The 1,153,433-nt window shown below is 48.3% G+C and overlaps 2 protein-coding genes across 3 annotated transcripts in view; both read right to left on the bottom strand.

Annotated features, from left to right (window-relative positions):
• Positions 1–93,291, bottom strand: part of OTUD5 (OTU deubiquitinase 5) — a 559,146-nt gene extending 465,855 nt beyond the window's left edge. Inside the window, exons 1-2 of one of the 2 annotated variants that reach the window (XM_085629705.1) lie at positions 92,425–93,291; positions 5,106–5,199 (exon numbers count right to left, since the gene is read on the bottom strand). In XM_085629705.1, coding sequence (XP_085485831.1) covers positions 5,106–5,199; positions 92,425–92,838 — 508 coding nt within the window. In that variant the 5' untranslated portion in view covers positions 92,839–93,291. The remainder of the gene's footprint in view (positions 1–5,105; positions 5,200–92,424) is intronic. The other variant, XM_085629706.1, reaches the window with a different exon arrangement.
• Positions 93,292–234,379: 141,088 nt separating this feature from the next.
• Positions 234,380–1,028,352, bottom strand: KCND1 (potassium voltage-gated channel subfamily D member 1). Its single transcript, XM_085630298.1, has 7 exons — positions 1,028,246–1,028,352; positions 1,007,848–1,009,514; positions 330,925–331,087; positions 300,496–300,579; positions 293,047–293,142; positions 288,140–288,375; positions 234,380–235,832 (listed from the first exon to the last, which is right to left on the bottom strand). Exons 2-7 carry the CDS (start codon positions 1,008,960–1,008,962, stop codon positions 235,622–235,624), a joined length of 1,905 nt encoding a protein of 634 aa, XP_085486424.1. The 5' UTR covers positions 1,008,963–1,009,514; positions 1,028,246–1,028,352; the 3' UTR covers positions 234,380–235,621.
• Positions 1,028,353–1,153,433: the final 125,081 nt, after the last annotated feature.

Below are 1,153,433 nucleotides of genomic sequence, written 5' to 3'. Positions count from 1 at the left end.
GAGCACCCCACCCTAAAGAGGATGCATCCGTAATCACTGTGGCCACCGATGGAGGTAGATGGAAGGGCTTTTCTTGAGACAGATTGCCCTCCCCGCTCCACCAAGACAGATCCGCCGCAGCTTCTCTGGAGATCCTCACAGACTCCCTGAGATCTCACTTGTGCTGATGCCACTGCCTGCGGAGGCACCACTGGAGTGCCCTCATGTGCCAGCGTGCATGGTTGACCAAGAGAATGCAGGAAGCGAACAGACCGAGCAGGCGAAGGACCTTCAGAACTGGAACAAACGCTCCATTGTAAAACAAAGGAATAATTTCCAGTATGTCGAGAATCCTTTGAGGAGGAGGGAATGCTCGACACACAGTAGTGTCCAGTACCGCACCTATGAACAGGTTGCGCTGAGAGGGCACCAGGTGAGATTTGGGCACATTTAGCGAGAAACCCAATTTGAACAACAGCCGAGCCGTATCCTGCAGATGATGTAGCATCTTCTCTGGCGACTCCGCTTTGATCAGCCAGTCGTCCAGATAGGGGAAAACCGAGATCCCCGACCTTCTGAGATGGGCTGCCACCACTGCCATCACCTTCGTGAAGACTCGGGGTGCAGTAGTAAGACCAAACAGCAGGACCGCAAACTGATAATGTTGCGACCCTACCGTAAACCGGAGATACTTCCTGTGCGACTTCAGGATGGGGATGTGGAAATACGCATCCTGCAAGTCGATCGACACCATCCAGTCCTCCTGATTCAGCGCTTGAAGAACCTGAGCCAGGGTGAGCATCTTGAACTTCTCTTGCTTTAGAAAAAGATTCAAGATTCTGAGGTCCAATATCGGACGCAATCTGCCGTCCTTTTTCGGAATCAGGAAATACCGGGAGTAGCATCCCTGACCCCTTTCCTGCTCTGGAACCACCTCTATCGCACCTTTTTGGAACAACTTCAGGACTTCCTCCTGCAGGAGAAGACGTGGCCCTCCGAGCAAGCCCCTTGACAAGGAGGGTAATTTGGCGGGAATTCCCGAAAGGGAAGGGCGTACCCATTTTCTACAAGATCCAGAACCCAGAGATCTGTGGTTACATATTCCCAATCTTGTAGAAAATGGGTAAGCCGGCCCCCCCACAGGACCAAGATGATCCGGAATGGCGGATCTAGGGCTGCTTTGCGGTGGTGGGAGGGGCTGAGGAGGAGGAAGAGGAGGAGAGTTGACGGCCACGTGTGCGACCCCTAATTCTACCTCTGAATCCTCTAGACGAGGAACCTTGCTGCTGCTGTTGCTGCTGCTGGGTCTGTCTGTAGGATCGAAAGGATGCCCTTCCGAACCCTCTGTACCTTTTAAAAGACCCCCTCGACTGGGACTGAAGGCCCAGAGACTTAGCCGTTGCCTTGCTCTCCTTGAAACGTTCAAGAGCAGCATCTGCCTTTTTGCCAAACAGGCCAGATCAATCAAATGGCAAGTCCAACAGAGTCGACTGCACATCCTGGGAAAACTCAGAAGACTTCAGCCACGCACTCCTCCTAGTGGCGACAGAAGATCCCATGACCCTTGCCACTGAATCCGCCGTGTCCAGCCCACTTTGGATCACCTGGCGTGCTGCTGCCTGGGCATCAGTCAAGATTTCCTGAAAACCAGTCCTATCCTCCTCAGATAGTTTTGGCGCCAGCTTTTTAGCAGAATCCATAAGTGCATGTACATAACGTCCTAAAAGGCATGTGGCATTCGTTGACTTCAGAGCCATGCTGGCCGATAAAAAGACCTTTTTGGCGGATTGATCCAACCTTTTAGCCTCTCTGTCCCCCGGAATCTGAGGAAAAGCACCCTTGGATTTCCCTGAACAAGCCACCTGAATCAACAGGCTCTCAGGTGATGGATGCGATGTCAAGAATTCAGGGTCCCCTGGAGCTGCCCTATACCTCCTAGCAACCGTCTTGGAGACTGCAGGAGCAGAAAAAGGCTTACACCACACCTCCAACACAGGGTCAATAATGGCCTCATTAAAAGGTAACAAAGGTTCAGAAACTGCCGTAGGAGAATGTAACACCTCAGTCAAAATGTTTGATTTAAACTCCGTTGTTGGCAACTGGAGATCAAGCAGTTCCGCAGCTTTTCTGATTACCGCATGATACGGAGCCACATCTTTGGAGGGTTCATCAGACGGAGGAGTAATCTCCCACTCAGGAGACAAATCCAGCCCACTAGCTTCCTTAAGCTCCTCGAACACTTCATCCGACTCCACCAGCTCTCCTACCTCCGCTTCCTCCAGAAGGTACCTCCGCTCCTCAATCACCATCTGAGCCTCCCTTCTGGACCGAATCCGTACCAGCGGCGTCGGCGGCGGCGCCGTGTTCGAATCAGACGGCGCCGGTGCCGGCATCGAACGTGGATCCGCAGGAGCAGCCGGCGTCGAACGAGGTCGAGCCGGCGCCGGTGAAGATGAAAGCGGCGTCGACATCCTCGGCGCCAGTAGATGCCAAGACGGCGTCGCCGGAAAGAACGGCATAAAGGGGGCCTGTGGATAGAATTGCCGCACCCCCGAAATTAAACGCCATTGGACCCATCGGACCCGCGGGTGCACCAGTGGTGTACATGGCTCTAGCGAATACCCCGTACATGGCATTTAAATAATGCGAGGGGTGCCTGAGCTGGACCAGGGAAAGCAGGGTACTGGTCAGTCATCACCGGACTCAGGCCAACCGGCGCCGACGGTGGAATCAACGGCGTCGCAGGCTCACCCGGGACTTGAAGATCTTCAACCGGGGCCGGAGATGGAACCGGAGCCGGAGATGGAACCGGCCTCTGAGTCTGAGCTGGCGCCGGAGAAGCCGGAGTCAGGGAAGCCACTGGAGAAGAAGGACCAGAAGGCGAATCCGGCAGAGGAGAAGGAGACACAGAGTCCCTCCGACGTCGAGATGGCGACTTCGGAGCCGAACTCTTGTCCGAGTGGCGTCGAGAAGAGTGCCTCCTCTTCTTGGCTTGCGAAGCATGCCCCGAAGTCGACTTCGATGCCGACCCCGACCTCGACCTCTACTTCCTTCTTCCGCTCTTCTCCTTTTTCATCCTTGCGATGAAGAGCTTCGCTTCCCTTTCCTTGAGAGCCTTCGAACTCATCTTGCGGCAACTGGAACAACCATCCACATCGTGGTCAGAAGACAAGCACCACACACAGTCCTCATGTGGATCAGTGATCGACATATGTTTGCCGCACTCACGACAAGGCTTGAAACTCGACTTCCTTGTCGACATCCTTGAAAGAGAAACAGAGAAAATCCAGAGATAACACAAGTAACAATGAACCTACCAACAGCGATTCCCGAAATCCGTTGGCGTCGACGGCGCGGAAAAAAGGGAACTGACGTCATCACGCCGACGAGGTCTTTTTATGGAGCCGGTGACGTCAGCGAAGTCGCGAGCGGAGCCGTGCCTCTGTGACGTCGTCTTCGACCTCATCGGCGTGGACTGCTACAAAAGTTTCCGAATGTTGCTGGCGCAGGGGATATTCATAAGGTGAGGAATCCACTGGCAGATGTATCCATCAGAATACCTCATTGATAAAATACTATGAAGCAGGTTTCATGGGAGAAAACTATCCAAAAAAGGTATTATGGGGTCCATGCATGCATCGGGGAATTATTTTAGTGTTTATGACTATAACAGAACCTATGCGTCAGAAAGAGCATTTGCAAAGTTAAGTATTTGCTCACCAGATCTAGCACATTTATTGTGAGGCGATGTGCTCATGATAGCAGTAATGTCATCATTAACAGTCTAAGAGAGCCAATGGCTGAAGTAGGCTGACTCATTGCTATCTGTTGTATGCTATATTGGGCAGAAACAAAATGTGACTAATAGCTAAACAGACCAATGGATGAAGAGGAATGACCCAAAGACCTAGCATATATGCATGTACATACATATATACATATTTTATTCATGAATTTTCCTCATTACATGAGGATGGCAAAAAATCTTAACCTGTCTATGGGCCAAACTTGAAAATAACCTTTATGATTGACGTCAGAGGTACAGTGTTGCGACTCTACTTGTATTACAACTGCTTTAGAGTGCCGGTGCCACAGAGAGGACTAGAAAATGCCTTCAGCCCAAAACAATGCAGCCACTTTAAGAGTTTTGTAAAGAAACCCAGCGTTAGAGTCACATTTAAATGCTAAGGCATCTCCCCTTAGCCCTGCTGATTACATCACCACCAATCAATTCAGCCTAGTAGACAAGCATGTTTCTGCATTGTAAGGTTGTAGCACAGACAGCTGGATGAAAACGATGCGAGGGGGAGCCGGACCCAAAAGTGCCATAATCAACATGAAGGTTATTTTCCTCCGACCCTGTTCTTCTGCAACTATTTCTTTCCCTCAAAAACTAGAAATGCTCACAAAGCCAGGTTTATAGAAATGGTTAGAAGCTACTTGTCTTCACTAATACTTACAAAAGGATGCGGATAGCAGACAGCGCTGCATAGGGTAAGTGCCTCTGAGAAGTTAAAGCTGCTGCTATAACGCTGGTGGTGTGTGTTTGAAGACTTCGGAGTGCTTCTATTTCTTTGTGTTATATCTTCTGGAATATGGGTTTATGCTTCATGATGTTGATGTGGTGGACGCATATTGGGAAAGTAGAAAATCTGCACCCACATTTGAAATAGCCAAGGTCTGCAGGGCCAACATAATTAATCTTCTGAAGTGGCTTCATAAATGCCTAGATGAAGTGGCATTGAGTACTTAAGTCTTTGGCTTTGAGGTGATCAGCACTGAAGGAACTTTTGACTGAAACAACTTTATTCACAACAATGACATTGCAAATGATTCCATGTACCAAGAAAAAATTCAAACAATTGCCATCAAACTAGATTGTACATTGGTGTGGATGGCACAGAGATAATGATGGGTGGCATAGTCCTTGCACATAGCCAAAACATCTCCCACACATCGGGGTCCACCATTCAACAACTACCTCTGCTTCACAGACTATCTACACAAGAGGTCATCCAAGTATTCATGTTCATTGGAGCACCCAATACTGCTAAATTATTTTTCTAATATAACAATTGTTCTAATTTTAGGTTTGTGTTTAACTTCAGTAAAAGACTAGGACTTACCAACAGCCCTGAAGAGGCATGCCCCATCTTCTTTCATTTGTTTAATAATGAAGCCCTTCTTCTCTTCCAGAGTCTTTTCAAAACGTGTTTCCTGCTGAATACAAAAGCAAAATACATTAGAAAACTCACACTAACCAACAAAGAAAGCCATAATAGGTGTCAAGTATGTTTAACGGCTGAGGGGAGTGGAATGAGAAAGACAGCCAGAAGAAAGGTCAGATCACTCCGTATCACAGTTTGCAGATTATCGTTCACAGGATTGTGGTTCAGACCCAAACACAGGATGTTTTATATTGTGAAGCCTTGATAAAAATCCAATTAACATGGCAGAGTAATGAAGCTGGGCCCTGTGGAACACGGCAGAGAACAGGTACTCCATTGGGAAGCATATAAAATGCACCAGATGAACAAGTTACTTACCTTCGGTAACGCTTTTTCTGGTGGATACAGTATCTGCCTGTGGATTCCTCACCTTGTGAATATCCCCTGCGCCAGCATTCCACGGAACTTTTCTTCCCCAGCATTCCACGTCGACGTGGGCGACGTCACAATACATCGGCTCCGCACGCGACTCCGTGCGACGTCATCGGAGCCATAAGAAGCCCACGTCGGCGTGATGACGTCAGTTCCACCCATTTTTTCCGTGCCTTCGAGGCGAACAGGTGAACCAACGACAATCCCAAGTATACACAGTATATAGAAAAACCAATACATATACATAGCATACAAAACAAAGGAATGCTAATCAAACAAGCATTACCTACAAATGTACAAGAGAAAATATAAGCATTTCAAACAAGACCAATTTCATGGTATACAAAAGGTGGACAACGGGGAGGCGGGTGGGTTGGTGAGGAATCCACAGGCAGATACTGTATCCACCAGAAAAAGCGTTACCGAAGGTAAGTAACTTGTTCTTCTGATGGATACATCTGCCAGTGGATTCCTCACCTTGTGAATAGATTCCCACAGCAGTCCCCACTCCCGGAGGAGGGTGTCCACCTTCCTATACCAGAAAGTCTTGCAAGACAGAGCGCGCGAAGTGGCCCTCCCTCCTCATCTCAGAGTCCAAGCAATAATGCTTTGCGAAAGTATGGAGGGAGGCCCAAGTCGCGGCCTTACAAATATCTGCCACAGGAACACCCCGGGCCAGAGCAGATGTTGAAGACTTAGCTCTAGTAGAGTGAGCACGAATACCCTCAGGAGGAGTCTTACCAGCCAAGGCGTAGCAGATCTTGATGGTCAGTATAATCCACCTTGACAGCGTGCGCTTGTGCACCGCTCTACCTTTAGAACGACCAACGTAGCCAATAAAAAGCTGGTCATCAACACGAAAGTCCTTGGTCCTGTCCAAATAAAAACTCATAGCCCTCTTCGGGTCAAGGCGATGGAGTCTTTCTTCTTCTTTGGAAGGATGAGGGGGTGGATAAAAAACAGGGAGGGTAACAGACTGCCCCAAATGGAAAGGAGTAACAACTTTTGGCAGGAAAGCAGCCCTGGTCCTGAGAACCATCCTTTCAGCATGCAAGGTAAGAAAAGGAGGTTTGGAACTAAGAGCTTGAAGCTCACTTACCCTCCTTGCCGAGGTTATGGCTACAAGAAAGACCACCTTAAAGAACAACAGCCTCAAAGGACAATTATGAAGAGGCTCAAATGGGGACCCCATTAAAAAGGTTAAGACAAGATTAAGGTCCCACTGAGGCATTACAAATGGAGTAGGAGGAAACATGTTTGTAAGGCCCTTGATGAACCTCAGAACAACCGGAGATTTAAATAACGAAGGTTGATCTGGAAGGCACAGAAATGCCGACAAGGCCGAAAGGTAGCCCTTAACCGTGGCCACCGCACAGCCCTGCTGAGCCAAGGAAAGAGCAAACTGAAGCACATCAGAAAGATGAGCCTTTAAAGGGTCAATGGACCTCTCTCCACACCACTTTACAAACTTAGACCACCTGTAGGAGTATATGGACTTGGTGGAGTGTCGCCTGGCCGATAAAATAACGTCCACCACATCAGGTGGGAGAGAGAAGGAACTCAGGTTGCCCCGTTCAATCTCCAGGCATGAAGGTGTAAGCTCTGGAGGTGGGGGTGTAGAACCTGCCCCTCCGACTGCGAGAGGAGGTCTGCCCTCAGAGGGAGACGGAGCGGAGGGCACGAGGAGAGGTGGAGAAGATCTGTGTACCACACCCTTCTTGGCCAGTCCGGGGCGACCAATATGACTTGGGCCCGGTCTTGGCGAATCTTCCTCAGAACCCGAGGAATCAAGGGTATGGGAGGAAACGCGTAAAGGAGTCGTGAGCTCCAACTCAACTGAAACGCGTCCCCCAACGCCCCCTGCATCGGATACTGGAGACTGCAGAATGACGGGCAGTGCGCGTTTTCTCGGGTGGCAAACAGGTCCACCCAAGGAGTCCCCCACGTCCGAAAGACGTGACGAACCACCTCCGGATGGAGCCTCCACTCGTGGTCGGCGGAGAACTGCCGACTGAGACTGTCCGCACGCACGTTCAGCACCCCGGCCAGATGATTTGCCATCAGACAAATCCGATGATCCTGAGCCCAGGACCACAGCCGCAGGGCCTCTCTGCAGAGACAAAGAGACCCTACCCCTCCCTGTTTGTTTATATACCACATCGCGGTCGTGTTGTCCGTCAGGACTTGAACTGACTGACCGCGAAGGGAAGGGAGAAAGGCCTTGAGTGCCAAACGAATCGCCCGCAATTCCAGAAGGTTGATATGAAACAACCTCTCCTCTGGAGACCAAAGACCCTTGATCTCCAGATCCCCCAGATGAGCCCCCCACCCTAGGGTGGAGGCATCCGTTATCACTGTGGCCACCGATGGAGGTAGATGGAAAGGCTTTCCTTGGGACAGATTGCCCTCCACGCTCCACCAAGACAGATCCGCTGCAGCTTCTCCGGAGATCTTGATCGACTCCCCGAGATCCCCGTTGTGCTGATACCACTGCTTGCGGAGGCACCACTGGAGCGCCCTCATGTGCCAGCGTGCATGGTTGACCAACAGAATGCAGGAAGCGAATAGACCGAGCAGGCGAAGGACCTTCAGAACCGGAACAACCGCTCCACTGTGGAATAAAGGGACCATCTCCTGAATGTCGAGAATCCTTTGAGGAGGAGGGAATGCTCGACACACAGTAGTGTCCAGTACTGCCCCTATAAACAGGTTGCGTTGAGAGGGCACCAGGTGAGACTTGGGCACATTGATCGAAAAACCCAAGTCGAATAACAGCTGAGCTGTCACCTGCAGATGACGCTGCACCATCTCTGGGGACTCTGCCTTCAGAAGCCAGTCGTCCAGGTAGGGGAAAACCGGAATCCCCGACCTCCTGAGATGAGCAGCCACCACTGCCATCACCTTTGTGAAGACTCGAGGTGCAGTAGTAAGACCAAACGGGAGGACCGCAAACTGATAATGCTGCGACCCAACCGTAAAACGGAGATACTTCCTGTGCGACTTCAGGATTGGGACATGGAAGTACGCGTCCTGCAAGTCGAGCGACACCATCCAGTCTCCTTGCTGCAACGCTTGAAGAACCTGCGCAAGGGTCAGCATCTTGAACTTCTCCTGTTTCAGGTAAAAATTCAAGATTCTGAGGTCCAGAATCGGACGCAATCTGCCGTCCTTCTTGGGGATCAGGAAATACCGGGAGTAGCATCCCTGACCCCTTTCCTGCTCCGGAACCACCTCTATTGCGCCCTTCTGAAACAAAGCTTGAACTTCTTTCTGCAGGAGAAGCAGGTGGTCCTCCGAGCAATAACCTTGGCAAGGAGGGTAAGGGGGAGGAAACTCCCGAAAGGGAAGGGCGTACCCAGTCTCTACGAGGTTCAAAACCCAAAGGTCGGTTGTAACAGATTTCCAACCCCGTAGAAAGTAGGACACCCGACCCCCCACAGGTCTTACATGATCCGGGATGGGGGATCTAGGGCTGCTTCCCTGAAGCGTCATTTGGAGCAGAGGAGGAGGAGGAAGAAGAGGGGTTACGACCAGAACCTCTCCGACCCCTTTGCTTCCCTCTATAGGAACGATAGAGGGGATTTTGCTGCTGTTGTTGCTGCTGTTGTTGTGGCTGTCGGAAGGAGCGAAAGGATGACCTTCCGAATCCCCTAGCCTTACGGAAAGTTGAACCTCTCACAGGAACCTGCAGACCCAAGGACTTCGCCGTTAACCTACTGTCCTTAAAACGTTGAAGAGCAGAATCTGCCTTCTCCCCAAACAACTTTTGTCCATCAAAGGGCAGATCCACCAGTGTGGCCTGGACATCTGCAGAAAACCCTGAGGAACGGAGCCAAGCTTGTCTCCTTGCGGCAATGGACGACCCCATAATCCTCGCCACAGAGTCCGCCGTATCCAGCCCAGACTGGATCACCTGCCTGGCAGCTGCCTGAGTGTCCGCCACAACCTCCATGAAGGACGACTTATCCCCCTCAGGTAACTTAGGGGCCAGAGTTTTTATAGAGTCCATCAGGGCATGAACATAACGCCCCAGCAAGCACGTAGCATTTGATGACTTCAACGCCATACTTCCTGAGGAGAAAGACTTTTTGGCCGCCTGATCAACTTTCTTTGACTCCCTATCAGCAGGAGATTGGGGGAAAGCACCCGAAGCATGTTTAGAACATGAAGCCTGCACCACTAGGCTCTCCGGAGAAGGATGCGCGGATAAAAAATCCGGGTCTCCTGGCGCAACCCTGTATCTCCTTGCCACCTGCCTGCAAACTGCTGGAGCTGACAGAGGCTTCTTCCACACCTCCAACACTGGTTCCAAGAGAGCCTCATTGAAAGGTAGCAAAGGCTCCGAAGCCGACGTCGGGGAGTGCAACACCTCTGTGAGCAGATTGGACTTGTACTCCACAGAGGGCAGCTGCAGATCTAACAACTCCGCGGCCTTCTTGATCACAACATGGTAGGGCGCCAATTCCTGTGGTGGAGAAGACCTTGAAGAAGCATGCTCCCACTCCGGGGTGGTATCCAAACCACTTGCTACCTCTATACCTCCAAACTCATCTGAAGAAGAGTCGACCTCACCTTCTTCCACCTCAGCACGAAATCTTTCCTCCTCCAAAACCCTTTGGGCCTCACGCCTCGATCGATTCCGGGGAGCCGGCGTCGTCGACGTCGTACGCGGCGTCGGTGGAGCCAAAGGCATCGGCGTCGGAGGCGCCACAGGTGGAGTCGACGGCGCCGGATGCGGCGTCGATGGAGCCGGCCTCGGCGTCAAAGAAGGCTCCGAAGATTGACCATCCATCCGAGGTCGAGCCGGATTCCCAACCGGCGCCGGAAACTGCCAAGAAGGCGCCATCGGCAGAAAAGGCAGAAAAGGAGCCTGAGCGTATTGCTGCGGCACTCCCAGAGAAAATGCCATCGGACCCACGGGACCTGCTGGTGCTCCGGATGGGAAGGATGCTCTCTGAAAAATGCCATACATGGCATTCAGAAATCCCGAAGGATCCGTACCTGGAGCCGGGAATTGGGGATAAGGAACTGCCCCTGTATCCTCCTGTGGAGCCACCGGCGTCGGCTCCTCCGAATCCTCCACCGGAACAGCGGAGTCATCAGGCACCGGGACAGACTCTTCCTGCTCCTGCTCCACATCAGATTCCACCCGACCCGGAGTCGAAGCCTTGGACGGCGCCGGCGACGGCGTCGGGGAACGAGCCAGAGTCCGCTTCGGAGAGGGAGACTTCGAAGACTTATCCGGAGAAGGCGAAGGAGACAAGACCTTGCTCTGACGTCGACGAGGCGAAGCCGACCTCGACCTCTTAGACTTCGAGGACCGACGCCGAGAAGAATGCTTCCTCTTCTTATGGTGCTTCTTCGACTTCGACGACCTCGAAGTCGAAGACTCCCGCCTGGACTTCTCCTTTTTCCTCCCTCTCTTCTCCTCACCGATCTTCTTCATGAAGAGTTTGGTCTTCCTCTCCTTCAGTGCTTTAGGATTCATGCTCCTACAGCACCCGCACTCATCCACATCATGATCAGAGGAGAGACACCATAAACAATTCTGATGCGGATCCGTCATGGACATCAGGCCTCCGCACTCCCTACAGGGCTTAAAGCCCGACTTCCTCGTCGAAGACATACCGATTTTAACAAGAATACACCACTAGACTACAAAGTATCTAGAGAGTACTGGGAAAAAACCGTTGCGCGTCGACGGCGCGGAAAAAAGGGAACTGACGTCATCACGCCGACGTGGGCTTCTTATGGCTCCGATGACGTCGCACGGAGTCGCGTGCGGAGCCGATGTATTGTGACGTCGCCCACGTCGACGTGGAATGCTGGGGAAGAAAAGTTCCGTGGAATGCTGGCGCAGGGGATATTCACAAGGTGAGGAATCCACTGGCAGATGTATCCATCAGAAAATAGTAAGCATTCAGAGCACAAACCAGTAAGCATTAGTTTATTCTACAACTAACCTTGTTACTAGGATGCTACATGTTTTAAAAAAATGGTCTGGTCAGAATCCTCCAAGTGGTCATGACTCGACAGTAGCCACGGAATCAAATAGGCTATACTTGGACTTCCGACTATAAAACTAAAGGTTTGAGACTGAATTCACCCAGATTTAGGACACCTGGTTTGCTGCAGGTATATAGTTACGGTGGCATTCGGTCTGCCGTCACACCTACATTATATCACTTATCGAAAGTGTACAAAAACGACCCTCTGCAGGAAGCCCTACTTTGAGAAGCATTGGATCTTCAGCTGAAAATGCCGGTTTCCTTGGATTCATTAATGTCATCCTATATCACTTGACTATCTTCATAGGCTAGATATACAAAGAAGATATGCCCTACTTTTGATGTGAACCAGATTGTTTACTAGTCACTCTTTATGTTGGTTCTCAAAGTACATCGACAAAACATGTAGCTGGTTTCTAAACATTAAAATTCTGTAGATCTCTCAGCATCAAATAGTTAATTTTAAATTGAAAAATAGTAATTTCATCTTTCGTGACAAATTCTATTTGCAGCAGTAGAGAACTGCCTTAAGTACCCGCTTTGCTCCAGCACATCCATTCAAGCATGGAACCAAATATTCACATAAGGATGTGTGCAATGGTTTATCATTTAGAACGCAATGCCATAACATGTAGACTGCCATGATAAACTGCTGAATAACATGCAGATAAACATAACCGATATATGCAAATACAGCAAAACCATGTTAGATTTCCTAGATCTACTTTATTTAACATTTACATGCCCCGCTAAACTCATTTAATTCTATGGATTACATACCATCCTTCTATGCCAAAGATAACCAGGTGCTCCTCACCTTTGGTCCTTCCTCAGCAGGTTCGCCTTCAATTCTTGCATTGGAATGCGTGAGAGCCACCTACTGAAGTGGTTCCCATCTGTTTTTTAGAACCACAACCCCGCTTTCAGAACAAACTTTCGTAACCCACCTTGCACTAATTAACAAACAATTTTTGTAATGTAATAACAGCAACTGTTTGTAAACTTTAACGACCTTGACCACGCCGTTCATTATTGGACTGTGGCCAAGATATTGATCTGCCCATAAAAGTGACAGATGGTGAGCTGCCATGGCGCTGGAAAACTTTTCATAATGGGGTGCTGGCCTGTGGCATAGGTTCACTAAAAATCTAATTGCTTCTGAAAAAGCTTGGTGTCGAGAAGGCCTCATCCATTTTTGCATTAAATTCAGCCCAGTGGTGCCTTTTTGACTCCATGTCTATATGTTGCAGATATACATATTTAATAGAAATGTTTCATTTCTGCATGAATTGCAAAAAAACAAATTAAGCTATTGTCAAACTAATGTACTAAACATGAATTCCATGTGAAACATTGCAGATTAATTGATTAATAGGGGAAACAAAATGCGAGGTCTAGGTATGACCTGAATAGTAAACATTGTTGATGGGCTATGTCACAAACATTTTAAAAGGACTAGCCACACATCAGGACTCTATGGTCCTGTGGAAGGCAACTCGCCGAAATGCGTAGATTGTCCCTTGTTGCACGAGTTGTGTGTTCTACACTGCAAATCAAAGCAAATGCCCGTGATCACCACCATATCCCATGTCTTATGTATTATGTGCTATACATTAAAAACATGCCAAGGCCGCTTTCAAACCAGGGGATCACAAACACCCTTACTCTAATTTTAGGGGTTAATTTCCCCATGGAGGAGTGGGGGGGGGGGGGGGGGGGGGGGGTCTTGTTGTCACTCACTATGGAAATAACGGATCAGGCGTTAATACAATGCACTGATCGTTATTCAGGCTCCCCCGCAGTTCTGTGACTCATGCTTTACATACTTGGTCCAAGATTACCCCGTACAATAACCTAGTTGTGGCTCCGTTTTACCGGCGGTGACTGAGTCAAGTGGGAGGCGGTTACAAATATGTTGCTGGTGATGATGTGTCACCGTGCGATGGCAAAAGGGTATCATGGGAAATTTAGTCCAATGGGTGTGTGACTAACACTCGTTGGATCTACAAGCACAGCATCTATTGGAGATGTTCGATCGGAGTTTCGTAGAAGTGCATTCGTAAGCACATTTTCATACTTGGCTCCACTTTATGGCCAAGACAACACGTTTATGGAGAGTTTTAGGGAATGTATGTGTGCACACAAAAGGTGTTCTAGGATCCACCTTGGCCAGAATAACCTGTGGAGTGTCCGAGGGGCTTGGCAATGCCCAATTATTCTATATACGTAATGTCAAATAGGGAGCATCTTTTGCACTAAAAGGGCCTTTTTGTGGGAAATGTTTTGGGGGGGTTGTGAGACAAGGCTGTGTACATGGCTGTCACTCACTGGAGATAACAGGATGGGGGGGGGGGGGGAGATGAAGTCCACTTCACTCCTGAGAGACTTCCTTCGGGGCCAAGAAGCCCTACTCGAAGTCCTACACAGTGGGATTCCCGAGAGCTCGGAGGCCCAGCCCCCTTTCGCCACCAGTCTGAAAACAAGACTACTAGTTGTACAAGCATTTACAATGCAACAGGTCTCGCATGTTTGAGAGTTAGAGCTACGGTGTTGTAAATGACAATGTGTTTTACCTTGCATTCTATCCCCAGAATTGGCAATGCGGATAGGTCTGGCCCTCGTGTAACAAACAACATTTGTACATACAACACGCGCAAACAGTATTTTTTGAATGCTCGTGTTCACATGCATTGTCAAATCAAAGGTAGACCTGCTGGCTTTGTCAATACTCGTTAGTCTGTCTGAGGGGTAAGTGTCACGATTGTCTCTTTTGCAGTTCTCCTCTGCTACTTCCTGTCAAAACTGGGCTGGTGTGAACTAGCTGCTAAACCCGAGCTGTACAAGCTTTTTCACCTCACCTACTGCAGGGGCCTCCTCTGAATTGGGCACCCTGAAAAGCGGCATGCACTGTGCTGAGGCTGAGGCTGGTTCTTGTCATTAAATCGCCAGGTCGGATCTGCCAGTGTACACAGAGGCTGTAGGTCGGAGACCCTTGCTATGCACTCCAGTCCCAGCAGACTGGATGTTTTTGGAGATGCTTTTGCAGGTTATCAGGGAGACCGTAATAGTAATTTTTAAAACTGCAATTAAATCTGTGGTAGTTTTGTTTACGTTGTGGAGGGACAATGCTAAAGCACTCGCATTATCGAAGTGATGTGCTGCACATTCACTGTGCGCTCTCATTCATGGTATATGCGCACTGAGGCCCGGTACTGCCCACATACACTTATGATGAAGCACAAACACATAGTGTACCATCCCACTTACGCCTCACTCGAGGCTCCTTCTTCCCCCGTCCTTGATTCTGACCTATAGAACCCGATCCACCAGTCACCACTGCTCTCAACCCTAGATCACCTATCCTTCAGACTGACTAACAAGTATTGGTAAAGCCAACAGGTCCATCTTTGATGTGCCAAAACACGTGCACACAAGCATTCAAAAAATGCTGTTGCTTGTGGTGAATGCACAAATATTTGTTACACAAGGGCCAAAACTATTGACATTGCCAATTCTGGGAAAAAATTCATGGTAAAACACTTTGGGGTATATTCTAACGAACGTGTGATAATCATCGCAAAATTAGCTTAACGCAACTTTGCACATCGCAGTCTATCGCGGGAAAATAACACCGTGGTAACGTGGTATTCTCAAGCCCGCGGTAGGCTCACGATAACGAGTCAAATGTCCGTGATAAAGTCAACGTGAGGCCGCAAAAATGCCAAACACGAACACAAAAAAAGCTGCGATGGGGCCAATCGCGATACAAAAATCAGCAAAAACCAGCGACAGGCCTGCAATTCCCACAGGTCATGCGGGAAAATACACCATTAAAGCAACAAAAAAAAAGCAAGCAACTCCGTAGCACCATAGATGCTCCCGGACCGAGTGCAGAGGCCAATGCGAACCCCACAATCCCCAAAGACCACCAGCAAGAAACCTTGTGGTTGGGGAAGGCCAAGGAGAAGATGCAGACTGGGTGCAGTCTGCAGGAAAACCAGATCAGCGTCACGGAGGTGACAGAACACAGTTCTAGTAACAAATCTAAAGTCATTTTTAAAATTGTCGGAGAGCTCTCCAGCCCTGACCGAATTAATCTGGCCATTACCCCCTCCCAGGTCCTATGTGATGAGTTTAACACCTTTATTAACAAAATCAAGGCTATCCAGGACTCGATCTCTACTAGCCATCAGGAATTGAAATCATACAAGCAATATGAAAACGCCATAACAATGTCCAGCTTTCAAAAAATCACCCCAGATCTGCTAGAAGAACTTAGAAATAAGATTAAGTCTGGCTCCCCCAATGACCATTGCCCTGTAAGGATAGAAAAAAAACTGCTCCCTCACTTCTTGGCTACCTTTCTCTCCCTCCTAAACACCTCTGGAGCAAGGGCTAGTCCCACCCGCCTTTAAAGAGGCAGTGTTAGTGCCATTACAAAAGAAAACGGGAGTAGACCCCAACCTCCTGAGTAAATATAGGGCTATCTCGCTCCTTCCTTACCTGGCCAAATTACTGGAGGCACATGTGGCAAAACTCCTGTGCGCTTTCATCGAAGAATCTAATTTTCTAGATTCCCACCAGGCAGGGTTTAGGCCATTGCACTCAACCGAATCAGTTCTCCTAAGTGTCATGGACGATCTGAAGGAAGGAGCAGACAGGGGGTGTACACAGGCCCCGGTATTATTAGACCTGTCCGCTGCATTCGATACCGTGGATCACGGCATTCTAGCGAACAGATTGGCAGCGGCAGGTCTGAGAGGCACAGCTCTGGATTGGATGCTCTCATTTTTAGAAGAACGCACCCAGTCAGTCAGACTAGCACCCTTTAATTCCTCTCGGGTCAATACCACTAGTGGGGTACCTCAAGAGTCATCCCTTTCCCCTCACTTGTTCAATATATACATCTGCCCTCTGATTCATGCTCAAGAAAGGGGAGTGAAGGTATACAACTATGCAGATAACATGCAGCTGATTTTACCGCTTAATGAAACAAATGACACCAAGGAACTATTCCAACACACCATGCTTTTCATCAAGGAGTGGATGACTCAATTATCTCAAACTAAACTTGGACAAAACAGAATAGAACAGTGGACACCTGTACACTGGCCTGCTGCACTGGGCACTCTCTCATACCCCAAAATATTCTGTCAAAAGTTTGGGAATCAAGATAAATGCTAATCTTTCCATGCAGGAACAGATTAACCTGGTCTCGTCCTCATGTGTTTATCAATTGAGGACCTTCAAGAAAATCAGGAAAATTCCGGAATACACCAGTTTTAGGAAAAAACTTAAAACATGGCTATTTACTCAAGCTTACTGCTAGAGCCCTGGAGGACAGCTTCCCTCTACCCACAGCGCTAAGAGACCGTTGGTATACGTGCGCTTTACAAATTCCCTAAACATAAACACTACCGTCCACTGAACGTCAATATGACAAACGTGAATGCAGTCGGAGTGTCAAGGAGGTCTATGGAGGAGGACAAGAGGCGTTGGCATGATGTGAAAAGCCAGACCAAGCACAAACCCTCTGCCAACAGGAAGGCAGCAACGGCGACAGGAGGTGGGAGTCCTGCGCCACAGGAGGAGCTGGAGGAAATGGAAGTCACATTCATCAGGGTGGAGACGGAGCAAGGTGTTGGGAGTCTGGACACAGCTCGATAGGACCCGACCACATCAACATGGTAACGAACAGGGACTGGGGGAGGATGGGCACAATAGCACACATGCACGATGAGGTGTAGCACACTGCGCGCACACAATGACCCTGGATCATGACCCTGATCCCCGTGGTACACTGCAGCACACACACACAGTAATAACAGCACATCCGACGACAATGTGGTACAAAGTGCAAAATCGACACTGCAGAAAAGAGGACACAACTGGGTCCGCTCATGCGCAGAAACAGGCCAATCACATCTAACATAGCAGGAAACTGAGATGGAAATGTACAAGTACAACCTCACATCCGTCATGTAGTCCAAATGTCACAATGTACATTGTCATACAGTCTGCGTGTAAACTAGAACAATGCGCCAACATACATGGCAACACAATGTCAACATGCATCTCCCTTTCACATTGCAGAGGGACAAACACCTCCAGCAGAGCAGAGCAGACCAGACTACTAATCAGTGATGCTAGAGAGGACCACCATACCTTCGACACAGACGCCCTCAACAGCCCATGGACATCTTAGGCAACCCCCCCCAGAAGCAGGACAGCCAAGCTACATAGGAGACCCCAGCCCCTGCACAGACCACACAGCAGGAAGCACCCGCCACCACGGCTGGCTCCCAACACTTCACCTCTGCACACATCGTATTCCAATGCCAGGTGTCAGAATGCCAAAAGGAGGTGGCCGATCAGGTGCGGGTGGGGGTCAGAGCTCATGGAAGCAGAACTAGATCACATACGTAGGTGTCCAAGTCCCATGAGGGACCACCTACACTCCACAAAAGAGACCCACACCGCGAGAGACATGCATATGCACGTTACTAGCAATGAACCACACCCAGAGCCCCGGAATCATCATTCACACCCCCACGCTGGACCTCCGTATGACAGCCCAGTCCACTCCTCTCACGTATTGATGGGGGACAAAGCTACATGTCTAAGGTCTTACCTGCTACCAGCGGTGAGATGTTTGCGTCCGTTGTACCCAGCACAATGTAACGTTGTAGGCCCAGGGGCTCTCATGCATACATCATGACCACACGGACACACGCAGATAGTTTGTGGAACTGGCTGGCTACGGGCACGTGCGCCCTGCCCCTTTATTGGCAGGGTCACATGTACAGCGACGCCTGTGCTGGATGTGTGTGGGGTGAGTGTAAGCCAGCCTGCACGGAGTGGTTGGTGCTGAACACTATTAAAACGGAAACAGAAAGCACCAGCATTACAGAGACAACTGCGAAGCATCATTGTGGTAGCCGGAGCAAGTACAGAGGTCACCCAATCTGCAAACAGAAGTGTCCGTGAGTTGCAGTGCACTGGAGGTTGGGGCACTAGAGCGGAGCGTGCTCATGTGAAGAAAATGTCTAGGATTGTCCCCCTTCGGGAAATTCCTGGTGCAGTGGGGTGTGTTACACCTGAATCATCTTCCTCATCATCGTCCCAGGTCTCCCACACTGCCTGAGGTGACATTGCTCCGCGAGCTCTCCACAGCACACAACTCATTCGGAAATAGTCCATGAGTCGTGGTGCACTGAGTTAGTGGCACCTGGAGTGCTGAGCAAGGTATCAGGCAGATGAATGCATCCACGACAGGTGTGAGCAACTCCGATAGTCTGGCAGTAAGACACTTTCGACTGGCAGTTGGCGTCTGGTGGTGGTGTGTGCCTCCTGCGGTGATGTGACGTCCGGGCCGGTCAGGACTCGATTTGATGTTTGAGCCCTGGTGGACCGCAGTTGAGGAAGGAGGCAGCGGACAGCGCAGGGCCAAATTACACATGGTGTTGATGACCAAAGGCCACTGTCTCAGAGGCCATCCAATATCTCATCAGACAGGGTCCCTGGCTTGAGCTGCACAGAGTTAGTGGCCCGGGATGCACTGCAGCCGGCACAGGCACACCGCCACGGGACAGTGACTTGCGGTGCAGTGAGATAGGGCCACGCTAGCTGAGCAGGTCCTCATCGATGTCCAAGGTGAATGTGGCGGAGGGTTCAAGGACAGTGGAAGGTGTCCTCCAGGGCATGATGCAGAGGGTAGAAGCCGTCTGGAAGCGGCAAATGGAGGAGTGGAATGCTACTGCCTCGTTTTTGCCACCAAGTCAGTATCACCGACATGCTGATGGCAACAACCCCCAGTCCATAGACTCAGTCACCATATAAGTTCAACCAGAAAGGGTCCATGGATGTCGGGGAACAGACTTAGTGACACCGGATATGAAAGAGGATGCAGTCTGCGATGAGGCCTGTACAATGTTATCAAATCTGCCATTAATGAATCAAGACTGAGTTCTGAAAGTGTGACCTATTCGACCGCAGTGTATGCCCGAGGCAGCGGTCAGCGCGGGCCAACCGCTGTTCAGCGAGCTCCTCCTGGAACTCTAACACAAGACGTTAAAATGGCATGTGGGGGTGACTTGTGGTTGACGGAGGTAGAAGCACCAGAGCTGAGCGGGTGTTCAGTCAGTGACGATGCAGTGTCCTGCCTGGTATGGATTGGATTGGTGTGAGGCCTGCTGGACCGCAGTGTAGGCAGAAGGCGTAGTCATCAAGGGCCCACAGACACGTGTGGTTGGGATGCTATGCACAGACTTGGTGTCACCACATCGAAGAGAGTATATTGATTTAAACTCTGCATTAATGAGTGTACTCTGACATTGTACGATCAAAACTCAGTCCCTAATGTGTGACCTACTCTACCGCAGTGTAGGCCGGAGGCAGCTGTCAGCAGAGGCCCACAAGCACGTGTCATCGGCTTGCGTTGCACAGAGTTAGTGACACCAGGGCAGTTGTTGGTAGTGCTCGGTCACCTCCGATGAGATGATCCTTTTTTCCTCCAGACTGAAACGCGTCTTCCTCTTACACCTCTCCTGGCGTGCAATGATATGAACTTTGCCATGATGAAATCAAGACTCCGTTCCAAATGTGTGACCTACGCGAGCGCAGTGTGGGCCAAGGGCAAAAGTCCGCAAGGGCCCACACACACTTGTGGTTGCAATGCCATACACAGCCTTGGTGGCACCACATCAAAGTTCCAAATGTGTGACCTACTTGTCCACGGTGTATGCCGGTGGAGTAAGTCAATGAGAAAGGAGGACTGCGGGCCTTGCTCGAGGAGGCCGTGACGGTCTGAGCAGGCTGCCATGGTTGCAGGCCTCGGGCTTGGAGGTTGCTTCGGCACGTAGTGGGCCTTCCTTGACACACACCGGTGTAGGGTAGGTGAGCAGTGAGGCCTGGCTGCACAGGGGCGGGCAAGATGGGTTTGGGGACCAGCAGCCCGGGGTACAGCAGGAGCACAGGATCGCAGACGACTCCGCTTACGGCGTTGGCCTCATGGCGGGGTGAGAGGCGCTGCCCTGGCAGAGACGTTGAGCATTCCGGAAGAGAACCATGCCCAGGGCTACGTGCTCTTTCACACCCCTACACTGGCCTGGCGTACGGTGGGCCAGCCCACTCCGCTCACGCTTACCAGGGGAGGGGGGCGTAACAGGTTACATTTCCGCGATCTTCCCCACTTGCTGGGGTGACATGGTTGCGTCCACTGTCCACTACACTCCATACACCAGTGGTGTATGTCAACATGGATATGGGTGTGGTCTGCATACTGCAGTCTATCCAGCACATCTCCACCACACTTGGCATTGTGTACATACTCATTCATGGGTCACTTGCCTCCTTCGCACATGCCTGGTTCCCACCTCTCCCCCACAATCTGCTATTGTGTGGCTGATGTGCCATGCAGTTGAAGGTTCATGTACATGGCTAGCCCAGGTTGCCACAGTAAGTTGTGCTGTCGTGTCTGGTAGGTGGGCATGTTGTTGGGCATGTTGTATGAGTTTGTAACGTGTGCTTTCCCAGTGTTGTGAGTTGCATGGTTGTGGAGTTGAGGTGTGTGGGGTGTTCATTTGATACTTACCAATGAGCAGTGCATTTCCATGGGTGCCAGCCTGGTATCACTGGCTGATGGACTGTCGGTAGAAGTGGTATCCTACACACTGCCTGGGTAGTTGACGGCGACGTTGGTGGCGATTCCCCGGTGGTCAACTGTTGCCTGCACATTGATGGAATGTGTGTGCTTTCCGTTGCGGTAATTGTGTGCAGTGTCACCAGGGGGCACAAGTAGGACATGTGTGCTGTCGATTGCCCCAAACAGGTGCGTGAATCCAGCTGTGGCATATAGTCCTTGCTTGGTCTCCAGCTGTTCCTGCGCATTGTGGGGGGACGTATAGGTACTGGGGTACCAGGTTGATGATGGCATCCAGGACAGGTGTGAGGGACTTGGATGGGGCTGGCTGTGAGACTCATACGACTCTGGTGGTTGTTGGTTAGGAGGTACCAGAGGCCAACAGGTGCAGCACAGCCAGCAGCTTTGTCTGAGGTGAGATGCTGGTTGTCTGCTGTGTTGGTGGCGTCAGCCTGTTGGGTGATGATGGTCAGGATGCATAGGATGGTTGTCCTTTTCAGCCTGTAGTGGGAACTGACATTGTCTGGTGTTATGTCTGTGAGGCTGGTGCGTTTCCTGGGAGTCCGCTGTCTTTGTCCGTGCTGCCTCTATGGTGGTCCGGGTTTGGGGGGGGGGGGGGATTTTGGCGGTGGGTGTTGTGGCCCTGTTGGGGCTCTATGGCATCTGTTAGTCTTCAGGTGTGGCTGTGGTCTGGGCTCCCTTTTTTGTTGCCAGTTGTCGTCCAACTGCACCAGGTCAGAACAGGTGTTAATTTCCTGTTGCAAACGCGCCTGATCACATGTTTTGTGATCTTATCGTCGATCTGGCTGGTCGTTGAGAATGTTGAGGTGTGGTGTTGTCGCGACTTTTTGCTCGGGAACGCCTACTCTGCATCTCATTAGCGATAGTTGCCTGGGTTATCTGTGGCGATGTTTTTTGAGGATGCGATCACCGGAAAACTGGTGATATCAGCTGTTTGCACCAGCTTGTGAATGGGGTGATAAATTTATCAGGACTTTGGCTGTGATAACGTGCCGATAACTCAGCAAAAGGACCTTGAGAATATGTCCCATTGTCATTTATAACACCATTGTTCTAAGTTTCAAAAACACGAGACCTATTGTATTGCAAAAAAGGTGTCGCATTTGCAGACTAGTGGAGAAAGGGGGCTGGACCTCCCATCAGCTCTCTGGAATCCTGCTAAGATTTACAGGAGGTACCAGGAGGGCTTCTTGGCCCCGAAGGTCCCTCAGGTGTAAAGTGGACTTCATCCCCCAGCAACTAGTGCACTATGAGCCGTGTTTGCAGAGTGGTGGACAAAGGGGGTGTGGCCTACAAAGGCATTTTAGCAATCCCGCTGTGTGGGACTTACTGGAGATAACAGGAGTGGTAGTTAGTCCACAGGACGCACTTGGGGGCCAAACAGCTATTCTGTTACCTCCAATAAATCCTACACAGTGGAATTGCTGAGACTGGATAGGCCACACACCCTTTCTCCACCACTCTGCAAACGTGCCTCCTGGCACACTACTAGTTGTAGGATGAAGTCCCCTTGGCTCTTGAGGGTCCTTGCGGGCCAACTAATCCTCCTGCTACCTCAAGTAAAACCCCCCAGCTGAATTGCTGAAATGTCGTCATAGGCCATGCCCCTTTTCTCCACCACTCTGCAAACTCACCTCCTGGCGCACTGCTGCATGGAAGAAGTCCACTTTAGTCCTGGGCCCTCAAGAGGCAAGAGACCCCCACCCCACAGCAGTGCGCCGAGAGGTGAGTTTGTAGAGTGGTGGAGAAAGGGGGCATGGCCTCCGATCACCTCTCAGCAATCCCACTGTGTGGTGCTTACTGGAGGCAACAAGAGATCTTGTTTGCCCCTCAGAATCCTCAGCAGCCAAGGGGACTTTATCCCCTAACCACTAGCACACCAGGGGGTGAGTTTGCAAATAGTGGACAGAGAGGGCGGGGCCTCCTGCAAGATGTGTGTTTTTTCCCCAAAGGGAAGGTGTGTCTGCGTAGCCTCCCTTCACTGGGCTGATTTCAGACCCGAAGAGCCATCCCCCGGGGCCAGGCATGTTAAGAATATTTAAAATAAATGTTTTAAAAATTAAAAAAAAAAAAAAAAAAAAAAAGAAAAAGGAAGGAGGCAGAGTGGCCCCCCATCTGGTCCATTTTTGGCCCCGGGACTGAAGGAGTTGGCAGTCCCCGGGTTCGAGATGGGGTCCAAGAGGCACCCTCCATTAATTTAACAAAAAAGCAATATACATACACAAACTTATTTTGCAGTAAAAGCAGACAGGCAAAGGGGAGGCGGGTGGGTCCGTGAGGAATTCACAGGCAGACACTGTATCCACCAGAAAAAGCGTTATCAAAGGTAAGTAACTTGTGGGTTCCTGACCTTTTGAGTAGAATACCAAAGCAGTCGAACAGTTGGAGGAGGGTGACTGCCTACACCAAAAAGTCTTGCAACTCATAGCGAGCAAAACGTCCGTCCCTCCACACTACCAAATCCAAGCAATAATGCTTTGCAAACATGTGGCGGGAGGCCCAAGTTGCAGCTTTGCAGATACCACAGGGATATCTCTAGCCAAAGTAGAAGATTAAGATTTTAACTCTGGTAGAATGAGCCTGAAAGCCTTCAGGTGGCTCCTTCTTAGCCATGGTGTAGCACATCTTGATGCACAGGATCATCCACCTGGATAAAGTTTTCTTGTGGACAGCTTTCCCCTTTCATCTTGCCCACATAACCAATGAATAGCTGGTCATTTAATCTGAACTCTCAGGTTGTGTCCATATATGGAAACTCACTGCCCTCTTGCCATCCAAACAATGAAGTCACTCCTCCTCCTCCTCCGATGGATGTGGGGGGAAGATAGAAAGTGGCAAGGTAATGGATTATCCCAACTGGAACAGAGTGACCACCTTAGGCAGGAAAGTAGCTCTGGTCCTTAGCACCATCTTATCTGCATGGAAGGGCCTGCATCTCAGTCACCCATCTAGTAGATGTAAGAACTAAAAATATAATTTTAAAGGTAAGAAACTTCAATGGGGCAACTATGCAGGGGCTCAAAAGAAAACCTATAAGAAACGCAAGTACAAGATTAAGATCACACTGAGGGATTATAAATGGAATGGGAGGAAACATTAGTGAGACCCTGTAGGAAAGTAGGATCTGCTTTTATGGTTACCCCCACTTTTTGCCTAGTGATAAGCTGTTTTTGACTACTCTGACCTTGCTAACCAGGACCCCAGTCTCTCCGCTTTCTCTCTTAAATTGTTGTGGTCAGTACTTCGGTACATCCCAGATTGGGTACTGGGGCAGTCCCTAGTACATGTTACTACGGTACCCAGGGCCTGGGTACCCCAGAGGTCCCCCATGGGCTGAAGCATGCATTATGCCACCCATGGGAGACCATTAAAAATCCAACTACTGGCCTGCCATTGCAGCCTGTGTAAGCTGGTGCTAGCACCACTTACGACAGATAGGTTTCCTTATATCTGAGGTCATTACACTTAAAACCTATAAGTCACCTCCATAGCAGGCCTTATGGGGGGCGCTAGCGTGCCGGCTGCAAGAAGGCAGCCACATAGTGAGGCTCTGCAGGCCGGCTAGCTAATCCATCAATTCTTCTTCAGGTTGCCTGCCCATCGCGACCAGCCCAGTACTGGCTGCTGCACCAGCTGGAGGTGAAATAGGTGGCGGTGGAGGACCGGCTCCAGAGATACGCGGCGTTGAACACTGTCTGTGGGGAAAAGGTGGCCCCGGCCTGACTGTGGTGCAGGCTGGTGTGGACTGCGTGCTTGCCTAGCTGAAGGAGGTGCTATGCCCCGATCTGTACGGGTGCCGACAGGACGCCCAACGCTAGCTGAGGGGAGGGGGGGGGGGGAAGAGACCTGTGCCGCTGAGGCTGGCTGACTGCGGCCCTGCTTCTTGGAGTCCGAACTCTACTTTCCATGCGGCAACACCTGGGCTCCGTGAGGCATGTAAACGGACGGCGATGCCAGGTAGGGGGGGGGGGGGGGGGGGAGGGGAGGGGAGGCGTCAGCCGGGAGGTCACCCGGCGGGGTGTGATCTCCAGCGTTGGTGGAAAGGAGCTGGGTGGCGGCAGACAGCGTGCCCGCGAGATTGTGGCCTTGGTGGCGTGGGGCTTTCCCCTGGCTGGGCCCTCCCGGGCCAGAGCGCCCTTCGCTTGCTGCGGTACTGAGCAGACCCACGCAGCAGGGAGGCAGGAGAGTGGCGTGAGGCCCCAGGGGACGTGCGACTCCCGCTGGCCAGAAATCGGCCGGGTTGAATGGAGCCTCAGTGACTGGGCTGAGTGTGAGGCGGACCGGACCCTCCTGTGACGGCGGTGGGGAGCGCATGGGCAGTATTGTGACTGTGGCATGTTGATGGACTTGGCCCTGTAGCGGACTCCGCAGCGTGAGGGCCCCTGCCAACCAGTGAAGGAGTCAGTTGGGAACACGCCGGTGCCAGAGCCTTGCCCATTGTGTGGCACGGTCCTTGGCCTTCCGCGAAGTGGCCAGCAGGCAGGCATTCAACAGCGGCTTGAGGAAGCGGACCAGAGGAGCCTGGCGGGCCTCTGCGCATGCCTGGCTCACTGGCCCGGAGTGTGGTTGGGCCTGGTGAATATGGCAGGGGTCATGTTTGGAGACGGTCCATTGTATTGTTTGCCTTGCCCTGCCTGTGCTGTGCATGACGGGGGCCGCTGTCCCTCCCCCCCCCCCCCCCCCCTAGCTATCTGGCTATTGGAGGAACATTGGGCAGCTACGCGGGGGTGGCTGCGACTTGGACTGGCAACTTCTGGCAGGCACTGTTTCGACGAGCGATTCTCGGAGGTCGAACAGCGAACATGCGCACTGGAAGACAAACGTACGGCAACACGCGAAAAACTGCACAGCATGGAATATGTGCTAGAGGTCATCCACCTCGAAAATAAAGACCTTGAGGCCAGGTCTCGGCACAACAACCTGTGCATTTTGGCTGTTCCGGAGTCCACCGCGATTACCCGTGTGGAGGATTACGTTTAGGACATGCTCCGATCCCTGTTTGGGGACGCCCTGTCGTCAGTGTGTGTGGTGGAGCGTACCCACAGGTCCCTGGGCCCACGACCCCCCCCATCATTGCGAGGCTGCTGAACTATAGGGACCAGAACACGGTGCTACGGAAGGCCCACGACTTGAAGGACACCAGATATCAGGGCAATGTCGTTTTTTTACCCGGGCTTAACGCTATCTGCACAGGTGGCCCGCCGGGAAATTTGTGGCCATCAAGCGGATGCTACAGCAGCAGGATATTAAATTCTGCCTTCTCTACCCAGCGAAATTACAGGTTTTTCACTCCGGAAAGACATACTTAACGGACCCCAAGTTGCCCACCTAATTTGCCTGCAGTCTTAAATGCCCGAAACTGGCTGCCACCATGGACAAGGATCAGTTGGCAGTTGACACGCTAAATGAGAATGACTGATCAGTCTGCGGCAGCCTCACTTTACTAGAGGAGTTTGTATGGACAGTAGTGTTTAATGGGTTTAACATTTGATTCATGCCCCTTGGGCATTTGCTTCCACTAGTTGTTCGAGCCAGTCACGGGTTGCGATGGGTGGCAGCTTGATCTTTACTACGAGCCTTGTCGGGGCTCTTGCCTGGCCACCCGGCTCTCTGGGCTGGGATACACCATGCTCCCTGGTGCTGCCCCCTGGGATGAGTCCAGTTTTGCACAATGCTGTTAGCCATTTTCGGCCGGGTTGGGTATGGGGTGATGCTCTTCAGCCTAGTTGGGTGGCTGTTGTGGGTGGGGGGTGGGTGGGGTGGGTGGGTAATGGTTGCGCTGATTGTGATGTTCATGGATTGTCTCCCTCTTGTCTTCTCCCCCCCCCCCCCCTCTTTTTCCCCCTCTCTGGCTTCGCCCTTGCAGCTGCGGGTTCAATGCTCCCTCCCACATTGCTTGCGAATTGAGATGCCGCTGTAATGGTTGAACAACCAAGTGCCAAAAGTACTCAAAGCCATCACCTGGAATGTGCGGGGCTTGAATGACTGTCGAAAGGTGCATCTCGTGGCACCACTGCTGAATCGCCATGGGGTGTACATCTGTTTTCTACAGGAGGTACACCTGACGCAGGACACGTATTCGCGCTTGCGAGATGGCTGAAAAATGTATAGCAGGCTATTCTAGCTAAGCGAGGGGCACCGCTATCATTCTTAGAAAGGGTTTACCGCAGAACACGTGCACTGTCATCCAGGATCCCATGGGTCGCTATGTGATGGTCTCCGGAATCCTTGGTGGACGCCCCATCGGACTGGTCTCGATATATAGGCCTAATGATGACGACCCTCTGTTCTTCAGTGAGGTGTGGAGGTTTGTAGAATCTCTGGGTCTGGGTGCTGTGTTGTGTGGTGGGGATTTGAATGTGGTGCTTGATCCGGAAAGGGATAGATCAGGAGGCTCACGCCGGCCTCATCGGCAGGCAGCAGCGTAACTGCAGGTGTTTGATGTCTGGCGTCAGACCCATCCGCTTGGCCGTGAGGCTACCCGTGTCTCTACTGCAGGCCCTACGTGGTCCAGAATAGATTACTGTCTCATTTCCCCAGATGTTAACACCTCAGTTAGACACTGTGCTCATCTTGCCCACTCCCTTTTGGACCACGCTCCAGTGCTGCTGGAATTCGCATTGCCAGATGTGCCGAGCAGGCCCTTTAGCTGGAGACTCCCTGCAGGAGCCCTAAGCGACCAGATCTTTCGGGAGCACATCGAAACCGCTATAACTGAATATTTTGAGCTGAATGAGGGCTCGGTGGATTCCCCATCCACATTATGGGAGGCATTTAAAAACAGTTATTAGGGGTAAGTGCATCGCTAAACAGGCTGCCATCCTTTGCGCTCTTGAAGCGACTTCAAAGCAAGATACGGTCACTTGAGCAGGAAAACTTTGAATCTAATCGACTCCCAATTCTTGCGCAGCTCAAGTCGAAGATGGCAGAATTTGAGGAGGCTGCGCTAAGGGAGACTCATTACTTGGGAAGGGGGGCGAGGGCTCGTCAATATGGTTAGGGTGAAAGAGCTGGTAAGACCCTTGCTGGACTGCTTCGGAAGCCCTGGGGCAAATGAGTACATCTGAGAGCTGCGCACAGGCGAGGACGAGTTAGTGGTTGGTCAGGATGCGGTCCAGGCCGAAATTATGAAGTTTTATTCCGCTTTATATGCTGCACGCCAGCCGGAGACTCCCCCGGATCTGCTTTCCTTCGTGGATTCGATTGAGGTGGTCTGACTTAGTGCCGCTCGCCGCAGGTACTTCGACGAACCATTCTCTGTGGAGGAAGTGATCGCAGTCATTAAGGCTTTGCCCGGAGACAACGCTCCGGGGTTGGATGGGCTCACCTCGGACTTCTATAAGGAGTTTGTACCGCTGTTCACGCCCCAACTTCTCAACATGTACGATGACTCCTTAGAAGAAGGAATCCTCCCCCCCCATTTTCCGCGAGGCGCTCATTGTGACAATACTCAAACCAGATAAGGATTCGTTAATGTGAGATTCGTACCGACCTTCATCAAGGGTAAATATTGAGAATAAAAATTCTTGCTAAACTTCTCGCCTCGCGTCTGCTCTCACTGCTCCCCACGATCCTCAGGCCAGAGCAATGCGGTTTCGTCCCGGTCGTAGCACTACTCAATCTCCGCACCCTCTTCGCGGTACTGCAGGGGGTAGATCCCTCCCTCCCTGTGGCAGCAGTATTACTTAACGCAACCAAAGCGTTTGATAAGCTGGAATGGCCCCATCTATTCTTGTTGCTCGCCCGTATCGTCCTCAGTCCCGCGTTCCTTAACAAGATAGCGTTGCTCTATACCTCCCCTCGCCAGGCTGCGGATAAACAGTTGTTTCCCCCCCCCCCCTATTAAAGTCACCCGGGGCACCAGACAGGAGTGTCCGCTGTCACCCCTCCTTTTTCCTGACGCGGTGGAGCTGCTGGCAGCCCGGTTGCGGCAGCACCACGTGCAGAGGTCTTGATTTCCCGCCCTGGGTAGTTCTTGAATCCATGTATGCAGACGACGTGACATCTATGTCCAGCACTCTGCGAACAATCTTAATCCCCTCATACGGGAGATCATTTGGTTTAGCGGCCTCTCGAGCGTCACCATAAACTGGGGGAAATGTACAATGTTCCCACTTACAGCTGCAATGGTAGCATTCCAATCAGAGTTCCCAGTAAAATGGGCTGACTACCCCATGAAATATTTTGGAATCTGGGTGAGCAGGGACCAGGAGGAGCTATGGCGATACAACTATGGCAGACTTATGGAGTGGTTGGAGAGTAGGCTTCCCCACTGGGGAGCGCTCCCACTTTCGCTAACGGGGTGTCTTGCCATCGCGAAGATGGTGATATTGTCCAAGTTCCTTTACACCTTTGTTAATCTCCCACTACCTCTCACGGTTGAATTCAACTAACTACTTTGTTCTAATCTGGTTTTCCTGGCTTTTGTGGGGGGGGGGGGCCTGGGGGCGCCGGATATGGAACTATACCACTCTTGCGCTCAGGCACAATTTGCGTTTCACTGGATTTTTTCCGACCCCGTTCCTTGCTCATGCGGCCCCTGAGAGAATCCTGGCAGACCCCACTCTGCGGCACATGGAAATGTTCGGATCGCAGAGTCGCCTGCGGGCTGGGATCGACAAGGTTTCCAGCACAGTGTGGGTGTGGCAGATGCTCCGCCGGCAGGCGGGTTTGGACTCAGTTTGCACCCTCTGTGCCAGTGACTGGACACCCGGAGTTGCCCTTCACGGCGGAGGTAGGAGTCTGTCAGCGGCTGCATAAGCTACAGGTGAATACGATGGGTGGGGGTATTTCCAGATGGCTTGTTCATAAGCCTGGACGCCACTTTGGGTAATGAGCACACGGAACTCCTGGACAGGATGACCGATTACCAACTGCCGGCGGCCGTGCTTTGCTTCATTCCCAGTGGCGCCACCAATGTTCCATGTCCTGAAAGCATTTTTGTCAAACCCCTCACCCCGTAAACTTAGAACACGCATGTACACCAGTATGCAGCAAGACTATCCTGTGTGTGCCCGCCCCGACTTCTTGGGAGGAGTGCCTGGGGGCTCCTTTCGAGGAGGGTGTGTGGACCTATTGCTGCACGTAATCCAGAGACATGTCGCAGAACTATAGGCTTAGATTAATCCACTTTAAATTTCTTCATAGACTTTATAGAACCCTGGTGTGGCTGTGCAGGGCGGGTCTGAGTGCAGAGTCACATTGTGTGCGCTGTGGAGCGCCCGAAGCCTCATTCATGCACCTAGCATGGGAGTGCAGGGACGTTGCAAGCTTTTGGGTACGTGTGTGATGATTAAGATTTTATGCTGGAACACAGAATTGAGCGTACACCATTGATCACCCTGCTAGGCTATGTCAAACACTTACCTAAAGGCATTAGAAGACTTGCTGCAATGATGCTGGCGAAGAGACAGGTGACTATGTGCTTGGGCCGTAGGCGTAAGTGGCGCATGGATGACTGGGTGAAGGAAGCAGAGTTTTGCCACACACAGTTGACCGAGTTTTTGGGATCTGATGCCCACACAAGCGCGGCCCCTGGATATATGGGAACCATTGCAAAGGTTTATATAAGCGCAGCGAGATGCTCGAGCTCAGGCCCCGGCGGCAGATGGGTAGGCAAAGTGTTGTGTGATGTGTGCCTGGTGGGGGGCTCCCCTTTCGCGTCTGTGCTCCAACAGTCTTTGAGCTGCCAGAGAGGTTCCCCCTGTGCCCCCCTGCTTTCCTCCCTTGTTACTACTAATTCCTGTGTGCTCCGATGTGCCCCTACTGTTAGATGTCGACTGCACATGCTCGTGCTGAGCCACGAACGGATGATAGAGAGGTTGTACTCTATGGACCAAAGCATGCACTACCAGACACTTCTGTACACTCTTGCAGGTGTATTAAGTTTTACACTACTGATGCGCAACTGCATATTATGTTTTACACTGATGGTCTTGCTCTTTAAGGTGATTTGTTGCTGTCTGTAACTATTATAATCTTTAAATAAAGTTTTAAAATAGCAGGCCTTATTAATCCTTAAGGCGAGGTGCTTGGTTCTAAGTGTGAGGGTGCCCCTGCATAAACAGGACACCCCCAACAGCCTACGGATTCCATTCTCCTGGGTTGTAAGTGAAGCAGCCATATACTATACAGAGGGGCATCCCGTAATAACGCGATGACCATCTCTAAATCAGCTGCAACGAATCCTATCATGTTTGATACCAAACATGTTGGAATCATACCCCCACACTGTAAACGGTGTGGGAGGTATGATTCCAAGCACTGGAAGAGCCCACCGTAAGGTTCTCCGTGCTTACAGTACCAGTCTTCTAGACCCGGACAGCACAATATGGCTGCTGCCGACCAGAGACACGATTCCACCCTTCTGCTGCCGAGCTAAGCTCAAGCAGGAGAAGGCAGAACAATAGGTATCCTGTCACAGGGAGGTGTGACCACCTCCCAGACAGGATTTAGTGTATTGGGGCCGGGTGGGTGCCCTTGCCAGCACCACTCAGTCTGCATGAGGTGTGTCCCTAGATTCGTCGTGGGACACGATTCAAATCAGACACCACTTCAACTTCCACCATCTGGGCACTTTGGACTTCGCTGGACTTTGTTTGGGCTCTACTATGCCCCCTTTTCCGTCTGCTGCATTGTCTGTGCCGGTGTACCATACAGGAACATTCCAAGGTCTGTGTGGGCATCCAAAACACTTGAAGGAATCTCCCTTGAAGTGAAGGAGTCACTTCCCTGTATCTGTAGGCACCGTAACCAAGCTGACTGATCTGCTGATCCTGAGCTCCTATGGACTCAGAAAGGTTCAACAACTGCCTGCCGGCCCTGCCCTCTCACCAAGTTTGAGGCCAGTATCGCAAACGGGAGCCGCAGTAAACTAACCCCTGTGAATTGCGTCGACTTGCTGAGGAATGCACGAGGACAACATTCCTAGGAAAGATTTCAACTGTCGGACAGAAACTAACTCTTTTAGATGGATAGAAGTCGCTAGATTGCGAAGACGTGGACGCCTTGAGTGCGACACAAAAGCTTTCCCTTGCCTGGTATCTAGAATGGCTCCCAAGAACAGTCTGTTTTGAGCTGGGAGAAACTGAGATTTTCCCCATGTTTAATGGGAGGCCCAGAGATTGGAAGAGGGACCTGCAGAACAGAGTTTGTTTGGACGCTAGTTCGAACGACTTTGCCTTCAGTAGGCAGTCTTCCAAGTATGGAAAGATTTGCACTCCTTGAAGACTAAGGTAAGCTGCCACCGGTGCAAGGACCTTTGTAAACAATCGGGGAGCAGAACGAAGGCCGAATGGCTGAACTTTGAATTGGAAATCCTTTCCGGCCACTCTGAATCTGAGAAATTTTCTGTGTCTCGGCAGTATGGGAAGATGAAAATAAGCATCTTGAAGATCTAAAGTTGTCATAAACTCTCCTTGGGATAGAAAAGGGAGTACTTCTTGAAGGGACAACATAAGAAAAGTTTGTGTCTTGATGTACTGGTTTAGAGCACGTAGATCCAAAATGGGACGCCATTCTCCCGACTTTTTCTGTATGAGGAAAAACCTTGAATAGAACCCCCTGCCCTTCTGTAGTTTTGGCACCACTTCGATCGCGCCCTTTCTCAATAAAATATTCCGCTGATTCAAGAGTTTTTAGGTGAGCAGGAGGGGGACCTCTTGGTGGAGTATGGGGAAGAATCTTTACGAATTCCAATGCATGTCCCCTGCGCACAATATCTAGAACCCATTGATCGGTAGTAATTTGTGACCATTTGGAGTAGAAGTGGGAGATTCGACCTCCAAGTTTTGAAAAAGCGGGAGGATTTGGCGACGGTGTGTGGTGAGAGTCATTGTTTCTTGGAGGAATCCTTTCCTCTGTAAGAGGATTTTCCTCTGCATTGCCTGTAGTTGGAAGAATGTTATTGCCTGTATGACTGTTGATTCTGGGAGGAGTAGCGGTTCAGAGTTTGTCTGTACTGATTTGAATTTCCTCGAAAGGAAGAAGAGTAACCACGACCTCTTGCGCCACGAAAAAGCTGTTTTTCTAATTGTAACGACCCACGAGCAGTGTCAGTGTGCTTTTTAATTGTTTGAAGGGCATAGTCTATATGCTGGCCAAAAAATGATTCCCCGTCGTAAGGCATGTCCAGTATTTTTGTTTGTACCTCCTGACGAAAAGACGTGGCCCGTAACCAGCCCTGACGCCTGAGGACTGCTGCACCAGCTAAAAGACAGAAGCCAGTAGAGGATACATCAATGGCGCAATCTATAATTTCCGAGGAAATCCTTTCCCCTTCTTGGAGAATCTTTAAAGCCTCTGGCCTAGATGCCTCAGGGATAAGGTCTATTAGAGATGAAATGTCTGACCACATTTGGCGGTCGTAACGGCCCAGGATCGCCAAAGAATTGGCCGCCCGTACTGTAGTTGCCGCCATAGTAGAACATTTCTTTCCTATACCATCCAGGCGTCGACCTTCCTGATCTGGTGGTGCAGACAAAGGAGACGATGGGTTTCTGGATCGACGCTGAGCTGCCCGAGTAATGATGGAATCAGGCTTTGTTTGCGAAATTAAACAAGCAGGAGAATTTGGAGGGGCTTTGTATTTTTTATCTATCCTAGGAAGGATAGCTGGAATGGAGTTAGGAGTCTGAATCAGCTTGAGGCCTTCTTGCCAGATAAAAATCGATAATTGGAATGCAACGGACCGGTTTTTGAGGTTGATCCTTAAAATCATATAGGATATCCTCCTCCCTGGTGGTCATAGGAAGGTGGAATCTATTAACTGCTCTTTCCATGAGCAAATGAAAACCATCAATGTCAACCAGTGAAGAATGCAAAGGAGCTGGATCAGCAGGAGATGGCGTTTGTATTTGATAGTTGTCCCATTCATCCAGCTCACCTTCTTCTTGGTCACCCTCATCATCCTGCTCCTCGACAACATCTTCTACGATTTGATAAACTGCAAGATGTTGCACTAGTCGCCGACGTAGGTGTGACCACTGTTTCCTTATTTGAAAAAGGTTGGAGGTATCTGCGGCGTAGGAGAAGTCTGCACAGAACATGGAAAACGGCAGTTGTAATCATCCAACATATATTGAAGGTTGGAAATGAGACTTAACGGCAGTTGTGCCATAAGAAGTTCTGGAGCTGGGTGTGTGTCACAAGTAGAGAAATCGTCCTCTTGTAAGTCGTCATCATCTGATTCCTGACATTTTATTAAAAGTTAAGAGGGACTGCGAGCAGCCCGAAATCTATCATCCTCTGATTCCTCATCATCAGATGAAAATAGCACCTCTGGAGGCTGAGTAGGAGCTTCAATTGGCATCAGAGTATCCAAAGAGGAATGTCATTGTTGAAGCAAAGAGCTTGAAGCCCTTAGTGGTATCAGATCTTGAGATGGAGTCGTAGCCGTTGTTGCTGCCGATGAAAGTCGCCGTTGAGCCACCGCCGCCGACGAAGCCGCCGACGAAGTCACCGGCGCCGACGAAGTCACCGGCGCCGACGAAGGTACCGTCGACGACGTATGCTTCTTTCTATGCTTGCTTGCCGTCAACGACGAAGTTAAATGAAGTGTAGATGAAATGGGTCTCACCTTAACAGATACCAACGTCGACGGTGAAGACGCAGACGACAGGATCATAGCCGGCTTCATGGACTTAGAGGTCGAAGTCGTCGACGTAGATGCGCCGACGGCAGCTCTCGTCGACTGAGGAAGCGTTGATGAGCTCGTCGACGAGAGAGACAGTTTGAGGTAAAAACTGAGCAGATGGAGTCTTTACGCCCCCGAGATCTGATTCTCAGGCGTCAAAGGATTCAGATAGACTCCTGGGGGGGGGGGGGAAATAACCCCTTTTGAAGTAGAAGGTTGGGTAGTGGGCTTATCTACATGATGTTTCTTCACCACCTTAGGTCTTGGAGAAACCTTCTGAGAGTCACTTGTTGTCTTCAAGGAGGGAGCAGTTTTGATTGAAGACACACTCTCCACATCTGAAAGAGGATTTTCTGAAGTCTTCAACTTCTGTAGTCACAGAAGGAGACGCCCTTCTCTGTCCTTTAAAGTTTTTTGAGAAAAGGTTCTACAAATTTTGCAGTCCTTTACCCGATGTTCAGGATATAAGCAATAAATACATTTCTTGTGAGGGTCTTCAGAATGAAGCCTCAGTTTACCACAACTTCCACAAGGTCTGAAGAGGGATTTCTTGCATGTAGACATCACAGAAAATCTTCTGAGGAGATATGAGAAGAAACACTGAGCAAGCTCAGGGAGACTCCCTTCACACGACGTGCGGTAGAAAATCTGAGGGCCTGAGCCTCTGGGGGGAGGGTTCTAGAGGGTGCGGACGCCTGATTGGCTGGCTGGATTTTGGACTAAAGAACAAGTTACTTACCTTCGGTAACGCTTTTTCTGGTGGATACAGTATCTGCCTGTGGATTCCTCACCTTGTGAATATCCCCTGCGCCAGCATTCCACGGAACTTTTCTTCCCCAGCATTCCACGTCGACGTGGGCGACGTCACAATACATCGGCTCCGCACGCGACTCCGTGCGACGTCATCGGAGCCATAAGAAGCCCACGTCGGCGTGATGACGTCAGTTCCACCCATTTTTTCCGTGCCTTCGAGGCGAACAGGTGAACCAACGACAATCCCAAGTATACACAGTATATAGAAAAACCAATACATATACATAGCATACAAAACAAAGGAATGCTAATCAAACAAGCATTACCTACAAATGTACAAGAGAAAATAAGCATTTCAAACAAGACCAATTTCATGGTATACGAAAGGTGGACAACGGGGAGGCGGGTGGGTTGGTGAGGAATCCACAGGCAGATACTGTATCCACCAGAAAAAGCGTTACCGAAGGTAAGTAACTTGTTCTTCTGATGGATACATCTGCCAGTGGATTCCTCACCTTGTGAATAGATTCCCACAGCAGTCCCCACTCCCGGAGGAGGGTGTCCACCTTCCTATACCAGAAAGTCTTGCGAGACAGAGCGCGCGAAGTGGCCCTCCCTCCTCATCTCAGAGTCCAAGCAATAATGCTTTGCGAAAGTATGGAGGGAGGCCCAAGTCGCGGCCTTACAAATATCTGCCACAGGAACACCCCGGGCCAGAGCAGATGTTGAAGACTTTGCTCTAGTAGAGTGAGCACGAATACCCTCAGGAGGAGTCTTACCAGCCAAGGCGTAGCAGATCTTGATGGTCAGTATAATCCACCTTGACAGCGTGCGCTTGTGCACCGCTCTACCTTTAGAACGACCAACGTAGCCAATAAAAAGCTGGTCATCAATACGAAAGTCCTTGGTCCTGTCCAAATAAAAACTCATAGCCCTCTTCGGGTCAAGGCGATGGAGTCTTTCTTCTTCTTTGGAAGGATGAGGGGGTGGATAAAAAACAGGGAGGGTAATAGACTGCCCCAAATGGAAAGGAGTAACAACTTTTGGCAGGAAAGCAGCCCTGGTCCTGAGAACCATCCTTTCAGCATGTAAGGTAAGAAAAGGAGGTTTGGAACTAAGAGCTTGAAGCTCACTTACCCTCCTTGCCGAGGTTATGGCTACAAGAAAGACCACCTTAAAGGACAACAGCCTCAAAGGACAATTATGAAGAGGCTCAAATGGGGACCCCATTAAAAAGGTTAAGACAAGATTAAGGTCCCACTGAGGCATTACAAATGGAGTGGGAGGAAACATGTTTGTAAGGCCCTTGATGAACCTCAGAACAACCGGAGATTTAAACAACGAAGGCTGATCTGGAAGGCACAGAAATGCCGATAAGGCCGAAAGGTAGCCCTTGACCGTGGCCACAGCACAACCCTGCTGAGCCAAGGAAAGAGCAAACTGAAGCACATCAGAAAGACGAGCCTTTAAAGGGTCAATGGATCTCTCTCCACACCACTTTACAAACTTAGACCACCTTTAGGAGTATATGGACTTGGTGGAGTGTCGCCTGGCCGATAAAATAACGTCCACCACATCAGGTGGGAGAGAGAAGGAACTCAGGTTGCCCCGTTCAATCTCCAGGCATGAAGGTGTAAGCTCTGGAGGTGGGGGTGTAGAACCTGCCCCTCCGACTGCGAGAGGAGGTCTGCCCTCAAAGTGAGACGGAGCGGAGGGCACGAGGAGAGGTGGAGAAGATCTGTGTACCACACCCTTCTTGGCCAGTCCGGGGCGACCAAAATAACTTGGGCCCGGTCTTGGCGAATCTTCCTCAGAACCCGAGGAATCAAGGGTATGGGAGGAAACGCGTAAAGGAGTCGTGAGCCCCAACTCAACTGACACGCGTCCCCCAACGCCCCCTGCATCGGATATTGGAGACTGCAGAATGACGGGCAGTGCGCGTTCTCTCGGGTGGCAAACAGGTCCACCCGAGGTGTCCCCCACGTCCGAAAGACGCGACGAACCACCTCCGGATGGAGCCTCCACTCGTGGTCGGCGGAGAACTGCCGACTGAGACTGTCCGCACGCACGTTCAGCACCCCGGCCAGATGATTTGCCATCAGACAAATCTGATGGTCCTGAGCCCAGGACCATAGACGTAAGGCCTCTCTGCAGAGACAAAGAGACCCTACTCCTCCCTGTTTGTTTATATACCACATCGCGGTCGTGTTGTCCGTCAGGACTTGAACTGACTGACCGCGAAGGGAAGGGAGGAAGGCCTTGAGAGCCAAACGAATCGCCCGCAATTCCAGAAGGTTGATATGAAACAACCTCTCCTCTGGAGACCAAAGACCCTTGATCTCCAGATCCCCCAGATGAGCTCCCCACCCTAAGGTGGAGGCATCCGTTATCACTGTGGCCACCGATGGAGGTAGATGGAAAGGCTTTCCTTGGGACAGATTGCCCTCCACGCTCCACCAAGACAGATCCGCTGCAGCTTCTCCGGAGATCTTTATCGACTCCCCGAGATCCCCGTTGTGCTGATACCACTGCTTGCGGAGGCACCACTGGAGCGCCCTCATGTGCCAGCGTGCATGGTTGACCAACAGAATGCAGGAAGCGAACAGACCGAGCAGGCGAAGGACCTTCAGAACTGGAACAACCGCTCCACTGTGGAACAAAGGGACCATCTCCTGAATGTCGAGAATCCTTTGAGGAGGAGGGAATGCTCGACACACAGTAGTGTCCAGTACTGCCCCTATAAACAGGTTGCGTTGAGAGGGCACCAGGTGAGATTTGGGCACATTGATTGAAAAACCCAAGTCGAATAACAGCTGAGTTGTCACCTGCAGATGACGCTGCACCATCTCTGGGGACTCTGCCTTCAGAAGCCAGTCGTCCAGGTAGGGGAAAACCGGAATCCCCGACCTCCTGAGATGAGCAGCCACCACTGCCATCACCTTTGTGAAGACTCGAGGTGCAGTAGTAAGACCAAACGGGAGGACCGCAAACTGATAATGCTGCGACCCAACCGTAAAACGGAGATACTTCCTGTGCGACTTCAGGATTGGGACATGGAAGTACGCGTCCTGCAAGTCGAGCGACACCATCCAGTCTCCTTGCTGCAACGCTTGAAGAACCTGCGCAAGGGTCAGCATCTTGAACTTCTCCTGTTTCAGGTAAAAATTCAAGATTCTGAGGTCCAGAATCGGACGCAATCTGCCGTCCTTCTTGGGGATCAGGAAATACCGGGAGTAGCATCCCTGACCCCTTTCCTGCTCCGGAACCACCTCTATTGCGCCCTTCTGAAACAAAGCTTGAACTTCTTTCTGCAGGAGAAGCAGGTGGTCCTCCGAGCAATAACCTTGGCAAGGAGGGTAAGGGGGAGGAAACTCCCGAAAGGGAATGGCGTACCCAGTCTCTACGAGGTTCAAAACCCAAAGGTCGGTTGTAACAGATTTCCAACCCCGTAGAAAGTAGGACACCCGACCCCCCACAGGTCTTACATGATCCGGGATGGGGGATCTAGGGCTGCTTCCCTGAAGCCTCATTTGGAGCAGAGGAGGAAGAAGAGGGGTTGCGACCAGAACCTCTCCGACCCCTTTGCTTCCCTCTATAGGAGCGATAGAGGGGATTTTGCTGCTGTTGTTGCTGCTGTTGTTGTGGCTGTCGGAAGGAGCGAAAGGATGACCTTCCGAATCCCCTAGCCTTACGGAAAGTTGAACCTCTCACAGGAACCTGCAGACCCAAGGACTTCGCCGTTAACCTACTGTCCTTAAAACGTTGAAGAGCAGAATCTGCCTTCTCCCCAAACAACTTTTGTCCATCAAAGGGCAGATCCACCAGCGTGGCCTGGACATCCGCAGAAAACCCTGAGGAACGGAGCCAAGCTTGTCTCCTTGCGGCAATGGACGACCCCATAATTCTCGCCACAGAGTCCGCCATATCCAGCCCAGACTGGATCACCTGCCTGGCAGCTGCCTGAGTGTCCGCCACAACCTCCATGAAGGACGACTTATCCCCCTCAGGTAACTTAGGGGCCAGAGTTTTTATAGAGTCCATCAGGGCATGAACATAACGCCCCAGCAAGCACGTAGCATTTGATGACTTCAACGCCATACTTCCTGAGGAGAAAGACTTTTTGGCCGCCTGATCAACTTTCTTTGACTCCCTATCAGCAGGAGATTGGGGGAAAGCACCCGAAGCATGTTTAGAACATGAAGCCTGCACCACTAGGCTCTCCGGAGAAGGATGCGTGGATAAAAAATCCGGGTCTCCTGGCGCAACCCTGTATCTCCTTGCCACCTGCCTGCAAACTGCTGGAGCTGACAGAGGCTTCTTCCACACCTCCAACACTGGTTCCAAGAGAGCCTCATTGAAAGGTAGCAAAGGCTCCGAAGCCGACGTCGGGGAGTGCAACACCTCTGTGAGCAGATTGGACTTGTACTCCACAGAGGGCAGCTGCAGATCTAACAACTCCGCGGCCTTCTTGATCACAACATGGTAGGGCGCCAATTCCTGTGGTGGAGAAGACCTTGAAGAAGCATGCTCCCACTCCGGGGTGGTATCCAAACCACTTGCTACCTCTATACCTCCAAACTCATCCGAAGAAGAGTCGACTTCACCTTCTTCCACCTCAGCACGAAATCTTTCCTCCTCCAAAACCCTTTGGGCCTCACGCCTCGATCGATTCCGGGGAGCCGGCGTCGTCGACGTCGTACGCGGCGTCGGTGGAGCCGGCGGCGCCGGATGCGGCGTCGATGGAGCCGGCCTCGGCGTCAAAGAAGGCTCCGAAGATTGACCATCCATCCGAGGTCGAGCCGGATTCCCAACCGGCGCCGGAAACTGCCAAGAAGGCGCCATCGGCATAAAAGGCAGAAAAGGAGCCTGAGCGTATTGCTGCGGCACTCCCAGAGAAAACGCCATCGGACCCACGGGACCTGCTGGTGCTCCGGATGGGAAGGATGCTCTCTGAAAAATGCCATACATGGCATTCAGAAATCCCGAAGGATCCGTACCTGGAGCCGGGAATTGGGGATAAGGAACTGCCCCTGTATCCTCCTGTGGAGCCACAGGCGTCGGCTCCTCCGAATCCTCCACCGGAACAGCGGAGTCATCAGGCACCGGGACAGACTCTTCCTGCTCCTGCTCCACATCAGATTCCACCCGACCCGGAGTCGAAGCCTTGGACGGCGCCGGCGTCGGGGAACGAGCCAGAGTCCGCTTCGGAGAGGGAGACTTCGAAGACTTATCCGAAGAAGGCGAAGGAGACAAGACCTTGCTCTGACGTCGACGAGGCGAAGCCGACCTCGACCTCTTAGACTTCGAGGACCGACGCCGAGAAGAATGCTTCCTCTTCTTATGGTGCTTCTTCGACTTCGACGACCTCGAAGTCGAAGACTCCCGCCTGGACTTCTCCTTTTTCCTCCCTCTCTTCTCCTCACCGATCTTCTTCATGAAGAGTTTGGTCTTCCTCTCCTTCAGTGCTTTAGGATTCATGCTCCTACAGCACCCGCACTCATCCACATCATGATCAGAGGAGAGACACCATAAACAATTCTGATGCGGATCCGTCATGGACATCAGGCCTCCGCACTCCCTACAGGGCTTAAAGCCCGACTTCCTCGTCGAAGACATACCGATTTCAACAAGAATACACCACTAGATTACAAAGTATCTAGAGAGCACTGGGAAAAAACCGTTGCGCGTCGACGGCGCGGAAAAAAGGGAACTGACGTCATCACGCCGACGTGGGCTTCTTATGGCTCCGATGACGTCGCACGGAGTCGCGTGCGGAGCCGATGTATTGTGACGTCGCCCACGTCGACGTGGAATGCTGGGGAAGAAAAGTTCCGTGGAATGCTGGCGCAGGGGATATTCACAAGGTGAGGAATCCACTGGCAGATGTATCCATCAGAAACATAATGACAGTAATATGTTATAGATGTGACAAGCTGTCTATCCATAAAAACTATATGGTTTTACTTTCTTTTATGCCTATTAGGCTTATGTTATTACTACATTGCTATGTTATGTACCGTGGGACTCCCACTTCGACGACGGGGAATATTCAAGCATGTGAATCTATGAAAGACACCCCAATACTGGAGAGTGACGAGTCCTATATGGCTCATGAAGATGGCAATACTTTTATGGAGACCTTATTAGATACCTGACCCCGCCACCATATGCCCCAGAACATATATATCCAGTTGTTCCCCATCAGCAACACATACCCAGTGCATCAGTCTCTGAAGCAGCTACCCCTAACGCCCCAGTTAACGTACCCCTTGCTCCTCCACTACCATCATAACTTACAGCTGCAGAAATTCCCGTTACTCCCATTACAGTCACTCATCCTTCATTAACAGCAGTTACTGACACACCAGCGCCCGGCCTGGCAGATAGAGATTTAACTGGATTCAGGGAACGGTTAGGTCCTTTAATGCAATCTGGTGTGGGGAATGAAGAGAAAAGTGTAATAGTGGAACAGGCAATAGGCTCGCAGCCCAATTTATAATCTTGAGGACATAAGGCAATTAATGCGAGACTTCAACCCTTTTATACAGCAACATGCCCTTAAAAAGATGTCCGCCACACTAATTGACCTTCTAGCGGTTTACACCCCACCAAGGTGTCACAAGCCTTTGGGATGTGCAAGTGTGGAAGGTGACCGCTTCCTCCCTCAAACAACTCAAGAGTGGCCCATCCTGCCAACCCCTAGCTTGCCTTAGTCTCACTGTCTGGGGCAATACACAAAGACCAACTGCCAGCTATACATAGTTATGTGACCCAGATCAGGCTGTGGGCACCAAATGTTTAGGACAAGAACATGCTAACTGTACAATTGTGACTTTTCAGATTTGTGACTGGAAAGCCAATGTTATCATTAAAGAGGGCTTTTAATTACGATTATTTAGACACCAAACTTGAACGGTCTACTTGCTCCCCATTGAAAGGTATCACTTATTAAATGAAAAGGTAACCCAATGCTAACCTATGGGAGAGGTAGGTCTTTCAGTAGTGGAAAAAGAATGAAAGTTTTTCACTAACAGGACATGTAAATCTTACAAGTACACATCCAACATTTTAAATACACTGCACCCTGCAGTCTGGGCTGTTTAGGGCCTACCCCAGGTCTGACATTTATTAAAAAGGAAGATTTGTGCCAGCAAAAAGTTTATTTTGCCAGGTCGACATAGCAGTTTGAAACTGCACACACAGGCTGCAATGGTAGGCCTGAGACATGTTTAAAGGGCTACTTAAGTGGTGGAACAATGAGTGTTGAAGGCAACTAGTAGTATTCAATGTACATGCCCTGGTAAAATGAAGAACCACTCTACTAGGGACTTACAAATACATTTAATGGACTAATTAGGTGTAAGTCAACTTTATCATGTTATAAGAAGAGCACAAGCACGTCAGCACTGGTTAGTAGTGGTAAAGTGGGTACAGAGTCCTAAAAGGCAACAAAACAAGTTCAGAAAACAGGAGGGTGAAGGCAAAAAGTCTAGGGAGGACCCTGCAGACAGGGCTAAGTCTAAATCATACCTAAAACGTGTTATCACTAAAAAGCTGCAACAAAACTGGCGTTGTATAAAGCTAGGCCTAAAAGGCATATAACGAGTAAAGTCGTGGCAACTTCCACTATTTAATTTTTCAATTGAAATACAGGTTCTCAGCAACTTCTTGACTGGGCTTTTTATTACCATGCAGATAGTAAATAAAAAAATTAAAAAGGGGCCTGGGAGCATGTAATAACTACATCGTGATACATAGCACTAATTTCTCCAACAAAAAATAAATATTGAAGGCAAACTTGTATTCATCAAGTCAATATTTCTCTAAGTACCTGTGGCCATTCAGCAGCCGCAAAGGTGGTCTTTCTTGCACCACAGAGCCCTCTGCTGACTACTGTTGATGCTGCAATATATAAAGTTAATGTACTATTATATAGCTGATTAACTACACAGAAAACTGAAGTTTTAAGTGCAATGTTAAGCTTTCTAACACAACTAAAAGGAGAAGCGAATGTGCCAATTACAAATTTCAAAACTAACACCACGAACGGCGAGCAGCAATGCATCCATCTCTCAAGAAAAGCATGGAGCTAATATTTTAGCATAGAGAATTTTAATGTTTTTTGCTGGATCACATTAAGCGATATTTGAGGCACCTATAAATCGGCAGGTCTAGCCACTAGGTTAAATCTGCTCTGTTCTCAAACTTCACACCAACCATTGTTCAGTGCACAAAAACTGAGTGCACCAAGCACCCACTGTCATATCTTGTGCATCGCATCAATAGATCGTAGGTAGGGCAAGCCACAAACACCCTTTCAACCAGTCACTGCAAAGGGCATCCAGGAACCTGATGAAAATATAAGCATCTGACTTCACCAGGGGAATGAAGCGCTATATGCTTAAAGCTACTGGAAAACCTAGGAAAGTCATTTTAGGCCACATAAGAGATACAGAAAGCGATCTATAAATATCAATACAATGCACCTAGCAAATTTGTTGCGGTGTACACGCTCACCACAATCTCCAATCATGCTTCCTTTCCTCTCTGGCACCTATACACAAGAGGTAGTCGTGAAAATACTCATGAAACCAACTGCTAATTGTTCCTCCACACTCAACTATTGCTTACAATTATACGCTCAAAGACACACCATTTACTTCTCCTAGTCACCTTCTTACACCTTACACTCTGAAATAAGTCAACTCTAGTCGAATAAGGTCACTCTCGCACAAGTATATATCTTTTTAAAATACCGCCCACCACATTATCTCATCATCCGACCTCTCGTCAACATTCACCAGAACCACTAACTGGTCAAGCAAAATTATTTAATCGCTTTAGTAGGTACTTCTTTCACAGTAATAAACTGGTTTACTTCCTACCCTTTCACAGTAATGAACTGGTTTACTTCCTACCCCTCCACTCTTTCCTTCTGCTTGTCTAACCACATCAACCTGTTGTTTCCTATTTTTCTTCCCTCTAAGCTATCTTCCCATACTCAATGCCCAAGTACAAAAACACAATTTGACTTTTAGTAAACAAAAGTGAAATAAGAGACTCTCTGCTCTCGGACATGTATGGTCCTAGTGACTGCTCATCCTGGCACACGTGAAACCAAGGGAATCGGCACCTTGTGAGGCAAAAACGCATGTGTACAAAGAAGCAAGTAAGGGGCCACAATGGCAGTGAAGAAATGGGCAAAGGCGTCAACCAAGTCTTGAATAAATACCTCTGTTTCCCGTCCAGAGAGGGAAGCAAGGCAGGCATACAGTCAGCGGTCCTACTCAGATAATTAGCAAGCCTCAAAGACAATCTACTTGCCTTCGGAATTAGTATCAGCTGTTGGTGATACCGCCACTTCTGGCATACTGCTGGACGGATAGTAGACTAAGATAAACAATACCAAAGTAATGCAGCAGGAAACAAAACCATTCAACATTAGCTATTACATCATGCAAAATCCTCAAGAAGGCCATAAGCAATCTTTACGATTTCAACAACCTATAACGGTTTTTGTTTTCCTATTGGACACGCCCACAAACTCATCCACCTTCATGTGCATACAGCTGCTTTTTCCTACTCCCACCAAGCAGAGTCAGTCATCCATATAGATTACATTATCTCCCTAAAGCAACTCGTTATGGTGTTAAGGAAAATACACACCATAACTATCTACCTCTTTGATAGTCCCTCCAGATATATCCTTCATAACGACTAATCTGCTGTACTTGAAAAGCTATCCGTTGTCAACCATCTCTCTGCCGCATACGTTTTCGAAAGCCCTCAAAACCCACCTTTCATGGTGTAAGGGCAACAAAGCCAACCCTCAAGTGCAACCTGTGAAAAAGCCAATCAGGCACCCTCCTTATTTCTGTGAGCAAGGTCAAAGATTTGTATCTATGTTTGATGAAAAATATAGACTTCAAGCCACAAATCGTATAATTGGAAGCTTTACACAAATAAAAATACTCAAACACTATCTTGCCATTACTACCCCTGGATCAGCATGGACAAGTTGTCTGGTCTGCATGTGGCCATTTCAGACTACTGTTAGCCTACTTTATGTCTAGGGCACCCAGAGCAACATATTGTTAGGCTTTAGCTTCAGCAACTTTAGACACACAAAAGGTGACGGGAGGCATGCTTGCAATTTGTCTAACCACTGGCAATCGCCTGGGGTAGCATTCCAACCCATCGTTCTTTTCCCCACATCGCCACCTCAGTTTGGACCCAGCCATAAGCAAATCAGTCTCAACCCTGCTCCAATGGCAACAGTTCAGCCCAAACTGTCAGCAGCTTTAGCGCAAGGGTTCACCATAAAAGTGATCTTGTGTCACACCCCTCTCAGCTTAGTGTATACTTATTGCCAGAAAAACCCAGAATTGAAACATCCTCTGATGCATAGAACCTTTCATACACAGGGCAAGCCTTGGTATTTCTTCCTCTGCTGTATGGGGAGTCTACCTAATGGAGTCTCACAAACTAAGCTTTGTTACGGTGTGTTATAAACTGCAACCAGCAGCATCTGCCTTCTAATACAAGACCAGCTGCCTGTGGAGAGCTAGGCTAAGGGTCTCTGCATATGTGTAGGTGCACATGTACTGACAGTCCATGTGCACTGTACTTGGTATGCATGGGGATTATGGTGAGCATGGTGTGTATCTGTAAGGCTTTACTGTGTGGTGAACGGAATCCATTTGAATGTCTTGGGCTTAAAATTAAGATAAAAACCTAGCATATGGGGGTGCAGATTATAGGAACACAATAGTTTTTACATGAAGAAAATCATCACCCGCACAAAGACTATAATCTTTCTTATTTAGATTCAGTCCATTTGGATATACCCATTAGGAGCTACGAAACAAAGCTCTTTTGCGTTGCTCCTCCATAAGCGAGCAGTGTGAGAGGATGAATACACTGGATTTTTTTCCTAAATAAGCCTCCCCATACTCAGTTTCTGTTAACACTTTTCTTGGGGCTATAACATTATTGAAGAAAATTTAACCTCCAGCAGATCTGCAGTAATACAGGTCAATTTAATTAATAGTGATGCTGAAATCTAATAAAAAAAAGTTAACCACCAAGTAGTGCTATAAACGTTTCAGAAGAGCATTGATGCGTATTAGACAATGCAGGAGAGGCCGTGGGGTTATCGTCTTAACTTTAAATATTACTCGGATATGATGAAACACATTGGCTTTCTGATAAAAGGACCGTATACGATAATCTGATGGAGGGGACTCTAGTCTAACAATAATATAGGTTTGGGGTAGCAAGTAGAGGATTTTCTATTGTGCTCTTCCCAACAAAGCCAGGGGTGTGCAATCCTTTTGCCTGATGCCCAGAACATACTGATTGGGGTCAAAGTTATAAAGATTTCACGTTTTCTCTGTCCACTGGGCAAGTACGCCCAACCCCCAGCAGCACCAACCCTCTCCGTAGCAGTTTACAGTACCACAGTGTGAATCTGTGAATGTATATGGTCTACCACTAAAGACAAGATTTGAATCTATATGCCCAGGTTATTAACAATTCAAGGCCAGTGACAACATTCATAAAATGCACCCTGGTTACTTGCATAAGCATGAAAGCAAGATTAGGGATTATTTGTTCGTAAAAATAAAAAAAAGTTACAAGATAAAATTGTGCTTCTATAAAGACAGCTGTGGCAATAATTCACTGCACCACCCCCACTAGTGCCACCCTTATAAAAATGAATTATGTGCTATGTCCCTAGATAGCACATCCAGGGACATGGGCGTGCAAGGCCTAGCAAAAAATCTATTGGCGTCTTTTCTGGCAGAGAGATCCCAATCTGTCATACTGGGCCAGTTTGAATCCGCTGAGCTATCGCTGCCATGTGGGGTACCTCAAGGTTCATCCCTCAGTCCGACGCTATTTAACATATATGTGTCGGACCTCGCAAACACCATCAAAGCGCATGGGATGAACCTTACCTCATATGCAGATGATACACAGCTGATACTGGCTGTCAGAAATGATGGGGAAGCAGTGGCGGAGCGTTTCAAAACAGGTATGCTGGCCATAGGTAACTGGATGTCAGCAAACAGTTTGAAACTTAATTCTGATAAAACCGAGGTGGTCACCTTTGGCCACCTCAATCCTAGCTGGTCCCCAACCTGGTGGCCTTCTTCCTTCGGAGCGGTACCTAAGCCGGTCACGAAGGTGAGAAATTTAGGAGTCATCTTTGATGACAATCTAAATTTCATGGCCCATGCCAATCAAACGGCCTCTACGGCATTCCATAAATTACGGCTGGTTAGGAAGATTCTCCCTTTCCTTCAAAAAAACGTGGGAAAAACATTGATCAGCGCCTTGGTTTTGTCAGCGTTGGATTACTGCAATGGCTTGTTTGGGAATGCGCAAGTCAGGATTATCAAGAAAATGCAGACAATCCAAAATGCAGCAGCCAGACTTCTTCTTGATATTCCTAAATTTGCCCCAGTGGCTGAGACTTTGAGGACTCTCCACTGGCTTCCTGTTAGGAACAGAATAAAATTCAAAACTTTATGCATGGTCTACAAGGCACTGCACCTACAAGCGCCTCAATTCCTGTGTGACCATCTGGTTCCATATGTCCCCACTCGAACACTACGATCAGCTAAACTACATGATCTTGTAGTGCCACGGACCAGGCAAGTCAACTGGGGAGACAGGCGCTTCCTAGTAGTCGCCCCAAGACTATGGAATACACTCCCGCAAACCATAAGATCTTGCTCAAACTTAATGTCCTTTAGGAAAAAATTGAAGACCTGGTTATTTAACCTCTAACAACTCATAAGATCACCGGGAGAGTAATAACAGTACAGCGCCGAGACGCCTGTGGGCATTTGTTCGCGCTTAATAAATGATAAAAATAAATAAACTGCCATCATCAGTTTTTAAAAACTATCGCCCTATTTCCCTATTACCTAAACCAGCCAAAGTCCTAGAAAAATAGTCCAGGAGCAATTATCCAGCTATCTTGAGTCATGCCATCTTTTACACGGCTCACAGTCCAGGTTTAGATCCGGATATAGCACAGACTGCATTGCTGGAGGTTTCTGAAACCATTTGTGAATGTGTGGATACAGATGAAGCGGCAATTCTGGTGCTTCTTGACCTGTCCGCAGCATTCAATACGGTCTCTCACGCTATTTTGCTAGAGAGACTACTCAGCCTCTGGATTCAGGGTACCCCTTTATCCTGGATCAGATCTTTTCTAAATGGTCGTAGTCAATAGGTCTCCCTTCACCCATTTGTCTCAGAGGAGAAACAAACCACTGAGCTGTGGAGTCCCTCAAGCCTGCGCGTTGAGCCCGCTATTTTTTAATATACATCTCTCTCCTCTGGCCTCAGTGGTAGAATCTTGTGGAGTCACAGTGATCTATGCTGACGACACCAAATTGGTGTTCTCATTTAGGGATCACTCTGAAGCATCCTTCTCAAATTTTAGATGCTGCCTGTGCAATATCTCCACTTGGATGGCCCTAAATGCACTTAGACAACTCCCTAAAAGGAAGGTGTTTTTCAATCCAAAAAACCCCTCCTCCTCCCCTACTATAGTGGCCATCGGAATTGAACTTCCCTCCGGTGGATTCAGCCAGGAACCTTGAATTCAGGTTAAATAATGAGTTATCATGTAAAGCGCAAAGCGATCAGGTTTCTGCAGCCTGTTTCGGGAAATTGCACATGATTCGCAAAATTCTCCCTTTTCTCCCTCGGGAATCTCGCCAGACCATTGTTCACGTACGGATTACCTCACATCTGGACAATGGTAATAGTCTGTACGCTGGGGCTCCTGCTTACCTGATCGGACGCTTACAGATTGTTCAAAATGCGGCAGCCAGGTTGATCTATAGCATTCCTTATCGCCACTCGATCTCTCCTTGCCTGAAGAAGCTTCACTGGCTTCCAGTGACCAAGCGCATTCAGTTTACGTCAATGGTTTGGGCTTTTAGAGCATTGCAGGGTAAGGGCCCGGCCTACCTTAGAGCTCGGCTTAAGCATGCTCAGTCTAACCGCTCTCTCAGATCTAACCATCTTCACCTTCTGGTGACTCCCTGTTTTTGTCACGCCAGAATGGGCGGTAGAGCTTTTGCAGTGTTCACCGTCAAAACTTGGAACAGCCTGCCATTGTCCTTGCGGATGGCTGAATCTGAATCCATTTTCCGACGTCACTTGAAGACCTGTCTTTTTTCCAATTCTTAGCCTGCTATGAGTACTCTTATCTATCGTCTGTCCTAGCGCCGGGACACCCCCGTTGGGGTAGCTGCGCGCTTAATAAGCTTCTAATAATAATAAATCATCGCCCGTGTCTTGCAATGTAAAGCACTTGAATAAATTCTTGCGTTGGAGAAGCAGCCTATCACATTAGTTACCCTACAGAAAACAAAAGACCAATCCAAAGTATGGCTCACATGATTGTGGCCCAACATCACCAAGGAAGAATGACAGAAACACTCGGAGTTTCAAATGTCAAGCTCTTTTGTTCACTCAATAAAAACTCAGTCTTCAGCCAACACATTTTGTTCCTAAGAACTTTTTCAATGCACCAGTTAATCTTAGTCTTCAAAATCATCAACATACATTCCTTAATAGTCCCAAAACATTGTGTGCATCAACTCCAGTGAGACATTGCATAGCATGTCGCACCAATTGGCCTTAAACATTTCTCTGAAGTTGTTGGTGTGTTCAATTGTAAACATTTTTATTTAACATAGAATAGAGCAGCACCTCAAGAAAAAAAAGTTTACAAGCAGTTAGAGCATCAATACAAGAGAGTATCACAATTTTCCCTCTCCTGATCTTATATACGAGTCAGTGAACCCAACTAGTCTCTCTAGGTCGGCCCCTCTGGAGTCACAAATCATGTTAACAAATCATGGGTATGGAAGAGGTCAGGGTCTGTGGTTACTTAGATGCTGAGGTATCGAAAGCCCTCTGTCACAACCACTACCTCAGTCTCTGTTGGTAGAACTGGGGCCATGCCACCTAATATATAAACAGTGGATTTGGACTTATTGATCTAATACCCAGAGTGCGTGCCAAAATTGCTGAAGGAGTTGATAATTCTATTGATGGAGGAACGCGGTGCTGTGACATATTAACGCTTCATCGGCATACAAGGATATTCTGTCCTCCAAGTCAGCTGGCCACCAGAGACCACGGATCAACGGGTCTCCTCTGACCTATGTCGCTAGCGGTTCAAGGATTAACTCGAAAATTAGCAGGGGACAGAGTGCAGCCCTACCACGTACCCAGTCTAAGATGGGATGAGTGCGAGGTGTGGCCATTTACCGCCACTTGCGCCAGTGGGTCTGTGTGCAGCAATCAGAGCCACGCCAAAAATGCTGGTCCAAATCCTAGTCTTTCCAGGACTGTGAATAGATATGGCCACTCAACTGTATCAAAGGCTTCACGGGCGTCTAGGGACAGTATCGTTGCATCCTCTCATATGGTGCCTAGCACCCCACGTAGGCGGCGCAGGTTATGTGCGGTATTTCGCCCTGGCATGAAGCCGGATTGATCTGGGTACACGAATGCAGATATTTTGACTAGCCTAGAGGCCAGGAGTTGAGCTAGGATCTTAACCTCAGAGTTGAGCAGATAAATAGGGCAGTAGGAGTCACACTGCTCCGGTGGTTTCCCTTCCTTACGGATCACCACGATGGATGCAAGTCGCTGATCCAAGGGCAGCACACCTTTCTGTCTACTCACTATAAACATTTTAAGGAGATAGGGTGCTATGCGGGAGGCTACTGGGCCCCATTGCTTTTCGCAATTTAATGGCCTGAATTGAGTTCACCACCTTTTCCTCTGTGGGGTCACTCCAGCAGTTCTGGTCCTCCGGAAAAAGTCTGGGAAGTGGGAGTCCGGCCAACAAACCCTTGATCTCCTGCGTCCCAGCCAAGCTCTCGGAAGAATACGTGTGTTGGTAGCACCCAGCAACGGTCTCGGGGATATCCGGAGGGTCTGTTTCTGCCTCCCCGGCCTCATTTTTTTTTGTGAAACATTTTGGATTTTTTATAGTACCACTTGGGCAAACGACCGGCATACATTGTCATGAAACGGGATATGGACAATTTTCCAAATAAGACAATATAATTGGATACATTTAGTAGATACGAAAACAAAAATGAACAAAACTGTACGCAGACTCCCCCACCAGTGAGCATGTGTGATCACAGATATGTGTCATAGAAAGGGGAACCCAATGTCATACACCATGGCCCCAAAACTCTCGTGGAAGCTGCTCTTCAGGGGATTTACGAAGGAAGAGGGGGGGGGAGGTCTATACCCCTGCATGTAGCCCATCGCGACCATATTTTCCTATGTTTCTGCGGGCAACCCTGTGCCTGGAAAACCGCTATCTCCGCACCCTTGCAGTTGTCTAGTTCTTACCGCCATTTCCCTATTGTCGGTGCCCGGCCTCATTATTAAGGGTGATTACCCGACAGCTCGCTCGGACGAGTCGGTCAAGCCAGCAGTTTCCTGGCTTGGTCACCTAGTTCATACATTTGATACTGCATCGCTAAGTTTTTGTTCTTTGCTGCTTCTGTAACTAAATGTCAGTATTCCTGTCTCTTGAGATCTAAGGCATGTCTTGTGTCTTCAGTGTTGTGGTTTCCTAATTGAATTTCTACGGTTACCATGTATGCCACTTTCTATTGTTTCTATCGCAGCTCTTATCCCTTTTATGTCCTACCACGAGTGATAGCGATTGCCCCTTTATCAACATTTTGAAGGCTTTCCAGACCGTCTGTGGGGAGTTGACAAAGGAGTCATTTTTGAGGCATTTTCAGATACCAGGGGTGTAGTGAGATGGATCCTTTGGTATGTACCATGCCCATTACATAGTCCGCCCATAGGGGTGATTGATCTGAAATTCCCTGTGCTAGGCGTTTTATCCAACGAAAATGTAATGCTTTGACTGCCAGTGTGAGGATGAAATCTATCCATGAACGGCTATTGTGTGCTACCGATTAGAACGTGTGTTGCCTCGTTGATTGGTGGTGTGTTCGCCATACATCGATCAATTCCAATGTCGTTAAAAAGTCCGATAGATACGAGGAGCAATGTGGCTGGTGTCTAGTGGGGTTGCGGTCTAGTATGTCGCAAAATGTTGCTTTGCAATCTCCCCCAATAAGGAGTTTCCAGTCAGGTAGGCCCAGCATTAATTTATTCAACCCTGGCAACATCATACTGTGAAGTGCATGTGGTACATACCATATTGACAGGTTTCCCTTCCTACATACCAGCCACTGCCGTAAATCTGCTTTGTGCGTCAGTTCAGGTCTACGTCACTGTATAGGGAAAACATTTCCTAAGTAGTATTCCTACACCCCGTGAACTGGAGGTGAAGCCAGCATGTGGTACATAAAAAAAAAAAAAAGAAATTGTCCAACTTTAATACCATTTTCCTGAGGCATCATTTAGTTATACATGTTTGATGAACGCCAGAATTAAACATGAAAAGTAAATATGGAGAGACTGTAAAGCATTATGGGCAACAAGGACAAATTAAGGGTTTGATTAATAAAAAAGTCACAAAAATGTACCCACAATTATGTCTTCATATTGACTTGTAGGAATTCACAGAAGTCGGCGTGGAAGCCCAACTCCAAGCAAAAACATTTGAGAATAAAATTTTCACAAAAGCACATATGCATGGTCAGTTCTGGCATTTTGCGCATCCCTCCGACTAGCCAGGCCACAGGCTATATCCTCGTGTCAGCTGGAAGGAGGGGTGAGACTGGAAATTCAAAAGAAAGTCCCAAAAGAGACGCATTTTCCCTCAGCTACCTCTCAGCCTGCCTGAGGTAACCGGCCTACAAATACTATGGATGTGTACGAGTACCAGGTGGCTATACACCATACTCCAGAAGATAAAACTAAAGCAAGTGACTGAACCCCTTCTCCAGGATCATAGTGAATCTCAAAGATACAATGGTAGGAATGAAACTACTGATGCCCGTAATATATGCAAAGGCACAATCTAGCAGGCAATATCAAGATAAGTAACATAGATCAAACTAAAGGAGAAATGTACATTTTCTTCTAGCAAAGATCTACGTTTAGCACGTCTAAAATACACCACCGAAATACAAAGACTTAAGAGAAACAGAACAAGACAAACATGAATCACATTCATGCTAGAAGAAAGCATCACACAGTGCTTTTGACTCAATTTACAAAACACTACTTGAAAATTGTGAGTCTTAAAGGTAATTTCATGAAACGTGAAGCTATGAGACAAATATACACTCCTAGAACTTTTACATACACACAACCTTTTAGGAGCCATCTGTCAAGTTGAGAATCAACTATTGCTGTTTAGTGCAATGTGCAAATGTTGAAATGCACTGAGAAAGGAGGATCTTAGAAAAACATCAGCACTGGGGGAGCACGTATGCTGTTTATACATCAGTAACTGGCCTTAATAGAAATCCCATCACATTTCAACACAACCATTTCATGAAAACAAAACACAGCACATTCCAATTAAGTACTTGCATACAATGCTTTTAAGTGCATGCACAAACACTTTGTACACAGAAAAAGCATATACTAAAGAAGGTTTACTAGGCCCGGATACTTACTCCTTGTATGTACTACAGTACCCAAATCAACAGCATGTAGAATGCTCAACACGTGCACACTATCATCATTTTCAGTCAGGACACACAGGCTAACATGATGTATCACACTCTTGAATGTTATTTTCCACCAACTACATTTCAAGAATGAACCACAGAAAAACGACAGACAGTCCATCAGGACATTCTAGTTATCAGTTGCATTCCAGATTAATCCTTTAATATTTAAGTGACTGTGCTATTTTTAATAAGGGTAATGAAAATATGGTTATCTAACAGATTATCAGTAAGATGTGTTTTAGGTGCTATTTGGTTGAGGATGGTTGAATCAAACACTCAATATATTTCGTTTTAATTGATTTTTATTCCAGGTTGAAGGTCAATTATTTTGTTTTCATAAGGACTTACTAGAGTAATGTTTCTCCTCAGTGAGGGATGGAAGCAGCCAATTAGAGTTAAATCGTGGCTACAAACGTTGTACCTATTAGATGCACACACAGCCCTGGCAATTAAACTGCAGCCATACGTCAACCAAGATCTAGTGAGTGGTGGCTTTCGGACCATGTTATGGGTATATAAAGGAATGGGTACGCAAACACTTGGACAGGGACTCAAGAAATGTTATTCAGGTGGGCAGAAGACCATGGCAATATCTGCATGACAGCAGACCTAGACCCATAATTGATTAGCTTCTTATTAAGGCTGGCTAGTAATCTAAGGTAGGGTCTAGAAAAGTATTTAAAGTTGTGCAAATATAACCTACTGAACGCAGTCAACCCCTTTGGTGAAAACGTTTGATAATGCTGAGGAAGCCCAGATGATGGGAGAGATAGTAGATGCGGCATGCTTAAGAGGAGAGAGCCAAAGAGAAATTTATTTTAACAGAAATGTATATTCCACATTTCTGGCTGAGAGAAGAAAGGCTATGCTAATGAAGATAATCATAAGTTAGGGGAAATGGCCAGTAAGGAGCCAGGCAGAGAAGCAAAGAACCCTTCAGTTATATATTCTGTTAAGTGTCAGGAAGTAGGTTTCTAACTTCAGAGCCCTTGACAAAGCTCAGTGTCTGTTATTCACCCAGTATGCTAGGGCCAGGTGTTTTAGCCAAACAGGAAAAGGGCAATTTTTTTCTAGCAGTGGAATCGAAAGGTCCCGGTACCACTCGAAGGAAAGGTTACTTTCCACTATAGGCTCTGAAGTCACAATTCTTTTTCACAACAGACAGTCCATCAAGAACAAAAAGAGGTCTAGCGCTTGCCCACTCCAACACAAGATGAATACGGAAAATTGTTTAGTGTCTTTCTAAATAAAAAGTAGAAGGCAGGTTGGTGATTTTTATTTTTTATTTTAAGGGGGGTGGAAAGGGGAGAACATTGAAGGTTGTGGTTTCCCCCCTTTTCAGAAGTAGCAACATGGAGAACTTATGGCTGCAGTGGAAATTCAAAAAGGTTGTGTGTGGTATAATTGGCTGACTTTGGTTCTAGAGTTTCTTCCATCTTATGACAAATGCTCTATTATAATTAAGGCTCCCCGTTTTCTGTTTTACATATTAATACAGACAGAAAACCTTTATTTTCTTGTCTGTATTTATTTTCAAATGTGGATGCAAACTGAAATTGGGTTGCTTTTTGAGAAATTCTAAATACTGTCTGCCATGACTGCCAGGCAAATAGCTGTGTGCATCAACAGATAAGGGGGCTAAAAAAGAAAGGAATTTTAGTAAAGAGGCTTTAAACAGCAATAGATATGACCAAGGTTGATAATGAAGTTTGCATATTTTCATATAAGTGCATTGATTTATCTTCTGTGGAGGATTGCAACATTGAAACCTAGTAGGCATTCCAGCACGAGTGCATATTTACCGGTTAAATAAATGTGGAAATACTAATTTCAGCTTCATTTTTCCACAAAACCCTAAAGAAATACGGATAAGTACAGATAAAATTAGCAAAAAATAAATGTGGGTAAATACAGAAGGAAACAAAAACAATATATATATACTATAAAACCGTGAGCCCTAATTATAATGGCTCTTTGGTTTGCACTCTAAAACGGAGCTGCGGGAAGTTAGTGTTAAAGAGAATATAAAATGCTGGTCTATAGCTTTAATAAAATCTAGATTTTCCTTTCTTCTATGGCCATTCTTCCTTTGTATATTTTTCAGCGTATGACCTGGTTGAATTTGAGTAGATCAGAATTGATGCAATAAAATACACAATCTATTCTTATGAAATTATTAAGCTTTGAAGTGGTTTAGCGTCTTGAAGCACGGATGGACTTTATTTTGACAAATTACTGTTTGGAAGGTATAGAACACAAACATGAATGCTTCTTGTTTTATTTGGAGAAAGTTTGTGCCTACGAGTCCCATGTTTGCAAAACATTGAGCAGAAAAATAAAAAGATAAAAAAAACACAAACTTTGACCCTTTGTTTGACTAGCGGTACAGATAATGTGAAATAAAACCATATCGGATGGATGAAATTATCAAATGTGGTTTACCTCTGTATTAGGTTGACCATCTAGCAAACAATCAAAGGAAAAATAGTCGAGTAGCTACGTCAAGTTTCTTCTATGAAAGCCTGCCCCCACCCATGCAAACGGTAATCCAAACCCATGATTTTACAGGGGGGATTGAACAAAAACAACATATGTGTCATGTCCGGTAGATAACTGGGCTGGTAGTTGCAATAAGAGCGTTTTGTTCATATAGAATGTGGCCTCACTGATAAAATACTATGGTAGCGTGGAGGTCAGGCAGCAGTGTGAACGCTATCCGGTAGACGTTTGAGGAAGAATAGGAGTGAAGCGGAGCATTGTTAAGAGACGGCTTGAACGGCACGGTTTTGACAGAAACGATGAGATGTTTTTTCGAGTTTCTGGGAAACCAAGGTTTGAAGAGAGAAGCAGCAGTTTTTGTTAAGATTCAGGCTCCTGAAGAAGGGCCAAAGGGCCCTAAATGCATTGGTCAAAAGAGAATGAAAACTGCAAACTTCATTATCAAGATGAAGTATAGTTGATTTTCAAAATTTGTTCTGTGCAACTAACAGATTAAAACCTACAATGTAATGAAAGAGCATTGTTGCATTATATGTTTATTTTGGAGTTTAAAAAATTTTTGGTTGAAAAGTATTATTGAAAAACAAGAAGACACTGTAAATATGTGATTTGTAATAGCAGCTGCTCATAGCAATCGTGCACAGTGGCCAAGTTTCACAACTTGCGTAATGGTGGGCTCACTGATAAAATGACAAGAGCAAATCAGGCCAACTGAACGAAATGGTTACTTACCTCTAGGAGTAGTTTAGCTGCATGAAGATTTTTCTGGATTAAAATCCTGTGCATTATTCCACATTTGAGAATGGTCCCTTTCATGATCCTCCGGCTTTCCATTTTTAGGTCTCGCCTGGCGAACGCAGCACGAAGCGCTGTCGCCAGCGAGATCTATTGTTGCTGACTTGCCTCGGAAGTGGGACAGGAGATGGGCACGCGCATGGTCTCGGCGGATTTGTGTTGGTGTACGCGCTTACAGCAACGCGGCGTGCACATCTCCTGTCCCCCTTCCCTCGCAAGCCAGCATGCAGTTTCACTTTCGTCCTCACCAGCCTCCTGTAATTTATTTTTTTTAAATGCGCTCGCGCGCTCCAAGCGCGGCGCGTCGCGCTTTAAATGTACAATATGCAATTTATCTGAAAGCTTCCATGTCAATTGCAAGCAAAACAAAGCCGTGGCTGGTAACACGCTATCCTTTAAACTGCAATTGATTTAATTACAAGTGAGAGAATGACGCACGAAGGGGAAAAAAACGCGTGCTAATACTGAAACGCAGCATACTCACTTTATAGTGCACCATACCACCCCCTGAGCTGCCAGACGCCACCTCGGCTACTACCGCTTTCGCCACCGCGCTCGTATGTTCAGTGTTTGTTGCCACTCATCGCCTCAGCTACCGCTTTGCCAGCGTTCGCGCATGCGTAAACCACTGCCCAACTCACACCTGCGGCTCCTAAGAGAAGGCGGGGGAGTAAATTGACAAACTAGACCACATACTACTAAATAGCCAAACAGGTGTGACGGCCATATTGGATGTAGCTTTACTTGCTCCGTGATTAGCTACCCAAGTGACCTTGCGGACGTGTCCCTTTTATAGGAGTTTGTCAACTAATGCTCCATCTTGCCCACTGAGCTCCCATAAAAGCAACTGGAGAGAATTGTGATTAAGAGAAAACGAGTGGACTAAGAGGATCCGGGTTCTTCACTGACAGTCACTATCAATTGTGCAAGCAGACGTGGCTGGTAACACGCTACCCTTTAAACTGCAATTAATTTAATTACAAGTGAGAGAATGACGCACGAAGGAAAAAAACGTGTGCAAATACTGAAAGGCAGCATATCACTTTATAGTGCGCCATACCACCCCCTGAGCTGCCAGCCCCCACAACACTTTTCACCCTGGACTCTACGTTTAAATAGCCGCAAATGTTTCCAGGCAAGGCGGCAGCTACATCTAATTAAATAACTGCTCTGGTGGCTCCTTTTTTATCATCTCAGACTGCATTTTTTTTCCTTTGCCAAGCGATCAGCGGAGCTCCTTTCAAGGAGGGCGGGGAGCTTCAACTTCATTTAATCTCCCCGTCCTGTACCCCAAAATCAATTCCAGCCGGAGTATCGTAAGATGGCAGCAGCCATGTCGAGCTGTATGTGTAAAGGGCGGCAGCTACATGCTACAAGTAAGTGACTTAGTAATTAAATAGGAGCATTTCTTTTCAGCATGAATTTAAATGTTTTCCATCTTGGTTGGTACTTTTGTGAACTCCGTGATTATGTACAAAATGGTATGTCTGAGCTGCTTTGTATGTGTTCTGAGGAATGCTATCTTTTACCTTCTGCAGTGTTTATGTTCACGAGGACTTCTAAGAAACATTGGCATCTCTGCAACTTCATGTCCAAATGTAGCTCCGGGGAGTTTGTATACAATTTATTTTTTTTATAGCGCGAAAACAACCCCAAGATACTGGGGTGCTTTACATGAGGGATAGTTACATTACACAAGGACACATTCATTTTTGGTAGGCACGTGGAGATTAAGGGCCTCATGTAGGTAAATAAATTTTACCGGTTCTTAAATACCGAGCCGTACCGAATCGGTAAATTAGAATCGGTAAGTTATATGTAGGTAAAAATTCGGTAACAGTTACCGATTCGGTAACAGTCGGTAAATACGAATCGGAATTCACCGAATCGGTAAATACCGAGGTGGTATTTACCGAATCGGTAAATACCGAGGTGGTATTTACCGAATCGGTAAATACCGAATCGGTATGTACGGATTCGGTAAATCAAATCACATGACTTGACGAAACAGCCAATCCAGTGCAACGACAGCCCACCCAACCAGTAAGTGCCCACACCCAGGCAGGTGTACATCATTAGCCGAAGTGGCCACACCCAGGCAGGTGTACATAATCAGCCGACCCTGGAGAGGCTTGGAGTGCAGAGGAGAGGCAGGGAGCCGTTGCATGTGCGAGCGGGTAAACGAACAGCATGTCCAGCCAGAGAACACAGAAAGACGGAGGGGAAAGGAGGAGGAAGCTGAAATTTAGCCCCAAGGAACTCCAGGTGCTGGTGGAGGAGGTGGTGAAGCAGCACCAGAAGCTGTTTGGAAGGCAATCCCTGCAAGTGCCCGAGGCTGAAAAGCGCAACATATGGCTGGCCATCCAGGCGCAGGTCAATGCTGTGGGAGTGACCCACAGGGACATTGAGGTCCTCAAAAAGCGCTGGTATGACCTCAGGATTGTAACCAAGAGGAAGATGGGCGACATCCAGAAGGAGGCCAGCCAGACCGGAGGTGGAACCAACAGGGCACCTGCCCTCACCGAACTGGAGGAGCTGGTGGCGGCCACAATCGAGCAAGAGAGCGTCGTGGGTCTTGGGGACGCCGACAGCTCTGCCAGAGCCGCAACACACCAAGGTAAGACGAAAGCACAGCAATGTTGCCCCCCCTACCCCTATCCCACATCCCCCATTGTGAAACGAGAATCACACTGCAGTCCACACGTGTCAGTGCAGACAGGCAATGCATTCCGGGAGATGTAGTCAGGGCAACACTAACCATGACGTAAATGTTACAGGGCAACAAGGCATGTCACGCACTCGAGGCACAAGGAGACAGGGGACATATTGGAATGTGAAATGATTTATTGTGACGCTTGCAATGCAGCCCTTCGGGGACACTGAGCCAATGTTGTATTTCTGTCCACAGATGTGACATCATGCAGGACAGGGCATGCTGCAGGAGAGACGGCACACCGGCCACATAAATCACCTCTAGCCAGCACAAGTGCAGACCAGGGAGCAGGCCCACTGGCAGCCGCACCACCAACACAGCCAGCCTCGCCGCACACAGAGCCAGCATCACCTCACCGAGAGCCAGCATCACCACCACCAGAGCCAGCATCGCCACTCATGTTCGACTCACCGGCCACATCTCCGCTTGCAGGTGTGAGAATGAGGAGGCGTCCAGCAGCCAGGCTACGAGCCTTAGACACCTCGTCAGACGACAGCATGGGCCCAGAAGACCGCACCGGGCCCCAGGAAGGGAGCCATGCCACTGTGCCCCACACCTCACAGGCAGCACAGACGGAAGCAAGAGGGCGCCGCAGGTCGCGTGTCCAGAGTCCACCAGCACCCACTGACGGCCATGGTGTCTTCTTGGGGCTCGAGGGCCAAATGTTGAAGCAACAGCGCCTGCAATCAAAGGCAGTCATGTCAGTCCAGAGGCACATGCGGGTGATGAAGACAACATTAGTCAACATGGACACTAACATTAGCGGCATGGCTGCGGGCATTCGGGACATGTCCCAGTCAATCCAGCAGTTGTGCAGCAAATTAGATGCTGACATCGATGCACGGCGCCGGGAACGCCAGAGACGGGACACCACCAGCAGGGCACTCAACCGTCTGGCAACTGCGACTTCTCTGCTGTGCCGGCGCTCTGTGACGATGCAGGAGGGCCTAACACAGTGCTGCAGCGACCTGTCTCGGGGGATGGTGCAGGTGACAAGTGCACTAGGGGTGCTATTGACTAGTCAGGCGTCGACAACTGCTGCAGGGGATGCTGCGGAGAGCATCGACACCAGCAGCAGCATCACACCCCCCGTCCCAGAAGCACGCAGGAGCAGCAGGCGGCTTGGGGTTGGCTCTAGTGAGGATGCACAGGCCGTGCAATCCACCACTGCAGCGCGTATGCGCAAACATTGATGTGGCCCTGCTTAGCCACTTCCCATTGGGTGACGTAACCCTGGACATACTCCTTGTATAGATGGTATATTGCCAGATTGGCCTGTTCATGTGTTCATGGCGTGGTGCCACATTAAAACTACGTCAGGACTTCTCACAACTCGCTGTGTCCCCTTACTTACTCAGAAATAGTTGCATGTGATCACTGCCCGTCTCTCTCTCCCATCGATTGCAGTTGGCACTCTAGCTGCGTTGCCCTCTGGCTGGCCTGACTCATCCTCGTTGTCCTCAAAATATGTCAGTTCCACATCTGTACCTTTTTTCGTGGCAAGGTTGTGCAGCATTGCACAAGTGGCAATGATCTTGCAGCAGGTGATGGGTTTGTACTGGCGTGCGCCTCCGCTCTTGTGGAGGCAGCGGAACCTGCTCTTCAGTAGTCCAAACGTGCGCTCCACCACATTGCGTGTTGTTTTGTGTGCCACGTTGTATCGTCTCTCACTCTGGGTTGCTGGGTGTAGGTAGGGAGTGAGGATGAATGACCGGCATGCATATGCACTGTCGCCTGGATGAGTAAAAGGGAACCATCAGTAACAAGCCTCTATACACTATGATTTGCAGGTTTCAAGGGGCGGCACTGTTACTTACCTAGCAGGTATCCCTCTCCGAATTCTCCGGCACTCAGTCGTGTGTAGATCCCACTATTCTGGAAGATGTAAGAGTCGTGGGTGCTCCCCGGATACTTTGCAACTATATCTGTGATGATGTTCCCTGCATCACAGATCACCTGCACATTGATGGAGTGGGTGGACTTCCTGTTCCTGTAGATGTGCTCTGTATCAGCTGGAGGACAGATTGGGATGTGTGTACCATCAATACAGCCGATGACATGGGGGAACTGTGCCATGTGATAAAAGTCTGTTTTTGTTTTCTGCAGTGCAGCCTGTGTGTTCGGGAAGCTTATGTAGTGGTGCATTCTCTGCATCATGGCATCCAGGACCTTCCTGAAGAAACGTGACAGGCAACTCTGGGATACCCCACCCACCGCAGCTATCACCACCTGATAACTGCCGGATGCCAACAGATGTAGGCTGCAGAGCACCTGCACATGTGGGGGTATGGCGTGCGCCCTTCTTATTGGATGGTCCAGGAGTGGGTGTAGGTCCCTGATTAAGTCCATGATGGTTTCGGGGTGTAGCCTGTACCTGTCATGTATCTCTGCATCAGTCAGCTGGAATAGTGTGATGCGCTGTCTGTAGATTTGTTCCTCCCGTCGCCACACCCTCAGTCCTGCTGCCTGTAGACGTAGGCGCCTTGCAATGACGTACATTGCGGCCATGTTGTCCACGCTGTTGCATTTTGGGTTTGATTATATGCATTGTTGATGGTTACCACCTGCTTTCAATCCGTGTTAATTACAGACTCTTATTTACCGATTTTCCTGGATTTCTTAATTACCGAGTGCTCCTACATGTCATTTTAGATTTTACCACTTCATATTTACCACTTCATGTTTACCGATTCGTTAATTATGTCTTCGGTAAATATGAATCGGTATTTTAGAATTCGGTAAATATGATTCGGTATTTACCGCCTCATATTTACCGAAAAGTGGTTTTTGGACTCCTACATCTCACTTGTCTGAATACCGGTCGGTAACGGCATATTTACCGAAAATCGGCCGTTACCGACCGGTATTTGGCTACCTACATGAGGCCCTAAGTGATTTGCCCAGAATCACAGGAATCACAGAAGCATTTGCAATGTAATGTGTCTCGTATTACTGAAAGTTTGAGCTATTGGTGTTGCTAATAATAGTTCCATTATTGTTAGCAACGCCAATAGCTCAAACTTTTAGTAATGCGAGACCTATTGCATTGCAAATGCTTGTTTGTTTAGGTCAATCTAGCCCCTCCAAACCCTGCCTTCCCCATCACATCAGAAATAAGTCTTCATAAGCCCCTGAGCCTGGTCGCTATCTTCAGGTCCTTATTTCTGCCAGCAACTTTCCACATAATAGTGGATTACGAAAGTATGCATGGATGACCATGTGGCTGCCAAGTAGGTCTCTTTTATAGACATGTTGGATATGAACACTAGTGTAGCTCTCTTGTTCCATGTGAAGCGCCTCCTAGTTTCTCTCCTAGGGCTGCAACAGTTGTCTTGTACTATGCCTCGATTGTTTGCACCATCATCTTACAAAAGGCTCCTTGGTGACTGGCAACCTCTTACTTGCCAAGCAAATCCATTTCAGATTGGTCTTAGTTCGTGCAGGCAGGTAATAGAGGGCTGCCTTCTTGACATCTGGTGTATGGCTCTTTCTGCACGCGTCACTGGCCTTTTGAACGTCGCTACAGCTGACTAGCATTTATAATTACATACAGGACAGCCACTCATCTAAAAAGTGTATTATATATTTGATAGCAGCATAATTTATCCAGCTGCCTATTCCTCTTTCCCTGCAGCAGCAGTGCATAAATCATTTCCAGATGGCGATATAACATTTTCATCTGGTAGGTCTTCTAGCCTCTCTCAGGACTTCTGTGCATCTTTGCAGAAGCCCTTGGTGTGCGAATTCCAAGTCCTCAGAGCATGTCCTGTGAATCCGAGTGGCTGTCTTTTCTGAATGGCTAGTACATCCTTACAGGAGGATAACTTAAAAATCCTACTTTAAGCTATCCCCATCAGGTTAAAAAAAAACAGGCCAGTCTGGACCACAGCAGAGCTGCTATTATTAGTGTCATGCATGCATTTTTCACTTGTTGAGCACTAACGATCAGTTGAGTTGTAGGAAAAGTGTATGCACATTTTCCTGACCTAGACACAAACTGATGGCAATTTTTATGCTTGCATGAATATTTCTCACCTGCCTCATTCTTGGAAGATTCTTTCCACGATCCCTTGTTTTAGTACAAATTCGTATGAGGTGCGTGTTTGCCTGATTAACCAGCCTGACTCTAGGTTTTGAACGTCTGGCAGGTGTATGGACTTTAGAAATAGAAGTTCATCTCTATGGCCCATTTACACATATCACGAGCTAGCTTGGACATCTCATGGCCATATTTCTGCTTGTTTGTAGATGCAGAAAGCTGCAGTTGTGTTGCCCATCTGATTTTGGGGTGTTTTCCCCTTGACATGTGCATGGGATGCCTTTAGCGCTAGGAAGACTGTTTTCAACTGTCAAACATGTATGGGTTTCACAGCTTCTAAATGACTCCATGGACACCTCATGCGTGCTCCCCATCCTGGGGGGAATGCATCTGTAGTTATAGTCACCGGAAGTTCGCAGTTTGAAGGCTCTCCATGCTGTCATGTTCTCCATCTTATCTCTTTGAATTTTCCACATGAAAGAACCTCAAAGTTCCTGGTTGGTTTGGACCATTTGCTATGAATCCATTCTTGGAGTGGAGCAAGGTATGGGGAATTCAGAGGTGTTCATGAGGCCATCATGGCCATTAGTTTCAATACAACCTTCACTGTCAGCAACAGTTCCCTCTGGCTGAGGTGAGGTGTTGGGTCAGTGCCAGCTTTCTTTTTTTTCCCCTTAGGAATGTTATAGTCCCAAGAACGTCTTCCAGTCTCCAGATCTGTGGATGATTTATCTCCATTTATGGATATTCCCACATTTTGCCGTGTTTGTATCATTGGTTGTATGCTTTTCTGACATTGTGTCAGTGGGTTCACCTGTAACAGCCAGTTGTCAAGGTAGGGGAAGGCATGTATCCCTTACCGTCTAAAGTGTGCTGCATCAAAGCAAGCCATTTTGTAAAGACTCCGTGGAGATTTTATACCAAAGGGAACATCCCTGAACTGGTAACATACCTCCCCTACGATGAATCTGAGAAATGTATTATGTCTGATGTGCACAGGTATTGGTCTTTGTGGTCGCCATGTAGTCCCCTTTCATTGAGTGTGGAATGAGTTCTTGCGGTGTGGACTTCTGGGCCTTGAGTAACTTGTTCAGGAATCCAAGATCCAGAATAGGCCTTAAGTGTCTAATCCTAAGCAGAGTAAACTTACACATTGATTTTTCTTTGGCACATTTTCTATTGCTCCATTTACTAAGAGGGCCCCAACCTCCTGTTGTAGGAGAGTCCATTCCTTGGTGCAAGCTTTTCCTCTTGGTTTTACCCTTGGTGGTATGTATAGGCGCTCTATGCAATAGCCATGCCGAGTATCTCTTTCAACTCCCTCCCCAGTTCATATCAATATCTCTTTAGGAGGGCATTTTACTTTGCTATGCGCCATTGTGTGGGTGGCTGTCCTCCATTAGGCTCTCATCTTCACTTTTACTTTGCTTATCTCAGGGGTCTACAACCTTTTCTAAAAAGAAAGCTACTTCTGATGTGTGAAAAATCTCTGTGAGCTACTGAATGCCAAGTAACTTACGTATTGTTACCAGACACCCCCATGCCCAGCTTCATTGACTTTGAACCTAATGTTCATGCAGCCAGAGACTATGGTTTGAACAATACACCGACTAAGTTACTATGATAGGGCTACCATGTGTGTCAGTGAGTGTAGGGTCTGTGGGGTGTATGGCCGCGTGTGAATGAATGAGATTTGTATGGGTGACGGAGAGCCTGTTTAGTATGTACTTGTGGCACAGAACATACCTTTTGCCATATGTGGCACCGTTACATGTACAACAAACATACATCTTTAAGGAGGAGGAACTTAAAGTGCAGAAAAATGTTCAGCAAAAGTTTTCCTAATAAGGAACATTTTTCTGCACTTGACTGAAGATTTTTCTGCACTTTAAATTTCTCTCATTTTTTAAAAATAGCTATTTTTCAGTTATAAATATTGCAGCTTGTCTACCAGCCTCTGGGGGCAAGATGCTTACTGTGTGTAAATGAGACACTTTGAGATAGGAGCAAATTCAACTGAAGAGTTAACTTTGTTTATATGCATTATATAGAACTCATCATTTTAATCTTCTCCCATGTCAAGTGTCTTTACAAACAGCAGGCATATTACTCCGTGGCATATAGACATGGTGACATATTTATAACAGGAAAAAAACTGAAATTTGTTAAAATTGAGGAATTTAACCTGAAGAAGCATGCTTCATAAAACATTAGGACTTAATTGGCTTAATTTAAAGTACAGAAAAACATTAAGAATGTTTTGCAGAAACTTTCACAGAAATGTCTCCCATTTAAAAAAAATGACTTTCAGTTATGAATAGGGCACTGGATCTACCAGCCAGTGGGAGCAAGATGCCTGCTATTTGTAAACACGACACTTAAAAAAGGGAGAAAATTAAAATTAAGAGATAACTTAATCAGTAGGCAATCTCATTTCGATTTTCTCATTTAAAAGCATTCAGAAATATCTTTTTGTTCTCAAGCTCCAATATTGGGTGGAGAACGACTTCTACTTAAGAGTTAAACACCTCTGCGATTCAGTTCTGAATCTCTGTGACCCACGTGGATCATAAATCGGAGTGGAGCACTGCTAATTATCAGGCTCGGTTATCTGATAATAATGTAATATAAACATAGCCTTTCCTTAACTTTAAAAGGAAAGCCAACACTCATTTACTGCAGTTCTTAGGTAAAAATAAACTCAAGGCTGGGAGCCACTCTGAAGGTTACTGCAAGCTACTGGGTAGCTCGCGATCAACTGGTTGGAGACACCTGCCTTATCTGGTGGCAGTGCCGTGCATTTTAGAATGCTGGTTCCCTTTTTCACTGTGGCCACTACAATTGAATCAGCTGTGATGTTGTCCTTAATACAGGATGGGTCTTGTCAGGAGTGTTTTTACTTCCTTTCCACCCTCAGTCTTACAGCTTTGAAACAGGCTGGCTACTTTAAAGCTTTTTCGCTCTGATCCAGAATGTTTGGCAGCATACACAAGCACTGGTTCTTTTCCTGAGAGGGGAGGAGGGTTTCCAGAAGGAAAAGGTTGCTCCTCTAGGTGCACCCCATATATAGCGACTGCTCTCTTTATTAGAGCATTGCAGATAGTGATGTTTTCACGGGGCAACAGCCTCGCACTATAAGAGTAGATATGCTCTTCTGGTGAATCAGTGTCCAGGTCTTGCCAGTCACAATCTGTTGATTCAAGGAGCTGAATGGAACCTTGCGTGTAGTGCTCTTCCTCTTCATAAAAGGATCAATGCTCCTGTTTTGAGGTTTGCTGCTATGATAAAAAAAAAAAATCTAGCTATCGCGTCTAGAATTTTAAACTCTTAAGGACAGAGGCGAGAATTATGCTGTCCTTTCTTCACTGCTTATTATTGCATTTTTTTACAGCACTCAAGCAAAATTAAATTGTAACAAACTACATTTTCCAACATTCAACAACATCACATTATCTATACCAATCATACAATCTAACACGGTTCCACCATTTTAAATCTTCTTTCTTTGCCTAGATGGCTGAACTGCATTCCTTGAACAAGTTCTTAGAACTCAACAGGAATAACTAACATGTCCTTTTGAAGCAACGATTCGGAGATGGAACTATCTGCCTGTAACATCCAAAGGAACTAACTTGACTACAGATTAACCTGCCCATCGATTCCTATTCTTGCTTCTAAATCAGTGCCTCAGAGAGAACGAGAGAAATAGGCATAGTTTCCAAACAACATAGTGAATCACAGAAGTGAAGTACAAATTAAGGTGGGTCATAATATTAATTCAAAGACATTTTAATTTGTCAATTACTTAGGGTGGGATAATCCTCGCCTCTGAGTTCTTCATAGAATTGAAAATTCTAGACGCAATAGCTAGAAATGTTTTTATGCTTTGCCGGACCGGAGGCTTTGGATTATGTTTTAAACAAACTGTTCCAACAACACGGAGGCAACATCCAGTACTTGTGTGCAATAGAACGTCTTAAAGGTGGAGTCGGAAGACCAATCTGCTGTTTTCATAACGTCATGCAACTGGGAACCTAACAAGTACGACTTAGAAGCCATTGCTCCCTTTACTGAATATCCATCAAAATCATTGGTGTCAATACCGGCTGAAGTGGGCGAAGACATTGGGTTAAATGGCTTTTGGAAAAAGTTGACCCCCCAATAGACTGTCGCAATTCCCTACTGCGGTCCTCGTATTCTTTCAGACACTGTTCAATGCATAGTTTTGGATTGTTGGGAAAACTTAAATAGGTAATCTGTTTTGAGCAGGTTTTCATTCTCCTAGATAAAAGTAAAGGAAACCCTTATTTGGGGAAAATACTTTGTTAAGTCTAACAGCTTCACATAGGACACTCTGGTGCAGGACACTAGACAAAGCAGCAGTCAGTTTTGCTGAAAGTTGTTTCCAGGATAGGTCTGAATTGGCAGGCCAATTCCATTAGAATGTGAGAACCACATTCACGTCCCAGAGGCAGGATTAGCCAAGCGGATGCCTCTCATGGCCATTTGCAAGAGAATAGTCCCCTACTGGTTTTCCATCAATCAACGCATGTCCTGCATAAATTGCAGAACAACAGTTGTTTACTGAGGAAAAGGCTAGCCCTGAAGATGCTAATTTGGCTAGGAAATTGAGGACAAAAGTAATGGAGGCCCCAAGGGATCAAGACTCTCTGCGTTGCACTAACACAGCCATCTTTGCCATCCTGAGGCAAAAAGCCTGTGAATGGAGTCAGGCCAAGAGCGCAAAATGAAAGATTACTTGTTCCCAAAAGCCCACCGAAATGTACCAGACCATGAGATGTAGACTGTCCTGTGTCAACGGATGTCAGAGGCCTACTGGATCTAGAAGCAGATCTAGAAGACAGGGAAGTTGGACTGAGAAGTCGCAGGACATCTCCAGGACGAAAGGGGAACCATGGCTGAGATCTCCACATGGGGTGATCAGAATCAGCTCCGCCTTCTGGTTGAGAGCTTGGGCTGAAACTCTGGGGCTCAGGAGGAAAAGTGAAATAAAGTGGTCCATTCCAGCACTGGAGAAAGAAATCCGTAGCTAGGGCAATCGGATCTGGTCTCCAGGAGAAGAACTTCCAAAGTGGAGTAGACAGCCAAGATGCAAACAGGTCCGTATTGTGAGCACCCCATTAACCCTGAAACAGTTAGAAGATGGTCGGATTAATTTCCCGCACTTGAGTCTCAGATAGCGCCAGTTCCCACCAGCCACTGTATTGTTGCAGCCAGGGAGATATTCCACTGTTGCAGAGATGCGATGAAGCAGACAACAGTGCCAAAAGTCTTTGGCAATCTCTACGAGGACTTTGGATTTGGTCCCCTTCTTAGTCAGTTTATGTATTGAACTGCTGAGATGTTGTCCATCCTAAGCAAGATACAGCAACTGTTTTTTTTTGCTGCGCTATGATTCTGATTGTAAAAGACCCCGCCAGGAGCTGCAGGCAGTTTATGTGTAAATGGGATTCGCCCGGAGCCAGTCATCCTAGAGTGGTGACATTTCCGCACCTGGATGTCCAACCCTACAGTCTGGCACCTGACTCAAGGACTATGCCTATGATATGAGCCGAAAATGGCTGTGTCGCGCCAAACTACCAAGTGGTTAAGCCACCACTTAAGTTCTGACTTGGTCTGGAGAGTTAACTCACTACCTCTGAATAGTACAAACCTTGTGAAAGGTGTTTGGTCTTCAGGCACTGGAGAGCCCTGTAGAGCAAAGGGAGGGTCCGAGATCGCATGTACTGATGCCAGTAGAGCCACTATCCTGATGAGAACTCAGAGGAAGACCCTGTCTCAGTGAAGAGCGAATGGAATCTTTTTTTGGACCACTTTCAGTTTGTGATGAAGAAGCGAAAGCGATGCCGACGAGTATCTGAAAGCCGAGGAACTCTATCCTCCGAGAGGGAGTAAGGATGAATTGTCTCGTTCATTAGGAAACCTAGGTCTTGGAGTAACTGAATTGTTCAGGTGTTTAACCACCAGGTACGGCATCTTGGTAATGCATCAAGGGGCAGAAGAAAGGGTGGAGGGAAGGGCTCAGAACTCACAACACTGGCAGTCCCAGACAAATTGTAAAAATTTCAGGTGAAGCGGGAAAATGGTAATCGAGAGGTACATGCTTTTTAGGTTGAGACAGACAACCCAATCTGTCTCCGGGGAGGCCTCTGACAAGTGGGATTCCTTCCATTTTTAAATGGTGATAGAGGATCCAGCCTTGAACTTCCTTAGGTTGATGACCAAACAGTAACCTCCCCCTTTAGTTACCACAAAGATGTTGCTGCAGAACCCGAAGGGATGGGAACAGGAGGGTCAAATGGCCTCTTTCTGTAACAGGTGGAGGATGCCTTCTTGAATTAAGGACTGATCTTGTTGAGGAAAATAGAGAGGCGGGGGGGGGGGTTGATGTGGAGTCCCACTGAACTCAATATTGTAGTCCGAGATGGTCTCCAATACCCATGGATCATGCCTAAGATCTCCAGTCGGAGAGAAAAAAAGCCGTCCTGCTCCCACAGATAACAGATGGAGGAAGAAGGCTAACCTGGGGTGCCCGAACTGGCAATGTCATTTCCTTTAGAACAGAAGGAGCCCCTTCTCATTAGTAACGTCCCTTACACCCTTGGCCCTGTTGGAGTAGAGGGCGGTTTTCGGTGAATCAGCATGGTTGCAGACTCTGAACACCCTCTATATCAGCCAGACCGGACAAAAAGGTTGCGATTGTGAAAGACCACGCAGAGAGATGACTGGGCCTTTTCAAGAGCTGTCAATGTACGAAAGAATGTAACGGATCCTTTACGAACTTGTTGCTGAAGAGAAAGCTGTTGGCTTTGGGGCCTGTCTCAGCCGTGGCCAGTGCAGCCAATTGGGGATCCATTCTTATGACAGCTCATTGGCGTTCAACTGAGAGGGTGCATTAGGCGCCCAACCAGCTATGGTGTCAGGTCTGTGGGAGAACCAATGTCTTTGGCCAGAACTGCCATTTCTAGGATTTTACAAAGCGGTCAAGTCAGATGCAACACTTTATCCTGACAGACGTTCCAGGACCTGTTGATCCCTTTCTTGGGGTCTTTGGAGAATCGTTTAAGGGGATGTCAGGGCGAGGGCACTCTAAGCGCAGGCAATTGCTTACTTCCCTGTTGTAGTACTTGCGAATATGGTCGTGGACAGTCAGCAACTGTAGGATGCAGAGCCCAATCGGAAGAGCAGAGATGGATAATGGAGTCTGGGTCGAAGCCCCAAAAATGTCAAGGTTCCAGGGGCAGTGAGAGCAAAGGGGAAGCCAGTGAACTCAGTTGTTTGGACTTTTGGGCCTGAGAATTGTCTGAGTCGGATGTGGGCCTCATCTGTGTCCGCATTTTGTGGCAGCAAGGGGAATGCAGTACCACTAGAGGAGGACTCCAGAATGGAGTAGGTGTGGTCAGGGGGAGGGGAGCAGGTCTGAGAGACGTGTGTCATGGTAGCTGATCTGTTTGGGTAAAGGTCTTCTCGCATGCGTGCGGGGAGCCGGAGGGTGTAGCTAGAGTAGGGTCATGGGAGGGCACCAGAATATGCCCGTTTATAGCATATTTTTGTAATTGATGGGTTAAAAGGCATGAAAGGCCACTGCCAGGACTCTGGTTACTGAGTGGGTAAATGAGGCATCTAGAGCCTCAAATAGGCTATCTTTCAGGAGATGGTCATCATCTAGGATTTGGTTGTAGGACGTGTCAGGGGAGCAGTGACGATCTGCTGTAGTACCGTAGTAAGCATCGTGGCACACTCGGACTGCAGAGTATGTGGTGCAGTGAAGGACGGGAGGGGTGGAAGAACTCTAGCAACAATAGGCTGAAAGCAGGAGGCAAGCATATAAATAGAGGCTGTAGAAGTCACCGAAGCGACGAACAGCGAAAGCCCCTCAGGCAGTGGGTGTTATTTCTTTTACTTGCCCCAGTGTAGGCGTAGGGGGAAGCGATGCACCTGAACTTCAATGGCATTGGACAGCACGTCCGCATGAGGAGTCGCTCCTACCTGCAGAGCCAGAGTGGCTTGCCTTACAGATACAAAATTGTCCTGATGCACGGGTGGCAAACTTAAGAGGACAGAAGTGTCCAGTGGTTCTCTCGCCTCTGCCTCCAGACCACCCAGGTGTTGTAATTACAGCAGCAAACCCAGCAGGTTAAACAATGATGTATTCAAACACCGCGAATTTTGTCGTCAATAAAGCAAGGAATAAAAAAAAGGTACTTATCACGCCGGGTAAGCAGCAAAGAAAGAAGATTTAAAAAACGGTGTAACAATGTTATATCAGGCCAGAGTCATGGTGATTGGTACAGATAATATGAGGTTATTGAAGTAATGTTGGGAAATGTAGTTTATGGTCAAGTTTAATTTTGAGTAGCTGCTGTAAAAAAAAAAAACGTTTTAAAACAGCAAAAATAAAACGAAAACAAAAAAAAAGCATATTCAGAACTCTCCAGTCCTGATATAGAATTCAACTTGATTCTCCTGTAATCTTTTTTCTTCTCTGCTATTTCTTGGATTTGAAATCGCTTGGGGGGGGGGGGGGGGTTAGTCTTTTTTTCTTCTAAAATAGCGCTGCCATTTCAGCTTCCAGCCAGCACTTTTTTGACTTAAGTGTTCACTGCTAAGCGTATCAAGCATTGAGGAGCGGGGATGGAGAATTTGTATCCCCGACGCCAGAGACATCTAGATGCATTACCAGGGCAGGGCAAGAAGTTTTAATGTTTTTTTGTATGAAGGACAAACAGACTTGATAATAGTTAAACTACGGACAGAACCGCTGCTTCTTCGAGCAACAGTTAATCAAGAAATCGGAAGTAGATGCCTTCAATAACTGAAAATGTGTATTGGCATAGGATTCTTTAAGCACATGACTGTAGTCACTATTGTGATTGGCTGGATCAGCTGTGCATCCACCCCAAGGTAAAATGTTTCTGATTGGTGAACTCAGCCAGGGGTTGTGCCTCAGGGCAAGCTTGAGGCTGCTGATATTTGTAAAATGACGATAGATGAAATACAAAGTTGAGCTGCTTTTTCTGCAGAGGTTGAAACGCACGTCATGGAGCAGAATAGCACAGCTCCCATCAGACTGCCAGGAGACTGAGGGGTGGGGGAGGAGAGGAATGGAGGCCCTCTCAGTTCTGCCCCTCTGTTTCCTGCCCGATTACCTTTGCTGTGCCATGTGCATTTCTTTGGGCCAGGTCTCTACCCCTTGCTCCCTCTGGGCCTTGCAGAATCATCTTAAGTCTGCCCGTTGGGCCCTTCTCTTGCATTTTGCTCCCTGGGCCTCTTGAGTCCATACAAGTCTGCTCGTAGTGGGCTTTTCCGTTACCTGTTACTTTCTGTGGACGCCACATATGAACCAGCGCTATGCCCCCCATTAATCCCACGTGTTTCCTGCTTGCATGCATTTTATGTACAGCGAGTGTAATCAGCAAAACATTAGGGGCTTTGTGAAAAGATTTGTTCTGTAGGACTTTCTCACTTCAGCAGCATCTATGAACAAAAGGGTTGCTAAAGAAAACAGGAAAAGGCAGCGAGAACTATTGCAGGTTTGCTTGCAGCCAGTTTTCTGATAGTGTGTTTTTCATTAATGCCGGCATTTATTCAACACATTGAGGTGCTTTGTAGGAGTTTCAATGCAGTGCCAGTCCTTTGACTTTCATTTTGCTTCTCCTCCAAGTGTTTTTAATGTGCTCTAACACCTACACCTTGCAATAGAGTTAACCTTTAAAAAGAACCACAGAGCACAGGCTTTAACCCACAACAGGCAGCCCGGAAGCTATTGTGCCTTAAATACATTGCACACATAACAAGTAACTACAAGCTGATGGTCCCATTAAAAGAATTTAAATCTAAGAGGAATCAAAATTTCAATACGCTCAGCGCAATTCAGTAGGATAATAGCCAGAGAAACAAGCATTGGCATAGCCAATAGGTCTCGCTTTTGGGACCTTATAAGTATTTAGTTATGCAGCACAATATCCTTGGTGCAACAACATCAACTGTTGCATGGCTTAACACTTATAAGGTCCCAAAGGAGAGACCTATTGGCTATGCCAATGCTTGTTTTGCAAAGTCCTTAGCTCTGTTTTTAACCCTATCCACTAGGGCCCCAGAATAAAGCACCTTTTTGACCACCAGGGAGATAGTTATAATAGTCCTTTGCACTCTGCCCCTCACTCAGACCCCTATTTATGCTCATCTTTGATAAAATCACTCTCTCCCCGCCTGGGGAGTTGTAGCCCACAGAAGGATTCTTGCGGTCCTGCTGTGAGGAGCGAACCCACAGATGAAGTATTTCACCCTTGGGCGAGTGAGGGTTCGCGTCCTAAAGACTTCACACATCTAACTCCCACTATCTGTGGTCTTCATTTTGATTACCAGACGTGCCTTTTTGTGTGTGAATTTAAATGATTAGGGAACAGTATTATCGTTGGTTTGGTACCCGCTCCCCATGTGACCCCCTGTGTGATTTAGCATATTTTTAAGTCACTGGGAAATTTCTGAACGAAAAATACCACTTTCTGTGATGTGCCATGCAGTAAGCCAAAGTCCAGGACCAAGCAATGCAGCATCAATACACACTGCAACTAAGAACATAGCCTATCAGATGATTTAAAAAGCAAAATAAATTAAAAGGGCCACCGAATTCCTTCAGATAAGAATTCTCGCTAATAACCAATTGTCTACCATTCGCTTTTAAGAACAAAATATAAGCTAACCTTCGGTTGGAGCTTAAAATGTTATTCTCTAAACAGAAACATAAGCATTTAAGTAGATATCATTCTCTAGAATACTTTCTCTAGCCTAGTAATTTAGCTGTCCGCCTTGCAAAGCACTGTTTCATCATGACGACAAAAGTAGTAGAGTTTGCAGAGGTTAGTCTGTGTGAGAACAAATCCCTCCATGGAGTTATTCTTACAAAGGTGGTCATTTGGGAGGTGGTGAAACACCACAAGGAAACAATGCATTACATGCTTATTTGTCATGCGATTCATAAATGTTCCTAATTATGCACAACATGAATACATCCTAAAATTATTAACTCAGGCATAGGGTGATATGTGAACACAGCAAACAACAACTCGCACTGCATGAGAAGGACTGCACTTCCATGTACAGCACTGAAAACACTGCAGACTAATGTTGTGAATGTGATGCTGAGTGGGTTTACTGTATGCCATGAACCCTTTCAAACAAGTTCTTGGAGAGAATGTGAGAGGGAACGAAACAAGAGCCAATTTAAATAACGCCAAAAGTAGTTACCCAATTACCATGAAAAGTGAGCAGTAGTTGATACAGTAAAGTACAGGGCCTTGTATGGATGCCTCAAAGTGCTTGGACCCAAATAAGCTACACCCAGTGTGTTCCAGGAACTGAGGGGGCATCCAGAGAAAGCAGCCTACTTGGAAGCCAGCATGGAGAAGTCCTTGATATAGAGGGTCTCTTAAAACGGATTCCTGGAAGGAACCACTTCATTCTTCGTGCCTGCGTCGGTGTGGTGGGGGCTGTAGCTCCTGTGGTGATTGTGCTGGCGCAATCGAAACTTCAAGGCCTACATCGGCCTGCAGCCTGTACCAGTATTGGAGAGATCAGAGCTACATCTGCTCTGAATGAAAGTCAAAGGGCTATCCTATTATTCACTATGGTTGAAAAAAGAAGGCCCCTGCGTACAAGGTAACTTGCCAAACACAGGGAAAGTAATAATAGTTAAGAAACAAACTGAGGCAAGTAACATTTAACACATATATTGAGGCACATAATATATAGACTAGCAAACAGCAGGCAACGTAATTATAATGCATGAAATAACTTGCATGACTACTTATGCATTACAAAATTATTTTGGCTGCTTGAAGGTAGACTGTGGGCTCCTTATGTGAGAATGCAAATGCATGCATTTAACGCATTTTGTTCCGGTTTATGCTTTTAGCCCGGTAGACTGAGTCGAAGAACGAGATGGCTGCATTAACGATAAGTTTAGAGAAACAAGTCAACCCGCCGTAATAAGCATTACAAAAAGAGGTTTTGTTTTTTTAATTAAACCTCCCCCTGTACCCCCCACGCCCCATCCGCGAATCATGCCGGCTGCGCCCGTTTAGTTGGCTCCCGGGGGCCAGGTAATACAGGTTTTAGTTCTAAGAACTGTAAAACAACAAGCGGTCGTAAAAGGAGACGGAGAGGGCAGAGCGAGTGGGCGCGCAGCGGCAAAAGTGAAAGCAGCTGCAGCGCCCACACGCTTTGTGTGCCTGCGAGCGATGGGCTGAGCGCATGACGAGAGAGGTAAGCCAGAAGGCGCCTCTGCTCGTAACTGTGCGCGTAACCGCACGCTCGAGGCCACACAAAGCATGTGGTCGGATTTTTGAATGCCCACTCACTAAAAGTCTCGCCAGAGCAGCGCATGAGCTGGCTCAGGCGAGACCTAAAAATGAATACATTTACGTAGCATCCTTCACAGCAACTACCAGCTCTGGTAAAAAATAACAAAGGCACCAAAACTAGCCCGTGTCCTGCATAACACTTCCATTATATATATATCTATGTCTAACACGCCTATCTTCTCATGCACCATAGCAAATTCTTGAACCATCTCCATCCACGTCTGACCTTTCACATTCTCCTGCACTCAATCAACCCCAACCTCTCATTTCTAGTTCCCAGTGTAACCCATTCACCATGTCTCCAGGACTCCAACTCTTCTCTTTTTCCTTGTCTAAAGCCTACTGATCTATTTTATTTGATGAGTTTTATATAGCGCATGCTAGACCCGGAGGTATCCGAGCGCTTTACATGAGAATTACATATTGTTACAAAGTTACAAGTTACATCTGTTACTAGGACGTCATAGCATAGAAAAACGAGACTAAAGGAGCTTATAGGGTGAAGGGGATAAGAGTAAATGGGGTAGCGAATGCAGGTCACAGCAGACCGGCCACCAAACGTTAGAGTCAAATAAACAGGTAAGGATCCAGAATCAACACATCCAGAGGCGGCTTTCCTCACAGTGTCAGGTCAACAATTTGGGAAGGAAAGGGTCCCGAGGGAGGGGGCAAAAAGGTTGCCTCACCAGGATCTAGCAATAAGAGGGGTGAGGGAGACTCCAGAGGGATCAGTAAAGGGTGATAGTCAATTAGGTGGAACAAGGCGCTGATCAGCTGCATGAATCAGTCGGGGGATGACGAGACCGTAAGATGGAGGTTTCAGATTCCAGGACCCCAGGTACGTAAAAAACAAAAATTGCGGCATTGCGGGCAAACACAAATCGCGCAAAAAAAATTACAAAAAGGAAAATCCTACCCCACGGGCAGGGCTGAATGGGGCCAGATACCAGATCAAGAATGGAGGAAGTCAGGAGGTCGTCGATGACTCACAATACATTGGAATCCAGGGAAAGTAAGAAAGACGCGGGAGCTCAGGCAGCAGCCTCGGAGGGAGATATTTATTGTTCTCCAACGGCACTCCCATCTCTACCACCATGGCTAACCTCTCAATCATCCCTCACTCTTCTCCGGTCACCAGCCCAACACCCCATGTAACCACAAAGCCATCAGCGACATCACCGTGACACTTAAGCCATTTCTAGCTGAAATTCCCTGGGACACTACGGTCTCTTTTTATAAATCCTATGCTACCACAGGCTCCTAAGACATCCCGGGCTTCCTGTGTAACCCCTCAGTCACGATTGGCTTCCCATGGATCTCCATGCGCATCTATAGATCACCCTCAAAACTGACTCCCTTGACTAATTTTGCTGTGAATGTCTAGGAGTCTTTGGTTTGGTCATACATTTAATGACAGGAGTGTCACATGATTGTGTGTCAGAACCAGTCACTTGCATTTACCCTCCCTACTTTAGCGCACAGGCTCTACTCCAATTTCTGTAGTCTCTAGCACTTGTTCTTTAGCTGCTGTCCTCAGGAAGATATTGCCACAGTTTGAAAGGCTGAGGATGCTGTCAGTCGTTTTACCTTCCTACCCTCCACCACACTACTCTTTCTTAAAGCTGCTGATGATGTCTTGCATATGCAATAAAGTATCAGTCTTCCCTCCGAGTAATGCAGTCTCCTGACATGCAAATCTCAGTGTAAAACTGATTCACAAGCCCCTGCGTATGTTTGGGCTCTCACTGGCCAACTCCAAATCCAGGCCTATAACATGCCCCAGCATCCACTCAATCACAATCGCACTCCACTGAGAAATGTTTTAAGAATATAGGATCATTTATGCTTTTTGCTTAGAGATTTCTCCTACCAACTGCCTTATTTGCTTCCTCCTAGGCTCCTGCCTAAACCAGAGTGTATCTCATTCCAGAAATACTAGACTCTGGGTACATTTCTTGACAACCTGCAGGTAAGCAAGTGGTGTTTGGGCAAGACCACGCTGCAGACATGATCCCAGTTTGATTCTTTTAAAAATACATCAGGGTGCGTGGCCAAGATGGCGACGAAGTAGGACGTGTAGCTGGAAGCTCCAACCTGCCGCCGCCGAAAACAGCACTACCGGACACCTCCGGGGCACAGATGGCCTGAATAACTGCTGGAGGGTCTCTCTGATGAGGGTTCTTCCTGAGCGGACCTCTAGACACCTCTGCGACTTCCCTGGCTGGGCTATCTCTGGTGGTGTAGCGAAGGACATTGGACCTGCACAGTGGATTCCTACACGCAATACAGACCACATCACCCAATTGTCTAAATGACCTAGCCCACTGCTGTGGCCCACAAGCCTCACCGGAAAATTGTCCTGTAGATGACTGTGTGTGGGGGGGGGGGGTCGCTGTCCTGAGTGAAGGTGAAATCTCTAACACACTGCGCAAGCACCCCACCCCACGAACTTTGAGAGACCCTGGGAGGACCCTGCCTGTCCCTGGATCTCCCTCTGATCTGGGCCAATTGTCTGACATCCTGGCTTCGCCCCTTGGAGCAGCTCTCTGTCCGCTGCCTTCAACGCCGGCCCACGGGGCCCTGGTGCTCTGGGGAGGTGACTTGGAGACACATACTCTACCACAGAGGCAGACGGGCCGGGGGTGCTCGCCAGGGACAGACATAACCTGCACCGTGCACCTGCCGCAGCACTTGCTCGACACCAGGATCTACTCAGACACTCGCTCCCTTCAGCAACGTGCCTGGGACGACAAAAGGGCATGTCCACGTCTAAGACACGGAAGGGGAAACCTCTGAAGGACATTTTTGGTCGTTCGCTGTCCAGCCCCAACATGGCGGCCGCAGCCCCAGAAAACGAGGCCTCCAGATCCTCCACATCACCTGGCGATGAACCAATAACAAAAGCCTTTCTGGAGTCGATGTTCCTTACCCTCCGGGAAGATATACAATCAGTTAAAACAGAATTCACGGCAGAGGTCAAGGAGATGCGGAGGGACGTGGATGCGGTGGGGGAGCGAGTGGCCGCCTTGGAGGAGAAGAGTGACACTGCGGCAACCGAGATGAAAATGCTCCAACAGGAAGTAATTAGGGTGCAGGACCAGCATGTGGACATTCAATCTCATCTAGAGTACTTGGAGAACAGGTCCCGCAGACAGAAGATCCGGATCCGTGGGGTGAAAGCCGCAGAAGACACCAAAGATCTGTTCACGTTTACCAACATCCTCTTCCGTCATATACTTGGGGACTCCCACGATTCCGACATCATCCTGGACAGAGCACATAGAGTCGGGCCGCCCGAGCACTCAACGCCCCTCTAGCAGACATCCTGGTGTGCGTGCAGGACTTCAAGAATAAGGAAGCCATCCTCAACAGGGCGAGATCTCTACATTCAATCTCCTTCCGGGGCCACTCTCCGGTGTTGTACCAGGACTTAGCCTTGATTACTCTTAAACGTAGTCGGCAATTCCGTCCTGTGATCGAACACCTTTCGACAGCAGGGGATTCCATAGTCATGGGGTCACCCATTCCGATTAATCTTCCACTACAATGGCAAACTCCAACTTCGCTCCCTTATAGACAGACTCCAGCCGACTGCTGGGCCTCGCCCTACCGAGCGAAGACGACGACGGACGCAGCACCAGGTCGGGCCCGAGATATCCCCTTCGGGGTGGGAACGGCAGGGCAGGCGGCGACACTCCTGGAAACCTCTGAAATAGCCAAGAGCCAGCAGGCCGCCTTCACTGCCGTATCGGAGGCCCTCACAGGAGAGGGCTCCAGCACTAAATGAAACTTTGGGGTCCCCGAACCTTCTACTTGCTCCCTTACTGGACCCAGGCAGGCGGCGTGTGAAGTGGCACTCCCCTCTTGGTCACACAACGGACCCACCTCCTTTGTCTGGCCGGTCATCTCGAGATGACGGACAATGTTTTCTGACCTTGACTGTTCGAACTGTCCCCAGTTGGATGTTGTTTTGGGGCTTTGTTTTTAAGGGTTTTCTTTTTTTGGGGGGGATTGGGTCCCCTCGTCCACCTATTCCCTCTGCGCCAGACGGATCTACTATTCGCCAATATGGGTTGCCTTATAACAATCACCCACTCCTTAGCCCGTACCACCCCTCACGACGCGACACAGCTTGCACTGCCTGTCCACCTCGATGCCACAAAAACCTATTAGAATTCTTACACTCAATGTCCGCGGCTTAAATAAACCGATTAAGCGCAGGGAAGTTCTTCACTACTTGGAACAATCCAAAGCTGACATATGCCTTCTGCAGGAGACACATCTTATCCCCAAAGACCACCATAGGATGAAATCCCGCGCCTTTCCCATGCAGATGTTCTCCTCCAATCCTACTAAATCAGCCGGGGTTGCCATTCTTGTTTCCCAATCCTTCCAGGGTAAGGTGCTCCAGAAAGAGGCGGAGATCAGGGGCCGCCTGCTCAAATCAGTTTCTCGTAGCTGGAGTTTTTCATCGTAGGCTCCTTATATGCCCCCAATGAAGGACAAGAAACATAGTTCACCACGGACGACACGGCAATTGCGGAAGCCTTGCGAGATTTCTATGCGACGCTCTACTCAGGGAACACTTTAGATGCACAATATAGCACTGATTACTTAGCAGCAGCGCAGATACCCACTCTCAACACAAGTCAGGCCGACTATCTGGACAGAGACATAGGTACAGAGGAGGTTATCGCAGCGATCTCTCGCCTTAAGCTTGGCAAATTACCTGGGCCAGATGGCTATGCAGCGGCCTTTTATAAAACCATTTGCTCCCAAGTAGCTCCTATACTGCGCGACTTATTTAACACCTTCGCACAGGCTGGGGCCATCCCAGAGAAGATGCTAGAAGCATCACTAGTGGTCATCCCGAAACCCGGGAAAGACAAGATGCATTGCAGCACGTATTGGCTGATCTCCCTCTTGTATATCAATATTAAACTTTACACTAGCATACTCACTACCCGTCTCGCTCCGTACATGACCCAATTGGTAGAACCGGACCAGGCCAGCTTTATTCTGCAAACGAGCGATAACACCAAGAGAATTCTCCACCTGATAGAGAAAGCATCCCGCACGAGGGGGGGAATACATGCTGCTGGCCAGCGACACGGAAAAGGCCTTTGCGACTACCATTGATATCAAGTACTCCAAACTCCGCACACACATTCGCAAGGAGCTGGGGCAATGGAAACACAACACCCTATCTTGGTTAGGCAGACTAGCCGCCACCAAGATGACTGTCCTCCCTCAGATCCTGCATCTCTTTCGGACCCTTCCCCTCCGCCGCCCCGCCCCCCCCACCCCCTACGAAAAATGGCTCATCACCTGCACCTCTGATGAAAAAAAATCTCCGACCTATATAAACAGCTATTATTGACTTCTACCCTCACCTACAACACTGGTCGAATGCGATGGGAGCGGGAACTGGGGCGAAGACTTAGCCATAAGGAGTGGGAGGGCATCTACCATAAAGTGCAGCACTCAGCATACCACATGGGACTCTCAGAGACACTGACTAAGGTAGCCACCTATTGGTACTACACACCGGAACGCCTCCATCGCTTTGATACCCGACAAGAGTGCCTTATGCTGGAGAGGCTGTGGGGAAGTGGGTACCCTCAAGCATCTTCTCTGGAGCTGCGATCGCATTCAACCATATTGGTCTCCCATATTAGAGGAGGTAGACAGCCATTTTGATACAAAACTCCCGCGATTTCCTGCATACATTCTCCTGGGACTACCTAATCCTATAAGTTGGGTTCAACTGTTTGTTCTGTTTTTTCCATCCCACTTATTGTTTTTTTCCCCACAGACCGCTCCGCTCATCTTACTTTCGTAATGTTATCTATTGCGACATTTATTGTTTTCATTGCACTGTCCTCAGGGAGCTGAGGGTCTTTTTGTCTCTGGTTTAAAATCAATAAAAGATTTAAACCATAAAAGTACATCAGGCAAATATCAATTGTTCGTTGTCTTATGTCTGACAAGGATACACTGGACCTGGAGACAGTGATCTGTATTTTCTTACAGGGCAGACTACCCTCACTGGAGAATACCGGTTGTGGTGAATGCAGACTACTACTTCAAGGAGCTTTCCAAAAATTACACTGGGTAATCCATGTAGACTAATTTTGCAGCTCTTCCTCAGGTGGAATGTTTGTGTTAAATTTGCTACAGAAGTCTAATTCTGCCACTGCACTGTGGTAACTATTACTGGTGGAACCTAACAGCTGCAACCACAACTGTTTTGAAAGCGCTGGCATTTCTTCCGATATGTTTTCTATACTGAAAACGCACAATTCATTCTTCCGAAATGTTGTCCATAGTTATAACACAGGATTTATTCAGCAGTTCATCATGAGCATACCATTGCATTTTTATAGACCGTATTCCTGGCAGATATCATACCACATGAAAATACTGCTGGGACTGACAAGATTCACAAGAGAAGGATTTTCAGATCCTTGACCCAAATACCAGCCACTTGCATGAGTTTAGTAATTTCAGATGTCACCACTGCTGCTGCACAAGCAGTTATTGTGTTCGTTTTAACTATCTAACACAGGCAAGGAAAATGGTTCTGAAATCTACTGAAGCCTTCCAAGACTTTCAATTAGCGGTTTCCTATTGAAAGACTTAGAAATCCTTTTTGCAAATCAGTAACACAAATTGGGTTTCGTTGAAGATCCTACTGATTCATCAACAAGTTTAATGGTGCCCTCTCTTTGGGACTGCTGGTAAGACTACCATACCTTAGGCATAAACCTGAGCCTCCCTCTATGGCTGCTTGCTCAAGCATGGGCCCAGCCCCAACAGTGGTCTTATTACCATTATATGTTGCATTGTCAGTCACCCAAATGAAAATCGTTCACATCATGTGAGATGATGCTTTGATGTTAATTCGACTGAAATATACAGAACTGTCTCGTGAGAAAAGAGTTCTGGCTCTTGCCCTTTACTGATGAATCAGAAAAAACACCATTTGTTCTGCCGAAGAAAACATAGTTAAAGCATATAAGGAATAACATTTATGTACATCTCTGACTTAGGGCTGCAGCACAGATGTTTTGTAGAGATCAGCTTGGGTCTAAAATGTTTGTTACTGTGTTTGGTTTGCCTATACCCAATGCAAAATGTATGTTGTAACATCGTTTTTTCCAGTGCATGCAAACCGAATGAATTTTTTACAGATACTGTTTTCCCCAATCATAAGCGTCACTGTGTAAAATCAATAGTGCAATAGTCCTCACTACAAGTAATAGGCAATTTCTTTGGAAACTTATCTGATTAAATTAGTAGTCTGGGCAAGCTGATTTCTTTGCAGGGCAAGTAGATTTCTGTAGCGTGTTGTCCCTTGGACAAGTACATTTTAAAAAATATTCCACATCCCTGGAGGGATTCTTCCTCTTTAGCTTTGAGGGCTCTTACCCCTCTTCTCTCTGCGCATTCCAATCCCTTTTTAGAGTCACGTCAGGTTAGAGGGCTTGCCCCCAACGGTGTCTGTTTTAAAACCTATGGGGTACTTGATCGTTCGATTTTCCTTGAATTGACGAGGAGGTCGGCATTGAGAGTGTTTTGGAGAACTTAAAGTGAAGATGCCGGCTTTGTCCCACTGACATGCTGTGGTGTTACTTGCATCCGCACCCTAGGTTTTCCATTTCTGGCGATTTTTTTCAATGACTCCTCTCTTTCGAAGTCAACAATGCTCTGCATCAAATTCTCCCCTTGGTTTCTTCAGGATTTTTCTGGAAGCTCTTCGGTGGTCTGGCACGCGATGTCCAACGGGACCTTCGACAGGGCTCTTTGCTAGAGGTCTTTTAAAATAAGACGCCGTAGTGAAGTGTAGGTGCTCTAAGTATAGACTGGTGTGAAGGGATTGTTAAAAATAGCTAAGAGGTACCAAAGGGGGTTTTAATGTATAGGTACTCGTTAGGAGTAAAAACAGTTGGTGGCTGAATAAGGGAGCAATGATCCAAAACAGCTCCTAAAGTGATGTACATATAGGGCGACATGTTTCTTTCCAGAGTTCTCTGCCAGGGCAATTCTTCAGAAGCAATAAACCTAATCAACAGATTAATGGGGAAGAGAGTGTGACAATTGTACAAAAATACTCAATCACATGAAATAATGAAGTTGCTCTTAAAATATAGGGTGTACATGCAAGTATTTAAAAACCGACCCAAATTTGGTAAGCTACTGGCCCCATGGCTGATAGCAGAGTCCGCGCTACCTACGAATTGAAAACGTGCCTTGTGCGCGCAATAAGCGCAACCTACCCCTCTCTGCCAACCTGAAGTTTGTTGCGACTTTGCCATGGCGTAATGGGCTCTTCTTTATCTCTAACGTTAAGGGCCTTGGTCAGAAACTATGTACATCTCACACCCCTCAGACTTGTGGTCTTTGGGTAGACCGGTTTTAGACCCTTTGACTATCCATCTGGGCTAACTTGTGGTGGCACTTAAGGCAAAACGTAAAGAGGGTATTCTCCACCTCTCTCTCTGTAGGCATATGCCTGATGTTATTGGGGGAAAGATATACCACCAGAAAGCAAACACTGCCTCTAACCGGTGTGGAGGGGGGCATTTGAGACCCAATTTCTGGATGGTGGAATAATGCACAGTATACAAGCCAAGAAAACATTAATTATGCAAAACCTGAAGTCTCCCTTGTGCATTAATGTCAGCGCAAATGCTATTTATTCAATGATATACCCTCTTACAAGGTTTAGAAAAGACTTTAAAAAACACTTTTATAGCAGATCCTGAATATCAACTTCACACTCAAGGGGTCAAGAGCAAGCAGACAGGCACTTCTGAAGTATACTACAGGGGAGGTCACTTTAATGCAGGTGCACAGACCTATGGATATGTTCAGTGTATGCAGTGCTAGATGCTCACTTGCTCCAAGTGACTGGCTGTGGGAATTGACACTATACGTGTGAATTATTACAAATAACTACGGCATCACATGATCCACATATAGCCATCTCAATGCTGTACAGTGCTATTCCTCACCTGTACCTCAGCAGCTAGGTCGATGGGTACATGTAGGTGACATTCAGTATTAGTGCACTCTTTTTTTTTTTGGTAAAAGATTTTATTAAGTTTTCACACCCAGGGTCTTAGAGACCAACATTACACATATGACCAGCAGACGAGGAATCCCCCCTCAAAATACACATCAGGAGAAATCCGTTCCACTGCATGCCTACCCTACATCCCCCACCCGCCGCCCCCTCTACCCCCACCCCCCCAGTCAGTGTGCCCACAGTAAGTCCTCAGCAGCTACCTTCCATCCGGTCCTATGGCCTAAGACGTCCCCGCTCCGGGCGAACGGGCAGACCCCTGCTAGTAGTCAGCCCGAGAGAGAGGACCCTGCCGTGGCCTCCCTCCGCAGCCCTGTTCCCACCTGCGCTCTTCAACCGCTACCCAGGTAGAGTGCAGATAGCAAGTCCTCCATGAGTGTAACTAAGTGATCCCGTCCTGCATGCACTCCCCCGCAGCCCCCGCCGACCCCGTCCCAGGCTCCACTCCCCCATCCACATCTACAGAATCCCCATCCTCCACATTCCTAGTCTCCCAGGAGCGCAGCTCTTCCACCAACACCTCCCACGCCCTCGCCACATCCAGCGCCTTCTCATTAGCGGTCCGCCTGGCCATCTGATGCCGAAGCGTCCCTTCGCTTCCCGCCCAGGCCAGGAAACTCCCCCTCCATCTCCGAAAACTCGGGCCGGACTTGGCCTTCCAATGCAGAGTGAGCTCCCGCTTCGCTAGTATCAGCCCCAAATCGCAAAACTTGCTTGTGACCCTGGTGCGGGGGGTGTGCGGAAACCACAACAAAAGACAAGTCCCCATCTCCACCTCCAACTCACGGTCAGTCACCGGATTCAGACACGCCACCACATCCGCCCAGTACGAGCCCAGGCCCCGGCAGGACCAGAACATGTGACCAAAATCAGCCCCTTCTACTCCGCATCGAGGACATGGCGACTGAGAGCCTCCAAAATACCGCAGAATTTTGACCGGAGTGAGGTAAGCCCTATGAAGGGTGTAAAATTGGATCAACTGGAATCTAGCATTGCGCGTGCCCTTCCAGGCCCGCCGTAAAAGCTGTGCCCAGGTCGTCTCAGGAATGGGCCTGCCAAGATCCCCCTCCCATTTACCCCGCAAGACCTCCAAGGGTGCCAGCCTCTCCGTGGACAACCGTCTATACAGACAAGTAATGGCCTTAACCGTACCCGCCGCCATAGTGACGTATTGACATCCCTGGGAAATCGGGGGTTCCGACAGCCCCATCCCCCAGTGCTTCTGGATCCCACGCACCAAGGCAGCATGCAAAAGGTAGTCCCCCCGTGGTAGGTCATATGCCCCCTGCAGATCCTGAAACGACAGCAAAACGCCATCTCCGTATAAGTCCCCAATCATGTGCACCCCGCACTCCTCCCAGTGAGCCAGGGCCGACCAGTCCCCACCGTGCGGGAGGGCCGTGCACATGCCCAACGGTATCTCCGGGGCATACGGCCGGGCAAACCCCGCCCGTTTCGGACTACGGATCCAGCACAGCCGAAGCATGCGTTCCTCGAGGGTAAGCTGATCCAATCGGAGCCGTTGCCGGAGCACAATGAACGACAGTACATGGCGCGGAATGACCCTATCCTGCGGGCCCTCTGGGCCCCGAAACTCACGTGCCACGGCCTGCGTCAGCCACTGCAGCTGCGCCGCCAAATAGTACCATTCAAAATCGGGGGCTGCCAGCCCGCCCGCCTCCCGTGCAGTATTAGTGCACTCTCTCTGCCCTTTCACACTTTTCTGTCCAGGAAAGCAGTTCAAACATCAATACAGCACTATCCCTTCACACAAGAAAAGTTTATGGAAACCTGTTTGACAATTTCCTCACCCACTCCACACTGACAAAGTTCATGGAGCCATATGACAACTACTGTGGTCTGCTCTTATGAATCCAGGTACGAGTATTATCAGTAAACATTAAGGTGGCCCCTAAATGACAAAGCTATATTAGGAGTAAAATATTTAAGGGGGCGGGGGGGGGGCGGAGAAGGGCTTGAACGGCCCAATGGAATGAATAATGATCAGAGATTCCTTTAAAATGCTCAACAGCTAAATTCCAAAGTTTGCTAGCTTGGACAGAGAACACTCAGCGCCAAGGTTCAGATGAATACAGGGTCAGTCCCTTTTGTTTACCTATAAAGGTGAACTTCATAAGCAAGTAGACATAAACCATCTTCTCCAACAACATTAGTCAGGAACCAGACCTGTAACAAGCTTAGATTAAGCCAAGATTAGGGAAGAGCTCCATAACAGATGATATATTCCTCTGCCTCTCCCTGCGACATAGCTGATCAAATAATGCTGTTGCAATTATGGGCCTGGAAGGAACTGACATGTGCATGGCTTTTATTAAATGTTTAGATAATGCTTTAACTAACACGGGCTTCGCTGTCACTGTTCTGGCACTAAATGCACCCACGGGTATGACAGAGACCCTAGAAAAGAGGCCTGCCCATTTCCAACAACCACCTCTCAGTTTAAGCATACTAACACATTGTCTCAGTTTTCATGTATTTTTCTGTTGCTTGTGTTAAGAGGCCAGGTAAGAGATTGTGGTGCTCTCAAACACATTTCATAGTTCCCAGGGATCTGTTCCCCAGATTGTGTGGCTCTACATCAGATGAACCTGAAAGATACAAAAACAGAAACTTCTGTGCGCTTGCTAAAAACTGAACAGAGGCACTGTTCACCGTTGTCTGTAACAAACAAAGAAGCAGAAAGCTAGCAAACCCCCTGCTTGCACCTCCATACATGATAACGTTATGTAAGATACCAGTTGAAATAAATGCTGAAAAGAGAGGGACTACAACTTCAGGCCTAAAATAACAACAGTATGTGGGGAGCTTGACATTACTCAGAATAATGTATTTTCAAGTAACCAAGATGCAAGTCCTCTAAACTTAATATGTAGGGTTTAGCCTCTAAGGATTTATGATTGGAAAGTATCTAGCATTCACTTTTTGTATTCATTTTGCTTGCTTAATTAGGGTGCTTATTGCTCATATTATTTGCAGATGAACAGAACACAATCATTAGAAACCACTTCCCAGGGCCAATGCAGTTATTAAAGACCATAGGGTCTAGTCATATAGTGAGGGAGTGGTCCTCCAACAGCTGTTATAAACAGAGGACTATGTTGCCATTAGAACCTTCCACTCAAATGATAGAATGTTGCACAATAAAGAGGGAGAAACAGAAAAGCAAGCATTGAAAAAAATAAAAAAATGATGAAGAGGAAGAAGAGGGTCCGCATCATCACCTGTAGAGATTTTCTTACAGGTTTGTCGAACTCCTAAAAAGTTTACCCACATGAGCATAACTCATCGGGTAGGGTGAGAGACACCTCACAGTCTTCCTTCTGTTAGAAAAAAAAAAACTCAGATTCCTTTAGGGCCTTAAGAAATCTATAAAAATGTTTTGGAGAGTGCAAAAAGACTCCTCTTCTAGTGGCCACCAAGCCTCACTCTTTCAGAAACTTTATCATGAGCATGGGGGAAACTTTCCACTCTTGTTTGGTTCCCGTCAAGTCCACCTCCCATCCCAAATCCTCTCCCCAAGTTAATGCAACTCTCTCTACACCAAAAAGTCTTCTCATTACTCCAAACAAACAATCAGGTGGAGCTGACAAAACCATGTCATGGCAAGTGCTTACTACTGCAACATTATGTACACTGCCTAGCCAAGCAACTAGAAACCTCCTTTCTCATTCCACATCTTCAAATCCAATTAACCAATAATCTTACAAAACATAATGGCGAATTCCTAGGAATAAAAGGCATTACATATGGAATGCACCAACATCGAACATGTGATCTGAACTCAATCATAAGCTATTCTAGAAACTCCAAAAGATACCAGCTTTTAGGACTAGCTATCGACCGAACTCCAGCTGGGTGGTCCAAAGGTCACATCTAAAAAGTTACTTAACACCTTTTTCGGTATCACCTGCCCAGACTGCAACCTTTCCTCTAATAAATATATACCTTTTTCCATCCTCAGCACTATGAAGTAGACAAAAGGCAGCAGGATTAACTTTTAAAAATCTTTAAATAAGTAATGCAGGGTCTTGACTCAACTGTAGGAGAGAACTCTAAAACACGGGGACCAATGCAGTGCTCAATGGCCTATGTGCCTACGGATTAGAATGCGACTCTCAACAACGTAAAAACGTTATATTGTACAGATAATTAGTTATGCAGTATCCATAGCTCTAGGTGCAAGGGGAAGGGGAGGGGGGGGGCGGCACTTCCTTTTGATGGTTTGCATGTGTTGCGGACTCTAAAACAGACTGGAAGCGAGAGCTGGGTTGACACCATAAAAAAGGTCAACCTTAGAGAGAAAGTGTGTCATAATTGCTGAAAGTCAATGTGAAAAAAAGAACAGGAACCTAAATACATGGATTAATGTGTAGAGCTAAAATGAAAAATCAGTTTGCACATCCTTATTTATTTTGAAAGTTTTATATAGCGTGAACATGACCACAGAGGGTATCAGAGCGCTCTACAATATATGCAGCAAGGAGGGTACAATCAAACAGAACAGAATCAATAAAGCGAAAAGTTCACAATCTTATAGTGTCCGACAATCTTGTGCGCCAGGCAGTTGGGCCACAGATCACCGTCTATGGTCCAAGAATCTTCTACATGAGAGGCACTACTGTTGCTTTGGTGTCCAGAAGGACTCCCAAGTTCCTTACTAAAAATGCGGTAAACCAGGGAAGAAGCTGAGGAGTTCATGTTTCTAGACACAAAAAGTATAGCTTTACCTTCAGCACCATGAGACGAAAGCTCTGAGAGGCAACACAAAATGGTACAGCAGATAAAAACGGTTATTCAAACGAAGAGCCTGTTTGTTCGTACTTTAAGATGTTGAGGACGTTTCCACATTTTTGATGCTGTTTGGGCCTTACTCTTGCCGAAACAGGCTCTTCGTTTGAATAACCGTTTTTATCTGCTGTACCAGTTTGAGGCTCCACATTGGAAAAACACCATTTTCGTAAAATCATTTGGTTGGGATTGGACTACACTCAATATCTCTCTTGGTATATACAGTGGGTGATTTACCTTCCACGACAAAGAAGAAGCCCGCCACGGGTGAAACGCGTTGGCTGTATTGGCTTTTTTATCTCAAACATTTTTGGAATAAAGGATCAGAAACTCAAACTTCTCTCGTCCTATGTGCATGTGTTTAGCCTTTGTGTTGCCTACAGCTGTTTGTTTGTGTTGCTTCTCAGAGCTTTCGTCTCATGTTTAAATATTTGTGGTTTATTGGTGGCAAACCATATTCTGAGGTGGGCAGCTTCAAACTAGCCGAGTCCTTTTGAAGAATTATACTACATGAGTCTGTGCAATAGCACGTTCCCCTGGCCATCATTGTTTGCTGGATACCTACAGCACCATATATACTATCTTTGATGGATCTGTATTAAGGGAATTACAGCTCACCTAATAAAATACTGTAAGTAAACACAAAGTGAAATAGTTTTGTTCTATGTCATTGCTGCAAAAAAGGTACGAGTAGCATACTATCGTACAACCGATTATAATAAAAATAAACACTCCAAAGGAAGGAGTCAGGTAATTAGCTAGATTTTTAGATGCAGACAATTAAAAAAGGGCACAGGGATGTGGTCTGTGGCATTCGATAATGTGTCTTATACAGGAAGTTTTGGGAAGGTACACATTAAAATGTCTACCAACGCCAGAGACCCCCGAGCCTCACCTGCTCCACTGTGACAGGGTCCCTTGTGAAGGCCAACCAGTACAACACAGGCCAGTACACATAAGGGGACAAACCATGATACGTCATGGTCCACCTATATTAACTCCTAACCCTCACCTACTCCACAGTAACAGATCACTTGTGAAGGCTATCCAGTACCACACAGACCAGTACGTGTAAGGAGACATGACATATCAACCTATGATACCCCTGCCCCCCCCCCCCTCCAACGAGCCTCATCAGCTCCATGGTGACGGATCCCCTGTGAAGGCTATCCAGGACCCCACAGACCAGTACATGTAAGGGGGCAAACGATGACACGTCCACCTATAATACCTCCGAGCCTCACCTGCTCCACGGTGACAGACTCCCCGTGTAGGTTATCCAATACCACACAGACCATTACATGTAAGGGGGCAAACTGACACGTCCACCTATAATACCCCCGATCCTCACCTGCTCCAAGGTCACAGATCGATCACTTGTGGAGGCTATCCACTACCACACAGACCAGTACATGTAAGGGGGCAAGCTGACACATCCACCTATAATACCCCCGAGCTTCACCTGCTCCAAGGTCACAGAGCGATCACTTGTGGTGGCTATCCAATACCAAACAGACCAGTACATGTAACGGGACCACAATGACACGTCCACCTACAATAACCCCCGAGCCTCACCTGCTCCACGGTGACGGATCCCCTGTGAAGGATATCCAGGAGCACACAGACCAGTACATGTAAGGAGACACATGACATCCACCTATGATACCCCTGCCCCCCACGAGCCGCATCACCTCCACGGTGACGCATCCCCTGTGAAGGCTTTCCAATTCCACACAGACCAGTACATGTAACGGGACATCACAATGACACGTCCACCTACAATAACCCCCGAGCCTCACCTGCTCCACGGTGGCCGGGTCCATGGCCTCCACTCGGGCCGCCGCCGTCTCGTACTCATCCTCGCTGTTGTAGCCGGCGCCCCCCTCCTCCTCGTGCTGCTGGGGGCTAGCTCCTCCAGCGCCCACCCCTTGTTGCCGCCGCTGCCTCTTGCTGTGTCCGGGTCCGGAGCAGCAGCCTCCTCCTCCACCACCGACTCCGTCTCCCTGGCCGGCACCGCCAGAGCCCCCGACCGAAGATCCTCCGCCCGCCGAGGTCTGCTGCCCAACTGTGACCGGCCCCCAGCGCGGCGGCGGGGAGACCCGGGAGCGGGCGGAGCCGCGGGGGTGTGTCTCGGGACCGCCTCCGCCCGAGCCCCCACCGCCCCGCTCCCCTTCCTCGGCGGCCGCCGGCTTCTTCTTGGGAAGGATGGTCATGGCGCGCGGTCAGCGGCGCCCTGGGGTTTCCGCTAGGACCGGGATCGAGGCCGTGGCCTTACAGCCGGCGCGCGCCGCCGCCAACCGTCAGAGCCGCGCGCCGCCGCCAACTCCCGGCTCCACACGCGCGCCGTCGCCGCACCCGCGCCCTCCCCGGCGCGCGCTGTCACTACTGACCCCCCTTCTCTCCTGTCCCCTGACCTCTTCAGGGCGCGCGAGGTGGCCGTCACACTGTCCTCGCACACCCGTGTCACGCGCGCAGCTGTCGCTGCCGGTGCGACACCCCTGCACGCCTCGCTGTCCTCCAGGAGCCCTCTTCCCTCCCCCCCGCTTCGGCCCCTTTGTTCTCTATCGGCCGCCCCCCGCTCTGTTTCCCTCAGGTTAGGCTACCGGGAGTTGGAGGGGGGAAGGAAGACTGCAAGAATATCAACAAACAGCTGACGGGCCGGCCGCGCTTACGTCATGTCCGGCGCGAGCGTCAAGGCGTCCCTTAGATGGACTCCGTTGTTGTTATGTTTTTTTAGTCAGCTGTACATAGACATAGAAAACAGACTCGGCGTCAGTCTGTCTGCTAGACAGACGAGACCGAGCACGGAATGCTATTGGTGCTTCAGAGCAGCGCGAGGAAGGGTTCGAGGGAAAGTGAAGACAGACTGCAGCCCCTACTTGAGTGTATTGAAACAGAAGAAGACATCGCTTTTGGCCCAAGGGAAGTAAAACGTAAACAAAACCACGAATGCTTTCACGTGCAAAGAAACAAGCGTATTAGCCGTGTTGCACTAAGGGAAATGAGAATAGTCACTAGTTCAAATAGTTGAACTGCAAATTGATATTTCTTAATATTTCACCGAAGCCATCTGTATACAAGGTCTAAGCAGCCCCTGTGGGAATACATGTTAATCTAATGACAAACCAGGTACACCGTTCTATGTGAGGACTAGAGGCAAGCATTATGCATGTATTTAATCAGTTTAGTCATGTAGCAGCCATTTCCAAGTTTATTCTACTAACGTAAATAGAACTATATTTCCCAACTGTAGTGTCCTCCCCAGTCTGGGTACTCGCCAATGACTAGGCCACACACGGAGCTTAGAATAACAACAGTCTTTATTCTGTGTGTAACTGCAAACTCAACATTCATATACATACCAACCTTTTTGAAGAGGTAAGTGGGAGATTTAATAAAAATACTGGGAGAATGTATTTCCTCTATTGACTTCTATTGGATCAGATGCATTTTTAGACAGGAGACACAAAATAAAACTATTTTTGGCTTACAAAATCGAGTCTCCTGCTTGAATCAGGTCTATTGGCATGTATGCATTCTAACACTGCATTCACTTCGCTAAGCTCTAACACTTACGTCACAGTTCTACGGAGTTCATCAGGAGCCACAACGGTCCCGTCATTGCTAACTCACACTACACCTTTCCCACTCTGTTAAATAAAACATTTTTTTTACATATATATACACATAGTTCTTAAATGACTAGTTGTGGCACTTTTAACACACATCGTGACTGAGTCTTCGGATACTGGGGACAGGCAGTAGAAGTGTCCATGATCTGCGCTGGCGATGTAGGAACAACAGAAGTCAGAGGGTTTTCCCTTGTCCTTTCAGATCCAGTCTCTACATTGACATCAGTGCCTGAAGAGCGATGAGCCATATGTCGGAAATGCAAGGAATCTCGCTAAAGGCACTTCCCAGGAAGTTGGGCAGTCACCATGCGTCCTTTGCTGGTCACAATGTGAAAGGGCTCAGCATCAAATCGAGCTTCACATTTCTGTTTTCTAGACTCACGAACAAGCGCTCGATCTCCTCTATTGAAAATGACGTGTTTTGCATGTCAGCGCTTGTCTTCATTTTCCTTTTACGATCCAAGTCTTTTACACTGATTTCTTCCTCAGTAGTTGATCTTCTGGTGGTCCATTGAGGTAACTTGGTTGTCATGGCTCTCCCTAACATCAAGGCTGCAGAGCTTTTATCTGTGGGCGAGTCGAGTGAGGGGCCGAACGGTAAGCCCGAAGAGTAGAATTCAAGACATTTTTAAGGTTGCACTCTTCCAGTACAGCACGCTGAACTGCTTTAAGAGTACTCATGAAATCTTCGACAAGTCCATTGGCCTGCAGCCAAAGAGGTGTGCTCTTCAGATGCTTCACATTAAGATGACTGAGAAAGTCTCTGAATCCTCAACTGTTGAAAGGTGGGCCATTGTCAGATTTTAGGATCGCAGAAACACCCCCATGTCACAAAGATGCTGTCCCATCTCTTGATTACTCTTTCTTGAGTGATAGATGAGAGATCATCAATGGAAAACTGGAGTTATCATCAACAGTCACCATCAGGTGATGTCCATTGTCAAGAGGACCAAACAAGTCAACAGCAATTCTTTCCCATACATGCTTTGACAACTCTGACATGTTTAAGGTGTGTTGAGTGGTTTTTGCTGAAAGACAATTGCATAGATGACAGCCCTTCAATTCTCTTTTAACTCTCTCATTGAGACGTGACACTCAGACTCAGTCTCAGAGAGCTTGTTTTGTGGTCACAATTCCACAATGTCCTTCATGGACTACTTCAATAATCTATTGTCGCAGACTCTCCAGAATAACAATTCTCGAACCTCTTAAGATAATGCCTTCTTGAGTAATGGACAGTTCCTCTTTGACATTTTGAAACTTTTGGTACTCACTGTCACTGGAAAGAGGTCGACAGAGCTGGTGCCAGGACTGATGTGTAATAATGTTTTTTACTTTTAACATGTCACTATCTTGACTTGTGGCAGTGATGATTTGTTCCAACGAAATGGCAGCTGGTGTGCTTGATTTCACAATGAAATTTATGTATGGTTCAGCCATCTTGGAAGGGGTGCCAGGGCACTGCAGAGGTACTCTTGAGAAGTAGTCAGCAGTGTTTTGATCTTTCCCTGCACAGTACATGATTGTGTAGTTGTAATTTTGGAATTGTAGATCCCAAAGTTCAATGCGAGGAGTCATCTTTGCATTTGGATTGCCAAAGCTGGTCAACAATGCTTGATGAACTGTCACAAGCATGAAAAACTTCCCATTTAAAGAATACGTGGACATGTTCACTAGCTGTTCTGCTCGATTTTCCCGGCCTTCTTGTGAGGAACAATAATGTAATGTGACTTCAGTCTCTTATCATTCAAGTCTAAGGGTTAGAGTAGTGAATGGAGCCTATTTACTAGGCACTTCGACATGATTCTGTGCTCTTCCCCATAGATCAGGGCTTGCACACATAGCCTAGGGGATAGATTTGTTAGTATTAGGGATAACCTGTCCTGTAGTGAGGGTATTTCACGGAGCTGTGCTGAATTCAGGCCTGGTAGGCCTCAAACGGGAGAGACTCCATCTTTCTTTCTGCTCCGGCAGCTTGGGATGCTTCTAGGTCAAACGTAATGTTTTAGTTATGAGGTGTTATTCGCTTGGAGAGAACCGGTTCAGGCCGGCCCTTATCGAAGGATTGTATTTTTCTTCATGCCGAAGACACTACATCAGGCCGGCCGGCTGGGAACGTGTCCTTGGTACGGGGAGGTACAAGAATTTGGTGGGCGGCAGGTTACGGGCCGGAATTTTCCATGAGGAAACGCACCTCTATATTAGTGAAAGTCTGAGGCAGTTACATGTTCAGTCCGTAGGCGGCATCTAGCCGTTAGCAGTAAAGCTACTACTTATTCCAGGGAAGACAGACGCCATCTTGAAGGTGGAGAAGAACCGGGAGACAGATGCTTTCCTAGCAGAATAGCCAGAGAGGAGAGAGTAGCCGATAAGGAAGAGGTCCCAGTGACTCGGAGAAGGGTGATTCCAGGCGAGCCGAGGCACAGACGAGAAGGGAACCTAGATGACCACTGAGTGCAGGCTACATACTACTAAGGTGATGTCGACCCTTTCTTATTAGAATGTACAACTTAATCTTTCACTTTTCTTTGCAGGTTATGTGTTATATCGTAATGTTATGTGATTGTGTACGTAATGAGTAATAAAGTATCCAGTTTGTAGTGAACCAACATGTGCTGCGTGTTCTTGTATAAGAGGGTAGCCTATTCTTCTAGTCAGCTGCGGCTACATGAACAGATGTTAACCCTGATCAGGTAAGTGGTAACTGAATAAGGGAAAGAGGAGCCCCTCGAACGTGAGAACAGGCTATGCTCGAACTGGCAATCCTTGTGTGATCTGATGAATAGTGAGACTGAGTCCTTTTTTTTGTATGTTATGGTGATCATAGGATGAACTGTCGTATGAGACTGCTGTCTAGGTAGAGAGGTCTGGATTCGTAGGGGATCGCGAGGCCGCCGATTGTGCTGAGACTGCCGTCTAGGTAGAGAGGTCTGGGTTCGTATGGGACCGCGAGGCCGCCACTTGTGATAATGTCGTATGGGCAGAGAGGTCTGGGTTCGTATGGGACCGCGAGGCCGCCACTTGTGATACTGTCGTATGGGCAGAGAGGTCTGGATTCGTAGGGGATCGCGAGGCCGCCGATTGTGCTGAGACTGCCGTCTGGGTAGAGAGGTCTGGGTTCGTATGGGACCGCGAGGCCGCCACCTGTGATACTGTCGTATGGGCAGAGAGGTCTGGATCCGTATGGGATCGCGAGGCCGCCGACTGTGCTGAGACTGCCGTCTGGGTAGAGAGGTCTGGGTTCGTATGGGACCGCGAGGCCGCCACTTGTGATACTGTCGTATGGGCAGAGAGGTCTGGATCCGTATGGGATCGCGAGGCCGCCGATTATAAGAGGTCTTGGTATGCATAGTAGGAATCCCCTGTCCTTAGGTGATAGATATATGTGGTTGCAGGATTGTAAATAGGTTCTAGGGAGGGGGTAACGTTCTGGCTGGTTTAGTGAGGCTCTGATGAGCGGGTTCTATCTGATCCGAAAACCCAAGCAGAACATTTGGCGTCACGAACCGTTTACGAAACCTGTGTGCGTTGTGGTTGTATCGTGTTTCCTTTCGGTGCGTGCGTGGTTTCGTTTGAATATTATTTGTCTATAATTGTTTGCTATTTTCTTTTCTCTTTCTTCTTTTTCTTTTTCTCTTTTTCTTTCTTTTCAAAGATGTTTTCTAGAAAGTCGAAATCTACTTTTAAGTTGCCCGTTGATATTCCCGGCTGGGATTCAACGCCTTATGAAGCCTTAGCCCGTGAGTGGGCTGATTCTACTGGTTTGAGTGAGAATTGGAATTCTTGTTTGGAGCTGGCGGAGCCGGCTAATGTGATTACTTGTTTACAGAAGGTGCCGGTATCTAAGGGTGATGAGCTTCCCGTTTTGGGACGCAGAGGTTGGATTGTTCTGTCTGCGTACCGAATTCTGCATGAGAGGTTGTTGAAGTTACAGAACTTGCATAAGGATTTGGAATCGAACTTTGTTGAGATTCAGAATGCTCATACTTTGTTGCGGTGTCAAAATAAGTTGCTTGCTGATAAACTTGAGACGTACCAAACTATTGCCGAGAGGGCGGCTGTGCGAATTGCTCGTTATAAATACAAGAATCGGCGTGGTCGGGTTTCGACGCGAAAGGTGCGTCTGGTCGTGGCGAAAGCCGGACTGGATTGGAATCCTGATGAATGGGATGGTAATATCTGGAACTCGAGTGATTCTCCTTCCTCGGGTGAGGAGTCTGCCAAGCGCGAGTCCTCTCGCTCCGGCCGTGCTTGTAAATCTGCTTCTTGCGCCTCTGATGGTGCACCCCGTGATCACGCTCGTCCTTCGAGCGGGGTCGATGCTTCTTCCACTGATTGTTCTTCTACGTGTACTGGTCGAGCTCCTTGTGATGCTCGTCCCGCGGTCTCGGTGCATCCAGTTTTTCGGCGGAAAGTGCAGTAGGCTCCCGGTGCTCCGAATGGTATTGCTTTAGACTCTTTGGAGGATTTTACTCAACAAGAAATTAGTGATATTTTGCAGCGATTTCGGCAGCGAGCTGGTGAGCCCTTACTCACATGGATGGTGCGCCTTTATGAACTGGGCGCTGCTGGCATTATGCTGGATGCTGGCGATTGTTTGAAGTTTTGTTCCTTGAGTTCGGATTCTACTGTACAGGATAATTTTCGTAACTTTAATGCTGGTGGTCAAATTTCTTGGCTTCAATTGGCGACTGAGGGTTGTAATCAAAAATATCCTACTGAGTCTGACTGGCCTCTGAATGACAAACCGTGGTATACTTTGCGCGATGCTGCGCAACGTCTCAAAGAGGAGGTGATGAAAACGGCAATTTTTCTTAATACTGCTGACAGGTTGCTTGATGGTTTCTTGACATCTTCTGTGCGGAATCGTATTATTCGTTCTTCCCCTGTTGCTTATAAGCAGGTCATGATGACTTTATTGATTAATCAGACTGGTAACATGTTATCTGTGGTGCTGGAATCGGTACGCCAACTCGGTGAGTTGGGTGAGTGGTTTAAACCTGAACGGCAGTCCCGGCCTGACACTCGTACTCCTGGTGACAATAAACTTACTAGACGTGATATGTTTTTTGGTCTTATGGCCGATGGTGTGCGGAAGGAGGACATTGATGGTGAGACTACTTCTCGTTTGTGGGAAATGTTTCGCAAACGTGGCTTGGATCGAAAGGAGGGTGCCCGGCGTGTTCGGACGACTGAGTGTGATCGTGGTTTTTCTGATGGTAGCGGTGATGACGACCGCCGTGGGCGCTCTGATCGTCGTGATGATCGACGTTATGTGCGTGATTTGTCCCCCCGTCGTGAGAGAGACAGGGAGAGAGAGGGGGAAAGAGAGAGGGGGAGAGATGATTATGTTAACAGCAGACGTAGAGATGATAGGGATCAATCCCCTGAGTTGAGAAGGAGAGAGGATCGACACATATTGGCCGATCGAAACCCGCAGTACAATGCAGGGAACAGTAATCCATTTCGTAATGGAGATGGATATGAACAGGAGGTATCGATACCTGGGAAACGTGAGAGTCTTTATCCTGATTTATCCTGGTACACAGAACACAGTAAAAAGGACTAGGAAATAGGTCAAGCTCCAGTACACAGATGGGCTCACAGAGATAATAGACCCTATGTAGATATTGATATTTATTGGAGACATCGTAATATCCAAAGGGCCCGAGCATTGGTAGATACAGGAGCGGAGGCCACTCTTATTCATGGAAAATCAAAGAAGTTTAAAGGTCAGCCTTTTAAAATTACCGGATTAGGTGGAAAGGAAACTCCCGCAGTTCAAACTTTACTTGAAATGAGAATAGGTAGAATTCCTAGAAAAGAATACTCTGTATTAGTGGTGCCACTCTTAGAATTCATAATTGGAATTGATATTTTGAAAGGAATGACTTTGCACTTAGATGATGGATGTTACCAATTTGGAACTAAACATTATATATCGTCCAGGCCTGTACGGGTTGGTCGTTTAAGAATGCCCCCCATAAAAGTTCCCCAGGCGACAAAAGTGGTTTGTCAGAAACAGTATCGTATTCCAGGTGGTCATGAAGAGATTAGTACCACTATTCAGGAGTTGGTGGATGCAGGAGTTATAACTCCAGTTACTTCTGCTTGGAATAATCCTGTTTGGCCTGTACGTAAGAGTGATAATTCTTGGCGCATGACTGTTGATTATCGAGAATTGAATAGACACACACCCCCTTTGACTGTTGCAGTACCGGATATTATTACCCTAATTGAAAGAATCCAAAAACATCCAGGTACATGGTATGCGTCCATTGATATCGCTAATGCTTTCTTTTCGATTCCGATTGCCCCTGAGTGTCAGGAACAATTCAGTTTTACGTGGAACGGGCGTCAGATGACGTTTAGAAGTCTTCCCCAGGGCTATGTGCATAGTCCTACGATATGTCACCGGCTGGTGGCAGAGCATTTGACTGAGGTACCGGTTCATCCGCAAATTCAGATATGTCACTATATTGATGATATTTTGATCCAAGGCGAAACACAAGAGGAAGTTCAGACTCAATTGGATAGAGTCATTGAGTGCTTGCGTGAGAAAGGTTGGGAAATCAACCCGGATAAATTACAAGGTCCGTCCCAGGCTGTGAAATGTTTGGGTATTAATTGGCATGAGGGGCACCGAGAAGTGATCCCTCAGGTTAAACAGAAAATTCTTGATTTTGCAGTTCCGAGGAATAGGAAAGAAGCCCAAAGCTTCATTGGCTTGTTTGGTTTTTGGCGCCAGCATATTCCTCATTTGAGTCAAATATTGGCCCCTTTGTACCAGGTCACTCGTAAAAAGAATGCATTTGAATGGGGTAAACCACAGCAAGATGCGTTCAGTCTGGCAAAAGAAGCAATTCAGCATGCTCTAGATTTATGGCCTGTAGGTGATGGTGAGGTGGATTTGAATGTGTCTGTACAAGGCCTTTATGCGAATTGGAGTTTGTGGCAGAAACAAGGCAAGAGTAGAGTACCGTTAGGTTTCTGGACTAAAAAGTTACCTGATGCTGGTGAGCGTTATACACCTTTTGAGAAACAGTTACTTGCATGTTATTGGGCTCTGGTGGATACCGATCAATTGACTTTGGGACATGATATAGTTTTGCGACCTGAAATTCCTATCATGCAGTGGGTTATGAGTTCGCCGAAAACTCACCGAATTGGACACGCTCAAGAGGCGAGTGTGATTAAATGGAAATGGTATATACAAGACAGGGCACGTGTGGGACAAAAAGGAGTTGCATCTTTGCATGAGCAGGTGGCCCGGGCGCCATCAACTGAGACTGAGAGTGAATGTTCCGTACCTTTAGTACAGGAGTCTCCTGTTAAGTGGGGTAAACCTTTTGATGATTTGTCCGCAGAGGACAGAAACCATGTCTGGTTTACGGATGGTTCAGCAAGGTTCATAGGGACGAAACGGCATTGGAAGGCAGTGTCCTATAATCCGATCACACAAAAATTGCTGAGTACAACTGGTGAGGGTAAGAGCAGTCAATTTGCTGAACTCTATGCTGTTTATCAAGTTCTGAAACAAGAGTTACCTGGCACATGTCATATTTTTACCGATTCTTGGTCTACTGCCAATGGACTGGCAGTTTGGTTACCGACTTGGCATTCCCATAGTTGGAAAATTCATTCAAAAGAACTGTGGGGAAAAGAATTATGGCAGGAGATTTGGGAAATGCTCCCACAGAGTACTGTTACAATCTTCCATGTGGATGCTCATACCCCGATAGACTCTCTTGACAAATTCTTTCATAATATTGCAGATGAGAAATCTAAAATTGCTGAGGCAGTGGTGGACACGCAAGATTCTGATATTGCGGGATTGGCAAAATGGGCCCACCAGAAAGCAGGACACTTTGGAGAGAAAGCCACTAGCAGGTGGGCTGCTGATCGAGGAATTTATATTCCCCTAGATTTAATTAAAAATGTTATTCTACATTGTCCCATTTGTCAGCATATCAGGCAGCGCAAAGTGCCCCAAATTGTTAAAGGTCATTTACATCGCGGGAAATTGCCCGCTCAAATTTGGCAGATTGATTACATTGGTCCACTTCCTATGAGTAGGAATTGTCAATATGTTTGCACCATTGTTGATACATACAGTGGCCTGTTGGTGGCCCTTCCCTGTAAGCAAGCTACCCAATTGAATACTATTAAAACATTGGAATTGATTATGATGTATTATGGTGTGCCATTCCAAATTCAATCTGATAATGCATCCCATTTTCGTGGAAGATTGGTACAGGAATTCTGTGTGGAAAACAATATTGAATGGGTGTTTCATATACCATATTATCCACAGGCCTCGGGTCTTGTGGAGAGGTTGAATGGCCTGCTGAAAGACCAATTGCGCAAATTAACAGATGACAAGTATAAGAATTGGCGAGATTTTTTGCCTCAAGCGCTATTGATTTTGAATAACCGTCCTTTTCTAAATGCTGAATCCCCACTTATGCGTTTGTTTCCTCCGAATGTTGATGCTAAGCCCAATGAGATCAGAGAAACTGTGATGTACTGGGAGATTACTCCCGGAGCTTTGGCTCCATGTAGAGCGACCCCAGGGTCGGCAGGTTTAGACTTGCATGCCATGGATGACACCATTATAAAAGGTAAAGATCGAGTCATCATTGAAACCGGTGTTGGTGTTCATATACCAACTGGAAATTTCGGATTAATCGCCCCTAGATCGGGGCTGGCTGTAAAAGGCATTCAGGTGCTTGGAGGAATCATTGATAGTGATTATCAGGGAGAGATTAAGGTGCTCCTGCTGAATAGCAGCGAGGTTGACTTACTGATACATAAAACTGACCGAGTGGCTCAATTGCTAATAATGCCTGTCTTCAGTGGTGAGATGACAAAAGGCACTGCCCCAACGTTGCTAACTGTACGAGGCCAGAAAGGTTTTGGCTCCACAGATAATCCTTGGGCCAGAGTTTGGGTGCAGTCGCCTAAGAATCCCCCTGAACAAGCAGAAGTGATTGCAACCGGTCAAGACAACACCATTTTAGTTATGAGACCAGGGAAAGATAGCTGGGAAGCAGTCCCGGCTGACAAATGTTACTTACGAGAATGAATAATGCCTGTATTTGATTCTCTTTCAGATCATTCTTTGGACTGTTGCTGCAGGATGTGTCGGCGTTGGACTCCTTTTGGGCTGGTACGACGAGAGAGGAGGGATCCCATCCACCCGGGCTGAGTTGAGAACCCGAGTGTCGCGTTCCTTCGCTGCGTGGGATTCGTCGCCGAACTTTTGGATTACACTGGCCAAGCAAGTGACTAAAACCCCTCATTTCTGCTTGACACCGATGAGATCGGTGACGGATATTTTGGCAACTTGTTTAGTTGCTGTCCCTGCTTCATTGGAGACTTTGACTCATATTTTCAATATATCAAATGCTCGCCCCAATGTTCTTCTGGGCGATTTCGCTGCCCATGAGTATTGCACCTTGTGTACTGTACTGTCAGACCCGATACCCCCCATCCAGTCCCAAATACTTACCTATAATATCACACAGGGCGATTTATGTTTTTTCCTTACTTGTGATCCTAGTGCGATTTCTGAATGTATGCGTTTAAAATTGAAAGGTGCCACTTCATTCACCGCTCATGAACGGACTTTGTGCCTTCAAAGGACACCGAAAACATGTACTTCTGTTCAGAATAACATGACTTGCAAGAGTATGGTAGTCACCCCCAGTCACTATCGCACGATGTTACTACCTGCCGGATGGCTTTTCTCATGTGGTAATACTTCCTGGCCATATATACCCGCAAATATTTCTGGAGGCCCTTGTGCCATTACTAGACTGAGCTTGCTCATGTTCTCATCACATCCGAATGCCAACTCTCGTGTGATTCGAGATACAGTGAGGTTACAGGAGGATTGTGACTCATCTTTGCATTTATATTCCAAGTCTGAATACCTTAGCCTGGCTGTTTCAATTGTTGGTGTTCCTGCTTTGGCAGTTTATAATGCCAAATCTATTGGGAAAATGGCCTGCTGGATGGTAAAATCCATCAATCATACTTCTACAGTCCTGTCTGACATGCTATTAGACGCCCAGGGTGAACGAAGGGCTATCTTGCAAAATCGAGCGGCCATTGATTATCTTTTGCTTAAACATGGACACGATTGTTCTGATTTTGAGGGCCTTTGTTGTTTTAACTTGTCGGATCATACAAAATACATTCAGGCTCATATTGATAAATTACATGACTTGACAGAAGAAGTTAGAAAACACATTGACCAGGGCTGGTTTGACTGGCTCTTTAATTGGTTACCTGATTTGCATTTGTTACGTCGAATATTAGGAGGTATTCTGATTGCTATTGGCATTTTGATTTCTATCTGTTGCTTTATTCAGTGTATTCCTTCGCTACTTCAATTCTGCACACCTGGTACTAGACATAGATCAGTTAGTCTTGTTTCATATTATTCTTCCACAGATATTAGTTCTGTTTAATGAATGTATAATAGACTGAAGTCAAGGGTGAAATGTTCTGCTCGATTTTCCCGGCCTTCTTGTGAGGAACAATAATGTAATGTGACTTCAGTCTCTTATCATTCAAGTCTAAGGGTTAGAGTAGTGAATGGAGCCTATTTACTAGGCACTTCGACATGATTCTGTGCTCTTCCCCATAGATCAGGGCTTGCACACATAGCCTAGGGGATAGATTCGTTAGTATTAGGGATAACCTGTCCTGTAGTGAGGGTATTTCACAGAGCTGTGCTGAATTCAGGCCTGGTAGGCCTCAAACGGGAGAGACTCCATCTTTCTTTCTGCTCCGGCAGCTTGGGATGCTTCTAGGTCAAACGTAATGTTTTAGTTATGAGGTGTTATTCGCTTGGAGAGAACCGGTTCAGGCCGGCCCTTATCGAAGGATTGTATTTTTCTTCATGCCGAAGACACTACATCAGGCCGGCCGGCTGGGAACGTGTCCTTGGTACGGGGAGGTACAAGAATTTGGTGGGCGGCAGGTTACGGGCCGGAATTTTCCATGAGGAAACGCACCTCTATATTAGTGAAAGTCTGAGGCAGTTACATGTTCAGTCCGTAGGCGGCATCTAGCCGTTAGCAGTAAAGCTACTACTTATTCCAGGGAAGACAGACGCCATCTTGAAGGTGGAGAAGAACCGGGAGACAGATGCTTTCCTAGCAGAATAGCCAGAGAGGATAGAGTAGCCGATGAGGAAGAGGTCCCAGTGACTCGGAGAAGGGTGATTCCAGGCGAGCCGAGGCACAGACGAGAAGGGAACCTAGATGACCACTGAGTGCAGGCTACATACTACTAAGGTGATGTCGACCCTTTCTTATTAGAATGTACAACTTAATCTTTCACTTTTCTTTGCAGGTTATGTGTTATATCGTAATGTTATGTGATTGTGTACGTAATGAGTAATAAAGTATCCAGTTTGTAGTGAACCAACATGTGCTGCGTGTTCTTGTATAAGAGGGTAGCCTATTCTTCTAGTCAGCTGCGGCTACATGAACAGATGTTAACCCTGATCAGGTAAGTGGTAACTGAATAAGGGAAAGAGGAGCCCCTCGAACCTGAGAACAGGCTATGCTCGAACTGGCAATCCTTGTGTGATCTGATGAATAGTGAGACTGATTCCTTTTTTTTTGTATGTTATGGTGATCATAGGATGAACTGTCGTATGAGACTGCTGTCTAGGTAGAGAGGTCTGGATTCGTAGGGGATCGCGAGGCCGCCGATTGTGCTGAGACTGCCGTCTAGGTAGAGAGGTCTGGGTTCGTATGGGACCGCGAGGCCGCCACTTGTGATACTGTCGTATGGGCAGAGAGGTCTGGGTTCGTATGGGACCGCGAGGCCGCCACTTGTGATACTGTCGTATGAGCAGAGAGGTCTGGATTCGTAGGGGATCGCGAGGCCGCCGATTGTGCTGAGACTGCCGTCTGGGTAGAGAGGTCTGGGTTCGTATGGGACCGCGAGGCCGCCACCTGTGATACTGTCGTATGGGCAGAGAGGTCTGGATCCGTATGGGATCGCGAGGCCGCCGACTGTGCTGAGACTGCCGTCTGGGTAGAGAGGTCTGGGTTCGTATGGGACCGCGAGGCCGCCACTTGTGATACTGTCGTATGGGCAGAGAGGTCTGGATCCGTATGGGATCGCGAGGCCGCCGATTATAAGAGGTCTTGGTATGCATAGTAGGAATCCCCTGTCCTTAGGTGATAGATATATGTGGTTGCAGGATTGTAAATAGGTTCTAGGGAGGGGGTAACGTTCTGGCTGGGTTAGTGAGGCTCTGATGAGCGGGTTCTATCTGATCCGAAAACCCAAGCAGAACACTAGCCCACACCACTGCTAAGCTTTCTATCTCCGGTTGTGAATATGCACATTCAGTTTGGGACAAACTTCTGCTTGCATATGCCACAATATGTTTTAAGCATTTGGATGTCTGCTGTGCTGGGTAAGGATTGCACCTAATCTGACGGGGCTAGCGTCAACAACAACCTCAGTATAAAGCTTGGATCAAAGTATGCCATTTCAGTAGCGTTTTCAATAGCTTGTTTGATTTTCTGGAAGCTTTGCTCACATTCATGTGACCAATGAAATGAAACCTCCTTTTTCATCAACTCTTAACAGAGCACTCACTGTGGCAAAGTCTCATATATATCTTGAACAGTATCTGGCCATGCCAATGAATGAACGTAACATGGAAACATCTTGCGGGGTAATTGCAGTTGACAACGCTGGCACTTTAGCGGGATCAGGTGGCATACCCCCATCAGAAAAGATATGGCCAAAGAATGTTAGCTTTGTCTTATGGAATTCACATTTCTCAACATTCAACCGGCATCAGCGAGCAAACAACACACTTGCATTAGAGCTTTATCGTGTTCCTTCTGTGTAGCTCAGAAAACCAACATGTCATCACTGTAATTGAAAGCATTCATGACAAGCTGTAAGATACGTCAAATGACATCCTGAAAAAGCTCTGCAGCGATGACACACTGAAACTTAGTCTTTTATAATGGAATAGATCAATATGTGTAGAAAAGGTTGTAATGTACCTGCAATTCTCCTCGAGTTCCAACTGATGATATCCTTTATTGAAATCAAGGTGAGAGAACACCTTTGTACTATTCAATTGTGTTATCATGTCAGCAATATACAGACCTGGATGTTGTTCTCTTTCAATTGCCTTGTTCGCTTGACACATATTCTCGCACACGCATACAGCTCCTTCACTGTCCTTTTTGAGTACTACCATTATGGGAGAAACCCATGGCGTTGGACCAGTGGAACGCTCAATGATATCATGTTTGAGTAAGGATTCAAGTTCTTTTTCAAAAGCTTCCTGTAAATGAAATGCAATTCGTCTGTGTCTTTAAGCAATGGGATGGATGTCCTCATTAATGGGTAATTGTACAGTCTTAGGACCCCATTGCGATGGCGGGCGGACATACTGTATCGGAAAACGGGATCGACCGTCAGCGGTGCGGCGGTCCCGCAAGGCCAATTAGGATGCGCCCGCCACACTGGAGGGCGCATTTTGGACTTTAACATTGCGGCGGGCAGTGCTGTAAGCAGCACCCGCCGCACTGTTAAATAGGCATGTTGTGCATTGCCATGCACAACGTGACAGGCACCGCTCGGTGCCTGCCACCTTGTTTATGGCAATGTAGGGGGGGTACAAAAAAAAGTATGATAGGGTCGAAGGGAAAGTTTAATGACCTGCCTCAGTTCTAATCCCCTAATCCTATAATTGAAAAACAAATAAAGGAACTGGGGGTCTAGCAAAATCCTGCAACTTGAGCAGAAATATGAAATAGAGGGCTAATTAGTCCCACATAGCAGAGGAGGGAGTAAAAGAAAGAGAAAGAGACAACCAAATGCAATCTATGAGGACCTCAGAGCGAAATTTTGGATACCCATCAATTGTCTGTGTGATCAATCTTATCATCTGGTCATCCAATCCAAAATAAGATGCTTCTCCTGATCATAGAGAGCATCTAAATGGGAGTGATTTCACTCAAGGGTGGTCCAAGATTGTCAATGGATTGGAGTAAGAAGACCAACCATAGTCAGATGATAGAACAATCGAAAGGAGTGCAGTGCTAACAAAAGAAAATAGAGTGATGTGTTAAAATAGAATTGTGAGAAAACACTACTAGTTTAATATGTGTCTCACATTCTAAGTAAAACAACAGTGCAAAAAGCAGTGTTAAACAAATAACTGCTATATAGAGAGGTCGACATGTTTCAGCCTAATGAGATACATATATCCCTGCGGCTTTCTTCAGGACCCTTGTTGTTAGATTTTCGCTACTGCAAACATATGAAGAATAAAATGTATAGTGGAGAAAAAGAAAAAAGAAAAAGTAAATTTATCTCACTATCATATAAAGGTGGCACAATGTACAACCTTAAGTAGTTCCTCCGCCTCAAAAGGATGCAGCGTGCATCCGTAATGATCGAGGAACGGACCTCACCTTGCCTGGATCCTGGCTCAGGACTAGGAGGCCCCGCTCTATCCGTCGTTGCCTCGTTGTGGCTGCAGAGTCCTCTCTCCTGACTCTGCAGCCACAACGAGGCAACGACGGATAGAGCGGGGCCTCCTAGTCCTGAGCCAGGATCCAGGCGAGGTGAGGTCCGTTCCTCGATCATTAGGGATGCACGCTGCATCCTTTTGAGGCGGAGGATCTACTTAAGTTTTCTCACAATTCTATTTTAACACACCACTCTATTTTCTTTTGTTAGCACTGCACTCCTTTCGATTGTTCTATCATCTGACTATGGTTGGTCTTCTTACTCCAATCCGTTGACAATCTTGGACCACCCTTGAGTGAAATCACTCCCATTTAGATGCTCTCTATGATCAGGAGAAGCATCTTATTTTGGATTGGATGACCAGATGATAAGATTGATCACACAGACAATTGATGGGTATCCAAAATTTCGCTCTGAGGTCCTCATAGATTGCATTTGGTTGTCTCTTTCTTTTTCTTTTACTCCCTCCTCTGCTATGTGGGACTAATTAGCCCTCTATTTCATATTTCTGCTCAAGTTGCAGGATTTTGCTAGACCCCCAGTTCCTTTATTTGTTTTTCAAATGTAGGGGGGGTTCCATAGGTACCCCCCCAAGTGCAGCCCCCTACCCCCCTGTAACGGGCCCCCAAAGCAATTTCCGCCGGCATTTTCATGGCGAAAGGCCCTGAAAAATGCTCATCATACTATGGATGCCGGCGCCTGCTCGGCACCGCCACCATATCATGACCCAGATCTGCACGGCAGGCAATCGTGATGATTGCCTGCTGGCGGAAAAGCAGCAGATGGTCTTTCCGTCCGCCGCGGTACCCCCCGCTATACTAATATGGCGGGGGGTAAATCAGGCACAGATGGCAGGCGGATCGCCACCGCCAGCCGGGCGGTGGCGATCCGCCCTCCATCATAATGGGGTCCTTAGTCTTGAGTTTTCCCAACCCATGGAACAATGAAGGGAATTGACTTACTATTTTGTGATGAGGATTCATGTTATAGTTCCCTAAAATCAGTCCCATATCAGCAGCCATGCGGAAGCTGAGCAAACAGGTATTTGACTCCCTACTTCGAAGTACATGAACGGGTGCTTATACTTTTGTTTTCTTGTGTTTCATCATTACTATAAATGAATCTCACCTTTTTAATGGCATCGATGCAGCCCATTTATACACTTTAGTTTTCAATGGCATCGGAGCAATGGAGATAGTTCCTTGTATTTCTCCTCAGGCATAATGTTTATCGATGCACCACTGTAGATAATAAAAGGTATTGAGCAACTGTTGATTTTTAGTGTGATTTTCGGTCAATGTTTTAATGACTTTGGTGCTCTGTCATGTTGATCTTTCTTTGAACTGTATTTTTCCTCATATGCAGCCAGTCCAACATATGCACATTTCTCTGAGGTAGCCATCAACATTGTACAACCACCTTCTTCACTTTCACTTGATATTGATACTGAAGAACTATTTGTCAATGATTTAGATGACAATCAACTGCGTTTGGTGTCCACTTGCCTCAGGTGGTGTAGTCACTTGGCCTTATGGGCATGCATCAAACGTTGCTGCAGGAACGTTCGGGCAGCCATTTTATCTTCGCACCGTGACGCATTTACTTTTTCCTTCACCTTGCAGACTGTTACAAAATGGTTCTTCTTCCCACAACCTTTGCAGATCTGTCCAATGGCATGACATTTACCTTCGGGTGGAAACGAAAATCCACAACAGATACAACTTCTTTTTCCATGGAGACATCACTCTGTGTCCTTCGGCCTTGTGACTTGGCTTGTGTTTTTATGTTCACGACTGACTCACTTTGGGCACCTACGCCTTGTTGATCAGCACACTCTTCAGCTCCAGACAAAGCTGCAGGCTCAGCTTTTGTCATCGGAATAAATCTGACAGGCATCTGTCAATAACTCCGAGGCGTATAGCTTACTAATCATTAAATCCATTGAACTTGTAGTGTTTGATGAGCGTGTCCAGTCTCTCAACAAATTCATTGATGGTTTTGATAACGCCGGATTCTTATCTTATCTTATCTTACCACTCCTAAGAATCCTCGGCCGACTGGACCATTTTACCTGCTGTGAAGTGTAAAGGGGAGAAAACCAATTCATTCAGATGAAATCAATGAACCAATCAATTCCGACTCCAAAGAATCGCTAACTCCGAATTAAGTTTTAGGGGATTTATTACAAAGCCAAAAATAAGTGAATATACAAGTTAAGGAAATACATGGGCACTAATACAAAGTTCATCATACGCAATAATCTAATTCGGTGAAGCATAAAAAGAATAAGATACTCTAAAAATATTAAGCAAGTGATAACTGCTCCAATATCTAAATCAGTCTTCATTAATACCTACAAAAAAAAAGTTAGTCTGTCCCTACACTATCACTAAGGTGACATCCCTACTTAGAATCTCCCAAGCAAAATCAATGAAAAGTTGTCAGCGCGTGAAGACTTCCTAAGAAGTACACTCGCGTTGAAAGGGTCAGTAGCTAAAGCTACAAATTCATTCTAAGTCTCCTTCTTCTGTATCTATCCCTTCCTTCTACCCTCTAATGGCTCTCTGCTCCATCTACCCTCATCTGCCGCTCTTCCCTCGGGGCACTGTCCCTAATACAAAATGCACAACATGGAGGACACGCCTCTGTAACACCTCCTCTGGCTAAGCACCTCTCGTAAGTAAATTTCCATCAAACTTGTACTTCGTCCAACGATGGTTGATATGTCCTAGAGTCCCAGGCTTCTTCCAATTATCAGCATTCCATCATACACTGTTTCAGCTCTCCTCCATATCTAACTCCTAAAACAAAAGCCATCTGTCTAACTAACGAAGACAGTGTCCTTGCACCTGCAACAGAAGCATGAGAACAGAATATTCTTGCAAACACATGAATTTCGCTGACTACCTCCAAATGAGAGCCTTTGCAGGGGAAGTACACTTCAGGCCTACAAAATTCAGCTAACATAAGAAAAACGAATAGGCCTTTCATAGCAAAACGTGAACATTCAGTTGGGCCTTTACACATTGAACATTACACATAGTAAACGTTGCATCTGTAAGCACTATATCTCATTACAGTCAGTATATAAGTAATCATTCCTACACGTGCAGACTTTAATATTGTGCCCGTTTAAATCTAATGCATTACATTACACATGAGCTAATTCACTAAGCATTTGCAATAAGCAGTTACATTTTAAATGTCGTTTTCTTTTCTCAACTAACACGTACTAGTATTCTACCAATAATTATACATCTTGTTATTACTTTGACATTTCTAATGAGGCTTTTAAATTCACACAAGAATATATGCGGGTGCGGACTATTCACGATTATGATGCACCCCTACAATTTTCAGAACATCATGACGCTCTATCAGTTCCCCCCTTTGATGACTAGTGTCATCACAAAATTACCATTCCCTGGAGAAAGAACCTACCTAAAGAGAGCTCGTAGCCATTCTTCCCTGTCGGAACTTCTCTAGATTCTTGATATTCTGGTAGTGACTGTCCTGCAGTCTAGCCATCCTTATCTCTTGCTCCCTAAGGGACCTTTCAACTTGATTCAACTAGTACCACTGATAAGCTCTAGCAAATACCCACAAACAAACCACACACACCACAATGATGATGATAGGTTTCAGAATATAACCAAGCATACCTTTTCCCAAATTCGCAAACCAATTTCCCACTCTGCCTAAACCGTTACCAACTTTTTCCCAAACTCCCTCTTCAGTCAGATCCTGGATCTCATGATGGATCACAGTGATGTTACTTATATATTTCTCCAGATCTTTGCTGTTGTCTGGTATATAAGTACAGCACTCTTGAACCTTCAACATTTTACAGACTCCGCCCTCTTTTGCCAATAACACGTCTAAAGCAAGAAGGTTCTGCATCACCATCGTCCTTATGGATAACATCTCTCCATCAACGACTTAGCTGTATTAGTCGACAACTTGTCAACAACAGTCGCCAACTTTCTAATCTTCACATCATTCAAGATCACTCCCAAACTTGGTATTACTGCTTCAAAGATATCTCCAATCACTGGTCCTGCACTTGCATCTCTCCTTACTCTAGAATGCTTTTCACCTTCCAAAAGTTCTAACTCCTCTGCATGGTAGATTATAGGAAAAATAATTGCCATATAACATGTACCATACCAATTCGCAGGCAATCTCACATAAGCATTCTTTCCTCACACTTAATATACTGTTGGCACCCCCTGTACCGGACCTTGCAAAAAGTTCGTTGCGGACTCTACCATAGTGAAAACATGAGCACACGTGCTCTGTCCCACATAGACCTTATCATAATAGGTCTGCACATGTTTCACACACAGCTTCCCTTTTTGCACTAAGTCCAATGCTATAGGGCCATAGCTCCCCTTGGCTCCGTGAGCTCTCCCCTCCTCTGGCCAATCCACTGGACTCTCTCCAGTGTTACGTGTTTGTGTTAGCTGTCTATACCTATCTTCTACTTGATCTACAAATTTCTTCTCTACCCTTGTTAGTGAACAGGTTAGGTTATGTGTTTGAGCATAGGCTGTATCTAAAGTTGTGGTCGGTATGAAATACTTCCCAATCCTATCTTCCTGCTTATAATAATCATACTTATTCAGGTGCTTGTAAGCTGGTACCTCTGAAAGCACTGCCTCGTAATTCGAAAAGAAGTACTCATAATGGCCTCTCCAATAGAACATACTAGGCAACAAACTACATGAAATTCGATACGTCAGTAGAAGATGATGGTACTTTATACCCTCGTCCACTGAGGTAGCCAACTGCACACACACATAACAATCTTTCGCATCCATCGCCTCCACGTACTCGTATAGCAGCTTGGCATACGCATTAAGCTTGAAATCACCTCTAGACAAATCTACTTGCAACCTACAATTATTCCGATCTAGCATAGCCTTTTCAGCTCCTATGATACCCTCTTTCTTGGTTGAAGTACTGGGTGTAGGTGTTCCCTTCACCTCTACAACTTCTACCTCATGTGGAATAGCAACTGACACTATAATAACTACAACTATTGAAACTATCACTCCTCCTATGAGTGTACCTATCATATATTTGGACATACAGTTTGGATTTCCAGCCTCCATTTTCGTTGTCGGTTTAGTTTTCAGCAAACAAACACTTAGAGTCTCTTTCTCCACCACAAGTTGCTGTTTAACCAGTTCAAACACCACTCCGGAAGTGCTGAAAATTCCCTTACAGTACTTTTAGTTCTTTATTTACACAGTCCAAAAAGACTTCCTTAACCCTCTTTCTCCTTCTACGGAAAGTCCCTAAATTTCTTCTTCTTCCTCTCGGGCCTAGGTTATCTTCTTTTAAACACTTATTTACAAAACACAGTTCATTCGCATTCCACGATAAGTTCAGATCCAATTGCAGCTAAAACATTATGCAAAATTTCAAGACAAACATCTACCATTTGGTGAGGTGGTGGTCCAAATCCAAACGATGGAAAGACCAATCTGTGCATGATCAGGATTCGTACCTTAGTCAAAACTGGAGGTTTCGGAACCGTGATTGTCAACACCCCTTCGATCTCCAGTCCTGGAACTAGCAGTTCCTCATCGATTTTCAGTCACGGACTCCTGCTGATCACCTTCACAGACCTCAGCCTCCCGGAACTCACTACTCCCGGCATCATTTACTGCGTAGGTCCACTCCGGGGCAGCATATCTCTGTCAAGGCACTCTTGTCCTTTTTGATCTTCTCAGACCTTGAGTTTGTTCTTCACTCTCTTCCGATTCAGAGACCTCAGACACAGGGGCAAGATCTCTCTCGGGAGCCAGCCTCAGATTCAACCTTCTCTGTCTCCCAGGCCAGGCTTCTTCTGCACTTCTAGCTCTTCTGCTTTCTTCACTGTCACTTTGCACACCACTTCCTTTCGCTGAGTCTGACTCTATACCACTCCCAACGTCACTTTCTTCCTCAGAGTCAATATCTGGGTTATGGATAATGTTACCTTCCTCAGCCTGGTCTGGTGAGCAACCAGCTTCGCCAGCAACCCTCACAGGCTTGACTTGTCCTCTCTCGTGGCCCTGCCGCCACACCTGGATTTTCATTCGTGAGAGGAGCTGTTTCTTCCAAGGGTGTTGAAACTCTGCGAGTGTGGGAAGCATGTACCCAGTTTGGCAATCCTCCGCACTTCACTGCTGTGTTCGTTACCAGTATTACTCGATGAGGGCCTCGCCACCGAGCATCCAGGCAGCTCTTTCTCATGTGCTTGCGAACAGGTACCCAATCTCCTGGGCACAAATCGTGGCATAGATCACTTGGAGCTTGAACAGCGGCAGCCTGCACTTGCTAAGCCACAGAATGGACCACATCAGCTAGTCCTTTGCAGTAATCAAGGATTAAGTCATCAGTAATGTTTATCATAGCTGTGGATGGTATTGCTGGCAATCACATCGCCCTCCCCATCAGGATCTCATGCGGGGAAAGACCGGTCCGCCTATCTGGGACATTGCGAACACTCATCAACACCAAAGGCAATGCATCAGGCCATTTCAGAGATGTAGACGAACACACTTTTGCCATCTGTGCTTTTAAAGTTCCATTTATCTGCTCCACTATCCCAGGAGCCTCTGGTCGATAGCTACAATGGAGTCTCTGATCAACATTTAGGGCGGCACAAAGCAACTTCATGATCTCGCTGTGGAAGTGCGTCCCCCTATCCGACTCCAACGAGGTTGGAAAACCGAACCTAGGAATTAGCTCCCTCAATAGTAGCTTCGCCACTGTGAGGGTTGGGTAAGCTTCCACCCACCATGAAAAAACACTCACCACCACTAGAATGTACCTCAATCCATTGCACTTAGACATCTTGATAAAATTTAACTGCATCCTATTGAAAGGCCCTCCCGACCTGCCCCTGTGACTCAGTGTAACCACTGTCTTCTTTCCAGCATTCATTTGTTGACAAGTAACACACCTCTGACACACTACTTCGGCAACCGTACGAAACCGTGGATTATACCACGTCTGTCTGAACACTCGCACCATCGAATCCCTTTCAAGGTGCACAGCACCATGAATCTGCCTTGCCATCGGGCTGAATAAATCATCTGGTAACACTGCTCGACCATCACTTGAAAACCAAATGTCAATGTCCCTTTTCTCACATCCTGATTTGACCCATACTTCCTTTTCCTGCTCAAAAACCTCTTCCTGCAGGCGCTTGAGTTCATCCCAAGTGTCTGCCATGGCTAACATCATGTTGAGCTTGGTTCTTTCTTGGCTCTCTCCTGTGTAATCTCCAGTAAAAATACAACCTTCTTCAGCGCAAAAACGTGCAACTTCATCCCCATATCTATTACCAAGAGAAACAAAATAAGTTCCCCTCCCATGGGCTGCACATTTCACTACTATTACAAAAAACAAGGAAACCCTATAGGTCTGACGGGACCAAGGATGAACGTATGCTTTAAAGAACAAGGGTCCCATACAGTTTAAATAAAGCAATATCACAATTTAAGAAAACAAAAATTGGATTTATAATAGTGGCAAATTAAAGATGGGGTTTTAATAAACAAACAGGTAGAAGTACAATTAATATACAAAAGGTGAGTGAGCAAAACCGTGACAGGGTAGAGGGAAATCAGCCGATTTCCTTACTGCAGGCAAGTGACTTAAAAAGTGACTTTGCAATATGCGTGAATATAAGTGAACAGAAAGTCACAAAAGTTAAATTTTCTTATTTGCCACACCTACAACTTGGATTGATTGTCCCGAGAGGGGTAGGTTGGGAACTACTGCAGATCTTACAGTAGAACGGGCAGCGCCAGTGTCAACCAAAAAGGTGGTAGGATGACCGTCAACATCCGCCTCTACAAATGGTCCCCTCTGGTCTACCGTCATTTCAACGGGTCTGAGCTGTACTCATCAAAATTCTCGAAAAGGGGCATCTGTTGGTACGTTCTATTTCCCTGTGGAATTCTCGGAGGTTGCGGGACCATCGTCCCCCCTTGCATGGATCTAGGTCTCGTTACTGTATTGACAGCTTCAGGTACCTGCACTATTTCTGCCTCTTGTTGCACCTGATTTTCTGGATTCAATCTACACTCTCGCTTCCAATGCCAGATCTTGTGACAAAGGTGACATGCAGTGGTCTTTTTCAGTGTTGCCACATCCATTCCTGTCTTGGGGTCTACAGGTTTCCCTTTCCCTTGACCCTGCACATTCTGAGTCCCTCCTTGATTGTTTCCCTGTCTTCTCCCTAGAGTCCCTCCATTTGACTGCGTTTGGAGTTCCCTGTCAGCTGTTTGCATTTGGACAAACTTTACTTATCCTTAAGTTTCTTGTGTTTCAAATCCACCTCATCACTGCAGTACCAGGCATACCGCAGTATTTCGTCCACTGACTTGTTCTGCCAGCAGATCAAGTGTTGCTGAATCATGAAGTTAACTTCTGGTCTGAGACCCAAGAGAAACTTGTAAACAAACTGTCCCATGTCTTTGGGGTCTAATGTGTCTAACACACTATACTGCTTGAAGGCTTGTAGGAGCCTTTCGTATTATTCATGGATGGATTCTTTCGGTTCCCGAACAGATCGATCTATCTTAACCTAATCAATATCTTGTGGCGAGATATTGGATTTCAGCCATGTAATTACCTGTTCAAACTTTTTCATAACAATAGGTGGAGGGCCATTTGTAACAGAATCCCTGTCTGGTTCAGAAGTTGGCCAATCAACTGCAACTTTACAAGCTGCCCACAAATCACTCGGTACTACGATGTCAATGTATTCCGATCAACCCACAACACCTTCGAGATTTTAACAAAATGATCGACCTGCTTATACCATTCAACGGGCTTCTCCCTCAACCGAGGAAAGTCATTAGTGAATGCTGCCATATCACCTCTACTCCAAGGCACATGCACGTACCCTCCATTCTGTACCTCTCGTAAAGGGTAATTCTCCACTCATATTATCCCCCCTCCTGGAGGTGGCGTCTCTCCTATATTCCTTTTAGTGCTTTTCTTTTTGGACCATCTTTCCTCCCACTTATCAGGCATGCTCCATGTGCGTATCCCTATAATCAATTCTCAAATATGAGCGTTCAACCCTATGACTCTCTTTTCTTCCAATTCCTGATCACTGTACTGAAACCTGTGACTTCCCTGTAACATCTTTGTTTTGGACAGATCACCTCATACCTTTTTGCCAGTTCAGTCAGTTTCTCATGTGCTGACCTCGCCTTGCGAGTTACATCCTTCGCTTACAAACAGTAACTCGTCTGGTTCATAAAGTTCCACTCTTTCCAAAGGCAGGTTCCCACTAATTGTCTTGTCTACTTCTGCTTTCAATCTCACCACATCCAACATCTTTGCTCTTATAGCAACTTTCAGGGTTCCTCAACTGGATGCGCCACTCGACTCTTCATTCTCACTGCTCTGATCTCCGCATCGGTTCTTTTCCACTACATTCCTAAGGACTGGTTGACCTCCTGAGTCTTCACGATCCCATTCTCTTGCCATCCTGTCACACTAGTTTCTTACTGGTGGTTCCCACATTCTTAGGTCTGATCTTGACTCAGTCAAAGACTTTGGTCTTGCGAGCCTCACATCCACCTGTCCTCTAGAGGAGTCTGCAGTGGCTGGTAATGGCGTACGCGATTCTATGGGTCTCGGAAGGTGAGCTATTCCACTCACTATGCCATTCCATCCAGAGCTAATCCCTTCTCCTCCTTCTGACCGTGCCAGTCTCCCATTTCTTGCTTGATCATGGTCATATACTGACACTATGGGGTCAATGGTAACCAGCACTGTAAGAGCATCCGGTAACCTTGTAACTCCGTTAGCCTCAGCACTTGCTGGTGTCTGTGTCTGCATCCCTTCCATTGCTGTTGAGATTTGTCCAACTACTCTTGCATTAGGTTGAGCCTGCGGATCTCCAATCCCCTCTGTCGGTACTGACTTTCCCTCTTCTGAGCCTGGGTTATATGGGGGATGGTCTCTCTGACAATAACCTCTCTAACAAGCTGTCATCTGTGTCACTATCATCTTCCACGGTACTCTTCTTCTGCGTGTCTCCCACCTTCACCATCAACGGGAATAGCCTATCCCCCTCGATAGTCTCCACCCTCCATCTTTTCTCCAATGCGTCCCATCGCGCAACTTGAAACGCCCTTATCGACCTTTTCACCCTTTCCTGACTTCGATCTTGTTTCCTGTCATGGACTGCTCTAATCCATGCATGTAGTCTGTGTTGGTCTGGGCAGAGGTCGCAATGAAGACATCACTGATTTCAACTGATCAATCTGAAATTACCATAGCGCGGAAAAGCCAATTCTCCCTCTTTTTCAGTCATTTTATGCCAATTATCAAGCCAAATTATAGTATGCAATCCCACATTCATAGCCATGTAATGGGCTGGGGTATCCTCAGGCGGAGCTTCTTCTCCCCCCGAGTAACCACCCTTCTATCTCCTCTACACATATCTCATGTCACCTTAAAACATCTCATGATGAAATCAACTTTCCTTTACCCCAAGCGTTCCTTTTACTTCCTGATGTTAAACAACCAATCCCATTGCGGCTTCACACCAACCGACCTATCGCAGCGCGGCACCGTCTGATGTCACTCTTCCTCCGCATGCAGCAGTTCCCCTCCTTTACAATTCGTCTCTCACACACTCACGCGTCTTATTCATACAATGAAATAACTGTTTATCCACCAAACGACAGAACAGTCACTTCTCTGACTGCCTGTCCACCAATGACCGGAGTCTCATACAATTGTCGACCTCAACTCCGGCAATCGTCTGTCTGTGAAACGACCAGACAACTGCCTCAGACTATCTGCCCACGAACAGTCGGACAGTCATGTACTTAATCGATAGGATCCAAACGCTCGATGTTCCACATACAGCAACCAACGACCTGCGTTGGTTACTCATGCACTCACACACATGTTTCCCTATCACCAGTGGGTCAGTCAACAACGTCTCATGACTCCCCCAATCACTGGTCAGACAATTTCAACTCTGGGTGTCTTCTACACCACAACCTCTTATCCTGGGATATGAAAAGCAAATCTCATGGATCGCGCACGCTCACAGTCCGAAACCACAATCACTCAGCTCTCACACAACACCGCAATCTAACAGGCATACATCCCTGTTCATACTCACTCTCCCACGAACTGCTGCTTCTGCCGCACTGTTACTCTCCGCCGGCTTCCATCAACATCGTCGTCCTCCGCTCACGATCCACTGGATCACCATCACTTGGGCTCTATGGGATCAATATCTACCCTTCTCTACTTCTCCCCTTACTACAGAGATAACCATCCTGCTCTGCTACCAACTGATAACGCTGGATTCTTATCATATCTTATCTTACCACTCCTGAGAATCCTCGGCCGACTGGACCTTTTTACCTGCTGTGAAGTGTAAAGGTGAGAAAACCAATTAATTCAGATGAAACCAATGAACCAATCAATTCCGACTCCAAAGAATCACTGTGAGAAGTTGGCCTGGTATATGCTGACCACTAATTAAAGTGGGCACCTTGTACCAGTCCAAACAACCCTTATTGATGATTAGGTTAAAGACAACCTTTATTGAAAGCTACCCTAGTGGTAGCTATGCAGAGCAGCCTTCAGGCTAAGTCTCGAAGGAGTGTAAAGTAGCTTGTTTTACCAGATTAGAACCTCCTGAATGACCAAATGAAAGGAGAACCATACAAGGAATATATAAAATATATGTATTTATTACTAAACACTCTCTACTAACCTCTTTATGAGATTAGAGAACAAAGCACACAATATTAAATCACTAGAACGACAGTAAATAGCACAAGACACAGTGGGCTCCAGGGAGAGACCAAACCATATACTAAGAAAGTGGTATAACAACCACGACTTGACTAGACACAGTGCCTAGAGCACGTAGAATCGCTGGGACCCCAAGGAACCACCCAAAGTGGTGACACAGGGGACCCACGGAGGACGGGTGCAGTGTGAGAACACAGACGCGAGCTCCGTACAACTCTATGGGAAAGTCGTGGTTGGTATTCTAGAGATTAAGGACACTTCGGAGAGGACTTTAAGCAAACCCAGTTAAACATAGAAGGTTCTAAGGCCAGCACCCATGAGAGTACCGAGATACCCTTGTTACATATCCCAGAGATGCCGGGTGCATAGGGGTCAAGCGATGTTGGAAACCTTTGTTGTTTTCAATGGCGTGATGCGGAAAAGTGCTGCTGGCGGGAAGATGAAAAGTGTCCGGTGGAATCCAATCCTGGATCCGAGGTGAGAAGAACCTGAAAGCAGAGGGCATAGAGTCTGGGTCACTTCACAGTGACATGGGGCACGATCGACGAATGCCCACCGATGTCGGTGTTTCAGGTGAGAAGAGGTGAAGCTTGACTCTGCAGCAACGGGGACCAGGAGACATCGATGACAACCAAAGTGCGGAGGTGAGCTGTGCCACAAAGGATGTCGAGTGCTGGGGGAGCAGTGCCCGGATTAAACACCAACAAGCCTTGGCAACTGCAACCCATGCATGCAGAGGAAAGATGCATCGGTGAGAAACCAAGCTATGGAGAGTCAGGGCACGTCTGGAGCAACCAGGAAAGCCCACGGAAAGTCAAAGTTACCATCACAGGGACCCACAGGCCAACAGACCTTGAGCTGAATCACAAAATACCAGCCCACGGAACACTCGTGGAGTGTAGGCCGGAAATCTTCAATGGAATTATTGCTCGGGGTAAGGACTAAAAGTAGTCTAAAGCACAGCCTCAGGGATCGCCAAAAATCATATGCTGCTGCAAATGTACGCGGTGCACAGGGGTTCGGGTTGCACGGTCCCCACGAGGGATACGGGCCTCAGAATTGCTGAGAGCGCAGATCAACCTCAGAGACCTTGGGAACCCACCTCCTCTGTTGCAGAAATCTTTGGAGTCCTCAGGAGCTTGGGAAATGCAAACCGGTCAGATGCATTTTAGGTGTCTGCCTTGCAGGGAAGTAACTCCTTTACTCCAAGGGAGATTATTCAGTCATCCAGCATCATGCAGATCATCGAAGTACTTGGTTTCTGTAGCAAAGTTTAATCCAGGTAAAATCTAAAGTCCTGTAGTCAGGGGTTCCTACTTTATACCCAAGGAAGGTGTGGGACAAACACTGGGGACCCAGCTATGGGAGGGTCAGGACAGAGGGGTGGCTACACCCATGTCCTTTGTCCAGTTTCACACCAGAGCAGGAGCAAATGGCGCCTGCAACCGGTTTGAGCTGAACTATCCACAGGGACACCAAATGTGCCCCCAGTGCAGACACCAAAGCACTCATAGAGTGCACCCACCCAGCTCCACTACACTAAAGCCTGTCTGGGAGGTGGTCACACCTCCCTGTGACAGGAAACCTATTGTCAGGCCTTCCTCTGCTCGAGTTTTGTCCAGCAGCAGGAGGGCAGACTCGTGTCTGTGGCTGGCACCATCCATTTTGTGATGCCCAGGTCGAGAAAGCTGGTACCGGGTAGCCCGGTATGTAACATTTGCCCCTCTAGGAGGGTGGAATCATACCTCCCCCGCCAGTTACTGGCAGAGAGGTATGATTCCAAGGTATTTGACACCAAACACGACATGTTTCTATGCAGCCGTTTTAAAGTTAGCATTTACCGCGAGGTTATAATGCACTTAAGTATATAGGTAGGCTGCATCACAAACAACCCCGGGACATAGGTTCTGAAGGCTGCAAAGGGGCTCTGCTCATGCAGGTGCACTCTCTCACATAAAACCCAGCACCCTGCCTTCAGGATTGATAAGGCCTGCCATAGGGGTGACTGATAGGTTTATATGTGCAGTGATATAGAATAGATATAGGGAGCCTATATCTAAGTAAGGGGTGCATGCACCACCTGACACAGGCTGCTGTAGCAGACATGTGTTTCATTTTGAATGGTCTCTCAGGGGTGGCACAATACATGCTGCAGTCCCTGGCAGGCCTCAGGGGTACCTATGCCCTGGGAACATAGTATACCATATACTAAGGACTTATAAAAGTACCCCTGAATCCAATCTGGAGTGCACCTAAAGTACATGCAATCAATTTAGAGGAGAAAGCAGCTAGACTGGGGTCCTGGATAGCAGGATCCCAGTCAGACTAAGTCGAAAACAGTGTCACATCAGCAAAAGGTGAGAGTAACCATAAGAAGCAGATCCTACTCTCCTACAATCACTATCTCTGAATTAAATTTATTACAAAGCCAAAAATAACTGAACATACAAGCACCGCATGACGAGGTTAAGGAAATACATGGGCACTAATAAAGTTCATCCTACGCAATAATCTAATTCGGTGAAGCATAAAAAGAATAAGAAAATCTTAAAATATTAAACAAGCGATAACTGCTCCAATATCTAAATCAGTCTTCATTAATACCTACAAAAAAAAAAGTTAGTCTGTCCCTACACTATCACTAAGGTGACGTCCCTACTTAGAATCTCCCAAGCAAAATCAATGAAAAGTTGTCAGCGCGTGAAGACTTCCTAAGAAGTACACTCGCGTTGAAAGGGTCAGTAGCTAAAGCTACAAATTTATTCTAAGTCTCCTTCTTCTGTATCTATCCCTTCCTTCTACCCTCTAACGGCTCTCTGCCACATCTACCCTCATCTGCCGCTCTTCCCTCGGGGCACTGTCCCTAATACAAAATGCACAACGTGGAGGACACGCCTCTGTAACACCTCCTCTGGCTAAGCACCTCTCGTAGGTAAATTTCCATCAAACTTGTACTTCGTCCAACGATGGTTGATATGTCCTAGAGTCCCAGGCTTCTTCCAATTATCAGCATTCCATCATACGCTGTTTCAGCTCTCCTCCATATCTAACTCCTAAAACAAAAGGCATCTGTCTAACTAACGAAGATGGTGTCCTTGCACCTGCAACAGAAGCATGAGAACAGAATATTCTTGCAAACACATGAATGTCGCTGACTACCTCCAAATGAGAGCCTTTCCAGGGGAAGTACACTTCAGGCCTACAAAATTCAGCTAACATAAGAGAAACGAATAGGCCTTTCATAGCAAAACGTGAACATTCAGTTGGGCCTTTACACATTGAACATTACACATAGTAAACGTTGCATCTGTAAGCACTATATTTCATTACAGTCACTATATTAGTAATCATTCCTACACGTGCAGACTTTAATATTGTGCCCGTTTAAATCTAATGCATTACATTACACATGAGCTAATTCACTAAGCATTTGCAATAAGCAGTTACATTTTAAATGTCGTTTTCTTTTCTCAACTAACACAAACTAGTATTCTACCAATAATTATACATCTTGTTATTACTTTGACATTTCTAATGAGGCTTTTAAATTCACACAAGAATATATGCGGGTGAGGACTATTCACGATTATGATGCACCCCTACAATTTTCAGAACATCATGACACTCTATCGTTTCACCAACCTTCTGTCGTTCATGACTGAACATTTATCTTTTGTAATATACATTTGGCATTGGATTGAACTTGAGATTTAAGGCTGCTTTGATATGACTGTAGCTAATTTTGTCTGCTCGTGGCATTTTCTATATGGCTTTTTTTACACCATCACCACCAAGATTCTTGAGGTATTTGATAATCTTTTTGTTATCTGCTTCTTCTATCGCATCAATCAAATCATCAAATGTCTCTATCCAAGCAGTCCATCTGTTACTAATATTTAGAATTTTGGCGGCATCGAATGGTGGCTGTGCTTTCAAGAAGTCAGCAGTATTGTTACCATTTATGAGATTGGCTGACACCGAGGGTGGAGTTCTGTCCAGCAGTGTTTGGTGTCTGCTAGGACCTGTTCCATCCATACCATCTCTAACGTCCGGTGCTTTTGATGGCCTCTGGACCATATTGGACAGTCTGTGGAAACTTGACCTCCCTCTTGGTCTCCATTGGAGCTCTTAGCCTTTTGGAGACCTTGGGAATTGTGCTCAGCCGCCACTCGGTAGCTTTGGTGGTGTGCCTCTTTGGGTATGAAGCTCTGTCAGCACAACGTGGGCACTTCTTCACTCAGTGCTGTGGTCTGATGACTCTCATTAATCAGTTCTGGAAGCAGGTGGCCGCTTCTTATATCTGGATCGCTTTGCCTTTAGGCTTCTTTTTCCACTGTCTGACACCTGGTTGATCTCGGCCTCGAATCGCTTCTGTTTGCAGTGTTATCACTCCATATGATATATAAGATTAGGTTATGTAGTAGCTCGGTACCTCTCTTTACAGCCTTACCAGTAGGTTCTTGGCCAACAATGCATAAACTTCTCAGTGTAGCTTTCGTTATCTTCAAATGCTTCACATGGACCGGGGTTGTGCTTTGATTCCACATATGGCAAATGTCAATACTGCGCTTCGACGGAGGCACACGTGGTACACATGAGCAGTTTGCTGTAATGCAGAAAACTCTCTGAGAGAGCACTATAGATTTTCCGGTTCCTTATCCCCTATCTCGTGATCAGTTGTAGCGTATTCCCCAGCCTTGGTACTGGCGAATGACTATGTCAAGAACAAAGCGCAGTACAGCACTTCTTTATTCTCGCGTGCGTAACCACAAACTCAACATTCTAAACCTGCATTCACTTCCCTACGCTCTAACGCTTACTTCACAGTTCTACAGAGTCAATCAGAAGGCTCAAGGGTTCTGTCACTGTTAACTCACACGACACAACACCAACAACCAGGGAAAAAGTTAACAACAAACTATTTATTTAGTCCAGCAAACAGTCCAATGTCCCCTCCCCTCTCTGCGTAGGGGTTCCAGGCCGCCAGGCAAATTTTCAATTAATAGATTCAAAACGTTCCTCATCCGCAGCTAGAACGTCTTACATTATATCCTCTAACCGAACCTGTCAGATCACTGCTTGCAGCTACCACAAACATTCCAGAGAGAATGAAGTCAGATTCTTCGCTTAAGAGGATGATTCAGTGAAAGGAAATGGAAATCGTTTTTGGGGGAATGATATCCATTTGCAAAGTGGGGGACCTCTACTGAAGCTTATGGCGATAGTTGGTGAGGAGGAGGAATGTGAGTGAAAAGAGGGTGACACCTGCCAAATGAAGATGAATCAACAAGCATGCACAAAGGCTTCACATTTAACCTGGCATTATCACGAAGGCTTTATATTGAAATTACAAAAAGAAACCAAGGTGTTCAGCACGAGTAGAGCATAATAGGTATTTACCATAATCAATAAATACTAATTATTATCACAGCTCGTAATTTTGATCCCTATACAGCTCTGGTTTGCATAGAGAACAGAATTTACCCTGGCCCCAGGAGCTAAAAAAAAAGCAATGCAAATAAATATTATCTGTGGTGATTGAAAAGTCAGGACATCCATGCCATGCCACCCCAAATGATTCAGTTCCCTTCTACCGCCCCACAAGAGGAGTGAAACAACACCTATGAGGAGCCTGCAGGATCCAGTCTCCCACGTATGGACTGTCGTACTGATTGCCCTACTATGAAGCTACGACCGTGAGAAATTCTTGACGGCCTCTTTAGAAAATGTGTCCATCCTCGGTCATTGGTACGATTGAAACTATTTACCGTGTAGCTGCCGGCTTATACCCTGCTTGGTTACTGACTCCTGGAAGGAAACTTGGACTTCTATCTCTACTAACCTTTCTGCTGACTTACCTGTGGAGCGGAACTAGTGTGTTATCCTTTACGTATTTCCTTGGCGATACAGATATATAAATAACTCTATGGCACTTACCCTCTAGGTTTGTTTGTTGGTCCCAGTGTTGTCTGACCATCTTCGCCCTGATGAAGGTGTGGCCCCGGCTGGGGCTGGACACCGAAACGCGCATTGGCGTTTAACTGTATCGGATAGTTGGAATTATACCACTTGACTAATTCCTGGATGTTCTATGTAATCTTTCCACCCTATCATCATGTGGCCTGTGACTTTCCCTGACGTTGTCTTGGATTATTTTAATTGTGTATGTGTGAACCTGAATGGATGTTAGTATGATTGAATTATAGGTGGTCTGATTGATTGTATGGGACCTTGTATGTTGATAACATGCACTGATGATTTAAATGTCATATGTCTTTATTACTTGCTTGTTCTATCTATTGATTTTGATGATTAAACATGAGAAAACACTGCATTACATATTACATATTTAAAAAAAAAAAAAAATGTCTGACTAATTGCAACTGTCTGTTCCGGATTGCTTTGCTTTATTATGGGATCCAATTGAGGACCCTTCAGAATTTATCTGGGCAGGTTATTTACTTTTTTTTTTTGTTTCGTGAATTTCCCCTGCTTAACCTGCCTCCTATTAATTACCGGGGGTCCCCCTTCTTAGTGGATGCCACCCCAAATGGTCTGATGGAGAGTCTCATGGGGTGCAGGATGACGCCGGACCAATGGCAGAAGTATGCCATGCAATCCTTAAAAATCGATAGGGCATATCATCAAGCCCCGGAGATAAAATTATCGCCGCTTTAGCGTCCATTTTCGGACAGAAAGCGGCAATAAGTTTATCGCCTTGCATTATCGCCCTTTCCCCCAACGCCCATCTTTGCATCTCTAATGAGATGCAAAGTGGGCGTTCCTGCCCTGACATAACTGGAGAAATGTCGCTAAGTGACATTTCTCCAATTATCAATGGGCACGCTAACCTGCAGAGCGACAAGCAAAGTAGTGATAACCTCTGTTATCGCAACTTTCCTTACGCCTGCTTCAAGAATGACTTAGCCATGATATCCTATGTAAGGTGGATACCATGGCTAAGTATGCCTTGCCCTATCAGCAAGCTTTCGCCAAACCTTGTGTGATTATCTCTGTATTTCCTGCGATAATCGCACAATTGGCAGCTTGCGCTCTGAATTGTATCGCTTTGGAGATAAGCGTTGCTGATAGCACGCAATCTCCGCGATAAAATTCAGAGTTGGCCGGCGATAATTATCCTCGCGCTAGGAGCGCTGAGCGATAGTTATCGCATGGCCTTGATGATATGCCCCGATGGTTCTCCCAGTCTCCAAGCATCGTAAAAGATCAGTGAGAAATCTGGAGGAAGTGTGAAATGATCACAAAATCTTGAAGATGTGACCAGCCTCAAAGGTCAATAGAAATTATGTAAACATTTACTTTAATACTATATGATGCTGATGTGAGAACTGTCTACTTGTATTATAACTGACAACAGAGTTCAGCCTCAGATGAATGAAATGAAAAGTAGTCAAAACGCGTTGCTACTGAAGCCATGTAGAAACTCATCCTCTCGGCTCAATGGCTGCATGTCTCTCTCTCTTGGCACCACTCTGTAGCGTCCTCCCCAGCCTGGGTTCATGTCAATGATCACACCACACACGGAACTTTGTATTACACATCTTTTTCCCTCAGTGTGTAACCATGAACTAAGCATTCTAAAGCATGAATTCCATCCCCACACGCAAGCACTTATGTCACTGTTCTACAGAGTCCATCTGTGGCCAAAAATGGTCCCGTTATTTCTAACTCATAAGACACTACACACTCCATGCTTGCAATGCTGCAGTGTTGGCGTGAGTCTGTCCAAACACACTGTCAATGACATGTCACAGCAAGCAGTCCATGACTGTGCATCATCTTTCAGGCATATGGTTATGGAGGCGATAGGGTAGCTGCATGAGAACCGTGCTGGCCTGGGTGTAGGACTGGAATTGGGAGAGGATTCGTGGGCCTGTGATAAAGAGATGCTGGGGTGCAATCCTGGGGTAGAGACTCAGCAGCCCAATCAGTAGAAGGAAGGCCTTTTTCAAAGCGGCCCTCTTGGCTGGTGCCTTCTTTCTTTGTGGTTACACGATGCACAGGTCCAGGCTGAGCGCTCAGAAGTAGGAAGCGCTCCTCATCATGGTGTGGCTGTAGGAGAGTAGGATCTGCACTTATGTTGCCCCCACTTTTTTTCTGATGTTTACACTGGTTTCTGGCTATAGTCTGGCTAAGCCCCTGCTAATCAGGGCCCCAGCCTCTCTGTTCTCTCTAAACAACTTGGAGTGCATATTAGATGTACTAGTGATTGGATACTGTGGTACCTTATGAGCCCCTAGTATATGGTACCTTAGGTACCAAGGGCATAGGTACTTCACAGGCCTACCAGGGGCTGAAGCATGTATTATGCCACCCCTGGGAAGCAGACCAAATCTGATACCACAGGCCTGCTACTGCAGCCTGGGTGAGGTAGTGTTAGCACTCCTCACTGAGATATAGGTTCCCTATATCTCACCTTACACACACATATAAACCTATCAGTCACCCCTAAGGCAGGCCCTAACAATCCTGAGGGCAGGGTGCTTGGTTTCCATGTGAGGGGTTGCCTCTGCCTGAGCAGGGCCCCTCTGCAGCTCTCAGAGTCCATTCTCTGTAGCTGTTTGTGGATGCGGTTAAACCATATACTCTTAAGTGCATTTTAACCTCGCGGTAAATGCTAACTTTGGGATGGCTGCATCAAAACATGTCGTGTTTGGTGTCAAACGCTTTGGAATCATACCCCCACACCAGTAACTGGTGTGGGGGTATGATCCCACCCTTCTAGAAGGATAGACATGTACCCACTGTGGAAACACGGTTGAATCCTGAAGAGCCCTGGCATCACAAAATGGATGCCACCAGCACAGACACTGGGCTGCCCTCCTGCTGCTGACCGAAACTCGCAGTGGAGGAGGCCCAACAATAGGCATCCTGTCACAGGGAGGTGTAACCACCTTCCAGACAGGATTTAGTGTATTGGGGCTGGGTGGGTGCTCTCCTGGCGTGAAACTGGACAAATGGAAGTGGGTGTAGCCACCCACTCCCCTGACCCTCCCATAGGAGTGGTCATAGAGCTAGTCCCTCCCTTCCTTGTAGTATAAGTTAGGGAACCCTTTCCATTGCAAACTAGATATCCCTGGACAACACTCTGAAGAAGAATCCTGGACCTTCGACGTTCCACTACCTTTGGAAGACTGAAGAATCTCCCTTGGAGTCAAGGAGTGACTCCCCTGCTTGGCAGGCACCAAAATTTTGCATCAACAGTCGCAAACTTTCTTGCCGGAGTCCGAAGTCCCTGCAGCCCCGAAAGTGGACTTCCTGACTTCTCGATGGCCATTGTGAGTCTCCAGCGAAGCTGAGGCGAGTGGACCCCACGAGTGATGAGAAACAGCAATACCCAGGTACCGTGCACTATTGTCGAGTGCAACCCCTTCACAACATTCTATGAACTTGTGCTTTGGACCACGTGTGGCCCAAGCCTCCAGCAGGATTTTCCTTGAAAATCAGAGGCCTACCTTGTCCCGAGTGACCGCGGGTTCCTGTGAAGTGAATCCTCACGAGGCATTTTTGCAATCCCTTGCCAGTTGGCTTGTGGGTCCCCTGAAGACTTTTCCACAGAACCAAAGGGCTCCCCTGGTTGCTTCAGGCCTGCCCTGACTTACCCTTGCTGGGTAAGTCCCTCAGATCTTGCTGGTCTGCACCGCTGACTTTCTTCACTTTCCACAAGACTTGCTGTTGCCAAGGCTTGTTGGCTCCAATCTGGTTGCTGACACCTCAGTAAGCTGCAGACTTTGTGGGACACTCCGAATCCAGCTCCTGATCATCGTCGACGTCTCCTGGACCTCGTGGCTGAAGAGTCAAGACACCCGTGATCACCTGAAATCACCCGCCTTATGTGGGCATCCAGCTTCCTGGCCCCGGGTCACTGGCAAGTGACTTTGAACACTGTCTCCTCTGCTTTCAGGTCTTCTTTCTTCAGAATCCAGCCTTGAATTCCACCGGACACTTCCCCTGTCTTCATAAGCAGCAAGTCTTCTTTGGCTCCCATTGAAAACGACGCCGCGACCCAACACCAAAAGACACCTATGCACCCGGCTTCACTGGGTGAGGTAACTCAAGTACTCCGGTGCTTCTGTGTGTGTGGACTCTAGAACTACTTACCCTGTAAGTGACTTGCTTGTAGACTCTCCCGAAGTATCCTAAAACTTTAAAATTCCAACCGCGACTTGCTCCATTGAAGTCTATTGGGATCCGCGTCTGTGTTCTCACACTTTCTCCCGGGGGTCCTTTACTTACCTGCCTTGGGTGGATTAGTGAGGCCCCAGCGCTTCTGAAGACCTTAGGCCTTCTCCTTTCTCAAGTCGTTCTTCTTATACCCTTTTTTTAGTATATGGTCTGGTACGCCCCTAGGGCCCCAGCCATATAAGTGCTTAATTTGTTGTGAAATGTTGATTTGTGCATATGTCCTTGACTTCTAATCTCATAAAGAGATTAGTAGAGTGATCTAGTAATAAATACATATATATTTTATATATATACCTGTGTGGTGTCCTTTCATTTAGTGATTCAAGAGATTATAAGGTAAAACAAGCTGCTTTACATTCCTCTGAGACTTAGCCTGAAAGCTGCTCTCAACAGCTACCACTAGGATAGCTTTCTTAAAAAGGTTGTCTTAAACCTATCTACCATAAGAGTCGAATTGTACTGGTGCAAGGTGTCCACTTTAACTAGTGACCAGTATATACCAGACCAACTTCTCATATTGGTGGGCAGCGTGTGGGATTACAGCTTGCCATTGTTTTACCAGAAAATCTCTATTTGAATTACTAACTGAAAACCATTAAAGGTACTCAAGGTACATATAAAGTCAAGCTTAGTATCAACAAGTTCTGCTGCACTTAGAGCGGTGAGTGAAGGGATAGCAAACCCTTGCTACAGCTCAAGCTAGGATCAGTAGGCCACAAACTAGCGTAGGTAGTACAACACTGCACAACACTAGAATGTCCTTAAGGGTTGGAACCAGTGGGTCCACCCAGCCTCAGTATAAGGACATGACTTTCTTTGACTTAAAAGCCATGTGTGCTGCAAGGCACCTGAGGATAGGACAGAGTCCCTCCACACTATACCTGATAGATATGCTGACATGCTGACAGCAGATGATCTTAAATTAGCTCTAGGAGCGAAGGGGTCTGAATCAGGGGGTGGGTCAGCTATAGTCTCTGGGTCAGATGATGAAAATCAGGATGACCTGGACTCTGTAGTTGAAGGGCCAGATCCAAAGGGATCTGAAAAGGACAGAGAACTGACAGAGTGGAAGAGAGGCATAGGTCCCCTTCAAGGGAATCTGACCACTTATACTACTCTGGCAGGGAATCTGTCCAGCAGAGGAACTTATATCTTCCTAGAAGAGAAACCTCCTCTGAAAGAATGTACAAACGACTACAGTATGAGGAAGCAAGACTTGCCCTCAAGGCCAAGCAGTTGGCATTGAATAGAGAAGCCTTTGAGCTCCAGAGAGCTTCTAGAAAAGAGGGGTTAGAACCCCCTGGTGGCAGCAACAGTGTCCCTAGAGGCAGATATTACATTCCAGACCATAGGAACCTGTCCAAGGTTGTTCCTCCCTACCAGAGTAGGGATGATATCCACAAATGAATAACTGCTATGGAGAGGGCCTGTAGAGTACAACAGGTCCTCCAGAAACAGTGGGCAGCAATCTTGTGGCTCTCCTTTTCTGATAAAGGTAGAGACAAGCTTCTCACTGTTAGAGAAGAGGATGCTGATGATTATGAAGTCCTGAAGAGTGCATTAATAGATGGGTTTGGCTTAACCACTGAACAGTACAGGTTGAAGTTCAGAGACACCCAGAAAGCACAGACTCAGGACTGGACTGACTTTGTTGATTGTGCGACCAAGGCTCTGGAGGGTTGGCTGGTTGGTAGTAGAGTTACTGATTTTAAGGGATTGTATAATCTTATGATGAGAGAACAGATCCTTGATAATTGCCAAAACCAGTTGTTGCATCAATACTTGGTGGACTCTGATCTGACCTCTCCCCAAGAATTGGGAAAGAAGGCAGACAAATGGGTCAGAACCAGGGTGAGGCAGAAACCCCAGAACCAGGGGGTGACACTAAGACGCAAGATCCTAAAGGCTCTGAGAAATGTGGGGATAAGTCAAAAGACCAGAAGTCTTCACAAGGGCCCCTCAAATCTGCATCTGGTGGGGATTCACAGTCTAACAAAGGGAAAGGCCAAAAGAAGCCCTGGTGCAAATTCTGTAAACAGAAAGGGCACTGGAGTTCTGACTGTAACAAGCCCAAAGACCAAATCACCACCACTCCTGCCCCTGGGGCACCTGTTCCCACTAGTACAGCTACTGGTGGAGGTGGAAATCAGAATAAGGGTGTAGTAGGGTTGACCCTGGGTTCTGAAGTGGACTCTGGCCTAGTCAGAGTGCCCACTCAGGCATTGCTGATTTGTGATGGAGACATTGATATGTCCTTCCTAGTGAGCCCCAGTAACCTGGGCAAATACAAACAGCAGCCTGTAATAAATGGCAAACAGGCTTTGGCATTCAGGGACACAGGTGCTAGTGTCACCATGGTGGCAGAGGATCTTGTGGACCCTGGGCAGATCATCCTGGGTGAAATGTACCAGGTTACCAATGCAAGCAATGTCAGGACCAACCATAGTCTGGCAGTTGTGAATTTCTCCTGGGGAAGGGTAACTGGCCTTAAGAAGGTTGTAGTCAGTGCAGACCTCTCTGTCGAATGTCTATTGGGCAATGATCTAGAGACTTCAGCCTGGTCTGAAGTAGAGTTATGGACTCATGCTGAGATGTTGGGCATACCTGCAGAGGTATTTGCTGTGACCAGGTCACAGGTCAAAATGCATAAAGCTGAACCAGCTCTGGATCCTGAAACTATGGACCAGATGCTACCCAAGAGGAGGAGCAGTAGGGTTAAGGCAGTGCCTTCCCCTCTGTCTCAGATCACAGATGCCCCTCCTGAGGGAGGAGAAGCAGATCCTGAAAAAGAAACTGCCCCAGAGGGACTTGAACCTGATCAGGTTGAGTTCTTGGGGGCAGGGGGCCTTTCTAGGGAAGATCTGAGCAAAGAGCAACAGTGCTGCCCCTCTCTTGAACCCCTCAGACAGCAGACTGCTGCTGAGGCTGCTGGGAGTGCTAGTGGGTCCCATAAAGTTTTGTTGGGATGAGGGACTCCTATATTCTGAGGCTAGAGATACAACCCCTGGAGCCACCAAGAGGTTGGTAATACCTCAGAAGTTTAGGGGGTTCCCCTTGACCCTAGCACATGACATCCTTTTAGCAGGACACTTTGGCCAAAACAAGACCTAGGACAGGCTTGTTCCACATTATCATTAGCCACATATGTCAGAGGACACCAAGGAGTTTTGTCGCTCCTGTGTCACTTGCCAAGCCAATGGCAAGTCAGGTGGCACAACAAAGGCCCCCCTGATACCACTACCTGTGGTGGGGGTACCCTTTGAAAGGGTAGGGATTGACATTGTTGGTCCCCTTGACCCCCCAACAGCATCTGGGCACAGGTTCATCCTGGTGGTAGTGGATCATGCCACCAGGTACCCAGAAGCAGTTCCCCTGAGGACCACCACAGCCCCTGTGGTGGCAAGAGCCCTCATTGGAGTTTTCTCCAGAGTGGGTTTCCCAAAGGAGGTCATATCTGACAGAGAAACCACCTTCATGTCAGGATATCTAAAAGCAATGTGGAAGGAGTGTGGTGTAAATTATAAATTCACTACCCCTATCACCCACAATGCAATGGGTTAGTTGAACAAAACCCTAAAGGGAATGATTCAAGGCCTCCCAGGAAAGCTTAGGCGAAAATTAGACCTTTTACTTCCCTGCCTTCTGTTTGCATACAGAGAGGTTCCACAGAAGGGGGTTGGTTACAACCCTTTTGAACTTCTGTTTGGGCATCCTGTAAGAGGTCCATTATGTTTGGTGAAGGAGGGCTGGGAGTTACCTCTCAAACCTCCCAAACAGGATGTGATGGACTATGTACTTGGTCTCCGCTCCAGGATGGCTGAATACATGAAGAAGGCAACTAAAAACCTGGAGGCCAGCCAAGAACTACAAAAAACTTAGCATGACCAAAGGCTGTGCTGACTGTGTACCAGACAGGACAGAAAGTGTGAGTGTTGGAGCCTGTGGCCTCAGCAACTCTCCAAGACAAGTGGAGTGGCCCCCATACAATTGTTGAGAAAAAGGGAGAAGTCACCTATCTGGTGGATCTTGGAACTCCCAGGAGCCCCCTTAGGGTGCTCCATGCCAACAGATTGAAACCATATGTTGACAGGGCTGACATGGGCTTGCTCATGGCAACTGATGAGGAACAGGAGGAGGAGAGTGACCCTCTACCAGACCTGCTCTCACAGAACCCTGATGATGGGTCAGTAGATGGTGTTGCTTTGGCAAGCAGCCTCACTGATCATCAGCAAACTGAATGCAGACAAGTTTTGCAACAGTTTAGACATATGTTTAGCCTGACCCCTAGTCAGACTTCCTGGTGCACCCATGAGGTGGACACTGGAGACAGTCTGCCTGTCAAGAGTAAAATCTACAGGCAACCTGACCATGTCCTAACTATACTACTACTAAACTGAGAAAAATCCTAATTTTAAGACTTTCGGTATTCACAGAAGGCATTTAGGAGTCCTAAAGTTAGGACTCCTAACTTCTGTGAATACCGAAATGAGTAAGTGCCTTCTGTGAATACCAAAATGAGTAAGTGTCTTCTGTGAATACCAAAGAGGTAGTAAGTTTAGGATTTTGTCTTAAGTTAGTTCTGTGAATCGGGCCCTATGGGTCTCCACCAGTGGTAGACTTCTCTTGCATCTACATGGTAGAAACACTCGGCAGGGCCAGGACCCTCGCCTGATAGGGAATGCAGCGAGCCTGCCGGCTATCTCTGCTCACTTCTCTGGTTTACCCTGTGTACTTCCCCAGTGGATGTGGGATCTGTGACCCCGCTGGAGCCGCTGTACGGGTATGGTTCCAGTGCTTACCCCTAGCCCTAGAAGTGCTTAATTTCTCAAAAATAATAAGTGAGGAGGCCCTCGTTAGGGGGCCACTACTGCTTGGACTACCTGTTGCCCCTGCCAGCGCCACCAATGACAGTACCAACACAACTACTAACCATCACACCCTACAAGTGGGAAAATTCAGTCTATTCCAGGCCCCCAAAGCTATAAGAATGGCTTGTGTAGCAGTTTTTCTGTAATTTTAATGTACATTGAATTCAAAGACACTTTTTGTTGTGCTCATCTCTAAGTAATACAAACCGCGCTACCATGTGGCAGACTGTCAGAAGTGCCAGAGCTGACACTTAAGTGCCGGTTCCGAGCACTTGAAACCACCAGCTCAAATTAAGCACGGGTCCCTAGCCGAGGGTGGTTATTGCCCCATCATACTGGTTTATGGAAAGACTAGAAGGTTTGTGGCGGCTGATGATATTTTAGAGGGAAACTATTCTTCCAATAAAATCTTGCGAGCCCCATATAACTGGAGCTCTTTATGCTCACAGTGCATGGCCAGTGTGCAGAATTTTTTGTTTATTTAATTTAGTTCACTTTAGTAGAGTGCACTGTCATTCAAGGGTCACCTGGCACTGTGTGCCATATGTGTGGCATGTTACACGTGCAAATGACCGGGCCATGTGTATGTTGCCAGTGTGAATGGTGTCCTAACCAGCATTTACAATGCATTAGGTCTCGCATTTACGCGCGTTTGAGCTATTGGCATTGTAAATAAAAATGCATTTTATTTATGTTTTGGTTTTTAAAATATAAATAAAAGGCATTGTCAATTATAATGTTAATAGCTTAAACTTGCGTAAATGCGAGACCTATTACATTGCAAATGCTTGTTTGTATTGGCCTTATGAGAAGAGGCGTTGATGCATGTACTTCAATTTATGTAAATATAGGTTATTAAATGTTCTCCCGAGCAGCATATCAAAACCACAGCACTTCGGTTTCAAGTTACAATCTGCCTGTACAAAGTTTCTGATCAGGGAGGCATACAGTGGAACAGGACAAACGACATTAAAGTATTATAAAACATATATTATATCGTGGGGGAGGGGGAATTGTAACACCTCTGACTTATACGTCACATTGGGAGACTACATTTAACTACGCTTCGGTTGCTAAGTATTTCAACTGCAGACCCGCACTGTTTGTACATTTACCCATTCAAGCAAAAATAATATGCCATGCTACGATACTTAGCATTTGTATAACACGTGTGTGCCATGGGTACGACTTCATGAAGCCATGGCTTTCTGAAGGACACATTTTTGCTCAGAAGTAGTTTATTTTATTCCTGCACGCTCTCCTTTGGTGGGATTGAATGGATTACTTTGTGTCCCAGTGTCCACGTGTGCTCATTTTTCCAACTTCTTCCATGGGCCATTCGTGTCATCCTGTTTGTTGACAACTGACCAATTTAACAATACACACGAGCCTCTACTTCCTACTGTGGCACTCTCACCTGCAGGCCAATCACACTCTTCCTAAAGGCATACAGCACCTATGGAGAGTTGATGTGGCGTTACCCTTTGGAAGTGGGGAACTAGGTTTGTGTCCCAGCGCCGGCTTAACATCCTGTGATTCTAGGGAAACCTAAGAATGACTTAGTGTAATGTAACTGGTGCTCTTGTAAAGCACTTTGTTGCCATTGGGCCGCGTTCGCAGTATATAAAACTGCAAAAAAATAAAATAAAAATACACACAGAATTTTAATGGGGTATCCTAAAGGCGTCAAGTTGTGGAGTGGGTGTCAATTGAAGTGGTGCCCCCTTAGTGACGTAACAAAAGCACCTGCAGCTCCATGGTGGGGGGCAGGGCAAGCTCCAGGGGCTGCCTCATGCACTTTGTAGTGGGGGAGGGGGGCTCAAGTTTCGTTACCACTGTGCCCCCTGTGTCCTGGTTAGCAAGGCTGTACCTGAGTTTGCGTGGTCAGTTTAGGGGTGGAGGGCTATGTTCATACTGTTATTATAGTAAGTTGTGGTTGGGTGAAAGTGGACTGTGATGTGTTCTGCACATTTGAGAAATAGTGGTGATCCATGTGTGTGGTTAAGTTGTGGTGGCAGTGTTTGCTATTGTCCTCGGGTGGTATGTGTGAGTGTGAATGTTTTTTGAGATAAGCATAGTGGAGTCTAGTGGCAGAATCCGTTTAGCGGGTGTGTTAGTGAATCATTGAAATTGGAGCGCATCGTGTTCTGTGAGGATAAAGACTACGAGAGAAGGATGTGGTGTGTGGAGTGTGAGGTTAGTACTAATGGTCTGCGTAGTGCAGCTGTCCATTTCGGAGGGTTTTTCTGCTGTTGTTGAAAGCGTGATATAGCTTCGTTCAACAGGTGTGTTGCGTTTTCTTGTTTCTATTCTTGATGTAGAAAGTTGTCGCAATATTGCAGCAGATGTGTAGCTGAATGGGTGGCATTCTACATGTGATGGTGGAGTGTGAATGGTGAACGGGTGATACAGATATCGGCGATGTATGATCGCGATTAGCATGGAGGGTGGTTTTGGTAGGTGATGCAGAACTTGAGGACTACAAACCATTAGTGGGTAGCCTGACGTCAATGGGAAGCCCAGTGAACCAGATGGTGGTGACGTAGTTCAGAATTTCATGAACGCTTGAAAATATATGAATGGTTTAGGCCCCGCAGTGGTTTTAGTATCGTTTTGAAAATCAATATAATCAGCAGTCTTGCAAGAGTGACAGATAGATTGGACAAACTATATTTTAGTCGCTAGCTTTTAGGATCAATTGGGTCCATCACTTGGGTTGAAACAGCCTGAGGAAGGGACCAACATTACTGGCGGATATGGGGTCAGATTGGGTCCCATTGGAAGCAGATGTGGGCAGTGCTTATGAAAGGAGCAGTTTTACGGCGACTCGAAGCGCCCCTGCTATCAGCAGGCTGCAATAGGAAATACCCGCAGAGGGAAATGCATGTTTAATGAGACCTAAATTATTCTTCAGACCAATAAATGTTGGGGGCGGATGTTGGTTCCACCAATTTTTAATGTGCCTGTGTTATGCAAAGGTTATTGCAGGATCCGTAGTCTGACCCTAACAAGCTAATGCCACTAGGATAAGGGGGCGGGCCCAAGATGCTGGGCGTGAAGCAATCTGCATCCCGACCTCCCCCGGGCCGTGGCAGACTCCGCCGAGCCAGCAATAATGGCATTTCCTAGTCCTATGCATCGTGACAGTGGTATCAGCTAATCAGAGACGTCTTAACCAGTACTGAAGGCATTATGCAACCCTGTGCAGCGTCACCATGGTATACCCTAATCAGAGATGTCTCATTCCGCAAAATGAATTGTATATGCTCTCCTGGGTGTGCAATGTCAAAAAACAAACCGCGTAAACTATAAGAGCGCGCCAACGAATGATTGAACTTGTCCCTGTAGAACTCCCAGGAGAAATCGTTCAATTATAAATAATTTGCAAAGTATACACTGTCTACTGAAATACTTTCATGCAAGGTCTCGGAGTTACTTTCTGATATGCATGCAGTGCATAGTGAATTACAAATAATATGCGGAAAGAAGCACGTCTTCAGTGCACAGGGAAATGGTCAAATTCAGGAGAGGAGATGTAACACGCATAGCTTTCGTTTTCTTGGTATTTATCAGGCGATCCAGAGGCGCGCCTGAGACATCGGGCACTGTTGGATCTGTGCCTTTGACGCACTTTGCCCGGCCGTTTCAAATTCCAGCTGACCAGTTGCAAATGGTCTCTGCTTGGCCCAGTTGTGTCATGGTGTTTTACAGACTGGACAACAAATGAGCAGCGCGAAAACGGGAGAGGGTAAAATAAAATACCGAATGAAAGCAACGGCGCTACTGAGCTATCCGGGCCAGCTTGCTGCAGGTGTCTCCGACAGGATTTGCTTCCCACGTAATTAAGTAATAACTCACAAAAAAAACGGAAACCGGAAACCCACGCCTCCCGTTTCCAAAGCTCTATTTTGACCATTCGGGGGTCTTTAATATTTACATCTTTTAGATTCCCAGATAGCAATAAGCCTACAGCCTCGGACTGTTCACAGTGTGGGAATCTGCAATCCCGGAGTTAGCTTATATTTTCAAAACCACATTCTGCAAATGCACATTTCTCTCACTATTTCTTCACATACGTGGCAGTAGACTGAACCCCATATACAAACTAATCAACCTCTGACTTTGTAGTTAAAGATTCATACCAAAAATGCATAGTGCATCAGTTGTTACAGTTTTGTTTTTTTTTGTCCTCATTTGCCATTACCTCCATCCACAAAAAGCCAACCACCACACATATCTGCCTTGAAGTATTTTGTCGATCTATCCACCTTCGTGTCCTTTTCCGGGCAGAATTTTTTTAATAGGCGGGAGACTACCCCTTTAAGTAGAAAAAACGGAGAAACTCCAGTCTATGATGACCGACCAGGGAATTACGTACGGGAGAGACCACTTCCCAAAATCTTCTGGAGCTTTATTGACATAATCATCGGACACGGGGAGAAAAAAAACAAAAAAAAACCCCGGTATCCTATCTCCAGTTTATTAACAAATCCCAGAAGGACAGATTTCTTTTAGAACATGATCTGGCCAAGTCAGTATTAGAAGTTTCCTACAATGATGTTAGCCAAGCTGCGTGTGATGGGGCTTTGGCTTCCACCCAAAATTTACATATTTGTCGTCTTGCCAAGATGATAGAGTAAAAAAGAAAGGACTTTGCCTGTCCATTTATATTTTCCTCCAGTCCAAAAATAATTAGCGGGAGAGTAATATTCAATGATATACTTAAGATTGAATCCAAGGTGACTTTTACTTCCTCCCAGAACAGCCTAATAGCCGGGCATTCCATAAACATGTGAGTATCTGAAGCTGCCACCAAATTACACTTATTACATTTCTTCCCTGAAAGAAACTTGGAAAGCCTTAGGGGTGAGAGGTAGGCCCGGTGCAGGGTGAACAAGTGATTACATCTTAGCCAGGCTGGTTTCACTGTTTTGTAGAGAAAAGAAAAGGATCTGATCCATAGATCCTCACACTGAAGGGCCAACTCATTTCCCCATAACTTGTCTGGCATGGCGAAATCCCCATCCGCCTCCTCTACCATACACCAGTACCAAATTGCCACTTCTTTACCCCCTTCTTGCTTTTCTACCAGTTGTTGTTCGAGCTGGCTATATTTCCCCACTTGAGATCCTTTCAGTTGTTACAGTTTTATATAGCGCTAACTTGACCCTAAGGTGTCGGAGCGCTTTACATGAGCCCCAGTTATGTCACACAAGGATGCATTTATTTATTGGTGATCACGGGGAGATTAACAGCCTCATGCATCAACCCAAAATCCAGTCGGTAAAATACCGATTCGCTAATAGCTCCCGGTATTAAGTTAAAAATACCCAATCCCAATGCATCAACCCAAAAGCAGAAATCGCTATTTAAGGAATCCTTAAATAGCGATTCTTTAAATAGGGATTCCTTAAATACCGATTCCTTAAATAGGGATTCCTTAAATACCGATTCCTTAAATAGGGATTCCTTAAATACCGATTCCTTAAATAGAGATTGCATTTAAGGAATCCCAAAGTGAGATTCCTTAAATGCAATGCATCAAAGTTAAAAAATTAGCGATTTCGCTAATAGGGGGAGCAAATTACCATGAAGATGAACTGCATGGTAATTTGCAAAAACTTTGAAAAATGCACTTTTGTGCATTTTTCAAAGTTTCATGTTGCGCACACACATGCCCTTAGAGCATGTGTGTGTGCAACATATGTGCACATATCATTTTCAGGGGTGCTATAGGGTGTCATTTTGACACCCTTGAAATTGCATGAGCAATTAGCGAGAACCTACTGGTACTCGCTATTTGCTCATGCAATCTCCGATTCATTCCTATGGGCCTGGAGGCCCATAGGAATGATTGGGACGGCATTCCTTAATTGCTACTCGCTATTTGCTAGTAGCAATTAAGGAAAGTTAAGGAATCGCTATTTGAATAGCGATTCCTACATGCATAGCCTTTTGCTATTCCTTATTAGCGAATCCTTATTTTTCGCTAATAAGGAATCGCAAATGCTAATGTTGATGCATATGCCCCTAAGTCATTTGCCCAGAATCAGAAGATCTTGAGCTGAGACTCGAACCTCATCCCCCAGTACTAAAATCGGCATCTCTGACTGTATGGCCACTTTATCAGAAACTGAGAAGTCGTGTAGCATCTAGCAGCCCCTACTACACATTTAACACTTTGTTAGCCAGGCGCCACTGTGTTCAGCATGTCTGTGGTCATGCTATGAAGCCCGGGAGGGAAACGACCAGCCCGGCTGATTTGTCCCAGCAGAGACTGGGCTAATGGGACTGTTATTATCGGCGGATGCTTTAAACACAAGTTCCTGCGCTGCTTCAGCAGTGCAGGAACAAGAGAGGCTGAGCTTGAGATGCACGGGCATAAGCAGATACAGTATATTCACGTCTAGACTGCAAATACAAGCAGGTATATGGGCGCCATAATAAATAAATAAATAAATAGAGGATATCCCGCTTGATGCTGTTTGGGAGGTGGGTGGGGTGTTCCTTTGAGCAAAAGAAAATGTAAATAATAATACAGACCCCAATGGAAGAAAATGTGATAAAAGAAATGACTGTATTCTACCGGTTGGCTGCTGCCTCAGGTGATCTCAGTGACGGTGCTGGACGCTGCGGTAATGCTAACGAGTTCACCCATAGTGAGGACTGACACAAGTGGCACAGCAGCTCTTGCTGGCACCTTCAGTACAAGTTACACAGAGCAACAAGTTGCGCATGCCCAATCCTTCATTCCCTATCGGCAGGCATGCGCAGTGCAGCGCTTTTTGGCTCGAATATGCACAGATAAATGGACACAATGTGAAGAGACTTAGGCGAGTGGGTGGGGCCTAAGGGAGACAGGGCAGGCACCAACCCCACTTCCAAAGACACAGGACAGAAAACCAATGACAACAGATCTCGCCAAGGCGGGCAGCGCATGCACTGCAACGCAGGCGAGACCTAAAAAGGACACAATGACTACTGGGCTTGCCTTTCCTAGAAGCATTTGCTTCCTCAAAAACACAAGTCCCTAAATTCTGCTGCCCTTTTGCCACCGTCCCTGATACCTGCAAGGTCTTTGGTGTGGTGGGGAATGTACAGACCCACGTGCAGGACTGGGCATGTTCACACTTGCCCACACCGCAGAAGGTCTCTAGTAGAATGGGGCCAAGCTTTCATGATTGTGCCAAGGTAGCCCATTTTGCTCTGAAGGCATCTCCCCATAATGCAGCCCAGTGGCACAATGACAGAGTGGCATACTGCCCTGAATGCCCAACACATATGCCCAGTATTTGACACCTGAGCTCTCCGCTTGGGAAAATGCACCCTCTCTAGATTTGAAGGCTAAAAAAGGTAAGGATTTGGCTTTGGTTGGCTGTTGCTTCCTGCCAGTGCCACCAAATCGGGACAACTACTGGCCCAATGCTCCGAATAGTTTGACTTTGTCTTCACTTGAAAGGAGATTCTGTTCCTCCAGCAGGCAGGCCTCGTCCTGGAACAGGCTTCTGCGCCGCCCCGTTCTCTCTGAACGCTGGAGACAAGCCCATGACCAGGAGGAGTCCTGCTGTTGGGACATCCCTAGAAGAAGAACAAAGTGGGATTAAGGTTTTGGTGGAATGCATTCCAAGGGTGTGCAGAACATGGGTGGATTGAGTGATGACCCTGAGGACATGCTTTGGTTGTAAAGGACATCATTACATTCCACTATTGAGACGCCCCTTTTCCCATGAATGCATGGGCGTTTTGTGCCATCTGAGTTGTGTCTATTTTGAATGACAAGGGCTGTGGAGTAAAATATAGTGGTAAGTTCTCAGTTGCAAGATCGTACGCATGCCAATGATTTGGCATAGATTTCATCAGCATAACTTTGGGCCAGATGTACGACGTGCAAAATAGCGCCTCGCAAATTGCGAGTTTTTTGCGACTTCCAATTTGCGAAGCGCTATTTTGGATGAACAACAGTGTGTATCACACTCTTTGTGATTCCCAATGGGGTTGCAATTTCAGAGGCTCATGAATATTAATGAGCCTCTCACAATTTGCGACCCCATTGGGAATGACAGGCCCTCCCAGGTATGGTGGCCTGCTGGTCTCAGCAGACCACCAAATCCGGGATTGCTTTTAAATAAAGCAATTTTTTTTAATGCTGCATTTAAAAAAGAAAAAAATGAAACGTTTTTGTTTGATTTTTTAAAGGGTGGTAGTGGTCCCTGGAAAAATATTTTCCCCTGCATTTGCAAAGGGGAAGGGGTTCCCCAAGGGGCCCTTCCCTTTTGCGAGTGCATTACCACCCTCTTGAAGAGGGTGGTAATTTGCGAGTGTTTTGCGACCGCAATAGCGTTGCAAAACATTCATACATGGGCTTGCGCTCGCTATTAGAAAGGGAACGTCCCTTCCTAATAGCGAGTCGCGAAACCTATTTAGCGAGTCGCAAATAAATTGCGACTCGCTAAATAGGCTTTGTACATGGCCAATGCTGTTTTTGCATGCGCAAACGGGTTCACAAACCCGTTTGCGCATGCAAAAACGGTCGTACATCTGGCCCCAAGTGAAGTACACCATTCTGTTATGCACAAGGAAGTGTGTGGGAAGGGGTTTGGATTAGAGATTATTTGATTGTGAGAACAGGTCCATCCAAATTCCAAGAACCCGAGTGTGCAGGACGTTTGTGGCAGTGCTTTGCCAGTTTTGGGAAACCAATGTGGAATGTGTCCAGATTTGCTAAAGGGAAGAATGGGGAAAGTGACCAGCACATCTCACTGCTTAATGCTGAAGCCAAAATTTGGCCAAACTATTGGTGTCTCGATTACTCCACCTTATCACCAAATTACTCCACACGGGTCAATCTGACTTCATGCCAGTGCGCAACACAGTGCTAAACTTGCTCCGCCTTTATGGAGTATTGGGAAGAGTGTGAAAGATTCAGGGAGACACAGTGATATTATCCCTAGACTCCCGCATGACCTTCAACACCATTGAGTGGCCTAAGCTGTTTGCAGTCTTGCAACAAATAGGATTCTGACAGAAATATTTGGCATGGCTTAAATTGATGTATGCGGAGCCTTTAGCACAGGTGGTGGTGAATGGCCATACATTGCGCATATTTCCTCTCAGAAGGGATGGCACGACAGGGCTGTCCCCTGTCGCTATTAATCTTTGCTCTGATACTGGAGCCCTTGGCAACTTGGGTCAGAGGAGACCCGCTGATTCGGGGACTCCGCTGGGCTGAGGGATGGAAGGATAGAATCTCTTTATATGCTGATGACGTGCTCTCATATGTCTCATCCCCATGTTCCTCCATTAAAAGAGTCCTGCAGATTTTCACCAACTTCGGAAAGTACTCAGATTATATCATAAACTGGCCCAGATCCACAATATTTAGTCTGCACGGCCCAACCCAAACTCTGCCTCCAGACTGCAGGCAGCAGTGGTGACAGAAGGTTCCCATTACTTAGGGATCTTTGTAACTGCCGACCCAGACCTCTTTTATGCACGCAACTTGCCAGGCTCCCTGACACGCTTACAGAGTGATGTATGACCTTGGAGATCGTTACCGCTCTCACTCCTGGGCCGAGCGGCTCTTTTTAAAATGATGGCACTACCACGATTCCTATATGCCCTGCAAAACACACCATTCCAGTTCTCTGAAACTTATTATAGCACAATTGAGAGTGAGACCCCTGCTTTGGGATGGGAAGCTCCTGTGAACAGCAACACAGAAACTCACAAGGGGATGTTATGATGGGGGGAATTGCACTACCTAATATTCAGGCATATTACTGGGCAGCCCACCTGGCGGTCGTCAACCAGTGGGTACACCGACCACACGATGAACCAGCATACCAGATGGACAGGCTACTCATGGGTCCCGGGGGCTACCGACGAGCACTACACTAATACTAATACACTAATAGTTTTATGTAGCGCAAACTAGACCCAAGACTTCGGGTGTCAGAGCACTTTACATGAGCACCAGTTTCGTTATAAATGGACACATTCATTTTTGTTAGGCACGGGGAGATTAAGGGGCACATGCTTTAAAGGTAGGAATTGCAGTCCTTAATAGCGATTATTAAGGAATCGCTATTAAGGAGTCGCAATTACCTATGCATGTAGGTTTAAAAAGAAAAAAATGCGATTCTATGTCAGGACCGGAGGCTTCGGATTATGCTTATATCTCTCTTCGCTTTATTATTACAAAACACACAGCAGCCAGAGAGATCTCAGAGAAATCAATGAACCATACAATACAAAAAACTACAACTCCCTACAACCAGGGAGGGATGCAGGTACATAGTCCATCAACTCTTTCCATTATCCACAATACAAAGTCCTATGTCTGTCTCCTCCCTCCCTCTTTCTTCGCTGCTTCGCAGCCAGTTAAGTGGTCTCTCTCTATTTGTTTATATACTCTATCATCTGTAAATTGTGCAAAGTTCTGACGTTTTTTCTTGGCATTATTAGTATTTGAAGCGCTGTTTCTTTGTGGCTTGAACGCTTGGTATTTTTCCTTTTCAGAGTCCTAAACCGGCCGCGGGAATGTTCGTCGCTCCTTACGCGGCTTGCCCCCCTGCTGGTGCGGCGCCATCTGCGGCCGCTAGAGGGACTCGCTCGTCTCGTTGCTCTCGCGCCGCAGTCCCTCAGATGAGGAGCGCGCCACTAGAGAGGAATGAATGCCGAGCCTTGTCCCCCGTTCTGCCTCACCTGAACGTCCGTGTATACGGATTGTATTCCTGCTTAATTTTTCATTAAACGCCCCGGTGGGGGTCCGTATTGCGGGTTTTCACCCGCGGTGAACGCGCTTGGCAGCGCTGTAATTTGCACCTTGTCTGGGCCTATTTTCCTCTCGCTTTGTGCAGGCACGCATTTGTGGGCATTAAAATTGCTGTGGCATACGCGCTGGGAGGCAGTCACCAGGTCAGGTTCTTCCTGAGGGTTTGTTGCGCGTTGCTGGTTTGGTGTAGACCTATCTGTGGTCCTTTAGGCTACCTAAATTCTGTGCAGCCTCCGGCCTGCCCCTAATTAACTGCGTGTTTTTTTCTGTGAGTTGTGCACTTCCCAGGTTCATTGAAGGATAGTGGTGCTTACCTTTATAGTTACTTACCTTGCCACTATGACTGATCAGACAGAGTATTATGAGGAGGAGGTCCAGGAGTACCTACCTTATGACAATGACTTCTTTGACGCTGTAGATTCTTCAATTTATAGAGTGGTTAACAAAGTGGTTGGCCCTATGGAGCAACGCCTCTCTGACAGGATAGTTCAGGAGTGCAACAGGTTGGCCGCGGTGCGCGCAGGCACCGCGCTGCCCCCCGGTGAAAGTCATTAGGAGGCCCCCCTACCGCCCAAAAAACAGCGACCGGACGGCATGGATGTGGACGCTTTTGCGCGCCTTAAGACGGCGTTTTTAGCTAAAGCGGCGAGGGCCGTCCCTGTTCCTCCATCGGAGGAGGCTCCCCAGGATATTCCGGACCCTCCTTCCCCTGTAACGGATAACGACACTCAAGGAGATACCGACGAGGAGGCAGGGTCCTCTCGTCTCTGGCACCCAACGCCTACGGCCTCTTCGGCGGCACCGGAGGAAGATGCTGATATGCTCAACCCCGATGATATCATGCATCCCCGGCCACCGGCCTGGGTGCTGGGTGATAAGGTTGCCCGCTTTGTTGCGAATCGCCTCCGCAAACCTCTTGAGAAGGGGGCACAGAGTTGTTTGAGGGCGGAGTGTCCGAGACACTCCCTGGAAGATAAGATTGCTTTCACGCCGGAGTTGGACCCTAAAATGGCCACTTTTTTTGCGAAATATGTGAAGGACCCTAGAAAGGGTATAGATAGCTCCTGGCGGTCCTGTCAGGACAAGCTCCTCGATGCTATCGGTCCAATGACCAAAATCTTGGACATGGCGGAGGAGGCTGAAGTGTCAGGTTCAGCCATTTTCCCAGAAGTCCTGTCAAACTGGGCCCAGCGGGCCATCATTGTTATGGGCAATGCAAATTGCGCTCTTTCAACCGAGCGTCGCCGCTCGTTGTTGATCAAACTAGATCCCAAACTTGGGGACCTGGCTTCTTCTGAGGCAGGGGCAGTGGCCCAAGGGGGCCTGTTTGATGAACCATTCATTAAAGAACTAGGGAAATTTGTCTCTACGTTTACTTAGTTGGACAAGGCCCAATCCAGTATTAAAAGGGTTTTTACCCAGCGGGTTTTCTGCGGGGCCGGTCGAGGCAGGGGCCGCTCGTCCGGCCACTGATTCCAACAAAATCCCTCAAGGGGACAAGGCTCTGGTCGCGGACAATATCATTCAACCATAAACTACACAAACTTCTATCCAACGCGAGGACAATGTTTCAGAGGCCGTGGAGGTTTCATGTCCAACTCTGGCGGCGGAGGTTCAAATGGTAAGTGTCCTGCCCGCAGAACAGATTCGCATAGGGGGGCGGCTAGCGTGCTTTCAAAGCGCTTGGGCAGTGTTAACCTCCGATGCATGGGTTCTTCAAACCGTTCAGGGTTTTCATGTAGATTTTTTAGGCATCCCTCGACAAGAGACGCAGCCTTGTCAGCTAGTTTTCAGCCCCCAAGAAGCACAGTTGATCGACGAGGAGGTCTCCGAGTTGCTCCGCAAAAGAGCCATTTGTCGCTCAACTTTGCACCCCCACGGTTTTCTCAGCAATATTTCTCTGGTGGACAAAGCCGACGGGGGTCGTCGACCGGTTATCAACCTCAAGGAATTCAACACTTGGTTAGTGTACCGCCATTTCAAGATGGAAGGTATCTATCTGCTGCGCGATGTCCTTCTGCCATCCAATTGGATGGCACGCTTTTATTTGAAAGATGCCTATCTGGTGATTCCCATTCACCCGCCCCATCGGCGGTTCCTACAGTTTTGTTGGAGGGGTCTGGAGTACGAGTTCATCGCCCTTTCATTTGGACTTTCCTCGGCTCCGTGGTGCTTCACCAAGGTGCTGCACCCTGCAGTAGAGTTCCTTCGGGCGCGAGGCATTCGCATGATCGTCTATTTAGACTACCATCTTCTTATGGCTCAGTGTCCCTAAACCCTGTTGCGGCAGCTCCAACAGACGGTGTCCCTTTTGCAGGATCTGGGTTTTATCATCAACGAGGCTAAGTCGATACTCAAGCCTTCCCATTCGGTGACTTTTCTTGGGATTGTGGTGGACTCCGTTCAAGAGACTCTGAGTCTTCCGTCGCGAAAAATGGCGAAGATTCGCCACAAATTACTCCTGACTGTTTCCAGGCCGGCCACCTCTTTGCGACACTTGGCCAGACTCGTGGGCCTTCTGTCGTCCTCGATCCAAGCGATCTTTCCAGGGCCCTTGCACTATCGGGCCCTTCAGCGCCTCTAGACGTATCATCTCAGGAGAGGTCGGTCGTACGATCATGTGGTTCCTCTTTCGACGGAAGCCAGGGAAGAGATTGCATGGTGGTTATCCCATATGGAAGCGTGGAACGGTCGCACGATTTTCGGCTCAGTTCTAGATTTGGTCATTGAGTCCGACGCAAGCAGGTCGGGCTGGGGCGCTCGGTGCGGAGATTTTTCCACCGGAGGGATTTGGTCTCTAGACGAACAGGATATTCATATCAGTTGTTTAGAACTACTAGCGGGTTCTTTCGCGGTGCGAAGTTGGACCAAAGAAAGAGTGCAGTCTTGCGTCCTATTGAAAACGGACAACATCTCCGCAGTTCGGTATGTCAATCGGTTGGGAGGTCCCCGTTCCCGGGCGTTGGCGAATCTAGCAAAAGACTTTTGGGGTTTCTGTCTGGATCACCTTATCTTGGTGACGGCAGAGTATCTTCCGGGCCAGTACAATCGGGTCGCGGAATGGCACTCGAGACATCTCTACGATTCCATCCTTTGGAAACTGGATCCTCCGATCTTCCGGTGGTTGAACAATCTTTGGGGACCTTTTTCGGTGGATCTCTTTGCCTCTCGCCTGGACAACCAGGTTCCGAGGTTCTTCAGTTGGAGGCTGGATGCGATGGCTCTTGCTACGGATGCCTTCCTTCAAGACTGGAGCGTGGAATGGGGCTATGCGTTCCCACCTTTTTCAATGATAACGAGGGAGGCAGCTCAGATCTGCCGGCAGAGTGCAGAAGTAAGCCTGGTAACACCCTTTTGGAGGTCTCAAGTTTGGTTTCCGGTTCTTCTGGAACTTTCCTGGGATTCTCCAATCCTACTCCCCCTGTATCCTCAGCTTCTTCTGAACCCGGACGGAGATCCTCATCATCTAGTCACACAGGGGACGCTCCAACTCATGGTGTGGCGGCTTTCAGGCGACCGTGGTCGTTGCCGGGTCTTTCGGGACAGGCTGAGGCCCTGCTGTCAAAGGCTTGGGCAGATATCACCACGAAGCGCTACCGGTCTGCATTGGCACGATGGGTTCGTTGGTGTCTTCGACGGAGTCTGGATCCCGTGGTCGCAGGAGTCGTTCCCATCTTGAATTTCTTCGCCGACATAGCGTCGGAAGGTTTAGCGTATCGATCCATTAACGCAATCAGATCTGCAATTTTGGCCGGTCACGTTCCGTTGGACGGGACCCCAACTGGGGAGCATCAATTGGTTTGCAGATTTCTGTGGGGTATAAGATTGTCGTTGCCCCCGGAACCTCGCTGTTCCGTCCCGTGGGACGTCAACACGGTACTGAACCTGTTTCTTTCCTGGCAACCCAATAGATATCTGTCTTTAAAGGAATTATCTTCCAAGCTTGCTATGCTTTTGTGCTTGGTCTCCTGCAGGAGAAATTCAGATGTTCGCGCTTTGGACATCTCGGCGCGGACTTTTTCCCCAGATGGGGTTGTGTTTATGGTAGGTCGCCGTACTAAATCTCATACAAGATTGATTTCGTACCCGGTTTTTCGTGACTCTCCAAAATTATGTGTGGTGGAATGTCTGAAGGCGTACAAGGACTTAACGCAGGAACTCCACCCCCGGGGCGAGCAACAACTCTTGATAGCTCTCAAGAAACCACACAAGGTGGTCTCTTCTCCTACCATCGCTAGGTGGGTACGATGGGTTCTGCAAGAGGCTGTTATTGACACTAAACAGTTTGGTGCCCACTCAGCAAGAGGCGCTATGGCCTCAAAGGCTTTGGCGTTGGGGGCGCATCTGGAGGATTAAATGCATGCAGCGGACTGGTCTTCGGACTCTACTTTCAAGAGGTTTTATTTTAAACCGGTACTGGATGTGGCACAGTTAGTGGTAAGTAAGCTTTAAACTCGCATAATCCGAAGCCTCCGGTCCTGACATAGAATCGGAATTTGCCTAGCATTGTGACGGTAAGTTCCAATTCTATTAAGTACATGGAGGTGAGGATTATCCCTTCTGGGGCACAATGGTGCGAACCCACCAGTATGATAGTAAGTAATCAGTTTTTTTTCCTGGTGGTGATGCTCAGTGTTTTTCACTTGCCTGTAATAAAGTTCTTGTATTATGTTCGCTGGTGTATCGCATGTTTTGGCGGTACTGACGAGCACTTACATCAGTTTTGGTTCTTTTCAGGAAATTATGAATCTAAACAGGACCAGTGATGGAGTGGCGTGACTTGCGCGAAGAAAGAGGAAGGGAGGAGACAGACATAGGACTTTGTATTGTGGATAATGGAAAGAGTTGATGGACTACGTATCTGGATGCCTCCCTGGTTGTAGGGAGTTGTAGTTTTTTGTATTGTATGGTTCATTGATTTCTCTGAGATCTCTCTGGCTGCTGTGTGTTTTGTAATAATAAAGCGAAGAGAGATATAAGCATAATCCTCGCCTCCGTGTCCTTAATAGAATTGGAACTTACCGTCACGATGCTAGGCAAATTGCGATTCCTACATATTCCTTAATAATGAATCGCATGAGAAAACGGTTCCTAAATTATAATGAAAGTTAGCAGATGCAGAACATTGAATATTATACACATTTGTATTCAACCACATGCTCATAGATCTTCCAGAATCTTATTCCCTCAACCTTAAATGCACACCTGCCATGATCATGTATTCATCTGCCTGGAAGGGATGAGGCTGGTCAGTCTATTTAAACAACCAGCAGCCAGCATGTTTGTCTTGCATTAATGTATTCCCTGGAGTGGACACTGAAGAGACTTTCTAGGGCTCATGTTTTCTTCACCTGTTTTCCTGATTCCAGTCTATAGTGTTGTGACTAAACACACCACAACAGATTTTCTATTTGGATTCAATATATCTTTGGCTTGTTTGTAGCATTTAGGTAAATAGTTTTTTGGATTCCCATTAACGAAGAGGAGTTCTTATTCAAGATCAGCTTCATTCTGGATACCACATTTTTGGATGCTTTTTAAGTCCTATCGCTGCCACTTACCAGGTCAGGGCGCCCACCCCACTTTCCTTAATACCGATTTTATTTATTTTTATTTTTTATTTATTTTATTTATTTATTTTGAAGGTTTTATATAGCGCTGGCTAGACCCAGAGGTATCAGAGCGCTTTACAAGATAAGGATAGTATAAGGCATATAGGGTATAAAAGCATATGAAAGGTAGTGCAACAGAAAATTGAAATATACAAAATACAAACAACATGAGCATTTTACAAAACCAGATAAATAAACAGGGGCAGGTGCTAGACAGTTAAGTAATTAGGTAAATGGTGAACAGGAGAACAGGGTAGATAATTACTGAACAAATATAGTATGATAGATAAGAGATCAGGAGTAGGACAGAGGTTAGGTACCCCAATAATAATTGAGGAGGTGGGTTTTGAGGTCTTTTTTGAAACTAGAATAGGAGGGATTACAGCGCAGGTTTTTTGGGAGGACATTCCAGATAATAGGGACATTGCCAGAGAAGGAGCGAGACTGTGTAGATTTCTTTTTATGCAGAGGTGGGATTAGGAGTAGGGTGTTGGTGCTTCTCAGAGGTCGAGTGGAGCCCGCAGAGTGGAGTTTCTTTGAGAGGTAATGCGGAGTGTTTTGGTGGAGGACTTTATGAGTAATGCAGGCGGTTTTGTAGGCAGATCTTCCTTCGATAGGGAGCCATTTAAGAGATTTGAGAGCTGGGGATATATGATCGAAGCATTTGCAGTCCGTGATGAGCCTGGCAGCAAGGTTGAGCACAGCTTTGATTGGAGCTAGGTGTACCTTGGGGATTCCATTCCATTACCATAATCAATACGTGACAGAACAAGCAACTGAACTACAAGTTTGAAATCATCGGTGGGTATGAATGGTTTGATTTTCTTGAGGTGACAGAGAGTGAAGAGGGCTCCTTTGGCAGAGTTTTTGATGTGAACATGAAGGGTTAGGGTGTTGTCGATAGTGATGCCAAGAGATTTTACGGAGTTAGACAGGGTGAGTGAGCAATTGAGTGCATTGAGGTCAGGGATCCATGATTGAATGGGCAGAGGGTTATTTTTGGGGGAGAAGAGAATGATTTCGGTTTTGTTAGGGTTGAGTTTGAGATGATTGGATTGGAACCAGTTTTGGATCTTGGTAAGGGTGTTGTTCAGGTGTAAGATGTCAGCATGAGTTTTAATCTTGTAATAGATTTGGGTGTCATCGGCGTAGAGGTGGTAATTTATGCCTGCTTGGTTAAGAATGAGGGTGAGGGGTTCCATAAAGAGGTTAAAGAGGGAGGGACAGAGAATAGATCCTTGGGGGACTCCAAGGGAGACAGGAGTGGGGGTAGAGAGACAGTTTTGAATTTTGATTTGCTGAGTACGGTGTTGTAGATAAGAGATGAACCATTTGTAGGCGGTGCCATTAAGGCCGAAACGGGTCCTAAGCACATTAAGTAGGGCTGAATGGTTGACTGTATCGAATGCTGCGGAGAGATCAAGAAGTATAAGAAGGCAGGTCTCGCCATTGTCAAGTGATTGATGGATGTCATCTATGACATTGAGCATTGCCGTTTCGGTGCTGCAGCCTTTTCTGAAGCCAGATTGAAAGGGGTCGAGAAGGTTGAAATTTTCTATGTGTTTGTCTAGTTGTAGTAGGACACATTTTTCAAGTACCTTTGAGAGAAGGGGGAGGTTAGTGATGGGGCAGAGATTATTTAGGTCATTGGGGTCAGCATTGGGGTTTTTGATTATGGGCGAGATTTGACCAAACTGAAGGGAGAAGGGGACACAGCCGGTGGAGAGAGAGGTGTTGATGATTTTGGTCCAGAATGGGAAGATGATGTGCTTAAGGGCAGGGACAAGGTTGGAGGGTATTGGGTCTTTTGTGTGGGAGGACGGTTTTAGATTGCCAATTATATTGAGGACCTCAAGCTCAGTGACGGGGAGAAAGTCGAGCAAGGAGGCATTGTTCTTAGGTTGAGATTTAGGGGAGTTGGTTACTGGGGATGTGGAAGGTGAGAGGCCTGTGGAGTGGTGGGGGCGTATGGAAATGGGTGGGTGAGGAGGCTCGCTGGGGAGCGGTAGGATAGACGGCAGAGGAGAGAGAGTGTCGTCTGGAAGGGGGATGTGGAGTAGGCATTAGAGGTGAGGACAAGATTGGATTGGAAGTTGGAGGATAGTAGTGTGGGAAGGAAGGATTGGTCAATTTTGGCAATTTTTTTTCTTCACATCTGTCTGATGAGGCTGTCATATTAGGAGGTGCGGGGGAAGTTTGGTTTCGGATGTTTTGAAGAGTTCCCTGGGTCGTTTTTGGCACAGTCAAGTTGAGTGCGGAAGAAGGATGTTTTTTCCTTGAGGATGTGTTTTTTGTAAGTGGATCTGGCACGTCTGAGAAGTGTAAGATGGGAGGGTGAGGGATGGTGTCTCCAGGTTCTTTCCGACAGTCTGAGTGCCCGTCTCTCATTATTTATCTCTGTATTAAACCAAGAGTTTGAGGGGGTGTTTCTTTGGTTTTTGAGTTTAGGCGGGGCTAGTTGGTCAAGAATATCTGTAACAGTATTGTTAAATAGGTCAGTGAGCTCATTCGCATTTTGGGAGGGGGGAATGAGAAGAAGTTGAGCTTGGAGTTTTCGATTGTAGAACACCTGGGGGGATGCCTTTTAGGTCTCTGGTCAATTTCTTAGGTCTGGTAGTTTTAGGGGCGGGGAGGTTTGCTGAAGTAGCAATGGTGAACAGTATAAGGTGATGGTCTGTTTTTTTTAACATTTGTTAGGATATAGCAATAAATTACATTTTCACAGCTTATTGGGAAAGTTGAATGAAATAAAAATGATTTAAGACACTGGACTTATGTTCCTGCTAATAGTAAAATGATTATAGTTGTCACATTTCTGCCTAAGCGTTTGCCCAGTCTAAAGCAGCAGCTGGATCCTATCTCTTGCTGCTCCTTAGGTGGGTCAAAGCTATTTGCTACGCTTCACACCTCCTCCTTTCTAAGGAGAGGTGACAACTGACAAGCGTGACAGTCTTTTCTGAGTGAAGACCATCCCGGTGTTGCTCCCACCTACCAGATAAGATTTGCTTGGATTTGCAGTTTGTATAGCGCTTGAATGCCCGGGGGTGTCTTGGTGCTGCTTCAAGCAAAGGGTCAATACCAAACGCTAAAACTTTGCAGGAATTAGTTGTTAAAGAGACATGTTTTCATGATTTACTAAAAGACAACGGATTGGGACTGTACTTAACTTTTGAGGGGAGAGCGTTCCATAGTTTGGCTGTTCCAACAATGAAACTTCTCCCACCCAACTTGACTCTCTTGGTCCTAGGGACCACCAGTAGCTTCACACCGGAAGATCGTAAGCGTCTGGATGGAGAACACCAGGTGAAGCGTTGTTTTCTGATAATCTGGATCAATATTGTGTAAGACCTTAAAGGCAATCCATAAGGATTTGAACTCGATCCTTTTATAAGTGGGAAGCCAATGCAGCCAGATCAAGAGATACCGGTTGGTTCTTAGGAGCACTTAGGGGCAATCGTGCTTTCGCATTTTGAAGCATCTGAAGTTTCTGTAGAAATCTTTTTGGGAATGTTAGGAAATAATGCGTTCCCATAATCCAGTTTGGACAGGGCTAGCGCAGTGACCACTGTCTTCTGTGGATCTGGGGGATAAAAGGGCAGAACTTCTTAATCATTTTTAAGATGAAGAAAACTGATGATACTAAGGAATTGGTTTGTTCTTGAAAGGTTTGTTTATCATCAAAGATAACCCCTAAATTCTTCACCTTTTTCACTGGAGATCTGTCGGCCACCAGTTGGATGACCAGGAAGAGGTGTTGTTTCCTAGGAGAGAATGTCAATAGATTTAATGACACTCCTCTGGTTTTAGATAAAGGGACCTATGAGAAACAAGTATCCTCTGATGGTGGGGGCAGATTCCTAGTCGTGGTTTTGGTTTCCCTGAGGTCGGAGTGGGCTGTCTTCAGGAGGATTGGGAGGGTGAGAGGCAAAGACTTAGGGCTGCCATTATGGCAACGTTCATCCGAGGATGGCATCAGCTTGCTTTGCTGGGAGGCACTTGCTTGAGGCAGGAACTGGGTGCTAGTGCAGTCAAGGTGTGGAAGAAATGCGCAGAATGTTTAGTTTGATTCACCAGGGAATTTGTCCAATTACATTTGAGTCAGGGCGTGATCTGTGGGAGCGGCACGTACCTGGAAGAATTCCGCTGTCCAATCAACATTTAGCTGTTTGATTCTAAAAGCATCCCTATTTGTCCATTGTAACTCCTAATCCATACATTAGAGTTACTTCATTTGTGAGGGCTTTTGATCATTATTTTTTGTTATTATTAAATACATTTGTTTGTGAATTTAATTTAGATTATAAACTGTAATTTTGTTTTGCTGTTCATTTGCCACATGCTATTTCCTCTGAGAAAGGCCTTGCTGCGTGTGCTAAGCTATCATTCCTCACACAAAACATTTTCTTAGGAGACAGATTGGGTTTTGTCAGAGCTCAGCCGCTGCTCTCTTCACAGACAAACGCCTCTCTCCCATAATTTAACAATGCAGTTTCCTAAAATGAGCCATAACTACTCGCTGATATTGTATCATTCCTCCCTGAGAAGCTATAGACTGTGAGAAGAGATCAAAGTTGGGCTTGCTGTATTGCTGAATGAAGCACAGTGACCTCTATTTATGCTTTCCATCATATAATTGATTCAGGAGTAGAGTCAGCACTCAAAAGTAGGAAGGTAACGCTTCATATACAAGTTCTAGGCCTTGACAACAGCACTTGTAGGATGCTGAGACTGGCGGCCATTACTTGCCTTCTGATATCTATTTTGAAACCATGGGAATGTCAGATCTTGTTTTGGTTTTAGGAGTAGCAGGCTGTAGACACATATGGTTCACCTTTAGGGAGGGAGAGCAAAATGCTACTGAAGGTGCCTTTTTGGGCTAGATACTGCTTGTCCAACTACTGAGTGATCTAACACTACAACTGACAGAGTGCTGTGAAGGACTGGATGTTGAGAAGGTCTGTTGAGTATCCTTCTAGGTTGTCAGATTGAAAGGGTAGCTGCTCCCAGTAGCTATGATGCAACCATGCAGAGAATATTAGACCAGAAATGGGTCCAGTGCCTCCTTTTTAGGTCACAGCCAATATGAAGAACCCATAAAGTGGGAAAAAATCCTTTTGCAAACTTTTATGTCTTGATTGAAAATGAAGGTACTTTTGGGTAAATCAGCAAGGTACAACACTTCTCCTGAGAGTAAGAAGAAGAAGAAGAGAGCCAGGCTGTGCAAAGAGAAGATTGCAGAAACAATGATCCAACCTGCATAAGTAACAAGCCTTTGCAATGCAATAGGTCTCACATTTGCGAGAGTTTGAGCTGTTGGCATTGTAAATGACAATGCCTTTTATTGATATGTTTTAAAAACAACACATAAAAAAAAGGCATTGTCATTTGCAATGCCAATAGCTTAAACTCTCGCAAATGCGAGACCTATTGCATTGCAAATGCTTGTTAACACGAGTCCTTGGTACGAAGCCAAAGAATTCCAAACAAATAGACTGCTGGCCATATACATCATTGATCAGCAGTTGAAAGCACCGTCAAAACACTTTTCAGCCCTGTGATTGACCTAAAAGTGCTGCTCCCGTAACACAAGGGCTGCCACAGCTGCTCTAGAGGCCTTTTACCGGCGGAGGTTCCGCATCCCTGCTCTGGAGGATCATAGAGTGAAGGGGATCTGGAAGCATACACTGAAGACGTTAGAACTGGACCACAGAGTAGATTAACAGCCCCCCCCCATTCACAGGAACTGACCCGCTATCTCCAATACACATGGACTGCTGCTGGAGGAGATGCGGGAAGCGTTCAAACCGGCTCTCTGACCGGGACTCCCTAGTTGCATCCCCTGGATGGACATCCGACCTCTCCAGGCCACCCCAACTCTGCTTCAGCGCCCCGCCACTCGGACATCACCCGTACATGAGAAAAACGCTACCGCCTAGGACTGTAAAGGATCATGAGTCGGCCCCAGTGTACACATACCTGCAGCAAGCCAGAAGAGCCAAAGGAACAGCAGCAGCAGCGGGCGGAGTGGGCCGGGCATCGGTCAGCACCAGGGGGGCAGGGGGCAGACGCTCTCCCTATGCCCGTCCATTCAGGGCTTGGCGGGCCAGGAGTATGACAGCAGGGGGACGCGGGCTTCCGTCCTCGGTCCAGGTCACGCGGTACTGTGACCGGAGTCCGAATACGGATAGCAACTGTAACAGTAACTGTGCCTCGCGCTCACTGCCCCAACCGCCATCGATCAATCTCAGCCTCGCACTCAAACTCCGCCCTTCACCCGTGAATTGGCTGCTCCCCACCTCCAGCTCGCAACTGATTGTCTGAGGGCGTTGTAGTTCTTCTTAAAAGGTGAATGGCTGTCAACTACTACACTGTCCCAGTGTATAGAAACTCTAACAGCCACTTCGGAGATGCGAAAGGTAAGTTCGACGACCAATTGCAAGTCACCGTAGGCCACTCCCATGGCAGCCATTGGTTGCCGGAGTAGAAGCCCGCAGCGGAACCTGACAACTTCTGCTCTAGTGCCTACTGCACAGGGCCGGGTTGTTAGACGAAGCGTGCAAATCTCTCACCCTCCCCCTTATCTAGCGTGGCCTACTGCCAAGGCATATCCTGAGGGAGGTCAAGTTGTGGAGAAGGCAGCGCAGCTCAGTTGTTGACAGAGGCACATGCTTCCCCCCTCGTGAAGAGCACAGGAGCAGCCAGCGCTCCGCCCATGTCACAGATCCACTGACGTGAATATCCCCAGTCCTTCCAGACAGCTGTCTTCAGACCAGATGTCTTCAAGCTGGGCAAGAGGAGGTGTTCTATGCCATGCGTGTCTCGCTTCACAATGTGAAGGCAGCGTGGTCAGTACATACCTGTTGGTGTTTTTTGGTGTGGGCGTCAAACATTACCATGTTTTGGAATGCGAAAGAGTGCCGTCATAAAACCCACCACCATGCGAGCAAAAAAAAAAGTGAGTCACTTGCGCCCGCTCCCATTTAAAAACAAGCTGTCACCACGCAAAGGAATTACAAAGTGAGAGCGCGTTGTGCCTGCCTCCTTTTGGGACGGCCCATCCGGACTGGATCGCAGGGCTTGTTTAAATAACATGCCTCTCGCGATAAGAAACTGCTTCACGACAGCCGTGAAGCAGGCAATCCAGTCCGGATGGGCCGGAGAAAAAAGCGAAAAGGAGGCACCCCAGAAAGCTTATTTCCAATGGCAGGCCATCGTTTACCATAAACGGTGATGCAAGCCAATGGAAATAAGGGGCGGGGCTTCAAGCCCTTCTCTCAAAGTCCTCCTTGACAATAAACCTCACCGAGCGAGCTGCACATGTGCGCAGCAAAGTTAGGCGAGACCTAAAAACCACAGACATGAATAGTAGCCGACGGCAAAGAATACGATGAAAAATCGTGGAAGTAATATGTTGCAACACCTCCTCCTCTCATAAAGCCTCCAGTATATAAGCTTTAAACAGGAACTGACATTGCAGGAAAACACCCTAGAATATCTTGGCAAGGGAGACTTAGACATCCTCCAAAGAACAGACCACTACCATGGAATAGGATGTTTTTAAAAGTATGTTTCTGCCCCTTCCCAGGACTAGAAGTCTGAATTTTACATCCAGTATAATGTGCAGAATTCTGCTGCCCCAGTGCTGACCTTCGCGCTCTGCATAGCACATGACTCATGGAAAACCCATCTGGTTCATATTGAGAGAGGACGTCCCAGAAAAACCAAGGCTGCAAGGACACTCAGCATCAGTCTGAGCTGGTGTCTGATAATACAGTGATGGAGAACGTGTGGACAGCTTCTTCTCTTTCTGAACCAAGTCAATCACAGGTGAGCTATTGGTAATGGTCTTTAAACAGACACTGGTACAGATTTCACAGGATGTTCCCCTCTTAAGGTTTTAGATTTATCAGGGTGCAGATGAAACAGTGAACTAATAAGGGGCAAGAACAGAAGACGCAACTTCCCAAAAGTGCTCACTCGCGGGGTAATCCTTCTAATGGATCAAAAATTGGAATCAACCCTAAAACTGTCTAGAGTCACTGATATTTTTAACCTCATATCCAGGTTGGTCTTAACTTAGCTGGTGGAGGTTTAGGTGGAAGTTGATGATAAGGATCAGGAACATATGGTTTCAAAATGAATAAAACACAGAATTAATCTTCCAGGTATAAGACAACTTTAAGGGGAAAACAACAGGATTAATCTGCTGGGTTATCACAAATGGGGCAAAAATTGTGCTAGAAATGCATCGGCCAGTAAATGAACATAGATAAAATTGGAGGACATTCAAACAACATGATGTTCAAACAACAGTCTCTCCAGGCAAAAAAGAAACAGAATTTGATCTTAATTTGTTTGAATATTTCTTCTTCTTAACTTTAGAATGATGGAAAATTTCTGAAACAGGTAGTCTTTGTTTCTGCAACTTATCTAGGTACTCAGCAGGTGCAGGAACCATAGGATCAATGCATATAGAAGATGGCGAAACTCATAGAAGAAAACCTTGCATGCAAAAAAAATATGGCAAGGCTTTGGTAGCCCTAAGAATTGCATTATTGTAAGAAAATTCTACAATTGGAAAATAAAAGGCTAATTGTCTTGAGTGCCTTACAGTAGCATCGTAAATATTGCTCCAAAGACTGCTTAGTTTGCTCTCTCCGCCATTAGACTGACAAAGATGACCTGCAGATAAAGCGTCTTCAGCTCCCAATGCCTTGCACAAAACCTTTCAAAAAAGTGATAGATGACTGAGCATCCCTCTAAGGAATGATAGTATGAGACCATTCATGAAGAAAAAAAAAGATCCGCCTGAAAGCACTGGACCATTTCTACAACTGTTGCTTTTTTAACAGAGGGAAAAAATTAACCATCTTTGAAAAAGTTTATACTGTGACCATTATTGCCAAAATCTGCGGACATTGTTTGTCAAGTTTCAGGATCCTCTGGTAAAGGCAGGGATTGCAAGGATTTATGTTGATTAGAAAGAGGACAAGCAAGGACATATTTCTTGAGATCAGAATGAACAGCTGGCCACTAAAAATATTGTAGAATCAAATCCAGAGCAGCCCTGTGTCTTTGTTGGAAATGGCCATCTTTTGTGTGGTATTTGCCCAGACGTTTGCCTTCTTTTACTAAAACCATTTTTGTTCACCATAGGACTGTGTACCATTGGCTCCTGCTAGCCAGTGGTAAAGTGCTTGTGCTCTCCCTTTAAACATGGTAAAATTAACATACTCCTAATTGGCACATTTAATTTACTTCTAAGTCCCTACTATAGGGTGCTACACATACATAGGACCTGTAAATTAAATGCTACTAGTGGGCTGCAGCACCGATAGTGCCACCCACTAACATAGCACTATAAAACATGTCTCCAGGCCTGCCCCTGCAGCTTTGGTATGCAGTTTTAAACTGCAATTTCAGTCTGGAAAAGTAAAACGTTTGTCAGGGCTTAACTTTCCTTTTTAATACTTATACATTTCCACTATGGCAGGCCCTAAATGCCCACAGGGCAGAGTGCATGGTATCTAAAAAGTAGGACATGCACATTTAATGGTATGTTTTACATGTCTGGACAGTCAAACCCCCCAAAATATATTTTCACTGTGGCATGGCTTGCTCTCCCCATAGAAAACACTGGGTTACATTATAACTACTTATAATGCTTGTTGGACTTGGCCCTTTTTGCAGGGTTATCCCCAAACTGTTTGCTTCTTCCTCCTATTTTTTCCTGACCTGTGTTTGTTGGTTTAGGACTCTGGGCACTTTACCACTGCTGATCAGTGCTAAAGTTCCCATGCTCTCTGTGTAAATTGTTATCATGATTGGTTCTCCTTGATTGGCATATTTGATTTACTTGTTAGTTCCTAGTTAAGTGCACTAAGTGTGCCAGGGCTGTTAAACCAAATGCTTCTAGTGGGCCTGCAGCACTGATTGTGCCACACACATGAGTAGCCCTGAAAGGATGTCTGAGGCCTGCCACTGCAGTGCCTGTGTGCAGTTTGCTAACTGACACATCGTCTTGGCGAGTGCACCCACTTGCCAGTCCCTCACCTTCCCTTTTCTTACATGTTATTCACCCCTAAGGTAGGCCCAAGGTACACCTGTGGGCAGGGTGCAGTGTATGTGAAAGGTAGGCCATGTACTGATGTGTGTAACATGTCCTGATAGTGAAATACTGCCAATTTCGTTTTTCACTATTGAAAGTCTAACTTGCCCCATAGGACAGAATGGGGAATGCTTTGTAACATTTTACACGCATATCTTCCCATAGGGATAAGATGAAAACATAAAGTTTAGACTCTCTGAACTCAGAATTTAATAATACATCTTTTGCTAAAGATGGTTTTTAAATTGTGTGTTTGAAATGCCACTTTTTGAAAGTAAAAGACACACAATTGATGGACGTAATGCAGAACAAATCAAAACATTCTCCCCCAGTCAAGAGATCTGGGTTAAATCCATCATTCTTTTGCTCACCATGCCACCCCAGTTTAGACCTGGCCATATGCAAATCAGTCTTGACCCTGTGCCTCATGGGAACAGTCCAGCCCGAACTGCCAAGCCAGGCTGAAGAGGGGTGAAACCCCGAAACCGGTCCTAGGATGCTTGTTTCCAGTCCAGGGAGGACCTGGCTTGGCAGTTCGGGCTGGACTGTTCCCAAGAGGCACAGGGTCAAGACTGATTTGCATATGGCTGGGTTCAAACTGGAATGGCATGGTGAGCAGAAAAAATGATGGATTTAGGCCCAGATCTCTGTACTGGGGTGAATGTATGACATTGTTCTGCATTCTGTCCATCAACTGTTGTTTTTGCATTTGTCCCCCCGAGTGGGATGGGTATGCTCAGATGTGAGTCCCGTGCTCTCCATGCCACTAGAATCAAGCTATCCTGGCTGAAGAGGGGTCAAACCCTGACTTCGGTCCTAGGATGCTTGTTTCCAGTCCAGGGAGGACCTGGCTTGGCAGTTCGGGCTGGACTGTTCCCATGAGGCACAGGGTCAAGACTGATTTGCATATGGCTGGGTTCAAACTGGAACGGCATGGTGAGCAAAAAACACGATGGATTTAGGCCCAGATCTCTGTACTGGGTTGAATGTATGACATTGTTCTGCATTCTGTCCATCAACTGTTGTTTTTGCATTTGTCACCCCGAGTGGGAAGGGTATGCCCAGACGTGGGTCCCGTGCTCTCCATGCCACTGGAATCAAGCTATCCTGGCTGAAGAGGGGTGAAACCCCGAAACCGGTCCTAGGATGCTTGTTTCCAGTCCAGGGAGGACCTGGCTTGGCAGTTCGGGCTGGACTGTTCCCATGAGGCACAGGGTCAAGACTGATTTGCATATGGCTGGGTTCAAACTGGAACGGTATGGTGAGCAAAAAAACGATGGATTTAGGCCCAGATCTCTGTACTGGGGTGAATGTATGACATTGTTCTGCATTCTGTCCATCAACTGTTGTTTTTGCACTTTTTGAAAGTAGGCGTTTCCTTTTTAACCATTCTGTGTGCCTCAGCCTGTTTGTGTATTGACTGTCTGGTTTTGAAGTGACAGGGGTTGGGGAGGTGCATTCTCTCAGACAACCATCGGGGGGGGGGGAGATTGATGTGTGTCCTGCCTTTCCTGAATGAGTCAGGGCTGGGATGAATAGACCTGGGCTGCATTTAGAGTAGGGGGAGGAGTTCTCACTATCACCGGAATAGGCCCAGTCTGCATTTAGAGTGGTGTGAGGAGATTTCCCTTGCATCTGAATAGGGCCGGTCTGCCTTATAGAATGCTGTCTCCACCTCCTGTGGGGCAGCTGCACCAGAGAGGACAGAACTGGTTTGGACTGGGCTCAGAGACCCTTGCACAAAACGAACAAAGACATTTTGGGGTATAAGTATTAGACCTAAAACACCTGAACTTTAGACTACTTCTGGAATCAAGAGTAACCTTTGCTGAGGAGAGGAGCTGTAGAAACCGAGGAGAAGTACTGCCCTTGCTGTGTGTCTGGGGTTGTCCTGCAGTTGCTGTTTCTGCCAAGGAAAGGAGAAGGACTTTGCTGTGTGCTGTGTCCCCTGCTTGAGGAAAACCTCCAAGGGCTTGAGTAGAGCGTGCCTCCTGTTTTGAAGTCTCAGAAACACCAAGACTTCACCCCCAGCTCCCCTGAACTTGACCTGCCAGGAGTGCCTGTGACTATGTGTGGCCTCTGGAGGTTGTTTCTGCTACTGGGAGCTGGAAAGCAACACAACAAGAAAATCGACACATCGCTCTTCTTGCAACAGTTTATCGAATGCAACCATGTGGTGCAAGAAGACTCTCCCCTCACCACCGCGCCGCTGCTGAAACAGACGCAGCGCCTGTCGTCAGTGCAAGAATCGATGCATCAAGGGATTGCGGCTGAAGAGACCGACGCAGCGCCGCTCGACGACACCGCATCATTTGTCGACGCATCCCGGATTTCCACGCATCGTCCCTGTGCGGCAAGTTTTTCCCGACGCATCACCCGCGGATCGGAGGCATCTCAGAATCAACGCATCGCTTCCCCCTACAGACCGGACCCAATGCACTGCTCCCCTGTGTCCAGCGGAACTGTTGCATCGCATCCATGAAGGTCTCAGGAATTGACTCATCTCTTTGTTTTTTTACGCTTCCCATCGCTGTGGCTGTTTGGCTTGGTGAATTTTGTGGCAACGACAGGTACTTTGCAAGAAATCACGCATCCATAGTTTTCCATGGGCTCAGTTGCTAAAACATTTTGAAAGTCATTTTTCTTAATACTTGTATGTTGCATTTTTGTCGTTTTGGTCTTGTTAAGTTTAGATAAAGATACTTTATTTTTCTAAGTGGTGTCCATTTGTGGTGTTATCACTGTGTTACTGTGAGTGTTGGTGCAAATACTTTACACATTGCCTTTGGGATAAGCATGTCTGCTTGTGCCAAGCTACCAAGGGGGTGAGCAGGGGTTATCTAAAGTGTGTATCCCCTTACCCTGACTAGAAGCAAGGGTCCCTATTTATACAAAGCTACCTACCCTGGCCAACTAGAGACCTCCATTTCTAATGCTTAATGTCAGTTTTTGAGCAGCTAGAAAATGATTCAAGGGCTCATTTTAATAGTGATTTAAAATCAAACCTTGTTAAGTCAAATTGTATATTACTATTTTAGAAATTGTACTTTTAGAACATTGCCATTTCTCTGCCAAAGCCTAATGTGCCTTTCTGCCTGTGTTAAGTGTCACCTGTCTGCTGGATAGCTCCCTTTTAGTGAGATGTGGATTGCTCCTAGACAGTGGACAAAAATGCTTGGGTGATGAGAGGAGCAGGATGGCCTGTTGGGTTGTGTCCAGCCCAGTCCTGAGCTTCAAACAGTGGCATAACGAAAAATGATTGGGCCACCATGCAGACTGTAAAGAGGGGCTCCCTAGTCTCTCATACCTCACAGATATTCATTAGCCTTGGGCTGAAGTGAGGGCCCCTGAGGGGTTGAAGGTCCCCTGAAGGGCTAGGGCCACCCCTGCCCAGCAGGAGCTTCTTGTGCCTGTCTTTCAACTCTTGCTTGAAAGGATACCTACCCTGTCACTGGCAGATGTATCTCACACCTAGGCCTGCCTCCCGTTGTCTTTCTAGTCAGCTTGGCTTCAAACTCATTGGGGGGAGCCCTTGAATTGGTTTGGTGTGACCACAAGTAAGGGCTTCCTTATTTCCATAGTGACACCTCTGAATGGGCACACCAAGCTCTGACCAGGGATAGAAGGGTTCTGCGATGTTGGGTTTAGAGAAAGAGAAGTACAATGGGAACAGTAGAGCACACAGGAAGTGCCGAAAAAGTGGGTAGGATCATGCCTGGGAACTTTTTCCTTTTGGATAGGGAATGGCTGGGAGTTGCCCCCACCCATTGGCACGGGGCATAAATGTGACAACCTCAGTAGCCTCCTCAGAATACTTTGTGAAGAATCAGAAGAATGACTGACGTGTGGTCTGAAGAACCTGAAGGAAGACTGGACCTGCTTACTTTGAACCAAGGACTCCAGATGTAACTCCAAGGGTCAGTGGCTGACATCCTGTTTGAGCTAAGGGACACAACAAGGCCTCTCTACATGCAACTGCCCAGCTAACCAGTTCCTATTGGACCTGCCCTGAACCCTTCTGGCCACTGTTGTTTCAAAATGTTTTTATTTAAATTTTTCTCAGAGAGAGCATCAAAAAGCATTACATAAGCAACAATTCTCAATATAATCATCCGCCCTGGTGAACAGATCGTTTGTAAAAACTATAAGTTACCCTCGTATCTACGCGGATGAGCAATGAAATACACAACACAGTTTCAACAGGATATGTTGTGTATTCCGAAATGTAGGCTGATAGTCTACAACCCTTTCTAGAGGAAACTTAGTTAACCCTAAGAAAAAAGGAAAAGAAAAGAGAAAAAACATGAAACGACGATGTCATGGTGCAAAGAAAAGGAAAGGTGGGCACTGAATGTGGTGCTTCGGGGTCTTCACTCAAGTGAACAAAGCTCTTCAGCATTAGGTAGTTAGATAAGAAATAAGTGGAGGGCCCTTAGCCTCGGGTTGCAAGCCGTCAAAGGGAGCCCCTCTGAAAGGTAGCTGACTAATGGTGACCAAATGTAATCAAAACCTTTCCTGGTGTCTTCTACGATATCAGTCGGACGCTCTAGAACCAGAGCCCGCCACAGTCTTGCGTGCCACTGGGTCAGGGAAGGTGCCTCTTGATTCTTCCAGGCCGCAGCTACCGCCATTTTAACGGCCCCCAGGCAGAGCCACAAGACATATTTGTCACTCTATGTCTGTCATTTCAGGAGTGGATCCCGAATCCCCAACAAAACCTGTTCTATAGAATGGGAAATCGGGTAACCTAGAATTAATTTTATTTGGGATAGTATCTCCTTCCAGAAAGGTTTGATGACAGGGCAGTCCCACCAGATGTGTCGGAAGTCGCCTAGGAGCCCGCATCCCCTCCAACACCTATCTGAAGATCCCGGTAAAATTGTGTGTAGTTTCTGGGGGTACAAGTACCAATCGTACATAATTTTATAGTGTGCCTCTCGGAGATACATAGAACGATTAAATTTCACTATATCCCTGCTTCAGTGTTCCCATTCCTTGTCTTCTAATGGGGCTTCCCGTAGATCATGCCAAAAGCGTTTGTAGCGCGGTGTGACCTTGGGACTCAAGGCTTGAATGAGAGAATATAGAAAGGAGATACTTCCCTTGGTAGAGGACCCTGACTGAGCGCACCTTTCTAGGGGAAGCAAATTCCTGGTAGCGGCCTGCCGTACCAAAGGCTGCTGCTCCCAGTGTTTCAATTGCAAGTAGTGGTATTCTTCGTTATTAGTTAATGTGAATTGTGTTTTGCATTCCTGGAAGGAGAGGAGTTTCCCCCCTTCAAACAAGTGTGAGATCATGAGGCATCCCCCCTCCTGCCAAGCCTCAAAGGGCCCTTCCTCGGAAGCAGGGGGGAACGCAGCGTTAAAGTGTATAGGTGTGTGGGGGGAGGGAAAGGTCATGAGCTGTAATCTGGAGGTGAGGGTGTCCCAGACCTTGAGTGTGGTGGAGGTGGGGGTGCTAATATAGGCATTGGGTGGTCTATCCCGTTTCGGTTTCCAGAGGAGGTCCCAAATTGTGCGCCCCGTTATCTGTCGATCCATGTGGAGCCAGTGTTTTTCTGAGACCCTCAATGACCACTCCGCGATCACTCGTAGCTGCGTTGCCCTATAGTAAGTTTGAAAGTCCGGTAGCGCTAGGCCCCTCTCCTTGCGTGGTCTAATGAGGAGTTTATATGGAAGTCTTGCTCTCTTTCCCTGCCATATGAATTTGGTTAACATGATTCGCAGTTCCCTAAAAAGCCCACTCTCCACTGGAATGAGAAGCCCTTGGAAAAGATAAAGTAAGCGGGGAAGGACATTCATCTTAACGGCATTAATTCTGCCTAGCCAAGTGATATAAGCCGCACACCACTTGCCCGAGTCACTCTTTAGTTGACACAAAAGAGGGGGGAAGTTCGCCTGATATAAGTCCCGCACCCGTGGGGTAAGCTTAACTCCCAAGTAGGGGATTTCTTTGGCGGTTCACCGAAAGGGCGAAATCCCCTCAATCCTTCGCCATTCGTCTCTGGGTATTGTCAGGTTCATCAAAAATGACTTTGTCAGATTCATCTTGAAACCTGCCACCTCTTCAAATGTCTTCAGCTCCTCCTGAATTGCCGGGAGGGAAGTCTGGGGTTCCGTCACTGGAAGGAGCACGTCGTAGGCAAACAACGAAATCTTATGCTCATCCGTGCCGAAGCACATACCCTTGATCTCTGCGTTACTCCTGATTTTGTGTGCCAAAGGTCCAATGCTCAAGGCAAAGAGGAGGGGGGACAGGGGACAACCCTGTCGCGTCCCACGGGTCAGTAGAAAAGGGGAGGAAGCCACTCCATTGACCAGGACCTTAGAGCTAGGAGAATGATAGTTAGCGCAAATCATTCCAATGAAGGTGTCGTTGAAGCCAAATCATTTAAGCACTCTAAATAAGAAGGACCATTCCACATGATCGAAGGCTTTCTCCGCATCTAGCGAGAGAAGCGCTGTGGGAATATTCTTCTTGCAAGCTTTTTCAATGATGTGGATGATACGTCTTAAGTTGTCGTGTGTTTGTCTTCCCTTGATGAACCCCGACTGGTCCGGATCTATGAGGGTTGGTAATATGGTTTCGAGACGGCTCGCCAAAATGTTTGAGTAAAGTTTTGCGTCAAGATTCAGCAGGGCGATCGGGCGTTAAGAGCAGCATAGGGCTGGGTCCTTGCCCGGTTTGAGAAGTACCGCCACTATTGTCTCTCCCATCGAAGGAGTCATCTTCTGCGAGGAGGCTATGGAGTTAAATAATGTAGTCAAGAAGGGGACAAGCTCCGGTGCAAAGGTGCGATAGAAGTGGGCTGAGAATCCGTCTGGACCGGGGGATTTCTGGAGTTTTAGAGATGGGTCGCGTCAATTCCTCGTTGGTAAGCTCTCCTACCTGAGGGAGGTCTAGTGAAGCCAAGTAGCCCGAGGGGTCGTTCGTCCCCGAGGCCTCCGAAGTATAGAGGGCCCTATAAAAGTCCTCAAATGCTTTAACTTTACCCTCTTCCGATCTGTGGGTAGTACCTTTGGCATCTACTATGTACTTTATATATTCTCGCTCCTGTTTGGCCCGTAACTGTCGAGCCAATAGGGTACCCACCTTATTCCCACTCTCATAGCCCTTGGAGCGTAATCGTAAGATAGATTTTTCGGCTCTATTTGTATAGATGGCCTGTAATTTCCCTTTTAGGGCTGTAACTTTCCTAAGGGTCAGAGCGGAGGGTTGGGCCTTGTGTGTCTGTTCTGCGGATTTAAGGTCACTTTCCAGCTGAAGACGTTCCGCACATTGCTGGGAACGTAGCGTAGTGGCCATCTCGATGCACCTGCCCTGAACCACCGCCTTGAGAGCGTCCCAAGTGGTGGAGTGAGAGGTGTCCTCCGGGTCGTTCAACTCGAGATACCCTTTAATAGTCTGTCTGAGTTCGTCTCTAAGGAGTCTGTCCCTGCATAAAAAGTTGGGAAAGAACCAGCTAGCGCGCTTAGGGCGTGGGTTTGTCTAGGTAATCATCAGCTCCAAGGGGGCATGATCCGATAGACATATGGTATGAAACTGTGTTTGCAGGACTGATGGTAACAAGGATTGGCTCAGGAAAATGTAATCTATATGGTAGTACGTTCTATGAGAATGCGAGAAGAACGAGTAGTCCTTCATCATGGGATTGGCGTCTCTCCATACGTCCACTAATCCTAATAGCTGAAGTTGTGAGCTCAATGCCTTGCCAAATGTCCCCCCTGGGGCTCGGTGTGAATGCGACGTGTCTCTATCTAAGTCCCAGACTAGGTTGAAGTCCCCCAGAAGCACTATGTCCCCCTGAGCAAAATGTTCAAGGGTCATGAGGAAGGAGAGGATGAAGTCCTGTTGACCTGTGTTAGGTGCATATAGCGCAGCAAATGTACAAGGGCGCCCTCGCAACTCCCCCCTGACCATAATAAACCTCCCATTTTTGTCCGTTTTGGTATCTTTTTTTTTTTATTAGAAACCGTTATTACACGATAAAATACAGACAAGGGCCTACAACCACCAAGGCCGGCCGCTATAGAGCCCGAGGGCCCGCAATGCGACGCCACACATTCAAATGAACCAGAGGCAAAGCTCCCGGCAGTTCGTAAGCACATATAACAGGCCGTGGCCATAGGCGAGGAGCAATCGGAAAAAACAGTTTCATTTTCTATTAAATACAAAACACACTCAAGGCAATGAGAGTCCGAAATAGCAGCGTGCTCTTCCCAGGACGGGGAACAACGTACAGTGTCCAAAGTAGTTCTTGTCTGGAAGCGGTAGTAGGGGGCAACGGGAAGACAAAACATGGAACACACCTCACACAATCCCGCAGAAGGTGTGGCTAGGGGGACAAAGCAATATCGACCTCTAATGGCAGAGGCGGGGTGCAGATACGTCCACGATATAAATTCCATGGACCCCATACCTTAGTCCATTTCCCTGGCTTGCCTCTCGCCACATACACCGTCTTTTCCCTAAACATACACCAGTCCATATTCTCCTTCCATACCTCGATCGTGGGCGGCCCCGGGGAGCCCCACAGCTGTGCAATGTTACGCTTAGCCACCATGTACCCCAAAGTCACCCACTGCGTCTGTGCCGCATTATAATCATTCGGTTCCCAGACATTCAACAAACACCTCCTAGCCTCTGGCAACAGAGCAACGTGCGTGACCTCCTCCATTACGGTGTGGATACCATTCCAAAATCGCACAACCTCCGAACATTCCCATAAGATATGAAGAAAGGTACCCGGCAGGCCACATCCACGCTTACACAGTCCATCCCTCGAGTAACCCATACGCAGCAAACCGGGCCCCGTGACATACACTCTATGAAGGATCTTCAGCTGTACGAATCGTAAGCGGGCCGGGATCGCCACCTCTTTCGGGGAGGCCACCGCCGATACTCAGTCCTCATCGTCCAGTTCCAAGCCATCGCCCATCCATGCCTCCCGCAGACGGAGAAGCAAGTCCGCGCGATCATTAATGAGTTTTTTATAAATCAGAGAAATAGTGCTGTCGGGCACGTAGCCATCCAACACTCTATCCTCCAGTGGGGAATACTCGGGGATAGCAGCAACGTCCGGAAAAACCGAACACAGCGCGTGGTAGACTTGCGCATACCGGAAGTACTCTCTATCATTTAATTTGTATTCAATTTTAAGCATTTCAAACGTTTTGAAAGACCCCTTCGCCCAAAGATCACCCACCTTACATATACCAATCATATCCCATTTCTCAAAGCCTTTCGATCTCCACAAACAGCCCAGCCGCCCGGAGGCATACAACGGCATCGCCCGCGTCAAGCGATCCCTCCACCCCATCGCAGCACTCGCCGCGTGGCACACACGTACCGCAACCCGCGTGGGTCCTGTCAACCGCGTGTCCGGGGTCACCGAGTACAGCGCCCTATTATAATCCCCACCCGGAGCAGAAATTTATCCATCTCGAAGGCCGGATTCAAGGCAGGACCGTATATCCCATGGTTCACTGCCGCCAACTGAGACGCCCAATAGTATTGTTTAATATCGGGGAGGGCGACCCCCCCATCGTACCAAGGGAGCGTCAACTTGGCGAGAGCGATCCGCGGCCGCCCGTCCCAAAACAGTTGGCGCTGAAGACCCTCCACCTCCCGAAAATAACGGGCTGGCACGACATCTAAAGTATTTTGCAAAGCATACAAGAAGCGAGGTAGCGACATCATTTTAAACAATGCCGCCCATCCGAGCGGCGAAAGCGGAAGTCGTCGCCACCTCGCGACGTCGGCCTTCAATCGCTGGAGGGGAGGGAGAAGGTTTCGCTCATAGCGGATCGCGGGATCCAGAGAGATAAAGATTCCCAAATATTTGAACCCCAGTGTAGCAATCTGGATGGGGCAATCCCGTGGCAGGAGGGGGGCCTCGCCCGAGAGGACGTAAACACACGACTTGGCCCAGTTGATAACCAGGCCAGAGTTGCGACCAAAGGAATTCAGTACGTCCACCAATACGATTAGTGACTGTCGGGGAGAGGTGAGATACAGAAGGATGTCATCCGCGTAAAGGGAGACACGGTCTTCAAACTCCGGCGTCCATCTAATGCCTCGCAGCGACGGCTCCCAACGCAACCAGGCGGCGAGAGGCTCCAAAGAAAGTGCAAAGAGAAGGGGTGACAACGGACATCCCTGCCGCGTACCTCTCCCCAGTGCGAAGGGAGCCGACACCCTACCATTCACCACCACCTGAGCCAGTGGGTCAGCATATAGTAATTTTACCCAACCAATAAACTCAGGGCCGAACCCAAATTTCGCCAACACGGCCCAAATATACGGCCACTCCAAAGTGTCGAACGCCATAGTAGCATCTAAAGATGCCAAGATGGCCGGCTCACGGATAAACCCCGCTCGAGCAAGCACGCCGTGCAACCGCCTCAAATTCAGAGCGGTATTCCGATGGGTTATGAAACCGGACTGATCCTGATGAATCAAGTCGCCCGTTTTGGTATCTTGGGCTTGAAATGGAACCCCCCCATGGAACTACAATGCCACCCCATTTTGTTTTGTGGAATGTGAAGACCTGTATATGTGAGGGTAAGCTTCATGCCGCAATCGCTGATCCTCAGACTTTTTGAGAAGCGTTTCTTGCAGGGCTATTATTTGGATACTATGGTCAGTCATGTGCTTCCAGAATCTCTGCCTCTTGTTGGGTGAATTCAACCCCCTAGCATTCCATGAGACTATCATAACCGCCATGGGTACGCTGGGGCGATCGTTGGCCTAGAGAAAGCAATCCCCAAAGACCCAACCCACTGAAGAACCCCTTCCACCCTCCCCACCCAAAAAAGGCACCATGACGTCGAACAAAATATAAAAACCCCAACAAACAAGTAAAATGAGTGAGTAGAGCCCCCCTCCTGGAGGGAAGCGCCCAAATTAGATCACACTCTAGGAGCATTACCTATTCCCGTCCCTCCGCCCTTGTCAGATCCTAACAAAAACAAGGCATTCATTATTTGTTAACAGTATCCCCCCCCCAAACCACATAATCAATAACAAAGAGATTGAATCCTACAACGAGAAAGCTCAACAGTATCTCAGGTGAGAAGCTCCAAATTTCAGTGCCGGACAAGTCCTGGTCTTCACAGATCAACCCCCGAAGACCACCGGGAGCCACGTGAGTGTAAGATACCCCCCAACCTAGGCGTGTATAAAACATATATCTCACGTGGCGATAAGGTAGGCAGCGGAATGAAGTCTTACTTGACGTCAGGGCATCCCAAACGCCCCCTGTTGTGGAGGTTGCAAGTCCTCCGCTACATCCAGTTCCCTGAAGCTCCCGACCCTACCTCCTCGAGGCACCAGAGAGTAACGAATGAGAAGCGCCATCGCTTCAGCCGCAACAAGTGCTGGGGAACTGACAGGCCTTTGCTATTTGAAGCCTCATTCTGGAGCTTTGGTAGATTTCCTGCCCAATCTGCGCCATTGACCAACATTGCGACGATCAGGTCGACCTTCGCTGTCATGATCCGCTGAGGTTTTAAAAATTTCCAAGCCCAACAGGGCTGCCGCTTCCGTTAGGTCCACACCGTGTTGCTGCTTATTTTGCCACATGAAGGCTATCCCAAATGGGTATGTCCAATGGTCAATGGTACCTAACATTTTGTTCTCTTAGGTGTTCGGTGACTGGTCGGAACTGCTGACGACGTTGGAGAGTGGCTTGTGCTACATCTTGGTAGAGCGTACACGAGGTGTTCTGGAAGGTGAGGGAATCGGAGACCCTGGCCTTCTGTAGGACGAGTTCTTTTATTTTGAATGAGCTGAATTTAGCCCGGACATCACGTGGGTGCCGATTCTCCCCTGACAGACGCGGGCCAACTCTATGCACTCTTTCCAGCCGAACCTCCGGGCCGTCGTCTCCGAGGGCAGGGAAGTTGAGACCCACCATAAACGCCTCCAGATCTGGACCCTCGCAATGCTCCTCAAGGCCTCGGACTCTTATATTATCGCGTCGTGAGCGATTTTCCAAATCTTCGCATTTGAGTAGAGTCTCGCTTAGTTGCTTGCGAAGGTCGGCTGTGTTGTCTTCCCCGCTGCCTCTTGTTGCTGCGCTTCCAGGTCGAGCGTACGTGTGCCCACGTAGTCGACGTCTGCCTGGATAGAGACCAGTTTTCGCGCACCTCCGCGCAGTAGGTCTCGAAGGAGGCATCCATATCCGCCTTGATGTCTGCCCGAAGCTCGTTGCTCAGTTCTTGTTTAAAGTCGCGCAGGGAGGACAGGAGATCTTCTCGGGTCAGTGCCATGGTCGCTCCCTCCTCCGTCGCCCCCTTTCCAGTCGAGGTGAAGTAATTGGAAACCCTGTTGTTGAGGTTCTTCTTGGGTGGCATAGGGGGCCCTCCGCCAGGTCAGGGCGTGGTCACCCATCACCCTCTTGAAATCTGGTCCTTCTTGGATGTCGCTAATAAAGGCTCCCATGACCTCTCTTCCTTTTCTGGGTCCGCCTCACACTCTCATTCCGAGCGCTATGGTCAACAAATTTTCAACACCTCTCCCGTAACCTCCAAGAGACAGCAGGGACAGTAAGTGAGGCCTCTTGACACTCGCTGCCTCACTCACGGGCGATTGATCCTGCGTGAAAATCTCTCAAAGTAGTCTCCTACACCTCTATGAAGAGCTCATGGTGGCCATGTTAGGGTCAGGCACCGCTCCTCTCAGCGGCCTCAGCGTGAAACAGAGATCCCCCCGCTATGGTCTCCTTGACATCGAGCAGATCCGTTGCCAGCACACACCTGTGGAAAGCGGGGTAGTCAAATATATCCCCCGGGTGCCAGCAAGGCTCACGTGGTTTGCAGGAGGAGGTCTCGTCGGTCGCAGTGGTTGTCAGCTTCCACCATTAGCGTCTCTGTAGGGATATTCCAGATGCCGACATGTTGGTCGATCTTAGTGGAGCCTCCTTGGTTGCTCGGTTGCATCCCGCAACTCGTGCCCGCCCACCATCTTGAATCTCCTCACAGCCAGCCCAAGTAGTCCCTTCTCATGTCGCGGGCTGATTTTGGGAGCAACTGGGGATCTATATTGCAGAGCGCAGACCCCTGTGAGCGCCCACCGCGGTGTTTCCGAACTGCACACCGCGAGGGTCCTTCAGCCCTACGCCCTCGCATGTCGCGCCCGGGACTCCGCCATTTGCTGTGGCGCCGCCGTGCCGCCTGAGCTTCTCTGGACTTTTCCGAGCGTCTCCCGATGCCTGGAGGACCGCGATTTAGCCCTCACCGCTCCGTATTGCTGCCGCTTTCCAAGTGTGCGGTCTGCACGCTGCTAGGATGCCTTTTTGTCTTTGAAATAATAGGGCCCGGGATTTAGCTGATCAGTCTCACGTGTGATCGGCCATCTTAGTTAGCCACGCCTCTGGCCTCTGTTGGAGTGATTCCTAACTCTCAAGTGATACCTCCTAGGTCCTGGACTTTGGCTAGTGTTAGAGTGTACTCACCCTGATCAAACTGCAAAAGCTAAGACTTAGAAACTTTTTTTACAACTTTTCGTCCAAAGAATCGGCTGGAGACTAGGACCACTGTCAAGCCAAAGCTGTTGAATCACGGAGTCACCCTGTTGGTATGCCTGTTAAAGGAGATTAATCAATCAATCAAGGATTTATGAAGTGCACCAAATCACCCGCGAGGGTCTCAAGGCGCTGGAGTTGCTAACTGCTTTTTTATTTTTAAAACCCTGGGAAAGCAATGAGAAGGCACTCAAAAAACCGGGCAAGAAGCAAGCAGAAAGCCGTGAAAATAAGGGAAAAGCAAGTTGAAGGCACTCAAAAAGCAGGGAAAGAGCAAGGAGAAGACAGGACCAAGAGCGTGTGGAAATCGCAGAAATTACCGTTAGCATAAGCTGAAGTCACTTATGGCAGCCATTTTAGTTAGCCACGTGCTCACCATGTGCTTCTTCCGTCTTCACTGTGGCCTGCTTTTCTATTCTGCGTGAGTCATCAACTATAGTTAACTCCTTCGGCACTGAGCCAGAGCAAGGTATGCTCAGAAAGGCCTGTAGCTGCTAGAATGCACCTGTCTTAGAGTGTAACTGTCGGGCTATTTTAACTGATGTAAGCAGTTTGGTTTCTCCTCCCACTCTGCTGGCTAAGTGATTCCTGTCTGATCATATTCTTCAATAACTATTCTTGTATATGCCTGTACCTCCCCTTTGAGTCTCAATGCTTACAGTGCAGAAAAAGCTGTATAGAAGGCCTGTGTTCTGTGACTTCCATGTACTAACTCATACAGTTCCTGAGGGTTTTGTATTGATGGAGTCCCACTCATGAGTGATGAATAAACATGCTGTTTGATATTTCAGCTTCAGTGCCAATTTCTTCTTTGGTAGTTTAAGGACCCGTGAACCCTGCACCGGTGGGCCCCTGAAAAGGCTCATTTCCACAAGCGATGCAACAGCACGGGTAGAGCTGGGCCTGGGGCCTGCTGAATGGGGTTGCCTTGAGGCCTCCATTAAATAGGTCCTGAGAGGAGGAGGGAGGGGCACTGGGAGGCAGGGGGCTGGGCTGGGCAGGGCTGGGCTAGGCGGAGCGGGTAAAAGGCGGCAGGCAGGAGCTGCAATGTAGAAAGAAACTAGAAAAAAAACAATGAAAATTAGGGTCAAGCAAGCATAAGGCACTCAAAATCAGGAGAAAGACAAAGAGAAAGCAATGAAAACGGGGGGAAAGTAAGGAGAAGGCACTCAAAAAGTGAGGAAAATTCGAGGAGAATACAGGAGCAAGAGTGATGCAACAACATATGTAGAGATGGGCCTGGGATCTGACTTCCAGAAAAGATTCTATGCCCAAATATAGAAGGCTTCATGGGGCCCGACGTTGACGGGTTACTGCTCGACATCAAGGCCTTCCTGGGACCGACCTCGACCAGACCTCAGAGCTTTCCCATTATCGTTGATGACATGGCAGTGACCCAGCTCTTCAGCAACCCGTCATCATCGAGCCCTGCTTTGGATCAAGCTTGCAGCTTGCCCCTCTGATGACTTGTCGAATAATACTTTGTCTCCAGAAATGTTTTTATGTCAGAAGGTAAACTTACCACTGGGATGAACATGGTCACTGTATCTGACCCATGCACCATCATGGTTTTTTTAGTGCTATTTTCATAAACTGAACTTTATTGGTTTTTAGAGCACTCAACAAACCACTACATTTCCTCAGGCTAGAGTATGGAATGAAACCACCGAGTGTGCATCAACACACCACTTAAGAGCATGTACATCAAATCATCCCACAATATGCCATCCACTTTTCCCACATTTTTGTATGTTTTATAGGGCATCCCCTAGCCATACACACAGCTTTCTACTGCGTGGCACACCAGTCTATCGCCTGTTTCCAGGGAAGTAATGGATGAGGAGAGGCCAATCTCCACCATTTAGCAATATCTCTCTTTGCCAATACCATCCCAATCCCTACCAAAGCCCTATCAATAATGGCATCACACACCCCTCCAGGACATGCAAGAGAACAAGCGCTGAGGAGCTATCGATGGGCCTTCCAGGCACCCTGCACAGGAAAGTCAAGTATGTGACCCAATACTCCGTGATCACCGGACATTCCCACACCATGTGGTAAAAGTGAGCAGGTGTTCCCGAACAGCGCCAGTACACCAGCGACTCTAGTACACCCGTGTGCCAAAGCTGCTCTAGTGTCCTATAGGTCATGTGTAGATAGTTGAGCCTCAGCTGTGAAGAAATGACCCGTACCCTGGGTGCCATGCGAGCATCCCTCCAGTCAGAATCATCCAGGGGGCCCACCCACTGTTCCCATCGGGCCTTACGGGGCATAAATATATCCGGGGAATGAACAATGAGAAATGTATAAATCTGTGAGATCCCCTTCTCTTCAAAGCGTCCCATGAGGATCTGCAACTCCAGGGCGCTGCATTCAGGAACATTTCCCAGGGATCCGCAGTGTTGCTCCAGGGCATGGCGCAACTTCAGGTATCGAGAAAAAAATGAGACTAGCGCAGGCCAAACTCTTTAGTTCAAACCTTAAATATTCCTATTTCAAGTTCTACCTGTTGGATATTTGTCATTTTTTTATCATTATATTTTACTCTGTGTTTCTAACTTGGTTTGGGATTTTTCTTGTGCTGTGTTTTCACTTTATTACTGTTTGAGTGATGCATCAATACTTTAAACATTACCTCTAAGTTAAGCCTGACGGCTTTGCGTCCAAGCTACTTCAGGGTTAAGCGCAGGTTTAGATATTGACTTTTGTGGTTCACCCTGACAAGGACTGTGGTTACTATTTGAGAGGGGTCACACCCCCTCAACTAAGACCCCAACTTTTTACACTCCTCTGTGAACAGAAATAGCTGAGTCATGATACAGCTTCATGACATCCACGTACGATTACTCAGTGGGAGCAAAGATAGCTTGTTGACTGGATACAGCTCACTTAGTAAAATTAGTCCTTAGATAGGGATCTCCTACCTCCTTTGGATCCATCTGTTCTTGTGCAGTGTAAACCTTATCTAGAAATACTGAACTATTGCAACAACACGTCGAGGAGGAGTTACAGGCGACATATAAGTCAGCTATGACTCCTAATAAACGAGTACAAGGCACTTTCTGACACATTTCTTGAGCCAGGAATATAAACCATGGGAAAGACATTCTGGGCCTAATTTATCAGGCCCTACCTGCACTATTGCACCTCTAGAACGTCACTTTTTAAAAAGTTCTGGTGTTGCAATGTGCCACTGGCATATTTTAAGGCCACATAAAGCCATGTTGCGCAGCTTTTCATGGCCTTATAAATATGTGCCCCTTTCATGGAGAAAACTGCGTGAAAGGGTCGTTCCATGGGTGTTGCTGGGGGCGCTCCCAGCAACATCTATGGCTTTTTGACACTGCCCCAGATTTACAAGAAATCGTAAGTCTGAGCTAGCGCCAAACACATACGCCTCCCAAGGGAGGCATAAGGGAGGCACAACGAGGAGAAATATCTTTATTTCTCCTCGTTTTTTGTCTTTCTATGTGTGCTGCAAAAAGCCTCTGGTGATTGTTTTTGTGCAGGGAAGTTTCCCTTCCTGCACAAAAATGACCATCCCTGCAACGCAGGCACCCATGCACCATGGTGTAAAGGTGCCTGCGTTGGCGCACAGCACCCCATTGTGCACCGGCGCAGGGGAAAAGGACAGGAATATCAAATAGATACGGCGCATTCCTGCCCTTTTCTGTTGTCGTAAAGCAGCATTGCAGCAAGACCTGCTGCGCTGCCCTACGGCAAATAAAACATGAATGAGTCAATCTGTGTGCAAAGAAAAATGGTTGCAGTGCTTGACAGCTATTGTTGCATTGAAGATTTCTCAAACACTGCAAATTCCGATGATCCGTTTGAATTGCAAATGGCTTTCCAAAGCCCATCGATAGACGTCTGTATTCAGTACACACCACCTTCATGGCTAAGACCTCTCCTTCGAGAACTAAGTAATCACTTTCTGATGCTGATTGGACATGAGACAGATAATAAACAGGATGCTCTTGTCCATCATCTTCCTGTCTATGTAATAAAAGTGCTCCTACTGCTCTTTCAGAGGCCTCTGTTATCATAATAAACGTATTTAAAGTCTCAGGATGACACAAGATTGGCTCTTGACCAAACATCTGATTTAGTGGACTGAAAGCTCTTTCAGATTGATCGTCCCAGCAAAAGCTCTTTTTCGGATTTCCCTGTTAGGTTTGAGTCATTTTACCAGTTATCTCTGCAAGATTATTAATAAAGTGTTGATAAATATTTGGAAATCTAAGGAAACTTCAAGTCTCTATAGCACTAGTCGGTGAAGGCCAATCCAGAATAGCTGGCACCATCTTGGGTTTTGTAGAAAGACCAGACGCATTCGATCTAAATCCAAGATATTCAATTTCTTCTTTCTTCAACTTACATTCCTCAGGGTTATTGGACAAATGATGTTGGTGGTCCAGAAAACTCCAAAATATCATACAAATAGAGAAAGACAAACAGATTACAGAGAATACCGAAAGTGTGAAGCACTGAAAGGTGACAGGAGGATTGCACAACTCAAAACTGTGATGACAAGGATATGTGAGTGGACCTATAGAGATATGGATAATGCTTCTTTATTCAAGGAAATTCAAAAATAATAAGGCAGAGATAATAAGGGAAAAGGATAACAAGTCAGTATGAATGTGAAAAAAAGACTTTCAATGTCACATATAGCACCGAAACATAATGGTGAGACACCAATAGTTCTAATCATTCCAGAATTCTTCTTAAGTCTTTTATGAATAATATACTTCGTCTGTTCTAAGAACAATACGTAAGAGGAAACAATGAGTGCCAACATTATTCAGAGAAAATCCAATGTAAGGGTGCCAGCACACCCACCTCTTCTTGTCAGGAGAAGATGCATTCCGCAAAGGCTGTTTTGGACAGGGCTGAGTTATATGTCCAGCATATCCGCAATAAAGGGATAACCCGCCCTTTACCGTTCAAAGGACCCTTCACTGCACGACCTGCACATGATATTCTTGAGACAGTGGGGCCACAGATCTCTCAGACTGACCAGACAAAGCACTACTAGGTAAAGCCTTCTACCAAACTTCTTTCTTTCCCTTCATCTCTATTGTAATCTGTGTTCAAACAAAAGCAATAAGTCAATAATTTCACAAAAAGAAGGCACTGTGGTCAAACCAATTTATCCTTTATTTTATCCTACAAACAATGGTCAACACAATGTCATCTTAGTCCTTTCAACCCAAGTGGTTTCAGCTGCAAATTGATGAAAATGAGTCACATGAATCAACATTTCCATTTCTCCTTACTGAATAGCTGTAGTGCTTGTAATTTGACATAACAGGACACACCTGGACCCTGGACTCCCAAGAGGAGGCTAATGCACTACTGCACCTTTAAACAACACACGTTAAACAGGCACTCCCAAAAGACGAGGCGATAAAACAAGTCCAAGCACTCTCTTAAGGGGAGGCAAGAAAACAAATTCAGGTGCATTTTAAGTGACACACATGTTTATTAATTCAATATTTTAGAAAGGAAGGCAAAATATATCAGTGAATGCAGACTCCCAAATATCAAGTAACTCAAGTGCAAAACCAGAATAAAATGTAGCATATATACATGTAGCAAAGAGCAAAGAAACTTAGAAATGATGTACCTAAAGTAAGGAACACCTCACAGATCGATCATGCAACATCCTTGCCAAATCAAGCTGGAGAAGCCCTTTGACAGCCCAGAAAGGAGTTCGATCAGGACCCAAGTTCCGTTTGTTTCACAGTACTATGTCTACTCTGTGTCGAGCTCCTACCCGCCCCCCAAAGACTTTCAGCTTTTAATACCTCTACTCAAAGTAAGGCGAAGGTTCTAGAAACCTCGCCCCCTTTCTTCTGTTGCGAAAACCAAGCTGGCCGTACTGGTCTGTGTCAAGGTCAAGACAGAAGCTGGCCAGGCTCCTGTATTTTGACTCTGAGACAGAGCTGTACATTCTGCGCATTCCCTGAAAGGTACCAAGCACGCATCCCACACAACATGTTCCAGGTCACTGTGATCGGTGAATAGCAAAAAACAAGTGAAGAGCGAAAACGTGTCCTCCCCACTTTGCATCTACGTGCGAGCACAGAAAATGGAGTCTGTTACACAAGATGGAGTCAGCACAGAAAATTGAGTCAATTATGCCAAATGGAGCCAATAGTCAATATATCATTCTTAATATCAGAAAAATAGCACACAAGGACTCATCACCGGAGTACTCTCAATCAAGACATTCAAATATCTTCTTAAAAACTGATAAGAAGACATGATGAGATGCAAAATAAGCATCAGAATCGTTCAATCCACTGTTGATCCATGAAGGCAACTGATCAGATAACCCACTTTGTCTTGTTCTTTATTAATTTACGTAGGGTGAAAAGCAAAATGTACCATAAAATAATCAAAAAATTCTCCTAATTTAATTGGATGCAGTGACAAATGCAGGTCACCTGCAGGGGCTGCTTGGGTGTCTGTAGCCTGTGACAGCAAGGTCTGTCTTAGCACGCGATCCTGAAGGTGCAATTGTTGTACCTCTTGCCCGAGATCTTGAGCAGGATCCATTGCATTTAAAAAACTGAGGAGAAGGTGATGTCGCAATCTGTCAATATCTCGATGATGAGATGGTCTAATGAGTGCTCTTCTACAGAGCCCAGGGAAAGAGTGACATGTCCCAGTAGTCAGGGTGCAACCGTGCACAGAATATTATACAGGACATTCCCAGTGTCTCCTTTACACATTTTCTAAAGGGAAAAATCTGCTTTGTCAATACTGTAGTTTTTGATCAAATATGAAGCCATCAAACTCCTCCTGACATTAGAAAGTAGGAAAGAGCCAAGCTATGCCAAGAGAAGGTCCCAGAAAGAATATGAATCAACTTACATGAGGCAGAAATCAGGGACAAACATAGCGGCCAGGGGTTTCGAACACTACGGAAAATGAGGGAACAAATGGATTGCAACACTGCCTCTTCTCACAAAGCCTCCTTTATATAGGCTTTACGGAGGAACTGTCATCACTGGAAAAGACTGTGCAACATCATGGTTGTGAAACTCAAACATCTTCCAATGGGCAGTCCATCATCTTGGAAAGGGCTGCTTATAAGGTTGGGTTCCAACTCTTCCAAGACGCATTTGTTCAACTAAGAAGAAGAAGTCAGAATTTGACATTCTGCGTACTGTGCTGTATTCTGAAGTCCTATTGCTGCCAATCACACTCCACTCTTAATCCAATTTGTGGAAAACCCTTCCAGGTCACCACAAGTGTTGAAGCACAGAATGACCCGGGCAGAGAGGAAGATGAGCAGCTGTCTTGCTGCCGAGAGGGACCAGGTGGGGCTGGTGGGGAGAGGGATCATGCTGCTCCCAGAAGACTTAAACCCACACAGTACCCAACGCAAAGACCCATAGCCTCTGTCTGCACAACACCAGCCTGTTCTACAGCCGGTAAACCACACAAGCCCTGACAGACAAGGTGGAGCTGCTGAGTTAAATGCGGCTGCGGAAGAGTGCATGATGGCATGTCTGAGATAAACATGGTTATGTATGTTTATATGAAACTGCAAGTAGGCATTTAAGGTTCAAGCTTGGCATGTTAAGAAGTAATTGGTCTTTTGTGATAGAGCCTAAGAATACGAGCACCTGCATTGCTATATGACACTGCAACTGCCCATTTTTGGGAGGCGTTTGGACACATGATGCTGCCCTTGAGCTCGTGCAGAGGTTCCGGGGTAGAGGTTTCCCATATAGGGCTGGCTGTGAAAGCAGAACAGCATTGCTCATCACTGAGAGAGCCCATTCTCTAATAGTTGCCTGTGTCCAGTGATGGTGGTAGATAGAAAGCCCCCCTTCCCATAGGCACTGGAAGTAGTGGTGCTGGAAGTACTGCAGCACCCCCCCAAACAAACATGCTGGAATTCAGAAGGTGATGCTTTCTTTTCAAAAAACCCGTGGAGCGTGCCTTGTTTAGAATTACGTTGAGGCAGAGGAGCTTTTTCGAGCAAGTCAGCACCCATAACGTTCTCCGCTCTATCAATAGTCTCAATTTCTGGTGGAAGCAGAGATTCACTTACGGTATCTTTAGCCTGGGCCAGTTTTCCCTCAGCTGGCTGCTTCGTCTTAACACTCCGGGTCTGAGCCTTCGTCTGAACTTTCGGAGGCATCTTCTTCCTCCTCCAAGGCCCGCCGCTCCCACGCACAACTGAGCACTGGAATCCTATGAAAAACCCAGAAAAACGCCACAGCGGGAAACGCTTTCGGGGTCGGAGCATGTCAAGCAGCATCCGTCGGTAAACTCAGAGTAACGCCGCTAAAAGGATGGCGTCCAAGCTAAACAAAACCTTCAAAGGCTTCAACGCCCGCCGCCACAGGTCCTGGATCCCGGGTCCTAGACTCGGTCAGCACAGTCCGGTATACCGCTGCTGCACGGGTTGCGATACACTTTTCTCTCTCTGCGTGTTGTAGCTTTTTCTCCCCTCCGGTTACCCTCGGATCAAGCCAGGATGATAATGGGCAAATTCAGAGAACAAATCCGATGTTAGACAGCGATTCAGACCGTATCCAACATGCCTTCTCTCAGGAACGCGGAGCTGGAGTGTAGAGCTGCTCACACAGCCCACGCCACGGCCACCATCTTGCCTCCTGGAATTCAGAAGGTGAATGAACAATAAAGAGGCCTTTAAATGTTGTATTCATATTGTCAACAAGAAATGGAGCGAAAAATTCATTCTAAACCGAACGCACTGCACAATCCATATTTCTTAACCCCTTCGATGCTCATGACGGAGCGGTTCCGTCATGAGCATCGGTTGAGCTGTGCTCATGACGGAACCGCTCCGTCATGAGCACAGCCCCTGGGGGAAGCGCTGGCGCTCCCCCCCTGGGGCATCGATCGTGCCCCCACAGAGGGGGATGGCAGCGGAAGAGTTTCGAGCATTGGTGCTCGATGTGTATTTTGTTGTCTTGTGAGTAATTTGTTTTTTTTTCTTCTTTCTAGTTTGATATCGTTGGTTTTTGCTGTGTCACTGCAGAGTTTGTTTCTGGTGAGTGCAGCTGTCTCTTGTAATTGGATTGTATAGTTTTTGAGTACATTGATCTTTATGATAAAGGTACACATTTCTTTACTTGGTTTGCACATTGTTGGTTGTTGTTGACTTGTTTGTGCAGTCTTCTATCTTAGTAAGTATAATGGCTAGCCGCAGGATTACTGCTCAGCAGGTTGTTGGTTTGCTGTTTGAGTCTTCCTCTGATATTGGTTCAGAGACTGACTCTGCATCTGAGGGAGAGGAGGCAGGGGACGATTCTGGCAGTGAGTTGTCTCTCCGTATGGAGTCATCGGATGATGAAGGTACTCTTAGTGCGGATGAAGTGCCTGTGTTAGAGGAGGAGACTGATGTGCCGATAGTGCGGCAAGAGGCATCTGGGCTGCAGCCTGGGACTGCAAGGCTTCCCGTTGGTGTAGTGCGGCAAGAGGCTTCTGGGCTGCAGCCTGTGGCTGCAAGGCTTCCCGTTGGTGTAGTGCGGCAAGAGGCTTCTGGGCTGCAGCCTGCGGCTGCAAGGCTTCCCGTTGGTGTAGTGCGGCAAGAGGCATCTGGGCTGCAGGCTGGGGCTGCAAGGCTTCCCTTTGAAAGTGATGACCTCTGGGTTGCCCCAGCCATGGTGCAGCCGGCATTGCCAGAGTTTACTGGTGTTCCAGGGTCTAGAGTGAATACTGAAAACTTTTTGCCGGTAAATTTTTTTCAGTTGTTTATGGACGATGTGTTTTTGGCAGAGATTGTTGAGCAGACTAATTTGTATGCCGAACAGTTTTTGAGGGACAACAGTGCCAGTCTTAAGCCACACTCTAGAGCTACCCGGTGGACTCCCACAAATGTTGAAGAGATGAAGAAGTTCTTGGGTTTAACTTTTTTGATGGGCTTGCTAAGGAAGCCATCAATGTCTTCATATTGGTCTAGCAGTCCCTTGATGGCAACGTCTATTTTTCCGGCAGTCATGACTCGTGACAGGTATTTGCTTCTGCTTCGGATGATGCATTTTGTTGATAATGGTTTAGCGTTGCCACGAGATCACCCTGACTGTGACCGTCTTTTTAAGATTAGGCCTGTCCTTGATCACTTTGTTGATCGATTTTCTGAGATTTATGCCCCTGGGAAAGAAATTGCAGTGGATGAGTCTTTGGTGTTGTTCAAGGGCTGCTTGGTTTTTAGGCAATACATTCCTAGTAAGAGGGCACGCTATGGAATAAAGCTGTATATGCTGTGTGACAGTAGGACTGGATATGTCTCTAATTTCAGGGTGTACACCGGTAAGGAATCTAGGATTAACCCCCCTGGTTGTCCGTCCACTTTTGGAGTGACTGAGAAAATTGTTTGGGAACTTGGTAGAGGATATTTTAACAAAGGCCACCATTTATATGTAGATAACTTCTACACTGGTGTGCGGTTGTTTAGGGAATTGGCCAAAGTGGACACTCTTGCTTGTGGCACAATCCGCTATAACCGTAAAGATTTCCCGAAAGAACTTGTTTGTCAAAAGCTTGTGCGGGGACAGTGCAGTGCGTTGCGTTGCCAGGAGCTTCTTGCTGTGACGTTTACAGACAGGAGAGATGTCTACATGCTGACTACCATCCATGATGAAAGCACTGCACCTGTGACTGTTTGGGGTCAGGTCGCTGAAGCGCGCAAACCTGTGTGCATTTTAGACTATAATAGGCACATGGGTGGTGTTGACAGAGTAGATCAGAGGTTGGAACCTTACACTGCTCTTCGTAAGGCTTACATTTGGTACAAGAAGTTGGCTATCCATCTTTTCCACTTGGCAATGTTTAATGCTTTTGTTGTGTTCCAGGATTCTTGCCCTGAGTCAAAGATGACTTTTGCTAAGTTTCAGGAGTCTGTAATAGGCAGCCTTGTTGTAGTGGAACAGGCAAGTGTTCCTAGAGTTGGATTGGTGGAGGATGTTGCTAGATTGAAAGAACGCCACTTTCCAGATCACATTCCTCCCACACCCGCAAAAGATTTTCCCAGTAGGAGATGTAGAGTCTGTTGGCGAAGAGGTACGCGGAAGGAGAGTCGTATGTACTGCCCCGACTGTCCTTCTCATCCTGCACTGTGTCTCTCTGCTTGTTTTAGAGCGTACCACACGCGAAAAATTTTTTGGGAGCATTCATGAGTGGTAAAGTGAACTGCCTGGTCTGTATTCTTTGGATAATTTGATTCTGTTTCAAGGTTGGTGTTAGTGCAATGTATTTAGTTGCTGATTTTCTGTTAGAAGATTTGTATCTATTTGCAATTTGTTTTTGTTTTTATTTTTTTCTAAAAAAATCCTAAATGTGATGGCGGTGTGTGTAGGCTTGCGCTTGGCTGTTGGTGTGTGTGGACTGGCACTTGGTTGGTGGTGTGCGTGGAATGGTGCTTGGCTGGCGTTGTGCGTGTTGTCTGGCGGTGTGCATGGACTGGCGGTCTGCGTGGACTGGTGCGTGGCTGGTGGTGTGCGTGGACTGAAGCTTGGCTGGCGGTGTGCGTGGAATGGTGCTTGGCTGGCGGTGTGCGTGGACTGGTACTTGGCTGGCGGTGTGCGTGGACTGGTGGTGTGTGTGGACTGGTGCTTGGCTGGTGGTGTCCGTGGACTGGAGCTTGGCTGGTGGTGTGCGTGGACTGGAGCTTGGCTGGCGGTGTGCGTGGAATGGTGCTTGGCTGGCAGTGTGCGTGGACTGGTACTTGGCTGGGTGTGTGCGTGGACTAGTGGTGTGTGCGGACTGTGTGTGTGCGGACTGGTGCTTGGCTGGTGGTGTCCATGGACTGGAGCTTGGCTGGCGGTGTGCGTGGATTGGCGATTGGCTGGCGGTGTGCCTGGACTGGCGATTGGCTGGCGGTGTGCCTGGACTGGCGATTGGCTGGTGGTGTGCCTGGACTGGCGCTTGGCTAGCGGTGTGCGTGGACTGGTGTTTGGCTAGCGGTGTGTGTGGACTGGTGCTCGGCTGGCTGTGTGTGAGTAGTGACTTTCTGCTGGTCACTACACACACTGCTAGCTGAGTGCCACTCCACGCAATCCATCAGCCTGTGTAGTTGCTGTGTCTGGATTGTGGGCGTGTGAAAGTGATGGGCCCTTGAATGGCGCTGTGTGCTGGTGTGAGTTTTGTTATGTGATGGGCCCGCGGCTGGCGGTGTGAATGGTTTTGTTTTTTTCACACGTATGAAAGGTGTATGAATGGCCTGTAAAGAGGTTGGTGCCTTGTCGTGTCTTTACAGCTTACGAGCTGTGAGTCAATGGTTCCGTTTTTCGCCCTTTCAATTATTACCAGTGCATTTCATTTATGTGAAATCACTTGCTAATACAATTGTATCTACTGAACCATCACTCACCCTCGTGCCAAATCCAACCAGTATGTGTGTGTGCTTGCGGATTAGATGGCTGTGCAGTAATATTTGTCTTTCTGAAGCAGGGTGTACCTTGTCCCTTTTAGGTGAATTTTGTAATGTGTTGCTTTTGTGCCTGGTGGTGCGAATGGTCTTGTTTGTATCACGTATGAAAGGTGTGTGAATGGCCTGTAAAGTGGTTGGTGCCTTGACGTGGCTTTACAGCTCACGAGCTGCGAGTCATTGGTTTGGTTTTTTGTGAATTTAATTATTGACAGTGCATTTCATTTTTGTGAAATCTCTTGTTAATAAAATTTAATACACTGAACCATGACTCGCCCTCGTGCCAAATCCAACCAGTATGTGTGTGTGTTTGAGGAATAGATGGTTGTGCAGGAATCTTTGTCTTTAGTTTCTCTGCCAAGGTACACTTTCCATGCAAGAATAACCCACCAACTGTAGATATTGTCGAAAACCCAAGGGAGTTCATGGTGATGTCTCTCTTGTGAATTCAAAAAAGTTTTTATCCCCAATGTCCTGCAAACCTCAAAATGTCTGCCACATTTTCTTTGCAATATTATTCCAAAATTCTCACGCTGTAGGAACAATAGTTAATCTGGTTTTGCAAGGGGGGTCACTTTGGTTTTTGGCCCGGTGCTCGGCGGCCATCTAGGGAAACCTACCAAACCCACACATTTTTGAAAACTAGACACCCGGCGGCTTCCAAGGAAGTATGACTTGCGTGGATCCCCCAACGTTTCCTTACCCAGAATCCCCTGCAAACATCAATTTTAGCTGAAAGAATCACTTTTTTCACACATTTTGGGGTGGGAAAGTTGTGGCATCACCGGGCTCACACAAATTTACCACCACCCAGCGTTCCCCCAGGTCTCCCGGTAAAAATGGTGCCTCACTTGTGTGGGAGGCCCAAGTACCCGCGGCAGGCAAGGGCCCAAAACGTAGTGAGGCGACATCAAAATGGCCTATCGCAAAACCACCTGGTTTTGCAAGGGGGGTCACTTAGGTTGTTGGCCCGGTGCTCGGCGGCCATCTAGGGAAACCTATCAAACCCAGGCATTTCTAAAAACTAGACACCCGGCGGCTTCCAGGGAGGTATGGCTTGCGTGGATCCCCCAACGTTTCCTTACCCAGAATCCCCTGCAAACCTCAATTTTAGCTGAAAAAATCACTTTTTTCACACATTTTGGGGTGGGAAAGTAGTGGCATCCCCGGGCTCACACAAATTTACCACCACCCAGCGTTCCCCCAGGTCTCCCGGTAAAAATGGTGCCTCACTTGTGTGGGAGGCCCAAGTACCCGCGGCAGGCAAGGGCCCGAAACGTAGTTGCTGCTTATTCTTTTAACACATACATTGTTGTTTACTTTTCATTCTCTGGCTACAAAGTGAGAGGATTTTCTAAAGTGAATTATGGGAAAATCTTGCTGTAGTAAAAGGAGTGGGAAAGGGAGGGCTGCAGGATGTCGATTTGTTTTCTAAAACAACAAAATGTAAAAACATGTAAATAAAAGTTACAGATATTTCAAAATATATCAGCCGTTAAGAAAGCACAAATGAAGTAATTATGTGTAATTCTGAAGTGTGATGGAAATAAAGCTTTTGAACAGGGTCAAAAGAAGTCAAGAAACTTTATTTGGCGATGTGCAGATGATAAATGTTCACTGAAACCCGATGTAGACGCGTTGTCATTTGTGTGCTATATAGTTTTATCAGAAAAGCAGCATGTCTGTGCAAATTTAGTGACCCTTTCAATGGCAATTGTGCTGTCTGTAAATGGTAGTGCACTACCACACAATTATTTATAAATACATTTGCGACAGTGTGCAACATACCACACACAGTACTCTCTTGAGTGGGCGTGGCACATTAGCTACACTTGTTCTTCATGTGACGCTTGGATTTTTCACAATGCTTATGACTTCAGTGATGTAACATTGATGGCAGCACCCCCACTCTAGCACCACTGCCCCCCCTACCCCCAGTACAGTGGAATAGTTCTCCTGAGGTTGGTGCCGGGCAGCATGTCAGTGAATATGTCATTGGACGCTCTTGGCATTGATGAGGCTGGGGGAGAGGGCTTGTTCTTCCCTCTAAAGCATCCTTTCTTTGAGAGCTGGTCACTGCCTGACAAAAGAGATGCTCCTCCCAGTGGTTTTGAGTGGCGGGAGCCCCTAACCTTGACAGGCTGGAATGCCTTGCTCATATGGAATCAGGGAGGTTACTTTGACGGTGCTGTGCTACTGGCACTTAGCAGTTTTACTTTGCCTGTCTTCTACTGTTGGAGGTCAAGTTCTCATCCATTGAGGAATCAATCAGGTTTTTCCCGTCAACACCCCAGGGTTAAGCTCTAAAGACTTAAGACACTTTTGACTGTGCATGGATCTGTCAAGTACATGATCTTGGCAGCAATGTAATCAGGTCCAAGGCATAAGTAGCTTCTGTTCCATAGATTCTTTGACCACGTTCAGAAAAAACTTTACCCTTCCTGCACATAGTCTAGGTGCAATTATGGAACTTGTGCAACAAATGCAGCCCATAGAGGTCATGACCTCATTGGACTGTCTGAGGTAGACACGACTGGACTGGAGCTCTTCTTCGATCTAGTTCTCAAGACACTTGGCCCCTTGTCCATCTGGGAGGACAGTTCTTTAACCTTCTGGAAAGGCACCATCATCACCACAGATTGAGCTGGCAGTCCAGACCACAAAGGCTAGACTGTCTTTCGGAACCCAGTAATTGTTGTCCTTGGATTTCAAAATGGCGACTCATATTCCACCATTCCTTTTTTTTTTTGAAAAGATTTTATTGTGCATAAAAAGGGTTACAAACACGGGCCTACAACCACCAGGGCCGGCCGCTAGTAGTCGAAGTGTTCCAGCATATCAGAAAACAATGACTGGCCCACAGGGGCTCCGCACTATCACAGTAGATCAGACTGCACATAAGGGAAATCAGAATACACACTTTTAGTATAAATAACAACAAAAAGAAAAATACAAAAATACAACAAACAAGGCGAAACGACTTATGAAGGGCGGCGAACACCAGCCGGGGGAGTCAACACCCAACCACCCGAGGGCGGTCAATAAAAGAAGACCTGAGAGGGAGGGGGGGGCAACGAGAGAACCAAATCTGTACTCCAAAGTACGAGCTACACAAGGAACCCTCAAGGATCAGGGGGACGAGGCAACCCCGGACGTATCCACCAATGGGGGAGCACAGATAGACCCACGATACTCGTTCCACTGCCCCCAAATTCTACCCCAAGCCCCCGGTTTACCACGAGCCACATACACCATTTTCTCCCTGAACATGCACCAGTCCATGTTCTCCTTCCAGGCGGACACGGTGGGAGGCCGCTGGGAACCCCAAAGCTGTGCAATATCTCTCTTTGCAATCATGTTCCCCAAGGCCGCCCACCGAGCCTGAGCCGCATTGCAGTCATTGGGCTCCCACACATTCAGCACACAACGACGCACCTCCGGCAGCAGAGCGACCCCGGTGACTCGTCTCATAATATCATGCACCCGGCGCCAGTATTCCGCCACCTCGCGGCATTCCCATAGGATATGGAGAAAGGTAGCACTGAGCCCGCAGCCACGCTTACAGAGTCCGTCGTCTGAAAACCCCATCGAGACCAGGCGGGGGCCCGTCACATATACACGATGGAGAATCTTAAGCTGAACCAGGCGGAGACGGGCCGGGATGGCCACCTCCTTAGGGGATGACAGTGCAGTCTGCCAGTCCTCATCGTCCAGCTCCACCCCATCTCCCGTCCATGCCTCCCGAAGACGCACCAAGAGGTCAGCCCGATTGTTTTTCAGTTTTTTGTAAATCAGGGAGATAGTACTGTCGGGGACGTGACCATCGAGTATGCGGTCCTCGAGAGGCGAAGAAGAAGGGACCGTGGTCCCCTCCCCAAAGACCGAAAGCAGGGCGTGCCGAACCTGTGCATAACGGAAGAACTCTCTGTCACTAAGCTCATACTCGCGCTGAAGCGCCGCGAAGGATTTAACCGCACCTTTAACCCACAGGTCCCCCACTCTGCTGATGCCGATCGTATCCCAGCGCTCGAAGCCTTTCGTTGTCCAGAGGCTTCCCAAGCGGTCTGAGTCGAATAGAGGAGTGGCGCACGTTAAACGCTCACTCCAGCCCATCGCTACGTTAGCCGCCTTCCATACACGGACCGCAATCCTGGTAGGGCCCGTAAGGGCCCCACCAGCAGACCGCGAGTAAAGCGCTCTGTTATAGTTACCGCCGGGGAGCAGGAATTTATCCATCTCATATGCCGGGTTCGAACCAGGAGCGTACGTAGCATGATTAATGGCAGACAGCTGGGAGGCCCAATAGTACCATCTAATATCAGGAAGCGCGATGCCCCCGTCATACCAGGAAAGAGTCAGCTTGGCCAAAGCGATACGCGATCGCCCGTCCCAAACCAGTCTCTTCTGCAAACTCTCCACCTCCCTAAAGTAGGCCGCAGGAATGACATCGAAGGAGTTCTGGAGTGCATAAAGGAATCTGGGAAGGGACATCATTTTAAACAGCGCCGCGCGACCAAGCGGAGACAAGGGCAGCTTACACCACCGAGCCGTATCTGCCCTCAAACGCCGGAGTGGAGACAGGAGATTCTGCTCATAGCGGACCGCCGGATCCAACGAAACGTACACCCCCAGGTATTTAAAGCCGGACTGAGATATTTGGAGCGGAAGCCGAGGCGGCAAGAGAGGAAGACCACCAGAGATAGGATACACACAAGATTTGGACCAGTTGATTATCAGACCCGAGTTTTTCCCGAAGGAAGTAAGGACATCAAAGAGAACATTGAGCGACTTCCGCGGTGAGGTGAGATACAAGAGAATATCATCCGCGTACAATGAAACCCGATCCTCGAAGCCCGGGGCCCACCGGAGCCCTCTAATCGAGGGCTCCCAACGAAGCCAGGCAGCGAGCGGTTCCAGGGCGAGAGCAAAGAGCAGCGGGGACAACGGGCACCCCTGCCTAGTTCCCCTCCCGAGAGCGAAAGGCCGAGAAACCCGCCCATTGACAACCACCTGAGCCATTGGTCCAGCATAAAGGAGCTTCACCCAGCTAAGGAACCCCTCCCCAAAACCAAACTTCGCCAAGACGGCCCAAAGAAATGGCCATTCAATGGTATCAAAGGCCATCGTGGCGTCTAGGGAAACCAATATGGCCGGTTCAGCGAAGTACTCAGCCCTAGCGAGGACGCCGTGCAGACGCCTTAAGTTGAGAGCGGTATTACGATGTGGGATGAAGCCACATTGATCCGGATGTATCAAGTCACATATAACGCTCAGCAGGCGATTGGCGAGGACCTTAGCAAGGATTTTGGGTTCGGCATTTAGCAGGGAAATAGGCCTATAGGAGGCACAGAGGTCGCGTGGCTTACCCTCCTTGGGAATCACCACTATAGTAGCCAGACGCTGGTCGTCAGGAAGGGAACCCCTCTCGAGCGATTCCTGAAACATATGATGGAGGAAAGGCGTGATTTTATCCGGGCGCAACTTATATAGTTCAATCGGCAGACCGTTGGGGCCCATAGCCTTGCCCAAGCGGAGGGAGCGAATCGCAGTAGCTATCTCTTCGACAGACAAAGGGGCATCCATCAGCTCGCGGTCCTCGACGGATAAGCCGGGCAGGGCAATATCCCGAAGCAGAAGACGAGAGTCGTCCTCATCTCTATCAGACACCGGGGAGTACACTGCACGGAGGTGGTCAGCAAAACACTCAACAATCTCACCAGGCTCAGTCACACACACTCCATCCGACACCCGAAGCTCCGGGACCACACGATTCACTCTCTCCTTCTTGTCCAACCAGGCAATCAGCTTACCCGCCTTGTCTCCGGCATCATACAACCTACCCTGCTGCTCCCTATACATAGCCTTGGCAGCATCAGTGACGAGAGACTTATATTCAAACTGCTTCAGGCTGAGGGCATGCAGCCCATCCGGGGTGACACCCGCCTCCAAGGCTGCCTCCAGCCCCGATATTTCAGTCTCCAGCGTCACAACCGCCTCTCTCTTAACCCTCTTGGCCTCCACTGTCTGGGACAGGGCATGCCCGCGGAGCACTGCTTTGAAAGCTTCCCACAGGGACACCGAGGACAACACCGACCCCTCATTCTCAGAAAAATATTGATCAATCGACTCAATCAGGCTATCACGGATCTTGGGGTCTCGCAGGTACCAAGGGTTAATAGGAGCGATCCGCCCAGCGGACCGCGACCCGGTGTCAAAAAGCAACCACAGTGGGGAATGATCAGAAATACCCCATGCCAGGTGTTTGACCTCTCGAATCCGAGTAGCCTGGGCTGCGGGCATAAGGAAATAATCCAGTCTGGAGAGACTCCCATGGGCCCCAGAGTGAAAGGTGTACTGACACTGTGTCGGATGCATTAACCTCCAACAGTCCACCAGACCGAAGGTCTCCAGGAGCCCGCCCAGCCACGCCTGGGCAGCAGGGAGGGCCCTGGGCGGCTGACGGTCCAGGTCACCCGAGACAACCGAATTAAAGTCCCCACCCATAAGCAAAAGACTGTCAGGAAGCCGAAGCAACATACGACCCAAGTCTGAGAAGGTGGAGTTCTGGAGGCCCGGGGGAACATAGACCGAGATCAAGGAAAGGGACTGCCCCTCCCACCTCCCAGTCAGAGCCACATAGCGCCCTCTATCGTCTGGGACCACCCTGGTGATCTCCAACGGAAGTGAAGCTCGCAGGAGAATGCCCACCCCTCTCGAACCAGTGGTGAAACCAGAGTGGGCCACAAGTCGATATCCCCCTCTGTTCATAGCTCGACAAACATTGCCAACCAGATGCGTCTCCTGTAAGAACACCACATCAGGAGTCAGACGACGCAGATATTGCAGCACAACACCCCGTTTGATACGGTCCCCCAATCCATTGACGTTCCAAGACATCAATCTCAACCCGTCCCCCCCCATCCCCTCCAGTAGATCAAGGGCCCCCTAGCAAAGAGCTCAACACCCAAGGATGAACCATAGCCAATACTTCGCCTTGAAAACAAAAAACACAAATCCAAACAACCCTACCCACCCACCAACCCCCCCCCAACTCCAACACCCCCCACCCTGCACCCCTGCGGTCCAAAAAACCACCCCAACTTGCAGTGTGCCTGTCGCCCTACAAACCCCATTCTACGAAAAGACCCCGGAGGAGGGAAGGGACCCGTCCCCGCCCGCTCCCCACACACAACATAGTGAAACAAAATGCGCAAAAGAAGTAGAACCCAGCCGAACAGTACAACATGGCAGAGTCCGGGACCATAAGTCACTCCAAAGGAGACCCGCCACCCTCGGTACCGGCAGAGGGCCCAGTCCGGTCACCCCGGTCCGGCAGCGAATCCAGCCAGTCACTCACAGTCGCAGGAGAGTCAAAAAAGGTAGTCCGATCTTCATGTTCCACTCGGAGCCTTGCAGGATAAAGCATAGAGTACTTGAGACCGAGGTCCCGGAGACGCCGCTTCACCCCCTGGAAGCCCATCCGCTGTTTCTGGACAAGTTGGGTGAAGTCCGGGAAAAAGTTAATGGACGAGTTCTCATGTCGGACCGGGCCATGGACCCGTGAGGCCTGCAGAATCGCGTCTCGGTCTCTGTAATGGAAAAGTCTCGCAACGATAGGCCTCGGGGGGGGGCACCCGGTCGCGGCCGGCCACCTGGGACTCGATGGGCCCGCTCAACAGCGAAAAACTTACTCAGGCCAGCGGGAGCAAGATGTTCGAGGATGAGCTCCTCGACCAGGAGATCAACCGGGCGGTTATCGGAGGTCTCCGGAACGCCTATGACGCGGATGTTATTGCGGCGGGCCCGTCCCTCGAAGTCTTCTAGCCGCCGGGCCATCAGATCATTGGCCGACTTGAGATCGCCGAGAGTGGCCTGCAGGTCCGACACGTCCGTACCAAGGGAGGACGTCCGCACATCCAGCGATTGAACCCTCTCGTTGGTCTTAGAGAGATCCGCCCGGATTAGCTTAATGTCAATGGCCACCGTGTCGATTTTACGGGCCAAGGCCTCGTACTGCGTAGCGATGGTCTCTCTGATGCCCTTAATGGCGCCCATGATGTCCTGCAGGGACAGATCCGGAGAAACGGACGGGCCACCACTGGTGTCCTCCGGGGGGACATTGGCCGTCCCGGGGGATCCTTTACCCTGAGTGTAGCGGTCCGTGTTGTTCGTCTGGACCGGTCCCCCACGTAGGGATGTTTTGGTCTTAGGCCTCTCGGGGTCTCCCTTGCCTCCCATGAGAACCTCGATCGCCGAAGGAGACCACCGAGGAAGCGTCGAGGTGGCACAGGCCAGGCAGACGCGTGTCGCACCACAGGCCGCAATATGGCGGAGCGAAGGGACCACCGTCAATGAGCACACTGGCAGCAGACGAAGCCACCGGCATCAAGCGAAGGCAAAATGAAAGCCCAGTCGCACCAAGCAAGTCCACAGTCCAGCCCCTCAAAGACCAAAAGTGAAACCGAAAGTGATGTGACGGCCACTGGCACAGCCCCGCTGCCGTTGTTGTTCAACTACGCCCCGGCTCCACAGATCACCCTCGCATCGGGCACAGCCGTCGGGTGGGCCTCAAAAGTTCAAACCACCATAACTCCGGATTGCCAGGTCCGATTTGATTTCCGAAAGGAGTTTAGTGTTCAGCCAGCATTCGTCTCCCAGATTCCATCAACCAAGTCAGGATAGAGTCAGGATAAATTCCGAGGAGCAGCGAGGGTCCGGGGAGCCCTGTGCTCACGCGACCATCTTGGATGCGCGCTAGGCTCCTCCCCCTATTCCACCATTCCTGGTCCTGCTGGAGGGCTTGTAGCTCGATGGCCAATGACAGCTAAAATGGAGCAGTTATTGTTGCCACAAACAAATGATGGACGGAATGCTGACAATGCAGACATTCTCCCCCAGTCAAGAGATCTGGGTTAAATCCATCGTTCTTTTGCCCACTAACCCAACCCAGTTTAGACATGGCCATATGCAAATCAGTCTTGAACCTGTGCCTCATGGGAACAGTCCAGCCCGAACTGCCAAGCCATGTCTTCCCTGGACCGGAATCAAGCATCCTAGGACCGGTTTCTGGCTATCAGCCGTCATCAGCCAGGATAGCTTGACTCCAGTGGCGTAGTGAGCACGGGTCCCACGTCTGGGAATACCCATCCCACTTAGGGCGAAAAGCGTTACAACAAACAAATGATGGACGGAATGCTGACAATGCAGACATTCTCCCCCAGTCAAGAGATCTGGGTTAAATCCATCGTTCTTTTGCCCACTAACCCACCCCAGTTTAGACATGGCCATATGCAAATCAGTCTTGAACCTGTGCCTCATGGGAACAGTCCAGCCCGAACTGCCAAGCCATGTCTTCCCTGGACCGGAATCAAGCATCCTAGGACCGGTTTCTGGCTATCAGCCGTCATCAGCCAGGATAGCTTGACTCCAGTGGCGTAGTGAGCACGGGTCCCACGTCTGGGAATACCCATCCCACTTAGGGCGAAAAGCGTTACAACAAACAAATGATGGACGGAATGCTGACAATGCAGACATTCTCCCCCAGTCAAGAGATCTGGGTTAAATCCATCGTTCTTTTGCCCACTAACCCACCCCAGGTTAGACATGGCCATATGCAAATCAGTCTTGAACCTGTGCCTCATGGGAACAGTCCAGCCCGAACTGCCAAGCCATGTCTTCCCTGGACCGGAATCAAGCATCCTAGGACCGGTTTCTGGCTATCAGCCGTCATCAGCCAGGATAGCTTGACTCCAGTGGCGTAGTAAGCACGGGTCCCACGTCTGGGAATACCCATCCCACTTAGGGCGAAAAGCGTTACAACAAACAAATGATGGACGGAATGCTGACAATGCAGACATTCTCCCCCAGTCAGGAGATCTGGGTTAAATCCATCGTTCTTTTGCCCACTAACCCACCCCAGTTTAGACATGGCCATATGCAAATCAGTCTTGAACCTGTGCCTCATGGGAACAGTCCAGCCCGAACTGCCAAGCCATGTCTTCCCTGGACCGGAATCAAGCATCCTAGGACCGGTTTCTGGCTATCAGCCGTCATCAGCCAGGATAGCTTGACTCCAGTGGCGTAGTGAGCACGGGTCCCACGTCTGGGAATACCCATCCCACTTAGGGCGAAAAGCGTTACAACAAACAAATGATGGACGGAATGCTGACAATGCAGACATTCTCCCCCAGTCAAGAGATCTGGGTTAAATCCATCGTTCTTTTGCCCACTAACCCACCCCAGTTTAGACATGGCCATATGCAAATCAGTCTTGAACCTGTGCCTCATGGGAACAGTCCAGCCCGAACTGCCAAGCCATGTCTTCCCTGGACCGGAATCAAGCATCCTAGGACCGGTTTCTGGCTATCAGCCGTCATCAGCCAGGATAGCTTGACTCCAGTGGCGTAGTGAGCACGGGTCCCACGTCTGGGAATACCCATCCCACTTAGGGCGAAAAGCGTTACAACAAACAAATGATGGACGGAATGCTGACAATGCAGACATTCTCCCCCAGTCAAGAGATCTGGGTTAAATCCATCGTTCTTTTGCCCACTAACCCACCCCAGTTTAGACATGGCCATATGCAAATCAGTCTTGAACCTGTGCCTCATGGGAACAGTCCAGCCCGAACTGCCAAGCCATGTCTTCCCTGGACCGGAATCAAGCATCCTAGGACCGGTTTCTGGCTATCAGCCGTCATCAGCCAGGATAGCTTGACTCCAGTGGCGTAGTGAGCACGGGTCCCACGTCTGGGAATACCCATCCCACTTAGGGTTTAGGCCCAGATCTCTGTACTGGGGTGAATGTATGACATTGTTCTGCATTCTGTCCATCAATTGTTGTTTTTGCATTTGTCACCCCGAGTGGGAAGGGTATGCTCAGACGTGAGTCCCTTGCTCTCCATGCCACTGGAATCAGGCTATCCTGGCTGACGAGGGCTGAAAGCCCGAAAACGGTCCTAGGATGCTTGTTTCCAGTCCAGGGAGGACCTGGCTTGGCAGTTCGGGCTGGACTGTTCCCATGGGGCACAGGGTCAAGACTGATTTGCATATGGCTGGGTTCAAACTGGAATGGCATAGTGAGCAAAAAAACGATGGATTTAGGCCCAGATCTCTGTACTGGGGTGAATGTATGACATTGTTCTGCATTCTGTCCATCAATTGTTGTTTTTGCATTTGTCACCCCGAGTGGGAAGGGTATGCTCAGACGTGAGTCCCTTGCTCTCCATGCCACTGGAATCAGGCTATCCTGGCTGACGAGGGCTGAAAGCCCGAAACCGGTCCTAGGATGCTTGTTTCCAGTCCAGGGAGGACCTGGCTTGGCAGTTCGGGCTGGACTGTTCCCATGGGGCACAGGGTCAAGACTGATTTGCATATGGCTGGGTTCAAACTGGAATGGCATGGTGAGCAAAAAAACGATGGATTTAGGCCCAGATCTCTGTACTGGGGTGAATGTATGACATTGTTCTGCATTCTGTCCATCAATTGTTGTTTTTGCATTTGTCACCCCGAGTGGGAAGGGTATGCTCAGACGTGAGCCCCTTGCTCTCCATGCCACTGGAATCAGGCTATCCTGGCTGACGAGGGCTGAAAGCCCGAAACCGGTCCTAGGATGCTTGTTTCCAGTCCAGGGAGGACCTGGCTTGGCAGTTCGGGCTGGACTGTTCCCATGGGGCACAGGGTCAAGACTGATTTGCATATGGCTGGGTTCAAACTGGAATGGCATGGTGAGCAAAAAAACGATGGATTTAGGCCCAGATCTCTGTACTGGGGTGAATGTATGACATTGTTCTGCATTCTGTCCATCAATTGTTGTTTTTGCAGTTATTGTTGCCACCAGGACATGAAGGTATAGTGCCTTGCCATAGATTGTGTGGCAGTGTCTGGTTAGATGCAGGTCTTCTTGGGTTTGGTACCGGACTCTGGATTGGCATTGAGGTTCCACAAGTAAGGCCTCTTGCCGGGAGGTGGCCTGGGCAATGGATCCACAGCGGCAGCCGATGCCTGAAGACCCAGCTGGAGGGGGCGGGATTGAATTTGGAATACTCACCTGGATTGGGACCAGTGCCGATGGTTGAGATGCCATTGGTGGCTGGCACTTGCCCTTAGGCCATGGGGCACACCACAGTCTGCAGCATTTGCATTAGGGTCGCGGAAGCTGCACATAGTTGCAGCTGCACTGGAGGCGGTGGGATTACGAGAGACTCCGCAGCCTTTACTTCTGTACTCTGAGAGCCTCAGAAGGAGTCCAAGCTGAGGACTGATGACTGTGAAGGTCTGCCTTTACTCCTGAGAGTGTGGGGTGTGTAGAGGGTGAGTGCAACATGCACACTAGTGTCTGCAGGTCTCTTTGTATCCAACTGATGAGGAAGCACACACATTGTACCTCTTGAACGGAATGCAGGAGAAAGTAACTGGGGGGAGTGAGTAAAGTACTTACAGTGAGGCGACTAGACTGGTCCTGCAGGGAAGGAATTGTTGAATAATAGTATTAATACTCAAAAAGAGTTGGAGTTTATCTGAGCCTGAGCCAGAGCCACAGGACCTTGGCCGCTAAGTGCTGAACGGTCAGGCACTAGTCCCAAGTCCTGGCAGGTGGATTCCATGTCTCAGTAGTCCGGAGTCTCCAAGTGTGAGCCACAGAAGAAGAATGAAAGTCACAGGAATCCAGACCCAAAGCCCTCTGGCTTGGCAGCAAGTCAGTGGCCTGCTCTTTAGGAGTAACGCTTCCAGCCCCAGGCTGCCGCCGCCACGGGTGGGCTGTGCTCCTGACATTGGCCACTACCAGTTCTGAATGGCACACTATTCTCATTCAATGTCAGGAGGCAAGCCCACTGCAACTGCACTCTTAATTGGATTGGGGGGCAACCCTGCACCGTCTCACATGTTTTTGAGCCCCATCACTGCTAGCCACTGGGGGAGGTGCTCTTGATCACGGTAAGAGAGAGAATATTCTAGCATCACCTTATGGGTAAATGTTAACATGAAAGTGATTATTTGTTAATCAGACTAGGCATTGTGCATAGTGCTGATTATGCATTGCCTCCTGCAGCAGAGCACAGCATGACCCTCAGGCTGCCGGTACAACTCCTTCTTCGGCCTGAGAGTCATTCACGTACACGGGGATTCCTGCAGCCTGATCACCATGTGTACGCACTAATCGTTTTCCAGATGCTTGCTGATGCTTTATTCTTCTATATGCACCACGTGAACTGGACCCAGGTCATGAACCCACTCATGTGCAGGCCCATGTCAACGCCCAGACTTGATGCCTGAGGAAAGCGAAGACTACCACCTTTAAGGCAAAACCTGCACTCGCGTCCACGAGAGAGAGGGAGGGCAGACAAAAGGCATAGGAGGCAAGACATTCCTGGGGGGAAGGAGGGGGGTCAAGGCCAGCCTTGGGGAGAAGCAAAGCTGATCCATCAAAAGATGCAAATATATATATATGTGTGTGTGTGTGTGTGTGTGTGATTATATATATATATATATATATCTATACATCAAAGAACAACAAAGAAGAACACGTTACTTACTTCTGGTAATGGACTTTCTGGCAGAGACTCTATCCAGTTGCAGATTCCTCATCTTGTGAATATTCCCCAGGCGTTAGACTGGAGCCAGAAGATTTTTCAGCAGTACCTTGGCATGCCGATAGATGGCACTGTGAAGCTCCACGCTGAATCCACTACGCTCCAGCAATGGCATGTGGAGCCGACATAGGCGCCACCCCTGCGCGCTGACGTAGGTTGCTTTTGAGGCTGTGTGTGCTCCCAGACGCAGAGTACCAAGAGTGATACTGATCAAAAGCAGTGTACAGATTCCTAGACTTGGGATTTTATTAACATCTTGAGTCCAATCACAGAATAGGGAGGGCCGTTGAAGAATCTGTGACTAGATAGAGTCTCTACCAGAAAGAGCATTACCGAAGGTGAGTAGCTTGTTATTCTGACAGCGATTTCTAGCCGCGGATTCCTCACCATTTGAATAGATATCAATGCAGTACCTATTTGCAGGTGAGTCTGTGAATGGACTCAAACCAGGAAGTCCTGCCAGACAGAGTGAGCAAAATGCTCCTACCAGAAAACCTGACCATCCAGACAATACTGTTTTGTGAATGTTTGTAGAGACGCCCACGTAGCTGCCAGGCAGATATCTAGGACAGGGGTGCGGCAACGCAGTGATACCAGCTTTGGCCCTGGTGGAATTAGCATGCAGTGCTTCTGAAGGCTGCTTTTTGGCCAACACAGCAGATATTTATGCAGAGCCCAGTCCAGCGGAAGATGGTTCTCTTGTGCACTTCCTTGCCTTTTTTCACTCCTGCAAACCTCACAAAGTGATGATCATCACTCGGTGGGCTGTGGTACAATTAATGTACAGCATTTTAAGGCTTGCGCCATGAGGCTGTCTGGTGAAGGGTGCAGAGAAAGGAAAGCCGGGTCACCAGGAGCAGGGTGGTGGCACCTGTCAACCTGATGATTAACTGGTGGGCCGAAACACGGTTTGGCCCAAGCACCTTATAAGGTGTCCGTCAGTGCCTCATTAAAGGGCAGGCGAGGTTCTGAGGATGTCTGCCCTGGCTGGAGAACTTCAGTTAAAATGTTGGTCTTGACCACACAGACGGTAAGATGTAGGTCAGGAACTTTGGCATTACCATGGGCTTAGGAAGTAGATTCTTCTGTGTCTGGAGGGAACAGTGCAGTCTCTAGGGCAGTATCAAAGCAACTAGCCTCTTGCAAGTCTTTGTACCAATGGTCGCTTGATAGGGCTGAGCGAACTCATCACCTGGTTCATAATCATTGTCTGAATAGGTTCTATAAGCGAATGCAGAGCGTGGAAACTCTGCAGATGCTCAAGAGGGGAAGTGGCACCTCAGCTGGATTCGGGTGCAACTTCGAACAATGTCAGACCGGCGCCGACTCTGCATTGGAAAGAACAATCGGACCCACCTCCTTAAGTGGCGAAGTCGGGAATAGTATTGACATGTCCAGGGCTATCATGGGTCATGGCATCAGAAGAGGGGCTGGAATAGGAGCCGGGGGTAAGATGGGCTAGGGGGTTCAGCTGGTGCAGAGGGTATATCCACCAGCGGTATCCCAGGTGGAATACCTCTCAGCTCCTTGGGGCCCAACAGTACGCCAGAACGAGTCAGCAGTGATCCAAAGAGCATGGCTGCGCGGAACTCTTTGATCTGGTTTAGCGTAGCTGAAGGTCCCAGAAATTCAGGTTGTGCCAGAACCAACTGCAGAATTGGGTCCGAAGTCAGCCGACTTCGGGAGCGAGATCGAGAAGGATGGAACCACCCCGCACCTGATCGAGCGAATGAGAGTGGAGCGAGGGAGCAGAGCTCAGCTTGGACTTCTCTTTTTTATGCTTATCTGAAGACTTGGAGCACGGTGAAGACTGACTTCTGGAGTGGCGCCGTTGACTCCAGGAACAGGAGCAATTACGAGACAAACTATGTACGCAGAGAGCGACTTGGAACTGTGCTCCCGAGGAGCTGTCTTGTGCTTGACTTGGAGTTGTGCCTTGTGTGCCCTGATGGCCAGCAGGTTCATCGATGCACCATCTCTGTAGGCCACTGAGTCGTGTCTCGACCCCAAGCATCACAGCCACACCTGATGGAGATCTGTCACAGGCATTTGTTTGTGACCGCCCCTACAGGGTTTGAAGCCTGTTGTTTTAGAGTGTCACTTGCACTTAGAAATGGAAAATATCCAGATAAGTCTCAGAGAGACGAGGAGCTCGAGATCCCCTTCTAGTGACGTAGAAAGAAAGACATTGACACCAGTGCGCATGAGTGGCGCCTGTGCAGGCTGCACACCTCATTTCTGGAGTACATTGACATTAGTGCGGAGCCGCACAGCGACACCTATCGGTACGCTGAGGTGCCGCTGAAATATCTTCCGGATCCAGTCTGACGCCTGGCGAATATTTAAAAGGTGAGGAATTTGCAGCTTGATAGCCTCTATCAGAAATCATTCATTTCTATCATTTATGGAGAGCCTTCGTTTTTAAACCTGTGACAGTCAAGAATACCACTGGCGTTGCCACGAGTTACCTAAAATGTTTTAGTTTGTCATCTTCTCAGTTTCCAAAGCCTATATTCTTTTTAAATGTGAAGTAAAGTTACTTTATACTATCCATATATAAGTGGAGATTTTGTTGAGTGCCGATCTGTACTGAATTACTTTAAGGTGCTCTCAAACTGTATGGTTAAGCAAAATGATACACAGTGAAATAAAGCAATGAGCCGTGGATCACACAGTTTGGTCAAGTAGGGGAGTTGGGATTTGATTCTAGGATTTCAGATTGTACTGAATGTAGTTTAGAGATTCTAGAGTTACATCCTTCTCTCTTCGTTAACACCAAAGGTCAGTGCTTTAGGTTCACTTATTCAATTATTATTGTACAACTCATGTGTTAGTGTATGGGGTTCAATAAATACACTTATCACACTTCAAATCAAACTGACACCAAACACACATATATATTTAAAGGTGTGCTTTTCTATTCGGAATGTTTCCACAGACACTGAAGATCAAAGACAGTGACAGAACATGCATATCTGAATCATGCTGCACTTCACAAGAGCCTCACTGAAGAGCTGCACATAACCAGGACACTGTGGGGGCTTTGACAACTCCTAGGTTTTGCTTTTTATTCAATTGAGGTGTTGAGCAACTCCTAAAATGGTATTTTTAGGCCTTGCCTAGACAGCGAATGAGCTGTCTCTTCAAGACAGTTTATTTTCTAACAGTGGGCTTGAAGGCTGACCATAGGTTGGCTTCATTGTCACTCTCATTTCCTTGCTTCTTATTGGTCAGCTGCCATAGGCCTCCTTCTTCTATGTCTGTAGTCCCTTCCATGGAGCGTGGCTGTATTACTTGTCCCCTTCCACTGCATTTTTTAGGTGCTATTTTTTTTCTTTTTCTTCCTGTACTCTACCAGGCTGTCTTTTTCAGCTGGGTCCCTCGTGTACTTCTCCTCCTCTGTGGCTCTCCTTCTCTCGTCCATGTTGCTTGTACACAACCACCTGCTCTCTCACATCCGAGTTGCTTGCCACACCCGCCATTCTTCCATTGCTGTCTGTGTTACCTTCCTGCACTCCTTCCTGCTGCTGCTGTCCATGTTGTTGCTTGTCCCCAGCCCCTCCACTGTCCATCAGCTTCCCTCCCTCCCTCCGAGTTGCCTCTAGCACCCTGCCTCTGTGTTGCCTCCCATCCTGCCGGAAATAAAAAAAAGTGATATGATGCGGTCAGTGCTGGCTTTGTCATAACCCTTTTTTAAAAACTTTGAGCCATGGCGCAAAGCAGCCGCACTGCTATACAACATGGTTGAAAGAAATTGACAAAGCCAATTGCTATTGGCCTTATCAATGCTTGTTTTATAATTTAGCTGAGCCTGTCGTAATTTTAATATAACACAGCATCTCCTGCCTTCTCTTACCTTGTTGGCTTGTCTGGCTTGACAAACAGAATGATTTTAAGAGATTCTCAACAACTGCAATTAAATTGATTTTTGATGGGTAATTGGGGTAACAACCAATAAGTGAACATATCGGACTTTAAATAATATTATGCAATTGAAGTACACAAATCAAGTGGGGTTAATCACCACAACCGCTAAATTAGGATAGCCAAAGTGCGTATACCAAGCCAATTTTGCAACAGCCATCTAGCACCCTCCATAGAATATTCCTGATACACTTCAAAAGTCAATCTATTCTATTAGGCAAGAAAGCACATCAATACGTATCTTCAGTTATCCTGGATTTTTTTTCACCCTAATATGTTGTTAAAAGTAGAAAAATTCAAAAAATTGCTTGTAGCTTTTAGCCAATGCGTTTCGCTCACCAAGACCTTCTTCAGGACATTCTAGTATGTGTCCAATATCATTATTTGAGTTGTCCTATCATGTAGTCTTTAATGAGTGGTAGCGTTATTTTTCCAGATCTATGCCTATGATATAATCTTTCCTATTTAGAGGTCCATCTGTGTGTGAAGGGTTCTATTTTCAGTTAGTGTTGTTTTGGACATATTCTTCAGTCATTGGTTCCTTCATTGCGATCTCATTAGGGTCTAATACAGGTGTTCAACCTAACCCCAAGCGTAGCTAATCCACACAGTCGTTCATGCTATGTGCATCTTCAGCGAAGATCCATTTGGCTTCGCTACGCTTGGGCCTCAACCTGCTATTTAAGGCTATATCTGCATTTACTCGCTCCACCAAGGGATGTGATAGCTGCACCTGGGAACATGAGACTTAACCTGAGTATGTGAAGGCAGAAGCGGGCATATGAGTCTTACCTGGCACAGGATTGTTGTACAAGGCATATATTTACCTGGCATATGATAGCAGTACCAGACCTATGATGGGAGAACCTCAGGTATTTGAATGGCAGTGCTCCTAGCGCACCATGGCAGCATCACAGATATTATGTGGTGGTCACTGAAATAGAATTGTATCTTCACTGGTAAGCCTTTTATGGTACTTATTTTACCCTTATTGTAAGTTTTGATTTACTTCAGTTCTGTCGTATCCTGAGATGACTGCAGAACCAAAGGTTGTGTGTGATCACTTCCTGTGATGTCACCGGGTTCTTACATCATACCTCGAGTCCCGTGAGGTCATCATAGTTCAAAGGTCCTCTGATGAAAGTTAAGCTGTCTCTATGATTTTGTTGAATTGATGCCACTGACCACAAACCACATGGTAGCCACAGGGTATTTTGGGATGCTATACATAGACAAAGGTAAATGAATCATAGCCTTGCAGAGGCCATCAACCAGCAGCAATGTATGATCATGTGATGGAAAACGTCATCTGTGTATAATGATAGAAAGGTGATAAAGTCTTGAAGAAGTATTTCCAGACTCAAAGCCTGGTTGGAAGGGTGGAGGCATTCACGGCTGAAAAAGCAAACACAAAGAGATGATGGACTGCCAGGCCAGGTCTTCCTTGGACTGTAAACAAGCATCCTGGGACCAGTTTCAGGGTAACACACCTCATCAGCCGGGCTAGCTTGAATCTAGTGGCAAAGTGAGCAAGGAACCCACGTCTGGGCATACCCTGCCAACTTAGAGCGAACAAAGCAAACACAAAGAGATGATGGCTTGGCAGTTCGGGCTGGACTGTTCCCATGAGGCACAGGGTCAAGACTGATTTGCATATGGCTAGGTCTGAACTGGGGTGGCAAAGTGAGCTAAAGAACGATGATGGATTCAACCCAGATCTGTGACTGGGAGTGAGTGTCTGAAAAGTGTCAGCGCTCTGTCCATCATCTCCTTGTGTTGGCATTCAGGGCTGGAAAGGCCGTTCATTCCACCGTGCATTTCCCTGGTGGGCTCGAGCCCATGGAGATTGGGTTTGAAAGCCAAGGGCCACTCCTAATGCCTCTGGCACTTTCCCAAGCTCACCGACATTAATTTCAGCAGGCATGTGGAGGCTTCAAGATAGAGAGAGAAAAAGAGAGGGAGGGAGGGGGGTGTTAGAGAGAAAGTGATCTGAGACAGAGAAGAGTGAGAGCAGAGAAGGAGAGAGAAAATATGGTTGGAAAGAGATAGAAAGAGAGGCAAAAGGAGTAGGCAAGCTTGATCATTTTTCCCAGAGCTGCTTTTGATGCCCCAGTCTGGTCCGGTGGGCATTTAACTGGCTAAGCCCGGGTCCAAGTAGAAGATGTAAATACCTCAGAGAAAGGGCTAACCATATGTCTGCCTTCAGAGGTGGGTATTTAGCGATCGCCGGAATTTAAGAAAAGTAATTTCCAGTCTCAGATTCAGTTGTAAAGAGTTCCATAAGGTGTTTTTTTTATGTGGATGGTCCATCATCTATAATTCTTGTACCAAGTTGGCTTCTTCAACAGGAAGTTGTGAACTGCAGACCTTCAGCTTCAAGCTGGAAGACAAAAGATGGATAAGTTGGCAACACAATCTGGGTATTCACCAAGTGGTGCTTTGTGAATGAGACAAAGGGGTTTGAAAGTTGCTCTTTCCTTCAATCAGAACCAATGGAGGGACTTCAGAAAAGTAGAAATGTGGTAATGGTGTTTCTCTGCAAACAGGAGACAAGCAGCATGGTGTAGACTCTCTGGTGTTTGGAGGGGCAGAGATTTTCTAGAGAGGCCAGTACAGAGACTGTTGGGATAATCGTAGCAGGAGATACCTGTGCTGACAATTAGGGCAATCTCCTGAGAGAAGTGAAGGGTGGCACAGCACCTCTCCGCAGGTGTGAGCGGTTGCACGCTGTTTTGAAGAAAGTTTTTTTTAGGGTTTTAGAGTAGCGTTCTCTTTCCAACAGCGCACCAGCGCTACTGGCCTTGTCCAGTGGGTTTTGGGGGAAATCCCAATGACCCAGGCCAAGACATAGGCAGGCAGACTGAGTTCGCAAGTCCCATGAGTTCGCAAGTTCCATAAAGAAGATTTCATTTGTCTCTCAGTTTCTGCATCAATGGGTGAACTTGCATCAGTCAGTGGGTCATGTTTGGACGGTTACCTAAGGCATCCATGTTAAAATGACACAGAGTATCTTTCGCGTACATATGACCGCTGAGGGTATGCAGGATGTTGGTTAGCAGGGGCTTATAGAGGTTGAGTAGCGATGAAGACAATGCCCATGCATCGGGGTGCCTCGCACCCCACATGTGATGTTTGCAGATCTTGAGAAGATTGAACCCTGTCTGACTCGATGGTATAGTTCTGTAGGAAGGAGGTAACCAAGACAGCGCTGTTCTACTGATGCCCGTCGAATGCGCCTGGTTGTCGAGGAGCAACGGGTGATGGATGGAATCAGGTGGAGTCAAGAGGTCCAACTAAGTCAGGCCACAGGGTAACCCCAGTCCTTGAGCTCTTCTTCCCTGATTTAGCAGCATTTACTCTGGAGCTCTAACTAACTGGTAGCCACTGAGGGTGGCAGCAGTTCCAAGTGCCAATGCCACACTGGACAGTCCTGAGATGTTAGGATACATTGGCAGGGTCTACCGAGGGTTTCTTTTGAGTAGAAACAACAGTATGTTTGAGGGCTTGCGGAGTGGATCTGCCGTAGAGGGATGTTGATTGGTCTGGTGATGGGTGGTGACAGTGCTGTAAACCCAAATAAACCGCTTTACCATTGGAGATACACCAAGGCCTCAATCACGCCTCTTGGTGCCTTCAAAGGGCCTCTTTGCCAAACACTAATACTTGCTGTTGGGTGATTGCATATTTTTTTTTTAATTTCTCCTGGACCTGAGTACTCCAGCCTATGAAGACTGCTTTGTGTGTGTTTTTCACAGTGCTTGCTTTCAGTGAAGATGTTTACTAAACTGTGATCTGACCTGGGTAGATGTTGGGCATCATTACTTTGGAGCTTCGGGATCACGGAATTCAGTGCTGTGTCCTCCCGAATGCATTGGGACATTGAACAGCTGGCATAAGCAGGGGTCCGCTATCATTGGTGCAGCAGACACAGTGGCACCCGGTTTCAACATTTTAGGGTCGCACTGCAATCCAACTGTGACTGTCCTTTTTCTACCCCATGAGGGTGTGTGGCAGTAATGCCCATTTTCCCTAGTTGCATTGAGGTCCACGTCACGGATGGAGACGCTGCTTCCATTTCTTCGACAACACTTTGCATGCCTAAGTTGTATGAACCACACACCCAGACATTCATGTCGCCAAGCGTTCATGGATGGTTAGAAATGGAGAGTGTCGAGAACGAAGCTGAGGAGAAGAAATGGGAAGTTGGTGAGGCATTTTTGGGTGGGTGGTAGTTCACTGCACAGGTAAAGGAGGTGGTTGGACTGGTGACCACCCTGGATAGCACATGCTCAAAGGAAACAAATGATGGCTCATTTACTCTTTCAGAGATCAGGATATTGTAAACCAAGGCAACCCTGCCTCCTCTGTGTTGTTTCCTGCTTTTGATAAGGATGTGTTAGTAAGGAGGAGATTGGCTGCATCATGCACTGCAGAGATGCAGACCCATGTCTGAGGGAATGCTAGGATGTGGAAGGCATGGTTTAAGGTAAGATCGTGGATATCAGTTTTTTGACAGCTCATCTGAGTGTCCACTTCATTCAGGGGTTTTGAGGGACAACAGTAACCCTGACTCTGCAGTGGGTAATACTGGGAAACAGTATAGCAAAGAGCATCTCTTTCATGAGAGCTTTTTTTCTTAATTGGATATTTGGGGTCTACAGAGAAGATGTAACGAGGTTGGAGGTTGGAGGTTGGAGGTTGGGAATCATGGTGGATGGTGAAAGAAAATGAGTGGAGAGGAAAACTGTTTTTTTTTGGTGGAATGGGTGTGTCCTCTGAGACATCACTATTTGAGTAGAACCTGTTGATGAGGACGGGTATCTCAATTTTCAATGGTATCTTCTGTGTACAACAGGGTTAATTGTAATTTCGCAGTGTCTTGGGCAGAGTTAGCTACCCACAACTAAGGCTTCAAGATGGGCATGGATGGTGTGGGTTTAAATGTATTTTTCATGTTATCATTATGGGTTATATTATTTGAAGCCCGCAAGGTTCTGGGAGATCTATATGTTGAGAGCGAGAGACCCTATCTTGGTGTTTTGGTGCATCCCTTTGTATGAATGTAGGAATGCGTATACAGGAACACTCCAGCGTTCATCTGGTGGCAAAAGCTGCAGTCGAAGAACGTCCAGTTATTGATCAACTTCTAGACCTTCTTTTCTGGGGATCTTTGCCGGCCCTTCCGCACCCGCTATTGTATGCCACCGAGAGGAGGAACAGTCCGGCACAGGGAGCATCTGCAGACAAAGCTGAAGGGCGTGTGAACAAAGGGAATCCCCCTGCAGGGCTTGGAATGATCCACTGCAAACTTGTGAGGATCTTCCTGGAGGATGCTGAGTTTTAGGTGTTCCATTATTGGGGTACACAATGAAGGGATAAGAGAGAATGAAGTCCAGGACAGTCTCCGGGATGTTCCGGCAATCCAAGATCAAGGGTACAAGATTCCAGAACGGCTATTGATAAGGATTCCAACGAAGGGTCATTGGAACAGAGAAGGCATCGCTGTCTGTCAACTACTGTGAAGCTAACTGGCAGGGTTTGCCGGATTGGAGGACACAAGGAGCAGGAGGTTAAGCTGGCGACAAACAGGCTGGCTATTGTGGATTTGGGATTGTTGAATGCGGGCTCCAGTAGTGTTTACTTTGCTCTACAATCCACTTCTCAACCATTGGTCCCTTGCTTTATACCACACTGTTCTACACCAGATGTTGTGAGCCCAGCGAACGTCAACCACGTTTCACCTGGTACCTAAATGCCTTTTGATCACAACGCTGCTGGCAACGCTCATGTACCTTGAGAAGAAGGTGCAACGGGCAGAGTGCCTGTCCACAGCCACACAAAGGCACAGCAGAGACAAACAGTGCTTAGGCTGTGGCTGGAATGCATCAAGCTCCTCTCATGAGCCGAAGGACTTTCAGAGGTGTCAATCATGTCATAGAGTCTGGTGGGCCAGGTCATGGGTCAGTGGCCAGGGGCTGATATAAGCCAAGATCATGCGGCATATGCAGGAGGTCGCCACAAGGGTTGTGATGGTGCAGTATGAGTTCTAATGGATTTGGGTAGGAAGGAGATTAGATTGCGATCACTCTGGGGAGCTGCATAGAAGTGCTCACTCGAGGTGAACTTGGCTTCTCGTTCACCGTTGCCTAGGGGGAGGTGTATCTTCATCAAGACTGGGACCACAAGTTGGAAATGGCCTATGGCAGTGGTTCTTAATCTTTTGACTTCTATGGACCCCCAATTATCCATTTCTGGATCCCGGTACACCCACTGAATCATTATTGGAATCCGAGGACCTCTACTGAGTGAATACTTGAAAGCCGATTACCCTGGTCGTAGCATTTTTGATGATTTGAACCTCAAAACAAAAGACAAAAAATACAGAAACAAGCATTCATCAAACACATACACAAATGGTGAAGTATTTTAATTAATTCACAAATATTAAAAACACAAATGTTTAATCGGATGGTTGGAGCTTTTTAAATTCATGTGAGGCCACGCTTCGTCACTACACGCCTCTAAAAAGACAGGCTAGCTCCAGGCTGTGTTTGCCCCGATGGTGGATGTTTCTTGTTTCCTTGGCGCCTGCACTAAAACTCTGCAGCTATCTAGTTTGATGGAAATATACATCTGCTCCCTGCCACTCCAGCTTAGAGTCTGTCAGGGTGAAATGCACATTTCCTTTGTGGAATAGTTGGGACTATTCCTCCTCTTCCTTCCAGAACAACCTAAGAAGAAGGTGAAAAAGACCAGGGAAAGCACTGACTGGGTCTTGGCTGGAGAAGTGTTTGAAATCCCAAAGTGGGCCTGGCTTGCTGCTGTCCCTTGACATCCCTTATTCTGTTGAGAACTCAGGGGCATATCAGCAACAACCTGCGATAATTATTGCTAAGCGCACTTAGCGCTAGGATAATTATAGTCGGCTAGCGTGGATTTTTATCGCTGAGATAGTGTGCTATTAGCAACGCTTATCTCAAAAGCGATAAAAATCCTAGCGCTAACTGCCAAACGTGAGATTATCCCTGGAAACCCAGCGATAATCCCAGGAAGTTTGGCGATAGCTTGCTGATAGGGCCTTACATACTTGAATGAAGAATGAATGAAGAAAGAATTTGATAAAGCGCACTGCGGCCAAGCGGCTTCCTGGCGCTGGTAGCTAAGACCAACAGTCACAAGGGTAACCCGAGAGATTTAGCAGGAATACGCCTGGGAAAACAGAAAAGTTTTCAGTGCTTTGCGAAAATGAGAGTAAATAGGGATGGAGCGTATAGAAAGGGGAAGGCTATTCCAGAAACGGGGGGCCAGAACAGAAAAACGTGTGCCTCCAGTTCTGGATTTACGGAAGCGAGGAACATTAAGAAGGGCCAAAGTAGAAGAGCGAAGAGTGCGAGCAGGAGTGTGAGAGGAAATAAGAGAACAAATAAAAACAGGAGCAGAACGGGCAAGAGCCAGAAAAACGAAACAACCCATTTTGAAAAGGGACCGCTGAAAAACAGGAAGCCAGTGAAGAGACTTAAGCACGGGGGTGATGTGACTTAGCCATGATATCCACCTTACATAGGATATCATGGCTAAGTCAGTTTCAAAGCAGGTGTGAGGAAAGTAACGATAACAGAGGTTATCGCTACTTTTCATGTCGCTATGCTGCTTTGCGTGAGGCTTGATAATAGGAGAAATGTCGCTTAGCGACATTTCTCCCGTTATCCTGGGGAGGAACGCCCACTTTGCATCTCATTAGAGATGCAAAGTTGGGCGTTAGGAATTCAGGCGCTAAGGCAAGGTTTCACGCGATAGCGTGACCTTGCTAATATATAGCGATAAAATTATCGCCGCTTTTCGGCCGAAAACGGCTGCAAAAGCGGCGATAATTTTATATCGCCGCCTTGTAGATATGCCCCATAGAGCTGTACTGCCTGATGAAGGGAGAAGAGCTGATCCCTTGACTAAGAAGATCTGACCAAGACCTAGCTCATTTAAGGCGGTTACAAGGAATTGTGGACTCAGGAGCCGCAAGGACTTTGGAGATGAGCAGAATCAACCAAGAACCAACTGAGTGATAAAAGGCAAGGTCCTCCAGAGAAGCATTCATGGACAGAGAATGCGGCAAACATAATTCGTCCCTTCTGACATGGTACCATCCCTGGCCCCAGGAAAGCCAGCATCTCTCCATTTCCAGTGCTACTGAAGTTTTGTGTCCTTGCATCAAGGTTTGGTGCAATGGCACTGTGATGGCATGCCCCCATGATACCCAGGCATGTCAGAACCGCTGTCACCGAGTTTCTGCAGAAGTTGGCTGATGACAGCCCATCACAAGCAGTTTTGGCAAAACAATCACTGCTATGGCGGCAACCTTTAAGTTGGAAAGATCTTCTCTGCCAACATAGAGGAGCTCTTTGTCTAATACACCGGTGGCGTGACAGTCTAGCTACCAATGTTTGAATTAACAACTTTATGTCCGTACCAGGTGAAGTTGGATCAAACAAGAATGGTTTCCTTTCAATTGTGTCCAACTTCTGTGTGTGGAGACTCTTGCTGGTTAGAAGATGTATAGATTGGTGGGTGCAGAACACAGACTCCCACCTTCCTCCAAAAGCCCTACCTGGTCAGGATGTACAAAGTAGGCTTTTGCCGCTACTCCACCCTACAAAGAAGCAGAGTTGCCAACATTGCTCTTCACAGGACATTCATGGATGTTAAAAAACCTGTTGAATAAATAACTACAGGTGTTATTCTTATAAATCCTCACCAGTCGGATTAAGATGGTCATTTGGAGGAGGGCCAGGAGACCTAATTGGTGATCGTGTGCGCTATAACTAACCAATAACATAACATAACAGGGCGGTATCCGGTCATATGGCAAAATGTGGTGGTTGTTCTGCCAACTCCTCTCATATGGTTCCCCACTTTGTTTAGATATGAAGGAATCAATTTGTATTTGATGTGGGAGCCTAACCTGACTTCTGCCAGAAAACCTTTGCGTTGGACCATCTGTTGCAGGACCTTCACCTCCATGGCATCCAGAAACCCACCCTATTTAGCACAGGGTTTCCAAAGCTGGTTTTCACACCCAGATCTGCCTCACATGCATTGCATGGCAGACCTGGGCAGCAAAAAAACTCTACTGTCCCTAATCTGCTGAGAGAAAGTTACCAATGCATGAAGGGTGTTGTCTGTTTGTTTTTTCAAAACCTAACCACGCTTTGGAGGGTTGTCTTTGAAAAACAAAATGTTCATTGGTGCCTCAAGCCACCATGACTGCCTGGCATTGTGCATTTTCTCCAAAAGTGGCACAGCTGTGTGGGCAGCACGACACACAAGCAGCAAACTTGGGGTTTAGTACCTGGTGCCACCAACATCCCAGCTGTTTGGCGGCCCACCCGCCAAATCCTACATGACCCCTAATTGTGGTGATGCAGCACCCCTTTCATTAGCACATCTTGGTGAACATCAAAACACGATGAAGGTGCAAATCTTCCTGAAGCTGTTATTGACGAATGTTGTAACTGGAGCGGGCATGTTCGATGCGCTCTCTGCACTCATTCACTTTGTTACATCTTAGCAGGGAACTGGTCTCCCTAATTTTAGATTTTTGCAGAAAGACAAGGAATTTCTCTCCTGTGAATGTGGAGGAGCAAAGGGCCTGACCTAGTCCGTCAGATGGGGGTACAGTCCATCAGAGAGACAGAGGACATTACTTCCGCCAGGTTGTCGTAATGTCACCTGCTAAATTTAGAGGTCGCACAGCCCATCGGGGATCTCTGTACCTTGATGTCAAAGTACAAAAGGTTTCATGGATCGCGGCCTTCGGCCATTCACCAAATTTAGTTTGAAAGTTTACCAGGCAGTGACAGACAGAAAACGAGCATTGAAAATGCAATAGGTCTCGCCTTTGATTAAGTTAAAGCCATTTGCTAATGGTATTGTATAGCAAAGCAAATGGCTTTAACTTAATTAAAGGCGAGACCTATTGCATTTTTGATGCTTGTTTCACTCTACTATAGAGTACTGATATTGGCATATTTATGCCCTATATAGCCTTTGCTTTTTTGCATAGTAGTTCTAGAGTCTGCATAAGAACCCAATGGATCGCTATGTAAATAGGGGGGTCTTTGTCTTTCGCCCCCGGGTTTTGTTTGTTGTGCGTATTAATGGTTCCTCTCACCCTATCATTTGATTAGAAAGCTTTCAAGACAGGCGGGCAACTAGAGCTAAATTTTGGGGGGGGGGGGGCTGAATTTTTTTTCGGGGGGGTAATTAACAAGTAAATGGTCTTTAAAAGACCTGTGAAGTACTCTGGTGCGGCTGCAATTAGACAGTTGCCAGCCCGCGAAGCTGTCTCAACCCGGGCTGACACACACGACGGGGGGGGGGGCGGAAGCCCGGTGAGCCCAATGGGTGTTGCGCGTCTGTTTCAAGATAACATAGGGGCATATTATCAAGCCAGGCGATAAAATTATCGCCGCTTTATAAAACGGCGATAATGGGCTTGATAATATGCTCTATGGAATTCCAATTGAAGCCCATGTTCGATGTGAAGGACATCTAACATGGGCTTCTATTGGAAAGGCGGTAACCACGAGGGACTAAGAAGCCTCCTTTTCAATCATGAGCTAGCGTTTACCATGGAGGATGACGCCAGCGAATGAAAAAGATGGGCGGGGCTTCTGAAAGCTTCGGAATCTGTATTGATTCCAAGAAGCCCTCGCATGGCGAGAGCAACGCATGTGCTGCTAACGCCAGGCGAGACCTAAAAAGGACATCACACCGTCCACCCTAAATAGGATGGGCAATGTGATGCCCTTCATCCAACGTCCCCAAATCTATTGGGTCATCGGAGAAAGATTTGCATAGACTGAGAAACTGGGACTTAGTTGACGGAGAGCTGGTGGTCCTCAAGACATTAAATAGGGCAGACAGACTGTTGGTTTGACTCTCGGGGTACTCGGTCCTGTTTGTGATGGAGGACTACTTTGTCTGACATGCCCTAAATCCACCCAAAGTAGAAATGTTTTCAACCTGCTCCAGATGTGGCCAGTGGACGAAAGCAGAGACAGAGACAACACACACAGTTCTGTTCACAAGATTGTTTTATTTTTATTTATTTTTTATTAGACTTTCTCATCTGACTTGTCAGCTCCTTCCATTCTAAATCAAACCAAACATGAAACAGACATTTAAATTCATATCCCATTCCACATTTAAACTTCAGCCTCTGTAGACCAGAGAATATAAAAAGCATAAATTATAAGGTCAGTCCATTTTTTTGAACAGCTGCCAAGTGTAGCCTCACAAACCGGACCTCAAAAACATAAAGAGAATTCTCACAGAAGTAATAATGAAGGCGATGGGCCAGACATCGAACACGCGTGTGTTGTCTCCGTTTGCATCCTTGGGTAGACAAGGCACAGCCTCTTGCAAGTCTGGGAGACTGGGCGCAAGCCCACCAGGCGGTTTGTGCATGGTGCCTGTGTGGTGAAGCCTGCAGCCGGAGCGGCGAGTGTTTGTTGCATAAACTCCATCCTCATGTGTTCATCTTTTCGTCCCTCTCGCTTCCTATTTACATTTTTCTCTTGCCATAATGGTGAGGTACCCCGTTTTACCTTGATTTCTTTGTGATCCCAACATGCCACAGTGACCGGTGATGGAGCCGACCTTCCTACTACAAATGTGTGGTGTTGAGCCCCTTCGGATCACGTTCAGCAGCGCGAGACCTTCAGTGCAGCCTAAGTCATGTTACTCCATATTATTCTATTGAAAACATAGGTGCATGGTATCTTCAAAGTTCAGCCACGCTGAGGTCTACTGCTCCGCCCCCACCCCCCAAATTCTTGTTCATGGTAATCTATGTGAAGCATCCTTAACTGAGAGACTCAAAGGTCAAGTGATGTATCACACACCCATTTACCTGTGTGTGTAAGACCCTGCAGTTCCTTGGTGCACACATACATACATACATACATACATATATATATACACACATACATGTGTACATGCGTACATATATACATACATACCTACATACATACATGTGTACATATATACATACATAAACACATACATACATATATAAACACATGCCTACATACAAACACACATACGTACATACATACATACATATATACATACATACATACAAAGTTGTGGAGGACACTCATACCACGTATCATCATACTCCAGGGGTTTTGACATGACAGGCTGTCCTCTGTTTTGTCACTTTCTCGCACATAAGTGCCCCAGACACGTTTTGATCCTCTGCAATCAGAAGAGTCAGAGATATCACACTCTGCAAGCTAAATTTGGCAGCCATATTGGATCGGGAATCTTTCCTTCCTTTCAGTTACCTGAATTTGACTATGTCACAGTGTCAACGTCTCTGAGATATCCTTTTCTGTGCCTCAACAAACTACATGTAAATTTGACTGTGCTATAATATGAAATTTTCCAGATCTGCACGTGAATTCCTGAAGCTAAAAGATAGGTGTTCTCAGCGAGTACTCACATACCCGGGTACACTGCTTCGTAGGTCCACCTTTGGGTGAGAACTGGGGAGTACGTAACTCTAGCAGGGGTGACAATGGGAAACACTCTACTTACCTTTGTTTTTTATGGCACTGCTCAGAAAAGCGAGCAATTCCTTCCCGTTTAGCAGGCGTAATTTAAATTAAACGGCCTGCTTCGCTAGTAGAACACTTTACAGGGATTGCTCTTGTTAGAGCATTACAGATTCTCCGCTTTTTTTGATAATTGCATTGACAGTCTAGCGCGGAAACTGTCCCCTTGGGATCTAGTGAAGGCATGGCAGCCTTGTTGAGGTGGCGGTTGGAGAAGCTTAGTTGCTCACTTTTTTTCATTTCTAAAATCAGGCAGTGTCTGACCAATGCAGATGCTGCACTTTGGTTGTTCTACTCACCCTCATCCGATCCCTGATGTATGAAAGGATGTAGTAAAAAGATTTAAGGGTTACACAATACAAACAAGCATTTGCACTGCACTCGGTCCCATCTTTGGGACCTTATATGTATTTAGTTATGCAGCACATTAGCCTGGGCGCTGAAACATCTACTGTGCTTTAACATGGAGGGAAAGTAAGCACCAAACTGCGTGACACGCTGGATATGGGAACACATGGAGAGTAATATTGCCTTTCAGCGGGAAATGGTATAGCCCAAAGCTCTGTTTTTAAGGTAAAATCAGGGCCTTCGGTGGTCATATCACTGAAAATACAAGATTTGAAAAAAATATTATTGTCTACAGGTGCTCGTGGAAGACAATTTCTATGGACTGGAATCTGTGATTCTGGTAATTTACTGACCTCTGCTGGTCGTTTTCTATCAAGAAAGTTAAATAGAGGCAGTTGCCAGAAAAATTTAAAAAAAGAAAGTCCCTCGGCAGAAAGCAATTCTGCTATTTTACTGACCTCTACTGGTCGTTTTATATCAAGACAGTTCAATAGAGGCAGTTGAACAGAAAACAAAGTCCTTAAGCAGAAGCAGACAAGTCCTAGGGCTGATCTCCAGAGCCCACAAAGTACATACACATATAAGTATATACTAAAGTATATACAAGAGGTGTCGAATGCTCGACCTAAAAAGGGTGAGCCATGCAGAAACACGGATTCCTGCATGTTACTCCCTAAAAACTTTTAACAGGGCGTTATTAGATGACCACGGTATTGGAAATCCGGGAAGTGGAAGAAATCAAGTTTAATCAGACACTTTTGTGACCCCTCATAATTGGGGCCTACGTTAGGTCTGATTTATTCTGTCGATACCTCTTACTCAGGGTACAGCACCCTCCCTTCTAGGAGGTGGCCCTGGCCTTTTAAGAACAGTGTTTAGATGTGTGTGGGGCTTGCCCGCCAAATGTAGGTGTTTGTCTACAAAGAGTAAGGTCAAAGCTCAAAAAGTTGAAAAAAAGACCCATCCTATCCAATCCTGGTCTGGTGACTTGGTTGGGGCTACGTTAGCCTTCGCCCCCCCCCCCCCCCATCAGCACCTGCTCTGCGCAATCTGCCATTCTCCACTTCTTTCCCCTACAACAATGATAACCAACAAGGAGAAAGACAGGCTTATTTTAACTCTCACAAGTGCGAAAGGGTGGTAGGAGGCCAATGGTGGAGCCATGCGTGTTCTTTCAAAGCTGAGTTTAACTTCTCTTACTCTCTTCCCAGCACAGAGTAATACTCATCGATAATCCAATGTATAAGCATAGATGGTGGACCCAAAATAGAAAAAAGTGTTCTGCAAGAGTTCTCCACTAAATCTGTATTAAAACAGATGCCGAGTGATTCTGTGCACAGTGTGCCATGTGGCAGCCTGGCAGATCTCCACTGGTGGGTTGTGTCCGATGAAGGTAATATATTGCTTGGCCATAGGACGGTGAGCCGTCACGCCTTCAGGCACAGGACATTTCTAGCTGCATAGGAAAGAGCGAGACCTAACCCACCGGCTCAAGATGTGTCTGTAGACACAGCCTCCCTTCTCCCTTTGCCCTCCAAGGACATCAGCAATATCTTTCTGGTTGTTGATGTCAACATTTACCTGATGCATCTCCCCTTCCAAGTTGGAGCTATGAGGCCTGGGAACCAGGGTTGTCAGAGATACTACGGGTCAAGATAAGGATAAGCTTGAACTTCAGTCAGTGCTAAAGGTCTTGTCCAGATGGGATTTAAATTCTACGGTGTGGGTGAGATTCCTCAATCCTACTACTCCCTCAGGCTGAGGTGATGGTAACCAAATAGTGGCGTTCGGAGTCAAATGCTAAACGGTTGGACTAACGTGTGGCGGGATGAAACTCAAGGTTAACACTAAAGCCCAACGCAGAGGATGCGAAGAGTTGGCGGACAGGAAGACCTTCCCCGGTGCTTTCATGAGACAGGAAGGCCCCTCTACAACCCCTGAAAGGTATAGGGTGTGCCTATTCAAGATCAGGAAGCACTGCAAGAGCCAGGCGCATCTGATACCTCATGGCTCCAAAGTCCCTACGACCATATAAACATTGGCGACACAGATGGAGGTGGACTGTGAAAAGGGCCAGCACTGGGGTCAGTGATAATCTGAGGGTTCTACGTCTCAAAAAGAGAATGCGATAGGAGTGGGACTTCCTGGGTCACATGCATGGGTGGGAGAGGTTGAACCTAAGGAATACTGGAAGAAAGACCAGGGATCCTACTGAAGCCACAGGACTCCCTGGGAGCCCTTAGGGAGGTATCTAACTACCAGAGGTTTGATAGTGGAGCATCACAGGTGCACCAGCAGCCAGAGGTAGCCGAAGGAAGACCAGTTGTATGGAAAAGTGGTGGGTCAGTCTCGGCCACACTTTGGGAACTTTAACATCTGCATTTCTTCCACTTCCTCTGTTCACATTTACAAAGGATAGAAAGGAAGAAACTATTCTTTGGCCGAAGGAACCTGAGCCCTCTCGATGGCACTGGGTAGGAACAAGAACAAATAGTGACTTCAGCCTCTTTGTGTCGCGTCTCTTTTTTCACTTTTTGTCCCTGTCCCGACTGGAAGACAAATACAGCGCTTGAGTCGCATCACTTTGACTCCCTTGGGAACAACAGTAGCCAGGACCTGAGAGGCGTCCTCCTGGTCTGCGCCCCCCTCTGGGCTGAACTGATATTGCACAAGGATCTGCGGCAACTTTCATTAACCTTTGACCTAGTCATCTTACCAAGAAGTGTATTTTGAACCAGAAATCAACAACTGTGTCTTTAGAAACAGGGGGCCCGATTCACAGAACTAACTTAAGACAAAATCCTAAACTTACGACCATTTTGGTATTCACAGAAGGCACTTACTCATTTCGGTATTCACAGAAGTTAGGAGTCCTAACTTTAGGACTCCTAAATGCCTTCTGTGAATACCGAAAGTCTTAAAATTTCGATTTTTCTCAGTTTAGTAGTAAAGTTATGACTCCTAACTTCTGTGAATACCGAAATTAGTAAGTGTCTTCTGTGAATACCAAAATGAGTAAGTGCCTTCTGTGAATACCAAAATGGTAGTAAGTTTAGGAATTTGTCTTAAGTTAGTTCTGTGAATCAGGCCCAGGGGGTCTGCAAGAAGGGGGAGAATCAGGGGGCCTGGCTCTCTGTGTGCATAATTCCTTTCAGTGCCAACAGCCTTTGCTGGCTGAGCTCCTGATGCTGATCCGGAAACATTCATGTATTTAGTTCCAGTCTTGTCAGATTACACTCTAAGGTGTAACCTGGTTTTGGAAAGGCTGTTTCATTTTGCCAGAGCTCAAGAGATTCTAGGAATCCTTTGTTGTCCTGGACTTGCACACAAATGCCTTTCACATCGCCTGATTGGTCAGTCTTCTCTAGATCTGACCTGAGCAATATTTTCATCATTTTTCCTTCCATTAATGGGGGAGTGAATCGCATCAGGCCATGCCATTACTCACATGTGTCTCTAGCAGAGTGGCTTTGCCAGGCTTCCACACATTCCAGGGATCATAACGTCTCATTTTCTAAAACCAGAGAGGGTTCCATATAACAAAGGGAAGACTCAATCATTATGGATTACGCTTGAAGGCCGGACCCTTTGAGGTGTGCGTCCTGGTAATAACCTTGAAGTTTAATTACCTTAAAATGCTATATATCGGGTTACTAAGCAACCAGTTGTGGGACACCTACAGGTGACCTAAAGCTCCTGCACACCTTGTTTTAGTTCATAAAGGCAGAGATGAAAATACTCTGTTTCAAATGACAATGTCTTAGGGTCATAAAAACCTTCTGTGTATTTTTTGTTGCAATGGCCTGAAATCCAGATCTCCTTGCTGCTTCCTGCCCTAACCAATATCATGTGCTTAATTTGTAAAAAACATAAGTGCCAGGGCCAATGTGCACCACACATTGGCCCTGTTACGAGTAACTGCACAACTACCAAACATCACACTCCTGCAAGTGTGACAATCAGACTATTTCAGGCACCCAAAGCTGTAAGAATGGCTTTGGCGGCAGGTAATAGTCACTTTTAAAGTTTATTGAACTAATAATTAACTATTGTTGTGGTAATTTCTAAATTAGCCAGACAGCACCACCTTGTGGCAGACTGTCACAAGCACTGGTGTTGACAATTAAGTGCCAGTGCCGAGCACCGGAAACCACAGGCTCAAATTAAGCACTACCCATATCCCTCCTGTGACATGGTTCATTAGGCTGCACGCCACTCAGCTGGGATGCCTTCTGATGAAGCACCGTATAGTGACGGTGCCCAGACAGAAAGTTAAAAATAAACAAAGCTAGATGGCTGTCAAAAAGTGGCTGTTCTATGGGCCGTCTATGAGATCCTATCCGTACACCCAAAAAATAATTCATAAACAGCAGTGTCATTCTCTCACATCTAACCTCCACACACACAGGCAGAAGTAGGTCCACCACTCCCCAGATCAGTAAAAGCAAACCAAGGGTATTGTGGTGAATGTCGTCATCAGCTGGGTGCCATCTCAACACAGGCAGAACATTCAGGAAGTCACTGGTGGCAACACCGGGGACTGCTCAACTGGAATCAAGACGGGATGTAGGTACCGACTGGAATGCAGTTAGCAAGAAAGTAGAGGATGCATTCAGATTCCATCCTAGGAGGACCCCAGCACTACATCTTACATGAAGGTGATAGACGTTGGCCACCATGTCCCACAAGGAGGCCAGAAGCGCAAGCCGCTGAGGTTTGCCACCTGCAGACTGTTAACGTTAGTGGTCGGAGCAGGCAGCAGTTCTGAGTTCATCGATCCACGCCCCCATCCCAGGGGCCTCCCTCTTGTCAAGGGCCCCATAACATCTTTTGATTCCTGGCATGTTGCTGGTTCCCTGGTAGCCCACAGTTCAGGGCAGAGAGATTGGCTGCCCAACCAAGGTTTTTAGTGCCATACTAATGTACGCAGAAGCCAGGCATGCTCCGCTCTCACCCCTGATCTCTCTGGCACGTTACTGGTCCTCAGAGTACCAAAGAGAGGGTGAAGGAGAACAGGCGGCCCTGATTCATACAGATAGACACTCTGACCTGAGCCCCTCACAGTCTTGCACCTTGTTCACAAAGATTTGCACTGGAACAAACATGAATGTGCCAGGAGCATCTTCAAGATGCATCTGAGCAATTCCTAGTGTGATTTAAACAAAATCGAGAGGCAATAAAACAAATTGTATACAAAGAAAGTTGTACAAGAAACAACACTCACTCATTATTTCACTCACTCTTTTCACTCATTTGTTCTGGCTCATCTTTTATATTTTTTTAATTGTCTTGTGCCTTCTTGCTTTCATTTCTTTTTGTAAATATACACAATGGTGGACAGTGTGTACTTTGTTTGTTACTTTTGTATATTTGTACATACATGTCATTTCTGGGAAAGTGTTTGTCATATTGTATAGCTGTGTTGTGTAAATCTCCAGACCAACGGACTTGTGTCTGATGGATTAGAATTTAGTATGTTTCTGTGGTGTTATGTTCAATGACCTATTTTGGCTTCCCCTTTTTGTTTCTGTAAATCCCTTCTTTATTGTTTTTTGTGTCTTGGGTATTTTATATGGTATGGGTTTTCACACTACAGGTTGGATCCCAATATGTTGTTGACAGTTTGTGTCTTTTAGTGAGTATATAGTTACATCTGTGTTCCTTGCATGTTTGCAGCCCTGAGGAAGCCTGTGATAAGGCGAAACGCGTTGGCTGCACTAGTTTGCATATTCTGAAGAACACGATTAAAAGACAAACGCAAAGGACCTACTTGTCTTGTTTTTATTGTTTCTTTTACAACTTTCTTTGTATACCCTTTGTTTTGTAACCTCTCAATTGTTTTTAAATGTATCTAATGTTTGAGCAATTGGTAGCTGGTCTTTAGTTGTGGGTAACTATTGCTTGAAATCCAGTGATTACCTTAGGTGTTGCAGCAATAGGTCTCCTTGCTGCCAGAATTTGTTCCATTCCCACTGTGCTACATTCTCACATGGACATCTCAGACATGGTCTAGGCATCCTCTGAATTGCTACAGTGCAAATCCTTGTGAGGACAGTCAAAAACAAGTGGCCTGGCCGGTTCCCGTTTCCCCCAGAGCAAATCTTTGTTACTCAGGCTGGATATCTCGATGCAGGAGAACGCAAAAAAGACAATGAACATTTAAGAAGAAATATTTTTTTTAAGAATCAATGTGAGAGCATGCCAGAAATCAAAGGAAATCAAAATATAAAGTAAATAAAACAAAAAATGAAGAAACAGGCCATGTCAAGCAGTTCTTTCCGGTTTCTGTCCGCCACGCTGTGGAGTACCTAAATGTTCTAGGGGGGGCCCTGGCCTGCCCCTGCCCCCACCATTGCAGTACTGTATTTATTAACATCTGTGGTTCCAAGGAGATGGGACCGGAACCCAAAAAATGCCATGGCTCTCCCCCCAAACGTGGCATCCCTGATACCTAGAACGGCACCGAGTGGGCGGTATCCATGCTCCAGCCACGGTCCATGGCTTTTTGTTTTGTGACCTCCCCCCACCCACCACACTCCCCCCCGGCTCATTATCTTACATTTGCAAAACAGTTTTGCTCTTTGCTTTGTACATGTCAGGTCAATATAGTTTTTTTTCTTTATGTACATTACATTTTATACATGCAGTCAGACCTGGTTACTCAGAAAGCCATGTTTTCTTAATAATCATCTCTGATCGCAGACCTGTGGATTGGCGCCACACACTACAAACAGAAAGGACCTTTGTGCGTCACAAACTATATTGCAAACCAGTCCTTTTAACCCCTTTAAATCCAATTTCATTGGGATATAATTTGCAATGTATTTTTGATTTTCTTTCTACAGACTTTTCATTGACTTTTTTTGTTCAAGGTCATTAAGACACAGCTTTCCTTTAGTTAGGGTCAGATGTTTCACAGTAGTTTTGGGGTCTGTTTGCATCACTTACAGGCCGTTGAGGTGTGAATGAGCAGAAGTGATCACTGCTTTACAACGAAGAGGACACAGAGGACAACGAAGCGTCAGATATGGGAGACAATAAACATGCATTGTGTCCTTCGAAGGTGAGGAAGGCAACTAGCCTATCAAAAGTGTTCTTCTAAGGCGAGTAATCAAAACTGAGGCATTTACTGTATCCATCTAAGGTGAATCAATGAATGACAAGTACCACATTCACTGGGCCTCCCCATTAGTGGTGCCACTTTGTGAAATTGAGTGGCCGTGTCTAACCTGCACAAGGACTTTGGTCGCTCACCATTACTGTGCGAAGAAGGCGATGAGAAATGCACACTCCAGAAACAACAAGCACAACGCAACGTCTGCGTGGAACAATATAAAGCCCCGCTTGAAGACACGTGAGGGATGTCCAAACCAAGGATGTCCAAGCCATTGGGAGGTGCTGGGGCCTGCTCAATAGGGCTTTACCGCTCCAGAAGACCTAACCTCTTTAGATGTGTTATCCCGCTCACTTCTAAGCCCTCATCACTTTGACATTGCTCATTTCTGCTCAGTCCTCTTCTTCCTACCTGTGAGTGGAAACATGTTATGGACCATATGGAGTCCACGAGACGAAGGATGGGTACTAAAAGCAAAGCTGTAGAAGGACAAAATGAACTGGAATTGCTATGAGTGTAGAGTTGTATTTATTTTTTGTCCCTTCATTTCTACATGTGAAAAGATTTCTAAGAGTGATATATGGAGGGGCAAGGGAAACATGATGTATGGAATAATATAGTCTAGCATGGTTCCTCTAAACTGGTCACCAGCCCTGGAACTAGCTTCGTGTGAATAAAAGTTGCAAAAAGTGTGAAGAGGCGTCCAGGCGGCTGCCTGATAGATGACATCAATTACAACTCATTGAAATAGCTTTTATCTTAGCATTGTGGGTTTGCATTCTCAAATCAATAGAGAAGTGGTGGAAATTCTATAGGGTTGAATACAATTCTAAAATGCGCTAAGTAACTCACTCGGCAACAGATGAGCTACAGAATTTTTGTGGCTCCTCTGCGTGGACCAGAATTACGCAGGCACAATGCTCTTTTTGATTGATAGTCAGGAGCATAATATATTCCTGCCCAGAAGGGCATCGACAACAGGCCCGCGCTTTCTGGTTAAGGCGTTCAGAATACAAACCCAAGAGACGCAGACCAACCACTGTGTGAAAAAGCTTAACTATGGCTAGATCGTATCTGTAGCTGCGTTAGAGGTGGAATGAGTGAATCGAAGGACTGACTGCAGTTGAATCAAAAGAAGTGATGGGGCAAAAGCTTCTGGAATGGGTAAGAGCGTCAAGAGGAGATCCAGTTAAGGATTCAGGCATAGCACCTTTAAACCTGCGACACAGCGTTTACGGTGCCAGGACCGTGTGGCACCGCAGGCTCTGTGTCCTCCAAGGAGTTTTCTATTTGAAACCTTTGTCCCCAAATTAGGAAGACTTCCAAGGTGAATCCCTAAAGCACTGGTGGATGTTTTTGAATCTGCAAACTCCAAGATTAGACACAGCGATGTTCACTCAACAGCTACCTTTTTCCTCTTTTCACAGAAAATTTGAAAACTTTTTAGTGGGACGCTTGCCTGTTATCTGAACTTGTACGGGAGTTCTCGGCCACGCTCTGTCATCCACAAGCTTAATGGCACAGGCATGCACATATACTGACTACTTGTGCTTGGCCAACATGTCGCGATTTGCTCCACATCAGCTTTCCCGCAAAGTAAGGTGAGCTACAATGGAGTGGAGCATTGAGCGGAACTTCGTTGGCGGGCAGGCTTCCTACTCGAGTCCTTCACATGACTCATCTTTTGGGATAATTTGGGATCCGTAATAACTGTGTAGGATCAGGCACACCGCAGCTTTCAATGCTGTGATTACAGTGTTAAGGATGGCAGATCTTTGTAGGAGTCACAGTGGGAACCTGCTTTAGATATCTGAGAACTAGGTAGAGTGCAGGTTTTTAAAACAGAAAAGTATAGTTCATTTAATTCAAGCATTAATTTAAGGATTAGCATTTTTGTATAATACACGAGTCTCTCTAGCATTCTGATATCTGTGCCCATGTTCATATTCATCTATCGGGTCAGGTCATACCACTCTCGTTCACCATTAAGGTACATATGAAAGATATCGCCAGTTGAATCCGGCTGTGCTACGTAGTCACCCATTGACTCTTACTCTGCATTCTTTTTGGGGAATCTGTCCATTTAAATGGGAGCTCAGCCCCTTCCATTTTGGGTTAGTGCATGTCGCTTCTTCCTCTTCCAAGCCATTGCATTATGGGACAACTTGTAGAAACTTTAGCAGGGATATAATCAATTCTTAGATGGTTGTTGTCTTTAGTTATGTGGAATTTGATAAATTTAGAATGATAAGCTACGTATCCGGTGCATAGGTAGTTATTCCACCTACACAAGTTGAGATAACTTTTAATGACACTGGCTATTTATCAATTGTACAATATCACTTCATTAGAAGGAAGATGGACGTCATTGGTACAGAAGAGTACACGCAGGTGTAGAATCTGCCTACCTAAATGTGTACAATTTCGGGACTAGTTCATTGTATGTCTCTCGTATCCTTGCTCAAGGAGACCAATGCTAGGAACATGATCTGTAGCATCCTCAGTGGCAATTTAATGAATCCTGAATAAGTTAAATTCCAGTATGTGGGATGTTGAGCACATAACATGTCATTTGACAGATTTTGCCAATTGTTGTAAAGATTGTTGCTCTGAAGAAGGCTTGCAAACAACGGTCTCTACCCAGTGAAACGTGGCATCAACAAAGACAAATGCTGTATCCTCCGCACCGTTCTAAGGATGTTATATGAGCAGGTGGATGGTACAAGACGTAGGTATATGTTGGTCGTAAATCGATTTGTAGACAGCAAATATGTCTGAAGTAGAGTCACATAGTGGGGAGTTAGTTCTAACTTATTATACAAGATTATCAATCTATAGAATGAAAGTGGCATAATGAAATAATGAGATGGAACTAACAAAAACATTCAGATTTCTAAGATTACAAATAAGTGATGGTGAGAAGACACAATTGTGTAAATAGTCATGGAAGGTACGGTATGTTGTGTTAACGCTTGCAGACAGTCATTCATTTTGTGAATTTATTTTAAAATTCACCTAATGAGTGGACCTGTCTTGAATTTGTTGCTTTTACTGTTTTTTTCCTTGTCGGATGAGAAAGTACGAATCTCAACTCACGTGTGCATATGTGAATGGGTAGTCCAGGTATTAAGAGACAGACATAAGTTTGCACCTGATAAGAAACCCCAGAGCAATGCAAGCGAAGTATCTAAGAGTCAACGTTTTGAGAGTGACGGCACAGCAGTTGTTAAAACAAATGCAGAGGCACAAGCTAATGGAAATGGTATGAAATTCTACATAATTTCTACTAAAAAAAAACAACAGCAACAAAAAACACCTACAGAAGCCCAGACTGCTCAGTGAATTAAAAAATACATCAGCCTGCTCAGTGGATGCCGCCAGATGATTATACAATATTTCCTCTCCACTACTGAGAAAAAGAAATGAGGAGGGTTTCCTGGGGGTGGAGGTTGTCAGTGGGCAGCCTACGCCCAGGCTTTGAAGCTAAGACTGCCAGGCTCTTAAAGTGACATTGACAGAATACTGCTCTCTCCAATGGCTTGGACACCCCATAGGTTGGACTGGACCTAAGAGGACATTTATTATGGATTAATTACAAACACTGTCAATGGGAAATGAAAAAAAGCACCCACATGTCAGATTGCGAGACACGCGGGTAACCCAGACTAACCAGGGTCTGACTGCATACATGTACACATATATTTGTGTGTGTGTATATATATATATATATATAGATATATAGATATATATATACATATAAAATCTCTTCCAGTCTCTCTCCCTCTGCTCCCCCTCCCCCATAAGTTAAGAATAACCCATGACCCACCCTCCACCCTCCTATACCCCCTCCCCCCCCAAAAAGGAGTGACAAGGACATGCAAGTATTTTCTACAGCATACGTCTTGGAATCATCGCAGAGATTCAGGCATGCAGATTCTGCAGGTAGGGTGATGCAACCGCGGCGTGAAGAAAGCTCCTGCCCGCGGCACAAATGCCTGCACAGTTCAGATTTGCTGAGGCCTCCGCACTTCAGGGTATTGTGGGAAGGGTCAGTATTCTATCAAAAATATTATTTTTACATTTTTTTTTAAAGAAAAGTTCAAGTTGCTGCCCTTTTACCTCTGCAGCCAGCAGAGGCAGACTAGCCTGTAGAGAAATCAGGAGGGCTGATGGCTCTGAAATGTTGATAGGCCTGAGGGGGAGCCAGGTTTGATGCTAACTTTGCCCCACACCTACCCAGCCCTTGATTGGCACCAGGATGCATAATTGACTGACACCTGGCTCTCTCTTGCATTCACTGACCTTTCAGAGGCAACAGCCTTCCAGGAGATCTCACATTTCCTATAGGCCTGCCGGGCAGACGCAAAGCGAAACAATGTTCATCTATGGTTAGCCATCTCTAACCCATGGCTGACCATCTCTAACCCATGGCTGACCATCTCTAACCCATGGTTGACTATTGAACCCATGGCTGACCATATCTAACCCATGGCTGACCATATCTAACCCATGGCTGACCATCTCTAACTCATGGCTGACTATCTAACCCTTGTATGACCCTATCTAACCGATTGCTGACCCTAACCGATGGTTGACCATATCTAACCCATGGCTGACCATATCTAACCCATGGCTGACCATACCTAACTCAGAGCTGACCATCTCCAACCCATGGCTGACTGGGTCTAAACCATGAATGACCATAGACTATTCGTGAACATAAAAACAGGATAGGGAGCGTGATGCAACAACCCTAGTCACTTGTGCAAGGCATGTGCGGGCACGTGTGCTCAACTGCACAGAAGCCCTGTGTGGCAGCTCCGCAGCATCTTCATTGAAGCTCAGGAGAGGGCGGGGGAGAGGGGGTTTTGGCACAGCAACAAATGGGAAAATAAATAGTGCAAATTGGCTGTGGAATGATAAGTGTGACGCTAAACTCAGCCCTTGTGTAACTGTGGACCTAAAAGTCATTTCATAGTGGAAGGTGCAGACCACACCTGAAGCAGAAACGCCTCCCTCATTGGTCCATGCATAGATTTCTTTGTCCACCGGCAGCGGAATCAAATCTGGGTCCATCTCATAGACCTTGTGCACAACACGTTGACTTCTACTGTGCCCTACTGATGTGAGTGTCGGAACTGGCCACGTTTTCACCAGCCTAGTGGACCGAGGGATGCCAGTACCCAGAAGGGGCCACGCATGCTAGGCCTAGGATCAGCAGTCACCCCACAGGTGAGATGGGATATGTCCATGTTTCGAGCGAGAAGCGCTTCTCAGCATTTAGTGACAGCGTTGCAAGGGTTTTAAGTGCAGTATCACCTGCTCCAACGTGCGTTGCTCCGAAAGCAAGAAGATATGATCTGGAGTACAGGAAGGCATTACACCCTTTTACAGACCTGGGGAGTAGGAGGAAGGTTCACTCTGGCCCTGGGTAAGGACATTCAGAACCTGAGGAAGATGCAGAAGGTGGGCGAGACTTAGCCTGGAACCAGATCCGAACGGACAGAGCCCCTTAGCAGGCACTCATTCCAAGGGGGTGTATCTCCCCCCACAGGAATGCTCGGAGATGGCAGATAAGTCTGGTGTGGGGATACACTTTTGACAGGGTTAAACATTTATACTGCGAAAGTCTGTGAGTTCTGAATGCCTGAAAAAGGCCCAGGTAGCACTTTTTGGTTATTTTATTGCTATGTGTCCATCTCTTGCAGCCATGACACATGAGATAAGTGAATGAGTAAAGAACAGGCCTTGCCCAGGATTGGACCAACACCCCTGCATTCCATCAGGTCTGGCCCACTGCTGCTCCAGTCCAGGGAAGAGCTGAAGACGCCCCTTTAAGGGACACCACGTCACAGCCAGTCTCGCTCACATCGCTGACTCGCTAGCATAGCCTTTTACCCAGAACCAAGTGCATTTTGGCTTGTTTCGCTCAGTGCACATACACAAATCTACATAAACGTTTATGTATGCTTTCTTCTATGTCCGCCATGACAGCAGTTTGTTTGTTTCAACTCTGGTGCACATCCTGCCGAGTCCTTTCTGAATGCTACACTTAATTCTTTCCCACAGCTGTGATATTTCAACTGCGGACTTTAAGACTCTCTTCCTGGTGCCTTCCTTTCTGTCAGGTGTGAACCCCCACGTGACCCTTCACAGCAGCATTGTGTCTCGCGGGACCATGCACCCCACATGTCCGTGGCAGGAGAGTAAAGGCAGCTCGAGTCTGACTATGAGAAGGATACAACACATGAGGTCACGAGAGTACGACAAATAAAGAACAGCTGTCAGATAAGTCACGACAACGAGCCCACGTGGTTACACCTGCACCCTGTGAAAAAGACGCTATGCCTTCCAGCCCATGAGCCATTATAGGGCATATGTTGTGGGCACAGCCTGGCACTTGTGCGTCAGTGTTAGTGGCACACCCTACACATCACACTTCCCAGTTCCGAAGTAAATATCCAGCAGTTTGCCCTGGATCAGCCATTTTGTTTTTGTTGGACTCCATTTTGTGATTCTTGCATTGCATGGTTGACTCGTTGGCATGCACAGCAGGCATGCCACTTTACCCAGACAATATGGCAAATGTGTCTGAAACATGGTCCACAGAGACAACAATTGTCACATGCCCCAGAGATGTAATGGCTCTCTGTGTGTTAAGTATCCACAGGGTATGTCTTAGGCGCTCTGTTCAGCGGCTGGCATGGAAGAGCTGTGTCCTGTGCATGTCACATATGGCCTGGCCTTCAATGTGCCATGAAGAGGTGAGTTTGTGCACCATATAGAGGTTGGAATCAATGTTAGGGAGCTGTTAAAACATGGTGCGTGGGACGGGTATGTCACTATGCCTTAAGTCACTGTGTAGCATCCCTATACGGGATGCATGTGACAATTTAGACCACAATGGGCGCATATTGATGCTATCTGGTTCAAGACAGGTATTCAGGCGTCAAGCATCTGCAGGCTTCCAGTAAAGTGCTTCAAACTATTTCTATGCGCTCTGTTTTTCATCGCATTCAAATCTCCATCGTAATATAGCGCTTAGCTAATCACGACAGAGGTGAAAAAGGGCTGCAGCCAAACCATCTCCAGAAGGAATCAAATTTCACATTTTCCACTTCTACAAGACATAGAGCTTAGGTCTTGGCGGGCGGGTTACTGAATCACAACGGTGACAGATATCACGTCCGCAGAAAAAAAAAATCCCATAGGATATAATGCAATTTATATTTAGGCGGACGGGACATCCGTCACCGTTGTGACCGAGTTACCAACCTGCCAACATCCAGAGCAGACCCTATGTCCTTGGTTTCTCACTAAGTGGCCTGATTTTTTAAGGTCTGCCCATCTCATGGAGACATGGTTTCCCAAAAAGAAATAGCTGAATACCTCAATGTTTCTTCTCTGTTTAAAGTGGTACCATTCAACGAGCTGAACAAACTTATGCATTCCTTAAGTTCTTTCAATAGATAGTGGATGGCAAAAAAGGACCATCTTTGTTGGGGTAATGACCTTCAACATTATGACGATAAAAGAAGTTTGAATTCCAGGAGATCTCACTAGTTTGAGCAAGCCCGATGCAAGGCTTAAGAAATGCTGGCACTGGCATGGACCATGAGCGCCAGAGTCAACCGGCATGTCTTTCAAGCTAATTGGACATCATCTTGTATTGTCTCCTCACCATGACGGTCGGCCCTTGGGGTGGCGTAAGCTGATCCCTTCTAGATTCCGTACTATCCCACTTAACAACCTAGCGTACTAGTACTAAGCGATGCTTGAAACATGCACTGAGCGGGAACGAATGTACCAAGTTCCCACGTGCATTTCACTCACCTTGGGTGCCACTTTGTGTCGATGGAGGTTGGCAGGTGCTCAGAGCACTGTGCTGGGAATCACCTAGCCCACTAAGCAGATACCTGAATGTCAGGTCTCCGGTAGCATTAAAGCCCTGAATTACATGTTCCTTATGACAGTGTCTTCCCATGATCCTTTGGGAAATCCTGACTGTGAAGGAAATGTGCTTATGAGGTGTCAAGTGTACTATTGTTTTGGTGAAGACCTTTGCTTCTAAGACATTATACGGTGGTTAAGGGAGTGTGGTGGGCACTGACGGCTGCTTCACAATGTTCCTGGGACTTCTGGTAATGACTGCTGCTGACGATCTGTACTTGTGAGGAGACTGTGGCGCCTTCTTACTCATCCACACTGAACTATCCGATGGGGGTATATCACCCCTGATTAGAGACTGGCGCGAACCTGCCTGTGATTGGACAGATTCTGCTGTTTTCATACAAACTATTTCAAGGTTCAGAATCTTCTATTCTTGGATGATATAAAGGTCTTTCTTTTCCTATTAATGTATTAATAGATTCCATGGACGGTGTGATACATTTTATTGACTACTTTGCTATTCCCTGATTTCAGCTGATGGCTAATGTGGTGTTAACAGCATTAATAGGGTTGGTATTTTGTGTGGTCATTAAGTGGCTGCCAGATAACTTTGGCCTTCAATAACTATGGGCCTGATTTAGATCTCGGCGGACGGGTTACTCCATCACAACGGTGACAGATATCTTGTCCGACGAAATATAAACCCCTTTATGTCCTATGGGAATTATATTTCGACGGACAGGTTATCCGTCACTGTTGTGACAGAGTAATCCATCCACCGAGATCTAAATCAGGCCCTATTACTTTACCTACTGATGAGTGGGATTTGCTACATTGCTAACTGGGTTTTTTACGAGCAATGACAGGGATTTTGTCAGCTGATGATGTTACTTGTATCATCGATGACTGGTACATGGCCATTCGATGAGAGGGGTTGCCAAGCACTAAGAGTTTGGCCATTGTTATCTGGTTCTTTGTCCATGGATGGCTTGGACTTTGTTGGAAGATGTTACTTGGCTGATCGATGAATGGGACATGACCCATCGATAAGAGCACTCGCTCCTCAATAAATACAAATTTGCCCTTTGTTAACTGGGTCGCTGCTCACTCATGATTGAGTCTTTGTCCATCAATGATGTTACCTGGACCAGTGATGACTGCTACACGGCTCATCAATGACAGGGTTTGCCCATCAACAACTGAGTGTTTTTCCATTGTTGATTGGGGCTTTGCCAATCGATAAATGTGACTTGGCTCGTCAATGACTGGGACTTGGCCCGAGAATGACTCGCACAGCCCTTTAAAGGCTAGTTAAAGGGAAGGTTGCGAGGCCTGATGGCTTGGTCTGCTCTGGAACCACCACAGTGAAAGGGCTGAGAATTCTGGCTGGCTGACACGGCAAGCTAGCGTAGCTGTCCAGGATGCAAACTTCTTGCGTGATAGAGAAGCAATGACCCTGCGGCGCAGGATAGGCATGCATGATACATGGGTGCTCTGCACATTCAATGCATATGAACAAAGTGATTGTAAAGCAGAACACATTATGGCTATGGCAGCAGGGTAGGAGACTAGGAAAACTCTCGCTCACAGTAGTAACTTCTCCATCTATTCAGTCAGCGCGCAGGGTGGATGGCCCAGTCCTCTTTGTGTGCCATAATGTCCCTGACTGCTTTAGTCCCACAGGAAAAAGCTGCCCTCAGAAACAGGCTCCCTGTATATTTTCAATAAAATGTGACCCTCCAGTTCCCTACGAGGCCGGCCCTACCATAGACTTGCTGTGGGCAAGCTTGTAAATTGCAGAGTCTTTCTTTGCCGAAGCAAAGCAGCAAATCTTTCCCCTTGTCCGTGTTACAACTGCGTGTTGCTTTCTCAGTGCATAGCTCTTTGCACATGGATACACGCATACGTGTTCCTCTCAGTGTACAGTGATCTAGTGTCATCTCCATGCAGGCTGTGGTCTTGACGTTGGTTTTCCCCCAAGTGGGTCTCCTTCCGTCTGTACCGCGGGCCGGAGACCGCCAAGGCAAGGGTGGTGCGGTCGACCCTACAATGAGGAGATCTTCACAGTTTCCTGGACGTAGTGCGCAGTGAGGTTGGAGTTCCTGAGAATGCCCAGAATGTTGGGGGACGAGGGCTCGCTGTCATCTGGGGTGTTGGCGGGTGGCGTGGGGATGCTGATGATGGCTGCGGTCAGGTCCGTGGAGTCACAGTTTAGCTTCATGTTGTCATGCGATTTTGAGTTCAAGCTCGAACGGCTGAAAGTTAGACGGGAGAGGAGACAAGAAAATGCACTTTAATGAAAATGATCAGGAATTCATCTATAAAACTTTCATAGTGATGCGTGTGTGACACATCTGTGCGAACTCACATCATTTACCCATGGACACAGAAAGAGCACAAGCTGAAATAGTTACTGCAATGCCTGTAATTTCATAGAAGTACAACTAGAGGGGGGGGGGGGGGGGGGGTGAACTCACATCATTTACCCATGGACACAGAAAGTGGACAAGCTGAAATAGTTACTGCAATACCTGTAATGTCATAGAAGTACAACTAGAGGGTGGTTTGAACTCACATCATTTACCCATGGACACAGAAAGAGGACAAGCTGAAATAGTTACTGCAATGCCTGTAATTTCATAGAAGTACAACTAGAGGGGGGGGGGGGGTGAACTCACATCATTTACCCATGGACACAGAAAGAGGACAAGCTGAAATAGTTACTGCAATACCTGTAATGACATAGAAGTACAACTAGAGGGTGGTTTGAACTCACATCATTTACCCATGGACACAGAAAGAGGACAAGCTGAAATAGTTACTGCAATACCTGTAATGACATAGGGATACGTTTCTCCTTATAACCTCCTCGGCTGCTCGACAGTCCCTAAAATGTAACCAGTCTCACGACTGCTTTTTCTGAGGCCAGCATGCATTCAGCTTTTACTAGTTTTAGGAAGTGGCTGTCGGCCCTTGTTGGCATTCACTGTTTACTGATATGATATACTGTAACTTCAAATTCTTTTCAGTAAAGATTTTTCGAAAAGAAACCTACCATAGTTTGCCTTCAGGGTGAAAAGTCATTTGGTGTAATTTCTTGTTATGTCATCAGACTCAACTGGTGTGTCATGTCATATTTGCTAGGGTTATGATTTGGGTGAAATTATACCACTTAGTAATAGAAAGGAACTATCTAAACATAAATGTGAATATGTCTCTAAAATTGTCTAAATACAAGATGGCTGCCACTTTGCATCCTTACTTTTGGTGTTTCGAGAAAAAGAGGAGACAAGTCTCCGTATTGCATTTAAGAGAATCAAGGTTATTTGTAGAGAAGTTGAAAAACGATACAGACTGTTATCAAAGTACAATAAAGCGGGTGTGTTTGAAGCTTAATTTACTTTGTTTAATAATTAATCGAGGAGCTTCTGATTGTGGTTGTATGTCAAACTATCTAGAGAAATATTATCGACCTGCACTTACATCGACTTCAGAATATCGACCACCAACATATCTTTAAGGGAACCAAACACAAGGAAGTACAGGTTTACTGTTCTTAACTCCACATCGAATGACCTTGATGGTTTGTTGGTGGTCGATATTGTGGAGTCGATATAAGATAAATACTTGATATTTTGGGAGAGCACCCTATTTGTTTAAAGAGATGTTGTAGAGTCGCCAGTTCCCTTCAGTTCCCAAATACTGTTTAGCAGCTGCAGCCTTTGATCTTGAGCAGACACTGGAACTTCATGGTGCTTGAGAACGATAAGCCAATGGGTTGGCTTGGGGGAGAAAGAGAACTGAGTTGTCTCGGAGCCAGAGAATTATGGAAGGCAAAACTATTGATCTTGGGGGAAGATACCCGCGAGCGAAAGAAGATTTAAATGGCCGATTGTCGAGAAAGTCAAATATCAATAAGACTGTTTTCAATCAATCTTTGGTGGCCCGGCTAAGGAAACAACCTTATCTGGATCATTTGTCTTCAAACTCACCAATCTGTGAGCCACTCCAAAGCATCTCCAAGTCTGTAAATTCCATATGTTTGAGCCCACTCGTACATGATTTTCAACAAGTCTGTGAAGCATTATCAATCTTTTTCACTGACAAAATCATCAAAATCTAAGATCACTTTCAAGAACATAACAATGGCATGTTCAGCTGCTAGGTCCTCAGATCCTAAGCTGTTGTTACCCTACTCTATGTATACTTTAAGAACCATACCTTCTTGACCGACATTCTCGACCCGCTAAAGTCCAGTTTCTTACCAGGATACGGAAGCCACCAAGAGTTGCACAGCAAGCCTGCTAGTGCTTAGAGACCTCAGTGTGATTTTTTAAAAGGTAAATCAAGTGCTCCATCTCCCACGCCTCTTAGGTTTGTGCCCTTCCTCTATGGCCTATCTCAATGCCCCAGATTTGGCTGTTTCCTCTTCAGCTCTTGTTAGATCTTGGGTGGTGTCCCACAATGACCCAAATGTTGCCTGTACTCTTTGCCATCTACATCCACCCCATCCTGAAGATCAGAGACCACCAGAACCTCTATACTATGTCTATGTGTTATGCACTGCCTATGTAGAACCTATGAGCACGGCCAAAACCAAGCCCAATAAACCTTTCCAGCTGCCACTGAGCTACGGATGGAATTTCATGAACATTAATTGAAACTGAACTGGGCTATTGCTCCACAATGCCAAAACACCACCAAGTCCCGTCCTTTGGACTCTGCTGCCCATCCTCGGTCAATGATTCCCATTATCACTAAACTGCAACTTGACCTTCGATTTTCAGATCGACTGCTTGATCAGCACTTGCCACTAGCCTCTGCCTATTCCAGTGAATCTGCTCTTTCATAGATCAGAAGGACTTCCCAACACAATCCTTCTAGGCCCGACAAAACTAAAAATGTCTGGTGATGTGTGGTCTAGAAGATGGCACGTGGTAAGAAGCCCTCAGAGGGTATCTCACTGATCCCGAAGTCATAGCACTAGCGTCTACGTACACTTTTAAGTCCATTTGCAAAACACCTACAAATGCCTACATGGGAAGCCCACAGAGTATCACATCATCAACATACTATATTGCATCCTTCAACATGGTCCGCACCTATCCAACAAAACCTTTTCCACAAAACCCAACACCATGGGGCTCAAAACGAGGCAGCTGCACTCACGCCTAAGGACCAGGGTAAGTCAGTCCTTGGGAGCCAGGACTAATGCCTGGGGGTGATTGCACCAGGATTGGTGACCTCTGGAGCCCTTGTGCCAAGAACCTGGCTCTATACAAACCAGTGGGTAACCAATGACACTTGAACCTACACCCACCGCCCGCCCCCATTGGAGTGGTCAGATACTGCAGTACCTTGCATCTTTTGTAGACACACTGAACGTAAGAGTGATAGGTAGTGATTCACAACACTTTTACAAAGTAATGAAATGCAGTTTTGTGGGTTTGTAGCAAATCTCTCACTTTTTTTTAAGTGTAAAATAATTCTAGGAGTAAAGAAGGGAATGTACGACACATTGGCTATGAATAAGTATTCTGTATGAGGAAATGTTCACAGGTCAACTATTTTGTATGTAGAAGTTGACTGTAAATGTTGTCTATGGGTATAATATTTGTCCTGATATCACATCAATTTCAGCAGCATCTTCACCCTATTCCGGACCTTCTGCCCTTGACAGGAGTAATTAGGCTGGCATTTCCTGGGTAGAATAGTACCAAACAGTTATTTGCGAATACCCACAAACCTACGAATGTGAATGCTCACCACATTTTGCAGGGGGCTGCAGCCCAAACCCTCCCTGAATACTGCAATTCTTACTAGAAGAATTTCTAGATTGCCAAATTCAATTTGAATGGATAAAAGTGAATACGGAATGTGGCGTCACCCTAGCAATTGTCTTCTTTTGCCCACCTCAGTTGAACATAGGCACACTGAAAGCTTTATTTATTTGTATTAATATTACCAAAGAATTAAAGAAGAGTTCTGATTGTGTTCCGAGTGGCACTGAGGTCCACTTAGCTGATGCCCAGAGTGCCAAACCCCACAGGCTCCACTGGGGTGGCAGAGTGGGCTAAAGAACGGTGATGGATCAAACCCAGATCTGTTGACTGGGTGTGAGTGTTTGATTGGTTCTGATGCTCCGTCCATCACCACCCCCTTTTGTACCGCTTTGTTCGCCATAAGTTGGCAGGGTATGCTCAGACGTGAGTCCCTTGCTCACTTTGCCACTGGATTCAAGCAAGCCTGGCTGAAGACGGCTGAAATGCCAGAAACCAGTCCTAGGAAGCTTGTTTCCGGTCCAGGGAAGGCATGGCTTGGCAGTTCGGGCTGGACTGTTCCCATGAGGCACAGGGTCAGACTGATTTGCATATGGCCATGTCTGAACTGGGGTGGCAGAGTGGGCTAAAGAACGGCGATGGATCAAACCCAGATCTGTTGACTGGGTGTGAGTGTTTGATTGGTTCTGATGCTCCCTCAATCGCCACCCCCTTTTGTACCGCTTTCTTCCTGCCCTGGACCAGGGTCTTGAAGTCATAAGACTAAGGAGTGAGATGCACAGGCACCCTGGAGAGTTGTCTTGGCCACTTATCTTAGCCCAGTTGACCTGGATTAGGGATGCGGGCACTGACCGAGAAGAACCCTGTCTCCGTCTTGGGTCTTTGAGTAGATAAGTGCCACTATGGTGTGGTACCAGAGTATCGAGTCTTTACGATTGTGGCACCAAAATATTGCATAAACATACAAATGACCAATATACACCAGGGTAAGTATATATATGTAAGGATAGGTTTACTATACTTTAACTCAACATGCTTGTACCATTATGATATTTTTAGGTATCATAAAGCATGTATTTGTGTTGTTAAGAACAAAACATCAATACTTATGTGTATACCTTCTCCATATGATAGTCATCAATATTTCTGTTGTGATATTATAGTAGCATGATAATAAAAACTTGATATTTCAACATACAGTTCTCGGAGTGACACCTCGAAGGCCCAATGGCCAGAGGCCCATGTTAGGTGGGCTACGGACAGGAGCAGTACACAAGTTGCACTCCTCCTGGGGAAGGAGCAGAGTCCTGCACCCAGGCAGAATCCTCTTCGAGTAGCAACAAATCAGGCGGTGACAGGGTTTCTCTGGTTTGGGAAGGTGATCTGTCTCCCAGGATTGTGCACCTTTGCTGCTGTTAAAAAAGGACTCAAGCTGAAAATTCACCTATAAACACAAGCAGCAAAATGTTCAGCCAAGTCACAGAACCCGACCTGCTGTCTCTCTTGGTATTCCACCGCTAAACCACATGAAAACAGCGTTGCGTGCACTACGCCAACCTAACCGCAGCTATTGCATGGTAGGGCTGGGGACACAGATGTGGAGGGAGGGTTGGGAATTCTCTACTCACCTTATGATGCCACGGCAGGTGTGTACTGGGTGTGATTTATTTTACGTTGAAGTTGATGACCCTGATAGCGTGTCTTACGAGCGCCTCTCCATGTCGTTGTTATCTTGTTACAATAATGTGGGTTTGACCAGATGAGGCATGAGTCCAGACCAGATTTGGGGAATAAGGCCTGAAGGTGGAACTGCATCCCACTGGGATTTATTTGTGTAAATTTACCCAGAAGTTTTGGCACGGATCCAGGTCTGAACGACTGATTCTTAATATTCCTAAGCCAGACTGGAAGTGAAGATTCAATATTTGATGAGCCACGCAGTCTTTCAGAAGTGTTGTGTTAGGTAACAGAGACCTGCCAGGGAAGGAGTCAAACATACAGCACCAAGCCTGGCGGGTGCACCCCTCGGCAGTGCTTGGCAGACCAGCGAGGGATCTGAACCACTCACAGCATCACAGAAGACAAGGTTGCCACCCTGGCAACCTGAGAACTCAGCATCACCCGCATCCTCGGACAGATTGAGCCTCTGTTTCATCCACATAGAGAACTGGGTGCTTCGGAACCTTAGCAGGACTCCTAGCTTAACATGGGCCAGGGGTTAGTGCTGAAACTGATCTTTGCAGTTAGTCCCTGATCTATCACCGATGCACAGTCTTCATTCAGTTGCACAGACATCTAGTGTGGATGACACAACAGAAGGAACCCGGAAGCATCGGAAAACTAGATGCAGCGGACCACAAATCAAGGCACATAATGTGCATTTTATGTATGCATACCGTGCGTACGATTTTGTCACCTTTTACCGCTGTCGGCGAAGAATCATTATCAATGAATAATCTTGTTGTTTATTCATTATTCATGGCTGAGCTCATCGCTTAGCATATCCCAGCTGCTAGGATAGAAATCTGAAAACAGGTTTCACATCTAAAAACAGATCTAGTATTTGTTTTAAAGAATGACATGACATCATTTCCTGTGGGCACAAACAATCACAGGCAGCACAGCTGTTTATTCCTGCTCTTAGGATGGAGTATTTTAAATACCATCTCTGCTATAGCAATGTTAATATTTCTTTCTAAGGCATTGCCTTTCAGTGTTCACTAAACCCATTAAAGTAATGTTAAATAGAAATTAACATTTCCAAAGTATTACTAAAAAGCAATGTTTCTGAGGGAGGCTGCCACTGAGACTGAGTCTGTCTGCTTTATAGTGACCACACTAGTGTTAATCACCTATTCACAGTCAGGTCCCATCCCTGCTGAAGGAGGTCTCACATCACTCTCTGTTGCCCATCCCATCTTAGGGTCCTGGTTCCTAGGGGTTCCAAAGGCTGGAGCTGTTTGACAGTATGCGATAAACAACTTTGGGGAGTCCATGTTATTATTCTGTGCTCAGTCTTTCAATGTATGACCACACTACAACATATGGAGCCCACTTTTGCATGTCTGGGTTCTTGACTTTTATATTTTGCTCCTTCCACCTTTCTGGTGTGGGTGAAAACATGTCCTCAGATCACTTGTTGTGGGCACTGGCAGCTTGAAAAAGTGTCAAAAGCCTTGGAAACCACGCATCACCCGACCCAGTACTTGATTTGTAAAACTATAAGTGCCAGGGCCCTCGTCAAGAGGCCATTGGAACTTCCATCACCCACTGCCCCTGCCACCACTGCCAAAGACAGCACCAATACAACTATCAACCCGCACACCCCTACAAATGTGACAATTCAGATGATTCCAGGCCCTCAAAGTTATAAGAATGGCTTGGGTTACAGGTATTAGTCAGTTTAAATGCAAATTGAATTCTTACATAGCTGTGATTGTTTTACTCATAAACACAAAAGGGCAGCTAGGATAACTAGCCAGAAAGGACAGTCATGGGGGATATCCAAAGATTTTGGAGTAGACGTCTTATCCACTTAATAGTGGCATGCTTCATCGTCGGCACTTAGCCACACTCTGGTATGATGATACAACCAGGGCGAACTCAACCAAAAAATGGTGGGGATTCTTATATAAATCATAGCTTGATATGTGGTAGGGATCCGGAAGGTAAGAGATAAAAATGTCTCAGGGTAAATCCAGGGAATTTTCCTTCCATTAGTAAGTACCCTAGACATAACTAAAACCAGAGTTCAGGTCTTAATATTGGGTTCCAATTTTTCAAAAACCCTAATAAAGGCAACATGTTTCGGCCCACCTTAAAATTCCTCGTGGGTCCAGGGCCATCGTCAGAGCTGGAAGTGTCCCTGCCTATCTAAGCAATCATGCCATTCAAACAATAAGGCCTAAGGCTCTCACCTTGGATCAAAGAAACGTTCCTTCAAAAACCCTATATTTGGGTAGTTCAAGGGGCATGCGCATCTGGTGGGAGGCACCCTCCTGTAGTAACACATTTGTCAATGCAGGGTGACTGAAGATTGTACTTGAATTGTCCCGCACCATCCCGCCGCTGCCCATGGGTAAAGCTAAGGATGCCGACTTAGGGTCTGATTTTGAGTTTGGCAGACAGGGTACTCTGTCTCGTAAACTCTCAGTCCGCCCGCCCGCCTCATTTAGGGTCATGTGGACCCTAAGCTTTTCGTTAACCGAGCCCTGTTAGCTCTGTTGATGGGAAGTTTCCTCAGACGACTCGACAGAGAAGGGGCCGTAGGAGGAAGGGCATTACACGGCCTGCCCTATTTAAGGTGGACGGTGTAGTGTCCTTTTCTTTCTGTCTGTCACTGCCAGGTAAACCTGACGGTGAGGGACAGAAAACAACACATAATGACCCCAACACCCTGGTAGAAAACACCCAGGGTGTTGGGGTCATTCATTTTTTTGCTTTTCATAACCAAACTCCCGCTTTGGAAGTTTGTTTCCGAAAAACAAAGTTTAAAAGTTTGGAGCACGCGGTTAAAGCTGACAGCGGCTGTCCACTATATATTCTGCACCTAGAAGGTGACCGCCGTGTATGTGGCTTGTTCCAAAGTACAGAGATGGGTTGGCCGTCATCTCTAAATTTGATGAACGGAATGCCGTCAGGATGGCAGTGGTAAGGTTCTCCACCATCCCAATGGGCACTTTACTCCGTTTGTCAAATTCTAATTCAGACCCTTCATTTTTTAGCCAGTAATGCCAATTTCCTTCATATTTACAGAGCGCTCTAAAATATTAGTTTTCACATTTTGAACTGTTATGCATTTACACTTTGTTAATCTCCAAAAACTATTTCATTTTCACCCCCCCCCTAAAAAAGTGTTACATACCTCAGGCATCCATGGACCTCAGGTTAGGGACTGCTGATATTGCTAATGTCATCCGGTGAGACCTACCTTTCTAGCCATCTTTCAGTCCGTTGATGCATGCTTTCATCCATCCATCCTTTCACCATTCCATCTATCTATCCTTTTTCCTTCTATCCATCCATCCTTTCATCCTTCCACCCATCCATCTGTCCTTTTACTCATCCATTATTTCACGAATCCATCATTTCCCCATTCTTTTCATCCATCGATCTCCCCACTTATATATTACACCTTCCATCCATCCTTTCATCCTGCCTTTCGACATTCCATCTATTTATTCTTCTGCCCACAGTCCATCCATTCTTTGACCCTTCCATCCATCGAGCCGTTCTCCCTTGTACCCATTCTTCTATCTTTTTGCCCTTCCTTCCTACCATATTTTCGTCCTTCCTTCTTTTCATCGTTCCTTCCTTCTTTTCATGTTGTCTTCCCTTCACTCTTTCTTAGTGCCTGCTCTCTCTCTGTCGTTCTAATCTTTTCTCCTTCTGGGTCTCCATCACTGTGCTTGGCTCTGCACCCCTAGCTCTCCCACGGTTTTATTTTATGTTATTTTAGGTGTTGTTCCGGCAAATGCGCAGCAGAACAAGTCCATCAAGGCATAAACAAGCTTTATCTGCACAAGCTGTTTTGAACATGAGCAGGGTTGTTTTGAACATGATCTGTCAGCACACGCTCTCCTGATTCTCTACGTGTGACGTAGGCACACGCTTGCGCTGTGACGTAACCACACTCTACTATGCTGGATCTGTACGTGTGGCGTGAGGCTCACGCTTGTGCTGAGACGTCAGCACATTCTACTCTGCTGGTTCTGTACGTGTAACGTGAGCATCACGCTTGTGCTGTGACGTCAGCACATTCTACTCTCTGCTGGTTTTGTACCTGTGACGTGGAGCTCATAGGGGTCGGTTAACAAAGTGTTCATCATTCAAGAGAGGTCGAGTTCCTCTTTTTGGACGGAGTTCCCTCGTGGGCCTCTGGGTGGCAGTGACGAACCGCGATTCAGTGAACTAGTTGTACCGCAGCACAGCTTTCCGGCATGTGTCTAAGGCACATGGACCCACGCCTTGCAGGCTCAGCCGTCCTCACCCTCTTACACCGTGTCCTGAACCCGCAGATGTGATAATACAGCCGAGGATCAAGGTATGAGGCTCCTGTGCCCTGCCTGACCAGATCCAAATGTATTTATTTTTGCATTTGTATATAGCGTGGCGTGGACATGACCGAAGGCGTCAGAGCGCTTTACAGCAGCAGCATGATACAAGGGTACAGCAAGTTACAGTTACAATAATTACATACATGCCAACATTTCAGAAGAGCAAAGTGGGAGATTTTAAAAAAAAAAAAATCGGGAGAATGGGGCCTTGAATCGGGTTACTGACATGTATGGGGTTTGGAAGTGTGCTGCTGCAGGATCGGACATTTAAAACGCAAAATGCATGGTTTTTTTTTCTTACCTTTCAGAAGCATGGAGCGCAATGGCAGGCAGAGAGAGTGTGATGCACGTGTTGTGCACTAGCCTGGCAGGTTGCTGGCAGTGCATACACCCCCCCCCCTGGTGTGGGGCAGCCCGGGCTGAAATAGCTTCCCGGGCACCATACAGCCGCACCCCAGTACTTCACCGGTCTTTAAAAGACCATTTGCATGTGAATGAGGCTTGGTTGGTTTTTCACCCCTACTAGAGCCCCTGCATCGCCACTCTGACTATTGCTGGAAGAATTAGCACGTTACACAATACCAAGCCCTCTCAGCTGAAACCCCGAGGAATCGGGTTTCTGGATGCTTGAATCGGGAGGCGGGAGACCAGCCATGAAATCGGTAGTCTCCCGCCTGAATCGGGAGAGTTGGCATGTATGTAATTACGTTCAGACATATTGCATCACTATCTGTGACCAGGACAAATACAGCCGCTGGCAAGAGACCTACACCGTTTAAGCATTGATTCAGGTGATGGGGGGACACAAAAGGGCACCCTTTGGCCCCTGTATTTATTTTATTTTTTATTTTATAAAGTTTTATATAGCGCGAACATGATCCCGAGGGATATCAGAGCGCTTTACAATAGGATGGGAGGAAGGACATAGATGCAATATCGACAGAATCGAAATTAAGTAGGAGTAAAAAACAGGAATGATCGCATGTTCAGGGACAGTTGCACAAAAAAAGAAACCATCACAAATGATAGTCCAATGGAAGTAAGAACAATGTCTTTGAGCAGGTGCGCCTAGCCCAACTAGGGAAAGAATTTATTCATAAATAATTTTTTGGCTTCCAATTTGAACGCCGTCGTAGAAGAGATTCGGCGTACTTCCGGTGGAAGAGAGTTCCATAGCTTTGGGGCTGCGCCGGAAAAGGCTCTGTTACAAGTTCTCTTTTTCCTAAAGATGAGTGGTTTCAAGAGGAAAGTCTTGGCGCTTCTTGTGGCTCTTACACCACAAGAAAGCTCCTGTTTTTGCGCCAGGTACCTGGGAGTATTGAAGTGAAGGGCTTTGTGCACCAGAACGACAATCTTTAACTGAATAGGTACTTCATACGGCAACCATTTGAGAGATTTAAGGACTGGGGATATGTTCTCGTTTAGCTTAGTGCCTGTAACAAGTCTTGCCGCTGTATTCAGTGATGCTCTTAGTGGGGCCAGGGAGTATTTGGCAAGGCCACAGAGGGTCGCGCTGCCGTAGTCCAGCCTAGGCAGGACAAGCGTTTGCACCACCTGCTTGAAATCGTTTTGTGGTAGGAAAGGTTTGATATTTCTGAGTGTCCTCATCAGAAGGTTTGCTCCCTTGCATACCTTACTGATGTGATTTTTCATATTCAGGTGCTTATCCAAGGTGACTCCAAGCAATTTGGCTGAGTCTATGATGAGAGGAGTGCAGTTGAAGGCAGTGATGTGATTCAACCAGAGGTCAAGCTTGGGGGTGTGGTTCGGAGGGGAGAAGACCAGGAATTCCGTTTTGGAGGAGTTGAGCAGAAGATGGTTCTCAGTTAGCCAGTTTTGAGTAGACGTTAGGGTCAAGTCGAGAGAGATGATGTTTTCGGGGGAAGAGATTTTCAAATAGAGTTGCGTATCGTCCGCATACGTATGGAAGAGGGTGTTTGAAGAGTTTAAAGAGTTAGCTAATGGTTCCAAGAACAGGTTGAAGAGGATCAGAGATAGGGCGGATGTAGTGAATACACTTAACAAATTGAAGATCAATAATGAATTTATTCGAATTCTCAACCAGACATAGGGCAACACGTCCTGCCCGAAGCAAACTACAAATCCAGTACTTGTAACATTCACTTTTGTTTCAAATCTAAACATACAGTTTAACTAAAGAACAGCGAGGTCGTACACAGTCTACGCGAGCTTAACATTTTAAACACAAACATGTCCTCGTTCTGCTTTGTCCTCGTGAATAGTCGGGAAAGCAAAGGGCACGAGACAAGGCAGAACGAGACATAGAACACTACACATCGCCTCCTTTATACAAAAATACAAAAATAGATTTTAAAAAACTTAATCACAAACATAATCAGTCAAGGAAGCAGGGCGCCTGATGATTCTTTTACTTCTGACGTTGACATCCTTGCATTGAGACGGACTATGTTGAATGCAGACATCATCTTCTTCAACACGATGATCATGTGGAAAATTAGATGAGTCCTTTATAATCTTAGATTGATGAGGAAAAACACTATTAAGCTTTGGAGCATTACATAATGCGACTCTCTTGAGGTTCCAACACTTTCCATCGTCTAAAATAACAGCATTTTTCCTTAAAGAAGCATTGCGCTGAGGAAGAAAGAATTTGCTAACTCATTTCTTTGTGAAACCAGGTTTTTTAATTCTAACCCATTGACCAACAGAGAGTTTAACATCTTTAGTACTATGTTTAGCATCGTAGTATTTTTTATACTTGTCATGTTTGAGAAAAAGGTTATTTTTAATCTCGACAGAAGACCAATAAACTTCACTAGAATTTTTAATCCACCCGGGGTACCACTTGGCTCTGGGTTTTCTCCCCCTCATGAGCTCAAAAGGGCAAAATTTGGTAGAGTCAACTATGGAAACACTGTAAGCCCATGAAGTTTTTATTATTTGAATTTCCCAAGGGACATTATTTTGACACGATAATTGAATGGCACCTTTTAAAACCCTGTTGTATCTCTCAATTAAGCCATTACCGCTCGGATTATATAAGGAAGTGGTCTTGTGTGCAACCCCACATTTAGATAAATATTAGAGTCATGACTTCCGAAGTAAATTGTACACCATTATCGCTGATTATGTTAGCAGGAGTACCTTCTGATATGAAGACCTCATCAAAAAATGCAATAACAGTCTCAGTATCCAGTTTCTTAATAACTTTGAGAACAGGCCATTTGGAAAAAACATCCATCATAGAGATGATATATTTCTCTGAACTACCAATTGGACCCATGATATCTACCGCAACACTCTCCCATGGAGCATTAGGACATACAAAATCACTCATGGGGGGTCTGAGGGTTTTACGAGTTTTATCTGCTGAAGAACACAAGTTGCAATCTCTTACTAATCTTTCAACAGAAATATCCAAACCAGGCCACCAGAATCTGCTCTTGACAATGCATTTTGTTTTAGAGATTCCTAAATGTCCTTCATGACACAATGTAAGAATCTTCTCTCTTAGTGCAGAAGGGGGAACAACCTTATCACCTCTCATTAAGTTACCATCCAATATGGACAACTCATTTTTGATGTCCCAAAAATGTTTAATATCACTAACATCAACTTTACGAGGCCATCCTTTACTAACAGATTCCAAGACCTTTTTTAAGCAATCATCAATGGATAAAGCATCATCCCATTCTTCTTTTATGAATGAATCCACACCATGGTCCCATAGCCATGCTACCTGCACATTGTCCATAAGATCGTCCTGGTTTTCTATCATTTGGACTGGCAAACGTGGAAGAAAGTCTGCAACAGCATTTTTCCTACCAGGCAAGTATTCAACTTTATATAGTCTAGAAGCCTCATTGAGATGCGAGCTAACCTAGATGACACATTAAACATACCTACTGTTGTGAGGACTTCGACAAGTGGTTTATGGTCACATTTGATAGTAACTTGATTACGCCAAATAAATGTGCGAAAATGTTCTAGTGCCCAAGCACAAGCAAGTGCCTTACGTTCTATTACCGCATATCGAGTTTCAGCTGGAGATAAAGATCTCGAAGCATATGCAACAATAGATTCAACACCACTTCTATCAACCTGTGAAAACACAGCAACCATGCCTGTACCACTAGCATCTGTAGCGATGATATTTTTACCATGAGGGTCAAAACTGCTCTTCAAAAATTAGCCATTGATTGTAGATTTGGTGGCATTGAAGAAGAATTAATTAGAGACCAGGTAGTAATGCATGCATATGATTCCTCCATTCAGGATAGATTGTGGGTAAACGGTGACAATTCACTTAAAGATGTACTAGCGATTGCTAGGAAAGCTGAACTCTCTGGTAGGTGCGCTAGAGCACTTAAAAAAGAATGTACTGATGGCCCCCAGCAAGAAACTGTAGCCAGAATGGTTTCTAATCGTAGTAAGGAGAAATCCTCCAAGATTTTAGTAAAAAAGAGAACGGCTACCAATGGTAAGATTTTCAAGTGTTATCGTTGTGATAGTAAGAATCATTTGGCTAATGATAAAAGTTGTCCTGCCATCAAGCAAAGATGTACAGTCTGTAAGAAAATATGTCATTTTAGTAAAGTGTGTCATGCTAGAAATTTTAAAAGAGAACAGTCAAATGTATAGAAGAAAGTTATGCATCTTCTAATAATGAGGAGAGTGAAGATGATTCATCTAATTCCATGAGTAAGGTGGTATTCAACATTACGTACGATAATGACTCGAGTAAACCAATGTGTCATATCTCTTTAGGTGGTGTCAGCATTTACATAGCAGCTGATTCTGGCTCTCCGTTCACCATAATAAATGAGTCAGTATGGTAAGAAAAGTTTGTCATGAAATTGGGATCTGATCTATCTCAACCTGATATTGTACCTTTAAGTTACAATGGCGAACGCATTGACCTTTTGGGTTATAGGGATCTTGTGTTCAGATTTAAGAATAGAAGCGCTTTGTGTAAACTCTATGTATCAAAAAAGGGTCCTTCTGTCCTTGGGTGGGAAAGACCAAAGAAAGCTTGATATTATTTTAGATCCCAATGGGATTGAACAAGTCCTTGTGTTAGATGAAGGTGAATCTCTAAGGAAAATATTAAGTGAGAAGTTCCCTGAAGTGTGTTCGGGCAAACTTGAAAAAATTGAAGGTTTTGAACATCTTATTCGTCTCAAACCTGATGCATCGCCTAAAATTCATAAAGTGCGCAATATACCTTTTTCAGTCAGAGAGGAGGTTGAAAAAGAACTAGGGAGCCTAGTAGGAAAAGGGGTAATTGAACCAATTGAAGCCTCTCAATGGGTTTCTCCATTGGTCGCAGCCAGGAAATCCATTGAGAAACTCAGATTATGCATTGATTTAAGACACTTGAATGACAATATCTTGATTAATCAGTTCCCATTACCAACAATTAAGGAAATGATCACAAAATCTAAGGGGATGGAAGTTTTTTCTACAATTGATTTATCCCAGGCTTACCACCAAATCCCTTTGGTCGTTTCATGTAAACACTTAACAGCTTTCATTTCCCACATAGGTTGTTTCCAGTACACAAGGATGCCTTTCGGTCTAGCCTCCGCAGCAGCTGTATTTCAACGTCTAATGTACAAAATATTTGGACATTTGAAGTATGTACTCATTCAGGATGACATTTTGATAATGGGCAATAATACCCAAGACCACGAAGAAAAGTTGTTCCATGTTATGTCTTTCTTAAATACGTTCGGTCTAACCATTGAACCTACAAAATGTAAATTTGCGGCCAGTAGCGTAACTTACTTAGGTCACGAAATTAGTGCTTTTGGCATTCACCCCAAAGCCAAGTTAGTCTCAGCAATCACTGATGCTCCTAGTCCTAAAAACAAAGATGAAATCAAATCCTAACTAGGGCTTGTAGAGTTCTTTTCTAAGTTCGTAAACATTTTCTCAAGTAGAACTTTTCACATAAGAGAACTTTTAAAATCAAAAAGTTCACATGGTCCAGTTTGTGCCAACAAGAATTTACGGATATCAAGAATGCAATAATATCAGCTCCAGCATAGCGGATCCTTGCCTTGACCCTCTGAGATCTGTGGTGGTGGAAAGACGAGAACCATTGTAGCAGCTGACCAGAAAAACCCATCCTATTTTTCAGAGTTGCGAGGAGGTTGTCATGATTAACCGTGTCAAATGCGGAAGAAAGTTCAAGGAGGATCAGGAGGCAGGATTCATTTTGGTCAAGCATTTTTAACAAGTCATTGTGAGTGAGCGAGCACCGACTCGGTGCTATGCCCCTTCCGAAAGCCTGATTAATGCTGGTCAAGTAGTTGGAAATTCTCTATATGCGCACAGAGTTGGGATTGTACGCATTTTTCTATGAGTTTGGCTAGGGTGGGGATGTTGGAGATAGGCCGGAAGGTATTGAGATCCGCTTTGTCAGCGTTAGTTTTTTTTTTAGTATAAGTGATACCTGAGCTGCTTTTAGGCTGTCGGGGATCGTACCTTGTGAAAGCGAGGCATTTACAATCCTTGCCCAGGTGGGGATGAGTACATTCTTGATTTCTTTGAGGATGGCCGGGGGTAACGGGTCACTGAAGTGGTTGGATGGGTTGATATTCAGAAGGATCTTGTAGATGTCTTTTTTCACTAAGTGGAGTAAAGGTGCCCCATGACGCATTGTTCTTGGTGATCAGGCTGGTAGATCTAGGATTTCCTGAGAGGTCATGGGATGGTCTGTCCCTGGAGGAAGTCAAAAGAGCCTTCTTAGAGGCGAAGTCAATGGAGATGAGTCTTGTTTTCTCTGCGAAGAAAGCAGCAAGTTCGTCGCAAGAGGGAGGGGAGCCACCAGGGTCAGAGTGGTTGGGACCTACTACTGATTGCTGTTTGACCAATTCGAAGAGTTTCTTGGGGCGGTTTGCCGCTTGGTCCAGTTGGTGTCTGAAGTAGTCAGACTTGGCGCTCTTTATTTGTTTGTTGTAGAGGCTCCTAGCCTCTCTGAGGAGTTTTAGTTGTTCCCAAGTGGGATTGGATCGCCAGGAACGTTCAAGTGCTCTAAGGTTGCGGCGTTCCGTGTTTACGTTGTCATTATGCCAGGGTTTGGATATTTTTATTGAGGCATTTTTTTGTTGGATTGGAGCAATGTCATCCATGATGTTGGAGATGGTCGAGTTGTAGGAGTCGGTGAGTGACTGCACCTCAACCAGGTCGGCTAGGGAGGCGAGGGCCAAATAACAATATGCCGCTATTTCACCGGAGTCTATTGATCTGAGGTCCCTTTTCCATATCTTTAATTTTGTTGGTGGAGCCAACCTCATCGACATCTCCCTGTTGATAAAAAAAGGATGCAGTGGTGGTCAGACCAGTCACACGGGGTAATGGAATGAAAGGTGATGGTCTGCTCTTTAGAGATAATGAGGTCTAAAGTTTCTTCTTTTGTGTGAGGTGGTTGGTCACAGTGCTGAGTCAGATCTTGATCATTTAAGAAAGACTGAAGGCAGGATACAGCGAGGTCGTTGGGGTTAGACCAGTGAAGGTTGAAATCACAGTGGAAGATTTGGGCCGTGGTTGAATCAACATTAGCAGAGATGATTCATTAGTTGCTCGATGAAGGGGAGCTTGTCTCCTGGGGGATGGTAGAAGGAGTAAAGTTTACAGACCGGTTGGTTTTTGTTTGAGATGCTGAGACAAAGGTATTCAAAGGAGGAAGGAGTGGAGGACTCTACTTGAGAGATCGAGAGTGTGTTTCTGTGAATACAAGCTAGGCCACCGCCCAACTTCCAGGTTCTGTCGAGCCTAATTATGTCGTGAGTGGGAGGAACTAGGAGGTCTAGGAAAGGAGTGGAAGAGGGGTTTAGCAAAGTTTCAGTGAGGATGAAAATGTCTAAGTCCTTATGTTGGATGAGGTCGAAGATATCGGAGGCGTGTTCACTTGCTGATCTGCAAGTGAGTAATGCACATTTAAGAAGTAATGGTTTTGGGGAGCAAGGCGTCTGGGTGACTTTCACATGAGTGAGGTTGTCAATATTACTGACTCTGAGAATGCGTGGAGGTTCTCTGTATGGGTTTGAATGGATGGATTGTATTTGTCTCGGCGAGGTCATGTTGGGGTTGGACCAGGAAGGGTAAGAGTTGTGAGGGTCCTGGAGATCAATGGTCATCGGGTGGATCACACCTCCTCTGGGCCGGAAGGGATCGTTAGGTAGGGGAATGGATTTCATGATGGAGGGAGATAGGGACTGACCAATGGATGGCGGGTGGGTCACACCTCTTCTGGGTCGGGAGGGATCCTCGGGTAGAGGAATGAGTTGCAGGATAGCGGGGGCTAGAGGCTGGTTCCTATGATCAATAAGGCTTGAGGAAGCGCTGGGCAAATTCGTGAATGTGAGGAGAGAGCTAATCACGGGGAAAAATCATTATAGAGGGCTTTCAGGTCATGTAGCTCAGAGGTGAGAAGGTGCAACTGGAGAGATATGTCGTCTAGGCGCGCTGCCAAGTCAGGGTGTTGGACTGGAGCGGGTGTAGGGAAGGCGAGTGGGGGAGGGGGGTCTTGGTGTAGGACCGTGGGTTCAGCAGAGGTGGTGAATTGTTCCTGTGGAGAAAGATGATCATTTGGGACTGGCGGAGTTCCATGTCCTTTTACTAGTGAGGTTGGAGCATTAGCAAGAGGGGTGTGAACGATGAGCTGGGGGTTAGGTACAAACCAAGCCGGAGAGGGTGGTGATGAACGAGCATGATTGGTGGTGGGTGTTTGTCTGAGTTCCAGCCCAGTATGAGTCATAGGTAGAAGGCTGAGGGACAGGGGATTCAGGAAATGGAGGTAGTGTTAGTCCGTCACACTGGGGTCTCTCTGGATCGACGCACAGATAGGATCGAACTGGCTGGATGTGCGCCTAGTAAGTTCAAGGAGACTCTCGTCCTCTGAGTCGAGGGTCTAGCTGGTTGGGGCAGGTCAACAGGGGACAAAACCGCTCCGTGAAGATCTAGTCGTGAGGAGTGGTTGAGATGGAGAAAGGGCCTTCTAGTGGCAAGGAGTTTTTCGAAAGGTTGGGTGGGTAGTTGATGATGAAAGCGTTGGATCCTGAGGGATCAGGGCTTAGCTCCATTGTGGTGGTGGGCCTATTACCTGATACTAATGCCTTGTCAACGAAGGGAGGAAGCTGTTAAAGTGAGAAATTCCAGGCACAGGATTGTGGGAATAATGTCTTCATGGCCCAGGTGTGGGGGATATTGACCAATCTGCCCACACTCCAAGATTTAGGATTTTGTTCTCCCAAAGGGGGAAGCGGTTAGTGAATCTCATGATGCAGGCAGGCAGGGCCTGATTTTTATATTGTGTGAAGTCACACAGATTTGGGTAGCACTATATTTCCATTAGTAAGGCCTCATGGCGCTGTTGGATTCGGGTACCGATTCGTGCCTGCGTCGCACAGGTCTGCGGCAGCCCGCAGACTGTCTCCGATTCTGAGCTTTCAGTAGGGTGGTTCTGCTATCTATATGTTTATTGGTATGTGTGTTGTGATCGTCAATGTGGTTTAGTGTGTGTTAGAGGTCTAGATCAATTTATGTGTCGGCGTTAATTGAGAGTATGACTTATAATAGTTATAGACTACATTTTGCCTTTAAACTACACACGCTGTAGGGTGTTGTTTGTTGTGTTATATGTTGTCTAAGATGAGTGAAGTCCTGTCATCTGCCGGGGACTGTGACTTTTTTATTAGTATGGTACGTACCGCCTGGATACCCTCACAGGTAGCAAGAAGTCCTCCACAAATCTACTGATTGGTTAATTGATTGTACTGTACACTGTGACACATTTTATTCATTTGCATAGTGGGGGTTATATATGTTTAGGGCTCCTAAGACCTATTGTTACCTTACAGTGAGTCTAGAGCCAGACCATTGCTTACCATTGCCTGACTTTGTCACTCTCATTTCCTTGCTTTTCATTTGTTGGCTTCTGTGGGCTTTCCTTCCTCCACTTATGTTTGCCCTTCCCTGGAGCATGGCCACAGTACTTGTGTCTTTCCACTGCTTGCTTTTCTAGCACTTCTTTTTTTCTTTTAAGTTTAGCACTTCATGAGAGAGCATGTGTTTTCCTTCTACCACCCTCTTATACTTTTCTCCCCTGGCCGCATTTCGCATTTTTCCCTGCTACCTGTGTTCTCATCACCCCTCCATGTTGTGATTGCGCCTGTGTGCTTCTAGCTCTATATTGCTTTCCCGCTTTGCACTTCCCATTTCCCACTCCACATACTCATGCCCATTGCTTCTCCCCACCACCTCCATCCTCTGCTCCCAAGCTATCATTCTTTCTGTTGCGTCCTCCACCCACACCCTCCGTGTTTCTTACTGCCACCCACAATGTCTGTGTGTTTTCCCTCACCTGCAATCTCTGTAATGCTTTCCCCACTTGCGCCCTTTTTGATGTATCCCTCACCCATGCCCTCTGTGTTGTTCTCCCACTCGTGCTTAAAAAAATACTTTTGCACTTTTTATTTCAATTTGCTGATCTAACTTGGTAAATTAAAAGCCATTGTGTCACTTTGTAGGCATGTGCATGCGTTGCTAGCATGGCTACAAAATGACTCTGCTGCAGCATCACTGCGCCTTTTTTTTTCTTCTTAGTTAAGCGCACAGCATATTGGAAGCTGTGCAGCATGGCTAAAAACCATTTGCAGTCAATAGACCCCCAAAGGCAAGGCCTATTGGCTTTGCCAATGCTTTTTTAGAATTCTAAATAAACTTTAATGAAAGGTAAAAAAATAAAAAAAATAAGAGCTTCTGATTTTTTCACATCCATACACTTAAGAAATGTGTATATAAGTGATTTACACCCATTTTATTTGACACTTGGTAGATGAGATTTATTCTCCTTAGTGTAGTCCAACTTTCATGCCCACAATCCTGTTGTAAATGTAAATCATCCCCTTTTAAGGTATCTGATGAGTGTCTGCATAAGGAGCCTTAAACTAGCATTTAGTTCTTCCCACAGCACCAGTTCTGCTTTTCAAAAGTGACGCACTGGGGCCTCATACCTCTATCTCCTCCCCTGCGATCAGGGCTTCTTTCTCTCCACAGTTGAGAATAGGTTGGGATCCTTCCGTTCTCAGTACCTCTGCAAATGTGCTTTACTTATCTGGGATTCCATTGTATTCTATCGTGGAAAACTTCATCCAAGCTATAAAAAATCCTCATTGGGTGGGAAACCTGAACATCTTTCAAGTACATAAAATAAAATACCAATCCATTTGTATTCCTTTTTGATTTTTATATGCAGATGTCTTCAAAAGAATATGGGCTTTGTGCCTTGGGGGCTGAAGCTCAGTCGTCTTCAAGGATGCTCTGCTCGCCGCCGGCCTTCTCAGTTCTAATCCACAGAGTGAGAATGGAAGACTGACACATCTCCAATAACTGATGGAAGACTGACACATCTCCAATAACTTATGGAAGACTGACACATCTTCAATAACTGCGAGGGAGGGCGGCGGGCTGTCAACAGAATGAAGATTTCTATGATGGAGAACAAAGGTTAGAGGCATGCAATGGTGGCTCCTTCCCCATCATGGGATCTGCATTATAATTCACTCTCTTTAGAATACAAATGTGAGCAATTCATATACATATAGAGGTCATTTGAAGAGGAGTCTCCCGCCATGCATTTTTTAGCAATAGCTGCTCCTTTATTTGAGCCCAGGCTTGCACTGATCTCTGAACGTCTGACGAAATAGTAATAGTGTCCGCATACTGCTGATACATCCTATATACCACCCTAGAAGGGATCCCAGGCCTGCCAGGTAACCTGCAGTTACGGCATGATTTACAGTTTGGTACTTATGATGTAATGACGTGGATGGGATATCCATGACGTTTGTGACGGAGTAACCCATCTGCCAAATTCTAAACTAGGCCCGGAGTGTTTTATCACAAAGGTCCTCGGTTTGTGCGGTGGAGGGAATTTCATCTTATTCTCAGTCCTCCACCATTGCAGCCGATGTCTCTCTAGCCAAGAGGCAGTGTGATTGAATTCCAGTCGAAAATCCACCGATGCCCCCCCCGGTGGATAAGGGATAACATGAGATTAGTGGCAATCAAACCTGAAGCATTAATCGATTCTCAGTGCCCATATTTCTGGTTTCCAGATCACGGTGGGGTGTTCCCGGCATGCTAGAGGTGCAGTAATTTGTGTGAAACCCCCCAGTTTCCATGGCAGTCTTTTAGATCCGCACGAGAGATGGCCCACCAGGAGATCTGGCAAAGCATCGCCGCACTCTGGTGAGGCCGGTGGTGGAGCTGGCGGAGTTCCACAAGCGGGCCCTTCTCCTAGAACTGAAAGTGCCCCAGAGGCGAGGATGGCAAATCTTCCCGGTCTCTAAAGGACACTATCTTACCTCCCTTTTCAGACTCAAGCCTAAATTCTAGCATTCTAGGTCTAGATGCAGCAGTAACCGCTCGTTGGATTTTTAGAGCTCATCCATATACCTTTCCTTGTCCTTACAAATGAGGTGGACCCCAGCCCTGTTGTGTGTCATGCAGTGCGAGCCCACTCACCTGATAGAAGAGCCTGAAAAGGACAGGGCATCTCCGGAGCTCCCCTGGTTTGATGCATCCAAAGGAAACTCTGTTCCTCTGTTGCAGGACCCCTGCTGAGCTGACCGTGCTGACTCCCCATCTTCAGACCCCTCTTGCCTGGCAGTAAGGGGGATCGGATGGTGATTCAATATTACCTGAGGTGGGACTGACTGAGTGTGTCTGGGAGGAACAGCTGTGCTGGATTCTTAGCTGGACAGGAGGTGCAATGCAGACATAAGCTAACTTTGCTTTAGGTTCTGCATTTAGATGAGATTTTCCAGCCACTCTAATGTACAGGTTTATATTTCCTGCAATACCTTGCTAAAAATCTGTTAAAATGTCAACTCTGGAGAAAGAATTCAACAATTTCAACAGGACTATAGGGACTTCATACAAAATATTTCTAGATGCTGACAGATGAGGGGTTTTGGCGCTCCTCTCAGTGATGTAGAAAAAGGTGAGTTTAATTTATTAATAACATATATTAATATAACATTTAATAACAATTAATAACATATATTATATAAAAACAGTGATGCCCAAAGCTGGTCACTGAAGACCAGACCTATGACATATCTTCAGGATATCCACATGACCTGGGAACGAGTCAGGGGTACACGCGGGTGGACAACCCACTATTTTCACGGGGTGAACGCCGGCCATCCTGCCAATAATTTGGGCACCACTCAATAATGTGCCGAACTCGTCCCGGTGTAATTTCCAAACAAAGGGAAACATTCAGCAGCGCCTGCATGTTGTCTGCTTTCCATCTGCAACAAGCAACAACGTGTAGGTGGGGACGGGGCTTTCTTAGTTCAGACTCCTGCTGGACCCATAACAAAGGCCGAATCTGAGGGGTCATCCAGCCTCCTTTTGTTTGAGTCTCTTGGCTGGGAGCAGCCAGAAGCCTCACACCTGATGCAAATGAAGCGGAGGGGAAACAAATGCTCACACCTTTGTAGCACTTCACACATACCTAAGAGAGGCAGCTTTTCACTTTGTTCAGTCCCTGTTTAGGAGATATGCATGCACTGTAAGAATATCAGATGGGTTTGGTCTTTCCCATTATTTACACAAAGCAAATTGCATTTATATAGAGCTTACTACACCCGAGGAAGCGTTGAAATAATTTAAGTACCACAATTTTTTCTTGTATAGCCCCACTCATCCCAATGCAGGATGTCAGAGCGCTTAACATAAACACGTGCATAATACACGTACAATAAATTATATACGTTTGTAAATGAATATACAGGATCTGTTACATAAAACTGGGGGATTGCAAGGTGTATAAGTCACATATCGTCTTCCATAGCTCACTGTGCTATTATCCTCGCAATGCGCTCAAACGTACACATGATAGTCCTGCTAAATATATATGTGAGGACTTTAGATCTGATGTCACTTCTTGTGATGCCACTTGCTGTAAAGTCGTGGCTTGTGATGCCACTTTCTATGATGTCAATTCCTGTGATGCCATGTGTGATGTCATGCGCCGTGAAGTCGTGTGCCGTGATGTCACGTACCGTGATGTCGCGCGACGTGATGTCCTTGCATACTGCCTAATTAGTTAAGTCCTCCCACTTCTTTTTTTATGCCCTGGACATGACAGACATGCATCTGCATTGAACCTAAATTACAATAACTTACGTTGTGATTACAAAGCTCCGAGGCTCGTTTGGAAGAATATGCAATGGCTGGTCAGCTCACATGCAGGATACGGGTGAGCAGAGCTTACGGTGCAAAGACACCTGCGACACTTGGTTATATTTTGAGACAACGAGAAATGTGACATCACAGTTTCCGTGTCTGTTAGGTGCTTTGTAGACAGTTTTGGCTGCCTGTTGCTACACAAGTAGCTACTTTAGTGCAACTGAGGATGTGAAAACAGGAGTAAACTACCAAGCCGCATTATTTCTGTATTTCTGTACTCGTAGCTCATAGGAGATTCTGCAGGGCTATTGTAAAAAGCCATCATTTTCAATTCAAGGTGCGTAAGAAGGAATCAAATCTGTTTCAAGAGTTTTTGGAGTGCCTAGTAACAGTTACCATACATGGGAGAGTAGGCCATGCTTCTCTCTATCTAGACGACTGTCTCATCCAGGAGTAATCTCAAGAGACTGACCCTGGAGCAGTGCAAGCAGGCCACAAGTCCTAAAAAGAAGTGAGGGGACTAACCTAGTTAATCAGCATGCAAGTGACATCATGGTGCGTGACATCATGGCATGTGACATCACTGCGCGTGGCATCATGGCGCGTGGCATCACAGCACATGACATCAGGTCTTAAGCCCTCACATATGTGTTTAACATGTCTATTATGAGTACATTGGAGCACATTTGCAGTATACAGGGAATCCCTCCTGATTTAGGCAGAAGATTCACACTTTTGTAAGCTACGCATAAAACAGTGTTGCCTTTTGTCAGCGTAAACTTCCTCTACCCATAGTGCTTTACAAGAAAAAATAGTGATATTTAAATTATTACAACGTCTCCACATGGGTAGTAAGCACTATATAAATCCTATTTATTTTTTGTAAATACTGGGAAAGACCAAGACATCTGACATTCTTACAGTGCATGCATATCTCCTAAACAGAGACTGAACAAAATGAAAAGCTGCCTCTCCTAAGTATTGAAGAAAACTCCATCCTTGACCCCTCCCTATCCGGATTCCAAAGCAACCAAAGCACTGAGATCGCTCTACTCACCGCCACAGACGACATCCGCATCCTCCTCGATCAAGGACACACCACGGCCCTGATCCTACTCGACCTCTCCGCAGCATTCAACACCATCTCCCACCGCACACTCACCAACAGACTCCACGACACCGACATACAGGGAACCACCCTCAAATGGATCAGCTCCTTCCTCACCAGTAGAACCCAAAGGATCAGACTGCCAACTTTCCTCTCGGAACCAACGGAAATCAACTGCGGATGACCCCAAGGATTGTCACTCAGCCCACACTCTTCAACATCTACATGGCCCCCCCTCTCCGCCATCGTCAGACACCACGGACTCAGCATCGTATCCTAAGCCGACGACACCCAGCTAATCCTCTCCCTCACCAAGGACCCCCTCACCACCAGACTCACCTTCCAGGAAACAGTGAAGGACGTTGCATCCTGGATGAGCAACAGCTGCCTGAAGTTCAACTCAGAGAAGACAGAAGTCCTCATACTTAGACCCTCCCCCTCCGCATGGGACAACACCTGGTGGCCCATCGCCCTCGGTAGCCCTCCAACAACCACGGACCATGCCCAAAACCTCAGCATCGTACTCAACTCCTCTCTCTCCATGACCCGACAGGTCAATGCCGTCGCCTCCAGCTGTTTCAACATCCTCCGCATCCTCAGAAAGACCTACAAATGGATCCCCCCCCCCGAAACAAGGAAGACCATCAACCACGCACTCAGAACAAGCAGACTGGACTACAGAAACGCCCTTTACGTTGGGATCAACAAATCTCTCACCCACAAACTACAGACCATACAGAACATCGCAGCCAGGCTTGTCCTCGGCATTCCTCGAGAAGAACACATCACCCAACATCTGCGCAACCTCCACTGGCTCCCCATAGAGAAGAGAGTCACTTTCAAGATAATCACACACGCCTACAAATGCCTCCACAACACCGGACCCCAATATCTCAATGAGAAAATCTCCTTCCACGAACCCAAGAGAAACCTCCGATCTGCCAACCTCGCCCTCGCCGAAACCCCTCATGTCAGCAAAGCCAGGACACGTGGTAGAACTTTCTCCCACATAGCAGTCAAGACCAGGAATACACTCCCGATCGACATCAGACTCGCCCCCTCCCGGAACATCTTCAGGAAAACACTCATGACCTGGCTTTTTGACTGAACAGAGCTGCTAAACCCCCCCACCCACAGCACCTTGAGACCCTCACGGGTGAGTAGCGCGCCTCACAATTCCTGATTGATTGGTTGATTGAAGTATGTGTGAAGTTTTAACAAGGTATGAGCCTTTGTTTCCCCCACACTTCATTTGCATCTAGGTGTGAGGCTCCTGACTACTCCCAGCCAGGAGACTCGAACAAAAGAAGGCCTGATGACCCCTCAGATTTGGCCTTTGTTATGGGCCCAGCAGGAGTCTGAACTAAGAAAGACCCCTTCCCGCCTGCACGTTGTTGTGTTGCATTCGAAAGCAGACAACAATCCTGTTTGCAAATTACACCAGGACAAATTCAGCTTATTTTTCAGTGGGATCCTACTTCTTGGCAGGGTGGACGGCGTCCACCCTGTGAAAATAGTGGGTGGACACCGTCCACCTGCGTGTACCCCCAACTTGTGCCCTGAGCGCAGGCACACAGGAGAGGTGTTAGTGTCTATCTGAACCTAGGTGATCGGATTGGCTCATCCAGGTGTGATCTCTACATGTGAAACCCGGTGAATAACATGAGGAGGACTAGAACTAACTAGCTGTGTCATCATCAAAGGATAGTCTGTGCACCACAAATATAAGACGCCAGGATTAGGAAAACGTGGGACGGTCTAAGACTGTTCCCTAGTGTACACTAAGTGGATCTGTGGGTCCTAGGGCTGGTGGATCTGCACTTTCTAAGGCTGGTGGTTCTGCACCTCCTAAGGCTCATGGAGCTGCGCCCACTGAGACTAGTGGATCTGCACGTCCTAAGACTGGTTGATCTGCACCTCATAAGGCTGGTGGATCTGCACCTCCTAAGGCTGGTGGATCTGCACCTCCTATGGCTGATGGATCTGCACTTCCTGAGGCTGGTGGATCTGCACCTCCTATGGATGGTTGATCTACACCTCCTAAGGCTGGTGACTCTGCACTTCCTGAGGCTGGTGGATCTGCACTTCCTGAGGCTAGTGGATCTGCACCTCCTGAGACTGGTGGATCTGCACCTCCCGAAGCTGGTGGATCTGCACCTCCTAAGGCTGGTGGATCTGCACCTCATGAGGCTGGTGGATATGCGCCTCCTGAGGCTGGTGGTTCTGCACTTTCTAAGGCTGGTGGATCTGCACCTTCTGAGGCTGGTGGAGCAGCTCCTCCTGAGGCTGGTGGAGCAGCTCCTCCTGAGGCTGGTGGATCTGCGCCTCCTGAGGCTGGTGGATCTTCACCCCCTGAGGCTGGTGGAACAGCTCCTCCTGAGGCTGGTGGGTCCGCACCTCATGAGGCTGGTGGATCCACACCTCCTAAGGCTGGTGGATCTGCACCTCCTGAGCCTGGTGGCTCTGCACCTCCTAAGGCTGGTGGGTCTGCACCTCATGAGGCTGGTGGATCTGCACCTCCTAAGGCTGGTGGATCTGCACCTCCTGAGGCTGGTGGAGCAGCTCCTCCTGAGGCTGGTGGTCTGCGCCTCCTGAGGCTGGTGGAGCAGCTCCTCCTGAGGCTGGTGGTCTGCGCCTCCTTAGGCTGGTGGAGCAGCTCCTCCTGAGGCTGGTGGATCTGCGCCTCCTGAGGCTGGTGGATCTGCGCCTCCTGAGGCTGGTGGATCTGCACCCCCTGAGGCTGGTGGAGCAGCTCCTCCTGAGGCTGGTGGATCTGCGCCTCCTGAGGCTGGTGGATCTTCACCCCCTGAGGCTGGTGGAGCAGCTCCTCCTGAGGCTGGTGGGTATGCACCTCATGAGGATGGTGGATCTGCACCTCCTAAGGCTGGTGGATCTGCACCTCCTGATGCTGGTGGAGCAGCTCCTCCTGAGGCTGGTGGTCTGCGCCTCCTGAGGCTGGTGGAGCAGCTCCTCCTGAGGCTGGTGGATCTGCGCCTCCTGAGGCTGGTGGATCTGCACCCCCTGAGGCTGGTGGAGCAGCTCCTCCTGAGGCTGATGGGCTTGCACCACATGAGACTGGTGGATCTGCACCTCCTAAGGCTGGTGGGATCTGCACCTCCTGAGGCTGGTGGATCTGCACCTCCTGAGGCTGGTGGGTCTGCACCTCATGAGGCTGGTGGATCTGCACCTGATGGAGCGGGTAGTACAAAATGTTGTATACCTCCCCCATTCTGCATGAAAATACTAATTATATAATCTATTAACTATAATATTATTAAATGAGTTTGCATGTTTATTAATCAACATTATTAATATTTGAATTACACGTGGGTTTTGCATTTTGCATGGCTAAATAACCTTTATGACTAAAATCCGTACGCATACTAACAAGTAGTATATGTAGTAATTAGAATACTGCATGATATATGTTGCTTTTGTAATGTCTTGTAATGTTGCCCGAGAAGAGGACCAAAAGGGTGAATATAATTGCTTTAAATGTTGCTATACGCTAGATAAATACAAGCACATAGAGGGATTAGTAAGGGGTTAACATTAGATTTATTATTTCCATATATTAATTACTATTTTGTGTTTGTTTTGCTTAAGTTGGCGTTTGGGCCTAAATCAAAGATGGATGCTGACGCTACACGATGAAGTGGCCACTGTCCCACGAGGCGCGGAGTGAACTGCGCTTGCGCAAGAAATCTCTTAAACCTCGTCATGACCTGTGTTCACCATGTACCCGAACAAGCACACAGTGGGAAAATAGCTAAGACCGAGAACAATCGACCACACAATAAACCGGAACGAGCTGACTTCGAAACTAACTTATGACCTCACCCCTCGAACTGAACTGAAACCCTAAAATCTGACATCGGACGATCTCAACCAGCCAATCACGACTGTCCTAAATATTTAATTTGTATCATGTTTGCTTCAATTTTATTATAAAAATGCATGGTAGAATAGAGAGGGATCGATGCTACTTAGGAAAGCGCTGCGTTTCCTGAATCTTAGAGGGTCCGGATGCCGTTCAATTATCTGATGACTGCAAACTTTTCTTAAGTCTATGGACAATGATGGATGCTTGTACGTCTTTGGTCCTTTGCCGATATTTGGGACTGTAGCGTGCTGAGCAGAGAACTTTGAGATTTGGCCTGCTTTTGGACGATTGACTGCAAATTTGATTATGCAGAGCCAATGAATTAGAGGACTCCAAATAGACAGATTAGGTAAATATGACGTTCTGCGTTTTACTAAAATTTTGAAAAACTTTCCAATACTTTGATGAGACAAATACAAATTCAATCTTTATGAAATTTAGATAAACAATTATTGATTAACAAGAATTCAGGAGTTGTGAGTTTCATTTAAGGTACAGATTCTGGAGTCTTAAATGTGTTTTAGCTGGTTCTAAATCACCATCAACCAATCCAACTAATTTGGTCCATTGACCGAAGTGGGAGGAGTGCCTTGATGTTTAGGAGTAGGGATCTGTAGGCGAAAGGGCGTTAATGTATATTTTGTAAATGACTTTTCCTTCCCTATAGGTTATAAGGTATTCCCCTCACATGTCCAGTGCTTGAATCACTCATCCCTCCTGTGTGTACAGACCGGTGTGGAAGTAACGTGTGAGTGTTGGTGTTATGGGCCCCACCAATGACTGCATGTGTGAATGAGTTAGTGTGATGTTGGTTCTGTGACGCAGGGAGGATACTGGTACGGGTTGTTTCCCCGTTGCCTGGGTTTTAGCGCTGCAACAGTTTTTCTGGTTGCAAGATGATGGTTTTTATTGTTTTGGTTTGGTGATTATTGCTTGTAAATTGCTTATTGATTATTGATTGTGGGAAAGTATTGGTTTATGTATTAACACTCTATGTTGAGTCGCGTCGAGTTCTATGTTGTTTGACGGCTTCTGGGATGTTGGAAGTCGGAAGTTTGTAACGGTTCCGTAGTAGAGCAGAGGTAAGCGCTGTTCTCGGGAAAGACGGAATTGTTGTTGCCCTGTAGGTACACGGGGAAAACGTGTGACGATTGGAGTTGCACGACGCATTGTCTGGGTTCGATTGGTAACATCGTTGTGTGTTGCCATTAGGGACATTTTCTGTATGAGAGAAATGTATGGTAGCGAAGGTCACCTGTGAAATTTTGGTCTTAAGTATCAGGAGTCCAAAAAGCACTCTGATTACGCTTATCACTGAAAAGGTAATAGGTGTTTCCTAAGCTTGCTAGAAGGATAAAGTAGAGGGAAGTGCTACTTTATTAACGAATGTCATAATTCTGTAGTAGGGCAGACTGTTCGCTGTTCTCGGGAAAGACAGAATTCTGTGTGAATGTACTACATTTTCCGTGTGAAAGTGCGTGAATGAAAAAGCATTCAGGTTAATTGTGAAACTCTGGTTTTATTTCTCAGGAGCATTGGGTCTCTAACTAGGTGTCTTAATTCTGGAGAAACGGTTAGCTGATGCTTGTTAAAAGGGTGAAGTAGAGGGATGTGCTACTTTATCAACGGAAGTAACGATTCCGTAGTAGGACAGAGGTAAGCGCTGCTCTCGGGAAAGACGGAATTCTTGTAAGAAAGGTCATTAACTATTCTTTTGTTAGCGAAACAGATAATGGTGGCGTTTTTATGTTGTTACTAACAGATTTGTAAGTCAGAAGAACGTAAGAAAAGTTTACAGATAAATTTTGTAAACGAGGGGTCAGCAGGAGCAGGAGCTGCGACAGCGAGAATAGCTGACGTCAGAAATCCCGCACTGGGATTGGCCAGTCGGTAAGAAACGTAAATGCCCATGATTGGTGTGTTAGTGTATGCCGCGCTAGGAGTGGAGAATTACAGGGTGACGTAGACGCTGCTGATTGGTGCGTTAGTGTGAGTCGCGCTGGGATTGGAGAATTACAGAAGTGACATGTACGTTCCGGATTGGTGCGTTAGTGTGAGCCGCACTACGATTGGTTAAAACAACAGAATAGTTGTAGGAAAAAACTAGTGATACACGGAAGACAAAATGATGTATTACGATCCACCAGAAAGAGAAAAAGTCCTGGTTTGGAAAAATCAAGAGTTTATTTAAAAAAGACAGACCGATTGTGACTAGAGAGGGACAGTTGCTTCCTCCACCGAAATCGCCCGCATCCTTTATGGTTGCGAAATACGGATACCATACTTGTATTTGGTTGGACAATTGGGCAAAATATACAAAAGATGATGGAGTTTTGGCATTTCCAGAACATGGTTCAATTTAGCGGTTTTGAGAAATTTGAGAGAAAGAATGATGAATCTAGAACCGAGACCTAGACCAACATTGACAGAATGGGAAGATGAGATGCATGAAAGAGAAAGACAGAGGAGTGGCGGAAGGTATATATACATGTTTGGTAGATCAAGTGGACAGGAGAATCATGATGATAGAATGAGGAGATGGAGAAATGCAAATATGACTGATGGTTTGTTTCCTGTGAGACATGCTGAAGAAGTTAGTGGAAGAAAATGTGCAGAAAAGAGACATAATATAGGTGGGTATGGAGTGCATGAATCGGAGAATGATGTTCTTGACGACATGTTTTATAAAAATCCACCTCCGTATCAACCAGATTCTGACATGTTGACACCAAGTGCCCCAATGAGAGAGACTTTGCGAAACATTAAGATTGAGCCAGTACCCCAAGAGTTAGGGAGAATAATTCTTTCAGAGAAATAGAGAGGAAACAGGATAGTAAAGTGAGTAGTGAAAATTAGCAAAAGCCACTTTAGAGTTAACTGAAAAGATTAGGGAATTTACTAAGAACTTAGAAGCCGTGACTGTTCCCGTAACTATAGGTCCTGTAATGCCTATTTTTGATAAACAAAAGGATAATGAGCATTGTCGTACGGTCTCTTATAACAGTAATAAACAGACAGAAAGGCCAAGGATAAATTCAGACGAGAACCCATGGAGGCAAACAGTAAGTACAGCAGAACAGAGTACGCCTAAAAATTTCGCAGCAAATCCAGGTTTAGTTGAAAGACTGATAATGATTACAAATTCCACATCAGAAACTCCAAGAGATTCAGAACGAGGTAATGAGGAAAAACCAGTAGGTCCTACTTCAGAAGAATTAAGCGAATGGTTGAGGAGCTTACAGAGAAAAGACAGAGAATCTCAATCTATGGATGTGCCCAAGCTAAGGATGGTTTTGGAAGAGTTAATAGTAGGGACTATCCCCACAGAGAAGTTAAAAACATATCAGGATGAAGAATTATTATTTTTGTGCAAAAGCATAACTTGGAGAGCAAAGAATTTACACGAAAGACTAGAGGAAACGGCAAATGAAATGGGTATAGACATTGAAAAGGTAAAAGCTTTACAAAAACCATATCGAGTAGACTACTGAGAAAGATATTGAAAATCTGAACACCACAGGACGAATAATTCAGATTAAAGACATAATCATTTTGTTAAGAAAATGGGGAGATGTGGATAAATGGAGAAGTAGGTGGTTTAGAAAACGAGATGATGCCTCAGAGAAAACGTTTGCAGCTTTCCCCGTAAGAGAAAGAGAGAAGATAGTGACAGAATGTCCCATGAGAGAAATTCCAGGAGGAGGATATGTACATGTTCCTTGGACTAGGCAAGATATTTTGTCATTTACAAATGATTTCCCTCGATTACGCGAAAAGCCAGTCGAGTGGTATAGGCAAGTGGACAGGTTTGTAAAATTATCGAAAGTTTTGTGGATTGATCTAAATAGTCTATTTGATATACTAGTACCAGCAGATTTATGGACAGAGTGCAAGATTATGATCAATTGGCCTACACAAGAATACCCTAGAGATCCAAAGACAGATGCCCCTGATCCAGAGGTAATGAAAAAATATGAACAAGTAATCACCTTTTTGAAAAACAAAGTACCTCCCAAAGAGACTGATTGGGTAAAAATAGACTGAACTCATCAGGAAACTAAGGAGTCAGTGTATGCATACTACGAAAGGTTAATCCTTGCTTTTAAACAGTTTAGTGGTGACGAAAATTTGAGTGAAAAAGATCTGAGTCATTTTGTATACAGATTTGTATATGGTCTACGTCCTGAAATTAGTGAGATGATAAAACAGCATACAGTGGATTGGCAAAATAAGAAAATAGATGAAGTACTAAGACATGCAAAGTATTTTAGTGATGAGATTGAGGCCAAGCAGCGTAAATTAAAAGAAAAGGCTATGTGGGCACAAGTAAAAGTGGCAGAAAGACAGGAAGCTCAGCTGATTGAACAAGCAAATAGTGCAGGACCAAAACCAAAATTTAATGTTGGAAAAGGAAAGGGACAATTCAATATAGAGGAAGCCAAAAAGAAATGGCCATGTCATAATTGCGGAAGAATAGGGCACTGGAAATCCAAGTGTAAATATCCCCCTAATACTAATAATGATAATGCATTCAATGAATCCGCAGGTGCAGAAAGAGGTGAGTGGTCAACCGCAGCGACAACAGCAGGTTGTTAGCCAACAGAATCAGGTGCCAAAACCGCCTTTTCCACAGAGCGTAAATTCACAGAAATACAGTAATGAGACAGGGTTCTACAACGAAGAACAGGTAACTAAGCTGTATTGGCTACAACGCGATGAGTGTGAGTCAGAAGAAGGTTATGGACGGTGCCGAAGGGAGGAAGAAGAGTGCGTACTTGGCACAACTCTAGAAGTAGACCAGACAGGCCCTTTTGTGGACGGAAAGGTAAATGATGAAAATATTACTTTCCTGGTAGATACTGGTGCTACTCGATCAACTGTTAGGTCAGCTGATGTTAAGAATCTTCCTCTCTCGGACGAACTAATCCAAGTGGTTGGAGTATCCAACAGACAGATCAAAACGTATCTCACAGAACCAGTAAAGGTTAATAGAGGGACATTTTCTGAAATGCACCGCTTTGTCATGTGTAATTCAAGTCCTGTAAATTTGTTAGGTAGAGACCTACTGTGCAAGATGAATTGCACCATATTTTGTACCCCTGATGGTATAGCATTTGAGACCCCAGATGAAGATATACTGTATAAAATGACTATGGCTAATATGGAAACTGAGATTATTGATGCCTTTGCTGTATTCAACCCTGATTATTTACCAAAAGAATTGAAACAGACAGTAAAAGCAGAAGTCTGGGATTTCACAGGAGAAGACGTAGGACTAATGAGAAATGTGGATCCAGTAAAAATAACAGTGAAGGAAGGAATAAGCTACCCAAATGTTCCTCAATATAAATTGACACCCGAGATAATTGAAGGAGTCACTCCCATAATCGAGAAAATGATAAAACAAGGTATCCTGAGAGAAATAATGAGTAGTCCATGTAATTCACCAATTATGGAACTGAAAAAGCTTAATGGAAAGTTCAGGATAGTACAAGATTTGAGAAAGATAAGAAAATTGTTGTGTCATGTTGTCCTATTGTACCAAATACATCTGTGATTTTGTATCAGATTCCCCATGATGCAGAAAGGTATACAGTGATTGACCTCTGCCATGCTTTCTTTTCCATCCCGTTGCACCATGATAGCCAACAAATATTTGCGTTTCGTTTTGGCGAACGTATTTTGGCTTGGTGCCGAATCCCACAGGGGTATACAGAAAGCCCCTCGATTTTTAATCAGATATTGAAAAAGTCCTTGGAAGACTTAGAAATGCCCGAGAACTCAGTGTTAGTTCAATATATTGACAACCTACTTATGGCGTCAAAGACTCGAGAAGCTTGTGTAATGGACACCATAGCATTGCTAAATCATTTGGCAGATGGAGGACTTAAGGTATCCCCATCAAAAATGCAATTTTGTCAGAAAGAAGTACAATATTTAGGTCACAAAATTGAAAAAGGACTAGGAAAGATAACTACAGACAGGATAAAGATAATAAAAGGAATGAGAGCTCCAATGACGCAAAGAGAGGTGAGAATGTATCTTGGAATGGTTGGATATTGTCGTCAGTGGATAAGTAACTTTTCCCTGATCGCAAAACCTTTGGTACGCCTGACAAGAAGTGATGTAAAAGACCCCATTGACTTAAATAGGGATGGTCTAGCAGCTTTTAAAAAATTGAGAGGCAGTTTGTGTGAAGCGCCAGCATTAGGAATGCCTGATTATGAGAAGGAGTTTGAGCTGTACTGCAGTGAGAGGAATGGATGTGCACTCTCGGTACTAATACAGAAACATGGAAAATTGAGAAGACCAATTGCATATTTTTCAGCTATGTTAGACCCTGTAGCTGTAGTCTTGCCAGGTTGTTTGAAAGCAGTAGCTGGTACTTGTAAGAGTCTGGAACAGAGTGAAGGAATTGTGATGGGATATCCTGTGCGAGTGTTTGTACCTCATGGTGTGGCAATCCTTTTAACAAGGAGTCGCACTCAGTTCATGACACATAGTCGGCTGACTAAATATGAGAAGGTCATATTAGGTGCAACGAATGTAAGCCTTGTGAGATGCTTGAATGTGAATCCTTCAACGTTACTGCCTGATGCTGAGAATGTAGAAGTCAGAGATGAAGTGGATCATGATTGTTTGGATGTACTCGACTTCTGTACCAAACCACGTCCTGATATAAAAGATGTACCTTTGTCAGAAAGCGACTTAGTGATGTTTGTGGACGGGTCATGTTTGAGAACAGACGAAGGAATTCTAAGTGCAGCTTATGCAGTATGTATGGTTGCAGCAGTAATGGAAGCATCTTACCTGAAGGGAGTAAAATCAGACCAGGTTGCTGAACTTGTAGCCTTAACTAGAGCATGCAAGTTGGGAAAGAATGTGAGAGTGACTGTGATAACTGATAGTCAGTATGGCTTTGGTGTTGTGCATGATTTCGGCCAGATATGGCTGCATAGAGGATTTCTGACTTCAAGTGGAACTCCTATAAAGAATGCTGAAGTGGTTGGGAAGTTGCTTGAGGCGATACAGCTGCCTAAGCAATTGGCCGGTGTGAAGTGTGCTGCCCATGTTCAGACGGGAGATTATGTCACAGTTGGTAATAAGTATGCCAACGATATGGCTCAATATTGTGCTCGTAATCAGAATTCGATCACCAGGGCTAAAGAAAGAGAGATAAATTCTTGCACCCTAATGTTTACTAACATTTTAAGTACCTGGGAAGAAGTGAGGCAATTGCAGGAAGAAGCAGGAGATGAGGAAATGAGACAGTGGGTAAAAGCAGGATGTGCACCAAGAGAAACAGATCATGTGTGGGTTTATCGAGATGGAAGACCAGTCATGCCTGATAGCATGGTGTCTGCCATGGCACGGATGTATCATGGACAGGGACACATAGGGAGAGACGCGATGATTAGGTCCTTCAAGCAAACATGGTACAATGCAAAATTTAGACTTGTAGCTGAGAGCCTTTGTCAAAGAAGCCTTATATGTCAGCAGTTCAATCCCGGAAGGAAAACAGTGGTAAGTCTAGGAACGATAGGTCAAGAAGGAGGGCCTTTCACCAGAATGCAGATTGACTTCATTGAAATGCCTCCCTGTAACAGGTTGAGGTATGTTCTAGTAATGGTCTGTTTGTTTTCTAGATGGTTAGAAGCATACCCCACAAGAAGCAGTGATGGAATTTCAGTAGCAAAACTGCTTTCGAGGGAATTCATCCATAGATTCGGGTTCCCAGTTACAATTGAGTCAGATAGAGGAAAGCATTTCCATAATGAGATCATGAAGTTGATTTGTGAAGCATTGAATGTACAACAAAAACTACATTGTGCCTATCGCCCAGAGGCTTCTGGTGTGGTGGAACAAATGAATGGCACCATTAAACCCCGATTAGGAAAAATGTGTTTAGCCACAGGTTTGAAATGGCCTGATGTCTTGCCTCTGGTACTCATGACTATTAGATCTATTCCAGATAGGAACACGGGTTTGAGCCCTCATGAAATTATCATGAGAAGAGCAATGCGTCATGTATTCATACCAGTCAACAAGCTGTTGCCTATAACTGATGACTTGGTGTTGGATTACGGTAAGGGGCTGGCTGACGCCGTGCATTCTGTGATTCATCAGGTTGGATCGGATGCCACCACCCTTGAAAAGAATGATCTGAGCCCAGGAGACTGGGTGAGAATTAAAGTACACAGAAGAAGGAACTGTCTGGTCCCACGTTGGGGAAAACCATGACAAGTGATTTTGACTACAACAACAGCTGTGAAGTGTGCTGGGATCAAGAACTGGATCCATGCTAGTCACACACTGAGAATACCAAATCCAGTGGATAACAAAGAAGGAGAATATTTTGAGGAGTCAGAGACTAGTTCTGAATCGGATGCTAAAGAAACAAGAACAAGAGAAAATCCTGAAAGGGGGGAGTCAGAACCAAGTTTGATCGTTGCCCCAGAAAATATTCCCTTGGGAAGAAAATTACAGATTTCTGATACCAGCTCAGACTCAGAGACTGAACAAGCACAGGTACATTGGAGAAAAGAGAAAAGCAGTGAAGAGACAATCAAAGTAATTGTTGATAAGGAAGTTCCTGATGAAAAGCTGAGAGATATTCCACCTGAAATAACAAAAGTAGATGAACAGGTGCCAGATACAGAAAGAGAGGGAAAGATTCTTGCGGAAGACCCCCGAGGAGTTGTAGGGAATTCGAACATCCAGTTAGAGGAAGGGACAATTAGTAAGCAGGAAGATTGTGTGCAAGAACCACGAGGAGGGACAGAAGTAGGGAAAATAAAAGAAGTGATGGAAAGAAGAACAGCTGAAAGCAAAAAGCAAGTTGAAAGAGAATCAGAGGAAAGTGATGAAGAAGTACCAGAAGGTCGAGTCTTGAGAAAAAGAGCATGGAGAGCTGAAAAGAATGATAAAGGAAATAAATCGAAAAGACCAGAAATCTGACCAAACAAGATAATAAGATTCAGATATCGACTGTCACGAGTGAATTCACAAAGAGCTGAGCAGGTGAATGAAGTATCAAGTCAAGAAAAATCGAAAATTGAGAAAATAACTACAGCAGATGAAAACAAAAGAACGAGAAAGCCCAACCAGAAGTATAAGTCGCCAGAATGGTCGTATGTGGCCCTGCCTGAAATAAAAGAAGAGGCGGATAGCCAAGAAAATCCAGAGGTGACTGTACCGGACATGGTAGAGGAAGACGAAGACGAAGAATCGGAAATCCTGAGAGTTATCTTGTCTGGAGAAGAGACGGATGTTCAGGAAGTTCTGTATCAAGATTATGAGAGAAAAGTGAAAGACGATCAAATGCCAAACTGAATAAGACAAAAAGTGCTGCTAATGGAAAGAAAATAGAATACAGGAAAAGAAATAACTGATAGAACCAAGTAGGTGCTTAGAGCCTTGGGTTAGACAAAACTAGTTGTGAAGTAGAAGAGGCTAAGTCAAAAGACACTGATCATTTTTACGAAAATGACAAACATAGAAAGTAGAAAAGCTAAATGTGTATTTCTAAAACAATGGTTTAAAATGTGTTGTTGATGTACAGGATTACTAATGCTTCTATGGAGTGTATTAGCTATGATGAAATCTTTTAAGATTACCTTAGAAACAATAGAAGGACATAGTGAGAATAAAACTAATATAGAAAAGATTCAGAAAGTATAGCCGACTAAAATAGATAGGAATTATCTACATAAAGATAGGTCCATAAATGATTTCTCTAACAAAGTGTTTTCGAAACTACTGTATGAATATGTAAAGACAATGGATGTGAGGGACTGCTACGTTTGCATGCAGCTACCTGCATCTGTATCGGAGGGTGTGACCTACCATCACCTTCCAGTAACCTATGGAATAACATGTAGTGTAATAGCTAGTCTGGTTTACAAGGTAGGGAAATTAGAATATTATTTTTCAGATGTAGATAATATATTTTCACAAGTACCTGCAATTAACAAATTGAATAAAGTAAAGCCTGCAAAGGTGTTCAGTGAATTTTTCTTAGAAACTAAAGAATTAACATTAGAATATATATTTAGAAATAATTTGACTTGCAGTTTAAAGAAAGAGGAAAAGACGTTCTTGGATATGGTTGAAGAAAGGAGATTGAAAATGCAAAAGAAAGCATCTGAGGGAAAAGAGGAAAAGACAGTCTGGGATGTTGAAAAGGAGAAACATTTGAAAGGAGAAGCTAGTCCAACTATGGCTTTAGATTGGCCTCAGAAAGGAAAGTTGTGTATTAGAAGGAATCAAACTGCATATGATAATTACTTTGTAGGTAACAGTGAGTGCCATGATACATACGGAACCATGGGTGGATGGGGATTTAAAGGAGGAAATGATCCAGTTTTTCCTGGGTTATATTTTATCTGCGGGAACAAGGCATGTTATCGGTTGCCAGACCATTGGTATGGCACATGTTATGTAAGTCTGGTTTTCCCAAAGATATTCCACATGGGGAGAGGAGAAGATGGTGTACATAAGTTAGGTAGTTTAGTAACACGTAGAAAAAGAGAATCTTGGTCAGAAATTGTGGGAGACATTTTTGGAGCATTGATACCAGCAGTGGGAATATCTCTGAATGCACACAAAATTAGAAAACTATCAACAGTAGTGGATTGCTTGTCAGCAAGCACAGCTGGAGGATTTTTATTGGTAAATACTGAAGTGGTTGCAATGCGTGCTATGGTAATGCAAAATCGACTTGCCCTTGATATAATATTGGCAAAAGAGGGTGGAGACTGTGGAATGCTGAAAGTTCAACATTGTTGAACTTACATTCCGGACGAAAGTAAAGATCTAAAGATCTACATTAAAAATATAACTGAATTGCATAAGGAAATTACACCACTGGAGGTTGAACGTGTTTGGGAAAAAGTTGGGAAGAAACTTTCTTCTAGTAAAGATTTCCTGTTAAACTTAGGTGGTACATTTATAGGTAGAATCCCATTTCCATTAACATGTGTGATTTTTACAGTATTAATTTTAAGATTAGGATGTTTATGTCATAAAAGAAAGAAAATACAGAAAAAGTTAAAAAGAGAAAATTTGAAAAGAAGACAGAATAAGAAACAAGAGAGAGAGTTTGAAGAAGTAGAGTTAGAAGAAATGAAAGACAGTATGTATAGAACAGCAAGAAGAGAAGAAATTGGGGAAACAGAGATGTGAATCAAAACAAAGAATTCATTTCGCTTTCATGACAAATTGATACAAAATGTTAATGGTGTGGTGATAAAATCACCAAAGGGGGGATTGATGGAGCGGGTAGTACAAAATTTTGTATACCTCCCCCATTCTGCATGAAAATACTAATTATATAATCTATTAACTATAATATTATTAAATGAGTTTGCATGTTTATTAATCAACATTATTAATATTCGAATTACACATGGGTTTTGCATTTTGCATGGCTAAATAACCTTTATGACTAAAATCCGTACGCATACTAACAAGTAGTATATGTAGTAATTAGAATACTGCATGATATATGTTGCTTTTGTAATGTCTTGTAATGTTGCCCGAGAAGAGGGTGAATATAATTGCTTTAAATGTTGCTATACGCTAGATAAATACAAGCACATAGAGGGATTAGTAAGGGGTTAACAGGAAAGCGCTGCGTTTCCTGAATCTTAGAGGGTCCGGATGCCGTTCGATTATCTGATGACTGCAAACTTTTCTTAAGTCTATGGACAATGATAGATGCTTGCACGTCTTTGGTCCTTTGCCGATCTTTGGGACTGTAGGGTGTGGAGCAGAGAACTTTGAGATTTGGCCTGCTTTTGGACGATTGACTGCAAATTTGATTATGCAGAGCCAATGAATTAGAGGACTCCAAATAGACAGATTAGGTAAATATGACGTTCTGCGTTTTACTAAAAGTTTGAAAAACTTTCCAATACTTTGATGAGACAAATACGAATTCAATCTTTATGAAAAGTAGATAAACAATTATTAATTAACAAGAATTCAGGAGTTGTGAGTTTCATTTAAGGGACAGATTCTGGAGTCTTAAATGTGTTTTAGCTGGTTCTAAATCACCATCAACCAATCCAACTAATATGGTCCATTGACCGAAGTGGGAGGAGTGCCTTGATGTTTAGGATTAGGGATCTGTAGGCGAAAGGGCGTTAATGTATATTTTGTAAATGACTTTTCCTTCCCTATAGGTTATAAGGTATTCCCCTCACATGTCCAGTGCTTGAATCACTCATCCCTCCTGTGTGTACAGACCGGTGTGGAAGTAACGTGTGAGTGTTGGTGTTATGGGCCCCACCAATGACTGCATGTGTGAATGAGTTAGTGTGATGTTGGTTCTGTGACGCAGGGAGGATACTGGTACGGGTTGTTTCCCCGTTGCCTGGGTTTTAGCGCTGCAACACACCTCCTAAGGCTGGTGGATCTGCACCTCCTGAGGCTGGTGGATCTGCGCCTCCTGAGGCTAGTGGATCTTCACCCCCTGAGGGTGGTGGATCTGCACCTCCTGAGGCTGGTTAATCTGCACCTCCTGAGGCTGGTGGAGCAGCTCCTCCTGAGGCTGGTGGAGCAGCTCCTCCGGAGGCTGGTGGATCTGCGCCTCATGAGGCTGGTGGATCTGCGCCTCCTGAGGCTGGTGGATCTGCACCCCCTGAGGCTGGTGGAGCAGCTCCTCCCGAGACTGGTGGGTCTGCACCTCATGAGGCTGGTGGAGCAGCTCCTCCTGAGGCTGGTGGAGCAGCTCCTCCGGAGTAAGTGGATCTGCGCCTCATGAGGCTGGTGGATCTGCGCCTCCTGAGGCTGGTGGATCTGCACCCCCTGAGGCTGGTGGAGCAGCTCCTCCTGAGACTGGTGGGATCTGCACCTCCTGAGGCTGGTGGGATCTGCACCTCCTACGGCTGGTGGGTCTGCACCTCATGAGGCTGGTGAATGTGCAGCTCCTGAGGCTGGTGGAGCAGCTCCTCCTGAGGCTGGTGGTCTGCGGCTCCTGAGACTGGTGGATTTGCGCCTCCTGAGGCTGGTGGGATCCGCACCTCCTGAGGCTGGTGGTCTGCGTCTCCTGAGGCTGGTGGATCTGCGCCTCCTGAGGCTGGTGGATCTGCACCCCCTGAGACTGGTGGAGCAGCTCCTCCTGAGGCTGGTGGTCTGCGCCTCCTGAGGCTGGTGGATCTGCACCTCATGAGGCTGGTGGGATCTGCACCTCCTGAGGCTGGTGGATCTGCACCTCCTAAGGCTGGTGGGTCTGCACCTCATGAGGCTGGTGGATCTGCACCTCCTGAGGCTGGTGGATTTGCGCCTCCTGAGGCTGGTGGAGCAGCTCCTCCTGAGGCTGGTGGATTTGCGCCTCCTGAGGCTAGTAAATCTCCACCTCCTATGTAAATTGGACCTGCACCTCCTAGTGCTGCTGGATCGTGACATCTTAGGACAGTTGCCTTCTAGGTAGCATCAATGCACCTTGTTTCGAGTCCTGGCCTTTCATTTGATAACCCGATGCTTTGTGGGAGTTGTAGTTCTGATTCTCGCCATTGCAGCCCTCGGACTGAATTGCCAGATTACACGGGTTTGTAAAAAGAAAACACAGACTAGGTCGTTGTTGCAGTGAAGTATTTCTGGTAACCTTCCCCAGCACACACACACCCACGCACGCTAGCAGTGGTATGCACGTGCTCGCGCGCTGTGCACACCCCTCCTCGCGTGGACGCGCATGCTCGACATGCAAACGTGTGAACACAATCGCGCGCCTCCTGTGTCCTCTAACTTTGACTCCGTAAACTTTCTCTCCCTTCGAACAGGAATTACCTTAATTAGAATAATAAATGAATATTTAATTAACCAATGGCAAGGAGATCTCTCTGCTTGTTTGCATAATTAGCCAACGGCAGGCCCCAGAAGTCGGCAGGCGTCTCCCCCTGCGGTCACCCAGGGAATTGAGCTAATGGGCGCTTTATTCTGAGCAGATCAACCCTTCAGGCCTAGTCATGCGCCGAGAGGGCGTGGGGGCTCCCAGACCCCGCCCTCCCGGCTCCAAGACTGTCATGGCCGCCTTCCTGCCACCAGGGGCTGACCCTTCTCAGGGTCACGCCTCCCATCTATTGACTTTGCTTTAATCATCCCAGTTTACAATAATGGAATTAAAAGCGGGCGCTAATTGGCGCGTGCGCCGGGAGCCGAGCCGGAATTAATTCCAGCCTGCTGGAGAGCTCGCCAGCTGCAGTGTTTGTCTGCAGTAATGAGGGGGTCAAGGACTGAGGGCGCCTGGAGACTGCGCACCTGCGCTAGAGAGAGGCCAGACAGCGAATGGGTACCGACCGGCCTCCGCTCTCATCCGCCAGAGGTGACCGAACCGGAGCCTGACGAGCGTTCCGCTGTGTGCACTGAGGCGGGGCGGGGCCGTGCTGCACCCTGCACAGAGGCTGTGCTGCACGGTGACTCTACGGTGTGTCCTACAGAACACAACCGTCATTTAGTGTGCCTATAATGTAGGAGGAATCAGTGACGATGATGAAGATGCGTTGACCACCCCCAGGAGAGGACATGTTCAGAGAGAAGGATTTTTGTCACAAGATTATGTTGTGGCAAACTAGTTTATGCAAGCACAGAATGCACATGAACCAGGTATACTCCCTAGGCCTAGATCTAAATGACTCCATCAACGTTCCCTCTGCCCTACGTCCCTCCCTAAGCAAGCACGCAAATGTTTCCCTTGTCCTATCTCCCTCCCTAAGCGAGCACGTGAACGCTTTCCTTGTCCTACGTCCCTCCCTAAGCGAGCACGTGAACGCTTCCCTTGCCCTATGTCCCTCCCTAAGCGAGCACGCAAACGTTTCCCTTGTCCTATCTCCCTCCCTAAGCGAGCACGCAAACGTTTCCCTTGTCCTATTTCCCTCCCTAAGCGAGCACGTGAACGCTTCCCTTGTCCTACGTCCCTCCCTAAGCGAGCACGTGAACGCTTCCCTTGCCCTATGTCCCTCCCTAAGCGAGCACGCAAACGTTTCCCTTGTCCTACGTCCCTCCCTAAGCGAGCACGCAAACGCTTCCCTTGTCCTACGTCCCTCCCTAAGCGAGCACGTGAACGCTTCCCTTGCCCTATGTCCCTCCCTAAGTGAGCACACAAACGTTTCCCTTGTCCTATCTCCCTCCTTAAGCGAGCACGCGAACGCTTCCCTTGTCCTACGTCCCTCCCTAAGTGAGCACGTGAACGCTTCCCTTGTCCTATGTCCCTCCCTAAGCGAGCACGTGAACGTTTCCCTTGTCCTTCCTCTTCCTCAGCCCCCAGTGCCACACATCTCTGGTTTGAATCCATGCTTCCTTTGTTGCAGGGGTTCTAGGTAGTGTTAGTGGTAGACCACACATACATCGGCGACGACTGCTGTGAGCATAGACGTGCTGCGGTGGAGGCTGGCTCCCTTCTGCTGAAGCCTGTCCCACCATCTAGCCAGAGGTCCTTGGTGGTGTCAGCAGTGGACCGCACATACATGTACACCACCAACCTACCAAGGTGAGGACCACACATACATGTAGAGCACCAACCTACCAAGACGAGGACTGCTGTGAGCATGGACGTTGAAACCCATCCCACCATCTTTGCAGAGGTTCTAGGTGGTGTCAGCGGTAGACCACACATACATGTAGAGCTCCAACCTTTCAAGGCGATCACTGTTCTGAGCATGGACGTTGAAGCCCGTCCCACCGTCTATGCAGAGGTTCTTGGCGGTGTGAGCAGAGGACCACACAAACATGTTGAGTGATAACCTACCCAGGAGAGGACTGCTATGAGTATGGGCATGCTACTTTTGGAGGCTGGCTCCATTCTGCTGAAGCCCGTTCCATCGTCTAGGAAGAGGTTCTAGGTGGGGTCAGAGGTAGACGACACATACATGCCGTGAGATTGTCATGGAGTGGCATGCCTCAACGTCCGTGTTAAGGGCCTCTCCTGGACCTGCTCATGCCCATTAACCAGCAGTTCTCCTCCACTCTTGTGCATTTCCTGCAGTCTGGCTGTGACAGGGGCTGAGGCTTCTCACCCGTTGGTGTTGCTGCGGCGGGATGGGGCTCACATGCATGTCGGTGGAGTGGGCACAGAACCAACATAGGTTATCCATATTATGGCCAGTCTGCTCCATGTCCCATCTGTCTTCTGGACGCAGGTGATACAGTGCTTCAGGTCCAACGGTGATGGTCTAAGAGGTCCTACCAGATGGTTTGTGAGGTGCGCCATCATCCTCATGACTTGAGGGCGACAGAAACCTGTAGCACTTGTGTGTACTCATCACGGAGGGGAGTTGCAGAGCTTGTGTTTCCTCATGTGATGGGATGATGTCTGTGGTGGCTGTGTGTCTTCTTCATGCCGATGAATGCCTGTGCTGTGTGCGTGTCTTTCACATGCCAGTAGATGTCTGTAGTGCTTGCGTGTCCTTTGAATGTGGGGATGCCTGTAGGGCATGCCTGGTGCAAACACACCAGGGCATGCTTTTAGCTCCTGTGTGTCCTTCACATGCCGAAGGGTGCCAGGAGTGCATGCGTGTCCTCCCCAAACCAGGGGATGCCTGTGGTGTTTGTGTGTCTTCCACATAACGGGGTGGAGCTTGTAGTGCTTCTGTGTCCTCCACATGCAAGTGGATGTATGAGCTATTTACGTTTCTTCACATGCTGGGTGATAAATGTGGTTCTTGTGTGTTTTTTTGTCTTCCACATGCCAGTGGATAACAATAGTGCCTGTGCATCATCCACAGGCTGGTGGATGTCTAGATCTTCTGTGCTCTCAACATGCTGGTGGATGTCTAGATCTTCTGCGCTCTCAACATGCTGGCTCAGTCTGTCGTGCTTGTGTGTCCTCCATTTGTTGGGACGATGCCTGTATTCCTTGTGTCTCGCCCGCTGGTCAGTGAGTAACTATAGTGCTTGTACAGCCTCCAGATGCTGGTGATGTCTGTAGATCTTCTGTGTTCACCACATGCTGGTGGACGTCTGTAGATCTTCTGTGTTCTCCACATGCAAGCAGATGTCTGTAGATCTTCTGTGTTCACCACATGCTGGTGGATGTCTGTAGATCTTCTGTTTTCTCCACATGCGAGCAGATGTCTGTAGATCTTCTGTGTTAGTTGCACGAGTTCAAGGATAGAAACACCGGATTTTTGGTTATTACTATCATAAGTGCACCTCGAAGAGCACGTTTGCATGTCTCTAAATTGTGACATCTTCAGAAGCATACTGACGCATATTTGTTTGTCTTTTGTGTTTCTCTATGTTGTACGTTTCCGTTTGTCACAATTAACCTTTTTTCAGAATAAACTCGGTTCCTCTCTATACATGACGGAATCTATTTTGAGTGTTTTTAACACTTATAAACCCTTGGTTCGGGTGGGCCTTAGCAAGCTCATACCGCCGGGTTCTCACATCTACACCTTTGGTCCTGATGAAAGCCTGATTAACATTCATGTAGGCAGAAACATGTTGACCGCACTTTTAGGGGTAATACATGAACTTTTAATTCTAGTTCTTTATCCCACACATTTTTTTACCTATGTCTGATTGGCAAAATCAATAAAGTTCTTTTTGACACAATTTGGACATTTTTAAATTTCACCTAATTCACCTTTCACTCAAACACTTTTTTTACCAGCTCCGCAGTAATCTGGCATTGCAGCACACTAGGGTGGCACTCGGCCGCTCCTGGTGGGGCCCAATGATGAAGCATGTCACCAACCAGGTTGGTGAGTGAGGGCTTTTTTTAAGAAACCAAATGGTTCTTTTCAAACAGTGTTAATCTAACGTGATTACCTGCAAGTTTGCTCTTTCGCTTTGCCACTAATTTGATACACTCCTTTGTTGATTGCTTGATCTTCTGTGTTCATCACATGTTGGTGGATGTCTGTAGATTTTATGTGTTCTCCACATGCGGGCAGATGTCTGTAGATCCTCTGTGTTCTCCACTTGCTGGTGGATGCCTCTAAATCTCCTGTGTTCTACATATGCTGGTGATGTCTGTAGATCCTCTGTGTTCTCCACATGCTGGTGGATGTCTGTAAATCTCCTGTGTTCTACATATGCTGGTGATGTCTGTAGATCCTCTGTGTTCTCCACATGCTGGTGGATGTCTGTAAATCTCCTGTGTTCTACATATGCTGGTGATGTCTGTAGATCCTCTGTGTTCTCCACATGCTGGTGGATGTCTGTAAATCTCCTGTGTTCTACATATGCTGGTGATGTCTGTAGATCCTCTGTGTTCTCCACATGCTGGTGATGTGTCGTGCTTGTGTGTCCTCCACTTGTTGGGACGACGCCTGCATTGCTTGTGTATTGTCCACATGCTGATGAATACCTGTGGTGTTTGTATGTTCTCCACATGCAGAAGTGATGCCTGTAGTGCCTGTGTGTCCTCCATATGCCGGTGGATGCCTGTGGTGCTTGTGTGTCCTCCACATACTCCGTGATTGCCTGTAGTGATTATATGTCTTCCTACACACTGCTCGGTGACCTTTTTTCTTGTTTGTTGTAAGGGCTGTGCATCTGTTTTCTTGAGGCATTTTACTAGGGTCTGATTGTCTCTTGCTACTTGGGATGAGGTTGCACTTGCTACTGTCCTTGCTCTGTCCTGATAACTCAAACCCCAAACACCCCTGTGGAGCTTCCTTGCCCTTCGAGTGGGCCTGGGCAAAATTGGAAAATGTAATTTCATAAAATGTCACAAAATTTCAAGTATAGTATGTCAAATCAAACAGTATGTCAAATTACAGGACATAAAGTGTGCCCTACAAATACACACACACACACGCCGCACACACACACACACTTCCAAAGTTTTAGTTGGAGAGCAGCTCCTTTATAAGGAGCTTCCTATAACACCAGCGACCCTCTGAATCTGCTAACCTCAGATGTCTGGTTTTCTAGCAGAGTTTTTAAGCATAGGACAGTGCCATCCATGCCGAGCTAGAAAGAGACAAAGCCTTTCACCGCTCGGTGAAATAAGCAGCAGAGTTTGATTTACATGTGGGACACAAGCTGTGATTTTACACCCACATGTGGTCCACATGGAGCTGCGAGCCCAGTGCGTAAACAGCAAAAAGCGATGTCAAAAGCAGTTTCATATCCTGACCAAGGCACCGCTGTCATCTGAAGAAAGGGTCTTTGTCATCCTCTGAGCTGGAAACATTGCCCAACCCTTGCATTTTATTAGAGTTGATCCAATGACAGTTATCAAATCCTGGAGTCTTTGGGAGTGCAGAATGGATTAATATGAGAGAGAGGGCGAGGAAGAGGACGAATGTGTGAGATAGGAGTTAAACGAGTAACATTTCCCTCAAACCACTCACATCCTTCATGGTGACAAACTGCAAACATTTCAAAGACAACCCATTCCTTTGAGGATGAAAGGCTGTCAGCAAATTAATTGCAGGTAAATAAAAAGAATACTATAGGATGTGAGGACAGTGACATTGACGTGTCCTTTACTCAGAGTTTGTGCCCATGTTGCACAATGGAGCCAAAGGCCATTATCTGAAAAAGGCATTATAGTTTCAATTTCAGAGAAGAAAGACTTCACATCATAAACAAACATGAGCGGGGAGCTGGACATAATCCTTTTATGTGCTTAGAAAATGCTGACCTTGCCTTGTGGCAGTGTTTCCCTGCTTCGGAGCCAGAACTTGCAAAAAGCCTGTTTTGTCTCTTAGAAGTCTATTCCTCTACATATTTCACATCATAAGCACCATTCAGAGGTAATTGTGTGGAAGGACCACTCATTTGTGGCTTTGGAATCAGGAACTAATACAGGCAGAGAAATGGAATGATCCACATGAAAATCAGAAGCAACCTTTTGGCAGGAAGCCCTTTATTGTATCTGACAACACAGTAATAATGCCCCTTTGAAACAGTGAAAAAGAGATGCTAATTAAGAGGAAATTAAATGGGCAATTATCCTAACAGAATTTTAAATAACATTAAAAACACTAGGGCATATTATCAAGGACGGCGTTAAAAATGATCGCCGGTTTAGCGGCAGAAAACTGCTGCTAAAGCGGCAATAATGGGCTTGATAATATGCCCTTGAGAATTCCAATAGAAGTCCATGTTCTGGTGTGAGCATGGGCTTCTATGGGAATTCTCTACGGCATATTATCAAGCCCATTTTCGCCGCTTTAGCGGCATTTTTCTGCCGCTAAACTGGCGATAATTTTAACATCTTCCTTGATAATATGCCCCACTGTCTTTGGGCCTGAATATGACCTTTCTGACTCGTAAAGTGGATTTTGAAACGAGAACAGAGACTGAGTTTACAGATTGCAGGGTTTCTTACTGCAAAAGGGCTTTGCACTTAGGGCCTGAGTTAAGGCAATGCTACTCATTGGCTGAGAGTGTCCTGTCCTTTGGGGGAGAGGAGGAGTAGAAGTCATTACTCCTCTCAGGGAGAAGGGTGGAGCCCACCCTGGTAGGATTTGAACCTGGAACAGACGGTGGCCCTTAAACCTCCCAGACAGTAAAGGACCTCAAGCCTCCATCCAGACACCACTACAATCACTAAAACCATCTCCATGGCAACCTCACATCACTCAGTCCAGGCTCTGATACACATGGTTTATCTATTGGTGTGCCCGGTGACCACCATGAAGGGAGAACAGGTTAAGGAATTGAAGATTCATCAGGCGTGAACTGTCTCATTGGCTGGAGAAAAGGATAGAAATACTACACGCATCGGCATCGTTGACGGAACCTTTGGCCGAACATGATCAGAATAGAAGTGGGAAACATATTCTGGAACCCCTAGAAGGAGGAGCAGTATATGGGTGGTACCCAAGAAGTGGAAACCAGGAGTGCAAAGATGTCCTCTTTGGGCACTTGTAACAAGTGAAAACTAAGTTTCCCTTGGTTTTTTAGACAAATAATAACAGATCACTCAATCATATATCATATCACTCAAACAACACATGCGAAAGGTAAATAGACAGTGTAGCCTAAACGATAGACTCAACAGAACTTGCCCAAAGTAGAAGGCAATACAACATTTATTAAAAGATGTGCAGTTAAAATTAATCATAAAATCCTCAATATTTATAAATGATACATACAAGTAATGTCAAGAAAATAAAACACAGAAAACAATTTCATATACTGTTATTCCCCTTCCTGCAATGGGGGACAGAAAGCTAATAACACACCATAAAAAACCACACCCGGGAGAAAATAATAGACAGTCAAATTTGTCATTAACTGTAACACATTCGTGCAGAAAACCGATTGTTGACGGGAGCTCGATACGCACTCCTCTAAAAGTATCTGTCGGACCAGTCAACCACCGAATTGTGTAAGGAGTTGCGTCTGTTTTCTGCACGAATGTGTTCCATGTATTTATTGTAACAGCAGTGGGGCGGTGGGGACTTGTAAGGGGGGATTCCGAGGGTCAATGCTGAGGGAAAATTCATTATTTATTTAATTTTCCCTCGGAATCCCCCCTTACACCGCCCCACTGCTGCTGCCTGCATAGACCGCGGCTGCGTTGGAGTACTTTAAAAATGACCCAGTGACGTGCTCAAGTGTGCAGGGTATCGATCAGTGCAGTGGTCAGATGAGTACCGTTAAGTGCAGTGGAAGTATGAGTGTCTCCATCTCATGAGTGCCGCGTACAATTGAGTGCAGTGGAAGTATGGGTGTGTTTACCTCCTGAGTGCAGTGTAAGTATGAGTGTCCACATCTCAAGGGTGCAGCATACCATTGAGAGCTGTGTAAGTACAAATGTTTCTATCTCACGAGTGCAGCACACATTTGAGTGCAGTGGAAGTGTGAATGTCTGTATCTCCCGAGTGCAGTGGAAGTACAAGTGTTCAATCAATCAACTAAGATTTGTAGAGTGCAGCTAATTACCCGTGATGGTGTTGAGGCAGTGGGATCAGTCGAAGAATAGAAGGAAAAAACAAGGAGAAAGCAATGAAAATTAGAGAAAAGTAAGGAGACGGCATTCCAATAAACGGGGGAAAAGGCAAGGAGAAAGCAGTGAAAACGAGGGTAAAGCAAGGAGAAAGCACTCAAAACGAAAAAAAGCAAGGAGAAAGCAGTGAAAAAGAGGGGAAAGCAAGGAGAAGGCACTCAATAAACACGGGATAAAGCAAGCAGAATGGAGTGAAGACAAGGAAATAGCAAGGAGAAAACAGAAAAAGAGGGCAAAGCAAGGAGAAGGCACTCAAAAACAATGTAAAAAGCAAGTGGAATGCAGTGAAGACAAGGAAAAGCAAGGAGAAGGCAGTGAAAATGAGGGCAAAGGAAGGAGAAGGCACTCAAAAAACAAGGGAAAAAGCAAGTAGAATGAACTGAAGACAAAGGAAAAGCAAGGAGAAGGCAGTGAAAATGAGGGCAAAGGAAGGAGAAGGCACTCAAAAAACAAGGGAAAAAGCAAGTAGAATGAACTGAAGACAAAGGAAAAGCAAGGAGAAGACAGTGAAAAAGAGGGCAAAGCAAGGAGAAGGCACTCAAAAAACAAGGGAAAAAGCAAGTAGAATGCACTGAAGACAAAGGAAAAGCAAGGAGAAGACAGTGAAAAAGAGGGCAAAGCAAGGAGAAGGCACTCGGAGAAGGCAGTGAAAATGAGGGCAAAGGAAGGAGAAGGCACTCAAAAAACAAGGGAAAAAGCAAGTGGAATGCAGTGAAGTCAAAGGAAAAGCAAGGAGAAGACAGTGAAAATGAGGGCAAAGCAAGGAGAAGGCATTCAAAAAACAAGGGAAAAAGCAAGTAGAATGAACTGAAGACAAAGGAAAAGCAAGGAGAAGACAGTGAAAATGAGGGAAACCAAGCAGAGCGCATTCAAATAAACGGAGAAAAAAGCAGGAAGAAGACGGAAGCAAGAGCGATGCAGTAGCACGGGGAGAGCTTGGCCTGGCACCTGCTCAATGGGGTTGCACTGCGGCCTCCGTTATGTAGGTCCTGGGAGGAGGGAGGGGTGCTGGGAGGCAGTGGGCGGGGCTAGGCGGGAAAAACGGCCAGCAGGCAAGAGCGGCAATGAGTGAGCAAAGCAATGAAAACGAGAGAAAAGCAAGGAGAAGGCACTCCAAAAACAAGGGAAAAAGCAAGGAAAAAACAGTGAAAACGGGGGGAAAGCAGGGAGAACACAGGAGCAAGAGCGATGCAGCAGCGCGGTGAGAGCTTGGCCTGGGGCCTGGTCGATGGAGTCGCGCTACAAACTCAATTAGGGAGGTCCTGGGGGGAGGGAGGGGTGCTGGGAGGCAGTGGGCAGGGCTATGCGGGAGGTGGGAAAACGGGCAGTAGGAGGGAGCAGCAGTGAGGGAGAAAGAGTGAGAAAAGCAAGGAAATCGATGGAAAAGCAAGGAGAAGCACTCAGAAACGAGGCTCAAAGCAAGGAGAAAGCAGTGATAACAGGGACAAAAGCAAGGAGGCAACGGAGCAAGAGGGATGCAGCAGCACTGAGAGGGCTGGGCCTGGGCCGGAGTGTTTCCACCTCATGAGTGCCGCATACTGTTGAGTGCAGTGGAAGTATAAGTGTCTACATCTCATGAGTGCCACGTGCCGTTGAGTCCCGTGTAAATGCGCGTGCAGCACAGCACCTCACCTCTGTGGCATGGCGCTCTTCTGGATCTGCAGCGTGTCCAGCTCTTGCATGCTGCCCCGGCTGACGGACACTGTGGAGTTGGCCAGGCGGATGGCACGACGCTTGTTGCGTCGCGGGCAGCAGGATGTGCCAATGCCCTGGTGGGAGGAGATGGAGGTGCTGCGACTCGTCCGGTAGCCAATGGACTCTGCCATGCAGGCCTCGCTGTACGTCTGCTCGTCTGTGAACTCATGACACTATATTTAAAGAGAGGGAGAGATGCTCAGTGCACTGTATACCATACACGCGCAGTCAGCCCACATCACAAAAAAGGGCGGCCATTTTGGATCAGTAAAATGTCAGTCATGGAGCAGCTTTGCTGGATTGGATTGGGGTGGCAATGTAAGCTGAATGGTGTATAACCTGATGCTCTGTGTTTCCTGTCCCGCCTGCCTGAGGTTCCACAACTGAGGTTTAATTTTGGGTTATTTTGTTGAGATCTTTCCAAAGGAAGAAAACCCACTTGCAGCCTGTCGCGGTTTACTGCCAAGGGAATGACGAAGGCATCTCTGGTGGATAGGGTGCTGGGCATCCGTTCTGGCAGGACGTGTGGGGGGGGGGTCCTAAGATCCCATCTAACCCTCCCCTGAGAACTGTCAGGCAGGTAAGCGTGTTACCACCCTTAGGGGTGCAGTCCTGGTATTATGTTCTATGAAGGAACTTCCTAGTGAGCGCGCGCGTGGCCAGCAAATTGGGTATGCGCTGCCTGCCCACTTCTGTTTGTGGCAGCATTAGAAGAATTAAGTGAAGCTTCTGTGGAGAGCATGTGTACTTTGTGTGAGAAAGAACATCTTTTGGAGTCCTTCCTCCCAAATTCTTGGACTGGACTTGCTTGGATTCTGACTCTGAGACTGGGAGATGCTAACTGGTCTCCAGGGCACGGGTTCTGCCCTTCAGTGTGGGCAAGGACCGGGGAATCCCAGTGGACACAAGTAAGGCCACAGTGCCAGGGTACAAAAGACGCACCAGTGGCTTAAAAGTTAAATGTCACACGTGGGCCTTAGAGAAGATTTAGACCAGCAACAAAACACGGCTCCTGGCCTGCCCTGTCAGCTTCCATGGTTACAGCCATGTGACAGCCTGCACACGTCAGGTTTAACCCTTTTATAATATTGTGAGGAACGTTATTGTCATATGTAGTAACAAGTGATGTTCTGTGCATGGTTTATTTCAGCAGCATTACTGCAGCCTCAGGACTGGAGTCTGCCCTGGCTTTCCTCTCCTCCCTGGTGTAAATGCAACTAGACTCCCCCGATCCAGAGCCGACTTGGTCTGAATGGAAAAGGCCCCCTTCTAGGGTAACCGCCACCCTCCTTGTCTTTACAGTGTTGCCAGTTCTGGACTTTTGTGTGGTAGACTGATGCATGCTGGGCGTTGTAGTCTTCTTATGTTTCCATTCAATTAATTTGACCTAAAATCAGTGATGTGTAGGAGAAAAGTTCCAGACTGGAGACAAAGTCCATTATGGCCTCGAGTGGGGTGGCCATCTGCACCCTTCGGAGCCTGTTAGGAGTAAAAAGGGGCCTGGGGTGCTGGAGTAGAGCTGACGAGGAAGCAGGAGGAGGGGGCTGAAGAAGCACTCCGTACTCTACCTTGTGGAATGTGCTACAATCTTTAGTTCTCCACTGTCCCTTTGCGTGCCAGACCGCCCTTCTTTAGGTCTCTATCTACCCTTTGTGTGCCAGACTGCCCTCTTTAGGTCACCTCTGACCCTTTGTGTGCCAGACTGCCCTCTTTAGGTCACCTCTGACCCTTTGTGTGCCAGACCGCCCTCTTTAGGTCTCTATCTACCCTTTGTGTGCCAGACTGCCCTCTTTAGGTCACCACTGACCCTTTGTGTGCCAGACTGCCCTCTTTAGGTCTCCACTTACCCTTTGTGTGCCAGACTGCCCTATTTAGGTCTCCACTGACCCTTTGCGGCCAGACTGCCCTCTTTAGGTCAGCACTGACCCTTTGCATGCCAGACTGCCCTCTTTAGGTCTCCACTGACCCTTTGTGGCCAGACTGCCCTCTTTAGGTCTCTATTGACCCTTTGCGTTCCAGACTGCCCTCTTTAGGTCTCCACTGACCCTTTGCGGCCAGACTGCCCTCTTTAGGTTTCCACTGACCCTTTGCATTCCAGACTGCCCTCTTTAGTTCACCTCTGAGCCTTTGTCTGCCAGACTGCCCTCTTTAGGTCTCTATTTACCCTTTGCGTGCCAGACTGCCCTTTGTTAGGTCTCTAGTGACCCTTTGTGTGCCAGACTGCCCTCTTTAGGTCTCTATTTACCCTTTGTGTGCCAGACTGCCCTTTTTTAGGTCTCTAGTGTCCCTTTGCGGCCAGACTGCCCTCTTTAGGTCACCACTGACCCTTTGCATGCCAGACTGTCCTCTTTAGGACTCCACTGTACCTTTGTGTGTCAGACTGCCCTCTTTAGGTCACCACTGACCCTTTGTGTGCCAGTCTGCCTTCCTTAGGTCTCTATTTTACCCTCTGTGTGCCGGACGGCCCTCTTTAGGACACCACTGACCCTTTGCATGCCAGACTGCCCTCTTTAGGTCACCACTGACCCTTTGTGTGCCAGACTGCCCTCTTTAGGACTCCACTGACCCTTTGTGTGCGAGACTGCCCTCTTTAGGTCACCACTGACCCTTTGTGTGCCAGACTGCCCTCTTTAGGTCTCCACTTACCCTTTGTGTGCCAGACTGCCCTCTTTAGCTCACAGCTGACTTGTTGTGTGCCAGACTGCCCTCTTTAGGTCACCACTGTCCCTTCGTGTGCCAGACTGCCCTCTTTAGGTCACCACTGACCCTTTGTTTGCCAGACTGTCCTCTTTAGGACTCCACTGTCCCTTTGTGTGCCAGAATGCCCTATGTAGGTCTCCACTGACCCTTTGTGCGCCAGACTGCCCTCTTTAGGTCTCCACTGACTCTTCGCGTGACAGACTGCCCTCTTTAGCTCACCACTGACCCTTAGTGTGCCAAACTGCCCTCTTTAGGTCTCCACTAACCCTTTGCATGCCAGAGTGCCCTCTTTAGGTCTCCACTGACCCCTTGCGGCCCAGACTGCCCTCTTTAGGTCACCACTGACTCTTCGCGTGACAGACTGCCCTCTTTAGCTCACCACTGACCCTTAGTGTGCCAGACTGCCCTCTTTAGGTCTCCACTAACCCTTTGCGTGCCAGAGTGCCCTCTTTAGGTCTCCACTGGCCCCTTGCATGCCAGACTGCTCTCTTTAGGTCTCCACTGACCCTTTGTGTGCCAGGCTGCCCTCTTTAGGTCTCCACTGACCCTTTGCGTGCCAGACTGCCCTCTTTAGGCCACCACTGAACCTTTGCATGCCAGACTGCCCTCTTTAGGTCTCCACTGTCCCTTTCTGTGCTAGACTGCCCTCTTTAGGTCTCCACTGACCCTTTGTGTGCCAGACTAACCTCTTTAGGTCTCCACTTTCCCTTTGTGTGCCAGACCGCCCTCTTTAGGTCACCATGGACCCTTTGTTTGCCAGACTGCCCTCTTCAGAGTACCAATGACCCCCCTCCTGGTCCAGACTGCCCTCTTAAGAATACCAATGACCCCCCTCCTGGTCCAGACTGCCCTCTTTCGAGTACCAATGACCCCCTCCTGGTCCAGACTGACCTCTTCATAGTACTAATGACCCCCCTCCTGGTCCAGACTGCCCTCTTCAGAGTACCTATGACCCCCCTCCTGGTCCAGACTGCCCTCTTTGCAGTACCAATGACCCCTCCTGGTCCAGACTGCCCTCTTCACAGTATCAATGACCCCCCCCCCCCCTCTTGGTCCAGACTGCCCTCTTCGGAGTACCAATGATCAGTCCTGGTCCAGACTGCCCTCTTCAGATTACCAATGACCCCCCCCCTCCTGGTCCAGATTGCCCTCTTCAGAGTACCAATGGCCCCTCCTGGTCCAGACTGCCCTCTTCAGAGTACCAATGACCCCCTCCTGGTCCATACTGCCCTCTTCAGATTACCAATGACCCCCTTCCTGGTCCAGACCGCCCTCTTGAGAGTACCAATGGCCCCCCTCCTGGTCCAGACTGCCCTCTCCAGAGTACCAATGACCCCCCTAATCGTCCAGACTGCCGTGTTCAGAGTACCAATGACCCCCCCCCCTTTCCTGGTCCAAGCCATCCTCTTCAGAGTACCAATGACCCCTCCTGGTCCAGGCTGCCCTCTTTGAAGTACCAATGACCCCTCCTGGTCCAGACTGCTCTCTTCAGAGTACCAATGACCCCCCTCCTGGTCCAGACTGACCTCTCCAGAGTACCAATGACCCCCACCTGGTCCAGACTGCCCTCTTCAGAGTACCAATGACCCCCCTCCTGGTCCAGACTGACCTCTTTGAAGTACCAATGAAACCTCCTGGTCCAGACTGCTCTCTTCAGAGTACCAATGACCCCCCCTCCTGGTCCAGACTGACCTCTCCAGAGGACCAATGTCCCCCCCTCCCGGTCCAGACTGCCCTCTTCAGAGGTACTAATGAACCCCCTCCTGGTCCAGACTGCCCTCTTCAGAGTACCAATGACCCCTTTCCTGGTCCAGCCTGCTCTCTTCAGAGTACCAATGACACCCTCCTGGTCCAGACTGCCCTCTTCAGAGTACCAATGACCCCTCCTGGTCCAGACTGCTCTCTCCAGAGTACCAATGACCCCCTCCTGGTCCAGACTGACCTCTTCAGAGTACCAATGACCCCTCCTGGTCCAGACTGCCCTCTTCATAGTACCAATGACCCCCCTCCTGGTCCAGCCTGCCCTCTTCAGAGTACCAATGACCCCCCCTCCTGGTCCAGACTGCCCTCTTGAGACTACCAATGCCCCCCCGCGCCCCGCCTGGCCCCTCGCTGGCGGCGTCCGCGCCGCTCCGCCCGCTCACCGTGGTCTTCTCCAGGCAGTGCAGCAGGTGGTGGTGCTGCTGCTGGAAGGTGGAGCGGTTCTTCACACACAGAGCATGTGCTTCGGTCCCCTGCTCCTGCAGGAAAGAAGAACAAAGAGCACTGATTGCAAAGCCTGCCATCGAGGCACATGTCATATACACTCCAGAGAGGTAGGATGCATAGTGGCTGGTGCTGTCCCATCTAACATTAAAAAGCAGGGAGTGCGGCGGCTGCTGAAAGGTTAAAGGCTTCTCCGGACCCTTTCAAGAGAGCAGCCGCACACAAGCAGGGAGCTGCTCAGACCGCCCGGCACACTGCTATTCACTGGCGTCGCAGCCTCTTTGCTCCATACTTAAGTATCCTCCATTTGCATGTGTGGGGAAACAGCACCATCTCATGGACACTTGAGGAAAGGCACATCAACGTTCCAAGATGAGGGACAAAGACACATGCACAGACCTCCTTTTAAAACCAGACCCGCTCATATCCTCGCCTGTGTGTCTTAAGCTGCAGTCTTATTACACCTCTGGAAAATAACAATATAGCAACTGGAAGCGTGGCGATGAAGGTGTGAGTTGTGACAAATGGAGGGCCTTGGGCTCAAGAGAAGAGATTTTAGTACGCGTATCTGCTTCTTTATTCGCACATCTACCCTCTCAGCACCATTCCAATGTGAGGACTGGTTGAAAAGCAAGATGCAAATGGAAGAGTGGCAGCAAAGATGACCAACATTGTATGGGGAAGCATGTCTGGAAGGCCTGACTGCCGAGCTGTGTGTCTGCCTTGAAGATGGCATGGTTTCAAACATTGTGGGCGAGCGTAGGTGGCTGCGATGGACAGAACGTTGAAGCACACATGCATCTGTAAAGGGACTGAATGTGTTTTGCTTCTGAGAGAGTGAGTGTACATACCTTCTGCAAGAGAGGCCCAGAACCAACTATCAAAGAGACCGTGGGTGCCCTAGAAACCTCCCTGTCGCAGTGATTCTCGCCCTGGCCCGCAAAGAGTCCAGGTGACTTCTACTATTTCATCTAGAAAATACCACAGTGCTTTTCTGACACCAGCATCACAGGTGCCTGTTGTACTGCAGAGCTGTGGGAAGAAAGTGGGCAGCTGTCTCTCTTGGTTGACATGAAAGTCTGACAGTGTTTGGGTAATGAATAAGCACAGATGTAAAATAGCGCCCTGTCCTGCTGGAATAGAGACTGCTGCTGAGATGCGGAGAGCGACTACAGTTCACTCCCTCTCGGGGCAGGGGTGATGCCAGCTGCCTCCCAGACAGGACCTTCAGTTCCATGGTTTGTCATGTGCCCAAGGAGGGTTCTGCCACCAAGCCTTAGAATCATGTTCATAGCTCTCCAGATGTGCAAGGTGACCTTAAAGAGGAAAACAGGCCCTGCAGGACTTCACGAGGGCGCCTCAACACTCACTGGACATCGATAAAACTGTGTTAAGGTTCCTACTTTTTTTTTTGCAGAGTTTTATATAGCGCGAACTTGACCCAAATCAGGTATCAGAGCACTTTACATGAGCAGCAGTTGTGTTGCAGAGGGACACATTCATTTCTGTTAGGCAGGGGGAGATTAAGTCATTTGCCCAGAATCACAGGATGTTCAGCGTCATTGCCGAGACTCGAACCCAGCTCCCCAGATTCGAGGTTGACCGCCCGAGCCGTTAGGCCACCTCCTCTCCTCTCCTGTACTTGCTGTCCATCCTTCACTGCTTGGATGAGAGACCTGCTGAAGGGAGGCTGGGCCAGAACTCTGCTCTGGAAGATGTGCCCGGCTCTCATGGGACCACCGCCTTCCACAATATCATGTTATTCCCTCTGGTTTTCATAGTGGGTTGGAGGCATCTAGGCGCATCCTATTGGGACAGCGCGGTGGGTGCCCCGAAAAAGAGAGAACAAGCACTGAGGGAACCTGAAGTAACAAAGCATCAGAAACTGCAGGAAAGTTACTCCAAAGTCCACTTTCTCATCTAAGGATTTGTAAGTAGGCGTTTAAATAGCACAACAAGAGCGCAGGTAGGATCTCAAGGGCGCCCCTTCCTCTCCTACCAGTTCTACTCTGTGTTTGTGCTGCACTGTGCTTAGAAGCTGCCAAGTCGTGCCCCCATCATTGGGTTTGTGATTGGAAATGCCTATGGATTTACCCCAGGCCTCTGCTCTTCACTGCCTGCCCCTCCCTAGCTCTATATGTCTCTTTACTGCCCACAACTTCTAGTATAACTGGGTGCAGCACAACATAATCTGGAAGGTGGCATCCAGTTCAATGGCACATGCCACCGAGGAAGGACTCAGCACATTAACTTGAGGCCTGAGGCTGAAGCAATCAGAGCTCAGTGTTTTTGGTGTCGTGCACCCCTTCTCGGTCACTGCAGACGCACATTCTGTCGCGTGGTCCCCAATGCTGCCACAGGATGCAGGGAACAAGGCCACACTGCATGGAGATGCAGCACACACCACCGCTGTGGATGCTTCTACGTGGGGTAAACATGCCCCTTCATCAGCTAACCCTGCCTGCCCAAAGCAGAGAGATTGCAAAGAATGTACTCCCAAAGCCATTAACCGTGGAGTAACATCTGTACACTGCCTGTAGGGGGGCCCCTGAGGCTACCTGACCACCTCAAGGCCTTGGGGGGCCACCAGCCACCCCTTGGCTCATGCGGAGGAGCACTATCCAAGCCCACAAACTTCATGGATGTAAGAAACGCAGATGATGGGCTTCTGCGCACACTGAAGACAACCATTTCATCACACCACAGGGGACGAGTGCCCGAGATGCTGGGTCCATGACTCTGACCAGCCTGGACTTTGGCAATGCTGGTGACCCAATCTCCCTCAGATACAGCTGAGCATTGCCGGAGAATACAGAACAAGGCGCCTCGGCTCATCTGTGGACTCCCCTTACGACCATGTGTTTGACGCCCAGCACTCTGTACTGGTTCCCCATCAAGCTGTGGATTCATTCAACGTGTTATGCTTTGCTCAGAAGGTCTTTTGTTGAACCATCCCAAAGTTCCTGCCTGAGGCCGCCCCTCCCCATGCTCTGATGAGATCTTTAGGCCTGGCTATCTACACCTGCTAAAAATTGCATCCTTCCCTCTCACAACGGAAATGAGGCTTGCGAAGAAAGCAGCAGTGCAAGCTTCCCTCTCACAACCAGAACAGTCCTGCGTAGAAAGCAGCAGTGCAAGCTTCCTTCTCACAACCAGAACGAATCCTGCATAGAAAGAAGCAGTGGAAGCTTCCCTCTCACAACCAGAATGAACTCGCATAGAAAGCAGCAGTGCAAGCTTCCTTTTCACAACGCGAACAAGTGGTGTGTAGAATGCAGCAGTGCAAGCTTCTCTCTCACAACCAGGACAATTCCTGTGTAGAAAGCAGCAGTGCAAGCTTCCTTTTCACAACGCGAACGAGTGGAAGCAGCAGTGCAAGCTTCCATGAAACCCAGAATAGTGTACATCGATGGCAGCAGCACTGAAAGTATTCTCCATGGGGGCATAACAAAGGGACCTCCAGGTTAGCCCATCCTAAAGGGGGCCCCTCAGAATGCTTGTAGTTACTATAAAATGCTCAGGAAACATCACAGTTTTTTACGGAACAGAAAGTTACAAACTTGCAACATTGTTGATTGGCTGTTGCTAGTTAACAAGAGTTCAGCACAGAGGTGGCTTGTGTCTCCCACTGTCACAGAGAGAGGGCGAGAGGGGGAGAGAGTTGTAGAGCTGTGGCGTGGGTGACACAAACACCCGGAAGGCCCCGATGGAAGAAGGGAAACCGCTGTTCTCTTGGGCCTAGGTTGCAAAGCAGATTTTAGAAGGATACATAGGCCAGCCTGGTCAAGGGGCAGAGCTGGAAGGGCCTCTGCATGGCTGCTCGTACCCTGTCACGGGCAGCGGTGTAACGCAGCCCCCTGCAGCGCAGGAGGCCCCTCAAACTTTCAGGGTTCTCCCATTCAGCCCAAAGCCATTGAAAATATGTGAGATACGGACCTTACGGGGCCTCACAATATTGTGAGGGGGGCGTTCATTTTACGTTCCGCCACTGCATCTCGCGACACAGTACAGGTACAAAAGGCATGCAGCATAGGAAAACATCCAAAACAAATAAAGTATTTTCTGATGCAGTGCAAGCTTCTTAAACACAGAACAGTTACAGACTAGGCAGCAGCAATGCATGCTTCTTTCACACACAGACAAGGTATAGAGTAGGCAGCAGCAGTGCAAGCTTCCTTCACACACAGAACAGGCATAGAGTAGGCAGCAGCAGTGCAAGCTTCCTTCACACACAGAACAGGCATAGAATAGGCAGCAGGAGTGCAAGCTTCCTTCACACACCGAACAGGCATAGAATAGGCAGCAGCAGTGCAAGCTTCCTTCGCACACAGAACAGGCATAGAGTAGGCTGCGACAGTGCAAGTTTTTCTTATACACAGAACAGGTACAGAGTAACACAAAAGTTCGGGCTGCATTGCTCTCATGAGGAGCAGGTTCAAGAATGATTTGCATATGGCTGGGTCCAAACTGGGGTGGCGTGGTGAGCAAAAGAACAATGGATTTAACTCAGATCTGTGACTAGGGGTGAAGGCTTGACAATGTTCAGCATTCTGTCCATCATCTTTTTGTGCTGCTATAGTCGCCCTAAGTGAGATGGGTATGCCCAGACATGGGTCTCTTGCTCGCTGCACCACTAGATTCAAGCTAGCCTAGCTGAATAGGGGTGATACCCTGAAACCGGTCCCAGAATGCTTGTTTCTGGCCCAGGGAGGATCTGGTCTGGCAGTTCGGGCTGGACTGTTCCCGTGAGGCACAGGGTCAAGACTGATTTGCATATGGCTGGGTCCAACTGGAATGGCATGGTGAGCAAAAAAACAATGGCTGTAGGCCCACATCTCTGTGCTAGGGGTGAATGTTTGACAATGTTCAGCAATCCGTCCATTAACGTTTTGTGTAGGCAGCAGCAGTACAAGCTTCATTCACACAGAACAGGTACAGAGCAGGCAGTGCAAGCTTTTCTTATACACAGAACAGGTACAGCACAGGCAGGAGCAGTGCAAGCTTCCTTCACACAAAAAAGGTACAGCACAGGCAGCAGCAGTGCAAGCTTTCTTCAAACCCAGCACACACACACAATGAGCTGTTCCTTTGTGGAGAGTACAAAGCCACGTGGATCTTTCCTTTATTTCTTTGGCGCGGACCCTCCATAGCCCACCAATCTGACTCACAGGCAGGGACTCTATTGCTCGGGCCAGGGGATTTCCTGCGGCCATTGTCTCTAAAACAACTCGACCATACAGCTCGGAAAAACTGGCAGGGCTGGGTCTGAGTAAAATACAAATCAGGTGCCTTACATATTGTAGAAGCTCCCAGACTACTTCCAGTCTTTTAAAGACAGTGGCATGTAAGCCTGGTGTGTCACCGCCTCTGCCCGGCCTCTAAGAATAGAAAGTACCACAATGTCTAGGGAGCTTTGGCCATTCTGGTGACATGGTTCAAGGCAGGACATGCAGGGCCTGTTCAATGTGTTGCTTCAACAGATTATGCTAGCCTCCACTTGCGTTAAGACCAATGGTGCACCTGATCTCTCTGACAAGCAACATTTGCAGTTCATGAATCAAGTTCTGACTCATCTCTCTGAGAAATAACCTTTATAGTTTTCATACAAGAAATTTTGTTTGTGGCAGAATTTTAACGGGCATTATTTAAGTGATAAATGTAGCACTGGTCCATATTTCACTTCATGCCCTCTCACATCCACCCTCAGACCTGTGCCCCAGGCTCCTGTTCCCTCATGCCCTCTTACCTCCAGCCCTCGACCTGTGCCCAGGGCTCGTGTTTCCTTGTGGCCTGTTACTTCCAGTACACAGACGTGTGCCTAGGGCTCGTGTTCTCTCATGCCCTCTTACCTCCACCCTCAGACCTGTGCCCTGGGCTCATGTTCCCTCTTGCCCTCTTACCTCCCCCCTCAGACCTGTGCCCAGGGCTCGTGCTCTCTCATGCCCTCTTACCTCCACCCTCAGACCTGTGCTAGGGCTCATGTTCCCCCATGCCCTCTTACCTCCAGCCTCAGACCTGTGCCCAGGGCTCATGTTCCCCCATGCCCTCTTACCTCCAGCCTCAGACCTGTGCCCAGGGCTTTTGTTCCCGCATGCCCTCTTACCTCCACCCTCAGACCTGTGCCCAGGGCTCGTGTTCCCTCATGCCCTCTTACCTCGTGTCTGCAGACCTGTGCCCTGGGCTCATGTTCCCTCTTGCCCTCTTACCTCCACCCTCAGACCTGTGCTAGGGCTCATGTTCCCTCATGCTCTCTTACCTCCACCCTCAGACCTGTGCCCAGGGCTCATGTTCCCCCATGCCCTCTTACCTCCAGCCTCAGACCTGTGCCCAGGGCTCATGTTCCCCCATGCCCTCTTACCTCCAGCCTCAGACCTGTGCCCAGGGCTTTTGTTCCCTCATGCCCTCTTACCTCCACCCTCAGACCTGTGCCCAGGGCTCGTGTTCCCTCATGCCCTCTTACCTCGTGTCTGCAGACCTGTGCCCTGGGCTCGTGTTCCCTCATGCCCTCTTACCTCCACCCTCAGACCTGTGCCCAGGGCTCGTGTTCCCTCATGCCCTCTTACCTCCACCCTCAGACCTGTGCCCAGGGCTTGTGTTCCCTCATGCTCTCTTACCTCCACTCTCAGACCTGTGCCCAGGGCTCGTGTTCCCTCATGCCCTCTTACCTCCACCCTCAGACCTGTGCTAGGGCTCATGTTCCCTCATGCCCTCTTACCTCCACCCTCAGACCTGTGCCCAGGGCTCGTGTTCCCTCATGCCCTCTTACCTCGTGTCTGCAGACCTGTGCCCTGGGCTCGTGTTCCCTCATGCCCTCTTACCTCCACCCTCAGACCTGTGCCCAGGGCTCGTGTTCCCTCATGCCCTCTTACCTCCACCCTCAGACCTGTGCCCAGGGCTCGTGTTCCCTCATGCTCTCTTACCTCCACTCTCAGACCTGTGCCCAGGGCTCGTGTTCCCTCATGCCCGCTCACCTCTACCCTCAGACCTGTGCCAAGGGCTCGTGTTCCCTCATGCCCTCTTACCTCCACCCTCAGACCTGTGCCCAGGGCTCATGATCCCCCATGCCCTCTTACCTCCAGCCTCAGACCTGTGCCCAGGGCTTGTGTTCCCTCATGCCCTCTTACCTCATGTCTGCAGAACTGTAACCAGGGCTTGTGTTCCCTCCTGCCCTCTTACCTCCAGCCTCAGACCTGTGCCCAGGGCTCGTGTTCCCTCATTCCCTCTTACCTCCACCCTCAGACCTGTGCCCAGGGCTCGTGTTTCCTCATGCCCTCTTACCTCCACTCTCAGACATGTGCCCAGGGCTCGTGTTCCCTCATTCCCTCTTCCCTCCACCCTCACACCTGTGTCCAGTGGTTGTGTTCCCTCACACCCCATGCCCTTCTTACCTCCAAGCCCCCATCGTGCTTGTACTGCAGGAAGGCATTGGTGGTGCCACTCTTGGCCAGTCTGATCCGTGCCAGCCGGACTTTCTGCAAGAGAGAGATAAGCAGGGTCAGCAAGATGGAAGCAGAACAAGGCAACAGCCGCAGACACAGAAGCTGGAGCTGGGTGCTGGCCCTCGCTTCACCGTCCTGTGATATGAATGAATGAATGAATGAAGGGGGGATTTATAAAGCACACGCTACTCCAAAGAGTTTCCCCGCGTTATGGGGGGTTGTGGGGATGGATAGAGTCTGATTAATGGCAAGTTACTTACCTGTAACACCAGCTCTCCGCGGTGGGAGTCCTCAGACTCACAGGTTTATGTCATTACCAGCTTCTGGGATGAACGTGAGGGAATATTATGCACATAGCATGCACAGCCACGGTTAATCTGTGCACAAAACAGAACACCAGCGATTGTGTGCACATAAGAAACCCCAGTAAGTGCTCTGAAAACCACAGTGAGTCAGCGGTGTGGGAACAAATTTCAGAGTGGGGGTGCTGCCATTAATGTTATATCACTCAAGTCACAGGGACTGTGAAAGATCCAAGCTTCAAACAAAAAACCAAGTGTAGCAAATGTGCCACGCCCCCTCAGCAGGAGAGTGGTAAGAGTGTGGTATGGAGCCGGTGTTGCATTTTAGAGCACTGGTTAGGTAGCGGACTATCATTTACAGGTTGTGCATAGACATGCAGTTTTACTGGTAAAAATATATAGCACAAAAACAAATGTGTGGAAATAGAGTTTCACTGAATGTTTATCACTTATGCATCACCAATTAAAGTGTCTAGATTTCTTTTGATCCATTAAAATCTTTGTTTCCGTTGCACTTCAAACTTACAAAAATGTGCTTTGTTTGTGCTGTCCTAACCACTGATATGATTTGAAATGTGTGTATAGTTCATTTCCCTATATTTAAATGCTGTTGTATGCCAGAATACAACTGGTATACATCAGCCTTTCCTTTCCTGTACCCAAGCAGGATTGTTAGCCAGGCCACTTTTACAAAACCCTCTCACTTTGCAGTCAGAGAAACAAAGGTACACTCCAGTTTCCCAAAGAGCAGCGATTTTTCCAAAGATGCAGCCAGATATTTGGCCTCTGTCTGTGAAGCAAAGCAAATGTGACAAGAGGAATATACAATCTGAAGGCCTCTTTACTGCTCATTCACCTTCTGATCTCCAGCATGCAGCACCCCCAGCACATAAGCAGTGAGTGCACACACTTGAAGACCACAGTGTGTGTGCATGCATACGTGCGTGTGTGCATGTGTGTGTGTGTACACAAGAGGGCCACAGTGGAGGTGTTCACAAACAAGAGATCCACAGTAAGGGTGTACACACACAAGAGGATCAGTGTGTGTGTGTGTGTGCGCGTGTTTGTTTGTGCATGTGTGTGTGTGTACGTACACAAGAGGGCCACAGTGGAGGTGTTCACAAACAAGAGATCCACAGTAAGGGTGTACACACACAAGAGGATCACAGTGTGTGTGTGTGTGGCCAAGAAAGCCACATTGGTTGTATGGGCACAAGCAGATCCCAGTGATTGTGAGGACGCACAAGGACCACAGTGAGTTGTGCGTTCTACGCCGCAGCTGTCAGGCTGTGCACTTGACCAACTCAATTGAGCCCCTGCAGTGCTGACCTGGCCTTGTACTGTCACCAGCCCTGCTTTCATGTTCCTTGTACCTCCATGAGGTGTATTCGAGCATCGAGCCAGTCACTCACAGGTGTAACACAAGCCCACTCAGTCCCGCCAACCCTTAAGGGGCTCTAACCAATCCGGGGGTGCTCACTCAGCCCAAGGCCAATGAATATCTGTGAGGTACAGCAGACTCAGGGGCCTCCCGTCACATTCTACAAGGACTCCCCAATATTTTGCGTTACACCGCTGCACTGAGTTATGAGTTGGTTTCTAACTGCCTCCAAGATGAGCAGTGTAGTGTTGACATTTCGGATGTGGTGTGGCAGGATGGGGGCGGGACTTCCCATTTGCATGTAGCAGTCGCCTTCCAGCAGTACGCCCTGCCTTACTCTTCCATCCTGAATACTCTCATTAGCAGAGATGGAGGGGCTGGGGAGGTGAATACAGTGGTCTCCTTCATAAGTGTAAGATGAACCATTCTGTCAGGCCTGTTTTTTGTCTCTCCCAGAGGTGCTGCCCCAAAAGGCTAGCAGCTGTCCGCTGTGAGGACATCACGCCTCATTCTGCTCTATTTTTTGGTGCTCTTCTTGGAGATGTTTCTCATTACCTCCTGTTGGGGATGATCACAAGAACACAAAGACTGTGTCTACGCAGGAGACGAGGGAAACACAAACTGAGCAAACCACTGCAAACCGGTTCCAGAACAGTCACAATAGAATCAATATCCCCGGTCTGGAAGAGGACCGCAAGTGTGGTCTTGAAACTTCAGCAAGTGGTTCTAGGATTTCCCACAGACCAAAGAGGGGACTCTCTACTCAGGATTAATGTGAAGAACGACATTAACCCTGATGAAGTCATCTCAGAGGACGAAACATGTTGGCCGGGCTGTTTCTTTGATGTATTAAAGAATAATAAAGATAATTTCTTTGAAACTTCATACCAGAGCTCCCATGTTATTTTGATTTTGGAGAAGAGTACATTGGTATTGACACCATTGAAGTATGTGTACTTCATGAAAGGAGAGAGGAAACAAAGAGAACAAACTCTACAGTACAATTGTTGGACACTCAAGGCACTCCCTTTGGTGTGTTTTTTCTGTTTTAATGTATTTATGGTTTTGGAGTAGTTTGACCATTAGAGGGTGAGTGCAGACCACTTTTACCTTGTGGAGGCAGCACCTGTGCAGCTGTCTTTAGCAAGAACTGCTCTTGCTTTGGAATTATTTTAGAGGTAAATGGAGTGAGAGAGCACAAAAAAAGAATAGAATGTGAATGAGGAGAGAAAAATGAAAAGCAAAAAGGAAGCAGGATGGAAAATGGCACAAAAGAAAAATGGAAATAGGGAAATAAATAAAAAGAAAAGAAAGAACAAAGATGGAAGGAAATAAATAAAAAGAAGCATAGAAAGGACAGCAGGAAGAAAAGATACAAGAAACAAATAACTAAATAGAAAGCTAGGGAAGAAAAATGGAGAGTTGGAAAATAGACTGAAATAATGGAAAGAAGAAAAGAGAGATGGGGTAGGGTGATGGAAGGAAAGAAGGGAAACAACAAATTCAAGAAATTGAAAAAGAGAGGGTGGAATGAAGGGGGGAAGGAAGGAGAAGAGGATCATGCGAAGAAGGAAAGGAACAAGAAAATAATTAAAGAATTGAAGGAAGAAGGATGGAAAAAATAAAATAGGAATATAAAAAAGAACAGAAAGGTAGAAAGAAGGAGAGATGCAAAGAAAGAAGGGTGGACAGATGGAAAGAGGAATGATAGGAGAATGGAATGAAAAAAGAAAGACCAATAGACAGCAGGAGAGTAAGATGACTAGAAAGAAGGACACAGTGAAAAAAGACTAAAGCAAAAGAAAGAAGATAGAAAGGGAGAAAGGATGAAAGAAAGAAGTCAATCCAGGTAAATTCAGTTTTTGACCAAATTCCTTAAAAACCATGCTATAAAATGTAGTATTATGAACAATTCTTTGCAAATTTGAATTGGGTTAGCAATTCTCACTGGCATTCATGGGAAAATTTGGGATCACTCACGTTTCTCTGTTATTTAATGTCATAAGACTCAAAGTGGGGAGTATTTTATTTTCCTGGCTACTCTCTTGCCCTAAGGTTCAAGGGCTGAATGGGTGTTGTGAGTCTCCACCCCTTCACTGCTTCCCGAGAAGCCCTGGACTGCTCGCCCCGGTACCCTTAGGTTCAAGGGCTGAATGGGTGTTGTGAGTATCTACCCCTTCACTGTCCCCCAAGAAGCCCTGTCCTGATCGCCCCTGTACCCTAAGATTCAAGGGCGGAATGGGTGTTGTGAGTCTCTACCCCTACACTGCTCCCTGAGAAGTCCTGGACTGCTCGCCCCTGTACCCTAAGATTCAAGGGCGGAATGGGTGTTGTGAGTCTCTACCCCTACACTGCTCCCCGAGAAGTCCTGTCCTGATCGCCCCTGTACCCTAAGATTCAAGGGCTGAATGGGTGTTGTGAGTCTCTACCCCTACACTGCTCCCCGAGAAGTCCTGGACTGCTCGCCCCTGTACCCTAAGATTCTAGGTGTGAATGAGTGTTCTGCATGCTCAGGTTTCAGCCATCAGTCCCACAGCTGGGAAAAGTGTTTTGTATAAAACCCTAAGTCCTTCCTGTTGGCTTAAGCTTGTTCTCTTCCTGTAAGATGTCTCGGGCTCATTTTGGCCTCCTAATATGTGTCATAAAGCATTGGTTGTCAACAGTGGTGGCTCCTCCACTGCTTTCAGCAGTGGAAATAAAGGAAAAATAAAATGATACTTCTCGTGTTTATAACTGTATTTGTTCCTGCTGCGGCAGCTTGGCGGGCGGGGCGGGGCGGGGCGGGGATGCTCTGCTCTCAGAGCAGAGGGAGGAGTGGTGGGCACTTCGTAAAGTGCACATGAATGTTTGGCCGGACGTCTCGGGCTGGCCAAACAGTCATGTGCACTTTGCATGTTCTCCACCCAGGCTGCACTATTCCCTGGCTGAACACCACTCCATGGCACTCAGACCAATCACAATGTTGCATTGCAGCATTGTGATTGGCTTAGGGGAGCGGAGGTATGACGAGGGACAACAAGGAGAGATGTGGTGAGGAGGTAAGTTTTTTTTTCTTCTTTACACCTTAACTCCCCAACCCACTAGCCGCCCTCCACCCCCCACCCCCGATCCCTTGCCACCCGCCTCTGGTTGTCATTGCCTGTGTCCGCTCTTGGCTGCATTTCTACAACCAAACTTAGCCGCGAAGGGCTTCTGCAGACAAAGTCGTTTTGGCCTCAGGAAATGTCAGCCACTCGGTGCTGCAATAAAGTCTTTGCGCTGACTCCAAGTCCGTAGAAGGGTTTCGCTCAAAGGACTCGGTTTCATATTGGGATCTTCTGAATACATATTCCTAGCACGTCATTTATTACCAGACTTTTTCGACAGTCAGTCTTTGATGCAACATGATGACCCTTTCCACTGTCCTCACTCACTCCTTAGCTGGGGAGAAGGTCCTTCTCTTGTGCAGGGTTCCAAAGTGAGGATCAACCCTTCCTTTGGAATAACAGGTGAGTACATTTCTTCTTCTCTCAGAGGAAACTCGCCTGAACCCTACTGCAGGGTCCATACACAAGAGGACCACAGGGGATGTGTGCACACACACAAGCCCAAGTGCGTGCATACACTTGGACAAGTGCTTAGTTTGTAAAAGAAAGAAGTGCCAGGGCTCTCGTCAGGAGGCCACTGCAGCTTGCACCCTTCATTGCCCCTGCCATGCCACCAATGATATTAACAACACAACTACGAACCATCCCACTCCAACAAGTGTGACAATTCGGCCTGGGTGGGAAATTCTGCTCCGCTCACAGAGTATTTCCCACTCCGTGCTCCTCGTAGTGTGTGGAGTTCTGAAAAACTCAGAGGAGAGTTTTTTCCTCGCTCGCCTACTTTAAGTTGGCAAGCAAGGAAAATCTTACTCCAGACCACCTCACAATCAGATTTCGTAACGTGGGCGGTTGTTGATGGCCGCTTCCACCCCCGTTGAGAAAGCTCCTGTTCGAGTATACCATCTACTTGAGCGGCAGAAAAAATAAGTGCCCTCCTGTGGTGCGCATGGTGCAGTTCGCGCTGATTTTCCAGCGCAGGACAAACACCCGAGTGCTAAAAATCAGCATGAATGGTGAGACCTGAAGCATTCCACCGCTTTCAGAACTCCTTGTAAAGCAGCAACGTTTTTTGCACACGGAACTCGGCAAACTCCACCCAGGCCTAGTGACGATTCGGACTGTTTCATGCCCCCAAAGCTATACGAGTGGCTTGGGTGACAGGTAATAGTCATTTTTAATGTATATTGAATTAATAATTAACTGTTGTTGTGGTAATCTCTAAATTAGCCAAAACAGCGCCACCTTGTGGCAGACTGTCACAAGCTCCGGTGTTGACAATTAAGTGCCGGTGTGGAGCACTGGAAACCACCGGCTCAAATTAAGCAAGTTGAACCCTGGTGCTCACTGATGCAGCAGGAAATTTCGGCTATTGATTCCCACATCCATGACGAGGTGTTTGGAGCACAGAGGCATCCCTCTTGACTTTATCTTGACTCTATTTTTCAACGACCCACAAAGCTCTCTACAGCCATCTGCACATTTTCGATGGAGTTGGTTCTTTCCCTTCTGTGAAGCTACAGGTTGGAATTATTTCATAAACATGAAATTGCACAGAATGTCTTACTTCTGCCATATAAGTGAATGCAACGTCTACATCCAGCAATTTATCATGTATAACGATTTCTACTCACGTTCCGCAATGAAATTGTTTCATTATTGATTGAAATAAAGCTGCGATTTCTTCATGAGGAAAAGCTAATACGATTTAGAGATATTATTTTTGGGACAATACATTTTTAAAAAAGGAAGGAAAATGAATATTTTATCATTTTTCTTGAAAATCGAATTGAACAAAAATATAATTGAACAAAAACCTATATTTATCCAATATAGTTATTTTCTCTTCGATTAGCGCCGTGAATGTGAGAGCAGCAGAGATTAACACCCTGAGGACTTGCACTCGAGAGAGCCATGGTGCATGTGTGCAGAGCAGCGAGTACACACAGGACCTTGGAAAAGGGCACAGCAGTGAGGACCGTAGTCACTGTGTGTACACACAGGGCCATGGGGCAGTGTGCAGAGCAGTGAGGACCGTAGTCACTGTGTGTACACACAGGGCCATGGGGCAGTGTGCACAGCAGTGAGGGCCGCAGTCACTGTGTGTACACACAGGGCCATGGGGCAGTGTGCAGAGCAGTGAGGGCCGCAGTCAGTGTGTGTACACACAGGGCCATGGGGCAGTGTGCAGAGCAGTGAGTCCTTCAGTGAGTGCCTGCACCCCAGAGAGGCCCACACTGGATGCGTGAACACAAAAGGACAATTCTAAAATGTGCCCACAGCAGAGGCCCATAGTCAGTCTCATCAGGACCAGTTGTAGGATTTTTGGGGCCCTGGGCGAGGTGGAATGTGCGAGGTCATAAGTGACACCTTCAGGGCTCCAGAAGCTGCTTGTGCAGACTCCCCCTGGGCTGCAGCTCCCCTCCCTGCCACCCACAAGCACCTCTTCCACAGCTCCTACCAAGCTCAAGGTGTGAGAATAGCTTGGGGGCTGAGAGTTAAAAGGCTGCAGTGTCTCTCAATGGGCAGCCAGGCAGGAGGCCTACTTGCAGGACACACCTGCAAAATGCGTCCCCTTGCAACTGGCACAAGATAGTGTCCCCCTCCCCTAGGCCTCCCCACACCATCCCCAAGAGGCCTGGGGACGAGCCCCCTTCTGTAAGCCTGTTGGACTTGGCCCTTCTGGCAGGTTCACCCCTAAACTTTTTGCTTTTACTGGTGACATGGTGGTAGTGATTTTTGGTTTCTGCGCACTTTTCCTGTGTCCCAGAGTAAAGTGCGTGCGCACTCTGAGTGCATGTGGTGAGATAGGCCTGCCCTCCCATTGGAATGCATGGGGAATGTATGTGTCCCTGGTAGTTCCTGATACGTGGGGTGTGCAGGGCCGAGTCGGGTATGTGCGGACTCGTGTGATTGAATGCTGCACAATGATTTATGCAGCATGTATGTGTCTAGTGTGGAAATGCCACTTCTAGACATGGCTGTGCGTGTGCTGTAAAGGTGCTGACACGTGATTGGCTGGAGCTGGCTGGTGAGCCTGGCTCCAGGAGTCTGGATGGGTCTGCCCCGGTGGTGAGTGTTGAGATCAGCATGTGTGATGTGAGGGAGTGGTGCACCTGGGTCCTGTGAATAGGGCTGGGATTTCCCCACACAATGCTGGCTCCGCCCCCTGTGGTATGACTGATGACCCTAGCCCTGCCAGGGAATGGAGTGAGGGGCTGAGCACATCAAGGGTGCTCCCCAACCAGCTGCGACTGGTTTTCACCCTCACCCTGAACCAAGAACACAGGTAAAAGGTGTATAAAAATGGGGCTGTGTCCCCACAGAAGTTGTTCTCTTGCTGATCCTAATTTGAGGGGGGCCTGCTGCTGCTGGGCGCCAGGAGAGACCGCCACTGGGGACTGCCTCCCTGCTGGAGGGCCCTGTGATCTGGCCCCTGGGCCCAGTCTTTGCCCCCCTGCTCTGAAGACCTTCCCTGAACTTAGCGCCAAGAAGAAGCGCTTTACTTGCCCTTCTTTCCTTGGGGGAGAAGCGCCTTGCCTGGACTAAGGAGCGCCTTCATTTGTGGCCAGCAGCGCTGAGCTGCGATCTCTCACGAGGGAACCCCGACGTAGGGATTCCCCCGCTGTTGCCGTGTTAACGCAGGTGCCCACCCCGCATTGTGGTGCTGGTCGCGGGTGCCCACCCCGCTTTTCTGTTGTTATCTCACGGCGGGTGCTCACCCCGCCGTATATTTCTTGTTACGAGGGAGCCTACCCCACTTACGGCCGGAGAACCACCGCCGCGGCCGGGGAAAACCAGGAAGTCAGGCAATCCTTGAGGGACGTGGGTGTGGTCTAAACAGGAAGCGGACGGGAGCCCACCCCGCGCTCCTGTGACGGAGACCAGGAAGAGGAGAGTAAGCCTGGAGTCCGGACAGAGGACGGGAGCCTACCCCGCCACCGTCGGTGAAGGAGAGCCCCGCGTCGCCCGGAGGAAGCCAGCGTGATCCAGGGAGTGGTGCCGGCGTTCGGAGAATTCCTGAGTCCCAGAGCGGGACTCCACCGTAGCGCTGCCGGTGCCCGGGACCTGCGCCTTTGCCCCGGTGAGTTGGGCTCAGCTGTTGGGTGGCTGGGGGTGTGACGGGGCACATTTCTCGGTGCCGCCCCCCCCCTTAGCAGCGTCCGGGCACTGCGGGCGCCGTGCTCGGTCCTCCTTCCCGCTGCCCCACCTGACAGTGGGCAGCGGCAGCGTGTGAGGGGAGAGACATTTGTTCTAGAGCCCGAGCGAGGCTCCAACGTTACGGGGCCAATATTAGGTCAGAGCCTGGAGGGCTCCCACGTTGTTTAGAGGGGCATTTGCCTGGTAATAAGAGCGGCCCCGGAAGGCAGCGGGCCGCTCCAACGTTGGCCCCCACATTTGCTTAGAGTCCAGAGGGACTCCAACGACGGCGGCACATTGTTCTTGAGCCACCAAGGCTCTAGGGGGCATTTCTTGTTGTTAGAGCCCAGAGAGGCTCCACGTGAGTGTGGTATATGGTTTTGAGAAGGCACAGTGGTGCCCCAGCATTTCTTCAGCTGCCCAGCACTTAGTGGGCAGCTGCAACGTTTAGGTTGTGGCCTTTACGCTTTGGCTTGCGCAGCCTGCGCAGCCTTGCCCTGACACTGCTGGACAAAGGGCGTTTGAGCCCCTGATAGGCCAGGTTGGCCTGGGGACAGTTTTGCTGTGTTGTGCCCTCCCCTAGGGTACCTGGTGATTTTTACACATGTACTTTTGCGCCTGCGCAATGCCTTTGTGCTGTGTTTATTTCTAGCTGTGCCTATGCGTAGGAGAGGGTTTTTCCTAGTGTAGGTGGTGCTGATGTGTTCAGGGTTCCCTGCGTGATATTCTCCTACGGTGGTTAGGGTTGCGTAGGTGGTACTTACCTGTTACCAGTGGTTACTGGTGGTGCGCTACATGCTCTAATTGGTGCTGCAGTGATTGTATGTGCTATGTCCTAGAAGTGTTATTCCTATGTGCTAAGTACTAAGTTCTAAAAGTGCTAATTCCTGACAGTGGTCCATGTGGCCCTGTCCCCTGTACATATAATCCCTTGTAAAATTCTGCCCAGTGCCAGTTGGCACAGTGTAAATTTTGTGAATAGTATCTAATGTGTTTTGGTATAATACAAAGGCTATTTTTATATAATACCTTGTGTGGAGTTTCTTTTGTGGTGGGCCTTGGGTGTTGTTGCTGGGTGCGCGCGCAAACGCTTTACACATTGCCTCCGGGATAAGCCTGACTGCTCGTGCCAAGCTACCAAGGGGGTGAGCAGGGGTTATCTTTGGCGTGTAACTCCCCAGCCCTGACTAGAGTGGTGGTTTCTGCCTGGCTTTGGCGCAAACCTTAGCCAACCAGAAATCCCATTTCTAACAAAGCCCAATTGCAAACAGACACCTTTCTTCAATTGGATCGGCCGGGGCACAAGAGGTTTGGTGGGGTGTTGCACTGGTGCAGGCCCCATGCTGGAGGGATGAGAGCGAGGCCCTGGGCAGCTGCCCATACTGCCCATGCTTAGCACCTGCCCTGAGTCTCATGGTGAAAATGGGGGGCCACAGTGAGTGAGCTCAGAGCAGAGATGGAGGGCCACAGTGATTAAACGCACAGGGGAGACAGAGAGACAGTGAGTGATCTTACAGCGGAGATAGAGGGCCACAGTGAGCGTGGTTGCACCAGAGACAGAGGCCACAGAGAGTGTTGTTACACCAGAGATAGAGGCCACAGTGAGCGTGGTTGCACCAGAGACAGAGGCCACAGTGAGTGTAGTTACACCAGAGACAGAGGCCACAGTGAGTGTTGTTACACCAGAGATAGAGGCCACAGTGAGCATTGTTGCACCAGAGACAGAGGCCACAGTGAGTGTGGTTGCACCAGAGACAGAGGCCACAGTGAGTGTTGTTACACCAGATTCAGAGGCCACAGTGAGTGTTGTTACACCAGATTCAGAGGCCACAGTGAGTGTGGTTACACCAGAGATAGAGGCCACAGTGAGTGTAGTTAGACCAGAGATAGAGGCCACAGTGACTGTGGTTGCACCATGTTAGAAATGGGATTTCTGGTTGGCTGAGGCTTGCGCCAAAGCCAGGCAGAAACCACCACTCTAGTCAGGGCTGGGGAGTTACACGCCAAAGATAACCCCTGCTCACCCCCTTGGTAGCTTGGCACGAGCAGACAGGCTTATCCCTGAGGCGATGTGTAAAGCGTTTGCGCGCGCACCCAGCAACAACACCCAAGGCCCACCACAAAGGAAACTCCACACAAGGTATTCTATAAAAATAACCTTTGTATTATACACAACACTTTAGATAAAAACACACACTCTACAATGTGCCAACAGGCACGGGCCGAATTTACAAGGGATTATATATACAGGGGACAGGGCCACATGGACCACTGTCAGGAATTAGCACTTTTTAGAAATAGGAATAATACTTTAGACCATAGCACTTACAATCACTGTAGCACTAAAATAGAACATGTAGCACCCAACCAGTAACTACTGGCGCAATAATGACCTCAGCGTCATCACACTAGCATCAGGTAAGTATACCTGTAGGGGTCTAAGCAACTAAACACACGATGCATAAAATACATTCAGCGGTGTAAAGCAAAGCACATGACGCATAAACACATTCAGAGGTGCAGGAAAGGTACAATGGCGCAAAAACTCACATTAGCCACTATCTGTGGCAGTCCCTGGGCCAACTGGCCTTGAAGGGGCAAGGACGCCCTGTGTCCCAATGTCAGGGGCAAGGCTGCGCAAGCTGCGCCAGCCAAAGTGTACCGGGGCACAACCTAAACGTGGCAGCTGCCCACTAAGTGCTGGGCAGCTGGGGGAAAGGAACCTGGCACCGGCGTGCCTCCTGAGCCCTCTCTGGGCTCGGGGTGTCCTCCGACAATGGAGGCGCCTCGTGGGCTCAAACAACTAGGAATGCCCCCCTAGAGCCTCCGTGGCTCAAGAAACAATGTGCCCCTTGTTGGAGTCTCACAGACTCTATCAAAATTCCCCCGGTCGTTGGGAGCGTGCAACGCTCTAAATTGTACAATGGGGGCCAACGTTGGAGCCTCGTGGGCTCTGTAGCAAGAATGCCCCCGTGTCCGTGGGAGCGGCCCGCTGCCTTCCGGGGCCGCTCCGCTGGTCAGGAAATGCCTCCCAGACACGTTGTAGAGCCGAGCGCGGCTCCAAACTGACCAAGGCTCCCCGTCGTTGAAGTCCCACACGGGGGACTCGTGAGCCTCGCAGGCTCTACTCCCACAGATGGCCCCCTGAACCTTGCTGGCTCTGCGATAACTGGGGGGGGGCGTTGCAGGCTCGTTAGTTAGTGCGAGCCCCGTTGGAGCGCACCAGCGCTCCGTAACAGAACAGGCGGCCCCGGGCACCCTCCCCTCACTCACCGGAGCAACGAGGCGGTCTCTGGACGCGGCGGGAGGCTTCCTGTTCCCCTCCGGCGGCGCTGCTCCCGTCCTCTTCTCTGCTCGGGTGAGGGCACCGGGGCGCAGGGTCGGCTCCTGCCTGCTCCGGGGCCCAGAAAACAACCGCGAGTCTTTCGGAAGGAGGCGGGGTAGGCTCCCGCCCTCCTACTTCCGGTTGTCCCGGCGTCCCGCCCCCGGCCTGCCTGACTTCCTTCGAGCCCGGCCGCGGCGGTGATCTTCTCCTTACACCGAAGTGCGGGGTGGGCTCCCGCCTTCGTATGAACGTCAAAGAGGAGGAGATAAGCGGGGTGGGCACCCGCTATAAATTAAAGGCACCAGAGGCTACCAGAACGCGGGGTGGGCACCCGTTATAAATAAGCACCAAAAGCGGGGGAATCCCCTTTTCAAAATGCGCGCAGCCCCAGGCTGCAGGGAAACAGAAGCGCTACCCCTCAAAGGTTGCCAAAAAGCGCTCCCAGGCGCTAGGTCCCACAAATCAAGCGCTCCCAGTGCTTTAGGGACAAATAAAGCGCTCCCCGCGCTTTAAGCAGGATAATAACAAAGTCCAGCAAAAAGTCTCCCCTGCACACAGCAAGGCAGGGGTGGGGGCAAGGCTGGACCCAGAGCCAGCTCACTGGGCCTCCAGGCAGGGAGGTAGTCCAAGTGGCGGTCCTCTGGTCCAGCAGCAGCCCCCCTCAGGTAGGATCCTGGCAGAGAACAGTTTCTGTGGGGACACAGCCCCATTTTTATACATGCAAACCCTTTGTTCTGGGGTCAGGGTGAGGGGGAAAACCAGTCGCAGCTGGTTGGGGAGCACCCTTGATGTGCTCAGCCCCTCACTCTATTCACTGGAAGGGCTAGGGTCGTCAGTCGCACCACAGGGGGCGGGGCCAGCATTGTGTTTGGAAAACCCTGTCCTATTCAGGACCCAGGTGGACTCCTCCCACCCATCTAGCTGCTGATCTCCCCATTCACCACTGGGTGACTCATCCTGACACTGGGGAATCCCTAGCCCGTCACATGACACGACCAGCCAATCACGCGACAGACACACTGCACACAGAAGTGCCCACTTCTAGAAGTGGCACTTCCACACTAGGTACATGCACGCCGCACACATCATCGCGCAGCATTCACTCCCACGAGTCCGCACATACCAAACTCGGGCCTGCACACCCCACGCATCAGGAACTACTAGGGACACATACATTCCCCATGCATTCCTATGGGAGGGCAGGCCTATCTCACCACATGCACTCAGAGCACGCACGCACTTTACCCTGGGACACAGGGAAAGTGCGCAGAGACCAAACAATCACCATACCCAGTCACCAATAAAAAGCCAAAAAGTCCAGGGGTGAACCTGCCAGAAGGGCCAAGTCCAACACAACCCCCTTCCAGCCAAAACGCAGGGCAGACCAATCACCACCGTGATGGACTTCCCTGCTTGGGGCGATAGAACACGGACGCGGGCCCGCAACTGCATGGACACCCTCCGGTTCTACGCCACGGTGAACCCATGGAATTCTTTTTAACACCACTGTCTGGACCAACTGGGCTACCCCACTGGTACTCCCAAGCTGTCCGCGGCCAAGACCAGGCCCTAGGCCACCCAGGTGCCACTGGTCTTTGCCTAACCACAGAGTGGGGGGTAGTAACCCCTGGCACATAGCGGCCATTCTCCACTCTTCCTCTCTGAAAGACAGGACTAGACTGCCACTGGTTCTCCAGCCTAGGGTCTACACCCTCAGGCGGACCAGGAGTCTCAGGGAAGGCTCTCCTCCCCCTACCTCTTCTCCTAGGGTTCCTCCTCCTCTGGCGAGGGGTACACCTAGAACGCCATCCCAACCCAGGGTTTAACCCCTCAGGTTGTACCGGGGGCAGAGGTGGGCTCTCCCACCCTCTGCACCCCCTTCCAGAGCCCTGCTCCCTACCAACTGGGGCGGTACCTCTGGAAGAAGAACTGGTCGGGACGCTGGTTACAGACGTCCCACCCCTCAGGTCAGGCTGATCCCGAACCTGGCCTTCCAACCTCCGGCCTAGAACCTTTGGTGGAATAATTGCCTGGCACTCCAGGACTTCTGGGGATTTCCACTCCATCCCCCTGAGGCTATCAAAGGACACATATGTCGAGCGACTGTCTGTCTGGCGCTGATCTCCCGTCCCCTGTCCACCTGACAGTGCGCGGAGATCCCCCAGAACAGAAGTGGTGCCACCCTGGTCACTACACGGGATCCTAGCCCAACTGGGTAGTCCCTGACCCACAGGCTCTTCCACTGGGAAACTCATCCCCCAATCACTCCTCACACTGGACTCCTGTACCCTCCCTACCGGAGCGGTACTGCCAGACTCTAGAACCACAGGAGCCCTGGTTACAGGTGCTCCAGGTCCTCTACTCACCAGGAGATCTCCCTCAAATGGGCTAACAGGACAGCCTAGGTCCCCGACTTGGTGTTCCCTCATGGAACCATCCAAGTCCTGAGGCAGGGTTTCGTACGTCCGGGGACCCTCGGTCACCCTCTCACTCCTGCTCCACTGAGCCAGGCAGTGAGCCCCTACACCCTCCTCGCTATCCTGGGACCTAGCTGGGCTACACTGAGCCTCTTCCACCACGCTGGGCTGGAAGATACCTGACCCACTACTTTTGGAGTCACTCCCTAATGACTCTAGAGAACCTCTAGCCCTTTCCCAGCGCTCTGCTTCTTCCGCAAGCTCAAGGGGCTCAGACAATCCACACCCCAACAGGTGTTGGCGCAACCCTGGCACACAACAACTGAGCAGGTGTTCTTTGAGAACCAGATTACACAGTATGTCAAAATCACTTGCTGTGGAAATCCAATCAAACATTGCATCCTCACATCCATCCACAAACTCCTCCCAAGTCTGGTGAGACAGTTTCCTACTGCCCCTGAATTTCAACCTTAACTCCTCCTCCTGGGGAACAGGTACCAGACTGGGGGAACTGGGACTGGGATTTCCTACACTGGAATCTACATCGCTACTACCACTGGACTCAACCCTCCCTGGGGAGCCCAGAAAATTAAAACTGCGCGCAGGGGATAGTCTACCCTCCAGAGCTACTTTGCCTCTGGTGGAGGCCCTCTCAGCCTCCTCTACCCTCTCCCGCGCCAAGACCCACTCAGTCTCTCGCTGTTGCTTCCTGGCCTCCAGCTGCGCCATAGCCTGAGCATGCTCTAACCTGAGCTTCTCTAACGCCAGCTGGTGCTCCCTTTCTTTCCTCCTATCTTCCCACTCCTCTGGGGACAGGGAAAGGGATGAGGCGCTGCCTCCTACGCTGGACCCAGCAAGGGACGCCCTACCTATGGGGTCCTCACTCTCTACTGGCGTCCAGGTATTGTCATCCTCTACCTCCTCTTCTGACTCTTCCTCTGTACAGTACCTTTCTAACTCCTGCCTCTGGCGCCAAGCTAGCTCATAGGGATCACAAGCAGGCTCCATTCTGGCGGACGTTATGGTAACAATTATACAGGGAACCTAGGGGTCTGAGTTTCACACAGGAGCACACAATTCACAAAAAGATTCAGCAAGCTCTCTAACCCAGAGAACTCACACTCACTTGCCTAGTGCCACACACCATTCATCCACACACACAACCCTCCCCTCGGACTGGTAAGGCAGTTTCTACCACCCCTGATTCCTCAACCTGACCACCACGTGACACAGGTACCAACTCTGGGCGCAGGGCGGGGGACAAATGTACAGGACACTATTACGCTGCCACCACTGGATCCCACCCTCTGGTGAATCCAGAAACACAATGCACTTAGGGGGATGATCTACCCTCCCGAGCTAGGGACACCTAACTCACAGTGCACAAAACCACATTTCCAAAGAAATGACAATTAAAAACAATCTTAGAACAATAATCCCTATACCATGTGATTTATCTAAATGCAGAGTTTTGTAGTGCGGCCAGTTGCCGCTGCGGTACAGCGCAAACGCAAGTCCAAATCCCACCGCTGATCACCAATGTTAGAAATGGGATTTCTGGTTGGCTGAGGCTTGCGCCAAAGCCAGGCAGAAACCACCACTCTAGTCAGGGCTGGGGAGTTACACGCCAAAGATAACCCCTGCTCACCCCCTTGGTAGCTTGGCACGAGCAGACAGGCTTATCCCTGAGGCGATGTGTAAAGCGTTTGCGCGCGCACCCAGCAACAACACCCAAGGCCCACCACAAAGGAAACTCCACACAAGGTATTCTATAAAAATAACCTTTGTATTATACACAACACTTTAGATAAAAACACACACTCTACAATGTGCCAACAGGCACGGGCCGAATTTACAAGGGATTATATATACAGGGGACAGGGCCACATGGACCACTGTCAGGAATTAGCACTTTTTAGAAATAGGAATAATACTTTAGACCATAGCACTTACAATCACTGTAGCACTAAAATAGAACATGTAGCACCCAACCAGTAACTACTGGCGCAATAATGACCTCAGCGTCATCACACTAGCATCAGGTAAGTATACCTGTAGGGGTCTAAGCAACTAAACACACGATGCATAAAATACATTCAGCGGTGTAAAGCAAAGCACATGACGCATAAACACATTCAGAGGTGCAGGAAAGGTACAATGGCGCAAAAACTCACATTAGCCACTATCTGTGGCAGTCCCTGGGCCAACTGGCCTTGAAGGGGCAAGGACGCCCTGTGTCCCAATGTCAGGGGCAAGGCTGCGCAAGCTGCGCCAGCCAAAGTGTACCGGGGCACAACCTAAACGTGGCAGCTGCCCACTAAGTGCTGGGCAGCTGGGGGAAAGGAACCTGGCACCGGCGTGCCTCCTGAGCCCTCTCTGGGCTCGGGGTGTCCTCCGACAATGGAGGCGCCTCGTGGGCTCAAACAACTAGGAATGCCCCCCTAGAGCCTCCGTGGCTCAAGAAACAATGTGCCCCTTGTTGGAGTCTCACAGACTCTATCAAAATTCCCCCGGTCGTTGGGAGCGTGCAACGCTCTAAATTGTACAATGGGGGCCAACGTTGGAGCCTCGTGGGCTCTGTAGCAAGAATGCCCCCGTGTCCGTGGGAGCGGCCCGCTGCCTTCCGGGGCCGCTCCGCTGGTCAGGAAATGCCTCCCAGACACGTTGTAGAGCCGAGCGCGGCTCCAAACTGACCAAGGCTCCCCGTCGTTGAAGTCCCACACGGGGGACTCGTGAGCCTCGCAGGCTCTACTCCCACAGATGGCCCCCTGAACCTTGCTGGCTCTGCGATAACTGGGGGGGGGGGGCGTTGCAGGCTCGTTAGTTAGTGCGAGCCCCGTTGGAGCGCACCAGCGCTCCGTAACAGAACAGGCGGCCCCGGGCACCCTCCCCTCACTCACCGGAGCAACGAGGCGGTCTCTGGACGCGGCGGGAGGCTTCCTGTTCCCCTCCGGCGGCGCTGCTCCCGTCCTCTTCTCTGCTCGGGTGAGGGCACCGGGGCGCAGGGTCGGCTCCTGCCTGCTCCGGGGCCCAGAAAACAACCGCGAGTCTTTCGGAAGGAGGCGGGGTAGGCTCCCGCCCTCCTACTTCCGGTTGTCCCGGCGTCCCGCCCCCGGCCTGCCTGACTTCCTTCGAGCCCGGCCGCGGCGGTGATCTTCTCCTTACACCGAAGTGCGGGGTGGGCTCCCGCCTTCGTATGAACGTCAAAGAGGAGGAGATAAGCGGGGTGGGCACCCGCTATAAATTAAAGGCACCAGAGGCTACCAGAACGCGGGGTGGGCACCCGTTATAAATAAGCACCAAAAGCGGGGGAATCCCCTTTTCAAAATGCGCGCAGCCCCAGGCTGCAGGGAAACAGAAGCGCTACCCCTCAAAGGTTGCCAAAAAGCGCTCCCAGGCGCTAGGTCCCACAAATCAAGCGCTCCCAGTGCTTTAGGGACAAATAAAGCGCTCCCCGCGCTTTAAGCAGGATAATAACAAAGTCCAGCAAAAAGTCTCCCCTGCACACAGCAAGGCAGGGGTGGGGGCAAGGCTGGACCCAGAGCCAGCTCACTGGGCCTCCAGGCAGGGAGGTAGTCCAAGTGGCGGTCCTCTGGTCCAGCAGCAGCAGCAGCCCCCCTCAGGTAGGATCCTGGCAGAGAACAGTTTCTGTGGGGACACAGCCCCATTTTTATACATGCAAACCCTTTGTTCTGGGGTCAGGGTGAGGGGGAAAACCAGTCGCAGCTGGTTGGGGAGCACCCTTGATGTGCTCAGCCCCTCACTCTATTCACTGGAAGGGCTAGGGTCGTCAGTCGCACCACAGGGGGCGGGGCCAGCATTGTGTTTGGAAAACCCTGTCCTATTCAGGACCCAGGTGGACTCCTCCCACCCATCTAGCTGCTGATCTCCCCATTCACCACTGGGTGACTCATCCTGACACTGGGGAATCCCTAGCCCGTCACATGACACGACCAGCCAATCACGCGACAGACACACTGCACACAGAAGTGCCCACTTCTAGAAGTGGCACTTCCACACTAGGTACATGCACGCCGCACACATCATCGCGCAGCATTCACTCCCACGAGTCCGCACATACCAAACTCGGGCCTGCACACCCCACGCATCAGGAACTACTAGGGACACATACATTCCCCATGCATTCCTATGGGAGGGCAGGCCTATCTCACCACATGCACTCAGAGCACGCACGCACTTTACCCTGGGACACAGGGAAAGTGCGCAGAGACCAAACAATCACCATACCCAGTCACCAATAAAAAGCCAAAAAGTCCAGGGGTGAACCTGCCAGAAGGGCCAAGTCCAACACACCAGAGACAGAGGCCACAGGGAGTGTGGTTGCACCAGAGACAAAGCCCACAGTGAGTGTGGTTACACCAGAGATGGAGGGCCACCTTGAGTGTGGTTGCACAAGACACAGAGGGCCCCGGTGAGTGTGGTTACACCAGAGATGGAGGGCCACAGAGAGTGAGCTCAGAGCAGAGACGGAAGCCCACAGTGAGTGCAGTTACACCAGAGACCGAGGGCCACAGTGAGTGTGATTACACTAGAGACAGAGGCCCCAGTGAGTGTGGTTACACAACAGACGGAGGCCTCAGTGAGTGTGGTTACACCAGAGATGGAGGTCACAGTGAGTGTGGTTACACCAGAGACAGAGGCCGCAGTGAGTGGTTTTACTCCAGAGACAGAGGCCTTAGTGAGCGTGGTTACACTAGAGATGGAGGCCACAGTGAGTGTGGTTACACCAGATATGGAGGGCCACAGTGAGTGTGGTTACACCAGAGACAGAGGCCTCAGTGAGTGAGCTCACAGTAGAGATGGGTATCACAGTGAGTGTGGTTACACCAGAGATGGAGGGCCACCGTGAGTGTGGTTACACCAGAGATGGAGGCCTCAGTGATTGAGCTCACAGTAGAGATGGATGCCTCAGTGAGTTTGGTTACACCAGAGACGGAGGTCCACAGGGAGTGTGGTTATACTAGAGACGGAGGCCTCAGTGAGTGTGGTTACACTAGAGACAGAGGACACAGTGAATGTGGTTACACCAGAGATGGAGGGTCACAGAGAGTGTGGTTACACAAGAGATGGAGGCCTCAGTGAGTGTGGTTACACTAAAGACAAAGGCCACAGTGAGTGCGGTTACACTAGAGACGGTGGCTTCAGTGAGTGTGGTTACACTAGAGACGGAGGTCACAGTAAGTGTGGTTACACTAGAGATGGAGGCCTCAGTGAGTGTGGTTATACTAGAGACGGAGGCATCAGTGAGTGTGGTTATACTAGAGATGGAGGTCTCAGTGAGTGTGGTTACACTAGAGATGGAGGCCACAGTGAGTGGGTTACACTAGAGATGGAGGCCTCAGTGAGTGTGGTTACACTAGAGACTGAGGCCACAGTGAGTGTGGTTACACTAGAGACCGAGGCTGCAGGGAATGTGGTTACACCACAGACGGAGGTCACAGTGAGTGTGGTTACACCAGAGATGGAGGTCACAGTGAGTGTGGTTACACTAGACACTGTGGCCACAGTGAGTGTGGTTACACTAGAGACTGAGGCTGCAGTGAGTGTGGTTACACTAGAGACAGGGCCCACAGTGAGTGTGGTTACACCACAGACGGAGGCCTCAGTGAGTGTGGTTACACCACAGACGGAGGTCACAGTGAGTGTGGCAACACCAGACACTGGGGCCACAGTGAGTGTGGTTACACTAGAGACTGATAGTTCAAAAGGACAATGGTCTGGTGATGTCAGAGATCCTCATGTAGCGGAGCTACAGTTATTGATTTAAATAAATAATTCAATAGTATTGGTGATATGTAGAACTTAATTAGATCCAAATTTGAAACGTATGCAAGGACACAGGGGAGTGGAGGAGGGCATCACATTTTATTTAACATCATAAAATGGAGTCGCTTCCATTCCTACTATTTTTGCATTTTAAGAAAGTGTATATTGTATATACAGTGCTCACACATACAAAAGTGAGGGTGCGTGAAGTGAAGTGCTTAGTGACAGTAAAAACATTTCATCGCATTGAGAAACAGGTCAAGAGAACCCAATTGGTTTAGACAATGTTAAGAGAACTTTGAAATTGTGGTCGACGGCGTTTCGATCTTAGTAAGTCAAGATCATCATCAGGACAAAGTAAGTGCGAGCACGTAAGATTACGCGGGACCGTAGTGGTAGAATCCAAGACCTGCACAGATGGTCGAGAAGCCCCAAAATTACGATAGAACGTGTTGGCAGGGGCATGAAAAGGAAGGACCGTCCCAAGGGCGTTGTATGGACAATTATCACAAGAGTCAAAAACAACGGAGTGAAGCCTTAATCAGTCCGTGTTCTGCGGCGTGTTATTGGCCCAAGGCGTGTGATTGACCCGGGAGTTGTTGGCACACCACAGACGGAGGCCTCAGTGAGTGTGGTTACACTAGAGACAGAGGCCTCAGTGAGTGTGGTTACACTAGAGACAGAGGCCACAATGAGTGTGGTTACACTAGAGATGGAGGCCTCAGTGAGTGTGGTTACACTAGAGCCTGAGGCTGCAGGGAATGTGGTTACACCACAGACTGAGGACACAGTGAGTGTGGTTCGACCAGAGATGGAGGTCACTGTGAGTGTGGTTACACCAGACACTGGGGCCACAGTGTGTGTGGTTACACTAGAGACAGGGGCCCACAGTGAGTGTGCTTACACCAAAGACAGAGGCCTCAGTGAGTGTGGATACACCACAGAGGGAGGACACAGTGACTGTGGTTACACCCGACCCTGGGGCCACAGTGAGTGTGGTTACACTAGAGACTGAGGCTGCAGTGAGTGTGGTTACACTAGAGACTGAGGCTGCAGGAAATGTGGTTACACCACAGACGGAGGACACAGTGAGTGTGGTTACACCAGAGATGGAGGTCACTGTGAGTGTGGTTACACCAGACACTGGGGCCACAGTGAGTGTGGTTACACTAGAGACAGGGACCCACAGTGAGTGTGGTTACACCACAGACGGAGGCCTCAGTGAGTGTGGTTACACCACAGACGGAGGACACAGTGAGTGTGGTTACACCAGACACTGGGGCCACAGTGAGTGTGGTTACACCAGACACTGGGGCCACAGTGAGTGTGGTTACACTAGAGACTGAGGCTGCAGTGAGTGTGGTTACACTAGAGACTGAGGCTGCAGGAAATGTGGTTACACCACAGACGGAGGACACAGTGAGTGTGGTTACACCAGAGATGGAGGTCACTGTGAGTGTGGTTACACTAGAGACTGAGGCTGCAGTGAGTGTGGTTACACTAGAGACTGAGGCTGCAGGAAATGTGGTTACACCACAGACGGAGGACACAGTGAGTGTGGTTACACCAGAGATGGAGGTCACTGTGAGAGTGGTTACACCAGACACTGGGGCCACAGTGAGTGTGGTTACACTAGAGACAGGGACCCACAGTGAGTGTGGTTACACCACAGATGGAGGCCTCAGTGAGTGTGGTTACTCCACAGACAGAGGACACAGCGAGTGTGGTTACACCAGACACTGGGGCCACAGTGAGTGTGGTTACACTAGAGACTGAGGCTGCAGTGAGTGTGGTTACACTAGAGACTGAGGCTGCAGTGAGTGTGGTTACACTAGAGACTGAGGCTGCAGGAAATGTGGTTACACCACAGATGGAGGACACAGTGAGTGTGGTTACACCAGAGATGGAGATCACTGTGAGTGTGGTTACACCAGACACTGGGGCCACAGTGAGTGTGGTTACACTAGAGACAGGGACCCACAGTGAGTGTGGTTACACCACAGAAGGAGGACACAGTGAGTGTGGTTACACCAGACACTGGGGCCACAGTGAGTGTGGTTACACCAGACACTGGGGCCACAGTGAGTGGGGTTACACCAGAGACTGGGGCCACAGTGAGTGTGGTTACACTAGAGACAGGGGCTCATAGTGAGTGTGGTTACACCACAGACGGAGGCCTCAGTGAGTGTGGTTACACCACAGACGGAGGACACAGTGAGTGTGGTTACACCAGACACTGGGGCCACAGTGAGTGTGGTTACACCAGAGACTGAGGCTGCAGTAAGTGTGGTTACACTAGAGACTGAGGCTGCAGTAAGTGTGGCTACACTAGAGACTGAGGCTGCAGTAAGTGTGGTTACACTAGAGACTGAGGCTGCAGTAAGTGTGGTTACACTAGAGACAGGGGCCCACAGTGAGTGTGGTTACACCACAGATGGAGGCCTCAGTGAGTGTGGTTACACCACAGACGGAGGACACAGTGAGTGTGGTTACACCAGACACTGGGGCCACAGTGAGTGTGGTTACACTAGAGACTGAGGCTGCAGTGAGTGTGGTTACACTAGAGACAGGGGCCCACAGTGAGTGTGGTTACACCACAGACGGAGGCCTCAGTGAGTGTGGTTACACCAGACACTGAGGCTGCAGTGCGTGTGGTTACCCTGGAGAGAGGGGCTCATAGTGAGTGTGGTTACACCACAGACGGAGGCCTCAGTAAGTGTGGTTACACCACAGATGGAGGACACAGTGAGTGTGGTTACACCAGACACTGGGGCCACAGTGAGTGTGGTTACACTAGAGACGGAGGCCACAGTGAGTGGGTTACACTAGACACTGGGGCCAAAGTGAGTGTGGTTACACCACAGACGGAGGACACAGTGAGTGTGGTTACACCAGACACTGGGGCCACAGTGAGTGTGGTTACACCAGACACTGGGGCCACAGTGAGTGTGGTTACACTAGAGACTGAGGCTGCAGTGAGTGTGGTTACACTAGAGACTGAGGCTGCAGGAAATGTGGTTACACCACAGACGGAGGACACAGTGAGTGTGGTTACACCAGAGATGGAGGTCACTGTGAGTGTGGTTACACTAGAGACTGAGGCTGCAGTGAGTGTGGTTACACTAGAGACTGAGGCTGCAGGAAATGTGGTTACACCACAGACGGAGGACACAGTGAGTGTGGTTACACCAGAGATGGAGGTCACTGTGAGAGTGGTTACACCAGACACTGGGGCCACAGTGAGTGTGGTTACACTAGAGACAGGGACCCACAGTGAGTGTGGTTACACCACAGATGGATGCCTCAGTGAGTGTGGTTACTCCACAGACAGAGGACACAGCGAGTGTGGTTACACCAGACACTGGGGCCACAGTGAGTGTGGTTACACTAGAGACTGAGGCTGCAGTGAGTGTGGTTACACTAGAGACTGAGGCTGCAGTGAGTGTGGTTACACTAGAGACTGAGGCTGCAGGAAATGTGGTTACACCACAGATGGAGGACACAGTGAATGTGGTTACACCAGAGATGGAGGTCACTGTGATTGTGGTTACACCAGACACTGGGGCCACAGTGAGTGTGGTTACACTAGAGACAGGGACCCACAGTGAGTGTGGTTATACCACAGAAGGAGGACACAGTGAGTGTGGTTACACCAGACACTGGGGCCACAGTGAGTGTGGTTACACCAGACACTGGGGCCACAGTGAGTGGGGTTACACCAGAGACTGGGGCCACAGTGAGTGTGGTTACACTAGAGACAGGGGCTCATAGTGAGTGTGGTTACACCACAGACGGAGGCCTCAGTGAGTGTGGTTACACCACAGACGGAGGACACAGTGAGTGTGGTTACACCAGACACTGGGGCCACAGTGAGTGTGGTTACACCAGAGACTGAGGCTGCAGTAAGTGTGGTTACACTAGAGACTGAGGCTGCAGTAAGTGTGGTTACACTAGAGACTGAGGCTGCAGTAAGTGTGGTTACACTAGAGACTGAGGCTGCAGTAAGTGTGGTTACACTAGAGACAGGGGCCCACAGTGAGTGTGGTTACACCACAGATGGAGGCCTCAGTGAGTGTGGTTACACCACAGACGGTGGACACAGTGAGTGTGGTTACACCAGACACTGGGGCCACAGTGAGTGTGGTTACACTAGAGACTGAGGCTGCAGTGAGTGTGGTTACACTAGAGACAGGGGCCCACAGTGAGTGTGGTTACACCACAGACGGAGGCCTCAGTGAGTGTGGTTACACCAGACACTGAGGCTGCAGTGCGTGTGGTTACCCTGGAGAGAGGGGCTCATAGTGAGTGTGGTTACACCACAGACGGAGGCCTCAGTAAGTGTGGTTACACCACAGACGGAGGACACAGTGAGTGTGGTTACACCAGACACTGGGGCCACAGTGAGTGTGGTTACACTAGAGACTGAGGCTGCAGTGAGTGTGGTTACACTAGAGACAGGGGCCCACAGTGAGTGTGGTTACACCACAGACGGAGGCCTCAGTGAGTGTGGTTACACCAGACACTGAGGCTGCAGTGCGTGTGGTTACCCTGGAGAGAGGGGCTCATAGTGAGTGTGGTTACACCACAGACGGAGGCCTCAGTAAGTGTGGTTACACCACAGATGGAGGACACAGTGAGTGTGGTTACACCAGACACTGGGGCCACAGTGAGTGTGGTTACACTAGAGACGGAGGCCACAGTGAGTGTGGTTACACTAGACACTGGGGCCACAGTGAGTGTGGTTACACTAGAGACTGAGGCTGCAGTGAGTGTGGTTACACTAGAGACTGAGGCTGCAGTGAGTGTGGTTACACTAGAGACAGGGTCCCACAGTGAGTGTGGTTACACCACAAACGGAGGTCCACAGTGAGTGTGGTTACACTAGAAACCGAGGCCACAGTGAGTGTGGTTACACTAGCGAAGGAGGCCACATTGAGTGAGCTCACTGCGGAGACGGAGGGCACTCCATGTTGACAGAAAAGGAGAGGACATGGACGCCGCCGTTTCCTGTTCTCCACCTCTCGCCTAGGCCCTTCTTTCTTCCCTTCTTCTGTTTCCTTTCCTCCTCGGTAACTCTCCCATGTCCCCACCTCTTCTTCCAGTCGACCTCCATGTCAGTTCTCTGTTATGGGTCTGTATTCTCCACACATCTCGAGTTCTCCCCTCTCCCCCTCCCCCATCTCATTCTCCAGTCTCAGACCCTCACGATAATCCCGATTGTGTCAGGAGCCAGAGTTTTCCCTTGAGGCCGCATTACGAGATTTACGGTAAAGCTGGCAGCTGTGGATTGTTCTCCTGATCCGTTTCCCCGTGACGAGAAACGTGTCCAATAAGGAGAGATCTGCACAGAATGAATGAAAACCCCATGGAGTGAACTCGCCTCCCCTGACTCCCGCCCCGCGCCCCCTCCGCATTTGCGGCGTGAAACTCAGTCGTAATGGTTCAGAAACGCTGCACCGGTCCTGACCGGGCTCCGCGGTTCTGGTAACTCCCTGGACTGAATTACTGCCTCGGTTTTCACTCAGGCTTTGTACTGAGGGCCCCGGGCCCCCTTTCAATCTCTGAGACCAGTGGGGCCCCGGAGGAATGAGTGTCTGGCGGCGATAAGTGCCTTCGCAGTTTCCGCACTGCTGCTGTTCCAAATGCAAACGTGGCTCTGTCTGTGAATACAATTCGCATCAATTCAGTCTCTTTAATCCTTGAAAGTTTTTTTCAATGTCCTCCGAAAAAGGATTTTCTTTTGTACTTTGGAAAATGATTTATTGTATCATTGTACCATTGTAGCATTTTGTTTTTACCATTGTAGCATTTTATGTGTGGTTAGTCCAGCTGAAACGTCTGGTGTCTACAGAATGGGCTGACACTACATTCATCCTCTCCCTCCAAACTGCCCTGATCCTCCTGTCCAAGTCACCCTCTTTCATAGACGTCCTCTGCTGTCCGATCTTATTCGTCCATGTTTCTCCCCAGTCTGCCCCGCCCTCATCTGTCCATCCTTCCTGTTCAGGTGCACACTCCGTCTTAGGGCCAGCCTCCCAGATAGAGCTAGCTGCAGGCTTGCAAAAACCTATGGTCAGCCTACTAAGAACTTCTAGTGGGCTTAAAGCCCGCCCACTGCTTGCCATGCGTTGGCGTCATTGTTATCTGTTTGCTTCTTATTCAAAGCTTGCCTTGTCATCCATCGTGTGTTTGACAATAGGGCGCGCTCTGCCCCGGTGGCTTGTGGGTTGTCTTTTAAAGGCTGGTTGTCTGCTGCCCTCAGCTGCTTCAGCTGAGCCAGGGACCCCGTAGAGGCAGGAGAGCCTCTACTTGGGGGGACATCTGTACTGCAACAGGTAGATTGTGAGAGGCTGACCCTGAACTCTAAAGGTGAGGTGGAATTAGTCCCCGGCACCCCAGGAAGCCAGGAGAACTGTGCAACGACTGGACTGGTAGAGTCCAGGATGGGATCAGGGTTTCGATTCTGGAGCCCCCGCTCGCGATGTTCAAGATTCCTCTGATATACCAAGGAATCCTGACCACGAGGAGCTGCATTACTGGCCACGTCCACTGTCCGGTGCCAGCAGGTTGTGCTACCACTAGACAAGCCACCCCACCATCTCAGCTACCCAAAGGGACCTAGTGTCTGTTGCATCACAGGTGCCTTGTGTTCTAGTGTTACACTTCGAAGCTTTCTGTCTTTGTGCTACATTTTAAAGTAACTTTGTATCAGTCTCTCTGAGCAGTGAAATGACACTGATTCTGGGACCAAGCTTCGCACCGTCTCCCCTGAGTTACGCTCGGCCTCCGCTACCACTGGTGAGTTAAAGAGCCCGTGTAACCAGCGTAGGCCCAGTAACCAGATCTGAGAGTCAGAAGAGGGAACGCGCATCCCATGTGCAACTGCCCGGTTCTCCCTGCACCCCACAGGGTCTGGAGTTTGTTACCTCTTATTCAACTCATGTTCGTCTTATTTAACTCGCTGCTCCTGTCACACCGTTGCCCCACCCCCCTTGTACCGTACTCTAGCTCTCCAGAATCTGCCCGGGCGACCGTTTTTACAATCCATTTTGCACAACTGTCCCAGCTCTTCCAACACTTCAACCCTCCTGCCTAACTCTTTCCTCATCTTTCCCACCTATTTTTTCCACTGCAACCATTGTACTTGCCCAGTTCTTAACACTCTCTGCTTCTCTTTCTTAGTTCCTCACCTCTCTTGTTCCCTTCATTTCCTCTTCCCCTCCATCTAACCTGGCCATCTCTTAATCGCCCTGGTCGCCCCATACAACACCACCTGCTCCTGTGTCCGCTTCACCCAGAGTCCGGTCTGTCCTGCGGATGCGCATGGACCACATGCAGTTCTCGCAGGAAGGCCTAGTTGCTTCAGCCAAGCCACTGAAGCTGAGGCGGGGAATTTTGGCAGCAAAAGGGTCACTTTTTAGACGTCAGAGTATCGGAGCCCTGTGAGAGCTCACCAGAGCTCACATCAAGGCCTCGGCCCATCGCCCACACAGCACAGCGGAGTTATTTTCTACCCTAGGGTACAGGGAGGGAGTAGAGATACTAGGGTAAGAGAACTGGCGTATAATAAGAGCTAGAGGTAGTATGATATATGCATGGGTCGGAATGCCAGGGTATAGGTAGCATAGGTATTAAAGTGTAGATCAAAATAGCGGTACACGGAGGAAGCACCAGTGTATAAGTAGTGGTAGGCGTATTAAAGGTTAGGGATAAGTAGACGTACAAGGGTATAAGCGGAGGTAGAGATATTGCATTGTAGGTAGAAGTGGATGTGCAGGGGTACAAGCAGGGGAAGACGAGCTAGGGTATGTGTAGGGTGGAGGTATTACATTGTAGGTAGAAGTAGATGTGCAAGGGTATATAATGAAGGGTAACGGTACTAACTTACTGCGCAAAGTTTATTTGGAAAGCAAGACGTTTCAGCCCTTTCTTGAATGTAGCCATCGAGGCGGAGTGCATAGACTCGTGGGCGAGGAGTCCATACTCTAGTTGTGTCAGAAAGTTTGCACCATTGTGGACTCCTTTTGAAAACTGGGTGTTTCTAAAGTAAGCATTACCATACTCTGAAGGGATCTAGAGCCACCGGATGCTTTTAGTTTGAGGCCTACGCATCGAGAGATTAAGGTGTGTAGGGTCTTGTGAGCAGTATACGCCATTTCGTGCATTGCTCTGGTTTTTAATTTTATGGTAAGATTTTTTTATGCTCTGTTAAAACGTGCCACATCATATAATACCGCTTTCGTGGGAGATTAAGGAAGTCCTGCACAAGTGAGTAACTATAGTCAATTTTTTAAAGCACCGAGGACTTAAACGAACCCCTCGGGCCTGGTTTAGAGTTTGGCGGACGGGTGCTCTGTTACAAACATGACGGATATTCCATATGCCTAGTGCACTTATAATAAGGCGTGGAGGATGGATACTCGTCATGTTTGTGAAGAGTGTCTGTCTCCTAAATTCTAAATCAAGCCCCTAATGTTCAGTTCTGGAATAAATTTACAAATCCCCTGGAGAGTCTCATCTTATAGCGTGCACCCTTGTCAATCACATTCAGAATGTGAAATGCATGGTCTCCTACTAGGAGTAGGCTAGCCGGCTGTGTCGGCGCTGCACCCCTTTCTGAAACCATGACTGATCTTCATTAAAAATATTGATAACAATGTTGATTATTGTGAGTTGTACTGGAGCCCAGCGTTCTATAACCTTAGCCTCGAAGGGCGGGCCTGACACAAGGTGGATGTAATTTAGATCATTTCGTCCAGATAAAGGCTTCTTCAAAAGAGGAGAGAATTGGCCAACTCGGAGGTACTTTTGAAACACGCCTTGTGCTAAAGACAGGTTCACTACCTTGGTCCAGAGGGATAAGCTTTTGGCAATATTTCCACCAGGATTAGATCCATTAAATGGTTTAACAGTGTTCAAATTGGAAAGAATTACAATAGTTTCTACTTGTTCTTCATCCGACTTAAGGATTTTCTTTCTTCAAACCCAGAACCAGGTAGAGGAAGGGTTGGGTCATTCTCTATCCAATTTGTGAGGGGCTAAGATATCAAAAGGCTCATCCGCGCAGGTACCAAATAAAAATTTGGTGGTCTTCACATCATCGCTGGAACTGACATGAGGGAGACTGTTCAGAGCCAAAGCAGTGACATTTTTAAGCTCAATATTTTGGGTGTTGCTGAACCTAGCTAATTTCTTTTTATATTGACCAAACGTTTTGTTGAGTGAGTGGACCAATGAGAGCGGAATTAACTAATGGTCAGGGCTGTCAACAGGTATTGGATTTTCAGCAACAATCAATTTTCCCTAACATATTGTAAGATCCAGAGTAGAGCTTTTGATATGGGTCAGTTTAGGGCAGTGTTGGCATAAGCATTGTCTAAGACGATTAAGGACAACCGATTGACTGCTGTGTTGTTGGGACTCCCCCTAATGGTGGTTGAACTCTTGTGAGTAGATGTTTGTTTTAGAATGAGTAGATTCATTAGTGTTATGCTTTTTGCACTCCCAGTAAAGATAGGTTGTCACCAGGGGGTGGTATCGTGTATCAGCCCAGAACAACACACATTTTAGACAGATATGGCAACGTGATGGGGGCGGGAATAGAAATGGAGTTCCCATACACCTCGATATCCGGCCACCGACAAGGGTGACAGGATGCAGGTGTTGGATCTCAGTGGACGGGTTACTCCATCACAACGGTGACGGATACACCATCCGCCGAAATATAAATCCCATTGGATGTAATGGGATTTATATTTGGGCAGATGTATGAGATTTATATTTCGGCGGACGGGATATCCGTGACCGTTGTGATGGAGTAACCCGTCCACCAAGATCTAAACCAGGCCCTAAGTTCCCTGGCCACGCTTAAGCACAAAAATGAGAAGCTGGATGTGGTGACCTCCCCATACCCGGCTCATCCCTGGCATGCCTGTCGCTTTACCTGCTGGGCTCTCCGCTTGTCTGCTCGCTGGTTCTGGTGATAAATCCGGCTGAAGTTGGACACAATGACGGGGACGGGGAGGGCGATGACCAGCACTCCGCTCAAGGAGCATATGGAGCCAAAAATCTTTCCGGCGATGGTCATGGGCACCATGTCCCCATACCTAGGATAGGAGAGACAAAATTACGCGATGTTTACTAACTTGAGCTGACGTAGTTGTTTCCACACCATCATGTCCACTCCAGACATAGCCACTGTGCTTCTGCCTCTCCACCAATATTAAACAACTGCTTCATTTTTTTATAAGAGTATCAAACATCACACAACTGTTTCCATTTTGTGTTATAGCCAATATCACATAAGTTCTTCCCTCTAGTTCTATGGTATACCGTAGAACAAGGATAGCGCTGCTCTAACCCACACCTGATACTCACACCATGAGGCATTCAAAGACTCTGCAGACCCCAGGGGTCTCCCTGACTGACCAACAACTGACCGGTCTTGAAATTCACAGAAACAATGTGGTGCTCCAGTTTAGGACAGAGCTACTCAGCCCTTTAAAAACACTACATCACCGCACATTAACCATCCACAAATCAGCATCCTCTCCTTTATCTCTATTTGCTGAGTTTAAGCTTGCCTTTTCGCATATGTAGAGAGCTCTGTTGCCTTGTGGCTAGGATCGCGCTTGAGATATATCATATACATACAAACATACATTATTTTGAGCTAATCAACATGCTACCAAAGCAGCTTTAAGTCAGTCATACCCACAAAGAAATGTGTCTCAAATGTGGACTCAAATGCCGCAAATAGAAATTAACTTTGCCAAGGGATTGAAATTTAGTGTTACTTTTCTGACTGTTAGCATGTCAGCAAAGCTGCCATTGGTATTGGCTGGCCATGTTTGTTGTTGTTCGCAGATGATGCTGTTGTCAAAGAGATGAAACTTCAAGTCTGTGTGCTTGTAACTGATGTCTCAGCATCCCTCTCTAAGCCTGGAAACAAGGAGCTCAGAGTGTGGAGACACTCACTAGTCCTGGAGGGTGGAGAGATCCTTTCTAACCTAAGAAAGGAGTAGGGGGGATACGTCCTCCCGAAGCTGATCCAACAATACCTATGTATATGACGCCATGGGGGCAGGAGGTCAAAGGGGTGGCCCTGTAGTCAAACCTTCATCAAGGGTCCCTACCCACACATGCACCTGCTTGGCTCCAGCTCTACACGGCTTGTGGCCACCGTGGAGGTCATATGTTCCTAAACTTTGGGTCTTACCAAGAGTGGCACGTATAAACCTGCCAGGGCATGCAGTTGTTAATTGCATGCTACATATGATCAATCAATCGGGCGAATAGCTGCGTCACTTGGGGGTTGTTCCACAGTTGAATCCACCCTAACGACAGCCCCAAGTCACTTTGTATATATTACACACCCTCACTACAGCACTGAGCACCACATGTCACTTTGTCACAAATTACAGTTTACTTTTTGTCGTGACAGCCATGCAAATTTAATGTGGGTATTTATAAATGACGTAATTTATAAAACTTTTTGAATACCCCCTTTTTGGTCTCTATGTGTGTTGTTTATGACAATTTGTCTTCCATGTGAATCAACCAATGACTGGTCTAATGTTTTAAGAAATAATCCACACCCGACAGAACCAATTGTTAGTTTTGTATATGATTGCCCAGGTTCTGAGGGATACTGGGTTACCCCATTGTTACTATAACCAGATCATTTTAGGCCAGTCAGAGTAGGGCTGAAACACGTTGGCCGAGAAAGTGTAATAGAACCATTAAATCCTGCATTCCCTTCCATAATTTTGTTTTTACTGTCCCCATTCGCTCGGCTAATAAAGAGATTCCTTGGAGTGGATAAGGGATTTTTATCTTCTAGTTACGTCCTCAAGTGCTTTTTTTAAAAGCGCTCCCTGAAATACAGTCGAGCCCACCCTGACCTTTAAGTGCCAGGGTGAACCCGATGATGAAGGTGACACTAATAGAGTGTGGGAAGATGACATCATTCTTTTTTTTCCTTTCTCACTCCTAGCGGGGTGGAGTCCAGGTGTGGCAGGCACTTCCTCTCACTGCGCCCAGTGCCGTGAGGTGAGGAGCGATACTCTAAAGGTATTGTTAGCCCTCTTTAAGCCACCAGTACCAACTCTAAAGCCCTGATTGCTAGGTGCTTGGTATATTCCGACCCATGCGTGAACACCTTTTCACGCGCAGATCAGAATTAGAAGTCGGTAGGTATTTAACACATCAGATAATTATTGGATGCTTTAAATTCCTCCACTGTCATAAAATTTTGCCAGATCAAATATTCAACAGAGTGCAATATTCTGTCACGTTTAGCATTTCTAAACTGCAAAATGCATGAACTACTAATAGCTACTGCACAGTTTCATACGTCCATGAAGTGGCCGTAAAGTTTCAGTGATTTCAACAGTCGCAGCTGCTATCTAGAAGCAGCAGTGGGGCGGGTGGGGGTGAAGGGGAGGGGGGAGAATCGGGAAAAACTTACCTCTAGGCTGGCCGGCCGCCGCCGCCTCGCCTGTGTCCCATCCTCTTCCTGGCTTATTGTGAGGAAGCAGGAAACAGCAGGGTTCCCACGCTCCCCGCAGCCAATCACTATGCTGCAATGCAGCGTTGTGATTGCAGGCTGTATTGCAGCCTACATGGAGAACAGGGAAGTGCGCATGACTGTTTTTGGCGGCCCGAGAGGGCTGACCAAACAGTCATTGCGCACTTAGGAGTGGATAACCCACTCCTCCCGTGCTTCCAGGGCAGAGCAGCACCACCCACCCGCCCTCCCGCAACGCAGATGGACGCGAACCATAAAATGATAACTAAGTTGTTATCATTTTATGTTTCTAAAGTTGGCACTGCTGTAAAGCAGCGGGGCGACGCTCCTCCGCCATTGCAGATAGCCAGGCTCCCTCCCCGCAGCCAATCACAATGCTGCAATGCAACGTTGTGATTGGTCTGAGCGCCATGCCGTGGCACTCAGCCTGGGGCTGGAGGGGTGGGCATGTTCTCCATGCAGGCTGTAATGCAGCGTGCATGAAGAACAGGGAAAGTGCGCATGACTGTTTTGGGCAGCCCGTGAGGGCCGGCCAAACAGTCATTCCGCACTTAGGACTGTCTTACCACTCCTTCCCTGCTCTGCAGCCCCGCCCGCCCCCTCTCGTAAAGCTGCCGCCGCAGCAGGAGGACAAAATAAAAAATGTTTTCTTTTCTCTTGCTACTTCATGGCAGTGGGGCAACGCTCCTCCGCCTTAGCGGAGGAGCCACCACTGCATTTTTAGTCACTCCGTGCCAGTGCATCCACTTCTATGTGTCGCTTCTGCATTCTGCTTCTTGTGGCTTTCCACGCAGGTCCATCGTCGGTATTTCTCGCAGTGATCTCTTCCTGCTTGGACTTGAGGTGGGTGATAGTCTGACTACAGTACACCAACCACAAAACAACAGAGCAGCACAACTCGCCCGTGCAGCGCGTTCACACTGTTTCATCTGCGTACAGACAGAATAGCTTGGAAGGGCAGTGATACATTCTCTTTTTGCACAGGTGTTTCCTTTGCTTGCCAATAATTTCCATATATAAAAATGAAAACAGAATACTGAAATCATCTCTATATTTTAAACTGTACAAATGTATGCCACGCCCCTGCCAATAGTAGCCTCTCTTCTGGGGTCAACGGTTCATCACACCTGCCCTTCTTCCAGCCCCTCCAGTGTCTGGGCCCCCGTGCTCTCTGCCCCTCTCAGCAGACACTGTACATCTGTTGTTATGTGCAGGCGGCAGTGACGGTCTCTGTCCCCTCCAGTGTCTGGGCCCCTGTGCTCTCTGCCCCTCTCAGCAGACACTGTACATCTGTTGTTATGTGCAGGCGGCAGTGAGGGTCTCTGCCCCTTCAGTGTCTGGGCCCCTGTGCTCTCTGCCCCTCTCAGCAGACACTGTACATCTGTTGTTATGTGCAGGCGGCAGTGACGGTCCCTGCCCCTTCAGTGTCTGGGCCCCTGTGCTCTCTGCCCCTCTCAGCAGACACTGTACATCTGTTGTTATGTGCAGGCGGCAGTGAGGGTCTCTGCCCCTTCAGTGTCTGGGCCCCTGTGCTGTCTGCCCCTCTCAGCAGACACTGTACATCTGTTGTTATGTGCAGGCGGCAGTGACGGTCCCTGCCCCTTCAGTGTCTGGGCCCCTGTGCTCTCTGCCCCTCTCAGCAGACACTGTACATCTGTTGTTATGTGCAGGCGGCAGTGAGGGTCTCTGGTCCCTTCAGTGTCTGGGGCCCCCGTGCTCTCTGCCCCTCTCAGCAGACACTGTACATCTGTTGTTATGTGCAGGCGGCAGTGATGGTCTCTGTCCCCTCCAGTGTCTGGGCCCCTGTGCTCTCTGCCCCCTCTAAGCAGACACTGTACATCTGTTGTTATGTGCCCCTCCAGTGTCAGGGGCCCCTGTGCTCTCTGCCCCTCTCAGCAGACACTGTACATCTGTTGTTATGTGCAGGCGGCAGTGAGGGTCTCTGGCCCCTTCAGTGTCTGGGCCCCTGTGCTCTCTGCCCCCTCTAAGCAGACACTGTACATCTGTTGTTATGTGCCCCTCCAGTGTCAGGGGCCCCTGTGCTCTCTGCCCCTCTCAGCAGACACTGTACATCTGTTGTTATGTGCAGGCGGCAGTGAGGGTCTCTGGCCCCTCCTGTGTCTGGGGCCCTTGTGCTCTCTGTCCCTCTCAGCAGACACTGTACATCTGTTGTTATGTGCAGGCGGCAGTGACGGTCTCTGTCCCCTCCAGTGTCTGGGGCCCCTGTGCTCTCTGCCCCTCTCAGCAGACACTGTATATCTGTTGTTATGTGCAGGCGGCAGTGAGGGTCTCTGGCCCCTCCAGTGTCTGGGGCCCTGTGCTCTCTGCCCCTCTCAGCAGACACTGTACATCTGTTGTTATGTGCAGGCGGGAGTGAGGGTCTCTGTCCCCTCCAGTGTCTGGGGCCCTGTGCTCTCTGCCCCTCTCAGCAGACACTGTACATCTGTTGTTATGTGCAGGCGGCAGTGAGGGTCTCTGCCCCTTCAGTGTCTGGGCCCCTGTGCTCTCTGCCCCTCTCAGCAGACACTGTACATCTGGTATATGCAGGCGGCAGCGAGGGTCTCTGCCCCTTCAGTGTCTGGGGCCCCTATGCTCTCTGCCCCTCTCAGCAGACACTTTACATCTGTTGTTATGTGCAGGCGGTAGTGAGGGTCTCTGGCCCCTTTAGTGTCTGGGGCCCTGTGCTCTCTGACCCTCCCAGCAGACACTGTACATCTGGTATATGCAGGCGGCAGTGAGGGTCTCTGCCCCTTCAGTGTCTGGGCCCCTGTGCTGTCTGCCCCTCTCAGCAGACACTGTACATCTGTTGTTATGTGCAGGCGGCAGTGAGGGTCTCTGCCCCTTCAGTGTCTGGGCCCCTGTGCTCTCTGCCCCTCTCAGCAGACACTGTACATCTGTTGTTATGTGCAGGCGGCAGTGACGGTCCCTGCCCCTTCAGTGTCTGGGCCCCTGTGCTCTCTGCCCCTCTCAGCAGACACTGTACATCTGTTGTTATGTGCAGGCAGCAGTGAGGGTCTCTGGTCCATTCAGTGTCTGGGGCCCCTGTGCTCTCTGCCCCCTCTAAGCAGACACTGTACATCTGGTATATGCAGGCGGCAGTGAGGGTCTCTGGCCCCTTAGTGTCTGGGGCCCATGTGCTCTCTGCCCCTCCCAGCAGACACTGTACATCTGTTGTTATGTGCAGGCGGCAGTGACGGTCCCTGCCCCTTCAGTGTCTGGGCCCCTGTGCTCTCTGCCCCTCTCAGCAGACACTGTGCATCTGTTGTTATGTGCAGGCGGCAGTGAGGGTCTCTGGCCCCTTCAGTGTCTGGGCCCCTGTGCTCTCTGCCCCTCTCAGCAGACACTGTGCATCTGTTGTTATGTGCAGGCGGCAGTGAGGGTCTCTGGTCCCTTCAGTGTCTGGGCCCCTGTGCTCTCTGCCCCTCTCAGCAGACACTGTACATCTGGTATATGCAGGCGGCAGTGAGGGTCTCTGGCCCCTTAGTGTCTGGGGCCCCTGTGCTCTTTGCCCGCTCCCAGCAGACACTGCGCGTCTCCTGTCAGCAGGGCCTGTCTGCAGAGGCGGCACTAGCTGTCCTTGGGGGGGTTGAGGGGGGCGTCACTGTCGCTTTGTACATCTAAAGCCCTGACTATGAGGCTCGCGCGGATTCCATTAGCATTCATTGAACCTCGCGCCGGTCCCTGCTGACTGCTGAGATAGGAGGCCGCTAGCAGTCACAGGAAGTAATCCATCCCCTCACGAGACGTGTCGAGGCTCAGGGAATACGGGTGTTCCCGCCGTAAACACACAGCCCAGGGTCACCTCTGTCAGCTGGGCCTCGCTGTTATCAGACACTTGCGCCACTTGTCGACTACCTGCCTTTACTGCACTGACGCCCCCGTGAGAACTGCCTTTACTGCACAGACGGCACACTGCGTGCTGCCTTTACTGCACTGGCGTCCCCCTGAGAACTGCCTTACTGCACTGACGTCCCCGTGGGAGCCGCCTTTACTGCACTGATGCCCCGTGAGAGCTGCCTTCACTGCACTGAGGTCACACTTAGTGCTGCCTTTACTGCACTGACGCCCCTTGAGAGCTGTCTTCACTGCACTGACGTCACACTGAGTGTTGCCTTTATTGCACTGACGTCCTGTGAGAACTGCCTTACTGCACTGACGTCACACTGAGTGCTGCCTTTACTGCACTGATGTCCCCGTGAGAGCTGCCTTTACTGCACTGATGTCACACTGAGAGCTGCCTTTATTGCACTGGCATCCCCCTGAGAACTGCCTTACTGCACTGACGTCCCCGTGAGAGCCGCCTTTACTGCACTGACGTCACACTTAGTGCTGCCTTTACTGCAGCCGCGGCCCCGTGGAGGGAGTTCCGTGGGGCGGTAAGGCGGGGCGGGGGAGGGGCAGGGTGGGGGGTTCTAAAAACCGGAATATGGATAATTGCAGGTAAGTAAACAATTAAATAAATAAAACGAATTTCGTAGCGCGCGCTGCATTGCTCGACACAGAGTTGTGTCCCTCATTGTTCCAATACCAGGCATCACATGTCCATAAGCAGAAAAAAACACTATTACTACTTTCAAAAGACACTTACTAGAAATAAATGGTGTCTTGACATGGTGTAATTATTCCATGTGGACAAGATTCCTAAGACGTGCTATGTCTATGGCACAACAATTCACAAATCAATTAGTTCAATCGGTACCTAAATTGCCGATCGATCAACGCTACCCGTTAGCTGAAAAGGAAAAGGCAACGCATCCGATAAAGCCATATACACAAAATCGAGTCCATATATACATGCAGTAGATTGCCGTCTATACCGATGTTACAATTGGACCGTGTAATTATTATATGAGCGCTTTCTATACTTAAAGGTCTTTTGATGCCTGACCTAAGATGACGTCTGCTTTTTTTAACTTCTTTCATTTCCGTTGTCTTACATACCATGATGCGGAAATGCCTTTGGTTTATAAACGCGCGAGAAACACACACGCGGTACCTTCCTGATTCTGTTGAGCAAGGAGGCAGTGCTTGCACGTAAGTTGTCGGATACCTGTTTACGCGCAGAAGGGCGGTTTGTTTTGACCCTATCTTATTTAAATAGTCTGAACGCGTAATATGCATATTGTTCTACTGACACTTGATATATATATCGGTATACCGGTATTATGCTAGTCCGAGATGTCGCTTTGACGTCCTTTGTATTTGTGGGCTATTTAGAACATATTGAGTGCATTTTATTGGGCCATTTCCTTTATTTTTGATAAAACCCGAGTGTCTGTGTTGGTTATATTAGTGACATCTATGAAAATCACAATGACATTCAGTCATTTGTCATGTTGCCCCGTTTTTTCAAACGCGATAAGCACGATATTACTACTGCCGGATAGTATTCCATGTTTTTAACGGGACATTGCTAAGGAAAGTAACTGACTATCCGTTATAGCTATGGAGTCGTTTTTGTGGATATGGCTTTATCGGATGCGTTGCCTTTTCCTTTTCAGCTAACGGGCAGCGTTGATCGATCGGCATTTTAGGTACCGATTGAACTAATTGATTTGTGAATTGTTGTGCCATAGACGTAGCACGTCTTAGGAATCTTCTCCACATGGAATAATTACACCATGTCAAGACACCGTTTATTTCTAGTAAGTGTCTTTTGAAAGTAGTAATGGTGTTTTTTCTGCCTATGGACACTGGGCATTTTGTAACTGCTGACTCTTTTTATATTGCAGTTGGTGTCCATATATATCTCTTCTTTTGGACGTTTCTCATTAAATGTTTTGGGAAACGGCGCTGGAGTGCTTGCTCGAATTAGGTATATTTTGATTTAAATTAATTAAATTGTTTTGGTCACATGAGCACGAATTGGTGATATCACTCCATTTGAGATGGTCTCAATTAAAAATTAGACATACATGGTTCTTCTAATAAACTATTTTTCTACGGCACTCGGGTGTTGAAATCTTAAAGTATCTTCTCTATTTGGGATGTGCCTAAAGCTTTTATTCTTTTTCCTTCTCTTTATCTTTCTTTTGTCTTAATGAAGGAAGTTTAACGTTAAGTTATGACCCTGGGAGATATAGATATATATATATTCACTTAAAAAACCATAGGTTTCACACATGTAATAGTTAGCTGGACATTTCCCTCGTAAAAATCCAATGAAATTCCCCTGTTATAGTTAGTGCAGGCAACTATAACTCACGCGACCGCAATCCTCTGCTGATGACGTCAGATATTACATCACTGTATTTAGACACCTATTTACCCATGTCTTCTTCCATTAATCTTTAGCTATACATATATTACAAATATTTATTTTTCAGAAAGACACATATGTAATCAGTGATGTAATATCTGACGTCATCAGCAGAGGATTGCGGTCGCGTGAGTTATAGTTGCCTGCACTAACTATAACGGGGGAATTTCAATGTTTTTTTACGAGGGAAATGTCCAGCTAACTATAACATGTGTGAAACCTATGGTTTTTTAAGTGAATTTGCAAGGTTTTTTAAATGCTAATTCCTAACTATAACGTGTGTGAAACCTATGGTTTTTTTAAGTGAGTTTGTACGGTTTTTTAAATGCTAAGTTATGTATTTATTATTTTTTTTTTCAGGTTTTTCACCGGTGCCGCACCGTGCGCGCGCTGTGGGCTCTCGGTGCGCTTCGCGCACCGAGCTCCCACGATGCGTTGTGCGTGCCGTGCGTGCCGTGCGCGCCCGGTGCGCGCACCCCGCGCTTTTTCGTCAAAAAAATTAATGTTTTTTTCACCCTTGGGTGTCCTTCAGTGACCCCCTGACAAAGGCTAGGGGGTCAGGAACTGTCCACCCTGCCCCCTTTTCACGTTCTCCACCTTTGTTTTTCACTGCCTCAGACTGCGAGAGACAAAATGGCAGCCGACACTTCCTGATTTCGACCGATTCGAATGTTTACTGACATCTAACAACCAATCAGAATTGCGCTCGCGCACGTCACCGTGCGCGCGCTTATAGATATATATGTACCTTTAACTGAAGTTTTCTCAGGAACTACTGAACAGATTGACTCCAGATATTCAAAAGGCACATCCCTGACCTGAGGACTACCTCTCTGCCAAATTTCAAGTAATTCTGTTCAGCCGTTCGGGCTGTACCTTGGACTAAAGGTCCCTATGGAAAAATGCATGGGGAAAACGTGTTTTGGGACCCCCCTTTTTTCTCGGCTCCTGCTTGACTAATCACCCCGAGACTTTCAGGGTAGGAGCGGAGCGGAGCGGAGCGCCCCACCTATTTTGAAAAATTCACGAGGATTCGTCAACCGGCGCCGAAGTTATTCAAAATAGAATTTTCAGATTTCCTATGGAAACACGGTCCTAACTATAACTATCTACTGGCGACCGCCAGTTGATAATATATATATATAATATATATATATATATATATATATATATATATATATATATATATAATTTTCTTTTGTACAGAATTTGGATGCTCTGTCAATTTGTCTCTGTCCTGATGATGACCTTATACTGACAAAGCGGTTGAAACGCCGTCGACATATTTGTGGCCTGTGAATTAATTGAGGACACATTATTTGTTTTTATGTTGTTCCTTGTTGCTGTGACGTATTTGTGTCTGCCACTGCTTTTGGTCTTTAAACATTCATTAATTCTACCAACGCTTTGTATAGAGCTCCACTGTCTCTTTTTCTTTTTTAAAAAAATGTGTTTATTGTAATAAATTTGTATTTTTGATAATTATATACACAAGGGTCACGTTTGCCTTCTGTTTCCTTTTTCCTACTCTAATTTTTGTGATGATTATTAATATGTTATTTGTTTATTAAGTGTAATTTGTTGTATGAGTTCTTGAGGTATTGTTTGGATTAAACAGTGATTGCCCCTGGTTCAGGAGCTTTTGGGCCGCCCCTGTGGTTGGTAATATTTACTGTACTGACGCCACATGGACATCTGCCTTTATGGCAATGACGTCCCCATGACAGAGCCTTTACTGCGCTGACGTCCCATTTAACGATGCATTCACTGCAATGACGTCTCACTGAGTTCCAGCGCTTTAAGTGGGATGAAAAAACTCGGGGGTCTCTCAGAGGGGCGTGTCTTAAAATACTGATTAGCATTATGTGCCGCCCAACTGATATTTTCATGCTTTTTTCTGTCTTTGCCTCCAGATATATAATACATATAACGAGCAACATTACACCTACATCAAGCCAGGACTATTGGGTTTGTCAATGGTTGTTAGTTGCATATGATAAATAAGCAACAAAAGTGGCAGCTTCGTGTAAAATAGTTAAAATGCTTCAGTTCTGAAATGATGAGACTGTGATAGAACCGTAACGAGTCTCATACATGAAACGGCGGTGAAGGAAGCAGGGGCGTTTCTACCATTAGGCAAGACTAGGCGGCCGCCTAGGGCGGCAAAAAGGGGAGGGTGGCAAAAAACATGAGTTTGGGAATATCTAATGCATTCATTCTTCTAGTCTGGATGGCAGGGGGAGAGAGTGATGGTAGTAAAAGGGAGGGGAAGGCATTTTTCAGTTCTCACCTAGGGTGGCAAAACACCTAGAAACGGCCCTGGAAGGAAGGAAGGTGCTGCTGCGAAATTAAAATGATTTTTTTTCACCCGGAGGGTGAGGAGAACGAGAGCCCGAAAGGGACCCGTTTCCGCACCTGCTTTTGAAAGAACTGCATTGGCGGTGCTGAGCACCGGCACGACCCGGCCCACTCAAAGCCCTGCTGAGTCCTATCTTTACTGTAGTGACCACATTGACAGCTGCCTTTTCGGTAATGACGTCCCCATGCCCATAAAGCTGCTTTTACTGCAATGACGTTCCATTCAACGATACATTCACTGCAATGACGTCACACTGAGTGCTGCCGTTACTGTAGTGGCGTCACATCGACAGCTGCCTTTACGGTAATGACATCCCCATGATAGCTGCCTTTAGTGCACAGACGTCCCCTTGAACGCTGCATTCACTGCAATGACGTCTCACTGAGTTATTTCATTACTGTAGTGACCCCCATCCTCAGCTGCCTTTACGACAATGACGCCCCCATGACAGCTGCTTTTACTGTACTGACGCCACATCGACTGTTGCCTTTACGGTAATGACGTCCCCATGACAGCTGCTTTTACTGCACTGACGTCCCATTTAACGATTAATTCACTGCAGTGATGTCACATTGAGTGCTATCTTTACTGTAGTGATGCCACACCGACTGTTGCCTTCACGGTAATGACGTCCCCATGACAGCTGCCTTTACTGCAATGTCGTCCTATTTAACGATGCATTTACTGCAATGACGTCACACTGAATGCTGCCGTTACTGTAGTGGCGTCACATCGACAGCTGCCTTTATGGTAATGACGTCCCAATGACAGCTGGCTTTACTGCACAGACGTCCCCGTGAACGCTGCATTCACTGCAATGACGTCTCGCTGAGTTCTGTCTTTACTATAGTGACACCACATCGAAAGCTGCCATTACGGTATTTGCGTCCCCATGAGGGCTGCCTTTACTGCACCGACGTCACACTCACTGCTGCCTTTTCTGTTCTGACGTCAGAGCAAAAGCTGCCTTTACGACAGTGACGTCATGACGCGAGCTGCCATTACTGCACTTCGTCCCCGTGAGCGCTGCCTTTACTGCGCTGACGCCGCCTTCACTTATAGGCACTGGACGTCGGGGTGCCGGGAGTGCACGCAGCACCCCAAAATAACCACACTGTACTTTCAAAGGTTAATGGCTAATAAAGACGCCTTTTTGTGTTGTTTTTAACCTGTCACATTTGCTGTGCGTTCCAAGAGAGTTCACAATCCGGGCTATGACTTCAGACCAGTCGCTGCCTCGTCTTGTCACATGGAGGTCGGAGTTTACTTTTCTTTCTCTGACTGCAAAGCTAACGGAGTTCGGTCAATCGTGTTGGGGTCCAGGGGTGTGAAAGCAAAGGCTGTCCGTTTTTATTTCTAATACACAAAGTGTAAATACCTGTAAAAGAACTGTACAACTATTTCAATTATATATCAGCAGGTAGGAATGAACAAATGAGGCATTTTTTGTAATTCTGCAGTGTGACGCAAGCAACATTTGATTAGGATAAAAAAAATATAAAGACATTCTGATATGCAAATGCTAGGCAATTGCTGAAGTTCTATTTCTACCCATGATTGCTTTTGTGATATAGTTTTAGCAGTAAAACTGCATGTCAGTGCACTTTATGTGACCATTCCAATGTGAAATGTGCGGTCTGTGAATGGTGATGGCTGCCACGCGATGCTTTAGTACACCCTCCAGCGGAGTGGGCGGGGCTTGTTCTTTGTGTGACGCTTGTTTTTTTTTACAATCCCTATGACTTCTGGGAGGAAGCGCTGATGGCAGCGCCCCTACTCCGAAAAGAGTTTCAGGACCACTGCCTCCAGAGCACTGACACCACAGTGCAGCTGCCTTTAGTACGGCAATGTCACCTTGAGAGCTACCTTCACAGACGTGACATCACGCTGCATGATGGCTTCACCGAACGACCATCATACTGCATGATGGCTTAACTGAACTACCATCACGCGGCATGATGCATTCACCGAACTACCACCACACTGCACGATGGTTCTACTGAACTACCATCACGCGGCATGATGGCTTAACTGAACTACCATCACACTGCATGATGGCATAACTGAGCTACCATCACGCGGCATGATGCCTTTACCGGACTACCATCACACTGCAAGATGCCTTAACTAAACTACCATCACGCGGCATGATGCCTTTACCGGACTACCATCACACTGCAAGATGCCTTAACTAAACTACCATCACGTGGCATGATGCATTCACTGAACTACCACCACACTGCATGATGGCTTTACAGAACTACCACCACACTGCATGATGCATTCACTGAACTACTACCACACTGCATGATGGCTCTACTGAACTACCATCACACTGCATGATGCCTTCATTGAACTACCATCACACTGCATGATGCCTTTACAGAACTACCACCACACTGCACGATGGTTCTACTGAACTACCACCACACTGCACAATGCCTTTACTGAACTACCATCACATTGCATGATGCATTCACCGAACTACCACCACACTGCATGATGGCTTTACAGAACTACCACCACACTGCACAATGCCTTTACTGAACTACCACCACACTGCACGATGGTTCTACTGAACTACCATCACACTGCATGATGGCTCTACTGAACTACCATCACATTGCATAATGCATTCACCGAACTACCACCACACTGCATGATGGCTTTACAGAACTACCACCACACTGCACGATGCCTTTACTGAACTACCATCACACTGCATGATGGCTTTACTGAACTACCATCACACTGCTGATGATGCCTTTACTGATCTACCATCACACTGCATGATGGCTTTACTGAACTACCATCACACTGCATGATGGCTTTACTGAACTACCATCACACTGCATGATGCCTTTACTGAACTACCACCACAGTGCATGATGGCTTTACTGAACTACCACCACACTGCATGATGGCTTTACTGAACTACCATCACATTGCATGATGCATTCACCGAACTACCATCACACTGCATGATGGCTTAACTAAACTACTATCACGTGGCATCATGCATACACCAAACTACCACCACACTGCATGATGACTTTACTGAACTACCACCACACTGCATGATGCCTTTACTGAACTACCACCACACTACACGATGGTTCTACTGAACTACCATCACACTGCATGATGGCTCTACTGAACTACCATCACACTGTGGAAATTTAGCGTGCAAACTGAACATTATCTGCGCCATCTTGCCTCTCCCCAGCACCACGCACAGCGAATGCACGGCCGCCATTTTAGGCACCCCACTCTCTCCCCGCTCACTCTCGACCGCCAGCGCTTTCCCCTGGCGCTGCGAGCATCCCCCGCGCGCCGGCCACCCCCGCTCTCTCATACAGGCCATAAACCCTCTCCTTCTGCGCGACCCTGCTACAGAACCACTTCCGACCGACAACCCATACATGGTCATGCCTCTCCTTTGATAACCCCCCTTCCCCTGCGCCCCATTGTCTGAACTGGTCCCAGGCCATCACCTAGCCCTGCGGATGCAGTTTATTGCCCCTACTGTAAGGGAAACACCCCACATCAAAGGGATTACAGTAGAATCAAAGCCCCTACCCCCTGAGACCCGGCCGGTTGCACACACCCCCGGGAATTAGCGGAATTCCCTGCTGCGCGATAGCCATCTCCCACTGCGGGTAGGGTGGGAACCTCTACTGTAACCATGTGTGGGATCGGATCTGAGCCGGGGCTTCAGGGGATATTTCCCCGCACATCAAGGGAATCTCAAGAATGTACTATGTATAATAAAGCAATAAACCAGTGTATAAGAGACCAGGTCTCAGAGATGCAGTTAGAGCACCTCGTGACGATACCTTGCTGTCTGATCTGATGTGTTCTGCTCCGACGGAATAAAACCTTGTTTCCTGCCTTCCAGTCTCCAGCGCCTGCCTCTTTTATTGGTAAATTATCGAGTGGTATGAGAGGCGATTACCGCCGGGCAAATACTTGAAAGGATACCGACTGAAACTGCCGCTACCATTTAACAATTGGCGTCCCAAACGTGGGGCCCATCAGCGACACGTGGATCCAGTGGGAGAGGTCCCGACGACAGAGTGAACGACTGCAACGATCGGGAGAGCTCCTGCCCAATAGACCCTCGTCTGGCAGCCGATCATCCGAACTTCACTGGTTCCGAGCAGACCTCTCTCGAGTGATCTACGGTCCTGACTGGGAACCATCAGGAGTGCCGCGGCAAATACGGAGAGTAGAGGACGATCGGGCGCTGGAGGCGGAAGACGAGAAACTGTCCACGCGGTCCGGGTAAGGTCGTGATACACGACAAATTGAGAAATAATTGATTGATTGTTTAATGCTCTGGAAATACTAGTATTGCTCATTGATTGTGCTCATTGATTGTTCTCTTTGAGATATTCGCTGTCTACAAACGGGGAGGAGTAGAAATACTCTCTCTCTCTCCCTTTGCAGATAGTGAAGGGTAGGTAACGCAGACTTTTGTCCCCGTTGAAACCCGTCGTGCCTATCTTTATCTCCCCATTGATTGATTGTCCGAACATTGATTGTTTTGAAGAATAGTGCTTTTTGAGATATTCTCTGTTTGCAAATAACGTAGAATAGGAATATTCTGTCTAGTCTTTGCAAATAGTGAAGGGTAGGTAACGCAGACTTTTGTCCCCGTTGAAACCCGTCGTGCCTATCTTTATCTCCCCATTGATTGATTGATTGATTGTCTGAACACTAGTTGTTCGATATTGGTTCTTTGGAGGTATTCTCTGCTTACAAATAACGAAGAATAGAGATATTCTGTCTAGTCTTTGCAAGCAGTGAAAAGATAGGTAGTGCTGACTTTTGTCCCCGTTGAAACCCGTCATGCCTATCTTCTCCCCACTGATTGGTAGTTGGTTCTGCCCGGACCGCTTATTAGAGGTGAACCATCCGGCTCCACTGGAAGGCACCCCTAATAAGGACATGTTCACTAAATATGGACTAGTCGCCGTAGCCTATAGCAAGCTGTGGCATAAATATACCAAGAAGGACCCTTCTGGCCACTGATGGGATCCTTCGACGACCATAAGATAGAAGCGCTAGAAATAGCTCTGCGTAGCAATAAGACGACGCCTACTATGCTTGACAGTATCGGCATCTGGCGCAAAGAAGCAACGCAACGGAAAAAGAGGGAAGAAGTAAAAGCAGAAAAGGAATTACGAAAGGCAGCTCACCTTGCCTCTAGAAAGTTAGAAGAAGACATAAAAGAGAGAAGGGAAACTAAACTAAGACAGGAACCCGAAACCTCAGGCCAGTACGCTGTTAGGACCCCTTCTTTGCTCTACCCTGAGTTGTCCTCCAAGCAGCGAACGAATGACGAGTTACTGTTAGGTCCTCCGATCATTTACATGCCCCCTCCGTATGCACCCTCCCAATCAATAGTACAACACCCACAACCCCCGAACACGAGCGAAAGCAGTACAAGGGCCTCGGCCCTCACGGCCTCCGCGCCGGCTGAGCCTCTTGTGCCGAACCCAACGTCAACCACAACGCCAGTCGACCATGAGATAGGAAAGAGAGAGTCCACCAGAATGAATCGACTAACTAAGGATGAACGAGCAGGAATTGACAAGATAGTAGGGACGCTGGTGGAACGAAAAGAAAGTGAGGAGTATATAACAGACGTGTATAACTCGTATGCCGACAGCCGCAGACGACACTTCGTCGTACGGCTCTGTTATCACGCCCTGAATGCATATGAGGATAGGTACCACGATAAAGGTCCCGAGGGCTTAGCGGCCCTATATAGGAAGGTAGACATTGGGGAAGAAAGAGAGGGCGATGTAACGAACCTCTTCACTTGTACACTCGAGGTCTACCGACACCTTAAAGAACATGGACAGACCACCACAACAGAAACCCCCATAGCAACTAAGCCCCAGGGAGGAAGGGCCGATGCCATGATGCCCATTAAAGAAGCTGCCCCCTACTGGGTCCCCCCACGGGGTCAGGGAACACACGACGACATCAACCACCAAGATGCGAAGGGAAGGGTTGTATATAACTGGGTCTACCAGCCGTGGGACCGGCAAGATATTTTGACCTTTAGAAAGACTCTACCCGACTTGAGAAAGAACCCGACTGCCTTCTACACTGAATTGGGTACAGCCTTAGGCTCAACGATAATGACGTTAGCAGATATCGACTTGTTCTTTGGGCTATGCCTGCCGGCTGATGTGTGGAAACAAATCCGGAAAGTTGACCACGCTGAGCCGTTCGGATATACCTGGATACAACTCGATACCATAGATAAACAGCGAGAACCAGGACAGAAACCCCCGAAAGCCATCTTAGAGCTCCCAGACAAGATTGTACAAAAGCTGAAGACTCTAATCCCAGAAAGAAAGGTAGACTGGTCGATAGTGACGGCTTGCCGCCAGAAACCCCAGGAAGATGTGTCTGAATACTTCTCCCGATTCGAGACTGTGTTTTCCGATTACAGTGGCCAAGACATGACCACCGCAACCGGACACCACCTCTTTGTCCAGAATTATGTAAAGGGTCTGTCACAGGAAGTTTCCCAGAAGCTACAGACCAGCGAGAGTAGTTGGGCAGCCTCCAAACCCGCAGCGATTCTCCAGATGGCCCAATACTACGAAAATCAGAAAAACGAGAACGATAGGGCATCAGAGAAGAAGAAAAAGGAACTGAAGGAGAGAATAATGATAGCACAGTTGCAAGGGGTGACCATAGGAAGGGAACCCCCGAAAGAGAATTACCAACCAACCGCCCCTAGAAAGCTACCCCCTAGAGACCATACACCTGCACCCTACAACGGACGGAGAGACTTAGATGGAAATCAATGTGCGTTCTGTAGAGGGTTCGGACACTGGAAATCCCAGTGCCCGGTCCTTCTGGAAATGAACAAGAATAGGGACCCCAGAGACACAGCATATGACCCCAGAAATAGAGGACAGGGACGAGGGCACACGAACAACACCATCAACGACAGGCCAGGCAGACCAAACACCTTTGATCGCCCCCGCCAAAACCAGTGTCAGCAGTCCGACTATGAGAGCACTCATGACTTCGCATAGGACCGCCAGGGGCAAGGGAGGGATCCAGTCGAACTCCGTGTTGACCAGCAAGGTCCTTACGTCACCGCTAAGGTCTTGGGCACAAAATCTCCATTCCTGGTAGATACTGGGGCGACACGTAGTGCGTTATCTAAACGACTGATTCCTAGGGCACCCTTGTCTGGCTCACACGTAACCTCAATAGGCTTTGACGGAACGCCCTCCACTAACCCCTTATCAACACCAATCTCCTTTGACTTAGAAGACAACACCACTGACACGACCTTTCTGCTCTCCTCCAACACCCCCGATGCTATTATGGGACTTGATTTGCTAAAGCATTTTCGAGCCACCATCAGATGCTCCCCAGACGGAGTTCGAGTCATCCTACACGATAACCCAGATCTGTCCAGACCCTGTCACACACGGCGTATGCTCTCTATAACCGATGCTGATATGTCCCTACTCGACACATTACCTTCACATCTATGGGCTAAAACCGACTCAGATGTAGGGCGCATGGTGATCGACCCGGTACACATAACCGTCCGACCGGACGCAGTGCTCCCAAAGCTTCCACAGTATCGGATATCACCCGAAGGCGAGAAGGCATTGGTGGAAATCATCGAGTCCCTGGTCGAGGCAGGAGTGGTAGAAGAAGTAGTCAGTAATGTTTGCAACAGCCCTATCCTACCCATTGTAAAGAAGCAAGGCGAGGGGGATGAGAAAGCCTACCGTTTCATTGTTGACTTGCGAGAGGTTAACAAAGTAGTCATACCCCAGTACCCCGTAGTCTCAGACATCACCACCATCCTCACCCTGATTCCATCCACTGCCACCATCTTTTACTGTTATTGACCTCAAGAACGCATTCTTTTCCATCCCCATCCACCCAGACAGCCGCTACCTGTTCGGCTTCACTTTAAAAGCCCGTTCGTACAGATTCTGCAGGGCACCCCAAGGCTACACTGAGAGTCCCAGTATTTACAGCCAAGCCCTCAAGAGGCAACTGGATGCAGTCCAACTACCCGATGGAGTGGTGTTGATACAGTACGTTGATGACATTCTTTTGGCGGCCGACACCACTCCTCTCGCCGTCACAGCCACCATTCACCTCCTCCGCTTCCTTGCGGAGAACGGTCACAAGGTCTCCAGAAAGAAATTGCAATTCTGCCAGCCCCAGGTAACTTATCTAGGCCACCTACTATCCAAAGACGGGAGGAAACTTACCCCTGACCGAATTCAAACCATCCTAGAAACCCCTGTTCCCAAAACTCAGAAGCAAGTACGATCCCTAGTGGGCCTCACCTCCTTTTGTCGACAGTGGTTGCCAAACTTCAGTCTTACCATAAAGCCTCTGCTTTCCCTGCTGGCTAAGGATGTCCCCTTCCCCCTCCCCTGGACACCTGAATGTCAATCCTCCTTCAAAGAATTACGAGACGCCCTCTGCTCGGCCCCAGTCCTAGGAACCCCAGACTACACTAAACCTTTCTCCCTCTACACCCACGAAAGGGAGGGATGTGCGTTGTCTGTCCTAACCCAGTCCATAGGCCCTAAGCAACGCCCTTGTGCCTACTTCTCTGCCACTCTTGACCCCGTAGCCAGAGCTTTGCCCGCCTGCCTTCGAGCAGTAGCCGCCGCTGCTGTCTCTATCCGGTAAAGTGAGGGGATCGTGCTCTCGAACCCCCTCACAGTATTGGTACCCCATGCTGTTGATACCCTCCTGAACCAAACCAAGACTCAACACCTGACTAGCGCACGACTGACTGGGTATGAACTGACTCTGCTTGCGCCCCATATCACATTGAAACGATGCACCACTCTGAATCCAGCTACTCTACTACCTCTCCCTGACGCTGACCCCAATGCATCCCCTATACATGATTGCGTGACCCTCACCGACGAACAAACCAAGAGTAGGGTTGACCTCCGGGATACTGCCTTCCCGGACCCTGACGGAGAACTGTGGGTGGATGGCTCATGCATCAAGCTCCCTGATGGCACCACCTCAGCTGCCTATGCAGTCACCACAGCTCAAACAGTTGTTGAGACAGCCCGCATCACACAGCGATCCGCACAGGCGGCTGAACTAATTGCCCTCACACGAGCCTGCATCCTGGCAGCAGGGACAACCGCAAACATTTACACAGACAGTCAGTATGCCTTTGGGGTAGTTCACCACTTCGCGCTCTTATGGAAAGAGAGGGGATTCTTGACTTCTCATGGCACACCCATCCTGCATGGAGATCTAGTCTCTGCCCTGACCGAAGCAGTCCTCCTCCCCACACGGATAGCTGTGATCAAATGCCAGGCACACAAGAAGGTGACAGACATTATAGGTCAGGGAAATGCACTAGCTGACATTACTGCCCGAACCACAGCCGAGAATAGGTCCACGACCCGCATGTACGTGACCAGGTCACAAACTGAGAAATGGAAGGATGCTAGGGAAACGATTAGGGATATCCAACTAGCCAGCACACCACACGAATTAACTGAATGGGCCCGGGTGGGATTGAAGGACGATGACGGTTGTTGGCGAACTAAAGACTCGAACAAATGGTTACTACCCGACTCATACTTGATCCCCATGCTGACCATGGCACACTCCCCCGCACACATAGGGTCTGCCCCCATGATCGAACTCATCTCCAAAGTCTGGCACAACGACAGAATATCAGACTCAGCCAAACGTCTGGTCCAACAATGCCTAGTATGCCTCCAACAATGCCTAGTATGCCTCCTGGGAAAGGAACTGCTGTACCCCGGGGAGGGTTTGGGGTCCCCAATCACCCCTTTGAAGTCCTACAAATGGACTATGTCCAGCTAGAAAGGTGCCAAAGTTTAAAGTATGTGCTTGTCGTTGTGTGTGCCTTCAGCAAGTGGGTGGAAGCCTACCCGACCCATGACAACACCGCTATGACTACTGCAAAAGTACTGCTGAAGGAATTCTTCCCCCGATACGGCCTTTGTCGAATTTTGTGGAGCGACAATGGCCCCCACTTCGTAGCCGAAGTTATCCAACTCATCTTAAAAGGGTTGGGTGTAAAACAGAAGTTCCATGCGGTCTTCCATCCCCAATCTGCAGGCCTGGTTGAGCGACACAATGCCACATTGAAGCTTAAGATAGCAAAAATAGTCGCCACCACAGGACTAAGATGGCCAGACGCTCTCCCACTAGCATTGCTATCAATGCGTTCCACCCCCACCAAACACCACTTAACCCCCTACGAGGTCGTCTTCGGGCGGCCCATGAACCTTTGGACTGCACCAAAACCGACATCCATCCACGACGTCCCGGACGTCCTCATGTCTGATTATCTGTACAATCTAACTAAAACGTTGTCTGTTATCCATCAGCAGGTGCTGCACGCCATTCCCGATGTTTCCAGGGGCCCGGGACACGACATCCAACCCGGTGACTTCGTCTTAGTGCGTAACTTCCAGCGCACCAAGAGTTTGGAGCCCCGGTGGACGGGCCCCCTGCAAGTCCTGATCACCACCCGAACAGCTCTTCGAGTGGAGGGGAAACGCAATTGGCTGCACGCACACCACTGCAAGAAGGTACCACCGACCCTGACAACCACGGACAACATCACCGCCCAAGAGGAACTTCTGGACAAAGACCGACCATCCCTGAGCCGCTGCCCGGATACAGAGACACTTGAGTTGATTGAATATCCCGATCCCACTGTGCCATCCAAAGAAGGGTATAACTTGCGACGAAAGGAGAGAACTTCGGCTAAGCAGACCACAGGCTAAGTGGAAATCTCAGAACGGTAGCCTAGGCACCTCAAAGGCCACCAGGAGAGAAACTAAAACAAAGTCTGTGGTTCTGCCCGCTACCGAGTCTCTTGAAGGTGATGGAAGCGCCCGACATGAAGATGATGGAAGCAACCGGACGTCCGAAGATCCACTTCAAAAACTCAAAGACTGACCGAATGCACAGCTTTAAGACAATAGCACTTTTCATTTCCCTTCTCTTTTGCCTTCTCCTCGTGGTCACCTTCTGGATCATGGAGGAGAGCACACCCGCTCATAAGACATTGCTGACTACCGTTCAAACTACCACCACGAAAGAACACCATCTGATCTCACTTTCACCCCAACTCCGAGAAAGGCGTAAGGAGTTCTGGAATAACTCTTTTGTGCAGTTACTCCACCAACACAATCTTGCCACCAACGCCACTAACTGCTGGATCTGTGGATTGCTGCCCCATGCCACTGGGCACTCAATCCCCTTCATCCCTTCACCTTTTTCCGTCCATGGTTCCTGCCTCGCCTGGCTGATCCTCCTGCAAGAGAGCTACAAGGACAATGCCACTTCCGGCAGAACCATGTCACACTTCTACCATGGGTTCTGGCTGAACAAAACTGGTAGAACCTCCGCCCTCTTCTGCCCTCTGAGATCGAACACTTCCTTTCACATGGACATCGCCGCCAAAGAACGAATTGAAATGCAAGTGTTCAACAATCCAGCCAGACCCACCTTCTCTTACCTCCGAAAACGGACAGCCGCCACCCTAACAGTGGCCCTGTCCGTCATCAACATCACTGGATCTGTATGCCTCGAAGGCCTGGGGGCACAGCTGGTGGGCCACAGCTCCTGCCTCATCACCCGAACATTGGACTCAGTTGACCCACCTTCCTTTGTTGCCTCCCCGAATATGTACTTCGTGTGTGGTACTAAGGCCTACACCTGGCTCCCGAAAGGTTGGGGAGGCACCTGCTACATCGCCTTTGTCCTTCCTCCGACGTATGTGGCTCCAGCAAACCATCACCGACAGAAACGTGCCAAAGACATTGTACAAACCGACTCCACCAGAGCACAGTTCATGGACGCAGTAAAGGGTCTTGTTCCGCTCTGGGGTCCGATGGCAAACAGCCGTGCCATCCGCCACTTAACCCAGGCGGTCGAAACAGCAATGAACATTACAGCTGGCGCCCTCGCCAACAACACCGCTGAGCTTCAGGCCGTCCGCCTGGTGGCTCTCCAGAACCGCCTTGTTTTAGATGTGGTTCTGGCTGACCGCGGAGGAGCATGCCGCATCATTGGGTCCAGCTGTTGTACCTACATACCGGATAACTCACCCTCAGTCTACAAAGCAATTGAACACCTCCACAGACTGTCCACAGAGGTCCATCAAGAACAAGAAGAATGGTCGCTGGGGAGTATGTTTTGGGACGCTATTAAAGGTTGGGGATGGAGGCTGTTTTCATTTATCCTCATACCAATCATGATACTATGTGGATGTTGCTTGGGGATTCAGTGTCTGCCACCTTTATGTTCGTTTTTTATGAACTGCATCTGCCCTAAGACTTTGGACTTTGAAACTGAGCGGATGAAAGCTCTGAATGAGGTGGAGGTACGGGGTATTATGGGGATAGATCCAAACTAGGCAAGCTGGCGAGACATGTTAAAAGGGAGGACTGTGGAAATTTAGCGTGCAAACTGAACATTATCTGCGCCATCTTGCCTCTCCCCAGCGCCACGCACAGCGAATGCACGGCCGCCATTTTAGGCACCCCACTCTCTCCCCGCTCACTCTCGACCGCCAGCGCTTTCCCCTGGCGCTGCGAGCATCCCCCGCGCGCCGGCCACCCCCGCTCTCTCATACAGGCCATAAACCCTCTCCTTCTGCGCGACCCTGCTACAGAACCACTTCCGACCGACAACCCATACATGGTCATGCCTCTCCTTTGATAACCCCCCTTCCCCTGCGCCCCATTGTCTGAACTGGTCCCAGGCCATCACCTAGCCCTGCGGATGCAGTTTATTGCCCCTACTGTAAGGGAAACACCCCACATCAAAGGGATTACAGTAGAATCAAAGCCCCTACCCCCTGAGACCCGGCCGGTTGCACACACCCCCGGGAATTAGCGGAATTCCCTGCTGCGCGATAGCCATCTCCCACTGCGGGTAGGGTGGGAACCTCTACTGTAACCATGTGTGGGATCGGATCTGAGCCGGGGCTTCAGGGGATATTTCCCCGCACATCAAGGGAATCTCAAGAATGTACTATGTATAATAAAGCAATAAACCAGTGTATAAGAGACCAGGTCTCAGAGATGCAGTTAGAGCACCTCGTGACGATACCTTGCTGTCTGATCTGATGTGTTCTGCTCCGACGGAATAAAACCTTGTTTCCTGCCTTCCAGTCTCCAGCGCCTGCCTCTTTTATTGGTAAATTATCGAGTGGTATGAGAGGCGATTACCGCCGGGCAAATACTTGAAAGGATACCGACTGAAACTGCCGCTACCATTTAACAACACTGCATGATGCATACACTGATCTACCACCACACTGCATGATGCCTTTACTGAACTACCTCCACACTGCATGATGGCTCTACTGAACTACCATCACACTGCATGATGGCTCTACTGAACTACCACCACACTTCATGATGGCTTTACTGAACTACCACCACACTGCATGATGCATTCACTGAACTACTACCACACTGCATGATGGCTCTACTGAACTACCATCACACTGCATGATGCCTTCATTGAACTACCATCACACTGCATGATGCCTTTACAGAACTACCACCACACTGCATGATGGTTCTACTGAACTACCATCACACTCCATGATGCCTTTACTGAACTGCCATCACACTGAATGATGCCTTTACAGAACTACCATCACACTGCATGATGCCTTTACAGAACTACCATCACACTGCATGATGCCTTTACAGAACTACCACCACACTGTATGATGCCTTTACCGAACTACCACCACACTGCATGATGGCTTTACTGAACTACCATCACACTGCATGATGGCTCTACTGAACTACCATCACACTGCATGATGGCTCTACTGAAGTACCATCACATTGCATGATGCCTTTACTGAACTACCATCACACTGCATGATGCCTTTACAGAACTACCATCACACTGCATGACACCTTTACTGAGCTACCACCACGCTGCATGATGGTTTTACTAAGCTACCATCACACTGCATGATGCCTTTACCGAACTACCACCACACTGCATGATGCCTTTACAGAATTAACATCACACTGCATGATGCCTTTACTGAGCTACCACCACGCTGCATGATGGTTTTACTGAGCTACCATCACACTGCATGATGCCTTTACCGAACTACCACCACACTGCATGATGCCTTTACAGAATTAACATCACACTGCATGATGCCTTTACTGAGCTACCACCACGCTGCATGATGGTTTTACTGAGCTACCATCACACTGCATGATGCCTTTAACGAACTACCATCACACTGCATGATGGCTCTACTGAACTACCATCACACTGCAAGATGCCTTTACTGGATGACCTTTCCACTGCATGATGCCTTTACCGGACTACCTTCACACTGCATGATGCCTTTACCGGACTACCACCACACTGCATGATGGCTCTACTGAACTACCACCACACTGCATGATGCCTTTACTGAACTACCACCACACTGCATGATGCCTTTACAGAACTACCATCACACTGCATGATGCCTTTACAGAACTACCATCACACTGCATGATGCCTTTACAGAACTACCATCACACTGCATGATGCCTTTACTGAGCTACCACCACGCTGCATGATGGTTTTACTGAGCTACCATCACACTGCATGATGCCTTTACCGAACTACCACTACACTGCATGATGCCTTTACAGAATTAACATCACACTGCATGATGCCTTTACTGAGCTACCACCACGCTGCATGATGGTTTTACTGAGCTACCATCACACTGCATGATGCCTTTACCGAACTACCACCACACTGCATGATGCCTTTACAGAATTAACATCACACTGCATGATGCCTTTACTGAGCTACCACCACGCTGCGTGATGGTTTTACTGAGCTACCATCACACTGCATGATGCCTTTACCGAACTACCATCACACTGCATGATGACTCTACTGAACTACCAACACACTGCATGATGCCTTGACCGGACTACCTTCCCACTGCATGATGCCTTTACCGGACTTCCTTCACACTGCATGATGCCTTTACCGGACTACCACCACACTGCATGATGGCTCTACTGAACTACCACCACACTGCATGATGCCTTTACTGAACTACCACCACACTGCATGATGCCTTTACAGAACTACCATCACACTGCATGATGCCTTTACAGAACTACCATCACACTGCATGATGCCTTTACAGAACTACCACCACACTGCATGATGGTTTTACTGAGCTACCATCACACTGCATGAGGCCTTTACTGAACTACCATCACACTGCATGATGGCTCTACTGAACTACCATCACACTGCATGATGCCTTTACCGGACTACCTTCCCACTGCATGATGCCTTTACCGGACTACCTTCACACTGCATGATTCCTTTACCGGACTACCACCACACTGCATGATGGCTCTACTGAACTACCACCACACTGCATGATGCCTTTACTGAATTACCACCACACTGCATGATGCCTTTACAGAACTACCATCACACTGCATGATGCCTTTACAGAACTACCATCACACTGCATGATGCCTTTACTGAACTACCATCACACTGCATGATGCCTTTACAGTCTCCACTACCAAGAAGCCTGCAGCTGATAAATTCTCCCAGTACAACACTGGCCTCTGAACCAATGCTTAATTTGAGCCGGTGGTTTTTAGTGCTCGTCACGGGCACTGAATTCTTATCACCGGTGCTTGTCACAGTCTGCCTCATGGCGGCGCTGTCTGCCAAATTTGGGTATAAGCACAACAACAGCTGTTTATTAATTTAATATGCATTATCAATCACTAATACGTGTTCCCTGAGCCATCCTTATAGCTTTGGGATCCTGGAATAGTCTGGGCTGTCACACTTGCAGGAGTGTGATGGTTAGTAGCCCTGTGGGCACGGTAATTGGCAGAGCTGGGAGGGGCAATGGATGGTGCAAGCTGCCGTGTCCTCCTGCAGAGGGCCCTGGCGCTTACTGTTTTACAAATGAACCCCTGCTTCTAATCTCTGACCCAGATGTCATACATTATGGGGCAGAGCCGCGCGCTGTGCCCATGAAGCTGTGTCTGGTAAGTGCCCAGGGCTATGGTCCGGTACGGCCTACCGCCCCCTCCTCCCCTATACTGTGACAAAAAACAATATAACATTTTGTTTGGAATACGGGGTCGTTGACCCTGATCGTATTTATTAACAAACACACATATTTGTACTCAAATATACAATTACGCAGAAATGCCAAGACAGAATTCGGTACATTTGATTCATTCCTAGCTTTAACAAAACTCTAATACATAATGTTCCTATCCTAGTCTAAACATATTGCTGATCACATTTCTGCGTATTCCTTTGGGCCTACGGCAAGGTCAACACGCTGCCCCCTCCCCCTTTAATCCAGATTGTCCCGCGCACCCCAACCAGAGTTGCAGGATGGGGTCATATCCCCTTCGGCAATGTACAGCTTCATTTCTTGGTCTCTGATTGCCTTCAGGTGCATGAGGCCACACTTGTCCCATGATCTCAAGTCTTGCCCCAGGCACCAGAGCCACACTTAAAAAACAAATATGTTTATTACGTGTTATACCGACAAAGAGACAGATAATGATAAACTGTGACCAGGAGGCCGACAGTCGCTGTCACATATCCCTACGCCCCCACTTGACCACAATACAGAATGAAGTAAGACCCCTCAGATGTCACCATATACTCGCAAAAGTGTGGCCAGTGACACTACACCATTGGGTACCACCCCGAAATGCTATCATTGTTCCAGGGATGCTTCCAAACCCACTTCACCCCAAGTCCCGTACTGTGCTTCTCCAGGCCTCCACACTTTGCGTGGGCATTGGGGGGCTCGGTATGCGAGTTTCGGTTCAACTCCCAGTCGCCCCTTTCAGAGCCGACGCCGCCTCCCAGTATCGTATCATGTCTCGCTGCGCCACCACGCGGCGCCACCATCAATGACACGTTGCAAAAACACCAATGTTGCTGTGTCCAGGGTTAGTTCTGCCCAGATTCCCAGCAGGACCAACGAAGGGTCAGGCGCACTGAGCAGCCGATGACCAGGGATCTCCTGACACTGATGTTCTCCCTCTAGACCATTATCTGAGAGCAGCCCCAGAGTGTGTGTGACAGGGTACCCCTGTGTCGGCACCCCCGAAGGTACTCGTCCTTATTAGCTCTGCTCAGTTTGAATTGCCGTGCCCTCGTGAGTAGGCGCTGTGAAGTATTTTCAACTGAACCAACCGGAAGCAGTGCGTATGGCCACCTCTCAGGGGTCCCGGCATGCCCCCCACCCCCACAAGATTCCCCCTCTAGGACCCCCAGGTCTTGTTCCCATTTGCTACGGAGTGTGTTGAGAGGAATTAGGCTATTGGAAGTAATGTAGTTCACATTTGTGGGATCCCATGCTTATGCAGTGGGGTCCCCAGAATGGTGAATTCCAGCGGTGTCTCCTCTGCGCACCAGAGACACACTGCTTGCTGGTCTGTGACCAACATCTGATTTTTTATATGTGCAACAAGGTTTGGAACGTGCAATCGTAAGAGCAGACATCATTCCCTGGCACACTGGATTTCATTTTAAGGACTAGTCGGAAAGGCTGACAAAGTTGGGAGTGGCTCTTGGGATCCGCCTCGGAAGGCACAGAAAGAAAGGAACTGACATCAGTGCATAGGGTGGCTGTTGGAAGGCGTTCCCCGGGGAGGCTGCGGAATGGGTTCCTGACCACCCTGAGGCCCACCTTTCCCAGAATTAGGCCGAGCAAGAGCAGGGAGGCCCTTCCTGGAAGGGTCTCGCACCTAGGATCGCACGCGCTGCGCTTACTCTCTCTTCGGATAGAGGGACACCACACAGTAGGTCGTTATAAGGCAATAAGCTTTTATCGGTAGTTGTCAGGGATCTTTATGATCCGGCAGGCAGGTGCAAAATTAATGCCACAAGCGGCAGCGATCTCGTGATGAGGGAAAAGGGGTAGCGGGACAGTCTTTGAGTCAGTGTCTCTGCGAGGTATCCGGCGCACAGCTCTCAATCCTCGAGCTGAGGGGATGTTGCTTCTCTCGGCAATCTCTGCCGATTCTCTTGGAGGAGCGGCCCGCGAGTCACTCAGCAGGCACCGGAGGGTCGTAGTTCAGGGAGCCGCGACGGCGTCAGCAGGGCTCAGATGGTTCGGAATTCGGGGAGCCGCGACGGCGTCAGCAGGGCTCAGATGGTTCAGAGTTCGGGGAGCCGCGACGGCGTCAGCAGGGCTCAGATGGTTCAGAGTTCGGGGAGCCGCGACAGCGTCAGCAGGGCTCAGATGGTTCAGAGTTCGGGGAGCCGCGACAGCGTCAGCAGGGCTCAGGTGGTTCAGAGTTCGGATAGCGTTCTTCTGTTCGGTGAGCGATCGAGCCGCGACCAGGTCAGCAGGCTCTCGTCAGTCCAGGTCTTCTCTGCCTCTCGTCCCTTCAGCACTCCTTGTTATACTCCCCCTCCTCTTTGAAGTCCGGAGTCCTCTCGGAGAAGGGTCTGGTGCCTGGGGGGCGGTGTGACGGGGTTTCCTGTCGCTCGGCCCTTTGATCTGTTCAGGTGGGTCTGGGAGGGACTCCAGACACCCAGCAGGCGAGGCGCCCGCTCACCGGGGGCCTGGTGGCCGATCGAAACCTCCCTCGGGGAAGAGACCAGAGGTGTGACAGAGTCGGCGCCTCTCGGTCTGGTTTGCGGGGGGGGTTTCGTTCTCCCTCGGCCGGGCATGCATGTTGGGGATCTGGTCGGCCCTCGGGATGTTGGTCCACGGAAGCCGGAAGGCCGTGCCCACGAGGTTCGGCGTGGTTGTAGTGTGTCTTGCTGGTCGGGAGGGCCCACGCCACGAGGCCGGTCTCACACGTGCCCCCCCCAGCTGAAAGGCGGGGAGAACTACCCATCCACTTGGGAGTTCTCCTCGCTGAAGCGGAAGAATCGGGACAGGCCGTCCGCGTTGGCGTGGTCAGTCCCGGGGCGATGTTCCACAGTGAAATCCATCCCCTGGAGAGAAATGGACCAGCGTAGCAGCTTGGGGTTTTCCCCTCGCATCTGCATCAACCACCGCAGGGGTCGATGATCTGTTTGCACTCGGAAGTGTGTTCCAAACAGGTAGGGCTGTAGCTTTTTGAGGGCCTAGACTACGGCGAACGTTTCTCGTTCAATTGTGCTCCACCGCTGTTCCCGGGGCAGTAACCTTCGGCTGATGAAGGCTATGGGCTGATCTATGCCTTTGTCGTCGTACTGTGAGAGGACTGCCCCGATGCCGTGTTCCGAGGCGTCCGTCTGGACCACAAACTCCTGGGCATAGTCGGGTGCTTTGAGCACTGGAGCCGCGCACATTGCGGCCTTTAGGGTGTCGAACGCCTCCTGGCAGGCGGGAGTCCAGTGTATTTTCTTGGGGTGTTTTTTGGAGGTTAGTTCTGTGAGAGGGCCTGCGATGCTTCCATAGTTTTTAATAAACCTTCGGTAGTAGCCGGTGAGGCCCAGGAAGGCTCGGACTTCCGTTTGGGTTGCAGGGGGTTCCCAGGACAAGATGGTGTCGATCTTCGGCTGGAGGGGGGCGACCTGCCCACTCCCCACCTGGTGCCCCAGATAGGTTATGGAGCCGTGCCCAATTTGACATTTGCTAGCTCTGATGGTGAGGCCGGCCCGGCGTAGAGCCAGCAGGACTTGACGGAGGTGCTGGAGGTGCTCGGTCCATTGGGAGCTGAAGACGGCTATGTCGTCAAGGTACGCTGCGCTGAACCCCTCTAGTCTGGCCAGGACCCTGTTCACCAGCCGCTGGAAGGTGGCCGGGGCATTTTTCATTCCGAACGGCATCACTCTAAAGCGGTAGTGCCCATCCGGGGTGGAGAAGGCGGAGCGCTCCTTGGCTCCCTCGGTGAGGGCAATCTGCCAGTACCCACTGGTCAGGTCGAAGGTGCTGAGGTAGCAGGCGGCCCCAAGGCGGTCAATGAGTTCGTCGGCACGGGGGATAGGGTGAGCGTCGGCTCGGGTGACCGCATTGAGTCCTCGGTAGTCCACGCAGAATCTCAGCTCGGGGGCAACACCCGGGGTAGTCGCTTTCGGAACCAGGACTACCGGGCTGGCCCAGGGGCTGTCGGAGGGTTCAATCACCCCGAGGTCTAACATCTTTGCCACCTCGGTCTGGATGCAGGTCCGGACCCGATCAGGGACCCGGTAGGCCCGATGTCTCACTGGCGAGCTGTCTCCGGTGTCCACGTTGTGGACACACCAGCTGGTGACCCCGGGGGTCAGGGAGAAGAGATCCGCGAACTGCCCTAGTAGCTGGCGGCAGTCGTCGGTCTGTTGGGCTGTGAGGGCGGTCGACAGTCTCACTCCCTCCACGGATCCATCGGTTTCCTTTGCCCCCAGGGGGTCCGGGAGGGGCTCGGTGTCTTCTTCGGCCCCATCGTCGGTGGCCAGGAGTAGACTTAATTCGGTCTGTACAAAGTGGGGCTTGAGGCGGTTCACGTGGAGAACCCGGAGGGGGTTCCGCGGGGACTGCACATCGATGAGATATGTGACTTGGCTCTTCCGCTCGATCACCTTGAAGGGCCCAGTCCATTTATCTTGGAGAGCGCAGGGTCTCACCGGGGCCATGACCCAGACTTGTTGGCCTGGCTGAAACTCGACCAGCGTAGCATTCTGGTCATACCAGCGCTTCATCTCTTCTTGACTGGCCTCGAGGTTTGCTTCTGCGAGTTCCCTGAATTTTCGGGTCTGGTTGCGGAGCGCCAAGATGTATCGGAACACGTCCGGAGGGGTCCCCCGGGGGGTTGCTTCCCACCTCTCCTTGACCAGGCTCAGGGGTCCTCGGACGGGGTGTCCATATAACAGTTCGAATGGGCTGAATCCCAGGGATTTTTGGGGAACCTCCCGGTAGGCGAACAGGAGACATGGGAGGAGGACGTCCCACCTCCGGCGTAGGGGTTCCTCGAGGCCCATGATCATCCCTTTCAGTGTCTTGTTAAAGCGCTCGACTAGGCCGTTTCCTTGGGGGTGGTACGGGGTGGTGAATTTGTACGATACTCCGCACTGCTGCCAGAGGGACTTCATATATCGGGAGATAAAGTTCGTACCCTGGTCACTCATGACTTCGCGGGGGAACCCCATGCGGGAGAAGATCCCCATCAAGGCCCGGCCCACCACGGGGGCCGTCACGGTGCAGAGAGGGATGGCTTCGGGGTAACGGGTGGCATGGTCCACCAGGACGAGGATGAACCGGTGGCCCTGGGCGGTCTTGGGGTCCAGTGGTCCGACAATGTCGATTCCTACCCGCTCAAAAGGGGTAGTGACGACGGGGAAGGGTTGGAGCGGAGCCTTGCGCTTGCCCCCACTCTTTCCGCTGGCCTGGCACGTGGGGCAGGACTTGCAGTGGGCCTCCACATTTGCCCGCATCTTGGGCCAATAGAAGTGGGTGACGAGTCGTTGGTAGGTCTTATCTTGGCCTAAGTGTCCGGCCAGGGGTACATCATGGGCCAGGCCCAGGAGAAGACTTCGGAATCGTAGGGGTACCACTAGTACTCGGGCCGATCCCAACTCGGCCGACTTCTGTTCGCTGTACAGCAGTCCATTCTCCCAGTATACCCAGTGGGTGCCAGTCTGGTCGCCTGCTGCTTGGGCCTCGGCCTGTTGTCGGGGTCCAATGAGGGACGGGCAGGTGGATTGTTCTTGGCAGAACTCTTCATGGGAGGGGCCCCCTTCGCAGGGCCACGGGGCCAGTTCTGGCAAGTCCCCGAGTTTGGTCAGGGTTTCGGGGTCGGAAGGCCCGGATTCTTCGCCGGGAGCGGTTGGTCCGTCCAGAAGGGGGTCGTTGGCCTCTGGTGGTGTATTCTGGATCTCGGGGATGGTGGCGGTGCTCAGGGGCATGGCCTCTCCCCCCTCGGAGGAAGGCGCCCGGAGAGTCATCGAGCGCGTGGTGGCGCATACCCACTCGGGTAGGCCCATCATCTCGAGGTGGGCCCTTCGTTCCACTTGTCCCCACCGGGAGTTCTCCAGGTCGTTGCCCAGGAGGCAGTCCACGGGCTGGGAGGTTCGGACCGCTACTTTTAACTTGCCGGTGACTCCCCCCCATTCGAAGGGGACTAGGGCCATCCGGCAGAGGCTCTCGGAATTGTCTGATGATATGACGGGGCAAAAGGCGTCAGTCAGGATCTGATCCTCGGAAATCAGGTGACAATGGACCGCCGTGACACTCGCCCCCGTGTCCCGGAGCCCCTCGATGCGGTGACCGTTGACCGTTACCTGCTGTCGGTACTTCTTCGTGTTGGCGGGCAGAGGCGTTCCGGGGACCATCTCCCGGTCCCCTAGGCAGACCAAGGCCATGGCGGCTGGTTCCCATTCTTCGGAGTCTTCCATCTCTTCCCCCAGGGCTACAGAGGCCATCTGTCGAGCCGGCGGGGTTGTGGTGGCGGTCCGCTGGTACAGGGGACACTGAGGGTCACGGGCATAGTGTCCGGTCTGTTGGCAGCGGAAACAGGTGATCCTCACTCGGGGTCCCGGCCTCCCTGGTGGCCCGGTGCTGGCCGGAGGCGGAGCTGGAAAGGGCGGAGATTGTCCTCTGGGAGGGCTGAGCGGGGATCCCCCCGGGAGCTCCCTTTGCGGGCCTTGGTTCCCTCCGCCCCTCTGGCGGGGGGGGTCCCTGACTGTGGCGACCGTAGTCTCCCACGGGGCCCCGGGAGGTCCGGGTGTTCACCCACCGGTCAGCCTCGACGGCCAGTTTCCGAGGGTCTGTGAGTTTGCTGTCCAGGAGGTGCTGGCGCAGCTCTACGAAGCAATTAGCGGCCAAGTGTTCCCATGCGATTAGGTCGAACAGCTCCTCAAAGGTGGAGACCTTGCTGCCCTTGATCCATCCGTCCAAGGCCCGGCTGTAAAAGTTCACGTACTCCACCCAGGTGGTACCGGGTATCTTTTTGCAGTCTCTAAACTGTTGCCGGTACATTTCAGGGGTGAGCCCATATCTGGCTACCAGGGCCTCTTTCATGTGACTGTAGGAGTTCATCACGGCGGAGGGCAGGTCCAGCAGGGTATCTCTCCCCTCACTCAGGAACCGGCCCCACAGCCCAGCCCCCCAGTCTTTCTGCGGGACTCGGTGGGAGGTCATGGCGACTTCGTAGGCCTTGAACCATTGCTGAATGTCGTCGTTCTTATAGTATTCTTTCACCACATCTTTGGGGATGTGGACCTTCGGTTCCACGGTGGAGGAGATGGGTTGGGTTTCTGAGGGTCGGGCCTCCGCCCTCTTGGCCTTGAGCTCGATCTCCTTCAGGCTACGTTCGTGCTCTAGTTGGAGTTTCTTTTCTTCGTGTTCTCTCTGTCGTTTCTTTTCCTCTAGTTCTCCTTGTAGGCGTAACTGTTCCACTGCCAGTTTTTTCTCAGCCAGTTTTATCTCTCCTTCGATTTTTAGTTTTGCTAGTTCCAGTTCGTGGTTGCGACCTCTTTCTCGGTCCACTAGTTCCTCCGGGGATAGGCCCCCCTCGGGGGCGCCGTTCCTCCCCGGGCTGCTTCGTGGTTCGTTGGGGGGTTCTCCTTCTGTTTGTGTCCGGGGAGTTTCTGCCTCGACCCAGGTTTTTAATGCCCCCTGGAAGTCCTCTTTCGTGCTTAGTCCGGTGGTAGCGATTCCAAAGTCTTTGCAAAATTGTTTCAGTTCTCGGTGCGTATAAGATTCTAACTGGTCTTTTTGAAATGCCGTGCTCGGGTTGGTGCCTGCGGCACCTAGGGAAGTTTCTCCTTCCATTCTTCTTGGTAGTGCGTCAGCCGTCTACTGCACGATCTCTAGGTGTTGGCTCGGATCCCGTCGCCTGCCACCAAATGTTGGAAGGCGTTCCCCGGGGAGGCTGCGGAATGGGTTCCTGACCACCCTGAGGCCCACCTTTCCCAGAATTAGGCCGAGCAAGAGCAGGGAGGCCCTTCCTGGAAGGGTCTCGCACCTAGGATCGCACGCGCTGCGCTTACTCTATCTTCGGATAGAGGGACACCACACAGTAGGTCGTTATAAGGCAATAAGCTTTTATCGGTAGTTGTCAGGGATCTTTATGATCCGGCAGGCAGGTGCAAAATTAATGCCACAAGCGGCAGCGATCTCGTGATGAGGGAAAAGGGGTAGCGGGACAGTCTTTGAGTCAGTGTCTCTGCGAGGTATCCGGCGCACAGCTCTCAATCCTCGAGCTGAGGGGATGTTGCTTCTCTCGGCAATCTCTGCCAATTCTCTTGGAGGAGCGGGCCGCGAGTCACTCAGCAGGCACCGGAGGGTCGTAGTTCAGGGAGCCGCGACGGCGTCAGCAGGGCTCAGATGGTTCGGAATTCGGGGAGCCGCGACGGCGTCAGCAGGGCTCAGATGGTTCAGAGTTCGGGGAGCCGAGACGGCGTCAGCAGGGCTCAGATGGTTCAGAGTTCGGGGAGCCGCGACAGCGTCAGCAGGGCTCAGATGGTTCAGAGTTCGGGGAGCCGCGACAGCGTCAGCAGGGCTCAGGTGGTTCAGAGTTCGGATAGCGTTCTTCTGTTCGGTGAGCGATCGAGCCGCGACCAGGTCAGCAGGCTCTCGTCAGTCCAGGTCTTCTCTGCCTCTCGTCCCTTCAGCACTCCTTGTTATACTCCCCCTCCTCTTTGAAGTCCGGAGTCCTCTCGGAGAGGGGTCTGGTGCCTGGGGGGCGGTGTGACGGGGTTTCCTGTCGCTCGGCCCTTTGATCTGTTCAGGTGGGTCTGGGAGGGACTCCAGACACCCAGCAGGCGAGGCGCCCGCTCACCGGGGGCCTGGTGGCCGATCGAAACCTCCCTCGGGGAAGAGACCAGAGGTGTGACAGAGTCGGCGCCTCTCGGTCTGGTTTGAGGGGGGGTTTCGTTCTCCCTCGGCCGGGCATGCGTGTTGGGGATCTGGTCGGCCCTCGGGATGTTGGTCCACGGAAGCCGGAAGGCCGTGCCCACGAGGTTCGGCGTGGTTGTAGTGTGTCTTGCTGGTCGGGAAGGCCCACGCCACGAGGCCGGTCTCACAGTGGCTCTTATATGTGACTCTTCTCCGTCCCTTCGCGATGTTATGGAGGCAATGTGGAGCTGCACAGAACCACCTTGTGGCAAGTGGGAGCTTCCTGGAGAAAGCTTTCCAGATCCAGTCTGGCACCTGGTGAGTATTCTAAGATGAGGAACCTGCAGTTAGAAGTATCCTCCGGAAATCTCTGCTGTTCCTTCAGCCTTAGGTTGGTTGTCTTAGTCAGTTCTGCTCAGATATCTTTGCTGTTCCTTCAGCCTTGGGTTGTTTGTTTTAGTCGGTACTGGTCAGATATCTTTGCTGTTCCTTCAGCCTTGGGTTGTTTGTTTTAGTTGGTTCTGCTCAGATTTATTTGCTGTTCCTTCAACTTGTTTTTTTGTTTTAGCTACTACTGGTCAGATATCCCTGCTGTTCCTTCAGCCTTGTTTTTTTAGTTAGTACTGGTCCGATATCTGTGCTATTTTTTCTGCCCCTGTTTCTTGAACGGAGCTGACTCTTCTCTGGTATCCTTGTTCTTCTCTTCAGTCAGCTCTGATCAGATATCTTTGCTGTTCCTTCAGCTTGGTTTGTTTGTTTTAGTCAGTACTGGTCAGATTTCTTTGCTGTTTCTTCAGTTTTGGTTTGTTTGTTTTAGTCAGTACTGATCAGATATCTTTGCTGGTTCTTCAGCTTTGTTTCTTTGTTTTAGTCAGTACTGGTCAGATATCTTTGCTGGTTCTTCAGCTTTGTTTCTTTGTTTTAGTCAGTACTGGTCAGATATCTTTGCTGTTTCTTCAGTTTTGGTTTGCTTGTTTTAGTCAGTACTGGTCAGATATCTTTGCTATTCTTCATTGTTGGTTTGTTTGCTTTAGTCAGTACTGGTCAGATATCTTTGCTGTTCTTCAGGGTTGGTTTCTTTGTTTCAGTCAGTACTGGTCAGATATCTTTGCTGTTCTTCAGGGTTGGTTTGTTTGTTTTAGTCAGTACTGATCAGATATCTTTGCTGTTCTTCAGGGTTGGTTTGTTTGCTTTAGTCAGTACTGGTCAGATATCTTTGCTGTTCTTCAGGGTTGGTTTGTTTGTTTTAGTCAGTACTGGTCAGATATCTTTGCTGTTTCTTCAGTTTTGGTTTGTTTGTTTTAGTCAGTACTGATCAGATATCTTTGCTGTTCTTCAGGGTTGGTTTGTTTGCTTTAGTCAGTACTGGTCAGATATCTTTGCTGTTCTTCAGGGTTGGTTTGTTTGTTTTAGTCAGTACTGGTCAGATATCTTTGCTGTTTCTTCAGTTTTGGTTTGTTTGTTTTAGTCAGTACTGATCAGATATCTTTGCTGTTTTTTCAGTTTTGGTTTGTTTGTTTTAGTCAGTACTGGTCAGATATCTTTGCTGTTTCTTCAGTTTTGGTTTGTTTGTTTTAGTCAGTACTGATCAGATATCTTTGCTGTTCTTCATTGTTGGTTTGCTTGTTTTAGTCAGTACTGGTCAGATATCTTTGCTGTTCTTCAGGGTTGGTTTCTTTGTTTTAGTCATTACTGGTCAGATATCTTTGCTGTTTCTTCAGTTTTGGTTTCTTTGTTTCAGTCAGTACTGGTCAGGTATCTTTGCTGTTCTTCAGGGTTGGTTTGCTTGTTTCAGTCAGTACTGGTCAGATATCTTTGCTGTTTCTTCAGTTTTGGTTTGTTTGTTTTAGTCAGTACTGGTCAGATATCTTGGCTGTTTCTTCAGTTTTGGTTTCTTTGTTTCAGTCAGTACTGGTCAGATATCTTTGCTGTTTCTTCAGTTTTGGTTTCTTTGTTTCAGTCAGTACTGGTCAGATATCTTTGCTGTTCTTCAGGGTTGGTTTCTTTGTTTCAGTCAGTACTGGTCAGATACCTGTGATATTGTCTCAGCCCTTGTTTCTCTAATTTAGTTGACTCTTCTCTGGAATCCTTGTTCTTGTTCTCTTTAGTCGGCTCTGCTCAGATATCTTGGCTGTGCTTTCAGCCATGAATTCTTTCATGGAGTCAGCCCTGCTCAGATATCTCTGCTGTGCTTTCAGCCATGAGTTCTTTCATGGAGTCGGCTCTGCTCAGATATATTGCTATTCCTTGAGCTACAGGGTATTCCCTGCAATCACCACGGGTTTGCGGCAGCTTCAGCAGCCGTCGCTTCTGCTCGACTGTCCTCTGATGGATTGGGCCTGTTATCCATGCCTTCCCGCTGCTGATCTTTCCAGATATTGCTCGAGACCTGCCGGGTCCCAGTGGTAATAACGTGAGATGCATTTCCACTGGGTTCACTGTGGATAATAGAAAGAGCTAAACGGCTGGATCCTGCCCGCGCTTCCGCCGTCTGCCTGCTTCTCATTGGTCGCTTTTACTCCAGACCTTAATACCTCGAAATTGACATCTGATGAGGATCAAGAGGCCAGTCGACCAATGCCCCTTCTCTCTGCAGAACTGCACACTCCACTTAGGCGTGATAACTCTGGGGTAAATGAGGCTGCACAGAGCTCAAGGTCATGGGAGCCAGGTTCACCAAATTATTTGTGAGGTCCAGCTAACACAGGCACCTCCATGAATGTCAGAAGATGCGGGCGGCCAGAGGGATGTCATCTTCAGATGCGCAGTGGAAAGGGATGCACCTCACGTGCCTGACCCATGCATCTCTTGCAGGCGCATCAGGACGACGATCAGCGCAGTCGTTCCCGCTAGCGGCTGACCCTCTTGCAGCTATTGGAGGTGATCCTTCTACTTATCAAGGGGCACTTTCCTCACATGAGATTTGATTCCATTTTGCTCAAGACAATTTATTTTGCCCCATCTCGTCTCATTTTTTGAATCAGTCCATTCACCGTACATCACCCAACTGCTCTTGCTTCTTTTTATATGTTCTTGACCTGATGATGACCCATAATCCACTATGGGTAGAAACGCCTTTGACGAATATACCACTAGGACATGGTTATCTGTGAACTAATGTTTTACCTGAAACCTCAGGACCCAAATTATACAAAAATAACTATTGCTCCATTGTCTTTTATATCATACACACCAGTGGTCTAAATCGGGTTTTCACTCACTGAGTGATCACCGAAGCACTGAGCACCTATTATTATGCGGCAAAGTATACAGTGTACCCTCCTGTCTTTCACTGACGTTATGAACTTCTACATTGTGAATTGAATAACTGTTTATTTATTAATTTTAGTACTCTAGTTGAGCACACCACAAAGAGCCTCTGTCCTTCATGTGTGTCCCATGTATAAGTCATTCATTTATTGCTGTTTTTAGTGCTAACTGTCCAGGACTGGACCTCCTGGAGCCCTTCAATGCACCCACAAAGCAGCAGACAAGGCCCACAAAATAGGGGGCGGCTATACCTGCAGACATTGTGCTTGTTGCCCCTTTATATGGGAAGTGATCTCACAGGAAGTGATGTCATAACCTTGTCACACCCTTGACTTTTATGGACATTGGCACATTTTCCTGTAAAAGGCAAAGTTCGATGCGTCTAAATATTTATGCGATCACGTATCAAGAATTGTACATAATCCGGATATTACACGTCACCAAAGAGTTCCATAGCAATATGTAGATGCCAGGCTGAGTGCCTTTATCACATCATGGATCTCCGAGGGCCTTTATATACACTTGGGGGAGCGTTATTCCTTATAATACATGGCATTAAAAAACATACAATCTCTACACAAGAACTCACAATGCCGTGGGGTGTGTTAATAGCCTTATTTTGAAACCCGAGAAGTGTAATATATTCAGCAATACTCTCCTGTCTTCCCTGATGAGCTGGGGCAGTGGAACCAGCCTTTCCCGTGTTTACACCCCGGAGACCCGGGTATCCTTCTCAGGCAGTGTCTGATCTGGGAGCCCCTGGGCGGGGGGGGGGGGCTTCTGAATGAGTTTGAGGGGGGGCGGGGCGATGGAGGGTATCTAGCTGTTGCCTCCGCGCGTCCCTCACATGGGAGCGGGAAATAATTATGGATCTCGCATTCCTGGCTGTGTTTGCTTTTGTTAATGGAAACCATTCCGAGAGTCTGCGCAGGAGAGGAAAGAGCTGCGCGCGCCTGGGAGGCTGCCTGCCTGTCAGCTTCCTGTCAGTGCGCGAGAGCAGGCAGGGCTCGGGGGCCTGGAGACTGCCCGTCACTGCTGCCCTGTGCCCGCAGGGGCAGGGTGGCATCACTGGGGGCAACGATGCATTATGACAGGCCACCAGTGGCTGTCTGCCTGCTGCACTTTAAAAATGAATACATGCTCTACAGACATTCCTTCGGAGCTGACACAATGCGCCCGTTTGCTGCTGTCGCTAACATTCGTACCATTTCGAGTTGATATAAGTGACGATGTATGTTTTCAAACCCTCCTATCTGAGATACATGCACCAAAGTGTTGCATGCGACATGAGTGCAGCTTTTGGAATCGAGTTTCAATTGTATAGCGCTTCATCCCTCCCACGAAACGCCAAAGCGCTTTGGGTGGACGAGCAGCACTCTACTCCGTGCAGCTGGTACCCGAGTGGGAGCTCGGTGGGGTGAGTGTGGGTTTTTATTCTCTGTTCCAGGTGAGTGAAGCTGCAGCCCCCCCCACCCCCCCTTGCCAGTGTCATGCTCAGCACCCAGAGACCATGTATGTTTCTTTCACGAGCGCCCTGGAGAGGCCTCTTATTAACATACATTAAAGGAACAGTATCACATGTGCATATCTGGAATGAGCACTTGAGAGCAGCTGTACCTTTTGTAAATCGCGTGCATCTAAACACAGATTCGGGTTAGCTGAGCTTCTAAACGACTCAATATAACAAAGGGCAGCTAACCCTGGCTAGTACACGTAAAAAACGTCATTTCTATGAATAAAGTAAATGTTCTGGGACATATGCAGAAACGGCATTTTTGCAGAATCACTAAACATACTAGAAAATGCTATTCACAAACCTGTGAGTGTAAACTTGCGTGTCCACCTCCAATATCTATTCTGTGCATAGGTACTCACTCGTGTTTACTGCTTAGTAGTAAATATGGGAGGGACCGGGGGAGTGTCCAATGGCGTAGCAAGGGGGAGGGCGGTCTACGCGAGCGGCATGAGTTTTAGGGGGTGGTGGCACTTTTACCCTCATCGTCTGTCTACCCCTCATGCCCCCGCTCTTCGCTGTTACCTGCGGTCGTCGCGGGGCGGCAAACGCCGGGACCGCCATGGGCAGCAAAAGGTTTAGCTACGCCAATGGGAGTGTCTGAAAAAAGGGCAAAAATTGTCAGAGCCACTGCTACATGGGAGGGATCTAGCAAGGAGTAAGGAGGGATTGAGGGAATATAAGTGGGGGGGGGTTGGGGAGGGGGGGACCCACCCCCAAAGGAGACTTACTAAAGACAAAAAGGGACTAAACAAATAGGGACTCAAAACAGTAGTACATTACTCCTGCTCAGAGGTGGAGTACGTTCAGTACAACATATAGCTGCCCACTGGTACTGCACCACCCTCCCATAGAACATAATGGAGGTAGGGACTTAAATGAAAACCACATGTTAAATTAAACTAAATTATCTAAAATGGTTTAAAACGTACATAAATGTAATTTAATGTTAAGTGTACAATGAACATCTGTGTGTAACAGTACAGAGCACTGTACATGCTCATTCTATTCATGGCCTCTTTGACGTACACATGTGCAGCACCACCATTCAGAACCTCTCTCGCTTTATAAGACTAACATTTTCACAGGTAAGGTTTCCAGGTCTCGTCATGCACCTCAAGCAACAAGTAGCCAGTCCTGAACATTTGACCTGCAAGTTATTCTTATCCACTGTTATGTATATACGGTTCAGTAAGGTCATTTCCTCATCTTGGTGCAGAAAACTTGCCCTCCTCCTGCCCCCGCTACAGTCTGTATTCTGATCCTGGCTGCTTTCCTTGTGCTGCTCCCAGTGCAGTCTGTATTCTGCCCCGGCTCCTTTCCTTCTGCTGCTCCCAGTTCAGTCTGTATTCTGCCCCGGCTCCTTTCCTTCTGCTGCTCCTAGTGCAGTCTGTATTCTGCCCCGGCTCCTTTCCTTGTGCTGCTCCCAGTTCAGTCTGTATTCTGCCCCGGCTCCTTTCCTTCTGCTGCTCCTAGTGCAGTCTGTATTCTGCACCGGCTCCTTTCCTTCTGCTGTTCCCAGTTCAGTCTGTATTCTGCCCCGGCTCCTTTCCTTGTGCTGCTCCCAGTTCAGTCTGTATTCTGCCCCGGCTCCTTTCCTTGTGCTCCTTCCAGTTCAGTCTGTATTCTGCCCCGGCTCCTTTCCTTCTGCTGCTCCCAGTTCAGTCTGTATTCTGCCCCAGCTCCTTTCCTTGTGCTGCTCCCAGTTCAGTCTGTATTCTGCCCCGGCTCCTTTCCTTCTGCTGCTCCCAGTACAGTCTGTATTCTGCCCCGGCTCCTTTCCTTCTGCTGCTCCCAGTTCAGTCTGTATTCTGCCCCGGCTCCTTTCCTTCTGCTGCTCCCAGTACAGTCTGTATTCTGCCCCGGCTCCTTTCCTTCTGCTGCTCCCAGTTCAGTCTGTATTCTGCCCCGGCTCCTTTCCTTCTGCTGCTCCCAGTACAGTCTGTATTCTGCCCCGGCTCCTTTCCTTCTGCTGCTCCCAGTACAGTCTGTATTCTGCCCCGGCTCCTTTCCTTCTGCTGCTCCCAGTTCAGTCTGTATTCTGCCCCGGCTCCTTTCCTTCTGCTGCTCCCAGTTCAGTCTGTATTCTGTCCCACAGATTCTTTCCTTCTGCTGCTCCCAGTTCAGTCTGTATTCTGGCCCGGCTCCTTTCCTTGTGCTGCTCCCAGTTCAGTCTGTATTCTGCCCCGGCTCCTTTCCTTCTGCTGCTCCCAGTACAGTCTGTATTCTGCCCTGGCTCCATTCCTTGTGCTGCTCCCAGTTCAGTCTGTATTCTGCCCCGGCTCCTTTCCTTCTGCTGCTCCCAGTTCAGTCTGTATTCTGCCCCGGCTCCTTTCCTTCTGCTGCTCCCAGTACAGTCTGTATTCTGCCCCGGCTCCTTTCCTTCTGCTGCTCCCAGTTCAGTCTGTATTCTGTCCCACAGATTCTTTCCTAGCGCTGCTCCTGGTGCAGTCTGTATTCTGCCCCGGCTCCTTTCCTTGTGCTGCTCCCAGTTCAGTCTGTATTCTGCCCCGGCTCCTTTCCTTCTGCTGCTCCCAGTTCAGTCTGTATTCTGCCCCGGCTCCTTTCCTTGTGCTGCTCCCAGTTCAGTCTGTATTCTGCCCCCGGCTCCTTTCCTTCTGCTGCTTCCAGTACAGTCTGTGTTCTGCCGCGGCTCCTTTCCTTGTGCTGCTCCCAGTGCAGTCTGTATTCTGCCCCGGCTCCTTTCCTTCTGCTGCTCCCAGTACAGTCTGTATTCTGCACCGGCTCCTTTCCTTCTGCTGCTCCCAGTTCAGTCTGTATTCTGCCCCGGCTCCTTTCCTTGTGCTGCTCCCAGTACAGTCTGTATTCTGCCCCGGCTCCTTTCCTTGTGCTGCTCCCAGTTCAGTCTGTATTCTGCCCCGGCTCCTTTCCTTCTGCTGCTCCCAGTTCAGTCTGTATTCTGCCCCGGCTCCTTTCCTTCTGCTGCTCCTAGTTCAGTCTGTATTCTGCCCCGGCTCCTTTCCTTCTGCTGCTCCCAGTACAGTCTGTGTTCTGCCCCGGCTCCTTTCCTTCTGCTGCTCCCAGTTCAGTCTGTATTCTGCCCCGGCTCCTTTCCTTCTGCTGCTCCCAGTTCAGTCTGTATTCTGTCCCACAGATTCTTTCCTTGCGCTGCTCCTGGTGCAGTCTGTATTCTGCCCCGGCTCCTTTCCTTGTGCTGCTCCCAGTACAGTCTGTGTTCTGCCCCGGCTCCTTTCCTTGTGCTGCTCCCAGTACAGTCTGTGTTCTGCCCCGGCTCCTTTCCTTGTGCTGCTCCCAGTTCAGTCTGTATTCTGCCCCGGCTCCTTTCCTTCTGCTGCTCCCAGTACAGTCTGTATTCTGCCCCGGCTCCTTTCCTTGTGCTGCTCCCAGTTCAGTCTGTATTCTGCCCCCGGCTCCTTTCCTTCTGCTGCTTCCAGTACAGTCTGTGTTCTGCCGCGGCTCCTTTCCTTGTGCTGCTCCCAGTGCAGTCTGTATTCTGCCCCGGCTCCTTTCCTTCTGCTGCTCCCAGTACAGTCTGTATTCTGCACCGGCTCCTTTCCTTCTGCTGCTCCCAGTTCAGTCTGTATTCTGCCCCGGCTCCTTTCCTTGTGCTGCTCCCAGTACAGTCTGTATTCTGCCCCGGCTCCTTTCCTTGTGCTGCTCCTAGTTCAGTCTGTATTCTGCCCCGGCTCCTTTCCTTCTGCTGCTCCCAGTTCAGTCTGTATTCTGCCCCGGCTCCTTTCCTTCTGCTGCTCCCAGTTCAGTCTGTATTCTGCCCCCGGCTCCTTTCCTTCTGCTGCTCCCAGTTCAGTCTGTATTCTGTCCCACAGATTCTTTCCTTGCGCTGCTCCTGGTGCAGTCTGTATTCTGCCCCGGCTCCTTTCCTTGTGCTGCTCCCAGTACAGTCTGTATTCTGCCCCGGCTCCTTTCCTTCTGCTGCTCCCAGTTCAGTCTGTATTCTGCCCCGGCTCCTTTCCTTGTGCTGCTCCCAGTTCAGTCTGTATTCTGCCCCGGCTCCTTTCCTTGTGCTGCTCCCAGTACAGTCTGTGTTCTGCCCCGGCTCCTTTCCTTGTGCTGCTCCCAGTACAGTCTGTGTTCTGCCCCGGCTCCTTTCCTTGTGCTGCTCCCAGTACAGTCTGTGTTCTGCCCCGGCTCCTTTCCTTGTGCTGCTCCCAGTACAGTCTGTGTTCTGCCCCGGCTCCTTTCCTTGTGCTGCTCCCAGTACAGTCTGTGTTCTGCCCCGGCTCCTTTCCTTGTGCTGCTCCCAGTACAGTCTGTGTTCTGCCCCGGCTCCTTTCCTTGTGCTGCTCCCAGTTCAGTCTGTATTCTGTCCCACAGATTCTTTCCTTGCGCTGCTCCCAGTTCAGTCTGTATTCTGTCCCACAGATACTTTCCCTGTGCTGCTCCCAGTGCAGTCTATTTCCCTAGTGCTGCTCCTGGTGCAGTCTGTAAACCCCCCTCCCCCCACCCTCCGAGTCTGCAGTGCTGCACCTCCCAACTACTCTTCCACAGATGATCTTTTGCCGGATAAATAATCGTGCAGTGAAGGCAGTGCGCGCGGCATGAATACTTCATTCCCATTTCATTATTTATAGGACAGTTTCTGGTCAGCTTGGTAATAACCTCCTTCTGCCTATTAAGGATGCACACACAATGCGTCAACAATTGCCTGTCTTTAAACTGCTTGTCAAACAAGCTCTGGTAAGCAGTCCTCGCGCGGGCACTGACAACAAAACCTGCAATTGTTCTGTAAGTGATCTTTGCAACAGACCTTCGGTTTGCTGACTGCTGCAAACCATGCAATACTCGCCCTAAAGATGGAAGGGCGATCAGCAACCACCCGGAATGCAAACCCTGCAATACTCGCCCGAAAGATAGAAGGGCGATCAGCGACCACCCGGAATGCAAACCCTGCAACACTCGCCCTAAAGATGGAAGGGCTATCAGCGACCACCTGAAATGCAAACCCTGCAACACTCGCCCCAAGAATAGAACGGCAGTCAGCGACCACCCGGAATGCAAACCCTGCAATACTCGCCCTAAAGATAGAAGGGCGATCAGCGACCACCCGGAATGCAAACCCTGCAATACTCGCCCTAAAGATAGAAGGGCGATCAGCGACCACCCGGAATGCAAACCATGCAACACTCGCCCTAAAGATAGAAGGGCGATCAGCGACCACCTGAAATGCAAACCCTGCAACACTCGCCCCAAGAATAGAAGGGCAGTCAGCGACCACCTGAAATGCAAACCCTACAACACTTGCCCCAAGAATAGAAGGGCAGTCAGCGACCACCTGAAATGCAAACCCTGCAACACTCGCCCCAAGAATAGAAGGGCAGTCAGCGACCACCTGAAATGCAAACCCTGCAACACTCGCCCTAAAGATGGAAGGGCTATCAGCGACCACCTGAAATGCAAACCCTGCAACACTCGCCCCAAGAATAGAACGGCAGTCAGCGACCACCCGGAATGCAAACCCTGCAATACTCGCCCTAAAGATAGAAGGGCGATCAGCGACCACCCGGAATGCAAACCCTGCAATACTCGCCCTAAAGATAGAAGGGCGATCAGCGACCACCCGGAATGCAAACCATGCAACACTCGCCCTAAAGATAGAAGGGCGATCAGCGACCACCTGAAATGCAAACCCTGCAACACTCGCCCCAAGAATAGAAGGGCAGTCAGCGACCACCTGAAATGCAAACCCTACAACACTTGCCCCAAGAATAGAAGGGCAGTCAGCGACCACCTGAAATGCAAACCCTGCAACACTCGCCCCAAGAATAGAAGGGCAGTCAGCGACCACCTGAAATGCAAACCCTGCAACACTCGCCCCAAGAATAGAAGGGCAGTCAGCGACCACCTGAAATGCAAACCCTGCAACACTCGCCCCAAGAATAGAAGGGCAGTCAGCGACCACCTGAAATGAAAACCCTGCAACACTCGCCCTAAAGATAGAAGGGCGATCAGCGACCACCTGAAATGCAACCCCTGCAACACTCGCCCCAAGAATAGAAGGGCAGTCAGCGACCACCTGAAATGCAAACCCTGCAACACTCGCCCCAAGAATAGAAGGGCAGTCAGCGACCACCTGAAATGCAAACGCTGCAACACTCGCCCCAAGAATAGAAGGGCAGTCAGCGACCACCTGAAATGAAAACCCTGCAACACTCGCCCTAAAGATAGAAGGGCGATCAGCGACCACCTGAAATGCAACCCCTGCAACACTCGCCCCAAGAATAGAACGTCAGTCAGCGACCACCCGGAATGCAAACCCTGCAACACTCGCCCCAAGAATAGAAGGGCAGTCAGCAACCACCCGGAATGCAAACCCTGCAATACTCGCCCTAAAGATGGAAGGGCGATCAGCGACCACCTGAAATGCAAACCCTGCAACACTCGCCCCAAGAATAGAACGGTAGTCAGCGACCACCTGAAATGAAAACCCTGCAACACTCGCCCTAAAGATAGAAGGGCGATCAGCGACCACCTGAAATGCAAACCCTGCAACACTCGCCCCAAGAATAGAAGGGCAGTCAGCGACCACCTGAAATGCAAACCCTGCAACACTCGCCCCAAGAATAGAAGGGCAGTCAGCGACCACCTGAAATGCAAACCCTGCAACACTCGCCCCAAGAATAGAAGGGCAGTCAGCGACCACCCGGAATGCAAACCCTGCAATACTCGCCCTAAAGATAGAAGGGCGATCAGCGACCACCTGGAATGCAAACCCTGCAACACTCGCCCCAAGAATAGAACGGCAGTCAGCGACCACCTAAAATGCAAACCCTGCTACACTCGCCCCAAGAATAGCAGGGCACTCAGCAACCACCTGAAATGCAAACCCTGCAACACTCGCCCTAAAGATAGAAGGGCGATCAGCGACCACCTGAAATGCAAAGCCTGCAACACTCGCCCCAAGAATAGAAGGGCAGTCAGCGACCACCTGAAATGCAAACCATGCAATACTCGCCCCAAGAATAGAAGGGCAGTCAGCGACCACCCGGAATGCAAACCATGCAATACTCGCCCCAAGTATAGAAGGGCAGTCAGCGACCACCTGAAATGCAAACCCTGCAATACTCGCCCTAAAGATGGAAGGGCGATCAGCGACCACCTGAAATGCAAACCATGCAATACTCGCCCTAAAGATGGAAGGGCGATCAGCGACCACCTGAAATGCAAACCCTGCAACACTCGCCCTAAAGATAGAAGGGTGATCGGCGACCACCTGAAATGCAAACCATGCAACACTCGCCCTAAAGATAGAAGGGCGATCAGCGACTACCTGAAATGCAAACCCTGCAACACTCGGCCCAAAAATAGAAGGGCAGTCAGCGACCACCTGAAATGCAAACCCTGCAATACTCGCCCTAAAGATGGAAGGGCGATCAGCGACCACCTGAAATGCAAACCCTGCAACACTCGCCCCAAGAATAGAAGGGCAGTCAGCGACCACCTGAAATGCAAACCCTGCAATACTCGCCCTAAAGATGGAAGGGCGATCAGCAACCACCTGAAATGCAAACCCTGCAATACTCGCCCTAAAGATGGAAGGGCGATCAGCGACCACCTGAAATGCAAACCCTGCAACACTCGCCCTAAAGATAGAAGGGCGATCAGCGACCACCTGAAATGCAAACCCTGCAACACTCGCCCCAAGAATAGAAGGGCAGTCAGCGACCACCTGAAATGCAAACCCTGCAATACTCGCCCTAAAGATGGAAGGGCGATCAGCAACCACCTGAAATGCAAACCCTGCAATACTCGCCCTAAAGATGGAAGGGCGATCAGCGACCACCTGAAATGCAAACCCTGCAACACTCGCCCTAAAGATAGAAGGGCGATCAGCGACCACCTGAAATGCAAACCATGCAACACTCGCCCTAAAGATATAAGGGCGATCAGCGACCACCTGAAATGCAAACCCTGCAACACTCGGCCCAAGAATAGAAGGCAGTCAGCGACCACCTGAAATGCAAACCCTGCAATACTCGCCCTAAAGATAGAAGGGCGATCAGCGACCACCTGAAATGCAAACCCTGCAACACTCGCCCCAAGAATAGAACGGCAGTCAGCGACCACCTGAAATGAAAACCCTGCAACACTCGCCCTAAAGATAGAAGGGCGATCAGCGACCACCTGAAATGCAACCCCTGCAACACTCGCCCCAAGAATAGAAGGGCAGTCAGCGACCACCTGAAATGCAAACCCTGCAACACTCGCCCCAAGAATAGAAGGGCAGTCAGCGACCACCCGGAATGCAAACCATGCAATACTCGCCCTAAAGATAGAAGGGCGATCAGCGACCACCTGGAATGCAAACCCTGCAATACTCGCCCTAAAGATAGAAGGGCGATCAGCGACCACCCGGAATGCAAACCATGCAATACTCGCCCTAAAGATAGAAGGGCGATCAGCGACCACCTGGAATGCAAACCCTGCAATACTCGCCCCAAGAATAGAAGGGCGTTCAGGAACCACCTGGAATGCCAACCCTGCAATACTCGCCCCAAGAATAGAAGGGCAGTCAGCGACCACCTGAAATGCAAACCCTGCAACACTCTCCCTAAAGATAGAAGGGAGATCAGCAACCACCTGGAATGCAAACCCTGCAACACTCGCCCCAAGAATAGATGGGCAGTCAGCGACCACCTGAAATGCAAACCCTGCAACACTCGCCCTAAAGATAGATGGGCGATCAGCGACCACCTGAAATGCAAACCCTGCAACACTCGCCCCAAGAATAGAAAGGCAGTCAGCGACCACCTGAAATGCAAACCCTGCAACACTCGCCCCAAGAATAGAACGGCAGTCAGCGACCACCTGAAATGCAAACCCTGCAACACTCGCCCTAAAGATAGAAGGGCGATCAGCGACCACCTGAAATTCAAACCATGCAACACTCGCCCCAAGAATAGAAGGGCAGTCAGCGACCACCTGAAATGCAAACCCAGCAACACTCGCCCCAAGAATAGAAGGGCAGTCAGCTACCACCCGGAATGCAAACCCTGCAATACTCCCCCTAAAGATAGAAGGGCGATCAGCGACCACCTGGAATGCAAACCCTGCAATACTCGCCCCAAGAATAGAAGGGCGTTCAGGAACCACCTGAAATGCAAACCCAGCAACACTCGCCCCAAGAATAGAAGGGCAGTCAGCGACCACCTGGGATGCAAACCCTGCAATACTCGCCCTAAAGATAGAAGGGAGATCAGCAACCACCTGGAATGCAAACCATGGAATACTCGCCCTAAAGATAGACGGGCGATCAGCAACCACCTGGTATGCAAACCATGCAATACTCGCCCTAATGATAGAAGGGAGATCAGCAACCACCTGGAATGCAAACCATGCAATACTCGCCCTAAAGATAGACGGGCGATCAGCAACCACCTGGTATGCAAACCATGCAATACTCGCCCTAATGATAGAAGGGAGATCAGCAACCCCCTGGAATGCAAACCATGCAATACTCGCCCTAAAGATAGACGGGCGATCAGCAACCACCTGGAATGCAAACCATGCAATACTCGCCCTAAAGATAGATGGGCGAGCAGCAACCACCTGGAATGCAACCCATGCAATACTCGCCCTAATCATAGAAGGGAGATCAGCAACCACCTGGAATGCAAACCATGCAATACTCGCCCTAAAGATAGACGGGCAATCAGCAACCACCTGGAATGCAAACCATGCAATACTTGCCCTAAAGATAGAAGGCCGATCAGCGACCACCCGGAATGCAAACCCTGCAATACTCGCCCTAAAGATGGAAGGGCGATCAGCAACCACCTGGAATGCAAACCATGCAATACTTGCCCTAAAGATAGAAGGGCAATCAGCGACCACCTGGAACGCAAACCATGCAATACTTGCCCTAAAGAGAGAAGGCTGATCAGCGACCACCCGGAATGCAAACCCTGCAATACTCGCCCTAAAGATGGAAGGGCGATCAGCAACCACCTGGAATGCAAACCCTGCAATACTCGCCCTAAAGATGGAAGGGAGATCAGCAACCACCTGGAATGCAAACCATGAAATACTTGCCCTAAAGATAGAAGGGCAATCAGCGACCACCTGAAATGCAAACCATGCAATACTCGCCCTAAAGATAGAAGGCCGATCAGCGACCACCCGAAATGCAAACCCTGCAATACTTGCCCTAAAGATGGAAGGGCGATCAGCAACCACCTGGAATGCAAACCATGCAATACTCGCCCTAAAGATAGAAGGGAGATCAGCGACCACCTGGAATGCAAACCATCCAATACTCGCCCTAAAGATGGAAGGGCAATCAGCAACCACCTGGAATGCAAACCCTGCAATACTCGCCCTAAAGATGGAAGGGCGATCAGCAACCACCTGGAATGCAAACCATGCAATACTTGCCCTAAAGATAGAAGGGCAATCAGCGACCACCTGGAACGCAAACCATGCAATACTTGCCCTAAAGATGGAAGGGCGATCAGCAACCACCTGGAATGCAAACCATGCAATACTTGCCCTAAAGATAGAAGGGCAATCAGCAACCACCTGGAATGCAAACCCTGCAATACTCGCCCTAAAGATGGAAGGGCGATCAGCAACCACCTGGAATGCAAACCATGCAATACTTGCCCTAAAGATAGAAGGGCAATCAGCGACCACCTGGAATGCAAACTATGCAATACTCGCCCTAAAGATAGAAGGGAGATCAGCGACCACCTGGAATGCAAACCCTGCAATACTCGCCCTAAAGATGGAAGGGCGATCAGCAACCACCTGGAATGCAAACCCTGCAATACTCGCCCTAAAGATGGAAGGGCGATCAGCAACCACCTGGAATGCAAACCATGCAATACTTGCCCTAAAGATAGAAGGGCGATCAGCGACCACCTGGAACGCAAACCATGCAATACTCGCCCTAAAGATGGAAGGGTGATCAGCAACCACCTGGAATGCAAACGATGCAATACTTGCCCTAAAGATGGAAGGGCAATCAGCAACCACCTGGAATGCAAACCCTGCAATACTCGCCCTAAAGATGGAAGGGCGATCAGCAACCACCTGGAATGCAAACCATGCAATACTCGCCCTAAAGATACAAGGGCAATCAGCGACCACCTGAAGTGCAAACCCTGCAATACTCACCCTAAAGATAGAAGGGCGATCAGCAACCACCTGGAATGCAAACCATGCAATACTCACCCTAAAGATGGAAGGGCAATCAGCAACCACCTGGAATGCAAACCATGCAATACTCGCACTAAAGATGGAAGGGCGATCAGCAACCACACGAAATGCAAACCATGGAATACTCGACCCAAGAATACCAAGGTGATCAGTGACCACCCGGAATGCAAATCATGTAATACGCCACCCTAGAATAGAAGGGCGATCAGCGACCACTTGGAATGCAATCCATGCAATTCTCAACCTAAAGACAGAAGGGCGATCAGCAACCCCGAGGAATTCAGGAAAGCAACAAAATGGCCACTGTTCCCCAACACTATCCCTGCATGAAATGAAACAAAACACTGCGGGGCACTGGGCCATTTGGATCCTTCCTTGAATGTGGAGCAGAACTGGACGTCATCTGCCAATGGGTGACAGCCCATGGGGTGGGCAGGCTGGATTCTGGTCAGAGGGGCCTGTGCATGCTGAAGAGGGTCTTTGGGTGGGCTGATCCTAAGATTCATAAAAAAAGATTTTGAAATGAACCAGCCCACAGAAGAGTAGGCAGTGTTGGCAGGGTCTCACTTCTAATTACGGTGACCTCCTCTCTCCAGGTCGTTTTGGGCACTGATTCCAGACCTAAACTTCAATAGTGTAAAGCAAAACAATGGGCCCCACCTGCATAATGTGATAGGGGCCCCTGAGTCTTCCATATCTCACCAATATGTATTGGTCTGGGGCTGAATGGGGGCCCCTGAAGGGCTTGGGAGGGCCTGCATCACAGGGGCCTGTATCCCACCCCTGCGATAGCCTAAGGCACTCTGGTAGCCTAGTGCACTCTGGGTGTTGTAGTCTTCTGCTCCTGCCTTTGAACACATCAGACTAACACACCTGATATCAATGATTTGTAGATGAAAAGTTCAGGACTAGAAAGAGTGTCCATCATAGTGGGATCGTCCCACCGCATGTCTAGGCCTGGGTGGACGTCATTCCGAAGGCGAAGTTAAGTTAAATCTATGTGATTTACCGTTGGCATCCCTAAGCCTTCTTCTTACCCTCCTGACTGACGTCATGGCTTTTCATGAGCCTCGCGAGGTAGCAGGTCAGTAAAGCCTCCAGCAATTTAATTTCGTTTTTTCTTCTTTTATTTACTAAAGCACCCTCTTTACGGTTTATATTGGAAAGCAGTTAAACTTGCTATAAACTTGTAATAATTAATTTGCGAGGTCTACTGTATAAATCTAAAAATCGTAAAAAGAGATGGGACTGACAGCAATTTAGCTAAGTTATGTATATAGCTTTAGAGCTGTGGTGATTTATATGGGAAAAGGTGCTTTGGGGCGACTGTCCTTTATATTCGCGCCTTGACCACTCTCTGTATCACAAAAGGGTCCTGCATTTTTGTTTTGCAGTTTGGTGCAGATTGGTGAATGGGGGGGCAGGAATGCTGCCTCCCACCTTTTACACATACACACACGCACAGGCACGCATGCAAGCACTCGATCCATCTGTTGATCTGCACACACACACACACACACACACACACACACATTTGCACTGAACGAAAGCAAAGGTTAAAGTGATGTTATAGTTAGGTCTGGTAATAATATCTTACTTTACATTAAAAAAACCTCACCAACTCACTGATAATTCCATGGATTAAAGTGAAGTTATAGTTAGGTTTGGTAATAATATCTTACCTTAGATTTAAAAAAAGTCAGCAAATCACTGATAATTCCATAGGTTAAAGTGAGGTGATCTCTGAGGTAATCTAGGAGGTGAAATGCTGGGCTGTATCTTGAGTCACCCAATAGAGTTTAGTTGCGTCACATTAACTGAGTGCTCGGCTGCTGTGAGAGGAGAATTTGGTTTGGAATCAATATTCTCAATAGGAAATCTAATAGTAAGACACTAAATAGTGTGAGTACACATCAAATAAAATGTCTACGCACTAGCAAGTAATCTATTTAGAACTGAAGGTGACGACGATATTGTTCGTGATCAGAATGCAAATAAACCTAAATGTGTAAAAGAATTATTGATCCAACTTGAGCATTTACAGAAGAAATAATCCTCGGGCCTCGAGGCTGGCTGTGAAGGGCATCTGATTGGATTTTCAAAAGCATTTTAAAGGAAGATGGATTGTGCGGTTTTATGTTAAATATATGTGTGTGGGTGTGTATATATATATATATATATATATATATATAAATAAATGAGAGAGAATATATAACAACATAGCAGATAACCGTGTAATATGGTTCAACATTGCCCTCGAGGGTTTCTGGTTGGTGACATTAGGTTTTTAAATGTCACCAGAGCCCTGAGATGGCATTATAGGATTATATTATATATGCTACCCATTATAACAAGTCTGTGGCTTCAGCATTTCTCGCATGCTTGTGGATTTACTGTGTTTGCCAGATAATTTGATAACAATTGCAGATTTCACCAAAATTGAGGTTTCTAGCTCAAATTGCTAAAGACAAAACTGCCAGAGAATGTGCTGCATAATTTGCACATTTTGCTGCATAATTTAGAATAAATTGCCTTATAATTTGGTCTTCCATGCCGCATAATCCCAGCAGCTGTGACAATGGTAACGCTCCACAGAGTGGGTCAAAGGCTGTCATTGTGATGATAAAATCTGCTATTAATGGGCAACCGTGGAATATTTGCCATATTTTATGGTTCTCTGTGAAATATGGATTTTTACACCTCTGCATTTTGTGAAGAAAAGCACTAAAATATATTTACATATTGGCCATAATGCACTGGGAGGGCCACCCAACACTTCCTGTCTCGCCATCTCATGCACTATAAGGCTGTCTTGATTCTACCTCATGCCCCTTTCTTCCACCACCCAACACTTCCTGTCTCTTCATCTCATGAATACCAAGGCTGCCCGGTCTTGAGTCCCTCTCACATCTCTTTCTCTCACCACCCAACACTTCCGGTCTCTTCATCTCATGAATAGCAAGGCTGCCCGGTCTTGAGTCCCTCTCACACCTCTTTCTTTCACCACCCAACACTTCCTGTCTCTTCATCTCATGAATAGCAAGGCTGCCCGGTCTTGAGTCCCTCTCACGTCTCTTTCTCTCACCACCCAACACTTCCGGTCTCTTCATCTCATGAATAGCAAGGCTGCCCGGTCTTGAGTCCCTCTCACACCTCTTTTTTTCACCACCCAACACTTCCTGTCTCTTCATCTCATGAATAGCAAGGCTGCCCGGTCTTGAGTCCCTCTCACGTCTCTTTCTCTCACCACCCAACACTTCCGGTCTCTTCATCTCATGAATACCAAGGCTGCCCAGTCTTGAGTCCCTCTCACACCTCTTTCTTTCACCACCCAACACTTCCTGTCTCTTCATCTCATGAATAGCAAGGCTGCCCGGTCTTGAGTCCCTCTCACGCCTCTTTCTCTCACCACCCAACACTTCCGGTCTCTTCATCTCATGAATACCAAGGCTGCCCGGTCTTGAGTCCCTCTTACGACTCTTTCTCTCACCACCCAACACTTCCGGTCTCTTCATCTCATGAATACCAAGGCTGCCCAGTCTTGAGTCCCTCTCACGCCTCTTTCTCTCACCACCCAACACTTCCTGTCTCTTCATCTCATGAATACCAAGGCTGCCCGGTCTTGAGTCCCTCTCACGCCTTTTTCTCTCACCACCCAACACTTCCTGTTTCTTCATCTCATGAATACCAAGGCTGCCCGGTCTTGAGTCCCTCTCACGCCTCTTTCTCTCACCATCCAAGACTTCCTGTCTCTTCATCTCATGAATACCAAGGCTGCCCGGTCTGGAGTCCCTCTCACGCCTCTTTCTATCACCACCCAACACTTCCTGTCTCTTCATCTCATTAATACCAAGGCTGCCCGGTCTTGAGTCCCTCTCACGCCGCTTTCTCTTACCACCCAACACTTCCTGTCTCTTCATCTCATGAATAAAAAGGCTGCCGGGTCATGAGCCCTCCTTGTGCCTTTTTCTTCTGGCACCCAACGCTTCCGGTCTCTAAATCTCATGCATGTTCTTTTCATCCATGATTTCTCCCTTTGTCACTGTTTTCTTATCTTTCATTTTCTACCTTCCCTTTTTTGTTGCTCTGAGTCACGTTCTGGTGATGAAAACTATGTGCCAGCCACCTCCAACCACCAGCAAAATGCAAAATCTATGGAGTGGCAGGAACAATCTATGCAGAGGATGTGATATTTTTTTGGGAGGGGGGCAGAGGAGGAGAGGCAGACAAAGGGGGAGGAGTTAGAATAAAACAACCTTTTGCCGCCAGCACAACACACCAGCCATAATGAGCAGGAAGGGCAGGCACAGCTAAAGCAGAAGGATCTGGGAGATGCTCCCAACAGGTGGAGGGGGCAAAGGCACATTACAACCTGATCTCAGAATGTTGCACCATCGGATATTACAACAAGGAGAGCAAAATTCTTTTAGATATACTGCGAGAGATTGGTGTCACAGGGATGGCATTAGAGTGGCTGCAGAGTTTTTTATCGGATAGATCTCAATGTGTACAACTGGACACCTTCATATCCCAGACCACAACTGTGGACAAGGGTGCACCTCAGGGCTCCATACTAAGCCCCACCCTATTCAATATCTATGTGTCATCTCTGGCCACCGTTCAAATCCTGTGGGTTCCAAACCATCTCCTATGTGGACAACACTCAGGTGATAGTCCCCATAGAGAAGGACCCCGGGGTGACCAGAGATAGATTTAAGATCTGCATGCTAAAAATAGCCACATGGATGAGAAACAACTTCCTGCAGCTTAATTCCAACAAAACTGAGATCTTATTGTTTAGGAAAGATGAGGACTTATGGACTGAGAAGTGGTGGCCTGGGGAACTAGGAGAAGCTCCCACCCCAAAAAAATGGGCGAGAAATGTGGGCATTGTAATGGATAACAACCTTTCTATGGAGGAGCATGTTAAGATCCTATCAGGCAAGTGCTTTGGACTGATGCGCACGCTAAAAAAGATTCTCCCTTGGATTCCTCTTTCCACCAGAAGGGTCCTGATACAGGCGCTTCTAGTCAGCAGACTAGATTACGGAAACGCTCTACTGGTAGGGATGAGGGAGGACTTGCTCTCAAGGCTACAAGTCGTTCCAAATACGGCGGCACGTTTAGCATTGAACAAGCCAGCACGAACTCCATCCCTACCTCTACTGAGAGAATTACATTGGCTTCCTATAAGGAAAAGAGCAGTTTTCAAACTTCTATGCTTAGATTTCAAAGCACTTTACGGGCTGGGTCCTAGATACTTAACTAAGAAATTAGAATGGTATACCCGGCCCGTCAGCTAAGATCCAGTGGGCAAAAGCTCCTCCGAAGTCGGAGAATTAAAAAAGTGAGGATGAGAGGCCGTGCTTTTTCCTACTTGGCTCCCAAGTACTGTGATTCGCTGCCGGAGGACCTGCGGGCATGTCCCACTCTGATTCTCTTCAAAAAACACCTTAAGACCTGGCTATTTTAAATGAGTAATTTTTGCATTAGGCTGCCTGCTTCCTGGGCACCGAGAGATCCCCTTGGGGATGACTTGTGCGCTATATAAATAATAATATTTAAAAAAAGAAGCGGACAGAGAGGGATGCAGAATAGGAACCAGGCCAAAGGTTACACAATGTTGGAACATAAGGAGCGGCTCGGTGGCTATAGCGCCTCCAACACACTGGAAGCGCTAGAAGTGGGGCTACCAGGAAGCGTGCAGCCGAAAGAGGCCAGTGGGTCGATGAATGAGTGGGTGTGAGCAAAGGTGCCCTGAGCTTCTGGTACTTGGAAGCAGGGCTCAAGTCGGGGGTACACGCAGGCACACGGCGTCCCCCCACTCTTTTCACAGGGCGGACGCCGTTCCCCCTGCCAAGAAGTTGGGCCCCAGAGAAATATGCTGAACTTGTCCCGGTGTACTTTTCAGACATGGGGCACTTTCAGCAGCTCCTGCACGTTGTCTGCTTTCCATTCCCAGCAGCAACGTGCAGGCAGAGAGGGAGCCTTTTTTCACCTGCAGCTGGGCCGAAGTTAAGGGGCCATCCGGCCTCCTTTTGTTGGTATATGCTGACTGGGGGCCTCCTGGAACCTTACATTTAAATTGTAAATGCCACAGAGGGAAACAAAGGCACACAGGTACTTAAGAGAGGCATGCTTTTGCCTTTGTTCTGTCCTGTATATAAATGCAGACACTGTAAGACTGTCAGGTTAATGTTTCTCCCAGTATTTACACAAATAATTTAAATAGCACTATTTTATTTCTGTTATAGCGCTACGTCGTGACGTCATGAGGTCATTTGCATATTGTCTTACTTGGTCAGTCCCCCCCACTTCTTTCTGTGGGACTTGTGCCCTGTTGGAAGGGAATACCTCCAACACTCTTGTACACACACACACACTACACACACACGAACACAGTACACACACACAGCATAAACACCTTGTACACACACATACACTGCACACACACGCATATACGCACACAGACAGTAAACACCCACCCACATACGCGCACAATGCATACACACACACACACACCCACCCACACACAGTACACACACACAGCATAAACACCTTGTACATACACTGTACACATGGACACACACAAACAGTATATGTGCACACACACACAATATTAATATCCCAAATAAATGTAGACATTGTGTAGTGTTCTTACTTAAGGTTTCTGTGCCTCCATGTTAAGTTGATGATGTCAGCCGCTGTGGGTGTTCTTTTAAAGAATGTGTGGTGAAGAGAATGTTATGCGTTGAAGCTAATGTCAGTTGCACTGGCTTGGCTGGAGGATGAGGTCTCAAGATTACTCTCTACATTAAAGAGCTTCTAATCAAACTACCGTTTCCTGCTTCTTCAATCCATCACCCATACTTCATTTTGGCGACGAGTGGAAACTCTTGAAGAGACCTCAACTCATTTCTTTTCTTCGAACTCATTCTGGCACACCGCTTACTACTTACAGCTTTGAAACTACTCAAAACGGCTCCGTCTACACTTCTGTTCCCTGGGATCTTCGTGGGAGCTCATCCGGAGTCTTCTGTGTCGTGAGTGGACGAGCGGTGGGAGCGGTGCACCTCCGGTGTTTGGTGAGCCTTGTGGAAACGCGCATTTTGGTTCCCGTCTCCTGTCTCTTCTTGCCTTCGACGTTGCGTTGCAGGGAGGTTTCCCCTCATTGGCTGGTTTGGGGGCCTGTTGCCTTCCCTGTGAGGTGTCTCCTAATTGGACTATTTTTGGGCCTGATCGTTTGGGCCTCCCTGCGCATCGGGTGCTGTTGCATAGCAACCCGTTTTGATTTACGTTGCCCTGACAACAGCTTTGAGCCTCCCGCTACACGTCATACTAGCGGAGACGGAACTGCTTGCTTCCCAGCAACGCTGCAACACTCGAGGAACAAGGCTGTTGCGTAGCAACCCGTTTTGCTTTACGTTGCCCTGACAACAGCCTCGAGCCTCCCGCTACACGTCATACTAGCGGAGACGGAACTGCTTGCTTCCCAGCAACGCTGCAACACTCGAGGAACACATTTTGAGGTAAAACTTGGTTTCGTGGTTCCTCGCCTCGTGAAAACTTTCTTTTGTATTCAAGTCTGTTCTTTTTGGATTCTCGCCACACTGACTTTCGCTTTCATTACCGGAGCAACGCTGATCTGCACAGCTTTTATTTTGTTTTGCTTTCTTTGTCACACTTGTTTTGCAGATCTAAATAATGCTCTAATCTATTTACTGGATGTTTAGGGTAACCATTTTCTTTTACTGAAAAGTTGGGGCAGCTCTTATTGTACCAGGGTGTTGTAGATGTTTTACATTGATACTGTCTGGTCGTGTATATTGTGACGTGTGTAATTTGGGTTTGTAGTCACTTTTCACTTCAGATAATTGCAATTCTGTGGTGTGACATCCTATATTCTCATTATGCAAAACGTCACTGCACCACCGTTCTTCCTTTCTGCCCCTGAAGACCCTCCCATACCTTGGTTGAAATGGAAAAAAGTTTTTTCTAATTATGCCAGGGTCTGCGGTACGTCTTTGAGTGCAGAAAGGAAGTCTTCTTTATTCTTACACTGTCTGGGTTCAGAGGGGCAGGAAGTTTTTGAACATCTCCCTGACTTACCGGACAGTGAGGGCAACTCCCTAAATGAATATGAAATCTGCATTAAGAAAATGGACTTACATTACCTACCCAAAATGAGTATGGTTTTGGAACGTTATCACTTTGGTAAGAGACTCCAGAAACATGAAGAAACTGTGGAACAATATGTTACCTCTTTGCGCAAGCTAGCTTCTACTTGTTCTTTTGGGGGGAGCTTAGAAGAAAGACTCAGAGATCAACTCATGCTTGGGTCATCTATTGATAAAGCGAAAGACGCACTCTGGCAGAAAGACAATCCTTCTCTTGAGGATGTCATCACCACCCTAAAGTTGCATGAACATTCGAAAGCTTGTTCTGAAGCTATACGTAAAGGAGCAGACAACAATAAGGGTACTGATGCAGAAGTTAAGGAAATAAAAACAGATGTATCTACAGGGTCTGACAAAGTTTCCAAGGGGTCCACACAAGGTACGTCTACATCTTCCAAAAGTGTGCGTCCGAGCTCAAACGCAAAATATTCCTCGGTGAAATGTTTTCGTTGTGGGAACATAGGACATTTGGCTAATTTCAAAGACTGTCCTGGGTGGAAAACAATTTGCTCTGTTTGTAAAAGGAAAGGTCATTTTTCAAAATGTTGTAGATCCAATAAGAATCAAAAAAGTGTGAGGGAAGTAGACCTCTACGAACAAGATGGGGAAGAAGTGATTGTGTCTCAGATTTGCTGCCAAGTGAAAGATGGTCCTATGGAAGATGTCTTGGTGAATGATAAGTGTGTTAAGATGTTGTTCGACTCTGGGGCCAAGATCACTTTAATTCCCAAAGAGTTTTATGAAAAATATCTTCTCACAAAAGTGAAGTTATTTAAACCAGACATTATCCCAAGGGGTTACGGTGGACAAATAATAAATCTGTTAGGATACTTTGAAGGTATGATTGATTATAAAGGCAGAGTCACTGCAGGCAAGATATATGTTTCCATGAAGGGAGACTCTTTGATAAGTTGGTCTCATCAAAGGGATCTTGGTGTTTATTTAGATCCTAACGAAACACCTTCAGTGTGTCTGAGGGATCTTCCAACTATAGCCTCCATCTCTGACCGCAACAATTGGATCAACAAGTTTCCAAAGGTTTTTGATAAAAAGCTTGGATGTTTAAAAAAGTACCAACATCTAATTAAGTTAAAAGATAGTTCGGTCCCAGTAGTAGCCAAAGTCAGGAATGTTCCTCTGTTGGTCAGAGACAAAATGAAAGATGAATTAAACAAGCTACTAGTTAATGGTGTCATCAAGGAAGTAGAAGCCACGGAGTGGGTTTCTCCGGTTGTGATGGCTCGAAAATCCAACGGTGAGGCCAGGCTGTGTATTGACTTGAGGGAACTGAACAAGGCTGTGGTGGTGGATCACTATCCTCTCCCGAACATAACAGAAATGTTGTCCTCATTAGGTAGTGCCACGCATTTTTCAACTTTAGACTTGTCTTCCGCCTACCATCAGGTCAGATTACACCCTTCCTGCCAAGAATTGACTACCTTCATAACACCCTTTGGAACCTATAAATTTCTAAGGATGCCGTTTGGTCTTATATCAGCTGCATCGGTATTCCAAAGAGTCATGGAGAATATACTAGATGGGATTGGTGGAGTCAAAGTCTACCAAGATGATGTTCTGGTGTATGGTTGTAGCTTGCGTGAGCATGATGACAGAATGGGTCTTATACTTTCCAGATTCCAAGATCATGGCCTTACTCTTAGATTGGACAAATGTAAATTTGATGTAAAAGAGATTGAATATCTGGGTCATTCAATCTCTGGCTCGGGGATCAAACCAAAGCCTTCTTTAGTTGAAACCATCTCCAATCTCAATTATCCGGTGAGCAAAGATGAACTTACAAAATTTTTGGGTATGTCAGAATTCTACAATAAATTTGTTCCTGGTTTCGCTAAAAAAACTGAAAATTTAAGATCTTTGTTAAAAAAGGGGAGCGAGTTTGTTTGGGATAAATCGTGTAGTGATGAATTTGATTTAATCAAGGACTGTTTGAACAAAGCACCCAACCTCTCTAGTTTTGATCCCAAGAAAAAGTCCTTTGTCATGACAGATGCTAGTGGCAAAGGTTTAGGGGCTGTATTATTGCAACCAGGGGATAGTGCAGACAATACTATTTTGTTCATCTCAAGACCTCTTAGGGGGGCTGAATGCAACTACTCAGTCGTGGAAAAGGAAGCTTTGGCTGTATATTGGGCCATTCGCAAGCTCAAGAAATTTTTGTGGGGTAAAGCTTTCTCAGTGATTTCTGATCACAAACCCTTGAAGGAAGTATTTGGGAATAAAGGGATTGATCGGGTGTCACATAGGATAAGGAGATGGGTGGTTGCTTTGCAAGATTTCGAGTTTTCTGTCTCTTATTTGCCGGGCGCTAGTAACATTCTAGCAGACTGTTTGTCGAGACTCGGTGGTTTATCTGGCTCCGAGGGTGAAGAGGATAATTATTTTCTTGGAGAGGATTTTGGAGAAGACATACAAGTGTGCTTGGTCACTCAAGGTGTGGTCACTGAAGAGGAATGGTGTGTGGCCTTGTCTGATGATTCTGTTTTACAACAGGTCGTTTCCTATATTCGTGATGGATGGTGTGAGAAACGGTTGTGTGATGAGGAGGTTAAAGGGTTTTGGTCTATCAAGGAAGAATTATCTGTTTCCAGTGGTCTTCTTTTTAGAGGAAGCAGATTGATTGTCCCTTTGGCTTTGCGTAAAAAACTTGTGGATAATGCACATGCAAGTCACATGGGCATTGCAAAAACCAAAGAGAGACTTAGAGAAAACTATTGGTGGCCTGCGATGGATACTTTTGTGGAAAGATTGGTGCGTGATTGTCCGCAGTGTGCCAGTAGTGATAAAGTTTTAAAATGTAGGACTCAACCGATGCTGGTAAGGAAGCAGGCCACTGGTCCTTGGGTTGATATTGCTGTCGACATCTTAGGCCCTGTTAAGGTAAAGTCACAAGATCGGTATGTGCTAGTTTGTTTGGACATGTTTTCCAGGTGGCCATCTATCAAGATCGTGAATTGTGTTGACTCCTTATCGGTCATCAATTTTTTGGATGATTTGTTTGCAAATGAAGGGTTGCCAAATTCAGTGCTGACTGATAATGGGGTACAATTTGTCTCCAGAGTGGTTGAAGAGTTTTTGAGTGAGAGAGGTATCACCCATAAGCGGGCGTCCCTTTATCATCCGGAATGCAATGGGGTGGTTGAGAGATTTGTGAGGGTGTTGAAAGAGGCCATGCAATTAGCCTTGACTTCTAATTACAACTGGGAAGAAGCTATCAAGAAGAAGGTGTTTGAATATAGGTTTACCCCACATTCCTCTACGGGCGTTACTCCTTTCACTTTGTTCAAAGGAAGGGTTGCAGGCACTCAAGTAAATCCTCTTTGGGTGTCCTCTAAGAGGTTAGAAGTGGGTGGTGTAACTGGTGAAGATGTTGATTGGAAGAACCATGAGTTAAATAAAATGTTGAAGAGAAAAGACATTTTTGATACGAGAAAGGCTGTCAAAAGAACTGTCATTCAAGTGGGTGACATGGTAAGGATAAAACTCCCTGAAAGAAGGTTTGGTGTATCCAAGTTTAGCCAACCTATCAGAGTTAACAAGCTTCTGGGCAACGCAGTGAGAACGCAGGATCATAGGGTCTGGAACCTCAATAGAATTGTGAAGTGTCCCTCTATGTGTGGCCAGGATGTTACCTCTGGGAACCAAGATAACCTCTCACAATCAGAAGGTATGAGACCAATCAGAGTGAAGAAAGTTCCCCTTCGACTACAAGATTAATTTTATGGTGTTGACCAGTTCTCTCTATTACTTATACGTTGATTGTTTTTTTTAGTTTGATGGATGAAAAGGGGAAGGTGATGTAGTGTTCTTACTTAAGGTTTCTGTGCCTCCATGTTAAGTTGATGATGTCAGCCGCTGTGGGTGTTCTTTTAAAGAATGTGTAGTGAAGAGAATGTTATGCGTTGAAGCTAATGTCAGTTGCACTGGCTTGGCTGGAGGATGAGGTCTCAAGATTACTCTCTACATTAAAGAGCTTCTAATCAAACTACCGTTTCCTGCTTCTTCAATCCATCACCCATACTTCACATTGTAATCGCTGAGCTGTCAATGAGCCCCAAGTCACACGAGTGGCTTCTAGACAGTCTGATGTCTCATTAAGCACCGCTATGCATGCTGGGACTTGTAGGCTCACAGTACAATGGGAAATGAGAAGCTACTAGATCCGATACAGGTCACACTCAAGAGGCAGCTTTTGATTCACATCACGTGCACTGAAAATAGCTCTTCAGTGTTCCCACACTTTGAGAGCAGAGCGAGACAGAGTAGAGGGAGACGAAGCAGAGCGAGACAGATCAGAGAGTGACAGCACAGAGGGAGGCAGAGCAGAGGGAGACAGAGCAGAGGGAGACGGAGCAGAGGGAGACGGAGCAGAGGGAGACGGAGCAGAGCAGAGCAGAGGGAGACGGAGCAGATGGAGACAGATCAGAGCAGAGGGAGACAGATCCGAGGGAGATGGAGCAGAGGGAGACAGATTAGAGAGAGACGGCGCAGAGGGAGACAGAGCAGAGCAGAGGGAGACAGATCCAAGGGAGACGGAGCAGATGGAGACAGAGCAGAGGGAGACAGAGTCGAGGGAGACGAAGCAGAGCGAGACAGATCAGAGAGAGACGGCGCAGAGGGAGACAGAGCAGAGTAGAGGGAGACAGAGCAGAGGGAGATGGAGCAGAGCGATACAGATCAGAGGGAGACGGATCAGAGGGAGCTGGAGCAGAGGGAGACAGAGAAGAGGGAGACGGGTCAGAGGGAGACGGGTCAGAGGGAGATGGATCAGAGGGAGACAGATCAGATGGAGACGGAGCAGAGAGAGACGGAGCAGAGGGAGAAAGAACAGAGGGAGATGGAGCAGAGGGAGATGGCGCAGAGGGGGACGGAGCAGAGCAATACAGATCAGAGGGAGATGGAGCAGAGGGAGACAGATCAAAGGGAGGCGGAACAGAGGGAGACAATGCAGAGTGAGACAGAGCACAGGGAGACGGAGCAGAGGGAAATGGAGCAGAGGGAAATGGATGGAGTAGTGGGAGATGGAGCAGAGGGAGACAGAGCAGATGTAGACAGAGCAGAGGGAGAGCAGAGGGAGACAGGTCAGAGGGAGACAGATCAAAGGGAGGTGGAACAGAGGGAGACAATGCAGAGGGAGACAGAGCACAGGGAGACGGAGCAGAGGGAGACAGAGCAGAGGGAGATGGATCTGAGGCAAACAGAGCAGAGGCAGATGGAGCAGAGGGAAATGGAGCAGAGGGAGACAGAGCAGAGGGTGACAGACAGAGTCGAGGGAGACAGACAGAGCAGAGGGAGACAAAGCAGAGGGAGACAGAGCAGAGGGAGACGGAGCAGAGGGAGGCAGATGGACCAGAGGGAGACGGAGCAGAGGGAGACGGAGCAGAGGGAGACAGAGCAGAGGGAGATGGAGCAGACGGAGACAGATGGAGCAGAGGGAGATGGAGCAGAGAGAGATGGAGCAGAGGGAGACAGAGCAGAGAGAGATGGAGCAGGAGAAGATAGAGCAGAGGGAGACAGAGCAGAGGGAGACAGAGCAGAGGGAGACGGAGCAGAGGGAGGCAGATGGACCAGAGGGAGACGGAGCAGAGGGAGACGGGGCAGAGGGAGACAGAGCAGAGGGAGATGGAGCAGACGGAGACAGATGGAGCAGAGGGAGATGGAGCAGAGAGAGATGGAGCAGAGGGAGACAGAGCAGAGAGAGATGGAGCAGGAGAAGATAGAGCAGAGGGAGGCAGACGGAGCAGAGGGAGATGCAGCAGGGGGGGTCAGAGCAGAGGGAGATGGAGCAGAGGGAGACGGATGGAGCAGAGGGAGGCAGAGCAGAGGGAGACGGAGCAGAGGGAGGCAGATGGACCAGAGGGAGACGGAGCAGAGGGAGACGGAGCAGAGGGAGACAGAGCAGAGGGAGATGGAGCAGACGGAGACAGATGGAGCAGAGGGAGATGGAGCAGAGAGAGATGGAGCAGAGGGAGACAGACGGAGCAGAGGGAGATGCAGCAGGGGGGTCAGAGCAGAGGGAGATGGTGCAGGGGAAAGCAGAGGGAGACAGAGCAGAGGGAGACAGAGCAGAGGGAGACGGATGGAGCAGAGGGAGACGGAGCAGAGGGAGGCAGATGGACCAGAGGGACACGGAGCAGAGGGAGACAGAGCAGAGGGAGACGGAGCAGAGGGAGACAGAGCAGAGGGAGATGGAGCAGACGGAGATAGATGGAGCAGAGGGAGATGGAGCAGAGACAGATGGAGCAGAGGGAGACAGAGCAGAGAGAGATGGAGCAGGAGAAGATAGAGCAGAGGGAGGCAGACGGAGCAGAGGGAGATGCAGCAGGGGGGGTCAGAGCAGAGCGAGATGGAGCAGGGAAAAGCAGAGGGAGACAGATCAGACGGGGACAGCAGATTGAGATGGAGCAGAGGGAGATGGAGCAGGGGGAGACGGAGCAGACGGAGATGGAGCAGATGGAGATGGAGCAGAGCGAGACAGAGCAGAGGGAGATGGAGCAGAGGGAGGCAGATGGACCAGAGGGAGATGGAACAGGGGGAGACACTGCGGAGGGAGATGGAGCAGGGGAGATGGAGTAGAGGGAGACTGAGCAGAGGAAGAGAGAGCAGAGGGAGACAGAGCAGAGAGATAAAACTGAACCCCTGCTCACCACACGGGACCAGCTCACCACACAAGACACCAGTCATCATGAACTCCTTCCACTCAATAGCATAGGAACAGGGGGAGACACTGCGGAGGGAGACAGAGCAGAGGGAGACAGAGCAGAGGGAGACGGAGCAGAGGGAGGCAGATGGACCAGAGGGAGACGGAGCAGAGGGAGACGGAGCAGAGGGAGACAGAGCAGAGGGAGATGGAGCAGACGGAGACAGATGGAGCAGAGGGAGATGGAGCAGAGAGAGATGGAGCAGAGGGAGACAGACGGAGCAGAGGGAGATGCAGCAGGGGGGTCAGAGCAGAGGGAGATGGAGCAGGGGAAAGCAGAGGGAGACAGAGCAGAGGGAGACAGAGCAGAGGGAGACGGATGGAGCAGAGGGAGACGGAGCAGAGGGAGGCAGATGGACCAGAGGGACACGGAGCAGAGGGAGACAGAGCACAGGGAGACGGAGCAGAGGGAGACAGAGCAAAGGGAGATGGAGCAGAGGGAAATGGAGCAGAGGGAGATGGATGGAGTAGTGGGAGATGGAGCAGAGGGAGACAGAGCAGATGTAGACAGAGCAGAGGGAGAGCAGAGGGAGACAGGTCAGAGGGAGACAGATCAAAGGGAGGTGGAACAGAGGGAGACAATGCAGAGGGAGACAGAGCACAGGGAGACGGAGCAGGGGGAGACAGAGCAGAGGGAGATGGATCTGAGGCAGACAGAGCAGAGGCAGATGGAGCAGAGGGAAATGGAGCAGAGGGAGACAGAGCAGAGGGTGACAGACAGAGTCGAGGGAGACAGACAGAGCAGAGGGAGACAGAGCAGAGGGAGACGGATGGAGCAGAGGGAGACGGAGCAGGGGGAGACGGAGCAGAGGGAGGCAGATGGACCAGAGGGAGACGGAGCAGAGGGAGACGGAGCAGAGGGAGACAGCGCAGAGGGAGATGGAGCAAACGGAGACAGATGGAGCAGAGGGAGATGGAGCAGAGAGAGATGGAGCAGAGGGAGACAGAGCAGAGGGAGATGGAGCAGGAGAAGATAGAGCAGAGGGAGGCAGACGGAGCAGAGGGAGATGCAGCAGGGGGGGTCAGAGCAGAGGGAGATGGAGCAGACGGAGATAGATGGAGCAGAGGGAGATGGAGCAGAGACAGATGGAGCAGAGGGAGACAGAGCAGAGAGAGATGGAGCAGGAGAAGATAGAGCAGAGGGAGGCAGACGGAGCAGAGGGAGATGCAGCAGGGGGGGTCAGAGCAGAGGGAGATGGAGCAGGGAAAAGCAGAGGGAGACAGATCAGAGGGGGACAGCAGATGGAGATGGAGCAGAGGGAGATGGAGCAGGGGGAGACGGAGCAGACGGAGATGGAGCAGATGGAGATGGAGCAGAGCGAGACAGAGCAGAGGGAGATGGAGCAGAGGGAGGCAGATGGACCAGAGGGAGATGGAACAGGGGGAGACACTGCGGAGGGAGATGGAGCAGGGGAGATGGAGTAGAGGGAGACTGAGCAGAGGAAGAGAGAGCAGAGGGAGACAGAGCAGAGAGATAAAACTGAACCCCTGCTCACCACACGGGACCAGCTCACCACACAAGACACCAGTCATCATGAACTCCTTCCACTCAATAGCATCCACGGACCCCTACCCCCACCAAATCCTCAACCTCGGGAGCAAGAGTATCAGCATCAAGCTCACAACCATCTGCAACACATCCATCACCACAGCCATCACCACAGCCATCATCCCTGAAGAATGGAAACACGCAGAAGTCAAACTCCTTTTCAAGAAATCATCTGCCGAACTCTGCGAATTCAAGAACTATGGCCCCATCTCTCTGCTGCTTTTCCCTGCCAAAGTCCTCAAAAAGACCTTCAACCACCAACTCACAGAACACCTGGAGAACAACAATCTCCTGGGCACCTCTCAATTCAGATTACGCAGCAAGCACAGCACCGAAACCGCCTCATCTCCGCCACAGATGAAATCAGATCCCTCCTTGACCAGGGAAAATCAACGACCCTGATCCTCCTCGACCTCTCAACCTTGTTCGCCACAGTATCTCACCACATCCTCATCAAAGGGCCTCACCACATGGGAATCCAAGTAGACACCCTCAGAGGGATCATCTCCTTCATTACCTGAAGAACCCAGAGAATCTGCCTACCTCCCTTCACCTCAGAACCTGAGCATACCATCTGCGGCGTACCCCAATGTTCACCCCTTATCCCTACTCTACTCAACACCTACATGACTCACTTGGCCAAAGTCGTCAGAGCACATGGACTTCACTTCCGATGCTGACGACACCCAGCTCATCCTCTCGCTATCAGAGAATCCCTCCGCCACGTTAACCAACGTCCACAGGTACATGACGAGAGTCACAGACTGGATGAAAGACAACTGCCTAAAACTCAACAACAACAAGACAGAAGTACTTATCTTCTGGAACAACACCACCTAATGGAGCGACCCCTGGTGGCCTTCCGAACTAGGACCCTCATCCACTCCCACCGACCACGCCCGCAACCTTGGCACCATCCTGATCAGTAAGCTCACCATGAAAACATTGATCAATGCAGTCTCATCCGCCTGCTTCCTCACCCTTCGCATGCTCCGTAAGATCTTTAATTGGCTCTTCATTGACACCAGATGGAACGTCACCCAAGCCCTCATCACCATCTGACTAGACTACGGCAAAGCAATCTACATTGAAAAGTCCGCACAACCCCCCCAAGAGACTGCAGACCATACAGAACTCAGCGGCCAGACTCATCCTTGACCTCACTAAGCAGACCCACATCACCCCCACCTCAAGAAGCTTCACTGACTCCCCATTCAGAAGAGACGTCAGTTCAAAATGTTGATCCACAGCTTATAAGCCCTTCAGAACCTAAGACCAGCATACATCAACCTCCGCCTTAATTTCCACCTTCCATCCAGACACCTGCCATCTGCCTCCCCCCTCCTCGCTCACACACCCCGAATCGACCATAGCAACAGAACAGTGGAGGTCGCTCCTTCTCCTACCTTGCTGTGAAGTCCTGAAATGACCTCAAACTTCACCTCCGGACCTCACTCTCTCTACTGGAATTGAGGAAGAAACACGAGACCCTGGCTGTTCGACTAACCTTCCCTAACAGCGGGGTTCTCAGCGCCTGAATGCCCTCACTGGTGATTAGCCGTGCTCTACAAATCTAGATTGATTGATTGAAGGAGACGAAATAGAGGGAGACAGAGCAGAGGGAGACAGAACAAAGGGAGACAGAGCAGAGGGAGACAGAGCAGAGGGAGAAGGAACAGAGGGAGAAGGAGTAGAGGAAGACAGGGCATGCACATGTATAAGAAATATATTCCTTGCGGATTCCGTCAAGAAGATAGATCTGAGCATTTCCCTTTGACAATGTCGTATTTGTGTTACTTATCATTTGTGTCACTTGTCGGTGCTCAGCGCTTACCTGTCAGTGAAAGGTTGAGTACCAGCGCCCACCTGCATGTTCTGTACATACAGGGCAGCGCCCTTGGACCCCAGCTGCTGACAACTATGTGATGAATTCACTGGAAAACAATGGAGCCAGCTCTTTTCTTCTGACAAAGCCCCTCTCAGGCCTTGAATTGTCGGGTACGCAAGTGGCTCACAGGCGAATGCTGGATACACGCCTTTTATTTATTCTTGGCATTTCTATAGTGCAGCCTTGCCCGAGTACACAGCGTTCTGCGTTCTAACAAGTCACATAGAAACTAGCATTATAACAGTAGTAGATAACGGATTGCTTAAGCGATGTTATGGACAGGAGGGCGGGACACTGGTATTAAGCCGCAGAACTCTAGATTGACGCTGGGGTCGCAGATACTTTGAGTGATGGAGTTTTCTGGTCCCTCTGGAAGGATGGGACGGTAGGGGGTGGTTTAATGTCCTGTGGTAACGTTCCTCCCTGTGGGGCCTGAGCTGATAGCGCAGGAATCCTGGGTTTTGCCTTGATAGCTCTCGACAGCAAAGCATGCCACAGACGGAGAAGGCGAGCAGAACACTGTCTTCAAGGGGCCTTGTCAATCGAAGCAAAGGACCGGATTACAAGAGCCTCAGAAAAGTGTGAACGCTGAAAAAATGCATCTTTGTGCCTAGATCACAATCTCAATTAGTGAGGTGTTTATGTACTAAACTGTATGTCCACTTGTGTGCTTTTGGGGGGAAATTGCTTCATATCAATGGTTAATTTGCATTAAAATAAGTGCCAGGGCTCTGCTGCTTGGACCACCCATTGCCCCTGCCAGCACTGCCAACGACAGTGCCAACACAACTACTAACCATCGCACTCCTACAAGTGCGACAATTCAGACTATTCCAGGCCACCAAAGCTGCAACAATGTCTTGGGCGGCAGGTATTAGTCATTTTAATTTATATTGAATTAATAAACAACTGTTGTTGTGCATATCTCTAAATTAGATAGAAAGCGCCACCATGTGACAGACTGTCATAACTGCCAATGTTACAATTAAGTGCTGGTGCCGAGCACCGGAACCCATTGGCTCAAATTAAGCACTGGCTCATATATCTTACATGCAGGAACCACCATGTCCTGGTTCTGAGATGGCCCCCCAAGTTAACTGGTGGTTTAAACGCATCATCAGATAATCCATTAGGAGGAACATTTCATTAAAGATATAGCGAGCATTCAGGTAGACACTGTAAGATATTCGAACCCCAAGCTTCCCTGCAATGATTTAGTCTCCTAAGGGAAAATATTGGGGAACCTCGAAAGACTCCATGTATAGTTCCTTACGTTCACTCTAATCAAAGAACTGGTGCCACAATAACCCTTACTACAATTGATTTAATTTTAATTCTCATATAATACACTCCCATTGGCGGCCAATTCTTTTTTGTGTGCAAAACTGCATTCATTCATCAATTCACGTTTTTCTGCAAATATTATATGAACATCAAGTAAAGTATAGTATCGCAAATTGTACAATCTAAAATTTGCTTTCAAATAATAACTACAAGTGTTTTGACAAATATATACAATGCAAGCATGTAATGTGTTTGCACTTTAGCTGGTTATTTTCGGTGATATATACTTCATTTTCAGGTCCAAACTAACCGTGGGCAGAGAACTCCGCTCCGCCCGCGGAGTGTGCGGAGATTTGTTTACTCCGCGTTCCGCGAAGAACGCAGAGTAGGCAAATCTCCGCACACTCTCACAAGAAATGCGCATGCGCAGGTGCGCGCGCATGAGCAGTTTTCACAAGGATTACACAAAAACGGTGAAGAAGAGGAGGAGGGCAGCCCGGGGATGCTGCAGTACAGGTAAGTGGTTTATGTTTTACTTTTCATGAAAGTCTAATTCATTGCTAATAGGGGGTGTGGAGGAGGGCGGCGGAGCGGAGTTCCACACAGTTTGTTCCCAACTCCGTGGAGCTCTGTGTAGTCCCGCTACGGCAACTACGCCCAGAGTTAGTCCAAACCCCCTATATGCTTTAGAAGGACCTAACCCCATTCTGTTACTCTATTTATCACACCTGGTAATTACTGGATGGGATCAATTTCACGCTAACCCATTAAGTTTCGTTAGGTCAAATCTCCTAGAACGTAGGCGGTGAAAAATGTTTGAAAAACACCAGCACATGGGGATTTGTATACCCCCATTCTACTGCGGTCATTAAAATGGACTACGTATATATATATTATATATAAATTGGTGATCAAGCCCGGTTGAACCCGGGCGAAACGCGTCATGTTGCTGTGAAGGGGAAATAAAACGCACCTTGAAGAAACCTTATCTGCGTGGTGGTCCGTAGCTGGTTGTGTTTTGCACAACTTCTGAGAATTAAGGATTGTGGTTGTAATCTATCTATCTATCTATCTATCTATCTATCTATCTATCTATCTATCTATCTATCTATCTATCTATCTATCTATCTATCTATCTATCTATCTATCTATCTATCTATCTATCTATCTATCTATCTATCTATCTATCTATCTATCTATCTATCTATCTTCTATATATCTATATACATAAATATATACACATATCTATCTATCTATCTATCTATCTATCTATCTATCTATCTATCTATCTATCTATCTATCTATCTATCTATCTATCTATCTATCTATCTATCTATCTATCTATCTATCTATCTATCTATCTATCTATCTATCTATCTATCTATCTATCTATCTTCTATATATCTATATACATAAATATATACACATATCTATCTATCTATCTATCTATCTATCTATCTATCTATCTATCTATCTATCTATCTATCTATCTTTCCATCTATCTATCTATCTATCTATCTATCTATCTATCTATCTATCTATCTATCTATCTATCTATCTATCTATCTATCTATCTATCTATCTATCTATCTATCTATCTATCTATCTATCTATCTATCTATCTATCTATCTATCTATCTATCTTCTATATATCTATATACATAAATATATACACATATCTATCTATCTATCTATCTATCTATCTATCTATCTATCTATCTATCTATCTATCTATCTATCTATCTATCTATCTTTCCATCTATCTATCTATCTATCTATCTATCTATCTATCTATCTATCTATCTATCTATCTATCTATCTATCTATCTATCTATCTATCTATCTATCTATCTATCTATCTATCTATCTATCTATCTATCTATCTATCTATCTATCTATCTATCTATCTATCTATCTATATACATCTTCACTGAAAAAACCATAGGTTTCACACACGTTATAGTTAGGAATTAGCATTTAAAAAACCTTGCAAATTCACTGAAAAAACCATAGGTTTCACACATGCTATAGTTAGCTGGACATTTTACTGATAAAAAAACCTATGAAATTCCCCCGTTATAGTTAGTGCAGGCAACTATAACTCACGCAACCGCAATCCTCTGCTGATGCTAATACTGTATTTAGACACTTATTTGCCCATGTCTTCTTCCATTAAATTTTAGCTATACATATATTACAAATATTTTTTTTTCATAAAGACACATATGTCATCAGCAGAGGATTGCGGTTGCGTGAGTTATAGTTGCCTGCACTAACTATAACGGGGGAATTTCATAGGTTTTTTATCAGTAAAATGTCCAGCTAACTATAACATGTGTGAAACCTATGGTTTTTTCAGTGAATTTGCAAGGTTTTTTAAATGCTAATTCCTAACTATAACGTGTGTGAAACCTATGTTTTTTTCAGTGAATTTGTACGGTTTTTTAAATGCTAAGTTACTTTACGCCATTCGTGGCGTGCGCGCCCACTTAACGCAGTTCGTTCCGTGCGCGCACGGTGCGCTGCGCGCACCGTGCGTGCACAGTGAGCACGCGGTGCGCTTTGCGCACCGCGCGCCCACTTTACGCAGTTAGTGCCGTGCACGCACGGTGGGCACGCGGTGCGCTACGCACACCGCATGCCCACGTTACGCTGGATGGGCCATGTACGCACGATGCGCTTCGCGGACAGTGCGCACATGAAGGGCATATTATGCGCTTTGTTGTGCAAGGTAAACTTTTACATTTTCATTGCTTATATATGCCATGCACAAATGTTGCCCTTCGGGCGCCATTTACACACGGGGTGGGGAGAGTATGGTTAATTTTTTTTTTGTAAACATTTATTTTATCATCTGTGTTCTATGCCATGTACAAATGGTGCCATTCGGGCACCATTTGCACACGGGGTGGGGAGAGTATGGTTAATTTTTTTTTTTTAAATATTTTTTACCGTACGCGTACGGTAAGCGTAATCGGCGAGTTTTCGAAAAAAAAATTGGGGGACTTTTTGCCCTTGGGGGTTCTTTGGGGACACCTTCATCAAGGCTAGGTGGTTAGGAGCTGTCTAAACAGCCCCTTTACATGTTTATTCCCTTTGTTTTTCCTCCCCCCCTCAGAGTGCGAGAGAGAAAATGGCGGCCGCCGCTTCCTGGTTTCGACCGATTCGAATGTTTACTAAGATCTAACAGCCAATCAGAATCGCGCTCGCGCACGTCACCGTACGCGTACGGTAAGCTTACCGTAAGCGCACGGTAAGCGCACCGTAAGCTGCCACAGATATATATATTGATTTAAATGCTATTTTCTCAGGAACTACTGAACAGATTTACACCAGACCTACAAAAGGCACTTCCTTGACCTGAGGACTACCTCTCTGCCAAATTTCAAGTAACTCTGTTCAGCCGTTCGGGCTGTAGCTGTGTCTAAAGGTCCTATGGAAAAATAAATGGGAAAAACGTGTTTTGGGACCCCCCTTTTTACTCAGCCCCCGCTTGACGAATCCCCCCGAGACTTTCAGGGTAGGAGCGGAGCGTAGCGCCCCACCTATTTTGAAAATTTCGCGAGGATTCGTCGACCGGTGCCAAAGTTATTCCAAATAGAATGTTGCGGATTTCCTATGGAAACAGGGTCCTAACTATAACTACCTACTGGCGACCGCCAGTAGGTAATATATACACATATCTATCTATCTATCTATCTATCTATCTATCTATCTATCTATCTATCTATCTATCTATCTATCTATCTATCTATCTATCTATCTATCTATCTATCTATCTATCTATCTATCTATCTATCTATCTATCTATCTATCTATCTATCTATCTATCTATCTATCAATATAAATATATATGTTGTAATATATATATATATATAGATAGATAGATAGATAGATAGATAGATAGATAGATAGATAGATAGATAGATAGATAGATAGATAGATAGATAGATAGATAGATCAATCACTCCAATTGCTTCCTCCTAGAAACAACCGGGGACACAGCAGCTTTGCACAGGTATGTTGTAATTTATTCTGGCATGACGTGTTTCGGTGAGTACCTTCCTCAAATGCCAAACACTCTGGCTCCCATTCACTGGTCTCCTTATATGTGTGTTACTTCACTCCCATTTGAGGAAACAAAAGGTTATTGATACTGCAAGTCCCAGCATCCCCTTCTTTGGGCGCTGCTGCTTACTCTTTGCCACGAGAGGTTTTGATTAAATACTATTACACTACCAGTGCTGAACTTACCTCCTCCGCAATTCCTGATGCACTGCATGCCTGGAGGCGCGGTGTAAGTACACGGCGTTTCCCCAAGAAGTCAAGGTCCGTTTGACAGCAGGATACATTCCCTTTCAGGTATGCGGCGGTTCAGAGTCTACCACCAGATGCCACTGTTGACTCCTGAACACTGAAGGACGGGTCCCCCGCGTGCTAGTGGCCACACGCCGATCTCACTCCAATCGCTTCCTCCAAGAAACAACAGGGGACACAGCAACTTTGCACATTTCACTCTAACCCATTAAGTTTCGTTAGATCAAATCTCCTAGAATGTAGGTGGTGAAAAATCTTTGAAAAACACCAGCACATGGGGATTTGTATACCCCCATTCCGCTGCGGTCATTAAAATGAAATATATATATACATACATATATATATGTATATATATATTATCTACTGGCGGTCGCCAGTAGATAGTTATAGTTAGGACCGTGTTTCCATAGGAAATCTGAAAATTCTATTTTGAATAACTTTGGCGCCGGTTGACGAATCCTCGCGAATTTTTCAAAATAGTTGGGGCGCTCCGCTCCGCTCCTACCCTGAAAGTCTCGGGGTGATTAGTCAATCGGGGGCCGAGAAAAAAGGGGGGTCCCAAAACGTGTTTTCCCCATGCATTTTTCCATAGGGACCTTTAGTCCAAGGCACAGCCCGAACGGCTGAACAGAATTACTTGAAATTTGGCAGAGAGGTAGTCCTCAGGTCAGGGATGTGCCTTTTGAATATCTGGAGTCAATCTGTTCAGTAGGTTCTGAGAAAATTTCAGTTAAAAGTACATATATATCTATAGGCGTGCACCGTGCGCGCATGGTGCGCTCACGGTGACGTGCGCGAGCGCAATTCTGATTGGTTGTTAGATGTCAGTAAACATTCCAATCGGTCGAAATCAGGAGGTGTCGGCCGCCATTTTGTCTCTCGCAGTCTGAGGCAGTGAAAAACAAAGGTGGAGAATGTGAAAAGGGGGCAGGGTGGACAGTTCCTGACCGCCTAGCCTTTGTCAGGGGGTCACTGAAGGACCCCCAAGGGTGAAAAAAACATTAATTTCTTTGACGAAAAAGCACGGGGTGAGCGCACGGTGTGCGCACGGTGCGCAAGGTGAAAAACCTGAAAAAAAAAATATTAATAAATACATAACTTAGCATTTAAAAAACTGTACAAATTCACTTAAAAAACCATAGGTTTCACACACGTTATAGTTAGGAATTAGCATTTAAAAAACCTTGCAAATTCACTGAAAAAACCATAGGTTTCACACATGCTATAGTTAGCTGGACATTTTACTGATAAAAAACCTATGAAATTCCCCCGTTATAGTTAGCGCAGGCAACTATAACTCACGCGACCGCAATCCTCTGCTGATGACGTCAGATATTACATCACTGATGACATATGTGTCTTTCTGAAAAATAAATATTTGTAATATATGTATAGCTAAAGATTAATGGAAGAAGACATGGGTAAATAAGGGTCTAAATACAGTGATGTAATATCTGACGTCATCAGCAGAGGATTGCGGTCGCGTGAGTTATAGTTGCCTGCACTAACTATAACGGGGGAATTTCATTGGTTTTTTACAAGGGAACTGTCCAGCTAACTATAACATGTGTGAAACCTATGGTTTATTAAGTGAATTTGCATGGTTTTTTAAATGCTACTTCCTAACTATAACGTGTGTGAAACCTATGGTTTTTTAAGTGAATATATATATATATATATATATATATATATATATATATATATATATATATATATATATATATATATATATATATATTACCTACTGGCGGTCGCCAGTAGGTAGTTATAGTTAGGACCACGTTTCCATAGGAAATCCGCAACATTCTATTTTGAATAACTTTGGCGCCAGTTGACGAATCCTCGCGAATTTTTTAAAATAGGTGGGGTGCTACGCTCCGCTCCTACCCTGAAAGTCTCGGGGGGATTCGTCAAGCGGGGGCTGAGATAAAAGGGGGGTCCCAAAACGCGTTTTTCCCATGCATTTTTCCATAGGACCTTTAGACACAGCTACAGCCCGAACGGCTGAACAGAATTACTTGAAATTTGGCAGAGAGGTAGTCCTCAGGTCAAGGAAGTGCCTTTTGTAGGTTTGGTGTAAATCTGTTCAGTAGATTCTGAGAAAATAGCCTTTAAATCAATATATATATCTGAGCCAGCGTACGGTGCGCTTACGGTGCGCTTACCGTACGCGTACGGTGGCGTGCGCGAGCGCGATTCTGATTGGCCCTTAGATCTTAGTAAACATTCGAATCGGTCGAAACCAGGAAGCGGTGGCCGCCATTTTCTCTCTCGCACTCTGACAGGGGGTTGAAAAACCAAGTGCAAAAACATGTAAAGGGGCTGTTTACACAGCTCCCAAGCACCTAGCCATGTCGAGGGAGTCCCCAACGATCCCCCAAGTGAAAAAAGGCAATTTTAATTTTTTCGAAAATTTCGCCGATTACGCTTACCGTACGCGTACGGTAAGAAATAATAAAAAATAAAAAAATATCCACATTCTCCCCGCCCCGTGTGCAAAAGGTGCCCGAAGTGCAACTTTTGTGCATGGCTTATTAGAGCTAAACAAAACATATATTTTACCTGTCACAACGATGCTCATCATATGTCCTCAATGTGCGCACGGTGCGCGAAGCGCATCGTGCGTTCATGGCCCATCTAGCGTAACGTGGGCACGCGGTGCGCGAAGCGCACCGTGCGCGCACGGAACGAACTGCGTTAAGTGGGCGCGCACGCCACAAATGGCGTAAAGTAACTTAGCATTTAAAAAAACGTACAAATTCACTGAAAAAACCATAGGTTTCACACACGTTATAGTTAGGAATTAGCATTTAAAAAACCTTGCAAATTCACTGAAAAAACCATAGGTTTCACACATGTTATAGTTAGCTGGACATTTTACTGATAAAAAACCAATGAAATTCCCCCGTTATAGTTACTGTAGGCAACTATAACTCACGCGACCGTAATCCTCTGCTGATGACATATGTGTCTTTATGAAAAAAAAATATTTGTAATATATGTATAGCTAAAATTTAATGGAAGAAGACATGGGCAAATAAGTGTCTAAATACAGTATTAACATCAGCAGAGGATTACGGTCGCGTGAGTTATAGTTGCCTACAGTAACTATAACGGGGGAATTTCATTGGTTTTTTATCAGTAAAATGTCCAGCTAACTATAACATGTTTGAAACCTATGGTTTTTTCAGTGAATATATATATATGTATATATCCATATATCGAACAAAAGAGTTTACAGTGAATTAATTTTTTTTTTGGTAAGACACCTTAATATGTGTTTAAAACAAAATCTCAGAAATTCACCTGAAAAACCACTGTTAAAGTGCCGCTATGGTTGTAAATTACAACCAAAGACACTGTTATTCGCATGCATGCCTCTAGTTTACATGCAATTAGGTTGGATGCTTTTCTTCGGATGTTAATTTGATTGGAGTAGTTGACTTGCATTCAATTAGTTGTCCTGTGTTGTCAATGATGTAATTTCAGGTGCCATCAGTGACGCTATCAGTGATATCATAGAACATGTCATGAGTGATGTAATATTAGGTCATAAGCAGTTATTAGCGAGTGGGCAAGTTATGGTTACTTCAGTTAACTAGAACTGGTGAATTTTAGTGCTTTTTTATTTGTTTAAAATGTTACGTTTAAATGTACATTTTCACCTAACTATAATGTCACTTTGACCTTTATTTTTTTCAGTCATTTTCTAATTTTTTTTCAATGTAAAGTAAGATATTATCACTATACCTATCTATTTTCCCAGTGGTTTTATAGTTTTTTTTAATGCACTGTAATTTTTTATTACCATATGTAACCATACCAACCCCCGGTGGGCAGCCACCCCCTACTGTACACAGACTTTGGCCGTGCACAGAGTGAGGATGGCCACATCATCAGGCCTGTGACCAGGCCCTGTGCCCCACACCCTCTTCAGACAGCCACTTCCGCCACGCATGCCCCTTTGACCATGCATGACAGGCCCTACTGCCTGTTCGTAGCCAACCCACCACAGACACTCACCCCCCCCCCCCCCTGTTTTTTTGTGGGTTTCTGATCCCATGGAACTCTTGTGGGAGCAAGCGCGGGCCCCAGTACAAAGTAAAAATAAAAATTAAACTTACATGAATATTTTTAGATACTGAACTTCCAAGTTCAATCCAAAATATTTGTTTCACAAATGTAATTCAACTTAATTGGAAATCCTTAAGTAAATGATACAATGTGCTGGTGTGTTGAATTAAAAGAAAATCCACACCACAAGCACACACCTATGAATCATCTCACAGATAATATTCCATTTCACATTACCCTTATCACATTGAGAAAGACGACTCTGAATGTACTATTATTTATTGGTTTAATTACGCTGTGTTGTTTAATTACATTTGAGCTCTTTGGTGTAATTTATTGGTACAAATATTGTGATGACATTAGAAATGCATTTAGTGCGCGAGTTATGGTTTGGATGGCTATATCGCCTCCAGCCTTGCACAAGCAAGAGGAGACATAGGGCGGCCATGCCCTGCACCCAACTCCCACAGTGCACATAGTCTGGTCTATTCCCTTCGGCCAGTTGTGTGCCCAAACTACCACCAGCAGCAAACCCTCCACTGTGCACCCTACTCTCTGCGGGTAGCCAACACTCTCTTTGCAAGGCCACCCTGTATTAGGGTGACCAGACGTCCCGGTTTTCCCCGGACGGTCCCCGTTTTTGGAGCAGTGTCCCAGTGTCCCGACACTTTGCTGCAAAATAAAGAAATGTCCCGGTTTTTGCGTAGTGCCCGGGTTAAACAGATAAATGTCCTGGTTTTTGCGTAGTGCCCGGGTTAAACAGATAAATGTCCCGGTTTTTGCGTAGTGCCCAGGCTAAACAGATAAATGTCCCGGTTTTTGCGTAGTGCCCGGGTTAAACAGATAAATGTCCCGGTTTTTGCGTAGTGCCCGGGTTAAACAGATAAATGTCCCGGTTTTTGCGTAGTGCCCAGGTTAAACAGATAAATGTCCCGGTTTTTGCGTAGTGCCCGGGTTAAACAGATAAATGTCCCGGTTTTTAAATAGAGTCTCGCTCGGTGCGCCTGCTTTACTGCTCACAGGTGCTGAGACAGGTCTCTATTGGGCTCTCCATTTTTGCCCTCACGGAGAAAAAAGCTTACTGCTGCAGCAGTACCACCCTTCACTGCTTTTAAAGAGGCCCGTTATAGTTCTTTCACAGTCTGTCTCTTCATTCCAGAACTTAGGCATTTATTAATGTTATGTACAGCGAAGCCATAGGTGTTGCTTATTTCTCTTATGCAGCTAACAACCGTTGACAAAGCCAAAAGTCCAGGCATGTTCTAGGTGTGATGTTACTCGTTATATTGTTGACAAAACCAATAGTCAAGGCTTGTTCTAGGTGTGATGTTACTAGTTATATTGTTGACAAAGCCAATAGTCCAGGTTTGTTCTAGGTGTGATGTTACCTGTTATATAATATTATTTATCTGGCTACAATGACAGAAGCAGCACATTTTTTGGGCGGACGCTATGCCAAGTACAGATTTTTTTTTTTTAAACTTATGTGTTTTAAGCCACGTCCTTAATTACATAAGCCACTCCCCTTGAGAGACCCACCCCCTGTTTTTTCATCCCACTTAAAGTCATGGGTACTTTTGTCAGTCCTACTTCTATGTCTATGACACCTGTCCCGGTTTTTAGGTCTCGCCTGACCCAGCGCTTGCACTGGTCTGGCGAGACTTTAAGTGAGGGCTTCAAAAAATGCTACTGCCGGCCACAGCTTGCAGTGCATATGGGTGAGCACGCGCTTGAGCAGAGGCGCCATATGGCATGATTACTGCTGCACGTGCACCACTCGCGCACATGCACTGCAAGCTGTGGCCGGCGGTAGCATTTTTCCCCTGCGATCACTTTCACTTTGGCTCTGCGGTTAACTTCCTTTTCGTAATGCGGTTTGAGGTTTTATGGAGCTTTTACATTCTTTCACTTTTTGTGATGGATTTTTCTTGTGGCCGGACTGCAGATTTTTTTTCCAGGGTCTTAAGTTTATATCTTGTTTGCGTATCCTGACTTACATTTTGTTTTCTGTGGGGTCTCCGGTTGTGAGTATGTTGCTAAGCGGGGTTTACCATTTGTTCTTGTGGCTAAACATCTGAAAGATCATTTCCTGTTTGCTCACCATATTTCTCAAAGTTGTGGTGCCCATTCCTACATCCGGACGAGTCTGGATATCTCACGTCCTTCACTGTGGTTTATTTTTCTATAGATTCTCCCGCCCAACGGTTCCTCGGAGTCTATTGTGCTTTTAACACCTTCTACACGTGTTTCAAACCTTTGCTCTAATAACATAATAAACAGTGCCCGCCGTCATATCACTTTTCCCATAACTATTAGCCACGCTTCATGGCTGAAAATTATTTTAAAAATAGCTCAGTGCTGCACTGTAGTGCTTTGACAAAAGTTATTACACAGCCAGCACTGCCCGCATTATACCACTTTTGTTTTTTCTTTCAGTCATGCTACACAGCAGCCGTGCTGCTGTACAACATGGGTAAAAGACAATGACAAAGCCAATAGCTCTCCCATCTGCGAAACCTTTTGGCTTTGTCAATGCTTGTGGTGCTCTGTCTCTACTCAGTTCAGTGGTTTGAAATCTCACGCTCCTCATTGCTTACTTACATCTGTCTTCTATCCACTCTGTTCAGAAGGAAGACATGCCAGCCCCGGCTTCATGAACCGTTCTTGGTACATTATTGTCTGGGTTCAATTGACCATTTCATTTCTATAGTGCACACCGTGCTAAATGGACCCTTTTTTAAATTCAATAAATAAACGTTTGCACTAACCAACGAGATGCCACTTACAACTCTGCAATTTCCTACACCTGGCAGAACTTGCAATTTTTTTTAATTTGTGAAGTTTGCAAAGTTTCTTAGTTTACTTACCTTTTTGCCCCTGCGAGATTTTGCTTCACAGTAACTACAAGATACTTTCACTCTAAACCAAGAAAGTGGCATACAATTAAGATACCTGCCACTTTGAATCATATGTCCAATGACACTGAGCAAGCACAGCAAGCTAGCCCAATCCTCCTTACAAAACATCCCGTCCACCCTTCCTTTCATCAATTAATCCATTCGTCCTCTCCACTTCATACACCCATCCATCCTTTCCCCTCCCATCCACCTATTAATCCATTTCTTCAATCACCTTTTCATCAATCCACGACCCATTTATCCACTATTTCACCTTTCCATCCAACCACACATTTTTCTATCAATCACTTTCTCTTCTATTATCCGTTCACCTAATATCCATCGATTCACTCATTCATCCTTTCACCCTTCCCTCCTTCCTGTCCTCTATCGATCCTTCCAGTCATCCTTTCTCTGTTCATCCATTCACCCATCCTTTCCTCCTTCCATTCTCAACTCATCCAACACCCAACTCCCTTCCATGCACTCTTCCGTCTTTCCACCCTTCCATTCATCCTTTTGTTCCAGCAGTCTTCCAGTCCTCTTTTCATTCATCCAATCTTTCACTTGTCCTTCCATCTTTCCAAACCTTCTTTCACCCTTCTTTGTTTTCCTCTTTTCCTCCAACCACCTTTCCTTCTGTCCCTATTTTAATTCTTCTTTCCACACTTCCTTCTTTGCACCCTTCTTTTGTTTCACACTTCCTTCCACTCTTCCCTTCACATTTCTTTGTTTTATCCTTCCATTCATACTTGTATCCTTCCTCGTTCCTTCCTTTTTTCCCTTCCTCATTTCACCATTTATATTTAGCAATCTTTTTCTTTTCTTCCCTCTTTGATTTTTACTTTCTTATCATTTTCTGTACCTCTATCTGTTTGATGCCTCTACTTTTCTGGTTTTCCACATTTTATTCATTCAGTGTCTGTCTCCTTCACGCACTTGGCTCAGTTGTCAGCCGTAGGCCTACACGCCTCAGCTCTTTCTGTTCTGCAAACCTGAAGATAGACGAAGCTCACAAAAGAGTCAACATTTTAGTGCCTTATCAGCCAATTGGCTCGGTGCCTCGGTGCAACACCCACCAGACCTCTAGCGGCTGTAGCAGAGGGTTTAGGCATAGCCAATAGGTCTCGCCTTTGGGACCTTATAAGTGTTTAGTCATCCAGCACAATATCTTTGGTGCAACAACATCAACTGTTGCATGGCTAAACACTTATAAGGTCCCAAAGGCGAGACCTATTGGCTATGCCAATGCTTGTTTGTTTTGAGAATCTGGTCACCCTACCCTGTATCCAGCCATTTTCCAGTATGCAGCCCCCGCTGTGCATGGTCTTTAGTTGTGCACAGCATAGGTTGGCCAAAGGTCCTTTCCTCCAGTCAGGCCCTGCACCCAAAGACGCAAATGCGCAAGACGTACAACGTAATGTTTTTATCATTGAAGAAGGACGCGAGGAGCAGGGATGAGAGCGGCCAGGCAGGGGGGGGCAGCAGACAAGCAGGTAAGGGCCCAAATCTCCACATACTCCGCTGGCGGAGCGGAGCGGAGTTACCCGCCCAGGGTTAAAATATATATACACACACACACACACACACACACACACATTTCTTTTCTGATTTCATCCCCTCACAGAGTCACGCTGCGCCCATTTGAGCCAGGCTTGGAACCGAGTGAGCCACTTTGTAATGTACATAGGAAGAGCCCCCTGTGCCGAGAAAACAGTTGCTGCCCTTCAGGACCTCACTCTAAATTTAGAAAGTATTTCCTGGCTTGTTGCCCGTTTTGAATCCAATGATGATATCATCACGCATTAGCGTGCTAGATAGCAGGGTAAGATGGCACGACGTTCCATTGAAAAGTGCCTGTCTAAGGGGGGAAATAGGGCACGCTATTCCTGCATAGGAATGCGTATTGGAAATAAATGACGTATAAAACTCTCAATCAATACTAAAGTATTTTTAAACATTGATCCCTGCAACATTTCCGAAAATGTCTAGTGATTTAAGTGATGTGGGATGTATTAATAGTTTCTTCTCGTTTCAGTTCCTTTACATGGGTCCTGCCCTAATTTGTGTACGGACTCAGTGTCACAGTCTTCCTCCTGTGAACATTAATCTTTGATGGTTTTAGTCTTGACAAATTTCAAATATGCGACAAATTCTAATCAGGTCGAAGATCGCTAACCGATCTCCCAATACCAGCATGTGGACAGGACGCCACCTAGTGGCAAGAATGGAACCAGCTTCTAAATTGGTTCAGTGAGCATGTCGTCGTTTCATGCCCCTTTGCCCCGGGCATCTCTACCTCCCCCGATCCCTTCTGTACTAAAAGAGCCCCCCCCCCCTCCGCCCCCCCCTCCGCCTGGCCACAGGCCTGTGCCTGCCCCACCTACACTGCGAGGCACATCAGATGCTTAGTGTGTACAGTATCTACAGGGAAGTCATGAAGGGAAGAATGCAGTTTGAGCCTAGACTGCAAGCGCCACGTAGACAAGCATTGGCAATGCTAAGAGGCCTGGCCTAGTGCCGAAAGCACCTCTTCAGTCACGGGCCTCACGGCTAAATGTGGGCAAGCAACAATTCATCATACATATACTCTGTCACTCATCGTTGTACTCATTCATACATTCATCCACTCACTAACTCATTCTTGCATTCATCGACCCATAATAAAACACACACGCAGACTCAGCAAGAGGAAATGAAAGAATAAAGTGGGAAACAATTGTGCACCACCTAAACCTGACGGGTGCATGATTGCAGTAATTAATATATGCTCATTAATATGTATCATGTGACTGCACACTGCAGATACCTTAATCAATATTTATCACCTGATCGAACACTGCAGATACGCTAATCAATATGTATCATGTGATTGCACACTGCAGATATGTTCACAATATGTATCATGTGATTGCGCACAGCAGATACACTCATCAATATGTATCATGTGATTGCACACTGCAGATACGCTCACAATATGTATCATGTGATTGCACACTGCAGGTACGCTCACAATATATATAATGTGATTGTGCACTGCAGATACCCTAATCAATATATATCATGTGATTGCACACTGCAGATACGCTCACAATATGTATCATGTGATTGCACACTGCAGATATGCTCACAATATGTATCATGTGATTGCGCACTGCAGATATGCTCACAATATGTATCATCTGATTGCACACTGCAGATACGCTTACAATATGTATCATGTGATTGCACACTGCAGATACACTAATCAATATGTATCATGTGATTGCACACTGCAGATACACTAATCAATATGTATCATGTGATTGGACACTGCAGATACACTAATCAATATGTATCATGTGATTGGGCACTGCAGATACGCTAATCAATATGTATCATGTGATTGTGCACTGCAGATATATATACTAATCAATGTGTATATTGTAATTGCGCACTGCAAATACGCTCACAGTATGTATCATGTGATTGCACACTGCAGATACGCTCACAGTATGTATCATGTGATTGCACACTGCAGATACGCTAATCAATATGTATCATGTGATTGCACACTGTAGATACTCTCACAATATGTATCATGTGATTGTGCACTGCAGATACGCTAATCAATATGTATCATGTGATTGCACACTGCAGATAAGCTAATCAATATGTATCATGTGATTGCACACTGCAGATAAACTAATCAATATGTATCATGTGATTGCACACTGCAGATACGCTAATCAATATGTATCATGTGATTGCACACTGTAGATACTCTCACAATATGTATCATGTGATTGCACACTGCAGATACGCTAATCAATATGTATCATGTGATTGCACACTGCAGATAAACTCATCAATATGTATCATGTGATTGCACACTGCAGATACGCTAATCAATATGTATCATGTGAATGCACACTGCAGATACGCTAATCAATATGTATCATGTGATGCACACTGCAGATACGCTCACAATATGTATCATGTGATTGCACACTGCAGATACGCTAATCAATATGTATCATGTGATTGCACACTGCAGATAAACTCATCAATATGTATCATGTGATTGCACACTGTAGATATGCTCACAATATGCATCATGTGATTGCACACTGCAGATACGCTTACAATATGTGTCATGTGATTGCACACTGCCGATACGCTAATCAATATGTATCATGTGATTGCACACTGCAGATATGCTAATCAATATGTATCATGTGATTGCGCACTGCAGATACGCTAATCAATATGAATCTTGTGATGCACACTGCAGATACGCTCACAATATGTATCATGTGATTGCACACTGCAGATATGCGAATCAATGTGTATCATGTGATTGCACACTGCAGATACGCTCACAATATGTATCATGAGATTGCACACTGCAGATACGCTCATCAATATGTGTCATGTGATTGGACACTGCAGATACACTCATCAATATGTATCACGTGATGCACACTGCAGATATGTTCATCAATATGTATCATGTGATTACACACAGCAGATACGCTCACAATATGTATCATGTGATTGCACACTATAGATACGCTTACAATATGTATCATGTGATTGCACACTGCAGATACGCTAATCAATATGTATCATGTGATTGCACACTGCAGATACGCTCACAATATGTATCATGTGATTGCACACTGCAGATACGCTCATCAATATGTATCATGTGATTGAACACTGCAGATACACTCATCAATATGTATCATGTGATTGCACACTGCAGATACGCTCATCAATATGTGTCATGTGATTGGACACTGCAGATACACTCATCAATATGTATCACGTGATGCACACTGCAGATATGTTCATCAATATGTATCATGTGATTACACACAGCAGATACGCTCACAATATGTATCATGTGATTGCACACTACAGATACGCTTACAATATGTATCATGTGATTGCACACTGCAGATACGCTAATCAATATGTGTCATGTGATTGCACACTGCAGATATGCTCACAATATGTATCATGTGATTGCACCCTGCAGATACGCTCATCAATATGTATCATGTGATTGGACACTGCAGATACACTCATCAATATGTATCACGTGATGCACACTGCAGATATGTTCATCAATATGTATCATGTGATTACACACAGCAGATACACTCATCAATATGTATCACGTGATGCACACTGCAGATATGTTCATCAATATGTATCATGTGATAACACACAGCAGATACGCTCACAATATGTATAATGTGATTGGACACTGCAGATACGCGAATCAATACTGCACTCTACAGATAATCTCACTGATATGTGTCATGTGACTGCACTCTACATTTAATCTCACTGATGTGTCATGTGACTGCACACTGCAGATAATCTCACTGATATGTGTCATGTGACTGCACTCTACAGATCATCTCACTGATATGTGTCATTTGACAGCATTTTACAGATAATCTCACTTATATGTGTCATGTGACTGCACACTACAGATAACCTCACCGATATGTGCCATGTGACTTCACACTGAAGATACTCTCACTGATATGTGTCATGTGACTGCACTCTACAGATAATCTCACTGATATGTGTCATTTGACTGCATTTTACAGATAATCTCACTTATATGTGTCATGTGACTGCACACTACAGATAACCTCACCGATAGGTGCCATGTGACGTCACACTGAAGATACTCTCACAGATATGTGCCATGTGACTTTACACTGAAGATACTCTCACAGATATGTGCCATGTGACTTCACACTGAAGATACTCTCACTGATATGTGTCATGTAACTGCATTTTACAGATTATCTCACTGATATGTGTCATGTGACTGTACTCTACAGATAATCTTACTGATATGTGTCATGTGACTGCACTCTACAGATAATCTCACTGATATGTGTCATCTGAGTGCATTTTACAGATAATCTCTCTAATATGTGTCATGTGACTGCACACTGCAGATAACCTCACCGATATGTGCCATGTGACTTCCCACTGAAGATACTCTCACTGATATTTGTCATGTGACCGCACACTGAAAATAGTCACTGATATGTGTCATGTGACTGCACTCTACAGATAATCTCACTAATGTAGCATGTGACTGAACACTGCAGATAATCTCACGGATATGTGTCATGTGACTGCATTTTACAGATAATCTCACTGATATGTGCCATGTGACTTCACTCTGAAGATACTCTCACTGATATGTGTCATGTGACCGCACACTGAAGATACTCACTGATATGTGTCATGTGACTGCATTTTAGAGATAATCTCACTGACATGTGTCATGTGACTGCACTCTACAGATAATCTTACTGATATGTGTCGTGTGACTGTACTCTACAGATAATCTTACTGATATGTGTCATGTGACTGCACTCTACAGATAATCTCACTGATATGTGTCATGTGACTGTACTCTACAGATAATCTTACTGATATGTGTCATGTGACTGCACTCTACAGATAATCTCACTGATATGTGTCATCTGACTGCATTTTACAGGTAATCTCTCTGATATGTGTCATGTGACTGCACACTGCAGATAACCTCACCGATATGTGCCATGTGACTTCACACTGAAGATACTCTCACTGATATGTGTCATGTGACCGCACACTGAAAATACTCACTGATATGTGTCATGTGACTGCACACCGCAGATAATCTCACTGATATATGTCATGTGACTGCACTCTACAGATAATCTCACTGTGTCATGTGACTGAACACTGCAGATAATTTCACTGATATGTGTCATGTGACTGCATTTTACAGATAATCTCACTAATATGTTTCATGTGACTGCACTCTACAGAAAATCTCACTGATGTGTCATTTGACTGCATTTTACAGATAATCTCACTGATATGTGTCATGTGACTTCACACTGAAGATACTCTCACTGATATGTGTCATGTGACCGCACACTGAAGATACTCACTGATATGTGTCATGTGACTGCATTTTACAGATAATCTCACTGACATGTGTCATGTGACCGCACACTGAAGATACTCACTGATATGTGTCATGTGAATGCATTTTACAGATAATCTCACTGATATGTGTCATGTGACTGCATTTTACAGATAATCTCACTGATATGTGTCATGTGACTGCACTCTACAGATAATCTCACTAATGAGTCATGTGACTGAACACTGCAGATAACCTCACCGATATGTGCCATGTGACTTCACACTGAAGATAATCTCACTGACATGTGTCATGTGACTGCACTCTACAGATAATCTCACTGATATGTGTCATCTGACTGCATTTTACAGATAATCCCTCTGATATATGTCATGTGACTGCACACTGCAGATAACCTCACCGATATGTGCCATATGACTGCACTCTACAGATACTCCCATGTATACTTGTTCTCTATGTAAGTATCATGCGCTCACACGCTGCAGACACAGATCAAGATGTAAGGTAGTTGTGATTGAACCGCAGAGGAAAGCTATGGAAAGGCCTGCCATAATGCCACAACATCGCGACTCCCCCCCCCCTACGACGGTCACCGGAGGCCCCTCTCCTCTTCAAAAGATACACAGCAGCTTTACTTGTGACAGCCGGGCGGGCCTTCTGAATTTACACCCTCATTGTCACCAATGGTTGCTAACCAGAGCGGCCTTTGTCAAGATAGCGCCCTGGGCGCGTGCGGAGAGAAATGTGGCACCCTTGCTGATGGTGGTGAATTAAACGAGGCAGCAGGGGGTCCCTTTTGTGTTCACTGGTCAGTTACTGGATGAGTCAGGACCGGCCTCTGAACACAAACATCCCTGGACATCCCCCAGCTCACCTAAGATTACCGCTAGCTTGGCTGCCTCTCTCAGATGAGGGTGTTGTGGATGTGTGCCAGCTGGGGTCAGAGGATGAAGGGGGCTGAAGGGGTGTTAAAAACATTGTCCGTTGAGTGATAATGAAGGACTTAAACCACTTTACACTGGCAAAGCAGACAGAAACGAACAGGCATGGGCAAGGCTGGAGAAAGGTGAGAAGGGTGCTGCGGTTGGGATAACCTTAGTGCACACAGCTCCATGCGCCCCTCATAAGATTGGCGCCCTCGGCCTGCACCCAGCTTGCCTACGCTAAATACCGGTTCTTTTGTTAACCATTAACTGAGGGTGGCACAAAGGCCACAGTGCAAACAATGCTAGCCCAGCCCAGGCGCGGTGCAGCGCTGCAGCTCCACCTGCAGGCCATGGTGAGCACTGCAGAGGAAGGACAACAGCGGAGAGAAACAGAGCAGGGTGGATAGCAGCTGCGGCCTATGCATGTAAGAGCGGTGGGGCCATTTCAGGGGGGATTTTGACAGACGATGACGAGGGAAATTTAAATAAATGTTCCCTCGTCATCATCAGTCCTGTGCAGGTAAGAGTGGTGGGGCCGTGGGGCCTGGTGAGGAAGGATTTTGACGGAGCATGATGAGGGAAAATTAAATACATTTTCCCTCGTCATCGTCTGTCAAAATCCCCCCTCACCCAGCCCCTCCGCCCGCCGCTCTTACCTGCATGGTCCGCGGCTGGCAGATAGCACGCGATCCTTTACTGGAAGAGCTTATAAATACAGGGCCTATGAAATATTCATGCAGGCCTTCGAGGAGTTTCCCTGAGCGCCGCCTCTCCGGGGGGCAGGCAAGATCCTTCTGCCTGGATGTATCCTGCTCCAGACAAGGGCAGTCCCCTTCGGACCTCTCCCACGATCCTTTCATCTTTTCCTACCCCCACCTTGCTGGCCTAAAGCCCATGCATCGTTACCTGCTCGCACGGAGTGCTGGGGGGTGGGGAGGGGGGGGCTTCTCTGCTCTAGTTATTGGCCTAAGAACACCAGATTGGAACGAATTGTGAAGAGTACACTTCAAGCTGACCAACTCAGGGTCTAACACCAGTCTCCTTTACGACACCGGCCTTCTTTACGACACCAGCCTGCTTTACGACACCAGTCTCCTTTACGACACTGGCCTTCTTTACGACACCAGCCTGCTTTACGGCACCAGCCTTCTTTACGACACCAGTCTCCTTTACGGCACCGGCCTTCTTTACGACACCAGCCTTCTTTACGACACCAGCCTCCTTTATGACACCGGCCTTCTTTACGACACCAGCCTTCTTTACGGCACCAGCCTTCTTTACGACACCAGTCTCCTTTACGGCACCGGCCTTCTTTACGACACCAGCCTTCTTTACGACACCAGCCTCCTTTACGACACCGGCCTTCTTTACGACACCAGCCTTCTTTACGACACCAGCCTTCTTTACGACACCAGTCTCCTTTACGACACCGGCCTTCTTTACGACACCAGCCTTCTTTACGACACCAGCCTTCTTTACGACACCAGTCTCCTTTACGACACCAGCCTCCTTTACGACACCAGCCTTCTTTACGAAACCAGCCTTCTTTACGACACCAGCCTTCTTTACGACACCACTCTCCTTTAGGACACCGGCATTCTGTGTGGCTCAGACACTGACACAGAAGAGCCCTACTGCCCAGGCCCTGCCCTATCTTGCCTGAGTCTGTCAGAGGCTGCCCCCTAGCCTGCCCCCGCTTCTTGGCCCTTCAGTGCCTGCCTTTGCCAGAACACCCAGGGCCACCACCCACGCTTAAAACAGTCAATTGCGCATAATTGCTAATTTTGTGTCCTCGCGTAATCTCTCCCTTTCCATCCAGTCTGTTTCTCTCCTTCTCCTCTATCCCTGATCGCTTTCTCGCTTCTCGTCCATCCCGCTCCCTCTCTCTCTTGAGTCCCCCGGGCCTGCTGTAATTACGGCATTTGATCTTGTTGACCAGGGGCGGCTCCTTTATCAGGGCGGAGGAGCGCTGTGCCACTGCTTTCTCGCAGTGTGAGAAGCAGAAACATAAAATGGTATTTTAAATTCCATTTTATCTTTCTGCTTCTCGTGAAGCGAGAAAGCAGATGTGTATACCTGGTTGGGGGCGGGTGCATGGGAGGGTCGGGGAGGAGTAGCTTGCCCACTGCTGTGGGCCTTGTCTGTTTGGTTGATAATGAGCACTCTGCATTTTCTAAATGTAGGCTGCATGCAACCTACATAGAGAAAACGGCCTTCCCATAGCCGCCCGACTGGACGCTGTCCCTACCAATCACAAAGCTGCCATTGCAGCGTTGTGATTGGTTTAGGGGAGGGGAGGGAGGCTGCCTGCTTCCTGTTCCTGCCGGAGGAAGGAGAGGAGGAAAGCAGCAGGAAAACGTGGGACCCGGCCAGGAGTGGAGGCTGCACGGGACCTGGTATGTTTTTTTTAAACCCCCCCGTGATCCCCCTGCGAGTCATGCTTGCCGCGACTGTTGTTGACCTTTCATTGCCCAACTGTGCATTCATTTATGTCTGTCTAGGTATCTGGCTTCTAGTGCACTCACACAATTCCATGTAGGGTAATCACACCAAATAACCTAAGAATTCGGCGAGATTATGCAAAATTATGCGAGAAGAGTAAATCTGCGTTTAATGCAATTTCTTTGTGGAAAAGTGCCCCCTCGCGTCCGTGAATGGGAGAATGCATTAGGCGCCAAGAAATAGCGCTCAATGCAACAGAACAAGAATAGGGAGCGTGAGCAGCCGCTCGCTAAAGGTGCTCTTGAGGTAGGATTTTGCCCCAATTTACTCCTGGCATTTAGCTCTGTGTTCTTAGTGCCTAACGCACCCTTGCATCCAAAATTGACGCAAGGATGCATTTTGCACCAACAAATAGAGCAAAATGCAGCATAACACAACCAGCGAGCGCCTGCTCACACTCACTAAGTGCGCTCCTGTGGTACAATATTTTTCCCTCCAAATTACCCTTAATTATGCAAGCAGGAGTAACTGCATTATTAGCAATAATTTTGCGTCAAAGAGTAATGCAGAATTACCAAAAGTACTCTGATTACTGCAGCATAGTTGAAATCCAGGTCTACTTTTGAGCTTTGCTCAGGCCCTGCCCAGGGCAGCTCGTGCAAGATCATGGATGCACATCACCGCATGCAGTGCTTGGAGCCGCGCTTTCTCGTCCATGAGTCTATTTTGTGCTGTTCAGCATAGCCCCTCTGACGAGACCTCTAGGCTGTCCCCAGTACCAGCCGGGAAGCATCATGCAGTGCTCTGTGACCAGCTTCATGCTGAATCACATCTTCTCCTGCAGGAGACCGTGTGGTGAAGGGAAAGGCAAGCACGGGTACGTCAGAGGTCAAGCCGCGACAAATTACTTCGAAGCTTGCTGAATAACTAGTGAGGCAGACAGCAGTTTTACTCAGCCGCGGCCGCTGCAGGTAAGAGCGGTGGGGCCGGCTGCAGGGGAGGGGGGGGATTTCGAGACACGACTACAAGGGAGAATTAAATAATTAATTTTCCCTCGTGTTCGTCTCTCGAAATCCTCCCCAGCCGGCCCCACCGCTTTTACCTGCAGCGGCCGCGGCTGGTTTTATGGTGCGTATGACTAGCCCTGGAGCACATGACTAGACCTGGTTTACGCCCAGGCCTAATTTTCATATTTTTGGAAATATTGCATTACACTTCTTACTCAAATTTTCCCAAATTATGCCATTACGGCACTGTATGTAATCAAGCACCATTCGTCAATCAATCAGTCAGTACTTGTAAAGCGTGGCTTATCACCCATGAGGGATCCAATTTACTGCTAATGTTGCAATGTGAGATAAAAAATTACAGTAAATACACAGGAACAGCAGCACACAAGTGGCTTTTTATGGTGATTTTATTTATTGCGCTCTCACATCAAAAATTGACAGGAGGACGCATTATGTGCTAAAATATGCCACGAAAAGATAGATTTTCATTTTGTATCATTATGCTAAATTTCACGTAATATTGCTGTAATTACACAAAATCAAATTCTGGAATGTTTCCTCATGGTTCACATTTGTGAAAAGCTTAAAGTCGACCCTGGTGTGCTTTGGGACAGCATCACCGTTTGACCTCCGTGGTTCCAGTTGAGTAGCTCAAAGCCTTCATCAGCCTGGGCCCCCTGCTGGGCATGACGCATACTCAGTTCACGTCCCTGCTGACTTTACATCCATTCATCCAAGTGGCCTATAGCCAGGGCCACTGGAATTATGCAATTGGGTGGCGGCAGCGCTTTTCGCATAATTGTAGATTTGTCGCATGTGCCACATAATCCTTCATCTGCTGCAGAATTTGCAGATTTTAGCAAAAAAAATTGTTTCTAGCTAAAACGATTCAAAAGTGACTAAAAATGCAGCGCCACGTGTTGCAGCGGAGTGGAAGGCCCAAAGTTTGACTGTTACCTCTCTGCTACTTATTGCTGCATTTGGGTGTTATAGGACCCGGACCCCCCAGAGCAACCCCATTCCACCCATTGAATACCCACAAACCATTCAATACTCCAAGGTGTGGGAAAATGAGGCCATGTTTAATACAACACAAGTTATTCATAAACATGACAATCAATAACATTGATAAACTTTTCAGGTTACAAATTCATTTTACCACATTTAATGTTTATAAGCGTTCTGAATTCATAACCCAATATTCTTGTCCCTAATACCCTCCAGCACTAAGGGGCCTCCTGGCTCGCATCCCCAACGATTGAGAACCACGCAAGGCGCAACCCACCTGCGTCCTTGAGTGGTGAGCCCCCCAGCCCTTGGTCCTTGTCCGTCTATTTCCGGGGGGCCCACCCCTCGCCACCAGGCTGCCAAAGGAGGCTCGTGTGACCTGTCGCCCTTGCCTCTCCAGCAGCCGGTGTCCCCATTCTCCCTGTGGAGAGCTTACCGTCTCTCCCCTCAGTGCTGGCCTCGGGGGTATGCCAGCGGGCCTCCCGTTACCCTAAAATTCACAGCTCTGTGACCCCTTTTCCGCAACCCCCTTCTCTCCTATCCTGACTTGGAAGTTTATCTCGAGGGACGGGTGGGTGGGAGATCGCAGTAATCCTCAGCGTCCGGGCAGGGCAGGAAAATCAGCAACAGGAAGAGTGAAGGCGAGTGCGGGGCCTAAATAGCCCCCTGGCCCCACCGCCACTCTCCCCCCCCCCCCCCGAAAGTCCGCGTTGGGCCCATGTCGTGGTGCCCCGGAAGTAATCCTACCGGCCAGCAGCCTATCAGGCTGCTGGCCACGCTAAGGGGGTGTGTCCCAGGGCAGGGGGTCGGGCCCTAAGTGCGCGCTCTTCCAGGGTCGCGCTTGGCAAATTGGTAATAATGAGTGGCAACGAATGCCCAGACCGTGTAAAAATGACTAAATAAAGAACACTATCACAAAATGGGAGGCATTACGCCACATAATAACCCTTTTCTTGCTGCATGATTTACTCTACGCTGCCAGATAATTTGGCCCTCCCCTGCTGCCTAATTCCAGTGGTCCTGCCTATAGCATACCCCGCTTAAGTACAGTCATGTTATTTTCCAGGGTTGAGATACAGGTGCAAACTGACGCACTTCCAAATGTTTAAAAACTTTAGGATTCCCACTGATTTAAGGGAATCGCTTCCCTGCTTTGACGTCACGGCGTGGGACCCCTGTACACCCTCGTGGCTAGCAGTCATGCTGCACAGCGGGAGCGGGCAGTTTGTGAAGTTTGTGTAACATTCATTGGTCCCAGCACGTGCTCCGATGGGACGCGCTGACGTCAGCGGACGTCTGTGCATTAGCAACGGAAGAACAGAGGACATTCAGGTAAAGACGATGAGCTGCTTGCAGGGAGATCATGGAATGGGCAGTGCCAGACGCACTCCGCAAGCATCGCATCATCCCAGTGGGTGGGACAAAGGCATGTCAAACACTGCCAATGCACAGCTGCCAGGACACAGCGTCAGACACCTCTGCCTGCAGTCTCATTGCTGTCACAGGTGGCGCCAGCCACAGTCACAGCGTCAGACACCCCTGCCTGCGGTCTCATTACTGCCACAGGTGACACCAGCCACAGTCACAGCGTCAGACACCCCTGCCGGCGGTCTCATTACTGCCACAGGTGACAACAGTCACAGCGTCAGACACCCCTGCCTGCGGTCTCATTACTGCTACAGGTGGCACCAGTCCCAGTCACAGTGTCAGACACCTCTGCCTTCCGTCTCATTACTGCCACAAGTGGCGCCTCCGTCCTCGGCAGTGCCAGACACCTCTGCCTGTAGACTTATTACTGTCATAAGTGGCACCAGTCCCAGTCCCGGCATCAGACACCTCTGTCTGCAGTCACATTACTGGCACAGGTGGCACCAGACACAGCACCAGACACCCCTGCCTGCAGTCTCGTTACTGTCACAGGTGGCACCAGTCCGAGTCACAGCGTTAGACACCTCTGCCTGTAGACTCATTACTGTCACGACTGGCAAAGGTGGCTCCTTCGATCCCGGTCTCAGCTCTCAGTCACAGCGTCAGACACCTCTGCCTGCAGTTTCATTACTGCCACAGGTGGCACCAGTCTCAGCCCCAGCGTCAGACACCTCTGCCTGCGGTCTCATTACTGTCCCAGGTGGCACCTCCGACCTCGGCAGCAGCCCCTAGTCCCAGCGTCAGACACCTGCCTGTAAACTCATTACTGTCACACGTGGCACCAGTTAGTGTCACAGCGTCAGACACCTCTGTCTGTAGTCTCATTACTGCCACAAGTGGCACCTCCGACCTCGGCAGTGCCGGACACCTCTACCAGTGCCAGACACCTCTGCCTGTAGACTCATTACTGTAATAAGTGGCCCCAGTCCCGGCATCAGACACCTCTGTCTGCAGTCACATTATTGGCACAGGTGGCACCAGTCCCAGTCACAGCACCAGACACCCCTGCCTGCAGTCTCCTTGCTGTCACAGGTGGCACCAGACCGAGTCATAGCGTCAGACACCTCTGCCTGCATTCTCATTGCTAGCACAGGGAGCACCAGTCCCAGTCACAGTGTCAGACACCTCTGCCTGCAGTCACATCACTGACACAGATGGCACCAGTCCCAGCATCAGACACCTCTGCCTGCAGACTCATTACTGTCACGACTGGCAAAGGTGGCTCCTTTGATCCCGGTCTCAGCTCTCAGTCACAGCGTCAGACACATCTGCGTGCAGTCTCATTACTGCCGCAGGTGGCACCAATCCCAGCGTCAGACACCTCTGTCTGCAGTCTCATTCCTGTCGCAGGTAGCACTAGTCCCAGTCACAAAATCAGACGCCTCTGTCTGCTGTCTCATTACTGTCACAGGTGGCACCAATACCAGCGTCGGACACCTCTGTCTGCAGTCTCATTGCTAGCACAGGGAGCACCAGTCCCAGTCACAGTGTCAGACACCTCTGCCTGCAGTCTCATCACTGACACAGATGGCACCAGTCCCAGCATCAGACACCTCTGCCTGCAGTCTCATTACTGTCACAGGTGGCACCAGTCCCAGTCACAGGGTCAGACACCTCTGCCTGCGGTCTCATTACTGGCACAGGTGGCACAGGGTCAGACACCTCTGCCTGCGGTCTCATTACTGGCACAGGTGGCACCAGTCCCAGCGTCAGACACCTCTGCCTGCGGTCTCATTACTGGCACAGGTGGCGCCAGCCACAGTCACAGCGTCAGACACCCCTGCCTGCGGTCTCATTACTGTCACAGGTGGCACCAGTCCCAGTCACAGGGTCAGACACCTCTGCCTGCGGTCTCATTACTGGCACAGGTGGCACAGGGTCAGACACCTCTGCCTGCGGTCTCATTACTGGCACAGGTGGCACCAGTCCCAGCGTCAGACACCTCTGCCTGCGGTCTCATTACTGGCACAGGTGGCGCCAGCCACAGTCACAGCGTCAGACACCCCTGCCTGCGGTCTCATTACTGTCACAGGTGGCACCAGTCCCAGTCACAGGGTCAGACACCTCTGCCTGCGGTCTCATTACTGGCACAGGTGGCACAGGGTCAGACACCTCTGCCTGCGGTCTCATTACTGGCACAGGTGGCACCAGTCCCAGCGTCAGACACCTCTGCCTGCGGTCTCATTACTGGCACAGGTGGCGCCAGCCACAGTCACAGCGTCAGACACCCCTGCCTGCGGTCTCATTACTGTCACAGGTGGCACCAGTCCCAGTCACAGGGTCAGACACCTCTGCCTGCGGTCTCATTACTGGCACAGGTGGCACAGGGTCAGACACCTCTGCCTGCGGTCTCATTACTGGCACAGGTGGCACCAGTCCCAGCGTCAGACACCTCTGCCTGCGGTCTCATTACTGGCACAGGTGGCGCCAGCCACAGTCACAGCGTCAGACACCCCTGCCTGCGGTCTCATTACTGTCACAGGTGGCACCAGTCCCAGTCACAGGGTCAGACACCTCTGCCTGCGGTCTCATTACTGGCACAGGTGGCACAGGGTCAGACACCTCTGCCTGCGGTCTCATTACTGGCACAGGTGGCACCAGTCCCAGCGTCAGACACCTCTGCCTGCGGTCTCATTACTGGCACAGGTGGCGCCAGCCACAGTCACAGCGTCAGACACCCCTGCCTGCGGTCTCATTACTGTCACAGGTGGCACCAGTCCCAGTCACAGGGTCAGACACCTCTGCCTGCGGTCTCATTACTGGCACAGGTGGCACAGGGTCAGACACCTCTGCCTGCGGTCTCATTACTGGCACAGGTGGCACCAGTCCCAGCGTCAGACACCTCTGCCTGCGGTCTCATTACTGGCACAGGTGGCGCCAGCCACAGTCACAGCGTCAGACACCCCTGCCTGCGGTCTCATTACTGTCACAGGTGGCACCAGTCCCAGTCACAGGGTCAGACACCTCTGCCTGCGGTCTCATTACTGGCACAGGTGGCACAGGGTCAGACACCTCTGCCTGCGGTCTCATTACTGGCACAGGTGGCACCAGTCCCAGCGTCAGACACCTCTGCCTGCGGTCTCATTACTGGCACAGGTGGCGCCAGCCACAGTCACAGCGTCAGACACCCCTGCCTGCGGTCTCATTACTGTCACAGGTGGCACCAGTCCCAGTCACAGGGTCAGACACCTCTGCCTGCGGTCTCATTACTGGCACAGGTGGCACAGGGTCAGACACCTCTGCCTGCGGTCTCATTACTGGCACAGGTGGCACCAGTCCCAGCGTCAGACACCTCTGCCTGCGGTCTCATTACTGGCACAGGTGGCGCCAGCCACAGTCACAGCGTCAGACACCCCTGCCTGCGGTCTCATTACTGTCACAGGTGGCACCAGTCCCAGTCACAGGGTCAGACACCTCTGCCTGCGGTCTCATTACTGGCACAGGTGGCACAGGGTCAGACACCTCTGCCTGCGGTCTCATTACTGGCACAGGTGGCACCAGTCCCAGCGTCAGACACCTCTGCCTGCGGTCTCATTACTGGCACAGGTGGCGCCAGCCACAGTCACAGCGTCAGACACCCCTGCCTGCGGTCTCATTACTGTCACAGGTGGCACCAGTCCCAGTCACAGGGTCAGACACCTCTGCCTGCAATCTCATTACTGGCACAGGTGGCACAGGGTCAGACACCTCTGCCTGCGGTCTCATTACTGGCACAGGTTGTTCCCCCATTGCCACGTCATCACATCAGCTCTAGCTGCTGGGGCTTTCAGATATGTGAGGTATTGAGAGCATGCTATGAGACCTGCGGGCTCTTCCACTGCACCTGAGAGGCTGAGAGCCAGTAAGTATCGTCGATAGTGCAGAGCAGTCATATATAATTAATCCAGTTACGTCAGCAGTTTTTACAGCTGCTGTTTTAATCCAGACCATGAAATAATTGAACACAGGTTTTGTCCCGCGAGTAGAGCGGAAGGGGAGGGGTTATTTACCGAGCGGTGGAACCGCTCAACATGTGGCTCGTAAAACTGGAATCTAGAGATTAGCTCCTGCACAAATTAACCTACGCTGATTTTCAATTAGACTATGTCCGGTCTGAGAGCACCTGGAGGGAACGCGTACCACTACCGGGGCCATCCTTCGCAAAATCTCACCATGGGGGGGCATGAGGGAAGGCGTTTAATAATCACTCACAAGTTTAAATTGGACAATTGAACAATTAGAAGACAGAGCAAAGCACAGAACACATCTGACGTGCTAGTGCATACGGTCTGAATATGTGATGTTGGCGGTCGTTCGGGATGGCTTTGCAGGGTTGTGTTATGTTAAAATGCTTATAAAGTGCAAACAGCTACCCCACTCGGGGTTTCCCGGCGCTTTCAGGAACAGATCAAGTTTCTCCCAGCTCAGATGGATTCAAAACAGCCAGGTCTCCGCGAAAAGACGGCGGCGCGGCGCATTCTTCTGGGAGAGATATACATGGCAAATGGAACCAGCCTTTTCTCTGCGACCTGGGCCCCCACCGAAGGGCCACAGGCTTCTACGGTGGAGCAAGCTGATATGTTGCCCATTGGGCGCTCACAACTACAGCGCCTTACGCTGGGGCAGAACCTGCCCAGGAGGATGGCGAGGACTGCTGTGAGAAGTTGGCCTGGTATATGATGCTCACTAGTTAAAGTGATCACCTTGTACCATGCCAAGCAACCCTTATGGTGTGGTTGTAAGTCAACCTTTTCGGACTAGCTGCCCTAGTGGTAGCGTAGGCTAAGCAGTCTTTGAGGCTAAACTCGTGAAGCGTGTTAAGCCAGCTGTTTTACCAAATGCAACCCCCTTTTATACCAATGAAAGGACACCACACAGATATATATTCAAAATATATATGTATTTATTTCTCAAAGTAACCCCTAGTCTCTTTATGAGCACAGGAGCACAAATCGTCAAACAAGATTACAGTAGAATACACAGAAGTTGCACTTTATATGGATAGGCCCTGGTGGCCGCTCAAACCATATACTAAAATAGTGGTATAAGTACCACGAACAGAAAAGGGAAAAGGCCTAGGGCCTCTAGAATCGCTGGGCCTACAAGGAGCTAACTTCAGTTAGTGACCAGGAGGTCCACGGGTGGCGTGTGCAGAGCAAATAGTCACACGCGTGCTCCCATAGGTTTCAATGGGTGCGTAAAAAGTACAAAGTTACTGCAAAAAGGATCTTCCGGATGGACTAGGAACTCAAGATTTGGAACACAGGCACTAGAGATGTAATACTACACTTGGGCACAGGAGTGCCAGCTTTACCTCACCCACAGGAAGCGGGTGCATAGGCCTCGAAGTGCGTCGGGTTTCTTCTATCTGTTCCGTGGAGCTTGAAGACAAAGATGCTGCAGGCGGTCGGTCCGGGAGAGATGCAGTGGATCCAAGAGTGGATCGGAGATGTTGAAGACCTGTAAGCAGAGGGGACAGTGTTCACAGTCACTAGCCAGTGACCAGCGTGGCACCAGGTGGGTACCAGGCAATGTCGGGTGCAAACAGGAAGAAAGGTGTAGCTTGTCTCTGCAGCCACGTGGTCCCTGGAGGTCGACGACGTCCAGGAGTCGGTTCACAAGCTGTCCCACGCAGGCTCTCGCTGTCGGCGGTGTCGGCGACTTGATCAAAGCAAACAAGCCTTGGAAAAAGCAATTGTTGTAGGAGATGAAATAAGCTGATGGTTCTGACCAGCAAGGTCAGAAGGACGGCTCCTTTGGAGGGGAGCAAGGGCCAGTCTGGAGCAACCAGACCAGCGGTGTATTTTGTAGAGTTCGTCGCCAAGATGGCTACTAGCCAGCGGGCCAGCAACCGGTTAGGCGCGTCGAGTGGCAAAATGCAGAAGGGCCCCATGCAGATCGTGGAGATGCTGGAGGGCTCACCTTTGGTGCAGATGCTGCTCGGGTGTTGGGCTTCTCAGATCCCAAAGCACAACTTGGAGGGAGCCTCGGTTCTTGCACTTGTCAGCTTGTCGTGGTCGTTTCAAGATGGCTGGCTCCACGTGTCTCGGTGCCTCCACGGGTCTCCTCTTTTCAGGGACTGTGGATCGGGCGGTGAGAGGTCTGGAGGTCCAGGTCTTGTCAGTCTCTGGGCTCGGGCTCCGGCGGGAGGCGGCGGCAAAGCAGACGTTGATTCGCTGGATGGTGCTTGCGTTAGCAAGGTGGTCACTCCCTGACCACAGGGGAGATTGGCTTCAGTCCTCTGTGCAGCAGAGCGTCGAAGTTCCTGTCTTCTTCTTAGTGTTAAGTTGATTCCAGGATGTCTGAAGTCTTAGGACACAGCTCCTACCTTTAAGCGGATTCTAGGGGCCGGACTACCTGCTAGGTCCCTCCCTATGGGTGGGACCAGGAAGGGGGGTGGTTACACCCCCAATCCTTTGTCCAGCTCGCCCCAGGCCCGGGACTGGTGTGCCCCAGGACCGGTTTGAACTGGCATATGCACCGAGGCTCCTTGTGAGCCACAGGCATGTCTGGTTTCTTTCAAGCCCTACCTGACCAATACACAAAATCCTGTCTGGGGTGGTGCACGCACCTCCCCTGGCAGGAAACCCTTTGTCCACACCTCCCAAGCTGGAAGGACTCCCAGCAGCAGGAGGGCAGACTTGTGTCTGTGGTGGCAGCGTCCATTTTGTGGAGCTGAGGCTATGTCTGATTTTACCCGGGTTTCAGGTACTGTACATGTCGTGTCCCTCTAGAAGGGTGGAATGCTAACCCCGTCGCCAGAATTGGCGAGGGGTTAGGATTCCAATTCGTATGACACCTTACTCGACATGTTTTGATAAAGCCAAACCAAAGATAGCATTTAACCGCGAGGTTCATAATGCACTTAAGAGTATATGGTATGACGATATCTGGAAACAGTAGAAGGAAGTTGTTCCGACCACTGCAGACAGGCTCAGCTCATGCCAGAGCACCATCTCACATGGAACCAAGCACTCTGCCTTCAGGATTGTTAAGGCCTGCCATAGGAGTGACTTATAGGTTACCAGGTGTCCCATTTAAGGTTAGGTATAGGTATACTACACCTAAGTAAGAGGTGATTACACCAACTTACCCCAGCTGAGTGATCAGCCAGTTGTGTCAGATTGTTAGGCCAAGCCTGGGGTGGCATAATACATGCTTCAGCCCCTGGCAGGCCTTGGGTACACCAATGCCCTGGGTACCTAGTGTACACTGGTACAGGGGCTGACAGGGTGATCCACTTCCAATTGGTTATGCACCTAGGGTGCATAGTTTTAATTTAGTAGAGAGAACAGCAGGCTGGGGGTCTGATTGGCAGGCCCACAGCCTCAATATGTCAAAAACCAGTGAAGCAAAAAGCAAAAATTTTGGGGTGACCATAGGATAGCAGACCCTACTCTCCTACACAACCCCGACCCCCCCAAACGCTGGGACATTAAACTAGCCTTGACCAGTCTCGTCTTCATGTCCTAAGTGGAAGTACCTGGAGAGACCATCTGCATTCCCATGGTCAGTACCTGGCCGGTGCTCCACTGTAAAGTCCATCCCCTGTAGGGAAATGGACCACCTAAGCAGTTTGGGGTTTTCACCCTTCATCTGATTTAGCCACAAGAGGGGCTTATGGTCGGTCTGAATCTTGAAGTGAGTGCCAAACAAGTATGGCCTCAGCTTCTTCAGGGCCCACACCACAGCAAAGGCCTCCCTCTCAATAGCTGACCAATTCTTCTCTCTGGGGGTCAACCTTCTGCTAATAAAAGCAATGGGTTGGTTTTGACCATCTACATTAAGTTGTGACAGCACAGCTCCCACACCCAACTCAGAAGCATCTGTTTGGACAATAAACTCTTTGGAGTAGTCAGGACTTTTCAGGATAGGTGCAGAGCACATGGCCTCCTTCAGGTCATCAAATGCCTTTTGACAGCTTACTGTCCACTGAACCTTTTTGGGCATCTTCTTGGATGTCAGATCATTAAGAGGAGTCACAATGGACCCATAGTTCTTAACAAACTTCCTGTAGTACCCAGTCAAGCCCAAGAAAGCTCGAACTTGAGTCTGGGTGGTTGGAGGGGACCAATCCTTGATGGATTGTATCTTACTCTCCAGTGGTTGAACTTGGCCTCCACCTACAAGGTGGCCCAAATATACAACCTTACTCTGCCCTATCTGGCACTTAGTAGCCTTGATAGTGAGGCCTGCCCTTTGCAGAGCCTCAAGAGCCTTCTTCAGGTGGATCAGGTGATCCTCCCAGGTGGAGCTAAAGACAGCAATGTCATCAAGATATGCTGCGTAAAAGTCATCCAACCCAGTAAGGACTTGGTTCACCAGCCTTTGGAAGGTGGCAGGTGCATTCTTCAGACCAAAGGGCATCACCACAAACTGGTAGTGCCCACCTGGGGTTGAGAATGCTGTTTTGGCCTTAGACTCCTCAGCTAATCTGATTTGCCAATAGCCAGCTGTTAAGTCAAATGTGCTCAAAAACTTTGCAGAAGCTAGTTTGTCTATGAGTTCATCTGCCCTTGGAATAGGGTGTGCATCTGTCCTGGTGACAGCATTGAGTCCTCTGTAATCCACACAGAACCTCATCTCTCTCTTGCCATCTTTGGTGTGAGGTTTGGGGACCAGAACCACTGGGCTAGCCCAGGGGCTCTCTGAGGGTTCAATGACACCTAATTCCAGCATTTTATGTACCTCAGCCTGTATACAGTCCCTGACGTGGTCAGGTTGTCTGTAAAGCTTGTTCTTTACAGGCAGACTGTCACCAGTGTCCACCACATGGGTACACCAGTCAGTTTGACTAGGTATCAAGGAAAACATATGTGAAAATGATTGTAGAACCTGTCTACATTCAGTCTGCTGATGGGAAGTGAGGTTGCCTCCAAGGGTCACTCCTTCAACTGAGCCATCTTCAGGGTTCTGAGACAACAGGTCTGGGAGAGGGTCACTCTCTCCCTCCTGTCCCTCATCTGTAGCCATGAGCAAGCCCATGTCTGCCCTGTCAACATATGCTTTAAGCCTGTTAACATGGAGTACCCTGTGGGGACTCCTGGGAGTTCCTAGGTCGACCAAGTAGGTGACCTACCCTTCTTTTCCAGGATTGTATGGGGTCCAGACCATTTGTCTTGGAGTGCTGCTGGGGCCACTGGCTCCAACACCCATACCTTCTGTCCTGGCTGAAACTCAACCAAGACAGCCTTTTGGTCATGCCAAGCTTTCTGTAAGGCCTGGCTTGCCTCAAGGTTTTTGGATGCCTTCTCCATATACTCAGCCATCCTGGAGCGGAGACCAAGTACATAGTCCACTATGTCTAGCTTAGGCTTTTTGAGAGGTAACTCCCATCCTTCCTTCACCAAACACAGTGGGCCTCTTACAGGGTGCCCAAACAACAATTCAAAGGGGCTGTAGCCAACTCCTTTTTGTGGGACCTCTCTGTAAGCAAACAGAAGGCAGGGTAGAAGGATGTCCCATCTTCGCCTGAGCTTTTCAGGTAATCCTTTGATCATACCCTTTAGGGTCTTGTTGAATCTCTCAACAAGCCCATTGCATTGTGGGTGATAAGGGGTGGTGAACTTGTAGTTGACACCACATTCCTTCCACATAGCTGTCAAGTATCCTGACATAAAGTTGGTACCTCTGTCAGATACTACCTCCTTAGGAAACCCCACTCTGGAGAATACTCCCAGCAGGGCCCTGGCCACAACAGGAGCTGTAGTGGTCCTAAGGGGAATTGCCTCTGGATACCTGGTGGCATGATCCACTACCACCAGTATAAATCTGTGCCCAGATGCAGTGGGAGGATCCATGGGACCCACTATATCTATTCCCACTCTTTCAAAGGGGACCCCCACCACAGGTAGTGGTATTAGGGGGGCCTTTGTTGTGCCACCTGATTTGCCACTGGCTTGGCAGGTCACACAGGAGCGACAAAACCCCTTTGTATCTTCATTCATATGAGGCCAGTGAAAGTGAGGGACAAGCCTGTCCCAAGTCTTGTTCTGGCCTAAGTGTCCTGCTAAAGGAATATCATGGGCCAAGGTAAGAAGGAAGCCCCTAAATTGCAGAGGTATAACCAACCTCCTGGTAGCACCAGGCTTGGGGTCTCTAGCCTCTGAATAAAGGAGCCCTTCATCCCAATACACTTTATGGGTACCTTGAGCATTCCCAGCAGCCTCAGCAGCAGCCAGCTGTCTGAGGGGTTCAAGAGAGGGACAGGATAACTGAGCCTGCCTCAAGTCAGCCCTTGAAGGTCCCCCTGTCCCCAGAAACTCAACCTGATCAGGTTCAAGCTCTTCAGGGACAGTTCCTTCAGGGTCCTCTAGATCAGCTTCCTGGGAAGGCTGATCATCACTCTGAGGCAGGGGGGAAGACACAGCCTTGACCCTCCTGTTCTTCTTCTTGGTAGGTACTTGGTCCATTGTTCCAGGATCCAAGACCTGAGGTTCAGTGAGGCACTTTTTGGCCTGTGACCTGGTCACAGCAAGGACATGTGATGATATACCTAACATCTCTGCATGAGTCCTGTACTCCACTTCTGACCATAGAGAACTCTCTAGGTCATTGCCCAACAAACATTCTACTGGGAGGTCTGCACTAACCACAACCCTTTTGAGGCCAGTTACCCCTCCCCATGAGAAGTTAACAACTGCCACACTATGTGAAGTAGTGGCATTGCTGGCATTGGTCACCAGGTAGTTCTCACCTGGTATGTACTGTCCAGGGTCCACAAAGCCTGGTGTCACCATAGTGACACTGGCACATGTGTCCCTGTAGGCTTGAGCCACTTTTTCGTTTATTAAAGGAGTCTGTCTGTACTTGCCCAGGTTACTGGGGCTCACAGTCAGGGACAAATCAATGTCCCCATCACAGATCAAGAATGCCTGTGTCAGGGTTCTGTCTAAGTCAGAATCTCCTTCAGTTCCCATAGTGATTCCCACTACACCCTTTGTCTGGGGACCAACACTGCTAACAGTAGTACTGGGAGCAGGTGCCTTAGGGGCAACAGTGTTGGGGGCTCCACCCTTTTTGCAATCACTAGTCCAGTGAGTTGTATTTTTGCAATGATTGCACCAGGGTTTCTTTTGACCTTCTTTCTTCTTTTTGGACTGTTGTTGGGACCCACCCTCCTTAGCAGTAGTTTGGGGCCCTGTTGAAGACTTCTGGTCTTTAGATTTCTGATCTCCACCCTTTTGGTCTGTTTTCTTCTGATCACCCCCTTGGCCCTGGTTCTGGTTCTGGTTCTTTTGCTTAACCCTGGTTCTGACCCATTTGTCTGCCTTCTTTCCCAATTCTTGGGGAGAGGTCAGATCAGAGTCAACCAAGTGTTGATGCAGTTGCTGGTTTTGACAGTTATTTAAAATCTGTTCTCTCATCATCAAATTATACAATCCTGTAAAATCAGATACCTTACTTCCCAGCAACCAACCCTCCAAAGCCTTAGTGGCACATTCAACATATTCAGACCAGTCCTGAGTCTGTGTCTTTTGGGTGTCTCTGAACATTAACCTGTACTGTTCAGTGGTTAAGCCTAACCCATCTACCAGAACACTCTTCAGGACTCTGTAATTTCTGACATCCTCTTCTCTAACAGTGAGGAGTCTGTCTCTGCCTCTTCCTTCAAAGGAGAGCCAGAGGATTGCTGCCCACTGGTCTTCAGGAACCTGCTGTACCTTGCAGGCTCTCTCAAGAGCAGTTATCCATTTGTGGATGTCATCCCCACTTTTGTAGGAGGGCACAACCTTAGACAGGTTCCTATTATCAAAGACCCTATCTTTGTCCTTAGGGACAATGCTGCCACCAGTGGGTATAGACCCACTCTCTCTAGGTTGCCTAGCCTTGTTCAGTTTTTCTTCCATCAGGGCTACCTCTAGCTCCTGCTTCCTGATCCTCAGCTGGGCTTCCTGCATTCTGGCCTCATGTTCCCTCCTCTGAGGGGTGGTCATCCTTTTCCTGGAGTGACCTTGAGAGCCTCTAGAGCCATGGGAAGCATTGGAGTCACCTGAGCGATTCCTTTGCCTCCCAAGCCCTGTGTTAAGTCCACTGGGGAGATCCAATGGGGTAAACCCACTGTCAATCCCCAATAGCCTTAGTTTAGCTGGGCCAAGTATAACACTTGGCACTGGGCTAGTTCTCCCTTCATCATCACTACTTTCTGTATCCTCACCACTTTCCTCCCCTGTAGTATGATTCTCATCTAAGGGATGGCTATTGGAACTGGGTACCTCTGTAGCATCTTCAGAAGGGGGGCCTCCTGTTCCTGACCCTAAGGGGGCTAACTGGGAAGCTTTCCTGAGTTCTCTCTGATTCTCATCATTTTGTAAGAGTTCTCTGAGCTCAGCAGAGGTAGGGTTCTTGGGCTGTTTAAGGCCTCTAAGAGTTGCCAAATGCCTGAGCTCATTCTGATTAAGGGTAGCAAAGCTGGATGGTGCCCTCTGGGGGTCACTCTCAACAGAGATGGATACAGTGGACCCCTCTGCCCCGGCCATTGCTCTTAAGTGTGGGTGGATGTGTTGCAATCTACCTACACTTGGGTTTACCTACTAAACCTATCTAGTAGTTGTAGTCAGGGTGTGCTACTCCCTTTGCTCTACAACAACTAAGTTCAGTAGAACTTATGTATATCTAATCTTGTTTTATATGTACCTACAGGTACCTATGTGATCTTTCAATTGGTAACCAAGAGATTACAATGGTAAAACACAGCAAGCTCAAATCCAACCGCTGCTCACCAATGTGAGAAGTTGGCCTGGTATATGATGCTCACTAGTTAAAGTGATCACCTTGTACCATGCCAAGCAACCCTTATGGTGTGGTTGTAAGTCAACCTTTTCGGACTAGCTGCCCTAGTGGTAGCGTAGGCTAAGCAGTCTTTGAGGCTAAACTCGTGAAGCGTGTTAAGCCAGCTGTTTTACCAAATGTAACCCCCTTTTATACCAATGAAAGGACACCACACAGATATATATTCAAAATATATATGTATTTATTTCTCAAAGTAACCCCTAGTCTCTTTATGAGCACAGGAGCACAAATCGTCAAACAAGATTACAGTAGAATACACAGAAGTTGCACTTTATATGGATAGGCCCTGGTGGCCGCTCAAACCATATACTAAAATAGTGGTATAAGTACCACGAACAGAAAAGGGAAAAGGCCTAGGGCCTCTAGAATCGCTGGGCCTACAAGGAGCTAACTTCAGTTAGTGACCAGGAGGTCCACGGGTGGCGTGTGCAGAGCAAATAGTCACACGCGTGCTCCCATAGGTTTCAATGGGTGCGTAAAAAGTACAAAGTTACTGCAAAAAGGATCTTCCGGATGGACTAGGAACTCAAGATTTGGAACACAGGCACTAGAGATGTAATACTACACTTGGGCACAGGAGTGCCAGCTTTACCTCACCCACAGGAAGCGGGTGCATAGGCCTCGAAGTGCGTCGGGTTTCTTCTATCTGTTCCGTGGAGCTTGAAGACAAAGATGCTGCAGGCGGTCGGTCCGGGAGAGATGCAGTGGATCCAAGAGTGGATCGGAGATGTTGAAGACCTGTAAGCAGAGGGGACAGTGCTCACAGTCACTAGCCAGTGACCAGCGTGGCACCAGGTGGGTACCAGGCAATGTCGGGTGCAAACAGGAAGAAAGGTGTAGCTTGTCTCTGCAGCCACGTGGTCCCTGGAGGTCGACGACGCCAGGAGTCGGTTCACGAGCTGTCCCACGCAGGCTCTCGCTGTCGGCGGTGTCGGCGACTTGATCGAAGCAAACAAGCCTTGGAAAAAGCAATTGTTGTAGGAGATGAAATAAGCTGATGGTTCTGACCAGCAAGGTCAGAAGGACGGCTCCTTTGGAGGGGAGCAAGGGCCAGTCTGGAGCAACCAGACCAGCGGTGTATTTTGTAGAGTTCGTCGCCAAGATGGCTACTAGCCAGCGGGCCAGCAACCGGTTAGGCGCGTCGAGTGGCAAAATGCAGAAGGGCCCCACGCAGATCGTGGAGATGCTGGAGGGCTCACCTTTGGTGCAGATGCTGCTCGGGTGTTGGGCTTCTCAGATCCCAAAGCACAACTTGGAGGGAGCCTCGGTTGTTGCACTTGTCAGCTTGTCGTGGTCGTTTCAAGATGGCTGGCTCCACGTGTCTCGGTGCCTCCACGGGTCTCCTCTTTTCAGGGACTGTGGATCGGGCGGTGAGAGGTCTGGAGGTCCAGGTCTTGTCAGTCTCTGGGCTCGGGCTCCGGCGGGAGGCGGCAGCAAAGCAGACGTTGATTCGCTAGATGGTGCTTGCGTTAGCAAGGTGGTCACTCCCTGACCACAGGGGAGATTGGCTTCAGTCCTCTGTGCAGCAGAGCGTCGAAGTTCCCGTCTTCTTCTTAGTGTTAAGTTGATTCCAGGATGTCTGAAGTCTTAGGACACAGCTCCTACCTTTAAGCGGATTCTAGGGGCCGGACTACCTGCTAGGTCCCTCCCTATGGGTGGGACCAGGAAGGGGGGTGGTTACACCCCCAATCCTTTGTCCAGCTCGCCCCAGGCCCGGGACTGGTGTGCCCCAGGACCGGTTTGAACTGGCATATGCACCGAGGCTCCTTGTGAGCCACAGGCATGTCTGGTTTCTTTCAAGCCCTACCTGACCAATACACAAAATCCTGTCTGGGGTGGTGCACGCACCTCCCCTGGCAGGAAACCCTTTGTCCACACCTCCCAAGCTGGAAGGACTCCCAGCAGCAGGTGGGCAGACTTGTGTCTGTGGTGGCAGCGTCCATTTTGTGGTGCTGAGGCTATGTCTGATTTTACCCGGGTTTCAGGTACTGTACATGTCGTGTCCCTCTAGAAGGGTGGAATGCTAACCCCGTCGCCAGAATTGGCGAGGGGTTAGGATTCCAATTCGTATGACACCTTACTCGACATGTTTTGATAAAGCCAAACCAAAGATAGCATTTAACCGCGAGGTTCATAATGCACTTAAGAGTATATGGTATGACGATATCTGGAAACAGTAGAAGGAAGTTGTTCCGACCACTGCAGACAGGCTCAGCTCATGCCAGAGCACCATCTCACATGGAACCAAGCACTCTGCCTTCAGGATTGTTAAGGCCTGCCATAGGAGTGACTTATAGGTTACCAGGTGTCCCATTTAAGGTTAGGTATAGGTATACTACACCTAAGTAAGAGGTGATTACACCAACTTACCCCAGCTGAGTGATCAGCCAGTTGTGTCAGATTGTTAGGCCAAGCCTGGGGTGGCATAATACATGCTTCAGCCCCTGGCAGGCCTTGGGTACGCCAATGCCCTGGGTACCTAGTGTACACTGGTACAGGGGCTGACAGGGTGATCCACTTCCAATTGGTTATGCACCTAGGGTGCATAGTTTTAATTTAGTAGAGAGAACAGCAGGCTGGGGGTCTGATTGGCAGGCCCACAGCCTCAATATGTCAAAAACCAGTGAAGCAAAAAGCAAAAATTTTGGGGTGACCATAGGATAGCAGACCCTACTCTCCTACAACCGCCCTTTATTTTAACCCTAAATGTAATGAAGGAGGGGTCCTACTGTAGGGGGTTTACTAACAAAGTAGGCGTAAAGTCGACCGTACAGTCATGTGTCCGCGATCACTACAAGAGACTGTGTGCATGCAGGTAGGCACAGAGGTGGTAGGTAGGGGCACATCTGGCGTGCAGTGGGACAGGCGTCTCCTAGTTTCATCACACTGGCCTGGTGTCAAGTCTGAGAGAGGGACCCCTACAACTGACTGGTGGGGGGCCCAGATCGCAGAGAAATGGCTGATTACAAGCAGACAACTAGGAGTCATAGCAATACTATGGTTGAAGAGGGCTCCCCAGAAATGTGGGAATGGGGCAAAACCTCAGGAACGAGCCCAGAGGGAAGTTAAATGGAGCCCTTTCAACTATTTAAACAGTATGGGCGCAGGCTGAGCAGACACAGACCTCTTCCAACCGTGACCCCGATGGGGCACATCTCTACATGGCGGGCATGGATAGTTAGTCCATTCTTTAATAATGTTTAGACACCGTCTTTAAAACATACAGTCCTTAAAAACAATATTTTTTTTTATATAATTACACCATATAAATACCAATTCATCCTACTACAGCTAAAAAACCCAAACCCCTGCTATTTACACTATAAGACACCAATCCAAACACCTTTTAAGACGCGTAGCCAGTGCGCAAGCCACATCAAAGAATTCCATCCTTAAGAGAAGTTCTACTGCATCATTTCAACAACTGATATTATATTTTTTTTAAAGAGGTTTTAAAATCAAGCACCGTGGCCTATAAAAATGACGACATTCAATGAAAACACGTGCATCGAGGCTATGGAGCGGCAGCCCACGTGCGCAGTTATTCTCTTGATCTAAAAGGGTTTCAAGTTTCTCCGCCGTCACAGGCACGGATATGTTTATCCAGAACAGACAGTGTGTGCTATTCACAAGGGGGTGTAAATAGAGGTAGGAAGAGTAAAAAACCCGGAATGGAGGCCTTGCAGGTGACGGAAGCCACCAATACATGGCCCAACTTACAAGCCGACCCACTGCGCAAGGTCGGCCGCCAGCACCAAGATCACACAAGCTGGGCAGCAGATCTCAAAGGCATGGCCACAGGGAGAACCTAGAAAGGATGGAAGGAGTGATCACTTCCATGTTCAGCTGGAGGGGCGTGTGGAATGGAAGTGTGGTGGCACTGGCCATGTGGCAGGCCTGGTCGAAGCGAAGGTGAGGGGAGTGACGCACGGCCACGGGATGCGGAGGTCCAACCAGTGCCCCTGATCTACTGAGGCACGGCAACCGGAAGTGGACAGTCACCCAACATGCATGAGTGATGAGAAGAAGTATGGCTTATGTATGACTGTGACAGTTGAAGCACAGGCACCGGAAGTGACAGGTCACCTGGTACGCCGAACCCACTGAGTTGCAGCTACCGGAAGTGGATGGCCACCCGGTGTGCCTGATTACCTGAATCAGGTACCAGTTACTGTTCTCAGGAGGGGAAACAATATCAAAACTTTCGCTTTAAATCCACAGCACAAAGGAAAATATGACGGATCACTTGTCAGTGAAAGCAGCCAGTAAACTACGGCCATTACTCTCCCAAGCTAATGAGTGTGGCCTCCATTATTGGAATCTGGGGTGATTGACCAGGTAGGGGTACGACTGCTAGGAACCAATCCAGTGCGTGAACGTAGGATACAGCCACGAGTGCAGCTGTACACACACAACATATTGGGAGCTAAGAGAGTGAACTCAGGACAGCACAACAGTTACAGATGTACACACGCAACACGACAGGGGTGAAGTGAGTGAACTCAGGACGCAGTGAACGCAGCATGGGATGAATTAAGAGAGTGACCTAAGGGTACAGTAAAGAGGGCAGTTGTACACATACTGCTGGATGAGAGTTAAGTGACCGACCTCAGGATGCAGTGTGGTGTGCATCTGTACACACGTAGCATGATGGAAGCGAAGTGAGCGACCTCAGGATGCAGTAAAGAGGGCAGCTGTACTCACAGAGCATGATGGGAGCTAAGTGAGTGAACTCAGGATGCAGTAAAGAGGGCAGCTGTACTCACAGAGCATGATGGGAGCTAAGTGAGTGAACTCAGGATGCAGTAAAGAGGGCAGCTGTACTCACAGAGCATGATAGGAGCTAAGTGACCAGACTCAGGATGCAGTAAAGAGGGCAGCTGTACTCACAGAGCATGATGGGAGCTAAGTGACCAGACTCAGGATGCAGTGGTGGGATGCGTCCAGTGAGTGAACAGATGTTATTAGCTGCAGAATGTACAAAGAAGCCACCTGTTGACAAATTCCTTTTGCGCTTTAGACAGTAAGTTCTCGGGCCATCATTATTTATTTGGTTTACAGTGCTTACAAGGCGCAATAGCCACCATCGAGGCCACTTGCAAGGTGCAATTGCCACCATGGAGGCCACTCACATGGTGCAATTGCCACCATCGAGGCCACTCACATGGTGCAATTGCCACCATGGAGGCCACTCACATGGTGCAATTGCCACCATGGAGGCCACTCACATGGTGCAATTGCCACCATCGAGGCCACTTACAATGTGCAATTGCCACCACTGAGACCACTTACATGGTGCAATTGCCACCACGAGGCCAGTTACATGGTGCAATTGCCACCATCGAGGACACTTACATGGTGCAATTGCCACCATCGAGGCCACTCACATGGTGCAATTGCCACCATCGAGGACACTTACATGGCGCAATTGCCACCACTGAGACCACTTACATGGTGGAATTGCCACCACAAGGCTACTTACATGGCGCAATTGCCACCATTGAGGACAGTTACATGGTGCAATTGCTACCCTTGAGGACACTTACATGGTGCAATTGCCACCATGAGGTCACTTACAATGTGCAATTGCCATTACGAGGCCACTTACAATGTGCAATTGCCACCATCGAGGCCACTCACATGGTGCAATTGCCACCATCGAGGCCACTTACAATGTGCAATTGCCACCACTGAGACCACTTACATAGTGCAATTGCTACCACGAGGCCAGTTACATGGTGCAATTGCCACAATCGAGGACACTTACGTGGTGCAATTGCCACCATCGAGGCCACTCACATGGTGCAATTGCCACCATCGAGGACACTTACATGGCGCAATTGCACCACTGAGACCACTTACATGGTGCAATTGCCACCACGAGGCCAGTTACATGGTGCAATTGCCACCATCGAGGACACTTACATGGTGCAATTGCCACCATCGGGGCCACTCACATGGTGCAATTGCCACCATCGAGGACACTTACATGGCGCAATTGCCACCACTGAGACCACTTACATGGTGCAATTGCCACCACAAGGCCACTCACATGGCGCAATTGCCACCATCGAGGACAGTTACATGGTGCAATTGCTACCATCGAGGACACTTACATGGTGCAATTGCCACCATGAGGTCACTTACAATGTGCAATTGCCATTACGAGGCCACTTACAATGTGCAATTGCCACCATCGAGGCCACTCACATGGTGCCATTGCCACCATCGAGGCCACTTCCAGTGAATTGAGAGGCCACAGGAAAAGGAGGCGCACCAGGAAAAGTGAGAGATGAATGACTCCAGTCAATGAAAAGATGTGGGTTATCAAATCTTCCTAGTGAAAGCCTCCTATGCCTCAATGTCTGGAAGATGGAAACCCTACTCATTAGCAAACTTAATGCAAGCCGGCTACTATTCAAGTGGCCACTCTGCTGGTAGTTCACCAACTCTTTCCCCAATAGAAGGCGCTAGGTTTCACCTTTGAAGCAGCACATTCATCCCTTAAGTGATCTGCACAGCTAAGAGTGCAGATCTCCACCATCCTATGAATCACAAAGTCGCTCCAGTGCGTAGCTTGTATCTCGTTCTTGTCCATGATCCTAAAAGCCCTAGACTAACGGGATGAGGATGTAGGCAGGCCTGCTAAAGAAGATATCCAAGCCACTTTGTGTGCTGCAAAACCAAGTGGAAGACTAGCCATGGGCAAGAAGAGGATGGAGCGCATCGAATGTGCCCTCTGGGCCTCACCCGGGAGAATATGGAACAACAGGGAGCCATCAAGGTGCCCCCATGCCCCATAGACTGTGTGATTTCCAGGTGCCAGAAACAACTCATCAGTACAATCCAAGCCTACACCTGAGAGTCTCATAAGAGGGCAGGATCTGTGCCACTGGATTGAAGCTAGCCTGGCTGATGAGGGGTGATGCCCCAAAACCGGTCCCAGGATGCTTGTTTCTGATCTAGGGAGGACCTGGCTTGGCGGTTCAGGCTGGACTGTGCCCATGAGGCACAGGGTCAAGGCTGATTTGCACGTGGCTGGGTCTAAACTGGGTTGGCGTGGTGAGCAAAAGAACAATGGATTTAACCCAGATATCTTGACTGGGGGGGAATGTGTGATTTGCTCTGCATTCCACCCATCATCTGTGTGTCTCATGCCCTGAAGACTGGAACAGACTGGACGCTGTCAAACTGCATCTTCAAAACCACTGCATGTTCTAGAGGGAGATGGGGGTTAGAAAATATACGCCACATTGGCATTTTCCGCTAGGCAGGTCGACATCCTTAACACAATCTACTTGCCAAATGTTAGGTTCTTACTCAATTTAAGGCTCTCTATGCCTCTGTCAATTCTTTGTTTCGGCTTAAATTCAAATACAGAAGCAGCCTACATCTAGCTTCCCTCTTCAACTACGCATGTGACGGCCGGTCTGCACACGAAGATACACTACAAAAGCGGGTCCTTGAAGAGATTTCCACCAGGGATCCAAGTGGGGGCTCCATAATTCTCTGCTGCATTGGTGAACTTCTGGTTGAACTCAACCTGCCTTCCCTAGCTGACTTAACCACCTTCAAAGAGGGACGCGTAAACATCTGTTACCAACTTCTGTTTTTCACCTCTGTCGCTACAATCATCAAAAAAACACTTCCAAATACAGACCAAGGGCCTGATTTAGATCTCAGCGGATGGGTTACTATGTCGCAATGTTGACAGATAATCCGTCCGCCGAAATATAAACCCCAATATATCCTACAGGATTTATATTTCCGTTGTGGCGGAGCAACTCGTCCGCCGAGATCGAAATCAGGCCCATGGCCATCTAGGTTCAGACATTTTTTGCGCAATAAAACAGCCTTATCTCGACTCAGACCTTGAGGGCACCCCAAACATTCAAATACCCATGGTTTCGCCTCTTGTACATTCCCATTGCTAAACAAGGGGGGCTCCTGGAAAAGAGTGTTGCCCCCACATGCTGCCAGCGGCTGCTGCGGCTAGAGGGGAGAAGATGTAGCCTTATGGTTAGAGCGGTGGACCTCGAAGCTGGGGAACCGGGTTCGAGTCTTGGCAACTACCCTCAACATCCTGTGATTCTGGACAAATCACTTCATCTGCCCATGCCAAACAAAAATGAATGTGTCCATCTGCAATGAAACCGGTGCTCATGTAAAGCGCTTTGATACCTGATTTCTCGGGTCTACTTCGCGGAGTTCGCGCTATATAAAACTCTTATAAGAAAGAAAAGATCTGAAACTTTGGAACATATATGATGCATTTTCCCTGATCTCCTGGGCTTGAGGGAAAAAAATGGTGTCAATCTTTTATTGCACATAAAATAGGAGCAGTCGCAGGAGCTGTGAACTGCTGCTTCTCTCTTCAGACCAACCGCTTCATCAGTAGTCCGGTGAAATCCCTTGGCTACACCTGCCTGAGGCCTGACTCCCGACTAACACCCGCGCCGTGGCTAGGTGCTTCACGTGGCACCAAACGAAGATGGAGCTGGATGCTGGGTTCTGGTGACGCGGGGTTTAAGTTGACTTATCTGCTGTCAAGCGTTTTTTTGACAATCTACGAATCAATTGATTTTTATCCTAATTTATATTATAATTGATTGATTTAAATACAATAAATATTTTTACTATAGTAAGCATGTCTGTTTTGCAGGACCTTCACCCCAAGGATTACGACCCCGCGTGCAGAGATATACAGGTGAGTCTTTTTCATACCATGTACTCATTGCCAGGACTGCCCACATATGGGCTGAACCCCGGTAATGGGTATATGAAATTTCTCCACATACTTCATGCACATTAGTGAATCCGACACATTTGCAGTCTAAATGCACACACAGGCATCGATATGTTTGGAAAAAGTACTCACCACCGCCGCAAGATCCCCGCCTCCACACTGCCGGCCCCATGGACAACTTGTGATATGGCAGTCTTTGGACTGCCAGCGCCGTGGGCTTCTAGCGGGGGCCGATGCGGTTTTGTGGCAGTCGGACCTCCAAACTCGTAATAAGGCTCTTAATCAATTTACTAAGCTCCGAAAGATGGAAAGTCGAGTCACGATTTGAAATCAAGGCCTGTGTTTCAGTGGCATGTTCACCTCCCTCAGCCATCCTGAAAGCATTTAATTAAGCCCTTACTTTAACTATTCAATTTATTTAAATGGAAAAATTTAGCAAATTAAACAAAATTGCTGAGTTAACTGACAGTATGAATCTGTTTTTCAGCTCCATGCAGTTTACTGTTCAGAAAGACACCAATTAAGTTGCTCATTTGGACAGTAAACGTCCCCAATGGCTGAAGGCAGGGAAAGTTGGGCAGAAAGGAAAGAAACAAAAATAGGATGGTAACATTTCAGGGGGGGGCAGTGTGTACGGTGGATCAGCAGTGTCTTCCCGCTGACAGCGTCAGCCTGTCCTTCCTTCTTATCCTGGCACCCTGGGGCAGCCTGTGGTTTCTGGGCAGTTCTCCTGCGACTGTCTGTCGTCTACCACTGTTGTCGGAAGGCCTTGGGTGCTGCTGTACGCTCTCCTTCTGCCAAGTTTTCATTTTTAATTATTGTCTGTTCAAGGGGCAGAATGGTTGAGCTGCCAACGCTTACGCTAGGGGTCAGCAAGGGCTCGGAATTTGGAACCAATATGACGCAAAGTACCAGCACCGAATAAAGACCACTGCCCACTCATGGCATTTCACCTTAATATCGTCTCAAAATTATTGTGCAACCATAATATTATGGTCAAAATATTGTGACTACAAATATATTCTGGACTAAAATATTGGAGTTAAGTATATCTTGAAAAAAAACATTTTTGTACAGTTATGTCAAAGTTAAAAAAATGGTTTACTCTAATATTGTTTTTATTATGTTGTTTTATTGTATTGCACTATATTTTATTTCATTATTTTACAGTTAATTTTATTATGAATTATTTAAAAATGGAATATATAGAAATGTATACGTTTTTCACACTGTTTTTAATATTGTTTGTGTAGTGGTTTTTTTAAATTATATATTAATTAATTAATTGATTATTTATTTGATTTTTTTGTTTACATGTTTAATTAATTATTTTGAGTGTGGTGTTTATTCGGAGATTGAGTGTGTTGCATTTTCTAAAATATATCTTAATGTTAGTTGATTCATGTTTTTTAAATTGTTATTTGGTCCTATTTTTAACCACTTTTAATGATTGTGTACATTTTAATTTTGGGATGCAGGGTTTATTGGGGAATTGGGTGGGTAGTGTTTGAATAAAATACAAATACATAGATATTAATTGAATAATGTATTAATTATGCAATTTGTAGATTTGGAAATTAGTTTTCTCTATACTTAACTTTAATTTATAAATATATTTGTTTATAAAAACATTATTTGAATATGTTATTGTGAATTGTGGGGTGTATTCACCTTTGGTAGGGTGTGGTTACTTTTAAAAACTATATTAATTATTCCTAATGGTTTACTATGTTAAATTTGGCTGTTTGATATCGCTATTTATTTGTTTGGTAATGCTTATTTTTTGGGAGGGGGTGTAGGGTATTATGGGGGAATGAGTGGTTAGTAGTTTCTAAAGAAAAAATAGTTACATTATAATGAAATAAATAATGAATCAATGTGTTTATCACAACTGATGTTATTACTTTTCTTTTATGTTTGTGTTTTTGTGGGGGCTGTGTAAGTTAAGGGATATTGTTTATTTTACATGTGATTAATTTTAAAATTTAAGGAATATCCAATCCTTACACATTTGTTAATTTAAAACATATTTTAACTTTGTTTTACATTTTAGATATGTTTAGGATTTGTTTTTTGTTTGGGTGTAATGCAGCTCCTTCCCCAATGTATGCACCTACCCCGTGTTTGGTATGGATGGGAATTACATTAAAACATTACCAATTCAAAAACGATCCCTCCCTCCCCATACACACCCACACACATCACACACACACACAGTACACACCTCCCCCAATGTTTGTTAGACTGGAGTTAGAACACTAAATCTGCTCCCCACCAACCCACGTATGCAATGATTGGAGTTAGAATAGTAATTCTTCCCTCTCCCCTAATATACATTTACTCCAATGCTTGATGGACTGGAGGTACGTTAGTAAATCTGAGCCAGCGGAATGTAGGCATTTCGCTCATTATTTGCTAGACTGGAGCTAGAATAGTAAGTATGACACCCCACTTGTATTCCCCTGTGTTTGGTGGATCGGAGTTAGAAAATCAACTCCCCCCCCACCCAACAAATATACATTTACTCCAATGTTTGTTGAGCTGGAGTTGCTTTTTTTCCCCAGTGTTTGTTAGGCTAGATTTAGAATAGTAAACCTCTCCCACAATGTAAGCACTTACCCCAGTATTTGTTAACCTGGCGTTTGATAAGAAAAATCGCCCCACCCCCACAATGTAGGCATTTTACCCAATGTGTGTGGCCTTGAAGTTAGATTAGTGTATTTCAATCGTTTTAAAAAATCTATTTATTTACTTTCATGATTTTGTATTGGAGTGAGGTTATTGTGTTTCTTTAACCTGGTGTTCTTTAACATATTTTGACCATATTTAATTTGAAAGTATATATAGTTTTTAAATATTTCATTTCATTTTATTTGTTTTCATTACATTATATTCATTACAATAGTTGAATCTCATATTTATAATATTTGAATAACTTTAAAATATAATTTTGTTATTTGAATGAAAAATAAGTATATGTTTATGTTGTGTTTCATTCTTTAATATGAAATAGTAATAGGTATTTATTATTTTTAATGCTGTATTTGTATAATAAAAGCACTGTAATTTATAGTTTATGATTATGATTTATTTGTATTCATTGATACACCTTTATAAGTGATGTGTATCTATCTATCTATCTAATCTATATAAATATAAAATATGTCTTAACTTAATGAATTAATATTCATGTTTTTATCATATGTTATAAATATGATTGTCCTAAAAACAATGTAAATAATGTTAAATTATAATAATGTTAATCACAATTAAATACAGTTATTCACTATGCTAACGCTGATATTTTGTTAGCCAATTTTTTTGTACGTTGCATTATATGTATGTAAAGGTGATATTTGTGTGGTCTATGATTTGACAGGGATATTTTTGTACCACAATATTTTTTGGTCAATATTTTGTCATGCGCCGCCTACTCAGAGCTATCTGTTTCAAAGTTTATACTTGTTTCAATAGCAAGCCATCGAACAGCAGAGATGCATACAAAAGGTTCTACCACTGTTTAGAACAGAGATTTGGCGCATTATGGGTTTATTGCATTTACATAATGAGAAGCTAAAGTCAAAATTACACAGAAAACAATGCGACAATTTCATCCAATATGGGAAATATAGAGACTACTCTATCTTTGTAAACTTCAGTATTCTTATTGTGGCCTTGTTTACCATCCCAAGTCAAGAGGCCAAGCAGAATGTTACAATGTACTGTGTGCTATTATACATCTTCCTGAGGCCCTAGCTGCAAGGTGAGTCAACTCCGTGGGTTTGAAAATCTGCCGAGAATGTCACAAAAGCAATGTTTGAAGCCCACGCAGCCTAGGAGCCAAAAATGAACTGGTCTTCAGGCCTACAGAAAAGAATAATGGTTATTGGGCACCAAAAACTGGTCCTAAGCCAATGTTCCAGTGACCAGTTAATGGGGCTCCAGTGGTAACTGGACATAGTTCAATGGGAGACCAGTTATGGCTCCATAGTTATAGTTCAAGCAGGGGGGGTGCTTGTAATAGAATGAGTTGTACACCCATGGTGGCCCCCCGTGTGTAACTATCTGTCCTGAGCAGCTGTTAGTAGATAAAAGTTCTCGGTTTCAATTTGGAAATGGTCCAATGGATTAACTGGTTTGGTTCTTGAGCGGACTCTTGAAGACACACAATTAAGTCAGTGCTTTGGACAAAGAAAAATCCCTTAGTCGCCGTCTATACTGTGCAGGAAGCGGATAGGTTGTTCATTACATGAGAGAAGTAAGGCATGCCTCTTTCCATAGGTCGAAGTGGGCAGCGGAACGGCGTAGCAACCTTCCATAGGTTTATTGTGTTGATCAAAACAGTTCCCATACTTTTTATTAAAAATCAACCATTTCCAAAGGGTTGAGTTCCTGCAAGTTAAAAATGTAGAGTGAGAGTCTGCGCGGGTGTGGAGAGCGAGAAGGGAGTGGCAGGGAAAGAAGAAGTAACCTTCTCTCCAGGGTCCCTGCTCCTGGGAGTAACGCGAATGTGCGCAACTGATTAATCAGCAAACAGAGGCTGCGTGGGAGCCGGCTCCCGCTTTCATTGATGGAATCTAGAATTTATCCTTTTAATGGAAACCTATGAAAGGGTTTACACTTGATAGTCAGTGTCTTACTAAAACATAGCATTTGAAAGCAGTGTAAACATTTAAACAATCTTTTTGTTAATTTTTAACAGCCTATTATAATGTGTGAAAACTTTCACCATGCGTAATATATTTTTCAGACTAATGTACTTCCTGTCACAGGTTTAGACCGCTTAGCACTATCACTACACATCACTTTTTTCCCGGTGCACCGACCGGATTCAAATCAGAGACCGTCTGGTTGGCACGGCAGACATCCCAAGTGATTGCACTAACCAACCGAGCTTTCCTACCAGATAAATGCATTTCTCATGGATACATTTAGGTTGTATTTATTTTTCATTGGAGGTTTGTGCATTACATTGCATATGCAGGTACCTGTAGGTCAAAGGCTAACAAAATATTTACAGAATAGTTTGTTCTTTTAGCCATGTCTCTGACCTCACCACCACCCATGCTCACTGACTGCACCCCACACTCTCTGACCCTGCCTCTACCCACGCTCACTGACCCCGTCCCCACACTCTCTGACCCTGCCTCTACCCACGCTCACTGACCCCGTCCCCACACTCTCTGACCCTGCCTCTACCCCTACTCACTGACCCTGTCCCCACACTCTCTGACCCCGCCTCCACCCACGCTCGCTGACCCCGTCCCCACACTCTCTGACCCTGCCTCTACCCACGCTCACTGACCCCGTCCCCACACTCTCTGACCCCGCCTCCACCCACGCTCGCTGACCGCGCCCCCACCCTCTGTCTCTGCCTCCACCCACACTTGCTGACTCCGCTCCCACATTCTCAGACCCCACCTCTACCCACACTCACTGACCCCGCCCAATTGTACTCCGGATCGCACTTCCCATACTTTTCTTTCTGCGCTTCAACCGCTGGGTAAATCTCTGCGTGTGGGGGTCTCAGCCTGTGCACCAAGGAGTCTTACAAAAAATGTATGAGGTATAAAACCCTAAAGACACAACCCAGAGGTAGCCTTGAAAATCAAAGCACCACACTCCATGTAAAGCACAGTGATGCTAAAAGCAGTAGCACAACACAAACACAACATGGCCATGCACAGCACGGTACCGCAGCACACAGGCTGCAGCGTAACATGCTACACAATGTTTGGTTAAGCACCGCAGTAACCCCAGAGCCAATACAAACACTATGGCCAAGCACAGCACGGTACCGCAGCACACAGGCTGCAGCGTAACATGCTACACAATGTTTGGTTAAGCACCGCAGTAACCCCAGAGCCAATACAAACACTATGGCCAAGCACAGCACTGTACCGCAGCACACAGGCTGCAGCGTAACATGCTACACAATGTTTGGTTAAGCACCGCAGTAACCCCAGAGCCAATACAAACCCTATGGCCAAGCACAGAACTGTACCGCAGCACACAGGCTGCAAGGAAACAAGCTACACAATGTTTGGTTAAGCACCGCAGTAACCCCAGAGCCAATACAAACCCTATGGCCAAGCACAGCACTGTACCGCAGCACACAGGCTGCAAGGAAACAAGCTACACAATGTTTGGTTAAGCACCGCAGTAACCCCAGAGCCAATACAAACACCACATGGCCAAGCACAGCACGGTACCACAGCACACAGGCTGCAAGGAAACAAGCTACACAATGTTTGATCAAGCACCGCAGTAACCCCAGAGCCAATACAAACCACATGGCCAAGCACAGCACTGTACCGCAGCACACAGGCTGCAGCGTAACATGCTACACAATGTTTGGTCAAGCACCGCAGTAACCCCAGAGCCAATACAAACACCACATGGCCAAGCACAGCACGGTACCACAGCACACAGGCTGCAAGGAAACAAGCTACACAATGTTTGGTCAAGCACCGCAGTAACCCCAGAGCCAATACAAACCACATGGCCAAGCACAGCACTGTACCGCAGCACACAGGCTGCAGCGTAACATGCTACACAGTGTTTGGTCAAGCACCGCAGTAACCCCAGAGCCAATACAAACCACATGGCCAAGCACGGCACTGTACTGCAACATCTAAAGCACAATACAATGTCACACCATGCACAACACAAAGAATATCACTGCAGCATGCAGTACAGGCTGCAAAGCACAACACACATCTTAACAACCTGTACAAAAAATACAAAGGCAGCTTCACCAAGCAAAACACCACAAGATACAGATCTGAGCTACAACTGATAACCACTGCCTGCCACACAACAACACCCACGCAGCACTGCGCAGTATTGTGTATACATCACTGAAAGTGACCCATCACAGCAAGGGACACCACAAGATTCACCGATTATTCACCAATGTGCACCCAGACAAGAAGGTGCAGCCCTCAGCCTTTCACATGAATGATAACCTTACCCCTCCCCTAACAAAGGATACGTTTGGCAGTATTTTCAGAGTCCTATAGGAAGGTCATTTTTAAACGGTGGCTTCCTGTTGTGTTATCTATTAATAGACATGTCTTTACAGACATGGGTGCCGTCAGTTGCCAGGACACCAGTCCTTGTTTTATCTGCCAACAGAAGCATTTGTAAAACGTGAATTTCTCTCACTGCACCGGTTTAACCCCTTGTGCTCTGGTAGTTGCTGACGGCATAGCAGCATGGGAAGGGTGGAAGTGGAAGAGACCTCTTTCTCCAAGTAGGCCTCAGGTGGGAAGCATCGGCCTAGCTCTTAAAACCAAGCCTCCTGTGACTACCAGGGTCCCAGCATGCCTCTCCCTCCCCAAGCCCAGCCTGTCCTCTCTCTAGCTCCATCTGCCTGAGGGTGAACTTGGTACGACATACAACGACTGCTGGTGGAAGAGCGTCACGCATAGTCGGTCATCCATGCCAACAGACCCGAATCATATGAGACACTCCCGAGTTTTGAAGCCAAAAATGCCTTTCTTTTAGCCGTCTCCCATCTGGAATTGCCTCTCCTTCATTAGAAGTCAATGTGAGAAATACATTCTCCTGATTATGTTTTTTTTTATTCTCCTCCTTTCCTGTTCTAAAATGTTGACATGTATGCATACTGGAGAAACATAAAATCCACAGACCTTCAGGGATAACAGCAAACAAAAGCACGGGTGGGCAGCAGCAGCACGAGGCTTTGGCGGGAAGGAGCTGCCGAGGCAGGCCGAGTGGGTGACGCGGAGTGTCAGAGAGTGGTGGGCCTTGTCAGTGGGCGGGGAGAGCAACACGCACAGGCTGGCGCAGGGGCGTCAGGGAGTGGGCGCACCCAAGGGTGCAGGTAGGAGTTCACAAAGTAGTGCTGAGGGAGGGAGACACGAGAGAAGAGCCGCGACAGGAGGGGAGCGTGAAAGAAGAGTGGCCGTGTGAGATATCTCAAATAATGCTTGATTTTATCTTGTAAGCACTGTGCATTATATTTTATACTTTTATGGCAACATTTTGCCGAATAAAGATGATTTTGTTGTTGTTGTTGTTGTTGTTGCTGAGTGGCCGAGTGGAACTTAACACAGATATTATATGAATTCGTTTTGCAAGTTCTGTGCTCTCATATGTAATGTTACCGGTATTTATATAGCTTCTTCTGCCATTAGTCAGTCTCTGAAGCGCTAACATTGTCTGGTACCCACCCTAAATATTATGTTTCTGCCACAGGCTGGAGTTGGTGAGCTGTAACGTCACCAGTGTGTTTGTAGTTTCACTGTTTGCAATTGGTGTGTTTTGCTGCTTAACATGTCCTGTTGTCGTGTGTCACAGGGAGTTTGATGTCTGTCGTTTGTGTGGTGTGTGCCTGCTCTGTGGCGTTCTTCTGCCTGCTGCTGGTTGAGTGTAATGTCAACTGTGTAATATGTTGTGCTGAATGCACTGTTTAAATTGGAAATCAATTACTCCTGGAACTCATAAATTGTGGGTCAAGGTGATGTAGGCGAAAGAGGGCGGAGCGATGAGGGGCAGAGACTGAAAAGCAGAGTCTAACAGTCAATGTACACATTTAAAATAAAAAAATCAGCTACAAAGAAATTGGCAACAAGGACAAATATGACAACAAATCTGTTCTAGATTACTTAATCGTCTCGAAGAGGCTGTATTTTAAATAATTTTACAGGGTTAAGACATCTATTGAAGGGTCCTTTGCGAGCCCTGAAGTTTTGAGTGGATTATAATAGCGGTAAAATAACTCTGGCGGTTAAGGCAGTTCTGGGAGAGTTCTGTGTTTTGTCTAATCACGGTTTTGACTCACAAAGTGGCATAGAGAACACCTTGTAACATGCAGACAACAGATTTGTATTTTATGTAGCTAGGCAAGTTGCAACTATTTTGAACAGTAAGATCATTTTGTTACATTTGGTCCATAAATTGCAATCCTTTGACTATAGCACAGTGATCTATTTACCGGCATCAAGGAGCTGCAAGCAAGCTGTAAGCCCTGGGTTTAGATCCTTAATGCTTTTTAGGTCTCGGCTAGCGTAGGCTGCGCTTGCGCAGTCTCGCTCGCGAGACATAATGACTTGGAGAAGAGGGGCTTGAACCCGCCCCTCTTCTCCCCTCTTCTCCATTGGCTGGCCTCTTGAATGCTGGCCAGCCATTGGAGAAGAGGTCCGTCACTCCGAACAGGCCCCGCACTTTTCGGATTCGGGGGCGTGTTTTTTTCAACTTTTCTAATTTTTCTCCTCCAGCCAATGGCAAGAGGAGAGAAAAGCAAAACACGCCCCCGAATCCGGAAACGCCGCTGCCTTTCTCCGAGGCATTTCTGCTTCACCTCGGAGAAAGGCAGTAGTGTGCTTGTCTCCTTTAGCCTTGTTTCACTTTCTCTGATATTAAAAATTGCCCGAACTAGGCACAATTCGAGAGAAAGCCGCATCACCCAAGGACGGTCAGTCTCGGTGTGCTCCGGTCACAGTGAGGCAGCGACAATCTGAGCCAATTATTCCTTCGCAACTGACCGTGGTTTCATATATACGTGGTTGACCAACCAACGGGAAAACGGATGAGCGCGGCGTGATTGGCAGATGTGCTCTTATTGGTGATTCCTATGTTCCTAATACCGCTTTAAGACACTCGCCTACGCGCCATTCATAAAAACGTTTACACTTCCTGCACGGAAGATCTTGGAAAGTAGCCAATTTGATGTAAATCGAACTCGAAAGTGCACTGGTCATTGCAATAAAAAACGGACCTGGTAACGGAAGTCGCTTTTAAGGCTAGTTTTGGATGCATTTACAATAAAGGTCGCTTCAGGTCAATATGAACATAATCAGAACCAGATATGTGTTTTAAAATAAATAAAGGTCACACCTCTTCAGATTGTTTTAACGAGCACTTGTTTGTATAGTAAATGCTAATCTTTGCACACATTGTTTAAACCAGGCTTCGCTGTTACACAAACATGCCAATCGTAGAAATGTATATTCTTCATGAAGAAACTTGCGGGTTACTGTTAGTGGACACACCACAGAACATAACAGTTACAACCACATTTTCAAGATGGTCACTTATTTTTGCCCTGTGCACGGGACTTCCCTGGGTTCCCTTTCCCTTTTGATCACAGCCAGCGTCTTTCATTTTGGCAGTGGTGAGCGGATTTCTTCAAGCAGACCAGATTGATGTCTTCACCAGTTATGGTCACTTTAGGGTCAGTCAGTTTTTATGTGACCTGTAAGCAGCGATCAACCGATATGCGCGTCCAGAGACATTTTGACTGACTTTATGATGGCCACCACCAAACAGAAACCACATAAGCCCAGCAGGCAAGGTTACTTCTAAAACACGTATGTATAAACACATAACTTAGAGTATCCCACCCTTCCCTCCTATTTCCAAACGTCATCCCTGACAAGTATAATTTTTTTGAATAACGAAAATAAACATCACCGTCTAGCCTCTATGAATGATTTATGGGACAAGAACGCAAGCATATTAAGCACTGACAAATATGACAACACGTAAAAAGGTACGGGAGGTGGGGCGTGTCTCAGTTGTGTACTACGCCCTTCGCGGAGAGACCAACGCAAGGTGCAGGCACGTGTGACAAAGGTGCTGAGAAAGGTGGCGGGTTTAAGGTTCCCATGCTGCGCTCGTGCATTTACACACAGTGCGGGGAGGGGCCGGAAGAAGGAGGGAACGCAGTGGCTGTTACAAAGGGGAAGCGAAGGCCTCTGCGCCAGAGGAAGAAGGGGGAACTTGCGCGTGCACAGAGCGTGAGTCACTTCCCTCCGTCGCCTAACCATTGATTCCTCCGCCCCCAGCCCCTTCAACCTCCGGGCTCAGCAACGATACACGGAGTAACGACGCCTCGGACCGGCAGCATCAGCGGCCTAGTGCGCGGTGAGTTGTTTCGCTAAGCGCGTCTTTGCGCCTCTTTAGGGAGACCGACTTCCAGGCACATACTCTCCCATCAGTTCCTTGAGGGCGTTGTGGCGGGGGGATATGTTTGTTGACCACGCTGGAGTGCAATCTTCTTTATTCAGTTAATCTTGTATTATTTGTATTTCTGCCCGTTTGAAGGCCCGTATTCCTGGTATATACTGCTTATTCAATGACTCCAGGGGGCTCCACCCGCAACCCCTTTAGGAGGAGCTTAGAGCGTGGGCGTTCAGTGTGACTTCTGTTTGTAAGAAATGCGAAAGAGTGGTCAGTCTTTGGAGGAAAGCAATCGGGGTGGAGGGTTGCGTACACGGTACGTGGTCGGGAAGTCTACAGTGTTTTAGTGGAAAACGGAGCCTTTATTTCTTCTCCCTTCAGGGAAGTGGGAGGATGGGCCATACTGCCCCGGCCTCAGCAGTTTAGTGTGGGCTGTTTTCCACATCCTTAAAGTTGCTCACAGATGTAGCGCCGAAAGGCGGGCCAGTTTTCCACATTACTATACCAGTGAGGAAGCGCCAAACTCGACTCATCAGATTATATAGTCTTTAGGTCTGGTTAATTGGTACACTTAGCCTTCAGATAATTTTGATTAGGCACCATTCTCCGTTGTAGTTAATCTGACAACCGATCTGCATAACTTTGTTATATTTGTATTATCTATAAAACTAGAACAAATATATTGTGTAAGTAAGTTAACCATTTTCTGTCTCAGTCTTCTAAAGTGAGTTATTTTTGATTACTAGTAGAACATGCAATAGAATGGTGAGACTGCAGTGGCCAATATTCTGGCTCAGAAATAGGCCAATAACTGGAATTAATGCCCTGCATTCTAAATATATGAATCGTGATGGATATCTCCTGGCGATCCATAGTCTGATCATCGCTGTTTTTCTGTTGCTCTTTATCCGTTATGATGGCATTCATTTTACTGCTACACAGTTAATGTTCTTTAACTGTGGGGTGGTAGCGACAGAGCTGTTTCAGTAATGTACGAATTATGTTGCTGACCTTGGAGACAGTCTTTAACCGTATCTGTTGCCCCCTAACCTTCATATACGTTGAGCGATGGCCAACTAACGTTTTTCACTTTTTAGGTCTCGGCTCCAAGGCTGCGCTTGCAATGCATTAAAGCAGCAAGTCACGATAGAGTTCCGATAAAAAAAAGTTCACACAAGGTTGCCTTTCATTTATTCCAGGACAGTGAAAGGTTTTAACGCAGCCATGTGTTGGCCTGAGGTACTACTAATTCTATAGAGATCGGATACTTCCATTGGACCATCAGAAATCACATTCGATCAATTTCACGTCCAATGGTAGAATTATTGCAAAGGCACCTTGCACTGAATAAACAGATACTGTCAACACTAACGGCACAAAGAACGATCAACAATGCGGCTGTTAGATTGGCTGTTAAAATTGTCAATGTGGCGTAAAAACAATACATTTTGTGATTTAAAATCGGGTATACTTTATACCATCAACTAATGCAATGTAAGTGTTCTAAAAACCCAGACTGAACGCCACCTTTTTGTAAAAACAAAAATAATGTCATGAGCAATGCCAATAGCTCTAACTTTACCAATGCCGAGACCATTGCATTGTAAATGCTTGTTTCAATCTGTTGTTAATCTAAGATTGTAAGGAAGAGTTCCTCTGAGAAGCAATAGTCTTGTTAGTCCAGACAACCATGATCACTGCGTTATGTATTATATCCTGACTTTGCGTTTCTCCTGACCATTCACTCTTAACGTATAGTGTTTACAAGTATGGGCAATATGTGATTCCTACACCTTATAGCCCTCTTTGACTTAAGTAAAATTTCCAGTACATTCATTCACACACATGTATCACACTACACTGGGAAGAGTAGCGATATAAAAGAATCAAATAAAAAATAAAATAGTAAGTGCCATTTAAATCATTATTAGTGTAATTACTGACACAGGTAGATCTTCCACTCTTGCATCACATGCACATCGCTTACACGGGGGGTTTGAAAAAAAAACCACAAACCTGCCTCTAAGTCATAGTTTCTCTAAAATGCTTGAGAAGTGATAAGCTGTGTGCATTTGTTTTGTTCCATTGCATGTTATTTAGGTTTCAGGCTACGGATGGCTCCCAGTCAGGATGATACTTGAACAAAAGATGGGCCGATGGCCCTTTAAATCAGGCCATTGTTTGTTCCCAGATTAGAGTGGAAAACAAAAATAGTTGCTCTATCTAATGGAATGCAGACAACGTGCAGGCGCTGCTGAATTCTTTGGAGTTGGAAAACGACACCAGGACAAATTCTGGATATTTCCCTGGGGCGAAGGATCCCAGATCCAGCCCAGAAATAGCTGCCAGAACCGGGATCCGGCTCGATCCCCCTGCTCTCCAGCACGGGCGGAAGGTTTCCTGCGTGTTGCTCTTCAGTAGTTAATGTTGTCCCTGGGCGCATGCGCTGTGACGGATGCTTCTTGTGAGTTCCTTCTAAATTGTTCCGTACAGCACTGAAGTGGGGGCGCTTGGGGGGTGGGACACCACGCTATGGCGTGAACGTTCTTGGGGGGGCATCATGCTATGGAGTGAGGGCTCTTGGGGGAGGGGCAACATGCCATGGAGTGAGGACTCTTGAACCCAGACACTTAGGGGCTCTGGAGCTGGGCACAACCCTTGGTGTTGTAACTTAAAGTCCACGTGGCCGTGGACTCCTAGGCCAGGCAGGCAGACCCACCTCAGCTCAGTGAATGCCCCAACTCCTCCTGTGTACGTGTGAAGCGCCGTGCAGAGGGGCCACACGTGTGTCATTATATTCTGAATATTCTATGGTCTCCTTGGGAGCCGGTCATTACCATGCGGGAAGCATTATTCATAAGGCTTTCTAGTTTACAGGGGGACCCCGAGTGATAGCAGCTCCTACGCATAATGTTCAACAGGCTACTGCCTCCTTTGCTCCTCTATGCACCAGGTTTTAGGTCTTGCCTACAGACAGCTTTCGTTGTCACAGACGGATTATCTCTAATACATTAAAATATAAACATATAGTGAGTTTAGGGTCAGCTCCTTGCTCTTATTTGTATGTTTTTCTTCTCCATCGGGTTTCCTTGCTTCTAATTAGTTGGTTTTCCTCCCTATTTCTTTGTTCAACCTCTAGAACCTGGTTCTGATTTGACGACATTTGCCCTCCCACTCTTCGCATTTAGGGAAATACTTTTTTCTTTTTCTTTTAGCACACCAAGAAAGTGCTTGTGTTTTCCTGTTTTCTCCCTTGTGTGCTGCTGCCCCCCTCAAATACCCTCCTGCCCTCCTCAAATACCCACCTGCTCTGTGTCGCTTGCCTCTGACCCCACAGCTATCCTTTTGTTTCCCTCGTCCCTCCCCACTGTTTTTTAAACCACTTAAACCACCCACCCTTCAACTCCTCTGCTGCACTTCCAACCCTCCAAGCTGCTTCCACCACTTGGTGTTGTCGATTTCCCCCATTCTGCTCCTCTATTGCTCCACGCCCCTCCCCATGATGTTGTTTGAAAACATTTTTGTATGGCAGAGCAGCTGCAGTTTACTACCAAGCCACACATTCATTCAATTCTTTCCGCACTTTCGAGCACATCGTTTTAGATTCACCATTCCAGGATTGGATTGGAGTCCACCATCTTGGAAAGGTAAAAGAACATGACCACTGCATCATGACGAATGCATGCACGTTAATGACGCATGTACAAGTCATCCGTCAAGTAGTAGCCCGAGGCATTATAAGCATGCGACCAGGCACCCACCATCGCGCTCTTTTTTCGGCAATAACCATTTTTACGTGTTTTTGTCATAGTGAACAGCATCGACGAAAACAACTGTCTGAGTTATTCAGTCTGCATTGGCTAAGTCAAAATGCAAAACCAATTGGCTTTGCCGGTGCTTGTCTTTATGGGTTGCCACACAGCTCCCTCTTCTCCTTCCTGAATCCACTGCCAGGGCTGCAGAGCAGTCATCCATACCGTCTGCTCTTCTAATGTGCTGGGGCACCCCCCTTGCGCTTTTTTAATTAGAACCTATTTTCGCCTTTCTCTGCAGCACCAGAGATGTTTCTGGGGTGCTGACGTCACTGACTAATGCTAATGCAACACGTTTTGTTGACGCCTGCATATAGTGCTGGGTGTAGACCAGGGCCTGGGGCTCTATATAGCACCTCTTACCCATCCATGTCCACCTTTCCCTCCCTCTCCCCTAGCTCAGCTCTATCCTGTGTCATCACGTTCTCTTCCGCCTTTCCCATAGGTCGGGTACTTTAGACTTCACATGCCATCCCCCTCGCCCCCTTCTCCAACCTGCTCTCTCTCCATATATCTGCCTCCTTCCCTCCTTACCATCACTCCCTCCTGTCCTTCTATCCAACTCCTCTCTTTATCCCTGCCCCTCTCTCTCCCCAGCCTGTCTCCTCCACTCCTTACCCCCTCCCCCTCTATCCATTTCTTCTCTTTATCCCTGCCCCTCTCTCTCCCCAGCCTGTCTCCTCCACTCCTTACCCCTCCCCCTCTATCCATCTCTTCTCTTTATCCCTGCCCCTCTTTCTCCCCAGCCTGTCATCTTTCCTCCTTACCACGGCTTCCCCTCTCCATCTATCCATCTTTTCTCTTTATCCCTGCCCCTCTCTCCCTAGTCTGTCTCCTTCCCTCCACAGCACCGCTCCCCCTCTCCCTCAATCTATCTCTTCATCCCTGCCTCCCTCTCCCTAGCCTGTCTCCTTCCATCCATACCAACACTCTCCCTTCTCCCCCTCTATCCATCTTTTCTCTTTATCCCTGCACCTCTCTCTCCCTAGACTGACTCCTTACTACCCCTCCCTCCTCTCCCTCTATCCATCTCTTCTCTTTCTCCCTGCCCCTGTCTCTCTCTCTCTCTCCATTACATTGCTCTCTCCTCCCCCCTCATTCTTCTCATCTCTTTCTCCCTGCCCCCTCCCTTCCTGGTCCTGTCTCCTCATCACTCCCTCCTGCTCCTGTCCAGACTCCCACAGAGGCCGCAGCAGCCGAGAGGGACCTGCCAAGCAGCTGATGCGGAATTTATCATTTTTATATTTTTGGAACATCACCTGCACCTTCCTGACATTTCCTAGTATGCTGATAAGTTAAGGTTCTTAAAATAAATCATTGAAAAGCGTGTGTTTCTAAGTCCGTTACTCTCTTCTCTCGGTATCTCAAATTTCCCCCTAACGCCACGCCCCCAGCCCCTGCAGCCCCTGTGCTTCTGTCCTGGGTGAGTCCGTCTATCCTTGTCCGTCCTCTGGTCCTGCGACCGTCCAAGCTAACTCCTTCTCCAAATGACTCCGTCCTCTCACCCTTCTTTCAGTCTCTCTGTGTATCCCATTTTCCCTCTGACGACACGACCCCAGCCCCTGCAGCTATCCATCCTTTCCGTCCTTTGGTCCTGCCACCCTCCAAGATACCTCTTTCTCCAGCAAGTTGTTTCCCTCCTCTGTCGTGTCACACTTATTGTACCCATGTGTCTTGCCTTATCCTTGCAATTCACCTCCTCCTGCCCCCTGCCCCCATTGCACCTATCCTGTGATGGTCTCCGTCTCCACCGGACATGGAATCATTCACAGATACAGGGGGCATGGGAGAGGGGGTGGTGGACTGTGGTGGCACCTGCCTCAAGGATGACGTGTTCAGCAGAGATCCGTACAATGACTGACCTGCACATCATTTGAGTGCAATGACTGACCTGCACATCATTTGAGTGCAATGACTGACCTGCACATCATTTGAGTGCAATGACTGACGTGCATTTCATTTGAGTGCAATGACTGACGTGCACATCATTTGAGAGCAATGACTGACATGCACCATCATTTGAGAGCAATGACTGACGTGCACATCATTAAAGTGAAATGACTGACGTGCACATTATTTGAGTGCAATGACTCACATGCACATCATTTGAGTGCAATGACTGACGTGCACATCATTTGAGTGCAATGACTGACATGCACATCATTTGAGTTCAATGACTGACATGCACATCCTTTGAGTGCAATGACTGACGTGCACATCATTTGAATGCAAGGACTGATGAATGTTCTTTGGAGCACAAGGTCTGATATGCACCTTATTTGAATGAAAAGACTAATAGATGAATCGATTGAGTCCAAAGACTAACACACACCTCATTCAGGTGAAAAGACTGACATATATCTCACTTGTGCGCCATGGCTAATGTGCACCTCATTCAAGTGCAAGGAGTGACATATACCTCATTTGAGTGCAAGGACTAACAAACACCCCATTGTGGTGTAAGGACCAAGATTCCCGTATTTTTAGTGTAAGGCATGTCATATACCTCATTTCATTGCAGACTAGTGTTCATCTCATTTCAGTGCAAAGGCTAATTTATACCTCATTCGTGTCGAAGGACAAACGTGCACCTTATTCAAATGGAAAGACTAACGTGCACATCATTTGTGTGCAAGGTTTATTGTACACTTCGTTCAAGAGCAGTGACTGACATGCACTTCATTGGAATGAAAGGATTGAAATATTTCACTTCCCAGCACTTTCTGCTCTCGTGGCGGAGGCCCTGGAGTCGTAAGGGAGTCTCCGCTCTCTAGAATTCTCATTGTGTAGATTCCACTCCGAGTACAGAGACTCGCCCATGACTGCGGGGTTGCCGCCACAATCACGGAGGGTTTTGTGAGTCAGGCTCACAATGTCCGCCAACCCCCTGATTTGAGTGCAAAAACAAATACACACTTCATTCAAGTGCAAAGACTAATACACACCTCATTCACGTGCAAAGATTAACATACACCACATTAAAGTGCAAAGACTAACGTAAACTCCATTCAAGTGCAAATACTAACATACACCTCTTTCAAGTGCAAAGTCTAACATACAGCTCATTCAAGTGCAAAGACTAACTTACACTTCATTCAAGAGCAAATACTAACGTACACTTCATTCAAGTGCAAAGACTAACATACACCACATTCAAGTGCACATATTAACGTACACTTCATTCCAGTGCAAAGACTAACATACACCACATTCAAGTGCAAATACTAACGTACACTTCATTCAAGTGCAAAGACTAACATACACCTCATTCAAGTGCAAAGACTAACTTGCACTTCATTCCAGTGCAAAGACTAACGTACACTTCATTCAAGTGCAAACACTAACGTACACCTCATTCAAATGCAAAGACTAACATACACCACATTCAAGTGCAAAGACTGACATACACTTAATTCAAGTGCAAATACTAACGTACACTTCATTCAAGTGAAAATACTAACATACACATTCAAGTGCAGAGACTAACATACACCTCATTCCAGTGCAAACACTAATATACACCACATCCAAGTGCAAAGTCTAACATACAGCTCATTCAAGTGCAAAGACGAACATACACCTCATTCAAGTGCAAAGACTAACTTACACTTCATTCCAGTGCAAAGACTAACGTACACTTCATTCAAGTGCAAACACTAACGTACACCTCATTCAAATGCAAAGACTAACATACACCACATTCAAGTGCAAAGACTGACATACACTTAATTCAAGTGCAAATACTAACGTACACTTCATTCAAGTGCAAATACTAACATACACATTCAAGTGCAGAGACTAACATACACCTCATTCCAGTGCAAACACTAATATACACCACATCCAAGTGCAAAGTCTAACATTCAGCTCATTCAAGTGCAAAGACGAACTTGCACTTTGTTCAAGTACAAATACTAACCTACACTTCATTCAAGTGCAAAGACTAACACACACCTCATTCAAGTGCAAAGACTAACATTCACCACATTCCAAGGCAAAAACTAACTTACACTTCATTCAGGTGCAAATACTAATGTACACTTCATTCAGGTGCAAAGACTAACGTACACCTCATTCAAGTGCAAAGATTAACACACACCTCATTGAAGTGCAAAAATGAACATACATCGCATTTGAGTGCAAAGACTAACTTACACTTCATTCAAGTGCAAAGACTAACATACACCACATTCCAATGCAAAGACTAACTTACACTTAATTCAGGTGCAAATACTAATGTGCACTTCATTCAAGTGCAAAGACTAACGTACACCTCATTCAAGTGCAAAGACTAACATACACCACATTCAAGTGCAAAGACCAACGTACACTTCATAGAAGTGCAAATACTAACATACACCTCATTCAAGTGCAAAGTCTAAAATACACCACATTCAAGTGCAAAGACTAACTTACACTTCATTCAAGTGCAAAGACTAACATACAATTCATTCAAGTGCAAATACTAACATACATCTCATTCAAGTGAAAAGTCTAACACACAACATTCAAGTGTAAAGACTAACGTACACCTCATTCAAGTGCAAAGACTAACATACACCACATTCAAGTGCAAAGACTAACTTACACTTCATTCAAGTGCAAAGACTAACTTACACTTCATTCAAGTGCAAATACTAATGTACACTTCATTCAAGGGCAAGCACTAACATACACCTTATTCAAGTACAAAGACTAACATACACCTCATTCAAGTGCAAAGACTAACATACACCACATTCAAGTGCAAAGACCAACGTACACTTCATAGAAGTGCAAATACTAACATACACCTCATTCAATTGCAAAGTCTAAAATACACCACATTCAAGTGCAAAGACTAACTTACACTTCATTCAAGTGCAAAGACTAACGTACACTTCACTTAAGTGCAAATACTAACATACATCTCATTCAAGTGAAAAGTCTAACACACCACATTCAAGTGTAAAGACTAACATACACCTCATTCAAGTGCAAAGACTAACATACACCACATTCAAGTGCAAAGACTAACTTACACTTCATTCAAGTGCAAAGACTAACTTACACTTCATTCAAGTGCAAATACTAACGTACACTTCATTCAAGGACAAACACTAACATACACCTTATTCAAGTGCAAAGACTAACATACACCTCAATCAAGTGCAAAGACTAACATACACCACATTCAAGTGCAAAGACTAACGTACACTTCATACAAGTGCAAATACTAACATACACCTCATTCAAGTGCACAGTCTAAAATACAGCACATTCAAGTGCAAAGACTAACTTACACTTCATTCAAGTGCAAAGACTAACATACACTTCATTCAAGTGCAAATACTAACATACATCTCATTCAAGTGCAAAGTCTAACACACCACATTCAAGTGTAAAGACTAACGTACACCTCATTCAAGTGCAAAGACTAACATACACCACATTCAAGTGCAAAGACTAACTTACACTTCATTCAAGTGCAAAGACTAACTTACACTTCATTCAAGTGCAAATACTAACGTACACTTCATTCAAGGACAAACACTAACATACACCTTATTCAAGTGCAAAGACTAACATACACCTCAATCAAGTGCAAAGACTAACATACACCACATTCAAGTGCAAAGACTAACGTACACTTCATACAAGTGCAAATACTAACATACACCTCATTCAAGTGCACAGTCTAAAATACAGCACATTCAAGTGCAAAGACTAACTTACACTTCATTCAAGTGCAAAGACTAACATACACTTCATTCAAGTGCAAATACTAACATACATCTCATTCAAGTGCAAAGTCTAACATACACCACATTCAAGTGTAAAGACTAACGTACACCTCATTCAAGTGCAAAGACTAACATACACCACATTCAAGTGCAAAAACTAACTTACACTTCATTCAAGTGCAAAGACTAACATACACTTCATTCAAGTGCAAAGACTAACTTACATTTCATTCAAGTGCAAAGACTGGCATACATGTCACTCGAATGCAAGGGCTAATGTACATCTCATTTACGTTTTATTTGAGTTCAATGACTAACAAACAGTCCATTCAAGTTTAGGGAGTAAGGTTCCCCTCATTCCACTGCAAGGTCTGACATATAACTCCTTTTTAGAATAAAGACCAACATTCACTTCACCTTAATGCAAAGACTAAATTACACCGTGCTCGAGTGCAAGGACAAATCTGCACCTTATTCGAATTGAATGACAAACACACACCTTCCTCGAGTGCAAGGATTAAGGTACACCTCATGTAATTGCAAGGACTGCTGTACACCTCATGTAAGTGCAAGGATTGCCATACACCTCATTTAAGGGCAAGGACTGCTGTACACCTCATGTAAGTGCAAGGACTCCCATACACCTCATGAAAGTGCAAGGACTGCGGCACACCTCATGTAAGTGCAAGGACTCCCATACTCCTCAAGCAAGTGCAAGGACTGCCGTATACATCATGTAAGTGCAAAGACTGACGTGTACCTCTTTTAAGTGCAAGAATTAATGTACACCTCATGTAAGTGCAAGGATCAATGTATGCCTCATGTAAGTGCAAGGACTGCCATACACCATGCTTAAGTATGGTGTTGCCTGTTGTGCAGTTGACTCAACACATGCTTCCTCAGAAGAGTGGTAGTGCTGCCCTACAAGAAGATAGGATTCCCCATAACGTCTTCATCACCTCCACCATCACTGCTGCCAGTCCACTGGTCCACATTAACAACGCTGCCCAACACACCTTACTCTCTGGGGAGCAAAGTCCTGAGCTAAGAGTCCTGTCAGCGAGTTAGTAATCGGTGGGGGTCACCTCCATGTGTGGTAAGATCCTCAACTGTGCCACCAAGCACTGCTCCCTCTTACTAGACAGTCACCTGCCTCGCTTCACTGGCACCAGAAACGAGGGCTCTTGGCTAGAACGAGGGTACCACACAAGATGCCCCCCTCGATCTACAAAGACACAGTGCCACCCCCTTCATACCTCTCTCAGCTGGTCACATGGCGCGCACCGTCTGGGCCCTTCCTTCTGCAACCGTCATGTGTCCCTCTATATTTAAATTATAGATGACGGAGATTGTATTTTAACTTGTTGTTATGAATTGTACAATTTTTACACTTTGGGAGGGTGGCAGATGTTTGTAAACTTTGCAGAACTTTGCTTGCAGATGCATTTTCTCACTGAAACTTTCTTGCCAAAGAATATTACCACTAAAAGTAAGTTTTGTGGAGATTTTTTTTTTACTTCTGTAGGAGATCGTGTTACGCAATTCAATCTTTGCAACAAGTGACTAGTTTGTGCAGCTTGCAAGAGCTAGAAGAAAGACTCACGAAGCGCTCTTCGAAGGAACAACTTTCTACGTGCCTAGTTCAGATCTAACAACCTTCGTGGCCCCTTCTTGGAACACCCCCGTGTTCCATCTTCGAGCCATCCTCTCCCTGACTCAATTCATCTCTACTTTATTCCTTTGTCATAGTTTTCATCCTTTATTCTTCTTCCTTGTTTCTCCATTTTCTGTCCTTCTCTCTCTCTCTGGGTCAAGATGTGGTTATGAAAATAAGCCCAGACATCAGCATGAGACCTGGTTCCTGCCCCTGGAATGGTGGGCGTCACTATCTCGACCTCGAAGTATCGACCCGCAAAAATATTGCATGCACTGTGTCATCGTTGTAATATCTTGCTTGGTCTCCCTCCCTTGGCTTCTGTAGGACTTTACACAGCGCCAGGACACCCGCGGGTAACAGTGCGCTCTATAAATTGCAATAACATAACATAACATCTAGGTAGATATACGTGGAGTTCAGTATCTGAATGACGAGTTAATAGTTACCTTGTGGGATAGTGATGGCCAGCTTAGGAGAAGCAATATTTTGTAGGGTTTTTTTCCGCCCCAACAGAGTGACGTACAACCCCAGCACACACTGCTTGACGAGAGAAGGGGCTGTTTCCTTACTGTGGGGTTTCTGAGCTTCTTGGCGGAACCGAGGGCGTGTGATTCTGCAGACCTGGTACGTGCAGATGTTTTTCTGAAATTTAAATTTAAATACTTCTGAAGCGTGACAATTGCCCCCAAAGGGGCATCTCGGTGCTAAGATCCACAATACAATAGCATGAATTCGGACCAGGGACAGGGTTCCGATTTTGCTTCTGCACCCCTGGACATGTATATTGATCGATAATATAAATAAATATTGAATATAAAACAACAACGCACCTGTTCAGCCCTGCTAGGTTTTGGATGGCGGTATTATTACAGATCCATTTTACTCCTTCTGACAGTTTCCCACCCTGCAAGCATTAATGGCGCGCCACCCCGTGACCCCTCTTTTAGAAATGTGTGAACGGGGCATCAATCCTCACGACGGCTGAGCACGTGTCAATCTTGATGAGATGTGGCGGCTGCAAGAGGCGGTCCTCCGACCCCGGCAGGACGTCTCCTGCACTGCGGCTGATTTATGACGACTTTGTAGACAACCGAAGTCGTGCAACTGCTTGTAGCTGTGAGCCAGCCTTAAATACCGACTCCATGTCGGCCTTCACCTTCAACCCTTTGTTACAGGGACGCATCTTCTGGCACGCGCAGGCCTCCCAATAAGAGGGGGCGGGGGTCTAGCCATTGGTAGCCCTTGCAAGTATGAACCAGGTATGCTGCTCCAACCTGTAGGGTTACATCCTCGGGTATTACAAACCCCTCCGGAAGTGTGACAGTAAAACTGCACACGCAGAAACACTTTGAAAATAGTTTTCAACCGAGAGGGGAGGTGCAGATGAGAGCAGCGGTGCCAGTGTGAGCAGCGGTTATTCCCCAGTATTCCTGCAAGGTGATTCCAGCCCTGGAGCACCTCTGCTGTTTCTGTTCCTTGCCCTGAAGAAGGCCTTGAATATGGAAGCACATCTTTGTACTTTTAAGAAACATTCATCACAAAAAAGAAGGTATTGCAACAAAAATACTGTTTCCAGATGAAAATATCTTTTTACTCACCCGAGGAGCCTCTAATTGGGAATACGCATAATTTTTTATGCTCCATATTTTTTAACCAATATTTCTTCTAAATTTCTGAAAGTATTGGTTACAAAATTCCCACTTGCAAATTTAACCTGGAACCCCTGTGGCTGCAGGTGGTACCTGAAGGCCGGGCCGGCTTTAGCGCTGGTGGTGCCCTGTGCGATAATATTTGTTGGCGCCCCCCATGACCACCTCCGCCACGGATTCCCTCACTACCACCATTTGACAGTGCCCCTCAAATCTCCCTAACCACTGTCTCTTAGATTCATTTCATTTTATAGAGCCACTCATACCAGTGTATCGATGTGAGAACACTTTACATCACACACTCATTGCACTGAGACAATCATAGGTGTGTAAATCAGTATATAAGAGATGTTACATAAGACAGAGGCCTACAAGGAGCAGGAGTCACACATTTCATCCATACTGGTAGGTAATATAGTTTAAGAGCCTTCGGACTGGGAAAGCACAAAGTCAGAATTTAAAATGTAACAGCATTGTTAAGGGTTTTTATTAATAAGAATTGATTTCTACCCAAATGAACCCCTTTTGCAATATTAGGATAATGAAAGACTTGGCCAAAAATCTATAGCTCTAATATATTCCTTGCAGTTTACATGCAGCTCTTTGATGGCAGTTAATAGCTCACTGCTCTATATTAGGATTTTAATGTATAAACTACAAGCCACTAAAGGGTCTCTGACAAAAGTGGTAACCCATTGACTTATTTATATTATATGCACTTTGTGATGTGAATGGGACATTTCGTTGCAGCAGGCGTATTAACCCTCTGTGCTAGGATGAATCAAAACTTTCACTAGACAAAGCTCCAGTTTCTCTCCAGGAAGAACATTAATCACCGGAGTTGTCATTTTTATTGATGCCTGAAAACTGCTGGGACAATGTAGGCAGCATCAGGTGCTTTTAAAAGAATGAGCCTGGCGCCCCCACCCCACGTCAGCGCCCGGTGCGGTGGCACCGATCGCACCGCCCTAGAGCCGGCCCTGTCTGAAGGACGCTGCAAGGTGAAGCGAGAGCACCAGGAGTGAACCTCCCTCCCGCTCTGGCCACACCCCCAGGATCCAACTGGGACCGAACATAGGCCCAGCCATCAAAGTAAAAGTGACCCACGTTCAAAAACTGCGTAGTGAAAAAGTGGCCCACATTTATGGACCGCATAGTAAAAAAGTGACCCACATTTAAGGACTGCGTAGTAAAAAAGTGACCCACATTTAGGAACTGTGTAGTAAAAAAGTGACCCACATTTAGGAACTGCGTGGGGAAAAAGTGTCCCACATTTAAGAACTGTGTAGTAAAAAAGTGACCCACATTTAAGTACTGCGTAGTAAAAAAGTGGGCAACTTGAAGAGCTGCGTGGTGAAAAAATAGCCCACATTTATGGACTGCGTAGTAAAAAAGTGGCCCACATTTAAGGACTGTATGCTAAAAAAGTAGCCCACATTTAAGGACCGCGTAGTAAAAAAAGTGGCCCAATTTTTGTAAATTGAGCAGTTCTCGACTTTTTAAGACATGCTGTGTGGTTGGTTTCTGAGGGACAGTATGTATTTGTGCTTGCTGCGGGCAAGGTGTGTGGTTGTTTTAGCTGTGCTTAATTTTAGCAGGTGGTTTCTGGTGCTCAGCACCGGCAGATAATTGTCAGCACCTGTGCTTGTGACAGCCTGCCACAAGGTGGCACTGTCTGTCTTTTTTGAGATTACCACAACAGTTAATTAGTAATTCAATATACATTAAAAATGACTATTACCTGCCGCCCAAGACATTCTTAAAGCTTTGAGGGCCTGAAATAGTCCAAACTGTCACACTTGTAGGAGGGTAATGTGTGGTGCAAGCTGCAGTGGCCTCCTGACAGAGCCCTGGCACTTATTTTTTTTGCCAAACTAAGCACTGGTTCTAAGAAATGTGGAATTGAAATTCACTGCGCTCCTTCCTTATCAAAGGCTGAAAGCACCGATGCATCACTGCTCTTCTGCCCACAAAGTGTGATTGGTTCGTCCAAGCTGCAGGCAGTGAGATAACCGCATCCCCGGCCTGCACAGTGCTGCTTGCTACTGACGCCAAGGCTTTACTTAAAGATGCTTACGCCAGCCCACACACAACCACAAACACGGCCTGCACAATGTAAAACGGCACCCACACACCCACAAACACGACCTACCACAACACAGGACCAGCCAACACACACCCACAAACACGACTTACCACAACACAAAACTGGCCAACACACACCCACAAACACGGCCAGCACAACACAAGACCGGCCAACACACACCCACAAACATGGCCAGCACAACACAAGACTGGCCAACACACACCCACAAACATGGCTCACCACAACACAAAACCGACCAACACACACCCACAAACACGGCCAGCACAACACAAGACTGGCCAACACACACCCACAAACATGACTCACCACAACACAAGACCGGCCAACACAAACACAACCCACCACAACACAAGACCGGCCAACACACACCCACAAACATGACCCACCACACCCACAAACACGACCTACCACAACACAGGACCAGCCAACACACACCAACAAACACGACTCACCACAACACAAAACCAACCAACACACACCCACAAACACGACTCACTACAACACAAGACCGGCCAACACACACCCACAAACACGGTCAGCACAACACAAGACCGGCCAACACACACCCACAAATACGGCCAGCACAACACAAGACTGGCCAACACAAACCCACAAACATGACTCACCACAACACAAAACTGACCAACACACACCCACAAACACGGCCAGCACAACACAAGACCGGCCAACACACACCCACAAACATGACTCACCACAAAACAAATCCAACACACACCCACAAACACGGCCAGCACAACACAAGACCGTCCAACACACACCCACAAACATGACTCACCACAACACAAGACCGGCCAACACAAACACAACCCACCACAAAACAAGACCGGCCAGCACACACCCACAAACATGACCCACCACACCCACAAAACCGGCCGAACACTGACCCGGCCTGCACAGTGCTGCTTGCTACTGACGCCAAGGCTTTACTTAAAGATGCTTACGCCAGCCCACACACAACCACAAACACGGCCTGCACAATGTAAAACGGCACCCACACACCCACAAATATGACCTACCACAACACAGGACCAGCCAACACACAAACACAACTCACCACAACACAAGACCAGCCAACACACACCCACAAACACGACTCACCACAACACAAAACCGACCAACACACACCCACAAACATGACCCACTACAACACAAGACCAGCCAACACACACCCATAAACATGGCCAGCAAAACACAAGACCGCCCAACACACACCCACAAACACGGCCAGCACAACACAAGACTGGCCAATACACACCCACAAACATGACTCACCACAACACAAGACCGGCCAACACAAACACAACCCACCACAACACAAGACCGGCCAACACACACCCACAAACATGACTCACCACACCCACAAAACCGGCCGACTGGCCAATACACACCCACAAACATGACTCACCACAACACAAGACCGGCCAACACAAACACAACCCACCACAACACAAGACCGGCCAACACACACCCACAAACATGACTCACCACACCCACAAAACCGGCCGAACACTGACCCGTCAAACTGGCCCTTCTGATACTGCCTGACTTCCCCGTTGGCCAGTCCAACCTTGGACCGAACCATCTCCCCCTCGGAATATTGTTTCCTTTTTTACGTCTCCCATTTGCCCCTCTCCGATCCTCCAACCCTGTAACAATATCTGTCCTGCTTGTCATGCTCAGAGAGACAGACCGTCTACTGGCATGTGAGCGCTTCCATGAAAGGCCAGTACCGATGGGAACGCTTTCCTAGTAGACCGGTACCTCTGAGAGGCCGGTACCTCTGAGAGGCCGGTACCGATGTGAGAGCTTTCCTGGAAGGTCAGTACCTCTGGGAGGCCGGTACCTCTGAGAGGCCGGTACCTCTGAGAGGCCGGTACCGATGTGAGCGCTTTCCTGGAAGGTCGGTACCTCTGAGAGGCCAGTACCGAGGTGAGCGCTTCTTGGAAGGTTGGTATCGATGGGAGCCCTTTAATGAAAGGCCGGTACCTTTGAGAGGCCAGTACCGTTGTGAGCGCTTTTCTGGATGTCCAGTACCCCTGAGAGCTCGGTACCTCAGAGAGGTCGGTGCCGATGTGAGCGCTTTCCTGGGAGTCCAGTACCTCTGAGAGGCCAGTACCTCTGAGAGGCCGGTACCGATATGAGCGCTTACGTGGAAAGCCGGTACCTCGGAGAGGCCGGTACCTCGGAGAGGCCGGTGCCCCTGAGACAGAACCTCAAATTCCTTGCCTCCGCCAGCTCCTCCTAATGCTCTCCGGTGGGAATACCACATTCAATAAATTCAAACCTTGAATTATCTGTTTCTAGTCCGGATTTACAATCCATGCTGTATTTTCATTTCCCTGCATCACGTCTCCTGGCAGGGCAAGACCTCCTCCTTTCAACGCTATTTTGATGAGATGCGCGTCCGTGTAGGATGAGTGAGACGTCAGCGCCACAGAGAATGAAGTCGTGATTAGTAAACGGTTGTACGTGTGTTAAAGCGCTTAACCTGCTCGTTGTATGTATGAGGTATTTGTATAGCGCCAACGCAGCCCAGACACAGCCAGACCTAAAGCCGGTGGTGAGAGGAGAGGCGCTGGGTTGTGGATGGTCAGTGCATTAACAGGTGCGCCTTCAACCCTTTCCTGCATTCGAGGCGCTCTGGGCTGGTCCTAATAGATACGGGGATGTTGTTCCAGATCCTGGGTGTCCAGAGGGAAAAGGCCTTTTTTTGTACATTTCTTAGTCTGATGTCCGGCTGCAGGTGTGCAGAGATCCACCAGGGATGGTGAACTTGTCTGCCAGATGAGCGGGGCGCTGGTCAGGAGGGCTTTGTGAATGATGCAGCTGGTTTGAAGATGGTGCGGGCGGCAAGGGGGACCAATGGAGTTCCATCAGGGTAGGGGGGGCTGACGCAATCACATTTCTTCAACCCTCAGGTGGGACTTGCTGTAGCATGTAAGATGCCCCATGGTCTTCAAACTCGGTTACATGGAGCCCCCCTTGAGTAAAATGTTTTGGAGCCAGGCCACCCCCCCCCCAAACCTTTGAGGATGGAGATTGATAAAAGGGTACGGTTGGGGTGGATTTATAGTTTGTGAAACCTTTCAAACACAGGTAAAAGGTTTTGGGGGGCGAGCACCCATGCTTGCCAGTCCCAGGCCTCTGCAGGTCACTCGGCAGCAAATTGTTTGTTGCCGGGATGTTGGTTTTCTTTCGTTCGAACCCTTGCCGCATATGTGGCATCAACGTCTGTCAGAAAACAACAACGTACAGCAGTAAGTGCAACTAGTGGTATGGCTTTAAAATGGAAGCAGCAGTTTTCAAAGCCTTTCCATCGCGATCACGATCTTCCTTTGTTAAATATAAAAGGGCATAGATTGCCGCACCTTGTTTGGCGCAGGCACATCAGGGGCGTAACACAGGCCCCAGCATTCCCCGCAGTGCGGGGGGCCCCTCAGCACTGCACTTCGGCCAGGGAGCTCCTGATAGAGTCCGGAGGGGGGCCCTCTACGTACCTTGCAGGGGAGCCCCCTCAATTATCGTTACGCCACTGCGGGCACATAACATAAAACATACATTTACATGAGTAACTGTAAAGCGCATTTATCACCCAAGGGTATCAAAGCGCTGAATCGCGAGTCATTGGAGGACTGGAGCTCAGGGCTCTGTTCACTTATGAATTCACAAATCAAGAAGAGGGTGTGTGTGGCGAGAGGAGTTCACGGACATTAGGTTTGGTGCAAAACACACAACGCCTTCAAATGACCTTTCCTTGGCAATAGGAACCAAAGAAGGGATCGAAGTGTCCCTAAAAACTGGGCCGCAGCATTCTGGATGTGCGGCCTCAGAGGGGATACTGGTAGGGCTAAATAAAGGCAACAGCTGGCCCCAGGGCAGGTGATCCCTTGGCACTGATGCCAGACATGTTTTGGTAAGAGGCCATGCCACTCACAAGGCTTCTCCCTGTGGCAGTGCCACTGCCATGAATTCTCCACCACAGGGGGTACTTTGGAAGGGAAGCCACAGGTCTGGAAGCAAACGTTCTTCAAAGTAACCCATACTTAAGGGATGCTCTCTCAGTACCCTTTGAACCTGCCCTGACCCTACCGAAGCAGTGCCGAGGCTGCGGGAACGCTATCAAGAAACTACAGATGCAAATAATGTAAATAATCAATGTTGCACACAACATGGTCAGAATCCGCTGGATTCAAATTCCAGAAAGAGGTGTTCCTGAGTCGTGTATGGTAAAAACAAGATTTAACACCTCAGCAACCCGAGGAGCTTGCAATAACTGGGAATTGAAAATGCGAGTAAACTTTTTTTTTAGATACAATTAATAGTTTGGACGGATTCCCTTAGAAACGAAAGACATAATTCTGAGACCGCAATGAAATAAAATGACCTCAGTTTTAATGGGATAAAGGTTTGACCAGTGATTATTTGACACTTTTATAAAGTAAACTCCATGGCAGTGACACTACCAACCTCGTACCAAAACATGTAAATGACACAGAACACACACCTCGTCCAATGTGAATGGCAGACACATTCATGGAGGACTGGCTTAAATTTACACAGTGCTTAAAATGGAAATATACAAGTGCAGGCACCCTTTTCCAGAGTACTTGCTTGCTTTTGAGAAGTGCCGATACTGTCCAATTAAAAGTATTGCACCTCTGCTGAGAAGTACAGATACTCTCCAATTAAAATTATTGCACATCTGCTGAGAAGTGACGGTACTCTCCAATTAAATGTATTGCACATCTGCTGAGAAGTGACGGTACTCTCCAATTAAAAGTATTGCACCTCTGCTGAGAAGGGCTGGTACTCTCCAATTAAAAGTATTAAACCTCTGCTGAGAAGTGCTGGTACTCTCCAATTAAAAGTATTGCACCTCTGCTGAGAAGGGCTGGTACTCTCCAATTAAAAGTATTGCACCTCTGCTGAGAAGGGCTGGTACTCTCCAATTAAAAGTATTGCACCTCTGCTGAGAAGGGCTGGTACTCTCCAATTAAAAGTATTGCACCTCTGCTGAGAAGGGCTGGTACTCTCCAATTAAAAGTATTAAACCTCTGCTGAGAAGGGCTGGTACTCCTCAATTAAAAGTATTGCACCTCTGCTGAGAAGGGCTGGTACTCTCCAATTAAAAGTATCGCCCCACAGTTTGAAGACCACTGCTTTAAGGGGTGGTTCTGGGGACTCTGGGAGGCCCATGAACTAGGATGTTACCACCACCTAGATGCAAAATTATGAGGGCTTGATCAGTAATTCTGAACTTGCTTTCTGGAGGCAATGGTTTCACTTTCTTTAAAAGAGAGAGCTGATACTAGGTCATCTTTGTTTTTTGGCAAGATGTTCCTTGGTGAAGGTTTGAGAGAGTAAATTGGAATGGGGTGTAGAACCGCACACAGGAGATAGCTGGAAACTCATGTGCTCTCATGAAGTGTTTAAAGAAAAATAAAAATAGTTCCCTAAAAGCAAGCAGTGGAAACATAGAAGCCAGACACCCAAAGAGAAGGTAAACAGGGTGAGGGTGGTGAATCCAGGTGGCTTGGCATCAGAGAAAGTTGGAGTTCAAAGCTATTAATGTTCATGTCAAGAGACAGGTTTGGGTTTTTGTTTTTCTTGGCAAATAACAGGAATTCTGACCTGGTTGGCTTCAGCTTCAGGTAGGCGCCGATATCCAGGTCTGGATGATGTGCCGGCAGTGTTTGAAGTGTTGTATTTCTGAAGCAGATGTACTTTTGTGTAGAGTTGTGTATCATCTGTATACTGGTGAATCTCGATGCTGTTATCAGTGAGGGGAGCACCGCCCAGGCCCCTGTCTAGGCTGAAGATGACGGAGGGCAGTATGGAGCCCGGTGGGATGGGCCAGGAGCCTCCGTTGATATGGATCTTTTGGGACCTGGAGGTGGCCACCGAACAAGCTGGAGTAACATGCGAAGGTCAGAGGAGAATCAGTGAATTATTGGTAGTGCAGAATCTGGGAGTGATCATTGACTCCAACCAGTCACTGGTTTCACTGGCAAATCAAGTGAGAAAAGTGGTTCCGACACTGAGCCAACCCTACTCTGTATATTCCCACATCTAGGGTTCCCTAGGAGGGCCGCACCCCCATCGCCTTGGCTGTAACACCATGATCATGTCAATGTACTTCCTTGGGGCCTCTCTTTATCCATTCTGAAGACACCAGAAAATCCACAGTACTGCTGTCATCGGCCCACACAAAAAAAACACCTCACTGTCCTGCAAGGCCTTCACCTCCCCTGTCCTGCACGACCTTCACCTCCCCTGTCCTGCACGACCTTCACCTCCCCTGTCCTGCACGGCCTTCACCTCCCCAGTCCTGCATGGCCTTCACCTCCCTTGTCCTGCACGGCCTTCACCTCCCCTGTCCTGCATGAGCATCACCTCCCCTGTCCTGCACGGCCTTCACCTCCCCTGTCCTGCATGAGCATCACCTCCCCTGTCCTGCACGACCTACACCTCCGCTGCCCTGCACGGCCTTCACCTCACCTGCCCTGCACGACCTTCACCTCCCCTTTCCTGCACGGCCTTCACCTCCCCTGTCCTGCACGACCTACACCTCCCCTGTCCTGCACGGCCTTCACCTCCCCTGTCCTGCATGAGCATCACCTCCCCTGTCCTGCACGGCCTTCACCTCACCTGCCCTGCACGACCTTCACCTCCCCTGTCCTGCACGGCCTTCACCTCCCCTGTCCTGCACGACCTACACCTCCCCTGTCCTGTACGGCCTTCACCTCCCCTGTCCTGCATGAGCATCACCTCCCCTGTCCTGCACGGCCTTCACCTCCCCTGTCCTGCACGACCTACACCTCCCCTGTCCTGCACGGCCTACACCTCCCCTGTCCTGCACGGCCTTCACCTCCCCTGTCCTGCACGGCCTTCACCTCCCCTATCCTGCACGGCCTTCACCTCCCCTGCCCTGCATGAGCATCACCTCCCCTGTCCTGCACGGCCTTCACCTCCCCTGTCCTGCATGTGCATCACCTCCCCTGTCCTGCACGGCCTTCACCTCCACTGTCCTGCACGGCCTTCACCTCCCCTGTCCTGCACGGCCTTCACCTCCCCTATCCTGCACGACCTTCACCTCCCCTGTCCTGCATGAGCATCACCTCCCCTGTCCTGCACGGCCTTCACCTCCCCTGTCCTGCACGGCCTTCACCTTCCCTGTCCTGCATGGCCTTCACCTCCCCTGTCCTGCATGAACATCACCTCCCCTGTCCTGCACGGCCTTCACCTCCCCTGTCCTGCACGACCTTCACCTCCCCTGTCCTGCACGGCCTTCACCTCCCCTGTCCTGCACGGCCTTCACCTCCCCTGTCCTGCACGGCCTTCACCTCCCCTGTCCTGCATGAACATCACCTCCCCTGTCCTGCACGGCCTTCACCTCCCTTGTCCTGCACGGCCTTCACCTCCGCTGCCCTGCACGACCTTCACCTCCCCAGTCCTGCACGGCCTTAACCTCCCCTGTCCTGCATGAACATCACCTCCCCTGTCCTGCACGGCCTTCACCTCCCTTGTCCTGCACGGCCTTCACCTCCCCTGTCCTGCATGAACATCACCTCCCCTGTCCTGCACGGCCTTCACCTCCGCTGCCCTGCACGACCTTCACCTCCCCAGTCCTGCACGGCCTTCACCTCCCCTGTCCTGCATGAACATCACCTCCCCTGTCCTGCACGGCCTTCACCTCCCTTGTCCTGCACGGCCTTCACCTCCCCTGTCCTGCTTGAACATCACCTCCCCTGTCCTGCACGGCCTTCACCTCCCCTGTCCTGCACGGCCTTCACCCCCCCTGTCCTGCATGAACATCACCTCCCCTGTCCTGCACGGCCTTCACCTCCCCTGCACGACCTTCACCTCCCCAGTCCTGCATGGCCTTCACCTCCCCTGTCCTGCATGAACATCACCTCCCCTGTCCTGCACGGCCTTCACCTCCCCAGTCCTGTACGGCCTTCACCTCCCCTGTCCTGCATGAACATCACCTCCCCTGTCCTGCACGGCCTTCACCTCCCTTGTCCTGCACGGCCTTCACCTCCCCTGTCCTGCACGACCTTCACCTCCCCAGTCCTGCATGGCCTTCACCTCCCCTGTCCTGCATGAACATCACCTCCCCTGTCCTGCACGGCCTTCACCTCCCTTGTCCTGCACGGCCTTCACCTCCCCTGTCCTGCACGACCTTCACCTCCCCAGTCCTGCATGGCCTTCACCTCCCCTGTCCTGCACGGCCTTCACCCCCCCTGTCCTTCACGAGCTTCACTGGCTGCCTGTGGAAAGCTGCAGCTCATTCAAGGCTCTCTGCTCCACCCAGTGAGCCATCCAAGACATCAGACCCACTGTCCCTTTAGAAAAACAGGCGCTGGCAGCGCTTCCTTTTCCAGACTGACAGTCACCTAGAAGTCAGGAGGGCATAAGAGACTGACCCTTTGATGCTTGTCTCAGAGGAGCATGGCGCGTTTACGGTTCCTCTTCCTGAACCATCCTACACTGCTCCACCACACCGAGGCATGGGTGCAGCTACAAGATCACTGCATTACAGGAAGCACCCCAGCAAACCCCATGCACAGCATCCAACGCTTCCCTCTTGCACCAGACACCACAGCCGCACCCCACCAACCACATGCCAGGTGTGGGACGCTTCATGCCCAGCTGACTGAGATGAAAGATATTAGCAAATGTGACTCTGTCTCACATTTTTTCACAGCATTTCGTGCATAAGCACTGCCAGAGGCAGGGCCGGGCTCTCCGTACCGGCTATTGGGCGTTTCCCCAGGAGGCTGGAAGGGTGGGGGTCAGTTTTGCAGCAGTGGGGGCAGGTTTTGCGGCACAGCTGCAATATCAACCCCCAGTAACAAAAAAAACAGTGCTTTGTAGGAGAGTAGGATCTGGTTCTTATGGTTACCCCCACTTTTTGCTGATGTATCACTGTTTTTCGACTTTAGTCTGGCTGGGATCCTGCTATCCAGGACCCCAGCCTAGCTGCGTCCTCTCTCAATGGACTCCTAGTACCTTAGGTACACAACAGATTGGATTCGGAGGTGCCCTTATAAGTCCCTAGTATATGGTATACTATGTACCCAGGGCATAGGTACCCCAGAGGCCTACCAAGGGCTGCAGCACGTATTATACCACCCCTGGGAAGCCCTCCAAAATGACACCACAGGTCTGCTACTGCAGCCTGGGCAAGGTGGGGCATGCACCCCTTGCAGAGATATAGGTTCACTATATCTCACCTATAACTGCCCATAGAAACCTATCAGTCACCCCTATGGCAGGCCTTATCAATCCAGAAGGCAGGGTGCTTGGTTTTGTGTGAGAGGGTGCCCATGCATGAGCAGACACACTCTGCAGCCTTCGGAATCTCTTCTCCGGGATTGTCTGTGATGCAGCCTGACCATATACTCTTAAGTGCATTATAACCTAATGGTAAAAGCTAACTTTGGACTGGCTGCACGGAAACATGTTGTGTTTGGTGTCAAACACATTGGAATCATACCCCCACACCAGTAACTGATGTGGGAGTATGATCCCACCCTTCTAGAGGGAGAGACCTGACCGCACCGGTATACCCGGTACCAGCTAACAGAGCCCTGCCATCACAAAAAGGATGCTGCCAGCCACAGACACGGGTTTGGCCTCCTGCTGCTGACCAAAACTCCGGCAGGGGAGGCCTGGACAATAGGTTTCCTGTCACATGGTGGTGTGACCACCTCCCAGACAGGCCTTAGTGGATTAGGGCTGGGTGGTAGCACTCCAGGAGTGCTTTGAAGTCCTGCACTGGGGGCACATTTGGTGTCCCTGTGCATAGTCCAGCTCAAACCGGTTACAGGGGCTACCAGCCCCTGCTCTGGTGCAAAACTGGACAAAAGAAATGGGTGTAGCCACCCCTCTTTCCAAACCCTCCCATAGGTGGGTCCCCAAAGTTAGTCCAAACCCTTCCTTGGGTATAAAGAAGGAACCCCTGACTACAGGACTTTAGATTACACCTGGACGAAACTGTGCTACAGAACTCCCGCAACTTCGACGATCTACACGACTAGATGACTGAAGAATCTCCCTTGGAGTAAAGGAGTTACTCCCCTGCTTGGCGGGTACCAAAGACGCATCTGTCCGGTCTGCATTTCCGAAGCTCCCGCCGGACACCGAAGACTTTGCAACTCAAGAGGTGGGTTTCCAGACTTCCCAGAGGCTGGCCCGAGTCCCTAGCAAAGCTGAGACCCATAGCCCTTGTGGGTACCGTGGAACCAGAACCCCTGGACACCGTGCACATTTGCAAGTGCATCAGCTTCTCGACGTCCTTTGAGGCTGTGCATTGGGTTACTTGTAGCCCAGACTCGAGAAGCTTTTCCAATGAAGATTGCTGGCCTACACTCCACAAGTGTTCCATGAGCCCACCTTTGTGTGTTCGCTCGAGGTACCTTTGCGATCCCTGGTCCGTTGACTGGTGGGTCCCTGTGAAGGCAACTCTTACTTCCATTGGGCTTCCCTGATTGCTCCAGACGTGCCCTGACTCTCCATTGCTTGGGGAGTCCCCAGAACCTTGCTGGTCCGCACCGAAGCATTTCTTCTCTTCCTGCACGGGTTACTGTTGCCAAGGTATGTTGTGTCCAATCCGGGCACTGACACTGCAGCACTCAACATCCTTCATGGGGCAGCTCAAATTCAGCTCCTGGTTGTCCTCAATACCTCCTGGTCCTCGTGGCTTCCCTTCTTCACACCTGAAGCACCCGACATCGGTGGGCATTCGTCTATCGTGCCTCTGGTCACTGGCAAGTGACCCAGACTCTGTCCCCTCTGCTTTCAGGTTCTTCACATCTTCGATCCAGGCTTGGAACTCTTTGGACACTTCTCCTCTTCCCCGCATCAGCACTTTTCAGTCTCCTGCCATTGAAAACGACGACGCAACACGACCCGACACCATTTGACACCTATGCACCCGGCTTCCCTGGGTGAGGTAACACGAGTACTACGGTGCTCCCATGAGTGTTGGCCCTAGAACCATCTAAGTCCAAAAGGGTTTATTCCTAGTCCACCTCTAAGTGTCCTTAAACTTTAAAATTCTAACCGCAACTTTTCCCATAGAAGCTAACGGGAGCTCGCAGCTTTGTTCTCACACTGCATACAGTCCCCGTGGGTCCCCTTTGTCACTACCTTGGGTGGTTCCTTGGGGTCCCAGCGATTCTACAGGCTCTAGGCCTTGTGTCTAGTTAAGTCGTGGTTCTTATACCACTTTTTTAGTATATGGTTTGGTCCGCCCATAGGGCCTAACGTGTATTGTGCTAATTTACTGTAATATTTGAAGTGTAACTTATGTGCTTTTACCTCTAGCCTCATAACGAGACTAGAGGGGTGTGTTTAGTAATAAATACATATATTTTATATATATACCTGGTGTGGTCTCCTTTTTATTTAGCTACTCAAGAGATTATAGACTGGTAAAACAAGCTGCTTTACATTTCTTCAAGACTTAGCCTGAAGGCTGCTCTCCATAGCTACCACTAGGATAGCTTTCATTAAAGGTTGTCTTTAACCTTTGATTAATAAGGGTTTGTTTGGACATGTGCAAGGTGCCCACTATAACTAGTGGACAGCATATACCAGGCCAATTTCTTACATGCTTCACACTTGCAACCCTCCTGGCCCCCTGCTCCCTCACAACCCACTCCTGCCTGCTGGAGCTGGTACGAAAAAAAATTCAGGGCTGCTTTGAGTTCCCAGTCCAGCCCCAGTGGCGTAACAAAAGCCTCTGCAGCTCCCGCGGTGTGGGGAACCAAGCTCCAGGGGACCCGCATCCGGCACTGTACATGGGCAGCATCTAAGAGCTCCTGACTGGGTCCAAAGCCTGGGGGGGGGGGGGTCTGCATATACTTTGCAGGTGGGGGCCCTCAAGTTTCATCCGGCCCTGGCCACAATTTTGCTAACACATGTTTGGAGAACCCCTCTGAATGCCACACACTACTCCCGAAGTTTTCTTACCAACGCCACATTATAAACACACTCCAGCAATCATGCAAAACAGAGAGAAAAGCCTCTTAATTCGATTCCCAGAAGAGCTTCGGGCATGGTCAGGGGTTAGAGGTGCTATGCAAATGCTACTCTACGGTGCACCCTGAGGCTACCTCAAAGCAATGAGAGCAGCTGTGCTGGAGATACAAGGACACGTATGACAGTAAATCTATTCTGGCTTACTTAATTGGTCACAAAGAGGCTGCGCTTTAAAATATCTTCAGGGGCGGCTCCTCTGTTAAGGCGGAGGAGGTTCGCCCCACTAACAAATTGCCCCAGGCATACAAAGATAAAATGGTAATAAAGTTCATTTATTACCATTTTATTTGTCAAAACCCCGTCCTGAGTCGAGTGTCAGGATGAGGGGGCGCTTTCTGAATTCTGCTGCTGCCTGTCAGGCAGCAGCAGAAAGCAGTGATGTGCAGGGCACTTTAAGTTTAAATTGCGCATGTCTTTTTGGCCAGCCATCTTGCGACAGCCAGCCAGACATGCACATTTTAAACCTCTCTAACCTAGCTGTCTTAGACTGCTGAGTTAGAGACAGCATAGGGCTGCAGTGTCCTATGGGGCGCCGAAGGTGGTCGCTTCCTCCAATCCTGGTGCTTCTTTCCTGCTGCATGAGAGCAGCGCCATGATTGATTACTGTCGTTTACTAGATCCCACGTTAAAGCCTGCCTGCCGAAGACCCAAGTAAGGAGGAGTACGTCACGCCAGAAAGGTACGTGGAATAATTATTTTTTGCTTACTTTTTACTTTTATTTGTGTCCCCACGTCTTACCACCCTCCTTACATACCAGCCGCTACTACATTTCTAACAGGGTTAAGATGCCTCCTGCAGAGATCTTTGTGTGCAAAGCTATTGTAAGGGCAGTATAATAGGGGTAAGATACTTCTAGGGATTAACACAGATCTGGAAGAGTTGCCCTGTCACATTTTTTACTCATAAAGTAGCACAGAGGGTTAATGTGCCTGCTGCAAAACACATCCTGTAACATGCAGATCACCGAATTGTATTTTATGTAGATAGGTAAGTGGGCCGCTGCTTTTGACACTGATATCATTTTGTAACTTTCAGTTCATAAGTTGCAATCCTTCTAATATAGCACAGTGATCTATTTACTGGCCTCAAGGAGCTGAAAGCAAACTGTAAGCCCTGGGTTTAGATTAGGCCTGGGCTAAAATTCCACGGAAATTGCGATAATTTGACATTTTCGCATTCCGCGGAAAGCGCGAAAATGTCAAAATTTCCGCAATCTGCATTTTACCGGAAATGTTTTGCTTGCTCGCGCTGTAAAATAATACATTCTCGCGTGCGCGCGATCGCCTTACCTGAATCCCCGCGTTCGCCGACAAGTTTTCCCGATCCGGTCGCGTTCTCCACGAGATGTTGGATTGTTGGTAGCCATTTGCGCTGTCTCGCGACAGTTCGCGCCCGCAGTAACGTCATTCGTCATGCGATCACGTCTTTCTTCTCGCGATCATGCACCGCGAGACAAGTGAAAACAAGATGGCCACGTCCGTGAGCAACCGCATGGGTAAGTTGGCGAGCCGCGACCACGCAGAAAATACCGCGAACGGGCGGGAAAAAACTTCCGCATCTTCGCGATATTTCCGCGTGTTTGCGGAGATTTTTAACATTTTCGCAATAATTTGCAAAAGTGAATTTCGCAAATTCCGCCCACCCCTAGTTTAGATCCTTATTGTTTTTTATTTAAACTTTTGTTATTCTAAGATTGTAAAGAGGGCTTCCTCTGTAGTCTTGTTAGTGCAGACAGCCACAATCACTGCGTTATGTTTTACTTTTTTTTTTTTTTTTAATTTTTTTTTTTTGAGATCAGGACAGGAGAACGGGACAACACATAATAACTAGAATAACAGGTAATTAAACACATTAATCAAATCGAACAGGCAATACAATACAAAGCATGTATATTCAGATCAGAAACCGTATCAGTCTTATCAGAATCGACTCAATGGCATAATAAAAAGAGAAAAAAAAAAAAAAAAAAAAAAAAAACACCCATAGAAGCCCCCTCAGTCTTTACTTAGAGTTGATGAGCCCCAGATTCTATTAGTTTTTTGTAAAAATTTGTGGCCTCTGATCTTAGCTAAAGAAGTTTCCATGGTGTGAATTTCTTTGACAAGAAGCCACCACTCCATCACATGTGGAGGGTTGCAAGAGATCCAGGTCCTAGCGATAGTAAGTCTGGCACAACCAATCAGGATATTAATAAGATCAGCCCAATTCACCTGTCACAATTAATTCTGTAACATTCTTTGTAAGATCAGACCTTAGCAAAACTACCATGGATAGACGCTGGAGGCTTCGCCAGCTCATTGATCCATTTAAGGCTTTGGGTGGCCAGGCCTTCCTACAGGAGCCTGCTCGCCTAAAAGTCATCCACGGTGGGCGGACATATGCATTCACAGACGAAAAAGAGGCAGAACAGGTTCTTACGAAATTAACATCTTAACACCTAACACCTTAACACCTTAGAGCTGCGAATTATACTACTATCTTTCAATATATAATCAGGGGGTAAATTTAAAATTTAATAAAAAAAAAAAAAAAAGAAAAAGGGGGATAGGCGCACGTACACTTTTATACACTCACAGAACCCTGGTATACTAATTGTAATTAAATTAAATTGCTTTAAAATTGCTTTAAAAGTAAGACCCAACTTTTGTTTAGCAGGTTGACCTCCTCTGCTGCTCCTCTCTTGCACTGCCCAACCACCGGCAGCTGGGTATAAGAGGTTTCCCTCCTCTTTGGGATAGGGGTTCTCACCTGAACCCCCAAGGGTGGTCCTTCTGGGGTGGGTTTGGGGGGGGTAAAAATGTTAAAATGATCAGGCGGGAGGGGAAGGCTATTTGTTACTATAATTTGTATTTGATGTTGCTATACAGTATGAAAAAGTATAATCAAAAACAGGCAAAGCGTTTTAATAGACTGAAATGACACACAGAATCAGATGTTTGGTTTGGAATGTATCAGGACTCAATGGCAGGAACAAGAGACGGCTTGTCTCCGAGGAGCTTAATTTGTATAAGCCACAGATCGTTTTGCTCACTGAAACACATATTATTTACTCTGACCGCAAGCTTTTGGGGCAGTTAGGATACGACGTGCTTATTTGTTCAGAATGTAGTCTACCAACTAGAGGTGTCGCTATTTTGGCACAGAAAAGGCTAAATATAGAATTGACTAAAACAAAGGTTGATAAAGCTGGCCGTTGGGCTACGGCTCAAGTGCTCTGGGATGACAATAATTTTACCTTTTGTGTATTTTATGGGCCGAATATTGATGACCCGTCTATCCTAGATAGGCTAAATATTGAACTATTGGATACCTGTGGGGAACTTATCATAATGGGGGACTTCAATCTTATTATGGATTATAATATCGATACTACTCGACAACGAGCATTTCAGAGGATGCGCCGCTCACGAGCTGCACTTATCGAACTTGGACGTATTCATAATTTAAAAGATGTTTGGCGAACAATACATCCCTCTACTGCCAGCTTTACATACTACTCTGCCCCCCATCAACTCTGCTCAAGAATTGACATGGTTTGGGCATCAGACAATATTATAAAGAATAGCCTTATCGAGCTGTGCCCAAGAGTCACATCGGATCACAATCCAATAGTGATATCATTTACCCCGCCACGGACCAATCGGAAACTTAGGACATTCACTTTTCCCAGACATCTACTATCTAATACGGACTACATCACCCAACTCAAAGCATACTTACGCGAGTTCATTGCTATAAATATTAATTCTGCTTCTCTGAGTATAGTTTGGGATACGGTTAAAGCCAGTGTCCGTGGGTTTACACAACAGTTTGTCTTCAAACAAAACTCATTAAATAGACGTGGCTGGGCGGCTTTGAGCAACACCATAACTATGCTTGAAAACCAGCTGTCACAGGCTCTGATACAGGATGTGCCAAATATTTCTGACATATGTCAAAAGTTAGCTTCATCTAAGCTCAATATTAAAACAAGACTTATGGAGAAAAATCTAAATAGTTTGCAAAAATTCCATATATCTCAATACGAGAATGGGGACAGGGTGGGCAAAATTTTGGCATACAAAATTGCTGATGACAGATCTAAAACCCTTATAAAGGAAATTAAGGGCCCAAACAATTTGGTTTACACCCAACCGGAACAGATTCTCCAGCAATTCGTCGCATTTTATAGTACATTATACACTCCAGAGGATCATCCTGATATGAATAAGATACAAGAATATTTAGATACTCACATAACTAAAGGAAACCAGATCGAAAACCAGGAGTTGCTCTCTGAAAACATCACTGAGCAAGAGATTAGGAAAGCAATTGCTTCACTACCCCTAGGAAAAGCTGCTGGAGAGGACACTATCCCACTAGACATTTACCAAAAATGCTCGGAGGAAATTCTCCCATTACTCACTGATGTGATCAGTAATGTTGGGATAAATGGGGAGGCTCCTAAATCCTGGAACACAACCAGGATGGTCTTTTTTTTTAAAAAGGGTAAACCGGCGGATCAATGTGGGTCCTATCGACCCATCTCACTCATCAATGCAGATGCCAAAATTTTTGCCAAGGTACTTGCTTCCCGATTAGCTCCACTCATCCCTCTTCTGGTGTCCCCTCACCAACATGGTTTTGTTATGGGAAGAGATACTACTGCCCATATTAATATGGCCATCACTGCATTCGATGTTGCCAGGGTTGGACCCACCCCACTCGGTATGATTCTCTTGGACGCTGAAAAAGCCTTTGACCGAGTGGGGTGGGAATTTCTCTGGTCAACAATGATCACTATGGGATTTCATGGCCGATTTCTTAAATGGCTCCAGGCTTTATATAACCGTCCTTCAGCTACGCTCTGCTATGATGGGCTAACTTCTTCTAGCTTTTTCATCTCTCGTGGCACTCGGCAAGGGTGTCCATTATCACCCTTGCTCTTCGCGTTATCACTTGAACCATTTCTCGTGGCATTACAAACGAATCCTAAAATTACCCCTTTCATACACGGTCAGAAACAATTAAAAATAACGGCGTATGCCGATGATATTGCGGTCTATTCAACCAATATCCCATTAGCTATACTGGGAATTACTGAGGAGGCTAACAAATTCGGGTTAGTCTCCGGCTATAAACTCAACTCACATAAAACACAAGTTATTCTTAACTATAAACCATTGATTCAAATAGAAGGGACCTGCAAAACAGCCACTTACCTTGGTATTAAAATCTCTTCAGACACTAATGAGATAATCAAACTTAATTATGAGACTCTTCTTAAAGAAACCGCTACAACTCTAAAAAAATGGCATAAGGTCCCCTTAAGCATGGTTGGTAGGATCAACCTAATTAAAATGAACATACTACCAAAATTCTTATATTTATTCAGGTCCATACCTCTTCTTGTTAGTAATGCATACTTTAAACGGCTTGATGGGATCTTTAGCAGCTACATCTGGGGATACAAGAAGGCCCGCAGGTCAATTAGTCTTCTTAAACAACCTCTTAACCAAGGTGGCTTGACCTTTCCCGATTTCAGAGTTTATTATTTTTCTGCTTTTCTGAGCCGTCTCCGTGGCCTGTTTATCCGCAACATACAAACGATATACTGTTACCAATTCGCCCTCGGCGAGGACTCCAATATGTTTCTAGCCAAATCTACTGACCCAAACTACTTCAAGCGGGTAAAATTTAAGACGATCAGAGACATGGTTAAAATTTGGCAACTTATTTTAGCCAAATGTAATACGTCTTTTTTTCATCCTAAACTGTCTCTATGGGCGAATCCCGGTCTTCCGGACATATTTCATGATGGTGTATTTCATAAGTGGAAGGCTGCCGGAATTGAAACACTCGGTGACCTTTATGGTAATGATGGACTATTATCCTTTGAGTCACTAAGAGTAATCTTCAAATTACCTTCAGTTGCACAGTTTAAATACATTCAGATACATGACTACTTAATACGCAAAATAAAGTTACTTAAAATCGAAGATTCAGATATATGGAATTGCTTTTACACTGTTAAGGTTAGATCACTCATCAGTCTAGGCTATAAAGTTCTCACATCGTTCAAACCGGACGATTGCGGGAATATCGCGGATAAATGGTGCTCCCGTTTGGGGTTGAATATCACAGCTAATCAGATATCATCTTCACTTATTAGTTTTAACCGCTCGGTCCAATCTTCCAGCTTACGTATACAACAGTATAAAACGATATTACAGCTATATTATACTCCGGAAAAAGTTTCAAAATGGTCTAGTAATAGTTCCAGCAGTGACCGGACAAGGTGCCCTAAATGTGACCTGCTAGCTGCTACTCTCGAACATATGATGTTCATGTGTCCCCGACTCACTGAATTCTGGTCTAAAGTTAGCCAGGGTATTACGCAGATCTTGACACAACCAATCATAATAAGCTTGGCCAATGTTTTGCTTGGCACTCCCCTGCTGAATCATCCATCTTTAGCCGCGTTATGTTTTACATCCTGACTTTGTGTTTCTCTTGAGCATTCATTCTTAAGACATAACATACTTTTCTACAAGTATGGACGATACGTGATTCCTAACCCTTATAACCCTCTTTGGCTTATGTAATATTTCCTGTAAATTGATTTACACACTTGTATGATTTATTGTGCATCTGTGTGTGATGTAAAGCGTTCTGACATTCTATAGTGGGATGAGTAATGCTGTAAAAGAATTGAATAAAAAAACAGTAGGTGTAATTTAAATCATTATTAATGTAATCACTCATACACGCGATACAGCTTCCATTCCTACAGTGCATGCGCGTCTCTAACATGGGGTTTGAGCAAAGCCAGAAGGCTGCATCCGATTCATGGTTTCTGTGCTAAGCTGTTTGCCTTTGTTTCCTTCCATCACATTGGCATCTTACTGTCAGGCTCCAGACAGCTCCCAGCAAAGGGGTGCTTAATAAAAGCAGGGCTGATGGCTGTTTAAATCAAGTCTTTGTTTTGGACCAGGCTGGAAGTGAAAAAGAGGCGTAACGAAACTTGAGGTGGCCCCCTCCCACAGAGTACATGGAGTGCCCCCACCCTGTCAGGAGCTCTCCGTCCAGGGGCCTGCCCATCCACAGTGCCGAGGGGGGCCCCTGGAGCTTAGGACCCCGCACCAAGGGGGCTGCGGGGGCTATTGTTAGGCCACTGGAGTGAACATAGGTGCTGCTCTGATTGAAAACCGTGCTGGTGCCGCTGGACTATGACCTGTGTCGGAAAATGACACCAGGAGAAGGTCGGCATCTTTACTAGAGTCGGCTGGACCCCAGCTCCAGCCCAGACATAGCTGCCGGAACCAAGGTCTATCGCGACCCCTCTACTTTCCAGCGCCGAGAGCTACCATGGAAAGGAGGGATCGTAGCAAAGGAAGGAGGAGCTATACACATGCACTCCCATTGAGGGCTCAAAGAAAAAAAGGGCAGAAGGGGGCAATTCTAGCGTCCTCGGCGCCTCAGGGAGCCCCCGCTGTGCATATCTTGGGTGCCCGTCGCATCTTATTTCTGTCGTCCCGGAATGTGACGGAAGTGATGTGCCAGGGTGGCGGGGGGGGGGGTCTCTCTGTGAGCTCTGCTGGAGACTTCAGAACCAGGGGCCCAGGGGGTCTTTGGAGGATGGGGCCTTGGGTCCCTGTCTGGTTTTATTACAGTGCAGGGAGTGCCAAGAGGGGATCGAGAAAGCAAAGGTCTGCTCTTCGAAGACTGATGGGGGTCGCCTATTGAGAAATATGTATGCAGTTTCCTTTGTGAGAAGCGTCGGGGGCTGGGTAGTTGATACTGGGTTTTTGATTGGAGGGCGCAAGTGATACCGAAGCACTCTTTAGCGCCGAATGTGTTGGAACCTACAAAGAGGTACCAAGTACCCCAGCCAGGTGGCAGGGGTAGAGAGCAGGCGGGTGGGGTGAGGAAGGGGACGCAACTCGTGGGCCCCTACTTCTGTCTGCACTGTGGTAGAACATATACCCCAATGTCTGCAGTGATGTAAGAGCGCGCGCTGTAGATGGAGCTCTGGACACCCCCTGCGGTGTGGGGGACCAGATACCCCAATGTCTGCAGTGATGTAAGAGCACGCGCTGTGGATGGAGCTCTGGACACCACCCGCGGTGTGGGGGCCAGATACCCCAATGTCTGCAGTGATGTAAGAGCACGCGCTGTGGACGGAGCTCTGGACACCCCCCGCGGTGTGGGGGACCAGATACCCCAAGGTCTGCAGTGATGTAAGAGCACGCGCTGTGGACGAACGGCACCGGATATCACCTGCACTGTGGATACACAAACATTTTTAGAAAGTTGAGACTCCGTGGACAGAGTCCAGCCTCTGGACAGCTCCCGGCACAGGTCTGTCTGGGGAGTGTGTGCAGAGTCCAGCTCCTGGACAGCTCCCTGCACAGGTCTGTCTGGGGTGTGTGGGCAGAGTCCAGCTCCTGGACAGCTCCCTGCACAGGTCTGTCTGGGGTGTGTGTGCAGAGTCCAGCTCCTGGACAGCTCCCTGCACAGGTCTGTCTGGGGAGTGTGTGCAGAGTTCAGCTCCTGGACAGCTCCCTGCACAGGTCTGTCTGGGGTGTGTGTGCAGAGTCCAGCTCCTGGACAGCTCCATGCACAGGTCTTTCTGGGGTGTGTGTGCAGAGTCCAGCCTCTGGACAGCGGCCTGCACAGGTCTGTCTGGGGAGTGTGTGCAGAGTCCAGCCTCTGGACAGCGGCCTGCACAGGTCTGTCTGGGGAGTGTGTGCAGAGTCCAGCTCCTGGACAGCTCCCTGCACAGGTCTGTCTGGGGAGTGTGCGCAGAGTCCAGCTCCTGGACAGCTCCATGCACAGGTCTGTCTGGGGTGTGTGTGCAGAGTCCAGCTCGCTGCACAGGTCTGTCTGGGGAGTGTGCGCAGAGTCCAGCTCCTGGACAGCTCCATGCACAGGTCTGTCTGGGGTGTGTGTGCAGAGTCCAGCTCCTGGACAGCTCCCGGCACAGGTCTGTCTGGGGAGTGTGTGCAGAGTCCAGCTCCTGGACAGCTCCCTGCACAGGTCTGTCTGGGGTGTGTGCGCAGAGTCCAGCATCTGGACAGCTCCCTGCACAGGTCTGTCTGGGGAGTGTGTGCAGAGTCCAGCTCCTGGACAGCTCCCTGCACAGGTCTGTCTGGGGTGTGTGTGCAGAGTCCAGCTCCTGGACAGCTCCCTGCACAGGTCTGTCTGGGGAGTGTGTGCAGAGTCCAGCTCCTGGACAGCTCCCTGCACAGGTCTGTCTGGGGTGTGTGTGCAGAGTCCAGCTCCTGGACAGCTCCCTGCACAGGTCTGTCTGGGGAGTGTGTGCAGAGTCCAGCTCCTGGACAGCTCCCTGCACAGGTCTGTCTGGGGTGTGTGTGCAGAGTCCAGCTCCTGGACAGCTCCCGGCACAGGTCTGTCTGGGGAGTGTGTGCAGAGTCCAGCTCCTGGACAGCTCCCTGCACAGGTCTGTCTGGGGTGTGTGTGCAGAGTCCAGCTCCTGGACAGCTCCATGCACAGGTCTTTCTGGGGTGTGTGTGCAGAGTCCAGCTCCTGGACAGCTCCCTGCACAGGTCTGTCTGGGGAGTGTGCGCAGAGTCCAGCTCCTGGACAGCTCCATGCACAGGTCTGTCTGGGGTGTGTGTGCAGAGTCCAGCTCGCTGCACAGGTCTGTCTGGGGAGTGTGCGCAGAGTCCAGCTCCTGGACAGCTCCATGCACAGGTCTGTCTGGGGTGTGTGTGCAGAGTCCAGCTCCTGGACAGCTCCCTGCACAGGTCTGTCTGGGGTGTGTGTGCAGAGTCCAGCTCGCTGCACAGGTCTGTCTGGGGTGTGTGTGCAGAGTCCAGCTCCTGGACAGCTCGCTGCACAGGTCTGTCTGGGGTGTGTGTGCAGAGTCCAGCTCCTGGGCAGCTCCCTGCACAGGTCTGTCTGGGGTGTGTGTGCAGAGTCCAGCTCCTGGACAGCTCCCTGCACAGGTCTGTCTGGGGTGTGTGTGCAGAGTCCAGCTCCTGGACAGCTCCCTGCACAGGTCTGTCTGGGGTGTGTGTGCAGAGGTCAGCATCTGGACAGCTCCCTGCACAGGCGCACAGCTCCTGAACGGAGGATACATAGATTTCTATCAAATATAGTCGTGTGGGGTCTGCGGACAAAGCCCAGCCACACACACTTCCCTGCAGTAGTAGAAATACAGATATTTACAGAACTGTAAGTTGCCGGGTCTGTGGACACCGTCCAGAAATAGACAGCTCCCTGCGCTGCCGATGCAAAGATACACAAACGTAGAGGCATATGTTCTGTTGGCACTGCGGCGCACAGGACCGCTCCCAGCTGTGCTGGATGCACAGATGTAGCCCCCAGTACAGTTCATACAAGGATGTTTACAGACATGTAAGAGCCTGCGGCGCGTGGACAGAGTCCAGAACCTGGTCTGCCCCGAGCAGAGTTCATACAAGGATATTTACAGACATGTAAGAGCCTGTGGTGCGTGGACAGAGTCCAGAATATGGTCTGCCCCGAGCAGAGTTCATACAAGGATGTTTACAGACATATAAGCGCCTGTGGTGCGTGGACACAGTCCAGAACCTAGTCAGGCCCCAGCACAGTTCATAGAAGGATTTTTACAGACATTTAAGAGTCCGTGGTGCTTGAACACAGTCCAGAACCAGGTCTAACCCTAGCATAGTTAATACTAAGATGTTTACAGACATGTAAGAGCCTGTGGTGCGTGGACACTGTCCAGAACCCGGACAGTCCCCAGCACAGTTCATACACAGATGTTTACAGACATGTAAGAGCCTGTTGTGCGTTGACACAGTCCAGAACCCGGACAGCCCCCAGCACAGTTCATACAAAGAAGATGTTTACAGACATTCAGGTGTCCGGGGTCTGTGCACACAAATGGAAGGTAACAGTGGTGTTCCGTTCTTGGCCCCCAACTTCTTCTCCTTCACTACTCCTCCCTCCCCACAGGGCCCTCACTTCCAATTTGCCACCAGCGGGTGTTGAGACCTGGATGATTCAGGTGAGACTAGTGGGTGATGAGGCCTGGATGATTCAGGTGAGACCAGTGGGCGATGAGACCAGTGGGCAGTGAGGCCTGGATAATTCAGGTGAGACCACTGGGCGGTATGGCCCGGATGATTCAGGCGAGACCAGTGGGCGGTGAGGCCTGGATGATTCAGGTGAGACCAGTGGGTTGTGAAACCAGTGGGCGGTGAGGCCTATATAATTCAGGCGAGACCAGTGGGCGGTGAGACAAGTGGGTGGTGAGGCCTGGATAATTCAAGCGAGACCAGTGGGCGGTGTGACAAGTGGGTGGTGAGGCCTGGATGATTCAGGTTAGACCAGTGGGCAGTGAAACCAGTGGGCGGTGAGGCCTGGATGATTCAGGCGAAACCAGTGGGCGGTGAGGCCTTGATGATTCAGGCGAAACCAGTGGGCGGTGAGGCCTTGATGATTCAGGTGAGACCAGTGGGCGGTGAGGCCTGGATGATTCGGGTGAGACCAGTGGGCGGTGAGGCCTGGATGATTCAGGTGAGACCAGTGGGCGGTGAAACCAGTGGGCAGTGAGGCCTGAATGATTCAGGCGAGACCAGTGGGCGGTGAGACCAGTCGGTGGTGAGGTCTGGATGATTCAGGTGAGACCAGTGGGTGGTGAGACCTGGATGATTCAAGTGAGGCCAGTGGGCGGTGAGGCATGGATGATTCAGGTGAGGCCAGTGGGCGGTGAGTCCAGTGGATGGTACGGCCTGAATGATTCATGTGAGACCAGTGGGCGGTGAGGCCTGGATGTTCAGGTGAGGGCAGTGAGACCTGTGGGTGGTGAGGCCTGGATGATTCAGGCGAGACCAGTGGGTGGTTAGGTCTTGATGATTCAGGTGAGACCAGTGGGCGGTGAGGCCTGGATGATTCAGGTGAGACCAGTGGGCGGTGAAACCAGTGGGCGGTGAGGCGTGGATGATTCAGGAGAGACCAGTGGGCGATGAGACCTGGATGATTCAGGTGAGACCAGTGGGCGGCGAGGCCTGGATGATTCAGGCGAGACTAGTGGGCAGTGAGGCCTGGATGATTCAAATGAGACCAGTGGGCGGCGAGGCCTGGATGATTCAGGCGAGACCAGTGGGTGGTTAGGTCTTGATGATTCAGGTGAGACCAGTGGGAGGTGAGGCCTGGATGATTCAGGTGAGACCAGTGGGCGGTGAGGCCTGGATGATTCAGGTGAGACCAGTGGGCGGTGAGGCCTGGATGATTCAGGTGAAACCAGTGGGCGGTGAAACCAGTGGGCGGTGAGGCCTGGATGATTCCAGCGAGACCAGTGGGGGATGAGACCTGGATGATTCAGGTGAGACCAGTCGGCGGTGGGGCCTGGATGATTCAGGTGAGACCAAAGGCGGTAAGGCCTGGATGATTCAGGTGAGATCAGTGGGTGGTGAGGCCTGGATGATCCAGGTGAGACTAGTGGGTGGTGAGGCCTGGATGATCCAGGTGAGACCAGTGGCAGGTGAGGCCTGGATGATTCAGGCGAGACCAGTGGGTGATGAGGCCTGGATGATTCAGGTGAGACCAGTGGGCGGTGAGGCCTGGATGATTCAGGTGAGACCTGGATGATTCAGGTGAGACCAGTGGGCGGTGAAACCAGTGGGCGGTGAGGCCTGGATGATTCAGGTGAGACCAAAGGCGGTAAGGCCTGGATGATTCAGGTGAGACCAGTGGGTGGTGAGGCATGGATGATCCAGGTGAGACTAGTGGGTGGTGAGGCCTGGATGATCCAGGTGAGACCAGTGGCAGGTGAGGCCTGGATGATTCAGGCGAGACCAGTGGGCGATGAGGCCTGGATGATTCAGGTGAGACCAGTGGGCGGTGAGGCCTGGATGATTCAGGTGAGACCTGGATGATTCAGGTGAGACCAGTGGGCGGTGAAACCAGTGGGCGGTGAGGCCTGGATGATTCAGGTGAGACCAGTGGGTGGTGAGGCCTGGATGATTCAGGTGAGACCAGTGGGTGTTGAGGCCTGGATGATCCAGGTGAGACCAGTGGGAGGTAAGGCCTGGATGATTCAGGCGAGACCAGTGAGCGATGAGGCCTGGATGATTCAGGTGAAACCAGTGGGCGGTGAGGCCTGGATGATTCAGGTGAGACCAGTGGGCGGGGAAACCAGTGGGAGGTGAGGCCTGGATGATTCAGGTGAGACCAGTGGGCGGTGAGGCCTGGATGATTCAGGTGAGACCAGTGGGAGGTGAAGCCTGGATGATTCAGGTGAGACTCACACTCTCTGTTCTTTGCCCCTGCATGTACACATGCTAACACACACACACAACACTCAGTAATCATTCTTCGTCCCTCCACAGGCACGCATGTACACACAGTCATCTATCTCCACCCCATGCACACAGTCATTTTTCTTTGTCCCCTGCCACAGACACACACACACATTGCATTGAAATTTACACACACACACACATGCGTGCAAGCAGTCATTCTTCTTCGACTTCGCCCTCTCACACACACACACACACACACACGCACGCACATTCTTACATGTACTCCTCACACTCGTACTAACAGTCATTCTTTGTCTTCCTCGTGTAAGCATGCACCCACGCACACACACTCATCCTTGTTTGTGCTCCCTCACACAAAGCCATTCTTACTCAAGGTCCACACACACTCATGCACACAACCACACACAGCTATCCTCCTTCACACCCCGTATCTGCAATATTAGCTGAAGATGTAAATTAATCCCAACCCCAGAGTCCTAGCATTAAAACCCGTTCCAAAGATGGCGCCTGAACGCACAGCCTTGCCTTTCCCAGAGGGCTCGATTGTCCCCTCGGGCTCTTTCTTGTGGTCAGCGCAGTGCCAATTAACCTGGCACTGAAAATTACTGCAGTTCCAATGAATGAAGTGCCAGTTACTATAATACCGATAAATGAAGTGCCAATTACAGCAGTACCGATCAGCGCAGTGCCAGTTACTGCAATACCAATAGATTGTAATTGTATTTATATAGCGCTTACTAGCCCTGATGAGGCGTCAAAGTGCTTTTCGGTGAGTAGCACGCTACTCCGGAACCCAAAGGCATAGTGGTGGATTAGTGGAGGGAAATATAAGATGTTAATTTGATCGGTGGACAGGTGAGTCTGTGAGTTTGACTTGTTTAGGATAAATGAGGGATAGCGGCGGGAAGAGACTAGAGAGTGTTATTTTAGAGATCAGAATAGTAGAATGAGGTGTGGGATGAGTTGAGGAGGGATAGAGGAGGGAAGAGTCCAGAAAGGATCTTAGGGAGATCAGAGAAGTAGAATGAGGTGTGGGATGAGTTGAGGAGGGATAGAGGAGGGAAGAGTCCAGAAAGGATCTTAGGGAGATCAGAGAAGTAGAATGAGGTGTGGGATGAGTTGAGGAGGGATAGAGGAGGGAAGAGTCCAGAAAGGGTCTTAGGGAGATCAGAGAAGTAGAATGAGGTGTGGGATGAGTTGAGTAGGGCTAGAGGAGGGAAGAGTCCAGAAAGGATCTTAGGGAGATCAGAGAAGTAGAATGAGGTGTGGGATGAGTTGAGGAGGGATAGAGGAGGGAAGAGTCCAGAAAGGGTCTTAGGGAGATCAGAGAAGTAGAATGAGGTGTGGGATGAGTTAGAGAGGGATAGAGGAGGGAAGAGTCCAGAAAGGATCTTAGGGACATCAGAGAAGTAGAATGAGGTGTGGGATGAGTTGAGTAGGGATAGAGGAGGGAAGAGTCCAGAAAGGATCTTGGGGAGATCAGAGAAGTAGAATGAGGTGTGGGATGAGTTGAGGAGGGATAGAGGAGGGAAGAGTCCAGAAAGGGTCTTAGGGAGATCAGAGAAGTAGAATGAGGTGTGGGATGAGTTGAGGAGTGATAGAAGAGGGAAGAGTCCAGAAAGGGTCTTAGGGAGATCAGAGAAGTAGAATGAGGTGTGGGATGAGTTGAGGAGGGATAGAGGAGGGAAGAGTCCAGAAAGGGTCTTAGGGAGATCAGAGAAGTAGAATGAGGTGTGGGATGAGTTAGAGAGGGATAGAAGAGGGAAGAGTCCAGAAAGGGTCTTAGGGAGATCAGAGAAGTAGAATGAGGTGTGGGATGAGTTGAGGAGGGATAGAGGAGGGAAGAGTCCAGAAAGGGTCTTAGGGAGATCAGAGAAGTAGAATGAGGTGTGGGATGAGTTAGAGAGGGATAGAAGAGGGAAGAGTCCAGAAAGGGTCTTAGGGAGATCAGAGAAGTAGAATGAGATGTGGGATGAGTTGAGGAGGGATAGAAGAGGGAAGAGTCCAGAAAGGATCTTCGGGAGATCAGAGAAGTAGAATGAGGTGTGGGATGAGTTAGAGAGGGGCGGTAGTGGATACATTGAGAGAGGTAAAGGGTGAGACATAGAGTAGTGAATTGGAGGGGGTTGAAGTTTTGTTTGTTTCTTACTTTATACAGTAGGAGTAAAGAAATAAATATATGGATACGTAGAAAGAGTATACATGTATGAGGAAAATAATAAAGAGATATAAAATTGTATAGCATAAAGTTCCATATCTGCAAATAAGGATAGATAGTTAGAAAGTCAGACTTTAAGGAGTTGCTGCAGATAAAGGCATATTTATTTGTGTATTTTAATATTTAATTTTTTATGTTTTCCTCAATATGTCGATGTAAATATGAAATTACAATTGTTAGAATCATATTTACATACTGCGATAGATAAACAAGATAAACAGAGACCCATAAGCATCTAATTAAATAACGTATATGAAAACTATGAAGTGACCCATATACATGTCAAGCATACAATAAAGTATACATTTGTTTACATATATTTTAACCATAAGTAATGTACACATTTGTTAAGCAGACCTAAAGAATATCTATATATTTATTAATCATACGCAGTATATATTTTTATACAAAGAAATTCACATATCTAAATACATACATATAATCAAATTATGGATATGTACATACGCAGGGATATGCTGTACATATGTGTTTTGAATATGGTGGTCATGTCTGTAAGGGCCAACTTGTGAGTAGTCTTCTGAAGATAAGATAGTTATCCGCAGTTCTTATGTTTGGGGGTAAAGAGTTCCATAGTTTGACTGCTCGAACAGAGAAAAATGTACCACCCGTGTTTTTCACTTGTATGCCGGCGTTTTGAGGCGAGGCGCCAATCATCAGCGTAGGTTCCTGTGTTGAATGTATTTGGTGATTTTATTCCTGATGTAGAGTGTTCCTGTTCCATGTAGTGCTTTGTGGGTGATCCCGAACAGCTCGAAGGTAGATAGTCTGGATATGGGTAACCAATCTAGGGCCCTCGAGGCAGGGGAGATGTGGACTTGCGGCTTTACGCATAGGAGTGATCTGGCAGCAGAGTTCTGAATGCATTGTAGTCTTTTCATAGGTGATAAAGATGATCCGTGATGGAGGTCATTGGCGTAATCAAGTTTAGACGGAACAAGAGAGATAGTTGCTGCCCCCCAAGCTACGGTGCTCTCGCCCCGGGCGCCATCGGTGAGACACTGCTTCGCTTCCACTGCGCAAGGGCCTGTGTGATCGGCCTGTCTCAGCGCAGCGCTGCAACACCTTGTTTAAGTGCTTTATACATAGCTATCGTCAGGGCACGAGTCGGGGGTACACGTGGGTGGACGGCGTCCACCCACTTTTTTCACAGGGTGGACGCCGTCCACCCTGCCAAGAAGTTGGGCCCCACTGAAAAAGATGCTGAATTCATCCCGGTGTAATTGTTGTCTGCTTTCGGTCGCAACAATGTGCAGTCTCTTATTTCTGACTCCTGCTGGGCCCATAACAAAGGCCGAATCTGAGGGGTCATCAGGCCTCCTTTTCTTTGAGTCCCCTGGCTGGCAGCAGTCAGGAGCCTCACACCTAGAAGCAAATGCAGCAGGGGGGAAACAAAGGCTCACACTTTGTTAGCACTTCACACATACTTGAGGCAGCTTTTCACTTTGTTCACTCCCTGTTTATGAGATATGCATGCACTGGAAGAACGTCAGATGTGTTGGTCTTTCCCAGTATTTGTACAAAACAATTAGCAATTATATAGCGCTTACTACCCCTGGGGAGGCGCTGTACTAATTTAAGTATCACTATTTTTTCTTTTAAAGCACTATGGGTAGAGGACGCTTTACGCTGACAAAAGCCAACATTGTTTTATGTGTAGTCTGCAGAAGTGTGAATCTTCTGCCTAAATCAGGAGGGTTTGCAAGTATATTCGAAATGTGCTCAAATGTACTCATGATAGACCTGCTAAACATATATGTGAGGGCTTAAGATCTGATGTCACTTCTTGTGATGCCACTTCCTGTGATGTCACAGGCTGTGATGTCACTCGCCGCGATGTCACGCGCTGCGATGTCACACGTCGTGATGCCACTTGCATACTGATTAATTGGATTAGCCCCCCCACTTCTTTTTTAGGACTGGTGCCCTGCCTAGCGTCGTGAGTGTGTGCACCTCTGTGCAGCACCAGAGAGTGCAGTGCTGGTCAGTGCACTGCAGGATCATGAATCTGTGGTGTGGGGGTACAGTAGGGCACCCCCACACTCCGATAAACACAGTGCAAGGCGGCGAACCCCAGTCCCTGCGCTTCAGACGCTGTTATTGTACACCCTCAGGAGGTGACGTCACGGCGCTGACCCCCGACCTCGCCACGCTGGAGATGGAGGCCATGAGAAGGGAGCGGCAAGGGGCCTCACAGGGGCACACTACGGACTGAGGTGTCTGTAAGGTACACTTACAGGTAGGGGGTGCACCCGGCTGTGGGAGGCCAGACTCCTCTCCTCTTGGAACACCCACAGATGTGTAGGTGCTGTGCACCCGCACATCTGCACGGACCGCCCTCCTGGGCTTCATGACGCAGCGGGAGACGGGTCTTCAAGGAAAGCCTTTCATACCTCGTCTGCTGCAATTTGGTAGGGCTTCCCCATCCCCCATCCCCCGGGCCCCAACACCAATAACACGTGCACCTGCACCCTTCTCTAGCTCCTAGCCTCGGGTTCTGTGACTTCACAGCGCTATAAGGACACCCCAGCCTCCCGTCGCATCACCCCCTTCCTCCGCGTCCACGGGAAGCTTCAGGCCTCACACCCGAGGCAGGAGCCTTGAGCCCGGATCTGGGAGTCCAGGCACGGACTTAACCCGTTCCCAAATGCATCAGGGGGACGGACGCAGGCAAGACGAGGCGGAAAGGCAAAGACAGCAGTGCGGTTTATGTGCTCTCGGATGCCAGGCTCGGCTAAGCCCCGGCCCTCCGTCGCCTGCCTCTGCAAACCTTAAATTGGCCTTTTCAGATGAGGTAGAGAACGGCTCCGTGCCTCCCTTAAATTGGATTTTCGACAGATTCGTTGACAAATAGCCGAGAGAGGCCAAGAAGAAGGAATACTTTGGGAAGAAATATTTTACCCCAGTACATGTGGCACCAAATGAAACAGAAAAAGCGCATTACAAGGCGCTGAAGTGTGAGATCGCACCTTGGAAGCGCTGCCCGGGCCCGCGCTAATAGCTGCGCATTAGGCGCTCGTAAAGCCCAGCGCCGCGCATCGCGCACGTGAAATCCGGGTAATTGGACGCGCGCCACAGAATTAAAGCAGCAAATTGAGGGGAATCTGCCGCCTGCAGCCATGTGTCTACTCTAACCGGAGCGCGCGCCAGGCTGCCACGCGAGCTCCTGTGCTGTGACCAGATCCGAACACTCTCTCAGCACTGCTGGCCGTATTGAATGAATATTCATAGCGCCTGGCAGGGCTGGGTTGGGATTAAAAATCGGCCCGGGCATGCTAAAAAAAAAGCGGCCCACATTTGCATATTGCCTTCATGCAAAACACTGCATCGGCGATTTTTTTTTTTTAATCCACGGATTATTTTACATTGGTGAAACGCCTGAAAACAAGTGAGGCCAGCTTTACTCAGGCCCCGCCCCCGCTCAATATGCATACATTAATGGGTCGGCCCAGTGAGAGAAAGGGAGGGACACCTCTGCCGTTGATAAGAGGGAGGTAATGGACTCCCATCTACCTCCAGAAATGCCACTCAGGCACCCACTGGGCCCTGGCGGCAACGAACAACGCAGAAACCGCCCACATCTGCCCCCCAGGCTGCCCAAAAAAGGCCGCTCTTTATAAATCCTGATTGATGGATGATTGATGGATAGCTGAAGGGTTCGAACCCGCGCCCTCAGTGCTCTGTTTACTTAAAGCTAAGGTGCCTTCCTCCTGTCCTATGGCAAGTGTAATCCTGCTGTGCAGTCGGTTCCCGGCCCCCAACCCTATTGTACGTTTCTCCTCTTCCGGTTATGTCAACTCACCCGAATGCGGTCTCCTTGAGCAATGCTTCTCTCAGCTTACACTCCATATCGCTAAATCCTGCCTGCGCTCTTTGCCCGCCCTCTGTTGTCATCTGTCGAAGGCTTCCTGTTTTTAGGAATAAATACAGATAGAAAAATGCATTTGCCGTTTTGCATTTAAAACAAAAAAATTGGAAAAAAGTATGGGCTGATTTAGGTTTTGGCGGACGGTAGTCAGCCCATCACTGGGCAGAGGACCTTACCGCGGCCACTCTGATGGACTACTGTTTAGCAAATTTAGAGATGACCTCCGGCCCAATGACTACTTGTAAACCTTGAAAGGAACCACCGTCATGGAGGTTTCCTTCAAGCTTCAAAAAGTTTGGAGAATGGCCAGTGTCTGTTTTGATGGCCATTTACAAAACTTTTAAACTGTTGTTGTTTCAGAAACAAACTTCCAAAGAAGAAGTTTGTTTCTGAAAAGCAAATAACGAATGACTCCACATCCCGGGTGTTTTTTCCCAGGAGGTGGGGGTCATTAGCAGTTTTTTTTCCTGTCGCTCACCACCAGCTTTTTCCTGGCAGTGACAGCCGGAAAAAAAGGATATTACACCATTCATCCTAAGTTATGAAGACAGTGTTATGCTCTTGCACCAACGGTCCCTACTCTGGGCCCGATTGCGATGTCGTTTGGAAGACCTCCGAATCAGATTTGGCTTTGCTGGATCTGATTCGTAGCCCTTGTTTACGACCGAATCGTACACAGGTCAGAACGACCAAGTACGATGCGAAGTTCACGTAATCACTGCCCAAAATCGTTTCCGGACCCGAACCGCTTTGTACGACTAGTTCGTAGCTGGATCATGCCGCATAATGGAGCCGAATTCCGATCGAGCGAGTACGATGCACAATTCGGACAGCCGCTTCGCCTCGGTCTCCGCGAGATGAAACGGCTGTCGGAAGCATACTTCGAGGGGCTGTAGCAGGCCCCCTTCACCCTGGGCCCTCTGAATCTGTCACAGGGGTGCCCATGGGTCCCCCAAAGGCAGGCATGCACAGTGTGACGGGCACCATAGGGTGCCTGCCACAGGGTGTACGCTTTTCCCCACCCACCCTTTTTCTGCTATGGGAGCCTGTGTACGCATCTGTACACAGGCTCCCATAGTGTTCAATGGGAGTCCGACTGAACTGAGTCCGTAAGCATACAGCAGCATCGTACTCACTTCTTCGGACTGCATGGGCACATCTCACTCGGAAAGCCCTACGGATCCAAGTCGTACGGAGGGCTTTCCTAGCGAGATCAGAATCCGGCCCTCTGTCGGGCCATTGGAGGAAGATGTCAGTCCAAGACAGTCTTTTTTGGAGTGACTCTTCATGTTGTTGGTCAGGACTGGAAGTACCATTTCTGGGGTTTGCGGCTGCAAGCGGCATTCAAAATAAACATAAGACATCCGTAGACGGCTGCAGGATTGCACATGCACATAGACTCCTATGCTTGTATTTTCAGATGAGTGGCTTGTTTTATAGTATATGGCGGCTTATAGTTCAGATATGTAACAGGTATTCAACTGGGATTCCATAGTTGTTGTTTCAATGCATGTAACCCTATCCTAGATGTAACTAGAGATTTTAAAAAAGACAAAAGAAATGTAGATGAATAGCAACAACATTAGTGTAACGTATATATCTATATCTATCAATAGTTAATAGACAAACGTTAAAAATAAACGCCATGCAACTGTGAGCCATAATGATATCTTGCCTCCGCCTCATCATGTCAGTTATGACAAGCGTTGCTTCCACACGTAAGCTCAAGTTGCTTCTCTTGTGAGTTCCACCCATGGCGTTTAGTCCCTTGCATGAACGCTTATGACAAACGTTGCTTCCATACGTAAGCTCAAGTTGCTTCTCTTGCGAGTTCCACCCATGGCGTTTGGTCCCTTGCATGAACGCTTATGACAAACGTTGCTTCCATACATACGCACATGTTTCTTCTCTTGTGAGTTCCACCCATGGCGTTTGGTCCCTTGCATGCCACGCTTATGACAAACGTTGCTTCCATACGTAAGCTCAAGTTGCTTCTCTTGGGAATTCCACCCATGGCGTTTGGTCCCTTGCATGAACGCTTATGACAAACGTTGCTTCCATACATACGCACATGTTTCTTCTCTTGTGAGTTCCACCCATGGCGTTTGGTCCCTTGCATGCCACGCTTATGACAAACGTTGCTTCCATACGTAAGCTCAAGTTGCTTCTCTTGCGAGTTCCACCCATGGCGTTTGGTCCCTTGCATGAACGCTTATGACAAATGTTGCTTCCATACATACGCACATGTTTCTTCTCTTGTGAGTTCCACCCATGGCGTTTGGTCCCTTGCATGCCACGCTTATGACAAACGTTTGTTCCAACGTAAGCTCAAGTTGCTTCTCTTGGGAGTTCCACCCATGGCGTTTGGTCCCTTGCATGCCACGATTATGACAAACGTTGCTTCCATACGTAAGCTCAAGTCGCTTCTCTTGTGAGTTCCACCCATGGCGTTTGGTCCCTTGCATGCCACGCTTATGACAAACGTTGCTTCCATACGTAAGCTCAAGTTGCTTCTCTTGTGAGTTCCACCCATGGCGTTTGGTCCCTTGCATGAACGCTTATGACAAACGTTGCTTCCATACATACGCACATGTTTCTTCTCTTGAGAGTTCCACCCATGGTGTTTGGTCCCTTGCATTCCACACTTATGACAAACGTTGCTTCCATACGTAAGCTCAAGTTGCTTCTCTTGTGAGTTCCACCCATGGCGTTTGGTCCCTTGCATACCACGCTTATGACAAACGTTGCTTCCACACGTAAGCTCAAGTTGCTTCTCTTGTGAGTTCCACCCATGGCGTTGGGTCCCTTGCATGCCACGCTTATGACAAACGTGGCTTCCATACGTAAGCTCAAGTTGCTTCTCTTGTGAGTTCCACCCATGGCGTTTGGTCCCTTGCATGCCACGCTTATGACAAACGTTGCTTCCATACGTAAGCTCAAGTTGCTTCTCTTGTGAGTTCCACCCATGGCGTTTGGTCCCTTGCATGCACGCTTATGACAAACGTTGCTTCCATACATATGCACATGTTTCTTCTCTTGAGAGTTCCACCCATGGCGTTTGGTCCCTTGCATGCCACGCTTATGACAAACGTTGCTTCCATACGTAAGCTCAAGTTGCTTCTCTTGTGAGTTCCACCCATGGCGTTTGGTCCCTTGCATGAACGCTTATGACAAACGTTGCTTCCATACACACGCACATGTTTCTTCTCTTGTGAGTTCCACCCATGGCGTTTGGTCCCTTGCATGCCACGCTTATGACAAACGTTGCTTCCATACGTAAGCTCAAGTTGCTTCTCTTGCGAGTTCCACCCATGGCGTTTGGTCCCTTGCATGAACGCTTATGACAAACGTTGCTTCCATACATACGCACATGTTTCTTCTCTTGTGAGTTCCACCCATGGCGTTTGGTCCCTTGCATGCCACGCTTATGACAAACGTTGCTTCCATACGTAAGCTCAAGTTGCTTCTCTTGGGAGTTCCACCCAGGGCGTTTGGTCCCTTGCATGAACGCTTATGACAAACGTTGCTTCCATACATACGCACATGTTTCTTCTCTTGAGAGTTCCACCCATGGTGTTTGGTCCCTTGCATGCACGCTTATCACAAACGTTGCTTCCATACGTACAAACATGTTTCTTCTCTTGTGAGTTCCTGCCATGTTGTTTGATCTCTTAGGTAAATTCATGCTACCTCCTCAAATGAGTAATCTTATAATTATCAAGTAAATTACTCTCAAGGGAGGCCAAGACGGCTGCGTATCAACAACTACGCAAGTAATAGATCTTGTGGTACATCCTGCAGTAGGAATGAACCGTGCCCGGCACCTGGCAGTAGGGACGCTTTATTAGAATCGTTTAATTTCAGATAATAATACAAAGACAAATGGCTGCTGTCTCTCTGCCCCTCCAGGGGGCTTCCCCTCATTGGATTACAGCGATTTCCTTCCCGCCTTCCCGCCTGGACTCGCCATCCAATTGCCATCGATTTTGATGTCCCGCTGACCCTGATCCCCCACGATTCAATTACAGGGGAGCACGGGAGAGTTCAGAAACACATCGAACCCATTCGTCAAAATGTCACCCGCGAAGTGGACAGCGATGAAGTGGACCCTATGCACTGCAGGACTGGGATCAAAAGAAGAAACAGCGTGCCTTATGAAAGAGCAAAGCTTGGAGACTGGGGAAAGACTCAGCATACTGTTGTGGCAACTACCGGGAATGTACCCTACAGCACCCTTGGAAGTGGCACTGCCTGCAGCACCCTACAGCGCGTCTGGGAGTGGCTGTGCCTGCAGCACCCTACAGCGCCTCTGGGAGTGGCACTGCCTGCAGCACCCTACAGCGCCTCTGGGAGTGGCTCTGCCCGCAGCTCCCTACAGTGCCTCTGGGAGTGGCACTGCCTGCAGCACCCTACAGTGCCTCTGGGAGTGGCTCTGCCTGCAGCTCCCTACAGCGCACCTGAGAGTGGCTCTGCCTGCAGCTCCCTACAGCGCCTCTGGGAGTGGCTCTACCTGTAGCACCCTACAGCGCACCTGAGAGTGGCTCTGCCTGCAGCACCCTACAACGCCTCTGAAAGTGGCTCTGCCTGCAGCACCCTACACCGCCTCTGGGAGTGTCTCTGCCTGCAGCACCCTACAGCACCTCTGAGAGTGCCTCTGCTTGCAGCACCCTACAGCGCCTATGGAAGTGGCCCTGCCTGCAGCACCCTACAGCGCCTCTGGAGTGGCTCTGCCTGCAGCACCCTACAGCGCCTCTGAGAGTGGCTCTGCTTGCAGCACCCTACAGCACCTCTGGGAGTGGCTCTGCCTGCAGCACCCTACAGCGCGCCTGGGAGTGACTCTGCCTGTAGCACCCTACAGCGCCTCTGTAGTGGCTCTGCCTGTAGCACTCTACAGCGCCTCTGGGATTGGCTCTGCCTGCAGCTCCCTACAGCGCCTCTGGGAGTGCCTCTGCCTACAGCACCTCTGGGAGTGACTCTGCCTGCATCTCTCTACAGCGCCTCTGGGAGTGGCACTGCCTGCAGCACCCTACAGCGCGTCTTTGAGTGGCTCTGCCTGCAGCTCCTTACAGCGCCTCTGGGAGTGGCTCTGCCTGCAGCTCCCTACAGCTTCTCCGAGAGTGGCTCAGCCTGCAGCTCCCTACAGTGCATCTAGGAGTGACTCTGCCTGCAGCACCCGATAGCGCCTCTGGGAGTGGCACTGCCTGCAACACCCTACAGCGCCTCTGGGAGTGGCTTTGCCTGCAGCACCCTACAGCGCACCTGAGAGTGGTTCTGCCTGCAGTTCCCTACAGCGCATCTGGGAGTGGCTCTGCCTGCAGCACCCTACAGCGCCTCTGAAAGTGGCTCTGCATGCAGCACCCTACAGCACCTCTGGAGTGGCTCTGCCTGCAGCATCCTACAGCGCCTCTGGGAGTGCAGCTCCCTACAGTGCCTCAGAGAGTGGATTAGCCTGCAGCTCCCTACAGCGCGTCTGAGAGTGGCTCTGCCTGCAGCTCCCTACAGCGCCTCTGGGAGTGACTCTGCCTGCAGCTCCCTACAGCGCCTCTGGGAGTGGCTCTGCCTGCAGCTCCCTACAGCGTGTCTGAGAGTGGCTCTGCCCGCAGCTCCCTACAGCTTCTCCGAGGGTGGCTCAGCCTGCAGCACCCTACAGTGCATCTAGGAGTGACTCTGACTGCAGTTCCCTACAGCGCGTCTGGGAGTGGCTGTGCCTGCAGCACCCTACAGCGCATCTGGGAGTGGCTCTGCCTGCAGCACCCTACAGCGCCTCTGAGAGTGGCTCTGCCTGCAGCTCCCTACAGCGCACCTGAGAGTGGCTTTGCCTGGGACACCCTACAGCTTCTCCGAGAGTGGCTCAGCCTGCAGCTCCCTACAGTGCATCTAGGAGTGACTCTGCCTGCAGCACCCAACAGCGCCTTTGGGAGTGGCACTGCCTGCAACACCATACAGCGCCTCTGGGGGTGGCACTGCCTGCAACACCCTACAGCGCCTCTGGGGGTGGCACTGCCTGCAACACCCTACAGCGCCTCTGGGAGTGGCTCTGCTTGCAGCTTCCTACAGCGCCTCTGGGAGTGGCTCTGCCTGCAGCACCCTACTGTGCCTCTGAGATTGGCTCTGTCTGCAGCACCCTACAGTGCCTCTGAGAGTGGCTCTGTCTACAGCACCCTACAGCGCACCTGAGAGTGGCTCTGCCTGCAGCACCTTACCTCGCCTTTGGGAGTGACTCTGCCTTCAGCACCCTACAGCGCGTCTGGGAGTGGCTCTGCCTGCAGCACCCTACAGCGCCTTTGGGAGTGATTCTGCCTGCAGCACCCTACAGCGCGTCTGGGAGTGGCACTGCCTGCAGCACCCTACAGTGCACCTGAGATTGGTACTGCCTGCAGCACCCTACAGTGCATCTAGGAGTGACTCTGCCTGCAGCACCCGACAGCGCCTCTGGGAGTGGCTCTGCCTGCAGCACCCTACAGCAGCACCCTACAGCGCACATGAGAGTGGCTCTGCCTGCAGCTCCCCACAGCGCGTCTGGGAGCGGCTCTGCCTGCAGCACCCTACAACACCTCTGGAGTGGCTCTGCCTGCAGCACCATACAGCGCCTCTGGGAGTGGCTCTGCCTGCAGCTCCCTACACCAGCACCCTACAGCGCGTCTGGGAGTGCAGCTCCCTACAGTGCCTCTGAGAGTGACTCTGCCTGCAGCTCCCTACAGCGCGTCTGGGAGTGGATCTGCCTGCAGTACCCTACAGCGCCTCTGGGAGTGGCTCTGCCTGCAGCACCCTACAGCACGTCTGAGAGTGGCTCTGCCTGCAGCTCCCTACAGTGCCTCTGGGAGTGACTCTGCCTGCAGCTCCCTACAGCGCCTCTGGGAGTGGCTCTGCCGGCAGCTCCCCACAGCACGTCTGAGAGTGGCTCTGCCCGCAGCTCTCTACAGCTTCTCCAAGAGTGGCTCAGCCTGCAGCACCCTACAGTGCATCTAGGAGTGACTCTGACTGCAGCTCCCTACAGCGCGTCTGGGAGTGGCTGTGCCTGCAGCACCCCACAGCGCATCTGGGAGTGGCTCTGCCTGCAGCACCCTACAGCGCCTCTGAGAGTGGCTCTGCCTGCAGCTCCCTACAGCGCACCTGAGAGTGGCTTTGCCTGGGACACCCTACAGCTTCTCCGAGAGTGGCTCAGCCTGCAGCTCCCTACAGTGCATCTAGGAGTGACTCTGCCTGCAGTACCCGACAGCGCCTTTGGGAGTGGCACTGCCTGCAACACTCTACAGCGCCTCTGGGAGTGGCTCTGTCTGCAGCACCCTACAGCACGTCTGGGAGTGGCTCTGCCTGCAGCACCCTACAGCACGTCTGGGAGTGGCTCTGCCTGCAGCACCCTATAGTGCATCTGAGATTGGCTCTGCCTGCAGCAACCTACTGTGCCTCTGAGAGTGGCTCTGCCTGCAGCACCCTACCTCGCCTTTGGGAGTGACTCTGCCTTCAGCACCCTACAGTGCATCTAGGAGTGTCTCTGCCTGTAGCACCATATAGCGCCTTTGGGAGTGGCTCTGCCTGCAGCCCCCTACAGCGCGTCTGGGAGTGGCTCTACCTGCAGCACCCTACAGTGCACCTGAGATTGGCCCTGCCTGCAGCACCCTACTGTGCCGCTGGGAATGGCACCTCCTGCAGTATCCTACCACGTCCCTGAGAGTGGCTCTGCCTACAGCACCCTACAGCGCACCTGAGAGTGGCTCTGCCTGCAGCACCCTACAGCGCCTTTGGGAGTGATTCTGCCTGCAGAGCCCTACAGCGCATCTAAGAGTGGCTCTGCCTGCAGCACCATAAAGCACCTTTGGGAGTGGATCTACCTCTAGCACCCTACAGCGCACCTGAGAGTGGCTCTGCCTGCAGCACCCTACAGCGCACCTGAGAGTGTCTCTGCCTGCAGCACCCTACAGCGCCTTTGGGAGTGATTCTGCCTGCAGAGCCCTACAGCGCATCTAAGAGTGGCTCTGCCTGCAGCACCATAAAGCACCTTTGGGAGTGGCTCTGCCTGCAGCACCCTACAGCGCATCTAGAAGTGGCTCTGCCTGCAGCACCCTACAGCGCAAGTGACAGGCTTACGTGTTATGCTGTTAGAAGGCTCCTGTTGCTGAATTATCGCTCATTGTGTTTTGATGGAGACTACATCATCTGGGTAGACTCCTGGACAGGCCTGTGTGTTAATGGAGCCTGCCCATTTGTCTCTACAATGGCCCTGCCATCAGCGGCCTTCCCTGCTCTGCCGGAACCTATGATTAATAACTCTGTCTTTGCTGCCTCAAATTTAACTCTAATTGAGGCCGCCTGCTACATTATCAGTGCAATTTGTGAACAGAGTCCAGATGATTCTGTCTGGGTATGTGGTAGCATCTCCTACAGAATACAAGGCATTACTGCGTCCTGTCTGTGACTGACCGGCAGGGGGCGCCCAAGGGCTTAGGCACAAATGGCCTATAATCATCATTAAATCACTCACATATCTACAGTGATGGTAACACTCAAGGCAGGTGGGTACCACATCATGGACGGACAAGACAATTCACATGAAGGGACATTGCGTTCAGGACAGCATCTGCACCTTGAAGCGGCTCTGCACGTAGGTTGGCGCTTGTGTCTGATTGAATGTATGACCCTGAGGTTCAAAGATGGATACATCCATACACACACCAGCATATTGCAGCCAGGGCGTCCTTCACCTGCTTGCCATCACAAGGTTACTTGAGAATCTCCATCGTTGCTGATTGGTTGGGGTTCGGATGGTCTCAGAAATGAACTCTGGTCAAAGACGGGGGTCAGGGGAGGTTCTATCAACAATTAGCATGGAGTAAGCATCATAGAGGGACAAATTGCATTTAAGGGTACAATGGTAGCTTGTGAGGAGAAACAATAGAATGGCTCCATATACTTACACTGATGACAGTGTTCGGCTCAAACCTTTCCTATTTTTAGCAGTTCCCATAAGTCCTGATGAAGGCACTATACTGTTACTTTGCCGAAACGCGGTGACGACCTGCACATGATTAGTGTTGATTGCCTAGTTGAAGATTTGAAAGGAACTTTTGAAAAATCCTCGTGCAACTACTGAACTTTACTGACAAGGGCTCATGGTTGCCATCATCAACAACAACGCTTAGAATATTAAGATGTAGTTTTTTATGCATTAGGACAATGGGTGAATTATTTAAATACATAACTGTACATTCATCGTGCCCTTGGAGAATACACACATTTCAAAGAATTTAATATGAAGTTCGTGATGATTTTGTCTTTGGAGAAATGTTGCAAAAATATACAGATCTATTTTCAGTAAATATTGTGCTGCATATGTGATATTTTCATTTTACTTATCACAGGGATTTAAAATCCCACAAGAAGCATGGTCTTTATCTTTTTTAAAGATGCTAACTGGTGAATTGACTATGATTGCTGATAATATTAATGAACTGTACTGAGGGGCGGATCGTACTTTGAAGACTGTCGAAGAGTAGGTAAATCTCAGTGTAAATGTAGGAATTTCTTAGAGGAGCATGTTTCATTGCTGAGGATACAAGAAACAAAGATGGACATAGTCTGGGGTAGGGGGGATTGAGAGCAGATTCTTTAAATTCAGCAACAGAGCGATCCCCGGGCAGGTCTCTTTCTATTCTTTTAGCTCATAGACACCAGCAGGCAGGCGTATTCAAAGCTGCCTTCCGCTCTGAGGCCCACAACCATCGCATCCAACCCACAAAGGCGTTCACTTCTCAGCCCTCCATGGCTAAGCATGGCTCTTGTCGACACCGTGCAGCCATTCTCAGCTTATATCAAAAGATCATCTCAGCCATCCCTGGCCAGACACGTCCATTGTCGAATCCTCCCAACTGTTCAACTCATATCTAAAGATCTCAGCCATTGATGGCCAAGTTCGTCTCATGTCCATACCTCACAGCTGTTCAACTCATATCTAAAGATCTCAGCCATTGATGGCCAAGTTCGTCTCATGTCCATAACTCACAGCTGTTCAACTCATATCTAAAGGTCTCAGCCATTGATGGCCAAGTTCGTCTCATGTCCATACCTCACAGCTGTTCAACTCATATCTAAAGATCTCAGCCATTGATGGCCAAGTTCGTCTCATGTCCATACCTCACAGCTGTTCAACTCATATCTAAAGATCTCAGCCATTGATGGCCAAGTTCGTCTCATGTCCACACCTCACAGCTGTTCAACTCATATCTAAAGATCTCAGCCATTGATGGCCAAATTCGTCTCATGTCCATACCTCACAGCTGTTCAACTCATATTGAAAGATCTCAGCTATTTCTGGCCAAGCTTGTCTCGTGTCATGTTGAAAGATCTCAGGCATCCCCAGCCAAGTACATCTCATGTTCAATCTTCACAGCCATTCACATCTCATGCCCAAAGATCTTACCAATTCCTGTCCTAGCTCGTCTCATGTACATACCTGGCAACTGTTCAACTCATATCTAAAGATCTCAGCAATTCCTGGCCAGACATGTCTCATGTCGAAACCTCTCAGATGTTCACATCTGATATCTAAAGATCGCAGCCATCCCTGGCCAATAACATCTCATATCCAAACTTTACAACCATTTACATCTCATGTCTAAAGATCTCAGCCATTCCTGACCCAGTATGTCTCATGTCCACAACCCGCAGCTATTTAAATCTCATGTCTAAAGATCTCAGCCATCCCCGGCCAAGAACATCTCATGTCCAAACTTCACAGCCATTCACATCTCATATTCAAAACATTTCAGCCATTCCTCGCCGAGAACTTCTCATGTCCAATACCCACAGCCATTCACATTTCATATCCGTAGATTTCAGCCATTCATGGCCAGGTCCATCACATTTCCAAACCTCTCAGCCAGTCACATCTCATATCCAAAGATCCAAAGATTCTTCTACCACACAACAATAGTGCACACCCTGGGACTGGTGCCCAATATCACTTGACTCACCAGACTTCACAAGCACCCATCAACACACACATCACTCGTCTCCCTTCTCCCGCCAGTCCTGGAGATCTCGTATCATGTCTGCCCACTGCCTTAGAACCTCCTTTGCCCTTCATCTGTCCTAATTCTTTCAGTCGTACCTCCTCCTCCTCCCCTACGGCCCACTCTACTACATCTCGCTCCACTTCAACACCATAGGGGCCCCATGGGATAACCAGTGGACTACAAAATGAAAAAGTTAACAAAAGCATAACTTTTCAAAGGGGTTACAAATATACCAACCCATCAGTAGCTAAGCATCGCCACAAACTTCACTCTCTCGGAGACCTATGGTTAGGCAGAACGGTGACCATCTCTAGAACTGTCTGACCCAACGTTCATCAGGCAAGAGGAAAACACTTCAAGAATCAATTTACTCGCCCTTGACTCAGGAGCCCATACACGACCAGCCTTCTGGTTAATCCAGAAACATCCTGGACCAGGGAGGATCAGTGGCAGTGATCCTCCTTGACTTAAGCGCGGCTTTCGACACGGTCAGCCATGACACTCTGCGGGACCGCATGGCAAACATCGGCATAAAGGACAAAGCCTTGTCTTGGTTTGAATCCTTCTTACAGGACAGATCCTTTCGGGTATTTGATGGAACTTCCTCCTCTACCAGCAGACCATCAAAATGTGGAGTCCCGCAGGGCTCCTCATTGAGCCCGGCGCTCTTCAACATATATATGAGGCCACTGGCTGAAATTGTTCGTCAGTATGGAATTAAGATCATTTCATATGCTGACGACACTCAGCTAGTGGTCTCACTGGCACAGGAAGTTAACCAGACCTCAAAAGGAGGGCTGAGGAAATGCCTAGAGGAAGTCAAGGACTGGATGTCCTCCTCCTCATTAAAAATGAATGGAGACAAGACAGAGCTTATGCTCCTGGGCCCTGCCAACCCTAACTCCCTCAGCACTCTATGGCCACCCTGCCTGGGCACCCCTCCGGCCCCAAAGGACAGCATCAAGAGCCTTGGGGTGTGGCTAGACAGATCTCTGTCCTTCGGCACCCAATCCACTAAACTGGCAGCCACCTGCTTCGGCCTCCTCAGAGTGCTAAGGAAGGTACTCCATCTTCTACCGATGGAGGCAAAACAAGTAGCCATTCAGGGCCTTATCTAGTCACGACTGGATTATAACAACGCCCTCTACCTCGCCGCCCCTGAGTACACGATACGGAGATTACAGACGGTGCAGAACTGTGCCGCGCGCACTTTGCTTCAGATCCCTCGACGTCAATCAGTCAAAAATGGACTGAAAAAACTGCATTGGCTACCCATTCCCCAAAGAATACAATTCAAAGCCTTATGCATTGCGCACCAGGCGTTCTGGAAAACGGGTCCTCTCATCACTCGCAACCTAGTGTCACACTACCTCCCCACTAGGAATTTGCGATCCAACCAGACCTTCACGGCCACAATTCCCAAAATAAAAAAGTCCAGAACTGGCGGTAGGACTTTCACCTACAACGCTTCCAAGCTATGGAACACCCTACCCCCCCACTTAAGGAAAAATTCCAATCTCACCTCATTCAGGAAACAGCTAAAAACATTCCTCTTCACTGCTGCCCAATAACACCGGGCTACCTCCTCTTGTTTTGTTGGTTTCTTAGCACTTGGACGCCCCCGGGCAGCAATCGCGCTCTACAAATCGACATACAAATACAAATACAAATACAAATACTCGCCCTCCACTCAATGTCTTTTTCCTAAATTCAGGTGTCTCTAGCGTACTTGACTTCTCTTCTATGTAATGAGCGTCTTAACTTGATCAAATTGTAATTTTATGGTAAGGGACCAATCACTTCACCGTAAATATATTTTCAAGTTTGAACATCCTGTAAAGAACATTAGATTGCATCCACTGAAAAAAGATTTGAAGAGCATAGCCCCGATTTATTGGTTTTTAATGTTTTTTTCCTAACATTGTTCAAGAACAAATTACAATGTCAGTACAAGAGCATGCTTCAGACTGTACAAACTAAACTAAACTCTCCTCTTGAACAAGAACTTGCTTGTACCGAGAACCCCACAATAGTATAGTTAAGGAACAAGTCACCTTTAAAGCTCTCCCTTTAAAGGGAACCAACACGTGTCGGCCAGCATCTCATGTAGCAAGAGCTGCATCGGGTGGTGCACCCCCATACTTCTTCGCTGCCACTGTATAAAGAACCACAGGACATTGAGGATTAATAGCGGGCAATCCAAAGGCACCGAGGGTGATCAGGGGTCCTGGAATTGCCGGGACACTTCCTGTTTTATACTATCGTCCCCAGCAAATGTCAGTAGGTAAATTTAACACGTTAGGTTTTCAGAGAAGGTCGACTGAACACAGAGGGAGGCAAGTTTTCACCAGCTTCAGTGTAGAATGTTATCAGGCTCAAGCAGAGAGTACTTTAATTAATGCTGACAATACTGTGGAATAGGCCGTATTTTCAGTGTTGGCGTCACTATCAATGACGCTATTTTGTGATCCATGCTTGATGCAAAATTGTAGTCCTACTTTTCTGTCTGTGTAATGTCCCAGTTTTGGGTTTTGAAGATCGGGTCACCCTATTAGCACCGCTTTGTGGACCCAACCCTAAGAGCGGCACTCCCACTGCCTGGCACCGGTTCTGTGGAGCCCAGACAGTGCTTTAAAGGAGCAGGTGCCATCTGAAACGGAGTGCCTGCAGTTCTTTCATTTGAAAGGGAGATAACTGCACTTCTTAGCAGGGATGCACCTATTTCAATTGGAGAGCACACAGGAGTTTGGCATAGGGAGCAACTGCATTCTTATATCTCTGTTTCAAGGACTGGGCCCCGCCCTCTGGAAAATGTAGAGTCACTCCAGTCTGGCGCTGGTTCTGTAGAGCCACATACTAGTTTTGGCACCAGTTTTGTGGTGCCAACCCCTCTGGACCACGTGGCCTTGCTACTTCAGAGGCACACTTCAGTGTCTTGGACTGGTTCTGTAAGACCAAACCCTCTAGAACAGACTGCCTCACTCTCTCAGAGCCACATCCTGGTTTTGGGCACCAGTTTGGCAGGGCCCAACCATGTTGAACAGGCGATCTTGCACCCTCAGAGAGAAACTCCATTTTCTGGCACCAGTTCAGTAGGACCAAGCCCTGTGGAACAGACTACTTTGCCATCTCAGGGAGACACACTGGTGCCGGGCACTGGCTCTGCGGAGTCCAGCCCTCTGGAACCGTGGCCTCTCACTCCCAGAGCCATACCTGAGCATCTGGCACTGGTGCAGTGGGCGCAATCTTCTGGAACAGGCCGCCTTGCTCCCTCAGAACCACACCCTTGTGTCGTGCACCAGTTTTGTGGGGGTCAGAGCTTTGGAACAGGTGGCCTTGTTGTCACTGAGCACGGTTGGACTGGGACAGAAAATAGTTCTAGGCACCACATTAAATGTGGCACCACTAGCAAATCAGAAACCTGAACAAGGTACCCACATTTATAAATTTACAAATTGGGGCAGTTTTGAACTTGTAAATACAAAATGTATAGGTGTTTTGCAAGATATGGACATCTGCATGCATCTGTGTTTGCTGCCGGCAATGTTTGTAGCAACAACAGAGACATTAACTGTAAACACCGGCCCACCAGACCATAAAACAGGCCCACAAACAGCCAAAAAGCAGTCATTACACTGATCTGTTAGGCCAGCCCTTTGGGCGCTGCCAGATTACCCTATAAGACAATTGAACCCTGTCTCCAAGTCACTCGTCAATGTCTGGCATTGGCCCTGTGTCCGAACCCGCTGGAACAGTCTGTCTCGCTCGCTCAGAGCCACACGCCACCGCCCTCCCTTCAGGAGGCTTTGAACACGTTCTTGTTTACAAGGCCGCTGCCTGAAAGCGCATCATCTCTCAGGTCAGTGGGTCTAGGTTCCAATCTCTTTGAATGCACAGCTTGTTAAAGTCACGCACTACAAGGCCATGGCAGGCTGAGAATCCCTTCCGGGTCACGGTCGCCTATGAACCTCATTAATGGGATATTCCACTACGAGGCCTTGGCAGGCTGAGCACCCCTTCCGGGCTATGGTGTCCTATCAACCTCGTTAATGGGGAAACATCCTTTACCTCGCAGTCAGAACTGCGACCTGCCTTTACAACAAAGTCACTACCCGACTGTGACGTTACGACACATTATTTTTCCCCCACAAGACTTAAGAACGACTTGCTTTAGGGGGGACAGTGTTGGACTTTTGATTTGTAGACCAACACCTTCCCTACTCATGCACTGACTGAAGTTAGAATAATAATTTATACTATTCCTAAGTCCAGCGTCCCCCTAAGGCGAGTCATTGTTATGAATTGCATGTTAAAGAAACGCGTGGTAACATCTCAGATGGGGTAGTGACTGGACTGTGTTGTAAACCATGTGGGGTTCTGTCATACATCCTCATGAACGGGATATCCCACTACGAGGCCTTGGCAGGCTGAGCACCCCACTTGGGTCTCGCTCTCCTATTAACCTCATTAACGGGATATCCCACTATGAGGCCTTGGCAGGCTGAGCACCCCTTCCGGGTCACGGTCTCCTATGAACCTCGTTAAAGGGATATCCCACTATGAGGTCTTGGCAGGCTGAGCACCGCTTCCGGGTCACGCTCTCCTATGAACCTCGTAAACGGGATATACCACTATAAGGGATATCCCACTATGAGGCCTTGGCAGGCTGAGCACCCCTTCCGGGCCACGCTCTCCTATGAACCTCGTAAACGGGATATACCACTATAAGGGATATCCCACTATGAGGCCTTGGCAGGCTGAGCACCCCTTCCAGGCCACGCTCTCCTATGAACCTCGTTAATGGCGTCTGCCTGGGCTCTACGAGCCTCTGGGCGAGCCGAGCCATAACAATATTTGACGTGTAAACCATGCAACAAACATCATGTAAAAATATGATGGAGTCTTCAGAATTCAAACAGCTGCGTTTCTTGAACATGTGGAAGAGTTTCACCGTTATCCTAGATTACACACCAGCAGTGTGAGGCAGTTATTAGAAGCGATAGTTTTTAAAAATGAACTTGGAAACATTCATGAGCGCTGCCCTTTTCACTGGGGCTAGGAAAACCGTGGGATCTCAGCTTTCTCCACCTTTCAAAGGCCAACAAACTGACCACTGTTAAGTTAGGGAGAAAAACAACTCAAGTGACTTGTTAGCGTCGCGGAAGAGCAGACTGTGACATTAAGAAACACAAGTTCCCCTGCCTTCAAGCCTCTGAAGCTCAGAGTTCACTGTAAATTGCTTAGACAGCAGTAATGGAGCTTTTCCCTCACCTTCTCTCCTTCTTCCTTTTGCCATAGCCCCCCTGTTATGGCGACCCACCTCTAATTAGCACCTAAATAGGTGATTCGGTGGGGGGCGGTGGGGGATGAGTGGACCTGACCTGTGGAATCAAAAGCCCCACCCCCCCTTCCCACACACTAAAATCACCCAAGCTGCAGTTCTGGGAAAGGCCAGCCCTGCACCCAACAAGCCTGAGGTGGCCAGGTAAGAGGCCAGCTTGAGGCTTGATCCCAGTGGGGGTGGAGGGGGGGGGCAGACACGGTGTGATTGGAATATCTGAGGTCTGATCGCACAAGTCTAGAAGTGGCAGTGCACGTCTGTATCTTCATATAATGCACACTCGACCCAAAGGTATAGGAGTTCTTTACATGAGCACAACTGCACACTAATGCTTTTTATAGCCGTGAGTGTAAAATGTAATTCCACTCACGGAATGGGTAACTCCGTATTACGTATGTAATGAGGGGTTCCAGACAAATTCCGCCAATCGGTGCGTGGCAGAATTTTTCTCCCATGAGGCTCCAGAAATGCATGCTGGCAAGCGAGATTTTGCGTCCCCTGGCATGATTTCTGGTCGCTAACGGGACTTCTGGCGAGATTTTCTAATGCAGGCAGTTGCGAGCGGTCGCGGTCAGAGAGCTGAATCTCGTGTAGAGTTTCTACTTGAGTGACTGCCAAATTTACATGAATGGCTGCGTTCTCTTGCACACTGCGCGGGACCATTCATGCTGATTTTTCAGCGTGGAATGCGCTACCAGTAGTAAATCGCAGTGCGATGCGCATATTTCCACCCATTTGTGAAATGCCGAGGAATCTTGCAGAGTAATTCCGCAGAGTGAAATTCTGTGAGTTCCGCCCTCTCCTAGTTTGTTAGCCACAGGGAGATTAAGTGGTTTGCCCAGAATCACAGGATGTTGAGTCAACGCCGAGAATTGAACCTGGTCCTCCAGTTCCAAAGCCGGCAGCTGAAGACGCGCCCTATTTTTCCCTTTGTTTGATATGTATTTCGCATCTGCTGGTGGCAATAAGATGCAATACACGTTTCACACAAAAGAAAAAATAGTGTGCAAACATGGCCATTGTGCTGCTGGTGTAATGCAGCAACACAATGCGCTTTGTCAAGTGGTAAAGAAAGAGTTAGAGATTCCAGCGGATGGAGGGGCACTGTGGGAGGGTGCCAGGCTCGGCTAGGTTTGAGATTGAGGGTTTAAGAGGAGCCAGAGCGGAGCCAGGCACGCAGCTCGAGTCTGCAAGGGCCTGCCACCTCCAAGGAGGGACACCAGCTACATTGAAACCATGTACTATCTGATTGCACCCTCAAATCTACATTTGCTATTGTTCTCGAACCAAGGGCCACAGAACTCTCAAGTGATCCTGCACGAGTGGCCCTGGAGCCCGTGTGTTATGTCTCAACCAGCAGCTAAGCTCCTGAGTAAGGTTATGTACCTGCAGAGGTTAATTTGTAAAACAAATAAGTGCCGGGCTCCCCTTAGGACGCAGCTTGCACCAGCCCATTTCTCTTGTTAGCGCCACGTAAAACAGAATCAACTACTAACCGTGAAAGTGGGGAGAGGATATGGCATAGTGGTCAGAGCTGCTGACTTTAGAGCTGGGGAACCAGGTTTGAGTCTTGGTGTTGGCTCAACATCCTGTGATTTTGGGCAGATTACTTAATCTCGCCCTGCCTACCATAAATGAAGGTTTCCTCAACTGGTGCTCATGAAACGCACAGGTGCTGAGCACTGGAAATTACCAGCTCAAATTAGGCACTGTGTATATGTAACAATATAGCACCAACACGCCATGGAATCAGCAAAAATTGCACTATAGATGCACTGTACACATGAGTATACCAAACTGTAAACATGGGGATGGCTCATACGAAGACCAGCCATAGGACTGAAACCATGATGGTCTTAGTCCAGCTGGAGGCTCTGGCAGGGCCAGACTGGCTCCCGGGCGTTTTTTGCAGGGGTGGCAGCGTGGGGTCCAGGTTCACTGCTGAGGGGGCTGATTTTGTTGCCAGGGAGCTGCCGGTGCTTCAAATGAACAATGCAAAACCAATAGCTTTAAAGCGTACTTTTTAAAAACATTTGTTTTGCATTGTCAACTGAGAAAAGCCCGGTAGCCAGTCCGGCCCTGGGCTCTGGTTGGTTGTACCTGTGTGTGCACTACCCTTCCTTCACTCTCTCAGCTCACGATCAACGTCCACCATTCACAGCCCACCAAGAACCTCTCGTATGTCACCAAACTCTCCACTCATGGGCCACACATGCACAAGCTGAAACACAACAAGGTGACACAAGAGGCAACACTGCATGTAACAAACATCAAAGACATAACACAACGCAATGTCCTGTAACGTGTCATCGGTTCATCAGCGATTCCAGCTTTCACAGATTCAAAGTGCCGTGAACTTTTGTTCAGGGCCTCCAAAGACTTTAAAGAGTTTGGAACCTTTAGAAGCTCAGTCCGTCATTGCGTTGAGAGCACAAAGTGCCCGGATGACATCAGAGAGGGTTCTCCTGAAGCAGTATCCAAGGAAATGGTGTCATCAGTACCATTTGAGAGGCTACCATATGCACAAACCTATGAGAGAGGCTAAAGCTGGGCAGGTAGTGTTACACGCAAGGCACTGACCATCTCCATCATTGCCATACACTCATGTGCTGTAAACCATATGGAGGGGCCATACTGACCTTGAAGATAAAATAACATATGCCCGGCTCAAATTCATCTAGCCGTGCTGCCATTGGGACACACATCGGTTTAAGCTGTGCATGAAACCACAAATGCATGCTTCATAAACCTACATTTGTAGGTCTCGTCTACCAGACAGCACTATCTATCTGTGCACGAAAAGACCTATTGTCAGCTTACAGTGGGCTTAGAGCCCTCCCACTGCTTACCATTGGTTGGCTCAGTTGGCACTCTCATTTGCTTGCTTCTCATTTGTTTGCTTTCCTTCCCCTTCTTGTGTTTGTCCCTCCTCTGGAGCATTGCCTACTTACTTGTGTCCTCCACTGCTTGCTTTTCAGGCACTACTTTTTTCCTTTTTGTTTAAGCACTCAATGTTAGTGCACATGTTTTACAGCTGGCTAACAATATGCTTCTCTTCCCAACCTCAATGCACACTGTGCTGTGCTCTCTCCCATGTGCTTCTCTCCTGCCCCTCCCCCCAAATTACTCTTTCTCCTGTATATTTCTCCCCTCCCGAGCCATATTGCTCTCTCTTTATCATGTGCTCTCTTCCACCCCACGCTCCACTTTGCTCCCCCCTACTTTCTGTGTTGCTTCTGACCATGCTGCTTCCCTCCAACCATGCTGCTTCCCTCCATCCTGCACGCTTAGGGTTCCTCCCCTGCCTCCTCCCTCCATGTTGCTTCTCCATCCACTTTAAAAAAAAAAAAAAAACTTTTGTGCAGCTTTTTTTTAACTTAGATTGGTAAATACAATGGCAAAAAGGGCCTGCAAGGAGCAGCTGCAGTGGTGTAGCTTTTCTATTCTAGCCATGCTGCATTGCATCGGGGATGTTGTACAGTATCGCTAAAAACCATTGGCAAAGCCAACAAATCCCCAAAACAAGACCTACTGGCTTTGCCAATGCTTATTTAATTCTGCCACTTTAACTTTGCATGGTTTGGGTAGCATAAAAAAGAACTCTTTCCACAGAGTATGTAGGGATCAGTACAAAAATAAGAAGGCTATTCACCTAATTTGTCTAAAACTTTGACACCACTTTTAGGTGGCAAGGAGTTATGTATCTGTACCACTAGTTCTCGGGCATTAATACCTTTTACAGATGCACATATGGTGACTATCAGTCGATGCTGTGTTAGGACCACATTCATTCAATACCGAAGCTTATGTGTGCAGCTCAAAGATGTCGCACTGATGGGCAGTTCTACTACATCTTCATGCACCACAGCAGCGAAAGGTGCTGAGCTGCGTTGGCGGGAGGGGAGGGAGCAGAACAGCACCATATCTACTAAGCACCATATCTACTAAGCACCATATCTACTAAGCATCATATCTACTAAGCATCGGTGCTGTGTCTCTCTCCACCTCTCTCTGCAGGCGCACTGTGGCTACCTTGCACCAGTGCACACACCTTTGCGCTGTAGTGTGTGTGTGTGATGGCAAGCATAGGTTTTTGTAATAGAAGTGTAACCTTCTAGTACACAATACTATGCTCAGACAGTTAAACACCTGTCCCACTTTGTATGTTTGCTTTACAGAGAAACACACGTACTGGAACTTTACTTCTGCCTCGAGAAGGTGTTCGGTTTTCGCAAAAAGTCTTGTCTACTTTTTTAGAAGAAAAAACTTTGTGTCAAAATGCTTGGATGGTTGCATGGAAACGACCATGTGGTACCCATGGAACGCCCCCTTGACGCAAAGTATTGCCAAGAGGCACAAAGCGCTGCTGTACATTACTTTAGGGCTTCTTTCCATCACAAATCAGGATTTGTGCAGGAAACTAAATCCAAAAATAACACTTTGCAACAGTTTGCGTCGTTTTTGTCACCCAAACTTGGAGCAACGTGTTAGTAAGTTTGTCCCTTTGAGTGTTATAAAGTCAAAGTACAAACTTCGCTGCCACCTCAAACTTCGCGAAGCAAAAGAATGTTGATTTGCTGAAAACGATGAGTGAAAACCTACTCATTCTTGTTTTCAGCTAGTTTTCACCCAGAAGTTCATGCTTATGTTAAAATAATGATAGACTACAATTCTGTTAAACAGTGTTACAGGTAAGTAACATTTTTCCCTGGCACTTTATCTTTTTTAGACTCCCATGCTTTGAAAAATGTTTTTTTAATCTGAGACGGTTGTGAAGGCCTTCTTAAAAGTCAAACAGGTTCATAAGCAGAGCGCCTCCAAGCATGGACAGCAGGGCCTGCAGGAGAAGTGAAAGGACCCCCCCCCCCCCCCCACCTCTGATGGTCTCAGCAAGAGGCTCCCAGTTGAGGCAAGCTGCTGCCGTCTGGTGTACACTGGTATTCTGCTGTCATGTTTTTTTCATGATATAATCTGGTATTACCGACTGTCAGCGCTGCAGCCATTTTCCCGCCACAATTGGAATGTGTAGCATTTAATTACGCTCTCAGTTCAGCTCAAATTATGTTTATTTAGACCACAGTTTATCAAAGCAGAATAAATATAGATATAAAATATAAAATGTGAGCTCAGGCAGATACAATTACATTCCGACTGTAAAGCCTTCTAATTTCTTAAAACCATCCTAGGCCAATGGCCACATCTGGAATCTCAAACCCACCCGCAGTGATTTGGAAGTCTCTCAAGTCACTCAGCCATACCTAAAAATGATAGACTTTAAAAACGATGCCTTATGCTCCAGTAACGTATAATCTAATAACATATGCACCGGAGTTTAATAATACACCAACAGCTACCCTCATTTCAATATAAATTGCAAGCCCCGGGTGACATTGATTAAAGGGAATTTGCTCTAGGCTTTGATACATTCAAAATTACACCTGTGTGATCTGCGTCATTTTGGGAATTTCGTGCTATGCTGGATATGCAAGATTCACAAAACTACGCCAATACGTTATGTAACTATGCGCCATTTGCGGTAGGCACCATTCACTGTAAATATTTGCTGGGAATGCATGGGAAACACTGAAAATGAGCGTCTGTTTGTAGTTTTTTCTCACTATTTGTTGTCTTGATGGTACAAGTTGGCACGAGGATGCATTTTGCACTAAACTTTAGTGGTAAATGAACGATTTGTACTTCTTGCAAGTATATGTACTTTCTCGCAATTTTGCTAAAGTTTTGCATAATTATGTGAAAGCAAATTCCATACACCACTAATTTATTCCTACTGAAGTTTAAAAATGTTCCTTCTCATAGTTTGCTTTGAGAGAACTGAGAGAAAGGGGAAATGTATGTCAGTGGTCCACAAAGATCTAAACAGGGAGGCAGACTGGTTAGCTTAAATTCATCACAGTCTCTTTGAGTTAAAACAGAAAAAGCAAGACATTTCAATTCAGATTTGAAAATATTTAGGAAGACCTACAAGCAGTGCTTGATTTAAGCCGGTGGTTTCCAGTGCTCGGTACTGGAACTTAATTGACAACTCCAGCACTTATGACAGTCTGCCACCTGGTGGCGCTGTTTGCCTCATTTAAAGATCAGCATAACAACAGTTGTTTATTAATTCAATATACTGCGAAAACGACTCCTGCCTGACGCCCAAACTATTGTCATAGCTTTGAGGTCCTGGACTAGTCTGAATTGTCACACGTGTAGGAGTGCGATGGTTAGTGGTTGTAAACACTGACTGTATTTTGAGGTCTGAGACTTAATAATAAAACTCTATAATCAAGATTTAATGACTCAATCACAGGTGTGTTTATTGTTGTTGATTCAAAAGTTCTTCGTAGGTCAGCACGTGTTTCACGGTAACTTGTCGCTTCATCAGGGCCATAAAATATATATTTGATAAATGCCGATACAGGAATCTTTAACAGTTTACAAAGTAAGGAAGAAGAAACAATATTTTTCGAATTAATCACGAATAATGCCCACGGATATATATTCCAGTTTACAGACCCCGGTGAAATCCAGGAGTCGGCCATCGCACCGAAACTGTGAATCCATAGTACATCCGATGGTCACTGCCACTAGAAGACGCATTATATCACACATCTACGTCAGTTAGAGGCCATTAGTCCTTTAGCCTCGGTACTCAGTCAGACACCCGCAGAGAGCACGCCGCCTGCGAACACCCTCATTTTGGAGTCTGACTGCTTGAAGATGAGTTCAGCTTAGGTGGGTTGGGGGGCGGGAGCGGCGGGGGGGCGGACTCATTGGAGAGCGGGGAGACTTTGAGTGAAGGCTGGAAAGAAGACGCAGGGCCCAGGTTTCCTTCTGACCCCAGGTCAGGTGCGTATACTCAGCAGACACCTCACTATCACACCCAGACATCGGTGCCACCATGACTTATTCAAAGGGCGGAGGTAACCGGAGCTCTGTGAAAGCCCAGACCTGCATGTTCAATGGGAGAGTGAAAGATGACGCGGGGGTGGGGGTCGGGGGTGGAGGATGCGTAACTCGACCCGCGGGAGTGACACCACTATCAGACACCAGTGTCCCCGGGTGAACCGGGCGCAGCCTTACAGAGCAGCCCCAGTGGGCAGACCTCGGCCAATAACTCACTTTTATTCAACTGTGACTGGCACAACGTTGCACCAACCTCTCTGCAAGTGCTTAGAGTGGACAAAGGCGGGAGTGTGAGCTATGTGTGGATAACAAAGAGAATGACAGAACCGTGTCAGACCGACGTCACGTGAGGTGTGACATAAGCAGACAGCACCAGAGGGGCCAGAGGGTCTGTGAACGTGTAGCAGTGGGTGGAAACAGCAGAACTGACCTAGTGTTCCCGTGGCCCCAGTAGTAGGGTGATGGGGGCACGGGGATACTAGCAGCACAGGGGTCTCCGTAGCACAGGGTTACTGGAAACACAGCGATGACTGTGGCATAGGGGCACTGTGAGCACAGGGCCTAACCCTGGGTGTAGTTTGCGTAGTAGCGAAATGCGTAGCTACGCAAAGTGCACTTTGCACTACGTGAGCTACGCGAGCTGCGTAGTAAATGATGTTTGAACTGATTGCACAGTGCCGGATGCTTGTCCGCACTGTCCAATCATTGCAAACGGCATCTTGCACAGTGCAAGCAGTCGTTTTCTGCCGCTCGAGTAGATTTGTACTCGAGCGGCAGTTTTCTCAGCGCTGACTGGTAGTTTCTCATCGCGAGCGGTCGCGAGCATACGTGACCACTCGCAATGAGAAACCTGACCTCCCCGTGTTGGGAATCTCGCCGGGAGGTTTATTTTCCACGTTCGCGATCGGCAACTTGATGTTGCTGATCGCGAACGAGGAAAAAGTCTCGCCGGGATGTCATTTTGCTCGCTTGCGGTTGCCAACTTGACGTTGAGGACCGCGAGCAAGCAAAAAATGCCCGCTACGCTACACGTTTTTGCACTGTGCTACTTGCAATTTGCGTAGCACGTAGTTGCGCAAACTACGCAAACTATGCGAGTGTAGCGTAGTCCTACGCCCAGGGTTAGATACCAGAAGCACAGATGTACTGGGTGCACAAGGGGCTCTTGAGCACAGAGGTACCCTAAGCACAGGGGTACTGGGAACACAGAAGTACTAGAAACAAAGGGGCACTGAGAGCACAGGGGTCATGGAAGCACAGGGGGTCTGAGAGCACAGAGGTACTGATAGCACAGGGGGGCTGAGAGCCCATGGGTCATGGAACACATGGGCCCTGATGGCACAATGGCACTGATAGCAGAGGGGCACTGATAGCACAGGGGTACTGATGGCAAAATGGCACTGATAGCACAGGGGTACTGAGAGCACAGGGCTCATGGGCGCACAGGGGCACTGAGAGCAGAGTGGACTGATAGCACAGGGGCACTGAGAGCACAGAGGTACCCTGAGCACGGTTTCACTGAGAGCACAGGGGTTATGGAAGCATAGGGGGACTGAGAGCGCAGGGGCACCGAGAGCACAGGGGCCATGGAAGCACAGGAGCACCGAGAGCACAGGGGCACCGAGAGCACAGGGGCCATGGAAGCATAGGGACACTGAGAGCACAGTTTCACTGAGAGCACATGGGCCATGGAAGCACAGGGGGACTGAGAGCGCAGGGGCACCGAGAGCACAGGGGCCATGGAAGCACAGGAGCACCGAGAGCACAGGGGCACCGAGAGCACAGGGGCCATGGAAGCAGAGGAGAACCGAGAGCACAGGGGCACTGAGAGCACAGTGGTACTGAGAGCACAAGGCTCATGGACGCACAGGGGCACTGAGAGCACAGGGGCACCGAGAGTACAGGGGCACCGAGAGCACAGGGGCACCGAGAGCACAGGGGCACTGAGAGCACAGGGGCACTGAGAGTACAGGGGCACCGAGAGCACATGGGCCATGGAAGCGCAGGAGCACCGGGAGCACAGGGGCACCGAGAGCACAGGGGCCATGGAAGCAGAAGAGAACCGAGAGCACAGGGGCACTGAGAGCACAGGGGCACTGATAGCACAGGGGCACTGAGAGCACAGGGGCACTGAGAGCAGAGGGGCACAGAGAGCACAGGGGCACCGAGAGCACAGGGGCACTGAGAGCACAGGGGCACTGAGAGTACAGGGGAACCGAGAGCACAGGGGCCCCGAGAGCACAGGGTTCATCGAAGCAGAGGAGCACCGAGAGCACAGGGGCACCGAGAGCACAGGGGCCCCGAGAGCACAGGGGCCATGCAGGCACCTGGAGACTGTTTCTGATTGTGAAGCAGAGACGCAGAATCCACCACAATCAATAACCTCTTCTCAAGCACGGGAAGACAGGCTGCGAGTAAAACACCCGAGCACGTGACAGGAGTACAAATGAAACACCTGAAATCACACTATGGAAGTCGTGATGAACTGGAGGCCTCGGTAAATGCTGCAATTTGCAGCAATTGCTTCAGGGAGCTGTGTGAGAAAATCTCAGCGCCGAAAAAAACATCGATAGAGTTGGGTAGCAACCTGGGCAGGCGCGCTAATCCATGCATGCAAAGCCTTCACCGAGCACCAGAGAAAACACAAGTTACACAACACGAGGCCAACCAAAGCACCAGAAACAGACTAGAGGGCCCTGAAAAACTGGAGGGGTGATGTCCAGGGACCCAGACACACTTCTGAGCGAGACGACAAGGCCAAACCCAAAGAGATGCGAGGAAAACTATTGTGGGTACTTTATCAGGCGTCCTAGAGCAATCATGGGGCTACTGGCCTCAAGTTGTAACACGCTCTGATGCCCTGGGTTTCTACCCTTTCAAAGGATCTAAAACTGAACCCCAAGTACAACACTTTCAGCAGGTGACCCTCAGGTGAGCTGGGCAGAGCAGTCCCATGATTGCTCCTGGAGGAGGCGGCGGGTTAGAGACTCGGAACTCCATCAAGCCAGTGTGTTTACTTAAACAGAAAAAGTACTTTAATCACTGACACACACACTTTGACACACACACACATGTAAATGGGGGTTGTCGGTGGGTGAGGGAGACAGCCAGTAGTAATCCCACGCTGCTCCCAGGCTCCTACAAGTACCTCCAACTCTTACAGGCCCCATCAAAAGCCAACGACAGCCTCTGGCCTCTGCTGTGTGTGTGCATGCCACTCTGGCCCCAGAAAGAGGGGGGCCACGTGGAACCAGCTCAGAGGCGAGGCCTTGAGCCTACGTGTCACCGGCCCCTCCAGTGCGGTGTATGAAACCCAGGAGCTATACCTATGAGGCGAGGCCTCGAGCCTACGTGTCACCGGCCCCTCCAGTTTTTTTTATATGCTATCTTATATATTGTTGTAATAACATGTATAAAGTTGTCCAGCTACGGCCGTTTTTTTTTTTTTTTTGAAACCGTTTATTGCAATCTCAAAGAGTTACAAGTATGGGCCTACAACCGTCTGGCCGGCCGCTAGAGTGACAGTAGCATATGACATACATACAGAAAAAACTCTAGGCGGTGCAAAAAGGTAAATCAGGAGATATCAGTAGTGCAGGCCACATAACTCCGAACCAACAATGCGGTTTCCTTTTGTCAAAACACAACAACACAAAAACAACCACACCCGCAAGGCAACCCGCAATCCCAAGTGCCAGCACGCGCTCCGTAAGTGGGGGACCCTAACCAATCGCCAAACTCTGAAGAGGGGAATGAGAACAGATCAGGGACTGGGGAACCACGGGCCCGTGGCTGGGGGAGGGGGTCGGCTAGGGGGACGGAGCTGGTGAGGCAGCCGGTAGCAGTGGCGGCTCGCAAATACCCCCGCGATAGGCGTTCCAGGGGCCCCAGATTTTCACCCACGCCCCAGGCTTACCCCTCGCAACATACACCACCTTTTCACGAAACATACACCAGTCCATGTGTTCTTTCCAGGCCGACACCGCCGGAGGCCTCTGGGATCCCCACAATTGCGCAATTTCACGCTTAGCTATCATGTATCCCAGAGTCACCCACCGCGTCTGCGGAACCGAGTAGTCAGTTGGCTCCCACACATTCAGCAAGCATCTCCTCGCTTCAGGCAACAGCACGACACGCGTAACCACTCGCAGGACCTCGTGCACCCCACGCCAGAATCGCTCCACCTTTGGGCATTCCCACAGAATATGCAAGAAAGTTGCCAAAGCACCACAGCCACGCTTACACAGTCCATCCTCAGCAAAGCCCATACGTAGAAGCCTTGGCCCCGTCACATAAACCCGGTGGAGGATCTTAAGTTGGACGAAGCGAAGGCGAGCCGGGATGGCCACCTCCTTCGGAGAGGCCACCGCGGACATCCAGTCCTCGTCGTCCAACTCCAGCCCATCGGCAACCCAGGCTTCGCGGAGGCCAGTCAGCAGGCCCGATCGGTCGTTGATCAGTTTTTTATATATAAGGGAGATCGTGCTGTCTGGGACATGGCCATCCAGCACTCTGTCCTCCAGGGGGGAAGACTCCGGAATGGATGCGACATCCGGGAAGACGGAGCCCAGCGCGTGGCGGACTTGTAAGTACCGGAAGTACTCACTGCCTTGCAACTGAAACTCCGTCTGCAGCATCTCGAAAGTTTTGAATCCCCCCCTCGTCCAGAGATCTCCCACTGTGCTGATGCCGATCGTGTCCCACTTCTCGAAGCCCTTCGAGGTCCACAAGGAGCCCAACCTCGCCGATGCATATAGCGGTGACGCCCGGGTCAAACGGTCCTTCCACTCCATAGCTGCGTTAGCCGAGTGCCACACACGCACCATGACACGCGTCGGTCCCGTCAGGCGAGGGTCAGGCGCGCCAGAGTAGAGCGCCCGATTGTAGTCGCCACCGGGCAGGAGCATCTTGTCCATTTCAAATGCCGGGTTCAGGGCGGGCCCGTAAAGGCCATGATTCATCGCAGCTAGCTGGGAGGCCCAGTAATACCGTTTAATATCCGGGAGGGCAACCCCCCCATCGTACCACGGGAGCGTCAATTTAGCCAAGGCGATACGTGGCCTCCCGTCCCAGAACAGGCGACGCTGCAAACTCTCCACCTCTCGGAAGTAGCGCGCCGGAACCAAATCCATAGTGTTCTGGAGAGCGTACAGAAAGCGCGGCAACGACATCATCTTAAACAAGGCCGCTCGGCCAAGCGGCGAGAGCGGCAGGCGCCGCCAGCGCACCACGTCCTCCTTCAAGCGCTGGAGGGGGGGCAGGAAATTCCGCTCGTAGCGGGCCTCAGGGTCCAGAGTAATATATATACCCAGGTACCGAAACCCCTGGGAGGCAATCTGGATCGGACAGTCCTGTGGTAGGACCGGAGCCTCCCCGGCAAGCACATATACACAGGATTTCGCCCAGTTGATGACGAGGCCTGAGTTGCGACCGAATGAGCGCAAAACATCAACTAGGACGATCAGTGATTTACGCGGGGAGGCGAGATATAGAAGGATATCATCAGCGTAGAGGGACACACGGTCCTCATGCTCGGGGGTCCAACGGAGACCACGGATGGAAGGGTGCCACCGCAGCCACTCCGCCAGGGGTTCCAGGGCCAGTGCAAACAGGAGAGGCGACAGGGGGCAGCCCTGTCGCGTACCCCGTCCCAGTGCGAATGGGGCCGAAACTCGTCCATTCACCACCACCTGCGCCAATGGGCCGGAATACAACAACTTGACCCAGCTGATGAAGCCCGGTCCGAAGCCAAACTTCGCCAGCATCGCCCAAATGTATGGCCACTCAAGCGTATCAAACGCCATGGTGGCGTCCAGGGACGCCAAGATGGCCGGTTCCCGCACGAACGGGACACGCGCGAGCACCCCGTGCAAGCGCCGCAGATTAAGGGCCGTGTTACGATGGGGTATGAAGCCGGACTGGTCTTGGTGGACCAAGTCGCCCACCACGCCGACCAGCCGGTTGGCCAGCACCTTGGCGAGGATTTTGGGCTCCGCGTTCAAGAGCGAGATAGGCCTATAGGATGTGACCCGCTCACGGGGTCTCCCCTCCTTGTGGATCACCACGATCGTGGCCAGACGCTGGTCCGGCGGAAGGGAACCCCACGAGCGGGCCGCCAGGAACATCGCGCGCAGGTGGGGCGCCAGCACATCCGGTCGCAGCTTGTACAGCTCGATAGGAATGCCATTGGGGCCCATGGCCTTGCCAGATGCGACCGAGCGGATAGCAAGGGCAATTTCGTCCGAGGTGGGAGGAGCATCCAGCGAATCCCTGTCCTCCACCGAAAGGGAGGGCAGCGCGATGTCCCGAAGCAGGGCATGGGAATCCTCCTCCGAGCAGGGAGAAACCGGGGAATACACCTCGCGGAAATAATCCGCGAAGCAGGAGACAATGGCGTTCGGCTCGGTGACACACACACCATCCATCCTCTCGATCAACGGAACCACACGACTCGCTCTCTCCTTTTTGTCCAACCACGCAATCAATTTACCCGCCTTATCACCCACATCATACAGTCGCCCCTGTTGCTCTCTACTGAGGCCCCTGGCCGCCTCCGTGACGAGGGCCCTATAGGCCGCCTGCTTGAGGTGTAGAACATGCAATGTGGCATCCGTCACCCCGCTCCCCAGGTCACCCTCTAGTTCAGTAATTTCGGCCTCCACCCGGGTTACCTCCTCCCGCTCGCGCCTCCGGGCATGGGAGATAAAGGAGAGGGCCTCCCCCCTAAGAACTACCTTAAAAGCCTCCCAAAGGGAGATGGCAGACGGGACAGACCCCACATTCTTTTCGAAGTACCGCTGCAAGGATTTGATCAATTCGGCTCGAATAGTGGGGTCGCGCAGGTGCCAGGCATTGATTGGGGCTACCCTGCCCTCCCCCCTCGGGAAGACATCAAGATGCAGCAGTAGTGGGGAGTGATCTGAAATACCCCGCGCCAAATGGCGCACCTCTCCCACCCTCCCAGCATAGGCCGCAGGAACAAGGATATAATCAAGCCGCGAGAGGCTACCATGGGCACCCGAGAGGAAGGTGTATTGCAGCTGCGCGGGATGCTGTAGTCGCCAGCAATCCACCAACCCCAGTGTATCTAAGAGGCCGGACAGCCACGCCTGTGCCCGGGGGAGGTCCCTGGGGGGATGACGATCCATAGACCCAGAATCCACCGCATTGAAGTCCCCCCCAACTACCAGAAGCCCATCCGGGAGGTCAAGGAGGAGGCGCCCCAGGTCCGCAAACGTGGTTGATTGCAACCCCGGTGGGACGTACACTGATACAAAAACGACCACCCTGCCCTCCATTCTACCCACCAAGACAGTGTAACGTCCCCTCTCATCATGGCGCACCTCATCAATCTCCAATGGGAGGGAGTTCTTAATCATGATGCCCACCCCCCGCGAGCCCGAGGTGAAGCCCGAATGGGCCACCAAGCGATAGCCTCTCCGATTCATGGCATGAAAGGAGTTACCTATAAGGTGTGTCTCCTGCAGGAAGATCACATCTGGTGAAATTCGTTTCAGATACTGCAGGACCACACCACGCTTAATCCTATCCCCCAGTCCGTTAACGTTCCATGATAACACAGTCAGATCCCTACCCCCCATCATACATGAAAGCCATCAATCGTCCCCCATAGAGCCTCTCGAAAACAACAATACAGTAAAGGGTTCGCCTTGCGGTGCAAACAAACAACACTCCACCCCCACCCACCCATCCCAACAGAACTCCCCCCTCCCTGCACCCCTGCATGAGCCCAGACAGCCCCCCCAAAGTGCAGTGTGCCTGTCGCCCCATAGATGAAAAACTAACTAGTCCCCCAGAGGAGGAGGGAAAGCCCCCAATGGACCCCGTGCCACCTCCATAGGAGGGGAACATACACGATCAGTGAATGGTAACCAAAATATTGTCCAGAGCAAGGCCTACTATGCACCCCTCAGTTCTGATCCGGCGAGCCCTCCCCGCCAACCGCACCCCCCCCACCCCCCCGGCCCCGATCCCCAGGCAGAGTATCCAACCAGTCCCCAGCCGCCTCGGGACGGTCAAAGAAGTGCGTGCGACCATCCACCTCCACCCTCAGCTTAGCTGGAAAAAGCATTGAGTACTTAAGGTTCATGTCCCGTAGGCGACGTTTGACTCCGAGAAAACTCAGTCTCTGCTTTTGGACCGTCGGAGTAAAGTCAGGGTAGAAATTCACGTTCATATTATCGAGCTTGACCGGTCCCTGTAGCCTGGAAGTCTGCAAGATAGCGTCTCTGTCCCGAAAGTTAAAAATCCGGGCAATGAGAGGCCGCGGCGGGGCTCCGGCCTTAGGTCTTCCTCCGGGGACCCTGTGAGCACGTTCCACCGCAAAAAGTTTACTCAGCCCCCGGGGCTGGAGATGGGTGAGGATCAGGTCTTCCACAAACAAATCTGCCGCCTCCTCCTCCCGTCCCTCCGGCACCCCGACAATACGAACGTTGTTCCTCCGGGCCCGACCCTCGGCGTCCTCCAATCGACGGTCCATCATGGCGCTCGCCTGGCCAAGCCGGTGCACCTCCTTTTGAAGGGCCGCCACGTCTGTAGTGAGAGTCGAGGTGGTGTGGGCCAGGGAATCGACCCGGTCATTCGTTTTAGACAAATCGGCTCTCACCAGGCCCACCTCAACCAGGGCCGAGTCTATCTTCTGCGCCAGAGTATCAAAGCGCTGGTCCACCGAGGCCTTCATCTCGGCAATGGCGCCCATGACGTCCCGGAGGGTCAGATCCGCGGGTTGAGCGGACGCCTCAGCCGGGCCCGCGGGGGATGTACGCTGTGTCTCTGGGGAACCCTTCTGGAGGGTATATCGGTCCATACTGTTTGACTGAGGTGCCGGGCCGCGGCGGGTCGATTTCACCTTGGCCCGGTCGCCATCTTGCTTTGTGGACATGTCGCACTCCCAAAGTCGTGCCAATCTCTTCGAAAGGGCCGATAAACCAGTTCACGGGTTCCGGGGGGGGGGTGACCACTGGACCGCAGGACAACTCACAGCCGGCGGGTCAGCCGGGCACAGGGACAAGGCCACACCACCGCACCCCGCTCCGCAACCCTACCTCGCTTGAGGGCAAGGAGGGCGCGAAAGCGAAAGTGAAAGCGCGGGGTACGCGAGTCGCCCAGCCCTGCCCGCCGCTGTTGTTCGCTTTGTCCCCGGATCGCCCCACAACTCCAATCCGGGGGGCCGGCGCGGAGAAGGCCGCAATCTTCGATCGGTGCTTCCACCCGTGTTCGGGGTCCGATTCGAAAACGGAAAACGGGTGCCGCCTCAGCTCGGGTACACAGACACAGTCCCCTCATCAAATACAGGATATAATCAGGATTAATTCAGGAGGTCGCAGAGGTCCTCGGGAGCTTCGCACCTACGCGGCCATCTTGGTTGCGCGCTAGGCTCCTCGAGCTACGGCCGTTTTGAATTTTTGCATTAGTTTTACTATGGCATGGTAAAGTTTTCTACCATGTTATGGTTTTTGTACTTAGGCACACGTCACTTTATTTTGGTATGGGATGACTCCCAAATTACGGAATTCTTGAGTAATAATATACTGATTTAATATGAGTGATAAAATGTTGTACTATGCATACATCACTTTATCAGCAAGGTGGAATTTATAATTCCGTTGGAATCCAAGTTTACCTTGTACCATCCACTTATTTATTAGCGACATTTGTCGGACTTTATTTTAATTGATGCTCTATTTATGTATGGTGCTTTATCAATCTGTGCGAGATACTGGTGTCGGTTCAGTGAAATGTCATTAGATTTTAAATAAGTCAAAATATGTGTCACAAATTTTTATTGTATATTATTATGTGTGTTCAGCTTACATGGTTGTATTTATACTAACCGAATAAAAGCTTTTTGACATGACATGGTGAATGAAACCCAGGAACTATACCTCTGAGGCGAGGCCTCGAGCCTACGTGTACCCGGCCCCTCCAGTGCGGTGTATGAAACTCAGGAGCTATACCTCTGAGGCAAGGCCTTGGGCCTACATGTACCCGTCCCCTCCAGTGCGGTGTATGAAACCCAGGAGCTATACCTCTGAGGCAAGGCCTTGGGCCTACGTGTACCCGTCCCCTCCAGTGCGGTGTATGAAACCCAGGAGCTATACCTCTGAGGCGAGGCCTCGAGCCTACGTGTCACCGGCCCCTCCAGTGCGGTGTATGAAACTCAGGAGCTATACCTCTGAGGCAAGGCCTTGGGCCTACGCGTCACCGGCCCCTCCAGTGCGGTGTATGAAACTCAGGAGCTATACCTCTGAGGCGAGGCCTCGAGCCTACGTGTCACCGGCCCCTCCAGTGCGGTGTATGAAACTCAGGAGCTATACCTCTGAGGCGAGGCCTCGAGCCTACGTGTCACCGGCCCCTCCAGTGCGGTGTATGAAACTCAGGAGCTCTACCTCTGAGGCGAGGCCTCGAGCCTACGTGTACCCGTCCCCTCCAGTGCGGTGTATGAAACCCAGGAGCTATACCTCTGAGGCAAGGCCTTGGGCCTACGTGTACCCGTCCCCTCCAGTGCGGTGTATGAAACCCAGGAGCTATACCTCTGAGGCGAGGCCTCGAGCCTACGTGTCACCGGCCCCTCCAGTGCGGTGTATGAAACTCAGGAGCTATACCTGTGAGGCAAGGCCTTGGGCCTACGCGTCACCAGCCCCTCCAGTGCGGTGTATGAAACTCAGGAGCTATACCTCTGAGGCGAGGCCTTGAGCCTACGTGTCACCGGCCCCTCCAGTGCGGTGTATGAAACTCAGGAGCTATACCTCTGAGGCGAGGCCTCGAGCCTACGTGTACCCGGCCCCTCCAGTGCGGTGTATGAAACTCAGGAGCTATACCTCTGAGGCGAGGCCTCGAGCCTACGTGTACCCGGCCCCTCCAGTGCGGTGTATGAAACCCAGGAGCTATACCTCTGAGACGAGGCCTCGAGCCTACGTGTACCCGGCCCCTCCAGTGCGGCGTATGAAACCCAGGAGCTATACCTCTGAGGCGAGGCCTCGAGCCTACGTGTACCCGGCTCCCCCAGTGCGATGGATGCACGTCTCGCGCCAAGTACAGAACCGAGGCTTGTTTGAATGATCTGCTATTGGGGGTGATTGATCTGCTCTCCTGATTGATTTACGCGCAGCTCTGATTCTGCTGTCAGCAAATATTAAATCGGCCTCGCGGAACACTCCATCACCTGATGAGCCACAGACATAATTCCTCCCTCACCCTGACAGTATGGAGACCGTGGGAGTGGGGCCGGTGGCACCGGCTCTGCACGGCTGTGCGAGCGACAAGCTGGGTGTGTACATGAGATGAACCATGTCCTCCCATGAAGGGGCTGTCCCAAGATCTGTGGTGCATCCCGGGTTGCCATAACAACTGCTGTGATAGGGAGAAAGTATTTTTCTTTGTGTTTTTATTTAGTTTCGCCAAACAAAGCGTGGGGACCAATCCTAAGATGTTACCAGCACTTTGAAAATGAAACCCCTTATAATGTCTTGTTGGTCTTATGTTTGACTTGTATCTGAAACACAGAAATGAGAGAGGCCAGCGCTAGCCCCGGACCTTCCTCTGTGAAAGGAGGCTGCAGACAGACACTCAGCCGGGGTCTTTGGTGCCAGCTGTCATGAACTACTAAAACGAGTTAGAGCCTCGTTTCACCACTTTCAGGCTTCTATCTGCTGCACCTGCGAGGACCTCTGACTCCTCCTGGGCAGTGAGCTGCAGACTTGTGTCTCCTCAGCCTGGGCCAGAGGTTGAGGACCTGATCGTGCCCTGATGCTGTCTGAGAGGAGATCCCCAGTGTGCCCCAGGGGGACGAGGTGCTGCGCACGGTACCACCTGCGAGGAGGTCTCCGGTATGCCCCAGGGGACGAGGTGCTGCGCACGGTACCACCTGCGAGGAGATCCCCCGTGTGCCCCAGGGGACGAGGTGCTGCGCACGGTGTCAGGTGCTGCCTGAGAGAGACCCCCGTGTGCCCCAGGGGGACGAGGTGCTGCCTGGGAGGAGGTCTCCGGTGTGCCCCGGGGGGACGAGGTGCTTTGCACGGTGTCAGCTGCTGCCTGAGAGGAGATCCCCGTGTGCCCCAGGGGGACGAGGTGCTGCGCACAGTGTCAGCTGCTGCTGACAATAGCCCAACACATCTCGAGGCGCTATAAACGGCTGCGTGGGAGGGGGGGGGGGGGGGGGTACGGGAGGGGACTCTTCAGGTTGAAAGATATCTGATGCACACCCGAGGGCGTGGAGGGGGGATGGAATGAACACCTTGTGTAAATTCGGGTGAGCCGCTAACTTTAGCAGCCGGAAATTAATCGACTGTAATTACGAAATGAGTACGCAGGACATCTTGGAGAAAATGCCGCAACGCTGCTGTTTGCACGTATCTCATGGCAGGATTGTGTTCATCGAGAAGTCTGTATCTGTGTGTACAGACTACAGAGTTCCCTGTTACTGAGCTGCAGAGACAGATACACAGAGGGCCCCATTCACAAAGGCAAACTTGGACCTGAAGTCTAAGGGCCCGATTTACAAAGGCAAACTTGGACCTGAAGTCTAGGGGCCCGCTTCACAAAGGCAAACTTGGAAACTTGGACCTGAAGTCTAGGGGCCCGATTCACAAAGGCAAACTTAGACCTGAAGTCTAAGGGCCCTATTCACAAAGGCAAACTTGGACCTGAAGTCTAGGGGTCTGATTCACAAAGGCAAACTTGGACCTGTAGTCTAGGGGCCCGATTCACAAAGGCAAACTTGGACCTGAAGTCTAGGGGCCTGATTCACAAAGGCAAACTTGGACCTGAAGTCTAGGGGCCCGATTCACAAAGGCAAACTTGGACCTGAAGTCTAAGGGCCCTATTCACAAAGGCAAACTTGGACCTGAAGTCTAGGGGCCTGATTCACAAAGGCAAACTTGGACCTGAAGTCTAGGGGCCCGATTCACAAAGGCAAACTTGGACCTGAAGTCTAGGGGCCCGATTCACAAAGGCAAACTTAGACCTGAAGTCTAAGGGCCCGATTCACAAAGGGCTTCCGCAGTCATGGCGGGGGCACAAAACTGGTGGCGGGGGCCTCACACTCTTGGTGAGACATCTGCACTGCAGTTACTCATAGCAGAGGCCCTGCCACAAGTGCGTCCCCCCACCCTCCAGCCCCTCACGTCTTCCCCAGTCAGGACTGCCTTTGTGAATCAGGCCAAGAAGCTTGCATGCCCACTGTCTGTGTGCTCTGTCCATGGTGCTGAACGGAAGACACACCCACAGAGCTGCTTGAATGTTCACTGTCTGTATGCTCTGTCAATGGTGCTGAAATGAAGACACATCCAAAGACCTGCCTGGATGCTCACTATCCGTGTGCTCTGTCCATGGTGCTGAACAGGAGACACATTCACAGACCTGCTTGGATATTCACTGTCTGTGTGCACTGTCTATAGTACTGAAAGGAAAACACACCCACAAAACTCCTAGCATGTTCTCTATCTGTGTGCTCTTTCCATGCTCCTGAATGGGAGACACACCCAAAGACCTGCCTGAATGTCCACTGTCTGTGTGTGCTCTGTCCATGGCGCTGAATGGGAGACACACCCTCAGACCTGCTTGAATGTTCACTGTCTGTGTGCTCTGTCCATGGTGCTGAACAGAAGACACACCCACAGACCTGCCTGGATGCTCACCGACTGTGTGCTCTGTCCATGGTGCTGAACAGGAGACACATTCACAGACCTGCTTGGATATTCGCTGTCTGTGTGCACGGTCTATAGTACTGAAAGGAAAACCCCCCCCCAAACTCCTAGCATGTTCTCTGTCTGTGTGCTCTTTCCATGGTCCTGAATGGGAGACACCCACAGACCTGCCTGAATGTCCACTGTCTGTGTGAGCTCTGTCCATGGTGCTGAATGGGAGACACACCCTCATACCTGCCTGAATGTTCACTGTTTGTGTGCTCTGTCCATGATGGTGAACGGAAGACACACCCACAGAGCTGCTTGAATGTTCACTGTCTGTGTGCTCCGTCCATGGTGCTGAATGGGAGACACGCCCTCAGACCTGCCTGAATGTCCACTATCTGTGTGTGCTGTGTCCATGGTGCTGAAATGAAGACACATCCACAGACCTGCCTGGATGCTCACTGTCTGTGTGCTCTGTCCATGGTGCAGAACAGGAGACACATTCACAGACCTGCTTGGATATTCACTGTCTGTGTGCACGGTCTATAGAACTGAAAGGAAAACACACCCAGACAACTCCTAGCATGTTCTCTATCTGTGTGCTATTTCCATGGTCCTGAATGGGAGACACACCCAAAGACCTGCCTGAATGTCCACTGTCTGTGTGTGCTCTGTCCATGGCGCTGAATGGGAGACACACCCTCAGACCTGCTTGAATGTTCACTGTCTGTGTGCTCTGTCCATGGTGCTGAACAGAAGACACACCCACAGAGCTGCTTGAATGTTCACTGTCTGTGTGCTCCGTCCATGGTGCTGAATGGGAGACACACCCTCAGACCTGCCTGAATGTCCACTGTGTGTGCTCTGTCCATGGTGCTGAAATGAAGTCACACCCACTGACCTGCTTAAATGTTCAGTGTCTATGTGCTCTGTCCATGGAGCTGAATTGGAGACAAACCCACAGAGCTGCTTGAATGTTCACTGTCTGTGTGCTCTGTCTATAGTACTGAAAGTAAAACACACCCACAAAACTCCTAGAATGTTCTCTGTCTGTGTGCTCTGTCCATGGTGCTGAACGGGAGCCACACCCACAGACCTGCTTGAATGTTCACTGTCTATGTGCTCTGTCCATGGTGCTGAACGGGAGCCACACCCACAGAGCTGCTTGAATGTTCACTGTCTGTGTGCTCTGTCCATGGTGCCGAACGGGAGCCACAGCCACAGAGCTGCTTGAATGTTCACTGTCTGTGTGCTCTGTCCATGGTGCTGAATGGAAGACACACCCTCAGACCTGCCTGAATGTCCACTATCTGTGTGTGATCTGTCCATGGTGCTGAAATGAAGACACATCCACAGACCTTCATGGATGCTCACTGTCTGTGTGCTCTGTCCATGGTGTTGAACAGGAGACACATTCACAGACCTGCTTGGATATTCACTGTTTGTGTGCACGATCTATAGTACTGAAACGAAAACACACCCACAAAACTCCTAGCATGTTCTCTGTGTGTTCTTTCCATGGTCCTGTAAGGGAGACACATCCACAGACCTGCCTGAATGTCCACTGTCTGTGTGTGCTCTGTCCATGGTGCTGAATGGGAGACACACCCTCAGACCTGCCTGAATGTTCACTGTTTGTGTGCTCTGTCCATGGTGTGAACGGAAGACACACCCACAGAGCTGCTTGAATGTTCACTGTCTTTGTGCTCTGTCCATGGTGCTGAATGGGAGACACACCCTCAGACCTGCCTGAATGTCCACTATCTGTGTGTGCTCTGTCCATGGTGCTGAAACGAAGACACATCCACAGGCCTGCCTGGATGCTCACTGTCTGTGTGCTCTGTCCGTGGTGCTGAACAGGAGACACATTCACAGACCTGCTTGGATATTCACTGTCTGTGTGCACGGTCTATAGTATTGAAAGGAAAACACACCCAGAAAACTTCTAGAATGTTATCTGTCTGTGTGCTCTGTCCATGGTGCTGAACGGGAGCCACACCCACAGAGCTGCTTGAATGTTCACTGTCTGTGTGCTCTGTCCATGGTGCTAAAAGGAAGACACACCCACAGAGCTGCTTGAATGTTCACTGTCTGTGTGGTCTGTCCATGGTGCTGAATGGGAGACACCCTCAGACCTGCTTGAATGTTCACTGTCTGTGTGTGCTCTGTCCATGGTGCTGAATGGGAGACACACCCACAGAGCTGCTTGAATGTTCACCGTCTGTGTGCTCTGTCCATGGTGCTGAAAGGAAGACACACCCACAGAGCTGCTTGAATGTTCACTGTCTGTGTGCTCTGTCCATGGTGCTGAAATGAAGACACATCCACAGACCTGCCTGGATGCTCACTATCCGTGTGCTCTGTCCATGGTGCTGAACAGGAGACACATTCACAGACCTGCTTGGATATTCACTGTTTGTGTGCACGGTCTATAGTACTGAAAGGAAAACACACCCACAAAACTCCTAGCATGTTCTCTGTGTGTGTGCTCTTTCCATGGTTCTGAATGGGAGACACACCCACAGACCTGCCTGAATGTCCACTGTCTGTGTGTGCTCTACCCATCGTGCTGAAATTAAGACACACACACAGACCTGCTTAAATGTTCAGTGTCTGTGTGCTCTGTCCATGGAGCTGAATTGGAGACACACCCACAGTCCTGCCTGGATTTCCACTGTCTGTGTGCTCTGTCTATTGTACTGAAGAAAACACACCCACAAAACTCCTAACCTGTTCACTGTCTGTATGCTCTGTCCAAGGTGCTTAACGAAAGGTACAACTACAGAGCTGCCTAGATGTTCACTCCCTGTGTGTGCTCTGTCCATGGTGCTGAAAGGAAGACACAGCCACAGAGCACCTAGCATGTTCACTGTCTGCATATGTTCTGACCTTGATGCTGAGCTGCAGATAAGGATTAGAAACTACTCAGATCATTTATACATTCTTGATATGTGTTGCATGGGACAGCCAGACTGTCTAAGCATTGCATACAACATGGAGGGATTTCAGGAACTACCAACTAAAGTGATGTATTTATTAAGCATGAACAAGGCCAACATGGCCTAAAATTCAGATGCTGTACAGCAAAATGGCTAACAGTCTTTTCGTGGGGAGCTCGAGTTCAGGAGGGACGTGGGGGCAAATAATCAAAATATGGAGTCAAACGATAAGGATGGAAGACAGGAGTATCAAAACTAGACTGTATACTGTGAGGTGGTAGAAGAGAAAAGCATGTCTGGGACCTTTAAAGACAAGATGCCCAGAGAAAGGGGAGAGAGAGGATGTAGCCTTACGGCCAGAGCTGCTGACTTTGGATCTGGGGAACCAGGTTCGAGTCTCGGCATCTGCTCTACAACTTGTGATTCTGGGCAACTCACTTAATCTCCCCGTGCCTACCAAAAATAAATGTGTCCTTGTGTAATGTAACTGGTGCTCATATAAAGTGTTCCAATACCTTAGGGTCGACTTCGCGCTATACCAATCAGAGGGTTCTTGCAAAGAGCAGCTGGTCACCCCGGGGGTCTCCAGGTGCTGGGTCCTAACATCATTGATCGAAAAGCAATGTCTGGAGCATTTCTCTGAATTGCATAAGCGGAGGGCAGGTGCGCAGGTGGAGGGCGAAGTCGTTCCAGGACTTGGCGGAGATGTGGGAGAAGGCACAACCTCCACATATAAAACTGCAAAAAATAAAGGCGCCTCGAACAGATACAGAGGTGGTGAGTGAGTACGCAGTGTTGTGAAGGTAAGAGCGTGGGGTGCACAGCAAAGAGGCAGAGAAGTGGGCCTTCACCACGAGCTGTTTCCCGTGTCTGTTACAGTCCAAGACTGAGTAAGTCAGCCGGAGTCCATTGGGTGAGACTCATTTTTATCTGTTTTGTATCTAAGTTAGTTCTGATTTTTATGTGTGTGTATATTTCATGTTTATAATGCTTGTCAACGTATTTTTGTTTATTAGGTAACAATAAATTAACTTTGCAAATTCCCCCACACTCTCCGGTGTCTTGCCACAAAGCGGGCTCGTCTCCAGCCGTGATGTGGAGTCAGCAGAGCGCCCCTGGAGGTGTTTGGGGGGCTCAGCAGTTGCAGCTCTGGGGAGGGAACCGCCAGCATCATTCCAGTTGCTGCTTCTGCGGCCTGTTGGATTCCATTAACCCCTCAGACTAGGAGTAAAACGTAACCAATCCTCTGCAAAAGGAGGCACTGCACTGAGGGGAAGCCCCTCGGCCTGCACTGTAGGCAGGACAGGGTCACCACCTACAGCCCCTCATACCCAGAGAGGCTGCTGCCACGAGGCTCGGAGTTATACCTTACCTCCTCACCTCTGCACTCGTCAGCGTCCTGACTTGTGAGAGTGCCCCATCTCCAGGACAGTAGTTTTTTAAAATAAACCCTTCACCCATGGCCTAGCGCCCTGCCCTCTATCTGCCGGTGTACACCCATGGCCTGGCACCCTGCCCTCTATCCCCCGTGTACACCCATGGCCTGGCGCCCTGCCCTCTATCCCCCGGTGTACACCCATGGCCTGGCGCCCTGCCCTCTGTCCCCCGGTGTACACCCATGGCCTGGCGCCCTGCCCTCTATCCCCCGGTGTACACACATGGCCTGGCGCCCTGCCCTCTGTCCCCCGGTGTACACCCATGGCCTGGCGCCCTGCCCTCTATCCCCCGGTGTACACCCATGGCCTGGCGCCCTGCCCTCTGTCCCCCGGTGTACACCCATGGCCTGGCGCCCTGCCCTCTATCCCCCGGTGTACACACATGGCCTGGCGCCCTGCCCTCTGTCCCCCGGTGTACACCCATGGCCTGGCGCCCTGCCCTCTATCCCCCGGTGTACACCCATGGCCTGGCGCCCTGCCCTCTGTCCCCCGGTGTATACCCATGGCCTGGCGCCCTGCCCTCTATCCCCCGGTGTACACCCATGGCCTGGCGCCCTGCCCTCTATCCCCCGGTGTACTTCTGGCTGCTTCTTTTCCGCCCCTGCGGGAGGTGGCCTCTCATTCTGGTGCATTAAGACCATTGCCCTGGTGCCTGTCAGCTCTGCAAGAAGCTGCAATGAGCCGAGTTCCAGAGTGTCCAAGACGCCCTGTGAGGAATAGGAAGTAGGGCTAGTGCACCCGGGGGCTACTGGGCCTCAGCTGTGACAGCCTTGTTCTTGCAGGGTAGGGTTAGGGTGCCTATGGGCTACTGTGCCTTAGTTGTGACAGCGTGTAATAGGGGTAGAGCTAAAGCGTCCATGGGCTATTGGGCCTCAGCTGTGCCAGCCTTGTTCTTAGGGGGCAGGGCCCCGGAGTCCATCGGCTACTGGGCCTCAGCTTTGGCAGTTGTGTTCTTAGGGGGCAGGGCTAGGGCGTCTGTGGGCTACTGGGCCTCAGCTATGACAGCAGGATAGGGCCAGGGTATCCATGGGCTTCCGGGCCTCAGCGGGGACAGCCTTGTTCTTTCGGGGTAGGGTTAGGGCGTCCATGGGCTACTATGCCTTAGCTGCAACAGCCTAGTAATCGGGGGTAGGGCTAGGGCATCTGTGGGCTACTGGGGCTCAGTTGTGACAGCCTTGTTCTTAGGGGGCAGGGCCACGGATCCATCGGCTACTGGGCCTTAGCTGTGACAGCCTTGCTTTTAGAGGGTAGGATAAGGGCGTCCATGGGCTAATGGGCCTTAGCTGTGACAGCCTTGTTTTCTAGGGGCTAGGGTTTCCATGGTCTACAGGGCCTCAGCTGTGACAGCCTTGCTTTTAGGGGGTAGGGCTAGGATTTACATGGTTTACAGGGCCTCAGCTGTGACAGCCTTGCTTTTAGGGGCTAGGACTAGGGTTTCCATGGTCTACAGGGACTCAGCTGTGACAGCCTTGATCTTAGAGGGTAGGATTAGGGCGTCCATGGGCTAATGGGCCTCAGCTGTGACAGACTTGTTTTTAGGGGCTAGGGTTTCCATGGTCTACATGGCCTCAGCTGCGACAGCCTTGCTTTTAGGGGCTAGGGTTTCCATGGTTCACAGGGTCTCAGCTGTGACAGCCTTGCTTTTAGAGGGTAGGATTAGGGCGTCCGTTGGGCTAATGGGCCTCAGCTGTGACAGCCTTGTTTTTAGGGGCTAGGGTTTCCATGGTCTACAGGGCCTCAGCTGTGACAGCCTTGCTTTTAGGGGCTTGGGTTTCCATTGTCTACAGGGACTCAGCTGTGACAGCCTTGCTTTTAGAAGGTAGGATTAGGGCGTCCATGGGCTAATGGGCCTCAGCTGTGACAACCTTGTTTTTAGGGGCTAGGGTTTCCATGGTCTACAGGGTCTCAACTGTGACAGCCTTGCCTTTAGGGGCTTGGATTTCCATGGTCTACAGGGCCTCAGCTGTGACAGCCTTGCTTTTAGGGGCTAGGGTTTCCATGGTCTACAGGGACTCAGCTGTGACAGCCTTGATCTTAGAGGGCAGGATTAGGGCGTCCATGGGCTAATGGGCCTCAGCTGTGACACCCTTGTTTTTAGGGGCTAGGGTTTCCATGGTCTACAGGGTCTCAACTGTGACAGCCTTGCCTTTAGGGGCTTGGATTTCCATGGTCTACAGGGACTCAGCTGTGACAGCCTTGCTTTTAGAGGGTAGGATTAGGGCGTCCATGGGCTAATAGACCTCAGCTGTGACACCCTTATTTTTAGGGGCTAGGGTTTCCATGGTCTACAGGGGCTCAGCTGTGACAGCCTTGCTTTTAGGGGCTAGGATTTCCATGGTCTACAGGGACCCAGCTGTGACAGCCTTGCTTTTAGAGAGTAGGGTTAGGGCGTCCATTGGGCTAATGGGCCTCAGCTGTGACACCCTTGTTTTTAGGGGCTAGGGCTAGGGTTTCCATGGTCTACAGGGCCTCAGCTGTGACAGCCTTGCTTTTAGGGGCTAGGGCTAGGATTTTAATGGTCTACAGGGACTCAGCTGTGACAGCCTCGCTTTTAGAAGGTAGGATTAGGGCGTCCATGGGCTAATGGGCCTCAGCTGTGACAACCTTGTTTTTAGGGGCTAGGGTTTCCATGGTCTACAGGGCCTCAACTGTGACAGCCTTGCCTTTAGGGGCTTGGATTTCCATGGTCTACAGGGACTCAGCTGTGACAGCCTTGCTTTTAGGGGCTAGGATTTTAATGGTCTACAGGGACTCAGCTGTGACAGTCTTGCTTTTAGAGGGTAGGATAAGGACGTCCATGGGCTAATGGGCCTTAGCTGTGACAGCCTTGTTTTTTAGGGGTTAGGGTTTCCATGGTCTACAGGGCCTCAGCTGTGACAGCCTTGCTTTTAGGGGCTAGGGCTAGGGTTTCCATGGTCTACAGGGACTCAGCTGTGACAGCCTTGATCTTAGAGGGTAGGATTAGGGCGTCCATGGGCTAATGAGCCTCAGCTGCGACAGACTTGTTTTTAGGGGCTAGGGTTTCCATGGTCTACAGGGGCTCTGCTGTGACAGCCTTGCTTTTAGGGGCTAGGATTTTAATGGTCTACAGGGACTCAGCTGTGACAGTCTTGCTTTTAGAGGGTAGGATAAGGACGTCCATGGGCTAATGGGCCTTAGCTGTGACAGCATTGTTTTTTAGGGGTTAGGGTTTCCATGGTCTACAGGGCCTCAGCTGTGACAGCCTTGCTTTTAGGGGCTAGGGTTTCCATGGTCTACAGGGACTCAGCTGTGACAGCCTTGATCTTAGAGGGCAGGATTAGGGCGTCCATGGGCTAATGGGCCTCAGCTGTGACACCCTTGTTTTTAGGGGCTAGGTTTTCCATGGTCTACAGGGCCTCAACTGTGACAGCCTTGCTTTCAGGGGCTAGGGTTTCCATGGTCTACAGGGACTCAGCTGTGACAGCCTTGCTTTTAGAGAGTAGGGTTAGGGCGTCCATTGGGCTAATGGGCCTCAGCTGTGACACCCTTGTTTTTAGGGGCTAGGTTTTCCATGGTCTACAGGGCCTCAGCTGTGACAGCCTTGCTTTCAGGGGCTAGGGTTTCCATGGTCTACAGGGACTCAGCTGTGACAGCCTTGCTTTTAGAGGGTAGGATTAGGGCGTCCATGGGCTAATGGGCCTTAGCTGTGACAGCCTTGTTTTCTAGGGGCTAGGGCTAGGGTTTCCATGGTCTACAGGGCCTCAGCTGTGACAGCCTTGCTTTTAGGGGCTTGGGTTTCCATTGTCTACAGGGACTCAGCTGTGACAGCCTCGCTTTTAGAAGGTAGGATTAGGGCGTCCATGGGCTAATGGGCCTCAGCTGTGACAACCTTGTTTTTAGGGGCTAGGGTTTCCATGGTCTACAGGGCCTCAACTGTGACAGCCTTGCCTTTAGGGGCTTGGATTTCCATGGTCTACAGGGACTCAGCTGTTACAGCCTTGCTTTTAGAGTGTAGGATTAGGGCGTCCATGGGCTAATGGGCCTTAGCTGTGACAGCCTTGTTTTCTAGGGGCTAGGGTTTCCATGGTCTACAGGGGCTCAGCTGTGACAGCCTTGCTTTTAGGGGCTTGGGTTTCCATTGTCTACAGGGACTCAGCTGTGACAGCCTCGCTTTTAGAAGGTAGGATTAGGGCGTCCATGGGCTAATGGGCCTCAGCTGTGACAACCTTGTTTTTAGGGGCTAGGGTTTCCATGGTCTACAGGGCCTCAACTGTGACAGCCTTGCCTTTAGGGGCTTGGATTTCCATGGTCTACAGGGACTCAGCTGTTACAGCCTTGCTTTTAGAGGGTAGGATTAGGGCGTCCATGGGCTAATGGGCCTTAGCTGTGACAGCCTTGTTTTCTAGAGGCTAGGGTTTCCATGGTCTACAGGGGCTCAGCTGTGACAGCCTTGCTTTTAGGGGCTAGGATTTTAATGGTCTACAGGGACTCAGCTGTGACAGTCTTGCTTTTAGAGGGTAGGATAAGGACGTCCATGGGCTAATGGGCCTTAGCTGTGACAGCCTTGTTTTTAGGGCTAGGACATCCATGGGTGACTGGGCCTCAGCTGTGACAGCCTTGTTCTTAGGGTACAGTAACACCTTCTGTTCACTGCTGGTGACTCAGTAACACCTTCCGGTGACTGCTGGTGACTCTAGGAGACTTTCCATCCACTACTGGTGTTATAGGGAGGCCTTCAATTCACTGCCAGTGACTCGATGGAGACCTTTCCACCACCAACAGTGACTCGGCGAGACCTGTAGTCCACTGACTCGCCGAGGCCTGTAGTCCACTGACAGTGACTTAGGGAGACCTTGTCCGCTGCTAGTCACGATTATAGACATTTTATCCACTGCTGGTGATTCGAGAAGACCTTCTACTATGACTCTGAAAGACATCCTGTCCACTACTGGTAACTATGGGAATACTTCTGTTCTCTGTCAGTGACTTGGGAAGACATTCCACCAACTGCTGGTGACTCGGGGAGACGGTCTGTTGACACCTGGTGATACTGGAAGCCCTTCCATCCAGTCGCAGCTTGCAATACTAACGGGTTGGGTGTGCGGGGGTGGGCGGGTGTTGCATGGGGGTTAACACATGGGAGTTACCGCGGGGGTAAAATAAAAATAAAAATAAAAACCTAACCTGACCGGGTCCCGCACGGCCTCTGCTCCTGGGCCAGGTTCCTGCTCCTGAACAGGAACAGGCATGCTCCCTCCCCTAAGCCAATCACAATGCTGCAGTGGCAGCATTGTGATTGGTGCGGAGTCCCGGACAGCGCCCAGCCAGGCACCTGTTGGGAGGCCATTTTCTTTATGTAGGCTGCATGCAGCCTTCATAGAGAAAATGTAGGGTGCGCATGACTGCTTTGGTCGGCCCCAGGGCCGACCAAACAGTCAGGGTACTCAGTGTAGTGCAAGCCACTCCTCCCTGACCCGTACCAACCAGGCATACCCTCCTGCCCGCCCCCAACCAGGCATACCTCTGCCTTCTGCTTTCTCACAGCATGAGAAGCAGAAAATGAAACGGTATTTAAAATACCATTTTATTTTCTGCTTCTCGCACTGCGAGAAAGCAATGGGGCAATGCTCCTCCGCCCTAATGGAAGAGCCGTCGCTGCTTCCATCCACTGCTGGTGATATGGGGAGGCCTTCGGTGTACTACCAGTGACTCGATAGAGACCTTCCCACCACCAATAGCGACTCAGAGAGACCTTTAGTTCACTGCCAGTGGCTCAAGAAGACCTTGTCCACTACTGGTCACCATTGTAGATATTTTATCCTCTGCCAGCGATTCGGTAAGCTCTTTTATCACTGCTAGTGACTCTGGGAGATCTTCCTTTTACTGTAGGGGGTTAGGGGAGATGGTCCATCCACTGCTGGTGATTCAACCAGTTCACTGCCAGTGGCTCAGGGAGCCATTCTGTCCACTGCAGGTCACTTGGGAGACCTTCCATTCACCGGCTGTTGACCCTCTCAGTGTTCGCGCGGTGCAGCTGATTCAGCTCCATTATTGGACCTGGTGTTGGACCCTCCCCGCCCTTTATATGAGTGATGACACCCACTGCAGAAGATCACACACTCCACCAGGTCCCGCTCGCATCTCCTTGTGCAATCCTCGCTGTCAGGCTGCTCACAGCTCTCTCCTCCCTCACCTTTTAGCTAATATGGATGTCTTCCCCTTGCTTGACCCCCTCCAGTCGCACAATGTCTCTTAATCATACCCTGATGACATGTACATTCATCTCCACATAGACAGCCGTCTCCATGGACTGATGGATGAGGTGTCTGCCTCTGCCGTCAAAGCATGGATGGCATCCAGGCAGCTCTAGCCTGCTCCAAACACAGCAAAACTTTCCTACATTCACCCCTCCTGAGTTCTGAGGGTGCAGAAGGAGGTTCAGGAACCTATGGGGAACCCACGTAAAGAAATGGCACCACTCAGAAGCAGGCTTGAAACAGGCCTGGGACTGACTCTCCCTCGTTTACAGGGTTTCTGTAGGGACCTAAAAGCTGTCATCAGAGTCTGTGTGCCTGTCATTACCATCTATGCATCTGTCATTAGTATCTATGCACCTGCCATTACTGTCTGTGTGTATGTCATTAGTACCTATGCATCTGTGCTTAGAGTGTGTGTATACATCATTAGTATCTATGTGTATGTCATTAGTATCTATGTATCTCTCATTAGTGTCTGTCATTAGTATCTATGCATTTGCCATTAATATCTATGTGTCTGTCATTACTGTCTGTGTCTGTCATTAGCATCTATGCATTTGCCATTAGTGTCTGTGTGTCTGTTATTACTATCTATGCATTTGTCATTAATATCTATGCATCTGTCATTACTGTCTGTGTGTCTGCCATTCATATCTATGCATCTGTCATTAGTTTCCATGCATCTGTAATTACTGTCTGTGTGTCTGTCATTAGTATCAATGCATTTGTCCTTAGTGTCTGTGTGTCTGTCATTAGTATCTATGAGCCTGTCATTAGTATCTATGCGTTAGAGTCTGTGTGTCTGTCATTAGTATCTATGCATCTGTCATTAGTTTCAATGCATCTGTCATTACTGTCTGTGTGTCTGTCATTAGTATCTATGTATCTGTCTTTAGTGCCTGTGTGTCTGTCATTAGTATCTAAGTGCCTATCATTAAAGTCTGTGAGTCTATCATTAGTGTGTATGCACCTGTCATTAGAGTCTGTGTGTCTGTCATTATTATGTATGCGTCTATCATTAGAGTCTGTGTGTCTGTTATTAGTATCTATACATCCGTCATTAGAGCCTTTGCATCTGTCAATAGTATCTATGCGTCTGCTATTAGAGTCTGTCTGCCTGTCATTAGTATCTATGCTTTCTATGCACCTGCCATTAGTGTCTGTGTGTCTGTCATTAGTATTTATGCATCTATATTAGAGTCTGTTTGTCTGTTATTAGTATCTATACATCCGTCATTAGAGCCTTTGCATCTGTCAATAATATCTATGCGTCTGCCATTAGAGGCTGTGTGTCTGTCATTAGTATCTATGCATCTGTCATTAGAGTCTGTGTGTCTGTCATTAGTATTTATGTGCCTACCATTAGAGTCTGTGTGTCTGTTATTAGTATCTATACATCCGTCATTAGAGCCTTTGCATCTGTCAATAGTATCCATGCGTCTGCCATTAGAGTCTGTGTGCCTGTCATTAGTATCTATGCTATCTATGCACCTGCCATTAGTGTCTGTGTGTCTGTCATTAGTATTTATGCATCTATCATTAGAGTCTGTGTGTCTGTTATTAGTATCTATACATCCGTCATTAGAGCCTTTGCATCTGTCAATAGTATCTAGGCATCTGCCATTAGTGTCTGGGTGTCTGTTATTAGTATCTTGCCACTGGATTCAAGCTAGCCAGGCTGATAAAGGGTGTTACCCCGAAACCAGTCCCAGGATGCTTGTTTCCGGTCCAGGGAAGACCCGCCTTGCAGTTTGGGACGGACTGTTTCCATGAGGCACAGGGTCAAAACTGATTTGCATATGGCTGGGTCTGAACTGAGGTCGGAAAGTGAGCTAAAGAACAATGATGGATTCAACCCAGATCTGTGATTGGGGTGAGTGTCTGAAAAGTTGCAGTGCTCTGTCCATCATCTCCTTCTGTTTGCTTTGTTCGCCCTAAGTTGGCAGGGTATATCCAGACGTGGGTCCCTTGCTCACTTTGCCACTGGATTCAAGCTAGCCTGGCTGATGAGGGGTTCTACCCCGAAACCGGTCCCTGGATGCTTCTTTCCCGTCTGGGGAAGACCTGGCTTGGCAGTTCGGGCTGGACTGTTCCCATGAGGCACAGGGTCAGAACGATGATGGATTCAACCCAGATCTGTGACTGGAGGTGAATGTCAGCAAAGTTTCAGTGCTCCGTTCATGTTTGCTTTCTTCACCCCAAGTTGGCAGAGTATGCCCAGACATGGGTCTCTTGCTCACATCGACACTGGATTCAAGCTATCCTGGCTGATGAGGGTTGTTACCCTGAACCCGGTCCCAGGATGCTTGTTTCTGGTCCAGGGAAGACCCGGCTTGGCAGTGCGGGCTGGACTGTTCCCATGAGGAGACACAGGGTTGAGACTGATTTGCATATGGCTGGGTCTGAACTGGGGTGGCGAAGTGAGCTAAAGAACGATGATGGATTCCACCCAGATCTGTGACTGGGGGTGAGTGTCTGAAAAGTTTCAGGGCTCCGTCAATCATCTCCTTGTGTTTGATTAGTATATATGTGTCTGTCCTTAGTGTCTGTGTGTCAGTCATTAGTATCTATGAGTGTGCCATTAGTACCTATGTGTCTGTCATTGAAGTCTGTGTGTCTGTCATTAGTATCTATGCATCTGCCATTAGTGTCTGTGTGTCTGTCATTAGTATATTGGGTATGGCTCCCGCGCTCACCCGGCGGAGTACATCAAGCAGTGGAATGTGTAAAGAAATCCTTAAAAATGGCTGTCAGCTTTCCTGTTACCAGCACTACCTGAAGACACGCCCATGTCTATGAAAGGCACCTCCCATTCAGTGAACACAGACTCCGCCCCTTTGATGACCCCAGTGCTTACCCTGTCGAGTTCATCAGTCAGTGAAATGTGTAAAGAATTCATTAAAGATGGCTGGCAGCTTTCCTGTGACCAGCACTACTTGAAGACACGCCCATGTCTATTAAAGGTGCCTCCCATTCAGTCAATGCAGACTCGTTAAAGATGGCTGCCATGTTGCGGGTAATTTATAAACTGATCAGCTGCCTGAAACTCTCTTTCAGCAATAAATGGCCATATGGCTGCCACGAAGCCCCCTTCAGTTTGATGTTTAGTATTTGTCTATGCAGCTGGGGATCAGCTGGTAGCACGCACACTCGTTAAAGGGAAATAAAGGCTTGACTGAAGAATTGTGTGCAATCCTCATACGTTCTGTGGAACTGTTTGGGCCTGAAGGCCCTTCTGTTCACAGGGCTATGTAAGGACACCAGTACCACAAGTACTGAAGCAAAAGAGGCGTCCTGTCCCCCCCAAACATGTGGCCACATGCGTCCCCTGCAAGACTCCACCTAAGGGGCTCCTTAACAGGCCCTTGCACCCATCTACCCTTCTTTGGACAGGTCCAACGGGGGTACTTGTACAGCTAAGAGTACGAGGTTTACTCATTGGATGAGCGCCTGTTTCCTACTCTTCAGTTTGGCTCCACAACCATTTCAAAATTTTGAGAGTTATGAAGCAGGCTGCGGAAGGGAGGATGGCTACGAGGGAGCCAAGGTGAGGCAGGCATGGGGGTTACTGAGGCTGTCTGTCAAAGCTCGGAGCCAGCCCTGGGAGTGGTGCCCGGGGAGAATTGCCTTTAATAAGCATGGATGGAAGCCCAAGTGGCTGCCTCGCAGATTACAGAAACAACTGCATGCCTGTGAATAGTGACTCGAGTAGGCTTTGTCTTGGTGGAGTGGGCATAGATGCTATCTGGAAAGGTGGGCCCCTGGATGGAGCAACATTTTGAAATGCAGCGGTCACTTCTTCGAACAGCCGCTTCCTCTGTAAATGACAAAGGGCCTGATTGCAATCTTGGCGGATGGGAAACTCTGTCACAAACGTGACAGATATACCGTCCGCCGTATTACAAGATCTATAGGATATAATAGAATTGCACTTTGGTGGACGGGATACTCATCACATTCAGGGCCAGACAGGGAACCCAAAGCAGCCCTGGCAATTTTGCAGGACCCCCCCAGAAAGAGAGGGGGTGGAGGGGATGCAAGTGTGAAGCACTGCTGCTTTTGGCACCTGGGGCCGATATTGCAACACCACTGCAAAACTGGCCTCCACTGCTGCAAAACCAGCCCCCACCCTGCTAGCCCCCCGGAAAAACACCTGATGCCCAATACGGACAGTCCAGCCCTGGTCACCTTTGTGATGGAGTAACCCTGTCTGCCAAGCCTGTAATCAGGCCAAAGTCTGTAGCAGCGATCATGTCTAGTGTGAGATTCACGTAAACATTCAGTGCTCTCTGAACTGTGCAGATTCTTGTGCCCGGGTGAAGGGACGGGGGAGGGAGGATGAAGATAGGAAAACAAAGCTCTTGACTCATGTGGAAATCAGAAAGTGCTTTCACAGGAAGTTGGTGAGTTAAGAAACCATCTTATTGTCATGAAACAGTCTACGGCTCTGATGCGTGAAAGTGTTTGCAACTTGTTTACATGATAAACAGACGCAACAGCAAATACACAGCTGTTTTCCCAAAAACTTCTTTAATGTCACTGCCTTTGGTTGCTTCAAATTTGCCTTTGCTGTGATCATCCAGGAAAAAAGGGTTGCTGACGATGAAAAGGCGCAGTAGACCATCAAAACTTTGTCTGGCGAATTAATTCAAGAAAGAAATGTCTCCTGTGACGCCAAACAAGGTTTGCATAATTTAACATAATCCCTTCCTGGCGAGGTGACAAGCGAGTGAAAGATCATTAATGGAAGGTAAGTTAATACTCCTCAAAGGCCCCTTCATAGACGCAAGGACACTTTCGTTGCGGTGACCTGGTGGCAGCGTCATCGCCGCAGTGCTCTCAGCATACAGGGCCATGCATGAGGACTTCGAAAGCTGGAACTTTGAGGTCAGAAAGTTGGGGAGCCCGGCCTCCGCGGAGATTCACCTTCTGGAATAGGAAGATCCATCTGGTACATGTAGGATCCAGAGTTTTACAAGCGATGTGAGATCTGGTCTGAGGTGGCATAAGTATGATAAAGTATGCATGTATGTATATGTTATTTCTATAATGCAAACCTAGTCAAAGGCAGTGGACTGCTGTACATGGTCAACGGCAAAGTGTCCTCAGTCTGAGCTTCAGGACCTCAGAGACGGCGGCACGATATACATGGAGTACCTTCTGGACCAATCCAGGAGGTTTCCTCAAAGTGGACCTGTGGCCTGTCCATCCAAGATGTGTCCATCCATGGCTTGTCTTGCTGTCAGTCTTGGTTACAGGCTAATGTCGGGTTCCCAGGACTCGAATGCTGGGGTTACGGGTCCCAGTGGGGTTGAGTGTGCTGAACCAGAATGTCCTCAAAGGGACGGTGGCCAGAGAGATGTTTGTGTTCATCACTCAGTTCTGCAATGTCATGGGCAGCCGATTAGGTAGGACAAGCTCGGTGTTGTGTTGTGTGTTCAGATCAAGCGCATTTGGGTTGTCTTACTAAAGAAAGTAATATTCTTCGTACGAAGAGGGGGGGATAGTGATTTCAGAATGAGGCATGTTCTCAGATTGGGATTGCTGTCCGCCCAAGAACTACTACAGAGACTGGCCGAAGCATCACGAAGTCAGACGACAGAACATAGTGCCAGGCGGGGATATAGATTCCCATAAGGAAACAGTGAAACATCTTGTTTTTGTTCAGCCTCTACAACCAAGCTTTCTATGAACACCTTGAAGTCAAAAAGAAGTGCTCTGATTGGACAATGGGCAAAAAAACATGGAGTAAAGAAAATGTGTGTTTCACCGTCACTTAAGCAGGAACTTGCATCCGTGGTGTCAATAAACACAGACGCGCTCAAGAAAGAATGGATGAAGGACCACTCTCAGGCAGCCATCTTGAAACTGTGACCAATCAGTCCACCTAGGCAGGGAGGGAGATCTTTGAAAAACAAAACAAACGGTTCTTAAAAGCAGCCCCGGCCTGTCTTTTAATTGAAATGATCTACTGTCAGATGTACAGTACATAGCCAAAGGGAACACCAATTTCCAGCTTTCGCTTGAAGACAGAGTAGGAGGTGGCTTTGGGTCCAGCGGTAAGGTGTGCCCAATGGCTGGACCTGACTTGAAGGGAGTGAGTTTAAACTGTGGAATAGCTTGTGCACAGAGACATATGTTGGGGTGCTGAAAACCCAGATGTGGGCACGGAAAGGACAGGCACTATTCCATCAGCTCCTGGAAGTGCAGGTAGGGATGTATGGGAGCCTGAAATAAGAAGCATTTTGCTCTCAAGTGTAGCCAGGGCCTTTTGCAGCCTGTTGAGCAAGACCTTGTCAAGCCACGAGTATACTGCTAAGATGTACTTTGTAGACTACAGTGCTCACATCATGCCCAGTGCGACTCTACGCAGAAACCCTCAACAAATGCTGAGCTCGCAGAGAACAATTCTGCCATCATCTTCTGTTGTGCATAGAAATACTGCACAAAAGGTTCACCTTCAGAGAAATGTTCTGCATGTTCTTTCCAGAGGGCTTTGGTTCAAATAGAGTGAAAATGGATAATGATGAAACCAAGACTCTTTTCAGGCAAAGAAAAATGTAAACTGTGAAACTTTACCAAGGCGGAAAATCAGAAACTTTGCAAAACATTACTGGCACAAAAGTATGCTTATTCCTGCACTCAACACAACGTCACTTCCTTCTGTAGAATCTATGACCAGATCGAGCCATAAGACAAGGCCCAGATTTACAAAGAAATCATGCAACGCAGCGCAGCAAGTAAAGATGTGGCGTTGCGTGAACGGGAGAGAGCAGAACAGTGCAATATCCACTAAGCTGTGGCGGTGTTGTGCTCTACCACTGGTCTGATCATTTGTAGCCGCCTTTCGCCAACGCTGACGACCTTGTGTTACTTTTTGCTTACAATCCAATGGACTTCAGGATGAGTTGTTTTGGAAATATCAACACCAATCTTTGCATCAAGTTTGTGTTAAAAAGCGAACGCAAACCCAATGCAAGTCTTTGTGGCATTCGCGCTAATAGTTCGAAGACTGAGGGTGGAGCCACAGATGGCATCAGAGGCTGGACAGAAGAATGTTCAGAAGCTGTTGGTCTTGCACGGCTATGACTCACGGTGGAGAGCTTTTTGTTCAAGGGTAGCCTTGTCATGGGCGCAGCGGGCATAGGTGCCCTCCTTAGAAACTACACTTGGTGATAGGCCCATGTGCCCTGCCCAAAGAGTGATCAAGGGGGAAGTAACTGAGGCCAATGACTTGTGAGAGAAGTAAATGCTTCTTCGACCAAAAGCCCTACAATGGTCAAGGGACGATCCTTGGCAAAAGTTTGCAAAGCCGATGCCTACTACTCCCCAGCTTCCAGGGTCATAGAGAAGCTGGGGCGGAGAGACATTCATGCCTCCCAAGTCCCCAGACGGACCTTCATTCATTCACTGTGAGCCTACAAGAATGCCATCAGATTGGGTGACAGTAACCCCATCATAAATCAAGAGGGGGGGACAGAAGCGGGAAAAGGGTTCAGTCGGCTTCCAAATACCATACTACACAAATCAAAATAAGTGAACCACACCGGTCTTGATACCAGAGTCTCACGACTGTAGTCTTGGAAACTCTCACCCACTGCTCACCACCAGCTGTATATATAATCTCCACTGGAGTGGCACAGTGGGTAGAGTCATCATCGGGTTCCGCACGTGTGTTCTGTCTTCTCCAGGTGAATAACGCCTCCATTAAGAGGGAGAGTGTCTGGAAGAACCAGCCATCCCGGCCATCTTGCGAGTCTGGTGTGAGTACCTGTGCACCAGCCCTCTCAGCCATCCTGCGAGTCTAGTGTGAGTACCTCTGCACAAGCTCTTCCAGCTATCCTGCGAGTCTGGTGTGAGTACCTGCGCACTAGCTCTCCAATCCATCCTGCGAGTCTGGAGTGAGTACCTGTGTACAAACCCTTACAGCCATCCTGCTGGACTAGTGTGAGTACCTCTGCACCAGCCCTTCCAGCCATCCTGGGAGTCTGATGTGATTACCTCCGCACCAGCCCTTCCAGTCATCCTGCGAGTCTAGTGTGAGTACTTCTGCAATAGCCCTCTGAGCCCTCTGACGAGCCTGCTGTGAGTGCTCTGCACAAGCTCTCTGAGCCATCTCGTGAGTCTGGTGTGAGTACCTGAGCACCAGCCTTCCCGGCCATCTCGGGAGTCTAGTGTGAGTACCTCTGCACCAGCCCTCTCAGCCATCCGGCGAGTCTGGTGTGAGTACCTCTGCACCAGCTCTCCTGGCCATCCTGCAAGTCTAGTGGGAGAGAGTCTGGAAGAACGAGCCATCCCGGCCATCTTGCGAGTCTGGTGTGAGTACCTATCCCCCTGCCCTCTCAGCCATCCTGCAAGTCTAATGTGAGTACCTCTGCACAAGCTCTTCCAGCCATCCTGCGAGTCTGGTGTAAGTACCTGCACACTAGCTCTCCAATCCATCCTGCGAGTCTGGTGTGAGTACCTTTGTACAAACCCTTCCAGCCATCCTTCTGGACTAGTGTGAGTACCTCTGTACCAGCCCTTCCAGCCATCCTGGGAGTCTGGTGTGAGTACCTCCGCACCAGCCCTTCCAGTCATCCTGCGAGTCTAGTGTGAGTACTTCTGCAATAGCCCTCTGAGCCCTCTCACGAGCCTGCTGTGAGTGCTCTGCACCAGCTCTCTGAGCCATCTCGTGAGTCTGGTGTGAGTACCTGAGCACCAGCCTTCCCGGCCATCTCGCGAGTCTAGTGTGAGTACCTCTGCACCAGCCCTATCAGCCATCCGGCGAGTCTGGTGTGAGTACCTCTGCACCAGCTCTCCTGGCCATCTTGCAAGTCTAGTGTGAGTACCTCTGTACTAGCCCTCCGAGCCCTCTCACGACCTCCCATGTCTGCTTTGTGTGCCTCTGCACCAGCCCTCAGAGCCATCTCATGAGTCTGATGCGAGTACCTGAGCACCAGCCCTCCCGTCCATCCTGCAAGTCCGATATGAGTACCTCTACATCAGCCCTTCCAAACATCCTGCTAGTCTGGTTTGAGTACCTCTGTACCAGTCCTCTGAGTCATCCTGAAATTCTGGTGTGAGTACCTCTGCACCAGCCCTTCCAACCATCCTGCAAATCTGTTCCCAGCCATCCCGTGAGTCTAGTGTAAGTACCTCTGCAACAGCCATCCGAGCCATCTGGTGAGCCTGGTATGAGTACCTCTGCACCAGCCCTTCCAGCCATCCTGCGAGTCTGGTGTGAGTACCTCTGCACTAGCCATCCCGGCCATCCTGCGAGTCTAGTATGAGTACCTCTGCACCAGCACTCAAAGCCATCTTGCGAGTCTGCTGTGAGTACCTCTGCACCAGCCGTGCCAGCCCACCGGCGAGTCTGGTGTGAGTACCTGTGCATTAGCCCTCCCAGCCATCCTGCGAGTCTGGTGTGAGTACCTCTGCACCAGGCCTTCCAGCTATCCTGTGAGTCTAGTGTGACTACCTCTACACCAACCCTTCCAGCACACCTGCCAGTCTGTTGTGAGTACCTGTGCACCAGCCCTCCCGGCCTTCCTGCAGGGCTAGTGTAAGTATCTCTGCACCAGCCCTCCGAGCCTTCTCGAGAGTCTGGTGTGTGTACCTCTGCACCAGCCCTCCGAGCCTTCTCGTGAGTCTGGTGTGTGTACCTCTGCACCAGCCCTCCGAGCCATCTTGCGAGTCTGGTGTGAGTACCTCTGCACCATCCCTTCCGGAGATCCTGCAAGTTTGGTGTGAGTACCTCTGCACCAGCCCTCCCAGCCATCCTGCGAGTCTGATGTGAGTACTTGCGCATTAGCCCTCTCGGGCATCCAGAAGCCTCAACCCGAGAGCCTCGTGTGACTGACTCCATCCCAGCCCTCCCCGTGAAACAGGCGTCCATCCAAAAGGGGGAAAAGGCCTTTGCAACAAGGTTTTTACCTCGTTGTGCCTTTACCACGCATTTTTGGCATGCATATTTTTTACCAGTGCGTGCACTTACAGCGCATGCCTTTACCACGCATTTAAGGTAGTTAGGGGCGTGGGGGGTCTCCCCTGACAAATACATTGTTTTTATATATAAAAACAATGCGTGGTAATGGAATGCAGTGTAGAAATATATGCGTGGTAAAAACTTGCATGGTAAAAAATGCGAGACAAAGGCATGCGATGTATTTACCCGCGGTTGTACCATTGTAGGTAGGTACAACCCCCATAAGGCCTTATCATGGACTCCAGTCTACAGCCCGGCTGCTCTGCGTCCTTGGCGTGTGTGTCAGGTCCATGGCCCCGGTGATGAATGGCCGCCATTAAAGGATGGCGCTCTGCCTGGGAGGGGGGGGGGGCGGCCCCCTCTCCTTGTTTCCATTCACTCCGGTGTCAAGTGTGAAGCTATTGAAGCAAAGCGCGGGATTGTAAGAGAATGGATCAGCTGCTGCCGGTGACCTCCCTGGTGACCTCCGACCCCGGGGTCAGTCAGCCGGTCTCAGCGGCCAGGTAGCACGGCTTCTAGCTGAGCGCAAACTAGCGGAAACAAGCATTGGCAAAGACACCCGGCCTCGCGCTGCCCAGTCATCCCTGACGTCATGTTTGAAGCTAGTGGAGCAAAGCGCGGGCTCGTAAGGGTATGGATCAGCTACTGTTGGTGACCTCCCAGGCGACCTCTGACCCCGGGGTCAGTCGATCACAGCTCACTGAACGGTGAGCTGATGTCCTGATGCGGTCTCAGCGGCCAGGTAGCACGGCTTTTAGCTGAGCGCAGAGCGCAGACCATCGGGAACAAGCATTGGCAAAGCCACTGTATTCTACGCCCCAATATCACAGGAGTGACGTACTGTCTTTACTGATGCTTGTTACATATGTTGGCTGTAGACAGGTCATAAATGGGCGAAAACACCACTGAAACTTGTAAACAATTCCGTATCCGCCCCTCTGATCTTTGCTTGCGCCTACCCCCAAAGTTAACACGTTCCAAACATGCGGCTCTCTTCTTTCCGACTGACTGACGTACTAGACAGCAGAGACCCGTAAAACGACCACTCCCCGTCCGGTGCGGTCCCCTCCACTCACCAGGAAGGGACCCTACATGCACAGAAGATGAGGGCTGGCCGATCTGCGTGCCTCCGTGCTCCCTGGAACATACATGTATTGTTTCTGTGTTTTACATAGCGCCTACCTGCCGCTTTGCGTTCCCTCAGAGGCGCTGAGACACTGGGTGCAGGCAGAAATAGCGCAACAAAGTGGGTTCCATAGTCTAAGTCCACGAGTACAAACGGTGAATCTGATCTGCGTTGTGGGGGACAGACCCCCCCCCCCATCCTTGAGAAAAGTCTGGGAGCTCTGCATTTCACCGAGAACAGCTGTTGTCTAAAACCCAGCAGAGCCCATGATTGGAGCCGGGCACCTGTCCTGGAGCCTCCCAAAACTCGTCAGGCACTGTCTACTGGGCTGGGCAGACCTTATCTTGGCCCAGGGGTCTCCGGGCTTTTCTGTCCTAAGAGCTACTTTTGTTCAATGAAAGTCATCCCGAGCTACTAATAAGATTAGAGTTATGGGGAGAGGAGTTGGCCTAATGGCTAGGGCGTCGACCTCGAATCTGGGGAACCGGGTTCGAGTCTCGGCAATGACGCTGAACATCCTGTGATTCTGGGCAAATCACTTAATCTCCCGGTGCCTAACAAAAATGATGAATGTGTGCTCATGTAACGCAACTGGTGCTATGTAAAGCGCTCTGATACCCGATACCGGGTCACGTTCGCGCTATATATACAAAAAAAACTTACTGACCATGTCAAGTTTACATTAGTGGCCTCCATATCAAAGATTACCTGTAGTGTGAGTGCACCAGGCTCGGTTCCCACCAGTAATGTAAACATTGCTTTGTCAATGTAGAATGCCTCTACATGGGTAAAACATAGCAGCCGCAGCAGTGAGGCCCTAGCCACCAAGTTACAATTAGTAATAAGTCTCCCCAAACATCAGTGTATGAGTTATAAAAATGCATGCACTTTCGTCTTAAAAACACACTTTTCGATTTTGGTATGCATATTTTAATTCAACCAACAAAACGCTTCTAATTTGGAAGGCTGAACTGCACACAGGAGGTTGTACGACGGTTCAACGCATGCAGTTACTTTGCATACCTTTGACACGCATTTTTTAGCGCGCATGTTTTTACTGCCAAAATGCATTGAAAACGCCTGCCAATAATACGCTTTGTAAAAACAATGTATATGCGGTGGGAGACCCGCAAACCCCCGAACTTACCTTAAATGTGTGGTATAGGAATGCATTGTAAATACATTTTCGCGGTAAAAATAATCGTGCAAAAAAAGGCGTGGTAAATGTTTAACGAGGTAAAAACCTCGCTGTGAAGGCTGTTTCCCCACAAAGGAGAACTACTTATGGGTAGTTGGAGGGCTACCAGCAGCTCACGAGCTACTCGTTGGAGAAGCCTGTCTTGGCCTGTCTGGCTGTCAGGAGCCGGTGCTCCTCTAGAGATAGACCAACTCAGTGCCTCCCACCCCTTAGCTGTGGTCCAGCGGAGCAGGTGACCACTCACATCTCACAGCTGGCTCACCGCCAAACACTTACAGCTCACTTGCAGCTAGACCACTCACACCTCACAGCTGGCTCACAGTCAAACACTAACAGCTCACTTACAGCTAGTCAACTCACATCCACTGCAGGCTCACCGTCAAACACTTACAACTCGCATACAGCTCGACCATTCACATCTCACAGCTGGCTCACCGCCAAACACTTACAGCTCGCTTGCAGCTAGACCACTCACATCTCACAGCCGGCTCACCGCCAAACACTTACAGCTCACTTGCAGCTAGACCACTCACATCTCACAGCTGGCTCATCGCCAAACACTTACAGCTCACTTGCAGCTGGACAACTCACATCTCACAGCTGGCTCACTGTCAAGCACTTACAGCAAGACCACTCACACCTTGCAGCTGGCTCATAGTCAAACACGAACAGCTCACTTACAGCTAGTCAACTCACATCCACTGCAGGCTCACCGTCAAACACTTACAACTCGCATACAGCTTGACCACTCACATCTCACAGCTGGCTCACAGTCAAACACTTACAGCTCGCTTGCAGCTGGACAACTCACATCTCACAGCTGGCTCACTGTCAAGCACTTACAGTTAGACCACTCACACCTTGCAGCTGGCTCACAGTCAAACACGAACAGCTCACTTACAGCTAGTCAACTCACATCCACTGCAAGCTCACCATCAAGCACTTACAACTCACATACAGCTTGACCACTCACATCTCACAGCTAGCTCACAGTTAAACACTTACAGGTTGCTTGCTGCTGGACCACTCACATCTCACAGCTGGCTCACCGCCAAGCACTTACAGCTCACTTGCAGCTAGACCACTCACATCTCACAGCTGGCTCACAGTCAAACACTTACAGCTAGACCACTCACAGCTCACAGCTGGCTCACAGTCAAAAACTTACAGCTAGACCACTCACAGCTCACTTACAGCTCGCTTGGTTCAAGGCAGTGAGGAAAGGTCCAGAGATCCTGATTCTGGATATCAACACCTATAATGCTGGGGAAACTTTGCTCGAGGCTGTGGACCCTTTCAGCCTGTATTGACAAGTATGAATCGGGGTGTGAGCATGTGTTCCTCCCTTCCAGGGAATCTATTTTAGCCAAATGGATAATTCCTTTTTATAATACAGAACAATAGTCCAGATTGGTTTAAATAGAGAGAGTCATTTTATTTGAACACTTACAGCTCACTTACAGCTAGTCAACTCATACCTTGCAGCTGGCTCACATTCAAACACTTACAGCTCACTTGTAGCTAGACCACTTACACATCACAGCTGGCTCGCAGTCAAACACTAGCAGCTCACTCACAGCTAGACCACTCACACCTCACCACTGGCTCACAGTCAAACACTTACAGCTCGCTTGCAGCTAGACCACTTACACATCAAAGCTGGCTCTCAGTTAAACACTTACAGCTCGCTTACAGCTAGACCACTTACACATCAAAACTGGCTCACAGTCAAACACTTACAGCTCGCTTGCACCTAGACCACTTACACCTCACAGCTGGCTCGCAGTCAAACAGTTACAGCTCGCTTACAGCTCAACCACTCACATCTCACAGCTGGCTCACCGTCAATTGCTTACAGCTAGACCACTCACATCTCACCGCTGACTCACACTCAAACACTTACAGCTCGCTTGCAGCTAGACCACTTACACCTCACTGCTGGCTCACAGTCAAACACTTACAGCTCGCGTGCAGCTAGACCACTTACACATCAAAGCTGGCTCACAGTCAAACACTTACAGCTCGCTTGCAGCTAGACCACTTACACCTCACAGCTGGCTCGCAGTCAAACACTTACAGCTCGCTTACAGCTCAACCACTCACATCTCACAGCTGGCTCACCGTCAATTGCTTACAGCTAGACCACTCACATTTCACAGCTGGCTCACAGACTAACACTTACAGCTTGCTTACAGCTCATCCACTCACACCTCACCACTGGCTCACACTCAAACACTTACAGTTTGCTTGCAGCAAGACCACTCACACCTCACAGCTGGCTCGTAGTCAAACACTTACAGCTCGCTTACAGCTAGACCACTCACACCTCACAGCTGGCTCACACTCAAACACTTACAGCTCACTTGCAGCTAGACCACTCATGCCTCACAGCTGGCTCGCAGTCAAAAACCTACAGCTAGACCACTCACAGCTGGCTCACAGTCGAAAACTTACAGCTAGACCATTCACACCTCGCAGCTGGCTCATAGTCAAACACTTACAGCTAGACAACTCACACCTCGCAGCTGGGTCACAGTCAAACACTTACAGCTAGACCACTTACAGCTCACAGCTGGCTCACATTCAAAAATGTACAGCTCACTTACAGCTAGTCAACTCACACCTCGCAGCTGGCTCAGTCAAACACTTACAGCTAGACCACTCACACCTTGCAGCTGGCTCACACTCAAACACTTACAGCTAGACCACTCACACTTCACTGTTGGCTCACACTCAAACACTTACAGCTCGCTTACAGCTAGACCACTAACATTTCACAGCTGGCTCGCAGTCAAACACTGATAGCACGCTTACAGCTCATCCACTCACACCTCACTGCTGGCTCACACTCAAACACTTACAGCTCGCTTGCAGCTAGACCACTAACACCTCACCGCTGGCTCACCGTCAAACACTTGCAGTTCCCCTGCCAGCTAGACCACTCACACCTCACAGCTGGCTCACAGTCAAAAAAGTACAGCTCACTTACAGCTAGTCAACTCACACCTCGCAGCTGGCTCAGTCAAACACGTACAGCTAGACCACTCACATCTTGCAGCTGGCTCACACTCAAACACTTGCAGCTCGCTTGCAGCTAGACCACTCACACCTTACAGCTGGCTCACAGTCAAACACTTACAGCTCGCTTACAGCTAGACCACTCACACCTCACAGCTGGCTCGCAGTCAAAAACGTTCAGCTAGACCAGTCACAGCTCACAGCTGCCTCACAGTCAAACACTTACAGCTAGACCACTCACAGCTGGCTCACATTCAAAAACTTACAGCTAGACAACTCACACCTCGCAGCTGGCTCACAGTCAAACTCTCAGAGCTATACCACTCACAGCTAGCTCACAGTCAAAAACTGACAGCTCACTTACAGCTAGTCAACGCACACCTCGCAGCTGGCTCACAGTCAAACACTTACAGCTCATCCACTCACACCTCACCACTGGCTCACACTCAAACACTTACAGCTCGCTTGCAGCTAGACCACATACACCTCACAGCTGGCTTGAAGTCAAACACTTACAGCTTGCTTACAGCTAGACCAGTCACACCTCACCGCTGGCTCACACTAAAACACTTACAGCTTGCTTACAGCTCGACCACTCATATCTCACAGCTGGCTCACCATCAAACACTTACAGCTAGACCACTCACATTTCATAGCTGGCTCGCAGTCAAACACTTGCAGCTCGCTTACAGCTCATCCACTCACACCTCATCGCTGGCTCACACTCAAACACTTACAGCTCGCTTTCAGCTAGACCACTAACACCTCACCGCTGGCTCACCGTCAAACACTTACAGCTCGCTAACAGCTAGACCACTCACACCTAGCAGCTTGCTAACAATCAAACACTATAGCTAGACACCTCGCAGCTGGCTCACAGTCAAATACTTACAGCTAGACCACTCACAGCTGCAAGCTGGCTCACAGTCAAACACTTACAGCTCATCCACTCACAGCTGGCTCACAGTCAGTATCTGCTTTTCCAGGTTTTGTTTCTGTAGTTTCTTTTCATGCAGCCTATGGCTCTTGTATAGTCCATTCTGTTAACTGATTCGGCTCCAGGTGTCTGGGTGGGTTCAGGTTGTAGGGGGGGGGTTTCATGACGGGGACGTTTGACAGCTCTGGAGCTGCCACTGATGACAACGTGATGTCCTAACAGTGCCTTTCAGTGGCTCAGACTAGCACTCATCCACTCTTTGGCCTCTCTCCAGAGCGCACAGAGCGAAGGTAACATGAGTCCCATTGTAACTGTGATTCTATGTGGATTGTGTGGAGAAGGGACTCATCTGTCGAAATACTGCTAGTGAACACAAAATGCATTGCTTACAGGTGAGTGGGTGGGATGTGTGGGGGTGGTTAAGTGGATGTGATTAAAGGAGATGCGTGCAGGAGGAAAGAGTGAAAAGACAGCGTTGAATAGGAATGAAATGACATGTGAAATAGGCAGACAGAAGATTTCAGAATGATATGGGGAGAAAAAGGGCAGAACGCAGTGAAAGCATGCAGAGGACACGGTGAGAAGGATAGAACAGGAGGGACTGAGGCACTTTGAAAGCACAACCCGGACTGGGAACTCAAAGCAGCCTTGGTAACTTTGCCGCAGTAGCCCCCGGAGGAGGGGGGGTTGCAAGTGAGAAGCACTGCTGCTTTTGTTACTTGGGGCCGATATTGCTGCCCCACTGCAAAAGTGGCCCCAGTACCTAATCTGGCCTTCACCGCTGCTGAACCAGCCCCACCCTCGCAGCCTCCCGGGGCAATGCCCAATGCCCGCCATGGCCAGTCTGGCCCAGCTGCCCACAGAGCTCAGTAATCTATAATTCACAGCCTCATATTTTTAGAATTGGAATATTTTCAATCCTAATCATTGACAATCAAAATCATTGCTGTTACTCAGTTGTTTTATACTGCTAACAAGCATTGGCAATGCCAACAGGCCTGGCTAGTTTTAGGCACAGGTCTGTTGTTGTGCTATATGTCTGAATACAATAACAGAAACTCACAAAGAGGCACCCATGTATTGGTCAGGTGGCACGCTGTGTGAAGCAGAGTATTGTGGGTTACATGTTTTAGCCATGGATTACATAAGCCACACCTCTTGGCATAGATTTTAAGATAAGCTTCTTTGGCCACTCCCCTTTTTGAGAGACCCCCCACTTTTTTAATCCACTTAAAACACCAACCTTGACTCTCTTTCCCTTCTAACACGGCATCCTACCTGGTCTCCAGCTCTTCCATGCCTGCTCCTCCGCCGTTCCTTCTCTTCTTTAGCTCACTGATTCTGCACCTCTGCTTCTCCGCTCCCTCTTGCCTGCACACCTTGCTCCATCCTACCTGGTCTCCAGCTTTTCCATGTCTGCTCCTCTGCCGTTCCTTCTCTTCTTTAGCTCACTGATTCTGCACCTCAGCTTCTCCACACCCTCTTGCCTGCACACTTTGCTCCATCCTACCTGGTCTCCATCCAACCTGGTCTCCAGCTCTTCCATGTCTGCTCCTCTGCCTTTCCTTCTCTTCTTTAGATCATTGATGCTGCACCTCTGCTTCTCCGCTCCCTCTTGCCTGCACACTTTGCTCCAGCCTACCTGGTCTCCAGCTCTTCAATGTCTGCTCCTCCGCCTTTCCTTCTCTTTTTTAGCTCACTGATTCTGCACCTCTGCTTCTCCACTCCTTCTTGCCGCACACCATGCTCCATCCTAACTGGTCTCGGCTCTTCATGTCTGCTCCTCCACCGTTCCTTCTCTTCTTTAGCTCAATGATTCTGAACCTCTGGTTCTCCGCTCCCTTTTGCCTGCACACCTTGCTCCTCCTGCACCCAGGGGCATAGCTCCGTCAGTAAGATTGGGGGATGTTGGGGTCAGATTTTCCAACAATCAGGCTGGCATATAAGGTAAATATACATTATACACCAGACAGGGTTATAAGAGGGGACTCAGGGCAGTGGAAAGAGAGAAGAATGTTGATTGGTGTGAGTTCTAAGAAAGAAAACACAATATTTTGTAATAACCAACATTTTTGAGGACTTCCAAAGCAGAGAGGGAGAGAGGGTGTGCAGGGGCATAACACAGGCCCCCGCAGCCCCCGTGGTGCAGGGGGGCCCCCAACCTCTATAGGGCCCTCTCAGCATTGCACTTCGGCTGGAGAGCTCCAGATTGAGTCCTGAGGGGGCCCTTCCATGTACCCTGCAGGGGGGGGGCCCTCAACATTTGTTACGCCACTGAGTATGTGAGCGTTTTTGTCTGTGTGGCTGTAAAATATCCTGGTGAAATCCGACAGACATCTCAGCATACCCAACTAAAAACACCTGTACCCAACTATTTTATACAAAGTACATATGATATGGGGGTGTTACACCCCAAACATCCCTCATGATACTATGCCCCTGCCTGCACCTGTGCTCCTTCCCAGTGTTGGAATTGGAAACAAATAACTCTGGAAACCCTCTCATAGGGAGGCTGCGGAGGTGAGATTAAAGGGGGCAGGGCAGCAAGGGGGTGGAGTCAGGCAGGGCAGTGTCATAAGGGATGCATCAAGTCACCACCAGCCTAAGTCTAAGGGTTGCAAGTAGGTGTGCATTATTATTATCAACTCTGCGCCAAAAGAAACTGACAAGTAGAAATGCAATCTCAAAGCTGTACTGGCATAATTTGTTTTTTTCATATAAACAAGATTTTACAAAACCCACACACTTCCACTTTGCCCCCCAAGGTGAGCAACAACCAGGAGGCAAATTTACAAAGAATTCACGCAACGCAACGCAGTGCAGCGATCACAGAGAAGAGCAGTGCCTATATACTAAGCATACTAAGCAAAGGTGCTGTTTTTCTCTCCCTGCACTGGCACACTTTGGGCAGTCTCATGAACCAATCCACACACGCTTTGAACATAATACAAGTGTGTGTGCATGATGTGAAACATAGGTTTTGTACTGGAAGGGGCCATTTCAATACAATCTACTGTGTTTTGACATAGTCTAACACTTTTATATCTTGGTCTGATGCTGTGCAGTACAGCACACATGCAAAGTTAGAAAGGTTTTGAGAAAAAAAAAACAATTCTGTAACATTACACCTGCCTCAAGGAGGCAAAAAACAACTCTGTAACATTACACCTGTCTCGCGGAGTAGTAGACGGTGTATCAAACCCATGGGTGGTTTCTTGGGGGCGCTCATGTGCCGTCCACGGTGTACCCTCTTGACGCACTGAAGTGCATGGTAGCGCAAAGCACTGCTACATGGTGCTTTGGCGCACTTGAACTCCAAAATCAACACTTTGTGCGGGTTAACGTCACTTTTCAAATGCAATCCTAGTGCAAAATGTTGATAAATTGGAACCAACTTTTGCACTTTGTTAGGGTAAGTCTAACTAGATCATTGGTATACAAGTAGTTTCTGGATCAATTCCAATTATAAAATCACTGAAATACAATATTGTTTTTTAATTTCTTGTTTGGTGAACTGCCTTGTGAGGGGTCAGAAGTGCTATATAAATGTAACTACACTCCATTGCAATACTTAACTCTCTCTCACACACACACATGCATGCACGCACGAATGCTAACACTCACACACACACACACACACACACACAACCAAGAGGCCTCAATGTAGCTGTGATCGGCTGCACCCATCCTAAGATGAGGTGTGACACCAAGCCCATGGAGGTCCAATACTATTGGATAGTACCAACACTTCTCATCAGAAATTCAATATGTTGAATGGCAGAGTACCTGCACTTGTCAGCTGAGGTTCAATACTTTACATTTGGTGAGTATCAGCACTTCTCAGCAGAAGTGAAATACATTTATTTAGAGAGTACCAGCACTTCTAAGCAGAGGTTCAGTACTTTTAATTGGAGAGTACCAGAACTTCTCAGCAGAGGTTTAATACTTTGAATTGGAGAGTACCAGAACTTCTCAGCAGAGGTGCAATACTTTTAATTGGAGAGTACCAGCACTTCTCAGCAGAGGTGCAATACTTTTAATTGGAGAGTATTTGTACTTCCCAGCAGGGGTTCAATACTTTTAATTAGAGTGCACTGGTACTTCTCAGCAGAGGTGCACCACATTTAATTGGAGAGTACCTGCCCTTCTCAGCAGAGGTGCAATGCTTTTTATTAGAGTGTACTGGTACTTCTCAGCAGGGGTGAAATACTTTTAATTAGAGTGCATTGGTACTTCTCAGCAGAGGTGCAATACATTTAATTGGAGAGTACCTGCCCTTCTCAGCAGCGGTGCAATACTTTTAATTAGAGAGTAGTGGTACTTCTCAGCAGGGGTGCAATACTTTTAATTGGAAAGTACCAGCACTTTTCAGCAGAGGTTCAAAACTTTTAATTGGAGAGTACCTGCCCTTCTCAGCAAAATACAATACTTCTAATTAGAGAGTAGTAATACCTCTCAGCAGAGGTGCAATACTTTTAATTGGAGAGTACCAGCACTTCTCAGCAGAGGTGCAATACTTTTAATTGGAGAGAACCAGCACTTCTCAGCAGAGGTGCAATACTTTTAATTGGAGAGTACCTGCCCTTCTCAGCAGAGGTGCAATACTTTTAATTAGAGAGTAGTGGTACTTCTCAGCAGGGGTGCAATTCTTTTAATTGGAAAGTACCAGCACTTCTCAGCAGAGGTTCAAAACGTTTAATTGGAGAGTACCAGCACTTCTCAGCAGAGGTGCAATACTTTTAATTGGAGAGAACCAGCACTTCTCAGCAGAGGTTCAAAACTTTTAATTGGAGAGTACTAGCCCTTCTCAGCAGAGGTGCAATACATCTACTTAGAGAGTAGTGGTACCTCTCAGCAGAGGTGCAATACTTTTAATTGGAGAGTACCAGCACTTCTCAGCAGAGATACAATACTTCTAATTAGAGAGTAGTTATACCTCTCAGCAGAGGTGCAATACTTTTAATTGGAGAGTACCAGCACTTCTCAGATTCAAGCCTTTAATCTGGTATTGGTACCTGCACTTTTGTGTTTCCTTTTCAAGCACTGCAGCCAATCGACCCATTGAAATGGACGAACATGCCCTCGTTCATCACAAGGAGAGGTACACTTGAGAAAGTGCTGCGATGCCCGACCGAAGCGCACTATGCGCAACACCAACGCCAATAGCGCACTTAAGTTAAAACAGGACATGAAAACGAGCAGACTGCAGGCCTTGACAACATCAGGGTGAGACTGGGACAGAAACTAGGCCCAGGAAGCAAACTATAAGGGGCCCCCATGAGTGAATTAGATGCCTTAAAAGCGGCCCTGTTTGCAAACTGAAGCAGTTTTGAACTTGAGCTCGCTGCAGGCAATGTTTGTGGTAACATTAGGGAAATCAACAGCAAAAACGGGCCCTCCACAACATAAAACGGGCCCAAAAAGAGCAATAAACGCCCCCACACTGATCTGTCAGACCAGCCCTTCGGGCACTTCCTGATTGCCCTGTAGGCAAGTCCGACCTGGGCAGTATGAGTGTATGGGAGCCTGCAAGTGACAAAGATGTACTCAGCAGACACTGAAAAGGGACAACCAGGCTTAGGAAAAGGCAGGTGGCACGTCTTGGAGTAGGGTTCGAGGTCCGCTGGCCCTCGGCTGTCCACCTCCGCTGTCTAACAGCCGTTGCCTGCCTCTTTGGGCCGCAGGTGGTGGGAGGGGTGGGGAGTGCAGCTGGAGGCAACAACAGCATATGGAGGGTGTTGGAACTTGAGAACCTGACATGCAGAGTGGAGACTTCTTTCCTGCCTTGAGCCCTACAAATGGCGACGGCGTGGCTGCAGCAGAGGGCGGCCCAAGGACGAGTGCGCGGGCGGGCGGGTGGCGCCGTGCCAGGAATGTCACTGCGCCTTAACGCAGGGGCTTCAACACCTGAAGACGTCCTACAGAGAGAGCTGAGAATGTCCTCTAACATGCTGGCGGATCAGGGTATAAGAACGTCTAGGGTCGAAGAGGTGAGACTGTTGCATCTGATCTTATTGTCCCCCCCAGCGCCTTGAGACCCTCATGGGTGAGTAGTGCGCTTCACAAATCCCTGATTGATTGATTGTATCGGACTCGATGACCCACGTCACACAGCTGTGGACAGGGCTCTGGTGCAAAGTGTTTCCTTCTCTGAAGATTATTATTTCGTCTGAATGTTGAAATGCACACCCTCTTTTTAATGAGCCCTGTTTTGTTTTTTACACCATTATGGAGAGGTAACTAGAGGCTCTAGACCTCCAGGAGGCCTGGCGCCAGAATCATGGGTAGGGCTTGCGGATGGGCCGGCAAGTTGCGCACTTTAATGGAGAGTTCATGGCCTCCCTGGGCAGAAGGAGGGGGCCCTCTGTAGCAACCAACCCCAGTCACATGACGGATGAAGGGGCAACAGCTGGTACCCAAGGTGAAGTACTCAACAAGAATTGGCGGAGGAGGCACCGATTGTGGAGGTCCTCTGGTATCTCACAATGCCCGAAGAGCCAACAGGTGGGAGAAGAAGGAGTAAAGCTGCCTCGTGTGGTCATATGTTCTCCAGAGGTCCTTGATCTACAGGCAGCTGCCACTCAGGAAGGTGTCAGTGCCAGACCTCACCCTGGTGCCACTGAGGGCAGAGGTCAAGAAGCATGAGGGTACAGGAACAATCAGCTAAGCGTGAGATATATTGGAAAGTCCTAAAGAGACATCCTTTGTAGGACTCGGTGCAGGCTGGTGATTCCAGAGTCCTGCAGGAGGGGGAACCTGAGACGTGCCCGTGAGGTTCCAATCGCTGACCCCTGGACTTGGCTGAGGGTCAAAGTGATCAAAAGTTCTGTTGCCAACATCCATCATGAGAGGGACTGGAGACCTGCAAAGCATGCAATGTATGTCAAGGTTCTAGTGGTTCTGGTTCCAGTGGTTGGGGCGCACATCCAAAGGGCAGGGGTGAACACTGTTCCACGGTTTACCCCCAACTCTCCCCACAAACAGAACTGTTGCGGTGAACCAGACATCAGTCACAACCAATCAGAGTCTGATGATCGGATACAGGCACTTATCAGGGTAGGCTTTCCAGGTGAGATCATCACTCATGGGGTATCAAATAATGAACATTGTTATGTACAGTTTAGTCTCTGATACATCAACAGGGAGAACCACTACCAAAGCACTAGTTACCACCCTGAGTCAAACAGTCTCTTAGAGAGATCCAATAGGTCCCTAAGAAGTACTCTGGATGGCTGCGGGAGGCGTCTAACAGAGCTCTAACTGGGCGGTGACACCATACTGAAAGAGGGATGTATGCACTCACAGCTAATTTATTGTGTCGGGGTGGTGCATCTGTCCTCTTTACACATGAGGAGGGGACTCGGGGTCTGACAGACTAGTGTGGAACAGCAACTCTTTGCATGTTGGCAAAGCAAGACAGTCACCTTGTGAAGCTTGGCAGTGACGGTTGTGTGTGTAGGTGATCAGAAACGGGTCCCCAGTTCTGCCAACTCTACGTACTGTGTGTCCATACCAGGCAGCTCTCTCCATAGGGTGCATGGTTGTTGACAGTGTGATGTCTCATTGGCAGCCTTGGTGTTGCAGCTTGACAACTCTCTTCAGTTATTTGTCTGTGAAACTGGCATTCATATTTTGCTCTGCCCAACCACTGGGCCAGTCCACTCCAGCCATTGGCACTCTTGCACTGAAAGTGGCGCCATTTCCCAAATCACACATGTACATTGTCCTAAAAATGATAAACTTTAGTGCCAGGGCTCTCCTAATCATGTAGCTTTTTTAAATTTACTATTTTATTTTTGGCTTTATAAATTATTTCTTTTTGTGTTGAAAATCTAGCAGCTCCCTGCATAGTGTCACTGGGACTCCTGCTTGCTATGCGACGTTACTGTTTTGGGAGGATTTGCAATTGTATTATTTTCTTTGTGATGAGCGCAGCAGCTTCCCACGCATTACTACCACACAACCCTCTGGGCGCTGCCTTAATGGGCAGCCCTCTTTTAGGGTATTTGTATACTTTATTGTTCAATTACCATTCCAAAATGGCTGCTGCATTTAGAAACAACAATGTAGCCATTTTGAAGTGGTACAACAATAACACAGTATGCACAATGCCATTTCAAAATCGGCGGCCAGTACTGTGTATGCTATGTGGCCATATTGGAATGGTACTGTGCTTAGCGTATCATTGTTTTACTGCTCCAAGATGGCCATCACGTGACTTTTTAAAAGTGCAGCCATTTGAAAAGCTAAAACAATGATAAAGAATCCAGAATACCATTCCAAGAGAGACAGCAACTGCAATGGTTAGTTTTTGACATTTTTTACCTAGTATATGCCAGCATTTGTATTATTTTCAATGTATTTAATAGCAAACGTGCACAACAAATAACGTTAAAAAGATTCCAGGCTTGCCTAAGACATTCCCATTGGCTTTGCCAATGCTTCTTCTTTCCTCCACGCTATGCTAGCTGCTCTGCAGAACAGCTCGTGCCTTCGCCTGAGAACCCCTCTTTGGGGTTAGGCCGGATCTGTGCTGCATTGTGCTCTGTGACATTACATCTGACTTGCTTGCCTGTGGGAGGGAGCTAAGATAAGCGCCCTTTCCTTCTGATTTCTTGCGTGTATATAATTATTGCAGAATTTAGTAATACAATCTATATTTATAGAGCACCAGCGTCTTTTCATACTTGGATGAGTCACTCTAAGCTTTAAAACTCAGAGAAAACCCTTATATGTCGACCAAGGACCTGGAATGGGGTGGGCGACCCATGGACCTGGCACTGCGCATCACAGTAAAAGCTAATTTGACGAATGTCGTGTTGCTAAGTCTTTACAGAACGTTTACGTCAGTGCATTGCTAAGCACGTCCTTCAACATCTGGAAGCCCTGGTAAATGCAAACCGTCAGGGCGATGTCATTCTAGAACGTTAGAAAGCAGCCGCGCATGCGCAAGAGACCGGTCTTTCAGGGGTCTGGGATGTCGGCGCAGTCAGTGCCTCTGACGCGGTGGGCGTGACTGTCCGGGTGTGAAAGACGTTGCTGGCGTAGAAAGAACATACAAGGGCTTGGAGCCTACCCTTTGCTTACCATTAGTTGGCTTTCAAGGCCCTTTCATTTGTCTGCTTCTAATTTGTATCCAAGCATGTCAATCTTGTGTTTGTCCCTCCTATGGAGAATAAATATCCTCTTTACCATTTGTCTTGACTATGCTTCCACTGCCTAATTTTCAAGCACTACTTTTTTCTTTTTGAGTAAGCAATCCACAAGAGTGCATGCATTTTCCAGCTGTCTGTCTCGTGTACTTCCCTATCCCTGCACTCTGTTTCCCGTGTACTTCTTCCTACACCCCTTCATGTTGCGTTTACTCTTGTGTCCACCCCCTGTTGCTTACATGGCATGACAAAGCCAATAGGTCGCAAAACAGAGACCTATTGCCTTTGCCAATGCTTGTTTAACATGCTGCAGGTGACGTTTTTATCACCCCATTAGCTCACTTCCTTTGGCTTCCCTTCTCCTGATGCTGCTACTCACCAGGAACCCCAAGACCCCTAAAACAAACAACTTGGCACTAGAATGAGGGATCGACGCTGCGGGTGAGTCGGGGGAGGATCACAGATCTTTGCGTTCTAAGGCCAGTCACTGTTCCAATGCAATCAGCTGGGGACTGACCTTGAGAAGGGGTTCCCTGCTGCCTCAGTTTATTCACCAGCAGCAGCGAAGGTGGCAAACGTCTTTCCGTTAGGGCGCTATCCTAGCGAAGGCCAACTCTGAGCTACACGCCTTTGAGAGGCACCATCTTTTTTTAATATCTCTTTATTCAATTTTCACAGAGAAAAACAAACAGTATAGCATACCACCCCAACTGTCGAGGACATGTGAGCGAAACAAATGGCAACTAATTCATAGGTCTTCCCGAGGCAGTTTAACATGTGGCTCCCGCCCGCTCCACCCTCCATTTGCTGCGCATCTCCTGCTTTTCCTCACTCTCCCTTTTCTCTCACTTGTCCCCAGGAACCCCAGATCTTCTCGAATTTGCGTGGGCAACTCCTCGCCTGGTGCATTAGTTTTTCTGCCCCTATACACCAATCCATGCCTTCCTCTCACTCCCGTATGGTAGGCAGAGTTAGTGCTCCCCCTGTACTCCAGTATATCTCTACGAGCCACCCTCAGGGCCGAGAGACACGGTCTTTGGTTTACTCTCCTCCTGGGAGCAGTGGCGTTACAATAGCCCCAGCATCCCTTGCGGTGCACGTGCTCCCTAGCTCCAGAGACCCCCCTCCGGCACTGTGCACAGGCGTCTGCTGACAGCTCCTGACTGCGTCCGGAGCATGGGGGGCTCAATGTACTTTGCCCCCTCAAGTTTCGTTACGCCACTGCCTGGGAGCTCCGAAGGAGGGACTTCCTGTGGAGATGCGCCTTGACAATGGGTAGGCCAGGCCGCCATTTCTTTTCCCGGCAGCTAGAATGTCAGCTTCCTTCTTCCCGGAGTCAGTCCATGATGGATGACTCGGAGACTCAGCAGTATCTACCCCAGCCTGACAAGTCATTAGCAGCTAGAGATTGGCTTCCGCTCCCGGCCTGGCAGTGATGAGGAGACGCCTTCGTGGGCCAAGAGACGTCAGGCTGAAGATGGAGGAGGAAGCGTGTCCAGCCTGTGCTTCTATTCCAGGACAGCTGCTACCCCTGGCTTGCCCTTTGATGCCCCGAACACAGTGCTGCGGCAACCCCTGATGTCCGGATCACGAGGACAGCTGGAAGGGCCAAGCTAACCTCAGCAACAAACAGGAACCTGATGACGTCACAAGGTGGTGGGATGGGAACTAAAGGGAGTGTGATGTCACTTCCGCCACACTTGGCATTTGGTGGACCAATGTCCTTGGGGCCCAGAGCTGGCACAAGGGTGCAGGGAAGATTGATACAGCAGGTGAGGGTGCAAGCAGCAGCGGGCCTGAGGGCTGCCTCTGTTGAGGGTTAGCGGAGGCAGCAGCTGGCCAGGCTACTGGTATCCCAGGCAGACGCTTGCAATCAGAGACAGAGATAGTGGCATGGGTCATCGGGAGTCCAATAATCCTAACACCTTGAACAAATAGGTTTTCAGCTCTTTCTTGAGTCTAGTTTCCTCCGTGATGGATCTTAGATGACCCGGCATCTGATTCCACATGATGGCTGCCCTGGCTGTGAACGAGGAACCCCCTCTTCGTCTGTTATTGTTGAAGAGCGATGAGAGGTCTGACAATGTAATTGTAACAAGGTACCGCTATCTGTAGTCCGTATTCCTCAAGGGTCTAGCTTGGAACCTTGCGGGAGTTTGTGCACATAGCCTCAACAGGGTTTCGCTGAGGCCAACACAGGTGTTTCTAAGACACAAGAGATTTTTTGGCCTGATGGATTGTAAGTGTTGAAATCTTCCCTAGAAAGGAGAGAAGGATGTTTAGAACAGATTTCTTTATCCCCATACTTCTTTTTTGCCTATCTTGCCAGGGGGTGAGCTGTGGCAGATGAGGGGTTGGGTTCGGACGCCCTCTTCACACACCACCTTTCTACCTGGAGGACAATGAACCCTGTGGCGTCTAAAGAGACTGGTATATTGTGTCCCGGACTGTCTCCCTGAATGGCCGGCATCGGCTGATACACTTCAAATATCTAAACCGCATCTACTACACCCCGGCTCGGTTGTTTCGATTTGGTCTGCACGACAATTCCTGGTGCCCAGGCTGCACTGCTGACGATGCCTGCTTTGTGAATGTGGTTTGACTCCGCCCTGGTGTACAGCCCGTCTGGCTTGTGGCGGTAGAGGCCCTGCAGGAAATTACAGGTGAAAATATTGCATGTACCCCCCTGTTAGCGCTGGTGGGCTATGACAGGTACGTCCTGAAGTCCTGCAGGTGCCTAGATGCGCTGTATGAAGGGCCCCTCCCAACTACACAAGATTAGTGTAATGATATGCGGGGCTTTAAGTGGGCCAGGTCTTGCTGGTGCTCAGCGCCAGCAGTTCTAAAAAGCAATTGCTAAGACGGGTCCCTATCGGGCTCTCCATTTTTGCCCTCAACTTAGGATGAAAAAAATACATCTTAACTCTGCAGCGGTGCCACCCATCACTGCCTTTGATGTAACTTCAAAGAGACTCGTTATAGTTCTTTCACAGTCTCATCATTTCAGAACTGACACATTTTCAATATGCTATACTTCAAAGCCATGGTGGTTGCTTATTTATGTTATGCAACTAACAACCATTGACAAGGAATATAGTACTGGCTTGTTGTAAGTGTAATATTGCTTGCTGTATTATATATCTGGATGTAATGACAGACGCAGCAAAATACAAGTTGAGCGGCACACTATGCTAAGCATACATTTTCAGCTTATGCGCTTTTAAGCCACGCCCTTAATTACATTGGCCACGCCCCTTTGAGAGACTCCCTCAGTTCTTTCATCCCAATAAAAGCCCTGAAAGTATGACCTACTGCAACACTCACTCTGGGCCGTATCATGACCTCGTGCCTCTTTGCAGCCGCTCCAGGGATTTCTGGGGACCCTACCAGGCATTTCTCATGCGTGCCAGGGCTAATGATGGTGGAAGAGGCAGAGAAGAAGCATCTTGAATCTTGCGTTGAGTAGAAGGCCGACTGCTCTATGGATGTGCATTGGGACAGATGTTGTGGTGAACAGTGCTGCCCGGGGTCCAGGAGCAGCTCACTGCGCAGATGGTGGTTGGTTGTCTGCCTGGGCTCTCCTGGGTTGGTGGGCACTGTGAGTGCTGAGCCTGTACTTGACGCCTCCTGTTCTCCTGCTGTGTGGTGTTCCCTGTGATGCCTGCTCCGCCTCGAACCATGCACTGTTCAATGACACACTGTTTGCTTACCTCACTCACAAAGACCTCTCCCTTCTCTCGCACACACCATCACTTATATTGCAGCCTTTTTCTCTCACACACATGCGCAAACACACACACACACACCATGGTCTTTTTCTCTCTGCCTCTCTCTTTCTCGCACATACAGGCACACCACACTCACATTCTGTCTGCCTCTCTCGCTTTCACACACACACACACACAAACACATACACCACGCTCCTTTTCTTTCTGCCTCTCTTTTTCTCTCTCTCTCACACATACATACGCAAGTTTCACATACATTCTCCTTGTATCTTTCAAGCCCGGGGACACACTGTCAGTCTGTTTCTGTCTCTCACACACAGTCACTGTTCTTTACATTTCTGTCTCTGGTGGAGACCCTCGACCAGTGCATTTTGCTCTCCCGCCCTTTCCTCATCCTCTCCTGCCTGGTTTCTCCCACTCCACCTGTCTGGCTCACGTGTAGGCTTGTGCACTAGTGTAGTAGACTCGAATTGTGAAGGCCATGTTGCTATATGTATTTAAATCAGAAGATATTGTATATTAACATGGTGCATGCAATAAGGTTCTACACGGCACATAGTTCAATAAAGGGGCCCCCTTCGCTCTACGGTCAATCTTTTCTCCTTCTCTTCAAGAGCACCTTCGGAAAACACATAAAACGTACCCAGCCATCTCTCTCTCTCACACACACAGGTACATTGAGCACGCTGTCCACGGTACTGAAAGCGCCTTCTCTTTCTTCTAAACCCGCACAAACCCAAAATACACCCTGTCCATGGTGCTGACCTCTCTCTCTCTCTCTCGTTCTCCTTCTCGCTCTCTCTCTCTCTCTCTCGCTCTCTCTCTTTCTCCTTCTCGCTCTCTGTCTCTCACTCTCCTTCTCGCTCTCTCTCTCTCTCTCTCTCTTTCTCCTTCTCGCTCTCTCTCTCTCACTGCTCAAATTTATGTAACTCCTCCCACCCGTTCCCCAACTCCTGTGATTTATAAAAGTACCGAATTGTTTTTGTTTGGTGGGCCTGCCACCCTGCTTGCAAAAACGCTTTCAGTGCTGCCATTGGCGTCATCTATTTTGAATCAGTAACTTACAAAATGTAAATATTGCCTAAATCATGATGGGTAGACGATTACGTCATCATGCTTGCCCACGCCAATGCAATGAAGCCATGTGCTGCTCAGGTTTCTCTCAGTGGTCCGTCCCCCCCCCCAATGATGAAAGGAGGCGCTCACCCACCCCCAGTGATGAAGGGAGGTGTTCGCCCACTCATCAGCAGTGGTCCCCACCCGTGGCGATGAAAGGTGGTGCACACCCACCCCCAGTGATGAAGGGAGGTGTTAGCCCACCCCTAGTACCACCTCCAGCCCTCAGCCCTCAGCCCTCAGCCCTCAAGGCAGGTTCCCCTCCACCCCCGGTGATGAAAGGAGGTGTTCGCCCGGCCATCACCAGTGGTCCCCACCCCTAGTGATGAAAGGAGGTGCCCACCCACCTCCAGTGATAAAGGGAGGTGTTCACCCACTCTTAGTAGCACTTACAACCCACAGTCCTCAAGGGAGGTGCCCCCCCCCCCAGTGCTGAAGGGTGGTGCCCATCCATCGCCTGTGATGAAGAGAGGTATGTATGTGTGCGTGATGTGATATGATGTTTCTATAGCGTGAACCTAGTCATAAGTAAGCGGAGAGCTGTACATGGTCAACGAGTGATGGGCGAGTTTGTTGGGTTGTGGACAGTCAACACATTGTGGTGCAATGACCCTTAAAGAGGTGAGTTTTCAACTCTTACCTAAACTGGAGCCGTGTTGTGGCGGTTCTGATGGATACAGGAACGCCTTCCAGGGTCCTGGGTGCATCAGTGTAAAAGGCCTGCTGTGCTGTGTTTTTATTTTTTCCACTTCTTAGTCTGCAGTCTGATGGTGTCCTGGATGTAGGTGTGCAGAGCACCACCAGGGACGGTGAGCTTGTCTTCAGGACAGTAGGGGTGCTGGTTGGGATAGCTTGTAAACAATGCAGCTGGTTTTGGAGATGGCGTTGGCCGGCACGGAAATCCAATGGTGTTTCATCAACGAGGGGGTCATGCTGTGTTTATTCCCACCCTAAATGAGCTGTGCTTTGGTATGTAGGATGCCCCATGTGTGCAGTCTGAGAGGCCACGGAGGCAGGTGTTTCCACCATCCAGAGGTGAGAGTACGAGATGTTTGAGCAGACAATCTGAAGTTACTTTCCGGTAGAAACAATTTTACTTTTTATGTTTTAGAAGCGAGAGCTGGTACCAGGCTGTCTATGCTTGTTTGCCAATGCGCCCCTTGAGGGTGATATTGCTGGCCAGGGTGAATCCGAGGGACGTGGCGTTCAGTAGGGGTTGGGGTTCGAAACTGTCAAGAGTTTATGTCATTCGGCCAGGTTTGTACTGCATCTTGTTTGTTGTTCTTTGCAAATCGCAGGAATTTGGTTTTGGCCGGGCTGAGCTTCAGGCAGGGCCAGACATCCAGGCCTGGATGATGTGCAGGCAGTGTTTGAGGTGTTGGACGTCTGGCGCTCTTTGCTCTTGTGCTCTGTGTGACTCACCGGTGTATGTCTGGCTATAATACGCTGTCTGGTTCTTTTGCAAAGTGAAAAAAAAGTTTTAAAAAAAAAAGACTATTTCAGTTTCTAAATGCTTTCAGAAAGACTCGGGTTCGGTGAGTCCAAACAACCGATTAAGGTGTGTCCGAACACCATTCGGTCGGACTCCTATTGACTTCAATGGGAGCCTGTGCTCCGAACGAGAACACAGACTACCATTGAAAAAATGGGTTGTTGGGGAAAACCATGAACCCTGTGGCGGGCACCCCATGGTGCCTGCCTCATTGTGCATGCATGGAAAAGAGGGACCCATGGGTACCCCCAAGGGCCCGATTCGGAGGGCCGAGGGTTAAGGGGGGCCTGCTACGAGCCACAAAAGTCAGATTGCGACAGCCAATCCGTGTCAGAATAACTGATTCGGAAAGGCTGTCCGAATCGGACATCCTAATCGCTCATTCGGAAATGCAATCTGTAGACTGCTACGGTTCGGTTTCAACCGACTCCGTTACTCTGAATGCCATTCGGAACAGAGACGGACAGTCAGAACATTTCCAGACATCCTAATCGATCGTCCAGAAATGTTTCCGAGTCGATCGGGACCAAGGCTTCCAAAATGGGTTCGAACAAATCGAATGCTGTTCGGAGCCTTTCCAGACGACATTGTAGTCGGCCCCTTAGGGTAGACTTTAAAATGTATAGGGCCTGTTATATAAATGTGATTGGCTGTGCCACTTATGTTTCCATCAGTATATCTTCCCCCATTCCAGACTGCACCCCTCATTAAATTAGAGGCTGTGGATCTGTGTGCCTGTGCGGATGTGGGACTACCTCTATTTCAGCTTAGATGGATCGATCTATTTAACTGTTTTCATATGGATAAATAAATGTATTACATATTACACACCTACATGAGTGTGTAGACATAGCCCTACTTACATGCAGACTCATATGACGTCATTTAATATAGAGTTGTTAAACAGTGCACTCTAGTGCATACATGGATTTTCAATATTTGTTGTGCTACATTTTTTACGTTGTGATTTAGTATAAAAATGTATAGAATGCACGAGTACATGGGCACCTATGCGTAGGTCACGTGGCCTAACACACAAAACCTTTACATAAATGTTACATGAATTGTTCTCACCATGAGGCAATCGCGGTGACGGTAAGTGGCTACCAATATCCCTTCACTAAGCTAACTGTCACATGCACATCTACCACTACATACACACACCATCACTCTCTCACACCAGCCCACCTGGCCCGGGTATGCACCTGCACCCTCAAGGGAGGGTGGGACCCACACACACTGCCTTGTCTGCCTGAATCCCAGTGCGTTGGGTGCTAATGTACGGCGTGACCTGCAGGCTGCACAGACGCCTCTCACACACTCTCCTGCACTCTCTCACAAACACACCCACCTGGGTTTCTCTGTGCCTCTAACACACACCTACACACAAGCCATTTCACTCTCTCTTTCTCACGGGCAAACCCACGCACACATATTAGTTTTGTATTCCAGGAATAAACACACCCTCCCACGTACACACACTGAAACAAACGCATACTGTTCGACGCACACACATGCACAAACTCTGCACACATTCTACCACCTTTGTTCCCCACATGCACTCTCTCTTTCATGCACATACACGTGCACACACTGTCTCTTTTGCACACACATACACGTTATGGCTCTGTAAAAAAACGGACACACTCAAATACACATACACACACTGTCAGGCAAAAACTCTTTCACATGCATATAGTTTGCTTACCTCACTCACAAAGACCTCTCCCTTCTCTCGCACACACCATCACTTATATTGCAGCCTTTTTCTCTCACACACATGCGCAAACACACACACACACACCATGGTCTTTTTCTCTCTGCCTCTCTCTTTCTCGCACATACAGGCACACCACACTCACATTCTGTCTGCCTCTCTCGCTTTCACACACACACACACACAAACACATACACCACGCTCCTTTTCTTTCTGCCTCTCTTTTTCTCTCTCTCTCACACATACATACGCAAGTTTCACATACATTCTCCTTGTATCTTTCAAGCCCGGGGACACACTGTCAGTCTGTTTCTGTCTCTCACACACAGTCACTGTTCTTTACATTTCTGTCTCTGGTGGAGACCCTCGACCAGTGCATTTTGCTCTCCCGCCCTTTCCTCATCCTCTCCTGCCTGGTTTCTCCCACTCCACCTGTCTGGCTCACGTGTAGGCTTGTGCACTAGTGTAGTAGACTCGAATTGTGAAGGCCATGTTGCTATATGTATTTAAATCAGAAGATATTGTATATTAACATGGTGCATGCAATAAGGTTCTACACGGCACATAGTTCAATAAAGGGGCCCCCTTCGCTCTACGGTCAATCTTTTCTCCTTCTCTTCAAGAGCACCTTCGGAAAACACATAAAACGTACCCAGCCATCTCTCTCTCTCACACACACAGGTACATTGAGCACGCTGTCCACGGTACTGAAAGCGCCTTCTCTTTCTTCTAAACCCGCACAAACCCAAAATACACCCTGTCCATGGTGCTGACCTCTCTCTCTCTCTCTCGTTCTCCTTCTCGCTCTCTCTCTCTCTCTCTCGCTCTCTCTCTTTCTCCTTCTCGCTCTCTGTCTCTCACTCTCCTTCTCGCTCTCTCTCTCTCTCTCTCTCTTTCTCCTTCTCGCTCTCTCTCTCTCACTGCTCAAATTTATGTAACTCCTCCCACCCGTTCCCCAACTCCTGTGATTTATAAAAGTACCGAATTGTTTTTGTTTGGTGGGCCTGCCACCCTGCTTGCAAAAACGCTTTCAGTGCTGCCATTGGCGTCATCTATTTTGAATCAGTAACTTACAAAATGTAAATATTGCCTAAATCATGATGGGTAGACGATTACGTCATCATGCTTGCCCACGCCAATGCAATGAAGCCATGTGCTGCTCAGGTTTCTCTCAGTGGTCCGTCCCCCCCCCCAATGATGAAAGGAGGCGCTCACCCACCCCCAGTGATGAAGGGAGGTGTTCGCCCACTCATCAGCAGTGGTCCCCACCCGTGGCGATGAAAGGTGGTGCACACCCACCCCCAGTGATGAAGGGAGGTGTTAGCCCACCCCTAGTACCACCTCCAGCCCTCAGCCCTCAGCCCTCAGCCCTCAAGGCAGGTTCCCCTCCACCCCCGGTGATGAAAGGAGGTGTTCGCCCGGCCATCACCAGTGGTCCCCACCCCTAGTGATGAAAGGAGGTGCCCACCCACCTCCAGTGATAAAGGGAGGTGTTCACCCACTCTTAGTAGCACTTACAACCCACAGTCCTCAAGGGAGGTGCCCCCCCCCCCAGTGCTGAAGGGTGGTGCCCATCCATCGCCTGTGATGAAGAGAGGTATGTATGTGTGCGTGATGTGATATGATGTTTCTATAGCGTGAACCTAGTCATAAGTAAGCGGAGAGCTGTACATGGTCAACGAGTGATGGGCGAGTTTGTTGGGTTGTGGACAGTCAACACATTGTGGTGCAATGACCCTTAAAGAGGTGAGTTTTCAACTCTTACCTAAACTGGAGCCGTGTTGTGGCGGTTCTGATGGATACAGGAACGCCTTCCAGGGTCCTGGGTGCATCAGTGTAAAAGGCCTGCTGTGCTGTGTTTTTATTTTTTCCACTTCTTAGTCTGCAGTCTGATGGTGTCCTGGATGTAGGTGTGCAGAGCACCACCAGGGACGGTGAGCTTGTCTTCAGGACAGTAGGGGTGCTGGTTGGGATAGCTTGTAAACAATGCAGCTGGTTTTGGAGATGGCGTTGGCCGGCACGGAAATCCAATGGTGTTTCATCAACGAGGGGGTCATGCTGTGTTTATTCCCACCCTAAATGAGCTGTGCTTTGGTATGTAGGATGCCCCATGTGTGCAGTCTGAGAGGCCACGGAGGCAGGTGTTTCCACCATCCAGAGGTGAGAGTACGAGATGTTTGAGCAGACAATCTGAAGTTACTTTCCGGTAGAAACAATTTTACTTTTTATGTTTTAGAAGCGAGAGCTGGTACCAGGCTGTCTATGCTTGTTTGCCAATGCGCCCCTTGAGGGTGATATTGCTGGCCAGGGTGAATCCGAGGGACGTGGCGTTCAGTAGGGGTTGGGGTTCGAAACTGTCAAGAGTTTATGTCATTCGGCCAGGTTTGTACTGCATCTTGTTTGTTGTTCTTTGCAAATCGCAGGAATTTGGTTTTGGCCGGGCTGAGCTTCAGGCAGGGCCAGACATCCAGGCCTGGATGATGTGCAGGCAGTGTTTGAGGTGTTGGACGTCTGGCGCAATAGAGACTTTCGAGTTGTGAGAGGTGCTAACAGACAGCCCCTTCACTTCTTTTTACCAACCTGTTCCATTAGCGGACAAACCCTTCCTAAAGCTTTTAATATTGCAGACCAACTTCTTCACCTCACTGACAGCCCCTTCACCAATATTACTATCTCACTGACAAACCCTAAGTGCTGCTGTCAGTTTGAGGCCTGCAGGCAATGTTCTGAGACAAAGAGTCACAGTGTGCATCGTAAGATCAGGGTGATGATGGGACCCACATTGACGCTGCTTAGTCTTGCTCTCCAATAGCGTAAATCTAAAAAAAATACAATTTGCCAGACTTCAACACAGCTTCCACCAGCGTATTGGGTGTGCTGCATCTGCAACCAGCTTAACTGCTTGATCTTGCCAGTTCACTCAGACTACCTTAGAAAACTGACTGACTTTAAGATGGCACCCAACTCCATTAAATTCTGGTACAAGGAATAGCCTGGACTCAACATGGCAGTCCACGCTGCTACGTGCAAGAGGAGCACTATCCTTGGTACGAAACCCTGCTAGAATACTGTAATACTTCATACTATTGATTTAATATCTGGCACTGTTGTGCCAATCATCCTGATTCTCAACTTATGGATGAATAGAAAGTTACCCGCGTATCAGCCTGAAGAAGTCGGGGTGTTACCTACCTATTGACGAAACACGTGTTGGCTGTAAAGTTCTATGTTGGTTTTACCATCGTTTTCTGTTTGGAATGCATACTGGCTGTGAGAATTTCTACCAGTCCAAAGTGAAGATTTTGGACAACACCATTTTGGCTCGAACGGAGGAGTTGGATTAAAGTGGACTGTTATCTATTATTACTGGACTTGAGACTGATTTTCTAACTTTTCTGAGTGCTCGGATTTGCTTGCTTCAACATAGCAGTTGTTCAGCACACCTTGCACATGGCTACTTTAAACTGGGATACTGGGGTCATACCCCCCACGCCTGCCTGATCATGACGAAGACATCTGAGATGAAAACTGCTCTTCCTGTGTTAGTTTCCCAGAATGTAAACATAGCGAAGCTGATGCCAGATAAAAAGATTTCGCGTTGGATTGTGCTGCCACAGCTGTTTCACAGTCTCTGCTCTATAACTCAATTGTTTTCACAAATCCTATCAAGTGTGAGGTCTTCTGACTCTCAGCGGCACTGCTGTGCGAGCTCCATCGAGAAATCCTCGCGAGAAGTCTCAGCCGTTAACAATTTGGAGGTTTGTTTGTACTGTTGTGCTAGGATGATTGAACTGAACTGAGACATTCTTCGTCGACTTGTCTGCAATAAACAATTCGGTTTCTGAAGGGTATCGCTGTGCCAAGCCGAACGAAAGCGTAAACAATTTGGAAAGTGGGTTGGTAACAAAGATTTGGTTTTCTGATTGGTTCTGATATTCTAAATTGGCTGAACTGAGAGATCACACAGGAAGTGAGTTTGCTATGTATGGATTGGTTTTCAACTAGAACATTATGCTAAGTCAATTAACTTTAGAGATTCACTGGTCCAAGAGATGTGTCAGTAATGAACAATTCTATTTCTGATTTGGGCGCTGCGCAGTGCTAAGTCAATTGAAAAAAGAGATATCCCCTGGCCGGGCGAGTTGCTGAAGCTATGAACACTTCCGAAGCTCCTTGGTACTAGTCAACTGAACGTATAGATCCTTAGGAAATGCGTCAGCAATGAAAGATCCAGTTTCAGATTACCATTGCAGTGCTAAATCAACTGAACGGAGAGATCCCAGGAAATGCGTCAGCAATGAAAGATCCAGTTTCAGATTACCATTGTGGTGCTAAGTCAACTGAACGTATAGATCCTTAGGAAATGCGTCAGCAATGAAAGATCCAGTTTCAGATTACCATTGCGGTGCTAAATCAACTGAACGGATAGATCCTTAGGAAATGCGTCAGCAATGAAAGATCCAGTTTCAGATTACCATTGCGGTGCTAAGTCAACTGAACATATAGATCCTTAGGAAATGCGTCAGCAATGAAAGATCCAGTTTCAGATTACCATTGCAGTGCTAAATCAACTGAACGGATAGATCCTTAGGAAATGCGTCAGCAATGAAAGATCCAGTTTCAGATTACCATTGCGGTGCTAAATCAACTGAACCTATAGATCCTTAGGAAATGCGTTAGCAATGAAAGATCCAGTTTCAGATTACCATTGTGGTGCTAAGTCAACTGAATGGATAGATCCTTAGGAAATGCGTCAGCAATGAAAGATCCAGTTTCAGATTACCATTGTGGTGCTAAGTCAACTGAACGTATAGATCCTTAGGAAATGCGTCAGCAATGAAAGATCCAGTTTCAGATTACCACTGTGGTGCTAAATCAACTGAATGTATAGATCCTTAGGAAATGCGTCAGCAATGAAAGATCCAGTTTCAGATTACCATTGCGGTGCTAAATCAACTGAACGGATAGATCCTTAGGAAATGCGTCAGCAATGAAAGATCCAGTTTCAGATTACCATTGTGGTGCTAAGTCAACTGAACGTATAGATCCTTAGGAAATGCGTCAGCAATGAAAGATCCAGTTTCAGATTACCACTGTGGTGCTAAATCAACTGAACGGATAGATCCTTAGGAAATGCGTCAGCAATGAAAGATCCAGTTTCAGATTACCATTGCGGTGCTAAATCAACTGAACGGATAGATCCTTAGGAAATGCGTCAGCAATGAAAGATCCAGTTTCAGATTACCATTGCGGTGCTAAGTCAACTGAACGGATAGATCCTTAGGAAATGCGTCAGCAATGAAAGATCCAGTTTCAGATTACCATTGTGGTGCTAAATCAACTGAACGGATAGATCCTTAGGAAATGCGTCAGCAATGAAAGATCCAGTTTCAGATTACCATTGATGTGCTAAGTCAACTGAACGGATAGATCCTTAGGAAATGCGTCAGCAATGAAAGATCCAGTTTCAGATTACCATTGTGGTGCTAAATCAACTGAACGGATAGATCCTTAGGAAATGCGTCAGCAATGAAAGATCCAGTTTCAGATTACCATTGATGTGCTAAGTCAACTGAACGGATAGATCCTTAGGAAATGCGTCAGCAATGAAAGATCCAGTTTCAGATTACCATTGCGGTGCTAAGTCAACTGAACGGATAGATCCTTAGGAAATGCGTCAGCAATGAAAGATCCAGTTTCAGATTACCATTGCGGTGCTAAATCAACTGAACGGATAGATCCTTAGGAAATGCGTCAGCAATGAAAGATCCAGTTTCAGATTACCATTGCGGTGCTAAGTCAACTGAACGGATAGATCCTTAGGAAATGCGTCAGCAATGAAAGATCCAGTTTCAGATTACCATTGTGGTGCTAAATCAACTGAACGGATAGATCCTTAGGAAATGCGTCAGCAATGAAAGATCCAGTTTCAGATTACCATTGATGTGCTAAGTCAACTGAACGGATAGATCCTTAGGAAATGCGTCAGCAATGAAAGATCCAGTTTCAGATTACCATTGTGGTGCTAAATCAACTGAACGGATAGATCCTTAGGAAATGCGTCAGCAATGAAAGATCCAGTTTCAGATTACCATTGATGTGCTAAGTCAACTGAACGGATAGATCCTTAGGAAATGCGTCAGCAATGAAAGATCCAGTTTCAGATTACCATTGCGGTGCTAAGTCAACTGAACGGATAGATCCTTAGGAAATGCGTCAGCAATGAAAGATCCAGTTTCAGATTACCATTGCGGTGCTAAATCAACTGAACGGATAGATCCTTAGGAAATGCGTCAGCAATGAAAGATCCAGTTTCAGATTACCATTGCGGTGCTAAGTCAACTGAACGGATAGATCCTTAGGAAATGCGTCAGCAATGAAAGATCCAGTTTCAGATTACCATTGTGGTGCTAAATCAACTGAACGGATAGATCCTTAGGAAATGCGTCAGCAATGAAAGATCCAGTTTCAGATTACCATTGATGTGCTAAGTCAACTGAACGGATAGATCCTTAGGAAATGCGTCAGCAATGAAAGATCCAGTTTCAGATTACCATTGTGGTGCTAAATCAACTGAACGGATAGATCCTTAGGAAATGCGTCAGCAATGAAAGATCCAGTTTCAGATTACCATTGATGTGCTAAGTCAACTGAACGGATAGATCCTTAGGAAATGCGTCAGCAATGAAAGATCCAGTTTCAGATTACCATTGTGGTGCTAAATCAACTGAACGGATAGATCCTTAGGAAATGCGTCAGCAATGAAAGATCCAGTTTCAGATTACCATGGCGGTGCTAAGTCAACTGAACGTATAGATCCTTAGGAAATGCGTCAGCAATGAAAGATCCAGTTTCAGATTACCATGGCAGTGCTAAATCAACTGAATTCAGAGACTCTCGGGTATGAAAGTTCCTTCAGCAATCAACAGTTCATCTTCTCATAGGTACCTTTGTACTACGTCGATTGAATTGACAGATCCTTACAAAATGTCTCCGCAATCAAGGATTCAATTTCAGATTACAATTGCTGCATTAAATCCAGTGAATTGAGAGATCCTTCAGAAAGTGAGTCTGAACTGTAATTTCTTATTGGTACTGTGGAAGTGTGTTGGCTACGAACAAGTTAATTTCTGACTAGTACTGCAGTGGTAACTTCAATAGTTTCATGGATCCTTGGGAGATTGGGCAGCAATAACCAGTTCAATTTCTGATTGTTACTCCTATGATAAGTCGAACGAACGGAGAGATCCTGATTTCTGGGCATTTTTTCTTTGATGAGCACTTCGATTTCCTATTAGCCCGGCTACGCTAACTTGAGAGAATGTATGTATCCTCAGGAGACGTGCCGATGATGAACAATTTCATTTCTGATTGCTTCTGCAGTGCTAAGTCGATTCAATTTAGCGATCCATGGGACATGGCAGACATATTAGAATTAAACAAATTCATTTCTTATGGGTTCTGGTGTGGTGAGTCGATTGCATTTTGAGATCCCCCGCCCCAGGAGTGATTTCAGTTCGGTAATGAAGTGCTGGGTTTCTCAGTGCTGCTGTACTCAATCGATTGATTTCAGAGATCTTCCGGTGATGTGTCAGCAATGCACAAATGAAATTCACATTAGTATTCTGCTAAGATAACTGGATTTATATAAGATTGGCAGACATGTCAAAAATGAATAATTTGCTTTCTTGTTGGTATTGCTGTCCTAAACCAACCTCATTTAAAGACCACCGGGCAGTGCGTCAGCAACGGAGAACACAAGTCCTTATTAGCACTGATTTGCCATATCTAGTGAATTTAAAGATCACCGGGAGATGCGCCGGCTGCGAGCCCTCGGGGTTTCTCAGCGGCACGGCTGTGCTGAGAATATTTGATTTCATACCCTGGGGGGTTGCGTCAGTATGGAGCAGTCTTATTCCTCAGTGGCACTCCTGTGCTGAGTCCTTTTAATTTTCACATCCATGGCGACGGTGTCGGCACTCTATCTGAGGCGCTCCCGCGTGGGGTCTCCATTCTGCATAATCCTCAGGAGAATGGTGAACACTCCTGTTTCTCGCGAGGAACTCGTTTGAAAAGTCAATTTAATTTACAGATCCTTGGCGCAGTGCAGCTGATTCGCAGGGGATAGCGCCTTTCGTAAATCCTCATGGAAAGCGTGGGGTGTTTGAAGTGCTTTTCATTAAAAAGTATCAGAGTGAGCCCTGGAAACCACTGCTATCTAAGGAAGTACACAAATGTACTTCTCAAATCCTTGCTCCTGGATGCAGTGGATTAGAAAGGAGTGCGACTCTGGAATGTTGCCTCTCAAGCGGTATATGCTTTCTTTTGATATGTGCCTAAAAAGCACTGTCTCAAGCGAAGGGCCCGTTTTAGATCTTGGGGGACAGGTTACTCCGTTACAACAGTGGCGGATATCCCGTGCACCGAAATACAAATCCAATTCTATCCTATGGGATTTATATTTTGGCGGACGGGATATCCGTCAGCATTGTGACGGATATCCCGTCCGCCAAGATCTAAATATGACCCTCAGTCTCCTCCTCTTTTATGTCCCCAAACAACATTTGTGCTGTGACATGGGGCCCCCACCCCGCTGTTTTAAATCCCCTTATTGACTTTTAAAAGTACCGCAACAAGTTCTACCAGTGAGCTCCATGGATTCACTTCTAGCAGAGCCCTTGTGTTCTCAGGACAGCCCCTCTCTTCCTGACCTGCCCCGCCCCTCTCATCACACCCTTCCTCCTCTCTGGTCTCCTCCACCCTGGAGAAGCTTGCAGCTGCCGGGGCCTGCCTCAGACCTTCTGGGGGTCACCCTCAGGTGTATCTAAAGCTGCACACACCTTGAACCTAAGGAAGTTCCGTTAGTCTTGGCTCTGCGTCGGCCAGTTCACGTCTCTCGCAGTGAGCTCTCCATATTTACTGCCCCACTGGACTCCACGCCCGCAGTGCAAACCCCACAAGCTCCCTAGTCACAGGAGATCCTGCACTTGGAGGAGGCTTCGGAGCAGCCGAAGCGTACACTTGAATCCTGCATATTCATTGGCTGCCGCCTCATCCGAAGCATGTTGAGGCAGGAGGATTCTGAATATTCATTGGCTCCGAGGCAGGCAGTGGATTCTCCACCTCCCCTTGCTCCCACCTCATCCGATGTCAGGTGGAGGCCGTCCAATCCTTCACATTCAGTGGCTCGGACCTTATCCAATGCCAGGTGGAGGCAGGCGTGGATCCTGCGTATTCATTGGGTCACCCCTCATCCAATGCCAGGTCGAGGCGGCGAACCCTACACTTCCACTGGCTCCCCCTCATCCAATGCCAGGTGGAGGCAGGCGGATCCTGCACATTCAAAGGCTGGCATCTTTTTTTAATGAGGGTAACCCCTACCAATCGCCCTGTTTTAGTTCAAATAGACTAAAATGATAACGCCAGAGAATGTGATGCATAATTAGCTTTTTTTCCCATCTAAGTAAGGTACCCTTGTTACATAATTGGAATAAACTTTCGGAATAGTCCTAGTGGCCCTGACAATGGTAAAGTTCTGCAGGGAGGTGTTTGGGCTGCCAGTGGCTGCCACAATGATGATGAGTTCGTACGTCACAGGAAACCATGGAAAACTCCCCACATTGAATGATTCCCTGTGAATTATGGGTTTTATACCACTGCATTGTGGTTTTTAAAACCCTATTTGGGGCACTTGAAGTGTCTACCCTAGGTGGAGGTGAGAGGTCAGCAGCGATGCCCACCTGTGCCAGGTCCACCTGAGCGATGGCAGCTCCCCATCATGGGGTAATTAAGAGACAGACACAGAGATGGGGTACAGCAAGCCATTCTCAAGCCCTCTGGCATTATCTTTCTCTCGTAATGTGAAATAAAATGCACATCTCTTTAGAATAACCTCTCTGCCCACCCAGTTCCTTTTTTTTTTTTTTAAAACAGGGACATTTATAGCAAATGATGACAATTAAAAGAAAATTGAACTAAACCTGCAGTAATAAAGTAAAAATAGCTGCAAGGCAATGCGCTATATCCCCAGGTTATACATGGCAATTTATGTGCATAAACTAGTATTGACACCCCAGACATTGTGAAATCCCCATAATTTTCTTTCACATAATTACTAACCCTGGACGTAGTTCGCAAAGTAGCGCTACGCTTAGCTTCGCAAAGAGCACTTCGCGCTACGCGTAGCACTTTGCGAACTGCGTTGTACCCTGTTCGCACTGTGCAAGATGCCGTGTTCAATGATTGCACAGTGCGGACAAGTATCCGGCACTGTGCAATCATTGAAAACGGCATCTTGCACAGTGCGAGCTGTAGTTTTCTGCCGCTCGAGTAGATTTTTACTCGAGCGGCAGCTTTCTCAACGCGGACTGGTAGTTTCTCATCGCGAGCGGTCGCGAGCATACGCGACCCCTCGCAATGAGAAACCTGACCTCCCCGCGTTGGGAATCTCGCTGGGAAGTTTATTTTCCACGCTCACGATCGGCAACTTGATGTTGCTGATCGTGAACAAGGAAAAAGTTTCGCCGGGATGTCATTTTGCTTGCTCGCGGTCGCCAACTTGACGTTGAGGACCGCGAGCAAGCAAAAATTGACTGCTGCACTACGCTACGCTACGCGTGTTTGCACTGTACTATGTGCAATTTGCATAGTGCGAAGTAGCGCAAACTTCGCAAACTACGTGAGCATAGCATAGTGCTTTGCCCAGGGTTAATAATTACGCAAAATCACAGCAAAATTATGCAAAAATACATGAAATTAAACATAATTATGTGAAATGTAAATCCATCACATCACACTACATTTTAGTGCGAAATGTAGCCTCTCTTCAATGTTTGGCGCGAGGATGCATTTAAACAAAAACACCAAAAAAGCAGTCGCTCGCAATCTGTTTTTCCTGTGCATTTGCAGTACATTTTCACCCCAAATTTCCACAAATTAGGCCACTCACAGTAAATATGTTTTACTGAGATCGATGCATAGTTACATGAAGTGGCATAATGGTGTAATTTTGGATATTTTGCGTAACAAGAGTTATGTTAATTGTACCAACGTAATTTAAATGTTGCCCAGGCCCGAGTGCTGTGGGCTGTCAGACATGTGCTCACACTCTTTCCTAAACTTTAAGATTACAGTGGAAGGATGTAGGAGAGGATGTGACCTAACGGCTAGAGCGGTCGACCTCGAAGCTGGGGAACCAGGTTCGAGTCTCGGCAAAGACGCTTAACATCCTGTGATTCTGGGCAAAATAACTGAACCTCCCTGTACCTAAAAAAGGAATGTTTCCATCTGTAACGAAACTGGTGCTCATGTAAAGCGCTCTGATACCCGATGTCTCGGGTCTAGTTCGCGCTATATAAAACTAAAAAAAAAAGAAAAGAAAAAAAAGCATGACGTTTATCTGGTGCTTTGTGCTGCTCGGCTGAGGGCCCTGTGTGATGTGAGGACAAGTTATTTCACCTCCAAATCACGGAGGCCAATACAACAAAATGCCAGGGGTAGCAGAAGGGACATCACTTTCACTCACACACATATTCACACAGACACACTCTGCTTACGTTTACACATGCATTCACTAATGCATACACTCCTGTAAGCATGCATACAATCAAAAGCATTGTTTTAAATTTACCACGTCTGTCAAGAAAAGTAATTTTCCATCTATTTGTACTCCATTTCTATAACCCTAATAGTGAATATTGCAACATACTTCACTATCAGTGTAAAAAGATTGACAGATATCAAGGAGAGCTGGGCCCTGGCAATGACCATAAGGACAAGCTGCCCATGTGCTCCCGGTGCCGATTTCACCACCTCTGAAGCTGGGGCTTGCAAAGCCCCTAAAGGACCCCTAAATGACCCCTAAATGACCCCATGCTCCAAATGTTCTTTTCATTTCAAATATCTTTATCAAACCTTTGCAGCAGCAAAGATGGCACAGCAGTCCCCCGAAGAGGTATGATATTGGTCAAATGTGAAATCATGTACTATACAGATTAGGCACACGCCTAGCATATAGCACGTTATTGCAGAAATATCATACGACATTCACATGCAAAAAAACAACAACAAACATAGGCAAAGCCAATAGGTCTCGCCTTTAAAGAGCTATTGGCTTTGGCAATGTTTTTTATCAATGCATTTGGAAAAAAAATGCTGATCTGAAACAATAGAAAGAAAGTGAAGCAATGCCGATGTGTGCAGAAAAAAAAATGCCGAGCAGAAATGATAAAAAATTAAATGAAGCAATGCTGATGCATGTGGAAAAATCAAATTGTCCCAAAAAGCTATTGCTGAAACTAACTTCTCCAAAGCACAAGCACGGTGCCAATTGTGATACGACGGAGATGCAAAAAGCATCGCCAGTGCGTGAAGAAAAAGAAAATTCAATGCCAATCTGAAACGATAAAAAGAAAGTGACTTAAATGTCAAAATAAAACAAAAAAATCATAGTGTTCATAGAGGCTAACGTTCAGCGCCAGTAGCAGAGGGATACAATTGAAATTAAATTAACTAGTACTTTGTCCGTGCTGCATAAAAGTAAAAGGAAGTGATGTCAGACGTATGGTGGCCAATTAGGATGCAGCTACAGTGACTGACAATCAAGCCTGCAAATGGTAACATATGATGGGGCTTGAAGCCCTTTACTGCATACAGTACCACTTGCAGCAGCAGCGCATGCGCGCTGTTAGGCGAGACCGATGAAGACAACAAAAACTGCACTAATAATCATGATTACAACATGGTGAGATTTGGTATTTATTATTATTTTTCCTGCCAACTGGGGCCTAAAAGGACTGTCGAAAATAACATAATAACAAGCACACAAGGTTATTAGTTTATGGTGAAAAGGGGGAGGGACTAATGACTGAAACAAGCAAGATCTCACCAAAAGTGACTATGAATGCTTTTAGTGTGAATACAGCCCTGCTCTGTTAGTGTCAGTCTCCTCACTCAGTGTTCACTATTGTAGCTGCAGGGCTGGGTCTTTATATAGGAACCTGGAGACACTCAGGTAGGAGGTGAGATCTTTATTCCATGTTAGGGCCTTAAGATACAGCAGCAGCTGGTGGGTCCTGTCAGGACGCCATCCTCTCTCCAGCTGTCCCTGTCTCCTGGCTTCAACTGGAGACCACACCTACAGGCTAAGACATTATTCACTCTTAGCATTCTAGACACCAGCTCAGACTTACAAGGAGCGTGGACACGCAAAATACTACACACCAGCTCAGACATACAGTGAAAGGGGACACACAGGATACTCACTACACACCAGCTCAGACATACAGGGAGTGTGAATACACAGGACACTACACACCAGCTCAGACATACAGGGAGTGTGGAAACACAGGACCCTACCTACCAGCTCAGACATACAGGGAATGTGGAAACACAGGATACTACACACCAACTCAGACGTACAGGGAATGTGAAAACACAGGATACTACACACCAGCGCAGACATACAGGGAATGTGGAAACACAGGATACTTCACACCAACTCAGACATATAGGGAATGTGGAAACACAGGATACTACACACCAGCTCATACATACAGGGAGTGTGAAAACACTGGACACTACACACCAGCTTGGACATACAGGGAGTGTGGAAACACAGGACCCTACCTACCAGCTCAGGCATACAGGGAATGTGGAAACACAGGATACTACACACCAACTCAGACGTACAGGGAATGTGAAAACACAGGATACTACACACCAGCGCAGACATACAGGGAATGTGGAAACACAGGATACTACACACCAGCTCAGACATACAGGGAGTGTGGAAACACAGGATACTACACACCAGCTCAGACATACAGGGAGTGTGGAAACACAGGATACTACACACCAACTCAGACGTACAGGGAATGTGAAAACACAGGATACTACACACCAGCTCAGACATACAGGGAGTGTGGAAACACAGGATACTACACACCAGCTCAGACATACAGGGAATGTGGAAACACAGGATACTTCACACCAACTCAGACGTACAGGGAATGTGGAAACACAGGATACTACACACCAACTCAGACGTACAGGGAGTTGGGACACCGTATCACACCACATCCTACTCTTTCAACTACACAACATTATCCATGGCCCACCACTCAACTGGATCACTTTCTCACTAACGGGATGAGCCCAACGGGTAAGCCTGCCGCCTTTCACCTCAAGGAGCACGAACATCTTCTGTGGCGTCCCTCAAAGCTCATTCCTCAGCCCAATCCTATTCAACACATATGACACCACTAGCCAACACCATTTGGAGCCACGGACTCAACATCATTTCATACACAGACAACAATCAACTCATCCTCTCTGTAGCTGAAGACTCCAACATCACCAGAACCAACTTCCTCAACTGCATGACAAGCGTAGCTACCTGGATAAAGGAAAATTGTCTGAAACTGAACGCTGACAAGACGGAAGTTTTGCTGTTCGGCAACAAACTCTTCTTTTTAAAAATGTTTTTTAGAGTTTTATATAGCGTGAACTAGACCCGAGACATCGGGTATCAGTGCGCTTTACATGAGCACCAGTTTCGTTGCAGGACACGTTCATTTTTTTAGGAACGGGAAGATTAAGTGATTTGCCCAGAATCACAGGATGTTGAGCGTCGTTGCAGAGACTCGATCCCTGTTCCCCAGCTTCGAGGTTGACCGCTCTAGCCGTAAGGCTACATCCTCTCCCCATACTCATGGGACGGTTCTTGGTGGGCTTCGGAACTTGGATCCACTCCCCCCTCTACTGACCATGCAAGAAACCTCGGCATCCTACTCGACACCAAGCTCACCTTGAAGCCCCCAGATCGAGGCCGCCATCTCCTCCTGCTTCTACATCCTTTGCATGCGCCACAAGACAATCAAGTGGCTCCCCTTGGACTGCAGATGCACCGACGTTCAAGTACTCATCATCAGCTGACTGGACTACGGCAACACACCTTACTTCGTGACCTCCACTCACCTCCTTCACAGACTCCAATCCACCCAGAACACTGCTGCCAGACAAGTCCTTGATCTCCTGCGCCGAACACACATCACCCCTCACCTAAGAGATCTCCACTGGCTCCCGGTCCAGAAGGGATGCCAATTCAAGATCCTCGCCCACGCGTTCAAGGCACTGAACAACTCCGGCCCAGCTTATTCCACTTCCACCATCTCACCAGGAATCTACGCTTCCCCTCCCTCTCCCAGGCTGACACCCCGGATACGCTGTCAAAAGACAAGAGGCCGTTCCTTCTCCTACCTCGCAGTGACGGCTTGGAAAGGCCCCCCCACCACACCCGGAACACTACCACCTTGTCGTAATTCCAAAAGCAGCATAAGCCCGAGCTCTTCAAATAAAGCCTAGGCTCCCGCCCAGCACATGGATACCCTCACAGGTGATTGGTCTCACTTTACAAATTTACTGATTGATTGATTGACACACAGGATACTCACTACCCACCAGCTCAGACAAACAGGGTAAGTGGACACAAAGGATACTCACTACACACCAGCTCAGACATACAGGGAGTGTGGAAACACAGGGCACTACCCACCAGCTCAGGCATACAGGGTGTGAGGAAACACAGAATACTCACTACACACCAGCTCAAACATACAGGGAGTGTGGACCCTCAGGATTAGTGTGAACACACAAGAAGCTGCACACCAGCTCAGATATACAGAGAACGGGGTCACGCAGGACACTAAACACCAGATCAGACATACAGGTAGCAGGAAGCAGACGGCACACAGGATACTACACACCAGGTCACATGTACAAGGAATTGGGACACAATTGACACTACACGTACACTACCTCACTCAACACTCAGCATGACTCAGTCACTTACCCAGTGCCTCACTCAGCCTCCAGGCTGCGGCACTCTGGGTGTCACACTGAGTGCCCAGCCTTCCTTAATCACTGCTCAGTCTGGCTTGTGCAGTGAGCATCCTGCCTCAAACATCACTTACCATGACTCTGCTCAACCCGCGTCACTCGGAGCCCAGCCTGCCTCAATCCTTTCTCTGGCTGTCCCACTCAGTGCCCAGTTCCCATCACTCACTGCTCAGCCTCCCTCAAATACTGTTCAGCCTGACTTGCTCATTGTTCTGCCTTCTTCACTCAGTGCCCAGCCTGGCTCAATCCCTGCTCCGGAGTCTCACTCACTGCTCAGCCTACGTCCGTCAGTGCCCATGCTGACTCAATCCCTGCTCCGGAGTCTCACTCACTGCTCAGCTTACATCCTTCACTGCACAGCTTGGTTCGATAACTCCTCTGTAGCCTCACTCACTGCTCAGCCTACGTCCTTCAGTGCCCATCCCAGCTCAATCACTGCTCCAGAGTCTCACTCACTGCTCAGCCTACATCCTTCAGTGCCCATCCTGGCTCAATCACTGCTTCGGAGTCTCACTCGCTGCTCAGCCTGTGTACTACAGTGCCCATCCTGACTCAATCCTTGCTCCGGAGTCTCACTCACTGCTCAGCCTACATCCTTCAGTGCCCATCCTGGCTCAATCACTGCTCGGAAGTCTCACTCACTGCTCAGCCTACGTCCTTCAGTGCCCATCCTGGCTCAATCACTGCTCCGGAGTCTCACTCACTGCTCAGCCTACGTCCGTCAGTGCCTATCCTGGCTCAATTCCTGCTCTGGAGTCTCACTTACTGCTCAGCTTATATCCTTCAGTGAACAGCTTGGTTCAATAACTCCTCTGTAGTCTCACTCACTGCTCAGCCTACATCCTTCAGTGCCCATCCTGGCTCAATCACTGCTCGGGAGTCTCACTCACTGCTCAGCCTACGTCCTTCAGTGCCCATCCTGGCTCAATCACTGCTCGGGAGTCTCACTCACTGCTCAGCCTACGTCCTTCAGTGCCCATCCTGGCTCAATCACTGCTCTGGAGTCTCACTCACTGCTCAGCCTACGTCCTTCAGTGCCCCTCCCAGCTCAATCACTGATCCTGAGTCTCAATCACTGTTCAGCCTACGTCCGTCAGTGCCCATCCTGGCTCAGTCACTACTCCGGAGTCTCACTCACTGCTCAGCCTATGTCCTTCAATGCCCATCCCAGCTCAATCACTGCTCCTGAGTCTCAATCACTGCTCAGCCTATATCCTTCAGTGCCCGGCTTGGCTCACTCTCTGCTCAGCCTACGTCCTTCAGTGCCCATCCCAGCTAAATCACTGATCCTGAGTCTCAATCACTGCTCAGCCTGCGTCCTTCAGTGCCTATCCCAGCTCAATCACTGCTCTGGAGTCTCAATCACTGCTCAGCCTACACCCTTCATTGCCCTTCCTGGCTCATTCACTGCTCCGGAGTCTCACTCACTGCTCAGCCTACGTCCTTCAGTGCCCATCCTGGCTCAATCACTGCTCTGGAGTCTCAATCACTGCTCAGCCCACGCCCTTCATTGCCCTTCCTGGCTCAGTCACTGCTCTAGAGTCGCACTCACTGCTCAGCCTATGTCCTTCAGTGTCCATCCCAGCTCAATCACTGCTCCTGAGTCTCACTCACTGCCCAGCCTATATCGTTCAGTGCCCGGCTTAGCTCACTCACTGCTCAGCCTACGTCCTTCAGTGCCTAGCCCAGCTCAATCACTGATCCTGAGTCTCAATCACTGCTCAGCCTACGTCCTTCAGTGCCCATCCCAGCTCAATTACTGATTCTGAGTCTCACTCACTGCTCAACCTACGCCTTTCAGTGACCATCCCAGTTCAATCACTACTACGAAATCTCACTCACTGCTCTGCCTATGCCCTTCAGTGACCATACCGGCTCAGTTATTGCTCCTGAATCTCACTCACTGCTTAGCCTACGTCCTTAAGTGCCCATCCCGGCTCAATCACTACTCCTGAGTCTCACTCACTGCTCAGCTTACGTCCTTCAGTACCCATCCTGTCTCAATCACTGCTCTGGCATCTCACTCACTGCTCAGCATATGTGCTTCACTGCCCATCCAGCCTCAGTCACTGCTCTGGAGCCTCAGTCACTTTTCAGCCTGCGTCCTTCAGTACCCATCCTGGCTCAATCATTGCTCTGGAGTCTCACTCACTGCTCAGCCTTCGTCCTTCAGTACCCATCCTGGCTCAATCATTGCTCTGGAGTCTCACTCCCTGCTTTGCCTACGTTCTTCAGTGCCCGGCTTGGCTCAATCATTGTTCTAGTGCCCTGGTCACCTCTCCTCATCGTGGCTTAGTCCTGCAAAGACAAGGAATTGATGGCGCTGAAACTTTTCAGACACTCACCCCCATTCACAGATCTGGGTTGAATCCATCATCATTCTTTGGCTCACTTTGCCACCCAAGTTTAGACAAAGCTCTATGCAAATCAGTCTTGACCCTGTGCCTCATGAGAACAGTCCAGTCCAAACTGCCAAGCCAGGTCTTCTTTGGATAGGAAACAAGCATCCTGGGACCGGTTTCTGGGTAACACCCTTCATCAGCCAAGCTAGCTTGAATCCAGTGACAAAGTGAGCAAGGGACCCACGTCTGGGCTTACTCTGCCAACTTAGGGCGAACAAAGCAAAACCAAAGGGGATGATGGACGGAGTGCTGAAACTTTTCAGACACTCGCCCCCAGTCACAGATCTGGGTTGAATCCATCATCATTCTTTAGTCGTGCTGATCAGTCCTGAATAAACCTCCTTATATTGCCTCTTTTTAGAAGTTGTTGGTCAGAGAGGCCCCTATTTTGCAGAAACCTATTATTCTCGCGCTCTGCCTTCTCCAGTTGTTCCTGGCCCTGGGCTTGTATTATATTTCTGATCAATGCCTCATTTATTGCTGAATGTTAACAACGCAGCGCCACTTTTATGGGCAATAAAGTGAAGCAGAGGCATTTAAAGTTCACGTTTCTGCGAAAATGCGCACAGCAGTACCTTAATCCCATAATGGTGTTATACTTTTCTGCTTGTATGTCGCCATGCGGCAAACACAACCAATACAAGCAGATTAGCATTTAGGCACACGACTTACACTGCATAAACCTACCTCATTTGTGCACAACGCTGCCCCCCACACTCACAGTCTGACCCCCCCTCTGCCTTCAACACCCCATGAACCAGGGCAGGATGCTGGAGCCAGACTGGCATCGAGGGGGCCCCTGATGCTCCCACATGGACACTATGGGGCCAATTCACCAAGGCATGTGTGAGTACATGGAGCAGTGCTAGAGTAGTCTACACATACATGCCTATCAGTGGCGTAAGGGGACTTGAGAGACCCCCCCTGCAATGTACATGGAGGGAGCCCCCCTCCGTACTCACTCAGGAGCTCTCAGGGCAGGGTTTTGTGCTGAGGGGGCTCCTTGAGCTCATCCTCCTAGCACGTGGGGGGCTGAGGGGGGCTTTGTTATGCCACTGAAGCCTATGTCAATCAGCCTTGAAAGGTTCAACTCGCTATTGTTAAAAGTGCATTTAGGCACAGTCCTTTTTTGGACTTGTACTAATTGCAGATCAGTTTTCCTGAAATAATCCCATTTCATTCCTGCTTTAGATGTTTTGGGGCAATTCACAAAGTCATGGAACAGTATGTCAAAGGGTCTTTTACAAGAAGAGTTATACTCCTAACATCCTTCATGTTTTTGTTGGTGTTTCCCAAACAGCACCCGCCTGTTGAGAATATTGCTGACGCAAGTTCACAAGGTACACAAGATTCAAAGTTAGAGGGCACCCAGTTTGTCCTCTTGAGTTTTTGCACTGTAGTTCTCAATATTTTCACAATACTCTTTATTTATATCTTGTCTCTTAAACACAGCCAACACGTTTCATTCCAAAGGACTTCTTCAGGGCAACTCTATAGTATATCACGGTTTTCTCAGTTCATTTAATTGGTCCACAAAGTAGGATAATAGGGCTTCATCGTGTGGTGCTGTAGGTAATGTTCAGATAGTCGCCCAATTGGCTAATTCACATATTGAGAATTAAAATGTCATAGATGTAACAACACTCATTGTTTGTTCTCATCGCCACATGGAATAGCAACATTGTAGTTGGGTGCACCGCCTACGTCCTTCAGTGTCCATCCTGGCTCAGTCACTGCATATAATAATAATAATGCTCCACAGACGCTTCTTCATTACATTGATTCCAACTGTGTCAATATACATTGTTTTCACCACGGCCCTGTATTATTCCACTGTCCTTCTAGTTTACACGGACTGCACCTGTGGCATTCTTGTTCTCCACTGATGTTTCCAGGTCATGTAGAATTTTCTAGCTTACATGGACTGCACCTGTGATGTCCTTGTTCTCCAATGATCTTTCCGAGTCATGTAAACTTTTCTTACTTACATGGACTGCACCTGTGACGTCCTTGTTCTCCACTGATGTTTCTAGATCATGTTCCCTTTTCTGGCTTAGATGGACTGCACTTGTGGCGTCCTTGTTCTCCACTGATGTTTCTAGATCAAGTAGAATGTTCTGGCCTTCATGAACGGCACCTGTGGCGTCCTTGTTCTCCAATGACGTTTCTAGGTCAGGTAGGATGTTCTGGCCTACATGGACTGCACCTGTGGCATCCTTGTTCTCCACTGATGTTTCCAGGTCATGTACACTTTTCTGGCTTGCATAAACTGCACCTGTGGCGTCCTTGTTCTCCACTGATGTTTCTAGATCATGTAGCATGTTCTGGCCTACTTGGACTGCACCTGTGGCGTCCTTGTTCTCCACTGATACTCCAGATCATGTACCCTTTTCTGGCTTACATGGACTGCACCTGTGGGGTCCTTGTTCTTCACTGATTTTTCCAGATCATGTGGAATTTTCTTGCTTACATGGACTGCACCTGTGGCTTCCGTGTTCTTCACTAAGGTTTCCAGATCTTGCAGAATTTTCTTGCTTACAAGGACTGCACCTGTGGCGTCCTTGTTCTCCACTGATGTTTCCAGATCATGTAGACTTTTCTGGTTTACATGGACTGCACCTGATGTGTTCTTGTTCTCCACTGATGTTTCAAGATCATGTAGAATGTTCTGGCTTTCATGGGCTGCACCTGTGGCATCCTTGTTTTCCACTGATGTTTCCAGATCATGTAACCTTTTTTGGTTTACATGGACTGTGCCTGTAGCATTCTTGTTCTCTACTGATGTTTCCAGATCATGTAGATTTTTCTGGTTTACACGGAGTACGCCTGTGGAGTTCTTCTCTACTGATGTTTCCATATCATTTCGACTTTCCTGGTTTACACGGACTTCACCCTTGACGTTCTTGTTCTCCACTAATGTTTCCAGATCATGTAAGCTTTTCTGGTTTACATGGAATGCACCGTGGTGTTCTCGTTCTGCACTGATATTTCCAGACTATATAAACATTTCTGGTTTACATCGAATGCAGCTGTGTCTTTCTCGTTCTCCACTGATGTTTCCAAATTATGTAGACTTTTCTGGTTTACATAGACTGCATCTGGTTTACACAGACTGTACCTGCGGCATTCTTGTTCTCCAGTGAGGTTTCCAGATCATGTAAACTTTTCTGGATTACATAGATTGCACCTGTGGCGTTCTTGTTCTCCACTGATGTTTCCAGATCATGTAAACTTTTCTGGTTTACATGGACTGCACCTGTGACGTTCTTGTTCTCCACTGACGTTACCAGATCATGTAAACCTTTCTGGTTTGCATCGAATGCAGCTGTGTCTTTCTGATGTTTCCAAATTATGTAGACTTTTCTGGTTTACATATACGGCATCTGGTTTACACAGACTGTACCTGCGCCGTTCTTGTTCTCCACTGATGTTTCCAGATCATGTAAACTTTTCTGGATTACATGGATTGCACCTGTGGCGTTCTTGTTCTCCACTGATGTTTCCAGATCATGTCAACTTTTCTGGCTTACATAGACTGCACCTGTGGCGTTCTTCTCTCCACTGATGTTTCCAGATCATGTAAACTTTTCAAGTTTACATGGAATGAACCGTGGTGTTCTCGTTCTCCACTGATGTTTCCAGATCATGTCAACTTTTCTGGCTTACATAGACTGCACCTGTGGCGTCCTTCTCTCCACTGATGTTTCCAGATTATGTCAACTTTTCAGGTTTACATGGAATGAATCGTGGTGTTCTCGTTCTCCACTGATGTTTCCAGATCACGTAAACCTTTCTGGTTTACATCTTATGCAGCTGTGGCTTTCTCGTTCTCCACTGATGTTTCAAAATTATGTAGACTTTTCTGATTTACATGTACTGCATCTGGTTTACACAGACTGTACCTGCGCCATTCTTGTTCTCCACTGATGTTTCCAGATCATGTAAACTTTTCTGGCTTACATGGTCTGCACCTGTGGCGTCGTTGTTCTCCACTGATGTTTCCAGATCTTGTAAACTTTTGTGGTTTACACGGAATGCACCTGAGGCGTTTTTGTTCTCGATTGATGTTTCCAGAGTATGTAAACTTTTCTGGCTTACATGGACTGCACGTGCGGCGTTGCGGTTCACTACTAATGTTTCCAGATCATATAAACTTTTCTGGTTTACACGGAATGCACCTGAGGCGTCCTTGTTCTCCACTGATGTTTCCAGATTATGTAGGCTGCACGTGTGCCAGTGTGATTGTTGAGTTACCTTTCCAGATTGCACACATTTCAATCCTGCAAGTACCATTTTCTACTGACATTTCCTGGACAGTTTGCGTCATTGCCAGTCTAGTTTTGTGCTTATGTTTCTAAATGACAAATTCTGCATGTTTGACTGTGAAATTCTGCACAGACGTTTCTGGACTAATTCACAGCCTTCAGTGTCATTTTCCATTCATTTTTCTGGATCACAAAAATTGCAACTCTGCAGACAAATTTGGACTGAAATATCCGGACTACATAGATTGCTTCTCAGTCAATTTCATTTCCCAATGACGTTTCCGAGTTATGTACATGCATACGTGACACCATTCATTCGCAGTGATGTTTCTGTATTCAGTAGACTGCATCTGGGCAGTGCAATGTTTCACTGGCCATGGAAAGTCTTCCACAGGCAGAGTAACGTTACATTGCCTATGTGGCTTATACAGCACTCACTGGTGGAGATGTCATTTCCGCTGATGCAGATTACATTTCCTGCACCCATGCCAGTATCATTTTGTACTGAGATTACTGTATTACATATTCTGCACCCTGCACCATAATTTTACCCTGGCATTGCTGCATTCTATCTCTCAGTTGTGCCAGTGTAATGTTCCAGTAATGTTTCCCGACTACACACGTTGCAGTAGACCTAGTGTAACCGCACACTGGCATTTTTGTATTACACAGATTCGAGATGTAATCTCCCACTGTCACCTCTGATTTCCATAGACTGCCCTCCTCTCAGTGTAATCTTCCACTGTCACCTCTGATTTACACAGACTGCCCTCCTCTCAGTGTAATCTTCCACTGTCACCTCTGATTTCCATAGACTGCCCTCCTCTCAGTGTAATCTTCCACTGTCACCTCTGATTTCCATAGACTGCCCTCCTCTCAGTGTAATCTCCCACTGTCACCTCTGATTTACATAGACTGCCCTCCTCTCAGTGTAATCTCCCACTGTCACCTCTGATTTACATAGACTGCCCTCCTCTCAGTGTAATCTCCCACTGTCACCTCTGTTTTACATAGACTGCTCTCCTCTCAGTGTAATCCTCCACTGCCACCTCTGATTTCCATAGACTGCACTCCTCAGTGTAATCTTCCACTGTCACCTCTGATTTCCATAGACTGCACTCCTGTCAGTGTAATCTTCCACTGTCACCTCTGATTTACATAGACTGCACTCCTCTCAATGTAATCTTCCACTGTCACCTCTGATTTACATAGACTGCCCTCCTCTCAGTGTAATTCTCCACTGTCACCTCTGATTTACATAGACTGCCCTCCTCTCAGTGTAATCTTCCACTGTCACCTCTGATTTACATAGACTGCTCTCCTCTCAGTGTAATTCTCCACTGTCACCTCTGATTTCCATAGACTGCACTCCCCTCAGTGTAATCTTCCACTGCCACCTCTGATTTACACAGACTGCCCTCCACTCAGTGTAATCTTCCACTGTCACCTCTGATTTACATAGACTGCCCTCCTCTCAGTGTAATCTCCCACTGCCACCTCCGATTTCCATAGACTGCCCTCCTCTCAGTGTAATCTTCCACTGCCACCTCTGATTTCCATAGACTGCACTCCTCATTGTAATCTTCTACTGTCACCTCTGATTTCCATAGACTGCTCTCCTCTCAATGTCATTTTCAACTGCCACCTCCTATTTCCATGGACTGCCCTCCTCTCAGTGTAATCTTCCACTGCCACCTCCGATTTACATAGCCTGCTTCCTCTCAGTGTAATCTTCCACTGTCACCTCTGATTTACATACACTGCCCTCCTCTCAGTGTAATCTTCCACTGTCACCTCCGATTTACATAGCCCGCTTCCTCTCAGTGTAATCTTCCACTGTCACCTCTGATTTACATACACTGCCCTCCTCTCAGTGTAATCCTCCACTGTCACCTCTGATTTCCATAGACTGCACTCCCCTCAGTGTAATCTTCCACTGCCACCTCTGATTTACACAGACTGCCCTCCACTCAGTGTAATCTTCCACTGTCACCTCTGATTTACATAGACTGCCCTCCTCTCAGTGTAATCTTCCACTGTCACCTCTGATTTCCATAGACTGCACTCCTCAGTGTAATCTTCCACTGTCACCTCTGATTTCCATAGACTGCCCTCCTCTCAGTGTAATCTTCCACTGCCACCTCCGATTTACATAGCCCGCTTCCTCTCAGTGTAATCTTCCACTGTCACCTCTGATTTACATACACTGCCCTCCTCTCAGTGTAATCCTCCACTGTCACCTCTGATTTATACAGACTGCACTCCTGTCAGTGTAATCCTCCACTGCCACCTCTGATTTACATAGACTGCCCCCCTCTCAGTGTAATCTTCCACTGCCACCTCTGATTTACATAGACTGCACTCTTCTCAGTGTAATTCTCCACTGTCACCTCTGATTTACATAGACTGCTTCCTCTCAGTGTAATCTTCCACTGTCACCTCTGATTTCCATAGACTGCACTCCTCAGTGTAATCTTCCACTGCCACCTCTGATTTCCATAGACTGCACTCCTCAGTGTAATCTTCCACTGTCACCTCTGATTTCCATAGACTGCACTCCTGTCAGTGTAATCCTCCACTGCCACCTCTGATTTCCATAGACTGCACTCCTGTCAGTGTAATCTTCCACTGTCACCTCTGATTTACATAGACTGCCCTCCTCTCAGTGTAATCTTCCACTGTCACCTCTGATTTACATAGACTGCACTCCTCTCAGTGTAATTCTCCACTGTCACCTCTGATTTACATAGACTGCCCTCCTCTCAGTGTAATCTCCCACTGCCACCTCTGATTTCCATAGACTGCCCTCCTCTCAGTGTAATCTCCCACTGCCACCTCTGATTTCCATAGACTGCACTCCTCAGTGTAATCTTCCACTGTCACCTCTGATTTCCATAGACTGCTCTCCTCTCAATGTCATTTTCAACTGCCACCTCCTATTTCCATGGACTGCCCTCCTCTCAGTGTAATCTTCCACTGCCACCTCCGATTTACATAGCCTGCTTCCTCTCAGTGTAATCTTCCACTGTCACCTCCGATTTACATAGCCCGCTTCCTCTCAGTGTAATCTTTCACTGTCACCTCTGATTTACATACACTGCCCTCCTCTCAGTGTAATCCTCCACTGTCACCTCTGATTTCCATAGACTGCACTCCCCTCAGTGTAATCTTCCACTGCCACCTCTGATTTACACAGACTGCCCTCCACTCAGTGTAATCTTCCACTGTCACCTCTGATTTACATAAACTGCCCTCCTCTCAGTGTAATCTCCCACTGCCACCTCTGATTTCCATAGACTGCCCTCCTCTCAGTGTAATCTTCCACTGCCACCTCCGATTTACATAGCCCGCTTCCTCTCAGTGTAATCTTCCACTGTCACCTCTGATTTACATACACTGCCCTCCTCTCAGTGTAATCCTCCACTGTCACCACTGATTTATACAGACTGCACTCCTGTCAGTGTAATCCTCCACTGCCACCTCTGATTTACATAGACTGCCCCCCTCTCAGTGTAATCTTCCACTGCCACCTCTGATTTACATAGACTGCACTCCTCTCAGTGTAATCTTCCACTGTCACCTCTGATTTCCATAGACTGCACTCCTCAGTGTAATCTTCCACTGCCACCTCTGATTTCCATAGACTGCACTCCTCAGTGTAATCTTCCACTGTCACCTCTGATTTCCATAGACTGCACTCCTCTCAATGTAATCCTCCACTGCCACATCTGATTTCCATAGACTGCACTCCTCTCAGTGTAATCCTCCACTGCCACCTCTGATTTCCATAGACTGCACTCCTCAGTGTAATCTTCCACTGTCACCTCTGATTTTCATAGACTGCACTCCTCTCAATGTAATCCTCCACTGCCACCTCTGATTTACATAGACTGCACTCCTCTCAGTGTAATCCTCCACTGCCACCTCTGATTTCCATAGACTGCCCTCCTCTCAGTGTCATCTTCCACTGTCACCTCTGATTTACAGAGACTTCACTCCTCTAGAGTAATTCTCTACTGTCACCTCTGATTTATACAGACTGCACTCCTGTAAGTGTAATCCTCCACTGCCACCTCTGATTTACATAGACTGCCCTCCTCTCAGTGTAATCCTCCACTGTCACCTCTGATTTACATAGACTGCACTCCTCTCAGTGTAATCTTCCACTGTCACCTCTGATTTACACAGACTGCACTCCTCTCAGTGTAAACTTCCACTGTCACGTCTGATTTCCATAGACTGCCCTCCTCTCAGTGTAATCCTCCACTGCCACCTCTGATTTCCATAGACTGCCCTCCTCTCAGTGTAATCCTCCACTGTCACCTCTGATTTCCATAGACTGCACTCCCCTCAGTGTAATCTTCCACTGCCACCTCTGATTTACACAGACTGCCCTCCACTCAGTGTAATCTTCCACTGTCACCTCTGATTTACATAGACTGCCCTCCTCTCAGTGTAATCTTCCACTGTCACCTCTGATTTCCATAGACTGCACTCCTCAGTGTAATCTTCCACTGTCACCTCTGATTTCCATAGACTGCCCTCCTCTCAGTGTAATCTTCCACTGCCACCTCCGATTTACATAGCCCGCTTCCTCTCAGTGTAATCTTCCACTGTCACCTCTGATTTACATACACTGCCCTCCTCTCAGTGTAATCCTCCACTGTCACCTCTGATTTATACAGACTGCACTCCTGTCAGTGTAATCCTCCACTGCCACCTCTGATTTACATAGACTGCCCCCCTCTCAGTGTAATCTTCCACTGCCACCTCTGATTTACATAGACTGCACTCTTCTCAGTGTAATTCTCCACTGTCACCTCTGATTTACATAGACTGCTTCCTCTCAGTGTAATCTTCCACTGTCACCTCTGATTTCCATAGACTGCACTCCTCAGTGTAATCTTCCACTGCCACCTCTGATTTCCATAGACTGCACTCCTCAGTGTAATCTTCCACTGTCACCTCTGATTTCCATAGACTGCACTCCTGTCAGTGTAATCCTCCACTGCCACCTCTGATTTCCATAGACTGCACTCCTGTCAGTGTAATCTTCCACTGTCACCTCTGATTTACATAGACTGCCCTCCTCTCAGTGTAATCTTCCACTGTCACCTCTGATTTACATAGACTGCACTCCTCTCAGTGTAATTCTCCACTGTCACCTCTGATTTACATAGACTGCCCTCCTCTCAGTGTAATCTCCCACTGCCACCTCTGATTTCCATAGACTGCCCTCCTCTCAGTGTAATCTCCCACTGCCACCTCTGATTTCCATAGACTGCACTCCTCAGTGTAATCTTCCACTGTCACCTCTGATTTCCATAGACTGCTCTCCTCTCAATGTCATTTTCAACTGCCACCTCCTATTTCCATGGACTGCCCTCCTCTCAGTGTAATCTTCCACTGCCACCTCCGATTTACATAGCCTGCTTCCTCTCAGTGTAATCTTCCACTGTCACCTCCGATTTACATAGCCCGCTTCCTCTCAGTGTAATCTTTCACTGTCACCTCTGATTTACATACACTGCCCTCCTCTCAGTGTAATCCTCCACTGTCACCTCTGATTTCCATAGACTGCACTCCCCTCAGTGTAATCTTCCACTGCCACCTCTGATTTACACAGACTGCCCTCCACTCAGTGTAATCTTCCACTGTCACCTCTGATTTACATAAACTGCCCTCCTCTCAGTGTAATCTCCCACTGCCACCTCTGATTTCCATAGACTGCCCTCCTCTCAGTGTAATCTTCCACTGCCACCTCCGATTTACATAGCCCGCTTCCTCTCAGTGTAATCTTCCACTGTCACCTCTGATTTACATACACTGCCCTCCTCTCAGTGTAATCCTCCACTGTCACCACTGATTTATACAGACTGCACTCCTGTCAGTGTAATCCTCCACTGCCACCTCTGATTTACATAGACTGCCCCCCTCTCAGTGTAATCTTCCACTGCCACCTCTGATTTACATAGACTGCACTCCTCTCAGTGTAATCTTCCACTGTCACCTCTGATTTCCATAGACTGCACTCCTCAGTGTAATCTTCCACTGCCACCTCTGATTTCCATAGACTGCACTCCTCAGTGTAATCTTCCACTGTCACCTCTGATTTCCATAGACTGCACTCCTCTCAATGTAATCCTCCACTGCCACATCTGATTTCCATAGACTGCACTCCTCTCAGTGTAATCCTCCACTGCCACCTCTGATTTCCATAGACTGCACTCCTCAGTGTAATCTTCCACTGTCACCTCTGATTTTCATAGACTGCACTCCTCTCAATGTAATCCTCCACTGCCACCTCTGATTTACATAGACTGCACTCCTCTCAGTGTAATCCTCCACTGCCACCTCTGATTTCCATAGACTGCCCTCCTCTCAGTGTCATCTTCCACTGTCACCTCTGATTTACAGAGACTTCACTCCTCTAGAGTAATTCTCTACTGTCACCTCTGATTTATACAGACTGCACTCCTGTAAGTGTAATCCTCCACTGCCACCTCTGATTTACATAGACTGCCCTCCTCTCAGTGTAATCCTCCACTGTCACCTCTGATTTACATAGACTGCACTCCTCTCAGTGTAATCTTCCACTGTCACCTCTGATTTACACAGACTGCACTCCTCTCAGTGTAAACTTCCACTGTCACGTCTGATTTCCATAGACTGCCCTCCTCTCAGTGTAATCCTCCACTGCCACCTCTGATTTCCATAGACTGCCCTCCTCTCAGTGTAATCTTCCACTGCCACCTCTGATTTCCATAGACTGCACTCCTCTCTGAGTAACTTTCCACGGCCGTCTCTGATTTCCATAGACTGCCCTCCTCTCAGTGTAATCTTCCACTGCCACCTCTGATTTACATAGACTGCCCTCCTCTCAGTGTAATCTTCCACTGCCACCTCTGATTTCCATAGACTGCACTCCTCTCAATGTAATCCTCCACTGCCACCTCTGATTTCCACAGACTGCACTCCTCTCAGTGTAATCCTCCACTGCCACCTCTGATTTCCACAGACTGCCCTCCTCTCAGTGTAATCTTCCACTGCCACCTCTGATTTACATAGACTGCCCTCCTCTCAGTGTAATCCTCCACTGCCACCTCTGATTTCCATAGACTGCACTCCTCTCAATGTAATCCTCCACTGCCACCTCTGATTTACATAGACTGCACTCCTCTCAGTGTAATCCTCCACTGCCACCTCTGATTTCCACAGACTGCCCTCCTCTCAGTGTAATCTTCCACTCCCACCTCTGATTTACATAGACTGCACTCCTCTCTGAGTAACTTTCCACGGCTGTCTCTGATTCACATAGATTGCACTCCAAGGACCTTTCTAGATTCCACATATTGCAACAGCGCCTGGATTATGTTGCACTGACATTTCTGGATTACAGATTGCTTTTTTGAGTGTGTCATTTTACACTGTCACTGGATCTGTGTTAGATTAAAGTTATTCTTGTGTTCCCAGATTACATGGATTGCACCTGCATTCGTGTAATCGTGCACTGACATTTCTGGATGGCATAGATTTGACCACTCTCAGTGTAATTGTGAACTCATTTCTGGATTACAGAGACCTTTCTAGGTGACATCGATTGCACCTTTGGCACTGCAGTTTCAGACTCCCATTCCCGGTTACATACAGTGCACCAATGCCACTGCAGTTTTGCACTGACATTTCCAGTTAACATGCAGTGCATATGTACAGGTGTAATTTTGCACGGATATGTCCGTTTTACATAGGTTACATATGTGGCGGTGACATTTTCCAGATTACATAGCTTGCTCGGTACTGGGATACAAATATGGTTTAGACACATACTGGGTGCTCTCTTGTCTCATGACAAAGCTGTACCCCTCTGCAGAGCTCTAGTGAGAGCGAAACACGTGTCGGGGGTTGCCTTCATGCATCCCAGGGTGGCTTGGATGGTATATTACCAGTGCAAAGCTGTAATACTGTACATCGAGTGGTAAAAGGCGTTTGTCATTTTACAGCGTGGCATGGATAGCACTTTGCGAATCCTATTCTTAAAGATTTTGCTGTGTAAATGCCAAAAGGCTTTGTCTCTTTCCAGCTCAGCGTGGACGGCACTGTGCTAATCCTATGCTTAAAAACGTTGCTGGAAAAACAGACATTTGAGATTAGAAGGTTCAGAGTGCCTCTGGTTTTGCAGGGCGCTCCGCATAGGAGCTGCTCTGCATCTAAATTTGGGAACTACTCAGAGTTCTCTGATCTATCTCTCTCTCTCTCTCTCTCTCTCTCTCTCTCTCTCTCTCTCTCTCTCTCTCTCTCTCTCTATATATATATATATATCAACTGTAGTTTGACCGCCGCCTGATTGGTGCTAAAATACTCTTCAACCCCCAACTGACCAATGAAAGAGCAAAATGCTGTCTACAGTGTGCCTGAGTCCGCCTGCCCATACGTCACTGCACCAACACCAGTGCAGTCTGTGAAAACCGGAAATGATGGTGCAGGATATGCAATGCAGCCCTCCTTTTGAGGAGTTGATTGGCGGCCGCCGGCTGGGGGTTCGTTGCACATGATGAACAGTTTTAGGGGTTCCTCAGGCAGCGGTAACACAGCTCCAGGACCACAATCCCTTCCCATCAATGCTTCGTGGAAAGGAGAGCCGGAGACCCCCCTGCACAACCACCTCCCCCATTAGTCCACACAGGCCCCTCCCCGCCCCTTTCTGTAATATGCCTTCTCTGATTATATCTAATTGTATTGTGCTCTAGTGGCCCCCACACACCCTGGAGGAGAAGGAGGGGCCCCTACCCCAGTGGGAGGCCGAAAATTGAAAAATGTTTCCACTAAAAGCATTTTATTACACGCCTGAGCAGCTCAGCGGATACTGCAGCACCGAAGATACCCATCAGGGGAGGGGGAGGGAGGGGGAGAAAGGGAAGTGAGAGAAGAGGGGCCAGGTCTGGGGAGAAGGGAAGGATGTAGGAGCGAGAAAGCTATGGGTGACGTGGGGTGCACAGTGAGTGGCTTGAGGATGGAGGGGAAGGAAGTGGAAGCAAGAGACAAGGTGGGTGAGAGAGAAGGGGAGAGAAGGGAAGGGTAAGGAACTGTCCTCGAAATGGAGGAGGAACAGGGAGTGGTGGGGGTGCTGAGGAGCAGAGCAGGCCCCCCTAATAAGCATCGCACTCCAACCAGTGTGATAAATCAGACTATTTTAGGCCCCCAAAGCTATAAGAATGGCTTGGCCGGCAGGTAATAGTCGTTTTCAATGTATAATGAATGAATAATTAACTGTTGTTGTGGTTATCTCTAAATTAGCCAGGCAGTGCCACCTTGTGCCAGACTAACACAGGTGCTTGAGTTGACAATTAACTGCCAGTGCCGAGCACCAGAAACCACCGGCTCAAATTAACCACTGACTGACACATTACCAACTACAGTGATTTGAACTCTGATGAGATTGAAATCAACGTGCAATCCCTCTCACCCTTCAGTAAACACCGACATATGGATGAACGGAGGTAAGTGAACAATTAACTAAATAAAAAGAATTTCGTTGGGCGCGCTGCACCCTGCCCCTCCCCCGACTCACCTCACCACTCCGCGGAAGTCCCTCCACGGGCCGCGACTGACATGCCTACATACATAGAAACCCAAAATGGAAAAGAGGTTTTATCGAGTTGTTGCAACAATGAATGACAGCGACCTATTACAAATGGTAGCAGCTCAAGATTTAGGGCAGTTAGAGTGAAGAACTGAGAATGCTTGAAACTAGAACTAGAAAGGGAGAACAGTCAAAGTGAAGAAATAAAACTAATGATCATGAAGGAAAATTCAAATATTATCATGAGGCAATAGCAAAGGCTACTTATAATGGAGGCCTAGAACAAGCCGAGAAAGAGCAATAACAAAACAAAATAATTATTTAGAATCTTTGTAGAATTTAACTCAAAATCGCTGGAAGACGTCCGAGGGATCTCAAAAGAAGGAAGCCTGGAAATTCAATCCACGCACTAGAAATGGTTCCAAAAGAGGAATATCCTGATCTAGAAGTATAACAGGAGAGCGCTGCCTAGGAAAACAAACATATCCCAGATTTACTAAAGTCTCACGCAGCGCAGTGCAGCAGCCGTAAATGCTGCGTTGCGCTGCGTGAGAAAGCAGGAGAGCACTAAATGTATTAAAATATGGCAGTCACCTCCTCTCTCCCGAGCGCCGGCGCTGAAATCAGCTCTCAGGCACCTCGGAGACACCTTTGCGTCATGGTGCAAGGGTGTCTCCGTGAGTATGGCATAGGTTTTGTACTGGAAGGGTACCCTTCCAGTACAAAATGCCATGCATAGACTGACCTTAACCCTTTTCTATCTTTGTGTGTGGGCTGCACAGTGCAGCACATGTACAACATTGGAAAAGGAAGGAGAAAGGAAAGCATTTCTGCTTCCTTGCACCTACTTTAACAGTGCGCAAGTTTCTAATGCTAAACCCTGTCTACTTTGTTTAGTAAATTGTGTTTAGCGTCAAAAACCTTGGGTGGTTGCAATGGAATGTCCATGCAGCACCCAAAGTATGCCCCCTAGGCGCTAAGTAATATGCGCTGCTTCCTGTTACTTTCACATTATTTCCACTGCCAAACAAGTTTAGTGCTGGAAAGTAAATTGGAAAAAAAGATTTAACGTGGATTTGCATCACTTTTGTGAAGCAAACATGACGTAAAATCTTAGTAAGTCCCCCCCTAAGAGGCTTATTTACAAGCCCTTGTGCCGCCGGTACGTTACTTTTAATACAGGAAAAAGTGATGTACACAATGGGCTTCCAAACAAACCCCTAAGTTTTGTTGCGCTGGGGAAGTACTATTTCTACCAACCTTTGCTGTTAACTGACCAGTGCTGGGGCATTGCACTGACCAGCGTGCATGTACATTCCGTTTATGTACCAGGTGTTTAGTGCCTGCTGGAAGAGGGGTGTGCTCCCTTGATCTCGCTGCGGCTTTTAACAGATCTGAATGCCTTAGCCTGATGCATAAGGCTTCGCAAACCCTGTGATTGGCAAAAGTTTACAAGTCATCAAATTATTCCCGACTCATAAAATGGCTTTTGTGATCCTGTCCGAATTGCAAATAGTAGTGAGTGTGAAAGGGGCTGCACCCTCCTAGTATCATTTCAGAGGAGAATGTATCAATTGTTTGTGGCCGCAACCGCTGATAAGTAACCGACACACACGTTGGAGTTGTAGGAGCAGCTACCTTGGGAGGCATAGGCAGTGGTCCATGAGACAACTGCCTGCTCCCCTGACCTTTTCCTATATGGGAAACGTTTTGCAGCACCAGTTCTTTTTTAGGGAACATGCGCTGCTTTAAATAAAGGCTTCCCGTTGGGGAATGCACACACAGTAATGATGGTCCCTTGCAGGCCACCATCCCTGTATTTGTAGCCAATCATAAGGGGTCCCAAATAGCACCTGCCTCATTAAACATCTTTTGCAAGGTTGTTCTGCAAGACCCTGTGTCTGGAGATCTTCTTTCCTGACCTTTTACGTACAAAGGTCACTTCGCAAAATTAGGGACAAATTGCAAATAGCTGTGAGCAATTTGCAGCCATTATTTGGAAAGTGTCTCTTTATTCATCAGCCTCGGACTTCTCATCTCCATCGGGAGCGGGATGGGCTCTGGGCTCCATGCGTCCCTCCTGTACACTGGGCGTCAGCAGGTCATGACTGGATAATGGGGCTACTGCCTATGCAACGCCATGTTTGGGGGCTCAGGACTCCATACTCACGCCAGTGTTGTTTAGGATGTCTATGCAGTGTTACCTGAGGGTCTTCACATGCTGTGAGAATCGCAGCTGCAGCGGGATCTCTGCACAAGGCACCAGAAAGCCAAGAAATCGGTGAAGACTTCACTATCTCAATATTCAATGACATAACATACCTCAAATGTACTCCTCTTTGCATGACAAATTAGATATTTAGGGATTTTTGACTAAGATCCCAGTTAAGGCAGTTCCTGCCACACCCAGTCTTTAAACGTGACACCCCCATAGGATTGTGCTTGTGTGTGCTCTGACTGAGCGCTGCAACATCGCCCCCCAGTAACAAAAGCAGCAAGCACGCGTTTCCAGCCCCCCTGGATCAGGCAGAGCTTCCCCACGGGCTGGTCTGTTAACATTGCCCGGGCTGCTTTGGGTTCCCAGCCCTGTCCTTCGGTCGATGCAGGGCCCTGACAGAGCACATTCATACCAGTGCAAAATCTGCCTCTTGCCAGCCCTGCTTCTGAAGGAAGTCATGCCTTTCCCTCTGCAGGACAGTGGTTGAGGCCCTAGGTGGACTCCATGTGGGATTTAGGAAATACAACTATGGTCGGCCCACCCAAAGCTTCCACTGTGCTTCTAAGGTATTATTTCATCCTGCAGGTGTGTTTGTACTAAGCACAAAACCCCTCAGACCAATCCAGAGGGTGCTCAGTGGCCACCCCTGCAGTGTAGACCACTGCTCAAGGGGTTGTGTGTGTCCATCTGACAGGTGTGTGGCCAAGAAAATAATATTGTTGGTAGCATCAGATAGTTGAGGTACAAGGAGTCCTTGGTGCTGGCACCCATAGATTTAAGGACTCCAGACCAATTACAAAACATGTGTAGCCGCCGCTGTCATGTGCCCTTGGTGGAGAGTAAGGCAGGGCTTGGTGAAAACACCTCTTACTACCATATTATGAAAGCAGATTTCTGTAGGTGGTAATGTGGACATCAGTGTACATATGTTTGTGTTGTTTTTATGCTGCTGGATTTTTTGCAGCATTATTGCATTGTGTTATTGTTGTGTTGTCAGGTCTTTTGTTCTGTGTTGACTGTTTTGTTGTATTGTGCACTGCTATATTTTAGTTGTGTTGTTATGCTGTTTTGTGCGATATTGCTGTGCTATTTACTCTTGAGAAGCCAACAAACATCGCAACATTTCCAGCTAAGAGCAGCACATTCCTTTAACGTTCCAGTAAGAAAAACACTTAGCACTGCTTTAGGTGGTACAACGGAGCTGCAAGAGCTCGTCAATTATTTAAGATGCCAATCAGCCAAAACTGTGGCAGAGACCCGTCTCATATTATGACTTGCAGTGCTAGCTTTATGTGATATAGTCCATGCCTCCTGTTTCTGCAGAATGACCCAGCCTCAAATGCAACCTCAGAGCTACTGCCCCTTATTACGTCCATGTATGTATATATGTATGCATGTGTGCTTGTATGTATAAAACAAGTTACTTACCTGCACAGTGTGGTTCTCCAGAGTTGATATATTTCATAGATTCACATGCTTGAATCTTACCCGTCGCGAGGTGGGGGTCTCATGGTGATTATAACCAGCAGTGCCAACCAAAGTCTCATAAAGCAGATCTTAAACGTGACATTGTAAGTCAATTCACATCGTTTTAGAAAGAGCCAAACTGTAGCCAATCAGAGAGCAGCTCTCAAATCATCCTTTCCCACCAGGGCTAGCATACCTCAGATTTTCAAAGTGCAAGTGTAATACACGTGAATCTATGAAAGATGTCAATACTTCAGAACCACAGGGTTCAGGTAAATAACTTGTTTTTTCTCCAGTATTGAATCCTTCATAGATTCACATGCTTGAATCCAAATAGTAAGCAGTATAGAAGAAACTTGTGAAGGTATGTAAACTTCCTGTGCTACTGTTTGAGCCACAGCCATGTCCTGACACAATCAGGCATCTAGACAGTAGTGTCTAGTTAATGTATGAATGTTTTCTCATGTTGCAGCCCTACAAATGACAGGTAATTAAACGCCAGAGAAAAAGGCTGTAGAGGTTGCCACCCTCCTTGTGAAATTAGGTCGCACCTTTGTAGTTAGTGGCCTCCCAACTTTTTTGTGACAAAAAGCTACAGCTGCTGAAACCCCTCTGGCTATAAAGCTCTTTTGCCTGATAGATACTTTATTCAGCCTTGTGGATTGGTTCAAAACACCCTCTCATAAGCTGGGTGAAAACCGAGTTTAACTGCCAACAAATCAGCGGTTTCTTTACTGGAGGGAAAGCTGTGAAAAGTTCTCATAGAAGTTCCTTTATCAGCCTTTTTGACTACAAGGAATTCTGGCTCTAAGATCTTCTGAATCTGGAAATTGCTGCGAGTAAAGCTGTTATCCAATTATGCGAAAGCCCCAATTGTGCTACCTTCAGAGATGATGGTAATATCTGAGCCAGAGAGGAGGAAAAAGGATGCAGTCCGTTGTACAACAGCAATTGTAAAATTAGGCACATTTTCGCTATATAAGACTTTTTCGTAGATTTGTAGCCAATAAATTGCTGCACTTTTTGTGAATATTCAATTGGTGAAACTCATTGGGTTCAGGAGCCGAGCGACTAAGCTGAACGATTCTGGTGTCGGGTGAAGCACCTTTCCATTGCACATCAACAGCATTCCTGGGACTGGTTTGAGTGGAATGTGTGGCTTTTTGGACATGAGGAGCAGATCTATCAACACAGAACTCTCTTGCCCACACAGGGGCCAATAGATTAATGCAACAGTGTTTCCTTTTCATTTTGTTGAGTATCCGAGAAATTAAAGGTAGAGGGGAAAGCATAAGTGAATATTCCAATCCATGCGAACCCTAAGGCATTCCCCCTCAGTTCCTGTGCGGAAACCTTGCGTAGAGTCAACATTTCCTGTTGGGAGGTGTGGCGAATAAATCTAGGTCTTGCCTTCCTCAGCTGTGAAGGATTATGTTTAGGTGTGTCGGAGGCAACTCCCGCTCGTGACATTATTTTGATGATCTGCTCAGATCGTCCACCCTCCGACTGTTCATTCCAGGTACATGTTCTACTTTCAAAGAGATTTGGTTTTTTTAAACCCAATTCCAAATTTTCTGAGCTTCTGAGGAAAGGTCGGATTTTGTTCCTCCATGCTTTTTTAGATAAAACATGGTGATGGTGTTGTCTGTATGAACCAGGACAGACAAGCCCTTTATCCCGAGAAGGAAAGCATGGAGTCCGAAAGCCACAGCCTTTAATTTCAAGAAGTTTACGTGTCTCTTCTTTTCTTCAAGAGTCCGTCTGCCACACACTTAGAGGTTTTGAAGATGAACACCACATCCTTCCATAGATGCATCTGTTGTCATGATGTCATGCAGTTGTTTGTTTAGGAATGTTAGGCCCAATGATAGACTGTGCTTCTTAAACCACCATATCATGGCTGGTTTCATTCTGGTGTTGACGTGAGGACACAGTGGCATGGCCCCATTATCTGCTTCCACTGTTCATCAATCTGTTCCCGTAAGGATCTCATGAATAGGCGACAATTGGGAATTAGTGGACTGCAAGATGACATAGTTCCCAGGAACGACTTGTATTGTCTCACTAAAATGAACTGTTTTCTTGCTAGAACCGTAGCTGCTGCTATTATTTTTGCAATTCCTTCCTTTGTGGGAAAAGCTTTGCTCGCCTTAGTGTCTAAAATTGCCCCTAGAAAAGTCATATTCCTGCTCGGAATCACCCTGGATTTCTCCTTGTTGAGCCTCAGTCCTACACTGTTGATAATTTGAAGACATGCTTTTGTCGAATGAGCTGCCTTCATGGATGGTGTTGCTTTTATGAGCCAGTCGTCCAAGTATGGGAATATCTGGTGCTCATTTCCTCTAAAGTATGCTGCAACTGGAGCCATGCATTTTGTAAATATTCTTGGAGCCGACATCATGCCAAAAGGTAGAACTTTGAATTGGTAGTGACATCCGGCCAGCTCAAATCTGAGGTACCTCCCGTGTTTGATGTGAATGAGAATATGACGTACGCATCCTGGAGATCCAGAGATGTAATGTCGTCGCGTGGATTGAGTAGCTGCAGTAAATCCTCTCAGTGTGACCATTCTGAATGTCTGTTTTTTGAGGTACATGTTGGATTATCTCAAATCCATCACTTGCCTTTATTTCCCTAACCCTTTCTCTAGTAGAAAGAAATTGCAGTAAAATCCCTTGTGTCGCTGAACATAAGGAACATTTTCTATGGCACCTTTGATAATGAAAGAGTGAATTTCCTTCTTTCTGCGATTGTTCTTTTGTGAGGTGGTTTTCTAGGAGGTTTTCGAGTAAACTCTGAAGTTTAGTAGTGCTTCTTGCTATAGAGCACCCAATGATATGTTGAGACAGAACTCCAATTTTTGAAAACGTTTGAGATGCTTCTGCCTCCTCTCACAGATGTTGCAGGCAAAGCGGTGACCAACGTTGAAGGAATGTCACTGTCTTCTGGAAGAGTCCTGCCCTCTTCCCGCACCCGATGGCTTTCTTCTGGGACCCTGTTTGGAATAGGCCGCACTCAGTGGTGGTCTGTATTGTTGTGAAAACTGCTGCCAATGTCCTTATTGTGACTGATTGTATGGTTGACACCTGCTGGTCTGAAACCACAGTTGAAGGAGTACAGATCTCTTTTGCTCCACAAAATGGTTGAAATCTCAGCTGGTGAAACACTCCCAAAGATCTTGCCGTCTCTGTATCAGTTTTAATTGATGGGAGAGTCTCACCCACATGTTTTCTAGAAAGCGCCTCTCCATCATAGGGCATTCTATGATCCTTGAAAGATGTTGCCTTTAGCCAGCCTTGGCGTCTTAGGACTGCAGCTCCCGTCATTTGCCTAAACCCGCTCAAGGCCACATCCATTGCGGTGTCAATAATCTCCGAAGATCATTTTCTCCCCCTCCCTCTCAGTTTTTGCCTCCTTTTGTTTGTCTTCTGTTTGATGCTCTAATGGTCCTGGCGGCCATTGAAGAGAAACGCTTTCCTTTGTTATCCAATCTGTTTCCTTCTTTATTAGGAGGAGCTGAGGATGGTGTGGGAGGATTTTTGGGCGCGCCCTTGAGCGGCTTGCATAACCACAGAATCTGCCTTCGGATGGCTGATTAAGCACACTGGAGAACTCTCTGTGGCTTTGTATTTTTCATCTAATTGTGGGATCACTGCTGTCACAGTCGCAGGGCTTTTCGTAACTTTGAGACCTTCTGCCCATATTCAATCCAATATTGGAATGGATTTCTTTGGCTTCCTGACAATGGCTTTAAAGTCATAGAGGAAGCACTCTGTAAGTTGAACTGGTAATGGCAAGTCAAAGGGGGCGATTTACTAAGATTTTGCGGTGTGTATGTGTCACAAAAGTGATCCAAATTGGCGCAAAATAATTTTTTACCCAATTTACTTTCCAGCGCTAAATTTGTTTAACGGAACAGTACTGCGAAGCAGCGCATAACGCTGCCTTGCATTACTTTGCATCATAGGGGCGTACCAAAGGTGGTGCATGGGCGTTGCCATACAACCACCCAAGGGTTCTCGCGCTAAACCCAATTTAATGAACAAAGCTGATTGGGTTTAGCGTGAGACAACTGCGCCCTTTTCAAGTAGGCGCAAGGAAGGAGAAATGCTTTCATTTCCCCTTCATTTTCCAACTTTAAGTGTGTGCTGCACCTTTTAGCACACGCACAAAGAGGGAAAATGGTTAAAGTGAGTCTGTGCATAGTATTTTGTACTGGAACGGTTCCTTTGAGTACAAGACCTATGCTAGACTCACGGAGACACCCTTGCACCATGGCGCAAAGGTGTCTCCATGGCGCACGGCATTTCAGCGCCGGCGCTAGGGAGAGTGGAGGAGAGTGCCTTATTTTAGTGAATAGGGCGCTCTTCTCCTCTCTCCTTTTCACATAGCGCAGCATTTGAGGCTGCTGCAGTGCGCTATGTGAAAAAATAGTAAATCTGCCCCAAAGTGTTTACCCGCGCGATCTAGGATAGCGTGAAACCCCCCAATATCATCTGCCGGAGAACTAACCACTTTCACCTCTGATTTACAGAGACTGCCCTCCTCTCAGTGTAATCTTCCACTGTCACCTCTGATTTACCCCTTCTTCGGATTCATCAATGTCAACCTCTCCCTCTGTGTAGACATCATGAATGCAGATGGGGTCTATCAAATGTGGTTGGGTGGGGAGTACGCTGGTGAATAGTCAGACTTTTTTGCTGCAGAGGTAATACAAGGAAATGTGGAGACATAACGGGTGAGGGTGCTGGTGCATGAGTTGAGCACTGTGGAATATCTACTTTTTCTGGAAATCTCTTATAGAAGTCTTGAAGCATATCTCTGGGATCTGTAATGAGTGCAATTGGGACCCGCATCGTAGGATCGATAAACTGATGTTCCTCAAAGATCTCCTCTAAAGGATATTGTTCCTGCAATTCCTCATAAGAACTTTAATCCGTTTGTTATCTATGTCTGAATGAGAAATCTCCTTGAAGGTAACCTGTGTTCTGGTTATCCTCTTCATCCGTGTCCTGACATTTTCCATGAAGTATGGAAAGATTACTTGAGAAGCCGGGTGGACCATCATCATCCTCATCCATATCTGCCAGTTCCAGAAGACGAACTGGTGGTACGGGACACTTTACTTGTCCTTACTGGGTCTGGCCTCAATGTAACTTCAATTGGTCTTGTCAATGGCCCTGTCGATGGTTCTATCATCGATGTTGTTGACAGCTGTTTTTCTATAAAAAAGCTTCTGTTTCTGTTAAAAGCGTCAACGGAAGAGGTTGGCTTGACGATCGTAGTGCCATCAACAGTATCGTCTTCAAAATATTAATCGACGATATCGTCATTGAAAAAGGGCCTCGTCAACGCAATGCTCATCGACGGTCTCGTCGACGAAGCAGTTGTCACTATTGCTATGAATCTTGATGATGAGGAAACCGTGGCCGTTGACATGGATGTCATGACCGTTGTCACCGACGAAGTTGTCACCAGTTGTTGATGCATGCATTTTGGATAGAGGGTTGTAAGAAGATTACCTCAATCCTGAGGAAGTCAAACATTTTTCCCTGGGGAGAAGATGGTTTTGACGTAATTTTGGTTTGGGAAGACCCAGGGGATGAAGAATGCTTCAGTTGAATTTTGGGATTCCCTTAGGTTCTCTCTTCTCTTTTGCCTTTGACATCTTTTTGGAGGTTCATCTGACGATTGACACTTGTTTTTATCTTTTCAAAGTCTTTTTAAATGAAGGTGATGTTTCTTCCCCCTCATTTCCTGAGACTGGTGTTTCTACTGTTTTTTCTTTTGCAGCCACAAAAGAAGTCTTGCCTTCCTATCCGGAGTTGTCCCCCCCCCCACCCCCCCCAAGCCTTGAGAACCTCACGGGTGAGTAGTGCACTTTATAAACACCCTGATTGATTCCTATTCTTAAGGTTTTGGCAGAAAATGTACTACAATATTTACACTCCTTATGAGGGTCTTCTGAGGCGAGCCTAAGTTTGGCACAGGACTTTCATGGTCTAAATAATATTTTAACAACCTTCTGACATGAATTTTGCTGTTAAAAGGCAGTAAAGTTCAAGTAAAGTTCAACATTAACAGTTTTCTTACTGAAACCGAGCAGACCTTATAGCAACTCTGCGTCACGTGCAGCAGAAAATCTGAGGTATGCTATTCCTCGTGGGAAAGGATGATTTGAGAGCTGTTCTCTGATTGGCTACAGCAGTTCATTCTAAAACGACGTGAATTGATTGACAGACACCTGTTTAAGACCTACTGTATGAGTCTTTGGTTGCCACTGCTGATTACAATTGCAGAGGGACTCCGACCTCGATGACGGGGAAGATTCAAGCTTGTGATGCTATGAAGGATTCAATACTGGAAAAGTGTGCATGTATGTATATATGGTTTTCGTCCACGTCACTCGACTGAATCTGCTTTAATTATGGCAGCTGAAGAGATTCGCAAGCTGGTGGATGGTGCATTTGACAACGTTAATCACACTGTTCTGGTGCAGCGGCTGAGGGATCTAGGGGTGTGGGGCCGCCTTGTCTCTACTAGCCTCCTTCTTGGAGAATAGGGAGCAGAAGCTATTTTGGGACGGCATGAGATCAGACAGCTTTCACCTTCCCTGCGGAGATCCACAGGGGTCCGCCCTATCTCCAACCCTGTTCAATCTATACGTTACCCCACTGGCTAACCTCGTTAGGAGACATGGCTTTGCTTTGGTCTCGTACGCCGATGGCTCTCAACTTGTCATCTCTATCGCCAATCAGCCAGAGACCACAGCACTTAGATTTCATTCCTGTCTCACAGAGATTATGTCTTGGATGGGTCGGAACTATCTGAAAATAAACACAGACAAGACAGAGGGGATGGAGTTTGGGCCAGGCCTGCCCCCGTGGAACCGATCGTGGTGGCCGACTGAGGCCGGAGAATGTCCATCCCCAGTGAAAAAGGTTAGAAACCTGGGTATTCTTTTCGATAATAAGCTGAATTTTGGTGCATAGGTTAATAGCCTCACGTCCTCATGTTTTTTTCTTTTAAAAATTTTGAGGAAGATCTTTCCTTTCATACCTCAGGAGCTACAAAAAACAGAGATGGTGGCTCTTTTCCTCTCAAAGTTGGATTATTGCAATGCTCTGTTTCTGGGAATTGACAAATTTCAACTGCAAAAGCGACAGTCTTTACAAAACGCTGCAGCCAGACGTTTATTGGGCTTACGTAGAGGACAGCCAACCTCAGCTGGAATTAGATCCCTTCACTGGCTGCCCATCAAACAGCGCATAGAGTTTAAATCTCTAACACTTGTGCATAAGGCAGTTTATGGAGGCGCTACTGATGATCTTCAAAAACTTTTTGTACCATATGTTCCGTCACGCACCCTTAGATCTGCTACTCAAGGTCTTATCAAAGTGACAAAGATAAGACGAGAAAGTTGGGGAGGCCGAGCAATTACACACTGTGCGGCCAAACTTTGGAATAAGTTGCCTCTAGCTATGAGGCTTCAAACCAACCTTCCGCTTTTTAGGAAGAGCTTGAAAACCCAGCTTTTTGTAGCTGCATAAGCCGTGCTATATCGTGCGTCCCTGTCACCACACTTACCATGACGCCTCGGCATTCGAGCGGTATACAAACAGTAAACATAAACATTAACATATACAGTATTAGGGGAGGCAGTAAAGAGGTGTCAGATGCTTAGAATATTATCATTTCAAAGAATTGTGCAATGTAGTTTCTTTCCTTCTCAGCTCGTGCACCGCACTGTTTACTCGACAGAACATTTAAACAATCTGGACTGCTCGCCTTGTTTTTATCGTTACTGGAATATTAAATGTCACGTTAACTGCTGTTATAGAGCACACTGACACAGACGGGCTATTACGCTCTAGAGCTAAAACTGTAAAATAAGTCATTAAACCAGAGCGCGTGTGATGTTACTAGTCCGCGGCATCAGAAGGGACTGGCTCTGCCCCAGCCCCACTGTCCTTCCAGGGGCGACGGTATTTACAGTAATATCCTGGTGGTCTGATAGGCCAGTCCACCTCTGGCCCCAGAGCCCTGTGTTTGGACACATAATGCAAATAAAGACAATACAGAGTCTGGTCTGTAAACCTTGGCAGAGGAGACTCCATGCCGAAATGGAGGGGGGGAGGGGGCCCACGGAGCCATGTTCACGCTCATCGATGGGATGAAGGCATTGAGAGAGGGGTCATTTCAGCAGGAAAGACACACGCATTTTCAGGGCTCCAGAATAAATAGCATCTTTACTCCTGTAGTACTCCCCACACACTGCAAAAAAAGCAATGTTTCGAGCCTTGAGCACTTTGGTGCCAGCACCAGTTACCGCCCTTGCACTGCTGCCTTATCTTGCCTTGTGGAGGCACTGGGGCTGCTGCCTTACCTTGCCTTGTGGAGGCACTGGGGCTGCTGCCCTACCTTACCTTGTGGAGGCACTGGGGCTGCTGCCTTACCTTGCCTTGTGGAGGCACTGGGGCTGCTGCCTTACCTTGCCTTGTGGAGGAACTGGGGCTGCTGCCTTACCTTGCCTTGTGGAGGAACTGGGGCTGCTGCCTTACCTTGCCTTGTGGAGGCACTGGGGCTGCTGCCTTACCTTGCCTTGTGGAGGCACTGGGGCTGCTGCCTTACCTTGCCTTGTGGAGGCACTGGGGCTGCTGCCTTACCTTACCTTGTGGAGGCACTGGGGCTGCTGCCTTACCTTGCCTTGTGGAGGCACTGGGGCTGCTGCCTTACCTTGCCTTGTGGAGGAACTGGGGCTGCTGCCTTACCTTGCCTTGTGGAGGAACTGGGGCTGCTGCCTTACCTTGCCTTGTGGAGGCACTGGGGCTGCTGCCTTACCTTGCCTTGTGGAGGCACTGGGGCTGCTGCCTTACCTTGCCTTGTGGAGGCACTGGGGCTGCTGCCTTACCTTGCCTTGTGGAGGCACTGGGGCTGCTGCCTTACCTTGCCTTGTGGAGGCACTTGTACTGAACTTCAGAGAGCCCCCACATACCATGAAACAGAGAGTGACCGCGGGTAGCCCAAGGACTGGCGCGGATTTACTTTCATCAGCTCTCTCTCTACTGTGCCCAGAGCTGCTGTGGGGGTAGCATGGCCCTACGGCCACCCGGGGGTTTCATCCAGAGTGACCGACTGCTTCCCCAGCTCTTCAGCTGGGAGACAGTTTCACTTTCTGGACGCTGAACCCAATACCACTAACCCTTTGACATTCCTCCTACCCCAGCCCTGGTGCCCTAGCTATAAGCCTCCACCCTGTAGAGCAGTCATACAGCTTTTCTATATCATGCCTGGGCTTTGCCATTCTATCTTACGTTTGCAAGCAAGAAACACCTTAGCAGCCTGGGCCCTGCAATCCACTTGTTAATTTGCTATATACCGCCTTTCGTATAGGACAAGGTGGGGAAATGGTATAGCCTAGCAGTAAATTTGATAGTATGGGAGTTCGTTCTATACAGCTCTGAAGTTTCTATGACATACCGGAGACTGCTTCAGCTTGTCATCAGGTGTTACATGTATTGTAACCTGCTCTGCCTCATGGTTCCATGGTCCTATCTTATTGGCTGAGCTGTGGTATGTCAGGTGGTGTCCGTAGGGTTTTGCCACTTGCTTGTTTGTATTCTAGGTTGGTAGACGTGCTCATTGCCCGGGAGATGGGAATGGTCCGCGTGCGCTGTTACTGGTGGCACACATGGAGGAACACCAGAACCTGAGCTCAGTGGCTTCCCATCAGTCACTCCCACTTTACGAACCTTCTGAGAGCCTTCGCATAGGACATGTTGCCCACTCCAAGATGTCTGATGTCTACAATTGATGTTTGCATTCGTCGATGAAGACGTCACAGTTGACCATAGGTCCTTCTGATCCCCCTGAATGCTGCTTCGAAGACCACCAGAGGAGATCGAAGTCGAGGTTCATGCTGATTACAAGCACCAGCGATTCTTCGGTAGGTCCATTAATATGGTTCATGGAGAGCGCACATGTCCAAAGGCGTCTTGGCGTTGGCTTTTTTAGCAGTTGTGTCCTATCTTTTGTAGCAGGTCAAGGAGTCAACAACTCATAGGATCTTAGCAATAGCGCTACCAGGACAGCAAAACCGCGATGAATCATGCGTCGTCCTGATTGGACGCTCCCCAGGCAAAGTTCTGCAGTTGTGCTCGGTGCAGAGGGCGGGTCGAGGCTGCAAGTTTCAGAAATGCTTTATGGAGAGTTTTAAAATTAAGTAATGCAGTTGAAATGTTTATTTAGGGTTTATATCTACAGAACCCAATACCGTTTGAAGGTCAATGAATCAAATGGAAGAGATCAGCTGAGTACAGAGGGAGGAGAAACTTCCAGGGTGAGAAGCAGGTGAGAGGTCAGCTCAAGAGGCAGGAGGGATAAAGATGCAACAAAAAGATCAGCTCTGTGACAGGAGATGTTCTTAGTCTCTCTCATCAAGAGCATAACACAGCTGGGCAGTTCATCACATAGTCATGAGGTTAGCATTAGAATAATATATCAGAAAGAAGGAAAATATGGACTCACATCTAGAAATAGTGGGAAGAATAGAGGATTTTATATAAAAATAAGATGAATATTGTAAGATATTCTTACGATGCATAGGGAATGAGCGAGGGACAGTGACAAAGAAGGGGACAGTTTATTGATAGGAAAGTTCACAGGCGCGACAGGAGAGAGAAGAGCGAGAGGCGCAGCCGCTGCAGGCTAAGAGCGGTGGGTGGTGGGGACATTTGAGGGGGGATTTAGAGAGATGACCAGGTGGAAAATTAAATAAACAAATATTTTCCCCTCCTGGTCGTCTCTCGAAATGGGAAGCAGCGTTTAAATTGCATGCTGTACAACGCATGCGATTACAATGCGGTCGTAACAATGACCGCGTTGTTATAACGCTAACCATTACAACCCAAGTCGTTTCTACGACTTGCTGTAGGGGGCTCTCTAAACTAAGGTTTGCATAATTTACTATTCCAACACCTTTCCTACTGTTTCGTATGCTGGAGTTGGAATTGTAAATGATACTATTCCTAAGTCCAGGGCGCCCCCTACAGCAAGTCGTAGAAATGACTTGCATTGTAATGGTATGCGTTGTAACAACGTGATCATTGTAACAATTGCGTTGTATTCTCATGCGTTGTACCGCATGCGATGTAACAACGCATATTACTCAAAATCCCCCATCACCTGGCCCCACCGCCCGCCGCGCTTATCTACAGCTGCCGCGGCTGGAGGGACAGTAGTGTAGAAGAAATGTAAATGTCAGACTAGGGGGAGGGCAAGAGAAGGTTCCAGAACAAGTCAGTCCCAGGAGGGGAGCCTCTCAGGGGTAGCCACTCTAGGGCTTTGGGCTAGGGCTCTGCCACCCTTTTGGCTGCTCTTGTGTCACTTCCAGCATTCAGTGAGGCACCATGGGAGGTGCCAAAGCCAGTGCGCGTGCGCGAGTGGCTCGAGGCGCTGGGCTTCAATCTTGGCTTTCGCGCTCTGAGCGCGGCAGCCGGTGCAGCGGGTCCCAATCCACAGGCCTCATCACAACCAGATTGAAACAGGGGGACTTTAATAAGAACTGGAAGGTTTTGGAATTGAAATTTTCAGCAGAATGAGTGGCTTTGTATTAGGAACCTGTTGGTACACAAAGGCACGCAACGCAACTTCTACGTACATTAAGGCGCTGTTTCACTTCTCACGCGCCAGCTCATGTGATTTATTCCACAGATACGTGCCTGATACTTCCCAAATCAGAAAGAAATTGCAAATGTTGAGGGGGAAGGGAGGGGAAATGTTGTGCACATGGCGTTGCTATGGAGACAGTTGACAATAGTCAGTGGAGGGCGCATATTGCCTTATAAGGGACTGCAGAAGACATGATAATAGACCGAGTCTTGCAGTGACAAATGAACCCCTCCGCCTCGGTGATCAATATATTGGTGGGAGTCCAAACTGTCATCTCACCCGTGACCGTCTACAGGATTGACAAACTCCGAGCTTCGAGCAGGTTGTCACCTTCGCAAGACTTTACATGGATATGAAATATAAATCTCTAAAGAAAAGGTCTTCTTATAACAATCTTTTGGTAAAATATTGTTTCTGAGAAAATTCTCCCACTAAAGGGGCAGGAATTCAGAACTGCAAAACCAAATTCTAAAACGTTGTTTCCCGCAATTAAAAATCAAAATTGTTTTGTAACTTTTGTGAGCTGAATAAAGCTTGAGAATTTTAGAAGGTTTTGTTCTTATCAAAATACATCGCTTTGCACAGTTTTTAACAAACTTTCCGCTTTAAAAGGTTTAAATGAGTTTCAGAAACTGCAGCTTCTTAACAAACAATGTTGTCAACATTTAAAATGTGTGTTTTATTGAGAAATGGAAGTCTTGTGTACATTCCGCCCAGTTTGATAAAGAACTTTCATCTGGATTTCATTACTTTTTTAACGCAGACCTGACGCAAAGTGTTAGGGGTCGGCATTTACAATCCGACGCAAACCATGATGGGCGTTGTACTGAAACCCAAAGTAACGCAATGTAGCACAACGTGCTGCCTTGCGTTACTTTGCATCAAGGGGGCGTTCCATGAGTGGCGCATGGGCGTTCCCAGGCAACCACCCACAGGTTCCGACTAGGCCTGGGCGGAATGCTCGTAATTTCACTCTGGGGAATAATGCAGAGTTACATAAAAACTCTGTGAGATTCTGTGGCGTTCCGCCAGCGGGTGGAAAATGCATGTTTCTCTTCCCACGTTCACATTTTACCACCAGTAGAGTGTTTCACACTGAAAAATCAGCGTAAATGGCAACACGCTAGTTTTATGTTCATTTTGCTGCTGCTTAAGTAGAAAATCTGCTCCGGAAGCATCCCAATGACCGCAACCGCTCACGGCCTCCCGCGGTCATAAAATCTACCAGCGACTGAAAATCATGCTAGAGGACACCAAATTCCGTTTGTGCTCGCTAGCTCGCATTCTGAAACCTCGCATTGTTCCCATTGTCATCGCGTTGCTTGAACAGTAAAAAACTCTGCCACACAACGATTAGCACAATTTGTCAGGAACTTTGCATTACAAGAGTAACATATAGTCGCCAAAATTCTCCAATTCCACTCACAGAATTAAAATTCTGCCTGGGCCTAATTTTTACACAAATCCCAATTTACAAAGAATAGTAGACACGGATTTGCACCAAAATCCTGCACCTTCCTGAGGCAGGCTCAACAATGAGAAATATGTTCATTTCTCCGCGTTGTTTCCTCTTTACCTGTGTGCTGCATTCTACTACACACATAAAAAGAGGAAAATGCCTTATATCATACTTTGTGTCCAGGTAGGGACCCCTTCCTGCATAAAGCTATGCTGACCACAACGCAGACACCCTTGCACTATGAAGTAAGAGCGTACGGTTTGGCACATCGCAGTCGCAAGGGTGTTGGAGCAAGGAGTGAGCGTAGCTGTGCGACTTCAGTGTAGATAAGGCATGGTTCTGCTCCCTCCGCTTGACGCAACGCAGTGCAGCATTTTAATTGCTGTGCTACATTGCGTTGTATTTTGTATGTTTGGCACCCCATACATTGACTAATGCACACTTTGCATCATTTCCTGCATTCCTATGCTTATATCCCAGCGTCGTTTTGCTCCACAAGTTGGCAACAATTCAACGCAAGTGTTAGCTGGAGTTGGAATCAATGTTTCATGTTCTTGCAAATTAACATTAAAACAGTTTTCTTTGCAATTTGGAAGTTGGACGGGTGATCACAACCTATTTTTTTTTTAGAAACAACCTAAAGGTGGGGTGTAAGGAAATGCCTCTTTCTGCATGATCACCCCCACATTTGTGACTTGAGTTAAGGTTTTACAAAGGAGCCGGACTGGACCCACGATGGACCAGTGAGTTTATGAGACTGGGAGATCTCACAATCACACCATACCTTAAACTGCTTTCCTCACAGGGGGTTGAACACCCCATTTTAACATGAAAATCCACAGGCTGAAACGTTTGCGAACTGAAGGTGCAAATTGTCTTCATGTAAATCTTGAGAAGTTTGCATTCTCAGTCTGTGTTTTTACTCCCGCAATCTGTAAGGTGCGAAAAGTTGTGCCTCATGATGGAAATTCACTAAAAGAGGGTGCTGTTTGTGTGGCCGCATCTTAGTCCCAAGAACAGTTAGGAGCGCAATGCCCTCTGCGTGACCTTGCAGGCATGCACCCCTGCTCTGAGCTTCCCAGGGAGCAAGTCTCAGATTATCTTTGGGTTTGGCCCTCTGCAGAGCTGTCAATAACACATTCATGCTGAGGGCTTGAGCAGAAACTGAGGCCGAGAGCAGAGCTCTGGAGTCAGGAGGGGGATACTGTGTGCCCCCCCTCCCTTTTCTAAGCATGGTTGCTGGTAGCTCAGCTGCCTGTGGAGGGCTGTCCTCTGTGGCAGCTGCTGCCCACGCCTGCAGGACAGACCTTTGTACCTGCTGCTGGCACAGGGACAATGACCAACTCACCCCTCCAGTATCAACTGGTCTGCCACTCCCTTCCCACTGGGCCCCTTGCTTCATCTGTGTCTGACATGGATGGATGTTTCATGTATGTTTATTCTATGTATCTGTAACAGGGAGGGCATGTGCTGTGCTTGACTGCTGCAGCTCTTTTCTTCATTCTTGATAGTCTGTGTATGTGTGGTACACATTATACAGCCTGTAGGAAGGGTACACTTCATAGAGCCTGTAGGAAGAGCACACATCATAGAGCCTGTAGGAAGGGTACACTTCATAGAGCCTGTAGGAAGGGTACACTTCATAGAGCCTGTAGGAAGAGTACACATCATACAGCCTGTAGGAAGGGTACACTTCATAGAGCCTGTAGGAAGAGTACACATCATAGAGCCTGTAGGAAGAGTACACATCATAGAGCCTGTAGGAAGGGTACACTTCATAGAGCCTGTAGGAAGGGTACACATCATAGAGCCTGTAGGAAGGGTACACATCATAGAGCCTGTAGGAAGGGTACACATCATAGAGCCTGTAGGAAGAGTACACATCATAGAGCCTGTAGGAAGGGTACACATCATAGAGCCTGTAGGAAGGGTACACAACATAGAGCCTGTAGGAAGGGTACACATCATAGAGCCTGTAGGAAGGGTACACATCATAGAGCCTGTAGGAATGGTACACAACATAGAGCCTGTAGGAAGGGTACACAACATAGAGCCTGTAGGAAGGGTGCACAGCATAGAGCCTGTAGGAAGGGTACACATCATAGAGCCTGTAGGAAGGGTACACATCATAGAGCCTGTAGGAAGAGTACACATCATAGAGCCTGTAGGAAGGGTACACTTCATAGAGCCTGTAGGAAGAGTACACATCATAGAGCCTGTAGGAAGGGTACACTTCATAGAGCCTGTAGGAAGAGTACACATCATAGAGCCTGTAGGAAGAGTACACATCATATAGCTGTAGGAAGGGTACATATCATAGAGCCTATAGGAAGGGTACACATCATAGAGCTGTAGGAAGGGTACACACCACAGAGCCTGTAGGAAGGGTACACAACATAGAGCCTGTAGGAAGGGTACACAGCATAGAGCCTGTAGGAAGGGTACACATCATAGAGCTGTAGGAAGGGTACACATCATAGCGCCTGTAGGAAGAGTACACAGCATAGAGCCTGTAGGAAGGGTACACAACATAGAGCCTGTAGGGAGACGTCTAGACATTGGGAGGTCCTGGGCTCTTCTAAACCACCCCAGGCATCCTCCACAGTGGACCAGCCTGCAGGGTGTGGAGGATAGGTGCCAGAGAGCCCCTCTGGGGTACAGGGCAGCCCCGCCCCCTTCCTGCTCCATTCTTCCCCAGAAGTGTTACCTTCAGTAGCCTGTGAGGAGTGACCAAGCCCCTCCATCTCTTGTGCCTTGTTTTGTTTCTCCTTGACAGGGAGCCCCCAGCTGCACGCCTCCTTCCTGCTTACACTAGAGGACAAAGAGGCTGATTTAGAGTTCGGGGGAATGGATACTCGTTCACAAACATGGCGGCTGGATACTCCAACATGGCGGCTATCCTGTCCACCATATTACACGTGCCCTTGTATATAATGAACTGGCAAAACGGCGGACGGGATATCCATCACGTTGCTGACGGTATTTGGATAAAACATTGAGTCCAAAAAATCGAGTCACACTAGTATCGAGTTTTTAATATTATGATATATAAATATCGTAATGCAGAAATATTGTTTTTTAAGGTAAGTAATATCATTGTCAAAAATATCTGTGTTGTTAATATCGTTAAAAAAAATAACGTTGTAAAACTATAACTTTTTTATTATCTTTATGTATTTTAGTTTGTATTTTAATTGTATATGTTATAAATTGTTTGTATAATTGTTGTAAATGTTTTTAAATATAGTTTGTAATTTTTGGTTCTCTTTAAATTTAATTTGTTAATTGTAAATGGTAGTGTTGCAGCTGGTTGTGAGGTTTGTAGGGGTGCAGGGTGGGAAGTTAATTAATTATAATGAATGTTTAATTACTATCGTTTTTTATTGATGAGTAATTATTCAAATTGTGTAATTAATATATTTTATAAGTTTTATTTTAGGTGCGTGTAGGGTTTGTAGGGGTAAAGGTTACAAAGTTAACTAAGTATAATTATTTATTAATTAATTATTGCCTTATTAATTGTTTAATTGATAACTAATTAAGCCAATTTTGTAATTATATTTTTCAAGATATATTTTAGGTGTTAGTTGTTGGGTTTGTTGGGGTCAAAGGTGGGAACTGAATTACCTATATTTAATAATTAAATATGAATAAATTATTAATTATTTCATTGATAATTAATTATGTAAGTTGTGTAAATATTACATTTTTAAAGTTATATTTTAGATATTGGTTATTGGGTTTGTAGGAGTACAGGGTGGAAAGTTAATTAAGAAATAACGTATTAATAATTAACTAATAATTTATTATTAATTATTTATTTGACAATTAATTACATAAATTGTGTAAATATGATATTTATAAGTTACATTTTAGGTATGAGTTGTTTAGTTTGTAGAGGAATAGGGTGGGGTGTTAATTCATTAATAATTAATTACTAATTCATTTTTAGTGAAATATTTAAAGTATTAAAAATGTTGTACATTATTTAATAACTTACATTTTTATTTTATCTATTAGGTGTGTTTTGTTGTGTTTGTAAGAGAATAGGCTGAGAATGTATTTAAGTAATATTAAATTAAAAATGATGCATTCATTTATTATTAATTGTTTTATTTATTACTTAATATGTTAATTGTGTTATGATTTTTTTATTTCAATTACATTTTAATTGTTGGCTGTTATGTTTGTGAGAATATAGTGTGGTGTTTTAATTAAATTAAAAATATTTGTTTTATTTGATAATAATTATTAAAAATTGTAATAATTATGTAATGTGCGTAATCATTTTTATAAAATGTTGACATATAATTTTTATATTAAGAATTTTATATTTTTGCTTAAATAATAGAGTTGTTAAAATATGTTATTTGTTTGAAGTGAACTACTCTCTCTCTACTGTTGCACAGATTGGAGTAAGAATAGTAATTTGACCCCTCTGGTGTCCATCGCTTGCCTTACTGTTACACAGAGAGCAGTGTGAATAGTACATTTTACCCCTCTGGTGTCCAACGCTTTCCCTACTGTTGCACAGACTGGGGTGGGAAAAGTTAATTTTACCCCTCCGGTGTCCAATGCTTTCCCTACTGTTGCACAGACTGGAGTGGGAATAGAACATTTTTACCCCTCTGGTGTACAACACTTTGCCTACTGTAGTAAACATTGAAGTAGATATAGTATATCTATTTTTCACAGATATTTCTACTGTTTTAATATTGCTTAAATGGAATTAAATATATATATATTTGATTCCAATCCTGTTACGTCGATACCTCAAGGAAACATCGGGACACAGACTCCAAATATATGTACCAATACTTTATTCCACACAGTTCACCATACATAAAATAATTAACAAATTAAAGGAAAAAAATACATTTACCAAAAATAATTAAAAAATATATTAAAAAATGATATATATGATTATACAAATAATATCAAAATGAATATAAAATGTGAAGCATTTAGTTTGGTATGCATTGGCGTAGCTCGACTACCCACCCCCGCTCTTACCTGCTTAGGCCGTCACTGGGCGGCAATCTCAGGGACCGCAAAAACTCTAGCTACGCCACTGTTGGTATGGTGATCAAAGCATTTTTTTCAAGTAAAAGCATTTGTTGGGCAATGATTTAATCATTCTTTGTAATAGCTTGATCGAGCTCGGAGCCTCCACCCGCGACTAACTACGTGAGAAGGCCTTGGACTGCTCTGCCTCGTTGCCCTGATGATCCGGTGCTAAGGGGGTGCACTTGGTGGCCAGTTGTGGGTCTGACAGTAGATAAGAAAGCCCCATGACACCAGAGGGGAAGGACACAGTGGTGGCTACTCCGCTAAGGTGTCGCCCCACTGCTCTCGCAGCAGTGTAAAATGCAAAATAAAGTGATAATAACTGACACTATTTCTGCTGTTACCATTCTATTTTGGTACGAGCCAGGCTGAGCAGGGAGCGGCTGGGCTCCTGTGACGTCCGGGAGTAGGAGTGGTTACTGCACTCCAAAGTGGGCATGACTGCTTGGCCTCTGGGACCGGACAAACAGTCATGCACACTTTTAATGTTCTCCATGCAGGCCCAGCCTCCCGTTCCCTGTCTGAGCGCCGAGCCACGGTGCTCAGACCAATCACAACGCTGCATTGCAGCGCTGTGATTGGCTTAGGGGAGGGAGCCTGTGTGCTTCCTGCTCCCCCACAGAAAGACGACGAGGGACGACAGCAGCGAGGAGGTAAGTCTTTTCTTATATTTTTATCCGCCTACCCAGCACCCTCCCCCTGACCCCCCCCCCTCCCCCTGCCCCCCCACTCTTGTTCCCTGCCAGCTGCTACTGGACGGACACCCATTCTGAGTCCAGTAAAGTCAGACTTTCAGGTGAGAGCGCGAATCCTCACGTGTGCCTTAATGATGGCTCATATACTGTGAGGACGCACACTCACATGCGCCTTGCAATCTTGTATTTGTAGCTGCCTAAAGCTCACTAAATCCTGGCATCATTTCTCAATTACATGTGCTTTGAATAAATTACCATTTTGCTATGCTGTAATTTTGCTCTGCTGTGTTGTTCGTTGCATATTTTAGCTGAACCGTCCTGGTAGGTGTGGCCTGGTTCTGAAGCTGGAACAGCAAGAAAGGTTTCCAGAAAGTAGAGTCCGGCTTTTGCTCGAGAAACCTGTCCCAGCTTCTCGTGTAATCTTGCATGCACCCCTCGAGGAGTCCAGCGCCCGCCCCTCAGCGCCTGTCTGTAGGTTCCTGTCTATCACGTGTTCCTGCGTCAGTTCACGTGCATTGGGAAACAGAGTATAAATGTAGCACCAAAATGTATGGATTTTAGAATTGCATGCTCCAACTGACCAGGGGCGAAACTCTGCTCCGTGAAGCTGGTGTGTTTACCCGTCCTGAGTTTCATGCTTGCTGGATAATGTGTGTTCCACATGTGCTGGTCTCCCATGAGCCAGCCCCAGTGTCTGCTTTCTTTTACACATGAGACTCTTGAAGAAGGTGTCCCGGAGGCTTCAGAGAGAGCCGCTTGTTGGGTCACCATGGAAAATATAAAAACACTGCGGGCTTATTTACAAGCCCCTTGCGCCGCCGGTACGTCACTTTAAAAGTGATGCACCTGTGGCGCAGGGGGCTTGTAAATAAGACCCTGTGAGTGCACAAATGGAAAACACATAGGACAGGTGAGTGCAGTCTTTAGAGCCTTACAGGGGATACTCTGACCCCGCAATGAAGCATGTTGCAAAGTAAAAAAAATAAAAGTAATATTTCCTAAAAAGTTACAGCCTTCAGGAAATAAACCCCAGCAAAAATCTATTTTTTCGAGAGAATTTCCTCCCCAAGAAAGTTTTTTGTGGGAACATTTTTCCACAAAAACTTTTTTTGCAGAAGGTTTCACATGCAGCAGGGACGTTTTGTGAAGGGGTCAGACTTTGCAACTCGGTGATGTTCCAAAGTTTGACACCAACAAATGTGCCTGGTGAAATTAATTTCATAAGCCCGTACTTCTCACCATTACGGTATCTTGGGACCACAGAATCAAAGGTCCAACCAGCTTTCCCTGGTTTTAATGAGCTACCCCAACACCGTTTCCCTTCTACGTTCCCTCTCACATCCCACCCAAGTCCTTAGACTCCGCCACCTACGGCACCCCCACAAGATAAGGCCTGTTACTGCACGTTGAGCAATCTGGATGAGTGGTGTGCTCGCTACTGACATCTTCTGTGGTCTGCCGGTCACAAACATAAATCCCAACAAGGGCCAATCAGCCTTCCATCCTTCTGAGGTCAGTAAACAGAGTCCTAACAAATTGGGTAAGAGTACCCCTGTCATTTACAGCCAGGCGTGGTTTCTCCTTTACGGCTCTGAGGTTGCGACCCACTGAAATTCCTACATATTTCTGCACAAATATTAAATAGATCAATTTATTTAGAGATACCATCCCATCTCAGAACAAATCGATGTATTTAAGTCTGGGCTGTCTGTCCCAGGCTGCCTGCCCCTCCTCGCTCTGAAGTAGGAGGCGGAAGCCCTTCATTGTCATTGTAGTCTACGACAGTATCCACTATAGGCAAGTGGCGCCTTCAGCATCACTATTTCGGGCTAAAGAGTCTGCATCCCTGCGTGAGGGCAGCCGTCCGTCATTCACAGGCAGGGTTATATATATGTTGGAACAACGAGTTCCCCAACCACGTCTGCCCTAACAACGAGGTCGCAACCACGACCTCGTCTAAACCACAAGTTTTTTTTACCACTCATTCCTTTATCACGATTTTTCATGGTAAAGGAATGCGTGTTACAAAAAATGCTTTCCAAATAGTATCCCAATCTTCTACCCCTTAAAAACAAATTCCCCCCACCCTAAAAACAAACACGATCACTCACACCCCCTAAAATATGAACTCAACCCCCATAAATCTAATTCCCCTCTCCCTTTAAATAATCACAAAACCCCCCTCCTCCTAAATACGAACTCAACCCCCATAAAACTAATTCCCCTCTCCCTATAAATAATCACGTAAACCCCCACCTCCTATTTACGAATTCTTCTCCTTCATACTAATCCCTCCCACACCTTCTAAACAAACATGATCACCCATACCCCCTAAATAATAAACCCAAACCCCTATAAACTAACCCCTAACCCCCACCCCATAAAAATTAACCCCTCTTACCTGTTCCTCTGCGATTGCGATGCTCCTCCGAACTCCGCCCTGCCCGAACACTAGACCGGCTCAGCCTTAACCACGCACATGCATGGTTAAGGCTGCGTCGTTGTTCGGGCAAGTCGTTGTTCCGCTTTCGTGACTCCGGAACTCGTTGTTTTCCGGAGTCGTTGTTCAGGATGTTTCCCCACAGACCGAGATCCCACCCTTTCCCATTCGTCACACGTAGGAGTGGATGCAAACACGTGTGTTTTGGTGCCTTGCCCTCGGTAATGGTAAGTGTTAGAATGATGACCTTCTGTTATGTATATTGTGCTGAGACCCCTCATCATGGCCTGCACATCGCTGGCCCCTTTAGAAGTGGGGCTGCTGTATTTGTTCCCTCAGCAAAATTGATCCAAAAGATGAGCAGGGTTCTTGTTCCCTCGCAAAGTTGATCCAATATCCAAGTCAGGCGCAAAGGGAGAAATATGGGCTTACAGTAGACAGTTTGCTGATGTACGACATTAAAACTGGCCCTGTCTTTATACCCATAAATTAACATTGATGCCAAAAACATGGATTGATTTATGGGCAATGAATGTTAATAACATTAAGGCAATGCATGTCAGTGATTTAACTCCTCTCTTATTTCACATGTTTTATTTAATCTTGCATTCCCCAAGAGTTAACTATATTTTCTATATTTTTTCTATATTTCTATATTTTTTTCCGTGCATACTTTGAGCCGTGCCAGGTGTTTCTGAGGGGCTTTGATTGAGAGCTCTGAGGTTGAAGCCAAAGCAAAGTGCCTGTCCGTGTGTTGGGCTCTCTGCAGAGCACACAGAACTATGGTCATGTATTCCAGTTGCATTTGAAATTCTGTGTAAATGTGTGTGTGAAGGGAGTACACAGATGTCAAAATATTTACTAGGCAAAAGCAAAAGGAAATGAATTGCTTAAATGTGCGTGAGTGCAGTCTATGTTTAGAAGTGGTGAAGTGAGGGAGATGCGAGGATGTGATTTGGGGAAGAGTGAAAAGAGAGTGCTGAAGAGGAAAGAGAGGGAGTTGAAGATGTGCAGATGGACGAGATATGTAGAGAAAAAGAGCATACATATCTAACATAAAGCACACATATCTGAAGGCCAAAACTCCTTCCACAGGCCTCAATGCTGATTAATTCACAGACCCACCATTTTAGAATTGAAACATTTCCAATGTTTTTTTTAAACTTGTTTTCTTTAGCTGTGGCATAGCAGGACAGTGCAGTACATGTGTCGCTATCATAGACAGCAATGCGTCACGGTCCAATACAGCCTTCAATCAAAATGAAAAATGTTCACAGTCATCTACAGTTGGGGGCTGAGGACCCGGTACCGTAACCTCATCAGGTTCGACACACAACCACACATCCTCAGCGCGTATCTGGTTAACAAGCGAGACCACGCCTGCATTATTTATGATCAAACTAATGAAAAGCAAAAAGAGTCTAATAAACTAACAAAATAGACCAACAGCAGTAGCAGCATACACCCATAGTGGTATCCCCTCCACCAGACCCACAATCTGTCTCCAAGAGGGTAGGGGGAGGCAGGAGAACGAATAAGAAATAAAGGGGGTGGGGGGTAGTCCCATCCCAAGAAAAGGAGGGGAAGGGTGGAAATGAGAACAAGGCTCACGAGAGCCCAACTCATGGAGTCTGCCTCTCAATACACTAACAGACACACACATGTGCAGACACATAGCCTATAACTCTGGTGGCCATTCCTACGTGTCCACTGCGGCCACCATCGAGCTTAAACCCGGTGTGTGCTCAGGAGAAGCACTGAGTTGCAGACCCTCGGCGACCAAAGATTCCTATATATCACCCCAAATCTCCAGGTCCCTCTCCACAGTCTTGTCTGTGCGTACCAGTCGTAACGTCCACTCTACCGCCCCCCCCCCCACTCACACAGGTCCGCCAACCACCGGGTCGACGTGGGTGGACCAGTACACGTCCAGTGGAGGGCGAGCCGTCACTTAGCCAACACTACCCCCAACAAAGCAAACCTGTGTTTCATCCAAGTCCCCACAAGATATTGGATGTTAATTATTTACAACAAATCATTGTTGTTACTCATTTATCTCAAACAGCAAACAACCATTGACAAAACCAATCGTACTGACAGGTTTTAGGTGCACGTCAGTTGTTGAGTTATATAGCTGGATGCAATTACATCTCAGAGAGAAAGCAAAATAGCGGTCGGGTGACACACTATTGGAATCCCAAAATTTATTTGATATGTTCCCTTTTAGAGAGCCCCCGCTTTTTCATCCCACTTAAAGTCCTGAATGCACATATTTCTTCATGAGTGATTGCAGCCAGCAGCTGTGGTTGCTTCCCGAAACCTGGTTAGAGCATGTTGTTTCCAAAGTTGATGCTGCATGCAGTGCAAGACACTGGGCAAGCGCTCACTTTAAAGGGCCTGAAGTTGTCATTCTGTACAATTTGCACATTGCAGTAACTGTTGAACATGTGAATACAGTAAGATATGGGGCAGTTTTTAATGTGTTTAATATTTCAAGACTATACGTTCCCACTGCTTTTCAAGCTTGCTTTATAATGCACCATTTACCAATCTTTTAATAAAAAAAATTCTCCGGAGGACTCATCCTGGACCCTCCATTTGTCCATGAAGCTTACTTGCATCGCTTATTATATAAAAGACATGCCCAACTTTTACGCCTCACTCCTTTCAAATGTCATCAGCCGCCACTGTTAACAGCTCTTAGAAATGGCAGAAGTGTGGTATGAAGCAATGTAGAAACACAATGTGACATTATTCTCTCTCTCCCAGCAGGAGCACATTGTGTGCCTGGGATGCTCCTTGTAGTAATTCTCCTCCACAAGGCCCGCCGGTGGCATTATGAATTCCCGCTCTCCCCGCCCCCTGCCCTGACTGCAGGGCTCCTCAACCCAACACCATGCAATGAATAGAATTACACTCACCCGGGGGCCACCGAACACGCCCCTCTGCCCTCCTCGCCTTTCCATCAGAAACGGAATGATACAAAAAATGAAAGAAGCTCGCGGCGAGGGGGTGATCAATAATTCAGAGGGTGTCATGTCCTGGCAGTGCAGCCCTCCCCCACACGCACCCACTCCCCACCCTGCAGACACGTGTGGTCTCTCAGCCAGAGGGTGACACAAAGATGATCACGTGGAGGCAGAAGCATGGTATTCAGCAACGTGTGTGCGTGATATTCAGGGGCGTGTGTGTGTGATATTCAACAACGTGTGTGCGTGATATTCAGTGACGTGTGCATGATATTCAGGGGAGTGTGTGTGTGTGATATTCAGCGACGTGTGCGTGATATTCAGGGGCGTGTGTGCGTGATATTCAGCAATGTGTGCATGATATTCAGGGGCGTGTGTGCATGATATTCAGGGGTGTGTGTGCATGATGTTCAGGGGCGTGTGTGCATGATGTTCAGGGGCATGTGTGCGTGATATTCAGCAACGTGTGTGCGTGATATTCAGAGACATATGTGAGTAATATTCAGAAGCGAGTGTGCGTGATACAGCCGACACGTGTTTTGTGGTTTCTGATGACTTTTTCAAGGCTCCAACAACTAGTCAATAGACAGCCGATACAATCCGTAGGTATGAGAAAATCAAATCCTGGTCCTCGGAACCCCAAGGATCACAAGTAGAAACAATCCGCGCGGAAAGTACTTCCAGCACAGAACCTCACAATTAGTGTCCAGGCAATGGTATTCAATAATCATCATGTAGCTTATCCAGCAAAAGAAGTCGATTGCGGAAGAGTATAAATCTGTTCCAGTACGAACCCTAGTAAGCTCATTCCTTCGCAATCAGCCGTCCGTGATTCAGATTTGCGTGTAACTTACACTTACACCTGGACACTAATTGTGAGACCAGGATTCGAAACACGTGTTTTCTGTTGTTCTAATTGAATTATACAAAGAATTGGAATAATACGAATGGACTCTTCGATCTTTTGTCTGTCTTACAACCATGGACCTGTCTAAGTGATGGACTATTCACAATCTAATTGGTGGTGCTCTGGACATCCAATATATATATTTTTAAAGATTCGTCCGCATTGGCACAAATGACACAATTCCTAGCCATACGTTCCACAAAAATGTGCAACCCTGGCCACCAGAAATCTTTCTTCACAGACTGTTTGGTTCTTACAATTCTACTGTGCCCCTTATGACCATGCATCACTATAGTATGTCTTAACCCATCAAGAGGGACTTCTCTATCTCCCCTCCAAATAGTACCATTGACATTCGACAATTCATTTCTTACTTCTCAAAAACACCTTAACTCAGAACGAATCAACCTTTTGGCAGACCAACCTCTACCAATACCATTTTGTACCTCTTGGACAGTGTTATCTTTCAAATATTCCTCAGCCCAAACTTCCTTTTCAATAGACATACAGCCTCATGCATCAACCCAAAATCCAGTCGGTAAAATACCGATTTGCTAATAGCTCCCGGTATTAAGTTAAAAATACCCAATCCCAATGCATCAACCCAAAAGCAGAAATCGCTATTTAAGGAATCCTTAAATAGCGATTCTTTAAATAGGGATTCCTTAAATACCGATTCCTTAAATAGGGATTCCTTAAATACTGATTCCTTAAATAGGGATTCCTTAAATACCGATTCCTTAAATAGCGATTGCATTTAAGGAATCCCAAAGTGAGATTCCTTAAATGCAATGCATCAAAGTTAAAAAATTAGCGATTTCGCTAATAGGGGGAGCAAATTACCATGAAGATGAACTGCATGGTAATTTGCAAAAACTTTCAAAAATGCACTTTTGTGCATTTTTCAAAGTTTCATGTTGCGCACACACATGCCCTTAGAGCATGTGTGTGTGCAACATATGTGCACATATCATTTTCAGGGGTGCTATAGGGTGTCATTTTGACACCCTTGCACCCTTGAAATTGCATGAGCAATTAGCGAGAACCTACTGGTACTCGCTATTTGCTCATGCAATCTCCGATTCATTCCTATGGGCCTGGAGGCCCATAGGAATGATTGGGACGGCATTCCTTAATTGCTACTCGCTATTTGCTAGTAGCAATTAAGGAAAGTTAAGGAATCGCTATTTGAATAGCGATTCCTACATGCATAGCCTTTTGCTATTCCTTATTAGCGAATCCTTATTTTTCGCTAATAAGGAATCGCAAATGCTAATGTTGATGCATATGCCCCATAGTGCCTTCATCATGAACCAATGCGATGTGAAAATCAGTCCATTCACCCTGAATATTCTCTTTTATGTGTAAAGGCATTCTGGATAAAAATCACCCGTAACGTTATCTCTTCCTGGTACATGCACTACTTTATATATAAAGTCTTGAAGTCTCATAGACATTCTAGCAATACACATGGAAGCCTTGATCATCGCTCCTGTGGCAAGTAATTGTACTATTCGTTAATGATAACTCCTAGTTTCACACTGTTTTCCCCATATAAAAGGCCTGAAATGCTCTAATATCCAAACACAGGCCAAGTTCTCCCTCTCAATAGTAAAATACTTGTCCTCAGTAGGAGATAATGCCCTAGAAACATACACTATAATGGACTCACCACCCTTCTCAAGTTTCTGTGCTAACTAAGTCTGGGCACTCCGCTCCGCTCGCGGACTTTGCAGAGATTTGTGCACTCTACACGTTCCAGTTTTTTCCTTGTTCGCATTTGTCAACGTCAAGTTGGCGAACGTGAGCGAGCAAAACCCACCTCCTGGCGAGATTTTTCCCTGTTCGCGATCGTCAACATCAAGTTGGCGAGCGCAAGCGTGGAAAATTAACCTACCGGTGAGATTTCTCAACGCAGGCGGTCAGATTTCTCATTACGAGTGGTCGTGTATGCTTGCGACCTCTCGCGTTGAGAAACTGTCCGTTCATGTTGAGAAAGCTGCTGCTCGAGTAAAAATGTACTTGAGAGGCAGAAAGGAAGCAGCGCCCACTTGCGCTGTGCATGGTGTCATTTGTGATGATTGTACAGTGCAGACAAGCACCTAGCACTGAAAATCTCTGCAAACAGCATTTATCCAATGCACTCCGCCACTTGCAGAGCTTCGCGTAGTGCGGCAGAGTGTTTATTTTTTGTAGTTCGTGGAGTTCCGCGTAGCAGAACTCCGCCCAGGCTTAGAGCTAACACAGCACCCAAACCTTTAGAGCAGGCATCAGTTGTGACAACACAGTTAAGTTGAGGATCAAATCCACTCAACGCAGCAGCTTTCGGTATTGCTACTTACACATCCTGGAACTGCTTCTCACACTCAACATCCCACAAAAAATTGTTTTTGTTTCTTTAGTATTTGCCTTATATTGAATGTCCTGCACCAAAAATTCCTTATATACTTCGCGTAAAACTCAGTTAAACCAAGAAATAACCTCACATCATCTTTGGATACTGGCGAAGGAGCCGAATAAATGCACTCAACTAAATCAGGCTTGGGCTTAATTATTTCCTCACATAGAAAATGTCCTAAATATGTAACCGGAGAGACAGTAAAATTGCACTTTGAATGTTTCACAGTTAACCCTTTATCGCATAAAGATTTCAAAACCTTCTCTAAAGTATTATCGTGCTCCATTTTGTTTTTTCCAAAGATCAGAATATCATCCTGGAAACATATTGCATTCTTACAGTCCCCAAAAGATCATGCAAAATGCGCTGAAATACAGCAGCCGCTGAAGCGAGCCCAAATAGCATCCTCTTATACTGGTAGCAGCCAAGTGGCGTGATGAAAGCAGTATCATCTTTGCAACTGTCATGAAGTACGATCTGGTGGTAGGCAGTCGATAGATCAATGGATGAAAAAAATGTAGCTTTGCCCACCATTGCTTTTCAGAAATACGTGGTAGGGGAAACTGATCAATAACGATATTATTGTTAAGGTGGCTTAGGTCAATAAATAATCTAATATTGTCATTAGCCCGCCTTGTGACCACAATGGGAGACATCCGCTCTGAAGACTCAATTTTATCAACAATATCTCCCTATACTATTTTTTTAAGCTCCATTTCTACCTCATTCCTCACCATTATGGGAATGTTCCTTGCTTTATCAATTTTGGGGCACGCATTTTCCTTCAATATGATCCTATGTTTGAAAATGACTAACTCTCCAATTCCATCTTTAGAGACCTCAGGAAACGTGTTTTAACATTTCCTACAGCCATTGTAATCACCAACAACCATAACAGGATCAGGACTGTTTGGATTTAGGGTGATGTCAAGTTTCCCTTGCCCTAAAACTGAAGGGCCTTGTTTCGACACATAGGGGTCCAGTAGGATAATGGGCGGTTCGCCACCGCCCGTATGGCGGTGGCGATCCGCCCACCAAAAATCTCCGCCCGCTGGCGGGGGGGGACCCCTGCGGACGGGAAGACGGGAAGGCGGTCCGCCGGTTTTCCGCCGGTAGCCAATCCGCCCGATTGCCAACCGGGCGGAAAAACATTTTATATGGTGGCGGTGTCTGGTAGACACCGCCATCCATATTAGTATGCAGGCGGGGACCTGCCTTTCCGTGGTGGCAACAAAGGCAGACGGGTTTTGCCATTGGGGGCCCATAGTGGGCCCCCAGGGATCCTGGGGGGTTGGGGGGTACACATGGGGGTACCTATGGTACCCCCTGCAGTTCCATGAACAACATGGCAGGCACCGCGCGGTGCCTGCCAAGTTGTGCATGGAAGTGCCCGACATGCCTTCTTGGCATTGTGGTGGGCGGTGCTGAGAGCACCGCCCGCCGCAATGTCTGGTATGCAGGATGCGCCCGCCAGTGTGGGGGGCGCATCCTAATGTCTGCAACGGGACCCCCGCACAGATGGTGGGCGGTCCCATTCTCCGATAGGATGGCGGGCGGGCAAAGTCTGCCCGCCATCCTAATGACCCTCATAGAGTTTTGCAACGCATTCACGTTTTTTTAATCCAAAAACCAACGTTTGGAAACCAATCATTTCCATTCTTTCACCAGAATACCCCTCTGGATGGATATCTGGCATCTCCAAGCTGGCTCCTAATCTCTCAACAAACTTGGATTTCCATACATTATCATTGACAATAGAATACGGAGACCCAGCATTGGCATAAATCTGAATATCCACTCCTCCAATTGTCATGTCACACACTGGTTTCTTTTTAATCAAAATATTATCCCACGTGCGCTCACTTGCAATGAGAGCGTGTCAGAAATTGTTAGGAATTCTCCCATCTGATCACTGCAGCACCTATTGAAGTGCCCTGCAAAAGTTGAATATGCCCTTCCTGAAATACAGATTTGGAGCAAATACCACAACATTTACCTAACCTACAAGGGGGTGGAATGTTATTCTGCGTTTTTACCTCCAATTGCCCTGTCATTCCGACGTTTCTCTTTGGAAATTAATGTCCGCTACCAGACAGTTTTGCATATTCCAGATAAACAAGAACATACGTTATTTATTGGCTTCACTGCAATCTCTTGACCTGAAGAAGTCCACTGTTTGTTGGATGAAACGCGTTGGCTGGCTTTATCAGTGTTTTAAAGAAGCATCAATCAAAGAAGAACATGTTGTTATTAATTTTACCAATTTGTTTTTGTTGTGATCATTTTGAATATCGTGTGTACGTGGTCCACCTCTGGTTGCAATGTCTGTAATGATTTTCCTATGAGAGGGGAGCATGCTTTTGGGCAGGGGATGCATATATGGTAGTGCACACTGTATGCAATATATTGTGCAAATTAGCTTACCTTAGGGGCATAACTGTGTGGGTGTGGCATCTGTTGAGGTCCACTGGCCACCTTTTTGCATTTTTCAACATTACAAATTGATTGTAATTTTCAATGTGCTGCCTCCTCAGACAGAGAGAGGTATAAACAACATTAAACACACTGCTGAGCTCAGATTTCAGTTTTCCACTGTGTCGCCTCATCAGACACAGAGAGGTATACACAACAGTAAACATACTGCAGAGCTCTGGTTGTAGTTTTTGACTGTGTCGCCTCGACAGACAGGTGTACACAATATTAAACACACTGCTGAGCACTGTAGTTTTCCACTGTGCTGTCTACACAGACACAGACAGGTATACACAATATTAAACACACTGCTGAGCTCTGATTGTAGTTTTCCACTGTGCTGCCTCACCAGACACAGGGAGGTATACACAATATTAAACACACTGCTGAGCTCTGATTGTAGTTTTCCACTGTGCTGCCTCATCAGACACAGGGAGGTATACACAATATTAAACACACTGTTGCGATCTAATTGTAGTTTTCCATTGTGCTGCCTCTTCAGACACAGAGTCGTATACACAATATTAAACACACTGCTGAGCTTTGATTGCAGTTTTCCACTGTGCTGCCTCCTCAGACACAGGAAGGTGTACACAATACTAAACACACTGATGAACCCTACGTGCAGTTTTCTGCTGTGTCGCCTCATCAGACATAGGGACCTATTAACAATAGCAAACACACCGCTGAACTCTGGTTGCAGTTTTCCACTGTGCTGCCTCCTCAGACACAGGGAGGTATACGCAATATTAAACACACTCCTGAGCTCTGATTGTAATTTTCCATGGTGCTGCCTCCTCAGACACAGGGAGGTATACACAACATTAAACACACTGCTGAGCTCTGTTTGTAATTTTCCATTGTGCTGCCTCCTCAGACACAGGGAGGTATACGCAATATTAAACACACTGCTTAGTTCTGATTACGGTTTTCCCTTGTGCTGCCTCCTCAGACACAGAGTCTTATACACAATATTAAACACACTGCTGAGCATTGATTGCAGTTTTCCGCTGTGTCGCCTCACCACAAAAAGGGAGGTATACACAATATTAAACACACTCCTGAGCTCTGATTGTAGTTTTCCATTGTGCTGCCTCCTCAGACACAGGGAGGTATACACAATATTAAACACACCACTGAGCTCTGATTGTAGTTTTATGTTGTCACTTCATCAGACACAGGGAGGTATACACAATACTAAACACACTGCTGAGCTCTGATTGTAGTTTTCCGCTGTGTCACCTCAACAGACACAGGGAGGTATACACAATATTAAACACACTTCTGAGCTCTGATTGTAGTTTTCCGCTGAGTCGCCTCACCAGACACAGGGAGGTATACACAACATTAAACACACTTCTGAGCTCTGATTGTAGTTTTCCGCTGAGTCGCCTCACCAGACACAGGGAGGTATACACAACATTAAACACACTTCTGAGCTCTGATTGTAGTTTTCCGCTGAGTCGCCTCACCAGACACAGGGAGGTATACACAACATTAAACACACTGCTGAGCTCTGATTGTAGTTTTCCATTGTGCTGCCTCCTCAGACACAGGGAGGTATACACAATATTAAACACACCACTGAGCTCTGATTGTAGTTTTACGCTATGTCGCCTCACCAGACACAGGGAGGTATACACAATATTAAACACACTGCTGAGCTCTGATGGTAGTTTTCCGCTGTGTCGCCTCACCAGACACAGGGAGGTATACACAATATTAAACACACTGCTGAGCTCTGATGGTAGTTTTCGTCTGTGTCGCCTCACCAGACACAGGGAGGTATACACAATATTAAACACACTGCTGAGCCCTGCGTAAGGTTAGGAGTCAAAGGCTCCTCCTTGATTAGTTTAAAATAAGAATAGTCAAAGTACTTTGGTAAGTAAAGGTTTTTGTTTTATTTGTTCAAACATGAAAAGTTCTGTTTCAAATGGTCCAAACATTCAGGTTATATCCTGTATTGTTTTATTATTTTATTGTTTCTTTCTTCACATTTAGAGCAAAGTGAACAGCCGACACATGTTTCACCCAATGGCTCAAATTGGGCCAGGGCTTTTTCAAGGCTTATTATTCAAGATTGTGGCACAGCATATTAGCATTAACGTTTCGTTTTTCCAAATTACTTCACAATAACGCAGAGCGAATATCTGCTTTAACTGTGGGCGATGGCAAACGGGGGGGGGGGGGGGGGGAGTTCGGGAAATGACTAAAACTGAGGCTTCGTTTCACTGCTGAGCCCTGATTGTAGTGTTCCGCTGTGTCGCCTCATCAGACACAGGGAGGTATACACAATATTAAACACACCACTGAGCTCTGATTGTAGTTTTACGCTATGTCACTTCATCAGACACAGGGAGATATACACAATATTAAACACACCGCTGAGCTCTGATTGTAGTTTTCCGCTGTGTCGCCTCATCAGACACAGGGAGGTATACACAATATTAAACACACCGCTGAGCTCTGATTGTAGCTTTCCTCTGTGTCGTCTCGCCAGACACAGGGAGGTATACACAATATTAAACACACTGCTGAGCTCTGATTGTAGTTTTCTGCTGTGTCGCCTCATCAGACACAGGGAGGTATACACATTATTAAACACACTGCTGAGCTCTGATTGAAGTTTTCCGCTGTGTCACCTCACAAGACACAGGGAGGTATACACAATTTTCCATGGTGCTGCCTCCGCAGACACAGGGAGGTATACACAATATTAAAGACACTGCTGAGCTCTGATTGTAATTTTCCGTGGTGCTGCCTCCTCAGACACAGGGAGGTATACACAATATTAAACACACTACTGAGCACTGATTGTAATTTTCCATTGTGCTGCCTCCTTAGACACAGGGAGGTATACACAATATTAAACACACTGCGGAGCTCTGATTGTAGTTTTCCGCTGTGTCGCCTCATCAGACACAGGGAGGTACAGACAATATTAAACACACTCCTGAGCTCTGATTGTAATTTTCCATTGTGCTCGCTCCTCAGACACAGGCGGTATACATAATATTAAACACACTCCTGAGCTCTGATTTTAATTTTCCATTGTGCTGCCTCCTCAGACACAGGGAGGTATACACAATATTAAACCCACTGCTGAGCTCTGATTGTAATTTTCCATTAGGCTGCCTCCTCAGACACAGGGAGGTATACACAATATTAAACCCACTGCTGAGCTCTGATTGTAATTTTCTGCTGTGTCGCCTCATCAGACACAGGGAGGTATACACAATATTAAACCCACTGCTGAGCTCTGATTGTAATTTTCCATGGTGCTGCCTCCTCAGACACAGGGAGGTATACACTAGGCCTGGGCAAAAATTTCGTTCCGTTCGCGGAAATTGCGATAATTTGACATTTTTGCATTCCGCGGAGAGCGCGAAAATGTCAAAAATTCCGGTTTCCGCAGCTTGGCGATAATTTGTTTCTTGCTCGCGCTGTAAAATAATACATTCTCGCGCGCGCGCGATCGCCTTACCTGAATCCCTGCGTTCGCCGACAAGTTTTCTTGATCCGGTCGCGTTCTCCATGAGATGTTGTATTGTTTTTAGCCATTTGCGCTGTCTCGCGACAGTTCGTGCCCGCAGTGACGTCATGCGTCGCGCGATCACGTCTTTCTTCTCGCGATCATGCACCGCGAGAACAACTCAAAACAAGATGGCCGCGCCCGCAAGCAACCAAATGGGTAAGTTGGCGACCCGCAACCATGCAGAAAATCTCGCGAACATGCCGGAAAAAAACTTCCGCATCTTCGCGATATTTCTGCTTGTTGGCGATAATTTTAAACATTCTCGCGATAATTTGCGAAGGTTAATTCCGCAAATTCCGCCCACCCCTAGTATACACCATATTAAAGACACTGCTGAGCTGTGATTGTAATTTTCCGTGGTGCTGCCTCCTCAGACACAGGGAGGTATACACAATATTAAACACACTGCTGAGCTCTGATTGTAATTTTCCATTGTGCTGCCTCCTCAGACACAGGGAGGTATACACAATACTAAACCCACTGCTGAGCTCTGATTGTAATTTTCCATTGTGCTGCCTCCTCAGACACGGGGAGGTATATGCAATATTAAACCCACTGCTGAGCACTGATTGTAATTTTCCATTGTGCTGCCTCCTCAGACACAGAGTCGTATACGCAATATTAAACCCACTGCTGAGCTCTGATTGTAATTTTCCATTGTGCTGCCTCCTCAGACACAGGGAGGTATACACAATATTAAACACACTACTGAGCACTGATTGTAATTTTCCATGGTGCTGCCTCCTCAGACACAGGGAGGTATACACAACATTAAACACACTGCGGAGCTCTGATTGTAGTTTTCCGCTGTGTCGCCTCATCAGACACAGGGAGGTACACACAATATTAAACACACTCCTGAGCTCTGATTGTAATTTTCCAATGTGCTGCCTCCTCAGGCACAGGGGGGTATACAAAATATTAAACACACTCCTGAGCTCTGATTGTAATTTTCCATGGTGCTGCCTCCTCAGACACAGAGTCGTATACACAATATTAAACCCACTGCTGAGCTCTGATTGTAATTTTCCATTGTGCTTCCTCCTCAGACACAGGGAGGTATACACAATATTAAACCCACTGCTGAGCTCTGATTGTAAGTTTCTGCTGTGTCGCCTCATCAGACACAGGGAGGTATACTCAATATTAAACCCACTGCTGAGCTCTGATTGTAATTTTCCATGGTGCTGCCTCCTCAGACACAGGGAGGTATACACAATATTAAACACACTGCTGAGCTCTGATTGTAATTTTCCATGGTGCTGCCTCCTCAGACACAGGGAGGTATACACAATATTAAACCCACTCCTGAGCTCTGATTGTAGTTTCCCATGGTGCTGCCTCCTCAGACACAGGGAGGTATACACAATATTAAACCCACTGCTGAGCTCTGATTGTAATTTACAATGGTCCTGCCTCCTCAGACACAGGGAGGTATACACAATATTAAACACACTGCTGAGCTCTGATTGTAATTGTCCATGGTGCTGCCTCCTCAGACACAGGGCGGTATACACAATATTAAACCCACTGCTGAGCTCTGATTGTAATTTTCCATTGTGCTGCCTCCTCAGACACAGGGAGGTATACACAATATTAAACACACTGCTGAGCTCTGATTGTAATTTTCCATGGTGCTACCTCCTCAGACACATGGAGGTATACACAATATTAAACCCACTGCTGAGCCCTGATTGTAATTTTCCATTGTGCTGCCTCCTCAGACACAGGGAGGTATACACAATATTAAACACACTGCTGAGCTCTGAGTGTAGTTTTCTGCTGTTTCGCCTCACAAGACATAGGGAGGTATACACAATATTAAACACACTGCTGAGCTCTGATTGTAGTTTTCCATTGTGCTGCCTCCTCAGACACAGAGTCGTATACACAAAATTAAACACACTTCTGAGCTCTGATTGTAGTTTTCCGCTGTGTCGCCTCACCAGACACAGGGAGGTATACACAATATTAAACCCACTGCTGAGCCCTGATTGTAGTTTTCCGCTGTGTCACCTCATCAGACACAGGGAGGTATACACAATATTAAACCCACTGCTGAGCTCTGATTGTAGTTTTCTATTGTGCTGCCTCCTAAGACACAGGGAGGTATACACAATATTAAACCCACTGCTGAGCCCTGATTGTAGTTTTCCGCTGTGTCACCTCACCAGACACAGGGAGGTATACACAATATTAAACCCACTGCTGAGCTCTGATTGTAGTTTTCCATTGTGCTGCCTCCTCTTACACAGGGAGGTATACACAACATTAAACACACTGCTGAGCTCTGATTGTAGTTTTCCGCTGTGTCGCCTCACCAGACACAGGGAGGTATACACAATATTAAACCCACTGCTGAGCTCTGATTGTAGTTTTCCGCTGTGTCGCCTCACCAGACACAGGGAGGTATACACAATAATAAACACACTGCTGAGCTCTGATTGTACTTTTCCATGGTGCTGCCTCCTCAGACACAGGGAGGTATACACAACATTAAACACACTGCTGAGCTCTGTTTGTAATTTTCCATTGTGCTGCCTCCTCAGACACAGGGAGGTATACACAATATTAAACACACTGCTTAGTTCTGATTACGGTTTTCCCTTGTGCTGCCTCCTCAGACACAGAGTCTTATACACAATAATAAACACACTGCTGAGCATTGATTGCAGTTTTCCGCTATGTCGCCTCACCACAAAAAGGGAGGTATACACAATATTAAACCCACTGCTGAGCTCTGTTTGTAGTTTTCCATTGTGCTGCCTCCTCAGACACAGGGAGGTATACACAACATTAAACACACTGCTGAGCTCTGATTGTAATTTCCCATGGTGCTGCCTCCTCAGACACAGGGAGGTATACACAATATTAAACCCACTGCTGAGCTCTGATTGTAATTTCCATGGTGCTGCCTCCTCAGACACAGGGAGGTATACACAATATTAAACCCACTGCTGAGCTCTGATTGTAATTTTCTGCTGTGTCGCCTCATCAGACACAGGGAGGTATACACAATATTAAACCCACTGCTGAGCTCTGATTGTAGTTTTCCATTGTGCTGCCTCCTAAGACACAGGGAGGTATACACAATATTAAACCCACTGCTGAGCTCTGATTGTAGTTTTCCATTGTGCTGCCTCCTAAGACACAGGGAGGTATACACAATATTAAACCCACTGCTGAGCCCTGATTGTAGTTTTCCGCTGTGTCACCTCACCAGACACAGGGAGGTATACACAATATTAAACCCACTGCTGAGCTCTGATTGTAGTTTTCCATTGTGCTGCCTCCTAAGACACAGGGAGGTATACACAATATTAAACCCACTCCTGAGCTCTGATTGTAATTCTCCATTGTGCTGCCTCCTCAGACACAGGGAGGTATACACAATATTAAACCCACTGCTGAGCTCTGATTGTAGTTTTCTGCTGTGTCACCTCATCAGACACAGGGAGGTATACACAATATTAAACCCACTGCTGAGCTCTGATTGTAGTTTTCCATTGTGCTGCCTCCTAAGACACAGGGAGGTATACACAATATTAAACCCACTGCTGAGCCCTGATTGTAGTTTTCCGCTGTGTCACCTCACCAGACACAGGGAGGTATACACAATATTAAACCCACTCCTGAGCTCTGATTGTAATTCTCCATTGTGCTGCCTCCTCAGACACAGGGAGGTATACACAATATTAAACCCACTGCTGAGCTCTGATTGTAGTTTTCTGCTGTGTCGCCTCACCAGACACAGGGAGGTATACACAACATTAAACACACTGCTGAGCTCTGATTGTAGTTTTCCATTGTGCTGCCTCCTCAGACACAGGGAGGTATACACAATATTAAACACCCCGCTGTGCTCTGATTGTAGTTTTCCGCTGTGTTGCCTCACCAGACACAGGAAGGTTTACACAATATTAAACCCACTGCTGAGCTCTGATTGTACTTTTCCATGGTGCTGCCTCCTCAGACACAGGGAGGTATACACAATATTAAACACACTGCTTAGTTCTGATTACGGTTTTCCCTTGTGCTGCCTCCTCAGACACAGAGTCTTATACACAATATTAAACCCACTGCTGAGCTCTGATTGTAGTTTCCATGGTGCTGCCTCCTCAGACACAGGGACGCTTACACAACATTAAACCCACTGCTGAGCTCTGATTGTAGTTTTCCGCTGTGTCGCCTCACCAGACACAGGAAGGTATACACAATATTAAACCCACTGCTGAGCTCTGATTGTAATTTCCAATGGTGCTGCCTCCACAGACACAGGGAGGTATACACAATATTAAACCCACTGCTGAACTCTGATTGTAATTTCCCATGGTGCTGCCTCCTCAGACACAGGGAGGTATACACAATATTAAACACACTGCTGAGGTCTGATTGTAATTTCCCATGGTGCTGCCCCCTCAGACACAGGGAGGTATACACAATATTAAACCCACTGCTGAGCTCTGATTGTAGTTTTCCGCTGTGTCGCCTCACCAGACACAGGAAGGTATACACAATATTAAACCCACTGCTGAGCTCTGATTGTAATTTCCCATGGTGCTGCCTCCTCAGACACAGGGAGGTATACACAATATTAAACGCACTTGTAATTTCCCATGGTGCTGCCTCCTCAGACACAGGGAGGTATACACAATATTAAACACACTGCTGAGCTCTGATTGTAGTTTTCCGCTGTGTCGCCTCACCAGACACAGGGAGGTATACACAATATTAAACCCACTGCTGAGCTCTGATTGTAGTTTCCATGGTGCTGCCTCCTCAGACACAGGGAGATATACACAACATTAAACCCACTGCTGAGCTCTGATTGTAATTTCCTATGGTCCTGCCTCCTCAGACACAGGGAGGTATACACAACATTAAACACACTGTGGAGCTCTGATTGTAATTTCCCATGGTGCTGCCTCCTCAGACACAGGGAGGTATACACAATATTAAACCCACTGCTGAGCTCTGATTGTAATTTCCCATGGTGCTGCCTCCTCAGACACAGGGAGGTATACACAACATTAAACCCACTGCTGAGCTCTGATTGTGATTTTCCATGGTGCTGCCCCCTCAGACACAGGGAGGTATACACAATATTAAACCCACTGCTGAGCTCTGATTGTAATTTCCCATGGTGCTGCCTCCTCAGACACAGGGAGGTATACACAATATTAAACCCACTTGTAATTTCCCATGGTGCTGCCTCCTCAGACACAGGGAGGTATACACAATATTAAACACACTGCTGAGCTCTGATTGTAGTTTTCCGCTGTGTCGCCTCACCAGACACAGGGAGGTATACAAATATTAAACCCACTGCTGAGCTCTGATTGTAGTTTCCATGGTGCTGCCTCCTCAGACACAGGGAGGTATACACAACATTAAACCCACTGCTGAGCTCTGATTGTAATTTCCCATGGTGCTGCCTCCTCAGACACAGGGAGGTATACACAACATTAAACACACTGTGGAGCTCTGATTGTAATTTCCCATGGTGCTGCCTCCTCAGACACAGGGAGGTATACACAACATTAAACCCACTGCTGAGCTCTGATTGTAATTTCCCATGGTGCTGCCTCCTCAGACACAGGGAGGTATACACAATATTAAACCCACTTGTAATTTCCCATGGTGCTGCCCCCTCAGACACGCAGAAACGAACCAAAGACATTTCTAGGCCTCGGGTCTCCAGGATGGATTGCTATTGATTCCTGGACCATCAGAGGCTTGACGCAGCCTACATTATCAGGAAACAATTGGAAGGAAGAAACAGAAAGGCGCAGATGTAGGTGCGGAGGAAGCCGAGGTTAGTGGTGGCTGCACGAGGAGCCCTCAGGGGGGGCTGTCAGAAGACTCTCGTTAGCTCGGCCAGGAGGGAGGCAACAAGCCAAGGCTGTTGCAGCAGGGGCTGCCGGCAGCAGAGCAGGCCTGCTTCAGCCTGGCTCCTGCAGCCGCTTGGGGGGGCAGACATTCCTCTCTCCAGACAGGGGGCAGCCTGCCCTGACCCTCAACCCCCGCCATGCCCCCCCTCCCGCTGACACTTTCACCTGCTCTGAGCAGGCAGAAAATGTCAGCCATTCTGTCTTCAGAACCAGGGAAAACCATACAGATACCTCTATAAAGAATTGTAATACATTTTTATTTTATATTTTCCTCTACCAGGTCAGGGATTCAAAATCTGGCCCAGAAAAGTTTTTAACAATAATTGTATGATTTTTTTGTGTGCAGACTTTTTTTATTGTTCTGGACTGAGTCTGCAGAACCGCTGGCGTGTAACGCGTCATCGAAACAGGACACTGCAGCGTGTCATTAAAACAGGACTTTGCATTGCAAACCCCTCGTCGATGGCATCCTGGTTGATGCAGAACGTTATGCCACAGCCTCGCAGTTCCTTGGAACTGCCGCTGCGCGATGCGTCCTCGAGGGATATTGTGACGCTCTGCCGCTAGGATTTAAGATACTTTGTCCAGCGGGCCTAGCCTGGTCCCTGTATCCGGCCTGCATTCCGTCATGGTCAGCCTGAACTTGTGACTCTTCCCGATCCGGCGCGACCCGATGAGCACAGTCGGTGCGTTGTGCTTTTCTGCACTATTTTCACTTAAATCTTTAAAATTGCGTATCTCCGGTTCTACTGATTGGATTTTTACCTTTTTTATTTCAAATAATTCATAACTTTTTTGGTGTGGGATTTTTCTTGTGTTGAGTTTTCACTTCATAAATGTTTGACGTGCTGCATACATACTTTACACGTTGCCTCTAAGTTAAGCGTGATTGCTCTTATGTCAAGCTACCAGAGGGATGAGTAGAGGTTAGTTTGGGGTTTGCTTGTGACTTCACCCTAACAGACATTGGGGTCGGTGCTTTAGTAGGGTTCTGCCCCCTCAACCAGTAACCCAGGTTCCAACCCTTAAACTTTACCATAGGGAGACCTCTGCCAAGTGCGGGGAACGTGAAATACAGTTATAAATTCAGTACCTGTATTTATTTTAAAGTCATATTCAACGTTTTTATGGTCTCCCCTCCATATTTCACGGGGTGGGGGCATGTAAGTCTACATTTCTGTGTAACTTTACACTCGTAGATGGTAAATAGCTAAAAGTGTCATGTTAGGTAAAGTGTAAGAGTAAATTTACTTGTAGTAAATCTAAATGTGTAGATTCACCTTTGTGAATAGAGCTCAAAGAATTAACCTTTTGTGTAAACTGGAGAAAGAAATGGCCATCTAGTAGCAAGCAGAACTGCACAATGTGAAACCAGAAAAACTAGGATTAATTCTGAGGTCCCCGCGTGACCAATTGTGTCATCCCAAATAAATATTTTATTTCACAGTGCCTCTTTTTTCTTCATTATTGCATTTGACAGCACCTTGACATGTGCGAGTTCAGGATGTGTGCTGCATAAAAAACCCTCTTGCTTTTGATTTAATAGACTATGATGTGGCTGTATGTAAAATAAGGAGCGAGCCCACATACCGGGAGCACGTGACAGCGGATGTGCCTCTCACTTCACTAACGGCATCGTCGTCAGGGTGGGAGGGAGGCATGGATGTTTCTAAGTTCATCTTTAAAAACTACAGCTATTAATATTTGCCTCTCAGTGCAGTGATATCATTTGATGTACTAAGGTGAAACACTTCTACATGTTGAAGAAATACATTTTTTTAATTTTTCTATATTTTTACATTATGTCTATGACATGATTTATCTGCCAAACATTTTCACGGCTTGGCACAAGCACAGGCTCTTACAGCCAAGCCAGACCTTGTGTTCGGCTGTTGCTAGGCTCCCTACTTTTATCTTTTTGGCTTGCCCACCTCGAATTGTCATCGGGTATTGCTGCGCGGCACTCTCCCTCCCCCTCTGCATATAAGTCCTCCTTGACGTTTCACACTAAAGGCCTATTTACAAACGTACCTGTAGATTTACGCATGTGTAAACGTATTACTGTATCTAGTAGTAGCTTTCCACTTTTTTGATGTTCACAATTTCCAAGTGCAAATTCACTACTATGTACAGACTTACAGGCCTTCGCTCTCTCATAAAAGGGGGCGGTGCCTGCTAGAGTAGGACTTACAAGAGTAAATTTACAATTCGTAACTTCACGTGTAGGCAGAGGTCTCTGCCATCAGGGTGGAGATCTCCATATGCTAAAGTATGGGGAAAAATAATGAAGCTTATGATTAACAAAACTATTTACAATATTTTATTTATAAACAAAAATGCAATTTAACGTAAAATAGTACTTATTAAGCTAGAAATAAAAAATCAAATATTGCATTACGTTACCTCAACAAATGATATGTTTAATAGATAATTAACAAATAAAATGTTCAATAAATTTATAATAATGATCCACCTTCACTATATTTAATTCATATTTATTAAATGGCATTAAAATGCATTTATTTAATTAAAGTATTTTCTTGTAAATATTTTGTTTAATTATTCTTAAACAAAAATTTAAATATTAATTTAAATTATTTTATAGGCAAATAGCATTAACCACTAAAAAAACAAAAAAAAGATATATATATCTCAATACCGAATCCTCAGCTTCCCCTTTGTTTGGAAACAGACTCCAGTTTTTTCCTTGTGCAAATTTCTTTATTTAATTCAGTGCAATTCCACCATGACGCCTTTCAGCCCCTAGAGGCCTTGATCACATGACATACTGGTGTTTCCTCCCTTATTTAAAGTGACAATGCATTAATAACAACTGAAAACAGACTACCCGTCCATTATCATACAGCATTCAACATATTTTGTATACATTTCAAATCAATACTTGATTAAGTTATTTATCATTGCGGTTTGAAATACCTTTTAGCACTACATCCTGATGCGTCATATGCGATACTCCCCAGTTTGAAATGGCCTAAAAATTAATTCAATCCAAATTCCTAGATTGTTATTGGTAACACCTTAAAACACTATAAGATTTTTAACTGTGCATAATTAAAACGTAATTTTCAAATTCCAAAAAAACCACTTTTTTTTTAAAACAGATTAATGTAGTTAAAACTGTTCCCAGCATTTTTTTCATGTGCAAATAGCGCTATTCATAAAGAAAACCTAATATCCTGGTGTTTCACTACTTGTGCAAATGGCGCATGTGCAAAGAAAACATTTTTATAGTGCAAATTAAAATCGCATTTTGAACAAATACAAGTTCAAGGTATGATCTGTTACGGTTTAATACCAAAGGTGCAAATGTCGCATTCACTGTGCAAAATACGCAAATAAGGATTGTATATAGCTGCTGTATTTCATGTCTTGAATATCAGTGCAATACCCATGTAAAGTGCATAAATATCATACCCACAACTAAAAGCATTTCTGGAAACAAATCCCAGGGGTGGGGAAAACCAAACAAAAAAACATTATTGGTTTCAGCAAAACAGAAAATTATCAGAAAATTATCCTTATTTGGTCATCCAAAAATCTCCATTTGATTTTTATTTACTTAAAAAACAGTCAATATAATAGATAATTAACAAATAAAATGTTCAATTAATTTATAATGATGATTATTTCTAATACTTGTGAAAGATCCACCTTCACTATATTTTTATATTAATTAATATTTATTAAAATGCATGAAAATGCATTTATTTAATTAATGTAATTTTTTGTAAATATGTTATTTAATTATTCTTAAACAAAAATTGAAATATTAATTTAAATAATTTTATAGGCAAATAGCATTTACCACTAAATAAATAAATATATATATATATATAAAATACATAATTTAATTTGTATTTTATAATACATTTATTTTATATATATAAACATATATATGTGTTTATATATGTGTGTGTGTATATATATATATATCTATATATATATATATATATACATACAAAAAAGAAGAAGGGGACTCTGGGTAGTCCTCAAGTTTAGGTGGAAAGCAGCTCCTGTATAGAGCACTCTCAACACCAGCGACACTCTAGATCGCTCACCTCGAATGTCTGCTTTTCTATCATAGTCTTTAAGCATAGGAGGATTAGCACAGGGCCATCCACGCCGAGATAGAAAGGGACAACGTTTTTTTGCCATTTCTACAGCAAAGTCTTTAAGCATAGAACTAGCACAGTGCTGTCCATGCCAAGCTGTAAAATAACAACAGCTTTGGGGTGAGCAAATTTAGAGTGTTGCTGGTGCTCACCACAAACGTTTTTGTCATTTTACAGCTCGGCATGGATAGTACTGTGCTAGCACAAGACATATTGTATTAAAAGACTCTTTTCGGGGACCTCTCCAAGTGCCATAAATTTTCCATTTTGTGGACATGAAGTGAGGTTGATTTAACTGTAAGTCTGTGGATTTACCATACAAACTGGCTCTGCAATCCAATTATCCTGGTACTGTACGGTGATGTATCGCCTTCCAGATCCATTGTCTAGTTTTATTGTGTTAAGCTCTGAGGATACATAAAATGAAACGCTCTTTTGTGGCCAATGTTCCCTCCACACGGGTAGTAATTTTTCAAAAAGAAGTCGGGCCGTGCAATGTACGGGCGTCGATCTTTTCTCCTCTCTGTATAAATTGAAATATACGTACACCAATAAATATCGATCCGATTCATACATGTACGCACGCACTTGCACACATATGACATTCCTATGCACACCCAAGTGAACACAGACACATAGACATGCATGCACGCACACACATCCACAAACTCAAACACCCACTCACAGTTGCGCACGTGTGCACACATCCATTCAGACACACATGTGACATTGCCCGCATAGAGCCAAAGATGTGCGCGTGTACACACATATGCACACTCAGAAACAGAGACACAGACAACCACATAGTCACACAGACAAACATACCCATGTACTCTGACACACAAACATGTAGGCACACACATAACCACATGCATCAACACACAAAAACACAGCTAGAGTACAGGTAAAAGCAGCGCTAGAGTAACTTACGCACTGAACACAGGCAGAGAGCGCATAGAAGCAGAACTAGAATAAGCGATATAGTGCGTTGGATTATAGCAAAGAAAGAAGCGGCACTACATTAGGTGACAAAGTGTGCACAGGTGCAGTGAAAAAGGGCAGAACCAGCTGTCTTCACACAGAGAACTGGTACAACAGCAGTGCAAGCTTCCATCACACACCGAACAGGTGCAGTATCAGCAGCAGTGCAAGCTTCCTTCATACACAGAACATGTACAGCATCAGCAGCAGTAGTGCAAGCTTCCTTCGCTCGCAGAACAGGTACAGCATCAGCAGTATTGCAAGCTTACATCACGGGCAGAATGGGTACAGTATCAGCAGCAGTGCAAGCTTTCATCACACACAGAACAGGTACAGCAGAGGCGCAGTGCAAGCTTGTTTCACATAGAACAGGTACAGTATCAGCAGCAGTGCAAGCTTCTATCACACACAAAACAGGTGCCACATCAGCAGCAGTGCAAGCTTTTATCGCAAGCAGAACAGGCACAGCAGCAGTGCAAGCTTCCATCACATACAGAACAGGCACAGCAGCAGTGCAAGATTCCATCACACAAAAAACAGGCACAGCAGCTGTGCAAGCTTCAATCACAGACAGAACAAGCACAGCAACAGTGCAAGCTTTCCTCACACACACAACAGGTACAGCATCAGCAGCAACAGTGCACGCTTCCTTCACACACAGAACAGGTACAGCAGCAGTTTTCCAAGCTTCCATCACAAACAAAACAGGCACAGCAGCAGTGCAAGCTTCCATCACACACAGAACAGGCACAGCAGCAGTGCAAGCTTCCTTCACACTCAGAACAGGTACGGAATCAGCAGCAGTGCAAGCTTTCATCACACACAACAGGTACAGCACCAGCAGTAGCAGTGCAAGCTTCCTTAACACACAGAACAGGTACAGCATAAGCAGCAGTAGTGCAAGCTTCCTTCACACACAGAACAGGTACAGCAGCAGTAGTGCAAGCTTCCATCACACACAGAACAGGCACAGCAGCAGTGCAAGCTTCCTTCACACACAGAACAGGTACAGTATCAGCAGCAGTGCAAGCTTACATCACACTCAGAACAGGTACCGAATCAGCAGTAGTGCAACCTTTCATCAAACACAACAGGTACAGCACCAGCAGCAGTGCAAGCTTCCTTCACACACAGAACAGGCACAGCAGCAGTGCAAGCTTCCATCACACACAGAACAGGTACATCAGAGGCAGCAGTGCAAGCTTCCTTCACATGGAACAGGCACAGTATCAGCAGCAGTGCAAGCTTTCATCACACAGAGAACAGGCACAGCAGCAGTGCAAGCTTCCATCACACACAGAACAAGTACATCAGAGGCAGCAGTTTAAGCTTCCTTCACACAGAACAGGCACAGTATCAGCAGCAGTGCAAGCTTTCTTCACACGCAGAACAGGCACAGCAGCAGTGCAAGCCTTCATCACACACAGAACAGGTAGAGTATCAGCAGCAGTGCAAGCTTCCTTCACACACAGAACAGGTACAGCACCAGTAGTGCATGCTTCCTTCACACGCAGAACAGACACAGCAGCAGTTGTGCAAGCTTCCTTCACACGCAGAACAGACACAGCAGCAGTTGTGCAAGCTTCCTTCACACGCAGAACAGACACAGCAGCAGTGCAAGCTTACATCACACACAGAACAGGTACAGCCTCAGCAGCATTGGTGCAAGTAACCATAAAAATTAAACAGGTACAACTAGGAAAACATCAAAACAAGCTGCATTTACCAATAGGGACCACACTGCGCACAGGCAGCAGAGGAGGCATCCGTCAAGCAATATGAAGCAGCCACTTAGAGGAAAGAGGTGGCAGAGAGTCTAGAGGCAGAAGCTTCAAACCACCTCCCACAGCACCACAAAGACCTCTGTTCACAAACAGAGGAGTGTCGACATCCTGCTTGAATGCACTTCCCGAGAGAGCCCAGGCCCCAGCTCAAGGCCAAACTCTGTCAGAGGTGCAGGGGTGAAGAATCTATAATCGCAAATGAGCTACAGTAAGGAATTAAACGACCCATGGGACAGACAACAGGAGAGACACATTTAGCAAAAATCCGACCTGCCAACTTAAAGAAAGAAATTCACTGTGTGGGGAGGGAGGCGGGGCCATGGAGGAGCGGTGCTTCATGCCGAGAACTGCCTAAGAGGCGCTTCTTCCTCTTGCCCCCACCAACCCCCACCCCTCAAAAAACTAAAAGAAAGCTAGTTGAGACTGCTGTTTGGTGTCTGGGGTGTTTCCACACTCCTTAAGGCACATTGGCTGCATAGCGCTCCAAAGACGAGCTATAAACCAACTCAGTGCAGGGGAATCCAGACCACCTTCCCTGTCATCATGTTTAAAGAAAACATTTATTTATTAGGTATTTGTTTGGGTTTTATATAGCGCTGGCTAGACCCAAGGGTATCAGAGCGCTTTACATGTTTTGAGAAGGCGTTTACAAGAAGTACATGACAAATGTCAATTGGGGTAAGAGCAGTCACAGAGAAAAAAAGAAAAAAACGTGATTTCAGGTCCTCGCCTGGTGACCGTGTGAAGAGAGAAGATATTGTGTGAGACACACGGTGGCAGCTCGTGAGCTGGCAGGCCTGAAACATACATAAACATCGCAAAGGTAACGAGGAAGCATTAGCCAAAAACATGCAAGAAACAAAAGTATCTAAAAACGTTCAATTTGGATTCCAGTGTGAAGCTAGGAAAGTTCACAACACAAATATACCAACAAGCACAAAGTATGTCGCTAGCGGAGGCTATTACTGCATAGTAATGCCACTTTAATAAGTACATTTAAATTACAGAGCAGTAACATGCTGCTCGTAGATTTAGGCAGATACGGTCCACGTTCAGAAGGGACTTTTACATTTAAATTCATTCCCGGGCCCCATTCGGTGCTTTCTGGACTGGAGCTGGTGGTGTTCCACAGATAACCAGATTACCTCGGATTGGAAAAATGGCACTGTATTATTCCAGGAGAGTTTAGCACCATTAATAAATCTGGAGCTTTCCAATGTAATGGAAGTCTTTAACAGTTCTGTGGATGTGCCCCGGGAGAACGCTGCACAGATGGTAAATTTAGAATGTACCCCCGGGGGACCCACTACTAAACCTCTTCACAAAGTCTTACCCATGCTGCTGGGTTGAATTATAAAATTAGCTAAAGACTGATTTTTGTGAAATCGAAGTTGGAAATCAAGCTGCCTCAGAGACTTCTGGAGGAGGTTCAGTTGTAATGGTACCATGCAGATCAGTTTGTGACATTTGGACCAGTGCTTAATTTGAGCCAGTGGTTTCCGGTGCTCGGCACCAGCACTTGATTGTCAACACCGGTGCTTACGACATTCTTCCACAATGTGGCTCTGTCTGCCTAATTTAGAGATGACCACAACAACAGGAAATTATTAATTTATTATACATTACAAATGACTATTACCTGCCACCCAAGCCATTCTTATATAGCTTTCGAGGCCCGAAATACCCTGAATTGTCACACTTGTAGGAGTGTGATGATTGGTAGTTGTGTTGTTACTCTCATTGGCAGCGCGGCAGGGGGAATCGGCAGTGCAGGCTGTAGTGGCCTCCTGACGAGAGCCCTGGGACTTATATTTTTTACAAAGTAAGCACTGGTTTGCACTCGAAGTTCTGCATTCAGTGTAGTGGTCTCTCAGCCAATTCTGGTGGGCTTCCAGCGCTGTGATCTCTCAGTCCTTTGACTGAACGTGGACATGGACATCAATAATACACATTAAGCGAATATCCCACATACATCCAGCACAGCCCAGAAATGCCACACAGGCCCTCATTACTCACCTGCACTGCTGCAGCCGGTTGCGAGTGGCCCAGTATTTGTGCACCTGGGAATACAAGATGCAGACACACTCGGATGAATTTTACCAGTGCACAATGGACCCGGTAACACCACTGGGGCTCTGGGTCAGGCAGGGGGAAGAGAAGGCGTCCTTCCCACTTAGAACAAAGGGACGAGAGGCTTTAGCTTTCCCCAGTCCACTCTATTTCATACAAATACTCATAGTTTTATCCTATTACTGCCTCTGCAAAGTGGATCCCTATTGTTTTTTTTTTCACAGAGTTTTATGTAGCACAAACTTTACCCGAATCGGGTATCGGAGCACTGTACATAGCACCAGTTGCATTACATGAGGACACATTCATTTTTGTTAGGCACGGGGAGATTAAGTGATTTGCCCAGAATCACAGGATGTTCAGCGTCATTGCCGAGACTCGAACCCAGTTACCCAGATTTGAGGTCGACCGCTCTAGTCGTAAGGCCAACTCGTCTCCCCTTGTGTATTTTTTTTAAGAATTTTTGTGCTCCACCCTGTGTGTTGGCCTGCAGCAAGGTGTTGTAGCGGCCCTATGATAAAGCATGCCACCAGCTAGTGGGTGAGGGCAGTATTAACAAGCCCCTAGGGTTTCCCACTCTTGGGCTCCGATTAACATTATATAATTGGTATCACATGAATGCTTCCCCCTCTTTCTGTGAGTATATGGAAGAGAAGATGTGTCTGGCCACCACCCAACCCCTCTCCCAGCGCACGGGGGAGCATTCAACGCTCCCTCCGGCTACAGCACAGCCCACCATTTTCTTCAAATCCCTCCTGACGCTCCACTGCATGATGGGCGGCCCGCCATGGTGGTATCCTACTCAAAGTGGCGGTCTATTTTTTTATAACGCCGCAAAGCTGTGGAACTCCCTCCATCTTTGCTTACATAGGGAACCCAACCACCTGGTCTTTCGGAAACTGTTAAAAACTTGGCTCTTCCCCTAAGTGTTGCTAAGATGCCCTCCTGGTTGACTGCCACAGCGCTGGGATGCCCCCGGGTAGCTAAGCACTTAACAAATGCTGCTTTCTTTCATTTCAGATTTGCCACCTGATGAAAACAGCTAGAATATATGAGCGGAGTAGTCCACAGATTGTGGGATAGCTTGGTAAAAAAAAAAAACTAACAATCCTGGGCCTTCGTGGTTATTGCCCATTCTGGAGACTAAACTTGATATCTCTGAAGTCTGGGGGTGAAACCAGTTGGAATCGGTAATTTCGGCCTCTTCACCCCCTCTCCCCCTAAACTCAGGCCACATTTAGCTACCACGTTGCTACCAACAGCATTTGCCACAAAATACAGAACACAAAACATCCGGCAGAGCACACCAGACAGAATGTCCACACACATCTACACAACCCAAAGATACCGTATGGGCCCACATTACAAGTGGCCTCTTAATTCCGGTGGGGCCGGTAACAGCAGCGTTATCAGATCCGCGGTGTTTCTGGAGTTCAGAAGCGGAAGTGTCGTGTGATAGGAGTTACCGGGGAATCAGACCTGAGATTACAGATTCTCCTGGTAAACCCTCATTTCCGAGTGGACCCTCAGGGCCCCACTTGTAATGGCCTACATTTTACCACCCCTGGAGTTACCGCTACCCCTGGTATCAGATACCCAGGGGCAGATTTACAACAAAGTAATGCAGAATAGCGCAGCAAGTCATTTTGCTGCCCCGTGCTGCGTTAGTTTGGAAAGCACAGAGATGCGACATATTTTCATGAATATGTCGCATCTCTGTGCTTCCCCTGCGCCGGCGCACAAACTGCAGCCAAGCGCTGGCGCAGGCACCCTTGCACCATGGTGCAAGGATGCCTGCGTCGTGGGGAGATTGTTTTTGTGCAGGAAGGGAAACCTTCCTGCACAAAAACAATCACAGGAGGCTTTTTCCTCTTTCAATGCGTGCTGTAGAATGCAGCACGCACTGAAAGAGGAAAAAACTAGGAGAAATGAAAACATTTCTCCTCGTTGCGCCTCGCTACGCCACCCCTGGGGTGCGTAGCATTCACACGCATCTCCAGATTTACGATTTCTCGTAAATCTGGAGATGTGTCTTGTTCCATGGGTGTTGCGTGGGAACACTCACAGCAACACCCATGGAACGCCCCTTCCACGCACAGTGCTGCGTGTGAAGGGGCCATATTTACGAGGAGAGGAAAAGTCACGCAGGGTGGCTTTTCCTCTCCTTTTAAATATGGAGGAGCCCCCTGCGCTACCAGTACGTCACGAAAAGTGACGTAGTGGTGGCGCAGGGGGCTTGTAAATCTGCCCCCCCAGAGTGGGGAAAATCAGTGGCATTTTCTGGGCCACTCGTCAAGTACAGCCAAAAATAATCTGTGATCACAGGGTTACCGGCCCGTCACTGTCCTAAGAGGTGCACAAGGGGGCGTTAAACTCTCCGGAAGACCTCTCCAACACCAAAACGGACAAAGTGGTGAGCGAATATGAAACCGCCCAACCAGAGATGGCCCACAAAACCCTACTCAGAACTGTGTGACACCCACTGATTGTGAACCCCCGGAAGGGCGAGCTGAGGAACCTCCAGACAGATGCCAGGGCTACAAGAACACACTAATGGCAGACTGCGGTGATACAAATGTCAATGAGAGAACACATTTCAACATCTGATGGTTGATAATCTGCCGCACATCCGTTTCTTATCTACGAGCATTGGACCGGCCAATAGGATCTCTCCCAATATCAGTGCTTAATATGAGCCGGTGGTTTCCGGTACCCAGCACCAGCACTTAATTGTGAACACCAGCACTTATGACAGTCTGCCAAATGGTGGCGCTGTCTTTGTAATTTAGGCATGAGCAGAACAATGGTTGCCTATTAATCCAATATAAATTGAAAATGACTAATATCTGCCACCCAAGCCATAATTATAGCGTGGGGGGCCTGGAATAATTCAGTGGCGTAGGAAGGGGGGTGAGGTGCCTGCGGGCGCACCCAGGTGTCATCACTGAGGGGGGGGGGGTTACAAAATGGCAAAAATATGTGTTTTAAACACATATTTCTGACATTTTGTCAAGCCAGGGGTGACAAGAAATTTTCCCCACCAGGTACCACCTGACCTTGCGACACCACTGGAATAGTCTGAATTGTCACTTGCCGGAGTGTTCCAGTTAGTAGTTGGGTGGGCACTGTCCCTGGTAGGGACAATGTTGGCGCAAGCTGCAGTGGCCTCCTGATGAGGGTCCTGGCACTTGTTTTATTACAAATTAAGCACTGCTGTGCTGATAGGCCAGTGAAGCTGAGATGCCGGTAAGGGGGCAGGGCCGGTCACGGGTCAGAGAAGGCCCTCGGGCGAGCACTTCCCTCACGCTCCCCGGAGCTGACACAGCAAACACGGTCCCACCCAGCACTTCTAGCGCTGAGGGTCGCTGGGCGGCCTCCCGTGCTGACTCGGCGCTGCACTGCCTATATTTAGGGCAGTATTGATGTTCAGACGGGCCCCGGTACCCTCCAGACATCTGCCTCCCACCCCTTCCTGTCCCTCTCCCCTCCAAGGCCCAGCAGAGGCGGATTGGAAGCGCGCTTACAGAGGGGGGGCTCGGAGGGGGAGCAGTGCTGGCAGAGAGGGGCTCGGAGGGGAGCAGTGCTGACAGAGAGGTGGCTCGGAGGGGAGCAGGGCTGTCAGAGAGGGGCTCAGAGGGGCCCTGTACAGGGAGCAGTGCTGACAGAGAGGGGCTCAGAGGGGCCCTGTGCAGGGAGCAGTGCTGACAGAGAGGGGCTCGGAGGGGTCCTGTGCAGGAAGCAGTGCTGACAGAGAGGGGGCTCGGAGATCCTGTGCAGGGAGCAGTGCTGACAGAGAGGGGGCTCGGAGGGGTCCTGTGCAGGGAGCAGTGCTGCCAGAGAGGGGGCTCGGAGGGGTCCTCTGCAGGGAGCAGTGCTGACAGAGAGGGGGCTCGGAGGGGGCCTGTGTAGGGAGCAGTGCTGACGGAGAGGGGCTCAGAGGGGCCCTGTGCCGGGAGCAGTGCTGACAGAGAGGGGGCTCGGAGGGTCCTGTGCAGGAAGCAGTGCTGACAGAGAGGGGCTCAGAGGGTCCCTGTGCAGGGAGCAGTGCTGACAGAGAGGGGGCTCGGAGGGGGAGCAGTACTGACAGAGAGGGGCTCAGAGGGGCCCTGTGCAGGGAGCGGTGCTGACAGAGAGGTGGCTCGGAGGGGGGGGGCAGTGCTGACAGAGAGGGGGCTCGGAAGGAACCTTTGCAGGGAGCAGTGCTGACAGAGAGGGGGCTTGGAGGGGTCCTGGGCAGGGAGCAGTGCTGACAGAGAGGGGCTCAGAGGGGCTCTGTGCAGGGAGCAGTGCTGACAGAGAGGGGGCTTGGAGGGGTCCTGTGCAGGGAGCAGTGCTGACAGAGAGGGCCTCAGAGGGGCCCTGTGCAGGGAGCAGTGCTGACAGAGAGGGGGCTTGGAGGGGTCCTGTGCAGGGAGCAGTGCTGACAGAGAGGGGGCTTGGAGGGGTCCTGTGTAGAGAGCAGTGCTAACAGAGAGAGGCTCGGAGGGGTCCTTTGCAGGGAGCAGTGCTGACAGAGAGGGGGCCTGAAGGGGAGCAGTGCTGACAGAAAGTGGCTCAGAGGGGTCCTGTGCAGGGAGCAGTGCTGACAGAGAGGGGGCTCGGAGGAGGAGCAGTGCTGACAGAGAGGGGCTCGGAGGGGTCCTCTGCAGGGAGCAGTGCTGACAGAGAGGGGGCTCGGAGGGGGCCTGTGTAGGGAGCAGTGCTGACGGAGAGGGGCTCAGAGGGGCCCTGTGCAGGGAGCAGTGCTGATAGAGAGGGGGCTCAGAGGGAGAGCAGTGCTGACAGAGAGGTGGCTCGGAGGGGAGCAGTGCTGGCAGAGAGGGGCTCGGAGGGGAGCAGTGCTGACAGAGAGGTGGCTCGGAGGGGAGCAGGGCTCACAGAGAGGGGCTCAGAGGGGCCCTGTGCAGGGAGCAGTGCTGACAGAGAGGGTACTCAGAGGGGTCCTGTGCAGGGAGCAGTGCTGACAGAGAGGGGACTCAGAGGGGTCCTGTGCAGGGAGCAGTGCTGACAGAGTGGAGCTCAGAGGGGCCCTGTGCAGGGAGCAGTGCTGACAGAGAGGGGCTCAGAGGGGCCCTGTGCAGGGAGCAGTGCTGACAGAGAGGGGCTCGGAGGGGTCCTGTGCAGGGAGCAGTGCTGACGGAGAGGGGCTCAGAGGGGCCCTGTGCAGGGAGCAGTGCTGACAGAGAGGGGGCTCGGAGGGGTCCTGTGCAGGAAGCAGTGCTGACAGAGAGGGGCTCAGAGGGGCCCTGTGCAGGGAGCAGTGCTGGCAGAGAGGGGCTCGGAGGGGAGCAGTGCTGACAGAGAGGTGGCTCGGAGGGGAGCAGGGCTGTCGGAGAGGGGCTCAGATGGGCCCTGTACAGGGAGCAGTGCTGACAGAGAGGGGCTCAGAGGGGCCCTGTGCAGGGAGCAGTGCTGACAGAGAGGGGCTCAGGAGGGTCCTGTGTAGGGAGCAGTGCTGACAGAGAGGGGCTCAGAGGGGCCCTGTGCAGGGAGCAGTGCTGATAGAGAGGGGCCCTGTGCAGGGAGCAGTGCTGACAGAGAGGGGCTCAGAGGGGCCCTGTGCAGGGAGCAGTGCTGACAGAGAGGGGCTCAGGAGGGTCCTGTGTAGGGAGCAGTGCTGACAGAGAGGGGGCTCGGAGGGGTCCTGTGCAGGAAGCAGTGCTGACAGAGAGGGACTCAGAGGGGCCCTGTGCAGGGAGCAGTGCTGACAGAGAGGGGCCCTGTGCAGGGAGCAGTGCTGACAGAGAGGGGCTCAGAGGGGCCCTGTGCAGGGAGCAGTGCTGACAGAGAGGGTCTCAGGAGGGTCCTGTGTAGGGAGCAGTGCTGACAGAGAGGGGGCTCGGAGGGGTTCTGTGCAGGGAGCAGTGCTGACAGAGAGGGGCTCAGAGGGGCCCTGTGCAGGGAGCAGTGCTGACAGAGAGGGGCCCTGTGCAGGGAGCAGTGCTGACAGAGAGGGGCTCAGAGGAGCCCTGTGCAGGGAGCAGTGCTGACAGAGAGGGGCCCTGTGCAGGGAGCAGTGCTGACAGAGAGGGGGCTCGGAGGGGTTCTGTGCAGGGAGCAGTGCTGGCAGAGAGGGGCTCTGAGGGGAGTAGTGCTGGCAGAGAGGGGCTCTGAGGGGAGCAGTGCTGGCAGAGAGGGGGCTCTGAGGGGAGCAGTGCTGTTAGAGAGGGGGCTCTGAGGGGAGCAGTGCTGACAGAGAGGGGCTCGGAGGGTGAACAGTGCTGACAGAGAGGGAGTTTGCAGTCCACATTCAGCAGAAGTCTTGCACTGCCAAACTCGCTCCCAGAAACCTGATAACCAGCGAAAAGCGCTGCGTCATCGGGAAGAGGCTGCGATTCAATGAGGGGCCACGCGAGCGCGAGATTATCCATTCTTCATTCATTTCCAAGTCCTGGATACTCGGAGCCCCGCAGCCTCCCCTCTTCCTCGCCTCAAACTCCCATCTATTTTGTGCTATGGGCCAAAGGGGCGAATTAATGGGGGTGTGCACGGGAGCGTGCTCCCTGCGCACTCCCGCTCAATGACGTAGCCTGCACCCGGGACAGAGAGGACTGGCACAGCTGCGGGGTCCAGTAGCGCCCAGATGTGCTCCCATCTCCCTTACTACCGGTCCTCAAGAGGCCGGAGAAGGAAGGCTGGCCTTGTGCAGCGAACGGGCCTCCACCCCTCCGTATCAGGCGGGGGACTCGATGGGGGCGGCCTTTTCACCCGCCCAGCTTCTATTCGCTGCATCATTTCATCTTGACATTATGTGAAAAATGCAAACTAAGAGGAGTGTCGCGCACTCTCACTGGGGCAGCAGGGTGTGTGCATCTGCAGGACAGCAACCATCGAGGAAGGGGACACACCATCTGCACAACACATCACAAAGCGGCCTTCACTGCACCGTAGCACAACATCAAGCAAGGAAGCCAGACATCAACCCTTTAAACACGTGCGTCCCTCATTTAAACACTAAGATATATCTACGCGTCGTTGTATGTATGCCACTGAGTAAATAGTTTCACTTTCACACCACAAGTGTCCTTTCCCACCAATCAGTGAGCTCTGCTGCTACTACAGTATTGCAATAGGTCAAGCCCCTGGGACAGCGTGTAGTTGAACTGTCCGAAACATTAGACGTGGAGCAGAAGTGTTTCCAGCCTGTTAATAAATAAAGGGCTCCTCAAGAATTTGGTGAATATGCTACTCCGTCAAAGCACGGCAGATCCCCTGGATGCCGCTGTTTGAGTACCACTGGGTATAACGCACTCATAATACTGTGGATGGGATACTCCGACAAAGCATGGCAGGTCCCCTGGATGCCTCTGTTTGAGTGCCACTGGGTATAACGCACTCATAATACTGTGGATGGGATACTCCGTCAAAGCACAGCAGGTCCCCTGGATGCCGCTGTTTGAGTACCACTGCGTATAACGCACTCATAATACTGTGGATGGGATACTCCGTCAAAGCACAGCAGTTCTCCAGCATGCTGTTGTTTGAGTATCATTGGGTATAAAGCACTTGTAATACTGTGGACGGGATACTCCGTCAAAGCACGGCAGGTCCCCAGCATGCTGATGTCTGAGTACCACTGGGTATAACACACTCATAATACTGTGGACGGGATACTCCGTCAAAGCACGGCAGGTCCCCAGCATGCTGGTGTTTGAGTACCACTGCGTATAACACACTCATAATACTGTGGATGGGATACTCCGTCAAAGCACGGCAGGTCCCCTGGATGCCGCTGTTTGAGTACCACTGGGTATAACACACTCATAATACTGTGGATGGGATACTCCGTCAAAGCACAGCAGGTCCCCTGGATGCCGCTGTTTGAGTACCACTGGGTATAACGCACTCATAATACTGTGGAAGGGATACTCCGTCAAAGCACGGCAGGTCCCCTGGATGCCGCTGTTTGAGTACCACTGCGTATAAGGCACTCATAATACTGTGGATGGGAAACTCCGTCAAAGCACGGCAGGTCCCCTGGATGCTGCTGTTTGAGTACCACTGGGTATAACGCACTCATAATACTGTGGATGGGATACTCCGTCAAAGCACGGCAGATCCCCTGGATGCCGCTGTTTGAGTACCACTGGGTATAACGCACTCATAATACTGTGGAAGGGATACTCCATCAAAGCACGGCAGATCCCTGGCATGCTGATGTTTGAGTACCACTGGGTATAACGCACTCATAATACTGTGGATGGGATACTCCGTCAAAGCACGGCAGATCTCTGGCATGCCGCTGTTTGAGTGCCACTGGGTATAACGCACTCATAATACTGTGGATGGGATACTCCGTCAAAGCACAGCAGGTCCCCTGGATGCCGCTGTTTGAGTACCACTGGGTATAACGCACTCATAATACTGTGGAAGGGATACTCCGTCAAAGCACGGCAGGTCCCCTGGATGCCGCTGTTTGAGTACCACTGCGTATAACGCACTCATAATACTGTGGATGGGATACTCCGTCAAAGCACGGCAGGTCCCCTGGATGCCGCTGTTTGAGTACCACTGCGTATAACGCACTCATAATACTGTGGATGGGATACTCCGTCAAAGCACGGCAGGTCCCCTGGATGCCGCTGTTTGAGTACCACTGGGTATAACGCACTCATAATACTGTGGATGGGATACTCCGTCAAAGCACGGCAGATCCCTGGCATGCTGATGTTTGAGTACCACTGGGTATAACGCACTCATAATACTGTGGATGGGATACTCCGTCAAAGCACGGCAGATCTCTGGCATGCCGCTGTTTGAGTGCCACTGGGTATAACGCACTCATAATACTGTGGATGGGATACTCCGTCAAAGCACAGCAGGTCCCCTGGATGCCGCTGTTTGAGTACCACTGGGTATAACGCACTCATAATACTGTGGAAGGGATACTCCGTCAAAGCACGGCAGGTCCCCTGGATGCCGCTGTTTGAGTACCACTGCGTATAACGCACTCATAATACTGTGGATGGGATACTCCGTCAAAGCACGGCAGGTCCCCTGGATGCCGCTGTTTGAGTACCACTGCGTATAACGCACTCATAATACTGTGGATGGGATACTCCGTCAAAGCACGGCAGGTCCCCTGGATGCCGCTGTTTGAGTACCACTGCGTATAACGCACTCATAATACTGTGGATGAGATACTCCGTCAAAGCACGGCAGGTCCCCTGGATGCCGCTGTTTGAGTACCACTGGGTATAACGCACTCATAATACTGTGGATGGGATACTCCGTCAAAGCACGGCAGGTCCCTTGGATGCCGCTGTTTGAGTACCACTGGGTATAACGCACTCATAATACTGTGGATGGGATACTCCGTCAAAGCACAGCAGGTCCCCTGGATGCCGCTGTTTGAGTACCACTGCGTATAACGCACTCATAATACTGTGGATGGGATACTCCGTCAAAGCACAGCAGTTCTCCAGCATGCTGTTGTTTGAGTATCATTGGGTATAAAGCACTTGTAATACTGTGGACGGGATACTCCGTCAAAGCACGGCAGGTCCCCAGCATGCTGATGTCTGAGTACCACTGGGTATAACACACTCATAATACTGTGGATGGGATACTCCGTCAAAGCACTGCAGGTCCCCAGCATGCTGATGTTTGAGTACCACTGGGTATAACACACTCATAATACTGTGGATGGGATACTCCGTCAAAGCACAGCAGGTCCCCTGGATGCCGCTGTTTGAGTACCACTGGGTATAACGCACTCATAATACTGTGGAAGGGATACTCCGTCAAAGCACGGCAGGTCCCCTGGATGCCGCTGTTTGAGTACCACTGCGTATAAGGCACTCATAATACTGTGGATGGGAAACTCCGTCAAAGCACGGCAGGTCCCCTGGATGCTGCTGTTTGAGTACCACTGGGTATAACGCACTCATAATACTGTGGATGGGATACTCCGTCAAAGCACGGCAGATCCCCTGGATGCCGCTGTTTGAGTACCACTGGGTATAACGCACTCATAATACTGTGGAAGGGATACTCCATCAAAGCACGGCAGATCCCTGGCATGCTGATGTTTGAGTACCACTGGGTATAACGCACTCATAATACTGTGGATGGGATACTCCGTCAAAGCACGGCAGATCTCTGGCATGCCGCTGTTTGAGTGCCACTGGGTATAACGCACTCATAATACTGTGGATGGGATACTCCGTCAAAGCACGGCAGGTCCCCTGGATGCCGCTGTTTGAGTACCACTGGGTATAACACACTCATAATACTGTGGATGGGATACTCCGTCAAAGCACGGCAGGTCCCCTGGATGCCGCTGTTTGAGTACCACTGGGTATAACGCACTCATAATACTGTGGATGGGATACTCCGTCAAAGCACGGCAGATCCCTGGCATGCTGATGTTTGAGTACCACTGGGTATAACGCACTCATAATACTGTGGATGGGATACTCCGTCAAAGCACGGCAGATCTCTGGCATGCCGCTGTTTGAGTGCCACTGGGTATAACGCACTCATAATACTGTGGATGGGATACTCCGTCAAAGCACAGCAGGTCCCCTGGATGCCGCTGTTTGAGTACCACTGGGTATAACGCACTCATAATACTGTGGAAGGGATACTCCGTCAAAGCACGGCAGGTCCCCTGGATGCCGCTGTTTGAGTACCACTGCGTATAACGCACTCATAATACTGTGGATGGGATACTCCGTCAAAGCACGGCAGGTCCCCTGGATGCCGCTGTTTGAGTACCACTGCGTATAACGCACTCATAATACTGTGGATGGGATACTCTGTCAAAGCACGGCAGGTCCCCTGGATGCCGCTGTTTGAGTACCACTGCGTATAACGCACTCATAATACTGTGGATGAGATACTCCGTCAAAGCACGGCAGGTCCCCTGGATGCCGCTGTTTGAGTACCACTGGGTATAACGCACTCATAATACTGTGGATGGGATACTCCGTCAAAGCACGGCAGGTCCCTTGGATGCCGCTGTTTGAGTACCACTGGGTATAACGCACTCATAATACTGTGGATGGGATACTCCGTCAAAGCACAGCAGGTCCCCTGGATGCCGCTGTTTGAGTACCACTGCGTATAACGCACTCATAATACTGTGGATGGGATACTCCGTCAAAGCACAGCAGTTCTCCAGCATGCTGTTGTTTGAGTATCATTGGGTATAAAGCACTTGTAATACTGTGGACGGGATACTCCGTCAAAGCACGGCAGGTCCCCAGCATGCTGATGTCTGAGTACCACTGGGTATAACACACTCATAATACTGTGGATGGGATACTCCGTCAAAGCACTGCAGGTCCCCAGCATGCTGATGTTTGAGTACCACTGGGTATAACACACTCATAATACTGTGGATGGGATACTCCGTCAAAGCACGGCAGATCCCTGGCATGCTGATGTTTGAGTACCACTGGGTATAACGCACTCATAATACTGTGGATGGGATACTCCGTCAAAGCACCGCAGATCTCTGGTATGCCGCTGTTTGAGTACCACTGGGTATAACGCACTCATAATACTGTGGATGGGATACTCCGTCAAAGCACGGCAAATCCCTGGCATGCTGATGTTTGAGTACCACTGGGTATAACGCACTCATAATACTGTGGATGGGATACTCCGTCAAAGCACGGCAGATCTCTGGCATGCCGCTGTTTGAGTACCACTGGGTATAACACACTCATAATACTGTGGATGGGATACTCCGTCGAAGCACGGCAGATCTCTGGTATGCCGATGTTTGAGTACCACTGGGTATAATGCACTCGTAATACTGTGGAAGGGATACTCTGTCAAAGCACGGCAGTTCTCCAGCATACCGTTGTTTATGCACCATTGACTATAACGTACTCGTAATACTGTGGACGGGATACACTGTCAAAGCACGGCAGATCCCCAACATGCCGTAGTTTGAGTACCATTGGCTATATCGCACTTGTAATATTTCGGACAGGATACTCTGTCAAATCATGGCAGATCTCCAGCATGCCATTGTTTGAGTACCTTTGGCTATAATGCACTTGAAATACGGCAGACGGGATACTTCGTCAGAGCACGGCAGATCTCCAGCATGCCGTTGTTTGAGTACTATTGGCTATAATGCACTTGTAATACTGTGGACGGGATATACTGTCAAAGCACGGCAGATCCTCAGCATGCCATTGTTGGAGTACCATTGGCTATAACGCACTTGTAATAATGTGGATGGGATACTCCGTCAAAGGACGACAGATCTGCGGCATGCCGTTGTTTGAGTACTATTGGCTATAATGCACTTGTAAGACTGTGGACGGGATACTCCGTCAAAGCACGGCATGACCATTAGCTATAATCCACGTTTAATACTGTGGACGAGATACTCCATGAAATCACGACGGATCCCCAGTATACCCTTGTTTGAATATCGTTGGGTATAACGCACTTGTAATACTGTGGGCGGGATACTCCGTCAAAGCACGGCAGGTCCCCAGCATGCAGTTGTTTAAGTTACATTGGCTAGAATCCACTTGTAATACTGTGGAAGCGATACTCCGTCAAAACACGGCAGATCTCTGTCAAGCCTTTGCTTGAGTACCATTGGTTATAATGCACTTGTAATACTGAAGACGGGATACCAGCCATGTTTCTGGCACAGCTCCATTTCAGGCAAACTATAAATAAAGCCGTAAAATGAATAAGCAATAGATACTTTATGGTTTGAACATTTTTTATGAAAAAAATGACATCCCTAACACATGCATACATTTGTACTTGTATAATCCAGGTTCGCTAATGCGAATACGCTCGTAGAAAACATAGCTTTCCTGAATGTACACAACACTGTCACTTGCAAAAAAGACTGTATTTGCGACCATTAATGTCTCATTTGCACAGGAAATTTTACCATAAAAATATTTCTTTTCAGCTCTAGACGATGCACCAACACCATGCTGTTTTTCCTTGTGTGCATCACTGTGTTTATGCAGAACCCAGAGTTCTCTCACCTGAGATGAGTGCGAACCTCTGGTTTACCCTTCTGATCTGCTTATCAACTTTGCTTTGAACTAACATCAGCTTTTGTGAACCATTTTTATTCTGAAATATGTGTAAACATTTTACAATATCCCTTTCACAGATTTCGCCCCATTTGTTTTACTACCGTGTGACTTTACTCGTTTTATGAGATTGTATATTTTTAGCCTTGTCCAGCTTTAGCTGCCAACCCAACCTCCTGTAATAAAAAAAATATAAGTACAAAATACATTCAGATACGCGCAAGCACAAAGGAGCTTTAGAGCCGCCCCCTCAGGTGTCACTCACATTGTGCGTCTGCCCATAACATCATACAGCAAAGGGTGCTGCACCCGCCCACTTCAGCCAGTGGCTCCCTGGGACTCAGTGCTGGGAATTCTATCCTCATCACATGTGCACACCCTCATCACATGTGCACAGCCCTCATAGCATGTGCACAGCCTTCATAGCATGTGCACAGCCCTCATAGCATGTGCACAGCCCTCATAGCATGTGCACAGCCCTCATCACATGTGCACAGCCCTCATTGCATGTGCACAGCCCTCATAGCATGTGCACAGCCCTCATAGCATGTGCACAGCCTTCATAGCATGTGCACATCCACCTACAAAGGAGTGCCCTTCGGTGCCAGGGCTGAGGGGACACTTCTGACTTTGTCAATGTGTTTTTCTTTTCCCTCTTTTGACTTTTGTATGTTTACATAATGTCTTCTGGTTATAAACACCACACAACCCTTTCTTTGTGCCAATAAAGATCATATTTTCCTGTGCTGTGCAGCACAACTAAAAACAGTTACTATGCCTGCGCTATCTACACCCGTCTCCTACAGAGCCCCTGCCCTGTTCTATTAGAATTAGATGTGATTTTTAAACATATTACATTGCTAAAGGGACCCCATCGCCGACATGTGTAGGCGGCAGAATGCTTTCTCGCATCTCTTCTATTTCAGAGCTCTCTGCTGACTATACAAATTAAAAGAAACCCCTTTAAATCAGCTTGTCCCAAATACACTTTCGTTCAGGAAAGCCCTGCTGCGTGCGCGTGAGCCGAGGTCTGCTGACCAAACACGGACTAACTTCATGTGTCCGAATCCGATTGTGAGGTCTCACAACGGCTCCTTTCCTCGTCCCATCAACCCTGCAGCCTCCACGCTACAGAGATCCCGATTCTGCGCCCCTGGAGCTAGGACCACCACGAGAGCCGGGATTGGGGCGTTTGATCAACTCAGGACTCCGCGACTGCACGCGCTCCTTCAGCATCTGGATAATCCAGAAAACATCAGCAATAACTAAGGTTTATACCGAAAAATAGATAGGATATCAACAAAAGCCTCGTCTTCTGCGTAATGTTCTGCTTGTAGGCACGCCCACGAATATTCTCAATGGAAAAGTGAGGAGACCCGGGAGATGGTTCGTGAAGTCCCGGGAAGAACATCACCAGAGCCTGAGCCAGGGATCTGGCCCCAGAGTCTGAAAGTGACAGATGAGCAGGGGGGGGGGGGGGCTGGGGGCTGGTCTTCAGAGGACAATGAAGGTACTGCAATCCAGTCAGACTCATACACGGAGCCAAATCCTCCCTCTGTGGAACACAAACCGAGTACTTCTATTATGGACTCTGAAACAAAGGCATGTGAGAGGTTTGAGCACCTCTCTGTAATGTCTGACCAAAGTCTGAGGGGCTGAGATACCTCTCTTTAGTGTCTGAAGAATGTCTGGAAGGCTCGGACACCTCTGTAGTGTCTGAAGAATGTCTGGAAGGCTCGGACACCTCTCTGTAGTGTTTGAACAATGTCTGGGAGGTTCAGACACCTCTCTGTAGTGTTTGAACAATGTCTGGGAGGTTCAGACACCTCTCTGTAGTGTTTGAACAATGTCTGGGAGGTTCAGACACCTCTCTGTATTGTTTGAACAATGTCTGAGAGGCTCAGACACCTCTCTGTAGTGTTTGAACAATGTCTGGGAGGTTCAGACACCTCTCTGTAGTGTTTGAACAATGTCTGGGAGGTTCAGACACCTCTCTGTAGTGTTTGAACAATGTCTGGGAGGTTCAGACACCTCTCTGTAGTGTTTGAACAATGTCTGGGAGGTTCAGACACCTCTCTGTATTGTTTGAACAATGTCTGAGAGGCTCAGACACCTCTCTGTAGTGTTTGAACAATGTCTGGGAGGTTCAGACACCTCTCTGTAGTATTTGAACAATGTCTGAGAGGCTCGGATACCTCTCTGTAGTGTTTGAACAATGTCTGAGAGGCTCAGACACCTCTCTGTAGCATTTTAACAATGTCTGGGAGGTTCAGACACCTCTCTGTAGTGTTTGAACAATGTCTGGGAGGTTCAGACACCTCTCTGTAGTGTTTGAACAATGTCTGAGAGGCTTGGATACCTCTCTGTAGTGTTTGAACAATGTCTGAGAGGCTCAGACACCTCTCTGTAGCATTTTAACAATGTCTGGGAGGTTCAGACACCTCTCTGTAGTGTTTGAACAATGTCTGGGAGGTTCAGACACCTCTCTGTAGTGTTTGAACAATGTCTGAGAGGTTCAGACACCTCTCTGTAGTATTTGAACAATGTCTGGGAGGCTAAAACACCTCTCTGTAGTATTTGAACAATGTCTGGGAGGTTCGGACACCTCTCTGTAGTGTTTGAACAATGTCTGGGAGGCTCAGACACCTCTCTGTAGTATTTGAACAATGTCTGAGAGGCTCGGACACCTCTGTAGTGTCTGAACAATGTCTGGGAGGTTCAGACACCTCTCTGTAGTGTCTGAACAATGTCTGGGAGGTTCAGACACCTCTCTGTAGTGTTTGAACAATGTCTGAGAGGCTTGGATACCTCTCTGTAGTGTTTGAACAATGTCTGAGAGGCTCAGACACCTCTCTGTAGCATTTTAACAATGTCTGGGAGGTTCAGACACCTCTCTGTAGTGTTTGAACAATGTCTGGGAGGTTCAGACACCTCTCTGTAGTGTTTGAACAATGTCTGAGAGGTTCAGACACCTCTCTGTAGTATTTGAACAATGTCTGGGAGGCTAAAACACCTCTCTGTAGTATTTGAACAATGTCTGGGAGGTTCGGACACCTCTCTGTAGTGTTTGAACAATGTCTGGGAGGCTCAGACACCTCTCTGTAGTATTTGAACAATGTCTGAGAGGCTCGGACACCTCTGTAGTGTCTGAACAATGTCTGGAAGGCTCAGACACCTCTCTGTAGTGTCTGAAGAATGTCTGGAAGGCTCGGACACCTCTCTGTAGTGTTTGAACAATGTCTGGGAGGTTCAGACACCTCTCTGTAGTGTTTGAACAATGTCTGGGAGGTTCAGACACCTCTCTGTAGTGTTTGAACAATGTCTGGGAGGTTCAGACACCTCTCTGTATTGTTTGAACAATGTCTGAGAGGCTCAGACACCTCTCTGTAGTGTTTGAACAATGTCTGGGAGGTTCAGACACCTCTCTGTAGTATTTGAACAATGTCTGAGAGGCTCGGATACCTCTCTGTAGTGTTTGAACAATGTCTGAGAGGCTCAGACACCTCTCTGTAGCATTTTAACAATGTCTGGGAGGTTCAGACACCTCTCTGTAGTGTTTGAACAATGTCTGGGAGGTTCAGACACCTCTCTGTAGTGTTTGAACAATGTCTGAGAGGCTTGGATACCTCTCTGTAGTGTTTGAACAATGTCTGAGAGGCTCAGACACCTCTCTGTAGCATTTTAACAATGTCTGGGAGGTTCAGACACCTCTCTGTAGTGTTTGAACAATGTCTGGGAGGTTCAGACACCTCTCTGTAGTGTTTGAACAATGTCTGAGAGGTTCAGACACCTCTCTGTAGTATTTGAACAATGTCTGGGAGGCTAAAACACCTCTCTGTAGTATTTGAACAATGTCTGGGAGGTTCGGACACCTCTCTGTAGTGTTTGAACAATGTCTGGGAGGTTCGGACACCTCTCTGTAGTGTCTGAGCAATGTCTGAGAGGCTCGGACACCTCTCTGTAGTGTTTGAACAATGTCTGGGAGGTTCAGACACCTCTCTGTAGTATTTGAACAATGTCTGGGAGGTTCAGACACCTCTCTATAGTGTTTGAACAATGTCTGGGAGGCTCGGACACCTTTCTTTAGTGTCTGAACAATGTCTGAGAGGCTCGCACACCTCTCTGTAGTGTTTGAACAATGTCTGGGAGGTTCATACACCTCTCTGTAGTATTTGAACAATGTCTGGAATGTTCAGACACCTCTCTGTAGTGTCCGAGCAATGTCTGGGAGGTTCAGACACCTCTCTGTAGTATCTGAGCAATGCTCTGTAGTATCCGAGCAATGTCTGGGAGGCTCGGACACCTCTGTAGTATTTTAACAATGTCTGAGAGCGGAGGCTCGGACACCTCTCTGTAGTGTCTGAACAATGTCTGAGAGGCTCAGACACCTCTCTGTAGTGTCTGAACAATGTCTGAGAGGCTCAGACATCTCTCTGTAGTGTCTGAACAATGTCTGGGAGGCTCAGACACCTCTCTGTAGTGTTTGAACAATGTCTGAGAGGCTCGGATACCTCTCTGTAGTGTTTGAACAATGTCTGAGAGGCTCAGACACCTCTCTGTAGTGTCTAAACAATGTCTGAGAGGCTCAGACACCTCTCTGTAGTGTTTGAACAATGTCTGGGAGGTTCAGACACCTCTCTGTAGTGTTTGAACAATGTCTGAGAGGCTCAGACACCTCTCTGTAGTGTTTGAACAATGTCTGGAAGGTTCAGACACCTCTCTGTAGTATTTGAGCAATGTCTGGGAGGCTAAAACACCTCTCTGTAGTGTTTGAACAATGTCTGGGAGGCTCAGACACCTCTCTGTAGCATTTGAACAATATCTGGGAGGTTCAGACACCTCTCTGTAGTGTTTGAACAATGTCTGAGAGGCTCGAACACCTCTCTGTAGTGTCTGAACAATGTCTGAGAGGCTCGGACATCTCTCTGTAGTGTCTGAGCAATGTCTGGGAGGCTCAGACACCTCTCTGTAGTGTTTGAACAATGTCTGAGAGGCTCGGATACCTCTCTGTAGTGTTTGAACAATGTCTGAGAGGCTCAGACACCTCTCTGTAGTGTCTGAACAATGTCTGAGAGGCTCAGACACCTCTCTGTAGTGTTTGAACAATGTCTGAGAGGCTCGAACACCTCTCTGTAGTGTCTGAACAATGTCTGAGAGGCTCATACACCTCTCTGTAGTATTTTAACAATGTCTGGGAGGTTCAGACACCTCTCTGTAGTGTTTGAACAATGTCTGGGAGGTTCAGACACCTCTCTGTAGTGTTTGAACAATGTCTGAGAGGCTCAGACACCTCTCTGTAGTGTTTGAACAATGTCTGGGAGGTTCAGACACCTCTCTGTAGTATTTGAGCAATGTCTGGGAGGCTAAAACACCTCTCTGTAGTGTTTGAACAATGTCTGGGAGGCTCAGACACCTCTCCGTAGTATTTGAACAATATCTGGGAGGTTCAGACACCTCTCTGTAGTATTTGAACAATGTCTGGGAGGTTCGAACACCTCTCTGTAGTGTTTGAACAATGTCTGGGAGGTTCGGACACCTCTCTGTAGTGTCTGAGCAATGTCTGAGAGGCTCGGACACCTCTGTAGTATTTGAACAATGTCTGGGAGGTTCAGACACCTCTCTATAGTGTTTGAACAATGTCTGGGAGGCTCGGACACCTTTCTTTAGTGTCTGAACAATGTCTGAGAGGCTCGGACACCTCTCTGTAGTGTTTGAACAATGTCTGGGAGGTTCATACACCTCTCTGTAGTATTTGAACAATGTCTGGGAGGTTCAGACACCTCTCTGTAGTGTTTGAACAATGTCTGGGAGGCTCGGACACCTCTCTGTAGTATTTGAACAATGTCTGAGAGGCTCGGACACCTCTCTGTAGTGTCTGAACAATGTCTGAGAGGCTCGGACACCTCTCTGTAGTGTCTGAACAATGTCTGGGAGGTTCAGACACCTCTCTGTAGTGTCTGAACAATGTCTGGGAGGCTTGGACACCTCTTTGTAGTGTCTGAACAAGTCTGGAAGGTTCAGACACCTCTCTGTAGTGTTTGAACAATGTCTGGGAGGCTCGAACACCTCTCTGTAGTGTCTGAACAATGTCTGAGAGGCTCAGACGCCTCTCTGTAGTGTTTGAACAACGTCTGGAAGGTTCAGACACCTCTCTGTAGTGTTTGAACAATGTCTGAGAGGCTCAGACACCTCTCTGTAGTGTTTGAACAATGTCTGGGAGGTTCAGACACCTTTCTTTAGTGTCTGAACAATGTCTGAGAGGCTCGGACACCTCTCTGTAGTGTTTGAACAATGTCTGGGAGGTTCATACACCTCTCTGTAGTATTTGAACAATGTCTGGGAGGTTCAGACACCTCTCTGTAGTGTTTGAACAATGCCTGGGAGGCTCGGACACCTCTCTGTAGTATTTGAACAATGTCTGAGAGGCTCGGACACCTCTCTGTAGTGTCTGAACAATGTCTGAGAGGCTCGGACACCTCTCTGTAGTGTCTGAACAATGTCTGGGAGGTTCAGACACCTCTCTGTAGTGTCTGAACAATGTCTGGGAGGCTTGGACACCTCTTTGTAGTGTCTGAACAAGGCTGGAAGGTTCAGACACCTCTCTGTAGTGTTTGAACAATGTCTGGGAGGCTCGAACACCTCTCTGTAGTGTCTGAACAATGTCTGAGAGGCTCAGACGCCTCTCTGTAGTGTTTGAACAGCGTCTGGAAGGTTCAGACACCTCTCTGTAGTGTTTGAACAATGTCTGAGAGGCTCAGACACCTCTCTGTAGTGTTTGAACAATGCCTGGGAGGTTCAGACACCTCTCTGTAGTGTTTGAACAATGTCTGAGAGGTTCAGACACCTCCCTGTAGTATCCGAGCAATGGCTGGGAGGTTCAAACACCTCTCTGTAGTATTTGAACAATGGCTGGGACGGTCAGACACCTCTCTGCAGTGTTTGAACAATGTCTGAGAGGCTCAGAGAGGCTCAGACACCTCTCTGTAGTGTTTGAACAATTGGGAGGTTCAGACACCTCTCTGTAGTGTTTGAACAATGGCTGGGACGGTCAGACACCTCTCTGTAGTGTTTGAACAATGGCTGGGACGGTCAGACACCTCTCTGTAGTGTTTGAACAATGGCTGGGACGGCCAGACACCTCTCTGTAGTGTTTGAACAATGGCTGGGACGGTCAGACACCTCTCTGCAGTTTTTGAACAATATCTGAGAGGATGGGAGATCTCTCTTCAGCAGTTCAAGAATGTCGAAGAGGTTTGGAGATATTTCTACAGCATGTGCACAAAGCCCCTCTTGCCACAGGAGAGGGTGTTACATTGCACCTTCAGCCCTGGACATCTATCATTTATTACACACCCGGTGCGAGCCACAAACTGCGCCTGAAGTAAGGCGAGAACACCCCTCCTTCAAACCTGCAAGCCTGGTCTGACATAAGGTTAGGACACCCCTCCATTACACCTGCGATGAAGGACTGACGTAAGTCTGGATCAGCCTACATTACAGCTGCTATGTGGGTCTGACGTGAGGCTGGATCTGTCCTGCATTACACCTGCGATGAAGGACTGACGTAAGGCAGGATCAGTCGTACATTACGCCAGCGGGCTCTGCAGTTCTGATGGTAGTGAAAAAGGTGGTGCTCACGTGACATTTCATCCGGAGGGAGCAGTGGTGGGGGCCTTGCTCTGGGGTGGCTCGAAGGGCCACTCTGCTGGGATGACAGGTTTCAGCGCATCCCTTGTCAAGGCTGCAGTACTGGGTGCCAACCTCCCCACCCTTCACCCAGGGGGCAGGAGTTGTGCTTTCAGCCGCAGCTCCCAGAGCCAGGAGGGTGTGTGGAGCAGGACACACAGACGGCCACCCGCAGTGGCTGCTGTGCTGAGGCAGCCAGCCCCCACCTGCTGGGAGGGAAAGGGGTGTGCTCGGTGTGTCCCCTCAGCCCACAAGGGCTGCTGGCTGGGCACGCCGCTCCACGGTGCGCCATTTCATCTGAGTTTGGTTTCGGGGTGAACAGACATGGGTGTATCTAGGGCATGGGTACTCACAAACTTTCTCTCGGGGGCCAAATTTACAGTGTGGTTTCTGGCTGAGGGCCGCACCGGTGGGGGCGGGGCCAGTGGGGGAGGGGGCGGGGCTAGAGCAAAAAAAAAACTATGACCATGAGGTTGAACACAGGCCACTGCAGCAGACGCCTTCATCTACTGAGCCACCAGACCCGGTATGCACACCTATCTATCTATCTATCTATCTATCTATCTATCTATCTATCTATCTATCTATCTCCCGCCCTATGTATCTATCTATCTATCTCTCTGTCTCCCGCCCTATCTATCTATCTATCTATCTCTCTGTCTCCCGCCCTATCTATCTATCACTCTGTCTCCCGCTCTATCTATCTATCTATCTATCTATCTATCTATCTATCTATCTATCTATCTATCTATCTATCTATCACTCTGTCTCCCGCTCTATCTATCTATCTATCTATCTATCTATCTATCTATCTATCTATCTATCACTCTGTCTCCCGCCCTATCTATCTATCTATCACTCTGTCTCCCGCCCTATCTATCTATCTATCTATCTATCTATCTATCTATCTATCTATCTATCTATCTATCTATCTATCTATCACTCTGTCTCCCGCTCTATCTATCTATCTATCTATCTATCTATCTATCTATCTATCTATCTATCTATCTATCTATCTGTCTCCCGCCCTATCTATCTATCTATCTATCTATCTATCTATCTATCTATCTATCTATCTATCACTCTATCTCCCGCCCTATCTATCTATCTATCTATCTATCTATCTATCTATCTATCTATCTATCTATCACTCTGTCTCCCGCCCTATCTATCTATCTATCTATCACTCTGTCTCCCGCCCTATCTATCTATCTATCTATCTATCTATCTATCTATCTATCTATCTATCTATCTATCACTCTGTCTCCCGCCCTATCTATCTATCTATCTATCTATCTATCTATCTATCTATCTATCTATCACTCTGTCTCCCGCCCTATCTATCTATCTATCTATCTATCTATCTATCTATCTATCTATCTCTCACTCTGTCTCCCGCTCTATCTATCTATCTATCTATCTATCTATCTATCTATCTATCTATCTCTCCCTCTGTCTCCCTCCTCCGTTCTCCCTCCGTCTCCCTCCTTCTCCCTCCCTCCCCCTCCCTCTGTCTCCCTCTCTGTCTCCCTGTCTTCCCCCCTCTCCCTGTCTTCCTCCTCTCCCTGTCTTCCTCCTCTCCCTCTCTCTCCCTCCCTCTTCCTCCCTCTGTTGCACTCTGTCTTCCTCCCGCTGTCACCTCACCCCCTGCTCTCACTCCCTGCTGCCCTCCATCACCTCACCCTGCTGTCCTCTGTCACCTCACCCCGCGCTGAGACGGCTTCCAGGGAACGCACACGGCCGCCGCACCCAAGTACTTCACAGGTCTTTTAAAGACCATTCACTTGTTAACGAGACTTTGTTGTATTTCACCTCTTCTTAGCGCCCCTGCATCTCCCCTCAATGAGAGGGGAGATGCAGGGGTGCTAAGAAGAGGTGAAATACAACAAAGCCTCATTAACAAGTAAATGGCCTTTAAAAGAATCGCCCGGCCTCACAGCTCCGCGCTGCTGTAACCGGCGGTGTTCGCTGACAAGCACAGGGCACAGGCACTGTCTGCAAGGTCCGCGGGCCGCCAAGGAAGGCTTGCCGGGCCGCCGACGGCCCGCGGGCCGTACTATGAGTACCCGTGATCTAGGGGGTAAAGTGCATGCGAGGAGGCCCGCGCGCACCCTGGATGGAATATTCCACTCGAGCCAGAACTCGCAGAGGGGGCTGATGGAAATGTGCCTGCAGGGGCCTTCTCTGTACCGAGGGGCCACAGGGGCTGCCTGGTTGGAGAGGAGCCCCGTTCCAGCGGGGGACCCCAGTGGCGTAACGAAAGCTGGGGGGGGGGGGGCTGCAAGGTACATGGAGGGGCCCCCACTCCGGATTTAATCCGGAGCTCGAAGGCCCTAGTACTCGGCCGAGGGGCCCCCCTGCAGCTCACGGCCCCCCCGCACCGCGGGGGGTGTGGGGGCCTGTGTTACGCCCCTGGGGGACCCTGGCTCTGAACCGCAGTCGTGTGTGACTCTGGTGGGTCCGCAGACTAGAGCAGGCGGGGGGCGGCCGACGCTCCTCGAATGGAATATCCCATTCCGATGGCTCTCCGCCATGACCATTGGTGGGAGCGCACCTGCAATGCTAAATTACACGGCGCTCTGTTAATCTGCCTCGCGCTTCAATCAGTTAAAAGTGCGCACGGTGCGCATTTCGGCCCCCGGAGGCCCGCGTGGCAGCGTCTCCCCCTTACCCTCTCCGTCACGCACATCTCGGCGGCTGCTGGCTTTTCACGCCACCGAGAAACTCAATGAGTGGGTGAATTATTTTCATTGGTGCAGCTTATCGCTTCTAGGCGCTGTAGTATAAGAGACCGTGATGTTATCAGCATGCGGTAGTTGTCACTGAAACCACTCACACAAAGGCACTTTCGCCTCCAAACAACCAAATCAGTCAGCTGGGCGCTACTTTGGGTGCTTTGAAACGAAGACACACAATTGATGGACGGGATGCGGAACAAATCAATCATTCACCCCCTAAAGAGATCTGGGTTAAATCCGTCATTCTTTTACTCACCACACCACCCCAGTTTAGACATGGCCATATGCAAATCAGTCTTGACCCTGTGCCTCATGGGAACAGTCCAGCCCGAACTGCCAAGCCATGTCTTCCCTGGACCAGAATCAAGCATCCTAGCACCGATTTCGGGGTTTCACCCCTCTTCAGCCAGGATAGCTTGATTCCACTGGCACAGTGAGCCCAGGACCCACGTCTGGGCATACCCGGCGCACTAAGGGCGAGAAAGCAAAAGACACACAATTTTTGGATGGAATGCAGATCAAATCAAAACATTCACCCCCAGTCAAGAGATCTTGGTTAAATCCATCATTCTTTTGCTCACCATGCCACCCCAGTTTAGACCTGGCCATATGCAAATCAGTCTTGACCCTGTGCCTCATGGGAACAGCCCAGCCCGAACTGCCAGGCCAGGTCCTCCCTAGACCAGAAGCGTAGCATTCTGAATACAAGCTACTTTGTGAACATGTCAATGTGTGACCTCCTCACCTGGAGCCACCTCACAGCATGCTGTGACAGGCACCTTGTGTCCAGCCTGTCTTACTTCGAAGAGACTGTGGATGCTGACCAGGAGTGAAGAACAGTGGAGAGCAGAGACCGGGCTGTCAGAAGCTGCCCCCACGCACTCAGACCCACAGCCCAACCACTGCAGAACTTCAGACGGCCCCAGTGTCTGCAGGCCTGGAATTTTTGTTTCAGGGGGCTGCAGACCCTATAATTCTGGGCCCGGATGGACTTGAGATTGTGAGATGTAGGATTTGTACCCAGAGTTATCCTGCAGGTGGTACGCCACAGCTCGTAATGAGGGCCTAAGTAAGGTTTGGCCAACCATTGCAAACAACAGCATCCGGGACCCCGACACAGCACAGTGTCCTGTTGCGCATTTCAGTGCAAAGCTTCTGGCGGAAAAGTCTGAGAGTGCCGCGCATTTCTCCTGCGCCGCCTTTTGCTGCCATGGGCTCCCTTTTTGCTCTCAACCACTGATGCCTTTTGTCTGATCAAAGTCTCTATGGAAGTCTTGTTCCTCCAATTTCCCTCAAACCCCTATGGGGTTTATCTGACCCCAAATTTAACTTGTTAGTTTAAAACTGCTCTCCTAGGTGTTCATAGTCCCCGAGACCCATTGTGTGTGCTTTCCCTGACCACCACCCTCGTGTGCATTCTCTCCTCTCTGACCTCCACCATCTGACCCCTGCCCAACCCTCATGCATGTTTTGCCCAAGGCTCCCTGTGTGTGTTCACTGGTCTTCACAGGGACCTGTCCTAGGCCCTCACAAGTCAGCTGTCAGAAACACAAACAGCTCTCGTTAGGAGGAGCTCAGTGTGATGAGATTGGGGAACCCTTGGACACCCAAGGATTGCTGATCGCTTATGAAGAGTGCAGGAGTTTGCGCTCTGAGATCCCAGAGGAGAGCGGCCGGTGAGCCACAGATCAGACCTAGCTCAGCAGAAGCTCTACGGGAGCCCGTGCTCAGCACCCAAGAGGGCCATCTATTTCACGATGCGACAGTCACTCTAGGGACCTGGGGTCTTCTATGGTGCACCCCTCAGAAATGGAACACCAAACACAGCGAATTGAAGAAGCTCTTTAGAATGGAAGGGCTTCAATGATTGACCACAAGAGTCTAAACAGATTTACAAACTAGGAAACCCTGTGGATATTGAGCTTCTAGTCAAACTTGTGCACAGTCAGAGGAAGATTTCAAATGTAGTGTCAGCCATCACTACTCCGTCTCTTGAAAGCCCTTCCCAAAAGCCCATATATCCCGGTATATTCTGCATGGTATTTCCTTTTGCTTCCTTCTTTATGGATTGTGCAGATGAACTAAGGCTCCCTGCTACGAAACTCCTGTGACGTGCAGCCATACTAAAACAAAGAAAATTAATAAACTGTGGGTAAAGGAGAAGAATGTTAGAACTTCTACAACTTTAACCCAAACGCTATTGCGATGCGTCGCCTTCCATCTTCTTGGCATGTATTGTCATGGACGGCCTTGCCTTGACTCATCTCGCCTTTCATCCTCTTGGCATGGACTGTCATGGACGGCCTTGCCTTGGTTAGTCTTGCATCATCTTGGCATGTATTGTCATGGACGGCCTTGCCTTGACTCATCTCGCCTTTCATCCTCTTGGCATGGACTGTCATGGACGGCCTTGCCTTGGTTAGTCTTGCATCCTCTTGGCATGGACTGTCATGGACGGCCTTGCCTTGGCTAAACTTGCATCCTCTTGGCATGGACTGTCATGGACGGCTTTACCTTGGCTACTCTCGCATCCTCTTGGCATGAACTGTCATGGACGGCTTTACCTTGGCTAATCTCGCATCCTCTTGGCGTGTATTGTCATGGACGGCCATGCCTTGGCTCATCTCACCTTGCATTTCTTTGCCTCCCATTGCTTTGCCTGCCTGGGCTTGCCTCACATTGAATGTTCTCATCTTGCTCAGGATCATCTTGCCTTGCCTTCCATTTCCTTCCATTGCCTTTTCATAGCTCGTCTTGCTCTGCGTTACCTTTCCTTCCCTTGCATTGCTTTGACCTGCCCGGCATGTGGTGAATTGCCCTATCTTGATGTGCGCTATATAGACTTGTTCCGCATAACTAAACACTGTTCTGCATTGCCTTGCATTTGTAATCTGAACTTCCCTTGCATTGCTTCGACCTGCCCTGCTTCTGATGAATTGCCCTATCTTTATTTGCACTGCATAGACGTATAAGGCATAACTAAGCTCTATTCTGCAGTGCCTTGCATTTGTTGCCTGCATTTGTCTTGCATTGCATTGACCTGCCCTGGTTGTGGTGAATTACCCAATCTTGGTGTGCACTGCATGATCTTGTACACTATCACTTAACACCTTTCTGCAGTATCTTGCATTTGTTGCCTGAATTTGTCTTACAGTGCATTGACCTGCCCTGTTTGTGGTGAATTACCCAATCTTGGTGTGCACTGCATAGTCTTGTACACTATCACTTGACACCGTTCTTCAGTGTCTTGCATTTTTTACCTGCATTTGTCTTGCATTGCTTTGACCGGCCCTGGTTGTGGTGAATTGCTCTATCTTGATGAGCTCTGCATAGACCTGTATGGCATAACATAGCCCTGTTCAGCATTGCCTTGAGTGTGTGACCTGCATTTGTCTTGCATTGCTTTGACCGGCCGGCCTTGCATTACATTGCTTCCTCGCCTTCATCTGGCCTCGTCCAGCCAGGCCATGCAGCCTCTTGCCTTGCCAGGCTCTGACTTACATTGATTGCCTCAAGGTGGATTGGATGGGTCTAGCTTAGTTCCCACAGAATAGTGAGCACGTTAGGGCATGGCAAGGCACAGTGAGGGGCAGCATGGCGAAGCAATGGAAATGGACCTGGAAAGGACCTTACAGAGCACATTATGCCACGGTGTCAAGGCATGCCACCACCAAGACTCGTTAAGCCGCCTTGCTGAGTCTTGAATCGTCATGCCTTGTCGTCCGTGTCTTGTCTTCATTGCCTTGCCTGACCTCAGATGCTTTGACTGTGATGGATGAGATGGAACTCCTGGATGTATCGCCTTGTCTTGACTGTGTCTTGCTTTGGCTTGCATTATGTTGCACTGCCCTGTATTGCTTCTCCCTGCCTTGTCTTGCACTGCTAGGACTTGTCTTGTATCGCCCTGCTGTGACTGTTTCTTGCCTTGTATTGTCTTGCTGTGCCTTGCCTGGCATTGTGTTGCACTGTCCTGCATTGCCATTTCTTGCCTTGCTTTAGGTGTCTTGCCTCTGATGGGTCAGATGGAGTGAGCTCATTCCAGCAAATGGCTCAGTTATGAATGTGATAACCTCTGCTTACAATAATGTACCTTTCACTGCATTGCCTTGTCTTGTTTTTCCTTGTCTTGTATCATCTAGTTTTGCTATGCCTTGTTGTGCCTTGCCTTCTCTTGCATTGCCTGGTCTTGTCTTGTTATGTCTTGCATTGACATGACTTGCTTTGCATTATCATGTATTGTCTTGTCTTGACATGCTATGTTGTGCCTTCTCTTGCATTATCTGGTCTTACCTTGTCTCATAGTATCTTGTCCTGCTTTGTCTTCCATTGTCTTGGCATGCCTTGCCTTTCAAAGCTTTCCATGATCTTGCATTGTCTGGCCTTACCTTTTATTATCTTGTCATGCCTTGCCTTCTCTTATGTTGTCTAGTTTTGCCTTGCCTTGTCTTGTATCACCTTGTCTTGACTCACTATGTGGCTTGCATTGACTTCCCATGCCTTGCCTTTCATTGGTTTACATTATCTTGCATTGGCTGGTCTTGCCTTGTCTCACCTTGCATCGCTATGGCTTGCCTTGCCTTACCATGCCTTGCCTTACATTGGTTTGCATTGTCTGGTCTTGCTTTGCACTGTTTTGCCTTGCCTTGCATTGTATTGCATTGTCTTGTATCGTCTTGTCTTGCCTTGCTATGGCTTGCATTGCCTTACCATGCCTCACCTTTCATTGGTTTGCATGATCTTGCATTGGCTGGCCTTGCCTTGTCTCACCTTGTATTGCTATGGCTTGCCTTGCCTTACCATGCCTTGCCTTACATTGGTTTGCATTGTCTGGTCTTGCTTTGCACTGGTTTGCCTTGCCTTGCATTGTATTGTCTTGTATCATCTTGCCTTGCATTGCCTTGCCTTTCATTGGTTTGCCTTGTCTTGCATTGTCTGGTCTTGCCTTATCTTGTCTTCCCTTACATTGTCTAGTTTTGCCTTGCCTTGTATTGTCTTGTATCATCTTGTCTTGCCTTGCTGTGGCTCGCATTGCCTTGCCTTTCATTGGCTTGCATTATCTTGTATTGGCTGGTCTTGCGTTGTCTCACCTCGCATTGTCTTGCCTTGCATTGCTATGGCTTGCATTGCCTTACTATGCCTTGTTTTTCATTTGTTTGCATTGCCTGGTCTTGCCTTGCACTGTCTTGCCTTGCCTTGCCTTGCCTTTCAATGATTTGCCTTGTCTTGCATTGTCTGGTCTTGCCTTATCTTGTCTTCCCTTACATTGTCTATTTTTGCCTTGCCTTGTATTGTCTTGTATCATCTTGTCTTGCCTTGCTATGGCTTGCATTGCCTTACCATGCCTCGCCTTTCATTGGTGTGCATGATCTTGCATTGGCTGGCCTTGCCTTGTCTCACCTTGCATTGTCTTCCTTTTCATAGCTATGGCTTGCATTGCCTTACAATGCCTTGCCATTCATTGGTTTGCATTGTCTGGTCTTGCCTTGCACTGTCTTGCCTTGCCTTGTATTGTATCATCTTGTCTTGCCTTGCTGTGGCTTGCATTGCCTTACCATGCCTTGCCTTTCATTGGTTTACATTATCTTGCATTGGCTGGTCTTGCCTTGTCTCACCTTGCCTTGTCTCACCTTGCATTGTCTCACCTTGCATTGCTATGACGTGCATTTCCTTACCATGCCTTGCCTTTCATTGGTTTGCATTGACTGGTCTTTGCATGCCATGCCTTGCCTTTCATTGGTTTGCATTGACTGGTCTTTGCATGCCATGCCTTGCCATTCATTGGTTTGCATTGTCTAGTCTTGCCTTGCACTGTCTTGCCTTGCCTTGTCTTGTATCATCTTATCTTGCCTTGCTGTGGCTTGCATTGCCTTACCATGCCTTGCCTTTCATTGGTTTACATTATCTTGCATTGGCTGGTCTTGCCTTGTCTCACCTTGCATTGTCTCACCTTGCATTGCTATGACTTGCTTTGCCTTTCCATGCCTTGCCTTACATTGGTTTGTATTGTCTGGGTTTGCCTTGCACTGTCTTGCCTTTCCATGCCTTGCATTGCCTCTGATAGTCGGACGCAGCCAGCTCGTTTCCTACAGGCCGGCAGCTGCCGGCTCTCTCCATGCCTCAGTTTTGAATAGAGTTAACCTCCCCCTGCTGAGGGAGCAATGCTCACCCACAGAGTGAGCTCACGTTCCAGATAAGGCAGCGGCGCCCCCCGCAGTCCTTCTGAGCTCTTAGTGAATGGCGTTATCATGGCCCAGCAGTAAGCCAGCTCTGCTCAGACTCAATGAAAGCCTTCCAGTGTGGAGCGGTGTGTTGACACTACGCTAAGGGGTCGTGCTAACTGCCTGCTGCCAGAATGCCTTGTCTCCTTGCATCGCTCTCCTGCTCTGCAACCAGTGGAGAACAATTAGCGTCCCAGTTTACTGGACATGAATAGAAGACAAGAGTGCCAGTCCAGTGGATGAACTGTGCACATATCACGGCATGTAGCCACACGTGACCGAGAGACCCCACCATACCACCTAGCTCTGTAAACCTGTACATATCAAGAAAGATGCTTAAAACGATTCGGCAGGGTTGGCACAGAGGCCCATTCCTGCAGTGACATATTCTTGGCAGTAGTAAGGTATCTAGGGCTTCTTATCTGGGTGTAGGTTTATAACTCTGTCCTGTGCACAGAAGTGCATGGACAGATCGGACAGCTGTATTTATAGAACGTGTTCTACCCTGAAGAGTCTCTTGGTGCTACTGACAGATAACAGATGTTCATGCTCCTGACTGGCTTTCAAAAGCCCTGCCTCCGTCCAAACTCATCTAAGGGCAGCACCGAGCTCAGACTTGGCCACTGTGGGGTGCTGTACAGGGCCGCTTGTGTGGAACCCTGTCCCAGTCCTTCACCCTGAAGCAGACTTGGGGGATTCGCCCTCCGCGCCAAGCCCACCGACTCCTCCTTTCTTAAGAGAAAGGCAGGGATAATGATTGGTAAGCGCGCTTAGCGCGATTTTCAATATCGCCGGCTATCGCTGGATTACATCACCGAGTTAGCACGTTATCATCAACGCTGAACTCCAAAGCGATAAAAAATCCAGCGATAGCAGCGAAATGCCTGAATATCGCTGGAAATCCAGCGATAAAAAAGCAGCGATAGGGAAATAGTTGATAATAAGCCATGGTGGACTTATTCTGACAATCCACCTCCCATTGACAAGAAGGCTAAGTCAGGTTTCAATCAGGCGTTCAAAAACCAGCGGTTAGCGCTACTTTTATTATCGCTATGTGGGTCCGGGGCCGGATTGATAATAGAGGGAAGTTGTGTTAGCGACAGTTTTCATGTTATTTTAGTGAGGAACGCCTATTTTGCATATCATTAGCGATAAATATCGCTGACATGCAAAGCAGCAGGATAAACGGCAGCTATCGCTATCACAAGGATACTAGCGCTAACGCATGTTAGCAAATCCTTGGTGATAGTGCGATAGGAAAATTGCCGCTTTCCCTGCGATATGTGCCGGAAAAGCGGGGAAACTTTCCTTGATAATGTGCCCCAGTGTGCTTCCCCCTGCTAGCGCCCCCCGACAGTGTTGGGATACAGCAATAGGCTGTCTGGATGCTACACAGGGCCACTTGTGTGGAACACTGCCCCAGTTCTTCACCTGGAAGCAGACATGGGAGACTCGCCCTCCGCGCCAAGCCCACTAACTCCTCCTTTCTTCTTTTTTTTTTTGTTGCATAATTATATAGCGCGAACTCGACCCGAAGGTATTGGAGCGCTTTACATGAGCACCGTATTTACATTACACATTCAGGCACGGGCAGATTAAGTGATTTGCCCAGAATTGCAGGATGTGGACGCGACCTCGAGGCTCGAACCCTGGTTTCCTGCACCAAAGTCGGCAGTTTAGCCGACGGACCACATCCTCTTCCCTTATCAGTGTGCTCCCAACTTGCAGCCCCCCCCCTCCCCTCTCTGCAGTGCACTAATGCAGCAACAGGCAACGTGGGTGCTGTACAAAACCCACAATCAATGTTAAACTCAGGGGCATAGCTTCATGGGTGTCTTGTCTGGTAAATGGTTGGGTAGTAGCTTTCAGTTAGGTTTGGTGAGGTGTCTGTCGGATTTCATCAGGAATATTTACATAATCACAGACAAAAACGCACACACACTCTCTCTCTCTCTCTCTCTCTGCTTTGAATGACTTAAAAAATGTTGGTTATTTTACAAAATATTGTTTTCTCTCTCTTAGTACCCCTACCAATCCGCATTTGTCTCCAATTCCACTTCCCCTATAGCTGCCCCTCATGCACCTGCTTGTCGTATAATGTATTTTAACATATATGCCAGAGTGATTGTTGGGAAATCTGAACTCACAACCCCAAATCTTTTTTTTTAATTGACATTTTAAATGCAGATACAGAGAGAAAGAAATAGAAGGCATCGCATTACATGTTTATTACATTGGTCAGCAAGTTTCAAATAGTGACAATATATGGCAAAGCCAGTGGCCGCCCAAAGAGAGGCTCAAGAAGAGAAGGGGGGCAGCAGTGGCATAACATAGGCCCCCGCAGCCCCCGAGGTACGGGTGGCCTTCTAGCTCTAGGGGGCCTCCTCAGCACAATACTCTGGCTGGCGAGCTCCAGATTGAGTCCGGAGGGGGCCCCTCCACGTACTTTGCAGTGGGGCCCCCTTAAGTTTCGTTACACCAGTGGGGGGCAGGTGGGGAAAATGGTAGCCACTCAGAAGAGTCAGAGCGGGCTCGAATCCTACAATAGTGGTACCAGCCAAAGAAGATACTTTACCAGTGCGCAACACGCAGAAGCTCTGGGCAGCAGCCACTCAAGGCACCACAGGCAGCAGGTATAACATCTAATCTGCCGCCAGTACATCAGGAACGTCGCCATCCCCGCCCCCTCCAGCATGCGCACCTACGTACAGCTTTAGGGGGCACCAAATATCCGTAGGGCATGATCTCACTGGCATCAACTCCCAAAATGCTGTTAGGTTATCTTGACGGTGAGCTGCACCTTTGAGCCAAGCATCCTTCGCGGAACTGGGTGGCGCCACCAATGCATGGCTACTTGCCTCCTAGCCAGCAATAGCAGGAGCGCAGTCAGCTTCCGCCGCTCGCGGGGGACCTCCTATGCACAGCCTAGCAGCGCAACCCAGGGCGTTCGCTCCAACCGTAGGTCAGTGATCTCGTCAATAGTATCAAAAACAGTGTGCGAGAACCTGCCCACTCCCGGGCTGTCCCATGCTGAGTGTAGAAAATTGGTGCACAGTGCCAAACATCGAATACAGCGTGCGACATCTAGAAGGCCCAGTTTATGCAGCAGTTCTGGGATGCGATAAAGTATTTGTAAATATTTAAAGTGAACTAAGCACAGTCGGTAGTTGGGCGCTAGTGCTCGAGCCTGAGCACAACAGAGGCACCAATGAGCCTCTGAAACTGGGGTTGCAAGGGCATCAGCCCACACCTGTCTAGTGCCAGGGCCGTGCACCGGAGCCATTTCCTGCATGTCAGCGTATATTCTGGTGGTGAGCCTGGGGGAGGTGGGTTCACCACGAAGGCCTCAAAGGGTCGGACCGTGGGGGACGCCGCAGGAAACGAGCCATGAAGCTCATACATCGCAGCTCTCACCTGGAAGTATGTGAAAGTGTCTCACATGGAGATGGCATGTCCCTGCTGAGCTTGTTGGGGTGTAATTAACCCTGGACGTAGGACTACGCTACGCTTGCATAGTTTGCGCAACTACATGCTACGCGAATTGCACGTAGCACAGTGCAAAAACGCATAGCGTAGCAGGCATTTTTTGCTTGCTTGCAGCCCTCAACGTCAAGTTGGTGACCGCAAGCGAGCAAAATAACATCCCGGCGAGAATTTTTCCTCGTTCGAGATCAGCAACATCAAGTTGCCGATCGCAAGCGTGGAAAATAAACCTCCCGGCGAGATTCTCAAAGCGGGGAGGTCAGGTTTCTCATTGCGAGTGGTCGCGTATGCTTGTAACCGCTCGCGATAAGAAACTAACAGTTGAGAAAGCTGCCGCTCGAGTACAAATCTGCTTGAGCGGCAGAAAATGACTGCTTGCACTGTGCAAGATGCCGTTTGCAATGATTGCACAGTGCAGACAAGCATCCGGCACTGTGCAATCAGTGCGAACAGCATTTTGCACAGTGCACTACGCAGTTCGCGTAGCTTGCGTAGTGCGAAGTGCTACTAGGCGAACTACGCCCAGGGTTAGGTGTAATAAAGGAGCCCTCTGGACAGATGTCCCCTATGGTAGTGAGGTGCAGATTGCATAATCTATTGCTTGTGCCAGCATCTTGTGTGATGGGTAATGTGGGATGACCAATCAGCGGGACACCCCTCCAATCTCACTAAGCTATGCCCCTGGTTACCCTCAGTGTAATGTTTATATTAAAGACAGGACCCACCAATGGAACCCACATTGCTCAATTTTCTGGTACCAACCCTTTTGTAAGAGAATTCTGATAAAATCCTTATTTTACAGTGTTTTTCTCTTGCAGCCTACGTTTAGGAGAAGCTTTCTCCTATGGGTTTTGCAAAGCTACAGAAACATTTTGAAATTCCCGGAGATTCTGGATTTTTCAAAAAAGAGTAAATAACCTCAGAGCTCAGAGCGCCCCCCCGCCCCTCCCCAACCCCCAGCCACACCTAGCAGGCCGTCCCTCCTCCATGACAGGCCGGACTGGGAAGTCCCTTCTAAGCACAGGAGGCGGCGGGAGGCAGCTGGGTTGGTGCTGTAGGTAGTATTGAAGTGCACATTTAAACGTCTGCAGGTGTATTGTGACCGCGCGTGTTCTTGAGTGGAACTTGTCTGGCTACGGGTCTAGGCAGGGGTGAAGCTTGGTCAGTAAGATTGAGTGGGGGATGGGAGCGTCATATTTTTCAATGATCACGCTGCCATATAAGGTTAAAATACATTATACGAGGGCAGGGTGAATGAGAGGGGCTTAAGGGGCAGTAGAGGGGAGAGGAATGAAGATTGGTGGGACTACTAAGTGAGGAAAAACACAGAGGAAGATTTACAAGCCCCTTGTGACACTTTTAATCTGCCATTGCGCCACATTTGTGACGCCGCGGCGTCGTAAACAATGCACCACGTTGCAACACATTTATAATGTGACGCATCTAGGAGATGAGTCACGTTATAAAGCCCTGCGCTACATTAAATCTGCGTCAGGTATAATGTATGTAGGATGGGCGTTCCGACGCAAGAAAGCCTCGTAAAAGTGATGCAGTGAAATTTACTAGATTTCACTGCGTCACTTCTATGACACCACCGCGTCAAAACCTTACGCCTGCTTGAAGCAGGCGTAAGGAGTGACGCAGCACATTAGGAATATGCATTCCTGAGCATTGCTGGAGTTGCGTCGTGCTTGCAAGACGACTCCAGCAATGCGTTGCTTTTACTCCAATAGATGCATCACGCATCTGCAAATCCTTGCGCCACGGTACTCTGCATTGTAAATGTGACGCATCCAAGTGGCGCAAGGGGTTTTTGCGTGAAGCAATTGAGCTGACGCATCTCTGCTAATGCAGAGATGCGTCAGTTCTTGGAAATCTGCCCCTTAGTATTTTGTAAATTTAGAAAATTTTTGAAGACTTTAACTCGTTCCGTGCTCATGACGGAACCACGCCGTCATGAGCCACGGTTGCCGTGTGCCCATGACGGAGTGGTTCCGTCATGTTGCGGCCGTTGGCGGCCGCGCCGCCCACGCAGCGCTAATTCCCTGCCTGTGCGGGCGATTAGTGCTGTGGGCGGAGTCATGACGGAACCACTCCGTCATGAGCACAGCCCAACCGTGGCTCATGACGGAGTGGCTCTGTCATGAGCACCGCGCCACCGCGCTGCCCCCCCCGCACACCCCAGCGCTGCGGCGGAATTTCCGCCGCAGCGAAGGGGTTAAAAACAGAGAAATGGAGTGTATGTGTGTTTTTGTCTGTTTTTTTTTTAAAGAATTTGTGGTGAAATTCGACAGACACCTCACCATACTCGACTGAAAGCACCTGTACCAAACTATTTACCAGAAAAAAATGTATTAGGGGGGTGTAACACGCCAACCCCCCCCCCCCCACCCTCCCCCCCCCCCCCCCTTGAGACCCTCACGGGTGATTTGCCGCACTTTACAAATGATTGATTGTTTGACCCCCTCGTGGAGAGAGAGCTCGATAAGGGGATATATCGAAGGACTAAAATATATTGGGGCAGATGTAAGAGAATAGAGGGGTATTGACATGTTTCTCGTGTGGGACCTTTAGCCCTCTCCCTGGTGCATTGTGCTGCTGTTTGTGGCTTTATTTCATTCTCATTGTTCCCCACTGGTGTTATCGCCCCTCGGCCTGATTGATGCTTGTGTAAGGAATGTGTCGGGGGTGGGGGTCCAAGGTAGGGACCCCCATGAGAGTGCCGCCATGGATTGTCCTCGTGCTTTGAATCAACCTCGTAGACCGTCTCTACAGATACCTTCTACCGCTTGGGCACGTGCAGGGTTTCCAGTGCCTTTCGGTTCTGGCATTCCCGTACTCGGCGGTGTTTGCGTTTGAAAAATACTGAATAAAGATTGCAAAAAAAAAAGAGTTCATGCAAATGTGGGGGGAACACTCTGGCAGCTTCACACACCCCTGGGGTAAATCTTGGCCAACATGCAGTATCAGGGCCACATGCCCGACTGGAAACGAAAATCAGCCCCGGTAAACTGCTCCGTCCAGCCCCACAGGGCAGGAGGCCCCGACCAGAGAGGACCCGGGAGGGTCTGGCCTGGTCATGGCGGCCCACCCGGCTCCCGGAGAAGCCCCCCAGTCTGCAGCTCCTAGAGAAAGCGCCCGAGTGGCAGCAGTGCCAAATGGCCGATGCCCTGCTTGAGCCGATTTGGCAATGATGTGCCAGCTTGAGGCACGCGCTGTCTTTTAAGGAACACGGCTCCATGTTTTGCACGTGCGCCATTTGAGACCAAAGTGTGCACCGCGTTCAATCTATTTCACCCTAGAACACCAGAGTGACGACTGTCTCCTTCTGACACAATGATGTGCTGTTCACGCCTTCTGTTCCACTTCCTGGACAGAGGTCATTTTTAGGTGCTTGTTTTCACCAATTCTTTTTTTTCCAACTGGTGCAATGAATCCACACCCGGCTGTTGTGTCTGCAAAGTATTCCTTCTCACCTCTGACTCCCTGGCTTAAGCGCCGCCATCATTGGTATGTAAAGCGAGTCTGAGCAAAGGGTATTGTTGCGAAATATATTCAAATAACAGCGCAAGTTTCAAATGTATGCACGCACCTACTTTTAAAGGACTTGCTCTTTCTATCCTAGGTGCGCGATGCCTCTCTAATGCACGCACGCAGACACACACAAGGACGTGCGCACACACACAATGCTTTCTCTCCAAGGTGCTGAAAAATCTCTCCTCCGAGCTCACACACAGCATGCACAGTAACCGATGTCTCGCTCTCACTCACAGACACTGCAATTCTGCATCCGATCCATGGCGCTGGAGCTAGGTGACACACAAACACACACAGACATGTGCCATATCCACGGGTCTAAAGGACTCGTATACACTCTTACACACACACATATGCCGAAACTGTGATATCTGCATGCTGCTGAAAGCCTCCCTTCTCTCACACATAGAAACACACACATGTAAGAGGTGTACCCCATGCATGGTGCAGAAAGTCTAACAAGAGCACGCCATGTGCTCTATCCAAACTGCTGAAAGTCCCTCTCACACGTGTTAATCCCAGGTCCTGGACGCCTCTCTCTTACATGCATGTGCTCTTCTATCGTTGTGTTAAAAGTCTCTCTCACACACACATGTACATCATGTCCGCTGTCCATGGTGCTCTCTCCCTCTCTGAAGCACCCTCAGACATACATAGCTTGCGCCCTGTCCAAGGTGCTGAAAATGTCTGATCGCCTTCTTCACACACACACAAACACACACACAATGCACGTTGTCCATGGTGCTGACACTCCTCTCACTCGCTGAAACACACTCACATAGGTCTCTCGTGTTGCCCGGCCCATAGTGCTGAAAATGTCTTCTCTCTCTTTCCCTACACACACACACACACACACAATATCCGCCCTGTCAATAGTGCTGACACTTCTCTCTCTAACTCTCTCTCTGAAACACTCACATACGCACATCGTCCCGTCCATGGCGCTGCGTGAAAATATCTTCTCTTCCCTTTCACACACAGACACACTCAAACACACGGAAATGCGCTTTGCCCATGGTGCTGACGCTTCTCTCGCTCACTGATATGTGTATTGTGTGCCCTGTCCAATGTGCGGCGGATATCTTCTCTCTCTCACTATCATTTCCTTAACACAGGCACACACCGCACGCACTACGGCGCCCTGCCCTTGGCGCTGACATTTTCTCTGCCTCCTCTCTCTCTGGAACACACTCACACATGCACAGCATGCACTCAGTCCATGGTGCGGCTGAAAGTGTCTACTCTCTCTCTCTCTCTCTCTCTCAGGTACAACGTATGCTTTGTCCATGGTGCTCTGTCATCTCTCTCTTTCCTCATCAGCACACACAATGCACTTTGTCCATGAAACTTGGATTTTAATTGCGCGCTCTCTCTGTGAAACACATTCACATAGGTACATTTTATTTTGCGCCCTGTCATGGTACTGAAAGCGCCTTCTCTTTCTTCTGGTAAATACACACACACAAAACCAAAATACACCCTGTCCATGGTGCTGACGCCTCGCCTTCTCTCTCTCTCTCTCTACCCCTCCCTCTCTCTCTCCCCTTTCTCTCCCCCACCCCCTCTTGACAGGCCTCTTCTGCCTGCAGACGGACACCGTTAAAAAGTGGTTGGGGGGAGGGGGTGGTGAGCACAATAAAGTGTCCTTACCCCCTCACCACATCCCCCGCCACAGAACTGCCCCAACACGGTGCAATTCAGATGCAAGAGCTGGCACGCCAATGTAGCGCCTCTCTCCGCAGTGCCACGGTAAATGAATTTTGAGTAGCCAAGACTCGAGCGAAGACTGTCCCAGCCATGCTCCAGCGGCTGCCACGCGAGGCTCTTCGCTCTGAACGTTGCACAGCTCATGATTAAAGTAGGGAAGCAGAGGCCATATCAAGTGTCCTTTTGTGTGCTTTCGCTTGTCAAACTCTGGCAAACAAAGGAGCTGAGGCAGGAGACGACACTTCGGAAGTAATGAAGGAGCCCGCTGTGCCCTGCCGGGTAGAGCTGAGAGGCGGGCGAGAGGGCGCTATTTACATCCTCTCAGAGGACGTGGCGTCAAACGCAGACTAGCCACGTACAGCCGTCGTCCTTACATCAATGCACGCCGGATCTATCCAACGAGAGACGGCAACATACTGACATCAACACGTGCGTCTAACTCTGCAACAAGTTCACCTCCGCACGTGGCGTCGAATGGGGCACCAGACTGTGTTCCGGATAATGGGTGCCCAATGAGCCAATCTTCATCTGATAGCGAAAATGCCATTTAGGGATCAGGGCAGCTTAGCGGGAAGGCTTGTGAGCCTTCTCCAGTTACCATGTCTATGTCGCGACAATCCGCTAACTTCAGAAAAGGCCTGACTGGAATTCAGCAAACAGACCTTTGAAATGCATTTTCTTGAGTTTTGAAGCGACATTACAGTGTCTTGGGACAAGCGCTACTAAAAAAAAAAACTCATATAAAACAGATTACAAAAAGTAAAAAGAGAACCACCCGATGACGCCGGTCTCTCGTCGACAGAAAATAAAAACATGTCAATGCCCCCTCGGCACTGATCGAAGACAACGTGGTCCTGTCTGAAGCATCTATTTCCAGACCTGCAGCATTCTACAACAGCTAAAACCTCCATCATAACAACATCACCTAATGACTATTCGAGAACAGTTAAACGCATCCCAAAATAGTAAAAACCTTTGAATGGATTAGTCACTCCTTTGAGTAAATGCACCTGCTACAATGCACGACTCCGCAACACATCTGTCTTTTCTCTCCTTCAGGGCACACTCAGCTCTCCCGAGCCACTCACTAAGAAGATTCTTATTTCTATAAAAAGCGACACAAAAACATCCTTCTTAAATGAATACACAAAGCCCAGATGAGCAGCAGGCAGGGAAAGGTCTCAACACGTCCCACATTGCACTCACAAACCCTCGGAGGGGCTTAAACTCCACTCAACATACTTCTGGCAGAGGTCCAACCACTCGTTTTTAGGTCTCGCCTGAGCCAGCGCTTTAGCGCTGCTCTGGCGAGAGTTTTAGTAAGCGGGATTTGGCAGTGCAAACTAGTGGCTTATCAGGCCTCCAGCTACAGTGCATGTGCGCCGGGCGCGTGCACCATTTGTCTGCCTGGTGATCACTTTCGCGGCCGCTTTGATGTTCTCAGTGAGCCGCGTGGCCACTGAGAACATCAAAGCGGCCGCGAAAGTGCACACCATATGCTCTGCTCGCATCTACCTCCTCCCTTTTCAGAACATGGTTGGCGGCGCGCGCTTGTTTTCTTTTACTAGTTCTTTTCGGTATTTCATTCTCTCTGGCTCCACCAGAAATTATTTCTTGAGTCTTTTTTGCTTCTTTTTTCTTTCAGTTTGAATTACTCTTTTTATTTCCCCATAATAATTTCCTATTCTTGTTTTTGTTGGCATTGGGAACCCCATCACACCAGCTACTCACCCTTCCCACAAACACGTGCTTACCTTCTTCATGATCATGCCCACCCACGCTTTCAAGTCCTGCGGCTTGCAGTTCCCTGACCTATGTTTGTATATCTCAAAGTTTTTTAAATAAAGATTTTTGTTGATGGAAAAAAAATAAAAATCTGTCTTGGATGGATGGCTTTCACCCCATTTCTATTCTTTTTGGAATGCCCGCTGCTTAAAAAGCTGCAAACTGCGTTATCCATTTGCACTCTCATTTCTCTCATGTTCCTTTTCCTTCGCTGGTGTTCACGAAGGCATTGATAATCCCTTCTGTCTGCCTGTTAATGGCTTCCCCCCTCCCTCCTCACGCTTGGAGCCCTCCCCCATCCTCCAAGCACACACACATAGCTGTGGGCTTCTCATGGCTGAGAGACCTTGCACTGCGAAACCCCCCCTCCAGCGCTCCCCCCTGCCTGCCTCTGTTCGCTCCAGCAGCGGCGGCATGTGCAGGTGATTAACACTTTCTTTCCTCCTTGTTTTAGAAGCTCCTAAACCATTAACTCAAGAGTTTAAGCTACAAAAGCGAATTTAAATTCTTCAGCTTATGCACGATCATAAGACAATTGTCTGCAAGGTTCAGTTAAATTGCGTCTACGAACTTGCATGATTGTTAGCCACTTGGGGTCCTATGAGACATAGACAGTCCAGGAGGCAGGGGCGTAGTGGGTCTGGATTGTGTTTCAGACTGGTATTTGAGCCCTCTTCCCGTGCATGCAATTACTACTTCTCAGCCCCGTAACGAACAAGCATTGGCATAGACAATAGGTCTCGCTTTTGGGACCTTATAAGTATTTAGTTATGCAATTGTTGCATGGCTAAACACTTATAAGGTCCCAAAGGTGAGACCTATTGGCAATGCCAATGCTTGTTCTCGAGGTTAGCAATTAGCAACCGGTCTCATCAAGTGCCCAGACTCGGACAGTAGAGGTTTCTCTCAGCATTTCATGAAACAGGACCGTGAAAGAGAGTGGCAGCATCCAGACTCTCGACTGAGCCTCTTCTGAGAGAGACCCGGGAGAATGTCGACTTACATGTATGATGAGAGAAGGGCCCCACGATTACATTATAGACCTATATACGACGAATGAAGGCCCCCACAAGTACATCATAGACCTATGTACGCGGGCCCACGATTACATTATATACCTATGTACAATGAGAGAAGGGCCCCACGATTACATTATAGACCTGCGCACGATGAGAGAAGGGCCCCACAATTACATTATATACCTATGTACAATGAGAGAAGAGACCCGCGATTACATCATAGACCTATGTATGATGAAAGAAGGGCCCCACGATTACATCATAGACCTATGTACGAGGAGAGAAGAACCCCACAATTACATTATATTCCTATGTACGAAGAAAGAAGGGTCCCATGATTACTTTATATTCCTATGTACGAAGAAAGAAGGGTCTCATGATTAAATTATAGACCTATGTACGATGAGTGAAGGGCCCCACGATTACATTATATACCTATGTACAATGAGAGAAGGGCCCCACAATTACATGATAGACCTATGTACGACGAGAGTAGGCCCCACGATTACATGGTAGACCAGGATGGATCTTTGCGACCGCCTCAAAGACTAAAGAACCATATATCCCTTTCCCACTTGTTGAGATGTCGATATGCAGCCTTCTGCACACCCCACGGCTCCACAGGTGGTCACGGAGACTGATGTATGAGTGGCGTAAGCCCATCCTTCACTCAAGGACAGTTACACATGTAGCGATGGTATGCAGTGCTCAGTGTAGACATTATTTCTCTCACCTGCGTCATATTCACAGTTAGCCCCAACCGAGGTCATAGGTGGCGATGCTGGATTTTTCCGTTTACATGCGTCTTGCCCATCAGCAATCCCACCTTCTCAGAGGATAAGGTTTAGATTTCTAAACGTCTTCCAGAAAATCCACCGATTTACTGATCTTAGCAAAACCCTTGATGAAATGCAATATGGTGGAGCAGCAGGGGCGCATTGTAGGATAGCAGCCCCACTCCTATCTGCGCCCTGTCCCACGCGGCGATGAAACCAATGAGTAGATCCTGCGCAATCATGTGGAGGTAGTTTTTATCTACATAACAAATATCCCCAGAGCACTCTTACTGAATCAAAAGTCCTACGTCTTGTTACATCATCTGTGTTTTATACACAGAATTCTCAAGATCATGTATGCAGTCCACAAATTCATCACAGCTCCAGCCGCCAACATGTGTTTCGGCTTTGGATACATTTCTCATTCACTTCCTCAGGGCTAGAACAACTATAATAAGATAATAAAACAACAAATACTATTATTATAGCCCCCCCCTCCGCAATCAGGTGGTTCATTGTATATGATTGATGGATACAGGGGATTTGGTTCAAGGATTTCCTATACATGGGCGCATTTTGTCTTCGACTGATCTTAGCTCCTCTTCAACACTTTTTTATTAAATTGGTGTAATCTTGGTGGAGATTTATAATAGTGGTATTATTTCGTTGTTTTATTGTCTTAATATATTTATTTTTGCCCTGAGGAAGTCAATAGGAAATTTATCCAGAGACAAAACGTGTTGGCGGCTTGAGCTGCGATGAAATTGCGGACTGCGTGCATGATCTTCAGAATCCCGTGAACAAAACAGAGGAAGAGTTAACAAGTCTTTGATGTTTTGACTCACCTGGAGCGCTCGGGGTGATTTGCTATGTTCAGATCTTGTTACATTTTTTTTTTTTTTTTTTTTTTTTTTTTTTGAAAACCTTTATTGACAGTTCAGGAAGAACAAGTATGGGCCTACAACCCCCCGGGGCCGGCCGCTAAGCAATCAGAGCAGTAACAACAAGTATAAACACAGGCAGCACTTCGGGGAGCAAAATCGTACTGCTAATACTGTGAACAGCGTAAGTAGGGCACCAGGAGAAAGAGGTTTTCATTTTATGATGAAACGAGGCAGAAGGATCAGGTGACAAGCAATTTTAAAAAAAAACCAACGATCGCGGATATGCGGAGTAATGAACGTTAGCGATTTACAGCAATCTATTCTGTCAATGGCGCAAACACAAGAACATCAGGATGGGGAAACACATAGTATACAGTTGCGCCCGCAGTCACCCGCCAGAACTCCCCAAGAACCCCCCGGAAGTTGTGAACACATGGAACGGCAACGAGGCATAGCAAAAGGAGGCGTATCACGCTGATCCCAGAAAAAAAACCAAAAAGAATCAGAGAAGAAAAAGGAGGCCATGGAAAAAAGATGAAAGAATACAGAATCCCCTCCCCCAACCCCCCACCCTGCACCTCTGCAGATGAGTACGGCCCCCCCCCCCAGCAGTGTGCCTGTCGCCCTGGTACCAGACCCGAAATGTAGGAGAATAGGGAAAAAGAAGTAGGAAAGGACCCCCACCAGACGGGGGGGTAGAGAAAGTATTTATAAACTGGAGGAGGGCCTTCATAACAGACCCCCGGCTTCTCCCTCCCGCACGGTAAGGTTCCCCTGAAGTGAACAAGGAACAGTACAAAAACAATCTTCTCCAACCTCGATGGGGAGCATTATGCACCTATTGTGCCAGTAGCCTTGTCAGGAGAGCACACCACCCCATGCCCGACCGTCCACTAGGCGACCACCCCCGAGGGGCTAGCCTCATCCCTGACCACTCTTTGGAATTCTGCCCATGCCGACCCCTCGACCCAGCACCATACCCAATGTTCCTAGGCAGAGGGATGTCCAATAACAACAGAGAAGCGACGCACACAGGTGGGGTGGAAGTCTCTGAGCATCAACACAGTCCGCCGCTTGAGGGAACAGGCTTCCCAGGGCTGCCTTAGGATCTGCTCTGCACGCAAGGTTCAGGAAGGCAGAAGCAGCCAAAGCAGACATTAGGTGCTGGAGTTGTCTCTGGGTCGCAGGAGGGCATGCACGGGATGAGGCCACCAAATCCCACTCAGGTCCGACGACTCCGGGAAAGATCAGGCCCTCAGAAGGTCGAACACACTGTAGCATACTGGCCGGGGCGTCCAGTCGTACACTAACCTCAGGGGTGGCCGCCACAGTGTCCTCCTGCGCGCAGTGTGGGTAGACTCTGTGTTCGTGCGGACAGGCGGGCCGCCACTGCCCCAACTCCGACGCCACACCATCAAGCTTACTCCCCAAGATCACGAAACCATGAACCAAGGAGGAGTGAAGAGCACCAATAGCCTCGAGGAGGTCGCCGTACCCCAGCTCAGCTCTTTGTGATCTCGCCGCCACACTCTCAAAAATCGTACGCTCACAGGCCCGCTGCGGCCCAGCGGACAGGATGGTAGGCTTCATCGACCCAAGATGGCCGCCAAGTATGCCCGACCCTCACCGGGGCCGGGACCCCGGGACAAGCGTCGCGATGTCCACGTCGCGGGTGACCGGGTTCCGGGGGCAGGCAAAAAAACTATCTGTGGTCACGGGCAACAGTCGTCCCCACCACGGACCAGCTCCCGTAGAAATCCGGGGGCGGCCCGCAATGATCGGGGCAGGATACGGACGGCGGCCGGGCAGCTCACCATCAAGGCAGGGGCAGCCACCGGAGGATCCAAGATTTGCGCCCCCGGTTATGCACTCGGTCAGCTACACTGGGCAGTAGAAATGACCACGCCGAGGTGCAGGCCGAGTTTGGCACCGCTCCGGTGGGCCGACTCCACCCAGTCACCACCAGCCGCTGTTGTCGCACTGCCACCCGGCCACGGCGTCCACTCGATGTCCCGGCTCCAGGGTCACACAGGCCGCAAGGTTCAGATGCAGTTTTCTCCGGCGATAGCACTGCTAGAAACCTCGGAGTCACACAGTCGGGAGCCCCTCTCCTTCAGAAACAAGACCACGTAGCACAGGTTGAGGATCTCAGGCAGGATATTCGTGCGGGATGCGGAGGTTCACGGAGCCGGGAGACTACGCTGCCGTCCCGGTCGCCATCTTGGCTCCTCTCCCCCGATCTTGTTACATTTAAGGAGTTGTGGTGGCATCCAGTCCCCCCCGTGAGCTTCCATTTATTTAAATAACTGTGTTCGATATTGTTCTACAGTTTTGAAGAACTAACCAGGACTTGGTTGTGTGCGCCCTATACTGCCCAGCCACTGTATACTTTATTTTGGAGTTTCTACCTACACTTTGAGATTAAAAGTAAAGCCACGAATAGGTAAAAACAAATCCAAAAATGAAAATACTTCTTCAATCCTCTCCAAATGTGATATATTGTTTCGTATAAAGTGTTGTTTACATCGGATGCAGGCTGGCTCCCACTTTAGAGTGTTATAAGCTTCCCCGCCCGCCCATCCTCAAGGAGCAGTTCTAAGTGTCGGAGGTCATGTAAGGTAACAGCTCTTTAAATGTCGCTTTCGGGTACAAGCATGCATCATTTGAGTATTGTCATAGTCCCCTTTGTTAAAAGTCGAGCCAGTTTTTACAGTGTAAGCATAATCTCCTCAGCATAATGCCCGTGAGATTTCCACTTTGCCCCCTCTATGACCTTTGACCTCCCCCCCACATCCATTGTCATGCATTGCTACATTCTTGGAAGCATGGGTGCACTTCTCCAGCAACACCGCTGAGATGCAGGCCATGGAGGAGCGGGCTTGGCAATGCCTCCCACTTCCAATGTCTGCGTGTTGAAGGTTTGGGAGGAGGAGGACGGAGAAGAGCGGCTAAGGAGCGCCATGAAAAGAAAAACAAACGCAAAGCAGACACGGGCCTAGCCGCCTCCAGAATAAGTGCTTAAACCTCTCCATATATATTTAAGGCGACGCAAAGCCACTCTGCGCGGCTTTGAACGGCCTCACAGATATGAATTAAGAAAAGGCAGCGCAAGTCGCTGCGTTGCCTTACTCTGCGTCAAGGAGGCGTTCCCTGGCTGCTGTGGTGCGTTTTTCCACGCACCACCCATGGATTTTGACTCTGCCCCAGATTTTCTTAATCACGTAAACCTGGGGCAGGGCTACAAAACCTTACGCCTCCCCAGAGCAGGAGTAACGTGGAGAAATATTTGTCTTTCTTCTTGTTTGTTCCTCTGTCCATGTGTGCTGTATTCTGCAGCACATTTAGAAAGAGGAAAACACCTCTCTGGATTGTTTGTGTGCAGGAAGGTGCCCGCTCCTGCACAAAAACAATCCTGCCTGCAATGGAGGCACCATGATGCAAGGGTGCCTATGTTGGCACTAGGCAGCAGACTGGGCACCAGCGCAGGGGGGAAGGACAGGAATGCATGGTATTCATAAATAAGGTGCGTTGCTGCTCTTTCACACTGGCGTAGGGCAGCGCAGCGCAGCAACAAGACGTGTGGCGCTGCCATAGGCCAATTCTTCATAAAGAAGGCAGTAATTCTTAAGGAGGCTGTTGCACGCAGCTCCAGCACCCCTCTGGAGGTCGGCACCCTGGGCATGGGTCCAACTTGCACATGCTAAAAGCTGATCCTAGGGTGTCCAAGGTGGTGGATACAGACACCTAGCGCCTAAGTTATACATTGATACTGAATATATGATCATGGTATGGTGTGAGTGGCACACACTTGCTGCCTACACAGGATATTAGAGAAACACACATACTTGGTCTGTACATAGTACTGACGTCACACACGAACACACATGGCACCGAAGTGTCTCTCTGACACACACACACTGAAATCTCTCTCTCACACACACACACTGAAGTCTCTCACACACACAGATCTCTCACACACACACTGAAGTCTCTCTCTCTCTCTCTCTCTCACACACACACACACACTGGTCTCTCGCGCACACACACATGAAGTCACTCTCGCACACACACTTAAGCCTCTCTCACACACACTGCAGTCTCTCTCTCACACACACTGAAGTCTCTCTCACACAGGCTTGGGCAGGGTGTCTCTCACTGACCCAGTATCTCACAAGAGAAGACACACACTGGTCTCTCTCACACAAACACTTAAGCCTCTCTATCTCACACACTGAAGTCTGTCTCTCACACACACACTGAAGTCTCTCACACACAGACGTGAATTCCACAGGATGCGGCAGCCACAGGCTTGGGCAGGGTGACTCTCACTGACCCAGTATCTCACATCCGGAGTCACGCATGTTGACGGGTCTCTGGGTGCCAAGTGCCAGGCTCACACTGTGCCAACACCGACAGTGACCTCAATTTTCCAATAAACCATAAATCCGTCCCTGGGCACAGAGAGCGGCTGATTTTACAAGGTCCAGAGAATGCCCACAGCTCGTGAAGCGTGGAGCACCGCCTCCGTCCGAAGCACAATGCGGGAAGGGGGCCAAGGCTGCGCGCCCCCGCGTCCGGACAGACGGTGCCCGGGCCCCCGCAGCCTGGCGCGGCCCCAACTTCCGGGCAGCGCCTGCCCGTGCACAGGCTGCCCGGAAGCCCACGCCGCCTACTGTCCAGCCAGAAGCCGCAGCAGATCGGAGGTCAGCGCCTTGAAGGCAGGAAGAGCCGACTGTGCGCTGCGTGGCGCTTCCTCCCAGATAGATGGAGAGCTGTTAACAGGCGGGGACCACCGCGCTGCCGGGGGAGAGCAGGGGGGCCCATCCGCACGACCACCCAGAGAAGTAATTACCGCGCTTGGGAATGACTGATGGAGGGGGAGGAGGACCTGGGGAGAGAGGGGGGGGGGGGTAGCAGGAGAGGTGGATTGAAAGCCACAGAAACAGCGGGGTGGCAGGGAGACAACATGGAAGGAAGAGGCAGACCGGTGGGGAGGGGGCAGGTGCAGTTAAACTAAAGAGAGAAAATAAAGACGGCAAAAAATTAAGGGAGGATTTCGATGCTGCGGCCGAAATCTGCACAATACGTGATTTATTGCCAAGGTGAGGAGCCGGTATCCTGTGTGCATTCTGTACTCAAGACACTCTTTCCAGTATGAACCATTGTGTATAGACACCACCCCAAGAATAACCCGCATTATAAATGTTATTTCACAGGAGAGATTCATAGTAGTGGCGGATATATCATGCTATTTACATTCTGTCCATTGTTTGTACCTGTTTCCATTTGGTACCAGCATTCCACGCACCGCCATGTAGCGCTAATTTGCATGACAATAGTTGATTTGACTTTGCATGGAATCAGTGGTGGCCCGTCCTTAAGGGCGGAGGGGCGCACCACCTTTTTGCAAACATGAAGAGCGTCTGTCAAGCTGAGCAAATGTCAGAGCTACACTCCATGTTCAAATCAGTCAACCAGGCGCTATACATGCACTACATGCACTGGCACCTGGCTGCCTGAGATGAACTTTGCCAGGCTGAAGATTTCCCAGCCCTGTGGACGTGACTTCCTCAGCCGGGCACAGAGCTTGGGGGGCCTCCCACTCGTGACAAGGGGGTGCCTCACAGATGGACTCGGACATGGGTGGTTTGGTTTAAGCTCTGAAGTGCTCAGGACCAACTGTTTTTCAGTGGTGCTGTTCACAGAGTGGGGTGGGGTCAGCAAGTCTCACTGACCCCATCCCACCCTGTGAGGAGTAAGGGACGGCTGCCTCCTCTCATTGGCTGACTCATAACAAGGTCAGCCAATGAGAGGAGACTGCAGTCCCAACTCTCCAGAACCCACCAAAACGTCCCTCCAGGCACCCAAGATCAGCGCTGCAACGTGTACGTTTTTTTCCCCTCAGGTTTGGTGTGTGCGTGTGTGTATGTCTGAATGTATGTGTATTGGTGCGTGTGTTCTGTGAATGGTTGCATGCATGTGTATAGGCTTGTTAAAGATGGTTGCATGTGTGAACGCTTGTAAATGCATGGGTGTGAGTGAGTGTGCATGTAGATGGGGGATTGTGAGTAGGCCTGGGCTAAATTTCCGTTCCGCTCGCGGAAATTGCGATAATTTGACATTTTCGCGTTCCGCAGAGAGTGCAAAAATGTCAAAATTTCCGCATTCCGCAGCTTAGCGATAATTTGTTTCTTGCTCGCGCTGTAAAATAATACATTCTTGCGCGCGCGCGATCGCTTTACCTGAATCCCCGCGTTCGCCGACAAGTTTTTCCCGATCTGGTCGCGTTCTCCACGAGATGTTGGATTGTTGGTAGCCATTTGCACTGTCTCGCGACAGTTCGCGCCCGCATTAATGTCATTGGTCGCGCAATCACGTCTTTCTTCTCGCGATCATGCACCGCGAGAAGAGTGAAAACAAGATGGCCGCGCACGCGAGCAACCGCATGGGCAAGTTGGCGAGCCGCGACCACGCAGAAAATACCGCGAACGGGCGGGAAAAAAACTTCCGCATCTTCGTGATATTTCCACGTGTTTGCAGAGATTTTTAACATTTTCGCGATAATTTGCGAAAGTCACTTTCGCAAATTCCGCCCACCCCTAATTGTGAGCATGTGTTTGCATGTGTGAAAAGCCCGACCCCCGCTTGTAGTACTGGCCGCCACTGCATGGAATGCTAGGAGGGATTGTAGTGTTCCTGTCCCGCTCTGCCCACTTTGCATACATCATCATGGTTTAACCCTTTCTGATGCAATGTTGTCACAGCACTGCGTTATGGCCACATTTCAGCACAAAAATCCTTTGCACATAAAAAACTATCAATGCTGTCGTTGCTGCGCTTTGCATCGTGAAGCACTCTTTGCATCACATGCGCGACCCGCAATAGGGCCTGTATGTTTCAAAGGATCAAGCAAAGTTCCTGGAATGGCGGTGAACGTGTAACTATGGTACCCACCTTCGGTCCTGCAGGCAACTCCATACACAAGGTTATTAAAGGCATCGGCACCTACTTGGAGACAGATGTTAAAGTCCATCTCAGTTTACGTTTAGATGCAATAGAACTTTAAGGGACCGTGTAATAAGAGCGCACAGAGAACCATACGAGACACATACAATAATATAATATAATATATTATAATATAATATAATATTATGTAATTTAATGTTATATTATAAAATTTGATATGATATAATATAACATAATATAATACAATATATTATAATATAATGTAATTTAATGTAATATGATTCAATGCACTATAATAAAATGTGATATAATATAACATAATATAATGTAATTTAATGTCATATTATCAAATTTGATATGATATGATATAATAGAATAGAATAGAATAGAATAGAATAGAATACAATATATTATAATATAATGTAATTTAATGTAATATGATTTAATGTAGTATAATAAAATGTGATATAATATAATATAATATAATGTAATTTAATATGAGTCTCAGGTGTTCCGCCAGTTGTTGGCTAGTTCAAGTGTGCTCCATTTCAAGCTTGTGAAGCCAGTGAACCGAAGGTTTTAGAAGTGGGAACCAATCAAGTCCAATTATTCTCGCATTCTAGCTGCAGTAGTAAAAATATTCTTTACGTGATGATAGGTCCACGGGATCTCTTGCGAGTTGTTTGAATGCGCCGGATGGTGAAGCTGGGTATCCGCCAGCATGTGAGCCAGATTTGCTACAAGACTGAGGGTGCTCCCCCGGAAAAACACGACATAGATCGCAGAATCCTAGGACGACCTGCGCTGGCTCGCAATGGAAGTCGTGAAACCAGACCTGAAAGGTGGGAACTTGAATAGGACCCCTCACTCAGGGAGTGCGGATGGATGGACTGCCTTAAAAGTGCAATCTTTGGACTAAACGACGCACGTGAACCAAGAGGCCTGCAGCATTCCTTACGGAGTAAGTTGGACTCCACGATTGGAGCTGCTAAGCACGAGCACACGCTGCAACGCATTAAGATTCCGTGTCACTTATTGCTTTAATTATGCCCCGGAGATATGCAGGTTGCGATCACGCTGGGTCAGAAAGAGACGGTATGGTTTCTTACCTGTAATCCTAGTTCTCTCTCAGGGGAATCTCCATTGAAGTCACAAATACTGAACAGTCCCAGCCATGGGCAGAGCTATTCAGTGCTTACGACTATCAACGGGCATCCCCTGAGAGAGAACCACCCTTATGGAAGACGCAATCCCACCACCTAATATAGTCTCTGACCCTTGAGGTTTACATATGTTAGGTGTGATTTCAATGGGCCAGCAAGGACACGTACTAGTAGCAACTATCCAACCTCCAATGTAGTTTTTGGTCACTGATGGTTTACACATACGTGCAGGTTATATGGATATGTCCATAATATTTTGTATGAATTAGCAAAGAAGGATTCTGGTACTTCCCATGTTCCTTTTCTCCACTCCCTTCCTTGACAACTACCCTCTCCCACTCCTTATGTGGAGGACAGTCCTTACATACAATGGCCGACGCAATAGTAAGCATCTCAGTCTAGTTTTTGTTCAACAAGGAGACAGGAACATATTTGCTCTCACCGTGCACCAATAGAATCCTTGAAGTAGTAACACAGGCGTTTTGATCCACTGGTACGTAACCTGGACTATTTGTTCCAATTTAATGCCAGTGACAATGTGGTTTGAAGTTTGGTAACATTTTTCTATCATTGGTGGTGACCTGTGGCTGTTCTGACATGGAATTGTTTCCCAAGTTGTCAATACTCTGCAGCTGGGTTCAAGTGTACACTATTACTCGGCTGCTGTTAGAAACGGAGTTGTTTCCCCGAGTCTTTGTTAGGTTGACACTATGTGGTTGCATAAGAGCATCAGCTCCTACCTGAAACAAACAGCTTTGCCTGATCTGGTTTAGAAAGATAGCGACCTTGTAAATAACATGCTCTCATGGTCACGCAACGTTTTCATTGGCAACCAGTGTGCAGTGGTGTAACGTAACTTGAGGGAGCACCCCCACAAACTGCACGGATGGGTCCCAACTCTCTCCGGCCCACCACCTACCACTTTTGCTGAGGGACCCCCTGGAGCTTGGTGGCCCTCCTGCACTACGAGGACTTGTGTTACACCACTGCCAGGGTGATACTTTGTAACGGGCCCTTGGTGATTGTTGCCATCCTTTGGCGACCAGTGGGATACTATGTAACGGGTCCTTGGTGATTGTTGCCATTCATTGGCGACCAGCGTGATACTATGTAACGGGTCCTTGGTGATTGTTGCCATTCATTGGAGACCAGTGTGATACTGTGTAACGGGTCCTTGGTGATTGTTGCCATTCATTGGAGACCAGTGTGATACTGTGTAACGGGTCCTTGGTGATTGTTGCCATTCATTGGAGACCAGTGTGATACTGTGTAACGGGTCCTTGGTGATTGTTACCATCCATGGGCGACCAGCGTGATACTATGTAATGGGTCCCTGGTGATTGTTGCCATTCATTGGCGACCAGTGGGATACTACATAACTGGTCCTTGGTGATTGTTGCCATCCTTTGGCGACCAGTGGGATACTATGTAATGGGTCCCTGGTGATTGTTGCCATTCATTGGCGACCAGCGTGATACTATGTAATGGGTCCCTGGTGATTGTTGCCATTCATTGGCGACCAGCGTGATACTATGTAATGGGTCCCTGGTGATTGTTGCCATTCATTGGCGACCAGTGGGATACTACATAACTGGTCCTTGGTGATTGTTGCCATCCTTTGGCGACCAGTGGGATACTATGTAATGGGTCCCTGGTGATTGTTGCCATTCATTGGCGACCAGCGTGATACTATGTAATGGGTCCCTGGTGATTGTTGCCATTCATTGGCGACCAGCGTGATACTATGTAATGGGTCCCTGGTGATTGTTGCCATTCATTGGCGACCAGTGGGATACTACATAACTGGTCCTTGGTGATTGTTGCCATTTTACGCCTTTGCTCATTGCTTATATGGTTGAGGATTACACTAGCTTTTGCTACAGTGTTGTATAGTGTGAGTGAGAAGGTAGCTAGAAACTCATCTGCTCAGAGTCAACATTCACCGCTTGCTCCTCAGCTTCTAAATTCAGGACTGGAATAGGTCAGTCTATTGTTTTCGGTTTACACCCACGGGTATTGGGCCATTACGATGCATTCGCAAACGCCCGGCCTGGGTTTTGTTTTAATATTTTTTATCTTTATAGAATTCACCAGAGTGGTTTATCTACCTGAACTAGAACAAAGAAGCTCTGCTTGGAAATGCATTGACCACATGATGAGGTATGTTTATGATGCGAAACCATTGGCGTGCTCTGGATTAGTTTGGGCTTTTCTGGACTCCGAAGGTCCTTTCTCTATTTCCCCAATAGGTTGACCTGACAGCTGGCGTTTTTGTCCTGAGGAGATCCATTGAACTCTTTAAGTGGGTCGAACCATCAACTCTACCCCAGGGGCAGACGGTGAAAAAATCATTATAATTGAGAACAATACTCAGATTGGATTTCGATCACGTCTAAACGAGCAACACCCCTGGTTGTATATATCTGTATCATAATTAAGGCTCCCGGTTTTCAGTTTTTACTGATTTTTACAGAAAGAAATCTATTTATTTTCCTGCCTGTATTTAATTTTAAATGTAGATAAAAACGGATATTGCGTTCCTTTTTGAGTGGTTCTAAATGCTGCCAGCCACGACTGCCAGGCCATTGGCTGTGCAGACTGACCGCTAAGAGGGTTAATAAAAGAAAACAATTCGGTAAAAAGGCTAAAACTGCAGTGGATATTAACACGAATGATACTAAAATTTGAATGTTTCCAGATAAGTGCGTTGATTTATGATCTGCGGATGCTCATGCGATTGAATCCTGGCGGGCATTCGAGCTTGAGCGCACATTTATTGGCTAAATAAATGTCAAAATATACTAGTTTCAGCTTCATGTTTACACAAAGCTCAAAATAAATATGATAAATCCGGATAAAGTTTGCAAAAAATAAATATGGGTAAATACAGACGGAAATGTAAAAAAACTAAATATCATGAAACCGGGAGCCAGGCCACGCCTCTTTCACTTCCGGGCTAAACTGCGAAAAGCAGGCAAGAGTCCTGATAAAGAGACCACAGTAGGAGCGCAATCTGGAAATATTGGGGTGGGCAAAAGAAACTGGGTAAAGGGGAAAGACCATGGTAAACCAAAAACATATTGAAGAGAAAATTGGGGAGGAGACACCCCAAATCCTTTAAAACAACTAGACATTGTCATCTTTTTTCAATAGCTTGGATAGTTTTACTATGCCATTACTATTCAAAGTAAGGGTTCTCATTTTATCTATCTTGGATGGATGAAAGGCAGAGTCTGTGAGATTTAAACCTGTGTAATAACGGGGAGGTGCAGAGAAGAATTTTATCCACAAGGCTTCACTGACCTTGCCCCAGCCTGTTGGAAATCTCCAAATCTGGTCCGAAGCTGAGATTGCAAAAGGAGAGATGAGGGAAGCACGGGGAGAGCTGCAAGGTAGGTGGGGAGAGGGAAGCTGCAAGGTAGGTCGGGAGAGGGGAGGAGGGCGGGTTCAGGCCCTGCTGACGGGCAGGACGGATGGACGTGCAGTGCTGCTTACATGGAAATTCACTTTCTGTCGCTCCCTGAGCGGGCCCCGGTGACAGGCTGCCTCCTGGCTGCCTGCGTTGTTCCGCTCCTCCTCTCATCCGCGGTGCTCTGCTTGGACAGGTGTATCTGCAACAAATGATGGACGGAATGCTGAATGATTCAAACATTCTCTCCCTGTCAAGAGATCTGGGTTAAATCTAGGGGTGGGCGGAATTTGCGGAAGCGACTTTCGCAAATTATCGCGAAAATGTTAAAAATCTCCGCAAACAAGCGGAAATATCGCGAAGATGCGGAAGATTTTTTCCGGCATGTTCGCGAGATTTTCTGCATGGTTGCAGGTCGCCAACTTACCCATGTGGTTGCTTGCGGGCGCGGCCATCTTGTTTTCAGTTGTCTCGCGGTGCATGATCGCGAGAAAAAAGACGTGATCGCGCGACGCATGACGTCACTGCGGACGCGAACTGTCGCGAGACAGCGCAAACATCTCATAGAGAACGCGACCGGATCGGGAAAACTTGTCGGCGAACGCGGGGATTCAGGTAAGGCGATCGCGCACGCGCGAGAATGTATTATTTTACAGCGCGAGCAAGAACCAAATTATCGCAAAGCTGCGGAATGCGGAAATTTTGACATTTCCGCGCTCTCCGCGGAACGCGGAAATGCCAAATTATCGCAAATTCCGCGAACGGAACGGAAATTTTGCCCAGGCCTAGTTAAATCAATCCATCGTTCTTTTGCCTACTACCCCAGTTTGGAACCAGCCATATCCAAATCAGTCTTGACCCTCTGCCTCATGGGAACAGTCCAGACCGAACTGCCAAGCCAGGTCCTTCCTTGACAGGAAACAAGCACCCTGGGACCGGTTTTGGATTATGTCACCCTTCATCAGCCAGGCTAGCTGGACTCCAGTGGCACAGTGAGCAACGGACCCATGTCTGGGCATACCCGTCCCACTTAGGGTAAAAAGTGTATCTGCCACAAATGATGGACAGAATGCTGAATGATTCAAACATTCTCCCCCAGTCAAGAGATCTGGGTTAAATCCATTGTTCTTTTGCCCACTACGCCACCCCAGTTTGGACCCAGCCGTATGCAAATTAGTATTGACCCTGTGCCTCATGGGAACAGTCCAGACCGAACTGCCAGGGACAGGGAGCACAGAGCTGGAAGAGGTAAAAGGAGTTCCCTCACCCGGGGCAGGGCTGCAGCCCACGAACCCCGGGGTTTTAATGGCCGAGGCTCTGGGTATTAATGGCCCGATGCCGGCCACCTCTGCTGCAGTGACATTCAGCCACAAGGCGCTGGGTATTAATGGCCGCGCTGTCGAGGCTCTGGGTATTATTGGCCCAGTGCCGGCCACCTCTGACACAGTGAAACTCACCTACGAGGCGCTGGATATTACTGGCCCTGCTGATGGCCACCTCTACAGCAGCAAAAATCGCCCTGAATGGAGCTCTCACCACACGAACCACCCACGGCCCCCTGGACCCAGCACCAAAGGATGCTGCTGTTATTCCCTCTTCTCCCTCCTCTCTCCCCCTCTCTCCCCTAATTCCACCCTGCTGTATATCTCGCTTCCTCTGTCCCCCTCTCCGCGACCATTAGAACCTACCTTGAATTTTATCTGTCATTATAAGGCTGCTAAAAAGGGCCTCCTAGGGTAGGAATAAAGGACAACCCAAGCTCTGCCTTACCTTTGAGACCCTTCCTGTGCCTTTCTCCCTCCCATACAACCGCAGCATATACTCCCTCCCAGTAAAGGTGACTGACTCCCACACCTGGAACCCCCTCTTTGTCGTATGTCACATCCTGCACATTCACTTACACTACACCAGCTTCAAACCTTGTAAAGCTGCGCCCCCCATTGAAAAACAAAATCATCGGCCCCCCTCCCCCGAATGTTTCACAATTATTCTATTAATTTGGCAATGTTTAAATGTGTGAACAAATTTCTACATTGCAGTTAAGTTCTGTGACCCTTTTAAAAATGCAATAAAATACATCATTACCAAACATACTATTCTGGTGAGCCCGGCCTTACTAACGCGTAAAGTCCACACAGTGGGATTATTATCAGAAATGGGGGTGGTTTGAGGAACACTTGGAGTCCCTTCTCCTTTGACATCTACACAAAACTAGGATATAAATGACAAAAGAGGTAAGTGATGGCCCCTTACCGAGCGCCTTACTGCCGCTCACTGTCGCTTAAAACAAAGCGCTGTTACCGGCATCCTGCTTCTCTTGGTCAGAGCCTGGCACCTCCCTGGGATTAATTAAGGCCCCCCTGGGGGTGTGGGAGGACCCCTCCGGTTTCAAGACCTCTGCGCTGAACACTTGTATGAGTTATTTTGAGGGTGTAATGTGTGCATGTGTTGTAAAGAGCTCTGACGCCCTGCAATGGGATCTGTAGCGCTGTAAAATATATTTAAAAAAATAAGCACGTGGAATTGAATAAGCCTGGGTGGAGTTCGTGGAGTTCCGCGAGCGGCGGAGTGGGTCACCTCATGCTGTTCGCACTGTTTGTCCTGCGTTGTAAAATCAGCACAAACTGCATCTCGCGCAGCGCAAGAGGGCACTGCTTCTTTCTGCCGCTCGAGTGGAAGTTCCACTCAAGCGGCAGATTCCTCAACGCGAACGAGAGGTTTCTCAACGCGAGGGGGAGCGGCCATCTGCAACAGCCCGCGTTGAGAAATCTCGCGGGGAGGTGGTCTAGCATTGGATTTTCCTCACTCGCACTCGCCAACTTATCGTTGGGGAGCGCGAGCAAAAAACGCAGCAAACGGAGCTGAGTTCACCGCCCAGGCTTAGTATTTAAATTGTTGTTCATGAAAATAGTCGTCCATTCTGACGCATTTTACTTTCTTACAGTGCATGCATATCTCTTAGATATGGGGGTTTAAAAAAAGTCAAAAACCTCCCTCCAAATCATAGTTTCTCTTAAGTACTTGTGAAGTGATAAGACACTGTGTTCCTTTGTTTCCCCATTCCACTGGTATCTAGGTGTTAGGCTGCAAATTGCTTCAAGCCAGGATTATACTTGAACGAAAGGAGGGCTGGTGGTCCTTTAAATTTTTCCTTTGTTTTGAGCCTAAGCTGGAAAATAAAAAAGCGCCCTCAGCCTGCACATTGCTGCTGCGAACAGGAAGAAGACTAAGTACTGGTGCTGCTTGATTGTGACCCGGTGTTGGAAAATTACACCGGGACCAGTTCAGCATATTTCACGGAACCAGGTGAAGCCCTGATCTGGCTGAATAAATGCTGGCAGATAAGGGATCTGGCTGGTTCCCCCTTCATTGCAGCACTGTTCTGAAGCTGGAATGTAGCCATAAGACCACATCTTTGCCACGCTGCTCTCCCCACCCCCAGTGGCTTCGATGGCGCACGCACCAGCTGTGAATCCTTTGGAGATTCACAGGCCTGCTGTTGTTGTGAGAGCGCAACTGCTTCCCTGTTGATATTCAAGTTCTCTAAAATGCAGTGTAATTTCAGAGGCAGATTATTGACATACCCTCAAAGAAGTCTCCATACTATCAATAATTCATTTTTTATAAAGAGCTTGATTCTAGAGTGCTCTTACTTTGGAGAGCTTCGACCAGGACAATGCAGGTCCGTCAGACCTGTGAACAGCAGCCCTAACTGGGCCATGCTTGCCGACATAACCTTCAAACAGCTCTCCTCCTCGCCAAAGGTTGGACCATCAAACCTTCAAACAGCTCTCCTCCTCGCCAAAGGCTGGACCATCAAACCTTCAAACAGCTCTCCTCCTCGCCAAAGGTTGGACCATCAAACCTTCAAACAGCAATCCTCCTCGCCAAAGGTTGGACCATCAAACCTTCAAACAGCTCTCCTCCTCGCCAAAGGTTGGGCCATCAAACCTTCAAACAGCTCTCCTACTCGCCAAAGGTTGGACCATCAAACCTTCAAACAGCTCTCCTACTCGCCAAAGGTTGGACCATCAAACCTTCAAACAGCTCTCCTCCTCACCAAAGGTTGGACCCTCAAACCTTCAAACAGCAATCCTCCTTGCCAAAGGTTGGACCATCAAACCTTCAAACAGCTCTCCTACTCACCAAGGGTTGGACCACCAAACCTTCAAACAGCTCTCCTCCTCGCCAAAGGTTGGACCATCAAACCTTCAAACAGCTCTCCTCCTCGCCAAAGGTTGGACCATCAAACTTTCAAACAGCAATCCTCCTTGCCAAAGGTTGGACCATCAAACCTTCAAACAGCTCTCCTACTCGCCAAAGGTTGGACCATCAAACCTTCAAACAGCTCTCCTACTCGCCAAAGGTTGGACCATCAAACCTTCAAACAGCTCTCCTACTCACCAAAGGTTGGACCATCAAACCTTCAAACAGCTCTCCTCCTCGCCAAAGGTTGCACACTGGCACTGACCCAAGTGTGCTGCCCTGGGCCACAATACCCGTCATTCACAGCCCTCCTACTCGGGTAAAGAAATCCCTGGATCGTACCAACAGACCTTCGAACAGCCCTCCTACTCTGATCTACTCCTGTAAAGAAATCTCTGGTCTGCCCCAGACTGCACCACCAGCAAACCAAAAAGCTTTCCAACACTGATCTACTCCTGTAAACATCCCTGGCCAGCCCCAGACCACCCAAGCAGACTCTCGAATGACCCTCTACTGATCTACTGCTGTAAACATACTCCTCACCTGTTGGGGCCGCATTTTGAAGAGCAAGCCTCTTTACCACTACAGAGAGCACGTTCAGATACGTGAGTTCAGGATGTGTGCTCTTCAAAAACTGCTTTGTGTTCGATTGAATAGGCTACACTGTTGATCCATTTCTAATAAGAATCTGGGCCACTTTTAGGGTATACATGACACATGACTTGCCTCTGTGTTTACGAATGCCATTGTAGCCCGGGGGAGGGGCAGGAATGCTTCTAAGTTCACCTTTGAAAACTTTCACATTTAATAAACTCTTCTCTATGTAATGACATCATCTGGTGTACTACGGAGAAACGCTACGGCCTGCTAAATTAGTACACTTCTTTGAATTTTCGAAAAGACCTTTTCATATTTTTACATTATGTTGTTGCATGGTTTATTTGCCAACCATTTCCAGGGCTCGGCTCGTGCATGGGTCCATAGAGTTGAGCCAGACTATTGGCTCGGCTCTGGTTTGGCTCTTCCTGTAATTTGTTGGCTCGCCCATCTCTACTCTGTCTTGCCGGACTACGCCAACAGAGCTTCGAACAGCCTTACTACAATGATGTGCTCTTTGAAACATAACCCTGGCCTACCCAAGACCGTCCCCATTCACTGTATGCACCGTCAGCACTCCCGGGACTCTGCCCTACGTCCTCGGAGGCCCAGTATGGGTTCCACCTGTAGCGTCCGCCGCAGCCTCGGAGCTTGAAAATAATCACGCCACACATGGAGCTTGGTATTACATGTCTTTATACTTCAGTGTGTAACCATTAACTGAACATTCTACATTGTGAATTCTATCACCCACGCACTTACGTCACTGTTCTACGGAGTCTATCAGGACCAAAAGGCTCCCGTCATTTCTAACTCACAAGACACCACAGCACCCATAACAATAAGCTCCTGTAACCCGAAGGTGGTGCATGGCACATGGCTCTCTATAAATCACCAAATTAATAAATAAAACTTGTGTTCCCTGCCTTCTTCACATCTCACAAAGAGACGGCAAATACTTCACTTTCCCAACCTCCTGCATTAAGTAAACAAGTGAATATGGTTCTAGAAGCCGTATCGCAAGACTAGGCTCAGGGTAGACCCTTCGGTCCTGCCTGGTCTAGTGTGCCAAGGCTAGGCTGAAAGCGGGGTGCAGGCTAGGTCAATATGCATGAGCATGTCTATGACATGAACAACAGTGAGTGAGACACATATGTTTTAATAGTACGAAAAAAGCATGCAAGGATCAACATGTTAAACTGGAGCAAACACGTTGGCATCCATTCTTATGCCATGTCTACGTTCACTTTTTTTGGAGCAATCCATATTGGCAAGTATTAGCACTGCCTGTGTATGCTTTGAATATAAATGCATGCTACACACAAAAACGTGCATTATATACGTTTGTGGGGGTGATATTAGCATGATTGCACCTGGAAGAAAGCCCAGAACTGTTTAGGCCATCAGTATAGGGCTGAACAATGTTGGTGTTTTTGGGTCATGGGACCACATTATATCCTTCCAACCCCTAATGTAGTTTTTAATCTTTCCCACCCACCCACCCCCAAATAAAGGAATACCTGGGAGATGAGGAATTTCTAAAGTTGTGCCCTCTGTGTAACAATCTACATAAGAGCTCCCTGGGTAAGGTCGAGCCCGGCCTGGCCATTAGGAGCCAGGGTGAACCAGATGATGAAGCATGACACTACTAGAGTGGGTGAGGGTTATAGAACAAAAAGCATCTTTTCCTTTGCCCGCTCTTATCAGAGTGGTGCTTAGGTTTGACACAGGATCCTATTGTTTCCTTGCACGTGTACAGATAGTCTAGAGGGGATACTCTTTCGGTCAAAAGTAGGCACATAGAGGGGATGTATACCTCCGTCCTTGGTCAATGGATCTCTCCACCCTTTTGGCACTGTGGGATTCTCCTGAATCTCCAGACCGTCCTGTTTTGAGTACTCCGAGGAGCCCCAGCTCGGCAGAGAAGCTCATCCTGGGCTGGAGAGCCCTGGTTGGGATGTGTGCACCATCCTAGGCTCCTGGGCCTAGTCCGGCCTCATGCCAGCAGCCCCTTGGTTCCCTCACCTGTTCCTCATAAACCTGACAATCTGGCAGACGGCTTTGTTGTGCTGTTGTTAAATATTCCCTGATAGCCCGACTCGAGCAGTAATTAGGGACATTAGCGGGCAGCGGGCACCCGCACAAGTTTAATTAACTCCACTGATGCCCAGCACAGATGCTGCGAGCCGGCGGAGTGATTATGGCCCAGGCAGCGAACATCAACGCGGGCTCTGAACGTGATCAAGGTGCCTGGAAGCACTGATGCAGTGGTGGCCACTTCCCTGAGCACCAGGGCAGCACATCCCTCTCCAAGGAGCACAGGAAGCCTCTTCTTTCCAGTGGGCACCACAGGCTTCTGCTATCCAGTGGGCATGGGGCGGCTCATCCCTCTCCACGGAGCACAGGAAGCCTCTTCTTTCCAGTGGGCACCACAGGCTTCTGCTATCCAGTGGGCATGGGGCAGCACATCCCTCTCCAAGGAGCACAGGAAGCCTCTTCTTTCCAGTGGGCACCACAGGCTTCTGCTATCCAGTGGGCATGGGGCGGCTCATCCCTCTCCACGGAGCACAGGAAGCCTCTTCTTTCCAGTGGGCACCACAGGCTTCTGCTATCCAGTGGGCATGGGGCGGCTCACCCCTCTCCAAGGAGCACCGGAGGACTCTTCTTTCCAGTGGGCACCACAGGCTTCTGCTATCCAGTGGGCATGGGGCGGCTCATCCCTCTCCAAGGAGCACAGGAAGCCTCTTCTTTCCAGTAGGCACCACAGGCTTCTGCTATCCAGTGGGCATGGGGCGGCTCATCCCTCTCCAAGGAGCACAGGAAGCCTCTTCTTTCCAGTGGGCACCACAGGCTTCTGCTATCCAGTGGGCATGGGGCGGCTCATCCCTCTCCACGGAGCACAGGAAGCCTCTTCTTTCCAGTGGGCACCACAGGCTTCTGCTATCCAGTGGGCATGGGGCGGCTCACCCCTCTCCAAGGAGCACCGGAGGACTCTTCTTTCCAGTGGGCACCACAGGCTTCTGCTATCCAGTGGGCATGGGGCGGCTCATCCCTCTCCAAGGAGCACAGGAAGCCTCTTCTTTCCAGTGGGCACCACAGGCTTCTGCTATCCAGTGGGCATGGGGCGGCTCATCCCTCTCCAAGGAGCACCGGAGGACTCTCCTTGTCCGGGGGACACGGGGGCTCATCCCTCCGAAGGGAGCACCAGAGGCCTCTGCTATCTAGTGTGCATGGGCGGCTCTTCCCTCTCCAAGGAACACTGAAGGCCTTCCTCTGTTTTCCAGTGGGCACCAGTGCTTAATTTGTAGTAAAATAAGTGCCAAGGCCCTCGTCAGGAGGCCACTGCAGCTTGAACCACCCATTGCCCATGCCAGCGCTACAATCGACTGTACTTGCACAACTACTAACTTTAACACTCCTACAAATATGACAATTCAGACTATTCCAGGGCCCCCAAAGCTATAAGAATGGTTTGGGCAGCAAGTATTAGTAGCTTTTAATGCACATGGAATTAATAAACAACTGTTCTGCTCATCTCTACATTACGCAGACAGCGCCACCATGTGTCAGACTGTCATATGTACCGATGTTCACAATTAAGTGCCAGTGCCGAGACCGGGAAGCTACTGACTCAAATTAAGCACTGGTGGGCACCAGAGGCCTCTGCTTTCCGAGGACACAGGAGTCTCATCCCTCCACATGGAGCACATGAGGCCTCCCCTTTTCCAGGGGGCATGGGTGGGGGGTGCACCCCTCCACAAGGAGCACCGGAACCCTATACAATCCAGGGGCAAAGGGTGGCTCATCCCTCTCTAACGAGCGCTGGAAGCCTCTGTTTTCCAATGGACAGGGGGAGGCTCCTCCCTCCACTCTGAGCACTGGCGGCCTCTCCTTTTCCAGGGTGCGGGGACAAGGGCTCATCCCTCCACAGGGAGCACCGGCAGAACTGGTGGCCCTTACGGGCCAGCACCTGCAGCCTGTGCTGCACTTCCTCAGTGCAGGGCACCACAGTAGTGTTGTCAGCGCACTCACTATCAAAATGGATGACGTCCTAGGCTGCGGATGTTTTGGGGAATAGTGGCGACAGGATATTATTTTGTCTTTCTGATTGTCCACAGATCTAATCCAATAACAAAGAAGTGGGGCACTGACCAAATTAGGCAGTATGCAAGTGACATCATGGAGCATGACATCACAGCGCGTGACATCGCATGTGGCATCACAGGAAGTGGCATCACAACTGAAAACCAGAGGAAGTGACATCACAAGAAGTGAAAACAGATCTTAATACCTCACACATATTTTTAGGAGGTCTATCATGACGGGATTTAACCCGTTTACCGCCACGGTAATTCCGCCGCGGTGCGGGGCATTCCATTGAGTGGGTGGGGCCGCGTCGGCCAACGGATGTGTGCAGCACTACCGAGGTAGTGCTCGCGACGGCCGTTGGCCGATGGGTGTAACGAAGGGGCTAAGAAATGAGATTTGGCATCGGGTTTGTGCCAACAATGGAATGCAACCCCATCGCAAAACCTGGGCCCCTAATTATGCATTTTTTGTTTTTAACTCTACCCCAAAAAATTAGCAACAAGGATAAATGTGGCAGTAAATCTGTCCTGCTCAATTGTTTGCAAAGTATTAATGTTAACATATCTTATGGGGTTAAGGCAACTGCTGCAGAAATCTTTGTGTGCCCTGTAAATCTCTGGGATTAATAATAATGGAAAGATAACTCGTGAGGTTAACGCATTTGCTGGTGAGATCTCTGTTTTATCTAGCCCCCGCTTTGAACCAAAGTAGCATAGAAGCTTAATAGGCCTTCTGGAAAGCACATCATGTAACACGAAGATGACAGATTTTTATTTTATGTAGCTAGGTAAGTGGGTTACTCCTTTTAACACAGAGATCCTTTTGTTACTTGCAGTTCATAAATTGTAATCTTTGTAATATGGCACAGTGACCTATGAAGGACATGTGACTTCTGCACCTTGTAACCCTCACTGTCTTATGTAACACACCTTGTATATTGTGTACACACTTGCATGATTTATTATCAATGTATAATATTCTGTGTGATGTAAAGCGCTCTGACATCCTGCATCGGGGTGAGTAGCGCTATAAAAGAAATAAAATGAAATAGTGGTATTTAAATTATTATTTCTGTAAATACTGAGACAGACCAACACAACGGACATTCCTACAATGAATGCATATTTCTTATATACAGGGGCTGAACAAAGTCAAAACCACGCCTCTCTCAAGCATTTGTGAAGTAACAACAAGCTGTGTGCCTCTGTTTCCCCTCCATTGCGTTTGCATCTAGGTGCGAGGCTCCAGATGGTTCCCAGCCAGGACACTCAATTAAAGGAGGCCTGATGGCTCTTTAACTTTGGCCTTTGTTTTGTACCCAGCTGGAATGTACAACAACTCCACCTCGCTGCTTGCACTTTGCTGCTCGGAATGAAAAACAGACAATGTGCAGGCGCTGCCGAATGTGTTCTGGTGTCTGAAAATTACACCGGGATGAGTTCAGCGTATTTCTGTGGGGTCCAACTTCTTGGCAGGGTGGATGGCGTCCACCTTGTGAAAACAGTAGGTAGACGATGTCTCCCCGTGTGTACCCTTGACTTGTACCCTGTGCTTCTAAAGTCCTGCCAAGCACCAGGCGCACCCCTTTAGCACATGACCCTCAGCTAGCAAGACAGAGTGGTCCAAGGCTTACGGAGGAACAAGGTCGGACTTTAGCATGGGTGAGGTGGGCCTGGGGGGCTGGCCTTCAGACGAGCGCAAGAGCTGTCTGTACCAGTCAACCTCCAACCGCGCTTCGAAGAATAGTCTGCTCGAACACTGTTTCTAAAGGCTGCCGGTGCCCGTATCCTCACTTGTTCTGCTTTTCTTCTAGTGGCGCTCCTTAATCATGTCCCTGTACCTTCCTCTTACCCCTCTCAAGTTTACAACACACAGGCAAAGAGAGGGTGCCAAATTTGGTTTTGCCCTGGGCGCCGTCTGAGCAAAGTCCAGCTCCGCTGAGGAAGATAGTGTGGGTTTGAAACGCAGAACTCAGCAGAGACAATAATCATTCTCAACATCACCCATCCAGCCCGTGCTCTTCCTTTAAAAAGAAAAGGTATTTTATTCTCTATTTAAATCATTACAATCCACATGTAAAAAGTCGAAACGTAGAAAAACATTACAATCATTTTTTCACTAGGGTCCACCCATTATTCTCAATTGAAATAAAGCAATAAAGTATTTGATATAAAGTTTCTTATAATACAAGGTAACCATCGCTTACGTAAAACCACGTGGCAGCATAGTATCGTTAAAAAGAATTAACAATAATAAAAAGGAAAACAGAGGTTACTTCTAAAAACTACAGATAAAGCACCAAGTTGCAAAAAGGTATCCCAAAGTGAATGTACTGTTCAGAGTGACAACAGTCAATAATCAATCGTCGATGACAGGTCATTGAGTTTGCGTTCCGTATTATGGCAGGGGCAGAGTACACAGAGTTTGCTAGGATGCTGCTTCGTAGATATGCCGTTATTTTAGCCACCTGTGCGCGTTCCTTGGTTTTAGAACCGGGCCTGGAGTTTGCTGGGTAGGCTTGCGATATGCAAGGTGGACAAAGATTGTGAAGCTTATGTTTAAAGCAGCGTTCTCCGTGTTCAATGCCACAATGATAGCCTGCCTGCAGGACCGGACTCCCAATCGATTCCACTCTGGCCTCGGTTTTAGTCTGTGCAGGGCCAGCAAAGCTGGGCAGAGGCGTACAACGGGCTCCAAGACTCCACCAATTCCCCGCAGCCCCTGCACAGAAGCTCGTCTGATGGGCGACGCCAAAGTGGTAAATGTTACAGGAAGTGCCATTCCCCCAATCGGAGTGCCATAAACTGAATAAGAAAATATAAATGAACATGGAGAAACATCAAGCAATGTAAACAGGGTTTACACAATAAAACTCTGCAATTGGCTTTGACTGAAGGTTTCCACACTCAATAAGCCCCTGCCTACAGGCTTTGACGCTTTTGCATAATCATTAAACCGCAACCCACGGGCTTTACCATGAGTTTCACAATAAGACATTACCTATTGGCTTTACCAATTAACCACTCTGTCTACAGACAGACCGAGGGGTTTTCATATGCAATAAGCCAGTGCGTATGGGCTTTGTCAAAGATTCTTATGTGGCTCACCAGGCAAGTGAAGTGTGGCCGCCATTACGCAGGGCAATTTAATTAAATTGGGCTGCTAATGCCCGGCCCTTCAGCGTTTATGGGGTCCAAGGATTTGTTTACGTTCAGCAGGAAAATTTCGTCTGCACACAGAGGCTGAGATTTCCCAGTGAAATTCAGGGAGGAAACGAGAAGTGACCTGGAGACCAGAGCCGCCTATTCCAGGCTAAATTCTCTTCCTGGTTGGCGGCGCCCCCTATAGCTGTGATTCTGGGGGTTGAAAATAGCAGCACATTTCCTTGGTAACTCGGAATGAGGGCAGTCGTGTGTTTTTCTCAGAAATGCTGCTCAAAAGCTGGCTGCAAAGGCATCCATGAAGTAGCCGAGGAAGCTCCCGGTCCTGTCGGGGGCCCAGGGGCCGGTCCCGTCGGGGGCCCTGGGCCACGCCACACACTGAGAGCTTCGGAGCAGGAGGGAGGAGACCACAGCTCCTTGGAGGTCCAATGATCTCCCTTGACCTCAATCAATCAGACATTTATAGAGCGCGGCAAATCACCCGTGAGGGTCTCGTGGCGACCTCATAGAGAAGATACGCAGACGGCCCTTCGTCCCTTGTGCAGCTCAATCGGACAGCCGACTGGGGGCTGCGACTCCTCTTGGGGACAGTTTACCTCTTGCAGGAGTACATGCAGGGCCGGCTCTCCAGCGCCCTGGGCAGATATAAAATGTGGTGTTCGTTGCGGGTGCTGGGGGGCGTTGCAGTGTGGCGGCAGGAGGTGTGAGGAAGATGGGAGGAGGGCGAGGGGTTGATGGGGTGCCAACAATTACTCTGAGGTACAAACATTGGGACCAAGTGGGATGGACGACCTGACATGACATTAAGTCAGACAGCTCCGTGCTGCCCCCTGGGCCATCTCCTCCATGCCCAAGGCTTCGGTTGGAAGTACATTTTCACTGCCTACAAGAGATGTATCCTCTCGCCCCCTCTCCTACAGAGGCGCAACTAGAGCCAAATTTCGGGGGGGGGGGGGGGCTGAGCAAAAATTTCGGGGGCGGCTGAACTTTAAGCAATAGGCAGAGTGGAGCTGCAGGGGCTCTTAGAAGGGGTGAAACAACAGCGAGGCCTCATTAACATGCAAATGGTCTTTTAAAGACCTGTGAAGTGCTCGGGTGCGGCTGCTTTTTTGCCCGGGAAGGCGTCTCATCCCGGGCTGCCGCACACGACGGGGGGGGGGGGGGGGGGGAGGGGGGGGGGCTGAAGCCCTGTAAGTCCAATGGGTGTTGCGCGCCTGCCTACGGGCCACCATTAAAGGAGCCCCCCCCCCCACCCTCATGCTGCTAGGCCCGCCCCTAATTTCGGGACTTTCCATTCATGAAGCGCCTATTCGGAATTCTCCCTTTTCTAGGCAGTGTTCAGGGCCCTTGCACACTCCCAGCACCACCATTCCCCTGCACAGCCCAGCACAGCCGTCCTGCCCCCACCGCCCCCCTCCCTGATTCGGCTCGGACGCCTCGATACTCACCAGCGGAGCGGCGAGCCTGCCCTGCAGGCGAGTTTTAAACACCAGCCGTTTGTTTGCAGAAGTCGCTCGCCTCTTAAATTTGCAAATGTGACTCGGAATCAATAAGGTGATGGAAAAGCCCGCTCCTCGCAGTCAACAAATATCTGCAAGGGCTCCCTGCAGTGCGCGTGGGTGAATTATATCCCCACAGTCGCTGCTTACTCGGAGACGCTGCCCTGAAAGCAAGGCTTGTTTCATCACAGTACAAGGGGGCACCGCTGTAAACAAGGGCTGGCTGTCTCGGAGGGGCCCGGCAGCTGCGAGGGAGTGAGGCTGGCGTGAAGCCGAGTCTCTAACGGCCCCGAGAGGGGAGCCATGCCGCCTCCCCAGCTACGGATGATAACACACATGACCACCCTGGCAGCACTCAAGCGCTTCGTCCATTTCCCCAGGGGCTGCTGGTGCCGCTGGACACCTGTCTGGGGCTTCTCGCCACCCTCCCCTGGCATGTGACTGACTCTGCCCCAATGCTCTAGGCCTTTCAGAGGCAAACGTGACATGTGACGCGGGCCTTTGGAGAGCCGAGCCTGGCATGTGACTGACTCTGCCCCAACACTCTAGGCCTTTCAGAGGCAAACGTGACATGTGACGCGGGCCTGCAATGCAGCATCGTGATTGGTCTGAGCGCTGTGGATCGGCACGCAGATGGGGACATGTAGCCTGTGCATATTGCCTACCAGGCTGTCCATTACAGCCTGGTGGGAAATATGCAAATTGCGCATGACTGTATGGCCAGCCCAAGACGGCCGGCCTAGCAGTCATGCGCACTTAGTGTGCTGAGTCCACTCCTCCTCCCTGAGCCACCAGCCCCGCCCAAACCCAGCCCTGCAGCATCGAACATTTAAATGATAATAACCTTGTTATTATCATTTTATTTTTCCCTTTCTCACTGCTCTGAGAGCAGTGGGGCGACGCTCCTCCGCCTTAGCAGAGGAACTGCCACTGCTAAAGTACCGCCGTGCCGTCAGCCAATAAAAAACAGTCACAACCTTACGTTCTTAAAATGCTGCCATGTCGTCAGCCAATGAAAAAAAACAGGACTTTAAGCTTCAGAAGTACCGCCATGCTGTCAGCCAATGAAAAACACCCAAGACTACATTCCCGAAGTACCGCCATGCCATCAACCAATGAAATGCCAAAACACTATCAGCCCATCTCAAGTGGCATGCCCTCAGTAATGCCATATATCAAAAAAGGGGGGAAGGAGAGGTTTAAACGGTTAGGTTCACCCTCCAATTGTATACATAGAAAAATAAATAGCCTGAACCTTCAGGTTATAAGAACCTAACCTAGGGGTGTCGGGAAGGCACTTGTTTCCCGAAAAAACACCCAAGGAAAAGAAAGGGGCAGAACACTTCCTTTCTTGAGTCCCCTCACTCACCAGGGTTTCCCCACGGTGACATGCTTCATCATTGGGGTCCTCTCAGTCCTCTACGGACTGAGGCGTGCTGCAACTTGCGGATTACGTAGGAGCACTAAACAAAATTATGTGTGGTGCAAGTGTCGTGGTGTGGAGTGGAATAAAGTGAATTAAAATAATCAACTAGTGGGCCAAATATATTTTATTCTTGCTCCTAGCTAATTGGTTAAAAAAGTGGGTAATATGCTAGAATAAACTACTTTAATGGGTAAGTGTACCTAGCATATGGTCGACTAGTTTCGAGCTTCCCTAGCTCTTCCTCAGGACTAGACTGGGACCAGCCCAGTGCAAGTACCACTCCTAGAAGACCTAATTCCGGTGCAAAGATAAGTGAAAAAACAAATAAACGCTGCGCCTAATAAGCATGCGTTAGGGAGAATACATACGTAATGTACGTCTAGTAAAAATCTGTAGGATATAAAAATACAGAAGTTAGAGGAAAAAAAGGCAGAATATGCAATATTTCTATAAAATATAATGGTGGTTACACTATACACCTGTGTTGCAATATTCATTACTAACGTTTACTTATTGTGCCACTATGTTGCTCTCCAGTAAGTACATCCTTCATGCTGGCGTTTCGCTATATCGTGAATAAAAAGTGTTTGTGAATGCACACAGTGCACATATAATAAAACAAACAAAAAACAAAAAACATGCGTCTGACATGACAAAATACACACAAGACTGACAGTAGTACGATAATACATACATCTTAAAAGGCAAAACTGTGCCTCATGATCGACTGAGGGGGTGTGGACACTCGTACACCTGAAGAGAAAGTACAAGCGATTTGGTAAAAAATCAGGAGCGCCGTCTTGTTGGTAGACCTAGCGCGGGGGAAAAAATTCGAAGGAAAACGATCTCCGTTAGTAAGGGGAACCGGGTCTTCCCTCCGCGGTATAATTACTCACTTGTACATTTCAAGCCACACTCCGGAATCACCTAATGGAGACCTGCCTCTCCGACCGCATACTGTGTGGTTGCGAGCCGGGTGCCAAGTTATCTACCAAGGAGGATATTGAAAGAAATGAAAGACTTGCCGGTTGCAGTCCTCTTCCGTGGCCGCCATGTTGGGACAGGCAAATTCCGTAATGCAAGAAAATGCATGGAGGAGGTAAAAATAATAAGAATATACTAAAGAGTCATTCGACAAAGGCGCCAACCCAAATAAAATAGAAAATGAGTTAGGGGGCCCGTGGGCGCTGTGCCTCTAACCTTCGAGTGAAACGAAAGTGATGAGGGACTGGTTCAGCCATTTTGGATAGGGGAGAGTGTATCAGGTAGTGCAATACACTCTTCCCATAAAGAAGTCGTCCTCAAAGTTGCATGAGTCGTTGAAAAAAGGAAAAAAAGGAAAAAAGGAAAAAAAGGACCGGGTGACCCATCTGTACTTACATAAGTGATTCAGACAGAATCCAAAGTATATTAGTAACTAAGGCAGAAAAAGGAAAAAGAGAGGAGAAACGTGGTCTGCGTTTCAGTAATGTTTATCTCAGTTGAGTGATGTCATATGAATAAAGAGGACCACTTACTATGAAAAGTATTTACACATTTGTCATAGGTGGAAAAAATGCCACATTAATCTTTCCAATGGAGATAGGTTTTTTCACTATGTTCATAGGAAAAATGTATTTTGGGAAACACATTGCCAGGTGGTTCAAGCCATTAATAAACCAATTTACTGAAAGGAAAAACTTAGTTTGAGGTGAAATGGCCCCATGGTATATCATCATTGAGGCCGAGGTCATCTGATCGCAGTTTAAAGACCCATCGTTGTTCTTTTTCATGTAGATTTTTTTCACTGTTGGGATAGTTACTGATATGTTCAAGAATGACCCAACTGAAGTCATTCGGTTTGTGTTGTTGTTCCAAAAAATGTGTGGTCATTTTGGTGTTGTTATGTTTACATCTGAAATTACTGCGATGTTTAATCATTCTCGTGTTCACTTTTCTTGTGGTCATCCCCACATAATGGAGATTACACACGCAAGTAATGAGGTATATTACCCCGGTAGTGTTGCAATTCGTGAATGATCGAAGATTCCATGTTACGCCATTGTTGCAGGTGACACTTTTAGTTGCACTGGTGAGGTGACATACGCTACAGTTGCCACACGGGTAGTGTCCCTCTGGGAGTGGGTGGAGTAGGCGTACAGGGCCTACAGTCTTCGTTGGGTTTGGTCTGGTATGTACCAGGTAGTTCCTTAAGTTTTTCGCTTTTTTATGACTGAACATGGGTTTTTGCAAGTTCAAACCTCCACTATTCAGGATTCGCCAAAGTTTCTTGATTATTTTGGTCACTTGATCTGATGCGGTATTGAAAGTCGTGATGCAGATTTGTCTTTTTTCTTTTTTGTCACAAGAAGGATGTACTTACTGGAGAGCAACATAGTGGCACAATAAGTAAACGTTAGTAATGAATATTGCAACACAGGTGTATAGTGTAACCACCATTATATTTTATAGAAATATTGCATATTCTGCCTTTTTTTCCTCTAACTTCTGTATTTTTATATCCTACAGATTTTTACTAGACGTACATTACGTATGTATTCTCCCTAACGCATGCTTATTAGGCGCAGCGTTTGTTTGTTTTTTCACTTATCTTTGCACCGGAATTAGGTCTTCTAGGAGTGGTACTTGCACTGGGCTGGTCCCAGTGTAGCCCTGAGGAAGAGCTAGGGAAGCTCGAAACTAGTCGACCATATGCTAGGTACACTTACCCATTAAAGTAGTTTATTCTAGCATATTACCCACTTTTTTAACCAATTAGCTAGGAGCAAGAATAAAATATATTTGGCACACTAGTTGATTATTTTAATTCACTTTATTCCACTCCACACCACGACACTTGCACCACACATAATTTTGTTTAGTGCCCCTACGTAATCCGCAAGTTGCAGCACGCCTCAGTCCGTAGAGGACTGAGAGGACCCCAATGATGAAGCATGTCACCGTGGGGAAACCCTGGTGAGTGAGGGGACTCAAGAAAGGAAGTGTTCTGCCCCTTTCTTTTCCTTGGGCGTTTTTTCGGGAAACAAGTGCCTTCCCGACACCCCTAGGTTAGGTTCTTATAACCTGAAGGTTCAGGCTATTTATTTTTCTCAGTAATGCCATGCCAGGCAGTGCCACCCATGCTACCAACTTATGAATGTAATTAAATGCCAAGAGGTACCAGCGGATGAAATTACCCGAATGCCATCAAGCCATGAAAAGTCTCTAAAGCTATCAGATAATGCAATGTCCCGAATCTAAAAGTCTTTTAAATGCCCAATAAATGTCCCCAGTGCAGCCAGGAGAGGACAAGGTTACACCCAGTGCTTTGAGGGTTCCTGAAGCACTCCCTCAATGCCTCCCGTCAATGGAATGCCTCAAACACTACCATACCATGAAAATCAACCATGACATCAACACGTGACATGCCAGCGGACCACCAGTCCACGGCACCAGCCAATCAAGTGACTCCCATGGTACATGCCCTTGAAAGGTGCCCAAATCTATCTAATAATGATATGTCCCGAATGCTGCCAAACTATAAAATGCCCCTCTTCCATGAGCACACGAAATGCCCCCAACGCTGCCAGTCCAAGAAATGCCCCCATCACACAACAGCATCTGTTCATGATGTTCGTCCAGTGGCATCAGCCAAAGACGTGCAAAGAGGTGCCATAGCTAGTGATTGAAGCCACGAGGTGCCCCACTGTAGCTAATGACATGCTCCACTGGCATCAGCCCAAAACATGCCCACAGCTGCCCTAGACCATGAGGCAAAGCCCAACTGCCGCGAGCCCATGAGGGTTCCCCAGTGCCAATGTCAGGGAATGGCATTAGCAAGTGAGCTGACCACTTCCACCACCCCAATAAGTGCCCTCAACACCCCTTCCCCAAGGAATGCTCCAACGGGTACCAGCGTATTAAATTCCCATAGCACAAGCAGGCCATGACCTCAAATGCCCTCACTGCCAGTAGGTCAATGGCCTCAGTGATGTCAGCTCAATAAACAGGCCTGCGGCCATGATGGCTTGGGGTGCATTTCATAGAATGGTAGCGGATGACCACTGACTTTAATTTTGTCCTTCATTACTTAGCGTCTACCGTAAAGGGCCTATCAGTTAAGATGCCTTCTCGACTCTTGACTTAGGTTGTATTAATACCACCCGCTCTGCTCTCCGCCCTGCTCTCCGCCCAGCTCGTCCTGCTGCGATCAGCAGAAGGGTGAATTGCACAGTGTTATCCTACGGGCAGTCTGGGAAATCATCATTCATCAGACACGGCTTATCTTACTGTTTCTGTAGAATGAACGGCGCAGTGTAAGGGTTATCAACGTGGCGGGAATTCATCTTCGAAGGTAATCACCTTTTGTATCCATGACATCTTTCAATTCAGCCGCAGAGCTGCCCCTGCTTCCAGCAACTACCCTTGAAAGCTATTCCTCTGTCTTAGGGGGTGTTATGTCGCTCCCCCCTCCATCAATCAATCAATCATATTTATATAGCGCTGCAAATAACCTGTGAGGGTCTTAAGGCGCTGAGGCTGCCGGTCGCTTTGTGGTAGACTGTTCATTTGAACAGCCAGATCTTGAGTCCTCACCTGAACTCCTGGAGCAATGAGGTGGCCCTGAGGTGCAGGTGAAGGTCGTGCCAGGCTTTGGCCCGATGTTGCATCGGCGGATCTGGGGGGTGTCTGTGAGGAAAAGGGAGGTGTCTGGTTGGCTGGTGGAAGCTCATTCGTTTGTTGATGTTGCTGGTCCTTTGTCGTGCAGGGCTCTGTAAGCTTGGGTCAGCATCTTGAACTGGCATCTCTTCTGAATCGGGAGGCAGCATTACTTCTTGAGGTGTGGGGGATGTGAGTCAGTCTGGGGAGGTCGAGGATGAGTCTTGCGGCTGCGTTCTGGATTGTCTGTAGTTTCTTCAAGAGGCGTGCAAGGATTCCTACGTAAAGAGTGTTACCGTAGTCCAGCCTACTGGTGACAAGGGTTTGAGTGACACTCCTTCTGGTGTTGATTGACAGCCGCCTGAAGATCTTACGAAGCATGCGTAGGGTGAGGAAGCAGGCAGGCGACACGTTCCGAGTTCATGAACTTGGCACCTGGGGGACAAGGAAAGGCCAGCTGGTGGCCCTCTGCACTGCCAGAAGGCTCAAGGGCCCCCTAGTCTGCTGAGAGGCGCTTGGTCCATTCCAAGGGCCCAAGACTGCTTGGAGGTCTCACTCACACCCCAGGAACGATGAGGCCAGTGGGTGCTGGGGATGGCCTCTGCTTTAAGAATAAGCAGACGCGGGGAGCTTCGCTACCCAAAACCACTGCTCCAGAGAGCCGCTCTCCTGTACTTTCATCGTTGCTGCGCCATCACTCAGCCATCTGAGGTAAAAGGCCTCTGGGCCTTCAAGGCACTCTCCGCAGCTCCACTGTTCTTCTCGGGTTGGACGGCAATCTCCTCTTGAGCGGCACGTGTAGCCAGCCGCTGCTCAGCCAATCACCGTCCAGCGCTTTGAAGTGCTGGAGTAGCGCTCCGGCTCATTATCCCATCTCTTGGAAGTTGGGCAGCACCCTGCTGGCAATCAAGCAGATTGCAGCGTTCAAAGATACTGGCAGCAGCCAATGACGTTGAAATGCGTCTTTGAAGGCCTTCCCGCTGTCTTGCAGGGATGGGCGCGGGCTCGATGGTATGTGTATTCCAAACCCAAGCCAGACAGGATAAAAGCACTTCTTGTACAGATTTCACTCGCTTTGCTGGTGGGCAGAGTTTGCCATGCATCAGACAGGCGTGCACGAGGATGGGATGGGGTGGGCACGTGGCGCGGCTGGAGAACGGGTTCTCGCTGAGTCTAGAAAAATCTCAGCCCCCGAGGCCACAGCGGAAGCCAGCGCCTTGTGATTAGGTCTGGCTGGAATTTTGATTTCGTCAAAGTAATCAGAGTTATTTCTGTAATTCCGCGGTACATTTTGAGACAGAGTGACCAATAATTGCACGATTACTTCTGCTTACATAATTATGGGGACAAATCCTACCATGAAAGCACATTTAGCAAGCATGAGCGGCCGCTCGCACTCCGCGTTCTACTGCATTTTGCGCTTTTCTTAGCACAAAATGCATTCTCACGCCCATTCTGGACATGAGGGGCAGTTTTACGCTAAGAAATAGCGCTAAACACAGAATTGCTCTTCTCATGTAATTATGCGCAATCTCACAGAATTCTTAGGTAATTCCACATAATGACGCTACACCGAATTACGCAAGTCACACCCACCCTAGTTGTGATTCCCATGCAGAGTTAGTAAAACCATCTCGGCAGCCAACTCATGAAGCCCCTGACTCATTAACACGTCACCAGCACATGGAGGGGTGCTCCACAGGGCACACGTTCACGGTATCACCCAGGGGCGTAGGGAGCCCCCCCTTAAGCAGCTTATGCAGGGGTTGCCACAGGGGTCCATGGGCTGGTGAAATGGGTCCCACTAAACATTAAGTAGTTGTTGGGCCTCCTCTGTCTTCAGTATTGGGGACAAAGGACTCATAAATAATAGTTTTAGGCAATAAATAGCAGAGGGGTGGGGGAGGGGGAGAGGCGTGCACATCAAAGGATAGAGAGACGTAAAGGGATGAAATCAAGGAAGAAGGAGAAAACACTAAGGGACACATTGAAAAAGTAAGCATAAGAGAAAGGTAAGAAAGAAAAAGCAATGATGAAGACAAAAGATGGGCAAATAGAAGGTGGAGAGAAAGAATGGCTAGGAAGGAAATGTAAAAGAACATAAGGAAGAAAAGGTGAAAGGCAGGATGGGAGGGTATAAAGATTAATAGATGGTAGGGGGAGAGGATAGATGAAAGAGGAGAACGATTGACCAGTTATAGGATGAATGAGTGGAAGGACGAGGGTTGGAAAGATGGGGAAAGGATGGATGGGTGAAAGGATGGATACTTGGATATGTGGACATAATGCGTGAATGCATGAAAGGGTGGATGTATATATGGGTGGATGGGTGATTAAAGGGTGAAGGTAGCTCTTCACAGGAAGGTAAAGTCTGCTTGCCTCGTGCTCGGGTGAGTAAAGGTATAGTTTGAGGAGCGGCTATTATACTTTTCTGGCTACTCCCTTGGTATCACCGCTCACTAAGGGAGAGAGGAAATGGGCTTCACAGGGGTGGTTGGTAGACTCGGTCCTCCGCCTGAGAGGTGTGTGTCGCAGGCTCTGGATGGCTGGCCCTGGGGTAAATATACTTAGTGCTTCACAGGGGTGGTTGGTAGACTCGCTCCTCCACCTGAGAGGTGTGTCTCAGTTTCTGGATGGCTAGTCCTGGTGTTAATATACCTAGTGCTTCACAGGGGTGGTTGGTAGACACGCTCCTCCGCCTGAGAGGTGTGTCTCAGTTTCTGGATGGCTGGTCCTGGTGTTAATATACCTAATGCTTCACAGGGGTGGGTGGTAGACTCGCTCCTCCGCCTGAGAGGTGTGTCTCAGTTTCTGGATGGCTAGTCCTGGTGTTAATATACCTAGTGCTTCACAGGGGTGGTTGGTAGACTCGCTCCTCCGCCTGAGAGGTGTGTCTCAGTTTCTGGATGGCTGGTCCCGGTGTTAATATACCTAATGCTTCACAGGGGTGGGTGGTAGACTCGCTCCTCCGCCTGAGAGGTGTGTCTCAGTTTCTGAATGGCTGGTCCTGGGGTTAATAATGCCTAGTGCTTCACAGGGGTGGTTGGTAGGCTCGCTCCTCCGCCTCAGAGGTGTGTGTCAGTTTCTGGATGGCTGGTCCTGGTGTTAATATACCTAATGCTTCACAGGGGTGGTTGGGCTCGCTCCTCCACCTGAGAGGTGTGTCTCAGTTTCTGGATGGCTGGTCCTGGGATTAATAATGCCTAGTGCTTCACAGGGGTGGTTTGTAGGCTCGCTCCTCCGCCTGAGAGGTGTGTCTCAGTTTCTGGATGGCTGGCCCTGGGGTTAATAATGCCTAGTGCTTCACAGGGGTGGTTTGTAGGCTCGCTCCTCCGCCTGAGAGGTGTGTCTCAGTTTCTGGATGGCTGGCCCTGGGGTTAATATACCTAGTGCTTCACAGGGGTGGTTGGTAGGCTCGCTCCTCCGCCTGAGAGGTGTGTGTCAGTTTCTGGATGGCTGGTCCTGGTGTTAATATACCTAATGCTTCACAGGGGTGGTTGGGCTCGCTCCTCCACCTGAGAGGTGTGTCTCAGTTTCTGGATGGCTGGTCCTGGGATTAATAATGCCTAGTGCTTCACAGGGGTGGTTTGTAGGCTCGCTCCTCCGCCTGAGAGGTGTGTCTCAGTTTCTGGATGGCTGGCCCTGGGGTTAATATACCTAGTGCTTCACAGGGGTGGTTGGTAGGCTCGCTCCTCCGCCTGAGAGGTGTGTCTCAGTTTCTGGATGGCTGGTCCTGGTGTTAATATACCTAGTGCCTCACAGGGGTGGTTGGTAGGCTCGCTCCTCCGCCTGAGAGGTGTGTGTCAGTTTCTGGATGGCTGGTCCTGGTGTTAATATACCTAATGCTTCACCCGATGACGCTACGGTGGAGTTCCACGCCTCCACGTAGCACCTGAGAGCCCCGCTGTCGCCCCTCCCCCCTCCGTGAGCTCGTGGTTGATGGCGGCTGCCCCGCGTTTGCTGCTCTGCGCCGCGAGTATGCTGTTCTCCTCTCGCCTTGGTATGGCGCCTCTTTTGGAGTCCGATCGTCGCGATTAGCAGCGGAACAGCAGCGGGAAACTGATACCGGTACCGGGACTGGGACAGCAATACAGCAATACCGGGACAGCGATAACTGATCGGGGGAAGCTGTCTGACTGTTTGACTGTTTGCACCACCTGCAGCACTTGAATTATCCGGAAGAGATGTGAACCACAGCAGTGTTATATGCTCACAGTTTTCAGCACGGTGAGCTGTCTTCATTAATTAACGTCGAGGTCCGCATTGTTGGGCGCTAAGCTACTGTTGCAGTAATTTCTCATTACTCATTACTTCAGTATAAGACTTCTGCTGTCTCCGCTGCTGCGGCCAGTCCTTGGCTATATTGTATCTTTTGGAAAGACTGGTGTAACGCCAGTAATAGCAGTTAAAGTGCGTGAGCTATGCAAAATCTCAAACTCCAGCTTGCAGCAGTAATCCAATTGGCTGACTACTGACTCTTTATACAGTTGCATAGACAGAGGTGTTGGTCCACGCTGCTAGAGTTGTCTGCCCCGCTGCTGCACTTCTATATTTGGTACTGCAGCCGCTGTGTGGGCTAGATTCTCGGTCTTTAGTAGTACTTTTTTTGATGGGCTGAATTTCACCTCTAATACAACTGTCGCACTGCTGCTATCGCCGCTGCTATCGCTGGTACTCATATTCACTGGTGTAAAGTTATTTCACAATCACCAGTCTTAATAATGGGTAAGCAATTGACGGCGAAGGCCAAGGCCAAAATACGACGCCAGCAATTAAAAGAGAATTCCGTAAGAGCCAAGCGGGCTGGGTCAGCCGCGGAGAGAGAAATCTCCTCTCTTGAAAATTCTGAGAGCTCTGGAGAAGGTGAGGATGGTCTCTCAGGCGGCAGCCCGACCCAGGTTATTCCTCCGAGTCCTTGCAAGTCTACTGTTAGTGCGGCAAAGGAGATAATTGAGTCACCAGTGGGGGGAATAGCCGTGGTTCCACCAGGTTCAGAAGCTAAATTACCTGAGATAAATCAGAACCTTAATCCTGCGGACTCACTCGATTCACAGTTATCATCTAAAGAGGCCACACCACTCTATGTTTCTAAGGCTTCCAAGGCTTCTAAACAATTCCCGTTGTTTGAGCGAAAAGCAGCAAGATACGACCTTAATAATACAGCTGGTGCTGGGACAGTATCTTCAAGTGTTCCAACTTCCTTAAACCTCTCTTCTTCAACAGTTATCCCTCCCATTGAAAGTCTTGTTTCAGCGGCCGGTTCCAGTACCTCTTCTATTATTCCCAGTGAGGTGACTTTGTCTCAGAGTCCGATTATGGGGATGGATACTGAGACTGTTGGGGACTTTCAGATCTCAGTTAAGGATATGCTGAATTTAATCCTGCAAGAAATTAGAGAGATGAAGCAAATGCAACAGATGGAAACGGAGGCGATCTGTAAGCGTCTGGACAAAATTGAAGATTCTATGGCTTCATTTTCTAATCGTCTGCAAGAGTCTGAGACTAGAATTTCTAGGGTGGAGGATAACCTTATCACTGCACAAAAAGAGATCATCACTGGTTCTAAACTATCAAAGGCCTTCGAATCCAAACTGGATGAGTTAGAGAATTATAATAGAAGGTCAAACCTTCGAATAGTAGGTGTACCCGAAAATATCGAGGGATCGGACATGACAAAATGGATTACTTCCTTTTTCTCTCAAGAGGTCATCCCTGAGTTTAAGGGAGATTTAACAATTACCAGGGCGCATCGAGTACCAGCTCGCCCATTCCCTAATTCTCCGTTTCCTCGGACTATCATTGTTAACTTTGCTGATGTTCGGGTTAAAGAAATAATCCTATCTCAGGCCTTTAAGCAAAGACAATTTCAGGTTAATCCCACTACTAAGTGTCGGATTTTTTCCGATATGTCGGCTGCTGCTGCCAGACGGAGAAAGGACTTTGTTAAGATTCTTCAGTTGTTTAAGGACAAAGGAGCTCAAGCATCGATTGCACAGCAATCAAAGTTAAAAGTTTTGATCAAGGGCAAATTTTATTTGTTTACAGATGTTGATGAGGCTCGGGAGATGCTTGACAAGTTGGCTTAAGGTTAGGCTAGGTTGGAATATGGCTTGATTTGTTTAGATGGGTATTCGTATATTTTAGTTAGGGGGTGGGGGGTGCAGGTGGGAACTCGGGGGTCATGGCATTCAGGGCGCACTTCCAAGGCGCTCTTATGAGAAGGGTTGGTGCCATGTGGCCAGCGTGGGAGGGAGACATAGAGGTAGTACAGGGCCACGGGACCAGGGTTAGGGGGGGGAGCACTTGGGTAGAGGGAAGCGCACTGGGTGGAGAGGAAAGCAGGGTTAAAATGGAAAAAATGAAATTCTTGTGGTTCCTTATGCAAAATTTTGTTGGCAAGAGGTATTTCTTAACAATTAATGTCCATTGGAGGGGTTAGAGTTGTTTCTTTCAATGTTAATGGATTGAATAATAAAAAAAAAATGTGCACTATTGAGCTCTGGATCAAAACAGAGCGCCCAGCAGTTGTGATGCTGCAAGAAACTCATATTTCGGTGGAGAAAATTAATTCTTTTTCAATGTTTAAAAATTGGTCCTTATATCGTGGGTTTTCATGTGCTCAACAATCTCAAAGGGGAGTTGCGCTTTTTATTAATCGTAACTTAGATGCAGAAATTATTCAGTTTGAAGATGGAGGAGCTGGGCGGTGGTGTTGGGCTACTTGTGTAATTAAAAATAGGAATAGGCCAATTACCTTTGTTAGTTATTATGCCCCTGTGGACGATAGTGCCGCCATTTATGAGGAGTTATTCCAATCATTACTATTGGTCAGAGGAGATATAGTTATAGGCGGGGATTTTAATATCCTCATCGATATAAAACTTGATTCCACGGGTATTTCGAAGAAACAATCTAAACCAAAGTCATTGAGGTCTGTTATGAAGTACTCCGCATTACTTGATCTGTGTGACCCATGGCGACTGAAATTCCCTCATAAACAAGAATTTAGTTACTGGTCGGGAAGGCATAGATCCTCCTCTCGTATTGATTTCTTTTTGGCCTCCAATTCATTAGAATTTTCATATCAGAAATTTTTGCATAATGGCTTTTCAGACCACGCAATGTTGGTTATTGAGTTTACAGTGGGGGAAGAAATTAAGTCCCCTAAGAGATGGATATTTAATAAAATGTACCTACAAGATAGCAACTGGGTATCCTTTTTAAAATCCGAAATTGCTGACTTTATTGCTCGTAATTCACATACGGCCCCATTACATATTATTTGGGACTCACTAAAAGCCTTTGTTCGTGGGATTATTATCGCCAAAGACGCAGAAGAATGGCGTACCATTAAACAGACTAGGACCTTACTCTATCAAAGAATCTGTTCTCTGACTCAGCTTCGACAAGCAAATTTCTCTAGTCTTGCGCAAAAAAAAATTAAACGAGGCCAAACGTGAATTAAGTATGCTTTTTGCTACACAGAGTGAACAGCAATTCCTTATACAATCTCAAAGGAGTTATGAGGAGAGTAATTTTTCTGGCAAACTCCTTGCTTGGCAGGCTAAGGAGCAAGCCGCTGCAAATTCAATTCGTACTTTGAGATCTCCTACCACTCTGTTAGACACATCACAGCTTGATCTGATTGGTACTATAATGCTTTCTCACTATAAACAGATATATAGTCATCATCAGGAAATAGACCATTCTAGGCTTTTAAATTTCTTAGCAAGATATGATATGCCTTCTTTATCTCAGGCAGACAGTGGAGCAATGATGAGTTTATTTTCAAAGTCAGAGCTGGAATTAGTGGTCAAGAACCTCCCAATCGGTAAGGCCTGCGGCCCAGATGGCCTCCCCGCTGAATTTTTTAAGGTTTTCTTCTGCGCCTTTTCGGATTTGCTACTACAATTAGTTAATTATATGTTAATGGGTGGGCAAGTTCCAGACTCTTTTGGGGAGGGCACAGTTGTGAGTTTTCCAAAAAAAGGCAAAGATCCCAAAGATCCCAATTCATACAGGCCCATTACATTACTTAACACGGATTATAAGATCCTTACCAAATTATTATCAATACGTTTCAATCATATTGCTAAGGATCTTATTCACCCGGATCAGAACGGCTTTGTGGCAGGTCGACAATTAGCCACAAATACACATTTTCTCGTTGAGGCTTTAGATTATTTTCAGACCAATAAAATTTCCGCTTTAATTTTATTATTAGACGCAGAAAAAGCTTTTGACTTAGTGGTATGGACAACCTTATTTGTTATTTTAAATCACTTTGGAATTCCTCCACAGATTATTAGCTTAATTAAAAATTTGTACACGGGTGACAAAGCAAATATAATCATTAACTCAGTCATGGTCGGGAAAGTATCGGTTCAGCGGGGCACCAGGCAAGGTTGCCCCTTGTCCCCTATTCTTTTTGCTTTTTTTATTGAACCATTAGCCATAGCCATCAGGGAATCCGAAAATATCTCTCCTCCTATTTCTTCTATGGCTAAAATCAAACTATATGCCGACGATATTTTATTACTGATTAAGTCGGATATTCAATCTCAAACTGCCGTTCTTCAACTTTTTGAGGAATTCGAACATCTGGGTGGTTATCGTATTAATAAAAATAAAACTGAAATACTAGTCTGTGGGGGGGGTGAGGTTGAGCTACATACTGATTTATCCGGCTGTATTAATCCTAGACCGAAGAGGTATCTAGGAATTATGTACTCTGTTTTTGTCTCCGAGTTAGTTATGTTAAACTTTGATCCTCTTCTACGCAAGGTTCAATCTTTATTTAATAGATGGGAATCGCTGCCATTTTCCATCCTAGGGCGAGTGGCACTTATTCAAATGTCTATTCTGCCGCTATTTAACTTTTTATTTTCTGCCATTCCTTGCTTTTTGCCCAGTAGCTTTTTTTCAAAAGTACAATCACTATTCACAGGGTTCATATGGGCAAAAAAAAGTCCCAGGATCGCAATGCGGATCCTCTACGCCGATACAGATTTGGGAGGTTTAGCGGTACCCAATATTAAAGATTACTATAGCGCATATTTTGCCCAATATTTAGAGCGGTTTAAATCCGGAATGCAGACCCCAACTGTGTTTATTAATTTCTTTATTAATAGAATTTGTCATGAGGTTCAGATTCCTTCTCCGTTACATATTCCTAAATTACCAAAACTCACTCGTTATAAGACGATGCTCTGGTTTTTTAAGCGTCAGGATGTCTTTCTTAAAAGATATTCTCTCCCGCAATTTAATCTTAGAACTCCCTTAAGGAATGCTCTTTTTTATTTAGGAATAAAAATTGGAGTTGATACTGTATTACAATGGGCACTTTTGGGATTTCACTCTTTGTCAGATTTTTTGAGGGAAGGGACATGGTTGTTACCTGGAGAGATGCAGCTTCTAATTCCTGGGAACTTTATGTTACTTGGTTCATATGCTTCTATTTTTAAAACGTTGGTACAAGTGGAGCCAGTCAGCATTGGTTCCTCTAATCAACTATGGGACGATTTGCTCACGATTTGTAGGACGAGGAAGCCAGGGGTATGGAAACGTGTTCTTGCTGAATATACTGTGGATGATCTTAGTCAAAAAGCAATGAAAAAATGGCAAGAACAGGAGAATCATGTACTCACTATTAATACTTGGAAAATGATAAATAAGCTGAATTTCAGTGTTCTTCGAGGATCTAATTGGAGAAGAATGCTGTTTTTCAGTAAATGGCTCCTGTACCGTACCCCTGCTGCCATTGCTAAAATGTTTCCCAATACTACGGCCACCTGTTTTAGATGCCAGCAATATACTCCCGCAAACTGGTCCCACACTATAGCTAACTGTGTTAAAATAATTCCGTTTTGGAATGAGATATTCGAATATATGCAAAAGTATTGTGGGATTCGGATTACTTATAATGTTAATTTAATATTGTATGGCTACGATTCCGATTTTGGTTTGACAGAACAGTGGGTTAAATTATTATTCATTGCAATGGCAGTTGCAAGGTCATTAATCCTGCAGAACTGGAAGTCAATTCATGTCCCTCTCTTTACTGCCTGGTTGCAAAAAATTAGGAATGTTAGAAAATCTGAAATGCGATATGCACAGCGAATAGGTGGGAATACGAAGTTTGATAGAATTTGGAATCTTTACTTTATGTAATGGTTGATTTCCGTACTGTGTAAATTATTTTTTCATGAAATTCTGTATTGTTTTTCCTTCTGCTTGCCAATTTATATTCTTTGTATCAATTGTATTTCTGACACAAGATTTTCAATAAAAAAAAAAAAAAAAAAAAAAATGAACACGTCACCAGCACATGGAGGGGTGCTCCACAGGGCACACGTTCACGGTATCACCCAGGGGCGTAGGGAGCCCCCCCTTAAGCAGCTTATGCAGGGGTTGCCACAGGGGTCCATGGGCTGGTGAAATGGGTCCCACTAAACATTAAGTAGTTGTTGGGCCTCCTCTGTCTTCAGTATTGGGGACAAAGGACTCATAAATAATAGTTTTAGGCAATAAATAGCAGAGGGGTGGGGGAGGGGGAGAGGCGTGCACATCAAAGGATAGAGAGACGGGAAAGGGATGAAATCAAGGAAGAAGGAGAAAACACTAAGGGACACATTGAAAAAGTAAGCATAAGAGAAAGGTAAGAAAGAAAAAGCAATGATGAAGACAAAAGATGGGCAAATAGAAGGTGGAGAGAAAGAATGGCTAGGAAGGAAATGTAAAAGAACATAAGGAAGAAAAGGTGAAAGGCAGGATGGGAGGGTATAAAGATTAATAGATGGTAGGGGAGAGGATAGATGAAAGAGGAGAACGATTGACCAGTTATAGGATGAATGAGTGGAAGGACGAGGGTTGGAAAGATGGGGAAAGGATGGATGGGTGAAAGGATGGATACTTGGATATGTGGACATAATGCGTGAATGCATGAAAGGGTGGATGTATATATGGGTGGATGGGTGATTAAAGGGTGAAGGTAGCTCTTCACAGGAAGGTAAAGTCTGCTTGCCTCGTGCTCGGGGTGAGTAAAGGTATAGTTTGAGGAGCGGCTATTATACTTTTCTGGCTACTCCCTTGGTATCACCGCTCACTAAGGGAGAGAGGAAATGGGCTTCACAGGGGTGGTTGGTAGACTCGGTCCTCCGCCTGAGAGGTGTGTGTCGCAGGTTCTGGATGGCTGGCCCTGGGGTAAATATACTTAGTGCTTCACAGGGGTGGTTGGTAGACTCGCTCCTCCGCCTGAGAGGTGTGTCTCAGTTTCTGGATGGCTAGTCCTGGTGTTAATATACCTAGTGCTTCACAGGGGTGGTTGGTAGACACGCTCCTCCGCCTGAGAGGTGTGTCTCAGTTTCTGGATGGCTGGTCCTGGTGTTAATATACCTAATGCTTCACAGGGGTGGGTGGTAGACTCGCTCCTCCGCCTGAGTGGTGTGTCTCAGTTTCTGGATGGCTAGTCCTGGTGTTAATATACCTAGTGCTTCACAGGGGTGGTTGGTAGACTCGCTCCTCCGCCTGAGAGGTGTGTCTCAGTTTCTGGATGGCTGGTCCCGGTGTTAATATACCTAATGCTTCACAGGGGTGGGTGGTAGACTCGCTCCTCCGCCTGAGAGGTGTGTCTCAGTTTCTGAATGGCTGGTCCTGGGGTTAATAATGCCTAGTGCTTCACAGGGGTGGTTGGTAGGCTCGCTCCTCCGCCTCAGAGGTGTGTGTCAGTTTCTGGATGGCTGGTCCTGGTGTTAATATACCTAGTGCTTCACAGGGGTGGGTGGTAGACTCGCTCCTCCACCTGAGAGGTGTGTGTCAGTTTCTGGATGGCTGGTCCTGGGGTTAATATACCTAGTGCTTCACTGGGGTGGTTGGTAGACTCGCTCCTCCGCCTGAGAGGTGTGTCTCAGTTTCTGGATGGCTGGTCCTGGGGTTAATAATGCCTAGTGCTTCACAGGGGTGGTTGGTAGGCTAGCTCCTCCGCCTGAGAGGTGTGTGTCAGTTTCTGGATGGCTGGTCCTGGTGTTAATATACCTAATGCTTCACAGGGGTGGTTGGGCTCGCTCCTCCACCTGAGAGGTGTGTCTCAGTTTCTGGATGGCTGGTCCTGGGATTAATAATGCCTAGTGCTTCACAGGGGTGGTTTGTAGGCTCGCTCCTCCGCCTGAGAGGTGTGTCTCAGTTTCTGGATGGCTGGCCCTGGGGTTAATAATGCCTAGTGCTTCACAGGGGTGGTTTGTAGGCTCGCTCCTCCGCCTGAGAGGTGTGTCTCAGTTTCTGGATGGCTGGCCCTGGGGTTAATATACCTAGTGCTTCACAGGGGTGGTTGGTAGGCTCGCTCCTCCGCCTGAGAGGTGTGTGTCAGTTTCTGGATGGCTGGTCCTGGTGTTAATATACCTAATGCTTCACAGGGGTGGTTGGGCTCGCTCCTCCACCTGAGAGGTGTGTCTCAGTTTCTGGATGGCTGGTCCTGGGATTAATAATGCCTAGTGCTTCACAGGGGTGGTTTGTAGGCTCGCTCCTCCGCCTGAGAGGTGTGTCTCAGTTTCTGGATGGCTGGCCCTGGGGTTAATAATGCCTAGTGCTTCACAGGGGTGGTTTGTAGGCTCGCTCCTCCGCCTGAGAGGTGTGTCTCAGTTTCTGGATGGCTGGCCCTGGGGTTAATATACCTAGTGCTTCACAGGGGTGGTTGGTAGGCTCGCTCCTCCGCCTGAGAGGTGTGTCTCAGTTTCTGGATGGCTGGCCCTGGGGTTAATATACCTAGTGCTTCACAGGGGTGGTTGGTAGGCTCGCTCCTCCGCCTGAGAGGTGTGTCTCAGTTTCTGGATGGCTGGTCCTGGTGTTAATATACCTAGTGCCTCACAGGGGTGGTTGGTAGGCTCGCTCCTCCGCCTGAGAGGTGTGTGTCAGTTTCTGGATGGCTGGTCCTGGTGTTAATATACCTAATGCTTCACAGGGGTGGTTGGTAGGCTCGCTCCTCAGCCTGAGAGGTGTGTCTCAGTTTCTGGATGGCTGGTCCTGGTGTTAATATACCTAATGCTTCACAGGGGTGGTTGGTAGGCTCGCTCCTCCGCCTGAGAGGTGTGTCTCAGTTTCTGGATGGCTGGTCCTGGTGTTAATATACCTAGTGCCTCACAGGGGTGGTTGGTAGGCTCGCTCCTCCGCCTGAGAGGTGTGTGTCAGTTTCTGGATGGCTGGTCCTGGTGTTAATATACCTAATGCTTCACAGGGGTGGTTGGTAGGCTCGCTCCTCCGCCTGAGAGGTGTGTCTCAGTTTCTGGATGGCTGGCCCTGGTGTTAATATGCCTAATGCACGTCTGATGAGCCGGAAGGGGCGCTTTGCGCGTGCAATGCCAGCAACAAACAAAGCATGGGTATCTATTACTCCCCAACAGGGTGGCGAGAAGGATGCATTCAGAGCGATGAAGATAGCTTTAATTAAACATCTCAGCAGGGGTGCCGGCGCTATCAAGTGACAGATTTTATGGCTTTCTTGGGTACCACTTGTCTCGTCCCCGTGCATCTTGAAGGGTTTCCCAGTGAGCCCCTTGCATAATAAATATGCAATGCCGAGCTGCAGGACTCTGTCTTGTCACCAAGTGGGGAGTGCAGCTTCCAGCGGCCACACAATGTGATCAGAGAGAGGAGAGGCCCCACAGGGGTGACCAAAAGACAGGCCTTTATTTATCAGTTACTGATTTCACATTAATATACCACCCCAGGACAGGCATGCTTGTGTTCAACCAGGCACCCCATGTGTTTTGTGAAAAAGAATGTGTTCTGGTACATAGGGACTCATGTATGGGATACCTCAGTTCCGGGGCCTAACGCCAACATCCGCACCCTTGCACCGAGGGTGCCTCCGTTGCAGGCAGGATTGGGTTTGTGCAGGAAGGGGCACCTTCCCCTTGCACCGAGGGTGCCTCCGTTGTAGGCAGGATTGTTTATGTGCAGGAGCGGGCACCTTCCCCTTGCACCAAGGGTGCATCTGTTGCAGGCAGGATTGTTTATGTACAGGAAGGGGCATCTTCCCCTTGCACCGAGGGTGCCTCAGTTGCAGGCAGGATTGTGTTTGTGCAGGAAGGTGCACGTTCCCCTTGCACTGAGGGTGCCTCCGTTGCAGGGAGGATTGTGTTTGTGCAGGAAGGGGCACCGTCCCCTTGCACCGAGGGTGCCTCCGTTGCAGGCAGGATTGTGTTTGTGCAGGAAGGGGCACCTTCCCCTTGCACCGAGGGTGCCTCCGTTGCAGGCAGTATTGTTTATGTGCAGGAGCGGGCCCCTTCCCCTTGCACCGAGGGTGCCTCCGTTGCAGGCAGGATTGTGTTTGTGCAGGAAGGGGCACCTTCCCTTTGCACCGTGGGTGCCTCCGTTGCAGGCAGGATTGTGTTTGTGCAGGAAGGTGCACCTTCCCCTTGCACCGAGGGTGCCTCCGTTGCAGGCAGGAATGTGTTTGTGCAGGAAGGGGCATGTTCCCCTCCCACCAAGGGTGCGTCCGTTGCAGGCAGGATTGTTTATGTACAGGAAGGGGCATCTTCCCCTTGCACCGATGGTGCCTCAGTTGCAGGGAGGATTGTGTTTGGGCAGGAAGGGGCACCTTCCCCTTGCACCGAGGGTGCCTCCGTTGCAGCAGGATTGTTTATGTGCAGGAAGGGGCACCTTCCCCTTGCACCGAGGGTGCCTCAGTTGCAGGCAGGATTGTGTTTGTGCAGGAAGGTGCACGTTCCCCTTGCACTGAGGGTGCCTCCGTTGCAGGGAGGATTGTGTTTGTGCAGGAAGGGGCACCGTCCCCTTGCACCGAGGGTGCCTCCGTTGTAGGCAGGATTGTGTTTGTGCAGGAAGGGGCACCTTCCCCTTGCACCGAGGGTGCCTCCGTTGCAGGCAGGATTGGGTTTGTGCAGGAAGGGGCACCTTCCCCTTGCACCGAGGGTGCCTCCGTTGTAGGCAGGATTGTGTTTGTGCAGGAAGGGGCACCTTCCCCTTGCACCGAGGGTGCCTCCGTTGCAGGCAGGATTGTTTATGTGCAGGAGCGGGCCCCTTCCCCTTGCACCGAGGGTGCCTCCGTTGCAGGCAGGATTGTGTTTGTGCAGGAAGGGGCACCTTCCCTTTGCACCGTGGGTGCCTCCGTTGCAGGCAGGATTGTGTTTGTGCAGGAAGGTGCACCTTCCCCTTGCACCGAGGGTGCCTCCGTTGCAGGCAGGATTGTTTATGTGCAGGAGCGGGCCCCTTCCCCTTGCACCGAGGGTGCCTCCGTTGCAGGCAGGATTGTGTTTGTGCAGGAAGGGGCACCGTCCCCTTGCACCGAGGGTGCCTCCGTTGCAGGCAGGATTGTGTTTGTGCAGGAGCGGGCCCCTTCCCCTTCCACCGAGGGTGCCTCCGTTGCAGGCAGGATTGTTTATGTGCAGGAAGGGGCACCGTCCCCTTGCACCGAGGGTGCCTCCGTTGCAGGCAGGATTGTGTTTGTGCAGGAAGGGGCACCTTCCCCTTGCACCAAGGGTGCGTCCGTTGCAGGCAGGATTATTTATGTACAGGAAGGGGCATCTTCCCCTTGCACCGAGGGTGCCTCAGTTGCAGGAAGGATTGTGTTTGTGCAGGAAGGTGCACGTTCCCCTTGCACTGAGGGTGCCTCCGTTGCAGGGAGGATTGTGTTTGTGCAGGAACGGGCACCGTCCCCTTGCACCGAGGGTGCCTCCGTTGCAGGCAGGATTGTGTTTGTGCAGGAAGGGGCACCTTCCCCTTGCACCGAGGGTGCCTCCGTTGCAGGCAGGATTGTTTATGTGCAGGAAGGGGCACCTTCCCCTTGCACCGAGGGTGCCTCCGTTGCAGGCAGGATTGTGTTTGTGCAGGAAGGGGCACCTTCCCCTTGCATCGAGGGCGCCTCCGTTGCAGGCAGGATTGTGTTTGTGCAGGAAGGGGCACCGTCCCCTTGCACCGAGGGTGCCTCCGTTGCAGGCAGGATTGTGTTTGTGCAGGAAGGGGCACCTTCCCCTTGCACCAAGGGTGCGTCCGTTGCAGGCAGGATTATTTATGTACAGGAAGGGGCATCTTCCCCTTGCACCGAGGGTGCCTCAGTTGCAGGAAGGATTGTGTTTGTGCAGGAAGGTGCACGTTCCCCTTGCACTGAGGGTGCCTCCGTTGCAGGGAGGATTGTGTTTGTGCAGGAACGGGCACCGTCCCCTTGCACCGAGGGTGCCTCCGTTGCAGGCAGGATTGTGTTTGTGCAGGAAGGGGCACCTTCCCCTTGCACCGAGGGTGCCTCCGTTGCAGGCAGGATTGTTTATGTGCAGGAAGGGGCACCTTCCCCTTGCACCGAGGGTGCCTCCGTTGCAGGCAGGATTGTGTTTGTGCAGGAAGGGGCACCTTCCCCTTGCACCGAGGGCGCCTCCGTTGCAGGCAGGATTGTGTTTGTGCAGGAAGGGGCACCGTCCCCTTGCACCGAGGGTGCCTCCGTTGCAGGCAGGATTGTGTTTGTGCAGGAAGGGGCACCTTCCCCTTGCACCAAGGGTGCCTCCGTTGTAGGCAGGATTGTGTTTGTGCAGGAAGGGGCACCTTCCCCTTGCACCAAGGGTGCCTCCGTTGCAGCAGGACTGTTTATCACCTTCCCCACAGAAACAATCCATAGAGGTTTCCCTCTTTCTATGGGTGCTGCAGACGTGAATATAGATTCACGTCCCCGTGACCTCATATCATCCAGAGGTCTTATAACAAGCTGGTCACATGAACAGCAGTGAACAATTGTGAATGAACCCATGCAGTGTGCAGGCGAGAAATACCTCGGACTCTGTGGCAAAGGGTGTCCTGTAGGGGCTCATTGAGAACAGTGTCATTCAGAACTAAGCAGTCCACATCTTGCTGCAGGTGGTGTCAGGCAAGAAATATAAGCACAGACTGAACATCATGATACAGCATCCATTTTGAACAGGACGCCTAGTTAGCCTAAGCCAGGGAAATACACTTTAACCCATTGTAGTGATTTTGTTTCATTTGCAACAGCTCCGTGTGAATATACGTGTGTGAATCAAGGTGTAGAGCGACTGATATTTGTGCAGATGTTAGTTTTAAACATGCAAAAGCTCGGTCATGTCCAGCCACCTAACCAGCATTGCTGTGGTTAGCAGCGCGGATTAACCAGACCCGCCGGCTCTAGAGAAGAGAGAGAGACTCACGCATCTCTATAAGTAGCGATTGCCTCAACATGTTCCATACAGCATTAGAAGAGGACCTCCCTAACCTCAGGACTCAACATAACGTGTATTTGTAAAGCACGCGTTCCCCCAAGGGAATCTTGGCGCAGATGTTTATTGATACCCAACAGTACTCATTTTATCAACCTCAGAAGAATGAAAGGCTGAGTGGACCCACTGGGATTTGAACTGGTGACCAAGAGGTTGAACACAGGCCTCTCAAGTAGATGCATTAGCTCACTGAGCCACCAGAGCCGAGTTCAGCTCCCCCTATCTTAACCTACAGTTATTGTCCCAGCAGCAAGATGTCCGGCCTTCGCGCCTGTAACGGACCCTCCCTCCAGGCTCTTAATGATTAGAGTTGTCTTCTCTGGAAGAGATTGCACGCTGCTTCCCAATATTTTTAGACAATGACAGTAGAACCACTTAAGCATAAACTGTATACATTCGACAATAATTTGCAAATCGTTTCACTTATGTCTGTGATATATCCATGGTTTATTTCCAAAACTTAACTCAATGAGTGATCAATCAGTGGTCACAACCCCTTTGAAAGCTGACACCCCTTCAGCCCCCCTTAGGCCCATTGCAGCCAGTCACACTGGCCCATGGGTACTTGCAACCGTTCCACAGGGGCCAAAACATGATGGTCTGTGCTGTGACCGAGGGCCGTACTGATGCCAGCAGGATGGTAAGGTGTGCGCGGTGAAGCGGGGCATGTACATAGCGTGGACAGTGAGTTGTAGAGGTTTTTTTTAGCGTTTCATTCCACGCTGCCCTCTAAATTAAGCCCCCAGGCTCTAGAAGTGAGACTCTTGTATCTGACAGTCCTCTGTTATGCAGTCTTTGACTGCCCATCCCGCCACCAAAGCCTGCTGTGAGCCTTCTGTGCCTGCTAGCCCTTTGACGAATCAAGTGTACATAGGAAGTAGCCCGATTACTGAATTAGAACGAAAAAAATATCTTAGGCCTCGTGATTCCCTTAAGCCTTTCATTCTCATCTGTAAACATTAGGAGAGCTCAGAAACAGGCTCAGGTAAGGTATCAAAAAACCATTCTTGAAAAAGGATTCTCAGCAAGGTGAGGTGGGCACCTCAGTGAGGTGGGCAGACAGAAACACCGACCCTGCATCCCTAGACCTGAGGCAGTGGCAAAGGAGTTCAGCCGTGGCACTAGGAGATTTAATATTTAACCCTGGAATTTCTGTGATGAGAGTAGTCCCTGAATGTACCATCAGAACCCCTCATGCCCAACTGCGGTGCAAGGAGCAAGATGGGATGTATGGCACCAGCGGGCACATTTCTCATCTCAATCGCCCCTTTTGACACAGTGTGTGCTTTTCAGTAATCACTTTCTCGAAATACTTCCCTGCTCCAATTTTTAACTGACATAGGAAAAAGGAAAATCAAATAAATACTGGCAGTAAGTATGTGATAAGAAAACAGGATTGTAACCCAACAATCATTCGATTTTACCCATGGGTGAGAGAACGCCTGCTCTCGTAGACCACCCATTAATATATGGTGCCGTGAAAAATGTATGAATCTTGAGACAAAGAGTCCTGCACCGTTGGTACTAATGCTTCAACTAATTTTTGATGATAGTCAAATCATATCTAAGCTCGGGTGGAGTTGGTGAAGTCCCACTACGTGGCGTTCCACAGAGTTGCCTAAAAACTCTGTGGAACTCCGCTCCACAGGAAATGGCAAATGGGAAGTAGGCAAAGCAGCACTTACCTGGTCTGGCATCTCCGCTGTCCGGCTGCCCTCCTCCTTGCCGTGGTCTTCTCTCCTCCTCGCCACCGGTTGCAAACGGCTATGTTGCAGGAGGGCAGCCCGGACATGGCGGACGGCAAAGATGCCAGACCAGGTAAGTGCTGCTTTGCCTTTTTCCAGACTTGAGCATGGGCGGGGAGGGGCAAACTCCTCTACGCTGCGGAGTTGGAGTTACTGCACAAACTCCGTGCTCCCCGCAGAGCGCGGAGTTGGAAAAACTCTGCAAACTCCTCAGGCGGAGCGGAGTTCGCCACCCAGCGTTAATCAAACCTTTCTTATTCCTTTCTACCCATAATTACCATTATGTGATAGAGGTGGGAGGTCCACTCAAGGCTCAAGCCAGATTCCAATCCTGACTCCAGCTCAGCTCAAGGTTCTATTGGAGCTTGGAAACCAAAATGGACCGAACCATCATGTGGCTTCTGTCTGCCACCTACGCTCGAACCTCGTGCACCGAGAGTTACAGACAAAGCATTAACTTTTTTTGAATTAAAACAAGAGAGGAAAAGAGGTACCAAACTAGTGGCTAAACTGCTCAATGTGAAACCAGAAAACCTGGCATCAATCCTGACTTTCCCACTTGACCAAACTGTGTGATCCTAGGCAATTGTTTTATTTTACTTTCCTCCTGTTTTTTAATGATCAGAAATGGGAGCACCTTCAAATAATTGTAGTGGTGACTATCAAAGCCAAAATGTTGATGGGTCACAATATCACGACCATAATAAAGATGCACAAAATATCAAATTGGCAAGTGCATGGAGGGACGTATGGATTGCCTATTCTCAACTCCACATCTATGTACCTTGAAGATATATACATCATCAAGGTATGTAAATGTGGAATTAGGCATACAAGAACAAGTTACTGGGAGAGACTATATCTAGCCACAAATTCCTTACCTTAGAACTGTCCCAGGGCATCAGACTGGATCCAGAAGTTTTTGAGCAGTACCCATGCACGCCTATAAGGGGTATCATTCAGTTCGGTGGCGGCATTTGTGGCAGAAATGACATAGGGGGTATCTATATAGGTGCCACCCCGGCGCACTGACATCATTCAATTTTTGCGAATTCCCACACCAGGAGTGTGGCGCCACGATGAAGACTGACCACTGGTGTGAGTTTATAGGGCCCTTTGTAAGGGGAAGCCCTCATCTTTTAATCAAGTTGCCCATCGCGGAGGATGGGAGGGTCGGTAAGGAATCTGTGACCAGTTAGAGTCTCTACCAGATAAAGCATTTCTGAAGGTAAGTAACTTGCTCACCTGATAGAGACGTCTAGCCGCAAATTCCTTACCTTTCAATAGATACCCAAGCAAGGCCTCCCTGGAGGCCGGTCTGTGAACCCAACTTAGACCAGAAAGGCCTGCAGGACCGAACAGGCAAAATGTCCATCCCGACAGACGTGACTGTCCAGGCAGTAGTGCTTAGTAAACGTGTGCAATGAAGCCCACATAGCAGTCTGGCAGATGTCCAGGATTGGAACTCCACGAGCTAACGCAAGGGGCGCAGCTTTGGTTCTGGTAGAAAGAGCGTGCAAGCCCTCAGGTGGTTGCTTCTTGGACAATATGTAGCAGATCTTTATGCAGTACCCTGTCCATCTGGAGATGGTTCGTTTCGGCACAGCCTACTCTTTCCTGGGCTGATGCACTCTACGAAGAGTTGGTGATCCGCCCGAAATCATTTTGTGTGGTCATGGTAGAACGACAAGGCTCATTTTGGATCCAGTTGGTGGAGCCTCTCCTCTTCCTTAGAAGGACGAGGTGGGGCAAAAAAGGTAAGCAGGTTGATGGGCTGGCCTCCATGAAAAGGAGTGACTACCTTCCAAAGGAAGAGGGCACGTGTCCGGAGAACCAGTTTGTGTGGGAAGCAATCAGTATAACGAGGACGATCCGAGAGTGCCTGCAACTCCCTGACCATCCTGCCCGATGTAGCCACCAGAAAAACAATCTTGATGGTCAATAAACGAAGAGGACAGTTGTGCTATGGCTCAAAAGGCACGCACATCTGGAAAGTATGGACCAGGTTCAAATCCCACTGGGTCATGATGAATGACCTTGGGATAAACATGTATTGCAAACCTTTGAAAAATCTCATCACAACGGGTGACTTAAATGTGCCCCTGCAGCCCCAGCCGGCTCCCCGCATAGTGTGGGACCCGGCATTGCTCCTGCCCAGAGCTATTTATGCTGCTCCATCCATGCAAGAGCAACCTGTTGTTCTGTTTCCCTGCCCGCATCAGTGCGGGAAAGGAAACAGATGACAGTCTGCTCACAGCCGGCAGGAGCATTTTTAAAGCTCTCGCCCACTGGGAGCAGACTTAGTGTTTGCTCCTGTTTCGCGGCAGATTTGAAACTGCTCCAGCCAGATGAGAGAAAACACATTTCTGTGCCCGTGGTAGTGCGGGCAGTGAAACTACTGTGTCCCAGGGTTGGGCTCCCGTGGACACAGCAAGTGAGCCGGCCAGGGGGATGGGGTCCCTGGAACAATTATAAGCTCAGTGAGTGCCCCCCTCGCCAAAATAATTCAATAGGACCCCAGCGAATAGGGCTGCAGGGCTGAAAACAGCTTGGGGATGTGGACTAGGGACTAAGTTTCAGAGTCCTGTAATGGCTGCCACCAGTATTTTTCTCATGTTGCTGGCAGCCAACCACAGCAATTGCTGTCCCAGGAGTCTGACTCCAGCAGAAGCGAGCGGCCCGAGGGAAAAAAGGCTCCCTGGGGAAATCAGAATGCTCTATTTTTAAATGAGCACTCCTAAAAGGACCCAGCAATCCAGCTATACAAATATTTTTAAATCTTAATTTCTCTAGAACTACTGAACGGATTACACCAAATTACAAAAAGCACAGTCTGGAGACCAAGATCTAGCTTCTTGCAAACATTTGTGCAAACTTTTGTGCAATTCTGTTCATCGGTCTTTGCAGTAGTTTTTCCTAGAGAAGTCTATGGAAAATACATAGGAATTTTGCTTTTTTTTCTCGGCTTCCACTTGACTCATCACCCCAAAACTGTCCATGCACAAACTAGGCATAAAAATAGCACTTGTTTGGAAAGTTTTGTGGAGAAAACTAATTTCCTATGGAAACACTTGCTCAACTATAAACTGGGTATATATATTGCTAAATGATGTTGGGTAAGCCCTCAAATATATGTATCTATATTTATAACACTAACACTTATTTATATATTTAAGTGTGTTTTTCATCTTAAATTATGGTAATCCGAAATTATGGAAAATTATGCTAAAACCAGATTCCCGGATCTGAAATAATGGTAGTACACCACGCAACTCATCGTTGGTGTCTGTTTAGAAAGATAAGCGCCAGCCTTCTGACGGCACTAATATTCACAACACATCTCTAGTGCACATCGACAGTCCTTCTATGTTAAACGAGGTACAAAGGCGGACAACGGCGGACACAATGACCACACTACCCTGCTATGTGGTGCATCACTCCTCTCCCTGGGTCCAGTCCTTCTATGTTACTTGCAGGTCTCAGAACTTCCCATATATCGCATGATGTCCAGTTTGGCACGGAATGGGTCAGAGCTCTACGCTGTAAAGTCTATCAGGCTCTCCCTCTCCTGGTAGAACCTACGCACACTACTCCGGGTATGACTGGACCGCTCCATGACCTACACAGTCTACTCCGGGTATGACTAGACCGGTCCATGACCTACACAGCCTACTCCGGGGATGACTAGAGCGCTCCATGACCTACACAGTCTACTCTGGCTATGACTAGACGACTCCATGACCCACACACACTATTCCGGGTATGCCTAGACCGCTCCATGATCTACACACTCTACTCCGGGTATGCCTAGACCGCTCCATGACCCACACACTCTACTCCGGGTATGCCTAGACCACTCCATGACCTACAGAGTCTACTCCGGGTATGCCTAGACCGCTCCATGATCTACACACTCTACTCCGGGTATGACTAGACCGCTCCATGACCTACACAGTCTACTCTGGCTATGACTAGACGACTCCATGACCCACACACTCTATTCCGGGTATGCCTAGACCGCTCCATGATCTACACACTCTACTCCGGGTATGCCTAGACCGCTCCATGACCCACACACTCTACTCCGGGTATGCCTAGACCACTCCATGACCTACAGAGTCTACTCCGGGTATGCCTAGACCGCTCCATGATCTACACACTCTACTCCGGGTATGACTAGACCGCTCCATGACCTACACAGTCTACTCCGGCTATGACTAGACCACTCCATGACCCACACACTCTACTCCGGGTATGCCTAGACCACTCCATGACCCACACACTCTACTCCGGGTATGCCTAGACCGCTCCATGACCCACACACTCTACTTCGGGTATGCCTAGACCGCTCCATGACCTACACAGTCTACTCCGGGTATGCCTAGACCGCTCCATGATCTACACACTCTACTCCGGGTATGCCTAAACCGCTCCATGACCCACACACTCTACTCCGGGTATGCCTAGACCACTCCATGACCTACACAGTCTACTCCGGGTATGACTAAACCGCTCCATGACCTACACAGTCTACTCCGGGTATGCCTAGACCACTCCATGACCCACACACTCTACTCCGGGTATGCCTAGACCGCTCCATGACCTACACAGTCTATTCCGGGTATGCCTAAACCGCTCCATGATCTACACACTCTACTCCGGGTATGCCTAGACCGCTCCATGACCCACACACTCTACTCCGGGTATGCCTAGACCGCTCCATGACCCACACACTCTACTCTGGGTATGCCTAGACCGCTCCATGACCTACACAGTCTACTCCGGGTATGACTAATCCGCTCCATGACCTACACAGTCTACTCCGGGTATGCCTAGACCGCTCCATGATCTACACACTCTACTCCGGGTATGACTAAACCGCTCCATGACCCACACAGTCTACTCAAGGTATGCCTAGACCACTCCATGACCCACACACTCTACTCCGGGTATGCCTAGACCGCTCCATGACCTACACAGTCTACTCCTGGTATGGCTAGACTGCTCCATGACCTGGGTCAAGCTGTCGTGGGCAGAGAGGACTTGGGCAGACTGGTCACGGCCTGGCAGGGGTCAAGACCCCTGCCCTTCTCCATGACAACCCAACAGAGATGAACTATGCCCTCAGGGGGAGTTGTGCGCTATAGTAAGTTTATTTAACATAACATAACATAGCTCAGTGGTTCGTAGTGCGCGGAGATGTTCTGAGACCCAGGGGGGATGCTACCCTTATAATCAGGAAACAGACTACGCTGTGCGCGGCACTCCTTCATGAGGCGTGCAGCAGCTCCAAGCTCAGCGTCATGGAGGTCAGGACAGGAAGTGATGAAGGCAGACATCCGGTGCGCGAGGACATGTCCCAGTCTTGGCAGTAACTTTGAGAACACAGCGCTTGCACATGCAATATTCTGGTCTATTTATGCGCCTGACAATACTTTTATGCTCCCTTGGCTCTTTACAAATGCTGATATTGACGCATTCCTGGTCGGCCGTGTTCTCCTGCAGTGCTGGACGCGTGTCCAGATTGAAAAATAAAAAGATGACTCGTTGAGCTGAGCGCCGGCGCAGAGATGCGCGCGCCACCTGTAAGGCTCCGCTTTTCATCCGCCACATGTTAATAACAAGAGGAATGCAATAAAAAAACACACACGGCATCGGAGTGTCAAGGGTGGCGTGTGCGGCAGCTGTGTAAATTGCACATTATGGGAGGGTCACTCGTGTTTGATCTTGACACCCTCAGACAGATTGTCTGAGAACCTAAGCGTCTCTCCTTCTGGGACCTTCGCCTGCCCTGTATCAAGCGCCTGCTCCCCGCTGCCCTCCTCGCAGCGCTGCCCCCGATTCCCTGTTCACGCCCCACGCTGGATTGTAAATAGAATAAATATTAGGACTTCTGGTGTCATCACAGGAGCCTCCAGACTCGGGAGGAAGCCGTGAGCGCCGGTGAACCGCTCTGACAGTCATAAACTCACTGGCACGCGCTCAGTCTTGGGTGGACGCCTTACTCCATGTGCAGTACTAGCTTTCCTATTACGGAAGAGCCTGGTAGAGAGAGCGGGCGTTTGCACTTAGGGGACGCTTTGATATTACAAAGGGAGCCGCAGAGCCCGGACCTGCCCTTTCGGTGACCCCCACGGTCGAGCGGAGTCAGTACTTGGCAGTGGGAACTGGGGGTCCCCTCCGGGTCCCATTACACTGGGGATCGCGGGTTCAAATGCTTGAAAGCTGCTGCCGGGCTGCGGGTACCAGTTGAGACGGCCACCGACTGGTACTTAATTAGCCGTGGGATGACACCGCTTCAGACAGTCCTGACAATGTCGGGCGGTTATGAGGCGACGGATGCCTCGTTATCTGCTGCGTCACTTTAACAACCTGACAGCAGGGAAAATACGAGCAGATTAAAGCGCCGAGAGAGATTACAGACAGTACATTAAACTTCCGTGCGCGACATGCCATCTGCACGGTGTGCCCCGGCACCGGGAGCCCGCCTGTTATGCAAGCCTTGGCGCACGCGAGACTCTCGCGGCGGTGCCCCTGAGGTTACCGAGACCTTGTTATGTTTCCTTATCATCTGTTTCCCCTTAAATCTCCTCGCCGAGGTGTCAGGATCCTGGAACCGGCTGCTGAGGACTCTGACTGTGCCTGCCAGGGGTTGCACAGACTGACTTATGCTTTTCAATAAATCGCTCTTATCTTCAGCCCTTGTTTTAAGAGGAATCGCCTTCTGGAAACCGGAGACGCGGACGGGATGCTAAGGAGAGTTAAAAGACATCGCTGCAAATTAGGGCAAATTCTGACACCTGAGAGTTGCCTGTCGCGTGGAACAGAACTCGGAGAATTAATATAAAGGAAGCAGCCTTTGTTATGCTCGGCAGCTGCCAAAGCAGACTTCTATATGACGTCACTGCCTCTTCCCCGAATCCATGCACCTCCAACATTCCAGGAACATACCATCGTTCCAAGAGGGGAGGGGAAGCAGCCAAGAGTGAAAGGGGTATATAAATAAACATTCTTATTAAATTCAAAGCCTGATACATCTCTTTTCTTCAAGAAAGCATGACTTTCAAATCCTTGAAGGAATTTCCAAGAAGGCACCCTTGAGGGAGGAAGAATTCTGACCCTTTCTGCAAGGGACCCAGAGTCTTCTTCTGCAACAGTTATGGTGTCACGATCTTCTTCCCTTGGCTCAGCGTATTATCCTCTCCATCAAAAACTGGACCACTGTCCTTGTCATGAGAAGCAGAGTTACCCGAGTGGAACATCTGGTCATGACCATCAACAGTCTCCTCACAATTATCAGAATAACTGTGGTCTCGTAACAGGTTACCTGGATACACCCATTTAGACACTCGCTCAAGATTCTAATACTCCCTTTATTGATCTTTACCGCTCTCATCAGGCCAAGGAAGCTGTTTCTACCTTTATCCACTCTCCTAGGATTACAAATTCTGACAAAGTCTCCTATTTTGATGTCCGGACTTTTGACCTTTTGGGAAATATCATAATCGGCTTTGGATCTACGCGGATGTCTTTCTACTTGCAAGCAAGCTCTGTGTGTGTGATTTGTGGTGCCCCAGTACTAGAAAATGGGAATTTGTGTTTGAGCCACTATGGGTAAATGGCAGAGGTAGACTTTCTTCCCTTCCAAAATAAAAATGGGGACAGTCCAGTGACAGAATGTGGTGTAATGCAGTAGGTCCATAAATGTTCCTTAATGGCCAAGGTAGGAGAAATCCTACTGACCCTTGTAAAATAAATACTATCTGTCAGATACTTGTTGAATCTCTCTACCTGTCCATTACACTGGGGATCATAGAGTGCTGTCCTACTGTGTTTGATTTTGTAAGTGTCAAGAAACTCAGACAGCTCCATGGAAGTAAACTGTACTCCATTATTGGTGACAATTACTTCTGAGGAAGCCTCCCAACTAAAAATCTCCATTAAGAATTCTAAAACCACCAATTTAGAAACATTCTGAGTCATGAAAGCCTTTCAGAGTGCTAGTCAATCAAAACAATAGCATAAAGTATATTGCTTTGTAAGCATTCGAAGGCTCCAGCCATGTCTGGGACGACCTTTTGCCAAGCACAAGAAGGCCGGGATACACTCTGCATAGGTGTACGCCTTGCTCTACAACTCCTATCAGAGTTTAAACAGATCCCATACTCTTTCACCCATCGTAATTTTTCACCTTCCATGGAGGGGCACCAGAAAAATTGTCTTAATACATTTTTCAGAGAAGACACACCTGAGTGGCTTTGGTGGCCTTGATTAATTCAAACCCGACGCATGCCCCAAGGTGGAATGCATTTGTCTCAGTGGAATACCCAACCATTATTAGTGGACAACTCTGAGGATAACTGACGGAAAGAAAGAAGACTTCCCTTTTAGGATTTAAGCTCAGATATATTCCTTTATTTGGCACAATCCTTTATCTTTACTTGCTTCTGAGGACCAAACCTCTTCACTCACGTCCAATCCACTGACAGCGCAGACATCTCCAATGCATGGTACCACACCCAGCTCCTTATCTGTGAAGTTTCCACATGCATCTAGTTCACAAGGCAATCTGGACAAGCAATCAGCGGGTTGGCTACATTTTCCTGGAATATGTATAACATCAAAGCTATACTCCTGCAAACGTGAGCTTAATCTAGCAATACAGGCGGAGCATACTGCACCACCCTTTGAAGAAAGAATAGTGAATATAAAAGTTAATATAAAAAAAATAGTAATATGCTTGAGAAGAAAATTTCAAATTGAGGCAAAAATGCTCAAATAATCTCCATGAATGCAGAGTCTCTGCACACCTTGTAATGTCTTTGAGGACAATAAATACGTTGAAACGAGATTCTTGAATTAAATATAGCCGCCGTTAATATGAGGAGGCAGAGAGGTAGGTGTATTCCTCTCAATTATGACTTGGAGAGGCGTGACCCTTATTCAGCAACACTCCCAGACAGGGAAATGATCCGCATTCAAGCCCAGAATAAGGCTGGAGCAGGTGGACAAATGGGTGAGCGCTCACAGTGTCTCACACCAAACAACCCCTCAAGTCGGCTTTGACGGCCGCGCACTGCCGGCTTCACGCACGCAGCCAGAATTGGAAGAACGAAGCTGCAAAATCCTGATCCTTCGTCGCCAGAAATGTTGTGTCGCATAGAACAAAACACAACAAATTAATATAAAGCTAGCAGCCTTTACTAGGCTCTTCAGCTGCCAAAACAGACTCCTACATGAATGTCACAGCCTCTTCCCCGAATCCCCGCACCTCCAACATTCCAGGAACATACTATAGCCAGGAACATACCATAGTTCCAGGCGGGGAGGGGAAACAGCAGAAAGAGAAGGAAGGGACGGAAGGGGAAGGAAAAAGGGAACGAATATATAAATAAACATTTTTTTTTTAAATTCATCTTTTCAAAACATGACATGGCCCTTGTTGTGAGACGATGGTCACGTTATTTTGTTAGCAACTGATTTTTGCCTCATCTGGCATATGCTCGTGGGATGACTTTTGAGTGAAACTGGAAAAAAGGATTCCAATTTCCCTATTTTCTTTTTTTATTGTCGTGCACTTACCACAGCGTGAAAATTGAAATAGACTGAGCTTGATGCCCACGCGCTGGACATAGAACGAGGATTGAGTTAGTCCGAGCCTAATCGGTGATCAACCAAGTATTCAACCCTCCACATACAGAAGCTTACTGGAAAGGAGTTACCAGGAGCTGTTTGGATGGGAACATAATTATACCTAAAGAACTAACTGACCTGTGGCTACAGTGGATGCGGATTGTAAAGGGTGACACCTGTCAGGAACTGTTGGGATAAATGTAAAACAACATTTATTGTTTTGTACACCAGGCAACAGTAACCAAGTTTTTTTTTAGTGTTTTTTTTCAAACAACAACTGTACTTAGGTAATATGGCAGTGCAAGCTACAGCTGCTTCTCCCATGCTTTGGCAAAGCCCAGGATTTCCAGTAATGGCATTGGGAAATAAATAGGAAGGAATCTTTCAAGACTTATCTTGAACAGGGGGGGGGGGGGGGGGAGATGTGTTAGTCCCAAGCAAAAGTTGGCAAGTTAGAAGCACAATATTGGTGTGGAGGGCGGAGGGGCAGTAAAGGCATTATCGTTGCCCGTTAGGCATGATGGGGATGCTGAGGTGGGGCCCGATGCTGGTGGGTTGTCTGGTGATGAGTTTATGAATGGAACAAGTGCTCTAGAGAAGAACTGTGGCAGAAAGATGAGCATTGTGGTGAAAAAGGCACACGTTTTTCTCTTGTGTTCACCTTCTAGGGGGAACTATAGAACTGGGCGTAGCCGTGCTCTGAACATTTCCAGCTTCAGGTAAATTTAGGGATCTTCAAGAAGAGATCATTGTGGATCAGGTGATTAATGGACTCAGTAACAAGAGGATCCAGGATAAGATATTAAGGCTGAAGGATCCCTCCTTGGAAAAAGACATGAGCATTGCACGTCGAACGGAGAACCCTTCATGGTTTATAAAAGAGCTGCGTAGCGGTCAAACCAACGGGAAATGTGAATGATGTGAAATGAAAGATAGCCATGCATTGCACAAAACCTCGCAGAACAAAGGATAAAGGGAACAGTAGTAAAATGTGTCAGGGCTACAGGGTGACATGATAAAACAACAATGCTATAGGTGTGAAAGAGAGAATTATTTGGCAGGAACTAACCATTGCCCTATCTCCAAAACCAGATGTTATAGATGCAAAAAAAAGGCCTTTCTCCGGGGCGTGTAGGGTGGATGCAAACAGTGAAGTAAAGCACAGAGTAAATCCAGTCAAGAAGCAGGAAAGAGAGGGTACCAATGATGGTGTGAGCGTGGATGAGGATGAAGTGTAGATTATAGTTGTATGTGATGTGAAGACCCAAAATGGAAGGGCGGGCGAAGTGCTGTTCACCAAAATGTATTGTGAAGGTGAACGGGGGTAAAAAAATCCTCATGTCAGCCGATTCTTGTTCACCTTATACGTTAATAGACAACACTGCCTGGGAAGTATTAATGGATTGCGATTTAATACTAACTGATGTAGAACCAGCGGAGTATTGCGATGGCAGGTTGATAGTAACGGGTTATTAAAATGCTGAATTGGAGTATAGTTACAAGAAGGCAACTGGAAATGTATATGTTGTGGACAAAGAAAATACATACCTACAGTGGAAGGAACAACAGGCATTGGGGTGTTAGACCCCAATTATACTGACCAAGTGTAACTCAGAGGGCAAAATTATTTTGAGAAATAGAGTGCTAAGTATCCTAAATTGTTTGTGCAAAAAATGGGATGTCAAAAAAAATGTGAGCTTTGAATAGTTTTGAAAAGGGGACTTTCACTAAAGGTGGACAACGTTTGCAGTCTTCCATTAGCCCTAGATTCTGAGTGGCTTAATCCAGTTGTCATAGCCAAGAAGGCTAATGGAAAATTGTGCATGTGTGGGAACCTCAGAGACATTAATGATTGCATATGGATAGACCTTTTGATCCCAATGATAGAGCCATTGCGGTGAAGGATACTAGTGGGTATTGCCTGAGGTCAGTACAAATGCAGATGTGCGATGGACACAAAAGGGCACTGGCATTCGGATCATGAACACTGAAGATACATATTCCACCACTGAGAAAGAGGCATTAGCCTGTGGGTGGGTTGTGCAGCATTTCTGGACATATGTGTGGGAAAACATTTTGAATTGCACATTGACAACAGACCACTGATATGTTCTCAACTAAAAGGGATGGCAAGGAGGCACCACGCATAGATAAATGTCTTTATAGGTTGCAGGAAATTACATATGTCAAATATATACCTGGAATTGGAAACTTAAATGCTGACTGCTTGCTGCGTCTGCTGTTCTGCATGCGAGGAAGATGATGAATGAATGGTGGCCAATGTGGAGGAGCTTTGTAAGGGAGCAATTTTAAAAGATGAATAGAGAGAGGTAGTTTGACGGTGTCATGTTACAACTGCTTGTGAGAAGGTTGCCATATGTGGAGGTTTTGGAGGCAGAAAAGAATTAGAGTGAGTTTCTAACAGTGTGAAAAGAGTTGCCAGTAGTGAATGGAATTATCTGAAAGTGTAAAAGCTCGGTGGTGCCAGGCAGTTTTCAGATAAGTTTGTTTGAGCCACCCTATGAAGGTCATGGAGAAATGTCAGCCATGTGGCTATCTGGTGGCCTGGCACGGGCAGGGAAATTGAGAGGTTTGTTTGGAATTCTGTGCAATGCACATGTAGCAATAAAACCCACACAATTTCAGAGACTCTCATTGCGCCTGTGGAGTTCCCATAAAGGACGTGGGAAAAGGTAGCCATTGACATTAGTGGTCCATTCGACTGCCTTTGGTAAGAGGGTAGATATGCCTCTGGGATTGAGGAATTACTTTTGGAAATGGCCAGAGATTGCTTTTAAAAGAGAGATAAAGGCTTCCAATGCAATTTCCTTGTGTGAAGAGGGCTGCAGAAGGGAAGGATGCCAGAGGGAAGTTGTTTCTGATAATGGACTTCAATTTGTATCTGAAGAATTTGAATCATTCCTCAGGAAGGAAGGAATTAGACACCTTAGAACTGCGGTTTACCACACGCAAGCAAACAGGTTGGTTGAACGCTTTAATCGAGTACTGAGCGAGTGCATCCAGCTTACTAAGAGTAGCCTTTGAATTCGAAGCAAGAGGTGATGTTCTAGGGCTACAGCGCCACACTCCACTCAGTCATGGGTAAAAGCATTTTTTCTTGCTAACGGGAAGAGAGGCAAGCACAACTGTTGTCCCTGCTTTGATTGAAAGAACAATTAGTTCTGATGAGGGTAGGCATGCTCCTTGAAAAAGGGTAGAAAAAATATCAAGACATGTATGCACAAAAGCATAATGATAAATTAAAGAGAGGTCAAAGAAAGTTTGCCAAGGAAAATTTGGTGCGGGCGCATTATCTGAAATTGTACGAAGGTGGGTTCCAAGTGGTCAAGCCCTAAGCAGGTAAGTGAAGAGATTGGTAAATGGTACAAATGAAAGATGAGAAGTGGTGAAATGTGAGTAAAGTGCACCACTGGGCCATCTCGCACTCACCTGCATTCTTATCCTCGAGAAAAGTATGCCGTCTTGCTAGCCAGCAATCAAGAATAGGGTTTAAAGGTATGGCGTGACAAATCAATGGCGCCTTGCTAGACGACAGATCAATGGCTCCTTCAGCCAGTGATCACAGTAAAGCCGAGTCTAAAATTTGTGTCAGTGCCCAAGTCTTCCACTTTCTTTGACAATGAAGTAGGGAGAGCAATGTATTTGCTTGTCAATTGGCCAAGAAATTTTAACATGTCCACTTTACAACCACTCATCCTTTCCCTAACCAAGAAAGTTAAAGCTCCATCATGCCGCCATCTCCCATCGAAGCTATCAGAGCCTTGCTAAGTGAAGGAATAAAGGGATGGATAATTCCCACCGGTGAGTAAATCTGATAGCAGGGAATGAGAAGGCGGCAGCTTAAAAAGGCACACCAGGGCCTACACCGCACCTGACACAGCTACCCACCGACATTAACCATAACATCATTAACTACACTTTGAAAGTTATGGCATTTTTGTATACGATTAAAAATGTGTAAAAAAATACACCCTTTTCAAGTTTTTTTAAAGAAATTGGGGGAAACCCCCCAAACCTTCCCACAGTGGTCAAGCCTGCTCTCAGTGCCTACCTGCTGTTCATCACCTTGTACTGATCTTACAAGCATTGCTTCAGACAGCAGAGCTATCCCTTGGTTTACACAAATCCTACAGGCATAGCTCTCAGACAGGAAATATATAATTTGCGTTACACGTATGCTGCAGTCAGGGCCTTGGACAACAGAGCTATCCTTCAGGTTACAAAGAACCTGCATGCCTGGGCCTTGGACAGCAGAGCTATCCTTCAGGTTACAAAGACACTGCATGGCTGGGCCTTAGACAGCAGAGCTATCCTTCAGGTTACAAAGTACCTGCATGCCTGGGCCTTAGACAGCAGAGCTAACCCTCAGGTTACAAAGACTCTGCATGACTGGGCCTTAGACAGCAGAGCTATCCCTCAGGTTACAAACACTCTGCATGACTGGGCCTTAGACAGCAGAGCTATCCTTCAGGTTACAAAGTACCTGCATGGCTGGGCCTTAGACAGCAGAGCTATCCCTCAGGTTACAAAGACTCTGCATGACTGGGCCTTAGACAGCAGAGCTATCCTTCAGGTTACAAAGTACCTGCATGGCTGGGCCTTAGACAGCAGAGCTATCCCTCAGGTTACAAAGACTCTGCATGACTGGGCCTTAGACAGCAGAGCTGTCCTTCATGTTACAAAGTACCTTCATGGCTGGGCCTTAGACAGCAGAGCTATCCTTCAGGATACAAAGACACTGCATGGCTGGGCCTCAGACAGCAGAGCTGTCCTTCATGTTACAAAGGCCCTGCATGCTGGACTTTGTAGCATGACGGGTAGTTCTGCTGTCTAAAGGCCCTGCATGGCTGGACCTTAGACAGCAGAGCTATCCTTCAGGATACAAAGACACTGCATGGCTGGGCCTCAGACAGCAGAGCTATTCTTCAGGTTACAAAGACCCTGCATGGCTGGGCTTTAGACAGCAGAGCAATCATTTGGGTTACACAGATCTAGGCCTAACACTGCACTGCTGTATTCTTGCTACACAGTTATTGCAGCCCGGGGTTCCATACAGCAGACTGATCATGCGGGCTCAGGTCTCATGCAGAATTGCTATCATTCAGGTGACATGGGTCATACAGGCTGGGGAATTAAAAGCAGATTTATATTCAGGTTCATGATACAGACAGCAGAGCTATATTCAGGACACGTGCATCTCGGTGACCCGGGCCTTGTGTATCATCAGTCTGGTTCCTCAGATCCCACAGTCCAAGGTCCTCATTCAGAGACCAGCGGGCTGGCCGATGTCGGGCTGGGCCTAGGAGGCACCATTTCTAGTGGTCTAGCCACTGCCATGCTGTATATAGAGTTAATCTCGGGGTCAGCTGTCTTTTCCACCCAAACCAGCTACCACCAAGGAGGAGGGAGCCGCTATGATGAACAAATACAGTTCCTACAGGTCTGCCATGTTGGCACTTCCCCCCCAAAGGCAGACAATGAAACAGGGGAAGTTTCTCTTTGAAAAACTTAAAAAATAATTTTGCTGTTAGTTATCTCCCAATGAATGGGAGACATTTGTGCAATTTTCCTGCAGGGATCCTGGACAGAAAAACATGATGAAAATAGCTGTGGTGGGACACTATATAAACAGAGTAATGCCTGGGAGGCCCTATTTTTTCCACACAATGGTGGCCATTGGCAATATCGCTTCTGAGAAAACCAACATCCCTTGCACTGTGAACGAAGAGGACGATGACACGGGGGTTGGGCGGGACAGCTGCCAAGTGTCGGCATCTGTTAGACCCGTCATCCTAAGGCTGGTCTTTCCCCAGACTTTTTGCCTTTTTCCGCCACATTTTTCTGTTTCTTTTTGTTGTCCTTAGGACTGAGCACTTTACCACTAGCACTTTACCACTGCTAACCAGTGCTAAAGAGCATGTGCTTCTCCTCTAAACATGATGACATTGGTGCACACCTGATTTGCATATTTGAGCTACTGGTAAGTCCCTTGTAAAGTGGTATACCATATACCCAGGGCCTATACTCCAAATGCTACTGGTGGGCCTGCAGCACTAATTATGCCACCCACATACGTAGCCTTTCAAAACTGTCTCTGGCCCGCGACTGCAGTGCCACCTGTGTGTGCAGTTTACTGCCACTTTGACTTGCCATTTTAAATTGATTTGCCAAGTCTCAAACTCCATTTTTATCACATATAAGTCAACCCTAAGTAACCCTAAGGGCAGGGTGCTAAGTAAGTAAAAGGTAGGACATGTACCTTTATGTTTTACATGTTCTGCTAGTAACAAACTAGCCTATTTCGTTTTTCATTACTGTGAGGCCTACTCCTCTCATAGGCTAGCATTAGGAGTTCCTTAATATACTTTTAAGCTGTAATTCCTGATCAGAGAGAAGTAGCTTTTGCATGTTTAATATCTTTGGAATGGTAGTAATAAATCCAACTTACTGGTGAAGTTGGATTTAACATTACTGTTTTAGAAATGCCACTTTTAGAAAGTGTTATTACACAATAGGGCAACCCAATCATCCCGAAGGACCTGGGTATAATAGTCAATTCACAAAAAGTGTTCCCTGAGGAATTGTTTCCCCAATAATCATCACTTTAAATGGTCACCTAAGTGACCTCATTAATTACCTTCTAATGGTGATTCAGGAATACAACCATAGACATATCGTTATCAAAAAATATATATTTTAACTAAATACGTATTTCATCAGTTCAGTTATACATGGCAAATGTTTAAAGTGTATTGCATACATCAAAATTCAAAGCAGTAAATATGCAAATTCATGTTATCCTTGGTGCCACCACATAATCTCTCTATTTCATCAATGTATAGTCAATATAGGGATCTAAGGAAGCGCAGTCAATACTCTTAACAGAGTCGTTTTAACAAAATCGAAGGTCCCATCAAATCAATATTCAAATGATCAGATGAAACTCAACATAACAAAAAACTGTAATTGATACTGTTAAGGAGGATGAGGGTCGACGTTTCAGGCTCTAGTGGACAACTAGGTCTGCGAGACCATCCTCACGACTCAGCGTTGAAAAGTAATAACTCCTGTACGTACTTGCTTCCAAAGTAATTCAACTCTGCAGCAGATGCCCAAACCAGCATGTGAATCATGCAACATCGAGTTCAAATATGAGTCAATTTTATTAGTACGCCATATTTAAATATCCACTTCTCTGCTGTGGACAAGCTATTTTTCCAGAGAGCTTGGAAGAGCAGACACTTCTGGACCTGGAACTGAACCTCAGTCAGAAGGACTGATGTGCTGTTTAATGGACTCATCTTTGTACTGCAGAATTGGAAGGCCTGCTTCTCTCTTGTGTTGCTCTCTGACTCTGCCGAAGGAGAGCTGGACTCTGACTCCCTCCAAGTGATCTCCAAGTGCTTGTTGGCTTGTCTCCTGTTGCTTGAGACTCAGGGAAATCAAAGTCTCTACCCCTGCTCCTGTGCCTGGCTCCCTGGAAGTGGCCCAGATACTTGCAACACGGTTTACGATGCATCTTCTGCATGCGTTTAGCAGAACCAGTGCATCGATCTGGTTGTGGGAGTAAAATCGGCGCATGGCATTGGAACCAGGACTTTGCCTCCAGAGCAGCAGCAGTCCGTGCAGGTAAGCGCGGTGAGGCGGAGCGGGCAGGAGGGGGGAGGGGATGTCGACAGACGACGGGATAGGAATTACTTATTAACTTAATTTTCTCTATTCTGTCATCTGTCGAACTTTGACATGGCCTCAGTCCAGAGAGACCTAAAGTAACCTTTTTAGCGCTACTTGCTTCTAAGAGCTTTATTGCATTTATTCCTTTAAAATTAAATAGCTCAACTGCTATACATTGGATGTTTGTTGTTTTGGTCTTGGTTTGTTTATAATAATCTATTTTTATAAACCTATGTGCAGTCTTTTTGGTGGTGTATTCATTTTGTTACTCTGTGTGTGCTGCACAAATACTTTACACATAGCCTCGCTAGATAAGCCTGGCTGCTCGGCGCCAAGCCACCAGTAAGGATAAGCTAGAAAGATAATCTTATCTTTCTAGCTTATCCTTACTAGAGTCGTGTTCCTGCCTTGCCTGGGTGCATATCTCAGCCAACCATGAATCCCATTTCTAACAGCATCTACTTTCACCTCTAAATAGGACCTAAACGCTTGAACTAGGTGACCACCTATCATGTAATGTAACTCTTACAGGCTTGGGAGTCAGAAAACAGAGCTATCCCTCAGGCGTTTCAGCTCATACAGACTTGGGCTTTCAAAACATCAGAGCTCTCTTTGAGCTACAGTGACCTTACAAGTTCAGACAGCAGAGTTACCCCTTATGTGACACTGATTTGACGGGCAGAGACCTCATACAGCAAACCTACCCCTTAGGTCACCCAGATCTTGTACGCTACTCTTCAGACGGTAGCCATCTTCTTCAGCTCCCACAGATCTTAGAGGCTCAGGTATCAGACAACCGAGCGTCCGCTCCAGTCACACAGATCCGACAGTCTTTGAGAGGTTCATAGTAGGCAATGCGGTGGTGGTGTTGGTGGTGTTGGTGATGTTGTTGGTGTGAAGGAAGTGAGAACAAATAGCTGAAGTTAGAAATGCCTACATGAAGACAAGGCGAAAGGCTGCGCATGCGTCTTCACTCACTGGTACATCTGAGAAGCCTGCCAAAGGCAGTTGCGTGGAATTGTTTCACGGATAACGTGTGTGAAACCCATCTCAGGACGGTTCTAGTCACTCAGCCAGGCACATACGTGCAGGCAGGAGGCATTTCACAGGGATGCGAGATAATTATATCCCTCTCATGGAGGGGGGCTTAGTATGGGGTGGTGGGCTGCTAGGCAACCCAGGAAGCTGGTCTGAATCCAGGGAAGCTTAATGTGTTCCAGCAGTAGCGGCTCTTCTACTAAGGCGGGGGAGCGTTGCCCCACAGCTTTCCAGCAGTGTAAATAAAGGAAAAATAGAATGATAATAGCTCAATGTTATGATCATTGTATTTGTTCCTGCTGCGGCAGCTTTGAGGGAGGGGTGGGCTGCTCTGCTGACAGAGGAGCAGGGGGAGGGGTGGTGGGCACACTGGAAGTGCGCATGAATGTTTGCACAGCGGTCCTGGGCCGGCCAAACCAGAGACATTTTAAGGCAAAGCAAAGTGGGCTCCGGCCCGGGGCCCCAGACTTTCAGGGGGCCTGAATGATCCAGCTCTATCCCCCATGCTGTCCTTCCCTGATGACCTTGAATGATTCTTTAATCATACATTTTTTGAAACATCATTTTTTTTTTTAAATGAGTAATGTGTGGGAGTCTATTACACACATTTTGCAGAGAAATGTTGAGTTTATGTTTTTAAACACTGTGCAACATCCATTAAAATGTTCTTTTTAGAACAAACAGGAGCTCACGTACGAGAAACGACAGTGGGTCGCAGAGGTTATTTGGAAAAATATCAAGGCGCTGCTACTATATTACAATATTGAAACCACGCATCATTATCCCTGAATATTAGATGTAGTCGCGTTTAGAATTTGGACCAGTCTCCTGGTGTCGGTGACCTGGTCAAACAGGGCACAAAAGAGCTGACATTGGAGCATAAATTCAAAGCTGCTCGTAACAGGACCCCCAAACTATGTTTGTCCCAGGGCCCCCAAAATCCTTAAGCTGTCCCTGGGCCAAACTGGCATGCGCACTTTGCATGTTCTCCACCCCGGCTGCATTACAGCCTGGTGGGGGATCATGCCCAGACTCCCAGTCCCCATCTGAGCGGCGAACCACGGCGCTCGGACCAATAACATCACTGCATTGCAGCGTTTTGATTGGCTCAGGGGAGCCTGGGTGCTTCCTGTTCCGGCTGAAGCGAAGGGACGACAAGGAGAGATGCGGTGAGGAGGTAAGTGTAATTTTCATTTTCTTTACCCCCCTGGCCCCGCCACCCCCCCTCCGCGCCAGCCACCACTGAGTACCAGCCTCAATGTGGTGCTCGTTTTGCTGAAGAAAACATTAGTAAAAGGGCAGCTGCAGCAGGGCTAACTCAGAGAGGCAGCTTGAAATCTGAACTTTCCTGCTGACCTCCCCTGTGTGGCCCTCTGCGACTCTGCCCTTCTCTGGCCACAGTCTCGGCTCTAACCTCTGGCGAGAGGCCTTTGATCTAAAACAACAGCAGCCCACAGGGGTGATTTCCTGTCCTAGACAACCCCTCTGAATGCTGGCTCCGGGCAGCAGCGTGTGTGGTTCTCTGTACGCGGCTGCTCATTGTGCCACGAAGAGCAGCGCCTTCAGCCTGTCTTGTGCATCCCAGAACTCTAGCCGGTGGAACTGCACACTAGCTCCATTGCTTTAAGGATGCTTGACAGGCCGCCCTACCTCTGGAACACTGGCTAGGGGTCCTGTCCGGGTCACGTGACCCCCTAAGCCTTACCCCTGCTTTGTTTAAACACTACTGTTCGTGGTATAGATTTCACTGGTCCTAGCACACTAAAGCCCGCCACCTTGGCGCTGCAATCATGATTCGTGGAAAGATCAAACCTTGGCGCCTGCAGGGAGAGGCCCGCGCCTCATCCAGCCCGCACAGGTCACAGGCAGCCCTGTCAAGGTCGCCAGCCGGGTTCTCCTCTTTCCACCCTGTTTGCAATGAAAAGCGCTGACAGCAGGGGCTATTAATACTGGCTCTGCGCAAGGCTGGCGTTGTACGTGACAAACGGCAGGAGACAGGGCAGAGGTAGAGGCACCCTTGCAGAAATGTCCCTGCTTCGAAGGTACCGCCTGAGCCCCGCAGCCTCCTGCAGCCAGGACTGACTCTGCTCCGCCAGCCACCCCTCGATGGTCCCTTCCCAGAGCTTCAGGGCACTCAGCTGCAGAGGCAGAGATTCAGTCACCGCAGACCACCACTGGTCAAGTTCCAGCCAAGCCATCTGACCCTTTTCATACTGTCCGTTTGAGTGGCTCGAGCCAGCGCTCCAATGCACCACCCTGCGTCTTTCCGCCTTTGGTTCAGCCCACAGGAAACTCTATTCCATTTCCGGGGGTGAGGCATTGTGGGCCAATCTGCTGTTTTCAGTCAAACAGTACACTGAAGGAACTGAAACCTACAGTGACGTTGTACAATGTTGTGCACATTCTTATGTTATGGCGTCTTTTATTACATTTATAATATAGCTTTATATCACTGTTGCTATTTTTCCTAATGTTTGGTGTGATATTTCACCTTTACCACACATCTATTACAACGCACCCTTTACCATGCATGTATGTACCATGCAGGCCACTTTCATTTTCAGGAACCTTTCAACTCACAACTTCACCACGCAAGATTTTTTTACATTAAAATATATATATATGTGAGGAGTAGTAAGGAGTTTTTAGGTTTCTGGGATGGTTCGGGGTGCAGGCGTTTAGTGTCCTGGGACGAGTAGTGGTAAAGAAACATAAGTGATTAGAAAACTGGGTTTTGGTGAAAAACATTTCTAAAAAAAATTAAAAGGGAGGATTCGGGGCAACCGCCCTCGAAACAAAATATGTAATAAATACATGTAAACTGGTGTACATATATTTATAAAGATGCACACACACACGCACATTCGTGTGTATGTCCTAAAGTACCACGTTGTAAAATAAAGTGTTGTGAAAGTCAATGCCTTGTAAGGCACGCGTCATAATTGCATGCGTGCAAAAGACTTACGTTCATTTGACGTGACTAATTACATTTTGGACTAACTGATTTGGACTTACATTCGTTATATTGCAACTTTATTTATTTTTTTGCAATGTTTGCACACATACTGAAAACTCTTTATGAGAAAAGAAGCCTTGCTGCTCAGCCAAGCTACCAGGGGTGAGCCGCGGAGTTCTTTACAGAGCCCTGGTTAACTCTGTGAGGGATACGGTTTACTCCACCGAGGAGCTCGGTCACAGTTCACGTCAGGACTATGGCCTTTCTCCCAAAGCCTGATTTTGCAGCTTCATGCAGATAGGTGCCCTCGTGGGAAGCATAGCAGCCGGGGCAGAAGAGGGATGTACTCAGCTGAGCTGTCAGCAGACCGACAATCCATACTAAAAGATCTTTGCCAGCCAGGTGGAGCTCTCGCTGCCTTCAGCATAAGCAAAATTATGGCGGGTCGAAGGTATTGAAAGGTTGCTGGACAGGCGCCATGTTCAATGTGCCTGCACAGCAAAGTTATTGTTCTTCAAAAAAACTCACAAAGCAGGAATGTATTACTGAAAGACAGTGTCGGCTCTTCTGCTAAGGCGGAGGAGCGTTGCCCCACTGCGTCAGCTGCAAGCTGAACACAAAAAAGAAAATGAGAAGAACGTTCGTTATTAGCATTTTGTTTTTTGTAGGCAGCTGAAGCCAGGTGGGCGGGGCTGGGCTCAACTTGCATCACTGAGGGAGTAGAGGTGGTAGCACCTAAAGTGCGCATGACTCTTTGGCCGGCTGTCTCGGGTCGGCCAAAGCGTCATACGCACTCTGCATGCTCTGCACTGCCTGCCAGCCCCTGTCTGAGCGCCAAACCACAGTGCCCAGACCAATCACAACGCTGCTAAGGCACCGTTGTGATTGGCCAGGGGATTCTGGGAGGCTGTGTGCTTCCTGCCGTGCAGAGAGGAGGACGGTGAAAGAAGAGGTGGCAGTCGGCGATAAAAAGGTATGTGCTTTTTAATTTTTTTATTATTACCCCCCTCCGTCCGTCTCCCAGCCCCCACCTCACCACCCCTGGTCGGTAGCAGTCGCTACTGCTGACGAAAAAAAAAATCCAATGCCCTTTCTGGGAACTGATCACTGCATTTTGTGAGTCATTTATTTGATTACCTGTTCAGGACCTCCAGGAAAAGTGTATCGGAATGTAAGCTCTCAATATCAGATGGGCCTTTGGTCAAACGTTTCTGGGGGTGGAGCCGATCTAGTCTCCGCCGATGTAAACAGGGTGGTTCTCAAAGCTCTAAATCGAGGGAACTATGAGTTTGGCAGACGGGAAATCCGCCACATTTATGATGGAGTACTCTGTCCACCAACCTCTAAATAAGTCCCACTTGACTCCTAGCATGTCAAGCCAGAGTGCATAAATAATGACAGTCTCTGGATTTCTCACAGCCTTTACCTTATGTGAAAAGTGCTCTTCGCAGAGAGCTTTTAGCCGATGGTCTAAAGATGCTACGCCCACGGCACAGGATTTACAGCCTCAGCTGTGGCTGAGACTGCCCCGGGCGAGTGAAGCTATCACCGGAGCTAGCTTGTAACTTCGACTTTATTAGGCACCTGACATCACTCTTGTATTCTTTATTCCCACAATCTTTCACTTCTTCTTCATTACTGCATCTTTATGAGGTGACCCCCTACAACCGTTCGGCCATGTTTTGGAAGACCCCAGAAAGCCTCCAGGGTGTACCGAGAGGTGCAGCAATTGTCACCGCTACAGAGCAGCTCATAGGAGCCATTTTACTCGATAAACTCTTCGGGGGAAGAGGTTCAGTTTCTCTCTCGCTCTCTCGGACTCTCCCTCTCTCTTTCACCTTCTCCGTTCTTGTTTGTGCTGTCATCAGCCCCGGGTTCTAACATCAAGGTCTATGTCCACAGCGACATCATTGGGACCATGCCATATTATCCAAGCCAGACTGGTCGTACCGGGCGTCCAGCGTTTCCCCAAGATGCTGGAAGGGTAGGGGCCGGTTTTGCAGTAGTGGGGACCGTTTTTTTGTACTGTAGAAAGTTTTGCAGCGGTGCTGTTATATCGGCCCCCAATAACAGAAGAGAAAGCAAGCATATCTAAGCTACCGGGGCCAGGCAGTGCTTCCCTAGGGACTGGTCCTATTAAATTGCCAGGGCTGCTTTGGGTTGCATATCATGTGGCAATGAGTGGAACAATGAGCGATGTAAAAACTCTCCCAGGGTCCAATCGCAGCATGTGTTCATCCAGTGGTGTCTCTACAACTTCATGTGCACTGGCACCCAGTAAGGCCCAACAAATAGAAGGGAGAAATGTCATCTGCAAAAATGAGTGCCAGGGCTCTGGCCAGGAGGCCACTGCGGCTCGCCCCACACATTGTCCCTGGTAGGCTGCCAATGATAGTAACAACACAACTACTAACCATCACACTCCTACATGTGAGAATATTCTGACTATTCCAGGCCCCCAAAGCTATAAGAATGGCTTGGGCGGCAGGTAATAGCCATTTTTCATGAGTGTTGAATTAATAATTAACTGTTGTTGTGGTCAGCTCTAAGTTAGCCAGACAGCGCCACCTAATGGCAGACTGTCACAACTGCCGGTGTTGACAATTACGTGCTGGTGCCGAGCATCGGAAACCACTGGCTCAAATTAGGCACTGGCCTGACCTGACACTAGCCAAACTGTCGCAAGCTGTGCGCATTACTGTCGGCGCCCCAGGCCGGCCGTGATTCCTATGTAAAGACAGGAAGCCCAGGAATCTAGGCATGGGACAGGAAGTAGTTAGAAGCACCTAAGCCAGACACAGATCCGTCTTCTGAAGGTACTCGCTATCACAGAAGACCATCGCCTCTGTTCTCTGCATACATTCTTTGCTTAAGAGATGTACGGTGCACTGAAGGAAGTCATGACCCCGCAAGCTCTTGCGGCTTGCAATGTGAGTGGGCATGAACTCAAGGGACCTCAGTCCACTGGGTACCTCACAACTCCTATCTGGTTGTATGATGGAACCACGCGTGCCTTTACAATGCGGGCAGTGCCGTGAGCATGTCATTACCACGCGTTCCTTTAGCACGCAAGTCATTGCAACGACTTGTCTTAGGGAAGCGCTGGATTTCGATATAGTATAAATTATTATTCCAACTCCAATCTGTGCAACAGGAGAGAAGGTGTTGGACTTAAAATCAAACACCGGTCCAACAACATGTTTTCTAATGCAATTTATTGTAAAGACTTGCATGATAAAGGAACGCGTGGTAACGACGCGTTCGTTGTAGTGCCTGCCTTGTAAAGGCACTGCGTGGTTTAGAGTGCGTAGTAAAGGGTGTTTCCCCTCATATCATCACTAGAAGTGGAGAATGCGTAGAGGAAGATGAAGCTACACTTACGACTGGGACGTAAACCAGAATCTCTGACGAATCGGTCACAGTCACACCTGCAGAATCTTCCCAGCTAAAGAGGAACCCCGAGTTCACTCACACCATATGGCTTACAGAGGCATGAGGGAAATCATTGGCATTAAGGTGTGCAAAATGCGTGTACTTCGCTTACGCGTAAATATGTGACATATCGACAAAATTACGCGAACAGCGCGAAAAGCTACGCTAGCATTTGCCGCTGTAGCCTAGCACAAAACGTGTCCTTGCGTCCGCTTATGATGCGGGAATGCACTTTGTGCTAAAAGTAGAGCAAAAAAAAGCTCTGGGAACAACAGCCGTTCGTGCTCTGGCATTCACAAATCACGAACGATGCTTTGCAGTAAATATTTTCCACGAATGGCACTTAATTACTCAATGTGGCATAAGAGTGTCATTTGGGGGATTTTTGCGTAACTCGAGTTACGCTAATTATGCCGGTGAAAGGCAAGTTTCACCGGGTCCTAATTAGCCGAGAGTTTCAGGAGTAAAACTGAGTTCACTCACTACCCTACAGATTAAAGAGGAACTTTGAGTTCACTCGTTGGCTAAAACCCATAGAGGGCTGACGGAAACCGAGTATCTCTATATATTCCTCGTTTAATATTCCAGTGGTCATTGACGTCACAGAGTGAGCCTTTGTCGCCTTCTTCCAAGGATTAACACATATGGGCAAAACCCTCCTACCACAGCCTCTAAATATCTGTTTCCACGGTCTGACGTTACCCAAGCCTGAAGCATGGCCAGTGGGAAACCCCAAGATATGAGCTTGAATGTTTTAAAATCCTTGTAACTCTTGGGTCCCTACAAGAGGTAGACGCCTAGGAAATGTTGCAATTAGAAGCGAATCCATAATTTCTGCATATCTTAAATCACAAAGCCCATGCAATCACACGTCTTCCAAATGAAGGCTCAGTTGACGTCACACGGGTCGTGTTCCCTGCATTGTTATGCGCACTCCTGTCTGGGACGCAGGAGGAGACGGAAGCAGCCGCACTGAGCCTCCGGGGCTCAGCCGCTGCTCTTCTCTCCAGCCTCAGACCTGAAGCTGTTGTTGTAACTAAGGGTTCAAGGGGGCGTCATCCAGTATTTGATTGAGACGAGGGCAGCTTCATGAGCCACTAATCAATCAGTATCGTAGCACCAAGGACCGGCCCTATATCGGACTGACCGGCGCAGCGCCCTGGGCAGAAAGAACATTTGGTGTTAGCTGTGAGTGCTGGAGGTCGTTGCAGTGTCACGGCAGGAGGTGTGTGGAAGATGGGAGGAGGTCAGGGGGTTGATGGGGTGCCAACAATTACGCTGAGGTACACTAAGGGCTGATTACAAAGTCTTTAACAGGACGGTTGAGACCGCGAGGGATGGACGAGCTGCTGTTTGCATGGCACTAAATTGGGCAGGTTCCTGCTGCGCCCTCCTAAATATTGGCGCCCCGGGCTTGGGCCCACTTCACTCATGCACAAGGCAGGCTCTGGTAGCAAGGGTGTTATGGGCCCTTGTGAAAGCAAGGAAAAGTCCCCTTTGACTGCTCTTGGGGTAGTAAAATACAGCACTGTCAGAGCTCAATGGGCCTCGGTGCTACGTGCACCTGCTGCACCACGGTAGCCACACCCTGCTAATGATCTGTACCCACCAGCTCCTCCTCCCCTGGGAGGTCTGACGGTGGCATCCTTGTCCTATCGGAGGTCTGACGGTGGCACCCTCCTCCTCTGGGAGGTCTGACGGTGGCAGCCTCCTCTTCTGGCATGTCTGACGGTGGCACCTTCCCCCTCTGGAATGTCTGACGGTGGCACCCTCCTCCGCTGAGAGGTCTGACGGGGGTAGCCTCCACCTCTGGGAGGTGTGATGGTGGCAGCCTCCACCTCTGGGAGGTCTGACGGTGGCAGCCTCCTCCTCTGAGAGGTGTGACGGTGGCCACTGGTCTCTTCCCGCCCCGGCCGGCACCAGGCCTCCTCTCCGCCTCTGGCCTTGAAGCTCTCTCTCCCCCAGCCCTGGTGGAAGCGGCGTGCGCGGGAGCGGAGCAGCCCTTGCGCGCCCATTAATAACCCTGAGTTAGTTTCCCCGCCGCGCAGCAGGTGCACGAGGCGCTCATCATCTCGGGTAATAAATAGAGTCCGTCGCAAGCAATCCACGCGAAGGGCTAATTTGTACGCAGGCGGCATGCGGGCCTAGACACGGGCGCGCCCCCGCGCAGGCGCATGCACGCACCCGCCGCAATCCCAGCCCGGTCATAATCATGGCAAAAGCACCCGCGCACAATGCTAATATCGATAAATGTTCTGTGTTTTCACCCTCCCTGGGGACGGGCGAAGGCACCGGCTCAGCAGGAAGGAAAGGCCTGGCTATCAGGCACGCCGTGGCTGGCACAGAGCCGGATTGATTCCCCGCCGCTGACAGCGCCACGAGCATCTCCAGAGAAGCAATTAGAGGGGAGCTTGACTGTCACTTCAGGTGTGCGTGTTCACGTGTGTGTGTGTGCAGGGGGGGGGGGGGTATGTGGGAGAGGAGGCTACTCGACAAGGCCTGCCTGCGGGGCTTGCTTTGGGATCTGTGCCCATCACCCACAGCCTGGCGTCAGTGCACACTTCTTATGTGCAGGGGGGTGGGTCTGTGGGAGAGGAGGCCGCCTGACAAGGCCTGCCTGCGGGGCTGGCTCTGGGAACTGTGCCCATCACCCACAGCCTGGTGTCTGTGCACACTTCTTGTGTGCAGGGGGGAGGCCACCTGACAAGGCCTGCCTGCAGGGCTTGCTCTGGGATCTGTGCCCATCACCCACAGCCTGGCGTCAGTGCACGCTTCTTGTGTGCAGAGGGGGATTGTGGGAGAGAAGGCCGCAAATCACCCACAGCCTTGTGTCAGTGCACACTTCTGGACATTGTGCACAGCAGCACAGGTGAAAAATCCAAAGCACGGCCCTTGATCACTTCTGTGGCGCATTGTCGAACAGCAGCACCGAGCGCAGTCAAAAAGCACTTTGAATGGTGCTTTGTGGAGCAGTGACACAGGACAATGAGGCGCAACCACAACCAAAGCCCTCTTCCATAGCTCACTGTGGAACAGCGGCTTCCCATTGAGCATTGTGGGACCGCATCACAGTCGATGAAGCCCACAGACAGCCAATGATCACTTTGCGTCGTGCATTGTGGGTCAGCGGTACAGCCAATGACACTCAAGCACGGCCAATAATCACTCCTAGGGCAGTGCAGTGTCCCTGAGCGTTCATTGTTCTGCCTTGGTTTATCTTTGAAAAGGGGTCAGACACAGGATTGCCTGACTCTAAGATGGCGGCAGCGACACAAGGGGCAAGATAAGCTCTGTATTTGAGCTACTGGTAGTGGGAAATATCCTGCTTGTTTCCAAGCACTTCAACATTGCCTCTCTGGGCCTACTGAGAACAAAGTGCCCCAGATATCTGTGCTGGCAATGACGTGGCTGTTGATCTAGAGGACAGTCAAAGCCTGGAAGAGTGATGACAAAAAGCACCATTTGGAGCAGCCAGATGCCTTTCTTGAAACAGAAGGCCTGCATGGTATGCAAAAGCCTACCCTGGGGGGCATGCAGCACATGAGAGAGCAGGCCGCATCCTCAACATTTAAGGCAAGGGAAGATCAGAAAACTCCAAAGAGTGTCCTCTCCGAATCAGGCCCAAGGACTAGAGGAGGAGGACGTCGGGGGCAGATTTGTTCAAGGAACAGACTTAAAGGAAGTCCTTCAATTTTTAAGGGAACATTTGGTGTTCCCAGAAGTCCAGGTTGAGGAAGAAGAGGGCAATTGTTCTGTAAAGTGCACATTCATCTATAGGCATCTTGGCGTTGAATAGCAGACGTTTGCTGTTACCCAACGGTACACATTTTATCGACCTCAGATGGATGAAAGGCTGAGTGGATCTACCTGGGTTTGAACTGGTGACCATAAGGTCAAACACTGACTCCTGCAGTGGGTGCATTAGCTCACTGAGCCACCAGACCATGCTATGAGAGGAAGGAGCCAGAGAGTGTACCTCTGCATTGGGCCATAAGCGAGGTGATGTTGAGTGAAGGGAATCACGCCTTTCCTCATTTCCATTACTAGAGCCAAGCTCATCCTTACTTGGTTGGAGACACTTGTGAAAAAATCAATCAGTTGAGAATAGAAAAGTCATCGATTCCTCAAAGCCTCCAACGAGAGGGAAATTCTATGCCTCAAAAAGGGCTTTAGGAGCAGCCTTTCAGGCGAGGATGTTATGTTATGGTATGCTAGCGGGATTTATAAAGCGCGCTACTGCCCGAAGGCGTCTAGGCAACCCTTTCATGGAAGACGGCATGGTCAGGGACTCTGCTTCCAAAAAAACCCCAGTCTTAGGCCGCAGGATCCTCTGCTCTCCCAGCCCCAAAACCATGACAGCACTGTGGATCGTCATCGTTGGCCAGCTGAGGGCAGGGTGACCATGTCTCAGAACACGTGGAGGTCAATGAGTCCTGGCCTTTTTCAGTAGGGTTATGAAATCCCTTTGCGTTGGCTCCCACCCAATTATTTCCCCCTACTCCTCTGCCCTGAGATCCACAGAGGCAGCAATCCTTGCGGGAGGAAGTCCAGAACATGGAACTGAGGAGGACAAAAGCGCCGGTTCCAGTATCACCGGAGGGGACTGATTTTTGTTCGATCCTCTTTCTGGTGAAGAAGGCATCTCGGGAGTGTGGTCCAGTGATGGACTGGAAATTGGTACTCAGCTTTATTCAAAATGATGTCTCTGCAGAAGGTACGTCCGTACATAAAGAATGGAGATTTACTAGCATCCTTAGACCTATCTGCATATTCCAATACACCAGGTCTCACAGACGTATCTTTGGCTTGCAATAGAAAACAACCAGTACCAGTTCGTGAAATATCAATATTGCGAGATATCGACAAAGGTATTAAAACCTTTATTTGGGGATCCATGAGACCTAGTCTTAAAATCGCAAAATTGATTGCTCACAGGCGATATGGGGGCCTTAGTTTACTGTGTATTGAGCATTACTATACAGCACTTTATTTATCTTAATTGGTTTATCTTTGGCCCAGACAGGATGATTCCCCCCTCTGGGTTCTCAGTGAAAAACAAACTGTCCAGGCAACTTCAGGTTTGCTTATGTTTTACACTCATAAATCACCTGCTTTACAAACTTCCAACCCTATTATTCAATCTATGCTGAAGATTTGGATACATGCACACAAAGTCCTTAAGAGTAGGCGGAGACTACATTAAAAGACCACCATATGGCATAACGCTGAGATTAGAATAGGTAAACAGACCATATCCTGGGATATATGGGAGAGAGCAGGTTTCTTTTTTTTAAATAAGTTTTATTAAGACAAAAAAAAACGATACAATAGAACATAGGCTAAAGCATCATAATATAAAAGAGAACAGATAAGCGAAATATAGTAGGCAACAAATCATAGTAGAAAGCTGTTTACATTTTAGGGATAGTATGGGAAAAAGAAGAGAAGGGGGGAGGGGAAGAAAGATAGAAAAGAAAACGTAGAAAACATATTTTACAGACCATAATTAAGAAGAATTATGAAAATATGCTCCATAAACTATAATATATGGTAAACAGGTAAACTGTTGAGGTAAAAACTTTGCCCAAGTTAGAGATAGAAGGAAAGAGTAAAGAGGAAGGAATTCAAGGGGGTTGGAAATTTTCAGAACGATGATGAGAAACAGTATTAAATGATACTTTGTTTAAAGGAATAGTTAATGGCAGCCAAAAGACATCTCTGTCAACATGTGGATTACAGTGGGATGCATAAGCAACATCTAACCTATGATACTGGCATACAGTATTCCACCGTGACTTAGTTGAAAGTTTTGACAAACATTTCCAGTTGAACGCAATTTGTTGAAATGCTAAAGCTAACATAAGATCAAACAATCCTTTTTCACTAGATGGCAGAGAGAGGATTTCTGATAGACTTCCCATAAAGAGAAGAGGGTGGGACATGGGGGTATGGAATTTAAAAATGGTGGCTAAACGGTACCATATTTGTGACCAAAAAGAGACAACATATGGGCATGAAAAGAGGAGATGAGAAAGATCTGCTGATGGAAACTCACAAGACCAGCATTTCTTGCTATCTGAGTGTGTAAATTTAGCTATAGAGATAGGTGTGAAATATAATCTGTGGTATAGAAAAAACATAGATTGAGTGGTGGAGGCGGATCTTGAGATCTTCAACGGCCGAGCCCATATTTTATTCCACATATCAGTAGTGAGAGCAGGTTTCTAACGTTCGATCACTTACTCACTTTAGAAGGTGAGCTTAAAACCTTTGAACTTCTTCAGATAGAATTTCAACTCCATACCTCCCAAGAGGGGGAATACTTACAACTAAAACAAGCCCTATTTCTTAGATTAGGATTTACTTGGATAGTTGAGGATTCCCCCAGTGTTACAATACTTAAAAATTGGGGGGAATTCAAAGGCGCAGTCTCTGGATTTTATAATCTCATAGTGCATAAATTACACTCATCCCCATTCCTAGCACAGGTTCACGTCAAATGGCGAGGGTTAATTCTTCTATCTTATTCCTTCATAACTGGTACTGGTCACCACAAAAACTCAAGACTGCAGGTTTACTACACAAATCTACCTGTTGGAGGTGCCCACAGGAGGACTGCGATATACTACACATTTTATTCCGATGCCCAATTTTGAAGGATTATTGGTCTTCCATAACTGCCTCTCTACACAGAGCTGTACAAGCGTCCATTCCTTTAACCGAAAAATTAGTTCTATTACATGATGTTACTGATCTTCCAAATCTCACAAACCATACAAGACGATTGATAGCTATTGCACTCACTGTAGGAAAAATGTGTATATTAAGACATTGGAGAACACCACAATGCCCTACATATGACGAATGGCTTATTGAATGTCTAAAATAGCATCATATGAAAAACTCATTTATGGATTGCAGAACAATGTTGGAACTTTCATCCAAATTTGGCACCCCTTTCTAGCTAATACATATTCTATTTCTGCTAACATTTCAGATTTTTCTTCTAATTGGGAACTACAATAAGGGAATCACTTATTTTTTCATTTTTTTATTAATTCATTACCATCATTGTTTATATTCATGCTGTTGCTGTTACCATTAGGACTGTCGATGCTTTAGCCAGTAACACTGTTATTTGAATTAGGACTTACCGTTCACCTATTGGAAATTGTTGAGTTAGTGGGAATATCTCCACTTGAATTATTATATGTGTATGATATTATCGCTACTCTCTTCCAACTATCTATAATACATGGTTTACTACATGTTGTATCCTATCTTTATCCTCTGTTCCCTAGTCCACCTTTCCTATTCCTTCCTTTCCAGGTTTTATGAGTATCTCAGATATTGTATCTTTTGATATCTGTATTATCGTTTTTATATTTAAAAATCTGAGAAGTTAACATTTCATAGTAATTTATACTGTGGTCATAATTTGAGGTATTGTTTATTCTCCCTTTTTAATGTATTCTTTATAAACTGACGTACTTCTCAATACAAGTATAAGAAAAACCAGCACCAGTTCCAAGTTCTGCCCTTCAGATTGACCTCCTCGTCAAGGGTCTTTACCAAGGTATCGGCTCCATTGGTGGGATCGATCCATGCAAGGGAGATCATGGTCTGTCTGTGTTTGGACGAGTGGTTGACTCCATCTTCGTGTTTCTATAAGCTCATTAAAAAGTGGAAGAGGTCTGTGGGACACTGGAGAGCCACTTTATTGCCAAACCACAAGAAATCTCATCTGACTCCAACCAACACCTTCCGTACGTAGGAGCGCATTTCAGAAGGGATCTGGTGAAGGTGTTCTTGCCCTCCTCCCAGAAGCAGAAATCTGTCATTTCAGCGCTGCTAGCCTACAAATGCCCAACAGTCAGACAGTGGTTGAAAGTTTGAAGACTGTGTCAGTAATAGTTTTGCCCCGGGCCTGACTTTATCTATTTCAACTAGACAATCACCTGCTGCACCAATGGGACCCAAAATCACTCCCATATGAGTACCAAGTCCTGGTGTGACTGGAAAAACAGCAGACAGTGCAGTGGTGGTTGAGTCAGGAGAATCCGGCCAAAGGGTTTCTCCTAGAAGTTCTCCCCCTAAGGGTCCTGACTGTGGATGCAAGTGGATTAGGATGGGGAGGGGCAATTCTGGAGAAGGAGTGAGTGTGGGGAGTGTGGTACAATGGTCAGAAGATATTCTCTACCAATTGATGGGATTAAAGACAGTCCACTTGGCATTGTTACACTTCTCCCCATTGCTGGAGGGGCACAATGTTCTGGACAGACAACAGATTAGTCACAATGTATCTTAACCATTAGGGGGGTTCGATGATGAAGTCTTGTTGCCTCTGGCTCAGGAGGTAATTATATGGGCAGTGTCAAGTCTCCTCTCTGCACACAGTCCATCTTCTGGGAAGGGAAGATTGTCCTGCGGGCCATCTGAGCAGGTTCTTCCCCTGTTATGTAGAGTTAGCCCTATCTCAGGCTACCTTCCAGCAGATAGTTTGGAGAGTTTGGATGCTGAAGGTCCAAGGGGTACAAGGGGTCCAAGTTGGGGGTCCTGGAAAGAGGATACGGTATTCCTCCCATTCCCACATTCCACTATTGTCAAAGGTCCGAAAGAGGGTGCAGGAAGGCCAGGCGGAGATTCTCCTGGTGGTGCCATACTGGAAGCGGCGACCATGGTTCCCTATCTTTCAGTTGGTAGTTCAGGGGCCTTCATTGATTTCATTGTGGCCATACCAAGTGAAATGCATTCCTCTCTCTCGGGGCCCTTTGGCTTTTCTTCAGCAGGAGGATGGCACTTGAGAAGGCAAACTTAAGCTTTGGTTGTTCCTCTGATGTGGCTGAACTTATTCAGCCATTGAGCAATCCGTCAAAAAAACTTATTCTAGGCATTGGCTGACCTTTGAAAAGTGAAGTTAATTTAAAGTTTAAACTGGGGGTGGGTGAATAATTCTGCTCCACCAGCGGAGTTTTACCCACTCCGCGATTCGCTTGGAATGTGGAGTTCCCACAAAACTCCTCCAACCGCAGCGTGGTGGAGTTTTTTCTCACGCGCGGCTATCGAACATTAAGTTGGCAAGTGTGAGGAAAAATTTGCATCCCCTAGCGTGATTTTTGGGAGCTAGAATGTCTCCCAGCAAGATTTCTCAATGTGGCCGCTCGCGGCAGGTCACGACCGTGCACCAGAAAGATGCCACTTGAGTGGAAAATTTACTTGAGCGTCAAAAAGAAGCAGTGCTCTCTCCGTGATGCAGGAACAAGCTCTCGGGGCTAAAACGTTGCACTAACAGCACGATGTGCCGAATTCAGCCCGCGCACGGAACTCAGTGGAATCTCTCAGAATTTGTATGTAACTCTGCAAGTTCCGCCCACCCCTAGTTTAAACCTGTGCTTCAAGTGGAAAATAAATAAGTGCAGGTACTCACCAAATTGAGATGTGGACGAGGGTGAGGGGGGCAGGGATATGGGGGCGGGGCTACGGGCAGTGCTAAGGGACCGGGCCAGAGGCACACATTTAATTTGGTTGAGATTTAATTGGTGTGCAGATAGGCACACTGCAGACAACACTCACTCATACAAGAACACGCACAGGGACATAGAAGCACTCATGCATGCAGACAGGGTAATTAGTTCATGTGTTTTAGAAACACGTCACTGATGTCCACATTACTAAACCTAGATTCCCAAGCCCCCTCCCCCCACACCCGTGCTGCAGCTTCACCATCACCACCTTCCTCCCCGATCTGGCTCAAATCAAGTGCTGCCCTACTCTGCTACGCCAGCAGGCAGCTTTCGCTTAGGTTTCCTGAGACACAAGATGTGCCTGTTATGTTAGCAGACCCTTCTCACACACCTACAGTGCTGTTGTCTCCACAGAACCTGAGTGGACACTGTGCCAATAATCACAGTGTGACTCGGGCCCCTCGCAAACTCCCTGCCAGCTCTGAATGAATGCATGTGAGCATTGCTAAATTAGCACATTGGGGTAGATTAGCACTCTGCTTCACTAAAACGGACCGACAGGTCAGCTGTCACGCTTCTTTTTTCACATGCCAAATTGCACTGAGTTGGCTTGCTGCACCACGAGTACCGGTACTCTCTTTGGACGAGAAGAAGTTCCGGTACTCAGGCGCAGAAAATTTAGAAGTGGCCTTACTAAGTACCGGTGAGTACCGGCCCATATAAAGCACTGGTTTAAACCCCATTGCAGGGGACCCAGCTTCAGTGTTTGGATTATTTTGAAAGATGGGTTCTTCCTGAGATTGGCGGTTTCTACTGAAAGAGTCCAGTCGGAGCCATCAGAGCTTTAGGGATCCAGACTTGGAAGTTTAATGCACCTGGCTTTGAGGTTGCTATAGATTTATTTTTTAAAATGCCAGAAATTCATTCTGCTGCCTCTGGTATTACAGGGCCATTTGGGTATTTGAGCCATTGGGTCCATGGGCCACTGTTGTATCATATGAAAGCCCAGGAGAATCCCTGTCTACTCAAGTTTAAAGGAGGTCCACAAGAGTGGCGGCGGCTTTGAGGGCTGCATGGAAAGGAGCATCAATGGCCGATGCTTGCAGTGCAGGTGCGCGGCCCACCCCACATACCTTTATGGAGCACTATAGACTGTGGGTAGGTGGTATGCGTTATGCATCCTCCTCGTTTGCTACAATATAATCGGTGTGATGTTTTTCTTTGTGCAAGATTGAGTTAAGGCAGAAAGATCATGGTTTGGTATCAGCTCATTTGGTCAGGACTGTGCTGAGGAACACTGACAAGGAGTACTGGCCTGATCTCTTACGGTAAACTTGATTACTCTGAGTCCAGGTCATCTTCACCACAGTCCAAGTTTCTGTGCCTACCCAGCCTACTGGTCATGTATGTGTTCGGCTTCAATAGGCAGGATGCTTGGAAATCAAGACAACCAGTGAATAACCAGGCCAACAATCAGTTCTCATAGCACTGTGGGACAACGGCATGGTCCGACAACCCTTGAACACAGCCAATAATCACTTCTCATAGCACTGTGGGACAACGGCATGTTCTGATAACACTCAAACACAGCCAACAATTACTTCTCATAGCACTGTGGGACAACGGCATGGTCCGACAACCCTTGAACACAGCCAATAATCACATCTCATTGCACTGTGGGACAACGGCATGGTCTGATAACACTCGAACACAGCCAACAATTACTTCTCATAGCACTGTGGGACAACGGCATGGTCCGACAACTGTTGAGCACAGCCAACAATCAGTTCTCATAGCACTGTGGGACAACAGCATGGTCCGACAACCCTTGAACACAGCCAATAATCACATCTCATTGCCCTGTGGGACAATGGCATGGTCTGACAACCCTCGAAGAAAGCCAATAATCACTTCTCATAGCACTGTGGGATGACGACACAGCCGAATAATGCCAGAGCACAGCCAAAAATCACTTCTCATAGCACTGTGGGAGAACATCATGGTCTAACAACCCTCGAAGAAAGCCAATAATCACTTCTCATTGCACTGTGGGAACACGGCAGGGTCCGACAACCCTTGAACACAGCTAATAATCACTTCTCATTGTAGTGTGGGATGACGACACAGCCGAATAATGCCAGAGCACAGCCAAAAATCACTTCTCATAGCACTGTGGGAGAACATCATGATCTAACAACCCTCGAAGAAAGCCAATAATCACTTCTCATTGTAGTGTGGGACAACGGCACAGCCAGATAATGCCCGAGCACAGCCAACAATCAATTCTGGTTGCACTGTGTGCACACGGCATGGTCCAAGAGCCCCCGACACAACCAGCAGTCACTTTTTATAGCACTGTAGAACAGCGGCACAGCCGGATAATGCCCGAGCACAACCAGCAGAACAGAAGAGCCGCATGGTCCAAGGAAGCCCAAGCACAACCAGTAATCACAATCCTTTCCTAAACAGGCACGACCCAAGTCTGCCGAATTAGGGGGAGGAGCCTAGCGCGCAACCAAGATGGCCGCGTAGGTGCGAGGCTCCCGAGGACCTCCGCGACCTCCTGAATTAATCCTGGCGATATCCTGTCCTTGTTGAGGGGACTGTGTTGGGGAACCGGAGCTGAGGCGCCACCTGCTTTTTGGGCTCGAATCGGACCCCGAACGCCGGTGGGAGCATCGATCGAAGGTTGCGGCCTTCTCCTCGCCGGCCCCCCGGATTGGAGTAGTGGGGCGATCCGGGGACAAAGTGAATAACAGCGGCGAGCGGGGCTGGGCGACTCGCGTACCCCGCACTTTCACTTTCGCTTTTGCGCCCTCCTAGCTCTCAAGCGGGGTCGGGCTGCGGAGCGGGGTGCGGTGGTGTGGCCTTGTCCAGGAGCCCGGTTGACCCGCCGGCGGTGGGTTGACCCGCGGTTCGGTGGTCGCCCCCGCCCCCCCCCTGGCACCCGTGATTTGGTATAGCGGCCCGTTTGGGGAGCTTGGCACGACGGTGGAGAAGCCAGCATGTCCACCAAACAAGATGGCGACCGGGCGAAGGTGAAGACGACCCGCCGTGGCACGGCGCACCAGGCTAACAGTATGGACCGCTACACGCTCCAGAAGGGTTCTCCGGAGACATCGCGTGCATCCCCGGTGGGCCCGACGGAGGCATCTGCTCATCCGGTGGATCTGACCCTCCGGGACGTCATGGGCGCCATCGCAGAGATGAAGGCCTCGGTGGACCAGCGTTTCGACACCTTAGCGCAAAAAATAGACTCGGTCCTGGTGGATGTGAGCCTTGTGAGGGCAGACTTGTCCAAAACAATCGACCGAGTTGACTCCCTGGCCCACACCACAACGAGCCTCACGACAGACGTGGTGGCCCTCCAGAAGGAGGTGCGCCGGCTTGGCCAGGCGAGCGCCCTGATGGACCGGCGACTGGAGGACTCCGAGGGTCGGGCCCGGAGGAATAATGTCCGTATTGTGGGGGTGCCGGAGGGACGAGAGGCGGAGGCGGCGGATCTTTTCGTGGAAGAGTTGACCCAGACCCATCTCCAGCCCCGGGGGCTGAGTAAGTTTTTTGCGGTGGAGCGTGCTCACCGGGTCCCCGGGGGCAGACCTAAGACTGGTGCCCCGCCGCGGCCTCTCATTGCCCGGATTTTTAATTTTCGGGACAGAGATGCTATTCTCCAGACCTCCAGACAACAGGGACCGGTCAAGCTTGACAACATGGAGATACATTTCTACCCAGACTTTACTCCGGCGGTCCAGAAGCAGCGACAGAGCTTTCTTGGTGTTAAACGTCGCCTAAGGGACCTTAACCTCAAGTACTCAATGCTCTTTCCAGCTAAGCTGAGGGTAGAGGTGGATGGTCGCACGCACTTCTTCGACCGGCCCGAGGCGGCTGGGGACTGGCTGGACACTCTGCCTGGAGATCGGGGCCGGGGGGGTGGGGGGGGCGCGGCTGGCGAGGAGGGCCCGCCGGATCAGAATTGAGGGGTGACTGAATAGGCCTTGCTCTGGACGTTGTTCCTTCACCATTTATTGATTGCGTATGTTCCCCTCCTATGGAGGTCGTGTGGGGTCTGTTGGGGGCTTCCCTCCTCCTCTGGGGGACTAGTTAGTATTTAGCTATGGGGCGACAGGAACACTGCACTTTGGGGGGGCTGTCTGGGCTCATGCAGGGGTGCAGGGAGGGGGGAGTTCTGTTGGGACCGGGGGGTGGGGGGGGTGTGTTGTTTGTTAGCACCGCAGGGCAAACCCGCTACTATGTTGTTGTTTTTAGGATGCTCGATGGGGGACGACCGATTGTTTCGACGTATGATGGGGGGTAGGGATTTGACTGTGTTGTCATGGAATGTTAACGGCCTGGGGGATAGGATTAAGCGTGGTGTGGTCCTGCAGTACTTAAAACGTATTTCACCAGATGTTGTCTTCCTGCAGGAGACGCACCTTATAGGTAACTCCTTTCATGCAATGAATCGGCGGGGATATCGTTTGGCGGCCCATTCCGGCTTCACTTCGGGCTCGCGGGGGGTGGGTATTATGATCAAGAACTCGCTCCCGTTGGAGATTGATGAGGTGCGCCATGATGAGAGGGGACGCTACACGGTTCTAGTGGGAAGAATGGAGGGCAGAGTGTTTATCTTTGTATCAGTGTACGTCCCGCCTGGGTTACAAGCCACCACATTCGCGGACCTGGGGCGCCTCCTTCTGGACCTTCCGAGTGGCCTGCTGGTGGTTGGAGGGGACTTTAATGCGGTAGCCTCTGGGTCTATGGATCGCCATCCCCCTAGGGACCTCCCCCGGGCACAGGCGTGGCTGCCCGGCCTTCTGGACACGCTGGGCCTGGTGGATTGCTGGCGATTAAAGCATCCCGCATTGCGACAGTACACTTTCCACTCGGGTGCCCATGGTAGCCTCTCGCGGCTTGATTACATCCTTGTCCCGGCGGCCCATGCAGGGAGGGTGGGGGGGGTGCGCCATCTGGCGCGGGGCATCTCAGACCACTCCCCATTGTTGTTGCATTTCGATGTCTTCCCGAGGGGGGATGGCAGGGTGGCCCCAATCAATGCATGGTATTTGCGCGACCCCACCATTCGCGCCGATTTGATCAAATCCTTACAGCGATATTTCGACGAGAATGTGGGGTCGGTCTCTTCGGCCATCTCCCTGTGGGAGGCTTTCAAAGTAGTCCTTCGAGGGGAGGCCCTCTCCTTTATCTCCCATGCCCGGCGGCGCGAGCGGGAGGAGGTGACCCGGGTAGAGGCCGAGATTGCAGAACTGGAGGGTGACCTGGGGAGCGGGGTAACAGACGCCAAGTTGCATGTTCTACACCTAAAGCAGGCGGCCTATCGGGCCCTCGTTACGGAGGCGGCCAGGGGCCTCAGTAGAGAGCAGCAGGGGCGATTGTATGATGTGGGTGATAAGGCTGGCAAATTGATTGCGTGGTTGGATAAGAGGGAGAGAGCGAGCCGCGTGGTGCCTTTGATTGAGAGTGTTGATGGTGCGCGTGTCACTGAGCCGGAAGCCATTGTCTCCTGCTTCGCGGATTATTTCCGCGAAGTCTACTCCCCGGTTTCCCCCTGCTCGGAGGAAGATTCCCATGCCCTGCTTCGGGACATCGCACTGCCCTCCCTTACGGTGGAGGACAGGGATTCGCTGGACGCCCCTCCCACCTCGGACGAAATTGCCTTGGCTATTCGCTCGGTTGCATCCGGCAAGGCCATGGGCCCCAATGGTATTCCCATCGAGCTATACAAGCTACGCCCGGATGTGTTGGCGCCCCACCTGCGCGCGATGTTCCTGGCGGCCCACTCGCAGGGTTCCCTCCCGCCGGACCAGCGTCTGGCCACAATTGTGGTGATCCACAAGGAGGGGAAGCCCCGTGAACGGGTCACATCCTATAGGCCGATTTCGCTCTTGAACGCGGAGCCCAAAATCCTCGCCAAGGTGTTGGCCAACCGGTTGGTTGGCGTGGTGGGCGATTTGGTCCACCAAGACCAATCTGGCTTTATACCGCACCGCAACACGGCGCTCAATCTGCGGCGCTTACACGGGGTGCTCGCGCGTGTCCCATTTGTGCGGGAGCCGGCCATCTTGGCGTCCTTGGACGCCACCATGGCGTTTGATACGCTTGAATGGCCATACATCTGGGCGATGCTGGCGAAATTCGGGTTTGGCCCGGGTTTCATTAGCTGGGTCAAATTGCTATACTCGGGCCCATTGGCGCAGGTGGTAGTGAATGGGCGAGTCTCGGCCCCATTCGCGCTGGGGCGGGGTACGCGACAGGGTTGCCCCCTGTCGCCTCTCCTGTTTGCCCTGGCCCTGGAGCCCCTGGCGGAGTGGCTGCGGTGGCACCCTTCTATCCGTGGTCTCCGCTGGACCCCCGAGCATGAGGACCGTGTGTCCCTCTACGCTGACGATATCCTTCTGTATCTCGCCTCCCCGCGTAAATCACTGATCGTCCTGGTTGATGTTTTGCGCTCATTCGGTCGCAACTCAGGCCTGGTCATCAACTGGGCGAAATCCTGTGTCTACGTGCTTTCCGGGGAGGCTCCGGTCCTACCACGGGACTGTCCGATCCAGATTGCCTCTCAAGGTTTTCGGTACCTGGGTATCTATATCACTCTTGACCCGGAGGCCCGCTATGAACGGAATTTGCTACCCCCCCTCCAGCGCTTGAGGGAGGACGTGGTGCGCTGGCGGCGTCTGCCGCTCTCGCCGCTCGGCCGAGCGGCCTCGTTTAAAATGATGTCCCTGCCGCGCTTCCTCTACGCCCTCCAGAATACTATGGACTTGGTCCCGGCACGCTATTTCCGTGAGGTGGAGGGCCTCCAGCGGCGCCTGTTCTGGGACGGGAGGCCGCGCATTGCTCTGGCTAAATTGACGCTCCCGTGGTACGATGGGGGGGTCGCCCTCCCGGACATTAAACGGTATTACTGGGCCTCCCAACTAGCTGCAATTAATCATGGCCTTTACGGGCCCGCCTTGAACCCGGCATTTGAGATGGATAAGATGCTCCTACCCGGTGGCGATTACAATCGCGCGCTCTACTCTGGCGCGCCCGACTCCCGTTTGACGGGACCGACGCGTGTCATGGTGCGTGTCTGGCACGCGGCTAATGCAGCTATGGGGTGGAAGGACCGTTTGACCCGGGCGTCACCGCTGTATGCGTCTGAGAGGTTGGGCTCCCTGTGGACGTCGAAGGGCTTCGCGAAGTGGGACACGATCGGAATCAGCACGGTGGGAGATCTCTGGACGAGGGGGGGATTCAAAACTTTTGAGACGCTGCAGGCGGAGTTTCAGCTGCAAGGCAGTGAGTACTTTCGGTACCTACAAGTCCGCCACGCGCTGGGCTCCGTCTTCCCGGATGTCGCATCCATTCCGGAGTCTTCCCCCCTGGAGGACAGAGTGCTGGATGGCCATGTACCGGACAGCACGATCTCCCTCATATACAAAAAACTGATCAACGATAGATCGTGCCTGCTGACTAGTCTCCGCGAGGCCTGGGTTGCCGACGGGCTGGAGCTGGACGACGAGGATTGGATTTCCGCGGTGGCCTCTCCGAAAGAGGTGGCCATCCCGGCTCGCCTTCGTTTCGTCCAGCTCAAGATCCTTCACCGGGTGTACGTGACGGGGCCAAGGCTTCTGCGTATGGGTTTTGCTGGTGACGGAATGTGTAAGCGTGGCTGTGGTGCGTTGGCGACTTTCATGCATATACTGTGGGAGTGCCCGAAGGTGGAGCGATTCTGGCGTGGTGTGCATGAGGTCCTGCGTGTGGTGACGCGTGTCACGCTGCTGCCTGAAGCGAGGAGATGCTTGCTGAATGTATGGGAACCGAATGACTATTCGGTCCCGCAGACGCGGTGGGTGACTCTGGGATACATGATAGCTAAGCGTGACATTGCTCAATTGTGGGGATCCCAGAGGCCCCCTGGGGTGTCGGCCTGGAAAGAGCATATGGATTGGTGTATGTTTCGTGAAAAGGTGGTGTATGTGGCGAGGGGTAAGCCTGGGGCGTGGGTGAAACTCTGGGGCCCCTGGAACGCCTACCGCGGGGGTATTTGTGAGCCACCACTGCTACCGGCTGCCTCGCCTGCCCCGTCTCCCTAGACTGCCCCCCTCCCTCGGCCGCGGGCGCGCGGTCCCCCAGTCACTGATCTACTCCCATTCCCCTCCTCAGAGTTCTGCTGCTGGTTTGGATCCCCCACTTATGGAGCACGTGCTGTCACTTTGGATCGCGGGTTGCCTTGCGGGTGTGGTTTTTTGGTGTTGTTTTGTTTTAAGAAAAGGGAACCGTACTGTGGGCTTGGAGCTGTGTGGCCTGCACCATTGACTACTCCTGTTTCACTGCTCTGCACTGCCGAGAGACTTTTACTGTATCTATGCAATATGCTTTTGTCATTCTAGCGGCCGGCCGGGTGGTTGTAGGCCCATACCTGTAACTTTTACAAACTGCAATAAACGGTTTCAAAAAAAAAAAAAAAAAAAAAAAAAAAAAAAGTCTGCCGAATTATTCTAACAATGTTCACAAACTTCCCGGACACTAAAATGTTGTTGCCTGCAGATAATTTTCATAGAGGTTGTTTGCCACTTTGTTGGTCGAAGACAGAAGTCTGTATGTTGCAGCAGTTTCTGACTGAGGGACAACGAGTTGAGAGATGGTACAACACATTAACTTTCAGACCACACCGGTCCTTCTTCAGGCATCCATCAGATGTGAGCCTCTGAAGGAGGACCCGCGTGGTCTCCAAAGCGAACGATCAGCTCGGTCTTTGTACTAAGTGTGTCGGTCAAACGAAAGACATCACTACCTTCCTACACCAACGATTCATGCAATCCACTGGAAGGAACATTTCAGCCAGCTGAATGCCTGCTCATGAAGAGACATGGAGCCCCTCGCGGAGTATGTCGAAACCTGTATCTGATATTCACAGTGCCACCCACCTGTAGAGGGGAGGCCAGGGTTGCAGATGCTCTGTTATTATTCTGCCTTCACCTGAGCTGGAGACCTTTATTATCATCTGTTTATTGACTGCACTGCTGAAGTTCATTACAGGACAGTATATTCTGTTCGCACGACGCTGGCTTTGATTGCGACTTCAATTAAACGGCTCAAAATATGCGTTGGCAACTAATTACTAGCGGCATATTCATGGGATGAGTATTTCACCTCACAGATTCTGCATCATTATCCGCGGAGCTGCAAGCAAAGGGTCTCTCTCAGAAGGAGCAGCAGAACAACATGAAGGAGGGTGATAGTGTGACCATGTATTAGAAGGAACAATTACCCCCTACCTCACATACCAAACGATAACAGAGCCACCTGCTTTGGCTTTTCTATAATTGCCATATATTCCAAGGAATTCGATGCCCGCGACCATACTAAACATATAGTAACAAATACAATTACTTTGGCTTTTGTGAAATGACCATGTTTTATGCAGAATAAAATACCCTATGCCGTATGCACAGGCAGTGAAAAATATAATTATTTTTGCTTTTGCATAATGAAACACTTTTACCATGTTTCACACATCATTACAGCACGGACAGCAGAAGGATGTTTGGGCAAAATATTGAGTTTAAAATATTGGAAAACATAAATATCAGAAAAATATATTGTGATTCAAAAATGTCATACTATGGAATATTCTTGTCAAGAGTATAGTTTTTTGGGGGGTAAATAAAGTTTTCAAGAATATTGTCCTTTTTAATATCATTATCAGTAATAAAGTTGTAAAACATATTGTTTAAAAAAAAATATTTGAATGTGTTTTGGTTATTATATTAATTTTAGATGTTGGTATTGTTGGTATAATTGTTATAACTTTTATAAAATATATATTTGTAATTTTAAATGATTTAGGGCCAGATGTACGACCATTGTGATTTGCGACTCGCAAATTGCGAGAAAATGTGAGTCGCAATTTGCGTGTCGCAAATCACAATGTACAACAGTGTCTGAGACATTGTTGGCAATTCCCAATGGGTTCGCAAATTGCATGCCTCATGAATATTAATGAGGCACTCACAATTTGCGACCCCATTGGGAATGGCTGGCCCTCCCAGGTATGGTGGCCTGCTGGGCTCAGCAGACCTCCATGTCTGAGACTGCTTTCAAATAAAGCAGTTTTCCTTCTTCAATGCAGCCTGTTTCCCTTAAAGGAAAACGGGAAGCATTTAAAAAAAAAAAAATGAAACGTTTTGGTTTCATTTTTCAAGGGCAGGTAATGGTCCCTGGGACCACTGCCTGCCCCTAAAAAAGGGGTCAACTGTGGACACCTTCCCATTTGCGAGTGAATTACCACCCTCTTGAAGAGGGCAGTAAGTTGCGAGTGTTTTGCGACCGCGATTGCGGTCGCAAAACATATATACATAGGGTAGCGAGTCGCAATTAGGAAGGGATGCCCTTGGAACGCCCCTTCCTAATTGCGAGTCACAAATCCTATTTAGCAAGTCGCAAATAAATGGCGACTCGCTAAATAGGGTTTGTACATTGCCCTATTAGTTTTTGCATACACGAACTAGTCACTAACCCGTTGGTGCTTTTAAAAATGGATCGTACATCTGGCCCCTAGTATTTTTTTAAATGTTATTACTGATTTATAGTGTTGTAGCCTAGTCATTGTAGGGTTTGATTGGGGATAGGGTGGGACGTTTTCTAAATTAGACATACTTTCAATTTTGATTTGTTTTTTTGTTAATTTATTTTTAAAGTGATTATTAAATAGATTTATTTATTTTTCTTTATTATTAGTCATAATAAGTTATATTTTAGTGGTGGGTTGTGGGGTTTGCAGTGGTGTAGGGTGGGAGACTAATTAAGTTATAAGTAATTTAGAATAATTAATTCGTTTTTATTTGTTAATTATTTATTTGCTTCATTGGTAATTATGTAAACAGCTTAAAACTGATTTAGTAAATAAATATTTTAGTTGTGGGCTGCTGGGTTTGTAGGGGTTTATGGTGGGAAGTTAAACAATGTTAAATGTATTTTATTTTAATGCTTTTTTTACTTAAATATTAGATTTTTAATTATGCAAAATACTTAATTTATTAATTATTGTGTAATTGTTTAACTGTTTCATTTCTTTTAATAAGTTTTGTAGTTTTAATATGTTTATTACACGTGTATTTTTTAATGCTGTGTTATATATTTGTAGGTGGGCTGGTTGGGAAGCAAATAAGTATATACTAGTTTTATATTATTTGACATGTATAGGTAATGTATTAATTGGTAATTAATTATGTATGGTTTTACGTTTTTTATTTATTTAATGGTGTTTGTAAAATTGTGTTTGTACAATGATAATTGTTACTTAAATTGTATTTGTTTTTGTATGTATTAATTGAAATTAAAGTAATGATTTCATAATTGTGTTACTTTATTGGTACTTAGGGAAGTTGATATTATTATATTTATTTTTACATTCCTTTTTAATTTGTATATGAACACTGTTTATATATATATATATAAACTATATATATATATATATATATATATATATATAGTTTTACATTAAGAGGGTCATTAGCATGGCGGGCGGACTTTGTCCGCTCGCCATACCCCCGGGAAATGGGACCGCCCGCAATGCATGCGGCGGTCCCGCACATCCCATTAGGATGCGCCCGCCACACGGGCGGGCGCATCCCGCACTTCTAACATTGCGGCGGGCGGTGCGGAAAGCACCGCCCGCCGCAATGCCAGAAATGCAAGTTGTGCATTTGACAGTACAACGTGACAGGCACCGCGTGGTGCCTGCCACATTGTACTGTCAAATGCAGGGGGGTACCATAGGTACCCCCCATGTGCACCCTCCACCCCCCCAGAATCCCTGGGGGCCCGCTAAGGGCCCCCAATGTTGAGAACCGCATGCCTTTCTGCCGCCACGGAAAGGCATGTCCCCGCATGTATTCTAATATGGATGGCGGTGTCTACCAGACACCGCCACCATATTAACAGCTTTTCCGCCCGGTTGACTCATCGACCGGGCGGTAAACCGGCAGACGGTAATGTGGCGGGGGAAATTTGCATGCGGGCTTAGGAATATGTGTTTACATTTTTTTTACTAAAGTAATAGGCCTTCTAGTCATATATGTAATCCTTTTGAAGTCAAACACATTACCTACCGTTGCTGAGACTAGAGAGGGAATAGTAACTCTGAAGTCCAACGCTTTCTCTACTGTTGCAGTTTCTAGTGTGGGACTATTAAATGTAACCCCTCTAAAGTTCAATATTTTCACTACTGTTGCTTAAACTGGACTACGCATAGTAAATCTAACACCTCCAAAATCCAACGCTTCCCCTACTGTTGCTTAAACTGAAGTGGGAACAGTATGACTAATGATTCCGGAGTCCAACACTTTTACTAATATTGTTGAAATGGTACTTATATTATTAGTTGTTTATGTTTTATATTTAATGTTGTTTTTTTATTTTTTATGGTTTATATTATTTTTTGTAAATTAGTACATGCAGTTGCTTTCTTCTGTCTTCTCTCTTTAGAGAATGTGTGTCTCACTAGCATGTCACCTGTGAATGGATATGCCGCCAAAAGAATCAACGTTGATGCTTTCGGTCCTGGAAACGATGTTGAAGGTTTCGCATCCAGTGTTCTGTGAGTCGCAGACCTTAATATTGATGCTGATGGTGCCTGGGACCATGACTTTAAAGCTGGCGTGCTGGAAGGAGCAAGACAGCAGAAAGAAAGAAAGAAAGAAAGAAAGAAAGAAAGAAAGAAAGAAAGAAAAACAAAAGGAGGAAAGAAAGGAGGAAAGGAAGAAAGGAGGAAAGGAAGAAATGAGGAAAGGAAGAAAGAAAGGAAGAAGGAAGGAGAAAGAAAGAAAGGAAGAAGGAAGGAGAAAGAAAGAAAGGAAGAAGGAGAAAGAAAGAAAGAAAGAAAGAAAGAAAGAAATGAGGGAAGGAAGAAAGAAAGAAAGAAAGAAAGAAAGAAAGAAAGAATTGAGGGAAGGAAGAAAGAAAGAAAGAAAGAAAGAAAGAAAGAAAGAAAGAAAGAAAGAAAGAAAGAAAGAAAGAAAGAAAGAAAGAAAGAAAGAAAGAAAGGAAGAAATGAGGAAAGAAAGAAAGAAAGAAAGAAAGAAAGAAAGAAAGAAAGAAAGAAAGAAAGAAGGACAGACATTTCCAGAGATAACGGAACAACAGCTCACTAGAAGTCGATCAACTGTAATTCTTTGCTTCCAAAGTGTCCCTTCACAGACACGGCTCAAGGGGATTAAATTTGGAAGATTCCCTAGGTATGGCCCTATGCCTTCATCCTCATTTTTAAAGTGACCCCTCCCATGGCCCTCTGTCTCCCAGTTCTGCAAGAGAATGTCTGCCCAGAGCATCTTTGGTAGAGGTGACGGGGAGAGATATTAGAAGTATTCCAAAAGAAGGCCGCCCTGCCTGCCTTTGCCTGCCCGGGGACATTCCCTGTGGAGAGTCTGTTTTCCTTCTTTCCCTGGTCCAGTTGATAATAAACAGCTCTCCTCTCTGTCCTGGCCTGTACCGATGCTTCCCATCACCCAATCCGGGGCCTGGAGAGCTGCCGCTTGTATCGTCTGTGCGAGGAAATGTTAGGAAGAGCGAGAGGTTTGTTGCAAACCTGCTAATGACGCCTCGGGAGGCCCAGACAAGGCGGCTGAGCCGGCCAGAGGAGGCGGCCAGAGGAGGCGGTCAGAGGAGGCGGCTGAGCCGGCCAGAGGAGGCGGCCAGAGGAGCCGGCCAGAGGAGGCCAGCAGCTCGAGGGAAGAGTAAACTGGAATCAGAAACTAGTCTTGCAGCGTGACTGAGTTACCCACGTGCCAGGTTTACAGGGTGAGATATTCACTGGAGGGTCCAAGCTTGACAAGGGAATATTCAAACAGCACGTGCGTCTGTAAGAGATTCACATCCTTTACATATTCATACAATGACAGCATTTCCCTTCGACCAGGCGGGAGCAGCGAGATTTCTTCAAAAGATTTTCGGTTCTTGTTTTTCTTTATTTAATATTAGAAAAATAAAGCAAGTTAAGGAACATCGGGTGCCCTCAGAATACGTTGGGCCTTATTATGATGGTGGTCGGACAAGCGTCCGACCGACATCATTGCGAGATGGATACCGACCAACTTGTAGGTGGTCGGTGGTTCCACCGGCCAAATTATGCAGTCGGACACTTGCCATTTTCTATTGCAGCTTGTGTAGCGGCTGGGCCACAGCACAAGTCACAATACACATAGGCATCTTTAAACATCCATGCACTGTGTGCCAGGCACCATGGGAACCAGATGTGCCCCTTCAGCCCCATGGCAGAGTTTAACTTGGGATGGGGGCCTTGCTAGGGGCCACCAAAGTCCCTTTCCGTCTGCCTGTACATGGCAGTTGGACCGTCATGTACAGGGCGAGAGAAACAGACATCATACTCCCTACGGCGGTGCCTGAGCACGTAACGCCCTTATAGTAGGGATTACGGTCCCACCGTTGCTGACGGGCTCCTTGAGCCTGTTGGAAAAGCAGCGGTCGGTCCCTACGACTGATGCCTTCGATCTTAATCCGGCGGTCAGACCGCTTCTATGGATGTCAGTGGGCCCGCCACCGACCGCCTGTCAGTGGCGGGCTCACCGACATCTGAATGAGGACCTTTATGTTTAAGGACTGCTGGGACAGAGGAGGTCCAGGCTGTGCAACTACTTTGAACCCCTGTGATCAGCTTTTGAAAAGCAGACTCTTATAACTCAACTTTTTATGGGGTATTGCCTATGAATCTGCACACAGGAATTCTGCACTGCTCTACTTGTTATCGGGGCATTACACTCATATCAAGTTCAAATACTGCTATTTCCCAAGACACGCTTCACTTTCAAAATGGCGCTGTCAGCCACAGACAGCTGCCTGTCGAGGATGTTCAACAAGCGCGCATGTGGTTCACCGTCAGCAAGGCGTCAGCCACAGACGGCCACCTGTCGAGGATGCTCAACATGCGCACATGCAGTTCACCATCAGCGGGGTGTCTGCCACAGACGTACGCCTGTCGAGGATGTTCAACAAGCGCACATGTGGTTCACCATCAGCAGGGTGTTAGCCATAGACGGCAGCCTGTCGAGGATGTTCAACAAGTGCACATGTAGTTCACCATCAGCAAGGCGTCAGCCACAGAAGGCCGCATGTTAAGGATGTTCAACAAGCGCACATGTGGTTCACCATCAGCGGGGCATCAGCCACAGATGGCCGCCAGTCGAGGATGTGGTTCACCGTCAGCAAGGCGTCAGCCACAGATGTCCACCTGTCGAGGATGCTCAACATGCGCACATGCAGTTCACCATCAGCGGGGTGTCCGCCACAGACGTACGCCTGTCGAGGATGTTCAACAAGCGCACATGTGGTTCACCATCAGCAGGGTGTTAGCCATAGACGGCAGCCTGTCGAGGATGTTCAATAAGTGCACATGTAGTTCACCATCAGCAAGGCGTCAGCCACAGAAGGCCGCCTGTTAAGGATGTTCAACAAGCGCACATGTGGTTCACCATCAGCGGGGCATCAGCCACAGATGGCCGCCAGTCGAGGATGTGGTTCACCGTCAGCAAGGCGTCAGCCACAGACGGCCACCTGTCGAGGATACTCAACATGCGCACATGCGGTTCACCATCAGCGGGGTGTCCACCACAGACGTACGCCTGTCGAGGATGTTCAACAAGTGCACATGTAGTTCACCATCAGCAAGGCGTCAGCCACAGAAGGCCGCCTGTTAAGGATGTTCAACAAGTGCACATGCGGTTCACCATCAGTGGGGTGTCAGCCACAGACGGCCGCCTGTCGAGGATGTTCAACAAGTGCACATGCGGTTCACCGTCAGCCGGGCATCCACCACAGACGTACTCCTGTTGAGGATGTTCAACAAGTCCACATGCAGCTCACCTGTCAGCGGGGCGTCAGCCACCGATGGCCGCCTGTTAAGGATGTTCAACAAGTACACATGCAATTCACCATCAGCAGGGCGTCAGCCATAGATGGCAGCCCGTCGAGGATGTTCAACAAGTGCACATTAGTTCACCATCAGCGAGGCGTCAGCCACAGACGGCCACCTGTTGAGGATGTTCAACATGCACGCATGCAGTTCACCGTCAGTGGGGCGTCAGCCACAGACGGCCACCTCTCGATTATGTTCAACAAGCGCACATGCGGTTCACCATCAGCGAGGTGTCCGCCACAGATGTACGCCTGTCGAGGATGTTCAACAAGCGCACAAGCAGTTCACCAACAGCAGGGCATCAGCCATAGATGGCAGCCTGCCGAGGATGTTCAACAAGTGCAAATACAGTTCACCAACAGCAGAGCGTCAGCCACAGATGGCCGCCTGTTGAGAATGTTCAACAAGCGCACATGTGGTTCACCATCAGCGGGGCATCAGCCAGAGACGGCCGCCAGTCGAGGTTGTTCAACAAGTGCAAATGTAGTTCACCATCAGTGGGGTTTGAGCCACAGACAGCCGCCTGTCGAGGATGCTCGACAAGTGCACATGCGGTTCACCATCAGTGGGGCTTCAGCCACAGACGGCCGCCTGTCGAGGATGTTCAACAAGCGCACATGCGGTTCACCATCAGTGGGGCATTCGCCACGGATGGACGCCTGTCGAGGATGTTCAACAAGTGCACATGCAGTTCACTGTCAGCCTGGCATTCGCCACAGACTTATGCCTGTCGAGGATGTTCAACAAGTCCACATGCAGCTAACCTGTCAGCGGGGCGTCAGCCACCGATGGCCGCCTGTTGAGGATGTTCAACAAGTGCACATGCGGTTCATCATTACCGAGGCGTCAGCCACAGACGGCCACCTGTCTAGGATGTTCAACAAGCGTGCATGTGGTTCACCGTCAGCGGGGCGTCAGCCACAGACGGCCACCTGTCAAGGATGTTCAACAAGCGCGCATGTGGTTCACCGTCAGCGGGGCATCAGCCAAAGACAGCCACCTTTCGAGGATGTTCAACAAGCACACATGTAGTTCACGGTCAGCAGGGCATCAGCCATAGACGGCAGCCTGTTGGGGATGTTCAACAAGCGCGCATGCGGTTCACCGTCAGCGGGGCGTCAGCCACAGACGGCCACCTGTCGAGGATGTTCAACAAGCGCACATGCGGTTCACCATCAGCGGGGTGTCAGCCACAGATGGCCACCTGTCGAGGATGTTCAACAAGAGCACATGCGGTTCACCGTCAGCAGGGTGTGCCCTTTATAAAGCGAAAGAAATGATGGTTGAGGTGTGGCTGAAGAGAAGCAACATGGTGGCTGGAACGGTCTTCTTTGCAAAAGGCAGGTGGTGGTCAGGGAGCTAAATAGGGAACTGTGCTAAACGTAGAATATGCTAAGTCACTGGGCGCTCTCCATTGGTCTCCATGTGAAACTCCAACCATCAACCCCTTCCAAGGACTGACACAAAGGCAAACACAAATGAGACACACACAGGCACCACCAAAACACATGAGACAGGGAGATGGCAACCTCCCTCCTCATCATCACAGGCAGTGTGACGAGTCCCAGGCTCTGGTAGGACAACCTCATGGATTCGAGGTGTTGAAGATTTGGTTTTGCCTCCATTGCAACAAGACAGAAATGATGTGTAAAAGAAAACCCGGGGTCCACAGAGTGTCAAGAATTACATGAAGGGAGCCGGCCATCCTAGCTGAGGCCACACGTCCGTGCACTGAAGGGAGAGGGGCACACAGCACACCAGCTCCACAACAGAGACGAATAAGAAGGGTGTATCTAAACATACATAGAGAGTATGGCACACGCACAGCCATGAACAGAGACACACGCAGAGCACATGCACAAGCATGAGAAAGACTTGCATGCTGTCATACATCATACACACACTCATAGAACCCATACAGATATGTACAAACACTGCATAAGCGCACACACTAGAATAAGCCATGCAACAACATACGCGGGCAGATAGCTACAGACACAATGTAAACAGATACAAGGCAGGCAGTCACAAGTGTGCAGACCTCCAATTCAGACAACAAACGCAAAATAACAACCCTGTGCGTAGTTTGTGTAGTCAGGCTACGCTACGCGAGGTGCACTTTCCACTATGTCGCGCTAGGCATAGCTACGCGTACGGTAGGGAAATGCTGTTCGCAATGATTGCACAGTGCCGGATGCTTGTCTGCACTGTGCAGTCATTGCGAACGGCATCATGCACAGTGCAAGCGGTCGTTTTCTGCTGCTCAAGTAGATTTGTACTCGAGTGGCAGCTTTCTCAAAGCGGACTGGTAGTTTCTCATCGCGAGTGGTCGCGAGCATACACGACCACTTGCAATGAGAAACCTGACCTCCCCGCGTTGAGAATCTCGCCGGGAGGTTCATTTTCCACGTTCGCTATCGGCAACGCGATCGCGAATGAGGAAAATGTCTCGCCGGGATGTTGATTTTGCTCGCTCGCGGTCACCAACTTGACGTTGAGGACCGCGTGCGAGCAAAAAATGCCCGCTACGTGTTCTTGCACTGTGCTACGTGCGATTCGTGTAGCGCGTAGTTGCGCTCGCTACGCACACTCTGCGAGCATAGCGTAGTTTTCCGCCCAGGGTTAAACAAAATACTCGCGCACGCAAACACACATGCGCATGGAGAATCTACATACCAACCAAAAGAAGTAGAAAGAAGGCATCCACACGGACATGCATGTGAAGGTGAAATACACACACACACACACAGTAGCGCGACACCCAACCACGTGCATAGACAAGCACACCCCAGAGAGGCCAGGCCACAGCACCCAGGACTCACACACCCCAGAGAGGCCAGACCACAGCACCCAGGACTTACACACCCCAGAGAGACCAGAACTCACACACCCAAGAGGGGCCAGGCAAAACCACAGCACCCATGACTCACACACCTCATAGAGGCCAGACAGGACCACGGCACCCAGGACTCACACACACCAGATAGGCCAGGCCAGACAACAGCACCCAGGATTCACACGCCCGAGAGGCCAGGCAGGATCACAGCACGTAGGACTCACATACCCCAGAGAGGCCAGGCCAGACCACACCACCCAGGACTCACAGACCCCAGAGAGGCCAGACCACAGCACTGGGACACACACATCCCAGAGAGGCCAGGCCAGACAACAGCACCTAGGACTCACACACCCCAGAGAGGCCAGGCCACAGCAGCCAGGACTCGCGCACCCCAGAGATCCAAGGCCAGACCACAGCACCCAGGACTCACACACCCCAGAGAGACCAGAGCACAGCAGCCAGGACTCACACACCCCAGAGGGGCCAGACTACAGCACCCAGGACTCACACACCCCTGAGAGGCCAGACCACAGCACCCAGGACTCACACACCCCTGACAGGCCAGACCACAGCACCCAGGACTTACACACCCCAGAGAGACCAGGACTCACACACCCAAGAGGGGCCAGGCAAAACCACAGCACCCATGACTCACACACCTCATAGAGGCCAGACAGGACCAGGGCACCCAGGACTCACACACTCCAGATAGGCCAGGCCAGACAACAGCACCCAGGACTCACAGACCCCCAGAGAGGCCAGGACAGACCACAGCACCCAGGACTCACAGACTCCAGAGAGGCCAGACCACAGCACTGGGGGACACACATCCCAGAGAGGCCAGGCCAGACCACAGCACCCAGGACTCACAGACCCCCAGAGAAGCCAGGCCACAGCACTGGGACACACACATCCTAGAGAGGCCAGACCACAGCACCCAGGACTCACACACCCCAGAGGGGCCAGACCACAGCACCCAGGACTCACACATCCCAGAGGGGCCAGATCACAGCACCCAGGACTCACACACCCCAGAGAGACCAGGACTCACACACCCAAGAGGCGCCAGGCAAAATGACAGCACCCATGACTCACACACCTCATAGAGGCCAGACAGGACCAGGGCACCCAGGACTCACACACACCAGATAGGCCAGGCCAGACAACATCACCCAGGATTCACACGCCCGAGAGACCAGGCAGGACCACAGCACCCAGGACTCACACACTCCAGATAGGCCAGAGAACAGCACCCAGGACTCACACACCCCCAGAGAGCCCAGACCACAGCACTGGGACACACACATCCCAGAGAGGCCAGGCCAGACAACAGCACCCAGGACTCACACACCCCCGAGATGCCAGGCCACCGCAGCCAGGACTCACGCACCCCAGAGATCCAAGGCCAGACCACAGCACCCAGGACTCACGCACCCCAGAGATGCCAGGACAGACCACAGCACCCAGGACTGGGGCTGAGGCAGACTGTTGGCAGCTGAGGTGCGAATGTGGCGCAGATTTTGGGTAATTTAAAGGCTGCGCCGAGCTCTGCTCGAATGATTCACTGCAGTGAGCGAAGCAGCCAGTTGGAGGCTATGTGACGAGAATATCGATATCACTGGTGGGGGCAAGAGGGGGCCGAAGGAGCCTGCCTAGGAAGCGGAGACGAGAGCGGACCCTGCAACTAAAGGGAGCTCAGCTGACAGGAGAGGAGAGCAGCAGACCCCCAGGCTCTCTGAACACAGGGCCCTGAGAGCAGCAGATCCCCAGCCTCTGAACACAGGTCCCTGAGAGCAGCAGATCCCCAGCCTCTGAACACAGGTCCCTGAGAGCAACAGACCCCCAGCCTTTGAACACAGGGTCCTGACAGCAGCAGACCCCAAGCCTCTGAAGGTAGGGCCTTGAGAGTGGTGGACCCTGGCCTCTAAAGTCAGGGTCCTGAGAGCAACAGACCCCAGCCTCTGAAGTCAGGGGTCTGCTCGTGCTCACCGCCCAGGGGGTGTCGTGGTGCTCACCACCTGATGAGCCCGGGCGAGGGTCCCGAGAGCAGCAGACCCCCAGCCTTTGAACACAGGTCCCTGAGAGCAGCAGACCCCCAGCCTCTGAACACAGGGTCCTAGGAGCAGCAGACTCCCAGCCTCTCTGAACACAAGGCCCTCAGAGCAGAAGATCCCCAGCTTCTGAACACAGGGTCCTGGCAGCAGCAGACCCCCCAGCCTCTTTGAACACAGGGCCCTGAGAGCAGCAGGCCCCCAGTCTCTGAAGGCAGGGCCTTGAGAGCGGCAGACCCCAGCCTCTGAAGTGAGGGTCCGGAGAGCAGCAGACCCCCAGCCTTTGAACACAGGGTCCTGAGAGCAGCAGACCCCCAGCCTCTGAAGTCAGGGTCCGGAGAGCAGCAGACCCCCAGCCTTTGAACACAGGTCCCTGAGAGCAGCAGACCCCCAGCCTCTTTGAACACAGGGCCCTGAGAGCAGCAGGCCCCCAGCCTCTGAACACAGGGTCCTAGGAGCAGCAGACTCCCAGCCCCTCTGAACACAGGGCCCTCAGAGCAGCAGATCCCCAGCTTCTGAACACAGGGTCCCGGGAACAGCAGACCTCCAGCCTCTTTGAACACAGGGCCCTGAGAGCAGTAGGCCCCCAGTCTCTGAAGGCAGGGCCTTGAGAGCGGCAGACCCCAGCCTCTGAAGTGAGGGTCCTGAGAGCAGCAGACGCCCAGCCTTTGAACACAGGGTCCTGAGAGCAGCAGACCCCCAGCCTCTGAAGTCAGGGTCCTGAGAGCAGCAGACCCCAGCCTTTGAACACAGGTCCCTGAGAGCAGCAGACCCCCAGCCTCTTTGAACACAGGGCCCGGAGAGCAGCAGGTCCCCAGCCTCTAAACACAGGGTCCTGGGAGCAGCAGGCCCCCAGCCTCTCTGAACACAGGGCCCTGAGAGCAGCAGATCCCAAGCTTCTGAACACAGGGTCCTGGGAGCAGCAGACCCCCAGCCTCTTTGAACACAGGGCCCTGAGAGCAGCAGGCCCCCAGCCTCTGAAGGCAGGGCCTTGAGAGCGCCAGACCCCAGCCTCTGAAGTGAGGGTCCTGAGAGCAGCAGACCCCCAGCCTTTGAACACAGGGTCCTGACAGCAGCAGACCCCAAGCCTCTGAAGGTAGGGCCTTGAGAGTGGCGGACCCTGGCCTCTAACGTCAGGGACCTGAGAGCAGCAGACACCCAGCCTCTGAAGTCAGGGTCCTGAGAGCAGGAGATCCACAGCCTCAGAAGTCAGGGTCCTGAGAGCAGCAGACACCAGCCTCTAAAGTCAGGTGTCTCCTCGTGCTCACCACCCAGGAGGTCTCCTGGTGCTCAGCACCTGATGACCCCATGGCAGGATCCTGAGAGCAGCAGAGCCCCAGCTTCTGAAGTCAGGGGGTCTTCTCATGCTCATCACCTGATGAGCCCATGACAGGGTCCTGAGAGCAGCAGACCCCAAGACTTTGAAGTCAGGGATCTCCTTGTGCTTACCACCCAGGCGGCCTCCTCGTGCTCGCTACCCGATTGGCCCACAAAGGGTCCGATTGAAGGAAGTAAGAATCCCTAAGATGTCCCACACCGGCTTCATTCACATGTAAGTCATTGAAGCGTGCCGAAACATGTCCAGTTTCACTTGGTTGTGCCAAACTTTGTGCAACATTATAAGGACTCCAATCCTACTCCGTATTACTTATCCTACAGACTTGATTGCAACCACCTAAAGATCTAGTCAATGACCCTGGTCCGATCCATGGAGTCGAAGACCTCCTCTCCTCAGAGAGATAAGCAGGGGTAAGTACCCTTGAGCCGCCAGCACAGGGGATGCCGTCCACAGCCGCAACAAGAGTTCTCTCTCTACCGAGCCATCGCTGAAGCTTGCACCACTGTCGGTCTGAAGAGTGTTGACGTTGCCCATCACCGCTCTCCCTAGTATCAGACCACTGGAGACCAGTTACTGGATGAGAGTTGTCCAAAGTGCTTAGCTAGGTGCAAGAGAAGGTCTCTCCAGCAGAGATGCAAGCAGAGTCTACTACTATTTAATATTTTCCTGGAACCATTAGCGAATGTTCTATCATCCATGAACATTCTTTTTCATATGTACGCGGATGACACGCAACTTTATCTGAAAATCAACTCTTCTGAAGATTTCATCTCACCCAACTCCTCTTTGACGACTACCCAAAACTGGTTAACTAAAAACCATCTCTTGCTGAACACCACCAAAACAGAATTCCTTCTCATTTCCCGTCCTAAGCACACCCTCAAGATCGACCTCTGGATGAAACACCTCACTACCTTCAACTGCTCCCCGGTTATCACCGACTCAGCAAAATCTCTTTTGAATCACCCTTGACTCACACTTGAACATGAAGAACAATATTAGTATGATGTGCAAAGGGGCGAATCACCACATAAGGATTCTTAGAAACCTAAAACCATTCCTCCCCCAAGAGGACTTCAAGCAGGTGGTACAAGCACTTGTCCTACTGAGGCTAGACTATGGAAGTGCAACGCTCTCTGGCCTCCCTAAATATACCTTAGCCCCTCTTAGGTCTTCACTGAATGCTGCGGCTAGACTGATCTCTGGCACAAAAAGAAATGATCACATTTTCACTGCCGTAAGATCTTTGAAGTCGTTACCCTACGAAGCAAGAATACACTTGAAGATTGCTTGTTTGACACACAAAACCCTCCACTTCAAAACACCTGGATACCTGGCTCAAAAACTGGACATATCAGGTGGTGTTAGACTTTCCAGAAGTGCAAACTCATTGCTACTCAAACCGCAGACTTTTCGCAAAAATAAAACGAAACTCAGAGCCTTCTCGAGCGCGACACCTAAGATCTGGAACTCTCTCCCATTGGAAATTCGCAGAATCCCCTACACGGCGACGTTCAAACATGAAGTAAAAACAATCCTAATGAACAAGTTCCTGCCTTAATTGAGTATGGCTCGTCTGTTGTCGAAATGTCCCTTTTGGTTGTTTTCCTAACAATTGTATTGTCTGTGACACTTGGCCTTACCTATTAAGTAACGTTTTGCCATACCGTATTAAGGTATGTTCTGCTGTCATTTATGTACAATGTTATTAGCTCATCATGTTAGCCCTCTTAATTCAATCTTCTCTTACTTTGTCCCCCATCCCACTGCTGTGAAGTGCTCTGATACCCTCCGGGGTCTTGCTCGCGCTATACAAAACTTTTTAAATAAAATAAAATAAATAAACAAAAACTGCAGTGTCCCTCCTCAGGAGATCTCTTTGTCTGCTCAGTGATGTCTTGACTGACCATTATCTGGGACTCCTTAGCCACCAGGGCCAGCAAAGGGTCTAGTTTCAGGATGACGGGCGTCCATCTTTAAGAAGGTGTGTCAGGCGAGTCAGTTCCACACCTAAAAACATAAATCGAGCTGGCTTTGCCCTGCCCAATAGGCACTATACCAAGCCATTTGCCGCTTCCTTGCTTCTCGAACACCCCTGAAGAGCGCATCATGTTTTGCGTGATGCCTTCATGGCTAGAGCTGCCATGGTTCACCCTCTAACACCAGAGTCACATCTCCCTAGTGGCGTCTCCTCTGCTAAGGCGAACGAGCGCCGCCCCACTGCTCTTTGAGCAGGAAAAATAAAACGATACTAACGTAGTTATTATCATTTTATTTTTCGCAGGTTCAGGGCTGGGTTAGGGCGGGGCTGAAGGCCCAGGGGGAGGAGTGGTTTGTACACTCCAAGTGCCCATGACTGCTTGCCCCGTCTTGGACCGGCCAAACACTAATGTGCGCTTTGCATCTTCCCCACCAGGCTGCATTACACAACCTGGTGGGGTACATGCCCAGGCCCCCAGTCCCCATCTGAGCGCCGATCCACGGTGCCCAGACCAATCACAATGCTGCATTGCAGCATTGTGATTGGCTATGGGGGAGCCTGGGTGCTTCCTAGTTCCGGGACACGAGAAGGGGAGAAGAGACGTAGCCGGCGGAACAGGTAAGTGGTATTTTTTTTTTCTCCCTCCCCCCACCCTCCACCCTCCACCCTCATTCCTTGTCAGACCCTAAGCACTCTGCGGTGTCAGACCTGGCCACTGGCCCACCATCTCTGTCACAAGGTAGGACCATTACATAGATTTCACCTAACACTGATTACCTTTCATAACATATGTCTTTCATTTACAGTTTTTGCCTCTTGCAAACTCCAAATAAAAAAAAAATGAACCCGCCTAGTGGCCTTCAAACTGTGTTCCCCTTAAATTACACTTCCTTTCATGACTCATTTTCTGTCTATTTTCCCAGTGTTATTCTTCTTTTAAGCTTAATCCTACTTTGAGAAAGAATCCATGTTAAGAGAAGCTCTGATTAGGGCCTAATTATCTCTAAATGAAGATTAGAAGATTTCACACACTTGCCATTCAAGGGGAGACAGCCTTTGAAATGGCTCCAGTGATGAATAAAATGTATGACAGGCTGCAGGTTTCTTTAAATGACAGAGGGCGATTGCTGCTGCCCTTAGTGTGTTCGTCGTCAGTAAGTTGTGTTGTTGCTTGAACCCCAGTGCGCCGCGGCACAGCTCTGAGCTCGTCTCTCTGCGGCAGGAAAACGAATAAGAAGGTACTTGGACTCACGTGCTGGGACGTGAAGCCATTTTTGGGACCAAAAACGTGCAAGTTCAGCAGAGACATCGAAAATAAAGTGCCGGACTGTCGGTACCGATGACGCGGAACGGTCCCTGTGGGTGTTTACCAGGGCCCAGGCCCAAGGCTCTCAGGACTTGTCTCTCTGGGATTGAGGGTGCAAGATTGAGATTGAATCAGAGAATTTGTTGATGGGTCAGGATAAACCTTCTGATTGTTCTCAGCCTGGGTCTCTGTTCTGGCGACGGAAGGCACAGTGCACTAGGTGAGCATGGCCCTTATGTGTTCGACTTTACTCTAACGTCCTGTCTTCCTCATCGCAGCCCTACTCGTACGAGGAACCTGCTCCCAAGACAAGCATATCCCCTAGGTTTATCATTTCAGTTTCTTTTCAGGCTAAATAAACTGGTTTACTTTATCCTATCACACAGAGGAAACTATTCCAAGGCTTGTAGGTGGCATAAGTGATGCTGCACAGCAGAGATGTGCTGGATTGATCCTGTTCCGGCCCGGCCCATCTCCAACTAATGAAGACATTTTTGGGTCTGACCGTCCACCTCTTTCATAAATCACTTAGGGCCAGACGTACGGAAATCCATCTTTGCATTTCCTAAATAGAGAATCCTAAGAAATCGCTATTTAGGAAATGCAAAATGGAATGTACTAAAAGAGAGATTACCTAATGGCATGTATTCCTCCAGAGTAGGCATCACTATTAGGAAATTGCTATTTAGGAAAAGCAAAATGGAATGTACTAAAATAGAGATTCCTACGGAGTAGGCATCACTATTAGGAAATCGCTATTTAGTAAATGCAAAATGGAATGTACTAAAATAGAGATTCCTACGGAGTAGGCATCACTATTAGGAAATCGCTATTTAGGGAAATGTAAACTATTAACTCCAGGAACAAATGGCTTTGCATTTCCGAATTTGTGATTTCGGAAATCACAAATTTGGAAATGCAAAGCCAAGGGTACTTATGGGCTTAAGGCCGCTGTTGAGGCAACCCCCCCAAAAAGTGGTGCACCTTTAAAGCACACACATGCCCCAGGGGCATATGTGTGCTTTATGGCACTTTCAAAAAAGCATTTTGGGGTGCTCTTTTTTAAAGTGCACATGGTTACTACCGACTTGGAATTAATGGTAATAACAAATCCTAACTGTCCATTTCGCAATTAGCCAATGCTGCGTACATGTCCTTAGAAATGGCAAATAGGAAAACCCTATTTGCGATTCCCTAACTGTCTTTGCATATATGGAAATGCAATTTAAAACATTTTTAACAGACCAAAATTGTAATTCGGTCTGTTAAGAAATACTAAATCCTTTCGTACATCTGCCCCATAGATGCAGAAAGACTCAAAAACGGAAGTGATAAGACAAAACTTGATTTCAGTTTTTCTAAGTAAGAGATATCTAATAGTGGATTTTGAGACGGAGTTCCCTCGATCTGCGTAAGTGAACTCAGTACTTGCTAGTATGTTATCCTCTTTACCTCGGGCACTATCTTTACCCTGTACATAAGAGAGGAGGGCCCTATAAAAAGGCTGTACGCGTCTTCGAAGGTTTCTTTTCGTACAGCAACATTTGCGTCATGTGCATCACAGGCTCTTATTAAAGACTGTCAGGTCCTCTGATGGGGTACAGAGTGGTGACGACTGTACTGAACTTTTAAGTACTATGGAATGAATGACTTCGCTTGATGCCTCGTATGCGGCAGCAACTTCCGTAGGTGCCGTTACGACGGAAAGGAGCGATATTTGGAGGAGACCGCGGAAGCTCGATGCAGCTCAAAGGTCCATCATCTTTCATTTAACATTTGGAAGTACAACGCTCATTGGATCAGCGCTGGATGAACTATTTAAGAAGACAACAGAAAATATTAATATTCCTACAACCCTTTCAGGCGAAGTCTTCAAAGAGAAGACCCTCCTTGTTTCATAGAAATCCACACTCCGCGCAAATGGGGCAACAATACCAAAGATTTTCAGACCTGGCCCAGGGTTTGCTCCTAAGCTTAATTCTAGATTTCATCTGGGACAGGAGATTGTTCTGGTTTTGTTTTCAACAACAATCATCATCAGCAGACGAAGCTTTGTTTATGTTTGTGTTTTGTAAAGCGCATGGCTATCCGAAGGCTTCCCCGCGCTGGAGAGTACTGTGCTGAGAGTTGGGCCTCTGGTACATTAACGGGGAAACAGCTATGTCTTAAGTTTATTCCTGAAAGAAAGTTCATTTTCCAGTGCTCGGAGACTGGGTGGAAGATCGTTCCACAGCTTCGGTACTACGTGTGCAAATGATCGTCCTCCCCATCTCATCCTTTTTATCCTGGTTGTACTGAGGAGATGAAGATGCGTTGATCTCAGGTGTCTAGTTCGAACATAAGTTGTTAGAACCTCTCTGAGGTTTACTGGGCCCGTCGTATTTATGGCCCTATGAGCAATACAGAGGGATTTAAACTGAATCCTTGTCTCAATTGGAGCCAATAGAGCTGTTTGAGGGGTTCTTTTGCAGAGACATAACTAGGAACCTTTAGAAGGAGTCTTGCTGCCACATTCTGCACAGTACGAAGTCTCCTTATTACGAATTTGGGGGCTCCCACATAAAGTGAGTTGCCATAATCCAGATGGGAAACTATGAGGGATTGAATGACCGTTTTCCTTAGATGCTCTGGGGTCAATACCAGGGCATTCAGAGTAAAGAGAAACAGATGGCAGATAATTTATGTGCTTGGTGGTCCATTGCTAGCAAATTGTCCAACCAGATTCTAAAATAATTTATCACCGGTTTGGGAACAGATGGGGGGGGGCCCATGTCAACAGGCCGTCTGATCAGAGGTCTGTGTAGGGCCTGGTTTCCAAGGATCATTCATTCTGTATTATCACCATCCAGCTTTACGCTGCAGCTTGACATCCAGCGCGCAGTTTATCCAAACAAAATGTCCAATGTTTATTTCCTGGATTAGGGCCTTCTGTAAGAGTAACAACCAGCTGGGTGTCATCCGCGTATGAGACCGCTGACAGGATAAAGTCCTGCACTTTAGTGGCAGCTGGCTCATGTGTTTATTGAACAACATGGGGCTGACTGACATTCGCTGAGGGACACCACAAATCGTTGGAAAGCTGTCAAAGAGGCAGTTTTTGTCCATGACTTGGTAGGATCTGTTTTCCAGATACGAGGTGAGCCAATCTAATGCTTTGCTCTGAATTCCCACCTCGCATAGTCTATCTCTTAGGATCTTGTTATCCACTGTGTCGAATCCTGCACTTAAATCCAGTAGTAGGATGGCAGCTGAGCAGGTGCGTATAAAGCACGCCGTACTGAGTCACTTGCAGAGAACTGGATACTTTCGGTCCTGGAAATCACTAATATTAAAATATGATTTCGGTGGTGAGGGAAATAAACCAACAATGACCACCATTGGGCACTGGGTTAAATTTACTATTGTTCCTGCTTATGAGGATGTGAAATAAGAGGTGTTAAGTGGGGGAAACATCTATTACAACGCAGGCATTACAACGTAGTGCCTTTACAACGCAGTCAGTTCCACGACTGCAACCTTACCACTAGTTCCATTATATTGCAAGTCATTACAATGACTTGCTTTAGGGAATGTGGTGTGATTTTAAGTCCAACACCTTCCCTACTGATACACCGACTGGAGTTGGAATAGAAATTTAAACTATTCCAAAGTCCAGCGCTTCCCTAAAGCAAATCGTTGTAATGCGTTGCCTTGTAGTGGAACTCGTGGTAATGACACAGTCGTGGTATAGACTGCGTTGTTAAGCTACGCGTGGATTTGGCATGCGTGGTAACAGATGCTATTTGTTAGTTGGCCTTCAGGGTTCCTCTACTAGAGGGATAGCAGCCTCTTGGGCAAAAGCTAAGAGTGTCACCGGTGGAAATAGGCAGAGCAGCTGCTTGGTCTCCCCTCACACATTTGTGAATCTTTACTGTTTACGAGTGGCAAATCATGCAAGTGTTCAATCATGATTCTGAATGCCTGTCAGAATGTGTGTTATGTTGTCTTTAATTTGAGTGAAAATCATCTTTCTTTCTTTTTAATAATGTAATAATCTGGACACAATTTATTTTGTGTTTTTTTCTTTTGAAAGCAGAAAAATATAATGTGTGGCAGAAAAAAGCAGAGCGGGCACTGGGCGTTTCCCCGGTGGGCCAGAAGGGTGGGGGCCAGGTTTGGACCCCTGGGGGCCAGTTTTGCCGGAATAGTACTGATTACAATGCAAACATTTACAACACATGCCTTTACAACGCAGTTTTTACATCGCAACATCCATTACAACGCATGATTTTACATCACATGCCATCACAACGCATTTTTAGAAACTACATTTACAACGCATTCCATTACATCACATTATACCATGACAATGCATACTATTACAACGTATACCATTACATTGCAAGTAAGGTAAGTGTTGAATAGTGTAGGGGTAAAAATTACTATTCCTACTCCAGTGACTGCAACAGTAGGGTAAGTGTTGGATAGTGCAGGGGTAAAAATTACTATTCCCACTGCAGTGAGTGCATCAGTAGGGTAAGTGTTGGATAGTGTGAGGGTAAAAACTATGTGTTGTTATGGTATGCGTTGTAATGGTATGCGTTGTAGTGACATGCGTTGTAATGACATGCGTTGTAGTGACATGCAAAGTAATGGCTGCATTGTAATGGCATGCGATGTAAAGGATGTTGCGTTGTAATGACTGCGTTGTAAAGGTAGTGCAATGTAATGACAGCGTTGTAAAGGTTGTTTCCCGTTTTTCAGCAGTGCTGCAATATCGGCTGCCTGTAACAAAAGCGGCCACGGGAGTGCTCCTTCCCACTCGCACCCCCTCCCCCCACACACCTTGGGGACCGATTGTGCTGAGTGCCAGGGCTAGTTTCAGTTCCCAGTCCAGCCGTGGAGAGAAGTGTTTGTGTTCATTCTATAAGACAGCAGCATTTTGGGGAAGCTTTGTGACTCCTCAAGTGGTAACTACTGTGACTACAACATCGGATGAGAGAGTAACGTGAAAGAAAAGACAACGTAAACTAGATTATTTAGCCTGGAAATTAAACTCAAATGATTAAACTAATAAACATAGCTACTGTGTGGGAGTGGGACACTCATACAATAAGGATTCTGATAAGGAAGGAGTGGACCACGCGTAATGAAGATTACCAGTAAGTTGTAGGGTCAGTAATGTGGCATCCATGTTTAAGTGAGGTTTGATTGACAATGGGTCTGTAACAGCTTCATAGCTTTTACAGATTTTACCCAAAATGCAGTAGTTTTATTTGGGATCTCTGCCTTTGTTGTTCTTCTGATGCTGTACAACATCCTGTGACGGCGTGTCATGGTTCGACTTATCCAAAAAACTGCAATTAAAATAAATTTAAAATGAATATGGTGGACCTTGGCATTAGAAATAGGAGGACAGTGGATCTTTTGTGTCCACTAAGGCGTTTGTTTTTATTCCTATTAATGGATCCTGGAAAAACTGAGAGATAGGGACAGAGTTCCATGATCTGATCCAAAATAGGTTACAACATGATTGCCCATGGGCACTCTGCTTTTAATGTCTGACAGAGAGGCACAGAATGGAAACAGGAAAACAAAACCAACAGGTCTCACTTACGCAAGCTGTTGTCTTTGTCAGTTTTTTTAGCCATGTTGTACAGTAGCGTGGGAGGCACCTCGGAGGGCGTGTAACATAGAGGGTGTTGATGTTACCTGCCGCGTCTTCCCTCAAGCAATAAAAAAAAAAAAATGATGCAACTATCACTGGCCACGTCATAGCGTTTTTCTTTTACTTTCAGCCATGCTGTACAGTAGCGGAGCTTCTGTACATCATGGCTAAATATAAGTGACAAAGCCAATAGGTCGCTTATGCGAGACCTGTTGGCTTTGCCAATGCTTGTTTAAGGCAGGTGACCATTAAGTGACAAGAATTGTTATACGGCATATGTTGTCTGTGATAAAAATGCAGTCGGTGATTCGACTGAATGGTTCTAATGGCAGGATGCTTTTGTTTAAGGAAGGAAGGACTAGGCATTGGGCGTCTGGATTAATTGTGGCTACTTTAGCATACTTCTGCTGCACAGGAGGATGGGAGGGGGAAGCAACAATGTAGGGGGCGTGAGGGAGCAAGCAAAAACAGGGGCAAACAAAAAAGTGAAACTGGAGTGTAGGAGTGGGCAAACAACTTTATGGTATGGGAGGATATGGATAGGGCAAGCAACAATCGAGGTAAGGGCAAGCAAAAGAACACAGGACAGGAGGGTGATGCAGCAGCGTTGGCGAGCAACAATGCGGGGGAGGGAGAGGGCAAGCAACAATGAGGGGGTGGAAGAGGGCAAGCAACAATGCAGGGGAGGGAGAGGGCAAGCAACAATGTGGGGGAGGGAGAGGGCAAACAACAATGCAGGGGAGGGAGAGGGCAAGCAACAATGTGGGAAGGGAGGTTAGGACGGGTCAAGCAACAATGTGGGAGAGGCAAGCAACAATGGGGTACAGGCAAAGCAATGTGGGAGAATGGGAGGGAGAAGCAACAACGCAGACAAGCAATAATGCAGGTTGGGAGATGTCAAGAACCAGAGCAGGAGAGGAGGTGGCAGGATGGGGAGTGGGATGGGAGGGGGAGATGGCCTGCAAACACATGCACTCTTATGGAGTATTGCATATAAAGAAAAAACGAGCTCCGAAAGTGTGTGCAATGAATGGATATTGGGCAAGAAAACATTACTTGGGCCATGCTCCAGGGGAGGGACTAAAACATAAAGATGAAGTGAAGCCGGCACATGCTGACCAAATAGAAGAAAGGAAATGAGAGTGATGATGAAGATAGCCAATGGTAGGCAAAGGGCGGGCTTTAAGACACCAGTAAACAAACAAAATGTCTTGCAAGCAACAACGCATGCACTGTAATATTTAATTTTTGTAATGCGCGATATGCTTGGGGGCATCCTGAGGCTAGTGGTTGCAAAGAAAGATCCCTGCCAATTGGTGGCCAGATCAAAGAAAAACTAAAGAGGGAACGAAAAAGCCAAGTTTGAAGGTATTTTCTGAACAACGTCCGATTTGGCTGCCATCTGAGGTGTCAAGGTAACTGATTCCAGAGTCGACAGGTGGAATAGAGGACGCTTCTGCTGCCCCAGGAGGCCGTACAGGTTGTGGGAATCATCCCTGTTGTCGAGGTTGCCGATCTAAGGCATCCTCTGGGGGGTACCAAGAGAAGAGGAAGGCGGGGCCAGCATCGGCCCCGCCGCCATTATGGCGGTTGGCCGTGCCCCCGTATCCCGCTCGTGCCCCGGAAGCGATTGAATCGCTTCCGGGTCAAATGAGGCTCTCCCGCGCCCCGGAAGTGATCGGATCACTTCCGGGGCGTGGGAGACTCTCCCAATCGTTTAAAGCTGGGGGGAGCGCGAAGTGCGGTCTCTTGCTCCCCCCCGGCAGCACACCAGTCGCGTGTGCCTCCTCCATCGGGAGGACAACTAATTATTTTTCTTTTTTCCCCTCTTAGGGCAGTGTTGTGAAGGGGAACCTCGCCGGTCGTCAAAATTGCCTGATTTCCCCGTTGGTCATCGGCGCAAGCTTTCCGGAGGTCGCGAGGGAAAAGATACGGGGCGGTTTCAATCTGTGCCTTCTCTTTTGCAGCCCCGCACCTTATTTTGAGCACTCGCCGGAGATCGAGCAGCGGGACTGGGGCGCGCTTTTGACCAACACGCTCGTGAAATTGACGAGCGCCGGGCACCGAAGGCATCGGATCAGCACTGCGACGCTCCCGCCCGCGGGGGCCTCACTAAATTGATCTTCATTTCTATTTTCAGGATCAGTGCGCTCGTCGCGAAAGGGGCCGTTGTGGTGGCAACAACAAGTGCTGGAAATCGACGCGCCCTGGGGGAGTTGTTTGTGAGGCAGACTACAGCGTCTGGCATCAATCAGCATGAGTTCTTGGAGGGCTTACAGCTACGCTTGCAAGGGGCCTTCGACGACTCAGAGGGTGCCTGAGGACTCGACTGGGGCCTGAATTCCGGCGCTGCTGGGTGCCAAGCGGGTTAGAGCCTGTGCTCACCTGCCTTGTTGGACTAGCCAGTATTTGAGGCTCCGGTAGCGTGGGTGCTGTGGCCGGTCGTGAATTCCTCCAACAAAATCCACGGTAACAGTACTGACAGGTTAGGTAGTGATGCCACCTAAAGCTAAGCGCGGTGAGCGGCACCCGGATATCGCAAGCGTGTTAGACGCCCTGATGCATAAGATGGGGGAAATGGATAACACCATGGCGCAGCTGGCAGAGAGGCTGGACGCACAGGAGGGTCCATCGGGGAGGTCACGCAGGGATGCATTACCCCCCAGAGAGGCTTTCCCTCCCTTGCCAAAGAAGAGTAGGGCAAAAAAAGTGCTGCAGGTTGTTCCGGGGAATGGGGGCCCCCCAATTTTGCCGGCGGTACCCGCAGCTCCAGACACACCGGGAAGCGAACCTGCTCCTTTAGAACCAGCGGGGGGGTCTGTTCCTTTGGTTCCGCCAACGCCCGGTATCATACCACCGGCACCTGTGGATCCGGTGCCAGCACCGGCGGTGCCGGTGGTCCCTGCGGTGCCCGCTCTTTCACCCCCAGTACCTGCAAATCATATCCCCGCGCCAGCGCTGCCAGGGGTGCCAAATGTTCCGTTGCCTGTTCTGCCCACAACCGGGGGGGGACCAACGCTTCCCGCCGAATTTGTCTCCAGCTTAGCAGCCGTACTTCCCTGGCTCGGGGGCATGGGATTGAATGTGAGTGCAGCGGGTATGGTCGGGGCGGACGCGTTGGAGAAGGCGAGGCAGATATCGATCAGACCAAGCCTAAAGAAGTGCCGGCGGTCGGGGCCCCCAAGGATACCGCGGGACCTGCGCATGGTAAGCAACAGACGTTGCCATTGTTGGGCATGGGTGAGGCGCGCACATCTTACGAATCTCTCTCGCGCCATTTGTCCCAGGAGGTGAAGGAAAGGATATGGAAGGGGACATACATTGACATATTTTCACTCCTGATAGATGAGGTTGAGAGTGAGGAGATGAGGAGGAAGAAGGATTATATGCCTGCGCGTGAATGGGCGACTGAGATGTTGAGGTACAGGTTGGAAGAAAACATCAGGCATTGGATGCTGGCCTACAATATTTACATGGCGGTGAGGACGGAGCGTTTTCCAGAGGAAGCGCCCGCAATGGCCTGTTATATGTCTAGGATTAGCACGGCGCAGGCGACTAAGGGAGGCTCAGGGTGGTTAGATTATGATAAAAAATTTAGGCGCATCAGGCCATCTGATCCAACGCTCAAATGGAATCAGGTAGAGGGGATTTCTTGGTTGGATCATGTGGGCGGTCCTACAGCAGAGGCTGTGAGTGACCCGCCGAAGCCGCAGCCCTTTCGGTCGTTCCCCTCAGCTTCACCAGGTGGGGGGGCAGGGAAGAAGGGATGCTGCTGGGATTTTAACAGGCGCACCTGTGGTCGAGCACCAGGGACATGCAGATTTAGGCACGCGTGCAGTTTCTGTGGTAACTCAGGGCATGGCGAGGCAAAATGCCTTGAAAAGCAGAGGGATAGGGGGGCCAAGAAGTCAGATTGAGGGAGCTAGGTCACCTATTCTCCTCCACGCAATGATACCCTGGTTAAACAGATATAAGTGTAAGACCGCAGCAAGGACGTTAATGAGGGGGTTCAGTGAGGGGTTTAGAATCCCAGTGGTAGATTTTGTTGGTCCCTCGTTTTGTAAGAACCAATTGTCAGTCAGTCAGAATGCTGGGGTGGCGGCTGCCAAGATTGAGAAAGAGTGCAGATTGGGCAGAGTGGCGGGGCCTTTTGACAAGATTCCTGTGCGTAACTTTGTGTGTTCCCCCCTTGGGGTAGTTACCAAGAAGGAACCAGGGGAATTCAGGCTAATTCACAATCTATCAGCACCAAAGGGGCAGTCAGTGAATGATTCCATTGATGAGACAGTCTGCTCTGTGCGTTATGCATCTATTGACCAGGCAATTGAGATGTTGCAGGGCCTGGGCCCGGGGGCATTGATGGCGAAATCTGACATAGAGTCTGCTTTCAGGCTGCTGCCCGTTCATCCGAGCGATTTTCACCTCCTGGGGTTCCAGTTCGGGGGCAATTTTTTCATGGACATGTGCATGCCAATGGGGTGTTCGGTGTCGTGCGCCTATTTTGAATTGTTTAGTACTTTCTTGGAGTGGGCTTTCAGACAAATGACAGGGCATAGGCATGTGCTGCACTACCTAGATGACTTCCTCTTTCTGGGACCTTCAGGGACCGCGGGGTGTAGGCAGGCGCTGGAGCACTTCTGTGCGCTGATGAAGAGTTTTGGTGTACCGCTAGCTCCAGGGAAAACCGTGGGACCATCCCCGGTCATAGAGTTCCTAGGTATCGAGCTGGACTCAGTCGCGGGTTGGTCACGGCTTCCCGCTGACAAAGTGATGAGGTTTGGGGATGCGCTGAGGCAATGTCTGGAAGCTAAAAGGGTAATGTTGCATCAGCTACAACAGGTTGTAGGGCAGTTAAATTTTGCATTACGCATTATACCAATGGCGCGCCCCTTTTCAAGATCCATTGCTCAGGCAATGTCAGGCCTTAGGCAGAAACACCACCACACTAGATTGAGCACTGAGGTCAAGCAGGACATGCGTATTTGGTTAGCATTCCTGCGGGATTTCAATGGCTCTGTCCTGTGGCCAGGACCAGTCACTTCCTGCGCAGAGTTGGGGTTAATGACGGACTCCGCGGGCAGTGAAGGGTTTGGTGCCATTCTGGGCACGCAGTGGGTGGCACAGCATTGGCCGACGTGGTGGGTGGACAATGGTCTCACCACTAACATTGGTTTCCTGGAATTAGTTGGAGATAGTTTTGAGATGCCTGCAGTTGAATCTTCAGTTTAGGGCGAAACATGTCCCGGGGGTGTTGAACCACGCTGCGGACGCTCTGTCTTGTTTCAAGATGCAGGTTTTCAGAACTCATCTCCCGGGAGCAGCTCCGCGCCCAACGCCCTTCCCCGAACAGCTCTGGCAGATTGGTGCCCCCACTTACCGGACTTCGTGGCAGCGAGCCTAGCGCCAGGAACAAGAAAGGCATATGAAGGGGCGTTTGGGGCATACTGTAATTTCTTGAAAGTCCAGGGTGGGACGCATTGGGCCGATTCGGCCGGGGTGTGCTCGTACTTGCAAGCCCTGCGGGATGAGGGGAAGTCAGTGGGGTCAGCTAGGAGACACATGGCAGCCATTTCATTTTTTGCGCAGATGGGCGACAGGCAGGATCCTACTCAGGCATTCGTAGTGCGCAAGGCATTGAAGGGTTGGCAGCGGTTACAGGGTTCTGCGCCTGACACTAGGCGCCCGATAGGGTTGACTACCTTGGCAGCAGTCCTGGCAGCGTTAGAGCAGATTTTCACCAGTGTAACGGAAGGTTTATTATTCAGGGCAGCCTTTACTCTGGCTTTCTATGGGGCCTTTCGAATAGGGGAATTGGTGGCTAAGAACAAAAGGGACTTGGGGGGGTGGCTTGCAGCTTAGTGACATACACTTCCATAACGGGGCGTTGCAGGTTACAATTCGGCGCTCAAAGACAGATCAGGTATGGAGGGGGCAAGTGGTCTTTCTCAGACGGGCACCGGGCAACCCCTGCTGCCCGCTTCTTCATATGGAGGCTTTCCTGCCTTACAGACTGAGTGATAGGGTGGGGCCATTATTAATGCATGCGGGGGGTTCCCATTGACAAAGTTCCAATTCAAACGAGTCTTGGATAAGGCAATAGGCGAGGCGGGACTGGACCCCAGTAGTTTTGGGACACATTCTTTCAGAATAGGTGCCGCCACCGAGGTGGTCGCACGGGGTCTTGGGGAAGAGGATGTGCGGAGGATTGGGCGGTGGGCCTCCAACTGTTTCAGGCGCTACGTGCGAGTGGATATGTTATGACTTCTGGCGACATTAGTACTGACGGTGTATTTTTCTTGTTTCTACCGCCAGTTCCCTCGACCTGCCACGCAGGAAGAGAGACAGCGACGCCTCGCCGCGAGCGGGGCACAGGCAAGACAACAGCGTTTTCCCCGGATGAAAAATTGGAACGTCAAGTGTGTGTTTTTGGTCATTCATATGTTTCTCGTTTAGGGAGTTTTTTCAGGGCAGGTAATGGGGCAGCGCGCGCACAGCAGTTAGGTGTCAGGGTCTCCTTTTTTGGGCATGGGGGCTGCGTTTCGACAGGTTCAGGGAACGGATAGGTCACATGCTCACTTCTTTGGACACCCCTCCCGATGCTATCATTTTACACCTGGGGGGTAACGACTTGGTGCACCTGAATAGGAGGGTCCTACTGGAAACGGTGCTGTCAGAGGCGGCATGGCTGGCCAGGCGCTGACCTGGTTCAGTCATTGTATGGTCACACATGATACCAAGGCTTCAGTGGCGGGGAGGGGTATTGGTGAAAGCGCTCAATCACTCGGCCCAGAGGATTAATAATAAGATAGACAAACTGTTTAGGACCCCCAGATTGCAGGTAATTGCCCATGGGTGCATTAGGGGGGATTCATGCTATGTCCAGGATGGGGTGCACCTGTCGCGTCTGGGCAATGAGATATTCTTGGGCAACATTTTAGCGTGGCTTGAGGGAGCTCACTGGTAAGTATGACCTTGGGTTTTGGGGGGGGGCCTGATAGTCGGTCTACTATGCAGGCCTGTGCGGTAAGGTCATAGGTTGGACAGGCTAAATTGACTAATCTTTTGGGGCGCCTTATGAAGTGGGGCGCCCAGAGGGGAGGGACATGTGGCTCTCACCAGACTCCAGGGGCAGTTACAACCGGTTGGTTGGAACGGTGCGGGGACAAAGGGGGGGTTATGCTTTCCATTGGCTGGTTGGCCACCCCGCACGCGGGCGTAAGTAAGCTGCGCTGTCTGCATGGCCCCTTTATGGAGTAAGTCTTGAACGTATGGGGGTTGCCTGGGGGTAAGTAATTCCGGGTCAGCTGGGCCCCCTGCACATGCGCACTCCGGTTGGGGTGTGCGGGACAATCTGGGTTAAAGGGGGAGGGGCCAGCGTTTGACCTTGCCGTAGGCCCGAAGGAATACGCAGAAATGTGATTACCATTGTGTTTAGACTAGGATAGGAACATTTATGTATTAGAGTTTTGTTAAAGCTAGGAATGAAACAAATGTACCGAATCCTGTCTTGCCATTTCTGCGTTATTGTATGTATATATAATCTTGTTTGTTGTTAATAAATACGATCGGGGGTCAACGACCCCCTATTCCAAACAAAAAGATTATATTGGTTTAGTCTCAATGGGGGGAGAAGGGGCAATAAGCCGTACCAGAACATAGGTTCTCTGAGGTATTAGGGCCAGTATGGCAGATAGCTTTATGCGCTGTGCACACAGCATATGCGCTGGAGCACTATACCGAAGCAGGCTTGCTGTGAGAAGGGGGGAGCGAGCCAATAAATTCACAGGAAGAGCCGAGCTAAGGGTTTGGCTTGGCTCTAAGAGCCCGTGCACGAGCCGAGCCCTGAAAATAGCTGGTATCTAAATCATGCAACAAATATGATGGTAAAATATGATAACCTAAAAAAAAAAACATTAAAAAGTATATTTTAGTATGCAAAAGTATTTCAACTTAATACAGAATATTATTTTTTACAGCTCACACGTATTGGAAGTTGCTCTCATATATGCTAATGGATTAAAACGAGATTCAGTTAAAATCAGACAGGTTGGTCAGTGGGGGAGCGAGGACTGGTCCCAGACTTTCTTGTTTCACAGTGTTGAATTCACCCGCTTAATGGCTGCCTCTTTCTCTCCCTTCAACACCACAGCGTTATGCTTTGTTTTCAAGTCTTTACGCATCACTGTAGAGAGTGTGTGGCAGGCAGAAGCCTTTTCAAAGCTTGGCTCGTTTTGGGCTCGAGGGTCAAAGAGGGCCTCGAGCTGAGCCAGATCCAGGCCTCAGGCTCGAGCTGTAAGTGTCTCGCCCACCATCAGGTGTTAGAACACTACTGCAAGGTGGCGTGCACACTGGAGCAGGGCTACAAAGGCAGAGCATGCAACGCCGCACTACTGCAAAGGTAGTGTACGTGTTAGAACACTACTGCAAGGTGGCGTGCACACTGGAGCACAGATACAAAGGCAGAGCATGCAACGCCGCACTACTGCAAAAGTAGTGTACATGTTAGAACACTACTGCAAGGTGGCGTGCACACTGGAGCAGGGCTACAAAGGCAGAGCATGCAACGCCGCACTACTGCAAAGGTAGTGTACGTGTTAGAACACTACTGCAAGGTGGCGTGCACACTGGAGCACAGATACAAAGGCAGAGCATGCAACGCCGCACTACTGCAAAAGTAGTGTACATGTTAGATTACTACTGCAAGGTGGCGTGCACACTGGAGCAGGGATACAAAGGCAGAGTATGCACTGGCGCAGTACTGCAAGGTGACGTGCACACTGGAGCACGGATACAAAGGCAGTGTATGCACTGGCGCACTACTGCAAGGTGGCGTGCACACTGGAGCACGGATACAAAGGCAGAGCATGCAACGCCGCACTACTGCAAAAGTATTGTACATGTAAGAACAATACTGCAAAGGTAGTGTATGTCTTTGGTGCACTACTCCAAAGGTGGTGTGCACACTGGAGCACGGATACAAAGGCAGAGTGCGTACTGGCGCACTACTGCAAGGTGGCATGCACACTGGAGCACGGATACAAAGGCAGAGTATGCACTGGCGCACTGCTGCAAGGTGGCGTGCACACTGGAGCATGGATACAAAGGCAGAGTATGCACTGGCGCACTACTGCAAGGTGGCGTGCACACTGGAGCACGGATACAAAGGCAGAGTATGCACTGGTGCACTACTGCAAGGTGGCGTGCACACTGGAGCATGGATACAAAGGCAGAGTATGCACTGGCGCACTACTGCAAGGTGGCGTGCACACTGGAGCACGGATACAAAGGCAGAGCATGAAATGCCGCACTACTGTAGAGGTAGTGTACGTGTTAGAGCACTACTGCAAAGGTAGTGTACGTGTTAGAGCACTACTGCAAGGTGGTGTGCACACTGGAGCACGGATACAAAGGCAGAGTATGCACTGGTGCACTACTGCAAGGTGGAGTGCACACTGGAGCACGGATACAAAGGCAGAGTATGCACTGGCGCACTACGGCAAGGTGGCGTGCACACTGTAGCACGGATTCAAAGGTAGAGTATGCTCTAGCGCACTACTGCAAGGTGGCGTGCACCCTGGAGCACGGATACAAAGGCAGAGCATGCAACGCCGCACTACTGTAAAGGTAGTGTACGTGTTAGAACACTACTGCAAAGGCAGTGTACGTGTTAGAACACTACTGCAAGGTGGCATGCACACTGGAGCACGGATACAAAGGCAGAGCATGCAATGCCGCACTACTGCAAAGGTAGTGTATGTGTTAGAACAGTATTGCAAGGTGGCGTGCACACTGGAGCATGGATACAAAGGCAGAGCATGCAACGCCACACTACTGCAAAGGTAGCGTATGTGTTAGAACACTACTGCAAGGTGGCGTGCACACTGGAGCACGGATACAAAGGCAGAGCATGCAACGCTGCACTACTGCAAAGGTAGTGTATGTGATAGAACACTACTGCAATGTGGCGTGCACACTGGAGCACAGATACAAAGGCAGAGCATGCAATGCCGCACTACTGCAAAGGTGGTGTACGTGTTAGAACACTACTGCAAAGGTGGTGTACTTGTTAGAGCACTATTGCAAAGGTGGAGTGAACACTGGAGCACGGATACAAAGGCAGAGTATGCACTGGCGCACTGCTGCAATGTTAAGTACTGCAAGTTGGCGTGCACACTGGAGCACGGCTACATAGGCAGAGCATGCAACGCCGCACTACTGCAAAGGTAGTGTACATGTTAGAACACTACTGCAAAGGTGGTGTACGTGTTAGAACACTACTGCAAAGGTGGCGTGCACACTGGAGCACGGCTACAAAGGCAGAGCATGCAACGCCGCACTACTGCAAAGGTAGCGTACGTGTTAGAACACTACTGCAAGGTGGCGTGCACACTGGAGCACAGATACAAAGGCAGAGCATGCAACGCCGCACTACTGCAAAGGTAGTGTACGTGTTAGAACACTACTGCAAAGGTGGCGTGCACACTGAAGCACGGATACAAAGGCAGAGCATGCAACATCGCACTGCTGCAAAGGGAGTGTATGTGTTAGAGCACTACTGCAAAGGGAGTGTCCGTGTTAGAACACTACTGCAAAGGTAGTGTATGTGATAGAACACTACTGCAAAGGTAGTGTACGTGATAGAACACTACTGCAAAGGTAGTGTACGTGTTAGAACACTACTGCAAAGGAAGTGTACGTGTTAGAACACTACTGCAAAGGTAGTGTATGTGATAGAACACTACTGCAAAGGTAGTGTACGTGATAGAACACTACTGCAAAGGTAGTGTACGTGTTAGAACACTACTGCAAAGGTAGTGTACGTGATAAAACACTACTGCAAAGGTAGTGTACGTGTTAGAACACTACTGCAAAGGAAGTGTACGTGTTAGAACACTACTGCAAAGGTAGTGTACGTGTTAGAACACTACTGCAAAGGAAGTGTACGTGTTAGAACACTACTGCAAAGGTAGTGTATGTGATAGAACACTACTGCAAAGGTAGTGTACGTGTTAGAGCACTACTGCAAAGGAAGTGTACGTGTTAGAACACTACTGCAAAGGTAGTGTATGTGATAGAACACTACTGCAAAGGGAGTGTATGTGTTAGAGCACTACTGCAAAGGTAGTGTACGTGTTAGAACACTACTGCAAAGGTAGTGTACGTGATAGAACACTACTGCAAAGGTAGTGTACGTGTTAGAGCACTACTGCAAAGGAAGTGTACGTGTTAGAACACTACTGCAAAGGTAGTGTATGTGATAGAACACTACTGCAAAGGGAGTGTATGTGTTAGAACACTACTGCAAAGATGGCGTGCACACTGGAGCATGGGTAGAAAGGCAGCTTATGTGTTGGATCATGGATTCGAAGGCAGAGTATGCACTGGCACACTACTGCGAAGGTAGTGTACGTGTTAGAGCACTGCTCCAAAGGTGGCGTGCACTCTGGAGCATGGATAGAAAGGCAGCTTATGTTTTGGATCATGGATTCAAAGGCAGAGTATGCACTGGCACACTTCTGCAAAGGTAGTGTATGTAATAGAGCATTACTGCAAATGTGACGCACACACTGGAGCACGGATACAAAGGCAGGGTATGCAACGCCGCACTATTGCAAAGGTAGTGTACATGTTAGAACAGTACTGCAAGGTGGCGTGCACACTGGAGCACAAATACAAAGGCAGAGCATGCAACGCCACACTACTGCAAAGGTAGTGTACGTGTTAGAACACTACTGCAAGGTGGCGTGCACACTGGAGCACAGATACAAAGGCAGAGCATGCAACGCCGCACTACTGCAAAGGTAGTGTACGTGTTAGAACACTACTGCAAAAGTGACGCACACAGTGGAGCACGGATAAAAAGGCAGAGTATGCACAGGCGCACTACTGCAAAAGTAGTGTACATGTTAGCACTACTGCAAAGGTGACAAACACACTGGAGCACGGGTACAAAGGCAGAGTATGTGATGGTGCACTACTGCAAAAGTAGTGTTCATGTTAGCACTACTGCAAAGGTGACATACACACTGGAGCACGGGTGCAAAGGCAGTTTAAGTGTTGAAGCACAGATACAAGGGCAGAGTATGCACTGGCGCACTACTACGTGTTAGAGCACTACTACATAGGTAGCAGTGTACATGTTAGAACTACTGCAAAGGTGACGTACACACTGCAGCACGGGTACAAAGGCAGAGCATGCACTGGCACACTACTGCAAATGTAGTGTATGTGTTAGAACACTACTGCAAGGTGGCGTGCACACTGGAGCACAGATACAAAGGCAGAATATGCACTTGCGCACTACTGCAAAGGTAGTGCATGTGTTAACACTACTGCAAAGGTGACATATACACAGGAGCACGGGTACAAAGGCAGGGGATGCACTGGCGCACTACTGCAAAGGTAGTGTACATGTTAGAGCACTACTACATAGCGTACACACTGGAGCACGGGTACAAAGGCACCCTAAGTGTTGGAGCTCGGATACAAAGGCGGAGTATGCACTGGCGCACTACTGCAAATGAAGTGTACGTGTTAGAACACTAGCGCAACAGTAGCGTACACACCATGGGGCCGGATACAAAGGCAGAGTATGCATTGGTGCACTACTTCAAAGGTAGTGAACGTGTTAGCACTACTGCATAGGTGCCGTGCACACTGAAGCACGGGTACAAAGGCACCCTAAGTGTTGGAGCTCGGATACAAAGGCGGAGTATGCACTGGCGCACTACTGCAAATGAAGTGTACGTGTTAGAACACTAGCGCCACAGTAGCGTACACACCATGGGGCACGGATACAAAGGCAGAGTATGCATTGGTGCACTACTTCAAAGGTAGTGAACGTGTTAGCACTACTGCATAGGTGCCGTGCACACTGAAGCACGGGTACAAAGCACCCTAAGTGTTGGAGCTCGGATACAAAGGCGGAGTATGCACTGGCGCACTACTGCAAATGAAGTGTACGTGTTAGAACACTAGCGCCACAGTAGCGTACACACCATGGGGCACGGATACAAAGGCAGAGTATGCATTGGTGCACTACTTCAAAGGTAGTGAACGTGTTAGCACTACTGCATAGGTGCCGTGCACACTGAAGCACGGGTACAAAGCACCCTAAGTGTTGGAGCTCGGATACAAAGGCGGAGTATGCACTGGCGCACTACTGCAAAGGTACTGTACGTGTTAGAACACTACTGCAAAGGTACTGTACGTGTTAGAACACTGCTCCAAAGGTACTGTACGTGTTAGAACACTGCTCCAAAGGTACTGTACGTGTTAGAACACTGCTCCAAAGGTACTATACGTGTTAGAACACTGCTCCAAAGGTACTGTACGTGTTAGAACACTGCTCCAAAGGTACTGTACGTGTTAGAACTACTGCAAAGGTACTGTACGTGTTAGAACACTGCTCCAAAGGTACTGTACGTGTTAGAACACTGCTCCAAAGGTACTGTACGTGTTAGAACACTGCTCCAAAGGTACTGTACGTGTTAGAACACTACTGCAAAGGTACTGTACGTGTTAGAACACTGCTCCAAAGGTACTGTACGTGTTAGAACACTGCTCCAAAGGTACTGTACGTGTTAGAACACTGCTCCAAAGGTACTGTACGTGTTAGAACACTGCTCCAAAGGTACTGTACGTGTTAGAGCACTGCTGCAAAGGTACTGTACGTGTTAGAACACTGCTCCAAAGGTACTGTACGTGTTAGAACACTGCTCCAAAGGTACTGTACGTGTTAGAACACTGCTCCAAAGGTACTGTACGTGTTAGAACACTGCTCCAAAGGTACTGTATGTGTTAGAACGCTACTGCAAGGGTACTGTACGTGTTAGAACACTGCTCCAAAGGTACTGTACGTGTTAGAACTACTGCAAAGGTACTGTACGTGTTAGAACTACTGCAAAGGTACTGTACGTGTTAGCACCTATGCACCTCTACTTCAAAGGCAGCTCACGTGCTGCAGCAAGGCTGCGAGAGAACACACCTCCCACATATTCAGAAAAACAAACATGGTGACCTGCTCGAAATTCACACAATTATCACTGATCGCGACTCTACTTTTAGGACAATTGTAGCGGAATAAAAACAAGCCGACATCCAGCAGGTGAGGAGGTGGAAAGCCTGTGACAAGAAAGCGTCGCGGATGTGATTTGTAGGCGCTGGAGCAGACCCATGTATTGAGCGCGAGCTCTGGCGATAACAAAGCACCTGACAGCAGCGCTGCCTCGCAGCCTCGAGCCGTCCAGGACTGCCTGTGCTGTGTGCGGGGGCTGAGGGGCGAGTGATGGGAGCGCACAGGGCGCCAGAGATGAGCTGTGGGATCTGGAGCCCAGCAGCTGTGCGTCCAGCCAACCGGGGGCAAGGGGGGGGGGGGGGGGCAGTGAGGCCTCTCGCTGCCCCTACATAGAACTACTGCCTGTTGCTGGCAGCGAAGGGGGGGCAGTGTGGCCTCTCGCTGCCACGACATGGAACTAGGTGCCGTTGCTGTCCGTCCAGCCACCCGGAGGCAGAGGAGGCGGCAGTGAGGCCTCTCGCTACCCCTACAGGGAGGTAGTATCCGGTGCTGTTAGTCCAGCCACTCAAAGGCAGAGTCTGAGAGGCCTCTCTGCCCATAGAGAGCAGAACTGTCTGGTGCACAGGAAATGAGTCTCTATCAAAGGTGGAGTCCAAGGGAACTCACTAACCTTCTGGTTTTTTAATCTACCAGGGGTCCCGCACTATTAAATAACCTCAGTTGGACACCCCTAGGTAATTTTATTCACACACCTCTGCACGCACTCCACTACCTTTTTATCTGGATCCACCCCACACACCCGCACTCACCTAACAGCTTTTCTCTTTAAAAGATCTCCGCGAAAGTGACCCTTCGGGGGACCGTCGGGCATTGCAGCGCCGGCCCGACGAGGAGCAAAAAAGCCCGATGATGAAGCATAACATCCTTCGGGGTGTGTGAGGGCAACTAAGAGGCAAGATTGGGCCCTCCCCTTCTGGACTGGATCCTTGATACCGGGGATAAACCTCTGCCTCTCTCCTTTTCATTCTTCTCTCGCTTCCTATTCTACTCTTAACCTTTCTATCCCTCCGTTGAGCAGGTGAGTTTTTCCACCTCCAACTCGGAACAATGTCCTTAATGATTTAAAGGGTCTAGCATGTTGCTTCATATTTTTGAAATAACACTACATTTTGAAACGGCACAGACCGAGGTGGGATCTATCCAAACTCTGTGAGGGACGGACTGGATTATACCCTGTCGTGAGAGACGCCAGGGTCCGATCTATTCAAACTCTGAGAGGTACAGGCTGGTTTATAGCCTGTCGTGAGAGAGACCAGGGTCCGATCTATTTAAACTCTGAGAGATACAGGCTGGTTTATACCCTGTCGTGAGAGAGGCCAGGGTCCAATCTATTTAAACTCTGAGAGATACAGGCTGGTTTATACCCTATCGTGCGAGAGACCAGGGTCAGATCTATCCAAATTCTGAGGGACACAGACTAGATTATACCGTGTCGTGAGAGAGACCAGGGTCAGATCTATCTAAACTCTGAGGGACACAGACCGGATTATACCCTGTCGTGTGAGCGACCAGGGTCAGATCTATCCAAACTCTGAGAGGCGCAGACTGGATTATACCCAGAAGTGAGAGAGACCAAGGTTAGATCTATCCAAACTCTGAGGGACACATACTGGATTATACCCTGTTGTGAGAGAGACCAGGGTTAGATCTATCCAAACTCTGTGAGGCAAATGCTGGATTATACCCTCTTGTGCGAGAGACAAGGGTCAGATCTATCCAAACTCTGAGAGGCGCAAACTGGATTATACCCTGTTGTGAGAGAGACCAGGGTCAGATCTTTCCAAACTCTGAGAGACACAGACTAGATTATACCCTGTCGTGAGAGAGACCAAGGTTAGATCTATCCAAACTCTGAGAGGCGCAGACTGAATTATACCCTGTCGTGAGAGAGGCCAGGGTTAGATCTATCCAATCTCAGAGAGGCACAGACTGGATTATACCCAGAAGTGAGAGAAGCCAGGGTCAGATCTATCTAAACTCTGAGGGACACAGACTGGAGTATACCTTGTTGTGAGAGAGACCAGGGTTAGATCTATCCAAACTCCAAGAGGCAAGTTCTGGATTATACCCTGTCGTGTGAGCGACCAGGGTCAGATCCATCCAAACTCTGAGAGGCGCAGACTGGATTATACCCTGTTGTGAGAGAGACAAGGGTCAGATCTATCCAAACTCTGTGAGGCACAGACTGGATTATACCAAGAAGTGAGAGAGACCAGGGTCAGATCTATCCAAACTCTGAGAGGCACAGGCTGGATTATACCCTGTTGTGAGAGAGACCAGGGTCAGATCTATCCAAACTCTGAGAGGCACAGACTGGATTATACCCAGAAGTGAGAGAGACCAGGGTTAGATCTATCCAAACTTTGACAGGCAAATACTGGATTATACCCTATCATGCGAGAGACCAGGGTCAGCTCTATCCAAACTCTGAGAGGCGCAGACTGAATTATACCCTTTTGTGAGAGAGACCAGGGTCAGATCTATCCAAACTCTGAGAGGCACGGACTGGATTATACCCAGAAGTGAGAGAGACCAGGGTTAGATCTATCCAAACTCTGACAGGCAAAGACTGGATTATACCCTTTTGTGAGAGAGACCAGGGTCAGGCTATCCAAACTCTGAGAGGCAAATACTGGATTATACCCTGTTGTGAGAGAGACCAGGGTCGGATCTATCCAAACTCTGAGAGGCGCAGACTGGATTATACCCTGTTGTGAGAGAGACAAGGGTCAGATCTATCCAAACTCTGTGAGGCACAGACTGGATTATACCCAGAAGTGAGAGAGACCAGGGTCAGATCTATCCAAACTCTGAGAGGCACAGGCTGGATTATACCCAGAAGTGAGAGAGACCAGGGTCAGATCTATTCAAACTCTGAGAGGCACAGGCTGGATTATACCCAGAAGTGAGAGAGACCAGGGTTAGATCTATCCAAACTCTGACAGGCAGAGACTGGATTATACCCTTTTGTGAGAGAGACCAGGGTCAGATCTATCCAAACTCTGAGAGGCAAATACTGGATTATACCCTGTTGTGAGAGAGACCAGGGTCAGATCTATCCAAACTCTGAGAGGCACAGACTGGATTATACCCTGTTGTGAGAGAGACCAGGGTCAATTCTATCCAAACTCTGAGGGACACAGACTGGATTATACCCTGTTGTGAGAGAGACCAGGGTCAGTTCTATCCAAACTCTGAGGGGCACAGACTGGATTATACCCTGTTGTGAGAGAGATCAGGGTCACATCTATCCAAACTCTGAGAGGCACAGACTGGATTATACCCTGTTGTGAGAGAGACCAGGATCAGATCTATCCAAACTCTGAGAGGCAAATACTGGATTATGCCCTGTCGTGAAAGAGACCAGGGTCAGATCTATCCAAACTCTGAGAGGCAAATACTAGATTATACCCTGTCGTGTGAGAGCCCATGGTTAGATCTATCCAAACTCTGAAAGGCACAGACTGGATTATACCCTGTTGTGAGAGAGACCAGGGTCAGATCTATCCAAACTCTGAGAGGCACAGACTGGATTATACCCTGTTGTGAGAGAGACCAGGGTCAATTCTATCCAAACTCTGAGGGACACAGACTGGATTATACCCTGTTGTGAGAGAGACCAGGGTCAGTTCTATCCAAACTCTGAGAGGCAAATACTGGATTTTACCCAGTCGTGAGAGAGGCCAGGGTCACATCTATCCAAACTCTGAGAGGCACAGACTGGATTATACCCTGTTGTGAGAGAGACCAGGATCAGATCTATCCAAACTCTGAGAGGCAAATACTGGATTATGCCCTGTCGTGAAAGAGACCAGGGTCAGATCTATCCAAACTCTGAGAGGCAAATACTAGATTATACCCTGTCGTGTGAGAGCCCATGGTTAGATCTATCCAAACTCTGAAAGGCACAGACTGGATTATACCCTGTTGTGAGAGAGACCAGGGTCAGATCTATCCAAACTCTGAGAGGCGCAGACTGGATTATACCCTGTTATGAGAGAGACCAGGGTCAGATCTATCCAAACTCTGAGAGGCAAATACTGGATTATACCCTGTCATGAGAGAGACCAGGGTCACATCTATCCAAACTATGAGGCACAGACTGGATTATACCCTGTCATGAGAGAGACCAGGGTCAGATCTATCCAAACTCTGAGAGACATCGACTGGATTATACCCTGTTGTGAGAGAGACCAGGGTTAGATCTATCCAAACTCTGAGAGGCACAGGCTGGATTATACCCTATTGTGAGAGTGACCAGGGTCAGATCTATCCAAACTCTGAGAGGCAAATACTGGATTATACCCTGTCATGAGAAAGACCAGGGTCACATCTATCCAAACTATGAGGCACAGACTGGATTATACCCTGTCATGAGAGAGACCAGGGTCAGATCTATCCAAACTCTGAGAGACATCGACTGGATTATACCCTGTCGTGAGAGAGACCAGGGTTAGATCTATCCAAACTCTGAGAGGCACAGACTGGATTATACCCAGAAGTGAGAGAGGCCAGGATCAGATCTATCTAAACTCTGAGGGACACAGACTGGATTATACCCTGTTGTGGGAGAGACCAGGGTTAGATCTATCCAAACTCTGAGAGGCAAATACTGGATTATAACCCGTCATGAGAGAGACCAGGGTCAGATCTATCCAAACTCTGAGGGACACAGGCTGGATTATACCCTGTCGTGAGAGAGACCAGGGTCAGATCTATCCAAACTCTGAGGGACACAGGCTGGATTATACCCTGTCGTGGGAGAGACCAGGGTTAGATCTATCCAAACTCTGAGGGACACAGACTGGATTATACCCAGAAGTGAGAGAGACCAGGGTCAGATCTATCCAAACTCTGAGGGACACAGGCTGGATTATACCCAGTAGTGAGAGACCCCAGGGTCAGATCTATCCACACTCTGAGGGACACAGGCTGGATTATACCCTGTCGTGAGAGAGACCAGGGTCAGATCTATCCACACTCTGAGGGACAAAGGCTGGATTATACCCAGTCGTGAGCGAGACCGAGGTGGCTATGACGCCACTCAAGAAAAGCATTGGAAAGTCATGGAATGGAGGGGACGAGGGTTGATATAAAACACTGAGACAAGCAAAGGGAACACAGAAAGCACCAGAGGAAAGGATTTTAGAGAAGCAATTCTAGGGCCGCAGGGAACAAAGGTCACAATGTGACAATGCAGGCAGTGGAGAGAAAGAAGCAGCGATGCAGACAGATCAGAGACAGGACTGGATCACGACACTACAACAGTGGCCGAAACTCCACCGCCACCATCGCAGTGACCGACCAGTTCGCATGGCACATACGTCACTCTTTCATCCTTTGCTTCGTGCAAATGTAGGTGGAAGCCTGAGCGGGACTAGAAATGTTTACAGAATGCGGCCCTAGAGTGTAGAGGAAGGCAGTGGAGTGAGCAGGTCTGTGCGCCACGTGTGTGCGTGCCCATGTCACGCATTTTCTCTTTTTTCATGCATGTCATCTGTGTCTGGCAGCGCTCTCTTACCTCTCAGCCTCAGGCCTCGGGCATTGGGGACGCGCTCACACAAAACTAAGCACCTGTCACGGATAGCTCTCTCCGAACTCACAAAGGCGCACTAAAAATGGCCAAATATTGCACAATGCACCGCACAAAGGATATACCTTCCTCTTCGGCGGCCAGGGGAGGGGGGGGGGGGCGGGGAGCGCCTGCGCGGGCTGTGATTGGCTGCGGCCTGTGCTAGTCTTTGACTTTCATGAGCGCTGCATTCGCCAAACTTGACTTAAATAAATAATGCCATTGCAGTCTGCGCGTGGGGGCTGGGGGCGCGTGGGGGCTGCTCCGCTCCACGCCAAGAGTGGTACCCATCCATGCACACATCCGCTGCAGACCGGAGGGGGCGGCCGGAAAGAGTCAGGGGCAAGCAGGGAGGTGATGGCTCAGAGCTGCAGAGAGAGCCTGCACTCAGCCACTTCCGGGCCCCGCGCACGCCTTTCTCAAGAGCCCCTGGCATTGCATTAGGAGCAGGCTGCGCATGCTTGGCGTATCCCTGCGAGGCTGGGGATGGAGCCCGGGCACGGCAGCTGAGAATCCCCTCATTGACCGGAGCGTGTAAGGGGAGAGCTGGAGATCAAGATGGCGTCCGAGCCTTGGGGTGCCCGGGCCTGGGGATGCCGTGCCACCCAAGGGCTAGGTGTGCAAGGGTGGGGTCGGGATGAGGCTAACCAGGGCCGGAATCAGGATCCAAAGCAGCCCCAGCAATGTTGTCATGCCAGCCCTCCTTAGGAGGTGGGCGGGGGGGGAGGGGGATGGGGGGCATGCAAGTGAGAAGCACTGCTGCTTTTGTTACTGGCATACTGCAGCAAATGCTGCAAAACCAGCCCCGGTAACAAAACCGGCCCACACCACTGCAAAACTGTCCCCCATCCTTCCAGCCTCCTGGGGAAATGCCCGATGCCCGCTACGGCCAGTCCTGCCCTGGTTAAGCCCCAGGACCTATTGAGATGGAACCCGGGTGATGGGAACTGGGAGATGAACATGGCCAGGGAACTAGTGAACGGGGTAAGTGTGTGACCTCAGGATACGGGATATGGAAAACCTTAGCCCATACATACGAACACTCATTTTTTTAAGCTAAAAGCGACTTTATTTGAGCTCTCTCCTGCCTAAAATTGAGTGCACTTCTACGTAACTCAACAGGTGAAATAAATTCACCTGATCACTTTTCAAAATCTCCCCGTTTTGCTTATCCAAATGTCGACACAAACGCCTTAGCTCAGGCTTTGCCAAATTGTGGGTCATGAGCTGATTTTTGGTGGTTCGGGAAAGTGGGAACAATAAATAAGATGCCTTTAAATTCTGTGGTTGACTTGTCACGTTTTGGGCGCTTCAACGACAGAAGTCAATGCCAGCTCTGTCTTCTGATAAAAAGCTGCAGGATTGGTGTTTACATCTCTATCTCGGACTGCAGAGTGAGAGGGGTTTTTAAAGGGAATTATATGACAATCTTGCTGGCATACTGGGAATGTGAAAGGAAAGGCTCTGCGATGTCTTTTTTTTGCAACACACAACAGAAGGTAAATACCTGTAAACAAACTGCGTGCATTTAGGAGTTAGGAAAGCAAAAATGAAGCAAAGTTTTTTTGTAATTCTGAAGTGTGCAGGAGACAGAGATTTTGATAGGATCAAAAGAATTCAGGACAGTAACTTGGTGCTGCCCGATCTCAGCCCATTATCATTTGAGCGCTGTATAGTTTTATCAGTACGATTGCTTGTCCGTGGAAAATGAGTGGCCATTTCAATGGAAAATGCGCTGTCTGTGAATGGCAATCGCTAGCTACAGCATGAAGCTTGACATTAAAAAATCGCCCTTCCTCATGTCCATTAAAGGTAGGTGGTCGCGAAACATTGTCATTCGAAAAAGTGGATCATGCTTCTAAAATGGTTGGGAGCCACTGCCTTAGCGTACCCCTATAAACATGAGGATCAGTAGAGCTGCAGATGAGCCCCTTATTAACCCAAACTTAACAGGGCAGCGGGAGAATTCAAGATGGCAGCGGGAGAATTCAAGATGGCAGCGGGAGAATTCAAGATGGCAGCGGGAGAATTCAGGATGGCAGCGGGAGAATTCAAGATAGCAGCGGGAGAATTCAAGATGGCAGCGGGAGAATTCAAGATGGCAGCTGGAGAATTCAAGATGGTTGAGGGCGAATTCAAGATGACAGCAAGTGGGAAAATTCAAGATGGCAGTGGGAGAATTCAAGATGGTTGAGGGGGAATTCAAGATGACAGCAAGTGGGAAAATTCAAGATGGCAGTGGGAGAATTCAAGATGGTTGAGGGAGAATTCAAGATGACATCAAGTGGGAAAATTCAAGATGGCAGTGGGAGAATTCAAGATGGTTGAGTGAGAATTCAAGATGACAGCAAGTGGGAAAATTCAAGATGGCAGTGGGAGAATTCAAGATGGTTGAGGGATAATTCAAGATGACAGCAAGTGGGAAAATTCAAGATGGCACTGGGAGTATTCAAGATGACAGCAAGTGGGAGAATTCAAGATGGCAAAAAGTGGGAGAATTCTTGATGGCAGAGGGAGAATTCAAGAGAACCATACCCATTTCCTCAGTATCGCCTATGTCTTTTCCATTTACTCAGTCACCTCCATGCATGGCCCAGTCACTCTCAGTAGAGGTTTCTTAAGGAGCACACGCCATGGTCTTCTTGACATACCATATTTGAACGTGCACCATCTCTGGTGGAGCATGCACTGCTCTTTGTTGGTACCATTGTTAGAGACAAGTGCCTGTGCAGGTTAGACTGCCACAACTCTAGACATAAGATTTGCCATTTGTTTTCTGCATTTTTCTACGTCGCCCGTCTCAACATCATGGTCTGATCTTTTCTTAGAGCTCTACATAGCTATTTTTACAAATAAATAAACACTGGTGCAGTCCCCACTGCATTCAATCTTGACCACATGAAGTTCCAACATGTTTTACAAGTTATGAAGGATTCCCTCTGAACTGAAGTTATCACGATACAGAACTAAGGGCACTGATACAAAATGTGCATTTGATAGTCGGCTCCCTTTTCGAAAGCACGCCACTCCCGACAGATGACAAGAGGATAAACTAAGAATATGATTGCTAAATATCCTGCCAAGTAACCGTTATTTTTATTTGAACCTGTAACATGACTACATGTAGACAGATTCAAAGGGTCCATGTCACTTGGAGGAGTTCAAGAGATACAAGATGTCCCATGGACATCAGAAGAGAGACACTTGTTCCTGAATAGGTTTATACTCAACTTTCCCTCATTCAGAACATGTAGGAGTTCAGGTTATCATTAGGGGTTTGTGAAATTGTGGAAATTGTTTTGTGAAATGTTGCAATATTCCATAAAAATGTCAAGAAGTTACGCTTTTAGAGCAAGAAGTAGTTTGCAGGTATCTCAGAAAGTGTTTTTCATGTGAGTGCGCACATAAAAATGCAAGATAGCGGCACAAGACAGCTTTGAGCAGAAAATGTTGCCCGGGAAAACAGGTTTTGTATGAACGAGCCTCCCCCTGGCACATACATTATGCTAAATTGTATAATATGATATTTGAACAAATTACACAATTGTGCCAGTTATCAACATTTCACCCAGGACTAGTTATCATGATCTGGAGACTCGTCAATGACATCAGTGCCTGCAAAGATTTCCGATGAGGCGATATCAACCTCTGCTGCAGTCATTGTGACCTCCCCGAATACGGATGAACAGGCAACAAGCAAAGAATACAGGACACGTACTGAGCATTATATAAAACCTTCTGAACAATGAATTTAATAATATTGAGTTTCAAATATCCTACAGGCCAGTCTAAAGAGGACCAGATGCCGTGTGGCCTAGAAATAATCTTTCTCGACTGATGGCCTTCTTCAGTTTTCACAACTGTTTACTTTTTATGTTCCCTTCTCAACAAATACAAATATGAACATGGGGTTTGTTGACAATCGCTGTTATTCATCACAGTACCTGACCACCCTTACATCTATTTCACCCATCAGCAATCCAGAGGAGGGCCTCTAAACTGTTTCTGGAGGTAACAATCTCCAGATCTCAGTTTTATTAGCAGCGGATTAATATTTTAAAGAGTTTACAAACAGAAACACTATGAGCGGACGAATATCGAGCGAACTTATCGCACCTCACCCCACTGGCGTGCCTGAACCTACCTATAGATGGAAAGTTACTTCATGCAGCTCCAGCAACCTACTGCACTTGAAAACAACAGTTTTCTGTTCTAATTTCTGACCCCCTATCGAATGGTACGCTAAGTTTCGCTCTCACTGCCACCCAGAAGCAATTCAGACCTGATTATGATCTCGGCGGACGGGTTACTCCATCACAAACGTGATTGATATCCCATCCGCGGAAATATAAATCCCATTATATCTTATGGAACTTGTAATTTGGCAGACGGGACACCGTCACGGTTGTGACAGAGCATCCCATTCGGTAAGATCGTAATCAGGCCCTCCGTTATACGTTGCATGCTATGCAAAGTATATAAATTAATAAATTTAAAATTAAACAATAGTGGATACAAAAACAGAAGTAAAAAATCAATAATCAAGCCTGGCGAACAAACGTCCGTGGTAAGAGGGGGAGGCATGCAGAAAGGTGTTATGGAGTCCAACCAGCCCTCCGGCTGTGCTTTAAGAAACACACACACTACGATATCGGTCTAAACATCACCGAATGGAAGGCCAACTATCACCAAAACAGAAATTGCAATCTTGTCACTCACTACTTGGGTGAAGTGGACTCGCTTACCAGCCATTGTACTACTTACACTCTTTAGGACATGTAAGAGTTCATGGTGTAAAAAGAGATGAGCCCAGAAGCTCCAAACAACAATACAATCTAAGGACTAACAAAAGCCGGCGGAAGGATGGAGTCTTTACTGTCTTTCGGCTCCCGCATTCCTACACGACCAAGTGTAAGGACAGGGGCAGTAGAATTTAATACTCATGCAGAGAGGATTAAGGGAAGGAACTGGTGGTTCCTCACCTTATGATGATGCTTGGCTGCAGTTTTCGTCCTCCTCTTTCCACAGGCGGCCATGCTTTTCACCCCAGAAGACCATCTTGTCCCTTGTTTATGCTTCCTCCTTGAAATTACCTGAATCTGCCCTTGTCTCGTTTGTACTTCTTGTTTTCAAATAAAAGCCTATGGTCTTGTTTTGTTTGCACTTCCAACGTCACCCCCTTTCTCATTACCAGGGCCTAGGTCTTGTTCACACTCTATCTTTCAATGATCCGTCTATGTCTGTGTCTTTTTTACAGTCATTTTTTCAGATATGCTCAAGTTCTCTCTTTGTTTTCACTTTGTTACTTCCCACACCCCACAATTGTTCTTGTTTTGTTTACACTTCCTGGTTTCTCCTAAGCAGATTATGTTTCTATCTTAGTTCCACTTCCCAGTTCTCTTACCACCACCAGTCTATCTCCTTGCATAGTTACAGTTCCTGTTTTTTCATAACTAGAGTCTGTCCTAGCACTCCTAAGACTTCGAGCAGTATCATTCTCCCAGTCCATCATTGTCTTGTCTACATTTCCAGATCTCTCATAGCCAGCCAGAGTCGATGTAATTCTTTTGTTCCTACCTCCTGTTTTTTCAAACCAGTGTCTTTGTAGTCTTCTTTTTCCAGTTTTATCATAGCCAAGACCAGTGTTTGTCTTGCTTACAGTTCCTCTCTTGTTCCAATTACTAGAGGCTTTACTTGTCTTATTCACACTTTGTGCCTTCTTATTACCAGATTTGATGTTCTTCACTTGTTTTCTCCTATGTCCTTATCTGGATTCAACTTCCTGTTTACTTCAATCCAGTTTTTGCACTTGCCTTCTTTCCACTTTCTGTTTTCATTTACTGACAGCCTGCCCTTCTCTTATTTACACATCATGTTGTTTAACAGTGAGAGTCAAAACTCTTGTCCTGTTTCCTATTTACCAGTACCCACAGTTTGTATAACTGTCTTGTTTCCAACTCCAGGTTTCTCAATCTCAGGCTTTATTTTGTCTTTTTCACACCTATTGTTTTCCTACACCCACATTCTGTGTTCATGTCTTGTTTGTGATTCCTGTTTTTTTTTATTTTACAAATACAGTTTATTATCATTCCCTTGTTTACACTTCCTGTTGTCTTACTCCGAAAGTTATGTTCTTGCCATGTGTATATTTTTTCCTTCTTTGTTATACACTGTCATTGCCACTGTCCTGTTTATATTTCCTGTTCTTTCACACCTAGTCAATGTTCTTGTCTTGTTTCATGTTCTGATTTCTGAAGAATTGCTGCTCCTGCCTTGTGTCCTTCCTCTCTGCTTCTGAATAACACTTACATTATTCGAAGTATAGTTACTCTGACTGATTATATTTGGGTGAAGCGCTTTGAGGGCCCTGCTCTGACCACTGGGATTCAGGGGTAGAGAGCACGAAGGTTGGCTTGGACAGGCGGAGTTCTCACCGTCAGTAATTAACACCAACCACATGCACTCAGTGGTCTTGCTTACATACTCTAAATATATCGTAACAAGGCATTTTAATGACATTTTTCAATATGCATCTAATGTATTTTAGGCTTTAAACTTTATTGTATTTCATTCTGACACATGAATCTGTGTTTACATAATATTGCGGATTGTTAGATTTTGTTTTACAATATATTATGTAGAATTCATTGATGTTTTCTGTTGCTTGTAATTCCCCAAACTATCGTTCTGGTACTGGCTTCTGTTGCACTTTTAGAACTACAATACAACACCGTGCAATACTATACAATATAATACAATACAACACCGTGCAATACTATACAATATAATACAATACAACACCGTGCAATACTATACAATATAATACAATACAACACTGTGCAATACAATACAATACAATACAATACAACACTGTGCAATACTATACAATATCATACAATACAACACCGTGCAATACTATACAATATAATCAGTGCAACACTATACAATACAATACAATTTAATACAATACAACACCGTGCAATACTATACAATATAATACAATAACAGCGTGCAATAATATACAATATAATACAATACACCATGTAATACTATATAATATAATACAATACAACACCGTGCAATACAATTCAATATAATACAATACAACACTGTGCAATACTATACAATATCATACAATACAACACCGTGCAATACTATACAATATCATCAGTGCAACACTATACAATATAATACAATACAACACCATGTAATACTATATAATATAATACAATACAACACCGTGCAATACTATACAATATAATACAATACAACATAGTGTGATACTACACAATATATCACAACACAGCACCGTACGATACTGTACAATATAATACAATGCAACACCGTGTGATACTATACAATATAATACAATACAACACCGTGCAATACTATACAATATAACACAATGTAACACTGTGCAATACTATACAATATAATACAATACAACACTGTGCGATACTATATAATATAATACAATGCAACACGATGCAATACTATACACTATAATACAATGCAACACTGTGCAATACTATACACTATAATACAATCCAACACCGTGCAATACTGTACGATATAATACAATGCAACATCGTGCAATACTATACAATATAATACAATCCAACACTGTACAATATAATACAATGCAACATCGTGCAATACTATACAATATAATACAACACAACACAGTGTAATACTATACAAAACTACACAATACAATATAATTCCTGCATTAAGAGTCTAAGGTAGGGCATAACATGACAGGACAGCGGACATTTGTTTCCCCGTGTTAGGCGAGTTTAAGAAAGGTGTGTTATTTACTTTACAACAAATTTGTTGTCAATCGTTAACAGTTTGGCCATCTTAAGCCATCAAGAAAGACATCTACCATTGGGTAAGGCCCTCTGTAAAGGGCGTTAACTGCTGCTGACAATCTTAGCACAGACAATATTTTGTTATTGTTGTATTTTTGCTGTGTGTTCTCTTTAAAAACTGATTGTATATGGCCACACTTGTCACATATAGCGACACCTCTTCGTGATATATTTACGATTACTGCACCACACTCTCCCTACTCTGCCCCAGGGTGATGTAACATGCCTAGCCACCTCTCCCTCTCTGATTAATAATATGTTTTATCTCTGCGTGATGATCCATTGTAGTCAAAAGTGTTTTACTAAACCTGCACTAAATCAACCCCTTTCGAGCCATTGTCTGCGCTCCGAAGGGTAAGATGAATTCACTCCTGAGATAACAATATGTTGTGCTTCGCTTGGCCTCTGCTGAATTGAAGATGGATTCCATCTAGATTGATGCATGTGTAGTAATAGCCACTTTTATTCCTTTTTCTTGAGTCTTATCTGCGGAGCAGAAAAGATTTTTTTTTGACTGCGGATATCCAGATTTTTCCTCTTACGAATCAAAACAGTATTTTTTGCCCTTGCTGTGCAAAGCTTTTCTCTACTTAGAGAGATAGTCTTCATGCTACTTGAACCAGCCAAACCAAACCTAACCCAAGCATTGTGATTCCATGATGGAACAATTCTTGCCAAGGGCCCTCAGACAGTGCCACTCTTCCCAGCAAGGTTCACAGTTACACATAATAAATTACCTTCTCGAGGACACGGACAGTGCGGAGGTCAGTAGCGGCCGCTACTTAACGGCGTTGGGAGGGCAGGGCGTAGGGGGGCACAGGAGTGGGAATGAAAAGGGAAAAAAAATCCCTTACCTGTGTGCCGCCGCCTCTCGCTCCTCTTCGCCCGCTTCCAGGACTCCAAGGCAGGAAGAAGGAATAGGAAGCACCCAGGCTTCCAGACTCCCCTAGCCAATCATGACGCTGCTGATAGCAGCATTGTGATTGGTCTGAGCGAAGTTGTTCGGCACTCAGAAAGGGACTGGGAGCCTCAGCATGTTCTCCACCCGCGCTGTAATACCTGGCGGGTCCTTTATTGATGCCAGAGAGGGCACCAGACTTTGACCAAGAGAAGCATCCTGCTGATAAAAGTGCTGTGTTTTAAGTGGAAAAAATGAGTGTCAGTAAGCCACTCTGTAATGGACCATCACTTACACCTTTTGTCATTTATACCCTGGCTCAGAATAGGTGTAAAAAGGGAAGGGACTCTAAACATTCCTTAAACATCCCCCTCCCACCATTACTGATAATCACGCTGTGGATGCTTTTACACGTTAGCAAGGCCTTGCTCACAAGAATAGTATATTTGGCAATTGTGTACTTGATAGGATTTTTTAAAAAAAGGTAGCACAACTTAGCTACAATATTTAAATATGTGTAGACATATTTAAACATTGCGAATGTATTAGAATATTTGTTATATATTCTGGGGGATGTCTGACTTAAAAAAGTTTGAAGCCACACTGGTGCAAGGTGACTGGGGTGATGCATAGAACTTGTGTGTTGTTCACCAGCTGTAAGGACAGCCAAAACATTAGCAACATTCGGATTACTCTGTCTTGTGTTTTTACTAAGCCTGACATACGGAGTTTGCGGAGGTTTCCGCACTCCGTGTTACGCAGAGCTCGCAGAGTTTTTTCCTCACTCGCACTCTTCAACATCAAGTTGGCGACTGAGGAAAATTCACCTCCCGGCAAGATTTTTTCTCATTCGCGATCTTCATGTCAAGTTGGCCAGCGCCAAGCATGGAAAACCAATCTCCCAGCGAGATTACTCAACGCGGGCGGTTGGATTTCTCATTGCGAGTGGTCGCGTATGCTCGCGACCACTCACATTGAGAAACGGTCCGTCCGTCCCTGTTGAGAAAGCCACTGCTCGAGTAAAAAATCTATTCGAGCGGCAGAAAGGAATCAGAGCCCACTTGCGCTGAGCATGGTGCTGTTCGCGATGATTGCACTGTGCGGACAAACACCCGGCGCTGAAAATCACCGCAAATGGCATTTATCTAATGCACTCCGCCGCTTGCAGAGCTCCACATAGCACAGCAGAGGTTTTTTTCCACTTCACAGAGTTAACTCCGTAAACTCTGCCCAGGTTTACTGTAGAGTCGAAAGCAAAGCTGACGATGGTAGTGTCATCAGGATAACTGTCATTCCCTGACCTCTAATTGGGTGGTGATTCAAGACAGGGGTAAACAGGACAGCCACCATTTTCCCATTAATTGTGTGTTCGCCGGCCTCTAAATGAAGAGTTAAGTTTTTTTCAAAAGTATATTTCCAAACAGCTATTTCAAGTTTGATCAAGGATAAGTGCCACTTTAGTTGTAAAAATCACTTTTTTTATGCAATGTCGCAAAATAAAAAATCTGCAGGCTATGAGGTGGCGGAATTCTCAGAGAAATTTATGAAGTCTGAAAAAATGAAGTTTGCACGCCCCCATCCCTGTCTCTCCGTTACTGCCTTCACCACGGTTACTCTTTTATCTCCTGCCTTCACAGTCATTCCTTCATCTCCTGCCTTCGTCACAGTCACTTCTTTGTCTCCTGCCTTCGCCACAGTCACTCCTTCATCTCCTGCCATGGCCACTGTCACTCCTTCATCTTCTGCCTTCTCCACAGTCACTCCTTCGTCTCCTGCCTTCATCACAGTCACTCCTCTGTCTCCTGCCTTCACCACCGCCACTCCTTCATCTCCTGCCTTCATCACAGTCACTCCTCCGTCTCCTGCCTTCACCACCGCCACTCCTTCATCTCCTGCCTTCATCACAGTCACTCCTCCGTCTCCTGCCTTCACCACCGCCACTCCTTAGTCTCCTGCCTTCGCCACAGTCACTCCTTCGTCTCCTGCCTTCATCACAGTCACTCCTCCGTCTCCTGCCTTCACCACCGCCACTCCTTAGTCTCCTGCCTTCGCCACAGTCACTCCTTCGTCTCCTGCCTTCATCACAGTCACTCCTCTGTCTCCTGCTTTCACCACCACCACTCCTTCATCTCCTGCCTTCATCACAGTCACTCCTCCGTCTCCTGCCTTCACCACCGCCACTCCTTAGTCTCCTGCCTTCGCCACAGTCACTCCTTGGTCTCAGTCTCTAAAGAATACAGCAGTCACAGAGTTTAGAACCTGTTTTAGAGTAGTTTCTCTCCACAACAGGCACACATACCAGCAGGCCCCGAGGAGCGAGGCTCTGCACGCATGATGGAGCTTAGATTTCACCTATAAAATGTATGCATTATTATATGACAAAAAGCCGCAGACATGATTTCTAAAATGGCACGCAGATTGTGGCGCAAGCAAGATGAAAACATAAGGCCTTATCAGAATGCTTCAGTTTGGAGGTGCTTTCATGTGAAAACATGCTCAATTAGTTGAACAGCCATGTTTATATGCGATTAATCAATATGTAATCTCACTATAGAATGCACATTAATTTAGAAAATGTATTTGTACTTTCAAAATGGCATCATGTATTTTTGCAAGAGTAGAAATGTGCTGAATTGTGTTTTACAGAAAACCACGTGATTTTAGTTTGCTTTAGTGGACTCGGCTTACTGCAGTTTTTACCCTTGAAGATTACAATGGAATGTGCTCCTCTTCCTACCAACTTCCAATGAAAGGGCTTTGTTAATAAATCACGCCCTCCGGTTTCCGTTCGACCTTCACTATGTTGCATATTTTGTAGCCTGTTTAAACGTGGAGAGAAGAGCACACTTTTTTTTCATAAATCACAAGACTGAAATTTGAACAAGAACACGCCTGATTAATGATGTATCCAGTCAGCCCATGGGGAGATGATGTGTCTTGAAGTTCTGATTGGATCAGCTATGAGGACCGAGCACGTGAACTTTCGCTTGAAATATGGCTTACAAGTGGGAGGAGTGCCTCTTTTTTCATTTTTTTCTGAGGGCCAGGCCCAGTTTCTGTGCTGGACACATAGACGGGGAGGAGATAGGAGGGGCTGCATTCTGTGGGGGCTATTGTGCAGCTTGAGACACAGACACAGACTAGCACAGCGAAGCAGTGGCAGAGAGAGAAAGAGTTGAAAGGATCAGAACAGATTTAGATTTTAGGTGCTAAACTGCATTTATTTCTCTTTATGGGAGATGTTTGCCATTATTAATTATTGATTATCCTTGTAAGACTTACTCTTTTTCTTAGAAACTCTTTAAGAGTTTTGACTGACAATTTGGGCCACATTTCCCTTCCTATATGTGATGCTCATATGCAGACTGTAATATGTTCTGTATTAATTCTATTTTTCCTATTTTTCAATTCTGTAACCTGATTGATATTTGACTAATGAATAAAGAGTCAGAGAACCTTAACTTTTGACTTAAAATAAAACCCTTTACAATAACTCACCACTCTCATTATTGCCTTAAATATTGTTTGCATTTAATTTTCATATTTATGTAAAGTTTCCTCTTTGTTGAAACACGGTCATCAAAAGGTCCATCCTTTCACCCTTTACAGTGGTAAACAATAGGTAATGAGGTTTTGAATAGGAAAATTACCAGGTAATTACCGCTGGATCAGCACGCACACCCCAGCTCCTCGCTCACACACATGAAGGCCCCGAGGAGCGAGGCTCTGTATGCACACACACCCCAGCTCCTCTCACACACACCGGCAGGCCTTGAGGAGCGAGGCTGTATGTGGACGCACATCCTAGCTCCTCACACACACACACCTGCAGGCTCCGAGGAGCGAGGCTCTGTATGCACGCACATCCCAGCTCCTCACACACACCTGCAGGCTACGAGGAGCGAGGCTCTGTATGCACGCACACCCCAGCTCCTCGCACACACCTGCAGGCCCAGAGGAGCGAGGCTCTGTATGCACGCACACCCCAGCTTTTAGCGCACACCCCTGTCTGGCCCAAGTAGTGAGGGTCCCTATGCATGCACACCCCAGCTCCTCGCACACACACCTGCAGGCCCCGAGGCTCTGTATGCACGCACACCCCAGCTCTTAGCACAGTCCAGCGTCGGATTGGTAACATGGGCACTCGGGCAATGCCCGCGGGGCTGGTATCTGAATTACAGATGTGGGCTGCTTTTTTTGAGCAGCCTGGGGGGTCGATTTGGGTGGTTTCTGTGTTGTTCGATGTTCGAGTTGCCTTTCTGGAGGTAGACGGGCGTCCATTACTTCCCTTTTATCAACGGGCAGAGGTGTCACTCCCTTTCTCTTTCTGGGCCTGCCCATTAATATATGCATACTGAGCGGTGGCAGGGGGCCTGGGTAAAAGTGGCCTCACTTGTTTTCAGGTGTGTTTCACCAGTGTGAACTAATCGGGCATTTTTTTTAAACCCCCCCCCGCTCCTTTTTTTTTTATAGAATGTCACCGAAGCAGTGTTTTGCGGAAAGGCAATATGCAAATGAGGGCCACTTTTTTTGGCGTGCCCGAGCCTATTTTTAATCCAAATCCAACCCTTGCACAGTCACCTGCATGCCCCGAGAAGCGAGGCTCCGTATCACGCACATCCCAGCTCCTCGCACACACACCTGCGTGCCCCTAGAAGCAAGGCTCCGTATGCACGCACATCCCAGCTCCTCACACACACACCTGCATGCCCCAAGGAGCGATGCTCCGTATGCACGGACATCCGAGCTCCTCACACACACCTGCAGACACCTAGGAGCTAGGCTCTGTATGCACGCACATTCGAGCGCCTCTCTCACACACCTGCAGGCCCCTAGCAGCGAGGCTCCGTATGCAGGCACTTCCGAGCGCCTCTCACACACACCTGCAGTCCCTGAGGGGTGAGGCTCCGTATGCATGCACATCCCAGCACCTCTCACACACACCTGCAGGCCCCAAGGAGCGAGGCTCTGTATGCACACACCCGCAGGCCCCTAGCAGTGAGGCTCCGTATGCACATACATTCGAGTGCCTCTCACACACACACATGCGGGCCCCCTAGGAGCTTGGCTCCGTATGCACGCACATCTGAGCGCCTCTCACACACACCTGCAGGCCCCGAGGAGCGAGGCTCCGTATGCACGCACATCCCAGCTAGTCACACACTCACCTGCATGCCCCAAGGAGCGAGGCTCCATATGCACGCACATCCGAACTCCTCGTGCACACACCTGTAGGCCCTGAGGGGCGAGGCTCCGTATGCACGCACGTCCGAGGGCCTCTCACACACACCTGCAGACCCTGAGGGTTGAGGCTCCGTATGCACGCACATCCGAGTGCCTCTCACACACATCTGTATGCCCCTAGCAGTGAGGCTCCGTATGCACGCACATCCGAGCGCCTCTCACACACACCTGCAGACCCTGAGGGGCGAGGTTCCGTATGTACCCACATCTGAGCGCCTCTCAGACACATCTGTATGCCCCTAGCAGCAAGGCTCCGTATGCACGCACATCCCAGCGCCTCTCACACACACCCGCAGGCCCTGAGGGGCGAGGCTCCGTATGCACGCACATTTGAGCACCTCTCTCACACACCTGCAGGCCCTGACGAGCGAGGCTCCCTATGCATGCATATCTGAGCTCCTCGCAGACACACCTGCATGCCCTGAGGAGCGAGGGTCCGTATGCACGCACATCCCAGCTCCTCACACACACACACACCTGCATGCCCTGAGGAGCGAGGGTCTGTATGCAGGCACCTCCCAGCTCCTCACACACACACCTGCAGGCCCTGAGGAGCGAGGCTCCGTATGCACACACATTCAAGCACCTCTTACACATACCTGCAGGCCCAGAGGAGCGAGGCTCTGTGCGCACACATACCCCAGCTCCTCGCACACACACCTGCAGACCCCGAGGAATGAGGCTCTGTGCGCACACACACCCCAGCTCCTCACACACACACCTGCAGGCCCCTAGGAGCAAGGCTCCATATGCACGCACATTCAAGCGCCTCTCACACACACCTGCAGGCCCCGAGGAGCGAGGCTCTGTACGCGCACACACACCCCAGCTCCTCGCACACACACCTGCAGGCCTTGAGGAGCGAGGCTCCGTACGCACGCACAGTCTAGGGTGACCAACTGGCATTGGTGCAAATTCAGGACGGCAAGTGTAAAAATTCAGGACAAAGGGTCGAAATTCAGGACACAAATTCAGGACAGGAGGTCAAAATTCAGGGCAAAACTTCAGGACAATAGGTAAATTTTACAGACACATCAGAGGAGGTCGCGCAATAGTATATAAGTAAGCCCAGCCATATCCAAACATATTCAACCATTTGCAAACCTATCCATCATGTATCCTTCCATCTATCATTTCACTCATCCATCCATTATCCATCCATCCACCCTTTCACCCTATCCATCTGTACACTCATCCATCCACTCTTCTACCCATCCATCCATTCACACATCCATCCAGCCATTTACCCTTTCACCCATCCAGCCATCCTTTCACTTACTCATCCATCCACCCAGTCACTCATCCATCCACCCATCCACCCGTTCAGTCATCCATCCATCCTCCCTTTCTCTCTCCATCGTCCCTTTCACTTAGCCATCCTTCCTTCCATCCATCCACCCACCCATCCATCTACTCATCCACTCATGAATCCATCCATTGACCCTATCACTTATCCATTCTCTCTCATCCATTTATCCTTTCACTCCTTCACTCATCTATTCATCCTTTTGTCCACCTACCCTCCCTTTCACTCACTCATCCATCCTTACATCCACCCTTTCACTCATCCGTCCATCCATTCACCCTTCCACTTATCAATTCATCAATCATCCATCATTTCACTCATCCATCCACCCACTCACTCACCATCCACCTTTTCACTCATCCACCCTTTCACTCATCCATCCACCCTTTTACCCATCCAGCTACCCTCCACCCATATATCCAGCTATTTACCTTTCTCATCCATCCTTCCACTCACTCATCAATCCATCCATCCTCTCTCATTATCCATCTATTCAATCTTTCATTCATCCATTCACCCTTTCACTAATTCATCCAGCCATCCACCCATCTCTTCACTTACTCACTCGCTCACCTTTTCATATTAATTTTGAGCTGAGCCTTTTTGAGAAGAGGCCCATCAAGAACTTCACCCTCGCTGCAGGAGCCATTCCAGGACTGGGACAGAAGCCACCCAGGGCGGAGACAGGATCCACCACAGGGGGGAGGGGGGGGGGGGGACAGGAGCCATCACAGGCGGGGGGAACAGGATCCACCAGGGTGGGCACCAGGCCCGACTCCAGGAATTTTTATTTGGGTGGGCCAAGGGTGCATTTGAGTGGGCCACTGCGGGCTCGATTTGTCGCATATATGTCTAGGCAGGCCTGCTTCAGGGCCCTCCTTTATCTCTTCTTAGTCTTACAAGGCCCAGCAAAACACACTCTTTTCCAAATCTCTTTCTAAATATTATCACTCTCAAAAAGTGTTTTTTCTATGTAATGTTCCTTAGATGGGAAGAGGATGTTTCTGAGGTGGGGGTATCAGGCAAGTGACACTTCTCGGGCTCCCTCTGTGCGAGCCTTCAGGGAGAATCCCTCTTCATTACTACCTGCACCTGACCCCAGATTCTGCAACTCACTCCCTTACAGGCTTGATTATCCACTACTCCTCTCTAGTGCACTTTATCTCACAGCTGACCTTGGGCCCCAACCCCATATCAGGCCCCATCGGGCTCCACTTTCATTTTTCCCGGTAAAAACATTAGTAAAATCACCTTCAAACTTAAAACATTTAATATAGCAGTAAATATAATTAGCACGCACTTTAAAGTATGTTCCACAGTAGCCCTTATGACCCGACTGCTAATTAAATAAACAAAAACAGAAAGGCCATTCAGTTTAGCGCTGATGCGAAAGTCTTTTTTGGTGCCACACCAATAACCTCTTTCTCCGTAAATACCTTTACTACCACCTTCCAACAGTGCCCCTCATCCCTCCATGCCCCCCCTTTTGACCTCCTCCTAGGATTCCCTCACTGCCACATGCCACAAGTGCCCCTCAGCTCTCCATAGCCCCTCCCCCTTGTGACCTCCTCCTCGGATTCCCTCACTGCCACCTTCCACCAGTGCCCCTTGTCTCTCCCTAGCTCTCCCTCCACCCCATGACCTCTTCCTCGGATTCCCTCACTGCCACCCTCCAACAGTGCCCCTCATCGCTCCATAGCCCCTACCACTACCTCCTCTTCGGATTCCCTCACTGCCACCCTCCAACAGTGCCCCTCATCTTTACGTAGCCCCTCTCTCATATGTATTTCATTTGTTGTATAGCGCTACTCATATCAGTGTAGTGTGTGTCAGTACTTTACACCACGCACACATTATACAGAGACAATGAATCATACAAGTATGTAAATCAGTCTACAGGGAATGTCACATAAGCCAATGAGGATTACAAGGTGTATGAATCACATGTCATCCATACTGGTGGGCAGTATATTTTGAGAGTGTTTGGTCTGGAGAAACACAACCTTAGGATTTAAAGAGTATTCCATGGGGGTCAGCTTTACTGATAAAAATGTATATCTGCCCGAACATACTCACTTTAGCAACATTAGAATAATGAAAGACTGGGGAAGTTCTAACTATATCACAAAACAAAAAAAGCGAAGTTCTAACTATACCATTCATGTTTGTAGGCAGCTTTTTGATGACAGTTCATTGGTCAATGTCCTATGGTAGGATTGTAACTTCTGAACTGCAAGTAACACAAGGATCTCTGTGACAAAGGCAGTAACCCACTGAGCTTCCACATAAAATACAGTTCATCTGAATTTAAAAACCACTAACAGACAAATGATTGCTCTCCAGCAGGATCATTAATCACCAGCATTATCAGGACATTATGTATTGTCTTATTGTTGTCCTGCATCGGCCATGATAATGATAAAAACTGTTTAAATGAAGCACACACGAAGTATGTGTCCTGCTGGGCCTGTGCAGATTTAAAAAGAAAAACAAACAGTAACACATTCTCTTACCTACTCCATTAGTCAAACTTTGTGTCACAGCCTGATGTGATAAGCAGCTGCAGGGGTCAGGAAAGGTGAATAGGAATAAAGAAACTTCTTTTCTCCTGCGCTGCATAGAAAAAGAAATATCCAGGCAGCAGAACAGTAGGCAAAGGTTACCGGTGCCAAAGAAAGGATTTGTCCCTTTCGCCATGTGGAGATGAAGGGGTGAGAAAATAAACAAAGCCTCGATAACATGTAAATGGTCTTATAAAGACCTGTGAAGTACTCGGGTGAGGCTGGCTGCGATAATCTCTAAAACTGTCTGTGTGTGCGAGCCCGGGAAGCTGTCTCAGCCTGGTCTGACACACACGACGGGGGTGGGGGGGTTTGAAGCACTTTGAGCCAAATGGCGTTGCGTGCCTGCCTTCAAGCCCTCACTGCGAAGGCCAAGGCTCCTGTTTGGGTGGGCCAGGCTCATGTTTGGGTGGGCCTGGCCCACCCTCTAGAACCGGGCCTGGTGGGCACAAGGGTGGGCATGCAGTATTCTAGTATCATCTTGGTCTCTTTTGGGGGGGGGGGGGGGGGGGGGAGGGGTAGGGCTCCTCACCCCCTCCAGGACAAGACAACGAGATGACAGGCTTTCTTTCAAAAATGTTAGTTTTGCCCCCCCCCCCTCCATACTTTGTTAATCAGTGTGGGGCCCTGGGCAGAAAGGGAATGTGTGTGGCCCCTCTAAATTGCAGAGACATGACACATTCAGGGCTGTTGCATCTGAATAGATGCCCCTGCGCCCCTCCCTCTCAGTCACCTTCAAACACCTCTTAACAGCTCATCAAGGGAGGAAGGTGTGAGGGTTGCCATCCCCCTGTGCCTCTCCAGTGCTGCTGGGTATCTGAGCTTTGGTGCTGCATCGGAGTCTGTTACACCCGACTAGGCCTGGGCGAAGCACTACGCTACGCTCGCGTAGTTTGCGAAGTTCGCGCTACTTCGCACTACGCGAACTGCACGTAGCACAGTGCGAACAAGCGTAGCGTAGTGTTGCGTAGTGCTGCGGTCATATTTTGCTTGCTCGCGGTCCTCAACGTCAAGTTGGCGACCGCAAGCAAGCAAAATGACATCCCGGCGAGACTTTTTCCTTGTTCGCGATCGCGAGCCTGTAAAATAAACCTCCCGGCGAGATTCCCAACGCGAGGAGGTCATGTTTCTCATTGCGAGGGGTCGCGTATGCTCGCGACCGCTCGCGATGAGAAACTACCAGTTCGCGGTGAGAAAGCTGCCGCTCGAGTAAAAATCTACTCGAGCAGCAGAAAACTACAGCTCGCACTGTGCAAGATGCCATTTTCAATGATTGCACAGTGCCGGTTGCTTGTCCGCACTGTGCAATCATTGAAAACAACATCTTGCACAGTGCGAACATGTTACTACGCAGTTCGCGAAGTGCTACGCGTAGCTCGCGTAGTGCGAACTTCACTTTGCGTAGCTTCGCGAAGTGCTACTTCGCGAACGACGCCCACCCTTACACGCCGTCCTCAACAGCATCAGAGTCAAGAAGGGAGGTGGGTGGAAGCTGTGCCGGCTTTAGGGTGGTGCGACTGGTGCCCGGTTAAAATTACGGACAAATGGCGTCCGTTAAAGAATCCTTCACGGACATCGGACAGACGGCCGAAGTTACAGACTGTCCGTGAAATTTACGGACGGTTGGTCACCCTAAGTCGCACACCCCAGCTCCTCGCACACACCTGCAGCCCCTGTGGGGCTAGGCTCCGTATGCACGCACATCTGAGCGCCTCTCACACACACACCTGCAGGCCCTGTGGGGCTAGGCTCCATATGCACGCACATCCCAGCGCGTCTCACACACACCTGCAGACACTGAGGAGCGAGGCTCCATATGCACGCACATTCGAGCGTCTCTCACACACCTGCAGACCCTGAGGGGCGAGGCTCCGTATGCACGCACATCTGAGCGCCTCACACACACACACCTGCAGGCCCTGTGGGGCTAGGCTCCATATGCACGCACATCCCAGCGCGTCTCACACACACCTGCAGACACTGAGGAGCGAGGCTCCATATGCACGCACATTTGAGCGTCTCTCACACACCTGCAGACCCTGAGGGGCGAGGCTCCGGATGCACGCACATTCGAGCGCCTCTCACACACCTGCAGACCCTGAGGGGCGAGGCTCCGTATGCACGCACATTTGATCTCCTCACACAGACCCAAGCCGCGCTGGCTTCGGATGAGCTGTTGAGGGCCCGAGGAATGTGTGGGATTCGCGCGGGAACAGCATGGACGCCTGTTATCTTGGCTGCAGCTGCATCTCAATATGCTCTGGAGCCGTTTTGGGAATGTTTAAAACGTGCCTTTCTCGACGCAGCAATGCACTTCCGTGCACGTCCAAGCTGCTCGGCGGGACCTGGGACTTCGTACATGATGGATGGAGCATCTGCCGTGTGAGCGGAGGAGAGCAAGCGCCAAGAAGAACTGTATCCTAAAGAGCCGAGGCACTGTGTCCGCCTGGGCCGCAACTCCAGGCGAGGGCTGTGTGGGACATCCGCCATCTCGTTATCCGAAAACCTGCAAGGATGTGGAGGTCAGGCAGACGTGGAGGTCAGGTGGAGAGGGGGGGGGGGGGGCGGCGAGAGGAGGTTTCTGGGATTGCAAGTTTTACCCAGCAGTTCTAGAAACCACACTACATTCTGGGAGTTTCGGGCCGATGCAGACAGCATTAAATCACACTATACGACAGTGCTTAATCTGTACAATAAAATATGGGTAGTGATCAAGAAAATAAACAAGGGCCCCCTGTACAATAGTTATGTAATTCCTAGGGCAGGGTACTTTCAAGTGAGGTATAAATCCCTAGGCAAATCAAGTTAAGCTATCTGTAGTTTGTTGGTAAATATATGCCCAATTAGTGCATTTGATTTTTTTGAAATATTGGAGTGCAATTCATATAAGGCAACTAACACTAACTAAATTTAAAAACATTCATTTAATGGCATATTAAAAACAATTCATCATACAACATAAAATGCAATTATTAAAATAATTAAAAATGTTACACTTTTTATCTCATCACGTAATAATTACACAATACACATTATTTAGTGGCTGGCGAGTAGGTTCTTTCTCGACGCGCGTTTCGACGCAAACTGCGTCTTCATCAGGAGAAGCCACACGTTAACGTTGTTTGTATTATAGATACGTTTCTCACACTCTGGTAGCTATGCTTCCTTTACTTCGTTACTGGTTTTAGGTAAGTGGTTTGTTCTCTGAATACGATAATCTCTTCTTTCTTTTAAAATTGTACGGTAACCGATAGAATTCTAGGTATACTATTTGGGCGTTTTAACGTCGTAAATGATGGCAACGATGGTTTATTTTTGATAAAAAGGCGAATGTCGTCATCAAGGTAAAGCTTAGAATGGTTTTAACAATCAAGGAACCGGCGGCGTCTCGGCGTCCTACTCGGTCTGTTGTCATGTGTTGGGTGCCAGGGCCCTCATCAGAAGGCCACTCCCGCTTGCACTGCACATTGCCGCTGTCGATGCTGCCAATTACAGTCACAGCACAACTACTAACCCTCACACCTACAAATGTGACACTTCTGATTATACCAGACCCCCAAAGCTATAAGAATGGCTTTGGTAGCAGGTATTAGTCATTTTTAATGTATTTTGAATTATTAAACAACTGTTGTTGTGTGCGTTTCTAAATTAAACAAACAGCGCCACCATGTGGCAGACTGTCATAAGTGAAAGTGTATACAATTAAGTGCCGGTGCTGAGCACCCTAAACCACTGCTCAAATTAAGCATTGTATGTCTAATAATACAAGGTGTTATTGCAGCCGTGATCCATGCAGGTAACAGCGGTGGGGCGTGTAAGAGGGATTCCGAGGGACGATGCAGAGGGAAAATTAACTATCTATTTAATTTTCCCTCTGCATCGCCCCCCCTTACACGACCCCACTGCTGTTACATGCACAGACCGCGGCTGTGTTATTGTCTAAAAGTCAGAGCTGGCTGAAGATGCTGCTTGTGGCTTTTGTCACCTGGCGGTTCTGGGTCTTATGTCAGCTTCTAGGGCAATGGACCCGAGGGATTCCTGCAGCAAACCAGGCGGCTATGCCCAAAGGCAACCCTCGCACAAAGAAACCCAAAGGGGAGGCGAGTGGGAGGACTGCAGGACTTTCACGGGATGAAAAAAGCAGAAGGTTCTCAAAGTTCTGCAGAAGAATATTTTACAGTGGTGTGAATAAGTGCCAGGGTTCTCGCCAGGAATCCACTGCGGCTTGAACTACACATCGCCCAACGATACTAATGACACAACTACTAACCCTCACACTCCTACACAGCTTAAAATTCGGACAATTCAAGGTCCCCAAAACTATAAAAATGGCTTGGGTGGCAGGATATAGTCATTTTTAATGTATATCGAATTAATAATTTACTGTTGTGGTCAGCTTTAAATTAGCCAAACAGCCCCCTTTGTGGCAGACGGTCACAAGCGCCGGTGTTGACAATGAAGTACCAGTGATGAGCACCAGAAAGCACCGGCTCAGGTTAAGCACTGTGCTAGCAAAGCCAATGAGTGCTGTGAGCAATGCCCCGAGGAACCTACCTTTGAGGGAGGTGGCAAGTGAGTCACATACTGCCTGGCACCAGCTATTGGTGGGTTCACACCCTCCCAAATAGTGTGAGGGGAGTGAGTCAATGGACATGATATTCAGGGGCGACCAATCTAAGGTGTTCTCTTTTTACAGGGTCTGGTGGGCAGAAACAGGGGTCCGGGGTATTACTTGGATGGGGAGTGGAATTCACGACAAGGGGCGCGTAGGTTTGCGGGAATATAAGCAAAAATGCCAAAATATGGGCACCACTAAAACAAGAAAAGGAAAGAAATTCATGTTCACTTGCACTGGAGCGCAGGCGTTTTTGAGAAAAAAGTAAGCTAAAATGACATCCTCTTTGGCTTAACTAATCGTGAGTATGCCACCTAGATCTGGAGTGTTGGCATGTACCAATATGGGCACAGAAGGGGTCACGGGGAGAGGGAGTCAGTAGAGGAGAGGTCGGTGGTGCAGTGATCAGCCGCACACACTGCTCGTGCTGTCTTTCTAAAGGCCGTTGGGCAGCGTTTACACCCAGGCCAGATGCGCGAGGCATATCCAAGCCACCCAAAGGCCCGTCCACAGCTGGAAATGCATCAGTTTGTTTGTTTATTTCAAAGAATCCAGTGAGCCTGCAGCCTCCCTTCTCTGACTAATTACTTTACTTGCATGCTAATGAGCAAATAGTGGGGGCACTCGCGAGGAACTGGTGTTAAGTGAGCAGGGCAGAAATGTGTTTTTGGTATGCTATGTTAACTGGATTTGTAAAACTCTGCTTATCGCCAGGAAGGGCCTGTAGGTGCTTGCCTTCCCATCTGCATGGAGGGAGTGGGGTGCTCTGAAATGCCCCAGCTACAGCAAATGGCAGAATGCGAGCCCCATCGAAAGGTACTCGATATGCGAAGACCGGCCTGCACGGAAAGAGTAAATAAAGTGTGAATGAAATTAGAAGATGCGTTCCAGTGGCGACTTGTTTCGTGTTCTTAGCGAGTCTGTGCGGAGGCCAAGAGGTTGGGCTCTGCTCCATGCCAAGCTCTCCCTTTGGCCACAAGTTTGAAGCGTGCAGCTGCCCTGTTTCTGCCATTTCAGACTGTCCTCAAGGCTCTGCCAAGCTTCGCTCCCATAGGGCGTCTCCTAGGAGCCACAGAGTAGTTTAGGCACTAACTTGAATACCTTGATGCATCTTCCTGGACCTCCCCAGATACCTGGATCATCGACGCAGTATCCAGGATGTGGCACAAGATGGCTCTTTGCAACAGCAGGCTGAAAAAGTGGTGTACCAGAGCAGGGGATGCCCCAAAAAATGGGCTAAGATACGAGACGGCTGGTGTACCTCCTGTGGACACGGGGATACCATGGGGTAGATGTGAAGAGGCTGAAATGATGAGGAGGCATGATGCCTCGAGGCGAGGATGTTAGGGTTATACAGTCGTCTATGACCTCTTGGCTGCCAATGGGTCCCTATGCTATGCCGACATATACCATTCCACTATGCTGCACCCTGAATATATTCACTGCACTGTATTTTTACGACTGTGTTCAAACTAAAAAAATGTTTAAAAAAAGAAAAGATGGAGACTGACATCGCGGAACTTCAGGCCTCCTCCAAGAAACTTGAACAGAGGGTCAACGAGCTTGTTCATCAACACTGGCAGGTGGCCCTGAAGCTTGAGGATCAGGAAGGGAGGGCCCGGAGGAACAACGTCCGTGTGGTGGGTGTCCTGGAAGGTTCGGAGGGGCCTAGCATGGACCTATTGCTCGAAGACCTGATCCTCAACAGCCTGAAACCAAAGCGGCTCTCTGCTATGTTCTCTGTTGAGAGGGCTCACCGTGCTCCCGTCCCTAAGCCTAAACCCGGAGCCCCGCTGCGAACCATTATCGCACGGATCCTCAACTACTGGGATCGGGACGCCATCCTGCAGGCCGCTAGACAGAAGGGAGAACTACAGTACGAAAACGCGACGGTCAGATTCTTTCCCGACTTCACGCTCATGGTGCAACTAGAGCGACGATCGTTTGAAGGGGTGAAAGCAGCATTGCGGGAGAGGGGCATCAAGTACATGATGTTCTTCCCAGCAAAGCTCAAAGTCCTCGATGGCAGCAGATCCCTCTTCTTCACTACGCCCTCAGAGGTACAGGACTGGCTGGACAGGGGAGCTTTGCGGCCGTCGGCTTGCGCGACGAGGGACGACAGGAGTGAGGCGCGGACTGGCTCGCCGGCCCCCCAGGTCGGAGGTGGATAAATCAAGTCAGCGCTCCTGGCGTTCAAGATCCCGCAGTCCGGACCTGGCTGGCATCTAAAGACCACGGGGGCGCGGACACTGATGAGAAGATGTTCCCCCTGGAAGATTAAGCACTGACCTGTAATGTATAATTTTTCTCTAAGATATTGAAGGGAGGGTGTGCCTGGGAAGGTGCTGCCGGGGTGGGGGCCGCCCTCTCGGGTAATGTGGGGAGGTGTCTCTGCACGGGATGGGTCGGAGACTTACATGCCTGCTTGGTACGGGTGGTGTGCCCCACTTGCAGAGGACATTGAACAAAACAATCGAAGGAGGGGCGGGGCAGTACGGCAGGGGACATTGAACTCCCGTGGTGACAGGCTCGCATGGATTGGAGATGACTACAAATGAGAATGGGGAGAGGCACCCATCGGCTGGAGTTGGTGCTAGCGCACGCCTCACTTAGCAGTTTATAAAGGGGAGGGACTTTCTCTCTCCTTTCTTGTTTAGGGCAAAAGGCGCTCTGCTAGTTGGGGGATGTGGGTAGTTGTAAACCTACACGGCAGGTTAGCAGGGAGGCGGGGGGGGGCTACAGTTTCTGGGGGTCTTGGGGGTATTAGGGATATTTCAAGGGGAGGCGGGAGTTTTAGTTGGTCACGTGAGAACAATCCTTGTGCGGTGGAGCGGTGTTGCATGCCATATGGACGACAGCTTTGTATCATCTCTGGGAATGGCTATGAAGTGGGATAAGAGTATCAAAGTACTTAGCTGGAATGTAAATGGGTTGGGGGACAAGCTTAAGAGAAGTATAGTACTCCAATTCCTCAAAAGACACCTCCCAGATATTGTCCTTCTGCAAGAGAGACACCTCATCGGGAACACATGCCAGGCACTTAACAGATGGGGGGTACACTCTGGCCACGCATGCTGGCTTCACATCGGGATGCCGAGGCGTGGGCATTTTGGTGTGCCGTAACTTTCCAATGGTAATTCAACACACAAAAACGGACCCGCTTGGCCGCTATGCAGTGCTCACGGGAAAGTGGGCAGGCCGCACGCTTAACTTGGTAATGGTGTATATTCCACCTGGTCTCCAGAGTCAATCCTATCAGGATCTGGGGGAACTCCTTCTCTCTCTTCCCGAAGGGCAACTCTTAGTTGGGGGAGACTTTAATGCAGTAGTGTCTGGTGACTTAGATAGACGCCCACCGCGTAACATTGCACTGGGGCAAATGTGGTTCTCCAATTTGCTGGAAGCGTATGGGCTGGTGGACCTTTGGCGCTTGCGCCACCCCGCTCAGCTACAATATACATTCTTCTCGGGACCGCATCATACATTCTCCAGGATAGACTACCTTCTTCCTCTCCTCCAGCATGACACTGCGGTTCAGGACGTCAAACACTTGGCAAGGGGTATATCGGACCACTCCCCGCTGTAGACGCATCTAACAATCGGGGAGCAGAGGGTGGGATGCGTGGCACCCATAAACCCCTGGTTGATGCGTAACCCCAAAATTAAGAAGGCACTCACTCGGTCAATAGATCAATATTTCACCGAAAATGTTGGGACACTGGAAGCCCCAACTACCCTCTGGGAAGCATTTAAGACTGGTGAGGGGGGAGGCCCTCTCGAAAATCACCGGACACCGTAAGGAAAGGGAAGCGCAGATGCTCGCGGTGGAGCGGGATCTTCTCGCACTGGAGGGAGAGGCGCAGGTGCGTGGGACCTTAAAGGCCCAGCATCAAATGCAGTTGAAAGCTGCTGAGTATAAGGCCCTAGCCACGGAGGCTGTGAAGACCCTAGCGAGAAACAAAGGAGTTCGGCTATACGACTAAGGAGATAAGGCGGGTAAATTAATCGCCTGGTTGGATAAAAAACAAATGGCACAGAGGGTGGTGGCCGAAATCCGTTCTGCAGGGGATTTCCCCCTGACCGAACCGCAGGAGATAATAGACGAATTTGCTGCGCATTTCAAAGGAGTGTACAGCAGAGGTTCGGACCGGTCGGAAGAGGACTCTGCTGCGCTCCTGGAGGACATCAGGTTGCCTGTGCTTTCTGTTGAGGATCGCGATACTCGGGACGGTGACCTCCCCGTCGCCGAACTTGCAAAAGCTATTAAGGACCTGCGGACTGGGAAGGCCTTGGGCCCGAATGGCCTACCTATTGAGCTGTACAAGCTCCGGCCCGACTGCCTGGGTACACATCTCAAAAGTATGTTCGAAGACAGCAAAGTGTTGGGGAAACTACCAAGAGACCAGCGCATTGCCACACTGGTGGCTATCCCCAAAGATGGGAAACCCAGGGACCGCTGCTCTTCCTACCGGCCAATATCATTATTGAACACTGAGCCTAAGATACTGGCTAAGCTCCTTGCGAACCGGGTCAAACCAACAATCACTAAACTAGTCCATCCCGACCAATCGGGCTTCATGCCGCATCGAAATACAGCCCTTAATCTGCGACGGCTCCATGGCGTGATGGGTCGCTGCCATACGATCCAGGAGGATGCGGTGGTGGTATCACTGGATGCCGCTATGGCATTTGATAAGCTGGAATGGCCCTATATGATGGCGGTTCTTACAAGATTGGGATTTGGTCCCAACTTCGTTGGGTGGGTGCGCCTCCTATATACCGAGCCTCTGGCCCAGGTGGTGGTGAATAATAAGAGCTCTGAGGTTTTTGCACTCAAGAGGGGGACAAGACAGGGCTGCCCCCTCTCACCCTTGCTGTTTGCACTCTGCCTGGAGCCTCTGGCAGCCTGGATAAGACAGGATCCCTCCATATGAGGGCTGAGATGGGCCGGGGGATGGGAGGACAGGATCTCGCTATATGCGGACGATGTCCTGCTCTACCTTGCCGCCCCCTCTAAATCCCTCCGGGTGGCACTAGACATCTTTACAAGTTTTGGGAAAAACTCCGGGTATAGCATAAATTGGGGAAAATCATTGCTTTATGTACTGCATGGGGCCCCGCCTTCTGTTCCAGATAGCCATGGAAGGGTTCAGATATCTCGGAATCTACATTTCCGGAGATGTAAAAACACGCTTTGAGAATAACCTCAGGCCACCTCTACAGAGGTTCCAGAGGGACACGGCAACCTGGAAGAGGCTCCCGCTGTCGCTGCTGGGTCGTTCGGCCATTTCAAAATGATGGCGCTGCCGCGGTTTTTATACGCGATCCTAAACTACCAAGATCTGGTCCCGCACAAATACTTCGCAGATATTGAGGCCACTCAGCGGGACCTGCTGTGGAGTGGCGCACCGCGCATAGCTCTCCCGAAACTTACCTTGGGGTGGTACGATGGGGGCATAGCACTGCCGGACATCCGCAAATATTACTGGGCAGCGCATCTCTCGGCTATCAATCAGGGCACGTATGGTAGTGGGGATGACCCCGGGTATGGGATGGATAGGTGTCTCCTCCCCGGAAGAAATTTCGAGACTGCACTCTACTCGCGACCTAGTAAGTTCCACCTCTCGGGGCCTACAAAACACTCGGTCCAACTGTGGCATATTGTGAACTGGAAGCTAGGATGGGCTGACAAACTTACGAAGGCAACCCCGCTCTGGGTGTCAGAAAGGCTCGGGTCGTTGGGAAGCACTAAGGGATTCCGCAATTGGGATCTGATCGGTATATCCCGTATAGGGGACCTTTGGGGGGCCGGGGGAATGGTGCCCTTTGCCTCCCTACAGCAGTCACACGAGTTGGCACACTCGGAGTTCTTCCGTTACATGCAGGTCTGGCACTCTCTTCAATATAACATTCCACCGGGGACAACGCTCCCGGAATCCTCACCCTTAGAGGATAGATTGCTTGACGGCTACCTACCGGAAAGGGCGATATCCCTCACATACAAAAAACTCATACATCACTCCCCGGATCCACTGGGCTCCCTCAGGGGGAAATGGGAGGCGGACGGCCTGGAAATCGATGATGAGGAATGGAGGGAAGCGCTCTCCTTCCCCAAAGAAGTGGCGATATTGGCAAAGTTGCGGCTGATACAGCTCAAAATACTACATCGGGTCTATGTCTCGGTCACCAGGCTAGTGTTGATGGAGAGGAGTACGTATGGGCTCTGTCGGCGACGTTGCGGGGAGGGGGGGACATTTCTACATATAGTATGGGAATGCCCGCAAATTCAAACATACTGGGCAAAGATACATTATTGTATGGGCAAGGTTTGGGGGGTAAAGTTACGGCCTGAAGCTAAACGGTGCCTCCTGAACATTTGGGAGCCCACGGACCTATCGGTAAAAGGCAAATTGTGGCAACACTGGGGCTGGTGATTGCAAAGCGTAACATAGCACGCCTGTGGGGGGCGGGAGCGCCCCCATTGATTGGGGCATGGAAGAAAGACATGGACTGGTGTATGCTGAAAGAAAAGATAGTGTATGTTTCATGAGGGTTCCCCGGGAAATGGGCGGCGGTCTGGTCTCCCTGGAATACATGCCGCGGTAACATCTGCAAACCCCCCAGCTTCCCCCCCTTGAGGAAATGTCAACCCAATAAAATTATATTGTCTGTCCCTGCTCTACTGTACCATATTAAGTTACAAGAATGTCTATGGGTCCAAGGATGAACCACTGTAACACCAATGACCGAAAACTGTGAAGCGACCAACATGTTTATGTTTGTTAATAAAAAGAATTTAAAAACAAAAAAAGAAAAGATGGTTCTTTTCAGCTGCCAGAGTCCTCTTTAGTTCCCACCTGCAGCTCGCGTGATTTTTAAGGTCTACGCTACCGGCCATGGTATCTGTGGCCAAATCCCGTCTTCGTGCCTGAGAAATTTCTCAGGTATTTCTATCCTATTTTGTGTTTTGCAGTTAAAGTCCTGCTGGGTGTTCCATGCCATCCAAGCCTTTTCTGTCTCTGCCCCAATGGCACCAGCTTCACCTGCCAAAAACACAACAAACCCCAACATCTTCTCCGTACAGTCCTGGTCTCTTCAGTGCTGGATCATATCTGCTCAGCTGTAGACAGACCCATAAAACCAGTATTAGTGAAGAAAGCGAACACAAGGTAACTAAAACGCCATTCAATATCTGCAATACAGATGTTGATCTCATTGCTGCCTTTTCCCAGAATGCAATAGTCATACTGCTCCATTCCGCTAATCAAAGAATCCAAGTTTGAAGCTCTGGTAAATATAATAACTGATGGATGGGGGTCTGTCTTCTAGCCATCTTGAGATGGGAGCACAAGAGCCTGTTACACTTATCAGCCTCTTACAGCCTATAAAAAAAAGTAGCACTAGGGGATCCAAGATGGCCGTAGCGGCAGTCCCTTGCCTTGTGTTCAGATAAACCACTTTAATCTGCAACAGATTATCCTGCACCCACGCTCAAAACATAACACTGCATGGAAGCCAGTGACATTTTCAGGTCTTTAAAAAAGGGGGAAACATGGACAATGTCCAAAGGAGACCCTCCCATGCTCTGTGCAAGACTCCCCGACCCAGTGCTGAATTTGAGCCTGTGCTTTCCGGTGCTCAGAACCTGCACTTAATTGTCAACACCAGCGCTGTTTTGACAGTCTGCCACAAGGTGGCACTGTCTGGCTGTTTTAGAGATGTCCAAAAGAACAGTTAATTATTAATTCAAAATACCTTAAAAATAACTATTACCTGCCACCCCAGCCATTCTTATAGCCTTGGGAGCCTGAAATAGTCCGAATTGTCACACTTGTAGGAATGTGATGGTTAGTAGTTGTGTTGTTACGCATAGCAGGGGCAATATTTGGTGCAAGCTGCAGTGGCCTCCTGACGAGAGTCCCGGCACTTATGTTTTTTTTTTTACAAACTAAGCACTGCCCCCACCTGCTTATTTCTCCTGGCACTTCTGACAGTAAGAGGGGAGTGCCTCGGCCATAGACTGCAGCTGAGCTAACCACGGACGCTTGTAATTCAGAGAACGCGAGCATGACACACTCTGCGCAATTACTGGGAACAGCTACTAAAACGCCAGCAAAGTACCTAAAGACAGCAGCTCTCCTGCAGTAATGAGTGTGGTTACAGCATTAATGGAACCCAGATTGCTGGGCTTCGCCTGCGGTGCACAAACCACGGAGGAATGTAAACAGGCAACAGAAAGTACCGGAAGAGTGACCTAGAGGGAGAGCAAAACAGCTAAAAGCCTGCAGTTTCTGGCAGGTCTTTGCAGTGCTTAATTTGTAAAACAAAAAGTGCCAGTGCTCTGGTCAGGAGGCCACTGCAGCTTGAGCCACCCACTGCCAGCGCTGCCAGTGATAGAAACAACACAACTATTAACCTTCACACTCCTGCAAGTGTGACAATTCGGACTGTTTTAGGCCCCCAAACTATGAGAATGCCTTGGCCGGCAGGTAATAGTCATTTGCAATGTATATAGACAGCGCCACCTTGTGGCAGACTGTCACAAGCAGCAGTGTTGACATTGAAGTGCAGGTGCCGAGCCCCGTAAACCACTGGCGCAAATTAAGCACTGGTCTTTCCTCCAGGTCGGGGAGCAGTGGCTGCTTCAGGGTAGTGTCAGTGTTTGGTACCAGATTTCATCCTTCCCAGGGCTCTGAATTCAGTTGTTTTCAAAGGTTAACCAAGCCTCCTTAGCTTCCTTGACTCTCCAATGCTAACTCTGGTCCAGCGGTGAAGGCTTACGCAAAGAGGTGGCTAGGAGGCAGGGCTCAGATACAAGAGAACACATAGATTTTACCCTGATTGAACAACAATGAACAGTCAAGGGTAGTTCATTTTCAGTACAGAGCTTTAATTCACAAAAGAAAAAGAAAAGTTAACACTGAGTAGAATACCAACATTGAGGGCTCCACTCTGAAACATCCCGGCGGCCTTTATGAGGCGTCCCTCTTACCCCGAGACGTCAGTGCTTGAGACACCTATCCTTACGGAGAGCCTTCCAGAATCTTCTATGCTTCCATTCACTCGGGAGCAGCAGTGGCCTTCACCGCAGCCTGGTAGAGTTCATGGGAGCTCAGCTGGTTTGGCCCCCCCATTCAGAATTCAAGCCAAAATGTCCAGAGGCATCCACAGCTGGGAAGGCAAGTTAGTGGGCAAATAGGGGCTTTTGGGGTTAGTTGGTCCAATCAATATCTTCTCTTTGTCGCTGGGTCGCCAGAGCTGCGCCAGCTTTTGATTCATAGGTTGAGACACTAGAGAAACAAAAGGGCTCAGTGGCTCGCTACGTTCTATATCAACACGTGTCACAGAATAGGCCGATCACAGGTAGAATATTTCATTGCGAACACCTTGAGACCTTCACGGGTGATTTGCTGTGCTTTATAAATCATGATTGATTGATTACCCCTGGGATGCAGGGTTCCAGGAAGTCCCATCCAGATGGATCAGGACTATCTGAGAAACATAAAAGTCTGTTGTGTCAGAAATCCCCAGACAGTGTCAAGAAATACCTTCCCTAGTGGAGCCCATCCGGCCACTGACATCCTATGAAATAGGAATGGAGATGGCTGGGCCACTGAGCTCGGAGATTTCAGGGAGGGGCTAAGGAAGGCTCTAGTTCCGAGTCCAGTGAAGCCACAGGTGTTCAACCATTGGCACCTTCTCGCGTTGATGGCTTTCAACACGTGTTGGCACCCTGGGTGTCTTTGAAAACACTTGCAGCCCACAGCTGAGTTCTGGGTCTTAGGCCTCACATCTAGTATAACGAAGGAAGGTAGGTAGCTACAGGTTAGGGAGCTCATCTTCCCAGGTAGATTCACTACGTCAGAGCTGTTTACCTCTGCTCTGTGAGACATTGGTTAGTTTTATCGTCGCTCATAACGTGTATTTGTATAGCACACGTTAACCGCGAAAGGTATCTTGACTCTGAATAACAGAGTTATCCAACTCAATGGAACTCATTTTATCAATCTCAGAAGGATGAAAGGCTGAGTGAATCCGCTGGGATCTGGACCTGTGACCATGAGGTCAAGCACAGGTTCCTACAGTGGATGCATTAGTCTATTTAGCCACCAGACCCGGGCCATCACTTGTCCATCACTCAGGCAGTCTCACAGATTTGGGGTCCAGGACGTGTCTGAGGTTCCTCAGACAGGGGGAGCTCCTAGTTTCCAAAGCAGCCTTTAACAGGCAGAAAGGTAGTCGTTCTCTTGGGCAGAGCCTCTTCCCATCCTGTTTCCGGCTGGTATGATGGAGGCCACAGTCTCATATCCTAGTACCACCAGCACTGCTCCCACTAGACAAACCTGAGACCAAAAGCCACAGACCAAGATGCCCAGGTCCAATAAAAACGTGATTTGTTTTCAAACACAGGCTGCCAACCAATCAGGGCCAAGGACTCATTTGCAGGCATTTCAGGGAGCAAGAGGTGGATTCCAGTTCCAAAACCAAACAGATGAGAAACAACTTCTGCAATCAGGACATGGAGAAAGGTCACCATGAACCGCTTGCTATGAAAGTGAGGATGGTGGACGCGTACAGCAGAGACCCTCAAGGAAGAAGCCGTGACAACCCCTCTCCTTAACACAGGAACACATGAACAAGAGGGCGCAGCAGCCCTGCAGCACCATCACAGGAATAAATCCCTGTTCACAGGGATCTCAGACATGTATGAACCTAGGTGCCTCTCACACATAGTAAGAGGGAAGAAGGTTGCATGTCAGGTGACCAGACTTGGGTTTACAGAGAGGAGTCGAAAGGCTTCATCTCCAGCACTATGAGACCCTTCCGGGTGATTTGCCGAGCTCTATAAATGTTTGATTGATCGATCTCCAGGAGTCTAGAAAAACCTATATCCCCGACTCTGTACTGCCATCAACCAGGCCACCTCCTGCAGCCATTGAGGGAGATCCTTCCTGGTAGGACCAGGGGATCTTATGCAAAGCGCTCTGCTGCCCAAAATAGGGTGTCCTGGCGCTGAAGGTATGTAGACCTTATTCAGCAGCAACCTTGGGGCAGCTGAAAGAGCCATGTTTTAAATCTCTTCCTGAAGAAGGAACGGTAAGAGATCTGACCCATGTCTGCAGGTGAGGAGGTCCACCATTGAACTACCTGGAAGGAGAAAGAGCGCCCCGCCCCTTCCTGCTTCTTCTAATTGAGGGAACTTGCATAACGTTGGCATCTCGATGATCTAAGAGATCGATCAGGGCAGTACGAGGTATCTCTGTGTTTTTAAGGTGGCCGATTCTATGTTGTGAAGGGCTCTGTGTGCGAAGCTCGGGCCTTTAAACACAGATTGCTTTCTGATTGGAAGGCATTTCAGTCTCGCCGAAATGGGAAATAACAGAGCGACGAGTGAATAGTTTTAGGATTGTCCAAGTCTCAGCTTTCTGAACAATCTGAAGATGGCTGATGAGTTACTCACGGAGGCCAAAATATGAGCAGTGACAATAGTCTAAATGTGAACAGTGAGAGGCAGTAGGATAGCTTCATGGGCAGAGCCTGTTAGTAGCAGAATCAATTTTCTGAGGATTTAAAGGCTTGTGGAGTAAGAAGCAGCAATGTGATCAATCTGAGTGGCAAGGGAGAGACTAAAATCAAATTGACCATGGTTTTTGGCTGAGGCACTGGGTGATGGGGTAACCCCAAGATCAGAGGGCCAACAAGCACCAGACCAGACCATGGGGCTACCACCAAACAAGAGGACTTACACTTGGTCTCTGTTAAGTTCGAGACAGTTCGGGTCTGATTGAGATCTTGGCGGACGGGTTACCCCATCACAACGGTTACAGATATCCCGTCTGCTGAAAAATAAATCCCATAGGACGTAATGGGATTTATATTTCGGCGGACGGGATATCTGTCACTGTTGTGACGGTGTAACTTGTCCGCCAAGGTCTAAATCAAGCCCTTAGTCCACATCCAAGAAGCGACTGCAGACACACATGTCCAAAAACATTCTTTGTTCGAAGAGACCACTATCTGTCTATCATCAGGGAAGTACATTACCTCAAAGCCAAAATATCTGATTAAGTCGAGTAATGGAGCAATGTAGACGTTGAATAATATAGGGCTTAACGAGGAGCCCATGAGACTCTGCAGGTGATGGAAGCCTCGAGTGAGGAGAATGGGGGAGCATAACAGATTGAGAACGGGTGGCCAGACATGATTTTAAGCAGCCAAGAGCTTGGCAACAGATTCCATTTTCAACAAGGCCAGAGTAGGATGTGAAACTGTATCAAACGCCGCAGAGGGGTAAAGTAACACCAGGGATGCAGAGCCACCCTGGTCTAGAATTATCGGAGGTCGTTTGCAACAGCAAGAATGGCCGATTCCATGCTACGGCGAGGGTTTAAACTCGGATTAGAAAGGAGAACTCGACGTAGATCACCTGTGTCGGGTGAGTCATGAGAACAAGCACCTAGGTGGTCTCTGCTCCAAGGACTACCGGGAGAAAAACGCTGCAAAAAGAGCAACTTTCAGGAAGGAAAAGCTTACAGCATGGTACAACTGTGAAAAAAAGCTCTGGACGTTGGTCCTCGTTCATTTATTCATTCTGGTGTGTTGGATTGTTCTGATTTCAAGTTATGGACACACAGAAGTGTATGTCTACTAGAAGCTGGCTAACAGGTGCGCATTGTGCCCAGTGGACGCACCCTCCAAGAAGTGGGTTGTCATTGTTGTGTATTGTGTAGCAGACACAGCCACTTACACTCTGTCAGTTCAAAAGGGCTAGAAAAAAGCAGGTACGTGCCATGTGACTTAACTTCACAAGGGAGCAGAGAAGTTCAGGAAAATGAGGGCTGTGTGTCTCCTCTGTCAAGGATCACGGGGAGGAGAAATGAGAAATGAGAGGATCCTTGACAGAGGAGACACACAGCCCTCATTTTCCTGAACCTCTCTGCAGCATTCGCCCTGGTCTCACTCCACAGCCTTCAGGGGCCTGCACGAGATCGGAATCCAAGGACCCACTCTCCGCTGGATCTGCTCCTTCTCGAGGGATAGAACGCGAGCTGTCAATCGGCACCTTACTTCTCGGAAGTCTGCAAACTGATCCGTGGAGTGCCTCAAGGTTCAACGCCCAGCTCCACCTTCTTCAACACATACATGATCCCTCCAGCCAGCATCATCCGCTCACAATACATCAGTATCCTCTCCGATGCCGACAACATGCAATTCATATTTTCCTTCTCAGACAAGAGCCCCAACACAGGAAACAAGTTCAGCGCCTGTATGAACAAAGCCGCTAACAACATGAAAGCCAACTGCCTCCAGCTCAACACCAACACAACAGAAGTAGAGATCTTTGGCTAGAACACCTCACCCTTGGACTTCAACCGATGGCCGGTCAAACTCGGCCTCACACCTACAGCCAGCACCCACGCCAGGAACCTCCAAATAATCATGATTAGCAAACTGGACATGAACGCACGAGTGAACAATGTCCCTGCATCCTGCTTCCACACCCTGGAGATGCTGAGGAAGATCCTTAAACACTAGGAAAACTGTCATGAACACCCTAGTCACCAGCAAGCTTGACTACGGAAACACCTGCTACACCAGCATCACACAGCAACTCACTAGAAGACTACAAACCATCCGGAACTCAGCAGTCAGACTCACCCTCAACCACACACACAGAAATGACACTACTCCACACCTCCACTGTCTCCCGATACACAAGCATGTTCACTTCAAACTCCTCACACACACACACACATTCAAGGCACTACAGAACTTAGGCCTCAATTACCTGAACAGACGTATCTACTTCCACCTCCCAGACACCTCCGCTCTGCAGGCCTCCTAATCGCAAACATCCCTCGCATACCCAGAACCAGATAAGGAAGACGGCTGTTCTCTTGCATCGCTCTTAAAGCCTGGAACGGACTCCCACTCCACATCAGGACCTCCCACTCCACACCAGGTCCACATCAGGGCCTCCCACTCCACATCAGGACCTCCCACTCCACATCGGAGCCTCCCACTCCACATCAGAGCCTCCCACTCCACATCAGAGCCTCCCACTCCACATCAGAGCCTCCCACTCCACATCAGAGCCTCCCACTCCACATCAGAGCCTCCCACTCCACATCAGAGCCTCCCACTCCACATCAGAGCCTCCCACTCCACATCAGAGCCTCCCACTCCACATCAGAGCCTCCCACTCCACATCAGGGCCTCCCACTCCACATCAGGGCCTCCCACTCCACATCATGGCCTCCCACTCCACATCATGGCCTCCCACTCCACATCATGGCCTCCCACTCCACATCATGGCCTCCCACTCCACATCATGGCCTCCCACTCCACATCATGGCCTCCCACTCCACATCATGGCCTCCCACTCCACATCATGGCCTCCCACTCCACATCATGGCCTCCCACTCCACATCATGGCCTCCCACTCCACATCATGGCCTCCCACTCCACATCATGGCCTCCCACTCCACATCATGGCCTCCCACTCCACATCATGGCCTCCCACTCCACATCATGGCCTCCCACTCCACACCAGAGCCTCCCACTCCACACCAGAGCCTCCCACTCCACACCAGAGCCTCCCACTCCACACCAGAGCCTCCCACTCCACACCAGAGCCTCCCACTCCACATCAGAGCCTCCCACTCCACATCATGGCCTCCCACTCCACATCATGGCCTCCCACTCCACATCATGGCCTCCCACTCCACATCATGGCCTCCCACTCCACATCATGGCCTCCCACTCCACATCATGGCCTCCCACTCCACATCATGGCCTCCCACTCCACATCATGGCCTCCCACTCCACACCAGAGCCTCCCACTCCACACCAGAGCCTCCCACTCCACACCAGAGCCTCCCACTCCACACCAGAGCCTCCCACTCCACACCAGAGCCTCCCACTCCACACCAGAGCCTCCCACTCCACACCAGAGCCTCCCCCTCCACACCAGAGCCTCCCACTCCACACCAGAGCCTCCCACTCCACATCAAGACCTCCCACTCAACATCAGAGCCTACCACTCAACATCAAGATCTCCCACTCCACATCAGATCCTCCCACTCCACACCAGAGCCTCCCACTCCACACCAGAGCCTCCCACTTCACACCAGAGCCTCCCACTTCACACCAGAGCCTCCCACTTCACACCAGAGCCTCCCACTTCACACCAGAGCCTCCCACTCCACATCAGGGGCTCCCACTCCACATCAGAGCCTACCACTCCACATCAGAGCCTACCACTCCACATCAGAGCCTACCACTCCACATCAGGGCCTCTGTTATACTCCACACTTGTTTATATAACTTCTCTTCTTGAATTCTGCAAGAAGCTGAAAGACCTGGCTTTTCAATTAACCAACCAACCAGAGGCAGGACTAGGCACATACACACTGCCCAGTGCCAGGATACCCTCACGGGTGATAGTACGATTTACAAACACACATAACATGTACTGCTCTGCCTTTCTGCCACAGTGCGCAGTACTGTCAGCACAACAGGCAAAGTATGCACCTGTCTGAGACAGAACTGGGTGAACCCAAAGAATTCAGTGATGTAACTGCAGGAAGTACGCAATGTGCAGGAAGGCCCACCCCAGGACTGCAGTCCTGAAAGCGCGGGGGCCTCCGTAAAGAGGGAAGCCGGACACATGCAGGGAAGTCCCAGAGTAGACGATCTTAGGTGAGTTATTCTTCCACAAACGAGGCGCACACTGCAGCTCTCCCTGGACATTATGCACTGCGTTAGCCGATTGCCAGAAAAAGCAAGGCACTCAAGGCTACTTATAGCTTCGTTTTCCCCGCAGGCGTTATCAAGATGAAGCCTTAAAAGCTGCACAGAGAGCCAGCATCCGAAGCGTCATGCCATCAGGATCTGTACGAAGCATCCAGCAGAAGAAGGGTGTTTGACCCGACAGGAAGGAAGCAGGCCCACGACAATATCCCGGGTACATGCACAGATGGCCCAAAGGATGCCACGGAAACCGGAGGGGCGTATTTATGAGAGCCCTGCATTACTTTTGCACCATGTAAAGTGCCACATGCATGACGCAGGGTCCTCATACAGATTTATGAAGCCACGCAAAACCCCCCTGCATGGCTTTAAGTGGCCGCATAAGACATGAGGAAAGCGACGCAGCACAAATCGCTGCGCTGCCTTACTCTGTGCCCAGGTGGTGTTCCATATGCGTTGCAGTGGATTTTTCCATGCAACACCCATGGATTTTGACGCTGTCCCAGATTTACATAATGCTTATGCTTCCAGAGGTGAGTCGCAAAGGGGAGAAATAACTTTACTTCTCCTCGTTTTTTTTTCTTTCTCTGTGTGATGGAAAACGCCTCTTAGGATTGTTTTTGTTCAGGAAACAATCCTTCATGCAATGGAGGCACCCTTTCCCATGGTGCAAGGGTGGCCACGTTGGCGCTAGGCACCCAAAAAGGCACCAGCGCAGGGAGAACGCACAGGAATGCGCCATATTGCATAAATACAGTGCACTCCTGCCCTTTCACTTTGGTGTAGGGCCGCGCAGCGGGATGCCTTACTGCGCTGCCCTATGCCAAAATCATGTAAATGAGGGCCTGGGTGTTGCTTCCGGCTGACAGTAAAATGTTACTTGTCTTATAATTAATAGAAGCTGATGTTTCCTCACTTATCCCCGTCGAAATATGGCCCTAAGTAGTAGAACAGCAGAAGAACACTACAAGTAGGGTTTACAAAGCAGGGTGACTTTTGGCAAACATTGAAATCCTTTTGGAATTTGATTTGCGTACAAGCAAATCTGACAACTGGACACAGGTCACACGTGCTTGTACCCGCGACCCATCCTGAGAGTTTTTCAATTTTCCTGACTGATGCTCTACGTTTTGGCCAGTCCAGGAAGCCTTTAAAGAAAGGGCGCCCCTCTCCTTCGCCGACATCAATGCTCCAGCAGAACTCTTGGCATCTCCAGCGCCTCGAGACACTCACGAGTGATTTGCCGCGCTTTATAAATGTTAATTGATTGATGGGCAATGGAGACAACTAAGGCCACCTCCCTTGCAATATGTTGTTGAGGAGGCATCATTCCTCAGCTGCTGACTGAGGGGGCTACTGTCTGGTGGCTGTGACTACCGAGTCACCTTGAGGAAGGGGTAAAAAGTGGTTGTATCCCGGGACAAGATCTACCTATCTCCTTGCGTAACATCCTGAATATCCCCTTTAAAAGGAACGATATCCTTTAAACTCCAGGGGTATCCTCTAGACTCCAGGGGTTGCGGGTTAACTATAGGCGTTTCTGACAGGACAGTGTCCTTTGAAACCTCGAGGCACATGTGTAAATATGATGACGGTGTGTCTTGCATACTTGACCAACAGCCTGGGCAGTGCACAACTACTTTTCCTTGCTATCTCGCCCTGAAAAGGGGCCTGTGAAATCTGCCCAGCAACAAGTACTTGGGGCAGCCCCTATAGCATGCTGGGAGCAGCTCACACTCTCTTCTGCCCACTAATCTGCGTTGATCATGATGTCTGGCCTGGGGGGCTGGAATACACGTCAGAATAAGAGGGAGAAGGAGATTCAGGCTAGGTTCGTCCTCCTATATCATTAAAGTACACTCAATTGATCCATAGATAATGGATCATGAGAAACTAGCCTAAGTCATCAGACAGTGGGTTCACCAAATTGGTGAGCCTCAACAATTTACAAAAGAGAAATTCTTTTCTAGAGTCCCCTCACTCTCCCAGGGTTGCCCCTAGGTGACATGATTCATCATTGGGGCCATCCCAAGCATCTACTGCTTGGGGCGTGCTATGACTTGCGAGATTTACGTAGGAGCACTTTTTTGTGTGAAACTATGTGTTGTGCAGTGTTGGGGGAGTGGTGTTTGTGTTAGTTAAAAACACCTAACTAGTGAATTAACAATTAATTCCTACTGCTAGCTGGTAAGATAAAAAGGGGTTAATAACAGGAAAAATATAACTTATGTGGTTATATTGCCTATTATTTTGTCAACATGTTTCGAGGTATCCCCTAACCTCTTCTTCAGGACAGCACGGGATCCAGCCCCACGTGTACCACTCCGTGCAGAAAACTAAATTAAGGTGAAAAATTAGACTAATAACATGCGCCTATATATTTATATGGTAGCACTAATATTCCCCATGGTCTGTCTGGGTGGAGGGGCCTGTAGGACCTGTTCTCGGCATCCCTCCGTCAGTGTGACCTGTAAGTCCCAGGCTCGACCGCTGGAATACACATCAGGCTGTGCCAGAGTGAAACAAAGCCAGAGAAGACGCAGCTAGCCTGAGTGCTTGGTATACTGCCTGCAGGAGTTGCCCAATTTCCATACAGCAAATATAGGATCACGGTCTGTTCTAGTAGGTTTTAAAGTTACAAAGAAGGTGATTGGATGAATGGTTGGGGCTTTGGGTATTGGACTAGCATCGGTCTGGGTCAATAAAGCTTAGGTGCTATCCAGTGCCCTCTTTGAAGTTGAATTGTGGGGGCATGTTGATTGCCATCAGCTGGCCACAAAGGAATAAACATTCCACAAACACTGTGTAAGTCTCCCTACAGGCATTCCTACCCTCTGTGCCTGGCAGTGGCATCTTGCGCCTTCACTCTGGAGGCCCCAGTCCAGCTGGCCATGCTGTGAATGCAACATTGGTCAAGTCATCCTGTACTTCTGACAGAGATGCAGGAAGGTATACTTTAAGGCTCTCCACGGCCACCTCACCAACAGGGTCCAAACATTCCAACAAAGGGCATGTATAATGGAGTGTCCGCCTTGTGTTTTACTCGTACAACGCTTCAATAGAAGCGGCTTTGTGTATAAACAGTTGGGGTCTTGACTGAGCCCTTCCCGGTGCTAAGATAATATTTGCCGAAGGGGGATCCGGCATGTTGCCCTGTGGTCCTCTGAGGAAAGATGGTGAAGTATTTGATTTTGAGAACTTTGCGTGCAACCATGGCACCTCGTTCACTCAACCTCCCACAGCCTCATACTAGGATGAAACCCATGCCAAGGCGCGTGTTTCACAATCTGAACATTAGAGGTTGGTAAGTGGCCAATTATACCTGTAGATCCTATGAAATTCAGCACATTGTATATGCATTTTTAAGTATTGGAATAGAAAATGACTCGCATGTACAACATATCTGTTGGTGACACCATCACCTCAGATCTATGCTTTGTCCATATCGTCTTAAAATGTTCATTGCTTTGCTTTCTCCTATCCGCACACAAACTTGTCATAATGTTTTTGTTTGGTTGATGCTGAACTTGAATAAAACTGCACCTTTATAAAAATGTTAAAAAAAGAGTTGCAACACTGTTTTAGCAGGTTTATATTCCAGCTGATTTGACCATTTCCAAGTGAATTTTGTAGTCTACCCAGGGCCGGTTCTACCATTAGGCAAGACTAGGCGGACGCCTAGGCGGCAAAAGGGGGAATTGTTTTTAATTTGAACCTACCTCAAAAGTAATAAAGTAGAGAGCCGCTACTGAGTGCGTACGAAATGTAAACAAACATGAGTTCGACCTCGAAAGCGCATTGGGTTGGAGCAGTTTTAATCAAATATGTATTGTTAGAAGAATACTTTTTTTTAAATGTAAGGTGCGCCCCTCTTTTTGGAGAAATTAATACGTATTAGTGCTTCATTGGCCTGCAATTGACAGTGCCAGGTCCCAGGGGGCACCATTTAAATGAAACAGCACAGCACACACTGTTTCCAGATTGGGCTATTTCCCGCCTATGTACACGCCCCCACCCATCCCCTCAACCCCACACCTATGGCGGGCAGCAGCACCTGTATGTGAGTGAAAGAACACCTGCTTGTACATGCTGCGCAGTACGCAGCGCACCCTAGCATAGTGGTGTGTGGAGCGGGCCGGCGGTACTGTGGGTCCTCAGGGCCGTCAATCTGTAGCGCAGGAAAACGCTACCAATGACGGCCCTGAGCATCATTTTGGGCCAGTCCCCGAGCGGTGCTTTTTATGCAGCAGCCAGTGACGGTGACTCGTACCACCCTCTCTCTCGGCGTGCGGTGGACGGACTGTGTGTGTCGGCTGCTCTGGTGCCTTGGTGAGTTGATTACTGCTGCCTCACAGTCCTGTCCCATCATTTACTCCGAGTCCTCCTGCTTTGAGACGCCAGACCGGAGTCTCACTCTCTGGACGGACCAACAGAATGGAATAATACTAGTCACGCTCACATGTCGGACTCGGAGACCGGCATGTGTGCACTGGGCCTGGCGTGTGTGCTGCTGTGGCCCCGCGGGCGCGGCCCAGCCCGGCCCTAGCCTTCCCTTGAATAGGTTGAGAATCTGATCGAGAGAGACCCGCCACTGCTGGATAGAAGCACGCCCCCTGCTCTAATTGAAGTAAGTGAAATTAAATTTTTACCTCTCCGTCCAGGCTATACAGCAGCAGCAGGAACTGGTCTGGGTTAAAATGTATGCCACAGACGGTGTGTGCAGTGCCCAATGCTTTCCTGGCCAGATGCAGCCAACCTAATATTTGTTAAATTAACTGCAGGGTGGCTGTTTACGGTATCTCTGGTCTCGTTTTTCGATATGGGTAAAAGTTGGAAGGACACTACATGTGAAGTTACCCGAAGGCAAGGGGCAGGCCTGTGGAATGCATGTGGATGAGAAAGCATGGAACTGCCTTCCCTGTGTGTTTTATATAGCCTTTTTCCATGGTTCCATTGGATTAAGAGAGAGAACCCAAAACACCATTGAAGTTAGAAGAGAGAAATTTAAAAACGAACTCAAATATCATGGACAGTGCTTATTTAGTTATTTAATGTTTGATGTGTTTTATTGTTTAATGTTGAATACAAGTTCTTTTACATCTAATGCATTAATTATTCTAGCCTGGATGACAGAGGGAGAGAGTAATGGTAGTAAAAGGGAGGGGGCGGCATTTTTTAATTCTCGCCTAGGGCGGCAAAACACCTAGAAGCGGTCCTGAGTCTACTGAACTCTTCAATGGGCGGCCAGCCTGAAATGGACACTTTGATAATTTTGGCAAAGGGATCCCTATTTACAGATAATATTTCAGGTACAATTATTTGTAGCTTACTGTTTCCTGATTTTAGAAGTCACCTTCTTAAATCATGTGGGCATTAGATTCATACATAAAACAAAAGATGTGCTCTTGGCTTACAGAGATTTAAAATGAATTTCTTGTTGCCTACAGGAGCTGAGCCTCGCAGAAAGGGCTCATGATCCTGGTGAACTAACACAGGGTGACATACTTTTCTCACTGAACACCTCCTTCGGCAGAAGTGCCCTTTCGGCTTAACAATGAGACATGGATACCCACTCTCGGGCCCGGCGGGCGCTCAGTCGCATCTAATGCGGATAGACGAGAGGTAAAAGATGCGCGTTTGCTTCTTGAAAATCTAGGTTCCTACTAAATAGATAACCAGGCTCTACTAGCAAAAGGGCGTCAGTAAAACCATTTCTGGAATAGGTGGCGAGTGTGTGGAGCTTATTAACAACGGCGGCGGTGACAAGACTTGGGGCCTGGTTTAGATCTCGGCAGACGGGTCACTCCGTCACAACAACAACCGTTATCCTATCCGCCGAAATATAAATCCCATTTTATCCTACATATATTTGGGCGGACGGTGTATCCATCACCGCTGTGACGGAGTAATCTGTCCACCGAGCTCTAAATCATTGCCCCGGCATCACGGTTCTGATAATGATGTAATAATCAGGGTAGTCTATATATAAAGACTCTGGATAAAGAACAGAAGTGTGAAATGGAGATTCGCGCCTCTCATGGTGATGCACATAAATGCTGGGGGTAAAAGACAACCCTGTTGTGGCTTTACAAATATTGTGAAGATGAAAACCCAAATGCACAAATGTGCAGTTTATATTTTGTCGTGATTTCAACAAATTCCATTCAATATCTGTAGTAATTTAATATACATGGTCCAAACACCCCCCCCCCCCGCCCTTTCCCCATTGGATTGTGCCGGACTGTCATTCGAAGATTCCACAGCCGACTGGAACCTGTGATGGCGTGTGACACTTAATAAAGGGCTTCTCCTCCACCCATGGCGTCATCGCCTTATAACACCGTCCTTCACCAATGTCTCATCTTAAGCAGTCAGACCTTGATCAGAATCACGTCACGTTTGGGGATAAACAGCTGAGGATACAAAAATCTTAAGGTAATAACAATCGAGAACAAAAAAGTTTTACGAAAAAAATAATTGCAAACGGTACAGATGGCTGTTATGGGGTAAGGGCAGGGGGATGGGATAGTGTAAGAGAAGGATTAAAGAGAAAAAGGAAAGTGTTAGGTTAGGGATATAGAAAAATGCAATCTGCCTATGAAGCGTTCTCATTCAGCAAAGCACTGCTCCTAGACAGGCGGGAACGTGCCTCGGATTTGTTTATGCGCCTCTCAAACCATAGAATATTAATAGGCTCCCAATTTTATGGTATTTAGTTTTTTTGACATTTCCATCTATATTTATTTTTTGCTAACTTTATCTGTATTTATCGATATTTATTTTGGGTTTTGTGGTCAAAATGAAGCTGAAACTGGTATATTTCCACATTTATTTAACCGATAAATAAGCAGTCATACTTGAATGCCCGCTGTGTTTCTGTGATATGAACTCGCAGAAGATAAATCAATGCACTTACAAGAAAATATGTAAATTTCGTTTTAAAGCATAAACCTTGTGCATATCTCCTGCAGTTTAAGCCTCTTTGCTAAACTTCCTTTCTCTTTTAACTCCCTTTCCTGTCAATCCACGCAGCTATTGGCCTGGCAGTCATGACAGACAGCATTTAGAATCACTCAAAAACTAGCACCCAATTTCCATTTTTATCCACATTTAAAAATAAAGGCAGACCAGGAAATAAATGATTTTCTGTCTGTATTTATCTGTAAAAATCCGTCAAAACAGAAAAAAGGGAGCCTTAAATATAAACTCCTTCATCCACCCTGTCACTGTCAGTGACCTTAGGGCTATTAGCACCTTCTTGTAACTGGAATGTTACAATGGACTTCTGGAACACTTTTATCCTTTGCTCTTCAAGATTGGGTGAGGTCATTTGGGTATCAGTACCTGCACATACCGCACCTTTATGCGTGTGAAATGAAGGTGCTAGTGCAATGGCACACTGACTAGTTTTTGCTGTGGAGAATATTTTTATCTGTGAAGAAATCCCTTCCCCTGCACCCCCACAAATTCCAGGAACCCTTCCAGTCCCATTCACGCCCATTGGTGGAATCACTGAAGATGGGTGTACCACTGGCCATAGCCGGGTCTGATGGCCTAGCAATCCCTTCCCCTGCACGCCCACAAATTCCAGGAACCCTTCCAGTCCCGTTCACGCCCATTGGTGGAATCACTGAAGATGGGTGTACCACTGGCCATAGCCGGGTCTCATGGCCTAGGAATCCCTTCCCCTGCACCCCCACAAATTCCAGGAACCCTTCCAGTCCCGTTCCCGCCCATTGGTGGAATCACTGAAGATGGGTGTACCACTGGCCATAGTCTGATGGCCTAGGAGATCCCTTCCCCTGCACCCCCACAAATTTCAGGAACCCTTCCAGTCCCGTTCACGCCCATTGGTGGAATCACTGAAGATGGGTGTACCACTGGCCCTAGCCGGGTCTGATGGCCTAGGAAATCCCTTCCCCTGCACCCCCACAAAGTCCAGGAACCCTTCCAGTCCCGTTCCCGCCCATTGGTGGAATCACTGAAGATGGGTGTACCACTGGCCATAGCCGGGTCTGATGGCCTAGGAAATCCCTTCCCCTGCACCCCCACAAATTCCAGGAACCCTTCCAGTCCCGTTCCCGCCCATTGGTGGAATCACTGAAGATGGGTGTACCACTGGCCATAGTCTGATGGCCTAGGAGATCCCTTCCCCTGCACCCCCACAAAGTCCAGGAACCCTTCCAGTCCCGTTCCCGCCCATTGGTGGAATCACTGAAGATGGGTGTACCACTGGCCATAGCCGGGTCTCATGGCCTAGGAAATCCCTTCCCCTGCACCCCCACAAATTCCAGGAACCCTTCCAGTCCTGTTCCCGCCCATTGGTGGAATCACTGAAGATGGGTGTACCACTGGCCATAGCCGGGTCTGATGGCCTAGGAAATCCCTTCCCCTCCCCCACAAATTTCAGGAACCCTTCCAGTCCCGTTCACGCCCATTGGTGGAATCACTGAAGATGGGTGTACCACTGGCCATAGCCGGGTCTGATGGCCTAGGAAATCCCTTCCCCTGCACCCCCACAAATTCCAGGAACCCTTCCAGTCCCGTTCACGCCCATTGGTGGAATCACTGAAGATGGGTGTACCACTGGCCACAGCCGGGTCTCATGGCCTAGGAATCCCTTCCCCCTGCACCCCCACAAATTCCAGGAACCCTTCCAGTCCCGTTCCCGCCCATTGGTGGAATCACTGAAGATGGGTGTACCACTGGCCATAGCCGGGTCTGATGGCCTAGGAAATCCCTTCCCCTCCCCCACAAATTTCAGGAACCCTTCCAGTCCCGTTCACGCCCATTGGTGGAATCACTGAAGATGGGTGTACCACTGGCCATAGCCGGGTCTGATGGCCTAGGAAATCCCTTCCCCTGCACCCCCACAAATTCCAGGAACCCTTCCAGTCCCGTTCCCGCCCATTGGTGGAATCACTGAAGATGGGTGTACCACTGGCCATAGTCTGATGGCCTAGGAAATCCCTTCCCCTGCACCCCCACAAATTCCAGGAACCCTTCCAGTCCCGTTCCCGCCCATTGGTGGAATCACTGAAGATGGGTGTACCACTGGCCATAGTCTGATGGCCTAGGAAATCCCTTCCCCTGCACCCCCACAAATTCCAGGAACCCTTCCAGTCCCGTTCCCGCCCATTGGTGGAATCACTGAAGATGGGTGTACCACTGGCCATAGCCGGGTCTGATGGCCTAGGAAATCCCTTCCCCTGCACCCCCACAAATTCCAGGAACCCTTCCAGTCCCGTTCCCGCCCATTGGTGGAATCACTGAAGATGGGTGTACCACTGGCCATAGTCTGATGGCCTAGTGAACCGATGCGTCCACTGCAGGGGCCTGTGTTTGACCTCATGGCCACGGGCTCAAATCCCGGCGGGTCCTCTCGGCCCTATGTTATGTTATGTTCCGAGGATGTGTTAAGGAAAAGTTTTGACTATCCACAATTTCCGAAACAGTCCAGCCGAGAAAGTCCCACCCGCAGGTTCCGTAAAAGGCCTCTGTCCCAATCTTTGAGGAGTTTGGGATTCCCAGTGCACGCTTCTGATCCATTTCCTGCAAGAATGAATGTATGAATGAATACGGAGGCGTGCGCATCCCAGCGCAGCCTGTCTTGTCCCGAGCACACCTGCTCCGGAGGGCGGGACTTGGCACTCATCACACGCCTCGAGCCGGGTTGTTAAACTCGAACTACATTGTGACTGATCTCGGAAACTGATTGTCTCCGAGTAATGAAGTCAGACATCAGCTGAGACGCAGTGAGTGCTTCGATCTGGCCGACGCTGCTCGGCGCTTCATAAAACCGGCCCAGGTTGCATCTGATCGGGGATACAGGCCGCATTTCATCTCGGCGCGGTGAGTGACACGCGTCAAGGAGGCTGCGCTCATCCTGCAGACGCCCCCCTCCCCCCCCCCCCCCTGCTCCTGGCTGGGCTCCAAACGCCATTTCCTGCTGGATGATTGAAGGCGGCTGCTTGGATTCTCCAGGCTGAGTCTGATTGAGTTTTGAAAATGTTTGAAAGATGATGGGCCTCAGTGCGGCCTGGAAGTGAATACACGCAGCATTACATTCAAACAAAGGGCTTGCCTTCACTGGCCACTGACCCGCTATCAGTGGCATGAGCTGGGTTTAGAATTGACCACTTCTCATCGAAAGCAGGGGTTGGAGGTGGACGACCACAGACAATCCTCTAATTTGGGGGAGGGCTGGATGCTCTGGCAAACAGTGCATAGGAGGTTCAATCCCTCCTCTGCCGACACTTACAGGCAGGGCCACTGAAATTATGCGGCAGAGGACCGAACTATGCAGCAGAGTCGACTAATTATGGCAAATTATGCGGCATAATGCGGCGCATTTAGTATTATTTTGTCATTTTTACACCTGGTAGCAGTGTCTGAGAAAATAATTCACCTTAATTAGTATCAATTTAACATCCAAATGCAACAATTAGCAACTGAAAGATGACCTGACAACCTTTCAGAAAAGCCATACGGCGCACGGGTACCTCGAGTCGCCATATTTTTCGTAACTTTTGATCCGTTTGAACAAGAAACATTTTTTGTTGTTGCTGAAATCTGCAGATTATGCGGTAAATGATGTATTGTGTAACATAACCATAACTTGCGAAAATCGCCACGGCTGCAGAATCGCATAATTCCAGTGGCCCTGCTTACAAGTACCAAGAGATAGCGCCTCACTCATCAGCAAGCGCTATTCGTGTCCGACGGGCTCCGGTCTCAGCCGCGGAGCCTCTGCTCCCAGGGCATCTCGTCTCCCCGGCTGCCCCCTCCAGCATCGAACCCGTGCCCGCTGGTTGCCAGGCAGTGCAGCCAGGCCTGGCTGAGAGCAGCACTCCGGCCCACTCACTCCCTGTGTTTATTTCACTGCTGGGGCCCAATCATGGCAGCGCGTGCTGTGTAATTTCCGTGAAGAATTGCACTTCGCGTGTTATTGTAACTGAGTAGTAATCTCATATTTAGCATTGCCGCACTGTAGTGCGTTTTTATCCTTAGGTTTTTCATGGCGTGTTTTTTTTTTTGTCCTAATGCATTAGCTGTTACCTTTGTTAGACTGTTAACATTTTATATAACATACACCTTAAAGATTCATACACCAACCCAAATTACCTTGTAATTTGTAAATTAGAGAGCGTGGAAATTTTGAATGTGGTTCGTCCCTTGGAGAGGAAGAGGCCATGGAAGGCGGGTTTTTGGTGCGTTCATACCTCACACTGCCAGGGGGCGTTCCACCAGGGTGTGACACTGGCGAGTGTGAGACTGCCGGGTGTGAGACTGCCGGGTGTGAGACTGCCGGGTGTGACACTGCAGGGTGTGACACTGCAGGGTGTGACACTGCCAGGGGGTGTTCCAGCCGGGTGTGGCACTGTATGGTATGATATATCCAGGTTTGATACTGCATGGTGCGATACTGTAGGGTGTGACACTGCCAGGTGTGACACTGCAGGGTGTGACACTGCCAGGGGGTGTTCCAGCCGGGTGTGACACTGCCAGGGGGCGTTCCAGCAGGGTGTGACACTGCCGGGTGTGATACTGCCGGGTGTCATACTGCCGGGTGTGATACTGTCGGGTATGACACTGCATATGACACAGCAGGGTGTGACATTGCAGGGTGTGATACTGCCGGGTGTGACACTGCAGAGTGACACTGCAGGGTGTGATACTGCCGGGTGTGCTACTGCAGGGTGACAGTTCGGGGTGTGACACTGTAGGGTGTGACACCGCCAGGGGGTGTTCCAGCAGGGTGAGACATTGCCGGGTGTGATACTGCCGGGTGTGACACTGCAGAGTGACACTGCAGGGTGTGATACTGCCGGGTGTGCTACTGCAGGGTGACAGTGCGGGGTGTGACACTGTAGGGTGTGACACCGCCAGGGGGTGTTCCAGCAGGGTTTGACACTGCCGGGTGTGACACTGCCGGGTGTGATACTTCAGGGTGTGATACTGCCGGGTGTGCCACTTCAGGGTGACAATGCAGGGTGTGACTCTGCAGGGGGAGGGGGGTGATCTAGCAGGGGCGATTCTGCCACGTGTGACACTGGACGGTGTGACACTGTAGGGTGTGACACTGCAGGGTGTGACACTGCCGGGTGTGACCCATCCGGGTGTCATACTGCTGGGTGTGATACTGTCGGGTATGACACTGCATATGACACAGCAGGGTGTGACACTGCAGGGTGTGGTACTGCCAGGTGTGACACTGCAGGGGGACGCTGCCAGGGGGTGTTTCAGCAGGGTGTGACAGTGCCAGGTGTGACACTACCGGGTGTGATCCTTGAGGGTGTGATACTGCCGGGTGTGCCACTGCAGAGTGGCATTGCGGGGTGTGACTCTGCGGGGGGGGGGGGTGATCTAGCAGGTGGCGATTCTGCCAGGTGTGACACTGGACGGTGTGATACTGCAGGGTGTGACACTGCAGGGTGTGATACTGCAGGGTGTGACACTGCAGGGTGTGATATTGACAAGTGTGACACTGCAGGGTGTGACATTTCAGGGTGTGATACTACCAGGTGTGACACTGCAAAGTGTGACACTGCAGGGTGTGGTACTGCCTGGAGTGACACTGCCGGGTGTGACACTGCAGGGTGTGATACTGCAGGGTGTGATCCATTTGGGTGTGATCCTTCAGGGTGTGATACTGCCGGGTGGGACACTGCAGGGTGAGATCCAGCAGGGTGTGATACTTCAGGTTGTGATACATCAGGGTGTGATCCAGCAGGGTGTGATACTGCCGGGTGTGATACTGTCAGGTGTTGTACTGCACGGTGTGCCATTGCGTATGACACTGCAGGGTGTGATACTGCAGGGTGTGATACTGCAGGGTGTGATACTGCAGGGTGTGATACTGCCGGGTGTGATCCAGCAGGATGTGATACTGCTGGGTGTGACAGTGGAAGGTGTGATACTGCCAGGTGTGCTACAGCAGCATGTGAGACTGCCGGGTGTGACCCAGCAGGGTGTGATATAGCCAGGTGTGATACTGCAGGGTGCGATACTGCAGGGTGTGATATTGTCAGATGGGATCCAGCAGGGTGTGATACTGCCGGGTGTGATACTGCCGGGTGTGATCCAGCAGGGTGTGATACTGCCGGGTGTGATACTGCCGGGTGTGATACTGTCGGGTGTGACACTGCATATGACACTGCAGGGTGTGGTACTGCAGGGTGTGATACTGCAGGGTGCGATACTGCAGGGTGTGATATTGTCAGATGGGATCCAGCAGGGTGTGATACTGCCGGGTGTGATACTGCCGGGTGTGATCCAGCAGGGTGTGATACTGCCGGGTGTGATACTGCCGGGTGTGATACTGTCGGGTGTGACACTGCATATGACACTGCAGGGTGTGGTACTGCAGGGTGTGATACTGCCGGGTGTGATCCAGCAGGGTGTGATACTGTCTGGTGTGACATTGCATATGACACTGCAGGGTATGATCCAGCAGCGTGTGAGACTGCCGGGGTGATCAGCAGGGTGCGGTTCTGCCGGGTGTGATACTCCCAGGTGTGACCCAGCAGGGTGTGAAATAGCCAGGTGTGATACTGCGGGGTGTGATACTGTGGGGTGCGATACTGCAGGGTGCGATACTGAAGGGTGTGATATTGTCAGGTGGGATCCAGCAGGGTGTGATACTGCCGGGTGTGACCCAGCAGGGTGTGATATTGCCAGGTGTGATACTGTCGGTTATGATACTGCAGGGTGTGACATTGTAGGGTGTGATATATCCAGGTTTGATACTGCATGGTGCGATACTGTAGGGTGTGATACTGCCAGGTGTGACACTGCCAGGTGTGACCCAGCACGGTGTGATATAGCCAGGTGTGACCCAGCAGGGTGTGATATAGCCAGGTGTGATACTGCAGGGTGTGATACTGCAGGGTGCGATACTGCAGGGTGCAATACTGCAGGGTGCGATACTGCAGGGTGTGACACTGCCGGGTGTGATACTGCAGGGTGCGATACTGCAGGGTGCGATACTGCAGGGTGTGATACTGCAGGGTGTGATACTGCAAGGTGTGACACCGCCGGGTGTGATACTGCAGGGTGTGATACTGACAGGTGTGACCCAGCAGGGTGTGATATAGCCAGGTGTGATACTGCAGGGTGCGATACTGCAGGGTGTGATATTGTCAGGTGGGATCCAGCAGGGTGTGATACTGCCGGGTGTGATACTGCCGGGTGTGATACTGCCGGGTGTGATACTGTCGGGTGTGACACTGCATATGACACTGCAGGGTGTGGTACTGCAGGGTGTGGTACTGCAGGGTGTGGTACTGCAGGGTGTGGTACTGCAGGGTGGAACACTGGAAGCACACCAGCCTCTGTCCTTCAAGTCTTTCTGGGCAGATGGACCCACACTTTGTGGTCAGCGGCTCTGCTTGTCCTGGTAGTCTGCACCGCCCTGCACCTCCTGCGTGGTTGGCACCCTGCTGGCCCTTCTCTTCAGTGAAGCCAGCTCCAAGTCGTTCAGGCAGGGACTCTGTCCTTCCTTCCAGGTTAAGCTCCAGGTGATGTCCCCTCACGTCTGAAAGCAGGATGTCGAGCAGACACCAGCTGTGGTAGCAGTCTCCTGGGTACTCTAGAGCGCTCCCTTCCTTGGCCTAAGAGAGCTTGGCACTAGAACAAGTGGCTCAACAGCGCCCCCTTTTGTACAGGTACAACAGGCAGGCAATGTGAACTGCCTGTCGGCTCTTCCAAACCCGTTTGGGCCAGTTCCCCTTTTATGTGTCCTTCTCAGAACGTCTTCCAGAAACAGTCTCTATGAAGAGTGATGCTCCTCACAGCAGGGACGTCTCCAGGTTGGAGCAGCCATGAAAGATGCACAAAGAGGTGTGAGCCTCTGCACCTGGCTACCTATGGGCACACCTGACAGTGAGCAGGAAAAGCGACAAAAGGCTGGCCTCCTCTAAAGGACGCTTAATATTGTGAAGGGAAACCTCCATTACAATGCAGTCATTACAACGCACTACCTTTACACGCAGCTGTTACAAAGCAACTGTCTTTACATCGCATGTCACTACAACGCATGTCACTACAACGCATGTCACTACAACGCATGTCACTACAACGCATGTCACTACAACGCATTCCATTACAACGCATGCCATTACAAAGCATTATAAGGTAAGTAATGGAGATTTTTTAAGTTGTAGGGTGGGTATGGGTTTTGGGGTACATGGGAATAGTCATTTTTACCCCTACACTGTCCGACACTTTCCCTACTGTTGCACTCTCTGGAGTTTGAATAGTAATTTTTACCCCTACACTATCCGACACTTTCCCTACTGTTGCACTCACTGGAGTGGGAATAGTAATTTTTACCCCTCCGCTATCCAACACTTTCCCTACTGTTGCACTCTCTGGAGTTTGAATAGTAATTTTTACCCCTACACTATCCAACACTTACCCTACTGTTGCATTCACTGGAGTGGGAATAGTAATGTTTATTCCTACACTATCCAACACTTACCCTAATGTTGCAATAAAAGTATTATGCGTTGTAATGGTATGCGTGGTAATTGTATGCGTTGTAGAACCACTTGTCCAATATCTGCAGTCACACTTAGAGCCTGAACCCACAGACTGACCTATCAGACCGCATTTTAACAAACAAACGTGATAGGCAAAAATAACTGTAGACGACGCATATACATGGAGTGCTGTAGCGAATAAAGATGGTGTGGGACATTTCAACAAAACAGGTAGCCATCTGCCGAAATGAAGGGCTAGAAAGTGATAACTAAGCGGTACAAAAGGGGGTGGTGATGGACGGAGCATCAGAACCAATCAAACACTCACACCCAGTCAAGAGATCTGGGTTTGATCCATCACCGTTCTTTAGCCCACTCTGCCACTCCAGTTCAGACATTGCCATATGCAAATCAGTCTGACCCTGTGCCTCATGGGAACAGTCCAGCCCGAACTGCCAAGCCATGCCTTCCCTGCCTGGACCGGAAACAAGCATCCTAGAACCGGTTTCTGGCATTTCAGCCGTCTTCAGACAGGGTCAGACTGATTTGCATATGGCCATGTCTGAACTGGGGTGGCAGAGTGGGCTAAAGAACGGTGATGGATCAAACCCAGATCTGTTGACTGGGTGTGAGTGTTTCATTGGTTCTGATGCTCCGTCCATCACCACCCCCTTTTGTACCACTTTTTTCGCCATAAGTTGGCAGGGTATGCTCAGACGTGAGTCCCTTGCTCTCTTTGCCACTGGATTCAAGCAAGCCTGGCTGAAGACGGCTGAAATGCCAGAAACCGGTCCTAGGAAGCTTGTTTCCAGTCCAGGGAAGGCATGGCTTGGCAGTTTGGGCTGGACTGTTCCCATGAGGCACAGGGTCAGACTGATTTGCATATGGCCATGTCTGATCTGGGGTAGCAGAGTGGGCTAAAGAACGGTGATGGATCAAACCCAGATCTGTTGACTGGGTGTGAGTGTTTGATTGGTTCTGATGCTCCGTCCATCACCACCCCCTTTTGTACAGCTTAGAAAGTGATAACTGACATGTATACAACACAGATTGTACTCTCATGTGGTATGTAAAACGAATTTGTAGAAAGTATGATGTATTTCATGATATGTAACTGCTGCTTGGATGAAAAATAAATTGTATGCGTTGTAATGAGATGCGTTGTAAATGTAGTTTCTAAAAATGCGTTGTAATGGCATGCGTTGTAAAATCCTGCGTTGTAATGGTAGCTGCGATGTAAAAACCACGTTGTAAAAGCATGTGTTGTAAATGTTTGTGTTGTAATGCCATATATTCATTGTGAACAACAGACGGCAGTCCCACCCTATACTCTTACCAACCACCAAATGGCGAAGCTCCGGAAGATTCATCAGCAGCAAAAGGACCTTATCACATTTCTACAGACATCCCTATCTCCTCGCTCCCCTCTTTGGTATCTAGGTTTCCTCGTTCCTGCTTCAGGAACATCAGCCATACACTTTCACTGTCAACAACCTCGCATCCATCTTGTGCACATGAACAGGGGAGGGGCTTCCAAAATAGAACCCGCAAGCCGACCACGATTCTGGCTCATTCATGCACTCCATGTATGCACCACACAAGCCACACACATTAACTCATGCAAACATACACGGGATGTTAGTGCTAGAATCCAGGTTAGCATTTAGCAGTGGAGTGCGCAGTAGTCCTTCACTCTGGTGATGCACACAAAAAGGTCTGGCCACAACGTCTGAGTTACAAAACATGGTATGTTGCCAACACCATAGAACAGGCTAAACTCTTGACACGGACAATAATCTACTGCCCAACAAATGAGAGGGGACACGTTCTCCAGGTCTAGGACTTTACTCATATTAAAGTATATAGATTTAGGCCTTCGCGCACACTCTAGATTACTGTGAGGCTGGGGATAAAATAAAAAAAACTCAGCATAACTGGACACTATGCAGGGGACAGTCCCATGCACCAGGAACAAAGGAAATTGGTGATCAGTCACTTGCTACAGATTAAACCAGTGATACTCAATGTACGGCCCGGGGGCCGCATGCGGCCCTCATAACCTTTACATGCGGTCCCATGGTCAGCAGCCCTAGCTGCTCTTTACTCCATTCAACCTAACATTAAAACAATATTAAATAAACGGTCAAGCATTTATTTAAAGTTAAAGTGCAGACATCTTGCAACAAACCCGTAAAAATATGATAAAGTAGTTTTAAAATTCAAAAAGGGTATTTCATTAGCATGCAGAACCATTTCTCCATAGTATATGAGGTTATGTCAGTGCAATGAGAAGTATCATTTTAAAAGCGATAGTTTTCAAACATGAATTTAGAAACATTCATTCTTCCACTCTGAAAACAATGCCAGTAGTGAACTAAGAGGCAGGTCAGGTGTTATGTGCACCCTCTGTGTGGCCTGGGTTCCTCTTATACATAAACAACGTTATAGTTTATTAAATTAAACACAGGAGAAAGTTATGAACAGCGCCCATCCTAAAGTCATGTATTTTGAGTCATCTTACATGTAATAATGAAGGAAAAGGAGGGACATTGAAATAAAACAGTTGCCTAGGATCACACAATTTGGTCAAGTGGGGAAGCCAGGATTAACCCCAGGTTTCCTTTTTTCACATTGTGCAGTTCAGCCACTATATATACACATCTAGCTTCCCCTATACCCACTCTACCACCAACACCTCCACCCCTGCACGCCAACCCTCCTCCCCCAACCAGACCCCTACCCTGCTGGCATCAATGCGGCCCTCAGTCACATAACAGACTAAACATTTTGGCCCCTGGGAAAATCTTTGTGAGAACCCATGGATAAATCCATGCTGCGGGTATCTATATGTCATGAACTGTTAGCGAGGCTGAAGATGACCTCCTTCCTCAATGACACGTCACCCAGTGTCTAGTGCTAAGCTCAGCCCCTGTGCACACCTGACATATGGAAGATGGCTTGCTTTTCTGCATTTTCACGTCATGCCCCACTGTGCTGGATCTGGTTGGTACTCTTAGGATAGCATCTTCATGTTCTAAACACAGGGCAGTATTTCTGGTACCCCCGCCCCTTTAAGAGAATGACTCCAGCGCGCCCCCTGTGGCTGCAAAGAGTGGCAGAGCCCTGTGGCTCAAAAATGAGGCCATCACATGCATTATTCACCCCGCCTGGCTGCTTCCTGTATCGAAACTCCCTGCAAAATTATTGGCATTTAATTATTTAAGTTGGAAAGGATGCTGAAGTGAAAAGCACGCAGGGATGTGCTCTCACTGACCACCATGGTACATCTGCACCACTGGCTGTCATTCTGAAACAAAATGCATTTAAGTTTAGCTGGGTAAATAAATAACCAGAGACACAAAACTATTCAGGGGGAAACCAATGAGGGTCACATTCTCAGGCAGCAGCTGTTGGCAGATTCTGCTGGTCTCTGATTTGTCAGTCACTAAACTGCGGAAGATGATCGCAAGCATTTGAGAAATGGGGGTATCATCATCGAAACAGCACTATCGCCAACCTCTCCTGCACTCCTGGGTCAGTTGAGTCCAATAATTGAGAACCTTCTTTACAGAAAGAAGGCCAACTTCATTAGGAAGCGTCGAATCAACTAATGAATCTATGGGATTTGTATTTCGGCAGACAGGATATCTGTCACGGTGGGGAGTAACCCATCCACCGAGATCGGAATCATGCCTTTTGACACACTTGGGATTCCTACCTGTATTTTAAGAACCCAAACATCTTTTGGTTTTATTTTCTCTCTTAACATGTGCTCCATCTCTTCGCTGGGGTCTTGCGCTCCCCTCATACAACAGCTCCTATAGCTCACCTTTACGTGATGTTAAAGAGGAGGAGCGGGGAGCGATTGTTAGCGGAACTCTGCAAAGGGAAACTCACCACATCTCACCATTCCTGAAAGCTCTGAACTGGCCTCCTCTTGAGGCCAGAATCCAACTTAAACTGGCTTGTATCACTCACAAGGCTCTATACACTAAATCCCCTGCATTTCTCGCCCAGAAACTCGTGGTATCCGGAGGAGCCGGAAACTCCCGGTCCGCCCGAGACCTCTTGCTCCAGCCTCCGCGCTTGCGAAAGAAAAAAACTTTTAATCAGGCATTCTCTGGGGCCGCACCAAGAATATGGAACTCACTCCCGCCCGCCATCAGAAGAATTCCATCTCTGGCACGCTTTAAAAGGAGGCGAAAACCTTCCTTATGGGCAAATTCTTCTCCTAATTCTTGCATTGCATTCACCTCAGTGACTTTGTTTTATATCCTATTACTGCCACACCTTGGATTAACCGGATGCTATCCACCCGGCACCTCCGGGCATCCCACCCTAAGGTTTTTGGACCTCTTGCTATTGTAAAATGTAAAGACCTGTTCTTATCCCAAATGTTTCCACCCTCCCAAGTCTTTTTCATACAACTTGTTAATCCTGTAAAGCGCTCCGATACCCTAACGGGTCAAGTTCGCACTCTATAAAACACAAAATAAATAAATACATTTGGAAGGAAACAATTCCAGGAGGGGACATTGTTCACCTATAACAAGAATGGGTATGCGGTTCCAATAAGGACCCTGTGGAATTTGTTCACACGGGCGCTGAGGATCCTGGGGCACTTCTTGTAACAGCAAAGGCTGCGTCCGTGGCTTGAGTTGATGAGGATTTAGGGCTTTATCTGGAGTTTGGTGGATACATTACAAGTGCCGTAGGCTACAATGCACTGGAGCACATATGTGCCAGAGTGTCCTGTCCACCAACCTCTGTCACATTCACTGAAGGACAGAACCTCGTGAATGAAGAGTCCCACGAGGCGTCATGCCGTGCAGGTTATTCACTACTAGGCAAACCGGAAACCGTTTGTGAGGGATGAGTCTCAGGACACTGGTCCTCAGTGTTAGATCCTCTTCTTGTTGGGTAAAGATAGTTCACACACTTAACTAGGCTCCCAACTTTGGTTGCTGGAGAAATGACCCACAAAATGTTTCGACAAGAAACGTTTAACACAAAAAATGTTTCCATGCTGAATTTTTCGCCCATAGACCTCCTTTTTATTCATGTTTTCACACATGATTTGCTTCTTGAAAATGTGTAAACTTTTGAAGTTCACAAAGTTGCAGAGGAAGAATCTTCACAATATTGTACACTCTTAGTTCTTGAATGACTACGGGTTCACTACTCTTAAAAATGTATTGATTTTCAAATGGGGAAACAACAATGCAGTCATCACATAGCACTACATTTACAACGCAGTCATTACATCGCAACATCCTTTACAACGCATGTCACTACAACGCAGCCATTACATTGCATGTCACTACAACGAATGACACTACAACGCATATCAATACAACGCAGGCATTGCATTGCATTTCATTACAACGCATACCATTACAACGCATAGTACCCCTACACTATCCAACACTTACCCTACTGTTGCACCTCCTGGAGTTAGAATAGTAATTTTTACCCCTATACTATCCAACACTTACCCTACTGTTGCACCCCCTGGAGTTAGAATAGTAATTTTTACCCCTACACTATCCAACACTTACCCTACATGCAATGTAATGGTATGCATTGTAATGGTATGCATTGTAAAGGTATAATGCGATGTAATGGAATGTGTTGTAAATGTAGTTTAAAAACATTGGTTGTAGTGGCATGCAATGTAAATGTATGCGTTGTAAAGGATGCTGCGATGTAAAAACTGCGTTGTAAAGGCATAGGTTGTAAATGTATGCGTTGTAACATCATACATTCTTTCAAATGCTGTGTTATATTATGTTATCTTAGTGGGATTTGTAGCGCGCACTACTGCCCAGGTGTGTCTAGGTGATGTCTAGAAGATGGTTAGCCGAGGGTGGCTGAATATAGGGCAGAGATCATTGTTTTGGTGATCGAAGACCTCAAATTCACGCTTCAGATATTTATGGCCAATTGTGCAACAGCACCCATATATGGCTCGGGAGTGTGGGTGTACCCTACATCTAGTGCCCTGCAGGTTGAAAACAGATTTCTCCACTGGTCCTTATCTTACCTCAGCAAGCCCCTATTCTCTCAGGACTCCCTAGGCTTGGCATGGATAGTTAAAGGTTACAATAAAATATACCCCTCCAGTTCTGTGGGTATCAATATGGTCAACTCCTTTTGCAGCAATTACTGGGATGTTTCGAAATAATTTTCGGAATACATTTTCCCAGTTCGATCCCTTTGCTGCAATGCATGCTGGTTAGACTAGAGAGTACTGGATGTGGTGAAATATAAAGCAAACTAGAGAATATGCTACCATCTTAAAAATAAAATGGCTTCCGTTTTATAGACTGCCACCATGCAGAAGATGGAGGCCATTGAACAATCCAAGCCCGCTGTTGGACCCATGCTCTGGCAAAGACAACTCACGGGTTCGAACAGGATCTGGTAATCTCTTGTCCTGGTTCAGACGTGGTCTGCTCCTGGACTGCTTGTCTTCTCTGAAGTGTAGACTATCTGAGACAACACCCATCTTGTGCCCACATGGCTCAGATTCCATACAGAGCAGTATTCTATTCTTTACTTTGTGTAAAATCTTTGAGGTCCCATGGTTTGAGGACCTGAGACAAGAATTCCAGGACAAAGTAACCCAGTCTGGCTTTCTCAATGTAATGATGCAAACCTGTTCCCTAGTGAGTTTTTATGTAACTATATTTAGCCAGGCAGCTCTTCAGTACTGAGACAACTTTGATGATAAATCATCATTTGTGATATTGATTTTCTGATAAATCAGAAGCTATATTTTATGTGTTATAGTTGGAGATTAATCAGAGATTAATTTTAATGTAATCTAATCTTAATGTAATCCTAATGTACTGTAATGCCCATGGCAACGATATGAAACGCCGAATTATACGTTTAAAAAAAGATTGAAATACAACCATTTTCTGCTGAGGATGATGATGATGATGATGATTGCCACGATGTGTCAAGGAGGACCTTGCGATGAACTGTCTGGTGATGGAGAATGAAGTCTATGGATTTGACTGATCTGGGGGTACTGAGGACCACCAACATTTAATCAAACAGCGCAAGAGATCTATAATCCGAACCAGCCCGTGGCAAACAGAATCGTTAAGAGTTACTAACACACCTTACCATCACCATTCACAATGAGCAGATGGACACCCATCAAGGACATTCGGCAAAGACAATTATAAATCATGGTTCAATAGAATCACCGATATACCATCCCACAAACAATTGACAAACTGAATGTCCTAACAGGGGACAGATAAATGACGCGCCGTGCGAACAGATGTGTGTTATGCATGCGTACGGGCTAAGAAGCAAATGCAAATCACACCTCTATTTTCTGGGGGGTACAGCACGCCAAGAATGGGACAGCCTGGACATTAGGCAAAGAGATTCATGCACATGAGGCTGTTGCCTCGACAGCCAGCTCTAAAATTGTGTTGATGTTGAGAAAGGACTATTATTAAGCGTAAAATATATTAACATATACACTGCAACTACAATCGCTGCCTATTAAGCAGAGGTCAAATGCATGCTTCTTTATTTTATATTGCATGCTTTTGCTACAACCTCGCGAGAGATTTTCCTATTAACATTTAATTGGGATTTAAAATTAGATAGATATGCCGTCTCGTACAGCATGACCTGATTACGTTGCTTTCTCTCCAAAAGACGTGTACTTGTAGATCCTTATTACTTAAAAACAGTCTCTGCTAAAACTCTTGTAACTCCCTTGAAGGGTGTACAACAAGACAAGAGATGGAGAGGCAGACTCGCAACCATGGGACTCTGAGACGAGCGAGCTGCTGCCTGCCACCAGCATTAACAACCACATCTATGGCTTTATTTATTGTTCTCCTGGAAAGGAAGGACCTCATTGAAAACACACCTTTGAGGGCAGCGGAGACTCAAAGCAGTAATATAGTCTGTAGGTTAAAATGTAGAGAGCCGTTGCTCTGAAACCTTCCCTCCTACGACTCTCTGCACCCTCAACGAATCCTCCTCTGATGCCTCCGCTTGACCGGTTTACTTGTCCACGCATACCTAGGGTCTTATCATTGAACATTCGCTGTACGCATGCGTGTACCAGCATCTGAGCCGCTGTGAGATCCAGCACAACTTCAGAGATGAACACTATGGGTAACTTCGGGAATGATCTCGATCTTGGCGGACAGGGACAAACGTGACAGATATCTCGTCCGCCAAATTACAATTCCATTATATCCTGTGGAACCTGTAATACAGCAGACGGGATATCCACCACGTTAATGACGGAGTATCCCAGCCGCCAAGATCATAATCAGGCTCTTAATTTTACTACTAGAAAGAAAATCTGCATGCACACGGGGGCATTTCATCCTCACAACGTGTTATGAAAGTATGTGGTTTATGCATGTGGCTCGTGTGGTGCAATGGACAACGGAGTGCAGTATACAATAGGCTGTCCACAATGGAGCGGTATACGGTAGGCTGTCTACAATGGACAATGGAGCCGGGTATACGATAGGCAGTCTACAATAGGCAATGGAGCGGGGTATATGATTGGCAGTCCACGATAGGCAGTCGGCAATGGGCAATGGAGCGGGGAATACGTTTGGCAGTCTACAATAGGCAATGGGGCAGGGTATATGATAGGCAGTCCACGATAGGCAGTCGGCAATGGGCAATGGAGTGGGGTATATGATAGGCAGTCGTCAATGGGCAATGGAGCGGGGTATACGATAGGCAGTCTACAATGGACAATGGAGCGAAGTATACAATAGGCAGTCTACAATAGGCAATGGAGCAGGGTATATGATAGGCAGTCTATGATAAGCAGTCGGCAATGGGCAATAGAGCGGGGTATACGATAGGCAGTCTACAATAGGCAATGGAGCGGGGTATATGATAGGCAGTCGGCAATGGGCAATAGAGCGGGGTATACGATAGGCAGTCTACAATGGACAATGGAGCGGGGTATACGATAGGCAGTCTATGATAGGCCGTCGGCAATGGGCAATGGAGCGGGGTATAGGATAGGCAGTCTGCAATGGGCAATGGAGCGGGGTTTACGATAGGCAGTCTACAATAGGCAATGGAGCGGGGTATATAATAGGCAGTCCACGATAGGCAGTCGGGAATGGACAATGGAGCGGGGTATACGATACGCAGTCTACAATAGTCATTGGAGCTGGGGGTATACAATAGGCAGTCGGCAATGGGCAATGGAGCGGGGTATAGGCTAGGCAGTCTGCAATGGGCAATGGAGCGGGGTATACGATAGGCAGTCTGAAATGGGTGATGGACCGGGTATACGATAGGCAGTCTGCAATGGGCATGGAGCAGGGTATACGTTAGGCAGTCTACAATGGACAATGGAGCAGGGTATATGATAGATAATCTACAATGGGCAATAGAGCGGGTATATGCTAAGAAGTCCACAATGGACAATGGAGCGGGGTATACAATAGCTTGTCTACAATCGGGAGTGCTCAATAGGGAACTTCAGAGACAGGAACTCATCAGCAGGAGCAAAACCACCAGGTTGTTCCAGCTCAAAAAAGGCTAAGATGTTCTTAAATGAAACAATAAGTGTATTTGCAAAAATGTCTGCTCTAGGTGGTTGTTTTATAAATTTTTTAAAATAAATTCTCCCAAACAAGTCCAGTTGGCTCACAGGTGCTCTCATTTTCTGCCGCTGACATCAAGGTCGCCAGCATGCATGCTCATCCAGTAGATCAGACACATGACAAGTCATCAGCAGTTATTTTGCTAAGAAGTGACCGCTTGCGGCACGCAAGTATGTCCCTGAAAGAAGATGATATGTTTGTTGCAAAGGAGCGTTTGGTATTATTATTAGGGGTGGGCGGAATTTGCGAAATTCACTTTCGCAAACGATTGCGAAAATGTAGAAAATCTCCGCAAACACGCGGAAATATTGCGAAGACGCAGAAGTTTTTTTCCCGCCCGTTCGCGGTATTTTCTGCGTGGTCGCGGCTCAACAACTTACCCATGCGGTTGCTCACGGGCGCAGCCATCTTGTTTTTACTTGTCTCGCGGTGCATGATCGCGAGAAGAAAGACGTGATCGCGCGACGAATGACGTGATCGTGCGACAAATGACGTTACTGCGGGCGCGAACTGTCGCGAGACAGCGCAAATGGCTACCAACAATCCAACATCTCATGAAGAACGCGACTGGATCGGGAAAACTTGTTGGCGAACGCGGGGATTCAGGTAAGGCGATCGCGCGCACGCGAGAATGTTTTTTTTTACAGTGCGAGCAAGCATTTCCGGTAAGATGCGGGTTGCGGAAATTTTGAAATTTTCGCGCTCTCCGCGGAACGCAAAAATGTCAAATTATCGCAATTTCCGCGAGCAGAACGGAATTTTCACCCAGGCCTAATTATTATCTGGTAGTGGGACAAAGACTTAGTTTCTGATTTAGATCTCGGCGGATGGGTTACTCTGTCACGGCGGTGATGGATATCCCGTCCACCGAAATATAAATCTCATACATCGGCCCAAATATAAATCCCATTATATCCTACGGGATTTATATTGCGGCGGACTGAATGTCCGTCACCGTTGTGATGGAGTCACCCGTCCGCCGAGATCTAAATCAGGCCCTTGATATCCACAGACACTTAAATTAAGTTTGGATCATTCAATGAAATTATTGAGTAATTGTAGAAGAGTCAGAGAAGGAATTGCTTCTAGCTGCCCTGAGACATCAGATCACAGTGCGGACATGATTGTCAAGTGGTTTAGAGACGATGATGCTACGGTGTTGTAGGATATGACGCATCTTCTGTTAGTGCGAAGAGTATAAAGAGGGCACGCGCAATAACACAGAATGTAGTAGACATGCACCTTGTTTCGTCGATTTCTGATCACAAGTTTGGATGGTATCAACAGTCCACCCTGGGTGGAGACAGCCTCTCATTCCAGTCTCTGCTTCCAATGTCAGTCACTCAGCACATGAAGCAGTCGTGCACACCACACACCGCAGCATCATGGCAGACTACCTTAAGACTCGCTTAGACAACACGCCAAGATTGAAAGGTATTGATCGCCTTCATTCTCAATCGTAACAGGGTCATTTCCACCTTTAAAAGGGGACGATGGAACTCAAGTGGGTAATAAGGCAGCACGGCCTCATCAAGGAAACCCTTCGTACCCACTTAGGGACAGCGACGCTGCCCTGTTGCCTCGAAGTTGGGTCTGAAACCCAAATTCATTTTTCCTGCTAAAGGATGGTCAGTAAAGGGGTGAGCTATTTGGGTTTAAATCAATATTTGTCCCAGGATGATGCCACGATTCGCTCCCTGTGCTCTCATGCCCAACACTAGGGCCCTCCCTGTGGGACTTTCCAGTTTTTACCAAACTCCCTGACCGTGCGCTCTCAACGTACAGACTTCCAGCCTCCTGGACAATGTTCTGATTTCCCCTTTCAGGTTTGATCCACCCCAGGTTTGTGATAGCAAGAATGCGCTTTCCACAAAGTCAACTTTTCCAAGAAGCCTCACCTTTGTGATGTACTCCAAGAATGATATCCCTCTCCCTGGAAAACCTTCAGGACTCGACTTGCATTCAGGATCCATGCCAGGTTTTGTGGGTGCTTATTGCTTTGTGCCAAAGCCTCCAATTCCTAGATTTGCCGCTCACTGGTTTGTCTCCACCCAAGCTGCCCAACTATGACTAGAGGAGTCAGCACACCTGTGTCTGGCAAGGGCGGCTCTGTCATACCGGTCACATGTGATCACCGGGGAGCTCTTTCAAGCCTCTCTTTCTTCAGGCGACCACTGTGTGTGACCCCCCTTGACCCCCTGTTTCCAGAGACTCCTCATCCATCCTTTTTCCCTGAACCTGAAATGTTCGCTGTGTCCTTGTTTCCTGTGCATGGAATGCTTTGCAGGGTAATCTTGTTTACTGAACTTTTATTATTTTGTTGTGTGCCTTTATTACCACAGCAACAACTGTTTTGTAGTGTTTTATATAATTCAACAGTTGCTTCCCGATTCCTTGATTTGTTTTCTCCACTTCGGTAGTGTCTTTTTTCCGTTTTGCCTTCATTTCTCTCCCTTCTTATTCCCAAGCCTTGGTGTCCTCCTTTCCCTGCTTCTTTTCTTCCAAGTGTTCTGCCTTCCTGTTCCTGCCGCTTTAGTTCTCACTTCTCTCGTGTGATTACATGTGTTTGTTTTCTGCCAAAGGCCGCCTGTGTTTTCTTTGCTGTCCTGTTAAACTCTGCTCCGGTCTGGCTCCGTGTTTATTGTGGATGTGTGTGTTTTAGTTCCTCACGCTTGCTGTTGCCTCCCTGCGTGCTCCTGTGTCATCACCAGGATTTGTGGGCACCGCTGCCACACTAGGGGGAGTTTCTCACCCACTGTGAGTATTGTCTTTACATCACCTTCTGTAACATCTCTGTAGGCATTAGCTTCACAGACCCAGCTTTCTCAGATTGTGCTGCATGTGGATTCTTTTCAGTCAGTCTCTGGAACAGCAGCTGTGGCGGAGGAACTCACTGGGCTTCAGTCTCACCGTGTGGAGCTTCTGAGTGACTCCCCCTCAATCCCGTTCCTGGAGTTTTCTGTAAGTCTTACACACCCTGGAAGTTAGTTCTTCACAGTGCTGGGCTGCCTCTTGAGAGCCTGTTCTTTACTTGTTACTTTGGGCAGCGCTTCCCCATTGGATCCCTATCATCCTGTGACTCCCTGTGTGATCTCAGGCAGCTCAGCCACAAGGATGCTCTCCCCTTTGTCTTCCATACACTAGTACTGGCCGAAACTTGCCAGAATCCAGGCAGAGGGTGACATGGGCGGGAGAATAAGACAATAACCCTGTCTCCTCCCTCGTGAGCTCCTAGTTGGTGTTCAGTGTGGAACAGAAGAGGAAACTGATACCCAATAACTTGACAAAGTCACACCCTCATACTTTCAAACCCTTATCATCTCACTCCAGCCTCACCCTCAGTGTTGTGTGTGCAGTATTGACAACTTGCGGTCTCCTCCAAGCTAAGTTATCAACAACGTAACTTTCTCAGCCTATGACGTTGAGGCACACTTCTCATCTAGAATCACAACCATCAGAGACACCCTGGACACACCCCTCACTGCTCCACTGACACCCACAAACACACTCCCCACACTCCAAACCACCCATCCATTCATTTACTCTCCCACTCTTTGTCCCAAAACCTCCAAGTGACGCCCTTCCAATAATCAGAGCTGCTAAATCCCTTTGTTAACAATTTAACCCTTCAGCCCCCAGACCATCAACCCTAGGGTCCTTGCCTCCTGGGGTCTAGTTTGCCTTATCCCTCACTCCTGGCACACACCAGGCATGTTTCTCACTTGCAGCAGTTCTACCTCTCGCCACAAAACGTCCTGTCCACCCTTTGCCTCCCTCGTTCGTCCAGTCCCGCAACTTCCCTGGTCTCCAGGATACTGGAGTGATTGGTCTTCATTGGACAACTAGAGTAGTCTGTTAGTAGACCTTTCTAATAGTCCTATGCACTACTAGACAACATTCTCAATTTTACCACCTTAACTCTATGCAACTAACCCAGGCATGCCTTGACGCTAACATACTGTCAACAAGCAGACGGCTCGCAACCAACCCTAGGGTCAGACTCATGCTACTGCCGCTTGTATTCAAAACAGTAAATGCTCTGGAAATGTACTACCGCCTCAGATTCAAAATCTTTCAAAAGCAACCTTCTACCGAAGCCTGGGACATCTGGTGCGACCTCCAAGTTCTGGACCTCACCTACCACCTGACATCAGAGCAGCCCACCTCTCCAAGAGTTCACAATAACTCTGAAAATACATTCAGTGCAAACTGATGGACCAAAATGACAACTGACATATTGTTTTTCCAAATATGTACATGACACACCTTTATGGTCCTTTAACTAGAGATGTGAAATTGACATAGGTATGTGTTTTTTATGGCAAAGATATTCCTACAGTTGAAAGAAACTCACTCTTTTACTCACTGGTTCTGTAAATATGTGAGGTTTAATATGGCTGATCACAGGCATATTTTGATGGCTAGGAGGGTTGCTTGGATCGATAGGACCAATAAACATTTAAAGGGGATAGCGTGAGTGTCACGCTTAGATACCCATAACTGGCCCATAAGATCCTGCATCACACCTCGCAATCATTCTCAGTTGAATGTGGGATTAAACCCCCACCCTTGTTTTTTTTATAGGCCACCTTTTAGCCCTACACAACCCCAACGTCATGTTGATCAAGAAGAGGGCTCTACCCTTTGTAGGGGATTTCCGACATCACTTAACTCATTTACCCCCTTGAGGGATCTTAATGATATAGACTGAGTACGGGTGGGGGAGGGCAAGGGAAAAATCATTGACATTTTGGTCGAACCCCCATGTTGAACCCCGTGTGACGGTGGAGACTACTTATGGGAAAAAAACAGGCTCTTCTTCCGAGCTTAGGGACCAAAGTTACATGGGGTCGGGTAGCTCAGGGAAGGTTTGCATGCCCCCCTCCTTTATTCATGGTGGGGTCAGGGTGGGCGATTTAAAAATAGTCTCTTGGAATATGGCAGGGCTAGCTGGTAAATTTTGGGATGAGCTGTGGCTCCAATACATCAGAGACTTTCACATAGTATGTATTCAGGAGACGTGGCAGACGGTTAATCATTTCTTTACAGAGGGCTATAAAACATGTTTCTGCCCAGCAGTGAGGTCTAGATCAGGGAAAGCAATAGGGGCGGGGGGGTCTAATCATGTTTATAGACCTCAGGATTCACGGTATTTGGAAGACCGTGATGTGGGACTCTAATGTCGCACAAGGACTCACATTAACAAGCGAATCATATCGATTTGTTCTAATCAATTTTTATACTGCCAGACTACAATCGCAGGGATCGGCCAGCCTTGATGAGTTAAGCAGACGCCTGGAGCAACTCCAGGGGGAAGGTCTGTTGCCGTCTCAATTCCTTTTTATTGGGAGATTTCAGTTGCCACTTGTGCCCCAACTTAGAGGTGGCCCACCGAGACTGGTTGACTTGCACAATAAGTCAGGGATTGCACATGGAACGTATTCAGGAAGGGCGGGATTTGAACGCCCTCCTAAACACTTATGACCTATTAAATACTTTTTTTTTTTTTTTTTAACAAACTTTATTCAGTATTTAGTCACAATACACAGCTTATGCCTACAACCACATTTGGCCGGCAGCGCGACGGTATAGAGGAATGTAATGGTGTACACAGCGGTTCATCCACAACCCGCAAGGTGCCGGCCGCGTCGCAATGTTAACAGAAAGTAGGATGACCACTCAAATAAAGGTCTCCCGTCCTTTTATTCTATGCTGGAATTGGCGGGTAATGATTGTTACAGAGCTCATGTATTCAGTCTACACAGGAAAACAACAGCTGGTAGCACCTCCTCTCATCATATGTCCCAGTGGCGTAATATCTCCCATTTTATCCCGTCATCAACCAATGTCATAGAAGCACAATGGAAGAATCCATTCCATCCCCTCCCTCTTGCCTCCCAGACCTATTACATACTTTGTACCTGATCGCTACCCACCCTGACTCACCCGTGCCCCCGACCTATAAAGGTTGGGGCTGCTCAACATTTATTGATTTCATATTTGTGTCTCTTACACTGAGGAGGTTTATATATTTTTTTAATATACACCACGGTACATTCAGTGACCACAATCCCGTGATTATGTCACTTGTAGCCCCTTGGAATCAGACTGTACCGCAAAGAATAACTGGGGCAATGATCTCTGCTACTGATCAAGAACGGTATTTAAGGTGGTCACAGGTCGATATTATTGCTTTTAATAAATCACTTTCTAGCATAGGTAAACCGGAGATTTTGAAATGTTTAGACACGGAAGCACAGGGGAAGAAACAATTCAAGCATTTATTGCTATAAGACAAGTAGTGGACGGTTGGCTAACAGTTCCGGCAAATTTCGCCCGCAAGGACGTCCCAAGATGGTTCGATGGGAGTGCTCTTGGGCCCTTAGAGACCTTGAGAGGGCCCTAAAACAGATATCGGGAAATAGGTGCTGGGTGGCGGTCTACTGCAGCAACTATAAGCAAGTAGTCAAGGGGCGGAAACGCTTACTGCAAAAAAAAGCCCTGGAAAACCTAACAGAGGCATGTAAGCAACAGGTCTGTACCCGCTTTTGGAGAGACATTAATAACCCATGTTTTAAAGATCTAAATAAACCAGGGCTAAGTCATAATGTTTTAGCAGAGTAATGACAGGCTCTTTTTGAGGGAGTTTACAATCATTGCCACAGAGAGGGACCATCACAGGAATTAAACCCTTCCCACAGATCTGATCCCATTACCTTCACTCTGGACGAGGTCAGATTGAGAATTGAGGAACTATCTCGGAATAAGGCGCCAGGACCAGGTGGGATCCGGCCAGACCTTTTTCCGTTGCAATACAGAGAAATGGGCTCCTCTCCTCGTCAGGGTTTTAAATGCGGCAGTAGCAACAGTAATGCCTGCATCATGGTCTACTGCCACCATTGTACCGATTTTTAAGAAGGGAGATGGGGACAGCCCACATTGTTATCGCCCCATATCCCTTATTGATGTTACAGCGAAGGTTCTGGGTCGGGTCTTATTGAATAGGTTGTCTGAATGGGCAGAGACTAACCAAATAATATCGGACGTACAATATGGGTTCCGCACTGGTAAATCCACCGCAGATCAATGCCTCAATCTATATCTCATAATTGCGAAATACACAATAGACAAACTGGGGGTGCTGTTTCTGGGTTTTTGGACCTCACTGCGGCTTTTGTTCGAGTGAACCGTTGTAAACTCTGGAAACTGCTTGGAGAGCTTGGGTGGGCCCGGCAATAACTAATGCTTGCATTTTAACACCACTGCAGTAATCAGATACGCACAGGATGGGAAAACCATTGGTCATTTTAACAGTTCTAGTGGGGTCAGACAGGGTTGTATATTAGCGCCGTTTTTGTTCACACTAAATATTAATGGTCTTGACTCTGCCCTGATGGCCCTACAGGCTGATACCCCGAGGATAAGCGTCTTGCTATATGCGGATGACGCGGTACTCCTTGCAGGCACCCCGAAGGGCTTGCAGCTTTTACTAGACGGGTTCGCGTCTTTTATGGATAAGATGGACTTGTCACCTAATTTTACTAAATCCGACATAATGGAAATTGGCAAGCAGAACAGGAGGCCCAATACATAAAAGTAGGCACAAATATTCTAGGGAAAGTCCTGGCCTTTTCTTATCTGGGTATTTTATTTGATGATAAATTGAGTTTTAAACATTTCTTAGAGGCGAAGTGTTTAGAAATGACAAGATCAACGGAGCAAATGCAAATTATGCTTATAGACTAGTCACTTACTTGGTCGCCGGGGATAATTTAAAAGTTATACAACTCCTTTTGTAGCTCTAAAGTTTTATATGGTAGTGAGGTATGGGGCTACATGGTGGCTAACAAATTACAATCCGTAGAAAATAAATATTGTAGGCAGATTTTGAAAGTCCCTCATAGCAAACCTGTGTACTCTGTACATGAGGAATTGGGGTCTAAGTATATCTCTGATATGGTGGCTGTCAAACCCCTTCTGTGTTGGGTGAAGATCTGGTCCAACGAGGATGTAGGTTTTAACAGGATGCTGATCCAGGATTGCCTTTCTCTTGCTCACGCGCTAAAAATCCAGTGGCTAAAATATGTAAAAGATACCTTCACTGTATTAGGACGAGAAGATCTGTTTACTAGTCATGATACGGTAGGATTCCTAGAGAAGGCGATTATCAAAGATCTGTTTTTTTAAATACATTACGGCACACCGTGAGGACCAGGAGCTCAGGAAACCCACGGTCAGAGAACACATTTTAGTAAAATCGGTGCAGGGCATGGAACCCTATTTATTCCTTATAAGAAGTGCACAAGAAAGATTTTTAATTATCTGTTTTAGATTGAATTTATTTCACCAATTGTGGGCTTCACCCCCTGGCTTTGCTGTGCTTGCAGAACACAGAGGTCCCTGTGGCTACAACAAAAGGTCGGGAATCAACAGGAGAGGAAGGGAACAATGAAGGAACACTCCTTCTCCCCTCAAAATAGATCAAACAATCAACAGAGGAGTGTGTTAAAGAAATAGCAAAGGGGAAGAGCAAACTCGCGGATAATCGCAGTAAATTATCACTGTTTGAAAAAAACCATTTGTTTTTTTTTAAAAAAAGCCCTCACTCACCAACCTGGTTGGTGACATGCTTCATCATTGGGCCCCACCAGGAGTGGCCCAGTGCCACCCTAGTGTGCTGCGACGCCTGATTACTGCGGAGCTGGTAAAAAAAGGTGTAAAGTGAGAAGTGAATATAGTGAAATTTAAAAATGTCCAAATTGTGTCAAAAAGAACTTTATTGATTTTGCCAATCGGACATGGCTAAAATAATTTTTGTTGTGTGGGATAAAGAACTAGAATTAAAAGTTCATGTATTATCCCTGAAAGTGCGGTCAACATGTTTCTGCCTACATGAATGTTTATCAGGCTTTCCTCAGGACCAGAGGTGTAAATGTGAGAACCCGGCGGTATGGGCGCGCTAAGGCCCACCCTGACTAAGGGTTTGCACGTGTTAAAAATATAAAAAAACACTCAGAGTAGATTCCGTCATGTGTAGAGAGGAACCGAGTTTATTCTAAAAAAAGAGTATAGTTGTGACAAACGGAGACGTACAACATAAAGAAACACAAAAGACAAACAAATATGCGTCAGTATGCTTCCAAAGATGTCACAGTTTAGAAACATGCAAACGTGCCCTTCAAGGTGCACTTATGGTAGCAGCAACCAAGTATCAGGTGTTGCTATCCGTGGACTCGTGCAACTAAAAAGGACTGCCAGCGATGTCCTTATGAGAGAATAAAACGACAAACGATCCCTCTCTAATTCATAGGAGATCGAGATGCCCAAGTAACGTTATATATTAGCAAGTGAACTAGGCCATCATGTAAGTGACCAAATGTCAAAGTGCTACTGGGCAAAACATAAATGCAAAACGAAACGTAATGTTCTTACAAGAGGTGCAAAGGTTCTAAGCACCATGGGTCACGTGAGGGGGGTGGTGGCGAAATGGCACACCCTATGCAAGAAAAGGAAACAGAAAAGTAACAAAAAGGGAGTAAATGCCGAGATTCATAGTGGCAAAGATAAATACTTAGCTGCTGATCGGAGATTGACTCACGCCTGCAACGCCAGGCACCCGTTATGGACCTACGTACACCCTCATCTAAGCGGACCCCGACAATAGAGGATCGGCGGTCCGATGACGAAATATAACGCCACGTAAGGATGAGGGCGCGGTCACGTGAGACATCACGTAGCGTCCTGGTTGCACAGGCCAGTACTCAGGCTGGGCCAATCAACATGAGGGGTCTGAAGATTCGGCAGAATGACGTTTAAAGAGCTGGGTCAATAGCGGATTGACGCAGTAGCTGAGAGCCGCCTAAGTGGTTGCTATGGGGAAGTACCCAAACGGTCAGGAACAGGTACACCTCCCAATTGACAAGTAAACATAAAGATTGTACGTGCATAGCAGAGAACACAGATTAGAACCCTGAAATTGCATCTCATTTATTTTGAAATGGCAAAGTAATCGCTGCAACGATTCGGTTAGAACGTATGCAGGGGGAGAAAAGGAAAGAGAGCATGCCATATAGTGAGGTGATAAACAGACTGGATGCTCAGTAATATAGTATTAAATTAAAATAAAGAAACCAAGTAGCCACAATATAGAGCTCAGAACAGTGTGGCAATTATTGCGCAACAATATGACTGCGAGAAGCCTGGGTACAACCAAAGGTCTCCACAGGACACTCTCCATTCTGTCCTACTCTGTACACATTATTCTCATCCTAGACGAGTGTTCCTCAAAGGGCTTTTAAAAAAGCTTAGATTTAGGAAGGCACGTGTTGCCTTACTTTTTTTACAGCTCTCAACTGATGTTTATACACTCTGTTGTGTTTTTAATTTTTTAAGATCTGCTTTAAGGCTAAGAACCGCCAGATGTGCCTGAAGGTGACAAGAGTATCTGCGAATTGTGCACTTTGTTAGGCTGCTATTAATGTCTTGAACCCTGGGTTACTTTTTAGGATCATGTGTAGTTCTCTTATGTTAAATTAATGTTAAATCAGCATTTTATCGATTACATTTTTAATTCAAGAAAGGGTTGTTGGGAGTGTCATGAATTTAAGAAACCTGCTGGGACAACAAACATTATGGATTCCACGTTGTCTTATTTTGTACATCTGGCGGTTTTACAGATAAATTACTCACTTGATGTTTGTGGGTTTTTTAAATTGCATCTTTTATGGTCATATTTTTTATGCCGAATAAAGATTTTTATTATTTCTCTTTTACTCGTCTGAACTGTTAACCACCCCGCAGCCTCTCCCTTTGTGTTGCTTTCGTCGCCATGTACAACATTTGTGATCTAAATGTTACTGCTGCTAACTGAATGAAGGAGAGACAGAGGAGGTAAATAAGTCCGAGGGAATGGAAACAGAAGACACAATAAAAGTAACTGTCAATTAACTAAACAGGTTTTGCAGAGATGGCTGGCCAGATGGGCATCCCTTCTGGACTGAAAGGCCAGGCAGTAATGACTTACAAAATTACGAACTGATGTCCAGGAGGCTGCTCGGCTAATTTCTCTAATGAGCACATCAATAATGACTGATGTTGTAGACATGGTTCTTGCTGCAGAATGGGTCCCAGCTTTAATGGGTTTGTTGACATTTGTATAACAGGTTATGATACCAGTCTCCACTGGAGAGGACGGATTTGGGAAACGGTGGGAAGCAATATACACTGATGCACATAAAAATCTGATTTTGATTTAAGGATGAAAGACAAAACAAATGCATTTCAATTGGATATTGTGTAAGGTTCATGAGAACAAAGCAAACACAGGGAAGACCTGGCTTGGCAGTTCGGGCTGGACTGTTCCCATGAGGCACAGGGTCAAGACTGATTTGCATATGGCTGGGTTCAAACTGGAATGGCATGGTGAGCAAATAAACGATGGATTTAGACCCAGATCTCTGTACTAGGGTGAATGTATGACATTGTTCTGCGTTCTGTCCATCAATTGTTCTTTTTGCATTTATCACCAAGGAAGCTTGTTTCCGGTCCAGGGAAGACATGGCTTGGCAGTTCGGGCTGGACTGTTCCCATGAGGCACAGGGTCAGACTGATTTGCATATGGCCATGTCTGAACTGGGGTGGCAGAGTGGGCTAAAGAACGGTGATGGATCAAACTCAGATCTGTTGACTGGGTGTGAGTGTTTGATTGGGTCTGATGCTCCGTCCATCACCACCCCTTTTTGTACCGCTTTGTTCGCTGTAAGTTGGCAGGGTATGCTCAGACGTGAGTCCCTTGCTCACTTTGCCCCTGGATTCAAGCAAGCCTGGCTGAAGACGGCTGAAATGCCAGAAACCGGTCCTAGGAAGCTTGTTTCCGGTCCAGGGAAGGCATGGTTTGGCTGTTCGGGCTGGACTGTTCCCATGAGGCACAGGGTCAGACTAATTTGCATATGGCCATGTCTGAACTGGGGTGGCAGAGTGGGCTAAAGAACGGTGATGGATCAAACTCAGATCTGTTGACTGGGTGTGAGTGTTTGATTGGGTCTGATGCTCCGTCCATCACCACCCCTTTTTGTACCGCTTTGTTCGCTGTAAGTTGGCAGGGTATGCTCAGACGTGAGTCCCTTGCTCACTTTGCCCCTGGATTCAAGCAAGCCTGGCTGAAGACGGCTGAAATGCCAGAAACCGGTCCTAGGAAGCTTGTTTCCGGTCCAGGGAAGGCATGGTTTGGCTGTTCGGGCTGGACTGTTCCCATGAGGCACAGGGTCAGACTAATTTGCATATGGCTGGGTCTGAACTGAGGTGGCGAAGTGAGCTAAAGAACGATGATGGATTCAACCCAGATCTGTGACTGGGGGTGAGTGTCTGAGAAGTTTCCGCGCTCCGTCCATCATCTCCTCGTGTTTGTGGGTTCATGAGAACACCAGGCTTCTCAAAAGGTGCTGAAGGAGTGATTTGTGCAAGAGCTCAAACTGTGAGCCTATTGACAAGGGAAAGTGCAACTCGCAAGGGGGCGCAGCCCTTCCTATCAGAGGATTGGCTTTCCCATGGTCCTCTTTGAAGTTTTTTTGTTCTCACTTGACTGGTCCTATAAGCGGTAATAGCAGATACAGTAACTGCAATCAAAGACAACTCTGATCCAGATGTTGACAGATGGAGAAGACAAGACAATACTACTTGTTATTGGCATATAATAAGGATGCTGGGGTTTTCAAACACCATATGTGTGGCCCCTAATACTCAAATGCTTTCTATGATGTTTTGCCGCTTTCTAATGCTCAACTTGGAGCCATTTGGGATTCAGGCTGCCAAGCTCAATAAATCATGATTGTGGTGGAGGACTTCGCCTTGAGCTTTAAGCAGGAAATTCGGCCCGCAGGGTAATTTCATGCAGGACGGTCCAGACAGGTGAAGTAAACCTGTGACATAAGAAAGGTAATGACATCCTAGGGTCATCATAGTCACTCCTGCCTTACCTCAGTTGGATCAGCACCTTGGGTGTCAGAGTTACTGGTGGAATTTCGTATCGAAAGAGTTTGTTCAAGTTCAATCTGGTCTGTGTGTCCTGGGGTGCAAATATCTTGACAGTCACCAGTTTCTGTGGCTACATTTCCACAACAGCGCTATTTGTGGATCCTCAACAATGGAATACACATCCGGGGCCGTCACAGCAAACGCCTCACTTGTGACTCTCTTAAATGGATCTCTTTAAAGCACCGGCTCCTGCGTGGTGAATTGGCGTAACGGGGAGATACACGGCAATCCGGCAATGCCAGACAGCCGACGTTTGTGTCCAGAGGCCCTTGGATCTTCCTACTTGTATACAGATTGTGGTGCCAATGTCTGCTTGAATCAACACTAATTTTGCTGTCAGGGACAGAAAAAGGGACTTTAAATTAAATGAATGGCCCCAATTCGAACATGTTCATGTGCAACAACGGTTCCTTTGGAGCAAGGGTACAATGTCCCTTGTGGCTGAAGTTGATTGAATTGGGCCCCAAATCCTGAAACGGACTCCTCCATCACTATGGACCGAGGCGGTAGGTATTGTTGGGAATGGATTTCTTTCGCCATGCTTTGTCCCAGGAGCACCGCGAGAGGGATTGCACTGCTGGTGCTGACCGAGTGATGTGCAGTCCCACTGCCCGAGGGCTAGCTTCGCTTGCTTTCCTGCAGGGACTTTATATGTGGTCATGCGTGAGGCGCATTAAAGCTCCAAGAGGCGCTAAGGTTAAGCAGAAACAATATCTGCTGAGCCAAGGTCTTCTCTTGTATTGTATTGTATTGAACATTTATAAAGCACGAACTGTCACCCTACGGGTGTCCTGGCGCTGAGACTCAAAAAATGGACCCCCACAGACATCGACCAGTTTATCAATGGGAAGCCATATGTTCAGCCTTTGGGAAAAGCCAGGTTTTCAGACTCTTCCTAAAACATGTCAAAGATTCAGCCTGTCTGATGTTCTGAGGCAGCTCCTTCCACAGGCGTGCGGCCGCAACACCAAGAGCTCTGCCTCCCAACCTGGACCTCTTAAATCTGGTAGTCACTCCCAGGTTTGCGCTGGAGGAGCGGAGCAGCCTATTGGGCTTATACCAAGTAAATTTCTCCTGCATCGGCACAGGGCCCAGTCCATGCACTGCTCTAAACACAATACAAAGAGATTTAAAGCAGACTCTTTCCTTAATCGGCAACCAGTGAAGATCCCTCAAGGCCATCGCCGTAGAGGGCCATCGCTGTCTATTTAACGCCAATTTTGCTGCTGTAGACTGGACTCTCTGCAACCCCTGCAAGATGTATTGTGGTGCTCCCAGAAACCGGGAGTTGCAGTAATCCAGTCTACTCAGAATAATGCTCCTTACTACAAGGGGTCTCGTATCACTAGGCAGTAGCGGGAGAATCTGCCGAAGTGAGCGCAGCAAGGAGAAGCAGACACTAGCTATTTTATCAGCCTGTGAGTCCATCTGGAGGTTATCATCTACCAAGACCCGCAGATTGCGCTCCGTTTTAACTGGTGCCAGAGGTTCGTCCTCGGGGGTAAGTCTAAACTCCAATGGAGGATGCTGAGGCGTTCCAGTGCTAGAACAGTATATCACCTCTGTCTTCTCCAAATAATGTGCTACTGCTCTGCCCATGTCATGAGCAATCGCTGGGGTTTCATCTTCAACTGTGGGGGTGGAAGAGGTGTGGCGCAGCGGCCAGGGTGCCTGACTCAGGACCACAGGGTTCATGGTTCGATCCCTGGTGCCAGCGGCAGGTTAGCCCAGCACCATGTGACTCTGGGCAATAGCTTGCTTAATCTTACCGACAGCCCCCAGCGTCGGGACACCACTTCGGAGGTAGCTGTGCGCTTTACAAATACTGGTATTTCATTATTTCATTTCAAGACAGCGCCCGGTGCGGTCGCATTGATCGCACCGCCCTAGAACCAGCCCTGTGTGGAAGTGCTAGCATTCGCAATTGTCCTTCACACCCATGTGTCCTATTTTTAGCTCCAAAATGGGACATTTCGGAGCCTGGAAAAAAGAAAGTAGATGCGTTCTCCTTTCTAGGGCTGGAACGCTGCCTCTATCGCCTCTAGTAGAGACGCTAATCCAGATGTTCCTGCTTGGACCTTGTAGAAGGGATATTCAGAGATGGAGTCTGTCATTTCAACAAACAGCCACTTCTCAGGGTTCAACCTCCGCTTGTCTTTTGTGACTTTTTGCCTCTCTTGTAGGTATTATGCAATAGGGGCCCCACCAAGCAGGCCACAGTGAGGGTGGTGTAAGAAAGCTGCTGGTTGGCAGCAGCTACAGATGTTTCTCCAGAGCCTGAAGACTGTGGCCTCCTTTCCTCGTGGTCTCCTCTCATGGTAGTGCCATGTTTGCCACAGGTGCTGCGGTCCATCTTTGCAGAAGGAACAGGTGGCGGAAGCGCTTTCTGCTGGGTTCAATTTCCTCTTTTGTCCATGATCAACCTTTTTTCAAATCGTCGTCTTCTGCCTTCAAGTGACGAATAGCGTCATCCACATGCAAGCCCCAGAGTGTGTTGCCTGCGAATGTTAGATTCGTCACCTCCTGCTGCGCCTCTGCCTTGAGACTGGTCAACCATGGGCACACCATGTACCATACTGAGATTCAGTAAAGCTCATCAAAAGCTTCACGGTCAAAGACATCTGCTTCGGCCATGATGATATGAGAAAGACAAGGTTTATACATTATAATCTGAGGTCCTGCCTCTCTTCGCTGTAGAAGCCACCCATAAATCTCCGCATTGGTTTATACAATGACTTATCATACATCTCCAGGGAGACAATGGCACTTGAAGCTTTTTGGGTCGTGTAAGAGAGTCCGCGTATTTGTCACTGATCCTAAACGTTCTCCCCATCCACCATAGATGAAGATGAGGAAGATGTTCTGCATTATTTTGGAAGTGCGGGGACAATGACTGGTTGCGACAGTAGGTCTGATCTGAGGAACAAGGAACCCTGCAGTGCGAGTGCAAAGAAGACGTCCTTGTGAGCTGTAAGCATGAGGGGTCTCCATGAAGCCCGATGCTGCAGAGGTTGATACATTATCAGGACCAAGCCCGAGAGGCCCCGAAGCGGATTTCCAGCTAGATCGTCCTCCTGGTCACGGCTTCAAGGGATGTGGGTCACCGCACACAGGCTTAATTCGTTTTTCTAGGAGTGTATGACACCTTCTTCGAGAATACCTGACAGGAGTTGGTTTTCTTCTTAGGCGCCAGATGTAAAACCGTTTTTTGCGGTTGCATATGGGAAATTGGCCTGTTTGCGACCACAAAATAGGTCTGCTACATGTACAATCCCTATTTTGCGAGTTGGTAACCTATTACCGACTCGCAAAATAAATGGGGTTTGCAACTTGCTATTAGGAAGGGGCATGCCAAGGGCGTCTCTTCCTAAACACGAGTCGCACTTCTATGTCTGATTGTTTTGCGACAGCAAGTGCAGTGGAAAAACACTTGCAGTTCACCACCGATTTCAAATAGGTGGTAAGCCACTCGCAAACGGAAAGGGGTACCCAGGAGACGCCGTCCCCTGTGTAATTGCCAGTAAAAAAAAATGTTAAGAGTAGGCAGTGGTCATATGGACCACTGCCTACTCCAAAAAAATGAAAGAGAAACATTTAATTTTTCTTTTTTAAATGCATCCTGTTTTCCGTCAAGAAAAACGGTCTGCATTTGAAAAAAATACTGCTTCATTGAAAAAGCAAACATAGACATGGGGGTCTGCTGTCCCCATAAGGCCACCATCCCTGTGTTTACAGGCCATTCCCAATGTGGCGCAGATTGCGGTCTGTATCATGAAAATTAATGAAGCAGGTCATTTGCGACCCCATTAGGAATCGCCAACAGTGTCTGCGACACTGTTGTACATTCCATTTTGCAAGTCGCAAATTTTGAGTCGAAAAATGGAAAGGTGGTACATCTGGCCCATAGAGCTTCAGTCTTCTCAGATGTGCACCTCTCTTTTGGTGTGTCATGTCCTAAAGGGACAGAGACTTCTGGAAAGTCTGCTTGGGTGGAGAGTCCTTGCCATTTGCTTGACAAGCGGAATTAGATAGAGGTGGCACTTTGGAAAGGGCTCACGGTGGATTGTGGGGGCCTACGTGTCTTCTCCTTCACAATCCAGGTTAGTTTTCAATCGCGTTTATTATGAATGCTTGATGGCTTCTCGCTTGACGTTGAATGCCTTGACATTGAGTCTTGACATGAAACATCTCTGCTTCAAGCACTCCGACGTTGAATATCTTAACAGATATCTTAGCGCATAGAAAGGTAGCGAGGCTCTAGGGGTCTTCAATAGCAGGGACTTCAGTGTCAGTGCAGCTCTCAAAATCAATCTGAAGGGGGGCAGCACTGCCCTTGGGGGGGGGGGTCAACGGAGATCCATCTGAAGGGGGACAGCACTGCCCTTGAGGGGGTTCAATGGAGATCCATCTGAAGGGGGACAGCACTGCCCTTGAGGGGATTCAATGGAGAAGGAGTTCTAATATTGATTTTAAAAGCCTGAGACCTGCAGAGACTGCAGAGAAGTAAACCTTGCAGATTCTTCCCTATCTGTGAGCCAGAGCAGCCCCCTGTCTTTTAATAGTCCGCGTGGTCTTTTCTGGCAGAAGCGGCATTCTTTAAGAGCATGGCTACTAAGTAAGCACAAAAGGAAAAGTGCATTGTGTAGAAAATATTTACACTACAACAGTCCTCTAGGTAAGTAATGTATTCAAATAAAGTTACAAGTATAAGTGAAGAACAACAAGCAGCGGTAGCAGAGGACGGCTTCCAGTAGCTCCACGTCCACTTCAAATCCCCCCCTAATCTAAGGTCCCCTCTCATTCCATTCCATCGTTCCATCTCTTGCATTGTGAATTGTGAACAACCACATTCTTCCATTAAAGGCGCACTTGTCTCACCGAGCCTTGGAATAGGATTCACATTGAAGAATACCTCACCCATGTCTTCATTCTCAACCGAAACCATGGGTTCTCTCTGACTAACACAAAATGCCACTCTGTTAAGACTTCGCACCGAACCACCCAACACTCGTACAGCCCCATTCAACAACTCAGTCACTTTAAACGGGCTTAAATACTTAGAAACCATTCCTACCATGACCATGGGAAACTTCACTAGTACCAAATATCCAACACTTATCTTACCAGCCGAGACATCCTTTATCCTCCTTTCCCATTCCAAATCCATTTCCTGATTATGATTGTTGACTCTTGTAAGCGTCCTGAAAAATGGCTTCCGGACCTCTCCATGGTATTCTTGATTTAATCTTAAAACGCTACTGAGACAACTTTGTGCTCGGTTTGCCGCCCCTCAATATCTCAAATGGAGAAAAAATGGAAACAGCACTGGAGGTAGTCCAACAAGAAAGTAATGCGGTCAACAATGCCTTGCACTTCAAACCTCCATTAACAGCCAATTGCACAGATTCATTGGTTACACAATTAAATCGTTCTACCTGTCCATTGGACTACGGATAACAAACAGCAATCTTCTTGTGAGTCACACCACATCTCTCGAAATACGCCCTGAACTTAGCAATGGTAAAAGGCTGACCATTGTCCAAAACTACACATTTTGAGATCCCCGCTCTGCAAAACACATTCACTAAGAAATTGATTACCACATCCGAAGTCACACTTTCAACCAATCTCATCTATGGCTACTTAGAAAAATAATTTATAAGTACTATTACATAATTTCTTCCTTCATTGCTGTGTGGAAGCCCCAACTTCCGCCAAGGTTTTTTCAGAAGTGCCACCGGGTAAGGGGGTGCAACACAACATTTGGTTGACTTATCACTCTTGCCACAAAATTCACGCTCTCTTCAAAGTATGGTAAGCCTTTCATCCAAGTGGATAAATTCACACTGAATCCTGGCAAATGATTTAACTTTACCACTCAACGTCTTCTCATTTGGCCACCTCATCTGTAAGTTTTTCTGAATCTCATATAAAATCTCATCATTCGTAGACAATCTGGCCCATATATCTTTTGAACATGAACTGATCATCCCCAATTCTCCACCGGCACCTCCTAAGACACACGGAAACCACTGCATCCTCATGTTCTTCAGCTGTCACGGTTTCAACCTGAAAAGGCCGCCATGACAAACAATTTGCATGCTGTTTTTTCCCAATCACATGCTCAATAACAAACTGGAAACTCTACGTTATGCCTGGCAACCTGGCCAGCCTGACATTCATCACCCAACCACCTCTGGGAACAAATATATGAAACAGCTGCCAGTTTTTAAACAAAAGGAGTTCCCCAAAAATACGTGATGCTCAGCTGACCTTGCACAAACCAACAATTCCCTTTCTATCGCAGAATAATTGATTTTGGTTTCCCTTAATGCCCTAGAACAATACACCACCACCCACATTTTTGTGCATCAGTTTGCTGCAAAACTGCTACAATTTTTGAACCACTCGCACCAACAGAGACCACACATTTTTTTGCCAGCAACAAAGGGTGGCGTTTCGGCCCATGGTGCCCCCCTAAACATCCCTGCACCGTGTGGCAGGCACTGTGAGGTGCCTGCCACACGGTGCCGGGATGTTTACAAGCTTCCATTTTTTAATGTCTGTACTGCGGGCTGTTTCGGCCCAACACACAAGCTCCTATTGAAAAATGGAAGTTTGCGACCGCACCATCCTAATGGGGTTGTCGTAACCGCCGACCTATGGGCAGGTGGTTCCTTCTCTGAAACATCGTGATCCGACCTAGAGCACTCACCACATCAACTTTCAGCATAGCAAAGGCTTTCCTCTGCTCTCTTTCCCCAGAAACACTTCATATATCTCTTAAGTAGAGACCTGGGTGGTTCGAGCTTCATGACATAGTATTATATGAAGTTTGCAAAAAACTGAGTGAGGCCTGAAAACGACATAGGTTGTGCCATGCTCCTCGGCTCAGGTGCTCCCAAAATAGCTTGCATAGACCCATTCTGTGACCTGGTTGCCCTCATTGGTGACGGTGTGGCTTAAATAATCGACACCAAAGGCTGGAAAAACAATATTTCTTGAACTTCAGGTCTAGCCCCTTGGTAGACAAAGCATGCAGAACCATCCTCAACTAGGAATCATGCAGTCCTGTATCCTTTCCAAAAACAAGAATATCATCTTGGAAAGTAATGACGCCCTCAAGACAGGCGCGGTTTGTCCATTGAGGCGTTGGGGTGTTGCCCCCGCGCACCCGCCCGCGCCCGCATCTCCCTCGGAGTCTCTGAACTTAGTTTACTTAAGTTCAGAGACGCCGAGGGTGGGGAGAACTGACAATGCATGTCAGTCAGCATGACGTCGGACCGTGGGCGGTCCGGCGCCATGTTGACTGACATGCATTGTCAGACCAGGCAGCACTGCAGCACAAGTGCGCATGAGTGGGCATGGCGAGCTAATTTTTAGCTCGTGCCCAGTCATGCGCACTTGTGTTTTCACGGACTTGCGCATGCCCATTAGGAGCCCCTCGGTCTCCTAATGGGCAGGCGGCGGGCGAGGAGTAGGTTGTGCCCTCAGCCAATCCTGGCGCTGCAGCTGTGCCAGGATTGGCTGAGGGGTTGCCACGCAGTGCTGACGTGCTGTTCCAGTTCGAAGAGGGCAGAGGCGCCAACGCGGACCAGGAGCAGAGGCGGTCAGGTAAGTTTTCCTCTTAATTTTAACTGTATAAGGCTTGTTTGTAGTGTTTATAAAATGTGTCTTTAGTGTTAGACATGGGCATATTAATAGCATTGGTATTTCGAAATATAACGATGTTCGTACGTGTTTTTTGACCGGGTGTTCGAAAAACCTGATCACTAAACGGCGTTTACCTGTCACGTTAACGAGATGGTTAACTGCGGCAGGAACTGTTCGCTTGGCTATTCGGATTTGGGGAAAATGAACCGTTATTTGGGTAAGCTTGCGTTGGTTGCTTGAGCCACGTGTGAGCAGAAGCTATAATGGAAATTACATTTTTCTGTTCTTCTGAACATAAAATTCAATTCCCCGCTGGGCCCCCTCTCTTATTATCAGGACGATAGAGTATTCTGAAGAAAAAGGACTGCGACGTAGAGTACTCATTAGTGCATGATAACCAGGTTTGCCTGGCCTGGCACGGGAAAACAGGGTATTTTATTCAAGCATTTCACTATGCAAGCAGAATCTCCTTATCTCTCGTAATTCTAACTTCCTTTAAGAAATAATATATTCCAATGCTCACTATTGCTGTTTACTGCAAGCCACGTCTCTTCAGCCCAAACTCTATTCTCCCGTGCGACCCCCCCGCGCCTGACCCCCCCCTCTTCCCCCCTTGCGACTGCTCACACGTTCATTTGCTTCCTTTGCAAGCATTTTACGCCCCGCCACTTTCAAATGTCACCAGCCGCCCCTGCCTCAAGACCCTCTAAGGTTTCTTTTTTGACACTTAGAAATATAGAGGCGGTGCTCGCAAGACCGAAAGGCATGCATCTGAATTGGCACACACCCTGTAGTTACAAATACAGTGAGTTGCCCAGAAGTGTCTCCCAACACAACATGGTGATAGGTCCCAGCAGGAATTAAAGCAGTAAATACAGCCGCCCGTTCCCACAGTCACAATCATCTTATGCTTATTAGGTAAAGGGTGCCTATCCATCCATAATGTGTCGCTAAAGCTGCATAAATCGACACACAAATCAAGTTCCCTGGAAGTCTTAAGTGAAAGCACAATATGGTCCACCCCCCCAGGTGAAGATTTGATGGGCTCCACAGCACCCTTCTAGCAAGAATCCCACAAAATGTCTCTCAATCGACCCCACTGAAGAGTGGAGCATTATGAACTTTGAGTCTAATGCATGGGGCTCCATCCCTCAGTCTGACACAGGGCTCAAATGCCCTATATTGCTCTCCCTATCTGGGGAAAACATCCTCGAAGTCCGTGCACACTTGCAATTTCCACGATCTCATTCTTTCTGACTGATTGGTCATCATGTCTCATCCAATCACAATCCGGAACGATGACATAAATCGCAGAGTCAGCTGTAGAATTCTGCCTAATTCCCTTCTCTTACTGGTGTGGCAATGCCAGAATGACATTGCACTTCTTTCCACATATGCCTATACTTTTCTTCTGTCCCTAGAATGTTATGCTATGCTGTCATGTTGTGTTGTTATGTTATATTGTCTTCTTGATTTGTATAGTGTCGTTATAAAACGATGGGGTATCCAGGTGCTAGAGCAGATGTGTAGACCAATCGGAGATCCTAGTTGAAATGCCAGATCTCCCGTTTCTTGTGAAACTCGATTAAAGATGGGAAATCCTGATGTGATGGGGATGTGTGTTCCATGTTTTTGCAGCGACGTAGGATATAGAGCGCCCTCCAGTTTTGGTTCTGCGGAAGCGTGGTATCTGTGTGAGGAAGAGTGTGGCTGGGCGCCGCTGCCCAGTTGGATGGTGGAAGGTAAGGCAGTGGTTAAGGTAGGCAGGAGGGCTTTGTAGGCATGAATGAGCAGTTCGAATTGGCAGCACTTCTGGATGGGTAGCCAGAGTATCTCTCTGCGGTGGGGCGTGGTGGTTGTGCGCTGTAGGGTATGTCAAAGATGAGTTTGGCTGTGGTAGTCTGGAGTCCTTGTCTGAGTTGACTCGAGATACCGGCATGGAGTTCATTGCCGTAGGCCAGTCTACTGGTGATGAGGGCCTGGGTGTTCACTTGTGTGGTGTTTGTGGGGAGTCATCTGAATATCTTGCATTTCATACGTCGGATGAGTAAGCACGCAGGGGTTAGGACATTTATCTGTTTGGGAATCGTGAACTTGTTGTCCAAGATGATTCTGAGGTCTCTGACGTGGTCTGTGGGTGTGGCGTGGGTCCCAGTTTGGTTGGTCACCTGGAAGGGTCTCACAGAGAGCTCTTGTTCTCGAAAATCAGGACTTCTGTTATGTCAGTGTTGAGTTTTAGGCAGTTCTGTTTTATTCAGTTTGCCATGCAGGTTGTGACCTCGACCCTAGTGGTGTAGTTGTTGTCTGTAAGGGAGAGGACGAGCTGAGCGTTTTCTACGTAAGAGACAATGTTGCTTTCCTGAGATCTTATCACGAGAGCAAGTGGTTACCATGTAGACATTGAAGATGATAGGGCTCAGTGATGACCCTTGTGGGACCCCGCAGATGAGATTCTTGGGTTCGGCAGGAGTCTGACTCGTTGGGTTCTGTCAAAGAAAGGAGGTAAACTATCTCAGGGTGGGTCCTTGTATTCTGGAGATGTGGATTTTTGAGACAAGGGTGCCATCAGAGACGGTCTTGAAGGCCACAGGGAGCTCGAGCAGGATGAGAGCTGCAGTTTGCCCTTTGTCCATGATGGTCCAGATGTCATCAGTTGCTGCGATGAGGGTGGTTTCCATGCTGTGGGTGCTGCAGAAACCTGACTGGGGGATGTCCAGGAGATGGTGCTGTTCTAGATAGTTGGAGAATTTCCTGTTGATTGCTTTGTCCATGACTTTGGATGGGAAGGGCAGGAGAGAGATGGGTCTGTAGCTGGTGAGCTCTTCCGGGTCTGCAAAACGTTTCTTTGGGAGAACTATGACCTCTGCATGATTCCAATTGACTGGAAAGATTTCGCAATGGATGGAGGCGTTGATGATGGTGGTGAAGTTGCAGCAGGTCTCAGTTCCTCAAGGTTGTAGATGTGGTTGGGGCAGGGGTCAGTGGGGACCCCTAAGTGGATTGTTTTCATGATTTTTGTGGTGTTTCCTAAGGTGAGGGGACTCCATTTTGTTAGCTGATCACACCTGGTGGCAGAGGGCAGCTGTTTGATGAGGGTTTGTGTCATGTGTTGGGGGTCAAAGTTAATATAGACCCTGAAAGACGTGGGAGAGGTTGTTGCAGAGGTCCTGTGATGGGGGGATGGTGTTGGTGGCTACTGAGGGGTTGGAGAATCTTTGAAATCTATATTAGACCAAACATAACCAAGTATGTTTATGCAATGCCCAATGCACCCCATGAACCCCATCAGAGGGTAGCACTTTCCTCCCTTTCCAAAGCCTTTGCACAAGATCCAGGCCAAAAATATTGCACCGTGTGCATACGTCTACCATCATCTGTACCTGCGTACCATCAAACAATTTGGTAGACCCCTGCACCTCCTCTCTGCTCCTACACTCATCATGCCATTGGGATCTAAATTCACTTCTTCACCCATATCACTGGACACCGAGCTAATGCGTCCTCCCTTGAACACTTGTGTGAAAAGTCGACCATTACTACATCTTTTATAGAATGTAACAGCCCCTGAACAATTCTTTGGACTTCCCACATGACTTCTAATGTCACATATAAAATACACAGTATTGGCACTTTGTTGCTCAGAATTCCCTTCACGTTTAAACTGTCTGTCCCTGTTGTGACATTAACTTTCGTTCCTGAGGCACGAGGGCCTCTTCTTTCCTCAACAAAGTTCTCAGAATGTTCAATGCTCTTGGCCAGGTCAATGGCACAGGGAAGTGGTCAGCTGGAAGTAGCCCATAAAGGATCCAGATTCTTTTTACTGTTTGTCCTCATCAAAATTCGATTGCAGAGTTCTTGATCATAACTGATTATTTCATGCTCAGAACCTCCAGCGAATGCCGTGAGTGCAGTGGCGTGACCCTTAGTGCTCTCTCCAGAATCTTGCTTCCTTCAGTACAACCTCAAGGTTCAGTATTTATTATGCGACCATACTTCATTCTGATCGTTCCAATGCATGCTCAAAAGTGTTCAGATTCAAATTAACAGCATTCGATATTGCAGGGACAAAAATAATTTCCATCAATCGCTCACCACCTAAACATTTCTTCAAAAAGGATAATTTTCTCTGATAGATATATTCTCCTCCCTGTAGGACTTCACCATAGGCTTGAAACATGTCATGCCGAAACGCCTCATCCCACTGCGGGTGGGGGGGGGCACCAGGGGTAGGTACGATTTTATTTTTAATCAGTGTGCTCAAGTTAACATGTTGAACACAGTATCACAGAAAGTAAGCAAGAAAAGACTAAAATAAAAGAACTAGTCACCATCGTCAATGTGGGAATGCAACTAAGGCACAGTAGGACAAGTATCGTCATACGGTTTCCACTAATTCAGTAAGACGGTGCGTTTGAGCAACATAAGCTTCAAACCTATGAGGACTTAGTCCACTCATACAATCACAATACGACCTAGTTCCTGGCTAGTGTGCGGTGCGCCATCGGAACCCCTAAACCTTACAGAGTATCTGATGGTGTCTGCAACCTCGGAACATGACATCCCTAATTCCTCCAAGGAAATCGTGGAAATCATGGAAACAGATCTACCCATTCATCGTTAACTCAGACATGCCCAAAGGGTGACACAAGAAATACACAAATTGGCATTTCAAATATTTATTGAAGCAATTGGCTTCTTGTTTAATATATGTTCGCTGGAATGATTAGTAGAAGGAAACAGAGAATGGCAACCTGCATCACAAGAATGGTGAAAAAGATGAATAATTCAACCATTATAATTATTGTATTAAATATGTGGATACATGTCATTGTACTGCTAGCTAGCACTACCTAGCCTAGAGAACATAGGCTGACGAGTTCTGCCCGATACCTTGGAGTGGTCTAACTCCACATTTACCTGCGTGAGTGTTTCATCCAGAAGCCAGTCTGGTGTAGAACAGGCCACCATCCCTCTAAGGATAGTGATGAGACTCAGCTGGGCTGAAATTCAGGCACAGGCAACTGCGGCAATCCATGGTAATGCTACTCTGCCGAACAAAGGCTCGGGTGAGTTTATTTAATGAAAACTGGGCCCATTCACACTGCACTTGAGTTCCAATCCGGCTGACATTGTTGATTCTACGAATTCAGAGCTGTCTCCGAACAGAGAACAATATGCAAGGGCGGTTTGCATAGCGTACTTAGTCCTTGGACAAAATGTACAATAGCATGATAATGTGCTAACAAAGAAATATATTTCTAAGCAAAAGCACTTTCTCAGTACACTATTGCATGCAAGCAAAATTTCCTAAAAGGCATCATCTAAAAAGATGTTAACTTTAAATGTGAATATATGAAAATGGGAGTCTTTCTGCACTGACCTATTAACCGCACAACAATATGTAGGATAAAAGGTAATTAGTCACTCTTGATATAATGAATTCTATTCGCAATAGAAACAAGGATAAACCCATTCACAACTAGTAAAGAAAAACATATACGGAGATTCAAATCATCTCAGTAGTCGGAACGGAATGATAAATCATTCCCTTCAACTGGAATTTGCCACCCACTAGGAAACTACACACCTAACAGCCTGTCAAACGGTGAACGTATGTCTTCCCAAAATGGTGCCCGTTACAGTGAAACGCACAATCAGGATTCATTGGAATGGATACACATGCGCACAAGACAATACAATAATTCCTTATAAAGAAGCTGCTAATCATTGTCAGGCCCTCTAAGGAGAGATAGTATTTTGCTCTGCCAATTGAAATTGTGTTTACAATTGGAATTTTATGACTGCGTGCCTGATGGTTGCCTTGTGGGAAAGCTTGCGCTCAATACAGTAGGCTTGAGTTGGCTTCGGTGAAGGGCCAATTATAAAGGCAATACGCCTAATTGATTCACTGGGAAAAACTGGGTCAGATGCCATTGTTTTGAGCGGTTTATTAGTAACAGTTATGACAAAGGCGGTAGGTGTCGTTAGTTTATTTTGAAAAGCATTTGTCAAAGACAATAGGCCAATTACAATAGTTTGTTATTACACTATTATTGGCCGTATTAGGCAATGCTTTTGGTGTTTGTCACCCCCTCTGATAAACCTGTGGATAGCAGATTTTCACTCTAATAATCCATGTTAGACACCTTTGAGAGCTCTGAACACACTGCCGCTAGCGGGAAGTATGGCTGTGGCAAAGATGCTGTTTCGGCCCCGATGCCTGTACATAATTAAGAACTCGCTGTATACGTTGTCGCATGACATTATTAAGACGCTAGATAGCCTCTTGATTTAATTGGTTTGGGCAGGTAAAAGAAGTCGAGTTGCGCTACCACTACTTAAATTGGATTTGAAGGAAGCCAGCCTGGGCGTGCTCATCCTCGAGCTCTGTCACAATGTCACAATATGCGGTGTGTTGGATGGGGGAGGACGATAATTTGGAGAAGCACTTGCTGAGGGGTACCTCTGGTACCCTTCCGCTGAAGGGACCTACGTATGAGAGGGTCGAGAGTGGCTAGACCACCGAACTTTGGGAGAGGGTGATCAACAGAGTGTTGAGGAAACACCCACCCCCTTTGCCCAGGAACTGGTTTCATATGTTATTTCCATTCATTTTCAGGACGCAGGGACATGTGCCCGAGTCCTGTAATGGCTGCCATAACACATTTTTCAGATTGTGGCCAGCCAATCAGGATTAAGTAGTCCCCTATAAAGTGGCCAATCATAGAATATTTGAACACCAACAGTCCAGATACTTTTATTTTTTAACCCCTACATTACTACCCCGAGAACCTCTTTGAGCATGAATTTCTCAATAACGGATGAACAATTTACAAAGTATCATAAAAAGCATGATTTTTGAGTAAAGTTCTAACTTTCTGCCAGATTTTGTGTAATTGAGTCCAACTGTTTTTTTTTCCTGAAGTGCTTCCCAAAATTTCCTATGGGAATTAACATCCGATAAAGCTTTGGGGCCCCCACTTTTTATCTCGGGCCCCATTTGATGGATCACCCCAAAACTTTTCAGGAAGGAGCTGAGGTGGGTGAACTTGTTTTTTGGAAGGTTTTGTGACACAGCTCTGAAGTTATTAGAAAAACAAAAAGCGTTCTTCCTTTGGAAACTCTGACCTAACCATAACTTGCTTGCTCTCCTCCCTGGCGCCGCTCACATTGAATGTGGAGGCGTTTGTGTGCCAACTTACTGGTTGTGGGCATGGCTGGTCCTGTTGAAGCAGGTCTCACACTGGGATGTTAGTCATTGGTGCATATGTTCTTGCATGTCAGCGCTCGCCTTGGGAAGAAGTGCTAATCTTCATGTGTTGTCACCATGACTTGGTTAACAATTTCCAGGTCTCCGCTTTACTCACACACACACACACACACACACACATATATATATATATATATATATATATATATATATATATATATATATATATATATATATATATATATATATATATATATATCCAGTCGACCTGAATAAAGTTTTGTTGGCCAGAATACGGCGTGGTCATCCTTGCGTTATGAGGAATTTTGCAATTTTACACGGACCTTGCTGGGGTGGTCCGCTTCGACGACGCACCCTCTGCTCTGTAGTGCGGTGGCAGTTACCCGAGCCGGGAGGAAAAAAAAAAAATATATATATATATATGTGTATATATATATATGTGTGTGTGTGTACTGCTTCCTTCTGACTGAATTTCCAGTATTTTGTTTTACCTCTTGGGTTTTTCTCTCTGGGATGCTGGTTTACCAGTAGATCAACAGATTGTTCATTGTCCAGGATAAATTCTAACCAACCTGGAGTCTGAGCAGGCCAGTCTGAGCCTCAGATCTTTTGTGGATACATATAAGAGGGCTTACCCAAATCAAAGCCCCTCCATGTAGGTGTGTGACTGTGCATGTATGTGTGTGACTCTATCTGTATAATGTCACACACCTACATGGAGGGGCTTTGGGTCAGCCCTCTTCTGCCATTGGTCTGTATGAGTGTCATGTTTTGCCCTCTGTTTCCCTCCTTGATAGCACACAGCATGGGGCAAAGCGGTGGGTTATTCCACGTGAGCCACTGACTCTTTCGACCTAGGTGTGGCAGCATTACTTAATTTAACCTGCCCATCGCTTGAAAATGATTGTGCTTGAAGCCGGGGATGGTGGCCCTTTTCATTCCTTTCCTTCGCCTCTTTTTATTTTCATTTTTGGAACAACTACACGCTCCCAAGACAGCGATAATGCTCAGCTTCCTTGTTTCTCGTGCAACACATCCCTCCCGGCCACTGCCTCTAGATCATTTGACCATCACATTGTAAGTATACGCCCACAATACTTAGCCTGTTTCTTTCAACTTTTATCTTGCATATGTTGTCTGTGTGTGGGTGTATTGTTGTAGTGTAAGTGGGTGAATGTAAGAATGAGTTAGTGGATGGATGAATGGATGCACCAGGGCATGTCTGATGACTTAGTGAGTTTCTAAACCCCTCAATGACTAAAGAGGCGCTTTCGTTTATAAGCCAGAGCTATAATTGCCATTTCCAATACTTGTTTTGTGTGTGAAAAAAACACATATAGCACAGAGTGTGGGTTTGTTTCAAGGGTACCCACAAAAAGAGGAAAAGAAGAAAGAGGCTAATGTAATGAAAACACACCTCCTCGGGAAATCGCAAGGTTTGTTAAAAAATGCCCTCAGAAATACCCTTCAAAGTCTTTAATCATGGGTTTTACTGGATAGGATTAAAAATTGAAAAAAGTGGAGATGGTCTAGTGGGTAATTAGGACCCCTTTGTCTCTCCTCACTGCTTTTAGTGTCGACATGTTTCAGCCATTTTACCACCCACTCAGGGTCGTCTGGCCTTCCTCAGGACTAGCGATCCCGTTATCATAAATCCCCTCACCAAGCAAATTACTGGTTTGAAAGAGACATATGTATAAAAAAAACACTTTTTATATAATGACCTTACGGGTCATTTTCTGTGTAAACACACATAGATTTTCAATTTTCGTGTTTTTAGTCACTAAAACTGAAGTGCAAGCAGGTGTATCCCCCTGTTGTCACACTTTTGTCAAGGGTTGGATGCCACTTAGTTATGCCTCACACCGCCCTGTGCAGGACAGGACAGCGCTTTAATTGCTACTGCCAATACTTATTTTGTATGTGAAAAGAAACATATCGCACAGAGTGTGGGTGTGTTTCAAAGGTAACCAGGCCAGACCATGCACGAACACACACGGGAAGTGTCTTCTGCACAGTAAACTCAAGGATGAGGGACCATCTAATACGGGGCTCCATCAGCCCTGCCAAAAGAGTGACATAAGGGGGACTCTGTTTCTCCTTGGTTGTTGCACAGTGCCACTGGCTGCTACCACCTCTGTGCTCAATAGCGGATAAAGAGGGTAAGCGCTTGTGCTGTGCTGTTCACAACTTCCAATAGACAGGCCCCAACAGGAACACCTTCTGCATATCAGTGCTTTTTATAACATTCATTGTATAGATCAGTGGTTCTCAACCTTTTGACTTCTGGGGAACCCCAGTTAATCATTACTGGAAGCCGGGGACCTCCACTAAATCGTTATTGGGATACAGGGACCCCCCCCCCCCCCTCACTGAGCTATTTACTTAAGCTGAGGACCCCGGCCTAACCATTGTCGATGATCTGAACCGCAAAACAATAAACAGCAAAATGCAGAAAAAAGCATTCATCAAACAAATACACAAATGATGACACGTTTTATTCAATTTGCAAACACATAAATAAAGAAAATCTACATTTTAATTTTAATAGAAAGGTTGGAGCTTTTCTAAATTCATTTGAAGCCACTCATTGTCCATACTACAGTCTGTTTGATGCCCTCGCACTGCTCCCACCAATCAATCTGAGGATGCTAGCTTAATTTGTAACCTCCAATTTCAAATTCCATAACATTTACAGTTCGTTTTTCAATTTTCAATTGCACATTTAGCGTCTTAATTTATATACACTTTATTAATCTGTTAATATTATTTAATTTTCTAAGTACTCACGGACCCCCTGAGGAGGCTTTGCGGACCCCCAGATGTCCCCGGACCACTGGTTGGAAACCACTGGCATAGATAAGTACCTGGTGGATTCACCTGGTACGGGCCGCCTGCCCACAGGAAGGACGGTCAGCGATTCCACTTACGAATGGACAGACCCCTCATCACAAACGCCAGTGACGTGGACAAGTTTGCAATCTACCAACTGCTTAACAGTACAAATATGGCTACACATACTTTGCTTTTGGAGATGGAAAACACTCCTCCAAAGGCAGGAACAGACTGCACCTGGCCCACGCCAACGGGTAACAACCTGCTTCATCCTATGGGGCAAGATCATGGAACCAAGAGACCAATGTCCTATTCAAGGCCTCTGGAATTATGCGATTGTGCGGCCGCAGCAATTTTCACAGAGTTATAGACTTGCCACATTTGCCACATATTCCACCCTCTGCTGTATAATCTGCAGATTTTAACAAAAGAAAAGTTGTTTCTATCTCAAACGATTCACAAGTTACTAAAAACGCAGCAGGACATGTTAGGTCGCAGTGGAAGGCCTTTTGCAAAGGTTGACTGGTCACCTTCCTATTGCTTATTGCAATATTTGGGTCTTAAACTGGTACTGATGAGGTGCACCAGTGCCCAGACAGTGTTACCAAGTGTAAAAAGCCCAATAAAATGAAGTGATATATTAATAAATGTGCTGCACTACACCGCATAATTTGCCTTTTCTTGCTGCATAATTTATTCACCCCTGCCACATAATTTTCCCCTCTCCTGCCACATAATTCCAGGGGCCCTGGTTATATTTAACAAGAGGCTGCAGTAAGAAAAGCAAGAGTCGGTCACCCATCCTCACCAAGCGGCTGGGACCGTCCTCTAGGCCCATGTGGCGTACTTCAGGCATTCATCCGCATCTTTGGCCATTCACAAACATGACAACAATCTGATTTGGTAAACAAGTGGTCATAAGAAGGGTTAAAAAATGGCCCAATTAAACAAAATGCTGGGGTAAAAGCAACAAGACTCTTCGCCCGCTTATTTTTAAGAATTCAGAAAATAAACACAAAAAACAGAAATTATGCTCCTGGGTGAATAGGTATTTTTACTGCGAGTGAAGAAAAATGAGAAGTAAATGTAGATTGACGTAGGCCGCTTTGTAATAAAACAGGTGGACAAGTCTTTACTTCTATGACTGATTAAATCGAAAACTGTTTTTGTTTTTTACACCAATTTTAGAACAGCCTGGAATCATTTTCCCAGGTTCCTTTGCTTCCATGAGACCATGAGGCAATCTAGCTCAGGGTTGTGCAGTACATGAAACGCTGTTGTGTGCTTGAACAATGCGCATGTGAGTCAAGCCTAGACACAGGTAAGCAGGGCCACTAGAATTATGCGGCAGGTGAGGGCCACATTATGCGTCAGGCTTGAGTAAATTATGCGGCAAGAAATGGCAAATTATGCAGCATAATGCAGCACATTTTTAATAGTATTTTTTCATTGTTTTGCTGTTTTTACACTTGTTAACACTGTCTAGGGGTTGTTTGCACCTCATTAGTACCAGTTTAGTACCCAAATATAGCCGTAAGCAACAGGAAGCTGGCCAGTCAACCTTTGCTAGAGGCCTTTCAGTGCGCAGCAATCTGCTGCTGCATTTTTTGTAGCTTTTGAACCTTTTAGAGCTAGAAACAATTTTTTTTGTTATAATCTGCAGATTATGCAGCAGATGATGGATTATGTGGCAAATGCGGCAAATATATATGCATGCGAAAATCCCAGCGGCGACACAATCGCATAATTCCAGTTGCCCTGCAGGTAAGTCCTCTTTGAACACTAAGGCAGAAGAGAGAATAAGTGTGGACATCCACCACCCAGCAGCGAGAGACAGCACCAGGCGCAGAAATTCCACAAATGGAAATTTTAAAAAGCTGCAAAGCCGTGGGCTGAAATAGATGCCTTGGCATGGGGTGGCGCCTGCCTTTGATATACTAAGCACAGAACAGTCTGAGCTCTCCAGCCATCTCTCAGGGGACGGCGTTCAGCAGGAGGCTCACCTGTATGCTAAGCGGCATCAAAGCCTGCCCGCGGCTCCATCAACACGGCCAGCCTCCCAGCCCGCCAGAGCTGTCAGCTGCAAGCACACCCAGCCCCTGAACGAGGCTCCCTTCCCGGCCTCCTCCCAGGCAGGCGCGCGCGCTGCGGCTGTCAGCCCAGAGTTACAGGAAGGGTATGACTCGCGCGCGCTCCGGGAGACATCACAAGCAGTTCCGGATTATGAAATAGGCAAAGTAGGCACCGGCCTTTGAGCCCCACTCCTTTTAGGGGCCCCGCGACACCGGATCAAAATAATATTGATTTGATCTTGAAAGAAAATTACAATCAGGTTTTCTTTAAATGCTTCCAAAAGATAGAAAAATGTGAATCAATTCAAAGAAAGGAAAACTTGCCATTAACCCCTTCAGTGCTCATGACGAGCTGAGCTCGTCATAACGGCCGCGGCCCGCCCACGCGCAATTAATTCCCCGCCTGTGCGGGAGAATTAATCAGTGGGCGGGGTCGTGACGAGCTTAGCTCGTCATGAGCACAGATCCACTGTGAGTCATGACGAGCTGAACTTGTCACGAGCACAGGGGCGCCGTCCCCCCACCGCACCATGGGGGAATTACCCCCGCAGGGAAGGGGTTAAAGACTCTAGAGAAAATACTGTATTAATGTAATGTACCCATTGAATATTTAAAGTTTTGTTGGTTTATTAATTTATTTATCTTTAAATTTGTTTAATAACATGAATAATTGTTAATGTTTATTTAGTTTTGTGAAATAAAATTGGTTTATTAAAATTGTTGGTTGGTAAAATTAAAAACGTATTAGGAGATAATTTACGAGAGGGACCCCAAAATGTTGACTGCCTAGGGACCTCCACATGGTTTAATCCGGCAGTGGTCACAAGCGCGGCCCTGGCCGGAAACGGAAGTGAGTATGGCGGGCGACGACCGTGCGTGTGAGGGCCCCCACCTGCACTTTGTTCAACGCAGTCCTTCTACTCCAAATGATGGTTTATTCAGCCACGGAAAGCAAGCACCGAGGGCCGGGAATGACAGACATGGCCTGTGTGGGCAAAGCAGCGCAGGTGATGGAAAACAGATGGCCAGACAAAGTCAAAGCTTGGGTGGAAAGGGAGCCTTTGGGCCTGTGGGAGGTGCCCAGGGGTGACTACGTCACTCAGTGATGACAGAAGAGAGTTCCAGGCGTACGGGGAAACCGCAACGACCACAGTACCATCCACGCATGTTTTAAAATAGATTGAAGCTAGGGCGAGAGGGTGTGGCTTAACAGCTAGAGCGGTGGACCTTGAAGCTGGGGAACCAGGTTTGAGTCAGGCCGGAGGCTCACACATCCTCTGATTCTGGGCAAATCACTTAAGCTCCCCGTGCCTAAAAATGAATGTGTCCGTCTGTAATGTAACTGCTGCTCATTTAAAGCGCTTTGGGTCGAGTTTGTGCGCTATAAAACTGCACACAAAACAAAGTTTTATATTTGAAGTAACCTTGAACATAGAGTGGGCCCCGTCTTCACAAGACCATGCACTGCCTAAGGTCTCAGGAGAACACCTTGAACCACAGGGTGCTAGTGCGGCGACTTCAAGGGTGGTTGAATGTGATCTCTAGGGTCAAAGGTCATTCGATACCTTAGGCCTTCTCCAGTCTTGGCTCGCTGCATGTAAACTCAAGGCTCAACCAGCTGCTTCACCTGTGATCCTTCTCCCAGGTTACACAATCTGACTCAACAGTATGTTCTTGGCATAACATGACAACTGCGCACATGCTGGGCTCTAGAAGCACCATATAACAAAGCACAAGCTAACCCAATGAGGGTGTAGAGGTCCCTGTGGTGTGGCTGTGATGACCCGGCTAGGGTGCTCTGGTCCATGAACTGGTCTTTGGGGAGTGAGTGGGAGGATGTATTTAGGGCGCTCTTGCCCGTGCATCATATGGTGTGGCAGATTGTTAGACCCCATCAGTGGGGGGCACATAGCAGGCTGGGGATACTGAGGGGCAGCTGCTGTGGTTGAGGTTGCTTGCCGCTGGTGTCATGGGTCAGTCACACCCTTCTGTCCTCTGAGGGCCGTGAAGCATGCCGTCCATGGCTTCGAATGGAGGTGAAGTTGGGGTTTGGGGGTGCTAGCAGGAAACAACAGTCAACCAGCAAATACAATAATGAACTATCCAGCTTGGTTTTTATCTTCTGGTTAAGAGAAAGGATTTTAATCTCACAGCATTACGTAATACTACACAGCACAATTCAAGATTCCTGACCCGTGGTTGTAATCCTGTTTCCATCTACACCCTTTGGTGCCCTTCCCCCGCTGGCTGAGTTCCCCAGTGCCCACAATCCCCGCTGTGTAACACGGGACAAGGCACTGGCGCAGTTCACTCAGAATACCCGACAGCGTAGATGCCACAACTGTTCACTCACCACTGGGAGACTGGCTGCCAACCTGACGCCAACCTTGCTCACACCACAGTGCTTCGAGTTGTCTACCGAGGACTCCTTCCTTCATCACGACGATCTTGGAACTCAAACAAAGTGGGGTGCTTTGTGTCCCACATTTATATCCATTTTCCAGACAGGGGATGTGGATCCGCTGTCTAAAGTCACTGGCGTAACGAAATTTGAGGGGGGCCCTCTGCAAGGCGCGGTGAGGGGCCCCCCTACAAACTAAATCGGGAGCTCTCCGGCCAGAGTTCAGTGCAAAGGGGGCCCCTTGGACGCTGGGGGCCCCGCCCCACACGGGGGATGCGGGTGCCTGAGTTACGCCACTGTCTTAAGTTTCAGAAGTAGTTTGGTTGGCTCTCTTTCAGATGTCATTCTCTCTCCGCTCACACAGTCTGTGCAACGCGATGACTCTCGCCTCTCGCGTCAGGGAGTAACAATGCTGGCTCTAAGCAGGAGTATGCAAAATCTGGGCACAATAAAGTATGGGATTTATGCACCTGTCGTCCACCAGCCGTCCTGCAGCAGTAGAGCGGGGCAGACAAAAGGGCAGGCCCCGTCTAGGAAGCGCCTCATCTTGAATAACAGACACTTCAGTTTCACTCCTCGCCTCTACCAACCACCAAATGGCAGTGCCCAGGAAGAACTAATCTGCAGCCTTTTGCTAACAAGGACCTGACTGAATGTCTAAGGGTCGCCCTGACTCCATCGTCCTGCTCTTCTGTGTCAGGGTCTCCACGCTCCAGATATAGGAATGCGGTCAATACACCTCTGCTATCTGGGGAAGCTGTCCCCACCTTGTGTCTTATGCTAATTCACACCCAGGAGCATCTAAAATGAATCTCACTAGCCAGTGCTTAATTTGTGCCGGTGGTTTCTGGTGCTCGGCACCGGCACATTGTCAACACTGGTGCTTGTGACAGTCTGTCACAAGGAGGCACTGCCTGACTAATTTAGAGATGACCGCTACAACAGTTAATTATTAATTCAATATACATTAACATTTCTATTATCTGTCATCCTAGCCATTCTCTTAGCTTTTTGGGCCTGAAATAGTCTGATTGTCACACATGCAAGCGCCGAGATGCCCAAGGGTAATTTGAGCGCTATATCAGACCGCACATACATACATACATACATACTTGTAGAAGGGGGATGGTTAGTAGTTGTGTTGGTGTCATCATTGGCAGTGGTGGCACGGGTAATCTGTGGTGGAGGCTGCAGTGGCGACCCGACGAGAGCCCTGGCACCTGCTGTCTTGCAGATTAAGCACTGCTAGTCCTAGTACTCAAGCTATCACCACACACACAATCATAATACCATACATGTGCCACAGAGTCACTGCAGACACATGCAGACAGAATGTGAGTAAAAGTGGGCTTACCATACATGTGCCACACACTCACTGCAGACACATGCAGACAGAATGTCAGTGAAAGTGGGCTTACCATACATGTGCCACACACTCACTGCCGACACATGCACACAGAATGTCAGTGAAAGTGGGCTTACCATACATGTGCCACACACTCACTGCCGACACATGCACACAGAATGTCAGTGAAAGTGGGCTTACCATACATGTGCCACACACTCACTGCAGACACATGCAGACAGAATGTCAGTGAAAGTGGGCTTACCATACATGTGCCACACACTCACTGCCGACACATGCACACAGAATGTGAGTGAAAGTGGGCTTACCATACATGTGCCACACACTCACTGCAGACACATGCACACAGAATGTGAGTGAAAGTGGGCTTACCATACATGTGCCACACACTCACTGCCGACACATGCACACAGAATGTCAGTGAAAGTGGGCTGGAGTTCACATACCAGCTGAACTTTACTTCAGAGGTATCAGTGGGCACATGCTTCTTTTCACAGAGAACAAATGTCTAGTCACACTAATGACTGACAAGACTCACTATGCTGCGCCACTGCTTGCTGGGACGTTCTCGGGGCCTGGACAGTAGCCTTGTGCCCACCATATGTGCTGGAAAGCAGAACTGGACCTGGACCTCGTGTTTCCAAATACAGGCCGAGGCCTCTGTGCACACACTAGATTAGCAAGGCGCCAGGGCCAGACAATAAATTCGGATTACAACTGTTACCTTCCTTTCCCCACAATTGTGAAGTGCTCTGATATCCTTTGGGATCACGTTCGCGCTATATAAAACTTGATAAATAAATAAACAGGTTCATGTGCAGTCGGGCACTCAGGGCTGGCTACATGCCTGTTTACCATGCAAGGGGCATTCCTGCCCCAACTGTAAGGAGTATGGCTCTGATGATGTCTTTAGGGTGCTCCGGTCCCTGTTCGGGACAGTGTGATGTGACTGTGATGGTATAATTAGGGTGCTAATGTACAAGTTTGGGACAGTGTGGTGTGACTGCGATGACAAGTTTAGAATGTTCTAGTCGATTGATGGAGTGAAAGGTGAAAGGTCATCGGTAATCCACTTAGATAGCTTCGCTGTGGTTTGAAGTCAGATCAAGAAAGTAGGTTCCAAACACAGAATCTCTTAAACAGATAGGGCAGTGGAAGTGACAACATACACCCTCTGGCCACAGTGACATTGGAGTGTTGACCCCTTGCCCTACCCTCAGGCCCATAATAGCCTTCTATTAGCTGCTGCAGGCTCGGGGGAGGGATAGGTAGTGGAGAGTACAGTAAGTGGGCCTGGCCCCTGGAGCAGTGCTAACATCCTTTCCCTGGCCCTGTCTTTTAAGGGCCTTCAGACTGGAGGAGTAATGGCAGTGCTAGGGGTACCAAAGGGCAAGGCAGGGCTGGCGGCTGGTATCCATGGCTACCCCTAGATGACGTCCACACTGATATAGAGAAATGAGAGTCCAGTAGTACTTATGGTGGCCTGTTGCTGGGCTTCGAAGATGCCAGCATTTACCCAGGATGCCCCGGGGCACTATTCTGTCCTACACGGAGAGACAGATGGCCAAGCTTAGGGTCGCCTTTATGGATGTGGCTGAAATTGAATTACTGAAAAGAAAGCGGCCCTGTACCTTGTCGTTAATGACACAACAAACAGCCTCCTTTTGACTCGTGTCGGCGGATTTTCCACTTACCATGCCGGCAGACTTACACCCTCTGACAAGGCATCCGTTGAAAATTCACCACATGAAGGATTAACCAGCATCGCACGGGAGGGTTTCAACTAAAGTTGCAGTATCCGCCATGGGAAGAAATACTTTGGTGGGTTTTGGCCTTAATGTTTTATCACCAAAGTAGCCCCTCCCGTGGGGGGGGGGGGGGTGCAGATACTCTGGTGAGAAACATCCAACGCTGAGGACACGCCGCCAGTAACATAACATGAGTATTTGTAAAGCGCACGTCACCCAGGAGGGCATCATGGCACTAAATAACAGATGTTTATTGTTACTCAACTCAATGGTACTCATGTTATCGACCTTTGAAAGATGAAAAGCTAAATGGACCCGCCGGGATTGGAACCTGTTACCATGAGGACCCAGCTTAACCATGGCCACAGGAAAGGTCACTTGAAGTGGAATTACAAGGTGGGTGCTGCATATAACGCTGCATTTGGAACAGGTTTGGGGAGCCATGCCTACCTTTCCTTGAAGGTTGACCACTTAATCCCTCCGATTCTTGCATGAAACTAACTCCACTGGCCTGATGCTGGACCAGCCACCGTAGACTGGGCAGGGGTCCTGCAACCAGGTAGTGGCAACAAGACCTTGGTGGTCCCAAAGGCAGTGCAGGAGGTGGCTATGCCGGCTTAGTGCCCCTTGAGTACACTACGCAGGGTGGTACCATGGGTGAGCTATCCCTTGCCACCAACCTCATCAGGCTGTTACCCTGAAAGGTGAGAGCAGTACCTCGACAGAAGGGCAGGGGGTGCCCTGTGTGGGTTTAAACCGTTACCCTGAAAGATGTGGGCAGTACCTCAACAGAAGGGCAGGGGGCGGCCTCCGTGGGTTTAAACTGTTACCCTGAAAGATGTGGGCAGTTCCTCGACAGGAGGGCAGGGGGCGCCCTGTGTTGGTTTAAACTGTTACCCTGAAAGGTGCGGGCAGTACCTCGACAGAAGGGCAGGGGGTGCCCTGTGTGGGTTTAAACCGTTACCCTGAAAGATGTGGGCAGTACCTCGACAGGAGGGCAAGGGGCACTCTGTTTGGGTTTAAACTGTTACCCTGAAAGATGCGGGCAGTACCTCGACAGAAGGGCAGGGGGTGCCCTGCCTGGGTTTAAACTGTTACCCTGAAAGATGCTGGCAGTACCTTGACAGAAGGGCAGGGGGCGCCCTGTGTGGGTTTAAACTGTTACCCTGAAAGATGCGGTCCGTACCTCGACAGAAGGGCAGGGGGTGCCCTGCCTGGGTTTAAACTGTTACCCTGAAAGATGCGGTCAGTACCTTGACAGAAGGGCAGGGGGCGCCCTGTGTGAGTTTAAACTGTTACCCTGAAAGATGTGGGTAGTACCTCAACAAGAGGGCAGGTGTCGCCCTGTGTGGGTTTAAACTGTTACCCTGAAAGATGTGGGCAGTACCTCAACAAGAGGGCAGGTGTCGCCCTGTGTGGGTTTAAACTGTTACCCTGAAAGATGTGGGCAGTACCTCGACAGAAGGGCAGGGGGTGCCCTGCCTGGGTTTAAACTGTTACCTTGAAAGGTGTGGGCCGTACCTCGACAGAAGGGCAGGGGGTGCCCTGCCTGGGTTTAAACTGTTACCCCGAAAGATGTGGGCAGTACCTCGACAGAAGGGCAGGGGGCGGCCTCCGTGGGTTTAGCCTGCATTCACTCTGAGGCTGCCAGTTCCACCCCTTCTCCATCAGCAGCCGCCCCCCTCCCCCACTCCCTCGCTGCAGCTATGGACAAGCCATGTTTATTCCTGGGGAGCACACGAGCTACCAGTGTCTCCCCCCTGACCTCCTGTCTAATTATTTCTCTACAGGGTTTAATGAAGGAGGAAGTCACAACACATAATTACTAAAATGCATGACAGGCCTCAGCGAGGTCTGAGGGGGGCACGCGAGCTCTGCAGAGAGCTGCATTTAGCCCCAAAGTCAAAGTCAATTGGTGAGTGCCTGCCTGAGTCACCCCGCCCCCGCCAGAGCGCTGAGAGTAAGTTATTCTTTAAATAGAAGTGAACGCCGAAGCGAACACACGCTCATTTTGTCGTGTGCGCTGTACAGACAGTCCGCGTTATAACCGTTCATTTTACGATGGTGCTAAAGAGAGTATACTTCCGTATTTACATACAGGGGCAAAATGCAGAATAATGCCCCCCTCCCCATGCGCAGAACATGGTGCCCCCACCCCCACCCGGACTCCATTAACTCCCAGGTATTCGTTAGCCTTGGGCTGGATGGGGGCTTGTAACATCGGGTGGTAGATCATCCATGCAAATTAGGAGTAAGACATATGTAGTAGAGATAACTCCAAGTTTATTCCAGTACAGCTGAGTACATCCAGAGATCAGCAGCTCATCCAGTATAACTGACACTCAGTTAGAATCACACTCATACCCTAACATTCCTAATACAGATGTAGATTCTATTCCTACCCACGAGCCCACTTAAAGTGATACAACATCACTACACATCTCCCTTCTTAATAATACTTTGTATTCACAAAAATACATTTACAAAACTCACACACACTTAGTTACAAAAATCATAACAACACAATTTACAAAAATACGCTACTTACAAATAACGAAACCATCAAGTTTCCGGGGAGTAGTGATACACCTGCCAAACCTGCTTACCCTACTCCCAGTTGCACAATCCTTGAAAGGCTCTTCACACTGTGCTGCTACTTTACCACTTTTACCCAGAACTTGACCATCCTTCAGCACACTCCCTTCCAAGGTTTCCCCACCAATAACATTCCCCTCATCAGAGACAACTTCAGCTGCTCCATTTTGCTCCATCTGAGAACCCAAAGGTTCCATGGACTGCGTACACTCACCCATATCTATATCCCCACGTCTTTCATTACCATCTCCTACAGACGGGAAAACATCCATCCACCAATATGCTCTTCCTTCCTCTGAAATATTATTTTTTCCTTTACTTTGGTCCTGTGACAAAGCAATGCGGCTCATATGATGGACACTTCCATCATCAAGTTGCACTGTGTTCCTCATAACTTTTGTAACAGTCTTAGGTTCTGAAAATCTGGGTTGTAATTTGCCAGATTTTCTAGCAATTTTGACCCTTACCCATTGTCCAACCTGAACACACGGTTCTTTTGTACCGTGTTTGTTATCAAAATATGATTTATTCTTCCCTTGTGAAGCCTTCATAGCTTCTTTTACACGTTCAGCATCCCAATCATACTTTCTACTCCTGCCAATCCACCCCGGATTAATTTTACAATATGGAAATCTCCCCCGCATTATCCCAAAAGGACTCTCCCCAATAGTGTCATGTGGGGTGATTCTGTATGACCAGACTAACCTGTCCAATTCATCATCCCAATTCTTATTACCTTTCTTCGCCAATTGCAAAACACCTTTCAAAACCCTGTTAACCCTTTCTACCACCGAATTACCTCTAGGGTGATATAAAGCTGTAAACCGTTGCTGAACACCAGTACACTCCATAAATTTTCTCATCAAATCAGACTTGAATTGAACACCATTGTCTGTAAGGATGCGTGCAGGAAAACCCTCTCTAAGAAAGCATCTTTGTAAGAAATTAATAACCGTTTCAGTGTTCACCTTCATCACCACTTCAACCTCAATCCACCTGGAAAACATGTCCACAAGCACAACTAAGTACTTGGTAACCCCATCTTGCCATTCCACAGGACCCATAATGTCTAAAGCGACTTCTTCCCAAGGCAAATCCGGGCATGACAACGAAGACATTGGGGGATTGAGTGTCTTCTGTGCTTTATCCGAAGATTCACAACTGATGCACTCCCTTACAAACCGTTCAATTTCCAAATCAATTCTTGGCCACCAATATAACGCCTTAATGTTCCTTTTGGTGCGAGAGACTCCAGGGTGACCTTCATGCCCAATGACGATAATTTTGTTCCTCATACCATACGGAGGTATAACTTTTCCTCCTCTACATACAAATTCCCCATCAAGGCTTAATTCGTCGCGCACCTCCCAAAAAGCTCTCAGTGCCACATCCTTTTTGCATTCATTAGACCACCCTTGGATGACTCTATTTCTGACAATTTCCAGAGTTTTGTCATTATTGCACTCCAAGTGCCAATCATCTCTACGCAACCCTGTTGTATCATCAAATACACCAGCGACAGAGAATTCACTCCAAGGATCAAGGTCAATTTCTTTCATAGGTAACGGAAGTCTACTTAAGAAATCTGCAATGATATTCTTTGCACCCGGTACATATTTCACCTCATATACAAAATCTTGGAGTCGCATAGACATCCTTGCGATTCTCGCCGATGCCCTAGACAAACCCTCTGTCGTCAATAGCTTCATCAATGGTTTATGGTCGGAGCGCAACAAGAATTTCTTACCCCATATGAACTTTCTAAAGTGCTCCATAGCCCAGACACAGGCTAAGGCTTCGCGTTCTATCACAGAGTACTTCTCCTCTGTGGGAGAAAGCGAACGAGACGCAAATGCTATGATTACTTCTTTACCATCATTCCCAATTTGGGACAAAACTCCCCCAAGACCAGTACCGCTAGCATCCGTCGTGACCACAGAAAACGCCTGTGGATCAAAACCCTGCAATGTGGGAGCATGAGCAATTGCTTCTCTAATGGTGACAAATGCGCTCTGACACGCAGGCGTCCAATCAAACGTAACCTTGTTCTTTAACAAATTTCGCATTTCATATGTTTTCTTTGCAAAATTGTAAACAAATTTGGAATAAAATTCCGCCAACCCAAGAAAAGAACGAAGTTCGTCCTTTGATTTAGGTGGGGGTGCATTGAGAATCGCATCCACCAAACTACATTTGGGCTTTATGCCTGCACAACTAATCTCATGGCCTAAATATGTGACTGACTTCTCAGCAAACTTACACTTACTGCCTTCAGCTACCAATCCATTGTCACGGAGAATGGACAACACCTCCCTTAAAATCATGTCGTGGTGTGCTCTATCCTTCCCCATGATTAAGATGTCATCTTGGAAGACAGCTACTTCTTGTATGTGCTTAAAAAGATTGGTCATGAGCCTCTGAAATACTGCAGCGGCTGATGCCAGCCCAAACGGCATGCGCTTGAATCTGTAACACCCAAAAGGGGTGCAAAAAGTGGTAAGGTGCCTGCTGCTCTTTTCCAAGACGACTTGATGATAGGCTGCTGACAAGTCCAAAGTGGAAAACCACTTTGCATTTCTCGTTACAGACAGCATTTCATCAATCCTTGGGAGGGGAAACTGGTCAACTAGTATGTTATCATTTAGATATCTCAAATCCACGCATAAACGGGCTTTACCATTCGATTTGCGTGCTACGACTAAGGGAGAAACCCATTCCGCAGCTTCTACTGTTTCAATGACATTATTTTCCAACATTTTCTGTAATTCTCCTTTCACCTCATCCCTCACAATAAAAGGAATATTCCTAGCTTTGTGGATTTTGGGAATAGCTCCCTCTTTTAAATGGATACGATGGGTAAATCCTTTTAACTTGCCCATGGTACCTGTGAATACTTCTGGAAATTCTTGTACGACCCACTTCTTAGTGTCCTCCCCATCACATGAGACTAAAACTTGTTCCTTGCTATTAGGATTCAGGATGATATGTAACGACTTCTGATCTTTCCATCCCAACACTGGTGGACCTTCTTTAGCTACATATAGTTTGCCCACTGCTTCTCTCTCTTTGAACCTGAAAACTAACGTTCTAAAACCTAACATGTCTATTCTGTCCCCTGTGAAACTCTCAGCAGATACATCATTGGGTTCTAACCACTCCCCAATTTTACCCACAAACATGTTGTTCCATACATCTCGTGGGATTATGGTGAATGGAGATCCCGAATCTGCAGCAAGTTGTACTACTATGCCCCCTAAAGAGATCATGCATAACGGCTTGGACGATGAATTACCAGTTATATTCAGTACTACCTTCTTTTTTTGGATGCAATTCACCTGAATATCTGCATCACTAGCAGTCGAAGAACTATCATCCTCCTCTTCTTGAACATATTTCACTTTACTATTCGTGTTCAATTTTTTTTTTCCTTCTGCAAACTCTAGAGAAGTGACCCACTAGACCGCACTCTAAGCACTTAGCCAATTTTGCCGGACACTTCTCAAAACCTGCAGAGTGAGAATAACTTCCACATCTATAACAAATCAAACTTCCTGACCTTCTGTTATCCACATAGTCCGTTTTCTTTTTTGTAGATACATCAGATTTACCTTTGTCAAACCGTGAGTTGGTGTTATTCCTGTACACCTTTTTCTTATCGCTAACTTTACCCACCACCTCACTAGTGGTCGTTTTATCATTCGAAAGCGTGGCTTTCGCACATCTCTCTGAAAGTTCTCCTTTCTTAACTATGGCAACGATGTCCTTAAGACAACTCTCTCCTTCTATCCACAATTTGTCTTGTAAAGACTTATTCTTGGTGTACATTACCACCTGGTCACGGATAAACTCATCATGCAGTTGAGCAAATCTGCACTTGCTCGCTAACTTCCTTAACGCGGACACATATTCCTCAATAGTCTCTAGTTTGTCTTGTTTCCTGTGGAAAAAAGCATGCCTAGTTACAGCAATACACACAGAAGGGGAAAAATAATCATCCAAATCTAATATGGCCGATTTGAAAACATCTGTGTCCCCCTCTGATCTTTCCACCTTAACCATTTCATTAAAAATCCGTAAGCCTTCGGGACCTAATGAATACAATAGCATCCTTTTCTTCCTTTCCGGAGAGAATGTTCCGCTAATGTCCTCTAAATTCGCAATGTAGTTGATGAAATACTCTTTCCACACTAACCATGTTACTACCGGATCACCAGGCGTTGGTAAAAATTCTTTTGGTGAATTAATGTGTGGTTTCACAAACATTCCATCGCCAGAAGCGGCATTTCTTGTATCCGAGGATGATGAAGAAGTGTCAGACGGCATTTTTTTAATTAAAAACAGTAAACAAGAAAAACCAGAAAAAAAACTGTAAATTAATGAAGATCCAAAAACACGAGTTCCGAACTGTTCGTTTGGAATACCACATCCAGTTGTTGCTACTGTACTAAATAGCTCACCACTTCAAGAAATCCCTGGTGTACTCAGCCAAAACGAAATAAATAAAAACAAATGAGCTGCTTGAATGTCAACACTATAATTTAACCTTCCTTGTGTTCACGAGGACTATTTCGTTACTATTTGCCTGAAACTCACGTGACTTTGGGCTCACCTGCTCATCACGAAATGCTTACGAACCCAATCTCCTGCGAAAATGAGTCCTTGTTCTGAGCGCACACTGCGTCGTCGAGGCGTAACTATGGTAACCGAATCGACGGTGTCCTGCGAGTGTTTAGCACGTACGAGATGACGTGCGCTTAGTTGGTACCACGTGACAGTGCGAAGATGAACCAAGGTACGTGATGACGTGCACTTTGCTGGGCACACGTGACGGTGCGATGACGATCCAACGCGAGGAAATGGACTCGCGGAGCTCTCCAACGACAATGTTTACATCCAAAAGTGAGTAGACTTCTTGATATTTCCAAATGTTCAAAATTTGTCGAAATAGTTCACCGCAGAATGCGATGTGGTGAGAGCCCTAAATCCAGGCAAAACGAAACTTCATCGTACACTTTCCCAACACGATGCGAGAGACCCAAACAAATGATTGATCGGTCCGCCTCGTTTACCAGGAACATCCAGTAAATTAAAACCAGGATAAATCCGATATCAATGCTTCCTTGATTTCTCTTCGTAGAAGGATAAATCCGATATCAGTGCTTCCTCGATTTCTCTTCGTAGAATGCCAAAAGTGCGTTTCTTAAAAAAAATTAAGCAGATCCCAGAACGTCGCCAAAATTGTGTAACATCGGGTGGTAGATCATCCATGCAAATTAGGAGTAAGACATATGTAGTAGAGATAACTCCAAGTTTATTCCAGTACAGCTGAGTACATCCAGAGATCAGCAGCTCATCCAGTATAACTGACACTCAGTTAGAATCACACTCATACCCTAACATTCCTAATACAGATGTAGATTCTATTCCTACCCACGAGCCCACTTAAAGTGATACAACATCACTACAGGGCTCCCCGACCGGATGTAGGAAGTAACATTATGCAAATGTGGTGTTTTATTAGTGAGTGGGGAGCAGACCTGCAGCAAAATGATCATTTGCCCGGAATGCCGGGAGTCTTTCCGCCGACAGCCAGCCTTCCAGACACAGCTGGAGGCTTATCCTTTGGCTCTTATCTAAAAATATGCTTTTCCGGCAGCGTTTGCTTCTGTCCTGCAGCCAGACACTATCGATGGACTTCAGAAGTACAGGCATCTTTACAGATGAGGATGTGTGCACTGCCATTGGACACACAAATGATGTAGCTCCATGAAGCCCAGAAACTGAACCAGAACGCTATAGTTAGAGGTCAGATTGGCCACATTAGGCCCTGTGTAGGGTAATTGTGCACTAACAGTGGCCACAGTGCAGAAACTGCCTTTGCGTCAACGGCTGGTCCAAGCACTGCATTCCTCAACCGCTGATTAAAATGGATTGTAGCCCTGGTTAGTTAATTCATATTTCGTTTTGGCACTGGCCAAAGGTCAGGGCCACTGGAATTATTCGATTGTGCATCGTTTTTTTTTGCATAATCTTAGATTTGCCGCATTTTCCACATAATCCATCATCTGATGCATAATCTGCAGATAGTTAAAAAAAAATGCTGTTTCTAGCTGCAACAGTTCACAAACTGCTAACAATTTAGCTGCACCTGTTGCCGGGCAGTGGAAGGCCTTTTCAAAGGCTGACTGGTCACCTTTCTGTTGCTTATTGCTATATTTGAGTATTAAACTGGTATTAATGAGGTACAGCCAATGCAGAGACAGTGTTCACAGGTGTAAAAAGTACCAAATAATAAAGTAATACTATTAGAAAATGAGTTGTGTTATGCCACATAATTTACCTTTTCTTGTCGCATAATTAACTCAACCCTGATGCATACTTTCGCCCTATGCTGCCGCATAATTCCAGTGGCCCTGCCGAAGGTGAGCGTAAGGTTATAGTTCACTAATATAAATGTGAGAAATTTGGTCCCGTGGTATCAGACGGGGACCCTAGCAGGGCCGGCACCCTAAGGCTGTGTCACTTTAGGAAAGAGTTGACGACGCTCCACTTTAAAGAACGCGGCATCGCAATATATCATCCGTCCACCATCAGGCTACCACTTCTTGCCTTTATGCTGCTCTTTGAGCCTGTACAGCTCTCCACTGCCTTTTGGCCATGTTCCCACTATCACCAGATACATGCACAGATAAAAGCAAAGTCACTGCCGTTCACAGCTACAAACAAGCACTAGCAAAGCCAGCAGGTCCGGTCCGATGTACTGGCTACTGTGGGTCGTTGCGCATTGGCTACGATGGCTGTCCAACAACTTGGAATCATCTGACTGCTTTTAACCCGTTCCGTGCTCATGACGGAACCACTCCATCATGAGCCACGGGTGCGCTGTGCTCATGATGGAGTGGTTCCGTCATGCTGCGGCCGTTGGCGGCCGCTCCGCCCATGCGGTGCTAATTCCCCGCCTGTGCGGGCGATTAGCGCAGTGGGCGGAGTCGTGACAGAACCACTCCGTCATGAGCACAGCTCGCCCGTGACTCATGACGGAGTGGTTCCGTCACGAGCACGGCGGCTCTGCAACTGCCCCCAAACCCCCCCAGCGCCGCGGCGGAATTCCTGCCGCGGCGAAGGGGTTAACAGATAAAAACATTAAAAAAATCAGTTCCTCTCATACACTCGTTTCTTTACCAGCACCAATGCCCCTCAGGGGCCAAGAAAAAGGGGCGGAGTCCATGGAATTTTCCATCAGAAAATTGAACAGCGATACTGCAAAAACAGCTGAGCGGAATTACACTAAATCTGGCAGAAAGGTAATTCTTGATTCAAAAAGTGTGCTTTTTGGGATCTGGTGTAAGTAGGTTCTGCAGAGTTTGAGGAATTAAGGTTAAAAATGCATAGATATATGGGCGTGGCCAAGCAATTTGATTGACAGGCAGTAACTTGTTTTCCTAATCACTTTGAAGCCTTTCGAGGAATCTTCACAAAACTTTTTTAAAAAATGTTCATCCACCTTGGCAAGTTCATTGAAAATTTTGGGGTGATCCATCAAGCGGGGGCCAAGGAAAAGGGGGGGGTCCCAAAATGCAAGTCCACCATAGGGAATTTTAGAGAGCTCTACAGCCGAGACGACAGAACGGAATGACACCAAATTTGACAGAAAGCTTGATCTTTACTGAGAAAGCGTGCCTTTTGTGATTTGTTCATTCTGTAGTTTTTAGAAATGAAGGTTCATAATTGATAGATATCTGGACGGTTGGGTACGCAAGAGTCTCCTGAGATTCCCACAGGCACACAACTTCAAATAATGTAGCGATCTGATTGGCTGAGAGGGCTTTTTCCCCCATAGGCCACCTTGTTTTCGTGGCAATGAGAGGCTCCGGCAAGTCCCGCACAGGCGCTTGCTTCGATTGCCTGGCTGCAACACAAACAGAAATGTTACAACTGCCATTACAAAACCCGCAGACTTAGTCTCTGTGTCCTCAAAATTAAAAATAATTAAGGTATAAGGTGAGTGTGAGACCCCTCACTCTGGGGCCAAATATAAAAAATTTAAAAAACAATAGCGCTGCTTTCCCACGTGGGGTCTTTCAGGAGCCTGTGCATCCCCCCATATGCTCACCAGAGAGTCTCGCAGGAGCACAGGCAGACACGCTGGCTCCTGAGAGACTCTTGTGACAGTCCTCCGCAACAGAGAAAATAATTTTAAAACTGCGCCATGTGAGGTTGGGGTTTGGCCACCCGTGGGTGGTTGGGAGCAGGCATGGCTGTGCACTGTGGGGTATTGGCCACCTCCGGCCAACACAATGCTGTGCGCTGCCAAAGGTGCACGGTGGAGACTGGGCATAGTTACATGTGGTAATCAAATCTTACTTTCTGACAAAATATTTAGAAATTGTTTGGAAAAACCCAAAGGTTAAAGTGATGTTGTAATTAGGTCTGGTGATAAATTCTTACTTTGGCTTATTTAAAACACAACCTTAGAAATTCACTGAACAAAAACAAAGGTTGAAAGAGCAAAGGTGAAAGCGATGTTATAGGTCGTTGAAAATGTCAGTTATAGTTTAATATTTTAAACTAAAATAAGCCTGAAATTCACCCGTTATAGTTAACCGAAGAAACTAAAGCTCACATCCTCACAATGCACTGTTTATGACCTCACATATTACATCACTCATGAAGTGTTTTCTGACATCATTGACGACATTCCTGGTGACGTCTGAAATGACATCATTGATGACAACACTGTCCATGGCGGGGGCATGAGTTATAGTTTCTTCAGTTGCGTTCGCTATAACTGGCAAATTTATTTGGATTTTATAACAAATAATAATAAATATAACATCACTTTAACCTTTGTTTTTTCAATGGATGTCACATGTACGTACATGTAATAACATTTTAAGACTAAATACATGCACGTATTTTGTGCATAAATATACTTTTTCTTTTTTATCGTTTTAAATTTCTACATATATGTATATCCTTGTAAAAGGGAGCATAAACCTATAATCATCGCCAGATGTAGATAGAGAATCTCATGTACATAACTAAATATACATTTCTATCATGTTAGAATATACATGGATTTTTTGATTTACTTTTTAATCATTTAATATATAACATTTGTTTGCAAAGCCTGCCTCTCGGATCTTAAGTGCTTCTTGGCGCTAGTGTTGACATCTAGGTTATATGGATGTGTGGATCCAAACTATGGTGACACTGACACGGCTTGCAGTTTGTTCATACATGTACAAGTTGCAGAGAGGGCATACAATGATACAGAGTCTGTGTAGAATTCAAGGATTTGTTTGGGGGACAAACTAGCAGGGAAATGAACGGTGCTTAGTTCTGGAAGTCACAGCAGTTGCCCACACAGCAGCACCAGCAGCCCGAGCTCCACCCCCTGGAAGGAGAAGCTGCTAGCCCTTGCTTGCACTTTGACGTCACTAGCATGGTCCCTGCTGGGGGTCCTGAAGGCTGCATAGCAGCAGAAAAGAACCAAGATTCCAGCAGCCTTTTTACTCTCTGTATTTTCCACACTTATTCCTTCCCATCCTCCCTTAACACTCAACAGCATTTGATGAGGGATCAAGAGGTCAAAGGGCCAAGCCCTTCTTTCCCTCAAGGGTTCAAAGTGTGTGTGAGTGATGTCACTTCCGCTGTCCCTATCATTTTAGTGTCACAGTGTCTCAGGGGCTGAAATTACTCAATAAAGTAGCTGGGTCCCACGACGTTGGCGTTCTCTCCCCTCCCCCCTTTATTAGCTCAAATGCTGCATCTGTTGTTTGACTAAAACCTCGCTGCCGCTTTAAAAACAAAGAGCTGTTGAAGCTCTCCAAAAGCCCCAAGAATACATCTAGAGAACACGATAATTAATTGGACGAACAAAGCCAGGCAAACAGAAAGACATGTTCACGCCAGCAATATTATTTCACCCTCCACTGACACGTATGAAACTAATATTAAAATTGTAATATCGCCCTACGCTGAAAATCAATAAAACCTAATTATAAAGAACGAAATAACAGGTTCTACATGGAAGTAGTTTATATATAGATGACATATCCGCTTTTAACCTCACTTAGATTCTCAGAGAAGGTACCACAAGATGGAGGCAGTCAACCTAACTCTGCTCACGTCAGTGTCTGACTCACAAAATTCAACAGCCAAAGTGTAAATGCCATTAGGCACCGCGCCCGCAAAAATAGGCGATTTGTTTTGAAGGAACTGGAATGATGTACCATTTGAAAAGGAAAGACCACATTATGCTTATATTAATATATCAGCCAGTATGTCATCAATATCCTATATAAATGTCCATTTGAAATTTTGTGTTTTTTCCAAGCATCGAACTATATTCCTAGGTCAAATGTAAAATGCAGAGACACCGAGACACCGTCGCCTTTCTTAGATTTTACAGTGAAATCTCTTTAAATTCTTTCTGATGCCATACCGAAACAAATCTTTCAATTTCTTTTACTTCTTTCTGATGTCATAACAAAACAAGGCAAACACAGCAAAATGATGGACGAAGTGCTGAAACCTTTTACCCACTCACCCCTAGTCAAGAGATCTTGGTTTAATCCATCCTTCTTTTGCTCACTACGCCACACCAGTTGGACCCAGCCCTGTGAAAATCAGTCTTGACCTGTGTCCCATGGGAACAGTCCAGCCAGAAAAAACGATGGATTTAACCCAGATCTGTGACTGGGGGTGAATGTTTGATTGATTCAACATTCCTTCCATCATCTGTTCTTTTTGCATTTGTCACCCTAAGTGGAAAGGGTATGCCCAGAAGTGGGTCCCGTGACCGCTATGCCGCCAGACTCCAGCTAGCCTGGCTGATGAGGGGTGAAACACTATAACCGGTCCCAGGATTCTTGTTTCTGGTCCAGCAAGGACCTGGCCTGGCAGTTCAGGCTGAACTATTCTCATGGGGAGCAGGATCAAGACTGATTTGCATATGGCTGGGTCTAAACTGGAATGGGTTGTCGTGCAAAAAAAACCTATAGATTTAACCCAGATCTGTGACTTGGGTTGAAGGTGTGATTTGTACAGCATTCCGTCTATCACATACCGAAACAAGTCTTGAAATCTCTTTTAATTCTTTCTGTTGCCACACTGACATCTCTTTTACTTCCTTCTGAAACAAGCCATGAAATCTGTTTTACTTCCATCGGAAGGCATACAGACACAAGTCTTGAAATCTGTTTTTACTTCCTTCCGATGTCATACCGACACAAGTCATGAAATCTGTTTTTACTTCCTTCTGATGTCATACCGACACAAGTCCTGAAATCTGTTTTTACTTCCTTCTGATTTCATACCCAAACAAGTCTTGAAATCTCTTTTCCTTCCTTCTGATGTCATACTGAAACACATCCCCATGCTTAACTGATAGAAAGTAAGACATTATTGCCTCCCTATGGTGTTAGCTACTGAGAGCTCCAAATCAGAATTACTTTATCAGCAATTTTGTCGACCTTGAATTCAATTCAAATATTTTTTTCAAATGAATTTGAGCTTTGACTCTTATTTTAATAATTCATTAACATTTTGGTTGAAGTGTTAACTTTCTTTACCCTTCAATTTCCCTTTTAATCTCCATAAAGGGGTACCCCTCGGCGTGACCCTCTTCTCTATGGCCATGTTATTGTTGTTCGGAAGGAATGACACCGGCATTCTCTGGGGGAGCGGATGGCACCTTAATTTAATGCTCTGAGTGTATGGGGTCCTTCAGATTGGAAGTGATTAGTGGGGTCACAATGTTGGAAGCAAGGATTGACCCAACGTAATTGCCAGGGTTGGTTCGCGTTCCCAGTCCGGCCCTGGCACACACGTTACACTGTAAGGTCCTGTCCAAGCTCACCAGAAGGGCAACTCCTGACCCAGTCCCTGGACTTCCAACAGGAGTACTGCAGAGACGCAGAGCTCGCGCTCCTCTCTGGTTCCTCTCTTTCGCGACAGCGTAAGCACTGATCTGATATCCCTTCATAGGGGAGGTTAGAGCAGAGGTCTTCAAACTGGGGGCGGGCCCCCCTGGGAGGGCCTTACGTGATTCCAGGCTCTGGCCAAGAGAAGCCTCATGCTGTGTTTTAGGTGATAAAATATGCGCGCCCATCGCTAACATCTTTTGTCATTTATATCCTGGCTGGGAGTATGTGTAAAAGGGGTAAAAAAACATAACTGCAATGTTTAAATATGTTTAGACATATTTAAACATTGCCAATTTAACTGAAAAATTGAGGGGGGGGCACGATGATTTTTTTTTTTACAGTGGGCGTGGTTCAGGCCACTGGGTTAGAGGGAGTATACTTTTCACATGAACTTAAGAAAGTCATGGTGCTAAAACCCCAATAAAACTAGTGAGATGACATGGCGCAGGAAGCCAGGGAAAACTCCCACACATATTCACTCAATACAACTTGTTTAGAGAGGGGGTTCATTGTCAGTGCTGGATGAATTAGGCGCTATAACCCAGCGTAAAAGAAAACTAGGTCTAGCTAATACCTGAGGTGTCGATCAAGAGTAGTGGGAAAGCCATTCCAACGCATCCCATCGTTGCCGGGTTCCCTCAGCCACCGCTCCCGCACAATGGAGATTCAATCTGCTCAGCAACTTTGTTCAGTGGGAAGAACCAGATCCACCAACAAACCGAGTCATAATACTGCTGGGTTCTACTTCCACGAAGACCGTAAGATGGGTCGCCAAGCGGTGGCGGCGTTGCTTCTGCGGCCACAGACGCTGCCTGTCCGTTAAATCTAGAGTCCGCTGCTGGGTCAGCAGCAATGTTTTCTAAAACTTCCTGTCAACACGCAAGACCAGTTTTAGAAAAAAACAAGCAGAGCTAGCGGGCCTGCCACGCCAAAGCGGAAAGGCGGCCACGTTGGGATGTTTAATCATACTGCCAATACTAACGCCCGAAGCAGATTTGCTTTCGGAAACTGGAATAGTAACGTCCCTGGCTTGCTGGGAGTTTTCTCCCAGGATATGGGGGCAGTGTCCATTTTTTTTCTTTCTTCTACCAACATGCGGTGCAATGAAACACAAGTATTGGCATATCCGTTAGGTCTGCATTGCATTTTGAGCTCTGATTAAAACATTAAATAAAATCCTGTTGCCATGAAATAAAAAATTCTGTATACAATGCATCTATGAGATAAAGAATATAATGTGCATTGATTCAGTTTACATTTAATATGTAAGATAGTCCCTCATGCATGTCAATGGTAGCACTCCACAGGAGGTAGACTGATACACCAAACAGCCAATAGGAAGAGGGAAGAGCAAAAAGTGATCTTCTGGGGGGGAGCCAAAGCCCCCTCTTTGCAAATTTTAATGAATTGGTAACAATAGTTGTGGGTGATTTCAACTGCATCATGAATTATAAAATAGACGCAACCAGCTTCGGCAGCTTTAAAAGGATGCATAAAACTAGGTCCTCTATTCTTGAAATATGCCGCATCCATAATATCAAAGATGCTTGGCGGTATTTAAATCCAAACCTACCAGGATACACATATTATTCCGCACCTCATAAATCTTGTTCAAGATTGGACATGGCATTGGCTAGCGATAATCTATTAAAACATAGCACTATGGAGATATGCCCCCGAATCTCATCAGACCATAATGCTATAATCCTGGCCATTGCCATATCACATAGGAGGCCCCCGCCCAGACCATTCTCCTTCCCTAGGTATTTAGTCACAGACGTACAATACCTGACTCAGCTTAAATTACATCTGACGGAATTCTTGGAAATCAATATCAACACAGCTACATGTATCACAGTATGGGACACCTGCAAGGCTAGCATGAGGGGTTTCACCCAAGCATATCTGATTAGACAAAACTCCGAACGCAAAAAAAACAGCGTCCAGATAGTTTCCGAAATAATGACCCAAGAAGAATTGTTGGTTTCTGCACTACGATCAAAATCACCAACATTTACAGAAATAGGTCTCAAACTTACTTCACTCAAAAACAAAGCCAAAACTAAATTTATTCAAAAGAGCAGCGCAAATATCCATAAATTTAAAATAACACAATATGAAGGTGGGGATAAAATTGGCAAAATCCTGGCCTATAAAGCTGCGGAGGATAGAGCTCGAACACTGATTACCAACATTCGGGGCAATGGCAACAAAATGTATAGTCAACCGACGGATATAGTGGAACAATTCGCAGACTACTATAGAACTCTATATACTCCAGAAAGCACACCAAACTTAGAAATAATACGGGACTATCTGGACAAATATTCAACAAATTTGCCGACTGATTTAAGAATGGAATCACTCTCGGATGTTATTACCAGGGCAGAATTATGTCAAGCAATAGACCTCCTACCGATAGGGAAATCGGCGGGGGAAGATACAATACCTCTGGAACTGTACAAGGCATGTTTAGATGAACTGGCCCCCCTTCTTTTGAAGGTAATGCAATATGTCGGGCATAATGGTAAAGCTCCAAAATCATGGAATAAAGCAAAAATAATTTTCTTTTTAAAAAAAGATAAACCAAAGGAGGAGAGAGGGTCATACCGACCTATATCTCTAATTAATACTGACGCCAAAATATTCGCAAACATTTTGGCTTTAAGAATATCACCTATTCTGCCCCAAATAATTAATCCCCAACAACACGGGTTTATAATCGGGAGGGACACAACCACACACGTGAACACGGCTATTACAGCATTCGATGTAGCAGAAACAGAATCCACCCCACTCGGAATGATCTTACTGGATGCCGAGAAGGCTTTTGACCGTGTGGGATGGGATTATCTTTGGTGTGTCCTCTCCAAAATGGGGTTTGGGGGGCAATTCTTACGAGGTATACAGGCTCTGTATGATAACCCTACGGCTTGTACCTGTTACGGGGGTCTGACCTCTACAGACTTTCCAATCTCACGTGGAACCCGTCAGGGTTGCCCCCTCTCTCCCCTCCTTTTTGCTCTCACGCTCGAACCATTTTTGTCCGCCCTTCAACTTCAAACTCAAATCCTTCCCTTTAGATCAGGTACACAAGAGCTAAAAATAACAGCATATGCCGATGACATCGCGGTCTATTCACAAGACATAGTGGAGGCACTGCAAGGCATTGCTTTTGAGGCCGGGAAATTTGGGACAGTCTCCGGATACAAGCTCAATATTCAAAAGACTCAAGTCATAGCTAACTACACCCCAGCTGTCGCGGTCCCTGAGATATGTAAAAATGTAACTTACTTAGGAGTCAAATTAACGGCCAAACTCCAAGAAATTAATAATATAAACTATAATGAATTAATTAAATCTACTACACTTACACTTAAAAAATGGCATAGGCTTCCTCTGAATATAATCGGAAGAATTAATTTAATTAAAATGAAGGTTCTGCCTAAATTTGTATACTTATTTCGTTCTATTCCACTAATCCTAAACAACGCCTTCTTTAAAAGACTTGATGAGGTACTCAGCAGTTTCATTTGGGGCTATAAAAAACCTAGAAGGTCGTTGAATCTTTTAAAAAATAACACGAACACTGGTGGACTTAACTTCCCTGATCTCAAGTTATATTTTTGGTCCACATTTGTTTTACGCATACGCTCTTTACTAAACAGAGGAGGCGCTCTTTTCTTTCATTCCTTTATGCTAAAACAAGATTCAAATATGTTTCTACTACGAGCTAATGACCCCAACTACTTTAAAAGAGTCAAATTTAAGACCGCAAGAGGCTTAAAAAAAATTTGGGACAATATACTAACCTACTGTAAAACCAGTTTTTTCCACTCAAAATTACCTCTATGGGGTACCCTGGGCTTCCAGCAATTTTCTACGAACAAAGCGACAACGGTTGGGCAAGGCTGGGCATCAGAGTATTAGGGGACCTATATGGCACGCAAGGGTTTCTAGATTTTAATGCCTTAAAACGGCTTTATGATCTCCCTGAAACTATGCGATATAAACATCGACAGATACATGACTATTTGATCAATAAAAAACATCTTGTGGAGAACTCTGATAGCGATATATGGAACCATTTATATTCCACAGAAACTAAATCCGTAATAAGCAACACTTACAGCCTTTTAGCTAGTTTTAAATCAAACGACTGCTCCAAACTAGCTGACAAATGGAGCAGGTTACTAGGCTCTAATATTACACCAAAGGACATAGAACGATCTTTTTCAAATATTAATGAAAATGTACGATCCTCAAGTTTAAGGTTACAACAACTCAGAACGAGCTGTATGTTATATTACACTCCAAAAATTATTTCTAGGTGGTCCTCTAATAATTCTTTAAATGATCGTACAAAATGCCCTAAATGCTCCGTTCATGCAGTAGACTTGGATCATATGTTGTTTTCTTGCCCCACTTTTATAGATTACTGGAGGGATATTCAGAAGGTTCTTGAAATTAAACATATTCAGTTGCCTTCATTTTCTGCTGCCTTGGTCCTATTAGATATATATCCTACTTCTCTCCCACAGCCTGCTCTGGCCTCAATTCTTATGTCCTGTGCTAAATTAACTCTGGCCAGAGCTTGGATTCGCCCTGACCCACCAACGGTGTGGGATTGGTGGGCGCTGGTAACCGAGATTCACTCGATGGAGTTAGCATTAGCTAATCTTAGGGGGACACGTTCTCTGATGAAATATAAAAAGAACTGGGGTACGTTTATGGAATAGTGTGATCTTTCTCCTCTGTTTTGGATTGTTTTTTTTTTCTCTTTTTCTTTTGTTTGTTTTTTCTTTTTTTTCTTTTTTTTCTTCTCCCCACTTATCAAAATAACTTATTGATTGTAAAAATAAATACATGTATTAATGTATGCTATATCCTTCAGCCTGTACTCAAAAAAAAAATTAAAAAAAAAAAAAAAGGTAACAATAGTTGTCTCAAACAGCTGCACTATCAAGCCAGCCGTGAAAATGACTGGCCAAGTGATGAAAGGCCTGTCTCAATAGGGTGGGGCTTTCAATCCCATATCACCTGGTGTCTTGGTAGCCATCAGGGTGTTGCCAGATACAGAGCCAGCTGCAGGTCCGCTGCCCAAAATACAGAGCCTCAACACATCTAATGAGGTGAGAGAACCAAGACTTTGTCAATTTTCAAATGAGGCCTGCCTTCATTTCTGAATATATGAATGTCAGCCTAGAACTATCTTTATAATAAGGCTGCACATTTAATGTTGGCTATTTTTAATCCAACCTGTGATGTTATTCTGTAATGTACCAACTAGTGCCCTGTAATAAATTATTAAAATCATTATTGTTACGTAATGACATAATAAGCTTTTTTGGAACTTGGCGGACAGGTTACTCCATCACAACGGTGATGGATATCCCGTCCGCCGAAATATCAATCCCATTATATCCTATGGGATTGATATTTCGGCGGACGGAATGTCTGTTACCGTTATGACGGAGTAACCCATCAGCCAATATCTAAATCAAGCCCTATATTCTTTCCATCTTTGACTGTTTTGGCCCTTGAATCATCACATTTCCCCCTAGCAGCATCTCCAGCTTGGAGGAGCTACCAGAAGGTGAGCCGGAGGTATCTTAGGGAGCACGGATCACCTCTGTCTATAAATAACTGTGTCCTCGAGAGCTGAGTGCTGCGCGCGAAGCCATTAGCCTGTCTCCACCAACTACCCAGCCAGAGAAACCCTTCACTAATAATTTCAATGTTATGACTAGTCAAACAAAGGAGCACCCGCAACACACAGCGGCAGCACAACACTGCCGGAGAGCATGTACACACGCAGCGTATCCGCAGCTCTTTATCGGGGGCTGGGAGCCCAGAGCAAGCAGAACCAGGCGGTGTATGCTGAAGAACGCACAGCGTTTACCTGACAACTAACGTAAACAACAGCTTGGAAGAGGACGCAGTCTAAAGACAATGCGCATCATACGTGACGATGGGGATTATAATGAGAGGCTTCCGCCACCTGAGCGTCACTTTCATTGACGCTCAAGCCTCTCAATCAGATCTATGACACGACGCAAAGCCACCCTGCGCGGCTTTAAATGACCTCATTGTTATGGAGTGAGAGGAAGCAGCGCAAGTCGCTGCCTATCCTTACTCTGCATCAAGGATCCGTTCCATGGGCGTTGCGGTGGGTGTTCCAATGCAGCACCCATGGATTTTGACTTGCCCCAGATTTAATCACGTAAATCTGTGGCAGCTCCAAAACCATACGCCTCCCTAAAGCAGGCGTAACGAGTTAAAATATTTTTTTCCTCCTCATTTTTCCCTCTTTGCACTTGTGCTGTATTCTGCAGCACACATGGAAAGAGAAAAACACCTCTGGATTGTTTTTGTTCTGCATGCAACAGAAGTACCATGCACCATGATGCAAGGGTGCCAACGCTGGCGCTAGGCAGCGAATTATGCACCAGCACAGGCCGAAAGGACAAGAATACACCGTATTTCATATATACAGTTCATTCCCGCCCTTTTCCATTGGCGTAGGGCAGAGCCCATAGGGAAGCGCAGCAAGAAGAAGAGCGGCGCTGCCCTACGCCAGTTCCTCATAAATGAGGCCCCACGTGTGTATGATTCTGATTTGTCCCGCACTCTCTTCATCGGTGGCAGATGGCAGTGTGCACCCTTCACAAAAACCTCAAGCAACACAGCCGTACAAATAGCAAGATCACCGTGAAAAGGCAGAATAGAACACACCAGGAGGGCGTGGCCGCGACATGGAATCAAATTAACCAATAGGAGCAGGTGAAAAAGCCTCCGTTGTCCTCCGACTGAACCTCAACGAGACAATTCTTATTTAAAGTACTCCACACCAGCTCAGATGCTGGATATTACACATCTTCCACCCCTCCGCATCGCTCCTTCTGCATGTGTGTAAATGGTGCCGGTGTCTTCTCTTCAGGGCGCTATTCTCCAAGCACAGTACGACAGTCAGTTTGTGGGTTTTATTTAAGGCTAACCTATGTCGCGTGGTTGGTAACAAAGCAAACACAAGGAGATGATGGACGGAGCGCGGAAACTTTTCAGACACCCCCAGGCACAGATCTGGGTTGAATCCTTCATCGTTCTTTAGCTCACTTCGCCACCCCAGTTCAGACCCAGCCATATGCAAATCAGTCTTGACCCTGTGCCTCATGGGAACAGTCCAGCCCGAACTGCCATGACAGGTGGTTGGTAACACCATGCTTTACAGTCCCATAAGTTAACATACGTACTGTAGAAGGTGCTCATATGGGATTCCTACGGAGGTAGGAACATGCAGTGTCGAGGGTCTGGGAGCTGGTGTTGCACCTCCATGTTGGTCTGTGGGAGTGGGTGCAGACATGGTAGGCATCCCTAGGCACTGGAAGAGCTGGGGCTAGGGGTGTGCGAGTGCCTACTTTGGAAATGTGGATTTGAGATGGTCAAAGGGTGGTCATGTCTAGTCTAGGTGCTTGGTGCAGGTGAAGTGGGAATGTTTGTTGAGGAGGTAAATTGATTCGTTTTTGAGACATGACTGAAGGGCCATGAAGAGGGATCCAAAGCAAGTCCTTATCTTTTACTTAAGAATGATTTTAGGGTAAAATGTGTGTGGGGGGGTTTATTGCCCTTGTGAGAAAAAGATTTCTTCAAAGAAGCTGCGGTACGGATGTAGGTGTGGCTGTTGCTGCTGGAGGCGGAGCTGAGGATATCAGTGGGGCCTCAGTTTAGGGCACTGGTTTTTGGATAAGAGTTCACAAACTGGTCTGCACTGGGGGAGCCCGGGCTGTTTTAGTTCAGATGCTTTGAAAATGTTCACTGAGCTTTGCATCAATTGGTTTTCGGTAAATCACAGCGTTTTGAAGCCAGTCGACATAGGTTTAGCAATAAACATCTGTTATTCCGCGCCAAGATACCATTGGGCGAGCGTGCGCTTTACAAATATACGTTATGTTATGTTATGTTATGTAAGTTGGTTAGAGCTGTGTCTGTTCATTCAGTGCACAGCACCAGCACACTGTGTTCCTGCACTCCCGATGATGGAGAGAATTTCTTTCCTCCGCGTTGCCCTTTCATCAAGGAATGTGCCAAGTTGGGAAAACATCAATAAAAACACATTTTATTGCAGTCAATCCATATTTCATACATCAGAAAAAAACAATAAAATGCTTAGTTATATTTCAGTCTGGAGCTCTGTCGCTGCGTAAACTAGTCTGACCCACAGTTATCGGTTTAAGCACATCAGAGATCACCAGGTGAAGTCCGGCCTCTGACTGCGCGTGGCGCAACGTGTCAGACTATCTCCTCCATTGTTTGAGATGCCAACTGTCTCATCTGGGATACCAAACCGATGCCCTTGTTCCAACCAAGAAAGAACCAAATGTGAAAAGTTGTATGTGGACTAGGGGTGGGCGGAATTTGCGTAATCGCGTTACGCAAATCTCCGTGAAACGGTAAAAAATCTCCGCGAACACGCAGAAATTCCGCGAACACGCGGAATTGCTTGTTCGCGATGCTTTTTTCCTGTTCACAATTGCTGTTTGCGTGCTCGGGGAGAAATATCTCGCGAACACGCATTTTGAGAACGCGAACAAGCAAAAAATTTCGCGAAGTTGCGGAACGCAGAATTTTGGGTAATTTTGCGTTCTGCGCGGAACGCGAAATTACCCAAATTCCGCAAATTCCGCGAGCGGAACGTAATTTACCGCCCAGGCCTAATGTGGACAAAGCGGGGACCCAGGTGTATCCCCAGGATGCCCCCACGGCCAGGGGGCGCAAGCAAGGTCTAGAACAGGGGTTACCAAACTGGGGTGACCGAACTCCCAGGGTGTGTGAGATGGCATTTCAAGGGGTGCAACAAAAAAGGTAAAGTATGTACTCTATGCTTAACAGGAATCCGGCAAGGAGAGGCGCAGGGGGTGCGAACATTAATCAGACATTTCCCGGGGGTGCGGGGCATAGAAAAGTTTGGGAACCCCTGGTCTAGAAGGTTCTTTTAACAACGAACGGCAACAGCTAGTCTCGATTTCAGGTCCTCGATGCGGACCAGTGTATCATGACTCTAGTGCAGGGGTCTTCAAACATCGGGCAGACCCCCCTGAGGGGTCTCAAATGATCTGGGGAGGAGGCCACCAGGCAGTGGCCAAAAGAAGCATTATGCAGATACCAGTGCTTTGTTTTCAGTGAGGGAAGAATGAGCAGCCGTAAGCCGCTCCGTGACAGGTCATCAGTGGTTTTGTCGTTTGTATCCTGGCTGGGAGAAGGTGTCAGAAGGGAAGTGACTCCAAATATTCTTCAGAAAACCCCCGCCCCCATTTCTAATAATCACACTGTGGATATTTTTACATGTTAGTAAGGCCTGCCTGACAGGAAGAGTATGTTTAGCAATCATGTATTTGATTGCATTTTTAAAACGATAACAGAACTTATCTGCAATGTTTAAATAAGTCTAGACACATTTTTAAAATTGCTAGTTTAATAGAATAATTGTGAAAAATTTTGCGTGGGCCCTGGTGATTTTTTTTTAATTTTTTGTACTTGGGGTGTGGGCCCCACGGCATTAAATAATTTCAAGGCAACTGCTCTAGTGTTTCAGCCTCCAAGCCCCCCCTGTGCCCCTGCACACCACACACTGCACTCTGATCAGGGTGGGGAGGCAAGGACCGAGCTAGTGGTAAGCCCAGGAGCGGCCTGTCCATTGGGGTGAGGGGCCCCCCCCACTCCACCTTTCGCCCCTCATGAACAGTGTCTGTCAGGCTGCACGCAGGTCAGCCTGACAGACACTGTTCACTTTCAGTTCAAGCAGCCAGGAGCCAGACATGCGCATTTAGCGCGGGCTCCTGGCTGCCTGAACTGAACTCTACTGGGCTGAGGAAGTCACAGCTCCTGTGGGCGTGGCGTCCTCAGCTCAGCAAAGGTTGCTGAGGCCCTCCCCTGAGTGACGAGGGGTAGAGTCACTGATTGCCTGGCACCTGGGCGCCTCAGTTTTAAGCCCTGAAACGCCCAGGGTCGAGCGTCAATCAGTGACACTTCAGCACAGCGTGGGCTGGGGTCAGCAGTCTCGCTGACCCCAGCCCACTCTGTGATGACGGAGAGACTGCTGCCTTCCCTCATTGGCTGGACGAAAGGAATGCAGCAGTCCCAAGCCTGGTGGAACCTCCGAGGCACAGCTGGCTGCAGGTGAGTGTTTGTTTTTCTTTTAAACTGTTTGGTGCGTGCCGGTATGTATGAATGTTTGGTGAAGGGTGTTGTGAATGGATGTGTTTGTGTGCGTGCGTGCCGGTATGTATGAAGGTTTGGTGAAGGATGTTGTGAATGGATGTGTTTGTGTGCGTGCGTGCCTGTATGTATGAATGTTTGGTGAAGGGTGTTGTGAATGGATGCGTTTGTGTGCGTGCGTGCGTGTATGTATGAATGTTTGGTGAAGGGTGTTGTGAATGGATGTGTTTGTGTGCGTGCGTGCCTGTATGTATGAAGGTTTGGTAAAGAGTGTTGTGAATGGATGTGTTTGTGTGCGTGCGTGTGTGTATGTATGAATGTTTGGTGAAGGGTGTTGTGAATGGATGTGTTTGTGTGTGTGCGTGTGTGTATGTATGAATGTTTGGTGAAGGGTGTTGTGAATGGATGTGTTTGTGTGCGTGCGTGCCGATATGTATGAATGTTTGGTGAAGGGTGTTGTGAATGGATGTGTTTGTGTGCGTGCGTGCCTGTATGTATGAATGTTTGGTGAAGGGTGTTGTGAATGGATGTGTTTGTGTGCGTGCGTGCGTGTATGTATGAATGTTTGGTGAAGGGTGTTGTGAATGGATGTGTTTGTGTGCGTGCGTGTATGTATGAATGTTTGGTGAAGGGTGTTGTGAATGGATGTGTTTGTGTGCGTGCGTGCGTGCGTGCGTGTATGTATGAATGTTTGGTGAAGGGTGTTGTGAATGGATGTGTTTGTGTGCGTGCGTGTATGAATGAAGGTTTGGTGAAGGGTGTTGTGAATGGATGTGTTTGTGTGCGTGCGTGCCTGTATGTATGAAGGTTTGGTGAAGGGTGTTGTGAATGGATGTGTTTGTGTGCGTGCTTGCCTGTATGTATGAATGTTTGGTGAAGGGTGTTGTGAATGGATGTGTTTGTGTGCGTGCGTGCCTGTATGTATGAAGATTTGGTAAAGAGTGTTGTGAATGGATGTGTTTGTGTGCGTGCGTGTGTGTATGTATGAATGTTTGGTGAAGGGTGTTGTGAATGTATGTGTTTGTGTGCGTGCGTGCCTGTATGAATGAAGGTTTGGTGAAGGGTGTCGTGAATGGATGTGTTTGTGTGCGTGCGTGCCTGTATGAATGAAGGTTTGGTGAAGGGTGTTGTGAATGGATGTGTTTGTGTGCGTGCGTGCGTGCCTGTATGTATGAAGGTTTGGTGAAGGGTGTTGTGAATGGATGTGTTTGTGTGCGTGCGTGCCTGTATGTATGAATGTTTGGTGAAGGGTGTTGTGAATGGATGTGTTTGTGTGCGTGCGTGCCTGTATGTATGAAGGTTTGGTGAAGGGTGTTGTGAATGGATGTGTTTGTGTGCGTGCATGCCTGTATGTATGAATGTTTGGTGAAGGGTGTTGTGAATGGATGTGTTTGTGTGCGTGCGTGCCGGTATGTATGAATGTTTGGTGAAGGGTGTTGTGAATGGATGTGTTTGTGTGCGTGCGTGCCTGTATGTATGAAGGTTTGGTGAAGGGTGTTGTGAATGGATGTGTTTGTGTGCGTGCGTGCCTGTATGTATGAATGTTTGGTGAAGGGTGTTGTGAATGGATGTGTTTGTGTGGGTGCGTGCCTGTATGTATGAAGGTTTGGTGAAGGGTGTTGTGAATGGATGTGTTTGTGTGCGTGCGTGCGTGTATGTATGAATGTTTGGTGAAGGGTGTTGTGAATGGATGTGTTTGTGTGCGTGCGTGCCTGTATGTATGAATGTTTGGTGAAGGGTGTTGTGAATGAATGTGTTTGTGTGCGTGCGTGCCTGTATGTATGAATGTTTGGTGAAGGGTGTTGTGAATGGATGCGTTTGTGTGCGTGCGTGCGTGTATGTATGAATGTTTGGTGAAGGGTGTTGTGAATGGATGTGTTTGTGTGCGTGCGTGCCTGTATGTATGAAAGTTTGGTGAAGGGTGTTGTGAATGGATGTGTTTGTGTGCGTGCGTGTATGTATGAATGTTTGGTGAAGGGTGTTGTGAACGGATGTGTTTGTGTGCGTGCGTGCGTGTATGTATGAATGTTTGGTGAAGGGTGTTGTGAATGGATGTGTTTGTGTGCGTGCGTGCCTGTATGAATGAAGGTTTGGTGAAGGGTGTTGTGAATGGATGTGTTTGTGTGCGTGCGTGCCTGTATGAATGAAGGTTTGGTGAAGGGTGTTGTGAATGGATGTGTTTGTGTGCGTGCGTGTATGTATGAATGTTTGGTGAAGGGTGTTGTGAATAGATGTGTTTGTGTGCGTGCGTGCCTGTATGAATGAAGGTTTGGTGAAGGGTGTTGTGAATGGATGTGTTTGTGTGCGTGCGTGCCTGTATGTATGAATGTTTGGTGAAGGGTGTTGTGAATGGATGCGTTTGTGTGCGTGCGTGCGTGTATGTATGAATGTTTGGTGAAGGGTTTTGTGAATGGATGTGTTTGTGTGCGTGCGTGCCTGTATGTATGAAAGTTTGGTGAAGGGTGTTGTGAATGGATGTGTTTGTGTGCGTGCGTGTATGTATGAATGTTTGGTGAAGGGTGTTGTGAATGGATGTGTTTGTGTGCGTGCCTGTATGTATGAAGGTTTGGTGAAGGGTGTTGTGAATGGATGTGTTTGTGTGCGTGCGTGCCTGTATGTATGAAAGTTTGGTGAAGGGTGTTGTGAATGGATGTGTTTGTGTGCGTGCGTGCGTGTATGTATGAATGTTTGGTGAAGGGTGTTGTGAATGGATGTGTTTGTGTGCGTGCGTGCCTGTATGTATGAAGGTTTGGTGAAGGGTGTTGTAAATCAGAGGTGCAACTGGAAGCACATTTCGGAGGGGAGCTATCGAAAATCTGGGGGGGGGGGGTTAATTCTTACATCAATTGGCAGAGTGGAGATGCAGGGGTTCTAAGAAGGGGTTAAAAACAACAAAGCCTCGTTAACTTGTAAATGGTCTCTTAAAGACCTGTGAAGTTCTCGGGTGCGGCTGCAGTAAGATGGACACCAGACCAGCCAGCCCACAGCAGCTCAAAAACTGTCTGTGTGTGTCGGGGAAGCGGTCTCAGCTGGGCTGACACACACGACGGGGGCTGAAGCCCTTTGAGGCCTCTGGGTTTTGCGCGCCTGTTGTGAATGGATGTGTTGTGTGCGAATACATTGCTTTGAGTGTTATGTGTATGTGTGCGTGTGCCTGAGAGTTTGTCCCGTCCGCCCCCTCCCTCCAAAACATACCGGCCGCCACTGGGTGAGCCACCAACGGGACATCTTCTGCATTAGAATGTATTCAAATGAGCTGCGTTAAACCCAAGGGAGGGGGCATTTTAGGATTAAGAAAAGGCACGTTCTGGTTCTAAATGAGAGACGTGCCCCCACTGCGCAATGAATGACGTTCGTCTCACAGGATTATTCAGATAATAACCGCAGATGAAGCCACCGCAGGGGAACTCTCGGGGGCGAATCTTTCTAATGAAAAAAGGCGAAAGAGAGGAACTGCATTGATGAACAGCGGGGCCGATCCCGCAGCAATCTGCTACCATGTATACATTTTAATCATATATCTGGCCTGCGTCACAGCCCTTCAAGGTGACAATATACCGACACTGAACTACTTTTTAAGAAGAAGAAGGGGTAAATGCAGACCATGCCCAGTGACCTTTCGTATGACCCCTTGCAGATACCCGGCATGGCAGCCATGTTGTTCGCATGTACACAAGTGTCCAGTTCACCATTCACATGCGTGTGCACTAGTAGATGCGGGTCACCCGGACACTTTAGAGCTGCCTCCACGCACCTCCTCACGTCACGTGGCCGCTACTTGCGCTCTCTGCCCTCCAGTGACAGTCAACGCTTAGCTAACATAGTGCAGGGAACTCACCCTATGAAAGAGCTCCACTCATTCACACTTTGTCAGCGCCTAGAGGTCTGTGTCTGACATATGTCTTCGTGTCTCCATACTTTAGCTCAGACTCATTTTAGAGATCTCTCCTGGGGTGCTGCAGTTTCTCCAGTGGGGTATCTGGAGGGCCACTGGAATTATGTGATTGTGCGGCAGCTGCCTTTTTCGCATAATTATAGGTGTGCCACATTTGCCACATAATCCATCATCCACTGCATAATCTGCAGATTTTAGCATAAAATATTGTTTCTAGCTCAAACAGTTCAAAGGTTACTAGGAATGCAGCCACACTTGTTGCCACGCAGTGGAAGGCCCTTTGCAAAGGTTGACTGGTCACCTTTCTGATGCACGTTACCTGATATTTATTCTTTATATTACACATTCCATTTATTTTGGAGCAGATAGATGGAAAGGGGTGTTTTATTGAAATATTTATTGAAATTAGAAGGTGAAATTCTGGGCTATGCTGTTTAGTTCCCGTGGTAAAAAGAGGAGGAAAACCATTACGTCATTATGAATGTCCAACTTTAATAACACGCATTGTGTGTGTAGAAGAGAGAGGCGGGCGAAGGCGCTCTCTGCAAGGTGCAGCTAACAATGCGAACTGTGGGCAGTGCCTAGAAACGACGCTGCTCCTCCTCACAGCACCTTATAACTTGCCATTCAACCCTCATATAGGCCTGGGCTTAAATTTCGTTCCGTTCACGGAAATTGCGATAATTTGACATTTTTGCGTTCCGCGGAAAGCGCGAAAATGTCAAAATTTCCGCATTCCGCAGCTTGGCGATAATTTGTTTCTTGCTCGCGCTGTAAAATAATACATTCTCGCGCGCGCGCGATCGCCTTACCTGAATCCCTGCGTTCGCCGACAAGTTTTTTTGATCCGGTCGCGTTCTCCATGAGATGTTGTATTGTTTTTAGCCATTTGCGCTGTCTCGCAACAGTTCGCGCCCGCAGTGACGTCATGCGTCGCGCGATCACGTCTTTCTTCTCGCGATCATGCACCGCGAGACAACTGAAAACAAGATGGCCGCGCCCGCGAGCAACCACATGGGTAAGTTGGCGAGCCGCAACCATGCAGAAAATCTCGCGAACATGCGGGAAAAAAACTTCCGCATCTTCGCGATATTTCCGCGTGTTTGCAATAATTTTTAACATTTTCGCGATAATTTGCGAAAGTGGACTTTGCAAATTCCGCCCACCCCTACCCTCATATCACGGCAGGGCCGAGAGAGAAGCCCTCGGCGGGGATGTCTAGTATTGCAGCCTTACAGCTCCACAGCCGAATAAACCACGCATTATTGTATTTCAGCTCAGCCACTGCAGTATGTGAATGAAGAAAGGCGCAATGAAGCAACAGCGACCTGCAGCTGGGCCGCCGTTCTCGGCCACAGGCGCTTGACCACCTGAGCTGCATTGTCTGCTGTAAACACGTGTGTATAGCTCCTTGTATAGCTCCTTGGGGCTCTAGCGCCTGCTGTGCGACGTTGTCAGACTGGAGAGCTTGTTGTCTCCTCTTAAGAGGCCTGCAGCTGGGCCGCTGTTCTCGGCCACAGGCGCTTGACCACCTGAGCTGCATTGTCCACTGTAAACATGCGTGTATAGCTCCTCGGGCCTCTAGCGCCTGCCGTGCGACGCTATCTGAGACTCGAGGGCGTGTTGCCTGTCTTAAGAGGCCTTCTTGAAGCCTAAGTGGGCCACTTACCGACTGCATGAAAAGCAAAATGGAAGCCTTCTGGGCTTTCCTGCCGTTCAGTTTACTGAAAAACAGGCGCTTTTGAGCACTGTGCGGAGTGTAAACAGTGCACTGGGTGGACTGCAGCAGTGTGTGATGCGCTAGCCGTGCCACGGGGCCTCCTGTCGGACCCCTGCTGAAATCTGTGCACAAATGTGGCTGCACTCTCGCAACCTGTGTGCTTGGTACTGGCCGTCCGTCACAGGGTACTGACCGTCAGTCACAGCCAAACACGCGTGCTCGAATGGGCAGGGCACTGACCGTCACAGTCTAATCACCTGGGCAGGGCAGCCTGGGGGGCAGGGTACTGACCGTCACAGCCTGATGGAGGGGGAGGGGGCAGGGTACTGACCGTCACAGCCTGATCGAGGGGGAGGGGTACTGGCCGTCACAGCCTGATCGAGGGGGAGGGGGCAGGGTACTGACCGTCACAGCCTGATGGAGGGGGCAGGGTACTGACCGTCACAGCCTGATGGTGGGGGCAGGGTACTGACCATCACAGCCTGCTCGAGGGGGCAGGGTACTGACCGTCACAGCCTGCTCGAGGGGAGGGGTACTGACTATCACAGCCTGATCGAGGGGAAGGGGGCAGGGTACTGACCGTCACAGCCTGATGGTGGGGGCAGGGTACTGACCATCACAGCCTGCTCGAGGGGGCAGGGTACTGACTGTCACAGCTTGATCGAGGGGGAGGGGGCAGGGTACTGACCGTCACAGCCTGCTCGAGGGGGCAGGGTACTGACCGTCACAGCCTGCTCGAGGGGGAGGGGTACTGACCGTCACAGCCAGGCGCTTCAATCCCCTTTGGAGTTTGACGTGTTGTATCAATTGTAATAATGACCCTTGAGCGCCCTGAATAGCGCTGCGACGGAAGCCTGCTTGGCGCTAAATAGACAAGCATTGGCATAGCCAATAGGTCTCGCCTTTGGGACCTTATAAGTGTTCAGCAATGCAACAGTTGCATAGCTAAATACTTATAAGTTCCCAAAAGCGAGACCTATTGGCTATGCCAAGCGGCCCTGCGGCCACGAAAGTGATCGTGATCGCGATCAAACATCAAAGCGGCCATGTGACCGTGAAAGTGAAAGTAATCGTGGCGCGCGCACCCGCGCACATGCACTGTAGCGCTAGGCTGGCCTGGTAGCACTTTTTTGGAGCCCTCTCAATAAGTCTCGCCACTAGCGGCCTAAACAAGCATTGGCATAGCCAATAGGTCTCGCCTTTGGGCCCTTCAAGTGTTTAGCCATGCAATAGTTGCATAACTAAATACTTATAAGGTCCCAAAAGCGAGACCTATTGGCTATGCCAAGCGGCTGTGCGGCCGCCAAAGTGAAAGTAATTGCGGTAAAGCGCGGCGAGCGCGCGCCCGCACACATGCACTGTAGCTCTAGGCTGGCCTGGTAGCACTTTTTGGAGCCCTCTCAATAAGTCTCGCCAGACCAGCGCATGCGCTGGGTCAGGCGAGACCTAAAAAACAAATCATGAAAGGACAATCTTACTGAAACGGCCCTCGCGCTGGGAGAACACGGAGACAAGTTTGGAGTGGGAGGGCTCTCCCCCTGCCCCTCCCCCCGTGCTCTAAATTTGGCAAACAGTTTATGAAGTGGAGATTTCTGGGAATAAACGTCGTTTCTTGCCTGCGCTCCGGCAGCAGGGGAGGCTCATACATGGCTACAGTCACTTGTAATCAGGGCCATTGGAATTATGCGGCAGGAGAGGGCTAAATTATCCGACAAGGTTTAGTAAACTATGCTGCAAGAAAAGGCACATTATGCTGCATAATGCGGCACATTTAGTAATAGCATTAATTCATTATTTCGTCATTTTTAAGCAAGGTAACACTGTCTGCGCATTGGTTGCACCTCATTAGAACCAGTTTAACACCCAAATATAGCGATAAGCAACAGAAAGGTGACCAGTCCAGCTGTGCACAGGGCCTTTCGCTGTGTGGCGACACGTGTGGTGTTTTATCTCTTCCACCTGCCTGGGGTTATCTTCTGCAGTCGGCCTTACCGGAGGTCCATACATGCAGGGAGATGACTGGAGAACCCGCGAACTGTATAAACCCCAAACAATCTTGGGAGCCTCCTGCCCTGGCGTTTCTTCCCATAAGAAGCCTTTAAACTCAGCATGGCTGCCTTCTCCCCCGGGCCTCAGTCACTCTGCTCGAGTCCTCATCAAAGGTGTTGACAACGATAAAGGGTGAGGTTGGGAGGCACTATGTCTGCAATAAGAGGGCTTCATGGAGAGGTATGCATGACATACGAGGAGACTTTTAAGTATTCCTTCTGACGGATAGGAAGATTGTAAAGCAGAGACGAAACCATGGAGGGAGACAATTTCCCTCATACTTGCTCTCAATTCGATTAATTTTTTCTTTTTTTCCCGCAGTTTTATATGGCACAAACTTGACCCGAAGGTATGGGGTATCAGAGCACTTTACATGAGCACCAGTTGCGTTACATAAGGACACATTCATTTTTGTTAGGCACGGGGAGATTAAGTGATTTGCCCAGAATCACAGGATGTTGAGTGTGGTTGCCGAGACTCGAACCCAGGTCCCCAGATTTGAGGTCGACCGCCCTAGCTGTTAGGCTACACCTTCTCCCGATCATTCAGCACAGCTCGCCCACAATGGGCATCGGAACACAAGTCGTGGTAAGATGCTGAGTGCCCACAAAAAGCGCGTGCTGAAGCCCATGTAGCTGCCCTGCAGATTACTTACAGCATAACATAGTCTGAGAAGCAGTGCTTAATTTGAGTCGGTGGTTGCAGGTGGGGCCCACTTCTCTCATTTTTGAGCTTTGGACTTTGACCATGAGCAAGATAGAAAAGAGTACAAATGGAGGAAAAGAAGCAGGAAGAGAAAAAACAGAAGAACTCTGGCAAACAAGCATGTGCACTGCAATAGGACTCACATTTACGCTGGTTTGAGCCTTTTATTTATGTTTTGGTTTTTAAAACATAAATAAAAGGCATTGTCATTTACAATGCCAATAGCTTAAACTCTCGCAAATGCGAGACCTATTGCATTGCAAATGCTTGTTTAAAAGTATATGTGTGTGTGGGGGGGAGTTGTAAACAGAAGGTAGCACAAGAAACTCAGACCGGCAGGGGAAGCAAAAGTGAGGGTGCGGGTGTGGGGAAGCAAAAATGTTGGTGCGGTGGGGGAAGGGGCACGGAGGGCAGAGGGAAGCAAACGATAAAGCAATGTGGCGGGCAGCGGGAGAAGAGCAAATGAGCGAGAGCAACGTTAAGCTGGAGGTGAAAGCACCCACGCACACCCTTTACAGGTAATCTGAGCCGAGGGGCAAAGCGTAGCGAGCTGCCACTTTGGTCCTGGAGTACTGCTCAGTAAAGTGCTGCAATACCATCCGGTCGGGTTCGCGCTTGCGGTTGCGGGAGAGTGCGTCCAAAGAGACATTTGTAGCCAAAGAGTTTCTTTCTGTTTTGGATCCATTCCACAGAGGAACACAGTGAGAAAAGAGGGTAAGAGCCCTTTGTGAAGTCATGGTTTTAGAAAGTGAGTGGAGGAGCAAACCTAAAGCACATTCATGTTTGACATAGATGTTCATTCAGAAAATAAACACACCAGATCTAGCGGAATTTACATCATGCACCTTTGACCTCAGTAATGGCATCGCTGAGTTGTCCCCTTCTGTCTCCCATGGCCCCTGAAGAGCTCCCCGTTTACTACGGGTTAAACAAGCTGGTGGTCACAAATGCACATGAGAGACCCTCCTACCCTCCTGCAGTAAGAGAAACTCATTAAAGAAAATAATGCTTACAGACTAAAGAAAACGTACCGTACATCAGCCGAAGTAAAAGGGCCCATCCTCATGGGAGGTTACAAATGAAGACAAGGCGGTACTAAGGAGGGACTAACATGCCTAATAAGAAATCAGAAGCCAGCATTTACAAAGCGCAATGACACAAGCCAATGACAAATATGGACAGAGAGTGGGCGGGGCTTCAAATACATACTCCAATACAGCATGGCTCGCAGAGCAGCGCATGCGCTGTCCAGGCTCGACCTAAAAAGGAAGTAGGGATGAAAACACCTGAAAGAGTGAGCTAAAGGGGTAAGGTGCATCTGCAGATGGAGGAAAGAGGTATCAGGGTGAATCATGACTACGCAGCCCTGGTATTCGGTACCCCGACATTTAATAGCGCAGACGGCGGAACCCTTCGGCCCTGACACTTATTCTTTACAAATGAAGCATTGCCTAGACAGCCTGCTCTTCATTTAACTCTTAATGCATCTGAATGACGCCCTATACAGCAAGGATTCTAGCAATCATGTAAGAGTCCAGAATACAGGAAGTGATCCAACGAGCAATGACGGTCATAGGGGCCACTTGTCAGCAGAAGCAACTCTCAGCTGACCAAGAAGCCTCTCTATGACTCAGAAATTGTTCAGAGCTCCTCTGACCAGAAAAGGGGTTTAGAGTACCAATGTTGACTTGTCTTGTTTCCCCTTCATGCCTCTTCTTTCCCCACCCAACACTACCTGTCGGTTTATCTCATGAATACCCAGGCTGCATGGTCTTGATTCCTCCTCATGACTCTTTCTTACATCACTCTACACTTCCTGGCTCTTCATCTCATGAATACCCAGGCTGCATGGTCTTGATTCCACCTCATGGGCTTTTCTTCCACCACTCTACACTTCCTGTATCTTTATCTCATGAATATCCAGGGTGCGTAGTCTTGATTCCCCCTAATGCCTCTTATTTCCCCACCCAACACTACCTGTCAGTTTATGTCATGAATACCCAGGCTGCGTATTCTTAATTCCACCTAATGCCTCTTTCTTCCACCACTTACACTTCCTGTCTCTTTATCTCATGAATACAAGGGCTGCATAGTCTTGATTCCACCTCATAGGTCTTTCTTCCATCACTCTACACTATCTGTATCTTTATCTCATGAATACCCAGGCTGCATGGTCTTGATTCCTCCTCATGACTCTTTCTTACATCACTCTACACTTCCTGTATCTTTATCTCATGAATACCCAGGGTGCGTAGTCTTGATTCCACCTCATGGGACTTTCTTTCACCACCCATCACTTCCTGTCTCATTATCTCAGGAATACCATGGCTGCACACTCTTGATTCTACCTCTTACCTCTTTCTTCTACCACACTACACTTCATGTCTCTTTATTTCATGAATACTAAAGCTGTCTACTCTTGATTCCACCTCATGCCTCTTTCTTAATCCTTCCACCGCTCTACACTTCTCTACCCTTTCTCAGAGCTGTCGAGACTACACAGGGCTGTGTCTATTCAAGTGAGGAAAAGCACACAGTTTACTCCAAAAAGTACTGTCCATTTCTTGTCTATTCCTTTTGGACTCACCGAGTCTGACAATGGCGTCTGATAGACCGTGAAGGCTTCCTTCAGGAAGTTCTCGCGCATTAGATTCAAAGACTTCGATGGAGTTCTTGGAGCGGGTCTCCTTCCATTGTCGGAGAGTGTCATGCCTCTTCTAATTCCATCCGCACCATCGCATCATTCATGCATGTATGTCGAAATGCGACTTTAAGAAATAAATCTCCAGCCAGACTCGGTCGGCGCAGCTCACGCTCAGGCCCTCATTACCAGTGGCCTCTTAATTCCAATGGGGCCAGCCACAGCAGTCACTGTCGAAATGATGAGATCTGGAGGAATGATCATGGTGACAGGACCCAGAATGACTGATTCTCTCTCTAACTTCTCCTTTCTTAGGGAGCCCTCAGGGTCCACCTCCTGACGAGAGGGATTTCCCCCAGTCCCGGAGTTAGGGGGAGCAGGGGAGGATGAACTGTTTACCGGGCCACTCATAATGAGGGCGTGTGTGACCAATGGCTCACATGCGCAGAAGACGACAGGCAACTGTACAACCATGAAACAAAACCACACACTGCCACTCACAGGAGGAGGCTGACTTCCTGAAATCAACAGGCACAGGGTTGGCAACAGGGTAATGGTGCAAACATGCATGTTACATACGTTAGGTAGAGACACAACGTTTATCATTTTCAGCTGCTAGAAGTATTTCTCCTGCAGATTTCACTTTTCTATGTCTTATTGTAATAATTTTGCCAACATTATTTCCTTTTTGTGAAAATATAGCTATACAGTATTTGCATTATTTTGGAAATATTTCCGCTGGAATAATTTCGGCTGAGATGATTCAATATTGGACCTTATTCTAGATGACCCTTTCTGTGTGTTCTCCAAATGGCCAGCTCTTTCTATATTTGAATACCTTTTCCACTCTGCTGACCTTGGGGAGACTTCCTAGAGCAAAATGGGTGCCCCAGTTACCCGGGGACCTGGGTAGGACAATTATTATTAAAAAAAAGTGGTCCCTATGGGGGAAGTGTAGCCCTTGACTTTCACCGCAATAATAATAATAAAGAACCCTTCTTAGAAGTAAGGTTTTGTTACATGTTTTGTGCATTTTTTCTGAATTCACAAAAAATGTTGCTTGAAAACGAAAACTCGGATTTTAACAGTATGGAATAGAAATGGTTCCTGAAAATGAACCCAGAGAGACAAGGTGTTCCTATATAGTGATAGCGCAGTGAAAGTGAGATTGTGAACAAATAGTGCACTATTACTATATACAATAATAATATGTACATGTGACTGATGGGGACAATGTGATGTTATCTAAATCTCTCATAATACGAGTGTCGAAATCCACAATCAAATAAAAAAACAGTCCACATTTGAAATTGTCGATGTTTCGACCCACAGTGCAGAATGAAGCAGAAAGGGTCATCATCAGGGCAGAGTGTTGTAGGAGGCACCTAGAATCAAAGACTCATCCATGAGTTCCTTTGAGGTATGTAAAATGAATGACATGATGTGAAAAATGAGGTCGTGTGACCTACTAGAGGGATTATGTGAACGATCCTATCATCCTAGGAGGTACTGATCAAGAATGTGGCCGACGAGCTTCAAGGCCGCTTCATCACCAGATGCAGCTTGGGACCAGACACCATTATCCCAGAGAAGCAGGAAGAGCTGACCATGGGTACTAACAAAGCCTTTCTTGGGTTTCTTCCTATTATGGAAATCTGAGGCCTTTTGGGGTACCGTGTCATCTTTTGTAGTATGCCTCCTCACTGCAGTGGGATGAATGCTCAGGACCTGGAGCTCCTATGAAAGCCATCTATCTAGCCCTGAAAGGGACTCAGATGCCAGAAGAGTGCCCATCTGGGGTCATGGACATCGGCGTTCAGTTCAGGGGCATCCTGCTTACGACTTTGTACACCCCGTGGACCCATGCACCACTTTAGGCCAAGAAGGTATCCATTTATATTATCTGGCAGATGCACCTCAGACGATGTCCTAGTCTTATAGCATGAGGGAGCCTCGGACACAGGAGCTGCAAGTTAGAATTGAAAAGTACTCGCGTGATACCCGTAGGCTCATAGCGAGAGTATTTTCATGTCAACTGCAAGAGTACAGACCTGTCATTGAAGGCCTGTCCAGGAAGACCAGGTCACCAGCAACAGAGGCCCACCCATCTTTTGCGTCGTAGCAACAAGGTGCCTCTGCGATGGTGGGTCAAGGATCCCAGCATGTTTAAGGGCATCTGATCAGACCAAAGGGCATCTACTCCAACTCTACTCCTACTGGAGACACCTCCTTCATTCTCTACAGAATGAGTTCCTACGGCATGGGGAGGTCTTTGGTAGGTTTCAGTCACTGACGGTGACGTCACCTCTTTCATGAGTGCTTTTGTGCGACTAAAATAATCAAATGCACTTCTCCAACATTGTTCACATGCTCTGAACATTTCTCAAAGCCAAACCAGGCCATAAAATGTGGACGGCCCCAGCACTGGAGGGCAAGTGATAGATGTAAGTAGAAGTAGCTAGCTTGGACCCACCCAATGAGGTGGAGTTACACCGTGGGACAGAGAGGAGGGCCTCTGACTTCCTGGAGTGCCTGCCCTTTCTCTGGTGGACGGTCATGGATGACTGGAGCGCCAAGAAACAAGGCGCCTACAAATAAAATCAGCAAATGAGTGGAAGATGTTCTTTGATAGGACGTCATGATACAGCCTTAAACCCTTGCTCAAGATACCCATCATGACTCCCTTGTTTTGAATGCAGCTGCTTTTCACAAAAAAGATGATACGAAGCGAGTCATGAAACAAAGCATGAACAGTGATACCAGCTGCTCTAACTGGGCAAATATTCCCCAGAAGAGACCTGGCAAACATCAAGCCCACGCAGGGCGGGTGGCGTAGTTGTCTCAGAGTATAGACCCACCCGCCTACCTGCCACCATGGGATATACACCAGAACAAAGTAACAACAGTTTAGTATAGACCCACCCGCCTACCTGCCACCATAGGGTATACACCAGAACAAAGTAACAACAGTTTAGTATAGACCCACCCGCCTACCTGCCACCATAGGATATACACGAAAACAAAGTAACAACAGTTCAGTATAGACCCACCCGCCTACCTGCCACCATAGTAATATACACCAGAACAAAGTAAAAACAGTTTAGTATAGACCCACCCGCCTACCTGCCACCATGGGACATACATCAGATCAAAGTAACAACAGTTAACCCAGGGCGTCGTTCGCGAAGTAACGCTACGCGTAGCTACGCAAAGTGCACTTCGCACTACGCGAGCTACGCGTAGCACTTCGTGAACTGCGTAGTACCTTGTTTGCACTGTGTAAGATGCCGTTTTCAATGATTGCACAGTGCGGACAAGCATCCGGAACTGTGAAATCATTGAAAACGGCATTTTGCACAGTGCGAGCTGTAGTTTTCTGCCGCTCGAGTAGATTGTTACTCGAGCGGCAGCTTTCTCAACGCGGACTGGTAGTTTCTCATTGCGAGCGGTCGCGAGCATACGCCACCACTCGCAATGAGAAACCTGACCTCCCCGCATTGAGAATCTCGCCGGGAGGTTTATTTTCCACGCTCGGGATCGCCAACTTGATGTTACTGATCGCGAACGAGGAAAAAGTCTCACCGGGATGTTATTTTGCTTGCTCGCGGTCGCCAAATTGATGTTGAGGGCCGCGAGCAAGCAAAAAATACCTGCTATGCTACGCATTTTTGCACAGTCCTACGTGCAATTCGCGTAGCGTGTAGTTGCCCAAACTTCGCAAACTACGCGAGCGTAGCGTAGTGCTTTGCCCAGGCTTATTTAGTATAGACCCACCCGCCTACCTGCCACCATAGGATATACACGAAAACAAAGTAACAACAGTTTAGTACAGACCCACCCGCCTACCTGCCACCATAGGATATACAACTGAACAAAGTAACAACAGTTTAGTATAGACCCACCCGCCTACCTGCCACCATGGGATATACACCAGAACAAAGTAACAACAGTTTAGTATAGACCCACCCGCCTACCTGCCACCATGGGATATACACCAGAACAAAGTAACAACAGTTTAGTATAGACCCACCCGCCTACCTGCCACCATGGGATATACACCAGAACAAAGTAACAACAGTTTAGTATAGACCCACCCGCCTACCTGCCACCATGGGATATACACCAGAACAAAGTAACAACAGTTTAGTATAGACCCACCCGCCTACCTGCCACCATAGGGTATACACCAGAACAAAGTAACAACAGTTTAGTATAGACCCACCCGCCTACCTGCCACCATAGGGTATACACCAGAACAAAGTAACAACAGTTTAGTATAGACCCACCCGCCTACCTGCCACCATAGGGTATACACCAGAACAAAGTAACAACAGTTTAGTATAGACCCACCCGCCTACCTGCCAACATAGGATATACACGAAAACAAAGTAACGTTAGTTTAGTATGTGTCCAGGAATCTTGCAGCACTTTCATATAATTGCAAATGATTCCCAGTCAAGGGAAGAGTGAGGGACTAAAAACTAACCCCAGCATCAGTTGACTTTTAACTGGATGTTTCCCATTCGTTTTACAATAACAAACACTCTCAGAATAAGGGCTGAGGCGCCCTCCCGCCCCTGTGGGTAGGTCAGTCTCTCTGTCCACTCTTCATAGCTGCATCACTCTGGTGTAATGCAGGGTCACACAACACTAAAGCAAGCCTTTGCATGCTCATACACTTCACCTCAGAGGCAGGCCTGTGCAAATGCTTGTTCAGGGCTTTTGCAAATCTGTGATCAAAATACAGCTCAGTTGTTTATTGGCAAATCAGTGACTCATTGTTTCGGCACAGGACACAGAATTACATTTCACTGAAATGCATATTTTAGAATATCTGAAAAACACTCCTTTATATCTCCATCATCAGTAAATATAGCGTGTAAATGTTTAATCAACTCAGATATTGATTTTTCCTAAGATGCATTACTCTGTTCTCTAAGAGCTTCCCTTGATAATGTTTGGTCAGCCTTGGTCTTCGACTCCTTCCTAAGGCCTGTCGAGACCTGCCGGGTAGAGCACATGATGTCCGGACAGAGCCGAACCAGCCTGGATGCTACGGACACGTCACACAAACGGCTTCCGAGGTGAAAGGGCTCTCAGCACCAAACACACTTCTACAGGGCACCTTTTCTAGGCCAAATGCACAGCAAAGAAAAAGGTGAAGCACTCTCCTCGTTCACCAGTAAAATATGCAGTGCAATAGGGATCCACTCTCCCCTGCTTCTCTTCGGCGTCTCCTCGCAGTGCAATAGAGATCCACTCTCCCCTGCTTTTCTTCGGTGTCTCCCTTGCAGTGCAATAGAGATGTGCTCTCCCTGCTTCTCTTCGGCATCTCCCTTGCAGTGCAATAGCGATCCACTCTCCCCTGCTTCTCTTCGGTGTCTCCCTTGCAGTGCAATAGAGATGTGCTCTCCCTGCTTCTCTTCGGCATCTCCCTTGCAGTGCAATAGCGATCCACTCTCCGCTGCTTCTCTTCGGTGTCTCCCTCACAGTGCAATAGAGATCCACTCTCCCCTGCTTCTCTTCGGCGTCTCCCTCGCAGTGCAATAGAGATCCGCTCTCCCCTGCTTCCCTTCGGCATCTCCCTCGCAGTGCAATAGAAATCCACTCTCCACTGCTTCTCTTCGGCGTCTCCCTCGCAGTGCAATAGAGATCTGCTCTCCCCTGCTTCTCTTCGGTGTCTCCCTCGCAGTGCAATAGGGATCCACTCTACCCTGCTTCCCTTCGGTGTCTCCCTCGCAGTGCAATAGTGATCCACTCTCCCCTGCTTCTCTTCGGCATCTCACTTGCGATGCAATAGATATCTTCTCTCCCTGCTTCTCTTCGCGTCTCCCTCGCAGTGCAATAGAGATCCACTCTCCCATGCTTCTCTTCAGCCTCTCCCTCGCAGTGCAATAGGGATCCACTCTCCCCTGCTTCCCTTCAGCGTCTCCCTCGCAGTGCAATAGAGATTCACTCTCCCATGCTTCTCTTCGGCGTCTCCCGCGCAATGCAATAGAGATCTGCTCTCCCTACTTCTCTTGGGCGTCTCCCTCGCAGTGCAATAGAGATCCACTCGCCCCTGCTTCCCTTCGGCGTCTCTCTCGCAGTGCAATAGAGATCCTCTCTCCCCTGCTTCCCTTCGGCATCTCCCTCGCAGTGCAATAGAGATCCTCTCTCCCCTGCTTCCCTTTGGCTTCTCCCTCACAGTGCAATGGAGATACACTCTCCCCTGCTTCCCTTCGGCGTCTCCCCCGCAGTGCAATGGAAATCCACTCTCCTCTGCTTCTCTTAGGCATCTCCCGTGCAGTGCAGTAGAGATCCACTCCCCCCCCTGCTTCTCTTCAGTGTTGGCCTCACAGTGCAATAGAGATCCACTCTCCCTTGCTGCTCTTCGGCGTCTCTCCTGCATTGCAATGAAGATCCACTCTCCCTTGCTTCTCTTCGGTGTCTCCCTTGCAGTGCAATAGAGATCCACTCTCCCCTGCTTCTCTTCGGTGTCTCCCTCGCAGTGCAACAGAGATCCATACTCCCCTGCTTCTCTTCGGTGTCTCCCTCGCAGTGCAATAGAGATCCACTCTCCCCTGCTTCTCTTCGGCGTCTCCCTTGCAATGCAATAGAGATCCACTCTCCCCTGCTTCTCTTCAGTGTCGGTCTCACAGTGCAATAGAGATCCTCTCTCCCCTGCTTCTCTTCGGCATCTATCCCTCAGTACAATAGAGATCCACTCTCCCCTGCTTCTCTTCAGTGTCAGCCTCACAGTGCAATAGAGTTCCACTCTCCCATGCTTCGCTTCAGTGTTTACCTTGCAGTTCAACAGAGATCCACTCTCCCCTGTTTCTCTTCGGCGTCTACCTCCAAGTGCAACAGAGATCCACTATCCCCTGCTTATCTTCAGCATCCAACTCGCAGCACAACAGAGAACCACTCTGCCCGGCTTCTCTTCGACAGGCCCGGACTGGCCGTAGAGGGCACCGGGCAATCCCCCGGTGCGCCGCACGGGTGGGGGCCGGTTTAGGGCCCCTGGGGGCCGTTTTTGTTACAGGGCCGTTTTTGCAGCATAGCTGCAAAATCGGCCCTGTAACAAAATCGGCCGAAAACCGGCCCTGGCAAAGAGCTCGGCGGCACCCCCAAGCCCCGGGGGGCCGTCCGAGCTCTTTGCCAGGGCCGGTTTTGGTTCCCAGTCCGGCCCTGCTCTTCGACGTCTACCTCCAAGTGCAACAGAGATCTGCTCTCCCCTGCTTCTCTTCGGTGTCTCCCTCGCAGTGCAATAGAGATCCGCTTTCCCCTGCTTCTCTTCAGTGTCTCCCTCGCAATGCAATAGAGATCTGCTCTCCCTGCTTCTCTTCAGCGTCTCCCTCGCAGTGCAATAGAGATCCGCTCTCCCCTGCTTCTCTTCAGCGTCTCCCTCGCAGTGCAATAGAGACCCGCTCTCCCCTGCTTGTCTTTGGCACCTCCCTCGCAGTGCAATAGAGATCCGTTCTCCCTTGCTTCTCTTTGGCATCTCTCTCGCAGTGTAATAGAGAAACACTCTCCCCTGCTTCTCTTCGGTGACTCCCTCGCAGTGCAATAGAGATCCACTCTCCCCTGCTTCTCTTCAGCGTCTCCCTCGCAGTGCAATAGAGATCCGCTCTCCCCTGCTTCTCTTCAGCGTCTCCCTCGCAGTGCAATAGAGATCTGCTCTCCCCTGCTTGTCTTTGGCACCTCCCTCGCAGTGCAATAGAGATCCGCTCTCCCTTGCTTCTCTTTGGCATCTCCCTCGCAGTGTAATAGAGAAACACTCTCCCCTGCTTCTCTTCGGCGTCTCCCTCGCAGTGCAATAGAGATCCACTCTCCCCTGCTTCTCTTCGGTGACTCCCTCGCAGTGCAATAGAGATCCACTCTCCCCTGCTTCTCTTCAGTGTCGGCCTCACAGTGCAATAGAGATCCACTCCCCCTGCTTCTCTTCGGTGTCTAATTTGCAGTTCAACAGAAATCCACTCTCCCCTGCTTCTCTTCAGCATCAACTTAGGGTTGTACTAGTGACCACAAGGTCAGCGTACAACACAACTTCAGGATGTCCGGCTCTGTGATGGAACTTCCACAAATGTCTAGGTCTGGAGAAGTGAAGGGCCAGAAGCAGACACGAGTGGGCTCGTTTTAGCTCCACTTTAGCGCCTCCGCATGCACAGCCGCCCTGCACTCTGGAGGAAAGGCTACTATAAGCCATACACTGCTCGCCTAAAACACTTACCTCTGATACATTCCTAGCCTTTAAACCCACTGGTTACTCCATCTTGACCCATATGTCAAGGAGTTGACCAAAGTGTTAAGATTGCAAGTACTCTGGAATCTCAAACATCTCCTCCTTAAACAGGAGCTTACACTGCTGATTCAAGCCCTAGATATGCTGTATTGTATTGTAATTGCATTTATATAGCGCTTACTACCCCTGATAAGGCGTTGAAGTGCTTTTTCGGCAAGTAGCACGCTACTCCGGAACCCATAAAGGATTAAAGGTGAGTTAGTATAGTGAAACTATGAAAATAATTTGAGCGGTGACTATGTTAGTCACCACATGGATTGAGAAGGATAGTAGCGGGATAGAAGAGGATAAGAGTTTGCCTTTATACAGCACTTGCTACCCCTGATGAGGTGTTGAACTGCTTTTTCGGAGAGTAGCACGCAGCTCTGGAACCCATAAAGGAATATTGGTGAATTAGTATAGTGAAATATGAAATACATTTGAGTGGTGGACATGTTAGTCTGTTATTTGGATTGAAAAGGAAAGTGGAGGGATAGAAGAGAAGGATTTAGAGGATTTTTTTGCTGTACATAACAGTAGGAGGAGGCTAGAGATGAGTAAAAGGGAGGTGAAGGGGGAGAGTCAGAGGTAGGGTTTAGAAAGGCTTTTTGGGGGGATTGGAATAGTAAAAAGAGGTATGAGATGGTTCAACGAGGGGTGTTGTAGGGAAGAGTCTCGAAAGGGTTATTTTGGGGATTATAGTAGTGGTATGGGGTTTGGGATGAATGAGGGAGTGGAGGTAATGGATGCATTGATAGAGGTATAGGGGTGAGAAATAGGGTAGTGACTTGTAAAGAATAGTAGAAATGAAATCCAGTATTTTGTAAAGCGCAAACAATTACCCAAGGGTGTCAAGGCGCTGGTGGCCGTCTGGAAGATTAAGCGAGCTATTGCCCAGAGGCACACGGTACTGGGCAAACCTGCCGCTGGTGATCGAACCGTGAGCCCCCATGTTCCGGAGTCAGCCGCCTTGCCCTCTGCACTATACCATATATATATATATATATATATATATATATATATATATATATATATATATATATATATATATATATATATATATATATATATATATATATATATATATATATATATATATATATATATATATATATATATATATATATATATATATATATATATATATATATATTTTTTTCTGTGGCAAAAAGAAAGAAATAATTTTGCCAAGAATCTAACGCAAGCACAGAAAACAGGCTTGCAGTCTTTGAAAAAGGCCACTAACTTTGTGATAAAACCATCTGACAAAGGGGGTAATGTGGTCCTTTGGGATATCAATAAATATAGAACAGAGGCCAAACGACAATTAGAATACTCAGGATGTTACCTGAGATCCAGCCAGGCCAGATACAACAACACAATACAAAAATATCATGAAATGTTGCATAACTGGCATGAGAAGGACATGCTTAGTAAAAACGAATTTCTGTTCCTTCTAACACGTAAACCTGTCACACCGGTCTTTTACATGTTACCAAAGGTGCATAAACATCCAACTGATCCCCCAGGACGGCCGATTATTTCAGCCAATCAAAGCCTCTTGGAAAATACGTCTATTTATTTCGATTATTTTCTGTGCCCCTATGTTCTCAACCTTCCATCATACTGTAGAGACATCATGGACTTCCTGTCAAAAATACAGGAGATACCATGGAAAGATACCTACATCTTGGCAACCATTGACGTTATTTCCTTGTACACCTGTATAGAACATGATCTGGGCATACAGGCTTGTAAATATTTTTTGAGAGACAGACCAATTAATATGTATGACCACACCATTCTTCTGCTACATATGTTACACTTTTATCTACACAATAACTGTTTCCTATTTGAGGAGGACTGGTATGAACAATATACCAGTACTGCCATGGGAAATAGCTTCGCGCCGAGCTACACCTGTTTATTCATGGGGTGGTGGGAGGCAGAATACCTATGGCACCAGGGAAACATACAGTATACGAATAATTTGGTTATGTGGACCCGGTATATTGATGATATTTTTCTAATTTGAGACGGACCACAAAATACCTTGGATGATTTTATTCAAGGTTTGTCGGTGAATAATTTAAATTTGAAATTCACTAACAAAACGGACCAACACGAAATTGAATTCTTGGACGTCCTAGTAAGAGCAGAACTAGGAACACTCCATACAAGCCTCTACAGAAAGCCTACGTCTACCAACAGCATTTTACATGCACATAGCCATCATCCAATCAACCTCAAAAACAGTATCGCATATGGAGAACTGTTAAGAGCTAAACGAAACTGTAGTTCAGATATTTCCTACGAGGAGGAAGTTAAGAACATGAAAGGTTGTTTCAAAAATAGGGGCTATACATCTAAAACTATCAAAATAGCCTCAGAAAAGGCAGACAGTAGAAATAGGAACAGTCTACTTATTCCAAAAGAAAGGGAAGATGAGAAACATGAGGTGAGATGAATCACTACTTATAATCATGCTTCGAATGAGATATATCGTATCATACGTAAACATTGGCACATAGTCAAGAAAGATTTAATAATTGGAAAATTGGTCAGTCCATCACCACATGTTACATATAGGAAATGTCAGTCACTAAAGGACATGCTAGTCCATAGCCATTTAGACATGAAGACAAAGGCGAAAGGGACATGGCTGCGAGAGCTACCAAGCTTTCACAAATGTGGACGTTGTAAAGCATGCAATAATAGTACAAATGTAAAGAAATTTAAACTACCCAATGGCAAAATGGGAAAGATCAACGTCTTTATCAATTGTAATACAGACTTTGTTGTATATGTTTTAGTTTGCATCTGTGGCTTACGCTATGTGGGAAGCACGATCTTCCCAGTGAAGAAACGCATACTTGAGCACTTGCGCGCCATTAAGAACAAAGACTTGTCCTATGCGATTGCCAAACATTGCGATCTGATACATCCCAATCTGCTTGACATCAGTACTAAAATTTCCTATTTTGGCATTGACAGGATGCAAGCGTCAGCAAGAGGGGGAGTTCGGGAACGTCATCTGCGACGCCTGGAATCTGAATATATAATCAAGCTACAGAGCAAGACTCCAGGAGGCCTCAATCACGAGGAAGCCCTCCATGTTCATTTAGGCTGATATAATGAGACTTTAAGTCACCTTATCATTGTCCTTTCACCTTTTTCCACGCGTTCCCTCGATGACTGGGTGTCACAGGTTAAACCCTTCTCACCGCCTCAGCTACTGATGTTAACCCATTATTTGTAAATTAATAATCGGGAATTAATTAAATTAATTATCTTTCCCATTCATATTAACCAGGTTACTGATAATGCAGGTAACTTTTGGCACTTGCCAATCTAGTTGAAATTAGAATGAAATCTATCTGAATCCATAGCCACGTGGCGTTTTCACTCATGTCTATTGGATTACTACATCAAAAATGATGAATTTGAATTATATTTCATATGAGAATAATTATTAATGAATTTAGCGTAAATATCGTTAAATAACAGTTCCAATGTCAACTCAGGATTTACAGTGATTATATTAACTGTTTAACTTGTTGTTATATATTGTTTTCTGTATTGTGAGTAAGTTGGTGTAGTCTGTCTTCTAAAAACTAGGATGAACAGCAGTATTAATCACCAATGGATATACCTTCTTTATGTTCATTGAAATGTAACAGGAACTGTTTAAAATAATGTGACTACTTCCTGGTTCATTGTAATGACTCACTGACGAAGACCGTGGTGTCGAAACGCGTATGAGTCACCAAATTACAATCTTCTCGAAGAAAAATCTGTGTGCGACTCATTTTCTCTTGTGCTTGGAAATTGCGCGAAAAATATGCATTTTAATATATATATTATATATATATATATATATATATGTATATATATATATATATATATATATATATATATATTTATATATTATCTACTGGCACATATATCACAAATGAAAATATAAAAGATTAAATTTCACAACGAAGCGCATAATATGTCCTCCATGTGCGCACGGTGCGCGAAGCGCATCGTGCGTACATGGCCCATCCCGCGTAACGTGGGCACGCGGAGCGCGCAGCGCACCGCGTGACCACCGTGCGTGCACGGCACTAACTGCGTAAAGTGGGCGCGCGGTGCGTGAAGCGCACCGCGTGCTCACTGTGCGCGCACGGTGCACGAAGTGCACCGTGCACGCACGGAACAAACTGCGTTAACTGGGCACGCACGCCACGAATGGCGTAAAGTAACTTAGCATTTAAAAAAACGTACAAATTCACTGAAAAAACCATAGGTTTCACACATGTTATAGTTAGCTGGACATTTTACTGATAAAAAACCAATGAAATTCCCCCGTTATAGTTAGTGCAGGCAACTATAACTCACGCGACCGCAATCCTCTGCTGATGCTAATACTGTATTTAGACACTTATTTGCCCATGTCTTCTTCCATTAAATTTTAGCTATACATATATTACAAATATTTTTTTTTCATAAAGACACATATGTCATCAGCAGAGGATTGCGGTCGCGTGAGTTATAGTTGCCTGCACTAACTATAACGGGGGAATTTCATTGGTTTTTTATCAGTAAAATCTCCAGCTAACTATAACATGTGTGAAACCTATGGTTTTTTCAGTGAATATATATATATTTATATATATGTGTGTGTTTAATAGTGAGGCAATTGTAGATAGGTATGACAAAAGATGTACTTATTTATGCAGTCACTTATATACATGTTAAACATAGAATAATGTAACTATCAGTAATATGTACATTTGTGAAGCAGAACTAATGAATTCCATATATAATAATTTTTTTAACATAATTATTCTACGTTTATACAAAGCAATACACATACATAGGTACATATCTATAGTAGAAAGATGTGTTTATATACAGATAGATATGCCGTATAGTTTTTGTATGGTGGTTATGTGGTGAAGATCTCGCACAATGACTGTAGAAGTTCTCTAAGGACCGGAGAGCTCACATCTCACCCGCCTCCTCTCACGGGGTCCTGCGTGTATGGCCTCTATCACAAGAAGGACCGGTGCATCACCGCTGTCCCAGAATCCCTTGGATGGCTTCCACAAGAGCTACCTTGTGCTTAGAAACCAGCCTGTGTCACCAGGCAATCTGCCTCAACACCCCTAAATACGTCTCTCAGACACCCCAGGTCTCCGGCATCAACAGGGATCCGCAAAGTCCTGCCTAGCAGAAGATCCAAGCACGAAGATTCAAGAAGCCAACAGTGAAATATCACTTCTCAGTCAAGGCACCCACAGTTTGGAACCCTCTCCACACACATGTTGACAATGCCTCTTCTGTAACCCCCATTGAACAAAGGCCTCAAGCAACACTTCCTAGACACACATGTACATCCCTAGACCCCCTTCCTAGACACACATGTACACCCCTAGACCCCCTTCCTAGACACACATGTACATCCATAGGCCCCCTTCCTAGACACGTGTACATCCCTAGACCCCCTTCCTAGACACATGTGTACACCCCTAGACACACTTCCTAGACACATGTGTACACCACTAGACCCACTTCCTAGACACATGTGTACACCCCTAGACCCCCTTCCTAGACACAGGTGTACATCCTTAGACCCACTTCCTAGACACAGGTGTACATCTCTAGACCCATCCCTGTGGCTTTGTTCGCCGTCACATCGCAATCCCTGGCTTCATAGGTTTGCCTCGCGGATCAGACATATATTACGACATTATCTTCATCCTCGAGAGCACCTGTCTCCACGAGGACGTCAGTGTGATCTGATGTCCCTCGATGGCTGCAAAGATCTAATCTTGTCGTGGTTCTCTTCTGTCAGGAAATTTTAATTATTGTCATCTCAGTATGTGGGTGTGAAATAACCCTATACAACCGCTCAATCCTTATTCCTATATCGCACCTCCATAATGTGCTGCAACCCTTAAATCGTTGTCATCGCTGGTAATTCTTCTAACAATCAGTTGATAAGTGCACTGAATCTAACCTGTCACTCTTTGCTCCTTGGGATATTCAGTGTTCAGACACACCACATTCAGAGTTTTGACCAAGCTATATTGCATGTTACTTCTCAAACAGAAGCTCAGGTCTTGACAAAGTGGCTGGGATGGGACCTCGCCTTACAAGCATCCTTCTCCTAACCACGAGATGTAACTGATGCACGAGCCGTGCCTTGTTGAGCGCCTAGAGACCTCTGAGCTGGCACAGGGAGCATTGTAGGCCCCTCAGCCGACCAGTAAATGGGAACTCGGGGAACAGGAAGGAGCGAGGGACTGGGCCAGTGCCCTGTGAGGGGACAGGGTCCTCAGGAGACCTTTGTCTCGGAAAGCTCTAAAAGCCCATGTTCCACTCTTATCGCACCAACAATAGTTGCAGGTGTAGGAGTATAACTACCCCAGCAGGATGGGGGCAGCAGCCTCTGATCTTGGGCATCCCTTGTTGGAGCCTTCCGCCAGGGGGCGGACCTGTGGATGGGGGCAGCAGCCTCTGATCTTGGGCATCCCTTGTGGGACCCTTCTGCTAGGGGGCGGACCTGTGGATGGGGGCAGCAGCCTCTGATCTTGGGAATCCCTTGTGGGAGCCTTCCACTAGGGGGCGGACCTGTGGATGGGGGCAGCAGCCGCTGATCTTGGGCATCCCTTGTTGGAGCCTTCTGCCAGGGGGCGGACCTGTGGATGGGGGCAGCAGCCTCTGATCTTGGGCATCCCTTTTGGGAGCCTTCCACTAGGTGGCGGACCTGTGGATGGGGGCAGCAGCCTCTGATCTTGGGCATCCCTTGTGGGAGCCTTCCGCCAGGTGGCGGACCTGTGGATGGGTGCAGCCGCCTCTGATCTTGGGCATCTCTTGAGGGAGCCTTCTGCTAGGGTGCGGACCTGTGGATGGGGGCAGCAGCCTCTGATCTTGGGCATCCCTTTTGGGAGCCTTCCACTGGGTGGCGGACCTGTGGATGGGGGCAACAGCCTCTGATCTTGGGCATCCCTTTTGGGAGCCTTCTGCTAGGGGGTGGACCTGTGGATTGGGGGCAGCAGCCTCTGATCTTGGGCATCCCTTGTGGGAGCCTTCCGCCAGGGGGCGGACCTGTGGATGGGGGCAGCAGCCTCTGATCTTGGGCATCCCTTGTGGGAGCCTTCCGCTAGGGGGCGGACCTGTGGATGGGGGCAGCAGCCTCTGATCTTGGGCATCCCTTGTGGGAGCCTTCCGCTAGGGGGCGGACCTGTGGATGGGGGCAGCAGCCTCTGATCTTGGGCATCCCTTGTGGGAGCCTTCCGCCAGGGGGGGACCTGTGGATGGGGGCAGCAGCCTCTGATCTTGGGCATCCCTTGTGGGAGCCTTCCGCCAGGGGGCGGACCTGTGGATGGGGGCAGCAGCCTCTGATCTTGGGCATCCCTTGTGGGAGCCTTCCACCAGGGGGCGGACCTGTGGATGAGGGCAGCAGCCTCTGATCTTGGGCATCCCTTGTGGGAGCCTTCCGCGAGGGGGCGGACCTGTGGATGAGGGTAGCAGCCACTGATCTTGGGCATCCCTTGTGTGAGCCTTCCGCCAGGGGGCGGACCTGTGGATGGGGGCAGCAGACCCTGGGCTGGAAATGGACACAGTCCTTTGAACAGAAATGAAATAAATTAAGAGATTTGCTGCATGCCCCTGGCCATCAAGGGGTTCTAATTTAATCCCCCGAAGCTGGTCCCAAATACCTACATGGTTTGATGTCAATGACACCCATATTAGGGAGGAATGTAACAAAACCCACGCCAGCAGAAATCCTGCCTTTCTCCTCCTCCAGCGTATGCCCGCTCAGGACCAGAAACAAAAACAAAAATCTCAGAATGAGCAAATCTGTGCTGTGGCCATCCCAGTGGACTGTGGTAATACAAGCACCATAAAGAGACAGACAGGCCCGCAGAAAGCTGCCGGAGAAGCAAAAACAATGAACGGTCACCGGTCTCTCACGTCCGCACCCATTCCATGGCTAAGCGCTGTGTCCCATAACACGATAACGCAACTCGGGGGTCAACCTTCATGACATCGACACACCTCCCGCATAGGTCCAGCGCGGAAACAGCACACTTCCAACCACACGCCCTACCTGCTGTGGAGGCGCGGGCTTCAGTGCGCCACATCAGGGTAGTAAGCGCAATATAGAAGTTGCAATACTGCACACTCCCCAGAGGGTTTCTTCTCAGCCCTGCTCCATGTTTCTGCCTCTTCTAATGCTGCTCTAACGCTATTTCCTTACTACTTCTTACTAGAGTATATTTCGACAAATTCGCAAATGCTAACCCTAGCTTGGTCCTAGGGTTGTTCCTCATTCATTCATTCGTTTTACAGATTACATACAGCGCTCGTGAGGGGCGTGGCTTGGTTCAATAAGATTGGGTGGGGGGGTCTCAGATTTCTCAACAGTCAGGCTGGGATATCTTGTTAAAACATATTATCTGAGAAGCAGGAGACAAGGGGGGGCTTAAGAGGCAGTGGGAAGAGAGAGGAGGGGGGATTGTCAGGGGGACTTAAAACACAACCTTTTTAAGGCTTTCAAAACAGAGCTGAGCGAGAGAGTGTGTGTCTGTGTGTGTTTTGGTCAGTGTGGGCATGTAGAAATCCCGGGTGAAATCTGACAGACACTACATCATGCCCGACTGAAAGCCCTAGTACCCAACTTATTACAGAGTGCGTTCTTTAGGGGGGGGGGTAACACCTCAAACACCCCCCTGAAGCTATGCCATGGAGTTCATGTACTCGCCTCTTGAGTCCCAAGGGATGGCAAAGTTCTTACTTGGCAGTGAGCAGAACCCAGAGTTGAGTTTGTGGTGAGTGGTCTCTCGTGCAGGCACCAGACTTAAAACAAGCATTTGCAATGCAACAGGTCTCGCAATTCCAAGAGTTTGAGCTCTTGACATTGTAAATGGCAATGCCAATAGCTTAAACTCTCACAAATGCGAGACCTATTATTGCATTGCAAATGCAATTTTTGGAAAAGCGCCCCATGCCACGATTTCACGTTAAAGTCGGCCACGCCCCTTTCTTTAGACGAGCCTCGTCTAAAGAAAGGGGCACAGCCGCCATTAAAGTGAAAGCATGGTCAAAGTGGCAAACTAATGCTTTTTTGCGTGAAAGTGCCCCATTCCGCGGTTTCACTTTAATAGCAGCCACGCTCCTTTCTTCATCTAAATAAAGGGGCGTGACTAACATTAAAGTGAAAGCGCCATATGGGGTGCTTGTAAACAAAAAAAGTGAAAAAATAGAAAAGAAAACATACGCCCACGTTCGGGGCTGCAGACAACAAACTAAATGAATGAATTATTTATTTCCTTTTCCCTCGACGTCGTCTGTCGAATCCCCCCCCCCCCCCCCCCCCCCCCCGCCCCACTGCTTTACCTACATGGTCCGCTCCTGTCCTAAACAGCTGTTACTTTTTAAAATGCATACACATAAGATGGAGACAAAACAATCAGATAACCAGGAGTGAAGCTGAAACAAGCAGAAGGCTCCAGGCCCACATCCCTAACCTACAACGGAAAGTTCATTGTTTGTCTTCCTTCATTGAAGTCTGGGACTCTGAAATATCCTAGCGGTGTGTCCCCGTGGCGACCTCTCCACTCCCATCAGATGCGTTCCCCTCCCCTTACAGGACGCACCCACACTCAGAGTCCACTGTACAATCAATGCAGACTTGTATCTGAGAAGCAATGTCCACTGCATCAAGTCACTTTACCTCTTAAAGAACAGAAGGATCTTTTTCGGAGCCTTCTAATTGGGAACAAGTACTTGCAGTCGGATGACAGCTGCAGTCGATAGACCTTGTGGCTTCACACTTTCCATGCCAGTACTCTTGGAGGCAGCTCCTGTTTCATTGCTTTAAAAAAGGTGCCCAGGTAACAGGCCAAGAACAGTAAGACATGTGAGAGCCACTTTTAGACAGGAAATAGACTCTGGTGATAGGAAAGAACATGAACGTGGGTACTATGTGTTTCCTTGTGTAACAGACACCCACTGGCACCTCTCAACGCCTGCTTTGTGATTCCAGCCACATCTATCATGAGCTCAAGAGAGAAGCGGCAATGCAATGCAGCCTCTATCACGTTGCTTTAGCGCTTGGGAATAATCAAGCCATTATGTGTGCTTTGACTGGAAGCTGTTTCTGGAGAGTGAGAAGGGACTGAATCACTTTTTAATGCAAAAATGTGTTTGCTGTAACACTTTTCACCCTAAGTGGGATGGGTATGCCCAGACGTGGGTCCTTTGCTCACTGTGCCACTGGATTCAAGCTCGCCTGGCTGAAGAAGGGTGACATACCCTGAAACCGGTCCCAGGATGCTTGTTTCCGGTCCAGGGAGGACCTGGCTTGGCAGTTCGGTCTGGACTCTTCCCATGAGGCACAGGGTCAAGACTGATTTGCATATGGCTATGTCCAAACTGGGGTGACGTAGTGGGCAAAAGACGATGGATTTAACCCAGATCTTTTGACTGGGGAGAATGTTTGCATTTTCAGCATTCCGTCCATCATTTATTTGCTGTATCACTTTTTAATAGCAACACAAAAAGATGATGGACGGAAGCTAAGCTCTGGAACAGCCTTCCTTTGGAACTTAGACAGTCTCATGATCTTATGCAGTTCAGAAAGAAGATTAAAGCTTGGCTGTTCCCTAGAGCATGACGGCCTTGGAACTGTCCTGCTTGTTTTTTTCTCGTTTTTCCCCCGACCGTTTGATGATCAGTCATGCAATATAGCGCCAGAGTACCCGTCGGATGATAGTTGCGCTTTATAAAAACCGTATACAATACAATGCAATGCTGAACATTGTCAAATATTCACACTCAGTCCCAGATCTGGATGAAATCCATTGTTGTTTTGCTCACCATGTCACCCCAGTTTGGACCCCGCAATTTGCAAATCAGTCTTGTCCCTGCTTCCTATGGGATAGTCCAGCCCAAACTACCAGGCCTGGTCCTCCGTGGACCAGAAATAAGCATCCTGGGACTGGTTTCGGGGTATCACCCCGCATCAGCCAGGTTAGCTTGAATCCAGTGGCAGAGCAAGCAAGGGACCCACGTCCGGGCATACCCAACCCACTTAGGGTGGCTTTTTAAGAGGCAGCCAATTACACCTTTCAGTGCCACATGTGTTATTTTAACTGTCCTTTGTAGTGAGAACTCGCTGAAGCTGAGGCCTATGAAGAAACTGTGTGAGTTCTTGGCAGGCTGGCTGGGCCCGGGTAGAGTCAGTCGCATGCCAGGCCCGGACCTTCCCAGCCTGTTAATCAGAGTCACAGTGTCCCTATAAGCCACTCAGTCCCTTAAGCGTCAGATGATATGCCGCATACAGTATATCAGGTTGCCCTGCCTCTGAGAGACAAGTTAACAATTAGCCAGGGCCTGATGAGAAACAGATTCTGTCCAACAGAAAAGAGTTTAACTCAGCTGCCCTGTGTCATCTTTCAGCCATGCCAAGCAGGTAACAGACACCCGCGGGTAGCACCCACCACCACCCTCCATCTTCCATTACAGGTAAAAGTGGCTGGGTCTGCCTGAACAACAGCTTCAGAGCTCGGGCTCCTGCGAGTGATGAGCCGCTCGGGCTCCTGCGAGTGATGAGCCGCTCGGGCTCCTGCGAGTGATGAGCCGCTCGGGCTCCCGCGAGTGATGAGCCTAGCTCGACAGAGCGGTTTCTGCAGCCTACAGCTCACAAATAAATCACGAAATGCTTTTCTTTTTTATAGCAAACCCAAATTCACATTGAGCTTTGTATGGCCCCATTGGAAGTCATGAGCCCTGAGGTATGCCCCCAGCAGAGTAAGAATGGTAAACTAGCCCCCAGTCACTTTCCAGCATGACCCGATTGGCGGTCATGAGCCCCCTGTGAATAAACGTCCATTGGACTGGAGCTCCTTCTTGAGTTTTCTGAACCAACCTTTCATCTCCGGTTCAAACCGGATGCATGACCATCGCTTCCATCAACACCCTATGCACCTGCTCTTGCGCGCTGGACAGTGTGCCTTAGGCACATTGTGGGGGGTTGCGGCATACCTGATTTCTTTACATTAAGAGGCATAAAGAAGAGAGCAAGCAGTCTGATACAATCCAACTTAACACCAGCAAATATGTGAACAAACAAGCAAAGCACACTGCAAGGGAGAAGCAGGGTGACCTGTCTGCACACGCCACAGCCTGTCTTGAAGAAAAACAACAATGAGCCACTGCATACCGAGGGTATGAGCGAGAAGATCCCTTTCGGACCCGCCCAGGCCAGAATCGAGTTATTAGGTCAAAACCCCTGAACATCCAATGCTGCCCTGAACCCCTCGTGTCCACCAGGTTCACCTCTCAGTCTCAACCTCTCAAGATGAGTCACCAGGGACAATTTATAACCAAGCAGACCCACAATCCAAACTACAGCAGTAATATGGCCTGAGGAGAGGAGGCGTATCATAAACACCTCAAGCACATGCTCCCTGCCCTTGGTCACCGCAGTGAGACACCGGCACGCATCAGCACAAGAGACGCAACAGAAGAGCCGCACTTACCCCAGGGTGGTCATGGTGACGATGGTGTACCAGAACGCAGCAGGGATGCTGGTGAAGTTGGTTTTGCTGGTGCCCTTCTCAGCATAGAACATGACGGTGGCGAAGATGATGATGGCCATGGTGAGGGAGAACAAGAGGAAGCCCAGCTCGGAAGCGCAGCTCTTGAGGGTGTATCCCAAAATCCGGAGACCCTGGGAGTGGCGGGAGAATTTGAAGATCCGGAACACCCGGAAGACGCGGAGGGTGACGAAGGCCCCGCTAACATCCTCATTCTCTGGCATGACCAGCCCAATGTAGTAGGGCATGATGGCCACCACGTCGATGATGCTCATGACGCTGCGCATGAACTTACAGCGGCTGGGCGCAGCGAAGAGTCGCATCAGGTACTCGAAGGTGAAGATGAGGACACAGGCCGTGTCCATGCAGAAGAAGGCCAGTTGGAACTTCTCCCCACAGGGGAGCTCCCTGATATGCCCGGGAGGTGGTCGGCAGGGCACGGTCTCCACCACGTTAGCAATGACCGAGACGGCGATGAAGAAGCCGGTGACGTAGTAGAAGACCAGAGCCATGGTGCTGGTGTGTGGGTTCTCGAAGGCCCGCCAAAGCCGCTGGCGGAAGGTGCTGTCGGGAGGCAGTGGGGTGTCGGTGGCCATCTCAGCCTCAGTGTCCTCCGCCAGCCTCTCCGCGTTCTCTTTCTTCCTGTCCCTGTACTCCTCCAGGCAGCAGTCCCCAATAATCTCAGGGATGATCCCGTAGAAGGAGAGCTCCTCGTCGTAGGCCTGGATGCACTCATGCCGAGGGTAGTGGAGCTTGCCCGTCCTGTAAAAGTTCAGGATGTGCCGGAACATCTCAGGGTCTCGGTCAAAGAAATACTCCTGGGTGTCCTCATTGAAAAAGAACTCCTTCTCAGAGCTGCCCAGCAAGGTGTCCGGGTACCTGTCGAGCGTGTTCTTCCAGGTCTGGAATTTCCTACCACTGACGTTGACCACCAGGATCTCGTCGCTACGTCTCTTGTTGTCACTGGGCGGCTTGGGCATAGGCCTCTTCGCCAAGGGCAGCCATCCCACAGCGGCCGCCCTTGCAAAAGGGAGCCACGTCGCCACTCCGGCTGCCATGCTTGCGGGTTTATCTGAGCAGCACTAGCCAAGACACTCGGGCACCGTCCCTGCGCCTCAGCATCAAACCTCAAGCGCCACGCCGATCCAAGGGCAACATGTGTAGGCATGCATCTACAGAGGGGGGCAATAGGGGCAGCCCTCGCTTGAGCCCACAGACTGTCCAGGCACCTCACACAGAGCGAAGAGCTGTGGTCAGCATACTGGCTGTAGGCATGGCCATTCCTCACACAAGGGCAGCTCCTGGGGCATGGGCAGGCGGGCGCGGGCTGAAGCCCGAGCCTCTCCAGGGCTGGACGGCTGTGTCTCTGGCACTGGCCCTTCACACCTTTGCTCGCTCCGGCAGGGCCTTGCTTCGACTTTTACATCAAGCCCGGGAGTTGCTTTTTTTCTGAAAGTTGCAAGATGGACAGATGTGTGCCCCTCCTCCAGTTCCTTCGACCTTGAACTCTTCCCGTCTCTCTCCCCCGTCCTTATGAATGCAAGAAGTGTTCAATTAATCCTCCGGCGCGGAGCACGCGCATCCTTTCGGTGTCCCGAATGACAGCCTCTCTGCAGAGAGAAAAGATGAGAGAAGAGAGGGGGTCAGTGGAAGCGGTGCAGGAGGAGGGGGGCTGAGGGCGCGCTGCCTTCAAAGCCTTCTCGGAAGGATCCGAGCCCACTCTCAGAGGAGGCGCCGGGGCAGCAATCAACACACATTACACACTTGTGCCCAAACACATCCTGAAGGCTGGGTACCTGACCATCCGCACACAGACACGCGCGCGCGGCTTCAAAACCACAATACAAGAAGATTTCACAGTAGTTTCAAATGTAAAAAGGATGATTCGGCTTCCCGGATATGTAGCAATGACACAAGAACGATTCGGGTCAAACAAATTAAACATAAATCTTTTTTTTTTTTTTTAAATGATTCAGCGCCTTTTGAAAATAAAAATTAGAAGCTGCTTCAGAAAATGAAAAGCAACAGCTATCTGCATCCGTTGCCGACTAACATTAAACAAGAAAGCATGACCCTGGAAATAGAAAATGAAACGTAGGCTTCCACGCCCCTTTAAAAGCAGACACGTCAGCAAGAAGAATTTCACACCTTCTGAAAAAGGAATACAAAAAATATATATGTCGCAGCTTGATAGAAAGGAAATATCTCACTGTTTAAAAATAGATGAAGTAACAGATTTAAAAATAGAAATGAGAAAAAAACTCAGACCTTTTACAAATGGAAAAGAATAAAAATAAATATTTTAAAAAAAAGAAAAACCCAGGAAGCTGAAGTATTACTTAGGAGGGTGGAAGCATGCAGACCTGCGGGGGGGGGGAGTGCTGGGGAGCTTTGCAGCGCTTCAACACAGGAATACCAATAAAGCCACCCCCCACCCCCACCCCCACCCCCTTTACTGTGGCGCACTGCCCACATGGCTGCCGGTGCCCCCTCCCACCCCAGGCAGCGGATAATTATGCGGTATTCTGTATCGAACAGGCAGGCGGGGGGCGGGGGGCGGCAGATTTATCAGCTCCAGACACTCGCACAGTCATTGATGCCTGCTCTGCCTCCGCCCCCCTCCCCTCCCCCTCTCGTGCCGCTGGCTGGTCCCCGCTACCCTTGCCATGCCAGCTCCGGGCGCGGGCATCTGTCATTCACACAGCCTCATGCGACCTCGTTAACAAGCAATGAAGGGGTTCAGAGAAGGGAGCGCAGGATGGCAGCCTGGGAGCGGAGAAGAGCAGCGTGTGTGTGTGTGGGGGGGGGGGGGGGGGTCGGAGTAACCTGTAGAGGCAGCGCTATCTTTCCAAGCTGGAGCAACCTCCAAGAGCAAGACTCAATGTGCAGGCGCAGACACGCACGCACCTATAGAGGAGCACACGTGACCTGTGGTGTGATGGGGGAGGTGGGGGTAGAGAGGGAAGTCTAGAGGCAGCGCCATCTCTCCAAGCTGAAGCAAGCTCCTAGAGGCAGACTCAAGGTGCAGGTGCCGACACGCACGCACCTATAGGGGAGCTCACGTGACCTGTGGTATGATGGGGGAGGTGGGGTGACAGAGGGACGTCTAGAGGCAGCGCCATCTCTCCAAGCTGGAGCAAGCTCCTAGAAGCAGACTCAAGGTGCAGACGCAGACATGCAGGCACCTATAGGGGAGCACACATGACCTTTGGTGTGTTTGGAAGGGGGGGTACAGAGGGACGTGTAGACGCAGCGCTATCTCTCCAAGCTGGAGCAAGCTCCTAGAAGCAGACTGAAGGTGCTTCAGGCACAGACACGCAGGCAACTATAGGGGAGGCAGAAGTGGAGCACACATGCACACGTGACCTGTGGTGTGATGGGGGAGGTGGGGTGACAGGGGGACGTCCAGAGGCAGCGCCATCTCTCCAAGCTGAAGCAAGCTCCTAGAAGCAGACTCAAGGTGCAGGTGCAGACACGCACGCACCTATAGGGGAGCTCACGTGACCTGTGGTGTGATGGGGGAGGTGGGGTGAAAGAGGGACGTCTAGAGGCAGCGCCATCTCTCCAAGCTGGAGCAAGCTCCTAGAAGCAGACTCAAGGTGCAGGTGCAGACACGCACGCACCTATAGGGCAGACAGAAAGGGCCCACACAGGACCTCCGGGAGGGAGAGGTGTCTGTACACTGAGGCCTGCTCTCAGAGGCGGGGAGAAGGGGAGCAGATATGACCTGTGGACGAGAGGTGTCTGTACACTGAGGCCGGATAGGTGGGGAGAAGGGGAGAAGGGGAGCAGACATGACCAGTGGGGGAGAGGTGTCCGTACACTTAGGCCAGATCTCAGAGGTGGGGAGAAGGGGAGCAGACATGACCAGTGGGGGAGAGGTGTCTGTACACTGAGGCCGGAACTCAGAGGTGGGGAGAAGGGGAGCAGACATGACCAGTGGGGGAGAGGTGTCTGTACACTGAGGCCGGATCTCAGAGGTGGGGAGAAGGGGAGCACACATGACCAGTGGGGGAGAGGTGTCCGTACACTTAGGCCAGATCTCAGAGGTGGGGAGAAGGGGAGCAGACATGACCAGTGGGGGAGAGGTGTCTGTACACTGTGGCCAAATAGGTGGGGAGAAGGGGAGCAGATATGACCTGTGGGTGAGAGGCCTCTGTACACTGAGGCAAGATCTCAGAGGTGGGGAGAAGGGGTGCACAAATGACCTGTGGGGGAGAGGTGTCTGCACACCGAGGCCAGATCTCAGAGGTGGGAGAAGGGGTGCATCCATGACCTGTGGACTAGAGGTGTCTGTGCACTGAGGCCAGATCTCAGAGGTGGGGAGAAGGGGTGCAGACATGACCTGTGGAGCAGAGGCATCTTTACACTGAGGCCGGATCTCAGAGGTGGGGAGAAGGGGTGCAGACATGACCTGTGGACGAGAGGTGTCTGTACACTGAGGCCAGATCTCAGTAGTGGGGAGAAGGGGTGCACACATGACATGTGGGGGGAGAGGTGTCTGCACACCGAGGCCAGATCTCAGAGGTGGGGAGAAGGGGTGCACAAATGACCTGTGGGAGAGAGGTGTCTGTGCACTGAGGCCGGATCTCAGAAGTGGGGAGAAGGGGAGCAGATATGACCTGTGGGCGAGAGGTGTCTGTACACTGAGGCCATATCTCAGAGGTGGGGAGAAGGGGTGCAGACATGACCTGTGGGCGAGAGGTGTCTGTACACTGAGGCGAGATCTCAGAGGTGGGGAGAAGGGGAGCAGATATGACCAGTGGGGGAGAGGTGTCTGTGCACTGAGGCCGGATCTCAGAGGTGGGGAGAAGGTGAGCAGACATGACCTGTGGGCGAGAGGTGTCTGTACACTGAGGCCAGATGTCAGAGGTGTGGAGAAGGTGAGCAGACATGACCTGTGGGCGAGAGGTGTCTGTACACTGAGGCCGGATATGTGGGGAGAAGGGGAGCAGATATGACCTGTGGGCGAGAGGTGTCTGTACACTGAGGCCAGATCTCCGAGGCGGGGAGAAGAGGAGCGCACGTGACCTGTGGGCGAGAGGTGTCTTTACACTGATGCCAGATCTCAGAGGTGGGGAGAAGGGGTGCAGATATGACCTGTGGACGAGAGGTGACTGTAGACTGAGGCCAGATCTCAGAGGTGGGGAGAAGGGGAGCGCACATGACCTGTGGTCGAGAGGTGTTATGTTATATTATGTTATATCCTCTTCTATAGCGCGCAGCTGCCCCAGCGAAGGGGTGTCCTGGCGCTGATAGCAGTGTCTGAAGAGAACCAGGGCTGAGGGAGACGCAGGGGTGCAGGAGCCTGGCGGCAGCGGCACCTCTCGGAGCGGTCGTTCAGAGCTGCTGCAGAAATGTGCTGGGCAGAGAGGGGTGACGGCGTGGCGCACGGGGGCCAGGGACCTGCTGGGCAGCAGCGTCCGAGGGCCTGGCACTACCCGACCCTTCCACTCGGGGTCAGACCACAGGGGGGCACGAGCTGCCGGGGCCGCTCGGCCTTCGCTCTTCTGGGTAGGGTGAAGGGCCTCCCGCCAGGCGGCAGGCCCTCGAGTCGGACGGTCCATGCGGGGAGGAAGCTCCTTGCTTGAAACAACAGCCGAGGCTGGCCAAGCAGTCCATCCCTAAACGGACCGAGAGTGCCCAATCGATCAGAGTAGTCTGTACACTTAGGCCAGATCTCAGAGGTGGGGAGAAGGGGAGCAGACATGACCTGTGGGCGAGAGGTGTCTGTACACTGAGGCCGAATAGGTGGGGAGAAGGGGTGCACACATGACCCGTGGATGAGAGGCATCTGTACACTGAAGCCAGATCTCAGAGGCGGGGAGAAGGGGAGCGGACATGACCTGTGGACGAGAGGTGTCTGTACACTGAGGCCGGATCTCAGAGGTGGGGAGAAGGGGTGCACACATGACCTGTGGGGGAGAGATGTCCGTACACTGAGGCCGGATTTCAGAGGTGTGGAGAAGGGGAGCAGACATGACCTGTGGGGGGAGAGGTGTCTGTACACCAAGGCCAGATCTCAGAGGTGGGAGAAGGGGTGCAGATATGACCTGTGGGCGAGAGGTGTCTGTACACTGAGGCGAGATCTCAGAGGTGTGGAGAAGGGGTGCAGATATGACCTGTGGACGAGAGGTGTCTGTACACTGAGGCGAGATCTCAGAGGTGTGGAGAAGGGGTGCAGATATGACCTGTGGGCGAGAGGTGTCTGTGCACTAAGGCCAGATCTCAGAGGTGGGGAGAAGGGGTGCAGATATGACCTGTGGGGGGAGAGGTGTTTGTACACTGAGGCCGGATCTCAGAGGTGGGGAGAAGGGGTGCAGATATGACCTGTGGGCGAGAGGTGTCTGTACACTGAGGCGAGATCTCAGAGGTGTGGAGAAGGGGTGCAGACATGACCAGTGGGGGAGAGGTGTCTGTGCACTGAGGCCAGATCTCAGAGGTGGGGAGAAGGGGTGCAGACATGACCTGTGGGGGGAGAGGTGTTTGTACACTGAGGCCGGATCTCAGAGGTGGGGAGAAGGGGTGCAGATATGACCTATGGACGAGAGGTGTCTGTACACTGAGGCCGGATCTCAGTAGTGGGGAGAAGGTGAGCAGACATGACCTGTGAGCGAGAGGTGTCTGTACACTGAGGCCAGATCTCAGAGGCGGGGAGAAGGGGAGCAGACACGACCTGTGGACGAGAGGTGTCTGTACACTGAGGCCGGATATGTGGGGAGAAGGGGAGCAGATATGACCTGTGGGCGAGAGGTGTCTGTACACTGAGGCCAGATCTCCGAGGCGGGGAGAAGGGGAGCAGACATGACCTGTGGGCGAGAGGTGGTGTCTGTACACTGAGGCCAGATCTCAGAGGTGGGGAGAAGGGGAGCGCACGTGACCTGTGGGCGAGAGGTGTCTTTACACTGATGCCAGATCTCAGAGGTGGGGAGAAGGGGTGCAGATATGACCTATGGACGAGAGGTGTCTGTACACTGAGGCCAGATCTCAGTAGTGGGGAGAAGGGGAGCAGACATGACCTGTGGACGAGAGGTGTCTGTACACTGAGGCCAGATCTCAGAGGTGGGGAGAAGGGGAGCGCACATGACCTGTGGTCGAGAGGTGTTATGTTATATTATGTTATATCCTCTTCTATAGCGCGCAGCTGCCCCAGCGAAGGGGCGTCCTGGCGCTGATAGCAGTGTCTGAAGAGAACCAGGGCTGAGGGAGACGCAGGGGTGCAGGAGCCTGGCGGCAGCGGCACCTCTCGGAGCGGTCGTTCAGAGCTGCTGCAGAAATGTGCTGGGCAGAGAGGGGTGACGGCGTGGCGCACGGGGGCCAGGGACCTGCTGGGCAGCAGCGTCCGAGGGCCTGGCACGACCCGACCCTTCCACTCGGGGTCAGACCACAGGGGGGCACGAGCTGCCGGGGCCGCTCGGCCTTCGCTCTTCTGGGTAGGGTGAAGGGCCTCCCGCCAGGCGGCAGGCCCTCGAGTCGGACGGTCCATGCGGGGAGGAAGCTCCTTGCTTGAAACAACAGCCGAGGCTGGCCAAGCAGTCCATCCCTAAACGGACCGAGAGTGCCCAATCGATCAGAGTAGTCTGTACACTTAGGCCAGATCTCAGAGGTGGGGAGAAGGGGAGCAGACATGACCTGTGGGCGAGAGGTGTCTGTACACTGAGGCCGGATCTCAGAGGTGGGGAGAAGGGGTGCATACATGACCTGTGGGGGAGAGGTGTCCGTACACTGAGGCCGGATTTCAGAGGTGTGGAGAAGGGGTGCAGACATGACCAGTGGGGGAGAGGTGTCTGTACACTGAGGCCAGAACTCAGAGGTGGGGAGAAGGGGAGCAGACATGACCTGTGGGGGGAGAGGTGTCTGTACACCGAGGCCAGATCTCAGAGGTGGGAGAAGGGGTGCACCCATGACCTGTGGGCGAGAGGTGTCTGTGCACTAAGGCCAGATCTCAGAAGTGGGGAGAAGGGGAGCAGATATGACCTGTGGGCGAGAGGTGTCTGTACACTGAGGCGAGATCTCAGAGGTGTGGAGAAGGGGTGCAGACATGACCAGTGGGGGAGAGGTGTCTGTGCACTGAGGCCAGATCTCAGAGGTGGGGAGAAGGGGAGCAGACATGACCTGTGGACGAGAGGTGTCTGTACACTGAGGCCAGATCTCAGAGGTGTGGAGAAGGGGTGCAGACATGACCAGTGGGGGAGAGGTGTCTGTACACTGAGGCCGGATCTCAGAGGTGGGGAGAAGGGGAGCAGACCCCCATCCCTCAGCCTGTGAAATCTCTTAACAATCTTCAGAATTGTCTCTTCCTCCACAAGTTTCATGCACTCCCTTCCCTCAGCCTATGAGATCTCTTCTCAGTCTGCAGAGTTGCCCCCACCGGTCTCCGTGACCCCCCTTCCCTCAGGCTGTGAGATCTCTTCTCAGTCTGCAGAGTTGCCCCTCCCCCACATGTCTCTTATGCCCCCCTCCCTCAGCCCTGGAGTTCTCTTCTCAGTCTGCAGAGTTGCCCCTCCCCCACATGTCTCTTGTGCCCTCCTTCCTCAGCCTATGAGATCTCTTCTCAGCCTGCAGAGTTGCCCCCACCGGTCTCCGTGACCCCCCTTCCCTCAGGCTGTGAGATCTCTTCTCAGTCTGCAGAGTTGCCCCCACTGGTCTCCGTGCCCCCCCTTCCCTCACCCCGTGAGTTCTCGTCTCAGTCTGCAGAGTTGCCCCTCCCCAACAAGTCTCTAGTGCCCCCCTCCCTCAGCCTGTGAGATCTCTTCTCAGTCTGCAGAGTTGCCCCCACGGTGTCCGTGACCCTCCTTCCCTCAGGCTGTGAGATCTCTTCTCAGTCTGCAGAGTTGCCCCCACTGGTCTCCGTGCCCCCCTTCCCTCACCCCGTGAGTTCTCTTCTCAGTCTGCAGAGTTGCCCCTCCCCCACGTCTCTTGTGCCCCCCTCCCTCAGCCTGTGAGATCTCCTCTCAGTCTGCAGAGTTGCTCCCACCGGTCTCCGTGCCCCTCTTCCCTCAGCCTGTGAGATCTCCTCTCAGTCTGCAGAGTTGCCCCCACCGGTCTCCGTGCCCCCCCTTCCCTCAGGCTGTGAGATCTCTTCTCAGTCTGCAGAGTTGTATCCCCCCCACAGGTCTCATGTGCCCCCTTCCCTCACTGACTGTGAGATCTCTTCCCAGTCTGCAGAGTTGCCCCCACTGATCTCCGTGCCCCCCTTCCCTCAGGCTGTGAGATCTGTTCTCAGTCTGCAGAGTTGTCTCCCCCCCCACAGGTCTCTTGTTCCCCCTCCCTCAGCCTGTGAGATCTCTTCTCAGTCTGCAGAGTTGCCCCCACCGGTCTCCGTGACCCTCCTTCCCTCAGGCTGTGAGATCTCTTCTCAGTCTGCAGAGTTGCCCCCACTGATCTCCGTGCCCCCCTTCCCTCAGGCTGTGAGATCTGTTCTCAGTCTGCAGAGTTGTCTCCCCCCCCATAGGTCTCTTGTGCCCCCCCCCCAGCCTGTGAGATCTCTTCTCAGTCTGCAGAGTTGCCCCCACCGGTCTCCGTGCCCCCCTTCCCTCAGCCTGTGAGATCTCCTCTCAGTCTGCAGAGTTGCCCCCACCGGTCTCCGTGCCCCCCCTTCCCTCAGGCTGTGAGATCTCTTCTCAGTCTGCAGAGTTGTATCCCCCCCACAGGTCTCATGTGCCCCCTTCCCTCACTGACTGTGAGATCTCTTCTCAGTCTGCAGAGTTTCCCCCACCGGTCTCCGTGTCCCCCTTCCCTCAGGCTGTGAGATCTCTTCTCAGTCTGCAGAGTTGTCTCCCCCCCCCCCACAGGTCTCTTGTGCCCCCTCCCTCACCCCGTGAGTTCTCTTCTCAGTCTGCAGAGTTGCCCCTCCCCCACGTCTCTTGTGCCCCCCTCCCTCAGCCTGTGAGATCTCCTCTCAGTCTGCAGAGTTGCCCCCACCGGTCTCCGTGCCCCCCTTCCCTCAGGCTGTGAGATCTCTTCTCAGTCTGCAGAGTTGTCTCCCCCCCCCCCCCACCCCCCTCCACAGGTCTCGTGTGCCCCCTTCCCTCACTGCCTGTGAGATCTCTTCTCAGTCTGTAGAGTTGCCCCCACCGGTCTCCGTGCCTCCTTTCCCTCAGCCTGTGAGATCTCTTCTCAGTCTGCAAAGTTGCCCCTCCTCCACAGTTCTCCGCGCCCCCCCTTCCCTCAGCCTGTGAGAGCTCTTCTCAGTCTGCAGAGTTGTCCCCCCCCCCCCCCCCCAAACAGGTCTCGAGCACCCCCCTTCCCTCAGCCCGTGAGATCTCTTCACAGTCTGTAGAGATATCTCTCCATCACCAGTCCTGCTTGTTCCCTCACTGTCTATTTGAGGAGTCTTCCCTCACTCTGAAGAGATCTCTCCCTCCACAGGCTCGGCGTGGTCCCCTTCTCCCTGTTGAGACGTCTCTGCAGTTCCCTCTCTCCCAGCTGTCTTAAATCTCACCTCTTCTGCAGATATCTCTCTCTTCACCGGTCCTGAGTGCTCGCCTTTTCTACCCCCCAGCAAGCCAGGCCCTCGACCCCATCCCCACTGTACCCTTGCCCTGTGTCTACCGGTGTTTGTGCCACCCTGACAGCCAGAGCATGTTGGCAGCTCGCTGATTTATTTTCAGTGCATCTAACAAAAGGTTCTAAAACCTGGAGGGGTTTTAGCAGCAGAGGCTGACAGCACAACCTCTGACCTTTGTTTACACAGGAGCTCAGAGGCGACAGGTTCATACACATGACCTGTGAGGCCGCAAAGCTCTGAGGACAGGGGCATCACTTCACAGGTCGAGGGGCACATATACAGGCCCAGGGCAGGCGGCACAGCTCTGAGGACTGGGGCATCACTTCACAGGCAGAGGGGCGCATGTACAGGACCAGGGCAGGCGGCACAGCTCTGCAGACTGAGACATAACTTCACAGGCAGAGGGGCGCATGTACAGGACCACGGCAGGCAGCATAGCTCTGAGGACTGGGGCATCACTTCACAGGCAGAAGAGCACATATACAGGCCCAGGGCAGGCGGCACAGCTCTGCAGACTGAGACATAACTTCACAGGCAGAGGAGCGCATATACAAGGACCAGAGCAGGCAGCATAGCTCTGAGGACTGAGACATAACTTCACAGGCAGAGGGGCGCATGTACAGGACCAGGGCAGGCGGCACAGCTCTGCAGACTGAGACATAACTTCACAGGCAGAGGAGCACATATACAGGCCCAGGGCAGGCAGCACAGCTCTGCAGACTGAGACATAACTTCACAGGCAGAGGAGCACATATACAGGCCCAGGGCAGGCGGCACAGCTCTGCAGACTGAGACATAACTTCACAGGCAGAGGAGCACATATACAGGCCCAGGGCAGGCAGCACAGCTCTGCAGACTGAGACATAACTTCACAGGCAGAGGAGCACATATACAGGCCCAGGGCAGGCAGCAGAGCTCTGAGGACAGGGGCATCACTTCACAGGCAGAGGGGCACATATACAGGCCCAGGGCAGGCAGCACAGCTCTGCAGACTGAGACATAACTTCACAGGCAGAGGAGCACATATACAGGCCCAGGGCAGGCCGCACAGCTCTGCAGACTGAGACATAACTTCACAGGCAGAGGAGCACATATACAGGCCCAGGGCAGGCGGCAGAGCTCTGCAGACTGAGACATAACTTCACAGGCAGAGGAGCACATATACAGGCCCAGGGCAGGCGGCACAGCTCTGCAGACTGAGACATAACTTCACAGGCAGAGGAGCACATATACAGACCCAGGGCAGGCGGCACAGCTCTGCAGACTGAGACATAACTTCACAGGCAGAGGAGCACATATACAGACCCAGGGCAGGCGGCACAGCTCTGCAGACTGAGACATAACTTCACAGGCAGAGGGGCACATATACAGGCCCAGGGCAGGCGGCACAGCTCTGAGGACTGGGGCATCACTTCACAGGCAGAGGGGCGCATGTACAGGCCCAGGGCAGGCAGCATAGCTCTGCAGACTGAGACATAACTTCACAGGCAGAGGAGCACATATACAGGCCCAGGGCAGGCGGCACAGCTCTGCAGACTGAGACATAACTTCACAGGCAGAGGAGCACATATACAGGCCCAGGGCAGGCGGCACAGCTCTGCAGACTGAGACATAACTTCACAGGCAGAGGAGCACATATACAGGCCCAGGGCAGGCGGCACAGCTCTGCAGACTGAGACATAACTTCACAGGCAGAGGGGCACATATACAGGCCCAGGGCAGGCGGCACAGCTCTGAGGACTGGGGCATCACTTTACAGGCAGAGGGGCGCATGTACAGGCCCAGGGCAGGCAGCACAGCTCTGCAGACTGAGGCATCACTTCACAGGCAGAGGGGATCATGTACTGGGCCAGGGCAGGCAGCATAACTCTGCAGACTGAGGCATAACTTCACCGGCAGAGGGGCGCATATACAGGCCCAGGGCAGGCGGCACAGCTCTGCAGACTGAGACATAACTTCACAGGCAGAGGAGCACATATACAGGCCCAGGGCAGGCGGCACAGCTCTGCAGACTGAGACATAACTTCACAGGCAGAGGAGCACATATACAGGGCAGGCAGCACAGCTCTGCAGACTGAGGCATCACTTCACAGGCAGAGGAGCACATATACAGGCCCAGGGCAGGCAGCACAGCTCTGCAGACTGAGACATAACTTCACTGGCAGAGGGGATCATGTACAGGCCCAGGGCAGGCAGCACAGCTCTGCAGACTGAGACATAACTTCACAGGCAGAGGAGCACATATACAGGCCCAGGGCAGGCGGCACAGTTCTGCAGACTGAGACATAACTTCACAGGCAGAGGGGCGCATGTACAGGCCCAGGGCAGGCAGCACAGCTCTGAGGACTGGGGCATTACTTCACAGGCAGAAGAGCACATATACAGGCCCAGGGCAGGCGGCACAGCTCTGCAGACTGAGACATAACTTCACAGGCAGAGGAGCGCATATACAGGCCCAGGGCAGGCGGCACAGCTCTGCAGACTGAGACATCACTTCACAGGCAGAGGAGCACATATACAGGCCCAGGGCAGGCGGCACAGCTCTGCAGACTGAGACATAACTTCACAGGCAGAGGAGCACATATACAGGCCCAGGGCAGGCGGCACAGCTCTGCAGACTGAGACATAACTTCACAGGCAGAGGAGCACATATACAGGGCAGGCAGCACAGCTCTGCAGACTGAGGCATCACTTCACAGGCAGAGGAGCACATATACAGGCCCAGGGCAGGCAGCACAGCTCTGCAGACTGAGACATAACTTCACAGGCAGAGGGGATCATGTACAGGCCCAGGGCAGGCAGCACAGCTCTGCAGACTGAGACATAACTTCACAGGCAGAGGGGCGCACATACTGGACCAGGGCAGGCAGCATAACTCTGCAGGCAGAGGCATCACTTCACAGGCAGAAGAGCACATATACAGGGCAGGCAGCACAGCTCTGCAGACTGAGGCATCACTTCACAGGCAGAGGGGATCATGTACTGGGCCAGGGCAGGCAGCATAACTCTGCAGACTGAGGCATCACTTCACAGGCAGAGGGGCGCACATACAGGACCAGGGCAGGCGGCACAGCTCTGCAGACTGAGACATAACTTCACTGGCAGAGGAGCACATATACAGGCCCAGGGCAGGCAGCATAACTCTGCAGACTGAGGCATCACTTCACAGGCAGAAGAGCACATATACAGGGCAGGCAGCACAGCTCTGCAGACTGAGGCATCACTTCACAGGCAGAGGAGCACATATACAGGCCCAGGGCAGGCGGCACAGCTCTGCAGACTGAGACATAACTTCACAGGCAGAGGGGCACATATACAGGCCCAGGGCAGGCGGCACAGCTCTGCAGACTGAGACATAACTTCACAGGCAGAGGAGCACATATACAGGCCCAGGGCAGGCGGCACAGCTCTGCAGACTGAGACATAACTTCACAGGCAGAGGGGCACATATACAGGCCCAGGGCAGGCAGCACAGCTCTGAGGACTGAGACATAACTTCACAGGCAGAAGAGCACATATACAGGCCCAGGGCAGGCCGCACAGCTCTGCAGACTGAGACATAACTTCACAGGCAGAGGAGCACATATACAGGGCAGGCAGCACAGCTCTGCAGACTGAGGCATCACTTCACAGGCAGAGGAGCACATATACAGGCCCAGGGCAGGCGGCACAGGTCTGAGGACTGAGACATAACTTCACAGGCAGAAGAGCACATATACAGGCCCAGGGCAGGCCGCACAGCTCTGCAGACTGAGACATAACTTCACAGGCAGAGGAGCACATATACAGGGCAGGCAGCACAGCTCTGCAGACTGAGACATAACTTCACAGGCAGAGGAGCACATATACAGGCCCAGGGCAGGCGGCACAGGTCTGCAGACTGAGACATAACTTCACAGGCAGAGGAGCACATATACAGGCCCAGGGCAGGCGGCACAGCTCTGCAGACTGAGACATAACTTCACAGGCAGAGGGGCGCATGTACAGGACCAGGGCAGGCGGCACAGCTCTGCAGACTGAGACATAACTTCACAGGCAGAGGAGCACATATACAGGCCCAGGGCAGGCGGCACAGCTCTGCAGACTGAGACATAACTTCACAGGCAGAGGGGCATATATACAGGCCCAGGGCAGGCGGCACAGCTCTGAGGACTGGGGCATCACTTTACAGGCAGAGGGGCGCATGTACAGGCCCAGGGCAGGCAGCACAGCTCTGAAGACTGAGGCATCACTTCACAGGCAGAGGGGATCATGTACTGGGCCAGGGCAGGCAGCATAACTCTGCAGACTGAGGCATAACTTCACAGGCAGAGGGGCGCATATACAGGCCCAGGGCAGGCGGCACAGCTCTGCAGACTGAGACATAACTTCACAGGCAGAGGAGCACATATACAGGCCCAGGGCAGGCGGCACAGCTCGGCAGACTGAGACATAACTTCACAGGCAGAGGAGCACATATACAGGCCCAGGGCAGGCGGCACAGCTCGGCAGACTGAGACATAACTTCACAGGCAGAGGGGCGCATATACAGGCCCAGGGCAGGCGGCACAGCTCTGCAGACTGAGACATAACTTCACAGGCAGAGGAGCACATATACAGGCCCAGGGCAGGCGGCACAGCTCTGCAGACTGAGACATAACTTCACAGGCAGAGGGGCGCATATACAGGCCCAGGGCAGGCAGCACAGCTCTGAGGACTGGGGCATTACTTCACAGGCAGAGGAGCACATATACAGGGCAGGCAGCACAGCTCTGCAGACTGAGGCATCACTTCACAGGCAGAGGAGCACATATACAGGCCCAGGGCAGGCCGCACAGCTCTGCAGACTGAGGCATAACTTCACAGGCAGAGGGGATCATGTACTGGGCCAGGGCAGGCAGCATAACTCTGCAGACTGAGGCATAACTTCACAGGCAGAGGAGCACATATACAGACCCAGGGCAGGCAGCACAGCTCTGCAGACTGAGACATAACTTCACAGGCAGAGGGGATCATGTACTAGGCCAGGGCAGGCAGCATAACTCTGCAGACTGAGGCATAACTTCACAGGCAGAGGAGCACATATACAGACCCAGGGCAGGCAGCCTAGCTCTGCAGACTGAGGCATAACTTCACAGGCAGAGGAGCACATATACAGGCCCAGGGCAGGCGGCACAGCTCTGCAGACTGAGGCATCACTTCACAGGCAGAGGAGCACATATACAGGCCCAGGGCAGGCCGCACAGCTCTGCAGACTGAGACATAACTTCACAGGCAGAGGAGCACATATACAGGCCCAGGGCAGGCGGCACAGCTCTGCAGACTGAGACATAACTTCACAGGCAGAGGAGCACATATACAGGCCCAGGGCAGGCCGCACAGCTCTGCAGACTGAGACATAACTTCACAGGCAGAGGGGATCATGTACTGGGCCAGGGCAGGCGGCACAGCTCTGCAGACTGAGACATAACTTCACAGGCAGAGGAGCACATATACAGGGCAGGCAGCACAGCTCTGCAGACTGAGGCATCACTTCACAGGCAGAGGGGATCATGTACTGGGCCAGGGCAGGCAGCATAACTCTGCAGACTGAGGCATAACTTCACAGGCAGAGGAGCGCATATACAGGCCCAGGGCAGGCAGCACAGCTCTGCAGACTGAGACATAACTTCACAGGCAGAGGGGATCATGTACTAGGCCAGGGCAGGCAGCATAACTCTGCAGACTGAGGCATAACTTCACAGGCAGAGGAGCACATATACAGGCCCAGGGCAGGCAGCATAACTCTGCAGGCAGAGGCATAACTTCACAGGCAGAGGAGCGCATATACATGCCCAGGGCAGGCGGCACAGCTCTGCAGACTGAGACATAACTTCACAGGCAGAGGGGCGCATATACAGGACCAGGGCAGGCAGCATAACTCTGCAGGCAGAGGCACCGTTTCCCAGAGAGGTCTGTACACCAACCCTGTGTAATCAGCAAAACTCTGAAGTCTGTGGCATAACCTCACAGGCAGGAAGGGACGCAGGCAGGACCCGCGCAGCAACAACAGCTCTACAAACTGAAAGAAGCATTTCACAAGCAGGAAGGTGGATACACTGGACGTGGGCTCAGCACAACTCGCATTCCCAGTGCTTGTAACTGGTGCTCATGTAAAGCGCTCCAATACCTTCGGGTCGATTTCGCGCTATATAAAAATGCAACAATAATAAAAAACTCTGTAGACTGAGTCAGATTTCACAGCGACGCGGAGCCTCGGCTCCCAGAGAAGGTAACTGCACTGGCTCTTAATTTACAAACTGCTGGGACAGTGGTAAAGGGAGAAAGAGAGGGGGCAAGAAAGAGTGAAACAGAGGGAGCGAGAGAACGCGAAGGAGAACAGGGTAAGGCCAAGATACACCAAGAGAGAGAATAAACGAGGAAGATAAAAGAGGAGACCATGGCAAGAGGGGGAGGGAAGGATAGAGGCCCGCAGATAGCTAGGAGGGAGTAAGAGAAGTGAAAGAGGGCAGAAGAAGACTGGGGACGAGAAAGGGTAAAAGAGAGGGCAAAGAGAAACAAAAAGAGAAAAGGGCGAGAATGTAGAGAAAGATAGATAGGAAATGAGAGAAAGAATGATAAAGATAGAAAGAGGAAGAGTGAAAAAAGAGCAAAATGAGGAAGTTAGAGGCAGAAAATGAAAGAAAGAGAAACAAGAGGGAAGTGACAGAGAAAGGGGAAGAGCACAAGAAAGAATGAGAAAGAACCAGAAACAGAGGAAGGTAGATAATGGGGAGAGAAGAAAACAGTGAGGAAGAAAGACAGTAATAGTGCAGGTGAAAATATAGAATGAGCGAGGAGAGGAAAAGACACTGGAAGGGAACGCAAAAGATAGGGAATGAGAGGTAAAGAAAGAAACAGAAGTGAAGAGGGGAACATGGAGGCGTGGTTAAAAAGAATAGGAAAAGACGAGAGAGGAGATGCCGTGAACAGGCAAAAGAAGGGACATAGGGAAAAAAGATCAAGTGAAAGCGAGAATGAGAGAAAATAAAACATCAATATAATTATATAGATAGAGAACGATAGCAAGCGAGAGGGAGAGAAGGAAAGAGAATCACAAAGAGAAAAGGTGGAAAACGAAGAGCAACAGATACAGAGTAAGATGGGCAAAAGAGAAAGTGAGGGACAAAGAAAGATAGAAAGGGTTAAAGAGATAAAAACGAAGAGCACAAGAGAGCAAGGGGATGATAAAGCGAAAGAAGGATAACAGAAGGAGAGGAAGAAAGGCAAACAGTAGATGGGATGAGAAGGGAGTGGAGGAGAGGAAATGCGCAGAGAACGGTCATGAAAGGGAAGTGGGAAACGGAAGGGATGGAGACATAAAAGGACAAGAAGGTGCATTGATGGAGAGCTGGGGAGAGACTGGAGAACTAGAAGCGTTACACTTGGAAAGCGTAGCGGGAACGAGCGCTGGGCAGAAACTCGAGGAGCTGTGGTGATGGGGCTCGTGCACATGCAGATGTGGAGGCGGAATAGACTGCACTGCACAGAGTGAGCTCCCTGTGATGACTGAACACACACATGCGCCAAAAAGAGAGAGTTACATGCATGCTTTTCGAAGCGGGGGCGCTGAGCGCTGGAGAAAGTGAGGTGTGGGCTGCGGGAGCAGACAGTGCTTTAAATGGGCCGGTGCTCTTCGGCACGGAGTACCTGCACTTCTTTATTTTGAGAGGGAGATAACCTGCACTTCTCAGTAGCAAGCAGGCACTCTGCTACAGTCTACCTACACTTCAGTGTTTTCACTTCCAGCACTGGTAACAGAGGCAGAGATGAGTCCTGTGGGCTGTGCCCTGTGTGTGATGGTAACAGATGCAGAGATGAGTGCTGTGGGCAGTGTGCTCTGTGCGTGATGGTAACAGAGGCAGAGATGAGTCCTGTGGGCTGTGCTCTGTGTGTGATGGTAACAGAGGCAGAGATGAGTGCTGTGGGCAGGGTGCACTGATAGTGATGGTACAAGAGGCAGAGATGAGTGCTGTGGGCAGTGGGCTCTGTGCGTGATGGTAACAGATGCAGAGATGAGTGCTGTGGGCAGTGTGCTCTGTGCGTGATAGAAACAGATGCAGAGATGAGTGCTGTAGACAGGGTGCTCTGATAGTGATGGTACAAGAGGCAGAGATGAGTCCTGTTGGCTGTGCTCTGTGCGTGATGGTAACAGATGCAGAGATGAGTGCTGTAGACAGGGTGCTCTGATAGTGATGGTACAAGAGGCAGAGATGAGTCCTGTGGGCTGTGCTCTGTGCGTGATGGTAACAGATGCAGAGATGAGTCCTGTGGGCTGTGCTCTGTGCGTGATGGTAACAGAGGCAGAGATGAGTGCTGTAGACGGTGTGCTCTGATAGTGATGGTAACAGATGCAGAGATGAGTGCTGTGGGCAGGGTGCTCTGATAGTGATGGTAACAGATGCAGAGATGAGTGCTGTGGGCTGTGCTCTGTGCGTGATGGTAACAGATGCAGAGATGAGTGCTGTAGACGGTGTGCTCTGATAGTGATGGTACAAGAGGCAGAGATGAGTCCTGTGGGCTGTGCTCTGTGTGTGATGGTACAAGACACAGAGATGAGTGTTGTAGGCAGTGGGCTCTGTGCGTGATGGGGAAACAGGCATGGATGAGTGCTGCAGACAGAGTGCTCTGTGCGTGAGGTACAAGAGACAGACAGTGAATTCTACATACGGGTAAGAGAGACCGCGACATGTGCAGACTGATTGAACTCCGTGCGTGATTGTGAAACAGGCAGCCACGCGCGTGCTGTGGTGAGGTCGGTCGGTGCCCAACAGCACACGAGGCAGGTGTGTGTTATGGCGAGAGCTTTGCGCGTGAAAAGAGACAACGGTGTGCTGTAGGAGGAGACCTCCCAGTAATATGGTAAAAGGGACCGAGGGAAGGGGGTCTGGAGTGGAAGCCCTGTCTCTGCGGTAAAAGAGAGACAGCGATGGACGTTTCGGAGAGAGCTCTGTGCGCGACTGTACACAAGAGACATGCGCGTGCTGTGGAGAGGGAGACCTGTGCGAGGTGGTAAAATGAGGTAGGCGGAGAAAAGTGCTGTGCAGAGACGCACTGTGGTAAAACAGAGACAGTAGGGTGCTGTGGGGAGGGGGCTGCGCCCGCATCAGTCACACACAAGGAGACAGACAGACGCACTCCAGAAAGGACGCTGTCTCTGCATCGCCACGGGCCACGCACGCTTCCAGTCCGCTCCTCTACAGCCCCTCTCCTCTGCCTTCTCAGCAGCCCTCCTCCGCATGGCCAGCTTCACTCCCCGCGTCTGTGCACCCTATGCCGCGCTCCCACGCACCCCTGGCCCGGTACTACACTCAGTTCCCTCTCCCCAGCTCGGCACCTGCGCCCTGCACCACTGCACCCCTGTCCCGCTCCCCTACACCCCTAGGTCCGTCCCTCCGCACTCCCAGCCCCGCTCCTCCAATGCCCCACCTCTCCACACCCCTAGCGCCACTCACCCCATCCCCTGTCCCGCTCATCCCGCACAGCCGCACTTCCCCGCACTGTGAAGCGCCACCTTTCGCTCCTAGCCCACTCCTCCACACGCTGCCAGCTCCCCCCCACACCCCTGACCCACCCCCCCTCGCCCCGCTTCTCCTCACCCCTACCCCTGACATGCACAGCCAGCCTCCCCCTCCACATCGCCTGAGCGCTCCCCCCACACTGTGTCAGCTCCCCCACACCTCTGCTCCACTCCCCGCGACCCGCTTCTCCGCACCCCTGCTCCTGTCATGCACAGCCATCCTCCCCTCCACACCACCGGAGCGCTCTCACCCCTGGAGAGCTCCCCCCACGCCCCCGCAGGCTCGCCCTTACCATCGCCCCGCATGCTCGGCTCCAGCTCTTCCCGAAGACGCACAGGTGCAGGGCCATCAACTTACGAAGAAACGAAGAAAACACAGAAAAATGAGCTGGTCAAATACATCAAGGGAACCAAAAAAGGGCTCCCTGGCCGCGGCTCGGCGCTCCTGTCCCCTCTGTTGCGGGAGCTCCTGCGGCCCGGCCGGTGCGATCCGGGCTGGATCCGCGCTCCTCTCCCGGATCCGCGCTCCTCTCCCGGTCCTGGATCCGCGCTCCTCTCCCGGTCCTGGCTCTTGGAGCAAACTGGGCTTTGCAGAGGAGGGTCCCCTCCCCCGCCTCCCCGTCTGCGCGAGGCGCACGCACCGCCACCACAGCCACCCCTATTGCAAGAGAGAAAATGCCTTTAAATATTTAAGATCTGGCAGAGGGCGGGGGAGCGGCGAGAGCTGAGATGCACATTCCGTCACACTGGAGGGCTCTTGCCTCCGTCTGCAAGAAGGCACGGCGGCGGGACCGGCAGCAGCATCGCGCAAGCGGCACCCAAAGCCAGCAGCAGAAGCGCCCGCGCGACCACCTGAAGCGTCGTCGCCACCTGCTGTATCAGCACGACCACCGGTAGCAGCACTTCCACCTGCTGCATCAGCGCAACCACCAGCAGCAGTACCCTCGCCTGCTGCATTACATCAACCACCACCAGCAGCACCCTCGCCTGCTGCATCACATCAACCACCACCGGAAGCACCCTCGCCTGCTGCATCACCACATGCACCACCAGCAGCACCCTCGCCTGCTGCATCACATCAACCACCACCAGCAGCACCCTCGCCAGCTGCATCAGCGCAACCACCACCAGCAGCACCCTCGCCTGCTGCTGCATCACAACAACCACCACCAGCAGCACCCTCGCCTGCTGCATCACAACAACCACCACCAGCAGCACCCTCGCCTGCTGCATCACATCAACCACCACCGGAAGCACACTCGCCTGCTGCATCACCACAAGCACCACCAGCAGAACTCTCGCCTGCTGCTTCACCACAACCACCAGCAGCAGCACCCTCGCCTGCTGCATCACATCAACCACCACCAGCAGCACCCTCGCCTGCTGCATCAGCGCAACCACCACCAGCAGCACCCTCGCTTGCTGCATCACATCAACCACCACCAGCAGCACCCTCGCCTGCTGCTGCATCACAACAACCACCACCAGCAGCACCCTCGCCTGCTGCATCACAACAACCACCACCAGCAGCACCCTCACCTGCTGCATCACAACAACCACCAGCAGCACCCTCGCCTGCTGCATCACAACAACCACCACCAGCAGCACCCTCACCTGCTGCATCACAACAACCACCAGCAGCACCCTCGCCTGCTGTATCAGCGCAACCACCACCAACACCCTCACCTGCTGCATCACATCAACCACCAGCAGCACCCTCACCTGCTGCATCACAACAACCACCACCAGCAGCACCCTCGCCTGCTGCATCACCACAACCACCACCAGCCTACCAGCAACACCCCAACCTGCTGCATCACAACAACCACCAGCAGCAGCACCCTCACCTGCTGCATCACAACAACCACCAGCAGCAGCACCCTCGCCTGCTGCATCACCACAAACACCACCAGCAGCACCCTCAGCTGCTGCATCCGCACAACCACCACCAGCAGCACCCTCACATGCTGCATCAGCACAACCACCATCAGCAGCCCCCTCACCTACTGCATCACCACAACCACCACCAGTAGCACCCTCACCTGCTACATCAGCACCCTCACCTACTGCATCACCACAACCACCATCAGCAACAAACTCATCTGCTGCATCAGCACGCCCACCTGCTGCATCACCACAACATAATAATAGTAATCCACATTTGTAAAGCGCAAACAATCACCCGTAAGGGTCTCTAGGCGCTGGGGGCCATCGGGAAGATTAAGCAAGCTATTGCCCAGAGTCACATGGTGCTGGGCTAATCTGCCGCCGGCGCCAGGGATCGAACCATGATCCCCAGATTCCGAGTCAGTCGCCCTGGCCGCGGCGCCACACCTCTCCACCAGAAGCACCCTCGCCTCCTGCATCACCATAAACACCACCAGCAGCACCCTTGCCTGCTGCATCTCCACCACCACCGCCAGCAGTAGCCCCACCTTCTGCACCACCGCTGCCACCACCAGCAGCACCTTCACCTGCTGCATCAGCACAACCACCATCAGAAGCACCCTCACCTAATACATCACCACTGCCACCACCAGCAGCACCTTCACCTGCTGCATCAGCACAACCACCATCAGAAGCACCCTCACCTAATACATCACCACTGCCACCACCAGCAGCACCCTCACTTGCTTTATCACCACAAACATCACCAGCAGCACCCCCACCTGCTGCATCACCACTATCACCAGCAGCAGCACCCCCACCTGCTGATTCACCACAACCACCACCAGCAGCACCCCCACCTGCTGCATCACCACTACCACCAGCAGCAGCACCCTCACCTGCTGATTCACCACTAACACCAGCAGCATCACCCTCGCCTGCTGCATCACCACTACCACCAGCAGCAGCACCCCCACCTGCTGATTCACCACAACCACCACCAGCAGCACCCCCACCTGCTGCATCACCACTACCACCAGCAGCAGCACCCTCACCTGCTGATTCACCACTAACACCAGCAGCATCACCCTCGCCTGCTGCATCACCACTAACACCAGCAGCTGCAGCCGCACCTGCTGTATCATTACCACCTGTAGCAGCACCAGCACCTGCTGCACCATTGTCACCTGGATCACCACTGCCTTCTGCCACATCATCATCATCACCACTGCAGCACCAGCCGCCTGCAGCACCATCGCCTGTCGCATCATCACCACCTGCAGCACCATCGCCAACTACAGCATCACCAGTTGCATCAGCAGTATCGCTGCCCTCCACAGCATCACAAGCACCTGCAGATTCATCACCACCTTCTGCACCGTCACAACCAGCACTCCTACCTGCTGCACCATTGCCACCTGCAGCCCCATCGCTTGCAGCATCAGCAGCCGCACCATCACCCACCACAGCATCGCAAGCACCTGCAGCTTCTTCACCACCATCTTCTGCATCCTCAAACCACCAATAGAAGCATCCCCACCTGCTGATGTAGCACCACCACCTGCATCCTCATTATCGTCGTCACCACCGGCAGCAGCATCACCGATGGCACCTTCTGTGGTATCAAAACCAGCAGCATCACTACTTGCAGCATTACCTCCTGCCTCAGAATCGCGTATCGGTATCCGATCCCACTTACTGCTCCTCTACTAGCAGCAGGGCTCTTCCTTCCTGAAGTACCTCCTGGCGCTTTATACATTCAATCATCAGTCAATAAACCACCTACAGCTTAATCACCACCTGGTCTCTTCACAACCAACAGCAGCATCACCAGTTGCACCATTATCGTCACTTTCACCATATTCAGCTCTATCAGCAGCGGTCCTTCCACCTAATGCAACATTAACAGCAGCACTACTACCTGTAGCGACACCATCGGCTGCACCATGAGAAACACCTGCAGCTTTATCACCGCCACCACCACCTGCACTCTCATTACCACCTGCAGCAACACCACCATCCGCAGCCCATCACCAGTGGCACCACCACCTGCTGCATCGTCACCAGCAGGACCACTACATGTCATAGTATCATGTACAACCCTGGGCGTAGTTTGCCTAGTAGCGCTACGCGTAGCTACGCAAAGTGCACTTCACACTGCGCAAGCTATGCGTACTGCGCAGTGCACTATGCAAAATGCTGTTCGCACTGATTGCACAGTGCCGGAGGCATGTCCGCACTGTGCAATCATTGCAAACTGCATCTTGCGCAGCGCAAGCGGTCGTTTTCTGCCGCTCGAATAGATTTGTACTCGAGCGGCAGCTTTCTCAACCCGGACTGGTAGTTTCTCATCGCGAGCGGTCGCGAGCATGCGCGACCACTCACAATGAGAAACCTGACGTCCCCGCGTTAAGAATCTCGCCGGGAGGTTTATTTTCCATGCTCACGATCGGCAACTTGATGTTGCTGATCGCGAACGAGGAAAAAGTCTCGCCGGGATGTTATTTTGCCTGCTCGCGGTTGCCAACTTGACGTTGAGGACCGCGAGCAAGCAAAAAATGCCTGTTACGCTACGTGTTTTTGCACTGTGCTACATGCAATTCGTGTAGCTTGTAGTTGCGCAAACTACCCAATCTAAGCGAGCATAGCGTAGTCCTACGCCCAGGGTTAATCACACACCAGCAGCTTCATCATCACTTCCTGCTGCATCATCACAACCATCAGCAGCAGCACCGCCATCAGCATCTCCACCGGCAGCACCATCACCAGCGGCCCCAGCAACTGTTGCATCATCAGCAGCAGGATCACTGTCAGCAGTATCACCACTTGCCACAACATTCTAAGCACCTACTTCTTGATCACCACAATCTGCTGCATCATCACAACCACCAGAAACACCACCACCTGCTGCAACAGCAAAGCCATCTGCTGCATCATCCTCTTCATCACCAGCTGCAGCACCATTCCCAGGGGTAACATCAACTGCTGCATCATCACCAGCAGCATCACTACCTGCAGCATCAACACCCGCTGCAATGATATAAACATGTGCAGCTTCATCTCCACACCCTGATGCATCATCACAACCAACAGCAGCATCAACACTGCTGCAGCATCACCACCGCCTGCTGCAGCATCATCACCAGCTGCAGCACCATCACCAGAGGTAACATCAACTGCTGCATCATCACCAGCAGCATCACTACCTGCAGCATCAACACCCGCTACAATAATATAAACATGTGCAGCTTCATCTCCACACCCTGATGCATCATCACAACCAACAGCAGCATCAACACTGCTGCAGCATCACCACCGTCTGCTGCAGCATCATCACCAGCTGCAGCACCATCACCAGAGGTAACATCAACTGCTGCATCATCACCAGCAGCATCACTACCTGCAGCATCAACACCCGCTACAATAATATAAACATGTGCAGCTTCATCTCCACACCCTGATGCATCATCACAACCAACAGCAGCATCACCACTGCTGCAGCATCACCACCGTCTGCTGCAGCATCATCACCAGCTGCTGCAGCATCATCGTCATCTGCAGCACCATCACCACCTGCAGAACTAGAACCAGCAACAGCACTACCTGCAGCATCACTGCCTGTGGCAGCAGCACAAGCACCTGCAGCATAATCACCAACTGCAAAGCAGCACTATTGCCACAACTGGCAGCACAATCACCACTGGCATCATCACCAAATGTAGCAACATTACAATCACCAACAGCAACATCACCAGGTACATCACCACCTGAAGCATCACCACCTTCGGCAGTATTGCAAAAACCTGCAGCTTCATCACTATCACCTGAGGCACCATCACCTATGACAGCATCATCCCCACCTACTGCATGTCCATGAGCAGCATAATCACCGCCGGCAGCAACACCACCTGTAGCATCGTTACAAGCGCCTGCAGCAACATCACGAGCAGCATGATTACCTGAAGGACCACCACCTACTGCAGCATCACAAATACCTGTAACATCATCAGCACCATCTGCAGAATCACCACCACCTGCAGGATGCCCATAAGCAGCACTAAAACCACCACTAGCAGTATAAGCACAACTGGGAGCATTTATAATTACTAGGATTTATAGGGCGCAATCAAATCATCCCCAAGGGGATCTCTCGGCGCCTTGGTAGCAGACAAAGCAGAGCGAAGATTGCTGGTTTAATGACAGAACAACCAGGTTTGAAGAAGTTTCTTAAACTGTCTGAGATTGGAACAGGCACGTATGTTATCTGGCAGTCTCTTCCAGTGGAAGGGGGAGAGATATGAGAAGGAGCGGCTGCCCATTCTAACTCTCCTGATTCTCAGGGAGCAGAGCAGCTGTCGGTCGCTCGATCTCAGTTGGCGGGTGGGCGTATATGGTTTTAGCTTCTTCATTATGTAAGCTGGACCATTCCCTTGGAGTGATTTAAACACCAGCCACAAATGCTTGAATTCTGCTCTTTTCCTAACAGGCAGCCAGTGCAGCTGTCGTAGAAGGGGTGCCGACGGAGTTTGGACAGGCTGATTGAGGGCTAGATGCGCCGCTGTATTCTGAACAACCTGCAACCTGGAAAGTAAATCTTCCCTAATCCCTACCAGTAGAGACTTTCCGTAATCTAGTCTGCTAACTAGAAGTGCCTGTATAAGGGCTTTTCTGGCCAAAAGGGGATCCAAGGAAATATTTTTCTCTGCATTCACATCAGGCCAAAGCAGGTGCCCGAGATGGTTTTCACATGCTCCTCCATGGAAAGTCTATCATCAATTATAACACCCAGATTCCTCGCCCACTTTTTAGGTGTGGGAGGTTCACCGAGCTTTGAAGGCCACCAATCTGAGGCCCAACGCTCTTCTGCTTTTCCAAACAGCAGGATCTCCGTTTTATTGGATTTGAGCTGTAGATAATTCACAGTCATCCATGTGGCTATTTTTAGCATGCAAATTTAAAACTTTTCTCTGGCCGACGTGGGATTCCGTCTCAATAGTAACTACCACTTGGGTGTCGTCCGCGTACGAGATGGTATCGATCCAACAGGATCTAATCATTGTGGCCAGAGAAGACACATAGATGTTGAATATGGTGGGGCTTAAAATGGAGCCCTGGGGTACCCCCTTGTCAGCAACCATGGTCTGTGATGTAAACGTGTCCAATTGGACACATTGTGTTCCATCGGCCAGGAAGCTTTCAAGCCATTTTAGAGCCATTCCTCTGATACCATTCTATCGTAGCTTATCCCAAAGGATTCTATGAGAGATGGTGTCAAAAGCTGCTGACAAGTCAAGGAGAACTAGCATCGTGGGTGTCCCTTTGTCCAACGCCAGCCTGATCGTGTCTGTTACTTCTGTCTGCGGATTCGGTGCTATAAAATGCACGGAAGCCTGACTGAGAAGGATCAAGTAGGTTGTTTTGTTCAAGGTAGCCCGTGAGTTGTTTATTAATCAAGGCCTCTATGACTTTAGAAAAAAATGGGAGAAGAGAGATAGGTCTCTAATTTTGAAGATCCGAAGGATCGCCTAGGGTGTTTTTTTTAGTAAAGGTTTTATTTGTGCCATTTTCCAATTATGAGGGAAGGTGGCCGTGGCTAATGAAATGTTGCAGACTTCCGTAATTGGGTCTGCGAGGACCAGTGTGAGGGATGGGATGATGAAGGGAGGGGCCAGATCTAAGGGGGACCCCGATTTAGTGTGCGCTAGTAAGGGCAGTACTTGCTCAAGAGTAATGTCTGTGAAGGACTCCAGGCGGGGAGAGGTGGGGCCCTCAAGTGACATGTGGTTCCACCCTAAAGTCCTCTTCTGTGCCGAAGGAACTAAAGATTTTATCGATCTTTTGCTTAAAATGATTTGCTAGATCGTCGCATAGCTTTTGAGTCGACGGGAGGGAAGGATTATTTGCTCTCGGGTTAGTGAACTCCTTAAGGATCTGAAATAGCTCTTTGGAAGAGCTCTCGGCTTCGATGATTCTGGTGCCTAGATACGCTCTTCTGGCTATATTGCAGTTGTTTAGAAATGCCCTGTGTGCTATTTTATATGCTAATTTGTCCCCCTCCTGTTTTGATTTTCTCTCCCTGTTTCTACATGCAGCTTTTTCTTTCTTGAGGCTATCAGTGTACCATGGTGCTGGAGCTGCCCTTTCCCAGATCTTGCCTACCATAGGCAATGATATCAAGGGCCTGAGTTACCGAGGCCTCCAACGTTTCCAATGCCGTATCACTGTTCATACAATTACCAAATAGTGGGGCAGTGAAAGCCGAGCTAAATGACGTTAGTGTCAACTTTCTCCAGGATCTCCGAGGACCCCTACGATATTGCGGCTGGTTTGTTAGCTTAAGAATTTCCGATGAGAATCTTAAAGCCAGATGATCTGTCCAGCTTAAAGCCAAAGGGGGTTCTACTACTAGATCTTGGATATATGTAAAGATGGTGTCCAACGTATGTCCCGCTGTGTGCGTGGGGCTAAATACTTTGGAAGAGAGGCCTAGAGACTCCATGGCTGCTATTAAGCATGCAGAGTCTGACTTGGAGATGGTGTCTAGATGATGGTTAAAATCTCCTGCTAGTAGGAAATTGTCTGATTGCATGGTATAGGGCGCAAGGGTTTCCAAGAGTGAAGTACAGAATGATTTCTTGTTTTCACCAGGAGAATGGTAAACTACAGCTCCCAGCCACCAGCTCTTGCTGAATCATGCAAAGCCAAATGATATCATATGCTGATGACACTCAGCTTCTTTTCACCCGGGATAAAGGGGCAGAATTCGAGGGTGAAATCATCAAACCTGTCTATCTAAAGTGTTTAACTGCTTGGCCATCAACCAACTAAAATGTAACCCAGACAAATACGAGATTGTTTTCTTTGGCACAACTCCTACAGAAGTATGGAGATTGTGGTGGCCCCAGGATGTCCCCCGGCCACTCTTCAGAGCACGGTAAAAGATTTGCTGATTAAAATTGACAGTGCGCTGTCCCTTCAAACCCAAATTTAAGCTCTGGTGGGCACCTGTTTTGGGTTACTAGCACTCTGACAAAAGTCTTGCCATTCCTCTGATGATTATAGGAAAACAGTGGTTCAGGCCTTGATCACTTCCAGACTTGATTCTGGGCCTGCCAGAATATCTCTGGAACCGGTTACAAATTGTTCAAAATGCAGCGACCAGATTGATTCTGTGGGGACCCGTCTGTCCCCACATCTTTATGCACTTCACTGGCTTCCCGTGAAAATGAGGATTCAATTTAAAACACTGGCCCTAGCGCATAAAGCACTGCATGGAAAGGGCGCAGTATACCTTAGGAGGAGGCTTTCTATTTATGCCCTCCCCAGGACATAACGATCGACTTATGGTCATCTAGTCACCATCCCAAAAATCCACCGGACTAGAATCGGTGGAAGATCATTCTCGTATTTTGGTGCTGAAGCCTGGAATCAGCTCCCGCTGGAACTTTGGGCCACCCCTGAACTCTCAATTTTCAGGAAGAAATAAAAAACTTGGCTATTCAGAAAATGAGGTCATTCTGTCCAGTATCCTGTGTTGCAGAGAAACTGCTACTAGCGCCAAGACACTCCTTAGAGTAGGCGTGCGCTCTATAAATGCCGTTTCATTCAGTCCTTTCCACCTGCAGCAACATCACCTGCAGCATCACCATGGCCAACAGAATCATCACCACCAGCAATATCACAAGAAGCAGCATCAAAGGCTGCATCAACATCAGATACATCATCGGCGGCGTGATTATCACAACCAGATTCAGCATATTCACCACTAGCAGTGACTCCTGCAACATCATCATCCCCATCTGCCCCAGCTCCACACACTGCATCATCACTAGCATAATTAAAAGAGGCATCTTCACCACCTGCGGCATAATCACCACTAGCAGTGACTCCTGCAACATCATCATCAGCATCTGCCCCAGCCGCACATACTGCATCATCATCACTAGCATCATTAAAGGAGGCATCTTCACCACCTGCGGCATAATCAGCACTAGCAGTGACTCCTGCAACATCATCATCAGCATCTGCCCCAGCCGCACATACTGCATCATCATCAGTAGCATCATTAAAGGAGGCATCTTCACCACCTGCGGCATAATCAGCACTAGCAGTGACTCCTGCAACATCATCATCAGCATCTGCCCCAGCCGCACATACTGCATCATCATCAGTAGCATCATTAAAAGGGGCATCTTCCCCCCCTGTGGCATAATCAGCACTAGCAGTGACTCCTGCAACATCATCATCAGCATCTGCCCCAGCCGCACATACTGCATCATCATCACTAGCATCATTAAAAGGGGCATCTTCCCCCCCTGTGGCATAATCAGCACTAGCAGTGACTCCTGCAACATCATCATCAGCATCTGCCCCAGCTCCACACATTGCATCATCACTAGCATCATTAAAAGAGGCATCTTCACCACCTGCGGCATAATCAGCACTAGCAGTGACTCCTGCAACATCATCATCAGCATCTGCCCCAGCCCCACATACTGCATCATCATCACTAGCATCATTAAAACAGGCATCTTCACCACCTGCGGCATAATCAGCACTAGCAGTGACTCCTGCAACATCATCATCCCCATCTGCCCCAGCTCCACACACTGCATCATCACTAGCATAATTAAAAGAGGCATCTTCACCACCTGCGGCATAATCACCACTAGCAGTGACTCCTGCAACATCATCATCAGCATCTGCCCCAGCCGCACATACTGCATCATCATCAGTAGCATCATTAAAAGGGGTATCTTCCCCCCCTGTGGCATAATCAGCACTAGCAGTGACTCCTGCAACATCATCATCAGCATCTGCCCCAGCCGCACATACTGCATCATCATCACTAGCATCATTAAAAGGGGCATCTTCCCCCCCTGTGGCATAATCAGCACTAGCAGTGACTCCTGCAACATCATCATCAGCATCTGTCCCAGCTCCACACACTGCATCATCACTAGCATCATTAAAAGAGGCATCTTCACCACCTGCGGCATAATCAGCACTAGCAGTGACTCCTGCAACATCATCATCAGCATCTGCCCCAGCCGCACATACTGCATCATCAGCACTGGCATCATTAAAAGAGGCATCTTTACCACCTGCGGCATAATCAGCACTAGCAGTGACTCCTGCAACATCATCATCAGCATCTGCCCCAGCCGCACATACTGCATCATCAGCACTGGCATCATTAAAAGAGGCATCTTTACCACCTGCGGCATAATCAGCACTAGCAGTGACTCCTGCAACATCATCATCAGCATCTGCCCCAGCCGCACACACTGCATTATCATCACTAGCATCATTAAAAGAGGCATCTTTACCACCTGCGGCATAATCAGCACTAGCAGTGACTCCTGCAACATCATCACCAGCATCTGCCCCAGCTCCACACACTGCATCATCATCACTAGCATCAATAAAAGAGGCATCTTTACCACCTGCGGCATAATCAGCACTAGCAGTGACTCCTGCAACATCATCACCAGCATCTGCCCCAGCCGCACATACTGCATCATCAGCACTGGCATCATTAAAAGAGGCATCTTTACCACCTGCGGCATAATCAGCACTAGCAGTGACTCCTGCAACATCATCATCAGCATCTGCCCCAGCCGCACATACTGCATCATCAGCACTGGCATCATTAAAAGAGGCATCTTTACCACCTGCGGCATAATCAGCACTAGCAGTGACTCCTGCAACATCATCATCAGCATCTGCCCCAGCCGCACACACTGCATTATCATCACTAGCATCATTAAAAGAGGCATCTTTACCACCTGCGGCATAATCAGCACTAGCAGTGACTCCTGCAACATCATCACCAGCATCTGCCCCAGCTCCACACACTGCATCATCATCAGTAGCATCATTAAAGGAGGCATCTTCACCACCTGCGGCATAATCAGCACTAGCAGTGACTCCTGCAACATCATCATCAGCATCTGCCCCAGCCGCACATACTGCATCATCAGCACTGGCATCATTAAAAGAGGCATCTTTACCACCTGCGGCATAATCAGCACTAGCAGTGACTCCTGCAACATCATCATCAGCATCTGCCCCAGCCGCACATACTGCATCATCAGCACTGGCATCATTAAAAGAGGCATCTTTACCACCTGCGGCATAATCAGCACTAGCAGTGACTCCTGCAACATCATCATCAGCATCTGCCCCAGCCGCACACACTGCATTATCATCACTAGCATCATTAAAAGAGGCATCTTTACCACCTGCGGCATAATCAGCACTAGCAGTGACTCCTGCAACATCATCATCAGCATCTGCCCCAGCTGCACATACTGCATCATCAACAGTAGCATCAATAAAAGAGGCATCTTCAGCACCTGCAGCATAATCAGCACTAGCAGGATCACCACCAGCAGCAACAGCTTCTCCACCACCACCAACATCATCACCAGGAGCGTCACCACAGTCACCAGCTTAATTATTGCCCGAGGCACCATAGTCACCAGAAGCGTTACCATCAGCAACATATTAACCACCAGAAGCAGCATTGCCACCAGTGATGTCATTATCAGTGGCCTCACCACCAAGTACATCATCACTACTAGCATCATCATCATCACCAGCAGCACTAGTACCAGTGGAGGCATTAACATCAGCTACATCACCAGCAGCATTAGCATTGCAACCATCTGCAGTATCATCACCACCTGCATCATTATCATCGTCTGCATCAAGATCACCTACAGCATCATCATCATCATAGTATTATCACAGCCACATATAGCGCGATAACTATCACCTGCGGAAACATCTCCACCTGCAGTATCATCCGCAGCAGCATCACCACCTGCAGAAGCATCAACAGCAGCATCACCACCTGGGTCATCATCACTACAAGCAAAACTATCACAAAAAATGCAACAGCAGCATACCTGCAGCATCATCACCTGCAGAACCAGCATGAAACAATGTTTAGGAACCTCACCACCTTCCACAGCAATGCCACCACCAACAGCTACAACAGCAGCAGTATCTCTGCCACCTGTAGCAATTTCACCAGCAGCATAACAAAAATCAACGGCATCACTATTACCACCAGCAGCACAAGCATTACCACCAGCTACAGCACCACCATAAGAAGCAGCATCCGCGACATCATCACCAGTAGTATCAGCAATTGTAGCATCATCACCACCAGCAGCATAATTACCTGCACCAGCATCAGCATCAGCAGCATGAGCACCAGTAGCAGAGTCAACAGCAGCTACATCACCAGCAGCATACTCATAACAGCCGCCTGCAGCATCACATCACAAGCAGTGTAATCATCAACAGCAGCGTCAGCACCACTGCCAGCATCAATATTAGCTACATCGCCTGGAGCATACTCCTCACAGCTACCTGCAACATCATATCACAGGCAGTGTCATCATCAACAGCCGTATCGGCCCCACTGCCAGCATCAACATTAGCTACATCGCCTGGACCATACTCTTCAAAGCTATCTGCAACATCATATCACCAGCAGCGTCGTGATCACCTGCAGCATCATATCACCAGTAGCGTCATATCACCAGTAGCATCATGATCACCTGCAGCATCATATCACCAGTAGCATCATGATCACCTGCAGCATCATATCACAGGCAGTGTCATCATCAACAGCAGCATCAGCCCCACTGCCAGCATCAACATTAGCTACATCGCCTGGACCATACTCTTCAAAGCTATCTGCAACATCATATCACCAGTAGCATCAGGATCACCCGCAGCATCATATCACAGGTAGCGTCGTGATCACCTGCAGCATCATATCACCAGTAGCGTCGTGATCACCTGCATCATATCACCAGTAGCGTCGTGATCACCTGCATCATATCACCAGTAGCGTCGTGATCACCTGCAGCATCATATCACCAGTAGCGTCGTGATCACCTGCAGCATCATATCACCAGTAGCGTCGTGATCACCTGCATCATATCACCAGTAGCGTCGTGATCACCTGCAGCATCATATCACAGGCAGCGTCATCATCAGCAGCAGCATCAGCACCACTGCCAGCATCAACATTAGCTACATCGCCTGGAGCATACTCCTCACAGCTACCTGCAACATCATATCACCAGTAGCGTCGTGATCACCTGCAACATCATATCACCAGTAGCGTCGTGATCACCTGCAGCATCCCCACCTGAATCATCATCACCACAAGTAGCATCGTTACAATAACATATTAATCATTACCAAAAGCAGGACCACCTGTGGAATCCTCCCCACCAGTAGCAGCCTTTCACAGAAGCAGCACCAACAGCATGGCCACCATTAGCAGCATCATTACCACCAGCAACATTATCACAACCACCTACAGCGTCATCACCACCTCCAGCTGCATCGCCTCTACCACCATTTGTGTCTAAAACAGTAGCTCCACTCACAGGAGACGGCAAATGCTGACAACATTACAGAGGGAAGCTATCACTCAAGCTCAAAGTTTCACAGAACCTCAGGGCTCCATAAATTCATGTCCCCTCCAGGCTGCAAAAAAGACAGAATATGTTTTCATGCAGGCACAGCATTTCACTGCACCAAATACATTCCTGGTTAATCCAAAGTGCAGACGTTACCATGCAAGAATCAATGCTTCCTTTTACAAGAGACCATAGAGGCTGCCCAATGCACCAGACAACCGAGGCTGCCCAATGCACTGGGTGAATCAAAGCTTTCTATTGCAAGTGACCATAGAGGCTGCCCAATGCACCAGACACTGAGTTTGCCCGATGCACTGTGTGAATCAAGGCGTCCTATTACAAGAGAGCATAGAGGCTGCCCAATGCACCAGACAACTCAGGCTGCCCGATGCACTGTGTGAATCAAGGCTTCCTATTGCAAGAGACCATAGAGGCTGCCCAATGCACCAGACAACCGAGGCTGCCCAATGCACTGGGTGAATCAAAGCTTTCTATTGCAAGTGACCATAGAGGCTGCCCAATGCACCAGACACTGAGTTTGCCCGATGCACTGTGTGAATCAAGGCGTCCTATTACAAGAGAGCATAGAGGCTGCCCAATGCACCAGACAACCGAGGCTGCCCAATGCATGTGAATCAAAGCTTCCTATTACAAGAGACCATAGAGGCTGCCCAATGCACCAGACAACCGAGGCTGCCCAATGCACTGTGTGAATCAAGGCGTCCTATTACAAGAGAGCATAGAGGCTGCCCATTGCACCAGACAACCGAGGCTGCCCAATGCATGTGAATCAAAGCTTCCTATTACAAGAGACCATAGAGGCTGCCCAATGCACCAGACAACCGAGGCTGCCCAATGCACTGTGTGAATCGAAGCTTCCTATTACAAGAGAGCATAGAGGCTGCCCAATGCACCAGACAACCGAAGCTGACCAATGCACTGTGTGAATCAAAGCTTCCTATTACAAGAGAGCATAGAGGCTGCCCAATGCACCAGACAACCGAGGCTGCCCAATGCACTGTGTGAATCAAGGCTTCCTATTGCAAGAGACCATAGAGGCTGCCCAATGCACCTGACAACCGAGGCTGCCCAATGCACTGTGTGAATCAAAGCTTCCTATTACAAGAGAGCATAGAGGCTGCCCAATGCACCAGACAACCGAGGCTGCCCAATCCACTGTGTGAATCAAGGCGTCCTATTACTAGAGACCATAGAGGCTGCCAATGCACCAATGCACTGTGTGAATTAAGGCTTCCTATACCAGGCACCGGAGGCTTCCAATGTTGTAGACGGAATAAGGTTTCCCCATGCACTAGACAAAACAATGAACCAGGCACCAGAGGCTTCCAATGTTGTAGACAAACTAGAGCTTCCCCATGCACTAGATGAAACCAATGTGTTAGACTAGCGAAGGCTTTCCAATGTGCTAGACGAGCTAAAGCTTTCCAATGTGCTAGATGAGCCAAGGCTTTCCAATGTGCTAGACGAGCCAAGGCTTTCCAATGTGCTAGACGAGTCAAGGCTTTCCACTGTGATAGACAAGCCAAGGCTTTGCAATGCGCTAGATGAGTCAACACTTTCCAATGTGCTAGACGACCCAACGCTTTCCAATGTGATAGGTGAGCCAAGGCTTTTCAATTTGCTAGATGAGCCAAAGCTTTCAATGTGCTAGACGAGTCAAGGCTTTCCAATGCTATAGACCAGCCAAGGCTTTCCAATGTGCTAGACAAATCAAGGCTTTCCACTGTGCTAGAGGAGCCAAGGCTATCAAATGTGCTAGATGAATCAAGGCTTTCCAATCTACTAGACAAATCAAGGCTTTCCAATGTGCTAGATGAGCCAAGGCTTTTCAATGTGCTAGACGAGCCAAGGCTTTCCAATGTGCTAGAAGAGCCAAGGCAATCCAATGCTCTAGATGAGCCAAAGCTTTCCAATGTGCTAGGCGAGTCAAGGCTTTCCAATGCCTATTGCAAGAGACCATAGAGGCTGCCCAATGCACCAGACAACCGAGGCTGCCCAATGCACTGTGTGAATCAAAGCTTCCTATTACAAGAGAGCATAGAGGCTGCCCAATGCACCAGACAACCGATGCTGCCCAATGCACTGTGTGAATCAAGGCTTCCTATTGCAAGAGACCATAGAGGCTGCCCAATGCACCAGACAACCGAGGCTGCCCAATGCACTGTGTGAATCAAGGCTTCCTATTGCAAGAGACCATAGAGGCTTCCAATGCACCAGACAACTGAGGCTGCCCGATGCACCGTGTGAATCAAGGCGTCCTATTACTAGAGACCATAGAGGCTGCCCAATGCACCAGACAACTGAGGCTGCCCGATGCACCGTGTGAATCAAGGCGTCCTATTACTAGAGACCATAGAGGCTGCCCAATGCACCAGACAACCGAGGCTGACCGATGCACCGTGTGAATCAAGGCGTCCTATTACTAGAGACCATAGAGGCTGCCCAATGCACCAGACAACTGAGGCTGCCCGATGCACCGTGTGAATCAAGGCGTCCTATTACTAGAGACCATAGAGGCTGCCCAATGCACCAGACAACTGAGGCTGCCCGATGCACCGTGTGAATCAAGGCGTCCTATTACTAGAGACCATAGAGGCTGCCCAATGCACCAGACAACCAAGGCTGACCGATGCACTGTGTGAATCGAAGCTTCCTATTACAAGAGACCATAGAAGCTGCCCAATGCACCAGACAACTGAGGCTGTTGATGCACTATGTGAATTAAGGCGTCTTATTACAAGACACCATAGAGGCTGCCCAATGCACCAGACAACCGAGGCTGACCAATGCACTGTGTGAATCAAAGCTTCCTATTACAAGAGACCATAGAGGCTGCCCAATGCACCAGACAACTGAGGCTGCCCAATGCACTGTGTGAATCAAAGCTTCCTATTACAAGAGACCATAGAGGCTTCCAATGCACCAGACAACTGAGGCTGCCCAATGCACCGTGTGAATCAAGGCGTCCTATTACTAGAGACCATAGAGGCTGCCCAATGCACCAGACAACCGAGGCTGCCCAATGCACTGTGTGAATTAAGGCTTCCTATACCAGGCACCAGAGGCTTCCAATGTTGTAGACGGAATAAGGTTTCCCCATGCACTAGACAAAACAATGAACCAGGCACCAGAGGCTTCCAATGTTGTAGACAAACTAGAGCTTCCCCATGCACTAGATGAAACCAATGTGTTAGACGAGCGAAGGCTTTCCAATGTGCTAGACGAGCTAAAGCTTTCCAATGTGCTAGATGAGCCAAGGCTTTCCAATGTGCTAGACGAGCCAAGGCTTTCCAATGTGCTAGACGAGTCAAGGCTTTCTACTGTGATAGACAAGCCAAGGCTTTGCAATGCGCTAGATGAGTCAACACTTTCCAATGTGCTAGACGACCCAACGCTTGCCAATGTGATAGGTGAGCCAAGGTTTTTCAATTTGCTAGATGAGCCAAAGCTTTCAATGTGCTAGACGAGTCAAGGCTTTCCAATGCTATAGACCAGCCAAGGCTTTCCAATGTGCTAGACAAATCAAGGCTTTCCACTGTGCTAGAGGAGCCAAGGCTATCAAATGTGCTAGATGAATCAAGGCTTTCCAATCTACTAGACAAATCAAGGCTTTCCAATGTACTAGATGAGCCAAGGCATGCCAATGTGCTAGATGAGCCAAGGCTTTTCAATGTGCTAGACGAGCCAAGGCTTCCCAATGTGCTAGAAGTGCAAAGGCATTCCAATGCTCTAGATGAGCCAAAGCTTTCCAATGTGCTAGGCGAGTCAAGGCTTTCCAATGCCTATTGCAAGAGACCATAGAGGCTGCCCAATGCACCAGACAACCGAGGCTGCCCAATGCACTGTGTGAATCAAAGCTTCCTATTACAAGAGAGCATAGAGGCTGCCCAATGCACCAGACAACCGACGCTGCCCAATGCACTGTGTGAATCAAGGCTTCCTATTGCAAGAGACCATAGAGGCTGTCCAATGCACCAGACAACCGAGGCTGCCCAATGCACTGTGTGAATCAAGGCTTCCTTTTGCAAGAGACCATAGAGGCTTCCAATGCACCAGACAACTGAGGCTGCCCGATTCACCGTGTGAATCAAGGCGTCCTATTAATAGAGACCATAGAGGCTACCCAATGCACCAGACAACTGAGGCTGCCCGATGCACCGTGTGAATCAAGGCGTCCTATTACTAGAGACCATAGAGGCTGCCCAATGCACCAGACAACCGAGGCTGACCGATGCACCGTGTGAATCAAGGCGTCCTATTACTAGAGACCATAGAGGCTGCCCAATGCACCAGATAACTGAGGCTGCTCGATGCACCGTGTGAATCAAGGCGTCCTATTACTAGAGACCATAGAGGCTGCCCAATGCACCAGACAACTGAGGCTGCCCGATGCACCGTGTGAATCAAGGCGTCCTATTACTAGAGACCATAGAGGCTGCCCAATGCACCAGACAACAGAGGCTGCCCGATGCACCGTGTGAATCAAGGCGTCCTATTACTAGAGACCATAGAGGCTGCCCAATGCACCAGACAACCAAGGCTGACCGATGCACTGTGTGAATCGAAGCTTCCTATTACAAGAGACCATAGAAGGTGCCCAATGCACCAGACAACTGAGGCTGTTGATGCACTGTGTGAATTAAGGCGTCTTATTACAAGAGACCATAGAGGCTGCCCAATGCACCAGACAACCGAGGCTGACCAATGCACTGTGTGAATCAAAGCTTCCTATTACAAGAGACCATAGAGGCTGCCCAATGCACCAGACAACTGAGGCTGCCCAATGCACTGTGTGAATCAAAGCTTCCTATTACAAGAGACCATAGAGGCTTCCAATGCACCAGACAACTGAGGCTGCCCAATGCACCATGTGAATCAAGGCGTCCTATTACTAGAGACCATAGAGGCTGCCCAATGCACCAGACAACCGAGGCTGCCCAATGCACTGTGTGAATTAAGGCTTCCTATACCAGGCACCAGAGGCTTCCAATGTTGTAGACGGAATAAGGTTTCCCCATGCACTAGACAAAACAATGAACCAGGCACCAGAGGCTTCCAATGTTGTAGACAAACTAGAGCTTCCCCATGCACTAGATGAAACCAAAGTGTTAGACGAGCGAAGGCTTTCCAATGTGCTAGACGAGCTAAAGCTTTCCAATGTGCTAGATGAGCCAAGGCTTTCCAATGTGCTAGACGAGCCAAGGCTTTCCAATGTGCTAGACGAGTCAAGGCTTTCCACTGTGATAGACAAGCCAAGGCTTTGCAATGCGCTAGATGAGTCAACACTTTCCAATGTGCTAGACGACCCAACGCTTTCCAATGTGATAGGTGAGCCAAGGCTTTTCAATTTGCTAGATGAGTCAAGGCTTTCCAATGCTATAGACCAGCCAAGGCTTTCCAATGTGCTAGACAAATCAAGGCTTTCCACTGTGCTAGAGGAGCCAAGGCTATCAAATGTGCTAGATGAATCAAGGCTTTCCAATCTACTAGACAAATCAAGGCTTTCCAATGTGCTAGATGAGCCAAGGCTTTTCAATGTGCTAGACGAGCCAAGGCTTTCCAATGTGCTAGAAGAGCCAAGGCATTCCAATGCTCTAGATGAGCCAAAGCTTTCCAATGTGCTAGGCGAGTCAAGGCTTTCCAATGCCTATTGCAAGAGACCATAGAGGCTGCCCAATGCACCAGACAACCGAGGCTGCCCAATGCACTGTGTGAATCAAAGCTTCCTATTACAAGAGAGCATAGAGGCTGCCCAATGCACCAGACAACCGATGCTGCCCAATGCACTGTGTGAATCAAGGCTTCCTATTGCAAGAGACCATAGAGGCTGCCCAATGCACCAGACAACCGAGGCTGCCCAATGCACTGTGTGAATCAAGGCTTCCTATTGCAAGAGACCATAGAGGCTTCCAATGCACCAGACAACTGAGGCTGCCCGATGCACCGTGTGAATCAAGGCGTCCTATTACTAGAGACCATAGAGGCTGCCCAATGCACCAGACAACTGAGGCTGCCCGATGCACCGTGTGAATCAAGGCGTCCTATTACTAGAGACCATAGAGGCTGCCCAATGCACCAGACAACCGAGGCTGACCGATGCACCGTGTGAATCAAGGCGTCCTATTACTAGAGACCATAGAGGCTGCCCAATGCACCAGACAACTGAGGCTGCCCGATGCACCGTGTGAATCAAGGCGTCCTATTACTAGAGACCATAGAGGCTGCCCAATGCACCAGACAACTGAGGCTGCCCGATGCACCGTGTGAATCAAGGCGTCCTATTACTGGAGACCATAGAGGCTGCCCAATGCACCAGACAACCAAGGCTGACCGATGCACTGTGTGAATCGAAGCTTCCTATTACAAGAGACCATAGAAGCTGCCCAATGCACCAGACAACTGAGGCTGTTGATGCACTGTGTGAATTAAGGCGTCTTATTACAAGAGACCATAGAGGCTGCCCAATGCACCAGACAACCGAGGCTGACCAATGCACTGTGTGAATCAAAGCTTCCTATTACAAGAGACCATAGAGGCTGCCCAATGCACCAGACAACTGAGGCTGCCCAATGCACTGTGTGAATCAAAGCTTCCTATTACAAGAGACCATAGAGGCTTCCAATGCACCAGACAACTGAGGCTGCCCAATGCACTGTGTGAATCAAGGCGTCCTATTACTAGAGACCATAGAGGCTGCCCAATGCACCAGACAACCGAGGCTGCCCAATGCACTGTGTGAATTAAGGCTTCCTATACCAGGCACCAGAGGCTTCCAATGTTGTAGACGGAATAAGGTTTCCCCATGCACTAGACAAAACTATGAACCAGGCACCAGAGGCTTCCAATGTTGTAGACAAGCTAGAGCTTCCCCATGCACTAGATGAAACCAATGTGTTAGACGAGCGAAGGCTTTCCAATGTGCTAGACGAGCTAAAGCTTTCCAATGTGCTAGATGAGCCAAGGGTTTCCAATGTGCTAGACGAGCCAAGGCTTTCCAATGTGCTAGACGAGTCAAGGCTTTCCACTGTGATAGACAAGCCAAAGCTTTGCAATGCGCTAGATGAGTCAACACTTTCCAATGTGCTAGACGACCCAACGCTTGCCAATGTGATAGGTGAGCCAAGGTTTTTCAATTTGCTAGATGAGCCAAAGCTTTCAATGTGCTAGACGAGTCAAGGCTTTCCAATGCTATAGACCAGCCAAGGCTTTCCAATGTGCTAGACAAATCAAGGCTTTCCACTGTGCTAGAGGAGCCAAGGCTATCAAATGTGCTAGATGAATCAAGGCTTTCCAATCTACTAGACAAATCAAGGCTTTCCAATGTACTAGATGAGCCAAGGCATGCCAATGTGCTAGATGAGCCAAGGCTTTTCAATGTGCTAGACGAGCCAAGGCTTCCCAATGTGCTAGAAGTGCCAAGGCATTCCAATGCTCTAGATGAGCCAAAGCTTTCCAATGTGCTAGGCGAGTCAAGGCTTTCCAATGCCTATTGCAAGAGACCATAGAGGCTGCCCAATGCACCAGACAACCGAGGCTGCCCAATGCACTGTGTGAATCAAAGCTTCCTATTACAAGAGAGCATAGAGGCTGCCCAATGCACCAGACAACCGACGCTGCCCAATGCACTGTGTGAATCAAGGCTTCCTATTGCAAGAGACCATAGAGGCTGTCCAATGCACCAGACAACCGAGGCTGCCCAATGCACTGTGTGAATCAAGGCTTCCTTTTGCAAGAGACCATAGAGGCTTCCAATTCACCAGACAACTGAGGCTGCCCGATTCACCGTGTGAATCAAGGCGTCCTATTAATAGAGACCATAGAGGCTGCCCAATGCACCAGACAACTGAGGCTGCCCGATGCACCGTGTGAATCAAGGCGTCCTATTACTAGAGACCATAGAGGCTGCCCAATGCACCAGACAACCGAGGCTGACCGATGCACCGTGTGAATCAAGGCGTCCTATTACTAGAGACCATATAGGCTGCCCAATGCACCAGACAACTGAGGCTGCCTGATGCACCGTGTGAATCAAGGCGTCCTATTACTAGAGACCATAGAGGCTGCCCAATGCACCAGACAACTGAGGCTGCCCGATGCACCGTGTGAATCAAGGCGTCCTATTACTAGAGACCATAGAGGCTGCCCAATGCACCAGACAACCGAGGCTGACCGATGCACTGTGTGAATCGAAGCTTCCTATTACAAGAGACCATAGAGGCTGCCCAATGCACCAGACAACTGAGGCTGTTGATGCACTGTGTGAATTAAGGCGTCCTATTACAAGAGACCATAGACGCTGCCCAATGTACCAGACAACCGAGGCTGACCAATGCACTGTGTGAATCAAAGCTTCCTATTACAAGAGACCATAGAGGCTGCCCAATGCACCAGACAACTGAGGCTGCCCAATGCACTGTGTGAATTAAGGCGTCCTTTTACAAGAGACCATAGAGGCTGCCCAATACACCAGACAACCGAGGCTGCCCAATGCAATGTGTGAATTAAGGCGTCCTTTTGCAAGAGACCATAGAGGCTGCCCAATGCACCAGACAACCGAGGCTGCCTAATGCACTGTGTGAATTAAGGCTTCCTATACCAGGCACCAGAGGCTTCCAATGTTGTAGACGGAATAAGGTTTCCCCATGCACTAGACAAAACAATGAACCAGGCACCAGAGGCTTCCAATGTTGTAGACAAACTAGAGATTCCCCATGCACTAGATGAAACAATGCACCTGGCACCAGAGGCTTCCAATGTTGTAGACAGACTAAGGCTTCCCCATGCACTAGACGAAACAATGCACCAGGCACCAGAGGCTTCCAATGCACCAGACTACAGAGGATGCCCCATGCACCAGAAAACAGTCTCCCATGGCATCTTATGAATCAATGCTTCCCGTGCACGAGACCTGCAGTCTTTAACCTGTAGTCTGCAATGCCTACTCTGGGATTCTGTGCTTTCCAATGCACTGGACGAGGCAATGTTTTCCAATGCGCTAGACAAGCCAAGGCTTTCCAGTGTACTAGACGACGCAAGTCTTTCCAATGCGCTAGATGAGCCAAGGCTTTCCAATGTGCTAGAAGAGCCAAGGCTTTCCAATGCACTAGACGAGTCAACGCTTTCCAATGTGCTAGATGACCCAACGCTCTCCAATGCGCTAGACGAGTCAAGGCTTTCCAATCCGCTACATGAGCCAAGGCTTCCAATGTGCTAGGCGAGCCAAGACTTTCCAATGCTCTAGCCCAGCCGAGGCTTTCCAATGTGCAAGACGAGCCAAGGCTTTACAATGTGCTAGACGAGCCAAGGCTTTCCAATGTGCTACATGAGTCAAGACTTTCCAATGAGCTAAACAAGTCAACGCAGTAGACGACCCAACACTTTCCAATGTGCTAGATGAGCCAAGGCTTTCCAATGTGCTAGATGATCCAAGGCCTTGCAATGCGCTAGATGAGTCAACACTTTCCAATGTGCTAGACGACCCAACGCTTTCCAATGTGATAGGTGAGCCAAGGCTTTCCAATTTGCTAGATGAGCCAAAGCTTTCAATGTGCTAGACGAGCCAAGGGTTTCCAATGTGCAAGACAAATCAGGGCTTTCCACTGTGCTAGAGGAGCCAAGGCTATCAAATGCGCTAAATGAGTCAAGGCTTTCCAATCTACTAGACAAATCAAGGCTTTCCAATGTACTAGATGAGCCAAGGCTTTTCAATGTGCTAGACGAGCCAAGGCTTTCCAATGTGCTAGATGAGCCAAGGCTTCCAATGTGCTAGACGAGCCATGACTTTCCAATGCTCTAAACCAGCCAAGGCTTTCTAATGTGCTAGACAAGCCAACACTTTCCAGTGTGCTAGACGAGTGAAGGCTTTCCAATGTGCTAGATGAGCCAAGGCTTTCCATTGTGCTAGATGAGCCAAGGCTTCCAATGTGCTAGACGAGCCAAGGCTTCCCAATGTGCTAGACGAGCCAAACACTCACAATGTGTTAGAAAAGTCAATGCTTTCCCATGAGCTAGACAACCCGACTTACAATATGCTAGACGAGCCAAGGCTTTCCAATGCTCTAGACCAGCCGAGGCTTTCCAATGTGCTAGACGAGCCAAGGCTTTCCAATGTGCTAGATGAGCCAAGGCTTTCCAATGTGCTAGACGAGCCAAGGCTTTCCAATGTGCTAGACGAGTCAAGGCTTTCCACTGTGATAGACGAGGCAAGGTTTTCCAATGTGCTAGATGAAGCAACACTCACCAATGAGCTAGACGAGCTAGGGCTTTCCAATGTGCTAGACGAGCCAAGGCTTTCCAATGCTCTAGACCAGCCAAGGCTTTCCAGTGTGCTAGACGAGCCAAGGCTTTCTAATGTGATAAACAAGTCAAGGCTTTCCACTGTGCTAGACGAGCCAAGGTTTTTCAAAGTGCTAGATGAGCCAAGTATTTCAAATATTCTAGACGAGTCAAGGATTTCCAATGTGCTAGATGAGCCAAGGCTTCCAATGTACTAGACGAGCCAATGCTTTCCAATGCGCTAGACGAGCCAAGGCTTTCAAATGCGCTAGACAAGTAAACACTTTCCATTTTAAAAAATTATTTTTTATTGAACTCAGATTGATACAAATTCATTGTCATACATAAATAATCTCTTAAATTTTACAATACTCATAGTTATACTTTATACAGTAATTATCATTTAACAAGAACAGTTTAATTAACATAATTCATATATATATATATATATATGTACCTTTCCTAAACGCCTCTGAAGAGATGGTGAAAGTCCATCGAAACGCGTCAGGCGAAGGAAGGGCTGTTCATCACACTGGCGAACCTTCCTGTCCATACCGTGATTAAAGGCTGGTAACCTTCTCTCTGGCTCGAGTGCAGCTCATGGGGCTACCATGTTTTTGAAATATATATATATATATATATATTTGCTCCTCCTCACTCGAGTAACTGCCGCCGCACGCCAGAACAGAGGGTGCGTCGTCTTTAGCGAACTACTCCAGCAAAGTCCGCATAACATCAACCAGTCCTCTGCCAGCAGCCAAGGATGACGACGCCGTGTCTAGGCTCGAAAAAGTTTTATTAAATCAGCCGATTTAATAAAACTTTTTCGAGCCTAGACACGGCGTCGTCATCCTTGGCTGCTGGCAGAGGACTGGTTGAGATATATATATATATATATATATATATTTTTTTTTTAACACTACAATACATTATATCTATTTGGCTTAATAATTGCTACTCTTTAGCCTTACATCCTTCCCAGCTTCTTAATCACAGATCTAATTTCCCAGCAGGTGGTCTGCTATATAGTTTATCTTAGCTTTCCAATCTATCATCGGAGACCATATCTTTTTCCCTAGTTTTCTAATATTCATAAAGAGGCATCTCCTGTTTGTATACTGCCAGCCGTCGAGCTTGCCAGGCCTGAAACATGGGGGGATCCTTGTCCTGCCACCTAGCTGCAATTCATATTCTTGCCACAGCCATTGAGACAAATAAAAAATAAGTCTGCGCTAAGTGCAGTTCGAGGCTACTATCGTACCCCAAAACCATACGTGTCTGACTAATTCGGATCTTGTTCCCAAATATTCCTTCCCAAAACGCTTCTATCCCCTTTTTCAAGGGCATTAGGTCAACATATTCATAAAACATATGAATCAAGGTAGCTGGACCTTCTGAACACCTGGGACATTAGTCGTCTATTCTCTTCCCCCCACTCAAAACGTTTTGCTGGTGTAAAATATAGATTAATGTCGTGCTTTCAAGCTTGCTGATAGAAGTACTTTTGAGGCTAATCCCAGTATGTTATCTATATCTACTTCCGGATCGTTGAGTTTCCTAGCCCAGCTTACCTCAGTTTTTTCGAGGTCGTCAGGGAGCTTTTCTGAAATATAGCAATATATGTTTCTAATTTTGCAACCGTCCCCGGTGATTGCCTTCATTAAGGGTATCCTATCCATACTTATACCTTCCCTGATGTTACTCAGAATTTCCCTAATTTGTATATACTTAAAATATTGAGTTCCCGGAATGCTGAACCTTTCTTGTAAACTAATAGAGGGAAGTAGTTGTCCTACGTGTAGTATATCCCCAACCACTGTCAGCCCTTGCTGTTCCCACTGCCTACCCATTACATCATGAAACAGTAGGGGATAAACAGAGGATCGCCACAGGGGAGTATATCTGCTGTATTTAGGAAATTTCACAATTTAACTTATTTTACTCCAGATCTTCCATGCACAATATATGACCTTGAAGCGAGTCTTTTTATAATAGCTTTGCTCTAGTTGTCATAAAAGTAATCCACCAGCCCTTTTGCCAAGTGCAAGTTCATATATTGCTGGGAGGTTTCTATAGCCCTGTTGCGTTATTGCCTCCTCATTATTTACTGAAAATAAGATGCGCATCTGTTGCAATATGGCCGCCTAATATTGGGTATTGCCAGTCCCCCTTGCCTCTGTGGGAGAGAAAGATATTTCATTGAGCGCCTTATTATGCCATATTGCCATACAAAGTTAACAAACATTGCATCCAAAGTCTTTAATATTATTTTGTCGACCATTACTGGTAAGGGACCTAAATAAATATAGAGCCTAAGGCAGCATGGTAATTTTTAGTACATTACCCCTACCAATGATTGATTGATGCAGCCCATTTATACGCTTAAGATCAGTTGACATTTTCTTCATTATAGGGTCGAAATTAATTTTGGCTATTGTCACTTTTGGGCTGATACAGACCCCTAAATACACAGCTGAGTTGACACATCTTGTATCCTGAAACCTCAGGTTGTCTGCACAGATAATCTGCGTTTTATTTTTATTCAAGGAGTACCCTGTGATCTTGCCGAAATCCTCAGCCATGTTTTAATTTCTTAATTACTGTCTGGGGATCCGTAGTGAGCACCGCAGTGTCGTTGGCGTACGCAAGATCTTTAGTCTCATATCCCTTGCTGTATATAGGTTTCATCCCCTGGTTACTTATACATTTTTCGACTAACGGATTTTTATATACTGCAAATAGGATAGGGGAGCACGGGTACCCCTGCCTCGTCCCCCTTGAACCTCTTAGAACTTATGAATCATCTCCCATTAGTTGAATCCGTTAATACGGAGAGAAGTACATGGCTTTAACCACAGTGATTATTTTTGGACCAAAAAATACTGCTGCTAAGATCCACCATAGATACCCCCAGTCCACCCGATCAAAGACCTTCTCCGCATCAAGTAGGACCATTGCCATTTGTTTCCCTGTCCCATCCATAATGTCGAACAGTGTTATTGCCCGACGAATATGATTGGTTGTTTCTCTGCCGGGAATAAATCCATGCTGCCAGGGCGACACTAGGTCGGCTATGACCCTACCCAATCGAGTTGCCAAGATTTTCGAATAGACTTTCGCGTCTGAGTTTATTAATAAGATTGGCCTGTATGATGCTGGGTAACTGGGGTCTTTATCCTTTTTGGGAAATATCACTATGTCAGTGCCCTTCCATGACTCCGGTGGAACCCCTGTGTATTGAACCCCTAAAAACAAGTCCAAGAGAATAGTAGCTAATTGCGGTAAAAACATTTTATAGAACTCAGTAGGTATTTTATTGGGCCCTGCTGCTATCCCCGAAGCCAAGTTTTGTATAGCTACCATAACCTCCTCCAGTGTTATCTCTGCCTCCAGCCCAGCTCTTATAGTTTGATCTAAAGTCACCCCAAGATCCCCTTCAAGGATAGTATATTAATTATCTACAGGTAGCCTCTCCTCCCCGTTATACAGATCTTGATAGTACTCCCGTAGAATCCCAATAATATCACCTGTTTCTGTATATACCCTTCCATCCTTTTTCATCAAAGTCATCCTACTTCTAACTTCTCTCTGCCTTGTACGTAGTGCCATTACTCTATCAACTGACTCTCCATATGCGTATGCCTCTAGCTTGGGTCATTTTCTAATCTTGCTTTTGGTTGCCAAGCTTACTGTGCTGAGGAAGTAGTCAAGTCGTACATGCTTCTCATGAGGACATGAGTAATAAGTATATCCTAAATCACTAGGTTGATGATGATAGCATAAATCTACCAAACCGTGGCTATCCATAAGAGATGATATTGCCCTATGCACACGTGGTTTCCTCCCTAGGTATCGGCTCTCTTGCCTAGGGTCAGTTGTGTAATGTATATTAAAATCTCCGCAGATAACCAACGGCTGAGGCCAAGTTGCTAATTCCACCTCGAGGTCCTCAAACAGCTTTGGATCGTCTAGGTTAGATCCATAGACTACACAAATCACCAGCCCTAGTTCCAACTCAACTACCACCCATCTTCCCTGAGTGTCCATAATCTTACGTTTGGCAAATCCTATGTGTGGCCTGGTCAAAATTGCCACCCCTCGGATATTAGTTCTCTGTGAAGAGCATACCAATAGATTATAGCAACTCATTAACATCAATTCCCTCTTCTCCCAGGGTATATGCGTCTCCTGCATACACACAAGATCCGGGAATGTTATGTGCATAAATTCTGTTACTTTCTTTCGTTTGGCCCTATCATTAAGTCCTCCTATATTTATTGAGCATATAGTAATTCTAGCTATACAAACTGTAATCAGAAAACAAATTACTGTTCTTCATTACATCACCATTCAATTTATTATTAATAATACAAAAATGGTTGCATATAATCATCTTAGCTTTTGTTCCCTCCCGACCCCCCTTGCCCAGTCCCCCCTCCTCCTTCTGTCCCTCCCTCCCAACTCTGAGAAGCAATCCGACCGCGGTCTGTAGAGAGATGCGAGTGATACCTATGACCCATGCATTTTGTGCCTAGTGAGTATATATCTTAATTACAGTGCACTGAGGAATACGAGAAGGTGCAGAAACAAGGGAAATAAACATACATAATACAGTAAAGAAGGTACAAGGGCCTAATATACTGTCCCATGTTCAGCCATCAACTCACAAACGGGGCAGGTATCCACCTCCTATCAGTCCTTCTGACAGTCCCCCTATCCCTCCCGTTTACCAAACATACAAGTGAGTATTATCCAGTGAGTAACCTCCGATTAAGTGCAGCCTATTTACTGTTATCTCAGCCTTACATTTCCCCTTCTCTTATTTTTTCCCCCTCCTTTTAAATTTTGCTTAAGGGTATTTAAGGGTATTTAAAACTATCAACGAATTCCTTTGCCTTGATTTCAGACACAAAGAAACATGTCTGTCCACCCCAGATCACTTTCAAGCATGTAGGATTAGTTCAATATACTTGTACATTCTTATCCTGCAACAGTTTAATCATTTGCCGAAGCCGCCAGCGTCTGTCAACAGTGGAAAGACAAAAGTCCAGACGGACAAAAAATGAGAAGTCACAACCTGATCTCTTCGCCTCGGGTCTTGCTTTTTCAGAGATTGCCTGTCTCAGCAAAAAGTTCCCAAAATAAATTTGTATGGCCCGTGGTTTAGAGCCTTCCCTATGTGGTTGTTTCAGGACGAAGGGGACTCTATGGACCCGCTGTACTTCTTGCTGCCAATTCCATCCAGTTATTTCTGGCAGGACGGTCTGTATTAACTCTATCACATAAGATCGTATGTCCGAGCCCTCAATCCCTATCGGGACCCCTAGTAAGTGTAGATTGTTGCGTCGCTGGCGGTTCTCATAGTCTTCTAGTTTCCATTGAATGTCTACAAGCTGTGCTTCATGTGCTTCCGTCTGAGTCCGTGTGGTTGCGAGATCCGTTTCTGCTGCTGAGGTTCTTGTTTCCAGATCTGACAAGCACTCCCTTATAGTGTTGCATACTTTCGCCAGTCTCCTAACCACTCCTTGATCTTTTCTTAATGTCGTTTGGGCCTTACGGCTATCCTGACGCGTCTCTTCTCGGTGTGTTAGTATGGCCTGATAGATCGCGCTCAATGTAGAATAATCCTGCCCACTGACATCTTGCACTGCCCCAGAGGGGGAACCAGCCAGCCGTTCCATGGCAGTGTGGTCCCAGATCAAACCCTTGCCCTCATCTACTGGTCGTACCATCTACTTGGCTATTTTATGAGCGGTCAGCGGGTGCCCCCCTTTTCCCACTTCTAAATCACTGCCATCATCACTCAGGTCCTCAGATGATTCTGATCCGTCCTGTGACCACTCGGCACCATCTGATAGTGAGTAGAAGCATTCACTGGATTCTTTCTCAGGGTCACAACTCCCAGCTCCTGCCCCCCCTTGTAAATTCAGCAGCAGTTGGTTGTTATTGTTTGGGCCCCGGTCTTTGGATATGAGGGTTTGATCAGATAACCCAGAGGGGATGGTCTTATATGATTTTACCAGAGTTGTTCCCTATGATGTTCTGAACAGCCTTGGACCCCCCATGGACAGTTATGTCCATCTTGTCCAACCCCCACAGATTTTCCCCCAGTGTCCATTGCGCCCTGCCCCCCCCCCCCCTGGTTATTGCTCAGGATCCCTAAGTTTGTCCCATTGTTCATTTCTGGCCCCTCTGACACGCTCTTGTGGTGCCACTCCCCCTCAGCGAGGGTCACAGAGGCCTCCATACCTTTATTGGTGTCCTTTGGTGCAGGTACAGCCTGTCCACCAGCCTCATCATTAGTGGTTGCATTGGTGGTTGCAGCGGTTGCGACTGGGACATACTCTTGCTCCAGTCCAGTTCAGGCGCCTCCACCGCTTTCTGTGCTTGCCGACTGCCTTGTTTTCCTATTGACCCCTTCAGCAGCTCCACTACTGTGGGGCCGGCCGGACGCTGATTGCCGGCAGCCCCGCCTCTCCCTTTCCTTTCCGGGGCAGGATCCAGACGTTCGGTCGGAATTGTACGTCTGCTGTGTTGCCGCGGTGTTGCCTCAGTTACCGGCTCCTGCTCTGCCGCTCCTGAAGTTGCCGCTATTGCTGCCGCCAGTCACCTTGGGACCCATTCCTGCCGGTCGAGTCAAGAAGTGGCAGAAGGCAGAGTCTGTGTGCTTAACAGTCACGCTGACGAGACGCCTCAAGGCAAACAGACCTCCAATAATCAACGCAACACAAGAGCAGCCTCCGGAGGCTCCGGAGACCTGGTAAGTTTCTGTACTGACATCAGGGGCCATAGAGTCGTTTCTCTTCCCTTTGATTCCTCTGCTGTTTTCAATACCCTTAATGCATTCTTTTTCCTTTGCCTTTGCCTTTAATTTGAGTTTGAGTTTGGATGTATCATTGCTTCTGTATTAATGTTCTGGTGCACTGGTCATAGCATCACCACCGGCCACATCAAGCGTCCGTCAACTTGCTTCTCCGACAAGTCAACGCTTTCCAATGTGCTAGACGACCCAACGCTTTCCAATCTGCTAGATGAGCCAATGCTTTCCAATGTGTTAGATGAGCCAAGGCTTTCCAATGCGCTAGATGAGTCAACGCTTTCCAATGTGCTAGACGACCCAACGCTTTTCAATGTGCTAGATGAGCCAAGGCTTTCCAATATGCTAGAGGAGCCAAGGCTTTCCAATGTCCTAGACAAGTCAAGGCTTTCCAATCTGCTACATTAGCAAGGCTTTCTAATGTGCTAGCCAAGCCAAGGCTTCCAATGTGCTAGACGAGCAAATGCTTCCCAATGTGCTAGACAAGCCAAGGCTTCCCAATGTGCTAGGCGAGTCAAGGCTTTCCACTGTGCTAGACGAGGCAAGGCATTCCAATGTGCTAGATGATCCAAGGCTTTCCAATGTGCTAGATAAGCCATGGCTTTCCAATGCGCTAGACGAGTCAACGCTTTCCAGTGTGCTACACTACCCAACGACTTCCAATCTGCTAGATGAGCCAAGGCTTTCCAGTGTGCTAGACGAGCCAACACTTACCAATGTGCTAGAACAGCCAAGGCTTTCCAATGTGCTAAATGAGCCAACGCTTTCCAATGTGCTAGGCCAGTCAAGGCTATCCAATGTGCTAGATGAGCCAAGACTTCCAATGTGCTAGATGAGCCATGGCTTTCCAATGCTCTAGACCAGCCAAAGGTTTCCAATGTGCTATACGAGCCAACACTTTCCAGTGTGCTAGGCGAGTCAAGGCTTTCCACTGTGCTAGACGAGCCAAGGCTTTCCAATGTGCTAGACGAGCCAACATTTACCAATATGCTAGACGAGCCAAGGCTTTCTAATGTGCTAGATGAGCCAAGGCTTTCCAATGTGCTAGACGAGTCAAGGCTTTCCAATGCGCTAGATAAGTTAAGGCTTTCCACTGTGCTAGACGAGCCAAGGCTCTCCAATGTGCTAGAGGAGCCAACACTTACCAATGTGCTAGACGAGCAAAGGCTTTTCAATGTGCTAGATGAGCCAAGGCTTCCAATGTGCTAGACAAGCCAAGTTTTTCCAATGCTCTAGACCAGCCAAGGCTTTCCAATGTGCTAGACCAGTCAAGGCTTTCCAATTTTCTAGACGGGTCAAGGCTTTCCACTGTGCTAGACGAGCCAAGGCTCTCCAATGTGCTAGAGGAGCCAACACTTACCAATGTGCTAGACGAGCAAAGGCTTTCCAAAACGATAGATGAGCCAAGGCTTCCAATGTGCTAGACGAGCCAAGTTTTTCCAATGTGCTAGATGAGTCAAGGCTTCCAATGTGCTAGACGACCCTAGGCTTTCCAATGTCCTAAACGAGTCAAGGCTTCCCAATGTGCGAGATAAGCCAAGGCTTTCCAATGCTCTAGATGAGTCTTAGCTTTCCACTGTGCTAGACGAGCCAAGGCTTCCAAGGTGAGGCTCCTGAGACCTGGTAAGTTTCTGTACTGACATCAGGGGCCATAGAGCTGTTTCTCTTCCCTTTGATTCCTCCACTGTTTTCAATACCCTTAACGCATTCTTTTTTTTTTGCCTTTAATTTGAGTTTGAGTTTGGTTATATCATTGCTTCTGTATTAATGTTCTGGTGCACTGGTCATAGCATCAACACCTGCCACATCAAGTGGCCGCCATCTGGCTTCTCCGACAAGTCAACGCTTTCCAATGTGCTAGACGACCCAACGCTTTCCAATGTGCTAGAAGAGCCAAGGCTTTCCAATGTGGTAGATAATCCAAGGCTTTCCAATGCGCTAGACGAGTCAAGGCTTTCCAATGCGCTAGATTAGCCAAGGCTTTCCAAAGTGCTAGATGTGCCAAGGCTTCCAATGCGCTAGACGAACCAATGCTTCCCAATGTGCTAGACAAGCCAAGGCTTCCAAATGTGCTAGACGAGTCAAGGCTTCCAATGTGCTAGGTGAGTCAAGGCTTTCCAATGTGCTAGATGTGGCAAGGCTTTCCAATGTGCTAGATAAGCCAAGGCTTTCCAATGCGCTAGACAAGTCAACGCTTTACAATGTGCTAAACAACCCAATGCTTTCCCATGTGCTAGACGACCCAATGATTTCTAATGTGCTAGATGAGCCAAGGCTTTCCAATGTGCTAGATGATCAAAGTCTTCCAATGTGCTAGACGAGCCAAGGCTTTCCAATCTGTTAGATGAGTCATGACTTTCCACTGTGCTAGACGAGCCAAGGCTTTCCAATGTGCTAGACAAACCAAGGCTTTCCAATGTGCTAGACAAGCCAACACTTACCAATGTGCTAGACGAGCCAAGGCTTTCCAATGTGCTAGACGAGCCAAGGCTTTCCAATGTGCTAGATGAGCCAACGCTTTCCAATGTTCTAGATGAGTCAAATCTTTCCAATTAGCTAGGCCAGTCAAGGCTTTCCAATGCGCTAGATGAGCCAAGGCTTCCCATGTGCTAGACGAGCCATGGCTTTCCAATGCTCTAGACCAGCCAAAGCTTTCCAATGCGCTATAAGAGTCAACACTTTCCAGTGTGCTAGGCGAGTCAAGGCTTTCCAATGTGCTGAACAAGTCAACGTGCTAGACGACCCAAGGCTTTCCAATGTGCTAGATGAGCCAAGGCTTTCCAATGTGCTAGATGAGCCAAGGCTTTGCAATGCGCTAGAGGAGTCAGCACTTTCTAATGTGCTAGACGACTCAATGCTTTCCAATATGATAGGTGAGCCAAGGCTTTCCAATGCGCTAGATGAGCCAAGGCTTCCAATGTGCTAGACGAGTCACCTTTTTCCAATGCTCTAGACCTGCCAAGGCTTTCCAATGTGCTAGAACAGCCAAGGCTTTCCAATTTTCTAGACGAGTCAAGGCTTTCCACTGTGCTAGATGAGCCAAGGCTTTCCAATGTGCTAGATGAGCCAAGGCTTCCAATGTGCTAGACGAGCCATGACTTTCCAATGCTCTAAACCAGCCAAGGTTTTCTAATGTGCTAGACGAGCCAACACTTTCCAGTGTGCTAGACGAGTGAAGGCTTTCCAATTTTCTAGACGAGTCAAGGCTTTCCACTGTGCTAGATGAGCCAAGGCTTTCCACTGCGCTAGATGAGTCAAGGCATTCCAATGCAGTAGACGAATCAAGGCTTTCCATTGTGCTAGATGAGCCAAGGATTTCCAATGTGCTAGACGAGCCTAGGCTTTCCAATGTGCTAGACGAGTCAAGGCTTCCCAATGTTCTAGATGAGCCAAGGCTTCCAATGTGCTAGACGAGCCATGGCTTTCCAATGCTCTAGACCAGCCAAAGATTTCCAATGTGCTGCATGAGCCAAGGCTTTTCAATGTGCTAGACGAGTCAAGGCTTTCCAATGTGCTAGACGAGCCAAGGCTCTCCAATGTGCGAGATGAGCGAAGGCTTTCCAATGTGCTAGATGAGCCAAGGCTTTCCACTGTGCTAGACGAGCCAAGGCTCTCCAATGTGCGAGATGAGCGAAGGCTTTCCAATGTGCTAGATGAGCCAAGGCTTTGTAATGCGCTAGAGGAGTCAACACTTTCGAATGTGCTAGACGACCCAAAGAATTCCAATATGATAGGTGAGCCAAGGCTTTCCAATGCGCTAGATGAGCCAAGGCTTCCAATGTGCCAGACGAGCCAAGGCTTTCCAATTTTCAAGATGACTCAAGGCTTTCCACTGTGCTAGACGAGCCAAGGCTTTCCAATGCGCTAGATGAACCAAGGCTTCCAATGTGAGGCTCCTGAGACCTGGTAAGTTTCTGTACTGACATCAGGGGCCATAGAGTTGTTTCTCTTCCCTTTGACTCCTCCGCTGTTTTCAATACACTTAATGCATTCTTTTTCCTTTAATTTGAGTTTGAGTTTGGTTATATCATTGCTTCTGTATTAATGTTCTGGTGCAATGGTCATAGCATCACCACCGGCCAAATTAAGCGGACGCCATCTTGCTTCTCCGACATTTCAATGCTTTGCAAAATGCTAGACGACCCAACGCTTTCCAATGTGCTAGATGAGCCAAGGCTTTCCAATGTGCTAGATGAGCCAAGGCTTTCCAATGCGCTAGACGAGTCAACGCTTTCCAATGTGCTAGACGACCCAATGCTTTCCAATGTGCTAGATGACCCAACGCTTTCCAATGTGCTAAAAGAGCCAAGGCTTTCCAATGTGCTAGATGAGCCAAGGCTTTCCAATACGCTAGACGAGTCAACGCTTTTCAGTGTTCTAGACGACCCAACACTTTCCAATGTGCTAGATGAGCCAAGCCTTTCCAATGTGCTACATGAGCAAAGGCTTTCCAATGTCGAGACAAGTCAAGGCTTTCCAGTGCACTAGACAAACAAGGCTTCCAAATGTACTAGCCGAGTCAAGGCCTCCACTGTGCTAGGTGAGTCAAGGCTTCCACTGTGCTAGGTGAGTCAAGGCTTCCCCTGTGCTAGGTGAGTAAAGGCTTTCCAGTGTGCTAGATGAGCCAAGGCTTTTCAATGTGATAGATAAGCCAAGGCTTTCCAATGTGCTAGACTAGTCAATGCTTTCCAATGAGCTAAACGACCCAATGCTTTCCCATGTGCTAGACGACCCAACAACTTCTAATGTGCTAGATGAGCCAAGGCTTTCCAATGTGCTAGATGAGCCAAGTCTTCCAATGTACTAGACGAGCTAACACTTACCAATATGCTAGACGAGCCAAAGCTTTCCAATGCTATAGACCAGCCAAGGCTTTCCAGTGTTCTAGACGAGCCAAGGCTTTCCAATGTACTAGACGAGCCAACACTTACCAATATGTTAGACGAGCCACGGCTTTCCAATGTGCTAGATGAGCCAACGCTTTCCAGTGTTCTAGATGAGTCAAAGCTTTCCAATGTGCTAGGCCAGTCAAGGCTTTCCAGTGCGCTAGATGAGCCAAGGCTTCCAATGTGCTTGACGAGCCATGGCTTTCCAATGCTCTAGACCAGCCAAAGCTTTTCAATGTGCTATAAGAGCCAACACTTACCAGTGTGCTAGGCGAGTCAAGGCTTTCCACTGTGCTAGACGAGCCAAGGCTTTCCAATGTGCTAGATGAGCCAACACTTACCAATGTCCTCGATGAGCCAAGGCTTTCCAATGTGCTAGGTGAGCCAACACTTACCAATGTCCTCGACGAGCCAAGGCTTTCCAATGTGCTAGACGAGCCAAGGCTTTCCAATGTGCTAGATTAGCCATGGCTTTCCAATGGGCTAGACGAGTCACGGCTTTCCAATCTGCTATACAAGTCAAGGCTTTCCAATGCGCTAGATGAGTCAAGGCTTTCCAATGTACTAGACAAATCAAGGCTTTCCAATGTGCTAGATGAGCCAAGGCTTTCCAATGTGCTAGATGAGCCAAGGCTTTACAATGTGCTAGACAACTCAAGGCTTCCCAATGTGCTATATGAGCCAAGGCTTTCCAATGCTCCAGATGAGTCAAAGCTTTCCATTGGGCTAGGCGAGTCAAGGCTTTCCAATGCACTAGATGAACCAAGGCTTGCAATGTGAGGCTCCGGAGACCTGGTAAGTTTCTGTATTGAAACCAGGGGCCATAGAGCTGTTTCTCTTCCCTTTGATTCCTCCGCAGTTTTTAATACCCTTAATGCATTCTTTTTCCTTTGCCTTTAATTTGAGTTTGAATTTGGTTATATCATTGCTTCTGTATTAATGTTCTGCATCAAGCGGCCGCCATCTTGCTTGTCCGACAAGTCAACGCTTTCCAAAATGCTAGACGACCCAATGCTTTCCAATGTACTAGATGAGCCAAGGCTTTCCAATGTGCTTCACAAGTCAAGGCTTTCCAATGTGCTAGATGAGCCAAGGCTTCGAATGTGCTAGACGAGCCAATGCTTCCCAATGTGCTAGACAAGCCAAGGATTCCAAAAGTGCTAGACGAGTCAAGGCATTCCACTGTCCTAGGCGAGTCAAGGCTTTCCAATGTGCTAGATAAGCTACGCCTTTCCAATGCGCTAGACGAGTCAACGCTTTCCAATGTGCTACACGACCCAATGTTTTCCCATGTGCTAGACGACCCAACGACTTCTAATGTGCTAGATGAGCCAAGGCTTTCCAATGTGCTAGATGAGCCAAGTATTCCAATGTGCTAGACGAGCCAAGGCTTTCCAATGCTATAGACCAGCAAAGGCTTTCCAATGTTCTAGAGGAGCCAAGGCTTTCCAATCTGTTAGATGAGTCATGGCTTTCCACTGTGCTAGACAAGCCAAGGCTTACCAATGTGCTAGACGAGCCAAGACTTTCCAATGTGATACATGAGCCACCGCTTTCCAATGTTCTAGATGAGTCAAAGCTTTCCAATGTGCTAAGCCAGTCAAGGCTTTCCAATGCACTAGATGGGCCAAGGCTTCCAACGTGCTAGACGAGCCATGGCTTTCCAATGCTCTAGACCAGCCAAAGCTTTCTAATGTGCTATAAGAGCCAGCACTTTCCAGTGTGCTAGACGAGCCAAGGCTTTCCAATGTGCTAGACGAGCCAAGGCTTTCCAATGAGCTAGCTGAGCCAAGGATTTCCAATGTGATAGACGAGCCAAGGGTTTTCAATCTGCTACACGAGTCAAGGCTTTCCAATGCGCTAAACAAGTCAACGCGCTAGACGACCCAGCGCTTTCCAATGTGCTAGATGAGCCAAGGCTTTCCAATGTGCTAGATAAGCCAAGGCTTTCCAATGCGCTAGATGAGCCAAGGCTTCCAATGTGCTAAATGAGCCATGGCTTTCCAATGCTCTAGACCAGCCAAGGCTTTCCACTGTGCAAGATGAGCCAAGGCTCTCCAATGTGCTAGAGGAGCCAACACTTACCAATGTGCTAGACGAGCCAAGGCTTTCCAATCTGCTAGACAAGCTAAGGCTTTCCAATGTGCTAGTCGAGTCAAGGCTTTTAAATGCGGTACACAAGTCAACGCGCTAGCCGACCCAACGCTTTCCAATGTGCTAGATGAGCCAAGGCTTTCCAATGTGCTAGATAAGCCAAGGCTTTCCAATGCACTAGACGAGTCAACGCTTTCCATTGTGTTAAACGACCCAATGCTTTCCCATGTGCTAGACGACCCAATGACTTCTAATGTGCTAGATGAGCCAAGGCTTTCCAATGTGCTAGATGAGCCAAGTCTTCCAATGTGCTAGATGAGCCAAGGCTTTCCAATGCTATAGACCAGCCAAGGCTTTCCAATCTGTTAGATGAGTCATGGCTTTCGACTGTGCTAGACGAGCCAAGGCTTACCAATGTGCTAGACGAGCCAAGGCTTTCCAATGTGCTACATGAGCCAGCGCTTTCCAATGTTCTAGATGAGTCAAAGCTTACCAATGCGCTAGATGAGTCAAGGCTTCCAATGTGCTAGATGAGCAAATTCTTTCAATGTGCGAGACAAGCCAAGGCTTTCCAATGCTATAGACCAGCCAAGGCTTTCCAATGTTCTAGACGAGCCCAGGCTTTCCAATCTGTTAGATGGGTCATGGCTTTCCACTGTGCTAGACGAGCCAAGGCTTTCCAATGTGCTAGACCAGCCAACACTTACCAATGGGCTTGACGAGCCAAGGCTTTCCAATGTGCTAGATGAGCCAACGCTTTCCTATGTTCTAGATGAGTCAAAGCTTTCCAATGTGCTAGGCCAGTCAAGGCTTTCCAATGCGCTAGATGAGCCAAGGCTTCCAACGTGCTAGATGAGTCATGGCTTTCCAATGCACTAGACCAGCCAAAGCTTTCCAATGTGCTATAAGAGCCAACACTTTCCAGTGGGCGAGGCTAGTCAAGGCTTTCCAATGTGCTGAACAAGTCAACGCGCTAGACGACCCAACGCTTTCCAATGTGGTAGATGAGCCAAGGCTTTCCAATGTGCTAGAAGAGCCAAGGCTTTGTAATGCGCTAGAGACGTCAACACTTTCGAATGTGCTAGACGACCCAATGCTTTCCAATATGATAGGTGAGCCAAGGCTTTCCAAAGCGCTAGATGTGCCAAGGCTTCCAATGTGCTAGACGAGCCAAGGTTTTCCAATTTTCAAGATGAGTCAAGGCTTTCCAATGTGCTAGACGAGCCAAGGCTTTCCACTGCACTAGATGAGCCATGGCTTCCAAATGCTCTAGATGAGTCAAAGCTTTCCAGTGTGCTAGGTGAATCAAACCTTTCCAATGCGCTAGATGAACCTAGGCTTCCAATGCGAGGCTCCGGAGACCTGGTAAGTTTCTGTACTGACATCAGGAGCCATAGAGTTGTTTCTCTTCCCTTTGATTCCTCCACAGTTTTCAATACCCTTAATGCATTCTTTTTCCTTTGCCTTTAATTTGAGTTTGAGTTTGGTTATATTATTACTTCTGTATTAATGTTCTGGTGCACTGGTCATAGCATCACCACCGGCCATATCAAGCGGCCGCCATCTTGCTTCTCCGACAAGTCATCTGCTTTCAAAAATGCTAGACGACCCAACGCTTTCCAATGTGCTAGATGATCCTAGGCTTTTCAATGTGCTAGATGAGCCAAGGCTTTCCAATGCACTAGACGAGTCAACGCTTTCCAATGTGCTAGACGACCCAAAGCTTTCCAATGTGCTAAAAGAGTCCAGGCTTTCCAATGTGCCAAATGAGCCAAGGCTTTCAAATACGCTAGACGAGTCAACGCTTTTCAGTGTGCTAGATGACCCAACGCTTTCCAATGTGCTAGATGAGCAAAGGCTTTCCAATGTGCTACATGAGCCAATGCTTTCCAATGTGCTAGACAAGTCAAGGCTTTCCAATGCGCAAGATTAGCCAAGGCTTTCCAATGTGCTAGATGTGCCAAGGCTTCCAATTTGCTAGACAAACAATGCTTCCAAATGTGCTAGACGGGTCAAGGCTTCCACTGTGCTAAGTGAGCCAAGGCTTCCACTGTGCTAGGTGAGTCAAGGCTTTCCAATGTGCTAGATGAGTCAAGGCTTCCAATGTGCTAGACAAACAAGGCTTCCAAATGTGCTAGACGAGTCAAGGTTTCCACTGTGCTAGGTGAGCCAAGGCTTCCACTGTGGTTGTTGAATCATAGGCTTTCCAATGTGCTAGATGAGCCAAGGCTTTTCAATGTGTTAGATAAGCCAAGGCTTCCCAATGCGCAAGACGAGTCAACGCTTTCCAATGTGCTAAACGACCCAATGCTTTCCCATGTGCTAGACGACCCAACGACTTCTAATGTGCTAGATGAGCCAAGGCTTTCCAATGTACTAGATGAGCCAAGGCTTTCAAATGTGCTAGATGAGCCAAGTCTTCCAATGTGCTAGACGAGCCAAGGCTTTCCAATGCTGTAGACCAGCCAAGGCTTTCCAATGTTCTAGACGAGCCAAGACTTTCCAATCTGTTAGATGAGTCATGGCTTTCCACTGTGCTAGACGAGCCAAGGCATTGCAATGTGCTAGACGAGCCAACACTTAGCAATATGCTAGATGAGCCACGGCTTTCCAATGTGCTTGATGAGCCAACGCTTTCCAATGTTCTAGATGAGTCAAAGTTTTCCAATGGGCTAGGCCAGTCAAGGCTTTCCAATGCGCTAGACGAGCCATGGCTTTCCAATGCTCTAGACCAGTCAAAGCTTTACAACGTGCTATAGGAGCCAACACTTACCATTGTGCTAGGCGAGTCAAGGCTTTTCACTGTGCTAGACGAGCCAAGGCTTTGCAATGTGCTAGATGAGCCAACACTTACCAATGTGCTAGACGAGTCAACACTTTCCACTGTGCTAGACGAGCCAGGCTTTCCAATGTGCTCGATGAGCCAAGGCTTTCCAATGTGCTAGACAAGTCAAGGGTTTCCACTGTGCTAGACAAGTCGAGCCTTTCCAAAGCGCTAGATGAGCAAAGGCTTTCCAATGTGCTAGACAAGCCATGGCTTTCCAATCTGCAAGACAAGTCAAGGCTTTCCAATGTGCTAGATGAGTCAAGGCTTTCCAATGTACTAGACAAATCAAGGCTTTCCAATGTGTTAGATGAGCCAAGGCTTTCCAATGTGCTACATGAGCCAAGGCTTCCCAATGTGCTAGATGAGCCAAGGCTTTCCAATGCTCCAGATGAGTCAAAGCTTTCCAATGGGCTAGGCGAGTCAAGGCTTTCCAATGTGCTAGATGAGCCAAGGCTTTCCAATGTGCTAGACGAGTCAAGGCTTTCCACGGTGCTAGACAAGCCAAGGCTTTCCAAAGCGCTAGATGAGTCAAGGCTTTCCAATGTGCTAGACGAGCCATGGCTTTCCAATCTGCTAGACAAGTCAAGGCTTTCCAATGCGCTAGATGAGTCAAAGCTTTCCAATGTACTAGACAAATCAAGGCTTTCCAATGTGTTAGATGAGCCAAGGCTTTCCAATGTGCTAGATGAGCCAAGGCTTTCCAATGCTCCAGATGAGTCAAAGCTTTCCAATGTGCTAGGCGAGTCAAGGCTTTCCAATGCACTAGATGAACCAAGGATTCCAATGTGAGGCTCCGGAGACCTAGTAAGTTTCTGTATTGCCACCAGGGGCTGTAGAGCTGCTTCTCTTCCCGTTGATTCCTCCGCAGTTTTTAATACCCTTAATGCATTCTTTTTCATTTGGCTTTAATTTGAGTTTGAGTTTGGTTATATCATTGCTTCTGTATTAATGTTCTGCACCAAGCTGCCAAGATCTTCCTTCTCCGACAAGTCAACGCTTTCCAAAATGCTAGACAACCCAACGCTTTCCAATGTGCTAGATGAGCCAAGGCTTTCCAATGTGCTAGATGAGCCAAGTCTTTCCAATGCGCTAGACGAGTCAACGCTTTCCAATGTGCTAGAGGACCCAACACTTTCCAATGTGCTAGATGAGCCAAGGCTTTCCAAGTGCTACATGATCCAAGGCTTTCCAATGTGCTTCTCGAGTCAAGGCTTTCCAATACGCTAGATTAGCCAAGGCTTCCAAATGCGCTAGACGAGTCAACGCTTTCCAATGTGCTAGACGACCCAACGCTTTCCAATGTGCTAGATGAGCCAAATCTTTCCAATGTGCTACATTAGCCAAGGCTTTCCAATGTGCTTCACAAGTCAAGGCTTTCCAATACGCTAGATTAGCCAAGGCTTCCAAATGTGCTAGGCAAGTCAAGGCTTTCCAATGTGCTAGATGAGCCAAGGCTTTCCAATGTGCTAGATAAGCTAAGGTTTTCCAATGCGCTAGACGAGTCAACGCTTTCCAATGTGCTAAACGACCCAATGCTTTCCCATGTGCTAGACGACCCAACGACTTCTAATGTGCTAGATGAGCCAAGGCTTTCCAATGTGCTAGATGAGCCACGTCTTCCAATGTGCTAGACGAGCCAAAGCTTTCCAATGCTATAGACCAGCCAAGGCTTTCCAATGTTCTAGACGAGCCAAGGCTTTCCAATCTGTTAGATGAGTCATGGATTTCCACTGTGCTAGACAAGCCAAGGCTTACCAATGTGCTAGACGAGCCAAGGCTTTCATTGTGATACATGAGCCAACGCCTTCCAATCTTCTAGCTGAGTCAAATCTTTCCAATGTGCTAAGCCAGTCTAGGCTTTCCAATGCGCTAGATGAGCCAAGGCTTCCAATGTGCTAGACGAGCCATGGCTTTCCAATGCTCTAGACCAGCCAAAGCTTTCCAATGTGCTATAAGAGCCAGCACTTTCCAGTGTGCTAGGCGAGCCATGGCTTTCCAATGCTATAGACCAGCCAAGGCTCTCCAATGTTCTAGATGAGCCAATGCATTCCAATCTGTTAGATGAGTCATGGCTTAACACTGTGATAGACGAGCCAAGGCTTTCCAATGCTATAGACCAGCCAAGGCTCTCCAATGTTCTAGACGAGCAAAGGCTTTCCAATCTGTTAGATGAGTCATGGCTTTCCACTGTGATAGACGAGCCAAGGCTTACCAATGTGCTAGACGAGCCAAGGCTTTCCAATGTGCTACATGAGCCAACGCTTTCCAATGTTCTAGATGAGTCAAAGTTTTCCAATGTGCTAGGCCAGTCAAGGCTTTTCAACGTGCTAGATGAGCCAAGGCTTCCAATGTGCTAGATGAGCCAAGGATTTCCAATGCTCTAGACCAGCCAAAGCTTTCCAATGTGCTATAAGAGCCAGCACTTTCCAGTGTGCTAGGCGAGTCAAGGCTTTCCACTGTGCTCGACGAGCCAAGGCTTTCCAATGTGCTAGACGAGCCAAGGGTTTCCAATATGCTAGACGAGCCAAGGATTTCCAATGTGCTAGATGAGCCAAGGGTTTCCAATATGCTAGACAAGTCAAGGCTTTCCAATGTGCTAGACGAGCCAAAGCTTTCTAATGTGCTAGACGAGTCAAGGCTTTCCAATGCGCTAAACAAGTCAACGCATTAGACGACCCAACGCTTTCCAATGTGCTAGATGAGCCAAGGCTTTCCAATGTTTTAGATAAGCCAAGGCCTTCCAATGCGCTAGACAATTCAACGCTTTCCAATGCTATAGACCAGCCAAGGCTCTCCAATGTGCTAAACGACCCAATGCTTTCCCATGTGCTAGAGGACCCAACGACTTCTAATGTTCTAGATGAGCCAAGGCTTTCCAATGTGCTAGATGAGCCAAGTCTTCCAATGTGCTAGACAAGCCAAGGCTTTCCAATGCTATAGACCAGCCAAGGCTCTCCAATGTTCTAGATGAGCCAATGCTTTCCAATCTGTTAGATGAGTCATGGCTTTCCACTGTGCTAGACGATCCAAGGCTTTCCAATGCTATAGACCAGCCAAGGCTCTCCAATGTGCTAAACGACCCAATGCTTTCCCATGTGCTAGAGGACCCAACGACTTCTAATGTTCTAGATGAGCCAAGGCTTTCCAATGTGCTAGATGAGCCAAGTCTTCCAATGTGCTAGACAAGCCAAGGCTTTCCAATGCTATAGACCAGCCAAGGCTCTCCAATGTTCTAGATGAGCCAATGCTTTCCAATCTGTTAGATGAGTCATGGCTTTCCACTGTGCTAGACGATCCAAGGCTTTCCAATGCTATAGACCAGCCAAGGCTCTCCAATGTTCTAGACGAGCAAAGGCTTTCCAATCTGTTAGATGGGTCATGGCTTTCCACTGTGCTAGACGAGCCAAGGCTTTCCAATGTGCTAGACCAGCCAACACTTACCAATGGGCTTGACGAGTCAAGGCTTTCCAATGTGCTTCTCGAGTCAAGGCTTTCCAATACGCTAGATTAGCCAAGGCTTCCAAATGCGCTAGACGAGTCAACGCTTTCCAATGTGCTAGACGACCCAACGCTTTCAAATGTGCTAGATGAGCCAAATCTTTCCAATGTGCTACATTAGCCAAGGCTTTCCAATGTGCTTCACAAGTCAAGGCTTTCCAATACGCTAGATTAGCCAAGGCTTCCAAATGTGCTAGGCGAGTCAAGGCTTTCCAATGTGCTAGATGAGCCAAGGCTTTCCAATGTGCTAGATAAGCTAAGGTTTTCCAATGCGCTAGACGAGTCAACGCTTTCCAATGTGCTAAACGACCCAATGCTTTCCCATGTGCTAGACGACCCAACGACTTCTAATGTGCTAGATGAGCCAAGGCTTTCCAATGTGCTAGATGAGCCATGTCTTCCAATGTGCTAGACGAGCCAAAGCTTTCCAATGCTATAGACCAGCCAAGGCTCTCCAATGTTCTAGACGAGCAAAGGCTTTCCAATCTGTTAGATGAGTCATGGCTTTCCAATGTGCTAGATAAGCTAAGGTTTTCCAATGCGCTAGACGAGTCAACGCTTTCCAATGTGCTAAACGACCCAATGCTTTCCCATGTGCTAGACGACCCAACGACTTCTAATGTGCTAGATGAGCCAATGCATTCCAATCTGTTAGATGAGTCATGGCTTAACACTGTGATAGACGAGCCAAGGCTTTCCAATGCTATAGACCAGCCAAGGCTCTCCAATGTTCTAGACGAGCAAAGGCTTTCCAATCTGTTAGATGAGTCATGGCTTTCCACTGTGATAGACGAGCCAAGGCTTACCAATGTGCTAGACGAGCCAAGGCTTTCCAATGTGCTACATGAGCCAACGCTTTCCAATGTTCTAGATGAGTCAAAGTTTTCCAATGTGCTAGGCCAGTCAAGGCTTTTCAACGTGCTAGATGAGCCAAGGCTTCCAATGTGCTAGATGAGCCAAGGATTTCCAATGCTCTAGACCAGCCAAAGCTTTCCAATGTGCTATAAGAGCCAGCACTTTCCAGTGTGCTAGGCGAGTCAAGGCTTTCCACTGTGCTCGACGAGCCAAGGCTTTCCAATGTGCTAGACGAGCCAACACTTACTAATGTGCTAGACGAGCCAAGGCCTTCCAATGTGCTAGACGAGCCAAGGATTTCCAATGTGCTAGATGAGCCAAGGGTTTCCAATATGCAAGACAAGTCAAGGCTTTCCAATGTGCTAGACGAGCCAAAGCTTTCCAATGTGCTAGACGAGTCAAGGCTTTCCAATGCGCTAAACAAGTCAACGCATTAGACGACCCAACGCTTTCCAATGTGCTAGATGAGCCAAGGCTTTCCAATGTTTTAGATAAGCCAAGGCCTTCCAATGCGCTAGACAATTCAATGCTTTCCAATGCTATAGACCAGCCAAGGCTCTCCAATGTGCTAAACGACCCAATGCTTTCCCATGTGCTAGAGGACCCAACGACTTCTAATGTTCTAGATGAGCCAAGGCTTTCCAATGTGCTAGATGAGCCAAGTCTTCCAATGTGCTAGACAAGCCAAGGCTTTCCAATGCTATAGACCAGCCAAGGCTCTCCAATGTTCTAGATGAGCCAATGCTTTCCAATCTGTTAGATGAGTCATGGCTTTCCACTGTGCTAGACGATCCAAGGCTTTCCAATGCTATAGACCAGCCAAGGCTCTCCAATGTGCTAAACGACCCAATGCTTTCCCATGTGCTAGAGGACCCAACGACTTCTAATGTTCTAGATGAGCCAAGGCTTTCCAATGTGCTAGATGAGCCAAGTCTTCCAATGTGCTAGACAAGCCAAGGCTTTCCAATGCTATAGACCAGCCAAGGCTCTCCAATGTTCTAGATGAGCCAATGCTTTCCAATCTGTTAGATGAGTCATGGCTTTCCACTGTGCTAGACGATCCAAGGCTTTCCAATGCTATAGACCAGCCAAGGCTCTCCAATGTTCTAGACGAGCAAAGGCTTTCCAATCTGTTAGATGGGTCATGGCTTTCCACTGTGCTAGACGAGCCAAGGCTTTCCAATGTGCTAGACCAGCCAACACTTACCAATGGGCTTGACGAGTCAAGGCTTTCCAATGTGCTTCTCGAGTCAAGGCTTTCCAATACGCTAGATTAGCCAAGGCTTCCAAATGCGCTAGACGAGTCAACGCTTTCCAATGTGCTAGACGACCCAACGCTTTCCAATGTGCTAGATTAGCCAAATCTTTCCAATGTGCTACATTAGCCAAGGCTTTCCAATGTGCTTCACAAGTCAAGGCTTTCCAATACGCTAGATTAGCCAAGGCTTCCAAATGTGCTAGGCGAGTCAAGGCTTTCCAATGTGCTAGATGAGCCAAGGCTTTCCAATGTGCTAGATAAGCTAAGGTTTTCCAATGCGCTAGACGAGTCAACGCTTTCCAATGTGCTAAACGACCCAATGCTTTTCCATGTGCTAGACGACCCAACGACTTCTAATGTGCTAGATGAGCCAAGGCTTTCCAATGTGCTAGATGAGCCATGTCTTCCAATGTGCTAGACGAGCCAAAGCTTTCCAATGCTATAGACCAGCCAAGGCTTTCCAATGTTCTAGACGAGCCAAGGCTTTCCAATCTGTTAGATGAGTCATGGATTTCCACTGTGCTAGACAAGCCAAGGCTTACCAATGTGCTAGACGAGCCAAGGCTTTCCAATGTGATACATGAGCCAACGCCTTCCAATCTTCTAGCTGAGTCAAATCTTTCCAATGTGCTAAGCCAGTCTAGGCTTTCCAATGCGCTAGATGAGCCAAGGCTTCCAATGTGCTAGACGAGCCATGGCTTTCCAATGCTCTAGACCAGCCAAAGCTTTCCAATGTGCTATAAGAGCCAGCACTTTCCAGTGTGCTAGGCGAGTCAAGGCTTTCCACTGTGCTAGACGAGCCAAGGCTTTCCAATGTGCTAGATGAGCCACGTCTTCCAATGTGCTAGACGAGCCAAAGCTTTCCAATGCTATAGACCAGCCAAGGCTTTCCAATGTTCTAGACGAGCCAAGGCTTTCCAATCTGTTAGATGAGTCTTGGATTTCTACTGTGCTAGACGAGCCAAGGCTTACCAATGTGCTAGACGAGCCAAGGCTTTCCAATGTGATACATGAGCCAACGCCTTCCAATCTTCTAGCTGAGTCAAATCTTTCCAATGTGCTAAGCCAGTCTAGGCTTTCCAATGCGCTAGATGAGCCAAGGCTTCCAATGTGCTAGACGAGCCATGGCTTTCCAATGCTCTAGACCAGCCAAAGCTTTCCAATGTGCTATAAGAGCCAGCATTTTCCAGTGTGCTAGGCGAGTCAAGGCTTTCCACTGTGCTAGACGAGCCAAGGCTTTCCAATGTGCTAGACGAGCCAACACTTACTAAAGTGCTAGACGAGCCAAGGCTTTCCAATGTGCTAGACGAGCCAAGGATTTCCAATGTGCTAGATGAGCCAAAGGTTTCCAATATGCTAGACAAGTCAAGGCTTTCCAATGTGCTAGACGAGCCAAGGCTTTCCAATGTGCTAGATGAGTCAAGGCTTTCCAATGCGCTAAACAAGTCAACGCATTAGACGACCCAACGCTTTCCAATGTGCTAGATGAGCCAAGGCTTTCCAATGTTTTAGATAAGCCAAGGCCTTCAAATGCGCTAGACAATTCAACGCTTTCCAATGCTATAGACCAGCCAAGGCTCTCCAATGTGCTAAACGACCCAATGCTTTCCCATGTGCTAGAGGACCCAACGACTTCTAATGTGCTAAATGAGCCAAGGCTTTCCTATGTGCTAGATGAGCCAAGTCTTCCAATGTGTTAGACAAGCCAAGGCTTTCCAATGCTATAGACCAGCCAAGGCTCTCCAATGTTCTAGATGAGCCAATGCATTCCAATCTGTTAGATGAGTCATGGCTTTCCACTGTGATAGACGAGCCAAGGCTTTCCAATGCTATAGACCAGCCAAGGCTCTCCAATGTTCTAGACGAGCAAAGGCTTTCCAATCTGTTAGATGAGTCATGGCTTTCCACTGTGATAGACGAGCCAAGGCTTACCAATGTGCTAGACCAGCCAACACTTTTCAAGGGGCTTGACGAGCCAAGGCTTTCCAATGTGCTTCTCGAGTCAAGGCTTTCCAATACGCTAGATTAGCCAAGGCTTCCAAATGCGCTAGACGAGTCAACGCTTTCCAATGTGCTAGACGACCCAACGCTTTCCAATGTGCTAGATGAGCCAAGGCTTTCCAATGTGCTACATTAGCCAAGGCTTTCCAATGTGCTTCACAAGTCAAGGCTTTCCAATACGCTAGATTAGCCAAGGCTTCCAAATGTGCTAGGCGAGTCAAGGCTTTCCAATGTGCTAGATGAGCCAAGGCTTTCCAATGTGCTAGATAAGCTAAGGTTTTCCAATGCGCTAGACGAGTCAACGCTTTCCAATGTGCTAAACGACCCAATGCTTTCCCATGTGCTAGACGACCCAACGACTTCTAATGTGCTAGATGAGCCAAGGCTTTCCAATGTGCTAGATGAGCCACGTCTTCCAATGTGCTAGACGAGCCAAAGCTTTCCAATGCTATAGACCAGCCAAGGCTTTCCAATGTTCTAGACGAGCCAAGGCTTTCCAATCTGTTAGATGAGTCATGGATTTCCACTGTGCTAGACAAGCCAAGGCTTACCAATGTGCTAGACGAGCCAAGGCTTTCCAATGTGATACATGAGCCAACGCCTTCCAATCTTCTAGCTGAGTCAAATCTTTCCAATGTGCTAAGCCAGTCTAGGCTTTCCAATGCGCTAGATGAGCCAAGGCTTCCAATGTGCTAGACGAGCCATGGCTTTCCAATGCTCTAGACCAGCCAAAGCTTTCCAATGTGCTATAAGAGCCAGCACTTTCCAGTGTGCTAGGCGAGTCAAGGCTTTCCACTGTGCTAGACGAGCCAAGGCTTTCCAATGTGCTAGACGAGCCAACACTTACTAACGTGCTAGACGAGCCAAGGCTTTCCAATGTGCTAGACGAGCCAAGGATTTCCAATGTGCTAGATGAGCCAAGGGTTTCCAATACGCTAGACAAGTCAAGGCTTTCCAATGTGCTAGACGAGCCAAGGCTTTCCAATGTGCTAGACGAGTCAAGGCTTTCCAATGCGCTAAACAAGTCAACGCATTAGACGACCCAACGCTTTCCAATGTGCTAGATGAGCCAAGGCTTTCCAATGTTTTAGATAAGCCAAGGCCTTCAAATGCGCTAGACAATTCAACGCTTTCCAATGCTTAAGACCAGCCAAGGCTCTCCAATGTGCTAAACGACCCAATGCTTTCCCATGTGCTAGAGGACCCAACGACTTCTAATGTGCTAGATGAGCCTAGGCTTTCCAATGTGCTAGATGAGCCAAGTCTTCCAATGTGTTAGACAAGCCAAGGCTTTCCAATGCTATAGACCAGCCAAGGCTCTCCAATGTTCTAGATGAGCCAATGCATTCCAATCTGTTAGATGAGTCATGGCTTTCCACTGTGATAGACGAGCCAAGGCTTTCCAATGCAATAGACCAGCCAAGGCTCTCCAATGTTCTAGACGAGCAAAGGCTTTCCAATCTGTTAGATGAGTCATGGCTTTCCACTGTGATAGACGAGCCAAGGCTTACCAATGTGCTAGACGAGCCAAGGCTTTCCAATGTGCTACATGAGCCAACGCTTTCCAATGTTCTAGATGAGTCAAAGTTTTCCAATGTGCTAGGCCAGTCAAAGCTTTTCAATGTGCTAGATGAGCCAAGGCTTCCAATGTGCTAGATGAGCCAAGGATTTCCAATGCTCTAGACCAGCCAAAGCTTTCCAATGTGCTATAAGAGCCAGCACTTTCCAGTGTGCTAGGCGAGTCAAGGCTTTCCACTGTGCTCGACGAGCCAAGGCTTTCCAATGTGCTAGACGAGCCAACACTTACTAATGTGCTAGACGAGCCAAGGCTTTCCAATGTGCTAGACGAGCCAAGGATTTCCAATGTGCTAGATGAGCCAAGGGTTTCCAATATGCTAGACAAGTCAAGGCTTTCCAATGTGCTAGACGAGCCAAAGCTTTCCAATGTGCTAGACGAGTCAAGGCTTTCCAATGCGCTAAACAAGTCAACGCATTAGACGACCCAACGCTTTCCAATGTGCTAGATGAGCCAAGGCTTTCCAATGTTTTAGATAAGCCAAGGCCTTCCAATGCGCTAGACAATTCAACGCTTTCCAATGCTATAGACCAGCCAAGGCTCTCCAATGTGCTAAACGACCCAATGCTTTCCCATGTGCTAGAGGACCCAACGACTTCTAATGTTCTAGATGAGCCAAGGCTTTCCAATGTGCTAGATGAGCCAAGTCTTCCAATGTGCTAGACAAGCCAAGGCTTTCCAATGCTATAGACCAGCCAAGGCTCTCCAATGTTCTAGATGAGCCAATGCTTTCCAATCTGTTAGATGAGTCATGGCTTTCCACTGTGCTAGACGATCCAAGGCTTTCCAATGCTATAGACCAGCCAAGGCTCTCCAATGTTCTAGACGAGCAAAGGCTTTCCAATCTGTTAGATGAGTCATGGCTTTCCACTGTGATAGACGAGCCAAGGCTTACCAATGTGCTAGACGAGCCAAGGCTTTCCAATGTGCTACATGAGCCAACGCTTTCCAATGTTCTAGATGAGTCAAAGTTTTCCAATGTGCTAGGCCAGTCAAGGCTTTTCAATGCGCTAGATGAGCCAAGGCTTCCAATGTGCTAGATGAGCCAAGGATTTCCAATGCTCTAGACGATCCAAGGCTTTCCAATGTGCAAGACGAGCCAAGGCTCTCCAATGTGCTGGAGGAGCCAACACTTACCAATGTGCTAGACGAGCCAAGGCTTTCCAATGTGCTCGACAAGCCAAGGCTTTCTAATGCGCTAGATCAGCCAAGGATTTCCAATGTGCTAGACGAGTCAAGGGTTTCCAATCTGCTAGACATGTCAAGGCTTTCCAATGTGCTAGACGAGCCAAGGCTTTCCAATGTGCTAGACGATTCAAGGCTTTTAAATGCGCTAAACATGTCAACGCGCTAGACGACCCAACGCTTTCCAGTGTGGTAGATGAGCCAAGGCTTTCCAATGTGCTAGATAAGCCAAGGCTTTCCAATGCACTAGATGAGTCAACGCTTTCCAATGTGCTAAACGGCCCAATGCTTTCCCATGTGCAAGACGACCCAATGTCTTCTAATGTGCTAGATGAGCCAAGTCTTCCAATGTGCTAGACGAGCCAAGGCTTTCCAATACTATAGACCAGCCAAGACCCTCCAATGTTCCAGACGAGCCAAGGCTTTCCAATCTTTTAGATGAGTCATGGCTTTCCACTGTACTAGACGAGCCAAGGCTTACCAGTGTGCTAGAGGAGCCAAGGCTTTCCAATGTGCTACATGAGCCAACGCTTTCCAATGTTCTAGATGAGTCAAAGCTTTCCAATGTGCTAGGCCAGTCAAGGCTTTCCAATGCACTAGATGAGTCAAGGCTTCCAATATGCTAGATGAGCAAGGGCTTTCCAATGCTCTAGACCATCCAAAGCTTTCCAATGTGCTATAAGAGCCAGCACTTTCCAGTGTTCTAGGCGAGTCAAGGCTTTCCACTGTGCTAGACGAGACAAGGCTTTCCAATGTGCTAGACGAGCCAACACTTACCAATGTGCTAGACGAGCCAAGGCTTTCCAATGTGCTAGATGAGCCAAGGCTTTCCAATGTGCTAGACGAGTCTAGGCTTTCTAGTGTGCTAGACGAGCCAAGGCACTCCAATGTGCTAGAGGAGCCAACACTTACTAATGTGCTAGACGAGCCAAGGCTTTCCAATGTTCTAGACAAGCCAAGGCTTTCCAATGCGCTAGATGAGCCAAGGCTTTCCAATGTGCTAGACGAGCCAAGGCTTTCCAATCTGCTAGACAAGTCAAGGCTTTCCAATGTGCTAGACGAGCCAAGGCTTTCCAATGTGCTAGAGGAGTCAAGGCCTTCCAATGCACTAAACAAGTCTATGCGCTAGACGACCCAACACTTTCAAATGTGCTAGATGAGCCAAGGCTTTCCAATGTGCTAGATGAGCCAAGGCTTTGTAATGCGCTAGATGAGTCAACAATTTTCAATCTGCTAGACGACCCAATGCTTTCCAATCTGATAGGTGAGCCAAGGGTTTCCAATATGCTAGATGAGCTAAGGTTTCCAATGTACTAGACGAGCCAAGTTTTTCCGATGCTCTAGACTAGCCAAGGTTTTCCAATGTGCTGGACCAGCCAAGGCTTTCCACTGTGCTAGACAAGCCAAGGCTTTCTAATTCGCTAGATGAGTCAAGGCTTTCCAATGTACTAGATGAATCAAGGCTTTCCAATGTGCTAGATGAGCCATGGCTTTCCAATGTGCTAGACGAGCCAAGGCTTTCCAATGTGCTAGACGAGTCAAGGCTTCCCAATGTGCTAGGGTAGCCAAAGCTTTCTTATGCTCTAGATGAGTCAAAGCTTTCCAATGTGCTAGGCGATTAAAGGCTTTCCAATGCGCTAGATGAACCAAGGCTTCCAATGTGCTAGACGAGCCATGGCTTTCCAATGCTCTAGACCAGCCAAGGCTTTCCAATGTGCCAAACGAGCCAAAACTTTCCAGTGTGCTAGATGAGTGAAGGCTTTCCATTGTGCTAGATGAGCCAAGGCTTTTCAATTTGCTAGATGAGCCAAGGCTTTCAATGCTCTAGACCAGCCAAGGCTTTCCAATGTGCTAGACGAGCCAAGGCTTCCCAATGTGCTAGACGAGTCAAGACTTTCCACTGTGCTAGACGAGTCAAGGCTTTCTAATGTGCTAGATGAGCCAAGGCTTTCCAATGTGCTATACGAGTCAAGACTTCCCAATGTGCTAGATGAGCCAAGGCTTTCCAATGCTCTAGATGAGTCAAAGCTTTCCAATGTGCTAGGCGAGTCAAGGCTATACAATGCACTAGATGAACCAAGGCTTCCAATGTGCTAGACGAGCTATGGCTTTCCGGTGTTCTAGACCAGCCGAAGCTTACAAATGTGCCAAGCGAGCCAACACTTTCCAGTGTGCTAGACGAGTGGAGGCTTTCCAATGTGCTGGATGAACCAAGGCTTCCCAATGTGCTAGACGAGCCAAGGCTTCCCAATGTGCTAGACGAGTCATGACTTTCCACTGTGCTAGACGAGCCAAGGCTTTCCAATGCGCTAGATGAGCCAAGGCTTTCCAATGTGCTATAAGAGCCAAGGCTTCCAATGTGCTAGACGAGTCAAGGCTTTCCACTGTCCTAGACGAGCCAAGTCTTTCTAATGTGCTAGATGAGCCAACACTTACCAATGTGCTAGACGAGCCTATGCTTTCCAATGCGCTAGATGAGCCAAGGCTTTCCAATGTGCTAGACGAGCCAAGTTTTTCCAATGCTCTAGACGAGTCAAGGCTTCTCAATGTCCTCGACGAGCCAAGGCATTCCAATGCTCTAGATCAGCCAAGGCTTTCCAATGTGCTAGACGAGCCAAGCCTTTCCAATGTGCTAGATGAGTCATGGCTTTCCACTGTGCTAGACTAGCCAATGCTTTCTAATGCGCTAGAAGAGTCAGGATTTCCAATGTACTAGACAAATCAAGGTTTCCATTGTGCTAGATGAGCCAAGGCTTTCCAATGTGCTAGACGAGCCAAGGCTTTCCAATGCGCTAGATAAGCCAAGGCTTTCCAATGTGCTATACGAGCCAAGGCTTTCCAATGTGCTAGATGAGTCAAGGCTTTCCACTGTGCTAGACGAGCCAAGGCTTTCCAATGTGCTAGATGAGTCAAGGCTTTCCACTGTGCTAGACGAGCCAAGCCTTTCCAATGTGCTAGATGAGTCATGGCTTTCCACTGTGCTAGACTAGCCAATGCTTTCTAATGCTCTAGAAGAGTCAGGATTTCCAATGTACTAGACAAATCAAGGTTTCCATTGTGCTAGATGAGCAAAGGCTTTCCAATGTGCTAGACGAGCCAAGGCTTTCCAATGTGCTAGATGAGTCAAGGCTTTCCACTGTGCTAGACGAGCCAAGGCTTTCCAATGTGCTAGATGAGTCAAGGCTTTCCACTGTGCTAGACGAGCCAAGGCTTTCCAATGTGCTACATTAGCCAAGGCTTTCCAATGTGCTTCACAAGTCAAGGCTTTCCAATACGCTAGATTAGCCAAGGCTTCCAAATGTGCTAGGCGAGTCAAGGCTTTCCAATGTGCTAGATGAGCCAAGGCTTTCCAATGTGCTAGATAAGCTAAGGTTTTCCAATGCGCTAGACGAGTCAACGCTTTCCAATGTGCTAAACGACCCAATGCTTTCCCATGTGCTAGACGACCCAACGACTTCTAATGTGCTAGATGAGCCAAGGCTTTCCAATGTGCTAGATGAGCCACGTCTTCCAATGTGCTAGACGAGCCAAAGCTTTCCAATGCTATAGACCAGCCAAGGCTTTCCAATGTTCTAGACGAGCCAAGGCTTTCCAATCTGTTAGATGAGTCATGGATTTCCACTGTGCTAGACAAGCCAAGGCTTACCAATGTGCTAGACGAGCCAAGGCTTTCCAATGTGATACATGAGCCAACGCCTTCCAATCTTCTAGCTGAGTCAAATCTTTCCAATGTGCTAAGCCAGTCTAGGCTTTCCAATGCGCTAGATGAGCCAAGGCTTCCAATGTGCTAGACGAGCCATGGCTTTCCAATGCTCTAGACCAGCCAAAGCTTTCCAATGTGCTATAAGAGCCAGCACTTTCCAGTGTGCTAGGCGAGTCAAGGCTTTCCACTGTGCTAGACGAGCCAAGGCTTTCCAATGTGCTAGACGAGCCAACACTTACTAACGTGCTAGACGAGCCAAGGCTTTCCAATGTGCTAGACGAGCCAAGGATTTCCAATGTGCTAGATGAGCCAAGGGTTTCCAATACGCTAGACAAGTCAAGGCTTTCCAATGTGCTAGACGAGCCAAGGCTTTCCAATGTGCTAGACGAGTCAAGGCTTTCCAATGCGCTAAACAAGTCAACGCATTAGACGACCCAACGCTTTCCAATGTGCTAGATGAGCCAAGGCTTTCCAATGTTTTAGATAAGCCAAGGCCTTCAAATGCGCTAGACAATTCAACGCTTTCCAATGCTATAGACCAGCCAAGGCTCTCCAATGTGCTAAACGACCCAATGCTTTCCCATGTGCTAGAGGACCCAACGACTTCTAATGTGCTAGATGAGCCAAGGCTTTCCAATGTGCTAGATGAGCCAAGTCTTCCAATGTGTTAGACAAGCCAAGGCTTTCCTATGCTATAGACCAGCCAAGGCTCTCCAATGTTCTAGATGAGCCAATGCATTCCAATCTGTTAGATGAGTCATGGCTTTCCACTGTGATAGACGAGCCAAGGCTTTCCAATGCAATAGACCAGCCAAGGCTCTCCAATGTTCTAGACAAGCAAAGGCTTTCCAATCTGTTAGATGAGTCATGGCTTTCCACTGTGATAGACGAGCCAATGCTTACCAATGTGCTAGACGAGCCAAGGCTTTCCAATGTGCTACATGAGCCAACGCTTTCCAATGTTCTAGATGAGTCAAAGTTTTCCAATGTGCTAGGCCAGTCAAGGCTTTTCAATGTGCTAGATGAGCCAAGGCTTCCAATGTGCTAGATGAGCCAAGGATTTCCAATGCTCTAGACCAGCCAAAGCTTTCCAATGTGCTATAAGAGCCAGCACTTTCCAGTGTGCTAGGCGAGTCAAGGCTTTCCACTGTGCTCGACGAGCCAAGGCTTTCCAATGTGCTAGATGAGCCAAGGGTTTCCAATATGCTAGACAAGTCAAGGCTTTCCAATGTGCTAGACGAGCCAAAGCTTTCCAATGTGCTAGACGAGTCAAGGCTTTCCAATGCGCTAAACAAGTCAACGCATTAGACGACCCAACGCTTTCCAATGTGCTAGATGAGCCAAGGCTTTCCAATGTTTTAGATAAGCCAAGGCCTTCCAATGCGCTAGACAATTCAACGCTTTCCAATGCTATAGACCAGCCAAGGCTCTCCAATGTGCTAAACGACCCAATGCTTTCCCATGTGCTAGAGGACCCAACGACTTCTAATGTTCTAGATGAGCCAAGGCTTTCCAATGTGCTAGATGAGCCAAGTCTTCCAATGTGCTAGACAAGCCAAGGCTTTCCAATGCTATAGACCAGCCAAGGCTCTCCAATGTTCTAGATGAGCCAATGCTTTCCAATCTGTTAGATGAGTCATGGCTTTCCATTGTGCTAGACGATCCAAGGCTTTCCAATGCTATAGACCAGCCAAGGCTTACCAATGTGCTAGACGAGCCAAGGCTTTCCAATGTGCTACATGAGCCAACGCTTTCCAATGTTCTAGATGAGTCAAAGTTTTCCAATGTGCTAGGCCAGTCAAGGCTTTTCAATGCGCTAGATGAGCCAAGGCTTCCAATGTGCTAGATGAGCCAAGGATTTCCAATGCTCTAGACGATCCAAGGCTTTCCAATGTGCAAGACGAGCCAAGGCTCTCCAATGTGCTGGAGGAGCCAACACTTACCAATGTGCTAGACGAGCCAAGGCTTTCCAATGTGCTCGACAAGCCAAGGCTTTCTAATGCGCTAGATCAGCCAAGGATTTCCAATGTGCTAGACGAGTCAAGGGTTTCCAATCTGCTAGACATGTCAAGGCTTTCCAATGTGCTAGACGAGCCAAGGCTTTCCAATGTGCTAGACGATTCAAGGTTTTTAAATGCGCTAAACATGTCAACGCGCTAGACGACCCAACGCTTTCCAGTGTGGTAGATGAGCCAAGGCTTTCCAATGTGCTAGATAAGCCAAGGCTTTCCAATGCACTAGATGAGTCACCGCTTTCCAATGTGCTAAACGGCCCAATGCTTTCCCATGTGCAAGACGACCCAATGTCTTCTAATGTGCTAGATGAGCCAAGTCTTCCAATGTGCTAGACGAGCCAAGGCTTTCCAATACTATAGACCAGCCAAGACCCTCCAATGTTCCAGACGAGCCAAGGCTTTCCAATCTTTTAGATGAGTCATGGCTTTCCACTGTACTAGACGAGCCAAGGCTTACCAGTGTGCTAGAGGAGCCAAGGCTTTCCAATGTGCTACATGAGCCAACGCTTTCCAATGTTCTAGATGAGTCAAAGCTTTCCAATGTGCTAGGCCAGTCAAGGCTTTCCAATGCACTAGATGAGTCAAGGCGTCCAATATGCTAGATGAGCAAGGGCTTTCCAATGCTCTAGACCATCCAAAGCTTTCCAATGTGCTATAAGAGCCAGCACTTTCCAGTGTTCTAGGCAAGTCAAGGCTTTCCACTGTGCTAGACGAGACAAGGCTTTCCAATGTGCTAGACGAGCCAACACTTACCAATGTGCTAGACGAGCCAAGGCTTTCCAATGTGCTAGATGAGCCAAGGCTTTCCAATGTGCTAGACGAGTGTAGGCTTTCTAGTGTGCTAGTCGAGCCAAGGCACTCCAATGTGCTAGAGGATCCAACACTTACTAATGTGCTAGACGAGCCAAGGCTTTCCAATGTTCTAGACAAGCCAAGGCTTTCCAATGCGCTAGATGAGCCAAGGCTTTCCAATGTGCTAGACGAGCCAAGGCTTTCCAATCTGCTAGACAAGTCAAGGCTTTCCAATGTGCTAGACGAGCCAAGGCTTTCCAATGTGCTAGATGAGTCAAGGCCTTCCAATGCACTAAACAAGTCAATGCGCTAGACGACCCAACACTTTCAAATGTGCTAGATGAGCCAAGGCTTTCCAATGTGCTAGATGAGCCAAGGCTTTGTAATGCGCTAGATGAGTCAACAATTTTCAATCTGCTAGACGACCCAATGCTTTCCAATCTGATAGGTCAGCCAAGGGTTTCCAATACGCTAGATGAGCTAAGGTTTCCAATGTACTAGACGAGCCAAGTTTTTCCGATGCTCTAGACTAGCCAAGGTTTTCCAATGTGCTGGACCAGCCAAGGCTTTCCACTGTGCTAGACAAGCCAAGGCTTTCTAATTCGCTAGATGAGTCAAGGCTTTCCAATGTACTAGATGAATCAAGGCTTTCCAATGTGCTAGATGAGCCATGGCTTTCCAATGTGCTAGACGAGCCAAGGCTTTCCAATGTGCTAGACGAGTCAAGGCTTCCCAATGTGCTAGGGTAGCCAAAGCTTTCTTATGCTCTAGATGAGTCAAAGCTTTCCAATGTGCTAGGCGATTAAAGGCTTTCCAATGCGCTAGATGAACCAAGGCTTCCAATGTGCTAAACGAGCCATGGCTTTCCAATGCTCTAGACCAGCCAAGGCTTTCCAATGTGCCAAACGAGCCAAAACTTTCCAGTGTGCTAGATGAGTGAAGGCTTTCCATTGTGCTAGATGAGCCAAGGCTTTTCAATTTGCTAGATGAGCCAAGGCTTTCAATGCTCTAGACCAGCCAAGGCTTTCCAATGTGCTAGACGAGCCAAGGCTTCCCAATGTGCTAGACGAGTCAAGACTTTCCACTGTGCTAGACGAGTCAAGGCTTTCTAATGTGCTAGATGAGCCAAGGCTTTCCAATGTGCTATACGAGTCAAGACTTCCCAATGTGCTAGATGAGCCAAGGCTTTCCAATGCTCTAGATGAGTCAAAGCTTTCCAATGTGCTAGGCGAGTCAAGGCTATACAATGCACTAGATGAACCAAGGCTTCCAATGTGCTAGACGAGCTATGGCTTTCCGGTGTTCTAGACCAGCCGAAGCTTACAAATGTGCCAAGCGAGCCAACACTTTCCAGTGTGCTAGACGAGTGGAGGCTTTCCAATGTGCTGGATGAACCAAGGCTTCCCAATGTGCTAGACGAGCCAAGACTTCCCAATGTGCTAGACGAGTCATGACTTTCCACTGTGCTAGACGAGCCAAGGCTTTCCAATGCGCTAGATGAGCCAAGGCTTTCCAATGTGCTATAAGAGCCAAGGCTTAAAATGTGCTAGACGAGTCAAGGCTTTCCACTGTCCTAGACGAGCCAAGTCTTTCTAATGTGCTAGATGAGCCAACACTTACCAATGTGCTAGAGGAGCCTATGCTTTCCAATGCGCTAGATGAGCCAAGGCTTTCCAATGTGCTAGACGAGCCAAGTTTTTCCAATGCTCTAGACGAGTCAAGGCTTCTCAATGTCCTCGACGAGCCAAGGCATTCCAATGCTCTAGATCAGCCAAGGCTTTCCAATGTGCTAGACGAGCCAAGCCTTTCCAATGTGCTAGATGAGTCATGGCTTTCCACTGTGCTAGACTAGCCAATGCTTTCTAATGCGCTAGAAGAGTCAGGATTTCCAATGTACTAGACAAATCAAGGTTTCCATTGTGCTAGATGAGCCAAGGCATTCCAATGTGCTAGACGAGCCAAGGCTTTCCAATGCGCTAGATAAGCCAAGGCTTTCCAATGTGCTATACGAACCAAGGCTTTCCAATGTGCTAGATGAGTCAAGGCTTTCCACTGTGCTAGACGAGCCAAGGCTTTCCAATGTGCTAGATGAGTCAAGGCTTTCCACTGTGCTAGACGAGCCAAGCCTTTCCAATGTGCTAGATGAGTCATGGCTTTCCACTGTGCTAGACTAGCCAATGCTTTCTAATGCTCTAGAAGAGTCAGGATTTCCAATGTACTAGACAAATCAAGGTTTCCATTGTGCTAGATGAGCCAAGGCTTTCCAATGTGCTAGACGAGCCAAGGCTTTCCAGTGTGCTAGATGAGTCAAGGCTTTCCACTGTGCTAGACGAGCCAAGGCTTTCCAATGTGCTAGATGAGTCAAGGCTTTCCACTGTGCTAGACGAGCCAAGGCTTTCCAATGTGCTAGATAAGCCAACACTTACCAATGTGCTAGACGAGCGAAGGCTTTCCATTGCGCTAGACGAGTCAAGGCTTTCCAATGTACTAGACGAGCCATGACTTCCCACTGCGGCCTACAGCAGATGCTGCCCCATACACTAGATCTGTGATACTCAAAGTACGGCCTGGGGGTGCATGTGCGCCTTCTGACCTTTACATGAGGGCCCCTGAGCAGAAACAGCACAGGGCTGCTTTTAAGTCGACTCAGTATTAACATTGAAAATATGTTAAATATACAGCAAGCACTTATTTAAAGGTCAATTGCAGTTAAACAAAAGGAAGTCACTAGGCCCCAAACTTCAGGCCCACCATCATTTTTAAAGACAGCAAGCAAGTAAAAATACGATAGTCTTTTTAAAATTCAGAAGGAGTATTTCATTGACCTGTAGAACAATTTCACCTTAGTAAATCAATTTATAGCAGTACATTCAGAAGTATTTGTTTTTAAGTGATGGTTTTCAAACATGAATTTAGAAACCTTCATGCTCCCCCTCTCAGCCCTCCCTGATAACAAAGCCATTAGTGATTACATCCAAGCCCAGAAATATTAATGATAATAACCCTGTATTTGTAAAGCATGAACTAATCATCCCTAAGGGTTTCAAGGCACTGGGGGCCAGCAGGAAGATTAAGCGAGCTTTTGCCCAGAGTCACATGGTGCTGGACTGAGCTGCTACCGGTGCCGAGGATCGAACCGTGAGCCCCTTATTATTATTATTATTATTATTATATTTAAGTTTATAAAGCGCTCAGCTACCCGTAGGTTTCCCGGTGCTAAAACCAAATGAAAAGGGGAGAGTCAGAGGGAAGGCTATTACACGTTAAATAACCAATTTTTTACCTGTCTACCTTGCTCCGGAGTCAACTGCCTTGGCCGCTGCACCACACCTCTCCAGGTTTTGTACAGCATGCATCCTGAAGCCATGTATTCCAAGGTCCTCCTCTATGTGATAATGGAAAAAAGGAGGGAAATAAAACAATTGCCTACTGTCACACAATTTGGTCAAGTGGAGAAGCCGGGATCCATCCCAGGTTTTCTGATTTGATATTGCGCAATTGAGTTCAGCCAGTGGATGTACATGCTTCGCACCTCCCCCCCCCTCCTGCTGGCATCAGTGCAGCCCTCAGACACACCAAAGCCCAAACTTTGCGGCCCCCAGTTAAATGTTTGTGAGTGTTTATGCACTAGATGAACAAAGGGTTCCCGATGCACCAGTCAAGAGAGGCTGTCCAATATAGTAGCCGAACTAAGGCTTCCATATATACTAGATGAACTACATATTTCCAAAGCATCAGACAACAGAGGCTGCTCAAAGGCTGTACAATTGACCAGGGGAACCAAAGTGTCCCAGTTCCACAGACATGAAAGGCTGACAATGCACTAGAGAAACTAAGGCTTTACAATGTGCCAGACAGCAGAAGCTGCCCGGGCACCACATGAAGGCTAAAGTAGACTTTACTCACGGTAGGCCTGGGTGATTCTGTTTCTTCATTCTGCTGAACACAAATGTGAATACTGGTGTAAATATGCCTATTTCAGGACATCTGCTCATACTTGTGGCGTAATGGCCAGAACTGCCAACTTTGGAGATGAGAAACTAGGTACGAGCAGTACACCACAGCATTCCATGGACCACTGCAAGATTACCACACACATGACAGTCACAGGAAGATCATTCCAAGGCTCTTCGAAACAGCCCCACTACACAGACCTCTTCTGGCTGCTTGGAAGGGTGCAAACACAAGGAGATGATGGACGGAGCACTGAAACTTTTCAGACACTCACCCCCAGTCACTATCAGATCTGAGTTAAATACATCATCGTTCTTTAGCTTTCTTTGCCACCCCAGTTCAGACCCAGCGATATGCAAATCAGTCTTGACCCTGTGCCTCATGGGAACAGTCCAGCCCGAACTGCCAAGTCAGATCTTCCCTGGACTGGAAACAAGTATTCTGGGACCTGTTTCGAGGTTTCACTGCTCATCAGCTAGGCTAGCTTGAAACCAGTGGCAAAGTGAGCAAGGGACCCACGTCTGGGCATCCCTGGATGGAGCACTGAAACTTTTCAGACACTCACCCCCAGTCCATATTAAATCTGGGGTGAATCCATCATTGTTCTTTAGCTCACTTCGCCACCCCAGTTCAGACCCAGCTGTGTGCAAACCAGTCTTGACCCTGTGCCTCCTGGGAACAGTCCAGACCGGACTGCCAAGCCAAGTCTTTCCTGGACTGGAAACATGCATCTTGGGACCGGTTTCGGGGTAACACCCCTCATCAGCCAGGCTAGCTTCAATCGAGTGGCAAAGTGAGCAAGTGACCAGCGTCTGGAATACCGTGCCAACTTAGGATAAACAAAGCAAACACAAGGACTGTTCCCATGAGAAACAGGGTCAAGACTGATTTGTACAAGTCTAGGTTTCCATTGGGGTGATGAAGTGAGCTAAAGTTTCAGTGCTCCGCCCATCATCTCCTTGTGTTTGCTTGGAAGGGTGGCCAATCAGATTGCTGAAACACCAGCAATGTGACTGGGCACTAATTAGGATAGGTCCCTATTTTTGCTACACAAAATATTTATGAGTAGCCTTCGCGGACCGTCTTGCATGGTCTGGGAAGGAGCAGGCAGCCTTAACACAGGCAGGTGTCTTTGTCTGGGCACAAATTCCATCCTTCCTCTGGTCTGCCCTGTGGAGTGAATTTTCGTGAATTCCGTCGGACTAAAAAGACCCGGGGCGCGATTCACAAAGGTAAACTTAGACCAGAAGTCTGTTTGAGACTTTCAGTATTCACAAAGGTAAATTATGAGTAGTAGCTTTACGTCTGCGGAGATTCCTTCCAGACGTAAAGATACGACTCGTAACTTACCTTTGTGAATACCGAAAAGTAGTAAAGTGAAACTTTTAGTCTAAACGTAGACCAACAATTTAACTTTCCCTTTGTGACCCAGGCCCACAGGGTGGATTCAAACACTTTTCGCATTTCAGATACCTATCCCTTCCTCTGCCTCTCAGCCCCTGAGGCCTTTCCCATTACCAAAGGGGGTCCCAGCTCTGGAGGCGGCTTCTGCGGCGTTGCATTCTTGACAGCAGGAGCAGCTGGTGGAGTTCCTGACCGGTCACAGAAGTGTCACCAGGAAGAAGGCTGCAGAGTGGCTCCTAGTAATAGAGAGACTCCACCCTGCATGGCTCTGGCAAGCGCAGGTCTGAAGATGGCCCCCGCACTGCCGCCCCTCCCCCATGGTGAAGAATGCCTGTGCACAAGAGGGGTGCACGATTCCCCCTCTACACCAGCAAATGTTTGAGGAGTTCCAGATTGGTGTCCCCTGATGAAGGCTGTAAACTCTGTGTAAGCTGAATATTTCTCCGCAAGTTCACCTTCAGGTAAGGGTTGTATGACTGACGGCGCTGCACAGAGAAACAACATTACCCGTTTCCTGAGAACTGAGAAATATGTCTTATGCAGGACCACATTGTTACAGTTATATAAGCATAAGTTTGACTTAAACTATTGCAAAAGTCATAACTTTCATGCGTAAGTGGCAAAGCAAAACACCATGCAACCGTTGCGAAGTTGTACAGATATCCACAGAACTTTTCGAATGTGCGACAACCTGGAAACGTCACATCCTGTGACTGCCACCAGATGAAGCCTGGGCTCAATGCAGAGTGTTGCACGGAGGGGTGCACGGGTCCTGGGTGGGCGCTATCCACCTGGGAATGGTGGACTAAGCCGCTGCTCGGCCGGCATTAATACCCCTAAGAATCATAAATAGTGGCTTGGAGGACCCCGGTCCATGGCTCAAAGAAAGTATAAGTGCATGGAGTGGGTGTGGCGTAAACTCCAGAGCTGACGACTTTGGAGCTGGGGACTGAGTCTCGGCGTCAGCACAACATCCTGTGATTCTGGGCAAAAACACTGGGGCAGATTTACAAGCCCCTTGCACCTCATTTGCGCCGCCGTTGCATCACTTCTGTGACGTAGCGGCGGTGTGAACCTTGCGCCACGTTGCACCCTATTTACAACGTGACGCATCTAGGGAGATGCGTCATGTTGTAAAGCCCTGTGCCTCATGAAACCTGCGTCAGGTTTCATTTGGGCGTTATGGCGCAGGGTGGGCGTTCCCTCGCAGGTACGCCTCGTAAACGTGACGCAGTGAAATCTACAAGATTTCACTGAGTCTCTTTTACGGCCATGCTGCGTCAAAACCCTGCGCCTGCTTGAAGCAGGCGCAAAGAGTGACGCAGCATGTTAGGCATAGGGTGCACCTGAGCCTTGCTGGAGCCGCGTCGCGCTTGCGACGCGACTCCAGCAAGGCGCCGCCTTTACGACGGGGGATGCGACACGCATCTGCCCATCCGTGCGCCACGGCGCGCCTCATTGTAAATGCGGCGCATCAGTGGTGGCACATGGGTGGTTTTGCCTGTTGCAAGTGTTCTGGCGCATCCCTGCTGATTTGCAGAGATGCGCCAGACCTTGTAAATATGCCCCACTTTAATCTCCGGGTGCCGGAACAGCGCCGAGAGACCCTCACGGATGATTAGTCACACTCTACAATTCCGAGCGTTTATTTATTATTTGTCTCCTCAGCTGGGAAGAAATACGGATGTGGAAAAAATGTCAGGTGTGTTCGGTGGGAAATTTTGACAGTGCCTTTGGAAAACCGACATGATGGCGCCTCAGAATCACGCTGTACACACCGAAGAAAGCCTCCCCTGTCCTGTTCGAAAATGGCGCCAAGGCAGCAGGGTAAGCCCTGCACGCGGTCACCTGACCCCTATTTCAGTGAGGTGAGGCAAAAAGGAGACAACACCAACCACCCACAAAGTGACTGGGTTGGCATCGGGTGCCATGGCACAGGGGGAGGATCCCAGCCACCTGCCACCCCCTCCCCCCTATGGAGCTCTGGTGAGAGACTTTCTCGCTGACATCGACATATCCAGTTCAGTTCAATCGAGTAAATAGTTTATAAGGTTTAAGTGTTTAAGTAAACCTTAAAAGAGATTGCATGTAATTTACAATATCAATAAAATATTACAAATCTATATCGTATTGATCACAGATAAGGAGTGCCCTTCGTTTTAGTTAATATAACGTGCAAAAAGTTGGCTGCATTAAGGTATAGAGAACCCGGCCTCGCGCGCCACATTGCATTTAGTGCACTGTCAGCAGAATCCACTGCTAAATGAATAAAGAATGAAGAAAAGGTTCCTTTCTGCAGTCAGTGCTTCACAGTGCGGAAGCACATGTTCTGCTAACTCTAATGGACGGAGCTGGTGCAAGAGTCAGACCTGGTGAGGGCAAGACTGAGTCACCAGAGTGACTGAGCGCCCTTGGGTGAGGCTGACCTTTAAAGAGATCCTCAGAATCCAAGGAGTTTAGGAAAACCCCAAGCCAGACCAACATATGGCCAAGCCTTTGCCACATGTGAATGACCTTCCACCAACCAACCAGACACCTGCGGTCCGCCTCCCTTTCCCTCGCAGACACCTGCGTTCCGCCTCCCTTTCCCTCGCAAACACCTGCGGTCCACCTCCCTTTCCCTCGCAGACACCTGCGTTCCGCCTCCCTTTCCCTCGCAAACACCTGCGGTCCGCCTCCCTTTTCCTCGCAGACACCTGCGGTCCGCCTCCCTTTCCCTCGCAGACACCTGCGTTCCGCCTCCCTTTCCCTCGCAAACACCTGCGGTCCGCCTCCCTTTCCCTCGCAGACATCTGCGGTCCGCCTCCCTTTCCCTCGCAGACACCTGCGTTCCGCCTCCCTTTCCCTCGCAGACATCTGCGTTCCGCCTCCCTTTTCCTCGCAGACACCTGCGGTCCGCCTCCCTTTCCCTCGCAGACATCTGCGGTCCGCCTTCCTTTCCCCCCCCCCCAGACATCTGCGTTCTGCCTCCCTTTCCCTCGCAGACATCTGCGTTCCGCCTCCCTTTCCCTCGCAGACACCTACGTTCCGCCTCCCTTTCCCTCGCAGACACCTGCGTTCCGCCTCCCTTTCCCTCGCAGACATACCCCCCCTGGATGTGTCGATCCAACAGCGGTGGACTCTCCTTCTCTCACCGGGCGGCCCAAGCCTGGAATGACCTTTCCCTGAACCTCAGGAACGCCTCACAGCTCTGGGAATTCAGAAAAGGACTCGAGACATGGTTGTTCAAAAGAACGGAGCACCGCGAAGCAGCTAGCAAATCAAGCGCCTTGAGGCCCTCACATGTGATTTGCCACGCTTTATAAATCCTGACTGATTGAATCCTAATCCCGTATGGATGACGAGGTTTTGAAGGCGTGGATGAAGACTTCCTAGAAATCTTCTCATTTGAATGGGGAGGTGAGACACCTTCACCGGCCGTGCTCTCTGCTGATGTTGTTCACCAAAATGTAGGAGTAAAGTAGACCTGGGCGGAGCCTGCGGAGTTGTACTCCATGGAGTTCCATTGAGTTACTGGAAAACTCAGTGACAGCGGAGTTCCGCGCCCGGGTGGAGTAACTTGCACCAAGTGAGACCTTCCTTGCTTGGTCTTGGTGCGTGCGACCCCCGTGTAGCACTGGTTTCCCACGGTAGCTCCTGCACATGGTGGGCATTGGTGGCTATCCACGGCGGCGCGGCCCACCAGTCTCGCCGAGCCGCCTCTTCCGACCTGCTGGCCGCGCACACTGCGCTGAATAGGAAGGGGCCTCCGCTGCTGCGGCTCGGATTCAATTCACCGCGGGAGCCAGCTTAGTGCAGCAGCGAACCCCCAACTCCAAGGACAGCAAGAACGGCAGTGCCAGGGCCGTTTCTACCATTAGGCAAGCCTAGGCGGCCGCCTAGGGCGTCAAAAGGGGGAGGGCGGCAAAAGACATGAGTTTGGCCAGAGGCTCTGGGGTCACAGAGACATTTCTGACTTACGACGTGACTACTTGTGTGATCTTTGTCCAAGAGAGCCTAAAACAAAGCAGCGCCTTCTTTGAATGGCTCAAATGAGGGACTTAATTGAGGGCCAGTGATGTTCGTGCCAGAATGAGACACAGCAGCAGACCCAAGTGCATGAGGTTCACGGGTGAGACGCCCCCACCCTGCTCCTATGAGACAGTCAGCGATGTATCACCTGGAGGAAGAGATGGGCATGAATGGGGGCCCTGGGTCAGGGGAGGGGGGGGGGGGCAGAGCAGCCTGTCACCGCATGCTTCTTCACAGCGCCCAGAGGGACCAAGCTGTTCCCAGAAGGGTGGGCGCTGCCCAGGCCTCTCTTACAGCCGGTACAAAGGCCGGCACAGCGCCTCGGCCTGTGCGCGCTGCTGTCCAACAGCTGTAAATATTGGCGCCTGAAAGGGCCTGTGCAGGGAGCCTGGGCGCGGGGGAGGGGGGGGGGGGTGATGTTCATTGGCAAAAGGGGTATTCAAATCTGGTCATTATTTTATTTTCTCCGTCCTATTTTCCCCAAAGTTAGTGGTCGGATTTTGAGAGTCTGATCCTATCTCTCATTGAATAACATTTGTCGCCCTCTAGTTGCATTTGCCATGAAAGTATGATACAGAAGGGGTACTCGCACACACCTCCGGCCCCCTCACCACAGCCCACCACGGCCTGTGCTCTGGGTTTCATATGTACCCCATACCTTTCCTGAGTGTCTCTGACTGTTACCCCAACAGTTCGCCTCTTGCTTATTTACCTGTTTCTTTTTGTTTTCCTAGTGCCCACCTATTCCACACACACAGACACCCACAGTGCCCTCAGCATAACTCCCAGCCCTCATGCACACATCCTTAGTTATCAGATATCACAAAACATGCTTAAAATGACATGTTTTATCAACACTCCAGACAAGAATATTTACCTTTGTCACATTACGAAGCAGAAATGCTTACTTTGGTCGCGAGGAAACCTTTGCCCATTCTTCCAGAAGGAATATTCTGCCCTTCGTTCTTTAACTCTCCTTAGTAATAGAATTCCAGTTCTGTACAGGTCTCATGCTACATTAAAATCTGAGTTACCTCCAACATTAATACATGAAGTTCTGTAATATGTAATTACATTCTTTATCCTCTGTGAAATACCACCACTCCTTTCGAGTCAGTGAACTTTAACTGTAACCTTTTATGTAGGAGCCTCGTGTATGTTTCAGACAGAGACAGGTTTTGCTTCCCGCACCGCGTGGAGTGCGCTCTGTGTGATCTGGGCCCAGTCGGTGGGCCGAGGAGGAGGGAGGGAGATGGGCGAGTGAAAGCCCGCCAGTGGGATGTGGCTTCGGATGTTGTAGGTACACACACTCTTTGCCACCTTATCTGACACCTGCAAAAAGTCACAGATCTGGGTTAAATCCATCATTTTTTTTGCATGCCACGCCATTCCACTTTAGACCCAGCCACATGCAAATCAGTCTTGACCCTGTGCCTCATGGGAACAGTCCAGCCCGAACTGTCTGGCCAGGTCCTCCCTGGACCAGAAACAAGCATCCTGGGACCTGTTTCGGGGCATCACCCCTCATTTGCCAGGCTAGCTTGAATCTGGTGGCGTAGCGGGCATGATGCGACCCACGTCTGGGCATACCCTTCCCACTTAGGGTGACAATTGCAAAAAGAACATATGATGGTTGGAATGCTGAGCCTATCAAACATTCACCCCAGTTACAGATCAGGATTCAAGCTAGCCTGGCTGAAGAGGGGTGAAACCCCGAAACCGGTCCCAGGGCTCACATTTCTGGTCCAGGGAGGACCTGGCCTGGCAGTTCAGGCTGGACTGTTCCCAACAGGGGCAAGACAGATTTGCATATGGGTGGGTCTAAACTGGGGTAGCACGGTGAGCAAAAGGACGTCAAATTTAACCCAGATCTCTTGACTGGGGTGAATGTTTTAATTTATTCTGCATTCTGTCCATCATCTCGGCAGAAGGGCCTTGAAGGTAGGGACAGGTTCCTTGGAGAACAAGCACTCTCAAAACCGTAACAGGGCTTAGGCCGCACTGAGAGTTGAAATCTCAGCCCATGGGAGGCAAAGACACGGTACATTCGGAGACTCTCTTTAACACCAGCCTGTGTTCTCAGACCTTCCATCGCCTAGTGGCTCCAGCCTTATTGGAGCTCGCTGCCTCTAGCAGCCCCCTGCCCCTTGGACCACCCAGCGCCACGGGGCAGTCTCTCGGAGCTACCACCAGCCCTCTCACGGACCCCTTCCTCTAGCTGCTGCGCCCCCCAGTCCTCCCAGAGCCTATGTCTCCTTGTAGCCTCGTCCTCTTAGTTCCCATCCTCAAGAAGTCCTGGTCTTCTCGAAACCCTTTTTGTCTGTACAGATCCTGTCCTGGCCGTTAAAGGGCCCACACTCTAGCAGCTCCAGTCGTATCAGAACTACCTACCCCTAGCAGCTCGGGCCTTCTCCGGAACCCAGGGCATTCTTAGCTCATGTCCCAGTGCTTCTGGTCCCTCAGACCTCCCATCCACTAGCAGCCTCGGCACCTTCAACTCTCATCCCCTAGCAGCCTCAGTCCTCACAGAGCTCCAGTCCCGAGCTCCCAGGCCATCTTCAGCTCTGCTTCAATTCATTTTCACAACAAAAATATTTACTTTTATATTGAAAAGCCTGGATGACAGGGGGAGAGAGTGATGGTAGTAAAAGGGAGGGGGTGGCATTTTTCAATTCTCGCCTAGGGTGGCAAAACACCTAGAAACGGCCCTGGGCAGTGCGCATGTCGTACTGCGTGAAGGTGAGCCTGTCCCGATTAAATCCCATGATAGGCCTCGTGGACGTGAGGACTGCAACCCCAGACAGGAGATGTATATTGTTGGCATCCCTGAGGGGCGGGCGGAAACGCACATACTGGAGGGAAGGAGGCAGACAATCCTCTGTGCACATCAAAGGTCTCCTTGATTCCAGAAAGAGTTACTGGTCAGTGGGGCCTGAGCTCATTGTAAAGCAAGACGCGAGTCTGACGGCCGGCACTGTAGGACCAGGGATTCATGCCAGAGAGGAAGGCGGAGGCCTTTGAACCTTTGATGGGCATATTTCAGAGGAGGCTGACAGCCAGGTGTGAGCCCCGGTAACTCCCCAGGCCTGTGTTTGGGGTCAGTCAAAATCGGAGCCACTCCTGCGGTGGCAGAGTGTCCCTTTGACAAAGGACAGGACAAGGAGAGTACACTTCGAAGAAGTCGATACCCACAGCTGGAATATCGATTGACCAGATACTAAATCCCATCAGTGCCTGCATATGGATTACACCGGTGAGAGCAGGAGTCCCACAAATCCTGGTTTGAGTCGGATAGTAAATCCCACCCCAATACTTTGCTCTCAGTCTGCATCACTTTTATGATGAAAATCTGGCACAAATCATTCGTGACTCTGGGTCCAAATGTCAGTGTCCTGTTCTGGGGAAGTTGGTTTGCCTTATAAAACTGAGGCACGTCCTGTCTTCCTGCCGGATGGGCAGACGCAAGTAAAAGTCCTCAGATTCATCAAACACAACCTATCATTGTTACAGCGGGCTGCTGCCAGGAGGTAACATATTTCAGCTCTTGAAAGAGGGAGGTACTGATTCATCTTGCAGCCCAAAAATGGGCTGAGTCCTCTGCCCTTCTTACATGGAAGTACCAGGAGTAATATTTCACCCCATCTATGGGCCGGGGTAAGCTCACCTGCTCCTAAAAGGAGAAGCGTCTGGGGCACTTGCAGAAAGCTTTGGGATGCTTTCAGGAACAGTGATGGGCAGGATGGGAGCAGAGGTGGGATTTGTAGACTGCAGCCTTGATTAATTCACGGGTACAATTTAGAGTACCTGTGAATTAATGCTTCCCTAGATCAGTGCCTAATTTGAGCCGGTGGTTTCAGCCTCTTGGTACCAGCACTTAAATGTCAACACTGGTGCTTGTTACAGTCTGCCACAAGGTGGCTCTATTTCGCTAATTTTAGAGATGACCAAATAAACAGTTAATTATTAAATCACTATACATAAAAAATTACAAATAATTATTACCTGCCGCCCACGACATTCTAATAGCTATGATGGCCTAGAATAGTCCAAATTGTCGCACTTCTAGGAGTGTGATGGTATTGGTTAGTAGTTGTGTTGTTACCATCATTGGCAGAACTGGCAGGGGCAATGTATGGTGCAAGCTGGAGTGGGCTCCTGACGAGAGCCCGGCCCTTATGTTTTTGACAAATGAAACACTGACCATGGTCCAGTGAAGGCATTAGGAGGAAGTCTTGCCCCCACTGGAGGTGAGCCCCTGAGATGATGCGGCGCAGGGTAGCCGATCCCTGCAGACGCGGCCCTTCTTGGTCTCGGCTGAGACACTTGGCTGGTTCCTCATCCTCAGGCGTCTCCTCTTCATAGCTGTTTGGTACCCAAAGGATGCCGCTGCCCCTGGTTTGGTGTTTGCTTCCTTTCCCTGTCGCCTCTTTCGAAGGTTGAGTTCGGTTCTTTCCCCCCCTTGTTTGTATCATGACTCGCTAGTCGCTTTAATGGGGATCTGGTTGATGGATGGATTTTGGGATTGTATTTAACTTTATTGATATTCTCGCCCTGCATGGAGGTTGGTTTGTGTATCTTTATTGTACCAATTTTTGTGAATGTATTGAGAACATTCAATAAAGAATTGAAACTCAAAATGGCAATCTAGCCTCAAAAAGCTGGAAGTCCTTTTGTCAGCTGGATGGCTCTTGGGTGGTTGGTCCTGAGTGTGTCTGTTCTGTCCTGCTGCAGGGACTGTTAAGCTGGAAGTCCTTTTGTCAGCTGGAGGGCTCTTGGGTGGTTGGTCCTGAGTGTGTCTGTCCTGTCCTGCTGCAGGGACCGTTAAGCTGGAAGTCCTTTTGTCAGCTGGAGGGCTCTTGGGTGGTTGGTCCTGAGTGTGTCTGTTCTGTCCTGCTGCAGGGATCGTTAAGCTGGAAGTCCTTTTGTCAGCTGGAGGGCTCTTGGGTGGTTGGTCCTGAGTGTGTCTGTTCTGTCCTGCTGCAGGGATCGTTAAGCTGGAAGTCCTTTTGTCAGCTGGATGGCTCTTGGGTGGTTGGTCCTGAGTGTGTCTGTTCTGTCCTGCTGCAGGGACTGTTAAGCTGGAAGTCCTTTTGTCAGCTGGAGGGCTCTTGGGTGGTTGGTCCTGAGTGTGTCTGTCCTGTCCTGCTGCAGGGACCGTTAAGCTGGAAGTCCTTTTGTCAGCTGGAGGGCTCCTGGGTGGTTTGTCCTGAGTGTGTCTGTTCTGTCCTGCTGCAGGGATTGATCTCTTGAGGTGAAGAACAAGCTATCCCCGTTGTTAGCGCATGCGCACAAAGGCGCTCCTGACCCTGCCGGCAGCAGCCATGGGTTGATCCGGACATCAGCAGGTTTGGTTCTACAGCCCCTCTGCCCAGGCTGAGCCTAAAGTCTCTACTCCTGGGTGTAGTCTGGAAGCTAGGAGGTGTAGCAACTGAAATCCTACCTCAGAGGAGCAGGTGAAAAATATACCTCAGTAACTTACAATCTGTGAAATAACACTGTGCATAAAACACCTGGGCTTTTAGTATCAAACAACGTTTTGAATGCCATTAAACACACCAAACAGCAGAACTTGAATTTCTTTTCATAAATATCGTTTTTAAGTGAACCATTAACACGTACAAAGCCTTTAACTTTGTAATCATCTCTGCGAGGTGATGGAACTAAGTGGCTTTTTATATTAAAATGTGCTTTTTAATGATACGCACAAGGCAGAGGCTGTTTCTGTCTCAGTAGAGGAAGGCTGGCAGGCAGGGGGGGGGGGGCGGGGGGAGGGTTGCATTTCCAGGGTAGACATGTTTTGTTTTGGGGGTGGGGGGGGGGGCGGTCTGCCGCTTGGTGCTCTCCGAACTCTGCTCTTTGTCATTTATTTTTTTTTTTTTTTTTTTTTTTTTTTTTTTTTTTTTTGAAAAACCTTTATTGATGTTTCAATCATTTACACGTATGGGCCTACAACCCCCCGGGGCCGGCCGCTAAGTAAGCAGGATAATAAAAGCAAATGTCAGCACAGGCGGCACCTCGGAGAGCAAAGTCTTCAATCCAATATAGTCCGGCCAATGAGCCGCGCAGGTAGGACACCAGGAGAGAAAGGGTTTTTCATTTTATGCTAAGACGAAACAGTAGGATCAGGTGCCAACCAATTTCCCAACAGCGAGAAGGGGCAAGGATAAGAGACGTAAACAATAAGCAGCAATACATTGAAACAATGGCGCAGGCGCGGAAAAGTACGGATGTGGAGAAATACCAAAAATAATTGCGCCTGCAGGTCCCCGTACCTAAAGCCCAGCGAACCCCCCGGAAACTGTGGCACACATGAAGAGCAAACGATTCACAATCAGGGTAGTGTATCGCACTGATCCCAGAAAAATAAGCAAAAAGGAACAGAGAAAAAAGAGGAGGCCATGGAAAAAGAGATAAAGACTAAAGAGTCCCCTCCCCCATCCCCCCACCCTGCACCTCTGCGAATGAGTATGGCCCCACCCCCCAGCAGTGTGCCTGTCGCCCTGGAACTAGACCCGAAATATAGAAGAGACAGGGAAAAAAGAGAGTGAGAAAGAGCCCCCCCAGACGGGGGGGCGGAAAGAATATAATAAACTGGAGGAGGGCCTTAAAAACATACCCCCGGCTTCTCCCTCCCGCACGGTGAAATCTCCCCCCAGCAAGCAATTAGCAGCACCAAGCCGACATATCAAAAAAAAAAAAAAAAAAAAAAGGGGGGGGGGATGGGGAGCATTATACACCAATTATGCGAATAACCACGAGAGCGCGCAACCATGAGTCCGCCCGTCTACTAGGTGACCACCCCCGAAGGATCGGCCTCAGCCTTGACCGCTTTTTGCGATTCTGCCCATGCCTGCCCCTCGACCCAGCACCATGTCCGATGTCCCAAGGTACAGGAGTGTCCAAAAACAGTCGGGAAGCGCCGCACACGGGTGGGGTGGAAGTCTCTGAGCATCCGCACAGACCGCTTCATGGAGGGGTGTCTTTTCCAGTGCCGCCCCAGGGTCTGCGCAGCACACAAGGTCCAGACAGGCTGAATCAGCCAAATGAGACACACGTTGCCGGAATTGTCCCCGGGCCGCCGGAGACCGCGCACGGGACAAGGCCACCATCTTCCGCTCAGGTCCAATACCTCCGGAACAGATCAAGTCCACAGTTAGCCGACCACACGGTAGCATACCGTCCGGAGTGTCCGGCTGTACACTAATCGCGGGGGGGGCCGCAACATCTTCCTCTTGTGTGCAGTGTAAAAAGCCACTGTGTACCTGTGGACCAGCATGCCGCCACTGTCCCAACGCTGTCACCACATCATCCAGCTTCCCCCCCAGGATCCCGGCGCCATGAGCCAAGGAGTAATGAAGGGCACCAAGGGCCTCCAGGAGGTCGCCGTACCCCAGAGCAGCTCCCTCCGATCGCTCCGCCACACTCCCGAAAGTCACACACCCCCTGTCTCGCTGCGTCCCAGCGGAGAGGATGGTAGGCTGCATCGTGACAAAATGGCCGCTGGGAAGGCCCGACTCGTATTGGGGCCAGGACCCCGGGAACAACGCCTCAAGGTCCACGTCGCTGAAGACAGGGATCCCGGGGCAGGCACAGATTCAGCCGTTGCGCGGGCACGGGCAACAGTCGTCTCCGCCACGGACCAGCTCCCGCAGAAAGCCGGGAGCAGCCCCCAAGGATCAGGGCGAGCCAGGGACGGCGTCCGGGCAGCTCACCGTCAAAGGCAGGGGCAGTCGCCACAGAATCCGAGAATTGTACACCCGGGCATGTCATCGGTCCGCAACAGCACCCAGGCCGAGGGGAGCTTCGCTTCGGTGGACCGACTCCACCCAGTCACCACAGGCCGCTGTTGTTCAACTGCCACCCGGCGAAGGCGTCCACTCGAGGTCCCGGCTTCGGGACCGCACGGGCCGCAAAGTTCAACCGCTGATTTCTCCGGTTGTACGGCAGTCAGAAACCTCGGAGTCACACGATCGGTTGCCACTTTCGTTCACGAACACGATTTCGTAGCGCAGAGTAAGGATCTCATGCAGGATAGCCGTGCGGGATGCGGAGGTTCACGGAGCCGGGAATCTACGCTGCCGTCCCGGTCGCCATCTTGGCTCCTCCCCCTGTCATTTATTTATTTAATGTGTTTGTGCAGCCTTTATTTTAAGAGACTTAAATCTTCAAAATGAAATCTTATCAGTCCCTTTACTGATACAGTCTTCAACATTCAAACGGGTAGTTTATGTGCAATACCTCAAGGCGCTTTTGCATTTGATTATGGGTAAACCATAATCGCATCAGTTTAGTTCAGACTCTTTTGTCCAATAGCTATACGTCCTTTCAAATGCAAAGTATTGCACCTTTAAGGAAATTACCATAGTTTTTTACCTACTAGTTATTACCACTTTATTCTACCACCCAATGTGAAGGCATGGCTTTGTACAGGAGCCGCCTGTCCCTGGTCATCATGGTTTTGGCGTTGTCTGATGGAGGGTGTGCCTGATTGGTGCATTTTCCTTTCCATTCATCAAGAGAAACTTCCTTCTGCGATGTGGCCGTCACCACCAGAGGCTGAGCTATGGGGCTCCTGGAGGCCACGCTTGAGGGCGTTGGAGCCAGATACTCACTGTCCAAACGCTTTGACACTGAAAGCTCACAAAGCGTCTTCAGCCAGATCCAGGGACTCAATAGCCAGAGCGGGCTTTGGTGGAGTAGCCTCAATCCCCGATTGGTAGCCGGGACCCCAAAGTCGTAGCCACAACTGTAGGACAGCACTTTATCAGGAGCAGGTCTTCGTGATCTCCAAGTCAGTATGTGGGTTGGTGTATGGTACGCCCAAAACTGTGGGAGGGATTCCTGGTGGATGGATTTAGGGCAGTGTAGTCCATCTCAGGAGCCAAGCTGCAGAAGTCACAGGCAGACCAGGGACCGGTTATTGAATCAGGACCAGGATTCTGTACTCATGAGCTCTGGGATTGGTGGAAGCTATAATTGAATCAGCAATGGCTGCTCCAGAGGTGCTGGAAGCTGCAGCAGCACTGGAGGCGAGGCCCTGGAATTGATACCTCAGCTTTTAGCCGAGTCTCAGAGCATCCAGAAAGGAGTCTGAGATGAGGATTCAGGATTGCATGAGGCAAGGCCTGCACTTGGATCTGATGGACCTGATGACCCCTGCCCCCACGGATCTTGATTGAAGGCCTGAAGTTGACCAATCTGCTTTCAAATCAATTATTCAACAGTTTAATTAAATCTGCCATTGTGCCAACCTGTTGGAAACAGGCTAGACTAATGCCGCTACCCTCGGAGGATAGGCCAGTGCTCAATAATATCAGGTCAATTTCACTTTTACCAGCAGTGTCCAAGGTGTTGGAGAAACTTATTGATGGGCTACCTTCCAAATACTTGAAGCAAGGCCAGCTGCTGCACCTCTCACAGCGGGATTCAGATCACGTGATAGTACTGAAGCGGCACTAGAGGAGGCAACAAACTCCATCAAGCTGGCGTTCGATCAGGGAAAACCGGACACGCTAGTATTGCTTGACCTATCCGCTGCCTTTGACACAGTGTCTATTCTATTCTCCTCCAACAATTGGAAGACATCGGAGTCAGACGTTCTGCTTCGGCATTGGGCGGCTTTTTCCTTTCTGATAAAGGCCAATCTGTTTGGATGGCACCATATGAATCAGATCCTAAAGTGGCCAAGTTTGGAGTCCCAAAAGGCTCTGCTTTAAACCCAACCTTTAATATTTATATGGCTCCGTTGGCCTCTCTAGTTGAGTGCTTTGGGGTGCGGATATGGTCAGACACAGACGATATGGAAAAAACTCTCCTGAACCACCTACATTTAAGAACTGTCTGCCGGCAGTTTTCCAGCGGATTCGGGGCAGCCATATACAATGTGATGCCAGCAAAACTGATATCCGGCTGATTGGCTCTCCTCCACCTAATCGGGACAGGCAATGCTGACCAGGATGTGCCACTTCACCGCACCCTCCGGCTATGGTATTCCAAAATGTAGGTGTAAAGATTGACTTCGGGTTAACCGTAGGTACTCATGTTTCTGCAGTAGTCAGCTCCTGCTTTGGGCTCTTAAAATTAGTAAAGAAATGTTTGTATCTGCTCTGTCTACAGGTACAGAAATAGGGGATAAGTGCGCTTATAACCTCACAATTAGAATATGCCAATGCTTTGTATCTGGGCCTTCCAGCTAGGGGTGGGCGGAATTTGCGAAATCCACTTTCGCAAATTATCGCGAAAATGTTAAAAATTATCGCAAACACGCGGAAATATCGCGAAGATGCGGAAGTTTTTTTCCCGCATGTTCGCAAGATTTTCTGCATGGTTGCGGCTTGCCAACTTACCCATGTGGTTGCTCGCGGGCACGGACATCTTGTTTTCAGTTGTCTCGCGGTGCATGATCGCGAGAAGAAAGACGTGATCGCGCGACGCATGACGTCACTGCGGGCGCGAAATGTCGCGAGACAGCGCTAATGGCTAAAAACAATACAACATCTCATGGAGAATGCGACCGGATCAAGAAAACTTGTCGGCGAACGCAGGGATTCAGGTAAGGCGATCGCGCGCGCGAGAATGTATTATTTTACAGCGTGAGCAAGAAACAAATTATCGCCAAGCTGCGGAATGCGGAATTTTTGACATTTTCACGCTCTCCGCGGAATGCGAAAATGTCAAATTATCGCAATTTCCGCGAATGGAACGAAATTTTTGCCCAGGCCTACTTCCAGCCTACATGCTGAAGAGGTTGCAGATGGTACATAATGCGGCTGCGAATACGCTATTAAAAGTCCCCCGGCAGACACACATTTTTCCTCATCCAAAGGAGTTGCACTGGCTTCCTATTAAGGCGAGAATCCAGTTCAAGATATTAGTCCTGGCCCACAGAGCTTTTTATCGTGCGGGCCCTAGCTACCTTTCTGCGACGATTACTGACTATCGTCCAGTTAAAATTCTCTGCTCCTCTCTTGCCGGGCTGGAACTTGTACCAAGAGTTAAGCGCAAAAAGTAGGGTGGTTTGTCTTTTTCCAATCTTGCGGCAAGGGCATGGAATGCACTTACTCCATGCCTGCGCGCATTGAGGGAGGCAAAGTATTTTAGGGGAGCTCTTAAAGCCTGCTTATTTAAGGCAGTATTTCAGTGAGAACTCTATTGTGTGAGAATTTGGGCGAATGGCATCCTTTAGCTCCAGGACACTCGCTCCATTGATTGATTGGATCTGATGGAGTGGGGAGGGACTGGCAGCTACTGATAACCAGCTGCTCCTGCACCAAAGGATGAGGCAAATTTGACCAATATACAATGAGCTTCTCTTTCCCTGAGAAGTAGCATCATTACAAAACCCAGAGAGGATTGAGCCTTAAGGATGCAGACTGCTGGTACCAACAGAGACTCCTGCAAATACTGCTGTTGCCATAGTGAGACCGGTGCTCTGTCATAGTCCTGGATTACCAGGTATGGTGGCTTGACGGCACCAAAGATGGACCGTACCCATGAGGACGTGCCTCTCACTATGAGGCTGATGTGGTTGGGCATCCTGAGAGGTGAGTTTGCAGCGAACAGTGCTTGTCACAGCAGCTGCTTCTTTTTTGATGCGGCTGCTGTCCAGCTATCCATGGTAAAAGAAGGGGAGGATGTAGAGAAAAAAGAATGCATAACATAAAAATATCCAGAAGCGTATCAAGGCCACTTGCTTCGAGCTCGATGAACAAGAGTGAAGAAGGCTTGCCCCCCCTACTAATTGGTGTAAAATTGCAAACTCACATGACTGTGCCTAAGTGCAAGGAAGGAGTGAGCGATGATTATGCATGTCTGGAACTGCCTAGCAAGGCTCAAAATTGATAGAATTAGCAGCAGTTTCCAATCCCACCCATGGTGGCACAATGCCCAGAAAGCTGAGAATGGGCAAACACCAGGAAGTAAGTTACTCAGCATCAACCAAACCAACGCTTCCCATTGCAGCACACCAAATTAGAGCCTTTGATACAAGAGTGTTTCGCAGTCTCAAAACCTGCAATTCGCAAAAACACAGGGTTTGCTGCTGAAAAAAAATCACATTTAAAAATGTATCAAAGCCCTTTAACGGGACAGAAAGGGCTTTTGCTATCCATTATGAATTTCACGTAGGATGTGGTGTGAAAGAGGTGTCCCCGTACTAACTAGGATTCACAAAATATTTATCAACGGGGGTCAGTGAACGGTTAACAACTCCCCAGTTAGCGTGGGACATTTTTTCCTTTGGGAATCATGTCAGCAGCCTCGGGTGGGGCAGGTAGTGGCCTATGGACAACTGCCTGCTCCCCCCAATGTCTTCCCTAATGAGAAACATATTTATAAAGTAGCACGTGTCCTGTTAATAAACACAGGCTGCTTAAAAAAATATACATATATATAAAAACCCCACCGGGAGAGCCAGTAATCTCAGCAACTGGGAGTATGATGGAAAACACCTCGAAGTACATTGATTTTTTTCTCCAATCACATGTACGAAATCTACCTTCATCTGTCAAAGACAGTGGGGATTTTCCCAGGTTAATCTGTAGTAATATCTCAGTGGAAAATGACTACAAGCTGGTTGCGATGGATGTTTCATCGTTGTATTCGAGTATCTCACATGCGAATGGATTAAGACCTCTGCATCATTTTCTTCAAACAAGATCAGAAAACACACCGAAAAGTTACTAACCATGGCCAAAAGATGCTTGGAAGGCAATTTCTTCATGTTCAAAGGTCAATTATATCAACAAAAACGCAGAACTGCCATGGGCACCTCTTTCGCCCCCAGTTACTCATGCTTGCATGTGGGCTGGTGGGAGGAACAGGTGCTCTGCAGAAAACATGAATACGTTTGGGCCAAGCACATCATAATGTGTATCAGATTCATAGACCATCTTTTTGTGGTGTGGAAGGGGCCGGTGGAATCGGCAGGACAATTTGTAAAGAGCATAAATACCAATGATTTACGTTTGTTATTTACTTAATATATAAGCACTGGTAAACAGCACACTGGCAATGTGGGCACCAAATAGCACACTGGTATTTAATTAATACAAATTCTGTTTCCTCCAACGATCTACTTTTGTGACCCCATTGTCAAGAAGGCACCCCAATGCAAGGTCAAGAAATAACAAATGAAAAGGAGAGTTCAATTCTATACAGGATTATCTGTTCCAAAATCAACAAATGGTTAAACTGTTCTCCAGCAATAGATCAAGTAGTCATGATGTGACAAATAAAAGGTATTCAGAGTCTTGCAAGTTGCTTTGAACCCAATTTTATTAAAAAAATAGAATGCCAATTTGACAGAAGCAATCCATTCGGCCCAGCTAACGCGTTTCATCACAGTGGGACTTCATCAGGGCTTACAAATTAAAACATACATATCACCAATGATGTTTTATACATACAAATTGTACTACACTACCCATTCACCCGTTAACCATTTTCGCACAAAAAAACATTAAAACATACCGCAGCAAGACTCCCTACGTATAGACATACTATTATAATACATTCACTGGGTGTTTCCACCATCTCAGTGTAAGTCATAGTATGTAAACAAAATAATTAATACCTTCTTAGAACCATTACATTCTTGAATTCGTCACCAAAGTTATACAAATGGCCTACCAAGTCCCTGTGAGCCATTATACACAGACATTTGCCCTCTGTAGAAAAATCAGGTAATAATCTCAAAATGAAGAAATTCACAAATTCAATTGGATAATTCTATAAGTTGCCTAATATTCCACATAGTTCCCATCATTAGGAGACATTTGGCTTGTGTCTGGAGATCAGGTGACAGTGGCCTTACATCCCATAAAGTTGCCATGTTTAGGAGACATTTGGCCAGATCAGGTAATGTCATCATATCCTTGCAAACCCCTCTCTCCCAATTCCAGAACAAACCATTACAAAAAATATTTTAAAGTAGAAACATAATATATATTGTCCTCCTTTCTCCCAGGTAAAAATCCTTCGGCCCGAAAATTGTATCACTCACTTGATCAATATTCCAATGTTGTCATCCACCCAGTGTTGGCTCCTCTCATAAATCCAATTTTGTACCACTAGATGGCGTGTTGCACTCCCATCTTATCTATAACAAAAGGATTTAGTTCAGTGTCCTATTTAATACCCTCAATGACGAAATTCTCTTCATCAAAAAAATATATTGACTCAAGGACCCCCATACCTTTCTAACCGACACACAATGATACAAAAAGAAACAAATTGTAACAAAAAAGACATCAATTTCCATTAGTCTATTACATAAATTCCTTTCCAAAAAGAGTGAGACAGTGACCCCATACCAATTGAGCCCCAAGCACTATTGGACCTCACTTTCACCAACCCATGGGTTTAAAAACACAGCTAAAATATCCTCCCATCAATAGTCTAGGCTATCCAACCAGGGCGATATCCTTCCCAGTACCAACCTTCATCCTTTCTGCTTCCTGGTTCGAATGTCTTATGAGTTCATGTCTAGCTTTCAGGTTATCTGAGCCACCTTATTTATACCTGTTTCTCAACCAATCACAAACTTACGAGAAACCTGTTCCCTCTCTGGTCCATTTTATGGTAGTACCAATCACATCACTTGTTTCATCAAAGCCAAAATCAATGCATATGTTAATGAGTGTCAACTGCCCATAGTTATGCTCAGACGCTCATTCTGGCCAATCACTGACACACCGGACCAGAGAGGAAACCCTGTGTTATACTAGGATTAGCTATCCTCCAATCCAATGCTGACATCAACAATTTGAACCTCAAGTATCTTTTTTTTGGTGCCGCGGTGCCTGCCACCTTGTTTATGCAAATGTTGGGGGGTACCTTAGGTACCCCACAGTGCAGCCCCCCTCCCCCGCTGCCCCCCCGGGGCCTGTAACGGGCCCCAACAGTGAATTCCCGTATGCCTTTCCATGGCAGAGTCTCCACCATGGAAAGGCATCCAACAGCCGGCATCATAATGTGGATAGTGGTGCCTGCAAGGCACCTCCACCATATTATGGGCCTTTTCCGCCCGGTAGGCAATCATGACGATTGCCTACCAGCGGAAAAGCGGCAGACGGTCTTACCGTCCGCCGCAGTACCCCACGACATGCTAATGTGGCAGACGTAAAAGGCCGTCCGGTGGGGTATTTTGGCGTGCGGATCGCCACCGCCGGTAGGGAGGTGGCGATCCGAACGCCATCCTAATAGACCCCTACGTGTTTATGATTTATTTTTAGTAATTTCAAATACATGTTTGATGAGGTAAATAGATATTTTATTGTGTATAGTAAGTTTTTAAGTGAAGAATTTTTATTTTTAATAAAAAAATATATTTTTCAATATATTTAAAAATTGACTTATAATTTAATTAAAAAAAATAATCTGCGAAATTATAATTGTAAATTTTGTTAATTGAAATTTATAACTAATAATTAAAAAAACATATTTTAAGAAATTTAGATTTAAATTTTTAAATAATGAAATGTATTATAACATTTTATTGAGTAATAATTTATTATTATTATTTTGGACAAATGTATGACTAATTATTAATTATAATGTAATAGTATTTGTGAAATATTTATAAATTTGAATAGAATTTTAGAAAGAAATATTACATTTAATAATGTATATTTTTAAATGTAATTTTAATAAAAAAAATAAAAAAAATATGAGAGTATTATTTATTTAATAATTTTATTTTATTTAATTTTAGAGTTGGAATACAAAAAGTTCATGGTTTACTATCCAGTGTTTTCCTTGAGTTTAATTGTGTGTGGCGTTAAAATAGTAATTTATTATGGTTCAGTATCCAGCACTTTCTTGAGTTTATTTGGATTAGGGTTAAAATAGTAATTGATTATGGTTTACTATCCAGCATTTATTTGGAGTTTAGTTGGATTTGGTGTTAGATTATTTAATTATTATGGTTTACTATCCAGCACTTTCCCTGAGTTTATATGTATTTGGAGTTAGAATAGTAAATTATTATGGTTTATTATCTAGTGCTTTCTCTGAGTTTTTGGTATTTGGAGTTAAAATATTTTACTATTATGGTTTACTATCCAGCATTTTCTTGGAGTTTAGTTGGCTTTGGAGTTAGAGTATTTAATTATTATGGTTTACTATCCAGCATTTACCCTGAGTTTATTTGTATTTGGAGTTATAATAGTAAATTATTATGGTTTACTCTCCAGTGGTTTCCATGAGTTTAGTTGGATTTGGAGTTAGAATAGTAAATTATTATTTTTTATTATCCAGTGCTTTCCCTGAGTTTAGTTGAATTTGGAGTTAGAATAGTAAATTATTATGGTTCACTATCCAACGCTTTCCCTGAGTTTAGTTGTATTTGGAGATAGAATAGTTAATCATTATGGTTTACTATACAGCGCTTTCACTGAGTTTACTTGAATTTGGACTTAGAATAGTAAAGTATTATGAGTTACAATCCATCGTTTTCCCTGAGTTTAGTTGCATTTGGAGTTAGATTAGTACATTATTATGGTTGACTACACAGCGCTTTCCCTGAGTTTACTAGAATTTGGAGTTAGAATAGTAAATTATTATGGTTTACTATCCAATGCTTTCCCTGAGTTTAGTTGCATTTGGAGTTAAAATAGTAAATTATTATGGTTTACTGTCCAGCGTTTTCCCTGAATTTACTTGGATTTGGAGTTAGAATAGTACTTTATTATGGTTTACTATCCAGTGCTTCCTGCAGTTTAGTTGAATTTGGAGTTAGAGTATTGAATTATTAGTGTTTACTATCCAGTGCTTTACCTGAGTTTAGTTGAATTTAGAGTTAGAATAGTTATTTATTATGGTTTACTAGCTAGCACTTTCCCTTGTTTATTTGTATTTGGAGTTAGAATAGTACATTATTATGGTTTACTATCTAGCACTTTCTCTGAGTTTTTGGTATTTGGAGTTAGAATATTTTATTATTATGGTTTACTATCCAGCATTTTCCTGGAGTTTAGTTGGCTTTGGAGTTAGAGTATTTAATTATTATGGTTTACCATCGAGTGCTTTCCAAGAGTTTAGTTGGATTTGGAGTTAGAATAGTTAATTATTATTGTTTACTAGCCAGCGCTTTCCCTGAGTTTAGTTGAATTCGGAGTTAGAATAGTAAATTATTATGGTTTACTATCCAACCCTTTCCCTAAGTTTAGTTGTATTTGGAGTTAGAATAGTAAATTAATATTGTTTACTAGCCAGCGCTTTCCCTGAGTTTAGTTGAATTCAGAGTTAGAATAGTAAATTATTATGGTTTACTATCCAACCCTTTCCCTGAGTTTAGTTGTAGTTGTATTTGGAGTTAGAATAGTAAATTATGATGGTTTACTAGCCAGTGCTTTCCCTGAGTTTACTTGAATTTGGAGTAAGAATAGTAAATTATTATGGTTTACTATCCAGCGCTTTCCCTGAGTTTACTTGAATTTGGAGTTAGAATAGTAAATTATTATAAGTTACAGTCCAACACTTTCCCTGAGTATAGTTGGATTTGGAGTTAGATTAGTAAATTATTATGGTTTACTATCCAGCGCTTTCCCTGAGTTTACTTGGATTTGAAGTTAGAATAGTAAATTATTATGGTTTACTATCCAATGCTTTCCCTGAGTTTAGTTGCATTTGGAGTTAGAATAGTAAATTAGTATGGTTTACTAACCAGCATTTTCCCTGAGTTTATTTGTATTTGGAGTTAGAATAGTAAATTATTATGATTTACTATTCAACGCTTTCCCTGAGATTAGTTGTATTTGGAGTTAGAATAGTAAATTTTTATGGTTTACTTTACAGCGCTTTCTCTGAGTTTGCTTGAATTTGGAGTTAGAATAGTAAATTATTATGGTTTACTATCCAGCGGTTTCCCTGAGTTTACTTGGATTTGGAGTAAAAATAGTAAATTATTATGGTTTACTATCCAACACTTTCCCTGAGTTTAGTTGCATCTGGAGTTAGAATAGTAAATTATTATGATTTACTATCCAGCGCTTTCTCTGAGTTTAGTTGGATTTGGAGTTTGATCAGTAAATTATTATGGTTTACTATCCAGCGTTTTCCCTGAGTTTACGTGGATTTGGAGTTAGAATAGCACTTTATTATGGTTTACTATCCAGTGCTTTCCTGTGGTTTAGTTGAGTTTGGAGTTAGAGTATTTAATTATTATTTTTTACTATCCAGCGCTTTCCCTGAGTTTAGTTGAATTTGGAGTTAGAATAGGTATTTATTATTGGTTACTATCCAGCACTTTGTCTGAGTTTTTGGTATTTGGAGTTAGAATATTTTATTATTGTGGTTTAGTTTCCAGCATTTTCCTGGAGTTTAGTTTGGCTTTGGAGTTAGAGTATTTAATTATTATGGGTTACTATCCAGCATTTCCCCTGAGTTTATTGGTATTTGGAGTTAGAATAGTACATTATTATGGTTTCCTATTCAGTGCTTTCCATGAGTTTACTTGGATTTGGAGTAAAAATAGTAAATTATTATGGTTTACTATCCAACACTTTCCCTGAGTTTAGTTGCATTTGGAGTTTGATTAGTAAATTATTATGGTTTACTATCCAGCGTTTTCCCTGAGTTTACTTGGATTTGGAGTTAGAACAGCACTTTATTATGGTTTACTATCCAGTGCATTCCTGTAGTTTAGTTGAGTTTGGAGTTAGAGTATTTAATTATTATTGTTTACTATCCAGCGCTTTACCTGAGTTTAGTTGAATTTGGAGTTAGAATAGTTATTTATTATTGGTTACTATCCAGCACTTTGTCTGAGTTTTTGGTATTTGGAGTTAGAATAATTTATTATTGTGGATTACTATCCAGCATTTTCCTGGAGTTTAGTTTGGCTTTGGAGTTAGAGTATTTCATTATTATGGTTTACTATCCAGCATTTTTCCTGAGTTTATTTGTATTTGGAGTTAGAATAGTAAATTAATATGGTTTACTATTCAGTGCTTTCCATGAGTTTAGTTGGATTTGGAGTTAGAATAGTAAATTATTATTGTTTACCATCCAGCGTGTTCCCTGAGTTTAGTTGAATTCGGAGTTAGAATAGTAAATTATTATGGTTTACTATCCAACCCTTTCCCTGAGTTTAGTTGTATTTGGAAGTAGAATAGTAAATTATCATGGTTTACTAGCCAGTGCTTTCCCTGAGTTTACCTGATTTTGGAGTTAGAATAGTAAATTACTATGGTTTACTATCCAGCGCTTTCCCTGAGTTTACTTGAATTCAGAGTTAGAATAGTAAATTAGTATGGTTTACTATCCAACCCTTTCCCTGAGTTTAGTTGTATTTGGAAGTAGAATAGTAAATTATTATGGTTTACTAACCAGTGCTTTCCCTGAGTTTACCTGATTTTGGAGTTAGAATAGTAAATTATTATGGTTTACTTTACAGCGCATTCCCTGAGTTTACTTGGATTTGGAGTTAGAATATTAAATTATAATGATTTACTATCCAACACTTTCCCTGAGTTTAGTTGCATTTGGAGATAGAATAGTAAATTATAATGGTTTAGTATCCAGCAGTTTCTCTGAGTTTGGTTGTATTTGGAGTTAGATTAGTAAATTATTATGGTTTACTATCCAGCGTTTTCCCTGAGTCTAGGCTATCCAACCAGGGCGATATCCTTCCCAGTACCAACCTTCATCCTTTCTGCTTCCTGGTTCGAATGTCTTATGAGTTCATGTCTAGCTTTCAGGTTATCTGAGACACCTTATTTATACCTGTTTCTCAACCAATCACAAACTTACGAGAAACCTGTTCCCTCTCTGGTCCATTTTATGGTAGTACCAATCACATCACTTGTTTCATCAAAGCCAAAATCAATGCATATGTTAATGAGTGTCAACTGCCCATAGTTATGCTCAGACGCTCATTCTGGCCAATCACTGACACACCGGACCAGAGAGGAAACCCTGTGTTATACTAGGATTAGCTATCCTCCAATCCAATGCTGACATCAACAATTTGAACCTCAAGTATCTTTTTTTTGGTGCCGCGGTGCCTGCCACCTTGTTTATGCAAATGTTGGGGGGTACCTTAGGTACCCCACAGTGCAGCCCCCCTCCCCCGCTGCCCCCCCGGGGCCTGTAACTATCCAACCCTTTCCCTGAGTTTAGTTGTAGTTGTATTTGGAGTTAGAATAGTAAATTATGATGGTTTACTAGCCAGTGCTTTCCCTGAGTTTACTTGAATTTGGAGTAAGAATAGTAAATTATTATGGTTTACTATCCAGCGCTTTCCCTGAGTTTACTTGAATTTGGAGTTAGAATAGTAAATTATTATAAGTTACAGTCCAACGCTTTCCCTGAGTATAGTTGGATTTGGAGTTAGATTAGTAAATTATTATGGTTTACTATCCAGCGCTTTCCCTGAGTTTACTTGGATTTGAAGTTAGAATAGTAAATTATTATGGTTTACTATCCAACGCTTTCCCTGAGTTTAGTTGCATTTGGAGTTAGAATAGTAAATTAGTATGGTTTACTAACCAGCATTTTCCCTGAGTTTATTTGTATTTGGAGTTAGAATAGTAAATTATTATGATTTACTATTCAACGCTTTCCCTGATATTAGTTGTATTTGGAGTTAGAATAGTAAATTTTTATGGTTTACTTTACAGCGCTTTCCCTGAGTTTGCTTGAATTTGGAGTTAGAATAGTAAATTATTATGGTTTACTATCCAGCGGTTTCCCTGAGTTTACTTGGATTTGGAGTAAAAATAGTAAATTATTATGGTTTACTATCCAACACTTTCCCTGAGTTTAGTTGCATCTGGAGTTAGAATAGTAAATTATTATGATTTACTATCCAGCGCTTTCTCTGAGTTTAGTTGGATTTGGAGTTTGATTAGTAAATTATTATGGTTTACTATCCAGCGTTTTCCCTGAGTTTACGTGGATTTGGAGTTAGAATAGCACTTTATTATGGTTTACTATCCAGTGCTTTCCTGTGGTTTAGTTGAGTTTGGAGTTAGAGTATTTAATTATTATTGTTTACTATCCAGCGCTTTACCTGAGTTTAGTTGAATTTGGAGTTAGAATAGGTATTTATTATTGGTTACTATCCAGCACTTTGTCTGAGTTTTTGGTATTTGGAGTTAGAATATTTTATTATTGTGGTTTAGTATCCAGCATTTTCCTGGAGTTTAGTTTGGCTTTGGAGTTAGAGTATTTAATTATTATGGGTTACTATCCAGCATTTTCCCTGAGTTTATTTGTATTTGGAGTTAGAATAGTACATTATTATGGTTTCCTATTCAGTGCTTTCCATGAGTTTACTTGGATTTGGAGTAAAAATAGTAAATTATTATGGTTTACTATCCAACACTTTCCCTGAGTTTATTTGCATTTGGATTTTATTTAGTAAATTATTATGGTTTACTATCCAGCGTTTTCCCTGAGTTTACTTGGATTTGGAGTTAGAACAGCACTTTATTATGGTTTACTATCCAGTGCATTCCTGTAGTTTAGTTGAGTTTGGAGTTAGAGTATTTAATTATTATTGTTTACTATCCAGCGCTTTACCTGAGTTTAGTTGAATTTGGAGTTAGAATAGTTATTTATTATTGGTTACTATCCAGCACTTTGTCTGAGTTTTTGGTATTTGGAGTTAGAATAATTTATTATTGTGGATTACTATCCAGCATTTTCCTGGAGTTTAGTTTGGCTTTGGAGTTAGAGTATTTCATTATTATGGTTTACTATCCAGCATTTTTCCTGAGTTTATTTGTATTTGGAGTTAGAATAGTAAATTAATATGGTTTACTATTCAGTGCTTTCCATGAGTTTAGTTGGATTTGGAGTTAGAATAGTAAATTATTATTGTTTACCATCCAGCGTGTTCCCTGAGTTTAGTTGAATTCGGAGTTAGAATAGTAAATTATTATGGTTTACTATCCAACCCTTTCCCTGAGTTTAGTTGTATTTGGAAGTAGAATAGTAAATTATTATGGTTTACTAGCCAGTGCTTTCCCTGAGTTTACCTGATTTTGGAGTTAGAATAGTAAATTACTATGGTTTACTATCCAGCGCTTTCCCTGAGTTTACTTGAATTCAGAGTTAGAATAGTAAATTAGTATGGTTTACTATCCAACCCTTTCCCTGAGTTTAGTTGTATTTGGAAGTAGAATAGTAAATTATTATGGTTTACTAACCAGTGCTTTCCCTGAGTTTACCTGATTTTGGAGTTAGAATAGTAAATTATTATGGTTTACTAGCCAGTGCTTTCCCTGAGTTTAGTTTGGTTTGGAGTTAGATTAGTAAATTATTATGGTTTACTATCCAGCGTTTTCCCTGAGTTTACGTGGATTTGGAGTTAGAATAGTAAATTATTATGGTTTACTATCCAACACTTTCCCTGAGTTTAGTTGCATCTGGAGTTAGAATAGTAAATTATTATGATTTACTATCCAGCGCTTTCTCTGAGTTTAGTTGGATTTGGAGTTTGATTAGTAAATTATTATGGTTTACTATCCAGCGTTTTCCCTGAGTTTACGTGGATTTGGAGTTAGAATAGCACTTTATTATGGTTTACTATCCAGTGCTTTCCTGTGGTTTAGTTGAGTTTGGAGTTAGAGTATTTAATTATTATTGTTTACTATCCAGCGCTTTACCTGAGTTTAGTTGAATTTGGAGTTAGAATAGGTATTTATTATTGGTTACTATCCAGCACTTTGTCTGAGTTTTTGGTATTTGGAGTTAGAATATTTTATTATTGTGGTTTAGTATCCAGCATTTTCCTGGAGTTTAGTTTGGCTTTGGAGTTAGAGTATTTAATTATTATGGGTTACTATCCAGCATTTTCCCTGAGTTTATTTGTATTTGGAGTTAGAATAGTACATTATTATGGTTTCCTATTCAGTGCTTTCCATGAGTTTACTTGGATTTGGAGTAAAAATAGTAAATTATTATGGTTTACTATCCAACACTTTCCCTGAGTTTATTTGCATTTGGATTTTATTTAGTAAATTATTATGGTTTACTATCCAGCGTTTTCCCTGAGTTTACTTGGATTTGGAGTTAGAACAGCAGTTTATTATGGTTTACTATCCAGTGCATTCCTGTAGTTTAGTTGAGTTTGGAGTTAGAGTATTTAATTATTATTGTTTACTATCCAGCGCTTTACCTGAGTTTAGTTGAATTTGGAGTTAGAATAGTTATTTATTATTGGTTACTATCCAGCACTTTGTCTGAGTTTTTGGTATTTGGAGTTAGAATAATTTATTATTGTGGATTACTATCCAGCATTTTCCTGGAGTTTAGTTTGGCTTTGGAGTTAGAGTATTTCATTATTATGGTTTACTATCCAGCATTTTTCCTGAGTTTATTTGTATTTGGAGTTAGAATAGTAAATTAATATGGTTTACTATTCAGTGCTTTCCATGAGTTTAGTTGGATTTGGAGTTAGAATAGTAAATTATTATTGTTTACCATCCAGCGTGTTCCCTGAGTTTAGTTGAATTCGGAGTTAGAATAGTAAATTATTATGGTTTACTATCCAACCCTTTCCCTGAGTTTAGTTGTATTTGGAAGTAGAATAGTAAATTATTATGGTTTACTAGCCAGTGCTTTCCCTGAGTTTACCTGATTTTGGAGTTAGAATAGTAAATTACTATGGTTTACTATCCAGCGCTTTCCCTGAGTTTACTTGAATTCAGAGTTAGAATAGTAAATTAGTATGGTTTACTATCCAACCCTTTCCCTGAGTTTAGTTGTATTTGGAAGTAGAATAGTAAATTATTATGGTTTACTAACCAGTGCTTTCCCTGAGTTTACCTGATTTTGGAGTTAGAATAGTAAATTATTATGGTTTACTAGCCAGTGCTTTCCCTGAGTTTAGTTTGGTTTGGAGTTAGATTAGTAAACTATTATGGTTTACTTTACAGCGCATTCCCTGAGTTTACTTGGATTTGGAGTTAGAATAGTAAATTATAATGATTTACTATCCAACACTTTCCCTGAGTTTAGTTGCATTTGGAGATAGAATAGTAAATTATAATGGTTTAGTATCCAGCAGTTTCTCTGAGTTTGGTTGTATTTGGAGTTAGATTAGTAAATTATTATGGTTTACTATCCAGCGTTTTCCCTGAGTTTACTTGGATTTGGAGTTAGAATAGTAATTTATTATGGTTTACTATCCAGCGCTTTCCTGGAGTTTAGTTGAAGTTGGAGTTAGATTATTTAATTATTATTGTTTACTATCCAGCGCTTTACCTGAGTTTAGTTGAATTTGGAGTTAGAATAGTTATTTATTATAGTTTACTATCCAGCGTTTTTCCTGAGTTTATTTGGATATGGAATTAGAATATTTAAATATTATGGTTTACTATTCTGCTTTATTTCTGAGTTTAGTTAGATTTGGAGTTAGAATAGTAAAATATTTAGGTTTACTATCCAGCGCTTTCCATGAGTTTAGTATTGTTTGAAGTTAGAATAGTAAATTACTATTGTTTGTTATTTAGTGCTTTCACTTATTTCACATGGATTTAGGTTTGAAGTAGTAGCTATTGTTGTTTAGTATTTAGTATTTTTTAATGTATTTTTAATTTGTAATAAGTGAATGGATGTATATTATTTTTATTTTTAATATTTTTTAAATGTAAATATATTTTCATTTTTATTCATTCCATTTTTTAAATATTTTTTGGGTTAGAAAATTGATGTTTACATTACAAATATACATCAGACACATTCATGTTTTTCACATTTTATTCAAGTAATTAACATGATTGTAATATTTATTTATTATCCAAAAATGTGACAAAACTCATATATTTTTACATATATAAGTTTTTTTACGTACAGTGTTCAACAATTGTACATTTTCTGTAGCATAATCATATAATGGTAAAGTAAAATATTTGAAATAATCTTTTAATAAACATTTTAATTTGTTCTGTTTATTTTTTTGTACAAAAAGAAACAAAATTGTATACATCTGTATTTATATTTTAGCAATTTTCTTTATATAAATGTAATTAGTTTCAACACATATACATTTAAAATGTTTCAAAATTATACTTTATTGTTTAATATATTGAATATTATTCTTTATAAAATAATATTTAGGGGCCGATTCCGATGTCGGACGGACTCAGGTCTGTCCAACATCGGTCAGGAGCCGTAACCGACCGACCTGCTGTCGTCGGTTACGGCCCTGCTAGTATGATGCGACCGAACAGGGTTCGGTCACATTCGTATACAAGACAATGCAGGCATGCATTCTGAGCGGGATGCATGCCTGCATCCTTGAAAGCAGGGGTGCAGTTCATGCACTTGTGAATACTCCTGAGGCGAACTAGCCGGGAGCAACCTTTTTAATCTTTGTAATTCTTGTGAAAACTGTTATTGTGTTTTTAAAAGCCTAATTTGCACAATCCTGGCATTACCTTAGTCAGCGCTGGGAAGCAGACTACTTGCTGTCTCTGCCCTGATCTCGCGTCTTGCCGCCATTCTCCAGCTCGAGGGACACGCCCACCTCGGTTGGACACGCCCCCCTCCCAGGACTGTATATAACCCGCGCTGATCGCCAGCGCTTCATTTAGCACTTGTGAATACTCCTGAGGCGAACTAGCCGGGAGCAACCTTTTTAATCTTTGTAATTCTTGTGAAAACTGTTATTGTGTTTTTAAAAGTAATTTGCACAATCCTGGCATTACCTTAGTCAGCGCTGGGAAGCAGACTACTTGCTGTCTCTGCCCTGATCTCGCGTCTTGCCGCCATTCTCCAGCTCGAGGGACACGCCCACCTCGGTTGGACACGCCCCCCTCCCAGGACTGTATATAACCCGCGCTGATCGCCAGCGCTTCATTTAGCACTTGTGAATACTCCTGAGGCGAACTAGCCGGGAGCAACCTTTTTAATCTTTGTAATTCTTGTGAAAACTGTTATTGTGTTTTTAAAAGCCTAATTTGCACAATCCTGGCATTACCTTAGTCAGCGCTGGGAAGCAGACTACTTGCTGTCTCTGCCCTGATCTCGCGTCTTGCCGCCATTCTCCAGCTCGAGGGACACGCCCACCTCAGTTGGACACGCCCCCCCCTCCTCGCTACTTTCGCACACTATAAAACATGAGTATTAACCGGAAGCGCAGCGGACGAGCGCAGCGGGCGCGACGATTGCGCGCCGAAGGCGCGCTTAAGGCAAGCTCGTCTGCGCTCGTCCGCGCCTCGGACGTGTCCGTGGCACCCCCCCTGGCCCTGGATCCTCCGCTAGCTGCTGCCCCTCTTACACCACTAACCCGTGAGTCTCTCTTCCATCTCCGAGACTTTGCGCACGAGGGTAACCTGTCATTTCTCGATACCGCCTACCCCCTACATGACTTCACCAGCCAGGGTCTACTCACTTGTGGCCTACTTAATGTCAGGTCACTACCTAAACACGCCAATGAAATTCAATTGCTCATTGACACCTATCACCTTGACGTACTGTTCCTCACCGAGACATGGACCACTGCCGACTGCAATATCGACCTCGATCTGGCGTGCCCTCAAGATTATAAAATACTACATCTCCCCAGGCCAAAGGGCCGTGGTGGAGGAGTGGGCGCCATTTTCCGAGCATCCTGGTCGGTTGGCACCCTAGACATAGACCCAGTTGCCTGGACGGAACTCCTTGGCCTCTCTATAAAATGTCATCTTGGAGTCACCGTCACGGCCATTATCTGCTATCGCCCCCCGGGTGCCTTCAATACCCAACAGCAACACTCGCTGCTCACCACCTTTACCAACATGGCCACTTCCCACCACAAATTGATCATTTTAGGAGATTTTAATCTCTGGCCCAATGGAAGCCTGGACAGTGCACTAAACAACCTATTACTATCCTGTGATGGTGTAGGACTCTCACAATTGGTTAACAAACCCACCCACACAGCTGGGCACCAATTGGATTTAATCTTTGCCTCCCCTCAGCTAGTATATCTGTGCGACATCCTGCCCATGTGCTGGACCGACCATGCACTTATTAAATTTCACATTTTCTGTGATAGAGCTAAAAGGCCTCCACATAGTACAACCTCCGACTTTCTGTATAGGGATTGGAAAGCCCTTGACAAACTCAGAGCGGCTGGCACTGTATTTAATGTGGATAACAGTTTCACCCCCACTGACTCGGTTGAAAACAATTTTAAAGCCTTCTGTTCAATAATTTCTTCTACCTCAGACTCCCTCGCCCCCCAGAAAAAATGTAAGGATAAGAGCAGAGCTCCAGCTCCTTGGTTTAACGACTCTCTGAAAACTCTCAAACTAGCCTGCAGACAATCAGAGAGAAAATGGAGACAAGGCTACTCCGACACTAATAAAGCACTCTGGAAACACCACCTCCAGGTATATAAAGCTGCAATTGCCCAGAGTAAAGCTAACCACTTCTGTACCACAATCACCAACGCTAACAACAGCTCAAAAAGTATCTTTCAGATTCTCAAAAACCTCACCCACCCTGAATGTGCCACAAAAACCACTCTTCCCACACAAGCCCTCTGTGATAACCTTGCGTCATTTTTCAAAAACAAAATTGAAACCATTATCCACAACCTGAACTCCTCCCCTCCATCTTGCGACCCTAACATAGCAAGGGCCTGTACCAGTGATCAGATCCTCGTACACTCAGGTCAGCCCCCCAAGGAAAAGCTATGGGAGTTCCCCCCCATTTCTGAAACTGAATTTGAAAGGCTGACGCTCGGGATCACTTCAGGCTCCCCTCTTGACCCGTTGCCCCCAAAAATCTGGAAGAGTTTTGGCTCTGACCTTTTTGTTACTCTCCGTAAGATCTGCAACCATTCCTTACATTGCGGATCAGTGCCATCTACTTGGAAGCAGGCTCTAATCTCCCCGCTATTAAAAAAACCGTCCTTGAACCCCGAGTGTTTATCCAATTATCGGCCTATCTCTCTCTTGCCATTCCCGGCAAAGATTGCCGAACGTTGGGTTAGCGCCTGTCTCTCCGCCCATCTGGAGCAAAATCAAATCTTGGACGATTTCCAATTTGGTTTTCGCCCTGCCCACGGGACTGAAACAGCTGTCCTGACAGCCATGGAGGACCTCCGTATGCGGGCAGACAGGGGCCAGGCAGTAGCCTTGATCCTACTGGACCTGTCTGCCGCATTTGATACGGTTAACCATAGGATACTGTTGGAGAGACTCTGTGAGGCTGGGGTGGAAGGCACAGCCTTGCTATGGTTCCACTCCTATCTACGGGACAGGAGGCAGGCTGTGTCCCTCCCCCCTTTTCAATCCACCTTCTCCCATGTCCCCCACGGGGTCCCTCAGGGCTCCTCCATCAGCCCCATCCTTTTTAACGTGTACCTAAAACCCCTGATCACGTTAATAAAGGCCCATGGACTCAAAACAATTAATTATGCGGACGACACCCAGCTCATCTTCTCCTGGGAGGGAGAAGACTCTACCCCCCTTGCAGCCTTTCATGACTGCCTAAGGGAGACGGCTGGGTGGTTGCACAAGAACTCCTTGCAGTTCAACTCTTCTAAAACGGAGGTGCTGTATTGCGCGGGAAGTCGAATACCTCGCCAGTTCCCCTGCGATTTCTGGCCTCCGGAAACACCAGATAAACCTCTGCCAGTCACGTCAGTCCGCAACCTTGGGGCCACACTGAATAATAAACTGAGCACAGAAACACAAGTTGCAAAAACTGTGGGAACCTGCTCAGCTCTCCTGCGCTCCCTGCGCAAAATTATGCCACTCCTCCCAGTACAAGCCCGAGAGCAGATAGTCAGGTGCACCATTCTCAGCCGCCTGGACTACTGCAACGCGCTGCTACTCGAGTCCCCAGTTGCTCTACTGGACCGACTCCAAAGAGTTCAGTCGGCCGCAGCCAAGTTAGTTCTTGGTTGGACCAGAAGATCCTCAGCCACAGCGGCCTTAGCCGAGCTACATTGGCTCCCACTCAGGCAACGAGTGGCGTTCAAGACTCTTTGCCTCGTCTTTAAAGCGCTCCACGGAGTTGGACCCAAACCTCTGCAGGCCATGTTTACTTGGTATACCCCCACCAGAACCCTACGCTCTGCCTCTGCCTGCCTGGTAACTGTTCCCAGATACAACAAGGTCAGGACGGGGGGCAGATCTTTCCGAGTCGCAGCGGCTAAGCTGTGGAACAGTATGCCTCTCGAAATCCGTCAAATCCCACAACTCCTCCCCTTTCGGAAACATATCAAAACCTGGTTATTCCCTTAAAATACCTAACCCTTAGTTGCTCCCTTCCGCCAGTTCCCCTTAGTCTAGAGTATTTGCTAAGCGCCAGGAAACCTGCAAGGTGTCAGCCGCGCTATACAAATGTTTTAAATAAATAAAATAAATAAATAATCCCTGCACCCTGTGGGCAGCAACCCAAGGTGCCTGCCACCGGGTGCAGGGGTCCACAGAGGGGAACCATAGGTGCCCCCATGCTACCATTCGGCAGCCTCGCATCCATGGGGGCCCTACTGGGGGTCCCTAAAGACAGTTTCCGACTGCCTTTTCGTGCCGGAAAAAAACTCGTACTCCCTCGGTCGCAAAGAGGAGGCCGGGGGAGTACTGGGAGATTTCCGGACGGCGGACGAGCTCTCCGAGCCTGTCGTCTGTAATCCGGAAATTCGTGTCGGATTCCTTTCTGACCGAGCCCATCGTAATAGTACGGTCGGACAAGAATCCGGCCGACATGATTTGATTCGGTCGGAAGGGCTTCCGACCGGAATCGGAATCGGCCCCTTAATATGTTAAATAATTAACAATATTTTCACAATGTTTTTTTGAGTCATACATATATTTTTTAACACATTTTGTATAATATTTTTATGTTGACAGTGTATGGAATAAACATATATTTTAATATACAGTAAATATAATGTTATATAAAAAAAGTATGTATATTTTACAATTTTTTATGTTTATTTTAAACATTGGGAAAAATATTGATAGATGTAAAATGATACATACATTTCTAAACATTTTTTTAAAGATTTTCCATTGTTTTCTATGGGGAGTTAGTCCTATTTATATTTTAATTATGCGGCCAATTTTTTTTCTTTTTCTAACTTTTGTATCTACCTATTTCGTTGTTAGGTCATTTTGGAAGACGGAACCTCGGGTTGGGAGCTGCTTTTCGTGTTTGCTGGTAAGTTTAATTTTATATACTTTTAAGTTATTTTTAAGGTAGGGGTAAGTTAATAGTAGTGTAAGTGTATTTGTTAGGGCGTCATTTGATCGTTTTCTGGAGATTTAGGTGTAGTTTTGGCAGTTTAGGGTTTTATGTGTGTGACGTAGTGTCGGATATAGGTAGAATGTTATGTAGTTTTAGTTATATGTTTATTATATATGGTTTTGTGTATTTTATGTTGATATTCGTTGTTGTGGCTTTGTATTCTTGTTGTGGGTGGGTTTTGTGCAATTTTTATTTACAGGTACTCACTATGGTGCACGGATGGAGTTCTTAACGCGCTTTTTTTATCAATAAAGGACAATTTTGTTTCTTGTTTTATAACAAATTACTATACATTTTCTTTTTTTTTTCAGGTTGTTGGAGCGTTTTTTCACAAACTATGTTCGGGTTTCTAAGGGTTTTGTTATTTAGAGCATTGCGGCATTGGATTTCCCTTTTCTAGAGTTATATTTATACATTTTTTTGGGGGTTTCCTTATTTAATGGATTCATTTTCCCTTGGATTTCTGTAGATTTTATCGTTTTATAGGACTTTGTACAGCTACATAACTGTAAGTAATTTTTTTATTATTATTGTGGGTGGGAAATGTTTATTTTTTCTTTCTCTTTTGATACAATATATATATTATGTGATATTATTTTACGTTATTGTTTAAATTTTATGACACAGGTATATTTATTCATTTAAAAAAGAGAAAATCATTGTTTTTATGTTTTATATGTTTTCAAAGTTTGTTTTTTGCTTTAATTTAAAGAATTGATTTTGCAATTAAGTTTAGATATTCCAGACCTTGTGTAGTTGGATACATCCTAGTTTTATGTTGGAGGTATTCATACATGGATTTTGCTTGTTTGCTTGTTTAGGTCCTATTTTGCTTAGAGATTGCTCTAGTCTGAGCTCTTGGGAGCTTTGTTCCTTTTTATTATTATTATTATTATACTAATTTGTATGGCGCTGCAAATCATCCCCAGGGGGAACTCTCGGCGCTCTCGGCGCTTGAGAAGATGACACCCAATGAGCAACATAAACTTAAAACAGCCAAGTCTTGAGCATTTTTTTGAATTGAGACAACTCGACGCATGCCAGGATCTCCTCAGGGAGATTATTCCAATGGCTGGGGGCTAGATGGGAAAGGGCCCGACCACCCATACGACCTTCCTGATACGCCGCATATAAAGCAGGTTGCGATTGCTCTTTATCAACTGACGTACAGGTCGATACAGTACGAGCTTCTTCTTGAGGTAGGCTGGTCCATTCCCCTGAATAGACTTAAAGACCGTACATAATAGCTTAAAAATAGCTTGTTTCCTAATAGGAAGCCAGTGGAATTGGTGAAGAAGTGGTAGAGAGGGGGTTCATGCTGGTTTATTGAGGGCAAGGCGGGCTGCCGTATTTTGTACCACCTGTAGTTTAGAAAGTAAGTCTTCCCTTATTCCAACCAATAAGGCGTTACCATAGTTCAGTCGACTAACCAGGAGCAAGTGGATGAGGGTTTTTCTTGCCGATAGAGGGATCCAGGGGAAGATCTTTCTAAACATCCACATTGTTCTGAAACAGGTGCCTGATAATGTCACCTGTTCTTCCATCGATAATTTATTATCGATTCTAATGCCTAGATTCTTAGCCCAGATTTTTGGGGAGGGTGCTTCTCTTAGTTCAGATGGCCACCAATCTGAAGTCCACAATTCCTCGTCTTTCCCAAACAACAATGGTGCCAATTCCGATCCGGTAAAAAAATTCCCCGTCCGACTCGTATCCGGATTTTTTTCCGTCCGAATCGTCAAAGTAGCGTACAAACTGCCAAGTACGATTCGAACGGAAAAAAGTCCATACGAATCGCATTGGGAAGATTTCCCCACACGTCCTCGGGTCGGGAAAAGTCACCGACACGTCCCCGGGCGAGAAACCCACCGTGCGGAAAAATAAAGTCCGACTGCGCAAGTACGATCCCTCCCGTCCTCCCCATTTCACAACCGTACGCAAAAAACACCGTCCGAACCGAACTCCCATAGCAACCATGGAGACATGTGCCCGCATACGCGCCGAACACCCCACCACCCCCCGCCCGCGTATGTACGCCCCGAACCCCCACCCGTGTATGTACGGACCGAACCCCCACCCCAGCAGAGTATGTACGCCCCGAACCCCCACCCGTGTATGTACGCACCAAACACCCACCCGTGTATGTACGCCCCCGAACCCCCCCCCAGCCGTGTATGTACGCACCGAACCACCAGCCGTGTATGTACGCCCCCGAACCCCCCCCAGCCGTGTATGTACGCACCGAACCACCAGCCGTGTATGTACGCACCAAACCCCCCCCAGCCGTGTATGTACGCACCGAACCACCAGCCGTGTATGTACGCCCCCGAACCCCCCCCCAGCCGTGTATGTACGCACCGAACCACCAGCCGTGTATGTACGCACCAAACACCCACCCGTGTATGTACGCCCCCGAACCCCCCCCAGCCGTGTATGTACGCACCGAACCACCAGCCGTGTATGTACGCCCCCGAACCCCCCCCAGCCGTGTATGTACGCACCGAACCACCACCCGTGTATGTACGCCCCCGAACCCCCCCCAGCCGTGTATGTACGCACCGAACCACCAGCCGTGTATGTACGCACCAAACACCCACCCGTGTATGTACGCCCCCGAACCCCCCCCCAGCCGTGTATGTACGCACCGAACCACCAGCCGTGTATGTACGCCCCCGAACCCCCCCCAGCCGTGTATGTACGCACCGAACCACCAGCCGTGTATGTACGCACCAAACCCCCCCCAGCCGTGTATGTACGCACCGAACCACCAGCCGTGTATGTACGCCCCCGAACCCCCCCCCCAGCCGTGTATGTACGCACCTAACCACCAGCCGTGTATGTACGCCCCCGAACCCCCCCCAGCCGTGTATGTACGCACCGAACCAACAGCCGTGTATGTACGCCCCCGAACCCCCCCCAGCCGTGTATGTACGCACCGAACCAACAGCCGTGTATGTACGCACCAAACCCCCACCCCAGCCGTGTATGTACGCACCGAACCACCAGCCGTGTATGTACGCACCAAACACCCACCCGTGTATGTACGCCCCCGAACCCCCCCCCCAGCCGTGTATGTACGCACCGAACCACCAGCCGTGTATGTACGCCCCCGAACCCCCCCCCCAGCCGTGTATGTACGCACCGAACCACCAGCCGTGTATGTACGCCCCCGAACCCCCCCCCAGCCGTGTATGTACGCACCGAACCACCAGCCGTGTATGTACGCACCAAACACCCACCCGTGTATGTACGCCCCCGAACCCCCCCCCAGCCGTGTATGTACGCACCGAACCACCACCCGTGTATGTACGCCCCCGAACCCCCCCCAGCCGTGTATGTACGCACCGAACCACCACCCGTGTATGTACGCACCAAACCCCCACCCCAGCCGTGTATGTACGCACCGAACCACCACCCGTGTATGTACGCCCCCGAACCCCCCCCAGCCGTGTATGTACGCACCGAACCACCACCCGTGTATGTACGCACCAAACACCCACCCCAGCCGTGTATGTACGCACCAAACCCCCACCCCAGCCGTGTATGTACGCACCAAACCCCCACCCCAGCCGTGTATGTACGCACCTAACCACCAGCCGTGTATGTACGCCCCCGAACCCCCCCCAGCCGTGTATGTACGCACCGAACCACCACCCGTGTATGTACGCCCCCGAACCCCCCCCAGCCGTGTATGTACGCACCGAACCACCACCCGTGTATGTACGCACCAAACACCCACCCCAGCCGTGTATGTACGCACCAAACCCCCACCCCAGCCGTGTATGTACGCACCAAACCCCCACCCCAGCCGTGTATGTACGCACCTAACCACCAGCCGTGTATGTACGCCCCCGAACCCCCCCCAGCCGTGTATGTACGCACCGAACCACCACCCGTGTATGTACGCACCAAACACCCACCCCAGCCGTGTATGTACGCACCGAACCACCACCCCACCAGGGAATGTACGGACCGCACCCCCACCAGTGCATGTACGGACCGTACTGACGCCAAAAAACACGTACTGAACCCGGACAAACCATATTTACACAAGGAGAGTCAAGTAGAGTTTCCCCACACCACCAAACAGGCCCAACAACCCCACAAACATCACATACACTCACCTGCAACTGCCAAACTGCCAAACAGAGGCCCAAAACTCAATCACTCCTCATAACACACCCACACAAATTTCAAACACAGCCACACCCACAAATGGACCAATAAAAATGGACCACACACACAAACCATGAGCCTTTGCAACAGACCCACTGCTGCCAGAGCCCACAGACGACCCACACCACCATACTTGAACCTCACACTTGCATACCTTCACACAACCACCTACACAAACACCCCCTCATCACATTCACACACACACCTCCACTACCACACCCACACACCCACAGCCATCCACACCCACACCCCCACAACCACACCCCACGCCATGTCCACCACCAAGAATCCAAAGTTCACAAAGGAGGAGCTGGAGATCCTTGTCGACGAAATCCTCAGAGTCGAGCCACAGCTCTTTGGGACATTGGTCAGACAGACCAGCATATCCGAAAAAACCGCCATGTGGCAGAGGATCGTCGATTCTGTGAATGCTGTTGGGACAACCAGAAGGACCAGGCACGAGTGCCAATCCAGGTGGTACGATCTGCGGAGGACGGTCAAGAGGAAGATGACTGACAATCACAACCAGGGGAACATCACTGGAGGAGGGCCGCCCCCCAGACCGGTACAATACCATCCCTGGGAGGAGAAGGTGATGTCCACGCTGGCGGTGGAGGGACTACACGGACTGCCAGGACTCCCAGACCCTGGTGAGTACACAAACAACTCACCTCACATGGGGGGGATGCCATACACAATCAATCATGCATGCCACCCCCCCCCAAGCCACCACCGGACACAACAACACTCCACAAACACACACATGCCACTGGCGCCTCCATGCCCCATGCATCAATCAGGGCCATGCCAAGTCACAGGCCACACAAAACACCAACACAACACAGGATGTGGTCGATGCTGGGAGTGGGGGCAGCAAAACTAACATTGAGCAACTCACAAGCACACAACAATGCCCTCAGCCCATATGGCCCAGGGCACAGCCATACAAACTGTGTGTACCCACACAGTACTGTCTTGCCTGCAAATGATGGCTGCCATGCAGGATGCCATGGGTCTGAAGGCACAATTTGCACATAACAGCAGACAATGAAGATGCATCGCTCTGATAGAGTCTCAGCACACACCGCCACAGCAGCAGCCTACACTCAGACACACTGCCCAATGGGTGCCCGGAGAACAGGGACTAACTCACATGAACAAGCCAATGGCCATTCAAAGACCGGCTAACTGTGTGTGCCCAGGAAGCTGGCCTGAGGTGACAGAGAGTGACAAAGAGAGGGAGGGAGAGGGGGAATGAGAGGGAAGGAGACAGAGGGGGGACACAGGGAGACAGACAGAGGGAGGGAGTAGGGTGACAGAGGGAGACCGACAGAGGGAGGGAGGAGGGTGACAGAGGGAGGGAGGAAGGGAGACACAGGGAGACTAAATCACCCTTGGGTGGTGTGGCCATGTCCACTCGTCAGCCGGTGGACTGTGTGCATGCAGACCAGGTCTGGCAGTGCCTCAACCCCCCCTTCCGTAGATGAAGACCGGTCCATGTGTCAATCTGTGCACGAGTCCATCCGTGCTGCAGGCACAGACCTAACCACACACCCAGTATACCCACCCACCGTGTCGGTAAGAACCCTGTCACAAATGCTTCAGTCCCCTACCTGCAACATCAAATTGCCTTGCCAAAACACCATTTGGCCACGTACAGTGCAACACGTAAGGCGCCTCTGCATGGCTCGCTACGCCCGCACACCACACTGCTGACTGTGTACCCAAATAGATGCATCAACTAAGATAGTGTCTCACACATGCGTAAAGCCCTGACAGCTGTGGCCAAGGGACATAGCCATGCACAAGTGCACTGTGAGAGGAATGCAGGACAGATCCAACTACCCAGAGGAAGAGTGCCAAATCAGAAATGCATGCAACATGGATGCCACATGTGACACTGTTAACATTGTCTCTCTCACACACAGGTCAACGTCGACGAACACCCCCCAACACTGGGGGGGAAGTCACACAGGACCAGGCTCCGCGGGATGATGACCCCACCGCCAGCGATGACTCTCACCACTCCGTGGATGACCCAGACCAACCTGGCCCCTCTGGTGTCCAACCACCTGCAGCACCTGCGTCAGGTACAACTGTGCCAACCACCACCCCCATTCCTGCCACATCCCAGGAGACGTCCAGGAGCCCTGCCCGCACACGACCACCCAGCCAGTCTGCCCAGGAGGGACACGGTCCTCCGGGCACCCAGGAGGAGGCAGGCGGCAACGCAGATGCCATCCCTCAGGGGTCCCGGAGACCCGATGCACCCACAACGGCAGGCCAGGTGCACGTGGGCAGGGGTGGCGGGAGTGGAGGACGGCGGAGGCGCGAACCTGACCAGGCAGCTCAGGACCCGGTAGTGTCCCAGGTCAGCAACATCCTGGATACATACCGGCGTGACACCAGGGGCATGGACCAGATTGCGTCCACCCTCAATGACATCAAGGGGACCCTCCAGGAGATGAAGATCCTGCAGTCCCAGCAACATGCCTGTCAACTGCAACACCAAGGAAGGATGGAGGATAGACAGGCTGAGCTCGTGGCGGTGCAAACCCAAATGACCGGTGTACTCCGTCGGATTGCCGACAACATGGGCAACCCTCCCTATGGCACCAGGCGAAGGCCATTACCAGACACAGGGAGGGATCAGGAGGAGGAGGATTCATCCGACGGAGCGTCACAGACATCGTCACGGACTGCTTCCGAGGGTCCCCGCAGGAAGGTGGGTCGTCCACGAAAAAGACTGTGAGAGTCAGCAGAACATCACCATCTCCCAGGTCACCTGGTCTGGCACCTGGCCCTCTGGCCCAATAGCAGCACATGACATTCTCTGCCACATGGACTTGCTGGTCACTGTCTGACCTATGTTGACGAAGACTGTGGCATGGACTCTGACATTTTGCTACGACAAGGATACCAACTCCCCCAGTGAACTTTGGATTCTACACTCCCGCTGTGCACCTCTTGTCATCCCCACAAACCCGTACCCCACCACAAATAAATTAATCACACTTACAAGATGATGCCGTGATTCTACATTATTACAATACATGTGTGTGTCGTACAGTCAAAGCATGCCTGATCTCAGAATTAACTCCAACCATCCAAACCGTGGGGTCGCAGTCTTGCCCAGGACACACATGGGTCCCAATGTCTCATCTGATACAGACATGGAGTACCAAACTCACCTGTGCTGGGCCCAACCAGCTGAGTGGTTCCCGCACAACTGTGGCTACAGACACATTCAGGGGAGCAACAGTCATGCGCAGAGGTCAGGGATCATGTTGAGTGACCTGGCTTGCCGCTCCCAGGTATGTCTAGACATGTGTCCCTACAATGTGCAGCATGCTTGCGTCAGGCGGATGTTGAGAATGGTGGCTAGGCCAAGGTTGGATGCATGGAGATGCCAGAATGCAGTTTAGGATCACTGTGCCACATGGTTGTGTTGGGGTTGTGGGCTGCATCATGAGTGTGGGCGTGGATCTAGAAGGTCATCCTGCAGCTGGCTGTGAAACATTCCCCCCATCCCGTTAGGACGTTGATGTGGCCTGGTTGCCCGACGCAGTAGCAGAGCTGTGCAGATGCACTCCGGATATGGACAAGTACCATGGGAGTCGTGAGGCACATGTCCGTAGACTGCAGGGTAGGATTCGACACGGATGTTGTAGTTGCCCTGGGGGATGGTCTCTCTTGCCTTGAGGTGGATGGAACTGTGCATCTTGTGCATAATACAGTTCCCACTCCCTGACAAACCCCTAGCATCTTGTCACTCTACACATAGACACATATGCACCACCTATGAAAACTATGCCAGACCTGCGGCACGCACAGTGGCAACAGGGCACCATTGACAGGGAAGAGGCACCTTGGAGACAGAGGGACAAATTTATTAGTCATGTGTGTTGGAATGACAATGATACTCTGTCAACACATACACAGGTCATGTGGATGTACATGTGGGAGCAACACTGGCACCCCCCATTGCAACACAGATGCTGGCATCCCATTGACCTGGCACACAAGTGACGGATAACAGCTAAACACCCCCTGCTGCCACGGAGAGGCCGCTATACACCATTGAGGCCCTGATGGGGCAATCACACACCATGTCAACCCGGTGCAACCTGTATGTTTCCGAGGCCAGTGTTACACACAATGATGGCCTCATCACAATCCCCAATCCCCTGCCACATGACAGTCACCAAGTCTGAGCATGGCTCCAGGTGAAGCCTGCCCCATGTCATGTTCCCCATGTAGGATCACCATGTATGCAAATGGAACACACATGAACCGGAGAAGTGCACACAGACTACAAACAATTCACACACCCAAAACGACGTGAGGCATCCCTTACCCTGAGGAGATTTCAACACTTGCCCGTGCATGTGACGCTGAATCAGCACATGTCGCTGTGTTCATGAGGAGTAGCAGGAGCACAACAATGCCACCAGCAGACAGCATGCACATGGACCTGTGGAAGAGAGACACACAAGGATTCAGCACAAAGGAGCACATCCGCAAGCATGTACTTAACACGTATCATGTTGTTAACATGACAGGTGACAATGATGACCCTCAGACAACATCCTTCCATTGCGCCATCACTTGAGTGACACTTCAATACACACCACTGACTCACTTGGCAGACATGCAGATGGACACACACATTGCAACACATGCCACACACGGCCCAATGCGTGCACACTCAGACACTGGAACTCACCACTAAGCAAAGAAGTTGCGTATGAGCCGACTCCGCATGTCCTCCACAGCCTCCTCCTCCTCCACATCACTTGCCCCGTCACCAAGCCCTTCATCCTCCACGGGTGGATGGTCCTGGTCATCTTGATCCAGTATGAGTGGAACAGCTTCCTCCACTGCCATGTTGTGCAGCATGCAGCAGACGATGATGATCTTGCACACCTTCACCGGGGCATATGGGAGTGCTCCGCCGGTCTTGTGGAGGCACCGGAATCGGCTCTTCAGAAGTCCAAACGTCCTCTCAATGACTCTCCTGGTCCGCCCATGTGCGTTGTTGTAGCGGTGCTCGGCAGCCGTGCTGGGGTTGCGGACAGGCGTCATCAGCCATGGCATGTTGGGATAGCCAGCGTCCCCTACAAGGAAACATCATGGACAGAAGTGTGTCAGCACAGGCAGTGAGATTGGAAGATGACGCCAAACACTGAACTGCCAGAGTCTACCCACCAACAATACATGCTCGCTCGTTCCGCAGCTGCAGCATCATTTCTGGCACCCTGCTACGCCTCATGATGAAGGCATCGTGTGCTGATCCTGGAAAGCGAACACAGACATGTGAAATCACCATGTTGGACAGACACACCACAAGGGCATTAATGGAGTGATAATGTTTGCGATTCCTATACACCACCTCCTGTGCCTGTGGTGGTACCAACGCAACATGTGTCCCATCTATGGACCCAATGACATGGGGCATCCCTCCCAGGGCATAGAACTCACGCTTGACATCTGTCAACTGCTCACGATTTGGGAATTTAATGTACTCATCCAGGTGAACCAACATGGCCTCTAAGAAATCATGCAGAACACGGCTGAACATCGTCTGGGACATGCCCCCGACATCAGCAATGGTATGTTGGAACGTACCCGTGGCAAGGAAATGTAGGGCTGCCATCACCTTCAACTTGGGTGTCAGTGCACTTGGATACCTGTGGCGCGGGAGGAGTTGTGCTTCCAGCCGGCCAGTCAACTCATCAATCAACCGTTGGCTGAATCTGTAGCGGCGTATACAGTCCCGTTCATGCAGGGCAGCAATGTCTGGCATACGTCGAGGGAGAGGCGGAGCCCTGCAGTGAAATGGAAGGAACACCTAAGAGTGAGCACTGTACAACAACATCGTCAATGCACTGAGCACATGTTACACAGCCAATACACATATGCCACGTTGTGAGTCAGGTCTGTGCCCCAGTTCCTGGACACGTACGCCAGTCAGGTTACACTCCTACCAAGGGACAGCCACTAACGGAGGGGGGCAAGATCACGATGACATGGCATGAGACTAGCTGTGGGCCAGTGTAAGTGAACATGCACACGCATCACAGGATTCACAGACATCCACACATGTGCAGAAGTAGTATGCGTATGGTACAGACAGGTAGTTGGATGCGATATGCACTGGTCACATGTCATAGGAATAGGACAGGCCACACACATTGCCTTTGAGGAGTACATGTCGAGACAGAACATACATAGGGAGCATGTGGATATGTACTTGTGTTGATACTCCGTGTAGTTGGATACATACACACCTCATGGCAAATCACATATGTGGGCTGGTGTGCGGAACAGTGTGCCATGCCCATCGACACACAGACACATGTTGGCAGCAGCAACTGCTGACGCATTGAACCACACACCTACAGCAAAATCATGGAAAGACATGCCACACACATGACATGGTTGCAGCATGCAACGCAGCCATACACGTGTCATATGTAATATTCCGTGTACCTGGCATCAGGGGACAGGTGCGGGTGTCCGTGACTGGGACATGCAAGTGACTCATGGCTCCACTAGTGTGTACGACATGCACACATGTCAAAGGAGTGCAGGGGATGTGTGGTACAATGCGCACCATCACACACGACATGTGTACACAGCTCATCGTACATGTGCTTTGCCCACACCTCAGGGGTAAAGTGCCACATCACATCCTGACACACCTGTGTCACACACAGGTGGTATTGCACAGACAATGCATTTGTGTCCACCCTTGGCAATACCTGTCCGCTCCATTCCTGTCTGTGTGCCGCCTGTCACCACTGACAGTTGTTATACGCACCGTACATACGCTCGGAGCGCGTGTATAGGGTCCCTGGGCCAATATTGCCGCTGGCGTATGCGTACGCCACAGTAGTACGGACTGTACACGCGCTTGTGCGGTCCGGATCACAATATGGGCGCTGGCGTATGCGTACGCCACAGTAGTACGGACTGTACACGCGCTTGTGCGGTCCGGATCACAATATGGGCGCTGGCGTATGCGTACGCCACAGTAGTACGGACTGTACACGCGCTTGTGCGGTCCGGATCACAATATGGGCGCTGGCGTATGCGTACGCCACAGTAGTACGGACTGTACACGCGCTTGTACGGTCCGGATCACAATATGGGCGCTGGCGTATGCGTACGCCACAGTAGTACGGACTGTACACGCGCTTGTGCGGTCCGGATCACAATATGGGCGCTGGCGTATGCGTACGCCACAGTAGTACGGACTGTACACGCGCTTGTGCGGTTCGGATCACAATATGGGCGCTGGCGTATGCGTACGCCACAGTAGTACGGACTGTACACGCGCTTGTGCGGTCCGGATCACAATATGGGCGCTGGCGTATGCGTACGCCACAGTAGTACGGACTGTACACGCGCTTGTACGGTCCGGATCACAATATGGGCGCTGGCGTATGCGTACGCCACAGTAGTACGGACTGTACACGCGCTTGTGCGGTCCGGATCACAATATGGGCGCTGGCGTATGCGTACGCCACAGTAGTACGGACCGTACAAGCGCGTGTACAGTCCGTACTACTGTGGCGTACGCATACGCCAGCGCCCTTATTGTGATCCGGACCGCACAAGCGCGTGTACAGTCCGTACTACTGTGGCGTACGCATACGCCAGCGCCCATATTGTGATCCGGACCGCACAAGCGCGTGTACAGTCCGTACTACTGTGGCGTACGCATACGCCAGCGCCCATATTGTGATCCGGACCGTACAAGCGCATGTACGGTCGGTATCACTGCTTGTGGGGTGCCTAGGGCGTGGAACGCACCGTACCTGTGTGTAAATGTATGAAAACACATAGGGGACACATGAGGGACAAGTATAAGGGCCTAAATGCCTGATGGTTGCCATGGAGACTGAGTTAAATTTTTGAATTTGAGCACCAGGTGCACAGCAGAAGTCAGTTTGAAAGCATCTACATTGTTGCAATGTGGATGTTGACTTGACATCATTATCAAAACTGAAACCATGCAAAGCCACACACTGGGGTAGGTTTGAAGGGATTGGATGAAACGTAGGATGCTAATGTGACTGACCAATCAATCTGTACTCCTATACATGAACAGGCCAGCCAGGCATATATAAGGCAGCCAGGTCCCATGAGAGAGCACTTGCCTGCACATCCATTCATCCATGACCACTGCTGCTGATAGTGATTCCTCTGGCACCATGTCCAGGACTGTGGAGAGGTCACAGCCATTCACCCAGGAGGAGAACCTTGCCCTGATAGATGTGATCCTCCCACAGTTCCAGAGCCTGTATGGTCGACCAGGGGTTCAGGTGAGTGCAGACTCCACTAGCTTAGACTGTGCCCCTTTTGTGTGACAGTGACTTCTGGCATTGTGTCCATGTGTGACAGACATGCACTGTTGTTTGGAGTGGGTCCCAGGGTGTGGAAGGCCTCATGTCACCCATGCAGAGCATGCTGTGTTTCCTGTGTGCACTCCTCACTTGCATAGTGCCTACTGTGACAATGAATGCAAGGTGCATGCCACATTCTGCCTGCATACTCCTCCTGGGGATGTTGTTTCCACAGTCCTGATGTGATCCTGTGTTCCCCCCAGTGTGACAGGTGTCAGTACCCATGGATGTGTGTTTGTTCAGTGTACCTGTGCTGTGAGTGTCCAAAGGCCGTGTTCGTCCCCTGCACATTGGTGTGTGTGTTAGTCCCCTGTCATGTGGGTGAGTGCATATGGGGAGTGTTGCACACAAGCAGCATGAGGGATGGATATGGCCTGGCCATCGGATGTGAGCAGGGAGCAGTGCTGTGTGCATGCCGTGCTGAGCCAGCCCCACACCTGTGACACCCCCGTCTACTGGCACATGGGCAGAGTGAGGTGTGTACCCGCAGTTGGCAATGCCATGTGATTGTCCTGTACCTGTGTGTGTCTGTGTACTCTGCTGAGGTAGCATCAGTGTGCTGGGGCAGGTGACTGCTGTGAGGTGCTGTACATAATCCTGGTGTAGCCTGTGAGGCACAGTGTGATCCCTGGTCAGTGAGTGTGTGGTACCCCTCATGCCACCCGTGTGCTTCCACTGGCACGTAGTGCATTTGGCCTTCCACAGTGGATAATGTCCCTATGACAAAGGTGCAATTAGTTGCATGCATACCATGGCCTGTTCATAATGAGGATTGTTCTATATGTGTGTCTCTGTGTCTTTGCTCATGTGGATTAATGTATTCTCTCTTTTGCATCCTCACAGGTAGGCGCCATTGCCAAGGGGGAGATCTGGAGGGAAGCCGTCAGTGCCGTGAGGGGTACAGAGGGTCGGAGGCGGAGCCTGTCTCAGGTGAGGAAACGCTGGCAGGACATCCGGTGCTGGACGAGGAGGATTGCACGGCTCCTGCTGGGGGACTCACCTGAGAGCCGTAAGAACCGTGGCCGCCGTCGTCTGACCCACATCCAGAAGCGTGTGCTGGCGGTGGTCTTCCCCGATATGGACAGGCGCCTACAGGAGAGGCAGCAGCAGGAAGGGGGTAGGTACATGTGTGTCAGGTGTGTGTCCCCAGCCAATGTAAGTGTGCAGTTGCATGGATACACTGCCAGGGTTTGATTGTGCAGTGCGTCAACTTCTCCACAAAGTAGCACAGTGCTGTTCTCACTCCCTCCCTTCCCCTCCTTGCAATGTGTTCCCTGGTCTGTCGCCACTCTTGCACACGGTTATTTAGGCAGGCAGTTCATGCAGGTGCCCTATGCTATCAGCATCATGTGTGGGGGTGATGTGCCACAGGTATGGGGACCTTGCGTGTGCCATGGCCAATTTCAGTCATTGTGGTGTCCATGTCACTTGGCACTGATTGTGAATCACGACATAGGGGTGTGTCTCCAAAATGTACAGCCTTCCAGCATGCATGTCCAATTGTGTGCCCTCTGACATGATGTGCCTGAGTGGGAGGCCTGCTAAGTGCAGGGACGGTTGCTTAATTTGCAGTCATGTCCATCCTGGACCATGGAGGAGTGTGGGCACTACTGTGCCCTGGGGCACCTCTTCCTAGGTATCATGTGCGTCATCCAACAATATGGCCATTCACTGTGTCTTTGCCATGGGTTGCGTAGGGTGGCATTGTACCCTGGGCTCAACTGTTAGGACCTACAGGTTGCTACATGTGTCCACTGTACAGGGGGACCCATTTTGCTTGTGCATACTCATAGTGGGCATTACCTGTGTGTGTTGTTGAGACAATCTGATGATGTTTGCCTGTCAATGATGTGTGGACATGGCCACCAGGGGCTGTGTGTGTACAGTCATGAATTAGTGGAGGCCATGTGTTTCCATCCCAGAGTAAGAGGTGTACATACTTCCTCCGTCTCAATGAGATTGTCTCAGGTGTGGGTGGTTTGTGCGTACAAGGCCTACATGTCAGAAGCTTCATCCTCCTTGCTGGGTTTAGCCTGTGTGTGATGTTTGACTGGACATACGCTCAAGGTGCAGTGACCCTGTCATGTGTGGCCTGGTTTCATGTATTGCCTTTGCAGCATGCGGCAAGAGTAAATGGATATGATTCATGCTCATCCCTTTTTGACGACGCAGTGTGGTGCAGGTGCTGTGCACATTTGTCCCCAGAGGCTGACTCCTCTCTAAAATTTCAGGTGCAGTGATTTGCTGTTGTGTCATGATCTCCATTGTGTCTCAGTGGCATGGTGGGTAGAAAAACTGTGTGTTCCATGGCCTACATGTGTACATTGTTTTGTAGGTGTTACTCCTGTTGCTTTTCAGGCTATGCAATGTGACCTATGTATATTTGACTCATGTGACATAAGTGTACAGGTGTCTGATTTTCTCCTGTCTCTTCACCTTGCCCACAGCATCGCCGGGGGACACGGAAGGAGACACTAGCACGGACCGGGAGGAGAGATTGAGCACCAGTACCAGCAGTGCTGTCCTGTCTGGCACATGGAGTGGCACGGAGGCCGAAGGGAGTGAGGCGGAGGACCTGTTGACTGCCAACACAGACTATGACGCAGACGGGTCCGAGGCTGAGCTCCCAGAGGTGGCGGAGTCTGCCCCCCCAGCTGATGGCAGCCCTCCACATCCCCCCGCCACCTCAGGTTCCATCACCGGCCTCCCACATGCTCGTGGCCCTTCCCTCCGTGCTCGCTCCCCACATGTCTCCTTCCTGCCAGGCACCGCACCCCCTGCCCCTGTCACCACTGCTGCGGTGAGTGCGGAGTCTGTGGACATCCTGAGGCAGTTGCAGGTTGGTCAGACTGCGATGCTAAATGTCCTCCATGCCCACACCCAGGTGCTGACCCAGATGGAGGCATACATGGAGGGCATGTCGGCTGCGCAGTCTGACCAACGGCAGTTGCTGAGGTCCATAGACTCCACACTGACTGCAGCACTGGATCTCCTGCAGCGCTGCGTAACACCCCCTACCCCTGCCCCATCCACAATTCCCACTCCCGTGCCTGTCCCACGCACATCCAGACGTCAGCGTGCACGCACCCCAACAGACACAGGCACCACACCACCAGGGAAGGCGAAGCGCACACCTCCTGTCACGCACACACAGGGTGAGGAAGGCACACCCACTGGGTCGGGGGAGAAACGTAGAACACGCAGCCACAGTGGGAGTCCGCATTCCACACAACCCACTCCCTCCAAATCCACTCCCCTTAGCTCTCCTGGCCAACAGTCAGTGACAGCATCATCCACTGCGAGTGTGCCCCCCAGCCCCAGGATGACACCACCCCGCAAGCGGTGGAGGCGGGACCCGGCCAGGGGAGTTGAGTCCCCCACCCTGTCCACACCCTCCCCCAGTGGCGCTGCGACCCATCCCTTTGCCCCCCCCCCCTCCTTGGGGCCTGTGGTTGGTTTGGGTACGGGGGAGTCGCTGGGGGAACTTGCCGACGTGTGCAGCGCCATTCTGTCCTCCACCTTTGGCGCTGGCACCCCCCCTGTGGCAGATTCATCCCTCCCTGCACCCACAACACCTACCCTTTCCCCTCCTGTCCCTGCGGTGCCTGTTTCCACCCTCCCCCCTGATGCCCCCTCTTCTGTGGATGAAATGGACTTGTGAACTGTGCAGGCAAGCTAGGGGACACACGTCCCGATGTGTACCCCCCCCCCCCGGACATTGCTGCTGGGCTGGCCCATGGCCCTTGTACATAGTGGACATTTTCTCTGATATATTTTCCTGCTGAATAAAGCCTTTTCTTTTTGTTTTGCACACTGATGCTTTCCTGGACTTGCTGTTGGTGCTGGTGCTCCCTGCGTTGGGGTGGTGATAATGTGTTAGGGGTCTGTGAAATGTTGGAGTGTGCTGCTCATGGGGTGTACCCTGCCATCTGCGTGCCATCACAAAGGTCTCTGCAAATGGTATTTGGTCATGTTTGCTCTCACTGTATGGTGACATTGTCCCAAGGTGTGTTCCATCCTCTGTGGCCCAGGCCATTTTTCCTGCAGGGTGTCTCCCAAATGCTGTGCTGTGCTGTGTCTACATTTCCTGGATGTGTGAGGGTTGCCTTTCAATATAGCCATGCTGGCTCAGCGATGGCTCCGCCTGCATCTGGGGTATCACCCTTGTAGGTCACTGAACTTGTTGATGGGGTATATTGTCCGATGTCTGGGCACTGCTGGGAGTGATAGGTACACACCCCTCCTGTGTCTGGGCACTGCTGGGAGTGATAGGCACACACCCCTCCTGTGTCTGGGCACTGCTGGGAGGACCCTGCACCCACCCCTCCTGTGTCTGGGCACTGCTGGGGGTGTTTTGCACACCCCATTCTTATAGCAGGTTCGGTGCGTACATGCACGGGTGGGGGTTGGGTGCGTACATACACGGGTGGGGGTTCGGTCCGTACATACACGGGTGGGGGTTCGGGGCGTACATACTCTGCTGGGGTGGGGGTTCGGTCCGTACATACACGGCTGGTGGTTCGGTGCGTACATACTCTGCTGGGGTGGGTGTTAGGTGCGTACATACACGGGTGGGGGTTTGGTGCGTACATACACGGCTGGTGGTTCGGTGCGTACATACACGGCTGGGGGGGGTTCGGGGGCGTACATACACGGGTGGTGGTTTGGTGCGTACATACACGGCTGGGGTGGGGGTTTGGTGCGTACATACACGGCTGGTGTGGTGGTTTGGTGCGTACATACACGGGTGGGGGTTTGGTGCGTACATACACGGCTGGGGTGGGGGTTTGGTGCGTACATACACGGCTGGTGTGGTGGTTTGGTGCGTACATACACGGGTGGGGGTTTGGTGCGTACATACACGGGTGGGGGTTCGGGGCGTACATACTCTGCTGGGGTGGGGGTTCGGTCCGTACATACACGGGTGGTGGTTCAGTGCGTACATACACGGCTGGGGTGGGTGTTAGGTGCGTACATACACGGGTGGGGGTTTGGTGCGTACATACACGGCTGGGGGTTCGGGGCGTACATACCAGGGTGGGGTGGGGGTTCGGGGCGTACATACACGGGTGGCGCTTGGGTGCGTACATACACGGGTGGTGGTTCGGGGCGTACATACACGGGTGGGGGGGGTTCGGGGGCGTACATACACGGGTGGTGGTTTGGTGCGTACATACACGGCTGGGGTGGGGGTTCGGTCCGTACATACACGGGTGGGGGTTCGGGCGTACATACTCTGCTGGGGTGGGGGTTCGGTGCGTACATACACGGGTGGTGGTTCGGTGCGTACATACACGGCTGGGGTGGGGGTTTGGTGCGTACATACACGGCTGGTGTGGTGGTTTGGTGCGTACATACACGGGTGGGGGTTTGGTGCGTACATACACGGCTGGGGTGGGGGTTTGGTGCGTACATACACGGCTGGTGTGGTGGTTTGGTGCGTACATACACGGGTGGGGGTTTGGTGCGTACATACACGGGTGGGGGTTCGGGGCGTACATACTCTGCTGGGGTGGGGGTTCGGTCCGTACATACACGGGTGGTGGTTCGGTGCGTACATACACGGCTGGGGTGGGTGTTAGGTGCGTACATACACGGGTGGGGGTTTGGTGCGTACATACACGGCTGGGGGTTCGGGGCGTACATACCAGGGTGGGGTGGGGGTTCGGGGCGTACATACACGGGTGGCGCTTGGGTGCGTACATACACGGGTGGTGGTTCGGGGCGTACATACACGGGTGGGGGGGGTTCGGGGGCGTACATACACGGGTGGTGGTTTGGTGCGTACATACACGGCTGGGGTGGGGGTTCGGTCCGTACATACACGGGTGGGGGTTCGGGCGTACATACTCTGCTGGGGTGGGGGTTCGGTGCGTACATACACGGGTGGTGGTTCGGTGCGTACATACACGGCTGGGGTGGGGGTTTGGTGCGTACATACACGGCTGGTGTGGTGGTTTGGTGCGTACATACACGGGTGGGGGTTTGGTGCGTACATACACGGCTGGGGTGGGGGTTTGGTGCGTACATACACGGCTGGTGTGGTGGTTTGGTGCGTACATACACGGGTGGGGGTTTGGTGCGTACATACACGGGTGGGGGTTCGGGGCGTACATACTCTGCTGGGGTGGGGGTTCGGTCCGTACATACACGGGTGGTGGTTCGGTGCGTACATACACGGCTGGGGTGGGTGTTAGGTGCGTACATACACGGGTGGGGGTTTGGTGCGTACATACACGGCTGGGGGTTCGGGGCGTACATACCAGGGTGGGGTGGGGGTTCGGGGCGTACATACACGGGTGGCGCTTGGGTGCGTACATACACGGGTGGTGGTTCGGGGCGTACATACACGGGTGGGGGGGGTTCGGGGGCGTACATACACGGGTGGTGGTTTGGTGCGTACATACACGGCTGGGGTGGGGGTTCGGTCCGTACATACACGGGTGGGGGTTCGGGCGTACATACTCTGCTGGGGTGGGGGTTCGGTGCGTACATACACGGGTGGTGGTTCGGTGCGTACATACACGGCTGGGGTGGGGGTTTGGTGCGTACATACACGGCTGGTGTGGTGGTTTGGTGCGTACATACACGGGTGGGGGTTTGGTGCGTACATACACGGCTGGGGTGGGGGTTTGGTGCGTACATACACGGCTGGTGTGGTGGTTTGGTGCGTACATACACGGGTGGGGGTTTGGTGCGTACATACACGGGTGGGGGTTCGGGGCGTACATACTCTGCTGGGGTGGGGGTTCGGTCCGTACATACACGGGTGGTGGTTCGGTGCGTACATACACGGCTGGGGTGGGTGTTAGGTGCGTACATACACGGGTGGGGGTTTGGTGCGTACATACACGGCTGGGGGTTCGGGGCGTACATACCAGGGTGGGGTGGGGGTTCGGGGCGTACATACACGGGTGGCGCTTGGGTGCGTACATACACGGGTGGTGGTTCGGGGCGTACATACACGGGTGGGGGTTCGGGGCGTACATACACGAGTGGGGGTTCGGGGCGTACATGCACGGGTGGGGGTACGGGCCGTACTTCCACGGGTGGGGGTACGGTCCGTACATACCCCTGCCCACGCTCTGCGTGCCTGGGTACGGGCCGTACCCATGCCTTTGGTGGGTGGGTACGGTGCGTCCCACCATTGTTGCGGGGCCGTGGGGTCCGCACCGTACACAGGCCTTGGGGGCGTGGCTACGGGTCGTACCACGCGTACCCCTACATGACCCCAGCAATGCTGGTACGAGCTGTACCAAGGCCTTTCTGACGTGGGTACGGGCCGTACCGCTATTGTTGGAGTGACGTAGGGGGACGCGTGGTACGTTCCGTACCCACGCTCTTGCGGCCTGGGTAGGGTACGTACCGGTTCGCGTGACCATCCACTTCCGTTGTGGCGGACGCTTGCGTTGCTGGCCTCGCCCCCACCCCCTGGAAGTGACCAGGCCCTGATGGTCAGGTATGTCCAGGCCATGTGTGATTTGGTACCATGTGTTGGTGTTGTGTGTCCTGCCCCTGCCCCCCCCTTTGCCCCTGGTTGTTGTGCTGACCTTCTGCGGCGTCTGCGTCGGTTCCTGTACGCCAGGTGGACTGCTAGGAGGGCAGGGATGGCACGTAGGTTCGGGTCCATGTCTGTTCGTCGCGTCCAGCTGCTCCTTGCGTGTGTCGTCCTGATTTCCCGGCAGTTTTTGGCAGCCGGTAAATATTTTCCGTGCGGGATGACGTCGGTTCGAATCGTACTTCCTGGTTCGTGAAACGTAGGCTGGATGCGTACCGACGTCACGTCGGCTCCTTTCAGGATCGGAATTGTGTTTAGTTTCTGTTCGGTCGGTGTTTTGTTCGAATCGTACGGAAATGGTGTTTCCGTATGAATCGTACTTGCATTTTCGGATGGATTTCGCACCGGGTACGAGTCGGACGGAGAAAAGGCTCCGTCCGACGGTTCGTACCCGGTTTTTACCGGATCGGAATTGGCACCAATATCTCTGTTTTAGTGGAATTGAGCTGCAGAAAATTCTCACTCATCCATCTAGCTATACTGGACATACATTTTTTAAACACGGCCTCACTTTGGAACCATCTGCCTAGCCATCTACGGCTGGCAATTTCAGAACCCTGTTTTCGGAAAACGCCCTGAAAACTTGGCTCTTTGGATCAGTTTAATTGGTTTTCTTTTTGGAGGCCGGTCTTCTCACCTTTTTATGGCTATCTAGCTCTCTCTACTGTCAGCGCCGGGACACCCCTGTTTGGGGTAGCTGTCGCGCTCTATAAGCTTCAATATTATTATTATTATTATTAGCATCATCCTCAATAGGGACTATCAGCTGTGTGTCATCTGCGTACGATATGGTCTCAAACCCACACCTTCTAATGACTCCAGCCAAGGGGGCCACATATATACGTTAAACAAGGTGGGACTTTAGATGGATCCCTGTGGCACTCCCTTATCTATCAGAGTGGTTTGAGACACAAAAGAGTCCAGCTGGACACATTTTGTTCTGTCAGATAAATAGCTTTGAATCCATTTAAAGTCTCTGCCTCTGACACCAAACTCTCGCAATCTGTTCAAAAGGATGCGATGAGAGATGGTGTCAAAGGCAGCCGACAGATCGAGGAGGACTAACATACCTGGAGTTCCATTATCCAATGACATCCTGATAGTGTCAATGACCTCCAGCACAGCGGCTTCAGTGCTATAAGAGGCACGGAAGCCGGACTGGGATGAGTCCAGTATGTTGTTTTGTTCCAGATAACCAGAGAGATGCCGATTAATTAATAGCTTTAATAGCTTCAATAAGTTTATGTAATGTTGGCTGCCCTCTTCCAATTGTGGCTTGGAAGGCATTATGCCATCCTTCCACTGCGTTGTTTGTTTTGGCTTTTTGAGCCAAAGTACTGGCATACACATTCCACCAGGGTATTTGAAATTTAGGTTGTCTACGGTGCCCTGATCTATGTAACCTTCCCACCCAGGTGTCTTCGAAGTGGTAGAGGAGGGGAATCAATTTTGTTTCATTGGTTTGATAGAAAGGACTTTTGATTAGTAAGTTGTAGTGATTGGCTACTTCATTAGTAGGTACGTAGGCCAGGGCAATTAATTTTTTTATTAGGTAGGCAAAGTTGCTGTTAGTAGAATATTCAATGCTTAAAGTAGATTTTTGTAGGTGCCTCCATATGGTTTGGTTTAAATGGTAGTAGCACCCTTGTATTGTAGTGTGTGGGTAAAGTTTGAGTATTGCCTGAATCACTGCCCGTTCAAAATCTATTATTATTCTTTGGGGATAGTAATTTTCAGTGAATTCTTTTATTGTAGTTAGTAATTCTGTATAGGTGGTGTTATTTTTATTAGGGAGCAATGCGTAAATGAATGGGATATTTGTCTCTTGAAATGACCATGAATTGGATACAGTTGATAAAATGGTTTTGGACAAACTTTAAAGGTTCCGTCCATCATCCATGTTTCGCAGTTATTAAGTTTTTGTAAATAAGGGGCCCTTTTACGATGGCGGGCGGACCGTACGGTAAACGGGACCGACCACCAGAGGTGCGGCTGTCCCTCTGTACCCATTAGGATGCAACCGCTACCCTGATGGTCGCATCCCACATAATTAACATTGTGGCGGGCGGTGCTGTAAGCAGCACCCACCACAATGTTAAAAATGCATGTTGTGCATTGGCATGCACAACGTGACAGGCACCGCACGGTGCCTGCCACCTGGTGTATGCCAATGAAGGGGGGTACCTAAGGTACCCCCAAGTGCAGCTCCCCACCTCCCTGGGGGCCCATTACGAGCCGCCAAAGCAATCTCCGCCGGACGTTCCATGGCGGCATCGCCACCATGGAAAGGCCTTTCTGAATGCCCATGATAATGGCACCGCCATCATATTGTCTCCCTTTTCCACCCAGTTGGCAATCCGACCGGCAGAAAAGCGTCAGACGGACTTTCCGTCTGCAGCGGTACCCTCCGCCATCCTAATTTGGTGGGGGGTAAATGGCGGGCGGGGAGTTATCGCGGGCAGATCGCCATCGCCGGTCGGGCGGTGGCGATCCTCCCGCGATCATAATGACTCCCTTAGTGTTAGTTGAGAAGAGAATAATTATTTTCTCGTGACTTTTATTGTCATAGTGTAAGAATTTTTCTTCTTTGTGGGTGATAATGTATTCTGGGAGTATTTGGATTTCTCAAAATGTTTGGGGGGTGGGTGGAGTTGGATCTGAAGTTCTTTTAGTTTTTGCTATTAATCTTTTTAAGTTGGGTACGGAAGGAAGTTGTCCTTTGACATGTTCTGGTACTGTTCTTAAATTTTTTTTAGAATTTGAGTACTTTTTTGCTGGGAACCTTTGCTTACTTCCCTTATTGTCTCTAGGGCATCGCTAACTTCCACTTCAGTCACATTGGGGGGATGATTGTGCTCTCTAACATTTACAACATTTAACTCTAAAGTAGTAGCTCTTCCATAACAGACATTGGAATAATATTTGCTACATTTCCAATGAGTCTTAGGGGCCTATTATGTTGGCGGGCGGATCCCCACCACCGGCCTGGCGGTGGCGATCCGCCCGCTATCTGTACCTGATTTACCCCCCGCCATATTAGTATGGCGGGGGTACCGCGGCGGATGGAAAGACCATCCGCTGCTTTTCCGCAAGTCGGATTGCCAACTGTGTGGGAAAGGGAGACAATATGGTGGCGGTGCCTTGCAGGCACTGCCATCCATATTATCATGGGCATTCAGAAAGGCCTTTCCATTGCGGCGATGAAAGGCCGGCAGAAATTGCATTAGGGGCCCGTTGCAGGCCCCGGAAGGTGGGGGGCTGCACTTGGGGGGTACCCCCCTACATTGCCATAAACAAGGTGCCTCTCATTGTCATGTTGTGCATGGCAATGCACAACATGCCTTGTTAACATTGCGGCGGGTGCTGTTTACAGCACCGCCCACCGCAATGTTAAAGGCAAGAATGCGCCCGCCAGTGTGGCGGGTGCATCCTAATTGGCCTCATGGGACCGCTGCACCTCTGGTGGTCGGTCCCATTTTCCGTTACGGTGGCGGGAGGACAAAGTCCGCCCGCCATCGTAATGGGGCCCTTAGTTTCTAAAACGTTTTCTTGGGTGTAAGTGTGACCCATGTAGTAAAGCATTAGTTTCCCCTTTTGAGATGTGATAAACCCTGCGTCGTCCGCCATTTTTGGGGTATATCTGTGAACATATATAAATATGTGTTTACTCAATATGATGTTGTTAATTATAATTGTGCTATAATTATAAAAATATAGGCAAAATACTTAGATTGGTGTTCTTTGACTTTTGTTGATGGAATTATTTTCTGCTTGTTGTATTTTCAGTTTTATTTTCTGTTGCTGTGAAAGAAAAAAGTTCATCTAAATTACATGTGAGATATGTTTGTAATTTATTTGTTTTGTTTTTTGTTTAGCACTGAAACAATTAATACTTACTTCTTGTATTTGATTATTTTATTTTGTGGATGTTACTTGAAGGTGTAGTTTGTAGAAGCTGTAAAGAAAAATGTGTTTATTAGATACGCTATTGTGAATTATAATTGTGCTATAATTATAATAATATAGACAAAATACTTACATTGGTTTTCTTTGACTTTACTTTTGTAGATGGAATTATTTGCTGCTTGTTGTATTTTCACTGTTATATTTTCTGTTGCTGTGAAAGAAAAAAGTTCATGTAAATTACATGTGAGATATGTTTGTAATGTATTTGTTTTGTTTTTTGTTTGGCACTGAAACAATTAATACTTACTTCTTGTATTCGATGATTTGATTTTGTGGATGTTATTTGTATGTGCAGTTTGTAGAAGCTGTGAAGAAAAATTTGTTTATTAGTTATGTTTTGTACTTTTAATATGTGTACAAAAACAGAGTTATTTACTTTCGTTATAGGAAAAGCTTCACATTAGTTATTTATATTATTTATTATGTTGAGTTAAATAAGGTATCTAATATTATATTTGTGTAGTTTGTTTTGGTTTTTTTGTATAGCACTTTAGTTTCTATTTACAAAAGTGGAACATTTAATTATTTTAGTTATTTAAGCTAAGGATGTTGAGGCATTTATATTAAGAACAATAAATTTGTTATACCTGTGATGTAGTATAATTTGTTATAGTAGTTTGTGTAGATTTTCTTTTCTGGTCTCTCTTTCGTAATGTAATGCTCTCCCTCCGTGTATGGCCGATAAACAGTAAAATGTGTTAATTAATTGTTTTGTTTTATAGTGTTTAGTTAATTAGTTAACGTTTTTCATTGGTTTGTGTGGTTTTAGTTTAAATTCATTGGCTGAGATAAGTTATTTCAAATTTTTAGCAGTTACTTTTTAATTAGTTAAATGTTTGTAATGTTTATTTAATGTTTATAGTTATGTTATTTGTTGTTGTTGTTGAAATATGTTTCTTAATAAATGTAATTTAAAAAATGTGTTGTGATAAATTTTATATATATAATTTTAGTATTATTGGAAAGTAATTTAAGGTTATATTATTAATATGTATGTTAATTGTGGGTAGTGTAATTATATTATAATTTTAAAAATCATTTAATAAGTATTATATATGTTGTCATAATTTATTATAATTATGTGGATTATGTTAAATAAATAATTCATTGTATACAGTGTTTATTTAATGTTTAATGGTAATATCAACATTATTTACATTTATATTTTAGCGATATTTGTGTCATCTATATTAGTGTTCTTGATATTTTTGTTGCGTTTCATTATGATTAATTTTTATCGATATTTTTGTTATCTATATTTTTGTTGGCGATATTTTTGTATTCGATATTTATTTAAGCGATAATTTTTTATCTATATTAGTGTAATTTCTTGTTTATGTACTGGGTGGTGATATTTGTGTATACGATATATTTACTGCGATATTTTTGCAGGTCGGTGTTTTTGTAGTGGCTATTTCATCAGTGATCCCACCCTTCCTATCGAAACCCACAGAAACCAACTGCGGAGTACCCCAGGGATCATCGCTTAGTCCAACCCTCTTCAACATCTACATGGCCCCCCTCACCACCATCGTCAAACAGCACGGCCTCAGCATAGTATCCTACTCCAACGACACCCAGCTCGTCTTCTCCCTCACCAAGGACCCCTCCACCACCAGACTCAACTTGCAGGGAGGAATGCAGGATGTTGCATCCTGGATGAGCAACAGCTGACTCAAGCTCAACTCAGAGAAGACAGAAGTCCTCATTCTCGGAACCACCCCATCAGCATTGAACAACACCTGGTGGCCCTGTGGAAATATGGATTTTTATGATCAGTTATGTCCCCTATCTTGGACCCCAACGGTTTCATGTATAAATCACAAGTACATGTATGTTCCCTCCAGTTCCAGTTATGAAGACGCAAACACATGTGCGTCCACCGTCAACATGTCCTCTTTCAGATCCGCCATGAATGGGCCGGATATTCTATTCCTAAGTATGAAAGGCCACCGGCTTTATATGGTTCATTTATCCCATTTTACAGTCCAGGCGAGTAGGCCCTGATTCTGCCATTAAGCCTTTTCCTGCCTTCTGCCTCTGAAAGCTCCAGTCTGAGCTCGCATCTGTATCCATGAACTTTGTCCTACTCCCTGCGCGGCTAACGGTGCCTGACTCGGCCTGTCGGCCTATCTGCCTGCCAAAAACTGTATTTCACCTTCAAGATTATCTGCTCTGCTCCGCTCCTCATCCAATGCATTCCTGTCTAGCAGTTTAAGTAAACATTCCTCTAGCTACCGTGTAAAAGGGCCCGGCTTCTCTGTCTTTATGCAAGTAATTCATAGCCCTGTTACTATGGAAGATTTCTGCCCTTGCATCTCATGTAGACACTTAGACGCTTGTACACGCACTAACAGTCAGTATAGTCAGTATAGAATAAGATTCTATCATAAGAGACCTCTCCTTTTGGATAACATAGTTCTTTAAACATAGGATGTTAGATATGATTCGGGATTAGGTTGACATAACCCCAGACTTCTGTCTCCACATGTAGAGCTAAATGTCAAGTCCCCTTCACCCTCTAGTTACACGTCAATCACACGTCATGCTGCTGCGCGCGCATCTCTGCCAAGTATTTTTGCTGACATTGCGAAATTCTTTCATGGAACCACCCATTTGTGACATCATACCTAATGACGTTCTTTAGTTACGCCTAGTTACACCCATTTTAGTTACGCGTGTATGTTTTTTTCTCTGTTATCAACTGTTACGCCTCCTGCATCTGTTTCACTATAATGCCTCTTCTATAAATATGATTATCTGCCAATAAAGTATGGTCTTTCACTTCCTGAACCTTCGTGGTGACGGAATATGGAGTCCTCAATTCGAATTGATTTTGGAATAAAGCCCGTTCCGAACCTCTAATACCACGGATTCTGCCTCTTATTTTACTGAGCTATTATTATAGATTTTCCGCATCAAATTAAGTACCGGTAATTAAATTATTTACCACATATATGGCGCCCGAACAGGGACACTTTCTCATCTCACGCGCCGGAGGTGCGTTGCAGGCCCGGTCTCCTGCCACAGCTGGACGGACAACAACGCGTACCCACAGGATTTCCTGTATCTCCCTCCTGCCGAGCGGGGGTAACTGAGGCTGCGATCAACACCCAGACGAGGCGGTGAGAAGTGCGAAGTATCCCGACCAGAGCCTAGCTGAGAGAGCAAGATCCGAGGTATACAGAGGCCCACCAGGTTCCGAAGTTCCGAAGTTTCGAGTCGAGTCCAGTCCGGTCCGAGTCCAGTTCAGTTCAGTTCCGAGGCCTTCCGTTCCGAGCTACCCGGTGAGTACCATTGTCGGGGAGGCGTTCTGACGTGCACATAGGTTGTGCCGGTCAAGACGGGTTTGGGTACACAAATCCGGTCTGCGCTGTTTCAGCAGTGTATCTGTACTGTTCAGCAGTATATCAAGTATGTCTAGTATATAATTCAGAATTACCTAGTTAGTGCCGAGTATTATGCTTAGTGACTAGTTCCCTAAATGGCCATCATTGTTGTTCATTAAATGTTAAATGTTAAAATGTTTTAAATACGTTCTGCATATTGTGGTGTGAATGACTGTTCATTATTGTGTTTTGTTGTATTAAACGTGTTCAGAATTAGGTATCAGATCAGTTCTCAATATGCCGCTCTTTTCGAAATTAAGACAGATCAAAACTAGAAA

Source organism: Triturus cristatus, chromosome 10 (assembly GCF_964204655.1).
Source record: "Triturus cristatus chromosome 10, aTriCri1.1, whole genome shotgun sequence".
NCBI classification, from domain to species: domain Eukaryota; kingdom Metazoa; phylum Chordata; class Amphibia; order Caudata; family Salamandridae; genus Triturus; species Triturus cristatus.
This window is presented reverse-complemented; position numbering and strand designations above follow the sequence as displayed.

What these genes read in the sequence shown, in the direction of transcription:
- KCND1 (XM_085630298.1), bottom strand. Translation starts at nt 1,008,962, where the DNA reads ATGGCAGCCGGAGTGGCGACGTGGCTCCCTTTTGCAAGGGCGGCCGCT. An exon ending in GTCACCATGACCACCCTGGG is followed by an intron (nt 331,088 to 1,007,847) that starts GTAAGTGCGGCT and finishes CTCCTATCCTAG; the next exon opens with GTATGGGGACATGGTGCCCA. An exon ending in ACAAGCGGAGAGCCCAGCAG is followed by an intron (nt 300,580 to 330,924) that starts GTAAAGCGACAG and finishes TCTCTCTTGCAG; the next exon opens with AAAGTCCGGCTGGCACGGAT.